Source organism: Canis aureus, chromosome 11, assembly GCF_053574225.1.
Source record: "Canis aureus isolate CA01 chromosome 11, VMU_Caureus_v.1.0, whole genome shotgun sequence".
NCBI lineage: Eukaryota > Metazoa > Chordata > Mammalia > Carnivora > Canidae > Canis > Canis aureus.
In genome coordinates, this window is record NC_135621.1 from 45,246,576 (window position 1) to 46,290,478 (window position 1,043,903).

The 1,043,903-nt window shown below is 39.6% G+C and overlaps 7 protein-coding genes, 4 long non-coding RNA genes and 1 pseudogene across 52 annotated transcripts; 6 read left to right on the forward strand and 6 right to left on the reverse strand.

Annotated features, from left to right (window-relative positions):
- Positions 1 to 120,049: 120,049 nt before the first annotated feature.
- On the reverse strand, positions 120,050 to 151,672 carry LOC144323984 (uncharacterized). Its single transcript, XR_013389360.1, has 3 exons — positions 151,534 to 151,672; positions 131,359 to 131,476; positions 120,050 to 120,250 (listed from the first exon to the last, which is right to left on the reverse strand). It is a non-coding gene; the product is annotated as an uncharacterized LOC144323984 (long non-coding RNA).
- Positions 151,673 to 157,305: 5,633 nt separating this feature from the next.
- On the forward strand, positions 157,306 to 689,515 carry AFF3 (ALF transcription elongation factor 3). 4 transcript variants are annotated; one of them, XM_077915032.1, is made up of 25 exons: positions 157,324 to 157,423; positions 158,331 to 158,442; positions 244,491 to 244,565; positions 246,816 to 246,936; positions 247,918 to 248,230; positions 248,360 to 248,745; positions 405,639 to 405,686; positions 482,788 to 482,868; positions 497,990 to 498,026; positions 509,944 to 509,995; positions 534,817 to 534,870; positions 568,651 to 568,702; positions 590,929 to 590,969; positions 638,307 to 638,493; positions 644,420 to 645,520; positions 650,256 to 650,380; positions 653,741 to 653,933; positions 656,432 to 656,553; positions 665,893 to 665,956; positions 668,451 to 668,587; positions 673,583 to 673,654; positions 675,277 to 675,370; positions 678,103 to 678,152; positions 678,302 to 678,525; positions 681,212 to 689,515. In XM_077915032.1, the coding sequence occupies exons 2-25, from the start codon at positions 158,393 to 158,395 to the stop codon at positions 681,331 to 681,333; spliced, it is 3,801 nt and encodes a 1,266-aa protein (XP_077771158.1). In that variant the 5' UTR covers positions 157,324 to 157,423; positions 158,331 to 158,392; the 3' UTR covers positions 681,334 to 689,515. The 4 variants fall into 4 exon arrangements, with proteins under 4 accessions (XP_077771159.1, XP_077771158.1, XP_077771160.1 ...); XM_077915034.1 differs by lacking the exons at positions 157,324 to 157,423; positions 158,331 to 158,442 and adding an exon at positions 231,620 to 231,783; XM_077915033.1 differs by lacking the exons at positions 158,331 to 158,442; positions 534,817 to 534,870 and having other exon boundaries at positions 157,306 to 157,423.
- On the reverse strand, positions 504,722 to 505,187 carry LOC144323986 (negative regulator of P-body association pseudogene; annotated as a pseudogene).
- Positions 636,106 to 680,557, reverse strand: LOC144323987 (uncharacterized). Its single transcript, XR_013389362.1, has 8 exons — positions 679,490 to 680,557; positions 662,137 to 662,332; positions 659,283 to 659,500; positions 654,561 to 654,777; positions 639,987 to 640,073; positions 638,989 to 639,024; positions 638,140 to 638,422; positions 636,106 to 637,874 (listed from the first exon to the last, which is right to left on the reverse strand). It is a non-coding gene; the product is annotated as an uncharacterized LOC144323987 (long non-coding RNA).
- Positions 689,516 to 697,719: 8,204 nt separating the features above from the next.
- On the reverse strand, positions 697,720 to 705,597 carry LOC144323989 (uncharacterized). Its single transcript, XR_013389365.1, has 3 exons — positions 705,552 to 705,597; positions 705,081 to 705,133; positions 697,720 to 698,006 (listed from the first exon to the last, which is right to left on the reverse strand). It is a non-coding gene; the product is annotated as an uncharacterized LOC144323989 (long non-coding RNA).
- A 25-nt stretch (positions 705,598 to 705,622) lies between these two features.
- LOC144323988 (uncharacterized) lies at positions 705,623 to 708,033 on the forward strand. 2 transcript variants are annotated; one of them, XR_013389363.1, is made up of 3 exons: positions 705,623 to 705,648; positions 706,667 to 706,857; positions 707,516 to 708,033. It is a non-coding gene; the product is annotated as an uncharacterized LOC144323988 (long non-coding RNA). The 2 variants fall into 2 exon arrangements; XR_013389364.1 differs by lacking the exon at positions 705,623 to 705,648 and adding an exon at positions 705,766 to 706,080.
- A 12,930-nt stretch (positions 708,034 to 720,963) lies between these two features.
- Positions 720,964 to 817,580, forward strand: REV1 (REV1 DNA directed polymerase). 9 transcript variants are annotated; one of them, XM_077915037.1, is made up of 23 exons: positions 720,964 to 721,106; positions 751,422 to 751,485; positions 752,762 to 752,888; positions 772,653 to 772,821; positions 776,811 to 776,963; positions 780,398 to 781,107; positions 783,613 to 783,720; positions 785,097 to 785,213; positions 789,729 to 789,837; positions 794,478 to 794,606; positions 797,292 to 797,446; positions 799,775 to 799,894; positions 805,142 to 805,362; positions 805,630 to 805,802; positions 811,235 to 811,337; positions 812,471 to 812,636; positions 812,875 to 813,077; positions 814,232 to 814,465; positions 815,070 to 815,190; positions 815,953 to 816,173; positions 816,284 to 816,440; positions 816,746 to 816,848; positions 817,176 to 817,580. In XM_077915037.1, exons 2-23 carry the CDS (start codon positions 751,432 to 751,434, stop codon positions 817,285 to 817,287), a joined length of 3,765 nt encoding a protein of 1,254 aa, XP_077771163.1. In that variant the 5' UTR covers positions 720,964 to 721,106; positions 751,422 to 751,431; the 3' UTR covers positions 817,288 to 817,580. The 9 variants fall into 9 exon arrangements, with proteins under 9 accessions (XP_077771163.1, XP_077771164.1, XP_077771162.1 ...); XM_077915038.1 differs by lacking the exons at positions 720,964 to 721,106; positions 817,176 to 817,580 and adding an exon at positions 723,836 to 723,853 and having other exon boundaries at positions 816,284 to 816,548; XM_077915036.1 differs by lacking the exon at positions 720,964 to 721,106 and having other exon boundaries at positions 789,732 to 789,837.
- A 220-nt stretch (positions 817,581 to 817,800) lies between these two features.
- EIF5B (eukaryotic translation initiation factor 5B) lies at positions 817,801 to 913,348 on the reverse strand. 2 transcript variants are annotated; one of them, XM_077915047.1, is made up of 24 exons: positions 913,114 to 913,348; positions 884,052 to 884,177; positions 883,855 to 883,939; positions 882,598 to 883,270; positions 881,301 to 881,518; positions 880,734 to 880,884; positions 868,853 to 868,951; positions 868,298 to 868,387; positions 865,710 to 865,784; positions 859,802 to 860,085; positions 845,667 to 845,774; positions 845,370 to 845,480; positions 842,582 to 842,649; positions 841,887 to 842,028; positions 828,394 to 828,525; positions 827,540 to 827,722; positions 827,245 to 827,406; positions 825,505 to 825,636; positions 824,135 to 824,266; positions 823,951 to 824,027; positions 823,670 to 823,834; positions 821,483 to 821,621; positions 819,558 to 819,719; positions 817,801 to 819,226 (listed from the first exon to the last, which is right to left on the reverse strand). In XM_077915047.1, the coding sequence occupies exons 1-24, from the start codon at positions 913,146 to 913,148 to the stop codon at positions 819,119 to 819,121; spliced, it is 3,657 nt and encodes a 1,218-aa protein (XP_077771173.1). In that variant the 5' UTR covers positions 913,149 to 913,348; the 3' UTR covers positions 817,801 to 819,118. The 2 variants fall into 2 exon arrangements, with proteins under 2 accessions (XP_077771173.1, XP_077771172.1); XM_077915046.1 differs by having other exon boundaries at positions 859,802 to 860,088.
- Positions 913,349 to 913,996: 648 nt separating this feature from the next.
- Positions 913,997 to 927,070, forward strand: TXNDC9 (thioredoxin domain containing 9). Of its 2 annotated transcripts, none has more exons than XM_077915070.1 (5): positions 913,997 to 914,437; positions 916,930 to 917,148; positions 920,051 to 920,169; positions 923,772 to 924,026; positions 926,469 to 927,070. In XM_077915070.1, the coding sequence occupies exons 2-5, from the start codon at positions 916,960 to 916,962 to the stop codon at positions 926,584 to 926,586; spliced, it is 681 nt and encodes a 226-aa protein (XP_077771196.1). In that variant the 5' UTR covers positions 913,997 to 914,437; positions 916,930 to 916,959; the 3' UTR covers positions 926,587 to 927,070. The 2 variants fall into 2 exon arrangements, with proteins under 2 accessions (XP_077771196.1, XP_077771197.1); XM_077915071.1 differs by lacking the exon at positions 913,997 to 914,437 and adding an exon at positions 915,074 to 915,096.
- LOC144324002 (uncharacterized) lies at positions 917,000 to 978,295 on the reverse strand. Of its 19 annotated transcripts, XR_013389375.1 has the most exons (8): positions 978,160 to 978,284; positions 977,558 to 977,690; positions 977,183 to 977,264; positions 976,947 to 977,093; positions 967,951 to 968,051; positions 947,783 to 947,923; positions 921,487 to 921,577; positions 917,000 to 918,489 (listed from the first exon to the last, which is right to left on the reverse strand). XR_013389375.1 is itself a non-coding variant. In XM_077915092.1 (5 exons), exons 1-4 carry the CDS (start codon positions 978,221 to 978,223, stop codon positions 921,527 to 921,529), a joined length of 357 nt encoding a protein of 118 aa, XP_077771218.1. In that variant the 5' UTR covers positions 978,224 to 978,273; the 3' UTR covers positions 917,000 to 918,489; positions 921,487 to 921,526. The 19 variants fall into 19 exon arrangements, 1 of the variants encoding a protein (XP_077771218.1); XR_013389377.1 differs by lacking the exon at positions 976,947 to 977,093; XR_013389376.1 differs by lacking the exon at positions 947,783 to 947,923.
- LYG1 (lysozyme g1) lies at positions 970,389 to 1,006,315 on the forward strand. Of its 10 annotated transcripts, none has more exons than XM_077915082.1 (8): positions 978,321 to 978,405; positions 979,146 to 979,218; positions 979,361 to 979,461; positions 984,438 to 984,504; positions 986,800 to 986,904; positions 987,857 to 988,050; positions 989,754 to 989,886; positions 990,078 to 990,349. In XM_077915082.1, exons 4-8 carry the CDS (start codon positions 984,462 to 984,464, stop codon positions 990,194 to 990,196), a joined length of 594 nt encoding a protein of 197 aa, XP_077771208.1. In that variant the 5' UTR covers positions 978,321 to 978,405; positions 979,146 to 979,218; positions 979,361 to 979,461; positions 984,438 to 984,461; the 3' UTR covers positions 990,197 to 990,349. The 10 variants fall into 10 exon arrangements, with proteins under 10 accessions (XP_077771211.1, XP_077771208.1, XP_077771212.1 ...); XM_077915084.1 differs by having other exon boundaries at positions 978,332 to 978,405; positions 979,143 to 979,218; XM_077915086.1 differs by lacking the exons at positions 979,361 to 979,461; positions 990,078 to 990,349 and adding an exon at positions 1,006,099 to 1,006,315.
- A 23,644-nt stretch (positions 1,006,316 to 1,029,959) lies between these two features.
- On the forward strand, positions 1,029,960 to 1,041,352 carry LYG2 (lysozyme g2). The gene is made up of 5 exons (XM_077913213.1): positions 1,029,960 to 1,030,002; positions 1,035,280 to 1,035,420; positions 1,036,194 to 1,036,390; positions 1,037,168 to 1,037,306; positions 1,038,702 to 1,041,352. The coding sequence occupies exons 1-5, from the start codon at positions 1,029,960 to 1,029,962 to the stop codon at positions 1,038,818 to 1,038,820; spliced, it is 639 nt and encodes a 212-aa protein (XP_077769339.1). The 3' UTR covers positions 1,038,821 to 1,041,352.
- Positions 1,041,353 to 1,043,903: the final 2,551 nt, after the last annotated feature.

Genomic DNA, 1,043,903 nt, shown 5'->3' on the forward strand with positions numbered 1-1,043,903 from the left:
CAGCTGTAAAGGGAGAGATGCTGTTGACCATACACACAAGGATGGATATTAAAACAAGGTATCCCGGGGCAAAATAGATGAATAGCCAGTGAGGGAGCTATTCAGTCTACTGCTGAGAATATATATTAAGAAGTCCAGAGGTGAAGGAGAGTTGCCCCAGGGAGAGTTGCCCAAATTCACAGTCCTTTGCCCAACTTCCGTATCTGAGTCCGTTTCAGACCCGGAACCTATTGAGTGAAGAAGATAACCAACTCTCCACGTTGGAAGGGGACTGTAACATGGAAGGCCCAGGTAAAACACATGCACTCCAAAACATGGGAAAGAAGCTCTACAAAGACTCAGGGCTTGCCACATCAGGGGAATTTGGAGGGAGTTCAGTAATGAGAAGCATACAGGATATCCTATCCAAAGTAAAGGAAAATCATTGCACCTCCCACAGTGAAGAAAAAAGCATGGCATCTTGAAAGCCTCTTTAGATTTTAGAGGCACCATGTTGCATATCTAACCCACATGCAAAGTGAATCAAGAGCTGCTAGCTTTGGATGGGGCCCAAGGGGACAGGGAAGGCTCCTGCAAGGATCCCTAACATTGAGACCATATAACCAGGCAGATAGACCATTGGTGGGCAAGATGTTGAGCAGAATTTATGGCAGACTACAGTAGGAGAATTGTAGCACATTCACCCCTTTGGCCTCTGGAGAGCAAGACTGTGCCATTTCCAGTTTATGTATCTTTAAAAGACATTCCTGGTATGCTAGTGGGCCCTGGCAGAGACAGAACTCTTGACCATGGGGTATAAGGTGACCATGCAGCCACAAGTGCCCACGATGAGCTGGGTTCTGACAGACCCACATCATAAGGTTGGGTGGGCTGGCAAGAATCCATTTTTTTTTAAAGATTTTATTTATTCATTAGAAAGCACAAGCAAGGGTAGCAGGAGAGGGAGAAGTAGGCGCCCCACTGAGCAGGGAGCCCGATGCAGGGCTCTATCCCAGGATCCTGGGATCATGACCTGAGCCAAAGGCAAACACTTAACCATTTCAGCCATCCAGGTGCCCACTGGCAAGAATCCATTTTAAGATGGAAGTGGTATACCTACAGTCACACACAAGCAAGAGCAGAGGGCACAGCAGATGACAGCCAGTAGCCGAGATCTCTTCCCCATCCACCAGTCTTGCATCAGTGCACCTTCACAGCTCCTACCTACATCTGCCTTGGGGATTCTGTATGGCTGGATGAAGGAGAAAGAAAAAGTCCAACCTTAGTTCATGGGCAGGTAGTCTTGATATGGGTGTATAAGCAGAAAAGAGGTGGCAGCTGTCTACAGCCTCAACCAAGGGTGGTCTCAAAAGCATAGGGAGGAGGGGATCCCTGGGTGGCTCAGCGATTTAGTGCCTGCCCGTGGCCCAGGGCACGATCCTGGAGTCCCGGGATCGAGTCCCACGTCGGGTTCCTGGCATGGAGCCTTCTTCTCTCTCTGCCTGTGTCTCTGCCTCTCTCTCTCTCTCTATGTCCATTATGAATAAATAATTAAAATCTTTAAGAAAAAAAAAGCATAGGGAGGGGAAAACCTCTCAATGGGCAGAATTTGGGGCAGGGCACCTGGTTGTCCATTTTGGGTGAAAAGAAAAGTGGGCCAAAATTGGAATATATATGGACTCAACAGGCAGTGACAAGTGGCTTGTCTGGCTTCAAGATCCTGGAAGGAAGACGATTGGAAGGTGTGGGACAGGGTCTGCTAGAGGCATGTGGGTGGGCATATGGGGAAGGTGGGCAAAGGGTGAGGAGACTCATGTCACCTGTTAGTGTTAACTGCAGAGCATTCACCCAGTAGAAGCTCTGAGCTTCCAGGGGGGACAAAGTGATGCAGCCAGGCTCTGACACTGATCATCCTAGTGCTGACACGGTGGCAGGGATGGAGGCTGTGGACAGGCCTGGCAGCATGGGCTTCCACTTATCAAAGCTGATGTAGCTACTGCTGCTACCAAATGTCCAATCTGCCATCTACAGAGACACAAGCCAAGACACAAGCCGAGTCTGTGACATGTCCTCATCCCTCCAGGAGACTTGGCAGCACGCTGACTACATTAGACCCCTTTTACCCTGAAAGGGCCAGTAATTTTCTCTGACAGAAATAGACACTTTGGGTATTAATTTACCTTTCCCACCAACAGAACCACTATTAACGTGTGTAGGGAGTATTTGATTCACAGCATGGGGAGTCACATATCATGGAAGCTCAAGAGATCCTCTTCATGGCAAAAAGGCAGGAGTGGCCTGTGGCCATGGGTTCCTATCACATACTGAGCCCCTGATGGTGACTTGCTATGGCCTGTTAAGGAATAGTGCCACCTCAGAGGCCCTGCTTTACAAGAACGGGATGCCATCCCCCAGGATGCAGGATACACATTGGATCCAGCCCCCTTATGCAGGACTGTGTTCCCAGTAGGAAGAATACAGAGGTCTGGGAACCAAGGGCTGCTTACCGTGACTCCCAGTGAGCCACCTGGAGCATCTGTACTTCCCATAGCCTCGTTTTGAGCTCTGTAGGTTCAGATGTCTTGGTTCCCAAAGGCAGATTTCTGCCTGGGAACACGATCAGACTCGCTGGATTACAAGCTGCAGTTGCATCTAGACACGTCAAAGTGACTAGCAAGTAGGAAGAGAGTCCCCATCCTGTTGGAGGGTAGTTGACTTCGGAAGGAGGAGGCAAGTCTGTTGCACACTAGGGAAGGGAGGACTGTGTGTGAAACCTGGGTGATCCATGTAGGTGCCCCTTGGCACTCCTTTTCTCAGTTTCAATTGAAGATGGAAAAAGTGCAGCAACCCAAGCCTAAGAAGGGTGTGTAGAGCAGGGGTGCATACTTCTCAGAGATGAGGGTCTGGTTAAGGTACTGAGACCAGCAGAAGTGCTCACTGAGATGAGGGAGAATGGAATGAATGGTGCAGTGGGGAGATGGTGCTCATCAGCTGAGGCCTGAGACCAGCAACAGAGGCAGGAGCTGGAGAGCATCCTACTGATCTTGATTGAAGTTTCCTCCAGGAAAAGAGGCCCACCAGAATCTTGAAGGATCTGCTTCCCATACACAATAAGTCTGAGAGGCACTAGGTGTGGGCTGTAGTGAGCATTGTGATGTGCTGCCCAGACCCCTTTCTGTGGAGACTAGTCACTGTAGTGGCTGAGCACATTGGCAGCATGTGGCCTACAGCCCTCTGACCCTTCCAGAATTGTCTCAGGTGCAGAGACTTCCCAAGGAGCCTACATCCCATGACTGACCAATATGGAGGTGCAAAGGCCTGACCCTCTCTGCTAGACTTGGACATCTCTCAAGGATCATTCTGGCTCCAGAGCTCTCCAGGGGAGTCAGCCCAGGCTGTCATTGGGTTTGTGCTGTGGTTCAGCTTCTCTCTCTGCCCACTTCGGTCTGCTTTCCTTTGCCTTCCGCAGGTGTTGATTCCGGGTGCATTCCTTAATAAACGTTCTGCACGCCACAGCCCATCTGGAGTCCATTTCCCAGAACCCAGCCTGCAGCATCACTCCCAACAGGGAAACACACTGGCTGCAGAATGTGTTAAGGACAAAAGCCTGTGTCTGTGACCAAATCAGAAGTATGGGGCTGTCAGCAGGGAGGGACAGAATAAGGGCACAAGGCAAGGACTGGATGGACTTCTCTTGGTAACAACAATTCCTCCAAACCCAGACTGAGCCATGCAAGAAAGCCTTACTCAGGTTCCCATGCTCCTCATTGGTGGCACCCTGAGAGGCAGTGCCTGCCTAAGTGCCCACAGGCTGTTGAGACCCCATGAGGTAGGCAAAATAATGAGCCCCCATAGATGTCCAGGTCCTCATTTCAAGACCCGTGCATATGTTAACTTACATACCTAAGGGACTTTGCAGACTTGAATGAATTAAGGATTCTGAGAGGAGACTATCTGGCTTATCTGAGCGGGCCCAATATAATCATAAGGGTCCTTAAAAGTGTGAGAGAGGGAGGCAGGAAAGTCAGAGGAGGAGATGGGATGACAGAAGCAGAAGTCAGAGTGATGCAGTTGTGGGCGTTGAAAATTAAAGAGAATCGAGGCACATAATGTGGGCAGCCTGGCAAGGGCAAACCTGAAGTTGGAAAAATGGATTTTCCCCCCCCAGATGCTCCAGAATGAAGGCAGCCCTGAGGACACCTCGATATGGGCCCAGTGAGACCTGTGTCAGACTTTTGACCTCCAGAACCAAAAGATAACTAACTTGTGGTCATTTGCGCCACCAGCAGCAGGAAACCCATATACTCCAGAATGGCTCTCTTTCCAGGGCCTGGCCCACCCCCTTTGCCAGTCCTCTTTGCAGGAAGGGTGAGACAGCTCTGTCAAAGAAAAAGAGACTTCTTACTTCCTTGGCTCTTCAAACCTAGGACTGTCCCAGAGATGCACTGCCTGGCATTGTCAGAGCTCTGTATTCCTTATGAAACCTTAGAAGCTGACTTTGGAAAAAACAGAAACAGTTCATTGTTTCAGAAAGAAGGGGAAAAAAAAGAAATGGAGAGGTTTGCACAGGAAACAGAAACAGGCAGCAGATTTCTTCCCCTTGCAGCAACAGTGTCAGCAACTCCCCCCAGACAGACGATAAAGCTATGGGTAGATGCTAAATGCCAGGCTTCCCAGGGATGGAACCAACACAGGGGCGGCAGCACAGGAGAGCAGGTCCAGGCTCTGTTTCCAGATCACTCTTCCTTTGCTTCTTCACCACTTCAGGACTTTCAGAAATGCATTTTTGTGAAAAGGTCTTATTTCCAGTAGGAGCCTGAGGAGCAGAGCCTAGCAATTAGCATAAACAAGCCCTGGAAAGAAACAGCAGACCCTTAAAAGCTCAGCTCACAACCCAGGGCCATTAGATTGCTGCTGGGGAATGTAATTTTTTTTTTTTTTTTTTGGTGTTTTGTTTTCCAGAAGAGTACAACCAATGTGACTGGAGCCAAGGCCTTGGAGCTACAGGAAGGGAGGGGGACTTAGATTGGGGATACCTGGTTTGTACCCAGAGCTGGCTCTATGGTGCTCTCTTCCTGCAGCCCACCTCCAGACAAAGCAGGACCCCTGCCCATCCCTAGCCACTGTTTACAGGAGAACAGGCCTTGAGAGGCCCTAGGTAGCTGCTGCAATTAAAGTCAACACATGAATCAAGTTACATAAAAGCAAAATACAGCACCCAAATAAATTATGTTACTGGACTATTCCTTAACATGTGCCATATTGAGCCATTTCTGTGTATATTAGTGAGGGGAGAGCTGCAGAGCCCACAGGAGATGAGCTAGCAAAGCGCACTGTGGTGCCTCAACCCGAGTCAGGGCAAGATGCATCAGTAAAGCCAAGAGGAAAAGGAGCTCAGGGACAAGTCATTCTTAGGTGTTCACCCCAGCTGAGTGACTAACCCAGATCCAGTAGTGTCTAGGTCCCCATATCCTGCTGGTGGGAAGAAGGCCATAGGCTGGGCAGAAAGGCCCCCAGCTCAGTGCTCTCTTGAAACCACTTGAGGATTCTGAGTTTTCCCTGGAAATTACCACACCCGGATTAGTGGGAAGAAAGGGATCCTAAGCCCCTGTGTAACCAAAAATGCCCCTCCTAGAGCTCCATTGGATCTGGGGCACTTTAGCCAATGGAAACGTGGAGCCATTGGCACAAGGCAGGCATCAGTTCACTGTGGAGCATCACCAACAGGTAGCCCAGGGTCGTTAGTGTGTTGTGATGTCAATTTAGTGGGTTGTGAACATCATTTCGAAGCAACGAAATAAAACGAAATAAAATAGAAAACTGCAGAACTCACTGCACATGGTAAGAACACGTTCGGCTATAGTTCTCAGCATGGCATAGGCTGTCGTGTGAAACGTAGTTCTGAATGGCTAGGGGAGGGCTACAACTCAAAATTTGGAACTCCTTGCTGGGGCCCAACCTCACACTTCAACCCAGAGTAGTACAGTGAAATGCTATGGCCACAGGCTAATTCAGGCCTCCCAGATCCTTGCCTCTGGCCTGACCTCAGTTTCAGCAAGATCACTTCATCTGATTAACTTGACATCAGCCCCTGCTCTTAACACAGAGCCAGAAAGCATGGTCTCCAAAGGCTGGAGCACCAGCTATGCCATGCAGGGCAGGATCTAGGAGACTAAGAACAGAATCTGTGGAATGAGCACCTGGCATATGGTTGGCACTCAATAAATGGGGTGGACAGCAGGGGAGGGATGTTGCTCAGGAGTCTACATGGTGCCAGGCCTGGAGGAGGAGGAGAGGGGCAGGGCTGTGCACGTGGGGGGCCCACACATTTCATCACACTCACAACTTGTCCTCCTGGATACTCATGCCAGATTTCCTTTCTTGGGACCCACTTTTCTTCTTCCTCCCAGTCTTGAAGTAGGGGCTTTCACCCCAGCACCATGCATGCTGTGCTTCACTTCTAGAGGATGAGACAGAGGCCCCAATGTTCCGCCTGCCAGGAAGGGGCCGTATCTCTCACCTCTGTGTACTCAAGGAGACTGAGGGCCCTGGTATCCCATAGACCATTATGCCCTAATATGGCACTGGGGACACTCTCTGTGGCTCAGAAGGGCAGTTAGCACTGCCTGGCCAAACAACTGAGCCACCAGCCACTGAGCCAGAATTAGCAGCCCCACAGGCTGCAAAGGGCCAGACTCACTAGTTGGCCCAGGTCCCCAAAATGGAACATTGGCATGCCCTCAAACCCATGTTTAAGACTGCACAGGTATCATCTGCCCCAGAGCCCATTCCACTGGTGGATTGCCCTACCATCACTGGGCCTGGAGGGAATAGTCATCAACCTAAGGGAAGGGGGGAATGGGGGCTGGCCTGAGGCATCTGTGCCACCATCTGTGAGCAAACACAATTACTAGCCCAAGGATACTCCTGGAAATGGGTCAGTGGTGCGCTGGCTGCTGCTTCTGGGGCGGGAGGAGGAGATGTGGACTAGATTAGCTCAATGTACGGTGCCCTCCCAAGCGACAGTGGTTCTGTGTTTTGGTGTCCCTAGTAAAGGAGAAAAGGAGCAAAATGGGTCTGTGACATCAGGGGTTAGAAGGCACTGGTCACTCAAAGAGGCGGTCATGGTGGTATTTTCCTGCTGCAGCCTGACCTTTGGGAGAAGTGCTATTTCCTGGAACCCTGCCACTGGCTCTGAGTCTGTCCTCCCAGCCTGGCTAACATCGGGGCTGCTTTTTTCTCTTTTCAGTAAGCTGATTTTACAATTTTAGTTTTGGCAGATTTTTACTCTTTCACTGGGGAAGGAATTCAGAAATATGTTGAACAAGTATCCACATAAGCACAACTCCCCAGAGCACGAAGGGTTCCTTCAATCTATAACGTGCCTCTCAAAACAAGGATGGTCTTTTTAATGTGGCTACGTATGACACATGCCTATGGAATAAATGCGTGCATGAAAGAATGAGTTACATGTGTTAAATAACATTTTGAGGATTTTTATGTGTTAAGTGTTTCATATCAAATCATGTACTCCAACGGTATGGAAACCTCATGGGGTGATCTACTGTGTCCCCATTCTGTGGAGAAGGAGACTGAGGCTTTGAGAGATTAAGGCACTTGCACAAAGTCACAGTAAGCATGCAGTTGGGACTTGAAGACAGACAAGGCAGGTCTAACTGCAAAACCTATAGGCTAAGCTCAAGGATGACGCTACTCCCTTAGCAACCTGTCAGCCTCAATTGTCTGTTGTATTTTTCTTCATCTGCCCTGGGATCCTCAAAGACAAGGACCTTGTCCTAATTCATTTCCCCACTATCTTGCACAGAGCCCAGCTTTAAGCTTTCATAGATATTTGACGAATCAATGAATAAAAGGAGAAAGGGAGGGACAGAGAAGGGAGGGAGAAAACAGGAGGGAGGGAAGGAGGGAGGAAGCCGCCAGGTTCGGGAACCATCCCCTCGGAAGGACAAGAGATGTTTTGCGCCATCTGCTGGGCGTGCTGCGGTCCTGCCAAGGCTTGAGTGCTGCCCGCAGGGATTCCCAACGGGCCTCCTGCCTGTGTCTGATGGTTTTCCAAAGAACTTCACCCAAATAATGAAAGTCTAAAGTGGGATCCCATGACAAATGGCTTTAGGAGAACAAAGCACAAACACCATTGCCCAGGCGATTGATCGTGGAGCAGAGTGCTTCCAGAGGCCCGACTGTCAACATTTCTCTTCATTATCAGAAATCCTAGGCAGAGTTGGACTTTGCTTTATAGGAGAGACTAGTGGGAAAATTCTGGTTATAAATGAAACTCCATTTTCCCACTGATCTATACTGCGCTATCTCGTGATTCCCGTATGATCGTTACTTGGCAGTGTGTCACACAATCTCGTTTTAAGTTTCTCTGTCCGTAGGCGATTTAGCCAGCTAGTTAATACCTAAAAATATTGTATACTCCAAAATACGGGAGACCTCCAGTTAAAGGAACCCTGGAAGGAGTTCTGTTCTGAAGCCAAGAGCCTTTTTTACAACCAAAAGGATTGGTCTATTTTCTACATTTAAATGATTTTTTTTTACAATTCTGGACTCAAGTACGCAAATAGTAAAAGATGACAGACTTCAGACCGAAATAGCCAAGAGTCCTGTGGAAGATTTCACTGCGATTACAAGGTCAGCAGCCAGGCAGAAAACAGAGGAAGGGTCTGGGAGAAATGCATGTGGGCAAACTTGTTTATTTAGACCAGACTGTTGCATTGAACGCTCTGCCCTTTACAACAGAGGCGGTGGCGGCAGAAAGGTCCTACTCCTGAAAAAGAATGTTTTAGTGTTGTTTCTCACCACTTACCATGAGGGACCAATGATAACTCCCAAGGATAGATCGGTGATAAATGCTCAGGGAGCAGCTTTGGAATGGAGCCCTTATGGTAAAATACCTGGAGGAGTCCTGCGGTTCTTCCCCTGCGCCTGGTGCTGTAATGTTAGGACTGTTACCGAAACCCAAGTTCAGCTGCTCACTGCTCAAAAACCAATACTCCAGAGACAAGTGTTGGTTGAGAGGAAAATTGCTTTATTCAGGAGGCCAGCAAACTGGGGAGATGGCGGACTGATGTCCAAAGACCATCTCTTGGGTTCTGGGTTAAGGAGTGGGCTTTTTTAAAGGGGAAATTCAGGGTAGGAGATTGAATAGGTATTGATGAGAAGAGCGGGAAAGCTTATGATTACTCACGAGGAAGGATGGAGCATGCACATTGAGCAAACATATAGTCAACATGCATCCCATGTTCACTTTGGGGTGGAGACTTGAGTCAGAATAAGGTGGAATTCAGCTGCTGACATCAAAAGGTTCTCTTAGAACAAGCACAGAGGTCATAGGCATTCTCCAAGGACCCGTATAGCCTGGATGGGATCCTGGGCTTGTTATCTTGGGTAAGGAACACGGGGGCCTTGCCTGTTGCCAGGCTGGAACCATTATCAGCTGACCTTGAGTCCAGGATTCTGCAGAGACAGCTGGCAGACTTGTTAGTGGGGTCTGGAAAGACACCGTAGCTGATTAGGGGGAACAATTCTCTGAAAAACAAGCTTTAAACTTTGTGCTGGTTTCAACCTCATCAACCCTATGATGCACAGTTTCAAGAGTGTGAAATTTGGAGTAAGATCCAGGTTCAGATTTTGTCCCATCTCTCACTGGCTGTAGTGCAGGTGACAACCTTGCTCAGCTTCGTTTTTCTCCCCTGTGAAGTAGAATAACAGATTCTGGCAGGTTATTCTGAGGGTAAATGAGACAGTGCGTGTAAACGCAGTAGACACTAAAGAAATAGCAGGCATTATAATCACCACTAGTTACAGAGGAAGCTTCTAGTTGTCTGTGTCTTCATTCTCCCTGTCCTTTTTTTTTTTTCTTAAAGATTTATTTATTTATGTTAGAAAAAGAGAGAGAGTGACCAGGTGGAGGAGCAGAGGGAGAGGGATAATCCTTAAGCAACTCCATGCTGAGTGTGGAGCCCAACACAGAGCTGGATCCCAGGACCCAGTGATCATGACCGAAATCAAGAGTCAGGTGCTTAACTGACTGAGCCACCAGGCGCCTCTCCCCTTTCTTTCTTAGCAATGTGCCCAGCTTACAAAACTACAATTCCAAACCTCTTTTTACAGATAGGGATGGCCAATATGAAATAAGGGAAGTTATTGGATAATGGGAAAAGCTATTTAAAAGGAGCTTTTCAACTCTGGCAAGAGAGATTTTGCTCTTCCTCTTTTCTTTTTTCTGCATGGAACTCAGAATCAACAGGTGAGTCTCTAGCAACCATATTGTGATCACGATGTAACCTTATGGATGGAATTTATTCTTCAGGGCTGATGAAGCAGAGGGTAGAAGAGCTGAGGTCTCAGATGATATAGCATCTGTGCCAACTACCTCAGAGGGACTTTAGTTAATATTGACTTAAACAGGCTGAGTCTGAAGACCCAGAGAGGGTTCCTGAAGGACCAGCCAAGAGCGTCTTGGCTTTGCACAGGATAGAAATGAAATGTAAGTTGGAGAAAGTGAAAACAGAATTTATTGTTTGGTGATAAGATATATCAGACATAATGTCTAGGAGACTCAGAAGAATGAGTCTCCTGGTCACTGATTAGGGGTTTACATTGGAAAGGGGTCCAGGATATGTGTTCCTTCAGGAATCCAGGGTAGGGTCCCATCAAAGGCAAGTGACAAGTGAATGATAGGTGTTATTTCACAAATCATCGAAGGAAGGGGGTATGGGTGCAAGTATCAGCCAAGTTTTGTTTGAAATGGATATCCTGGAAAATGTTTGGGATCCAGCTCTTCTCAGATGTTATCAAATGTTGAAGGACCTAGGACAAAACTCAGAAAGTGATTAACTTGCTTGCTTCCCCCTTGAAATGGGAAAATGGCTTCTTTGGTTTATTCAGATACAAAACATAGAACATGAGTAAATAGGGCCCAGCAGAAAAACAGCAGAGATTGAGCCTTTCTAAAAATGGAGTCCCTTTCTGTTTCCCTGCCTCAGTATGAGAGAAAACAACCCCTACCTTCTTTAAATCACCATGACTTGACCTGTGTTAGTAGCAGCCATATGCAAATCCTTGCTGGGTGCCTTTAAGGAGAAACTTTCTAAGACTTCTGGCCCTTACTTTTATTTATTAAATAAAGGGGAGCTTAGATCACCCCCACGGGCCTTCCCAACTCTCACATCATAGGCCCCCATCTCCACTTCCTAAGTCTGGAGGTTACACCAGAGCAGTTTCCTGGTTGTGCCTGCCTGCTTTCATCTTCCTCTAGGATGCAGCAGGTTGGCCTGGGGAGCAGGGGAGGGCTGGTGGTGCTGTGGAGGAAGGAGCCAGGCGCGGGTGCAGAGAGGGTGGAAATGGACCTTGAGGTTAGCTGTCCTGATCACTGTATCACCGTGTTGTTGTCCCTCAAATACTGCCTTAAGGGGACGCTCGAGCCCACTTCCTGAACTCTAAGGATCTTGTGGTCAGCTGACTGGAAGGACATTTTTTCCCACAAGTTCAGCCTATCACTCAGAGCTGCTTGTTTTGCCTGCCTTCTCTAACAAAAGACATCAATCTGATGATTTTTTAAAATAATGAACTATCAAGCAAGCGGTTGCACTGGGAAATGGCCACGTGGGGTCACTGCACACTCAGGAATGAAGGGACAGCAGTGAGGGGCCTGTCAGGCACAGCTGAATTTAAGAAAGGAGCTGCCCTTGGAAGGGATGAAGATGCTCCCTTTCTGCAAAGCTGAGCTGACCAAGACACATTTGAGCCTCTCCTAAAGTCTTAAGTTTAGAAAACAGGCTTGTGGAATATTACTCTTTTTTTATGTTCATTGTTATGGGATTTTGGAATTCCTTTGTGATCTTTTTTTGTCTCACAGCTGATAAAAGCTGTAAGTCTTTTCTCTAAAGAGGTCAAATGCCCACTAAAATAAATCAAGGCCAAAGCCTTTGTAAAGCGTCCTGATGTGAGTGTCTAGTTTTGTCTGCTGGGTGATTGGTTTTGGCGGAAAAGAACAGGTGGTGTTGTGGTGTAAAACGATTGCTATGCCAGCTCCAGACATAGGTTTGAATCTCATGCTGGCTGGGTGACCTTGGGTGAGATGCTTCACTTCCTGGAATCTTTATTTTCTTACTTATAAAGTGAGAAATCTAATATCTACCTTGGTTTGGAGTGAATGTGCATAGAGCTCCTGTCTGAGCTGGGCACATGGTGAGCAATCAATATGACCATGTTGCTCCCAAAGTAGGGAGCACAGGAAGCAGACAGGCTGGGGGAGAGGGTGGTGGGTTCGGACATACGTTTGGATCTGTTTGCAGTATTCTGGGAGGGGCAAGTGGAGGAACAGCAGACAGGGAGCTCAGGACAGCTGGGTCTCTTCTCTAGAATGACGCAAAGGTAGAGCCATCCCCAAGTAACTAAGGTCACCGCAAGTGGTGTGGGCCACTGGTTCTCAAACTTCCACAAGTTCAGAAGCATCCGGAAGGCTGTTAAAACACATGGTTGTTGGGACAGCCAACCCCAGGTACCATGCAATTTGTAACCAGCTATTTTCAGGGTTCACAACACGAGGCCTGGACTGGTCCTTCTCTGCTGGCTGGTTTAAAGCCAAAAGTGAATTTGAGAATTTCTAGTCGGTTTGAATCGTGCCTTAGGAAGTGTCTAGCAGGGCACCCCTGACCCCATGCCATCACCTTGCTCCTTATTTTTGCACCTAAGAGATTTCATTTGATCAAAGGGTTCCCTGGCTTTAAAACATTTGAAGATCATTGGTTTGAAGCAGTAGTTCTCCAGGTACATTCCCAGATCGGCAACACCAGCACCGCCTGGGAATTTGCCAGATTGGCAAAATCTTGGGCCCTACCCAGACCTAAGTATCAGAAACAGGTGGAAACCAGCAAGCGGGGCTTTAACAAGCCCTGCAGGTGACATCAATGTAAATAAAGTCTGAGAAGCACTGATACAAAGGAAGAGTGGGCACAGTGCCCATGCTCCCGCCATCCTTGTGCTGGCAGACGTGCTTCTGGTGTCATTCTCCTAAGTGGCTCTTTCCTGTTTGGCATCCCAGCCCCACCCTTTCCCCTGCCCCTCATCAGACTCCAGGCATTGCTCCTGCATCTCTCAGCCCCCCGGCCTGGCACCTAGCAGGGAATAGCGAAGGGCTAACCAGGCACATTCATTTCTCCTGGTCCCATAAAGTGAGTAATGAAGTTCCCTCCCCGATTTCCACCTGCAACAATGCGTGCTTCCTTAAGAATCCTAAAAAAGAGAAAATAGTAACCGCGGGGCTAGATGTGGATGCTGGGATATTTTGTGGCCTTCTGACACCGTTTAAATGGCTAAGGGTAATGGTCACTGTTGGTTGCACAAGGAATAATAGCAGTAATGATAACAAGCCAACAAAAACAGCCCCAGCGGCTGACACTTGCGGGCACTTTCTGGATGCCAGCCGCTGTTCTACACCAACTTACTGGCTTCTCCTAACAAACCACGAGGTTCTCAGAAACGTTATCCCACTTTACCCAGGAGAGAAGAGAGGCTCAGAGAAGTGACCTGGCCTGCATTCACACACCTGGTTAAGTGGGGGAGCAGCCTTTGCAGTCCAGCTAGGGTGACCCCTGCCCCCCATGGACTCCTCACCCCAGCTCTCTGCCCACTGGGCTGCATGAAGATCTCCAAGGAGACAGTAATTGTAGGACAACTTATTGTGACTGAGCAGGTCTATACCTCTCAAATTATCCAGGTACTCCTGTCAACTGAACATCCTCCTCACATTATCAGATCAAGGAGATCTGAGACGCTGGGGGTTCAGAATTTCCATGACATTTTGGGACTATGATGAATCAAAGCACAGGCATGACTGTTGCACTTGGGAAGCACACTCAGGACAGCTTCTTAACCTCCTTGTACCTGAGTTTTCCCCTGTAAACTCGGGATGAGAATAGTGCCTGCTTTCTGGTGTTGCTGTGAGGATCTGATGCAGGAACATACGTGAAGGGATCCCTGGGTGGCGCAGCGGTTTGGCGCCTGCCTTTGGCCCAGGGCGCGATCCTGGAGACCCAGGATTGAATCCCACATCGGGCTCCCGGTGCATGGAGCCTGCTTCTCCCTCTGCCTGTCTCTCTGCCTCTCTCTCTCTCTCTCTCTCTCTCTATCATAAATAAATAAAAATTTCAAAAAAAAGGAACATACGTGAAGCATTCAGCACGGAACAAGGCGTCTAGCTGTGACTATGCACAAGCAGCAAACCAGACAATCCTCCTCCATCTCCCTGAGCCAGTCATCCTGCATCAGAGGTTCCAGCCACCAGAAGTCCTGAGAGCAAAGCCCTTCCAGGAGCCCCTACTCTTGTTTGGTGACAGCCTTCATTCTGGCTTCATATCTTGGGGGCTCAGGACAGGGAAGCCTAGGGAGAGGGCAGTGGTGGGCTGGTGCGAAGAATCACAGGTAGAGGTGGGTTGAGTGTACTTGCTCTGTGCAGGGCAGGCCCTGACTCCCCTGGATTTACCCCAGGCCTTGGGGAGATACTTTGTGGGCACTTTCTTGGTGCCAATTGCTTCTCTTTATTCACTCATTTGCTCTTCCAACTGCAAGTGTCTTCCATTTACAGCTTTATTGTATTCACCAAGCAATCCAGGAAGAGAGTTCATGAAGATCGGTGATGTCTGGGGAAAAAAAAAAAAAACAACAACCATGCCCTGGAAGCTGAGCCCCTAGGCTTTGCAGCCTCTGGTGTGGAACCCTGCCTCCCCAGCCACAGCTGCGACCTGGTAACACTGCAGATGTCCAACTGCTCTTGGGCATCTGCCCTTGCCCTTTTGCAAAATCTGATTCCAAATTCCTCATCTCATCATATGCTTTTCAGGGTGGGGTACAGTGCTGGGATTTGGTACCAGTCACTGACTTAGGTGGATCACTTTTCAATATACCAAGGTAGCTTGTGGAGCAATGCATCATCCACTCAGGAAGCTAGCTGAGGCCCTGTTTTTTTCATGGCGGTGATCACTATGAACATACCTGCTGGGGTGTGGCCATGTGAAGCTGGAGCCTCACTCTCCACTGGCTGGATCGAGGGAGTCTAGACAGACATGGCCACAGGGACAGGTGGTTCTGACCAGGTGCAGGTGCTGGTGACCATCTCAGGTGTTCTAAATAAATACAAGTTGAGCACAATCTGAGGGAGTTTACAAGTGGAATGTTCCTAAACAGAGCCAAAAGTACGTCGTCTACTCAGAATAGATGATACAGCAGATCTTGCAAACCATGACTCTATAAATGAAGTGAAAATATGTCCCAGCACTACTGAGTGTTCTTGTGAGTTTTCCAAGTGCCAGGAGGGTGTTTATTGCAGAATAAGTAAATAACAAAAAAATAGATACCATTATAAATGCATGCAAAAGAGGAAAAAAAATATTATAAATAAAACATAATAAATGTATAATATAGTTATGTATAATTATATGTTATATAGAATTATACTAGCTATATATAATTATATATTAATACACACAAACACTTTTCTTTCTTTTTTTCTTAGAAAGAGCATGAGCTGGGGGGGGAAGGTGGAGAACAGAGGGAGAGGGAGAGAATCCCAAGCAGACTCCTTGCTGAGCATGGAGCCCAGTGCAGGGATCAAACTCAAGTACCCTGAGATCATGACCTGAGCTGAATTCAGGAGTTGGATGCCCAACTGACTGTGCCACTCAGGCACCCCCCTACACACACTTTTCAAAGGAAACATAGCCCTTTATTCTATTTTAAAAAATTGTTACTACATTTTGGTGTTGAAAATGCCCTTTCTCTCATGAAGCATTGCTGACAATCGATGGTAGTTTTCTATTTTAACCTCCTTATTTGGTGAAATGAAAAAGTTAGCAACCCTAGGCCTACTTCCCCAGATATTTCTGGAATGTGACTAGTCCATGAAATCCAAATCTGGGAGCCTACCCCAGTGGCCCCCTTCCTCCTTCCGAATTTCCTCCCACAGCCCTCATGCCCACTGCCTGGGGCGAGGGGTTGGCCAGACCCCAGAGACATACTTGCCCTCATCTGGGTGCTAAGGAACCTGTGTGGGCCCACCTGAACATCTTGGCCCTGTCACTCTGTCCATCCTTCTCCTCAAAGAGCTCAGCGTAGGGAATGGGGAGATCGTTCTCAGTATCCTCTGCTTAAAATTCAGCTCCAAGCACACATTTCACACCTGCCTCATGGCACTTACCACGTCTTCCTTAAATTGAATGCAAGCTCGGGCACCGGGGTGGCTCACTGGTTGAGCGTCTGCCTTGGACTTAGGGCATGATCCCCAGGTCCTGGGATCGAGTCCCACATTGGGCTCCCTGCAGGGAGCCTGCTTCTCCCTCTGCCTGTGTCTCTGCCTCTTTCTGTGTCTCTCATTAATAAATAAAATCTTAACAAAAAAAAAAAAAAAATGAATGCAAGCTCCTGGGTGAGGGTCCCAAGCCAGGCCCATACATCGCTGAGATGGACTCCTGTCCAGGTCACTCTTTGCTCCCTGGGAGTGCTTAATACAGGGGCTTAGATTACAATCAACTCCTACGGACCTCCAGAACTTTGACTGGAGGACATAAATACCAAAGTCTTACGAGCCACTCTGGGAACAAAGCACTGATATTGTTGTAGTCACCCACACTGGAGTGGAGGACATTGGCCTCTCCTGGGCCCCTCTGAATCTGTCTTTTTCAGCTCCAAACCCCAGAGTAGTGTTTCAGCACGATAATGTGGGGTGCCTACAACAGGAAGGACCCCAGTGCCAGAGAAAGGCCGTGGCAGGCAGCAAGAAAGAGGAAGATGGTTCTGAACCTGCACTAAAGCCATCCCATTTGCCTACTCCGTTTCCTTAACACACTGCCTTGTGGGTGGAAGGACAGCTGAGAAAGAAGTCCCAGCTCCTCTCCTCTGCAGGGAAAACTGGCCCTGGGCCGCTGAGGGCACAATGAGCATGGATCCAAGAGTAGGAGATGGGAAGGGAGCGCAGTGCTCCCCAGTGGATGGGACCCAGTGGATGTCAAGTTCTCACCAGTCAGATGAGCCCCGCCCCCACCCCTGGTGTGAGATAATATGGGAGATTCCCTCCTCTCTGAGCCATGAGAAAAGCGAGAAGCCCCCACCCCGTACCCTATGTGCAGGAGGTGTTCAGTAAGTACATAATGGACCCATGATTGCTCATCTACCTGAGGCCCCCAGGGTCTGGGTCACTCCCTCCGTTTTTCCTGAGGTCCTGGTTACTAAGGACTCTGCTTTCTCCTGCCATGAAAAGGTGCCTATTTTTAGCCTCAGTTCTCCCACACAGCAGCACTATTGATTCACTTCAGACACTCAGCTAGGAGGAGTTCAGATTAAAGGATGGGGCAGGGGGTGGGGGTTGGGGGGAGTAGGGGGATGAGCCAGGCTCAGCATCTAAATACAGGGTTTCGAAGAACCTAGGACCCAGGAGGTGCAGGAGCATAAGGAATGCCTGTGCCTTGCAGAGGAAGTGGTTCCAGGCCTCCTGGGTATCTGACGCACATGTGTGCACTTAAGCCAGGAAAAAGCAGGTTTTGGACACATTTTTGCAAGCTGATGAAAATCTACCTTCAAAGGGCCCTGGATCCAAAAGCTAAAATGCAATGAAAGGAGCTGCAAAGCCACAGGAAGTGATCATGAGCTTAATCAGAATCTCCCCCTCCCTGAGGGGCCTCCCTGGTTACCTCTCTTTCTTTGCTCCCAGCTCCTCTGGTCATGGTCCCAGCCACACTAGAAGACTAACAATGGTGGCACCGAGGATGCCAGGCATGGTCCTGAGCACTTTATACATGTGTTGCCTCCGGATGGATGTGATCACTGTCCCCAGTGCATTGAAGGGGACATGGGCACAGAGAGGCCAAATGAGCTGCTCAGGATTGTGCAGCATGCAGTGGGGCAGCTAAGCGCTGGAGCCCAGATACTGTAGACTTCCTTTTCCCACCTCTTCCCTGGGGCTAGCCTGTGAGGAGCTGTGAAGGTTAATTTTATGTGTCAACTCGGCTGGGCCATGGTGCCCAGATATTTGGCCAAACATTATTTTGGGTGAGTTGAGAGTAGTTTGGGTGAGATTAGTGTTTGAACTGGTAGCCTTTGAGACTACCTCCATAATGTGGGTGGGCCTCCACCAGTCAGTTGCAGGCCTGAAGAGAAGAAAAGATGGACCCTCCAAGTAAAAGAGAATTCCTCCAACCTGCTAGCCTTTGAAATGGGGCATCTCCCTGGTTCTACACAGCTGCTGGCCTTTGGACTTGGAACGGGGGCATTGGGTCTGCAGATTTGGGAGCTGCCAACCTCCATGATCGCATGAGCCAATTCCTTTTAATAAATCCTTTTCTATTTCTATACATCTTATTGATTCTGTTTCTCTGGAGAACCCTAATACAGGAGCCTTTCCTAAATTCTATGCTTTTTGCAGACCCAGGGCACTTAGTGTAGCACCAAGCCCATGGTGGGGGCAATGAAGGCATTTTGGGGGGGACTGGTCGACGCCTGGGGTCAGGGGAAGTCAGCGTGCACCTGGGGTGCGGTGGTTGGTGGGTACCTGGGGTGAGGCGGGAGTTAATGAGAAACTAAGGTGGGGGAGTCAGCGTGCATCTGAAGGGTGGGGGGCTGTAGGAGCCATTCCCCTGGGGGCAGGAAGGTGCTATTCAGCCCTGAAGTTGTTTATAGTAGCAACTCGATGGTGATAATAGAAAGCAGACTGACTTTTGGTTGAGTTTTATTGTTTTTAAATTCTCTACAGACATCCCATCCCTTATTGCCCTCGCCAGAGCAGCCACTCCCACCACCCTTGGTAGGAAACCCTTGGAATAACTGAGTCATGGAAGCCAAGTGCTTGTGATTTTGGTCGTTTTTTAAAAGCCTGGATTCCCTTAGAAATATATAGGTAGATATTCCCTCAAAACAATTGAAGTATAATGTCAGCCACATATGCGAGTCACACGGGTGATCTAGTGGTCCTATTTTCAACAATGAAATGAAACAGCTGGGGATCCCTGGGTGGCTCCGCGGTTTCGCGCCTGCCTTTGGCCCAGGGCGTGATCCTGGAGACTCGGGATCGAATCCCACGTCGGGCTCCCGGCACGGAGCCTGCTTCTCCCTCTGCCTGTGTCTCTGCCTCTCTCTCTCTCTCTCTGTCTATCATAAATAAATAAATCTTTACAAAAAACAGCTGAGATATAAATATTAACAATATTTTATTTAAACTAGCATGTTAATTCAATACGTAATGATTAATTATCTGATGTTAATTCCATATGAAATGATTAATGAGCTATTTGCCTTTTTTATTCTCTTGGAAATCCAGGGTGGGGTTTAAAGGCAGCCCCCGTCTCAGTTTGGGGGCCACCCTTCCCGCTCAACAGCCACGGGTGAGGAGGGGCTCCCCCACCAGGGGTCACACCTGGCAGCCCTGCCCCGGTGAGAAAATGACTCTAGAGACGTGTCCACTCAGAACACGTTAGTCGCTTGGCAGTGTTTTGTCTGCTTTTTATTTTTTTAATAGGATCATCCCCCAGTCAGCAGGCACGTGTCACTTAGGTCTCCGTGCCACCTGCGTGCAGCCACCTGGGGGGGGGCAATTCTGCCCATGTCTGCAGCAGGAGGGGCATGCGGCCTTTGGAAGGCAGAGGAGGAGCTGCTGAGGGAAGAGCTGCTTCCCCCTGTCACCTCCCCAGCCATCAGTCACAGGCGCGATTCTGTGGGCAGCCAAGGGCCCAGAAGGGCCTTCGGGAGGCGGGTCCGGCGGGTCACGGGCGGGTCACCGGCAGCTCCCGGCTCCTCTGCCCACCGCGGCCTGCCTGCTGTCCCTGCTGTCCCTGCTGTCCCTGTTGTCCCTGCTGTCCGGGGCCCGCTCCCTTCCAGGCCGACGCTACTTGGTTCTGGTAAAGGACCCGGTGTGGAGGCCGCCGGGTGGGCGCTGGGCGGGAAAGCACCCGGGCCCCAACGCCGCGCCTGGCCTCAGCCCCCCCTCGGCAGGAGGAGGAGGAGGAGGAGGAGGAGGAGGAGGGGGAGGAGGAGGAGGGGGAGGAGGGGGAGGGGAGGGGGAGGGCGAGGGCGAGGGCGAGGCCGGCCGAGCCTGGCGACCTGCGCAGCGAGGGCTCGCGGAGCCGGGGGACCACGCGACCCAGGCCTGCTGGCCCCCACGGGACAGTCCGGGTCGTGCCTCGCCGCCCTCGCCCCTGCAGGCGGCCCGCCTCCCGCCCCGACCGGCCGTGCAGGACGCACCCCAGCGGCTCCCGGGGCCCTCGTCCCGGCCCTTGCGCGCCCGCGAAGCCTGGCCTGGCCACCTCCTCCCGCAATGTGGACGGGGGGGGCGGGGCCCAGGAGGCCCAGGAGGCCCAGGCCCGAGCTGCGGGAGGGGAGCCCCGCCCGGCCCTCCCCGTGGCTCCCCCGCAGCCCTGTCCCGCGCCTCCCCCCCACCCCCCCACCCCTGTCCTGCGTCTCCCCCCCACCCCCCACCCCTGTCCCGTGCCTCCCCCACCCCCCACCCCTGTCCCTGTCCCGTGCCTCCCCCACCCCCCACCCCTGTCCCTGTCCCGTGCCTCCCCCACACCCCCCACCCCTGTCCCTGTCCCGCGCCTCCCCCCCACCCCCATCCCTGTCCCTGTCCCGTGCCTCCCCCCTACCCCCCACCCCTGTCCCTGTCCCGCGCCTCCCCCCACCCCCACCCCTGTCCCTGTCCCACGCCTCCCCCCACCCCCACCCCTGTCCCTGTCCCGCGCCTCCCCCCACCCCCCACCCCTGTCCCTGTCCCGCGCCTCCCCCCACCCCCCACCCCTGTCCCTGTCCCGCGCCTCCCCCCTACCCCGGGGAGAAGGCCCTACGCCCTCCTTTGGGGAGAACCCTTGACAGAGGCAGAGGAGGTTCCAATTCTCACGGAGGGTCCACGCGTTGCGTTTGGTTGCGCCGCTCGCTGCGGGCGGTCTGGGAGATTCCTCCCCGGGCCTCGGACCTGGCTCGGTCCGTCCCGGGGCCGCAGAACACGCCGCGGAGCGAGCGGACGGGCCCTGGACCAGGGTGAGCCCAAGATGCGCGGACTCCAGGCTCCCCGCTGTCCCTGCGCTTCCCCTCAATTCAGAGTTCAAAACGGCGCGGGAGGAACGCGTGCGGCCAGGAGCAAGGCCTGGCGGCTGCACTGACGCCCACTCCCTCGGCTTGGGCAGCAGACCTTTCCTACCTGTCTCGTGACCTACTGGCCTCACCTCGAGACAGCGTTACCTCCGCGCATCCTCCATCCTGCGCTGCGACCTCCGACAGGCCAGGGGCGCAGAGCGGCCGCTCAAGGATCAAGTGCTGGCTCCCTAAGGGCACAGAAATAAGTTGGTCATAGAATTCACTGACATGAAGGATATGTAGCACAGAACTTACAATGGTAAAACATATAATATTCTTTATTGTAAATTCTATATAGCTGGGCAGTCCGGGTGGCTCAGCGGCTTAGGGCCTGCTTTCAGCCCAGGGCGTGATCCTGGAGACCCCGGATCGAGTCCCACGTCGGGCTCCCTGCACGTAGCCTGCTTCTCCCTCTGCCTCTGTCTCTGTCAGAGAAAAAAAAAAAAAAAAAGCACAAGAGGGGCATGTCAGGGTGGGGAAAAGGGGCAGAGGGAGAGAGAGAATCTCAAGCAGATGCCATACTGAATGCAGAGCGTGACTCGGAGCTTGATCGCACAACACTGAGATCATGACCTGAGCTGAAATCAAGTCAGATGCTTCACCTGTTAAGCCACCCAGGTGCCCCTATATTTGTTTATATTAATAAGAAGGTGAAACAACAAAGATGTATATTGGAAGTTCACTTGTCAATGTGAGCAACTTCTTTGCTAAATTAGATAATAGTTTTCAAATACTAGAGGAACAATTTTGCAGTTTAATAGCAAAAGGCACAACACACTTTTAAGTTTAATCTTCATTGTTAACTTTTTCTTCATCACTTTGTCAAATCTAGACAATCATCAGAATAATAAACCAATCCTTGGTTCACAGTATTTGCCAATTTCCTGAGTGTTAAGTACTCCCACAATGGGTGATTTCGAGTTACTGACTTGTCACAAAGAAGTGACACCCAAGCTCACTTTTGAAGTATAAGCATGGGTTAACTTGATGGACAAAAGAAGGAACATTCCAGGCAGAGAGAAAAGCATGAGAAGGGGATCCCTGGGTGGCTCAGCAGTTTAGCGCCTGACTTTGGCTCAGGGCGTGATCCTGGAGTCCCGGGATCGAGTTCCATGTCGGGCTCCCTGCGTGGAGTCTGCTTCTCCCTCTGCCTGTGTCTCTGCCTCTCTCTCTCTCTCTGTCTATCATGAATAAATAAATAAAATCTTAAAAAAAAAAAAGCATGAGGAAAATGTATGGGGCACAGACAGAGCCCGAAAGGTCATGGAAGGCCTTGTCTATCCACCAAAATTGATACTAATTGAGAGCTAATATTCACTGAATAAGTACACTGTGCAGTCACTGTGCTAAGCATGACCTCATTTGATCCTCATTAGAACCCTATGAGATAGACATCGTTAGTTCTTATTATACACAAGGAAACTGTTGTGATTTAGAGCAGATGAATGACTTACCTAAAGTCACTCAGCTAGTAGATAGCAAAGCAGGGATTTGAACCTATATTAGTCTGACTCTAGAACTCTGAATTTCCCTATCACCTCTGAAAGCCCTCTCCTTTCTTATAGAAGTCCAGGCAGAAAGTGATGGGGCCCAAACCAAGAGAGGCCGTGATAAGGGGATAGGGTGGAGGGAAGCAGTAATGAGGAAAAAGCCTCAGAGAAAAGCCATAACCAGCTGGTTGTGGGAAGTAAGAGAGAGGAGGAGGGAGTATAACAGCAGAATTTTTAACTTGAACAGCTAGGTGAGAACTGTTGCCATTAACCAAGGTAAGGACTAGGGAAGAGGAAGGAAGTAGAGGAAGTACGGAGGGAGATGATGAAGTGGTTCTGGATGTGCTGAGTGAAAGGCATCCAGGTGGAGGGTATCTAGGAAGCATCAGAAATACGGCCTGGATATTAGGAGGAAAACCTGGCCTGTCGGTCTGGATGTGGGTATCATAAGCCTGTGGGTGGTGGTCTCACCTGTGAGCATGTGAAATCATTCAGGAGAAGTGACAACATTACCCTTGGTAAACCAAACACTAAGAACCAACATGGAAGGATATGCCTCACATTTTGATAGTTACTACTGAGTTGAGCATTCCTGGAAGGTTGATTTTAATTACGACAGATTCTATTAAACCATAAGAAAGCAGTCTTTCTGGGAGTTGCTGCAGTACTTTATTTTCGGAGATAAGCCATTTGTTTCCTTTCCACTGGAGAGAACCCACTTGAATGTAGAGCCTGCTCTGCAGACCCCCACTGGGGGCTGGCCTGCCCAGGCCAAACCCAGAGGCTGCTTTCCTGAAGGCTCTCATTCTACTGTCTTTGAGGGGAAGGAGGAAGAGGGAATGAGGGACCTATGATCCTGCTGGCCAAAAAAAGACCATTAAAGTTCTCTGCTGGCCACAAATCTCAGAGAAGAGCAGGTGTTCTCATTCACAGAAGAACAAGAATTTTCCCCTCACTCCTTGCCCCCCATGGTGCCTATAAGGTGCAGATTCCTGGGGTCCTCCAAAATTCTGATTCATTAGGTCTGGGACAGGGCTGAAGAATCCATATTTTACTGACTACTTGTATTAGTGTTCTCCAGGAAAAAAAAAAAAATATATATATATATATATAATTGGCTTATGCAATTAGAGAGGCTGAAAAATCTCCTAATCTGCTGTCTGAAAGCTGGAGGATCAAGATGGCTGAGTGGTATGATGCAACCCAAGTCCAAAGACCTGAGAACTAGGGGAGTTGATGGTTAAGTCTGAGTCCAAGAGCAGAAGAAGACTGATGTCTCAGCTTAAGCAGTCACTTAGTATAGGGACAAATTCTCCCTGCCTCTGCTTTCTGTTTGATACAGGCCTTCAAATGTTTGGACGATGCCCACCTACACTGGGGATGGCAATCTGCTTTACTCAAGTCTACCGATTCAAATGCTAATTGGATCCAGAAACACCCTCACACATGCACTGAGAATAATGTTTGACCAAATGTCTGGACACCCTGTGTCCTAGTCAAGTTAACATACAAAAATCCTCATCATATTACGCCAGGTGAGTCTGAGGCTGGGCAGAGGACCGCGCCGGGAGAAGAAAAGAGAGGGGGAAACTAGGAAGGATATTGAAGAAAGGTAAGCAGGGAGCCTGAGGAGGTTTGCACCCTCCAGACCTCGGGAGGGTTTTAGGAAAGAGGAGGGATCAGTTGTATCAAGAGAACTCCAGTCGGGCAGGACTGGACAGGGTCTGTGGACTCTTGACACAGAAGGTCACCGAAGGCTTGGGTTAGAGCAGCCCTCATGAGGCGGGGCAGAGCCTGACTGGGCTGGAGTGAAGCCTGACGGGGGTGAAGAGTTGGCCAGGAGGAACAGATAGTCTCGGGAGGCTAGCCAGAGAGAAGAGACAGGACCATGGCTTGTCTTGTCACCGAATGATCCAGCAGCTGAGGAGTTTCTACTGTTTCAGCTCTAGCTTGCTTCCCTTGCATGCACTCGCAGGCACATGCACACACACACACACACACACACTCACACACTCACACACTCCAGAAATGAGTGCTAGGATCTGACCTTCTCCTTCTCTAGCCTGGTCAACTCTGTATTCTGTGCAGGGTACTGAGACCATTGAAGGTGGGGCTCCTTTGACCATTCGCTTTGTCCTTAAACTTGGGCACATCCTTTGCACTGTTTGCTGTTCTTCAGTAAAACAAAAGAAAGTAGCCTGTACCAAGCACGTGTCCTCAAACCTAGACCACCTTCCCCATTGTCCTGTACATTTCCCTTGGCAACACGCTGCCATGCTCAGCTTTGTGGAGAATTCATATTGTGTGACTGTGCCCCAATATACAGATCCATCCCCCTCTGGTGTACATTTAGGTTTTTTCCATTTCTGTACTAAACAAACCTATGATTAACATTATTTACCAGCACTGGGCATTGCTTTTAATTTCAGGTGATCTGACATGATTGAAATGGTGCCTCGCTGTGGTTTTAATTTGCATTCCCCTGCTTCTGGTGAGGTTGAGGATCATTTCATGTGCTATTGATCATACTACTTTCTTCTCTGAGCTGACTGTATGTATGCCCTTGGTACAGATAGTTTCTTCATGTAAGAGTGTGTCTATCCATTGTGTTTCTGTCCCAGGAGAAGGCACTGTAGAGAGGGAGCGATTACTGGCTAAGGGTGAAACAGAGGTCCTGAGGAGGAGAAGATGGGACCCAGAACCTGGGAGGGAGGTTAGACTTTGGGGAGAGGAACATTCCTCTGCCAGGAAGGGAGGAAGGAAGGACTGTTTGCCAGGTGGAGGGAGCCGAGGAAATTGAGGACACTCACCCTGGGCCTCTGTTCTCTCCATTTGAGTGGTTGTGGCTGGATGCAAGGCAGGCTGTGGGACTGGAGATGGACCCTCCGGGGAGCACAGTGAGAAAAATGAACCAGACTGTATAAGAGAAGGATCAGATGGGCCTATTGACTGTTTGGTTTGGAGCAACATTTTAAAGCCACTGTGCACTCCTGGATCATGTACCGTCCGCCGTGTGGGGAGAGATTGTTGTTAAAACAGTGCTGTCAGCTATTCCTACAGCAAATAACTGTGATTTTGTTTGTCTCCAAAAAAAAAAAAAATTGATTGAAGGTCTTTACAGAGCAATATCCAGACTCCAGATGCAGCTGCCAAGGAGACCCCATTATGCTGTGGGTACCAAATAGGACACGGGATGGGTGGCTTTTAGGCTCCCTGGTGCCTATCTGTCTCTGACATGATAAAGAGATATTCAATGATGAGAATGTCCTATCAGCAGAATGGCTCCAGAAAAGGAAACATTTGGTAGAGGTGTGAAGTACCCCACCAGCCGGAGGGGTTTGTCCAGCCAGTTTCCCAGGCACCTCTTCCTTTCACTGGAAATAATTTTCAGGTGTTCTAACAGACAGGGGCTAATCTTGATTTCAGTCACAGTAATTCCACTGAATAGTTTCGTTTAGAAACATTTACAGATGAAGCCAACTTGTGCTTTAAAAGTGAACATGTGTATCACCACTTTGTGTTCATATAAAACTATTTATATTTGTTTCCTGAATGGCTACCAGAACAAATTACCACAAAATGAGTGGCTTAAAACAACAGGAATTTATTCTTTCACAGTTCTGGATGCCAGGAGGGCAAATTCTAGGGGTTGTGGGGCTGGGCTCCTTTTGGAGGCAATAGGAGAGAATGTGTTCTCGGCCTCTTTCAGCTTCTGGCGGTGGTTGGCCTTCCTTGACTTGTGGTCACATCTCATCCCAGTCTCTGCCTCTGTCTTCACATGGGATCCTCTGCTATGTGTCTGTGTGTCTCCTCTGTGTGTCTCCTAAAAGACATGCTTGTCATTAGATTTAGGACTCACTCAGGTAATCCAGAATGATCTCACCTCAAAATCCTTAAGTTCCTCCACAAAGACCTTTTTTTTTTTTTTTTTTTTTTTTTTAAAGTCACATTCACAGGTCCTGGGGATAAGGATGTGGACATATCCTGGGGGAGCCACCACTCAACCTACTGTACTACTTGCTCAGGCAAACCTTCTAGAAAGCAGATGTAACCTGAAGCATCTAAGATATATGACTCAGAGACCCCTCAGAACTGAGTCACAGAACGGCTGGGGTCCTAGAGAAGCCCCAATACAGTCCCATTGTGCAAAGGAGGATGTTGAGGCCCCAAGAGGGGAAGTGACAGAGGCCAGGAGAGGCTGGTGATACTTCCTCTTTTCAGAAATAAATCTTATACCTGGAAACAACATTCACTTGCTCTGTCTGCAAATGACAAACCTTGTTTGAGCATCTTTTCTTCAATCCAGAAGTCAAGTCCATGAGCAGACCCTGGCACATATTCAGGAAAGTGTATAGGGAACAGGAACATATTGATTTTGGCTGAAGCTCTTAATGCTTCCTGGCCCGTGTAAATGATTGTCCTTCTCTTAAATTGATGCCTGGAACCCATTTGACTTTTCTTGAAGAGCACAACTGATTTTAAATGTCATATTTTGTAAACCTCTGTAGCTAAACCGCAGTGTATGTTGGAACAAAGACTTATTTGTTATTGTGAGATTTTTGTGGAGGGAGATGGAGGGTTATTGTTTGACAAGCTGGAGGAAGGACCTGTGTTCTAAATCATCTCTGATCTTTTCATTACTAAGCTCTGTGCCCTGGGCTAATTAATTAACCTCTCTGAACCTCTTCTTCTCCACCTATAAAAGGGGAGTGACCAGTGACCAGTAACGCCCAGCAACCAGAGTTGGCTCCAGGATTGGTGACACAGTGATTGTGAAAGTACCTGGCATGTAATCATTACTCAACAAATCACTTTGAATTTTGCTACCTAAAGGAAGAATGCTCACAGTCTAGAAAGGAAGGTAAAATGTAGTACTTAATAGCTAATGCTTAGAGGTGTTAGACTGCTCCAAGTGTATCACATGTATTCACTCATTTACTCCTCTCTATGAGGCTGTCTCTCTTACTCTCATTTTACAGCTGGGGAAACTGAGGCTTATGGCAGTGAAGTGACTTGCCCAAGGTCACAGAGCTACAGTTAGAGCTGGGACTTGAGCTGATGCTAATACACTCCTGAGCCTTGCTCAATGCTGCTCTCCAACATGTCAGAAGGAATGTGCTAAAGGAGGTAAAAGATGCTCGGGGTGGATCTAAGGGTTCAAAGAGAGAGGATACCTCTGGTCGAAGACATGCAGAAAGGCTTTAGGACACTGGAGGCACTTAAAGACTTGGGCTGGATTTTAACAGACCTGGGTGTGCAGCACAAGCCTTTTAAGTCTCTGCACGTGGACAGGGCAGCTGGTTCCCTCTAGCAGTACCTCTTCACTCTACCTCCCCTTCCTCTGGTTTTTCTAGAGCTTCAGGAAGCAAGCTTACCCCTCACCAACAGGGATGGAGATGCTTCAGACTGAGGCCAAGGAGATGGTGCTGGGCCTAATCTTATTTACAAAGTAAGGTGATCGTAGTTATTATCTAGATGGAGACTGTCTAGGGAAAGCTACTGGTCCAGGACAAGAAGTGTCATCGGAGACTGTCCCTGGGCAGCCAGGTGCCTAGGCCCATAGAACATATCGAACTATAGTCCAACAAGGCCTCTCTCACCTTGTGAGATTTGTGAGGATCTCACAAAGCCCTTTGCTAGGGGCAGCCAGGGACTGCCCTGGACACACTGTAACGACACCCAGCAGCCCCCACTGTGTTTTGGGAATTGAGAAGAAGCCCCAGGTAAAAGATCTCAAGCCTAAATTTTCCACCAAGAAGGGACTTTCTCACTTATGAAAGGAAGACACCACTGGGGTTGTTATTTGAGTAATACAGGCAAGAAAGCCCAATGTCTGCCTCAGTCAATAGAATAACAGGCAAAAATAGCCTTGTGGGTGGCTTTACTTCTTTTCACTAAACGGGCCTTTGAAGGGCTTGTGGTGTGTCCCACGTAATGATGTGCCCTCGAGAACTCTCAGTTCTCTTTTTCAGTGTCCCTGGGGAGGAGAAGTGGCACCGCTCCCGTGCCCCAGGAGCCACAGCTGTGCCTACACCCCTCTCTTCTTGTCCCTCCTCAGCATCTAAGACCCCTCCAGGAAGCCCTGCCTGCAGAAGGGGATCACAATATGCCTTGTTGTTAAGAATCTGTGTCCCTGAGGGGAGAAGCAGACACAAAGCAGGGCCCTAAGGATAAGATGAGGATAGGTTAGTTTTGCTGGAACACAGGGTGAGTGACACTGGGGTGCACAGGCAGCTTGAGGAGGGTGGTGATGACAAACTTCCTTCTTCACACCAGGGCCCCAGGCCAGGCTGTGGTGGGCTAGTCACAACATCAGTGAAGGCTCCCAAATTTTCCAGTGTTTTTGAGGTGGAGGGGGAGCAGGGCCAGTGGACACCAGTGTAACGACCACCCAGGCTTCCTGCAGGTCCTCATCCATGGCCCCGCTCCAGGTCACTGAGCCCTTTCTGAGACCACACTGCAGTATGACTAACCTACAACAAGTGCTTGTGCTTCTCTCTGGAGCAGAATTTATCCACTTACCCTCGGCATCCCATGAATTTGCTTTGTCTCTGGGGGAATAATTAACTAGTGTTAGTATGATATCAGAAAATTGCTAATTATGGCAATGAGCTAGCACAGCGATCTGAGAACTTGTGGAGCTATAGTTAGTGATGACAGAAGAGGAAAATATTTGACTGTTTTGTGCTGTACCCCGGTTCTCAGGAGGGGGCGAGAGACAAGGCTTGGCAATGTGCCACACACGGCACCCTGGTCCCCCCTTCCTGTGAGTTTGGAGCAGACACAGTCAGCTGGGAGTTCGAGATGGTATGAGGAATGAGGATGGCTGGGGGGCTCGTGTCACTGGGACCTGTGCCCGCCCCTCTGCTCACAGCGTTTCATGCACATTCCCATTCATGCACACTCACATTCATTCACACACACAATCTCAAATTTATATACCACATTCACACACACTTGCACACTTACTCTCAACCACACACATTCACCTGGATTTATATACACTCACAGTTTGCATACACTCACACATACTTTCACATGCTCACAGGTGCTCATGTATTCTCTCTCTTTCTCTCTCTCTCTCTCACACACACACATACACACACACACACCTCAAATCAGATTAGAGTTTTCTTCCTGGTCCTAGAAAGAAAATAGTCACCTCAGTGTCTTGGGTTCACCTCTGCCTCGGGGGTAGATCCTGAGCTGACAGTTTCTTGAGAATATACTTTCTCCACCTTTCATATTTTCTGGATGTTGAGAGAAGGACTGAGCTCCAGAGTGGCAGTATAGGGGGTTGGGGATAGGCAGAGAGAATTCTAGCAGCAGCACCAGATGTAAATTCTGCTAAGATTCTTTAACTCTGGGAAACATTGGTGTAAATAGTACTTACAAATTGTTGCACAAACAACAAAAAACAAAAACCTTCATTTGAATGGGTATCTTCTGTGAGGAGCATATAGGAACTCTATTACTTTCTCAAATTTCCTATAAATGTAAAATTTTCCAAAACAAAAAGTTCAATTTTAAAAAAGGTCCTGATTCCCAGCATACTAGTACCAGTGAAATCAGAATTTCTGGCATGGGAGTGGGCATTAGGACTTTTTAAAAACCCTTGATGATTTTGATTTGCAGACAAAGTGAGAAACTTCAGGCCAGTTTGTGCTACAGCAACAAATAGCTGTAAAGTCTCAGGTACTTAAGACAGATTTTTATGCCCTTCCAGCTACACAGGTTTTATGGGAGGCAAGGGCTTGCTGTTCATTCTAAGTGACTCAGAGGCCCAGCCTGGTTGGGGCAGCCATCTCCAGTGTTGGTGAAGGAGATCTCCCAGGGTCTTACACCAAGTAATTCCAGGCTCTGCCAGAAGGAACACATGCCACTGGCTCTCATGACTCGTTAGACTGGTCACATGACTCCATCCAACCACAAGGGGGACAGGAAATACAGCCCTACCGTGTCCTCAGAAGGTGGAAAGCAAAAATGTTTGGCAAAGGCTACAGTGGCTACCACAAATGTGCAGCCAGGGCTTAGCAGGAGGTATTTAAACAAAAAAGTTGTTCTTCCTGATGTGTGGTATTGACTGGGGGCCTGGATCTGCCTCATGCCCAAGCCCTCCCTCATACCTTGTTGGTGGAAAATGGCTGCCTGGCTTGTATCCTGTGCCCCTGGCTCTGTTTCAGTGCCCCATTTAGAGCTCCAGTCTCTCTAAGAGTAGGGACTCCTAGAGCCTGGAGTCCCAAAGAGCCACCCCCTGGCTGAGCAACTGATAGATGAGGTCTCACCATCTGCTGACCCTAAGGCCCCTCAAGATGCAATTTCTTTTTTTTTTTTAAGATGCAATTTCTGATGAGGATCTGCTCTAAATTACCCGTTTGGGGGCTCTGCCCAGCTGTCAGGACACCTGTGACTGCGCAAAGCCTGCTGACCTGACAGCTGAGCTCAATGACTGACCACCTCTTGTCTGTGCCCACACAGCAACTGCCACATGTTGCCTGGGAGGCCAGATTCCTTCTAGGTGTAGATACACCCCTATGATCTGCCCCATCCAAAGTTCTCAGTCTGCCCCCCACATTCCAGGGCTCAAACTATATGATTGTCAGGGTCCTGAAACAGGAAGGCCTTTCTTTTAGAGAGTTCAAGGATGGGCACGATCAAACTGACGACAAGTAAGGCTACAGCGAGAGGGAGCTGCATGAAGACACACCTAAGTTAGTTTCAACCTTCCTGCAAATCTCTCTGTGTTCCTTTCCTTAATCAACTGAAAACCTAACATCAATTTAGTTCAATTCTGAAGTGGAGCATGATGCCAGACATTGTTTAAGTGCCTGCGACCAGTAGAGAATAAAAGACATGGCTGTACCCTTGAGGAATTTAGTCTATGGGGAAGATAAATATTGTGAAAATATGAAAAAGGTGTGTGTGTGAGAGAGAGAGAGAGAGAGAGTGCACTATAGGAGCATGTACAAAAAAATGATTAACCTAGTCTAGGAGGTTAGAAAAGACTTCCCAAAGAGCATGGCATTAATGTGAAATTGAAAGCATCCAGTAGTATTTGGCCAGACAAACAGGGTATGTGGTTTAAATGGTCACAAATTCTTTATTCCTCCTTGCCCTGATATTTGGGGTCTAATTCTTCTCTCCTTGAATCTGAACTGGCCTTAGCTTGACCTATAAAATGTGGCAGAAGTGATGTTCTGGATCTTTTGAGCTAGGTCGTAAGAAGCCTTCAGCTTCTACCTAGATCTTTTAGAACATTTGTCCGGGGGAAAGGCAGGTGCCATGTAAGAAGTACAATTACTGAGGGGGATCCCTGGGTGGCTCAGCGGTTTAGCACCTGCTTTTGGCCCAGCGCGCAATCCTAGAGTCCTGGGACCGAGTCCCACATCTGGCTCCCGGCATGGAGCCTGCTTCTCCCTCCTCCTGTGTCTCTGCCTCTCTCTCTCTCTCTCTCTCTCTCTACCATAAATATATAAATAAATAAAAATCTTAAAAAAAAAAGTACAATTACTGAGACCGCCATGCTGTGAGGAAGACCAGCTAGCCTCATAGAAGAGCATGGAAGGAGATACCCAATCAGCCCCTGGCTTTTCCAGCCATCCCAGCAGTCCTAGGCACGTGAGTAAAGGAGCCTTTTGATGATTCTAGCCTCAGCCATTATCTGACTGTAACGGAGTAAGAATTGCCCATAAGAGTTCGGTCACCCATAGAATTGTGAAAAATACTAACAAGCTATTGATTTAACCCATTGAGTTTTGGGGTGATTTGTTATGCAGCTATGGATAGCTGGATACTAGGGGTGGTGGGGAGTTCTGGGCAGAGGAATAGCATGTGAAAAGGCCAAGACTCTGTGGCCTTAGACTTTCAGAGGAGAATAAGGCATTTTAAAAAATCTTAGAAGCACCCCTGCAGGACCAGTTGCAGTATGAGATTCGTCCCCAGGCATAGGACAGATACAGAGGGATTTTTAATCCATCCATGGATGGACTGGGGAGAGGAGTGATTCACACACCCCTAGAGACTATGGCTAAATTAGCTTGGGTACGGGTGCATTAAATGTCTTCTGGGCAGAGGGCCCACCAGATTTAAAAGGAGTCTGGGAACTCTAAGAAGCAGGGGTGGTGTTTCAGATTTTAAAAACAGTGTTTTCTAAGCCAGCCCCGGTTACGGTGGGAACAAATAAGACACACTCCTAGCTGGGTACAAAGTAGATTCTTTAAAAGAAGAATCAAGGGAAGGAACAGCGTTTGGGCCAGGAAGTATGTGCTTTACACGTCTTCTGAGCTGACTTAGTTTATAAAAATAAACATTCCCTCTGAGTTCTTTGAGTCTGTAGGGTTAGAATACATTTGGTGAGACTAAATGTGAAGAAAAGAACAAAATCCTCAAATCCAAGGGAAGCTGACAGAGCTCTGGCGTCTGCTGGCCTCTCCCTGGGTCCAGATTGCCCTTGGGGCCTTGCGAGCGAGAGGCCCTGGCTGTGCCTGAGCCTGTCCAGGGCTGGGGATTGAGGGCTGAGGGCTCAAGGCTGGGGAATGAAGGTGGGGAGAGTGGACCGCATTTGGCTTGGTGCTTGCTGTGGCCCGAGTCCCTCTGAATATTTAGCCACTGCTGCCTCTAGGTGGCACTCTGCAGCCACCATCCTGCCTCTACGTGGGAAGTGGCCTGGTGATCCCCGTCAGGCCTCAGACAGGGTCTCCCAGAGAACCTGGGGGCTAAGCCAGTCCTGTGGCTATTAGCAAACTCCAAGCCGTGCTTTCCAGAAGTGAGGAGAGAAGAGGGTAGGAAGGCATCCTGCCTCCTCCAGGCAGGGTCTCTGACTGAAGTTTTGCCTTTGGGGTTTTCTCTTCCTGAAGTAAAATAATTCACATCTTACACTCTTTTCTAGCCAGAGGAGCTAAAACATTTATAACAGGGCCAAGCCTGTCCAGCATTTGCTTTCCTTTTCCCACCCTGTCACATTTTCTAACACCTGGGCAAAAGGCTCTTTCCAGAGCCAGGAAAGATTGCCAGCTTCCTCCCTATTTTATTCCCTTCTGTCGGCACCTCACATCCTTTCCAACAGGTCACATTCACCTGCTTCCCAGAGGCCTGAGCACCCAACCACACACAGCCGACTGGGGTGCTCCACCTTCCTGTAGCTCACACTGCTTCAGACAGGAAGTAGTTAGTGAGCCCACAGTGTGCTCAGGGAAGGGTGTTTTGAGTTCAGGAAGTGAGAGGACACTCTTTCTGCCCTGTGAGCCCCCTTTCAGCTCATACCCGTCAGGAAGTGCCTCTTCTCTGCAGAGACAAAGGATGGCTCTCCCCTCTAGTCTCAGCAACAGGTCAGCTTACAGAGCAGGGACCAGAGATCATCAGACTCTGGGCAAGCCCAGGGCTCTACAGCCTGTAGAGAGGGTACCAGCATGGATACTCCAAACAGAGGAAGGCACTTTGCAGAGTACTGCATAGAATGAAGCCTTTTTTTACAGTCCTGCCAATAAAACCACTGTGGCTCAGCTTTGTACCAGATCCTAGAAATGACATCCTAACACAAACTTTGTAGGACAAGCAAAATCCAGAAAAGAGAAAATACAGGACTGGCCAATGAAAAAAGCCAAGAAATCTGGACAAGCCCAGAGCAGATACAGTATTTTCTCCACATGAGGCTAAAGAGGTTCTCATGCACGAGGAATTGAAAATTAATATCAGAATCTTTTTATATTACCTACAGATAGTTTTATGTGACTATGTTTAAGTTAACTGTGTAAGAAACTAATGCACTTCTAGAGCAAAGAGCAGCTGGTCCTTTAGAGTCCTTATGGAACCCATGTTCATTGAAGCTCTTATGGGATTTGTCACAAATATGTCTTTGGTTCGAGCATCCAGAGGAGCCACCAGTCATGCTTATAAAATGTCGCTCTAAGAAGCCACATTCCTACCTGGTTCTCCATGTAATGTAATGTGTGGTAAGGGAAGAAGCTGGCAGTTCAGACCTGTGGGCAACTGGTTGCAACCTGCGGGGTCCTGGTTTCTACAGCAGTGGCTGTAAGAGGTGAGGCTGACGGGAGGAGAGGTGATGCACAAAAGGTGGCCCCCTCATAGCCACGGGCCTGATCAGTATAGGGTGATCGGTGGCATTCTGACCACACTTCTCCATTGAAAGCATTACAAATAAGTGGTGGCCTGACCCTGTGGGCCAGCTCACAAACAAACTGCAATCTGGATGAAATTGCACAGGGAAATGTAACATCAAGGCTTTTACTATGGAAGACAACGGAAAAATAATCATAGTGAGTAAAATAGTATTTTTAAAGTTGTTTGGCATGTTAGTGCTTGAGGAAAGCAGGTTTCCTTGGTGAGATAGAATGAGGTAGTTAGAGACTCATGGAGATTGACAGGTGCTTCTGGGTACTTTTCAGAGCTTTAGAAACAGCACTAGTGCATCACTGCATTTACCTCCATGGCAAATGTAGATGTGTCCCTTTCCTGGATGCACTTGGATTATCAACACTACTTTTATGTCGTTCTCCCCTAATTTTGGTTACTATTTGGTTCCCAAATAGAAGGGAGAGAGGATTAGAAAATGGATAGAGATTTTCTAATACAGAAACTCAGAGTTGCAAGAGAATGAGGAGGAAGAGGTTCTAGAGAAGATGGATGGGCATGTGAGATGGAGAATGTCCATGAGAAGTTAACTAGTTCTAGATAATTATTTACTGTATGCTTAAAGACCCAAGGACCACAGTGGAGAGAGGTGTGTGGTGTATATGGACCCCCCACCCCACCCCAAGGAAGCAGGGAAGCAGTGAGGAGCCAGCTGTAGTAGGGGGCGCTGTGGGCGCAGGAAAGCTTGGCTGGTGCCTGCCAGGTGAGGCAGGGCAAGTGCAGTCATTGTTCATGTGAACGGAAACCTGTTTCTTAGGGGGACGGTGCAGGGCATGTGAATCCCAAAGGTTAACTTGAATTTTTAAAAACGTGATGCTGATATCTCACTGCAGCAGAAGAAAAGCTTTGGGTGTTCCGTAGAGTCTAGATTCTATCTCTGAAATGTTCTCACAGGTAAAGATTTATATAAAGTGCCCAGAGGAGGCTGTAATAGATTTTGATGCATATTTCATATTTTCAGGCATACCGCTTGATCTCACAAACAGATTTATGAAAATGCAGTCTTTATTGTACAATAGTCATTTTTTATTAAATGTGATTACATAGTGAGTAAGAGAGCTGCTCTAGCAGCCTTGTTGCAGAGCTGGAGCCCGACCCATCTCCCCAGAGGCCCCCGTGGGACCTCCCTCCTTGGGTTTATAACCTTGGGGTCATCCTGCCTTGGGGAAGTCCCTGTCTCTTCTGACTCTCCCTGTAGGAAAAGAACAGCACTAGCTCCTTTAGAACCGGGCAGAGTATTCATACACATTCAGAGACAGAGGCGTCGATCTTATCTGAGGTAGAAAGGAGACTGGTTCCTTATCCAGTGTGCCGTCCTCGGCTTCTCTAAGGAGCCACAGAGCCTGGAATTCCTTCCTCGGTCCACGCTCCCAGCTCCCCAGCAAACCTTCCCTCCTTGGAAACTTGAGAGGGTTCGCTTCAAACACGGCTTTCTGGGCCTGCAATCAAATTGGCCTGGCTCCCTTCTGATCTCCCCAGTCTGGGAGCAGGGGGTCCAGGCAGCTGGAGTAACTCTACCCTGCACAACCCAGCTTCTTTTCTTTTCCTGGACAAGATTTATATGGCGGGTGTAGACTTACCACAGACGTTCCCGAGAGGCCCTGAACACCCGCGTCACCCCAGCCCCTCGGCTGCAAGTTAACTTTAAGATGGGTTTTTAGATAAAGTTGGGTTGATACTTAGGGAAAATCAAATTTGTGTGTGATTGAGAAACCACTTTATACAGCTTGATGGATTGCTCGAACCCTTATGGGGGGTGGGGGTGGAGGAGGGATGAAAGAACCCAACCTGCAGCCTGCAGTTTCAGATGCTTTGTCCTCCCCAATGCTAGAGCAGTGACAAGCTTGGCCTTGGAGTCAGAAACAAACCAGACTGGAGTCCTGGCTACCTCAGTTACTGGCTGTGTGACCTGGGGTAGGTGACTTACCCTTCCTGTGCTCAGGTTTCCTTAACCCCGAAGATGAGGATAATAATGTTATGGGGTCGTTGTAACATAGTGGATATTAAGCACAGTCCCTGGCACAGAGGAAGATGTCAATGACTGTTAGCAATTACAATGAAGTCGTCAACTCATTCAAGCCACAAGGCCAATGGCTTTACTGTTGTTGTTTGATACGAGTCAGTTTTGACAAGTGGACAGTGTCACATACTTGGATATGAAGAGAGGAACCAAGAAAGAGACCCCAGGCAGGTACCAATCCCCACCTAGTGCTAGAGTCCAAATGGGCCAGGTGTCTGGTGTTGGGGGTAGAAGAAGTGCTAAGTGACACAAAATAATAAATTGCATTGTGCACAAAGTGTACCCCTGCATCTGGGGGGCTAGAGACATTTTCCACAAGATGGCTATGAATGCTGTGGGTGCAGGCATGCACTTTTTCTAAGGCGGGACACAAGAACATGCATAGTCTACAGTAAATGCCCTTTTATTTACCTGGAGATGTCAGTTCCAGACAGCCTGGGCCTCGCTGCTGATCTGAATAGTAATCAGATTCTCATGTCTCCCTGTCTTTACAAGAACCCCAGACACTAATAACATCCCCAGGGAGGGGCTACAGTTTTCCAAGTGTCCGCCACAGATGCACAGCTTGCCTTGCTCATCCTCATAGGCAGCAGCTGGGATAAAAAGGATTTTTCAATGGGGCTGGGAATTTCATTTGGAAAAACAAAACAGAATAAGCACTTGTTTCTGTTGGACATAGTGGAATGACGTTTGTATTTTTTTAAGCAATTACTCAAGATTACTTTCTATGGAGTCTCCATTTTTATTTTGTTTGCTTTTAAAGTCACCCCAGAAAATGCCTGACCTCTATTGATTTGTAACTCAGTGCCCTAAGAGACTGTGACAACAGCCCTGTATCCCACTCTAGGTCTAATAGACAAAGGGCATTGCACTGGAGGAAACTCCAGTGTGTGCAAACACCTGGAGAAAGGACCTGAGCTGTTGTAAGGATGGTTTTGTTTTAATGTCCGTGAAATTAGATCTAGCCATTCTTTCATTCAGTATATATTTGCTGTGTGCACACCTGGATGGATTGAGACCCTGCCCTCGGGGCTTCCGATTCAAGGCAAGAGTCTGGAAGCTTCAGCCTGAAGGTCATTCGGGTGCTTCTTGCTGCCCAGGTCCTGGCATTCAGTAACCCTTGTTAACCTCCCCTCCCCAGCAGGTTGTGCTGGGGGTGCAAACAGGAAGGGAGGTGGATTGCCCAGCGAGGAGTTTGGAGGCCCTCTCCTCAGTGAAGCTGGGGCCTCCCCATGGACTTCAGGCCTCCCCTATGCCTGTCTCCCAGCCCCCGGAAGAATACAGATGATTACTGCGGGGACCTCTGGAGAGGTTTCCATTCCCACGTCTAAATTTATTCCATCAGAGTTTTTTCTTTGCCTAAGTCTAATTGGTACAGTCATTATGTCAGAGCGAATATTATTATTTTAGTCAAAAGCAGTAAACTAGGAAAGACGTTCTGTATTACAGTTTTTTCTGTCCTAGGGTCAGGAGCCTGATGAAAAAGCCGACAAGCCCTGATTGTGTACCATGGCCATCGTACCAGACCTTGCAGGGCTCTCAAAGAACAACAAGAAAACTGGCCTGTGGGGTGTGTCCCAAATAATCTTAAGTGAGGTGGTGAATCTACACATATGTAGACTACATCTGCATAGATAGAAAAATAGCTCTACTTCTTGGATTTGTTTATTCGGTCCTGCAGGATTCTTCATCATACAGAGTGCCCAGCCCAGTAACAGAGAGCTTGTTTGTTGAATGAATGAATGAAATATGCGGTGTCCATGTGTGTGGCTCTGTGCCATGCTTGTGCTTCATAAGGCAAATTAAACACTAGCCTCAACTTTTAGTGAGCTCGTGTCCTGACAGCCTGTCAGGTGTTGGATAACATGTACCAGTGATGGAAAAAATACAAAAAAGGAATTCATGTTTATCCTTTCAGCCAGCAACATGCATATCAGATTGCAGAAGAATTAAAATGTCTCTGGGTAAAATTATAGCACAAAGTTTTATGAAGTCATCAAGGTAAATCCTATTGTACAAAATGGCCACAAAATTGTGAATGTTCTCATGGCCCTAATTCAGGATGCATTCCTTAAACAAAGAACATCTTGGTTTGATTCCGTTTGTTTTGAAGCCCATTTTCTAAAGAATTATTGTTTTCAGTATGGTATAAAAATGTAAGAACGGTAAGTGGAAAAATTAGATCATTTTGCCAGATGTATAGATTTTTAATTGGCATTTATATGGAGGACCAAAACATGGCTAACTATGACCAATATACACTCAATCTAATTATCATCTAATATTTGAGACTTTATGCTTCAGGAATCAGCAACCTGTCTTTTTGTTTTTATTTAAAATATCACTTAAGACTCAGATCTATCCTGTAGGTGACATAATGCTACTCTTGATGTATAGATGGTTCTTGGAAGCCTTCCTAAGAAGTGAGGGAAATGTCATGGAAGGCCCATGGTCCTATTTTGGGTTGAAAGCACATAACTCTGCCTTTATTGTATTTTAAAGATTTATTTATTAGAGAGAGAGAAAGAGAGAGAGAGAAAGCATGAGCAGAGGGAGAGGGAGAGAGAGAATATCAAGCCGACTCCCCACTAAGCATGGATCCCAACTTGGGGATTGGTCTCACAAATCTGGGATCCTGACCTGAGGCAAAATCAAGAATCAGACACTTAACCAACTGAGCCACCCAGGTGCCCCTGCCTTTGGTGTATTTTAGTGTGTAGCTTTATACCTGAGAATTGTGGTCTACAGTGTAGGTTTTCTTAGCAGAGCTTTGAAATTGAGCTGTTGTATTTTAGTTTGTAGGACTGCCGGAACAAATTACCCCAAACTGGGCTGATCAAACCAGAGAAATATGTTCTCTCACAGCTGTGGAGCCTGGAAGTCTGAAATCTAGGTGTCTGCAGGGTTGATACTTTCTGAGACTCTGAGGGAAGTATCTGCTCCAGGCCTCTCCTTGGCTTGTAGGTGACCATCTTCATGTTCACATGACGTTCTCCTTGTATCTGTGTCTGTTTCCAATTTCCCCTATTTTATAGGAACACCAATAATATTGGACTAAGGCCCATTGTACTCCAGTATGTCTTCATCTAAAGTAATTATGTCAGCAAGGAATCTATTTCCAAATAAATTCACATTCTTAGGAACTGGGGGCTTTACCATGAATGGGGGCGGCACACTTCAACTTATAAGGGTTATGAAGAGGTCTGCCTATGCCACATGATTTAAGTGACTGAGAAGCCCCCTCCACCCACCCCCTCTTCTCCATGGCCTCTCCTTGCTTGATCCCAAGCCTTTCCCCATGGGTGTCTGAAACAGTCTTAGAGTCTTGTTCATTTACGTCTTGAAGATGACTTCATCTTCAGGGATCTCACCCAGAGGTAGTTATGCCCAAGAGAGGTAGAAAAAATTGCTCTCATTTAACTCTTTAGCACATTGACTCTCAAATTATGTGGCTAAAACCTTCATTGCCAAATTCTGACCAGCATGTGGATTTTTAAAAAAGATTTTGGTGGGGGGTGGTGGGCCAGAGGTTCAGTGGTTGAGTGTCTTTGACTTAGGGTGTGATCCCGGGGTCCTGGAATCAAGTTCTACATCGGGCTCCCCACAGGGAGCCTGCTTCTCCCTTGGCCTACATCTCTGCCTCTCTCTCCATGTCTCTCATGAATAAATAAATAAAATATTTTTAAAAAAATTAAAAAGATTTTTAAAAAATTTATTTGAGAAAGAGAGTGAGTGAAAGTGGGAGGAGAGGCAGAGAGGGAGAAGCAGACTCCCTGGGATCATAACCTGAGCCAAAAGCAAACACTTAACTGATTGAGCCACTCATGCACCCCCAGTGTGTGGATTTTTACAAAACTATGCGTTCATTCTATCACCCTGCTGTGTCTCAAAAGGGGTTCGGTGGTGGGACCATGAGCTGTGCTGAGAGACAGCATCATCTGCAGTGAGTAAGGGCTGAGATGTAGGAGGTAAGGTTAGGCAGGCTCCACTTCCTCAGTGTAGACTGAGGGAGCTTGGAGTGTGGATGGTCCCATTCACACAGGGATGTGGGGCTGAATCTGACATGATCAGAGATGCTCTTTTAGGTTTTGGGAAACAGTGTGACTGTTTGTAGTGTGATTGCTTTATAATTATCGCTTAGGTTTCTAATTGATTTCTGAATACTAATTAAGATTAGCCTTCTAACGTATGCAAAAGGACATCACAAACAGAGATAGATGGAGAAAGCCTGCTTTGGGCAGGTCCAGCTTTCTTAGTGGTTGGCTCATAAGTATAAGAGAATGATGTGGGACACAGGAAGGGATGGGAGACATGCCTGGAAAGAGCCAAAAATCAAAGGCAGCAATATGAGAGCAAGAGGAGCCAGGTGGATCTGAGTTTGAGCCCTGACCCAGTTTCTTTCTGGCTGGATGACTTTGGACATCTGATCTCTCTGACCAGCCATGACCTCCTCATCCATTCAATGCACATTGTAATGCCTGCCTCATGGAGTTGTGATGAGGGTCAGGCTGGCACAGAATGCCTACAACATCCATTACAACGGCTCTAATGTCGTTGACTGCATCACTCTCTGTGTCCAGCCCTGGCTGGCAGTAAAAGTGTAAGCTCTGCAAGACTGTTCCAGGTTCACTCAGTGGCTGTGAACTTGTCTCTGCTACAAATGCTGTTCTTACAGTGAGAATGGGTCTGGAGCCCCTGGCTCCCAGGGCTCCTGAGCTGCTGTGGAGTTCTGCATGCACAACCAGGACCGCACAGCTTCCTGAACAACAGGGGGGCCATGGGCAGGAAGGGGAAATGAGAGTGGCCAAGGCTGTGCACACCTGGGCTGCATCAATGGCCACGTTGTGGAGTAGGCCCTCCAGGGTGGCCTGGAACGTGGGGCTCTGGAGCTGTGTGTCAGTCATCACCTCGTTGGGCCTTGGTTTGTTTTACAAACTTTTGTTTGTGTGATTTACGCCTCTAGTAACTCATCTTAACTGCCCTCCTTCCTAATGACTCAGTTCCTTTCTCCTTTATATTTTTTCTTCCTAACACATTTCTCTCTGTTTCTCTCTGTCTCTGTGCGTGTGTGTGTGTGTGTGTTTCTGTCTCTTGAATTTTCAGAGTAGATGGGGAATCAGAAGGCCTGGGATGAATAAGAGAGAAAGTACTGGAGTGGGAAAGGCCACTGAGGTTATGCTAGAAAGCTCTGTGTTTAGCTAACTTAGAGGAGGTCTCTCAGCTCTCACTGGTCTGAGCTAACATGAGCAGCACGTAGCTGCCATTGCTAGGAGGAATCATTTGCCCACCCTCCACTTACCTGTCTGCTGAGTCCTTCTCAACTAGACCTTTAAAGGACACTTTGCCCATCTGCAAGTTACCGATAAGGAAACTAAGACTTCAAGAGACTTCAAAATTACTTGTTCAAAGACCCACAACAAGTGCAATTCTTGATGTGGGGATCTAAATAAACCTTGCTACATAGACTTGCCCATATCTCTCCTTGTTTATTCACACTGGAAATTAGTGTCCTAAAGCCTCTATGAAGTATCACTTCATATGCCCACATGTTTACAAATGTTATGAATAATTCCTGCAAATATTCATTGAATGGAACTAAGTTTCAGAACTACCCTAAGATGGGCTTCACTTCTTTCTTTTCTGAATAAATGGGCATATTTATGTAAAATTCCAAACTGTAACAGAAGGTACATAATCTCACTTCTAGAGACATGCTGTCAAAAATTGGTACAAAATTCTCCATCTTCTTTTTTACACTAATATTAACTCTTGATGTTGATTATTTTGGATATGAACTCATATCATTAATGCTGCCCTGGAGCTTGCATGTTTCACTTTCCACATCAGTACAGAGAAATCTAATGCATTCTTAAGTCATGTATAGTATTCCACTATGTGGATGTCCCAATATTTATTTAATCTTCTTTGGAGTTCATTTGGGTTATTTACATGTTTGTAATACTTTTGCATTTTTAGACAAAGTCATAAGGAACATATTGAGTACTTTGAGCACTTACAGAAGGGTTTTGGAGGCATAAATCTTAGAAGTAGAAAAAGTGGTTCAAAAGTATCAACTTTAGGGGCCCCTGGGTGGCTCAATTGGTTAAGCATCTGCCTTTGGTTCAGGTCACAAACCCAGAGTCCTGGGACCATACGGGCCTGGGACTCCCTGCTCAGCAGGGAGTCTGTTTCTTCCTCGACTCCCCCCGCACTGCTCATGCTCTCTCACTTTCTCACTCACTCTCTCTCTCAAGTTAATAAGTAAAATCTTTTAAAAAAAGCATCAACTTTTTTTTTTTTAAAGATTTATTTATTTATTTATGATAGACATAGAGAGAGAGAGGCAGAGACACAGGAGGAGGGAGAAGCAGGCTCCATGCCGGGAGCCCGATGCGGGACTCGATCCCGGGACTCCAGGATCGGGCCCTGGGCCAAAGGCAGGCGCTAAACCGCTGAACCACCCAGGGATCCTTTATTTGGGGAATATAAATAATAGTGAAAGGGAATATAAGGGAAGGGAGAAGAAATGTGTGGGAAATATCAGAAAGGGAGACAGAACATAAAGACTCCTAACTCTGGGAAACGAACTAGGGGTGGTGGAAGGGGAGGAGGGCAGGGGGTGGGGGTGAGTGGGTGACAGGCACTGAGGGGGACACTTGACGGGATGAGCACTGGGTGTTATTCTGTATGTTGGTAAATTGAACACTAATAAAAAATTAATTTATAAAAAAAAAAGCATCAACTTTAAACATTTCAATAGATACTGCTAAGTTGCAAGACAAAAAGATATACGGATTTACACTTGTACCACCAAAGTGCCCAAAGCACCCATTTATTTCCTACACCCTCACCAATGCGAACTTCATCAGCCCATATTTAGCAGAGCCAATCTGATAAATGAAACAATGTCATTGTAGCTTAATTTGCATATCTGGATTATCTCCTCAGGAAAACTGTGGCAGGGGCTTCCCAGGCGAGGGCTGGTTTCTTCCTCCTGGCCAGTACCTGCTTCTTGAGGGAAAAAGAGTACCTCTTCTCTCATCCCTTAACATATATATGTGAATGTTGGGAACATATATGGGAACTGCCTGTGAATTTTTAATAGAAACTTCAGCAAAGCCTCATCAGAAAGGCAAATCTGATTCAAATTAATACCCTACAGTCCAAAACAGAGATTAAATGACTCTCAGGCTAGAGGTACTATCTCCTGCTTCTGTTAGCCCAGCTACAAGACACTAAACCAGCTTTATAGCTCATCACTGAGACGCTTTCTGGTGCTTTGACACAAATGGGAATGACAGTAGAGGGGATGGGAGCACTAAGGGTGCTTCTGTTTCATATGAAGGTGTCTTTTCTCCAGCCAGTCAGGCAGCCGTTCCAACAGCATTCAAAGCATGATGTCCCATATCAGGTCAAACTAGTGGGAAGGAGCATGGGCATGGAGAGTCAGCCCTGCTAGACCACTGCCAAGTGTCCTGTACAGTTCGTTCCCCACCTCCGACCTATTGAATGACTTCTCATCTCAGCGTTCGGCATGTGCTGACTTGTTTCCTTTGTCAGCTGTGGGTCCTACCTCCACAAGAAGACTAAAATTCTTGAGAGCAGAGACCAGATCTTATCTTCAGTCAGCAGCTAGCCAATCCCAGCAAACTTCACCTGTGGTGGATACCGGTACCGGTGGTGATGACAAAGAAGCTGTGGGGTGGATGAGTTCTAACTCTATTTTGGATCTGAGGGCTCTGGTGTGCTTGGGGGCCCACTCTGTCCAGATTCCCCAGACAGTTTGATCTGCCCTCCCTCTCACTGGCTCTAATTTAACCTCATCTAATGAAGCCTGGAAATGAGCCAGTTCCAGAAATGGCAAGAAACCTGACTTGTCCAGGTGGCCATAAGACCACCCCCAAAGCCAGCTTAGACCTCTGCCCCCAAGTGAAACTTTTTATGAAACATGTTCTATGTTTCTTATCTCAGACACATATTCCTGAAATTAGCATGTCACCACTCTCATTAGGGTCACTGCCTGATGGAAGACAAAACTGGATATACTCAGGTACTTGCAACTATATCTGACTTTTTTTAAAAAAAAGAAAAATGTTCACATTTATTGCACCACGTATATTTCTTTAATTTGTGAAGATTAGTTTTTAAGTTCCATGTTGCTTTCATAGTACTTGGGCTAAACATAATTAAACCTACTTTAGCTAAGATTCACACTTGAAAAGTGTGAATAACATAACTCATTCAATCCCACTTATAAAAAGAGGAAACATATGCAAAGCTCATTAGAGTTTCTCAGGCATTCTTTCAGGAATTAATTGCCAGATTTTATACCCCATTAGAACCGTTGCAGCTCTCTTTAGAAGCCATTCCTAAAATGAGGACTTTATTAACATTTTTGAGCACACTGGCTCTCTGACACCTTCTAGGAAAGGAAAAATTCCTTTCCTTAAATTTTCATGCCTACAGAAAAATATTGTGAACTATAATATGAATGAGAACTTGTTGAGGATTGTGATTGGTGAGGAGAGAGTGTGTTGCAAAGGGCCTAAAAGATGATTGAGGGGTAAGAAGATAAAATGGTGAGACACTGAATAATTAAACTTGAGGAAGAAAGGCCCCAATGGGTGACTTAAGCAAATAATGCTCATTTAAGTTCTCTCCAGTATATAATTATTCATGCTAATTTTAGAGAAGAAAATTTGAAGGAGGAAGAAAAGTATCCATGAACCACCACCTAAAGATGACATTTTAACATTTTTCTTTGTTTCAACTAGTCTTCTGTACACACATGCTTTTTGCATTGTTGTGATCAGATAATATGCATTTATAACAGAGTCATATCTGTGTTCTCTGATCTAGATTCCCAAGACAATTTGTTTCATGATTATGGCTGCTGTTGCCGTCTTCAAACTCTTCATTTATTTGTTCATTCAACAGATATTTATGGAGTCCCTTGTTAGGTCTTGAAAACACTGCAGTGAATAAGACAGAGAGATTTTTGTCTCCCATAAAATACATATCCTATTTGGAGGAGATGCTGTAGATAAGCAAACAAATGTTAAGGGTGATGGTAAGTCACTAGAAATTTGTGAGCAGGGGGTAGCATAATCTGATTTATATTTTTAAAAATGATTCCCTTCCACGTGGAGAATGAATCATAGTGAGAGAAGACCAGAAACAAAGAGAGCAGGTAGGAAGTCGTTGCAGTCATCTAGATGAGCAAGATGGTGGCAGAGGTGGAGAGGAGAGGAATGTTCAGGCAGTTGGGTCTGTGGAGCTTGCTGATGTGGGTCATGGATGTATATTAGGGGTATGAGGCAAAAGGAGGAGCCCAGATTGGCTGCTGGGGTTCTGACTTGAATGGGTGAATGAGGGTGCTGATTTCGGGAGAAGACTTGAGGAAAGCAGATTTGAAGTAAAGTCAAGAGTCCTGTTAGAGATGGGCAAGGTGACAACTAGACATCCAGGTGGACATGGCAGGTTTGCGGTTTGATGAATGAGTCGAGTCTAGAGCCAGAGTTGCCTAATTGAGAATTATTGTCACAGGGACAATGTTTATAGTTGTGGAACTGGATGACATCACTTGAGGAGAGAGTATGACACGGAGAAGAGAAAGGCCCTGCAAGAAGTTACCTTAACTTTTAGAAACTGAGCAGAAGAGGAGCTTCTTGCTTCTTTCTCCAACCACATGCTCCCTGGCCCATACTGACAGTCTGGAGGATATGTGAAATAGGAGATCGGTTCTCTTATCAGTTATCCTATATTTTTTTTGAAGAAATACATTGCAAAACCAACCTAGATCCTCCTAAAAGTGTGGGAGTCAAAGCAGTATTCTACAATTTTGATTTAAAAAGATAATGGGGTATGTACTGACAATCTAGTGTTTAAATTACATAATAAAATATATTGAACTTATTTTATAACTACATAATAAAAACTATTTTCAAGAGGTGCTTTTATTTTATTTTATTTTATTTTTATTTATTTATGATAGTCACACAGAGAGAGAGAGAGAGAGAGAGGCAGAGACACAGGCAGAGGGAGAAGCAGGCTCCATGCTCCGGGAGCCCGATGTGGGATTCGATCCTGGGTCTCCAGGATCGCGCCCTGGGCCAAAGGCAGGGGCCAAACCACTGCGCCACCCAGGGATCTCTATTTCTTTATTTATTTTTTTATAATAAATTTATTTTTTATTGGTGTTCAATTTACCAACACAAGAGGTGCTTTCATGCAGATCTATGTATATCTTAAATTTTTCTGTGAGGCTTCTTTTTTGACCAATAAATTATTTAAAAGTATGTTGTTTAATTTACAACTGTTTAGATATTTTTCCTGTTTTCTTTATCTTATTGAGTTCTAATTTGATTCCATTATGGTCAGAGAATGTAACCTGTAAAATTTTAATGCCTTTAAATTTTTTGAGGTTTGTTTTTGGCCCAGGATATGGTAGGTCTTGGTAAATGTTCCATGAGCACATGAAAAAAAAAAGTTTGCTGTCATGAAATGGAATATTCTATATGTGTCAATTAGGTTACATTGGCTGACTGCATAGTTTAGATCTTCTCTATTCTTGCTGATTTGCATTCTAGAAATTCTATCAGTTACTGAGAGGAAAGTGTTGAAGTCTCCAACTATGGCTGTGGATTTGTCTATTTTTCCCTTCAGCACTTGCTTCATGGATCTCTGTTATTTGTTGTGTGTGTACTCTTTAGAATCATTATTTTTTTCCCAGTAGACTGATCCTTTTATTGTAGTGTAATGTGCCTCTTTGCTTCTGGTGAAGCGTATGTGACTTATCGTAGTGTACTATTATCAACATTTTACTATTCAAAGTGCAATGTGGAAACCCTACTTCCATTGAGGTCCCTATCTTCCCCATATTGACTTAAGTATCAGATGGTGTCATTTTTATTTCCATAATCAACTATGATTTATGAAACTCATATGGAGAAGGGTAGTCTATCTTATATACCCTTATATGTTCTCTTTCCATTGCTTTTTCTGCCTTCCTGATATTCCAAGTTCTTTCTTTTATTTTTACCTTTCTGTTTTAAGAAATTGCTTCAACCATCTTTTTAAAAGATTTATTTATTTATTTTAGAGTCAAAGAGAACACCTGCAAACTGGGGGAGGAGGGAAAGAAGGGTAGAATCCTGGGGAGGCTCCACACTGAGTGTGGAGCCTAACATGGGACTTAATCTCACTACCCTGAGATCATGACCTGAGCCAAAATCAAGAGTTGGTCACTTAACTGACTGAGCCACCCAGGTACCTTGCTTCAACCATTCTTTAAGGGTAGGTAAGCTAACTGCAAATACTTTTTGTATTCTAGTGTCAGATTTTATGTTTATTTTCTCTTTATTCCTGAAGTATACTTTGCCAGATAGAGAATTTGTGGTTGGCAATTCTTTTTTTTTTTTTTTTTTTTCAGCACTTGAAAAATTTGCCACTTTTTTCTATGGTTTCAGATGAAAACAAATCCACAATATATCATACAAACGTGTTCCCCTGTACGTAATATGTCATCTCTGGCTGTTTTCAAGATTTTTTTTGTCTTTATTTTTCAAAAGCTTAATTATAGTATGTCTTAGCATGGATCTTTTTGGATATGTCCTGTTTGGAAATTCACTCAGCTTTTTGAATTTGTAGGTTGATGTCCTTTGCCAAATTTGGGGAGTTTTCCTCCATTGTTTCTTTGAATTATCTTTCAGCCATGATATTTCTCCTCTTCTCTGGGACTCTGATGTTACAAATTTTGGATCTTTTGTTATTGTCATACAGGTCTTTGAAGCTTCACTTGTTCCTTCTTTTTCGATTAATTTTCTCTCTGTTGAAAAAAATCTATATTTTCTCAAGTTTACTGATTATATCTTCTTGCATCTTCACTCTACTATTAAGCTCTACTACTTTAAAAAATTATTTTGGATTTATATTTATTTATATGCATTTGGGTTAAATATTGGATTTTTCAGTTCTGTAATTTCCTACTGGTTCTTTTTCATAGCTTCTGTTTCTTTGCTATTTTTATTTTTTCATTTGTGTCAACAGAATTTGTAATTGATTGCTGAAGCGTTTTTATAATGACTGCTTTGAAATCCTTGTTAAATAATTCCAACATCTGATTCTTAGTATTGGCATCAGTTGATTGTCTCTTTTTACTCAGGTTGTGATTTTCCTGGCTTGTGGTGTACCTGGTAATTTTTTTTATTGTATCTTGGAATTTTTAGATATTATTTGCAGACTATCATTTTATGTTTAGCATCCAGGCTACTTTTTGTGGTCTGTGATTAAAAAGACCATTTAATTTTTGCAGTCTTCATGGTGCTATTTTGATCTATTTGGTTTCTCTGATGCTGTTGAGGCTCTCAGTGGTCCCTCGTGGTGCTGCCAGAGGGAATATTTCACTAAATGCCTCTAGATTACAGAAGGAACCTCCAAACCCTAGAAATAAAGCATGCTTTCTGGGCAGGATCCCCCTCACTGTTGCTACCCTGCCACCTGGTGATTCTGGGTGAGAGAAAGGAATCTCAAACCCTGAAGATAGAGAGACTTCCTGGACTCAAGCCTTCCTATAGCAAGATCCCTCTTGCCAGTATGGTTAAGCTTCCCAGTGTCTTTCAATAGAGGAGTTGCTTCTCAAGTCTGTAGGGGAAAAAGCACTTCTTCTGGCCATGTTTTGTCACCAGGGCTCCTGACCCTCCCTCTCAGCACAGTTAGGTCTTTTCTTCAGTCCAAGGGAAGAATGAGCTACCTGGGTTCTCTTGTAGAGTTGGGATCTGAAACATGGGACTTGAGTCATTTTTTCCTAGTGGGTGGAGGGATGTGGAAAAAAAAAGAAAATACATAGCCTGTTGCTCTCTCAGTTCTCAGTCTCTAATAAGTTCATCTTTCTCTTTCTACCTTTCAGTTTACTTTTCTTTTTTTCCATGCTCTTCTTTGGTTGCCTCTGACACTGAAGAGAAAATATTTGGGACCTAGGCCAAGCAGGGTTCTTTAGACTTGACACCAAAAGTATAGTCCAATTGATAAGGTGAGTCATCAAAATTAGAAACTTTTGTTCTATGAAAGACCCAGTGAAGAGGATGAAAAAAAAAAAAAACAACTACAGACTGGGAGAAAATATTTCCAAACCACACATCCAATGAAACAGTAGTATCTCAAAATTCAATAGTGTCAAGAGAGTGAGAAGACAAGCCACAGACTGGGAGAGAATATTTGTGAAATTCACATTTGATAAAAGACCATTATCCAAAACATACAAAGAACTCTTAAAACCTAATGATAAGAAAATAAGCAACTGAATAAAAAATGGGCAAAGACCTGAACAGACACCTCACCAAAGAAAATACACAGAAGGCAAGTAAGCATATGAAAAGATGCTCTACATAATATGTCATCAGAGAATTGCAAATTAAAACAATAGTGAGATATTATCACATACCTATAGAATGGTCAAAACCCAAATCATTGACTATTCCAAAAGCTGGTGAGGAAGTAGAATGACAGAACTATCATTCATTGTTGATGGGAATGCAAACTGGTACAGCCACCTTAGAAGACAGCTTAGCAACTTCTTAGAAAGTTAAACATACTCTTACCATATGTTCCAGCAATCCTACTCCTTGGTATTTACCCAAATGAATTGGAAACTTACATACATGCAAAAACTTGCATACATATGTTTATAGGAGCTTCATTGATAATTGCCAAAACTTGGAAACAACCAAATAGTTCTTTAGTAGGTTAATAGATAAATAAAATATGGCGCAACCAGACAATGGAATAGTATTCAGCACTAAAAAGCAATGAACTGGGGATCCCTGGGTGGCTCAGCAGTTTAGTGCCTGCCTTTGGTCCAGGACGCGATCCTGGAGTCCCAGGATCCAGTCCCCTGTCGGGCTCCCTGGATGGAGCCTGCTTCTCCCTCTGCCTGTGTCTCTGCCTCTCTCTCTCTCTCTCTCTCTCTCTCTCTCTCTGGCTCTCATGAATAAATAAATAAAATCTTAAAAAAAAAAAAAAAGCAATGAACTATCAAATCATGAAAAGACATGGAGGAACCTCTAGATGCATATTACTAAGTGAAAGGAACCAATTTGGAAAGGCTACATAGTGTATGATTCCAACTATATGGCATTCTAAAAAGGTACAACTGTGGAGATAGTAGAAAGATCAGTAGTTGCCAGAAGTTAAGGTAGACGAGGGGTTGATAGGCAGAGCTCAAGAAGATTTTTAGGGCAGTGAAATTTTTCTGTATGATACTACAGTGGTAGATACAGGTCAGTATAAATTTATTCAAATCCATAGAATGTACAACACCAAGAGTGATCTCTAATGTAAGCCATGGATTTTGGATGATGATGTGTCAATGTAGGCTCATGGATTGTAACAAATGTACCACTGCAGTGGAGGGTGATAGTGAGGGAGTCTGTGAGTCTGTAGGGACAGAGGTATATGGGAACTATGTACTTTCTGCTCAAACTTCTATGAACCTAAAACTGCTCTGAAAAAATTAGGTCTGCTAAAACAAACAAAAAAACACCAAAACCTTCAATAGCAATAAATAAGTAAATTCAATCAGAAAGTGAGTAAAAGACCTGAAAAGATATTTCAACAAAAGATATACAGATGAAAAAAAACAAAAAAACATGAAAAGATGTTCAACATCATTGACTTTCAGGAAAATGCAAATTAACACTACTATAAACCTATCCAAATGGCTAAAATTAAAGATAGTAACACCGCCAAATGCCAGTAAGAATGTGGAGAAACTGGATCATTCATACATTGCTGGTGGGAATATAAAATGGTCCAGTCATGCTAGAAAATAGTTTGTCAGTTTCTTATACAACTAAACATGCAGTTACTATATGATCTAGCAATTGCACTCAGACATTTACCCCAGCAAAATGAAAATTTATGCTCAAAGAGGAACCTTCTCATGGATGTTTGTAGCAGCTTTCTTTATAACAGCCAAGTACTAAAAATAACCCAAAGCCCTTCAGTGGGTGAGTGGTTAAATAAACCATGGTGCATCCATGCCATAAAATACTACTACATAAATAGTACCCAAATATTGATAAATACAGGAACTCAGATGAATCCCTTGGATCTGAGTGAAAAAAAAAAAGCAAATCTCAAAATGTTACACATTATATAATTCCATTTATAGAATTTTGTTGAAAAGAAAAAAATTAGAAATGGAAAACAGACTAGTGGTTGCTAGAGGTTAGGGACAGTTGAATCAGGGGAAGGAAGTGGGTGTGTCTATAAAAGATCAATAATGGGATCCTTGTGGTGAGGGAGCTGTTCTGTGTCTTGACTTTGGTAGTGGAAACATGAACCTACATGTTTGATAAAATTGCATAGAACTCAACACACACACAAAACACACAAGTACATGTAAAACTGGGCAATCTGAATAAGATTGAAGTGTATCAACATCAATACCTTGACTGTGGCATTGTACTATAGTATTGCAGAATTTACCACTGGAGGAAACTCAATGAAGGCATCTCTCTGTGTGACTTTGAAGTGAATCTAAAATTATGTCAAAATTTTAAAATTGTTTTTTTAAAAGTCAGTGATCCATTCACTTTTTTGGATGAACTGAAGCCGGGCTTGGTGTACAGGGGTGTATGTGTGCAACAGAGAACAAAGAACAAACAATAGAGAACAAACTAAACAAAGTTTAGTATCTATAATTTTGGGATTCCTTCTGGTTACCCGGCAACTCTGTTGTCCCTTCAATTCCTGCTGGATTCTAAGTGGTAAGAAATAAGAACATATGATAAAACATGTCTTTGTCACTCCTCCCCTTCCAAATACGATTGATTCCAGCGTTGGTGGTATAGTGGTAGGCATAGCTGCCTTCCAAATACCACTGATTCCAACAGCCCATACACACAACAATCAGTTATCAATCCTAAAAAGAGAGAACTTGTTCTAGATGAGGCTTTTCCTGGAGGTAATAGTTTAAATAGGTATATTATAAAAAAATCAAAGTTTATATATTTCAATGTTCATTTATAGATGTGAAATATTATTACTTACTAAAGTGCTAATAATTCTTTACAATTTAAAAATTAAGCATGAAACCTCGGACATGATTAACAAATATATATATGTAGTACTAATGGAGAAGCATAGCAGTAGGGAGTGCATAGTGGAATCTTTATCTTTTATTTGTAACTAAAAAGAGCTCAGCCAAAACATTATGTGAATATACACTTAACTTTTTTTTAAAAGGATTTTATTTATTTACTCATGAGAGACACACAGAGAGAGGCAGAGACATAGGCTCCATGCAGGAAGCACGATGTGGGACTCAATCCCGGGACTCAATCCCGGGACCCCAGGATTGCGCCCTGAGCTGAAGGCAGATGCTCAACCATTGAGCCACTCAGGCATCCCTAATTTAGCTTTTGGAAACACAAATAGAAAATATCAAATCAGTAATTTAGAGCAAAAGTAAAAATTCTCCAGTTTCCTATAGAGTCTCTGTGGATGATTTCGCTCCTTATCTAGATAACCTAATGTCTTCTCCAGGGCTGATGTTTTAAAATTTAGTATCATATTATATTGTAAACATTTTTCCAAGTCAATAAAAGCCCTTATTAAATATCATTTTAGCAGCTTTATAATGTTCAATAGAGTAGATACATCATTTTCTTAACCATGAGACATGCAGACTATCTGATACATATATCTGATATATTATCTGACATGTTATCTGATATATATTATTTGATAAATACATATATTTCCATAGTATTTATTATGTTCCTATGCAATACTCCCAACAGAATTACCAGATGAAAAAGAATGAACATCTTGATGTAATATTATGCATTTTTGTACAATTTTTTTTCCAAAGGTGTTCTTTAAATTTATATTCCCTAGAAGAGCACCGGAAAGCCTTTCCAGAATCTGGCGGTATTCGTTTAAAGAGAAACATGTGTTAATTTAGTAACGGGAAAATGGTATCCTGTAGTTCTTTTAAATTGCTTTTCCTTGCTTGCTAGGTGGATAATACTTTTCCCCTGTGTGTCTGTTAACAATTTGGAGTCTTTCTGAAAATTGTTCATGTCCTTTGGGTAATACCTGTGAGTGATTCCATCAATTTTATTGACTATGTAAAATTCCATTGAGAAGTGAAACTGTAATTTACGTAATCATTTTTCTGCTGTTGGACACAAGTTATTTATGTCTATTATAAATTAATTATTTTATTCATACAGAAGATGTTAAAAGGGTGGCTTCTATGTTGTTAGTCACTGTTCATATAGCAGTGCACCAGTCAGACAAAGGGATTACTTTCAAGGAGCTTACATTCCCCTACAGGTACATAAGAGAGACTCTAAACAGATAAGCATATGATATGTCAGCAGGACCAAAGTACTATGAAGAAAAGTAAACAGGGTAAGAGGAATAGAGGGGGGTTAGGTAGGTGGAATTATGCTATTTTATTGTGTTTTAGAGAAGTTCTGACTGATGAGACAGGAAGAAGTAGGGGAGCAGCCCGGCAGATGTCTGGCAGAAAGTATACCAGTTAGAAGGTATAGCAAATGCAAAGGACCTGAGGCAGGTATTAGAAAAAGGTCAAGGAGGCAAACATGGCTGGTATGTAGCATGTAAGGAGAGGATGAGGAGAGATGAAGTCATAGAGTGCCAGCAACCAGATTTTACTATAAATAATATGGAAAGCCATTGTAGGACCTGGAGCATAGAAGTGAATGATGTATATGATATACCTTTTATATTTTGTAAAGGTCCACTCTGGCTACTGAATAGAGAATAAATTATAGACAGACAAAGAAGAAGCAAGAAGAGACAAGTCAGGCCATTGCAATATTCTGGGTTAGGCTATGATGTAATGGTGAAAAAACTAGTTGGGTTTTAGACAATCTGGAGCATTGACTGATGGTTGATTGTGACATGTGAGAGAAAGAGAGAAGTCAAGGATGATTCAAAAAACTGTCAAGAGTTCTATTTGGATGGGTAAGACTGAGACTGTGTCATCTAGAGGCAGATATCAAGTAGGCAGTTGGCCATGAGTCTGCCACTCCTGGAAGAGTCCTGGGCAGGAAGTATAAATTCAGTGGTCATGAACAATTAGAAGTAATGATTCCTAATAGGGAGTGGGTGTAGAAAGAGGGGAGCAGAGACCTGAGAACCAAGCTTTGGGCATTCCAGGTCGGATTGGTAAAAAAAAAAATCAACAAAGAGTCCAAGAAGGCACATTGAAGCAAAAGGAGAAAGGAGAGAGGTTGGTGTTCTGGAAACTAGGTAAATAAAATGTTTCAAGGAAGAGATGGTGAATAAGATGAGGGCTGGGTACTGAGAGTTAGGTTTGGTTGGGGATGTCAGTAGGGACTTTAACTAGAGCTGTCAGTGGAGAGATATAGGCAAAGGAAATGATAGATCCCATGAGAATCTAAGCCTGGTCAAGAAAGAGGCAAAAATATAAAGGATCTATTGTGATCTTCATGAACATTGCTTCTTCCATATTCCCATTTTTAGGTGAATCAGAGCAATCCCTTTAAAGAAGCTTAAGCCCTAGGAAATTTTAAGAAGGGAGATAATTTGGAAAATGAATGACCTTAACGGTTAACTCCAAAGTAATTTATTAACTTGGTTTAGGAAAGCCTGAACTTTGCTAAAGCATCTTTCGGGAATCCTGCTTTTTAAAAGGAAAGGTGGTAATAGTCTGAGCAGGGAATTTTGTTATTTCCCTACTCTTGGAAATAAGGAGAAAAATTTTCCCTTGAAGTTGTCTGGCCAATATGGTGGCCCTGGCCTCACGCAGCTAGTTAAATAAACCCAGGAGAAACCGTTACAGGGTTAACCAGGTCTTTAGGTATGACTGAGTGGCAGCATGTCAGGCAGTGGTAAAAGATGTCACTCAACGCCTGACCCCTTCAGTGAACAAAGAGCAAAACTTCTGCCCTCATATAGCTCACAGTCTACAGGGGCAAAAAACAATAACAGAATTGATAAGTAAAATGTAAAGAAATTAAGAGGCCAGAAGTTTTAGGGGTAAGAGTGAAAGTTAAATTTTAAATAGAGTGGTTGAGAACAGACTCGCTTTGAATGTAATGTTTGTCTAAAAACTTGAAGACAAGGTGAACCTGTGACTATCTGGAAGAAGACTATTCCAGGCAGAGAGAATAGCAAATGGTGTGATATGTTTAGGGAGAAATTGAAGCAGGTGGAGAGGTTAGAGAGTGGAAAGATGTGAGAGCAGAAAGACAGGTGGGGAGCCACATCAGGGAGAGCCTCATAGAACACAGTAAAGGCTGGCTTTTATTCTGAGACAGGAAGCAGTTGGGCTAATCTTAGCAGAGCAACAACAGGATCTGACTTATATTTTAACAAGAGCACTGGCTCTTGTGATGAAGATAGGTGTAGGGGGTGAGGGCAGAAGCAGGTTAAGCAGCAAGAAAGCTCCTGGAGACCCCCAGACTGGAGGTGATGGTGGCTCTGCCCAGGGAGGAAGACATGACAGCTGTTTACTCCTCTTGTGCAGTTCTCTTTCTACCTTTGCAGACTGCATGAAGGAAGAGGCATTATACCCGAACGACAAGGGGAATCTAATTATTTGGGGCAGTTTGACAAGCTCTTCTCTCAGGAATAAAGATGGAAAACAAATAAAAACTAAAAGCCCCTGGGCCCCGGGAAGGAAGGAAGTCAATCCAACTTGGTTGGATTTCTTGAATCTTGCAACTTCTCCATATGTATTGGCTTTATGCCTTCATTCCATTTCCAGGTGATGATTAGTAATAAAAATTAAAATGCCTCTCAGGGCAAAAAAAATGAAGAAGTCAAGGAAACTGTAACTTCCTTGCAGCCAAGCTGGACTGGAAAAAAAAATTGCAAGGAACTGGGTCCATAGTGATGACTCTGAAGGGCTCTGGGGCTATGGGTTAGGAGGGGTTCTTTTTGTTGATGATAACTCTCCAGGGACTGCTGAGCTATCCAAGAGGAATAGAAAATAAGAGCATTTCTATATGCTTTTCCCAAGGGCTGAGCCATGTAATGTCACCCAGCCTTTCCAGATTTAAAGGAGAGCTATAAGGGTGTTTCAGTTAACACCTGCTACATTTCATATTGGGCTACAAAATAATGGGAATTAATTTCATCATACTTTTTAAAAGAAAAGGTGGATGGCATTGATGGAATGGCATGCAAATGTATGCAAATGAAGCCTCAGAGAACTGGTGGTGCTTTTCTTTATGTGTTTATTTAGTTGAGACAGAAGAAATACATGCTCATTGTAAACGAATCGGAAATGATATGCACATGCTCATTCACAAGCCTATATTTTGGATCAAATGGTTCAAGGAGTTAAACTTGCTGAAGAAAAAAAAAGAACTATTTTAAGTTGAAAAGTTTCTAGATGCTGAGACTACAATCTAGTTACTTTGAAGAAAGAAAAGGACTCATTTGCAAGTATCAACTCTGTGAGGTCTCTGAGGGATGACTTGATTTTTTTTAAGAGCTCCCAAATTGAGAAAAAAGGAACAAGGAAACCTGAATATTCAGAGCTATGACACGCAGAAGGATTGGATTAGAAAACTACCCATGCCCAAATGGCTTCCCTGGTAAAATAAATTCTACCAAACATTTGAAGAAGAATTAATGCCAATTCTTAATAAGCTCTTCCAAAAAGCAGAAAAGGAAGGAACATTTCCCAACTCATTCTATGAGGCCTGTATAATCCTAATATCAAAACCAGACTGAGATATCACAAGAAAAGAAAGTTACAGATCAATACATCTTCAGAATACAGATGCAAAAGTCTTCAACAAAATACTAGCTGATCAAATCCAGCAACATATAAAAAGGATTCTATACTATGACTTATCATAGGAATGCAAGGTTGATTTATCATCCAAAATTTAATTGATGTCATATATCGTATTAATAGAATAAAGGACAAAACCACATGACATATCAATGGAGGTGAGGAATACATCTGACGAAATTCAACACCCTTTTACTATAAAAACATTTGGCAAACCAGAATAAGAGGAGAACTTCTTCAACCTGATGAAGGGCATCTATAAGAAACCCCCACAAACATCATACTTAGTTGGTAAAAGACTGAATGATCTCCCCCTGAGATCAGGGAGAAAGACAAGGATGCTCGCTTATACCACTTCTATTCAACATTGTACTAGAGGTTCTAGTCAAGACAATCGGGCAAGAAAAAGAAATAAAAGGCATCAGATTGGAAAGGAAGAAGTTAAACATGTCTATTTGTAGATGACATGATGTTGTATATAGGAAACCCTAAGGAGTCCACTAAAAGGTCATGAAAGCTAATAAGTTCAGCAAGGTTGCAGGATAAAAGATCAATCTGTAAAAATCAGTTGTTATTTGTAGACACTTGCAATAAACAACCTAAAACTAAAATTCTGAAAATAATTCCATTTGTAGTAGCATCAAAAAGAAAAGCTTCCAAATGTTTTTTCAGAGTTTGAATGTTAACATTAGGGTCATGAGCCTCAGTCAAGACCACAGCTGCAAGTGGCCCCAGAAGGTGATATTTTCAGCGGGTGTGAGGTGGAATAGGTCCAAAGATTGTGAAAGTTACTCTGTGTTCTTGTGAAAACTTTCAGATCATAATCTTGTCACCCATAGGTATGTCCTTAAATATTCACAAGCATGCAATTACCTATCAGTAGAATTTGGGGAATCCAGTATGCCTCACTACCCCCAAATTATTTTACCAGTATAAAGTCTTGATTCCTGTGACTAAGAAAAATATTTATTTATTATTTTATTTTATTTATTTATTTTTAAAGATTTTATTTATTTATTCATGAGAGAGAGAGAGAGGCAGAGACACAGGCAGAGGGAGAAGCAGGCTCCACGCAGGGAGCCTGACACAGGACTCGATCCCGGGACTCCAGGATCGTGCCCTGGGCCAAAGGCAGGCGCTAAACTGCTAAGCCACCCAGGGATTCCCGAAAAATGTTTTTTTAAAGACATTTATACCTTCGTATGAATGAATTTATGATTCATTTTATGCTTAAATGCAGAGATGAAAATGGAAAGAGATTGGCTGTCTCCAAGGACCAAAAAATAAACTGGGAAGCAAAGTATGATAAAAACAAACTTGATACTCAGTGTTCACTTTGACCTTTCTACTAATGAATAAAAAATAAAGGAAGATCCCTTATCCTTGGATAAAGTTTTATAGTTGATAAAGTATGTGCTTGATCTCATTTGGTCTTTATAAATAAGTCAGTAAAGAAGCATGAATGTGATTCCCATTTTCAGGGGACGAAAGTAGAACATAAAATGTAATGGCTACCCAAAGCCACCCTGCCATTGAGGGCAGAGTCAGGACTTAAACCCAGGTCTCTGAACTCGAGATCATGTGCTCTTTCAACTACAGTGATGTGGAAAGAGCCTACTCTACTGTTCTCCAAAGATTTTAAATTATAGCTAGTACTCCTTAATACAGCTTAATAGTTCTTTAAAAAAAAATACTTTTAAAGGAGTTTCTTAGATCGACTGGAAAATGAAGGGAAAGAAAAACGACAGTATTCCTTCTATAAATTCATCACTAGAATGCTTCAGCCACTTTTTGCCCCAAAAGACCACATCCTGTGAAGGATGTATAAAATCGTTATGCCACGAGCCTGTGTTCGAGAATTTGCTGTTTAATTCAGGCCCTAGATGTAGCAGAGCCATGTTCTGAATTAAGGCATGTTTCAGAACTGGCCCTTGCTGGGAGGGGCTTTGATTGAATTACTATCAGTCCTAGGAGAAACGCTAATGATATTAGCATTTGTGCTATTCAGAGTCAACAGGAATCTGGCTTACCCAGGAGTACCTGTGTCGGTGGCCTGAAAGTGGGTCAGGGATTTTTTTTAAGATAAACTTTCTTATATTTCCATATTAAACACTATGTAGGTCATTGCCTACCTAAGGGCTCAGTTGATATTGAAGCTGCAAGAATCAGAATTGCGTGTGCTTCTGTTACACAGGGGTTTGGTGGCTGAGCAAGCAACTGCATTTGTTGTAGTGGGTGGCATGCAGTGGCATAGGATGGGAGAAATAAAAGAAGGAAGTGCATGTCTGTCCAGGTCCTCCTCCTGATAAGCAGCAGCCTTGAGACACACAGGGTCCCCAGCACAGGCACTTGGATAAAACAGAACCTCCCAAGCCTTCATGAGCAAATACGAACCACACTCTCATCTCAGGAGTCCCTGGTCACCTCCATCCTTTTCCTTTGGCTGGCAAGGGGGCAGGGTGGCCTCCAGGGGGCCTCTGAACCTAGAGAGGAGTGCATTGAGTTTGAGGTGTGCCACTAAGGGATGAACTGGGCACTGTGGTCATTTAGCAATGCAATTTAGAATCCCTACACCTCTGTACATTGGAGCCCCGAGGTGAAACCTGGGTGGACTCAGGTTAGTCCCAGTTAGGACTCTGGTGATGAAGATACCAGATGGAGGGGAAGGATGTCCCCTCCGTGCCTGCTAATTAGGATTTCTGTGATCTTGGGGTTTCCTGTCTGCCTTTATTAAAATTTTCAAGTTAGAGGAAAGCTGTTCTGGAAAACAAAGAGATATGTATGGCATTGTTTTTATTGAAGCATCTGGATATTTTTAAAATATATACCTTAAAAGAGTCAGACTTCCAAGGGGTGGAAAAGAACAAATCATGTAATCTTGGCTTTGTGACTTCATTTCCTCAATTTCTTCATCAGTAAAATGAGGAAGATTTAGGCTGGTTGATGTAATATCTGGAAGATTCCCTGAAAACCCTCTTCTGCTTAGGAAAGCCTGGTGTGTGAGGATGTCAGGGGGGGAATGGCGAAACTCTTACAATGAAGATGTATGTAAGATTACGGAGAGGACTCTGCATGTTAGCAGACTCTCTGACATCAGGATGGCTGAGACAGGGTTCCTCTAAGGCCAGTTCCAGAAGGAGTGCTTGCTTCTCTGTACCTGGTCTCCCTTACACAGAAGGGACCCAAGACCCAGCTTTCCAAGTGAATACTTCTAGCGCTGATGAGCAGCAGGTCAGATGGGCCCAAGTTTGCCTTCAGGCTCCACCACCCACTGCATGGGGCCATCAGGCAACTTACTTCGTTTCTCTGAGCAACTCAAAATCTCTTTTTTTTTTTTTCAAAATCTCTTTATCTGTAAAACAAGAATAAAGATTTTGTAGATTCTACTTCGTGGGTTTGCAATGAGGGTTAAGTACCTGGAAACTTTCTAAGCAGAGGGCCTGACATATGGAAATTTTTTCAGTGGATGATAGTCATAACAGCGACCTTGGAGAAGCCCACAGGACTACATGTGGCACACTGTAGCTTTGGCCTTGTACGAAGGTCACTGCCTTCAAACATTTGGGTGACCATTACATGGGAGAACCTTAACGGTGGCCTTTAGGCTCTTGGCTCCAGCAACAGGTACAACATGGTGGAAAGTGCTGAGTCATCTGAGGCCAGTGTGGGATTTGGAGCTTGCTTTTGTGGGCATAAAGGAAAATGACAGGACCCGGCTTGGACACCTGTATGCCTTCAGTGCAGATATGACGCCAGGGGAAGGGCTATGGGTTTCCTCAGCTGAATGGTCCCTTGCACACAGAAGAGGTTCTAGCATTTAGTTGTGAAGAGTTGTGGACGGGGATGTGAGCTGGTTGTCATGAGAACTTTGGTGGGTACCGTGAGGGGCCACACAGATCCTCTTCAGGAACAAAGTGCCAGAGCGCTGCTGGAAGACGGCCCTGGGCTGTCAGCCCTCTTTAGGAATAACAACTAATTAGTGCAGCACTACAAAGGTTCAGGTCTGTTCACTCAGACCTGGGACACCTCAAAAGGGCCATCCCTGCTCCAGGGGTCCCTGTGGGGCTGGCTAAGGCCTTCATTGAGACTGCCTCGGAGCCCAGCCCCATCCTACTCAGTCCTTTTTCCTGCCCTGCCCTGCTCTGCCCTGCTTTGCCCTTCCACACAGGTATTGATCCTAGGAGCCCAGAGAAGAGCACAGAGGACCTTTGATAGGGGGCTGGGATGGGGGATCAGACAAAAAGGAGGAGGCTGGATTGAATGACTTTGGAGGTGTCCTAAATCTGTGACAGTGAGTCTGCAGTTCACAAAACATGATTCCCAGCCCTGAGTAGTGTGGGATGCTCACTAATATGGCAGGCTCCTGAGCCCTGCCTTGGCCCCTGCTCAGACCCACTGAATCAGACCCACTGGACTGCATTTTTAACAAGCTCCAGGATTATCCTTCCAACCATGAGGGAGAACAACTGCCTTAGAAGGTGGACCTTATATTCCTGGATCCAGCAACATGTATGAAAAGGCAGAAAGTGCCGAGTTGTCTGAGGCCAGTGTGGAATTTGGTGGTTGCCTTTCTGGGCATAAAGAAAAATGACAGGGACCAGCCTGGACATAAACCTTTCACAAATTCAACCCTTGTTTAAAGGAATGTCAGCACCCACAGCTTACCTCTTTTTTGGCCCAGCAGGCTGTCCTCACATCATCAGAATGAAATGACCTCCAGATTTGAATGGTTTTGCTGTTCATATTTCCTGCCAGGCTTTTACTCCAAATAGATTTTTTTTTGAAGAGGTAATTTACACAGGTTATATTGAAAAGCATGAGGGTCAGAGATTATTTGCAACATTCAAATGCAATTATCAAAGGATGTTGATTCCGATCCAAAAAAGGAAAAACCTCTAATCGACTATTAAATATTTATAGGTCACCTTATTATTAATTTATTTCAGCAGGAACTCAGGAAAGCACCCAAATTTTATAGCTGAGCTAGTCATTCAGTTCTAAGCCTGGCCACACAAAATGAGTATGAATCATATCAGGAACTTGAACAGTGAAAAATTCAAATGTCAGTTTTACAGTTCTCTTAGTCACCTCTTGAGCTGCCCTGCAGGCTTGCACCCAAACATCTCTCTGATCTGTCCTTACTTCAGTGAGACCATAGTCAGGGTACATGCTCAGAGAAAAGCACACAGACCAGTGCAGGCATCCAGGTCCAGCACTGGGTAGCCCTGTGACCCCAGGCCAGGTGTTGCCCCTCTCTGATTCTCACCCCTGCTTGCCTGTAAAAATGGGGCTTAAAAGCTCTTTCCTTGGCAGATTTCTTGTGGGGCTCCTAGCATGGAAGCTCCTAGCACACAAAAGGCTGAACAAGTAGTTACTATTCTCCTATCTTCCAGTGAGATTAGCTGTATCTGCGTGTACAGTAGACAGTTAGCCACCGGCTCCTGCCCACAATTTGCTTAAATGTCCAGAGCCAGAGGAGTGCTCTTTGGGGGTAGATAGAGAGGGTGTGAAGGTACTCACCACCTACCCTGGGAAGGAGAAGTAAAACAGCAAATGACATTACAAGAAAGCAAATGCTTAGCATTGAATGAATGGCAAAGATTAGTATTCCAGGATTAATATTCTAGAAGCACAAGACGTGGGAGCCCAGGATGGGCTTCCTAAGGCAGTGGTTCCCACAGTAGCATCATCTGAGGAACCTAAAAAGAGTGCCAATACCTTAGCCACACCCCCAGGGACTCTGACTTAACTGGCTTGGGGTAGAGCCCAGATATTTATTTGTATTTCTCCAAAGCTCTCCCCTGATTCCAATGTGTACGAGGTGGGGATCTGCTATGTTAAGGCTCAGGGTCTGGAAAAGGCAGGGCCTGTTTACCTCTGACATTTGAATAGGCCTTTTCTATTCCAAGCACTTTCACCTACATGGTTTCAAGAGCCCCAGACAGATAGACAGAGAGGCAGGAGCTGGAACAAAGGCCTGAAGGCCAGTCTGTCAGTGGTGTTTCCATTCCAAAGAGTCTGGGCCTCTGCCCTGGGCTTCAGGTTCCAGAGTGCTTTCAATTCCACTGCTAGCACTTCATCTTCAGGGAGGAAGAAGGGACTGTCCCTTCAAACAAGTAACTGGCCCATAAAAAGGAGCAGAAAAAAAATCCACATCTTTGGACCTCATGCAATTTGAGGGTGCCTTTGCAAATAAATGATACACAAAACTTGTAAAACCTTAAGCTTCACTAATTCAGGAAAGACTAGCCCTTGGGAGGGGATAACATTTAGTTTCTCATCAGGCTAAGTAACTGCCCGAGGTCCTAGGTCTACTAATGAGTAGAACTGGCGTGGGATTCCAGATCTAACTCCATAACCTTGTAATCACAATTGGAAACACTGGTGTCTGCCCTATTTTGAATCATTGAAATGTTCTTATATGACTGTTGGTCCCACAAGTGGAAATTATTGCCTGTTCACAGAGTTTCAGATGAACGTTCCTGAGTTAAGTCTCGAGTTGTAATTTCTATTTCCACCCTAGGTATAGTCCCAGAGGTGTTTCCCAGGAAAGACGCCAAAAAACATCTGCTACAGCGCAAAGCTCATGTCTACACTCTAAAGCCTTCCTTTAGAAAGCAGCCCCAGGCAAAACTCCAAAGCAAAGCGTGCAGAGGGAAACCTCTGGTGTGGCTTACTGTTGCCTCCAGCCAAGCTAGGGACACTTACGAGCTAGCCCTGCCAGAAGATTTTCTGGGATTTAAAAGCTGAGAACTGGAACTAAGTCCTTTTAGGGAGGCAAGAAGCCAGTGAAGATGCCTCTGCTGGCCAGCGGGGAGCCCAAGGCCCTGCCTGAGGAGCCGTCCAGGGCTGGCTGCTGGGGAAGGAAGGAAGTCTGTGAAGGGCCCAGGGGGGCAGGGCCAGGAGAATGCCCCTACCCTAAGAACACACGCCAACCCAAGTGATGGGAGCAGGAAAACAATAGGATGATGGGAGCAGAAGGAGTGCACAACCCCCTTCCCCTCAGCCTTTTGGTCTGTCAATATCCTTGGCGTCCCAGCAGAGGAGAAATTCTTTCTTCAGAGTCAGTGGGTTGGGGTGCAGCTCTAGCTCTCTCACTTCCACACCCTGCGTGAGATTTGAGGTAACGCTGCTTATCTCTTTCGTGCCATGATTTCCCACTGAAAAATGGAAGATAACTATAGCTTCTTTGCAAGGTGGTTGTGATGATTATAAAGGAAGTGTGCAAGAGATTGGGCATTGAGCAAGGTTTCAGTAACCCATCAGCTACACTTGCAATGAGCTCTTTAGGACATTGTATTTATTATTTTTTTAATGAGCAAGGAGTAAGGCTGCTTACCTTACTGGGAAATAGACACTGAGGACTTCAGGGGACCTAGAGGATGGGGACCTTGCCCCTCCCTGCATCACTGCAGCCTCTAGAACATAGTGTCCTGCTGATAGTCTCAATGGTCAAGAAGCTTACAGATTGGCCTGGAGTCAGTAGTGTGCATGCTCAGAATTTACAGAGCCTGTAGCAGGGTGTGACTGCTAACCCAGAGCCACCATCTGGCAACATGGAGCTGAAATGCTTGTAGTAAAACCTGCGAGTCGTGGTCCTGGGAAAGCATGCCGGTGTGGGCTTGGGCGGAATGCATGGTTCCCAGGCCAAGCCACACTAGGGAAGTCATGAGTAAAGCTTTGGAAAGCCTCTTCTGTTAAGAGGCAAGGATTCTTTTTGGCATCTTATTACAAATGGTCCTGGTGAAAGCTATATGATGTAGTGGGCTCTGAGCTGTGAGGGCTGGAGTCCAGGCCTGGCTCTGCTGCTGGCCAAGTGTGTGAACCCGAGATGGCAGGCCCCTCGCTGAAGTCGAAGAGACCTCATTAACCAAATGGCCTGTATGATCTCCAAGCTGTGCTTGCACTTTATTTTACCTATTAGAAAAGTCCGTGAAAAGGCATCTAATAAGCTAACTTTGGCTTTATTATAGAACAATAAATATGTCAATGAGTGAATGAATCAACCAACTAGGTATTTATAGAGGAACTATTAAGGGTCTAGGATAGTTTTAAACACCAGGCATTTAGGAGAAACTCTGCCTACAGTTGGCCTCTCAGCCTCTAAAGAACCTACAATACAGCTGCCATACATTGTCCCATCCACTGCAGTGGCCTAAGTTCTGTTGCCCACATCTTTGTTTAAAGACTCTCATACACACTGGTCTTGGTTTCTAAATGCCATTCTCTGACACAAGGAACCAAGACTCCTTGGAAAAATGACTGATTCCAGGGCTCAGGCAGGAAAGAACACAATGAACCATCATCTTGTTATGCCAAAAAGTAAGGGGACATGTTAAAAGGACTCAGGAAACAGGAGCCACCTTGAAAGTGTTCAAAGGCTGACTAAATCTTGGATAGTTTGAGCATCAGAATAAGTAAGGACAGTAATAAATTTTAAACCCTTAAAATAATTGGAATCCATGAGTCTGTACCTATATAAATACATAACCACATACAAACCTACATACCTATCCACATACATATAGGGAAGAGGGAAAGTTCTTTCTTACAGCAGAATAATGCCAACTAATAAAAGTGGAAAGAATGATGGAATTTACAAAGCCACCATCTTGCAAAAATCACGGTAATTATTGATGCAGGCAAAGAATCACCAATTTTGTTAAAATTATTGGGTGACTTAATAATTACAGAGGGAACATTGGTAAATGTACTACGGATGAGAAATCTAGAAGATGCTTTCTCCACCAAATGGTCAGAGTTCATATCACCACCAATGGGATAAACTGACACTGAGCAGGACAGTAGCAATACTAAACTTCCTGAATTTGGTAATGGTATCTTATGGCAGACAGACACATAAGGTGGTCCCCATGATTCTTACTTCTTATGTTCTTGCTTTTTATGATAGTCTCCTCTTGAGATTGAGCAGGACCTATGACCTATTTCTAACCACCACCATATAATAAAGGTGACTAGAGGTCCATGATTACAGGCCCATGATCACACAGTTGCATTACATAGGACTGTAGCCCCATCTTGCTGGAGTCTTGCACTCCCTTGCCGGTTTTGAAGAAGCAAGCTGCCATGGTTTTGAAAAACATGCCTTTGATCTCATCATTTCCTATCCTTTCCTGCAATTAAGAGGTAAATTAATCTTATTCTGATTTCCTATTTTCTGACATTTTGAACTTGAGTTTTCCTTGACTGTCCATGCTACTATTCATTTGTGTTTAAGGGTCACGGGTTGAAAAGTTCATCTGAGGCTGGAACACCCCATTATTTTCAATGTTTCAAAGAGAAAAGAGTATTCATTCATTGTTTTTAAATGCATGGTTTTTATAAAGAGTCAGTTGGGTTTTGCAGAATTGGGCTATTTAATGCAATGGCCTATAATTATGGGGAAGGTTCAGGCCACCTACTGGCTCAGGTCTCCCAGGGGAAGCCATCTTCTGCCAGACATGCTCTGGATGGTCCCCAAACACCAATCAGAGTATTTTTTGATATACTATTATGGAAATTTTGCTCTTAAAGACTTCTTAGAGCCATTCTAATAGGAAAGCCTTATTGGCAAGATGATGATGATACCAGCAGAGGTCATTTGAAACAACTGAGAAGTGAAAATCTAAGAAGAATCCCTTTTGTCATTGGAATTGAGGCAAAGGGAGATGAGCCCAGACATAGAGTTTCCTGACCAGTAGACAGGATGCCATAGGCACTTGTGCACCCTTCCTTTTTTTGGCAGGCCCCTCGATTTTATTTTATTCATGAGAGACACAGAGAGAGACAGAGAGACACAGGCAGAGGGTGAAGCAGGCTCCATGCAGAGAGCTCAATGTGGGACTCAGTCCAGTCATCCCAGGATCACGCCCTGAGCCAAAGGCAGAAGCCCAACTGCTGGGCCACGCAGGCATACCTTGTGCGCCTTTCAAAAAGAAGTATAGTCAAATAACCTCAGTGAAGATGGTGTCTAGGGAAGGAGGGATTCTAGAGAGCTGGATAGACCAGGATTTGTGGTAAATGAGCTTCCCCAAGATTACTTGTGCATTGGTGTGTCCATATGTGCATGGGCCTGTTTCCTAGGAAGGCGATGAAAATGAACTGAATCTGTGGCACTCGCAGGTGATCCAGAGCAGAAATAGCTGGTCAACATTGCCCAGCCTCACCCCTGCTCTTTGATCTGCACTGTGCTGACTCAGCTGCAGCTGTGGGTCTTGGACACCAGGGCTTGGGAGTCTCTGAGAAAGGGTCATTGGCCTTTTAGCCCATTATAAGCCAATGGCTGGCTGTGCTTTTCTCATGGAAATAATTCTTTTATTCCCAATGCACCAGTTTTCTGATAACTTTTACATATGGATGGGTGTTCCTTTCTTTTCCTGGACAGATGATGGCATCGTAACACTTCTGTAGGAAACAAAGCCCAGCAGCATCTTCCTGTGTTTAATTGAATCCAACATTCTAGAAAAGCCTGAGATTCACTGTTTTGCCTTTCATGTCCTGGGTGAAGCAGATGAATGCCATAATTTCTGTGTTTTCTGAAAGGGAGATATGAAAATCTTGCGTTTATACTAAAAAGTATTCTCACTTCATTGAAATTCTGGCTTGAACTATCCACCCTGAACACGTCCAGAAGCCCTTTTCTCTAATTCTGGAAGCAGCGATCTCGGGAGAGAAGTTTTCCATCTGTCTCCTTATGATGCTAAGCTGTTAGTGCAGTTCATTATTTATTACATCTCCCACTTTATGTTAAACTATGATTTTCTTTTTTGCTGGGCTTTAAGAATTCAGCCGGGTTGGTATAAAAATAGGGTTGGCATCTACTTTGCAGACTGATTTTTTGAACAGCATATTTTGGAAGAGGTTTGTAATTATTCCCAAACTGCTTACTTCCTTAGCCAGTACTTGATATCTACTCTGGCTGTTCACACTCATGCCATCTCGCATGAGACTCGTCTGTGTGATGTGTGTCCTCAAATTCAGCAGTAAAAAGATATATCTTCCAAGGCTCTGCACAGGTGTTGGAGGCTAGGTTATCTGCCCCCAGAAGCAACTAGGTGACATGGGAGCATGTCCACAAAGCAGAGTACAAGGTCTCACCTTCCATAGCAAATCCATAGCCTCTGAGTCGACAGTTTGTGGCATGTGCTTTTGAAAACAAACACATTAACAGACAAAATAGCCGAGATTCAAAATGTCTACTGGTCCTCCAGGGCAGGCAGTGACGTGGCAATGATGTGTTTATCAGGGTGAAGCTGCTTAGGCCCAAGTGGAAAAGGATGCTGGCCTTCTCAGGCCTGGGGCTTTGAGCTGGCTAGCAGTCTCCAGGGCATCCTGCCCTTCCAACCTGGCAGGGACACAGCTAAGAGTACCATGGAACAAAAGTGCAGTCTTGCACATTCTAACCACATCAGTGACAGCCCTCTAGGGGTCTGGAGGAAAGAACTAGAACCATGACACTAGCATTCTTACAATTAAATCACTACTATTCACTCCTTACAATCTTGAGAGTTCTCTTTGTAGCAAACCCTGGCCACTCATGTCATGCTAACAGGGGCTCAGGATTGGTGAAATATCTGAAAAGGAAGATTATTTCATCGCAACAGAATTGGGTCATTTTCTACCTAGCATTTTGTTTATAGAAATATCCTATCAGACACAGGAAGGAAAAGATAGATATCTTTTGCACCATAATTAACATATTACTTTTCTCAATGAAACATTATCTGTAGATTATTCCTCAAAAAAAAAAAAAAGAAAGAAAACACGATGTTTACGACAGTGACTATAAATGTAACGTTGCCAGTTTGAATTGTATAGAAAATGTGAGCTACTGCACCAGCTCCCACAGTTGTTCTTTTGATGTGCTAGTTCAGAATAAACAGGCTTATCTTTCCTGTCATACAACACTGTCTTTAATTTAATGGAGATGTTATTAAGATAAAATCTCTATTCAATCCCATATTGTACCATATTAACACACACAATTAGTAATGCTTTATCAGTTATGAAGAAAGATGATGACTGCTTTTAAGCTAAATTACCTTTATCATGGTAGCACACGAAGGAAACTACAAATATTTACCCGAGTGTATGTTAATTCTTATTTAATTTTAACGCTGCTTTTATCAACCAAATTAACCAATGAATTTTATTAAAAGGAATGTTATTATAGAAGAGAGCTTCCAATGCTGCATTCCATCTGCTTTTATTTATATAATTTTGATGGTTTCTTTTTCTCTTTCATTTCATTTTTAATTAAGAGGAACACATGGAAAATTGAACATTTGGGCTTTATTTTAGCAGAATTTAGAATAATTAGACCCATGTTCTTGTTAATATAAAGATTGTCATCAGTGTTGGGACTGCAGGGTTCATATTGGTTCATATGAACCCTTGCAAAGGACACCCAATAAATACGATGGTGGGGGTGTTGCCACAACCTTTAAACTACCAAAGACAACATGTAGCAAGAAAAAAGAACTCACCTGAGTGATTTTACCCTTAAGGAAGCCAAGCGGTTCCTATCTATATAGTTTAAGAAATGAGAATTGCATTCTAAAGGAAGAGAATATTATGGCAGAAAGCATCTTAAAATTCAGACCAAGAGCATTCTTCCTAGCAATATATAAAGAAATTTTGCTTCTTTAGGCTCTGGATCTGCCTGGGGACTTAGGTTTCTAGGATTCTAATTGTAAGGTGTACATATAGATGGAAGAGACTGCAATTAAAGAAAAACCCTATTTCGTTTCTTGACCTTCTTGGACTAGAAACTTTTGGACCTAAATTTTCTTGACCTTTTCTTCCCCAAATAAAATATCAAGTGTAGGAGCAGCATGTTGATGGGAAATTAATATGTCCTTGGGGTAGCAGTTTGTAATCAGAATATATGAGCTCGGGGTGCCTTGGTGGCTCAGTCCGTTAGGTGTCTGCCTGTGGCTCAAGTCATGATCCTAGAGTCCCAGGACCAAGCCCTGCAACGGGCTCCCTGCTCAGTGGGTAGTCTGTTTCTCCCTTTGCCCCTCACCCCACTCTCATGCTATCTCTCACTCTCTTTCAAAATAAATAAATAAAATCTGAAAAAGATATATATGAGCTCAGATCTTAGTGGACTTTAGGTTTTGAATTGTTCTAGACTATTTACTTGCTTTTTGGAAGCATTCTGTGAGACAGAACTTATGCCCACCTTTAACTGCTTTTAGAAAAGAAAACCAGAGTGACTAAACTTTTTGAAAGGTACCTCTTGGCTCAGATTCAGTGAGTAGATGGCCTTCAAAACATTGGAGGGCGGGGGTAGAGCTGGTGTCCCATGCACCAAGCATTGGGGCAGCACAGTTTGCCTGTCTCAGTCATCTCTTCACATTCATCAGATGGTAACTACGCAAAAAATAGACACCGTACAATGAGCTAAGCCCTTTGCTTTGGCCCAAGCTGGCCAGATCTAGCACTAATCATTGTGGGCTTATGTAAGACTAGTTCTCAGAGAGATTGTGATGAAAGTGTTGGGTTTTTTTTTTTTTTTTTTTTAATTCGTGACTAGAATAATGTACACTTTCCATTATAGTCATTTCATGCTTCTGGTTCAAAGGTTGTTGTTTAGGACACCTGGATCCTTCTAATCTTATTGTAGACACATGACCTTGAACAAGCCATGTGGTCTCTCTAAACCTCACTTCCTTATCTGTAAAATGGGGCAAATAGCTGCCTAATCTACAAAGTGTAACAACACATGGTCTCCTAATCTCTTAAAGAGAGAATAAGAAAATAAAATTGTTTTTAAGTAGTTGAAAACACTGCACAGAACAAACTGTCATTGTCATTTTTTAAATTGAAATCTGAGTTGTTTCTTACTCTTTCTAAGCTAAAAAGACCTAAACATATTAATGAGAAATAGGTTCAAAAAATGTCTGTGAAGTAAAGAAAATCATGTTCAGTTCCAAAAGAACCAAAATGCACAGCTCTGACAATTCAGCTCTTGTTTGGATGCTCAGGACATTTATAGACATTTATAATGTTATAAATCTGAAAATAACCAAAGAATGCTTTATCAATTGGAAACAAATAATTTAATCTAGATCATACATGCCAAGATTGAAGTAACAATTTGCTAGTAGTTGTTGGAGTAGGGGTAGCAGTAGAATGGTAGTATCAGTATTTCTATTGAGTTACAACAGCCCCCTGAAAGCCAGAGTTATAATGGACAGCCTTACAAAACTTTATAGCAGCCCTAAATAATAATAGAATATATCCAAAGCCTCTCTACCCCTTACTTAAACTAGCACTCCAGCTATGGAAGACTCATAAAATTCAGAGCCTGGCAATTTATACTTAATCTCTATAAAGATTCTGTGTTCAGGGGAGATCCGCATTCCATGAGATGGCATTTGAGCATCAACATATTCAGCTGTAGAAAATGGCTTATCCACAGTAAACAAATTAATTTGACCCCAAGGGAAAGAAGGTGAGAGTAAATCAACTAGAGCAAGCCATTTACATTCTTTATTTCTGAAGAGGAACCCTTCATTTATGTTCATCTTATCATCAGGCACTTGCCAAATACACAAAAATCTCATTTTCTATCTCTACAGCCTGTGTGTCTCCTTACTTTCATATGTCTTGTTTTTAGGAAATAGTGATGTTATAAAATTACATTTTAAACAGGAAAAAAAATCAGTCTCCATATAATTAGTGAATGTAACCAGATTACTTGCAATCAACATCTACTTAATGCCTTATTACCCTAATGGAAGTTATTGTAAGTGATGATAAAATTGTCAGAAAGGAGTTATGCTAAGTGATGATAAAATTGGCATTATTAAGTGATGAAAACCTTTTATGTTCTCCTTGGCTTTTTTTTTTTAATCTTTAATCTACCCAAATTCATTTCTAATGAGAGAATCTGGAAGACCCATTTATGTCACTTTGGCCAATGAAGGTAGTATGGACTCAATGTTCATGTCTTTCCAAAATTCCTATGTCAAAGCCCTAATACCCAGTGTGATGGTATTAGGAGGTGGAGCCTTTAGGAGGTGAGTAGGTCACCAGGGTGGAGCCCTCATGATAGGATTAGTGCTTTATAAGACAAAGGAGGGAGACAATCTCTCCCTCTCTGTCCTGTGAGGATCCAACACAACAAGAAGGCAGCCATCTGCAAGCCAGGAAATAGGTTGTCGCCAGGAAACAAACTGGCCAGCTAGGCGTCTTGATCTTGGACTTGTCAGCTTCCCAAACTGAGAAATAAATGTCTGTTGTTTAAACTGCTATTAGTTATAGCAGCCCAGGCTGAGTAAGACAGACAAATACTGCAGTTTTTATCCACAGCTGGTGGAAGACATCAGAAAGCAGAGGTGAGATGGACAGTTGGAAGAGCTCTCATGCTATTGTCGGCCTGCTTTGCGTGGTTTTGCCTGAGTGCAATTCTCTGTTCCTAACCTGCGGTTTTGCTGTGATTGGTCTGTACCACCAGGTTCTGGGTCAGAGAAGGAATCAGAAACAAAATGATGATTCCATAGGCAGAAGGGAAACAAAAGCAAGAGTATGCGCCCTGTGAATGAGGGGAGGGGTCCTCCGGTTAGGTGAGATGGCTCTGGGCCAGGAAAGGGGGGGACCACTGAGGACTTGCTCTCCCTGTGCCAGGCCACTCACTCACACACATCTGGTACCCACGTGACTCCATCTCTTTTTCTTAACACTTATTTGATTAGCCGAAGAGAAAAATAAATAAATGTGGATTTTCAAGTTAGTTGTAACTGACTCCGGGTTGTCCCATAAAAGCCCTGATGCCATCTTCATGTCCACGTGAATGACATGGATGAGGAAGATGAGCATGTGTTCAGGGGTGAAATGAACAGCAAGTGCCTGGGAAGGGCTCGTGGGTGAGTCTTTGGCCTGCAAGTCCTGAGTTATAAGGCCCTTTAAAGAAAAAACAAGGTGCTTTGAACATCTTCCCCACTGGGATACAAGCTCTGTGCAGGTCCTGCGTGTTTGCACCTTCCCTCTCAGCACTTAGGACAGGGTGTGGGAGGCACTCAGCAAATAAATACTTCTTGGGTGAAGGCACCCGTGATGATTACTAGCGCCCTGAATGAAGAAGGAATGAAGAAGCCAGTTATCTGGGCACCTGGCTGACTCAGTTGGTTAAGCATCTGACTCTTGATTTTGGCCCAGGTCATGATCTCAGGATTGTGAGATTGAGGCCCTCCAGGAGCCCCATGTTGGGCTCCATGCTCAGCAAGATGCTACTTTACATTCTTCCTGCCCCCCCCTTGCTCATGCTCTCTCTCTCTCTCTTTCTCTCTCTCTCTCTAAAATAAATTTTTAAAATCTTTTTATTTTTATTTTTTTTTAAGATTTTATTTATTTATTCATGAGAGACACAGAGAGAGAGAGAGAGAGAGAGGCAGAGACACAGGCAGAGGGAGAAGCAGGCTCCATGCCAGGAGCCTGACATGGGACTCAATCCCCGGTCTCCAGGATCAGGCCCTGGACTGAAGGCGGCGCTAAACCGCCCAGCCCCCTGGGCTGCCTTAAAAATCTTTTTGAAAAGTCAGTGATCTCCTACTTCCAAACTTCACATCTTTTCATCACTCCTCCTCTGCTTTTGTTAACCTCTGTGTTGAGAGGCCATGGGAAGCTCTGGGTCATGTTCTTCTACTCACCATGTTCCATTAGCTGGCAAATCTTGCCCTTTCTGATCTATGGTGTCCTTTTTACTCCCTCCCTGGGCCCAGCCCTTTTGTCTAGGCAACTGCTCCGGGATCCTCACCAGTCTCCCTGCCTCCACAGTGAGTCCGGCAGTCTGAGGCCAGATTGATCTGTCTCAGGTATAGCTACGATCATTCCCTTTTGCTCAGGCGTTTGCTGAGGTTCCCCACTGCCAATGGACTGATGGAATCATTACTCACACAGGCATGTGAGGCTCTGCATTATGAAACTCAAACTCACTTTCTTAGCCCTTGCCTTTTCTGGGTATGTGACATTTTGTGGGGCTACTCTGATGTCAGAGATTTTTGACAGGACTGTTCTAAAATGAAGATTTTATTATTATTCAGGTATGGTGAGGCCAACATATCAGGAGACCCCTTGAAAAGGTAGTTCATTACTGTTCCTGAGAGGAGGGGGCATGCCATGCTATGCAGGACCACATGAGGAAGCCTGAGTGGGTCAGGAGGAGGAGGGAGTGAGGGGGAAAATGTAGGTGGGCAAGAGCCTTTATTGTGGTTCCTATAAGAAGGAACAGGTGAGGCAAGGTAAACAGAATAAGCAAGTTTTGGATTGGTTGTTTGAATAATTTCAAGAGGCTCTTGGCCATCGGGGCTATATTCTAGTTGTCTGGGAGTTGGCCCTATTATTGTTTGGGCAAGGGGTTAGTGATCCTAAGTGTAAGAGCCTGTAAGAGGAGGTGGTTGGAGGTAAAGGCTCTGGATAGGTTAGACCACAGACCCAGGAATTGTCTCACCCTGAGGAAGGGCATTCTTTCCAGACTCATCCAGGTTCCAGGGTATCAAAGCATCTGAAATACAGAAAAAACATGATTAGGGGTATCTGGGTGGCTTAGTGGTTGAGCATCTGCCTTTGGCTAAGGCTGTGATCCTGGGGTCCTGGGATTGAGCCCTGCATCGGGCTCCCTGCATGGAGCCTGCTTCCCTCTGCCTGTGTCTCTGCTTCTCTCTAGGTGTCTCTCATGAATAAATAAATAAAATCTTAAAAAAAAAAAGCATGATTAATACAATGGTCTTAAGCCCTGCCCCCACATCCTCAAACTATTGAATAATGCCTTAAATAGTCTCCTGTTAGCTTCCTGAATGCCTAAGACCCACTCCAATGGAGACCATCCCCATTCCCACCCACTCCAACCCACCCAGTTCCATCCAGACTTATCCTTAATTTGCTAGAAAATGATCAACAATTGATGGGGAATAAGACTTGACTTTTCCCACTTGCTCCCAGGGAATAGTTGATCCTTTCACGTACATGGACCTCCAGCCTCGGTCCCTGCACTGACTGCTGCGTCTATGCCTGAGAGCCTGTTGTGGTCCATTTCCTTTACAACTGGCTATTAAGAACCAAAACCAGTCATCTGTTCAGCTAGGTATTTGCCGTTTGCCGAATCATAATGCTTAAAATAGTAATCTCAAACTATTTTGTTAATTTTTAATAGCGTCTGTCTGTGCAACTGGACACTGATGCCTGAGAGCAGCCACTCTGCTCAGCCTTCCGATTATTTAAGGACTTGGCCAAGCCCCCAAAGGCTTTTTTTCCATGCCATAGACTTTTATTCCAGCTTTAGAATAACATAAATTCCACCTGATTACTCACTTCCCTATTTTGCTCACACTTAGTCGTTAATCAGTTTTATTGGAAATGGTGACTGATCTAACTTGCCGTTGCACATAAAAGTGGTTTACCTGCAGTGTTTGTTTGAGGAGCACCCACTAATGGGTATCTTCTTATTTCAGTTGTTTTTGTTTTTGTTTTTTTGTTTTTGGAAAACATATGGATAATAAATAAAATGATGTGAGGAGATTGTCACTCCTTATATAATCTTCAAAACCTTTCTTAAAAGAAATATGTCATTCTTCATCTATTTTATTGTATTCTAGTAGCTTTTATAAAAACTTCCTATACATGTATATGAAACAGAGGTCAGGAAAACTTATTAAAAACTATAATTAAAGTCTATTCCCCAATCTGACATTTACCTGAAATAGTAGATGTTAAAAAAAACAAGTCTTGTGATTGAATTTTTCTCACCCGAATTTCTTCTGTGGCTGAGGTTGAAAAACACTCTCAGGGTATAATTTTTATATCTGCCATTCATTATGGTGGGGTTTTTAGTGCTCTGTAGATTTCTAGTCTGTGTAAAGATGCATACAAAAGAATAAAGGACATTCAGCTCTGGGGAGTGACTTACAGTTAATCCCGTGGGACACAGTCATCGCACAAAACATATAGGATCAGCTAATGTTAAATTTGCCTATTACTGAAGATGGTCAATGTGTAGCACAGGGCTTGTTTGAAGGGATGATAATGATGGTCACTGCACTAAATATCTGTCATCTTCTCTTCTAATTTTCAAAAGAACCCCATGAGGTAGGTACCCTGGCAATTCCCATTTCACAGATGAGGAAACTGAGCTGTGGTTCAGAGACCGGTCCCCTGACTCTCCAAGGACAAGGCTCCTCTCTACTGGGCTCCCTCCCTCATCACGCTGAGAGTCGGCCATAGCCTTTTTCTCACTGTAGACATATGCTGCTCACCAGAGGGCACAGTTCAACATCACAACATGCCCTTGAAGAGAACAATTTTGTTCAATAATTTGTGAATTATTTTATTTTGAAGAAAATAATTCATTCCAAAATGCCATGGAGCTTTAAGAAAGACATGTTGGTGGCCATTTGGATAGGGAACTGCAGCACTTTGTCCCCAAGTAAACTAAGCTCCCTGGGGCAGGATATGTGTCTCTCTTCCTTTTATTATTCCCAGTGCTGGCCATGAGGCAGTGATCAGCTGGGGAAGACTTTGGTTTTGTGGACAGAGCTCCTGCCTGGGAGATCACACAGGAATCAGAACCCTTGCTTTTGACTCTTGGTTCCACTCTTTGCTGTGTGACAATAGACAAGTCACCTAACCTTTTCAAATCTCAGCTTTCTCATCTCTAAAGATGGGGATGAAATCTGCTTCCTGTGGTGGTTGTGAAAACAAGTGAGAAAATTATTGTGGAAGTGTTTTGTAAACTGTAATTAATATAAATATAAGCATGCAAATTCCAGTTGAATTGTAACACACTTTTGCCTAGGCACAGGGACCTCAAGCCACCTACTCTCCACCTACTCTTTCCAGTCCCAGGAACCCTGATTTCTGAGCCCACATTAAGCAGGTTCCCTGGGAATGCTAAGAATAAAGATCGATATGCTTCGAATACTACAGGAATGCCAAGCCAAAAGGCCACACGACTAAGTCTACTGGCCATACTCTGAGATGGCATGAACTGTGATCTCTAACATTCACTGTTACTGTCACTGCATGCTGTCCTCTTCTCATGACCTAGCACTTTCAATGGCCTGATGAGGCAAATACTGTTATGATCCCCATTTAGAGGTGAAGGGACTAAAGTGCACAGAGGCTGAGCAGTCAGCCAAGGCCGTGGAGCAAGGAAGCAAAGGAAACAGCAAATACTGTTATGATCCCCATTTAGAGGTGAAGGGACTAAAGTGCACAGAGGCTGAGCAGTCAGCCAAGGCCGTGGAGCAAGGAAGAGGCAAAGGCAGTCTCCTGATCAGTATAGTCTAGTTCCAGAGTCCCTGCACCTGACCACTGACCTATGTCTACTCTCTGAAAGCTTGAGGAATTATGTAGGGCAGGGGGACCTGTATATCCTATTCATGAGGACCCAGTTATATAGGGGATGGGATGCCACAGTTGCTACTGTCTCATTAAAATAGAAGTCTTGGGCAGCCTAGGGGGCTCAGCGGTTTAGCACCACCTTCAGCCCAGGGCGTGATCCTGGAGGCCCAGGATCAAGTCCCACGTCAGGCTTCCTGCATGGAGCCTGCTTCTCCCTCTGCCTGTGTGTCTGCCTCTGTGTGTGTGTGTGTGTGTGTGTGTGTGTGTGTGTGTCTCATGAGTGAATAAATTTTTAAAAAGGAAAAAAAAATAAAATAGAAGTCTTCCTGTGCACGTCACCTGCTCCTCACCCCTCCTCACTTGAGTCCATGGAACAGACAGAAATATCACTTTTCCTCTGACCTTTACAGAAGGTGGATCAGTTTATGGCCAGGCCCATAAAGCTGAAGCCCTTGAGGCATTTGTGCAGGCAAGTGTGGGCACCCCAGACAGAGGGGAGGGCTAGCCAGCCTGGGAGGGGGGCAAAGGACTGAGGGGAGGGAGCCTGGGCTCTGCAGGAGGAGAGGTCTGGACAGGAGTTTTTGTTTTCTAGTAGGGTGAAATACGCAGAACAGACCACGAACTGCTTTAAAGTAGCATTTAGTACACAATGTTGTGAAACCATTGCCTGTATCTATTCCAGAACATTTTCATTACCCTCGAAGGACATCTTGTAAGGGGAGGTTTTGAAATTGTGAGCAGTGAAGTGTATGATATAACCCCCAACTGTGTTCCAACCCCTACCTCCAGTCAGTCCCTCTTGGCAGCTCATGTTACTTCTGCATAAGTGGATTCCACTGGGGGACCCACCAGGAGCTTCCATCTGACCCCACTCGAAGACTGAGAACATGCAGATGAGGCATTTAGGACCCAGACCGAGAGAAAATCTGGGGGTGTTCAGGAGTCAGAGGCAGGCCGCGGAGGATTTGGGAGCTAAGGTGACCTCAACTCCAAGGTTAGTGAGATCCCAGCTGACATCTGGGTTATATAAGCAATTTGTGTGCTTTTCAAACTAGGCACAGAACATCTCGAGTACATAAAATGCCTTCCTCGGAGCTGTACCCATTGTACCTTGCATCACAGAAGCAACCGTGCTTCAGACAGCTGCCGTAAATTGTCCATGAAGCAAAGGCTGTTTTCCTATTGGCTCCAGGATCATCTGCAGCGCGGACTCCCATCTCACTGTTTCTGCCTGGGGCTGATAATGGTGCAAAGCAGGCAGGCGGAGGAGGGGGAAGGAGCTGAGAGCTCCTGGCTTTGCTGGCAGTGGCCCCCTTGGGCAGGCGTGGTCTCGGCTTCCCGGGGCCACAGGCAGTTCCAGCCAAGGAGTAGCAGACTTCCTTCCCCAGCAGGGCTGAGGCCAAGCTGTGCCCATCCCCCGGGCTCCTGCTCCTGCCTCCCGCCAGCAACCCCCCTCCTTGTCTGGAGTCTGAGCCACATTTTTTATTTCCCTTCTGGTGCATTTCTGGTATTTCTTAGTTGCTTTACCGAAAAGTCACTTTGAAGAACATCTCTATTCTTTAAAGCAAGGCATACCTATGTCCCCCTGAGCTAAAATTGTATTTTATTGAGGATTCCCTTATATTGTGATTATTTAATGGACAGTCTGCCCTGCTGGGAATGGCAGCAAATATAACTATTGACAGGAAAAAAAAAAAAAAAAAAACACCATGCACTTTCTGAGACACATTTGGCAAAGTAAATCCAGCTTCTTACAAGAAAAGAATGTAATGAATTTTTCTCTATTTTTAGTCACGCATAAATCCCTTTAATACATTTGAGCTCAAAACTCCATGTTTTTCTTGGTCTGAAGTTAAATCTACAGGATAAGTTTAAAGGACAGCATATTTGTCCAACACAATGTATCGAGGTTCCCCAAGTAGAAAGAGGTTTATAGGAGCCTGGGTGTCATGGCAACCCTAGAACTGAGGTCCTCGGGCACAGATGGGATGGGAAGGAAAGGGCTTCCCCCCAGCTTTCCTGGGAGAGATGGGATGGCAGCAAAGTGCCCATTGAGGGCCTGAAAAGGCCAATTTTGATACCCAGTCAGCACAGATGAGAGATCATCTTGAACTCAGCCCATAAAGAATTTAAAGAAGGCCCAAGTGGTGGGGAAGGGAGATAACAATACTGATATGGAAGATAAAGGAGAGCTGTAGCACAAGAGTCAGTCACCGAAAAGCTCTAAGTCTTCCTATTTAAGGATTAATTTTTTTTTTTTTAATCAGTCAATTAGATGGAGAGCCCTTGCCTTATCAAGTGGTATGGCCGGGATCAGGTAGAGTAAAGGAGGTGCGCCCAACACTGGCAGTCAGAGGTGTGACTACGTAGACTTCACTAACAAGGGAGGTCAAGTCATGGTAAAATCTAAAGTAGCACAAGGGCCACACCATGTCACTGGCCCCCCAGTGGGCAGAGGCATGGGGCGGGAGAAAGTGACCAGGGAAGAGGAAGGCTCCTGACTTCAGAGGTGAAAGTTTCCAAAGGACACACATTATGAGGAACCACAGAATCCAGCCAAGAATCTAGAAAGACTTTGCATATGTGTTGGGGGAAAGAAGAGGAAATAGACTGAGGGTTCAGTAGACCCACATCCCCTTGACGATACCCTCAGGTTACTGTGGTTTGAGAGCTCCACCCATATATTTCTGCATCAGGGCGCCAAAATTGGAATGGAAGAAAAGCATTGCAGCTCAGGTTGTCTGTAGTCCAGAGGTCTCCTCACGTGTGCTGGATTTAGTGATAAGCAGAGTCCAGAGTGTCTCAGACCCAGAAGATGTTGACATCACTAGCTGGAGAGTATGCCAGCAGCTCACCTCCCCAACATCCAGTCTAACAGGCTGTGTGATACATGCAGCAAACGCTCCTTGCAAAAACAGTCCCATCCCACTCCCTTCCACCCCCAGGAACCAAATCATGTTCTACTACTCTATGCCTGGCAAACAGATGAGCTGTGCCATCTTGTGATGCTCTGTTCTCGTTCTGTCCCTATTGGCTCTAGATGAGGCAAATGAGGCAGAGATATTCATCTTAGTTTATTTACTGAGCAGTCAAGCCACAAAGAGGCTCAACCACTTGTCCAAGAGCAAAAACCTTTCAGTAGAGCATAGGTTGTTCTCTCCCTTTCTGATGGATTTTTTTTTCTTTTTTAAAAGATTTTTATTTATTTATTTATTCATGAGAGACACAGAGAGGGAGAAGCAAGCTCCTCTCAGGGAGCCCGATGTGGGACTCAATTCCGCAACTTTGGGATCGCGCCCTGAGCTGGAAGGCAGACGCTCAACCACTGAGCCACCCAGGCATCTCTCTGATGGATTTTCCATGGCCCCACCCTGACCCCTAGGACAGAGGTATCCTGTTGGAGTGACTTTAAGAATATCCTTTTGAAATGTACCTAGCAAGGATAAGAAATTAATTTTTTAAAAATCTCCATAAATGTAAAGATTATAAAATACAGAGACTATCCTCCCTGAGACTGCCTGGTAGTGACAACACAAGCCAACAGGGAATTGGAAATCAATCAATTTGCCAGGTCAAAACACTTTAGCATAAACTCCCATTAAAGCCCTTTAAAAAGGACCTTTGCTACCTTTGCTACTATCTTCAAGATCTTTAAATACCTTTGTCTTCTCACTGCACCTTAAGTGTAAAAAGCACCACCCTGAGCACTTTTGATGTGGTCACCAGGTGTGTCTGCCGGTCTAGCCATGGCTGGGAACTCACACAACACCCTTGAATTTTTATTGAGGAGGCAACACAGTGTACAACTGTTGTCTGGTCTCATTATCAGCCAGATATTTTTGTTCATGTAGAGTAGATATAGGCTTTGAGATTTTTCAAACTGAATCACCGTAAGGAACATGCTCCGAATTTTACATCTAAACTTGCACAATTTGAATAATTACGAGCACCTGAATCCCTCCCAATCTACCGCCATCTTCATTCCCTTAAGGGCATAAATCGACCTTCTGTTCCTCCTATGAGGATGGAAGAACCATATCTTTCGCAAATGTTCCTTTTTTATATGAGCAAATAGAAGAACCTAATCAATCCAGATCTCACTTTTTATGGAATTAAATTTTGAGATGAGGACATTTAGGCACATTTTCTGTTAATTCAGAGCTACAGAGAAATCTAGATTGATCGTGAAAGTAGTTTCCAACCTTTCCTATAGTATTAAAAACAACACATGTTACATACATATGCCATTGCTGATGTCTGCCCTCTAGCTATTGTACCTGGTGCCCAAAGAAACAAAACTCGAAAATTACTGAGTACTTTTATTTAGATTTTTATTCCCAAGACCAATTGTTTAAGTGGAGATCTTCTGCCTTAGTGAATGAACACGTTAACTGTGGTCTGCAAAAGGTAGCTGCCTCAGCAAACACATTTATATGTGATAATAGCTGCAAGCAAAGCAGAAACACACACAGACACACATAAAATAACGGATAGATATAGATAATCCAAATCAATAAACTAAGTGAAACAAAAAATCTTGAAAAGAGTGTTTTTCCTCCCTTCTTCAGCCTCAGCTCCAGGGTGACCTCTTCTTGGAAAGACTCTTGCATTAGCTGCCTTCTCTTTACCCGCCACCCCCCCCCCCCCACCACCAGATCCCTTCTCTCTCACTTCTATCCTGTTGTGCCCCAGGAGGCTGACCTCTGTAGAGTAAATCACTCTGACACCCTACCTGGTGGCTTTCTGGTTGTCTTGAGCCAGTGGGAGAGACTGGCAGGAAATGGGAAGGCAGGAAGAGAGAGAGAGAGAGAGAGAGAGAGAGAGATATTGGGGTATTTCTTCCTTGTTTACCCCATATATGGGTACCAGGTCTCTGATTTTGGCCAGGTCTCCCAATTCTAGCTCTTATTAGGTCCAACAGCACCGTTTCCTCTTCTAGCCCTCTAGCCCCAGGAGAAGTAATGGCTTCCCAGTATCATGACAACAGCCCTTCTTAGTTCCTTAACTTCCCCACAGTTCTGTGTCTGGTGCCTTCACCAGACTCTTTGCTTGAGCCATCTGGCATGAATTTTGTATTCTGCTGGGACTCAGACATAGATTCTCTTTACCACTCAAGGTAAATCAGTCAACTACCCTCCAGTGCCCCTCCACATTCTTCTCTGATCCCATTTATCACCTCCACTGCAATCATTGTGTTTCTGTTGGTCTCCCCATTAGACTACGGCCTCACTGAGAGCTGAGGCTGACTTATTTGCCTTTTACCCTCAACATCTAGCACACTATCAGGCCTATAATGGGCAGTTAATTGATATTGCTTCAATGAACATGTAATTGTAGGTTAAACAAATAGGGCCTAAATGCTCTTCTGAGACAAACAACATACATTTTACTTTTCACTTTCATCTGTACATGCACTAAGTACCTGCTACATGCCAGGCCCTGGGCTGGGTGATTGGGACAGAACCACGAACAAGACAGAAACACTTATGACCCTCAAGGACTTTATAATCTGAGTATTGAGGGAGCTGACCAGAAAATGGGTGGTTACAATAATGTGATAAGTGTTTTGACTACAGGAGGGAAGTCTTTGTAAACAGCCAAGAAAAAAAAAACAATCTAAATTGGAAACAGGTCTTCAGGGACAGTCTAAACCAGGGTTGGCAACCTCCAATGCCTACAGGGCCAGGCAGTCTATATAAATGAGTTAATCCAGTCAGGTGGGAGCTGAATGAACTGGAGAGAGCATTCCCTGTTTACAGTTGCCATGGCCCTCAGCTTGAGTGAGTGGAGTCTTGTGGCTATGTGGAGTCAATATCTCTTCCCAATTTTTAAGGGAAGTCAAAAGCTGGACCTTTATTTTTAAATGTCCCAACCGAATTTAAAAAATATAAAAATACTAAGGGAAACAAATAGAATACATAAATAGATCAGGTGCTGCCAGCTTTCCACTCTGGCTTAAACCACTGGTCAAAAGAATCATCAAGAGTTAACCAGGTAAAAATATGTTGTGTGCGTGTGTGTGTGTGTGTGTGTGTATGTGTGTGTGTTCTGGGGCAGGAGGCGGATGTTTCAGTAGAAAGAGAGTTCCAGGTAAGAAGACCAGCATGAGTGGATACCCAAAACAGAGTCAGTCTAGTAGGTTGAGAAATTTAGTGTAGCTGAAGAATAGAATGTGAGAGAGATGTGGCAATAGAGAAGGCCAGATACATAAGCAGGGACAGATGATGCAGAGCCTCATGGGCCTGGTGGGTGGGCACTGCTGATTGCCTTACTACTAGCCATCCTTCTTTGCCTTGGGAATCTCTATGTTGTTTAGCTACTAAGCAGCATGTGGTTGAGAGGGGTGAAAGCCCCTCCATAGACCAGGGTCTAAGCTGGTCATGGTAATTCTGTTACCTTCCTAAGAATTGGTTTAGCATTGGCAAGACTGCAGTTCTTGCCAATGAGATAGCATGGGAAGAATGCTCATTCAGAGAGTCACATAGAGGCAAACATACCACTCCCCTTTTCCTCTGTGGATATATCCTAGTTCAAAAAGAAAACTAACCCCAGAAGACAAATCAATATGCTGGAAAGACAAGAGTAGCCAGATAGAGGGAACCCACATTCATGATGAAGTCATTGGGCTGATGAATTAACCAGGTCTGAAGCTTCTCTGCCTGGGACTTCTGGTTATGTGAGGTAGCACATTTTCTTATTGTTGACTCTTTTGAGTTGTTTAATAATTACTGCAGGAAGTGTATGAAGTGAATCACCAAGTCAGTGAGTTTGAACTTTATTCTGAGGGCAGTAGGAAGCCACTGAAGGGTCTTTAGGAGACAAGTGTTATATTCAAATCTAAGTTTTAGAAGGATCACCCTTGCAGCAGTGAAGATAAATGATTGGAGACAGGCAATACTAGATTCCAGGAGGAACATGCATGTTTCATTTGGCCCAGGAAACTCTAGATTCCTTGAGGGTAAGAATTGGGTTTCATTAGTCTGTCAAAGTGCTTTTCATATGGTTGGCTCTCAGTGTTTGTTCAGTGAAGGAGGTCAGTTACTGAATGGTGTGTGTGTATCCCTTCCTTTACTGTGAGAACAGCTGGAGGCTGACCCCTAGCTGGGTCACATAGAAAATACCTACAGGTTTCTTGTCAAGAGTTGCCAGTTAACTTTTTAAATTTGTTCGTTCTTTCTTTTTCTTTCTTTCTTTCTTTCTTTCTTTCTTTCTTTCTTTCTTTCTTCTTTCTCTTTTGGTATTTCTTTATTTTTAAATTAAATTTAATTATTTAAATTATTTTTATTTGAATATAGTTCTCTCTTTTTCCTTTTAAGGTATGCAATATTCTTTTTTATTATTTTTTTATTGGAGTTCAATTTGCCAACATATAGCATAACACCCAGTGCTCATCCCGCCAACTATCCCCCTCAGTGCCCATCACCCAGTCACCCCAACCCCCCACCCCTGCCCAGTATGCAATATTCTTATAGCCTAAAGCAACACATAATTTATGGAGCCCAATGCAAACTGAATATTATCAGGCCTTTTGTCAAAAAGGAAGAAAAAGTATCATTCAAAGTACTACAATGTATAAGCTTTTCCTTTCTTATATGTATCTCCTCTGCTCGAGCATATGAGCATACCTGCCATTGGACTCCACTTATAAAACACAAGTTCAGAAAATTACTGAGAATTTAAAGATGGTGAGAGCAGAGCATTAGATCCCCAACCTGAGCGTGGGGCACTGTAGATGGCTCAGCTCTTGCCCCCATGAAGCCAGTGCTGCCTCAGCTGTGAGGTACACTGTGAGATAAGGGGGGTAGGTAATGGAGAAGGCACACAGAGGTGGGTCTCCAGGGTGCCAACTACCTTCTTGTTAGTGATGTAAGTGGCTTTATAATTACAGTTTACTGCAAATTTATTTTTTATGCACTTCTATTTATATGTATTGTATTTTCCAATTATAAAAATTTAAAATGAATGACAAAGATAAATTCATTATGAGTCTAATGAGTTTTCTGAATTTCCCTCTCCTGGGGTCTTTCTCTTTGTTTCCGTGATCGTTTTGGGTCTTTCTACCTTCTCATTCATTCCCTTCCAGCTTCTCAGGAGTAATTTGGACTGATAAGCCCCAGGTTGCACATTTCTTTATGATCCTGCACTACAATAAGTAAATCCAGAAGGAAGTACAGGGAGGGATTAAGGGGTTAACCTTTTCCAGAAGCATTGCCAGACCAAGGAAGAACTGTATCACACACCAGAGAGCTCAACCAAATCTCTTTAGTGCACAAACAATGTCCATTCTGCCCCCTCATGGCCAAAAGAGACCTTCAGCGTTTCTTCCATATAGACCTTGTTTTTCAACGGAAGCCTAGAATGACCTCCCTGTCTTAGAGTAACAGGATCAGCAGTCATCCAACAGAAGGTTGTACATCCCCACCCTCCACTTCAACTGGTGTAAATGGACCTCCTCCGTTTGTGGGGGACACTATTATTTTTGTCCTATGGGCTCAGGATAAAAGGGACTCTAGTCTTATATGTGGGGGAGAGGGTGAGGTTGTGTGCTCATTGCCCTCCTGAGTTATTAAATGATAATTTCAAGGGGGCTGGACTTAGAGTCTTCATATCAAGTGATTCATGTACAAACATACTTACCTGTCACACTTAATATTTGTCATCATTTTGACAACACACATTCTTTTTTATTTTTATTTTAACTTTTCGGAAATTAAGCCTTGCAATCAGTGACATCTTACTTTATTTGGCAGTGGTCATGACATAGTTGCCGTTGCCTGGACAGGCATTGATTGAAAACACCAGCATCAGAACTTGCAAAATGAGGATCAGTGGCTTGGAAGAAAATCCCCAGATCACAGTGGAGCACTGCATTCCTATGAGCCAAGTGGCTACCAGGACACGGTGGGGGAGGAGGTAAACCAGACTAGTTAGCAACATTCTCAAAGCAGGAGTCACAAATAGGCTGACTCCACAGAAAAGCAACATTAGCTGAGGAGCCCAGTACCAGTTGTTTTTTGGGCCTGTTAAAAAAATGCTGCATCACCAATGAGCTTGATGATCCTACAGCATAGACTGTGACATTGCATGGGAAAACATCATCATCTCTGAGTCACTAAATGACTCAGGAAAGTCAGACAATATGAAAAAGTTCTAAGAAAGTCTGAAACTATTGACTTTTCTTGTATTTCCCTTTTTATGGATGCACAAGAGTGATATATGATTTTTTAAAAATGTCTATGTCTAATTAGGATGGTTGTCATAAAAAGAAAAGCAAACCAAAAATAATAAGCATGACTAGGATGTAGAGAAATTACAACCCTTGTAGATGGCTGGTGGGAATGTAAAATGGTGCAGCCTCTCTGGATAAGAGTATAGTGGGTCTTCAGAAAAATTAAGTACAGAATTACCACCATATGATCCAACAATTACACTGTGGGCACATGCCCCAAATTATTCAAAGCAGAGACTCAAACAGATATTTGTACACCCAGGTATGTAGCAATATCATTCACAACAGTCAACAGGTGGAAGCAAACCAAGTGTCCTTTGAGGAATAGGTAAACAAAATGTGGTATATGTATAGACAATGGACTATAATTCATCTGTAAATAGTAATGAAATTAGGACACATGTTCCAATAGGGATGACCCTTAAGGACATTATGCTCAGTGGAATAAGTCAGTCACAAAAGGACAAATATTATATGAATCCACATACATGAGGTCCATGAGGTCCCCAGTAACCAAATTCATAGAGAAGGGAAGTGGAATAGTAGTTATCAGGGGGTTCTGTTAAGGGGAGGGGCATGGGGATTTCTGATTAATAGTACATAGTTTCAGACTGGGAAGATGCAAAAGTTCTGGGTTGGTTACACAACAATGTGAATGTTTTTGATGCCATAGAACAATACACTTAAAAATGGTTAAAATGGTAACTTTTGTTACAGATATTTAGTACGATAAAAAAATCTATGTCTTAAGAAATGTATACACATTCTATTGGTAAGTATAAAATAATAATTTTAAGTGATCAAGTGTTTTGCCCAAGGTAATAAACAGCATTTTTTTTCTTTTTTAGTAGTAAATAAAATAATGATACATCTTTCATCATTGGCATCCTAGATTTGTGAAATATGGCCATGTGCTTTCCTTCACCTCCTTTCTCCATATTAAAAAGACCCATGTGAGAGGGTCATCCCTGAAAAGGAAAAGTTGTGCCCTGCGACTTCACCTCTGTTCAATTGTTTTTTTTTTGTTTTTTGTTTTTTTTTTTTCAATTGTTAAGATTTTCTCTATGTTCAGTCCCATGGTAGGAGATGGGACTAGAGACCTATTCTTGACTCCGATGAGTGTATGGACTTGTCAGGTAAAAAAAAAAATATAAAACACTTAGGCAGAATTGTAAGCTCTGGAGCAGGAATTGGAAGAGAAGAGTTCTAGTCTAAACTCTGCACTGGACAAGTCACTTTGCTTCTCTGGGCCTCATCTGTAAAAGGCAGTGTTCGTATTAAACCTCTGAGCTTCCTTATTACTTTTCTGCATCTGTGGGAATAATTAAACAAAATATAATCAAAGTGAAGCAGCAAAGAATGTAGCAGAGACCATGCTTTATGTGCCTCCTGAATGGCTCCTCCTGGGCAGGTAGCACAATGACATCTCCCAGTGTCCCAGCAGATAAGTACGGCCACGTGACTCATTTATGGCCAAGGGAGCATAGTCAGATATTACATATGCCCCTCTCTGGTCTGGCATATGAAACATCACATTGAGACCTCCACTCTCTATGTTTTCCTGTGGTGCCCTCAAATGCCATGGGTTGAAGATGGCTCTGCTGTGATGGAAGGCACTTCATTCTGGGTCATTATTTGGAGAGGTGCTACCTAACCCACATGGACTGTACTGCAAGCAGGAATTACATCATCATAATTTTAGCTACTCAGATTTTGTTTTGTTTTATTTATTTGAAAAGTTAACCCACTTTGAATAAAACAAAAAGTGACCTAGGAGTTCAATAAGAATTCTTACGATTTAGGAAAGATCAGAGAAGTGACATTGACACCAGCCCTGAAGGCACAGTCAAAAAGGGAAAAGGAGATGTTCTAGCCTTGGCAGAAACAGGATTCAAAATCTGGGGATTTGGATGTGGTTTGTTCTGAGAGCTAGAGATGAATGGTTGATGTACTAATCTACCTCCCTCCATGTCCCTTCCTCTACCATACACACACATTCAAAGATCTCCATCATCCAATAGTATCATCAAAAAGTATGCAAATGACTCTGAATGGATCCTGAAATGTAGAAACAAAATATGAATCACTGTAAAGAAGCCAAGGCCATGTACAACCTGGTGTATTAACTGTGCAGATGCTGATATGGCTCATTTGAGATCAATTTTCAATAGTATAAGCCAGCAATCCCAGACTGAGAAGAGTAAGCCAAACAGGGACTAGTTGGAGTAGATGAAATGCCAAAGGTGCATCTTGCTAGGGGTCTTCCCATGAAGGAGATGAGAAGGATCTCTATGACCTCCACTGTGTAGTTAATAGGTAGTGTTGGCACCGAGGAAGAGAAATCACATCCACCAAGCCTTGCCTTGAGGACCCAACACCCCAAAGCAAGGTCACGGGTTTCATCCCAGGGCACCAGGTAGAGAGTGGGTGGCAAAATAGAGGAGGAGGGAAGGGGGGAGGGAGGGAGAGAGGGAAAGGAGGAGTGGGAAGAAGAAGGAAAGGAATGGAGGGGGGAAGTTAGTAAAGAAGAATTGACTTGACTTGGTAGGAGAAAGCTTGTTAAGAGTCTTAAATAAGAAGACCCTTCCTACATGGTTCAAGGTTTTTTGGCTCCTTCTCTATGATCAGATGATCTCCTTATATTAGTAAGAAGAGTCAACATCTAGACAGAAGGCAACAAAGTTAGTTTCTCTTCATCTATTCAGAAGCTTCTAAATTCTGGCAGTTTCTAGGAGGGATTTCAGCCATCTGAACACTTGATTATAACCTTAGCCCAGAGATGATAATGAGAATTGGCAGTACTTGCACAGGTGAGTCATGATTGTGCAATGATTGGCTTTGACCAAGAGTGGAAAATAGGATGGGGTGGTAGATGGGGATCAGGCTGGATGGGGGAGATGGCAAACAGATCCCTAGCAGCCTTACAGCTGCAGGCTTTGCACTTGCTACTCCCTTTGTCTGGAAGAATCTTCCCCATTGGTATTTGCATGGCTGACTCCCTCATTTCTCTCTTTTCTCTACTCTCTGACCAATTAGGCCATCTCCTCACTCTGATTAAGTTTTCTTTCATGACATTTTTTCCCCCTATCTGGCATTAAATCCTTTATTTATTTATCTGTCTTCTGTCTGTGCATGGCCTTTGTTGTGTTTTCTGCTGTGTCTCTAGGGCCTAGAAGAGGTGGCTGGAACGTAACAGGGTTCAACAAATTCTTTCTTGCTGAGCTATCTTGCTTGCTAACTCACATCAGTAATTAGTGACCATTTGGAGGGCTGTGTTGAGGAAGATCTGGAACATCAGAGAATGGTAATCAACAATTGATATTTTGCCCAGCTATGGGGAGGCGGAGCCAGAGGGTAGGTTTCCAACACTGCAGTCTGATATTAGGATTAAAAATGGTATTGAATTTGGACTTCCCTAACGTGCTAGCCAGTAAGTCAACATTCTGGGTTTTTGAGTGGGAGAAGTGTCAACGAAATATGGCAGGGGAAGAGATTTCAGCTAACAAAGTACACAGGTCAGGACAGAACAGGGGGAATTAACATGGGACTGGGAAGCTGCAGTGGGAAATAAGCCAGTTCTGGGGTGACGAAGCCCTCTATAGACAGAATGCTCAGAGGCTGCACTGGGAGCAGGGCTTATCTGAGATCTTGCCCTGGTTTTGGGGGGAGAATTGAGACAAGGAGGGACTACTCCATCAACTTCCACCCCTGGCCACCACGGCATCCTCACATCAGCCAAAGCTATCCCAGAACTTTGCCGTTCAAAGCAAAGCTATGAAGAGTTCATGAAAGAAGAGTAAGTAGGGAATAAATAAACCCACAGGTGAATACATTATTAGATAATATTCTTTAAGTACTTCTTAAATTTGGACCAGTAGCGTGATTTCTCTTAGTCCATTAAGCAAAACTTGACAGAAAGGAAATCTCCCTCTCCTTTTTGGATTGGGGAGTCTGCCAAAACCACCAATGCCAGGATTCTTTTTCATCGTATTTTTAATGATAAATTAATTGTGAGCTCTAAAATCATTGTCCTCACAGTCATGCCAGGATTCAGCCTAATAGTGCTGGCTTCTCAGGGCTGAGAGGCCTTCTATCTATATCTCTCTGTCTCTGTCTCTTTCTCGCCAAAGCAAATTAATGAACATCGCCGAGCATCTTGGAACTGCATCACCCAATTTCTGGGATAGGACACAGAATCGATGGGCACATCTTCCTTTCTCTCTACAATATGCATTCTTGTGTAATAATCTCCTTCCCATTTCCTACAGTCTCTACCAGCCAAATGATGACAAACATAATACAAACACCACTTGCAGAAGAGATGGTCTTTTATTAGTTCTTAGAAAGGCCTTAATTTCCTTCTAGGCTCATCTTTATAACTGGGAACCAGCTGATGGTTGGGAGTGAAGCAAATAGATCAGAACAGTAAACACCGAGTTTTAGAAATATGGTTATGCTTCTAATGGTAAAATAATTATAAGCAGGGACCTTGAAGCAGGCTTTAGTTTACCCCCAGGAAGAATTATACTATTATGGTTTTATGCTAGATTAAGATTGGAGTTTTAAATGATTTGTGTCTCTCTTGAAGAGGCGCTACTTTATCTTTAGGGATAGGGAGAAAATAATACTTAGTTTCATATTTATAACCTTTTTTCTGAGTTGTTTGGATTTCAGAACCGATTTCTTATGCAGAAGAGACATGGAAATGTCAGGAAATTATGCAGAGTTCCATTTTAGTGATCACCACTTGGGATGATTTAGTCAGCCATAATGACCAGAGTTTCTGGTTCTGGTACATAGGTTCTTTTTATGCAAATAGAATTTTACACAAATGATCCCAAATCCCAGGTTATTCATTTCTCAATTGTTTATTTTTCACTTTTAAGCAATTGAGTTCAAAAGCATCCTAGTTATAGACTGTACATACAATTCATGCCACCTGCATACGCTCTTTCTGCCTGAGTGACTTTGTTGATGCCGCTTAAAATTAGCAGCCATTAGGGTTTATCTCTGCAAATCTACATGCCTCAGCCCAGATATTGCAGATCATTAGTGGGTGTAAATTGAGGTTTAGGAAATGAGCACCCTCCAGCACTTGTCACTTCACTTGACTGTTGCCTGGTCTGATAAAATGGAACAAGGCAGCAAGTGGGACTTTTCTTCCAGCTGAGACATTGAACATGAGACAGTGTGCTGGGCTAAGGCAGTAAGATCTCACGAGAGAGGCTGGCATAAATGTGCCTGTCCCCAGTCACTCAAGGAAAAGATTCTAGCGGATGGCAGGAAGCCAAGTGACAAAGAAAGCTAAAGGCACAATGGGAAATACCCTCTGAAGCCAGACTGTGAAGAGGTGAGAAAGACATTGACAATGGACCAATTACTAAAAAGAAATGAAAGGCGCTGTGTACCTGGCACTGAATTTTTGAGTGGCTTGCAGAACAGAAAGGCTAGCCCAGTGTGCATTGTCTGACAGATACAGGTGGTGCATGTGGGCATCCTCTGGGCCTTGACTCATCTGTCCTCTGCCAGGCCTGTATTGAGAGAGCCACAGGGGAAGCTCCTGTGGGGCCAGAGAGGTTGGACCTTCTGGACAATGTCTGCCATTCCTAAAGACCTTTCTCTTCCATGGGAGAACTCTCCATCTGCCCAGCTATGCCTGCATGGGTTAGAGACCTGTAGGATCTGCTTGCCTACACTCTCCACTCAACATTAAAACAAAATCATCTCAGGATGGGAGCCACTGCTTAATGAAAAATCAATGAGGGCCATTTTACTATATGATAGTTATTAATTAATGCCAGAGACAAAATGTAGAAATTACTCTGCTGATGATTTTGTTGCCAAAACAAACTGGAAGAAGTCCATAGAGGTAAATTTATTCATTTTAAATAGGATTCCTTTTAGGATGACCAGCCATCCTGGTTTTCTTTTTTCTTTTTCTTTTTTTTTTTTTCCATCCTGGTTTTCCCAGTGAAAAACATCCTGGGATGTTCCCAGTATCTGCTTCTGGTCAAACTGAGGTAGTTGGTCACTCTAATTTTATTTAATATCAGAGTAGCTGGTTTAGGATAGAAGTTTAAAAGGTTTTAGGTTTTAGAAGGTTTAGGAAGGTTTAGGTTTAGAAGTTTATTCAGACCTGGATAACAAAAATCTAGCAGTTCATTCCTTTACTTTTATTTCCAGAAGTAAATGTATTGAGAAAACCCTCTGTGAGTCAACTTAGCATGGAAACCCCAGTGATTCTAAAGTCAGGCAACAGGGACTTGAATCTTGGCTCTAACACTTACTGGCTGTATGAATACTGGCTAGTTACCATTCAAACCCTTTGTGCCCCAGTTTCTTTATCTGCAAAGTGGGGATAATAGGGCATATTTCAGAGGGTTGCTATCTGAATTAAGTGAACTAATACATGTAGGAGGCTTAGAACAGCACCTGGTACATAGTCAGTGGTTAATACATATTGATTATCATTATCATTATTATTCTTATGTCTCTTTTCATAAGCCCTGAATTACCACCAAATATAGCAAGTGTTAAAATAAACAACTCCTAAGTACTCATTAAGCCTTCATGTAATTCCTTAACTATTATAGTCTGTATGTCATTCAACATTGTCTTCTTTGAGACCTAAGAATGTGATCTTTTTTCTTCTTGACTCTACGCTGGCCTGGAACCTTTCCATATTGTTTGGCTGCATTTGTTTCATCCTGCTTGGAGAAAAGCATCAATTAGGTTCCTAACAGCCTTTCTGCCAAAGCTTACTCCTTAACCTGCTGTCTTACATCTCTGTTCTAGGGCTCTAGCTGCCTCTTCTTTCACACACACACACACACACACACACACACACTCTATGTGCACACATACACATATCACATGCACATACACACATCACATGCATATATATACATATATATATATACACACACATGCATACATACATCCACACACAACATTGTATACTGCATTCCTAGTGTGCTGCGGACTCCAGCTCATTCTCAGAGAGCATAGCAGAATATTTTTACCATTTCCATATGTATGTAAAGGCAGATCTTTTCCTAATGAATCTTAGGAAGGAAAAAAACCTGACACAAAAGGAAGTTATATGTGCTTTTCTTCACTGTCACTTTACAAATATCAATTATGTAAAAGACTATTGCAAATATCCAAACTTTTGTATACATGCTGGTCATTGACTTTGGTCAACAGGTAATCACAATTTCGTTGTCTGTAGCACTTTATTGTTTACAAAATGCTTTCTGACATGTCATTTCATTTAATGAGGAACTTCTACAGGCAAGGCATTTCATGTAATGCTGTCAAATTGCCTGGCCTTGGAGTGAGGATGTGTGCTCTGGGGCAGCTCAAATGGGAAACATTTATGGCTAGGTAGAGGCCAAGTAATACGTACTGGAAGTAGAAGGAATGAAAGCTGATGTAGTTCAGAAAGTACAGTTGGCAGTCAGGCATCATGTAAGCCTGGGTACACTGGCTCTGATTTTAGAAATGATTATTTCTAAGTGGCCAATCAGGCAGCTGAGGGAAAGCAGAGGAAAACTGAGTCCTGGCTCCTATAGACCTGCCATGGTATCTAGAGAAGGAGATTTGAGGACCTTAAGCCATGGGGATGAACATGGTGAAAGGTAGCCCGGTCTAATAGCTAGGTAGGCTATTTCAGGGCAAGACACCAACTATAGAGGGAAATCAGGAAGGAGAGAGCCACAAAAAGAAGCTCTAGACCAGATGGGAGGTAGGGGATATACAGATTGGGTAGATATTTCTGGTTCTCCAAATCCTTATCTGATTGGAAAGAAAGGAGGGGGACATACAGAATGGCAATGGCATTTATGGCTGCAGCCCCCATCTACTTTATCTCAGGCCCAAACATCCACAGATGGGGGCTGGAAACTATCAATCTAAATATTAGTCAGGACACAGCACATGATAGGCAGTTTAATAAAAACAAAAAACAAACAACAACAACAACAACAACAAAAACACTTGTAGTGAAAAACTGAGAGCTTTCCCTCTAAGTTCAGGAACAAGAATGTCCATGCTTGCCGCTTTTGTTCATCATAGTCCTGGAAGTCTTACCTATGACAATCAGACAAGAAAAAGAAATGAGCCATCCATGTTGGCAAAGAAAAGTTAAACTGTCATTATTTGCCAATGACATTGATGTTTGTTATATATAGAAAATCCTAAAGATTCTACCAAAAAACTACTGGAAGTAACAAATGAGTTCAGTAAAGTGGCAGGGTACAAAATTAATACTGAGAAATCAGTAGCATTCCCATACGCTAACAACAAAGTTACAGAGAGAGAAATTTTTAAAAAACCCCACATTTGTAATTGTACCAAAGAGAATAGAATACCTAGGAATAAACTTAACCAAGAAAGTGAAAGACCTATACTCAGAAAACTATAAAACAGTGATTAAAGAGATTGAAGATGACACAAGCAAATGGAAAGACAGTCCATGCTCAACTAATATCGTCAAAATGTCCATATTACCCAAAACAATCTACAGATTCAATTCAGTCCCTGTCAAAATACCAACAGCATTTTTCATAAAACTAGGACAGTGATGCTAACATTTTTATGGAACCACAGAAGACCCCATATAGCCAAAGCAATCCTGAGAAAGGGGAACAGAACTGGAGATATCACAACTCAAGATATCAAGATATACTAAAGCTGTAGCAATTAAAGTTGTATGGTACTAGGCACAAAAACAGACACAAAAATCAATGGGCTAGAATACAGACCCCAGAAAAAAAAAACCCACATTTATACAGTCCATTAATCTATGACAAAGAAGGGAAGAACATACAGTGGAAAAGACAGTCTTTTCAATACATGGTGCTGAGAAAAACTGGACAGCTACATGCAAAAGAATGAAACAGGACTTTCTAATAACATACACAAAAATAAACTCAAGATGGATTAAAGACCAAAACATGAGACCTGAAACTATAAAAATCCTATAAAAGAACACAGGCAGTAATTTCTCTGTCATCAGCCTTAGCAACATTTTTCTAGATAGGTCTTTTAAGGCAAGGGAAACAAAAACAAAAATAAACTATTGGGAATGCATCAAAATAAAAAGCTTTTGTACAGCACAGCAAAGGAAATGATCAAGAAAATGAAAAGACAACCTACTGCATGGGAGAAGATATTTGCAAATGATATATCTAATAAAGGATTAGTAGCTAAAATATAAAAAGAACTTCTACAACTAACACCAAGAAACCCCAAACAATCTGATTTTAAAAAGGGGAAGAGGACCTGAATAGACATTGTTCCAAGAAGGTATACATATGGCTAAGAGATACATGAAAAGATGGTTAACATTACTCATCATCAGAGAAATGCAAATCAAAACCATGGTGAAATATCACCTTACACCTGTTAGAATGGCTAAAATCAAGGGGTGCCTGGGTGGTTCAATTGGTTGAGCATCTGACTTTAACTCAAGTCATGATCTCACAATCCTGGGATCAAGTCATGCATCATGCTGTGTGCTCAGTGGGAAGTCTACTTGTCCTTCTCCCTCTTCCTCTGCCCCTCTACCCACTCATGCTCTCTCCCTCTATCAAATAAATAAATAAAATTAAAAAAAAAAGAATGGCCAAAATCAAGAAGATAAGAAACAAGTGTTGGCGAGAATGTGGAATGAAAGGAACCTTCAAGCACTATTGGTGGGAATGTAAATTGGTACAGCCACTATGGAAAATAGTATAGAAGCTCCTCAAGAAATTAAGAATAGAAATACCATATGATCCAGTAATTCCACTACTGGGTATCTACCCAGGAAAAACAAAAATAGTAGCTCAAAAAAATATATGCACTCCTATATTTATTGCAGCATTATTTACAATAGCTAAGGCATGGAAGCAACCTAAGTGTCCGACAATAGATGAATGGATAAGGCAAACATGGTACACACACACACACACACACACAAATTTTCACACAATGGAATATTACATAGCCATAAAAAAGATGAAATTGTGCTGTTTGGGATAACATGGATGGACCTAGAGGGTATTATGCTAAGTGAAATAAGATTGAGAAAGACAAATCCTGTATGATTTCACTCATAAATGAAATCTGAAAAAATGAATAAATAGAAAGCAGAACCAGAACTATAAATACAGAAAACAAACTGATGGTTGCCAGGGGGATGATTAGAGGATTGGGGAGGATAGCTGAAGGGGTGTGCAGACCTCCAGTTATGAAAAGAGTAAGTCATAGGAATGAAGAGCAGAACACGAGGAGTGCAGTCAGTGATATTGTGATAGCAGTGTAATGGGAACAGATAGTGGTTATACTTGTGGTGAATATGGCATAATGTATGAACTTGTCAAATCACTGAGTGGTGCACCTGAAGCTAATGTAACATCGTGTGTTAACTATACCAAAAAAAAAAAAAGTTTAAGAAAAGCTACTTATAAAAGTATAGGCAGAGTGTAGAGAAAGCAACAAGAGAGTAGTCCTCATCACTAGAAACAGTGATTACCACCCGTTAAGCCTGAGTAGAACTCAGAGAGTAGAACTCAGAGAGAGTAGCAGTATAAGGAGATGGCTGCCTGAGAAACTGTGGCCTTCCATGGAGGGATGCAACCAACCCAAGACAATCCAGTATGGTAGAAAAATACCTCCACCTTATTTTTCTCCCAACCTCTGATCCTTTGCTGGTGCCTGCCATTGGCCAAATCAACCAAAAGGCAGAAGACAAGTATATCTGTTTGTATACTCCATATAGGCACAGAGTAGGGAGGAGAAGGGTGGAGAGTGGATCTGAAGGGACAATGGGAAATATCTAAAAGACTTTACCCTCTTTGCCTCTTAGCCTCTTCGCTTTTATTTTGTGGGAAATAATTGATATCCGCAACAGTCCTCTCAGGGATTATATTTTGATGGGAATTGGGAGACCTGACATAACTCAGGCAGAACAGTGATGGACTGACTATCTGTATATGCAACTGCTTCTGATTATCCTGTTGATGTGAATGAGAAAAGGTTTTTCTGGACTATAGCTACATACCAGATATTAGGGACCATGTTGATTTGTTTTAGTAATTATACCACAACCCTAACCACAGCTGTGATCATCATCGCCATCTGGTTAGGTTTGTGATCATCTCAGTTATTCTCCAGGAGCTATCAGGCTGTTTCACCAGGTGATTTAAATAGAGATATGGCTGGAGTCTCCACCCCCGCGTGTGTCAGATCTTTGATAGCAGCATTAATCTCTGCAGTTCCCAGAGACGTAGCAATCCCTTAGTTTACTTTCTTAATGATGGGGTTGGGGGCATTTTCAGGGACTTCTACTTGGCTCTTCCTATCATAATTATCTTCACTTTATAGGTCAGGGAACCAATGTCAAGATTTGGCTAGTTACTGAGTATATCTAGTCTTGCTCTACTTCTGATGGTGGGGAAATTAACCACAAGAAGAGTGGACCCACAGTGAGACAGATTAAAAATTTTATCTATCACTTACTTCACAATGTCCCCACTGTGGCTTTTTGGTTCTCCAGGGATTAGCACCACTTCAGAACCACTATCTAAAAAACTCCTAGAAAAGTCTGGTTATCTTGGGGCATAGTCCTGGAAAATGACCTCAGAGCTCTCTGGGAAAGGCTTGGAAGAATATTCACAGTATGCTGTACTTCTGTGTACATATTGCTAGATCCTTCTTCAAAGAGCCCCAGTCACCCCCTTGAATTGAGAAGTTCTTGGTCTGTGAACTGATCTATGTCTGAGACCTGCGCATGAGACCTTGAATTTCTACTATAGCAACTTACATTAGGTTTCTACTCATCAGACCTAGAATTTTTTCACCTATATATGTCAAGTAGTATCCTAGGAAATTGTCCGTCTATTTCATTTCCAGGGACCCAAGGGACCTCCTCTTACATATGTAGGTGAAAACATTCTGATAACAGTTCTAGCTCTGTTGTTTGTTGTAATCATTGCACCTATCTTGGTGTGAAAGTTAAACACTATTTGGCTTCTAAATCTTCAAGTTCTCATTGAGATCAGAAAACCCAATAAGTTGCCACACATACCAATATCTCTGACTTTTATTTTTTTAATATTTAATTAATTTAATTTATTTATTTGTGAGAGACAGAAAGAGAGAGAGGCAGAGACATAGGCAGATGGAGAAGCAGGCTCCCTGCGGGGAGCCTGATGCGGGACTTGATCCTAAGACCCCAGGATCATGATCTGAGCCAAAGGTAGATGCTCAGCCACTGAGCCACCCAAGTGCCCTTATCTCTGACCTTTAAAAAGGAATCACCTTTGCTCTGTCGTGTTGGTCATCATCTCAAGGTTTCACCAAGCCACCTATGAATGAAATAACTTGGATCTGTTGAAGCCTGGAAATAAAATATCCTTGAGAAGCATTTATGAAATCTCTATTACTGGAATGTGGATTAAAAATGCTTGCTGGGGTGAGCTGCTAAATCTTTACACATGTTTAGGATAAAGCACAAATGAGAAAACCATGTTCAACTAGGCTCTTATATTTTAGCTAACTGTGTTCTTAATTCTCTTCTGCTGAAATATCAGTGTTATGAGCAGGACCAAGACCGCAGACCAGATGGTGAAACCATTGTCCTGCTGTACTTGGGGTGACTTCTCCTCTAGATGTTATGCTCTCTGTTTCTAACTGTCTCACTTTCTCTCCCCCTGTCCCCTCCCTCCCCCTGCCCTCTATCTCCCCCTTCCCTCTCACTCATGACAGAGAAAATCACTGTTTTGTTATTCTTATTTAATAACTATAGTGATATAAGTCACAACACAATCTTCTAGGCGTGGGCTAAGTTTTTACTAATTAGGATAGCTGAAAAGAGGCTGGTGTAAAACAGCAGTGAGAAGAAAATAATTAAATTGTTGAGGGGAAAACTGGACTTTCAATATTTAAAGTAAAATTACATTTGAATTATAATATACAGGAAATGATGCAAATCATAAGTATGTAATACAATGAATTTTCACCGAATGAATCATGTGTAACCACCATCCAGATCAAGAAATAATATTGCTGGCCCCTTCGAAACCCTATTTGTGCCCCTTTTATTACTGCTATTACCTGCAAAAACCCCACTATCAAAACTTCTTAGTTTTTTGGGGTTTTGCCTAGATTGTGAGTATGCATTCTTGGGTGAATGGGTTCCCTCGTGTAAAATTGCATTGGTGAAATTCATTAATGTTATTGCATTTAGCAGTAACATACTTGTTCCTGGTCTAGAACAATGATGGCCAACTGCAGCATAATATAACTGTTCTTGTACAGCCCACCAGCTAAGAATGGCTTTAACATTTCTCAAGAGTTGTGAACAGGGCAGCCCTGGTGGTGCAGTGGTTTAGCACCGCCTGCAGCCCAGGGTGTGATCCTGGAGACCCTGGATCAAGTCCCACGTCAGGCTCTCTGCCTGGAGCCTGCTTCTCCCTCTGCTTGTGTCTCTGTGCCTCTCTCTCTCTCTGTCTCTATGATTAAATAAATAAAATCTTTAATAAAAAAAAGAGTTGTGAACAAATGACGTGAATATGCAACGAAGACAATATGTGACTTGTAAAACCTACAATATTTACTCGCTATAGAGTACTGTGTTGTGTGAATATACTACAACTTATTATGGCTTAATTCCACTGCCAAGGGATATTTGTGTTATTTTCAGTTTTTCGCCGTCATGAAGAGTGCTGCCATAAACATTCTTACACATGCCTTTCGGTGGACATGTATACACATGTCTGCTCAGGATAAACCTAGAGGTGGAAGTATTGGGGCGTAAGGTATGAAGATATTCAGTGTTAGTAAATACTGCCCAACAGTCGTACAAATCAACACATTTGAGCAGCAGTGATTGAGAATTCCAGTTGTTCCACATCCTTGCCAAACTTGGTATTATTTTTCTTTTTAATTTTAATCATTTTGGTGTATCTATAATAGTATCCCCTTGTGCTTTGGGTTTTTACTCACCTGACGCCTCATGATGTAAGTACTTTTTCATGTGTTTATTGAATATTTGCTTATTTTTTTTGTGACAATACTGCTCACACGTTTTTTCCATGGTGCATCTGTATTTCCCTTTTTGATGGATTAGAGTATCAAATTCTTTGTTAGCAATGAGTTGCAAATACCATGTTCTATTCGATGATTTGTATTTAACTTTCCTAAGGGTATCCCTTGATAGACAGAAATCTTTAAGTTTAACATGATCTAATTTTGCTGGTTTTCATTGTGGTCAGTGCTTTTCGAGTCCTATTTAAGAAAACTTTGCCTATCAACACCCTTTTTGAACTTGGCCACAGCAACTTCTCATAAGGTACATCTATAAAGGCAAGGGAAACAAAATCAAAAATGAACTACTGAGACTTAATCAAGATAAAAAATCTCCTGCACAGCAAAAGAAACAGTCTACAAAACTAAAAGACAACCTACAGAATAGGAGAAGATATTTGCAAATGAAATATCAGATTAAGGGCTAGTATCCAAGATCTATAAAGAACTTATTAAACCCAACAGCAAAGAAACAATCCAATCATGAAGTGGGCAAAAGACATGAACAGAAATCTCACAGAGGAAGGCATACACATGGCCAACAAGCACATGAGAAAAAGCTCCATATCACTTGCCATCAGGGAAATACAAATCAAAACCACAATGAGATAAAAAAAAAAGAAATCTTTGCCTACCATTGTGTCATCAAAATATTCTCCAGTGTTCTCTTCTACAAGTGTTCTTACCTTTTACATTCATATCTAAAATTCACCTAAGTTTCTTTGCATGGTGTGAGGTAGGATATCAAGATGGATTGTTGTCCCTTGTGGGATCCAGTTGGTCCAGCACTACTTTTGGAAAAAATTACCATTTTTCCTTTATAACTGGAGTGTCACCTTCATCATAAATCAGGTACAGTATATATGCAGGTCTGGTTCTGGGCTCAGTAATGTCTTCTATATGAACTCATCTAAGGTTCAGTAAGAACTTAAGTTTTCTTCTTCAAGATTGTCTTGTCTCTTCTTGGCCCTCTCCATTCCCATTTAAATTCATTGAATTGAAGAGGAAAATGCAATTTTATAGTATAAAAATGAAGATGATATATCCTTCCATTTATTTAGGTTTCTTTAATTTTTCTGTATGCTATTTTGTAATTTTCAATGCAAATGAACTATATAACTTATTACTTTATTTTTAGTTCTAAGATGTTTGTTGATGCTATTATAAATGATTTTCTTCTTCAAGTTTTATTTTGTGATGTTTCCTGATGTATAGAAACATAATTGGTTGCTGTACATTGGTCCTGTATTCAGTGATCTTGCTAAAATTATTATTAATTCTAAGAGTTTGTAGAACCTTTTGTCTTTCATGTTTCTGTTTTAACCATGTTGCTGTTAATAATAAGTTTTATTATTTACTTTTCATTTCTTAAAACTTATCTTTCTTACCTTGTTTTGCTGACTATATTATACTGTATAATATTGAATAGAAATAGTGATACTAAACATCCTTATTTTATTCCCGATCACAGAGGAAAAGCTTTCATTATTTCACCATTAAGCATGTTTACTATAGAATTTTTGTAAATCTCTATTGTGTTAAGAAGTTCCCCTTTACTTCTAGTTTCCTAAGTGTTTTTTTCTTTTTAATAAATACATAGATGTTGGACTTGGTAAAATATTTTTTATAGATCTGTTCAGATAATAATCAGATTTTTCACACTTATTTTGATAATTGGTGAATTACACTGAATGATTTTTATAAATCATTACTGGAATAAGCCTAACTTTGTGACGTTACACTTTTTATAAATATAAATATATAATATAAATTGCAGGATATGGTTTGCTAAAATTCTTTTAGGATTCTGCATTATAAGAATTTGGCTGGGGATCCCTGGGTGGCACAGCGGTTTGGCGCCTGCCTTTGGCCCAGGGCGCGATCCTGGAGACCCGGGATCGAATCCCACATCGGGCTCCCGGTGCATGGAGCCTGCTTCTCCCTCTGCCTGTGTCTCTGCCTCTCTCTCTCTCTGTGACTATCATAAAAAAAAAAAAAAAAAAATTAAAAAAGATTTTGGCTGGCAATTTATTTTTTTCGTATTGCCTTCTTTTGCATGATTTTGGTATTAAGGATATGTTGGCATCATAGAACAAATTAGAAAGTATTTCCTTTTTTATCTGCTCTCTGAAAGAGTTTGCATAGAATTGGTGCTATTTCTTCCTTAATGTTTAGAAGTATCTGCGAGCAAATACATCTGGGCCTAAACATTTCTTTGTAGGAAAACTTTTTAATTAAATTTGAAACAGGTGTTTTTTGAGATATAATTGACAGGCAAGAAACTGTATGTACATAAAGTGAATTATTTGATACATTTGAATATAGGTTCCCATACTTGAAACTGTCACACAGTCACCACAATCAAGATAATGGAAATATCCATTATTTCCAAAAGATTCCTTGAAGTCCTTTGTATTGCTTCCTTTTTGTCACTCCCCATCCTCATCCTCCAGCAACTAATGATCAGCTTTATGTCACTTTAGATTATTTACCTGTTCTCAAATTTTATAGATGTAAATTATGGGGTTTCTTTTTCTTGTCTTTCTTCTTATGCTCAGCATAATTATTTTGAGGTTTATCCAAGTTGTGCCATGTTTTAATTCATTTTTTTCTTGAAAGATGAGCAGTATTCCATTGTATGTACATATTACAGTTCAGTTAACCAACTACCCACTGATGTATATTTAGGTGTTTCCAATCTGGGGCTATCACAATTAAAGTGGCTATATCTATTTGTGGACAAGTCTCTGCATGGACATATGCTTTCTTTTCTACCTAGGAGCAGAATGGCTAGGTCATGGTAGGTGTAAGTTTACCTTTAAAAGAGTCTGCCAAACTGTTTAACAAAATAGTTGTGCCATTTTACATTCTTACCAGCAGTGCACAAGAATTTCAGTTCCTCTCCATCATCTCCAATACTTGGTATGATCAGACATTTTAATTTTAAAAATTCTAATCTAAAAAAAAATTCTAATCTATAGGTAGTGGTATCTCATTGTGATTTTAATTCATTGCCCTGATGATTTAATCATGTGCACCATTTGTATATAATCTTTGCTAAAGTGTCTGTTAAAGTATTTTGCCTATTTTATATTGGGTTGTTTGTTGCCTTATTACTGAATTTGAAGAGTTCTTTATTCTAGATCCAAGTTCTTAATCAAATACGGGGTTTGCAAATATTTTCTCCCAGTCTGTGGTTTACCTTTTCTTTCTCTTAAAGTATATTTTGAAAAGTAAAAGTTTTCAATTTTGATAATGTATAATTTCTCAATATTTTCTTTTAACACAGCTTGCTTTTGATGTTGTACTAAAAAAATTATTGCCTAACCTAAGGTCACAAACACCTTCTGTATGTTTTCCTCTATAAATTTATAGTTTTAGGTTTTACATTTAGGTGTATGATCCATTTTGTGATTTTTTTGTTCTGAGTTTTTTTTTTTTTTTTTTTTTTGGCAGTTCGGCAGCTTCTTATAGAAGTAAACGTGCCACTACCATATGGTCCATGATTTGCACTGTTGGACTTTTATCCCAGAGAAATGAAAACTTCCGTCCGTACAAAAATCTGTATATGAATGTTTAGAGCAGCTTTATCCACAACAGCCAAAAACTGGTAAGAGGGCAGCCCCGGTGGCCCAGCGGTTTAGCGCGCCTTCAGCCCAGGGCGTGATCCTGGAGACCTGGGATCGAGTTCCACGTTGGGCTCCCTGCATGGCGCCTGCTTCTACCTCTGCCTCTGCCTCTCTTGGTCTCTGTCTCTGTCTCTGTCTCTCTCTCATGAATAAATAAATAAAATCTTAAAAAAAAAAAAAAAAACAGAACAAAAACTGGTAAGAGCCCAGATTTCTTTCAACAGGTATTTTAGCAAACTGTGATACACCCATTTCATAAATACTACATAACAGTAAATAGTAGTGAACTATTAATATGTGCAACAACTTGGGTAGGTCTCCAGGGAATTGTACTGAGTGAAAAAAAATTCAATCACTGCCTGATTCCCTTTATAAGATTTTGTTGAAACAACAAGATTATAGAGTATAGAATAGTTGCTGCTAAGGGTTATATTGGAGCAGGGGGATAGTAGTAAGAGAGAAGTGACTATGGTTATACAAGGGTAGCTTGAGGGCTTTTTGCAAGTGAACTGTTTATTTTGATTGTGGCGGTAGTCAGCCACCCATGTAATGAAATTGCACAGAACACACACACACACACACACACACACACACACACACATGCAGTGAGTACATGCAATTATTTTAAGCAATTTGATTGTGATGTGACTGATTAACAAATAGTCATTTGTTTTTGTGTTGTTGTTGTCCAGGGGTTGCTAGTATTTTGCCCAGAGTTTATCATTTTTATCCGTCGGAGAGTTAGTTAATCCAATATAAGCTTCTCCACCATTACTGGAAATAGAACCTCTTATTATTCACTTTCCATTATGATTCTTTGTCCCATAAGTTATTTAGAAATTCTTAAAATTTCCAAATATTTGAGAATTTTCAAGTTATCTTTTGTTACTGATATACGGCTTAATTTCACGAACAAATATTTTCTGCCTGAAAATAACTTTGAATGACCTTATTCCTTGTTTTATGGACCAGAATATCTTAAATTTTGGTAAGTATCAATGTGCATTTGAAAAGGATAGCTGTCCTGTCATTTTTGGGAATTTTTGTCATTTTGTATAGAATAATCAGGTCAAGTTTATTAATCATGTTGTTCAAGTCTTTTATACCCTTATGAATTTCTTGTTGACTTGTTCTGTCAGTTACTGAGAAATGCATGTTTAAATGTCCCAGATTTGGTTATTTCCACTTTCAGATCTGTCAAGTTTTATTTTAAGTATTTTTAACTACGTAATTAAGTGCATACAAATTTATACTTTTTATACATTTCTTGAAGCTTCAATCTTTTGTTATTATGAAAGTTTCTCATTTCTAGTGCTGTTTCTTACCTTAAAGTCTACCTTATCATTTGACTAAAACTCATTAGATTAGCACAGCTACATCAATCAGCTTGCTTCTGCTTTGTGTTTGCGTGGTACACTTTTCTGTATCTTCTAATTGTCATCCCTTTTGTTTTGTTATATTAAAATGCGTGTCTTGTTAGCCACATAGTTGGTGTTTGTTTTTTTTTTTTGCAATCCAGTCCATACTAATTTGCTTGAGTAGCTGCCACCCTGCCTGTTTTGTAGACCTTCTATTTATCTTTTTTAACCTTTTTTAGATAATAAAAATATTTAATTATTCTATAATTTTCATCTTGCTTTTAGTTGTGCGTTCCTATACTATTCTTCAAATGGTTACCCTAGAGACTACTATCTGTGCTTTTTACTTCTTAAGGTTCAATATAAATTAGTTCTTTTACTACTTCTCAGGCCAGAATTTTTTTAACTCCATTTTTAACTTTTTTTTTGGTATGATGGTTATGAACTTTAATTGTGCATACACATTAAATCACATGAATTGTTGTTGACATCTTATTCATTTGTGTGTATCTCTTTTATTTATTCCTTTCTATATTTCAATCTGGTATCATTTTCCTTCTGCCTGAAAAGCCCAATTTCATGTTCTTCTATGGGAACCCCTGGCAATAAATTTTCTGTATTTATCCAAAAGTATCTTTATTTTTCTTTAATTTTTAAAGAATATATTTTTTTAGTATAAAATTCTAGTTTGGAGATTACTTCCTTTTAATACCTGAAGGTATCTTTCCACTGTTTTCTGGCTTTTGAAGTTTTTATTGAGAAGTCAGATATTAGCCTTATTGTTCATTGACTATTTGAAAGTGCTCTATCTTTTTTCTTTTGCTGCTTTTAATATTTCCCCTTTGCTTTTAAGTTTCTTCATTTTTCCTATGATGTAGTAGGGATAAGTGTTTTTTTTCTCTTAGTTTCTTTATACTTATTTGAGGGTCAGAGTGATCCTGTATCTGTAGCATGATGTCTTTTATGTGTCTTCTGTATGTCTTGGAAAGCTGCCAGATATTCTCTTTTAAATATTGCTTTTGCCCCAATCTCTCTATCTTCTTCTGAAATCCCAGGTACTATATTATTTTCAATCTGCTGCCATACCTATTTATTGAGCTCTTTTTAAATTTCAGCTATATTTTAAATTTCTAGAATTTCCCTTTAATGTATTACAGTGCTCTGTTGAAATTATTCTCTTCGCATCTAGTTTCATAAACATATCAATCAGATGCATGAACGCATATAACTGAAATATCTAGATCACCTTTTTGTCTTTTTATTGCCTATTTTTCTCTTGACCCTGTTTCCTATATACATGGATATGTTTAACTGAATGTCAAACATTATATAAGAAAAATGAAAAGGTTGAGAGTAATTTTTTCATCTTCAGAGAAGATTAATGCTACCCTCCACCAGACAGCTCAAATATGGGCAGCTGACCTTAATCCTTGGTTCAAAGTTATGTTACAGCCTTTGTAAGATTGAGTCTATGATTCAAACCTACCTTCAGTATATACTCCAGACTCTCACTTAGAGCTTGAGTGTTTGCTAGAACTTAGAGAATAGTGGGTTCTAATTCTCATTTCTCCACATATACGTGACCAGTAAAAACTTCTGCTGTTTTCCTGCTGTTTTTTTCAGTGGTTTCCTAGCCTTTTTGTATTGTTCAAATTAAGAATCCAACTTCATTTCTTTCTGAAACTTTCATTTTGTTCATTAAACTTTATAAATCAGGTGAAATCATGAAACTGGTAGTTAAGTAAAGGCTTGAAAGTTTAAATATGGCCTCTTGGATTCAAAATACCAGGAAGCATTTTTTAGTGATTGAAATATCCATTATTGTTAGCTGACTCAATAAATTCATCCATGCGATATGGGAACATTTTTCTGTGTAATGTGTACATATGTACAAATATGTCCCCAAAACACATGTGTTCAGTTTACCCCTTGTTCAATTTCTTCCCTCTTCAAAGTAGAAAGGAAACTTTCTTCTATATTCCTTTAGAAAGGAAACTTCAGGAGATCACATTAACCCAGTATTTGTCAGGCAGATTGCTCCAGTTATGATGCAATATGGTAGAGACAAGTTATAAAACTAGAAGATCCATAATGAATTGAGCAGCTGTAGGGTTTGTCCTCATTCAAATATCACTCTCTACTTAATATCAGAATCTACTGAGTCAACAAATCAACATGTTTCTGGTCAGTATGATAGAGATTTTTGTCTCCCTAGATCAATTTCTCCCTTTCCACCTCCCTTTATGCTGAGAGGCTGAATTCCATAAATGTATTAAATGGGCTCCCTTCCTCTCTGGATTCCATTTGGCTTTAGCCAGTGGATGTCATTGGCAGGAGACCAGAAAACAATAGAAGAATAATATCAGGATAATTACTCTCCCAGCTCCTTCTCAACTGGATTACTATGAATGGCCTGAATCCCTCTACCTAAATCACAACTCCTTTGTTACAGCCCTCTGCTCTGGCTATAGCTATGTGCTTTGGGTCACAATTGGGAGTTTGGGGTTTAGAGGTGGTTGGCAATGGCCTTCTTCCTATCCACATATCCTTCAATATCCTTTCCTGGTTTCTCCAATTCTGCCCAACAACGTATTTTAAGGTTTCTTTAGTAAACTATCCTCAATTACACAGTCTGACTGAGTATGCCATCTGCTTCCTATAGGGACCAAGACTGGTACAGTTTGACCCTCCCTATCACAAGTAAGCAGGGCAACACAATGCAATACAATGGATATATGATGTAAGTCCATTGCAGAGTGAAATTATACATTTTGCAAAAGATGGTAAAATTTTACGGAGCAGATGAAAGTAGTGTTGGAGAACTGTTTGAATCACATATAAAACTATTTATCTAATGCAGGTTAGCAAAGTTTCTCCAGTGGAAAATGGAGGAGAAAATTAGCACTTAGCCATTTCAAAAGAGAATGATTTTAATGTCAAAGAATTAAAAGAAGCATTAGGCAAATATATGAATTATTTGATTCATCTTCTTTTTCTTCTTCTTTCTTCTTCTTCTTCTTCTTCTTCTTCTTCTTCTTCTTCTTCTTCTTCTTCAATAAAAGAGATGTTTTATTTATATTTATTTGTACCATAAAACTATATGAAGTAAAGGGTGTCCTTAGATATTACCCTACTCTTTTGTCAGGAGTGTTGTACCCAAATAGAAAAAGCCACCAAATAATACTCAGTTTACTTTTTCTTTGTCTTAAGAATTAACATATAATTACAATTATAACCTACATTTTATTTTTTAAAAAGATTGTTATTTATTTTGCGAGAGAGAGCATGATCAGGGGAAGGGTCAGAGGGAAAAGCCGACTTCCTGCTGAGCAGGGAGCCGGATGTGGGACTCCATCCCATCATGACCCAAGCCAAAGGCAGATGCTTAACCAACTAAGCCACCCAGGCACCCTTATAACCTACATTTTACTACATGTAAAATAAACTTACTTTCACAGTTTTTCACTTTAATTTTTAAAGATGAAGTTACAGTGGAACTTCTTCTCTACTGAGAATCAAATTTTGGCCTCCACTTTAAATGGAGTCACTCTAAGTGGCTTTTTTCCAGGACCAATTATCTTTGGCTAAGAGGCTCTTTGAACATTCTCAGAGGAGTTGTAGCAGGTCACTCGTGGGGGCAGGGAGGACATCGGTTCCTTGAAAAGATTTCTAAGGCATCCCTTTGGATTTGGGATTGGCCTCTGTAGTCACACAGCCAAGGGTTTAGATTCTAGCTTCATCTACTGCTAACCCCTTGGCATTGGCTAGGATGAGGGAGCATATTCAATTGTCCTTTAATATCATTGTATAGTGGCAGATGGGAGCTACACTTATGGTGATCATAACAATGTATAGAGTTGTCGAATCACTATGTTGTACACCTGAAACTAACATTGTATGTCAATTACATGTCAATAAAAATACATAGAAAGCAAATATTTTGAGGTGATCAAGGAGTAATTAGCAAAGTCCAAATGCAGGGATACAGTAACATACAATGCTATCCTTAAAAATAAAGCATTCAGTTATCTTAGCAGCAAAAATTGGGGTTATTTAGGAGTAACAGGGAATTGCGATTAAGGACATGTAAGCTATGGCAAAACCATACACAAGCCCAGCAAACAAAAGGAAGGAAAGCTAATTTAATGGAGAAGAAGGAGGAAGTTTGGAGGGGTTGTTCTGAACAAAAATCCATTGGAAAATCAAGAGTGCAGGGTGATGATAGTTTCTCATTGACTGAAGTTTCTTGTAGGAGATGCAGTGTACAACTTTCCTTGTGAGGCCTGTAACTGATTCTTTCCTGTTGATTATTCTTTCCTTAGGGTCTGTAATTGACAATTCTTCCTGTAATTGATGTTGAATATTAAGGTTCCCCTGTTTAGCCTCCGACTTCACGTTAATGAGATGTCCCTTTATTAATTTTCATAGCATGTATCAGCCAATGGCATGTTGAGTACAAAAGTAATAGCCAACTCTTAACTCCCAAGTTTTAGAACAGAGTTTCCCAACCAATAAGCTCTCTTGTGCCATAGGTCCTTCTGAGACTTTAAGTCATCTACAGAGATTAGGGAGCTGAAAACTTCAGGTTAGCCACCTCCAGTCTTGAGCAGCTTTTCCTAGGACTCTGAGGAGAACTACTTGAGCAGATGGGAGTTGAATGGGGTCTCAGTACCTGAGACCAGAGAAAGAATACAAGGAATTACATCTGGCTCTCTCCAGTGCACAGAAATACACTGTGCATGGGCAAGGAAGTGTCCACCACCCGGGCATGTGATTCCACAGGCACCTGCAGTTGCCTGTTGTGGAGCAAGTAAGTTCAGGTGGGATGCCCAAGTAGCAAGGAGCAAGCTGTCCAACAAGGACGTGACTAGTAATTAGGGAAGATGAGCAGGAACATATCCAGGCCTCGACCCTAAATCTCTTGGATACTTCTGTCCCTTTTGGTAGATTTTTTTTTTAAAGATTATTTATTTACTTACTTACTTACTTACTTACTTAAGAGAGAGAAAGAGCACAAACAAGGGGAGCGGCAGGCAGAGAAAGAGGTAGAAGTAGGCTCCTGGCTGAGCAGGGAGCCCAACATGGGGCTTGATCCCAGGACCCCAGGGATCATGACCTGAGCTTAAAGCAGACGTTTAACCAAGGAGCCATCCAGGTGCCCCTACATTTGCCTTTCAGGGCTTGCAGCAGAGTGACTCCTCTAGCATTATATACACAAATAGAAAATGAGAGCTTCATCACTATTTTAAAAGATTGATATGAAGTTTCATTTGATACAAAATTCATTCCCTCTTCACAATTTATTCCAACAAAGCAGCTTCCAAGAAAAAGCAAAAGAAGACTGTTGGACTCCTTAAATACCATTTTAACTGTTGTAGAAGTTTTGAATGATTATTTATAAAAGTTCAAGTTTTTCTTACCTATTCATGAAAATGAATTTTGCATCCATGATAATGATGAAGTATTTTGAAGACGTTATTCTTTAAAAGTCTTGTCTAAGAACTGCACACAGCATATAACAAGAGAATAAAAAACAGTGTTTGTAAAAGTTAAAAAAAAAAAGAATGATTACCTTTAACCTATAGGAGAACTAATAATTTAGTATTTATTTTAAAATATTAGTTTCTAAAATAATAAGGCCAAGGAACACAAATAACAAGACAGACACACACAAAATATCAGTTAACTTTCTGAATTGAGAGCCACATACCTGTTTTAAAGCTCAGGAGGCCATTTGAAATTTATTTTGGTAATGTAATGTAGTTAAACCTGCATGGTATCAATTTAATGATTTTTTTTCCCACTGACATGCTTTAATAACATGTATGAGGTCTTATCACTGTCCTGTTCCTGCGCTTTCAGCATCTCATTTGTATGCAAATTCTCTTGCATGCAACTTACTCTCTGGTAAATGCAACCAGCGGATTGAGTGTCTCCATAATTATGTTCCATCCTTGTCTACCCTATTTGTTTCTTATTATATCACTGTGGCAGTCCCTGCTTCGTGTTCCAGTCATGAATTACAGAGTGGCTCCAACAGTCATTTTTCTTATGGGTGATGGGCCGCTCTACCTCCTTTTCCTTAAGGCGTTACCCGCTTACCCTTACTTTCAAGACCAAATGTGCGAGGCTTGTTCTGTCTTCCTTCTGGTTGTCTCCTTCTGTTTCTTATTTATTTTCTAACTAGAAGCCTTTTGGTTCTAAGAGAGATAATTTGTTCAACTTACTAATATAGCCCCTTTCCTCGCCCTCCCTTGGTTTGATTTGTGTGATACTGAAATATGAGGCGAAATTATTTTATATACACATGTATTTTGGGGTTCCTCACTAGGGCCAAGAAATCTAATGAAAATTCCACATGGGACAGCCATACCAGGAATAAACACTATGCGGATAGATTTACGTATCTAATACATAATATGTATACCTGCTTCTACATATGCATGTAAGTGTATGGGAATGAAGTGTGTGTGTGTGTGTGTGTAGGGAGAGAGATTGTGTTCTGAAACAGTAAGACCTATGTTTGAACCTTACATCAATCATTAATTATCGGTGTGACCTTGGGCAATTTCTTAAACTTCTGGACTTCATTTTCCTCATTGGTAAAATAAGGATAAGGGATAATATCTATCTCATAGGGTTTTGTGAGAAATAAATTAATTAATAAATATAGAGTTCTTCTTGGTACATTATAAGCATTCAACAATCCTGTCAGCTGTTTCTTTATCACACAGGATAAATAATATAGACATACACATACAGACATTGATGAGATTGGATCCTCCATACTCACTCAGCCAAAATTTACAGCACCAGAGTGCCAGACACCATGCAAGAATGCTCGGAGGTGCAAGGATGGAGAGTCTCTGCTCTTGGATGTACATCCATGATCCTCCCCAGTTGGATGTACATCCATGATCTTCCCCAGTCCTCCCCATTGTGGACCCTCATGGGCCTCCTCCCTCAGTCTGTCCTCAATACCAAGGCTGCCTGCACCCATTCTGGGTGGGAAGTATGATAAAGGCCCCAGGCAGCAATAACCAGGCCTTCCTTGCCCACCACTCTTCTAGCTGTTGCATTTGACCAAAAAGGAATTGTAAGATTCTCAAACACTCTTCTCCATCCCAGTTTCATGGAGAGACTCACCCACGAGGCCCCTCAGTGTCCAGTGAGTGCAGCCAGCGTGGGCTGCTTTCCAGGTCCTGGCAGACAGGACAAGCCGTGTTTCCTGTGCTCTTGTTCCCTATCACACAGCACACGCCATTTCCCTCCAGGGAGGCCTCAGAATTTTGCACAGCAAACTGAGAGGGGCTCAGGGGAACAACAGCCCCATAAACATAGCCCTTCCTGGGCTCAGAGGTGAAACCTGGACTTTCTCAAGCTGGAGAAGCAGGATGTATTTAGAGAGGGACATTCTGCCTCTAACCTGCTTGGGCACATTCATCCCCATCTTTCCTGCCACCCTTTCTCATCACCTCTCTCCCCTCAACTCCAAATACAGCCTGTGGCGTCTGTCTTGTAAAGGTCAGGCTTTGCCATTTATGACCTGCTTTGGTAACTGCCCTGTTCTTATGGGAGGCGGTGTTTTGTGCTTCCCATTTTATAAGGAAACTGAGCTCTGAGACATTACAATTTGCTCAAGGCTGCACAGCATGACAAGGTTATACATGACAGAGTTTAAGGTCGACATTGGTTTTACTCAACTACAGTTTATTTTCATTTACGTACTCACTCAACGAAATTTATCGAGGGCCTACTATGTGTGACAGAGACAGGTGTAGGCAGGGCCAGTGCCAACTGTATGGCAAAGCCTCTGGTCTCCTGGAGAAAATGCATGAGTCAGTAACTGATTGTAACTAAGTGTGTTGGGTGTTGTGGCAGAGGAAGGACACTTACTGAACATTGTGCGGGAGATCTTGCCAGAGGCTGCAAAGAAGTTTCCATGAATGCATCTGTGACCAGCCCTACCTCCAGGGACCTGTTGCTGCTCACATCCCATGTCTGCCCTCTCATCTGTCCAGCTGTTCACCCAGGGCAGGGCCCTCTGTAGGGGGTACCCAGGGCTGATCTCTGAGAGGAACACAGGCTCCCTGCCAAGGTCAGCAACCTCACGAAGAAGCACAGTGGCAAGAGCAGCCCTGAGTGTTGAGCGATCTGCTAGTGGTGGGTTATTGCTGTGTGGGTGGTGAGAGGAGCCTGGAGGGGAAAGGTGGAGGAGGTGTGGCCTGGGAGTCCGCAGATGTCAGCATGTAGGTAGGACAGCTGGCGGAAAATGCCTTCTCTGAATTTCTGTTACAAACGCACACCAAAGAATCTTTTTTTTTTTTTTTTTTTTTTTTTTTTTTAAATAAAGGCATTCTGCTTCACTGGGAATAGCTCTCCTTGGTATGAAATTTACAAATTTCACATCAAATTCATACAAATTTCAAGGAGTTTTCAGAATAGTAAGGGAAACAAAAAAATAGGATGTTCCCCACAACTTGCTGAATACTTACCCTGGGCATCGTGATGTTGTTTAATTTAGGCAATCGCTCTGACATGGGTATTGTAAGAGATGAGGAGGTTGAACTTAAGAAATGTGTCTGAGTTTCCACAGCCAGTAAATGGTAGAGGCAGGATTCGAACCCAAGTCTTTCTGACATCAGCGCTCACCCTCCTAACTACCAGATCGCCCATGGTATCTTCCAACATGGAGACCCATGGCTGCAGTGGTGGCTGGCAGGTGTCATGAATTATGCCTCAAAGAGGAACAATGAGGAAGGAATTTTAGTGTCTGTGGGGATTTTCCAGTTAGCCAGTGGGTGTAAAGGGATCCTTCACAGAGGAATAGCATGGGAAAAACATCAACCTAAAGTAGCCTAGATGTTCAGGAAATCCCCAGGGGCATGGTATTGTTGGGTGGTGAGGAAGGAGGATGGTAGTGAGCATGACAAGAGATCATGTTGGAGAGGGCAGGGTCAGGACTTTGGGATTTTCTCATAGGTGATGGGGGCGGGGTGGTTATGCAAGGAGGCATTGAAGAGTTTAAGGACTGGGTTTGGGGTAGGAGCTTGTAACATTAACATTTTTTGCAGGCATTTCCAAAGAAAATTTAGAGGCAGTTTGGAAAACACTCTAGAGCCGTCACCTGGGAGATGAGTTTAGAGACTATGTGTCCACATTTCTGATCATGTATCCTTCTCAGTAAAAAAGTCTTCAGCAGATTTCCGGTAGATGTATGTTTATTCACAAATGATCATAATACAACTGTATTCAAACATTGCGTGCATTAAAATGTACACAAAAAAGTAGACACTAAAGATGTGACATAAAAATAAATGTGAGGTTTGGGACTAGATGGAGCTGGTAACCACCAGCACAATATTATGAATATATTCAATGTCACTGGATTATGCATTTTAAAATGGTTAATGGTTAATTTTATATTATGTGATGTGAATCTAACCTCAACACAAATAAAAAACAAGCAAGCATGAGCAAAATTCAAAACTTTTCTCCCCCAACTCTGAATTTTCTGGCATACCTTGGGTACACATGCCCTTTTGGGGTGTGGGGCATTGATGATGAAGCCTGATGTAAGGGCCTGGCTATAGGAAAAGAGAAGAGAGAAAGAATTTGAGGTGTGATTTAAGAGGTAGAACTGACAGGGCTTGATAATTAAAGGTGGAGGAGTATGTGAGAAAGGAAAGAAGGCAGGAAGACGCCCCGTTTCTGATTTGAATATTGGACTATAAAAGAAAGGTTTTCCCTGTGCCCAGGAACTAAAGTGGTCAATACTTGGATAATTTCCCAGTGGTTGGCATAGGCTTGAGTGGGGCAGTTTCTAGGTATGTTCAGAAGTGAATCCAGAAGTAGGCAAGCTCAGGAGTGGGAAGCAGGAGCAAGTTGGGAACAAAGCAGGAAGGATTTCACAGGTTTCATGGAAAGGCAGGGGAGTGAGAGACCAGGGTTTAATCTTGGCCAGTTGAGCCAGAGTGCCTGGGGGACATGTTGGGAGAGCAGCAAAGACTTGTGAATATATGGATATGGGCTTGGAAAGAGGCCACCCATGGAGAACATGAACCACTAGACTAAGAATGGAGCCCTAGGGAGGGACAAAAATTAAGATGTTGGCAGAGGAATGGAAGCCTGACATGAAAGAGATTGCCTGACCCAAACCAGGAGAATGTGGAGTCATGGAGGCCAAGAGGGAAGTTCCAGAATGAAAGACATGGTCCCGGGTGTCAAATACTGCAGAGGGACAGGTAAGACAGGAACTGAAGAAGTGTCCCTCAGTAAGCTAGCTGGTGACAGAAAGTAATTCCAGAGATGAATGGGATAGAATGGAAGGATGTGGAGCAAGAAGTCCTACTGTTGTGGGTTGACTAGTGAATGGAGATGAGTTGGTAGAAATCCTACAAATAGGGCAGCTTTGGGTCATCTGATTACTGATCTAGAGCACCTTCTCTCCTGCTGCATCTTATTCTAGAAAGTTCTAGAAGACTGATTACAGACCATGGGCAGCATAAGGCTTTTGGTTCTGGTCTTCTATATATGGGCAGTTTGGGAAGCCAGCAGAATTTCAGACAAGTAGTAGGCCATTTAAATCCGTGTACTTGAGGATAAGGATGTATTTAAAGGGTTCCAAAAATGTTCCTGGGATTCTTCTAAGGAGTCTACATAGAGTTAGGGAGAGGCAGAGCAATAGAGAACTTCCTTGGCCTCCACAACCAACTACATTCCTTTGGTTCATGTCAGGTGGTCCCCAAGAGTGGGGCCCAGGCTCTTGCTTTCAGCCTTCTGGTAGACCTTGCCCTGCAGTGAGTAACAGGAGGGCAGTTGGGTATCTGGTGGGGAAACGCCATTGGCTGGTTTAGTTACTCGCCTCCACACTTTCACATCCTCTATCAGCACCTGCACAGTTCAGTCGTGACCACACACACTCTTCCTGTTTATATAGAAAGTGCCATTCAGAAAGCTTGCCAGGGAGATGGGAGCTCCACACACAGCCTCAGAAGAAAGAAGCTGAACAACTTATTTGAGAGAGAAAGAAAAGGAGCCTCTGAGTTGAGAGGTAAGATTAAGCTGTAGAATGTCTGGGTCTTCTGGGCTGCCATGGGTGGGAAAAAATAACCCTTGCCTTGGTACCCTTGTTCAGGGGTGCATCAGGGTAGCCTGGCCTTCCTCTTCAGGACTGGGCAGCACAGAGCACCCCCATTACACCCCATAGAGATAATTCAGCTTTGGGTAAATGGCTGGGCAGACTAAGAAGGCAGATTTGGAACATTATCAGAAAAAGCCACAGAATTCATATGGATGCAGCATGTGAAGAATATATACAGCCTTCATGTGGACGTGTTGATACCGAGGGTAGCTGGGCCTATGGGCCTTATGAACAGTATGTCTGTACCTTATTTAGACCATTAGGTGTACCCCTAAAAAAGAGGTTATGACATGGCACAGACTAGACCTCAGTGAATGGTCATAGAGAATAACGTCCCAGAGGCCTGGTCACAGGAAAGGGAGAATATGTGTGTTTTACCCGAAGGCCACCACTGCTTCTGCATAAATAACTCAGAACAAATGACCTTAACAACAGGGTCTGACAGCTCTATCCCATATTCTTTGGATAGCACATTATATACTATGCATGCACATATGCTTGGGTGTGCAGATATCATACATATATATGTATAGCACTATCCACACACACACACACAATATACACATAGACACACATCTAATACAAAATAACAATAGTGACAATATTTCTGAAACCAGAGATCTGATGGTGTGACAAAGGATTTTGTTTCTTAATATGTGAATTCCTTGCAATTGAAGCTCTTACAAATGTAAAAGTAAAATCATGTTTAGATATGCAGTTCATAATCCCTTTTTTTTCAAAGCGTTGAATATTCACGAGGTAGAGCATTCAGGAATTCTGCGACCTGTTACTGCAACAAAGATAACATAAGCCAACTGTTAACCAGTACCCACAAGAGCAGAGAAGTGGCAGTAAACTCGTTCGAGTCTTGATTGTACAACTAAATAATCCATTAAAAAAATTATGGTGTCTGCTTTTCTCAGAAGTATTTGCCCCTTAGTGCAAAGTGAGGGAGAGTTTCTTCCTTTACGTAGGTCTGTTGGGGTTTCTCATCTCATTGCTGATGTGAGATTACTACAGTGAAAGTAACACAACACTCAACATGCTAAGGTTTTGGTTTTGCTTCTGTCTACTGTGGTTCTCTTTCTCCAAGTATCACCTGCATTTAGTGTTTAGTTGTCATGCATATTTTTATTTATTTGCATTTAGAAAATGAAAAAAAAAATACATTGCTCGTTCACTGGATTTCTGGGCTCAAATCTTAACTCTAACACTTGCTGTGACTTCGGGCAAGTCATTCATTATACCTCTCTGCATCAGGGTCCTGCCATCTGTAAAGTGGGTACAATAGTCCCTACCTCTTATGTAAGGTTTAGCAGAGCTAATACATGTAAAGTGCTTAGGAGAGTTCCTGGCACATTGAAATAGCTCAATAAGTATTAGTGAACATCATAATTTATTATTATTATTATTAATCGTCATCAACCCTTCTCTGCAATTAGGCTGTTAGACTTGGGGCTGCTGAGTGGTCACTTTAGTGTCTGCCTTCAGCTCAGGTCACGATCCCAGGGTCCTGGGATTGAGCTGCAGGTTGAGCTTCTTGCCCATAGGGAGTCTGCTTCTTCCTCTCCTCTCCATTCACACTCTTTTTCACTCATTCACACACACACACTCTCTCTCTCAAATAAATAAAATCTTAAAAAAAAAAACCTGTCAGACTTTAAGGGAAATGGTAGGAGAGTGGGAAAGATTGAAGATGGGAGGTAGAGTAGGTAAATGAGCGTATGAGGGGATACGGAGGAGGTCAAAGCAAGGATACCCAACACATGCAGTGCAAACCCTGCAAGATGTAGTAGAGAGGGGGTGCTGGGAAAGGAGCCCAGGGCAGAGCTTCCCATGAGTCCTGCTGGTGATGGGAGCAAGCTCCAGAGCTTGGTGGATTTGATGACATGAGTTCATACACATCCGTGTGTCCATGTACACAGCAACCTGGGCAGCAGATACCTGTAACCAGCATCCATATGACAGTACATGGCATGGGCCCAGTGTCTGTCACTTGCATGTACATGTCACATTCCTTCTCATGCTGTTGCATCAGATTGCTTGTGATTGTGCCTATTTTAGAAGATAGCTGGTAGCTGGCCCAAGGGTGCAGAGCTGGGTGGGACCGGGCAGTGTTGGGGTCTGAGGGTCTGACCATCTCCGGACTCTGTGCACCTAAGCTGCCAGTGTCACCTTTCCAGTACTGAGTGATATTGAAATGTGAGTGATGAGAAAGCCAGGTCCCAGAGAATTCAGAAACAAGTTGAAAGTCTCGCTGAGATTTAACAGTCTGGGGAGGAGCTGGATGCTGGTGTCTGATTTCTAGACTCTTTATTCTACACATCAGTTCAGAGAAAGAACTTGCCTGCCTCCTGATGTTGACAGCTATGGGCCTCCCTCAATAACTCACTTTTTCTTCCATGCTTCAGCTTCTTTATCTGTAAAATGGGTATAATAACCTGTCCTACATAGATCACAGAGTTTTAGGAGATTCCAGTGAGGGTACATTTACTATTCTTTCTTATTCATGTAGGAGAAAAATGTGAGAAAGTGACTTTCAGTACAGGCAGTTATAGGAAAAGTGAAAGGGAAAATATAAATGATATTGGTTCTTAATGATGCATCATTAGGTAGGATTTAGCTCATTTTTTCAAATAGCTGTTTTGCTCTCTGGTACTGATGTTCCATAAATCTGTTGAGTCATTCCCATACATGGAAAATTAATTTATTGCCAATTTTTATGATATTACAAATCAAATGGCAGCGACTGTTCTTCCACAAATCCTGTAGCACATTCTACAAGTTCTTTTATTTTTTGCAAATCTGATCAGCAAATGGTGTTCTCATTTTTGTTTTCATTGGCTCTTCTCTGATTATCAATGTGTTGATTCCCGGTGTTTTAAAACATAACTGCAAGAAAATAAAAACATTATCCCTCATCCAAAAAACAGCCCAAATCCATGTTCCTTTTAAAGTGAAGTAGCACCATTTTTCTCATGATTGAAATACAAACAGGTATGTGTGTACAAATGTGAACCCACTGAAAAGCACCTTGCCAGAGATTTCTCCTTATACCTATTATCAGTGCAAAGAATGCGGGGGGGGGGGGGTTATCATGAAGACGAGACAACGAGACTCCTGCAATAACTAATAAACATGACAATTTGATTTATTAATGGTCCTCCACTGTAGTCTGTTGACAGATTTTTCTCTATGGAAAAATTACCATGGTTTAAATCTCTATCATATGGCACTTAATTCAATCGACAATATGTTACCAATTAGATCCTGCTTAAACTACCATCAGCCAGCAGACCACGGAACATGTTAAGTAGGATGACAATCAGATAACTAGTAAAATGCTTTGCGGCAGCTTTCTCAGGCCCAGGGTGCAGTGCTGAAGCAATGGAAAATGAAGAGAGTAAGGGCAAGTCTAGCATTTACTTCTCCCCATTCTGAAAAAAGAAGTTGTTTCAGGTTCTCCCGAAAGTGTACGAAGAGTTGGGTTTGAGTTGGTAGTTGTATCTGCTGATACTCGCTATCCCTCTTCCAACCCTCCATGCTCTTGCTTCCTCTGAGGATAAATTTGCAAACTGAGAGGCATTCTACTCCCAAATCCTCTCTAATGTGATAATGTAGAACTTCAACTCAGTCTTGATGTCCCATTTAGTCACGTGTTTTATGAGTTCACCTTTCTCCCAAGCACCAGCTGTTGACAGCGGTAAAAGAATTCTTGGTAAGTGGGATGAACTTCTTTTCTTATTTTTGTCTTGGAATCGGGCTGTAGCCTGTCAGTGCACTGTTGCAAGAGATAGAAACCGAATTGCGTTGTGCTAAACAAAAGGGCAATCTTTTGGAACAATGGGGGTTGGGGGGGAGGGGTGGCGCTGACCAGGTAGGTATAAAGTAGAGTAGCAAGTGAAGGGGTCTGAAGGCCAAGCACCCAAAACCAGTACGAACACCATTAAGAACAACAGTAATAGAACGTAAAGACTGCTAACTCTGGGAAACGAACTAGGGGTGGTAGAAGGGGAGGAGGGCGGGGGGTGGGAGTGAATGGGTGACGGGCACTGGGTGTTATTCTGTATGTTAGTAAATTGAACACCAATAAAAAATAAATTAAAAAAAAAAAAAAAAGAACAACAGTAATAGGAACTTGAACACAGTTTGCGCCATGTAAGGTGGCCACCACTGTGACAGATATGACCTCAGTTGTTCCCACTTTGGGGCATTACTTAGGTAAAATACAGAATCTCAGAGAAGGGAGAGTGTGATGAGCTGCTTCTAGGTCACATGCCTGTTCCCAGAAAAGGGTCAGGTCTGTCCATTTGACTTCAGATTCTACTTCCCAGGGCTATGTACAGGAAGGCATCCTCAAAAGGAAGAATGCAGTGACAACAGGAAGGGGTGGATAGTTGGAAGGTGACAGCAAAAAATGGCAAAGGTCTGCCCCATAGTTACTGCACTGCAGCCTCTGAGTGGAGGCTGGTTAGTTATAAATGAGAGAGATCAGCCATTGGTGGTTTGTTTCCATAGATAGGTGCACAAAAGGGGGAACTAGGAGACAGACCCCACTGCTTCCCACATTCTCATTCTGGCCACTTTGCATCTATAGCTTTACTTGGCTTCTATAGCATGAGACCCAGGAATTTTCTTGAAGATCTGAGCAATAATATGGAACTTCCTTCTAAATCTTTTCCCTTTAAATCTAAGTACTGTTTCCTCAGCTCTTACCTATGCCAAGTCCTTTTCTGAGTCCTCATAACCACTCTACAAAGTAGATATTCACATGTAGAGAATAGAGGTTTAAGGTTAAGTGACCTGCCCAAGTACATACAGTTAGAGGGAGGTTCAAACCGAGGCCTCCATCCCAGCCAGCCTTAAGATGGTCCTGAGTCTAGGCTGTGCAGCAGCAGTACACATGGCAGTATTTGAATAAAACCCCTTTTCCTCCAGGACACCACACTGTGTGTTGTGTGTGTGTGTACATGTGCATGCATGTATGTGCTATAGGCACACATAACCAGGAAAAATGCTGAGAGGAAAGTTAAGGGCTCAGAGAAAAAACATCCCATATGTTATAACTTTGCCTGGGCTGTCCCTGTTTCTAAATACCGTGACAATATTTTTTGAAGCAAAGATCAAAGGACATATGGTCTGACTCATGGGTTGACAAAGGGAAAAATATTTGAAATTGGAAATATCTGGCACAATTTGAGATGTGTGGCTACAATCATTCTCAGAGCACCTGGAAATCATGGAGTTCTTTTTGAAACACTTTGAAATAGTGGCATATTAAATCCCATTCTCCAAACTAGGAATAATTTTATCAGCTAAAATGAGGACTGTTGGATATATTGGCTATTTGGTTCCATAGCTGTGAAACTTCTTGCTCATGAAAATAACAAAGGTGTGAAATCTGTTTACATCACCTGTAAAATCATTAGAAATAATAAGAGAATTCTTTATACAAAAATAAATAGATTTCTTATGGCAAAAATAACCAGTAAGAAAATATAATGAGAAAAAGGGGATATAATTCACAAAAACCACTGCAATTTAAATACCTAGAAAAGAACCTAAGAGAAAACACATGAGACTATATGAAAAAAAAATCTACTTAGGTTTGTGAAACATAAATGAAAATGCATAATATGTGGAGACTAGATAAGCAGACTCAGTATATACTCTCACCAAACTAATTTCTATGCCAAAAATATATAAAATAAAATTTCCAGTACAGTTGGGGAAGAAGGGGACCTGATAAAATTCCAATCTAAAATTCTGATGAATTTTAGATTAGAATAACCAGGATATTCTTGGGGAGAAAAAAGAAGAAAAGGTGTGGGGGTGGGCAGGCATAGTGCTTGCCTTGGGGGGTATGAAAGTTTCAGTGGTCACATGGTTCCAGGTGGATAAACAGATCAATAGGAGAGAAGAGAAAGTTCACACACATGTACACTCACACATGCAAATTTAGTAAATGATAAATGTATTGAATTGGTAATACCAAGAATGAGGACAATAATATCGGGAATGGTCAGTCCTCATTTGACTTGATTCTTTGGCAGATCTGACACAGTTTTTTGCTCTTTCTTTACCAAAGCAACTTCCATCTCTGCCTCCAGAGCATCATTTTCTTACTTCTCTTCCTATCTCACTGGGCACTCTGTCACCACCTCCTTTTTGTGTTCCTTCTCCAACTCTTGTACATCTCTAGATGGTAGAGTGCCCAGGGCTCAGTCCTCCAACTTCTCTCCTCCATTTGTGCTAATTTCCTGGGACATCTGGTCTGATATGACCTTGGAAACACCAACAATGCCCACACTTACTTCTCCCAGCCCTGATCTCTTTTCTGACTAGATACAAGGCTACCCAGAAACACTCAATGTCTCTATTTGAATGTATATTTAGCCTCCTAATCTTAACATGTCCAAAACAGAATTCCTGATTTCCCTGCCTCCAAGCTTCTCCTCCTGTAGTTTCCTTTCTTGTCACTAACAGCCCCCTCTGTTCTTCCAGTGTCAGGCCAACTCCATCCTTCACGTCTTGCTTTCACCACACACATCTAATCCATCAGCAAATCCCATCCATGTGTCCTTTGAAATACATCTAGAACTGAATCACTTCTCACCTGTTCAGCCTCTACCGCTCTGGTGTCTTAGCTGCTCTGCATGCTGCTTTCCTGTCTACGTTCCGTACTCTGTTCTCAGCACAGACCCAGAGGAATTCTTATAGAACAGGTCAAATCATGTGATTGCTCAAACCCCTCTAAAAGCCTCCTTCCTCGCTGTTCCAGTTATCTGTTGCTGCATAACCAACTATCCCAAAACATGGTGGCTTAAGACAGCATTTCAATTTTTCTCAAGATACTATGGATCAGGAATTGGGACATTTAGGTGTTGAACGGTCTGGGGGATCTCCTTCTGCTTCTTTACCTGGAGCCTGGTGCCTTGTGGATCTTTGTACTTTCTGTCTCTTCAGGTGGCATCCCTTCTTCCAGTGCTCTCTATGTGGCTTGGGCTTCTCACAGAGTGGTGGCTTTGGAGTGGTTGCATTTTTTCCATTGTGATTGTCTTCTATGAGTCAGGAAGAAGAAGCTGCCACACCAGTTAGGGGCTACCCCCAAAACCATTATAGCATCTATTCTACCATATTTTCTTGGCCAAAGCAGTTACTAGGAACGCCTGGGTGGCTCAGCAGTTGAGTGTCTGCCTTTGGCTCAGGGTGTGATCCCACGGTCCCGGGATCGAGTCTTGAATTGGGCTCCCTGCATGGAGCCCGCTTCTCCCTCTGCCTACATCTCTGCCTTTCTCTTTCTGTGTCTCATGAATAAATAAATAAAATCTTTTTTAAAAAATTAAAAAAACAAAGCAGTTACTAGGCCTGCTGAGATTCAAAGAGGTTGATGGTATGGCAATCCCTTATTGCAAACAAGCACATGGGATGTGGCTGTGGCCATCTTTGGGGAATGTAATCTGCTATGCTCATCCAGTGCCAAAATCCCAAATGCTTACCATAACCCATTAGGTCCTCCATGATCTGACTCCTGCCACCCCTCTGACTCCTGGTCCCATTTCCCCTAATTTGTGATGTTACTTCAGCTAGATGTCTCTGCCATTCTTCAAACACATCAACTATAATCTGACCTCATGGCCTAGCACCTACTGTTCCCTCTGCCTGGAATGCCCTTCCTTGGGTACACAGATTGCCTCTCACTTCCTTCAGCTCTCTACCCTAATACCACCATTTCAAAGAGAACTTCCTTGACCTTGACCATTCTAGGTAAAATAGCCATTCCAGCCTCTCCTCATCCACTGCATTAAGCACCACCTAACATACTACATGTTTAATTGTCCTAATTGCCTCTCCTCATTATAATGTAACATATCTCCAGGACCTAGAAAAACGTCTGCTCATCATAGGCTCCAGATAAGGATTTGTTGAATTAATGTATGATTAGAAAAGTAACTTTCCAGTAAACAATATTAGGACACTGCCTAATTGTTGGGAGTGGTTGGAAGTAGAGTAAAATTAGATGCATACTAAGCTAAAATAAGTTCTAGAAAGATTTCAATGTATTATAATAAAGCTTGAAAATTACTAGAGAAAATTTAGGTACAGACTAAGTAATCTTGAGGTGAGCAAGGTTTTTGTAAGTCTATACTAAATAAATGAAATATAAACAAAAATAAGGATAGATTTGTCTCTGTCAAAGACACCACTCACAAAAAATGAACAGCAAACTTGGAATACTTTGATATATAATGTGTGATGCTATCATTAATACATAAAAAGCTCTGTCAAATAAACTCAAAAGAGAAAAATATATATAAATGCCTAATAAGCATTTGGGAAGAAAAATTCTACCAGCTGTGTGGTAGCGGGCAAGCCACTCAGTTCTATAAAAGTGGATGCCATGTGGCTTCAGTGAGCAAATATCTGTACCTTTCTTAGAATAACACTTGGCATATAGTAGGTGCTTAATAACCACTGGCCTTTAATATTATTGTTATCTCCTAATGCAACGCATGACGCATAGATGGAACCTCTAAGTGTTTATTAATTATTTCATTCTTTCATTCCTTGGGGTGTACCTGTTAGATCACTTCAGAGGCAGCACTCTGCTTTCTTCCCCCATTGACTCAAAAATATAATAAAAAGAAGGTGAAGTAGAAGCAAGAAGTAGTTCTTGAGAACTATATTTTAAAAGGCAGGTTCCCCCAAGAAAACTGCATTTATATCATATCAATAATACTGACCGTGAAAATCACACTCATTTGAGTAGTTAAGGGCCGAGAAAGCACCGTGTCATACATTGAACGGACACTTCCTCTCCTCTGTTTGGTTAAAAAATAATAATAATCATAATTAAGTGTGTCTGTGGGGTCTGAATTTCACAGGAGTAGTGCGCTGCCCTGCTCTTAAAGATGTTGGAGCTATTGGGGAACTGGATTGTTGAGTCCATCTTTTTGTTTTTCAAATAGAATATTTACAGTCTGAGGTCAGAGAAGCTCTGGGCTGAAAATGTTCCTGTGGAATTTCTGGCCATTAATTTTATGAGTCTGTTATTCAATCTTCATTGTCGTCTGGCCTGCAATTATATTTTTGTGCTTTAGGAGATGCTCCACAGTCTTTGTTTAGAAATAAAGAATGAGCAGTTAACCTTCCTGACTGGTAAATGCCCTTCTGCTGACTCAACTGAGATCTTTGAGTATTGACGATGCCTCAGTTGGGTTATCCTGTGAGGCAGCCCAGTGATCTCGTCTTTTCAAACTACATGAAATGATTTCACTCATGAACCTTCTGAAAGGACCCCAGAAAACTTCGTACTTCAAGGCTTCCTGGAAATCAGCTTTTGAAACTGCCTCTTTTTTTTTTTTTTTTTTTTCATATGATCAAGTTGAAACTGCCTCTTAAGAAACAAAGGGCCACAGGGCTTTTATTTCAGGACAATGAATAATTCTGAGGGCTGTAGTAAGATTGGTGCAGGCAATGAGTTGCACAGGGGCACACTGCCCACTGTGTGAGTAGGGACTGAGGTCCAGCCCACACTCCATTTGCCCAGAGGAAGGGATGCTTTTTCTCTATTGTCACAAAGGCACTAGCGTCTTAATAAGCTCTGGGCCCACAGGGCTGCACTCTTGAGAGTGAGTGTCTCTTATGCATATACATAGGACAGGCCTGGGTGAGAGAAGTGTCCTGTGTGGCAGAAATCTGTGGTATAGGAAAGGCAGGAATGGGGAGCTGGCATGGAGCCTTGCCCACAGAGCAGTCTTGAGCAAATCAGCTTTAGGAAGGATGACATCCACAAAAAGAAGCGGTATCATGCAGCTTCTGACTGTATCATGCAGCTTCTAGAAACTTCTAGAAAATTCGTTGCATACCCTACCCAAGTTTGGAGACTTCTGTGTTAATTGTTATGTTTTACATGCCACGTGCCTTAACTAAGAGGGAGCTACTGAAAGTGTGACCAACACAACATGGCTCCCTTAGGACAAAGATTCATGTCGGTGACACTCAGCCATGACACACCTCCTTCTCATGGGCAGTGCAATTTGTATGGGGCAGAACCACATAGAGGCCATTGAAAGGCTTTGATGAGTGTTAGATCTCAACTCAAATCCCAGCTGTGCCTCCTAGTATAAACTAACATTAAGGATCACTCATTCAGCACTTCCTGTGCACCAGGCACCACGAGCTGTGTAACTGTGGGCAAATTGCTTCCTTCTCTGAGTCTTGGTTTACTCTTCAGTTCAAATAGGGGTAATAATACACGTGGGTTGCTGTGAGGATTTAATGAGGCCGTATGCAATGCATTCAGAGTACCTGGAACACACGGAGTCTTCAGTAAAAAGTAGCTATTTTTTCTTATTTGGACACTGGACCCGTATCAACGTTAACGTGCCTATTACTTGAAGAACAAGTAAATTAGACATGTTGGGAGGAGGGTTAATTCCTGAGATTGGTGGAGCATTTTGTGAATAACAATAGTAATTTTCTAAATGGCTCTGAGCAACTTGGGAAAGAGCATGCATGTAGCACAGGCCCTGTTGGTTTCCTGGAGAGTAAATTGCCCATTGGAATGGCCTGACCATTACTTGCTCATAATGCGGACTGTTTTATATATATACTTAGTTATAGCACATTTGCCAGGAAAACTACTAGGCGGATGTTTTTGCCTAAATAGCCAATCTTTTTTTGTCTTGAATAAAGTGTCAAATAACTGTATATGATTTAGATTTTATGTTCAGCTGATTATTTACATCAGGAAGCATCAATCCAGAGTAATTGGCAAGTGGGTACACATTCAAATGATATGATGATATCTCTGCTACATTTTCCTATGATTCTGGGGAGAAAATCATTAGGGATTCTTGTTTCAGAATCTCATCAAAATAGATCCTTTGGTTTAGTTAAGTGGTTGCTGCTGCGAAGTTTGTCGATGGTGGGAATGTAGCTGAAACCGGGGAGCCTCTGACCTATTAGCTACAGGCCGGTATTTTGCCCAGCTGCTCTCCTGGTACCACATTCCTCGCTGGACTTAGTGGATGAGTAGCTTGGGTTAGCAAAGGCGACAGATGGACTGAAGATGCCTGACCGTTTACCCTGACCTCTGACCCAATTCCCTCTGTCTGTACTCCAGAAATGTGTCTATGGGAAAGATAAACAGATTAAATATCTCAGTATTGAACCTTAGAGGTCATCTATTCTAACCATACTCTTTCCAACACATTTCAGTAAGTGGTCATCGATTCAGTTTAACTACCTCTGGCAACAAAAACCTCATGGCCCCTTGGCATGGTCATTTTTTTTTTTCAAAGAGTTCCAATTACTTGAAAGTCCTTCATTTCAAAGTGAGATCAGTCTCTTTGTCATTTTGACTCTTGTTTCTCATTTTGCCTTCTGGTGTCACAGTGAATAAATACAAGAATATGAGACTGACTTAGGCAAACAGATCATAATTCTCTGTATTCCAAGCATCCTCTGAGCCAAATAACAATAACCAACATTTATTAATCTCTAGTGGCATGGGTTAGAAGAAGTAGGCTCTGGAAAACTCATTGCTTGAACTCTGAAATTAACCTGCCTCGAGTGGGTCACTCTGGTCATCCTTAACCCACCATGAAAAACATCAGAAGCCCCTTGAGAGTTTTTCCTATGAGAATGAGCAAGGCAGGGAGGAAGAGTGTGGGGAGGTGGGGGGAGGGAGAGAGAAAGGGAGAGAGAGAGAGAGAGAGAGAGAGAGGCAGTATTGTTCGTACTAAGGCAACTAGCAGAGAGGGTCAAAGATCTACCTGGTTCACGATTGTCTCTAATGCCAACTCCTCCGTGGGATGTATGCCATCCCAAGAGTTCCCATGCCTCTACGTAACTTATCAGCATCTAGCTGGGAGCAGGAACTTTCTCAGGGCTGCTCTTCCCAAGTCTTGTTTATTCAGACATTCAAAGCACTCTTATGGCAGGGGTGGGATGCAGTGGTTGAAGCTCAGAGGTCAGGCAAAATAGGGCTGAGGGTCACCTGAGTTCTGTGAGTCAGCAAGAAGTAACTGCAAGGAATCAAAAGACTTCCAGTCTGGTTCCGGCTTTACCACCCAGCAGCTATGTGACCTTGGGCAAGCATCCTCAACGTTTTTGTGCTGAGATGTTTCTTATGTACTAAAGGCAAATAAATAACCACCACCACCACCATCCCACCTACACCATAGCAATGATCTGAGAATCAGACAAGACAACAGAAGTAAATGACAATGAGTGCCCAGCTGAGGTGACAGAGGGATCAGAACTGAACATTCTGATTGAAATGTGAGAAATGCAGGTCAGTAATCCTGGATTTTCTAAACAGCCGAATCATGGGCATCAAACACCTGGCTGCATCATTTACTTTTCCTCTAGATGAATTGTAATTGCAGACTTACCTCCTAGAGATGACGGAATGATGCACTGCTGTGCCACCACCCAGCATTGCCGACAGTATTCCTATAACCTCGCAAGCAGCTGGCAGCTCATTGAAGCAAATTTATATGCATCAGCACTGTTTTCATCTTATACTTTAAGCAACTTTAATTAATAATACCCTCCTTTCCCAGAGTGTCAACACAACTCCACCTTTTCATTTTGAAAGAACTTAAATAAATACAGAAATAAAATATTCAATTATTGGAACTAGAAATGAGAAAATATAATTGATTTGAGAGGTTTTTGCTACAAAAATTCCCCAGGGCCACTGACTACATTTTATTAAAAAATATCACACACTTATATTTCTACATTTCTTATGTAATAATTTTGAGTTTCTCAGGGGGAAAATAGTATTATTGAAGGAAAAATAATTATGACAAGTGTTAAAGATTAGTGCGCCAGATTCCCCTGGTGTGCAACCAACATCCCGGGAGTAAGTTAAGTGCCTTAGGAAGCGACGTGAACTCTTGTCATTGAGTAAATTACTGCTTCGATGCACTAACAAGGACCCTAGTGGATTGGAAGAGTTCATTCAGCTTCCCAGAGCACCAAGCCTAATCCCCGTGCAGCATTTGTGCTCTGAGAGAATCTGGATCTGTGTTCATCCACATCTATTTCTATCTTCTAAGAATAGGCACTCCTTCAGGGTAGAGCCCATATCTTTACAATTATAATTGGTGTCTGGCCCGGCCCCATGCTTCTGAGAGCCCAGTACACACTCCTCTGGCTTCTTGAGAAGAATGTGCCTTGCCACTGATCAATGCCTAAATTGCCCTGATAATGTTTCTCTGCCTCCCTGCTAAAAGAGTATCACAACTTCCTGACAGGCACCAATACTTTGATGAGAAAATCCAGCTCTTTCCCCCAGCATTCTCTGCACATCCCCTTCAACTTATGCAACGAATACACAAAGTGTGCAGTAAGTTGACCATAGTCTACTCAGTCACTTAATATGTAGTATCCTCTTCTTCTTTGGGGGTTCAGAGTTATTAGATACTGGAAATCCAATCCAGAAGCCCAGTCCATTCCCGAAAGGCCAACAACAGAGTTATAAGCAAGCTGCGATCTCAAGTGTGAGGGCATAGAGCCTGGAGAACCCAGCCTCACTGGTGATAAGGAAACACAGAGAAGTCAGAGTCCTCACTTTGTGTTTCCTGAGCAATTCATCAGCATCCTTATGTGGCCTGCTAAACCCTGTTAGACTTGGACCCTGCCTACTTCCACAGGCTCGCACAGAGCCTACCCCGGCTTGGCAGTCCGCCCCAGCCACCCGGATCGTTTCTCCACCTGAAGTCTGCACATGTGTTCCTTCAGTCTGGAACTCTCTTTCCACACCTGGTTGATGCCTCTTCCAGGTCTCATCTTCTCTTTTGCTTCTCCAAGGAGCACCCCCTTTCATGACATGCTCCATTCTCCTATGTCCTTTCAATATTATAATTTTTTTCATCAAAGTAGTACCTTTATCTGGTAATCATTCAATGTTGGAAGAGACAGCCTCTGGCCCTTCTGCTCTGCACTCGTGTATTATTTCTCAGAGTCACCTTCTTTTCACTTACCAACAGCAGGTGTGCCAGTACCATTCGAGGCACAAGGGTACAATGTTGGACAAAGGAGATAGACAAGGTCCCATTCTAAGAGGTTGTTTCCATTTTCATTTCTTCTATTCTTTCCTCCCTATAAACAATATGCCATCAACTCTCTCTTTTTAAAAATGTATCAATAAAGGATACTATTTGCACACTCTTCAGTATGAAAGCTGATCATTTAGTCCAGTCCTACCACCCTCCCTACCTTCCCAATCCTGGCTGTTCTCCGTGTCTGACATTTGTATTGCAATCTTTTGTTATATTTATTATCTATTGTTCTTCCCATGTTTATACTTGTGATATAAAGTATTATAATTAATCTATTTCTTATTTCATTAACTTTTGATAATGTTGTATCTCTTGATTTCTCACTTTGAAAAGTAAAATTATTGATGCCTCTGCCCCTTTTTTTTTAAGATTTTATTTATTTATTCATGAGAGACACAGAGAGAGAGATAGAGCACGAAGCAGAGACACAGGCAAAGGGAGAAGCAGGCTCCATGCAGGGAGCCCGATGTGGGACTCGATCCTTGGCCCCCAGGATCACACCCTGGGCCAAAGTCCGTGCCAAACCGCTGAGCCTCCCAGGCTGCCCTGCCTCTGCCCTTTTATTGACCTTTCAAATCTCCTTTTGTCAGATAAACATATACCTTACATTTTGTCCTAAAGTTGCAACCAAATCTCCATGATTCATCCATAGATTGATCATGTCATGTGTTAGGAGTATATTCTTTTTGAGAAGCCTAATATTGTAACCCCTGGGTCAATTGAGAGAGGATGTTCCCATCATGGTTCAGTGGAATTTCTCTCGCTTTGTTTTTATCTTCCAATATTGCCACATTTTAGTTTGCTTTGTGTGTTAATTATGATTTTATTAAACATTCATTTTATTATACATTCCTTATCCTACCAGTGATCCCTGGAGTTCCCAATGGGAGCAATTGGGGTTCTTTTGCATTACTTGTCTTTGTGATTAGTTTTCCCCAAGCCTGTCTTTTCTGTCAGGTCCCCCTTTACTCCTGGACACCTCCATCCCCCCATCTCCCCACCTTCCTTCTGTTCCAATCTGTACTGGTCGCCCTCTGAGCCTTTTATTCAATTGTCATAGTGCAAATTTTCCCCACTGCTCTCAGGAGTCTGGATTTTAACTACAGTTTCCTGGACCCCAAAATCTTCTTCTTATTCTACTCTTTCATTTCTCTTGGCATATCTTCAAATACTTTTCAAGGAGAGAATGTATGGTAGATAAACTTTCTGGGATCTTTTTGTTTGAAAATATTATTCTGCCCTTATACTTGATTGGTATCTGGCTGGGTATAGAAGCCTTAGAAGTTTCTTTTTATCCTTGGTGTTCTGATACATCAAAAATGTTTCTAGGTATGGCTCTCTTTTCTTTAATTGTTCTGGGTATTCAGAAGCTTTTTTAATTCTGAAGAATTTTGTCCTTCAGCTTTGGAACTTTTTTCTTCAAGTATTTTTTTGTGATAATTTTTTTTATCTCCAACATTGCATGTGAGACCTCCTAGGCTGAACTTCTGGTTTCTAGACTGATCTTTTGTTTCATAGTTTTCAATTCTTTGTCTTTTTCTCCCTATATTTTAAGAGAGTAGAGAAAGTCTTTGGGTTTATTTTTTAGTCTTCTGTAATTAATTTTTTTTGTAGGAGTATTGTTTTTTTTAATCTGCAAGCATTCTCTTTCATTCTCTAATTGTTTCTTTTTCTTAGCATTTTGTCCCAATTTTAAGGATATCATATTTTCTCCAAAATCCCCCTGGCATGTTAATTAGAGTGTTTTTAATATTGTTTTCTATTTCCTAATTGTCTTTCTCCCCCTTTCTGGGTTAGTTTTTGTCTTTTTTATTGGTGTGTGTGTGTGTGTGTGTGTGTTCTGGGTTTTTTGGTTTTTGTTTTTTGTCTTTTTCATGACAGTTCTCCTTGTATGCCTGGTAATCCTTAGTTTTGCATTTCCATTTAAGGGAGAAGAATTAAGTGACTTGTATATTTCTGGTATTTATCTTTTGTAGGTCTGTTTTCTGGCTAGATCTCTCTACTTTAGAACTGTAAGTAGGATGGAGTAGGGTGTGTCTGCTAGGAAGATTTGCTTTAGGGTGGCATGACAGTGAGCAAGAATCATCCTGAAGACTTCCAAATGCTGAAATGAGCAAGGCTTTATCCTAGTACTCCAAATATTAATGCCACTTTACAAAGAGGAAACTGAAGCTCAGAGGCTTGCCTGTGCTTAAATAGCTAGAAAGTGATTAAGACAAAATCTGAACTGCAGTTTGCCTGATGAACACATTTATTATCATTTGACGAAACCAAATAAATTTCAGTGTAAATTGAAAATTAGTATTAAATGAATAATTAGTTCTATCTTCTGTATGAATATACACTTTCATGTGCTATCTATGTCAAACTTCTGCCTTGATGGTCATATCTACAGTGGCATACCAGGGACTCTGCACCTTTCCATCTATGTAACAAACCTTCTTTTTCTCTTAAACAATTAATCTACTCTCTGCTATTAAAGAAAATGAGATAATTAAATTTCACTCACACTCAGAAGGCATCTAAGCAGAATTAACAGTTTCAGAGGAACTATGTGCTATGGAACTGGAGGGAATAATTTATCCCTGAATTGGGCAGGCCCCGAGATGGTAGAAATTTCTTTAATTATTTTTACTAGATGTTAAGAAAGCCACATTCTTTCTAAGATTCTGCCCTGATTCTGAAGGTCATGGCTACTTCACTTTTTAAAAAATCCATTTTTTGAAAAAACTGTTGACAACAAATAATGATTTTGTTATTAGAAAATTACTTATAAAAGATCAAAAGTAAGTATTTATCACTTAGTATGTACTAGACACTATGAAATTAAACATGATTTCTTAATTCAATATTCCCCACACCTTTCTGGGAGGTGGTACTAGATGTTCCATGACAAATGCATTTCAAGGTCAAATAAGTTTGATCAAATTTGGATTAAATAAAGTTAGTTTTCTTTTGCTGCTGGTCTTCTCGGAGTCTTTCATTGCTAATACTTAGCATTGTGAATCTCTTGGAGATTCACAATTTGGGAAATGCACATTTTGGGAAATGCTTAATTTAGAAAACACACATTTTGAGAGACATTAACTTAATTTATTAAAGAGCCATTTTGCTTTCCTCTCCTCTCCAGAGACATATTCTCAATTACACGTGTTTGGGCCATGTCTCCCAGCCATGTGGCATTTCATTCCAGAATAATATTCAGTTTTCACTACTTTGGATTGGGTAACTTCACTACTATATTCATCTTCATTCTCTGCTTTTGTGCTATGACCATCTTTAATTTGCAGCCAGCCTCCCTCCCAAACACCCTTCCTTGAGTGATGTTGTATTTTAATACAATTCCCTCATCTGGAAAATATCAACACACAAACACATTAGGCTTTAGTGAGAAATGAAAAAGAAAAATGACAGCCTACCTATTACATGAAGGTGACAATAAAATCACTGAAATAAAGTTTCTGCTTTTAGAGAGTTCTCTCATGGCCACCTTAGCCTTTAGTAAATAATACCCCATTTTGGTAGACAACAAAATCAAAACTATACAAAGACTCAAGATCTAGGATAATCACAGAATGTCCAACAGAAAAGGTTACAAGAGGATTCCAGTTGTGTAAATACAGAAAAGGTAATATGAGACAGTAACAAGATGCACCAATCTCTTGAAAATGAATTTCCCCAATTTGTGACAAAATATCATGTGTTTGTTAGTAATTTGACTGATGCCTCCTCTTCCATCCATCACCTTGTTTAGTTTATGGCACCACTGCCCATTAATCTGCCATAGTGGGAACTTCAAAGCCATCCTCATCCCTTTGCTTACTTCTCTGATTTGAGCGAATCTCTTCCTCAACTGGCTAATTTCATCCTTTAATATTGAGTTCAAAGCCTTTACCAGCTCACTTTCTAAACAAATATATTCACCCAACAAGCATTTGAGAATTTCATATGCCAGGCATTATCCAGGCTTGCCAACTGGTAGTGTGCAGAGCAAATATATAAGAACTTCATTTATATACCTTCACTATGGGAAAGCACTGCTATAGATGATATGATCCCTCCTCCTTCATCACCATCATCTTTGGAATGGGTATTTTACACCACTTTACCTTCACACTTAAACATTGGTATTAGCAGTCCTTGCATCAATTTCTACACAGACTGGTCAGATTACATTAAAAGGCTAAAGTAAATGAAGTGAAGGATTGTTTAATCTCATAATATCTTCCGAAGCTACATTTTAATTGTTTCAAGAAATTTAACAGGGGATTTATTTCCATCCCTCAGGTAAGTGAGGGTAACCAGAACTACTTGGGTAAATGTGGGCCTAACCCTTCAGACTTTGGGTTTCTCCTTGGTTAAGTATTCACAGGGAAAAACCAAAATCAAAATCAAAACCTTGTCTTAGTAGTCTAGGCAGCAGGACCATTAAGTAACTTAATAAATTTTATTCTTATTTAATTTCATTTCTACTCCATAAAAGAGCCTCAAGTGTAATGATTTGTGTGGAAGGCCTTGGTTGGGTTGTTAGAATCTTTAATGAGGGTCAATTCTGTAACATGGTTACCCACTAAGTGTGTCTAGTCAGAGATTTTGTGGAAACACATATTCTATTTGGGCCTAGAAGGTTAACTTTTCACAGTCTTACACTTGCAGGAGTGTTACCTTTCATTTTCTCAATTATAAGCTTCTGTAAGAAGTTCTCAATACCTGGTAGTGCCTCCTTTTCTGGATGATTTATTGAACATCATCACTGACACGACCAGGTGCTATCCCTTTGCTGCCAGACTCTTCTGCTCCTGTTCCGACGGGTTGGTTTTGATGCTTGCTAACCTAATTGTTTTAATTAGATCTTTAGTCTTTATTCTTACCAGGATAGTCTTTGAAAGCATAATCTGCCTCATTTTAACAGAGCAATTCTGTGGAATAACTACAGGCCTATTAATTTGCTGGATGTTCTTTCAAAGCTTCACAACAACCTTCTCCATAATAAAGTGAGTCTTAAATTTCTCTACCTAATATTTTATGTGGAGAGCACACAGATTCCAGGATTGGCTGACATGAACCCTGTTGCTCGTTTGTGGCTTCAGGTTAAGTACTTTGCCCCTGTAAACTACAGTTCCTCCCCTTTAAAGCAGGGGTAATGACAGTGCCTACCTCATTTGGTTGTTGTTGTTTTTTTTTTTTTTTTTTTCATTTGGTTGTTATATGAATCAAATTAGAGCATGTGTGCATATTGCCTGCTACATTGTAAACACTCAATACTTGCTAACAAGCAACTATTGAACCATAATTAACTATTGTTAAACCCTCTCATTGTTGTGCCAAGTCTGCCAAGAATAATATAACATTGTTTACTACTTTTATTGACTTTTCACAAAGTTTTGACTCTAGGGTCATGACTAGGTTAGGACTTAAGCAGCATGAGGTCAATGAAGACTCCTAGTTATTGATGTTTAAATGAACCTGCTTTCAAGTGCCCAACAGGCAGAATTGGCAGGAATAGTCTCCTGAAGAGGATAATCTCTAGATGTGTAAAAACAAGGCCAAGTGGTTTAAACTAGGGCTAGAACAATGGGAGTCCTAAGGGTAATCACAGGGACTTTTTGCTAGTGCACCTTTGGCTTTACCTGTGTGTAAAGAGGGAGGTAATAAAGGCATTAAAACAATTAGGGTAATTGTAGAAATTCAAACACATGAAGTCTTACACATCTATGCACGGAAGCATGCTTTAAGGCTACATGTGGGCAGAGCCAGAATTTTCCCTAATTGAAGTTTTTAATTGACCCCAGAATGCAAGGAAGTATTCCACTGGGTCCCTGACTTCTATAGCATAAACAATGCTAAGATTTGGGTATGGAAAAATTACAAAGCAGGTACTGCCAGGACCCCAAAGCCATGACCTAAGAGTTCCTTTCTAAAATACAACACCAGAAAAAAACCTCATAACTATAATCATTTTAAATCTGAAATAGTTATCTTTGGCAGATGTTATTAAATATTTAAATAGTTCATATTGAATAACAATAGCTGCCATTTGATTGTGCTTACACTAGATGCCAACTCTGTATTATATTTTTGCAATATTCTATTTATTTGTCAACAAAGAATCCATAATCATCATTTACATTTTACCAGTGAGAGAAGTGGGAATCAGAAAGTTTAAGTAAGCTACCTAAAATCACACTGCTACTAGAAGCAAAACAAGGATTTGAACCAGATTTGCTAGATCCAAATCCTGTGCTCTTAACCAATATGGAGGATAGCTTACATCCATCCTGTGAATGTCATTGTCAGAGCAAGTTACCCAAATCCAAATAAAATTTTATTTTTCATAGCCCATATGCATCTACTCAATTAATCTAAAAAGTTTTTGAATAATTAGGATATAAAGGCATTAGAGATATAAAAATTGAGTGAAGAATTACAGAGTCAAGCTCCAGAAGGAGAAAGAGATCAAAGAAAGTGAGGCTGGTGTTTTCCCTGGAGGCCAAACCCAATTTTGGAGGCACTGATTGGGAGCTTGACACAAACTGTTGACAGTTTTCTGGGGCTCAAGTGATTACAATGAAGTCGGAGTTCACAAAGGAAAAACAATAGTGAATTCCTATTTTTTGGACTGGAATCATGAAGAATGAACCCTAAAAAAAATGGAGACTTGAAAGCAGACATGCCCCTAGAGTATAAATTCATTATAAATTCCCCCCAAATTGTGAAACTTTATAAAGATAATCCTTGATTGCTAATGCTTCTAAGAATCTGGCAGAAATGGACATACTTCTTTGGAGAAAGATAACATTACTATAACCCTCAAACTATTTCCAAAAATCATTTTGCAAATGCAGTGCCCACCATATAATTTAAAGGAATAACTGGACATAAGGAAGTAAGACAATATGAATGACATGTTCTCAGTAGAAAAATAGACTGTGGAAATATACTCATGGAGCTCCAGATAAAGGAGCCATGAGACATAAACTTTAAAATAACTATGTTTATAAAGTCTAAATTGAAAAAAGGTAAGATAGAGAATCTTAGCAGAAAAAGAGAAACTACAAAAGGAATCAAATGGGAATTGTATTATAAAAAAACATGATACTACAAATTAAGAACTCAGCAATGGGCTTAACAGCAGATTACATATAGCTCAAGAAACAGTTAACTGGAAGACATATTCAAAGAAAATAATTAGAAAGAAGGTTTAGAAAGGCAAGAGGATTAAAATTTCAAAAGACAGAGTAAAAGATAGAGAAGACAGAAATTCTAACATGCATAAAATTGAAGTCTCAGGAGAGGAAAGAGAGAATGAGTCAAACTCAGTAACGAGATAATAGCTAAGAACTTACCAAAACTGCTGAAAGATACCAAACTCAGATAAGAAGCCTTATGGATCTGAAGTAGGATAAAGAAAAAATAAACTACATCTAGGCACATCATAGTAAAACCTCTGAAAGCCAAAAATAAAACATATTATCTTAAAATGAGGCAGAGGGAAAAAGAGGCTTTACCTACACAGGAACAAATATATAATTGATAGCTGACTTTTTAATGGATATAATAGAAACCAGAAGACAGTGATATAATATCCTTAAATTTCTGGAGAAAAAAAAAAACCCTCTCAAGCCAGAATTTTAAGCCTAGCAAAATATCCTTCAATAATAAAAGTAAAATAGAGAAGTCAATCACAATGGAGAGAGTGAAGGCTTCTTTCCTCTTCCCATGGCAACACCAAATGTACAGATAAACACAGAAATTACCTCTGAAGGAAATACAGAAAGTATCTGAGAGACTTCTATACATTGGACAAATGAGAAAATACTCATATTGGAATGGGTAGGAAATGTGAGACATAAACCCCACCACTGATGCAGAACCATCAATTGGGAGGGAACTCCAAATTCCCATATTATTCCCAAGGAGTGAATGGTTTGAACCCCACATTTAGCCCCCAATTTTTAAGACTCCCACCTGAAGGACAGTCCCACAAACACCTAGCTCTGAAAACCAATGTGCCTTGTGTTCATGAGACCAGTAAGAGAATAGCAAACAAAGAAGCAATCATTAATGGGCATGAAGGCACTTGCTGTGGCTGTCTCCCTAGGGCTCAGCATAGAGGGAACAGGGAAAATCACCCATCTTTAGGTCTTCCTAAAGAAGACAATCTGCAAATTTTGAAAGCTGTCGCCTTAGGATCAGACTTCTAATTTAGCATACATATTGAAGCTAGCTGGGATCTGTTCTTGAAACTAGAAAAACCAGCAGACAACTCCCTTTCTCTCCCTTTGGCATACTAAAAATCACTAGTATCTCCTTGGAAAGAGTTTGCACACACATGTGCATCCAGCTTTTGCTCTACTGCCTGAGGAATGTGTCCCCAGATCACGCAGCTCTGATAGCCAACTGGGCTTCCATTCACAAGTCCCACAAAAACACCACTGCAGCTATATACCTGGGCCCAGTGCAAAGGGAGTAGGCAAAAACACTATCTACCAGTTTCTCCCTGGAAGAGGCTTATATACCGAATTTCCCAAAGCTGTTTGAAGGTCTAGCTTCCAATTATACTGTATCTAGCTGCTGAATGCAGTTCTTCTTTAGGGACACTGACAGGTCTTGGCACACCCTCAAATACTATTTGAAAGGCACTTAGAATAAAACAAGCAGGTTGGACAATCACAGAGGTTTGAGAGGCAACCAGGAGCTCAGGCCAGGCTGATTGACAAGTTTCATCTTCTAGCAAGACTACTCCGTCAAGACTAGGAGAGTGATTGTTTTATCTAATGTACAAAAACCAACATGAAAAGTCAAGAAAAATTAATAGAGGAAAATTCTTCAAACAAAAGTTCAAGATAAATCTTCAGAAACACATCTTAGTGAAGTGGAAATAAGTGATTTATCTGACAGAGAGTTCAAAATAACAGTCAAAGATGCTCTCAGAGGTCAGAAGAACAACATATGAACAAAGTGAAAATTTCAATAAAGAGATAGAAAATATAAACAATTACCAAACAGAAGTCACATTGCTGAAGAATTGAAAAAAATCATTAAAGGAGTTAAACAATAAACTAGATCATGTGGAAGAAAGGATAAGAGAGCATGAAAACAGGCAATAACATTCAATCAAAAGACCAGAAAGAAAAAGAATGAAAAACATTGAAGACAGCTTACAGGAGTAGGGAAAACCATTAAAAAAAAAAAAAAAAAAAAAACCAATATACACACTATAGGGGTCCCAGAAGGAGGACAGTTTGTTCAAAGAAATAGTGACTGAAAAATTTCCTGACCTGGGGAAAGAAACAGAGATCCAGATGAAGGAAGACAAAACAGTACCAAGTAAGATGAATTAAAAAAAAAAAACAAAAACAAAAAAACTTTTTTTCACCAGCACATTATAAATAAAGCGTCAAAAGTTAAAGACAAGGAGAACATCTTAAAAACAGCAAGAGAAAGGCAACCCGTTACATATAAGAGAACCCACATAAGACTATAAGCAGATTTTTCAGCATAAATCCTGTAGGCCAGAAAGAAGTGGAATAATATATTCAACGTGCTGAAAGAAAAACACTGTCAACCAAGAATACTCTACCCAGCAGAGCTGTTCTTCAGAATTAAAAGAGAGATAAAGAGTTTTCTAGGCAAACAGAAGCAGAAGGAGTTCATCACCACTAGATAGGCTCTACAAGCTGTTCATTAGAGTTTTTGAAGCTGAAATAGAAGGGCACTAAATAGTAACAGGAAAACTTAAGAAAGTATAAAACTCACTGGCAAAAGAAAATATATAGTTGAATTAAGAGTACTCTAATGTTGTAATGGTGGTGAGTAAATCACTTATAACTCTACAATGAAGATTAAAACATAAAAGTATTAAAATACCTATAATTACAGTGATCAGTTAATGGCTACACAATGTAAAAAGATGTAAATTGTGGTATCAACATAAGATTAGGGGAGAGTGAAAATGTAGAGCTTTTGTTTGCATTCAAAGTGAAGCTCTTATCAGCTTAAAGTAGACTGCCATAATATAAGATGTTTTATGTGACCTAGTAGCCTTAAAGGAAGGCTCATGGTAACCTTAAAGAAAGAGCCTGTAGTAAATACACAAAACATAAAAAGAAAGGAATCAAAGCATACCACTATAGAAAATCATTGAATCACAAAGACTGAGAGTGAGCAAGGAATAAAGGAAAAAAGATATCACAAAGCAACCAGAAAGTAATTAATAAAATGGCAGGAATAAGACCATACTTATCAGTAATTACTTCAAATGTAAAGGGACTAATTTTTTCAATCAAAATATGTGGTGGTGGGGGGGAGATGTAGAGTGGCTAAATGGATTTACCAAACAAGGCCGAGCTATATGCTGTCTCCTGCAAGGGACTTACTTTAGCTTTAAGGACTAAATGTACTAAAAGTAAAGGGATGGGAAAAGGTATTCCATGCAAATGGAAACCAAAAGAAAACCGGAATAGCTATACTTTTGTCAGACATAATAGATATTAAGCCAAAAAGTAACAAGTGACAAAGAAAGTCACTATATAATGATAGAGGGGTCAATTTATCAAGGTGTTATAACAGTAGATACTTATGTACCCAACATAGGAACACCTAAATATATAAAGTAAATATTAATACATTTGAAAGGAGAAATAGCAATACAATAATAGAAGAGGACTTCAATACTCCTCTTTCAATAATGGATAAATCATCCAGACAGAAAATCAATATGGAAAAATCTGATTGAAACTACACATGGGATCAAATGGACCTAATAGACATTTATAGAACATTTCATCCAACAGCAAAAGAATATATATTTTTTTCAAGTTCACTTGGAACATTCCTCAGGATAGGTCAATTGTGAGGCCACAAAATAAGTCTTAATAAATTTAAGAAGATTGAAATTGTATCAAGTGTCTTTTCCAACCCCAGTGGTATAAAACTAGAAGTCAGTTACAAAAAGAAAACTGGAAAATTCACATATATTTGGCTATAAACACATGCTACTGAACAACCAGTGGATCAAAGAAGAAATCAAAAGGGAAATTTAAAAAAATCTTGAGACAAATAAAATTGAAAGCACAATACACCAAAGCTGATGAGATGCAAAAATTGAGAAAAATACATTGAGAAAAAAGAAAAGATCTCAAATACACAACCTAACTTCATACCTCAAGGAACTAGTAAAAGAAAAACAAACCAAGCCCAAAATTAGAATGGCAGAAAACCAAGGAATGGCAAAAAATGATGGAGACTAAAAAGAGAAAAGAATGATGAAAGTAAGAACTGTTTTTAAAAAGATAAACAAAACAAAACAGGCAAACCTTTAGTTAGACATACCAAGAAAAAAAGAGGACTCAAATAAAACTATAAATGAAAAAGGAGCTTTTACAATGAATGCCATATAAATACAATTGATTATAAGAGACCACTATGTACTATTATATGCCAACAAATTAGATAATGTAGAAGAAATAGACAAATTCCTAGAAACCTACAACCTAATAAGATTGAATCATGAATAAATAGAAAATTTGAATAGATCAATTTCTAATAAGGAGAGTGAATCAGTAATCAAAAACCTCTCAATGAAGAAAACCTCAGTCTTCATTGGTGAATTCTATCAACACTTTAAAGATTTAATACCAATCCTTCTCAAGTTCTTCCAAAAAATAGAAGAGGAAGGAACACTTTCAAACTCATTTTTTTGGGCCAGCATCATGCTGATACCAAAGCCAGATAAGGATACTCTAAGAAAATTATAGACCAATATCTCTGGTGAGAACAGATTAAAAAATTCTCAACAAAATATTAGCAAACCAAGTGCAGGAGCACATTAGACAGATCATACACCATGGTCAAGTGAAAATTTATTATCAGGATGCCAAGGTAGTTGAACATTCGCAAATCAATGTGATAATCACATTAACAAAATGAAGGATAAAAAACATATGATTATCTCAATATATGTAGAAAAATCATTTGACAACATTCAACATCTTCTCATGATAAAAACTCTCAACAAACTGGTTATAATGGGAATGTACCTCAATATAATAAGGCCATATATGAGAAGCCCACAGCTAACATCACACTCAGTGTTGAAAAGCTGAAAGTGTTTCCTCTAACAACAAGAAGAAGACAAGGATGTCCACTCTTACCAGTTTTCTTTAACATAGTATTGGTGTTCCTAGCTAGAGCAATTAGGCAAGAAAATGAAAGAAAAGGCATGCAAATTTTAAAAAGATAATGAAAATTCTGTATATCAAAACTTACAGAATGCAGCTAAAGGATCCTTGGGTGGCTCAGTGGTTTAGTGCCTGCCTTTGGCCCAGGGCATGATCCTGGAGTCTCAGGATGGAGTCCCACATCGGGCTCCCTGCATGGAGCCTGCTTCTCCCTCTGGCTGTGTCTCTGCCTCTCTCTCTGTGTCTCTCATGAATAAATAAATAAAATATTTAAAAAATGCAGCTAAAGTTGTGTTTAGACTAAAAAATGTATAGCACTAAATGCATATATTAGAAAAGAAGAAAGGCCAGATATCAAAGAACCAAGCATCCAACTCTGGAAATTTGAAAAAGAAGAGCAAATCACAAGCAAATAAATTCAAATGAAGGACACGATAAAGATGGTCACAGAAATGAGTGAAATAAAAAACAAATATATGATATTAGGGATCAAAGACAAAAAGGTAATTCTTTGAAAATACTGATAAAATTGATAAAGTGCTAGAGAGGTCAGTTTAGAGATAGAGGGAGAGAAGCCATAAAATGTGATGAAGAAGTGAAAAGGGGCTAACCAGTGATCTGATTGATATTAAAGAGCCATTAAGTAAATATCTTATCTTATGGAGTCAACTTGAAAATTTTCATGACTTAGACATCTTTCTAGAAGAATACAACTTGCCAAAATGGACAGGAAATAGACATAAAATGATTAAAAACTGAATCTGTAATTTAAAAATTTCCTTTAAAGAAAACTCAGGAGTTCAGATGACTTTACTGGTGAAAGCCACCAAGTTCTTAAAGAAGTAATTAAGGCAATAGTACAAAAACTCTCCCAGACAATACAAAGAAAAAGAGGTAAATCCAATTCATTTTCAAGTACTTTCTTGGCAAAAGCTAACAAGGTCACTTCAAAATAGGAAAATTTGTTCACTTACTCATGACCATTGATGTAGAAATTTCCCCACCCTGGCCAGATAGCACATTAATTCTAACAATAAATATATAACAAGCAATGCTTCACCACTGAGTTGTATTTATTCCAGAACACAAGGCTGGTTTAACTTTTGAAAATTAATAAATGTAATTAATTGCATTAACCATTACTAGAAAAAAAAGGAGTCAAACAGTGGAATCATTTCAACAGGCCACAGAAAATATATCTTTTTAATGCAGCATCAATTCATGATTTCAATAAACAATAATAGCTATAAAGCTGACAAACCAGGAGCAGAAAGGAAATTTCTTAATCTGATAAAAAGGTCTACAAAGAATCCTGTTTTGAAACCAGGAATAAGACAATGGTGCCCATCATTACTGCTTCTACTCAACATTGCATTTGAAGTTCCAGCTGGTAAGTTAAGGCCTCAAGATTGCAGAGAGGGGGAAAAACAGCCATCATTCATATGATGATATTGTTGAATTATTGTGTACATAGGAAATAATAAAACTACAGAAAAATAATTAGAATGAATAGACTAATCAGACATCTGGAGAAAAAAGTCTAACAAGTAATATGCAAGATCTCTACACAGAAAGATGTGAAAAATTAATATAAGTGAAAGGAAATCTAAATAAACAAAGGAACTAGCATGTTCAGGTATAGAAGACTCAATATTGTTGAAATATTAGTTCTCCCCAAATAGATCTATGTATCCAAAGCTATTCCTGTCAAAATGCTAATATGTTTTCTTTTCTGTGCATGTATGTGTGTGTGTAAAATGACAAGCTGATTCCAAAATATTATTGAAAAACAGAGGGCTAGGAATAGAAGATTTTCTTTTTTAAAAGAAGTTTTTATTTACGTAATCTCTAAACCCAACTCAGGACCCCAAGATCAAGAGTTGCATGCTCTTCCAACCAAGCCAGCCAGGCGCCCCAAAGATTATCTTATAGAAGAACAAGGTGATCAGCCATCAGAAAAAAAAAAAAAAAGAAAAAAATCTTGCCATTTGCAATGACATGGATGGAACTAGACAGAGGGTATTACATTAAGCGCAGTAAATCAGAGAAAGACAATTATCATATGATCTCATTCATATGTGGAATTTAAGAAACAAATCAGAAGATCATAGGGGAGGAGAGGAAAAAAATAAAACAGTGAAATCAGAGAGGGGGACAAACTATAAGAGACTCTTAATCATAGGAAACATGGGAAGGGAAGGGGCTGGAAGGGAAGGGGCTCAGGGAGGCGGGTAACTGGATGATGGACGTTAAGGAGGGCACATGATATAACGAGCAGTGGATATTAACTAAGACTGATGAATCACCGAACTCTACCTCTAAAACCAATAATACCTGATATGTTAATTAATTGAATTTCGATAAAATAAAAAAAAAAAAAAGAAGAGGAACAAGGTGGGAGTAACAGACTCTACCATCCATCCGAGTCTTTTCTAAAGCAACAGTAGCTGAAGTGTGGAACTGAGCCAAGGAGAGACAAATAGACCAATGGAAATGACAGGATCGCCAAAGAAAGGGACCTGGACTAGGACCAAGAGAGCCACCTTCTCCTGGCCAGTGGTGTGATAGCTTCCCCCGAGTCAGGGCCTCTCCAAGCTGCTTCACACCAGTTAATCTTCACACTGTCTTGGGGCAGGTCGGGCCATTGGACCATTGGAATGTTCCCCTAGATAATTCTAATCTGCAGCTGTTTGAAAACCACATCCCCCCAACACACACACTCTCTCTCTCTCTCTCTCTCTCTCTCTCACACACACACACACACACACAACTCACCTCTGTCTTCTAAACTTTGATGAGCAATGCAGTTTTTTATTTGAGGCTCATTAGGAGGCTGGAGAATGCAATTACATCATATTCCAAAACTTTCTGAAATCCCATTTAGATATTTGTCTTTTCCCAAATTTCTACTCCCTTCAGTTGCTGCCCTCTCCTTTCCCTTTCTCTTCTAGCCAAGTTCTTCATTTCTTCCTGCATTCCTCCTGTTATTTTTTGGTTTATTTCACAGAACAATTTTTGCCTTCCCTCAGTTTCCCTCTCCTCCATCTCTATCATCACCTTGCTTAGCAAACAAAAGTCTTGTTGAGGACTTGATCTAATAAAAGGGAGAGAAAGATTGAAAGTACTTCTAATTTAATGTTTCCCCCTGCCACGTACAGCTGGGCAGGGCTTGCATTGTCTTCCTTTGTGTATATTTTCAATACTCTCAGGAAAAAAAGAAGCTTTTCATTTTGGAGTGAACTCAAGTGCAGGGGACTTGCATGGTGCAGACTGAATGGGTGACAGCGCTGTGCTCTAGATGTGCTGCTCAGCCCGGCCTGGTGACAGGCCCCGAGGAGCCAGCAGCCACTCACCCTGTTAGTGAAAAGGTGCCCCATGGCACAAAAGTACCTCGGCGGCCCCAGCTTTGTGAACATGTGACACAGGCAAGCACACGGGGCCCCACACTTAGAAGGGTGCTGTGCTTGTCGTTATTTGAAATTCTTACTAATTTATGCACAAGGGGCTCCTCACTCTCATTTTGCTCTGGGCTCTGCAAATGATGTGGTCAGCCCTGTGCTGAGGGAAGGGGTTTATAGTTTTGCTTGATTTTACAACAAAAAAAGAAAAACCTCTGGGCTGAGTGCTTTGTGAAATACTTTCTCTGGTTTCTCAGAAACCATTTCCTCTTTTCAGCTCTCAGTTGTCCCCCTGGGTTTGGCAGCTGCTGTTCACTTGCTGCTTTACTGAATCTCTGATGTTCGTTTCCTGCTCCCTTAAAATATTTTCACAATGGCAAAATTGGGTTTTTCACCACCTGGCCCCAATCTCGGCTCCTTTTCCCTTCTCCCTTCATTCTTCTTCTGCTCCCACCTGAGCATGACCCAATGACTACTGTAACGCCCCCTCCTCTCCAGCCCAAAGCAGGGCTTTGACCACACAGAACCTTCTCTGTCAGTGGAACATGACATGCTTCTCACCTCTGCACTCTGCCATGTGCTTTTCCTTCTGCTTGGAATGCTCTTCCATTGCTACCACCTACCCCACTTTGGCTCTCATTTTTTAGACCCCACCTGAATGCCTCAGGCAGAAGGCGTTACCCACTTGCTCTTGCTCCCAAAGCTTTGAAGACACACCTCTGTCGTAGCAGGTAAAACAGAATGGCATACAGAGGTGGTTCTTCTCTTTCATCCTCTCCCACCCACCTTATTCTGGAGAAGTCCATTCATGACTTGGAATACAAGTCAGTCATTCTTTCTAGAAAGTTCTTCCTGAGTACCTCATTATAGCACTAATCACATTGTAACATAATTGGTACCCCTCCTCAAGTGAAACCAGGTCTGTTTCACTTAGGGTGGTAACCAGAGTGCCTAGCATAGTTTTGGGCACGTAACTGGCTCGATAAATACTTGTTCAATTTGAGAATGAGTAAGTAAAGGACGATATATGTACATTGTCATCTAGACTGTGGGTTTTATAACTTTTTTCTTAAACTTCTCCCTCTCTCTCCTTATTTCTTAACCCACTGATTGGCATGTATTAGCTATTCAATGTGTTTGTTAGGTAAACAAATGTCTGAAGGACTTAGGTGATCATGGAGCCTGACACCAAGGCCTGGGTGTGGGTAAGTATCCGCAGTGACTTCATCCTTGACTTGAGGTTGTATTCTTTAGAGGAGGATGGCAGGGATGACAGCACGGGGATCTGGCGATACTCACTGAGGACCAAGAGGAAGAATCTCCCTTTATGTTGTAATAAACCTCATATTGTTGTCTAGAGAGTGACAGAAAGTAATGCTAAATTCATAAAAATGTAACTGTGCTAAGTATATAGAATTATAATAAGCCTCACAGGAGAGTTGGGGCTTTGGAAAAACACTGGGAACCAACCGCCGAAAGAGCTGCTGTCTTTATTCAAGGGTGGGCCTGACCCTTAGACTAATAGCTTTCATCAGGGCTCCTTCCTGTCCTCATTGTCCTCCTCCTCCTATGATCTTGGGCTCCCATTTTCTACCTCCCAATGTGTAACTTCTTCCTTGAGATCCAGCAGAGAGGTACCTTTCTTTTGAGGAGTTTCCTGCCCCCACCCCCAACCCCTGTATCTTGTAGCATGCATTTTCATTGTTGTGACCAGCTCAAGTTCTTTTTTTTTTTCTAGAAGATTTTATTTATTTATTCATGAGACACACAGAAAGAGGCAGAGACATAGACAGAGGGAGAAGCAGGCTCCTTATGGGAAGCCTGATGTGGGACTCGATTCCAGGACCCCGGGATCATGACCTGAGCCGAAGGTAGACACTCAACCACTGAGCGACCCAGGTGCCCTGGCCAGCTCAAGTTCTTTTTGAAGCTCCCCTCTTCCAAGAAACCCCCTATCAGTTGGAAGGAGGTGGGGTTTCTCTCATTCCTCTGTCCAAGTGCTCCTTTTAAGAGTCTGGCTCTCCTCTGCACAGCATTCCCAACTGGACAGGGAAGTCTCTCTTCCAAAGGTGCCAACGAAATTACTTGAGCCCCCAAGTCTCAATCTATGGAGCATCAAGAGAAGGAATTTAGTGAATCTGAGCTCTATTTGAGTACTTACTGCAAGTTAGTAATGTGCTAGACAGTTACAGGAAATCAATTTGGGATTCATAAATATAAGGAGGAATGTTGTTGCAGTTAGAGCTGAGCTGTTTTAAAATGGAATAGGAAGCCTTTCAACAGAGTGAGCTACCTATCATTAGAAATGCTCAGGGAGCCTGGGTGGGGCTCTGTCGGTTGAGCATCTGCCCTCACCTCAGGTCATGATCCTAGAGTCCTGGGAGTCTTGTGATAGAGCCTTGCACATCACCTTGGGCTCCCTACTAAACAGGGAGTCTGCTTCTCCCCTTCCCTCTGTTGTCTCCCCTTGCTTGTGCTTTCTCTCTCTGTGTGTCAAATAAACAAATGAATAAAATCTTAAAAAAAAAATGGAAATGCAGGGTGCCTGGGTGGCTCCTGGGATTGAGTCCTGCATCAGGCTCCCCACAGGGAGCCTGCTTCTCCCTCTGCCTATGTCTCTGCCTCTGTGTGTCTCTCATGAATAAATAAATAAAATCTTTAAAAAAATGCTCATGCACAGGCTGAACATACCAGGGCTGATCTGGAAGTAATTCCTGTATGGGTAGAAGGTTAGCTAGAGAGAGCCTCTATGGTTTCTTCCAAATTTCAAGCTTCTGCAATTTTATTATAGGGTTCTAACCCTATAATGTAGTTTGTATTTCAAAATACTGTACTTAATTAGTTGTTTTTCTAAACTCCTTCTGAAGTAAATCAGCTTCATACAGTGGTAATTAGTTTATTGGTAGAAACAATGACTGAGTCTGAAGCATGCATATTTTTATGTATGTGGCAAGGACACAAGAAAGGCTGACTATTATTATTACTGCACTATTTTCCAGAAATGAGATTTTCTAGCATCCTCGTGAAGATGTAATAGTAACTTAACCAAGTTAATAAATAACATGAAAATAAAGAAACAACTATTAATATGGAATATTTAAAAAGTGCTGAAGCCAGATGAATCAGTTTTCAGACAATTGAGCATAGTTTCTTATAACAGGAGTGAACCCAGAAGATTCTGGTAAGATTATACTTAAGAAAGCAAACACAGGGGCACCTGGGTGGCTCAGTGGTTGAGCATCTGCCTTTGGCTCAGGGTGTGATCCTGGAGCCCTGGGATCACAACCTGTATCAGGCTCCTCACAGGGAGCCTGCTTCTCCCTCTGCCTATGTCTCTGCCTCTCTCTCTGTGTCTCTCATGAATAAATAAATAAAATCTTAAAAAAAAAAAAAAAAAGAAACAGCAAATGTAGGCTTCTCCAAAGCACAGTTGGTCCTCTCATAGACGTGCCCCTGCTGGGGCACATAGGCTGGGACATCTGGAAGACCTGACTGTATGTGGCAGTGTGTCAGGTACCCTGGAGGGACCATGACTTTCTCTATTAGTTAGCTGTAATAATCAAGACAGGACTCTAATGACTTAGCCAAATAGAGTCTTACTTTGTCCCCAAAAGTCCAGAGACAGGTAGATGGTTCAAAGATGGTATAGTTGTGTGAGGAAACCACCAAGGATGTAGCTTCCTTTTAACTTCAGATCTACAAACTCTAGTCTGTAGTTTTTTTGCCCTCGAGGTCTATGATGGCTGTTCCCCCTCAGGCCTTTAAATACATTTTGGACATGAAGAAGGAAGTGACTTAGAGGAAGAGATGGTAACCTACTTCAGGAAAGCGAAATTTTCCAAGAAATTCCAGCCAACTTGAACTTAGGCGTCATTGACCCAAGCTGTGTTATATGCTGTTATATGTTCTTGCTGTAACAGAGCCTGGAAAATATAGTTCTTTCAGTTGGGTATATTAGCTCCCCAAACAAAACTTAGGTTTAATTAGTAAATAAGAGGAGGAGGCATATTGAGTAGGCAAACAGCAGTGAGTGTCATAACTCGTCTGTCTCCTGATGAGGTAGACTCTGCTCTCTATTTCTTTTTTCCTGGATGGAGGACTTTCCATATAGACTTTGAGCTATAGGAGGTGCCACTATCTGAAAGACCTTGTAAGGCTCTTATACTGATGCCCTTTGCCCACGCCAATATTTAACCCATCCACACATAATTTTGAAATTTCTCTGTCTTCCGGCTATGAGCCTTAGTCCATCCATTTGCAGCTCCAGTGTCCTCCAGGAGCTTGGGGGGACCGTCAGCTCCATACTTGAATATTTTCTGGTGCCATAGAGAAAAGAGTCTGACACCTATAGTCATGTTCTGACTTCTTTCTCACACTTCCCCCCAGACCTAAACCAAGTCTCTTCCTCTTGGACATGCTGGTCTTGCTGTCTGTTAACACTTAACAGAACAGCAAGCTCTCCTGTTTAGAACAGATCAACACCTTGAGATTTGTTTAAGCCAAGAAGGAGGTCCTACCTTTAAACAACAACAAAAAAGATTTATGGCTCTCTTGACATACTCCAGGGATTCCTGTCTGGCAGTGCTCAGGAGGGACAACTGAAAGCAGAATTGTAACATTCTGTAACCGTCAGAGACAGAAACTGACAAAGGATGGCCAACTCAGCCCTCTCATGTTGCAAAAGAAGACACTGAGACTTGAGAGAGTGCGGGTCTTTACTCCAGGTGTGGCATGGCACAACTCAGAGGTCAAAACCTAGGGGAAGGAAGACTACAGGAAGAGAGGTAGAGGGCTCTCTTTCACTTTCTGAGTAGGTTTGTGCTGCATTCATTATTTAAGCACCTGCAGGCATAGGAATGCTCCAAAGCTATAGACAATCAAGGCAAAAGTTATGGGATGTGGTGTGATATTGTGGCTGCTAAATCTAATCCCCTTTCTCCATGCTTTGGTTTGTGATGCTTATCTGTTCCTTAAGTTTGCTCACCTGTAAAAACAATGGTAACGTACCCTGTGTGGTTTTAGGAGGAATAAAATGGAGCTGCCACTTTGAACAGTACCCAGTTATAATATGAAAATATTATAATATAGAAATGTTTGCTTTCATTATGATTAGTTGTCTCCTATTCTCAGCAGATTAATAGTCTTTGAATCTTGCACGATGGCCAGTGCACATCTTGAAGAAGCACAACAAAGAGCCAGTGGGAATATTAACTTTTAAGTCAGGATGGTTGGTTCTTGTTACCAACACCAAGGGAATCTCAAATCACAAATAATGGGATTATCCCCCAAGTAGGTCAGCATGGCATGAAATACATGATCTATGATAAGGAATACTTTTCTGATCTACTTTTATGACTAGCCTATGCATTTTCTGCCAGTATTTTCATTTTCAGTAGATATGCCTGCTTTGTTTCTTTTCTTTTTTAAAATGTGGTGAGCTTCACACACTAGTCTTTTGTACCAGCTATATAAGGAGCAACTAACACCAAAGACATGCATGGGATTCTTATACCAAATCAGTTTTTTTTTTTTTTTAAAGAACTCTTTAATTGGACAATACTTTAATTCTCTAAACAATGTTATGGTAGTTGACCACCTTTTGAAATTATCTTTGTCTTGTTTGGTACTTGAATGGCATGAAAAATTTCCCTCTGCTTCCCTACTCCTCTCCTAAGGGGTCATTTTCCCCGCTCTTTTCTCTGCCCTGCCTGGCCTCTGACCCTGCCAAACTCTGCTGTTTCCATGGACTTCTGAATCTAATTAACGTCTCAGTGGCTATATAAGTGAATTATGTAGGCAGGAGGATGTTGGAAAGTTTGAGGAAGGTACATACATTCCTTGGGGGAAAACCTGGTTTTGTACAAAGGAAAAAAAAAAAAAAAAGGAATGCACTTGGAGGAGATGGAACGTCAGTAAAGCGTAAAACATCAGTAACATGCTTAAGCTCATTAAGTACCTCCTGCCTGATGAGCAGATGCAACCTTAGGAGCATCTCTTTTGACATCTGGGCAATAATCAGCCATTACAGAATCTGGCTGAGGGGACAGGTAATCCAGATATGCCACTACTGCAACACAACTGCCGCACAACTAGGTTATCAGCACTCTTTCCCCTCCCCCTTCTTTTTGCAGCCAGTTCACAACCACTTGTGGGGAGCATGTCCTTAGATGATCTCTGAAATGACCTGGCTACCAGGGCCACAAGTCTTTCTCAAACTCTCCAGGATGTGGGCAAGCAAGGGGGAGGGGGCCAGAGTGCTGAAGTTCTCTGCCAGAGGATACTGTCAGAGAGCCCAAGGCAGAGATGGTCCCTATGCCCCATGTTTCCATGGAAACATAGGAGGAGTGATGACAGCCAGCACAGCCACACCATCTGCTCGGGACCTGGTGAATGATGAAAAAAAATAGAAAAAGAGAGGCACCTCAGATCCCAGGCTAGAACCACTCTGAGATACCAAGGCAGAGGGAAAGGCCTGAAGACACTACAACTCCTGGGTGGATTAAAATCCAAGCTGTCCTGGGGCTCGACATATTAGCATGTCATTTGCAAGCAGAAAGCCTAGAGGGCTTATCCTGCAATCCCTAGATATAGTTACGAACACTCAAGAAGCCTCTGGAAGGAGAAGCAGACTGTGATGTGACTGCAGCCTTGCTGGAACATGAGAGAAGGTGCAGTGACAAACAATGCTGCAGGATGTGGGGTGGGGGCTCCCCTGACCTTCCAGCAAGATCGCCTGCACAGCTGGCTTTTAGCCAGGCATATTTTCTAGGGGAATGGTGGGAATATAAAAGGAAAATACCTACCCGGTCACAATTGTGACTTGAGTTGCAGCCACATCTTCGGAATAAGGCATGGATTAATAAAGCCAGGCAAGCTTTCTCTTCTCTCAGCTTGGATCCAGGAGATCTTAGTTGGATGTTACAGATTTGCTTCTGGGTCTGTTTTAGAGGCTTTCAATTCCAGGCTGGTGGAATGTGAGTGGGGCTCTTGCTGAGTGTGCTTGTCAGCCTGCCCCAGACTGAGTAGGATTCATTTCTCAGTTCCTTCCATTCACAGATTTAACTCAAAAAAACACCCCTGACCCAGGGAGGCCTTAGCTAACTCCTCACAGTGGCTCTCCAAAGCTGGGTGGTTTCAACCAGCTCTCTGGAGTATTATCTGCATCTACTCCAGGAAAAGAGTCCCTCAAGTCTCCAGGTCGTTAGTATGCACAGAAACTACATCTGCTTCAGAAGAAACACCAGTTTTTATTTTTATTTTTAATTTAGGTAGTCTCTTATTCCTTTACAAACCAAACCAAACCAAAAACCCAAACACCCCCAAACCTCCCTTTTACTTCTGGCATTCTAAATCCCAGAAAGTCCAAATCTTTTTTTTTTTTTTTTTTATTCAAGATTTAAAATTTTGACACCTGGATGAAGTGCTTGTTTTGGTACGTGTATCTAGGGGCTGGCATATTATGGCAACATCTTAATATACCAGATAAATAAAAATAATAAAAAGATCACCTTATAAAGGTTCTCATTAACTCTTCTACATTTCACTTGTAAATACTATTAATTTAGATTTATTTCCATGACGACTTAGTAAATACGATATCTACAAGTATGATTCGGGTTTCTTCAAAAGACCATATTCTCCAACTGGACACTAGACACAAAAATATAATTGGAAATAAAAGTGTTAATGCAACTTCCCCTATGTTCGGAGCCCCCGAACAGAAAATAACGATGATTCCTGAAGAAAAATATTTGGATACCCACACTGAAATTGCTTTAGGCTCAAGTACCTTCATGTAGTAATATGAGGCACTGCGTTTAAATTCAAATATAAATCTACCCACTACTACGAGGCTTTTGGGGAGAGAGACCTTTTATGAGTAAACCACTCCACTGGCTCTATACCCCCCAACTGCTTTCTCGCTTTCCTTTTCCGGGGCCATCTATTTATCTTCAGCCTCTGTGGTGAGGGCAAATCTGTATCTTAAGCTTCAAGCTTAGGATGGGACTCCCAGTAAACATGGTTCTGTTTGTTCTCCAGCAGCCCTCCTTTGTATAAACAGATGTGGTGGGAAGGGAAGGAAAGTCAGATCTCTGTGAGGGGTGGGAGGTCTTCTTTCTGGAGAAGCTTCAGGCTGCAGCCATTAGCACAGGGACAGGATGCATTTCTTGTTCAGGCAGGGGAACTTGCAGTTCTTCCAGAGAGGGGCTGTTCTTCTCACTCTCCTCCACCCTCCACCCCCATCCTTTGTTCCTGGGAATACTGTCTGGATGTCTCCTGCATCTCACTTTTGCCAGAGCAAACATTTCCAACAAGGCTTATGCTAAGGAGATATTAGGAAGACAGATTTTTTTTTCCCCTTTACTCTCCAGATGTCCTGTAGACTGGGATTTGGGAAGACAGCCCTTCACACCTGTACTTTCTCCTCTATTCACATTCTCTTTGTTCTTTTGCAGCCTCTTTACTACCTTCAACTAATGAGGGAGATTTTTAGGGGCTGGGAGTTGTCAGCTTGTAAAATAACAATTCCATTTTCTGAAACTAGGTTGATACTCTGTCTTAGTTTAGTGTTTTACATTTTGCAACCAGTTATGGATGCTAATAAAGGAAGGACTACTTCAGAGCTGGGGGAAAAAGGGGGTGGGGGGGCTGAGTGTTTTGTAATCGGATCCCAAATAAGTAAGAATTCTCATCAGTCTTTTCTTCTTCTGCATGTTCTCCAGACTCAGTTTGTTAATCCTCATTCAGAGGTCAGAGAGGTGAGGAGGCTTGATGGAGGGATCCTGTGACTTTTACGCAAGGGTCTAGATTTCTGGTGGTTCCAGTCAGTGGTCCTTCTGTGAGAATGAACAAAGGGGAGAGCATGGAAAAGGCCTCTCGGCCTGCAGGAATTGGGGGTTTGGTGCAAATGATGGGAGGGATATAACCACATCGCTCTGTACCACTCTCTAGGAGTTCTCTGGGATCCTGAGCTCTGGATCCCCAGAGCTGTGGCCAAGAGGACAGGGGAGTCAGGGAACTGAGGAGGGGTTCTGATTTTGGCCAGCTGTGGGGAAACAGAGCCACGGCCCTGATCTAGGCATGGACTTCTTGGCATGTCTGCAGAAGTAAGGAGGGGGGTGGGGGATGTTCTCTACGATCTAGGAAGTAATGGTAAAAAGGACCTGATTTTTTTTTAGGAGCCACAATGATACTCTATCATCCTCCAGCTGACAGTATGTCACTTTCCAGACAGATGGGGCGAGAAGTTAGCAGTCTACACCCGGGGGCCTGCCCCCCCTCCCTGTAAGGAATAAAAAGAAAGGAGGTTAGTTTCCAGGGACGGCCAGCCGGAGGACGGTGGGACCCCCACTGTAGGCCAAACTGCGGGTCCTGTCAGTAGAGGTTTCCTCCCTTTCACTTAACTTACTGACTCCAGATATTTTAAAGGATTTGTTTACAGCGCGACTGCAGGCTGCTCCGTTCACTCTCCCCGTGCCTGGGGCGGCCAGGGAATTCCCAGCCCCCAGCCCCCCCCCCCCCCCCCCCCCGGGCTGCAGGCGGCACAGCGCCCGGAGCGCGCGGCACGGTCGGGGCAATTCTGGGCCGCAGGAGAAGTGCGTGCGGCCCGGGCGGGGCCGGGCGAGGGCGAGGGCGAGGGCGAGGGCGAGGGCGAGGGCGAGGGGCAGGAGATGCGGCAGGCCCGGCGCGGCTCAGCATCCCCCGGCGCTCCGCACGGCCGCCCGCCGGCCCCCGCCCCCGCTCTCGGGGCGGCCCCGGGGCAGGCGGGCGGCGGGGGCGCGGGGCGCGGGGGCGGCGGGGCCCCGGGGAGCGGCGCGGGGAGCGCAGGGGCGCGCGGGGCGGGCGCGGCGCGGGGCTCACGGCGCGCGCGCGCCTCGGCCTCGCCCGCGCACACGCGCCTCCCCGAGGAGAAAGAGGCGGGCGGGCGGGCGGGCGCAGAGCTCCGCGGCGGCGGCGGCGGCGGCGGCGGCGGCGGCGGCGGCGGCGGCGGCGGCTGCAGCGGGCCGGGCCGCGGGGAGGGAGGGGAGGAGGGGCGGGCGCGGGGCGGGAGGGGGGCGAGGCGGCGGCGGCGGCGGCGGCGTTGGCGCGGGGAGCTCGCCGCTCTGTGCTGAGTGTGCCTGCGCGCGAGCCGGGGAGCGGGTGAGTCGCCGGCCGCTGCCTCCCGCCGCGCGGGCCGGGCGTCGGGGGCGGGGGGCGCGGGGAAGCCCGACCCGGGGGCGGGGGGCGGGGGCGGGCGGCGGCTCCGGCGCGGCCGGGATGCACCTTGAGCGGCGCCTTTCGTTGCAGCGCGCGGGCGGCCCGAGCCTCGGCGGCGGCGGCGGCGGCGGCGGCGGCGGCGCTGACACCTCCCACCATGGACAGCTTCGACTTAGCCCTGCTCCAGGAATGGGACCTCGAGTCGCTGTGGTGAGTGCCGGTGCCGGGGCCGGGGCCGGCCGCCCGGGCGCGGGGCGGGGGCGGGCGCGGGCGCGGGGCGGGGGCGGGGGCGGGGGCGGCCGCGCGCTCACCTGGGCGGGGGGCTCGGAGCGGCCGGCCGCCGTGGGGGTGGGGTGGGTCGGGGCGCCCGCCCCCCCCCGACCCCCCTTTCGCGTCCTCTCCCCTCGGTGCTGCCCGCCCCAGCCCAGGGCCGGGGAGCGGGGGAGCCGGGGGGCAGAGCGCAGCCACGGAGAGGAAAAGCCCCGATTTCCAGAACGTGTCCCCAGTGCCCGGGGATCCACCCCTCGGCCCCGGCCCCGGCCCCGGCCCCAGCGCCTCTCGGCTCCCTGCGCTTCGTCTGCGCCCTGCGTTCACCCCAGCGACCCCCGGAGTTGTGCTGCTGGAAGTGCCCCTAGAGGATGCTCCAGCCTCCCGCCCGGGGCATCGCTGCCGCCTCCTGCCCGCTCCCACCCGAGAGGGAAAGTGGACGCCGGGGGCAGGGGGCGAGGATTTCTCCGTGCGGGAATTCCGGAGGCCTTGGCCCGGGGAGGCTCGTTTCCTCGAGGTTCACGGTCCCTCTGGGCCCTTTCTTCACACCTCGCTACAGTTGTCCTCCTCCTCTCCCCGCTCCCCCCACCCGGGCGCCCCGCGCGCCCCTTTATTCCACGCTCCGGCTCCCAGCCTGGGCGGCGGGCGGCGGGCGGCCGCGGGAGCCCTCCGGGATCTGCTGCTCCGTGTCCTCACGTTGAGGAGCTGCTGTAGGCGAATCGCCGCTAGAAGCAGTTTAATTCTCGTTGCGGGTTTCTTAAAAATCCCATTGGCTGCCTCGGCATCCCTCTGATTTCCTACCCTCCCTTCCACCCCTATCTCCTAAATGTTTCCAACCAACCCTATTCAGGTGGTAAAATTACTGCCCGCATATTCCTGGAGGAACTTGTGTTATGTTTAATATTTACGGGAATGAACATCTGCTGGAACGAGCATATTAACTGCACTCTGTTCTGCCTCTGGTAAATTTTTTTTTTTTTCTGCTTTAATTCAGTAAAGAGTTCGCATGTGTCTAGAACTGCAAGTGGTGTGCACATGAATATGCAGTGTACAATTTTAAAGCTAAACTGCTTTGAGATTTATAGATTATATAGATGATAATGTGGATTATTTTCAGTGATTTAGGCTTCTAGTCACTTTTATCTTTCTAAAGCCAGGTGTAACAAACTAAACTGGACGCAGAGCTAGTGCATTATTGAGCAGTTTCTTATAAAAGATCTGATGATGAGTAACTGCAGCTTGCTCTGCATAATGCTGGTGCTTATAAAATACACAAGGATGGGCCCTAATGTAATAAAACTTTTATATATTACACTGGAAACTTCAAAGAGCCAGTGTAGAAAGAATATGAAACATGTTATTACTCTATAAAAGTTGCTAATTACTGTCTTGTTGCTCCTGGGGTTATTTCAGCCTTTCATTTACAGATACCTGTTATTTTACAGGTTTACATTTAGAAATGTTGGTTTCTGGCACAAATTCAGTAGTTTTCTAGATAGAGACTGTGCTTTAAAAATGACTTTTGCTTTTAAAAGACAGTTTTTCAATCAAAGGGAAGAACTTACTGTTTTGGCATGTTTTTATGGTGCTCATCAGCTTGCTGACTCAAACCGAAGCCCCCTCATGACTTTTACAAGTAATAGTTTGAAATTACCAGCTATAATCTGTGGGCTTTTCCAGCACAGGATCTAAGCTTTATTTCTCTTTTCATCCTTAGTTTCCAGCTGGGTTACCTGGATGGAGCAGTTATACAATGTCTGTTGTATTGACTTGAAATTTACGTTATCTAGAGTACATTTATTCCTTTCAAAAATGAAAAAATTTAAGCATTTTTGAAAAGTTGCTGTATACGCAGTCAGCATTGAATCAGTGCATCGGTTTATCTTTGGCTTATAAAAATGTGGAGGGTTTCTTGCTTGTAGTATAGTGGGACAGTTTGGCTTGACCGAGGGGGTGTTTCTAGTTTGCAGACGTAAAACTTACGTTTTACAAAAGCTTGTGTATTTCTGATAAGTTAAAGATAAATCATACTTCTTGAATATGCATTTCTAACATAGGCATTTTCTCAGTTTATGGACGAATTTTTGCATGGTATTTTCTCACTCAGTTTTACGGTTTATTTTTAAATTTATAAGTGATCCAAAATAACATTTGAGTACTTTGTGTGTCAAATGTTTTCTTATCCATTGTTTGCTTATTTGAATCTGACAACAATCTTGGTGGCAAGCAGTAGGAGTCTTATTTTATAGATAAGGAAATGGAGGCTTTGAATTGTAAAAGGACTCAACTGAGCCGGTAAAACAAATGAGGGCAGAATTTTCACACTAACATTGACTGAACACTCACCATTTACCAGGCACAGTTCTAAGTACGTTATATGTTTTAGCTCAGTTAGCCCTCACAACTGCCTCAGGAAGCATTATCTGTTATCGTTCCCATTGCATTATCTGTTACCGTTCCCATTTTACAGATTGAGAAATTGAGGGTGGGGAAGGCCAGGTAACCTGCCCAAGGTCACACATCTAGAAGTGGAGGAGCTGTATTTGAACCAGCCATTAACTTCTCAACACTCAGGTTTCTGACTCTAAATCCAGTGGGTTTTCTACAATATTGCAGATGTCTCCCAGTGTATGAGGGTGGCTCTAAAGTTAATTATGAAACAAAACCATGATGGACTGGAAGTTAAGGTTCTGTTAAAATACCAAAGAAAGAGAAGGTCAGAACCCTAGAAGATACTGATCTAAAATTAAAAATCTGAAAAATAAATACCAGGATTTAGGAAATTATGCCTGCCTTACATGAATTAACTTATAAATATCTATACATTTAAAATAAACACCACTAAAAACTTATTCTTTTCATTCATGTTAGAAAAACATGTTTCTTTGGAGATGGTGGGGGAAGGTACAGGTTAATGACAAAGGAGAATGGTATTTTAATCCCTAATAGTTCTTCCTAATTGGTGGGCATTGTTTTCCAATAAAACAAATTTATTAATTGTGACTGTGGCTTTGAACCTGAGCTAGCTTAGTCTGCCGGTCACAGAAAATGTCCCCAAATGACCGTATAGACAATATGAAGAGGAAAGCTCAGTATTATTGAAAAAAATCAAGGAATTCAAGAGCCATCTCCTCCACCTCCTTGTACCTCCCCCACATTCTGCCAAAACCCTCATTCTTATTTTTCAAAGGAGGCCTTTTGAGTCTAAATGGTCCAGATAGCTTGTTTAAACTTTTCCTTTCAGCCTTATTTAAAGTTGAAAAGAGTAGCCCTAATTTCTACTTTTTTTTTTAATTTTTTTTTTTTTCTAATTTCACTTCCCATTTCTGGTTTAAAGAGAATAGAGAGCTTGGAACAGGGTGAAGGCACTCATCCTGCCCCCAGCTCCATAGCTTCACTGGGTAGAGTTGGATCCCTGGAGAGTTGGGGATTCTGTAAGTTTGCAGAGGCAGGTATCCTGAGGAACAGCACTCTTACCAGCCTCCCACCCTCTTCCCATCTGCTCCTTCCTGTTCTCCATCACCTTTTGATCAGCTGCTGGACATAGCCATTCCTCAGGGCCTTTAAAATAATGACCCTCCCTTTTAACAATCTAACATTACTTTCATTTATTCATTTAAATATTAATTGATCATTTCTTTAGTCTAAGACCTTGTGCTGATTGCTATAAGGAGTACTAAGATGAGTAAACTGTGGGTTGTGCATGTGATTATCTAGTAGGGGAATGAGATGAGTATACAAATAAAAAAGGAAGTTTTCAACACTGGTGATTCAGAAGAGAAAAAGACCATATTTGGGACTGGGGTGGGTGGTAAAGGAAGGAAAGAGGAAAAATTGAGTTAAAAAAAACCAAAACGCTTCCATGGAAAAGGTGGCCTTTGAACTAAGCCTTGGAAGATGAATGGGATTTTTACAGATGGTGGGGGTCGGGGTATTGAGAGGACATAGAGGCATCTTGGGCAAAGAAAGAACTTGAACAAAGGCTTTCATGGTGTTTCTGAAAGATCCTTTTATGAATCATGGTGGAATTACCTATACCAAGTATTTTAAAGATGCAGAACTTCTGTAATCAGGAGGCAGTTTCAGGGAGTGGGAAAAGTTTTCCAAATGAACTTAGTCAAAATTGTCTTAAATATAAAACTTTTCAGTTATTGGAGAGAAAGACTATCGAAATACAATAGAAATATTCATATTTCTCTCTACTATTTCCCTCACCACACTCCCCCCACCCCATAGATTCACATAGGCCAGAATCCGTTTACTTTTGTTCAAATAGGCATTATACTTTATATTCTTTCAAATTAGAACCTTTGAAGTATGATAAATGGATTGTTTCATACTTATCAATTTGTTCATTTAGCAAGTATTCATAGAGTATTAAGCATTATTCTGTGATAGGTACTATAGAACCAGTGGCTTTCAAGCACTTTAGACCATGACTCACAGTAAATCATTTAACATTTCGACCCCTTGTGAGTACCCATACACATAACTGAAACAACTGTCACAAGGCAATGCTTATCCTTACTATGTGTGATGCATTTTGATATTTTCTATTCTATTTCCACTCTATTTTTTTTCAAATTTTCCATCTACCCATAGGTTGAAAACAGTGAAGAAGAGCCACTGATAGTACTGGAGTGCTTCCCAGTAGTACCTACTGTCACATTTGGTTCTCTTCAAGTCAACTACCAATGGACATGGCCAGACCATGGCTTCTTTCATTCCTTGTTAGTTTGGCTTCCCAGGCCCAGTATAGTGTCAGAAAACTGCTCCAGATTCCTGACCTTGACCCTCAGGTGCCTTGACCCTTTCCTGTAGCCCCGGCAAAGCAAACATTTTAAGGCCTACCACTATGCCTCTTGTTGGCTCTTGGGGTCAAAGCAGTTCAGTAGAACACAGAAGGCAGAAGGAGAGGTGCACACAGGGACCCTCCACATGCTTTCTGCAGGGTTACTGCAGGTGACTGGCCCAAGGTGGCTGTATGGTTGGCAACAATGGTTCTCTTTGGTTGAGAGCCCTAGAGCATATCCAGAGCTTAGGAAAGGCCTTACTTAGCATGTGTGGGGATGAAAATATTTCTACAAGTGGATTTCAGGGCTAGGACCTGTGGGCTGCAGTATTGAAGGGGGCTGGTTGCCTGGGTGCAAGAGGCAAGGAGATATCCATGGGAAGCTATGGAGTGCTGGGGGCAAGAAGCTGAGTGCCGCCCCCATCTGTGAAGAGCATGAGCCTGGCTGTGGGTAGGTGTGTCTTGGAGAAAACCAGGTGGGAAGACTGGGTAATGCACGGTGTTAAAGTTGAGGACTCAGGCTTGGCTGGGGGCCACAGCGTTACAGAGACGGTGAGCACTGGGTGTGCAGATGAATTTTAACCACATGCCTTCTGATGACGATGAAGATGAGTATTATGTGTGGGGAAGTGATTCCTTCCTGTGTTCCAGATTCTCTTTTGTGAAAATGTAGGAGGGTTATAAAATGCTAGGGATCTATTTTGGGAGAATGTCCCTGTGAACCAGAATGGGTCTAATCAATGACACTTTAGATGTAGCAACTGGTACGAGGCCGTTTGGCATAATATTGGTTAGCATAGCAGTCGAATTGAAGGAAAAAAGTCTCAAAAGGAATGCAAGATTTTTTTCTGTATAAATGGGATTTTTAACCTGGTATAAGTTTGCCTGTTTAAATTTTCTTTATTTTGAAAATAAAGCCTTGGTAGCAAAATCAAGGCCATAAAAAACAATTTTAATATCATTTAATGGTAACATAATGTTTCCTTGTTTTATTTCAAAGTGAAATCCATAAAACTTACTTTAAATGTTGCCCATTCTCTTTTGTCTGGGAATTTAATTGAGGTTTCTGAATTCAGTTGGCTCCAGCCTTGCTTTCTGTTTGGCCCTGGGCAGCTCACGATTTTTCTCATTTCCTATTCTCAGTCTTGGTTTAATCACTTATAAAATGACAGCACTTATAGTGGCCTACCTCATAAGGTTGTGATGTTAAGTAATAAAAGTGTCAATTGCTTTGTGAATGCCAAATGTAGTTCTTTTAATACCCTTCGCTTCCTTAAAAAGTCTCTTTATCATAAACAAGGAAGGATACAGAAAGGCCACGTTGGGTCAGGTCATCCATCTGGTACAGAGTTCTGTCCCTGGCAGTGGGATCCAGGGACATTTTAGAGTGGAGGCTGGTAGTTTTTCTTAGTTGTATATCATACTCTAGCAGACAAATACACCCTTACTTGTGGTTGTGCTACTAACGTATGTAGATATATTAACCATTACATAATCTTTGATGTTTCACTGAGAATGTATTGAATTACCACCCATTACATCAAATGACTTCATTTGGCACTGTGGGTCTCATTAAATTATGTCAGGCTAATCATAATTTAGTTTCAATAGAAACAAAATACACAGTTATTACCAGGGTAAGAGGACACCACACCATCCAAGAAACTAAATGGGTTTAGTCTACAGAAACTAACCCCTGGAGACATGATAGAGCCCCTGAAGGGGTTGAAGCAGTTTCACTGGGAAGGGGGCCTGGAGCTGTTTTGGGTTATTTAAGGGCACTGGTGAGATCAGGGGGTGTGAGAGTATCTAAAGGGGATGTGACCCTGCTATGTTGGAGGGTAACAATTACCTGTCTGTAGGAGGCTGCAGATGCCCTGCCAGCTACTTCTTACAAAAGATTCCTGGGGAAGTGGGCCAGCAGCAGTAAGTTATCTGAGTTCTTCCAACTTCAAAATCTATGATCATTCCCATCGTAGGAGAGCAGGAATCAAAGAGTGCAGAAGTCATTAATTTTCTCTTGTGTATTTTTCCCCTTTGTAATTTCCCCACTCACATGTGGAGGATGGCATAGAGGGTACTTAAACTTCTTCACATAATTTCTTCCCAGGGGGCTCATTGTTAGCTGAGGTAAACAAAAAGAACTGTAATTTGAAGACCACTAACATAACAACTCTGTTTAGAGTTATGTGTTAACTTGATGCTGAAAATAATTTTAATTTTCCTTTTTATGAACAGGAAATTAATTGTCAGAAACCCTCTGGAGTGCTGTAATATGAGTCTGTTGGTCTTGGTTACATTTTGGTTGTCATACCTGTACTGTATCTAAGTTATGAAGTGACCACACTTTTTCTGTCAGTGTTCATTGAAATGTTAATTAGTTGTCTGGTAGTTTAGATAGAAAAAAGCTTTGACTTCAGTGGATCATCACCAGTTCTAGGAAATAACCTGTTTTTATTTTCTAATTTCAAGGTATGTTTGTTTTTCTATAAACTGTATCTTGAGAAAGAAAAGATCCAGGGCTTATAATATTTTGAGAACATAAGTCAGTGTACTTAACTGTCATCCAGGAGGTGCTTCTCAGACATTAACTTGCCTTCGGGTAACTTAGGGAACTTGATAAAATATACATTATGATTTAATAGGTTCAGGGTGAGGCTATGATTCTGCATATCTAACTAGCTTCCTGGTAAACTGCTGGTCCACAGACCAAACTTTGAGTAGGGAGAACTAAAAGGTGAAAATTACTTTAAAAAGAAGTTCTTTTAAAATACTGCACTTTCTTCTCCTGATTTTGGGGGAAGAAGGGGTTGCATAATAACATTATAATTCCGGGATCCCTGGGTGGCGCAGCGGTTTGGCGCCTGCCTTTGGCCCAGGGTGCGATCCTGGAGACCCGGGATCGAATCCCACGTCAGGCTCCCGGTGCATGGAGCCTGCTTCTCCCTCTGCCTGTGTCTCTGCCTCTCTCTCTCTCACTGTGTGCCTATCATAAATAAATAAAAAAAAAAAAATTAAAAAAAAAATAACATTATAATTCCATGATGCCAGGAAGGTACGTTTAGAGCAGCATTTATTTTACTTTCGTGGGTCTTTCTAATACAGGTTTTTAAACGACTTTATTTTTATTTATTTATTCATGAGAGACCCAGAGAGAGAGGCAGAGACCTAGGCAGAGGGAGAAGCAGGCTCCTCTGATGCAGGACTCAATCCCAGGACCCTGGATCAGGCCCTGAGCCAAAGGCAGACACTCAACCATTGAGCCACCCGGGCATCCCTCGAATACAATTTTGATGAGTGAGGGGGTGGTTAATTGTATCCTAGTGGGGACACAGGGGCGAATAAACATAAAAGCCGAAGTAAATGAAGTTTGTAATAAATAGGCTAATCACTTTTTACAACTTTACAGTTCTTGTCAGTCCTTCAAAGGCCAGGTTTTCCTGTGTCAGCAGTGAATGCTCAGAGTAACTGGGTGCCAAGTCTTATAGACACTCCTGGATTTGTCGGGGAATCTCACAGTCTTTCCTAGAGCTGCCCAGGGCTCAGACCAAATGTCTGCATTCTCTCCTAGCCATTCCCTCTCTGGGAGGGAATTGGGGAGGTAGGGTGCTGAGGGGAAGGGAGGTGGCAGTGGTGGGGGAGAGGGGTAGCTATTTGCAGATTGACTGCACTACCCTGTGGCCATAGCTGCAAATTGCAACTTTCCTCAAGTCCTGGGAGAAATCAAAACTCAAGCTCCAAGTGGAGCCAAGGGCAAGTCTTCAGACACCTCAGGTGGGGGCCTAACCCAGCACTGCCAGCTGCCCTATCCCTCAGCTCTGACCACAGAGTGCCCTGAATCCATCAGGTGCTCACACATAGCTGCAGTTTCTGGGTTGAATTTCCAATCCTATTTCATTAGAAAAATAAGTGCAGATAGGAATGATTATATAAGCAAATATAGTGCAGTTGACTTTGAATGTGCTGTTGAGACGGACAGGAAATTTATTTACTTTATCTTCTTAATGAGGATTTGTGTGTGTGCGTGCACACATGCACATTTCCATTTTCTGAAATGGCATAGAAGACTGTTGCTGGTAAGAGCAAGCCACATTGGGTTAAACAATTGTGACCATTTCAGATTTGAAAAAGAAAGCTGACTTTGCAGGAATAGTAGTGACCAGTTCAAATCTTGCAGTCTTGGGACACATGTGAACCCACAGAGGAAGTGCTTCCAATAGCTTTCAGACCATTGTTTGTGGCAAGACTCCTCATTTATACTTCTAGTTGTGATGCTGCCTTATACATCATAATTCATTATGCTGTCTAATAGTGTTTAATAATTTCTTGTAATTATTCCACCAATTTAACTTTTCTTTCAGATTGGGAGGAGGGGAGGGAAAATATTTCCCTCAAGAAGATAGGTCAGGCCCATAATAAGGAAGGTGGGTGTTTGTGAGTATGGCTTTGTTTTGTCCTAGTATTATCAAATTAATATATTTTCTTTTACAAGACAGAAAACACTGTTTATAGGCCATCAACATACAGTACAAACAGCAGAATAGTCAGGCGATTTAGACAACTCTCAGGGGTAAAAAAAAAAGGACTCTCAGAGTCAGAGGTTGCTCCTAAGAAGAAACACCCAAGAGTTGCTTAAGAACAAAGAAGCAACTGATCACGGTCAACTAAATTCTGAACTTAGGTTACATTATTCAGAGTTTTGACTGAGAAGACAGGCCATCAGCACAACCCTCCCTCGTTGCTCCCTTTTATACCAACCATATTCCATGATGGGGAGCCCACTGGTGTCAATTTTCAGAATTGCTGAGCAGGAAAATGCTGTTGGAGTTTGTGGACTTTACCTCAGGCTAAGAGACATGTATCTTCACAGGCCGTGGACACTGCAGCTCACTGAAATAGAGGGTCGGGATGGGGAGTGTTTTGGTCCTTCCACTTACTCCGATGTCCTGCCAGCTCTCCTCATGGTCTGCAGTGGTAGTGGAATGGAGTGTGGGACCCTTTGAGCAAAATATGTGAGTCATCTGTTGTCCAGAGGAAATAGATAGTAGCATCAGCAGTAACGGGAAAACCATGCTATCCCAACTGACATCCATATGTAATAGCCTCTATTTGATATAAAATCAAATGGTTTAATATTTTACTGTGGTATACCAGTTGTACCTCTGGCTGTGTAACTCTGTAGGATGAAGCCTTTGACCTGGCCTATATTGTCTGGGCTCAGGTTAGAGTGACGCAGATAAAGTCCATGCTGTGTCTGAGCACCAGACGCATCTGCTGTGGTAGGATATTCAGAGCTCAGGACAGATGTTGTGTGCAAAGCCTGCTGAGTCCTCAGAAGTGTAGGACAGGGCTGCTCAGCTGGTACCATACGGACTCTCCTATTTCTGTTCATTTCATTGAAGATAGGTCTTTCTCCAGAATATGGCATGACTTCTCCGGAGAACTAAATCTTTTAGATGACTTTCCTTTAGAGTGCTTTTTGTTTTGGTTTGTTTTTAATAAGTAGAGTTTATTCTTTTAGTATGAGCAGAATACCTGAGAAAGATATTCTGTGGGAAAGCTGGTATATTTTACCTGCTATCCAGCCACCCTCCCCCTCCCTCTCCTCAACTCAAATGAATACTCCAAGGCTGAGTTAACAAGTTCTCAGTATGGAAATTAAATATTTATAGTCTAGAAAGGAAGTATGGTATTTCAGTTTCTAATATTTAGGTAGATAATTAGTTACATAAATTAGTTTCTATTCTTTTTTTTTTACTCTTATCCCTCAGCAGGACAAAAGTAATATTTTAAAGTCCTAAAATATCGTATACAATAATGTAACACAGTATGGATGCTTTAAACTGCTCTTTGTAACTTTCTTCCTCTGGATTTATAGGTTTCTGGGTTGAGATGAACAACCATTTATTGAACCAGACACAGAAGTGAATAGACCACTTTTCCAGCCCTTGATGTGTTTATACTTTAGCCTGGAGCAGATTATTTCAAATAATCTCAGTAGAGTTTTTATATGCTGTAATAAGGAATCCTGGGGAGTACATAAAAAGGTACTCTTCTCAGTGTGGAGTTTTAGGGAAGATTCTTGGAGAAAATGAGACCTAATTTGAGTTTTACAGGATGAATAGGAGTTAGTGAGGCTGGGAATAGGGGAAATGTGGGTAGGTACAAAGGTGTAAAATAATGCAATAGTTACAATAGATAAGCAAAGACAAAAAGATGAAAAAGAGTGTGTTGTGAACAATGATGAATGCAGGTAAGTTGCAGGTCTGAAGCATTCAAGATAAGGAGTAGCAGGAGAGGAGTGGGGGAGAAGAGCCCCAGAAGCCAGACTTCCAAGGGCCTTGCTTGGCATTCCAAGGAGCTCCAAAGTTTTCTAGTAGGTAATAGCCTGCTATTGAGGGCTTTGAGGTGAGGAACAAAATGGCCACATTTGCATTTTATCATTATTTCTAAAAGGCATTGTCCATGGATGAGTCTGGTGGCTGTGAGGATGGGAACGTCAGTTCAGGGAGTGATGGCTGCCAAGATGAGGCCAATGCGGATGGAGAGGGGAGGAGGCAGTGGAGAGGTGTTCAGCGATTATACAGGAAGAACTTGGTGACTGGGACCAGAGATGCTTTTAGAATATTTAGCTTGTGTGATGAGGTAGGGAATATAAGAGGAAGAGCAAATTGAATGGGGAAAGATGAAGTGGTTGGATATAAATATATTGCAGTTGAAGTGCCTTAAGCCCTCCAGGTAGAATTGCCCATAGAAAGTTTATTGTATGATAATGACAGTTAAGGTTAGAACAGAAATAAAGATTTGGGAGTTATCTGCATACAGATACTGATGAGACCTGTGAAATTGGCCAAGATGATCCAGGAAGAAAGGAGAGGATGAGAATTAAGCTGAGGGCACAGAGGGACATTGGTTTGGAAAGCAGCCCTTGAAGAGGGTTGAAAACAAATGGTTGGAGATGTAAGGAACCATGAGAAAGTGGGGCCCAGGTCAACTGCTTTAGAGTAGTTGCTTAACACGAGAAGGTTGAAATGGTTGATGGAATTGGCAGTGGGGGTGCAAGAATGAATGGGAGGTGGGGAAGTGGAGATTATGAATGGTCTCCTCTTGAGGGGAAAGATGGAGCAAATGGATGGTGGCATGTCTCAGAGAAGGAAGTGGATGGGCTAGGTCAGGCCCAGAATAAGAGGAAGAGCAAGTGGGTGGTTATAGATGTAGATGAGTTGAGGGTGGTGGAGACTTTAAAAAAAAATCTGAGAAATGGAAGTTTTGGGACATGGAACCATAGAGAAGAAGGTAGTATCAAATATTAGACTCTAAAATGTAAATAATAAATGTTTCATAGATAGTTTTGAATAAGTGACTAATGAATGAAAAGTCTGCATACACCACTTGAGCATAAATTTATGTCACACCATCTGTAATTTAATTAGAGTGTTTTTTTAAAAGTAATTTTGATTTTGAAGTAATTGGATGAAGCTCTGTAGCCAGGAAAAAATTTGTAGACTTTTCTAATTGAGGACTGTTTAAAATGGATTTTTAAAAAGTGTTTTCAAACACACAAGACTGACAGAATGAGGTGCCCCAGAATGGTGTTCCGACATTTAACGGCCATAATCTCCTTGGAAGGGCACTTAGCCCATCTGGCGTCAGAGATTCTTAGTTTTTCTTACATGTAAGGAAGTGTAGTGAGCGCGTTATGTGCATCATATCTCATTTAATCTTCATCACCCGTGAGGAGGTTCTTTTATTCTTTATTTTATATCAAGAGTGGGAAACAAAGGTGCAAAGTAACTTAATCCAAAGCCCCCACAACTAGTGTGTACAGAGCTAGAGCTTCAGTCCAGACAGTCTGGCTCCAGTCCTCACAGGTAGCCACCAGCATACAAAAAGTATCTCAGTGACAGAATCATAGGGCATGAATTCCAAGGTCCTTTCCAACTTTAAAATATTTGTGATTTCATATGTATATCTTTATAGTCTCCAACAGGTACAGTGAAATACATACAGAAAAACATCTTAAGATTTTGTTTGAACTTTTTAACTCAGAAGGAATAATATATTGTGTCCAAGTTACTGTGTATTTTGGACAAGAATTCCAATTAAACAGGTTTTACTATGCAAAGATCATAATTCATTGCCATTTTAGCTACCAGTTTTTTTGGTCAGTGTTTAAAACATAAAAATACGTTGTCTATATCTGTTTTCTCTCTTAATTATTTGTATACTCATAAAACCACTAATTTGACAAGTTTAATGGATGAAGAAAATGATAACAACTGTTCACCACAGCTGGTCAAATCTATCATAACACCTAAATGTAACTTTATTAATAATAATGATGGTGCAACAATAAAATACAACCACCTTAGAAAGGTAATCTGAAATTGTGTGTGAAGTGATTCTTTTCTGTGTAGATTATCTTATAATTTCTTTTTAGTTTCTACAGAAATACTATCTCTTCTAGCTATACAATTGATTCTATAAAAAGTGTTGCTTTGATGACATTGAAAGAATAAATGGGATTAATTTATGTCACTAGCACTTCAGGGGAAGTAAAATTAATAGATTCTTGGCATAAGGAATTGTGACATACTGGAACAGATGACAAAAATGATTTTAAATATGTAAAAATCTTTGAGTATAAGACAAATTAGACTTTAAGGTAGGTTAAAAATCCACATGGTGACAAAATTCCAGAAAGAATTTTGCGTCTGATAATGGGAAGGGCAAGGGGTTTGGAGCCAGCATGCAGTGGGTTCAAATTATGACTGTGCCATTCTCTAGTTGAGCAAATAACTTAACCTTCTTGTGCCTGTTTCCTTATGTATCAAATGGAGATAATGCCTGTGCCGCTGATGTATCATGAAGATTAAATGAGATAATATACACAGATAACCTGGCACATAGTAGATCCTTAGAATGGTAACTTTATTATTCTTTATTCACTTCTCTTGGTTACTTACTATTTTTATTAGCAATTGTATTTAATTGCTGTATCCATTCTGTTGATTAAAACATATTTAGAAGCATTTATGTGAATCACTCAGTTTGTATCTTTTTAAAAAATTGGTATTTTTTTTCAACTCTGGGCTGTGTTTATTTAATAACTACAGCAGATAAGAATAGAAGATAGTCTAATACTTTCTTCTATAGAGAGCAGAAATATTTTCTTGTGACTTCACAATCCTCTTCGGTGTTGGTATAAAGATCCCTATGCATTGTATGTGCCTATTTAAAAAAAAAAACTATATACATTTCAATTACAATAAAAACTAAGAGAACTTGAACAATTATAATTGTTATAATTATGATATATAATATAATTATATTATGGAATTGTTTCGGTGGACTTCAGAGCAATGACTTTGGATAGCCCCAATGACAAAATTTCTAGTAATTTTTCATCAGTACCAAACTGAGGTCTTTCCACTATTTCAGATGGATGATTGTACCTTTACCTCATATGTCTACTTTGATCCTTATCCATATGATTGCTCCCCATTTTCAGACTTAGAATGACCTCAGATTCTCCAGCTGGATGACAGCCTATTGTAGTCTATAGAGTGAACCCAAGTGATGTATTCATTGTTTCCATAGACTTCAGATTTGGGTGCTTTCTATTCTCTTGATTCCCTTCTCTTGTCACTGCATTAATTGCTGCTGAAGAACATAGGATAGCTTTATATCAAATTGCTTTATTCTGGCAAACCAAGAAGATGAGTCATTACACATTTCTTTCATACTGAATTGTGAAATCAACATTCCCTAAAGGTTGTTTATGACATCCATCAGGTTTGTCTACTAACAGATAAATTAAAATGACAAAGTGGGTTAAATGCTAGAATTGTAGTTTGCATTAGTCAGCTTTTGTCAGGCATTGCTGTGGTAATAACCCCTAGATCTCAGTGGTTTACAATCTCAAAGTGTAACTCTTACCCACATTATGCGGCACTTGAAGGTCAACTGTACCCTCGTGTGACTAAGGCTGATAGAGTATATACCTTTTTTGGAACATGCCATCCTCTTGGTGGAGAGAATGAAAGAGCTTTTGCTGTATATGGCATACTATCACATGGCTCCCATTTCATTGGCCTAATTAATCATAAGCCCAAACCTGACATCAGTAGGAAGGACAAATATCCTCCTTTTATGAAGCAGTAGTGCCAGTCACATGGTGATCAGCAGGGATGCATATCCTCCTAAAGGAAGGCAATGAAAAACTGAAAACAATGATACATATAGTCTACTAAGCAATTCATCAGTATTTTATTGTTATTGTTAATCAATGTTTTTAAATGAAAGGAAACTAGTAAGCTTTGAAAAAGAGCTTCCAGAATGTCTAGTAGTGTGTTCTTTTATATTATAGAATTTTTTGTCTTTTGGCCCGTGGTTTTCTTTTTACTGGAATTTATCACCTTTTTTGAATTTTCATGGCAGAAAGGGTAGCTGATGAAAAAAGTTGGTGAAATATGTTCATCCAAAGAGCCAAAGTTTCCATGTTGTCAGCTTTACAATATTAGGGAAGTTATTTTTGAAACTATGTGTTTATTTAATATTTCATTTTTAAGCAATGTGCCTTTATCATATATAGTAGAATACTATTATTCAATTATAATGTCCAGGTTCTTAAATTAATAATCAGACTTTGCTTGCCAGTCACTAATTGGAATCAAATTGTGAATGAGGAGTAAAATCCATATATAAATTGTAAGGGAATCAGGCAGTAAACTATCTGGGAAAAAGCCACATTAATGTTTTCTTTAACTGAAGCTTTGCTTATGACTTGAGCCTCATCTTGATTTTTGTTTAGAACAAATTTAGACATGATTTTTGTTTAAAACAAATTTAGACATTTAGACAAAAGATGTGGTAAACTACAAATATAGAGGGAATGATAATTAACTGTTGATGTGAGTGAATGAATGCATGCATGTTTATTGAAGTCTTGAGGGTAAGGGCTATGAAAGGATTTTCTTGGAATCTGGCAGGACCTTTCAGAGTCAGGCTTACTCTTGGTTCACTTTACACTTTGTGGATTTTAGGATAGCCTGGGTCTGTACTCAAATGTAATGCTTTTCTGAAATAATGAACAACTTTCCTTCCTATGTATGTTCAGTTTGTGTTACCTAAGAAGTGTATTCAATATTATTGGAATAAGATACCACTTCTATGTTAATTCTAATGAAATTGAAGAAGGAAACCCAATATTGTGAAGTGCTTAATGGAGTTAAAATCTCTGGGAGACTAGGCCAAAGTAAGAATATAAATGAAATAACTGAAAATGTAGTCATTACTTTCTAGTTTGTATGAGCACCAGGATGCAATATTTTGAACTAATTGCAACTGCTATAAAGTACTTAGAAGAAAACCCATTAGAGAAAAAGTAAAACCTGAACAGATTAGTGTTCTTTAGTGAGCCAGGCAGAATTTCTTTTGTTGCTTCAAAATTTTTCGTATCACTTAAATTTCTTGGCTCTATAAACAAAAGTATCTTTCCCTCCACGTTTTCCAGAGCTGTGTGTATACCAGGAAACATGTCTCTTAACCAAATATCATAGATAGTATTGAAAGCCAAAATAAATTCTGAATTTTATATTCTGCATCTCAGGTTGAGATTATATGAAATTAGAAGACCAGACTTTTTAGTTGTTAGTATTTAGTGATGGGATTGTGAGTCCCTGTTATTTTTACTGTCTTTCTTGTATATTGATCTTGTATCCTGCAACCTTGATGAATGTATTCATTAGTTCTAGTAAGTGTGTATGTGCGTGTGGGAATGAATGTGTATGTGTGTGTATTTCTTAGGATTTTATATGTGCAAGATCATGTTATCTGTGAATAGAGATAGTTTTACTTCGTTTTTTCTAATGTGGGTATCTTTTATTCCATTTTCTTGCCTAGTCGGTACGTTAGAATGTTCAGTACTATGTTGACCAGCAATGGTGAGAGCAGACATTTTTTTCTCGGCTTATTCCTATCTTAGGGGGAAAGCATCAGTCATTCAGTATTAAGTATGATATTGTTTGTGGGTTTTCATAGATGCCTTTTATCAGGTTGAAGAAGTTCCTCTTTCTATTTCTAGTTTGTTAAGTGTTTTTATCATAAAAGAATGTTTGATTTTGTCGAAGGCTTTAGGCGTCTATGGAGGCAATTGTGTGTTTTGTTCTTTATTCTATTTATGTAATGTGTTATGTTGACTGATCCTCGTATGTTGTACCAACCTTGCATGCCTGGAATATTTCACTTGGTCATGGTATATAATCCTTTCATATGTTGCTGGATTCATTTTACCAGTATTTTGATGAATAGCTTCCTTTTTTGAAAAGACTGTCAATTTATTCTTTGAAAATAGAAACTCAGGAACACTGGAGAGAAAAGTAAACATGACTTTCCCAGGACTTGGCCCCATGGAAATATGGAAACTTCATTTCTGTACATGCTCTGAGTGACTGTCCTTTAAGTGATAATCAGACTTCAAAATATGCCTACCCGAGTACTCAAGTTCAGAAACTTATGTAATAGTTATTTAAAGAATTTTACCTTGGCGTATGCTGAAAAATTCCCACATAATGTTATTTCTTATGTGACACGTTCAGATTTTAGATCCTGACCCTGTGGAAATCACTTAATTTTTCTTCTTAGCTTAGTTTCCTAATCAGTAAATAGAATTATGAGGAGTGAATAAAATATGGTGTTTAAATGTGCTCATATTACATAATATGGTAAGATACAATTGTTTATATAAGCAGGTAAATATAATTGCTTAGCACAGGGGCATAAGTTAAAATAAGTTCAAGAGCCAAAGAGACAAAGTAAATGTCTGAAGCAGTTACGTAATTGGATATGATGGGGCCTGTGGCCAGTTGGAAACCTTGCAACCTTGCTTCAGTACATTCAAATTCAAAGGAAAACAAACAAAATAAAATGAACAAAGCAAACTTAAATCCCCATTGTTCTGGCCAGACATCACATTTCTCCCTCCCCTGTGTGACACCCTGATTCAGTGACAGAATGTATAGACCAGGGTCTCATTCCAGGGTCTCATTCCAGTTCCACCATTGAAGAAATTCTTAATCTCTCCTAGTCCTCTTCTTCTCAGTCATAAAATGTTGATGATATGCCTTGCCTGTCTCCAGGGGCTATTGTGAGAGGCTGAAGGGGAATAATATGTGAAAATGACTCGAAAACTATTCAAGCCCGTATCCATGTAAGAAATATTGTTGTTTCTTAGTTTTTGCAAATCTTAGCTCTCCAAAGATGACACTTTCCTTGTTAAGAAGGTTTTGTAGCCAGACATTGGGAAACTCCAAAAGGCTAGCTAGAAAAGATAGAATGAAGCTGGTAATAAATGTAAGCCCGTTTAATGTATTTTCCTGACTTGAATTGTTACCTGAATCATACCACTATCATTATGGCAAAAAGAACCATTGTCTTGTTTTTCTCCCCATTACTTGCTATTAGAAATGTGAAGTATTATGACAGTACTATAGGCTTCATAATTCTTAAAAACCAGTTATATTAGTTATAAGGACTTTCTGTGGTTTCCTTAACAAATAAAGTCTCAGTACCCTGAGATTAGAAAAAGTTAATTTTGCAATTTTCTGACTGCAGCCAATCAAGTGCTGCTATCTTGAAGCCTCTGTAAGAGGTTCTTTTGGAGCAAGATGTAAACCAGCATCTGCATAAAATTTGCCAAATAGCCATTCAGTGGTATCTGTGGCTCAGCTAACTTCTCCTCAGTCAGTAGGACATAGTCCTAGAAACTCATGATCCTAAGTTTATTGAATTCCCACTAAGTCTGAAGCACTATGCTAGCTTGAGAGCACAGAAAAGTAATGTGGCCTTTTGAAAAAGCATGAAGTCTGGTTGGAGAGCAAGCAGTTTCCATGAAATAGCTCTAGAATCTGGACTCATAGACTATTAGCTTGTCTTGAAGGAGCCCTGGAAGTCATTTATCCAGCCATTTCCCTCATTTTACAGCAGAGAAAACTGATACCCGTCACTAAATATTAATTTCTACAAGGTAGTCCAAGTCTTCTCAAATCCTCAAGTCTAGCTGCTTCCCAGAATCACATGGGGATATAGTCTCTAGGATGGGGAACCAAGAGTTCATACTGAAGTACAAAAGATTGACAGTCCTGAAGGATTCCGGCAGACCGAAATGCTTAATGGATTTAGGAATGGTACCAGTCAGGTTATTAGTGTTTTTGGAATTTAGAGTTTAAGGAGTTCATTGAAAGGCCAAGAAAGGGCCCAATGGAGAACTTTAATGTTGCAGTAATGGGTGGGTAAGATTGAGATGACTGAGGCCTTGGGTGAGGGCATGGAGTTGGGGATTGGCATGGCCAAGGTGATGAGTATGGTGTTTTACACGTCATGAGTTTCTCTTGGATAGCAAAGTGCTTAGGGGATTTTGTACATTCACTTTGAAAACGAGCTGTGACATGCTCAAGACATCCTGATAGTCACTTGAACTTTTTTCGAGAAGGTTTCGAGAAAGTATTTGATTGCATTACAGGTAATTCTACAATTCTAAATTCATTGTATCTGGCTAAGCATTTTTTTTCTAGTTTATTATTAATATCATCATAGTATCTTCTCTGGCTTCCCCAAATTGTTTTGAGATAGACATTGATAAATTTGTATGCTCATTTCCTGTTTTTCTTGGTAATAAAGTAATTGATATGCAGTATGCTAATAAATATGTCCAGATAAAGAAGTGTACTAGAGACAACCAGCAGAAACATGAACACTTATAAATTATTCTTTGTTGAAAATAATTTTATTATCTCAAGAAAGTGAATTATTTTTATGATATTTTAAATATTGTTAAGGTACATGAAGCTGTATACAGTCTTCATGATAAATAAATAAGTGTTCTCAACCAGTGTTGACACCACACAATTTCCTTTCTGTAAAATGTCTGTCCACTTTGTATTTACATATATAATAATTTTATAGTTATGCATTCTGTATGCATTTTAAAGTTACATTCATTTTGCTGTCAAAATGTTCAACAGTTTGTTTTTGTACAATAACCATTCTCTCTAGCCTATGAATTGGTTGAAGGGGGTAATGGCATAGTAATGATTAAAACCATGGACTCCGAACCAGATGATCTGAGTTCTTATTCCACGCCACCCCCCTTTTTCCCTTTTTGTTGCTTGCTAGCTATGGATAACTATTTTGTCAACTGTGAACTCTGGAAACAAATACCTATCACAAAGGATTGGCGTCATGATTAAATGAGTTAATCTATGTAAAGTGCTTTAAAGTTATCTAGTTAATGCCCTTCATTTTATATGTTGAGGAATCAAGGACTTATTCTAAGGACTCACTCAAGATCATTAAGAAATGAGAACCTAGGGATCCCTGGGTGGCGCAGAGGTTTGGCGCCTGCCTTTGGCCCAGGGCACAATCCTGGAGACCTGGGATCGAATCCCACGTCGGGCTCCCTGTGCATGGAGCCTGCTTCTCCCTCTGCCTGTGTCTCTGCCTCTCTCTCTCTCTCTCTCTCTCTGTATGACTATCATAAATAAAAAAAATAAATAAATAAAAGAAATGAGAACCTGGATGAGAACCCAAACCACCTGATTCCCAGGCTAGGTGAGAAGGGAAGAAAGTTGCTTCTCTCTGAAGTACTTCAGTGTTTTGGTCTGGCTCTTTTACTGAGTCCCTCTGGCCCTATTCCTGCCCTCCCGCCCCCCCCCCCCCCCCACCCCAGCTCTTCATTTCTCTTCTCTATCCCATTCTTCCTCTTTGGCCTTATAAATCCCGATTCTAAACCTGGAGGTTTGGGAAGCTCCAAACATCATATGCACATTTTTCTTTTTCTCTTTGTCTTTTCTGAGAAGAGAGCCTACAACTTTCATTAGACTCCTGAAGCAACTGTGACCAGAGTGGAAGCATCTCTAGTAGCAGACAGAGTCCATTATGAGCAGAAGCTGAGGTGGTGCTGGAGAAGTATAAGAACCGTATTCCTTTGTTAGTGTTTTCAGCTGCAGAGGAAGGAGTGGGCACTAATAGGGCTGCTGGGCAGAGCCATTGTGCCAGGCACAAGTGATTTTATCATGAAGACACTGCCGAATCTCTTCTTACTGTGTGAACACGTGGGAGGCTTGGAATTTTACAGCCAGAACATAAAGACAATGCAGGCCATGGATTGGAAACTAAGCCCCAGAAGATCTAAGAGCCAGCAGGTCCCTCTCTTCTTCTGTTACTTTGTTATGGCAAGGTGGGAGTCAAGTGGCTTAAATTTGCCTTCCTTGCAAATGAGCTGATTGACCTGAGCTTTCTCACAATGATGCATAACTGCTAAAGGAAAAATTCTGTTTTGTGTCTCAAATACAATTAATGGACCAATGTTGTGTGTAAGGACTTAGGAATTCAAATGCATTATGATGTTATAAGAACCATTTTACAAGAATGCATATCATATATCCCAAGGGCTTTTCAAGTTAATTGTTGTTTGGGTTATCCTGTACCTTACTACTCAATGATAAAATTGTGACCAAAGAGCTTTATGTGCACCTTTTGTAGCTATCAGGTAGCTCAAGATTTTTTTCCTTCATTATGCAATATTCAGATTTATCACATAGCAACTTTAATATAACCCATGGCAATGCATTTTTTGTTGCAGTGGTAGGATCAAGGGCTTTTTAATCTAGTCTGGCTAGACATCAGGAGTATAGAAGTGATCCATTTCTTCCCTGGCAGTTAGGTGGAAAACAGGACGTGTTGGGGGCATTTAGTTAAGCATGGCCAGACAGGAGGGCTTTATCAGGCTGACATTCTTTTGCCAAGTATGTGTGATAAAGCCAGGGTAGGCTTTGGGCATTTGGGCCTGGTCTATATTTAGCATTCAGAAATCACTATTGGGCTGTCATTGGTTAGGAGTTTCTAGTCACAGTTCTTGCTGAAGTTACGTACTTTAGGCATATAGGACAGTGGTGCATTGTTTGTTCTAGAGTTTGTTAATTTGTTCATTTATTAGTTCGTATTTCAATATGTCTCTGTTTTTTCTGACATTAGGTTTACTTTTTGGACATTTTTTTACAAGGATCTGAATAATTTTTGTTGAGAGAAACTCATGATGAAAAATTAAAATTAGGAAAACATTAGAGGACTTACATACTTGCACAAACCCTCTTAAAAAGCTTTCCAAGGAAACAGATATTAAAAATTACTAAATAAAAGAAAGAAATGTCAATAGGAATTTCTTTCTTTAAATGAATTCTTAAAAAAAAATGAATTCTTAAAAAAAACCCTCACAAATATAAGATCTTTCTGTTAGGTTACATCTCATTTTTTCCCCCCAATAGAGATATTTTTGTTCTATATGTTCTATATGTTCATTTTACACCCCAATAGAGATATTTTTGTTCTATATATATTTTTGCTCTATTTTTGTTCTGTATGTTGCCTGTTGATTGTTATGGGAGAGCTGCTGATCAATGAAAGGTCAAATGTGGGCTTAACTCTTGGCCATGCCATTCCCTACAATCTGATTTTTTATTTCTGTATCTATAAAGTTGGGATGATGATACTGTGCTCTCTAGTTTGTGAGCTTGTGCGGGTATTAAATGAATGAGCAGTGCCTTACTGTCAGCACCTGATAAATTGTAACTGTTTTTCCCCCAAAGAGTCTGTGAATCAAAAGGCAAATCAGAGTCAACTGTGGAGGTCCTTAATCAAAGTTGTGTTTCCTCTCCTTTTATCTGTGAATTTAGAACTTGGGTGGGATATAGGTCAAACCCTTCCTAAGCCAGGTGAGAGGGAGGCAGGGCAGGGCAGTGGAAATTTGGGAAGGTAGAACAAAGTGTGGATTCAACAGAACCTATCTGTTGGAGGAACTCACTAGGTGAACAGGTGGTCACTGAAGTTGTGGGGATTTTTTTGTTCTTCTAGCTCTGTTTGATGTGGCCATCCAGGGACTTTCCTGTCTCTAGATCTGAGTGAATGGGAGAAAATTGCTCTGAGGCAGAATCCACTTGGCTGTAGTGTGGAGATCACTTCATGGCTTAGAGAGGTAGCAGGCCTAATTATCAGGATCTTTTCTTCTAGCAAAACCTAATTATCCCCCTTCCTAAGGCAGTTTACCTGATTCCCCTTGGAGATGGTGGGCTTGACTTACTCTGTGGTTGGCTCCGCTCCCTGTAGTAGACTGAGTATAAGGACTTGTTCTTTCTATGGCCTTTGGACTGCCTTTCAGGCTGCTTGCTGGTTTCTGTAGATGTCTACTGTTATCTGACTTTTTAGCTGCCTGCTCAATCCTTGTTACTAGCTTCTGGATACCCCTTAATCTGCTCCTAGCCCAAAAAAAAGCCCCACCTTTGGTTCCCAGCCTTGTCTTGATCATCACTGTACATTTCTTTAGAGCCATTCCCTTTTGGAGAAGTGCAGTCTTCTGATCCTTTGGCAGCCCCCTGGGGGCAGGGAGCAGCATTTATGTGTTTTCCTAGAGGCAGAGGTGAGTGGCCCAGCAGATAGGATACAGGTTAACCTGAATACTTATCACAGACAACTCTATGTGGAGGCACTCTGTCCCATTTGACAAATGGGGCCAATGGAATTCTGAGGGATTAAATACATGTCTAAGTGTTGTGGCCAATGAATAGTGGAGTTAGGGTTATATCCTTGTTCCATCTGAGGGCAGAGGACTTTTCTTCTCTTTGTCCCTAAAAGAGGACAGTGCGCTCCTGCTCTGAAGTAGACATTTGCCTGAGAAGCCTCCTAAATACACTGATTCTTAATCTTTATGTATAAATCGGTCATTTAGCCCGAACAGTACAAATTATTTCCTTCAAGGAGAACATCTGAGGCAAACTGGTTAGAGCTTAGTGTATATCTATGCTTTTTCTTTTTTAAATCAGTTTTACTTTTATTTATTTATTTATTTATTTATTTATTTATTTATGTGCCTCCCCCCCCCTTTCTTTTCTCTCTTCCTTTCTTTATGTAGTCAAGATGATAGGCTTTACTTTTGCCTCTGGTCTGCAGGTTTCAGGACAATAATTTATTGACAAATATGCATATGACCTTTTTCTTTCTTTTTTTTTTTAGCTTCAGCCACAGCCTTGGATAAAACATGTAAGGGAAGAGAAAACCTTCAGATGGACTATATGAATGTTTTAATTAGAAGTAATATATTCTTTGATAAAGCTAAGCAAAATTGCAGTAAACATCCATTAATATTATACAAGTAACAATAATGGTTAAGAGCTAATAATTAATAGAATCCTATCTACATTCTCTCTAGTCACCATAATAACTTAACCACAGCAGGGAGAACAGGTGAAGAAACAAAGGCACAGTGGGGTTTATGCCCAGTTGTGACACTGGACATAATGTCATTGGACTATGCCATCCTGGTTTTAAAGCAAAGCAGGTGCCCTGTCTTGTTGCTTTAAAGGGTATTGCGGGACAGCCGGGGTGGCTCAGCGGTTTAGCACCGCCTTCAGTCCAGACCTTGATCCTGGAGACCTGGGATCGAGTCCCACGTCGGGCTTCCTGCATGGAACTGGCTTCTCCCTCTTCCTGTGTCTCTGTCTCTCATGAGTAAATAAATAAAATCTTTAAAAAAATAAAAAAAAATAAAGGGTATTCCAGCTCTTCTAACCCTTTTTTGTATATTGTGGTTCTTGGTCAATTTGCTGTGTCTGAATGCTAAAGGACCAGCACAGATTATACACTACTTGAGTGATAATGACAAGAGTAACAGTGAAGTGTGTGGTTAGTCAGAGCAGGGAAAAGTAAGATCAAGATGTTCTGTCTACCTGGCCGGGAGCTCAAGAGTACCCTACTCAAGGGAGACTGACTTCTTATTCTTACAGTGAGTCTGGTGGCACCCCATTCACCCAGTGCTCTGAAGCAGCATATGTATCCATCAGACTCACCTTGGACCCAGATGAAAATGAACTTCAAATCAAGGAGCAAACACTGGTACGGGAACATGGACCACTACTAGAAAGTTTAGATAGCATCTGCAAGTGTTTATGAAGCTGGGGAACTTCAATTTCTATTGAGGGGGAGGCAGTGGAAAAAGGTGCAATTCACACTGTGGGGATCTCTCCATCTCTAAGAGCAAAGCAGGGATGGGTCATTTCCAGACGAATTCAACATGCACTGATTGTGTGCCTATCGTAAAGCAAGGGTGGCAGGCAAGAAGGAGAAGCGTGTCCACAGAGTGGCTGCCCTGAGTAGTTGACAGGTTAACTGAAACACTTGAAGTCTGCTAGTTTGCTTGTTTCTAGTGGACTTTTTATTTTTTTAGGTTATGCATACTCTCCTACACACAACACTTAATTCCATCTGACATCATATTATTAATTTAATTTTTTATTCTTTTATTGGGAGATGTTCAGAAGTCCATGTGACTCAGTTCAGTGGTAGCCAAGTGAGCCTGTTCTCTCTGTCGTCATTTACACCCCCACTGCAAAGCAAGACTTGAGGCTGAACCTGGGAGCGGAGCCCTCTGAGACATTGATTTGTGCTTCTGGGTCAGGACCGAGTCATATGTACATTCTCATGTAGAGAGGATTCTTTGACTAGATGAAAGCTTGAACTAACAGTCTCTAGTTCTCTTCCAGCTCTAAAGATATGATTTTGATTCAAAATAAAACAAACAAGCCTTGTAAAAAGCTGCGAGTTTGAAGTGGTAAAAACTCTCTTCAGTATTTTTTTTTTTTCTCTTCAGTATTTTAGATGGCATTTGTAACACCTACAGCTTTGACAAACCTGCACATTGACTTGCAGCACCTTCTGCATTTTGGCAGAAGCTCAGTTCACCTGGTTTCAAGGTGTCAGTCTCTGGCAATCTGGTAATCCCCCTCAGGGCGTAACTGAGGGTTCCTTGTCAGGCTGGTTTGTCATGGATTTGCTGGCCTGTGTGTATGGCCTCCTCACTGGCATATGCAATATAGGTATATTTTGCTGATTGAAATATTTATGTCAAAGGAAAAATTTGTAAAGGGAATCAGAGGGAGGGAAGAATGTTATTTCTAAGGGTGGAATTGTTCACAATACAAGCAGGATACAGGAAATTTAGACAACTGGATCAGAAAGTCAGAAGAAGGCAGCAGTTGACTGGGAGTCCATGGGAGTTCCTTGAACCTCTCTGAATTCTTATTTTCCTCTTGGATAAGATTACAGGTTTGGCTTATTAAATGGCTTCTCTAGCCTTAAGAATTCTGCAGTCCTCCTAATAAAGGAGACTGTATCTGGTTAGCTTCTACTGATGGAACAGATAATCGAGAGTTGGAGTAGTAGAGAAAGTTTGGGGACTAGCTAGGTGTTACCGCCACTTGTTTCCTCAAAACTCCTAGGTAGAATTAGTTAAGAGGGAGGAAGTAACATCCTGTATTAGTTTCTTCTGCTGCTGGAATAGAGTAGCACTGCCTTACTGGCCTAAGGCAGCACATATTTATTATTTTATAGTTCTGAAGGTCAGAAGTCTGACACAGGCTTCATGGGGCTAAAATCAAGGTGTCTTTCTAGAAGATCTAGGGGAGAATCTGTTTCCTTGAGTTTTCCAACTTTTGGAGGCTTTCCACAGTCCTTGACTTGTGGCCCCTTCCTCCAACTTCAAAGCCAACAGTCATCTCACGCTGACCTCTGCTTCTCTAACTCTCCTGCCTCCCTTTTATAAGGACCTTTGTGAAGGACCTTTGTAAGGACCTTTGGGCCCTCTAGGATAATCCAAGATAATCTCAGCTCAAGATCCTTAACTTAATCACAACTGCAAAACCCTTTTTGCCGTGTAAGGGGAACATATTCACAGGTTCTGGGGTTAGGAGGTAGACATCTTTGGGGTGCCATTATTCTACCTACCACACATACATAATGTTGATAGCATTGCAGTGGCCCAGGAGACCATGCTTCTCTCTCTTGAAAGAAATATTGCTAGCAGATTAAATCATTTTTAGCATTCACGAGGGACCTTCAGCTGCACTGCTCCAGCCTCTTGTGCCTCAGCAGGAAGTTTATTAAAAGGAAAAAGGGGAGAAAATGGGAAAAGAACTACACAGCTGGGAGGCAGTTTTATCAACTCAAATGGAGTCAACATCAAGGCCTTTGGAAGGAGAGTGTACGATATGCTCTGATTCAGTTGTGCAGAAAAAAAAGGCAAACAGGTTCCAGGGGTCAGAACCACAGGTATTTTGCGACTTGTCTCTTAGGAAATTTGGTGAGATATTTGGTTGTAGGTTCTCTGAGAGTTCAGCTGCAGTGTGCACCTTGCATTCAAGGTGGACATAACATGTGTTTACTTTCTGGAGGTGAGGCTTTTTCTGGGAAGTCTTTTTGCCTGGAAAGGCGTCAAATCTTTGGTGGGAAAGAAGCCCCTGCATAGAGTCTGAATGTGACATCGCAGTGTTTATAGTTCTCTACAGCAGAAACCACGATGAATCTGTGTTCTTAGTGTCTCAAGGGTGACATTTTAATTGTCACTGCATTAGATAAGGAGTTATCTCGGTTTATAGTTACAGACGTAATTGAGGACAAGTTAGAGCGTGGAGAGCAAATGAGTGACACTAAAGCCACATCTTTCCCCCCATAAACTCCAGCCACTTTGCATTCATACTCTGATTTGACAGAGACATTCGTGTCATTGGCAGAAACTCATTTGGTTCCTGAGGAATTTTGTATTTCTCCAGTCCATCTTGACTTTTGGATTTGCTTCAATAGAAGCATGCTAACCTGCCTCCGAACACTACCTGGTAAATGGTGGAGAAGTGCTGACTGGTGTATTAAAGAAGGATGTGGGCTCCGTTCAGGTGTGGGCGTGTCCAGTCAGCCTGGTGGTATGGGCTCTATAACCTGAGCCCCCAGGTGTCCTGACAGCACAATGCCTTCAAGGCATAAAACATCTTATAGAGGAGGGACCCACAGAGGTACCAGCAGCAGGAACAACTGGAGTATGTTACTCTGTTTTTGCAATCATACCAGACATCATCAGATAAATGTATGTTGGGAATTTGGCCAGAACCTCTAGGGAAAAGTGAAAGCTGGAAACATTTATAAAATACCACAGTTTTAGATTTTCCCTAATTATAGTGAAATTTCGTTAGTTATTTCCCTAATTAACAGGTTTTTTTTTTTTTTTCATTGTAGAAGTCAGTGTAATTATTGAAACCACAAGCCAAAAGGTCTTTATTTTATTTTTTGGCTTGTTTTTTTTATTTACTTTCTCTTATTGAAGTATAATCAACACCATGTTATATTAGTTTCAGGTGTATAATATAGTGACTTCAACAATTCTGTAACTTTCTCAGTTCACAGAGACAAGTGTCCTATTAATCCCCTTTATTTTACCCATCCCCCCACCTACCCTAATTAACACTTTTTGCCACTGTTGTTGCTGTGTTTAGAAATAGGATTGTTCTCGGCTGACAATATCTGGGAAACATACGTGCTTATTCTTTAATCTCTCTTCGTTGTGCTCTGAGGAAGAGTTACTTTCACTGAAGAATCTTGAAATGGGTATTCCTAGAGAGGCAGACAGCCTTGGCCATCTTTTGTTGCTCTGACTCTGTTGTTTTTCTCCAGTTCTCAGAGCTCTAGTGGAAAGAAGGAATACCCGCTCACTAGATGGGCATAACTATTGCCCTAACCTTTGTTGTGCTTCTTATGGACTCCATTCACTGAAGAAGGAAGACATTGATCATGGTGTTTCTTAAGAGTCACCACTCTTAAGAGGGTTTTAGAAGAGGTTGATTGAGGGGACAGGGACATTTGCCATATTTTACCTGGGAGCCTTGACATTTAACTTAGCCCATGGCCAGCTTCTGTGTGCCTGCTGTTCCCCTAAATGGGTCTGCTCTAAACTTATCTGATCACCCACCAAGAAATGTGAGCAGTTAGCTCAGGTTATTCTTTTGAAAGCAAAGGATACTCCCTGGAGCAGAGAACTCTATTCTATGTTTCCTTTCTAGAGGGGTTATATTTATAGCTCATTGTCATATAATTAAATGCTCTATTTACTGGCAGGAATTAAGATCCAGTAATGGTCCTTTTGAACATTTAAATTAGAATTTTTTTTAACCTATCTAGGCTTCCTGCTGCCTCTCTTTACCTTCTTTTCTATCAGTGCTCGAAGGTGGGCTTTAATTTGCTTCCAAGTAGCAGGAACTATCTCCAAAATATTCTGTAATTCTCCAAGGTCAGATTTTGTGTTCTCAGGGTAAACAAGGCTAACACTCTGTTGGGTCTCTGCCCTTTCATTCTTCTTAGTTGTTCAGTCTTAGGGAGGACCTGCAGATCCTCAGTGTTGGACGCTATTAGATGCATATTGCCTATGTTGTACCCCTCTGATTCAGAATTTGGAGGCAAATTGGGCTTTAACTTTCCACCAGGTAAAGTGAGATAAAGACATCTGCTAAATGAAAGAATAATGTAAACAAGGTGCTGGGATGTGTTAACCTTCTTTGAGGGACTAATCTATCCACAGGCCATTTTCCAAGTAACCTTATCACTTTATGTTGTGTTGATCCTGCGGTGGATCAGCTGTAAAAACACAGTGTTTAGCAAGTGCAAATCTAAGTATGTGTAGGTACCAAGCATGTTGGTAACATGCAGTGATCATTAGCATAACTGTTCCCCAGAGATGACTGCTTAGGCACTGTGAGAGGTTGGGACTGAGAGGATAGGCTTGTCATGGCATATAGGGTACAGGAGGGAGAGTGGCAAGAATGGCATACAGGGTATAGGAGGGAGAGTGACAAGAATTAAAGAGAGTGAGAGGTGCCCTTGGCAGGTAGAGGAACAGACACCGAGGCAGGAGGAGAGCCAGGAGGCAACAAAGTCCAGAAGCCCAGGAAGGAAATATCAAGGGTCAGGGTCAACAGAATAAAATGCCACAGAGTTAGCAGCCCAGTGAGATCTGGAAAGTAACCATACCTGAGTCTTTTGACTGACGAAACCAGTGCTCAGAATGAGTAAGTGTCTGATCCATGGCTGAGCCATGACAGGGCCTGGTAGGAGTCTTCCTTCTGGAACTTTCTACTCAGTCTCCTTCATATTTATGGGACTGGCTCTTCTGATATGACTTGTTTACAAAGTGCTCTATCATAGAGGCCACATGTTCTCATTTTTCATAATTTAAGAATTTCTCATTTCATAAGTCTCATTAGATATATATTATAGATTGAGTAATATGCTGCTTTTTGCACAGTAAGCCACCTGTTAACAATTTTAACTTCGATGTAACACTTTAAATTTAAAGTAAAAAAAAAAAAAGAAAGATCTGATTCCCATGAGGTAGCCGTCTAGAAACTGTCAGGCAACCTTTGAATTGTAGGTGGCAACAATTTTTCTTTTAATTTTTAACTTCTGACCATGATGTATGAACTTGCCTTTATTTGAGAAGGAGATTGGTGTCTTATTTATGTGGCTCTGTGTTGTATTTTATTAGACCAAATAACACATTTTGTTGAGCTGCTTGGGCGAACAGAAAATGCGTGGCATGTGTATTAGTTTGTGAGAGCTGTTATAACAAAGCACTACAGGCCGGAAGGCGTTAACAACAGAAGTCTATTGTCTCACTGTTCTGGAGGCTAGAACTCTAGATCAAGATGTTGACAGTCAGCTCCTTTTAAAGATTGTGAAGGAGAATTTCTTCCTGACTGCGTCCTAGCTTTTAGTGGCTTTCTGGCAATACTTGGTGTTCCTGGGCATGTGGAAAACATCACACTGATCTCTACTTTCATGCCCACTTGGCAATTTCCCCCTTTTATCAGAACATCACTCATAGTGGATCAGGGGCCCGCCCTACTCCAGGATGGTCTCATTTTAACTAATACATCTGCAGTGACTGTGTTTCCAAATAAGTCACATTCTGAGGTAGTAGGACTTCAACATACGAATTTTGGGGGACAAAGTTCAACCCATGACAGACTACAGGAAGTAAGATTTCTCTGAGACTGAGGTTAGGGAATCTGTCCTCAACATTGGCCTTCAGGCGTAGGACTTTATCTTACACTTCATTGAAAAATGACATTTAGGAAAGTTCGACAATAATTTCTTCATATTTAAATCTGTGGATTAATTAGCCAAATCAGTTAATATGAGAACGGAACTAGAGAACAAAAGGACTCCGTTAGAGTAAAAGGGATGGCAGGAAACAGAAATGAAGATAAAATGGCAGAAATAAAGGAAATACGCATACTTGTCTGAATGAGCACTGAGAAATGTGTAGAATTGTTGAATCATTATGTTGTACACCTGGAACTAATATAACACTGTATGTTAATCATACTTTAATAAAAAAATAAAGAATACAAATAAGAAACAGCAATGGTGGTTATGTTCAGAGCATATTTCACATGGAATTTTCCGGGTGCAGAAAATCTGTGAAGTATTTTAAACATACTTAATTGTCAGTGTTTGTGATATGATGGGTTCTTAGCTTTTGTGATTTTAATCCTACGTGTAATAAACAAGAAAAGCAAAAATGTGGTTATCAGCATTATTTTGGAGATGTTTCAGTTCATTAATACCCCCCTTCTGAGTCTTTTCCGAGGAAAGTAGCATTTTCCTGGAGTGGGGATGGAGGTGGGAGGGTGTCCCAGCCTTTACCCATAGGATGGATTGGTGTGGCCCAACCAGGAAGCCAGCTCCAGTGAGTCACCTCCATGGATCCTGCTCTTCAAGGGCCACACATATTCCCTTAAAGGCTAAGGGGTCATTTAGAGGACAGCCTGAGCACATGGACACAAAGAGGCCAAAATATCTCATTTTGCGGTTAAAGCAGAGGTGATTTTTCTAGCCACCGTATCTCATAGATTAGAAATCTCCAGTTGTCAGTGACTCTTCCCTTGTTTATATTTAGTAACAGACGTCAGAAGGCATAAAAATACATGATAAATGCTGTTTAGTTGAGCAAGCTGGATTTACAGACTGTACTACCTGCAGATAACCACATCTGCTTTGCAGTATGTGCCTTGAATATACACTCACTGAGACTCTGAAATGGAGAATGTCTTCACAGGAAAAAGGCAGCTTGATTCACAGGCAGAAAAAGGAGAAATAAGACACAATTACGGTTTCTTAAAGAAAGCACCAGCCATTCACTTCATCATTTGGTATTTATGGACAGCTCTCCTCAAAGCATTTTTAGGTGTTCTCTTTCTTTTCAGTTCCTTCTAACACCCATGTCAAATACCAACCCCTTTAAAGGCAGACCCTTTAAAAGGGTTTTCTTTCTTCCAGGGGCCTCACAGGAACCACATCTCCTCTCTCTAGCTGTGTATGCATGCTTTTGTGCACTTTAACTCTTCCTTCAAACACGAGTCCACATGTGTAGAGTATGGAGTCACCTCAGTTGCAGATGGCTCAGCGTATATTTCACAATTTGTGTTTTGTAAACTGTTTGCATAAAACCCTGGAACTTGAAACTTTGAAACCCTCCTATATCTTCTATACTTTCCTTACAGTTGACCCTTGAACTGCACAGGTCCACTGATAGATGGATTTTTTTCCAATAAATACCATATAGTACTGTAAATATATTTTGTCTTGTGATTTCTGAGTAATGTTTTCTTTTCTCTATCTTACTTTTTGGGTAAGAATACAGCATATAGTACATATAACCTACAAGATATGTGTTGTTGAGGTTATTGGTGATGCTTCCGGTCAGTGGTAGGCTACTAATTAAGTTTTGGTGAAGTCAAACATTGTATGTGGATTTTCGACTGTGCAGGGGACTGGTGCCCTGAAGTCCCGTGTTGTTCAAGGGTCAACTGTAAAAGATACTTCAGGCTTCTCTCCTGTCAGCCATTTTTTTTTTTTTTTTGCCATTTTTGTTTTTAATAAGGTTCTCTATTTTATATGACAGTTCCAGAATTAAAAGCTTTTGCACACTTACTTTTTTTTTTCTTTTGGAAACAGGTCATTTCCTCTAGACCATTGTTGATAAGAAGAAGTTTATGTTATTAAATTGTAACATGTTTCAAGTCAAGTGTTTTAATGTAATTACTTCTAACATGCACAACCCTTTTAAACAAATATTTGAACTCCTATGTTGTGCTGGACAACAATATAACTATAATTTATTCTATTATGTACTTTCATAGGTTATAAAATGTTCATTCTTACCAGTAACTTTAAAACTGAAAACCAGAAACAATATATTCCATTTTAAGAAAAAAAACCTCATTTATTAAAATTAAAAACTATCAAGCAAGTTTACAATAACAGAAAGAATTTACCAAAAACTGTCTTTAGGGAGTAGATCTTTGAGGTGTTACAGGTAATTACTTCATTCACCAAATCTTGATCAACATGTACTGTAAGCCAGACACTTGTAATTATGTGGTAGAAGTAGGCACAGAAATGGAAGGGAGCGGAGAATCATAGTTGCTGTGGCCAATTAGGAGCAGTCAGAAATGAAGATAATGCATTTCTAAAATCATGATGTGTGGAACAATGTGAAAATATAACTGATGATTAAAATTCAATTTATAACTTTTCAAGAACACATCTGTAGAATAATGATGAACACTGTATAGTGATTCAGGGGAACCAGAGTATGAACATAAATGAAAGGCAGTGATTCTATCTCAGTCATGAACAGGAAAGTTGACCCGAGGCATCAAACGACTGCTCCAGAAAGTGATGTATCTTCTAAAAATGCTCAGATTTCTACTTATAACAATTACAGCAACAATGATTTCACATCTGTTAGTCAGAGGGTTTTAATCTGCAAAAGGTGAAGTGTTTGACAGTTCCTTGTTCTCACATACAGATGAGCTGCTTGGAGTTTAACCTTTAGATGTGCTTAAGCAACCACGCTTTACAATTTTTTGTACAAAACCATCCAAACAGAAACAGTCTAATAACTTGCAACTAGGAATGCAGAAATCCAGGAGACATTTTTCCATTTGATATAAATTGCTTCAATTACCTCCTTTCTTTCCTTCTGTCTGGGGGTATTTTTAACACTCACCCTAGTGTCTAGAAGCAACTTTACAATTAAAGAATTGAAGCCATTTGTGCTGATATAAATGTCAGAACAGGATAATTCTTCCATTTCAATGCCCTGCAGGATTTTTAAATGAGTGACTGTGGCTGTTTGATATAGGGAAGATGAGAAATGGGGTCTTCTATCTTTACCTGAGTATGCTGGAATAAATATGAGTTTTAAACTCATCTGTGTAGAGAATTTATATTTTGAGCTTCTGATTGTTGTAAAAGAGCAAAAATTTATAGGCTTTATATACTACTGCTTTCTGTTTTTAAATGCAAGTTTATGTTAAATGATTTTAAGGCAACATTCACCCAGATAAGACATTTTAGTCAACTAATTCAAATTAGTTGCATCAGGTTTTGTTCTTTTTGCCATGAGAACACAGGATGAGAAAACAGACAAGAAAATAGATGGCCAAACATTAACTCTGCATGAACTGCATTGTACTTATTTTTAATTAGTGAATGCTCTTAAGTAAAGCTTGATCGTGTATGGTAGAAAACACATCTTTTAAGGCATTCCGGTGTTTATTAGAAATAGACACCAACCTATGTATTTTGCATGTTATCATAACTATCTCTTTAACTCAGGCAAAATGTAGCATTAAGTCATTTTACAAATGAAGATGTAGGGTAAAAAAGTTTATCAGTGGTCCCCAGATTGGTCTGCTAGCAAGTCCTGTGGGAGCTTTTTAAAAATAGAGATTCTTGGACCACCTTCTGGTGGGTAGGATTTAGAAGTTCTGGAGTATAGGTCTGAGTGTCTTTATGGCTAAGTAGTTTCCCCAGTTGATTCTAATGAACACCACCCAGGTTTGGAGGCCACACTTGGTTGGAAGAGCCATCTCATGTCACGCGGTTGTGAAATGATAGTGTTAAGATTAGAACTCAGATCTGTGTGCCTCCAGAGTTCATGTGATCTGGAAGTAATGTCATGGGTGCCTGAGCCAGAGACATTTGAAAACCACCATAGAGTCCTAAATATTTGAAAGAATCCTAGTGGGGCACCTGGGTGTCTCAGTGCTTGAGGGTCTGCCATTGGCTCAGGTTGTGATCCTGGAGACCTCAGATTGAGTCCCACGTCGGGCTCCCTGCATGGAGCCTGCTTCTCCCTCTGCCTGTGTCTCTGCCTCTCTCTGTCTCTCTGTCTCTCATGAATAAATAAAGTCTTGAAAGAAAGAAAGAAGAAAGAAAGAAAGAAAGAAAGAAAGAAAGAAAGAAAAGAAAGAAAGAAAGAAAGAAAGAAAGAAAGAAAGAAAGAAAAGAAAGAAAGAAAGAAAGAAAGAAAGAAAGAAAGAAAGAAAGAAAGAAAGAATCCTAGCTTTTATTTTGTCTGACATCTTTCCCAGCATGGGATTCTCTTCCCGACATCCTTGGCGGTGGGTTTCTGAGCCTCTGATGCAGGCAGTTGAGAGATGAGGCTCTAGTTTTTCCGGGCAGGCCCTGCTATTGCTGAGCAGTTCAGATTATTCACAAGTTCTGCTCTGGGCACGTATATTCTTGCCTGTCACTTACTGCGTTTGCCCTCTGGAGCTATCCAGAATAAATCCAGCCCTTCTTTTGCATGACAGCCTTTGTGCTATTCAAAGAAACGTGGTTCCTTCGTTGTGGTTTTCCTACTCTAGGTTACTTGCATCGGGTGCCAAATTCAACTCCCCTCCAAAAAGAAACCACCACAGCCCCCACATACAGCCGTGATATCAACCATGGAATCTCCCCCGATCTTCAGAAGGCATGTATTATGCTGTTTGCCCTAGTATCATACCATTTTGTAGCCTCCCTAAATCCCCAGTTAATTTTCTTTTTCTTTTTTATTACTTAGCTCTGTCAGAATTAGGAGACTTGGGTCATTGTTTGTAACACAAATCTACATTTTGCTTGTCGAGAAAGATCGCTTGCATTCCAAATCAAAGATGTGGTGGAATTAAGAGCATGGGAACTTGGGACATTAAGAGAGGAGTTAGTTGTGCTGAAGCAGCAGGTATTTCAATGCCATGTTTCCCTTGAGCTTGTGGCCTTCTGCAGCACAGGCCAGCCTTTGCAGGAGGACAGGCTGTTCCTGAACAGCTCTTCCACTGTAGTAAAAGCAAACATATCTTTCTCCTATACTGAACCCTTCAGCCTTTTGTGTTTAAACTATTTCCCATCTTGTTTGAACTATTTTTTCTGGAACAAATATTTATTGTAGGCAGTGTAAATAACAGCTGACACTGTTTGTGTTGACTTTCCTATGACTCTTCTGGGCCTTTATTTAGTTAGCAGAGAGTTTGGAGACCTGAATTCATGTCTCTGCCTTGTCACCAGTTTCTAGCTTAGACGAATCTTTTAATTTTCTGGGCCAAAGTTCTTTTGTGAAATAGGGTAAATAAGTATCTTTGCCCTATCTAGTGGAAAGAGGTGTTAAATGTATTGGCTACCTAGAGGCCTGAGATGTCTAGAGAAATGAGTTTACATAAAATGATGTGATGCTATTGTGAGTATTTATTTGCCATTACTATAAATGAAAGTATTGGCTTATCAGTGGACTTTAGACTCTTCCTAGCATGCTGTTTTTTTTTTTTTTTTTTTTTTTTTTTTTTTTAGTTTTGCTGTTGCTGTTAATTTAGACAGGGTGGAGTTATCAAAAATATTTACCAGAAAATTCTGACTTTTCAGGGAACAGACTGATCACTCAGAAACAACTCCCTTAATTGATCTCAGATGAGCTTGGAGTGGGGCGTGCGTATGTGCACGCATACACCCTTAGATTTGTGTGCTTGCTCCATTTGTTCTCAGGAAGGAAACAGATAAGAGGCGCTTCCCCCTGCATGTTATCCAGCTCTTTCCTTAGCTGTAGATTGGACTGGAAGAAGTAAACTTTTTATATCTCCCCAGGGGCAGTGGGTTTAAGGTTATCTGTCTGGCTTTTTGAGCAACACCTTTTTTTTAGCAAGTGTAAGAGTATGAACAGATCTTCAAGTGTGCTAGTTGAGAGGGAAATAATTATGAGTGTGATGGTTTGGATGATGATGCAAGTGAGTGAATTGCAGTTGCCCAGGATCACAAGTAGTATTTCCTTCACGGCAGAACACTGGCGCTGAAGATATGAATAAAAGTGGTATCCTCTTTTGTAGAAGCCCTCAGACTCTTGTCAAATTTTCTGAATATATGTCTCCAGTTTTCCACTCTATCAAATGTCAGTTTTGGAAAGTATTTCCTGTAGCTGTCCTTGCAGAGATGCTGTGGGGGTTAATTAAATAGAAAACTAGCAAATGCTTTGAAAATCAAAAGGTACTTCAGAAATGATAAACATCGTTTGGTGCTTATTTGGAGTGAGCAGAAAAGATACCTCCTTTCTTTAAAGTAATTTAAAGAAGATAGAAGAGAGAATAATGTTCCTCTCCTTGTGGTAATACGAACTACTTTAAAAAAAAAAAAAGATTTTATTTATTTATTTATTTATTTATTTATTTATTTATTTATTTATTTATTTATGAGAGACACAGAGAGATAAAGAGAGAGGCAGAGACACAGGCAGAGGGAGAAGCAGGGTCCATGCAGGGAGCCTAACGTGGGACTCAATCCTAGGTCTCCAGGATCATGCCTTGGGCTGAAGGCGGTGCTAAACCACTGAGCCCCCCGGGCTGCCCACGAACTACTTTGTTTCAGTGCACTACTTAGGTTGTATTATGCGCAGGCCCTCTAAGTTAAGAAATAAATGGGACCTCACTGGGTCTGCTGGAACCCTTCTACTGCAGGCCATTACAAACACATTTCAGGTATGTTTGACATCTAGTACTGTAGGTCTACAACGTGCCAATTAGAATACTTAACTGTGCAGTAAAAAAGGAGTTAATAAAACACATCTAAGAAATGGAAAATAAGATTAGAAGTGGTGTTTTGGCCTTTATTCAAGTGGCACAGAGCAGAAGAGGCTGTGGAAACCATGCCCAGTTCACTTCTTGTGTCTTTATATTCTCCACCGGCTTATGGAGTGTCTGTAGATATTTAGATATCACCCCCTCGTCCCAAATATTCTGCTCTCAGCTTGATTCAGTGCTATTTTTTTGTTTAGCAACATGGAAATTTTAGAATTTAAACTCAAAATAGTAAAACTAATTACAATTAGAGTCCATTGATTTCTTTGTTGGCTTTTCTGCTTATATAATAAGACTGATTGCATAGATTTTGTACTTTATTCCCTTCAAAAGTCACTATGTAAGGACCCCCCAAAATACCTGGAGGTGGTTTTCTTTTTTTTATTTTAACGACAAGTGAACTGCTGTTTAGCAACATTGACTAGAACTGTGCTTCTTGGGAATTTCGCCACTACCTAATTGCCTTCTTCATTTCTTTTCTGGCTTAACTAGTGTATATAATCACTGATTTATAAGTGTGAGCTATAATAATGTCAGCTGTCTGCTGGCATGATTGGAGAACGTATTATGAAATGAAGTTAATTTTCTATCTTCTTTTCTTAGAAATTCTTTTACACTTAATTTTGAGCAGATAAGTGACATAAAAGACCAAGCCACTTGAAGATAATGCATTTAGAAATTGCTGATTGATGAGCTTATGCTTATCTAATTTTGTTTTAAAAAGATCCTAATATATCTTTTGAGAATAGATTTTTTTTTTAAAGATTTTATTTATTCATGAGAAACAGAGAGAGGCAGAGACGTAGGCAGAGGGAGAAGCAGGCTCCCCACAGGGAGCCCGATGCAGGACTCCATCCCCAGACCCAGGATCATGCCGTGAGCCAAAGGCAGACGCTCAACCCCTGAGCCACCAGGCATCCCAAGACTAGATTTTTGAATGGAGGAACAAAAATACTCTACGATAGGTGGATAAGATACCGGAAGAAGGAACACGGAAGGGCTCTGACTATTTCTCTGACCAAAAGTGATTTTAATATTAATCTTGGAATGTATGTTTTAGTCATGGTTGTCAGTGGTGGAAAATATTATTTAGCTTTAATAGTTTAAATTAAAATAAATATTCGTGTTTTAAGCAAAACAGTTTATGTTGTAATAGGATAATGGCAACATTTTATGCATCTCTTTCTTTGTTGGATTTTCTTTTGGAGATAATGATCTTTTGGGCTGTTTTCCATAAATATGCATATCATACTCCTGTTTCTGTTTAAATGCATGCATGAGTAAGAAGCATTGAATTTGATTAACTTTATTAACCATAAATAATGAAGTGTACTCTTTGATGTTAACCCTTGTTTTATTGTGTATCAGCCTTTAGACATTTGGCTATCTGGACAAGCAATCACTTATATCCTTTTAAAAAATATTTATAGCTTCTTTGACTAATTGCTTCTTACACAACTTGAAGCCTTTTGCAGTGGTACCATTTGTTAAAACACAGCCAGGAGCAAGCAGAGCAGTGTCATTTTTCAAGAATTTAGTGTCATTTTTATAGACAAATAACACTTGTAAATGATGGATAATAGCTAGCAGGATGCTGCATGGCATAAAATGTGCATGAATTATATTTTCTGGGAGTTAGAAGGTTAACTTGCCTATGAACTAATTGAAGAGCTTTATGGTAAACGCAAAATGCTGTATGCACATTGTCGGCGCGACTTAAACCAGCTGAAAAAGGGATTTCCTTCCCTTGGGTATTATTCATTATCTCATCCCCTTTTCTGGCTAGCTGGTGTGTAAGGAAAGCATCTAATCATAATGCATCTATAGAGTTTATAAAAGAGAGCACAGCATAGATGCTTTTCACAACAATTGGCAGATTAATACTTTGCACATTGGAGCTGGGAGTGGAGGTAAGTGCGGGCACTGAAATTATCGCTGCATAATGACATATTTTTGTATTTACACAGACCATGTTTGTCAGGCCAACTGTGGTGTCTGGCCCTGGGAAAACAAATGGTGAGAGATATTCCTGGTCGCTGGCGGCTTGCAATATAGAAGTAACAGGAATTTATCACCTCCCTTCTGTTGAGGAAGGTTAACTCACAGTTCTCTTTTTATCCTCTTTACACTGGACAGTTGTGTTAAGTTGAAAACACACTGTCTCCCTGTAGTATCAGTTAGAAAACTCAGTAAACTACAGTATTATGTTAGTGAAAGCCTCAGAAACTTCACTTGTTCAAAGGTGAGACTTTTCCTGCCCAGCTGAGGCCAGGTCGTACGCATCCATTTATCCTGATTATGGGAAAATTTGGTGTCTTTTTCATTTTCCCCTGCATTTTAACTGGTCTTCCTCATTGGGTTTGTGTTGGGGAAGAAAAGAAGTTGAGGGAAGGAAGGTAATTTTAAGAAATGGATGGGATTTCTTACTTGACTGGTCTGGTCATAAGCTATGTTTTCTGGGCTTAGTTGCTATTTAACATCCTTTGTCTTTGGGGCTTTTCCATTTCTCTACAATATGTCTAGATTGGATTCCTTTTTATTTATTGGATTCATGTCCTACCACCTTCAGGAAGGTCTCTGTTATTACAGCCTTAAACATTCCCTGTCCTCCATCCTTTTTCTTCCAGGACTGTGATTAGACTTATTTTAGACCTTCTCATTATATTCTTCATGTAGGTTAACATCTCTTCTATATTTTTTATCTCCTTGCCTCCCTGAATGGCCTTTTAGGCAATTTCTTCAGCTCTTCCTTCCAGCTCATTAATTCCCTTTTCAGCTTTGACTAATATGCTGTATAATCTTTCTAGTGCATTTTTTTCAATAGTTATAATTTTTTAAAAAGTAGGCTCCAGGCCTACTAGCATGGGGTCTGATGTGGGGCTTGAACTCACGACCCTGAGACCAAGACCTGAGCTGAGATTGTCACTTAACTGACTGTGCCTGCTAGGTGCCCTCAATAATTATACTTTTTATTTTTAAATGTTTTATTTGGTTCTTCTTAAATCTGCTGATCATTTAAAGAAGCTATGGTCATACACACATAAGATTTACCATCTTAAGCATTGTTACATTGTACAATTCCATTAAATTCAGTTAGTATTAAGTACATTCACATTGTTGTGCAACCAGTCTCCAACACTTTTTAAAATTTTTTTAAAAATTCAGTTTGCTAACATATAGTATCACATCCAGTGCTCATCACATCACATGCCCTCCTTAATTAAGCTTATCACTCAACTTTTTAAAAAAATAGATTTTGTTTACTTATTTGAAAGAGAGAGAACACAAGCAGGAGAGAGGAGGGGCAGAAAGAGAGGATGAAGCAGGCTCCCTGATTGACATGTGCTTGATCCCAGGACCCTGGGATCATGACCTGAGTGGAAGACAGACTCTTAACCATCTGAGCCACCCAGGAGCCCCTCCAGCACTCTTTTCATGTTGCAAAACTAAAACTGGTCACTTTTGATAGTCACTTATTGCATGTTTATTTTTGTGATTCTTTTTGTTTTTTTAAAAAATGTTTCTATAATAATTTTATAGGCTTTCTCTGGTAATTGAAACTTCTGAAGTCCATGGTAGCCTAAATCTGTTGTTTGTTATCTGTTCTGACTCTCATGCATGGTGCTTTGTTTCCATGTGTACTTAGTAAGCCTTGATTGCTAGTTCATATTTGATTTGATTGATGCTAATCTGTAGACAAAGCCTTAGGACCTACATCAAGGATGCTTTTCTGGGAGAGGATTTGCATTTTCTTCTGCAAGTTGTCTTGGGGCGCTGCTGTCCTGCGACCATTTCACCACCTCCCAGGTGTTCCAGAGCTTTAGTTGATTGCTCCTGTCCAATGGCACATGTAAGGCCCTCCCAAAAGCCACTTTGAAAATAGCGCTGTCCCTTGTAGGACCGACCCTCTCCTTTTTGTGTTCATTGGCTACAGTTTTCGTTTGCTTTTTCCTTTGGGCTTGTTGATGATTTTTCTCGCTTCCTCTGAAATTAAGAAAACAATAATGATTGCATTTTTATTTAGGATCTGATTGTTTTACTTGTAGATCCCAGAGTAGTTGGTCTGCTATACTTCTGGAAGCCTTAGCTAAAAACCTATAATCTCAGTCTAATGATGAGAGAAAACACCAGTAAAACCTAAAGTGAGGGACATTCTACACAATGTCTGACTAGCACTCCTCAAACTGTCAGTATCATCAAAAATAGGGAAAGTCTGAGAAACTTTCACGGATGAGAGAAGGCAAAAGTTAGCCACTACTGCAAACTGTAATGTGATGAGATCTGGGAACAGGAGAAGGACATCAGGAAAAAAAAGTGGTGAAATCCAAAGAAAGTGTGGCACTTAGTTAATGGTAGTGTACTAATATTAGTTGGTTACTTAGTTATAAAAGAGATACAGAGTAATGTGAGATATCAATAGGGTGAACTGATGATGGAGTATAGAGGGAATCTTTGCACTATCTTGACAACTTTTCTGTATGCCTAAAACTATCATAAAGTAAAAATGTTACTCAAAATTTTAAGTAGATATCCTTAAGTAAAAATAGGTATTTACATACTTTTCGTAATAGCACTGAGAAATATTATCTATATGTGGTGTTATCGATACTTCAGCAGAACCTTTGACCATTTTCTAGAAGAGATAAATTGTGGTGGTCAGGCACATAGCCTAGTTGAGCAGATAGCAGTTAGCGTGGTGATGAAGGGCATCACTGGAGCTAGACTGATGGGGTTTGAAATGCAATTTCATTCCTCCTAGCTGGGTGACCTTAGGCAAGTTAGCATTTCTGTGCCTTAGTATTTCCACATGCAGTATCATTATCCTACGTTGGATGGTTGAGGACTAATGAGATAACACACATAAAGCTCTGTGTCATAATCTACATCCCTGCTGTAGTGCCAGGACTTTCACCCTATTTTTCCAACATCTTTACTACCTATTCAAATGACTCAGAGACAAGTTAGTAGATAACCTGATGCCAGGCAGGTTAGTGTGAAAATGTCTGTTCTCAGAGGCCAGTGTTGAACTGGACAAGGATGGGGAAGGTGTGTTTCCCACATTGTTTAGTAATAATATCATCACTTGCGTATCCTGGATCCTTTGGGTACTCTAAATGTTAACGAATGTATCAGATTAATACATCTAGTCATATGCGTTTTGTGTTTTTGGTTTTGCAGAACTTTATTTATGATTTTGAGGAAACACATCATATGGCTGGGATCATAAAGCTTATTCTCTGGACACTGCTGTGTTTCATGACAGATAAGCTTTCATTGTCCTCTTTCAAAGGCATCAGTGCCAGATTCTGGGTCGTCTTCTTCTCGTCCTGACATCTGGTTTCTTGGCTGACTCTCTAGCCAGATGGGAGCATTGAAGTGGCCTCTGGATCAAAATTAGCCCTCTTTTTCTCATTGTCCTTTTGTTAACTTGCATTGGATTAGAAGCAATGAGAACATATAATTTTCTTTAAAAAATAACTTTATTGAGATAAAATTCATATACCGTACCACTCATCCATGAATGTACAATTCAGTGACTTCAGTGCAATCACAGAGTTGTACAACCCTCATACAACACGCAATTTTGGAGTACCTTCATGACCCCCAGAGAAATCCCACACCCTTTAGCTCTCATCCCCCAACTCCCCACTATTTCCAGCCTTAGAAAGCCACTAATCTGCTTTCTGTCTCTGTGGATTTTCCTGTTCTGGACCTTTCATATGAGTAAAATCATATAATACGTGGCCTCGGTATCTGGCTTATTTTGCTTATTAGCATAACATTTTTAGGTTTTATCCATATTGTAGCACATATCAGTAATTCGTTCCTTTTTATTGCTGAATAGTATTCCATTGAATACATAGACCACATTTTATGTATTTGCTCATCAGTTGATGAACATGTGAGTTTTTTATACTTTTTGATTACTACAATAATGCTGTTGTTGTGGATGAATATTTTCAGAATTGCTGGTTCATATGTTTAAGTGGTTGAGGAACCACCAGACTGTTTTCTAAAGTGGCTACATCATTTTATATTTTCACTAGTAGCTTATTTGGGTTCTAATTTTTTATATTCTTGTCAATGCTTGTTTCTCTTTTTTTGATTATAGACATCCGATTGCTTATGCAGTGACATCTCATTGTGGTTGTGATAGACATTTCAGTAATGACTAAGGATGATGACCATCTTTTCATGTGCTTATTGGCCATCTATATACCGTCTTTGGAAAAATGTCTATTCATATTTTTCCTGATTTTTAAATAAGTTATTTTCTCTTTATTTTTCAGTTATGAGAATTATTTGTATATTCTAACTCCCTTATCAGAAATGTGATTTGCAAATATTTTCTACCATTCGGTGTGTCTTTATGTTTTTGATGATAGTCTTTGAAACAGAAAAGGTTTGATGTTAATGAAATCCACTTTATTTTTTTTTTAAGATTTTATTTATTTATTCATGAGAGACATAGAGAGAGAGAGCAGCAGAGACACAGGCAGAGAGAGAAGTAGACTCCATGCAGGGAGCCCGATGTGGGACTCGATCCCAGGACTCCAGGATCACGCCCTGAGCCGAAGGCAGATGCTCAACTGCTGAGCCACCCAGGCATCCTTGAAATCTACTTTATTTTTTGTTGTTGTTGCTTATACTTTGGTGTCCTATCTAAGAAAGGTTTGCTAATCAAGTTCAAGAAGATTTACTCCTATGTTTTCGGGGATTTTTATAATTTTAGATCTTACACTGAGGTTTCTGATCTATTTCAAGCTAATTTTTATATATGGTATGAGGAAGGGATCTCTTGTGTGTGTGTGTGTGTGTGTGTGTGTGTTTTTTAATCCCGGAGGGTCTGTAATTATAGTATGGGCTAGGAAGAAGGTGCCTACGTGACCAGCTTTTGGTAAAAGTCTAGGGTGTGTGGTCTCTAATAGGGTTCCCTAGGTAGAAACACCATACACATGTTGCTGCATTTTTATTGCTGGGAGAAAAGTGCTGTGTGTGACCCCTCATAGGAGGGAGAGAGCCTGGGAAGTCTACACATGGGTTTCTCCAGATTCCCTTGTGTCTTTTCCCCGTGTGATCTAGCTTTGTATCTTTACTACATAACTGTAACAAATCTTGGTAATGAGTATAACTATGTACTGAGTCTCAGTCTTTCTAGCAAATATCTGAACATGGTGGTGGTTGTAGGGCTCCATAATACAGCGTCCAACTTCATTCTTTTGCATTTGGATATCTAGTTGTCCTAGCATTATTTACTGAAGGAGGACATATATTTTCAAAGAGAAATTCAAATCCTGAAAGCTCAGGAACAGCACATGTGTTATACAAGGTCAAACATGTAGCAAGTATATGGACTAAGATAGGAGCCTATCTTAGTTCTGGCTGCTATACAAAAGTATCCGTAGATTGGGTAGCTTAAACGATAGACATCTGTTCCTCATAGTTTGAGGTCTGGAAAGTCCAAGATAAGGTGACAGGCAGCTGATTGCATTACCAAGGAGGGCCTCTCTTTCTGGTTTGTGGACATATGCCTTCTTGCTGTATCCTCACACGGTGGAGAGAGGGAGGAATTATGGACTTTTCTACTTTTTATATGGGCATTAATTTTATCATGGAGGGTCCTATCACATGACCTCTTCTAAACTTTATTACTTCTTAAAAGCCCTATCTCCAAATACCATAATATTGGGGAGTAGGACTTACACATAGGAATTTTGGGAATACATAAACATTCAGTTCATAACAGAACCCCATCTTCCAAATTTAAAACCAACTCTGGGCCACTACATGAAATATAGATGCTGAGGGATTCATGAAATATGTTTGTGCATTCCCACTAGAGCAGCTCTCGAATCATGCAGGTTAGAGGCGCAGGTTGCTTTTTTGCCAGAGGAGAAACTTCCTCTGCACATCGTAGCTCTCTTTGTGTATAGTGGAGACAAAGATTTCTTCAACTTTCTCTTTGGGACACTTTCTCTTTGGTCCCGCTTTCTCTTTGGGACACAGGATGAATCAAAGTGATACCTTTCTTGAGTCTCTTGGAATTTTACTTCATTGTAGTTATCTGCTTTGAACTATGGGCCTTGTATATATTATGTAAGTCTTCTGTAAAAAGCACCTTTGGGATACTAGCCTTTCATCATCCAAAATTGTTGATTAAAGTCAACCACCCATTCAACGATCAAGGTGTATACATTTCTCTAAAATGTATATAAATCTTACTAGCTTTGCTTTTTTCATGGTGGCTTTTTATTTTTCAACTGTGTCTAAAAACAAGCTTGGATTGTCTTTATAAAAAAAGCCTGGTATATCTGAAAGAGTTTAGACTTGGGTTCAGAAGATCTGGCGTGAATGCTATTCCTGCCATTTATCAATTATGCGCCTTGGTTGAGTGAGTCCTGAGCCTCATTTTCCTGCAGAATTTCTGAGAGGAATACATAATATAACATTTCTAAAATGCCTAGGATGTCATGTCTTGGCATATAGTAGTCACTCAATAAACGGCTGCTATTTTTGACCCGGAAACACCAACTATCACTAACTTTTTTCTGTGTGGTCCTTTTTCTAATGCCCTTACTTGAATATGGCTTAGGTCAGACTTTTTCCTAGAAAGTTTACATAGTCATATCATCTAGCTGGTGTGATTTACTCTAGCTATTTGAAAATTGAAATCCCCCAAGTTTTCGGGATGTGTTCCCAAGGGAACCACAAAGGATAGCAGTTTATCTTGTTCCAAGAAATATAGATGCTGAGGGATTCATGAAATATGTTTGTGCATTCCCACTAGAGCAGCTCTCGAATCATGCAGGTTAGAGATGCAGGTTGCTTTTTTGCCAGAAGAGAAACTTCCTCTGCACATCGTAGCTCTCTTTGTGTCTAGTGGAGACAAAGATTCCTTCAACAAGATAGGAATGACTTTACAAGACTGTGGCAAGGCAGAGTTTGAATGAATAGCAAGAGATTAATGAGAAGAAAGAATTCGTGACTAATAGAAGACGAAGGAGAAGCCACCAAGAGAGGGTTGCACATACTGTGACCCATGGAGGGAGTTGAAGGAATTAATAATATTGGTAATTATACTAGTAGTAATAGTAGGTAACATTTATTGGGTATTTGCTCTGTCATACATGTGCGCAAAGGACTCTGATCACGTATTTGTTCATCTAATAGATATGAAGATTCTACAGAATCCAGTCAGGAGTTAAAATAGAGTAAAGAACTTATTCACAGATCACACAGCTAGTAAATGGCAGATCCAGGAAATGAATCCAGTGTGGCTAGAGACAGCAGAGATGTTTTTCTCTTTTTCTTGAGAGTGTGAGGGACCTGAGAACTCATCAAGCCTGTGAAGTGCTGTCTACTTCCATTTCCTTAGCTTTCCTATGGAGCCAGCTGTTCAAACTGGATGGTTTTTTGGAGTAAAGAGGGCTTTCTTAACATTTACCTCAGGGCAAAAGATATATATCAGACTGTCCCAGGCATATGGTCACCTGTGTGGAGGGGTTTTAAAATAATTATATTTGAAGCAAAAAAAAAAAAAAAAAACGAAAGAAAAGAGACAGTCTTATTTAGAACAGATGATGGTATAGTATAAACAGATGACATGGAGAAAGCAGAACTGCTTTACTCCTATTTTGATGTTATCTTATTTATCAGGAAAAATGATCTTGAAATTGGTATGGGAGGAATGAAGATGGTTACAAGAAATTAAAGCCCAAGATAGAAGAGATAATAAATGCTGCTAAAAATGCATTTAGGTCTCCTGTGCACTGAAAGAACTTGCAGATGTGATTGTGGAACCACTTCAGATAATATTTTGTGAATCAAGGCAAATAGGATGCCAAAAGATTGTAAATGATTTCAGTGAACATGTACCAGTTTTCAAGGGGGGAAAGCATAGTTTAGAAACTACAGATGGGTGAGCTTAAGTCAGTGTCTGATGAAATTCTAGAAGCGATATTAAACAGATGTTTGTGAACATATAAAAAGGCAGCAGTGATTACTGGGAGACACAAAGGATTCTCTAAGAACAAGTTTGTTCCTGTTTGGATGGGATCATTAGTGTGACACAGGAAGAGGATGCCAGATACTGAATATTGATTTTAACAAGACATTTGAGAGTCTCTTGTGACGTGGCAAGATAGAGAGATGTGAGGTGGGTGATAATACAGTTCGATGACTTTCCTTTTTGCTGCAAGAGAGAGCCATTTAAAAACTTGTGGTGAATGGATGAATTGACAAACATGGCCCATGAGCCAGTATAGCCCACTGCTTGTTTTTATAAATAAAGTTTTATTGGAACACAGTCAAGCCATTCATTCCTATGGCTCCTTTTCTGCTAAAGGGAACAGTGAGCAGTGTGACAGAGACCATGTGGCCCACATAGCCTAAAATATTTGCTGTCTGGCTCTTTATGGAATAAGTTTGCTGACTCCTGGCCTGGACAAAACATGGGTTTTCAGACCAACTATATATTAGAATCACCTAGGTTCTTACTGATACCTAGCTTGTGCTCCCCACTCTCCCCAGCTGAATAAGAAACACTGAGGCTGGGACTGGCTTGCTTATTTGTTTGTTTGTTTATTTATTTATTTATTTAGATTCCCATGTAATGTATTGTGTAGTCAGTCAGGGCTGGAGACCTCTGACCCAGAGGTAGGGTACTAATGAGGAGTTCTGTAGGGGCCAGGAGCCATCTTATGTTTTCTATTAGAGCTAAGGAAATATAATTAATCTCTGGATGATGCAGAAGGGAAAGGAAGAGATAGTTCTCTAGATGACAGGGTAAGAATTACAAAATTTCTGCCCTTAGGGTAAGAAAATGATGTTGGTTATAGTAATAAATGCAAAGTCCTGCATTTATGTACTAAATGTCCCCGTATAAGTATTGGGTGATGACTTAGCCTCATTGTAATTCATGTGAAAATGAGCTGAGGGTTAACTGCCAACATTATGATATAACCAGGAAAACCAAAATGAAACCAAATCAACAATAACAACCAAGGCAGCCTCAGCCTGCGTTAACCTAATTGTAATGAAAAGCAAAGATACTATACCCTGTTTAGGTCAGATTACATGTTAGATCTAAGCTCCTTATAGCTGAGGATATGGCTGATTCTGCTTTGGATTCTCGCCCAGGGGTAGGATGAGCTGCCATGGGAAGCAAGGAAGTCCCCTCTCTAGGACGTGTTCAAGGGAAGATTACATGACTATTTGGTATGGGTTAGAGTTGAAAATATTCTTGATGATTGTATTAGGGTTCTTCAGAGAAACAGACCCAATAGGATATATGTGTGTATGTTTGTGTATTTATATATTTATAAAAAGATATATTGCTCATGTGATTATGGAAGCCAGCAAGTCCCAAGATCTGCAGGGTCAATCAGCAAACTGGAGACCCAGGAGAACCAATAATGTAAGTTCTAGTCTGAGTCCTTAAGGCCTGTGAGCCAGAAAAGCCGATGGTGTCAGTTCCAGTCAGAAGGCCTGCAGGTTCAAAACCCAAGAAGAGTTAATGTTTCAGTTCAAATATGAGGGCAGGAAGAAGCCCTTGTCCCACTTTGAAGGTATTTGGGCAGAAAGAATTCTCTCTTCCTCAGAAGAAACTGCCTTTTTGTTCTAGTCAGGCCTTCATTGGATTGTATGAAGCTCACCCACACTGTGGAGAGCAATCTGCTTTACTCAGACTACTGACTCAGCTGTTAATGCAATCTAGAAACACATTCACAGACACACTCAGAATAATGTTTGACCAAATGTCTGGGCACCCATAGCCTAGCCAGATCAACACATCAAATCAGCTACTATCACAGTGATCCTTTTTTTCTTTTTTTTAAAAGATTTTATTTGTTAATATGAGAGAGAGAGAGAGAGAGAGAGAGAGATAGAGAGGTAGAGACACAGGCAGAGGGAGAAGCAGGCTCCATGCAGGGAGCCTAATGTGGAACTTGATCCCAGGTGTCCAGGATCAGGCCTTGGGCCAAAGGCAGCGCTAAACCGCTGAGCCACGGGGGCTGCCCTCACAGTGACCTTCTAATGAAGTGTCTTCATTTCGTGGAAAAGAAAACAGTCTCAGGATGTGACTTGCCCAAGGTGCTCCTGTGGCCAAGGCAGCTTTAGGATTTGGGTCTCCTTAATCCACAGTCCTTTGCTTCTCTGGCCAGACTGTTCAGTAGATGTGGATGGTGTGTGGGTGACCTCCAGGATCTTCTCCAATGCACAGAATTAAACTGACTCTGTTAGAAGAAATGAAAAAGTAATGCCTCGGAGTGAGAAACCATAACCAGGACAAGCACTGTAGCCACTGGAAGTAGTGTGCAGTTTTGGGGAGCACACCTGTCAACTAGATACAGAGGTGGTCAGTGTACCAACAGGTGACAGCCTTAGGCTCAATTACTTCCATTTTATACATAAACCCCTTTCAGGCCTCTCAAGGAGCCTGAAATGCTAGTTAATCTTTTAATGCTCTGAAGAGGAGGAGGAAGAGGGATCTCCAGGTAGGGTACCGTGCTGGCATGCATAATTATGTGAGTGGCAGTCCATGGGCTGGGGGTGGTAGCAGCTCCCTTGTGTTCTCAGCATCTGACCTTGTGGAGAACCAGCAGATAATTGGCCAGAAAGATGCAGGACACTCAAAGGGGGAGCTCTGCCTCCAGGACATTGTTCCTGACAGCCATCAAAACAGGCTAAGCACCTACCTGGTGTCAAATACTATCTAGGCACTTCACATGCATTGTTTTTTTCTAGTTCAAATTAGCTCTTCAAGTCACACATTATTATCCCCATCCTACAGACAAGAAGACTGAGCTCCAGATGCATTTTCTTCATTTTGGAAGAAGGTTATTTGAATTGACAGCCTAGATTCAAGCTTCTAATGTCATGCCCCTGCATGTTTCCACACTGCTGGCACTGAGCCCATCTGATTTTAGGGAACAATAATAATGCAGTTATTCAGAAGATTGCTCTCAGAGTCAGCTCCCAGTTACTGTCAAACAGCAGAATTTGAAATTCCGTGGTGGCTAACGTGCTGACACCCAACACAGTTCAGGTGTTGTATAAATAAAGTCAACAGGCTGACTTTTGAGTAAAACATAATTTTTCAACTGCTGCCAAGAGGAAGATAATTGATGATAAAAGGCAGATATAAATGACTTTTTGATTACCTGTTGTTTTAGATTATCCTGGCTTCTCTTCATCATTGCTACAGAGACTTAAAAGCTATGCAAAAAAGCCTCTTAGTATAAATTTACCCCCTTCCACTTCCTCTCTTGTCACATTTCCCCACACCTTTTAATAGAAGCCCTACTCCTGGGGAAGTCAGGAATTAGTTGCTTAACTTTCTAATTATTACAAGTGTGTTAAACAAATCACTGGTAAGAGGCTTGTGTGTTGCACGTGCCCGATGCCCGAGCAGATACTCAAAGAGGGCTACTGGAGAAAATGCTGGCGGGTGCTGCTGCCCCTGTCCTGCCCGAATTTAGGATGATAGTAGATGGACTTAGGATGCTTTGAGGAGTATTCTGTCTAGATGTACAAGTACACTATCTTTAGGCTCTAAACCCTCTAAGTTGGTAAGTGGACTCACCGCTCTGAAGGGCAGTCTAAACCCAGCTCTTGGACTTGAGTAGGTAGTTGGAAAGTTTGGGGCTCTTCTGGATCATTTTCAGCAAGAATAGTTCTAGAAGGTAGCTCTAGGTAGTCCCCAGACAAAATGAGCATGGCATCCCCATTGCCCTTTCCCAAATTCATTCCTGCAGGGGAGATGGTGTGTGTGTGTGGGGAAGATAGAAGATCTAGAGTTGTTTCTGCCATTTTACTTTAAAACTTCACAATTTAGGGGCACCTGGGTGGCTCAGTCGGCTAAGGTTCAGCTCAGGTCATGATCTTGAGTTCTGGGATCAAGCCCCACATGGGGTTCCCTGCTTAGTGAGGAGTCTGCTTCTTCCTGCCCCCCCTTCCCCCAACCCCAACTCGTGCTCACTCTCTCTCAAATAAATAAAAAAAATATTTAAAAAAACAACTTCACAATGTAAGTTTTGTCAATTTCTTAAACCATAATTAGAAATCTTACTGTTTCCCCTATCAAATTAGATTCAATACTGAAATTTTAAACAAACTGAATCACATGGCTACTCATCCCTGGATTAAGGCGTTATGGTAAAACATTTAAATCACGTGAACTACAAGACAAACAAATGTGAACATAGCACACAAAGGAGGGAAGGAAAGGAAGACTCCATATAGTAAGCTTAGAACTGGGTTTCCTTCCTTCTTCCCACCCTCTCCAGCCCCCTTCCTCAGTCTGTGATGGAACATCCTAAGGCCCTTTGAAAATCCATTTGTGTTTTTTTTTTTTGCTGAATGCATCTTAGGTCTCACAGCCTGGAGAAGTATTGATTGCATTTAAGGGTCCATTACTTAGGTAAACCAAATAATGTAACTGATCTTGGCTCTAATTGATCAAATCTCTCCCACAGTGTTGGAAAGATTGTAATCTAATTACTCCAGTTCCTGGTTTCTAAGGCGAAGGTTACATTTTGCTGAAATTTAGCCTCTTCAGAGGCCTCTCCCCTTCTTGAAACACACATGCAGTGCATGTTGTACATCTGTAAACTCAGAGGTACAGACACACACAAATAATCTATGCCTGTAAAGCTCCCTGGCTTTTACTTTCAACTCTCTATGTAAATGGTAGGTTAGAAATGTAAGCCATTTCAGTTTTTTTCCTTTTACCTTTGGACTTTTTACAGCTTGCTAAGGGCAGTTGGAAGACGCTATTGCCTAATCTGGGTCACTACTAGCCTCTCTTGTTTCTCCAAGCGAGCTTTGCCTCATCCCAATACTTCTGTTTCTGGAGATAGAAGATGTGTTTTCAGTTTCAGAATCTGTAAATGCAGTGTGTTTGAAGACTGTTAAAAGCTGCTGAGCTGCCAATTTATCCATGGATTGGCTATCCTGGCCTTAACTTGTTCTTCACTAGCAGCCCTCTGTACCTTCCTGAGAGGTGTTAGTGGCTCAGCTTGGATTTTCCAGGTCTTTTTACTTCCTTAGCTAGGCCTGGTCTACCCCCACAGGTTAAAATACAGGGCTGGCCTGGGAGTGGACCGAACCTTGGCCAAGAAGCTTGTTATCTTCCCTAACCAGCAGGATAACCACATTTAATGAAGACTGCCAGAATGACTGAGTTGGAAGCAAAAGGCCCTGCCATGGGGAGAAATCGGAAATTTAATTAAAAAATAACTTCGCTAGTATTGCCTAAAAATGCCATAGGTAACTGGAAAGCTTGGTGGCAGGCTCAAGGAGTAACAGAGTGTGTGTCCTATAGTTCTTTGGATAGGGGAGGATTGGGGACAGGGATCCTGGAATGTAGTGCCCTTCTTGCCAGTCCTCCTTCAGCGGGACGTCCCCTTACTGGTTGTTAATCCACATTAATCAGACTGCAACAGGCATTTTCCTAAAAGAGATCCTTAGTTCACCTGCCAGGAGGGAATTAGTGGGCGTGGTCCAGTATATCTGCATTTGTAGGAAATACTAGCCTGGCCTGGTTGGGGATGAGCAGGGAAAGCTCTGAACTTTAGGGTTCTGGGGGATTTCTCTTGGCCAGGCAAATCCTGGGTATGCTGATGTTTGTTTTCCTTTCTTAAGAGAGTGTGTTTCTACGAATGTAGAAACTGTGTTAGGGAACTTATAGTAACTGTCTTACAATTAAATAAAATGTATAAAAATACATTTTAAACTCTAAAAATAAAACCTCAAATAAAACTCTAAAAAATGCGTCTTTTTTTAAAAGATTTTATTTATTTATTCATAAACTCAGAGAAAGAGGGGCAGAGACACAGACAGAGGGAGAAGCAGGCTCCATGCAGGGAGCCCGATGCAGAACTCGATCCCAGGTTCCCAGGATCACACCCCAGGCTGCAGGCGGCGCCAAACTGCTGCGCCACCGGGGCTGTCCAAAATACATCTTTTCTGATCAATCTAAGCACTATACTTCTCACCCAGGCTGGTGGGGTGCATGTCTTTAGTAAGAAGTGTCTCGGCTATTCAATAGCATGGATTCTTTCTGGGGTCTAAAAACATAAGGTGACTAGAATGTGCTTCACGGGAATTTTTGAGTCAATATATGGAGTTCCAAATGTAACTGCCCATTTTAATGGGTTTAATATTCATGCTAAAAAGTTTAAATTCAGAGTAGTGTAATAATGTTTCTTGCAAGTCTGTATCTAAGAAGTTGTAGAGAGTATTCCTAGTTTGGTCTCCCATTCTGCCTGTTGGAGGACTCCTATTTCCAAACTTTTGATTTCAAAGTTACAGAAAAATTGGAACAAGGGTGTAATGAACATGATGAACTCTTTACCTGCCCCCCAACCCTGTGTACCAGGCATTTCACTGCACTTGCTGCATAGCTCCCACTCTGTTCTCTGAAAAAAAATTTTTTAAGTATAATTTTTATTTATTTATGATAGTCACAGAGAGAGAGGCAGAGACACAGGCAGAGGGAGAAGCAGGCTCCATGCACCAGGAGCCCGATGTGGGATTCGATCCCAGGTCTCCAGGATCGTGCCCTAGGCCAAAGGCAGGCGCCAAACCGCTGCGCCACCCAGGGATCCCTGTTCTCTGAAAATTTGAAAGAATGTTGCAGACCATGACAATTCATCCCTACCCACTTCAGGTTCCTAAGAATCAGTTTTTCCTTTACAAAATCTGTTACCATTAAAACACCAGGAAAATGGCAGCCTGGGTGGCTCAGCGCCGCCTTCAGCTTGGGGCATGATCCTGGAGACCTGGGATCGAGTCCCATGTCGGGCTCCCTGCATGGAGCCTGCTTCTTCCCCTGCCTGTGTCTCTTTCTCTCTGTGTCTCTCATGAATAAATAACTAAAATCTTAAAAAAAAAAAACTGGGAAAATACAACTTTGACATAATAATATCATCTAGTATTAATTCAGATTTAAATTTCCCAGTTGTGTCAGTTATTTTCCTTATAGCTATTAAAAAAAAAAAAAAACAAAACCCAGGATCTAACCAAGGACCACATACTGTATTTAGTTGTCCCATCTCCTTAGCTTGCTTTCTTTCTTTCTTTCTTTCTTTCTTTCTTTCTTTCTTTCTTTCTGAAACAGCACATGCACATGGGGTGGGGGGAGTGGAGAGGAGCAGAAGGAGATGGAGAGAGAGAATCTTAAGTAGGTGTGGAACACTACTCAGGGCTCTATCTCATGACCTGAGCCGAAATGAAGAGTTGGCCACTTAACCAACTGAGCCACCCAGGCACTCCTCCTTAGTCTCTTTTAAATAGTCTCTCAGTTTTTTCAAAGTCTGTTGTGACATTGAATAGTCCAGGCCAGTTCTTGTGAAATGTTCCACAATCTGTGTCTGTTCAGTTGTTTCCTCTTAAAGATTGAAGAATGCTACTTCAGGAGGGTTATCTTCTCATGGCGATACCTCAGGAAGCACAGAGAGTCAGTCTGTCCCTTGGTGGTAGTGTTGGCTTTGGTCATGTGGTTAAAGTGACGTGTCCACTAGATTTCTCCCCAGTGAAGGCATTTTCTTCCTCTTGTGACTTAGTAGCTTGTGGGGTGATTTTGAGACCATGTGAATATCAGTTCTTGAATTGATGGTTACCATACCCTAATTTTGAGACAGAAAATGTCAACTGTACTTTGGGTACTGGAGGAATGATTCTAGGGAGAAAAAATTGCATATCCTTTTTTAAAAATAAAGATAATTTGCTTTTTCCATATTTAAAAATTTTAAATGAAATTTGTGAATGTGAATATCAGTAAATAAAAGCCTTTGTTAATTTTGGGTGCAGATAATAAAATCGTGAGCTTATAAATTTCTAAATTTTGTACACCATCTCTTAAAATTTGCATCAAAAATTTTAGGGTTGAATTCTTGTTATTGCAGTATTTGAACCAAAAGTGGGAAAGTATTCTGTTTGCATGAGTGAAAGATCTTCATACTCTATTACTGTAGAAATATCATCTAAGGAATTTACGAAACTCTGAATGAATCTGTTGTATTTTTTAAGCAGCACTCATTTGAGAAATTGCTTGTGATAAATGGGTTTCACTAATTAAATCATACACTTCCATAGTACATTACATATAAAACTAGACTAGGAAATAAATATAATTAAAGTAAACATGCCCTTCTAATTAGTAATTGTTTCTGCCATTTTAAGCAAATTTCAGAGTCACAGAGAGCTGCTCCACTATAAACCTAATAATGAAGCTTGTGATAACAGGTGTAAATTAACACAATGGAAAACATTTACACTGTAACATGCTAAATTAAAAATGACATTAACAAGTCTCATTTTCAAATTCTGTATAATTAACATTTGTTCAACCCGGAGATGAATAAGTACAGTACAATGGTAGATGTCTTTATTTATAGCTTATAATATTTGTCATAGCTTTATCTTTGTTAAATTGTAAACAAGAGAGATGCATTCCTCCTTAAAAATATATCATGTTTATGTAATCTTAGACAGTTCTGACAAAGGGTAAAATGTGATATTTACTGGTGTCATTACTGTGGGTAATATGCAGGTATGCCACCAGAACAGCTTTGGTCGAGGATAGAGATAGACATGAAATATTGAGAGTGGCTTGAGTATGGAGATATGCAGGTACAACGGTAATAATACACACGACATGATAAAATATTAGGATTCCCTCGAGTGTTTCCCCTCAGTGCACATATGTGCTTCTAAGTGCTTTGAATCGATGTTTGTTTCTGCAAATAAATATTATCTTAAAGGCTTTCTTTTATGGCACTCGTTAATATAAGCTAGAAACCAGAGAACAGAGGAAACAGCTTTGTAGCTTAATTTGTCACAAAGGACATGATGTTTTACTCCTTACAGAGAATTTCATCAGTACAGTAATGATTGAACGAAGAATTAAGCATTATTGCATTACATTGGCTTAGATCTTATAGTTGACTTTTGTTTGTTTTTATTTTTTATAGTTGACTTTTTAAAAACTCAAGATTTTAATTACTGTAACTGAATTTAAAAAATTGTCAAGGAGGGGCAGCCCGGGTGGCTCAGCAGTTTAGTGTCACCTTCAGCCCAGGGCGTGATCATGGAGACTCGGGATCGAGTCCCACGTCGGGGTCCCTTGCATGGAGCCTGCTTCTCCCTCTGCCTATATGTCTGCCTCTTTCTCTCTCTCTGTGTCTCTCATGAATAAATAAATAAAATCTTTTAAAAAGTTGTCAAGGACATATATTCTGGATTGGTTTTGAGGTTTTTTTTTTTTTAAATTTTCGGTTTATTTTATTTAGGTTGCTTTGGGGTTTATTTTAGAGGTAGAGGATAAAAAGGTTTGTAAGGACAGAATCTGTGTTATGTCGTTAGGCCTGGCCCACAGCAGGTACTCAATAATACTTGGAGAATTCTAAGACTCAGTATGTACAAGTTCTGAAACCTACTGTTCTGTGGAGGAAACGGAAAAGTAAAACAGTGAGTGTTTTTACATCATTGGGCTCTCCTGGTCCTCGGGTCTTCAGACTCAGACTGGATCTCCAGCTTGCAGCTCACCCTGCAGATCTTGGGCCTTGTCAGCCTTCATAATTGCATGAGTCAAGTCCTTATAATAAATCTGTTTATACACACATACACACACACACACACACTCACATGCCCCTTGTTGATTCTATTTCTCTGGAGAAACCTGACTAATAACCAACATAACAGGATTGTAAAGTAGGTTAGAAATTTTATATATATATATATCTATGATATATATATATATCATATATATATATATATCATAGATATATATATCATATATATATATATAAATAATAAATATTTATTGGTACCCTTAAAGGGAAGATTTAAGGCAATTCTTAGCAGAATAGCTGACATACAGTGAGCACTCAATAATGGTGGCTGTTCTTCTTATTAAGAAGTAGATTTGTCTGTAGTTGCTTGGCCATTTTCTCTGCTTCTTAGAGGCAGAGCAAGAACGCTGATAAAAATACGATTGCTGCTGCTAGATAGTAGCTGCTCCATAACTTATCAATTGCTTGCTTTCCTGAGGTTATTTCACAGTCTTCAATAGCTACCACTGGCCACTTGATGAAAGAAAATTGCCAATTTCCCACCTCTTCCCATTCTTGCCCCTCCATTGCCCCCATGGCCACGGTGTATTCCTTCCCTTCCCTTTCCTCTCCTTTCAGACCAATGATGATATGATGGCTCTGAATTTGATGAGGATGGCTGGGGAGGTGCTTAGGAGCCCTTGGGCTGAGGCTCTTTCTCCCAAAGCACATTACCACCCTGTACTTGTTAGATCCTCCAACTGACCTTGTTCCAGTCCATCTGGTCAGGTCTGTCTCATTGCTTGATGTGGTCTGACCTGAAGGACAGCAAGACAGCCATGGGACAGAAGGGTTTGGCAGGCCCCTGAAAGGACATTACCGTTTTCTTTTTTCCTCTTTGGCACATCTCTAGGTTATTTTTGAAGGAATATAAACGTCCCCCAGACTGAATCTCAGAGATCAACCAAAACCGAATGTCATCAGCCCATGAACCGGCAGACAGTAGGCCAACCCACAGAGAAAAAAAATGAGACAGTATGCATTTCTATTTATTGCTTAGAGAATTCCCTTTCGCTATTGGCTACTGCATTGGGCCAGGAAAGTGAACTTAGGTTGGGTGTTGAGAATGAAAAAAAATCTTGAAAAATGGTGTTGAAGTTCGTTGCACTCCCTAACTCATATAGACAGATCTAAAGGGAGAGATTGACAAGGAGTAATTCTGATTAAATTCAATAGCCTCATCCAGAGATTTTGTCTTTGTACCATCCCCAATATTTAGAGCACAGGGGCAGATAAATACAGAAAGAACTATTTTGTTCAAAACATGTAACCGTTTATGAATATGTAGGTATTATTACTGCTGGGAAGGGAATGTTTATAAGCTGTCTTCCATGAGCGAGGATTCTACTAGGTGCCCAGAGAGAGCAGAAGTGGAGGATGCATTCCTGCCCTCCAGGCACTGACCATATAATTGAGAACCTGGCCACCTCGAGGCGGAGGAGGGTGCGGAGAAAGGGTAAGAGCAGTGCTGCTCCCAGTCACAGCTCCTGAATATGTTCAGTCCTGGCCCAGTGGCTGAATGGGGAGGAAAGTACCACCATGAGATCTAATTACCAGAGGCAGACATGCTCAGGTGTGAGCTGCCTAATTATGAAAGCCCAGGGCACACAAACTCTCATGAGACCAGCCAGTGTTAAAGATACTGAAAAAATAATTTTGGCAGCAAATTTAAACTCAGATGAACTCCACTAGGAGTGGCAAATGTAGGAATGGAGTCTAGGCTTTCTTAAAAACACAGAAAGACCTCGGCAACAACTACAAAAAAAACCCCTTGGATTCATTATTTCAAGCCAAATCATCATGTTAGTTTCACAAGTGTGTGTAGAAAAACAAATGCACATGAATAGGGCCTTTAAAATGTTCATAATTAGGCAAAAGATCACACAGTTGATAGTTTGGTAGATGGCAATAGTAAAAACAATTGCTCTTTGTGGTATGTGTTGGTTAAAAAGAAAAGTTGTATTTTCTAGTATCCTGCATCATGAAACTTTTTTTGAATGCAGCTATTTTTTTTCAACCATGTTTAGTTTCTCTGAAAATAAAAATCTCAAGTGTGGTGAAGCTATTTTGCATCTTTTTCAATATAACATTCTCCCCATGTGATTGTACAGAATTCATTTTGCATGGCCCCAGACCAAATCCCTCCAATTCCTGTCCTCATCTACAGCAGAGCCATGTGTTTTGCACATGACGCCAAGCCTGGTAGTAACACAGTGTTGCTGTCAGAAGATGCTTGCTGAGGGGACGGGAATGTGCATTGCACACCATGTCATCCCACCTGCCCTTCCTGTTTGGGGCTAAGGCCACAGATTCTTTCAAAGCCAAATTGATATTCTTTTGAAATAAGCATCTGGCTTCTTGGCAGCTCCACAGAAGTTATCTTGGTCATTTGAGAGTTTCTTCTGCATTTATCACATATTTTAGATATTGAAAGGATTCCTGGCATTTTATAATGTCCCAATTTCTGGGCATGAGAAACGTGAAAAAGCTGAAGTCTGTTTGCACTTGCAAAGGCTCTTTGAAATTTGTAGGGCTAAAAAAAAAAAAAAATCCTCCCTACTTAAAAAAATTTTTTCTTCCAAGTTATATCTTACCTAGATTCATGGATAGTTTTTCTACTGCCTGATTTTAATATCCACAAATCTGGTATTTATGCTGGAGTGGAACATCAGTAGGGATTATAGAGAAGTGGTCCTTAAAAATATTCACTGAGAAAACGAAAATAACATTTTAAGTTTTTCTTAGTTTGAATATTTTAAAGTTCCGTGATATTTATTGAACAGCTATGATATTCCAGGCAGTATGTACCATAGCAGACACTATGTGTATCAGTCAGCTTGGACTACTGTAACAAATATTCCATAGATGGGGGGATTCCAATAACAGACATTTACATCTCACAGTTGGAGGTTGGAGTCCAAGATCAGGTTATCAGCAGGCTTCGTGTCTGATGAGGTCCCTCGTCTTGGCTTACAGAAGGCTGCCTTCTGGCTGTCCTTACATGGAGAGCTGGGAAGAAAGGGGAGGAGGAGAGGGAGATATGTTTGTTCTCTCTTTTGTTTTTTATAAGGACACTGTTCCCATCAGAGGGGCTTTACTCTCTTGACCTCTTTAAATCTAATTACTTCCAAAAGGCCCCACCTACAAATACCATCACATTGGAGGTTAGGTCTTCAACATATGAATTTGGGGAAGATATATTCAGTCCATAAAATCATATTAGAAATTTCATCAGGTTCTTCATTATCAAATTTCAGAAAGCCTTCCCAGTCTAGGTCACTCACATTTCCATGTGACCCTTCTTTCTTTCTTTCTTTTTTAAAAGATCTTATTTATTTATTTGAGAGAGAGCAAGAGAGCACAAGCAGGGAGAGGGGCAGGGGAGATGCAGACTCCCCATTGAGGAGGGAGCCCAACATGGGGTGGGGGGTGGGACTCGATCCCAGGACTCCAGGATCATGACCTGAGCCAAAGGCAGACAATTAACCAACTGAGCCCCGTGACCCTTCTTTATTTTATTAAACAATTTATTCATGTTGTATAATAGTGTTAAATTTATTTGTGTTGGATACCTTCAGTTAAACTTGATTACTTAATCATAATTTAGTGTCCAACTGCTAAATATTTTTCTGTTTCCATTTATTTCTCAGTCATTAGATAGTTTCAGGCATGTGGATTGCCACATCCATAACTTGTTTGTCCGGCTTCTAGCCCAGCATTCAATTATGTAACAAACATGTAATGTGGACCTATTGTGTGCCAGGCACAGCTTCCAGACACTGCACTAAAAAGAACCAGCTTACCTACTGGAACTCACATTTTAGTGGGCCAAAAAATAGCTTTCAGAACAAAATATATTTGTGCTATAGAGAAAAAAAATGGGCGACATGGTAGAGGTGCTTGCAGGTGGAGGACATCAGTAATTAAGATAGCCAGGGAAACCCTACTGGTGAGATGACATTTGACCTGAGATCTGAGAAGTTTACCACACAGAGGTCTTGGGGAAAAGCTTTTCAAACAAAGGAAACTGCAGGGTCAGGGTGGGTTGGGGTGGCCAGGGATGGCTTTTCTCCTAGCTCACTCTGGGACAAAGAACAAAGAAAAAAGGCCGGTGTGCCAGGGGTAGGATGAGTGATGGTGGGACAGGGCCAGGGGGTTTGCGAGGTTGTGGAATGGGGTGGGGGTGGCATGAGGTGGGCTCAGAGTGAGCACTGGCTGGAGGTTTGGAGGCGATAGTGAGGAGTTGGACATTTATTCCAAATGCAGAGGGAAGCTGTAATAAGCAGGTTGAAAGCAGGAGAAAAATAGGATTTTATTAATGCTGTAGGTTTTATTCAGGAAATACCATGATGTTAGTAGTATTGATAGTGGGTATATAATTACATGTAATAATAGCATGTGTACTTGCTATGATGTGAACACTCCCTAAGTATGTTTGGTTGAAAACAGAAAGAAATGAGTAAGTAAATTATATCTTTCTGTCTTTGTAACAGTTTAATATTCATCATTTGGAGAAGATATATACATTTTTATCCATGTGTAGGCATAAATTGTTCATTTGAGTAGGGCATGCCAATTTTAGCTAGGGTCTCCTCTTAATTTTGATTGTATATCCCTTGTGGCTACGTGTCAAAATATGACATATCAGCATAAGCCAACCTGGATTTAATGAATAGGAAACCATGGAATTTATATGATTTGGGGGCACATGGGTGCTTTTCTAATGCCAATTCCAAGGATAAGTGGCATGGAGGTTATTTGATTAATTGGACAAGCATAAACTCTAGGTTCTGCTGCCTGCCTGTCATCTGAACAAAAAACATTGAAGATTAGTTGACTTAGCACTCCAGAATTAAAATCATGATACTTCCTTTACTGTTAACAGAATATTTTGCTTAGCTTTACACTGTCTTTTGGATAAGCACTGACAGTACTCTGAATATATAATTTTTACTTACAAGTGAGGTATTTTCCAAGGTATATTTCAAAAATACTCTGCTCCCTGAAATTCAAGGGTAGACAAAGACCTATCTTTGAGATGAGGCCTGGTTCATAGTTTCTCGTTGAACCTGTGTGCTGCTTTTGTGGAACTAGAGAATGCCATGTGCTCAGGAGGCACTTCCTTAACAATTCCTTGCTGACATCTTGCTGGTAGAGCCATCAATCACAAACACTTTTTTTTTTTTTTAAGATTTTATTTATTTATTCCTGAGAGACACAGAGAAGGAGAGAGGCAGAGACATAGGCAGAGGGAGATGCAGGCCTCCTGTGGGCAGCCTCATGCAGACTCTATCCCAGGACCCTGGGATCACGACCTGAGCTGAAGTCAGATCCTCAACCACTGAGCCACCCAGGCATCCCACACACACTTTTATCCTCAAGAAATTGTGCATTTGCACATAGGTTTAGCTCAGTGTTGGCCTTATTTTGGAAGACCCAGAGACCTCGATTGGCTTAACTTTCAAGGTGATGATGAGGGAGGACAGACTCTGATGAGACCCTGACCGAGCTGATGTGATCCTGAGTGCTATTCTAACCTAGGATGACATGGCCCTTGGCCTGAAGAGCTGGTGTTGAGTCTGGCCATTCCTCACCCCCAGGGATTAAAAGAAATAAGGACTCTGAGACTTACCCATTTGGTAATCCAGACCCTTTAACCATCATTAGAAAGATCCACCATTAAGACACTACTCACACATTCAGATTTAATTCATATGTTTTTAAATTCATATGTTTTTAAAAGAAAGTTGTTGACTTTCTTTTAAATAAACTATACCCCCAGCATGGGGCTCGAACTCTCGCAACCCCAAGATTGAGATTTGTATGATATAGCAACTGAGCTAGCCAGGTGCACCCATGAAAGTTGGTGCCTTTTTAAGAGGCTCAAAAATAAAATTTGGTAATTGTTGAGACAAATATTCATAGCCCTTGACAGGACCTATCCTACAGATTTTAATGTTTTGTTATTAATACCAGTTTTTCTTTCCTTGCTTGACTATATTCTGCACTTTTATTTGAATAATGTTTTAAAGTGCAGGAGCAATTTCTAATTTTGTCTTTTCAAAAATACACAAAGCATATAGAGTATCAGCATTATTATGCCCACTTTATAGATAAAAGACACTGATAGTGTTTTCTGAGGGAGCTATCCATCCAGCAAGTTGTAGAACTGTGTGCCATCCCAGATGTGCAGCCATCAAGCATTGTGCTTTCACCACCATTCCACGCTGAATTTCAGTTTGCAGGAAGAAATTACTAAATGCCAAAGTCAACAAAGTTTAACTCTTTCCGGTTTAAATAAGCATAGGATAGTAAATGTTAATCTATAGCGTTTTAAGATTTCTTTTGCATTGCTTTTTTAGGTACGAAGTTCATAGTGATCAAGAGGATACAGCCCTCTTCAGGATTACAGCTATTTGTGTTGAGATTGAAGTTTATCTTTTTTTTAGAATTCATAGACTAGATTTGGTCCAATTTGGTTCTTGCTATAATCTGTTGAATTGAGGACACATAGAAAGATGGTTGTATAGCATTGGATGGTAGTAGAGGGAAGGGGTGGAGAGAAATTGAATGCTTTTTTCTTATACATCTTCATTTTTTATGTCTTACTGAGAACTCTCCACTTTTCTGTTTACTTTACAAATCCTACTAAAGTGTATGTGGTGGGGTTGACACAGTTAAGAAACTTGCCACAGTATGAAAAGACTACAGTTGGAACACAGGCCTGATTCTATCATAAAGCACATTCCCCAACTAATTGAGGTTTTCACCCTTCTTGTCCTCCTTCAAGGGTTTATCTTATCTAGGTGAGGTTCTCTCCTTTCAGGGGGAGTTTGTTCCATCATCGCTCAGGGTGACTTCCCAGCTGGCCCAGCAAAATGACACTTCTCAAGCCCTGAAACTGTTTTCTAACACTGCTCTTGCTTGTGATTGTCCATGAGAAAATCATTTGAAGAAAAGGCAGGCCTTGTAAGTATCAGGTGAATGAAGCAGGTGCTTCAGCACCCGAGCCCTGCAGTGCTCTTGCCAGGCAGGTGTGTCAGACCTGGAGATACACCGATTTTAAGCACTGCCTCAATATCCTGCTCTCCTCAGGGGTTCATGGTGGTCTTCTGGTGCAACTGATAAATGTAAAACTAGGACATTTTCTCCTACTGCTAGTGACTACAAAAGGGGTCTGGTTATATATTGGTTTCCTTTACTGGTGAGAGGGAAGTCTCCAGGAGCATTTGGCCTTTTGCAACTCAGTGATGTACATTGGCCATATTAGTAAAATGGTTGCATCTCAGCTAAATTGAACTCTTTTCTCAGAGCAAAGGAATGCTGTGATCATTGGGGTGGAGCTCTTTGTGTTGAGTACTGTATCAGGGATTCAGGGACTCCAAGTAATTTGTCACATTATTTTTCGTTAAGGAGATTATAGTCAAATGGGGGAGGTTGCAAGCAACAATAGCGGAGTGCTTAATAATATTGCGCACCCAGGGTCCGAGTGACAACAGCTTTAGAGAGGTCTGGTAGAGAATATAAAGGCAGAGGAGCACGTGGGGGAAGGTCAGGGGAATGTGGTTAGGGAGGGGAAGCACTCTGTGAAGGAAATGACAAGAGTTGTGAGGAAGGTGGAATGTGATGAGTCATGCTGTAGATGGAATCCCACTTTGAAAGCATGGCAGATATAGTAAGTGGGTTTGAAATGGGAGGTAGCATTGAGGCAGGTGTTTGCTAGGCTGGAGTATTAGAAATCTCTGTATTTGAGATTTCTGTGAAATAGAACAGTTGAGATAAAAACTTAATTTAACAAGCATTTATTCAGTGCCCCTTTGAGCTAGGTAATGAGCTAGGTTCTGGGGAGAACAGAGATGAGTATGTGCCCCAGAAGTCACAGTCTCCCAGGGAAGAGAGAAAATGGAAACTAATCTGTGCTGGATGTGAGCCCAAGGCACCTGGATCAAGGAAGATGCAGCAGTTGGTTATGTTATGGACTGCTTCCTAGAGCAGAGGGACCTTCCAGCAGAGCTGACAGTGAATGAGAGGTGGGGAGAGAAAGAAGAGGAATTTCAAGTTAAGTAAGAAGGTTAGCAAAGATGTGTATGTGAAAAGGACTTCGATGTGTTGGGGAGAGGTCCTGTGTGTCTCCTATATGGGCGTGTGCAGGAAGGTAAGTTATGTAGAGCTAGGGAGGGAGGCAGGTAGGTCAGCACTGGTGGGGAGAGTCTTTTATGTCATGCTGAGGCTTCTGGACATGCTCAGGTCTGATAGAAAATATTTAAAGGCGTGTGAATTTAATAGGATAGCCCCTGGTTACTAGGAAACCACTGTAGATTTTTGAGCAGGAAAGTGACATAATGAAGGTGGTATTTTATTTAACTAATTTAAAATGTGAACATTGTTATAATAGTTTTCTCTTATAAAAGTAAGAGATTAATTTCAGGAAAATTCAAAATGAAAAACTAAAAGAAGAAAATAGATATGTTGCATAATCCCGTGACCCATTTATAAAAATTAAGCCATTTGAATGCTTTGTTATATTGTGGTCTTTTCTATGCATAGATGTGGCACTGGTAAAATCATGGGAAGATTTTGGATGGGTACCCAGCCTCCTTTTCCCCCCAACCGCAAGCCGCGTGATGTCTTTTACTTGCTCTCTCCAAGGTTTATAAAATACATGAGAAACAACATCAAAGCTCCCTTTGTATTATTAATCTACAAAATGGTTGAGTTTGTTTACTTTTTTCTGTGTCTTTCTGTAAGACACTCTTTGCTTTTTGCAGCTCCTCTCTCTTTGATATGTACATACTTTTACATTGTTTGGAGGGGGTTATTGATATGAGGAAAACTTAATTTGACTGATGCTGGAAGGCTGGAATCCTGGGAGGAATGAAATAAGGGGCCACATGGTCTCTGCTGAAATCTTTGAGAGTAAGACCACATGACACACTTAGTATGGTGGGAAAGCACCACAGGCATAGGCATACTCGCTCAGCTGAGATGTCCATGGGTGCCTCTGGTTGTGTCCTATGTCCTCTGGAGGACCATACGGGGGACTGGTGATCCTTCTCTTCTTCTATAGAATTACTCCTGTATTGTATTTGCACACACCCTCCCCGTTCTCTTTCTCTCTGTGTCTTCCCTTAATGACTTGAGGATTTTTTTTTGGGCTGAGAAGAAATGTAGCCTAGAGTTTGATCGTTTGAAATACTGACTTTGAAAGTATTTCTTCTACTCAAACCATTTCATTGTCTACAGAGACCCAAATCAAACAATTACAAAACAAAGCAAAAAACCAAAGACACTCCAAGTTGAAGTTGTGGGTGCTATTCTTGACTTTTATATTCATAAAATGTGTGTATTCATATTTGCACCTTTCCCCCATTTGGATCATAGCCAATATAGTTTTGAATGTTCCATTTTCATTAATATTGTGGCTATTTATCATTACATATCATTACATTTTCCTTGAAAACAGATTCCTAATACTCAATAATATGGATTTACCGTACTTGCTTAACCATCCTCCTATTGGACATTGAGGTTTTTTCTCTTAATACTTTAGCTGTTACATGAACACATACAATGATAAACATCCTTGTAAAGAAGTCATTGCCCGTATTTCCAATAATTCCTGATTGGAGGATGTGAGCTTTTATATAGTTTTTGATATATTGCCAAATTTCCCTTTAGAAAGATTTGACCTGTTTTGGTACCAGCAGGAGCATATGAGACCTCCTGCTGCCCTGTACAGTTGTCTGTATTGAAGATTATACTCTTAGTTCTATGCCTGTTTGGTAGGGAAAAATGGTATTTCTTTATTATTTATTTTTTCTTTTTTAAAGATTATGGTTGTTTGCTATTTTTTTTTTTTTACTTTTTTGGTTATTTTTTGTTTCTTCTTCTCTTTTATTTTTTTTTTTTTGTCAGTGTTCATGACCTCACTCACTTTTATCTGATTTTTTAAAACCATTTCCTATATTTATAAGAAATCTTTATATATAGAATAAAACTATTACCCCTTTTCTTATATGTTTTACATCCTTTCTCAGTTTATCCTTAATCTTTTGAAGATAAATTTGTGGGAATTTAATGATGTGTAGAAGTGTAAAATTTCCACATGATCAAATCTGTCCATTTTTTTTTGCATTCTCTTTCATTGCTTTAATGACTAGGAATGCCAGCCTCTTCTAAGATCACATAAATATTTACCTATATTTTCTTTTGGTTGTATTATTGTTGCATCATTTTGTTTTTGTTTTTTAAAGATTTTATTAGAGAGAGAAAGAGAGAACTGGAGAAGGAACAGAGGGAGAAGGACAAGCAGACTCTGTGCTGAGCATGGAGTCTGACATGGGACTTGATCTCATGACCCTGAGACCATGACCATGAATTCAAGAACCAGACACCTAACCAACTGAGCCATCCAGGCGCCCGAATTGTTGTTTCATTTTAAAACAGTTTATTCTTCAAACTGTTAGGATTTATTTTTGAATATGGTATGAGTAGGGTAAAACAGTGTCTTTCCCAAATAGTGTACTTAATATCTTAAAACCCAAAAGTGGATCTGTAATAATACGTTAGATTTAAAAAAAAACTGGTAAGAGGGGATCCCTGGTTGGCTTAGCGGTTTAGCACCTGCCTTTGTCCCAGGGTGCGATCCTGGAGTCCCGGGATCGAGTCCCATGTCGGGCTCCTGGCATGGAGCCTGCTTCTCCCTCCTCCTGTGTCTCTGCCTCTCTCTCTCTCTCTCTCTCTCTCTCTCATAAATAAATAAATAAATAAATAAATAAATAAATAAATAAATAAATCTTAAAAAAACAAAACACACAAAAGAACAAAAAAACCTGGTAAGATAATAATGGCTTAGAGCAACATGTGGAGGCAACCCTGGAGTTATTAAATAGAAAGAATTGAATGTAGCAGCAGGTGGGTGGCAGACACTTCAAACCTAAGGCATTGTGAAGATGGTGGCACCATCTATCTTAATGGGGAATTCATGGTGGGGGAGATCATTGGCAGGAAAAAAATTGATACATTTTCTTCAGCACTTTATTTTTCAGAGCCCTGGCACACATATTCAGTTTTGATTAGAACCATATCATTGATCTCTTTCAGTGGATGGAACATCTTTGTGAGCCAAAATATAGGTAAAGTGGTTCAAGGGATAGAAGAAATAAGGGCTTTTGAAAACTATGTTCCTTGAAGATCCCTCATTGCTACCACTACCCCCATTCCAGGAATGCTTCTTTACTCAAAAGTTACCTCTGTAACATACTTTATGGGGAACATATAACTTTCATATCTATTCGTTCAGTTGGTTCTCACAACAACCCAGTGTAGAAGACATGCATGCATTATTATTATGTCCTTGTTTTTAAAGATTTGGAAATTTATACCAAAAGACATTTGGTGCCTAAGGTCACACAAAGAATATATGTTTTCCTGTTCTCTCATTGGAAAAATACTCATCAAGGGCCCATGGTTTGCGGAGCATTGTTAGGTACTGAGGATGAATAAAAAGGAAGGTTCTTGTTCTGAATCAAAATAAGGAAGAAGCAGTCTCTTTTCCTTGCTCAGACTTCACTTTTTAAAGCCAGGATTTGATGTTTGGCTCTACCCAATCATTAAAATAAAATAAAACTCACATGAGGCAATTAATGTGGGTGACATTGAATACTTCATACATGGTGAACTTGAGTGGTCTTAAAGGAATGGAGGGACTTGAGTGGTAATTAGATCAATGTATTATGTTGCTTTCTACCTCGGTATCCAATGTATACCTTTTTAAAACTCTTTTTTTTGGTACTAGAGCAAAAGCTGTATAATTTCTTCATTCTTTATTATGTAAAGTGTAACTTAGACTCACTCAGGCTCTTCGTTTAAAGTTGATATTCTGATATAAATGTCCCACTATCATTCCTCTAGAAAGTTTAGTATTTGCAGATAAAAAAAAAAAAAAAAAGAATAAATTGGATTTCTGTGGACTTTCATTGTAAGAGAAAAAGTTAGTTATTCCAATGATTTAATTTTTTGAATTCTTTTTTTTAAAAGATTTTATTTATTTATTCATGAGAGACACAGAGAGAGAGGCAGAGACATAGGCAGAGGGAGAAGCAGGCTTCCTGTGGGGAGCCTATTGTGGGACTTGATCCTAGGACTCCGGGATCATGTCCTGAGCTAAAGACAGACGCTCAACCACTGAGCTACCCAGGTGCCCCTAATTTTTTGAATTCTGAATTGAAAAGAGATTGCTGTATTTGAAACCTAAAGGTGGGAATGAGTTTGTGCAACTTATTTTTGTCAAGTTTAGTTTTTACTTCCGTATTTAATTCTTTTTTTATATGTCTATATAAGTTATTAATTCTGTTGTTACATATGTATATTTTGTATGTAATACCACTTTATGTTTCCATTTCATCTTAGATTATTATTCATTGTTCTTTTATGTGCTCCAATAAAGTCATTGTTTCTATATGTGTTTTCTGATTGACAAGTTGAATAAAGAAATTGATTTTCTTTGGAGTAAAACTAAGTATTGAGTCACACAGGAAAGCCTTTGGAAAACAAATAGAGCAATCCTTTTGTCAATGCTAATATTTCAGTTTTTCAAGCTACTTGCATGACTGGAGTGATAACCGATCTTAGAACAAGCATTTGATATTGATTTGCCAGTCTAAAGTAACAAGTTACCGCTTCACTTCTTATCAAGAATTAAATCAAAATAATTCTAGGCCTATATAATATGTATCTTGAGAGTTCTCTTGCATGATTTATGTGTTGCAGTGTAGCAGGGATAAATGTTGAAGAATCATATGACTTTAGATAAAGGTTGTATATTATTACATAATTTTATTATATAATAAATCTTAATTTGATATACACAAAAAGCTGTTGCAGGGGTTTTTATTTTTATTTATTTGTTTGCTTATTTATTTATTTTTAAAAGATTTTATTTACTTATTCATGAGAGACACAGAGAGAGAGAGTTAGAGACACAGGTAGAGGGAGAGGCAGGTTCCATGCATTCCCCCGATGTGGGACTCGATCCTGGGACTCCAGGATCATGCCTTGGGCCGAAGGCAGGCACCAAACCTGAGGCCTCCCCCCCCCCCCCGGGATCCCCAGTTGCAGGGATTTTTAAAAAGTTGAGGGGCAGATCGTATTATAAGAATTTGCATCTTTTTAAATTAATCCTGATGAATTTTTAGCCCATAAGGCTTTTTAATTGTCCAATAAAAATCCCAAATGGGAAACACTGATTTGCTTACAAAACATAGATTTTTTTTGCAAATCTGAATTATCATTCAAAGCTGATATTAGAAATAAAAATTCTATGTTGTTTCCTCTTTTTCAGAATTAAAATATGAGGTTATAATTAGGTACTCTGTGTTTCATATAAAAGTCAGATAGTATTTTTTTGCATATTTTAAATTTATTTCCAGAATTTACCATCTGGTAAATGGTTTGAGTTAATTTCAGAGAGTTGCAAATAACTCAGATGTTTCATACAGAATTAACAATTCATGCATCCCATATATGTGTGTATGAGTCTATATGCGATAAGCTTGTTGTAGCTCAGATATTTAAAATAAATCCAGAATTAATATTGGATCTTTTTCTTACAAGCCCTCTTCCTTCTCGAAGGTCATAGAATTGTTTTTGATAATGTAAGTCTGTTTCTTGCTTATGCTACATGTTCATAATGTGTCAATGGGAGTAGGGGTTTTTTGTGACAGCAACCCTACTTAGGCACCCAAGTGCAGGAAAACTATATCTTTATGCTTCTATATTTGGCAAGGGAGGAGATGTGGATGTGACATATGAGAGGATGTGTGTACCTGTTCCTAAACAAGCTCCTAGCAATTGTGTGTGGAATTGGCAAGCTGATTCCAGAATATGTATGACAGATACAAAGGGGTCACTATACCAAGACAGTCTGGAAAAAGAATAAGGTTGTAGGGCTTACTCTACTGGATATCAAGACTTTATTACAAAGCTGTAGTAATTAAGACATATAGTGTTGGCACAGGGATAAGCAAATAGACAAATGGAATTGAAAAAGGAGTCTAGCAACAGAACCACACCTATATGAAGACCTGATTTATGGTGAAAGTTGGCACTGTATAGCAATGTGAAAATAATGGTCTTTCCAACTAATAGAGCTGGGTCATTTGGCTTGCCGTGTGGAAAAAAATGAAACCGATCATCATATTACATCAAAATCAATTTCAGGTGGTTCCTCCCCCCCCCCCCCCCGCCCCCCCCAGCTGACGTTGGTTTCATGCATAGTATGAGGTAGTGGTCAAGTGTAATTCATTGAGTTTGATTAGATCATGGATAGAACATATCCATTAACAAGTTTAATAGAATATTGCCAGCATCTCAGAAATCTCTCCTGGGCATCCTTCCAATCACTGTTTCTTTCCTTTTTTTTTTTTTCCAGAGATAACCATTATCTTGAATTCTGATGCTAAAGTTAATGCTTACTTATTTTTGTACATCATACAAATGGAATTATATAGTAGATACCCTTCTCTGTTTTGCTTCTTTTGCTCAGTATTGTGTTTGTGAGATTAATTTATGTTGCTGGTTATAGTTGTAGTTCTTAAGAAGTGTGGAGTTATGCTTCTCCTCCCTAAATGGAGGTGGAGTATCTATATAAATTGTTTGGATTTGTTTACTTAGTATGGACTCATGGATATTTCTTTGATAGTTTGGATTATATTCCAGTACTATTTTAGTCATTTTCTTGTTCAGGTTGCTCCAGCTTTGGCCAGCAGAAACTCTTTCAGTTGCCTTTTATATCTCCTTGGTATAGGCTCATCATTGGTGGTGGTGGTATTGCTTTTTGGTGCTACAAGTTGGTCAGATCTATCTTGTACATTTTCTGTGGCAGTCTAAAAGTAAGCCATTTCTTCAAGAAGCCCTGGTTCCTTTCATTGGAGAATGCTGTTGGAAACCAAGATCTGAGTGCTAGCCATGTTCATTGTCACTGAGGTGTTGATGTTTCTAGGCCCACTTAGCTGACAGAGCAAGGACATATATGTGTATATACTAACCTGTGCTTATATACATATATATATATACATATATACTATAAATATTTACATATGTATCCATCTGCATATATATTAAGCTGAACATAAGTTCAGGCTGATGTCTAGAGCTCTAACTCATTATTACATGGATTGCATAGATCCTGCCAGGTTCCCCTCACCGTCTTATGTGAAGAAGATTCCAAAGGTTTTTGGCCAATTAGAAGAATGGATTTGCTATTTATTGAGAGGAGAAGACTGCATGGGAGCAAAATTGGGGTGAACATCTGGAATACTGTTATCCTATTGTTGAATGACGTGAATTAAATAGATAATATTTTATTTTAAATGTTAATAAAATATGTATAACATTTATAATTGTGAAGTAATCCTTTTAACTCAGATTGTCACTTTCTTTCTTAAATTAAGTAAAATACATGCAACTTGGAATTTGCCATTTTAACCATTTTTAAGCATACAGTTCAGTAGTGTTAAATGCAGTAAATCTCCAGAACTGTTTTCATCTCACAAAACCAAAACTCTTTATGATCAGCTCATTTACTTAGCATTATATCCTTAAGGTCCATCCATGTTGTATGTATTAGGTTGCTAGGATTATTTAACAAAATGCCACAGATGGGGTGGCTTAAACAGCAGAGATTTCTTTCTTCACCGTCCTGACGGCTGGAATTCCCAGATCAAAGTGTTAGAAGGTTTGGTTTGTTATGAAGCCTCTCTCCTTAGCTTGCAGATGGCTTCTGTCATCCCTCCTCTTCACATGGTCTTTTCTCTCTGCATAGACATCTCTGGTGTCCCCCTGGTGAGGCCAAATTTCCTTTTCTCAGAAGGACACCAGTTGGATTGAATTAGGATCCACCCTCATGACTCATTTTAACTGAATCACCTCTTCCAAGGCCCTGCTTCCACATACAGTCACATTCTAGATACTGGGGGTTAGAGCTTCGATATTTGACTTTAGGAGGGACACAGTTTAGCTGATAACATTGTAGTATATGTCATGTGTCAGAATCTCCTTCCTTTTCAGGCTGAATACATTCCATCATGTGTGAAGAGCACATTTTATTTATCCATTCATTGGTTGGTTGGGTTGCTTCCACCTTTGGGGTGTTATGAATAATGCTGCTCTGAACATGGATGTACAGATGAACATGGATATATATATTTGAGACCTTGCTTTCAAGTCTTCTGGGAATATGCCAGAAGTAAGATTGTTAAATCATACAGTAATTCTATTCTTAGCTTTTTGAGGAACTGCCATACTGTTTTCTAATGCACCTGCACCAATTTACATTCCCAGCAACCGTGCACACAGGGTTCCAGTTTCTATACATGCTCGCCAACACTTGGTGTTGTCTGTGTCTTAGAGCAGCGATCCTAATGTATAGGAAGAGTCTGAAGACTCAAACATACCAAATACAAACAAAGGAAAAAGAAAGTTTTATTTCTAATGTTTCTCAGGAATAGCCAGCATTAACATCTTGGTATTCTTTTAGATTTTTTTTCCTGTGTATGTATGCAGGAATACACAGAAATATGTATACACACATACACTTTTGTATGATTTTTTTTTACTTTTGTATAATTTTAACAAAACTTTTATCATTTGCTTACATAATTTTTATCCTGTTTTTTTTTTCATTTAACATTACGAGTATTTCCTGTGAACTTAAGTAGTATTGAAATACATGAGTTTTAATGGCCACAGTAAATTACGATTTAATTATTTTCTGATTATTGCACATCAGGTTGCTTCTAGTTTCCCTTGTATACAATTCTCTGATGAAAATTTATCTGTATAAATCTCTGCATTTCTGACAATTTCCTTTGAACAGATTCCTAGGAGGAGATGAGCAAGATAAAAGATCCTTTTTAAAGGTTCTGAATATGGATTACAAAACACAGAACTGTTGTCAGGAACTTGGTTCTGATCTAGACTCCCTCCAGCTACATGGAAGACACCACTGTCAGCCAACACTTACCAGACTTGAATATTAATTTTTCCAACTCACTTAAACATTTTTTTTCTAATTGGGTAGGTAAAAATGGTTTCACTTTGATTTGCCTTGCATTTCTTTAATTATTAGTGAGGATGTGCAGTTGTTACATATTTATTATTCTTTCTCTTGTGAATTTTATGTGCCTGATAAAACAGTTGACGTGGATAGAAAATGGCACATTGAATTTGCAGAATTACCAATATTTTTCTAGTGTAAGAATAGTATAAGAAGATGTTATTAGTCATAGCCTTTAATGTTTAAGAATATATAATATGCCTAATATTAAGAGATGTTGCATTTATTAATGCTACTTTCCTTGTTTTATGAGATGTAAATACTAGACAACTGCTTAAAATATAAGTATTTGTAACAGAGGAGATGCATGTTATAATTTGAAGAAGAGTTCATTTTTATTTAAATTCCAACATTATTACTTACTAACCTGAAAATAAATAATTAATACAGTAAATACTATTACTCAAACAGCAAACAAAATTAGATTAGATGAGAGAGAAGGAGACAGACAATCTGACACAAAAACTCAGGACTACTGATAAAATTATAAGGGGAGAGAGATTTGGAGGGGAATGGTGCAGACAAGGGAGTAGGATGGACAATTAACCAATTTGTAGCCAGGAGAGCAGAATTCAGAGTTCCTGGAGGGCTTTGGCAATTCAGTAAACCCTTTTTGAGGTAAATTGTTATCCTCCTATAAATTGAAAGTCTCAGATGCCTCTGTACCCAGGTTTGTCATATTGGGGTTATGTTTCTCTCTGGAGAAGTAGGCAAGCTGAGTTCATAAAGAGACTTTCCCAGACTTGGTATCATGTGACCTGGTGTCTTCTGAGTTATCCCTAGGGTTTATGCAGATTATTTGTCTGAAGCCCAGATTATATCAGTGTAGATGCAATTAGATACTAACAGGATGAACATGGTGATTTTATGTTTGTTTGGTATGCTTAAGTACAGGGGAATTACAGATTCAGAAAGTCTTTGATCAACATGAAGTTTAGTTGGATTAAAGTCTACAGGTTACATTTGTGGAGACATCTGTTTAGTTCTTCCTTGGGGAGGAAGAGTGAGTGGGTAGGAGGCGTGGAGCCTGGCCTGGTAGGGAGAGCCAGGATCCCATAGAGTGTCACATATAAACCTGTGCTATATTTACTAATCATTGCTTTAATTTTACATTTTACATGTTTATAGCTAATTCAGGAAGGAGAAACAAATTGAAACTTAACACTGTCAATATTTTAAAAGTATAATGCTTTCTATTAAAAAAGTAATGTGCTTGTAAAATGTCCAACCTAGGCAGAAGAATATAAATCCCTTCCCACCCCCTGCCACTTCATTGTTTACTTCAGAGATGAGTATTTTAAGATTTTCATATGTTTGTAAAAACACATATGTTATTTTATGTAAAAGAGATTATATCATCCATGCTCTTCTATAGCTTATTCTTTTTCCTTTAATATGTATGTTTTTGGTATTTTTCTATGTCTGTAGATCCCCTCCATCCAATGGCTTCATAGTCTTCCATTGTATGAAAGTTCATAATTTATTAAGCAGTCTCTTCAGAATGATATGTAATTGACTTTAAATTTGTTTTGCAGTTTAAATAATGCTACAGTGACATCCTAAATATGGATGGTGTATTATTAAATATGAAATCTTTGAGTCAAAGTCAGTATTTAAGGACAGCCTGAGATGGATAAGAAGTGCATATTTTTCTGCATAGTGGGTATTTTAATCACCTCTGTCCAGGCATTAATAGTATTTTACCTTGGCAGAGCACTTTAACGTTTTCAAAGAATTCTACATTCATGACTTCATTTGCTTCTTACAAGTGATCAGTGTATGGATTGGTTTTATTAATCTTGCTAAAGCATGGAGTGGTTCCTAACTTGTCTATGGCTGGACCTTACCTGGGTCTCCTCATTCTTGGTCTGATATTAATATATTTGAAGATAGTGGAGTGTCCTTGAAAGGTATAGGGCCAGTGGTAGGAAATGTTCTTCTTGTCCAGTGGGGAGGTTTGCTAGGTTTTCCTTTTTATGTCATTTCAACCTGACTCTGAATCATTAGCTTTTTATTCAAGAAAGCTTTAAGTTTAGTGATTTTCAGGTATGTTTCCCATTGATATATTACAATATCTTCTGTTAATGCATATAAACTTTTAATTCTAAATGGACAATATGACACTTTCATGTTTCTTTGTGCCAGTCATTTAAAGAATTATTTGATAAAACCTTGCTTTATCAACTCCTTGAGACTGCTGCCTTCAGAATGTATCTGAAAGGCCTTTATGTATCATAGCATATGTTTTACTGTCCTGAGAAGACCAGATAAATCTACTCATAGTATTGTTTATCCTTACTGATTATTCAGTGAAAGGAGGGGTTGAGTGAAAATTAATGTTGGTAGCCATCCATCCATTCATTCAACAAATGGTGACAGAGTGCCTAATGTAAGCCAGGTATTATCCTTAGCTAATTCTGAGAGGTGTGGACACTAAAATCTTATGGAGGGAGACCTTAGGCACTCCAAAAGCTGGGCAGTTAAGATGGAAGCCCACAGAATGGAATCCTCCTTCTAACTCAGCAGAAAGCTAATGTTGAATTGCCAGAGATCAAAGGTGAGAAGTCAAATGTTTCTTCTCTGGTCTCTCCCTCTAGTATGTGCCACTAACTGCCCAACCTTGTTCTGGACATAGCATTTTGAGAAAGAAGAACCTTTTTCCTAGACTTTCTTCATAATAAATGTATTTTAATGCCACAGAGTCGCCTATGTTGCCTGTGATGTTGAATTTACTTTGTTGTGAATGGTTGTATGTTGAACACATTGAGAGAAACAAAAAGAGTAAGGAGCGAGGGAAGAGAGGAAAAGAGAAGGGGAAGGAGGGGTATTTTAAGTTAACATGAAGCAAATATATTGGCAGAATATGTATGAGTGTCCTCTTTACAGCATTTCTTAAAAGAATTGTGAAAATTATCATCATGTGCAGGCAGCCCCATAATGTATAATATTCCTAATGTTCTAGGAATCTAATAAAATATTTTTATGATAAATTAGATGTCTATTTAAAATTGGGAACTTGTGAATGATACATCAGCCATAGGAAGACCCCTTGGTTTTCTGACACTGCATTATACGGATATTTAGAATTAATCATCTTTACTTCGCTAGCACCTAATGAATTATAGAACTATAGAGTTCAAATAATTCATAATTTTTAACATCGTCCTCTAACTCAAGCTTAATCGACTATAGAGATTTCACCATGGTAAGTTAGAGAAGTCCCCAAGAATGGGTATTTTTTCATATCTACCTAGCATTTTGGTATATAGTGCTAATTAAATTTTTTGAATAAAAATATATATATTTTAAACACTTCAATTGTTTTTAATATCCAGAACTTCTGTGGAACTTAGAATTTTAATTCTAACAGTTACTGTTTAGGCAACTCATTTAAATTTTCTTTTTTTTTCTTTTTTTTTCATTTAAATTTTCTAAGCCTCATTTCTCCATTGAAGACAGGCATTTATCTGTAAAATGAACAGAAGAATGTTTATGGCACACAGATTTTCATTTTTATATTTGCATGTTCCTTTATTAAAATCTGTGTTTTTCATAAATAAGGGCTACATAACAGTTTGCTGAGAGGGATAATAAAGTAACAAAACTTACTTTACAAATTGTCCGACACCAAACAGTTGCTCAGTATTACTGTTAATATGATTCCCATTGTTATACTCTACAACCACAAAGAACATTTTAAGATCCAGGATTTTTTTTTAATTCATGAGAAACATACAGAGAGAGGCAGAGACATAGGTGGAGGGAGAAGCAGGCTCCCTGTGGGGCACCAAATGTGGGACTCGATCCCAAGACCCTGGGATCATGATCAGAGCCAAAGGCAGATGCTCAACCACTGAGCCACCTAGGATTTGAATGGATTTTTATTCTGTTTGTTCAAATTGTGGTATGTATATAGGCTAAATTTTGAAAAGGAATGAGAAAAAAATTTAAAAATAATTTATCATGTATTTTAAAGTACTTTGAGTATTATTTTTAGTACCCACTCTGTGCCAGGTAGCATTCTAGGTGCTGGGAATATAGTTTTACAGAAAAAAGATACAGATCCTCTTCTGTGGGGCTAACCATTTCATGGAGGACTTAGATGATTCATGTAAGACATGTGACTGGAGGGAGAGTGTAGGGTTCTATATAGGACATATGAAGGGCACCCTTGTCAAGACTTGGGTCTGTTGAGAGCATCAGGGGATATTTTTGTGAAGGAAGCATCACTAAATTGAGACCTTCAGGATCAGGAATAGGTAGGCAGGTGGAGAGCATACACCTCGGCTCAAAGAGAGGCTATAGTATAGAGATTGGGGGAGATTTGAGCTGACATTGGAGAGATAAGCAGGGACCAGGCCCTGCAGGGTCATGGATACCAGATTTGGATTCTGTCCAAGAGAGGGTGGAGCATCACAGTGACGTGATCAAACTGCTATTTTAGGAAACACCACTTCACTGTGGAAGAGCAAATTGCAGGAAGAACAATAGGAAGCACTGTGAAGGACTAGGAGAGAGCTTCTGGTGGCCTGGACTGAAGACATAGCATTGGAGAATGAGACAGACAGTTGGACAAATTGGAGTGATACTGACAGGCCTGGGGGATTGACTGGATGCTCTTGTTTCTGACCAACCAACTATGTGGGTAGTGATGCCATCCACCAGCATAGGCAACAGAGTGGAGGCAGAGGCTGGGTCAGGGAGTGGCAATGAGGTATGTGTACACTTGCTGCACTCTGTGTAACTGTGGGAAATATGACTTGAGAAGATGAGGTGGATAGTTGCATAATTGGGTCTGGAGCCAAGAAGAGAGACTTGGGTAAGTCTTGGGAAAGAAGAGACCAAGCCTAGACAAAAGGTCTTGCCCAGATCTTAAGTGGCAACAAATTCTAAAGGAGTGACAAAAGAGTAGAGACAAGCATAGCACATTCAAGAGTAGCCCAAAAGGCAGGAGGTGAATTACGAGTATATATTTCCATAGAGTGTAGGGAAGAAAGCTTCTCAAAAGGCAATAGTAGCTGTGTGGGAGGTTGTAGAGTGAAAAGTATCCATTGATTGCCTAGTGAGGAAGTTGTGACCTTGCTGTGAAGAACAGAACCAAATCACATGGGTTTAGGAAAACCAAAAATTGGAGAGAGAGCAAGTGTGGATGGCTCTGCAGAAAACAGTGGCTGATGGAGAGCAACAGCCAGAAGGGGGCAGAGGGTCAGGGAGGACTTGTCATTTTCTTTTTTAGAAGATAGGAGGGACTTGAATGAGTTCATTAGCTGATGGAAAAAATCCCAGGGGAGACCAAGATGGCGACTAAGTACGAGAAAGTGGCATCTGTAGAAGGCAGGTTGGGGGCAGTAGGCTTCGGTGTTCAAATGGGAGAATTAGCCTGGGAAGGAGGAAAGAGGAGTGAGGAGTAGGGGAATCCAGAAAAGGATGTGAGGCCTGAGGTGGCAGGTGAGGTGAGAAAGATTGGAGGATGAGAAGTTGAGAGAGCATCTGCCCATTACCTTCTGTTTCCCTGTGACCGAGGAACTGAGTCCATGTCTCGTACCCCAGACCTGCAATCCTGGTGACATAGAGGCTGCATCCTCTCAGTGGTTCTCTGTTCTTATTCAGACACTGAGGATTTCCATCGTATTTTCCTCTTCCCTCTTCCCTTTACCCACTAAGACTTCTAGCTCAGCTGATAAACTGCCCTGTACTAAAATAGGCCATTCTCAATTTCAAAATAGGATCTCTCTCCCTTTCAGATAAATTATTGGGTCTATGATAGTCTTTGCCATTTGTATTTCCTACGTGGAAGACTCTAATGGTTGGTCTGTCAGATTGCTTCCACACCAGAAGGTATTTGAGGACATGCAAATTCCTTTAATTCTTTCTTTCCTTTAAGTTAGCTGTATTTGCTTTCATTCTAGCCTGGGGTTAGTTCTGTACCTCACAGGTAAATTAATTCAGTTCAACAGATGAAAGTAGCTCAAGTTAACTCTTAACTCCTTTTCAGAAATCCCATTTCAACCAGATAGTGTGTGTCATTAATGGTTCTGGGAGGAAAAGAAGTTGAACAGTTGGATTCAGGGAGAACAGGAGCCATTCTTTAATGGCTGATGTTCAGGGTCTTTTCTGTGTCCAGAAAGTGGACCCAGCCAATATCAGGAAGTTATATGAGAGGACATGGCTACCGTTCTGTCCCCTAGTTTAGTGTAGAGTATCACATCCATGACCCTGAGTGGCCACAAAGGGAGGATATGGAAGGACATCATAGTTAAAACATAAGCACGCTATTAAATATGACTTCTTGCATATGGTTTTAAAATTCCTAGGAATATAAGTTTAGAAACTGATGCTGCAAAGTGAAAATGAAATTTAACTGAGTATTTGGTGGAGGAAAGTACTTTATTGAAAGTCTTGGGAGTGAGTGTCCTTCTAATAACGGACACCGTGATTGATGGCAGCTCTGTGCTGCTGCTGGCTAGAAGTGAGCTCTTTGAAATAGCATAGTAGGGACTATATAGGTGGGTCTTGTTTGGTTAAGTTACTACTGCTTGTGTGAAGCTCCACTGCATCTTTATATTCTAACAAGGAGAAGATGGTAAATCAGAGTAATTGCTTCATCCCAAGGCACTTTTATATTGTAAAGGAAAAAAGGTCCTGTTAAGAAACTCAAATTAACTTCTCTGTTTATACTATGCTATGTGGAAAGCCTCTTGGAAAGCTGCTTGTCATACAACCTGGTGGTTTATTTATAATGGAACAATTCCATTAGAACCTGACACTTGTTCTCATGCCACGAAGACTTTAAGATCCCTCAGGAAAAGCATTTAACCCTTGGAAATGCAAAGCTGTCATTTATCTGTCATCTCTCTAAGAACTCACTGGGGGCTATTTACAAGAGAGTTGAAACAGTCATCATTTCCACCGAGAAATGGAGTTAGGACTAACTAAATGATCAGTATAGAACTGACAAATGTCCAGCACCATATTCCAGAAGTGTCTTGTCTTTGTAAGGGTAATTATGGTATTCCATAATTTTTAAGGAGCTCACTGTACAGAATTAATACTGGAGTATTTTTTTAATACTGGAGTATTAATTGCTAGTGCTGACTCAGTTGAATTGCTTATCCCACTTGTATAAGTTTTAGAAGAATTCTTGAAGTTAACACTTTCCAACTAAAGAGACTTAGCAGATCTTAGAAGAATGAACTGAAATTGTCATGATCTGAAAATTAATACCCTTCTGCCTGGCATTTACTAGCAAAAGATGGGGATGCCATTTGTCAAAGCCTGTCAGTGAGCAGATTCCCCGGGGAGCCAGCAGAGCAGAGTCTAAGAATTCGGTTTCTGGTGCCAGACTGCCTGGCTTCAGACCCCAGCATTGTCGCTCACCGGCTATGGACTTGTATGAGTTAGTTAACCTCAGAGCCTCTTGTTTCTTCACTGGTAGATGGGGATAATGTCTCTTACGGTTTTCAAAACCACTCAGTGAAATAATGCATGTAAAGTGCTTCAGTAATAGTAAAGGGTTGCTGTTATTAGCAAAATTTAATATGGGCCTGATGGGCTTGGGAAGATGTTACAGATTATCCCAAAAGGCTATTTTTCTTTGGAATATTTGTGGGCTCAATTTGTCTATGAGTGTTCATTATTTTGTGACTCCCTTCTGTTTTCCTAGTTTCACCAAAGCTGTGGTACGGGACAAGTGATTATGGCCCAAACCACTCTCAATTTTTTTCCCATTCTTGTAGAATAGATCGGCAGTGCTGAGGCAGAGATCTGTAAATGCTCTTAGAGGGTTTCAAGATTGAATTAAGATTGAGATCACCTTTGTGATCCAAGACAAACAAGTAAGGTTGGACTGACCTTTCCAGGGTACTTGTCGAAATGATTTTGGGGATCATACTTACAAAGCTGATGGCAAAGCCAGTAGTGTAATGCTCTTGGGGGAAAATGGAATCAAGAGATGTGAGAAGGGAATTACTTGGCTCTCCAAGAAAAGCCTAGTATAAGTGAGCAGGACAGAGTGCTGTTCTTCAGGATTTAAGGGTTATATGGGCCGTTGACCAGTCCTCACTCCTCAGCAGATCTTTAACTACCAACCTCACCACTCTTCTCATCACCATCACCCCTTCCCACCACTCTCCAGCCCCTCTTCCCACCACTTCACCACTACCACTCTAACCACCACCATCACTCCTGTCATTTCCATTACCCCCCAAACATTACCAACCCCGCCAACACCCCACCCCTTCTCACTTCCCCCAACTCCTCTTAATGCCACCACCCCCTACCCCTCTTATCCTCAGCCCCATCATCACCACCATTACCTCCATCCCCTATGTCCTCATCCCCACCCCCATCCCCATCGTCACTGCCATTACCTCCATCACCCCCCGCTCCCTACCTTCTCATCCCCACCCCACCCCCATCATTACTACCATCACCCCCACCCCCTACATCCTCATCCCCACCCTCACCTCCATCATCACCACCAGTACCTCCATCACCTCCATCCCCTACCTCCTCATCCCCACCCCACACTCATCATCCCCACCATTACCTCCATCACCCCTACCCCCTGCCTTCTCATCCCCACCCTTACCTCCATCATCCCCACCATTACCTCCATCACCCCCATCCCCTATCTCCTCATCCCCACCCCCACCTCCATCATCACCATCCCTACCACTATTACCCTCCCCATCCCTACCCTACACCCCCAGCACCAGTACCATGGCTACAACAGTTCAGGACCTTGAAGGACTCCGGTTGGGGAATCTTTGCCTCTTTACCCAGCTGTGATTCCAACCCACCTTCTCTCTGACTCACTTCTCACACCTGCTCATTCTCTGACCACCTTCCTGTCTCTCAGTCTTCCAGCTCTGTCTGTAGATTAAGGAAGGAATTTGCAAGTATACTTTAACAGTCTTGCTTTTCTTTGACTTAAGGGATTACTGATCTTTTATCATTTGCTTTATAAATAATAAGAGATGATAGTTTTACTCATTAAGTTTAAAGCAATTGTTATAATTTTGCAGTGTTTGATTAAGTTTCTTTAATTATACAAAGTTGTTGACATTGCTACTCCAAAGAACAGAAGAGTTTCTGCAAAACATTCTCGCTACTTGGTGTCTTCTCTTCGTGTTTGCCCCTGTGGCTGCCAGTGCACTCTAGGGGAAGGTTAGTGTGTTGTGCAAGGGCTTTGAGGGTCCCATGACTGAAAAGGTTATCTTCTCTGTGGTCAAGGTGTTCAAGGCCAGTCCTGATGCAAACTGTAAAGAAAGGGACAGTGTGTCTTTTATTCTTCCTTGTGTCCACCCTTCATTTATTTACTCCAAACCAGACCTGCTCCAGGAAGGGATCAGATTAAACTCATTTAGGGTAAGGTAGCAACAACATGGTGGCGGTGGAGCTCACCAAACAAATGAAGCTTTAAATGTGGAATTCCAGCAGGTTAAAGAACTAGGATGGTGTAGGCAGGGCAGAGGTCACCTCCTCCACATCCTTTCAAAGGCTGCCTAGTAGTAATTTGTGTATCATGTACTTTTAAGCCCTTCTTCCCTTCATTCTCCTCTACCCACCCTTTTCTCAAGACCCGGCTCAAAGGCAGTCTTTTGCAGGAAGCACTCCAGATTCCCTGTGCTTCCTTCTCTGATGCCCCAAACACATGATGTCAACATGCTCTGCTTTAAATGGGCCACTTCCCTCTTCTCCCCGTCTCCTGAACCATTCGCTTCACAGTAACAAGGAAAGGCCAGTCACAGCCCTAGTTGTCTCCCTTGGACCTAGCACCATGGCTTTCAGAAAAATACTTTTGGACTAAAGTGAGTTGTGTTTCTGCTGTGTAAGAGGACAGTAGATTTTAACCATAGAGAACATGATAACTTTCTTCAAAAGATTGGTGAGAGGTCGTTCTCTCTCTTCTCCTTGAATTTACTTGTTTTCCAGCCCTCAACTCTGGAGACATACCAGTAGATAAGATAATGTTTTTGTTTTGTTTTGTTTTGTTTTATTTTGTTTTGTTTTTTAAAGAAGAAAACAGTTTGATGACTCTCATCGAGGGGTGGGATTAGCTATGCATGGCCTTGGCTGATAGCATCCTCCATGGGAAATGCAGTTTGTCTGCAGCAAATGTTCAGATATAAACAGGCTGCATATGAATCAGTGCCAGAGGGAGGAGAGCAGTCCCTCCTGGCCAGCTGGGCCTTCTGGGTCAAACCTGGGCTCAGCTGAGTGGGTGGCTCCACCAGCTCCACCACCTCTCCCTCCAGGAGGGCTGCTTAGGCAGAGACAAGAGCAGGCTAAGGGATGGGTAGGATTTGATGCAAATAGTGATACCAGCAGCCCAAGCTGACTTATTACTTCAGAGTCTATAATTTCTAAATTGGCTCATCTGTGCTCTAGTCCACTATTCTGTATTACATGGATATCATTTTATCGCGTGTACTATGGAAAGAAACTGATTTTTGTCTTTTGTGGACTATAAAAAAATTTAACAACTTAGCCTTTATTCCAGAATTCTCCTTTTAGTTCTTTCTGAATGGAAAGTAGCTTCCCTATGTTTCATTTGCCCTGTTTTGCTTTTGTGAGGTTCACATTCACTGTTTATCAATACTTGGCTTGTAGACATCAGGGTTTAGGAAGCATGTCCACCTCTTGCTCCCAGGTAGCTCCTCATCCATGGATTGACACTGCTGTTCCTTCTACATGATGTCTTCTTTATGACATTGTTTTGATTATCAAAGTCTTACTGTAAGTTCCTTGATCTTTAGAAAAGTTATCCCAGCAGTGATAAACACCATCGTTTTCTTTCTTCAAGGGACATTGTAAGGATAAGTAAGGGACCTGTGTGTGGGATGTTTTGAGCTTAGTAGAAGGGAGAAGCCATTAGATTCAAAGGTATTACTATTATTTGGTTTCATACTGTTACCATATGATCAAGAATACATTAATTTTAGAAATGGTGATAATTTCATGTTTGAATTTCTATTCCTATCTACTCAGCATAATTGGCTTTGGCCTGAACCTTACACTTACTTACTTCATTTTATAGATTAAAAGCAAATAAAGGGAAATTATCAGAAATGTTTTTACTATAGTTTTCATTGGCTGTTTTTTAATTCTAAAAATAAATAGGTCTTTTAAAAGGAGTTGATTAAAAAGGCTCATTTTCTGGGAATGTTATGCATCTGCAATAAATAATAAATAATATTGTAGCAGTTGGCTGCCTCCACTTTCATACAAAATAAATAAATACATTTGGTGACATACATTTGAGGAGTGTGATTCTTACAATTTTCATGGAAATAAGGAATAACTTTACAGAGATTTCACCATCTGCTAGTCACCAAAAAAACAAAAAACAAAAAACAAAACAACAAAAAAACAACAAAAAAAACTCCAAAACAAACCAACACAGCTCATAACATGAGGCTTTTACTGAGTCTAATGTATGTATCAGCATTCCAGGAATCAGAATTCTCTACAACTTTAGTCAGCCATTCCCCAGGGAAGCTGACCTGACTTTTCAGCATGTCAAGGGAAAGGTTCCTTTGCTTCTAAAGCAAATGGCATGATCTTTACATTGCTTGAATGACAGAGGAGGGAAGAGAACTGAGTTTTAATGGTGAGAGATCAAGAGAAAGGCACTCTCTGGAGTTGTAAGTACCTGCACAGATTTCACTGGTAATTAGTGGAGTGGTGGACTCACTGTTGAGAAGATACTGTCTTTATGAGTTAAAACATTTAGCGTTGGTAGAAGAGATAAGAGTTCAGACGTTTAGAGAAAGATGGGGGGTGGCAAGTCCAGACTTTCTCTACAATGACATTTGCTTTAAGCAGGTGACATTTTAGCTTCCAAGGCCTGACAAGACAGGTGGTTGTGGTTCTAGTGAAGGAGGTGGAGTCAGATGGGTCACCTTTAGGAAGTGTTGAATGCTCAGTAGAAGCAACAGAGCTGCCTTCCAAAGAAGGAGAAGAAAAACCAAAGGGAAGGCACTGAAGAAGTATTGGCTCTCCTTTTGGATTTCTTTTGTGCTCTTCTGGAGAAGGTGGGGATGATTGTCGTTTTTTGGTCATTCTGGTTTCATCTAGTGGCATGGAGGTTACTGCATGGCACAAGCATCATGGCAGTGCCATAAAAGATGGCAAGTGCATTTCTATTAGCAGGCTGTGTGTAGGTGATCCTGAGGGTGTTCAGTCCTTCTTAGTATGAGAAGGCATAGGCTGGGTGTGCAAGCCGAACCTCATTAGGGAACGTTAGCCAGCCCAGATGTGCATCTTGAAGTGCTTTTGGTTATCTTTAAATGGATTGTGGAATAGGCAGATTTAGTTAAAGAGGAGCAGCTTGCCTCTCACCTCCAGCTTCTCCATATTTTGAAGTGATTCTTACTCCCTGACCCTGAATGCAGCAAGTCTGATAGCTGCCTGATTGAATATGGCTTTTAGCCTAATGATAAACATCTAAACTAGGTTGCAAAGTAGACAGAGCTTATAAATTTGTTTTCATTGCTATACTCTATGCTGTCCCTCTCCCTTTTTTGTTATACCTCCTATTTGGACCCCCTTTGGGCCCCTATGTCCTCTGCCCTTTCCCCTTGGAAACTCATGCACACTCAGATACCAAGGCCTGCTTGGGTTAAAGTATTTCCTCTTCTTGTGGTGTCTACATTTTTTACAGGGGTGAAGACATCTTAAACCAGAGGAATGACTCTCTAGTTGTGGAATTTCAGTCTTCCGCCAGCAGATGCAGGAGGTATTATTTTGGGCATGGGGGCCTCTTAGGAGCCCTGAAATCATTCTAAATGACCACTTGCCTGCCCCATGTCACATAAGGCCACTTCATGCATCACACCAGTCTCATGCGTGTGGTTGGTTTGACTTGCCCTGAGGGCAGTAAGCATGTTTGTGGGAGTCTCTGTGCATGGAGTTCTGCACAGTCGGTGCTTCACAGATGTCTGGACATGCTGGAGAGGGGAAGAAGTGCAGTGCATGCAATGCAAGCTTGTATTTCTGACTGCAAATGCTGGTATTGGTCCCAAAGTTAGCAAGTTCATAGTAAAACTCGGATTCACTTCGTGGTTAAAGCTTACTTCATCTCCATCCACAGCATGGGTCAGTCTCCATTTGAAATCCATGGAATGTTCGTGAAAGCTGGGGTTTCATATTGCAAACATCCACAAGCAGGGCAGGACAATCACAGCCTCTTATTTGAACTGGAAGCTTGGTTCTGTGAATAAGAGTGTCATTTTCATCTTACACTAGTCACTATGACCATAGCTGCCCAGAGAGTTCTTAGTGATGGTTATGTTGGAGCAATGAGCCTCTCAGTTGGTAAGGCTGTGGCTGCAGCCTCCGTTAATGTGAAGGTCACTGGTTAGACTCCCCAATATAATAACTTTGGGTAACGTGCTAAAGATGAATTAAAATGCTAATAGGTGACACGTTCTGGGTATTTTAACATTCCCTAATCTTAAATTTAAATGGAATGCCTTAGGTGTTCTCACAGCCTTGCTGGAAGCATATTCAGCATTGCCCCTTAGCAATTTAAAGTATATTCTGTTCACCTGGGCATAGCTAGAAGGATAAGCAGTATTTATTTTATGATCATTTTATTTGTGTCCTCTACAGCCACATGACACAATATTCTCTCTTATACTCAAGATAGCAATTTGGCTAAAACAAAACAAGACAAAACAGAATCTCTCTCTTTTCATATGTTTCTGTAAACTCATGGATTCTTTCATTATTAACAACACTTAAAAGCAATACATTGGAGTTTGGGTACCCAAAGCTATTCTAAAGCCATTTTGTGCATTATCTTCACATTGAAAACTTACCACGCCATGAAGAATCCCTGTTTTATAATGAAGACACTGGAGTGAGAGAGTTTGTGTGCTCTTCCATCATCGAGTCGCTGGTTATGGGAGAACCGGTTAGTAGGTAGTTGTCCTGGCTCCCAGCTCAGGCATCTGAGTATTAGACCAAGCGGGAGCTCAAAGGAAAACAAGGTCAGTTAAACCAAATGCTTCAGCTAGGAAATGAAGACAGTGCACATTCTGAGGGACATGTCAGTTCTCCACTGAGGCCAGATTTCTTTATATACTGAGCTGAAAAAAAACAAGTGTATTTCCTTCCTTCAGTAAATGGGTCACTTCCTTATTATTAGTTGAATTAGCCTATTTTCTCCTTATGAGGGGGAAGGAACACTATTTCTCCCTTAGTCCTCCCAGTTATCTGGTGTCTGGTCACTTCATAATTGTATTTTGGGAGAATAGATATTAATTTTCTTTAACAAAAAAAGCTGAGATGCTTGATGACACACCATAATTCAATTTCCGTTCTCTCCCTACGTTGCCTGCACCCCTTCCTCCTGGCACATTTTTCATAGTTAGGAGGAGTGATAGTGTCAAATATATCAGAAGGAAGAATTGATTCAGTAGTAGTTTGACGACTTGACTGATTAACAGAGATCAGAAGAAGGCTCATAACTGTGAAAACCATTGCAGCATGGAGTTTTAACAGCTCTTTAGGGAGCTAGTTAATGAAAGAATCACTACAGAAACACAGCCATACAAAAAAAAAAAAAAAAAAAAAGGAAAAGAAAGACAAGAACAGGAGCATTCCCATAGAACATTCAGAGGCTATGTCATAAGAGGAAATATGCTCGTAATTTCTATTTACACATCACTGTAATTACTGTCTGCCTTAAGATTACTTTCAGTCTTCTGTCAAAGCTGCTTAGATATTTCCTGTCTTAGATATCAGGCAGAGAGGACTAGTACTGGTTGGAACTTGCCCTAAGGATTTTTTTTTTTTTACCCCTGAAGAATGTAATTATCAGACACCCAAGCTCCTACTGCTGGGTGTCTAATCTGATCCTTGTTCTCCTTGTCACGGCCGTCTATCCATGAACCAGACTTTTGCACTCAGGGGAATGTTCCACAGGGTTTTAGCCTTTAACTTTTTCCTGTGTGGTTGTTCTCTTTTCTTTCTCCTGATGCAGCGTCTATGAACCAGATAGAAATGTGTTACGAAGGAAGGAACGAGAGAGAAGAAATCAGGAAACACAGCAGGATGATGGCACATTTAATTCGAGTTACTCCCTCTTCAGTGAACCTTATAAGGTAGATGATTTTCAATTCATCTTCTCCCCGACTTGTACCTCTACCCCTGTGATGGCAGTCTCTCCTTGAAGAGTTGACCAACCAAACTCCAGCTTGTTCTCTGCCTGTTCAGCCCAAGAAGACAGCTCTGCCTCTCAGAATGAGGTCTTTTCCCACAAATCTTGGTGTCTAGTTCACATGACTTGACTGCCTGTTTCCTCAGTAAAATGTAACTTTTGCGTAATGGTGAGAGCTGCTTGCTGTGAATTTTATCAATAGTATGGATTTCATTTCTGCGTTGATTTTCAAAGTAATGCCACTTGTAATGTTTTTCCTTCTAAGCTATAGGAAATAAAAAGAGGTTGGGTAACATATTTGCCACACATAGGTTATGCTGTGATCAGGCTACCTGATAAGATAATGAGAAAAAAAAAATGGCTGGATTGTTTCTCATTTACACCAAAGGCCAGAGATACAAACTCTGCCAAAATGAAAGGTCTTCCAAGATTTCACTAATATCTGAGGCCTGCACGGAACTGTGGATAGTTGGCCTCTTGCACATTTAGCTCATGTTCATTTTTAAGCTTTATGCTGACTTCTTTTGCCTGTCACTCTGGGTTTCTGACAAGAATATGATATATTTAGAAATTGGCAGCAGAACAATTTGAGCCCAATTTGAATTTTCAAGAAAAGTTTCTAAGGGACTCTAAAAAAGCAAAGAAAACCCAATCCTGGAAAGCCTTAATCCTGATTTCCATTGCTGCATCATACCACCAAGGATAGATTCCCTTTTGGTGTAGTCTAAGGCTCTTTGTGGCTTCCTGGTTCTGGTGCCATGCAGCGTAGATGGATTTCTGAGACAACGATTTTGATTTCACCTCCCAGCTCTCATTCTGAATGTGACAGCCCTGACTCTATGAGCCATCAAGGCACCTCTCCATTGTTTCCTGTATTTCCCTTGTCTCTAACGACAAGGTGCTTACTGTGTTTTTCTTTCTCCAGACTAACAAGGGGGATGAGCTCTCCAACCGGATCCAGAATACTTTAGGCAATTACGATGAAATGAAAGACTTTTTAACTGATCGATCTAATCAGAGTCATCTTGTTGGCGTTCCCAAACCTGGGGTTCCTCAGGCTCCCGTGAACAAGATCGATGAACATTTTGCTGCAGATTCAAGAGCCCAGGCCCAGCCCTCATCTGTCTGTAGCACTGCTTCTTCCACACCAGCAGCTGTCCCCGTGCAGCAGAGTAAGAGAGGCACCATGGGCTGGCAGAAGGCCGGGCATCCGCCATCAGATGGCCAACAGAGAGCAAGTAAGCACGGACACAGGTTGCTTGATTTGAACCGCTCTGCTAACCCAAAGAACCATAATAAAAAACCTAACCAGTCTGTGTTGAGCCCCTCATCCTCATCTTCCTCTTCTTCTTCTTCTTCCAACTCAGCACAACAAGGCTCTCTCAGGACCTTGCTTGGAGATGGTGTTGGCAGACAGCAGCCACGAGCCAAACAAGTGTGCAATGTAGAGGTGGGTCTTCAGACCCAGGAAAGGCCACCTGCTATGGCAGCCAAGCATAGCAGCAGCGGACACTGTGTTCAGAACTTTCCTCCATCCCTGGCTTCAAAACCCAGCCTGGTCCAGCAGAAACCAACTGCATATGTGCGGCCGATGGATGGCCAAGATCAAGCTCCCGACGAGTCTCCAAAGCTTAAGTCGTCCACAGAAACGGGTGTGCACTGCACCTCATACAGGGGAGTCCCGGCCACCAAGCCAGAGTCTGCCAGAGCCAAGGCCAAACTTTCCAAGTTAAGCATCCCCAAACAAGGAGAGGTGAGTCTCTATTCAATGCCACCTACCATCTGAGTCATTCTCAGTGATAGCTTGATACAAATTTACTTACCATGTTTATTTTCAGTGTGTGAACCATTCATGTGGTAGGATTTGTATCAATTGCTAAAGGAGAATGTACAGATAGACAATGATTTCTTAAAATCTCAGATTGATTATCACCCATTTTTTTTTTTAAGTTCCAACATAATGCAGTTACATGTCTATGTTCGTTCTGGAGGGAATGTTTCCTTCAGTATAGGTCGGGGTTTTTTTTGTGTGTGTGTGTGTGTGAATGAGTTGGTGTTGACATGAAATAGTAGAAATAAAAGTATTGTAAAGGCCATATATAAAGAGGTTAATTTTTATGTGAAAGAGTTCAGAAGTTCAATATTTTTGTCAGTTTTGAAATATTCCAGGACAAACTTTACAAAGTAAACCTCGATGATTTTTAAAGTAATTATTAAATGACTCAGTATTGAATATGGTGAATATTCGAGTGTATTGTATGTCCCATCTATATTATAAACTTAAAATCCAGATTAATTGATGTTAATCAAGTAAGAACTTTTCTTGCCCTGTAAAAATGATCTTCGGTTGTATGAAGTGTGTGAAATCTTTCAGTTCAGATTCTTCTGATTTGCCTCTTGAATTTAATCTGAGGTATTTATTTATTGCATTACAAAATGTGTAGGCTAGATGTATGGAATATTAGAATTCATAAAGCAAATCTCATAATCACAGAGGTAGCAAAGAGTCTAGTCTACTTGAACAGTAAATCTGGATGGAAAATGAAGTCTTGGTTTAGAGAAGCACATTTCATACTATATTCCAAATTGATGACAGTTGTCAAAAGCATAGGAAAAAGTATGCCTGCACATTTTTTTTTGTTTTGTTGTGATGTGGTATATTAAGTAACATGAAATGTGAATTCTAGAACATTGGACTTAGGAAATATTCAGGTTTTTTTTTTCTTTTTGACATTTGTTTTTAAAGATGGAGTAACACTGTAGCTAGCATATTCTTTGTTTCTTAATTTGATTTAATGACCAACTAAAACACAAATGATTTGATGTTTCTTGTGGGGAGTCTGACAAGGCTGAACTTAATAATTTCTGAGCTGAGCTCTTACCTCAGAAAGCACAGTGCACCAATTGGGAGATCAACATATTGCCCTTAGAGAAGATACATCCAAGATGTTTATGCAGGTTCTAATGAGGAAATTAAGTGACATTCACTTTTGATTATTCATTTATGATGGATCCCATAAAGTAGTCTCAGGAATTAATTGGAGCAACATATAACTTCCGCAAGCATTCATGTTTTTAAAAATTTGCAGGAAACACGTATTAATATCACCTTATAAAATTGAATTTATCAAGTCCTTTGATTTGTGTTATCATCATCCAGTGACCTGGCAAATAAAACATGGCTTATCCTTGAACAGAGGTGACTGTAATCCCCAGGAATCCTTTATAATTTTAATCCCAATTGATTCCTTGTTAAAATGATTTTTATGTGCCAAAGAAACTTCAAATTTATTAGTCATTTATTTATTTACTTTGTAACCCAATGAACTGATAAAGCCTGGTTAAAAGCCAGTTTTTCATAGCCAGTACAGCCTTATGTAGATAACTGTACAGTTTTCATTAGGCTTTTGGGTATGCCATTAATAACGTGGACACTTTCAGGACGCCCTTCCAAGACCCCAGATTGGGAATGACACATTGTACTACGGTTCAGTAATCACAGAAAGAGGGAAATGCCTGAGATAGAAAGTCATACCGAGAAAAATTAGAGCTTTTATACAGGAAGTGTTTCATTTCCCCCATGTAATGACATTGAGCCTGTGAGCTTGCTCCCTTCCTAACATTTTATACTGAATAGTTTAAAGAGGCCAATCATGCATTGATAGAAAAGAGGGAAGAAGTGTTGTTTGCAGAACAAAATTTTAATTGGTGGATTTGTTTTTTTGTTTTTGTTTTGGGTTTTTTGTTTTTGGTAGGGAAGATAGTACACTCTTTACATTAGCAAAAAACTCCATATTATGGAAAATATGATAATTTGAATCATGCAACACACACTGTGTTATAATAAGTTCATTATAATAGATTCTTTCCCAGTTAGCAGCAGGGTAGTATCTATCAGTTATATTTCCCATCCTTCAGACTTTTCAAAGAGTTTTTTTGTTTGTTTGTTTGTTTTACAGTACTCCAAGAGATTAAAAAATACCTTTTTGCAGGTATATCATTCAGTATTTATAGGGCATCCCTATAAAATCCACAATCATAGCATAGGAACTAAATTTTATTGGCTAATTAGATGTTATTTTTGAGGGAATATTTGCTTTTATTTTTCAGAGAGACTAAAACAAACATGGTAAATGAGAAATATTAATGCCTATATTTTTTTACACAGTACCTAGGTGAAAATGTCCTCTTGATTAGTACTAATATTAATTCCCAGTGAGGTAGGGAATGCGTTTTTTTAGGGAAATCTACAGAGGCAATGACCTGATGGGAACTTTTGCATGACTTGACTCTAGTTTCCTAGGACGTTAGCTGTACAGCAAAACTTAATGCCAATGTGAGGGATTTGGGGGCGTAAAGAAAGTGTTAGGTAAAAATGACGTAAAGACAAAGGAGATACAAATATAGCCATATGGCATTGTGTAGCTATAGTCCTCATAAGAAATCAAATCAATGACTAGGTGTAATGTGATATGCAAAATTAAAAAAAAATCTACGATATGATCTCTGCCTGCAAGAAATTTACATGAATTGAATAAATTAGACTCTAGCCCTTAATTTGCAGTTTCTCTGACATACAGTCCAAACTAAATTTAAAATTTGCCTTTTAGTCGTAGAAAATTTCCTCACCTTCATAATCCTTGTAGTAGAAAAATATTCTGTTGTTTTAAAAAATTGAGAATTTGTGGATCTCTTTCGCCTGATTTTATTCTTCATAAATTCTTCATTTTTTTTCTTACAACATCTGCACTCTATCTGCTGCCCTGGCAAATTATTTGTTATAATTCTTTAGTCTTCAATAATAGGTAATTAGTGTGGAAAAATTCAGTGCAATTTGATGTGGAAGTTAAAGACCTCAAGGGAGTTCTTTAACTGATACACCTGTCTCTTGGCTGGTTTTTCCCTGCTCAGTTTTATGTTTAATGAAAAACATATTTTTGTTGTTATAGCTGAGTTTTTTATTCTTGATGCCATCCCTCATTAAGTGAGCCTTCCCTGGAGTGCCACTGGGAAAGGTGACTAGTGTTAGATGAGAGACAGGGACATAAGAAGGACTGCAGCATGCATTCTAGAACATTCTAGAGTAGGGCACAGTAAATCTTATTTCCAGTTGAAGCAAATTATTTTTTGTTTCACATACACACACAAAATAAATGTTTTGCCCTTCACATGTAATTCAAGATCCAGACACGGGGGGCTGTTAACCTAGTGGGGCAGATACAAGTTTTGTGGGACCTAAAGTATACACCATCTTGAGGATTTTCTTCAGGAAAAAAGGACTAGAAAATTATATTTGAAATTCTTAAAAAAAATGTATTAACTCATTGCTAGAGCCCCTCCTGGGGCCTTGGAGGAATCTTTGCTTAAGAGGTCTTGAAGATTATGCATCATTAGCTTCATGCTGTACCTATCTTTGGCTCATGGAATAATAAGAAATTATTAAAATGATAATTTTAATTTGAAGAGAGTGCTTTATATGGCCTCAAACTTTATAGAATTTAAAAATACACATATATGTGCTAGGTGATATCGAAAAGCAGAAATGGGACAATCCTATAAAAAAAGCCTAATATGCAGTGCTTTTGAGACAAAATATGGGAATATGGGTCTCATGGGCCATGAAATCAGTTTGTTTGGCAAGTTTCAGCTTCAGTGGTATTCCAAAACATATACATTTTAGTTTCTGTTACTAATTTAATAAGTAGCAGTGATTTAAGACCGCACTTACAGAGGGGCTCTCATGGCCGAGAATAGAACATATCTGAAAAGCCAGGGAAGGAAGGAAGGAAAGCAGAGCCTGCTGCTCTCAGCTTAGTCAGTGATAAGGGAAGAGACACTTAAATTTGAATATCAATTAATAGACTGTAGTATGTATACTAGGAGTTTTTGTAGTGGTTGATAATTCATCTGCAAGAACAGAGAGACCATTTTTGGTTGGTCAGAATTTTATTTGTTAAAATAAGCAATTAAGTAGTTTAAGATGGGGATGCCTGGGTGGCTCAGTGGTTGAGCGTCTGCCTTCAGCTCAGGGCGTGATCCCAGTGTCCCAGGATCAAGTCCCACATCGGGCTCCCTGCATGGAGCCTGCTTCTCCCTCTGCCCGTGTCTCTGCCTCTCTCTCTCTCTGTGTGTGTGTGTCTCTCATGAATAAATAAATAAAATATTTTTTAAAAATAGTTTAAGATGTATTGATTAATTAGCATTTTCACAATGGGCATTTTAAAATCACCATTTATATATAAATAAGAGCAGAAAGATAAAGCACCATGATTCCACAAAATTGCTTCCTAGAAAAGCAATTAACTGATTTTTTTTTCTAAGTTCATAGAAGATAAATGATGTAGGCTTCCTATTTCCTGTCACTGTTGGTTACCTTTGTATGAAAATGGATTTCTTCCAAATTAAAGTCGGCACCAGCCTGTCGGACGAGAAAGGCATCTGCAGAGCAATGTGTACATTACATATTCATGCCAGTCTAGATTTCTTAATTACATTTGAGATGTATAATGTTTTCAAATGACAGTATGCTATCTGATTGCTCATTGATGAAATGAGGGTGCGTGGCCAGGCTGGAGACTCAGTTTCCCTGTCTGTTGTGGTTTTATCCTCCCCATCACCATAACCTCCATCCTCCGTCACCCACTGCAGCATAAGGTTGCATCCTGTGGGACAGTGGGGCTTAGTAACAGCATAGCTGATTACACGCAGTGTGTTCTCTCAGTGGGAACACAGACAACTTGTAGCCCTTAGACTTAGAAGAGTGAAGAGCCACAACTTTGATCTTAGATACTAGATGAAAGCACTCGTTTCTCATCTTATAGATGGGTCACTCTGAAGGTCATAATGAAGGCTGGCAAGTGGAAATGTTTCCATACTTTTTGGTATTTTTATGTTCAGCTAGCGAAGCCCTAAAAGGGTAAAGCACTTAGCCAGTTTAAAATAACTTCAGCTTCTATAACTATTTATTGAAAACTTTGAAGAAAGCATATTAAAATGTGCCTCGTGTAAAGGTGCTGATGTCCTTTGCCGTCGTCCCCTTTCCTCTCTGGGCTCCTTTAGGTTCATATTATAAAACCACATTTTCTAGCCATAAGATAGGAGACTACTCCCAGTGATGGAGGCGTTGAGAGTGAGACCCAGGGGAGGCTATTAGAAAGCCTCACTTTACTTTCCCCGTATATTTTCTCAGTTCTCATAAAGTTTCCTTTCCCAGACAGCATCTGGACAGATTACGGGGCTGTTTGCCCTTAAACCGCAACCTTATATGTGTTGACTCCAAACCTGGGACTAATCAAGAGCCTGAGCTCTCTGTATTTGGAGTCCCTTGAAGAGATGGGTGTGTGATCCAACAACCTCTTCCACCCTGGAAAACGTATCAGTGTACAGCCCAATGACAAAAGCCTCTTCTCTTGTATTTCATTCATTCTTGGTTGGAAATCCCATGCAAGCTTTCAGATGTACAGGGATACACAGTGGAATGATGATGGCTCTTCCAGGCATAGGTTCAAATCCTGGCTCTGCCACTTAGCCATGTGGCCAAGAGCAAGTAGTTTAATGTCTCCGAGCCTCAGGTTTCTTATGAGTGGAGAAAATGATAATATCTACATTGCAGAGTTACTGGAAAAAGGAGTTGATCGATGAGTTGAAGAATGTCATGTGCTTAACGCAGTGACAATATAGTAAGCATTCAGTAAATATTGGCTATGTTACTCTTATTAGAAATACCGCTGAAATGACAAAAGCAAACAAGATCTAGAAGTGAGGGTATTATTGGAAGTGGTTGTGTGTGTGCATGTGAGTGAACTAGAGAGAGAGAATGGCAGAGATATGAGGTGGGTAGAAAAAGGAAAATGAAATCCTGAAAGTTCTTTTGTGTTTATTTGTTGGAAATAATGGAAATCTTGAAGACTGAGATTATCCTGGATTAATATAGCAAAGCCTGAGTGACATGATTCTCCCTAATTTAATGCTTAGCCCCCTCCTGAGATTTTATTGCCAAGCCTGGGATCGAATTTTCTCTCTTCTTCTGTGTATTTGGCTTTCCTGAGCTATTACCTGTAGTAGAACTTATCACACTTGAGCTTTATTTCCAGTTAAATGAAATATAAAATCAACAAGATATGGGCTGAAGAAAAGTATTAAAATTTTCAGGTAGTATTTAGAATGACTCATTGAAATCGATCTTTTTAAAGCTACAAAGTATTAAATAGCATGTTTAATTGGGCCGATCACTTATCCACATGATTAACCAGCATTAGCAATGCCTTTATAGTAGAGGAGAGTGCAGTTTCCCTGCTGCTAGTCACACGTTCCATTCTGTAGCTGCATGTGTGACAAGCAGCCTGTGGTCACCCCCAGACATAGCAGTTTTCTATTTTGGCCAAAGGTCAGGCTTTAGGATCAAAAGACACTTTCAGGAGCAATACTGACTGGGACCCATCTCTGCAGTAATTGGCCTGGTTTTAGAACCAAATGAGGAGTGTGGTTTCTTGAGCTAGATTGTCTGACTTCAGCTTCCAGTCTGTTGGCTAGCCAGATGACCTTGTGTCTCAGTGGCTTTATCTGCAACATGGAATCATGACTGTACCTTTATTAGTATGCCAGGGCTGCCATAACGAAGGACCACAAATTGGTTGGCTTAGAACAAAGAAATTGTCTCACGGTTCTGGAGGCCGGAACGCTAAAATCATGGAGTTGATAGGGTTGATTTCTTCTGAGGGCTGCGAGAGAGAATCTGCTCTAGCCCTCCTTCCCTGGCTCAAAGATAGCTGTCTTCTCTTTGTGTCTTTACGTTGTTTTCCCTCTACATGTATGTCTATCTAAATTTCTCCTTTTTTGTAAGGACATCAGTCATATTGGATTAGGGCCACCCTAATGACCTTGTTGTTAACTTGATTACCTCTGTAAAGTCCCTATCTCTATCTCAAATTTAAAATTGTGAGGGACACAATTCAATATAACAGTGCTTGATAGCATTTGATAGTCTTTTTATGACTACTTAGTAAGTTAATACTGGTACAGTGCTTAGAATAGTGTGCCTGGCACAAAGTAAGCACTTAATAAGCCACAATAATAATAATAACTCAGAATTACTATTATAATTATTTATAGTAACTCTTTACTTCACATTTACCTTCTACTGTGCTCAGCCCTAGACGGTTTGAGAGCTTTGAACCTGGAAACTGAGATGAGGTGATGAATTTTACTAGAATATGAATGCCATAAGAACAAGGATTTTTGTTTTGCTTTTTGCTGCGTTGCTTCCTTGAGCTTTCCTAACTGTGCCTGACACATAGTTTGTGCTCAATAGGTGTTTGTTGAATTAGTTAATTCATTTAAGGATATAGGTGAAGGAAGTCACTCCCTTCCAACCACTGACCTCTTCTTCTTGGGGCCTCAGTAATTCCTGCCAAACCTTTTATGGGAAGAGAAAAGCCAAACACTTCCAACATATAATTTATAGCTGCTGTTACAAAGAGAAATGGGAACCATATTTACTGATGTATGTAAACACAATCCATGTAAAATAAACCATAGAGCTATATGTTGGCCTCAGAAACAAAAGCCAAAGCAGGCAGTGGCTCTGCCAGGGATATGTGCTCTGTCTCTTTTCTCATGTTCTTCTTTGTTTGGTTTGTGTGAGCAGAAGCCCTGGCCTAGGGGCAGTGTGGACGGTGTTTTGTGTATGTGCTGCAGGCAGATGCTTCTGTTCTCTGGCCACATGATGTGAGCTGTAGCAAAAGGATGTGGGGATGAGAAGGGTGGTGAAGGGGACAAGGGACAGTGGGGAAGAGACCCCATTTTCAAACTCTCTGCCATGTGAATTAAGTTTTAATGGATTTAAAATAGCCTGGAACACATGGAGTTCTTAGAGGTACTCCTTGATTCCAGTGGGTACCGAGTCCCAGAATTGCCCTTTTCTTTCTATGTCATTTTGTGCTTCATGGGTCTTGTTTCTGTCGCGATTCCTATTTCACTCCTTCATAGTAATGCATTATTTCATAATTTATGCAAACACAATCCACATTATTTATCCAGAGCTCTGTTTATTTGTTGTCTTGGAGACATATCCTTCAGAAATATTCCTGGTTACAGAGCATTTGGGTCCACATAGCCAGTGGCATGCCTTTAATACATAGTAAATGTTTGACTCCTTATCTGTGTGACAGAAGGCTAAACTAGAAAATAAAAAGATGTGTACATTCAGTTTGTGATCTACATAAGCCCTGAAAACAAATATAGATCAGCCGCTCTCCTACCCTCTCCCTCATTCTTGGACATCTTGAAAATCTTACAGACAGAGCATGGGTGATGGAAGGTCTCCTCCAGACCTCCTGCAGGATGCTTGACTCCTCTCTGTGACATCCCCACTGAGGCTCTTCCTGTCTGTGTTCAGCCCCACGGCTAAGAGGGAACTTCCTACCTCCTGGCGTAGCCTCCCCATCTTTGGACAGCCCTCACCCTTCTTTATGTTTGCCTACAAACCAACCTTCCAGCCACTTGCGCTTCTTAGCTGTAGATGTGCCCACTGGGCTTTCACATTACTGGCTATTTCATTCATGTTTGTGTGTTAGTATGAATTCCTGTAGGTTAGGTTCTCTGGCCAGTCCCTCCCTCAGGGTCATGCCACCCTTTTCCAGTTGGCATCATAGTAATTTAAACATGAGCTTTCAGAGGAGCCTTTCTTGCTTCAGCACAGCCTATCTCAGCAACTCCTTTACCATTTTGAATTTTACCCTTTTATAATTTGTGATAAGTATTACAGAAAAGAGTCAAAGTGACTAGCTTCACACCTGTAAAGGAGTGCAGACAGGTTGGGAGGAGGGGGAGCAGATTGCTCTATTAAGTAGGATAGTTAAAGTAATCCTCATTAAGAAAGAGACTTGAGCAGGAAGTTAGGAGGAAGGTATCTGGAGAAAGGAGGAATTAGTTAGAGCAGAGTGGATAGCTAGGGCAAAGGCCCGAGTGGGAGCATACCTCCTCACCCTGTAACATCAATGGGACAGTGTGCTGGAGGAGAATGCATGAGGTGAAGGGAAATAGGAGAGGAACCCACATCACGTAAGGCCTTTAGGCTACCACAAGGATCGGGGTGTTACTGCGAGTGAGAATGGGGAACCCTGGAGGTGTTCTGAGCGCAGAGCATCATGGTCTGGCTTAAGTATTACAAGAATCTGTCTGGCTGTTGTGTTGAGAATAAACTGTAATGGGATAGACGTGGAAGCAGGAGATTACTTGGCAGATTATTTCCCTAATCTGGGGGAGAGATGACAGTAGTTGTAGGAGCTAGGTGGTAGCAAAGATGATGAGAAGGTTGGATTCTGGATATATTTTGGAGGAGAGTCAGGTAAGAATCGACTGATTGGATGACAGATGGAGAGGAATTGAAGACAGATTTTTGACTTGAGTAGCTGAAAGTTGCTTTCAACTGAAATGGGAAGTTATATATGAAGCCAATTTTTGAGGAAAAGAGCAGGAATTCATTTGAGCCGACTGAGTTTGGGGTGTCTGTTAGACATCCACGTGGACACCTTAAGTAGACACACACATTGGAGCCATAAGCGTGGAATTTGGAAGAGAAAGAAATACGTATCTGGGCTAGAAGATAGAGATTTGGAAGTGGTCTGCATACCTTGATAATGCCTTCAGGCTGGATGAGGTCACTTAGGGTGTGAGTGACCCTTTAGGGTGTGGCTAAAGAAGAAGGCTAAGCCCTTATGCATTCGTACATCAAGGGATTAGTGAGAAGAGAAGGTGCCAGCCAGAGAGACAGAGAATCAGGAGGTGGGAAGAAATCAGTGTAGTATCTAGCAAACGAGAGGAGAGAAGGTATCAAGAAGAGAAGGGAATTGTCAGTTTCATTTCTGCTGATGATGGTCATCAGTTACCTCAAAGAGTGTTTTGGGGGCCAAAGTCTAAGTTTTAGAGAAAATCAGGAGGAGGAATTAGAGACGTTACATATAGACCACTCTTTCTGGAAGTTCTGCTGCAAAGGGTAGCAAAGATTTTTAGAGTAATATGTCTTCATTATAAAAATTTGGGTAACATTAAGAACATAAAGGAGAAAAAAACCCACATGTAATGCTGCAGTCTGGAAATAGTCACAGTTTACATTTTGGTATAGATTCTTTTGGTCTTTTTCTATACTTAGACCTTCTTTGTTGAATCAGGATGAAGCTATCATATATGGTTATTTTCCCAATTTTTCTCCTTGCATACCATAACCGCTTTGCTATGTTACTGAACAGTCTTTGGCAATGTTCAGTGTATGATCTTTGCATCGCATTTAGTTGAGAATTTCAATAGTTTTATCCTATGCAGATACCATAATTTGTTACATAATCCTTTTGTTGGGCATTTAAACTGTTTTCAATTTTTTTCACCATTGTGAATTATTCTGCAATGAATAGCCTTATATATAAATTTGTGTAGATATCATATTTTCCAAGGAAAAATGCATAGACATCTAATTTATAATTTCAAAATGAACAAAGGTGATCATGTATAATTTTTTGTGATTTTCTTTTCATGCTCTTTACCCATTTTTCTGTTGGAGTCTTTGTATTCTTTCTTACTGAGTTATGGGTTTTTAAAATTAAGGAAATGAACCTTTTCTAAATAAATTATAAGCAATTCTCCCAGCTTCTTGATTAACCTTTGTTTATAATGTAGAAATTAAATTTTGTATCTTTCTTCTTTTTGATCTCTTCTTTTGTAATTATGGCTAAAAAGGCTATTTCCATAGCTATGTTAAAGAGTTAAATCTGATGTGTAAAACCATAAAGGAAACTAGATGAAAAGTTAGCCATCTGGAATTTATTTTAATATAAGGTAAGCCTTTACTTACTTGTTTATTTTTCCCTACAGTCATATTCCAGCCTAAGCGATGACTCAGTCCATCTTTTCTTTATAGTTCAGTATGAAAGAAAGATAAATACTCCATCTTTATGGAATTGTGATGTAGCTGTGGGTAGGGATCCTACAATGTAATTTCTTGTGAGACTGAAAATCTTAATTCAAAATGCTCCAGGCTTTCTTCAAGCCCATGGCATAAGTCATGCCACTTCCACAATCTGCTCCATCAAAAAATTTCCTTTCTTCTAAATTCCTATAGAGTCTGTGTGTGTTATATTACCATATATTATTATTTACTGCTTTGTTGTTTGTCTGGTGTCACCAATGTATCGTAAGCACCTTGAGTTTACTCTCTACTTCTCATCTGTCTTTGTGCCATCTCTTAGAACTAGTACTGAATTATCTTGTCCCTGAGGTCTGGACTTTGTGTTTTTATACCTGAAAAATAGAGACAAACATACTGTAACTGGTTTGAATGATGTTAGTTAATATCAGTGACAAAAATAAAGTCTAGAATGAAATTCAATCATAGCATATAATCTGACCCAGACTTCATCCTTATCTACTTACCAGACCTCTTGCTGTTTCCTAAGCACACCATTTTCTTTCATTATTTTCTGGCTTTGCTTATGCCTGGAGTATTATTCTTTCCTAGTTTGCCTGCCCAATTCCTCCTTCAAATCTGGTTCCTCTTATAAAAAAATGATAATAATATTTGGAAATTAGAGAGTCACCACCCAGAATTGATTGTTGTTAATATATTGTCATATTTGCTTTCCATCTTGATATTTTTCTGCTTACTTACTCATCGTTTTTGTTAACATGTTACATGTTCCTTCAAATTATCTAAAAATGAAGAAAAATGAAATTTAAAAATCAACTCAAATCCCGCCATCCAGAAGAAATTCCACAAACATAAGATGAATTTCATTCAAGACAACATTGTCTCTCTTCCTTCACCTCTCTTTCTATTTTTTTTTAGTTTCACCAAATTTGAAGACTCTCTTGAGCTTTAGTATCTATATTCCTCAAATATGCCTATCCTGTTAAATCTTGCAAATGATGCTCTTTTTGCTTGAATATCCTAAGTATTTATTTCTTCAAACTTCTGCAGCTTAATCAAAATGTGTCTCAGTATTGAGCATTTCCTGAAACATGGATTGGTCTTTCAGTCTTGTCAGATTAATACATTATTCCAGCTCAGAGGTTTTTTTTTGTATTGTTTAAACACATTGTGTGCACACACGCTTTTTGATTTGCCTTTAAGAGGCAAATTAAAGGAAGTAAACGTATTACTCTTGTGTTGAATCATCTTTGTTTTTCTTATCTATTAGTTCCATTCTAATTGCTTTGACCTGTACTTTTTGTTTTTTATCTGTATTCACTACTATTTTCCTAAGTCTTTCTTACATGTTGATGATCAGGTTTTGAGACCTATTCTGTTACTTACTAGGTTGATTTTTTTTTCATTGCCTCTATCACATGATTATATAGTTTTTTTAACAAAAACTTAGGCCCCCTATCCCAAATGACTTAAGTCATTCTCTTCTAGGAATTTGTAAAGTTTTAATTCTCATTTCTATTTTGGTATTGTAAGATTAGTTTATTTTTATGGTTCAGGGTTTTATTTTTCATGAAAAATTATAATTCAAGCTTTCCTTTGCTTTTACTATAAAATTTTGGTTCTTCCTTTTAATGGACATTTTCTGGTACCAAAATTCTCAGAGAAAGAACCATGTCTATTAAATCTTAATTAGAACATGGTGCTGTTTCGGGCAGCCCCAGTGGTGCAGCGGTTTAGCGCCTCCTGCAGCCCGGGGTGTGATCCTGGAGACCTGGGATCAAGTCCCACGTTGGGCTCCCTGTATGGAGCCTGCTTCTCCCTCTGCCTGCGTCTCTGCCTCTCTCTCTCTCTCTCTCTCTGAATAAATAAATAAAAATCTTAAAAAAAAGAAGAGAACATGATGCTGTTTTATGTGATGGATTCCCAAAGAAGCAACTTAAAAACAAGACAAAAGCTTGCTTTTCTTACATTATAAATCTGAGGTGGAACGGTGGCTTTGTTCTCTGACATTCTATCATGGACTCAGTCTTCTTTTATTCTATAGCTCTACCACCTATAATGAGTGCTACAACTTGTCCACCTGATCCAAGGTGGCCCAGATTCCTTTTGAGCCCTCAGGAAGAGGAATAGGAATGGGGAGGGCATATCCTCCCCTTTAAAGCTTCAACCTGGAAGGAGCACAGACTACTTTCTTTCAGATCCCATTGACCCCAATTAGTCACCTGGCTGTCTTAGCTTTAAAGAGGGCTGAGAAATGCATCCAGACTTAATGTTGGGTCACCACGTGTCCAGATAAATTTATTTTGCTATAGACAAAGGCATGAATAGATATGGGGGGAAACAGCAGCCTTTGCCCTGTAGTAGTTATTACTTTATATCAGTGGTTCTTTCGGGGTTTGTCTCATGATTTGTGTGAGCCCTTCAAAAAAAGGAATCCTGTTCTTCATCCTCATTTCCCCAGTGCCTGAGTCCAACATATAATAGGTTGTTCAGTAGTTCTTTGTTAGTTGTTTTTGCATTAAAATGACACAATCTGTATAATTTTTTGAATTTCTCAATGAATGAGGTCTGTAAACTCAAAGTGCTTTTAGAACATTATAGAAATGTTTGACAAAGAGGACGGGACTTCCTGTTATATTATTCTAGTTTGATAATTGTCCCTGAAATCAATGATAGTTACAAAGTATATGAATTTGATTGAAGTGACTATAAATATAACCAGTAATATCAGCTCTTCTTACTCAATATGAAAATGTCTTTGGATAATAAGTGGATTCCTATCTAAATTCATGAGTTCTCTTATGACATTTGGGTTAAGCCTGAAATGGATTAATCTTTTTCTGATAAAGTTTCATAAGCTGTGATTTCTCTGGTGACCACATTTAATTAGATATTAAATAAACTGCTTATCTTTATACCAACAGGTTTTATGACAGCATTTTTTTCCTGAGCTGTATTTCACAGATTAAGTAGCTAACAGTAGTAAAAAAATAAAATACATTTTTGTAGCCATATCATCCTTAGATTAGAAATTAAAACATGCCCACTTTTTAAATGAAAAATGAATATTCAAGATTAGATTTAAAGAACAGAAATAGTAAGATAGTCTAACTATATACATTCTAGTGAAAATAAACTCATTTTGTTTTTCTAAGTACTATTTTCCCCTAGAAGTTGGCTATGTATTTTTTTAAGTGAAAAAAATTCCATTTAATCTGCAAAGGCTGAAACATTTTGTGATAAGATTCTGAAGGTTTTAATTAAAAAGTTGAATTTTCTTTTCTTCTTCTTCTTTTTTTATTCCTATACATTACAGTAAGATTTTCTAATCCCAATATACTAATGGCATTCTGATTTACCTGGTTTTTCCTCCAAGTGTTTGTGTGGAGAGGAGGGACTTGCAGTTCTTGTGGATGCTAATTTAATCTGCTGTTGTAGTGACTCGAACACCACAGAGATTGATCTGGAAACCCAGATGACCTTTTGTACAGATCAGAGCTGGAGAGTTTCTGAGTTGCCTGCAGTACTGAGATCCAAAAGGAGAGGATTTGTCCTTTTGGACAGTGGTTGTCAGATTGCCTAAAGGCATAAAGTCTATCAAGGGTTTAATTTTTTTCAGCTCTATTCTGTTTCGTAGAGCACAGCAAATTTTTAAAAGAGACTGTTTCACTCTCAAGAGGTTTTTTTAGTTCCATCAAATTGGAAGTGAAATGATTTTTACTTTTCTTTGTTAGTCCCTTCACCTTCCCAGGTAAACCTCAAGTGAAGAAGGCACAGGGACAGGTGAGTGGTGTAACCTCGCTGGGACAAAACCTGATGGCTGAACTGGTTGATGGACTTCATCTAAATTCCTGGTTCAAATTTACTGGCATATATCTCAGATTTGGTGTCTTTGAACCTTGGTGGTAAAGGTTAAAGAACATCCAGGCTACAGTGTTTTTGTTTTTGTTTTACCAAATGCTTTTTTTTTTTTTTTTAAGATTGTATTTATTTATTCATGAGAGACACACAGAGAGAGAGATAGAGACACAGGCAGAGGGAGGAGCAGACTCCATGCAGGGAGCCCAATGTGGGACTCCATCCCGGGTCTCCAGGATCAGGCCCTGGGCCGAAGGCGGCCCTAAACTGCTGAGCCACCCAAGCTGCCCCTGTTTTACCAAATGCTTTCTGGGTATTTTCGTTTTAATGGTTAAAGCTCAGGTTGACCATTAGTAGCATGTACCATGTTATTACTGGAACTTGATCTTAGATTCTCTTTCTTTAGTCATACCATATCTTGTTGATTACTGTTTTCATAAGTCTTTCATAATCTTCCAAACCTTAGTGCTACTTTCCTATTTAACTGTTTCACTTTGTTAACTAGCTTTTCTAGCTTTTGAATGTTCATCTTGTCACATCTCTTTAACAAGCCCTGAGTAACATTGTCTGATTGATTAACCTAAAGATCCAGTTCCACCTCTTTCTCACCATCTGAAAATGGTGGCCGGCTCCCTATTCCTTGTAGGATATAAAACATCTTCTGGACAAAAGTATGTTAAAGTGATTTAATTTCATGATTCCTTTAAAATTTTTTAATTGTGATAAAAAACATGTAGCATAAATTTATCATCTTAATCATTTTTTAAGTAACTGGTTCAGGAATGTGAAATATATTCATGTTGTTGTGCAACAATATTTTATAACTCTCAAAGGTTTTATTCCCCTCTCACTGAGGAAAAATGTAAATTCTGTTATATCTAACACAGATTTTAAAGGATTCTATACTTGAGTGTTTAAGAACTTCATGCCAGTCAATTGAAATCATTATGTGCAATTAAGTGGCGGCTGTTGGGAGTCTTCCTTGACTTCAGTTATTTTTTTTTCATATTCTTTATCTCTTTTTTTTAAATATAAATTTATTTTTTATTGGTGTTCAATTTTTTTACTTCAGTTATGATTGTGCTACTCAACTCTTTCTCTGATGTTTCTCACATGAGTAAGGATGTGCTTCACTTACATTAGTCACTTAGTAACTTTTGTTGATTGGCTATGTGGGATATTAAGACCATTGTTATATAGAAGGCATATAGACCACCCTTCCAAGAATACAGGAACATAATTCTGTGATATTCCTTCCAATGAAGCACAATTCAACTACATAAGAAAAAATTAGCTAATATTGTTAACACTTTATAGCTATTAAAATTAAAGAGTACATGTGAAAATTACAAAATGCTTTTCTAATATCTGTTAATGATCTTATTTGAGTGAATTATATGATTTTATTTATATTCTCACATGCCTTAGAAACAAATAAAAGGAAAGAGAACATCAGATTTTGAATTAATTTTTAGATATTGGGCTAGTTGCAAACAGGACCAATTTGCTGCAAGACTTCAGTCAATTCTCTGAATCGCTCTGGACTTCAGGTGTATTTAATTAGCCTCTGTTCTGTTCCAAACATATTTTGATTTCTTTACGTGATGTACCAGTGACCAAAGTAACAATATAAAACAGTGTCAGGCTCAACACTGTATTCTGTTTCTGGATAATGTAAAACAGAACCTTTTACATTATAAGAAAACCTTAAGATTACAAAAACTCTTAAGATTACAGTATAAAAAATGTCACATAACATATTAATTAACTTTGTATTTTAACACTGAAATGTTGGTATTCTGGATTCTATACTCTTTTTGCCCTACATTTTCCCCAGAGTTGGGAGGGGAGCACTTTATCTATTCCAATGACTTCATATACCATCTGTATGATTACAGTATGTATCTCTGGTCCTGACCTTCCTTCTAAACTGAAAGCCATATTTCTAACTGCTTGCTTTCTTTTTCCTTTTTAATTTTTTTAAATAGGAGTATAGTTGACACACAGTGTTACCTTAGTTTCAGGTGTATAGCATAATTGCTATTCAACTTCTCTAGATGTTATGTTATGCTCACTGTCTAACTGCTTTCTCAGTATGCCTCTGTGGATGTTTTTGTAGGTACCTCATATGTAAAATGACCAGCACTGATCATACTGCTTTTTTTACAGAGCAGACTTCTTTGAAATTCTGTCTTGGCTAAAGGAGCGCCTTCCACTGGGTCTTTAGGCTAGAATCTTTGAAGTCCTTCTCATTTGCTGTGTTTCCATCATTCCACTTTTATCCTATTATGAATTACTTTTGTAATTTCAATCTGAGATAGTGTCTTGTGTAGAGTCCCTCCTCCCTGTGTTTTGTCACCTCTTGGCTTTTTGCTGGTAATCTCTTTCAAATTTAGTGCAATATCTACTTCATTACCAGACATGAACTGCTAAAAAAATAATTTTCTAATGAAGGGAAATGGAAAGGAACAAATAAATCTGATCATGTTCTATTCCTGCTCCAAAAGTTTTTTGTTCCCCTACTTTCCTGAAGCAGCATTTAATATCTTCCATGTGTATTCTGTAGAACATTAGTTTTGAGAGATGTCAATAGTTATGTGAAGATGCTGTTCAATTAAGATGGTTTTTACGGCTGTCTTTCTCAACCCTATTACACCAAATGTGTATTATGAATCTCTGAAAGGAGACTATAGGATGCAGCATTTTCTAAACTTACTTGATCAAAAAGCATTTTGGTTTTTTGAGGGTTTTTTTGGCAAAGCAATTCAGGGAATTAGTATTCTCAGAAACATATTCTAGAAAATACTAACCTAGAGGTAAAAAATCTAATACTTAGACCTAGCATACAGCCTTCACAACCTTATATCAACTCACTCCTCTAGCTTTAACCTCACAACACTGAGCCAGGTATACTATGCTTTACTGACTCTGAACTTGATGGCTGTGTTCCCAGCCTCCTCCCAACCCCCCAGCACACCATGCGCTTTCATGCCTTGATGCTTTGCCATCAGTTTTTCCATACCAGACACCTTCCGCATCCATTCACCCCACCCCATCAAGGTAACTGTCACTAAAGCTCTTTATCATCTTCTCTGTGAAACCTCTACTCCCTGTGGGATGACGTGCTTTCTATGTGTCTTCACAGAACTTCTTGTCTCTACCCGTTCCCCGCCATCTATATTATCCATCCATCCATCCATCCATCCATCCCATAATGTTTTCATTAGGTTTACATAGTTCTCTTTCACTAGTCTGTGAGCTCCTAGTCAGGCTAGTGCCCTGTTTTATTTGTCTTTACATCCTTGGCATCGAGTACATAGCTGTTCTTTTTTTAAAAAAAGGATTCATAGTGTTTTATAAACAAGCATTATCCCAGCCTAGAGATTAAGAAAATAATATACTTTACATCTTACATTCTGTCAGGATTCTGGCTGGACATGTAATTCTTAAAGGACAGAGAATACGTTTTTAAAAGGTGTGGGTAGTGCAGGAGTAAGCTCATAGATAAAAGCTTCATTTGGGATAGTCGATGATCAGGAGAGAAGTGTCCACACTCTGAGAGTGAGTAGGAATTTGAAATCATAATTTCGTTAAGGATACAGATTTAGTTCCTTTAAATTATGATTGCAAAGGAGTTCTTTAAAACAAGCAAATACTCATAGTTTGGCATAAGCTAAAGTTCAAGTAACATCAAGTACTCCATAAATCAAAATTCAGTGAGCCCTGAATGGTCCTGGGTCACAAGCTAGATCTCAGGATGACAGTCTGAGAGGTTGTATAGATGGATCTAAATGAACACTAGCTGAACACGCCAGTTCCAAGTCTCCTATTTGTGGAAGCATTGCATGGGAAAGTGAAGCCTAAAGTTATTTCAGCTATTTAACAGACAACCAGTTTGTGGGGAGTTCCATTGTGCTATGTACAAGTTCTCTATGGCTTTCACTTATAAACGTGAACCCCAAATAGATTAACACGAAGACTGTGGATAATGTTTTCCATATCCCTGTCTTTCAGGTATAGTTTAATGATAATTATCGTGTGGGATCAAGCGATCAGGAGAGAATTCAGCCTTTGCAACAGTGTTGAACTAGATGAGCAAACATGCAGAAAGAGGTCAGAGAGACCCTCCTCTTAGGCTAAGAAAGTGTCTTTATGCCTTTGACCCCTGGTTCATGCATGGATGGTCACTGTTTGAGAAGTGCAGCTGTGAAGCCACTTAGAGTAAAGGGCACATGATTATGTTTGTAACTCAGCTGCTGTTTTGTTCAAAGCCCTAGCTGGGACAAAAGTGTAGAAAACACCACCCTCGTCGTCAGCCACCACAACTTGTTTAGTAAGTTTACTTCTCCAGATACTCTGATGCCTTAATGCTTGTTTCCAGCTTCATTGCATCTGTAAATGCTGAAATTTGAAATTCTAAATGAAGATTACACCACTATTTAATCCACCAGTTATATATTCCTGATAATTTTAAATATTCAGGCTCTTAGAAAATATGTCAGCTTGAGTAGGCATTATCTTGCACGTTCTACCTTTGAATTGGTTTACTTAAATCTATGGATTTCTGTAAGGATTATTGTTCCTTAGGTAAAGCAGTGTAACAGTACATCATTGAAAGATGCTCTTAGAACCACTTTTTACTTAAAATTACATGTTTGGAACTGCTTCTTTGCTTTAAATTATACACGGTAATGAAACACACAAAAATTTATTTAACATTCATACCTTTTGGGAGGATAATCTGTTGAGCATATTAGACAAGAGACTATCCTAAAACATTGAGCTATTAATTTAAGCTTAAATATTCAAATGTCCAATTTAGTCATTCAAAAGTAAAACTTACAACTTGATAAGTACTGTTAATAAAGACACTGTGACAACAGTGTCAGGAAGCTTATGAACACTGCATGGATTGAGTCATGTGAAGAGGTTGGGAGTAACTTCGGTGAATAGGTACTTATTGTTGACATTGAAAATCATGAAGTTCAGTGCATGCCTTGCCTATCTTTTATTCATTTTACTTTACTTCATTTTATTTTATTTTTTGTGGAAGTACAATTTATATGTAGAAAAATGATCCTGAGAATATAGCTTGAGGAATTTTTACAAATTGAACGCATGTAGTATAACTGGCACCCACATTAAGAAATGGAGCATTAAAAAAAAAAAAAGAAAGAAAGAAATGGAGCATTACCGGACCCCAGAAGCCCTCTTTTGCCCCTTCCCAGCAACTACCCTATCTACCCAGGAGGGACCACTATCCTGACTTCTAACAGCAAAAGGATTTTTCCTGTTTTTGTACTTTATATTATGGGCTTCTTTTGTTCTTTTTTCTTTTTTTATGTTTTTTTAATGTATGTGAGTTTCATCAATGTGTGAACTGTAGACTGCTTTCTCATTGTAGTGGAGTGGCATTCCATTAATTTGTCCTTACCTATCTGTTTTTATCATAATTTTATCATTTCATTAATTTTATTTCTCTGATTTAATGGCACACCAATTTACCTTTAAAAAGGTCAAATGCGATTCTTTTTACTGCATGTGCCGTGCAATCTTTTAAAACATGGATAAATGAGGCAGCAATAAATTTAGCAAATTTTACGAGTAAAAGAAACTGGTAGCGCATTTTCATTATTTGAAAGAGGTCATGTCCATGGCAGCGCATTGCAATTTTGAATATGTAAAAAGAAAGTGAATCTGGTAGAATGCCAAAATAAATTTAGTTGCAAGATGATGACAGAAATATAGTTGTACTTCAGGTTTGGACGTTGCCTTATACTTCATCATTGGCTAGATGATATTTTTAAGAGAGTATCCTAAAGCAAGATAGGTAAATTTGGTTTGGTTACCCAGTACAAAATATCCAGTATGTAAATGCCTTACATCTGTGTATTTGTTTTGCTGCAGACATAACCAGCAAGAGTTTAGTGATGAAATCTGTTCTTAATTATGAGAGCAGCTGTTGGAGTGGTAGCCATTTTTTTTTCCTCCTGATGTGAAGTTGCCTGATTTACTCATTTTTGCCTGCATTTTTCAGGGTTGCTAGTGCAGAAAAGGGCCCCTTTGTGAGAGGTTGCAATTTGTTTTCTGTATGAGAGCCAGTGCAAATGGACTAAATCTGCACAGCAGGGTGGTTTTATCTGTCCTCCTCGTGCACTGCAAGCTGTCCTACCTCTGCTCAGCACCAGAGACCTATAAAACCACCCAACAAATGAGGGGGCTGTTAAGTGTTCTGGCAAGAATCTCAGGCAGCAAGCAGTTCATGTGAATTAACTAGGTCCTTCTGATGGGGTGGGGGGTGGCAAAGTTGGACGGTACAGAACTGGAACAGATGGTATTAACATACTATTTTGTTTTTAGTTTTGTAGATTTATTAACATACCTCTTTCCATTTCCATCCAGTTACTTTTCCATCCATAGGGCTATAGCATATTTATGACCATCTAGGTGACCAAAACAAAGCAAAAACACATTTAGATTAGCTTTCACATTATTTCATAAGCAATCTTCATGCTAAACCCAGGCCTTCACAGAAGGGACCTATTTAATTTCTGTTGATATTCATAGCATACTAAAATAAGGACTTTGGATGAAACTGAATATGGAAGCTGAGTGAAGAGGATCTTTCATTATTAAAATTTTCTACTCAGGTCTGAATTTAAAAGCTTCATAGATTCCTTTCATATACAGAAATCAGCGAATTGTTTAGTTGAAGTGATTGATACCTCTGTCAGTCTTAGGTGCATTGAACATTCGTTCCCTCTCCACATTATTTCAAATCTTGTCACAATCACCTTAACACCTCAAGCCTGACATCTGAAATATTAGGAGCAGTTTGTACTACATTGTAAAATTAAAAATAAAGGACAAAAACAAAAATGCAAAAACAAAGCTCACTCTTGACGAGCTGGGAGGAAAACACTTTTACATTTTATTTTATGTAAAAGGGGAAAGAGAATTTCTCTCTCATGCTTGAAAACCAGTGTTTTTATAAGCTTTGTGAAGTGGATTTCTCCCGGAATTAGTGAAATTAAAACTAATGTTGTTTAGATGAATTTTTCTGCTCTGCTGGCACTTTCTGAAGCCATGTATTCCTACTGCAAAACCTTTGGAGTGCACAGTACTCTAAACCTTCTGAAAAGTGCTTGCCTGGCAGCATTATTTCCTTTCTTGTTTTAATTAAACACAGACCAACACATTACTATTATCTGAGTAATTCAGTCCATTAATGCTGCTTTTACACAAATAATTCAGGGAAAGGTGAGTTTTTCTCACCTGAATTGTCCAGATAATTGTTTTTGCCTTCTGAAGTCAATAGATAAAAAGACACTGGCCCTATTGCTCTTTCTGCCTCCTCACCCCTCTCAGATGGCAAACAACTCCAGACCGTGAGGTCAGGTCTCTGCCTCCTTAGCAGATACTTTAAGTACTTGATATCATTTCAGGATATATTAAAAACAGGAATGGTAATAGTAATAACAATTACATTTAAAAATAATTCACAAGTGGTCCACCAAAAAAATGAATTATATCATCTTGGATTAAGGAAAAAACAGAAAGGTAATCAAGATATATGGAGATCATCCTTTATATGAATTTTGAAAATTTGTAAACCATTTTGGAGAGAGGAAGAAATGGGTCAGATGAAGAGAAGGCCCCATTCAACTTTGTTCCTTTGCCATTGGGATGGATGGTGACTGTTGACTTGATGAGACCGTTCTGTTCGAGGAAAACTGGATTAATCTCACACTTGTATGAGGCTCTTCTGATTAAGGAGAACTTAGATTTCATCTAATATATTTTAAATGCCTTATGGTTGCGTCTAGTCAGCCAGAGACACGTGAGTAATTCTTAAAGGGGCTGAGACTCTTGTCTTTATTAAAGATTTGTGGATTATCCCATGTATCCCTGGTTATGTCCCTGCATGAATTATATATACATATTCTGACAAAGATTATGCTCTGTCCCTCAGGGAGACTACACGTATGTGGCAATAACACTTGTCAGTGAGTGAGCACAGCTCATAAAGCCTGGAATGTTTTTCCTCCATGGTTAAAGACTCCCCTTCTTTCTCTCTTTTTCTTTTTTAAAGATTTTATTTATTTGAGAGAGTGAGTGAACAAGAGAGAGCATGAGCTGGGGGAGGGGCAGAGGGAGAGGGAAAAGCTGATTCCCTGCTGAGCAGAGAGCCAGATGTAGGGCTCAATACCAAAACCCTGGGATCATGACCTGAGCTGAAGGCAGATGCTTCACCGACTGAGCCACCCAAGCGCCCCTCCCCTTCTCTTTATTTTTTTTTTAAGATTTTATTTATTTATTCGAGAGAGAGAGAGAGAGAGAGAGAGAGAGGAGAGACACAGGCAGAGGGAGAAGCAGGCTCCATGCGGGGAGCCTGACGCAGGACTCAATCCCGGGACTCCAGGACTGCACCCTGGGCCAAAGGCAGATGCTAAACCGCTGAGCCACCCAAGGATTCCCCCCCTTCTCTTTAATTAGGAAATACTTCTCTGTCCTTTTTGATTTTCTGTATTATTTTTTATCTTTACTTGGTTGCTTGGTTTTTCAGTTTCATTTTGAGTTAAATGCTCCATATTTAATACTTTCTGCAAATTTCTAGTAAATTTAATATCCTGGGCCCACAGTGTGAGGGAATTTGGAACATCAGACCTGGAGAGTCATGAGGAATATACTGCCAATAGTTGACATGCCAGAATGAGACTCAGAAATTCAAGTAACTCAGTGAGTGTGGTTGCATAGGCTGGACTGCATTTTTCTGTTATGTTTATGCTTCTCTGGTTAGGTCACATTAGAACTCCAAACTGAATCCCAAAGGATGGTGGTTTGGTACTAGGCTGCCTTTGCTTGTATGTGGCTCATGTGGCTTGAGCAAGAGCATTGTAGGGGCTAGTATCTTTGAGGTGTTGCTGGATCCTGACATTGTGAACAGCAAAAGAGCAATGAAAATTACTGGCTTTTTTGGTCTTCTGATAATTGTTAGCTAAAGGCTCTCTTTTTCAAAAGGTTTTAGTGGTTTTATATTTTAAGTGGTAAATAGTGGACAAGTTCAGAACATTAAATACATCTGATTATTGTAAATGGTATGATTTTCAATAACACTTTGAAGTTCAGATGAGAAACAACACAGATATAAGTTCCTATACATTAGAGTTTTTAAGACATGATCATCTCAGATTTAAAGGAAAATGACAAACTGAGGAAAATTTACAGGCTGTTAATATCCTAAGAAACATAAAGAATTCTTAAGTGTTATTTAAAAAAAAAAAACAACAAACCACAAATCTTTGCTCTAAAAAAAAAAATAGGCAAGGGTCCTGAGTAGATAGCTCACAAAAAGAAGATATCCAGCCATCAAAAAAATCATGTGGGAAAATAAACATAAAGACACATGAAAATATCAGTGCCTTAACCCATCTAATTGGCAAAGATTTAAAAGCTGTGAAGGATTGGGAGCAGTCATTCTTGCAGTATCCTTATAAAAGTCTACATTGTTAACTTTCTGAATTGCAATTTGGAGTGTGAATGAAGAAATTTAAAATATTATCTACAGGGATGTGTATCACAGTTTCATGTAACACATCAAGGAACTGGAAAAAAAATCCCTCTGCCCTGTGTGACATTAAAATACGATTTTGTAAAGAACTTAATGTCATGGGAAAGTTTTTATGATATGTTAACAAAAAATAAATCTATAAAACAGTACTTAGAGGATGATCCCAATTTTATAAATACATAGTTTCTTACCAGAGCCCGTTTTGATTGGTGGCGTTAGAGATCATTAAAACATTTTTACTCTTTTTACTTACAGTGAGCATGAATTTTATCATCAGAAACAACTCATGTATTTAAAAAGTAACTCTGTGACTTAAAGTTCCCTTAGGTTGAGGATAAAAACATGTTATGCCAAGATATATTTTGTTTAAATAAAATACAGTGACTGAAAGACACATTTTTTTATAGCATTGATCTGGATAAAAGAAAACTGATACATGTAATAGCTGCCCAGGGAGTACTAAATAAGAAGAAAATACCTGGCCCCATGCTTAAGGTCAGCATGCCTGGCCTTAATGGAATCAGGAAAAGAAAGGCAATTGCTATAAATCAAATCCTTTCATAGAATGTGTCTATCCATTATGCCTCTGAAACCTACAAGTTGCCCACATCATCGCCTTTCTTCGTTTTCTTCTGGAACACTTGTTCTGCGATGTGCCCTATCTCTCATTGCCACTCCATGCACAGTTGTGCTGGTGTCATTATATCTGCAGTGAGAGGAAAGAAAACATTGACATCGTGTCTGTTAGGGCTCATCTTGTGTCTTCTGTCCTGGCACAAGGGACAAATGTGCTAGACAGCCCTCGAGGCTGAAATGAGACGGCGGAACAGCAGGGAAAGGCAAACAGCACGGTATTTATTTCCATAAGTGACATTACAGCAATGAATATGAGACTCAGAATCCTCTATTAACTTCAGTCAAGCAATAGCTGAGGGTGAATAGCAGGCTATAACCGTAATAGGCCATAAACCCAAGGACGTTGTCATGAGTTTTTACATTATAAAAAAATTGGCCAGAAACTTATATTTAATTAAGGACGCATGATTATGGCAAGAAGTGTACTTGAAAACCAGAGATAGTGAGCAAAATAGGCAGTAAGATATTCGGAGCAGTGTTTGCTTATCTACATTGCTTGTACTTTATGGAATTCAAGTTCTTATTGATATTCAGAGTTCAAATAGTGGATTGGCAGCAGGAAAAAAATGTTTAATATAGAGATCATAGAACTAGGGAGTGATTTTTTTAAAGGTATAGAATATAATAAAGGAAAAAAGGAACATTAAAAAAGAAGTTGGTTTTTGTTTTTTTTTTTCTCTGTGTGGACTCTGGCCCTTTTTCATGGCTTAGGAGACTGTTCCCTGAATCTAAATATTCCCACTGAATCTTAGATTCATAGCTGTTCTGAGCTTATCAGCCATTTCACTCTTTTTCTACAAAGACATCTCTAACAGAATACCTCTTACTAAAATGAGCTCGTTCTCAGGCACCGACTTTTACCTTAAGAAAATGCAGTCTGATTCAGTTTAAATGTGTGTTAAGCATCTCATGTGTACAAGGCCCTTCAGAGTCTCTGGGTGACACAGGGATAACTTAGTCCCGGTCCTTGTCTTTGAAGAGACTCATAGGGAAAAGTATTTATTAAGGAAATATTCCCCTTTATAGCTTTCCAGATTTTGAATAGACTTAAATATCATGTTCATTCCCTTTGTACATTCGTCTCTTCCAGTTGAAGAGCCCTATTTAGTTAGTCCTCTTACCACGTTGATCATGTTAGTTGTTCACCTCTTCCTTCCCCTGTCATGCATACACATAGCACTGTGGCTTCACCCAGGAGGAAGAGAATGCCTTCATTCTCTGATGATGTCCAGCATTTCTATTCGTCATGTGGGCTATAGGCCCTTGTGCTCTCAGAGAGAAAGAAATCAATAATGACTTCCACTTTCATATTATTCTCATTGATGCTCTGAGGGTTTTTTTTATTAACCAATAAGTAATTTTGACATTGGCAGTATTAATAAAATTACAATGCAAGTGTTTTCTAAATCTTTTTCCCATATTGTGCTTATTAGCCTCTTCTAGTTTCTGCTGGGTTTGTAGCTTTACAGTAGGCACCCCCACAAATACACATGTTTACCCTATTGTTATTTTCCTGTGGATCTGAGTTCTGTGAACAGTCTTCATTTGTAAAGTATATTCAGGCATACTTTTCAGATTGTTAATGTTTCCAGGAATTCTGTTCCCAAACCTCTGAAGGAATGTACACTGCAGCTGTCTTTGAACCTTTATCGCCCAGGTGAATGTACTGCTTTTGGATCTTTGGACGAAGTTTCACAAACTAGTGTAAAGTGGACATGTATAGACAAGAGGGAAGGCAGGTTTCAGCTGAGCTCTTTCTCTCATTTAGAGTAGGATAGCTTTGGGATGAGCCGATTGCAGATAATGAGTTCTTCCCCCTAGAGGGAGCGCTGGCAGGAATAGGGTGATCAGTTGGGAGCTGGGATGGAGGGGCATGTATTGCTGATAAGGATTGATCACATGTTTTCCGGGATCCCGAAATAACTCAGCATCCTTGAATCTATGAGGACAGAACTGGCAGGTGGTGGGAGAAGCTGAACCTTCCAGCTCCTTAAGTGTCCCCTGGGGTTCCCCTTGAGAACCCACACAGAAACTTTTGAGGCCAATCTGAAGGGATAAGGCTATAGACATATCCTCCGCTCTAAGTTGGGGCAGGATTGTCCAGCAAAAAGGCAAAGACCAGCCCAATCTTATAGATGGTTGTTTTGAAAGAAGAGCTGGGCTATTACCTGTTCATCAAAAGAAGAAAAAAAGTGTCTTGCAAGGCTAATAGGGATTTAAAAAAAATCTGACATTCATGTAATTTCTGCTAAACAGCACCTGAGATCAATTTTTTTTCTTGGAAATTTAGGATCTCGGTGGCATTGGGGGGATCTGGGGCTAGAATTACGGGAGCAGTTCTCTCCTCCTTTTCGGAAACCCCCTTTCCAGCCTCAGGCAGGAACAGGTCTCCAGTTACACCATAGCAGTGGTGGCTAGCCACAAGGTGGTGAGTCTGTGAGATTTATTAGTTAGCTGCCACCCTCCTCCCCTGTTAGAGGGACAAGTGTGGGCTTCCTGGGTTAGTGTGGAACTTCTGATAGGCCTGTCATGCCCTTAGAGTCATAGGCCAGGAGGAGACCACTGGTGGTAAATTTCACCTTGCCACATTGAAGCCATCTCAGGCATTTAAGAATCTATCTGGTCATATACTGTCCAAAAACAGTCCCTCATTCTTTCAGTTTAATGTTATGACATCTTTATGTTAGGAAATTTAGCTTTAGAGCAAACTCAGATTCTTCTTGACCATTTCCTTTGGCTATCATCTTCTCTCTGAGTACCCTTCTTGTATTTGAAACCAATATTAAATTGGCTTTCAGCTTTCTCTTCTCCCTAGGTAGAATAATTTCAGTTCCAGTCACTTGAATTCAGAAGAAAAGCTTGCTAGGCAAATTTAAATCAAGTAAATATAAGCCCTTTTCAGGGGGGAAAAATAAGAGAGAAAGAGGGGGGGGGGCAGAAAGAGCAAGAAGTGGTTTTTAAGCTGATAATGTCCATCTAAAGTTCAGGCTACTTGAAATGAAGTTTTATATTAAGTTTGCATCACTGCAGAATTAATCAGTTGCTGTCCATTGCCCTTGCAGTGGGAGCTGGAGTTTACTTTTCTTTGTAAGTCTTACGGATTTCTTTTGTGAATTTAAAAGTAGTTGTGTGAATTGAAGAGATTTAGAAACTGTTGAGAGAAATGAGATTGTGGAGTAAGGATTCCTTACTTTTGCCAAAACCTCAGCCCTTTTTGGAACCAAAGTTATTAATCTTTGGGGAGAGCCATAGACCCATTTGAATATCTGATAAAAGCTAAAAATCCTTTCCTAGAAAAAAACAACATATGTATATATAGGAACTATGCCATAAAATTACGTCGAGTCCGTGGACCTCAGATTCTAATCCCCAAACCTAAAATAGGTTGTATTTTAGTCAGAGGTGAAAATGAATCATTTTGCATAAAACTCTTAATTTATAAAAAGAAAGGAAAAAGTGATTTTTTTCTTTTTATAAAAGGGTAAGGTAAAGCATTTCTTTTTAAGTATAGTTCTGTGACATAATTGGATATTTAATTTAATTTAAATTGAAAATACTTTTTCATTTCTGAAGTATTCCCACCAGAAATCTATAATATCTAGTAGAATTTAATTTTGAGTAAGAGTTGGTGTTAACCTCCTCCTCACAGTGCAGTGAACTGTGTAAAGAAACCCTGGACAGGCACCAGGATGATGGATTCTTCTCTTGCGTCTGTCACTGGCTGGTTATATGGACCTGGGTACATCTGTCACCTTCTTGGGCTTTCTTATCAGTAAAATGCTGCTTTCAGAATCTATTACTTAGTTTTATTTTTCTGTATTTGTCTTACATCTTCATAGGTATGCTTTTCCAGAGTTTAGTGAGATGTTCCTTGATGCACCACTTTTATAATTTAGTTAAGGTGGCTTGGCAAAAATGAGTGGAGGAAATAGTGTAATAAGGTCTTGGCACAATGGGCGGCCACCATAATTGCTCACCAGAGCTCATGTGTCACTCATTTCGTCTCAGCCACCTGGGCTCCACACATTGTGGAATAAGATGGAAGCTCCAAAGTCTCATCACTCCTAGCCCACATACATACTTTAAGGATACACAATGTATGAGAATTCAGATTTCCTGAACAATTTCCTCCGTTTTGACATATGCAGGCTGTGTCCAAGGACCCAGAGTAGGTCCTGCAGGACCGGCCAAGAGGATCCTTGGCTTCACACAGGATAGAAATCCATCTGGAGACAGGAGGAAGTGAGAGCAGAGTTTATTGAATAGTGTAAGGGATAGAGTATAGCAGATGGAGTGTCTGGGAGACTCGGGAAAAGAGAATGAGTGTCTCTGTCACTTGGAGTTTAGGAGTTTATATTGGAAAGGGGTTCCAATATAGGGGTTCTTTCTATAAAGAAAGAAGGTTATCTTTCTTTGAGCGATCCAGGGTAGGGTCTGATCAGAGGCAAGTGGCAGGTGAATAACTGGTCATCCAGAATAGGGGGGTATTGATACCAGCATCAGCCGAGGTATTTTGTTGCAGCTAATTTCCTGGAACATGTTTGGGATCTGACTCTTCTTAAATGTTATCAGGTGTTTGGGGGGCTTAGGATAGAACTCAGAGAATAATGAACTTTTCTGTTTTCCCCTTGAACTGGGAACATAGCTTCTTTGTTTTACTCAGATGCAAAATATAGAATGTGGATAAATGAGGCCTAGCAGAAAAACAGCAGAGATGGAGCCTTTCTAAAAATGGACTCCTTTCATTTTCCCTGTCTCAATTTCAGTCCCATGAAATTAGCAAAATGCCATAGTAAGTGACTTGATTTAAAGAGAACTACATTATACATATATTCCCATGATCAATATTGACATCTATAGATTCGAAATGGGAAGATCTCCCTGCTGCCATTGCTAGTATTTCATGATCAGGGATACCCTATGTAGGTGAAATTGTTTAGTCCAGATAGCTGGACAACTTCAATAGATTGTTTCATGTTTCCTGCTTTGTGTGATACTTAAGAATATCCAATTCTATCCCAATTGATTGGTTAAAATGAGACATCAGTGATTTGGCAGGCCTGGATGGATTCCAGCTTTAAGTCAGATGTGTATTGCTCACTAGCCTAAGTGGCTGTCAAGAGAAAACACCCAAAGAACTTGGTGAAACAAACCCAAGTTTACCTTGGAATAAGAGTAGGCAGCTGTGATTCCCAGGTTAAAGAAGCCTTCCAGTTCAGCAGGCTTTTTGGTTGGGCTCACATACTCTTGGTGAAGCCAAGTAGAAAATTTTAATATTCTCTTAGTATTTGAAGTTATATATTTCAGAAAGTATGTTATTAATTATCACTATCGTGAACTGCAATCTGATGATACGATTCCTTTGTGTCACCACAGCATGGCAGGGCTGCATCCTCATAGACACCACCATTGGCCCTGGTAGTTTGTTTGGGGTGTCACAACTTGGAAAGGCCATGTGTCTATAGTCTCCGTTGGTACCAACGGGTGGATTGGGGAGAAGGTGAGAAGGTGTTCCAACAAATCGCATTAATTCATCTTTTATTTCTGCAGCGTGATGACAACTGTCAGCTTTTGCATTTATTTTATACTCAGTTGCTGAATGAAACCGCCACACTTGGAAGAGATCCTTCGCAGTTGCAGGCGCAGCAGTGAAAGATCATTTCCATTTTTCACTGGTCAGAGAGACAAAAGGTGGTCAGACTGGGTAGAGACAGGTTTGACATAAATGCTGAAGTGCCTTGCTAGTAAAGAGAGCAGGTTATCTTTGGATCATGGCAGCGATTACTCATGCTTTTAGCGGTGTGCCTTTCATCCCTGCAATTAGCTTCTTGTCTGGGAGTGTTTGGATACAGAATCTGTGGTTGTCATGCAGTCAGTGTCAAAATCACTCAACACTGTGCTCACTTTTGTGCTTGAGTACACTTATTGATGAGCACACAGGTGTTAAATTAGATTGTTTTCAATCCATTGTATGAAGTGGCCAGACACCAACTAATCCTCCTCTTGCTAGGGTTTCTGAAGTCTAGGTTACAGGAAAATGAAGAATGATCAGATAGTTTTAATCAAATAGGAATTATAAAGAGTCACTTAATTTAAAAAATCCCATCACATTTCACCTAAGGGAAAAAAATACAAACAACCTGTGGTAGAAAATAGGCATTTAGATAAAACTTATACATTTTGCATGACAATGCCTTTGACTTTCATTTACCTCCATTGTATTAACATAATTTGTACATATTCAACATCGAAACGCACCTACTCCCTGGCTCAGAAAAATCACAGGTGAAATTGTTCTTCAGGAGTTAGGTTTAAATGCAAATTAGAAAGGCAGCTTCAGAAATGCAGGAGCATTTTTGCTCCTTGGGGTATATCGGGTGCTCTGGCTTCTGGCTCAATACAGGGCTCTTATTATTGAAATGGCTCATTACTGCTTGCATTCCAGAAGAAGAACCCTCTGCAGGCACCCCTGCCCCAGAGCAGGCCACAACAAAGGGCCGGCATACAAGCAGGCAAACTAATTAAAACAATAGCTGCAGAGACAGAATAGAAATTGGAGACCTGTACCTGTAGCAATAATTTTCCATTAAAGGTCTCATTTCTTTAAAAAATGAAGACTACCTACAAAGGGGAAAACATTGAGAATTAGAATTAGGCAATTAGGGCTTATACAGTACAATTTTGAATACCCAAGTCGAAATAGAATTATTTCGATAGACCTGAATTTGTGATTACAATTCTAGGCAGCACAGATTTGGGGGTATCAAACTTAGGAGAAATTTAGGTCCATTTTAAGTGATTGCCCCCTCACCCGCCCCATGCATAGAGTAGAATAAAGTATAGCCATCTGTCTAGGTGTCAGTCTGAATCTATGGGCAAAAAAAGAGTCAGGAAGTATTCTGCACTCATGTAAATGGTGAGAAAATGGAGCCAGTAGAACAACTTGCTTATCTGCTTCCATTGTCTACCTTATACTTAACGGAATTTCAGCAGTTGAGAAGTCCTGAGGAGCTATGTTTTCCCTCCTCATATCTCATTTTAACAAAGAAGTATTTTTCTAGTGAGCGGGTGGACTGCTTTTTAGCTGCATCTGTGCCATGATAACAAAACACAGGGCCTCAGTGAGTGAGAGCTAAGTGCTCCTAGTGAATGCTAAGAACAACTCTATAGTGAACACTCAATATTGAGCTAAAAGGTCCTGTGAATTTAAGTTGGAAATTATACAAGGCATATCAGGAGAAAAATTACAAGTATCATGTGTTGTTTTAGGGTCCATTTCTGATCAGATCAAGTATGACAAATATTGCACTAAATAAAATCACCAAAGGAGAAAAGCTTGCATGTTTATTTACACTTAACCATTTGTAGGTGTTGAGGTTTAGCTTTGTTATGACGAGGCCAGGCCTAACAAGAGCAGTGCGGTATTTCTGTTGAGCCTAATTGGCACCAGAGCTAGAAAGAGTAGCTCCGACCTCTAGGAGTTGGGTGGGGAGTGGTGAGAAGAGGTTTGGAACATCTTTGCCTCTTTCTGGTTTTTTATTGACTGTGCATAAAGTCTGCAATCATTCATAATCCTTTTTAACTTGTTACAATTTACCACTTATCTTACTCATTTTCTGGTTTATTGCCTGCTCCTTGATATATTAAGGACCTTATCTGTCTTGTTTACTGTTGTATCCTGGGTACCTACAGCAGTGCCAGGCATATAGTAAAAGGCCAATAACTTTTGTTGAATAGATGGAAATACCATCCAGAACAAAAAGCAGGGTAATATAGATAGTCTATATGAAACTCTGCATGGTGTCATTGTCTGTCTTTATCTGACACCTCCTCCCCACTGCCCACCATGATTTCTATAGAATTATAGGAAAGGATGCTGTTTGAGGCTTACCTGAATCAAGAGCTAACCAACTGTAGCACCTGCAGAGATAAGTAATTATTTTGGACTTGCCCCTGCTCAGCTCTTCTGGCTAAGCACGATAGATGTGTGGATGACCAAGGAGCCAGCCTGTGTCTTCTGAGCCTGGCACAATCCTTATAGCCTCTGCACTAGACCCTCATTGACTCCAGCCCTGGGGCTTGAGGTATATCCTGGGTTGATACCAGTATTATGGCCTCACGTGCTTAGTGCCCAGTAGATTTATCAGTGCGTCCAGCAAGTGGTCAGCTGGCTTTAAGGTGGGACACTTTGTGACACTGGAAAGGACACTGGTTTGATGTGGATCTCATTTGAGTTGTTTCACCTGTTAATAGATTTAGTCATCTTCTGTCTTTACAATGCACAGACATGTTGAATTCTTTTAGTTTCCTGCTTATGATTTAGATGGGAGAAATCAACCCAAATCATTTTTTTCTACCATAAAGTTTTGTTAACAGAGCCTCAAGATATGTTTCCAGATCAATCATACTGAGTTGAAACCTCCAACTAATATATTTTTGTTGCTCATTTTTTGGTTTGGCCCTGGGCCTGACTCCCTAGTGTAGGGCTAGATGATGAGTTATTATTTAAACCAAAATGGCCTTCAAATTATATTTTATGATCATATTACCCTGCTTAAAGTTTTCAGTACAAGATGGACCAAACATTACATGTTCAGTCAAGAGTAGTCTACACCATGTGGATTACACAAAATAAATTTAAGTCATGTTTTTTTAATATATATATATATATTTCAAGGAGCTTTTGGCCTCAAGAGGAGACATGACATTTACATTTAGTAGTGGGTTGTGGTTTTGGATTAGTTGGAGATAATTTTGATTGGAAAGAAAAAGTTAGATTGTAGAGGGTTGGAAAGTCAGCCAGAAGTTTGAGTCTGGATATCTTCCTGGGCAGAGTGGGAACTGTAATCAGTTTAGGAAATGGGAAAAGATGTTGTGGAAGTTAAATCTTAGAAAGATTAGTCTGGGGGTAGCATAATGGAGTGAAGAGGGAGAAATGAGAAGTGTCTGAATTAAGGAACTATTGCAGGAAGCAAGTAGTGGTGGATGAAGGACATGGCTGAGGGTGGAGTGGACAAGCACAACATAAAAGATGTCTTGAAGGAAGTAATAGGGCCTGGAGATGCTCTTCTGTTGAGGGAAGGGACAACAAATTGGAGAAGATGTTTATCTGGTAACTTAGTAAAGAAAGAGCTGTTCAGACGAATGGGAGTGGTAAAATTGCTGTGACAGCATGTTAGGTATTTACAGCGCTCTGTGGATGAGAAGACCATTTGATTGTTATGACCACCCTCTGGACTAGGGAGGGAAGATCTTTTGACTCTCATATTATAGAGGTAGATGCTCAGAGAGCTCAGAAAAAACAAGGTACATGGCTAATAAAGTGGAGAAGCTGGCACGGAGCCTAAATTCTCTGGGACCTGGTCAAGAATGTGGTAAATTCTCATCTGGATATGTTGAGTTTGAGTTAATGCTGGAAAATTTAAGTGGAATGCTGAGGAAGCATTTGGAGATACAGTGTAGGTGCTTGAGACTAAAGTCCTCAATATGATAATTAAATCAATGAAGCAGTAATTGAATCTCTTTGGGAAGGAGATTTAGAGGAAGAAGAGTAGGAGGCCAAGAATTCTATGTTGAAGACCGTGCATCATTAGAAGGATGGTAAAGAAGTAGAAGAGAAAGGGAAGAAGTGTTGGCAGAAGAAAGAGTCAAGATGATGAGCAAGAAAGAGAAGGGATGGTCTCTGGGTCACAGGGGCAAGGTTGCTTTTCAGAAGGTGGGAACATTTCTTCCTTCGGGACTGGAAGGGTGTGACTCTGGTTTATTGTCAGCTGTACAGTAGGTGCCCCAAAGGAAACGTGTGGAGCACATCTGTTCATGTCTGTGCCTTTTGCCATTTTCTTCCTTTTCGTCCCATTCAGAAAATTTTGTCACTTCTTGCAGAGATGTACCATTTGTAGACTTTTATGCACTGTTTATTTCTCAGTCCAATGAGAAGTATAAAAACTGGGACTGAGGTAGATGATACCGATAAGTGTTTAGTGATTCCTGAGTGGAAAATATAGAAATGGATGGTACTATTGTGATAGTTCTGTGTATAATTTCAAATATCCTAATTATTTAAAAAATGATAAATAGATATTCAGGTTTAAAAATACTAAAATTATTTGATTTGTTAGGTGTTTATTCATTTTTAAATATGGATCTTTATTTGATAGAAAATTTTTAGCTTGCTAACTTTCTATTAATAAAACATAATCTGTCTTCATAGACAAGGGAATTTACAGATGGAGTTGTCCAAACATGGGTCATTCCACCAATTAGTACATTTGTTCAAGGCAGATTGAGGTCACTGCTCACCAAGAGAGAAAATGCATGTCTGCGTTGTCTCTGAAGGTGGTAAAGGGGGTGGAGTGATCCTGTGGACTGACATCCATGGGGACTTGAATAAGAGATGTGGCATGCACACCTGAAGATTGCCTGGTGGCCATCCTCTCACCTTTGTATCCTAGGATAAGAGAGAACCATAAGTCAGAAATCTGCTCCCATGCTCGGTTCTTGCTCTGGATCTTAGGAAGACAGTGACAGCTGTAGGGCAGGAAGCAGTTCACCCTAACTCCAGGGCCTGTGTTCTTTCTACTGCTCCTCTCTCTTTGCTTCATTTCCATCTCATTTCACTTATGACCCTGAAGCATCCAAATCTCTTCTTTGGCAATGGAACATTGCTAAATTTTGATACATAGTTAGGAGGATATTGCTTTAGCTGCCTTAGAAGTGGGGAACAAAGAGTAGAGGGAAGTAAAGGCTGAAAAAAGAGATAAAGAAATTTTACAAACCTGTGACTGGCCAGAGCTATTGGCTTCCCATAGGTATTTTATGACAAACCAAGCATCCTCTAGGCCACTTCCCTCCTTGCTGCTCACTTCATGTTTTACCCGTTAGTATTTGTTGAGGGCATTCCTGTTCCTTGTTTCTTGATGTTACTTCATGCTAAATTATTCCAGGGCAGTCTCAAATCCAAGTTGTACCAAAGCAGAAATGTCAACTGAATTATCTTTAATGAAATCATTTTCTTTTTTAATCATAGAGTCAACCAAAGGGGAAAAAAAAAAGATTTGCTTTAATTGCAGGCCCTTGGAATACCCAGCCTGAGGTTAAATATCCTTTCATCTTGCATGATTGTGACAGACAGAGTAGGCATTCTTAACTCTGTAAATGCTTATGGTTTGGGAATAATTAAATTGGGTTAGGGAAGCAAAATGAAGGAAATACGTGGTTGAAAGGAAAATAGAATCTCCCATCAGTTAAAGGCAAAAGGAGGTTTTAAAAACTGATGGAAATGAAGTTGATCGCCTGCCAAGTTGGGTACACGTGAGACCCTGAAGCACAGAGTTAGAAGAACAAGTAGTGATGCAAACAAAGGTTGCGTAGGCATAAAGGAAGGAAGAGTTCATTCTTACTGGGGGATCAGGAAAGGGGCTTCTCAGCTGAGTGGGCCTCGAGAGGAAGATGTGCGTATGGACATTTAAGGTTAAGGGAATACAGAAGAAGCCACAGATGGGAATGTGTAGGCATATATTGTATCAGGGAACACAGGATGAGGTACTGTGTTTTGAACATCATTCCTTAGAAAATGGTGAGATACTGAAGCAGAATTGAATGTACCAGGCTGTATTTTAAAGGATGGAATCTTGTGGCCATGTGAGATTGATTGTGTAATCAAAGACAAGCCAAGGAGACCAGTTAGGAAGCTATTGCAATAGACTAGGCACACACTGCTGGTGGCTTGAATAAAGCAGTGTCATTGAGTAGCATGCTGAAGAATAATACAGAGAGATCCTGTTTCCCAGTGTCCCTGACGTAGATACACCCACCAAAGTCAATTCCCACCTCTGACTATGGGTTTGAGAAGAGGTGCACACACTCAGTATACAAGCTAGATCGAGCTGGCCCCAGAAGCATTGTGTCCTATAGATTGTATAGAACTATGTGAGGTCCAGTTTTGAATGGTTTGAATTGAATATATCTGTGGAACATCCACTGGAACATAACCGGTGCTCAAGAGAAAGGGCAGGGTGAGATTCGTAGATTGACATCATCAGCATTAAAGTGGGGGGGGTGGTGAGGAGAAGGTGGAGGCAGGAGAGGGAAAGTGGCTGGAAGAAGGGAGCGTGAGGGAGAGAGAGAATTTATACAAATGGGCTTAGGATGGAACCTTGGGGAATACCTATGTGTAAGGGGCAAAATGTGAAAGGAAAACCACCCAGAAGCGAAGGCCTGAGGAAAGGAAAGCGGGGTTTGGGGGGTTGGGGGTTGGTGAGAATCAGGAGAAGGCAGGATGGCAGCACCTAAGATAGCAAAGAGTTCAAGCAACAGCATGATGTCATCAGGAAGACGGGATGTTTAGACTCCCGGTTTATGAACATAACATTTTAATCAGAATTGGCCCAGCATGAATTAATTTTCATGAAGTTCCTGAGGGAACATCATTAAGCCAATTTAATTCCTTCCCATAATCAATTTTCCATAGAGTGCTGTTAATCTGTTTCCATTTTTTTCTGTTTTCATATTTATCTTAATAAAATTATTTAAATCAGGATTGGTTATTTTCTTCATAAATATCATGGTAAAGATTGGATTTATCAATAACTTTTTAAAGTCTCTATTGGGTTTTACTGATTATATCGTCTGGTATTCATTTTCTTTTGAGGTCATCATTTGTGGCCAGTTTCCCTAGGTCCTTTTTTGTTTTTTAACTATTAACAGTGAACAGATGATCCTTTAGGCAATATTTCATATCCTTAAATTTTAGTCTGTGGTCATTATTAGCCATGTAAGTTTTATTTTGTCTTTAAACATAAACCTATTAAGTTTTAGCTGGTTAGTTGCTTTTTCCTGACAGCTTACTTAAGCCCAGGGCAATTAAAAGTCCCATTAAAATGGGAACCCTAACAGAGAAAGATGACATGGTTTGAGAAGCTCTTTCTCTAGTCTTCCATATCCTAGATTCAACAGACTTAATTAATAAAAGCTTTAAAGTCTGGGAGAAAGTAACTTCATTGCCTCTGTTAGAATAATTTCAAAATCTTGGGTTTTCATAATGCTCTAAAAAACATAAAATTATTTCATTTGCTAGTCAAAATATAATAAAAATCTCATGTATATTTCCACTTACCACATGGCAATTGTGTTAGTACAGTCAAAGAAAAAAACATCGTATCCAATTTGAGATTGCTGGCAGAAGAATGAAGAACCCAGAAGTGGGTTCAGAAAGGTCACATTGGACCTCAAAACATATAGAGGGAATGATCATCACCATGAGAGTCAGCCCAGTTCCTAAAAGGCCACCTATGGTTTGGTGCCATTTCAGTAGTAAATTTGCTGATTTTTCCACCAAACTTTTAAGACTGGACTCTCTATATTAATCTAATGAAATTGATGTGCAAATCTAGAATGTCAGTTTATTCATTCAAGTAGGAAGAGAACTATAAATTTAGGAAAGAATATAGAATTGATATGTGGCTGGCTTGGAAACGAAGGAAAAGCTAAATGAGTATACAATGAAAACTTTCAGCTAGTTGTTATCAGATGCAGGTTTTACTATTGATTTCTAAGTATTTTGATTTGTTTACTGCGCACCCCAGGAGGGGAATATTCCAGGGGCTGGAATATTTGAAGTCCAGTAAGTATAATTCTGTGCTTCCATCTCAATGGTGTAAATACCTGCCTACAAACAGGGTATCAGTAATAGATTTGGTTAAGGCTGGTTCCTTCCTGGAAAGGCCTGGCATGGATGCTACACTCTTGGCTTTTTTCTTTAGTGCTTGGCATGGTTGCTTCAATTGCCCTTCTGAACCATATGGCCTTATTTTAGATAGATAGCTTCAGTCAGATCACAGTATAGTCTTACTGGTCTAGCATTCATAGTAATTTTTTTTTTTTTTTAGCTTTTATTTTTTTATTTTTATTTTTATTTTTTTTTAAAGTTAATTTATTTTTTATTGGTGTTCAATTTACTAACATACAGAATAACCCCCAGTGCCCGTCACCCATTCACTCCCACCCCCCGCCCTCCTCCCCTTCTACCACCCCTAGTTCGTTTCCCAGAGTTAGCAGTCTTTACGTTCTGTCTCCCTTTCTGATATTTCCCACACATTTCTTCCCCCTTCCCTTATATTCCCTTTCACTATTATTTATATTCCCCAAATGAATGAGAACATATAATGTTTGTCCTTCTCCGACGGGCTTACTTCACTCAGCATAATACCCTCCAGTTCCATCCACGTTGAAGCAAATGGTGGGTATTTGTCATTTCTAATAGCTGAGTAATATTCCATTGTATACATAAACCACAGCTTCTTTATCCATTCATCTTTCGTTGGACACCGAGGCTCCTTCCACAGTTTGGCTATCGTGGCCATTGCTGCTATAAACATCGGGGTGCAGGTGTCCCGGCGTTTCATTGCATTTGTATCTTTGGGGTAAATCCCCAACAGTGCAATTGCTGGGTCGTAGGGCATTTTTTGAAAATTTATTTTTATATTTCATCTTTCATTCATTTTGTGTTATTCATAAGTTGAAACCTCAGAGAACAATCTCAAATTCTAGTTTTGGGGGGGAGTCTAACCCCTAGGAACCAAGAACCACAATACCCTCAGTCTTCCATAATATAAGATCACTTAAAGATTGTTTTAATCACACTTCTTATTTTGAGATCATTGTAGATTCACACGCAGTTAGAAGAAATAATACAGAAAGATCCCATGTACTCTCTACCCATTCCTCCCCAGTGGTAACACCTTGCAATCTATGGTATAGTATCACAATCAGGATATTGACATGGGAAGAGTCAAGATACAGAAGAACTCTACCACCACAGAGATCCTTTGTGTTGCCCTTGCATCCCCCCAAATTGGTTCTACTTGGTCATGGTACATAATGCTTTTCATACATTGCTAGATTTGGTTTGCTAATATTTTATTGAGGATTTTTGCATTTAATACTTGAGATCTTTTCTCTTTTCTACTTGCAGGCATTTAGTATATAAATTTCTCTTTAGTACTATAAATTTCTCTTTCAGCACTGCTTTAGCTGTGTGCCACATATTTTGATATGTTGTATTTTCATATTCTTTCATTCTGTCAATTTTTCATTTCCTTTGGGGTTTTGTTTTTGACCCATGGAATGTTTAGAAGTGTCTTGATAATTTTCAAGGGCTTGGAGATTTTCCTCTTGTCTTTCTGTTATTGTTTTCTAGTATGATTCCATTTTGGTCTGTGTATGATTTTAATTCTTTTACATTTGTTGAAGTTTATGACACAGGAAATTCCCTGTCTTGATGAATGGTTCATGAGCACTTGAAAGAAATGTTTATTCTGCTGTCATTGTGTGTAGTTTTCTGTATATGTCAAGTAGATTTTGTTGGTTGAATGTGTTGTTCAATTATTCTATATCTTTTTTGATTTTCTGCCTAGTAGTTCTGACTGTTGCTAAAAGTGGGGTGTTTAAGTCCCCAGCTATAATTGTATATTTCTCTGTTTTGCTTTTCAGCTCTATCAGTTTTTGTTTTAAGCATTTTGAAGTGTTTTTATGTAGTTTGGTGCATGCATGTACTTTTAGGACTATTTTGCCTTCCCAGTGAACTGATTGCTTTATAATCATGTAATAATCCTTTTCATCTCTGGTATTTTTCTTTTAAGTCTGTTTTATCAGTCTAATAATATTAATACAGCTGCTTCTGCCCTTTATTTTTTTGATTGATGTTTGCATGGTCTTCTTCCCTCCTTTTATTTTGACCTAGTTGTAGTGCTGTACAGGAAGAAAGTTTCATGTAGACAGTACATCTGTCTGTCAACTTTGTTGGCTCATGTTGTTCTATCCACTCTAACCATCTGCTTTAGTTGGTTTATTGAGACCATTTACATTTAAGGTAATTTTTGACATGTTTGGGTGTAAGTCTTCCATTTTACTTCCATTTTATTATTTGTTCTCTGATTTGTTTTCACTGTTTCTCATTTCTCTGTTTCTCTTACATTTCCGTAGGTTGTGTGAACACTTTTTTAATGATTCTGTTTTGATTTATTTATGGTTTTTTAAGCATATCACTTTGTATAGTTTTCTTAGTGATAGCTGTAGGTATTAACAATGTGCCTATGAAAGAAACATCGTAATCTCCTGGTATCAAAGTTGTACCATTTTGATTGAAATATAGAAAACTTACAGTCATTTAGGTATCTTTACCTTCCCTCTCTAAATGTAATCGTTTTAAGTGTTTCCTCTTTACATGTGTGCCACATCAGATGGTGTAAAAATTTTTGCTTCATCAAAAAAATTTTTTTTTGCTTCAACCATCAGTTTTACCTATTCTGATATTCTTTTTCTCCAAAGCTCCAGGACTTTCTTCTGTTATTTGCTTTTCTAGCCATTTTTAAGGGTGGGTACAATTTCTCATACTAATCCCCTTAGTTTTTCTTCATCTGAGAATGTTTTTATTTCCCCTTTCATTTCTGAAGGATATTGTTACCAGATAGAGAATTCAAAGTTGACAGTTCTTTTCTTTGAAAAATATTTGAAGACTTGACCACCATGGTTTCAGATGAGAAATCTGTTTTCGTATGGATTGTTATTCCCTTATAAATAATACAACTTTTCCCTCTGGCCACTTTCAAGATTTTTTCTTTGTCTTTAGTTTTTCAGAAATTTAATGGTAATGCATCTTGGTGTGAATTTCTTTGATTTTCTCTTATTTAGAACTCACTCAGTTTTTTGAATCTGTGAGTTACATGTCTTTCACCAAATTTAAGAAGTTTTTAGTCATTGTTTTGTTAATAATCTTTCATCCACATTCTTTTCTCCCCTTCTGGTGCTGTGATGATAAAAGATAATAGATCTTTTGTTACTGTGCCACAGGTCTCTAAGACTCTGGGTTTTTTTTTTTTTTTTGTCCATTTTATCACTTTTGCTCAGATTGAGTAAATTCTTTTGATACATCTTCAAATTTTATTGATTGTATCTTCTGTCATCCCTACTTTACTACTGAACCTATTTAGTGAATTTATATTCATTATAATATTTTTATTATACAATTTAAATTTTGTTCATTTTTATAACTTTTATTTTTTTGCTGAGATTTTCTGTTCTTTCATTTGTTTATTTGATTGTTGAAGCATTTTCATGATAACTGCTTTCAAGTCCTTGTCAGATAATGCTAACATCTGATCATCTTGGTGTTAGCATTAGTTGACTATCTTCTCTCATTTCAACTTGTGGTTTTCCTGGCTCTTGTTATGATTGATTTACCATTTTATCTTGGACATTCTGGCTATTATATTAAGAGTCTTTCTTTTTTAGGTTTAGCACCCAGGCTACTTTTGTAGACTGTGGTTACAATGACATTTACTGTTCAGAGCTTTTGTAGTGCTATTTTGATCTGTTTGGTTTATCTGGGCCTTCATGTTGCTTGAGGAAAAGGAAGGATTATTTGCATGCCTTTAGTCAGGGAGGAGAGTATTTGGCTCATGGGGAGGCCATAGATGAAAAATGTTTGTGATGGGATCCCCCTTGCTTGCTGTGTCCGGGTGAGGAAAGGCAATCTTAGGCCTGGCAGGGTAGGAGAACACTTCTGGCTGACTTTTGTCAGTGGGGCACCTGGTCTATCCCCCTACCAGTTCTACCTCACCTGGCACTGTTGGTGAGAGTCTTATTCAATTCGCAGAAGGAATGAGACTACCTGGGCTGCCTTCTGTTCCTATAGGTTTGGGTTGGGAAACCCCAAGTCTGAGACTCCCTCTTCTGTTGGGTGGGAAGGTCCTAAGGTTCCCTGCTACTCTGTAGACCCTTGGATCTTGGGTCCCTAGCCAATATGCCTTCCTCTTGATACCTTTAGATATTTCCTTTGGCTGCCCTTTGTGTTATTTCCAGGGTTCATTGTTTTGCTTGGCAGGGATAGGAAGAAATAAGTCTTTATCATCCTGTCCACACTTGATGCCCACAGGTCAGTCCTCCTATTTCTGAGACCTCATTTGTATAGTCTGTGGAAAATGCAGAAACATATAATCTACATAATCTTTGTGCACCAAGTGGACTGGCTAGTTGGAAACAAAGAGTGTAAAGAAAATGGTAACAGGGAAACCGCAGGTGTCTCAAAGCAAAATGTAATTGATTGCCAAGTGAGTGATATGTGCAAGAAACACTGGGGACTCAGAGGGAGGAGAGATCAATATATCTCCTGGCCTGACCTGAGCAATTAATAACCACAGTTTTTCAGTGGTCGTGACACCCATAGGATATGATCGTCAGGTTAATGAGGTTTCCTAGCTGGTAATATAGAACCGCCAGCTAGAAAGCCACATTTTTAAATGAGATGTCTTCCCCCAAGTCATATCGTCCTTGCTTTACCAGGTGCTGGGGGAAAGGGAAGCAGGGTGGTGAGCGTTGGGGAAGACTTTGGAAGAATGTCTTTCAAAATGCCTACACGTGGTGACTAAAACCCTGAAGGCGGTGACTAAAATGCTAAAAAGGTTGAATGGCTGGCTCTATGTGATTTCCAGTTTTGAGAAAACAGATAGCCAGCCCACCATGTGGAAGGGCATGTGACTGCGGGGACGCGAGAATCACAGGACTATGTGAAAGTAGGTCACAGGTTTGGCAGCTCTGTCAAGACCGCTCCAAAGGAAACAGCACAGCTTTCTGGTCGCTGGCGAGAGGTGGAGGCTAGATCCTTAATTAGCATATCAGAGTGCTCAGAGGGGGACCTGGAAGGCCCACCTCTCTGGTGTGTGCTGCTGTTGATACCCACTCCATTCTAGAACCTGCCCGTGCCCCTTCCGCAGGTGTTCTAAGCACCTGGTCCTATTTGGAGGGTCCCTGTACAAGGTGGTTTGCAGGCATAAAGGGCAGGGGGCAGGGAGGCAGAGGATAAAAAAAATATGACAGAGATGGCAAGCCTGATTTTTTTAATAAGAGGTCTGTTGTATGAAACACAGCACTTGAAGGAAGGAAAAATGTTGGGGGTTATTATAAGGATAATAACATTTAGCGTATTGTTTATAAAATGCAACATCCCAGAAGGATATCTTGGAGTTAGTCCATATGGTGCTTGTTGTTTTTCTTTTTCAGTATACATAAAAACTAATTGTAAATAGTGATATTAAATGAAACATCAAAATGACTGCTTTCCCTGTAATAGCTAAGAAAATGTGAAATTATATATGACCAGCAATTTCTGGTTGAGTCTCAAGATCCCAGTAGAGAAAGCTGTAATACTGTCGTTATTTAAATACAGTTCAAAATTTAAAGAAGAGTGCTGGCAAAGTGATGGCTCAGATGTTACCAACGCTAGTGCCCACCAAAGAAGGAAGAGTTTACCCTTTTTAAGCATGAACTTCCCCATTTCATTGAGTGTAACATCTTGATTGTGCCACTCCGTTAGTATGATAGATATTTTTAAGAAGCAAGTAAGCAAGCAAACAACACCACACATAATTTTATATTCTGCATAAGTTAAACATCTGTTTGCGTTATCCAACAACGAAATATTTATTGACCACAGACCGCGTCCCTGTTCTAAGCACTGGGAATATAAACAGTGAACAAAACACACAAAGTCCCTGTCCTTGTTTGTTCTGTCCGGGACACCATTCAAATATCCGTGGTCTTTGCTTGGGTGTAGGTGTAATTGGGTGTGGTAGGGAGAAGCCATAAACTGTGTTGGTGACCAGGGAGAGCTAATATGGAGTTTGAAATGGGGCCTACACCATGCATGGGAGTTAAAAGCATGCATTTAGCAAGAGTGGTCTGAGTTTACAAACAGAAAGAAAGGGGAAAAATATAGGACTGATCTTTTAGGAAAATTGCTAATAACCTCATATGTATATGTGCTATAAACTATCTTTAAAAATATCAATTTATGTTTTCATTTGGTTCCGCAAGCCATGATTGAGCGTTTAAAAGGTACAGACCTCAAAAGTATGACTTAGAACCAAGGGTTTGTGAGGAAGAATTCTTGTGCTTCATTTCCCTAACTACAAATGGTATATATTGTAGTTCTATGTTAAAAATTTTCATGAAATACAAATATTCCTTGCAAATACATAATTCACATACCAATCTTACATTGTTTTCTTTATCGTATTGTATTTTCCAGGCAAAACTAGACTTCTTTTCCCAACCTCATATGTTTTATGTTCTACTTGCACGTCTTTGTTCATCCTATTCCTGAAAGTGTCTTTGTTTCTTACCCACTCCTCAAAAAAAACCTCTGGCAATCAAAACTTTATCTCTGCAAAATGTCTTTTAGTGAAAAATGATCTTTTCCTCCCATAGCTCCATACAACATTTTATGCTTCCTCGGGCCTGCCTTGGGTTGGTTATGTGTTTATTTACAATTTCCCTCTGCCCAAGTTAGATTGCAAACTCCCTAAGGACAGTGACTGTTTCTTACCAGTCTCTGCATACCCCTCTAGGGATCTGCATGGAAGTTACTCAGTAAATATTTATTGAATTATATTGTATAGTGAGCCTTCATATTTTTGAGTATAACTATTCTGTTCCACCAGTTTTTCCAGGCTATATTAACTCCTTCAGTTCTTGAGATTCAGTATTTCCAAAGCCTTTGTCTTTCCACTTGCTCTTTTCTAGACACAGAAGGACTGACAACAGTATTCTTATTGGGGCCCAATGTAGCACAACCACCAATTTCCTCAGAAGGGGGTTGGGGGGTAGCAATCCACCACTCTGAGAGTCGTCGTCTTCTTCTTCTTCTTCTTCTTCTTCTTCTTCTTCTTCTTCTTCTTCTTCTTCCTTCTTCCTCCTCTTCCTCCTCTTCCTTCTTCCTTCTCTTCCTTCTTCCTTCTTCTTCCTTCTTCTTTTTTATGGATTTTATTTATTTATTCATGAGAGACAGAGAGAGAGAGAGAGAGAGAGAAAGAGACCTAGGCCAAGAGAGAAGCATGCTCCCTGTGGGGAGCCTGATGCAGGACTCAATCCCAGGACCTTGGGATCACACCCTGAGCCAAAGGCAGACGCTCAACCGCTGAGCCACCCAGGCGTCCTGAGTCATCTTCTTTTAATTATTGTGGGAAAGTCCAAATGGACCAAAAATACTTTGAACACATAATGAATGTGAGCCATGCTGTCAGGCCTTGTGGCCATTCAGCCCCCTTATGCCTGCTTCGAAGCTGTTACTACATTTCTACTGTCAAAGACTCACCTGCCTCCCTTGCCGTAGACATTGAAAAAAGATTAAACAGAACAGATACAACCCTTTGTTTCCACATACTGAGCAGACTTCCCCCCCAAAAAGCTTTAATGTGCACACTTTATCTTCCACGGATCTTGAGAGTTTGCTTTTCATTACCCATTACATACTGCTTTATCTGAAAGATCTCTCCAACCTGACGATCCAGTTGGTCCTGTTAACACTTCATACTGTCTTTTGGAGACAGTGCTGCCTTTGAACACCCTGTTGAGGCCAACAATTGGAAAGTGTGCTGGTGTTTTGTGACTCCATGCTGTATCTTTTTCTCTCTGTAAAGAAATATACCAGCTCACTTCTGTTTTCTCCTTTCTCCCTCCTTCCACATCCCACACACATACATAAATGAATTTTCTTATTTGACAGGCTGTCTGGAGAGATAAATTTAAGTGAGATATCACAGTGGATTACTATCACTTGATTTTAATCTATTTCTGTGTGCAACCCTAAGGTGTTAAATGTTACTGCCTTTCCTGTAAAGGAGTGATAAATTTAAAAAATAACTCTGGAATGACCTCCCAAATTTCTAGGGGTTGACATTTAATTAAGTAAGGTGTCTGTAACTAATGATGCAGGGACACACACATATATACACACACGCACACACGCAGCTTGTGAATGTGACGGGGCCTTTGTGGTTCTTGTGCAACGGGGCCCTTTTCAGATTTTGTGGGCACTAGAATAGAATGCATATTGTCTCTTCATCCCAAGGCTCTAATGTGGGGCCTGGTGTTTATTGGGCACCACTCTCAGCTTTTTTTTTTTTTTTCTCTCAGCTGTTTCTGCTGAAGCTTCCATAAATTGCAATTTCTGTGGGTAGGTGCTTATATTATTTTTCTACTTAACCTACTACTTTTATGCTGTGGTTCTTATGGCACAGAGTTCACGTTTCATCTTCAGTCAAAGGCAACAGGGTGAATTAGCATATGACATCGATGAGTTCCTTATTTCCTGTTCCTCCCAGAAACTCCTTGCCACAATTGCTTACCACTGTACTCCAGGTATAATCTATTGCCTATTGCTTAGTGATGCTGAAATGTATTGTCATGGATAGTGATGGGTAATGAACATATGTGGCTTTTAATGGCATAATTTTAGTCAAAATTAGGCAAATTAAAAGAATACTGCCAAATCATTCCAGTTTCTTTTAATGTTAAATCAAGACATAGTAGGTGAGGGATAACTTTCATATTCATTTAAAATCAGTTCTTCAAACCATAACCTGCTTATAAAAACTAGATGTCAGTTTTGTGTCAATCAGCTTAACCTTACTGATGCTGTTGTAACAAACAGCCCCTGATCTAGTGGCTTTGAGTATCATGGTTCACATTAAATATCTATCAGTTCCATTTAGTTCTGCTTCAGGAAGTATTCTTTGGGGACTCAGGCTTTTTTCTCACATCAACAAGGGAGGGCCCCTATTCCTGCTGGCCATGTCTTCCTCCTTCCTTTAACCTGATGTCCCTGTACTGTTACTGGACTAAAACAACATTTTATTAAAAACATCATTTGTGGACGAAGAAGTGTATGGCAAGGAAAAAATTAAAACTGATTGGATTTTTGAAGGCTGTTCCACACACACATATACATACAGAATTCTCAGATTTTCTTTTTGCCTACAGCTCTACACACATATTTTGACTAGAACCATCTTCATTCTTGAGTGGTTACAAATTTTGTCAGTGTAAAAACATGTGAAATCCTAGCTCCCGCCACAGGCCCCCTGCAACAGTATAGAGGAGTTTATGTTTACAGCTACCTACCTAGAATTCTCTGGGCTCTTTGAATATGCTGTACAAAGGCCAAAAGGAGAGATATTTATGCCCTTTTAAAAACCTAATGCTTCCCATAAGGGCATTGGAATGGTTTTACGGAATGGTGTCCTAGTTCCTTAAATGATACAGAAACAAACTGGTGTAAAAACTTTGGCAGGATAATTTTTAGTTAAAATATATTCTGCCAGCATTTCTGCAGAATATTATTTTTGCATTAAAATTAAATTCTTTAAAAAATAAAAATTAAATTAAATTAAATTAAATTAAATTAAATTAAATTAAATTCTTCCTTTAGTTTAAACTGTCCTCTGCCTTGGCTATAAGAACATTAGACATTTCTAATGTCTAATGGGAGCAAAAGTCTGTTCTGTGTGCACCAGAAATGGGACAAGTGCACCAGAGTCCTAACTGCTTTAAAATTAATTTCTTATTTGTTTATAACACACATCTTTGAGTTTATGGCAGTGTTTCCCATTAAGATGTTAAACAATTGTAAGAATTTTTTGGAGGCAATTCTCAGTGAAAATGTCTTGAGTTCACAGTAGTAAAGCGTCACAGAAGAAACTTAACAGTTTTCTATAAATTTAATTGCTGCCTTGAAGTAATTATGTCTAGAGAACAGAATACTGTATATATTTTATTATCCATCAGTTTCTTTTTTAATAGGAGTGCTGTGCTTTGTACAAGTCAATTATTTTTGATAGTTTCTGTAATTAATGTTTAATTATATTTTATTATCCTCATTTTACTACATCACCTTGGTGATAATTGAAGCATTTCTAAATACTCTACTTCCTCAGAGTGTTTTGTATGTGTATATACTATCACCTCGTTAACATTTCCACAAAGTTTCAGGATGTATGTGGGTGTGTGTGTATGTGTGTGTATATGTATACAAATATATATGGATATTTATATTTACTGGAAAAAATATGATACCCATTTCCTCTATATTTGGCAAAGTAGCCCTTAAATGTGAATAAAGATAGAAAAACAGCACCTGGGCAGCCCACGTGGCGCAGCGGTTTGGTGCCGCCTGCAGCCTGGGGTGTGATCCTGGAGACCCAGGATCGATTCCCACATCGGGCTCCCTGCATGGAGCCTGTTTTTATCCCTCTGCCTGTGTCTCTGCCTCTCTCTCTGTGTGTCTCTCATGAATAAATAAATAAAATCTTAAAAAGAAAAGAAAAGAAAAGAAAAACAGTACCTAAGCATTGCCTTCTATGTATATTTATCAGCATGGCAGATTGATAATTAAATGGGTTTTTTTTTTTTTTGGTACCACAGGATTTTAGTCTCCCTACATTTATGTGATGCTAAGTGTATATGAAAAGACATCACTGACAGTAGAACTGTCTGCTGATTCTGTCATAGAACTTATTCTTTGAGGATTTTGGTTGGTTTGTGCACAGCGGTGGTGTACTATCTGTAGCACTCCATCACTCCACTCACACACACACATTTTTGTATACAAGGCAAGTCTTAAGCCATAACCTTGGTCAATCTGTCAAACCCACAAGACCCTCTGTGTTCTTATTAATCATTTTTTAACATGTCCCAATGTCTCGGTTGTACTGGCCAGAGCTGAATCTCTTCTACTGTGGAGAGGGAGGGGAGGATCATGGGAGCAGGAGCTGCAGCGGGTGAGGGAAGCCCAACTCCTCACTTGGGTCGGTCCTTCCTGCACCGTGATCCCTCTGTCTCCACATTTGCAGCTGACTGTGTTGGCTGTACGATTATTGCCATCCATCACTTTGTTTCTCATTTTCCCATAATTTTCCTGCCTATTTTTAACAACTGGCATTTTTCCTCCTCTTCTGAATAAAACAGTCCAAGAAAGGATATTATAAAACAACTTTCTCAGTTCATTGGTTAGCCACTCCGTACAGGATGAAATAATACATTTTGATGAATTTGAGAAATTACAGCTATTACAGATCCTCAATCTTCGAAGACTTGTAGTTTGGACATAGAAGGATTTAAAATTAACCAGAGTGCACTTTATTGAAATGGCTCATTTTCTTCTAGGTATTTGCAAATTGAATTTATGCTCGTTTTTCTAAAGAAGGGAAGGGAAATGAACATTTCTGGAGTATCTCTGTGAGTCTGTTTTAGATGCTTTCTCACATATGTCTTGTGTATAATCATTCCAAAACCTGGGTGAGTTAGGGAGCATTGTCTCCATGTCTTATAGTGGAAGAAAGAAGTCTAAAGACATTAGATACTCCATCAAGAGTCAGACAGCTGCTAAGGGGTACAGGTGGCTTTGAAAGTCTGTCCCTGCTTCCGCATCCCAAGTTACACAGCCTGTGAATGTGAAGATGCCTTTGAAGTCCATGCAATAGAGATCTCTTTTCAGATTTCAGGGCCAAGGGAATGCATATTATCTCTGTAGTCCAAGGCTCTAGTCTGGGGCCTGGTGTTAACTGAGGACTGAAGGGTACTTGAAGATCCCAATAAGGACTCACACTTAGCGCTTACTGAGTACCAGATCCTGTTTTAAGCACTGCACATATATTAGCTTATTTAATCTTACTGACTGTGTGAAGTACAGCACTCTTCTACCTCCATTTTACAGGGAAGGAAACTACAGTACAGAAAGGTTAAATGACTTGCTTCAGGTCACATAGTAAGTTAGAGCCAGGTTTTGCACCCAGCTGCCTGTTCTCAGCACCCATGCTCCTAACCACTGGGGTGCATCTACCTTGCATTTGTAAGTCTTCTGAATAAAGAACAGAAGGACCCTGGCAAAGGAAGTGTGTAGAATGAGAGGGCCTCTGCACGTTTGTTCTTCTCAATCATAAATAGTATATAATTCAGGTACATTTCTTATATTGGGAAGTTACCTTCCTAATGAAGTTTTGAAACAATAATACAGAGGATTGGAAAATCACGGAAGGAGGGAAAGCAAGGTGCTGGAGGGCAGGTCAAGGTGAGCATTTTCAGGGTGAGAGCAGTGGGACAGTGTGAGGACTTGGGTGTTTGAAAAGCAAAGGACCTTTCTGAAGCAGTGGAAGAGAAGCTGAACTCAATTGGTGCAGCTTTGGCACCTCACTTAACATCTTCCAGGTAGTCATGCCCAGAGAATTAACTCAGTTTCAGAGTTTCAGAAAGTATCAAGTCATTGTAGGGCACCTGAGTGGCTCAGTGGGTTAAGTGTCTGACTCTTGATTTCAGCTCAGGTCATGATCTCAGGGTCGTGAGATTGAACCCTACGTCGAACTTTGTGCAGTCCACTTAAGATTCTCTCTCTCTCCTTCGCCCTCTGTCCTTCCCTCCCTCTCTCTAAAATAAATAAATAAATCTTAAAAAAAAAGAAAATCAAGCCATTGTAATATGATGCTAATTACAAATGAGCTGACCATTTGTAACATGAATTTCTACTCCTCTTTCCTAACCTTGCATCAGTCTATTTGTTCCTCCTAAGGAGTTATTATAAACATCTGACAATAAATTTCAAATACAATGCAATTTGGAATTGTGATGTCCATGCCTTACCAAAATATGAGATTTCAATGATGCCAATGAAATTGGTGTTGGAGAACTAGTCAGATCATAGGCAGAACCACTGGCAAATCAACATTTGGCAGAGTTAGACAAGTTAGTAATTAAAAAGAAGATCAACCAAGATGATGGCATGGTAGTTATTTATTAATTGTTTTTATTTTATTACATATATATATTTTAAAGATTTTATTTATTCATGAGAGACATAGAGAGAGAGAGGCAGGGACACAGGCAGAGGGAGAAGCAGGCTCCATGCAGGGAGCCCGACATGTACCTTGATCCCGAGACTCCAGGATCACGCCCTGGGCCGAAGGCAGGCACTAAACTGCTGAGCCACTCAGGGATCCCCTATTTTATTAAGTTTTTTAAGAGAAAGCCTAGTAAGAATTACAGACTTGATTATTTTTTACAAAAAAATCAGGTTCAAAAATCAGAAAGGTGTTCTTGAGGGCAAGTCATACAAATTTTTTCAGAAAAATTATTTCGAAGAATAATTATGACTCAATTCATTCTTTGCTTAAGACTGAGTGGGTAGTTACAACTAGAACATAAAAATTGTTAAGCTATAAAATAAATACATTTTCTCATTTAGTTTTTTTTCAATTTTTTTTCTTTTTTTCTCCATTAGTTTTTTTAGGCAACATCATAAAAGCTCATTTAAGTATTTTGTATAGAATCTTAGCCTCTGGTTTTGGTGGATTTATTTTACCTACCCCCTTTGGGCACTAAGTCAGAATATAAGGGACATCTGTGCACATGTTTGGGTATAGGCATGTATTTTTTCATTATTATCAAATTTCTTGATCAGTAGTTTTCTTTCTACAAACTAGATTTTATTTGCTGTCCCAACATGAAGTATGTCTCAAAGTTCTTAAAAATTTGTCACAGTACCACTAGAGCATGGAGAATATACATAATACACAGTTTTAAGTAGCAGATTGATGTACGAGTCTGATTCTCCTGTTGTAATTGTGCATAATAGGTGCTTCACAAACATTTGCTAAATGGATGGATAAATTCTCCATCTATGAATTTAGAATAGTTAAACCTAGTTTTTAAATCTTTTTTTGTAAAATAAAAGATTTCATGGATATGGAAGTTGAGCACACACAACGAAAAACTCACTAAATTTTTACTTGGCCATATTATTTTCACTAGTAGTAGCAATAATGAATTGCTGTGATCATTCATTCAAAGGACAAACACTGAATTGCCTCTCATGTCCCAGGCACCGGGGTACAGAATACAGTAACTTTATGTCTCTTTTTACCAAAGAGAATATTCACATTCAGCAAATTATTTCCATTCTTCCTTTCCTGGAATCTGTCACATATTCACCCACACACCAGCTCTCCTTAACTTGGTTTCCCCTTGTTTTTTTTTTTTTACGGGTTAAAAAAGAAAACAAAACCTAGAAAGCTAACCACAAATGCAGAAATACTTGGCTGAAGAAGGAGAATATAGGGATAATCCATTTAATCTTACTGTTACATTTAATGTTACTGCACGATTAATCATATAATTATTTGTCCAAACTGAACTGACACAGCTGCACATGTAATTAAGGTTTAGCGATAAAATCACTTTGTTAGTACTGCTTTCTCGTCTTTTATAAGTCAAATTGCTAGTAGAGACTTGGTTTTTAAAAATTTCTTTGTAATGGCTAGGAAAAGTGTAAGAAATAAGGTGGTTTCCTTTTAAGTACTTGGAAAGAGTGAAAAATACCATTTCATGATTATTGTGTGAAAAGACGTTTTATTCCATTCCATTTTTTTGATACTTGAAACATGATTTCAGTAGCTGTAGAAGATGCATATCGATGCCTGTGAGTGTTTTAGAGTATTCATGCACCAGATGGAGTTCACATACTTGCCCCAAAGTTCATCTTTTCTCCTGCCTTTAGGGAAACTAAAAGGAAACAAATGTTTCACTTGAGATGGAAACAGTGAAATAAATAAAACAGTTTGGATACATGAATGTTAGCAGCAATGAGATATCCTAAATGGATGGATTAAATACTTTTATATGCATTACTTCATTGAATTCTTGACTACCCCAGTAGGTTGGTACTATTATTTTCCCATTTTACAGATGAGGACTCTGAAACCTGAGTAACATGCCAAAGTCAACTTGAAAGTGACCTTTAGTTTTTTTCCAACTAAAAAAATTTTTGGAGGAATTAAATTGAGGATACATCCAGAGGTTTGCCTCCCATTTCTTTGCCAGGATTCATATTGCTCTAGTTGGGAGGATTATATGTGGTTGTGAGCTAGTGGTAGGGAAGACACAGCATTTTTTTTTCCCTTTAGCTTATGTGTTCTTTATTTAGTCCATATGATACTGCATTTAACATTTTTTAAATTAGACAAAAGAGTATATTAAATATTGAATGCTCTGTCATAATGAATTTCAAATTTTAATCTCAGTGGAATTAACATATACAGTGCTATATTAGTTTTTGGTGTACAATATAGTGATCCTGCAGTCCCATATATTACTGAGTACTCATCAAGACAAGTGCAGTCCTAATCCCCATCACCTATTCCCGGCCCCCCGCTGCCCCCCCCCCCCCCCCCCCCCGTAGCCATCTATCTGTTGGTTCCTTATACTTAAAGTGTCTGTTTTTCTGGTTTTGTCTCTTTTTTTTCTCTATGTTTGTTTTGTTTCTTAAATTCCACATATGAGTGAAATCATATGGTCTTTCTCTGACTGGCTTACTTCACTTAGCAATTTTTATTTTCATTATTTATTTATTTTTGGACACAGTGGTTTTAATTCTCAGCTGTTTTCCTCCATGAATCACAGGTTGAAGATGAGAAGAGGCTATGCATGCTACTAGCTCTGCCCTGGACTTTCTGGAGCTGTGTCTTTAGGATGTCAGTTCTTTCTCTGAGTTAGGCAGGGAGGTCCATCTGTGGATAGCAGGAGAAGCTGACTTGGGGCAGGGGGTGAAGGTGTCCTTTCAACAAGGCCCTTCCTATCCACCGTTCTCATTCATCATCCTTCTTCCTTTGAGTTTTTCGATTCCAAATGAAATACAATAGACTATAGCAGCAAAGAAAAATTCCTGCTGTCTGCATACAAAGCCAAGTAAGACTCTCAGAGTGTGCTGCAGAAGCTGAAACGTGTAAAGGAACAGGTAGATAGAATGCAGGGCAACATGGGGAGTTGTCTCAGGATTCATTTAGTGTAAGATTCTCCTACACCTGCAGTTTTATAAAGGGGTGAGTTCTGTCGGAACTGAGCCCTGCAGACGGAAGACAGCCAGGCCTTCCTCCCGGAAGGAGTGGGCCCCAGGTAACCGTGGAGCTCTCAGTACCCCAACTGGTGACCTGTACAGCAGCGTTCTATTAATGCAGACTAGTGTTAGGGAGAGAAGTCAGCCAACCTGCATATACCCCAAGGTATAGAGGACTAGAAAAAAAAAGTGTGGTTTTATAGCTCTTCAGTACAACTGCCATGACTTCCTTTGCTTAAAAGAGTTTTGCCACTCACTTCTAATGGCTAAACCAGATGCCTGATCTTGGCTGCAGGAAAATCCATGCTAAGCCCCCATTCTTTCTCCCCATCTTTCTCCCCCACCAGTCCCTTCATTTATTCTGTGCATTGAAAAAAACCGAACGTCTTAGTATTTCCTGTGTATTCCCATGCCACTACTGAGCTGATTTCCAGCCCTCCCTTCTCTACATGCCTACTTAATGCTTGTCCTCCAAGCTGGTCCTAAGTGCCTTTCTCTTGCCCTCCTTGTTCACCTGCATCTCCCACTTCCCATGAAAGCTTTGGGCAGTTTGTCTATATAAATCCACGTTTTAATTTTATATCCATGCACTTGCTGAGATGTCTTGTTTATCTTTACATCCTGTTACAATACTTTACACAGGGCTTTGCACATATAGGTACTGAATAAATGTTTATGTAATGACTGACTAAAGCAAATAATACATTCTCTTGCATGAGAACAAAATGTTGCAAAATAGAAGGCCCTAAGGTGACATATTTTAATAAGGATCATTTTATCCAGGATGTAGGGAATGCAGGGTTCTCTGAGTGATACACAAATGAAAAGATATCAGTCACTACCCTAAAGATTTGAGGTTAGTTTGTTAGCTATTTGTGTATAATTGAGGATTAAAGGTGCCTTAGATACTGTAGTCTCCTAAATAAATTACCAATGATCCACCCACACACCAACTCTTGGTATTGTTAGCTCCATAAACAAATCATTTTACCTAAGCATCAAACAATGTGAACGTTAGCCTAATTCCTATTCACCCCTTACTGGCTTCTAATTAGGGTGGCCCAAGTGAATTTCTTCTTTCCTTTATTCTTGATAATGGTCAGTCTGCAAGGGAAGTTCCATGTCTGAGCTTGGGGCATGTTATGAAGAAATTCTGAAGACAGTGGTGCATACTGAAGCCCCAGCAGGATGTCAGTCAGAGCCTCTCTGTAGACCATCAACCATCGTTTAGGGACATTTGCCACATGTGGCATCTCCCAGAATTTAAGTGTGTCTGGGGTGGTGGGGGCTGTGCCTTTTAGAGCCTCAAGGAGGACTTTATGGGGAACCTGGTTCTTGAAGTTAATTTTCTGTGAAACATTTAGAAAATCACTGAAATAGGTAATGGGGGAATTTCTATTTGTTAAAAATTTGACTATCTTTGCACATACATTGTCATTTGTACTAATTGTTCAACAAGTGTGTTTTGAATGCCATCTAGGCTGTGCTGGGGTGTGATAGATCCCCCACCCCCACCCCCGTCACATGCCTCACAGTTTTCCTCAGTGGCCAGTAAGATTTTTGTCGGCAGTCTCTGCTTTCTAATCCCAAAAGCATCTTCCCCATGTATGGTTTACTCTCAGTGATTATTTATTCTAGAATGCAGAGCTGAGCTGTCTCTAAAAATACCCATAGACTAGGTTTGGGAGTAAATGAGAAGCTGTTTGAAGGAATCATTGTTGAATAACCTAGATCCCATATGGTTTCCCTAGTGAGGGTGAGATGGATGGTGAGTTTCTCATTTCTCCTGGCTAGACATTGGGGGACAGAAATTGGACAAATGGAAACTCACCATTCCCAATTGCCTTCGTGAAGAGAAGAAAGGTCCAGAACTGATTGCCCTGTGGCAGGGTCCACTGAGGTGCCTCCGGGGGCAGTCTGACTTCTGATGAGGAGGTGTGGTAGGAACCGAGGAGGCTCAGTGTGCTCGTCAACACCAGCTCTTCACCCATCTGGGGAAATGGAGAGGAGGTCCTCTTTGCCATGAGTCTTCAAGGAAAGTGTTGAAGTTTACTTTAGAGCTCCCTTAGACTAGTGTTTTACCTAGTCAAAGAACTGTTTTCTTGCTGTGTGTTTTGCTAGCTATATAGTCGAGACTCATTTATTTGTATCTTCTGCATACAAATATTCAAATGATCTTGATAGTGTCTGATCAAAGGGAGAAGTAGCCACTTCTCCCTTTATTATGGAAGAGAAGAAATTCCAAAGTAATTTCCAATAAAACTCCACCAGGTCTTAGAAATCACATTTATCTTTTGAGAACCAGCTAAAGACCATTCTTTGGTCACTGGTTCTTTCATGCCTGGTTCCTGTGTCTGCATTAGCCAGCAGACAGTAAGTCCCACATTCTAAGCTATCTCTCTATATATTCACTTATGTTTGGGGACAAGTCATCTCAAGAGTAGGGATCATGTCTTGCCTGTGTAACTCCAGCTTGTACATAGTGGGTGTCCATTAACTGCGAAATACTTAAATGGATGAATCACATCACTGAGTTTATGTCAGAGAGTCATGCAAACTCCCTGTTGACTCCATTTTTTCTGTTTTAAAAGTCCCAACAGATAACTTCTGGAGGTCCATCGCCTTTCTTAATTAAATGTAAATGTAGATTTTAGGTTCTGATGATTACATTTTAGCTTGAAAAATAAAGCTCTTTCTGGACTTGGGTCTTATGGGCTACTGGCTATGTGTCCTGGCTATAGGGGACCTACTTGGCAATTCTGTCATTCACTGCCTTGTCTTTTCCTTCTTTGTATCTCTAGGGTCAAACATGGTTCTCTGCATGTAAATGTTAAAAAATTTTAAAGCAAAGAGTTGTATAGCATGTTGATTCATCGTTAGACTGTAAACTCCTTGACTGCCAATGAAAGAAGAGCTGGCTCCTGCTATGTTTCTTTCCATGCTAGAGCCCCTGGCAGGTGGTGTAATTTGGTGAAGATGGAATGCTTTGACCAACCTCTGCACTTTGAAGAAGTAGGAGTTTAGGTTTTCCAACATCAGCCTTTCACAGTCTGCTTTAAGTTTTTTTTTTTTTAAGAATTTATTTATTTATTCATGAGAGAATGAGAGAGAGAGAGAGAGAGAGAGAGAGAGAGAAAGAGAGGCAGAGACATAGGCAGAGGGAGAAGCAGGCTCCATGCAGGGAGCCCGATGTGGGACTCAGTCCCAAGACTCCAGGATCAAGCCCTGAGCCTAAGGCAGACGCTTAACTGCTGAGCCACCCAGGCGTCCCGTTAAATTGGGTTTTTGTCTAATTAATCCCACTTGACTTATTAGGACATTCCTATATGTGGATGTTATTACTAATAGGGGAACAGATAATATGTTTAAACAGCTTTAATTTGATAGTGAGAAATATCCACACTATGACAACATGGAAAAAATATAATCAACTCCAACCCAAGATCATCAACTCCAATCCCAATTTGGGCCCTTAGAACAAAAAGTCAACATAAGTAGGCTTATTTTAAACACAGAGAACTCATAGAAGACAACGTGGGTTAGGTTGAAAGCCAACATTCAAACTAATCTAGATGATCATCCAGACAAAGATTGCAAATAGAGGCACCAGTGGAAAGAATGATCTGCTAGTCCCAGTTTTACATAAAGTACTAATCTGAGAGAAACATATAGGAGGGAAGACACCAGAAGACTCCACAAAATGTCATCAGTTCCACTTTTAGATGGGAGACTGAACAATCAGCAGGAAGGTAATGGGAAACCAAAGAGAAATTATTTTTCCACATTCAGCTTCTTTTTTAACCAAGTAGACTTCATTAGAAATAGATCACCAGGTAATAACTTGACAATTATTGAGTGCAGTATATCTGTGAAAAGAGAGGAAGAATCTTCATTAAAATGAAGAAAAACCTTTTCACTTGATAAACTCATTTTTTTTTCTAGAGGAAAAGAGCTTGTTTTGGTTTGAGGAGAGGACAGTGCCACATTTTCTCTTAATGATCAAGGAATCATTGTCCATGTGATAATATCATCATTTATTAAAAATTGGATATATCACCTGAGAATCTGCTAAAGTCAGTGGACTGGTGTGTTTCTATACTTCCCACCTTTTTTTAAAAAAAGATTTTATTTATTTATTCATGAGTGACACAGAGAGAGAGGCAGAGACACAGGCAGAGGGAGAAGCAGGCTCCATGCAGGGAGCCTGATGTGGGACTTGATCCCAGGTCCCCAGGATCAGGCCCTGAGCCAAAGGCAGATGCTCAACTGCTGAGCCCCTCGGGCTGCCCCTACTTCCCACTTTTTAAATAATGCTGCCTAAACCAAAAGACTAGGGGTATCCTCATCATCTTGGCAGTGAAGCCACTGAAGGGTATTCAGGACAGGCAGTTACCAGCAAGCTCATGTTCCTGGGGCCTCATACAGAACTAGGTTGGGGTTTTGGAGTAAGGGACATGAGTTTGCATTGGTTGCTCCTGTGGCTTTGAGGGCATGGGCTGCTTCTGTCCACACTGGCTTGGCATATGGTCAGTGAAGATGCAGTTGACATCTTGGAATTGAGGTAGCTGGCAAACTTTGAACAGGAATTGTGTGTTAGTGAACTTTTATGTGGCAATTGATCGGGGTACAGGCTGGACCTTAATCATGACAACTGCTTCTGAAATGGCAGGGCTGCCAAAAATTATTTTCCTCTAATACAGAAGGGGAAGGATGGATTTCTTCTGCTTGTTTGTTTGTTTGTTTGTTTTTTCCTCTGAGTCTCACGTGATTATTTCTCAGGGAAGGAAAATCTGTTGGGAGTGAGGCACAGACAGTGGCATCACTGAGTAGGGCCCCAGGTAAGGTTGGGAGAGGGGATTTGCTCACTGTATTCTTTCTCTGCTGGGAACTCCTGTGGTCTAGAGAGGAGAAAGACTTGGCTGCAGCCAAGGTCAACTTGGGATACTCGGAAAACTTTCCTCCGATCCCCCTAAGTCAGGGCTAATTCTCTCCGGATTAGCACGACTCTTGAACATGCTAAACTTATACCTGCCCAGGACCTATGCATTAGCTGTGCCTTCTGCCAGAAACATTCCCCCCCCCAGCTCTCCACAGGGTGGTTTTCTTTTTCCTCTTTGTTTAGGATCTCATTTTAAATATTACCTTTACAGAGAGGCCTTTGCAGGCTACCAGCAGTCACTCATGATCATTACACCCATATTTTCTGACATTGTCTTGTTCACTAATCTTATTATTGTTTTTATTTCTCCAACTTGCTCTTCTCCATGCCATTTAGAGTATAAACTCTTTATCATATCCCTGGGAGTAGTGCTAGAACTTAGTAGGGACTTAATAGGCATCTTTTGAATGGGTTGATAATGCACGCCTTACTATAATACAACACGTACTCCGCTACTTACCTGAATGTTTCCGCCAGTAGACCGTTAGCTCCTGAACAGGGAGCCCGACGTGGGGCTCCGTCCCAAAGTCCCGGGATCATGACCTGAGCCGAAGGCAGATACTTAATCAGCTGAGCCACCTGGCGCCCCAGGATGTCTAGCAGATTAAATGTAACAATACAGGCAAACCCCATGCACACTTACATGCAAATATACACAGAAACTCTGGGGTATCAGGGTCTCCTGGTTTAAGATTATAGCACAAGTTTCCTGCCACATCAGACGTTTAAATTTAGGGATAGGCTTCAGTGAAAAATCTAAGATCTCAGTGGTTGTGGAAGGCTGATTTTCTCTGTAAGTTCGCTTTTAGCTCAATATAGCATAAAGCATCTAACTATAATTGCAATGCTATGGGCCCCATCAGAACAATATCTTCATCATTTGGAACAAGACTTAAATATAAAGCTCTTATGTACTCTTAATACCTTAGATTTGTCCCAAAAGAAAACTGACAATAGAGTAATTAGCAAAGCAGTTCTTATTAATGCCATAAACAGATAATGAAAGAAATACAGATTTCACTTTTTATATTTCAAGTGTTTCATTAATCTAGCAGAAGTAGTCAGAATATCAGATGTTTCAGGAGGCTTAGTTTTAACAAATAGCTCTATTTGTCCCTCTCTGGAATGAAGAGATATTAAAACTGCTAGTCTCTTAATATATTATAGCTTTTCTAAAGCTGCATGGAATTGTATTTTTCTTCTTGGGCAATTCATTTGCATTTGTTACAAATATTTAAATGTTCCTTAGATACAGTGTCAGTCTAAACTGATAGGAACAATATATTCTGTAGGAAAGGGCTTAGGTGTTCTTTAATGAGAGGGGAATTTAGAGAGGCCTTTTTCCCTTCTAAATCCAAGAACTGAGTTGTTGTGTTTACATGATTGAGTTGAGAGTGAAGCCCTTTGCCCCTGGGTGTGATCAGGAAGGTTAAATGTTACTTTATTTTATTTTAATTAAACATTTGTATTTATTTTCTAATAGAAAGGAAACAACTAGGTATGCATTAAGTAAATTGTCCTCTTGACATTCAGCCAGCATTTTCAGGGAAACAAGATCAAATAGGATGGTCCTTATAGAAAGTTCATCAGGTTGAAATCTTGTTTGTGATATTGATCCCAGCATTTCTTTCATCGTTTTTGGCCATAAAATAATAATAATAATAAATAATATTTGTGTTCGGGTGCTCCAGAGAAACAGAGCCAATGGAGTATATGTGTGCATGTGCATATACATTTACCTACATATGTGTATACATCCATACATACAGTAAGAGTATAGTATATGGTAAGAGTATATACACATACACCATGCAAAAGCATATGTATAAAATACATATATATGAATGGAGAGAGAGAAATTGAGATGGAGATGGAGATTAAAAATTGAATCCATGATTATGAGGCCGGACCAGTCTGAAATCTGCAGGGCAGGCCAGCAGGCTGGAGACAAAGAGTAGACTTGATGGTACAATCTGTCTGACTTTACAGGCAGTCTGGAGCCTCAGTTGTTTTCTCCTAAAGCCTTCAACTGATGAGATGAGGCCCACCCATGTTACAGAGGATAATCTGCTGTACTCAAAATCTCTTGACCTAAGTATTAATTTCTTCTAAAAATATCTAAAATACCTAAAAATAGCAACATCTAGAATGGTCTTTCATCAAATATCTGGGTATTGTGGCCTAGCCAAGTTGACACATCCAGTTGACCGTTACATAATATAACATAGATCAGCCATACTTCAATTTAAAAAAGGCTGAGATGCCTGGGTGGCTCAGGAGTTGAGCGTCTACCTTTGGTTCAGGGCATGATCCCCGGGTCCTGGGATCAGGTCCTACATCGGGTTCCCTACAAGGAGCCTGCTTCTCCCTCTGCCTATGTCCCTGCCTCTCTCTGTGTATCTCTCATGAATAAATACATAAATCTTTAAGAAAATAAATAAATAAAATAAAAAAGGTAAAAAAAATCAACTATCACAGCAGCAACATCATCACCACCATCATTATCATTTATTCTGTGCCAGGTACTATTTTAAGTACTTTACACGTATTAACTCACTAGATCCTCATCATAGCCACATCAGATACATACTCTTTCTCTACCCATTTTATAAATGATAGAGTTGCAGTGAGGTCAAGTAACATGCCCACAGTTCTATAGCTCATTTTATTTCATTGTATACATGTCTACTTTGCCTATAAAATTTCCTTGAAGATGTGGCTGGTACTATTCTTTTTTCTTTTCACTCCCAGCTTTTCCAACCTGGATATCACTGATTCTTTTGCCTGTCCCTTATGAAATACATTGCACTTTTCTCTTCTTTTCTTCCCAAATATGAATAATCATTCCAGAATGTTACTTTTTCTGTTTGGGAACTCATCAAATAGTTACAGATGCCCTGGATTAAAGCTGTGTCGGAGGACTGCATCCCAGTGGCACAAGATGATGCTACAGATAAATCCAGCTCTGGCTAGTGTCTGGACCGAGGTTAGAGAATGCATGCAGTAGTTACTGAAAGAGGAAACAACTTCTTGACTAAGGTCATTAGTACTTTAAAAGAGTGTTCACCTTTCCAACAAGTGTGTTCACACTTCACTAGTCCAGTAATTTCTCACTGGGGCCAACATCTTTATGCCAAATGAATATACCCTAATTCCTTCTTCCTTCCTAAGGACTTCTGAGTTTGAAGTTGGACTTTTTCCCTCAATATTGTGTAACTTGTCCTTACTGTTCTAAAACAATTTAGAAGATGAAGTTAAGAGCTATTAACTGCATAACCACACAGCCCCAAATGGCATTTCCTCCTGTCTATATAGGAATATATATGGAATTGACAGATAACAAGAATGCCTTTTTTTTTTTTTTTTTTTTTTTTTTGTAATCCTCCTGTAGCTTTGTGGATGTGTCCCTGAAACTCAGCTGGCTTTCTTGTCACTGCAGTTCCTGGGTGGTCTGATTAGGGTAAAACCCATCATCAAAGCAGGCCAGGTGCTGACACTCAGCATATGAAGCTGTCAGGAAATGATCCTCTCAATTTCCTGGGAACTCCTGCCCACACAGCACCACCAGGCCCTGATGGCCCCTGGTGCCTCAGGTGAGGGATTAGCAGAGCATCGTGTGGCTAGCTCTCACTAATCCTTCCGTACCAGCAAACTTAGATCCTCTAATTAATAGCCAGCTAATACCCAATTCCGTTTCTCCCAAGGCTAGAGTCTTTGAGGGATAGAAGGAAGAAGCAGGGGCGGGGGGGAATGAAAATGAAAAACACGAGTGCGTTCGTTATATTTACTTTTCCTTTCAAGCCATCTTGGAAAATTCTCTCTCTCTAGCTTTTGCCATGGATATCTACCTACTTACCTACCCACCTACCTATCTAGGCTCCAAGATCAACCAACTAGTATAGGTGTTTTTCCTCTTCTGATTTTGAAGTATAAATAATGGAGGGCTTTAGGTTTTGGCTTTGTTTGAATTCATGTTCTTCCCCCTTTCTTCCATTTCTTCCGTTTGCTTTTGTTGAATGATTATCATGCAGCTCCTAGACTGGGGACGAATGGTGGGGTTACTTACCAGAGAGCATGTTTATTTGCAGGTACCCTGCTTCAAGTAGATGTTCACAGCTCCTACTTGCATGTTGATCAGTTCTCCCCTAACATTCTTAAGTGGAATGGAAAATGTTGAAGTATATTCAAATTGTGGTGTGTTCAGAATAGACAAGTGATGTTAGAATTTTAGGACATGCCATAGGCCTTTTGATATGGGACTATTTAGAGAGTCCCAGAAATACCCATGATGAGGCTGAGGTGTCAGGAAGTTCTCTGCTGTTAAATGGAATATAAGATGGTCACACTCATTCCTGCGGGATGGCCTGCCATCTCTGGGAATGTTTGAGCTTTTTCAGTCTCTTTCTTTCTAAATTGTACCCTCTAGTGTAGCAAGAATATGTCTTCTCGTTAAGGTTCATGGTACTTTATTATCCTCAGTACTTTTATTATTTTAAAGAAGTTGTATAGAGACAGTTAGCTGTTCTCTGCTCCCCAATTTGGGTTCTAAATTGCTCATTAAATATTTGTACAGTGAGTGAATGAATGATGACCACAGATAATCTGTCTGGCTAAGTATAGAAAGAAGTTCTTCAGAAAGGACTAGAACCAGTGTCTAATATGCAATGGTCTGGGATAATAGATAATTTCACATTGCAGTGGCAGTTTATTGGTGGTGACTGTCAACATGATCGCCATGTCGAGAGTGCTTCTAAGGTGTCTCCATGGCTGAAAACAAAAGAATGTCACTCGTACCAAAGGTGACAGTGGACATATGCCATCTCCTTGCTAATGCTAAGTATTAGGTAACCTCCTCTTTTCAAACATAAAGGTGTCAGAGTATTAAGTGGCAGGTAAACACACTCCTTTTGTCCCCTACCGAATCTAGAACTAATTGGGAAATAAGACACCAGTGACAGTCAAATGTATGTCAAAATCTCAGCTGCTAAAGTGGATTACACAAGGTGGCCTTTGATCTGAGTTTCTTCTCCCCAGAATTAAACATTCCTATCCCAGTGGTCTTGGGAAATCCTGGACACCTGCAGCTTCTCCTGAGAGGCAGGTCCTACCTTGCTAAGCTTTCTGCATGTCAGGAAAGCAAAAAAAATGTAATGCCACTGTATGGTGACAGAATGATAACTACACTTAATGGCAGTGAGCATAGCCTAATGTATAGAATTGTCAAATCCATATGTTGTAAACCTGAAACTAATATACATTCCAAGTACAGTATGTGAGCTGTACTTCAGTAATTAAAAAAAAAAAAAGTACTATTGTCACAGAAAGATCCAAAACACCAGAATGACCAAGGTACGTGGATCCTTCTTCCTTAGGCAGAGATAGGAAAAGGGACTACTGCCCAGGAAGGCAGTCATGAGGGAGCAGGCCAAGTGAGGTTGGAAGTACTTATTCCCAACTCGGGAAGGGAATGCAAGTTCCTTCCCTCCTGGGGTAGATGAGAAGAGGGAATAGTATCACAGTAACCAGCTAAACGTAAACATCTATTCTAATACAGGTTGTTCAGAAAGCCCACCTGGATCTGTCTTTTTGTTCTGTCTAGGTTCACTGCAGCCCTCACTGTTGGATTAAGCCCCACACTGTCCCTGTTCCCATCCCCAGGGGGATGTCTGCAAGACATCCTTCTCTCTCCTTGTCCTGCGCCTCTACTCCCTGAGAGCGGATTAGCTTTGTCATGAGCTGCCTGTGAGGCACTTAAGGACACATCTATATGCAGAGGTGTCTTCTCAGAAATTTTGGACATTCAGAACTTTATGAAAACTCACATAAAATATTCACCTTCTAGACCTGAAAAAGCCCAGTTGATAGGTTAGTATCAATTGTCAAACCGTGGAACTAAGACACCATGCACTTGACCTAGACAGCACTATCTCAATCACTGTTGAGGGTACGTGGGCGCTGTGGTGGCTAGAAGCTTCAGGAGGAATGGGGAGACATTGGGCAAGGGTTCTGTTCTTCACCCACGGGGCCCCTTTCAGTTCCTTGTGCTGTTGTTCTAGGCCCATCTACAGGGATTTCTGGCTGTCATAGAGATGCTGACACTCTCTCCCTAGGCTGGGAGTACACAGTGGCTGTTTGTGCCGAGGAGGTCACAGGACCAGAGAAGGCTGTACTGCTCAGCTGGGGTTGATACTACAGTTGAAGCCTGCTTCCTCCTGGGACTGCCCTTGCCCGATTCTTAAATACCTCCAGCCATCTTTAGTTATCTGCTCCACCAGCTCTCAGGTCTTGTGTTTGAGAGTCTTCCAAATGTTTAACCTAAGTACTTCCACCCCTATTTTAAGCTTACTACTTTCTTGATAGGTCCTCAAGGGAACCAACTCATCTCAAGCCTTTACTATTCAGAATGTTGCATTTTTCTGAAAAAGACCTCAGGTGAAATGCATCACTAGTTGTGTAGAGCTTGGAATTTCTGCACTACCTTCATTCCATTTATGTTTCTTTCTGGAAAGATAAATCTCTTTTAATTATGAACATACATATATTTGTTATCTGACAAGAAAATCTAGTTTGGCTTTCTGTGGAATTACTTCATTGCAGTGCAGCTTCTCAGAGCTTATTTAATATCAATTAAAAAGCCCCACATTATTGAAACTGTACATTTTGATCAGGAATAGAACAAGAAGATCTATGGAGCACTGTGGAAAAGTTAATTGGAAAATATGATTAACTGAGAAGGCCAAAGGACCCTATGGAAACTGCTGACCTTGTTGCCTCTCTGTGTAGCCTTTTAAACTCAAGGAAATACATCCTCTGATCCTAAGAGTGTGGAACTAACATTGAAGAGCATTTTGTGCCTGCCAGACACAGATTAATGCGAGATGCAGTCTCTGCCCACCTAGTTTCTGCAGTTTAGCTGGGCAGATAGGCAGTTAGTTTGTAAGGTGACACAGAGTTCCAGGTATAGTACTGTCCCTAAGCAAGGAAAGTCAGCACAGTCTGACTGGGCCCTTGCAGAGTTTGCCAGTGGGGCTGTGGTAGATGTGTTGAGAGAGGCCACTGACATGGGACACCTGTGGAGTAGAACAGTTCTCCTGGTGGTAGCTGTTATTTACCCGAAATAACTGGAGAATGCTCAACTTCCAAAATCTTGTGGGGTTTTTTTTTTTTTTTTGATCAGCATAAAATCTGGAATGAAGAGGAATATCTTCTGAAATGCTTATTCTCAATGAGAAAAATAAGCAGAGTGAGCTGTTTCATCTGTACACTGATTGTAGTGCTAAATTAGGGAAGATAAATGGATGTCATCTCTGTAGTCGCCAAAACTGTGCTATTTAGCATCTTGTTCTTTGGGGTCCCCATGGACTGAAGACAGTACATAGCAAACCTTGCAATATAAATTATTTATACTTATGTTTATATAAATAGGACAACAACAAAATTATCATAGTAATCTTTAAATAGTACTCTATGACTAACTGTGGCTTTAAGTACTCACTGAAATGGAAAAAGAAAAGAACCCACCAGTGCTCTTCTAAGACTTCAACTTGTGCACAAAGCTGAAGTCCTTCTTCGTTTGTACCCAGAAAGGTCCACTCTGTTTCTTGGCCATACAGGTCCCTGAAAAAGGAAATATACACTTGGCTTCTCTTGTGGACAGAGACCAAGAGTCCCATGAGGCCAGCCTGTGGTTTGCTATTCTTAACATCTCAGCAAGTGCTGGAAGGTCATCAACTAGTTAGTGAATATTTCTCTTAGGTCCTGACTCATCATACCCAGACATAAACCAACGAAAAATAATGATACGGGGAGTATGCCATTATTTTTTATTTTACCATGTTGTTGATTTTGTGATAAAGAAACTGATCCTAAGGTCATGATAATCTATGCTTATTCCCTGTCTTAAAATCATGAACCTTCTGTGATGTCGTAAAGTCTTAAAAAGCAAAGAGTCATACTGTGACTTTAAACCCTCTTCCATATAAATTCCAGTTCTAAATCTTAAACTGTTGGTTGTTGGAACCGTAGTATTGTAAAAGCTTAGGCAAGTTTCTAAATCACCCCCAGATGTGCTGTGGGAGCCATTATAAATGGACAGCGCTCAGGTCTCATTAAAGCCATGTAGAAATGGAACATGTCCTTGAGAACCATACATTAGAAAGTACATATATTTGAACTTGTGTTTTGGGGCTAACTTCCTGGGTCCCAGTGGTAAACTTAACCTGTCAATGGCTAAATGCTTTAAAGAAATATAAAAGCCCTTAGGCTGGTCACACACACCACCCTCCCACTGCCCCCCCACCCCTCCACCCCCCTCACCCCCGTCTCATGGATTTGCATAGGAAGTATGAGCATTAATCAACACTTTGAGGGACGCCTGGGTGGCTCAGTGGTTTAGTGCCTACCTTTGGCCCAGGTCGTGATCCTGGCGTCCCGGGATCGAGTCCCACATTGGGCTCCCTGCATGGAGCCTGCTTCTCCCTCTGCCTATGTCTCTGCCTTTCTCTTAACCTAGAGTCAAGAGTTTCTTAAAGTTTAGAGAGATGCTAGTGTGCAGGTCTATGGCAATCTCTGTATAATCCAGAAAATATTTTAATATCTTGGGGTTTTCTGCTTTCCTGAATTTAAAACATAAAAAGAAGTCAGATGTTCATTTAAATAAAATAAAAATTCTAAATGTATGATAATGAATTTACCCTTGGTTCTCCTTCACTAAACATGTCAAACTGTATTTTAAAATGATGCTCATTCTCAGATATTTGTTGGCATCGCAGCCTTTTCATTTGTTTGGAAATGCTATTTTCAAGCTATTTTGGTTGAAAAATGTTATACTCAAAACATATTTATTTTAACATTTTTGAATTTCTTTTTACTTTATTATAGTATGAGTTTAAATCAAGTAAGGGCAATGCAATGTGATGTCAGAAAATGCTTTATTCCAAGAGGACATTTTTCTGCAAAAAGATATGCTTTAAGTAAGGTGGCTTTTCAGATGATTCATATGACAAGTCCTGGGGAAAAAGAAACCAAATTTATTTTTAAAAAAATAACCGAGGTGGGATGCCTGGGTGGCTCAGCAGTTAAGTGTCTGCCTTTGGCTTAGGGTGTGATCCTGGAGTCCTGGGATTGAGTCCCACATCGGGCTTCCTGCATGGAGCTTGCTTCTCCCTCTGCCTGTGTCTCTGCCTCTCTTTCTCTGTGTCTCTCATGAGTAAATAAATAAAATCTTAAAAAAAAAAATAACCAAGGTCAACAAAAGTAACATGAAGTTATACTGAAGGAGGTAGTTGGTCATACTTCATGATGAGATGAAGCAATGTGTCCTTTTTTCTTCTCAAATGGAGTTGATGCACAGACAATTTTTATTATGTAATCTGTGTTGGTTGTGAGTTTTGTGATCCTTAGTAAACTTTTTACTGACATTTAACCATGCCATTTCTTTTTTTTTTTTTTATAAAGATTTTATTTATTTATTCATGAGAGACACAGAGAGAGAGGCAGAGACACAGGCAGAGGGAGAAGCAGGCTCCATGCAGGGAGCCTGACGTGGGACTTGATCCTGGGTCTCCAGGATCACGCCCTGGGCCGAAGGCAGACATTGAACCACTGAGCCACCCAGTTGTCCCTCCTTTTTTTTTTAAGATTTTATTTATTTATTCATGAGAGAGAGAGAGAGAGAGAGAGAGGCAGAGACACGGGCAGAGGGAGAAGCAGATGTGGGATTCGATCTCGGGACCCCAGGATCACGCCCTGAGCTGAAGGCAGGCGCCAAACCGCTGAGCTACCCAGGGATCCCCTCATTTCGTAAATCATAGCCTGAAACGAATTAAACTTGGTCTAAGTTATTTTTTGAGCTTTTCTAAAAACTGGCTTTAATATACAGCATTTAATCCAAGTCCTGAAAGTTTGGTTTCTGCGGCGTATATATGATTTATATGTAGGCACTGCTGTGCAAGGTGTTTTGTGATGAAAGTTCTTCTAGTTAAAGACTGTGGCAACTCCAAGAGAGTTGATCTGAATGGACTGCACACTAATTTGACAGGTCTCTTAGAGCTGGGATGATGCAGTTCCTTGTTCAAATGAATTGAGGTTGGAGCCATCACAAACCACAGCGGTGATATCACCTTACCCAGCAAATCGCCAAGGCCTGCCTGTGGAACTCTAACTCATTTTCTGGCTTCTTTCTGGGTTTCCTATTGAAGAATGAGTAGGACTGGCCTTATTTACCTGAAGTGATATGGTCAAAAAAAAAAAAAAGAGTGACTCAACTTAGTTTATGCAGATACATTACTCAGCTTTTGAAGGAAGATTCTTTTATCGGTGGTGGCTTTCAAGTTCCAGCCCATACTGGCAAACAAAGTCCAGCTTGTTCTCGTTATATAAATATAATTAGGTGAGTATGTTCTGTGAAGATGACCTATAAATATCAGCCTCCACTTGCAAATATTTATAGGACAAAGAGACTTCGGAAACTTATATTCAAAGAAGGATCCCTGGCTTCATGTCGTGCATATTAAAAGGACTTACATAATGCTATTTAGCTACCATTCTGAGGTTTTCATGAAGTTATTTAGCCTTAAACTTTAATTTTCTTTCCCATATTAGTACATCTGTCCCACAATAGCTTTGTGGGCTCTGAAGCATGAAATAGCCTCCCACATGCTCTGTGGTTTCTCAATATACATTCATGGTTCTCTGATTAGGACACGTTAGTATTTTTAAGGTTTAGAGCTCTGGAGAGGTGCTGGATTGCTTCTGGCTCATTTGCAGACCCTTGGAAAATTGTTTAATTACTCATCTCCTTCTAGCTTTTGACCTCTAAGCAGGCACTGCTTTGCACTAGTAGGGGCATGATGAGAAGTTGAGAGATGAGAGACACAGCTTTCACTTTTCCTTCAAGGAGACAGGGATCTACTCTCAAAAGAATTCCAGTATCACCTTGCATATCAGCTTATGCCCTGAGCCTGTATGAGACCACAGGAGCAGCTAGGAACTTAGTAGAAATTAAGCAGGATTAGCATATGGGCTGTGACACTTTTCTTTAGGTTACTTGGAGATTTACATTTGTAGGCAAAATTTCATTCTTAATTGTTGATGTATTAATATATGCAAAGGAATAAAATCAGGTTCCTAGGAAAAGATCGTTGGAAGCATTGTCAAGTGTACGTGGTGTTTTCGAAGCAAGTTGTTGCATAATAAAAGCGTAGATCATTTTTGATCCACTTCAGCCCTGCAGGCACATCACACTTGCTCCTTCATCCAGGTCCTGTGTGTCTGAAGCACTTTGTACATACAGTGGGGAGCCACTAGATTCAAAGTTGGAGTATGAGATAAAAACTGTCCTTGAGAACCCTAAATCTCCCGCAAAGAACAGTTGAGACCTGTTCTAATGTATCTAGTCCTGAGTGTATGTGTAAATTAATAATGTGTGAAGTGGGTGGTATGGCTTTAGGGATTTTGCTATATGAAAACTTATGTATCTTTAAATAATAGAATGAGCTCAGAGTGAGAAAATGAGAAGCATAAAGAACTTGCACCTGAACGTGGAGCAGCAAGTCTCTGGCTCTGGCTATACATGCACTCTGGGCATGTGTGTTTATTGCAGAGAGTGGCAGGTGGACTCAGTAGTGCTGTTTAAATTCCTTTTGTGCTTGGTACCAATGTGTTGGAGCTTTGCTGTCTTGCTATCACTGGCTGTGTTTCTTCTCCAGGCTTATGTATTTGGGGTCTGGTCTCCTACTTATTGATTTAAGTTATGACTGTGTCCCCATGGCAGATTACTCCATGAGGACTGAGGACTGCGAATTATTGATTTTTGTATCCTCAACTCCTCACACAGTTGAATTGGGTCCCAATAAATGTTTACCAAATGTATAAATGATGACTTCATTTTCCTATGAGCAACCTTTGCAGATATATTTTTTTCAGGTTGTCTTTATGTTTATTTTGGTTTAGTTTGGCTTAGTTTAGTTTCTCGTGTTTTTAACATTGCAGTATGATATTAGTTTCAGGTGTACAATATAGTGATTCATTTCCATCCATCATCTAGCCTTGGCAGATATTAATTAAATGACTCCATGGTTGCCTGTAGCATAAAAGGGACATTATCAGCTCCTGATCCATAGTTGTGAGACCTTGGTTTATTCGCTGATAATAAAGCAGCTCCCTGAGAAATGGAGCTCAGCTTGTGGCCTTGGAATAATATATGCTGTTTACTGTGTGTCTTCTGTTGCTAAGCTGATGCCAGGGTCTGGGGTTTCCAGTCCTGTTCTATGCATGTCCTGCACCCTGCCCTCCTCAATCTGTGCTTGACTTAACGAACTGCTCAGTGTATCAGCACAGCCTCGGAGATGGCAGGGACTGAGCCCCTGGAGAGGCACAGAAAGGAAGGCTGAGATTCCAGCACACTTTCTTCATTTTTCAATTGTCTTTTCATCTGCCCAAGAAAAAATGTAGGGCATTCATTCTGTAAACTTGGATTGAGTGCTGACTAGGTACCAGGTGCAATGCTATCTGCCGAAAACACAAGATATTAATATTTGGTCCTTGACCTCAAGAAGATCAAAAGCAACAGAAATAAATTCCTAGATCATGCTTTGGGGTAGTGAGAATCACTCCTTGGGATGGCTCACATTTCTCTACATTAATAAAACGTATTTTGTAGGAAAATATTATTGAGCTTGAAGAAAACAGAGTTTGATCATCTGTGCCAAGCCTGAAGTAAATTTGACTGAATCGGTATGAGCACAAAAGGAAAGAAAATCTATAATAACAATAATATTAACAATAAAAACCTTAGCCATTTGCATTTGATGGTGTAGTTCTAAAATAGAAATTCCCTTTTGTAGTGTGTGGACATGGGAAAATTAAGTTGATAAAGTAGCATTTTGGGTTTTATGTGTCAGTTTAATAGTTTCTAAATCTGAAACATAGCATGTGATAGAATGACCTCCTGATGTTGCTATTTTTGCCAGATTAATGTTAAATTTATAGCAATAAGCTAAAGTAGAGTGAAGTTTGGGTTACATGATATGGCAGACTGAGGAACAGTGATAGTAATGCAAGAAGGATATTCACCTCTTCACCTTCCTGGTAATGACCATCTTCTTCCATATTCCCAACTTAAATGAAAAGGCCAGGAATTCAACTCTTATTTAGTGACACTGCCTGCATACATGGTGCTGTAGTAAGCACTGTGGGAAGAATTCAAAGAGGAATAGAGATGGACAGTATATTATAGATCATAGCAGGATCAAGTAAGAGCTATAAGAGAGAAACAAGTTGTGATGTGAGTAGGAAGGTTGATTTCTTTGGAACCTCTAAGAAAGCAACTCAAAGGAAACGATGCCCAAGTAGAACCTTGAATAATATGTAAGATTTGTGCTAGCTGAAGGGGGAGGAATTGCATTGTTGTCTGTGTGTGTTGTGTATGCCTGTGTGTTTTCTTTCCAAAAATCTTAAGTCCCTGAGGCATGTCTTATGAGGAGAAAGAAACTTCCTCAATCCCCAGCCCAATGTAGAGCACAAAGGTTGGTTCATTGGTACTTGTTAGAGGAAGGACAGGATAGGAAAGCTTAAGGGAAGAATGTTATAACAAACCTACAGAGAATAGCCTGAATTGGGTAGGATTCTGATTTTCTTATGAGGGTCATATCCACCAAGGTGATTCATAGATAAGCACACTCCCTACATGAAGCTGACTGCTGGAATTCTCTCTTGCCCATTCTATAGTCCAAAAGCAGAGATGTTTCTTAAAGCAGGACTTGCTTACTCTTCCTATGCAGCCATTATTGATTTTATTCTTTACCTTGGTTTAATTGTAACTCTAAGAAGTACAACATTAAAAGTGAATTCTATGGTGTGATTTTATAGAGGCAAAAAACACATTTAATATGCTTAGTACACGCATACTGGGGTGGATCATAGCATCCCCGCCTCCTTTTTTTTTAAGCCACACAAATCTCAGAAACTAAGGATGAGAAATTTCCTATTTTGGGAATGTTTTTCCCAAAGCAAGATTGAGTTTTTATTGCAAAAGAACTATGGAACAAGTCCTTTAAAATATCTGATTCAAATGATTTACAGTCAGCATAGTAGATATGCTCAAATGCCATACAACAACTATTGTCACTACGTGCTTTCTCTCTTTTGAATGAATTCATCGGACCTCACTTTTCCACCAACTAGAATTCAGAAGATGCTAGTCATCTTTAAATGTTCCTTTTGGGGATCCCTGGGTGGCTCAGCGGTTTGGCGCCTGCCTTTGGCCCAGGGCGCAATCCTGGAGTCCCGGGATTGAGTCCCACGTCGGGCTCCCTGCATGGAGTCTGCTTCTATCTCTGCCTCTCTCTCTCTCTCTCTCTCTCTCTCGCTATGTCTACATGAATAAATAAATCTTAAAAAAATAAAATAAATGTTCCTTTTGCAACAATACAAGTTAACCTCTAAATTTATAGAACTCGTAGCTGTGGCTCTTGAGAATACTTGGGTAGAATGTGAAATAAAGTACTTGCTGATTCTTAAGCCCAAAGCATATTTCTTTCCAGATATTCCATATGCTTTTTAGCATTGAAAGCTTATATCTAGAAATTGACAATCTGTACTCTGGTAAGCATCACAAATGTTCAGACCAAAGTCCTTTGTATGCAAAATCCTATAACTCCCTAAGGAGCCATTTAACTTTGAGCAATTTGGCATTTGGAAGAGATGGCAACTGTGAGAAGATCCTGGTAGATGGAGGTTACTCAGCTCCAGTTTTATCTTATCTTCAGATTTCCCCTATATTATCCTATCTAAAATGGAGCTAGGTTACTGTTATGCTTCCTGTGGGATGAAGAAAAGTTTGCTTAAACATACTGTATTTGAGGGCACCAGGGTGGCTCAGTGTGGAGCATCTGCCTTCGGCTCAGATTGTGATCCCGGGGTGTTGGGATCAAATCCCGTATCAGGCTCCCTGTGGAAAGTCTGCTTCTCTCTCTGCCTATGTCTCAAGAATAAATAAATAAAATCTTAAAAAAAAACTCAGAAAAAAACTTAAAAAAAAAAACCCATACTGTATTTGGCATGGTAAAACATACTGTTTTAAACAAGAAAAGTTTGCTTAAAACATACTATATTGGCATGGTATTTTCCCTCTTCCAAGGGAGGGGTGATGGTAAAACTCTGTTTTTTTTTTAAGATTTTATTTATTTATTCATGACAGACAGAAAGAGAGAGAGGCAGAGACACAGGCAGAGAGAGAGAGGGAGAGAAGCAGGCTCTATGCAGGGAGCCTGATGTGGGACTCGATCCCAGGTCTCCAGGATCACACCCCGTGCTGAAGGTGGCGCCAAACCCCTGGGCCACCAGGGCAACCCTGGTTTTTTTTTTTTTTTTTTAAGTTTATAAAATATGAAACATTTATGAGGTTGATGCTCTGGATGGGTGTATTGGGAGTGAATAGCACGTGCATGAATATACTATATTACATTTGGGAAGTGTTTCAAGGACACCTGGTAGAGCAGTAACTTGCCCTAGCTGAAAACTCCAACAGGCTGGGCTAAAATATTTACCACCATTCCATAAGAAGTGGCCAAAGGACTGGAACTACGAAAACGGCTTCTTTCATCCCCAGAGGTAGGAAAGACTCTAGGCATAAGGAAAAAAACATGTTAAGTCAAGAACCTATAATGGTTCTTAATTCTTAGGAACTGTGTTACCTTTTTCTTTAATTGAGGTACAATTCGCATGCAGTGGAATGATCAGTTACCTTTCAGTTTTGATAAATGCAAAAGCTAAAGGCATCATCTCCAGGCCTCCCTTCCAGTCAGTTCCCATGGCCCCCAGAAGCAAGCCTTGATCTTATTATTTTACCCACTCTAGAATTTTGTAGAAATGGGATCATACAGTATGTACTTTTAATTTCTGGCTTTCTCCCCCTCAACATAGTATTTTTGAGATTCATTGATTTTGTTGCCTGCATCAGTGTTCCTCCCCCCCCCCCCCCACTTATTGTGTAGTAATCCACTATATGAATATATCACAGTAGGTTGATACTTTAATAGAAATCTAGGCTATTTGTAGGTTTGGGTCATTATGAATAAAACAGCTATGGACATTGTAGTACAGAACTTTTTACAGACCTATGGTTTGATTTCTTTTGTATAAACACCTAGGAGTGGAATTGATAAGTTGTAGAGTAGATTATGTTTAACTTTAAGAAGCTGCAAGAGAGGGCAGCCTCAGCGGCTCAGAGGTTTAGTGCCACCATCAGCCAGGGGCGTGATCCTGGAGACTCGGGATCCCTGCATGGAGCCTGCTTCTCCCTCTGCCTGTGTCTCTGCCTCTTTCTCTCTCTCTCTGTGTCTCTCATCAATCAATAAATAAAATCTTAAAAAAAAAAAAAAAGAAGCTGCAAGAGATTTCCAGAGTGATTTTACCATCTTATATTTGACCAAGAACACTGAAGAATTTTGGTATTGCACAATCCTCAACATTTGGCGGTGGTTGTCTTTTTCATTTAATCATTTTATTTTTTATTTTTTTTTTTAAATTTTTATTTATTTATGATAGTCACAGAGAGAGAGAGAGAGAGAGAGAGGGGCAGAGACACAGGCAGAGGGAGAACCAGGCTCCATGCACCGAGAGCCCGATGTGGGATTCGATTCCGGGTCTCCAGGATCGCGCCCTGGGCCAAAGGCAGGTGCTAAACCGCTGCGCCACCCAGGGATCCCTCATTTAATCATTTTAGTGGGTGACTGTTGGTATCTCATTATGGCTTTAATCTGCATTCCCCAAATGGAAATGATGTTGAGCACTCTTCCACGTGCTTATTGACAATTTGTTTAAACCTCATTCGTCAAGTGACTCTCTTCATGTCTTTTGCCTTTTCTTATGCTGTTATTATTGTTTATTAGGTACCAGAGTGCTTCTTATGTACTAGATAGAAGTCACTTTTCAGATTGCATTGCAGATTTTTCCTTCCATTCTGTGGCTTTCTTGTTTATTCTCTTGTCATGCTTTTTTCATCACATTTTTAATTGTGATGAAATCCAAGTTATCAGTTATCATTTTTGTTCTTTTTACGTTTACTGCTAAGAAAAATTCCTATTCTGAACAAGCTTTGTCTACTTCACTTTCACGAATATATTTATACTTTGTTCTAATAACATTTTAAAACCTTTTTATTTTGAAGTAATTTTAAATTTACAGGAAAGTTGCAAAGATGGTGCATTGAGTGCCTGTGTACCCCTTACCCAGCTATCCCTGACGTTAACATCTTTCACAACCATTGTACAATTGTCAAAATTAAGAAATTAATGTCAGTACGATATATGATGTACTGACTCTGTTCAGATCTCACCAGTTTTTCCCTTATTGTCTTTGTTCAGGATCCAGTCCAGGACACCACATTGCCCTTAGTTGTCGTGATTCCTTAGTGTTCTGTGGTCTCTGATAATTCCTCAGCCTTTTCTCATCTTTTATGACCTTGACACTTTTGAAGACTACTCAAGAGGTTTTGTAGAGTAGCCCTCAATTTGGTGTATCTGACATTTTCATCATGATTCGACTGAGATTATGGAATATTGGGAAGAATGAGCCGTAACAGAGGTGGTGTATTCTTTTCAGAGTCTCTAGTAACTTGTTTGTTGTAGCTTTAATGTTGGGTCCATGATTCTGTGCCTTTTCTTTTAATTTTTTTTAATTTAAATTTTAATTTTGTGCCTTTTCTTTTAAGAAAAGACTGCTGAGACTTTGACTGTAATTGTATTGAATTTCTTGATCAATATGAGGAGAATTGACCTCTTCACAATATTGAGTGTTTCAATGTCTGCATTTGTCGTATATATTTTTACTTATTTAGGTCTTCTTTAGCTTCTTTCAGCAGTGTTTTGGACTTTTTAGTATAAAGATCTTACATGACTTTTATTAAATTTATCCCCAAGTACTTGATATTTTTTATACTTGTGTAAATAGTGTTTTTAGCCTTTTTATTGTAAATACTTGACTTCATATCTTACAACATTGCTAACTTCGTTTAGCAGAATTCGTTTAGCTAAATTCGTTTATCAGATCTAGTAGTTCTCTTGTAGGTTTATCCTGACTTTTTATGTATACATAATATGTCAGCGCTGCATAAAGGTAGTTTTGCTGCTGTCTTTTCGGTCTATATACCTTTTATTTCTCTTGCTTGTCTGATTTCTATGGCTAGAACCTTCAGTAAATGTTGAATAGAAGTGGTAAGAGTATACATTATACATTGTTTTTCTTGTTCCCAACCTTAGGGAGAAACATTTAATATTTCACTGTTAAGTGTGGTTAGCTATAGATTTTCCTTTTTTTGATGTCCATTACAGGCTGAGGAAGTTATTTTCTATTCCTAGTTTGCTGAAATATTCTTACATAAATGCATGTTGCATAAGTAGGGTATGTATTTAACGTAAATGGATGTGTCAACTGCTTTCTCTGTATCTGCTGAAATGACCATATAAATCCCCCCTTAATGTGTTAGTATAAGAAGCTACATTAATTAATTTCTAACCATTAATTCCTAGAATAAGCTCTACTTGATTATGGTATATTTTCCTCTTTATGTTTCTAGGTGATGTAATAACATTTTGTTAAAGTTTTTTTTTTTTTCCTTTACATTGATGTTCATGAGGGATTTTGCTCTGTAACTTTCTTTTCTTATAATGTGTTTGGTTTTTTTCAAAATTTAAATTCAATTAGCCAACATATAGGACATCATTAGTTTCAGATTGGTTTTGATACCAGAATCATAATGACTTCACAGGATACATTGGGAAGTATTCTTTCCTTTGTCTTCTAAAAGATTGTATATGATTGATATTATCTCTTTTATTAATTCTTGGAAGAATTTAACAGTGGATAGATTTAGTCCTGGAGTTTTCTTTTAGAAAATTGTTTAATTACAAATTCAATTTCTTTAATGGATATTGAGTTCTTTAGATTTTCTATCTCTTCTTGTGTCAATTTTGGTAAGTTGTGTTTTAGAAACTTGTCTATTTCATATATAGTCAAATTTGTTGGCATAAAATTGTTTATATCTTTTCATTATGCTTTTAATTTTTATACAATCTGTATTATGTCCACTCTTTTATTCTTAAGATTGATCATTTCTGTTTTCTATCTTTTCTTTTTTCCAAATCTTGATTGGTATTTGTAAGTGGTTATCAATTTTATCAATCTTCTTAAAGAATCCAATTCTGGCGTTGCTAATTTTTTTTGTCAGTTTTCTGTCTCATTAATTTGTATTATTTTCTGTGTTCTACTTTCTTTGGGCTTAATTTGGGGAATGCTATTACTTTTAACCTTTGCCTTAAAGGAATTACAATTAGTAAGGGGAAAAAAGGGATTAATTAGTATGAAATCTTTTTAAATAAAGAATAATTGTTTTATAATATATTGTGGGTAAATTGAACTTGATCCTAGTTTTCAAAAATGAGTAAAATTTGCCTGTTAGATCTAAAATGATTTGAACAGGAATAGCTGTCTGGTCTTGGTAGCAGCTGCCCAGGGGATTGGCTAATTTTGTAGAAGGAACCATCCCATATTCTACAACCCATTCTAGAATTGGCAAAGGAATGCCTCCTGAAAGGTATGTATAGGAGGGCAAGAACAGATCTTCACACAATTAAATTCATTCAAAACATGAAAATTATACATCTCATTTTAATTGCTGCGTTCAACTGTGGGCATTGATATGGGAAATATGGTAATTATACTTAAGAGATAAACATTAATAGTGTTATGCTCTTGGATCTTCCATAAAAGAATTAGGTGCCCCAAATGTTTTTCATCCATGTCCTTAATGGGGGAAAACATTACAGTGCAGTGAAATGGTTTTATACTGCTACTGGGAATTAATGATTGTTGTCTATATTCATAAAAACCGACAATAACCTAATGAATATCATACAGCAATAACAATAATGAGTAGGATTAAAAATACCTCTGGCTTTCCAAACCCGGATAGTGGTACCATTTTTTGTAAAAGGCACAAGTGGAACGTTGAGTATGTATGGTCAGTAATTCTGACCCCCAGAGTGTCTAAAGCATGAGGAATGGGGATCAGGGTGATGTTCATTAGTAGATTTTTAAGGACGTGAAATGCAATGTATAACTAATCTACTTTAAATTATTCTAAATTATCTTAAGTGCCCAAGATATTTCCAGGATGTTTCAAGCTTTGGCTTGATTGCCTTTTCCTTGTTGTCACCAAAGCAAGATGTTGGTGTTTCAAAAAACTTTTCTTTATGACTTCTGAGCTATCATGCTCATAATCAAAAGATATACAGCAATGTAACGGGCAAGCCAGGGGGAAAAAAATGCTCTCTATTTTTTATAACTGCAACCAGAATATATTTTTCAGATAATAGGAGACAATTGCTTGGTTGAAGGAACAGTAAATTATTTATTCCCTTTAGAAAACGACACTGAAAGAGAATAGCTGGGGTTTTTTCTTTCCCCTTTTTTTTGCATCAGAATTGATTGTGCACTAGCATATTACTATTCGGTCCTATAAGAATTTGTTAGGATTTTTTCCTCCTCCTAAGGTTTTTATTTCTGTAATATTTTCATATAATGACCAAGTAATAAATAACCAACAGAATTTTTTCATGCTTTTTGTAAGGCAGATAATGCAGTTTTCTTGTTAGTGAACTACCTTCATCATTTACTTTTCTTACTAGGTTATGTTGTATCTTATGCAGAAATGTGTATGAGTTGCTCCAGAATTCTGGCTTCTGTTAATGAGATAGATACTGCTATCACATATAATCAGAGTATCATAAATTGTGATGCTTTTAGGTCATTTTTAATATCAGAAAATCTGACAGCCTGTTTAGTAATCTCTCATAGGATCACTAAATTATTGTGATTATTTGGTATGATATATGATTATATGATAATCTCTTTAGGGAATGCAGGAAGAATAATATATGATCCCTTCCCCTGAAGAGCTGAAAAAGACAAGGCTGGCACACAAGAAACAAGGGTTGACCTCTAACAAGAGAGGATATAATTGTACATCCTTTGTTATAAGTATCTAGAACACAGAAATAATTGTCAGTATTCAGTTTCTTCTATATGCCTGTTCCAGATCTACTCTCACCTCTTCTCCCAGCCGTTTCGTGCTAGAGAAGTGCTAGTAAGTAGTGCATCAGGCTTTCCTACCCTCTGGCCTCTGGTTGAGCTCAGCCAGTGAGGAGATCAGAGGGAGGAAGGACAGTCAGGTCCTATCTCCTCTCCCTGCTTTGGCCCCTGTTATCACCCTCTGGGCTCTGACCTTTCAGGCCAAGGAGCAGTCATTACCCCTTTTGTGCCTAACCTTAGGCAGAGTGCTGCACTAGCCTACAGTTCCAGCCCGCTGCAATGGAGTGTGTAAATAATCCCTGTGTTAAACTCTCATCTTCCAGGTCCTTGCTTACCCAATCTTCCAGAACCCTGACTACACAGTGGGCTGCAGTCCTTGGGGCAGGTTTTCTGAAGGGAAGCTCAAGTCAAGCTTTGGAGATCAGGCATCTAAAAAACTAGATATAGCATGAACAAGAGCAGAGACACACAGAAGTGCACATGTTCTAGAGATTTCTAGTCTTGCAGAGGTGGCATTAGGTGTCAGGCCCTTGCCTTTGCAGTCTTTGCCTTGGCCTTGTAGACTTGCAAGACCACCTTGAGATGAAGATTTGAAGTGACCAGAATTGATGACCCAGAGACACTGCTGTCCCTAAAGAGGTAGTTCATAATTCTGTTTAGGACTGTTGCCAGGATATGTTTTCTAAGGGCATGATTGGAGAATGTGATTTCCAAGGATTAGGGTGTCCCCAGCTTCCTTCAAGTCTGTGTTTGCACACTTAGTGCATCCTGCAAGCTCTTAGAAAATCTTACTCTGGGCTGGTTACAAAAGCATGGATACTTTTAGGTCTTTCTCTATGTCTGCAAATCTTTCTCGTTGTCTCTGCCCCTCATTTTAAGTTTCTTTTTTAATGGACATTAGACACTTGCTATGTGCCAAGTCCTTTTTCAGGTGTCAGAAATATGGAAGCAACAAGGAATACAGAGCTCCTAGGATTTATATTCTAATGAAGGAGAATATAATATAGCATGACTACATAAATAAATTATGGGATTTCAGAGTAAGTGCTATGATAAAACAGAGTGAGGGGATGGAGTGATGGACTAAGAAGGAAAGGAGGAGTTGTAGATGAAGTAGTGAAAGAAAACTCTTGAAGTGGTAACATTTAAGCAGAGAAGTAAATGCAAAGGATTTGGGCAAAGGAAGAGTGTTCTTATAGACAGCTTCTCTTTTAAACTGAACTTTAGGGCAACCCAACTTTGCAATGCTGAATATAGGGTTGTTACTGTTGTGTTTTTTTCACCACAAGCTATATTAGTGTCATAAGATAAACTTGTGAAAAGATTCTTTTTAACTTGAAAAAAATATTGAAATACTGTGAAGTACATAGAATAACCCAGTAAACACCTGGGTATATGCCATCCAGAAATAGCTAATTTATTTTAGTTATTTTTTATGAAAGAAAGTTATAACAACTTGTGGGGCTGCATAACTTACGAGGCTCAGTGCAAAATGAAAATGTGGGTACCTATGTTTAAAAATTAAGAATTTCAAATAACATAGTAATGTTTCACCTATATATTTTAAATTACATAAATGATACTGTACTGTTCATGACATGTGAACTTGCCTTTTTCACTTAATACATCCCTACTGATACATGTGGCTCTATTTTTTTGTGTAATTGCTGTTAGAAGTTAATATATAATATTTTAATTAATCTGTTCCATTAAGCCAATACTTTTCATCATTTCATACCTATATAATTTTAATACACTTATTTTGAAGTAATTTTATGCTGAAAAGTTACGAGGAGAGTCAAAGTATTCCCTGTACCTTTTATTTGGATTTCTCAAATGTTAATACTTGATCACATTATTTTTCTCTTTTCCTTTTCTCCTTGCTCCTTGTAAGTGTGTATAATATAAAATATATGGCTTTCGCATATATACATATAATTTTTCTGAACCACTTGAGGAAACAGTGCGGACACAAAGCTCATTTCTTTTCTAAATAATTTAGTGTGTATTTTCTTAAAAAGCAAGAGCATTCTCTTACCTATTCATAGTACATTAATCAAAATTAGGAGATTAACATTAATGCTGTACTATAATCTGTAGACCTTATTTTACTTTCTCAAATTGTGTTACTGTCTCTTTTCTTTCCCTGATCCAGGGTCCAATTCAAGATCATCCACTGCATTTAGTTGATATGCCTCTTTAGACTCCTTCAATATGCATTATTTCTTAGGCTCTTTTTTTTTGTTTGTTTGTGTTTTTGCTCTTACAGTCTTGACATTTTTGAGGGCCAGAGCCTAGTTTATAAACTATTTCTCAATTTAGGTTTGTTTAATGTCTTCCAATGATTAGATTCAAGTTTTGCTTTTTTTTTTTTTTTTTGGCAGGAATGCCACAAGAGAAATGCTGATTCATCTCAAAACATCATGTTCAGGGGCTCATGATATTGACTTGTCTCATTACTGATGATGTAAACATGCTCACTTGGTTAAGGTAGTACCTGTCAGTTTTCTCCATTGAAGTTTTTAATAAGTATTATCAATAAATATCTTCGAGACTCTGTAGACATTTTATTTCTTATGAAGCTTTCACTCACTAGTTTTAGCATCCATTGATGATTCTTGCCTGAGTCATTTATTTTAGTGGTGTTTGCCAAACAGTGGTTTTGCTAATTGTGTAATTACTCCTATATTTATTAGTTGACATTCCTATATAAGGAAGAGCTTTCCCTTCTACCTTATTTATTAATCCAATCAGTGTGGACTCATGGATTTTTATTTTATTCAGTAGGTTATAATGGATTATTCACATTATTTTAAGATTTTTTCAAAATTTTTTTTATTTATGATAGTCACACACAGAGAGAGAGAGAGAGGCAGAGACACAGGCAGAGGGAGAAGCAGGCTCCATGCACCGGGAGCCCGACATGGGATTCAATCCCGGGTCTCCAGGATTGCGCCCTGGGCCAAAGGCAGGTGCCAAACCGCTGCGCCCAGGGATCCCCTATTCACATTATTTTAATGCTCAAATTATCCCAGATATGGTCAGTCAGATTCCCAAGAAGCTGGCTTGTTTCCACTTGGCATATTCCCCTTTCCCTCCATTATTCCTTTTCTCTGGTACAGCAAGATGTCCTAAAATAATTTTGTAATTCCTCAACCTTAGTTCTGGAATCAGCCATTTCTCTAAGGAGGGAGCCCTGGCTCCTTTTATTGAAGTCATGGTATTTAGAAACCAAGATCTGGGTACTATGTGTGCTCATTGCTACTTCGATGTTGTTGCTTCTAGGCTTTTTAATTGGAAAAAGGTAGTAAACACATATACATTTTCTCTCTGTATATATGCCTGCTACTTATTCTCAAATGATTCAGAAAAAAATCATATGTGCATATGCTAGTATATATGTTACATACGTATATACATTACAAACACATATACTATCAATATTAGATACCTAGGTATCTATCTTATGTTTATCTTCCACATATCTATCTACCCTTCTCTCCAACAAAAATCAGAGATCATATTGACATCTCTAATTCTAATCCAGTTCCACAGGATTCATTCTAGCGTTCTCTCTTTCTGCATTTATAATTCCCTTTTCTTCTATTGAAAAGTCTTATTCCTATTATCATAATATATTTATTTTTATTTCAACTCAATTTGCCAAAATATCATATAACACCCAGTGTTCATCTCCTCATGTGCCCTCCTTAATTCCCATCACCCAATGCCCCCACCAACCTCCCCTTACTTATTTGTTCAATATTAGAATACACCAAAAAATTGATTCAAAATTGCTAACATATACAATTGTGAAAAACAAACATACTATCAAAAATTCACTATTTTAGAGCTACCCTGTGACCCAGCAATTGCATTACTGAGGATTTACCCCAAAGATATAGATGCAGTGAAAAGCCAAGACCCCTGTACCCCAGTGTTATAGCAGCAATGTCCACAGTGGCCAAACTGTGGAAGGAACCTCAGTGTCCATCAAAAGATGAATGGATAAAGAAGATGTGGTCTATATATAAAATGGAATATTACTCAGCCATTAGAAATTATGAATACCCACCATTTGCTTTGACGTGGATGGAACTGGAGGGTATTATGCTGAGTGAAGTAAGTCAATCGGAGAAGGACAAACGTTATATGTTTTCACTCATAAAAAATATAAAAAATAGTGAAAGGGATTATAGAGGAAAGAGAAAATGAGTGGGAAAAATCAGAGAAGGTGATATAACGTGAGAGACTACTAACTCTGGGAAACGAACAAGGAGTAGTGGAAGGGGAGGTGGGTGGGAGATGGGGTGACTGGGTGACAGCTACTGAGGGGGGCACTTGACGAGGTGAGCACTGGGTGTTATATGTTGGCAAATCAAACTCCAATAAAAAATATACAAAAATAAATAAATAAACCTCTAGTTTCTGATGCTAAAAAAATAAAAAAAGAATTTACTATTTAATATAATTCCTTATATAAGGTTCCTATTGTATTAGACACAATAGTAGGTATAGCCAAGTAGGAGACTATCCTTGTCACTGAACTACTTCAACTCTTCCTCTTTCTTCTCCTCTCTGAAGGAAAGGAGCCAGATAGAATTGGTTTTGCCCCAGTGTTTTTCAGAACATAGTAAGTGCTACAGAGTCCAGGCTATGATGGGGTTGGGATTAGTGGGGGTGCAGATGGAGGTTACCCTTACTCTTCCCTGTTTGGGTACTATGTAGTATCTGCCAAAAGGATGGCCCTTCACATGCATGTTACTGCTGCTCCATAGGGAGTGTTTGGATTAGCTTTTGCTGTAAAACAAACCACCTTAAAAGATAGTGGCTTAAAACAACCATAATAATTTATCTTGCTCATGGATATGCAATTTTGGCAGAGCAAAGATCAGTCCTTTGATACAGAAACAGTAAGCTAAGAATTTGTTACCCTGTGTTATCATTTGGGAATGTATGACCCTGTGAGATTTTGTCCCTCATTAAATTTAAAGTTTTCTGAGTTAATATGTAGCCTCATGTCTCTTTCATACCCTAGTGATTTCTGATCTTGAGACTATTCAGTGAGAAATACAACTATATTTATTAGGGTTAAAAATATGACCTTTGGAAACCTTTGTATGATTGGAAGGTACTCTAATGGAGAAAAATCTTCATAATCAGTGGTGCAGAGAAGCAATTTATTGGGTTTTAATGGAGACATATAGCATAGTTATAAATATGAGGACGTGTTATAGCAAGTTATGTGGTATTTGGAAGCATGTGTGCCCCAAGTGTGACTTTTGGCTATTAATTTTTACCAATGCAAGTTACCAAATGACGTTTATGGACTGTGTTTGTCATCAAGCATAAAACTTTAGGTAAATATAGAACTATTGATCCTTAGTGTCCTAGGAAGATTTTTTTTCCCATGAGTCACAGTGGATTTTTGCCCTAGGTCTCTAACAGTGCTAGGTTCTTAGATTAATAAATAGAGCAGTCTTCCTTTTATAGACTAATCACTTGGAGAAATCAAGACTCACCATTTCTCAGTACCATGAATGTAGCCTTATTCTCCTTTGGGCTAAAGAGCAATATATTACTCCCATTGACCTCTGAATTACTTCCACATGCCAAGGAATACTGTGTCTGAGCCTTGGTATCCTGGCTGTAGATGGATTCTGCTTCTCTCTTTCATTTGGGCACTTTCTCCTGCCAGCTATTATTTTGTGCTTGTAAATTTCTGCCACTTTCAACAAGACAGACCTGATGAATCATCAGGGAAGTTAACCTTTACCATCTAGAGCTTTTAAAATGTTAAATTGCTTTCAAATACCCAGTTCTTCTTAGAATTTCACATCCCAGCTGTAAGTAACAACATGGGGTTCTTCACCACCTAGCACAGGTATTGGTTTTTGTTGCTGTGGTGCAGATCTTCCTTTCTAGCCTCTTGGCTGCCATAACCCGGTATACCCCCTTCAGTTACCACACGGCATCCTTTCAAGCAGCTGTTGCTGAGTACGGCAGTTTGTTTTTTAAAGGAACATTTGCAATAATACATAACACCTGTATTTACAATCTGTTTTCATAATGCAGTTCAAGTGTTGATCAGTAAATTGCAGTATGAATCCAGGGACATAGGAAACCTCTAATGACCACTCAACCTTCGTACTTAGAATTTTGCTCTATCAGAGGGGTCAGTGCTCACCATAATAGCCAGACTCACATCCTTTGCCCTGAGTGAACATAAAAAGTGCAAATCTTTAAATGAGCACAAAAGTTTGACAAAACCAGTTAGATCTACTGGGGCAGCTAGTTTATAATTTCCAGTTTCTACTGAGTTTTTGAGAGGAATCCTTTTCTTATAAAAAAAAATCTTTTTGTACTAACTCTTGGTACATGCTTAGTCTTATAAAAAATAACACATAGAAATAAAAGATCAAACAATGATTGAAAGTTCTTCGGATGTGATAGTCACACACAAAACCACATAGACCCTTGATGCCATACCTCCTGCAATACAGGCCAATCCGCCGTCAAAGACAGAGCATCAGACAGCTGGAAGAATAAATGGACTAATATGCTTCTCTCCAGGAAGCCCATACCCCAGCAGCTCTGACTCAGACATCGCACTGGGTTATTATACTGTACGCACAAATCAAAAGCATTTTTTATGCCTTCCTTAACATTTATGTAAAAGCCTTCTTTCAAGATTCTTCAGTAAACTTCACCAATCCTCAGAGTAGCCTTGGATATGGAGGAAGGAATTGTAGAGTCCCTAATTCAGTATTTGGAGCAATTATGTGATTTGTGTAGCCAAACAGCAAAGCCAGTGAGAGCTCCTTCAGTGATCATATTTAACTTACTCCATCAAACCACAACATTACTCGTATGTCTCTTATTCAGAAAAGGATCTAAGGTAACTTACCAGAGCTTGTACAATTATCATATAGTAAGTGAAAGTAGCCTATAAATTGTCTCTGAGCTCCCGAGTGGCCAAAGTGAAAAAGGAAACTTGAAGGGCTTCAGGAATCACATCATCCTTTAATATAAACTTAGCCACTTAGGACAAGCAGACACTTTGCTCATTTTGTGGTCTAAGAGACATTTCTCCTTATATAGCTTAAGGGTAGTGATATAGAAGAAAAGACTATTTATAACATTCTTGCAATATCTAGAAATTTTCATCCAGCTGTTTTTGTTGCATTCCTTTGTGCAGATAGTGATCAAAATGCTACAATATAGTACAGTGGTGATAGAGAATGAATACACTGCTATTTTACCTCTCCCCTATCTAGGTTTTTCCTTAATGCTTTAATACGGTATCCAAATGCTACTGCATAATACAGTATTTTAAATTATTAATCAAGTCTAGTTTTTAAAAATATGCTTGGGGATGAAAACAAATGAACAATAAAAATATTAACCAACAGTACTTAGTGAATAAATAATGGGAGGATAGTTTTCTATCACTGCCTAAACAAAAGTATATTTATTCCCAAATCAAGTATTATGAGTGCCTTACTCTTGAGTGGTCATCTTTATTTTATTTTATTTATTTATTTGACAGAACATAAGCAGCAGGGAGCTACAGAGGGAAAGGGAGAAGCAGGCTCCCCACTGAGCGTGGAGTCTGATGCAGGGCTCCTTCCCAGGATCATGGGATCATGACCTAAGCTGGAGGCAGATGCTTAACCTACTGAGCCACCCAGGCACCCCATGAATGGTCATTTTAATGCAATTAATATTTAATGGAATTCTCTGTGACAGAGCATAGTATTGTGGTTATGCTTTTTTTAGTCCAGATCAGCACGTTTTATATTTTGGAGTTCATCTGAAATTGAGAATATGCTGCTATACATGAAATGGTGATTTTTTTTAAATGATGAATTTTAAACATCTTTTGATAAGAAACATGAGTGAAAGATTGAAAACTATGTTCAGTGGCATATAAGTGACCTATTACTGCCTTTAGACCAAGAAGCAGAAGGTAAAATAGCCAATGAAGATTCAAAATTATTAAGATGAGAGAAGATGGGCAAGTGTAAGCCACCTGAATTAGAAATAAGTATCGGGTAGACACTTTTTTTTTAAGATTTTATTTATTTATTCATGACAGAGAGAGGGGCAGAGACACAGGCAGGGGGAGAGAAGCAGGCTCCATGCAGGGAGCCCGACGCAGGACTCGATCCCGGATCTTTAGGATCACACCCGGGCCGAAGGCGGCACCAAACCACTGGGCCACCCTGTTAGACACTTTTATTAAAGACAAAAGCTAGCTGTGAGAATCACATGGTCAGAAGGCCAGGACTCATTCATTTCAGTGAGGAGGGAGGAGGGTAAAGCATCAAGATGCCTTCTGCTTGGCAGGAAGAGAATGAGGGGATGGTCTGCAGTGGTGTGGAGAAGGGTATAGTAAACCCAAAGCTGAATATGGTTGGTGAATGTTTTTTTCATGGTAAGAACAGCATTCCTCAACAACTCAGACTCTCTTATTAGGAAACTGAATCTAGTGTTAGCTTCTTAGGATGAGAAAAAATAAATAGTAAAAATTCCACGGGCAAGCAAGACTTGCAATAATTGCAAGACTGGGTGCATGATTCACGGTGAAGCATTAAGGGAGAGTGGGTTATTTAACCTGAAGAAAAGAATGGGCTTTCCTAAACTAGTGCCTGAGGAATAATATTTTGGTAATACTTGAAATATTTCACTTTAATCTTGCACATAGAATGACTGAGTTTTGCATGAACTTGTTAATTATGTAAAATGGTAAAAATTGTACACAGTGCAACAGAGTTGGGCTAGTGTTAGCTTATGCAGATATTACATAATTTTAATATTTTTCATATCAATGACATATGAGTAACTTCAAACAGATGAGTAGGAAAGGTTTTCCACCTCCATTTAGGATAAAAGGAGCCCTAAATTACAAAAGGAGGAATAGCTGTGCTTATTGTTAGAATTCATTTGTTTACACCATTAAGGGACTTGGGGGGGGCGGTGATCTTCAAGAATGTGGTGCATTCACTATTTTCCCGGCATGTTGTATGTCTAGACTTGCTGGATAGTAACAGGTGAGAGTGCTTAGCCCAGTATTGGTACATGATAGCTCCTTAAGCATCAACACAGTTCTTAGATGGTGTCTCAGCCATGGTTCAGGAGATAACCAGAAACAGATCTATGGATATATGTAAATAAGTGATAGATAGATAGATAGATAGATAGATAGATAGATAGCAAGGAATTGGCTTATGGGTTGTAGGAAATGGCTAGGCAAGTACAAAATCCATAGGCCAGGACATCAGAAAGAACAGACTGGAAGCTCTTGGCCAGGAGCTGATGCTGTCTGTAGTCTACTAGGGGAACAACTTCTTTAGGGAGACCTCAGTTGGGCTCTTAAGGTCTTTCAACTGATTGGATCAAGCCCAGTGAGGTCATCCATAATACTCTTTTCTACATAAAGGCAGCTAATTGTGGACGTTAACCACATCACAGCAACACCTATTTTAGTGATTGAGCCTAGCCAAGTTGATACGTACAGCTGACCGTTGCAGATAGATAAGGGTACGGTTATGTTTCAGGCTAACATGCTGGTCCTAACGCACGCACTTGGTAGTTGGAAAGTGTAGGTCTGAAGCCCAGCTCTGGTCACATCCTGGTTTGAGCCTGCCAAACATGTTTCCTGACATTCTTTGTTTCAGCTCCCTCATATATAAAATGGAGTAGTAATGCCGACTTTCCAGGGTTCTTAGGACAATCAGGTGAATTTCTGATATGATGAAAGTACACAGTTAACAGTAGCTGTTGTGGTTTGTAATGTTTTAAGGTTTAAGATGCAATTTAGAGAATTTTATCTTCATATTTTTTGGAATGGCATCCAGAAATGTAAAAATGCCTAAAAATCATCTGGATGGAGTGGCATGGAAGAAGTTGGAGTATTTTAGTGTTGGGATTTATAAAAGTTTCTTCTCATGTCTACAGTCACACATTAGTCAGGCCTGGTTTTAATATTCTTTTATTGTGTAGAGCAGAGATTATCAGCTTATTTATCAAACATAAGGAATAAAAAAAAACCCCAGTGAATGGGAATGATTCTCTGATGGCAGTGGAGGGCATGATAAATGATAACGTCTGTATGAATTCCAAATGCAGTCATTAGGATCTATGCTGCTGGTATGAGTACCAACTGAATTCATAATGACGGGACTCTTAAAATAATGTATTACTTAGGATGTGAGGAAGTGGAGCGCTTAATTTTTCTGTTGGTTTATTGCAGCCCTTAACAAGCGTGGCTGCTAGTAAGTAGACAGTTAAATTAAACTCATGAATATCTGTTATAGTTTTTAAAATATAAAATTGAAACAAAAGCCTTATATTGCTGTTTGTACGAATGCGCTGAACTGCACGAAGCACCTCTCTTTCTCTTTGCGGGTCTGAGGCTAGGAATCAGGAGAGCAAAGGGGGACAATTAATTGGAGTGCTTTCTCCTTGTCGTTTACAATAATCAGTGTCTAAAATGATAAGAGAAAAAAATAAAATGATAAGAGAAGAAACTGTAACTAATGATATGATCTCTGTTTCTGAGAGAAGGGGAGGTAAGATGGGGAGACAGGCAAGAAGCATTTGGACCAAGAATGTGAGGCAGATCACTGTCCTTGCCTTTATTTGGGGAAGTCACTGAGACCAAGGGGGCTATTAAGTTTTCATTAGAAGCTTTTTCCATAACTAGCAGAGGTAAGCTGGCAGGAACTTGAACAAGCATCTTCAGAGCAACCCCATGAAGACTTGGGTGGCAGCATCGAGAAAGAGCAGCAGAGATTTCTGGATGGCACAGAATCATAAGATGCCCGCAAAGTTTAGCCAACACAATTCCATCCCTTGAATATTGGCCTTGGAGTAGCCAGGTTTGTGGGCCACCCCAGCACAGGGGCCAGCATGGGAGGGAGAGTTCAGGAATGTGACCAACCAGAGGAGGAAGCCAGGAGGTGTAGGGGAACAGAAGAAGGCAGGAGCTGCAGCAGCCAAGGGGGGGATGGAGGAAAGAGAGGGCAGGATGGTGAGGCACTAGGCATCTGTGCATCATCCCTGAGCAGCTGGCCTCCATGGCCACAAGGAGAGATAAAGGCACTAGAAGTGTGGGAGGGGCTGTTACTCTAGACCCTAAGAGGCACCTGGGAAGGAGGACCAGATTATGTTGGTGTTCTGGATAATCTTAAAACAGATGGGCTTAGAGAACTGGTCATGCTCATTGGAGACCTTTTCCTCTCCAAAGGGAAAGAAGGATGCCTGGGGAGTCTGGAGAACAAGGCAAAAGCAAAGTCAGTTATTGAAGAAATGGAACAGAACAAAACAATGAATAAACTAGGGAAATGTTGTCACTGATATTGCTTACACCAAATGTATTGATAAAGAGAAAGCCCTCATTTAATTGAAAACTCTACGAGGCAACTCAGAGTATTAAAGCATTTCAGATAACTGGGCCTGATATTGCTAGATCAACTCGTGTTTGCCTCATCGGATACTGAGAGGAAAGGGTGTGAGATAAATTAATTCAAAATCAAATGGAAAGGGCCCCAAGCCAGAGTGTATTTTTGGATAGGACTTTTTCTACACTCTAAATTTAACCAAGTGAATTCATTTATAAGTACTATCCTCTTCAACCTTTAGAAATGAAGGATTTGCCATTTAATGGGAGATGTGCATTTTATTGTACAGATAGAACATGATGTCCTTGCTTAGTTATTCTCCAGAGGTCCCTGTTTTGCATTGTGCATCGAAAGTGCAGAGGAGACACTGATTTATCTCAGCCCTGGCAGACCTGGCTTTTCTACATGAAGATCAAGGCTGAGGGAAGCTGTAGCTTCCATTCTCAGTGGAGTGTCAGGTGTCAGAACTATCAGAAATGACCTAACCAGTTTCTGGTTTCATACTCATGAGCCCACGAAGGCAGAACAAATGAGGAAGAAAAGGGAAGTTTTCAGATGAAGGATAAAATTCACAAAGATGTGTAAAGCAAATGACTAAAATCCAGCAAATTTAAGCAACAAGTGAGAAGTTGTTGAATTCCTCTTTGTTTTTAAAACTGCTCTCTGCTGGAAGTATCTTAAAATGATGTCAACAGAAGAAGAGAAATATAATAAAGGAAGAGTATTCATGAGATTTATTTAGGAAGAAAGCTTGTAATTGGCAGCATCAGCAGGTAGCTGGCAATTGTAAAATAGGACATTTCCCATTCATATTACCATGATTGCAGACAAGCCTAAGGTGTGTTTGTTCAGTCCCAGTAAGATCCCCCCGACTTTTGAGATAAGTCTGATATAAGTAATGATTGTAAAGTAAAACTCAGAGGAAAATCTATTATAAACCATACCAGAAAGGCATAGCAGGGCATTCATTTTAAAATCTAATTAAAAATAATCTCATCAAATTTATATATGATTTTGTATATCTTAAGCCTGATTGTTATCTATTTAATGGAAATTTGTAAAGAGGTTATTATTTTATTCTAATTTCCTGAGCTGCAATTTCAAAGAAGAGACAATCTGGTAATAAAACAACTGCTACTTTTAAAAACTTGTCATCAGGACAGCCTGGGTGGCTCAGTGGTTTAGCGCCGCCTTCAGCCCAGAGCCTGATCCTGGAGACCTGGGATCAAGTCCCACGTCGGGCTCCCTGATTGGAGCCTGCTTCTCCCTCTGCCTGTGTCGCTGCCGCTGTCCCTCTCTGGGTCTCTCATGAATAAATAAATAAAATCTTCAAAAAAAATTGTGATCAATGCCCACCACTTTTCTCATTTTTCTATATAGGTATTTATTTCACTATATTTTAAATATTCAGTTATTATTTTTTCAGCCACTCAGCAAATATCTATAGAGAGTCAACTACTGCCAAACACCATTTCAAATACAGAAAATAAAGCAGGAAAGAATCTGTTACTTTATATCATTGATTATAGGATTCACATTTTCTCATATTTTAACATCTCCAAAATTGGAATGTGTCTCACAATCTATTATGTGTCATTATTTGGTTGACAGTTTTTCTTCCTAAATGGTATACAACATTATTGTGCATCTCTCAATTGACAGCATCTTAGAATTGTTGAAGTAGAGTTTAATGATATAATTACAATTATACATATTGGTGAACCTAAACGACTACTTCATATTTACTTATTATGAAAATTGAGAGTATTCTTCCAAGATTATTTCGTTGTTGGGCCTTAGGAAAAAAATAGCTTTATTGTCCTCGGTAGTTGTGAACTGAGAGTAAAAATATTTTAAATTATAGATAAAATGGGATTCAGAAAAATATAAATACTAAATTTTCCTATATTTCTTCTCTCATTATGTATGAGAGTTCTTTACAACAGCTTAATCATCTCAGTGTTTGTATTATCTAGGATGTTGGCAGTGTGCGTGTACATATCTTATATTTCTGTTTTTTCTTTTTTTTTTTTTTTTTTTTTTATTTATTTATGATAGGCACACAGTGAGAGAGACAGGCAGAGACACAGGCAGAGGAAGAAGCAGGCTCCGTGCACCAGGAGCCTGACGTGGGATTCGATCCTGGGTCTCCAGGATCACGCCCTGGGCCAAAGGCAGGCGCTAAACCGCTGCGCCACCCAGGGATCCCTATTTCTGTTTTTTCTTTCTATTTTATTCTGTGACTAAAATCACTTAATTGCTTTATAATACTGCTATAAGTAAATCCAATTATGAAGGTCTGGATTATTCAGGAAAGTTGAATTAGGAGGTGATTCTTCCCTTTGAACATGGAATTACCATAGAATTCGCTCAAATGGGACATTTAAAATCAACTTTGATTCACAGAAATTCAGTTTGTGTGTAGTTTTAAAAGCATGCCTGTCAGGTAAAATGAGGTACACCTGCACTGATGTGGTATACCTGCACACATTGCAGGTATACCTGAGCTGAATTGTTGAGCTGAATCAACAATTGAATTCAGCAGAAGAGACTCAAATACATAGCATACTAAATATATATTTAAACATTATTCAGAAGAGTCACCCACTGGGAATTAGAATTTATCACTCATTGATTTTAAACAAATGTTCAATTTCTCTGATCATAAAAAAGAAATATTACCTCCATTGTACATGTATAACAAGTCAGTACTAATTGTACCATGTGACTTCCAGATTTTAAGAATTTATAGGGCTATAAATTATGTATACTGTTTATTAAAGTTTAGACTTTAGTGCATGAGCTTACAGTTTAAACAGTCATGAGCAAATATACTTCCAAATACATCTAAAATCTATATTTCATGAGCAGTGTTAATGACCACCACACACGGGGTTCTGTAGGAGCACCGAGGAGGTTCCTCTCTTCCAGATTTGAGAAGGAAATTACATTCAAGCAGAGACTTCCATGATGCACTGGGGCAGTGGGAGAAATATTTGCAAAACCTTGCAGTGTAGGTGAGAACAGAAAGTAGGTGAACAGGGAGTTGTGAAGGGAAGTAAAAGACTGTTAAGCCAAGCCAGATCCAAAAATGCCTTCTTAACTGTGACAAGCAGTTGACCTTCTCTTCTAAGGGCACAGCCATCAAAGTGTCTCAAGCAGGGAAGCGACATGATGAGATGAGCCTTAGTAGATCCCTGTGGCTACAGGGAGAGAACCCACTAGAGCTGTACTGGATGCCAGGGGACTTCTCGGGAGGTGGCTTAAGCAATTTGAGAATTTGAGAAGCAGCAATTTGAGAAGCAATTTGAGAAGAAAGAATGGAACATGAGCTAGAGACTGTAAGGAAGGAAGGGGCACCCAGAACAGAGCTCTTCAGGAAGAGTTGGTAATGCCCTGGATGTGGGGTAAAACATGGGCAGAGCTGTGGCTGACCAGAGCCCCATTTCAGGCAGCTGGAAGGATGGTGGTGCCACTCTCTGAGAGTGAACACATGAAGAAAAGCAGATTGCGAGCAGGGGGTCAAGATGATGAGTTCAGTCCAAGTGGAGATGTCCTATTGGCCATGGAGTGAGAGGGAAGAGCAAGGGTTTAGTAGACCCCGCAAGGTTTGGCAAAATCTGTTGGAAAGTGGGAGACTTCTCACTGGAGAAACGGATTGCTGCACACCCCAAGCACCAGGGTGAAGGCCCTGTCTACCAAGTTATGATGAGAGTTTTCTCCAGCTATGCTACATAACCCACATGTAGATGACATCCTGATGGAGAGAGAGAAGCCTCCCTGATGTAACGCATTGTGAAGACAAGTCCAGGTTCCTCAGAATAACTGGCAGGAAGAAAAGAGAGAAGAAAACCCACGTTACGGAAAGTGTTGCCTTATTTCCTTAGTGTCTCAATACCTGAGAGATCTTCTGAAATAAATTCAGAGCTGATGACATGTGTGCACAGACATATGCATGCATGGATACACATATGCATGCATGCACATTCTGTTCCTTCAAGTGACAAGGAGGGATGCTGCCATTAGAGGGGACATGCATTTCTACAAATCTGTGGCTAAGCCTGCACTTTCAACTCCTCAGGAGGAGCAAAATGAGTATCATTGTACACTCTGGACTGTTTCCTGTGACCTGCCTTTACGGGAATGTGCCAGACCTATTTCATGGAGATTGTCCAAGCCTGTCAGACAGCCTTTCGTCATGGGCATTTCCCCCTTTGACTGTACCCATGGCTACCGCTCTGTTCCTGCCCAGAGTAGCTTTAGCAGCTGTTAGAACCACATTGCCAACATCCTGTGACCCCCAGAGAATCCCAGGCCTGGTCTGGCCACCCAGACACTTTCAGTCAGAAAATGCCATTGTATCCAGTGCCCACTGTGTCCCGCTGGGCATCACCCCAGCCCCTAGGAGATACACTCCTTTTAGCTGCCTCACCAAATGCCGAGCAGGCTTTCCTCCAACAGGACCTTGAAAAGCGTCTCTCTGGGCAGGGGTCTTTGAAGGCAGCAGTGGTCTGTGTGAAGGAAAAGAAGAAAAATAAGGAACTCTTGAATGGGCTCCTGGTAGTTAACGAAAAGAAAACCAGGGAGGGCTTGGATCTAAGCACTACATATTTGGATTGGAAATTTTTTTTAAGTTTGAGAGCCCTTTGAGAAGTTGCCTGAACCAAGTTTATAATCTTTAGCAGTCCATGCATCCTGACGGCCATGTGTCTCCCTGGGGTATGGTCATTTCTGAAGTCATTATTGGGCTGAAATTATAGTATCAGCGTGGGAACCTCCATCATCAGTCCCATCACAAGATGAAAATGGTCATGCTGCCTTCACACAACTGCAGTAAAATCTTCTTGCCAGTGTAATTTCTCAGGGTAAGTTATCGCCTCTTCACAGGGTTCCCACTGCTCCTACACTTCAATTAAAATTCTTTAGGAGACTTACCATCCTACAGAGCCTTGATGTTATGGGTTCTCCGTGGCCTTGCATCAAAACCTTTATAAGATCGTTGTGGTGCAATTAAGTGGTTTTGGTGCAGTGAGGTTTAACAATAAAACCCTAAAAAGCCACTTCAGAGTATACCCCATTCTGACAAAGTTTCAATAAGTCTGCCACTTCCAAACATACCTTCAAAATATCTAAAGACACTTGTGAACGTTAGGGACTCTAGCAGTTACTTTCTGATAAAGAGGGGGAAAAAATCTTTGTTTTCCTTGCATTTCTATTTCATGAGGACTTGACTTGTGTCCTCTGTTTTTCTCGGCCATGTGGCTCAGAATTTTACTTGGTCCCACACGGATTATGTAGAGCAAGTGAAAAAGGATGTTTCTTTGTGGACAGCTATTATTAAAAGTGCTAAAATCTTAAGCCAATTGTGTGTCTCAAATAGCAAAACTGTCTGTTCTCTCTTCCTTCAGATCCTTATGTCAGCAATATTTCTTTCATGATAACATTTATTTATCAAAGTTTATGCTACTTTGACTTTTTATAAAATACCAGTGAAGATAAATGGATCGATTGACCCCAGGAGCAGTTTATTTATCCCCTTAGTCACACTTCAGTGGCAAAATCAATACCCTTCTGAAATATCTGATATTACAGCAGTTCCAGTAAATAGTGACATTCCTGAGCTATGTGCAAGGGGAACTAAAATTTATTATCAACTTAGATTTTTTAGTACCTGTATTGATTTTCCTGGAGATGCTTGTGAATTTTTATTTATCCGTAGCTGAGCAAGTGACCTTTGTTTCAGAAAACTGCAGTTTAAACTTGCCAAGATGAGGGGAGTTGGAAGGACTTCTGTATATTTGTGTACATTTGTGAATGTGGGGTGAAAGGAAGAAAAGAAACCTTGGAGAGGTTTTTTTTTTTCTTTAGCAGTGGGCTATTTTGTTTTCTTCCACAGTCGACATTTTGCACTCATTTTTTTGTGTTGTCAAATCCAGACGTTCAGAGCCCACATCCTTGTGCCTAGCCCTGGGAGGACGGTTCTGGAGAAAATGGCATTCAAACCGGTCTGGGTTCTGAAGATGAGGTTAGCATAACCAAAGGGTGGAGAGAAGAGAAGGCAGTGGAAACAGGAAGCAGGATGGAGGCTGGGATTCTGGTGTGGAAGGAGAAGTAAGGGAGGATGAGGGAGAGATGCACCCCTGTTGGAGCAGGGGTGGTCATTGGAGATGCAATTGGCTGGCATGAGGGTGCCAGTCAATGGGGCCTTGAACTTTAGGCCTAGAGGCCGGGAGGGGGTGGGGGCTGTTTCAGAATTTTATTTTATTTTATTTTATTTATTTATTTTTAAATATTTTATTTAAATAAAATTTAAAATCAGTTTAAAATTCTGATACAGAGGCACCTGGGTGGCTCAGTGGTTGAGTGTCTGCCTTTGGCTCAGGGTGTAATCCCAGATCCTGGGATCAAGTCCCTCATTGGGCTCCCCACAGAGAGCCTGCTTCTCCCTCTGCCTATGTCTCTGCCCCTCTCTGTGTCTCTTGTGAGTAAATAAATTAAAAAAAAAATTTTAAACTGAGATGAAAATGTATTCTTGAAAACCCAGTCTAGTCATAGGAGGTGTGCAGAAGGGATGGTTGAAAGAGGCTTTCATGAGAGAACAGAGCTACAGCAGGAGCCAGGTAGAGCCACCCTGGCTGGAGACAGCACGAGTGGGGACCAAACCATTAGCACGAGCAAGTGGCCGAACTGAGAAAAAGAAAAGTGATATGATACCTGGGGAAGAAAAAACCATGGCACAAGAGAAGACACACAAGATTTGCTTGCTTGTGTGGGTGCCCCTTCTGATTGTGAGCTTGTGCTTGAGATTTGAGATGATGGTTTCTCCCGTAGGCGGGTTATGGAGTGCTACAGTCAGTGTCAAGAGCTCAAGTTTGGGAATCTGAGGCTGGTTTGAGCACGCAGGCTGTGAGCCGCCCTCCCTGTGCCTCAGCAGCCTCATCAGATGCTTGTCTCTTGGGGCTGGAAGGATGCTTCAGTGAGGGAAAATGAGAAAAGCATTGGGCACCCTGCTTGGCACAGGGCAGGTACTCGATATGTGAGTTGTTACTATTCAGAAGATCATATAGAGGAAGTGTTAACTCTCAGGAAAGCCAAAACAAAAGCTAGGGAGATGACAAGATAGATTTTCTTATTATGCAAACATGTTTCTGAATTAACAGGAAGGGAGAAAAGAATCCACTTTTGTCTGTATTCTGCATATAACTTTGTAATGGACTCAGTGGAAATTGCAGAGAGGATAGGAAATAGAAAAGTCTTAAGACTTATTGACCCAGCTTATCAGTTAAGTTCTCCAGTATTTTCCAGCAGTTAGTCATTTGAAGGGCTTTGTTTTTTCGTATCAAGTCACAGTTAGTGTGTTTTTATTAAATTGGCAGATAATCATTGTACTTTGTGGTTTATACGCAATATTCATTTGCTCTGCCTCTATCATTTTTTCTTGCTAGACATTTCAATTCAGCATTTACTGAATTTCCCAACCAAATACTTATCACTATCCTGGGCAAATTAAAAGATGTAAGATTTGTACTTTACTCCTAAAGGGTGTCTCTTCAGAAAGACAAGATTATAAAATGATGATATATGAAAGTAAATGAATAAGGACTAAAAAGAATGGTGTAGAGAGTAAGCACCCCAGAAATGGAGAGAAGTTAGAATTATGAGCCGAAACAGTCGGAAAAGGCTTCATGAAGGAAAATGAGCTGAGCTCCAAGGAGGCAATGAAGTGTGAGCCCTAGGAAGTAAGTGTGAGGAGAGATGAATGTTGGAAGAGGGCTTGCATGTGACCTGAGTCTTCACAGAATGATGAGCCAATCACCTGGCTAAAGACATCCTTTGGATCCATTCAAGGCGCCCTATTTCCATGGTCTCCTGGCACTCTTTCATTACTAAGTTTCTCATGAGAATCTGTTGGATTTGGTGGAGTAGTGGAGGGATAGGGGTGCTTTTTAAGACAAAATAAGTTAATTGCACATGATGAAAAACTAAATTAACTATATGATTACAGTGCAATTTGTCTTATATTCAGCACTGGACAAAAACTTCTGAAATGCAGCTTTTAAAATGTTAGTCTTTATTGTCCTAAAATGGAAATCATACCTATGGTAAATGAGGTGAATTTATTCTTCTAATTATTTTATAATAAATGTTTCACTTAACTTTGCAAGATAAAGTAACCATCTGTAACTCAGTTTCTGAATAAATCTTCACAATTGAAAAAAATAGGAAAAAATACAAAAAATATTTTAAAATAAATCATTCCTTTAAAATTTATAGGGTGTACTTGCAAAACAGTTTATTTACTCCTGGGATAGAGAAATACTGAAGAAGAATGCATTTTTGACAGGGGGGAAAAAGGAACAAATGAAAACATCTTGACTAGCAATTTTAAGTACTTTGACTTAACTCCACCTCACTTCAGAAGGAAACTTCTGACAGGTTCTTGGGTGAAGCTCTGTGTAAAAAGCATCAGGTACTAACCGAGGAAAATACTTCTAGCACCTGGGAAGCCTGCAAAGTGGCCCCGGGCGACACTGCTGATAGGTGGCTACAGCATGGAAGTAGTCAGGATAGACTTTCTTGTGTTTCTGGAATTTGGGTTGATAGAGGCGTGCATTGGATGGTGTTGATGGGAAATTCCTTGATCCTGGGTGTTTGGTTCATTCTACTGTACATTTTATATCAACTCATAATGTCATATGTTCTGTGTTTGTCAGACAACCAACTCCCTCCCTAGTTGTTTATCCAGAAACTGAAGGTGAACAGAATTTTCTGTAGCCAGGTGATTTCTCAGTTGAGATTTACTTTAGAAACGGGGAGGAGGGGAGGAAGAAGAAAAAGAAGACAGAGAGGTAGAGGTAGAAGGGTTAGTGGAAGAGAAGAAAGAAAAAAAGACAGCCTTTTTCTATGGTAGAAGCAGCTGCTAAGGGTGTATAAATATGGTTTATTACTTTACTCAGGTCACCTTAAATCCTTTCATCAGCATATAGAGAGGGCACAACCCAGGCCTTTACTGCAGTTGGTAGGCAGCCAAGGTGAGGGGTTCCATGTGCCACTGTCAGAGGTCATGCTTTACGGGGGGTAACGATCCACTCTGGAGTGAGCATGGTAGCCTCTTTATAAAACCAACTTCAGAAGGTTATGTGAATAGATGTAATTAAATAATATGTAAGTGAAGGCTAGGATTCTTGTGCTCCAAGAATATCCTGTGCCCTTAGCATATCTGAATTTCAGCATGTCATCTGTTTAAAATCAAAGGCATGTTTCTATCCCATTTTATTGAATTGCAGTTCAACTTCAAAAACGCATTTATATCTTCAAATTGGCTCTTATGTTAATTTTCTGTTGAAGTATGGGGAAATGTTCTGTTTGTGGGATTGTAAACTAGCATTGTCTTTTCAAAGTGCAACTTGGCAATATCTGTGAGCATTTGAAAGTATCAGCCCTTCAGGCTGGCAGTTTCATTTCTAAGAACATTTCCAACAGGAATACCCACATACGTGCGCAATGAACTTGTAATGGAGAAGTATCAACTGCCCAAACGCCTTCCTATAGGGAAGAAGTTAAATTGTGGTGTAAATATTTTGTAGATTATGTCAGATACACAAAATGAAAACAGATCTATATGTGGTGAGCATCAAGAAATGTTAGATCGAAAGCAGTTGTAAAACCAATATGTAATATTATTTTATTTCTAAATAAATAACATATTTCTAAATAATGACACACAGAACTTAATAATTGGTTATTTTTGAAGAGAGATATAGACGGGTGCAGAAGTAAAGGAAGGGTTTACATTTTAAAATCTATGCACTTTTGCACCGCATAAAGTGTTTCAGAGCACAGACTTATGTATTATGTAATTAAGTTTTTAAAAACTATTTTCCTGACATCAGAAAAAAAAAACTTCAGACAATCAAAATGTTTACTAAGTACCAGACACTGTCCTTCCTTTTTCTTCCCTTCACAATTTATGTTCTCAAGTTTCCGGAGGCTGGAAGACCAAGGTCAGGGCTGGGTTTTGGTGAGACCCTTTTCCTGGCTTACAGAGAGATGCCTTCTTGTTGTGTCCTCATGCGGTGGAGAGAATGCAAGCAAGCTCTTCACTGTCTCTTCAAATAAGAGCGCTAATGCTGTGATGAGGGTCCCATCTAACCTCATTACCTCCCTGAAGCCCCACCTCCAAGTACCATCACATGGTAGGTTAGGGATTCAACATGTGAACCTGGGCAGGGGGTGGGGGTGGGACACAAACGTTCAGATTATAACATTGTTGCAAAAGAGCTTGGCATGGGATGGGATGAGCACTGGGTGTTACACGCAACTCATGAATTACTGAAAACTACATCTGAAACTAATGGTGTACGATATGTTGGCTAATTGAATTTAAATTAAAAAAAAAAGAGTTTGTCAAACTTCCAGTAGTAACATTTATTAAATATTTGCTTTGTGTAGCGTACTATGAAGTACTTCAGATATAATTCTAAGAAAACATTTCCAGTGTGGAGGTGTGTTGGGAATGTCGGACCCATCGTCATCCTGAGCAGAAAGTTTGACCAGTACCAGGGGGTAGGCAGGCCCAGCCGTGGGTAGCAAAGATCGTTTATTTGGATTTTTTTTTAAACTGGAAAAAAAAAAAGAAAAAAAAATTTGGAGGAGGTGCAAAACTGGTTCATCCTATGTCTATGGAGGTAGTGAGAGTGCCATTTGTCTTCTTCCCGAGTCACAGAGCCATCTGTGTAAGCATCAGGATAAGGAGAATTAGGTGTCCATGATGGAGCCACTTCTCCTCTGTCACTCCCATCTGCCACCCCACAAGCCCACGACTTCCCTCTGTGCTCCCCTGGGATGGGAGAACATAGTGCTGAGTGCCGAGAGCCCCACAGCAGAGATTGGAGGCAATCCTGCGGTTATCCCCCATCGTATTGATCTCACAGGATTCTCTTTTACGCTCAAGATGTTGATGTGGATGTAAGATACAGCCTTTAGGAAGAATCGGGGGAGGGAGAGGGGTCACAACAAATGCTTGTTGACTGAGCTAATGAGGGACAGACAATAGCACCTGTGCTCTGTCATCTCATCATTATGACAGCCAGATAACGGTTGATTACTTCCCGTGAGTACAGGGGTCTTTTCAAAGAGACTTACATAGATAACCTAAAATAATACAGAACTTCCCTTCTTTTATTGCAAAACAATGTCATTTGCAAGTGTATTTAATAATAGTATCCTAGTTCCTAGCTGCCTAGACTGATGGACTAAATTTTTTAAATTGCCCAGGTCGCAAGGAGCTGTAGCACTGAAAGGACAACTCCCAGACTTTGATGCTCTTGACAGACATTCCACAAACTCCATTAGGAATCTGCCCCGTATTTGAATATTCTACCTCCTTTGTAATAGTTGGGATCACATCCTACAGAGTTTAAGGTATCAAATGCTGCAAGGAGCAGTGGGCAGAGCCCTTGAACTAGTCTCTATAGTAAGCGCATTCCCACAGGGAGCTCTGAAGCCACGTTCCACAACCCCTGTGGTCAAGGCAGGAATGTAAGTAGAAGGAGCCTGGATTTAGGAGCAAGGCTGAATCAGGCAGGTCCCTTTTAAGAGACTTCCAGGTCATTAGGCTTGCATCCTTTCAGAGGCCATACCCTTTTCCTGTTGAGCAACTTCAACATGTTTTATTTTAATGCTTTAAAACACTAAAAAAAAGTGTTTTTTTTTTTTATTTTTTTTATTTTAGTGCCAAGCATGGGGCCCGATGCAGGGTGTGAACTCACAGCCTTGAGATCAAGACCTGAGCTGAGATCAAGAGTCAGGTACCTAACCGACTCAGCCACTCAGGCACCCCACTTAAAATTTTTGAAGGGTTTCCTTTTGAAATTATTTGACTATAATTCATTTAATTTACATTTGGCTTCTCTGTAATAATCAGACAAACTCAGAAATTCTTGGAAAATGAAAAAAAATCTAAGCTACACATTATTTTCAAGCGTAATGGATTTTTAAAATGAATACTAAACATAATTATTAAAAATGAGTTATAATGTTTTTGGACATTATTTAAACATTTATTAATTTTGACATTATAGTTTTCTCTTTTTATTTTGGAGCCCCGATATTTACTTCTTCAGGTGTCAAATATTTGTCCTGGATACAGTCCTGTCTCTACCACCTCCTAGCTGTGTGACATTGAGAAAGGCGCTTTCAAACTTTGAACCCCAGTGTCTTCATTTGTAAAATGGGGGTGATATTGCCTACCTCAGGGAAGTCATGTCTGGTCTCTTGGCATTGCGTGAAATGTCTACCAGCAGCTGTCTTTCATTTGTCAGAAGGACCAGGTGGAAGGCTTGGTAACCCTCATAGCATGCACTTGAAACAGGGTCAAGGGCAGTCTTTCTTCCCCAGCCTCAGAATCCTGAAAGCTAAATGGGGCTCCGGCTGCCTTTGCTATAGGCGGGGACACTCTTACCTGCCTGCTTTCCTTCCCTCCTGTATCAATCTTGTCTTTTTATTCTGTAATTTTGATGCTTTAACATCTTGGGGCCTGGCTGACCCTGGAGGGACTTCCTTTCCCCAAGGGCTGGCTGATTCTTAGAGATGTAAATGACTCTCGCCTGTTTCAAAGGGGACAGTGCACCTTTTATATACAAAACCAGCCAATCCTGGGACGCCTGGGTGGCTCAGCAGTTGAGCATCTACCTTCAGCTCAGGGCGTGATCCCAGATCCTGGGATCTAGCCCCGCATCAGGCTCCCTGCATGGAGCCTGCTTCTCCCTCTGCCTATGTTTCTGCCTCTCTCTCTGTGTCTCTCATGAACAAATAAATAAAATATTTAAAAAACAAAACAAAATCAACCAATCCAGAGTCTACACCCCCAACCACCTCCTTTATCAGGCTACTATCCCTCAGCCCTGATCACCCCAGGTACCAGACAACTAGGGCCAGTCTCTGTACTGTAGAACCCCCTAAAATTATTCGAACTAGGAATCATAACCCCACTTTCCTTGCCTCTCCTGTTCCTTCCCTTGTAAAGCACAGTAAAGGCTCTTGCCCACATTTTCCCCTTGCTCCCTCTGCCTCCTCTGGCCAACCTCAGTGCTTCCCTGTTAGCACCCATGGTGTGGTGTGCCCTCTCCCCTTGGGACCTGTGAATAACAAGTTATCTTTTCAACAGCAGGTGTCTTCTGATCAATCACCTTCTGTCATCATTCCTGAATAATAATAAACTTACGTTTAAAAGATACCAGCTCTGAAGAGACCAGGGGTGGGAGTGGGGAATGGCAAATCCCACTGAGCAAGGAAACTAACTCAGTTGGCTTGGGTCTCCATGATGGTGAGGAAGATACAGCTGACAGGCCTTGATCCTGCATCTGGTAGGCCAGGGGCATGCAGACATTTACTTCTATCCAGACAGAACTGAGCCCCAAAGCCTATCTCTGACACTCCTGTTGTTTGAAGGACAAGAACAGCAGGGAGGGGCAGGTAGGGTGCCCTAGGGAGAACAAGTGGATTGTGAGAAAGTGCCGAATTCTTAGAAGTCACGTGCCTCCTCCTTTTTTTTTTTTAAATTTATTTTTATTGGTGTTCAATTTACTAACATACAGAATAACCCCCAGTGCCCGTCACCCATTCACTCCCACCCCCTGCCCTCCTCCCCTTCTACCACCCCTAGTTCGTTTCCCAGAGTTAGCAGTCTTTACGTTCTGTCTCCCTTTCTGATATTTCCCACACATTTCTTCTCCCTTCCCTTATATTCCCTTTCACTATTATTTATATTCCCCAAATGAATGAGAACATATAATGTTTGTCCTTCTCCGACTGACTTACTTCACTCAGCCACGTGCCTCCTCCTGTTCCAGGTCTTCTCCCCACTCTGACCCAGGAACATTCTGTTTCTGTATTTTTTCTGACTTCTGCTTCCTCTCCATTCTTTCTTCTTTCTGATGAGTTTTCTGTTGAAAATTAATGCTAGAGTGCTCACTTCTGCAGCACATATACTGAAAAGTAATACTAGAAATAAGTGATTAGAAGCAAAACATGGAAGTGTCTTAAGCCAATTCTGAAAACTCTGAAACTTACCTAATGATAATCTTCTCGGTCCTCTAAATTGTTTAAAAATCAAAAAGCACTCCTTTACCCGCTGTGGCATTTCCCTCACCACTGCCTTATTGGCTGGGAGTGGCCACCTGCAGTTTTCCAGAATGTTCACAGAACCCTGTGGGCTGAGCTGATGCCCCATGCCTTCTCTCTCAAGGCATGCTCTGCCACAGTAACACAGAATGTCTGAGGGAGGTCAGCGCAGGCTGCTGTGGAAAAAACTAGATGAAATACCTATCTCATTTAGAACTTGCCAGTGTACAAGCAAGATAATACTCATGTATTCAGTAGATGAAGCAGGGGTGGATTTACCACTAAATTAACCAAGCTTTAATTTCAGGGCTCCTGGGTTGTGTGGTCCTCTTATAAGGCTGTACCTATTTCACATTCATGATTTTGCATTCTCTCTCTCTTTTTTTTTAAGGAGAACTCCATAGGCTTTAGGGCCCTCAAAACTTGTGTCTGTCCCTGGGAAGGGGTTATGTGGTTGTGTGGTTATGTGGGTGTTATGTGATGGTTTTACTCCTTTTCATATAAATCTGTCATGATGAAAGCACATGTTGAGACGACATGTGTCAACATCATTCAAAAACAATGACATGGGTATTATGATAATAAATGTATTTCAAATATACTGTTCATTGCATCTTAACAGACTTATATTGAAGCCATTTGCTTTTCTTTACAATGTTTAGATCTATTAAAAATCTATTTGGACTACTAGAGAAAGAAAGAATTGACAAATCAGGACTTTTATTTCTCAGCAATATGTCTGTCTTTCTGGGTTTTAAACCTGAAAATGAATTTTTAAAGACTTAAAGTATATAGTTGCGTCGTTATTTTTATGACCATCAAATTAATTCTTTCACCTACCACTTGAAACCAATAGATATTGACGGTCCTGTTTTCTTACTTTAATGATGTAAACCTCATTGAAAATGAAGATTCTGGAGGATAAAAAATGGTGCTGTGACTGCTATTGATTAACTGTCTTGTTGGCTTCATTGTTCAGCCCTCATTGGCCTCTTGGGCAGAGGGAGGCCCAAGAATAACATTGCTGACATTTCCTTGAAAAGATGCAATGCTTTGACAAAGACAGCTGCATGCTTTAAAAAGATACAGTTTTGATATACATGCTTTAGTCTTTCCAGAAGTACGAGTGATTGATTACAATGCATAAAGAGAGAGACTTCTAAAAGTTACGTTGGGTTAAATGTTTATCTGAAATACTTAAGAATGAGAGTCATTGTAAGATGGTGATTTGCAAAAACCACACTACTCATACAATTTTTAGAAAGAAATTGATGAAGTGGGAAGAAATCAAGGAAAAGATAATATACTTATCTACAAGCACTGGAGTAATGATAACATTTAATTTAAATAAACATTTCTAGTCTTGTGGCTATGAAATCCTGAATGTAGTTTTTAATACAATACAGAAAATGACATGCTATCTTAAAATGGCAACTCTCAACTATTATACACATGCTGAAGCTTCTACTTAATTGACAGTTTTTATTCACTTGAAATTACATATGATGTCCTCAATGTCTATGCTTTATAGGTAAGATCTGTTTAATTTATCCCAGTACTTTCATCATCTACTGTCTTCATTTATTCTCAAATTACAGTGAAGTTTTATTGTATTTTATTGTCAGAGTTAAGTCTTCCCATCCCAGTATTTTATTGAGAATATACCTTTCCCACCCCTTGCTTTGGAATTATCCAAAGTATTTATAATAGGTTCATTACTAAAACATTTGATGCAAAGTCTTGACTGTGTATGACAGTGTTTGTTATTAATAATAACACTTGCTGGGCAGCTCGGGTGGCTCAGCAGTTTACCGCCACCTTCAGCCCGGGGCCTGATCCTGGAGACCTGGGATCGAGTCCCACTCTGCCTGTGTCTCTGCCTCTCTCTCCCTCTGTGTCTCTCATGAATAAATAAATAAAATTAAAATAATAATAATAATAACACTTGCTGAGTTGGGTTACAGATAATAAGTGCAGAGAGGTAGCTGCTCTTAGAATCATGTGTGTTCATGGATATTTGGTGCAGCCAGGAGTAATGTGCCTGTTTGGAGTTGGACAGACCCAGACGGAAGTGTGTCTCTCGACCTGATGGCAGGGTCATCTGGAACAAGTTATACCTACCTTACTAAGCCTGGTTAACTCATCTGTGAATGAGGAGAAGTAAGGCTGTCTCACAGGGATATGATGCAGGATCAAGCAGATAAAGCATAGAAAGGGTTTGGCACAGGGTCGTTTACAATAAGTACTCAGTACATGTCATCAAGTGCAACAATAATAAAGATATCTATTTATTAAATGCTATTTGTGTTCCAGATACTGTATTATGAACTTGGATTAAAAAAAAAGAATAACAAAATAACCCTCAACATTAAAGAGTTTATATTTTCTGGTAAAAGCACAGATATTTAAGTGATAATTATAATGTAATGTGATAACCACATTACTCTGAATATACTCTATGATGTTTTGCAAACAGGGATGATGTGTTGCTCAGAAAAAATAGTCAACTTCATAAACTAGGCAGATGCTGAATGAACAAGCATAGTGCCAACCCTGCCCGGAATAATCAGTTATAAGAAAGGCTCAGAGTCATGGAAGAATTCATAGTCTTTTTTTTACCTAAAAAATGATTCTAGTAACAATAGTTTGGGGGTTTTCTCCCTTTTGTTTTGTGTTTCAAAAAATAAAAAAGAATTTTTACCTTTTCTGGACTCAGAGACTGGTTCTCTGGTTTAGGGCTGCAGGTGTAGTTGCTCTTTGCCTGAAACCCCCCTCCATTCTAGAGAGTGTAGCTAAATTGAACATGACAGGGAGGTTCAGGTGAACAGATTAGCTCAGCTGTCTTCCATCAGCACACCTGCTGCTTTTAGGGTCCCTTCTCCACCAGAGCAGGAAGGCAGCTGTGACCTGTGAGGGCCAACCAGGATTTCCACCATTTCTTTTCAAACACTGACTGCTAATAGGGATTTGGGTATGAGGGTAGTCCAGGCATCCCATTAAGGGTCATTGAGAGATGATAAGTGATGAAATTCTAAAACCTAGGTGTCACTGGAAGTTGAAGTAAGGAAATTAAATTTTGCTATTGCCTATAGCATTGGGTACAAGTTGAAGTTGATACTTTAAAGATGTTTTTTCTCAATTGAGATCTTAAAAAGAAAACTTTTAGGAAGAATCCCAAATTAGCATAGTAAAATGCTTTCATGATTACTGTTGCTCTTTTGCTATTCAAGAAATCTACAAATCATATGTTAGAATGGAATTTCTTCCATAGTCTGCTTTATCGTCATCAATTTTTTTTTCACTTTGGGTAATAAAATTTCTCCCATAGAGTCTGGTCAGACCTTTCTTTAAAGGACTCTAATCCAATGGACTTGAAGTTAAAATAGTCCAAAAGCAATAAGAGATTTTTTTCTAATGGCAAACTTGCATCCTTTGCATGTTTCCAGCAGGGAGGAGAGACAGCAAGGGGCTACAGATGCTTTTAGCTCTGCCTCCAGACCTGACGTCATGGGAGTGCGGCCATCTTGTATTAAGGAGGCTGTCTGACCTTGCATGTCCCACCTTCATTCCTGAAAAAAAAAATTGCTTAGTGACTCTAGCGCATTAGTTTTAATTTAGTGGTGGCCATCTTGGAGTATCCATGTGTTGGAGTAGTCTAAGGCCAGTCTGAAAAGAATTCCCCAGCAAGAGCTGGCCAGGGATAAGATGAATGCTCTCCCAGTTTGGCGATGTGGGTGGAAAGTAATAAGACCTAGCTAGTGTGAAGCTGAGCACCTATCTTTAGGGTCATGGAAACCTTTTTAAATTGGGAGAGAGACAATAAATCTAAAAGGTACAATGTAAGTGAACAAGATGTGAACAGGTTTGGATGTCACACAGAGGGCATGTAAGAGGTATGTTTAGAGGATATTTTTAAATGTATTTTGAGGATTTAGGAAAGAGCTGTACACATGGTTCGTGCCATGTTCTGTCTTCTCCAGATCAATTGCTAAGAGTGAACCGGATCAATAAACTTTCACTGTCTCCTATGTTCCCTGTTCCATCTTTAGACAGTAGGGGATGAAATAAAACTGACAACAGAGAAGCCCTTCCTTGCCTGTAATAGCCAGAGAGGGTAGATGGAGAAGCCTTACCACATAATAGACTCCAAAGCTGGCCCTGTGTATGGTCTACCCTCCAAATGAGCTTGTTCAGATGACCCAAGAGAGTGGTTGAATTTCTCTCCCAACCAGAAGTTGAGACATGGCGAAAGAGCAGATTCACTACAAACAAGTTAGTAGTCATTGAACAGGAGAAGCGTTCTGTATCTTCTACTACCTCCAAAACTTACAAGGGGTTGGGGGGAATTTTCGGGTCTTAAAAGGCCCATGTACCTTCATCCCTGGAACCAGCAACCATTGGGCATGAACACTTATTTGGAGGCCTGGAGTTTCTCTCTGAGACTCCTATTTTCTCAAATTGAAGATGGGAGTAGGAAAATAATCTTATGATTACATTTTTATTTGGTCTTTACTGTGGGTAAGGCACTATGTTGTATGTAGATTTTGTGCCTGGCAGTCCAGACACAATTCCTGCTATCAGAGATCAAAGACATATTGTAAACGTAAGTGAAACATTAAAATACCTCAGTAAGAGAGTGGGGTGTCTGGGAGGCTCAGTCAGTTAACTGTCCAACACCTGATTTCAGCTCAGGTCATGATCGCAGGGTTGTGAGATTGAGCCCAGCATCAGGCTCCCCACTGGGCATAGAGCCCGCTTAAGATTCTGTCTCTCCCTTCCCCTCTGCCCTTCTACCCATCCCTCTCTAAAAAAGAAAGAAAAAGCTCAGTAAGACAGAAGGGAATAAATATCAAGCATAAGGGTTGTAGACATTGGTTTTAAGCAGAAAGATGAGGAGCACCTGCCTGGCTCAGTTAGTGGAGTGTGCAACTCTTGATCTTGGGGTTGTGAGTTCGAGCCTCATGTTGGGTGTAGAGGTTACTTAATAAGATCTTTTTAAAAAACCAGAAGGATGAGAGAAAGTCTTTATATTGTGAGGTATGGTTTGAGCAGACCTTCAGAGGAAGAATTTGAGGAGGAGGAGGAGAAAGGAGGGGCTCTCAGCAGGAACACAAAGATTGTTTAGAAGGAAATGCCCAAATGAGTCAGACAGGAACGGAAGGGCTTAGTAAGGGGCTGCACTTGGCTCTGTGGACTGCAGATTTATCCTCTAGGTAATGGGAGCCATTAAAGCTCGGAACATGGAGCATGGAGAACTGAATGGTGAGAGCTGTATTTTAAGATTAACCTGGTAGTAGAGGATGGTGTTGTTTGGAAAGGGTGGATGGCAGGCAAGCTTTTAGGGAGTTGTTTCAGGCTGAAGAACACCAAAAATGAAGAACATGGATTGTTCCAGTGAATATCCTTGATTGAGGGGAGGACAGGTTCCAGGATGGTAGGAGAAGCAAATACGGTGAAGCCAGCAATCCCTAAACAACCCTGTGTCTCCTCTGCTACCTGCCTTGTGTGGTCTTCACACTGAAAGTTGGTAGATAATATAGACTCATCTTGCTTTAACTAAATATCTAACTTTTAACATCTGGATTAATCAATAAGCAAATAAAGGAATAATTATTTGCTTTTCAAAATGGTTCTTTGCTGAAGAAGGAATTATGGTGGCATTGCTTTACAGACCAAACTCTAAAGTATTTAAACCATGATGTCTGTATCTTTAGTATCACACCCATTGGGTGAAATAAGGCAACATTTATCTTTACTGTACACAGACTTCATCTCTTCATTTGTCCTATTAAATAAATCAACAATATTAATGTTTGGTGGTTGCTTTGTGGAATGATCAAGCTGAATTGTGTCTACTGACACATAAGGCCTTTTGCAATGAAGAACAAAATCCAAACCATTTTGAATTTAACAAGTTTTTATTACCTACAATGCTTTTTTCTTCCTGAAATTTATAGTAATTCCACCTAGCCTCGTTTTAATTTTTGCATATACCTAAAACTAAATGTTTGTCCCTTCCCAATTCAGTAGATGGCTATCTGTTGATTTTAGATTTAGGATGTTTCAGTGGAGGACAAAGAAGCCACCTTGAGGGCGAGACTGGAGAAATGATAAAAGAAAATGTATGTTATTTCTCTTCTCTCCATGAAATCATGATTTGCCAAAAGAAAAAAGACCTTTGTGAAATGCAGTGGTTCTCTTCCATATGAAACTGAAGGGTCACTCCAAAGATTAATGATTCTGAGATGTTAATTCAGAAGAGAATTTATTTGTAAAGGCTGAGATTTATTCTGAGCCGGAGGATTCGGAGTTCAGCTGGGGGACTAATGAAGCATGTATTTTATTCTGTGGAGCTCCTAGTGGTATACCGTCAGTCACTTAACATGGGGCCTATTTGCAGGAATTTCAGATCTGGTTGAAAGTCTAGGCATTCAGATGGTGAGATCCTTCTTCATTGGGAAGTTTCTCAGAAAACGTTTAGAGGGCAGCTTATTTCTTCTATACTTGAAAGGTTTTATGTGTGAGTTCTGTGTTTCTGTGAAGGCGCCATATTGGTATGAATTTATATTATTAACATATTGCAAAGGTTAAAAGGGACATTCTTCACAGTAGGGCACCTTCCAGTCCCTGGATTGTTCATTGTTTTCCCTGCCTGGGGTCAAAAACAAAACAATTTATTGATATCCTAGCCATTTATCTTCCCAGACTCCAGGTGAGGCTTAAATTTCATTTAAAAATACGTCTCTGAATGGACAACGCTTTTTCAGAGTTGAAAATTACATGGAAAAACACCTCTTTTTCTTTGTCAGAAGTAATCTTTAGTTCTCTCTCAGATTGTACCCCTTCACTGGCTTTGTATCCCCTTTGTACCAGTACTTCTCAAGGCCTCTTTGACACATGGCATTAGCTTCTCCCTCCCTGATTAGTGTTGTTCTTAGATCATAAATGAATCAATGTGCCCATCAAAATGTGCATTAGTAGGACATCGATAGGCAGAAATAAAGTGGCCATGATTTGGGTTCGGACTATAGAGTTTCTTTATGAGGTCAACTATCATTTTGACAGTCCTGAGCCTTGTACTGAATTTGTGCAGTCATGTTATAAAGAAAATTCTCCATTGGAAACAACCAAATAAATAAATTAAAACAAGATATTCAGTAGAATATGTTGACTTTACCACTTGTCACCATGTGTTCTTTTGTTAGCCAAAGCTTCAAAGAGAGATGCCACTCATGTAGAGATGGGCTGTCATTGGACCCTGCTTCCCAGAGACAACAATCCCAATGAACCAGACAGGCTTTGGGGGTGTACCCCAAGCCAGGCCAGCAGTGGGTCACTAGTCATTGAAGAACCCAGGCTTCCTTGTAATGCTGTTCACTTGGCTCCCTTTTTTCTAGCTGGGTGGTTTCAGTCTCTGCTCTGGGATATTTCTCCAGCATTTTGACCTCATAAAATATAACGTCTCTAGAATACCAAGATTGGCTAATTATAGTTTATCCTGCAGAATGGGGCTGTAGAAACCCCCTTGCACAGATAATGGCTGTTCCCTAGACATCAGGTAAACCTCAACAGTGTAATTATTTGTATCTTCATTTTATATACATTCACTCACACAGAACTAAAGCTGGAGAGACACATAGGTCCACTGAGCTCTCACATAAGCAGGGACAGCCAAAGAATGCAAAGAATGATTTATATGTTGCAATAAGAGAGGATGGGTTGGGGAGGGGAGATATATATATATAGAGAGAGAGAGAGAGACAGAGAGAGGCAAATGAGGACCAATCATGCCGAAATGAGACATGATTTGCTGCTATTTTACTTTTTCAGTGTATTTTTCCTGAATGCCTCCCTGGCATTGCTGTTCAGTCACTTGTGTTGTGTGTGTGCTCGTGCATAAATTCAGGTCAAGTACAAAACCCTGATTTCTCTATTCATCATTGGAACAGGTAATGTTCTTATCAATACATAACAAGAAATTGCAACTAATTTGGCTCATGACCTTATTCTTTTATCATTAATGGTTGAAATGGTGTTTGCCTAGCCATTAATGCATTCAGTTCAGTAAACTAAAGCTGTTTGAAATTTTCACTAATCCCTTCCCATTGAGGGCTTCCCTGGACCAAATCACTTCTGAATAAAACAACAAAGCAAATGCATGCACAGGTTTCTAAGATTTTCCGGATCAAACGTAATTTACAGGGCACAGCATTTTAAAATGGGATTTCTTCTTTTTGAAATCACAGAACCCAAAGTACTGGAGAATGAATGAACTGTTTCCTAAAAATATGAATTGCATGAACTTACCCCATAAAGTGTTCATTATTGAGGGCCTATTTTTTTCCCAATGAAAACATGAACCAATATATAGCATAAAAGTAGAAAAATGGTTTAACACCTAGCACAAAGATGCTTTTCGAAGGAATCCGTCTTTGCTATTTAATTTACATTTTGAGGGCTCATTAGGATGATGAATGACACGACTGGAGAATAAAACATACTTCCTGAACAAAAGACGATCTCTGTAGCCTAATAACATTTTATGCCAGCACTTACATTTGTCAGAAGTGGATGCTATTTATCCCTATGATTATTTAAAAATCATTTTTATTGTCCTTTGTGCTGTGTCCTCTTCTGGGAATTTTAATTCAGAGTTTGACACCTACTTATTAACTTCGGTGAAGTATGGAGTACAAAGGCCCATACTCTATAAAGAATTCTAAACAGCCATGTTTATATTGCCTGCAGCTGTACACAAATTAGCTCAGTTTGGATTTGTTTCGATCAGAAACAGAAAGCCTGTTGGAATAGCATGTAACCTCAGCTTCCTGGGCGAAGCAAGTGCTCTCTCCGTCTGAACCAAGAGAGGCTTACGGGAGTCGACAGAAGGGGCAATTTTCCTAATTATGCTGCAGCCCTTATGCATTACTTCCATTTCCCTGGCCTCCTCCAACTGCTCCTCCCAAACAACACGCTGTCATCTGTCGCCACATACTGATGCCCGTTCTCTCCTCTCTGATCTCCTCACCCAGCCTGCACTTCGACTCCCACACCCTCACTATTATTCCAGATTGCTTCTTCCTAAGCCATCTGTTTCCCTGGCGGTGCATTTTCACATCTCCTCAGTGGGCTAGGGTTTTTTTTTTTTTCCCAGGGTGGGTAGCACCCTTTTGAAATTGAGTAGGAGTCCTAGCTGCATGATGAGATCCACACCAGGAATCCTAGAGTGAGGGATTCTCCATGTGGTGCAGCCATAAAAACCCAGCCCACATTGCTTGGGAAGCAGCCAGCAGGATCATCCAGCTCATCATAGGGCCCCCCTCGCAAACCCTGATCTCCACCCGCCACCTCAGAATGCCAACTAATTTTACTGGTGACTCATCCTAGAGGTTTTTATAAAGGGCAAGTGTCTGGTCTTTCCCAAGAGGAAAACAGCCCCGGTATTGTGAGTCAGAGCCTCAGGATGAGCTGTGCCCTGGGAGATGCCTCCTCGGCAGAGCCACAGTGGGGCTCTCCCAGGGCGCGTGACATACAGCCAGACAGCGTGAGGTGTGTTCCTCTCCACTTTAATATGATGTACAAATGTTTCATCATAATTCCATTCCTCCAACTAGACTCATGCCTGCTCGCTTCAGGGGACCTTACATTTGTTTCTTAGCGGGCTAGAAATGAAACCACTAGCCACAAAATTTCAAAGATGAGTTCTTGGAAAGTAAAATCCTGGTACTAATTTTATATCTCTCTTATCAGATGATCCTGGCTGATGCTACTTCAAATCGATATTCTGCAGGGAACCCAGCCTTGAATTATGGGTCTGGCTTCATTAGCAATTTAATGAACATCTAACCATCTTACCACTTTCATTGTTATTTTAAATGATATTAATAAAGGAAACTATTTCTATTTGGTCCTTAACTACCTTAATATTTTAATGAAAGTTACAGTGATAATTGATGATAGTCCATACCTAAAAGACTAGTTACTTTAGCAGTTACCATGGACATTAATAATAATTGAAAAGGGCATTAAAAACTCAAGAAGAGGTGAAGACACGAAGATCAAGTTTTCCGTATTTGCACAAGAACACAGATGTGGCCCTTGAGCACATTGGCAAGACCTGAGTGCTTGCAAACCTGGCCACGTGTGAAATGATGACCAATTTCGACCTTTTGCAAAATATAAGAGATTATAAACACCAATTATTTATGCCCAGTTGACGCTGAGTAAACTATCCAGAATCTCAGAATTACCTTCACAGGGAACTTCTGACCATTCCCCTACCTCGAATTGATAGAGAAATTTTATAAAAGTGGCTTACTGCACCTCAAGGAAATGGAAGAAAAACTGATACACATTCTGTATAGTTTTTATGTAATGCTTCATTACTGTTATTAATATTGTTGCGATACAGACATTTATGGAGCTAGTAGGAAGTTGATGAGCATGGCTCAGAAGATATAAACATAGCCCCTGTTCACAATCTGAATTTAAATAAGCTTGGAGATGGATAGTATAAACATAAAAATTCAGGTAAAGGAAATGATTTCAAGAAAGGAATTCCATGAATCTGCAGAACTCATTATGGACTGCATGGGGAAGTCACTGACTTTTTTCAAAAGCATAAATAATAGGTATTTTTGTTAAAGAATACAATCTGGAAAACAGTTTTAGAACTACATGGTCTGTGTTTCCATCCCCATGACCAGCTCTGGGACTTTTTTCAACCCCTATGAATTATTACTTCATTGCTTCTATCCAACAGATTCCTGGGCTGCCCTGAGTGTTGACTTCATGCACAAAAAGAAAATCTGACATCTCTGAAGTGACCTAATTTTGTGGCCTTTGGTTGTCCAGTTTTCTTAACCTCTGTCCACATTTAATTCAGAGAAAGATTCAGTATTTGAAAGATACTCCATAGGCTTACAGAATCAAAGGCTGTAAAAAGGATTGCTGCTTCAATCTGTATGAACTGTACTGACCAGGGTGTTGTTGAATAGGAGTGCAAAAACAAGATATGTTGGCAGGCAACAGGAATCACCCATCCACCTACTCTTTCACTTGAGAGATTTAATGTTGCCAAATCAAGAGTTTAGTGACAGCTTTCTTAAGTAATTGACTGGATGTCTAACATGGTCTTAAATTTACTCTTATCATTGATTATTTTTAGATTGTATCAATTTTCATAAAAGTACAGCTCCAGAGAACATGATGGGAATTAGAAGTAATATGTCAGTGCGTACTGACAGAACAGAATTTTATTTCCTTTGTTTTTACTAAAATTTACTTATTATAGAGCAACATAGTAAAGGGAGAGATCATGAGACTTTGGATTAATTGGAAGGCTCTGAATGTTTAAAAATCTGCTATGAATGGGAAAACACACACACACACACACACACACACACACACACACACACAAAAACCTCTTAATCTCCCAGTAAAGAGATGATTATTGAATGGAATTTCCCTTCATTCTGACTTAAGAGCCTGAGTCTAATCACACAGGGAAGGGCATTCCATGACAAGAACTGTTTCTCCCCAGAAGTTGTGTTTTAGCCACTTACAATCCAATCAGAGTTTTATTCTGAAGTCAAATTACCCTGCCTTGATTTTTCTTCACAACTCAAGCAAACTCATGTTGACTGGAATATTGCCATAAGAGGTTGTATGAACTTTCTCGTCCTGCTGTTTTCTCCTACATATTAGTACAGAGTTACATTTTATTGGATGTCTATTTTAATGTAGAACTTAAGTGTTGGGTGCTTTTGCAATATTTAATAACTTATCAAGCTAGGTTCACCCCTACCTAGCATCATGTGTGTGGCATTGAGAAGATGTGTTAGAGATGAGATATTATGATATGATTTGATTCGGCACATTCATTAATCACACGTTGTATAAATATGTATCTTTCTTACCACCTCATCTCCAGCACCTGGATAATGTCTCTCACATAGTAGGACTCTGTGAACGGCTTGTTCAATGAATGAGGAATGTACTTTTTTGAGAATTACACAGTTTTTGAATGGAAGGAAATTAACACCTAGTATCTAGATGATAGTATCTAGTCTCTGTTTAGCAACATCTCTACTAGGAGCAAACAAAAGTTCTAGTTTGCTTCTAAATAAACTAGTATATTATGCTTGTAAAATAGTTTTATGTTTCACTTGACATTTTCATTGCATTCCAAAAATAGTCATGCTGGCTTCATGTGTTCTGTGAACATACAATGAATGTATGGCTACAGAATAATGGTCTTTAATAAAGTGCAATGACAATTTCCATTTAAAGGAGGCTCCCTCTCAGTGGTGCCAACAACTATAACAGCTCTCACCACCCACGGGCCCCCAGCATCTCCTTCACATTTCTAGTCCACTCCGTTTCTCATTTCTCACAGTGGCAGTTCCAGCCTGCTAGTACCCTCCAAAGCCCCCATCACAGCAGGTGACGGACATTTCTGCCTGATGTCTCATTGACATGCCAAACGCATGTCCCAGACTCCTCAGGTAGGCTCATTAAGGATTTGGTTTCTATCCTGAAGGCCATAAAAAGCCACTGGGTGGTTTTAAGCATAGAAGTGATGTGATGTGATTCCTCTTTTACAAAGCATACCCTGGCTGCTGCGTAAAGTATGGAGGTGGGCAAGGAGGAAAGCTAGGAGACAGGTTAAGAGAGAGGTGAGAGGTGATAAGACTTCCAGCTAAGGTGATGGCATTGGAGATGGGTCAGAGTACATGGATATAAAATATCTCCTGGAGGTAGAATCGACATAACATTGATAAAGTGGATGTGACAGTAACTGTAGGTTTACAAGGTGGACAGTCCCTGAAGTGACCAGGACAGAAGAAGTTTAGTAGAAAAGACCAAAAGTTCAGTTATAGATATTTTGGGATTTCTTTGAGATATTCAAGTGGATGTACCAACTAGACAGTTGGATAAATGAGCTTGGGATTCAATGATAGATCGGGACTGGACATGAATGTTTGGGAGTGAACACACAAATGGTATTTGGAGCCACAAGAGTGCATGGCACAGCATAGGGACTGACTGTGGCATGGGAAGTGAAGGAGGCTCAGGACTGAGTCCCTTGGAACCTCCAGAATAGTAAATGATTTGGGAAGAGCTGGTAAAGGAAAGCTAGAGTCTGAGAGAAACCAGAAGTCGCCAATGCCCTGGAAGCAGGGAGATGAGAGGCAGTGAAGGAGGACGTCCTGAGCAACAGGCCTCAGGCAGGACAGATCAGGGACTGTTGGAAGCTCACAGGGGAAGTCCTGGGCTGCAGTGCCCTGAGCAGGATAGGAGGAGGCCGAGAGAGATATGTGTGGCATGGAGAAGATTGCCTGTGAGCACCATCACTAATAAGCGCTGCCAACAAAAGCAAAAAAATGTCTCCTAAAAATTCATACATGTTTGTATTTTACAATATACATCCGTGTCTGCTTTCCTTTTAAAATGCCACATTAGGGGCACCTGGGTGGCTCAATGGTTGAGCATCTGCCTTTGACTCCAGTCATGATCTTGAGGTCCTGGGATCGAATCCCACATCAAGTTCCCCGAAGGGAGCCTGCTTCTCCCTCTGTCTGTGTCTCTGTCTCTCTGTGTGTTTCATGAATAAATAAATAAAATCTTCAAAAAATAAAAATAAAACACCACATTAGTACCATCAGGAATAAACAAACCCATATCAGCTTCCTATCTTGTTGGCGGGGGACAGATGTTTTTGTCCTGAGTCTGCTCGTTTTTACAAACCATGCTAAACTGCAGAGAGCTGACATTGCACAGCAGGGTCAGGGGTCCAGGCCATCTCTCATCTCTCTCTCGTGTCACAATATTTTGAGAACCCAGCCACATATAAAAGCATAAATATAAATAAATGTCAGCTTTTTTCCTCCAGTATTTCCAGTGATTCCCTGGCAACCCCTAAGAAGAGATGCTCAGAAAGCTGCCCAGAGGTGGAGTAGGTAACATTCTCAGGCTACATCAAGAGCCATTACAGCGATTAGAGCTTTTTAAAGAGTGGTGTAGTTCTTGTGGCATTTAAAGGAGTCTCTGACCAGTTGATCTTTTTAACAGTCTCTGGGAAATACCCCACAAGAACTTTTTCAGTGGAGATGGCCAATAGATGTTCTTTTTTGCTTTAACCACTGAAGTGGTTATTTTTTTTTATCATATCTGAATGAACCAAGAGTCTCAAGTGATCCCCAGGCCCCTTTTAGCCAATCTTCATATGGCACTTACCACAGGCCAGCTTTGTTCTTTGGTCTGTACCGGACTTGTTCTGTTTGGTCATCACAGCAACCCTGTGGGATACATGCTGTGAATGATCTCCATTTTACAGATGGGAAAACTGAGGCCTAGAGAGATGAAGGAATCTCCCTAAGGCAGCAGTTCTCCATATGTAGTCTCTGATGGCCCCAGACCCTTAGGATGGGTACACAACACCAAAACTATCTTTACAGTAATACAAAAATGCTATATTGTCTTTTCTTTTCCCCACCATGTTGACGTTCAACTAGGAAACAATGGAGGATAAAGCCCAAATGCCTTAGTATAAATCATAGCAGGGCCACCAAACTTTATTAGTAGTCGTTGTATTCTTCATTGTCATGTACCCCCAGTTAAAAACCAGAACATAAACTGTCCATTTCATTTAAGAATGCCCTTGATTAAGAAGCACAGAATTATGAATTTGATCTCAATAGCTGAGTACATGTCTCTCTAACCCTCTGTAAGTGGGAAATATATGGAAGATACTTCTACTTGTCTGCCTACCCGAGTAGAGTGGTCCTCTGGAGAAAAGACACTAAAGCACTCAAGTGAGATGGAACAGTGTTTTACCTTAAAGAACAGCCGACAGTCAGACTGTGGTTCTCAAACTCGGGTATTTGGCAGACATTTTCTCAAAAGTGAATGAAGTGAAATTGTCACTTCAAGGAAAACTGTTTGTTGCTAATGGCGAAGCTTGAGCTTGCAAGCAAAACTTAAAATTTCAGAAAACGTGGCTGCCACCAGGGGCTTGATAAGTACTTAAACACTGAAAGACTTTTTTGGTGAGACTGTTGGTAATAAAAACAAACATGATTTTTTTTGATGTTCTATATTGAAATGTGTTAACATATGGAAGATCTGTGTAATGCAGTGAGTTGGTAATTTCCAAATGACCAGTGCGTAATGTCACAAAATTGTGCATGTGCAAAAGGTTCATTCATAGTGCCAGATCATTGGATTTCGGTATAACTAAAATTTGGAAAGTCCATTGCTGTGATTTCAGAGTTCACGTTGCAACTTACTGTTACTTGTTTCTCAGAACATTTTTGTCATGTGTAATCAAAATATTCACAACAGCATTTTACGTAATTGTTGATTGAGAGTCAGTTTTGAAGAAACATCTGTAAGACAATTTTATGAGCATTTCCTTATCCTTAAGGCAATCAGGAATTTTATTCAGTTTATCCAGGTTTTTAATCTGTTTTCTAATGGGTCACAGAGAATTCACTGAGGTGAGAAATAGAACAATGCACTGTGCTGTAATGTAAATATGTATTTAAATAATAATAACAATAGCTAATATGTCTTGAGAGGGAGCGCCTCCTATGGGCCTGGTGCTTTGCTATGCCTCTATTACTTGTAGAATCCCATTGAGGCAGGTCATCTTCTATTCCTCATTTTTATAGGTGAGGAAACTGAAATAGAGAGAGGTTGGATGACTACTAAGTGACAGAGCCAGCGTTTAAACTCAGCAGTCTACTTCCCAAGTCCAAATTCTTGATACAGTTTATGGAATTTAAACCAATTTGAGGGACAGAGGGGTTTCTTTGTGTAATAATTTTTCAAACACTCCTTCTTATGGTTGCTAATTCATTTTTCTTCGGCAAAAGCTTTATTGTTTTCCTCATCCCATAGCTTCGCTAGAAGGCTCCCAGTGGTTAAAAACTCCCTCAGAGACCCAGGAGGACCCTAGTCTTTGAGGGCTAGTCTTTCCCAGGGTCCCTTGCACAGCCCGCATGGGGACCTTCCGGACTGTAGAAGAGAGTCAGGCAGTTACCCAGCTCATCTACGTAGTGGTTTTCTGGGAACTCACAGGGATGGGGTCTGTGTGAGCCCATCTAAGAGGGCTGGTGCAGGTTCTTTGAAGGGCCAGAATGTCCAGGGTGGGGTGTCCATTCTTCCTGGCCAGCTTCCTGAGGAGAGAGCAGGAGTGTCCTTCACCAGCTAGGGGTAAAGGGCCCATTTTTCCCAAGGCCACATCCTTGGGGTGGAAGTTTAAGTCCAGAGGGAATATATGAGTTGGAGGCTGATGCTGTTTGACCAGACAGCTGGCTATGATCTTATCCTAAAGGAGTAATTCTTTTGAATCTGGGAGCTCATGGCTGGTCAGCAGCACAATGCCAACCACAGATGTCAGTATTTGCTATTCCCAGAGGCAGAGGAGAGTTGAGAAGATGGTCCCTAGGGTGAGGCTGGTCAGCGCTGTTTGGTCTAAGCCCTGGTGTTGAAGATAAGATGTAGACCCATAGGGCCACCAGGCTTACATTTCTAGATTCTAAATTCTTTTTCTGTAGAACCTACTAATGGAATCCCTGAAGATATGCTGGGAAATTGCAAGTTCACAGCCCTGGGTGATGCCACACTCTTGAGCCTTTGTGCTCTACTCACTCTGCTGTGGTAAACTCCATAATGTGGGTTTTTCTTTATCCCACCAATCTCTCACTAAACATAAAGATTCCTATTCTTTATGAGCTTTCAGGAAAAGGATGAAATTAGCTCACATAGAAGAGCAGAATTTTGAGTGCATTCTGTAGTAACAACTTTTAAAGAATATATAATTCCACCCTCATATCTTTCCATAAAAGAGACCCTCTGTCATTATTCTTTGGCTTTGATTGCAGTCTGGCACATCACTTAGGGTGCTACTTGGGGTAACCAAGGATGAGCTGTTACCCTGATGTTTCTTGAAAAGGCACAGTGGTGGTCCTTCTGGCCAGAGAGGAACACATTTGAATACCTCTTGTTCAACATTTCTTATTAATTGATGAAGTCCTATGTCAGTCACTACACTTCCTCAGGACATATGTCATGATTTTCAAGGCTATATTACTGGAATTTTATGCAGTAGGAGGTCTCTTTAGGTCATATTTTATTCTCCCCAACCCACCTCCTGCTTCAGCCCTATACCTGACACATGAGCCATAGTAGGTGCCGGGTAAATGTTTATTGAAGGAAGGCCTTCTTTTTATGGAAGATCTTTTCTGAGATTTAAAAAGTACTATCAGTCTATCAACCAAGCAATTACAAATAAATTGGGTATTTTCTGGGAAGATTGCTAATATCACCTGTTCCAAATCCTGGGCATGTGTTGAATAGACTACAGCCTTCTCTGCACCTGCTACCAGGGGGCCCACTCTGCTTGGGGTCAGTGTAGTGAGACCCTGAGCCGGCTGAGGCCAGGTGGGTGTGGCAGGAGACCACCGAGAAGTCCAGAACTAGGAGCTTCAATTAAAATGGGACTGTTGGATCTTCGCATAGCTTCCTTTCTTCTTTATACAGAGACAGCCTCATACAAAGAGAACACAGTGTCCATCCAGAGAATAGTGACTTTATTCTCTTTGCCTCTTTGATTTTGTTCAGGGAATCGTGTATGAAACTGATTAAAATGTTCAGGAAGCCACAGGTCATCCAAGACAGACTCATGGTTCTCAGTACTCTCCCTCCATTCCTCATTATCTTGCTGTTTCCATACAAAAACTCCCAACCCCTTCACTGGAACTTTCATAACAAGATAAAAGACCCCTCCCCCAAGTCCCTCCTGCTTCAGGACGCATCTCCCCTCAGGGTACCACCTGTCAGACGCCCCTCTTGCTTGCCCTGCTGTCTCCCCTTCTGGCCTGACATTGAATTTCAGTAGGTTGTGGCTAATGTTGAATATATTTCAAATGCTGTGCCCTCTCTGTGAACTATGAAGACAAGATTAGCAGAGACAATTAGCTGCTTTAGGATTAAAAAACAAATCAAAAAGAACTAGATTTTAATTATCGCCCTATTGGTTATTACTACTTGGAACATAGTCTTCTGTGATAGCCTATTTCTGAAGCAGGAAGAGAGTGGGGAATGGGTAGAAATTAGAATACAGGGTTTTTTTCTTCTTAAGGAAAGAAACCCAGCACACTTTCAAAAGCTGTGAAAGCGTTCTCATGATCTGGTAGCTCCCATCTGTGCGGTTTTCAATGACATACTTCAAGTACATAAGCTACATTCAAAGGACCTAAAAGAAAAAAAGAAAGAAAGAAAGAAAGAAAAAAGAAAGACAGAGAAACGTGGGTGTTAATGAGAGGCCCCAGCTTGACAGCTGTAGGGAAAGCTAATCTCTCTCTCCACGTGCCCACCTGTCCCAGGGGCACGATTAGCGTGCTCACACTTCCTGGAGGAAGTCTGGTGTTCTGAAGTGTCACCCAGAGTCTGGAATGCCCCAGTGGATGCACCCCGGTGGTGGGAGGTTGCTCTGGCTCTGTCCCCCAGCACTGTCCTATGGAAACCGCAATGAAATTGCTGGAAGAGATGGTGAGCCCCTCCTCTCTGTTTTCCTTACTGAGGTGGGAGGGTATGGATGGAAAGAACATCATCAAAGAACATTCTGACCATGAGATATATGACATCTGCAGTTCTCATTTATCTAGGGAGGTTATCAAATGACCTTCCCTAGAGGCTTTTAGAGAAAGGGAACTGCCAACCATCTTTTTGGAAATGCAGGCCCTGGGGACACTGTGTGATGGATTTCTTGACTGCTGGAGGTTTCTTCCAGTCCTGTGATACTAGTAAGTTATTCTTGGTCACTGCTACGGTAATTAGTTTTCCAACAGGCTGACTTGAAAACTCATCTGCCATAATACAACCTGAAACTCCCGAGTTTCTCTTGGGTTTTGCTTCCGTTATCAATTCCATTCGAATCCACTATGGCAATTTTTAATCATTGGTAACCATGTTTGTGAGGGACCATGACTATCAGAATTCTTCTTAAAAAAGGAGTTCAGAGAAGCAAATACTCCCTGTAATATTAGGGAAGTTAGGGCCGCCCAGTGGCTCAGCGGTTTAGCGCCGCCTTCAGCCCAGGGCCTGATCCTGGAGACCCGGGATAGGATCGAGTCCCACGTCAGGCTCCCTGCATGGAACCTGCTTCTCCCTCTGCCTGTGTCTCTGCCTCTTTCAATCTCTCTGTCTTATGAATAAATAAATAATCTTAAAAAAGGGGGGGGGGGAGTTAATTTGCCAACTTTAATTTTCTCATCTTTTGGCCTTCTGTTTCAGTTTTTGGCTTAAAGTATCATTTTGAGAAGAATTGCTATAATTTCCTTTGAATGTTTTTACAACATTATTAGATTTTAGGGACTCTCAGCACCTGAACACTCTCATAGACTCCCGTGTCTTATGAGGCGGGGCCCACCTATCAAAGCTGAAAATGCCAGATACTTGAAAATTCCAGATACTTGGAGTACTTGCCAGATACTCCAGCCTCTCTTCAAGCTGGGACTTAGGCCCATGATCCTAGCTCTGCCTGTCCAATTCATCCCCTCCAGATGTTAAATTAGAGGCAGGTGATGTGAGGGTTTAGGGAATGCATGGAATCTGTTCCACTGAGGGCGGGAGGGGAGGCAACGGTGGCAGTTTGGTCCAGTTTTCAGGCTGCTGTTTTCTTGTAGCACCATCCAGTGCCCATTGATAGTAACATGAGCTCATCAATCATGGCAGAGGTATGCCCCAGCTCTGTAGGTCCCCTGGAGAGCCATTGAGACACCCAGTATCCTCTTCAATAAATGCCATTTCTGCTTAAATTCACCAGTGTTGTTTTGGTTGCTTTCTGTGAAATCCATGTCAAGTGAGTTAGCCTCTTTCTTACCATGTGAAAGAACTGAAAAAGAGAAACACATGGTATAGCACATGGATGATCATAAGCCACTAAAGGTAGGAAGCTTAAAATTCATCTCTTCTACTTCCAAGTGGTCTAACACAGACATGTAGCTTCTGACTTTACCTTAATATCTTCAGCAAACATGTACTGTCTTCAGAAGGCAGTCCATTTTGTTTCTGGAAAGCTCTGAGCATTGGCGGGAATTTCTCCTACCTTGCAATTCTGCTGCCTAGCATGATGCCTGATGCATGATTGGAGCTCAACAGATCTTTGCTGAATGAGTGATTAAAGTGTAATGTCCATCACTGGCTCTAATTTTGCCCATAATACCCTCATAGAATAACTCCCATCTCTTATCTGTATCATAACCCTTAAAAAATGTGAGGGCTTTCTGATATTTTTGAATTCTCATACCCTTTAAGCAAGCATTTCAATGATTTCATGTGTTCCTCTTCTTTGGGCACCTTCCTCATGGATGCATCTGAAACACAGTGCACTACATCTGATCCATAAATAGGGTTATGCTCCTTTTTTTGTGCATAATTAATCAAATTAACTTGATTAATTCTGCTGCACTATTGACTCCCAACTACAACTCTTCCAAGTCTTATCTACATGCGGCTGCTAAGCTGCAATGCATATATTCTTGGAGTTTTATCTTTGGGTCTAGATATAATTCATTCTCATGTATCTCTATTAAATTCCATTTTGTTGGAATGACCCATCCTAGCTTAGTTGAGATCATTCTGAATTTAATTCTGTCATCAAACATATGAAGTATGTGTGGCTAAAATAAGCAATTTGACAGCCAAGACCTTCCATGCTCTTGTAAATAATTCTTTGGTTTACTCTTTAACTACTCTCTGTTTCCAGAGTCTATTGCTCATAGGCCAAAGCTGCCCACATTTTTCCTTGAAGGGTTCCAAAGACTCTACTTAGAAAAGCTGGCCCACTTCCACTGCCCAGGATGGTCCCCTGTTGCTGTCTCCCCCAGCACTTGATGGCGGGGCCACTGCAACTCAAGCTGTGCCATTGTGCCCACAGAGCATTTTATCTACCCACACAGCTTATGTTCAGTTCCATTCACCATCTAACATAAATGTTGCTTAACTGTCTGATTTCCCTCCACCGTGTTCTCAGCAGTATGAGCTCAGCAAAAATTATTGTAGTCTTGTCAGATTGACTCTGTTTAAGAATCTCTTTTCTTTCTATTTAATGCTAAAGAAAGTTCACAGAGGATACTAATTAAAATGCCTAAGAAGCAACATGTGGCGTCAGTATCACCTCGGTCTCTAGCTGCAAAGAAGGCATGACTCTTCGCCCTTTTGTTTGATTTGGAGTTTGGTGGGGCCTTGATGTTGCTGAACCCTATCACACTCCCCCAAAAAACAAATCAGCCCTCACTTAATATTTCATGTTCAGTGAACACATTGGGGTGTGAAGCAGAATTCAAGCAAAGCTTTCAGTTCTTCCCTTGATGAAGTTCTTTGGTCACTTGCAGGGTGATGCGTTAACCTCAGGCTTCTCACTGCTCATTGTAGGCACATTTGCAATAGAGTAGATGCAGAGTGGGCTCATTCAGAATAGTCATGAATAGGCAGCCTTTGAATAACTGGTCATATGGCTGGTCGTAAGGACTTTCATGACATTTGTAACCTATTAAATCGAGAAATTCCACAGGGGACTAGATGCATAGATATATCAGTTTATAGGCCTCTGTTTATGCTTTTAAATAGAACTACATAAAATAGATTGAACAAAGTGGGAGCTATTGTGGAACTCTGCTCTACTACAGGCACAGTGGGGACAATATCTGTGGACATTTTTGCTGCTCCTGGGCTTATCACCATGGAAAAGACTAGACAAACTTTTAAAGACATATGTAGACTTTTATCAGTAGGCAAGCTTACCAACCTCCCAGAATCCAAGTCCAGTACTGATATCAGATGCCCTTTATCTTATCCGCTGTTTTCAGTCTATTATGCAGCCATCATTGGGTTCCTTGTATCATAAAGCAAGGAAAACTATATAAATGAATTCTCCAAGACCACAACAGGTCATATTAGGAAACAGCTCATCTACTCAGATGTTGCCAGCAGTAGTGAACTGTCTGTCAGGGCCATGGCAACAACTAACTTCCTTTGCTTCCCTTGAGAAGGCGATTCTGTGGTATTGAAGTATCAAGTAGATAATTGATGTCTATCCTACTTCCCTGACACTCTGATGGCTTACAAGGCCTCAAAATAGCTTTCTTTTGTCTCTCTCTCTCTCTCTCTCTTTTTTTTTTTTTTTTTGTCATTTCTAACATGGAGTTTGCTCCACCAGTGTGAAAGAAGTAACATCTTTGTGGCAGGTGGATTTCAAATAGAAATTGATCATGAACCTGTCATATTCTTTCATTTGATGCTTCTATCCTAATTTGCCTCCAAGCTGCTCAGTTAAGATGCTGTCATCTGACTTATATGCTCATACCACATTCATCCCCAAAACTTCTGGGTAACCTTGTTAAAATTAAGTGTCTGCTTTGTGGATGAATTAGCCTCATTACATAATATTTTTGTATCTTGGAACCAAAGCATAATATATACATTAATAGTTGATTTTTAAAAATGTTCTCTACAACATTGCACATAAAAAAACATAAATCAATAGAAGAATCCAAATATTTTCCAGTGTCTGTAAGTCATACTTATATTTATCTAAGATACTTTATTTGATGGCTAAAGGATTAGGGTTGGGGTTATGTGAACTCCTTTCTGAAATTTTTCTTAAAAGAAGAGACAAAATAAATAGAGCAGTCTGACTCTAATGTTTGTATGGTTTAAATCAGTCATCATCTGGCTGCATACCCCATGAGAAAGTGGTATATTTATACCGAAATAGTTATCTTCAGAGCACAGAAGTGTTCTTTTACTCTGAAATAGTTATCCTTTTGCACAAGATAAATTTTTACTTTTTTGTCTGAAACGGGCAATGCAGAAGCTTCTTTGTGAATGACAAAAACATTCACCTTTAAAAGAGCTTACTTCTTCTCAAGCTTCTCTGTTATTACATACAGAAATCGATGGTCATAGCACACGAACAGTAGAGTCTTTATTGAGCAAGGTGGATAGATTAGTTTTGAATTTCTGTGGTTCCATTTCCTTTGCAGGAAAAACATCTGTTGAGATATTTTATTGCATGTTTCCATTTAAAGCTATATTTATTTTAATAAAAAAATCCTTGTAATATTAGTTTGCCAAAATGGCATCGTTAGATGATAGGAAGTGGGTGGAATAGAGAATAGCCTAGCACGACCAAAGGGGTCTTTTTAATTGCAGGACAGAGAAAGGAAATCTTTTGGTGTATGGCACTAGATTTTAATTTAGAAGAAGAAACTAAGTAAGTTCAATGACAACCTCATTCAGTTCCTCTTGCGAAGCCTTAGCCTTTGGCATACTGACACATCAAATAGGTTTCAAAGATCCCTTTTATGTTTGTAAAATATTAATTGTTTTTTACTCAGCTCTTCCACAGAGTAAAGAGCATAAGGAATGAGATGAGACTGTGGAAATTTCCTACCTCAGTCATTCAGGCCAGTGTCAGGACCACACTATGGAGCATCGGACCAGATGGATGATGCTTGGCATTATCCATAAACATGACCATAGTCACTGGACAATTAGGGGAGGGAGTTTTGAGGAAGGTAGAGGAAGCCTTCAAAAACTAAGCAATGGAAAAAAAAATGACAGTTGTGGTGAACAAGACATTTTTTCAAAATCTGTGACAGTCTCCCAATTGTAGAGAACAGAAGAGTCTTAAAAAGGTGGCAGATGGAGAGTGTTAACAAGAAAATAGATCATAAAAGAATTTATGGACTTGCAAACTTTCTTTAAAAATAGTAATAAACAAATAGGTAGTAAACGTATAAAGAAAAGAAGAAATGACAACATTTGGTAATAGTGAAGAGAAGTTGGTAAGTAAGGAGCACAATGATTCCAAAACTTGGTTTTTATGATTCTGTATTTTAAGCTGTTTAGGTACACAAATATGTATTTTACTGTTATTCTTTATGCATATACATTATGGACACTTTTGTATGTATGAGATTACCTAAATATATGTGTGTATATATATACATATACATATATATACATATATATATATAATTTTTTAGAGAGAGAGAATATGTGAGCTTGGGGAGAAGAGAAGAGGGAAAAGAAGAGAGAGAATTGTAAGCAGGCTCCATGCCCAACATGGGGAGCCAGACGCGGGGCTTGATCTCATGACCCTAAGATCATGACCTGAGCCAAAATCAGGAGTTAGATGCTTAACTGACTGAGTCTCCAGGAGCCCCTGTGTGTAATGATATATTTTGAAACAAAACCTTTAAGGGATGCCTGGCTGGCTCAGTCATTAGAGCACATGACTCGGGTTGTGAGTTCTAGCCCTACACTGGGTGTAGAGATTATTTAAAAATAAAATCTTAAAAAAAAAAACTTTAAGAAAATGGAAAGAAGTGGTTAACTGCACAAGAGTCCAGCTAAAGATTTATAATGATGCTAAGAATATACTCAATGTTCTTAGTGTAGTAACGATAACAATTTGCACAACTTGACTTCTAATGAAGCAAGTACTGTTCATGCACTTGTAAATGCAATAATTTATGTAGTGCACAGGCTTGTGTAGTATGCCATTGTCATCCACATTTACATAGCGGCGTTACTGAGACAGAGTGTGACCAGGATCAAATCCAGATACTTTGGCTCTGAAGCCCATGCTGTTAGCAACTTTTCTACACACCCATATAGTATTAAGGAGACTAAATAAAATTTTGTATCAGTTCTTATACAGAAAAGATTAACTTGTCTTTTGAGTGTGAAAGGTTGGAAGCCACAGATGAAATGAAACCAGTGGCTGCACCAATTTTGGAGCTATTGATTGAAACCCTCATGTAACTGGCAAATTGCTGAAGACTTGGTTGGCTACCAATTTGACTTCTTTCCATAAGGAACTCAATGAATTAAGATTTGTGAGTCACCACTTTATGAGGCCAGCCAGTGAACTCCATTAAAAGCAAAATGCAAGGACTAAGCTTTGAGGGCTGGAGCATGTGATTTCTTTGGGGAAAATATTTGACTAACCCAAGTACTACATTTTTTAAAGAAAATGTAAATTTGTTAACAGAAGCCATTGAAATAGTATATTTATCAAAAGGTCTTTGAAAATACTAGGTACAAAGGTTAGTAAAAAAAAAAAACTTGAGCTTTCATGTGATTAAAAGTGAAGGGAAGAAAAAAATAACATTTTGAAGTAGATAGAAAATGAACATATAGAAAACAAATAAAGGATAGAGATAGAGAGGTACATTTCTGGGTAATGATAGATAATCATTTAAATCAGGATGCCTGAGTGGCTCAGTGGTTGAGTGTCTGCCTTCAGCTCAGGGTGTGATCCCCCAGTCCTGGGATTGAGTCCGCATCAGGCTTCCTGTGGGGAGGGAGCCTGCTTCTCCCTCTGCCTGGGTCTCTGCCTCTCTCTGTGTCTCTCATGAATAAATAAATAAAATCTTTAAAAAATCCTTTAGGACTCAGTATTGGCTTGAGGTCTGATTAGTTAATATATTCACAGTATTGAAATATTTTGCAAACTTTGTTGTAATATAAGAATTTCCTAGGGAGTTTGTTAAAAATGTAAATTCCTGGATCCCACCCCAAAGGTTCTGACTCAGTGGACTTGGAGCTGGCCCAGAAATTGGTAATTTTAACGAGAGTTCTAGGTGATTGTGCTGCAGATGGTTCCTGACCCTTCTCAAGAAAACTAAAATCCATACCACAAATGATGTGATTCTAGAAGACAGGGTGCCGAGTGACATGTTTGCAGATAACCTCAACTTTTCTGAAGAACAGTTTACCAAAGTGTAAAGGCTAAATTACAAAATGATCTTGAAAGACTGGGCAGAAAAGAAAAACAGCAGCTTTAATGTAAGAAAGTATAAGAAAATGGCATTAGTGGAGAGCAATCCAAACTCAATTTAGCACTGTCCTTAGGAGAAGCAGAGCTAGTATATTTTGGAGATCATAAACATATTCATAGAGGATAAAAAACCCACATTAATAAATATATCAGTCAGTTATTACTGAGGAGCAAACATCCCAAAATTCAGTGGCTTAAAACAAAAATCACTTATTCTTGCTCCTTTATCCAGCCTAGGCTGAAACTGGCTAGCACCAGCTCCATGTTGAAAGTTGGGTTCAGGGATGCCTGGGTGGCTCAGTGGTTGAGTGTCTGCCTTTGGCTCAGGTCATGATCCCAGGGTTCCAGGAGCAAGTCCCACATCAGGCTCCCTGCAGGGAGCCTACTTCTCCCTCTGCCTATGTCTCTGCCTCCCTCTCTGTGTCTCTCAGGAATAAATAAAATCTTTAAAGAAAGAAAGAAACTTGGGTTCAGATCTCTTCTATGAGTTAATTTTCTTTCAACCATATACTATCTGGGGCATGTCCTTTCCCTGGTGATATCAGGAGTTCAGAAGGGCAAGCCCTGCTGAGCAAGCATATTTGAAGTTTGTGTCATGTCCGCTATATCCCATGTGCCAAAGCAAGTTATTCAGCCAACAAAATTAAGGGGTAGGGAAACATATTCCACCCACAATGGAGAGAAAGGGGAGTGGATATTTTCTGGAAAATAACCTAACATAGCACAGTAGGGAATTTTTCTTTAATTTATGTCAGGAGAAAAAACTAAGGAGATAGCCATAGGTTCAAGGTCAAGGTGTGGAGGAAAACTTACCCAAATTAACGGTATGCTTAGGGGAAACGTGACAGTGGAGGCCCAGGTAGAAGAGAATCATTAACTATTTTTAGGATCATCCAGGAAGATTGAATTGACTGAGGTTTGTAGAATGGATGGGCTCTTTCACCATCAGAAACAGGAAGTTGACCTGATCCAAGCTGGGATTTGCATGTGTCTGTGTTCCAGTGTTACATTTTCTACCTTACTGTTCATTGCACCTGAAAAATCCTAACATATATTCACCTTACCTTATTATTCTAATGAGCTATTGACAGAATGACTTGGAAAAACCTTTAAGTTCTTGGGAATAAAGCAAATACAATAAAATAAAAGCCCTATATTTCAACATCCAAAAATGCAATGATTATATTAAACATTTTCTAAATGTTAAAAAAACAAATAATACAGAACCATTTTATAATCAGCATAATTATTTTAGGATTAAAAATTATTCAGTCTTATAAACAAACTGTGACAATTGATCACAATTAATACTAATAAGTAGGGTGCAGTATTATGTTCTGATTCACTCAATTGTGCCCCTAAATGAGTGGCACAATTATAGGAACAGTTTGTAAATAAGCTCCCAAACATAGATATTTAAAATAAAAGAAGATCAGTTTTACAGATGTTTTCCTTTTGAGAAAAAAAAAATTCTTTAGGACAATCTTTTGACTCCTATGTATCTATGCCCCTTTAGTGATAAGTAAGGATAAAAATGAGAATACTATTTGTCTCCATGGTTCTTTCTAGGAAAAGCTGAAGGATTTAATGAGAGATACTCTATAAAAACAGAACTCACTAATTTTTTTAAAAATTTTATTTATTTATTCATGAGAGACACAGAGAGAGAGAACAGCTGAGACATAGGCAGAAGGAGAAGCAGGCTCCATGTAGGGAGCCCGATGTGGGACTCAATCCCGGGACTCCAGGATCATGCCCTGGGCCAAAGGCAGGTGCTCAACCACTGAGCCACCCAGGCTTCCCAGAACTCACTAATTTCTAACAGAATTTCAGTGCCAGAAGAGGGAAAGGGGTCCCCTATCAGGATAACAACTGAGTCATCATTTGAGAATTTTCTGAAAGACTACCCTTGCTCCAAATGTGCTATCTCCAAAATCCTTTGAGAGATGTTAATATGCTTATGTATAATTTGATACCCAAGTAATCACGAGTCTCACATTCCTGAACTGAAGATGGGATCTGTACCACATTTTCTAAAATGTTTGGTCACCAGTCTAAGAAAGGACCACGTGCCAAAAGATGTTTTGCCATCTGATTATTTGAAACTTAGAACATAATTTCTCAAAGAAATACTGTTATGAATAGTGGTTGAGTTCCAGAATAGTCTGTAGGAAACAATATATCTCACACTGTAACTAAAATAGTACTAACATAATATTTCAACTGCATCAGTCCTCCTTTAAAACTACCCTGGGGCAGCCCCGGTGGCCCATTAGTTTAGCACCGCCTTCAGCCCAGGGTGTGATCCTGGAGTCCCGGGATCGAGTCCCACATCGGGCTCCCTGTATGGAGCCTGCTTCTCCCTCTGCCTGTGTCTCTGCCTCTCTCTCTTTCTCTCTCTCTCTCTGTCTCTCATGAATAAATAAAATCTTAAAAATAAATAAATAAATAAAATGTACTCTGGTTTTGTTCATTTTTCGAGGTATAATTTACATATAATCTACCAATTATGAAAGATTAACAATTCAATGAACTTTGATAATTTCAACATCTGTGTCATCTCACCATTGGCATCTATTGTCTTTTCCTGTGTGAACTGAGATTTTCTTGGTTCTTCATATGCTCAGCAACTTTGGATTGTATCTTGGACATTTTGAATATGATCCAGTTAAGACTGGTTCTTGTTTAAATCATATGGAGAAGGTTGGTATTTTTGTTTTATAGCAGGCAATCAGCCAGCCTGGTTGGATTCAGGCTTTATGTTGAATCCTTCTGTGAGTTTTAGTTTCAGTGCCAGTTCTGTTTTCAAATCATTGACTTGCTGTTTGGGCCATTTCTGCGCATGTGCCAGCCAATCCAAGAGTTCGGATCTGAAAGTCAGTGGTTTGCTGTTTAGAATTAGATCCAAACATGTTCTGTTCAGAGGTGAGCCCAGGAGATCATTAAAAACCTTATGGGATTCATTTTCTAGTCTTTTTTCTCTTGGTAATCTCTCTGGAACTTTCTGGTTCACTGGGACTGTCTTTTTAGACATTCCACCAGGAGTCTGGGACTTTATAGCACTCTCTACACGCTTCCTGCAACCTTGCCCAGGGGTTTGCCCCGCCTTCATAGGAAGGTCTGTCTGATATGAGCTATGATTTGTGTTTGTATGTGCTCCATTGTTATATGTTGACCTAGCTCAGATTGACTGGGCGTTCTTCTAACCCGAGAAGAAGGTTCTTGTCCATGGCATTCCTAGGCTCTTGCTGGCACCTATTTGCTGCCACTGTAAAAGCCATCATCACCAAGGGATATTTTTGGAGCCCAGGGTGTGAAAAAGTAGAGAAATGGAGGATTCTCTGCACATTCTCTGAATATTGGTAGCATCTTGTACTCCCCTTTGGGCCATATCAGCAGGCTTCTCCTAGTACTTTCTCCCTGTCTTCCTCTCTCCACAATAATGCTCACTTGTGGGTTTCACGCTTTCTGGAGTACAGACTGGGAGATACCAGAGAGAAAAGGAAATGGTTCACTGGTACTTCAGATTCTGGTCTTCTTTGCTAGCCAGCTGCTGCTGTTTAATTTTTACTCCATACATTTGTCCAGGTTCTTTAGCTGTATTCAGTGTGAGAGAGAGGATAAAAGTCGGCGTATTCCATCTCACCCGGAACTAGAAGTGAACATGTCAGGCTATCTAACTTCAGTCTAGAATTTCTAGTGGATGTATAATGTTAGCTCATTGTGGCATTCCCTTTTTAGCCAATGATATTGAGCATCTTTTCATGTGCTTATTAGCAAGAAGATACAGTTATCTTCTTTGGCAAACTGTTTTTCCAAATCTTTGCCCATTTTTTTTTTTGAGAAAATTAACTTTTTCTTTCAGTATAGTTAATATTTACAAAATGTTGCAGATAGTACTGACATTCCCTATACCTGACATCCAGTTTCAACTATTATTAATATCTTACATTAGTATAGAACATTCATCACAACTTATGAGCCAATATTGACCCATTATTATTAACTAAATAATACTTTATTCACATTTACTTAGTTTTTACCTAATATCCCCTTTCTATTCTAGAATCTCATATAGGATACCACATATTTAGTTGTCATATTTTCTTAGGCTTCTCTAAACTGTGAGTTTCTAGACTTCCCTTGTTTTTTATAACCTCGACAGTACTGAAAAATACTAGTCCAGCATTTGTAGGAAACCTTCAGTTTCGGTTTGTCTGATCTTTTTCTCATGATTAAACTGAGGTTATGATTTAGGGGAGGAAGACCCCAGAGGTAAAGTGCCAGTTTCATCACGTGATATATAGGATACATACTGTCAACATGACTTAACAGTGTTGATGTTGACCTTGATCATTTTGCTGGAGTGGTGTTTGCCAGATTTCCCCCCTGTAAAGTTACCTCTCCTCTCCCTCTTCCATCCCAGCCTTTGGGAGAGAAGTCCCTGTGTACAGCCCACACTTAAAGAAGTGCTAGGTTATGCTCTATCTCCGTGGGTGCATATTAGCTACATAACTTATTTTAATTCTGGTGCACAGGAGACTTACTTGTTCTTCCCTATGAATTTATTTTTTCAGTCTTTTTTTATAATCAGTATGGAACCATGGGTATTTATGTCATACTTTGAGTTATAATCCAGCAATCCAGTTTCAGCTCTGACCATTAGGAACTCTTCCAGTTGACTCCTTTGTCCTTTTGACATAGCTCCATCATTGTGATTTTACCCATGTTTTATTGAATTGTTTTCTCATTATTGAACTGTAAGAGTTCTTTATTTTGCTTATAAGTCTTCTATTTGATAAATGTTTTACAAATATTTTCTCCCAGACTGTGGATTCTCCTTTTCCTCTTCTTTTTTATTTTGTGACAGCTTTATCGAGCTATAACTCATATACCATACAATTCGTTCATTAAACATGTACAATTTTTAGTATATTTAGAATTCTGTAACTACCGTCAGTCAATTTTTGAACATTTTCATCACCCCCAAAAGAAACCCTGTACCCTTTATCTTTTCATTTTTACAATGTCTTTTGAAGAAGGATAGTTTTTAATTTTAACAAAGTTTAACTATTTTTTTTCTTGAAGTTTATTCTTTTTGTGTCTTAATTAAGAAATAATTTGCCTCATTCAAGGTCATTTAGATTTTCACTTATGTTCTAGAATTTTGTATCTTAGCACTTATATTTAGGTCTAAGATCCATTTTGAGACAATTTGTGAGGTGTGTGGCAAGGCTTGAGGCTCATCTATTTGTATATGGATATGCAATTTTCCTAGCACCATTTTTGGAAAGATTCTTTTCCTCATTGAATTACCTTTTAACAAATTACCTTACTTTCTTAAAACATAACTTGACCATTTATGTGCCATCTATTCCTTAACATCATTAACATTTTTGTTAATATTATAAAATGCCTAAAAATGTACACCCTTCCAAGACTGAATTGTGAGGAAATAGAAAATCTGAACAGACCAATAAGTAAGGAGAGTCAATCAGTAATCAAAAACCTCTTGCTAAGCAAAAATGGCATCATTGGTAGATTTTACCAAGCATTTAAATAAGAATTAATACCAGTCATTCTCAGACTCTCCCCCTGCCCCCAAAAAAAGAAAGAAAAGGAAGGTACAGTTCCAAACTCATTTTAAAAAGCCGACATTGCCCTGATACCAAAGCCAGATTACAAGGACACTATAAGAAAAGAAAATTACAAGTCATTATCTCTGATGAGTATAGTGCAAAAATCCTCAACAAAGTATTAGCAAACCTAAATCAAGTACGATTCATTCACCATGATCATTCACCATGATCAAGTAGGATTTTATCCCTGGAATACAAGGATAGTTCAACATACACACATCGTGAGTACAATGAAGAATAAAGATCATACAGTAATCCCAGTAGATGCAGAAAAAGCATTTGACAAAATTCAACATCTTTTAGGATAAAAACTCTCAACGAATTAAGTATAGACAAAACGTATCTTGACATAATGAAGGCCATATATGACAGCCCCACAGCTGACAGTATACTCAATGGTGAAAAAAAGCTGAAAGCTTTTCCTCTAAGATTAACAATAGGACAAGGTTGTCTACCCTTGCCATTCTATTCAACATGGTATTGGAAGTGCTAGCCAGAGCAATTAGGAAAGAAAAATAATTATATTTCCAATTCTGGCACCCCAAAACTCACCATTTTTATTGTAGGGACTCCCTAGTTAGTGGAGAAGAAAGGGGACAAGTTCTATCTCCAGGCAACTATATTCTGGTTATATATATTCTACTTTGCAAAACTAAAATGCCACTCCAGGCCAGAGATTTACCAGGTGTCCTGAATTTAGGGCACAAAAGGCAGAAGTGATGGGAGGTTTTGAGCTGTACCTAGTGTTTATGTATTTATGTGGATTTGGTTGTGTGGATTTTTCTGTAATAAGTTTGTAACTCTACAACTGTTTATCATGCTGACTTGTTGTTTTTGTATTTTATTCTTTTTATTCTGTTTATTATTCTGGCTAAGTGGGATTTAAAGGGTTACTAAAGACAGTCAAGATTGCTAATCAGTCAAGAGATAAAATCATTAATTGAAAGCAATAAAAAAATTGAAAGCAATAGATGATATGAAAGAATTTTATAAAATCACATACTTTTCTCCACTGACACTAATGCCCATGGCCACATGCATCAGCAACTCATTTGTTGGCCAATTGGTAGACACAACTAAAGAGCAATGTAGGTCTGTGGATAATTGGAAATCACTGAATACAGGCAAATCTATTCCTACTATGGTTTTTGCATTTGTTAGGGTTATATTTATAATTTATATCACTGCATTTAGAGAGCTTAAGTGTTTGGCAAATGTTCCTACTGCTTGACTTCCTTTGGGTTCTTCCTGAACTATTCGTCAAGTTGTTTAAATATGCCTTGTTACTTTAAAAAGTCTTCTGTTTCAGATACAAAAACAACTTGAGCCTTTAAAATTTATCTGCCAGATACTGATCATTTGAGGTAATACTGATTTTTACGTCTGAGTTAATACTGCTAATCCAATAATCTTGTATTTAGAGTCTTACTGTATCCATGAGACACTATATGAAGCTGTTAAGTTGAATGGAGTTAGTTTTTAATTCATTTGAAGCCCCAGGGATTTCCATCATAAATATGTAATTTTCTAAGTCTTGGTACATTATGTAAATTTGACCAAACATTGGAATTGGTTTATGAGATGAATTATGAACTATAATACAACCAATGGGCTTCAGGTTGCTTTTCCATCTCACAGATTGAAATAATAATCACAAGCTCTTGACTTGCCAGACACAGATCTGCAGTGCTAGTCAGCCACTGTATTAGGTGCAATTGACCTGTCCTTGGACAAATGCTAGAAAATGTACTCTAACGTAAACTCTGCTTTTGTGATTGAATAACCGAATTCCTCTGGTGGTGGGTGCTTTGGGTTATACAGTGGGGCATATCATCTGTTGCTAACAGTGTAAGCGATGGCTTTGTAAATATCATTTTAAAAGTTAGCCTGAAATTTTAGATCTCTGACTTATTGTGGGGCAGGCTAAGTTTTGTTGATCTTAATCTGTTTTTAACTGCCTTCTCAAAAACCACACTTGAAGTATTAACTCACTCACTGTCCTCCATTTGTTCATGATTTTCCCAACTCTATGACTGTCATTATGTCTTGTGCTTCTGGAAGAGTTTGTGTTTAGACCCCTTCCTCTATTCTTTACAGTTTAAGGCACTTCTCCAAGAGTCTCTTCTTAATGAGACAAGGGAGCTGCTTCTACCCTGAACCTTGAAAAGTTGACACTGTTGTTCCCATACAGACATCTGAACAATAAAATATTGCATGTAAGAGCAGTTGAGAATACGGGCTTGGCCCACAAAATTGGGTTAGGGCTATGGCCCTACCACAGGCTCGTAGTATGACCTGGAAGAAGTTCCTCTTCTACAAAATGTGGATAATAACAGTATCTGTTTTGTAAAATTGTGATAATTGAATGATACGATGAATGTAAAGCACTTAGCACCGTGCCTGGAAAACTGCGATACTCAATGAAGTTAGCTTATCAGTACTGAGACTGTGAGATCAGTAGGGATAAATCAATAAACCTAAAACGAGATGTGTTCAACAAGTTATATATAGTCACCTACATGTCCTTTCCTGGAACAGATGACTCAGTCTTCCTCCCTACATTATCTCCAGCTTCAGGAAGGGTGAAATGAATATTATGGTTTTAGACATAATTCAAGAAGCTGTAAACACCGAGGAATTTAACAGGAAAAAAAAGTATTCAAATAGGAAAAAGAAACATGTTTTGGAAATCATTGGGTTGAAGTAGAAAATGCAAGCAGGGTGATTTTTTTTTTAACCTGCTGTAGGGCCATATGGTTGCTGAATGTGTTGATGCTGGTTTTAAGATTCTTGAGTATTTTAAACTTGACATGTTATTTTTTTAATGATTTCAAACATCATTTCTTTCAGAGCCTTTTCCCAATGTTGCCGTAATATTGAACAGATGGCTCAGCAGCATTTACATTTGCATTTTGCAATACTGCCATGTTATTTGCAAAATTTCTTATCAAAAACCTGTTATTCTTTCTCTACCTTTTCAGAATGGCTGCAATGAAACTGTAAATAGGTTCTTCCCAGAGTCTTGAGGATGTAGTAGAAATTGGGATCGCATATTGCTTCTTCTTTTCAATTTTACGTTGTTGTATTTTTGGGTTTTATACCTACCGTTATTAGTATACTCTTTCGTCCTAAACAGCCCCTTTCTTCCAAATGACTGAACATCCTCATCATACCTTTGTGATAGGAGTAAAAGTGAGGTGATGTTAGAACTAAAAGGAATCTTGAAGATTATATACCAGCCCTTTCACGCCACCCTGTTTACTATTCTAGCAATTGCTTGTCACTATGTGAAGTGTCCTGTTTATTCTGTTTATTTGTTGTCCACCTCACCTATAGAATGTAAGCTCCATGAGAGCTAGGTCCCTGTCTGTTTTGTTTACTACCTCATCCCTAGTATTGGCACAGCGCTGGTGCCCAGTAATCATCTGTGAATGAATGAATGAGTTAATGAAGTCATTAATAAGTAATTTTCTAGATGCTGAAATTCTTTCACAAGCAGAATATGAGTTCCATGAACATAATTGCTTTCTCTAATCTGTTTACTTTTATGTTATTTAGCTATATTTTTAAGAAGGCTTTTCCAGGAGTGTTCTCTTGATAGTCTTTATTTCCTTGTTTTTTATGGTTGCTACTTTTTTTTTTTTTTAATGATTATGAGCATATAAACAGGTAGTCCCATAGGAGGTTTGTGGGGGATTTTTTTTGTTTGTTTGTTTGTTTTTTTTTGTTTTTTTTTTACTTTGGGGGCACAGCAGGATTAGTGCTGGCATAAAGGCATTTTCTTGCTTAACAGATTGAAAAGACACAGGAAGCAGGAGGAGCTGTATTGATCAGAGCTGACTATACACCTTTCCTTTTAAAGGCATGTGATGATAAAAAATAAGCCCACTAATATCTCTGTTAAGGCTCTTTGATTTTTCTTTTTTTAAATGAGGACTGTGAGGGTGCCTCTTTGGCTCAGAGGGTGATTAATGCAACAGGCCATACTGTGTCTGACTGTTGGCTTCATGGTTCATATTTTTCTGGTTTTGCCCTTGGCTATTGTTGTTCTCAGCCCGAGACCTGCATTTAATATCTCCGTGGCTTCAGGCTAGGAACTAGTCTAAGATTTGTTCAGTCTTAGCCTTGCACATAGAACAAATAGAGAAAATTTTAATATGAAATGTTGCACTACACTGTATCTAGAAGAGAATCATTTGCTCTGATTATTGCGAAGTGTTGGCATGTTATTTGTCAGTAGAGTAACAAATTCTGTCTATCAGCTCAGAGGTACAGTGGGAGGTGAAGAACCACTTTTATTGGTACAACCATGTGTCTAGAAAGCATTTTAGGCTTCATCAAGTAGGTCTTTATAGATATTAGAGATTCTGTGAAAAGGGACAGGAGCTTCATCTCTGCTGAATGAAAACTTTGATTTTTCTAAAGCCAGAATTACAAAAGGATTTTAAAAGTGAGGGTATTTGTACTGTGGGTTTATATTTCCCACTTCTGAACCTAGATTTTTGCCGCAGGCAAGCCCATGAGAAGCCTCCAACTGTGCTCAGAGTAGGAGATAAAGTGCCATAGAGAACAAACTCCAGCCCCAATGCAGGAATGAAAAAAAATTTTTTTTAATATTTTTTTCTGGCCTTCACAATACACCAAATGGTTTGGCATATATATAAAACATATATACAGGTAAGATTTGAGGAAGCAAAGAGAGAACATAAAAGCAGCTGCAGTTTAGCCTTTCCCCATACGGTAGGATTAGTGAAGTCCAGTGGAGGTGTAGTATTTCCTGGACTCCCTGTACTCACCACCTCACCTTGGAAGATCTTACCTGTCTTAACATGAAGCTTTATTTATGGTGTATTTCCTAAGGCAAGGCTCTGCACTACGGGGTTAAGTGTATAATAGATACTGCCTACCTAAGTGTAGTATTTTCCTCAATAACGAGTTTAACTCTTTGTTTGCTGTGCCCTGTGGCCATGTGACCTTCCCGTCTGTGAAAATGAATACTAATTATCATTATAAACAGTTCTTCTCATTATGTTCCAATGGATGGCATCTTTTATAGCTTGCTAATTATAAGCACACAGAACTGAAGTGCTTAAAGTTAAATAATGTAAACAGGGTTGTAATAGATTTTCATGTTGAATGCTTTTATTGATTAATTGTTAATTAAAATTTCTCAAATCTCTACCCAATTAATCCATTTAATTTATTAGATACTGTAGTAACTCTGATTCTGTACTTGTAGATTGTACTTATAGAATATTCTTTTTATTCTCTTCAGAGGATTTCTTCATAAATCACTAAGTCATACGGACCTAGAGTGCTATGCTAAACCAGAAGATATAGAAATTTACCATTCAAGATTTTATTAACCAGAAATTGGTTAGAAATGACCGTAATTATAGTCTTAAAGTTGGAAAGAATCTCACATTGAGAGATGTGAGGTAGCAACTAACTTCCATTCAGAAAGTCATTTAACTTCTGGTTGAACATGTAATCAGTTGAGGAATCCTACCCATTCTCTTTGGACAGCCCTGATTGTGAAAAGAACTCTGATGGAGCTAAACTCACCACTGTACTGTACCCCATTGGTCCATACTCCCCTGTAGGGAATGGCCCAGATTATGTTTAAACTCTTTCCCACAACAATGCCCTTTAGATATGTAAGATGTCTAGTGTGACATCTTCATTTAACTCTTCTCTTTCCATGATAGATTATTTCTACTTTCTTCAGCTATTCCTCAGATGCTCAGACCCTCCATCAATATTGCTGTCCTTTTCCAGACTCACAGAGCCTTCAACTCAACAATGAAAGGAAAAATTAAATCCACAACACCAAGAGTAATGAGATTCTCATAGTGGAAGAAAAAAATACTACAGATTTGTAGCTGGGAAAGGAGGTAGGGAAAGGGACTAACCTTCTAGCCCAGTCTCAAAACCTCTCTGGGTCAATAGAGATAACATGCACACCAGATGAATAGATTACACACAAAATGCCCCATCCCACATTCCCAATCCTTTTACCCTGTTCTAGTTTTCCTCCATGACACTGCATCTTCCAGTATATTACATAATTTATTTGTTTATTATTTTACTGTCTCCTTTCGGTAGAATCTAAACTCCATGAAGGTAGGAATTTTTTCTGTTATATTCAGTTATGAATCCCTACCATCTAGAACAAGCTAGACACACAGCAAGCACTCAACAAATATTTATTGAACAGTATTTATTGCTTAGGTGTGGCTGTTCAATTAGCTACCAGTCCATCTAACTAAACTTACAACCAATTCATATGTTTCCATCTTACCCACTGGGAGCTTTTGTAAGACTTGACAGATGCCTTGTGGAAATCCTAATACATTATATTTAAGACCAGGGGAAATTGTAGAGATAACATCACCTGGTCTTTGTGAATCATGTTGGCTCCTGGTAATCATTGCTTTCTTTTCTAAGTATGGAAATACTCTCTTTGTAATTATAACCTAAAATAATTATTCATATGTACTATTCAGCTCTCCTGTTGAAGGAACCCCGCTCAGTGACCTGTACAAATGTATTGGCTCATTTAGTCCTTGCCTCATTTAGCCCTATTTAGGAGGTCCTGTTATCCCTGTTTTACAAATGAGATGAATGTGGTCTGGAGAAGTTAGGTAACTTCTGGGGGAACAAGTATGAAGTGGTTAAAAACATTCTCCTAGTATTACCTCTTCACCAGCACTTAATTTCCCTCTTTGTTCTACTTCTTATCACTTTGAAGATTGTTCTTGGTATGAAAGCAGAAGCAAGACAGAAGCTGAATTATGTTTTTGCTGGCATCTGTTGATGTTGTGCTATTTCACATAACACCATCTACCTAACCGGTGACCATCCTTTTTCTAAAAAAATTATTGAGGTATAATTGATGAACGGTGTTAGTTTCAGGAGTATAACATATTGATTCAACAGCTCTATACATGACTGAGAGCTCACCATGATAAGTGTAGTCACCATCTGTCACCACCTGTTCTGACTCCTTACACTACCTTACAGGTTTCTCAGGTCCCTCTCTGGTTGCGTGTTACATTAAACAGTCTGTATCTTTTATTCCTTTACAACTGCTAAGTTTCTAGGTGTCCTTTTTCTGTAGCCCAAAGGAAGTGATTTCTAAATATATCTACTTTTCTGGTGCTAGAGATCAAGTCCATAATCAAACATGGCACATTATTTGTTGGTATTATGTTAGAGAGGAGGGCTTAACTGAATGATTTTCTTCTTTTTGCTTTTTCTGTAGGCCTCTACGCCCTAGTGTTAAATAGAAAGTAACTGTGACTAATTTCCATTCATACTTGGACTTAATTTGACTGCTTTTGGTATTTGTGACAAAATGATCATTTTTGGTTAAGTTGTTCCAACGTAATCTTGGGTGTGTTTTAATTGGATTTCAAGCCTTTTATTATACACACACACAGACAGCTCAGATTTTCTCTGTTGAAACGAGAGACATTGTTGATGTAGAAATTTGCCTTATGGATCAATTCCATACTCTAACAATCTACTAAGAAAACCAAAGGAGCCAAAGTCTGTGAAATGAAAAAGTGACCTAAGCACGAAGTCTTCTTCCCATAGTTTCCCAGTATCTCATGCTATAAAGGATTTCTCATGGTGTTAACTTATGTTGAAGAGGGAATGTCTGTATTCTGCCAAACAGAATCTTGCCATCATGATCGCAGCATATTTAGAATGTGGTATTTATTTCTTATTGAAATTTTTGTTTTGGCAATCTTTTGTTTTTCTCTCTCTGGATTACAACTCCAAGGGGTTTTGTGATACCAGTGAGGATGTGAAGATACAGAGAGGTTGCCTTCTCATTGGGCTTCACACAGAAGCTTTGGAATAGGCATAGAAAACAGCTCTGCCATCTTTATGGTAGGGTCGCAGGAGCTGATATGTCTCTTCTCTTCCTTAATTGCCCAGCAAGGACCATCAGAGGATAGTTAATCTGGTGATGTTTTACATGGAAATCCAAATGCCAGCAGGCACTTCCAAGGGACCTTCTGGGCCCTGCCTTAATACTGGAAAGGGCAGATGTATGGACTAACGTCCCAGGTTCAGCTCCAGGTGTACGAAGTTCCACAGGTGAACAAACTCACTCTCTTACACTGTGGCAAACATACAGAAAGGAACTGAGTATTTTCTAGGAGTGAAAGCAAAATGTAAAATCCATTGCCATTATGACAGGTCCCCTCTCAATAGACTCCAAGTGTTTTCCAAGACTAACAGTTAAAGAAAGCTACATCAACAGAGTCCAGAATGAAAATGCTGTAAATGTGCATTCAAAAAAGAAGAAAATCTTTAAGTGTGGCATTGTAGGTGGCTTTTTTCTAAAAATATATTAAAACTCTGAGTATTAAAAAACCCTCACCAGCCAATAGAAATGCGTACCAATTTCTCACTCATGCTTTTCAGTGCTGCTTGCTTCCAGCCTCTCAGGTCAGCCTCATTTTCAGCTGGATTTCTTCATTCAGCTTTTATTTATAGCCTGTCTCCTCAGAGAGCATACATAGAAACAGTTGATGTCAGGCACAGACAGAATGAACTCTCTTCTAGGGGGCAGCCAGACCTGAGACCTTTGTGAAAAGGTGAGATGATAATGGAGAAAGATTCATGAAGAAACATGACATATTAAGAGTTACTTGTGAATCTGTCCTTTATTTCTTTTATCTAAGTACATAAGTAAAAGTAATACAATGTGCCAAACAGAATATTGTTAAATACGTCATGCCACTTCTGCCATTTACAATAGTCATTTCAATTCATGGCTGAAAGAACATTGATCATCTATCTTTCTGTGGGACACAGGGTAGAGCAGCCCTAAGTATCTTTAATTGGCTAAATTCTTTAGCCACATCAAATTACACTCTCCATCTTGCAGGCTTTTGTGTCCAGAATTTCACGAATGGAAAAGAAAACAATACTCCCAACTGTAAATGATAACTGTAAATGATAACTGTAAATGTGTTTTTTCCTACACATTTCCCTCCATCATTTAAGAAAAAAAGAGATGATATATTATAGGGATGCCCTATCAGCAAACCTTCTGCTACCTACAAAAAAAAACCCACATAATTTGTTACTGTAGATGAGGTGCAGGACAAAATTCAGGAAAACATTAAAAAGGAAGTAGTACATTTCCAAAGTCTGCCTGTCGTGTGAGGGTTAATAACGTCAGCATTGTCACTTGCCTGAGCCTGTGTGGTCTTCCTCTCGCTCAAAGTAATGACTGTGCAGTTTTAGATGAAAGAACATAGAGGTCTTGCAGCATTCTTGTCAATGTCAGATTACAGGTGGAAGGCACGTGTTCACTATTACTGTTAATGTGGTTTCTTTACCGAGCTTTGACAGGACAGTGGAAGACGGCTCCAATATGCACTACTCAGGCACTTTATTGAGACATGACCCTGTGGAAAAGCACTCAATATCAATCAGTGATCAGGATGTAAAACCACTGTCTCTGGTTCTAATCTCTTTATGCCATCAATAGATTTTTGACAAGGTCAGTGCACTGACCACTTAACTTTCTGAAAACCAAATGCACTTTTAACTACACGTTCTGACTGAGGTCACTAATTTTCATTATAAAAATAATAACATAATTGAAAGACCTTGTCCTATGACTAAGAATTTGATAGAAAATCGATTATTAACTCTTTAATAATACTGTCTGTTGATAGCAGGCTAATAATACTTGTCCTCTGATTTATAGATGCCAATATGGAGATTAGGGAAGTCACATAACATGCTAATGGATTTTGCCTTAAGGTATATAAGCTTAATTTTAATGAAGCAAACACATGTTGATATTCTAAGGATTTGTTTTTAAGATAACTCTGGTGATTTATTTGGGAGGGATGGGAGTGGCAAAGCAAAGACATCCCTTTGTCATGTTGATGACCAGCCGTATTATGAATAAAGTGCAAGACTTTTAATTTTTAAAAGAGTCTCTTTTTAAAAATATCAGACTCTTATTTATTCATTCATTCAACAAATATCAACAGGCGCCTATGACATTGTGCCAAATACTCTGCTAGGGACTGGTCATAAACATAATGAGACATAAACATAAATGAAAGATACCATTTCCACTGTAAAATCTATTCATATAAGTAAATGATACTTATCAATGGTTTTCTCATTCTGTTCTTTTCAGTTCAGTAAAGTATTAATTCAATAAAATCATATTTAAAAAGCTAATGTGAATGGGAATGAAACTGCTTAGTAGGTACTGCATTTTACTTTGAATTGGTAGAGATGTTTTGGAATTAGAGGTGATTGTGATTTACAACATTGTGCACTAAATGTATGTAATAAATGCCACTAAATTGTTCACTTATTTAATGTAATTGATTTTCTGTTATGTGACTTTCATCTCAGTTTTTCTTTTTTAAGTTAATGCAGTCTGTGGTTTGTTTCTCTTAATATATTTATTTGGCTTTTATTATACATTAGAGTTGAGAAGTCTAGCTTGGTCCCTTTAAGGCTTTTTTTTTTTTCCCCCTTTGGTTTTCAATAGAATTCTGAAAATATTTCTTACAGGTCTTAAGCATTTCTTCTGAAGATTCTTCCTCATTTATTTTTCTTGATATTGTGGGTGGGATTTTTTTTTTATATTTTAAAATTCTTTAGTGCTGCCACACAGAAGAGCAATGGAGCTTTGACTCTTTGGTTTATATCTAGCACCTTTTAATCTTCCTTTTTAATAAGACTCACAGTAGAGTCTTTTGGATTTTTCTGGGTATGTGATCAGACATCTATTAGCTGAGATGATCCCAGCTTTACATATTTTCCTTAGTGATATAGTACATCTGAAGTGCCCTAATATTAAATATTTAAACCATTTTGTAGTCCCTAGGATGCACCCCACTAATTATTGTGATATTTTATTGAATTATATTTACTAATAATATGCTGGGGATTTTCCATTTATCTTCATAAGGGATATTGATTATTCTCTTATGTTAGATTTTTATACTAATTTAATAAAATCACTCATAGCTTTCCATTACTGTCTACTCTGGAAGAAAAAAATATATGGAATTAGTTTACTTTGAAAGTTTGAAATGCTTCACTCAAATTTAATGTAATCTGCTCTCTCAGGATGATGGATACAGTCTTTCCTTTATTTAAGTCCATTGTTTTGTTTTACAGAAAGTTGCCAATTTCATCACAGTTTTTCATTTCTTAGTATTATATTCTTTTTTAAATATTAATATCAATAACCTCTTATAATTCCTTCCATATATTTTATCTCCTTATTATGTTGAAGTATGTTTATTTGGGCTTTCTTTTTATTTGAACAGATTTTTAAGTGACTTTCTATTGTTGTTTTGGGTGGTGGGTTTTGTTTTTAAGAAATTACATTTTGACTTTCTAAACTCTACTGATTTTTCATGTTATAAGTTTATATTTCATTGGCTTTTCCCTATGTCTTATTTCCTCCCTTTTGTATCTCCTTTGATTTTAAATTTTTAATTGATTGCCTAGCACCTAAACTTTCTTTTAAAGCATAGTGAAATTTTTTAGTGTGTGAATTTTTCTCTAAGAATATTTTGGGGTATCCCATAGTTTTCTTTTGCAGTATTTTAATTTTACTTTTCTGTGTCTATAAAGAGTTATTTATAAGTGTGTGATATTTGTTTTATTCCAAGAATTCTAGGAGATTTTTATGTCTGTACAGTGTTTAATTTATAGCTCCATCGTTTTGATAACTTGTGGTTAAAGAGTCTAGGCTATAAAACAACTACTTTTTTGGATTTTTTTTTGAGCCCTCTTATACCTCAGTATATGACTACTACAGTGACTGCCACTATGGTAACTGTCTCTTGTATGCTTGAAAAGCTGGGGTTCCTCCCTAAGTTCATAATAGCTAACAAGTTAGCCTTCTTCATTTTATTTAATTTTTCAAATTTTCTTTTTTTTTTAAGTTTTTATTTATTCATGAGAGACACACAGAGAGAGGCAAAGACATAGTCAGAGGGAGAAGCAGGCTCCATGCAGGGAGCCTGATGCCGGACTTGATCTTGGGACCCCAGGATCGTGCCCTGAGCTGAAGGCAGATGCTTAAACACTGAGCCACCCAGGCATCTCATAATTTTTCAAATTTTCTAACCCCTTATATGGGGGAGGGTGCAGCATCATTCTTTTCTTAGGAACAATATGGGTGAATTAATTGTTTCCAACCATAATAATTCTATGTCTCTGCTTTTCTCCTAGCCTACTTATTTTGATGCTCTATTAATGCCTGAACTATTTTTTCCTCATTTTTGCTCTCCAGTTCTTTTTTTTTTGCTATGAACTATCCTTTAGTTGATATTAATATTGCTACTACCTGTCATAATTCTGTTTGCATTTTTATATTATCTTTGAACATCTTTCTTTTCTTACTACTCTTTTTGCTTATTTTTCCTCTCGGTGTGTAAATCTATCGATGATAGTGTAACAGTGGAACCAGAGAGGAAGGCGCGGGTGTGAGTAGCAGAGGAAAAGAGCACTGATTTGCTGAGCTCCATCAGGGATTCAGAGATAAGAGGGGACTAATGAGGGATGAAGCAGGTTTTCAGCTTGGGTGACTGAGAGCAGAGTGTAGCCTTCAAAAGGGGAGGTGTTAGGTTGGGTGTAAGACAGGCTGAATTTGAGGGAGAACTGGCTGGCTGGCTACCTCCCTGTCCATAGGTGACTCTGGTCTCAGATGAGACTGGGGATACAGCCAGTGGATGGGTTGAACATAGAATTCAGTTATCCCTGAATTCAAGCTTAAGTCCTCACCCACTGCTTTGCTGGCATTGATGGCACACCTGATTTCTTTGAAACTCAGTTTTTCTGTGAATCAAGAATAGTAAGACTTATTTAAAAATACTCCTGTAGAAGTATTGAAGAGTGTTCATGTGATAAACAATTGCTAAATGCTTGAGGGCCTTTTGAGTGCTTGCAGACAAACAAAGGTATTCTGACTTTAAAGTAGCATTATTTTATTTTTTTAAAGATTTTATTTTATTTGACAGAGCAGAAGAGAGACTGCACACGCACACACAAGCAGGGGGAGCAAGCAGGCAGAGGGAGTGGAGAAACAGGCTCCTCATGGAGCAGGGAGCCTCATGCGGGGCTCGATTCCAGGACCCTGGGATCATGACCTGAGCCAAAGGCAGATGCTTAACTGACTGAGCCACCCAAGTGCCTGAGTACCATTATTTTAGAATGAAAGTTCTGCCTTAAATGTGTCTGATGAAGAGTTAAACTATTTTTGAAAATAGGATGTGTATAGCTTCATCTATGCAGTGAAATGCCATTTCCCACTGATTTGATCGAGCCTTTTCTCCTTAAGCCTTGCTTGCTTCTTCCAGGGCTCTGTGCTTGGCATGGTAATTAAGGACTTCTGCTCTCAGTGATAGGATGCTCCTGGCTATTTCTCCAGTTCTACTTTCCCACAGCTTAGCTCCTCACATTTCCCTGGCAGAATGTGTGGTGTGTATTTTTAAGTGGTAGGATTTGAGGAAAGCAGTTCTGTGAAAAAGGGAACGTGATAGACAAGGCTGTAGAGCAGGAGAATCAGCTGGGGTTGCTAGCTTTTAATTGAAGTTTAGTTGGAGGTTCAATGAGGTGAGACTGTTATGACAGATTTCAAAATGTAATGATAGGAAATGGGGTGGGTTCATCAAAGTCAGAGTAAATACGGAGCAACGACTCAGTAACTCAGCATGAAACAACAGCTACAAACCCTCAAAAAAAATAGAGTAATTAAAATTTGCATTGTGCAGTCCTCCTTCTCAGTGGGTACCTTTCCAGGGAAAGCAATAACTTTATTGTGAAAAATATAAACACAAATTTAGAGATGTAAATTACATGCATGTTTTAATCTTGTTCGTAAACACTAAAAGTTTTAAAAATCGAAATAAAATCAAAGCACACAAGTGTAGCTAAAACCAGATTTGAGAAAGACCTCAACAAGGTGGAATGCCCCTCAGTCTCCCCCAACCCTCATCCCCTGCCCACTCCAGTCCTACTTGCCTACCCTCTTTTGCATATTTGGAAAAGAAGAAGTGGGATTCTGTCTTCCAACTTCAGGGGGCACAGATGTTTGTCTCTAATCTGTAAATGTCACAAGGAGGGAAGGTGGGTTTAACCCTTTCCACTTCCTCTCCTATCTCTTCCCCCTTTAGTCTATGCATGTGATGTTAATGGTTAGTAAGACACGGGGTGACTAAGTGTTGGATGATCTGTAGCATGGAAATTTACCTAAATACCCTCTGGATTCTTTTATTTCTGTACTTCAGGCATGACAGTGACTTTAAATTGAGCCAGTTCTAAGGGTTGATCTTAGAGAGACAGCATGATATAGCAGAAAATTCACTGAACTGGTATTGAATAAATGAGTATGGGTTCTGTCTTGATTCACTGCCAGAATGATTTTGGAAAAGTCTCACTTCTCTAGGCCACAGTTTCTCCATCTGTTAAAGTCATTGAATTGGCCTAAAATGAGCTCTACGGTTTCTTCCAATTCAAATTTTCTACAATACTGTGCTTCATGGACTGACTTCAATCCAAATGGGGTCCTGGGGATTCTGATTCAACATGGTACCCTTCTTAGGTTCTTAGGTGTCCCCGGGAGTAAGAAATGTTCCAGAGAAGGCCCAAGATTTTCCGTTGTCAAGTACTCTCCATACTATAATGTAAGGCCAGGGCTTCCTGAGACTATTATTGAAAATCTTTGTCCTTGGCCTCACTTCTGACACTTTCTCACCTTTATAAGGGTCTCTCCCAGTAGGGAATGACCTGATGTCTGTCCAGACCATCAAAACTCATAGTTGGAGCAGTCATCAATATGACCCAATGTAATAATCTTACATCCTCCATCTACAGTGAAAAGGGAAGTATTTTAATAGGATCTATACCATATGCCTCTCTCTGAATTCTCTTTTCAGAGTAGAATAGTGGAAATGTATAGGATTATAGGGAGAGATATTCATAAAAGCAACCTGTTATTTATATAAATCACTTCAAATGAAATTATTGTATTTGGGGGAAATATAGTTTTAAGGAATCAAACCCAAAGTTCAATCTGAAGTATCTTTTTAGTTTGTTGTGTACTTGAGTGAGACTACCAGACAAACATGAAGTCAAGTTTTTATTGATTGACTGTTTTAAGGTGGAAAACAGAAAGTACATGAGAACTTAGCATTTGCTCTGCCAGTATGTTATACAGTAGGAAAGAATTGGGACTTGGAAGTAAGGTAAGAGAAGTGATTATGAGTTTGAAGACATGTTTTCCGATTGAGACTATTCATCCCCACCACTGAACTCCAAAGAAGATGATTCTAAACATCATTGAGCCGTGCCCTGGCCGAGACTTCAACATACAGCCTTTGTGATGATTGCCTCAGGCTGCTCTGGAAAGGCAGTAGGTTTGGGGCAAGTTCCAAAAAGAGAATTTGATTAGAGTGTCAGAATACTGAAGTTTCCTAGAGCGCCTGGGTGGGTCAGTCGGTTAAGCATCAGGCTCCTGATTTCAGCTCAGGTCATGATCTCAGGGTTGTGAGATCATGCTGGGCGAGGAGCTTACTTAAGATTCTTTTTCCCTTTGTCCCTCCCCCTACCTCTTTCACTTTCTTAAAAAAATAAAAAGGATTGTGAAGTTTCTGGAGCGATCCTGGGATAAGGCATTGGGGATGGGAGGAAGGGCTTATTAGATGTGTGTCACCAACCTGGAACTTTTGGGGGAAATAGGAGGGATGGATGTAAGAAAGGTTAATGAGATTTTAGTAAAAGCATTTGTGTCTCCTAATCCTGTCATACCATTTAACACTATTTTTCTTGATTTATAAGGATAGACATGTATGTTGTATTCAGGCACCATTAGCAATAGTGGCTGTGCCTTAAACATTTTGTTACTAATCTTTCGTGATGAGACCAGCATGGAGTGATTTATACAAAGATAATATTCTATTTTAACTAAAAGTTACCAAATAACCAATAAGGAAATAAACTTTACCTAAAAGTTCTCAAACTAATGGATTGAAGACCTAAATATAAAAACTAAAACTATAAAGCTCTTAAAAGAGAACGTGGGCACATCTTCCAGAACCTTGGATTTAGCAATGGTTTCTTAAATATAACACCAAAAGCAAAGGAAAAGAGAAAGTAGATAAAATGGACTTAATCAAAATGAAAAATTTTGTTCATCCATGAACTACCAAGAAAGTGAATATACAGCTCACAGAATGCAAGAAAATATGTGTAAATTATTTATCTGATAAGGGTCTAGGATTCAGAATATATAAGGAACTCTTAAAACAAACAATAAAAAGATAAATTAAAAAGTGGGAGAAAAAAAAGTGGGCAGAGGACATTTTTCCAAAAAAGATACGCGAATAACCAACATACATGTAAAGATGCTCAGCATCCATAGTCATTAGGAAAATGAATATCAAAACCATAACGAGATATCATTTTTACACTAGGCTACTATCAAAAACAAAACAATGCAAAACCGAAAATAACAATACTTGTGAGGATATGGAGAAATTAGAACCTTCATACATTGCTGATGGGAATGTAAAATAGTACAGCCAGTGTGAAAAACAGTTTGGCAGTTCCTCAACAAAGCTAAGCATAGAATTGCCACGTGACCCACTAATTCACCTCCTAATTATATACCCAAAAGAACTGAAAGACGTTCAAACAAACATATACATTCATTGTATATGAATGTTTATAGAAATACTATCACAAAGGCCAAAGTGGAAATATCAAAATGTCCATCAATTAATGAATGGATAAACAAAATGTGGTATATCTACACAATGGAATATTATTTGGCCATAAAAAACGGAATGAAATATGATATATGCTATAACATGGAGGAACCTTGAAAACATTATCCTAAGTGAAACCTGCCCACCAGAGATAAAAGGCCACATTTTGTATGATTCCATTTACATGAAATGTCCAGAATAAAAAGATCCAGAGAGACAGAAAGTAGATTTGTGGTTATTAGGGGCTTGAGAGAGAGAGAATGGGAAGTTCCTGTTCAAGGGGCGTGAAAACTTCATTCAGGGTGATGAAAAACTTCTAGAACTAGATTATGGTGGCATTGTGACTATATTTAATGCCAGTAAATTATACACTTTAAAATGGTTAAAATGGAAAATTTCATGTTATGTATATTTTACCACACGCATGAGAAGTTCCTAAACTATATAAACCTTGTAGAAACCCTGGTGTTGAAATACCTTTGACAAACGATCTCAGATCTGCTAAGGAATTAGATATAATTCAAGCATAGCTTTAGGCTTGGGGAAAGCTTCTGGAAGTGGAAATGTGCATGATCCAAAGTCAAGAGTCCTGTGTTTTGGTCCAGGAGCTCCTGTTATGTGGTGCGGGGACAAGTCGTGTAAGATTTCTGGGCCTCAGTTAGGGTACTTGGACAAATTTTCTCAATCTGTGTGGGATTGAGAAACTTCGCATACCTTTATGCACCCTGGCCCCTTACCCAGTATGAAGGGTAGGATATTTCAAACAGACTCTTCTACCAGAACAAGGGAGTGGGGAGGGTGCAAAGATGTGCCCTTTGGTAGAGCCTTGGCAATATTCCAAAGTCCCGGAGCCAATTGTGACAGTGCTCATATTCCTGAGACTGTAGGAAGTAGGTTTACTCATTTCTTCATATCGTGTCCACTAGCAAACATCTACCTCACATACTCAGGACTGTGTGAGGCACAGCTGAAAGCACCGAGCTCCTGAATTTGTGGAATGTATATTCTAGAGGGAGGAGATACCATGTAAGAGTTAACTATTGAACGTGGCGAGTACTCTGAAGAAGACGTAGATGCTGCTGAGGATGAGGACTCCAGGCTTAGGGACAGCTGCTCTGAGAAAGTCATGACTGACCTGTGATCTGCAGGGTGACTTGGCATTAACCAGGAAACCTGGAATAGGCCCATTTGCTTCCCTGGTGGAGAGAGAACCGTGAAGAGAATAAAAGCGAGGGCTTGGAGAAGACTGTGAAGACAGCCTCATTCTGGAACATCATGCTGAGTGGTAGCCAACATCATTGAAATAAAGGCCAGAGGAAGTTTCTCCCTGAGACCACAGTGGGCACTTCTACCAGCAGACGCTGCTTTCATGTCCCCACCATACCACTTCCTGCGCTCCGAGCTATGGAACCAGCAGTAACCACACAGAATCTCTGGAACTTAAAATGCTCCCCAGTGTCGACTGTGACCTGAAGCCACCATTCCTCAGAGCCCTTAACATCTCCACAGCACAGGGCAGTGTGGGTCACAGAACAAGTGGCTCTGGAGTATGACACCCAGCATGCTGTGTGAATGTTGAGAGGATGTTTCTCCTTTTGGTCTTTCAGTTTTCGGCTCATCAAACCAGTAAATCTGGGCTTTGAGGATGGTGGAACTACCAGACTTTTACTTAAAAAGTGGGGACAGACTTTTACTTAAGTCTTTGTGACCATTGTGCTCCGCAAAGCCATTGCACGTGTTTGGTGGGTGATCTGGTTCCACTTTTGTGGTGGAGGTCACGTTTCTACACGTTGGTGGAGCCCAGGGTGAACAGAGCTCACACCTGCCAGTTGGCTCCTGTGCTCCTAGGAGCCTGCCCTTTCTTAGCGTGGATGCAATTGGAGGACCCAGAGCTGAAACGCAGGAGTGTGTGGTGCTCCTGGGTGGCCCATCTGCTACGCTGCAGAGGGGAGGGGAACAGTCATACCCGTGACTCAGGCTACCCCCTTAAGGAAAGGAGCTTCTCAGGAAGGCATCCCCGGGCCAGACTCAAGTTTAGAAGCTTATGTGTCATCTCTTCCTTTTAACCATAAATCTATGTTACCAGGCCTAATTTTTTTTTTCCCTTTGCTTTCAGGAGAGTAGATCTGGAGACACAAACAGCTGTGTTGAAGAAATAATTCGGGTAAGGATTTTTTTTTTTTTTTTTTACAAATCTCATCCACTGGTTGGACGTAGATGCCGAGTAGAAGGCATGTGGCCACATTGTCAAAGGAGCCTCTTGTCTGTTTCTTGTTTGACGTGTACCTTTTCTGAGGGCCATCATGTAAGTTGCCTACATGCCACTTTACAAAAACAGTACCTCTTTTTGAAATCTAGGAGCTACACATCAACCTGATGCGTTTGTATAGGCTGAGGTGAAGTATATTAAAGTGATTAGCTGGGAGACAGAAGAACAGAGTTGAGATGAAAAATATGCTTGTGCTCACATTTGAATGCTCCATTTATCACCCTCCTCTTTAGAAGCACCCTTTCATAGTCTATCCTCTCCAGCCAGGCAAGGGTTGCCTTGTTATTTTTCTCCTAAACTTAATTAGGAGCACAAGCACCCTGACAAACAGGCAATGCTCAGTGTCTGAAAATGTACTTCCATATTGTCTTGCTTGTTACTGTCTGTAAGACTGTCCTTTCCTCCTCCTCATCTCTAGCTGGTGCCCTCTGTGAACCAGTTTCACACCCAGATTTACTCAGGTTGGCTCTTCTGCCACATTAGTGTTTTCCCGAGTATTCAAACTTATAATCAGGATGTCATCTTCAACCCATATTTTTTCTTCGCTCATATTTTTTTCAGGGGAGTAACCTAATAATTTACATTCTCAGAGAGCTGATATTACGCTGGGCAAAACACCAAGACAAATTAGACCAGATGGGATGGCAATTCCCTATAAAGAAAAAAACCTTTATTTTAATGTGTTTCTAACTTTTGGACATCCTACACACTTTATCTCGAATTGCTAGTGAATGACAGTAATATAATTATTTGGTTTAAAAATTTGCATTAATCATCAAATTGTTTTCGGAAGGCAGAGTTTTTTTTTCTTCCTGGAAAGCATTCTTTCATAAATAAATCTTTTAACTCTCAAATTGACCAATATAAGTAATTGAAGGTTGATCTGTTGAGTTCATAATGATTTTTGTTTTCCTGGAAGAGATTTGTATAGAAAACAGTTGTCAAAATGGGGAGCTTCATTTCTGGCATTTAATATGTGTCAAATAAAATACATATTGTGTATTATCTTTAACCTGGGGCTTGTTTCAAATTAAACAACAAATAGTGTAAAGTGCTAATATACCTTTCCTATTTCTCTTTTGACATACTTGCATGTCTGGAGTCTAAATACTCAGTGTTTAAGCCTTCTTCCCTTGATTAGTTATGGTGTTTATATCAGCAAAGTAGTGATACCAGAACCCAGCAATCCCTCTTTGGTTTCCCTGTTTATAAAATCCTACCCATTCTTATCCTTTCTCCTCTTTTCTGATGATATGGTAGAAATCTGTCATTTGACCTTCCTTATCCGTATTCCAAGCAGAGCCTAAAGTTTGAATAAGGGCTGGAGCAATTCACACACCAAAATGATATAGTTGAGGTGATATAAAATTCACCTAAAATAAAACTGAACACCAAGAGTTTAAGGCATTATTATTTTTTTTTTCTTAAGAGGGCGGGCTGATGGAACCCCCTGGCCCTGCTCTGCTTCCTGATATTGGCCCTAATATTCCACTGGTCCTGCCTCTGCCGTGGCCCACTTTGAATTAGGCATAGAACAAAAGGGAAAGCCTAGACCAAGCAGATCATTGATTCATAAGCATATTGCAAGGTTCAGGACAATGGAGATAATGATTTCATCAGGTGGCAGCTGAGCTCTGTCTAAGTCCTGGTCTTCCTAGAGCCCATGAGGAGTGGTCCAGAATGGGAAATGGGATAGACTCAGAAGAAACAGGGGATGGTGGTGTCCAAGTGGGCCTTTTCTCTGTCCTTACCTGTCAGCCTGAGGCGATAGTAGTAGTGGTAGTTAGTAGTAGTATTGTCGTACTTAGTAGTAGTAGGTAGTAGTAGTAGCAGCAGCAGTAGTAGTAATAGTAGTTAATAGTAGTAGCAGTAGTTAGTAGTACTTAGTAGTAGTAGTAGGGAGCTCCTAGAGGATCACATCGTGTTCTCATTTTTGCCTGCAGGGTTTTCCTGGTTGTCCCCTGACTCACTCATACCAGTCATTCTTCAGGGTTGTCTTCCTCTCGTCCTAAGCAAGTCCTCTCCTCCAAACACAAGCATGGGGCTCCTTCTCTGTTCAGCCAGTGGGATTTATTATGTGTCTGCCACATATTGGTTTTCCTCCCACCCTGTGGCCCTGATGTCTGGAACTGCGAATTCATGATTTTGTAGAATGAATAGATAAACGAGTGAGTGAGGGAAGGAAGGAAGGAATCCTCTAAGGGGGAATGAAGAATATCCTTGTGATGGCTCACAAACAGATTCCGTTTGCTCTAAACTGTGGATGTGACGTACTGGGCTTTTTAGCACTGGGTTCCCATGGATAGTCTTTATGGAGTCCAGTCTTCCTTATCACTGTCTCCTCCCTTGTGATCAGCTCAGGTAGACCTAATGTGGTCAGGGTCACCAGTCATCCAGGCACTCATTACTTATAACCATCACGCTTAAGTGATGGCTCTCTCTTATTGTGGAGAATGAGCAGGTCATGGAAATGCCTTAAAATAATGAAAATTGAGTTATTTATTCCCTTAACAAGCGTTAGTGTGCCCTTTCCATGTGGGAGGTACCAGGAGAATAATAGTGGGCCGAATGGGCATAACCTTCTAGAAACCAACCGTGTACTGGAAGATATAGATACTAAGTTTTATTTTTAATCTTATAAATAAATATCTAATGTTAATTGTAATAAATACCATTCTATGAGAGCCCACTGTAAGGCACACGACTTCATTTTAGGTCAAGAGCAGCTTCCCTGAAGAAGCAACATTTGGACTTATAGTTGGAGGATGAATAGGAAACTGTCTTAAGGAGAAAAATATTGAAGCTACAGGCAGAGGGAACAGGGGAGTTTGGCTAGTTAGGGACCCAGAAAGAAGTGAGGCCAGAGTGATTAGAGAGTAGGTGGCAAAAGCTAGACAGGACAAGCCAGGTAGGGCTGTGCCTTCTCAGCCACGTCCAAGATGGGGGGGCCAGCAAAAGATTTGAGCCAGGGTGATGTGATCGAATTGGCTGTTTAGATACTCTACTCTGACTGCTACACAGAATGGATTGAGGGGAGGAGAGGAAGAAAAGAGGAGTGAGAGTGTGTTGCAGCTGCCCAGAAATGAGATGCAAGGTGGGGCATTTGTAGGCATGGGAATATTGAGGGAGATGCTAGTTTGTGGGGGAGCGATGAAATCATACAGTACTTTTTTGACATGTTGAGTTTGAAGTACCTTTGAGACAATCCAGTAAACATGGAGACTGTAGAGGAGTATATGTTGGTCTGGAGCTCAGAACTGAGGTCTAAGCAGCAGGCCAACATTTTGGCCTAATTAGCATGTTAGTAATAAATAAAACCATAGAAATGGGTAGATTTGCCTGGAGAGAGGCAAGAGATTGAGAAACAATGAGAGGCAGACTCCAAAATTTAAGGGCCAGGGAGAGTAGGATCCATTGGCAAATGAAAGAGGGAGGGCGTGACTCAGGAAGTTGAGGGCGAATGGTGGCCATGTAGGTCCTAGACCCAGGAAAAGAGTTTCAAGCTCAACAGTGCACAGGACCTCTGAGAGGACAAGAGAGACAAGGATTGAAAACCACTCTGTGGATTGGACAACAAAAAGCACATTAGTGCCTTTATTGGGTGCTGTAGAGGGGGCAGCATCCAAACAAGAGAAAATTGAGAATATGAAGCCAGTGAGTCAAGAGAGCTTTAGTGGGGAGAGGCTGTAGTTTCCATCCAGGGCCTTTTCATTTATTTGCATTCAGACCTATAGTACGAACAAGTACCAAATGATGGAGAGCTAACATTTATGGAATGTTAGGATTCCGGATGAGGAACTATTCTGTTTCTTGCCTACATTAGCTCATTTAACCATCACAGATGCCCCATGAGGCAGGCGCTGTTAACACCCCCATTTTACAGATGAAGAAATTTAAATAGGGTTTGCCCAAGGTCACAGAACTAGAAAGTGGTAGAGCTGGGGTTTTAATGAGCACCGTCTGGCACCAGCACCCTCTCTATCTTCTCTACTAAGCTTTCTTATTAAATGAAGAAGTCCCCCTGTCTCAATAATGAAACCACTCAGGCATTTTGTCGTGAAAGGGAGGCTTCCCATTTCCCCATGTTTATGATTCAGAAATGCCAGATCATGCATTTGTGCACTTGAACTCACAGAGGCTTTACGGCCAATGTTATCAACTTCATCTTTAAACTTCTTTTTCCTCTCCCTTCTCTTATTTTTGCTGAGGTGACTGTTTTCAAGTCATTTGAATATTACATTATATTCTAAAGTGTAATTATTTTTTACTCTTACTCAAAGAATTTTAATCCTGGGACCTAATAAATCTGTGTATTATTGCAAAATTCAGTTAACCAAGGGAGAAATTATAACTGGGTTCTATGAAGATGGGCGATAAGAGCTAGGAGCCCTCCTGGCTGACATATGCTTGTAACAGACAGTTTTGTAAGTTATACTATATTTCATTCTTAAAGGTTCCAGTGCTGTAATACTTAGGTGCTTTTTGTAGCATTATCCATTAACGTAGAATGGCATTAACATTTGTTCAGCAAATAAAATGCGTTTACAACTTAATGGGGTTGTGCAGGGCTAGAATCTAGGATGCACAAATTTTATGCAAGACAGTTTTAGGTGGCAGTTGTTGAGGGGCACCACTCACAGCGTAGTGAGCCTTCCTAATAAGAGACCAGTGTTTGAGATCCTGGTTTGGACTCAAAGGATGAATTTAGAGACAATTTCAGGGTAACATCTGAGCAGATTATCTTCTTGGTTTTCATCTTTAGTCACTAATTTAATTTCAATTTGCTATGAAATATTTATAGTGAATATTTACATAGAGTTGCATTTCTGTTGATAAGAAGGGGGTAACCGGTACTCATTTAAATTCCGGAGACCCAAATCAGTTTCCTGAAACTATAATTGAACAGACTTCCAGCAAATAAGGGAAACTCCTTTTCTAGAAACTAAAGAGACTGCTGGACAAGATTTTCGGTTGTGATTCTGGAAGATCTATAATAAGTGAAGAGAGCTTTCAGCACACCATCGTTTGAAGTGCATATTATCATGGCCCCCCACACACATTCAAACCATCATGATGGGCCAAGGTAAACCTTGTGCTTAAATGTCTACATGCTCCTTTAACCCAAATGAATATATGCTAGCCAGTCTACAGAGAAAATAGAGAACAAAAAGACAACTTGTTTTAAGTGACCTGTTTGGATCATTTACAGAGATGGACCTTGGTCATATCTCCCCTGTTTCAGCCAAGACGGGCTTTTTCTAGTTCATGCTCTTTCCTTTACCAATTACTTCATTTGTTTCAAACAGTAAAGGTTTTATTAGTGACAAAATGAAGCCCGAAAATGGCAAAATCAATCCAGGTACAGCTGCAGAGGAGTTCCATTAATACATCCCATTACTTGTCGTAGTGAAATAAAATCAAAGCAAAACTAAACCTGATGTAGGCCTAGAGAAATTCACCAGACAAAACCTACAAGTCTTGTGCAAGACAAATTATTGTCTCATAGTGTTTTGTTTTAATTTCTCTTTCTGCATTTGATCATCTGAATGAATAGAGACAAAAATACCACAATTTGTATCTTATTTTACAACCATAGATGCATTTTTAAGAGATGTTATTATGTCAGTCCTTTTGGCTGAAACCAGAAGTCCTACTTAAATGACTCCGTTTCTGCTTGGGAAGGGCATCTTTGTGCCATGAGGGGCGTGAAATTGAATGTAACTCAAAAAGTAGTAGATTTACACCAGGACTTAAGACACCTGCCAGACATGTAAAAGGGACAGATCCTTATGGAATGAGTAAGAGAGAGAATGTGGGGAAGAACGCAAGTAGGGATGCATTCCTTTCAATGATGGTGCTCCTCTGAAAGGTGCCTTGCAGAGTCTGCCCTAAAAACACAAGAGTGTAGGAGGGTGGGACAGAAGCAGAGACAGTCACTGACTGTCAGAGCATATGTGGTCCATAGGAATCTACTTGTCACCCATGCATGCCTCTCAGGTTTTCATAGCACCCTCATGGTATTTTGCTTTTTTGTATTTTGGTGAGTCTTTATTTGCAGAAAAATAAAGACTTAACCTTGGATTGCCGAGACTAAAGCATGCAAATTCTTATCTTTATCTATGACCAAAGTTTATCATTGCAGTGTGGTTTCTATTTTACTTATAGAAAATGTTAATACACATGAGATTATAATATCTGATAATACTTTGAAATGTATAAATTCCCATAGAACATACTTATTTTTAATCTTGGGTCCTCTTGAGTGCTGTTCTTCAGCAGTGAAATGCTAATGTTTAGTGCTGGGCACTCAACTTGTTTCATGTCCTTTGCTAAATTTACCTAACAGAACAAATGCAATTTTGTTTTTTCTTTCCTGTTTCTAAACCTAAGTTATAAGCATATGTGCTCCTTGGACTTTGAAACCTTATCAAAGATCAAAACTGGTAATTATTTATGGAATTATTATGTTAAGTCATTTAATGAAGAACATTTGGGAGTGCTAATTAAGAAGCACAAAAACATTAGAATATTTGCTACAGTGATATTAGTATTTAACATGTACAGACAAATAAGATTCTCTTTGTTTGCAAAAGTATTTTCAGACTGTGAATGTGTGTGTGCATGTATATAACCTTTGTGTCAGAAAACTTCTAGCGTAAAAGGCTCATAACACGACCTTCTTCACCTCTACCCTACGTTATTTGCTTCTCTCTGTAACCTAGAAATTCTCTCGGGCAGCTCGTCCTTGTAAACAGGTCCTTGCATACAAGTCACTGAAGACCTCTTACTACTGTTTCTGCCCCATCAAACTCCCTAAGGGCATGGCCGTCTTTTCCCCAAAAAAGCTTGCCAGTTTCATCCTGTGGCTGGAATGGCCATGTGTGAAGCATTACCTTCCTCTGAGGTGGGTCCTCTGTTGATGCTCTCCCCACCCCACATTAGCAAGGCACCATCGTGCTTGGTCTCTGATCCACCTTCAGAGTCCACAACACCTCTCAGTCCTTCCAGGACTTCTAGGATGGAGCAGTGAAACCTTTTCTTGAGCAGCCAGCTCTGAGAGCAGGATCATGGACCCCTCCAAGCATCCAGCCAATTGTCACCTCTTGTTTATGCGGAATCCCACTTTCAGGGCAGGATCACGGTAGCTGGCCTGTGCTGGTCCCCTTAAACAATGACTTACTTCCACTGGAGTTCACTGTCGACGTGGTGTTCACCAGGCATTGCTACTATAGGTGTCCTGTAGGCTTTCTGCCTTTGCCCAGTCAGTGTTTCTCAATCTTTTCCATTATCTCCTTCTAGGGAATCTTTTGACACTCTTCTAATTGCTGCCCCACAAAATTCTGATACCACAAATATACTGTACATCTGTGTATGGTATATTGCATCTGTGATTTATACACAGAGAGTAAAACTTTTTCATCCCTAAGAACCAGATTCATCTGGCTTAGCCAAGCCATATCTGTTGCAGGGTTCACACTTCTGGTGCCTGCACCTCCCTCCTGCCTCAGCAGGAGCTTCACCTTTCTAGATATTGAGGAAATAGCTGATTAGTTATGAGCACTTTGGCCTGCTCGCTTCATTGGCCAATGTGCTAGGCTCTGTCCTAGGTACTGGGGGTACAGCAGTGAACCAAATAGGCCTATGTTCTGTCTTGCTGGCCCCACGCCAACTCAGGAGTTGACATGTGCCCTCTCTTCCAGGTCTCCTCCAGCCTGGATCTCCTGTAATGTCTCATCCTCAGGGTAAACATGTACACATGCTTTCCATCTTTGGAAAAAAGCTTCTTCAGTGCTGCACTTCTCATGGCTCTTTCCCCTTCCTCGGTTGACTTCCCTGGCCAAAGTCCCTGTGTACCCTCACTTCTACTTTCTCATCAACCACTGCTGTTCGATTTCTCCTCCTCTGCTCCCCTGAAACCACTTTCACCATGGTCATTGCTCCAAGCTGGCTTCTCACTAAGCACAGAGACCATTCCCAGTGTGATCTCTTGGGGGGCATTCGATGTGCTGACTCCACTTCCCACTTTAAAGTGCTCGAGCCTTAGCATCTCTCACCACACCCTCCTGGGTTTATTCCTTTTTTTTTTTTTTAAAGATTTTTATTTATTTATTCATAGAGACAGAGAGAGAGAGAGAGAGAGAGAGGCAGAGAGAGAAGCAGACTCCACACAGAGAGCCTGACATGGGACTCAGCCAAACCGCTGCGCCACCAGGGCTGCCCCTGGGTTTATTCCTAATTGGTGGTCATTTTTCTTGTTCCCTTCCATGCACCTCTCTTCCTGGTAACTCCCCCTTATGTGTTGGGATTCCTTGGACTTCTGTCCTATTTTCTTCTCACTATAGTTTCTCCAGCTTCTGCTGGCATTTTTGCTGTGAGGAGGGTCCAGTGTGTTTCTTGAGCCCAGCTGTTTGCTGAGTTTCGTGCTCGTCTATCCAGCCACCCTCTAATTGCTCCACTTTTTAAAAATATTTTGTTTATGTATTTGAGAGGGAGTACTAGCAGGGGAAGGGGTGGCGGGGGTGGAGGGGAGAAGCAGACTCTCTGCTGAGTGTGGAGCCCAACACGGGGCTCAATCCCAAGACCCTCAAATCATGACCTAAACTGAAGTCAGACGCTTAACTGACTGAGCCATCCAGGGCCCCAACTGCTCCATTTATATGTGCCTCGGACACCTCCACCCTAGTGCCATTTCACACCTCTGCTGGCTCTTCCTCCAGCATGGATTGTCCTCATTCACCTAGCTGCTCTCCTCACACTTGCCACATTCAGTTCCAAACCAAGTCTGTTATTCTGTCTCCTGAATCTCCCTCAAATGGGTGTGCTTCTTTCTATCTCTCTGCTACCCTCCTTGTTCAGTCCACCATCCTTTCTCACCTAGATTATTCCAGAGACCTCCTCCTTGGCCACCTGCCTACTGGCTGCCTCTAGCCAGCTCTCCCAGTGTGGGCAAAATCAGCTTTCCAAAGCATGTTTGCTCTAAAAACATTTCCATGGCTCCTGTCTGGGTTCAGGACAGAGGCAGAGTGGGTGTGGTCCCATAGAGCCACACAGGTCCTAGCCCTGCATTGCATCCCAGCCTTATCTTTCCCTACTGCCCTCCTCACACTCTATACTCCATTCTGCAAGAGTGCTTTCAAGCACCTTTGCCTCACCTCTGGACTTACCTCACGATCTTCTCTACCCCCAGAACATGCTCTGTCTACTCCTTACCCCAAATTCAGCTGTTTCCAAGCCTCCCTTGAGAGGTCACTCCCTCCAGGAAGCCTTCCTGATTCCCGAGTCTGAGTTAGATGCTCCTTTTCTGTATTCTGCAGAAAAGATACCCTTTATTCTTATAAGACCACTTGTTCCATTGAGTCATAATGGTCTTTCTTAGCGTGCATTAAGCTGTTACCATCTATCCCCAGGGACTATCAAAATGACTGTCACATAATGAATGTTTAATAAATATTGAATAAATGGATGGAGAATAATGAATGAATGACTTTGACCTTTTGCTCAATGTCTGTTCTTGCTCTCTACCTTATTGTCCTTCTAATCCTGCAAAAAAGAAAAAGAAGAAAAAAGAAAAATGTTGAAGTGCCATTCCCCTAGAACATACCTCTATAAGGACAGCCAAGACTGTCATGTGACCTGGGAGCATAGGACACATCCTACAATTAGCACAAATGCAAGAGAGATGAAAATTCACCTCCTAACTCCTGAGGATTGGAAATGAAAAGGAGTCCAGCAGCTCTGGCTGGTGTACACATCAGGAGAGCTCAGACCTTTCTATCCGCTATTTGTGTTCTGATTATCTTTCAGGAGATGGAGTTTTTCATTTTGATAGATAATGAGTGTAATGTACAAGTTGAAGAAATCAAGATAATAAATTTGCAGAGATAATTTGGTTAATTACCATTTTGCTGCTCAGAGAATCAAGGGCTAGAAGTCAGAGCTCTTTCCACTGCTAATATGCTCTGTGGAAAGCAGTTCTTAGAACAATTAAAACACATCTACCCAAAAGCGATCAGCTCAAGACATACATTTTAAAATTATCTTTATTATCATGAAAACCACACACAGTGTTCTCTGTTACTTTTTAAATTCAGGGGTGTGAAATTACAAATTTGCTACAAATTTGTACCCACATAGGAAAGTTGAAAATAATTTTTTTTAAGATTTTATTTATTCATGAGAAACACAGAAAGAGGCAGAGGCAAAGGCAGAGGGAGAAGCATGCTGCCTGTGGGGAGCCCGATGTGGGACTCAATCCCAGGACCCTGATCATGTCCTGAGCTGAAGGCAGAGGCTCAACCACTGAGCCACCCAGGTGTCCTGAAAATAATTTCTTAAATAGAAGATGATAGTTTACAGATTAAAGAGATAATGGCCTTGAAAAATTAGACCATCCATATGGATATTAATCTGCATTTTCTATAGTCCTTATTTTTTTAAAAGATTTTATTTATTTATTCATGAGAGACAGAGAAAGAGAGGGGCAGAGACATAGGCAGAGGGAGAAGTAGGCTCCTCGCAGGGAGCCTGATGTGGGACTTGATCCTGGATCCTGGGATCAGGCCCTAAGCCAAAGGCACTCAACCGCTGAGCCACCCAGGTGTCCCTATAGTCCTTATATTCATAATTATTTAAATCAACATAATCTGAAAAAACCTAGAAACCTAATTTTCCCTTTCCATTTCATTTATATGTTATCTTATAAGTCCGAAGAAATGTGATTTGTAGATGTGAAATTCTTTTGTTTTTATGTTGATTGGATGCAGTGCAATGTGAGTATATTTTAAATGTAGGGGTTGGAACTCAGACATTTTGCATAACTTTTAGAACGTGATCCCATACTTACGGGCATCTTATTTTGTTCTGATTTTGAAAACTATCCACACAGCCCATAATTTCAGAATAGGTAACCTAGCATCAGCTAGGGCATCTTTCTTCCCTGACTTTCCTAGGACATTAAAGATGTTGTGACCTATGGGCAGTTCACTGTTTATTATTACAGATTTTTCAACATAATGTTTTTAGTGCTTTATTTTTGCATTGTAATCCTAAATAATTAGACATCTGCAGCTCTGTGGAATTAAAAATATTAAAGATTGGGCAGCCCCAGTGGCGCAGCAGTTTAGCGCCGCCTGCAGCCTGGGGTGTGATCCTGGAGACCCAGGATCGAGTCCCACATCGGGCTCCTTGCATGGAGCCTGCTTCTCCCTCTGCCTGTATCTCTGCCTCTCTGTCTGTGTGTGTGTGTCTCTCATGAATAAATAAATAAAATCTTTTTTAAAAAATAAATAGGGCAGCCCCGGTGGCGCAGCGGTTTAGCGCCGCCTGCAGCCCAGGGCGTGATCTGGAGACCCTGGATGGAGTCCCATGTCAGGCTCACTGCATGGAGCCTGCTTCTCCCTCTGCCTGTGTCTCTGCCTCTCTCTCTCTCTCTCTCTCTCTCTCTCTCTCTGCATCTCTATGAATAAATAAATAAAATCTTTTTAAAAAATTAAATAAATAAATAAATAAAATGTCTATGCCTCTTTTAAAAAAATATTAAATATTTTATGTTATTTTTTTAAACAAAAGTATCTATGAACATTGATTAGGCTTCTGAAATTTGATTAAAACTCTTAAGGTCGGCATGCTTATTATTGACATATGATGCAGTTATTTAAAACTCTATCCTCAGCTACTTGTTAATATCTTTTTAATATTCTCAAATATAGATTTATTTCTGTATGTAAAGTACATATTTCTTTTTAAATTACCCAGGGATTCTACATTAATTCATTTAACATTATTGAAATACTTGCATCTGCATATTTCCTTAATGAATCATTTTAGTCTTCCCTTCCCTAGCAATAACTTGTGACTTAACAGTATTTTTGGCCAATTTTTAAACATGCTTTTGCGTTCACCTTAATGGTGTATATCTGGGGATAGGGTGGGGTTGAAGAGTAGGCTTTTCAAAGCAGAACCTTTAAAAGTTAGCTAAAAATGTTAGAGTTGCAGCTTCTAAAAAATAACCATCCCTGAAAACCTACCCAGGCTGCTTCTATGTAACCAGATTACAGATTGAGAACCTGGTAAATCTGAGACTCAAGTTGGACTAAGAAAGCCATTTGAAAATTCCATTGCAAAAGAAAAGAAAAGAAAAGAAAATTCCATTGCAAATAACTAGTGAGAAAGAAGCAAGAGGGATAAGAAAATACAGCCACGTGCAGTGAAGAAGATGATATTGCACAAACAATGAGGTGCAACAGGTTCTCTCCAGACAATGAGATAAAAACCTCTCTTCTAATCTGCAAAATAAGCGTTTGCCGTTCTGACTTCTTAACTTTCTGTTTCCTTGTTTTGTTTCACCAATGCCTCTTACCAGCCTCTCCACACACATCTCAACCCTAGACTCAGGAAAAAGATGAGAAATGAACACAGAGTTCTTTTGGAGGTTCACCAGTTATTGTTGTATGAAATGAGAAGCCCACTGTGATATGAATAAAGACTCCAAAGCAGATTCCTAACATGTTTAAAATGGTGTGGATGGTGGGGGAGGAGGGGTCATCGTAGCTGGCATCATCTAGAAAGATCAGCAGCAGCCCTTGAATAGTTGAAATGATTAATCGCTTCAGCACAATAGAACACAAAAGGAGATTTGTTAAGAATAAGCAGGGGACTGAGTGCTAGCTCCAGGGGTGACGTGCTTGTCTGCTTAATAATGTATTTTTAAAGTGTGTGCCACATCAAAAGCAAAGCACATGCAAATGGAGGAAGATAGAAAGACAAGGCAGTGAGCAAACTATTTGGCGAATTAGAACAAATGTTTAGGAAATCAGCTGAACGGTAATTTTGATTTGAACATTTTAAAAATGCATTCCCCTCCCCTCCCTGCTCCTCCCTCCTACCCCAGTATCTTAGGAGCACTGGGAAAGCTTGCAGGATGGGTGCTGGACCTTTCTCACTGAAAATGATGAAGAGCTAATCAAATCGATATTGCCTCCTAGCCTCCCTGTCTTTAAGGTATGGGAATTTGAATAGGCTTCTTGGACCAGAGCAAACTATGTGACTTAAAGCATCAGAAAGCATCATATTGCCATTGCTTTACATGTATTGATGGCTGTGCCCTTCACGTCTATTACCTCTTTTAATCCTCGAAGTAACTCTATATGATGTCATCCCTATTTTACAGAAAAGACAACGGAAATGTAGAGAGCAATTAAGAGACATAGTTTGAGTTCAAACTCAGGTCTCCAGAGCCCAAGCTCATAAACACAATATGATGCAATCCTTTAAACTCTGAATATTTTCAAAATATAAGACTGAGCACATCCTTCTTGTGGGGGCATATCAAGACTCGCATTTGTACCAACCTCTTTCTTATGGCCTTGAGGAAACAAAGGGATGCATGATGGCCACAGTTGTTTCCCAGTGGTAAGAAGCTGCAAAGCGTCTGGAAGGAGTTAGATTGAGGATTGGTATGTGCTGTGTGGCATGAGGGATGCACAGTGAGCATTAGAAATACTGCCGACAGTTCCGTACAAATTGATCTCGAGTGCATATTCATGCGTAAGCTAGTTACTGAGTAATATGTTTTGAAACCGTGGGTTCCTTTGCATCAGCCTATGTTATGTGCTGCCTTGTATGGAGCTGTACGTTACTGACACCTCCTGCCCATATTACTCTTGGTAAGAGCAGCAGCAATCAGTGCTCTGCTCCTCCCGAGGAGAGGGATGGTTAAAGATGGAGACTCAAGAGAAATCAAGAATTCCAGGTGACAAACCCAGGCACCCCTGACTGCACAGGTGTGAGTTGCCCTGGAGCTCGAGCTTTTGCATCAGATATACTCCTGTGTTCAGCCACAGCTCTGCCACCAACTGGCTGGGTAACACTGAGCTAATACAGATTTCAAGATAGTGCACATTTTGCCCAGAAAAAAAAAAAAAAAAGCTATTGTTCTCACTATTTGATATGGTTGTGACATCTATTGCTGGGTAAATTTGTGAATACACACATCTTAGTGAGTCAGCGTCTAACAAAATATTTTCATTCATCAAATGCAGTTTTGGAGGTAAACCAATTTTGTAAATCTGTGATTGAAATAAACATTTTATTTTGGAGCTGATGACTGTTAGCTGCTGGTATTCTTGTTAGGATAATCGAGTATTTTCAAATTAATTAGAGATGAAGTTCACTTAAAGAAATGGCAATCTAGACTGTCTAGCTGTAGGGTATTTGTGAGATATCTTTGCTAAAGGATTCCTAGCTATAGGAAAAGATCGACCTAGGATCAACAGCAAACTCCCCCTAAAGAACCTGGATGTCTGTTTACAGTTTCTTTAAAACTTAGCGTTAATAGGAAAACAAAAGTGTAGGAAATCATTGAGTTTGACAAACAATAAAACGTGGAATAAAATCAAAAGCCAGTGGGACATTATAAATCACTTTACAAAAATAGAATTTTTTATACAACTGTTCAGGTGCATGTACTAAGTAAAGTGGCTGCAAAGGGAATAAATGCAGACTACACCCCCTGGTGGAACATTTGTTTGATAGGTGGTTGATAGCTTTTTATCTCATTAAGTACAGTTAAAGTACTTATTTAAATTTCTTTGCCTTTTTAGTTGATTATAAAACTGTGTCAACTTATGCCTATAAGTTGCTTTTACAAGTATATGGTTATTCTAACTATGCCTAATTATAAATCAGATTACTGGGGCAAAGTAATTTTTATATGTGTTGTAGTCTACTATGTTCCTAAAGATTCCTTTTGAGAGCTCACAAAGGATTAAAAATCATGCAAAACTTCTAACTTAGAGCAGTATTTTCACATTGAAATACACTTGGTACATTGCTTGGAACAGCTGGCAAATGACATAGAACCCTCCTACTTAAATATAAATCCTTTCCACATATACTTATTCAACCAAGGAGAGCAATGTAAAACTCAGAAATACTTGGACTTAAAAGGACAATGAATTAAAATAGTGGAGGTCTTCAAAGGGGTAGGTTCAGAAAATCTTAAGCTTTTATAGAGACTCTTAAAAGAAGATATGAGAAGGGAAGTGGGTTGGCATTTTTTATACCATGTATGAAGGATTATTTCTTTTCAATATTTTTCAGAGATGTACAGACTTAATTTCAATTATAATGAGATTGCCTACATTTGTGTTTGACTTTGTAGCACCCAGCAGTCATTCTGATAAGTACTGGAATCGTTTATTGAAAATCTAACTTCATGAAAAAATAGACTTATTCAGTATTTAAAGACATCTTATATACTTTCAAGCATGGGACATATTACTTGCTAAATTGTATTCAGTGCCTTGAACTATTCCTATTATGAAAGCCAGAGAATTCTAGGGTCCAAAATGAATAAGAGCTAGAATTTTACATAGAAAATTCATGTCTTCACGGGAACTCAGAAGCATCTAAAATTATAAACTTAGTGTTACCTCTGATAAGAATCTACTCTTGAGTGAATTAAGAGTTTATAATGATACCTGTCAATACTTGGCCATATATATTCAGAATTGTTAACAGTAAGTTTTCTAGCTGGTTGTCTTGTCTGCCTTGGCAGCAGTAATATGTGCTTGACCCAGGTTTGTTGTGTAGCTCAAAGATGATTAAGGATTATACACAACATGGTAAAGTGCTATTAAAAACAGAAGTGCTTCAGCTCAGAGCTACAGAAAGAAGACAAGAGAGCTGGACAATGTACTGCTTCCACTCTCACAACGAGAAAAAAGAGCTAGAGAAACAGCGAATTAACTATTTAGCCCATGAAAGAACTGACATCATAGGGCAAACAATTAACCTGAAATGTGATGAGAGACAGGCACCTTCAGGAAGAAACAGGACCTGAACATTTGCTGATGTGGGACACCACCCAAGGCCATGTAAACCAGTAAGAAGATTCATTTAGAAATTTGTAATGAATTGCTGAAGTCAGATGTGGGCTCACAGGAGAGTGCCACAAACATAGAGGTGGTTACCTCCACCAGGCACTCATAGGAAAGACTAGGGAGCATACTGAGGAGGCTCTCTTGTGGTTGGCTAGGGAGGGGAATAGCAGTCACAGCTCAACCTCCATCCTGACCCAACTCCTCTATCCCTCCGACTGCTTGGAAGCCTTCATCCGTAGGAAGAAGGGCATGAAACTGCAGCCTGAGAGCACTGGTGGATCCCCCTGGTGGGGCAGAGGAATGGCAACCACTTCCAAAACTGAGCTCAGACCCCTCTCCCTCTCATTCCTAAGAAACAAAAGCCTTAATCTCTAGAAGGAAGGACAAACAAAATGCATCCTGAGGCCCCTAGGGGGGAGATCCATTGTACTGAGGAAGAGAAAACAAACAGCACTACCTGTGGGGAAAACACAGGAATATGTGCTACCTAAGGACGGCCACACCACCAAGACTCATGTTCACACTGCCTACCTGACACCAAGTCTTTTTTTTTTTTTTTCTGACACTAAGTCTTAATCAGAACATCAGAGTCCATTTTCCCTCCCCAATTCTCCAACCACCATACTAGCAAGCATTGAGTAAAAATAACAGTGGGATACAATCGGAAGAGCCATGCATAGGGAAGATCCAAAGTCAAGTGGGGAGAACTCAAGCTGAGCAGAGAGCAAAACTTCATATCCAGACCAACTTCTGACTAGATTAACACAAACCTGCACACTAAAGACCTAACAGAGAGAAAGGTGTTCTCATCTACAAGCACAGGACATACTTACCTCAGAGTCTGCTCCCTATATGACATGTATGACTTTCAGCACCAACTTAGAGGAACAATGAAAAGGCTTCAGAAAAGCATAGTCTGAAGGGACAAAGCAGTCAATCAGAACTGGAATCCAATGTGACGCAGACATTAGAACTTAAATGTCTGTAATCAATACATTAGTGTCTCTGACAGAAAAGACATCTAAAATTATGAAATTAGTTTTTACCTCAGCTAGGAACCCAAAATCATGCTTGCAGAATCATAGGTAATTTCTTTGGGGAGCTATAAGAGAGAGCCACATGAAAAAATTGGAAAAATGGAAAAAACAGTGGGACATAAAATGCCTTTGATGAGTTCATCAGTGGCCTGGACACAATTGAGGTAGAGTCCAGAAGCATGAGGATAAGTCAATAGGAATTGCTCAAAATGAAAACAAAGAGACAAAACTATAAGAAAAAGAAAACACAGAGCATCTAAGATCTGTAGGATAATAGTAAATGGTGAAATATTCACGTAACTGGAATCTGAAGAGGGGGAAGAAAATAAAAGAGAATAAGACAAAACAAATAATGGCCAAGAATTTTCAGAATTAGTGATCAATCCCAATGCACATATCCCAGAAGCTCAGGCTCGAAGAATGCTGAGCAGTGTAAATACCAACACATTGCCCCAAGGTGTATCATATTAAAACTGCTGAAGACCAAAGACAAAGAGAAAATCTTGAAGTCAGCCAGCCAGAGAAAAAAGGCACATTACCAACAGAGGAATTGAGATGAGAATGACGGAAGACTTCTCATCAGTAGCCAGGCAAGCAATAAGATAATAAATAGAGTGACATCTTTGAAGTAGTTAAAGAAGAAAAAGCTGTCAGCCCAGAATTCTCAGCAAAAAATATTCCTTAAAAGTTAAATTAAGAGTTCCATAGACAAACCAAAAATTTGGGAATTCATTACCAGCAGACCTACTTTACAAGAAATGTTAGAGGAAATTCATAAGCAGGAGGACTATGATACAGTCTGAAACTCCGATCTCCACACACAAAAATAAGAGCATCAGAAATGGAATAAGTAAATAAAATAGCAACAAAAGCATTGTAGTAAATTCCAAGGCCAAGAGCTAGACCTTATGCTGAGTTCTTTTATTTGTGCTTTAAAATGCAACTATTATATATTATCTAAAGGAAACAGAGCTTCAGTTTGGAAAGATGAAAAGGTTTTGCGGACGGATGGTGGTTACACAACAATACAAATGTACTTAATGCCACTGAACAGTATACTTAAAAATGGGTTAAAATGGTACATTTTGTGTTACATATATTTTGCCACGGGGAAAAAAAAAAAGAAAAAGAAAACAAGAAATGCAACTGTTACATCCAAAGACTCAATAGGTTTGCAAAGCCCGATGTTTTTGATCACATGATCTCTTGAAATCCTTTTTGTGGGCAACTTCTGCCCTTAAATGAAATCTCACTAGTTTCCATGGCTTTCCCAGACACTGTTAGATGATTCAAAAGTCCTCTAGTCACTCTTAATGACAAAAAAATAAAATCTCACTTCAGTAACTAAAATGCCCAGTTATAGGGCATCATCAAAGCTCTGAACTTCGTTTAAATTTAAAGATTCTCTTACCCCCAACTTGACTTCCTTCAGGCTGGAATCCTAGAAGGGGAGGAGAGACATAGGTGTTCCTTCTATATTTCACTGGTTTGCATAATTCCTTTTTTCAGCTGGGGTTTCTGGCTCCCCCGCAGCTAGAACCAGGGTGACAATAAAGTACTAAGGGCCCAGGAAATCATACTTGGTTATCCCTGTGAACTGGCACTGGTGTTCTGTGAAGTTGGTGGGTCTTTCTCTTTGGGAAAGAGCACTGGTTCTTTGTGGGATGTTTTGATGGTTCTAAAAAGATTTGTCCCCATTGTGAACATTCACCTATAGCTCTTTTGATGAGGGTAGTGCCTCTTTCCATCTTCCATATGACCCCCTCTTCTCTCCATGTTCTTGTGCAACCCAACTTCTGCATCCAGGGTATATCTTGTCTCTCTGTAGGTCAACGTGCAGTCCACACATGACATAGCCTTCTGTGCCGCCCTGTCAGCCATTCAGTGGCTGCTCCCCTGTTGATTTTTTTCAAACTTAAGTTAGGTAACCCCAAGCACCCAGAGCAAATACAAAGTCTTCTCAGGGTTGTTGATGTGTGCGTGGATGAGTGTCAGAAAGCCCTTGCATTTAGGCTTGAGGTGATGAGGAACCAACTCCCTTCCCCTCCCCCACTTTAGATGGGGGAGAAAAACATCCCAACCTTAAGGTATCTTTCTCCAAAGAAATCCTCTTCCTAGGCCTTAGATGAGTATTAAGCAAAAAGTCATAATACTCTCCTAAGAGCCCATCTACTGCAAGTTTTGTCTTGCCTAGATGCACCTTCCTTTGATTATATAGCATTTGTTGTTGTAAATTATAAAACAAAAATCAGTTCCTTTTTCACATCCTGTTTAGTAGTACTTAACTTTAGCATGATCAGGAGGTACATGGTTAGCTGGAAGATACACGGACTGAGAGGATTACCGTTTTGTCCTATGCTACTGCATGTAGTATCTACCATCTAGGTTACAAATAAAGCACAGTTTTGTTGAGAAAACCTGACATCTCAGACACAGGCTTTAGCCAGGTAGAAAGAAGTATGTTCTCTTCTAATTTTCTCACATCCTCAGCCTTTTTTATCCTTCCATAGTTTCCCCTTGCCTTTGTTTGTTTGTTTGTTTGTTTGTTTGTTTGTTTCGACAAGGAGTTTGGTCTCAGACAAGGTTCACTGACCTCACTGAAATCACAAGCCAACATCTGCATGAAGATCCCAGTGCCCAGGCCTTAGTAAATACCCAAGTCAGAATCTGGTTTTGGAACTTTGGTAGGACCAGCCAGAGGACGAAATTAATTCCCATTAAGAGCTAGTTCTCTTTCAACTTAGTAAATGTTTCTTATCCTGTGTTTCCCAGCACTGCTTAAAGAGCTATTTTTAAAAGATCATTTTAGCATTGGAAGAAAACTAGTACAACAATCCACTTAACACAAATAGTATCTTTGTTTAAAATGAGAACATCACAGTGTGATTGAGCTATAGTTGGAACTGGTACATTCTAATCTTGAGAGATGTCTCCTGTAAGCAACTCCATAGCCTCCCCTCCTTGATGCCCCTCTAACCTGAGCCAACAGTGGCTGTCACAATACACAGATTAGCATTGCTACCCAGAGATGTCCTTGAAATACTTGTTTAAAGTGTGTTATCACATGGCATGAAAATGTTGAAGAAGGGAAACACGGACTTTTAAAAATATGTCAGTATTTCCTGATTATCTTTTTTTTTTAGGTCAAACCCTTCATTTTGACACTTAATGAATAAAATGCCCACATGGCAAGAAATGAGATAATGAATTGTAAAAAGACATAATCAGCAATGACTAAATAATTAAGGGAATTGAAATGCAGAGTCATTTGGGAATGCATTAATAATAACACGATTTGTTCCATATGCTGAAGAATTCTGTTTTTAGAAAATCAGTCATCACACATGCTCCATAGCAAAAATAAAAAAAAAAATTAATGTTGACTAATAGGAACTGTAATTAGATGTTCTGCTTTTAAACAGCTGAATAAAAGATGAAATCATATAGAAAGTATATTTAGATACAAGTCAGAAAGTAAACTGATTATTATTCATAGGGCTGTTAATAGGAACTATAATTTATGCATCTAGTGGGAATTGTGTTAGGCAATTAAGGTAGGGAGTCACACTTGAGTTCCCTTTATGCATTTACATTTATGTATTTTCCTGCATTATACCAGGGACTATCTTTCTTATCTTTCACTGGCTTAACCATTAGAGTCACGTCTTGAGGTAGTGCACAGTGAGCATTTGGGGGTTCTGGGGCTTGGAAGGTCTTCCCTCAGGATACCACTCGGCTAGGATGTACCATGCACTTTTGTCCAGCACTGCCAGCTGGCGACTGTGACTTTTCAGCTTCTGTTTGTGTTTCACCTTGAGAGGTTTCTTCAGAGGTTACTAGGAAGGAAAGAGTAATATCTGACTTGGAAAGGCTACTGTGGGCAGCCTCTAAATCGAGAAAGTGGAAGATAACAACCCCATGCCGTCACTGTCGACTGGCCCTAGCCATGCATTAAGCCAGTCATCAGGAGTGGTCACATTTCACTAATCATCAGCACATCCCTTTAGAGGGACATGAAATTCATTCCTCTTATGTTTTTAAAGTATGAAACAGAACAAATCTGTGAGATCATGATCAAAATGGACAAGTTTCTGATTTTGGATTTTCCATTAAAATGATGTACCTTTTTGGAGAATAAAATCGCTCATAGGGCAAACATTTTAAGATTTGTGTGGAATCGGAAGGAGTGCAAGATTTTAACAAAACCCCTCAACCTCTCTGGCTATCAAGTTTATATTCCTAGTTGCCAATGTGAACACAGGCTCTTAGCTGTCCTGAAGGTGCATTCTTTTATTACTATAAAAAAAAAAAAAGCCCACCAAAAATACAACCCACAACTCTGAACCATAAAGTGAGCAAGTCCTTTTACTATGGATGTGAGGCACACACATTGCTCTGCTGTGCCTCAGTGCTATGGTAACTCTGCCTATACAAGCAGCTCCTCCTGTCGTCTCAGCCCATTACTGTGTCACTACCCATGGCATCGATCAGAGATAAGCTCTGAGTTGTTGCAGAGAGAATCACCTCAGCTCCATGAGAGGCATGCTTTGCGTTCTTCATTAAATTTCTGAATAACCTCACACCTGTTTCTCCTTTCATAGAATAGAAGCAAGGTCTCTTACAACAATTCTCTGGGCAATATATGTTGATATGACACATGCCATGAGGGTCTTGCAGTATGGGTAATAGAACAGTGGGCCTGAACTCTGCATATCTGGGTTTGAATCTGATTTTGTGGCCTTAAGGAAATCCCTCTGTGCCTCAGTTTATGCATCTGTAAATCAGAGATAACAGTGCTTCCCTTATCTACCTTGCAAAGTCGTTATGAGGGTCTTATAGAAAATGTACGTGTTAAAGTGCTTTGCAAACTATAAATCGTGTTATGAATGTCAGGGTTGTTTTTGATTGTAGGGTGAATATTTTATGTATATATTACCTTCCTTAGAACATAAAGTTTTGAAGGCAATAGATAGTCTTATACAGGTCCCAGAGCTGTAACCATAAAATTTATAACCCACCATTGCTTTTGATAGATAATTACTCATAAACATACACTGTGGTAGGCAGAATAATGCACCCTCCCCCCCGCCAAAGATGTCCATATTCTAACCCCCAGAACATGGGACTGTGCTAGGCTATATGGCAAATGGGAATTAAAGTTACAAAGAAAATTAAGGTTACAAACCAGCTGATCTTGAAATGGGGAGATTATCCTATATTATCTGGGTGGCTCCAATGTAATCACTAAGGCCCTTCCTGAGTAGAGGAGAGAGGCAGAAGAGATGGGAGTATGAAAAAGGTGCCTGACTTGGAAGATGGAAGAAGAAGCCATAAGCTAAGGAATATGGGTAGTCTCTTAAAATTGGAGAGGGCAAGGAATAGATTCTCCACCAGAGCTTCCAGAATAGAACACAGCCCCACTCACACCTTGATTTTAGCCCATTCTGGACTACTAAAATTCTGAACTGTAAGATCATAAATTTGTGTTGTTTTAAGTCACCAAATTTGGGATGATTTGTTTACAGCAGCAATAGGAAAACACATACACACACACACACACACACATTCTTACTAAAGTTAGTAGACAAGATTATTCAGATACTAATTTTAAAATGCCCCCAAAGCCTCAACTGCATAAGGCCGCAATCACCTGGAGGATTTCACAGCCTAATACTTTTACTGGTGCCTCGTTTGCCCAGGTATTTGGACTAATCCTCTGCTTTGCTTTAGCCTTATTTCCTGGCTTAAATAAGCAGTAAGTTTATTGCTTTGTGCCCTGTGGGTATTCCGTAAATGCTTGTTGACTACCTGACAGTGTGTTCTAAGTATTTCCTAGGTCAGGAAACAGGAGAGGTTAGAGAGGCCAGACAAGACCAGGAACTTGTCTGGGGTTGCATAGCAACCAGGAGGATGCTCAGCTGCTTTCAAGTAGTCTTCACCTATAATCGCCTGGCCTTCCCAGTAAACAATACGTCCACTTCAGATTAGCATCCAGTGATGATGGATCGTTTTGCTCATCTCAGGCTGTTTTACCAGTATTGATTCAAGCTCCAGAAGATCGTGAGTAAAAATCACTGGTCAATCAGCTAACTGGGGAAACCTTGAAATTCATGAGGGCATAGAGTTGACCTTATACATAGCTATGAGCACTTACTATATTCCAGCACAAGTGATGAATATGATAGATCCATTTCTGCAAAGATCTCATAAAACTGAGTGTCCTTTGTTGCACAAGTTATCCAGCAGTACTTACCAAAGGTCTCCTAAATAAGATGCTCTATTCAGCAGAAAATAGTTTGTTGGGCTTTCTTCTAACATATTACATGGCCCCAAAGTAAGGAGTTAATGATCCCACAAAACAGTGATAAGAAATTTGCAAAAAAAAAAAAAAAATCCTGGGAGCATGTAAGTTAACACATGTCCACATGAATATAGTGCAGTATGATCTGAGGCTCAACAGGCAAGTTTGGTTTTTGTCTCTTTGTTTCTTCAGGGGAAATAGGTTTCCTCCTTCACACCTTGGTACATGATCCCAGAGTATCCCCCACAGCAGGACCTCAGGAACAGCCACGTGGGGCAAAGATGAACTGTGGCTTTGAGGCCAGATCTGGTTTTGAATCCCAGCTTTACCACTTACTAGCTGAGTGATTCTGGATAAATCACTTAATCTCATTGAGCCTATTTTCTGCTTCTATTAAATGAACTCATAGGAGGATGAAATGAGATAATATATGTAAAGCTCCAGCTTGGGCAGATCTGCTCCCCTTCCCACCTGCCAGAGCAGCAGCTGTGTTAGGAATGAGGGTCCCCTGATTGAGGGCTTGCCCATGTGGCCACTGAGAGCTCAGCCCCTCTAGCCCCTGCCTGGTCTTCTCTACCAGCCCCTCCGATAAAGCTCTCTGCTGTCACTTTCCCTTCCTGTTGCACCTTCACTCCCATATCCAAAGGCATACCTTGGAACCTCCAAGGCTTTCTGCCTTCCAGAAACTTCTTTCACATCCAAAGAAGAAACTTAAAAATCAACAAGAAGGGATCCCTGGGTGGTGCAGCGGTTTGGCGCCTGCCTTTGGCCCAGGGCGCGATCCTGGAGACCCGCGATCGAATCCCACATCGGGCTCCCGGTGCATGGAGCCTGCTTCTCCCTCTGCCTGTGTCTCTGCCTCTCTCTGTGTGTGTGACTATCTTAAAAAAAAAAAAAAATTAAAAATCACCAAGAAGTGCTAATACTGCACTTTAGTTTCATTTGCCTACTTTCCCTTTAAAACACATATAAAACCATTCCTTGTGCAGCCTGGGTGGCCTAGTGGTTTAGTGCCGCTGTCAGTCCAGGACATGATCTGGAGACCCCGGATCGAGTTCCATGTCGGGCTCCCTGCATGGGGTCTGCTTCTCCCTCTGCCTGTGTCTCTGTCTCTCATGAATAAATAAATAAAATCTTAAAAAAAAAAAAAAGACCACTCCTTGCCCTGTTCTCTCCCCTTTTATGTATGAATTCTGGTGTTCAGTTTTATGTGTGAATTCTGGTGTTTAGATTCATTACGTTTGCTATCTATTGAACTCCCCTGGCCAGGGAATGAACCTATAAGCTTAAAATGGAAACAGAAAAACTCCTTCCCTTTTGTAGCTGCTTCTTCACTGAGTAGTCATTAAGTAAATTCAGTGTTTTAATGCACTAAAACACATGATTGTTTAACAGAGTATATTATGGAAAATGGTAACGTTAATAGTCTCGGTGGAGTTCTAGTTGGGGAAAAGTACGTTATAGCATTGCCAAGGCAGGGGGCTGTTTTTGTACGTGAAAATAAGTTACTGACATTGTACATCATTTTTATATCTTGTTGCTAGGCAACATTAAGAATGTGGTTATTGCCAATGTGTCTGCTTTTTTTTAAAAAAAAAAAAAAGCCACTTCTTAATTCTGTTAAATTAGCCCGTTATTGATTCTGTGGTCTTTCCTGAGTGTATTGATTGAGGTTCATCCATTAGCTTGGGGTGGGATGGGGGAGGGGAGACAGATTTGCGTCTGTAACTCGAACACATACATTAGTACTAATCACTAATTCTCTTGTTCGTCACTCTTTGTTTTCACACAGAGACAGGTAGAGTTTTGGTGTCCTGAAATGCGATATCCAGTGAACTAGAGTTAAGATGTGGGTGGAATCTGCTGGTGAATTGAATGAATAATTACACATTTTCTAGAATATACTTCAAGTCACCGATGGTTTTGAGACCCCAGAATATTTCCTTATTTTCTTTTTCCTCAATTGTGACTCTTGTTTCCACCTCTCTTCACTCAGCTTGTTTCCTAAGCTCTTGCTACGTCAGCAGCCATACCCCACAGTCACTTAAGAAAACTCAGGAGTGGTATTTAGAGAAGATGGAAAGTGTGAGGAAATGTGATTTTTAAATTTGCATGAAATTGAGTTCTTCTGGCCTCTGTTTCGCCCACTCTTCCCAGGTACATAAGCCCTCCTACTCACATGCAGCTGCTCTGATTGTCTCTACTTCACCCCATTGCTGAGGGAGGGATTTCCACCCCCACCTCCGGAGAAATAGGGACAGCCAAACGCATGACACCTGACACTGGACAGATGAGCTTGGCAGCAGTTTATTAGTCACATATGTTCACAGCCTGGCAGATGAGGATGCAGGGCTACACGGGGCTGCACCCTGGAACAAAGTGAACCAGCAGGGGCCGTGAGAAGCAGGCTTCATAGTAACAAGAGAGTGAGGTGTCCCCCAGTCCCCACAGGGGTGAGATTGGCTTGTTTGAATAATTCTGCAGGCTAGCAGGGAGCTATATCCACCAGTCAAGGATGAGCTGAAAGTGTGCTTGTCCCTCTCAATAAGGAGGGTTGTTTGGCTAGGGGATCTTATCCACAGGGCGTAGAATGGTGGCAGATTTGTGGCTAGACCATGTGAGGCTCCCTGGTTTCACCAGATGTCAAGGCAACACATAATATTGAATCTTAATGTTAGGCCTTACACCACAGCAGTAGATGATTAGAACCAAGTCAGTAGGTTGGTTCTTCTGACTTCAGGGTGAAAAAAACAGGACCAACGAGTAGAATTTGCAGTTTGCAGCTTATCAGGAAGCCCTTTCTATCAGCTGAGATATCAGAAAACTAAGTGTCTATTTGGGAACACAACAGTTTCTCATCCTAGGAAGAACAGAAACTGGGTGTTTGGTAAGGATTCATACATTAGGGTCATGGCTGGCCCAGAGTCCTGAGACTGGGAATTCTGTGATCTTAAAGGACTTCAAGAACCAGCCAACCACGTAGCAATCCAAAAACAAAGCCATTTTCTATTACCTATACAATGCTCTACCCCCTTCCACCTAGAATACTAATTCTTCATTTCTGAGATGACACCCACTAATCTGATGAACCAAATTTACATTCATGGGTGATAAGTTTCAGTTCATACACATGTTAATAGTGGCCTTCTATCAAAATTTGCTGACAGATGCAAGGAGTAGGCCTAATGATGCCAGTAATACCACACAAAGCAAGGAACATTTTGGGATTAGGCTAATACTTATTTCCCCCTTCCCAAGCCTTTTCCAAACCTCATTGGAGCTTTGAGATCTTAAACATGGCTTTGATTAAACACTGGAGGTCATGATCAAGTTCATGATCCATGATAAATCAAGAGGTTCCATGTACTACTATATCTCATTGGTATGTCTCTTCCTCCCAAAATGATAAACAAAAAAATTATTGGAAAAAACCACTCACATGTATTATACCATGGGTTATAAGTGGTACCCATGTAACTTGTGGATTCAACATTCAACCTGGAATTGTGCTGGACCCCAGCCTACCAGTTTATTTCCCAGCAAAGATACATTAAGAATAATGCTTGTGAATTTTTATCTGGAACAAGGGTGGGGTGGGTAGAGACAGGTAGATCTGGAGGGAATGGGACTCCTCTGAGACTAGTGGATCCACTCCAAGTTCTGGGACATCAGGGTTATCCTGAGTTACTTGCGCTATCGTTTGAGTTCAGCTTGGATTACCCTTATTAAATCTGCAGTGGCTCTCTAGAAGAAACAATATAGGGAGCTAGAGTCCTGGTGCAGTGCTTTGAATCTGTCAAGGAGTGCCCACCCTCCTCCACACACCTTGAGTCCCCACACTGTCATCATAGGGCTGAGCACACGCACCATTATGTTTGTTCATGTGTCTGCCCCATCCCTGGAACGTGAACTCCATGAGGTTATTTTTTGCCCTTTATTGCATCTTCTGTAACCAGCACACCACTTTGCATACAGTCGACAGAAGCTCCATAAATGTTGATGGGAGTAATTAATTAAAGAATGGAACATTAACCTGAAGCACATGAACTCATAAGATGGTCAGTGACAGAGCAGTCTGTGGAAACTGGGCACCTCTTAAAATGAGGCTGTGGTTGACTCTAACTATTCTGATTTTTTTCCTGCCATCTCTGAGAGGCATGTTCTTTATTTAGTGCATGTGTTTCCTTTTTTTGTCCAAGAATAAGTTATCATTTGACAGTGATCTTTATGAATATTTTCAAGTTAAACTGTTGGGTTTTGAAAGATATGCTGGTTATGTGTGTTAAGAGACACATTCTGCTTCTGTGAAAAGGGCAGGCAAATGTTACTTTGTTGTGTGTACACCCATGTGTCTGTGTGCACGCGCATGTGTGTGTTCAGAAGATACTCTTTGCAGGCATTAACACATGTGAATGTTTCCTGCAATGAGCAATTTCCCTCCTGGAACTTACATTCTAAAGAAAAAGCAGATGTATACATAATTATGAGATTATAGGATAAGTACTTTATTATGAAGTATGTACAGAATGTTATGGGCCTAAAGAGGAGTAGAAATTTCCTGCACAGAAAATAATCAACTGTTGTGTTGATATGGATCAGAAAAATCTAAAATCAGTTGCTGGCTTAGAGAATGAAGATTGTTTCCTCAGGCACCAAATTATGACTTAGTAGATTAAAAAAATGTTTTCAAAAGCTATTACGGCCCGCATTCTCTGTGTTTCACCTATTGGCTTGTGCGTCTGTCTGAATAATATAAGGCCAGAGAACACTTCTGATTCCTCTTTCCATCTCTGGCATAGTTGAATTATTATCATAATACCACTGATGTAATATACTTCTAACTTTTAAAAATTTTTTATTCTTCAAGTGAAAGTGGTATAAATAGAGGTGGATTTTTCTTATTTTGAAGCAGATATATACTTGACATTTATCTTAAAAGTCATATTACACCTTTGAGACCAAGCATAGATTTTGGGGGCGAGGGTGCAAAATGGAATACATGGTTTCCTGGATTCACCAAAACACCAGCAGGGTAATGATTTTCATATGAGTTACCACTGCTTATTATTTATGGTCAATTATATGAAGTAAACTTACTTACATGTGTGGGAATAGGTTAATAAGGCAGCCAGACCTCAGGTATACTTAATGAGAGCTGCCTTTTTTATTTTTTTTTTGTCTCTTTATCCTACACTCAAATGCTGAACTATTGAAGGTTTTTAATATTTTAACAAAATAAAAATCCATTAAAAAATTTAAAATATCCAGCATATCAAGTGAAATAACTGGTGACTGAATTTTAAATTGTGTTTTCTGTTAAAATGATTTTTAGAAGTCCTAAGTTGTGAACTTCAATAGTTGCCTACTCATACATACATTATTCATTGAAAAAAATAATTTCCATAACTTTTTAAACTTGGTAATTACATGTTTTAATTATGTAATTACACATTCTAATTATGCAGTTAAATCCGATTACAGTAATTATGTAATTATATGATAATTGATACATAATACACATGTAAAAACCTGTATAAGCATGTATTTAACAAAGGAAATAGTTCTGAGCGAGATAATTATGGCAAGAGTTGCAAAAGGATTGACTTACAGAACTTGGCTAATTAATGACTTGGAATAATAAAGTGACCCCCTCCTACAATTTTGAAGAAGTTCTCATGCTGTAGCATCTGTGTTCACAATTTCTACTTTTTCGGTCACAGGCAAACACATGAACTGAAAAGTTAGAACTCAGGGGATGAGTGAAAATGAGAGATCTTATAACTAGATGTTAGGATAGGAGCATAGTTGGTGAAAACTTTTTAACAGAGTAGGCTCTGGATGGCTCCTCCATCTAGATTTTCCTGTAGGAAAGAAATACAGGCCCTGTGTTTTGGTGACAGGAACTTTCTGCTCCCTGGACATGAGTCTGCTACTGGATTAGTAGCTGCCTTACTTAAGGATCCACTTCTCCCTTTCCATTTAACAGTGGCTTCACCTTCTTGTCTGTAAGTATCCACAGTCAGTAAAATCTTTGACATGGAAGACCAAGTTAATGAAAACATGGGACAATACCTTGTAGCACCCATGGATGAAGGTTGGAAAAGAAGGTTAATCTATATAATTATAAGAAGTAATTGAAGTGGACAGCCTTTGAAATTTCTGAAAAGTTTCTCAAAATTATTTAGCTGGTTTTGCTGAAAGAGAGAGACTCTGCTTACAGAGAGGATCTATGAAGTCTATAACTGCTTAGTATTGAAAGGAAATAGGAAGTGTTAGTTGTGCCTTTCTTCATTGAGGTAAAATTGATATACAATGAATTGCACATATTTAGAATGGCAGTTTGGTAAGTTTTCACAGTGCATGAAGCTCAAGATACCTGTGAAAACATCATCATAATCAAGATTATGAACATATCCATCACTCCTCAAATTTTTCTTAGATTCCTTTGTCGTTCATCCCTTACCCTTGAATGCCCCACCTATCCCCAGGCCACCACTCATCTGCCTCTGTCAGTATAGAAGAGTTTGCCTTTTTTACACTTATATGAATGGAATCATATAATAATATATACTCTTTCTTGTCTTCTTTCAGTCTGCCTAGTTATTTTGAGATTCATCCATATTTCATTCTCATTCCTTTTTATGGGTAAGCAGTATTCCATTGTATGGATATACCACAACTTGTTTATCCATTCACTTTCAAAGGACATTTGATTTGTTTCCATTTCTTGGCTAGTACAAGTAAGTCTATTATAAATATTTGTGCACATTTTTAGAATGTACAAAAAGTCTTTCTATGGAGTTATGCTTTCTTTTCTCTGAAGTAAATACCTAGCAGTGGAATGTTTGAATCAAAGATAGAAGTGTGTTTAATTAAAAAAAAACAAAAAAAAAACCTGCCAAACTGTTCTCCAGACAGTATAAGCATTCCAAAGTGCTTATACCATTTTCATCTCTACCAGCAGTATGTGAGAATTGTAGCTTCTCTACACCCTTGCAAATACCTGGTCTTTTTAATTCTAAACATTCCAATGTGTGCAATGGTATCCTTTGGTTTTTATCTGTGTTGACTCAGTGGCTAATTACCTTAAACTTCTCTTCACTCACTTATTTTCCATCCATACATCTTTGGTAAAGTATCCAAAACGTTTGTCCTTTTTAATTTTATTACTGAGTTTGAAATTTCTTTATATATATTTTATATACAAATCTTGTATGTACTTTGCAGATACTTCCTTTGCAAATATGTCTGTTCACATGGGGTTTGTCTTTACATTCTCTTTAACAGTGTCATTCAAAGATGACACTGTTAGTTTTTATTAATTAATTTTGGTGATGTTCAGTTTATTAATTGTTTTTCTTTATGGATCATATTTTTAGTGTCGTACTACAAAATCTTTCCCTAATCTATGATCATAAAGATTTTTTTCCTACTTTTTTTTAAACATTTGCAGTTTGAGGTTTTACATTTGAGTTTAAGATCCACTTTGAAGTATAGATGGAGTTCAGTTTTGCACATGAATATCTAATTGTTCCATCACCAATGGTTGAAAACACTGTCCTTTCTCCATTGATTTACCTTTGCACTTTTGCTGAAAATCAATTGTCTGTGTATGTGTGATATATCTCTGGATTCTTTATTTTGTCCCTATATATCAATCTTTTCACCAGTATCAACCTCTCTTGGTCACTATGGCTCTATAATAAGATTTTCTAGCAGCTAGTGTTAGTTCTCCAATTTTGTTCTTGTTTTCCTAAGTTGTTTTGGTTATTTTCACACCTTTGCATTTCCGTGTGAATTTTAGAATCAGCGCATCAATTTCTACCAAAAAAAAAAAAAAAAAAAAACCTACTGGGATTTTTATTGGGATTATATTGAATCTACAGATCAATCTGGAAAGAACTGATATCTTAACGGTATTGATTCTTCCAAGCCATGAATACAGTATATATCTCCATTCATTTAAATCTTATTTAATTTCTCCCTTCAATGTTTAGAATTTTTAATGTATAAGGCATGAACATCTTTTGTCAGATTTACCCCTAAGTATTTTATATTTTTATACTACTGTACATGGCACTTATTTTTTAATTTTAATTTATATTTATCAGTTGCAAGCATAGAGGTATACAGTTGATCTCTGTTGATCTTAACATCTTAAAGTATTGTGAAAGTAACTTATTAATTTTAGTAGCTTTTTTATGGATTCAATTATATTTTCTACATAAATATCATGTCATAATGTTGCTGTTCAAGCCTGTGTTGTAACTGGTTTTCTTCCTACTTATTCTGTCAGTTACTAAGGGAAGGGTATTGAAATCTGATGATAATTATGGGTTTGTCTATTTCTCCTTACTCTTGTGTCAGTTTTTGCTTCATGGATTTTGTGGATTTTTGGGTTTGTTTGTTTTTTTTTAAGATTTTACTTATTTATTCATGAGAGACAGAGAGAGAGAGAGGCAGAGACATAGGCAGAGGGAGAAGCAGGCTCTATGCGGGGAGCCCGATGTGGGATTCAATCCCAGGACCCCAGGATCACGCCCTGAGCTGAAGGCAGACACTCAAACCACTGAGCCACTCACGCATCCCATGGGTTTTGAAACTCTGTTATGAGAGGTGTAAGTATTTAGATTGTAATGTCCTATTGACGGATTGATTCCTTGAACATAGTATAATCTCTTAATTCCTGGTTACACTGAGATGTACTTCAATATTAATATAGCCATTCTACCCATTTTTGAATTCATGTTAGTATGTAATTTCTATTTCTATCATTTTATTTTAATCTATTTGATTTTTTATATTTTACGTGTGGTTTTTATAAGTAGCATATAGTCAGGTCTTGATTTTTTATGCAGTCTCATCATTTTTGTTTTTTAATTAGGATTGGAAGTGTTTGCATTTAATATAATTATTGATATGGTTGAGATTAGGTCTCTTGTCCTGCTATATTCTATCTATCCTATCTTTTCTTTGTTTCTCTACCCTCCTTCTCTGCCTTCTTTTGTATTGAGTTGTTTCATTATTCTAATTTATTTACTTGTTGGCTTAGTAACTAACTCTTTGTTTTGTTCTTTCAGTGGTTATTTTCAGGTTTACAGTAGACACCTTTAACGTATCACAGTCCACTTTCCAGCGACACTATCCCTCTTCCCATACAGTCTGAGAACTTTGCAACAGGATGTTTCATTTTCCCTTCCTAGCCACCTGTATGCTGCTGTTGGCATATATATTTACTTCTTTATGTTATAAACTTCTCATAAATTAATATTGTTGTTTAAGTAGCCATTTATGTTTTAAATGCATTTAAATAATAAAATATATTTTTCTATATTTACCTCTGTGGTTATCATTTCCCATTCTCTTTAGTCCTTTGAATATATCTACATTTCCATCTGCTAGCATTTTCCTTCTGCATGAAGGACTTCCTTTAACATTTCTTGTAGTGCAGATCTGCTGATTATGAATTTTTTAGCATTTGCATATTTGAAAATGTCATTATTTTACCCTAGCTTTTTACAGATATTTTTGCTGGTTATGTATCACTGGGCTGGTATTTATTTTTTTTCCATATTTTAAAGATGTTGTTTCACTGTCTTCTCTCTTATGTTGTTTCCAATAAGAAATTTCTTGTAATCTTTATCTTCATTCCATTTTACTCTGGCCGATTTTTTTTTCTTTATTGCTAATTTTGACCATTTTCATCATACAAGGCTTTCTTCATGGTTCCCATGCTTAGAGTTCATTGAGTTTCCTGAACCTACAGGTTTGTCATTTTCATTCAATTTGACTTTTTTTTCTCTTATTATTTCTTCAAACATATCCCCCCCCCCCCGTACTGACTCCGATTTCATGTACATTAGGACACATGTTATCCTATAGTTCAACGATATTCTTTTTTTATTTTATTATTTTTTCTGTTTTATTTTGTGTGTTTTCTGTTGCTGTGTCTTCAAGTTCATTAGTCTTTCCTTCTATAATCTCTATTCTGCCATTAATTGCATTCAGTGTACATTTTCATCTCATACCTTGTAGTTTTCATCTCTAGAAGTTTGATTTAGTTCATCTGTGTATCTTCTATGTCTCTCATCTTTTTGGGCATATAAATTACAATTATAATAACCATTAAATTTATCCTTATATACTTACTTTAACATCTGTGTCAATTCTGGGTTCGTTTTGATTGATTGTTCTCTTCACTATTTTATTGCTTTTTTGTAGGTCTAGTAATATTTGGTTGATTGTTAGACAGTGATAATTCTGCCCTTTTTATATTTTGATAAATCTTGAGCCTTGTTTTGGGGTGCATTTAAGTTGCTTGGAAACAACTTGATCATTTGGGGTCAATCTGTTATTTTGACAATCTGTTAGGTGAGAAAAGAGCAGCATTTAGTCTGTTGCCCACTACTGATGCAAGGTTCTCTTTAGTCTCTACCCAATGCCTCAACATTTACAAGGTTTTCTACTCTAGCTACTGAAAATAATTACTGTTTCAGGCCTTGGGTGAGCACCCAATGTCTTCTTTCTAATCCTTTTAGATGATCCTTTCCCTGGATTTGATCTGTTTCCTCCTCATACTTGTGCTACTCAGAACTCAGTTGAAGGCCCTCAAGGGGGGCCATCTGCAGATCTCTAGGATTCTCTCTGTGCAGCAATCTCTCTGATCTTTTGTCCTGCAAACTCTAGTCAAGTTGTTCTTCCAGACTCAGAGTGTCCACTGGGCTCTACCTGGATTCCCTTTTCTGTACATAGCCTAGCAACTCTTTATAAGCTGCAGTGTTAGTATAGTTTACCTCATTAGTTTTCCATCTCCTGAGAATCAGTGTCATTGATTGCCTAACATGTATTTATCTTGAAAACCTTTGTTTCATGTATTTATCCCAAATTGGAAACTTTTTTAAAAAATTTTTATTTATTTATGATAGTCACACAGAGAGAGAGAGGCAGAGACACAGGCGGAGGGAGAAGCAGGCTCCATGCACCGGGAGCCCGACATGGGACCCGATTCCGGGTCCCCAAGATCATGCCCTGGGCCAAAGGCAGGCGCCAAACCACTGCGCCACCCAGGGATCCCAAATTGGAAACTTTTTAATTTAAATTTTATCTTCTTGGGGTTTTTTTCTTCTGTTTTAAAGTGAAGTGTAGTTGATGCACAGTGTTACACTAGCTTCAGTGTACCACATAGTGACTCGACAGTCTCTAAATTCTACTATGCTTATATGTGTAGCTACCATCTGTCACCATATGATACTATTACAATACCATTGACTGTATTCCTTATGCTGTACCTTTTATCCCCATGACATTCATTCCATAACTAGAAGCCTGCATCTCCCTAAAAAGGAGAAAGAAATTATGACATAATATTAAACTTCAGAGCTTTGAGTCAAATAATGTGATTGTGAGCATGGTGTGTTCATATATGACAGTTGCAATGGGTACTGCAGTAGGATATTCAATATAGTTAAGTAGGAAAGGTATTTTCCCAACATTAAAATTCACCAAATTTTGGCAGGTTTGCTTAGATCATAAAATACAGAGAACCTCCATACTGAGGTTATCACATTTAAAAATTCTGATTTTCTGAATAGGTTTTTTTTTTTTTAAGATTTTATTTATTCCTGAGGGACACAGAGAGTGAGAGAGAGGCAGAGACACAGGCAGAGGGAGAAGCAGGCTCCATGCAGGGAGCCCGATGTGGGACTCAATCCCGGGTCTCCAGGATCACACCCTGGGCTGAAGGTGGTGCTAAACGGCTGAGCCACCCGGGCTGCCCTCTGAATAGGTTTTGACTGTAGTTGAGAATGTAACAAGAAAAAGTAGGATGATTTGGTGTTAAAAGGACATTGGGCTTCCTTAGTGTTGAAGGATGAGGTTAAATAAAATAAGAGATACTGAACACTCCTCTGAATTACCTTTATCACATATCTTTTATCCAATTTTTAACAAATACTGCTTCTGGTTACTTTTCTAAAACATACTTCTTGATTTTGCACTTTTTCAAAAAGCTAGTTTATAAGAAGAGCCAAAATGTAAACAAATTAACACACTTCCATGAGGGACATGCCAAATGAGGTACAAAGCACTACATAGACATAGAGACAAGATAATGTTTTAACTACCTGAAGGGAAGAAGAGGAATTTACTAAATGGACAAGATAGGAGAGGTACTACAAACAAAGGAAAGCAAACTGTCAAAATATTAAAGCTTGGTAGAAGATGGGGGAGGGGCTGCAAGTGAGACCCTAGAAGCTATGCCAAGATGTATGAAAATGACAGAGGTCCCTATAATACCTCCTTCAGATGAACATTTTAGCACTTCAAAAATACACCATATAGACAATAAAATATGTAGTCAGCTTTGAAAGATTTTAAGCTAAAGAGTGACTTCATCAGGTTTGTATTTTTGAATGATTAATCTGGTTCCTCTGATAAAGTAATGAATGGCACAGAATTTGTTCTTCTGCCATAAACAAATAGAAGACTGCACAAAATAGGTAAAAATCACTATTTTCAGACATTGGAAAATAGTCCGTTCGGAATTGCGGATTTATAAGAAGGAAAATAAATTAGGTGACTACTGCATATTCACTTCAGATTTATATTCAGAGGTGCTTTCCAGACAGTGGTGCAGAGAGGTAGCTTCAGGCAGAACCTAGAAGTCTCACTGAGATGAGGGGAAAGAGAAACAGTGTTTGGAGAGGCCTAGGGAGCTCGAATTTGCAAGGCAGAATACAAAAGTGGAGGCATTCAGAGAAAGAGTTCCAGAAATCTGCATAGGGAGCCCCTTGAGTCTTTGGCTGAATACTAATCCTTGCATACATAATGTGAAACTCCACAAGGCCATGCAAATAAAAATTTCCATGGAGCTATAAACTGAACAATTCCCAGAGCTCTCATAGGGCAGAGGTACATTTGAATTCTCACAAGCCATAATGGAGAAATCTCATTAAAAAACCAGAACATTAAGTAGAGTCACCAGAAAAGTCATGCCTTAGTAATAAGGCTAAAATATCCCCAGAGTAAAGGCTACTTTGGACCCAACCTAACAAACTTTAAAATTAAGCCTTTAAGGATAAACCTGATCCACAAGTAACAAATTTCATCTTTGAAGAAAGAAAAACGTTAAAACAATTACCAATACACATCTGTTGTCATCAAAAAGACAAGAAATAACAAGTGTTGACAAAAATGTAGAGAAAAAGAAACTCTTGTACACTGTGGGAACGTAAATTGGTGTAGCCACCATGGAAAACAGTAAACAGTATTTCCTAAAAAATTAAAATAAAACTACCATATCATCCAGCAATTCCACTTCTGAGTATTTATTCAAAAGAAAACCCTAATGCAAAAAGATACATGCACCCTCCAACTTCACTGCAGTATTATTTATAAGAGCCAAGCTGTGAAAACAACTTAAATCTCCTTTGACAGATGTATGGATAAAGAAGAAGTTTTGTACACACACACACACACACACACACACATGCACACACACACACATGAATATTACCCATAAATGAAGGATTAAATCTTGCCATTTGCAACAACCTGGATGGACCTTGAGGGCATTACGCTAAGTGAAATAAGTCAGAGAAAGACAAATATTGTATGATCTCACTTACATGTGGAATTTTAAAAACAAAACCAAAAAACAAGCTCATAGATATAGAGAACAGGTTGGTGGTTGCCAGAGATGAGATGGGAGTGGGTGAAATGGGTGAAAGGAATCAAAAGGTACAAATTTTCAGTTATAAAATAAGTAATAAGTAATTCAGGTGGTAGTAATGTATAGCCTGGTGACTGTAGTTAATAGTACTGCGTTACACACTTGAGATTAAATTCACAACTTTTTCTTTACAACTTTTAAAAGTTCTGATCACAAAAAAATTCTTTATGTATAGTGACAGATGTTGACTGGACTTGTGGTGATCATTTTGCAATATATACAAATATCAAAGCATTATGTTGAACATCTGAAACTAATATAATGTATGTTATTATACCTCCATAAAAAAATTGAAAACGATTACCAATAGAACACTCACATAGTTAAGCATCCAATACAAAGAAACATGAAACATATAAAGAAACAGCAAAATGTGACTTGTGACAAAAGGAAAATAAAAAGGTTAATGAAAACATTCCCAGAAATGAAAGACATAATAGAATTATCAGACAAGAGCTTTATAATAGCTAATCCAAATGGTCTTGAAGATTTAAAGGAAATGATTAATATATTAAAGAAACCAAAGATATAGCAATGTAACTTCTAGAGCTAAAAGTACACTTTTTGAATTTAAAATTCACTGGACAGATTTAACAGTTAATTGGCACTTTAGAAAATAAAAATCAATGAAGCTGAAACATTACAATAGAGAAACTACCCAAAATTAGGTCTAGAGAGAAAAAGAACCAGAATTACACTGGTCTGTGTCACAATATCTAGGTGTTTATCATGTGTATACTTGCAATTAAGAAGGAGAGGAGAAAGAAAGGGGCAGAAAAAATATTTTGAAGAAATAATGGCTGAAAAGCTTTCATATTTTTTAAAAGATTTATTTATTTATTTGAGAGAGAGTGTGTGAACAGGGGAGGGGCAGAAGGAGAGGGAGAGAGAAACAGACTCCCCGCTGAATGTGGGGCCCAATGCAGGACTCAGTCTCACAACCCTGAGAGCCTGACCTGAGTCAAAATCTTGAGTTAGACACTCAACCAACTGAGCCACCCAGGCATCCCATGAAAGTCTTTATATTTGATGAAAACTATAAACCTACAGATCCAAGAAGTTCAACAAATCCCAAATAGGATAAACATAAAAAACATCATATCAAAGCAGGTTATACTCAAACTGCTAAAAATGAATAACAATGAAAATTTTAAGGTAACTAGAGGGAAAAAAAGGAAATTATACACAAGGGAGCAAACATAAAAACATCAGTGCAAACTTACTGTCAGTAACAGTACAAACACCATCACAATGGAGCAGCATTTTTAAAGTATTGAAAGAAAAAGCATGTTAACCTAGAAATTAATGTACAATGAAAATATCTCAAAAATGAATGCATGGTAGAGCTTTTTTTTTCCCCATGGTAGAGCTTTTCAAATAAAAAGTGAGATAATTCATTTCCAACAAATTGGACAAATATTAAAGTTTTTTAGGCTTAAAAAAATAATGCCACATGGAAACTGGGAGCTACATAAAAGAATGAAAACCTCCAGGAATGCTAGATATACTAGTAAATATAAAATATTTTTCTAATTTAATCTGATTTTAAAGATAACTGGTAATCTAAAGCAAAAAGACAGAGGCACCTGGGTGGCTCAGTAGAATAAGCATCTGCCTTTAGCTCAGGTCATGATCCTGGAGTCCTAGGATCAAGCCCCCAGTTGGCCTCCCTGTTCATCCTGGAGTCTGCTTCTTCCTCTCTCTCTCTCTGCCTCTCCCTTGGCTTGTGCACTGGCATGTGTGTGCATACATTCTCTCTCTCTCAAATAAATAAATAACATCTTTTAAAAAATAAAGCAAAAATACAGCAATTTATCAGTGTTCACAATATGTAAAATAAGTCGCAACAGTAGTACAACAGACTGAATAGAGCTTACTGCTTTAAAGCTCTTACATCAGAAGTAGAATGATAGGTTACTTTATGACAGACCATAATAATAATCTATATTGTAAACTAAAGAACAGCTATTTAAAAATTAAATGGATATATAGCAAATAAGGCAATAATGGAGGAAAAAAATACAAGAAAGATTGAATTAATACAAAAGAAGGCAGGACAAGAGAAAAAAAGGAACATAGAATGGACAGGAAAACAACCATCGAGACGATAGACTTAAACCAAAGCCTAAAGTACACTTAATACTAAATTGATATAATTTTATAATTACATTAAATGAAATGGCCTACACACTCTTAATTAAAAGACTGAGATTGTTAGAATGGATATAATAAAAGCAGAAAGGAACCATTTGCTGTCTACATCCTTTATATTTAAAGAGATAGGTAAAGTAAAAGGATAAAAAAAAGCGTTTAGCAAGTTATCAGAAGTACATAACAATCTTGTATATGTATGCCATTCATAGTAGCATCAAAATCATAAAGTAATTGATAAATTTAGCAAAATACATCCAAGAATAATACTCTGAAAGCTATAAAAAATTACTAAGGGAAATTAAAGAAAGCCTAAGTAAATGGAGAGCTAAACTGTAGCACTTGGGAAGCAGACACTGAAAATAGACATAGAAATGCAAGTGTAGGGCAGCCCAGGTGGCTCAGCGGTTTAGCGCCACCTTCGGCCCAGGGCCAGATCCTGGAGACTAGGGGTCGAGTCCCATGTCAGGCTCCCAGCATGGAGCCTGCTTCTCTCTCTGCCTGTGTCTCTACCTCTCTCTCTTTCTCTCTCTCTCTCTCTCTGTGTCTCTCATGAATAAATAATCTTTTAAAAAAAAGAAAGGCAAGTGTAATAGAGTCTAGTGAAAGACCCATGTATACTGTCAGTTCTCATTATTCATGGTAGTTATGTTCTATAAAGTTGCCATGAATATGAAATTTGCAAATATTGAAACTGGAGAAATACAGTGTTAAGTTCCTGTGAGCCTCTCGGGTCACAACACTTTCATCAACTCATTAGTGCATAACCTTGTTTTATGTGTGTTTTTGTTTAAAGACACCTTATTCAATAGGTATTGTTGGTTCCGTAGCATTGAATTCATGGCCAGTACTCTAACTCAGGACTGAATGAAGTTTATCTAACACATATGTCTTCTCTGGAAGGCACATCACAGCTTTCTTGCACCTAAGAACTTTAGATGGCACTTCAGCTCTACGCTTGGGGCTATTTTAAATGGTGAAACCATCAACAAAAAGCACAAAAATGAAAAAAATATGGGGCTAAATAAACCACAAAAAGGATGTTTGTTTATAGTGTAAGAGCTGAAAGAAGGCAAAGCATCACCTTTATTGGACCTCACTTAGGAACGTGAGCATTGAACATTCATGGGCAAGTCCTATGGTGTTGTGATTTATAGTAAGGAATATATATATTTGGTCTTCATCCCACTTTCTGGCACAAAGCTCCAAAAATTCTTGGAATTTCCTAAGTGATCAGCAAGATAAAGGTTCCTTTTGTTATTCATAATAAATCTCTTTCAGCCACATCTGAGTTTGTTAATGAGGTGATTTTTGGAAAGTCCCTAGATTACCTAAAGATGAAGGCTAGTTGCCAGGAGAATCAACCTTGTGATTAGAGGGTTGGAACTTTCAGCCTTACCTCCTGACTACCAGGGAGGGGAGAGGGGTTAAAGATTGAAGTGATCACCAGTGGCCAGTGATTTAATCAATCATGCCTATATAATGAAGCCTCCATAAAAATCCAAAAGGGCAGGGTTTGGAGAGCTTCCGAGTTGGTGAATAAGAACCTATTCATGTGCTTGGGAGAGTAGCACACCCCAAACTCCACCGGGACAGGAGTTCCTGTGCTCAGAATCTGATGGACCTCACCACCCTCTGTATTTCTTCATCTGGCTCTTCATTCATGGATATATATTTTCACTTATCTTGGGTAAGTACCTAGGAGTAGAGTTGCTGGATTGTATGTTGATCATGGTTTTTCAGACTTGGCACTATTGACAATTTGCACCAGATAATTCTTTGGGGAATTGTGGAGAGGGGATTGTGCAGAGGATGTTTAGCAGCATCCCTGTCCTCTACCCACTAGGTGCCAGTAACACCCAAAAATGTCTCCAGACATTGCCCCTGGTTGAAAACCACTATAGAATTTGGTGGCCACTTAGTGGGGATTTATAACAACATTGTAAAAACAATCAGTGCTCACTGAAGGAAATATTTTATCTTCAGATGCATGAATATATCTCACAGTCCCTTTACTGGGGAGAAGCAAATCTTAGATCTCTCATTCATTGACAGAAGATTCTGTTTAGTGCATTTCATTCAAAAATTCTAAAGCATTAGTTCCATTGTGTTTAGATATTGAAAAGCACATGGTGCTTTTATTAGATTTTCGGTAGTTTCGCTATGCTTGCTAATTGGCAGACACCGTAGTTACCTCAGTTACATGGTCCTTAGTTGTGTTTCAGGCAGTTCTTGTGGCACTTCATTGACTGTATAGGCTTTTCAGATGGTTCAAGATTCTAATGGTGTGATCCCATTTCTTCCCTTATCTGTGCTGTATACACATTTTTGGACAAGAAGCATTAGCTTGCAGTATTTTCCAAAGCAGGTTGGTAAATGCTTGAGTAGTCACTTTGTTGGAAGAATTTATCACAGGCAAGAGAGTTTCACACAGAAACGTATGTATTTTCTGATGAGCAATCACTTCGCATTTATTTTTGCAGGAACTGCCACCAAGAATCTAATTTTAGGTATCATCACCAGCGTCCATGCATGTGTAATTTTGACTGGATCTACATTCCTTTCATTGTTGAAATTAGTTGAATGATTCTGTAATTTGCTTTAAAATGCAAAGAAGATAATTTTGTAGCTATATTTTAATTTGCAGAGCTTGTGCTTCTGCCACTGATGTTTATTTTTCCTGACAAGACTTTAAAAAGTACGGGAAGGACTCAGCACTGTAACTTAGCCATGGAAGCAGCCTGAGTCCTTGGGCTCTCCCTCCACTACCTTCTCTGTGACCCATTCTCAGTGCTGATTTTCAACATTTCCAATTGAAAGTCTCTCCTAACGCTGGAGGCAAGAAGAGGCATGGCTGCTATCTATTGCATGTTCATCTCCCTGGTATCCAGAGAGGCCTGATGGAAGTTCTGAGAGCCACATTGCCATTCTGGTCACAAATACGTGATCACTAGCGTCCCTAGAAAAGAAAGTACCAGTGGCCCGAGTCCTCAGGAATGAGAAGCATCATACCAACTCTAAGAGGCATTTTACAGATGAGAGAACAGATTCAGAGCATGGCTAACTCTAGATCACAGGGCTGCTACATAACAGCAAACTCAAAACCAAGCCTCTGAGTAAAACTAAGGGTTTGGTTTTGGTTTTATTCACCCTGCCAGAACTATCTCCATCAAATTTTGAAACCCAGCCTAATGGTCTCTGACCAAAAATGTTTAGCCTTTCAGGCCAGCAGCCCTGATCAGAGCTCTTCAGGATATACATCATAAGGAATTGATAATTTGTTGGTTATATGTTGTGTTCCCAAGACAGAAATTTATGACCTGTCTGTGGCAAGGAGCGAAGAGTGGGCAAGAGATGGTTGGGGGAAGTATATTGCCTTGAAGTCCTATAAACTGAAAGCCAAACTATTAGGCTTTCTTAGAAAGCAAAGTATACCACTTCACAGTACATGAGTGAGGGGTGGTACCCAGTAATGAGATGGGAGTTGCAGCCATCCAGAGAATTTAGTATCTAGAGAATACCTAGATCATCATTTTTGTGTTTTTTGCCTTCTGTGTTTTAGCCTGGCACTCACTGGCCTCTGATTTAGAGAGTTGAGTTTGCAGGCAGTTTGCTAATTATGACCCAACGAGGCACTTCTGGCTTTGGTCAGAGTGAGTGGGTGTGAGCCAGCACACAGCCATGGCCTCCCATTGCCATCTGTGATTTAGAGCAAAATCTTTGAGAGAAGTATAACTGCCTGAATTACTGCTCTTTTATATGTTTTTAAATGAGAATGTAAAGGCCAAGGGCATTTTTTCCCATTTAATACTATTAAATCCATCATTAAATCTCTCGCTGAACACTGGCTGATTTTAATGATGCCCTCCAGTCCCGATCCTGATGCTTGACTGTGTTAATATTGTTGTATATATAGATACAATAAATAATGCTTAGCTAAGATGGTATGAGAAGCATTGCTATGTGTATCAATAAAAATAGTCGTGCTAATGAGACCAAGTGTCAGGAACAGATGGTGTGGTGGGAATTCAGCCATTGGTGCTAAAAGTACAGTAAAGGACAAAGCTCCATGGCACACTGAATCTGTCACTAAAACCGGCCCGAATCCTCTAAATATTTTACAGCAACTTGGCATAAAAGGATTAATTTGAAGTTTGAAGTTATCATTTATATTTTTACTATCTTACTTTATAGCGCTATGACATAAAAAAATCACAAATGCTTTCCAGGGTTGGTTCTATTTACTGACTCCGGCACCCATGCCTCCTGGGCAGTCAAAGACACTTACCTGCCTGATTCCTTATCACATTGCTGGGTGACACATTTTTATCATGTAAGACCGAATGTGGGAGGTCTTGATTTTGATTTTTAAACATTTGTCATTCTGAAGATGAAACAGTATTTTTTACCTGAATATCCAATATTATATCTTCCACTTTGAGTACTTTGATCTTTGTAGCCACAACTAATATCTAAGGTCAAAAAGGAACTAGTGTGCTGGTGCTGGCTTTGGTGCTAACATCTCATTTGAACCTCCCATTGAACCCGTGAGTCAAGTACTGTTATCATTCCCAACTTAGAGATGCAGAAACAGGACCTGGAGTTGAAATAACTTTCCAAAGGGCACAGAGCAGAGGTCGGCAGAACTGGGATTCAAACCCCACCAGTCAGATTATAGGACCCATGCCCCCTTCACCCCCACGCTGTTTCTCTGCCTCACACACTAGACATTGTGCTGGGTGAGTATAAAGTTTCAGAGCAGGCTCAGAATAGATCCTCAACGGATGTGTGGAGTGGAGCGCAGAGAATACGTGCATGGGGTGGATTGCACTAGGTGAACTCAAGTTCTTTTTTTTTTTTTTTTTTTTTTTTTTGAACTCAAGTTCTTAAATAACTCCTTAAAAGTTTATACTGACTCCCAACTCCCAGAATTCCTGGAGTTAGAAAGAGAAGTTTTCTAAAGATTGGAAGAAGATATAGCAGAGAAACCTTTCATCTATGATACTTTTTAGAACTTTTATTTAAGTCTCTACTAGGACCCTGAAGTGAAATAAAATGTTCCTCTTTTATTGCCCTTATAGAACTTCTGATAAGATTCTGCTCTCAAGAGAGAAAAGGAATGAGGAGAGAGTAAAGTTTTATTCTTTTTAAGCTAGTCTTCCTATCTTTAGTAGTTGTAACCTTTACAGGTAATTGTTAGAGATTGGGATGTAATTTTCGAACTAGTGCTGTCCTTTTAAAGGCAGGGAGAATCCACCTCTGCGCTATTATTTTAGATTTAGAAACGGCCACTTAATGTGAGTGTGGCACTAGGGTAGTGATAGATAATTTCATTACTCAGAGACTCCCTGACTGTAATTCTCTGTTCTCTATTTTACTCTCTTCCTATTACACAGGTCCACGTAGACTAGAACTTGGAATGACTTAGCCAGGGTTTGACTAGGAACAGACAGGCCAGTTCAGGCCGACCTGCGGTAACTAATTCGTTCTTCTGCCTGTGGCTACCGGGACACAAGCAGGGGGGGCAGATGGGACTAAGGAGAATAAAACCTCGGAGGGTTCCAACATCACCCTGTGCATAAACAAGATCCAAATGGTTAGAATTCTACAGTCAGAGTCTCCTTAGTAGATCATTTCAGAGGAGCGAGGGAGCACACGAGTGCGTTGAGAACACATCCACAACGAGGAAAATGAACATGACTGGCTTATCGGGTCATTATGAATTTTTCAACTCTAATAACTCCAGGTGAACTCATGACAGAAACAGCTTCTGAAGGTAGTTGAAAAGGTATGGACTAAATTTTAGGGCAGTGCAATTACATTTGGTGTATTCTTCAGATCCTGAAATAAAAAGCGGCTCAGAAAATTGAAGTCCTCCAATTCACTAAAAGAAAATTGCTCTTATATTTAGTGCCATGCATATAGAATTTGTTCCCTTCAAGCCAACAGCCTAGGATTTTAAAGTTGAGAAGCAGAATATCTTCATATTGCACAAAGCATTATATTTTTCTCATATACTGATATATAGAATGTGTTAGCACACACAGTTTTGTTTGCCAGCGCATTTGCCTTCCATTCTTCCTTTGCTTAGAGTCTGTGCCTTGTGCCTGTAGAGATGTAAGTCCCAGGCCTTGTGCCTATCATCTCTATTCTGTGGGCCCTTGGTGTGACCCTCTGCATTCTATCAGATTTGGAACTTACAGAGGTTTGACAGATATGACTACACACACACACACACACACACACACACAGAACTCAGACCCTCCACAGGGTGCTGGAAATTGCAGCTCACCCAAGCCTCTCTTCTAGGCAGGGAAGCGCCCAAGAGGATGCTTGGACAAAGTCCTGGGAAGTCTAGGCTGTGTGGGCCTGGTTGTTATCAACAGGTACTGCCAGTGGATGCTCAGGACTGCCTCAGTTTCTCTGGGGGGCCTGGGGCTTAAATAAACCCCTTGCTAATCATTCAGGCCAGAGAAGCTGGTGAGCTAAATCCATGCTTCTCAGTAAGGCATCTGTGGAGGCTACCTTGAGTGTTTTCTTTGAGGACTAATGGAAAGTGCTGGCGTACACCTAAAAAGTAGACTTTCAATCAAAGTCTATGTAACTCCCAAAAGTATTTGCCATGGATGACATGTGATTGATGAGGCGCAGTATCTGTGCTTAGCACATTTTAAGTGCTCAAGAGAGTGTTGATTTGCTGCTCTGAAGACTCTTGAATAACTTTTTCTATAAGGGCCCTGTCTTGACATATCTGAGCAAGAATAAACTATCTTAGAAAAGATGCTGGTTTTATATCCTCAGAATGGTCTTTAACCATTCATTGCTTTTCTGAAAATTTCTGAAAATGGCAGTCTCCACAACACAAAGCATGCCTGGATTCTAGAAGTACAGCCAGGCTAAATGATTTATTACAGAGATGTTTGGTGGAGAAAAGAACACATATTTTGTCAGTAACCAAGCTTGACTTAGTCCTTAGGACAGCATAAGCTTGAAGTGAACCCTGTTAGGCTGCTCAATTCCTTGCTGTCACATGGTGTCATTGGCCAGAATATGTCAAGTGCCCTTGAGAGAGAGGCCTGAGTTACACATCCTGAGATAGGGTGAGTTCTGCTGTCACAGAACTGCAGCATTTATGTCTGTACTCTCCCCTTGTACATTGTCTACCCAGAGTCCCTGGACACTGACAGCACACAAAACCCCCAGTCTGCGACCACTCTTCAGAACCTCCACAGTTAGGTCCAATGGCAGAGGGAATTTCTATCCTTCAAGTTTGGAGGAGGATATCAAAGAATATTTGGGAGGTGAGAGTTGGGAATGCATGGCAGTTACCAGACTCCGAGAGCAAAGGTTTTATTGCCATTGTGAAATTGAGTAATTACTAGTATTTTGTCACTTAAATCTCTGTTCACTGTCTCTTTTCCTTCTGTGAGTGATGGATTTTATCTTCCACTGTCTTCTGCAAAAAAAAGATACCAAGAGAAAAGGTGGTCAACCTGGGCCCTCGGTTCCAAGCATCCATTCACTGTCTTTATACCCTATTTAACACCCTTAAATACCCTAGAAACATGTCTAAAACAACAAGGCAAAACAGGCTTTTGGATGTTGAAAATGGTTCGTCTAGAAAATATTCAAACTTAAGAAAACAGATCCTCTATGTATTCACAAGCCAAAATAAGCATTTCTGGCTTCTTTATCTTTTTCTTTTCTTTTCTTTTCTTTTCTTTTTTTCTTTTCTTTTCTTTCTTTCTTTTTTTTTTTTTTTTTTGGCTTCTGGATATCTAAATGTCATTAAAGTATTTTGAGTCTTTTTATGGGGCTGTATAGTGCTAATTTTATCTTCAGAAGTCTTATCTCTTGAATTTACTATGAGTGCTATGTGTGTCTGTGTGTGTGTAGGGCCAGGAGTATTAGTCCATTAATCTAATTACCAGTTTAAATGGTCAAATACTGGTAGAGGTCTGAGCCCTGATGTTACACAAAAAAGCAGAACACAGAAGGAAATAAGCAAATGCTTTTCAAGCTAGATCTTTTGAGAACTAGTGTTGCAGGTCAAGGTTTAAAAAGTTTCAGAAGTATTTTCAAATGGATTACCACAGAAAACCTTTGCAGGGTCATTGTAGGGCCCTTGTCCTACAGTGACAACAAAGGTCAGAGCTTAGGCAGTATGTCCCCTAAGTGTTCAGTTGGGACTTTGTACTGTCTTATAAATTCTAATGCTGACCTTTCCTTTTTGGGTTCTTTTTCTTCCTCTTTCTCATGCTGGCAGAATTAGTGCCTTAAAAAAATAACATCATAAACCTGGAATCCTGTTTCTTTATTTTATAATGTTCACTAGCATTTACAGATGTTTGGGCTACTGGGCTTTTGGTAACATCTATGTTAAGCCTTTCAAGTACACTTTGTTTATAAGTATTACGATGTAAGGACCCTAAATCCAAAAGAAGACTGCCTTCATGCCCAAAGGGAAATGGAAAATCAAAACATTGGCCAGAATAATTTAAAGAAGAAAAGGGAAAAAAAACCATTCCTCCAGGTTTCAGAAGCCATAGTTTTTGGTGTGTGGATGTTTGCTTGTTTGGACTTAAATCACCCAGATGATAAAGCCCTACATGGCCTTAAATGTCATGCAAGCTAGCAGTATTCATCTCAGTACTTCTCCTACATCACATCAGAGAAAATACTTTATTTTTCTCTCAGAAATACTGAGATTATTCCCAATGTACAGAAAACAAAATTATAAAATATTTTTCATATATATTTGGATTTTAAGTTCAAATCACTTTATAATTTGCTATATTTGGTTAATCTAGTAACAAATGCAAATGTCCTTTTGTTATGATACTACTTTACCCCACTTCTTTATTTCTTTTTTCTTTCATTCATTCATTCATTGAACAAGTGTGTTGATTGCCTTCTACTATATACTAGCATAGAATTCTAGGCCTCAAAACAGGAGTTAGCAAACTTTTTCCATAAAGGGCTGGGTAGTAAATATTTTTAGGCTTTGTGGGTCCTACAGGCTCCATTGCAGCTACTCAGTTGTGCTTCTAGAGCACTAAAGCAGCCATACAAGTCATAGTGAATGCATGGATTTAGCTCTGTCCCAGTAAAACTTCATTTACAAAAACAGGTGACAGGTCACTTTCATCTGGAGGTCATCGTTTACTGACATCTGCTCCATGTTAGAGCAATGAAGAGAAGATTCTTTGTTCTTATGAAATTTACATATTACTAGATGGGGGCAAGAAATAAACCAGTGTATATATATATATAAATATCAGGTAGGCCATAAGTGCTAAGAAGGAAGCAGGTTAAGAGGACAGGGAGCAGTGCGGCAAGTGTTATTTAAGATAGGACAGGCAAGGAGCCCTCTCTGTGGAAGTGACAGTGGAGCAGAGATGTAACAAATGAGAGAATGGTGTTGCTATCATGCAGTCAAGTGAGCAGGCTACAATTACAGTAAGTGCAAAGGCCCTGAGGTAGGAACTTGTTTGGCTTGTTGAGAGGAACAGCAAGGAGGCCATTGTAGTTAAAATAGAATAAGCTGGGAGACAATAATGGAAATTAAGTCATAGAGAGAACCAGATGCCAGATCATATAGGACATGATATGTTATTGTAAGAACCTTGGGTTTTATTCTCTATAAGATAGGCAACCATTGGAAGTTTTTCATCAGAGGAGGGACAAGATTGGTTTTGTGCTTTTTAAAGCTCATTCTGATCTGTTTCTGTAGTAATTTTGCCACATTCACCTAAAACATCCCTCTGGTTAATATATGGAGAAGAGACTTGTCAGGGGACAAAGATGGAAGCAAAAGAACTGATAAGAAACAAAAGTGGCATATACCAGGACATAGTAGTGGACAGTAACAAGTGATTGCATCCTGGGTACAATTTGAAGGTTGAGCTGACAGGATTTGCTAATAGACTTAAATGGTCAGTGTGAGAAAAGAAAAATCAAAATGACTCTAAGGTTTTGATCTGAGCAACTGGAGAAATGAAGTTCCCATTAACTCAGATTGGGAAGGCTTTGGGAAAAGAAGAGCTGTGGTGGAAATCAAGAGCTCAGTTTGATTTATTTATTTATTTATTTATTTATTTATTTATTTATTTATTTTCAACATTTTATTTATTTACTCATGAGACACAGAGAGAGAGAGAATGAGGGGGTGGGGGCGGAGACACAGGCAGAGGGAGAAGCCGACTCCATTCAGGGAGCCCGACGTAGGACCCGATCCCGGGTCTCCAGGATCACACCCCGGACTGAAGGCAGCGCTAAACTGCTGAGCCACCCAGGCTGCCCAAGAGCTCAGTTTTAAATGTATTAAATTGGGATGCTATTCTGATATTCAAGTGGTGGTCAATGGAAAGCAGTTCAATATACAAGTTTGGAATTAGGAGAAGGATATATGTTAGCAGGATAAATGCCTCCAGGATGAGATCACCTTGAACGTAAGTATACTTGGAAAAGAAAAGTGATTATAGGGCTGAATGAACCCTGGTTCACACAATCCTCTTGCAAAGGAAGTAAGGAAGGAGGAGAACTAAGGGAAGCTGCTGAGGAAGAACTAACGGCAGGCGATTCAATGACTAGGTGCAGAGAGATTCGTGGAGGAGAGAATTCTCAACTGAAACAGAGTGCTGAGAGGTCCAGTGAGATGGAGACTGAGAATCGGCATTGAGAATGCCAGAGCCCAGTGCCAGCTCAGTGTGACTGGAATTGGCAGATTGAGGAGGGGAAGTGGAGACAGAGAGTACTGATAGCTCTTCCACGGAGTTTTGCTGTAAAGGAGAGCAGAAAAATGGAACAGCTGCTAATGTACTGAGATTAAGGAAGAGTGGAGCTGGGACATACTTTTTGTTGTTTCTATAGCGATAGGAATGACTCATAGAAAAGGATTATGAACAGATGACCACCAAATGTTTCAGTGATACTTAAGATGTTGAGATTCTAGTTTTGAATGAGATGTCCCTACATTTCCATATCATGATGCTGTGGCTATCTTTTCAGTATAATTAGAGGAAACTTTCTATGTATGTATGGCAATATACAGACTGGAAATGAAAGACCTGGAGCCTGGACCTGGCTTCACCATTTGCCTATGCTATCCTTGGGAAAATTTCTAAGCTTCAGTTTCTTCACTCGTAAAATGAAGATTAATAATAATAATGACTATGTGGTCACTTTCCCAGAGTTTTTTGTTTGTGTAAATTCCATGAAAACTGTGAATCACCACACTGGTATGTGATGCTAAATGCATATTGATTATCTTCCTGCTGTTTTAAGAATTATTTTTTAGGGATTTACTCTAAGTAATTCAAAGTTGATTCAACATATGAGAATCAAATAATATATAATAACTAAATTATAAAAACCACAAATTATCTCAATAGATACAGAAAAAGCATTTGATAAAATCCAGCACTCTTTCATTATAAAAATGCTCAACAAACTAGGAATAGAGGCAAACTTCTTCAACCTATAAAAGGATATCTGTGGAAAACCCACCGCTAACATCACATTTAATGGTAAAAAACTGAAAGCTTCCCCCCAGCCAAGGTCAAGAACTAGTCAAGGATGTCTGTTGTCATGGTTCCTGTTCAACGTGTATTGGAAGTACTATGTAGGGCAGTTAGGCAAGAAAAAAAAAAATGCATCCAGATTGGATGGAAAGAAAGAAGAAAACATATCTCTACTCACTGATAACAGCATTTTCCACTTATAAAGCCCTGAAGAACCCCCATCTCCAACTCATACACGAAACTATTACAACTAATAAACAAGTCAACAAAGTTGCAGGATACAAGATTAATATACTAAAATAAGTACTTCTATACACTAACAATGAACAATTTGAAAATGAAATTTTTTAAAATCCAATTACAATACCAACAAAAGAATAAAATACTTAGAAATAAAATTAAACAAGTGCAATACTTATACACCCCAAACTGTGTTGAAAGAAGTTCAAGGCCTAAAAAACTGTAAAGACATTTGGGGTTCATAGATTGGAAGAGCTAGTATTGTCAAGATGGCAATATTCCCCAAATTAGTCTAAAAATTTGGTTCAATCTTTATCAAAATTCCAATCTCTGTTTTTGCAAAAAAGAAAAAGCTGATCTTAAAATTTATTTGGAAATTCAAGAGACCTTCAAAGCCCAAGAAAAATCTTGAAAAGAAAAAATTGAAGTATTCACACTTTCTGATTTCAAAATTTACTACAAAGCAACAAAGTATAGTACTGGCATAAGGATAGACATATAATCAATAGGATAGAATTGAAAGTCCAAAATTAAACCATAATGGTTTATGGTCAAGTGATCCTTGACAAGGATATCGAGTCCATTCAATGGGGAAAGAAGAGTCTGTTGCAGGGACAAGCAGATATCCACATGCAAAAGAATGAAGTCAGACCCTTACCTCACACCATATACAAAAATTAACTCAAGATGGATTAAAGACCTAAATTTTAGAGCCAAAACTATAAAAATCTTAGAAGAAATCATTTTGATTTTTGTGGATTTAGATTAGGCAGTTTTTTCATAAATATGACATGAAAAGCACAAGCAACAAAAGGGAAAATAGCTTAGTTAGATCTCATCAAAATTTAGAACTGTTATACTATCAAAGGATTAGAAAAATAACCTACAGAGTGGAAAAAATATTTACAAATTATGTATCTAGTAAGGGTTTATTATCCAGAATATGTTTTTAAAAACTTGTTAAAACTCAACAATAAAGAGAAAACTCAACCCAAAACAGGGCAAAGGATTTGAATAGACAGTTCTCTAAAGAAGATACATATAAGGTGGCCAATAAGGACATGAAAAGAAGTTTGTCATTAGTCATTAGGAAAATAGATCAAAATTATGAGCTACTACTTCCTACCACTAGGATGGCTAAAATGAACAATAATTGACAATTATGTGTAGAAATTCAAACCCTCATATGTTGCTGGTATGAATGTAAATGTTGCAGGGACTAGGGAAAACAGGTGACAGTTCCTCAAAAACTTAAACATAGAGTTACCGTATGACTGAGCAGTTCCATTTGGAAATACATATCCAAGAGAATTAAAAACATATGTTCAGGGGCAGCCCCAGTGGCTCAGCAGCTTGGCGCCACCTTCGGCCCAGGATGTGATCCTGGAGACCCCAGATCGAATCCCACATTGGGCTCCCTTCATGGAACCTGTTTCTCCCTCTGCCTGTGTCTCTGCCTCTCTCTTTGTGTGTCTCTCATGAATAAATAATAAAATCTTTAAAAAAAAAACACACATTCACACCAAAATTTGTACGTGAATACTAGTACTGGCATTATCCCTAATAGCCAAAAAGCTGAGACATCCTGAATATTTCTATCAGCTGATGAGTAGATTAAAAAAATGTGCTGTAGTGAAGCATTATTTGGCCATAAAACCTGACACATGCTCCAACACGGATGAACCTTGAAAACATGATGCTAAGTGAGAGAAGACACACAAAAGTCCACATATTGTATGATTCCACTTATAGGAAATGTCCAGAATAGGCAAATCCACCAAGACAGCAAGTAGCTAGATAGTGGTTGCCAGCGGGCAGGAGAGTGGAATTGGAAGGTACACGGTTTCTTTGTGAGATGACAGAAATATTCTAGGATTTCGATGTGGATGGTGGTTGCACAAAATTGTGAATAACATAAATCCAGTGAATTGTGCATTTTTAAATGGCTAAAATAGTGAATTTTTATCTCAATTTCTAAAAAGTTACTTTATAGTTCCCAGTAAAAGAAACATAATAGGAATTTCAGACACTGAGATGACAGAAAAATACAACTGCAGTATATCTTTTATTGGAAAGTGGCCAAGTTCTCCAGGATGGGGGCCTCTCTTAAACACATACACACATGCCTACACACAAACCGTAAACGTCTTTTCTTTCCTACTATTTTCTTCCTTTTGATCATGAAGGTAGACAGTTGAGACCAAAAAATAGCTTTCACATAGGAAATCCAGTTAAGTTCTGTGGTAAGTGCCTAGTACCCTAACCATATGTGGTCAATTATGTCTTAGAGCCTCACTATCATCTTTTTCTTTCCCCTAAAACCTATTTAAATTCCAAGTTCTAGGAGTCAGGAATCAACATGTTTTTCTGTAGCAATTAGAATTGGAAATGATTTAAGATCCCCAACACCATCACTCCTGGCCATGCGAAGTAAGCCACCAGAAGAGGCCCTAATTCATCCCACCGTTTCATTAGTGAGAGTCCAGAGGGAATTGCTAAATTCAGAATCGTCCCTAAGGAGGGGCTCTACGGTTTTAAATGTCATTTTTTCATAATGTTTATATGTGGTATGTTCATGTAAAGGTGATAGTGAGTGTAATAAAAATTTTTTTTTAGTCATTTCCTTGTCAAAAATCCTAAAAACTACATGCTCGCAACAATCCATGCGTGAAATGTTTGTGGGGGAACTGCTAAAATGGAGATGGCTTTTCTAAGCTCTTTGTATGTGACACACATGTACACACACACACTTAGTACTCACAGAGATGCTCTCACAAAACACTCTTGACAGATAGATACATAGGTATATAGATAGAGACACAGATACACAGGCAGATGGGCCGCCATATGGATCATGCTGATACTCACGTAAAAGAAAAGATGGCGGTGCCAGCCCTATCCCTGCTAGCTATTGTTGAGAGATGGGGAGAATCACATTGGGTATATGTATGTGAATACTTCTGTTGCTTTCTACATCTGCTGTGAACCTCCCCCTGCCCTGTTCCCTTCTTCCATCCCAGCCACAGCCTGTCTGGGACACCCACTGTTTGATCCCTTTCTTGTACCATTGGGACATTCCTTCATTCATTAAGCAAACATTTGTGAAGCTTCACTCAGTGCCAGGTACTGTGTAAGATGCAGGAAAAAAGCCATGGAGCTGTAGGAGGTATGCGCCGAGAAGGAGGAGGGACACAAGGAGACTAGATGAAGGGGAAGGAAGGGGAACAGGCTCAGGCAGTGGAGACACAAGAAAGCCCAACAGGGGCTGTGGCAAGTCCAGTGATCACTCTGGCTGTGGTGCTCCAGAAGCTGCTCTGCATTTGGCTCTCAGCTCTCCAACCAACCAATTAAAACCTGTCTTTATTACACAGTCAGACTTGCAGAGGCTGGGCCATACGGACATGCAAGCTGCCCATTTGAACTGGCAGTGCTGGGATTCATTTTTCCAGGTTTTGGTTTTGGTTTTGAAAGAACCCCGGGGCCAGCTTTGTTCCTGTCGTGCAGATCACGTCTGTACTCCTGGGGCCCATGTGGGTCCAGGCTCCACCTACAATTGTGTCTCCACTGTGCAGCCATGGGGACCTGTTGGCAGTTGACTTGTCCATGTACATAAAGGCCATGCCTGAAGGGGGTGGCCTGACAGCGACCAGCTCTTCAGGGCATTTTCAGGCTGCAGAAAAGAAAGGAACAGAGTAGAAAGCCTGCCAGATGCTAGAGGTGTCAAGCAGAGCAATCCTTATCTGAGGTGATTTAAGAGTTACGAATGAGGAGGCTTGTACCTGAATGGAGAAGCTCACAAGGCCACACAGTGAGAACACTCAACCCAGCCTGGCAGAGTGAAGGCACAGGTGTCCAGTGACATGTCTGCCCACCTCAAGGAAAAGCTGGCAGCCACTCTTCTGTAACTCAGCACTCAAGCCCAGGACACGGTGTGGTCAGTCTGTGGACACTCAGTCTGAGGGCATGCTACACTAAGTGGCCAGTGCTCAGGGTGGCACCAACCACTGTCTGTCATCAGCTGCGTTAAGGCCCACAGAGAAGAGACCTAGGTGTCAGACATGAAGTCAGGTATTTCTCTGTGCAGAAAGAACTGAGGTCTCTTGGGGCACCTCCCTAAGCAGTCCTAGGAAGGAAGCAGGTAAATGAGAGGCCCTCTGGCCTGTGTAGGAACTTAGCATGGGGCTTCATACATGTGAGGCTCTTGACAAATGTTAGTGTAAAAACAGAAGCACCAAAGGTAATACAGCTTCCTGAAAAGCCTGATTATGGCAGAAAATCACAGGTCCCTTTCTCTAGGCCAAGGTGACTTTATGCCCAGACTTCTCCTTACCCCCACACACCCCCTCACCTCACCACAGTCTCCATCTGAAAGTATCAAGTTCCCGGAGCTTTCTATGTTTATAAAATTGTAATAGTGGAAAGTAGATTTTCCCTGAAAAGTCAAATTCTCCATGTTTCAGAGAGTGAGTGACAACATGGAGCCTGTGTCCCCTCTGGAAGTAGCTACTGTGGAGCCCCAGAGACACACACCCCGCCCCCCGCCCCATCCTCTGCTCTGTAGCTGTCACAGAAGGCACATTTGAGGGTGGTGGGAGCACTGTTAGCAGCCACGGTCCCAGCCCAACTGGCAGGAGGCTCACAGGCCTACGGAGGCATTGCTCCTTCACTTCCTGGCTTCGTGACCCTGGGCAAGTTCTTTAACCTCTCAAATTCTCAGTTTCCTCATCTTTCACATCCTGCTTACTTCACAGTTCTGAGGATTACATGAGATAAGTGTAGAGCAAGTGTTTGGTGTGGCTCTTGGCACACAGTGACCACTCAGTACACAGTGCCTTTGAGAATATATTAGATACCTGTGCTCAGTGATGGCGCAAGATGCTGAACTTGCTAACCTCACCCTTGACTTGGGATTTTTCGCTGTGATCACAGTTGTAGTTAAAGATGACTTGGTGATTGCACTCACCATTCCTCATACTGCGTTCACTCTGAGTTTGTCAATTCATACTTTCCTTCTTCCTCAAAGCCCAACCCTTCCTCTGTTTTAAAGTCTTATCTTCAATAGGAGCCAGAGTTCTTTAAGCAAGCGTGCTCTGCTCCTTTGGGGGCTCTTTATGCTTTTTAAAATTATTTGGTCATAGATTCTAAATGTCTCCAAAGTCCCATTCACGCTCTGATCTAAAATACATAAGGTTGTCATAAATTACATGCCATTTTGTGATGCCCAGTAACTGACGTGTGTTCACTGGGCCTCCAAATTTTAATGTGAGTCTTCTTAGGGGAAGGTCTGCAGTTTACAAACCTTCTGTATGGCCAGAAGGCAGACAAAGACCATTATTAAGCCTCTAAATGCAGTTGAATAAATCAGGCAGGCTGGTATACATTCTTGTTTGTTTAACTCAAGTACAAACTGACCAGGTCCATTCCTATCTGCAGTAATAACTCAAGAACTCAGGAGAGCAGAGGGGAGCTCGTCCTGCCCTGGCAGGGCTCAGGGCAGGGCTGGGCTGGGCAGTGATCTAGAAGCTGAGGTGGGACATGATTGCATGTCCCCCTCATGGTTGTGCATCTGAGCCTGGGTGTGGTGTGCTCTTAAAACTGCCTTTGAAGAAATCTGCTCTAAGGTCAGAAGTTAGCCCTGCAGACTTTGTATCCTCTAAAAGTAGTTCCTTATTCTGTTGCTAAAACATCTGATTTTTCCTGAACCCATCACCTCCTCATTCCTATTGTAATTCTGTTTCTCTTCTGTTTTAATAAGATTTTTCTTCCCAGAAGACTTCCTTCTCTCCCACTGTCCCTCATCCAAACAGTCTGGCTCAGGATCGCCACGTTGCTCTGCCCAAAGCAGCACCTGGCATGTCTGACCCTCCACATTTAAACCCTCATAACCTGCCACCACCAACTCACCCTCCATGGCACAATCTGGCATTCAAAGCCCTTTGGAGACCATGCTTATTACTCCCCTCAGCTTCTACTCATCCCTTCACCCCTGCTCAAATACCCCACCAGCCTATTCCTGGGATTACCCAGGAATCTCCCCTTCTGTCACTGGCTTGCTCACTGCTCACCTCCTTCATAGACCCCTGAACACACCAGCTCACAGAGCGCTGCTCCCTTGCTCAGTTCCAAGCATCACTGCCCATCCTACATTTGGAACTTGCCACACAGTCCCAGTGCCCAAGGGACTGTATTGCCACCTTCCCAACTGCACTGTAAGCTCCTTTACAGGAGAGCCCGTGGTTCCCAATTACCATGCCCCTTGACATGCTCAGCCCAGTGCCCTGCACCAGCCAGCTCTCCACTGACTTCTGTAGATCATGATCATGACACTCCTGGTCCTCTGGTTTCTACCTTACTTAGGGCTGCTATTAGGTGTCTCAGAGCTGAGCCCTCTCATTTTGGCTGGAGTCTACCATTGGGCCCCAGACAAAGCTATTTTTTGTATAGACAGGAATAATAAAAAATGATTTTGGCAATTGTACCAGCAGCCCTTCATCTGGGAGTCTGCAGCCCACTGCAGGAATGGTGGAAAAAGTATACTTCCTCATGCCAGTTCCCTCTCCATTGTAATTAGGAAGCTGGCTTGTTTGAAATATAGTTTCACAGGTGCAGGATTCATCCTCGACAGGTGATTATGTTTTGATTTTTATCATCACTTATAAAACAGAATGGGGAAAGAGATTTCAGACCATAAAGCATATTCCACTGCAAATGAGATATTAGTGTTAAAAATTCGCCAATGTTGCTAAATATTTACCCAATACAGGGTTTTTTACCTTCTGCCAACCTGAAGCATTCTCTTGGCAAATGTGCTTCATGGAACTTTGGAAGTCTTTCTGCATTACTAGTCTAACTACATAAATACAACCATCTGTCTGTACTAGGTAAACAGACTGACCTCTGTTCTTCTTTTTTTTTTTTAACCTTTGTTTTAATTTCTTGGAATTTGTCCAAAATAATCCTGACTCTGCTGCTGGTTCTTTGTTTGGAGCCAAAAAGATACAATTATAAAGAACCCCAGAAACATCTAGTACATTCCTTTCTTCTCCATGTAATTTGAAACCCCTCTGAGAATTATAATTTTAAAAAAAGTTCCCCACACTTTCCTTCCTCCCAAAAGGTAGCCATGCATCTTTGTGTGTTTCTTACTGTTGTGTTGTTTTATTGTTCTACTATAGAAACTTGGTATTTTTAAAGCATCAAATTTATTTTGAAGTTCATGTTTGCACAGAACCAAACTACAACCATTAATAAGATTAGATCAATAGGTGTTGATTTAGTTCCTACTAATGTTCTTAGTTGCTAGGTTCACCTTTATTTTATTTTTTAATTTTTTATTTTTTTTGCTAGGTTCACCTTTAAAAGAAATACTCATGTGGGGTATTTTTAATGCATTCAAAGGCATTACTCACTGTCCTTCAAAAAGTCATTTTGAGAAGTTAAATACTCATTCTAATGATGTCATCTCTCAGGCATTCCTAGAACTACTTTCTTCTTGAGAGCAAGGAGGATGAGCAGGGAGGAACCAGCATCCTCACTTGGGCTCTGATCCAAAATAGCTCTCCTTAGTTAGTAGTGAACTGATATGTGATGGAAGGTTAGGGATGTGAACAGGGAAGTCAAGGCAGATGTGCCAGCACCTAGCAAAGCCCTGCAGGTGAGAAGGACAGAACCTCCTTACTGTGAGCGCAGGGGATCCCGGCTGGCCTAGATGAACACTCCGAGATCGTCAGGCAGGGCCTGAGACAAGACTGAGAAGTGGGACTTCATCTAAGGATGAAGTCTGGGACCCTCTCGATGGAGCAGACTCTTAGGGAGGCAGGTGGCATGATAGAAAGGGTGTTAAGGGAAGATTAATCTGGCGCCAGGATTAATAACCTTTCCCTTAGCTGCAGTTGTCCTAACTTGCTTGTGCTCAACTACATTCCATGATAGATGGTTCTAGAATTACATGTCAGAGATTGGGACATGAAGTTCCCCAGGGTGGGGAAGCAATTTGAAAATTAGAGCATGACTGTTTAACTCTGGAGTAAAAATGGTGCTTTGCTTAAGCACATGACTTGACACCGATCAAAATAAATTGTTTTTAAAAAATTGTCACCACATCGTCCTGAAGAGATACAAAAGAAATAACAAGAAAAGGGAAGAGGCAAATGCCAGAGAATCTGAGAACATTAAGACCCTGGCTGTGTATTGAAACCAGGTTTCCAGAGTAAATACTTTCCATTTCTATCACTCAATAGAGCTGAATGGAGCCAGGCAATTTCTGTGTAAACTTTAGCAAGAATCTTGCTATGTGTGTACACAGTTGCTCTGGAGGTAAGAGTGGGGTAGGATCCATCTAACAACTTACTTTTGAAAAGTCTGTGATTATTGTGTTTCTTCTCACAGTATGCACAGGTAAGAAACCAAAGGCCCAGCAAAGTCAAGCACACATCCTGGTCAAGGACAGAGCAAGGTGTCCCGGTTCCTAGTCTACTTGCCTTCACCTGCCCACTTTGCTTAGTTCTGGTCTCTGTTTTTTTCTTCCCCTTCCCTTTTTTCTCTTTTGTCCCACTTCTTGTTTATTTTTGGTGGGAGCAGAGGTAGGAAAAGAGGGGACCAGGATTGAGTAAAAAGCATTAAGAGAGGGATCCCTGGGTGGCGCAGCGGTTTAGCGCCTGTCTTTGGCCCAGGGCACGATCCTGGAGACCCGGGATCGAATCCCACATCGGGCTCCCGGTGCATGGAGCCTGCTTCTTCCTCTGCCTGTGTCTCCGCCTCTCTCTCTCTCTCTCTCTCTCTCTCTCTGTGTGACTATCATAAATAAATAAAAATTTAAAAAATGAAAAAAAAAAACATTAAGAGAACCAATAATGCTAGAATAGTGTATAGATCACATTTACACTTAAGAAATACCGCTGATGATGGGGCATCTGGGTGACTCAGTCGGTGAAGTGTCTGCCTTCAGCTCAGGTCATGATCTCAGGATCCTCGGATCAAGCCCTGAGTCAGGCTCCTCCCTCAGCGGGGAGTCTGTTTCTCCCTCTCCCTCTGCCCCTCCCCACTGTTTGTTCTCTCTCTCCCTCTCTCTCTCTCAAATAAGTGAAATCTTAAAAAAAAAAAAAAAGAAAGAAAGAAATACTGCCAGTGCTCCTTATTCTGCACAAGTAGCATATTTATGAAATAATATCAAATACAGTACCTTATTATCACCAAACCCTGGTTAAATGATCTTATCTTTACTTTACAAACTGAATGAAAATTGAAGGATGTAGAAGCCAGAGTGTCACATTTTAGGTGAGTCACAGAATGGCTTGGTGGCCTTAAGCAGATAACTTCTCTGGGTCAAGTGCTCTCGTCTTCCAACCCCTTGGTTCCATGGCTCCCTATGGCTCTGGGACCAGCCTCAGTGTCTTCTCATTCTGAGTCCAGTGCTTTTTCTATACCTCTTTGCCCAGTGCTGTTCTCTTCATCTCTGGGGCTCCGAAGCACAGTTTTAAAATATAAATATGCTTTTTTTTATATTTTTATTTTTAAAAAAATTTTTATTTATTTATGATAGTCACAGAGAGAGAGAGAGAGAGAGGCAGAGACATAGGCAGAGGAAGAAGCAGGCTCCATGCACCGGGAGCCCGATGTGGGATTCGATCCCGGGTCTCCAGGATCGTGCCCTGGGCCAAAGGCAGGCGCCAAACCACTGTGCCCCCCAGGGATCCCCTAAAATATAAATATGCTTTAAACGAGGAAACATTTTTAAAATGTTTAGTTGGAATTCTGCACCTCTAGCAATTTCTTGATGTATCCCACTTGTGCCAACCTTCTTTTTTGTCAGAACCATTCCTGTCATGACACTTGGGCTTAGACCTCTTAGCTGACTGAATTGCTCTATTACAGGCTTCCATGATCTGGGTGCTTGTTCCCTATTTCAGGTTCATCTCTGTCTCTGCCAGAGCACTCACTACCACCCAGCACCACCTTCCATGCTGCCCTCATCAAGCCAGGTTCTTCACTCCCAATACCATCACTGACATGGGTTCTGACCTTCCATCAAAAACCTACTCCTCTGTGGCTCCTTCCCTAAGTCAAAAGGGTCCTTATCTTCTCTGTACTGCTATTCTACCATAATCTGCAGGGCATAATCGAGCACTCTAATTCTCCCTTTTATGACGTTGTTGTGGCATAGTTTACATATCAAGAAACTAGCCCATTTCCAGTGTGCGATTCAGTGGTTCATAGTAAATCTAGAGTTGTGCAATGATCACCATTATATAGTTTGATTTCATCACCCTGGTGAGATCCCTCATACCCATTTTATAGCCAACATTCACACACAAACATACACACACACACACACCTGCTGACTCACACACACCCTCACATGTGTATACTCACTCAAACATCCATTGGATCAACTAGAATATTACTATCCTCTTCCTTTTAGACTTTTACTACGACAAATATTTTTTTGCAACCAGGTTTCAATACTTAGACAAGTCTGCTGCTATACAATAAAATTGCCACATACTTTGATGATTACATTGAATACTTTCAAAGATAAAATTTTTACTGTTCCCCTTTTCTTCCCAAGAGTTGATTTTCCTTTCAATTTTTGTTATGCATATTTACTTCAAGAATTCTTTCCACAAAGATGTGATTGGAAAATACATTCATGTGACAACCTGACAGAGACAGAGCTGATCTCCAAAATACCCAAAGGATATTTTTTTTCCTGTAAAATTGGCAGTTAGGTAAAAAATGATTGTTTGTTGAGGTATAATTGACAAATAAAATTGTAATATATTTAGAGTCCAACATGATGATGAGATATATATATACATTATGAAAAGATTTCCACCATGAAGGTGGAAATGATGGAATGACTTCCATCATTTCACATATTTACTTTTTTTTAAATTTCTATTCTCAACAAATTTCAGTTATATGATACAGTATTTATAATACATTATTAGCAACTATACTTTTGGATCTAAGACTTCATTTATCTTATAAGTGAAAGTTGATATCCTTTTACCAACCTCTCCTTATTTCCCCCACATCCCAGCCCCAGGCAACTACCAGTCTACTCTCTGTTTCTATGAATTCAACTTGGGTTTCTTTTTTTTTTAGATTCCACCTATATTAATGCTGTACAGTATTTTTCTTTCTCTATTTGCAATATTTTACTTAGCCTAATTTCCTCAAGTCCATACATGTTGTCACAAAAGGCAAGATTTTCCCTCTTTTTAAGGCTGAGTAATATTCCAGTGTAAATACAAAACACAATTTCTTTTTCCATTCATCTATCAGTGGATACTTAGGTTGTTTACATTCTTTGGCTATTATGAATAATGCTGCAATGAACATGGAAATACAAATATTTCTTTGAGATGATTTTGTCTCCTTTAGATATATCCCAGATGTGAGATTATTGGATCATGAAATAGCTTTATTTTAATTTCTTGAGGAACCTCCATGGTGTTTCCCATAGTAGCTGTCCCAGTTTACATTCCCACCAATAGTGTACAAGACTTCCCTCTTCTCTACATCCTTACCAGTATTTGTCATCTCTTATAATTTTTACAATAGATATCCTAACATGTGAGATGATGTTCATTGTGGTTTTGACTTTCATTTCTGTCTCTATGTCTTCTTTGGGAAATGTCTATTCAGATCATCGGGTTATTTGGGTTTTTTCCATTGGGGTTCTATGAGTTTCTAGTATATTTTGGGTATTAATCAGATATGTGGTTTGCAAATCTCCTATGCTAGAAGTTATCTTTTCATTTTGTTGATGTTTCCTTTGCTGTGGTACAAGCTTTCAGTTTGATGGAGTCTGACTTGTTTATTTTTGCTTTTATTGCCTTCGCTTTTTGTGTCAAAACTGAGTGATCACTGCCAAAACCAATGTCAAGGAGCTTATTCCCTGTGTTTTCTTCTAGGAGTTTTATAATATTAGGTCTCCCATTCTGTTTCACAGTTAACATCTTCTTAAATTGTGCATTTATTAACAAATTGTTGTAGTTATTTTAATACTTTTGTCTTTTAACCTTTATACAAGAGTTACAAGTAATTTATGTAACACCACTATAATGTAGGGTTTTCTGAATTTAATAATATTTACCTTAGCCAGTGAGTTTTATACTTTCATATATTTTTATGTTACTGATTAGCATCACTTCAGCTTAAAGAACTAACTCCCTTTAACATTTCTTGAAAGGCTGGTCTAGAGATGATGGAAGGACTTTGTCAGGTAGAGTATTCTCAGGTGGCAGGTTTTTTTCACTGTGAGAACTTTGAAATATGTCATCCCACTTCCATCTGACCCACAAGGTTTCTGCTGAAAAATCTGTTAAAATTTTATGGTGTTTCCCGTGTATGTAACAAGTTTTCTTGCTGCTTTTAAGGTTCCTTCTTTGTCTTTAGCCTTTAACAATTTAATTGTAATGTGTAACAGCATGATTTGCTTTGGATTCATCTCCTTTAGTACCTTTTGGGATTCCTAGATCTGGGTATCTGTTCCCTTTTTCAGTTTAGGGAAGTTTACAGTCATTATTTATTTGAATATATTTTCTGCCCATTTCTCTCTTTTTTCTCCTTCTGGGACCCCCATGATGTATATTAGTACACATAATGGTGTCCTAGAAGTCCCTTAAGCTAACTTACCCTTTTTTATCCTTTTTGCCCCTCTTAGTAGATGAATTCCACTGCCCTGTCGTCTAGTTCCCTGATTTTTTTATTCCTCTTGATTTAGTCTGCTATTGAATCCCTCTATTAAAATTTCCAATTCAGTTATTAAATTCTTCAGCTCTTAGATTTTTTTATACTTTTTAATATTTCCTGTCTCTTTGTTGAAATTATCACTTTGTTCATAAATTTATTTCCTGACTTCATTGAGCATCTTTATGAACATTACTCTGAACTTTCTTTTGGGTAAATTACTTATCTCTATGTCATTACTATTGGTTCTTGGAGATTTATCTTGTTCTTTTTTCTGGAACATATTTCCTTGTTTCTTCATTCATTTCTGAGATGTTCTGTGTTTCTTTCTGCACATTATTTAAAATAGCCAACTCTCTTTGGCTTGACAGACTGGTCTTATATCAGAGATGAGACCCATCAACCAGCCCAGCTCAAGCTCCTGATTATTTCTCAAACATTTGTGATTGTCCAAGCTACCATTTTTGCTTTTAATAGCTCTTAGTAGTTGAGAGTATGCCAAGACTTGTCAGTATCCAAAAAGAGAGGATTGTAGTTAGCACGTACATGCATGTTGACCAGAAGCCAATCCCTCTAGCAGTCCCCTTTTACTCCTTCCAGGGAGAAACTGGAAGATGGGCATTTTTGCCTGCTACCTTTGCACTGTGCCCAGGTATATAGACACAAATGCTCCTTCATCCCTTAATGACTCCTTCTTTGTTTTCTATAATCCTGTGGGACTCATGAATGCGAAGCCCTGTTGGATATTGGAGCTAGGTGATATGGAGGCCCATTCCTCAAGGTGTCAGCCTTCAAATCTGTGGTGCTAGATTTGTGATCTAGAACTTTTGCTTCTCAGAGAGAAGCTGGAACTTGGCAGATTCCCTCCCAGTTATATACTATGCCAGGGATGGGATTTATGGCATAAGTCTCAGCCTATTCCCTGTTTCAATGTGGATATTTTCTCTGTCACCTGGTATATAGGATTCACTCATCTAATTCCTCGATTTCTCTGAGAGGATATTGTTCTATGTGTAGACGTATATTCAGTGTGTCCATGAAAGGAGGGAAATTCAATAGCCTCCTATATCTACATCTTGGTCTAAAAGCCATGGCAAATATGACTTTGAAAGAGTATTAATAAAGGTAGTCAGGATATGTAAATTAATAGACCATTTTTGGAGAATAATTTGACAATATATTAACATTTAAAATAATTTATGCCATTTGATCTAGAAATTCTATACAAGGAATTTATACTCTGGGAGAAATACACAACCGTGAAAAGATCGATGGTCAAGGATTTTTGCCAAAGCATGGTTTAGAGTCATGATAAAAGGCAATAAATCAACTCTCCATTACTTGATTAAGTAAACTATAATACTTCCAGGCAGATTAAATAAACTATGATACTTCCAGGCAGTGGATTGTCTATGTAGTCTTTCAAAAGAAGATACATTTGTATGTTGTGTTGAGAAGGAAGAAATGAAAAATGAAAAAGATTAACTTATCAAACAGTATCTTGGGATGCCTGGGTGGCTCAGTGGTTGAGCATCTGCCTTTGGCCCAGGGCATGACCCTGGAGTCCTGGGATCGAATCCCACATCAGGCTCCCTGCATGGAGCCTGCTTCTCCCTCTGCCTATGTCTCTGCCTCTCTCTCTGTGTGTCTCTCATGAATAAATAAATAAAATATTTTTTTAAAAAAAGAAAAACAGTATGACCTCATTAAATATATATATAATCCCCATATTAGTGTGTGTGTATGTGTGTGTGTGTGTGTGTGTGTGTGTGTGTATGTATATATATAAACTAGATAAGTACCCAGTGCTTAAAACTGTTCGCTGGGGGCATTATCCATAGGTGTTAAGATCCTGGGTGGCCTTTGCTTTCCTGCATTTTGTATTTTTGCAATGTTTAACTTTTTAACAAGAAGCATATATTATTTATGTAAACAGAAAGATTCAACGAAGATAATTTTTCAATTAAATTAAAATTAAAGTGAAATCATGTGTCCTTAGCCTAACAGAGATTACATGTGCAGTTAAGAACTTCACTGAGTCATACATAGAGACACACAGAGAGGGCAGGGGTGGCCTCACATCCCCCATGTGTTCCCACCAAAGTCAGAAGGAAGTAGATATTCCAGACTTGGGATGGACAGAAACCTCTTGCTGTTATGATTGCAGATGCTTCCAAGGTAAGCAGCTCACTATTTTAAGAAATGGCCAGTTTACCCCTGAGAAGTTTTGCTTTTTTTTTTTTAAGATTTTATTTATTTATTCATGAGAGACACAGAGAGAGGTAGAGACACAGGTAGAGGGAGAAGCAAGCTCCCTGTGCGGAGACTGATGTGGGACTCAATCCCAGGACCCTGGGATCACTACCTGAACCAAAAGCAGATGCTTACTTAACCACTGAGCCACCCAGGTGCCCCTACCCCTCAGTAGTTTTAATGGTTCTTATGTCATATCATATTATGCTAACTCAAACTGCATTGTGTAGTTACAGATGCTGTATAAAGTCATATACATGTTTGCTGTCTATCTCACTTTGGCCAGAATGTAGTTTCCATGAAGATAGGGACCATATTGGCAGCTGTGTCTCCAGCACCTAAAACAGGACTTAGCACAAAGCACCTGTGGAATATTGTCAGAAATTGTTAGAAAGTTTATAAAAACCAAACTCTTCCTGATAACTTTAACCAATGGACTGTAACTGTGGGTGCTTGTCTCCATAAGCCACAAGGTAGGCCCTTGTATGTCTGACACAACAACTTGTGCTTCTTTTTTGCCAGACTGCTTATACACATCAGACCAGGGGAGCAACCATGAGGAATGATTCCTCAGCCAGCATCTATGAAGGCCAGGATGGGCATTGGTGGCAGGGGTGCCCCAAGAGAAATAAACCGGAAACAAAAATGTGTCAACCACAAAGAATATGGATGCGTTCATTGTATTTACATCATTCATTGTTTATTGCTTATCTGTCCCACTGGCACTCACAATGCCATGTCTGTTATATTCTGTGTTGTATCCCCAGGACATATTGTTACACCTGGTACGTAGTAGATGCTCAAAAATTAGTCCAGTTGGATGTCCATCTGGGTGCACTAGTAGAAACTGAATTGATTAGTCTAACTAAGTCATAAACTCTTCAGCATGATTTCAGACCCCTTCTCAAGACAGGAAGCTATGTCTGACATTGTCAGCAAGGATCAAGGAGTAGAAACATCTGTCTCAAATTTGTAGATTGTCCATTTGCTTTTGCACATTCTGAACCTTCTCACTTTCTCCCCATAGAGACATCTGTAAGATCATCTTTGCTTCCTCGTTTCTTTAAGTTCTTTTCTTTCCCCATTTAAAGACACACCATCTGGGTTCAGGTCTTATCTTTCTTAGACATCATTCACTTGGTGCCTTCCTCTTTTATCTTCATTTATAGTTCTGAAGGAATACCTTTTCCCGAGGGGTAAGCTCTTTGCCAGGCTGTACTAACCCGGTCCTTTTTGTTGCTTTTCTTCAAATAAAAGTAGTTATTGTCCTGTTTTCATTTTGGCCTTAACATCTCTTTTCTCATAGACCTATAAACTCCTGAGGGGAAATACTTTGATCTTTTGCTTCTCCATTTTAAAGATATTTTAACTTCATGGCTTAAAAATTAAAAAAAAAAAAGATCGTTTCTCCAAGACTAACCAGCTTTCCTTCTTTCTCTGGATTTGGCTGTCTGTATCTGGAGTACTTCAGTAGACATTTCCTGTCTTTTACATTCATCCCTAAGATGAAGAAACATCCCCCTTGAGACTCGGGCAGTGCCACTCAGTGATCTATAAATCACCCCTCAAACTGAGAAGAAATACTTGGGTGAAGTTAATAGGCAGAAACCTGCATGGCCAAAGGGAACTTAGCTGGGAAAGGGCTTGAAAGGGAGAAAGATGTGCCCCAACTGCAAGGTTGCACTAAGGGCAGCACAGCTGCTGAGACTTGCCTTTCCTCTGGGGAACCAGATGTCCTGCTGTACCAGGGACATTTATCTCAGCCCCAGTGGGGAAGACAGAGTCCCCTCTTGTCCAGGCTGCCTGCGTTGCTCTGTGTCCTGCCTGCCTCCAGGCTGACTTCTACTGCCATGACACAGTAGCTTTCCACCTCCATATTCACATCTCCCCATTGCCTCCTTCAGGTCATCTTAGAAGAGCTCTCAGGCCAGTGTACCAGCTTAAGTGCCCCAACTGTTGCCCCAGGGGTGATCTGGAGGCATAAAGACAAAGCTTCTAAACTCTTTTGAACCCCAAACCAGCTTTTGGAAAGAGAATGCATTCTGCTTACTAGTAATGGTCCCATTTAAGAAAAATGTCAGACCGTGTGACAGCACACTCTCCCCATTGTGTACATGGCACTCTAGTGGCAAAGGGAGTAAGGGAAGCAAATTATTGTTTGATAAGCACACTTTCATTATGCCTTCTATTTGACTATGAATAATTAACCAGGTAAATATTAAATAATTAACAGAGTGAAATAGATTAAAAAACAAACTCATAAATGTCTTCTCCTATAGTCATCCCCATCTCTTCACAAAGCTCAAGCCAAAAGCTGCCAACAGTAATGATAAAGGTAGTGACACAGCAGTAATCACCTTCTGTGGAGCACCTACTTGGTGCCAGACATTATGCTAGGTACTTTGTGTGTTTGTCGATAACCCTTTTAGTAATGCTGTAAGATAGGGTTATTAACACCAAGTTACAGATTAGGTCATCAATAATCAGAAAAGCGAACTTGCCCAGGGTCAATCTATGGTTCACGGCAGGGCCAAAATGACACGTGGTTTCTCAGATGCTGACTTCAAACATCTCTGTTCCACATTCCACTTCTCTGTAATTGAGAGATGAGTATTGTCTATGGAAGAGGGTTCGGGAACATGGTAAGAGGAAAACATGGCCAAGAATGTAATTATCACCCTCTTCCCCTTCTGGCTTCCGAGTCTTCCTCTCTGCCCCAAATAATACCTTCTTTACCCTTAGATACACATGAAAGAGCTGTTTGATTGTTGCAAACCACAGCTAGTTCCAAGATTAATTACAATCCATACATCTATTAGGAAGGTGTTAGGTATATCAAAAGTAAAGTGACAGTGGCATCATTAATAACATGACCTTTCTCACGAGCCGGTCAGGAATTTGGCTCACTTCTTATAAACCTAGACTTACTAAGACTTATTCTTAGAAATGATAGAGGAAAATACCAGCCCCACATTCAGAATTTGGGAAGTCTTCTTACTGCCCCCAAATGCTTTATTTTTTTCAAAAGCATCTTTTAAAATTAGACTAACTAGTGTTTCTCAACAGGGGCATAAGGATTTTAAGGAGTGAAGTTGTCACCTGAGCTTAACAAGAGTCACTAAGTTCCCGCAGCTGTACACTCAACATCAAAACGCTCTTCTTTAAATTCTGAGAACCCAAAGTAGATTTTACTACTTTTTTTTGAAGATTTTTTATTTATTTGAGAGAGAGAGAGAGAGAGAGCACAAGCAGGGGTGAGGGGCAGAGGGAGAAGCAGACTCTTTGCTGAGTAGGAACCCCACATAGGGCTGATCCCAGGATCCCGGGATCATGAACTGAGCTGAAGGCAAACACTTAACTGACTGAGCCACCCAGGCACGCCAGATTTTGCTACTTTTAACATTTCAATCCAACATTTAGTTCCAGAAACAATGCACAATTAAGGAATAGGAATTATAATATTATTAAGGCTGGGGGGAAAAATGAAATTGAAAGCCAGGTAAATATAAAAATGAATTATAAAAATATATGGTTCTTACTGTTCCAGAAGGTCCCAATTAAACAGATAAAACAGAATGCACTTAACACAAAGAGGCAAGAGAATAAGATCACATCCATCTTCCTGCCCCAGAAGAAAACTGGAAAATAAGCCAAGCTGCATCTAGAACGAGAAATCTTCAGAAAAGTCTGGAATGAAGGCATCTAGCAGGAAATAATTTTTTGGACTGGCACTTGTATCTTGACTTTAGTCTGTGCTCTTATCCTGTTATTGGAAAGTCCAGAATTTGCAGGGAGGCTGAAATCAGGGAGATAAGAGTTGAGTCTGTAGTGCACGGGATGGATTTCCTTACAAGGACTCACTCTTTACATGTGAAGGAAATAATGTGCCTCAGAGGACTGAAAATCCTATGGCCCAGGGAGGAAGTGTGATGCACAGGCCGAGGGCACCCTTGGAATCTCTTGTTTCAAGGCTGGCTTTTGTACTTTCCCGTCCCCAGTGCTTGCCCATGGGGTCCTATTGTTATCTAACACATGTGTTCTCCTTGTCTTTCTCAGTCAGTGAAAGCTGAATTGAAAACCGTTTCTCGAATTGATTCCATTAATCTTTACCTACATGGTACACCCACCATTCTGTCCCTTGTTGAAGAAGCTCACTGATGGCGGAGGGGGGAGGAGGGTATAGCCTGGAGTTAAAAAGCACTGGCTTAGATTAGTTAGTGTTCCAATCTGCGAGTCTCCCACCCAGGGGACATGCACGAGACCAGAAAATACATCCATGGCTCCAGGGAATCCCCTCCTCAAGCCAATTTTTGTTCAAATTGGATGTATTCCTGGGTTTTCAATATAAAGAAACAAGATCTCACTATGATTTTTAGTAATGCTGCAATGACACATTTTTATCGGTTATTTGCTTACTTATAATTTTAGCAGCCTAACTGGACTATAAAAAAAAAAAAAAAAACAGAAGGTACTTTTCTTTTCCAGCAGCTACTGTTTTTCTAAAAGCTTTCCATGAGCAGTGTTTCCATCAAAATCATGATTGTTGTTATTCTTCATGGACATGAATACACTATATCTACTATTATTTTGCAAACTGTAGGTCCTCTTACTATAGCAACAAAATGAGAATGCTCTTGAATTTTTGTTGATTTAGGGAGTACCTTCAACCTACTTGTTCAAAGCCAGGATCTGCTCACCCTTCAAGTCTGGTGTTGGAGTCTATGGAAAGTCCAGGGATGGACTGACAATTAGAATGTACTCTCAGCCCCATTAGAGAAGTAGAGTTCTCCTGGTTTTTCTTCCTCCAGGGCTGGTGCTCTGACTCCCAGATATGGGCCTGCAGGAGTGTTTCCCTTTGCTGGATACAGCTCTTGTTAGCTCCCCACACTTAAAGGGTATGCAGTGTAATAAAAATTACGCTGTCCTGTTGTTGGCAGCACTTATCGGATAGGAGTATCATAACATGAATAATATGTGTGAGAAAACTGAAAAGCTGAGGGATTATCCTGATATGGAAACTGAAAACAAAACAACACTCTGGTCTGCAGGAGCTACTTGCCACATATAAGAACCAACTTTGGCATTTTATATTTTTATTCCCAAGTGACAGAATTAATCCAGTGTTTTATTTTGAAAAGAGGGAGTTTCTGAGCACAAAGAATTCTGGAGTTAGCTGTGGTCATTTGCCAGGCCGGCGGAGATAGACACCCCTTTTTAGCAAACCTCTGAGTTGGCAGCAGATGTTGAAACATTGCTGAAAGAGAAAAGAAAATCCAGTCTCTCCCAATTCTGGCAACCATCATATGTATTTGGTAGGACAAGTATAGCTTATTGGTGCCATCATTTTAAAAGGCGAGAAAAGAGAATCTCAAAGAAATTAAATGAATTCCTATTCTTTTCTTCATTGTGGTAGGCCTCCAGAGAGTTACGAGAGTTTAAAAGACACAGTCCCTTCCCTCAAAGAGGTTATAGCCTAATACGGGTTTTAAAAATGTAGAATTTATATAATCTGGGAGTTCAAAGAGCACAATCCCTTCTCTCAAAGAGGTTATAACCTAATAGGGGTTTTAAAAAATGTGTAATCTGATGACACATGAAAGGTAAACTCACATCCCCAGGTAACGTGGAAATGTTAAGTAAAGGACACAGGTCATGTGAAATGGAGAGTGGAGGGCATGATGCTTGCTAAGGATTGCACTGGGCAGTGACTTTCATAATGAGATGAGAAAGAAGGAAGAGGTAAGGGTGAGTGGGTGGCTCAGTCATTAAGCATCCGACTCTTGATTTTGGCCCAGGTCATGATCTCAGGGTCCTGAGATAGAGCTCCGAGTTGTGCTCCCCACTAAGCTGGGCATTTGCTTGAGATCCTCACTCTTCCTCTCCCTCTGCTCCTTTCCCCATCTTTCTCTAAAATAAAAAATCTTTAAAGAAGAAGAAGAAGAAGGAAGAGGTAAATGAAGTCATGAAGGGAAAGCATGAAGGGAAAAGAAAAAAAAAAAAAACCATGAAGGGAAAAGCAAAAAATGTTGGGACAGGAAAACGTAGGGTAGGACAAGAAGTAAGCCCATCTGGCAGGGAAGGGGTAGGACCATATAGAAAAGTAACAAGCAGTAACACCGCAGCGTTTCTTGATGGCACCATATGACAGAGCATCTTGAATGCTTGGACCAGAGTCCCTGGAAGCTTTTGAGCAAGTGCAGGATAGTAACTATTTTAAATAAAACACTTCGTTGACAGTGATCAAGATAGATTGTAGTGCAGAGACAGTAGACAGGGAGAGAAACCAGAGAAAGTATTTCTCTATTTGCTGATTTTAATAGGAAAATTTAAATGTTGTTCAAAATTTTTCTAATTTACTCTGTTTGCAAACTAAGTATACTTCACAGCTCTTTATACTGTACATTTTGAACTCTTGAGATTTTGGGCTAAAATTCCATTTTTGTTTCTTCTCACCTCAAATAACAAAGAGTTACACTGCATAATGAATGGATACCCTGTGCCTTTGACCAGTTGTGCTAGGTCAGGCTGATCCAGGTGACACCAGAGTAAAAGTGGAGGGAGAGGATTGTGCAAAATGAGTACATGGACATTTGCTCACCTTGAGGTTCTGGATTCCTGGGACTCAGGGCCAATCTTGCTGGACAATAGACATGAAAATGGACACTGGCCCATGTCCCTATGGCCTTTTGAAAACCGCTATATGGAGGATAGAAAAAAGTTGGACAGTTAATGAAATGCAGTATTCTATACTGTTATCATTTAACCATCTGTTCCTTCATTTAGCAGAAAAGTGAGTGTATTTACTATAAAGAGACTTGGCATTTTAAGCCTATCTAAGAAATAAGAAGACACCCTGAAATATGTCCCTTGGGTAACTAGACATCTGCTTAAAGAGATGGGACTGGTGAGGCTGTGTTAAGACAGATACGTCTTATTCTTAATCCTACCAGTAGGCTAAGCAAAGTAAGCTCAAAACTGAGGCCCTGTCAGTGCTGAGGAATAGGATGTAACCTCGTTCCTAAGTGACAAGAAAATCAAAAAGGAAGGAAGGCAGACAGATTAAAGAAGTGGCAAGGGACTTTAGAAGATCAGAAGATAGCTTCCTAATAAACTCTGGAGTAATTGACCTTACATTGTATTTTCTTCCTGTCTTACCATGATCCAGAAAGTGGCTACATGACAGCCAAGTGGGGGAAGAGGGAGCAAGGCAGTTATGAAGGGAAGGTTGAGGCAAAGGAGGTCGGGAGCATGAAGGGGTTAGGGGACAGCAGTGGACACAGTGGCATGGGATTGATGACCTGGCAATGGATAGGAATCTTTCCCTGTGAAGAAAATGCTGTGAGATAAACTAAGTGAAATTTTAACTTAGTTAACTTATGAAAATTTTTTTACATTTTAAATTACTAGAATAAGATATAAATTAAACACCCCTTTATTTTGTAAACCAAATCTTATCTCACTATTATTATGTCAAGGCTGTGTTCCCATGAAAAAGCTTAGGGACATCTTCTCCAGTGTAATGTACAAATCATACTTAGGGATCATAATAATCACCTTAAATAACTTTCTGTTTTAATACTGTATAGTTTGTATTGATAATTACTAGCTTAATTACAGGTTACATTTGCATAATGCCTCATTTTTTTTAATAAAAACACTTCCCCATATATTCTCTCAGTTTCCCAATATCTAAAGCTCAGAGAGAAATTGTTTCTCATTTTAGAGACAAGAATTCCGAAACTCAGTTTGATATAAATCAGTACTGTCTTTTATTGGATGATTAAACATAAGGGAACCATTCTATGCCCTTTATATGTATTATCTCATTTAGTCTTTGTGACTAAACTATGAGATCGTTAACATCTCTATTTCCTCTGGTTCTAGAATACCACAAGCTTAGATTTAATTAATTCCTAACTGTGGTTTGAAATCACTACAGTTTACTGAAGGTGTGACTTACCTACGCTCACTAAACTAGTGACAGAAGAGGAAGTAGAAAGAATCTATTTGCTCTTAATTTTCCCATCTAACCATAGTGAAGAATTTTTATATACTAGGTAATCAATCTTAAAAAAAATTCTTGCACATTGATTTTTAAAGTCTACATTTAAATAGTTTGTGTAAAGAATTCTTATGTGTTTAGAAATTCTGGAATGTTTTAAGAAACCCCGTTGTCTGTATTTACCATTCCTTCATATATTTAGCAAAATGCATTGAGTGGAAAAATCACATGGAAATACTTAGCTAGAATTAAAATAAAGTTAGTGAGCAATTTTGCATTGAAATATGGGCATTCAGTTCAATTCAGCAAGTTGATTTTGAGTGCTTAGTATATAATGTGCTTCAATCTACACAAAGATAAGTAAGCAGTATCCCTCTCTGAAGAAGTTTTCAGTGCTTCTTTACAGGATTATGTTAAAATATCTGAATGTTATTGAAAGAGATTCTTGAGATTCTGAAGTATGATTTCTATTCTACTTGGGGGGGGGGGAAGGATATCAGAAGAAGGAGAAATGGTTGAGTGCAGAGTGAAGTACACTCAACTATCATAAAACTGTAACACAAAGAAGAATCTAACAGTTATGATGAGAGAGGAAAATGAGTAAATGCTTTGGAGAAGCATCAGAAGGAAACTGTCATATCACATTGGAATAGAAGGGGAATTAGCAAAGGCCTCAAGATGTAGATATGTTTAAGATGCACCTTAGTGAATGGATAGAAATCCAAAAAGCATATGAGAATAGGGCATTCACACACAAAGGGTCTCGTGTAACTGAACACAGAGGCGTAGCTTTTCTTATATTAGTGTATGTGTGTAGATTAACAAAAAGGCCCAAGGCTGAATACCAGGACTTTGTTGTAAAGGTCTTGAATACTAGGCTGAGGTCTTTGAGGGCAAATGCAGTGGAGTGAAAGACAAATACTGGGCTGGAGGTATGAGACATATATACAAATTTCAGCATGACATTTATGAATTGAGTGAGCTTGAGCAAATCAATTATCTCTTTGAGCTTTGACTTCCTCACCTGAAGTATGGATGTAATAGTAATTAAAGGTTGAGTATAAATTTTAAAATGTGTATGGAAGTACTCTGAAAATTGTAAAGCACAACAGGAGGCATCATTGCTGTGGTCATCATCGTATTGTTATGTATACAAAGGCATGCGAAGATTTTGGAGCAGTGAAGCTTTTCATGTGCATCTACAATTTAGGAAAATTGAGTTGGCAAGAGTGTAGTGGGTAGATTAATAATAACAAAAGAGGGGCGCCTGCGTGGTTCAGTCAGTTAAGTGTCTGCCTTTAACTCGGGTCACAATCTTGTGGTCCTAGGATCAAACCCCACATTCAGCTTCCTGCTCAGCAGAGAGCCTGCTTCTCCCTCTCCCTCTGCTGCTCCCCCTACTTGTGCTCGCTCTGTGAAGTTGTGTCAAACAAATAAATAAAATCTTTTTAAAAAATAATAACAGAAGAGAGAGAACCAATCAGGAATTATTAAAGCAATCCAGGTTAAAAGTAATTAAGGTATGATTAGGATGGTAGAGACATTGCAGAAATACTGTTTAGTTTGGCATTCACTCAAAAATATGCTGACCACCCACTCAGTTCCTGGACACAAACTCAGGAGTCCTGCTTAACAAGCCTCTTCAAAAGAGACAGCAGGGAAAGATACAGGATAGAATGGGCAAATACTTGGGGAGCAGAGGTAAGAGGAGAGGGACATAGAAGGTCACTGGATCTTCCTTTGCTCCCATTGGAGAGACCTCAGGAACAGCGGAATGGAGAAGGGACATCTCAAATGCCTGTGAGCCTAACCCACCTACGGCACAGGTGTCATGGAGGGCAAGAGATGACGGTAGGGTCAGTAAATCCTTCCAGGGTGGGTTTGACTCCCTCTGCTCCCTGCCTGAATGGGTCTGCACTATCCGAGGTGCTGAAAGAGGAAAGTTACCCCCAAAAAGGGCACAAGACCCCCTCAGGAATCTACTGGACTTGAAAAACCTGTCAGAATCCCTCTTCCCCAAGAGAAATGAGAAAAATGTCTTCAACTAAAAAGAATTTCTCACTTTTCTTAAAATGGATCAACTACTGCTTCTGTGTTTGCTTATGTTTGAAAGTGGAAGGAAATTAAAAAAAAAAAATAGGGCTCAAAACCTATCTATAAACTCAAAGTAAGTATCCTGGTAATCAGAAGTTGATTGACTCCATTGAATTGTACAGTCATTCGGTGAATGCAGGTACCTTCCAGGAGATAGAACTGAGGAAGGAAACTGCAAGTGGATAAACATTGCTCCCTCTCACAGTTTAGTGAAAGTGTGTGTCAAAAAGCACATGACAGGTGATTGTGTATTGAGCTAAAGTTGTGTTCTTAATACTGCGTTAGAAAAATAAGACACGGGGATCCCTGGGTGGCTCAGCAGTTTAGAGCCTGCCTTCGGCCCAGGCCGTGGTCCTGGGGTCCCGGGATCGAGTCCCACATCAGGCTCCCTGCGTGGAGCCTGCTTCTCCCTCTGCCTGTGTCTCTGCCTCTCCGTCCCCCCCTCTCTTTGCATCTCTCATGAATAAATAAAGAAAAATTTTTTTAAAAACTTAAAAAAGAAAAATAAGACACTTCTCTCTCTCTCTCTCTTTCTCTCTCTTTCTCTTTATTTTATACATATGATTTGTTTTTTCACTTCTCCATGAAGGAAATTTTTATGAAGGCCAAAGCAGTGTGTGGGGGCTTACTGGAAACTCACCCTAATATTAGTTTCTAATAAAATAAAGAAGTCCTCTAATAATGACCCTAAAGTCAAAAGTACTTTGTCCATTCCTTCAGAAACACCCTATGAAATTTTGTGGGATTAAGTCCAAGAGAAGCAGCCCCCTTTGTACGGCATTTTCCATAGAACTTTTACTACTGGGTTGTCCCTTTATGCAGGAGCTTAAATGAAGTAAAAATAGGACAGCCTTGCAGCTCTTTTTAAGATTAAAGAGAGAATGGGGATAGCCATGGAACCAAAAATTGGTAAAATTAGGAAAAGAGATCATGAAAGCTGGTCTCACATCCTTTTTTTAAAAATCCCTTTCATTCTTTACTCCTGTTCCTTCCCAGTGTTATTAAGGCAGGCTCGTATAGCTATTTTATATGCTACAGACTTTAAATACTCTACATATTACAGTGCTGTTTGTTTTTTCCCACCACTTAGGAGATGACCTGGCTCCCACCACTTTCTGCTATTCCAGCACCTGGAAAAGTGGAACCAAGCAAATTTCCATTTCCAAATAAGGTGAGATCTTGAAACACTCAGGAACGATATGCTTTACTCACATAGAGATTTTTAGTGGATAGTGGGTTTTCCCTTGATTGTTTTCCATCTGTAAATAGTCTTACCAGAGGCATAGGGTTCTGATTTTCAACAATTTGCAAACATGTATTTATTCATCAAAGGGAGAAAATTCGCTTCCATTTCCATACTTCCTGTAAAATGTGATACATGTTATACTTGTCATTTTATCTAAAACATTTGTAAAGTTGAAATGCATCATACAATCATTTTATGCATTTAGTGTGATTGTGTGTCTTTTTTTCCTAAAAAGCTGTTATTAAATTAATTATGTATCTTAAAATCAATGTCTTAGAATTGAGGACATGTAGTATGTAATTCCTCTTGGGTACGTTTTATAAACCTTAAAATGTTTTCTAGGACTTTAAAAAACAAATTTCCATATTTTCTTAGGACAAGCACACACTCAAAAAATTCATCACAATATATTTAAATTATACATGAGTCTAATAGGTTTTATGTTTTTCAACCATACAACTAACATATAGATTCATATTCATAAAAATGAAATTATGCATATAGCAGGAGCAAAATATGAAAATGTACATTACCCTCCATCCAGATTTTTATTTCCCTACCCAGAGTTTACTCTCAAGAGTTCGGTGAATACTATTCCATTCATTTTCCCTGTGCATGATATACATATATGTGCATATGCAGTTTTTTAAAGTCCTTAAATGGTATGGTTCTAAAAGCATTTCTTCTATAAAAGTTGATTTTTTTTCAGATACCGTGAATACGTATTATTGCTAAATATTAACATCACAACTTTTTTAAGTGAATTGTTAAAATAACAGTTTGTTATAATTATTATCACAGTGGTAAATTTCATTCTAAGAGCTGATATTTATTTCCTTTAACCAAGTGTATTTGGAGATCTTTGTAAGTAAATATATGGAGATGTTCTTCATTCTCCTTAATAGCCACAAAATACTTTGTAGTCTGAATTTGTTGTAGTTTATTTGGTCAAGCTTATTTTGATGGACACTGATATTGTTTCTGGCTTGTTGTTATCACAAACACTATTACAGCCAACATTTTTATAATTGCCTCTTTGTATGCTTCTTGAAAGTTTCTAGTACAAATACCTAGAACAGGAATTGGGTGCTGGAGGCATGAGAAGCCAAGTTTAGCCTTGACTGTGTTTCAACAGTACTTTTTTATGCATCTTTGCCAGTGTTTAACATTATCTGGTGTTATATCATTGTGTCTGCAGTGCAGGTGAAAAATTGATATCCCATTGTTTTAATTTGCATTTCTCCAATTACTTCTGAGTTTGAGCATTGACTATTTTTCCGTTACAAATTGCCCATTCATATCCATTACCACTTTTAAAAAAATGATTTGTAGGAACTCCTTATATCTTATTCATTTGTCTGTTATATATGATGCAACTATTTTCTTACAACCTTATTTATGTACCTTTTATACTAGCAAAGTGTTTAATTTTATGTCAGGGAAAAATGATTTTTCCTGTTCTCCCACATTCTTACAATGCTCTCTATTTTATTATCATTTTTTATAGTTTTGTTTTTAGGTTTTAAAAAAAACTTTGTGGATGGTGTAACATAGGATTCTAGATTTATTCATTTCAGTGGTTAGTAAATTATTGTAACACCATCAACTGATGAGCTCATATTCCGCCCAGTGGTTTGAAATATCACCTATATCAACAATTGAACTTCTCATAAATACATGAATTTGCTTCAGGACTGTCCAGCCTCTTTTTTTTTTTTAGTATATTTATCTAATTCTTTCCCAATTACTCATTTTTAAATAAAAGGTCAACAAGCATTTTTTGTAAAGGATCAGAATGTAAATAGTTTAAGCTTTGCAGAGAATATCTAAATGAATGAATGTGGCTATGTTCAAATAAAATTTTATTTACTGAAACAAGTAGTGAAAAAAAAAAAAGAAACAGGTAGTGAGTGGCACAATATATAAAGAACTCTTACAACCCAACAATAAAAAGATAACTTATTTTAAGGTTAAATGGTGCAGCCTCTTTGAAAGACACTTTTAACAGTTCCTCAAAAGGTTAAACATCAGGTTATTATATAATCCAGCAATTCCACTCCTAGGTATATACCCAAGAGAACTGAAAAGGAATGCCACTGGGGGTTGTGTTTACTTTGAACTCCTTTTGTTCTGGGAGGTTTTTTTGGTGGATTTATATTTTCCAAGTGGGGAAAAACAGAATATGTAGCAGTAAAATGTGTAACATGTTAAATTATGATATGTAGTGACGGAAGATAAATTAAGGAGAGGAAAATAATGAATGCTGATGGTGAATAGGGATGGATGAATTTTAAATAGTTTAAGAAAGGCCATCCTGAGGAGGTGACACTTGAGCTGAAGGAAGAGAAGGAGCAAGTCACATAGGCAAGAGGAGGAAGAGAGTTCTGGCAGATGGAAGTGAAATTGCCTGGATGCTAGAGGAACACCAAGAACTCAGTGGGGTCAAGGCAGAGTGAAACCAGGCAAAGAAACAGTAAGTGGCACAGTGAAGTAAATGCAGTCACATTATACTGGGACAGTAGTAGGACTTGGACTTTAAAAGGACTTGGGCTTTACTCTAAGTGAATTGAGAAGCTGTTAAAGAGTTTTGCAAATAACAAATGTGTTCCATTTTACTCGTCTTGTGTCTACTGGAATCTATACATCTTTGCCATATTCGTAACATTAACAAGGATGATTCTAATCATTGAATGTAGTTGTTATCAATAAGTATAAGAATTGTGTATTATATGTCCAGCTCAGGTAGCTCCTTCTATTTCTAGGTTTTTTAACACTTTCACAGTTTCTTTTTTTCATTTTTAAAACTCAAGGTATAATTTTCAAATAGCAAAATTTACTCTTTTTAGTATCCTGCAAGTCTTTAAAAACACATATACTCCTGAGACCACCACACTCAAGATATAGAAGCATTCCATCACCACCCAAAACTCCCCCTTGGTACCTTGTAGTAAGTGCCTCCTGCACCCCCAGTCATTGACGATTACTGATCTGTTCTCCAGAGTATACATGAATAGAACAAATTTGAATTTGGTTGAAATGTATTCAGTATTTATTGATCTATTCATAGCTTTTTTCTTTAATCTGCTAATGTAGAAAATTATATTAATAGGTTCTCTGATTTTTTAATCACTTGTATATTCCTGTGATTAGTTTCATTGAGTATGGTGTTCTGTTCATTTGATACACTTTTGGATTCAATATGCCAATACTTAATTTCATAATTTTGTTCCTGTGTTCACCATCAGGAATGACATCAAGAATATAATAGCCTTCTATAATGAATTCTTTAGCTTTCTACTTTTTTCTGTATTCTGGTTTATATAGTTTATATAATATGCCTATTGCCCCCTTCTTAGAAGCATGGAGTAACTCAACCATAAAAGGTACTGTCCATAGTTTTCTTTTAAGAGTCAATCTTTAATTGTATTTTCATTTTCTTCTATGCCTATTAGCTTTTTGAAATTTTCTACCTCTTCTTGAATTAACTAAACTTTCTTTGTTCTTTTTTTTCCCCTTTCAGATTTTCAAATGTATACATAATCTGTTTTTATAGTAATTGCCTTTAAATTTTTAATACATTAGCCTATTTAAACTTATTTTTATCAATACCTACAATTAACTCATAACCATATTCTATGCCCAGCTATAAAGCAATTAGGTTTAGTTTGGTCTCTCTCACCACTGTCTCTCAGTTTGAGATTACAATATTTCAAATTGTCATTATTATAACTATTTTTTAGCATTGCACCATAACAATTATTTGTGAGTTTCTTGATTGGTCATTGTTTCTTGTGCATCAAATCTGCTTTTTAAGATGTGCTTATTGTTTGCACTAGAGTGTATTTTTAAGCAGGTTTTTAGTCCAGACTTGAATTAAAGTTGCCCACCATCCCTTTTTGCACTTACTTTTAATCCTTCCACTTCTCCTCTCTGTTTGTTCAGTCTTTTGGTGATTTCATCTGGTCTGTTGCTTTAAATAACTCTCTATGCCAAGCTTATGACGTCTAAGTTTGTGTCTCCAGCCCCTTCTCCATCCCCCAAACTCCATACTTGTATTTCTACTTACTTATTCAATACCTCCACTTGGATACCTAACTAACGTCTTAAGCTTAGCATAGCAAAAACTGAATTTTTCACCCCCCTCCACAAACCTTATCTCAGTTTTTCTCAGTAAGTGATTTCTCCATTTTTGCAGCTGTTTCAAGCCAAAAACCTTGGAATCATCTGTATTTGTTTTCTAAGATACCTTTAACAAAATACACAACTAGTGGGCAGCTTAAAATAAATGAATTTATTCTCTCTTAGTCCTGGAGGCTGAAGTCTGAAATCAGGGTGTCAGCAGTGCCATGTTCCTTCTGACGGCTCTAGGGAAGAATCCTTCTTGCCTCTTCCTAGCTTCTAATGACTGTCAGGTCTAATCATGTTCCTTGGCTTGTAGCTGCATCACTTTCACTTTTGCCTCTACATTTACATGGCTGTCTTCCCTCTGTGTGTCTCTGTGTCTCTATAAAGACAACAGTCTTTAGATTTAGGGCCCACCCTAATCTAGTGTGATCTTGACCTCATCTGAGTAGTCATGAGTTTTGGAAGATGCTATTCAACTCAGTACACCATCTTTGATTCCTCTTTCTCTCATACCATTCATCCATCTCATCATTAAATCATGTCTGCCCCACTTTTAAAATATATCCCGAATCTAAATGCTAACCCCACCATCATAGCTACCTCCTTGGTCTACACTATCACCTCTTGCATTAATTATTGCGGTAGCTCCCTAACTAGTCTTCCTGTTTCTACACTTGCTCTATCTACCACTCTATTCCAGGCCATCATCACATCTAATTTGGACTACAGTTCCCCAGCATTCACCCTAATACACAATCTATTCTCCACACAGTAGCCTCAACAATATTTTTTTGAATTTGTTTTTTAATCCATTCAGCCACTCTGTGTCTTTTGATTGGAGAATTTAGTCCATTTACATTTGAAGCAACTATTGATAAGTATGTGTTTATTGTTATCTTGTTAGTTGATTTCTAGTTGTTTCTGTAGTTCCTTCTGTTCCTATCCTTCTCTTGCTCTCTTCCTTTGTGATTTGATGACTTTCTTTAGTGATATGCTTATATTCCTTTATCTTTTCTAAGTATTAACTATAGCTTTTTGCTTTGTGGTTACCATGAGGCTTACATGTAACAATTTATATCATAACAGTCTATTTTAAATTGGTAACAACTTTGATCCCATTCTAAGGCTGAACATTTTTACTCTCCTGCCACGTTTTGATTTTGGTGTCACATTTTACATCTTCTTATCTTGTGTATCCTCTAACTAATTATTGTAGTCATGGTTATTTTTACCACTTTTTTCTTTTAGCCATCATGTTACCTCTATAATAATTAATCCACTACCTTTACTAAAGATTTACTTTTCCAATGATATTTACTCTTTCACATGCTTTCTTGTTACTAATTAGGCCACTTCTTTTCAGCTTCATGAGGTACCTTCATCATTATGTGATGAAATCCTTTAGCTTTTGCCTGTGTCAAAAACTCTTGATCTCTCCTTCAATTCTTAATGAATTTTCTTGGCTAGATTTTTCTTTCAGCACTTTGCATATATCCTACCACTCGCTTCTGACCTGTAAAGTTTGTTCTGAAACTCTTATAGGGGTTCCCTTACACTTAAAAAGCTGTTTTTCTCTGGCTGCTTTTAATATTCTCTTGTTTTCTTAAACTTTTGATGTTTTAATCATAATGTGTCTTGGTATGGGTCTCTTTGGATTCATATTCTTTGGAATTCTTTGGGATTCCTGGATTTGGATTCCGATTTCCTTCCTCAAGGTAGAGAAATTTTCAGTCATTATTTCTTCTGATAAGATTTCTGTCCCTTTCTCTTTGTCTTTTCCTCCTGGGAGCCCTATATACTGCAGATGTTAGTCTGTTGTCCTGTATGGTCCTGAAGTTGTCTTCACTTACTTCATTCTTTTTTTTTTTTTCCTGCTCTGATTGGTGAGTTCCACTACCTTGTCTTTGAGTAGACTGATCCTTTCTTCTGCTTCGTTTATTCTGTTGTTGAACCCCTGTGGTGTATGTTTCACCTCAGTCATTGCATTCTTCACCTCTGTGACTTCTGTTTGGTACTTTCTTATATTTTACATCTCTTTGTGGAAGTTCTTACTGTGTTCCTCCATTCTTCTCACCCTTTCAGTAAGCATTTTTATGACCATTACTTCGAACTCTTTATTAGATAAATTACTTACCTCTGTTTCATTAAGGATTTTTTTTCTGAAGTTTTGCCTTCATTTGGAACATATTCCTCTGTATCTTCATTTTGCTTGATTCTCTGTGTTGGTTTCTATATAGTAGATATATAGTAAATTAATTAGCTGAATACCTCTCACAGTCTTGAAGGAGTGGCCTCATGTTGGAAATGAACCTTTTTATTCAGCCTTTCCTCACGTCTTGGTCATTTCTCAAACCTATGTATTTGTCCAAGCAATCTGCTATGTTTCTAACAGCCCCTAATAGTTCAGAATGTGCCAAGACATGTCAGTGTCCCAAAGGGAAGAATCTCAGCATGTAGATTCAAGCTGGAAACCAGACCTGCAGACAGCAGCTTTTAAAAGTATGCAAATATATATAGTCCTGAGGGACCACAGGCATAAGCACTGCTGACCACCAGAGCCAGGGAATCTGGAAGTGTTCCCTGCATAGCAATTGCAAAAAAATTGGGTTCCAGAGGAGTGGATAAGCTCCTTTCTGGGAGATACCAGCAAGCTAGAGCTAGGCAGAGGGAGAATGAAAAGATAGTGTCTACAGCATATCTTCCCTGAGAGCAGCTCCATTGGCCACTAAAGTATGTGCCAGTCCCAAAGACTACCTCTCAGTCTAAAGCTCTAGGACAAGCAAAGTGGCCTCCTTCACAGATTGGGGGAAAAAATATGGCTCAGTCTACTGTCTGTGCAGTCCCCTGGACATGATAGCCTGCCAAGAAGGCTATGAAGATAGCCTTCCCTGTAATTGCCACAGTCCTGTGGCACCCAGGAACAGAAGGCCCTTCAGGCCATCAGAACCAGGTGATCAAGAGGCATCCCCTGGACATCTGTTGCAAACACCAGGCACCAGGTACACATAATGCTCCCCTCCAAGAGATGTGGCATTCTGGAACCCAGCTGGGATGAATGCAAAGATAGCACTTACCCTCCAAGATTGCTGGAAAGAAATATAGTCAGCTCCTAGATGCATGTTTAAGTAGTAGCCTGCCCCTTAGGCCATAGCTATGATGATTAGTTACTAGGCCTAGGCCTCCCTCACAGAAAGACTGGGCTTCTAGGTCTATTGCTTCTTGTTGTGACCCAGGGATAGTAGTGGCTTAAGAACTCTTCTCTGTTGTTTATAGTTCTGTGGGACCCAAAAGTATAAGCCCCACTGGCCACCCCAACCAGGCAATGTAGAGGTATCCCCCGATAGCACACATCCCAAGGCCCATTTGGTTGTGACTTTACCAAAAGGACTGTACAAATTTGTTTTGTTGAATGTATATGGTTAAGTTGAAGTAATAACTTATCTTTACTTATCTTAACAGTAAAATTGAGACCTCATGTCATTAGTATAAAAAATATATTTTTCAAGGCAGAAATTAAGTTACAAGAATCTTATCTTCCATCCAAAAAGATACATTATCAAATATCAGATAGGGCACAGAATTTCAAATTTAAATTTTAAAATGCATGTTATTTAGGATTTTTATAGGATTTGTGTGGAGTTATGTCACTCCTAGATCTTTTTGCCTTGCCCAAGAAAGAAAGGTTAAGTCATTTTACAAAGTGTAAGAACATTGCATGATTTTAATAATGTTTTTCCTTCAAAAAGCTTGGAAGTACTATTAATTTATCTTGTACAGAAGAAATAAGACTGGATTAGTGTACTATGTCTGCTATAACAAATTACCAAAAACTTAGTGACTTAAGACAACATAAATTTATTGTCTTACAATTCTGGAAGTCAGAAGTCTGAGCTAAAATCAAGGTGTTAGTGGGCTGCATTCCTCCTAAATGCTCTAGGGAAGAATTTGTTTTCTTGTTGCTCTCAGCTTCTACAAGCTACCCTTGTTACTTAGCTCATGGCTCTCATCATTCTGACCTCAGACTTCCTTGTCACATCTCCTCTGAGACTCCTTCCTCCTCATCTCTGTCCTAAGGGTCTTTGTGATTATAGTGGGCCTACCTGATAATCCAGGATAATCTCCCATCTCAGAATTATTTAATCACATCTGCAAATCCCTTTTGCCCTGAGCAGCAGCATATTCATGGGGTCCAGTAATTAGGAAACAGACATCTTTGGGGGAGCCCTTACTCTGCCTACTACAAAGACTATTGCTAATTTTCACACACAGCGCATCTCTTTTAACCTGTATCTCAACTAATTAGTATTCTGACAATTGGAGGTGTGCAGTTCATTAATTGATTAATGTTTGAGATTATCACTATTGCTAGTGTAGAGGAGTTAGAATTATTTATGGAATATGAGGGGGGAAAATCTCCAAAACGACTCATAAATAACAAAATTAAGCCCTCATTAAGATTGAAGGAGCAATTTGACCTCACAAGGAAAAGTCTTTTTAACTGAGCATTCTGATTTACCACTAAATTAATTAGCTGAATATTTCCGAGAATTTCCCCAATTTGTCTCACTGTTAAAGGACATTATGTATAGTAAAATTCACTGATAATGAACTTGGATATTTTTTTTCTGTTCCCTAAAATCTTAATTGGGAGTCACAATTCCCTAGATAAAAACTACCAGACATGTCCACCTCATTCTTTAAATCTCAAAAGTAATTGAATTTGCTTTAAAAAAAACAAAAAAACAAAACAACAACAACAACAAAAAACCTGTATGCCATTATCAGGCATTTCAACCAAGAAAAAAAAAATTGAATTTGATTTTCCCTTTCTCTTCGTTTCTGGAACAGTCTCATAAATTTTGAAATGCAAATAAAGGACTCCGAGTGCTTGAACCTTTTCCATCCTCAGAAGGCGTATGTGCAAACCTAATGACATTTCACAAACATTTTGTGTGGCAATGGATGCTGGCTCTGGTGGGATCAAACCTGGTCTGGAACTATACTTACTGATCAGTGTTTAAAGCATTATACAGAAGAATTCTAGCATCATTTTAGAAATGATAATCCTATTATTGCCTTTTTGTCCACTAGAAGGAGAAGGAAGGCAGCAAGTGTGAAGGAAAGTGCTTTACAGTTGGGAAGTTCATTTTGTATCTCGTTCTTGGGGTTCCTAACATGTTTTAAGTTGCACCACAAAATTTTTGGACTAAAACTCCATGATTAGCACTATCTGGAAACAAACATTTAAATTAATTATAAATTACCTTATTTCAATTCTTTTAAGCTTTATAGAAAAGAATGAGGAGAAATAATAGGTGTGAAGGGAGACTGCAAATCATGTGTGTCTTGTTCCTGTAGTAACTAGCTTTGTACATGGGTCTGAAAATATGAGATATATTTCCATTTCTTGCCTATCATAATTCTAACACTGGATTGATAGAAACACAAGGAGAGATCTGAGTGGAGCAGTCCTCAGATGATTCCAAAGAGCCATTTTTAAGTAATACCCTCATAGTATAAGGACCCTCCTTAAGCTATATGGCTTAAGAAAAACTGTATTTTACTGATCTAAAGTAGTTTTGTGGGGTTTTTTTTACATCTTATGTTCCCTAAAAATCAGGATTTGTTTTATAATTGATGGCATCTTAAAATTAATTGGCAGTAGTTTTCTTTCATAATAGTACGGCAGGGAGTGTAGCTTCAGACAGTTTTGCTGGCAAGGTACATATGACGAAATACAGTCTTTATTACAGTGCTTCAATGAAGAGCTTTCTAGATACCAGCACACTTCAGCAAAATGATTTGTACAAACTCTGCTTCCCAACTAAACACTACATTTAAAGAAGGTTTAAGATTCCTGTGTACCAAAAAATAGGTGTTGGGAATTCAGGACTTGGAGGTGGAGAAGCATAAATTCTCATCTATAGATATTCTTGTAAATAACCGGAAGTGGCTCTCGCCTTTGTGCACATGTCAAAATGATGCTCACTTGATGAATGACACTGGCAAACCAAAAGCAGTCAATTAACCTTAGCAGTGTCCTGTTACAGGATGACAGGCAACTTTTTAAAAATGTATATACTTTACTTTTACTACTTTTCTGAATTTTTTTAATGAATAGATATTACTGTTGCTTGTTTCTTTAAATAATAAATGCTCCTCAATAAGATAGAGCTACCTTTGGGTCAAGGCAGGAATAATAGTAGCATCTTTTTATCCTATCCTATCAAATTGTATACTTGAAATATGTGCAGCTTATATCATTGAATTTGTACCTTAATAAAGCTGGGTTTGTCCTTCTTTTAAAGAATCATAGTTGAAAAGGTAATGTCTGTAGTGGCAGTGTGACACAGTGCAGTGAAAACATAAAGCAGATGAGCCCTTTCTGGATCAGGAAGATTTCAAAGAGCAGGTAACCCTTGAGCTTTTCTGTTCTGAGCCTTGAAGAAAGAATGAAGTTTGCCAAGCAGAAAACAGAAAATGACAGGGCATGCATCCCAAGGCCAAGGAAAGGTTGCAAAGGCTTGAAGTACTCTTGCAGAGCGGCCATGACATCCCTTTCAGCCCTAGGTTATGATATTTTGTATACATATCATCTACACTGCTAACTTGCCAGGCCCCAGGGCCCTGTAGGCAGGGAGTTTGTTCCCTCACTCTGTAACTCTTAAAATGTCTGACAGAACTTTGCAGCCCTCATAGAGTGCTCCCAGAGGGGGCTAAAATAAGAATACGCAGATGAGGTTAGCAACTCCCCAAGCATCTACTTACAGAAAACTTAGCAAGGGCCTTTGAGAGAAAGGAGAGAAGAGAGAGAGAGAAGACCTTTGAGACAAGCTATAGGTGGTAAGAGTGTCTGGGTAGGATGACAGGAAATACAAAATGGGAAGAACTTAAGTGCCTGGGCCCTTGGAGGGAGGGGGCTTTGTTTCCCTCTGCTCTGAATCCAGCCTGGCTCCTCTCAGTGAAGGATAAAGGATCTATACACTCTCTGGTGGCCCCAGGGTTTTGCAGCTGCCTGGGCAGGGCAGGACTCTTTCAAGAAGCAGCAGCCACTGGCCCTATTGTTGGCCAGCAGAGACCTAGTCAGTATAAAGACAACGCCCTATGGATGTAGTCTTGAGAGGATCCTCATAAGGTAACTCACACCCTCCACCGGCCCACTGGCTATGTGCTGGCCAGACATCAGTGACAATGATGATGGGATAACATTCGTACCCCCAGAATGGCATGGTCTAGAAACTGGGGTTAGACTTATTTTCAAGCTAATATTTGTTGGTTCAGTGCACCATCCAGAAGACATTGGTTACAAACATGACATTACATATTAAGACAAAGTATTTTGCCCCTCCAAAAGTCTCCTCCTTTCTGGAAGGGCAGATTTTTATGGTAATTTTTTTTTAACCAATTACTTGAGCCATTTTCTGCCTCTCTTCACTGCCCACACAAAATAGAAATCATCATCATCATTAATTATGCAAATGTTTTGGTAAAATTCAAAGTCTGCAATCTCTGAAATACATGATCTTGCAGTATGTAATTATAATTCAGGTTATATGTGACCTTACTTTTTGTTCTCTGCTCAAGAGTCACAGTCCATAGTCATCGTCTGAGCTTGAGGATGCCTGGTATGCATAAAGTAATAAAATGAGCTATTTTCCAAGAGTTTCAACCAGCAGACTCACAGAAATACCTACTTTTTCTTCTAAGAATGAACTTAGTGCAGGGTGCCTGGGGTAGCTCAGTGGTTTAAGTATCCAACTCTTAATTCCAGCTCAGATCTTGATATCAAGGTCATGAGTTCAAGGCCTGTGTTGGTCTTCATGCTGATTGTGGAGCCTACTTTAAAAAAAATTAAAAAGAATGAACTTAATGCTAAAAACTATCTCAATTACTATTCTTGCCTATTTGATCGTGACTGAGTGTTTACCTCTCTAGTACAGGACACCTACAAAATGTCAAAATCTGTAGGCAGAGAAGTCAACTACACGGATTCAAAGTACTTTTCATGTATCAAAGCTAACATTAATTTATGTTCAAATATAAACTCTAAATTAATTAGAAAAGATGGAAAACATACCAATCCATTTGGAGGACTTAACTGTGGTTATCTTCTTTTTTTAATAACAACTATCCAAATTATTTATTTATGAGGATTATACTTTAGCCCATCATTTCAGGAACAATATTTCATCTTAATACACTGTTTCCAAAACCTGACTCTCAGGTTGAGAGTTGAGCTTGTTCTTTTTCTTCATATGAATAGCTCATCATTACCAGCATTAGCATGAAAAGCATCTGTATGTGACTCAGTCTGCTTAATAGAGCAGGAATCCCTTTCCTTCCCTATTTTCCCAACCAGCCCCTACCCAGCAGTCTGGCTGGTTTTATCATGTTTCAGTGGAATTCCTTTTGAAAACATCACATGGATTTGAATATGCTACAAGTCATAAAGGACATCTCCTGTCCCATGACAAATATATTCATGGAGCAAAACTCTAGTAAAATACATTAAACTATATAATAGAATTTAATTACATTTCACTAGATTTTTGTCCCATGCACTAAAATTACAAAGGAGTTTCACTGGATTTTATTTGCTGCTACCTATTCTTTTACATTCCTACCATCTCCATCAATTCATTCTTTTGTAACTCTCCCTTATATTTCATGCTAAAAGAGAATTTCGCAAGTAAGAAGGATGTGAATTCCCAAAACAAAATTTAACATTTCACTTTAGTGCAAATAAAATCATGATCAATTGCTATTTACCTAAACAGTAACTAAATTCAAAATACTATGTAGTACTGGCTTTCCACCATTGCAGGTTAAGTGGAAATCTGTAGTAATCTTTCCATCTACCAATGTGAGACTGACAACAGTTGTTCAGGAGAGTTTTCCATGGTAGGATGGTTGCCAGCATCATCTATAGAAAGGTGATGAGAGTAAAGATATACCCAAAGGGAAATAGGTTAGATTAAAAGTCAGTCATACAATAAAACCTCAATATATGAACTAACATCATAAACCTCATGGAGAAAACATAGAATTAAATGTATGATTTGGATTTGGCAGTAGATTCTCAGATATACCAAAAGCATGAGCCATAGAAGAAAAATAAGTTGGACTTCATTAAAATTAAAAAAATGTTGTGGATCAATGGATATTATCAATAAAGTGAAAAGACAGCTAACAGAATGGGAGGAAATATTTACAAATCATGTCTGATAAGAGTCTAAGATCCAGAATATGTGAAGAACTCTTTCAACAACAAAAAGGCCAACAACCTACTTTAAAATGGGCCAAGTTCTTTTTTTTTTTTTTTTAAGATTTATTTATTTATGATAGACATAGAGAGAGGGGGGAGGGCAGAGACACAGGAGGAGGGAGAAGCAGGATCCATGCCGGGAGCCTGACGTGGGACTCGATCCTGGGACTCCAGGATCGCGCCCTGGTCCAAAGGCAGGTGCTAAACCGTTGAGCCACCCAGGGATCCCCTGGGCCAAGTTCTTAAATAGATATTTCCCCAAAGAACATATACAAGTGCCCAACAAAAGCATACTCATCATCATTAGCTGTTAGGGAAATACAAATCGAAACCATATACACACTAAGATGGCTATCATAAAATTTCTCAAAATTAAAAGAAAATAACAAGTGTTGGTAAGGATGTGGAGAAATTGAACCTGCATACGTGGCTGGTAAAAATGCAAAGTGATGCAGTCACTATGAAAAATAGTTTGACAGGGACGCCTGGGTAGCTCAGCGGTTGAGCGTCTGCCTTGGGCTCAGAGCGTGATCCCAGAGTTCCAGGATCAAGTCCCACATCAGGCTCTCTGCATGGAGCATTCTTCTCCCTCTGCCTATGTCTCTGCCTCTCTCTGTGTGTCTCTCATGAATAAATAAATAAAATGTTTAAAAAAAATAGTTTGACAGTTCCTCAAAAAGTTCCATATAGAATTGCCTTATGACTCCACAATTCCATTTGTGGGTATATACCCAAAAAGGTTTGAAAATAGAGATTGAAACAATTGCATATATGTGTGGGTTCATAATAGCACTATTCACAATAGCCAAAAGGTAGAAAACAGCTGAAATATCCATTAATGGATATTCCATTATGTTGTATATACACACAATGGAATATTATTTGGCCTTAAAGAGGACTGAAATACTGATACATGCTATGACATGGGTGAACCTTTGAAACATTATGCTAAGTGAAAGAAGCCAGACACAAAATGTCACATGTATTATGATTCTACTCCCTAAATATCCAGAATAAATAAATTCATAAAACAGGATGCAGAGTGGTGATTATCAGGGATTGAGAGGAGTGGGTAATGAGGAGACACTGCCTAAAGGGTAAGAAGTTTTATTTTGGAATGTTGGAAATATCTGCAACCAGATAGAGATAGTGGTTATACGTTAGGAGTGTACTAAGTGCCATTGAGTTGTTCACTTAAAACATTTTTTAAGATTTATTTATTCATTTTTATTTTAGAAAGAGAGAGAGTACAGGGGTGGGGAAGGACAGAGGCAGAGGGAGAAAGAATGCCAAGCTGAACATGGAGCCTAATGCAGGACTCGATCTCACAATCCTGAGATCACGACCTGAACTGAAACCAAGAGTTGGACACCCTAACCGACTGAGTCACCCAAGCACCCCTGAATTGTTCACTTTAAAGTGGTTAATTTTATGTTACGTGAATTTCACCTCAATAAATAAAAAGTCTACAGTACAAAAGTGAAGTGATTGTGAGCTACATTTCAGAACTGCTTAGTAAGCACATTTCTCATTACAGTATCTGGTAGAGACCACAATTAGTGAATAGGATCTGAATGACTGATAGTATGTCTCATATTCAACTTAGATTTTGAAAGTCAAAATAAGAAAATTAATTGATATTTCTTGTTCTTTTAGGACTCTCAGCTTGTTTCCTCCGGACACAATAATCCAAGTAAGAAAGACTTCTCTCTATAGCTTTGTATGTGGAGGGTGGGAGATAGAGGGGGTGAGGAGGGGACAATGCATACAATAGACTGTAGGTTGAGAAGAATTTCAGTAAGAAACAAAATCAGGTGGTGAAAAAGAGGGCAATTTGTTCAAGTACTGCCCAAATGGATAAGATTCATGGTGATCCAGAGTTCTCCTCTAGCTTTATTCAAAGGGAGGGAGAACCAAAATATAAAATGGTGAATTTCAAAGCAATCCTAGGAGGAAGGAACATTATACTTTATTACAATTGGTCTCTGGTATACATGGACAGGAAAAAAATCTTTAAAGGCAACCAGTGAGTTATTTAATTTGAAAGAAAATGAGTGGGCCAAGAGAACCAATTAGAAGACTTCAAGATAAATGACCTTAGAATCCACGAAGAAACCATACCCTCTTCCAGAGATAGGCTACAGTGTCTGGGAAGGAATTTTCTTATTGAATCCAGTAACTAATGAAACACGTGGGCTTCATTGTCAAAGATAGAATGTTATCATTCCATGAAGTAGTGTTTTAATTCTCTTCTTTGGCACTAGTGATTGCTGTTAATATCTTCTTGAGCATTAAAAATGCATATGCTACCCCATTCATGTCATGAAAGCACACTCACAAAGACTGGGCATTGTTAGTCTCATGCCCAGCCAGTCAGCTGAGAGCACCCCTTGCCAATTACAAAGCCACGTTTGAACATGAAAATCACTCTGAGCTAGTAAATGTGTCTTTGGGAACTGAGGCTCACCCACTGAGCATCTGTGAGGCAGAAGGCTTGAGGAGAAAAGACATTCAGACAAATGTGTTAAAAAGCCCCAGACTTTTAATGCACAGCTAGAGAAAAGTCAGGGTAGGGGGATGGTAACATCATGATGCATAGGCAATATCACTTAATTATTCCACCCTCTTTGGAGATTTGCTGTGAGCATTGGCACAGTGAAGAAGTGAAAGACCAAGGGACTTGAAATCTAAAGAAAATGATAAATTCAATGGTAAGAAAAGGACTTAAAAGAAATGCCTGATTAAATCCATGAGGTGTGCAGTATTAGCATCATATGCTTTATGATCATACTAAAGAACATACTAAAAAACTAGAACATACTGAAGAGTTGCCATTCCTTTCCTATTTCTTTCCATTTGAATTTAAACAGTTCAGGGTAAAGGGAGAATATAATCAATGTACATCCATTGTACTTGCTTGAGCTTTGAGTTTTTGACATAAAGAACAAAGGAGTCTCTTCTATGTTCCAGTGCCTTGACATGTAATTTCACTTAATCCTAACCATAGGCAATTAAGGTAGGCAGTACCATCCCCATTTTACACATGATAAAAAATGAGATTTTTGAGCTTAATAACTAACCCAAGGTCACATGGTAAAACAAAAAATGAATCTACCCCTAAGACAACAGATTATATCCCACTACCTTGACCCCTAGAAGCTTGCTTCTGTCATTTCACGTGAGTTTGAATTCTTGTCCAAAAACTGTATACTGTGATTTTTGTACATATCTAGTGTATTTTTATGGTGCGTCACACTTATACTGCAATTTAGATTATATAAAGCAGACCCCATCTTCTATGGAACAGGAGGTAGCAACTGCCTTCTGTGGCATACTTCCTAGCATTTTATTGTCTATGGAAACTTGTGATTGGCTTCCTCTTTTCTAGGGATAGAGAGGTTTTTGTTTTGTTTTGTTTTTTTCAAATAAAATTTCCCCCAAAGCTGAGCACATCTATAAAAAGGTAATATTGCTATTTAAAAATCTGAGCTTTTTCTATAGATTATAGCACATTTGAAACTTTAGGAGAGCTGATGCCACCAGCATTTCCAGTGCTATTTCTTGTATTTGGTTTCGAATAATTACAGTTTGGAATGTGTTTGAAAGTCTGATTCCAATAAATATGTAGAAAATAGAAAAAACTGAAATGCAGAGACACCAAACACAAAATGTGTATGTGTGGATTGATGGACTAACTGTCACTTTTGGTCAGTGCTTTTTTTCTTTTTGAAATCATAAAAAGTCTGTCATGTAGATAATAAGGGAAAAGAGTGTGTGAATTAAACAGAAATTCTTTACAATCCAAGTCTTTTTTTTTTAAAGATTTATTTATTTGAAAGAGATATAGCATGAACGGGTAGGGGGAGTGGCAGAAGGAGAGAGAGAAGCAGGATCCTCACTGAGCAGGGAGCCCTACAACATGGAGCTTGAAACCAGGACCCTGGTATCATGACCTGAGCTGGAGGCAGATGCTTAACCAACTGAGCAACCCAGGTGCCCTACAATCCAAGTCTTTAAAAGATGGATGCTTTAGTCAATTTGTTGAATTGCTGGTTAATTTAATATCACAAAATAGAAACTTACTAAACATTGTGAAACTTAAATATTAAAATAGAGGGCGTATGTCTATGTTTTTTGAAAGCTATGAGAGTGTCCTGTTCAAGAGGAAGACTAAGCATAAGCACTTCTTCCCGTTTCTTCAGGATCCCCATTTAAATAACCAAAAGCTATATTAATGGAAATAAATCTATAATAGCACTGAGAATAAGAAAGGATGTCAACAGCAAATCAGAAATTCAGTTGAGTTTCTGGAAAACAGAAGCAGAAAGGACCATACTGTTTGATAATCCTGGCAGGAAAGATCATGGCCCAGAAAAAGAAAAAAAGGAAAAGAATGAAACAAATAGGAATAAGTTCTAGTAATGGTGGGAACTATCCTAGGGTGCTCCAGAGAGACTTCATATTTCCACTCAATCCCAAGAAAGAGTATATAGGAATGGATTGTGTACAATGATAGGTACACCTGGACCATTTTTCCCTGATTACCTCCACCTCCATCCTAAGTGGTTCTTATAGAGAGCATTCTGTCTTGTTTTTGTCCCCAAACAAACAAATAAAAAGGTAATATTTACTAAGAAAATGAACAGCTTACTAGAAGTCCGAGCTAGGAGGCTAATAACTAAGAGAGAAGCAGAGCAAATTCTGAGATAATACCAGACCTTAAAAATAGACATATATGGGTGGTAGAATAAGAGTCACATTTTCTCAAGAAGAAAATAAAAATGCTACACACTCAGAGTAAAATAGTTCCTACTTGTGTTGGGGTCAGGGCTCCCAGCTTACCTTGAGGCCTCTCTTCTGAACCCTCAGTGAAGCCTTCCAGTCACCGTACCCTGTGCACTTACAGAGAGTGCTAAATAAGCCCTTCCTTACAAGGCAGAGGTGTGTTAGGAAAAGAGATCAATATTACTGATACAGGAAATTCACACCAATTACCTTCATTAATCAACCCATTATCATTCAAAAATGTGAATGCATAACAGAGCACCAAAGAGAAGGAATGGCCCTGAGGGAATCAATCCATTAATTCAAAGAACAGAAGAAAATATTTCAAGTGTCATCAGTCTTCAGAGAAATTTGAAATTGTTTGTATTAAATATAAAGAGAACAGATTGGCATGAAAAAGAAGTAGTAGCAGAATAAATGAGCACTTGAGAATTTAAAATATGGTCAATAAAATTTAAAAATTTAATAGAAATGATGAGCAATAGCTGAAGTCTGGAATCTAAAATATAAGGTTGAAAACATTCTTTTCTGGGTATAAAGCAAAAGACAGATGGAAAATATGACAGGAAGGTAAGATACTTGGAAAATCAATCAGCATGGAAAGGTCAAAATCCAGCTAATAGGAATACCAGAAAAAGAAAATAAATGGAAAAGAATAAAAATAGAATTCTAAGGGAAATGAGCAACTCACTCTCAAAACCACTCATATACTAAATTTAAAAAAAAAATTAGGGGTGCCTGGCTGGCTCAGTCAGTGGAGCTTATGGCTAGCTTATGGCTCTTGATCTTGGGGTCATGAGTTCAGGCCCCACATTGGGTATAAGATTGTTTAAGTAAATAAACTTAAAGAGAAAACCAGTCACATGCAAGAAAAGGAGAGATCATCAACAAGAGCAATGAAAAACAGCAGAATTCGTTAGATTTGCAAGGACTCCAGAGATTGTAATTACCAAGCCCATCGCCTTGTGGGCTTTTGGCTAAAATCAAGTGGAATTACCAAGCAAATATAAAATAAGACTGCTTATCTTAATTCCCTGAAATAAAAGAAAGGATTGAAAATGTGGTAAAGAACAAGAAGCCTTGAAGAAGTACTAATCAGAACCTCTAGAAATGAAAAAATAATAGTAGGAAATAAGATTTCTTTGGTCAGGTTTAACAGCAGATGACTGGACATTACTGAAGAAAAAAATAATGAATTGGGAAATTGGACTTAAGAGTATAGCGTGGAAAGGGACACCTGGGTGGCTCAGTGGTTGAATATCTGCCTTTGGTTCAGGTCACGACCCGGGGGTCCTGGGATTGAGTCCCATATCAGTCTCCCTATGGGGAGCCTGCTTCTCATTCTGCCTATGTCTCTGCCTCTCTTTTTGTCTCTCATGAATAAATAAATAAAATCTTTAAAAAATATATGTGGGATAAAGTGAGAAGGTCTAACAGTTGCAGAAGGAAATAGGGAACAGAGAAAAAATTAAAGGAGAAAGTGGCTGAGAATTTTCCAGGATTGAAAGACACTACCCCACAGACTGAAGGAACTCAATGAATACTAAGCAGATAAATAAAAAAGAGGTCCCCCACACTAGACACATTATAGTTAAACTGCAAGTCACAAAGATAAAAGTTCTTAAAATAACCTTTAATACCTTCAGAGAAGCAACAATTAGAATTCCAGTTGAATTCTCAACAGCAGCAGTGGGATCCAGCAGATGGCAAATTTATAACTTCACTTTTGTATATGTGGAAATTGACAGGCTGATTCTCAAAATTATTTGATAGAACAAAGGGCCAAGAGTAGCTCAGACACTCCTGGAGAAGAAAAAGGTTGGAACCTTGCCTTTCCAGTACTTAAAATAAATACATATTTGTAGCTAAGTAATGAAGATAGTAATAGAGAAATTGAGCAATGAAACAGAAGACCCAGGAACAGACCCACAGATGTATGAAAACTAGATTTATTACAGAGCTGATAATGTAGACCAATGGAAAAAGAATGGGCTTCTTAATAAATAGTACCAGAATAATTGGTTATCAATAGAGAGAAAAATGAAATTAATTCCTACCCTACAGCATATTCAAAAACTATTCCTCATATTTTTATTTTTTTAAGATTTATTTATTTATTTGAGAGAGAGAGAAGAGGGGCAGAAGGAGAGGGAGAGGGGGAGAATCTCAAGCAGGCTCCCGACTGAGCATGGAGCCTGACACAGGGCTCAATCTCATGACCCTGAGATCATGACCTGAGCCAAAATCAAGAGTTAGATGCTCCACTGACTGAGCCACCCAGGTGACCCTCTTCCTTGTATTTTTAAGAGACCTAAATGTTGATACAAAAATTATGTACTTTCAAAAGATAATATAGAACATCTTTTTGGTGTATTTTTTTTATGGTGTATTTCTTAAAACAAAAAGTAAGGGAAAATATTGATCAATTCATGTACATTAATTTGAGAACTGACAGTCATCCAAAGATTCCAGAAAAAAAAGTAGAAAGACTCATTCATACTGGAAACAGTTATTCCCTGGAGTATGTGTACATGTATAAAAAAGAACAGAAGACTTGTATCAAGAACACAAAATGCTTCTATGACTTAAAAAAAAAAAAGAAATAATACTAAAATTTTTTTTTAAGAATTGACAAGGAGTGACACAAAGGCCAAGCATAAAATATCCACTTCACTGGTACTCAGAAATGCAAACACCATAATGAAATTGTGCTCTATGTTATTAAGTTGGAAAAAATGTTTAAAGTTTAACCAAAAGCTAATTTGGAAATCAGTTTAGGATTCTCTAGCAACATTGAGAATATGTAAGCCCCATGTCCCAGAACTCCTCCAAGATATACACAAGGAAGGATGTTCATGAATGTTTGTAATGACATCATTCATAATGGAAAAAAAAAAAATACCATGAATGTCCATCAAGAATCAAATGAATAAGAAAATCATGGTGGATTTTTATAAGGAGATGCTGCATGACAATGAGGAAGACTGAACCAATGCTATAGCACATCATGATGGCTGAATCTAAAACCCCTAACACTGAGTGACAGAAGTAAGTCTCAGAAGAATGCATTTAGGGGTGTGCGGATGGCTCATTCGGTTAAGGGTCTGCCTTTGGCGCAGGTCGTGAGCTCAGGGTTCTGGGATCGAGTCCTGAGCTGGTCTCCCTGCTCAGCCAGGAGTCTGCTTCTCCCTCTCCCTCTGCCCCTTCGCCCTGCTAGTGTACTGTCTCTCACTTTCTCTCAAATAAATAAATAGATTTTTCAAAAAAGAAGAATCCATACAATGTGATTCCATTTATTTTATTTTTTTTTTACATCAAATTTGTAATATTTTGTATTTGGAGTTAGTATAAAACATTTACTAAAAACTCACAACTTACTAGATAGTAGACATACAGAACTAACAGAGCAATGAGAAACAAAATTTATTGGGACCTTAAAGGATTTATAGGAATTCAAAGTTACACAACAAAGACTGGGTGTCACCAAAGATAGTACTCAATGGATGCTGCAGGACCATCTCACAGGAGTTGTTTGCCTTAGTGAATTCACCAGAATCCAGGCCATGGCCTTCAATTTAAGACGTCTACAACCTGATCTTGGTTATATTCCAGAATTCATCCAAATTCAGGAAATGAAATTATGCTGATTATATCATAAGACTGGTGCAGGACATCAGAAAAAGCAGGGCAGCAGTGTCCATAATCTTCATTGTCCTCACTGGGTGAACCATTTTATGAATATACCAAGGAAATGGAGTCATTCTCCAATCCCTCTGAGACTGGTTTGCGATGTGAGAAGTATATTCTACTACTTCTCTGGAGGAGGAGGGTGCGACTTCAGCCCGGGTGATGCAGGAGAAGGTGCGGAGGGGAGAGGGTTACTACCTCCGTTGGGAGTTCCTTCCGGATAATCCCACCGTGGTGCTAGGAGGCAGTGCTTTTTTGGAGGCCTGGTTTCCCGCGTGTTTCCAGGAGGGAGCGTGGATCTCCCGGAGGCACAAGGTTGGTCCCTCATAAGGATTATAGGACTGGGCGTCAGCTCTCTCCAGTGGGCCCGGCGAGGCCGAGACCTCTGATTCCATTTATATAAATTTTAAAATCAGGGAAAACTAAAGAATATTTTATCTACTAACAAATAAATGGGTAGTAGAAACCATCAAGAAAAGAAAGGGAATGATTAACACCAAATTCCATTTCTTGATAGCCATGGGGAAGGCAGAAAGAGGATGTAAGCCCAGGAGGCTTCTGGGTTACTTCATGGCAATACCCATTTCCTGGCCTGGAAGGTGTTTCCACAGTTAACTCATTTTAACTTTTTAAAACTGTGTATGTACACTTTCATATATGAATACATTTTATATGCCTTAAATGCATGCTCTCTTTAACTTTTTTTTTAAGATTTTATTTATTTGAGAGAGCATACAAGAGAGAGCAGGGGGAGGGGCAGAGGGAGAAGGAGAAGCAGACTCCCTGCTGAGCAGGAGCCTGATGCTGGTGGTAGCCACACAGGCATCCCTCTGTTTAACATTTTTTAAGGAAAAGCATAGTCTTTCATTGAGACAGGTTAACATGTGGTGTGATGAAGTATAAGAATGGGAATAGGGATCCCTGGGTGGCGCAGCAGTTTAGCGCCTGCCTTTGGCCCAGGGCGTGATCCTGGAGACCCGGGATCGAATCCCACGTCAGGCTCCCAGTGCATGGAACCTGCTTCTCCCTCTGCCTGTGTCTCTGCCTCTCTCTCTCTCTCTCTGTGTGACTATCATAAATAAATAAAAATTAAAAAAAAAAAAAAGAATGGGAATACAGTTGACCTAAATGCCAGTAACACTTGCCTTCATCCAGCATTAGTGGCATTCTCTTCTGTACACATCCAGTCTTACTATTTTGTTCTTTAGTGACTAGTATTTAATCGTTACAATACTGTAAATCCTATTATTGGTTTGTAATTTTTCTAATGGGCCTACAGGCAATTCCAAAATTTAAATTATTAATTGGATTAATATTAATGAGGGTGACTCATTAATAATTACTGAACAGAATATAAATATTTTAAATCTTGGCTATGTAGAAGGAAAGGTATAGCCAGGCAGAGTTGTGTGCAGTGGAGGAAGGGAAAAATAGATGAGTGAATTTCCTCATACCACATACTTATAAAGGAAAAGATACTGTCAGCAGTTGATTAATCAAGAAATAGAAGGTTAAATTTAAAGTTATAAATACCCGCTAGAGGCACTAAAAGTAATAATAGAACTAGTAAGAATTGTAATCAGAGGTGGTAGTATCTTTAGTACCTTCTCTCTCGCCTTTCATATCAGCAATCATTACATTATACATCTAGAAACGATATCACTTAGCATAGTGGTTAAAGGGCTAACAGAACTAAAATGCAAGCCAAGTCATTACCGTGAACATGGATTACTATTGTTATAAAGGAAAGTCATAGTATACATAGGTGGGTTTTGATTCCTTTTCCACCAGTCCTTAGTTCACCTCGTAGCTCTGCTGATGGAGAATGGCAACTCCAACAGCGCAGTCATGTTACGTGTTTAAAGAGCATGAATTAGGTATTGTTTATCTTTATGCTTACCAGAGTGCCCAATGTATAAGTCCTCAGTGCATTTATTGGATTAAAAATGTCACTACTGTAATTTTTTTAAGTGGCATGTTGGGGCCATCAAGCTGTTTTATACCTCAAACCGTATATTCATCTCAGTGGTGAGTGCCTCTTTCTCCTCTTCTCTCACGGTAGCAGGGAATCTGTATTCGTGACAGGTCATGAGACAGAAGACGTGTACTGAGCATGTAGTATATGTTAGGTACTATGGAAGGCTCAAGTAGATGAATACGGAGCATCAAATTGATAGTACACATGTAATATATATACTATATATTAATAATATACATATTATTAAATATCTAGTCTTTTTTCAGAAGTGAGACTGTTTATACATATTATACATTATATAATATATATATATATATATATATATATATATATACACACACACACACAACCTGTGCATTTACGTGTGTGTGTAGATACATATATCCTATGGCTCATTTTTTTTCCCTCTCTTCCTCTTTGTAACTATATTTCCACATGCAAAATGACTGCACTGCTCCTGAGCCATTCTTTTATGTCCCATTTCTTAATGGTCAGTGCAGGTTTCCTCAAAGGGATCAGTATGGTATCTATCATGAAAACAGCTGAAATAACCAGGGTGACCCCAAACAGTCTTCTTTGGTGGCTGCAGGGAAACCTCTCCTGAGCACCCAACTGACAATTTTTTTGTAGAGAATTTTCTAGTCTACATTTATTGTTTTCCCTTGGATCCTGATAAAGAGACCATGATTCTTAGTGGCTTGTGCACTTGAACATTTAATTTTTTTATATGAATCTTAATTTTTTTTAAGATTTTGTTTATTTATTCATAGAGACACAGAGAGAGAGAGGCAGAGACACAGGCAGAGGGAGAAGCAGGCTCCCTACAGGAAGCCTGACGTGGGACTCGATCCCAGGTCTCCAGGATCACACCCCAGGCTGCAGGCGGCGCCAAACTGCTGTGCCACCGGGGCTGCCCCACTTGAGCATTTCAAGTTAACTTCAGAAATTGCATCACCTAAAATTTCAAGATGTTGGGGGAAATTTTTGCATTTTATTTTTTCTGAACAATGAACACAGCTTAATCCCTCTCTCCATTCTGAGCTTACTTTTACCCCAGAAAGTTAATTCATTACCAGCATTGAATCTGCTGAGGACACTCCCTCTCGGACCATCCATAAATGCCCTGTTTGGCCTCATTGTATCCTTCCTATTCTGTTTTCCCTGTTGCCACAACATAACTGCTGCTTAAAGCAGAGGTAATCAGCTGCAGCTTTGTCCCTGCACTGATCCAGCCCACAATTCCTGCAGCCCCCAGTTCCCATGTGCAATAAGGCCTGGGCCCTCTCAACCTGCAGGTTGCTTGGCAGCATTGTTGATCAAGGTAAAACATACTTATTCAGACATGCAAACAATTGTCTCTGTTTATATTATTGATTTCCTGGTTTTTTGACAGAATTTGTTTAGAAATGTTTACTATTGCTTGCTGCTACTAAACCTGCTGTTCTACATTCTTGATTATGATTGTATGTGGGATTATTACAGGTGGCTCTAGCATTGGGAAAATAACCATTTTTTCCAAATTAAAGGAAAAAAGTATATCAATATGTTTGGGAAATTAAACCTCCATTTAGTTTTGTCTTTTGTAATGCAGGTGTTGCAGCTCTTATTTTGGGATTCTGGCACAAATAGTGGTTACTTAGCAGAAAAAATGATTAGGAAAGTACTAAATTAGGTTATTTTCCAGCACTAAAGCCAGTTGATGAGGCCTAACATGTCTCCTACATAATAAGTGCACCATGGGCTGGCCTAGAAGACAAAAATATAGTATAAAACTATGAGCTTTAAAGCAAGTCTCTTAATTTGCTGCTTCTGCTTTCATTTCAATACGGTTTTATCTGTACTGGGGCTTCATCTCATCAGTGTTTGTGATCAAGGCACTTAAATCAGTTTTGTGGCTTTTTAACAAAGTGACTATCCCTTGTGGTTTTTCTGGCGCTGTGTAGACATACTAACCAGAGTTATATCTGAGATAGATGTGTGAACTATATATATAACTGTGCCTTCTTTGCCTCACAACTATTTAATTTCCTTTAAGAAAAAGAGAAGAAATTGTAAAGGTTACTCTGGAGTTCAGTTTGGATATCTTTGGGATATGTTCATCATATAATTTGATGATTACACTAGGTGATCACAAGCTAATGTCAGCAGCTGACAAGGGGAGCTCGTACAGTGCCATAGGCCTGAGGTTCTATGAGACATTCAGGCCTGACTTGAAAAAACAAAGCAAAGCAAGCTGCCACCATCAGGCCCATTTCTTACAACCCACCACCTTCCCTAGTGTTTACTCAACTATTAGCACCACACAACCATCAGAACCATAGCTAACTCACATGTGCAGTCTTGACCCTTCTCCTTCTATCCCCTACCTGGCTCAGGGAAATAAAAAGAAGCCCCTTACAAAATGAGGATGCGTGCTTCAAACCCTTAGTGGTTAAGGTTCTGAGAATTACATTATGTGTATTGTTGGAAGAATTTGCCCTTTAAAACTACAAAAAGTGAACTGGTTCCAGGCTCCCTTAATTAAAACCTATTAAGTCTTCAGTGACCACAGACCGCAGAAACATTTCTTAGCTAAGCTTTCAGATGGTCTGGAAGGATTTCTGGCTTACATCTTATTCTGCATTAAATCAGGGTCCCCAAAAGATGCTGGCAGGGCTCTCAATAGGGTATAAATCTTGGGGATCTTGTAAGCTGTGATGCAGCCTTAGTGTTCTGTCAAATTCTCTCTTCCAAGTTCTGATACAGCCTGCCCTGGTTTGGCTTGTGTTAGCAGAAGGGATCAAAGTTCAAAATGCCTTGCACGTAGAATGCTAATAGAGTTTATTTCCTTAAATTTTCTGTAAAATGAAGTGGAAGGAAACAGGTTCCATCTGTAAGATATTCATCTTTTGGCAAGGTCTCCACTCTGAACCTCTGGTTGTTTGCAAACAGCTTCCTTAGTACCTACTCACAGATCTGTGCCTGGGCAATTGTAATATATAGAAGAAATGACTTGCAAATCTGGTTCTCAGACAATAAAAAAGATGTTTTAAAAGCCTCCTGCTGCACATTTTGAAAGATTTTTAATAGAAGCATGGAAATATATTTAATCTCTCTTAAATCTTGAAGACTGTAACACTCACATGTTGGTTTTTTTTTTTTTTTCTGCTTCCTTTTTAAGAGAAAGGTGATGCTGAGCCAGAGAGTCCAGACAATGGCACATCGAATACATCGTAAGTCTCTTTCCTGTTTCTATCCAGATAATATGCCTGTAATATGAAGCAGTGCAAGTATCTTGTAAGAGGAATCATAATAATGGAAGGAAGCCTGTGGTTCTCTTTCTCATAATGATGTCTTTTTAAATGCTTTTGGGTGCAGATGCAATTTGAGGTCTTTCTTATGCTTTATCATAGTAAGAGTAATCTTCAAAATGCAAATACTCCTCCTTATGAAATAGAAATGTAGTAATATTTCAGGGTGTATGTCGTCAGGGAGAAAGGAGGCAAACCTTTAGAATTTTGTTGGAGACTTTCGGCACTGTCATAAATAATCGCAGGACTTTTCACACATCCTGAGATACTCTGTCCTACATAACTGTGAAGTACCAATGTGATTTTAAAAGCCTGCCATCTACAACCTCACCTCTGAATTATGCAAAAAGTATGATTATAAATATCTCTGGAATCCCAATAATTTGTTATGTTTTTGAATTAACGAATGCAGCTTTAAAAACATAATAGAAAGAACTTAGGAAGCATGTGTTCCTCACTCTAGATTTTGTCTTTTTCCTCTCAGTATTCAAAGAATCCGAACGTGTTTTAATGATTAATTTGATACCAGATTTTTCTACCAAAGTTTAAATTAAGTAATTCACAAGTTAACAAATTACTTTAGCTTCACAGGAATCAGTAACAGGTTGGCTCCTTAAGAATCTTTATGCTTATCCTCTAAGGGGTGAGATATGTTTTTGTATTATAAGACAGCTATGTGAATTTATCTGTGTGCTGGCCAGTGCTTATATTACTAAGCATCTGCAATGCTGTTTGTTAGAAATCACACTTTGTGATATATTATTGAATGTCTTATTTTGTCCAAGATCTGTTTCTCAGTCTAGAAAGATCCTTTGGCTTGCATAGGAGGCTATGTATTTCATAAAGGATATAATTATATGTTTGCCTTTATTAAGATATTGCCCTAAAAGTTCTCAATAGTCCCACTGTCATGATTTCTGATGATATAATGAATGTGACTAGTCTTAAATGGTTAAAATAGTATTAATTTTTAAATTTTTGTGCTGCAAAATATAATGGAAGAAGGGTTTTAATGCCATCTGGAGGCATTCTAGAGAATTGAAAAGGGTAGAATCATTTAAAAATTTGGTTCTTTTGAGTAACATTTGAAACTGGTAAGAATCAATACAACTAGAATGTAAGCTATTTGGGAATAAATTATATGCTTATGAATAATTTTATAAAAGTGCTAATTATTATAGAAACAATTTTTCAAATTCTCATTAACAAAATCATTTTTAAAACAGACAAAAGAATGTATAAAATATGTTGAAACACTGCTAACATTCCACACTTAACTTTACAAATTTTAAAATTACATTCAATACATACTCCAATTTTGTTAATGCAGTTTGATGTACCATTAGTTCTTCTTTTCTTTTTTTTTAAAGATTTTATTTATTTATTCATGAGACACACAGAGAAAGAAAAGGCAGAGACATAGACAAAGGGAGAAGCAGGCTCCTTGCAGGGAGCCCGATGCAGGCCTCAATCCCTGGACGACAGAATCACACCCTGTGCCGAAGGCAGATGTTCAACTGCTGAGCCACCCAGGCATCCCTAGTTCTTCTTTTCTTAAGCATTTCTAAAAGTCTATTCTCTGAAAGAATTTGTTTCCATATGTTAGTTTCTTATAAAAATAAATAGTCTGAGGAATTACTTTTAAACCCTCTGGAAATGTCAGAATGTTAAAAGCTTGAAGCATCACCTCACATTCATCATCTGCCTCATATCCTGCCTTTTGCACTACATGAAGTCTTAGCTTGAAAGAATTTCTCTTTAAAAAGCAGAGAATTCTAGGGGCACTGGTGTGGCACAGTCAGTTAAGCATCTGACTCTTGGTTTCAGGTCGGGTTGTGATATTGGGGTGATGGAATCAAGCCCCACATCAGGCTCCATGCTCAGCACAATCTAGCTTGGGACATTCTCCCCCTCTTTCTCTGCCCTTCCTCCCTGCTCTTCCTTTCTCTCTCTCTCTCTCAAATAAATAGATAAATCTTTTTTTTTTTTAAGTGGAGAATTCTGAACTTGAGCCCTCTAACGATCTTGTAATTAGGCAAGAGAAGGAGCATATTATGAACAAAGAGCAAGAACTCGGGAAGCCTGAGTTTTGTGTAGCATTTTATATGCTCTTTGCGGTATTTTTTTTTCTTTCTTTCTGGTATTTTATTTGAGCTTTATTTAGGTACACAGTTAAGGTAGGGAATATCCTTATTTTATATACAAGGAACCTAAGAATCAGAAAAGTCATTCGACTTAGGTGAAAAAATTAAGACACAGATCACATATTTATTTTGCTTTTCTGCCCATTTACCAAGCTGAGGGGTGAGTAGATATTAGGAGACAAAGCAAGCCTTAAGTTAGAATCAAGTGGAAAAACTGTGATCAGATTATTTGCTAAGTGGTAAGCACATTAGTTTGCTAGGGCTGCCATAACAAAGTACCACAGACTGTGTGCCTTAAATAAGAGAAATTTATTGTCTTACAGTTCTGCAGGCTAGAAGTCTTAGAGCAGTCAGTAGGGTTGGTTTCTTCTGTGAAGGAAGGTTTCTTCTGTTGTTCCAGGCTTTGTTCTTTGTTTTACAGATGGCCATATTCTCCCTATGTTTTTCCACATAATCTTCCTTCTGTGTGGGTCTGTGTCCAAATTTCCCCCTTTTATGAAAATACCAGTTATATTGAATTAGGGCCCACCCTCATGGCTTCATTCTTACCTTATTACCCCTATAAAGACCCTGTCTCCAAATAAGGTTACATTCTGAGGTCCTGGAAGCCAGAATTTCAATATATGAATTCTGAGGGGAAATTATTCAACTCATAATATTAAAGTTCAGAAAAAAAAGAAGTTCAGAAGCAACCAGAATGATTCAGAAGCCAAGTTGGGAGAAGAGAGAGTGTATAGATGCCAGAAGATGAAACAAGGTGAAAGAACCTAAGTAAAACGGACCAAAAATGATAAGCTCCATGGGAGCTGAAGGGGTGAAGAAGCAGAGCAAAGAAAAGTGTACATACACACAAAGAAAAGATAACATACACACAAAACATGAGGAAAGCTATCTTTTTCTTGCTCGTGGTTTAGTGGGAGAAACTCCGCTTCAGTAATGCTTACTCATGCATCTATCTGTATAATTCAATGACCCTGTGAGTCATTCAAAGCCATTATATGGATTTAAATTATAGTATATAATAGGGAGTCTCCAGACAGGGAACTCATTTACTGAAGAAGCATCTTTCCTCCCTGGCCTCTTTTAAAAGCAAGACATTAGCATTATTTAAAATGGCCAAGACATGGAAACAAACTAAGTGATTACTAATGGATAAACAGATAAAGAAAATGTGAGGCATGCACACATGCAGACACACACACACACACACAGGAATATTATTTGACCATAAAAAAGAAGGAAATCCTGCCATTTTCAACAAGGTTGGAACTTGAGGGCATTATGCTAAGTGAAATAAGTCAGACAGAGAAAGACAAATGCCATATAATCTCACACAGATGTAGAATCTTAACAAGCAAACAAACAAACAGACTGATGGTTTCCAGAGGCAGGGGTAGGGGAGTGGGGTAAGGGATGGGCAAAATGAGGGAAAGCTGTCAAAAGGTACAAATCTCCAGTTATAAAAATAAATAAGTCCTGGGGATGTAATGAACAACATCGTGACTATAGTTGATAGTAATCTGTTGTATATTTGAAAGTTGCCAAGAGAATAGATCTAAAAGGTCTCAAAAACAAACAAAAAAAAAACTGTAGCTATGTGTAGTTGGCCCCTGAACAACACAGATTTGTAACGCATGGATCTGCTTACATACGGGGGCTTTTTCCATAAAATATGTATAGTACTGGAAGTGTATTTTTTCTTCCTTATGATTTTCCTAATAACTTTTTATTTTTTTCTACCTTACTTTATTGTATGAATACAGTATATAATACATAATATACAAAATATGTGTTAATTGAGTTGTTTATGTTATCAGTTAGGTTTCCAGTCACAGTAAGCTATTAGTAGTTAAGTTTTGGGGGGAGTCAAAGTTGTACATGGATTTTTTACTATAAGGGCATTGAGGCATTGACCACATTGTTCAAGGGTCAACTGTATGTCAAATCATTATGCTGTAGACCTGAAACTAATAAATGAATAAATAAAAACAGGAGATTAATCATGACAAGTTTAAGATAGTCGTTGCCTGGCAGGACAGAGTAGTCTGGATAATACTTGATCTCCTCAGGATATCTTATTTAATAAGATCCTATGAGTATTCATAAAGATGGAAGGTATAATTTATGCTTAATACACACACACATACACAAACTCATAAATCAAAATTTCTGTGACAGAGTTCCAGTTATGTCAATAATAGAAGAGCTTATATTAGATTAACTCTCCTGCAGATAACTATTATAAATGCTGGACAAAATGTTTTTTTGAAGGCATTAGAGGCTGACTAAAAGAAGGCAGATAATGTTGGATATCTGTTCCTTGAAAGAAGGAAAAGGACTGGTTGAGATCTACATTTATACAGCTTATCCCCTGAGGGCACTTCAATCCACCAAGAGCAACTGGAATTCAAGGAGAAAGCCACATTCATATTTGCTTGAAGTGTTAGAAAGTGGAGTTCAGGGCTGCCAGAGTAGATGAGCTTTAAGGGAGGAAATTCCAGAAAGCAAGGAACCATATATAATAGAGCTCCACTTCTTTATATAAATTTCTCTCAATCCTTGGATGACCACTAAACTGCATAAGTGTGGGGGAGATGCCATTGAGCCCCATGGAAAACAATAGCTTAGAAAGCTGTAAAGCTGAGCAGAGCTTTCAGCTGCTGCCTAATGCCTACAACTATTGCCCATAGAGTTTGGATTTTGATTCCCATCCAGTTATAACAGCTTGGTAAACACCTTGAGGTTTTTTTGTTTTTTTGTGTTTTGTGTTTTTTTTTAAAACCTCAGAGAGGCTCTACCTTACGAATAAAGGACTCATCCTAAAAACTAAAGACTAAACCAAAATGAAATATGACAAAGTGGAACACTAAGTATGCATAAGTTTCAGGCAATCAGCTAATAATTTGTGTGATAGAACAAAAATATCAACATTGCTTAAAGTCTTAAAACAGACTCTAAAGTCTCTATAGCATATCATTGACTAACATTCATTATCTAATATTCACTATCTAATAAAAAATTAAAGGATATGTGAAGAAATAGAAAAATGTGATCCATAATTAAGAGAAAAAGTGGTTACTATAATAGACTTTGAGATGACCTAGATGTTGGAATTTTCAGACAAGAACTTCCAAGCATCTGTTATAATATATTCATGGAGGTAAAGGGGAAAAAATTATCATAATGACTGAAAAAAGTGAAATCTTAGCAGGGAAATGGAAACTATAAAGAAGGACTATATGAAAATTCTGGAACTATAAAAAGAACAATATTTGAAATGAAAATTTCACTAGATAGCCAATAAGAATTATTCAGTATGAGGATCAGTAAGAATAAAGATTTAAAAACAATGAATGGAGCCTCAGTGCATTATGGGACAATATCAGATTGTCTAATATACATGTAATTGAAGTCCCAGAAGGATAGGGCAGAAAAAGAGATCAGAAAAAATTTTTGAAAAAGTAATAGCTGAAAGCTTACTAAACTGGGTAAAAACATTAACTTATAAATACAAGAAACTCAGCTAACTCAAAGAAAGATTTAAAAAATACATAAAACCACATCTCAAAACATTGTGAGGTTGCTAAAAACTAAAGATAAAGAGAAACAGAAAGAAAATATGATATGTGCAGAGGAGCAGTGATATAACTAGGATTTCCATTAGAAACTTCAGAGACTAAAACATCTTTAAAGTGCTGAAAAACAAAAAACAAAACCAAAAGCTAAAGAGAGAACTATCAAGCCATAATTTTAACTCTAGCAAAAATATCCTTCAAAATGGAAGGTGAAATAAAGACTTTTGGATACAAAAGAATCAGAAAGAATTCATTTCAGTAGGCCTACACCACAACAAATGATAGAGGAAATTAATCAGGTTGAAGGGCAATATTATCAGATGGAAACTTAGCCATATAAGAAGGAAGTATATATAGGAAAAAATAAATATATGTATAAACATGAAAGATTGTTTAATGTAAAAACTAAAATATTGTTTTCTGGGATTTGCAGGGTCCAGTTGACCAATGAACAATGCAGGGCTTGGGGCCCTGACTCTGCCCCTCCACAATGCAATGAAAAACCCACAATGCAATGAAAAACCCTTTAACTCCCCAGAAACTTAAGTACTAATACCTGCTGTTAACTGTAAGCCTCTAAAGGTGACATAGTCAATTGACACATATTTCATTTATCTGCTATATACTGTATTCTTACAATAGAGTAAAATATGATTAAAAAAGAAGGAAGAGAAAATACACTTATAGTACTGTATTTATTGAAAAAAAAAATCTCATATAAGTGGAACCACACAGTTCAAACCTTTCTTGTTCAAGGGTCAATAGTATATGGATGGAAAATATGACAAAAATAGCACAAAAAATAAGAAAGAGCTAATGGAATTGCATGACTACAAGGTTCTTACATTTTATGTGAATTAGTATAATATCAAATCTAAGTTTGGTGATAAGTATACATAGTAGAATACATAGAAAAACAACTAAAAGCAACCCCCCCCCCCAAAAATAAATAGCTAGAGTTAAGTCATTGGAGGAATTAAAATAAAAAAATTTAGGTTAATACAATACATGAGAGGAAAGAAAGAACAGAAATAAAAAGCAGAAGTTATGGATATAAAAGAAATAAAAAAAATAGTAAATCTTATCCCAGCCCAATCAATACTTGCATTAAATATAAATGGACCAAAAACTCCAGTTAAAAGGCAAAGGGTATCAAATTGGCATAAATCAAGACTTTCTGCTGTCAACAAGATACACAATTTAAATATAAAAACACAAATAGTTTGAAGCCAGGTGGTGGAAAAGATAGACTGTGTTAACAGTAAGTATAAGAAAACCAATGTGACACTATTAATATTGCCAAATAGACCTTTAGATAAAGACCTTTAACTGATGATAAAAAGGTTAGTTATTTAAAAAAGCAATCATAATTATGTATTTATTAACAGATCTTTAATAATAGTTACAGGTTTTTAACATCTCTTCCTTCAGTAATCAGCAGGAAACTTAAAATATTAGCAAGTATGTAGACTATTTGGACATCATTAACTACTTTGGCCTAATTGACATTTATAGAACACTGCCCCCAACAAGTGCAGATTACAGAATCTCATCAAGTATACATGAAGCATTCACCCAAGACAGATCTTGTTGGGAGCAAGAAAAGAAATATCAATAAATTCATAGTATTAAAATCTTTACAGAGTGTATTCTATGATCACAGCATGATTAAATTATGTCAATGGCAAAGAAATAATTTAGATACTTGATAAATAACATCTAAATAGTCTTTGAGTTAAAGAATAAATCACAAGGGAAATTAGAAAGTGAGTTTAACTGGGAGAAAATGAAAGCACAATTTATGAAAATTATAGGATTCACTAAAACAATAAGCAAAGCAAAAAAAGAAATTTGTAGCTTCATATGCTTGTGTTAAAAGAACAAGGTTGAATATCAGTAACTTACGTTCCCACTCTAAGAAGCCACCAAAAGAAGAATAAATTAAACCCAAGATAATTAGAAAGAACATAATAAAAATTAGGAATAGAGCTTAACAAATAATATAGAAAATCAATGAAGCCAAAATTTAGTTCTTTTAGAAGATTAATAAAATTAACAAACACTGACGAAAGCAATTAAGAAAAAAAGAGTGAGAACACAAACTACCAACATTAGCAATGAGAAGACAGGACATGAACATATAGCCTACAGAAGTTTTAACAATAATAACTGGATATTATGAGCTACTTTAGTCAATTGATTTGACAATTTAGATGAAATAGTCACTTTCCTTGAAAATACGCAATTTACTGTAACTTTCACAAGAATATTAGAAAATATGAAGGCCCCATTACTATTTTAAAAAACTAAATATGTAATAAAAACTTTTACACAAAGAAGATTCTTCCAGGGTTAGATGGCTTCACAGGTAAATTCTATCAAAACTTCAAATAAAAAATGTTTATGCCAATGAAATACCAACAAATAAGCTACCAATCTTACACAAATTCTTTCAGAAGTTAGAGGAAGAAAAACTACCCAGTTGATTGTATCAGGCTAGTAAAACCCTGATACCAAAATCTGACATAAACCTTAAAAGAAAATAATCCAGTATCCTTTGTAAACATTCTGAAATTTCTTTAAAAAAGGTTAGCATGTATACTCAGAGACATATGTAAAAAATATATGATTAACTATGACTCAGTGGGGTTTATCACAGGGATGTATGGTTGGTTTAACAGAAAAATTAATTGTAATCCACCATATTAATAGAATAAAGGAGAAAAACCTTGATCTTTTAAATGGATGAAGAGAAAGCATTTGGCATAATTAACACTCATGATTTTTAGCAAATCTCAGCAAGCCAAGACAAAAAAGAAACTTAGTCAACCTGGTAAAGGGCATCTACAATTAAAAAAAAGAAAAACCCTACTAGTGGGTTGCCTGGGTGGCTCAGATCATGATCCCAGGGTTCTGGGATCAAGTCCCACATTAGGCTCCCCACAAGGAGCCTGCTTCTCCCTCTGTCTGTGTCTCTGCCTCTCTCTCTGTGTCTCTCATGGATAAATAAAATCTAAAAATAGAATAAAAAACCTACTGCTAACATCATATTTAATAATGAAACACCAAACACTTTCCTCCTAAGATTGGAAACATAGCAGTGATGTTTGCGCTTATCACCTGTATTCAACATTGTACTATTTCTAGTCAGTGCAATAAGGCAAGAAAAGGAACTGAAAAACATAAAGATTGACAAGAATGATTGTTTATAGAGAAAATCCTCAGAAATCTAATAAGCAACTAATAGAATCAGTAAATGAATTAAGCAAGGTCACCCTACAAAACTCAGTTGTATTTTTATTTATTAGCAATAAGGAATTGGAAAATGACATTTTTTAAAGATTTTATTTATTCATGAAAGACACAGAGAGAGATAGAGGCAGAGACATAGGCAGAGGGAGAAGAAGGCTCCCTGTGAGAAGCCCATGCAGAATTCGATCCCAGGAGCCTGGGATCACACCCTGAGCCAAAGGCAGACACCTAACCACTGAACCATCCAGGCATTCCAGAAAATGAAATTTTAAATGGAATTTTATTTACAATGACAAAATACATAATAAATCTAGCAAAAGACATAAAACTTGTACTCTGAAAACTAAAACATTGATGAGAGAAATTTGAGACCTAAATAAATGGACAGATGTTCACAAATTGGAGGAATTAATTATGTTAACATGTCACTTCTTTTCATATTGTTCTGTAGATTCAACACCATCTTGATCAGATGGCTAGCAGGACACTTTTATAGAAAATGACAAGTTGATTCTAAAATTTTTATAGAAAAGTGAAGGATCTATTAGTCAAAAACAGTCTTGAAGAACAAGGTTGAAGGCCTTATGGTTCCTAATTTTAAGACTTATAAAACCGAAGTAATATAGTGTGGCATTAACATAAGAACAGACAAATAAATCAATGGAACAAAATAGAGTCTAGAAATAGAACCATACCTATATAGTCACTTGATCTTTCACAAAACCCCCAAGCAGTTCAGTGGCAAAAGCCAAATGCTTTCAACAAATAGTGTTGGAGCAACTGCTGGGGGTAAAAATAGGAATCTCACACCACACACAATTGAGATAAATCATAGACTTCAATATAAAGGCTAAAACTATAAAGCTTCTAGAGGAAAACATAGGAGAATATCTTCAAAACCTGAGATAGGCAAAGATGTCTCACAGAAGTCACAAAAACATACAATATAAAAGAAAATCCTAAAAAAAAAGAAAAAAAATCCTGTTGAATTGGACTTCCTCAAAATTAAAAATATCTTCTCATCAAAATGACAGGGCAAGACACAAACTGGGAGAATATATTTGCAATACATATATCTGACAAATAATTTGTATACAGAATACCTAGGGAACTCTGAAAATTCAATAACAAAATGATAAACAAATGTTTCAAATGGGCAACCTCCTCAAACAGACAAAAGAATATACACAAATGGCTAGCAAGCAGCTTAAAAGATACATTTCACTTTAATGACTTAAAAGATGTTATTTCAATAACATACATCTTCAGGGAAATACAAATTAAAGCCATAATGATATACCACAACACCCACTAGAATGGCTAAAATTGAAAGGACTGACAACATCAAATAGTGGCAAGGATCTGGAGCAGTTGGAAATCTCATGCATTGCTGATAGAAAAGTAAAATGGTGTAACTGTTTCTGAAAACCATTTGACTGTTTCCTAGACACACATTTATTACATGACCCAGCAATTCCCTTTGTGGGCATTCGTGCAGAAAAAAATGGGAAAAAAGAGATTTGTACAAGAGTATTTGTATTGGCTTTATTCATAAAAGTCAAAAACTGGAAGCAACCCCAATATCCATCGACTGGTGAATGGATAAATAACTATGGTATATTCACACTATGGAATACTTGTAATCAAAAGTCCACAAACTTCTCGACTTGATCTGTAGATTCAAAGCAATCACAATAAAAATTCCAGCAATTTATTTTGTAAATATCAACAAGCTGATCCTAAAGTTTATATGGAGAGGCAGAAGACCCAGAAGAGCCAACACGATATTGAAAGAGAAAAGCAACATTGGAGGACTAAAGCTATCCCACTCCCAAGACTTACTATAAAGCAATAGTAATCAAGACAGTGTGGTTTTGGCAAAAGAATAGAGAAATAGATCAGTGGAACAGAATAGACCCACATAAATATAGTCGACTGATCTTTGACAAAGGAGCAAAGACAGTACAATGTACCAAAATATTTTCAACAAATGGTGCTGGAACACCATAGAAAAAAATTGAATCTAGACAGACCTTCTGCCCCTCACAAAAGTTAACTCAAAATGAATTACAGACTTAAATATATAAAACATAAAACTATAAAACTCCTAGAAGATATTATAGGAAAAAAAACCTAGATGACCTTGGGTATAGTGATGACTTTTTAGATACACCACCAAAGGAATAATCCATGAAATAAATAATTGGTAAACTGGATTTCATTGAAATTAAGAACATATGCTCCATGAAAAACAATGTGAAAAAGATTGAAAAGATGAGAATAAGGAGACAAAACAATGTCAAGAGAATAAAACTGGGAGAAAATACATGTGAAAGACACATCTGATAAAAGACAGGTATCCAAAATATACAAAGAATTCTTAAAATTCAACAATAAGAAAACAACCCGATTTTAAAATGAACCAAAGACCTTCATGTGAATAGATGCTCTTACTCCATATGTCATCAGGAAAATGTAAATTTAAACAATGAAATACTACTACTAGAATGGCCATTAGAATGGCCCAAATCCAGAACATTGACAACACCAAATGCTGACAAGGATATGGAGCAACAAGAACTCTCATTCATTGCCAGTGGTTGCTGTGAAGGGCTGGAGTTTGACTGGAAGGGGTCATGATGAAATTTCTAAAGTGATAGAAAAGTTCTATATCTTTTTTTTTTCTTAGCATTTATTTTTTTTAATTTATTTTTTATTGGTGTTCAATTTACTAACATACAGAATAACCCCCAGTGCCCATCACCCATTCACTCCCACCCTCCGCCCTCCTCGCCTTCTGCCACCCCTAGTTCGTTTCCCAGAGTTAGCAGTCTTTACGTTCTGTCTCCCTTTCTGATATTTCCCACACATTTCTTCTCCGTTCCCTTATATTCCCTTTCACTATTATTTATATTCCCCAAATGAATGAGAACATATAATGTTTGTCCTTCTCCGACTGACTTACTTCACTCAGCATAATACCCTCCAGTTCCATCCACGTTGAAGCAAATGGTGGGTATTTGTCGTTTCTAATGGCTGAGTAATATTCCATTGTATACATAAACCACATCTTCTTTATCCATTCATCTTTCGTTGGACACCGAGGCTCCTTCCACAGTTTGGCTATCGTGGCCATTGCTGCTATAAACATCGGGGTGCAGGTGTCCCGGCGTTTCATTGCATTTGTATCTTTAGGGTAAATCCCCAACAGTGCAATTGCTGGGTCGTAGGGCAGGTATATTTTTAACTGTTTGAGGAACCTCCACACAGTTTTCCAGAGTGGCTGCACCAGTTCACATTCCCACCAACATTTATGAGGGTTCCCTTTTCTCCGTATCCTCTCCAACATTTGTTGTTTCCTGCCGTGTTAATTTTCCCCATTCTCACTGGTGCGAGGTGGTATCTCATTGTGGTTTTGATTTGTATTTCCCTGATGGCAAGTGATGCAGAGCATTTTCTCATATGCATGTTGGCCATGTCTATGTCTTCCTCTGTGAGATTTCTGTTCATGTCTTTTGCCCATTTCATGATTGGATTGTTTGTTTCTTTGGTGTTGAGTTTAATAAGTTCTTTATAGATCTTGGAAACTAGCCCTTTATCTGATATGTCATTTGCAAATATCTTCTCCCATTCTGTAGGTTGTCTTTGAGTTTTGTTGACTGTATCCTTTGCTGTGCAAAAGCTTCTTATCTTGATGAAGTCCCAATAGTTCATTTTTGCTTTTGTTTCTTTTGCCTTCGTGGATGTATCTTGCAAGAAGTTACTGTGGCCGAGTTCAAAAAGGGTGTTGCCTGTGTTCTTCTCTAGGATTTTGATGGAATCTTGTCTCACATTTAGATCTTTCATCCATTTTGAGTTTATCTTTGTGTATGGTGAAAGAGAGTGGTCTAGTTTCATTCTTCTGCATGTGGATGTCCAATTTTCCCAGCACCATTTATTGAAGAGACTGTCTTTCTTCCAATGGATAGTCTTTCCTCCTTTATCGAATATTAGTTGCCCATAAAGTTCAGGGTCCACTTCTGGATTCTCTATTCTGTTCCACTGATCTATGTGTCTGTTTTTGTGCCAGTACCACACTGTCTTGATGACCACAGCTTTGTAGTACAACCTGAAATCTGGCATTGTGATGCCCCCAGATATGGTTTTCTTTTTTAAAATTCCCCTGGCTATTCGGGGTCTTTTCTGATTCCACACAAATCTTAAAATAATTTGTTCTAACTCTCTGAAGAAAGTCCATGGTATTTTGATAGGGATTGCATTAAACGTGTATATTGCCCTGGGTAACATTGACATTTTCACAATACTAATTCTGCCAATCCATGAGCATGGAATATTTTTCCATCTCTTTGTGTCTTCCTCAATTTCTTTCAGAAGTGTTCTATAGTTTTGAGGGTATAGATCCTTTACATCTTTGGTTAGGTTTATTCCTAGGTATCTTATGCTTTTGGGTGCAATTGTAAATGGGATTGACTCCTTAATTTCTCTTTCTTCAGTCTCATTGTTAGTGTATAGAAATGCCACTGATTTCTGGGCATTGATTTTGTATCCTGCCACGCTACCGAATTGCTGTATGAGTTCTAGCAATCTTGGGGTGGAGACTTTTGGGTTTTCTATGTAGAGTATCATGTCATCGGCGAAGAGGGAGAGTTTGACTTCTTCTTTGCCAATTTGAATGCCTTTAATGTCTTTTTGTTGTCTGATTGCTGAGGCTAGGACTTCCAGTACTATGTTGAATAGCAGTGGTGAGAGTGGACATCCCTGTCTTGTTCCTGATCTTAGGGGAAAGGCTCCCAGTGCTTCCCCATTGAGAATGATATTTGCTGTGGGCTTTTCATAGATGGCTTTTAAGATGTCGAGGAATGTTCCCTCTATCCCTACACTCTGAAGAGTTTTGATCAGGAATGGATGCTGTATTTTGTCAAATGCTTTCTCTGCATCCAATGAGAGGATCATATGGTTCTTGGTTTTTCTCTTGCTGATATGATGAATCACATTGATTGTTTTACGGGTGTTGAACCAGCCTTGTGTCCCAGGGATAAATCCTACTTGGTCATGGTGAATAATTTTCTTAATGTACTGTGGGATCCTATTGGCCAGTATCTTGTTGAGAATTTTTGCATCCATGTTCATCAGGGATATTGGTCTGTAATTCTCCTTTTTGGTGGGGTCTTTGTCTGGTTTTGGAATTAAGGTGATGCTGGCCTCATAGAACGAATTTGGAAGTACTCCATCTCTTTCTATCTTTCCAAACAGCTTTAGGAGAATAGGTATGGTTTCTTCTTTAAACGTTTGATAAAATTCCCCTGGGAAGCCATCTGGCCCTGGACTCTTGTGTCTTGGGAGGTTTTTGATGACTGCTTCAATTTCCTCCCTGGTTATTGGCCTGTTCAGGTTTTCTATTTCTTCCTGTTCCAGTTTTGGTAGTTTGTGGCTTTCCAGGAATGCGTCCATTTCTTCTAGATTGCCTAATTTATTGGCGTATAGCTGTTCATAATATGTTTTTAAAATCGTTTGTATTTCCTTGGTGTTGGTAGTGATCTCTCCTTTCTCATTCATGATTTTATTAATTTGAGTCTCCTCTCTCTTCTTTTTAATAAGGCTGGCTAATGGTTTATCTATCTTATTAATTCTTTCAAAGAACCAACTCCTGGTTCTGTTGATCTGTTCCACAGTTCTTCTGGTCTCGATTTCGTTGAGTTCTGCTCGAATCTTTATTAACTCCCTTCTTCTCTTGGGTGTAGGATCTATTTGCTGTTTTTTCTCTAGCTCCTTTATGTGTAAGGTTAGCTTTTGTATTTGAGTTCTCTCCAGTTTTTGAATGGATGCTTGTATTGCGATGTATTTCCCCCTTAGGACTGCTTTTGCTGCATCCCAAAGATTTTGAACGGTTGTATCTTCATTCTCATTAGTTTCCATGAATCTTTTTAATTCTTCCTTAATTTCCTGGTTGACCCTTTTATCTTTTAGCAGGATGGTCCTTAACCTCCACGTGTTTGAGGTCCTTCCAAACTTCTTGTTGTGATTTAGTTCTAATTTCAAGGCATTATGGTCTGAGAATATGCAGGGGACAATCCCAATCTTTTGGTATCGGTTCAGACCCGATTTGTGACCCAATATGTGGTCTATTCTGGAGAAAGTTCCATGTGCGCTTGAGAAGAATGTGTATTCAGTTGAGTTTGGATGTAAAGTTCTGTAGATATCTGTGAAATCCATCTGGTCCAGTGTATCATTTAAAGCTCTCGTTTCTTTGGAGATGTTGTGCTTAGAAGACCTATCGAGTATAGAAAGAGCTAGATTGAAGTCACCAAGTATAAGTGTATTATTATCTAAGTATTTCTTCACTTTGGTTAATAATTGATTTATATATTTGGCAGCTCCCACATTCGGGGCATATATATTGAGGATTGTTAAGTCCTCTTGTTGAATAGATCCTTTAAGTATGAGATAGTGTCCCTCTTCATCTCTCACTACAGTCTTTGGGGTAAATTTTAGTTTATCTGATATAAGGATGGCTACCCCTGCTTTCTTTTGAGGACCATTCGAATGGTAAATGGTTCTCCAACCTTTTATTTTCAGGCTGTAGGTGTCCTTCTGTCTAAAATGAGTCTCTTGTAGACAGCAAATAGATGGGTCCTGCTTTTTTATCCAGTCTGAAACCCTGCGCCTTTTGATGGGGTCATTAAGCCCGTTCACATTCAGAGTTACTATTGAGAGATATGAGTTTAGTGTCATCATGATATCTATTCAGTCCTTGTTTTTGTGGACTGTTCCACTGAACTTCTTCTTAAAGGGGAATTTTAAGAGTCCCCCTTAAAATTTCTTGCAGAGCTGGTTTGGAGGTCACATATTCTTTTAGTTGCTGCCTGTCTTGGAAGCTCTTTATCTCTCCTTCCATTTTGAATGAGAGCCTTGCTGGATAAAGTATTCTTGGTTGCATGTTCTTCTCATTTAGGACCCTGAATATATCCTGCCAGCCCTTTCTGGCCTGCCAGGTCTCTGTGGAGAGGTCTGCTGTTACCCTAATACTCCTCCCCATAAAAGTCAGGGATTTCTTGTCTCTTGCTGCTTTAAGGATCTTCTCTTTATCTTTGGAATTTGCAAGCTTCACTATTAAATGTCGAAGTGTTGAACGGTTTTTATTGATTTTAGGGGGGATCTCTCTATTTCCTGGATCTGAATGCCTGTTTCCCTTCCCAGATTAGGAAAGTTTTCAGCTAGAATTTGTTCAAATACATATTCTGGCCCTCTGTCCCTTTCGGCGCCCTCAGGAACCCCAATTAAACATAGGTTTTTCTTTCTCAGGCTGTCGTTTATTTCCCTTAATCTATCCTGATGGTCTTTTAATTGTTTGTCTCTTTTTTCCTCAGTTTCCCTCTTTGCCATCAACTTGTCTTCTATGTCACTCACTCGTTCTTCCACCTCGTTAACCCTCGTCGTTAGGACTTCTAGTTTGGATTGCATCTCATTCAATTGATTTTTAATTTCTGCCTGATTAGCTCTAAATTCTGCAGTCATGAAGTCTCTTGAGTCCTTTATACTTTTTTCTAGAGCCACCAGTAGCTGTATAATAGTGCTTCTGAATTGGCTTTCTGACATTGAATTGTAATCCAGATTTTGTAACTCTGTGGGAGAGAGGACTGTTTCTGATTCTTTCTTTTGAGGTGAGGTTTTCCTTCTAGTCATTTTGCTCAGTGCAGAGTGGCCAAAAGCAAGTTGTATTGGGAAAAAGAGAAAAAGAGAGGAGAGAAAGAGGGAAAGAAAAGAGAAAGAGAAAAAAAAGGGAAAAAAAAAAGAAAAAAAAAGAAGAAAAAGAGAAAGAAAAAGAAAGGAGAAAAAAGGGGGTGGGGGAAGGAAACAAATCAAAAAGCAAAACAAAACAAAACAAAAAAGAACCACGGGGAGTATCTTCTGATTCTGTATACTTTAAGTCCCTTGGCTTCCCCTGGAACTTGTCCGTCTAGCTGGTCTTCTGGGGGAGGGGCCTGTTGTGCTGATTTTCACGTGTTAGCACTTGGGGGAGCTGCTCTGCCCCCCGCCTGGTGCAGGGCTCAGTGGGGGTTGTTTACCCCGTGAGGCCCCAGGAGGAACAGCCCCAGTGGCGGGGCCAGCTCTGGAAACCTGGATTCAGCTCCGGCAGTAACTCCGGAGCTCTCCGTCTGCAGGGCCTGGAGGCTCCGGGGCGGGGCCGCTGATCTGCTCAGCTGGGGCAGGAGCGTCCTTGCTGTCCTGGGCCCTCCCAGCCTCTGCCTGTTCCAGGGGGAGGCCGGATCCTGGGCTGTGTCCCGGCGCCCTGTGCTTCGGAGCCTGAGCTGGTGGATTCGCGCTCCCGGTGGTGCAGCCCCCTCCGCGGAGCCGCCCCCGAGCCCCCCGAGCTGCTCCGGTCCGGCCCTGCGCGCTGCAGCCCTTAGGGAGCTCGGCGCATCTCCCGGGGCGCAGGTGTCTGTTACTGTCCCCGGGAGCCCGAGGGCATCCCCGCCCTCCTGGGTCCTGCTCCACCTCCCCGCGAGCCCCTTTCCGCCCGGGAAGGTCGGTGCAGCTCCTGCTCCTCCGGGACGGGGCTCTCCTGTCCTGGGGACACTCGCCCCGGCCTCAGCCCGGCTCCTCGCGGGGCCCCTCCCCCTTGGAGGCCTTTTGTGTCTTTATTTCTTTTTCCCCGTCTTCCTACCTTGATAGATGCGCGAACTCTTCTCACTGTAGCCTTCCAGCTGGTCTCTCTTTAAATCTCAGGCCGAATTGATAGATTTTCAGGATAATTTGAAGGTTTTCTAGGTAATTTGGTGGAGACAGGTGATTTGGGGACCCTCCTCTTCCGCCATCTTGCTCCTCCCCCTCCGAAAAGTTCTATATCTTAATTTGGGCTATGTGAGAAGAATATACATTTAACAAAACTCCACTGAATTTTACACTTAAGTTCTCTGCATTTCACTGTCTATAAATTATACCTCAATTAAATAACAATTAATTTACAGAAAGGATAAATTTATGTGGCAGCTTTTCTACCTGGTGATAATAATAATTGACCTGTTTTGAGGTTTTACCTTGACCAAGTACTAGTCTTAACGCTTTACGTTTTATCACTTCTAATTTTTAGCAAAAATCCAATAGCACCTTATCTTACAGGCAAAAAGAAGAGAATAAGGTTTCTGCTCTATATAGCTTTTAAGTGCCAAAGCCAGGATTTAAACCCAAGATTCAGAACCTGCAACCAAGCTCTTAACCTCTGTCCCACTCTACTCCTATCTTTGAACTCTTCTGAAGTTTCTCTGGAGACAATAACCAGGGCAGGAAGAACAAGCAAGTAAGGTGGTGCCTGCAGAGGAAGAGTAGGTTCAGATCCTGCCAGGTTGTCATCTGTACTAGAAAAGTTCTAGAAATAACGAGCAAGTGGAGATTCCCAAGATACTGCGAAGGCCATATTTTGACAAGATCAATGACATTCACTTGTAGAAGAATCCTGAGGCAAGACCCTTCTACATTTGTATATGACCCTTCATTGAACAAAGCACCTGTGATGTTAAAGACTACATGAAGATTTGATAGCACCTTCATAAATGAAAGAAGTGGGGATCCCTGGGTGGCTCAGCAATTTAGTGCCTGCCTTCGGCCCAGTGTGTGATCCTGGAGACCCGAGATCGAGTCCCACATCAGGCTCCCTACATGGAGCCTGCTTCTCCCTCTGCCTGTGTCTCTGCCTACCTCACTCTCTCTCTCTCTCTCTCTCTCTCTCTGTGTGTCTCATGAATAAATAAAATCTTAAAAAAATAAATGAAGTGGAATCAAACACCAAATATTCATTTCCTAGGAGAAAAAAAATAAATAAACAAATGAAGCAGAAAAAGAATGGTCTGTCAGGTGCACATGGTACAATAAAAGACTTAGAAATTATTATAAACTCAAACTGGATTAGAATGACTCATGCAGTGTTCTTTCTCCAAAGTTAATACAGTAGTTGAAATTAATATATGGAAAGTGCCAGTTACCTGGGAGGCACCCAATAAACATTAGTACTGCAATCATAACAGGATTCATGACTTATAAAAGGTAGAAAACAACCCTATCTTAGCAGTTGGTAATGATCAGATCAAATTCAGTTAGAATTTTAATCTTTCCTTTAAAAAAAAGTAAACTGAGAAGAGGTGAAGGGTGATAAAAATAAAGATTTCAAAAGGGGGACGCCTGGCTGGCTCAGCAGTTGAGCGTTTGCCTTCAGCTCAGGGCATGATCCCACGGTCTTAGGATCGAGTCCCACATTGGGCTCCCTGCATGGAGCTTGCTTCTCTCTGCCTGTGTCTCTGCCTCTCTCTCTCTCTCTCTCTCATAAATGAATAATATTTTTAAAAAAAGATTTCAAAAGGTCTTCTAGTAGAGCTGAGGCAGTGAAGAAGAAAAGCTAGTGGTCAGACTGCTTCAGAGATGTTAACCAGTATGAGTTTTCTCTAATTTCAGACAATGGGATCTTAGGCAAGGAGCACATGGCCTTACATCTCCCTTTGAAGAATGCATGGCCTGGAGAAGGCTAAAAAATTTACCACTGACTAATGTTTTTAAATGTCTTGGAAGGTGTGGCTGCCATTGATTGGTAGAACAGAGTGGGTCTAGATGATGCCCAAAGATCCATTCCAGGTGTATGAGTCATTTTTAAAGATAAAAAGTTTAAAGATGAAAAGTATTCATATCAATGAAAAAATATTTGTCTTTGTCAGTTCAGGTTGCTCTAACAAACTACTATAGTCTGTGTGGTTTACAAGCAATAGAAATTTACTTCTCACAGTTCTGGAGGCCAAGAAGTCTAGGATCAAGGTGCTTGGCAGATCCAACATCTGATGAGGGCCCGCTTCCTGGTTTGCAGATGGCCATCTTGCTGTGTCCTCACATGGCAGAGAGCAGAGAGAGAGAGGAAGCAAGCTTTATTATATTCCTTCTTATAAGAGCATTAATTCTAATTACTTCCCAGAGGGCCTCCTAATACCATCACTTGGTGGTTAGAATTTCAGCGTATAAATTTTGGAGGGACATAAATAGTCCATGACCATATTTATTAAAAAAATTTCTTATGCTCATTGTAGAGCATTGTCTTAGAAAATGTTAAATATGAAGGGAAAAATACACAGAGAAACAATTGTATCTGAAACACAAAGAAATCTGTCATTTATACATGTGCCTTTAATAATAAGGTTACACAAACTGATTGTATAATAGGTTCTGGAAGTTGAGAGATCAAAGTTGATTTGAGAACTGTTACTAAAAGATGGTTTTATAGTTTGCGTGTGTGTGTGTGCATGTGCATGTGTGTTTTCAGAGAAGTTTGAAACCTTCCTGATATTTATTTTGGCCACAGTATTCCATATCTAAAATAATGAACTGTGGCTGTTCTTTTAGTCTATGAGGTGTCTGCCCCCAGAGACTTCCTTTCCGTATCTGTTTAAGTAATTTGCCAGGATTCTGTCTGCTAAGAAAATGAGAAACCTGGTGTACAGCCTTTACCTAGAAAAGATTGGCCAGATTCTGTTTCTTCAACTCTCAGATACAAAAAATAAAAAAATATGATAGGAAGGGACTTTAGGGCTCCTTGGACCCCCTTATTGTGTAGATGAACAAACTTAGGCTGAAGGCCTTTTGAGACATATGGTTTATTCAGTGAAGGAAGACCTTGACCCAGCCCTCAGATACCAATGAGTCCAAGGCTGGACAGGCTTGTTGAAAGAGAAGAGGTGTGTGTATCAGTTTTACCTGAGGGGGAAACTAGACGTGGCTGTCATATTGCTTGTACTCTCAGATTAAAATACGAAATGAACCCAAAAATGTAGACTGGAAATTATGCCATCACAGAACAAGATTGCAAACCTTTTCTTTTGTGCTCTTACGCCAGACTGGAAGGCCCATGGTCCCAGAGGTCACAAAAGAGAATTCTTCAGAAAAACTGGAGAGTGTATTCCCTGACCCATTTGGTTCCCCAGAGACTCACATTTTCTCTTTCCTTTATATCCAGGCTCCTCCCAGAATGTTATCTAGGTTAGGGTTTCTCAGTATTTTTTTTTTGATAACTTAATGTCTTTTTAAAATTTGAACTGTGATAAAAATACATGTAACATAAAATCTACCATCTTAACCATTTTTAAGTGTACAGGTTAGTAGCATTAAGCACAGTCACATTGTTGTGTAATCATTACTACTATCCATCCACAGAACTCCTTTGATCTTCCCAAATGGAAACTCTGCTAATATGCTGAATTAAAGAATGGCCAAAGCCATTAACTCCCATTTCCCCCTCCCCTGGTCCCTGGCAACCACCACTCTACTTCCTGTCTCTATGAATTTGACTACACTAGGGACCTCGCATAGGTGGAATCATAGTATTTATCCTTTTGTGTCTGATTTATTTCACTTAGCATAATGTCTTCAAAGTTTCGTCCATGTTGTAGTGTGTGTCAGTTCTTTCCTTTCTAAAAGGAATTTGTTTTTCTGGAAAACATAAAATGAATGTTATGCACTGAATAACATTCTGTGGTGCATATATACATAGTGGAATAATATTCCATGGTGTGTATATACATTTTGTGTTTCCATTCATCCATCAGTGGACACCTGGGCTGCTTCTACTTTTTACCTGTTGCAAATAATGCTGCTTACAAGATGAGTATGTGAATACCTCATCGAATTCCTGCCTTTAGTTATTTTGGATATATACTCATTTCATCCTTTTTGAACATACCCTGCACAATCAGAAGTATATTTTACATCATATCCTATGAAAGTGTGTGTACTGAAAGAACAGAATCACAAAACATTACCTATAACTACTCTTGACATTTTCTATCCCTATTTAATATTTTAAAATACAGGTCAAGCCACACCAATCCACCTTTGCCAGCCAATATCCATATCACACTATAGGCTACTGACCAACTAATGAGATAGTCTGTGCCGAAGGTGGAGGCAGGAGAAGAAAATGTGTACTGGCCCCGCCATGCTTCCAACCCTCGCTCAGTCACCTGTGTAAATGACTTCCTCAGAAGGGGAGTTCTTCCTGAGACTGAAAGAGTATGAAAAGCTTGTCCAGAGATTTGTATCCAGTGAGTCTGTATCCCACTCAGCATTGCCACAGGCTCACACTGTTGGAATGTGACTTGTTTATACCCTGCAGTACTGCCCTCAGAGAACCTATAAGCATTCTCACAGGGCCAAGGAAAGCTTGAGCTCAAAGGCCTGACAACTCAGATTTTAGGACTCCTTCAGAGGCTTAAGAAGGTAGATAGTTGGAGTGTAAGTTATACGAGAAGGAGGTTTTTCAGCGACCCCTAATTAGATCACATAAGCATCTGCTTCCTTCATTTAACGATTAAAGTGGACACAGTTTCTAGATGGCACCTCTGCAATGAGCAATTCCAGTCCACAGAGACATTAATTAATAAACTTCAGCTACTCTGTATTCGCAGTGGCTTTAGCAGATGGCAGCGTTTTTCTGAGGAGTCACTTGGGCCATGCGAGAACATGGTAAATCAATAAATATTACCATATTTATTGATTGCAGTCGGTAATCAATAAATATTGCCTGGCATTAACAGACTGATTATGCTTCTTCCAAATGTTTTCTTTTATAAAGCTTCTTCATGCTTTTGTGCTGAAGCTTTGCCCAGCTATTTAGAACATAATACCTACATAATAAGATATTGTTGGTACGAATCAATGAATGAATTCGAAATAACACAAAGGATGGTTGGAATACATTTGCTGAGCACTTTCTGTATCTTCTTTCAGAAACACCACTACCGAGATTTGTCCTTTCTCTTGTACAGATTTTAATTAAGATCTAAACCTCCAAAATGCAGAGCTTTTATATTTACAAACTGAATTCTCCCAACCCTCCTCCTCCCACCCCCAGATCACAGATTCTCTTTGCCTCTAATGCTGATCCCTTCCCAGGCAGCCTGGTACTATTATGATACTTTGTAGGCATTAAATGCCTATTTTGTGCCAGACGCTGTACTAGACATGTTATCTTACTTAATTCTTAACAATAATCCAATGAGGTGTATTATTACATTATTACATCCCATATTATAGAACAGAAAATCGAGGTCTCAGAGCTGCGAGTTGGCTCAAAGAGATTTCACAGTTGTCAGTGGCCTAGATTTTAGCTAAGTCGGCTGGCTCCAGAACCACTTGCAGGAACCACTTTCAATCTGGGACCTGGTGCAGAGGGCACATGAAGCAGAAGTGATTTTAAGGGAGAAATCGGTTTCTACACAAAGCCTGGTATTTACCTAAAAGCCCTTTAATACCTGCCCTCCCTTCATATCGTCAGATAGATTGTGTCCCAAAGAGCTTGGGGTGAGGAGGGGGACGGGGGGAGGCTGGAGGAAGCCTGATTATAGACAATGAGGAAGCATGGCATTACTGCACAGTGATGGAGATCTTGGAAAGAGCAGGGGCTGGAGCCTGGAATTCATCTGACAATCCAAATAGCTGGCAGAAGTAAAAGGACAGCTTCCCAGCCCTGGCCCACCTGCTCACCTCAGAGGGCCTTCTGCTGTTGGCAGAGTATATTTTGCTAAAGCAGTACTCACATGATCCCCCAAAGCATGTAAAATATTTAAGCCTCTGCCCTCAAGGTTCTACCACAGAGAATGCCACCCCCACTTTTAGCTTCTTAAACAGCTGAAAAATACAAAAAGGGACAGGGAATGTAGGGAAAATGGGCAGGTGACCAAACTTTCACACACATACACTCATCTTTCGATGTTAAAAAGGCCATTCCTGCTTTAAAAATGAGGACTTGGTGGGATTTAAAATATTTTTTTAGAATAGTAAAGGCGTTAGTCTATCATGATTAAGAGGTAACAAATACTGAATAGTAACTAGCTGGTCTGTATGCTAAATGCCTTATAAAAATGGACTAACTATATAATATAACAGTGATGGAGGAATGACAGGTGTAAACTGGAACATAGGCTCACCCTGTAGATGAATTGACTCTTTGAATCTTCATAGCAACCCAAAAAAGTAGATAGTATTAGAATCTCTCCTTTTATAGATAAAGAAAGTGAGTCTCAGAGAGCTCCCACAGGTAGTATGGCCAAGCCAGGATATTACCCTAGAGGTATCTGACTTGAAAGCACTCTTTCTTTGACACTGCCTCAGACTGCAGACACCTGAGCTGTGTTGTAGAGTAGACCTAGCACTGCTGGACTCCATTCCGGGTTCAAAACACAAACAAATGAAGTTCAAAGTGACCAGATGGCAGGAAACCCAGTGACTGGGGACTATTTCATTTGAAAGTCTGTTTAACACTATAGCTAGGGATTGAGTTAGATTAATTGGCTTGTAGCAATGGGGGAAAGAATGTTATTCATTTGCTTTTGGAGTTTGGGAGAGTAAAGAGAATAATAAGCAGGGTGAGAAAGAAAAACAACCAATAGTTGGGTAGAACTGTTAACCATATAACTTCACTTCTTGAAATAATCTGATGCTAATTTCACACAACCTGAGAAGTTGTATACTCTGAAAACAAAGAGAAGATTTTTTTAATGGATAAATACATAAAATACTGTCATTTGTAATTTTAAAAATATGAATATATTATCCATGCGGCTGTAGGAAAAAAAAAATCATTTTATCCTGGGCCAATTGTAAAAATGGAGCCAATCTCTGATTTTGTGAGGTTTTTTTCTTATTGACAGTTTGCACTACTATCCTCACCCCCAAAATTTACTGAGCACTTTATTATGTGCTGGGTACTGTTCTAAGCATTTTACTCATATCATCCTCACAGCTCTCTGGAATGGTTATCCCCATTTACAGATAAGGGAAATGATGCACAGAGAGGGTAAGTAACTTGCCCAGCGTCACACAGCTAGTGTGTGACAAAGCTGGGATTTGAGCTCAGTTTGATTCCTGAACCCGTGCTTCTAACCACACTTCTATATAGTCTCCATTCTGGATGTCAGACTTCAACATATTTTCAAAATACTGACTATCGATATGCCTTTGCATTTCTGAATTACGTATCACCCCTGGGTGTACTTAGATGTTGGAAAATATACTTGAATTAATCATTAATGTAATTAAGATCTTCATCTTATCTTTAAATGTCTGGAGGATATCAGTATTTTCATCTTCCCTTTCAAAATGTCCAAGAGGCGATCATTTTACTACATTTCCAAATACAATTGAATTCTGTTGTTTTTCCTAGTAATGACTATTACTAGTCATGCTAAATTGCCTCCAAGTGGGTACTACAGAGAGAAAACTCAGTGCCTTTGAAAATATTAAATTTGATGTACAAATTTCAAAAGAGAATGATCGATTAAAACTTGAGTATTTGTATGAATTTGTGGCTGAACTACAGTCTCATGCTGTCTTCAGGACTCATTTTGTGAGTTCTGGACTCAGGTGATCCAGAGCTCAAACCCTATGGACTTCTGCAGTCAGTATCAGGATGTGGTGTCTCAGTGGAGCTGCTAGTATAACTGGATGAGCCAAAAATAAACCAGTGCCATAGAGAGTTATACCTGGACAAAAAGCATTTAGAAGGATAGGAATGGAAATTTCTCATCTTCCAGTTGTAAATAGATGTCTTTGTTGTTTTTTATCCCTTCTGTCTAACCTCCAAACTAGTATTGCCAGATAAAATACAAGACACACAGTTGAATTTGAATTTCAGAGTAACAAGGAATAATTTTTTGTATTAGTATATCCCATGCAGTATTTGGGAATAATTTTTTTAGCATACATATGTCCTGTGCAATTTTTGGGACATATTTATATTTTAAAAATTATTCATTTTTTACCTGAACTTCAAATTTAACTGGACAGCCTGTATTTTTATTTGCTAATTCTAGGGACCCTGCCAAACACCTACCCTTTCATGGTGTTTGGAGTGGACTTTAATTTAAATCCATACTTTATCAAAGAATAGAAGATAGACAAGGTGAAGAAGGGAGAGAAAAGAGAAGTGAAAAGAGATAAAGAGGAGAAAGTAAGAATGTGTTCTGGCAACCTGCCAAGTAAAATAACTAACATTTTGCAAGAAAGAAATCCTAAAACTGAGGTCATAGGATGGAAAAAGTCTGTTTCACAGACTCTTTAGCCTGAACACTGGCCAAAAAAAAGCAGGCATCCTATTAACATCTGAATACCAAAGCTCATCCAGGAATGGAAAGATTTGGAATTTGAAGATCCTACGCTTCCAGCTTTGTTAGAATACCACAATTCTTTATTAATTGCAAGAAGGATTTTGTATTTTCAGTGAGATATGTAGGTAATTTGATATCAAAGAAAGCTAACTTCACTTTATGTTACTAACATGCATTTGAAACTTCGTGGATAACCTTTTGTTTGCTTGCCTCGCGCTAAAATGCAAAAAAAACTATCAGATACCTGATATGGAGAAGAATTTACCTCTGTTTAAAAATCACACAGTTCTGCTGTGAAGCATGAAGATGGCTTTGCTTTTTTTTTTTTTTTTTTTTTGAGTTACAAAATATTAACTGACAGCTTCAAGACAGATTTTTTTCTTTAATCTCTAACCAGACAAATTACTAGAAGCAAGAAACCTCTTGCCTTAATCTGGACACTTCACAGATGTGACATTGTTCTGTAGGAGATGGCTTTTTAACTGTGGATGGGGGAAAATAACCTTTGGAATTTTTAGGATGTTATTACAAGCAAGTTTACTAGTTTTTGACTTACTAAGCCACAGCTGGAGCCAGCCTTCATCGGGGTAAGAATATTTTCATGCTACTATTATATCTTTTGTATTTTGAGAGTAGGATTATTGCATTTGGGGGAATATGGCCTTTGAGGCTTGTACCGTCTGTTGAGTATGCAAATGTGAATGTCCTGTAGAAAGGGAGAGGAGCTGACAGTTTCCTTCTGTGCCGTAAACTTAAAGACTCCAACAGATGATACGTTGGGGCTGCTGGAGCAGGAATTGGATCACACCATCATGTGGGATAAAAGAAAATTTCGTATTTCTTTAAGAGGCATTAAAAGGGCTGGGCTTATGGCCTCCCTCAGAGCCAAGCAAGTATGTGCCAGGCTTTCATTTCTATAATTGTTGTACTGTTACTGTTGCTTTAAAAAAAAAAATCAACCCAAACGGTGCAAGGCATTTTCTGGCCAAATTATGAATCTGCCTGACAATCTTTTCTTCCCGATTAGTGAAATAGGAACCATCATTGCTTTTCCTATCCACTTTCCTCCATTCTGCATCTTTGTTTCTTTTATAAGATACATTGTGTCATTAGTTCAGAGAGTGGACAATGTTATTCTGTATGTTTTCCCTTAAAGAGACTTCAAAAAATTTTAAAGCCAGACTCTCTCCAAAGTGCCACAGATGGCATCCCCACAGGCCTGGCCGCCTGTGGAAAGGTGCTGAGGAGCCACAGAGAAACACATCAGTCCACCTGTGACAGCCAGGTTAGGAGCAGATGCCGTTTCCACAGGAGAAATGTCCAAAGGAAATTGTCAGGTGACATAAGTAACAGGGAACCAGTCAGCACAGTGAATTTCAGTATTCTATCCAACCAGTTGGTGTTTTTTTTTTTCTCATTCGAATCTCTTTACTATGGTTCTTATCCAGGGTGCACATCAGATCATCTGGGGAGTTTTTCAAAATATGAATACCTGTGCTCTGCACAGTCGCATTTAATCAGTGCTGGCCTCTGAGATTCTGATACATGTCCTTAGTTGAAAACTGTACTCAGGAGGTCCCAGACCCAGGTAACCTTCAAAATCACTGAAAAGGCTTTAAAATGAAAATTCCCAGGACACTTCCTCAGAGATTCCAACTTGGTATGTCTGGGTTTGGGCCTAGGAACACATATTCTTGAAAAGTTTCACAATTAATGTTGATGATTAGTCAGATTTAGAAAACCACCTTTGTCCTGAGTCACATTAATTTCAGCAAAAAAAAAAAAAAAAGTGGGGTTTTGAATTAGAAGAAAAATAATCTGGTTGTGTGTATAGTACCTTTGGAGCAATACCCTATGTATCCATTTTTTCACCTTAAATATTTTCCTAGCTTTATCCCTGCCTGCTTCTCTCCCATCTCAGCAGAGGAAATGTCTGATGCTTTTCTCCTCTGGTGCCGCTGACCTCATCTCCTCCCTCCTATCTTGTCCTTTTCTTAGCTACTCTTCCTACCTGGGCCTATAACCTGTTTATATTTTCCCAAACAAAATAAAAACAGTCACAGCCATCAACCATTGTAGCTACTTTGTGCTCAAGGGTCCTCTTCCTGACTACCTGTCTGCTACCTGTCTGCTTTTACCTCCTTTTGGCATCTATCTAGTCTTGCGGGCCGCCATGATCTATTTGTCACTGGGCAACCAGTGGCCCTTTCTGAGTCTTTAATTCCCTTGATGTCTTTGCAGCCTATAACTCTATTCATTGATCAGACCCTCCTTGAGCCATCTGTTCCTTGTCTACCAGGGTTCAGTCTTTGTTTCTTTTTCTCTACATCCTTCTCATGGTGATCTTGTCCACTCCCATAGCTGTAACTTTTTATCTCTGTCCAGATGCCTCTCAAATCAAGATCCCTAACTCTGATGTCTTCCTTGAGCTTCTAACCAGTCTTTCCTGCCATCTTCTGAGACCAAGTCCTATATATTCAGAATCTAATACTCTTCTTCATTCCTTCCCAGCTCTTTTTTTTTTATATCACCTACTTTTGATAACAATGACCCCCCCCCCCAACTCAAAACCATGGTCCCTCTCTCCCCTTCCTTGGCCCCAAGCGTTGGTTACTTGCTATATCCTATTAAGTTCTATGCCCACAGCTTCTCCTACATAGTTCTTTTTCTGTAAGTCTCTGTGGCCACCCGAGTCAAGGCCTTCTCTTCTCTCTTCCCTGTCCTCTATAGAATCCTGATCTCCTTGCTTCTCATTTCTTCATACCATCTCTAAGAAGCTGCCAGTTTAATTTATCTAAAATACAGTTCTGTGCCTAAGTGGCACAATCAGTTAAGCTAAGCGTCTCACTTTTGGTTTTGGCTCAGCTAGTGATCTCAGGGTCATGGAATCAAGCCCTGTGTTGGGCTCTGAGCTCAGTAGGGGGTCTACTTGAGATTCTCTCTCCCTCTCTCTCTGCCCCTCCCCCTCAAATAAATAAATATAAAAAACAAGTTCTGATCATGCTACTTCTCTGCTCTAAAATATTTGATAACTATGTACTACCAAATATTAAATTCAGATTCCAAACCTGGATTTTAGAATCTTTTGTGATCTTCCCCATTTTTTTTTCTAACTTCATCTTCCACTACCTACCCTCAGTCCCCACACACCCAAAGCATGATCCAAACTAGTACTTACTATTCCTCTGTCATGCTCTAAGATCTTTCTTCTACCTGCCTTTCTTCATGCCATTCTCTCTGCTGAGAGTGCATTTTGCTAATTCTCCTGAGAGTCTCTCTGGTTCTCACATGAGATCCTCTCCTAATTCTATGATGATGCTACATGAGTTTCAAATTTTAGCTCTGTTTCTCTACCATTACACCAAATGTATTGGGTACCTGATTTTGCCCCTAATATATTTTCTCATAATATAATGAATATACTAGTGATAAATATATGATAGGCATGTAAAACCACTACAAAATGAAATTTTACCTTAGTTATTGCCTGAACATTTTGAAATGTGGGTTAGTCAGGCATTAGCACAGTAACCCAGAAATGAAATACATGCCATGATCTAGAACTGTATGCATCAATCCACTGAGTAGATAAACCCAAGGGCTAAAAAAGCAAATAAAGGACACAAAGCATGATTGGTTGCTTTGTTGGTTTTAATTTCCAGGATTCAGAGATAGTATAGGAACCAAATTCTGAAAGTCGAATGGCTCTCCATGGTGAAATCCATACCTCCAACACTCAGTACTTCGTTTTACCTAATTGCAACCAAAGACATGACATTATGTATTGATGCTGACTTTCTGCCTAGGACTTTTGTGTTACATCTGAGGTCTGGGCCAGAGTCAGGGGTTATATTCTTATGTTTTTTTTAACATCTCTGGGCATAAAGGAGGGTGTGTTTTATAAGATGCCTGCAGGCCTGGTGCCTATGTTGATAAGGTATTACTGAAGGTAATCATTTATAAATAAATAAAAATAAAATTTATATTTATAAATAAATTAACATTTAAAAACAGATAATTAATAAGGTATTATTGCACTAATGGCCAAGACCCCACTGGTGTTACTGGATGTGGTAATGGCTGAGACCTCAGGGTCACATTGGAAGTTCAAGGCCATGGGGCTTGAAGATGTCAGACTTCTAAAATTATTCCAATCCCAAGTGAATTTGTAAAGATAGTTTTCATAGGCGAGAGGATAAAGGAACTTAAATGGAATTAAAGTTTCTACATTTCACTCAAAGTGGATACTAGTAGGCTGTGATGTTATCTATGTGTGTGGCAATACTGAGAACAACCCCTAAGAAAACTATACAAGCAATATACTCAAAGACATTATAAATAAATCAGAGTGGAATCTAAAAAATGCTCAAGTAACCCACATGAAGACAAGAAAAAAGAAGAATGAGAAACAAAAGATAAAAATAGTAAATAACTGATAATATGGCACACTTAAACGCTAACATATCAATAATTACATTCAATGTAAATGGTCTAAATATATCAGTTAAAATACAGAGGTTGGTAGAGTGGATTTTTTTTTAAAGATTTATTTATTTATTCATGAGAGACACAAAGAGAGAGAGGCAGAGACACCAGCAGAGGGAGAAGCAGGCTCCCCAGAGGGAGCCCAACATGGGGCTCAATCCCGGATCGTGGGATCATGCCCTGAGCTGAAGGCAGACACTCAACCACTGAGCCAGCCAGGCATCCCAATTGGAGTGGATTTTTAAAAAATGATCCAACTACTTATTGTCTACAAAAAACTCGTTTCAAACACAATGGCACACCCGGGTTAAAAGCAAAGCTATCAGAAAGATATGTCATGTAAAAGTTAATTTTAAAGATTAGGAATGGCTATATTAATATTTTAAAAGTAGTTTTCAGAGCAGGGAAAATACATAATGATAAAAGGATCAATCCACTAAAATGATATACCAACCTGAAATGTATATTTAGAAACAAAACCACTTCAAAATACATGAAGCACAAACTGAGAGGGCTGAAAAGGTAAATAGACAAATCTGCAGTTATAATCAGGGATTTCAAAACCCCACCCTCAGCAATTAATAGACTACTAGACAGGAAATCAACAATAATACAGAGGAATTGAACAATACCATCAAGCAGCAACAGTATCTAACTGATATTAATAGAACACTTTACCCAACAACAGTTAGAACATATATTTTCCAGAACCCATGGAAACATTCACCAAAATAAGCCTTATTCTGGGTCGTAAAACAAACCTTAACAGATTTAGAAGAATTGAAATCATATACAGTATAATCTCTGACCATAACAGACTCAAACTAAAATAACAAAGACAAAAGGCAAATCTCCAAACACTTGGAAATTAAACAGCTCACTTCTAAATAACCCACAGGTCAAAGAGGAAATTTCAAAGGAAATTTGTAATATACATAGAAATGATTGAAAATGAAAACAGGATGTATCAAAGTGCTATGAGATACATCTAAAACAATGTCAAAATGAAAATTTATGGTACTAAATTCTTACATTAGAAATTAGAAAAGATCTCAAATCAATTATCTAAGTCCTGACTTAAGAAACTAGAAAAGCAAGAGCAAAATACACCCAAGACAAGCAGAAGAGAGGAAATAATGAGGATAAGAGCTAAAATCGATGAAACTGAAAACAGGAAAACAATAGAAGAAATTAGTTAACAGAAATCTAGTTCTTTGAAGAAATTAATAAAATGCCAGCAAGATTGAAGATAAAAAGAAATACAAATAACCAATATCAGGGATGAAACAAAGGATATCACTGTAGGACTGTGCAGGTGTCAGGATAAGGTAATCCTATGAACATAACTATGCACATAAATCTGGCAATTTACATGAAATGGATCAAATCCTTGAAAATCCACAAAATATCAGAACTCAGCCAAGCTGAAATAGCTAACCTGAATACCCATATAACTGTGAAAGAAACTTACTTCGCAATTTAAAAGCTCCCCTCAAAAAAGAAATCTCTGGGCACAGATGTTTTCACTGGAGAATTTTATCGTATATAGAAAGAAACATTAACATTAATTTTGTACAGTCATTTCCAGAGAAGATTACCAAATTATGAGTCCAGTATTACCCTGACACCAAAACCAGACGAAAACAAACAAGAATATTATAGACCAATATCTCTCATAAACTTAGAAATTAGGGACGCCTGGGTGGCTCAGTGGTTGAGCGTCTGCCTTTGGCTCAGGGCGTGGTCCTGGAGTCCTGGGATCGAGTCCCACGTCGGGCTCCCTGCATGGAGCCTGCTTCTCCTCTCTCTGCATATGTCTCTGCCTTTCTCTCTGTGTCTCTCATGAATAAATAAATCTTTAAAAAAAAAACTTAGAAATTTAAAAAAATTTTTTTCAAAAAAATTTTAGCAAGTTGGATCTAACAGTGTATAAGAATAATAATATACCATGACCAAGTAGGATTTATTCCAGGTAATCAAGGCTGGTTCAATATATGAAAATCAACCCATCAGCAAACTAAAAAGGAAAATGCATATAATCACATGAATTGATGCCCCAAAAAAAGCATTTTTAAAAAATTGACACCACTCATATTCAATGTAACACTCAAAGTTCAAGCCACTACAGTATGGCAAGAAACAGAAGGCATACTTTTTGGAAAACAAGAAACCCACGTGTCTGTATATGGAGACAACATGCTTGTCTTTATGGGCCTATCAAATAGAACTAACAAAAGAGTTCTGGAAGATTATAGGACACAGGATCCACACACAAGAATCAATTGCATTTCTGTGTACTGACATGTAAGAACCAAAATAAAAATACAGTACCATTTACAATGCCTCAAAGAAAATAAAATACATATAAATCTAACAACATGTATATGGGGTCTCTGTGATGAAAATTATAGAATACTGATGCCTAAATGCCTAGAATGTTCTCACTTGGTGTCTACAACCGTGTGTCTGTCAGCACTGTGGATCAGTCTCTCCTTGCAAAGGAGTATTAACTCTGATCTGTGGTGAGCCTTGGACATTTCTGGGTAAATATGTAAAAGATCAAGTGCTTAAATGGATAAAAATTACTGGTATCATCTATAAAGATATGTTTTCCATTTCTGAATATCAAAAGCCCAAGAATGCCCAGATTCCCAAAGTCAGTCAGTAGTCAGTGCTTGGATTGTTTTGCATGAATGTAGTTAGCCAGGGTCAACAGCCTCAGAGTTGAGCTTGAGATGGAATTTTCAAATTTTCAAATGTTTAGTGACATCCATCCAGCACCCCAATGCTGGGAAGTCCAAGGCATGAGTCACAGGCAGACTTTTGAACAGTCAGAGAGTGCTGAAGAGATGCCCAGATTGGCCCCAAAACTCCATTGTTAACAGTACCGGAAGACACGTAGCTGCCCCCGGGGCCAGGAAGTAAGCTTTAAAAAAACACAAATAAGTGGTAACAGTAGTCCAAAAGCAAAGATTAGGCATGCCTCGTTAGAGAATGTTGTTCCGTAGAACAGAGTTTTCAAACTGGGAAGTTTAAAGATGTTCTGATTCTTGGAACTTTGGGTTAGCTCCAGGATCAAGATAGCACTGTGCTACTGCCCAATCCTACAGACGATACACCCTTGGAATTCTATTTTGCACAGCCTGGGAATATATAGAGTAGTTTTAGAGAAGGAAAAAGCAGACATGGGCATCATAGAACATCATAGATGAGACCTCATGACACAGGCAGTAGATATATTGGCAGCATGCAAATAAATACACAAAGTCGGATATTTTTTAACTATCTTATTAATATTCATATGGCAGTATTTTTCAAGGCACTTTCAATTCTTCTACATCACACTGTCTTCAGCAACAATATGTGAAGAAGGCAGATGTGGTTTTATACTTCCCATTATAAGTACTTAGCGTCAGAACCTGGAGAAGGACTTGGGACCTCGGCTCTGACTACCTGGCAGAGCCAGCAGAGCCTGAAAGGAGTTGTCAGAGCCTGGATCCTTAGCACGACCCTCTCCACAGCCAACAAGAATGCCAACCGTCCATAGAAATCCCACACTGTGCTATAAAGTGTGCAGAGCTTTCATTAGTCCAAATTCTGGGCTTCCAGATACTGCATGTCTAGAGCAGAAGGAAGAAAAAGCAATATAGTAAGACAATAAACATAACTTGATTCTCTTTTGTGGCAAACCAAATGGGTGCAGATGTAACTGTGTAGAGTGGGGATGCATGCTCTGGATTAGACCTTTTACATTAAATATAATTCAGAGTTTAAATAATAGAAACATAGGATAAACTGGCTTAAAATTAAATACTCTTTGGCTGTAATGCAATGATTTTAGCTTCTTGGGCATAAACCACTTGAGTCTTGCTGCTGTAACAGGCAGTGATGTTGGTATGAGAAGATGGAGAATGAAACTGTATTAATGAAACTTTTTACAGTTCTTCTAAGCAGCCAAGATTTGATGTGATAATCTGTCAAATTGATTTCTTGGGCAATTCATTTGTGAATTTTTTCTGCAAACTCACCAAAAATAATAATAATAATAATCGATTTTGTTTGAATGGGTTTGGACAGCTAACTGTTGTATGAGGCCGTCAGGCTGAGAAGAGTGAGTATGCCCCTGGAAGGTGGTGACTGATGTGCAGTAAGTGTCCTGTTGGAGTGGTTTGGGGTGCTTCCCCACACAGGCAATCTTTTCACAGATTCTGGAGAATTCTTTGGCTAGGGAAAATGACGTGATTGATCGTCTTTATTTTTACAAACGCTTTATTTCAGCTTCTTCATCAGTTCTCCTGTTTTATAGCATGCAGGTGCTTATATGTGCCCACAAATTCTCAGAATTATACATTACAAATTTAATTCTATTGATCTCTAGTGAAGATAGAGTGCTATTCTCTTTGAGAAATATTGTGTTTATTAAGTTGTTGAAACTAACCATGGTCATTTATAATGAAAAAAGTGGAGGCAGGGATAACCCTGCCTCCTGCATCCTGTGTAGCTCTGGATATGCATATAAACTCAGAGTTTTTACAGAAAAGTACCTTTTCCAGATTTTTTTTCTTTGCAATTTAAAGACACACTTCCAACATATCTCAAGAGCTCTCACTAAAAGGAGTATAATTATGTTCATAAATATAGGTACCTGGAATTAATCCCCTGATTGTGGGTAAACTGGTGAATTAAATGAGTCAAGCTGTATGTATTCAGGTAGGAGTATGGAGTGTACTACGGTTCCACCTGGGAGACTCACCTGTGGGGAAGCGTGAGCCACCTGAGGTATGAAACTGGCCCAGCTGTGGCATCTAGAGTTTACCCAGTCCAGGATCCCCCAGGCACGAGTGACTCTGGAGCACTGGAAATGTGGAGAGTCCAGGCTGAGATAGGTTCCTAGTGTACAGGACACATTTGGTACAAAAAAAAAAAAAATGTAGAAGATCTCAATTTTTATTGATTCTATGTTGAAATGACAATATTTGGGGTATATTGGGTTAAATAAATGTATTAAAATTAAGCTCGCCATTTTACTCTTTTAACATAGCTTCTAGAAATTTTTTAAATTACATAGGAGGCTCACATTCAATTTCTGTTACCACTGTTCTAGAGAATCCACTGGCATGTGGTGTGGGCAAGGAGAGGCCTTATGGAAAGCAATGCAAACAATTTCAAACTGATAACTAGGCATTCCTGTCCTAACAGCCCTCAGCTGCCCTACTCAGGGTCTTCTCCTTGGCTGCCTTTGACAGCTTCAGCACACACCCAGCACAGCCTGTGACCAGCTGCCCTCTCCTCGCCTTGCCTGCCGCCCTCCTGAGCCTCTCCCTCCCTCCAGCACGGCCTCACACTCCAGACAGCTCAGGGTTCTGTTGGCCTGAGCATTCCTCTCTCCGACTTCTCACTCACTCCCCTTGAGGTGCTCAGCAGCAAAACAAAGTCTTTGGTTAACAAGACCCATCCTCCTTAGAAGGCTTTCCTTCAAAGTATCAACACACAATCTCTCCCTCAGCTCAGATGTTTTAAAAGCTCTAAAGGTCTGAAATTAAAAACAAAACAAAACAAAACCCCACCTCATCTGGCAGAACTGGCTGCAAGCTATTTATTTTATAGCTTTGATCTCACTTCCTGTGACTGGTCATTCAGCCGCCCCAGACCCTGCCCAGGTGTTGTAGACCATGTGATGGAGGGATCAGTTTGCCTTTCTAAAAAGAAGTTTTGAATCCCCAAACACATCCAGACCTGAGAGCTTTCAGATAAGGCATGATGGACCTGCAGAAGTTTTTCCCTCCCTTAAAAGCTGGCTTCCCTCACCCATCTAGGCTGCCTTAAAGATCATCTTCCTGCAAGACAGGCTTAACCATGTCTCTGTCCTCCCTTCCATCCTTGTAAGGAGTCCTGTGGCCCCCCAGGGCCCGGTGTCAGCTCCTTAACAGCTGTCCCAGCTCCTCATCCGCAGGTACTGATCACTTGCTACCGGTAGGCACAGGGCCTGAGGAGCCTCAAGACACTTGAAATACAGCCTCTGACTGAAAGAGGGGAGATGAAACACCAGGAACCAGAGTGAACAATGGAAAGATTAAATGCAAAAGTGCAAGAGAACAGCTGCAAGTGCAGGTAGAATGAGAGAATCAGGAGAGCAGAGCAGCATGGGATCTCCAGTCCCAGGTGGGCTGGACGGCAGAAGTGGAAGGGGAGCGCCGTTTCCTGCTCCCCCACCTGGATGTCTGTCTTATCCAGATAGTTAATGAGGATTGGCCTATTGCCTGCCTTTCCAGTGAGCCCACGGGACCCCCGAAGGATCCTGCCTTCCAGAATCAAACGCGTTCCCTGCATTTCATCATTCGAAGTGATTCCTCAAACACAGAACCAGATGTCGACGTTCATTGTTTTCATCCCTGCGTCATGCTGAGCCCAGATTAACCTGCCAACTCTCTTCACCACACTCCCTCACCTCTGGACTACGCGTAAAGTTGCCAGAGGAATTAGGGGTGGTTGCTGGGTAGCCTTTCCCTACAGTTCTCATTTGTTGAGGTCCTGCTGTTCGCAGGGCTCTGAGCCTATGCCGGAATCCCAGAGCCCTCAGTCCCTTAGAATACTTATTCTGTGCTTCAGTATTTGCAAAATGTTTTTGTCTACATGATCTTTTTCAGTTCCCCAATAATCCTTTAAAGTTGATGAGATGTGTATTATTCATTCTCAGTTTACAGTCAGAAATGGAGGCCTAAAAACACCCACGAATTTACTCAGAGCCAGCAAGCTAGTAAGTGACAGAGCTAGAAGTCAAAAATTAACTCCAAATCCAGCACATTTACCAATACAGAAGTCACCTATTTCCTATATCTTACTAACTTGAGGGGTAAAAAGCTTTATTTTAGGAGCACCTGGGTCTCTCAGTAGGTTAAGCAAGCGTCTGTCTTCGGCTCAGGTCATGATCTGAGGGTCCTGTGATCAAGCCCCATGTCTGGCTCCCTACTCAGTGGAGAATCTGCTTCTCCCTCTCCCTCTCTGTGTGCGTGCTCTCTCTCGCTCTTTTCTTTTTTTTAAGATTTTATATATTCATGACAGACAGAGAGAGTGAGAGAGGAGAAGACACAGGCAGAGGGAGAAGCAGGTTCTCTGCCGGGAGCCCAATGTGGGACTCAGTCCAGAGACTCCAGGATCACACCCTGAGTCAAAGGCAGATGCTCAACCGTCGAGCCACCCAGGCATCCCTTCTCTCTCTTTCAAATAAATAAATGAAATCTTTAAAAAAAAAAGTTTATTTTAATTGATGTGTTGCACCTTTGAAGGTCATTGAGTAGGTATGGATGCATGCCCATTTCTGGCCCAAACATGGAACTTGTCTTACCAGTTCCCGAAGCAACACTGGCAACATTCAGCCACTTCCCAGAATAAATCTTAACAGCCATGCTAAATACCCTAGATTTGTGAAGGAAATGTTGACGCAGCCGTGTGAAAAGGCAGCAAACAATTTATGAGTATTGGTAGCGAAAACGACCCAGGGTGCTGGATCAGGTAAAAGAGCTGCACTCTTATGGGTGAATGAAAGGGAGATGCAAGGCTTTACTCGATAAATTCCACAGTTAAGAGACCACAGTATATCATATAACCAAATGACAGCTTTTAATGATGTTTTTATTCCTGGCAACGCAAAAGCTTTTGTACCCATATCGTTTCTAAGATAAGTACCATGAGTACAGAATTTTCTTTTTCCCTTTATAGAGAAGGAAATTGATAATATTACCATCAGGTCACCAAGCAAGTAATGAACCCTGAGAAACAAAGCCAGGACCTCTTCCACTCCCACTCAAAGCACCTGGGCTACCATGTACCATCCCAAATGATGATACTAGAAAAGAAATCCTAGTGGCATGTAAACTGTCTCCATATGAAAATTCGGTTTGGGCATATCCAGTGTTTGCAGTGTCTGAGGGATAGAAAGAGCGGTTGTTTCTATCTGAGAATCCAACTGAAACATACACGGAGAAAAATAAGATTTGTCTTGCAGAATCCCACTTAAAGTTCCCATTCTAAGTAATAATGTTAACATTACTACTAGTCAGTACTGACTTGAGTTGCAGTCAATAATGGAATTCCTGTTTCCTCTTACTCCATTACCTACTTCTTTTCTCTGTAACCTCATAGTGGTCTGTTCATTTTCATTTGATTCAGTTGGGGAATCTGTTCATTTGTGTGAGGTTTGGTTTTTTTAAGATTTTATTTCTTTGAGAGAAAGAGAGCACAAGCAGGAGGGAGCGGGGGAGAGAGAGAATCTGAAGCAGACTCTGTGCTGAGCAGAGAGCCTGATGCAGGGCTAGATCCCACAACCTCGAGGTCATGACCTGAGCTGAAACCAAGAGTCAAGATGCTTAACCAACTAAGCTACACAGGTACCCGGGAATCTGTTAATTTAAGTTCCTGATCTGTTCTGGGTCCAACACTGCAAATAACAAAATAAACATGGGTATATGGCATGGCCTCTGCTCAAAAGAAGTTCACCCTGCACGAGTGAGGCTGAAATATAAGGAAGGCATTTCCATGGGTGACAGCAGCTCTGATAGAGGCATACATCCAGATGGCTAGGTCCCCGGCAGCCACCAGAACAGTTCTGGCCCCAAGAAGCTGAGATGGCTGGAAGCTTTCACTCTGAGTCTCCCCATTCATTTCACTCTGAGTCTGCCGCATTTAACCTGGTACCTGACAACCTGACTCTCCAGAGGACACAAGAGTTTCAAGGTTGTCTCAGTCCCAGAAGTCTAGGGAAAGGGAAAGGACTACTGGCACCCAGCCAAGACAACAGATTCTTGTTGAGGTTCAGAGAGAAGAGAGGACACCAAGGAAGGAGGATCATCTGGTGGACTTCTTAGAGAAGCTGTTCTTGGGATGGACCCTCATAGATGCATGGGATTCAAATTGCAGAGGAATGTGGCCCATCATTGCAGGTGAGAACACAGCACACAGCACTGTGGGATTTGATCATGCTCCCTCTTCTCCCCCAGAAAATTCTTTCAAGACCTTTGTCAACCAGTCTTCCTCCTGCCACCACATATCCCAGGCACAGGCCCTACCTCCAACCTCCATAGCTTGGTAACCTCTTTCCCACTGTTACTGCTTGGGTAAGATCAAAGAGTAAGAATAAAGAACAGTGCTGCTTCAGAAGGGGCCAGGAACAAGGGACAAGAAGAATTTCTGTCCTGTCTCCCTGGCTGCAGGGGCCACCTGGCAGATGAGAGATGTCAGCAAAGGCCAGAACTGGATTTAGCAGCTAGGGTTGTTCTCTGCCTTCAGACTCAGTCCTGCAGGGGAAAGAGTTAACAGATTTGGCAGGAGGAGGGCTCAGCCCAGGGTAGGAGGTGGAGGGCAGGCCAGAAGGCCACACCTTCCCAGTGATCCAGCAAAGCCCTGACCTTGCCACTCTGGCAAGCTCAGCTGCCAGCCCTGGAGGGACTGGTCACCAGCCTCCAGAAGCTCCACCAAGAAGAGCGAGAAGGCTATTCGAAAGGGTCCTCAACACCTTCCATGTTTTAGATCCTATTAGTTACATGAACTTAGTTCTTCCCTAGGCCCTAATCACTAATTAAATATCCTCCTGAAACAAGACCTCCCTCAGAATGAATTTCCACCTTCTATCCAACAGCCCTCCCACAGGCTCTGCTGGGCTTGTCCCATATCCCATGGCCTCTCACTGATGGCAGGGTGACCATTCGCTTTGTCACTGCTATTTCCTTGCAGGAGGGAAAAGTGGCTGATAACACTTATCTGAGGCCTCTGCTTTCTTGCACATATTTTCCTCTGAAAGAGTTGGGGTGCCACCATTGATACCAACAGTTTATAAACCATGGGTCCCGATTATCACAAAAGCCTCTTCACCTCCAGAATCCTTTTTAAGAGGATTTTCCTGGTACACAAGCTCGTTTATGGTTGGAGTCCTCTGTGGTCTCGAGTGAGGGATTCCTTTGGGGAAGGCAGCTCAGAGAAAACAGGGAAATGCCCCAGCTTGGACACCAGCTGGGGACAGGAGCACAGGAGCATCAGCTACACTGGGTGCCCCAAAATAACACTCTGTCCCAAACTGCAGGCCACAGAAGTTCAGCAGGTGCATGCATTTTGGGCAGAGCTTTATTATGGTGTCTATATTTTTTATGAAAATAATTTGGCCATAGATGCACTGAAAGATTGTATACGGAGCTCTTAGTGCACAAATGAGACCAAATTTCCCCCAGAGCATCCGAGTCGGCATGGGAGGAGTACACAGTGACTGGGCACAGCTGGTGTGGAGACAAGCCTTGGTAATCAGGCAACCTGAGAATTTTCTGGAGCAGGAAGTGTGTTGCAGGTGGGAGGTGAGGAAATCCTGGTCAAGGCTGGTTTGATAAAGAAAAAGAAAAGGCAGTGAGGGAGCCCCTGATAAGGCTTAAACTATCTGCTTGCCCTCAGCTTCCTAAGGGACCAGCCTCTGGGCCCCAAACATCGAGGCAAAGTTAGGGTGAGTCCCTTTGACACGTATTCCTTTCATACCATCATCACTGCCTTTTGTCCCCAGCACCAAGACATTCAGACAGAATGTGCCCAGTTTGCCTGACACTGCATCCATGCTGGCATCTTCGTCCTTCCCCATATGGCTCCTCCCGGTCCTCCCCATCCTGCCTTCTCCATTAGGGAAACTAAAAGAAAGAAACTCCAGGGGCATCTGGGTGACCCAGTTAAGTGTCTGACTTCGGCTCAGATCAGGATCTCAGGGTCCTGGGGTCGAGCGCCGCAACCCACCAGGAGTCTGCTTCTCCTCCCTCTGCCCCTGCCTTTCCCCCACCACCCTCGCTCATGTGTGTGCGTGTTTGCTCTCTCTCTTTCTCGTTCTTTCTCTGTCTCCGATAAATAAATAAAATCTTAAAAAAAAAAAAAAAACTCCACCATGCCTGCATAGAAATTCTTCAAAACACAGATTTAATCTTTTTTTTTAAGATTCTTAAGATGTATTTATTTTAGAGAGAGCACGAGCAGGGGTGGGAATAGAGGGAGGAGCAGAGAGAGATAAGCAGACTCCCTGCGGGGCGGGGAGCCTAACACAGGCTTCATCCCTCCACCCTGAGATCACGACCTGAGCCAAAATCAAGAGTCAGCTGCTTAACCTACTGAGCTACCCAGGCTCTCCTAATCTTTTTTTAAATATTACCTTGTATCAGGATACCTTTAACCAAAATATATTTGTCAAAAGCCAGATTGTTACTGGGAAAAGACCTGGATAAAATGCATACAATAGCCAGTCATGTCCTACAGGAATTCTAGCAGCAGCACATGGCCATTAGCCTTGCACCTTTTATTTCACAAACAGCTACACAGTCACCTGGGGCCCTCGGATTCTCCGGCTGCTGCCTGAGCCCTTCCCGTTGTTGCTTTGGTTCTGTAGTAGACAAATCTGCCCAGCCACTTTTTGTTTTTGAAGTTAATAGGCGATTAAAAAGTGTGGTTATTATAAATTCAGTTGCTTCTTCAACTTTTATATAACTTATTTTGAGCTCATTATTTTTCAGCCCTCTAAAGACGTATTTTAATTCCATTCCATTTGTAGTCATGGATCAAGCTCTTCTCTGCAGTGTGACAGGTCTTGTCTCTTATTAAGGAAGGGTGTGTGCTTATGCCCGTTCATTAAGTAAATACTTGTGTGCCCCTGGCACCGGGGACACAGAAAGGAGTGAGGCTGGCACTTCCTTCAAGGAGACCATGAGTCAGGTAGATGACAGACTCTGAAGACAGATAATTACACTCTTGGGTGGCAAATGTGCAAATCGACAAATGTACAGAAGAGGGTAATTAATTAAGGTCACTGAGCATGAAGGCGATGTGCCCTTTGGGCTGGCATTTGAAGGGTGAGTAATTGATGAAAACGGGAAACAGAAAGAAGAGCGTTTCAGGCAGGAGGAGAGGTCAGGGCTGAGAATCAGACAAGTAGAACTATATATAGTTTGCATTGTTCCAGTACCGAATCCAAGGGCCAGGACAGGGGAGCAACTAACTGCAAAGAGCTGGGGCCAGGCCATGTAGAGCCTTGTGGGCCTTGATAAGCAGCAGGTAGTATGAATTTAGATTTTAGGAGGACTGCAGTGTGATGGGCAGTAGAAGAACCTGGAGGGAGGGAGATGGTAAGTTGTTACAGGACAACCACAATCGTGAATTAAAGCAGTATCATGAGGGATGGAGGAAGATGGACTCAAAAGAAAACTGAGGAAATTGGACATATACCTCTAGGAGGTTTAGTGTCTGTAAAGAGGAAAGGGAGGAGGTCAACAGCCATATGCAGAATGCCGGGTGGATGGTAATGCCACAGACCTGGGCACAGAATTCAGGAGTGCCTGTTGGATATTAGGTGGGGTACTGGGGGGGTTCTGGTTTTAGACAAATCAAGGTGGAGGCCCATCTAAGTGGAGATTCATTTATTTTCTCCGCAAACATTTGTTGTAGGATTATTCTATGCCAGGCATTTTGCTAGACACTAAAGATGCCCAGTAGGATAAAATACAGTCTCTGGCCTCTAAACGGCCATAGTACAGAAATGCCAGGGTGCACTTGGGCCTACAGAACTGGCTCTTGGAGGATGAGGTCATAAATGTCATCTTCAGGAATAGTGAGGAGGTGAGAAGGGGGAGAAGAGAAGAGAACTGAGGACAGGATCCTAGGGTAACATCAACCTCTGAAGAGTGGCAAAAGGGATAGATTCATCAAAGGAAATGGGATGTCAAAGATAAAGAGAACCTTAGGAACCAGAGAAGCTGTGCAAGGAATATTTTAAGGAAGGAGTATTACATGAATGTTACATAAATCAGTATGAGCAAACCAGACAAAGAATCAAAGGTGTCTGTCTCATTTGGCAACTGAATATCTCTGATAGCCTTAGTGTATACATATGAATATGCAGACATCTGTCATTTGGAAAGAATTCTGTTCTTGCTGATCAAGAATATGAATGCTTTGTTGAGACTTAAAATGTCTCTTTGGCCAGATTTTAATAACTTTTCACAGGTAATGAGTGACAAGCCTTTGATTTATGCCTATAGCTACCATGGGCAACACATTGTGACTCTGCCCCTTGGCTCTATCTATAGAGTGTCAGAAGGACTACTCTGTCTAGTACTTTTTATGTGGTTAAGAAATAGTTGAGGGGTGCCCGGGTGGCGCAGTCGGTTGAGCACCTGACTCTTGGTTTTGGCTCAGGTCATGATCTCAGGGTCATGAGTTGGAACCCCACGTTAGGCTCCACACTTAGTGCAGAGTCTGCTTAAGATTTGCTCCCCCCCCGCCATGTTCTCTTGTGCTCTCTGTCTCTCTAAAAAGAATTAATAAATTAAAAAAGAAGAAATAGAAAAAAAAAGAAAGAAATAGGGATGCCTGGGTGGCTCAGCGGTTGAGTGTCTGCCTTTGGCTCAGGGCATGATCCTGGAGTTCCGGGGTGGAGTCCCATATCGAGCTCCCTGCATGGAGTCTGCTTCTCCTCTGCCCATGTCTCTGCCTCTCTGTGTGTGTCTCTCATTAATAAATAAATATTTTGGAAAAAAAGAAATAGCTGATTAGTCTTGGATTATAACCCAATATAGAAAGTATATGCAAGAATCCATACAGATATAAATAAGTGATTGAATAAATAAATAAACAGGGGTGAATAGATGAATTTCTTATACAGAATAATATCAAATAATTTCTGTGGATACTGTCCATCAAGGACGTGGAATATAAATCCCTACCCCTTAAGTACTTAGTGATTTCCATATGCAGTCTGGAAAGGATGGGGAAAGAATAACTTTACAGTAAATAAACTTAACAGTGTCAGCCAAGTGATTAAGCTTAGCATCGTAAATCATAAGTCATATTGATAACATGCTCCCTTGATAAGATGGAGTAAGAATGGCACTCTACCTCTGGGGTCTTCCTCCTCAGAACCCATAACCCCAATCTCATCATGAGGAAAACATCAAACAACCCAAATTGTGGGACATTCTACAAAGTACATGGCCAGTACTCCTCAAATGGTCAGTCATCAAAAACAAGGCAAGGCTGAGAAATTGTCACAGCCAAGAAGCACTGTAAGAAGACATTACAACCGAATGCCACATCTATCTATCCCAGATGAGATCCTGGGACAGAAAAAGAACATGCTACATGAGAAAGGAGGTATGAACATTGGAATAGGGAGATGGTGCACCTAAAATGGTAGAGGTTTCCAAAGATGAAGTGCACCTTCGTTGCAATGTGTCTAGTGTTGGTCTGGAGCTCAATTGATTTCCTACGATTTTAAAGAAAAATTGTGGACCCGTCTTAAATTGGAAACTCAGGAAGCCTGCACTGGACTGGGGTCCTGTCTCTCTTCATCTCTACTCATGTCTTCTGTCAATGAACAGACCCACATAGGCAGGATTTATACCATGACCTCTAGGATAATAACTACATTTATCATGATTATTACTGGTTATTTTCTTAAGAAGTAGAACAAACACTACTCTGCAGTCACATTCTGTTTCAAAAATAGGCACTACCACTTAAAATTTTTCACATGCATTATTTTCTTTGCACTTGAGATTTCTTCCTGCCACCTGAAAGTCAAATAGATGAATATGTAAAAAGCTGGTTAGGCAACAAACAACTTGACTCTGCAGTTTTACTCATCTTGACTTAACCCCAAAATACACCTGATCTAAAAACCAGGAGGAAATGCTGAAACTTTTTTTGTGGAGTGACTTTGACTGATGTTTGTGACCCCGTGTCAATCCAGTGAATGGAATCCTCCCCTGCAATAGTATGGTAGGATTTAATGTGCATGGGTTGTTTGATACATTCTGTTATTACTGTGAGCAGAACAACCCCCAAAAGGATGTAATTGGTGGATAGAGATGCATGTTGAATGGATAATTGTTTCCCATTGCAAAAACCAGTTGTGCATACCTGAAAATGAATATGGAACATTTAATATATTTGCCCTAATTTTGCACCCATTCACTTAAAAGAAAAGTAGTGAATTAGTCCTGGTATATATGAGATCTTTAAAAAAAATTGGGGTTATCTGATTTATATATTCAGACCACCTGGATTAGTTTTATAATGAAAAATTCTAGAAGTACCAGAGATAATATGCAAAGTACTACAAAAGTTGTAGCATTAGCTGAATTTATGGAAATGCCTTAGTTTGAGGATCATATACCAATCTCCCAGTTTCATGAATAGCTAACAGGATAGTTTTTTTCTAATATGGAACATGGGATATCCTCTTCTCCTCTTCACATTTAAATGGTCAGTTTATTGTGTTTGTGGCAAAGAGGGTTAGTGGATTTAGCACAAAAGCCTACAGCTAGTCACAGGTAGCCAGAAGTCCTGAGGCATATATTCCAGGGACTAGACAACTTGGGATGGGGATTTGGCTGGATCTCTACAGTATCCAGTTCTGGCTTGGTCCCTTCCACAGTTGCAGAAGCCAGAATGGTCATTTCGGTCCACTTAAAACAGGACAAGGTTGTTAAAATTTGTTGATAAATCTCACATAACTTATGGTATCCTGAACAACAAGGCAGATGGACAGGGAGGGAGCAACTAAATGAACAAGGTGGAGAACTATTGGAACTCTTGACTTCCAATGTAGGACGGTGTTTCTCCCACTCCAGCTAATACTGATAGAGCCTAGATAGTGGACTGTGTCCCTCACATGACTCTGTATGTTGGGAAGAGTCAAAGAACTTAGAGTTGACCCAGAAGAGAACTACAGAGCTGTTTTAAAGCCTAGAGAATAAAACCTTATGAAGAAAAATAAAAGGGGCCAGGATTGTCCAACCAAGAGAGAAGGAGATTATTTGCACTCTCACTTTTTTATCACTCTACTAGGTTTACTTATTTGCCTTTCCCTCTAAAAGTCAGTGAGACACTTGAAGACAAAGACTTTTTCAACTTTCTCTCACCAGCAACTAGAACATCCCTGGCTCTTTGGAGATGGTCAATAAATTCAGAAGTTTGTGTTCTCTGTTAGAAAAAGTGAAATGGTCTTAAATTATAACATGCTGATTGTTACAATATGGAATGGGTCATAAAATACTGATAATAATATTAAATATTTATTGGGTGAGTACTGCGTATCAGGCCCAGTACAAAATGTTTTATGCATTTTCCCCATATAATTTCCACAATATTCCTGGGAGGTAAACGTTCTTATTATTCTGTTTTAATGATGAGGAAACTGAGAGCAATTCTGAGTTCTTTCACAAGGACACAGCTAGTAGGTGGCAGGGCCTAGATGTACATTAATAAATAAGGCTTTCTGACTCCAGAGCTCATGCTCTTAATTACTCTACATGTAAGTCAGAGTTTGATCTGGGAAAGAGAAACCACTCTGGTATTTTAAGTAGAAAGGCACTTACCATAGGACATAACCCATCAGGAGGGCTAGGGAAGCTACAAGGATGGAGCCACTAGGAAATCAGTAAAACTAGAATTACAGAGAACTGCTAACAGTCATCTCAGATGTCAGCAGCACCTACAGGTGTTACAGAAGGATGCCTGGAGGCCATTGGCAGACAGCACATCTGCTGAAGTTTATACCCCTGCTTTCACTGCCCTGGAAGCATTAATGGCTTCCATTACTCTTTGTCCTTCTAAACCCTATTGAGTGCTTCTCACTGGTGACATCTAGCCAAAAACCCTGCATGCAAGGAATGCAGTTCCCAGGCCTCTAGACACTACGGTACAGGGTAGTGCTTTAAAGGGGAGCTGAGATGTCAGCTGTGCTATTTGGTCTTGAAGAAAATTTGGGGGCTTCCTTAGAGAACTTAAAAGGCAAGATAACCTATAACCTTCAGTATTTCTGCCTGGGGGCTGAAGAACAAGCCAGAAAACAATCTCAGGTGCCCCAGCACTTTCCATGGTTTCTGAAAAACAACCATTGAAGAATTCTAGAACACTAACAATATCTTCTTAACTCATTAGTGATGATGAGTTTGGGCCTTACCTAGGTATTGAAGAAATACACCTCTCCCTTGGAAACCATTCTTATTCAAATGGAAGGTGAGGGGAAAAGTGGAGCCCGATGAGTTGACAAGCTGCCCTCTGTAGTCCTTTAATTCTGTGCAAAATTAGATAAGATGTGAAGAATTCTGACCTGTGGATTGAAGATGGCTTTAATGAGAAGGTGATCATTCACTTGGAATTGAGGCAGTGGTTTTTAACCCTGGCTGAGCAGTAAATTCATCCAGGCTCCCTGTCAAAATACTGATGCCCATGCCCAACCCAAGACCAATTAAAAATCAGATTCTCTGGGGATAAGGCCCATGAACCAGTATTTATTTCTTTCCCCTTTATCTATTTCACTCATCTTCCTCACCAACCTACCCCCAGCCATCATTGGTTTATTCTCCGTATAGAAGTCTGTCCTTTTGTCTCTTTTTTTCTTCATTTGTTTTGTTTCTTAAATTTCATGAGTGAAATCATGTGGTATTTGCCTTCTCTGACTTATTTGCATTATACCCTTTAGATCCATCCCTGTTGTCACAAATAGCAAGATATTCTTTTTATGGCTGAGAAGTCTTCCACTTTGTGTGTGTGTGTGTGTGTGTGTGTGTGTGTATATATATATATATATATATATATATACACACACATATATATTCCACTGTGTGTGTGTATATATATGTATATATATACACACACCTTCTTTATCCATTCATCTATTGATGGACCAGGTTGTTTCAATATCTTGGCTATTGTAAATAATGCTGCAATAAACATAGGGGTGCTGTATCTTTTTTAATTAGTGTTTTAATTTTCCTTGAGTAAATAGCCAGTAGTGAAGTTACTAGATCATATGCTAATTCTGTTTTTAATTTTGAGGAACCTCCATACTGTTTGCCACAGTGGCTGCACCAATTTGCTTCCCACCAACAGTGCATGAGGGTTACACTTGAATCATTTGAGTCAACTATCATCCTATTTTATTAATGGGTAAAATAAAACTTCAGAGTTTAGGTCCAGAACTGTTGAAGGCATACAGCTCTTCTGACTCTGTTCTATGTTATATATATATAACAACTACATATATAGTGGTTACAGCAAACTTTGCTGTAAATCAAAATCACCTAAGGGGCTTTTAAAAAACATGGATCCCCAGATCATACTCCTATTACATCAGAATCTGGGGATAGGGCGGGAGCCAGGCATCAACATTTTTCAAAGATTCCAGGTGATTCTGACGTGCAGTAAAGTTTAGAAACCACTGCATTATGCCAATCTCAGGCAACCTGTAAGGTTGGTATAGCTTAACGTGCATGCATTTGCCAGTTAAAAGATTATGCTTGGTTCTCTTTTCTGATTCTAACAAAGTCTTCTAACAGATTCTAATTCTAAGAAAGTCTTCTAACAGTCTAACAATAAATTGGTTCAAATAAATATCTCAATTAGGGACTCTCTTGTAAATTAACTTATTAGCTTATTAATAACAATAGCCACAGGAATGCAAAAACTGGCATCATGAACCAAAGAACAAATCTTAACCTAATGGATGTATTACCCTTATAGGTTCAATGCATTCTTAGTATCAAAAGTTATCAATTAACCATTAGTTAACAGAATAGGCAACCAGCTTACTAATTTAGTGACAACCAATTAATATTCGACATCACAAACAGCTGTATACGTACATATTTCATTTCCCCTCTAGTTAGGTATAAATTCCCCTTCAAAGAGGGTTTAGTAAAGAAATACCCATCATTGAATCTATGCAGCCAAGAAAACTTTATATTTCCAGGCAGGGTCCTCAGACCCCTCTTCTGGTGTCTGCTTGGAAAAGGATCTTATTCTTTCACACGCTGTACTTGAATTTACTCAGAACTGAAGCCTCTAATACCAAGAACATCAAGTTCATAAACTAATTTTCTAGAAGTCCTTGTAACAAACAAGGATAGGAATTTTTAAACTATTTTTTAAGAGAAAGCATTCCCTATTAAAGTGCTATTTCTAAAGCCTCCATTGTTTTTTGATAGAAATGATAGAGTACCTACAGCCCTCTTCTCCTGTAATGCTTTCAGGAGGAAGCAATTTTAAAGTTTAATGTGCTCAGAGAATGCTCCTTTATTACTGTGGACTACACTGCCCTAAATGGGAAATATGGAGCATTTTCATATTTTCATAGTCACACGAACTGTGTGTGGCACTTATATACTTCTGGGTGCTTTCCATCCATGGGATATTCAAGGAAAATGGGCCCGGTATTCCATTTCTCCTAGACAGAGAGTTCGCTTGGGCCTCTCAGTACCCCTAGGGAGAATTGCAATTCCAAGTGGAAAAAAACAACCAGCACACTTTTAAAAATATGCAACTTTAAAAAAAAAAGAGTATTTGAAATAACTTTTGTCAAATATGTCTTTACTACATGCAAGAGAAGTGGGTATGAGATAAGTTGGAGCAACAAGTGTACAGACTTGCCCTGTATGGAGAGCCTTTGACAAGGTGTATTTGTAAGTCAGTCCATTGTTCTGCTTTTGTAAGCCATGGCTCCTAAACACATTGCCCTGAGCACACCCCTCCGGTGGGCCACCTGCAGCTCTGTGCAGGTTCTGCTTTCCAGCTCTTCCATGAAGCCAGAAGCTCCCGTGTTCATTGTGGAGTGTCATGCCATATGTAATTACCATCATCAGAATTAGAAGCAAGATGGGCATTGAAACATTTAACATAATGGGCCTTTGGGATCCCAGTCTCCATGAAGAATAGTCAGTGAGGGTACACATTTGCAGTGATTCTGACCAAAGCCTTCCTTTTCTCCTCCCTCAGCTCCTGCACACACTAAGTTACCAGGATCTTTCTTTCACAGGCTCCTACAACTACCCTGTTAAGCAGGAAGTGTTAGAGGAAATTGACATCTGAAAGAAGCAAAAGGGGGCTGAGGCCTGAGCGGGGGTGGGAAAAACAAAAAACCTCCTGGAGATTTGAACACCCCTCTTTCTACAAAAAGTATCAGCCTGGGTTGTCCAACACAGGAGCCACTAGCCACTTGAAATGTGTATATTGTTGTGATATGTATATGATATGTTGGAGTAAATAAAATATACGATTAAAGCTGGTTTTACTTGTTTCTTTTTACCTTTTTTAACATGACTTTTAGAACTTTTTAATTACCTTTAGGTCCACATTATACTTCTGTTGGACGGCTTGAATAATGTCTGTTAATGCTTTTAGTTGAAGCAGCTGAGGGTGATCTTGAAAAGGGACACACTAAATATTTAATGCCATCTGCCAGCATAAGAATTACTTATTGATGCCTAACAAATTACCCCAAAACTTAGTGGCTTAAAACAGCATTTATTACTATACCGTTTCTGTTGGTCAGGAATCTGAGCATGGCTCACCTGGGGCCTCTGGCTGTGGGTCTCTCACAGGGCAGCAAGGGGTGGGTGGGTTGTAATCATCTCAAGGCTTCCCTGGGGACAGACCCAGTTCCAAGCTTGCTCATGTGATTGTTGGCAAGATTCAGTTCCTCCTGGGTCGCTGGACTGAGGACCTTAGTTCCTCCTTGGCCATTGGCCAAAAGTCCCCCTCATTTCCCTGCCACGGGAATTTCTCCATACGGTAGCTCACAACATGGCAGCTTTTTCCCATCCAAGTAAGCTGGCAAGAAGAGTAAAAGAGTATGCATGCCAGTAAGCAGAGGTCACCTAAACTCACAAGTGACATCCTATCATTTTGCCCTACTCTGTTTACTAGAAGCCAGTCACTAGGTACAGCCATACTCCAGGGAGGGGAGTACAAAAGGACATGAATACCAGGAGACAGGATCTATGGAAGCATCTTAGAAGCTGCCTGCCACAGCCAGGTAATTAGGGTCTAGTTAACATTGTATTTGTCCACCACATAGTTGTTCTTTAATGTCAGGTACTTACCCTGATGGATCTAATGTGCTGCATTCATATTTACTTGTTAATGCATAAAGAAATTCTGAAATAATATATAAGAACCTATAAACAGGGGTGACTTTGGAGGATGAGAGTAGCAAGTAAGAGGTTATAAACAAGATGAGGATGGAGACATTTCACTGTATACCTTATGCTATTCGGGGGAGTTCTGAACTATGTATATGTATTACTTAAAAAATACCATGAGAGTAAAGAAAATAAACTGGCTCCATTCCCAAGCTCTCTGTGCTTGTCTGTCAACCCTGCTCTATGGATAGAGTTCCCTCTCAGGATAGAGGTCCCTGATTTCATCTGCCTCCTTTAGGACCTCGAAGCCCTTCAGGTACTCCCTCCTCCTTGCAGCTTTCCCTGAGCCCCGGGCCTCCAGAACTCATCTCACCACCCACACGCTAGTACCATTGACTATGTTTTTCTTATTAGTGTTGGTTTCCAGTTTTTTTTATTGTTTATTCTATATTAATGTACTAGGTACAGGTACTATTGGGAAAGGCAGTTGCTCAATTGAGATTTCAAAGGCACTCATTCACTTGTATCTCACCAGGGTTTAGCAGGTCTTCTAAATGAGGATGTTTTTTGTTTGTTTGTTTGATTGTTTGATTGTTTGTTTTGCGAGAGTCTTAAATGGTAGGAAATAAGATGCTGGCCCCCAGGAAAGACAGGCCTGTGTAGAAGGTAGCAGGTGTACTCAGCTCGTAAATGGGAGAAAAGGACCAATAGAACATACTGTCCCTAATAAAAAGTGAGGTTATAAACAGAAGAGCTACGGTGCACCTCCATCCTCCACCACAGGATGAGTGTGCAGAATCAGAAGGTTACTTGAGGAAGAGGAAGTCCAAGAAGGAGATACAAGTGAGCAAACACCATCTCCCTATGAACCCCCATTCTTCAAAAGATGTAGATATGAAACCCTGGATAGGAAAACATCAGAGTTGAAAACTCTTAGGTCATCTAAACCACTCCTTTGTCTTACTCCTGATTTCTCTATTTGCTTCCAGACTAAGTTACTTCATTTGTGCCTTGGATGCACTAAATCACTACCCCCCAGTGTGAGCCTATATGAGCCTTCCTGGCTTCCGATTGACTGGAATGGCATGAGCCAAATTCTTCTGAAAAAATGGGGCAGCCTCGGTGGCCCAGTAGTTTAGCGCTGCCTTCAGCCCAGAGCGTGATCCTGGAGACCCGGGATCAAGTCCCATGTCGGGCTCCCTGCATGGAGCCTGCTTCTCCCTCTGCCTGAGTCTCTGCCTCTCTCTCTCTCTCTCTCTCTCAGTCTGTGACTCTCAGGAATAAATAAATAAAAATCTTTTTATAAAAAGAGGCAAGTGGTTACCTGTTTGTGAAAATAAACCCAGGCAGATGGTAGCACTGACCCTGACAGTACAGTGGACTTCAGACAGAATAAAAGGTGTTTTATAACTTCTTCCCATGTTCCTAGCAGTAGAGACGATGGCTTGGGGAATACCTGCAGAGGGGTGCACTTGCATAACGAGTAGGCTATGGTGCACAGCTAATTGCTAGAATAGATATTTGCATATATGAATATGTTTAATAGGGAGTCATAAACATTTGTCTTTGGCTTTAAATCTCAAATAGGTGGAGACAGTAGTAGCACCAGCTACAGAAGCAAATCTGAAAATCAAACAGCCCAATTAAAACTCAGATTTCTTAAAAGCCATTAAGATCAAGCAAAATGAAATGAACTTTAAAGGGCTAAAGGATTCATATCTGTTAAGGGCCCCAAATGGCAAGTAATTCTGGGGAAATACTATTAATTAAAAACCACTGCTCTGTGAAATGACTGCCATTACATTTGAAGGTAGTTAATGTGCTTGTTCATGATACCTGTGAAGAAATAGGGGCGCATGAGAAGCAGTTGGCCATCTGCTTAGGGTAGGCTACTGTTCCTGCTCCCTGGAAGGCAGTGTACCTCAGAAATGTAAGGACTGGCAACAACATAAATGTGTCTGTATGCCCAAATAAATACCACACATGGGAAGGTCCCCATAATCAAATATTAAAGTCGTAAGGGTTTTATTTCATTTCTCCCTTTCCTGAGCACCACCAAGGTTCCCAACAGATGAGGCAGTTGGGTTCTGTTAAGTTGTGTGTGCAGAGCTTTGCAATTTGGAGGTCTTTTTTTAAATGGCCAAGGTGGCAGCACTGATGTGAATGTAATATGTGAGGGAGCCGGCCCTGGGAGGCAGTGTGCTCCCCCTCCCCGTTAGCACCTGACCACAGGAAAGCGTCCGTGGCTGAGATCATGGATGCCAGTCCTGCTGCTGGTGCCATACAGCCTTCACTTGCAGAAAGAGGGCTCCCCCTGAGGGAGAACCCTGCAAACCCCAAAGGGAACTGTGTGTGCCTGCCTCCCTTGTCAGAGCTCTGAAGCCACTCTGTCACGCCTTCCTGGGGGACCCTCCACACGAGGCCCCCTCCCTGCGTGAGAGCATGGGACCTTCAGCCCGTAGCTCAGAACCTTCTGACCCTTTGCGCCAGGTGTTCGTGCGGCGTGTGATAACAAGCCTGGGACAATCATTTTAAGAAACCGTGGTCTAACGCAGTTCCCCAGTGGAAAATAGGTAGAATCTTAATCACCTAATTGCATGTTTAAAAATCCTGCCTGCATCCTTTAATGTCTCAGTTTTTAGTTACTTGGTTCAGACTCGCGGGCCAGTCACAGTCAGGCACGACCTTGGAGGGCTTGTGACAGCCCATCAGGTGTTCTGGGCACAGGGTCGAGGTTTCTCTGCACCTCTGGCTGCAACTCTGCTCTCTGGCCTTACTTCCAGAAGTTCAATTTTATTCTCTGTTTTATTTCGGCACCCCTGTTGTCATAACTCGGTGGCTCCTGCTGCTGGGGCCTCCTGGCCATGTGGCTGACCCCTGGCCCTCAGGGCAGATCTCCTTATATACTGAAGCTGATGGGCATGTTTTTTGTCCACTCTACCTCTGAAGCCATGTCCAATCAATCAACCATGGCAGCAGTTATAACTAAAATACATCACCCCTCCACAACCTCTAGAAAATCTCTTTTGTTTTCAGAATGTCCGGAAAGTAGAGCAAAGGGCTTAGATTTAAGGTATTATTATAGAAACATCTTTTCTCCCAAACTGTTTATCCATGCAAATTCCTTAAATGCTCTAAGGCATTACCCTCAGAGATAAATGAGGAATATTAATAAAAAACGAACATCTATTGAATGCTTGTTCTGTGCCAGGTTCTGTGCTAAGCACTTTCCAATGATTGTGTAACGATTTCTCTGGAAAACCCGTTGAGACAGGTATCGGGTCACTCAGCTAGTTGAGTGGTAGAGTTAGGATTCATCCTGGGCAGCCTGACTCCAGAGTCCGTGCTCTGACCAGTGCAGCGTGCTGCCCCAGCAGTGCCCACCTTGGAGGAGGTGCGTGGGGTCGAATAAGGTAATATGTAGAAAGTGCTTTTAGCTGGTCTGGCTTGAACCTCCATTCAACACTGAGTGCTCCTACTAATCAACAGTTCAGGCCCCTGGGAGGGCTCGGAGGGCCTTAGAAGGGGGAGGGCTAAGGGAATGGCTCTGGCTGGGTAGACATTACTGGCTGGAGGGAGGACCGGTGGTGGTCAGAGGTAGGGGTGCAGGGGTACAGCAGGGTGCCCATACGAGCCAGCATGATGCCAAAACACGGGCCCTGCACTGATGTGCAGATGACCCATCTGAAACTCTACCTTTGGCCCTTCAGAGCATTGGGGCCTTTGCCTTCCTTTTTCGAAAATAGAGTTGGAGAACCTCCACCTCTGCCCTTGGGCCTCACCAACACTTAGTTTGGATTTTCTTTTACATTTGGTTTAAACCTTTGTTTGTTGTTTGTTCATGTTTAATATGTTTAATCCATGCCAATCTATTCCTTTCAGAAATAGATGATAAAAATGTTCTCAAATGGGCAGGATTGGAGCTGGGGCACAGTAGTGCCATTTGTATGTTTACAGGGAGCTAATCCCGGCCTCCTGTCTGCCTGCCACATGCCAAACACTGACATCTCTTAGGATCTTGTGGGTTACAGCATTTTTCTTCTCCAGCTATGCTTTGTTGTTCAGCTGTCACCTCAGACATCTCCTTTGGCTCCTCTTCCTTAAGTCTGGTCAGCCAGGCTGGAAGAACACAGGGAATGGGGACACGCACTGTGCTTTGGAAGCTGAGTCATGGAGGGTTTGCTGTGACCATGAGAATAAAGTAGGAAGGCTGGACTGTGTTCCTTGATGGGCTTGAGCGTCCGTCACCTCAGTGTGTGACTACTGACGATTGGGCAGAGTGGTGGTGACTGTCTGCTCCGGGCCTGTGGCTGCAGGGGTTGGCGACAGCGGTGTCCCAGAGCTGCTGTGGGACATGTCAGAGGGACTTAGTGTTTCAATGCCCTTTCCTCATATTTCAGGATTCAGAAATTTAACTGGCTTCTAACTTCTCTGGAGATTTTTCTTGAATACAAAGTATTTTTACATTTGATCCTTTGTTTTTAGATCTCAGCCAGAAACACAATAAATTCATTTTTTTAAGATATAAAAAGTTCACAAAGCAAGGTGGATTTCTGACTGCTTTTCTTCTAGAAATTATGGCAAAAACAGAAATGACGAAGCCGAGGCCCAAAGGTGTGACTTACCCAGGATCAGGGGATGTGAGAGACAGTATGAAATTCAAACCAACACCCAGTGATGTGTTTACACATTTAGCACATGCTCAGAATAAACAACAATAAGCTGTATTCCCTACCTTACAAGAGAACCTTACACCCTGTTCTTACTGTTGTGGTTACTTTCAGCATTGCCAGCCTCGTGTGGTGAACGAGTCACATGGCTTGTTTGCGGCCAAGCTAAGATCCCTTGCTTTGGGGCACATTGGGGTTTCTTGTTCTGGTTGACAGTGGCCTTCAAGTCTGTGTGTGCTGTTGCCCATATAAAGATGAAACTTCTCAGTCACCCTTGACATGACCTCTATCCAACAACAAAAGGGTTGTTAGTGATGATTATGTGTATCCTTCCCCCTCCTTCTTGCCACCCACTGACAGGACCACCCACGCTTAGAACACCCAATGCTTCCAGGGCAATCCTTGAGATCAAACCAAATCGCAGTTGGCAGTTTACCCCTAGAGAGTGAAGTATGGAGGCAAGAAGCTGTCCTGCTTCTCTGGGTTTTTTCATCAGAAAGGCATTTGTGCCTTTTAGTAGGAAAATAGTCTTGGGGAAATTGCCCCAGCCCAGCCAACAAACTGGTATTGTACTCTGTGCTGTCATTGTGCTAGTCACTGAGGACTCGAGGACAAAGAAAACACAGTCCCTTTCCTAGGTTCTTCCTAAACAATGCTGTAATGAATCACCAGGATGTCTCTTCTCTTTGAAGCTAAGGGTAGGAGTTTGTGAGGTCAAAGGGAATGGACCGCACGCCTGAAAGATGTGAAGGGCAGTCTTTGCTGATGCTTTCTTGGTTTGCCTGTGGTTGAAATAATAAGAGTGATACTCTCCATACTGGTAGAATGGCCATAGCCTGTGAGGAAACAGATCTGGTATCCTCATGGTTATGGCTTAAGTGGTACAGCAGCAATTGCTTAGAAATATCTCAGCTGCAAAAAAAAAAAAGAAATATGTCAGCTGCGCTCTCTACAACAAAACAAGAGTTTTTCTACTTTACGGAAGAGGGGGTGACTTTATTCCCTAGACTCATGGAATCTGAAGCAGGACTGGATGTTAGAGATTGCCCAGCATAACCTGTCACTTTACAAATAAGGAAATGGGACCAGAGATTGAAGGCGTTAAGTGATTTTCTCCAAACAAATGGCCAACTGGGGAAAAACTGGGTCTGTGTGCTGCCCTGGCAAATCTTTCCCCCAAGTTCACCCCAAAAGTCACTGAAATTACTTTTAAAAATATTCAGAGGAATATCATGATGATGGATGGGCCTGTAATTGGCTTTTAAAGAAACTAGGCACATTTTAGGGAACAGTCTTTTGAAGGTGACTTCAAGGAGGACAATGAGGTCCTCCAAGCACATGGGCTCAGTGGCCTTCAGACTGATTCCTGGAGCCCATCAGAAATGGGCTTCCCCACCCTCACCCCCACAGAGCAACTCTGCCTTCATTCCTTTGTGTTACACAGTATCCCTCTGAGTGAGATTTCTTTTGAAATGAATTAATCTGAAAACTATTTTCCTATAAACAATTCAGCAGTGCCACCAAGAATCCAATTTTATCACCAGCAGAAATAAGAGGGTTTGATTTTTTGTTTGTATGCTTTTGCTTTGAACTTCTACAGACCCGAAAGCATCCTTTCCCATTGCTTCTGCCAAGGCAAATCCGACAGAGGCAGGGGGCACTTGAGAGTTGCCTTCAGAGTCTTTTCAGAATCTTCTCCCCCATGTGGTCTTCCTCATCCAGCAGGGTTTTTGGGCAGATGTCTTCTCCAGACCTTTGACTGGTGGAGACCTGAGCAGCTTCCCCTCACAGCTCCAGTTTATTGTGTTACTGCTGTCAGCACAGTGCTACCTGCCTTCTCTTTGTTGACCATAAATAGTAATGAAGACATAGCAGAGCACCTGTCACATGGCAAACGAGCAAATAACTATAGAGTTCAAACTTCACATGCAAAAGCACCTATTTGATTCTGTTACTCATCTTACCCTATTAAGGACTGTTGTGAGGGTTAATCTTCATAATGGGGCAGTTTTTTATTTCCTAAGCACATCAGAAGAAAAAGGCTTAAAAGAAAAGGTTTCTTTTTTAATTAATTAGGAAATAAAATATACTTATTATTGGAACATTGCTCTAATAAAGATATTTTCGGGGCAGCCCGGATGAATCAGTGGTTTAGCGCTGCCTTCAGCCCAGGGTATGATCCTGGAGACCTGGGATCGAGTCCCACGTCGGGCTCCCAGGATGGAGCCTGCTTCTCCTTCTGCCTCTCTGTGTGTGTGTGTGTCTCATGAATAAATAAATAAAATCTTAAAAAAAATAAAAAGAAAAGATATTTTCATGCTGAATTATTTTGAATTTGCTAAGTATCTGTACCTCTTTGTTCCTTTTTTTTTTTTTTTTCCAGAATGTTAGAAGATGACCTTAAGCTAAGTAGTGATGAAGAGGAGAATGAACAGGTAAGATTTTCTTTCGTGTTGCTGTCCTTTGAATGTGACAGCACCGCTCACCCGCCAGGCTGTCCTGGGTATTGACTGAATCATACACATTCGAAATTGTGGTTCTCTGGGCTGCTGGGTGCCCTCTGGTAATTATGAGCTTTCATGCTGTGGGGCCAGTCCATTAAAATATCTTAGCCTTAATTTTCCTTATAACTGTGATGTGTGATTTCTGTGTCTTTGAAACCAACAATGGGCACTTACAAGGAAGCCCCTAGCACCCACTGGACTTCAATACAAAATAGACCCTATTTTTGCTTTTCTTCTTCTTTTTCTTTTTTTCTTTTTTCTGGCAAAGCTCACTACTAGTCTTCTAGAGATCAAGTGTGTGACCTAACCTCATCAGCATGCAGTGGGCAAGCTGTAACATTAAATATTGAGAAGTCTTATACAGATATTATTAACATTGAGAAGAAGCAAACGCAGAGGTGAAACTTAAACGATGAATAAAAAATAATCATGCTCTGAATAGGCTGTTTGTCTTAGATGATAAATGTGCTTAACGTGTTCTCCCCTGGTGTTGATTTACCAGCTCAAGACATCAGTCAGGGGTTTATAAATACTCTTCCGATCAGTCAGTTAAGGTGAAAAAATAGCCACGCTACATTCATCACTTTCAACGTCTGCATTTCAGGAAATGTTTGTATTCTAAAGCAAGTTTGAAAATATAAAAAGATAGATTTTCCTACACCTCTGTTCCGTTTTTCTTATTATCCGTGTGGTATTTTGTCAAGTTTGGACAAATGTGGTAGGTATAAAGACAATCCAGATAGGTTTCTCCAGAAGTTATTTTTACATGCCCTATAAGGTAGTATGCAATTGATCTTGGAATCATGAATTTTATACGAAGGTGTCATGGAGCACTATACAGGCAATTCAGCTGTCTAGCCATGCAAATGCAAATAATGCGCAAAGTGTGCAGAGGTGAGATAAAAGTCAAAGGAACATTTCCAGGAAGAGCATCTAAGCAGAATGTGGCTGTAAGATCACAGAGAAAGAGCCTGTTCACCTTGAGGAAGAAAGTGATTTAGCAAACCAGAGCCTGGGTGTGAAATAGAACTTGAATTGAAACTAGGGGGCAAGCCGGGAAAACCCAAAGTGAAGGAGAGCTAACTGAGCAAGGTGAGCTGCTCAGGCTTTGGGTTTTGTAGAGACTGACAACTTTGTTTCTAGGTGTGCACACCAGGACAGTCAGCTATCCATAACACAGCAATACTGAGAACTGAGAGTGACCTCACTCCTGATTTTGATTCCTCACCTATGTGACTATTAGCTAATGATTTCATCTCTTCATGTTTTTTTCCTAGTGAAAGGTTCAGATAGGTACATTGTGGATTAAGTCATATCAGATGTGTAGATTATGTCTCCTTTATGTTAGAAAAGGAATTCACAGAGTACTGTATTCAGCAAACTTTCTTAATTTGGAAAATTTTTTTCCAGAGTTATTTCTGGGAAATATTTCCACTGAAAACTCAATTTATTAAAAAAATTAGTTATCAAGGATGTACTAGACACATTCTCTAAGGCAGTAAGAACTTTTAGTTGAATCACTTTGCTCTATTAGCCACTCCTTTCTAATCTGTGATCATTGATAATATATTGTGAATATACAGGTTAGATCCTTTTTTCTTACGTGTGGTCCCTATGTGTGTACACCTTTCCATTGTTTACAATAAAAGTGGCTGACGGAATGAGTGATTTTTTATACAGTAGTATGAGGTGGTTTAAGTGATTGCTCTAACACTAATTATATTAAGTTATCCTCCTTTGGCCTATAATTATAGCCTGGCCTAATCACAAAATCATAATTTCCATGCTTTAAAAAAAAGGCTAATGATATGGTATTTTTCCCCTCCAAAACCAAAATGTGATTGTGACCCTGAAGAGTAGAGCCTATGCACATGCATGCGTGTAGACACACACACTCACACTGCATTTCTCTGGCATCAGGAGATAATTAAACATTTCACATAAATGAATTTGCCAGATATCATCAGAATTTGTCCCTTAACCCAAAATCTTTCAAAAATACATTGTATATTTCCCTGCCTCGATAAACAGAGCATGCTAAACTCCTTAGCTTTCTCTTACCCAACATCTGGCTGTCCTTGTGATTATTGGTCACTTCCTGTGACAAAGATATCTACAAGAGCTTCAGATTGCTGTGCCCATTTGCCCTTCCTCAGGTTGCCTCAGACTCACATGGATTTGAACATTCTAAGGTTTCCTTTATCCTCATTGTCTCTGTGCTCCCAAGGATGAAGAGACAGGCTAGTTTAGTGAGTAAGCACAGGCTGAGCAGCCCTGGTCCCTGGGTTCAAACCCTTGCAGTGCCAGTGACTTAGTAGCTTTCAGCCTTGGCCCAGTCCACAAGCTATTCTCTGCTCCAGGGTCACCATTTATAAAGTAGTGGGAAATTAATGTCAGATCCCCAGAGCCTACTCAGAACATGTGCTCATCTGTTATCTTCATGTTATCAGATCCAATAGGCCTTTAGTTTTTTGCTTTTTAGTCAACTTACAAATGAACATCCATACAAAGAGAAAAGTACACAGAACCTAAGAATGCAATGTAATGAACATTCAAAAACCACACACACCTGTCATCACCACACAGACACAACCAGCCTCTCAGGTCTCCCAAATCCCCATCCAGTCACCATCCTCCAGAAGAATAACCACTCTCCTGTTTTTCTAACACCATAGGGTAATTTTGCTTGTTTTTGAACTTTATATCAATGGAATCATATAGTGTGTACTCTCATTTGTAGCTTCTTTCACTCAGTGTTATATTTGTGAGACTTACCCATGTTGCAAGCAATTGAAAAGTACTCATTTTCATTGCCCAGTCGTATCTCATCATGTGCATATGCCCTAATTTACTTACCCTTTCTACTCCTGATGGGCACAAGGGTATTTGGGGTATCAGAGTAGTACTGTCATTGACATTTTTCTACAGGTCATCTGGTGCACATATGGAAACATTTCTGTTAGGTCTGTGCCCAAGAGTAGAAATCAGGCCCGGGAGGTATGTGCATGTTCAAGTTGGATAGATCACTTTCAACCATTTTCCAAAGCAGTTTCACCAATTGACACTCTCATCGGGAGTGTAAGAGAATTGCAGTTACTTCGCATCCTCACCATGTTTGTCTTTTTTGTATTGTCTTTGTCTGGTTTTGAAATAAGGGCATTCAAAAAAAAAAAAAAAACGAAAAGAAAGAAAGAGAGAAGGTCATTACTTTACTGGCTTATGAAATAAATTGAGAAGTGTTCCCTGCACTTGTTTTTTCTTGCAGAGTTTATATAAAGTTAAAGTTAATTTTTCTTTAAACACTTGTCAGACTTCTCCAGTGAAACCACATAAACCTGAAGATTTTTAACACAAATTCTAGTTTCTGAATAGTTCAAGGGCTGTTAAGAGTATTTCACATTGGGTAGGTTATGGCAGTATATGCTCTTTAAGTAACTGGTTTATCATGTCTTTTTAAGTTATCATATTTATGTGCAGAATGTTCTGTTCTTTTATTATCCCTTTAATGTCTGGGTCTACAGTGATATCCCATTTCATCTTGATATTGATCTTATTTCTGTCTTTGTCATCTTGCTAGAGGTTTCTCAATTTCATTGATCTTTTCGAAAAACAAGTTTTTGTTTCATTGATAGTCTCTATTAAGTTTTCTGTTTTCGATTTTATCTACTTCTTAACTTTATTATTTCCCTCTTTCCATTGCTTTCCATGCATTTTTATCTTCTTTTTCTGGATTCTTGAGGGACCTTAGATTACTGATATGAGGGGCACCTGGGTGCTCAGTGGTTGAGCATCTGCCTTTGGCTCAGGTCATGATCCCGGGATCCTGAGATCAAGTCCTACATGAGGTTCCCCAAAGGGAGCCTGCTTCTCCCTCTGCCTGTGTCTCTGCCTCTCTCTTATGACTCTCACGAATAAATAAATAAAATCTTTCTTTAAAAAAGATTACTGATTTGAGACTTGTCCTCTTTTATAATATAAGCACATAGTGCTGTACATTTCCCTCTCAGCAAGCTGTAGCCACATCCCACAAATTTTGGTATTTTGTATTTTCATTGTCCTTCAGTTCAGTAAGACTTCCCCCCTGGCACATGGATTATTTAGAAATGGGTGTTTTGTTTCCATATGTTTGGCGATTTCCTGTAATCTTTTATTGATTTCTGGTTTGATCCTGTTGTGGTCAAAGAACACATTTGTAGGACTCCAGTTCTTGTAAATTGACTGAATATTTTTTATGGCCCAAGATATAGTCTGTATTGGTAAATGTCTTACAGGCACTTGAACGAATGTATATTCTGTGGTTGGATGGAGTGTTCTATAAATGTCAATTAGATCCTGTTGGTTGATGTTGGTGTTGAGTTCTTCTAGATCCTCGCTGACTTTCTCTCTAGTTGTTTTATTAATCGTTGGGAGAGGAGTGCTGCAGTCTCCAACTATAACTGTGGATTCATCTACTGCTCCTTTCCATTCTGTCAGTTTTTGCCTCACATATTTTACAGCTCTGTTATTTGGTGCATAACATTTAGGATTGCTATGTCTTCTTGGTAGATTGACTTTTTATCATTATGTAATGTTCCACTCCATCTCTGGTCATTTTCTTTGCTCTGAAGTGTACTGTATCTGATACTGACTTAGCCACTACTGCACTCTTGACTAATGTTTACACAATGTAACTTTTTCCATTCTTTAACTTTCCACCCACCTATATTGTTGTGTTTGAAGTGAGTTTCTTACAGTATGTTGTCATATTTTTATCTATTTTGCCAATCTCTGTCTTTTTTTAAGATTTTATTTATTTATTCATGAGAGACACAGAGAGAGATAGAGGCAGAGACACAGGCAGAGAGAGCAGCAGGCTCCATGCAGGGAGCCCAATGTGGGACTCGATCCTGGATCTCCAGGATCAGGCCCTGGATCTCCAGGATCCTGGATCTCCAGGATCTTCCAAAGGCAGATGCTGAACCGCTGAGCCACCCGGACATCCCAACCAATCTCTGTCTTTTGATTGACATATTTAGAACATTTGCATTTAATGTAATTATTGTTATATTAGGGCTTAAGTCTGTCACTTTATTTTTGCTCTTCCGTCACTTTCCTTTTCTTTCTGTTTTCATTTTTCTTTCTCCTGACTTCTGTAGGTTTCTTGAGCATCCTGCAGAATTCTGGATGGTTTTATTTACCTCTAGATAATAGAGGTTTTATTTACCTCTAGTGTTTTTAGTGTACCTCTTTGTATAGCTTTTCTAGTGGCTGTTCCAAGAACTACATTATACATACATAACTTATTAACAGTTCATTGGTGATAGCATTTTACAGGTTTTCTCCCTTAGTGTCCTCCATCACAGAACTGATAATACATGGATAACGGGGATTTCCTTCTCTATTTTCCTGACTTTTTGAGTGAGCAGCTGACTTGTGTTCTCTTATTCATCCTAGTGCATACCTTGGCTGACCAGCTTCCAACAGGAAAGCCTCATCTTTCCATAACCAGATCCACAAAAGTACCTTCATCTTCACTCATCCCCTCCTTTACTCCTATTATATGAGAACACTGCTTTCCTCTTATCAAAAGTCTGTCCCATTTCCTCTCTGTTACTTGGGACCTTGTTCTTTTGACTCCTTTCTGTCCCATGTCCCCATCAGAATTATGCATTGGGTCACCAGTGACCTTCACAGAGCCAAACGTACTGGGCTTTTTTTAGTCTCTTGTCTTACCAGAAGACTTACTGCATTGAAAACTATTGATTAGGATCCCTGGGTGGCTCAGCGGTTTAGTGCCTGCCTTTGGCCCAGGGCATGATCCTGCAGTCCCGGGATTGAGTCCCATATCAGGCTCCGTGCATGGAGCCTGCTTCTCCCTCTGTCTATGTCTCTGCCTCTCTCTGTGTGTCTCTCATGAATAAATAAATAAAATCTTAAAAAAAAAAACTATTGATCACCCCACTTTTCTTGAGGTGTCTAATACTAAACTCCCGGTTTGTTTCCTACCATTTTGACTATTTCTTCTTAGGCTCCTTTGCTGGCTGCTCCTCCCCTGCCCAGTTTTACATATTGGAGTCTTTCAGCATTTATTCATGATTTCTGTTCTCCACTTCCTTTTTCTTTCTCTCTCTCTCTAGGTGATCTCATCCATTCCCATGACCTTCATTTTTTCTATGCTTACAGTTTCTAAAGTTACATCCTCAGCTCAGAACTCTTTTCTGAACTGCAGACCTACTTGACTTTTCCACTTGAATGTATCACAAGCATTTCACATTCAATTTCTGCTGGACTGGACTTCTGGTGTTTGCCACCCCTTACCCACTCACACACAGATATATTCTTCTTGTGATTGTTTCCATTTCTGAAAGTGGCCCTGCCAGACACCCAGATATTTAAGCCTAGAAAACACCAGGGTTATCCTTGACAACTCTCACTTCCCACTTGAATGTTAATTTCATTTCTAAGGCCTATAAATTCAACCTCCAAAATTAAATACTAGCCTTTCCATTTCTTTCCATCCTGGCTATTCTAAACCAGGGGCACCTGGGTGGCTCAGTGGTTGAGCATCTACCTTTGGCTCAGGTCATGATCAGAGTCCTGGGATCAAGTTCCGCGTCGGGCTCCCCATAGGAAGCCTGCTTATCCAACTCTGCCTATGTCTCTGCCTCTCATTCTCTGTGTGTGTGTGTCTATCATAAATAAATAAATAAATCTTTAAATAAATAAATAAATAATAAATAAATAAATAAATAATAGACTAATCTAGGAGACACTAGCATATTTCTATTCTTTCTCTCCATAATGCAGCCTCTTCACAATGATCTTAAAAATATGAATCAGGGACGCCTGGGTGGCTCAGCAGTTGAGCGTCTGCCTTTGACTCAGGGTGTGATCCTGGAGTCCTGGGATCAAGTCCCGTATCGGGCTTCCTGCATGGAGCCTGCTTCTCCCTCTGCCTATGTCTCTGCCTCTCTCTCTCTGTCTCTCATGAATAAATAAATAAAAGCTTTAAAAAAAAAAAAAATATATATATATATATATATATATATATATATATATATATATATATATATAATCAGTTCAGATCAACTCATTCCTTGGTCTAAAATCTTAAATAAGTTTCCTGTTTCACTTGAGATAAAATCCAGAACCCATAGCATGACTAACACTACCCTACACAGTCCAGCTTCACTCACATCTTTCCTTCACATCACATTAAGCTCATTCATGACACATTAGCCACATGGGCCTTCTTTCAGCTCCTCCAACAGGCCATGCTCAGCTGCTTCAGGACCTCCAAAGGCTTCTCCATCATTTTTTTTTTTTTTTGTCTGACCAACACCTACTCATGCTGGAAGCATAACATAACTCAGTTTCTCAGGGGCCTCCCCATTATCTAAATTGGATCCCTAGTTAGTCCTTTTCCCAGCCATCTTAACCTTTCTTCTTAAGTCTCATCATAACTTTAATGATGTGTTATGTTTACTTTTTAAAATATCTGTCTCTACCAATGAGATTAGAAGTTTCCTAAGGGCAGGGACTGGGTCTAGCAGCAGGGTCTAAATACTTGCTGAATGGATGGATACATGAATACATACACAGTATCAAAGGTAACTTTTGCTCTAGCTTTATTTCTTTTACTGAGCACTACAATTTTTCAAGTTAATCCTATCCAAAGATCAAAGGAGTTGACAGAGAAGACAAAAACATAAGATCCAAAATCATAAGGTGGCCGTAGATTAATGTACAAATAATCTACCTATTTAAGAGGAAAGTTCTATCCAATCCCCATGGAAATGCCTATAATCACTTCTTAAATATGGTTACCGCGAAGCCATGTTGAAGTTACAGATGTTCAGAATTTATCTCAAACAGAAGCCTCCAAAACCAAAAGAATGGGTTTCTCGATAGCCTTCTCTTTCAATGATAGCAGAATTTTTACTGTGACCTCTAGAGCTAAGATTATGACAAAATTTACCTGGAAAGTTAAGGGATGTAATTAAAATGGAAGCGTATTCCAATGTTTGCTCTTATAATTTTCACACTTGATAAGGTTCAGACTGGGACTAGGACAAATAATATGAGAATCCATTTTCTAGTTTGGGTAAATGAAAGATGCTGATACATGTAGTAATTTGCTTAGATCCCCTTTTCTGTAACTCTTGACTTTAACATTCCAAAGGCCAATATTCTCATGTAAGAATGCAAAGAAATTAGAAGATTTAAGACAAAATTATTCCTAAAGTCACCAAGTACTAGAGGAATTTTTTTTAATGGACTTGAAGCAATTGATTATATTTCTTGTCTTCCAATTTGGTAAAAAGAGGAGCTCTGCCTCTCAAGTCAGGAAAAGCTTGGGGAAGTTGGACAAGGCAAATATCTAGATGAAATTATTATAGCTAAGGCTTAAGGAGAAGAACAGATGATTAAACTTTCAGCAAGGGGTAGCTGAGAGAGTGTCAACTGCAGACAGTGTTTCAGAGATGACAAATATATAAGCTTAGGAAGAGTAAAGAAGCAGGAATCCAAATTGAATGGCTACGTATGTGCCTGTAGCTTCCAGTAATTACATTATCCACACGTATCAAGCAGTCTTTTCATTTTAATTGTATAACTGAATTTTTCTCTTTAAATGAGCATAGTTTATCCACTCAAACTGACAATTTTAATTTTACAGGCACTAATCATTGGATATAATCTGTAGAGGGAAATTTTCCTTCTGGCATAATTTACTTCTTACAATGAAGAAAAGTTACCTTTAATCCCCAATCAATATTTGGAGAGCACACAATTAATTTAATAGATATCTAGGTAGTTAACATAAATCTTCAAGTTAAAGAGCCAGTTCTTTTCTTATTTTTAATGCATAGAGTGCTAATCATGTCTCTCAAAAAGAATCTCAGCCCTCTTGGAATGAATCTAGAGCCTCGCTACATCAAGATGTCAAGATTATAGGTGCAATTGCTCTGAGCACTGAATTGCAGTTCTCATTGTTTTTTGTTGCCTTTGGTTTCTTATGGGAAGACACAGAAGCATTCCCACTCAGTTCTCTCCTTTTTACCATAGAGGCCATTGGATAACTAACATCAGTTTGGGGTGTAATATTGAAAGCAGATTGCCAATTGTAATAGGCACTGTTCATTTTTTCCCTTGTTCCTTTTTAATATGACAATTGCATAAGAGAAAGCAGAGCTTTCGAAAAGAATCTCTGAAGCCATTGGCAGTGCATGTCTATCAGTGACCAAATGAATTAGCTAAATGATATGCAGACGTGGAATAAAAACATAGGAGGTTTGTGCAGCCCAGCTCCACTTCCCTGGGTACATTTTTCTTCTCAAGATCAGCTTGGTTGATGCCGGAGTTCTTGGCCTGTGAAAATTTATTACCCACAGAGTCAATCTGCATTCAGGCGGCCAAGTCTGAATAAATAGAGTCATTGTGCTTGTCTGGGATTTGTGGCCAGAGTTCATCCAGTCAGCTTGACATTCACATCCCAGGAGATTCATAAAAGCCAACACCCTGGTATGTGCTCTTGAATCCTGCCAAACTTGTGTAGAATTATATAAACAGGAGTTGAAGCAGTAATCAGGACCAGGTTTGAGGGGCAAGATTCCAAAATCAAGTTTCTCCTACATTAGAAATGAACTGTATTGTAGATGTTATTTGTAGTCAAACAAGAGCTAAAAAATTTTTACATTAGAATCATTCTGAGAATATCTTAAATGCCCACTAAGTGCTGAACATCAAACAAGACACATTAGTGATATTCATTATGATAATTTAGCCTTAAAAATTTAAAGTAAATTTTAAATGCCAGGAAAAGCTCTGCCCTCAATGTACAAAAAAAAAAAAAAAAAAATAGCATATATTAATAGAATAGGGAAAAAAAAGAGTTGTTTATGTTTGGTTTTATGTTTAGTCTTGAATTAATGTTATAACTAAGCTAAATATCCAATTTAATCATATTGATGAATTGGTTTCTTTTTAATATAGGAATAGAGCAGTAAGTCAATTTGAAAACTGCTGCCTGTCAGGTTTTTGTCATGTGTATGAAGTAAGCATATACTCGAAGCTTCTGTTGAAGTCAGTAAAAACTCAAATGTGAAGCAGGAGGTTTTTATTTGTATAACAGTCCTAAAACTTAGTTAAGTAATCAGATTATATAAATAAAATTTTATTGTCACCAGAAGCAAATGCAAAATTCTCTTAATATGGCCAATTTTATTAACTCATGCCACTCTTCAAAAACATTTGTGAAAAACACGAGCATGGATAGACACCCAAAAATGTAATGGCCTTTGTTTCAAGTTAATGAACAGTAATTTCCAAAACTGAAATTATCAGCTGACTTAAATGTCACTGAGCACAGATACACAAAGGCCCAGAACCCTATTTCCTAAAATATTTTCTCAGACCTCTTCCAAGGACCCAATTGAGATTTATGTCAGTTTAGTTATGCCCAGCCAGCCTGGACCATAGGATGTGACTAGCTTCAGCTGGAAGACCCTGAACAGAAATCCAGGAAATGAGAAAATTATATGAAAATTAAAAGATGATCCATGAAACTTGGGTAAACATATAATTAACACACACACAAAAAAAGAAACAGAGAATCATTGCTTTAAGTTCAAGAATTCATAGAGGACCTTCATTTTTGAAACTAAGCCAAGTGTTTGTTAATGGTGAATATCAGTACCAACAAAATATAGACTCTCCATTTGCAGAACAGAAGAAAGGCCATGCATGCATCAAGAGTTGATAGGCATGTTCCTCTTCTCAATACAGTGCCAGTAGAGCCCCCGGTTGGCAGAGGAAGTGGAAATCCCCCTCCAGAGGATGTAGCTATTTAACTTAGAGGAATAGTCCTTTGTCCTGTGAGTTTAATGGTTTTTAATCTTCAATAGCTTCTTCAGAAGTGTAACCATTCAAGAATGGATGTTCCTCGGAGTATGTGCTATCACTCAGATCCAGGCTTGAGTGGTTTCATTTAGTGAGGGATTTACCTACAGTCACTCAGGTGTTTGGTCCAGATATACACTTGGAAAGTTTTATTTTTGTTTGTGTTTTTCCAAATCTTCCCCAAGTGGGGCTGGTTATCTCCTAGCACAGCTTTTCTCAGGAGACTCTCTTAGCCTGTTGTTTCTACATGGAGCATAATCATTTGTGGTAATTCAACGCCCCTTGGCACTTGCCAGTTCCATCCTGACCATATTTGCAGCCAACAGGTTGTGCTGAGTGATAGAACACCATCTTTAAAAAGCTGACCAGACAGTTCCCAAAACATCAGGCCACCTAAAGGTCGTCTTCATGCTCAAAAAGTGCAAGTTAGCTGGACTATCTCTCTAGGGAGGTCAGTTCAACAACATGTCTCTGGGTGCCACTTCTTTCAAACTGGGATTCATTCTTAAAACTCCAAAGCAGTTCAGAGAAGAATATATGATTACAACATCTTATATGTGAGACTATTTTCACATATAAACCCTAAGGCAGTGGCCTCCTGAGAGGTGAAAATGCTAATACTAATAGGAACACAATCAGAATCGATTTAACTTTCTTTTATGTCAAAAAATTGGTTTGCAAAGTGCAACCATAAGACTCTTAACTATTACAAAACTATTTTTACCTTCAAATATTGCTATGTCATCTAAGTGAAAAAGATGTTTAAGTGAAATGTAAAGCCAGATTTAAGATTTTGGTTGCATTTACAACAAAACTATCAAAACATCTATGTGACTCTCATCTTTATACAATAACAAAGTAACATTTATATTCCACACAACTTAGGCTCCAGTTGCATTCATAATAATTGAACACAAATCAAGGTCAGTGGGAAGTGAATGGGTCCCCACCAAAGCATTATTTTGAGGTAGCATAAGGATTTTGTTGAAAGATTTAAAAGGCATTTGGCAAACCCAACAAAGTAGGAAGTGACTGAACCCAGTATCTACCTGCAGTGCCAAAAATGAGAGTTGTTAACAGGCCATCACCGTCTTGGCCATGCTCAAGATCTGGCCCGCAGTGAAACTGCTCTGTGAGATGAGTTCTAAGAGTGTGTGGATGACCAACCCTAACAAGCAGGCCACAAAGCCACAGTAGAATTGCAGGGCTTAGGTTGCATCCCCTCCACACTCCAAATTTAACCTTCCATTCCATTCAACAACCAGGAATTATTTAAATCAACATACTACCTGTAGACTATCTCCAAGCTACTCAGCCATCCTTAGATATGTTGATCATTCTTGCTTGTTTGCTTGTTTGAAATTGCAGATGCTAGATAACCACTTGCACACACACACACACACACACACACACATACACACTCACATGGAAGGCTATTACCTTGCCAGCGTTCTGTCCCAGAATCCAGATGTTTCCACCACTGTCACCATTGTGAGAATTTACAGCTGAGCTTGGATTTTTCATCATCATCCAGCAATACTGGTGGGTTTGCCTCATTTGCCTGGTGAATCCTCAGCGATCTCTGCACCTACCTAGACTTGACCCAGGCAGCAAGCACTTCCTTTATATATGCAATTCTGTCCTGGTGAGCTCTAGAGGTAAATTAATTAATTAATTAATTAATTAATTAAAATAAAATAAAATAAAATAAAATAAAATAAAATAAAATAAAATAAAAAAATACTTCCTCCTTAGGAGTTTCTGTCAAGCTCTGAGATAAACTATATGTTTCTACCTGTAAACCTCTTGAGGAAAAGACTTTAGTCTCAGAAACCTAAAACCCTCCCATCTCCTTTGCAAACACCTGTATAAAAGGTGGACTCTTATGCTTCCTCTTCATTAGCATCCCCACAGGAAGCTTGCCCTGTGTGTGTGTTAGTATCCATACAGGATCCCACTAGTCCTTTTGGCACTGAGGTTGAAAGAATTCCTAATTCACCTTCTGACAAGAATAGTCACAGTGAGGTAGAGACAGGACTTGGGTGCTCTGTGGTACCTCAGTGGCCTGAGGTTCCATTACTTACTGACTCTGTGACTATGAGCAAGTCAACCTTACCGAACCCCCTGTTTCAATATCTTAATGTAACTGGACAAAAATACTAAAGTAGATTAATAGAAAACATTTTATATTAATATAAAATATGTATTATTGTAAAGCTGTTAAAGTACACATTTTAACATCCTCCCCTCTCCCTTCTACTTCTCTTCCTTCTCCCCAAGAGTGTTCTTTATTTGTGTTTCTGGAACCTTTTTTAATGGCTATTTAGTAATAAAAGGAGAGGAGTAGAGGAAGACGCCAGGAAAATTGATTTATATCAGAAAAGGCAAGGAGTTAATCATAGAAGAATAGATCTGGAAGACCGGAGGAAGAGGAGAGAAGTTCTGGAGCTTTAGGGGAGAGAAAGAGGAGGAGGGAAGGAGAAGAGAGACAGGGCCACTGCCACACAGCATGGAACTTGGAAAATATGTCTGAATAAAGAAGAACGGGGTTTATAGTGTGTTACAGTCTATCTCCCCAACCCTCTCTTGTCAAGAGGCTTTGATACTTCCCTTACTTTTCAAGACTTTCATAGTCTTCGTGCAATGCTATGTTCAGACTGGCCACAAGACAGCCCTGATTTACTTTACTCTCCATTTACATGGAGAATAGGGATAGATTCACACCAAGCTGCTAATGGTAGCTATCACCCCAGTGGCAAAATGGAGGTGGTTTTTTGTTTTGTTGTTGTGTGTTTGTTTGTTGTATGCATGTCATTTTTCCTATAATGCACATATACCACTTAATAATTCAAAATTATGATAAAAACTGGAAGCCTAGAGTTGAAACTTAGTCCCCAGGTATGTATGCCACGCATACAATGAAGATGAAATGTGAAATCTGAAGATGTAGGCCTAGATGTTACAAGTTTTTATTTATCTGACTCTTATCATCTCTCTCCTAAACAACTGAAACATTCTGAGAACATAGATAACAAGACAACCCAGCCCCTAATTAGTGGGGATTGAGTTTTGTGAACATGTTCTTTAGGACAATAAAGTAGTTATGTTTGGAACAGAAGGGGAGAGACTGATAACTTACCACCTGTCCAGCAGGGGCCACAAATAGTCCCTAATTTAGTACCTTGAAAGAAAGTGCTAAAGGTTTTACTGGAAAACACCACAAGGAAAAAAAAATTAATTTCTTGCAGGGAAAGCATTTTCATAGAGAGTGTCATATTGGTTTTGAACGAAATAATAGTTCAGCAAAGATGTGCTAGATCCTTTTACACAAGAGGGCAATTGACAATTGAATGATGGTAGCTGTTTAAGAGCAAAATACTGCCTTGTTAATTCCTTAAAACAAAAACAAAAAGGAACACGAAGTTTGTAATTATACTGACGGAATCTGCCTCTCTCTGTCTCATGAATAAATAAATAAAATCTTTAAAAAAAAGAGAGAGAAAGAGAGAGAGACAGGCAGAGGGAGAAGCAGGCTCCACACAGGGAGCCCGATGTAGGACTCAATCCTGGGTCCCCAGGATCACACCCTGAGCCGAAGGCAGACACTTAATCCTTGAGCCACCCCGGCATCCCTAATGGAATCTTGAAAAACTTTATTTTTATTTTTTTTAAACTTTAGAATCCATGTTAAAACCTAAAGCCCAGTTGCCAATTTTGAGTTCTCATCCTCTGCATAAAATATTTGTGGAATGAGAGTGAATGGAATGAATGAGATAAAAGCTAACCCATCATCCCCACAGCATTCAGGACAGGTCCCAGTATGACTTGGTCTTCTGGCAGCAGTATACTTATCACCATTTATGTGCTCTGTGCCATTGGTTAAACCTTGTACCGAAGGCTGTTCAATAAAGTACTTGCTTGGTTCACTCCCTGTCCTCAAAGAGCTGGTATCTAGCCTCCCTGAGCCTGACCCTTTATGGGGTCAGTGTCCAGCTGGCCAGCTAGATGCAGCTACTTGCCATGGACAGCAATGCCACATTACTCTGACCTGGCTTGGGGCTGGCTATTGCTTAGCTTACTTCTGCAGACCACCACCCCCGACATTGTGGTGAATCCTGACAGCTTCATGCCCCGCCATAGGTCTTCCTACCATTGTTCTTGCACTTGACACTGACCTCTTACACTCTCCCACACCAGCTCCCCACCCCACAGGCTTCCAGGAAGCCACTGGGACCCTCTGTCCCATAATCTGCCTTTGCCTTGGGCCTCAGTATGGCCTACTATCTAGGGTGCCCTTTATGTTCTAGGCCCTCAGTGGAGCCCCAGCCCCTCTAGGAGGAGTCTGATGTCATCTCCATGGACAGGGGACAGCCCCCGTGGCATGTGCTCACATAGTCCTCACATTTTTCCTTTCTATCCCCTGACTCCTAGTGGCTGCCCCTAAATTTTCATTTCATCTACAGGCCAAAGCCTCCAGAACCTAGAGGCAGGAACTTGTCATCTTGCATAGCGGAGGTCACAAATTTTTCGTAGTTTATCTCCAATGAGTAAAATGTCCAGAAATGCTCAGTGAAAACAAGCGTGTCTCCCTTAACTCCTCTCCGAAGATTTGAAAGGCCCAATTAGACTGTCACTGCTAATCTGACCTCAAACAAGTCCCCCAAATCAGTCAGCTGGTACAGGAGCCAAATTATGAGATACCATTATAAAGGCAGTCTTCATCTGCCTGTATAATATCAACTCTAGTCAGCATTTTCCAGGGGATATAACAGGTGCTCAATAAATATTTATTATTGTCTTTACAGAATTCATGGTAGACATAAACAAATCTAAGCAATCTGGTGGCAGCAGGGAAACGAGACAAACTTTCTTCAAAGAGGAAAGTGTACCCTAGTTTTTTAAAGAAAGCAAAATAGAAGAAAGAATATATAGCTTAGAAAAAGGAATGTATTCCAACACTTAGATTGGAGCTGTGGCAAATAGCATCCATATTATCATCGCCATATGTTACCTACTCACATCCTGCCTGTGAATCCCACCCACCATTGTCAGTCTCCAGGAAGCCCTTTCTGGTGAGGGGAGAAGGGCTAGGGTTTCCACCTTCAGTGATCCTCAAGGAACCGGTGGAGCCAAGGTTAGAATTCTCGCAAAGCAGATGGCAAAGTCCTCAAGAAAGAAAAGAACCTGGTGCTAACACGTGTTCTGGGCTAGGAGTTCAGAGAGAGGAAGATCAACAAACGCCTTGGTCAAGGAGCACTTATAAAAAGGGTGAGCTAGACCTCAGATGATAGGCAGAATGTAAATAAAGGGAAGAGCAGCTGGAAAGAGAACAGGAAAATGACAGAAACATTGGCTTGACTTAAACAAGAATGCAGGTAATTTGTCTGCTGCTGACCCCATTCCGCTGTTTGCTTTCTTTATTGACAAGCTCCTAAGCCCCTGAAACTCTATCTTCTCATCCTGATCTTATTTATATTTGTGCAGCATTGTCTTTATTAGAGCAGCCATACAATACAGCCCAGCGTGCCCAGAAAAGCAGATTTTCTTTGTTGCCCCCAACACCCATCTGGGTAGCATCCCCTTTCATTCTCCAAATGTTCTCATTTGGATCACAATTACATTGTCATCTCTGACTCTGCCCAACCCCTGACAGAGGACAGGATAAGGTCAAAGGCTACTGAAAAAATCCTTCCTAGACAACATTTCTAGAAATCTGAAAATGCACAAGACTTATTATTACAGAGGAAATACTGAAGAGCATAAGACTGGACAAAATTTGTCTGACAAATATTGCTAACCAGGTTGAAAACAAGAAACAGAAGCTCCCAGCATAAAAAGTTAAGAGACCCATGAGCTAGGACTGAAGTGAGCAACAGCATAAAAGTTAAGTTAATGAAACATAAGATGTGTTAAAGAGATGTAGAAGGAAATTAAGCCGTGAAATTAATTAATAAATACAAGCCTCAACTTGCAGAAAAATGGCAAGAAAACTAAGGCCTCACCAGACAGAAGTCCTGTAAAGGTAGGTGATTCCAGTCTAAATTTCCCAGAGTGCTTCAGTAGTGCCAAAACAGAAGAACTAAGGTTAGCTGTGATAGTATTTATTCAAGTTGTTGAATATGGATACAACATCCTAACACAGGTGAAGCCAAATGATTAAAATCACTGCTGCAGAGATACCTGCTTTACTGTCATATAATAAGCCTGAAAAGATAGAGGTTATTCAGATGCGGATGAAAAAATAAAGGAAGTGTTCTAACTACTTGAATCCTGAATCTGCTTCTCTGAGGATAGCAAACTGTAGATCCAGAAAGTTCAGCCATGTATCTCTATGCATCGGTGGCTCTTCATGCTTACCAGCGCCTCAAGCCAGAAACCTGGGACTCATTCCTGATGCCTCAGATGTCTGTGCCACATCTTAACAATCACCATTTCCCTGGGTTCTGCCTCCAGAATGTAACACAGACTCTCTCCTGTCTGGTGCTACCAAGCACTTCTCTTGCCTACTTTGTTGCAACAACCTCAAACATGGTCCCTTCCTGCTCAAATCCATTCACCACACAGAAGCCAGAGTGATACCTGAAAAATGCCAATCGTATTATCCTTCATGTAGTTCTTCGACTGAACAAAGATCTAGGCCTACCTTAGGCCTTTGCTCCCAAACTGTCTTCCCTGCCTGGACCCCTTCCTTCCCCACTCACTCCCATTTCTCTGGTGCAGTAACATCTTTATTCTGCAGGCATGAGCTTTTTTGTGCTTTACTTAGCGAGCCTTCCCTGACCAACCGAGATCTCCTTAGAATTCTGTTCTCCCTGTGCTGTTCAGTCGTAGACCTTATAATCTAGAACATTTGTGTATGTTTAGCTTTTCATGCCTGACTTGCTCTAGATCCTAAGTACAATGTGGGGAGAGTTTTGTCCACTTTTGCGTGTCACCCAAGCTGAGCCTAGTACCTGTATGTCGGAGATACTTCAGATTAAATTACACATCTGTCCACACATTCGTCTGTTTCTAGCAAGTAAAAAAGAAATTGAATTATCCTGAGACCCCTCTGAATTTCAGCCTCTTCCTTTCATTCTCCTCCCCACTCCAGCATCCATAAACTTGTTCTGTGCACAAACCAATTACAAGAAGGGCACTTAATTTCCTCTTTGATTTCCCTTCAATAACAGATTGTGACTGGTAATTTATTTAGCATACATTGAAACCTGAATGTCTACTGATTATGTTCCAAAACACCGAGCTTACTGTAATGAAGACAGAGAAAAGATGTCATCTCTTGGAGAGAACCTGGAAAATGATTATTTCTGGTAGAAAACTTGTTTTGTCTTGTAGACTTATGCTTCAGAGTCATTCATGAATGAGTAATGAACTCCGGAGAGATCAATGAAGCATTCCCTTAACCTTCTCAACCTATTTTGCTGAGAACCGAATAAGAGGAAAGTTACTAGAGGAGTTGATAATTTAGGAAGAGAAAAATATGGTTGCTGTAATGTACAACTCTTGAAAGAAGGAAATTGGGCAATTCATCTAGTTTACTATGAGTAGTTTTTCAGGCTTCAATCATGAGTCACCTAAGTAATTTTTTCTCTGCTCTTTAATTCCAATGTTTATTTATTTTATTATTTTCCAACCATTAAGTGAAATAGTATGCAAAATCAAACTACTTTTAAGAGACAAGGCAGTAAAAAAAAAAAAAATGTGGTCTTTGCCTCGGTATATGACATACAGTTTTAATCTAAGGCCATAAAGCTTTTATTTTCTCAAGGAATTATTTAAAATGTTTAAAATACTCTCATCTCTTTGCTTGATGGATGATGAGTCACCCTCTGTAAAGTTTTTAATGGTGTAGAATAACTGCAAATTAAATAGCACAATCAAAACCAGGCATTGAAAATAGTAGTGCAGGCAATCAGAGGTGCTAAATACCACGGTGGGAAGTGGATGGTGACATGCATCGTGTGGACAGATTGAAGAGTGACTGTCACAGAAAGACACAGCTTAATGACTGGTGGGATGACCGATGTCTAAACCTTCGTATGTCTATGACTTATGTCAGAGCCTTTCAGCCCTAGCATCCCATCCATCTGCTAAGAGAAAGCAGCCCCTGCTCCAAGCTTCCAGTTAAGCTTATGTGAGAGCTTGCATCAGGCCTACAGTTATTCTCCACAGGTGCCACCGCCTGGGACACATCACTCCAGTGGTGCTTGAGCAATTGAGCTGTTTGGGTTTTGTTGCTTTTGCTGTCTAAATAATTTTCTTATTGGCTGCACATCAAAAAAAAAGGGGGGGGGGCACTGTTTCCTTATCACAAAAGTCAGCAGGGAGTATTTGGAGGCAGGAGAGAAAAGAGTCCATAGACTTTTTAAACATGGATGCCCATGGCAAGGGAAAACTTCAGAGGCCATGTTAGAGGTTTCTGATGAACTTTTAGTCACATCCCTTATGATTTCTGTTTTTCTGGGAAGAGTCCGTCTCCACTGCCTCCTGCTGAGATAATGTTAAGAGGCTGTACTAATAATGCATGCCATCTTTCCTTTGGAGAGTTCCAAATTATTTTTGTATATTTAGGCAGACTCAAGGGTAGAGAGTTAAGTTCTTTTTGAGGATAGCTGCCAAAAGTGAAAGCCATCTTGATGAGTGAGAAGAGAACCCTTTGGGAGACAAACCTGAGAATAGAAATGGCTGCTCGTCACTTGCTGGGTACTTTTCGTGGGCATGCTCCTAGGCTGGCTCTCCAGGAGCGCACAGAGAAAGGAGCACAAGAGAAGGAAGTACCCGTCCTCTGAGGTATTCGAGGGGGCTCCTGGGCTCCAGGTCTTTCTCAGGCTTCTCACCTCTTCCCCTATGCCTCTTCCTACTCCCTTGGGTGTCCTCACCAAGAGAAGCTCTGCGATGTTCTTCTTTCCTCTCTTGGACTAATTCTCTGATGCTAGAATGCCAGGACATTTGGGCCTTAATTTACCAAAAATCAGGAGAAAAGGGGAGGCAGTAACCCTTTAGATTGTCTGCAATAGCCTGGGTATTGACTGACTGGCTCCCTTGTCATCCCCTTCAAGGAAGGAAAGCGCAATTTGGAAACAGACATAGGTTGAGGGGCCAGACTCTAGGCTGCCATATAAATAAATGACAAAACCTCTCACAGAACGTAAGACTTTCAATTCCCAGTTTTACAACTTTGTGCTTTTTTTTAAATCAATGTGGTTATATCATTTGTGGGAATTACCTAAGTTCCTCTTATTTGTTTATTTTCAATTCCTTTTGCCAGGCCCGGAGGCAAATCTGACTTCTTTCAATTCTGATTTGCATTCCTACTTTGCTCTGGTGTTTCTCCATAGAGCCACCCTTGTCGTTTTAAGGGGACGTTTCCTCACTGTATGAGGGACCCTCCTGATCTTTGAAAGTTTTCTGCACCCCCGACCCCAGGCACCTAACACCAGCAGTGATCCCCCTCATGCATGTAATGGGAAGAAACACCCCTACTCACAGCCAGACACTCCTTGTCTTTCAAGTTCTGCTCCAACTTTAGTTGGGAAGGATTCCCTCATTGATTCATTCATGTAATGTTTACTCAGTGGATATTTACCGAGCACCTGCTGACAGTTCTAGGCACTGTTTGAGGAGCTACTGGTCCACCAACCTTTAGCAGTCACTCAGACCTGCCCCCTCCTAATGCTGTCCTACCTTAACCTTTTCATCTGTGTGTGATTTCCTAAATGTCCTCAAGTCATCCCTGTGCCTCCGGTGTGACTTTCTACCTACAGATGGAGCTTCTCCAAGACGATGATTAATTCTGCTTTTGTTTTTGTCCCTCCTGGAGCCTAGCGCAATAGTCTCTACACGGTAGTAATTCGGTAATGTTGGACTGACTGATACAAAGACATGCAGCTCCCATCCAGGATATATTTCATTTCTGCAATAGGGCTGATGACGCCGATGTGTCATTTTTTTTTTTCTATTCTGAAGATTCTATTTTGTCTGCTGTCTAAATGGAATGAGGAATAGCCTAGGAAACAGTTTCATGTCCCTGGTAAGCAGTACACTTGACATGTGTAGTGTACACAGTGAAAACAAACTGTGTGCACTCTTTATTTCCTGCTGCACCCTGAGTAAACCCCGGTCTTAGAGGCCATGCTTTGATCCCCTCCCATTTACAACTTCTGAGACACAGAATGGAGTAGGACCTTGGCCTTCTGAAGTTTCACAGTGCTTAGCAATAGAAAGCCAATGTACAAAAATATAGAAAAGGCAGACAAAAAAAGAAAGTGATTACAAACCTGAGAAAATCTGATGGAAAAATGGTGGCCTTTTTCTTTTCTTTTTCTCTTAGTTTTGGTATTAGGGAAAGTTTCAAAAACATACAAACATGCCCAGAACAACGGCACTTGGGTGGCTCAGTGGTTGAACATCTATCTGCCTTTGACTCAGGTCATGATCCTAGGGTCCTGGGATCAAGTCCCACATTAGAGTCCCTGCAGGGAGTCTGCTTCTCCCTCTTCTTATGTCTCTGCCTCTCTCTGTGTGGCTCTCATGAATAAATAAATAAAATATTTTTTTAATTGCCAAGAATAATATAATAGTATCCCAATGTGCTCATCCCCTAGCTTCAACAGTTATCAACCCAAGGCCATCTTGTTTCATTTATAAACGCCGACCCACTCTCCCTTCCCTCCGACTGTATTGTTTCAAAGCAAATCTTGACATCATATAATTGTATCCATAAATATTTCAATATGGTTCTCTACAAGACTTTTAAAAATCGCCCCAATGTCATTACTTTGCCTAAAACAAATCAATAGTCTCATAATATCATCACATTTCCAGTTGGCCTTCCAATTTCCAATGGTAGTGACTTTTTCAATAAATCTGAAAACTGAATCAAAGTTACACTTTCATTGAGAAAGATGCTACAAAGGAGCCAAAACAGCTTTTTTCTTAGAGGAAAGTAGAATAAAACCATGGGAAAAGTGATTTCGGCAAGCAAAAATGAAACAGCTCTGATCCTCTCCTGGTAGATCAGCAGTGGGCACTCATCTATAATCTCCCCTGCCGAGCACACCATGCCTCCCGCCCCCTGGTGGCAGGTGTGCACTGCAGGGCTTCAGTCAACTGTTCTGGAAACCATCTCTTAACATGATGGGGCTCTCTACCGTGTTGCTGGTAGTTTAATATTTGCCCACATGGCAAAAATGTGTGTGACACTGGTTTTTTAAAAGTGTTGATTGAGTACATAATTTAAAGTCAGAATATTAAATAAACATCTCTGTCCTTCCTTCCAGCAGGCAGCCCAGAGAACTGCTCTCCACGCTCTGTCTGACAGGTACATTTTGTCATTTTTATGAACTATAAATTGCTTTATGAAACATTGAGCCCTATTTATTGTGGCATATAATTCATAATCGGATTTTGTCCCTAAAGTATCTGTGAACTGGGATGTTAAACATTTTGCATGCTTGGATTTGTCATGCATGTGTGGAGTTTATTACTGCAAAAATCGCCTTGTTGTATTTCATAGAAAGTATGAAGAATCCCTTGTTGTGCAATGAAACAGGAGATGGGAAACTTAGAGGGAAAGACCTGAATAGGGCAGTAAATTCTGAACTTTGGAATTGGTTGAGATCTAAGCTCATTTTTCAGCCATAAGTGCTTCATTTATTCTGAGATGTTTTCTTCAGACTTTTTCCATAGCATTTCACCAGGATCTGTCTGTCTCTTGATGAAATTCTCTCTTGAAATACTTCGTGCACATAACCCAGTTCATGGTCCCAAGTGCCTGACTTTTTACTCCTGGCTTTGGCTTGTGTTTTCAGACTTTTGTTATTGAAGGAGATAGAGAAAACTAATCAGTAAATACTCAAACTGTATTTCACGGCCTGCCCTGCTTTAAAAGGCTGTATGTAAAGAGAGCTGAACAGAGACATACCAAGTTACTTTCGGGAACAGACCAGACCCTTTCTGTTTGGTTGGTTTGTGAGTTTTCATTTACTGAGGTTAGGAGGTGTGTGTGTTTCTCTCTTTTTTTTTTAAGGTTTTATCTATTATTTATTTATTTATGAGAGACACAGAGAGAGATTGAGAGAGAGAGAGAGAGGGGGGCAGAGACACAGGCAGAGGGAGAAGCAGGCTCCATGCAGGGAGCCCGTCGTGGGCCTCGATCCGGGGTCTCCAGGATCACGCCCTGAGCTGAAGGTGGCGCTAAACCGCTGAGCCACCTGGGCTGCCCTGTGTGTGTTTCTTAAAGAACTGTCAGGAGAAGAGGAACTCCAGCTTCTGCCCCCAAGGGAGGCTCTTGCTAGGTTAGAACCCACTGGAGGAGATGTTCCCCTGGCTGGCTGGTGGACACCTCAGCATTATCTAGCTAACTGTCACCACCTTCCTTCTCAGTTCTTTTTTTTTTTCTTTTTTTTTTTTTTAAATGAACAATAATTGACTGTGTCAACTAGCTCAGTTCAGTGCTTCTCCAAGGTAAAAACCTGTCACTTAGGCAAATTATCTGTGCACATGGGTGAAAAGCATTTTCTCTATGGTGGCAGGTTGAGCATGAGTATTTTTATTTCAGTTGAAAAGCCTTCCCCATGACAACCACACAAGCTTGTGTGCTCTAAGAGGGGCCGCCACATGATCTTCTGGTATTATGTCTGGGATTTTCACAAAAGCTGATAACTGTACTGCTTCTGAGTCTGTTGGTAGGAGACTCTGGATGGAAACATTTAAAATCTGACACATTAATTCCTTTCCTCTATGTATTTCTTTTTTCCCTTTGACTTAAGTAAGTTTCCTTCAACAAAATACATTGGAAAGCAAGTGAAGCCCCTCAGTTTACAATATTATGTTATTGCCAATGGTTGGAAGATGTCTTTGGGGGGTATTGAAAATGTTCTAAAATTAGATTATCTGCTGATCTCATAACCCTGTACCAAAAACCATCAAATTGCATGTTTTGAAGGGGTGAGCTTTATGGTACATAAATTATATTTCAATAAAGCCACATGTACAAACCCAAAACATCATTATTACCTTTGGTAGAATGAATCAAAACCAATTTTAGGAAAATATGGAATTCCTTTGAAAACATGGTTGCAAATACGAAGACAAGTCATCAGAAACTAGAACTGATACATTCTAAGGCTGCTTCCCAAAAGATACATGACTGTGTTCTGGATAGAAAGTGTGTGTGGATTTTAATGATGAGCAACACTATTCCCCTTGACTTTTTTCTGATATTCTCTCTAAAACCCCTTAACAAAACCAATAGTTAACTAACTAGTAAGTTAGCATCATAGCCTCTATTGATTATATAATTGCTCACAGCAGAATACTGTGAGAAAAGAAGCCCCAGGAAATAGAGATTCCCATTGTAGTTTCTCTTCTTATTAATTTCTGTCTTTAAATGTCCCTTAAGTCTTAAGGTTTTTCTGTTCAAAATTGGAGGAATTTGACTCATTTTAAAGTAATGAGTTGACTTTGCTATTCTAACAATGCAGTTGTGTAAAGCTACCTTCTCTGAGCTTTCTCTATTCTGTTTTCTATGAATTCAGGGCCACATGAGGAATTTCCAGAAGTGAGAAGTATCTGTAATCATTTGGAGATATTATTTTAAATCCTTTTTAAAAATAAGAACTTACTGGGTGGCTCAGTGGTTGAGCGTCTGCCTTTGGCTCAGGTTGTGATTCCAGGGTCCTGGGATCGAGTCCAATATCAGACTCCCTACAGGGAGCCTGCTTCTCCCCCTGTCTATGTTCCTGCTTCTTTCTCTTTATGAATAAATAAATAAAATCTTTTAAAAATATAAAATTAAATTAAAAATACAAATAAGGACTTAAAACCCCTACTAAGTTCATTGGATGAATATTTTCTATTTTCTTAAATTAAGGAATACTAATTTATCAAGTAATAGATGTCATTTTCTAGCACATTACTTATTCTGTTAAATAAACCAGTATTTTTTTAAAGATTTTTTATTTATTTATTCATGAGAGACACACAGAGAGAGAGAGAGAGAGAGAGAGAGGCAGAGACACAGGTAGAGGGAGAAACAGGCTCCACGCAGGGAACCCGACACAGGACTCCATCCCGGGTCTCCAGGATCACGCCCTAGGCCAAAGGCAGGCACTAAACTGCTGAGCCACCCAGGGATCCCCTAAACCAGTATTTTCTAGAAAATGATGAATGTGACTCTGGGTCAAACTACTGCATGTCTTTTTGCCCAATATTCTGTCTGTTGGAAGAACCACCTCAGGGTCGAAATGGAATTGAGTAAAGATTCCCCCCAAGTTGTGACCTTCGCAAGGTGGAGATCTAATGCCAGTATCTCTGGCTACTTGGAGCCTGGTATGAATCTATTCTGCATTCCTTCACATAATCTATTCTGTTTTCCTAAAATATTGTTTTCAGTCTATTAGCACTTCTTGATATAAAATTCCATTGATAAGGCAGCACTTTCATTTTCTCCTAGAAAATAGAGGCACTTTTCAGACCTGAAAAGGTGCTTTCATGAGTTCTGCAGTTCTGCAGTTGGACAGAGCAGCTGAGTTGGCCCAGCCTATGCCACCACAGATTTCTTATCTCATGTCCTGTTAGTTTGTTCACATGTGGGTCTAACTTCTGGTTAGCCTTATAGTCACCTTGAGTACATGGTGGACACAAGGACATTTGATACAGGAGTAGAGCCATTTTGTTTCAAGATGTAAACTTGACAATGACCTAGGGTTTACTTGACTTGGGTCGTTGGTGGGTATGAGCGCACACTGAAGGATGCCAGTGACTGTTCTCTGCTTCCCCCTGAGAAAACCTGCATCTGGGTCTTTGAGACCCGACCCGATGAAACTAGTTATAAGGAAAAGAGTTGACATTTCCCTTTTCTTTTTAACGGCAGGTAGAAATCTTGTTTCTTCTCCCAGATGAGAGAATATCCAGATGTCTTTTGAAGGCCAGTCCTGTCTATCTTTTCATTTCTCCCATTTCCTGGTTTAAATAGACGTTCTAGCAGAAATCCAATATCTGACAGTTAAGATGGTACTTTAAAGTTCAGTGAGTCCTAAGCAATCAATACACACCCTTGATAAATTAAAACTATGATATTTCTGTTACCTAAATGTAAAAAGTCTTCTGTGGTCACCTCCAAAGAAAACCCGTAGCCTTGTTCAGTTTTGCCCGAGCAATGGGCTTAATTTATGGTTCATCCAAAGTAGCTAAAGTGCCGAAAACTGGATGGATCATACTAGCAAGACAAATTTGGGCTTTGGCCAGCTCACCTGTGCCACCCTGCAGTGACAAGAAGGGTTGCATGAGGGTAGAATGGCACTTTTTTGTTGTTGTTCTTTCCTATTGCTGACTGCAGAATTTATCATCTGTTTTATCCCTTTGAGAGTCAGCTGGCCTACCAGAGGCTCACTGATTCCCCAAGTCGAGAAAAACAGCAGGAGACCAGGGCAGGAAGAGATGGCAAAATTCTGAACAAGGCAAAGCAAGCCAATTATAAGAAAACCTCAATCTACAAAGGGACACTCTCCTTCTTACTTATCACTCCTTATAACGTGCCTCCCAAGTGGTTTTTTCTCCTTATGGGTTATTGTACTGGACAAAGTAGAGAGAGGCAGAGGAGAATAAGGATAAATGGGCATGAGGCCCATTTATAAAGGTGTGTCTTTGGTGTAGACTGTCTGTACTGTGAAAGCTGCCACATTGCCGGTAATGTGGAAAATATGCAAAGTGCTGTTCAGAGAAGGAAGGGTATGTGTGCAGCATATGAAGTGCCTCTGAATATGATTAACTTCACCTCATAAGTAGTAAATAGTAGATAACTGTGATCAAAAAAGGGATTCGTGTGATTTATCAAGCTGAGCAACTGTGCATTTGCAGAGAAGCTGGAGGTCAATCTTGAAATCTAGGGCAAGAGGAGCACTAGGAAATTGCCAGGACTAAGAAGTTAATCATACCCTTGGACTGCTTCCATCTGTCTCAGAGCGACAGAGCTGCTGCAGAGCGAGCGGGGATGCTTTATAGCAGCAGATCAGGAATTAATATTTTCTGTGAAACCTCAAGCATCATTTGCAGTAACTTGGGTTTTATAAAAATGGGGCATAATTTCATATGAATAAATCACATTCAGCTGGAAATAGGAACTGGGAAAAAACTGTGCCTGACTTTAAAAAAAGGGGGGGGGGGGGATGAGCAAGAAAGCTAACATGCAAACAGTTGTTGAAGCGATGGCACTTGGAGGGCACAAGTGGCCGTGTGGTTAAATTGTGCATATAATCATCTTCTGAAATGTCAGCATGTGACTCCAGAAATGGCTACATTTTTATAGCCTTGGAGATGCATCACCAGACTGTAACCTGTCTGCCCATCTGGCAATATCTCAGGTCCAAAATCCATTTATATTGAAATCCAAACAACTGCCATTGATTGATTCACTTATGCCACAAGCATTTATTGAGCACATCCCGCGCGCTCAGCCAGGCGCAGAGCTGGCCAGGGGTACAGTGGTGAGCAGACATGGCCATGCACCTATGCTCAGGACTTTACCGTGTACAGGGATGTTGGCTTTGCAGAAAAGAAGGGCTTCTTTAGGCTCATTCAAATAAATCTCTCCCATCAACTCTCCTCTTCCCATTCGGGAGAATGTAATGGAATTAAGCAAATGAGAAATAGACTAAAAGGAAGGGCTTTTCTTTCCACGTGGGGCTGTTGTTCCTCCAAAGGCAGGACTGGAAACGACCCCAGTGCAAGGTGAGAAGGGTTGGGGGGCATCACACTGCAGGGTCGGGGGTTTGCATTCCACTTCATCTTCCTGACCTCTTGCCAACCAAACAAAGGGAGCATGCTGGGGGTGGCCACCAGCACAGAAGTGTAACTTTCTGGGTGACATTTTACACAATGACCTGAGAGGAAAGTCACAGCTGCCATGCACTACTAACAGTCGGTCTCTTCTCAAAGGACCCAAAAAGGGAGTGGGGGGTGGGGGGTGGAGTGGGGAATGCAGAACTTTTTAAGAAAGCTTTAAATTTCCAACTTTAAAGATAATAACATGGCATGCTAGAGGGTATCTGTCAACCCTGCCCTTGAAACCCACAGCAGTCTCTCCAATGCAAGGGATTCCTTACTTATAATGAAGTCTTTTTGGTATATCATGTAAATGAAAAACTTTTTTAAAGAGTTTTAAAGTTTACAGGCACTATCACATTGACCGTCTCATATTATGATCCTCACAGCAACCCCATGAACTAGAAAAGACTCATTTTACAGATAAGAAAACTGAGCCTAAGATAGGTGATGTGGTACATCCAAGGTCCCGAGTTAGCACGTGGCAGAGCTGGGACTAAATTCCTCTGACTCCCAATGATTATGATTCATCCTCTACCACACAGCAACAAAGCAGGTGTGGATGGGGTCAGAGACTGGTGGCTCTCACCACATTTTACATTAACAAATAGTTAACTCAGTCTGTACTAATACTTTGTCTCTACTGATAATTATAATAATCTTAACATTTCTGGCTTGGTTATCTTTTTATCCCTACCACATAGCACAATTTCTAACAATTAGAAGACACAGTAAGTCACTTGATGAATGAAAGAAAACAGTGAGCAAATAAATGAATGAACTAAGTACAATGTGTAGTTTTGTAGTTGAAAGATGGCAACATTGGGCTGAAAATAGAAAATACTTTCTGAAACTGACTGTGTGCCACTGCAGCAGACCACCAAGGAGACAGACATTGACGGTCAGGACTCACCACTGAGGGGTTAAAGCAGGTGTCCATGCCTGTAAGATGCTATAGAATTGAAAAACACCATTAATTGCCACAGAGATAAAGAGTGGGAAAAATGGAATGATTAAAAAAAAAAAAAATCAGTCCAGAGCATGCTGGTGGCTCAATTGGTTAAGCATCTAACTCTTGGTTTCAGCTTGGAAAGGGTTGTAGGATTGAGCCCCACATCAATGGGAAGTCTGCTTGAGACTTTTTCCTCTCCCTCTGCCCATCCTCCACTCATTCTCATCTGCTCTCTCTCTCTCTCTCTCTCTCTCTATCTCTCAAATAAATAAATAAATAAGTCTTTTAAAAAATTAGTCCAGGGATCCCTGGGTGGCACAGCGGTTTGGCGCCTGCCTTTGGCCCAAGGCACGATCCTGGGGACCCGGGATTGAGTCCCACATCAGGCTCCCGGTGCATGGAGCCTGCTTCTCCCTCTGCCTGTGTCTCTGCCTCTCTCTCTCTCTCTGTGTGACTATCATAAATAAATTTAAAAAAAATAGTCCAAAAGTAGACAAGAAATTGATGAATGGGTAAAGAAGATGTGAGAGAGACAGATATTACAATGGAATATTACTCAGCCATAGAAAAGAATGAAATCTTGCCATTTTCAACAACGTATATGGAGCAGGAGAGTATAATGCTAAGTGAAATAAGTCCATCAAAAAAAGACAAATACCATATGATTTGACTCATAGGTGAATTTAAGAAACAAAAGAAATGAAAGGAAAGACAGAGAGAGAGAGAGAGAGAGAAAACAAGAAAGACTCTTAATTATAGAGAAAAAACCAATGGTTACCAGAGGGAGGAGGGGGGAGGGATGGATGAAGTAGACGATGGAGATTAAGGATGCAGTTGCCATGATGAACACAGTGTGGTGTATGGAAGTGTTAAATTGCTATATTGTACACTGAAACTAATACTACACTGTATGTTAATTATACTGGAATTAAAAACTTGGGGAAAAAACTTAAAAGGATTAAAATCATCCAGTGCAATTAAATTAAAGTGGAATTAAACTAGAAATCAGTACCAATGGAGAACTCTACGATGCCATGGAGAGATTTCCCGCATGGAGAGGGGGCGAGACTAGATGACCTCTGACCCCTCACAGTCTCCCCACCTCACTCCTCATTTCTGTGATTCATACTCCTGCCACCACTTACAGTACTCTCCCATATTCTCTCCGCCAGTGATTCAAGCTCCATTTTCACCTTCATTCATTTGAAGCATGTTTATATTACTGAACCCCTGCTATGCGTAAGACATTGTGCTGGTCTCTGTGGAAGACACAGAAATTCATTACCCGTGGATCCCAGTCTCCAGGCGTTTACAAGGTGGTAGAAGAAACTTAGACATATGTGTAACTACAGTGTACATTAACCGTCGACATGTGCCCACCTGGCCATGGGTCTTATTAGCACAGCAGTCATGTGGAGGTGCTAGGCTCTGCGCTTCACATGCATAACTTCATTTACTCCTCACAGCAATCTTCTCGACTAGGAAGGAGGGATTTAATTAATATAAGGTCCCTGAGGAGATGATATTTTCGATGACGTTTTATTTCATTTCATTTTGCAAATACTCTCCCTAAAATCCTAGTGAGTTGGGTGACCGGAGATAACATAACTTTCCCAAAGTCTTATGGACATAAAGCCTCAGAGGGCTCTGACTCTGGTTGATGATGCTCTTAGCTGCTTTAGTAATCACCCTTGCCCCCCATCAATTTATGAATAAAAGCCACTGGAGGGATGCAGTTAAAACCTTGAAGTACCCTCAGAACAAAGAAAGAGGATAGCTGTGGGGAGCGGGGAGGTGTTTGAAGTAGCATATAAAGGATGGGTCGCATCAGAAGACACTGGGATGGAGAAGGGAAGCACCAGCCTTCTCTGAGGAACAAATGGCCTTGGTCTGAGCATGCAAGGCCGTGGGGGTAAACAGGGAGCCACAGGCCCCTCATTTTGCCAGGATGTAGGTGTCTAAAGAGAAAGGGGTCTGAAAGCCAGCTCTAGACAGCCACTGGTACAAGGGGTAGGGGTTACCTTTTGTGACACAGTGCTTCCTTCAAATGTGGAATCAAGCTTCATCTTCCACAGAAACCCTAAATAACCAGCTTACCTGCTCTCACGCACCTATTCCATCAGCACCTCATATAATTGTGGACCTAGGTCTGCTTCCGTCCTCTGCACACCTTATGTATTTGTGTCTGGTCTCAACAGCTGACTGGAGCCTAGGAACCCCATCTGAAATATTCGGTAGTACTTGATACCAAAGGACTGGCTTTCAAACAATAAAGACCAAGAATTCCAATTATGCCTTCTTATCTCTACTCTCTGAGGAAAAATACCAAACCTCTGGCCCAGCTCTCCCTCACCTCTCCTCATCATGCAGGAAGGACGAGATTTTGAATGCTTGAACTTGAGCTAGAATTTACTTTGGCTAAAATATTCATCCATCTGAGTTTGAACTTCCTCAGTTGCGTAAACAGGATGATAGTAATGCCGTCCTTGTGTGGTTTATGTCCAGATTAAACGAGGTGATAAATGGGAAAAGTGCTTTGGTAATCTATCCATATGATAGTAATTACTCTGTTGTATGCCTAAGAAGAGTCACTCATCAAGATACCATGAGATACTCTTGATTAAGTCTTACCAAGAAGCTTAAAAGCCAGAGGAGGGAAGTATTACAGTTTGAATTTAATGTATGAAACCCTGGAGAGCTAATAGTGTAGGTCATGTTCTTAAATTGACCTTATAGAAAAATAAAACAACAAATCCCGAAAACTGTGCCTTACTATATTGCTCCTACGACCCCTATTTTGTAATATATGTATTCTAATCTAGCCTATTCTCCCCTAAAAGCAAACTTGTGGATCTGTGGGTCCTAGATGAGGCTCACATATGCCTTTGAGGAGGCTCTAGGCTGTCTCTACCGCATCATCTTCCTCCTTCAGTCACATAGAAAAGTCAGTCTGGGGCAATTCCTGACACCCTTTTTGGCAGATCTCCAAAGAATTGGTCTCATTTATTATTTTAAAGCAAATAATCTTTATTTTGAAAGCAAACAGTGATTCTTAGATACTATGGGGATCCCGGGTAGAAATCTGTTCAGGGGGACCTTGTAGAAGGAGAAAAATTGCTAAGTCTCCAAGCCAGCCCTCTCCTCTCTAACAAGGCCTGATGGTACCCATATATACTCACAAAAGTGGACCCCCTTGGCCTTACTGCTTCTTCTGGAGAGGCCATGTAAGTGTCCCCAACCTCCCTTTGGTAGCTGTTAGCTCAATTGACTGCGTTAACAATGTGAGCAAACGCAGGCTGTCAGGTCTAAAATTCGGCTTTTAAAAAGCCCCCCTACTACTAATTTCCACAATAAAACTGAATGGCTCCAGAGAAGCCATTGAGTTCTATCAGGTAAATAACACACATTTTAAAAGGTCCCAAACATGTATTTTACACAGTAGAACAGAGCAGCCTAGAAGAAACAGTCTTTTGAGTAAATAAACAATGAATTGTGTGAAGCCACTAATTGCCCTTTAAAATGGTCTAGTGGGTTTGGGGACACCTGAGGATTAGTGGGGACCTGCTGCCTGATGTCTGGGCAAAGGGATGCCACCATAGGCCTCAGGGTGAAAGTGAGTTTTACCCCTGTCTGTCGTTGCTCACAATTCCTGTAAGCCTGCAGGAACGCATGCGGCCTTCTTAGGAGTGTGTGGCCTCTTTAAAAAAGCCACACAACAATGTGAATATATGGAATGCCACTGAATTGTATACTTACATGTGGTTACAATGATTAATATGATGTTATATATATTTTACTATAATTTTAAAAAGAAAAAAATGAATGTACATACTAATATTCCAAGCTCTTCAGGATGGTCTCCTTTCTCACATGTCTCCGGTGGGAAGTAGTTCTTTCTGTCCCGGGTTTGAGGGGCTGGAGTTCTAATCCTGAGATTCCTTCCTTCCTTCTCTGATAGAGGAGAAGGCCTCTCACGGGCACACCTGGTCTCCCTGTGGTGAAGAGACCTGTCATCCCATCCCTGCCCCAGCAACCAGTGGGAGATCTGTGATCACCCAAGAGCAGAGCTGATTGTTCATACCACCTGACTTAATGAGCCTTGAAAAAGGGGGTCAGAAGGAACCAGACACCCCATAAAAAGCATGACATAACTATTATTACCATACTTTAAGTGACCAACTTTGACCCATTACCATCCACACTGTATTCCCCTCTTCTGGACTCATTCTCAGACTAAATTGATAAGGTTAGTGAAGGCGAAATATTTAAATCACAGAACTCTAGGTTATTTTTACTTAAGTCTTTGTCACTATGTCATACTCCTTTGAAAGCCATATCACTTTTAGTTCTAGACCAAGGACAATGGTGTATGATTGTAATCCAATTTTTAACATCAAGAAAAGTTACTTGTATATTCAATACACAAAACATCTCAAAATTGGCATTAAGAGGAATAAAGCTCTTGTGTAACTAGCAGAGTTTTCAATATTTGTCACTGCTGTCCACTCTTTTTTTTTTAACTGAAGTGCAGTTACAGTGTACTGTACAGTACAGTGTAGCACACACAGTTACATTAGTTTCAGATGTACAGCATAGCAATTCAACAAGTCCATTTGTTGTGCAGTACTCACCACAAGGGTAGCTACCATATGTTGCCATATAACACTACTAAAATACCGCTGACTCTTCCCAATGCTTCCCAATACCTTTCATTCCTATGACCAACTTGTTCCATAACTGGAAGCCTGTATCTCCCACTCCCCTTCACCCATTCTCCCCATCTCCCCCTTCTCTCTGGTAACCACCAGTTGGTTCTCTGCATTTATAGGTCTGATTCTGCTTTTTGTTTATTTGTTTTATTTTTTAGATCCTACATGTAAGTGAAATCATATAGTATATGTCTTTTCTCTGTCGAACTTATTTTATCTAGCATAATACTCTCTAACTCCATGTTGTTGCAAAAGGCAAGATCTCATTCATTTTTGTGGCTGAATAATATTTCTTTGTGTGTATATGTATATATATATATATATATATATATATATATATGCCATATCTTCTTTATCCATCTATTGATGGGCACTTAGATTGCTTCTATATCTTAGCTCTTATAAATAATGCTTCAGGGCAGCCTGGGTGGCTCAGCAGTTTAGCACCACCTTCAGTCCAGGGCGTGGTCCTGGAGTCCCGGGATTGAGTGCCACATCAGGCTCCCTGCATGGAGCCTGCTTCTCCCTCTGCCTGGGTCTCTGCTTCTCTCTCTGTCTGTGTCTCTCATGAATAAATAAAATCTTTGAAAAATAAACAAATAAATAAATAAAGCTTCAGTAAACATAAGGGTGCATATATCTTTTCAAAATAGTGGGGTTTTTTCTTTGGGTAAATACCCAGTAATAGGATTATTGAATCATATGTTATTTCATTTTTTTATCTTTTTTAGGAACTTTCATGCTGTTTTCCACAGTGACTACACCAATTTACATTTCCACCAACAGTGCACGAGGGTTGCTTTTCCTCCACATCCTTGCCAACACTTATTATTTTTTGTCTTTTTGATTCTAGCCATTCTGACAGATATGACGCAATACTTCATTGTGCTTTTGACTTGCATTTCCCTGATCATGAGCGATGTTGAGCATCTTTTCATGTCTACTACCCTTTGTGTGTCTTCTTTGGAAAATGTCTATTCAGGCCCTCTGCCTACTTTTTAACCAGATTATTTGGGGGTTTTTGATGTTGAGTTGTATAAATTCTTTATATATGTTGGATATTAACCCATTATCAGATCTGTCATTTGCAAAAATCTTCTCCTATTCAGTAGGTTGCCTTTTGTTTTGATGATAGTTTGTTGTGCAAAAGCTTTTTATTTTTGTGTAGTCCCGATAGTTTATTTTTGCTTTCTGTCTACTCCTTTTTGAAAATATCTATTTCTAAGGTATAATTACACCTGTACCTTCTTGAATAATACTTAGTTTTAATTCAGCATTTACTATCCTACACTGATATGTTGATGATTAGTTAATTAGTGGTCAGTTCTTTTAAAATGTTTAAACTGATTACACAGGAAGATACAACCAGTATCTTCCTGGGGTAAGCCATCCCCTTACCCATGCTTTTACCATTCTCACTGACCCAGATCTGGGCAACAGAACTGAATATAATAGAAACCCAAGAGCAACAAGTAATATATCTTACAGGGGGGAAAAAAAGAAGATTCTAAAAGATGAAGTACATTTTAGTTACATGTATATTTCTTAACACACTGATGCCACTGTCTTGAGATATTTCCCTCACGTATGTGCCTTTAAGGAGTGGGGGGCCAGCTGGAGAAATATTGGTGGCAGGTAGATAGTTTTAAAGCCAAGAGATAGATTGAGGAGTTGTTTTGTTTTGTTTTGTTTAAAACCAAGCTACTTATCTGCTTTTGATGGAAGTTTATTTAATTTATGCCACCACCATTGTGTTTTGTTTTGTTTTGTTTTGTTTTGTTTTGTTTTGTTTTGTTTTGTTAAATCTCCTTTTAGTGGAGAAAACTAGCCAAAGCCTGGAGCCTTCCTTCTCTCCTTTAAGAGCCTTTCAGGCTAACACCTCTCACCGGTCCAGGCCCCCAATAAATTCCCTCCCAGACAGTCCCACCCTGGTCGTTTCACTTTGGACTTCCCAAGCCAGCTGGAACAAGTTGCCCCTCCAGCTGCTAACTCTGGGCACGAGGCCTGCCCCTCCTCTCCTCTCCTCCACTCCCCAGTGGCCTCCCCGTGACCCACTCCTCCAACTGCCCTCCCAGAGGCGGACTTGGGCCAGTATTGGCTGAGCTGCCCGGCTGGCCTTTAATGACTATGTTTTGGAGGCTGGTGAGCTCCCCTGCTGCTGTTGAAAGGTTAATGTGCTCCACGTCAACTGGAGCAGCCTGACCTTTCCTGACTTCATCCAATTCCTTTCCCTGTGCTAGCTTCCAGGCAAGTGACTGGCAGGCCAGCTGCCACACCGTATCCTCCCAACAGCCCGAAGAGTGCAGCACCCACTCTGCCCTCGCCAGCCAGCATCAGAGCCTGGCCATCTGCACCCATTATTCTGAACAGCCGTCAGAGCTGCTGGATTCTGAGTAGGTTCCCCAGCCGCGCCTCTTCCCTCTGTAATTCTCCGTGGCCTCGGGTTGGAGTTTTCAGGCTGCCCTCTCCCCATTGCTCCTCCCAGCGAGAGAGGCAGTCTTCAGTATGTCAGTTAGGTGTCAGTCCATGGCCCCTTTTCCATTTCACAGACCAGTTCTGCCTGTCTACTGGCCCTGGTCCAACTAATTGCACAGGACCTCCATGAAGCCTAGCCTAGCCCTAGAGTTTGTAGGCCCAGCAGCTCCCCAGGGGCTTCCCTGTGGCCCTGTTTGCCCTGTTCACAGCCAGTGAGTCACAGGGCCACGTTAGGCCACAGTTCCTCATCTTACAATGGAGACAGTAACCCCTATTCAGCCAGCCAGTCCTGCTGCTGGGAGAGAAGAAGGCAAATTATGTGTGTGCAGGCATGAATGCTACTGAAGCACAGAGAAGTAAGGTATTTATTAGTTTGCTGAGGAAATATGTGAAAGGAAGTCCCTATTTGTTTTGAGTCCTCACTCCAGCCACTAAGCTATTTAGTGTAATTCTAAAAGGACAGTAGGCTTGGACCTTTGCTATTGTTGGAAGGTGAACACAAAGTTGAATGATAACCCACCTCTCCTTGACAAAGGCGTGTTCTCATCAGGACATCATGTTACCCTCTTTGCTCTTGGAGTGGCTTGCCTGCTGCAGTGAGCCCTGTGCTAGGGCTTGATGTCGTTACCCCATTCCATCTCCATGATAGCGCTGGGGAGTAGGTGCCCTTGTCCCCACTTTACACATGGGGAAACTGATACCTAAAGTGATGAGTCCATTGCCCAAGGTTGAAGAAGGAGGAGAGCTGGCGGGAGCCCAGGTTTTTGGGTGGCAGTGGGGCCTTGTGTGGGGATGTTTTTGCACACTGAGTTGGTGACAAAGGCACATTGTCCTTGTTGCCCAAGGGCCTCATCCTTGCTCCACCACCACCACCACCACCCCGCATCCCCTTATAAAAAGGATGAAATCCCACCTGCCGGAAGCCTGCATTCACAGCACAGGCTTGAGCATTACACACCGGACCGAGGGCTGCTCTTGCCCTTGACCGGAGGGTGGTCTGTTCCCGCCACATTTGAGCATAAAACAGGAATGAACATGCATCCTCGGAGGTTTCTGCTGGGAGCTGACTTGGTGGAACACACCTCATCTGCTCCTGTTCTCTTCAGGAAAGTAGTTCTAGGGATTTTAGCCCTCCTTCTGTGTCCTGCACTTAAAACAGAAGATGACTAAAAACTTGAAAAGTGCTCCAGTTGTGCTTAGATTTATATGATGAGGAAAGGAGAGTCAAGCCAACATTATTTCCTAAGACTTATATTTCCTGAAGATTTTTTTTTCCTTCCAGCTGGCTGGAGAAATACTGGTTATTCACTAACACTTCAGAATGAAGGCCAGATTTTGCTCACAGCTCTATAGCAGTTCTGTACCTCATGAGTCTTTAAATGTGAACCCTACCCCTAGATTGTTCCTGTGGGCGGCACTAGTCATCAGTTATCCGGAGTCCTTGCCTCAGTCAGGGGAAGTGAAGCTCCAGACAGTGGATACCACATAGACTCCGTAGATTTGAGAAGGTCTGGAACAGTACGGACCCAACCAACATGACTCCTCCTGGCCCAGTCAAGCTCTAGCTTATCACAGACTCACTCTGGATCTCCAAGCACAGAAATTGTACTTCTCCCACACCTGCACACATGCTGCTTCTTCTCCCTGGAACAGTCTTTCCCTCCCTCTCCCCTCCCCCCTTTCATGTTGCCCAGCCTACTCCTAGTCTAATACCAGGTCGCAGCTTAAACATCCTGTAACAGGATGTTACCCCGTTAGGCCTTCCCCCCTTTGCCATCTGTTCCCCCAGCACCCTCCACTTGCCTCTTGGTGACAGTCACCACTGTTGTAATGAACTTCTTGATTTCCTGCCTTCCCACTGAAGACAGGCTCCGTCTTATCCCTGTCAGATCTTGGTATCTAGTGTAGTCCCTAATGCATGGCCTTAACACTAGCTGACCGACTTTATTTCTCTTTTTTCTTGTCTGTTAAGTGGAGAGAGTGATGCTTGCTCTATCTACCTCAAAGCATTTGTTAGGCCTTATGGGATTATATTTTGCAAAAGAGCTATGTAAAACAACTTATTACAAATAGTATACATTTTTAGTAAAATAGCTGCTAAGAAGGACTAAGGAAGGGAGAGAGGGAGAAACTTGAATGGCTTCTACCACCCTTGGTGAGTAATGGAAGGTAAAGTAAAAATGCCACATTCCATCCATGGCACTTAAGCCTTTACCCTTATCCTAAGGATGGCAGGCAACTTTTCTCCAACAGTAAATAATGAAATAAGTTGTACAGTGGCAATGGTAGTAAATACTATAGTATAAAAGCAATTACTGAAGAGACAGTTTTAATTCAAAATTATTTTATTAACATGAGACTGCAACTTATTTAAAATTCTGGCTCCATAGAGCCTCCTTGAGTTTCCAAAACCATCACCACCTTGGCTACCCAGAGACAGACTGCAAAATTTTATTCCACCTTGACATTAGTGAGAAACTTGGGGAATGCAAGCAGACAGGTAACTGGGTAGGTTACAGGCAGGAACAGAGCCCCCTCAGAAGGCTGTTATGCCACTCTACAACAAAACCTTGCATTCTGGGCTTCTGGGCCAGTAGATCTATGGCCACAGAAGCAACATTCCCTATGTGATTCCCTAGGCTGATTATAGCTGCAATGACCTTACAACCCAATGATTGCCCATGCCCCATTATAATCACAGATAATGCCTTCTTCACTCTTAGACGTGTCCGGATTTAGGGCACCTGGGTAGTAGCTCAGTCAGTTAAGCATCTGCCTCCGGCTCAAGATCATGATCCCAGGGTCCTGGGATCAAATTCCGCATCAGGCTCCCGGCCGCACAAGCTCCCTCTGCCCCTCCCCCACCACACTCATTCTCTCTCCCTCTCTCTTTCGAATAAATAAATAAAATCTTTAAAGAAAAAAAAAGTGTCCTGATTTAAACCACAATGAGACACCCATTAAAATGGCTACTATTGTAAAAATTAAAAAATGAAAAAACAGAAAATAACAAGTGTGGAGAAATTGGAACCCTCATACACTGTTGGTGGGAATTCTAAAATGGTATAGACACTATAGAAAAAATATATAATTCTTCAGAAAATTAAAGATAGAATTACTGTATGATCCAGCAATTCCACTTTTGGATATTACCCCAAGGAATGGAAGCATGATCTCAAAGAGATACTTGCACACCCATGTTCAGAGCATCCTTATTCATAATAGCTAAGAGACAGAAGCAACCCATAGATGGATGAATAGATAAACAAAATGTGGTATATACCTGCCCTGGGATATATTTAGATTTGGAAAGGAAGGAAATGCTGATGTGAGCCGCATAATATATTTTGAGGACACTATGCTAAGTTAAATAAGACCGCTTCCAAAAAGATAAATAACTATGTAATTCCACTATATGGGTTCTCTGGAGTAGTCAAATTCAGAAAGAAAGTCAAAGGGTGGTTGCCAGAAGCTGTGGAGAGGGCAGAATGGGAAATTAGTGTTTAAAGGGTATAGAGTTTCAGTTTTTACTGTAAGATGAAAAGTTTCAGAGATGGATGGTGGTAATGGTAGTGAAACAATGTGATATAGTTAAAGCTACTAAACTGTACACTTAAAACAGGGCGACTGGGTGTCTCAGGCAGTTAAGCATCCAGCTCTTGATTTCAGCTCAGCTCCTGATCTCAGGGTCATGAGATGGAGCCACATGTCAGCTTCACGCCTAGCAATTTGGCAGGGGGTGTCTGCTTAAGATTCTCTCTCCTTCTCCCTCTGGTCTCCTGTGCACACATGCAGTCTCTTTCTCTTTCAAAAAAAAAATGGTTAAGATTTATGTTATGTGCATTTTATTTTTTTAATATTTTATTTATTTATGGGCAGCCCCAGTGGCGCAGCGGTTTAGCGCCGCCTGCAGCCCGGCGTGTGATCCTGGAGACAGGGGATTGAGTCCCATGTCAGGCTCCCTGCATGGAGCCTGCTTCTCCCTCTGCCTGTGTCTCTGCTTCTCTCTCTCTCTGTCGCTTATGAATGAGTAAACAAAATCTTTTTTTTTAAGATTTTATTTATTCATTAGAGACACACACAGAGAGGCAGAGACACAGGCAGAGGGAGAAGCAGACTCCCCACAAGGAGCCCCATGTGGGACTCGATCCTGGACCCCAGGATCATGACCTGAGCCAAAAGCAGATGCTCAACCACTGAGCCACCCAGGCATCCCTGTTATGTGCATTCTAACACACTTTTTTAAAAAAGTATTACGGCTCAGACCAAAATTATATGGTCACCCTAATTATAACTAATTTTAAATTTATATCAGTCAGTATTACTCAAGGAAACATTTTCAGTGTTAGCCTTTTCTTTTTGACTATAGAAAGCTCTAATGAAGGAATCTAACCTCTCAGCAGGCAGATGGGGAGCAGTTTGAAGGACATTGGTTTGGTTTGGGTGGCATGGTAGGTGGCAGTTCACACAAGCATCAGGCCACCAGCGCAGGTAAGTCCAGCTAAATCCAGCTTCTTCCTTTCATTGACATGGAGCTAGGGTTCTCTGTGAAAGAAAGGCTCCTGAAGTTTCTAGAGTGCTTGTCCTAGGGCCGAGATGGGCCACTCCCAAGAGCTAGAACCCTCACTAGCTTTCCCAACTGGACTGTGCCCCCTTCCATGTTCTGCTCAGGCCAGCTTTCCTGAAACAGCTCACAACACTTGGGTCTAACAGACTTAGCTAGTAAGTGCCTCCTTTGCCCTCTGCACTCAGAGGCCCGTATTCTCTCAGAGTCCAACTCTTCATAAAGATGAGCCCAGGATCTGCCAGGCATTTCTCTTTTCCCAAGGTGCGGTCCCTTAGCTACCTCACACCTGTGTGAAAGTGATTCTCCCCCAGGAGGGTGATACTTCCCCCACCGGCTTCATCCCCTTCAGCAGCTGAGAAACTTCCTGTGGGCAGTGTGAACATGGAGCCATAAAGTCTTCTCCTTATTTCTTTGACAGGTGTTCAGGAGCTATTGTAGACTGTTCATTTTTTGTTTTCTAACATGATTGCCATAACTATAGTTAGTATTTAACTTTGCTATCTTACCCATCCTCCTTTCCAGGCTTCACACAGTGTATCCCCATCATGCTTCCAGTGTTATTTTTTTCTCCAAACTTTTGATGAAGATCATCTGTTGGAAGTCTTTTTTTCTTTTCTTCTCTTTTTATTTTTAGAAGTCTTAATGCTAAAAACCCTGGTAGAAGCAAGAGCTCCTAAAAGTCTTCATGAGCTCTTTCCTTTGTGACAATCACATTTCTGAGGGGTTAGGTCACTTGCCCCCATGAGCAGTTTGCCCTAAAGAGGAGTCTAGAGTGAAACCTGTGCCTGTAGTCAACCTCGTCTCTCTCTCCATCCTACCACCTGTTCTAAATAGGGTAAGCTGCATCTAGTGCAGTAGGAAGGTCTAAATAACAGAATCTAAAGGAGAATTGCTTTCCAGAGGAATTTTCTATCTTTTGTGTATTATGAAAATAAAACTGGCAATAAGAATAAACATGAGCCCAAGACATGGCTCTAGGTTTACAGATGCCACTTTCTTTCAGTGAAACACCCCAACGAGGGCATATCTTATTAACTCCCAACATTATGCCCAAGCCTACTCTGTTGAATAAAGCATTCTTCCAATATTCTGTTGTCAAAATGCAACAAACAACACACAGCTTAGGATGGGTGGAGTGTGGCTAGTTTGGATGCACTAAAGATCCTTCAGCGTTGACATTTTCTACACCTGCCCTGGAAGGCAATTCAGTATATTTCTTTTCCCAAAAACTAATCTCTTCACATGGCCACTTTAGGATTCTCAACTAGCTGGCAGGTGTTGCAGTCATGGAGATATAAACAAGTTTGTTACAGTAAGAAAATGGTTACATGAGCCTCACTTTTCATCCTCTCAACTCATTCAGAAGCATAAAAGGCAATATTTAACCCTGAATTTTGTGACTTTGAAATAGACTCATGATATTTTATTACCCCTTTATTATATTATCTAACAGTTCCTCCATCACAATGTCTGTTGTGTGACACCACTCTTAGAATACAGCTTTGGCAACCTGAAAGATGAAGTCCCAGGCCCCAAACTTTCAGCTGTGTGATTTAGTTGCAATTAATCCTCTCATGCGTCATTCCATCTAGCATCTTATCAAGAACCCAGAAGAGATTTTGCAAACTTTCAAGCAGGAAATCCCTGCACACTATTTAATTGTGGTGCTGTTTGCCAAGTGTCATGGAAATTTCTTAAGTAAGTCATCCTCAAACGTTCCAGGAGTGTCTCCTTAGTGCTTGGTGCCAGACGTTTTCATGTTGGATGGATGAAAAAGATCACAAACCTAAGATTGCCAGGGTTAGCAAATAAAAATACAGGAACAGGGAATCCCTGGGTGGCTCAGCGGTTTGGCTCCTGCCTTCGGCTCAGGGTGTGATCCTGGAGACCTGGGATCGGTTCCCACATCGGGCTCCCTGCTTGGAGCCTGCTTCTCCCTCTGCTGTGTCTCTGCCTCTCTCTCTCTCTCTGTCTCTCTCTGTCTCTCTCTGTGTGTGTGTGTGTGTGTGTGTGTGTCTCATGAATAAAGAAATAAGATCTTTAAAAAAATACAAGAATAATGAATAATTCCTTAGCTTAAGTATGCCCCTCAGATTACATATTACGCATTGGTTCTCTGAAATTCAGACTTCATTGCGTTCCCTCTATTTGATCTGGCAACCCTACAGAAACCATATTTTGGTCAAGAGACCATTATGAAAAGAAATTTCCTATAAAGTATTTGATCTTTGTTGGAAATTATGTAAGAAAATGTGAAGATCTTGGAAGGCCATCTGTATACAAACCATGGATGCGATTCTATCTTGCTCTTCAAGAGAGCTTCCTTGAAAACTAATTTTCTCTTTTCAGTAGAATAAGCATCTCCCTGCCAGAAGTGGTGCGCTGTGTCTCCTCTTGATTTTCCATACGAGTGTGTATATTCGTATGTGTGTGGAGTGGGTGCTGTACTTGCTGCAAGTGCTGGGCCTATTTGGAAATCCATGTAAGGGTGGGAGCATTTGCAGGTCAGAGGCATCTGGCTGAACTCCTGTCCCCCACCTCCCACCACATGTGTCCTGATGGAAACATCAGACTTCCACTTTCTGTGAGGCATGGGCTGCTGCCCCAGCACTGTGCTGACCTCTTGGTGCCCTTTCTAATTTGTATTTTGCTGAGTTATTTGTGCCAAAGACTGTCTGTTTTGATAAAGTGGAGACTTTCTTGCTGCCACTGACCTGTTTCCACATATGCAGTGAAGCCAAAGAGAGTTTTCTGTTGACCTCTAAGAACAGCAGGTGATGGGCTGAGAGCATCACCTCTGAGCATGTGGCTGTCAGGCTGTGAGACTCTCATTAACAAGACTGCGTGTGGGTGACACTTTCTTTTAAGCTCTGTTTCTTAACCACTATGACTCCCTTGGTTATCACATCATATTAATTATTCATTGCTTAACTTTTTTCCAAATGTAATTAATGAGTTAAGTTACACAATGGCAATGGTAGTAAATATTAAAATACAAAAGCAGTTACTGAAGTGGCAGTTTTAATTCATTATTTTAATTACATGGGACTCCAACTTATTTAAAACCCTATCTCCACAGAAATTCCTTTGAGCTTCCAAAACTGTCACCACCTTGGTTACCTGGAGATAGTCTGTGAAGTTTTCTTCCACCTTTACACTAGTGAGCAATTCGGGGAATGCAAACAGGTGGTAGGGTGGATTACAGGCAGGAACAGAGTGCTCGCCGAAGATCACAGTCCCAGGAGTCTAGATGATGTTCTGTATGTTGTGGCATTTTGTTTTAGAGAAGGACGAAAGTAGAAGGGACCTACAGCCCCAGGTAGGACCAGCTTCATGGGCTAGTGAACTGTGAGGTCTCAAAGGGCCCCTATGATCAAATGGTCCACACTTAGTTTAATGCTCTGCAGTTGCTCTCCTGAAAGCCTTAATGGTTTAGTCTTTGAATCTGTGTTTCATAAGCAAAGTCCATTGAAACCGTGAAGCGTACAGCAGCAGCTTTGGAGTGTTGGGTCACATGCTTCCCAGGGAGCTTCCTGCTCCCCCACCCCGCCTGGTTCCCTGGCCCCACTCTGCATTCCCTCTCCCCACTGTGCAGCAGTTGCTGCCATCCTGCACCCCAGGGGGAATGTGGGTGCACTGGGGGGCGGGGGTAGGGCACACATGCCTAGGGCACCATGGTGGCCCTATCTGCCCCAGCCTGGCAGCTCCAGGCTCATTCAAAGGGCAACGCTTCCAGAGCAGGCCTCTCCCCTGCCCTGATGCAGGTGCCTCCAATGTTCCAATGCAGAGGTCACCATACCCTTGGGTGTCACCCTTTGCCCATCATAGTTGGAGCAGCAGGCTGTGGAAGGGGAAGATGCCTGCTCATCTTGCCTACCCGCCCCCATCCAGGACACCAGAAGACAAGTTCCCCAGATGCCTGAGAGGGTCTGTGCCCACCCCATAAGTACCCTGGTACCCAGAAAGCACAACATGAAATAGCAAATTTAAAAAATGCCATGACCATTTGAGAGACCATGGAGAAAGGGGAGAGTTTTTTATTTTAGTACTTGCCATGATGCCTTTTTTCCCTGCTTTTGAACAAAGGACTTACATACTTATTATGCAACGGGCGCTACAAACTGTGTTGCAGGACCTGGCTCCCAGGGCTTTGGGAGCTGGGCCGCCACTGTTCATGTTTAGCATCAGGAAAAGCCTGTGTTTTCAGGTTTTAAGATCCTGATGGAGTGTTTTCTCTCCTGTGGCACTCTGAGGCCCCACATGCATGTTGCTCCTTGGAATTAACTGAGGCACACACTGCCAGGTGTGCTCTGATAGCCGCCTGTATGCCTTCCTCCCATCCTCTCTTCCTCCTGTGAACTCTCTCAGTTTTCCTTCATTAGAAAAAAAGTGAGACTAGCTTTGAAGTATATCCTGATCACAAAAATAAGCCAGTTGGAAGCTCCCTGAAGACAAGGACTGTCTCTAGCACCCATCTCAGTGCTCTTTCCCAATGACCGCATTTCCCAACTCTGTGGTGTGTGTTCAGTGAAAGAACAGGCTACAGCCCTGCAGCCCTGGCTTGTCACTGGCCCAATGCCTGGAGCCATTCAGACCCTGCTGGGAGAACACCATCCAGTCAGGCCGACCCTGGGCTGGGAGTTTTATTGATCTGTTGTATGATGCTTGGTGATGCTTCTTTTAGTGGGAAGTTCATTTCTGGAAGCAAGATTACTCACATTTTCTGTGATGGTGGAGCTGGGGAGTCACAGAACTCAGACTTATTGGCACCATCCTCAGGAATAATAAAGCAAATAAAATTATATTGACCACATTTCAGTTTATTTCCTTGCCCCTTCTGTTTCTTACCCACCCCCGCCCTTCCTTTCTCCCTCTTTGCTCAGCCTGCCCGTAAAACAACCTCTCTATTTTCAGCAAACCTTAAAGAAACAAAGGCCTGACTTGAATGTTCCTTTCCTCAAATAAAATGTCATCCTTGTAATTTCCCTCTCAGAATCAGCTCATTCTCAGCTTCTGCACGTGGGTGTCACTTACAGTCATGGGCATCTCCCAGGTGCACAGCCTCCACAAAGCATAATCAGTGGTTGAAGGAGATACCACTTCCCTGAATCGTTTGTGTCCTCTATGCTCCAGCAGTGGCCACACCAAAGTGGGGTTGGAGACCCCCGATCCCACAAGCCTCCCATTCAGAATGGTCTTACTAGTTTATTTATTTTTAAAGACTTATTTATTTATTCATGATAGACAGAGAGAGAGAGAGAGAGCGAGAGAGGCAGAGACACAGGCAGAGGGAGAAACAGGCTCCATGCCGGGAACCCAACGTCAGACTCGATCCCGGGACTCCAGGATCACGCCCTGGGCTGAAGGCAGGCGCTAAACCGCTGAGCCACCCAGGGATCCCCTGGTCTTGCTAGTTTAAGTCACGCCCATATGCTTACAGAATTTCTGCTTCACCCAATACAGAAAATCAGTCAATCCCAATCTATTTCTTCAGCTCTTTTCTTCACCACCTGTGTGTCTACATAAAAGGGCTACTTGGTGCCAGACTCCATAAATTCAAAGGAAAGATAAATAGTTCCACCCCGATCTGAGCCTGTTTTGACTTCGCCTTGGACAATTGCCCTCTGTGAATCTCTGTTTCCTGCTAAATTCTGGATTCCCACCTGTAACCCGCCTGCCTTGCCTAGAGCTTGTCGCTTTCTCTATTCTCCTAGTTAAATCCTACCTTATGCTTCGGGTCCTACTCAGGTACCACCTCCTCCAGGGACACCTACCTGCAAACTCCAGCCCTCCTAGATTTTTTCTGGAGTGATTCTCCTGGTCTCTAAGCTCCTACAAGTAAGAATTTAATCACAGATATTAGCACTTGAAATATACTGTCTTCTTTTGAACATTAATCTAGGCCCTCCAACTTTGAGGATACAGATTAACATGATGGTGCTTGCCCCCACCAAACTCAGAACAGTGCCAGGCAGGGAGTGTGTACAAAGCAACAGCTCAGGGCAAGAAGCACTTACAAATTCTTAATGGCAGAAAAATCCTCATTGACCTAAAACTAAAATGGAAAGTGCTCTGGATATAACTGGCTTCAGGCAGATAATGCCTTTGGCTCATCCTTGAAGTCCCTTTACACACAGCAAGATAAGAAATCTCCAGCCCCCAGCACAGCACCTGGCATATCAGAGGCTCAGTACATAGTTGTCAGGGGAATGTTTGTGATTGCCTAGACTTCTAGCAGTAACAAAGCTAGGTTGGCACACGCTCAACCGTTACACAGGAATCCTATGTGCACATTCAGGAAGAAAACATAAGACAGCGTGTTATTGTCAACTCAGGACTAACTACCAGTAGAGAATCATCTTTGACTTCTGGCACTAATGTCCTCGGGTTGTTTTCTTTGCCTCCCCACTGTTCATCATCCTGAACGGAGGAAAGGAAAAGAATTCACATAGAAATTAACATAGCTTCTAGTTAGAAATTCTGATATAAGGCATTTCTAAGGACAAGTAACTAAAATGAAGGTCATTAGTGTTTTCTTTGTAATTAACTATGAATATTGGAAGTCAGAGGAACCTCAGACACCCTCTTCTCCATGCCTGTCTCTTAACAGATGAGAAAGCAGAGGCCCACAGGTGTGACTAGAATGCACATGTGCAGGTGTTGAGGCTACACAGCATTCTGCTTGAATTTTAGCTGGGATGACCAATCAAGCCAACTTTAGATCTGGCTGTTTGGATTTGTTTCCATTTATGGCATATGCCCCACTAATGGAGCAGGCTTCTCGTATGCAGAAGACACCATTGATTGCCTGTACAGCAGCCGCTCTCCACTTCCTTACAGGGTGGGTTCACCCTACACTGAACAGCACGTTCTTCAGGGGAGGTTGGTCAGTCTCCAGCCCTAAGGGGTGACTATTGATTAGTCTAAGCCAAACTTAATGGTCTTAATGGCCTTATTAGGCTTGCTGTGGAATTGGTTTAGTCCTGGGCATGTGATACCAGCAAGGAGGGGTCTACTTAGCAAGAGAATCTGGAGAGGAATGTCCATTTGTCCGGACATCGTTGTCTGCACATGACTATAACAGCCACCTTAGGGTAGTGAGGACAGTTAGTCTGCAGACGAGCCAATGGCAGCAGTGAGAAAAGATGCAAAGAGCCTGGGTCCTTGATGAGGCCCCCAAACCTCTGAATTAGCCAGTCCTGGAAATGCCCTTCCCCGGGGCTTCTTACTAGGATATGTGCACGTCCTTACTGTGTTTTCATTTCCTTGAGTTGAGGTCCCAGCTTCCCATCACCAGACACAGTCTATCAGCTCCGCTGTTACATAGCCTTTGAAAAGGCCTCTTATGAACAGCACTTCCCACAGAAACACCTGAATAATATTTTACACATTTGCCCTGAGAGTCCTTACCCAAGAAACAAATCCGGCTCGGTTAACGACAGCTAACAAGATCACAGCTTGAGCTGATACGGCCACGAGTCTGTGTCTCAAATGCTGTAATTTGGTTTCCATAAAAATCCCTTTTGCTCATCATCCTTAAGTCTTGTATTCCTCAGTGAGATGCAAATTAAACACCACATGCTGCTGACATTCAGAAGCTCGCTTTATTTGCTTTAAACACAGGAGAGAAATGGAATTGGTTTATTCAGACGGAGATTGGGTTAGGAGGATGGTTTTCAGGAACCAAACATTATCCCAGACTAAGACTAGGGCGCTGCCATCTCTCTGAGCCCCTCCAGCCTGCCGTGGGTGCTTTTTCAGCTTTGACCTTGTTCAAGATCAGAGCTGCCTGGAACTTTGCACTAAAAACAACCAGGTTTATGGAAAATTGAAGAGGAGATGTCTACGAAGTAGTGTTGGAAAGCTCATTGGCCATGTGATCTTGGACACACTGCACTATGCTGCTTCCTAGAGATCTGACTAGCTGATCTCCCAGGTTCTTTCCTGGATGAACATTTTACAATCCCATGAAATGATCAGATGGATCTGATGTGCTGAGCCCTGGGTGTCATACTATATGTTGGCAAGTTGAATTTAAATATAATTTTAAAAATTAAAAAGGAAAAAAAAGACCCTTATATACCTCCTCCTTCATGTGTAAAAAGACAGTTGTCATAGTAAATAGCAGTAAACCATTTTTCAATTTTTAAAAAAAGAAAGAAATGACCAGATAGGCAATGTGAGTTAAGAATGCAAGTAAACTGGAGGAATTCTTACCTGTTTAGGCTACTGTGTTGGAAGAAGTCATAGTTATCAAAAATTAATGAATAACGTTAACCTGTATCTATTAAGCACTTGCTCTATGCTTGGCATTGTGCTAATTGAGAATATCAGCTGCATTTTCTCATTTAGACCACCTAGCAACCCTCTGAGGCTGGCACTATTATTGCCCCCTTAATGCCAGTGAGGCAGCTGAAGCTCAGAGAGGTTAAACAACCTCCCCAAGGTCACACAGCCAGCAAGCAGAGAAGGTAAAATGTCCATTGGGCCTGTCTGATTCTAAAGCCTATACACCATCCTGCTTCATGTGGCAAAATTTTCTAAATGTGCCTGGCGGGGGCCAAAAAAGGCTGACTGACAATTTACCCTCTTGCTGGGAAAGTTTGGCTCCTCAGAGAGCACTGGTTAACATTAGGAGCTTAAGACCTGGATCCCAGCCTCTCTTGTGCAATCTTGAGTAAGCAACTTGGCCTCTCTGTTTTACCTTCTATAGAAAGGATGCAATGATACTTGAATTTCCTACTTCATAAATTTACTGAGGCTTACATGAGAGGCTTGAAAGGAAAATGCTTTGAAAACTCCTAAAGAATTGTATAAACCTAAGCATCTATTACAGTTAAAAGTAGTCAAGGAAGGAGAAGTGACCAAAGAAAACTATGATTAATTCTATTAATTAATTAATATAAATAGAAAAATAGAATTAATTAATTAATTAAAAATTATTTTGCTGCTATAGAACTGTGCCTAGTGCATTTGTGTTCAATAGATATTGGTTGCATGGTTGAATAAATGATTGAATGAAAAAAATTATTTTACTGCAAGAATACCATCGAGACTGGGAGCAAATATTTGCAAATTGCATATCTGATGAGGCATTTATATCCAGAATATATAAAGAACTATTACAACTCAGTTATGAAGTTTTTTTAAAGGCAAAGGATTGGAGGAGACATTCTCAAAAGAAAGATAACACACATGGCCAATAAGCATATGAAAAGATGCTCAATATCATTAGTCATCAGGGCAATGCAAACTGAAACCACAGTGAGCTCCCACTTCACAATACCACTATGGCTACAATCAAAAAGATGAACAATAACAAGTGTTGACAAGCATGTGGAGAAATTGGACAGACATCTCATACACTCTTCATAGGGATGCAAAATGTGACACCTCCTTTGGAAAACAGACTGACAGTTCCTCAAAAGATCAAACGTACAGTTACCAGAAGACCTAGCAATTCCACTCCTAGGTATAAACCCAAGAGAAATGAAAACATGTGTCCACACAAAACTTGAACAAAAATGTTCATAACTTGGCTCGTAATAACTGAAAAGTAGAAACAAACCAATGTTCATTGACCAATGAATGACCATATTGTACTCATACATGCTACAACATGGATGATCCTTAAAGAGGTTATGCCAAGTGGAAGAAGCTGATCACCAAAGACCAAACACTCCATGCTTCCATTGATATCAGATGTCCTGGAATAGGCAAATCTGTAGCAATAGAAAGCAGATCAGTGCTTGCTTAGGGCTGGAACAAGGGGAACTAGGGACAAGGGAAATGACAATTGACTGCTAATGAGTACAGGATTTCTTTAAAGGGAACAAAAAATGAGATTGTGGTGATGGTTGCACAACCCTGTAAACATAATACTAAAACACATTGAATTATACTACTTAAACCAATGAACTCGGTGGTACGTAAATTATATCTCAGGGAAGCTGTTTTTGATGTGTTCCCTTAAGTAGTCCAGGAGCTCGGGTAAATTTTTATTGCCACATAGATTATAGTGTTCCCTTGAGGGCAGCAGTATGGGGCTGCACTGTGTCTAAAGCCTTCCTTGAGGCCTTTGAAAAAAAAAAATATATATATATAAGAAAACATAAGAACTACATGAGCAAGTACACAAGTGGCAGGATTTCTCATGTGCTATATTGCTTCAAAATACTCCTAAGTGCTGCAAGGTACAAGAGGTACCCTTCACAGTAGAATTTCTTTCTTCTGGGTCTTTCGTATTGAAGCATGGGACTCAGTAGGGGGCACTTTGTCCTGCCTGTCCCCATGACAGGATTTCACCTCTAGTAGCAGTCCTTGCACAACCTAACCCTGAGGGCAGGGTGAGAAAGAAGCTCAGGGTAGGGCAGCCCGGGGTGGCTCAGCTTTGGCGCCGCCTTCAGCCCAGGGTCTGATCCTGGAGACCTGGGATCGAGTCCCACATCGGGCTCCCTGCATGAAGCCTGCTTCTTCCTCTGCCTGTGTCTCTGCCTCTCTCTCTCTCTCTCTGTGTGTGTGTGTCTCTCATGAATAAATAAATAAAATCTCTAAAAAAAACAAAAAAACAAAAAAAAAAAAAACAAAACAAGCAGCAACAGCAGCTCAGGGTAACATTAAATTAGGATCACTAAGAATCTCAGCATTTCATCGTAGATCCAGTGGCTGAAAAACAATTGCGTGGGGAGGCTCCCTGCCCACAATCCAGCAGCCATGGCTCAAGGGAAAACACCGAGGAAGTCAGAAGAGCTGCATTTGTCTTGTGAGCAGATCAAATGAAATGCTGCTGGGGGGTCATTCATCTGGGTGGCCGGCCCGCTCGTAGCAGCAGGAGCACAAACATCCACACCTGGCAGCGCCCGCCGCACCCATCAGTCAGCTAGCTCAGCCTCTGGAGGCTGGTGCCCTTCCCTTTCCACCTTGTCCCCCATAATCCCACCCAGATGGCCTTCACCTAATCCGTGTTTCAGCTCCTTCCGCGAGCGGAGTAGTTGTGCCAATAGTCTTTCCAGCCCTCTGGCCTTTGGGTACAGGCCCTCCAGAGCTGCTGCCACTTTGCAGCCCCCAGCCCCATTTGCAGAGAAGGATGTTGAATTCCCTGCTTTGAGGTATTCTCTAGACCAAAAGGCTTTTCAACTCAGTGTTGCAAGTGGTACCACTCACCTGACTATAAAGGAAGCACAGTCGTGTGGCCAGAAGCCAACTGCTTCCTGGCACAGTGTCTCACACAGTGCTAAAGACAGGATAGAAATGCACCTGCAAACTGGGCTTCGAAGCCTTAGCAGTGCGGTGCAGAGGTAGCCCAGCCAGGGCAGTGTGGGCATTTCTGAGAAGCAGTCCCTGCGGGGACTAGCCCAACATCCTCTAGGATGCTCACACATCAGGACGCCCAGCTTAAATGCTTGTCTGTTACACAAACAAAATGTGCAGATGTTTCTTTGCTTCCCAGTGATATTACACACACACATTCCACCCCCACCAAGAACGCTTGCATCTGAGAAGGGACCAGAGGGCTCTACTCTATTCAAAGCCGTCAGCCCAGAGAAAGTGGCTGGCTGGAAAATGTTCTCTGATGGGCCTTTATTTACAAATAAGTAAATATTATTTTAGAAACAGACAAACGCTATCAACAAACCCAGGAATATTTAGGAGCCAATGTATATTTGTGCGTTATTGTATTTTTTCCTTTTTTGTGAAATACCTGTTTGTTTGATTGGGTCACATGTGAGTCTTAGTTCAACTGGAAGTAAAAGTTTGTTCTAAATATGATCCAGCATTCTAAGCCATAGCTTTTTTTTTTTTTTGTCTTAGTGTATCTAGAATATTCTTCACTGAATATTCTGACGTCAGAACAAAAGAATTTATATTTCTTAGCAAATATTATTAGTCAGCTAATAATTATGTAAACTCAAGAATCCTAAGCTCAAGAATGTTTTAGTGCTGTTCAAGCAGATTCTCCAAGCCAAGGCACACATCTAAGGGAAGCAGAGCATCAGACAGCTGGTTAAGAATTAATGGCTTATTGTCATCTAGGACATTTGATATCATAAAAGATGGAAATTCAGGAAATGACACAGGCCCCATGAGGTGACATCTGTGCTCTGGTGTCTGAAACTGAGGATCAAGCCTCGTGTCCCAAAGCTTTTCATAAAATTGAAATTTGGGCGTTAGTTCCTCATTTCCTCTAGGACAACGTAAATGGCCCATTTGGCTGATAAGGAGGATCTCTGGATTCTTTGGTTTGTAACAGAAGAATTCCATATGCTACAATAGCATCAGCAGTCAAATATGAGGTATAATTTATGTCCAAGTTGACTGACCTTCTGTATCACTGAATTTCTCTCTTGCTAAATGTAGCAAGTTCTGTTTACTTTTATCCTTCCCTATGGCCAATGGAAGATTTCAAAGACCTTTGGGATAGACCTAGTGCTGAATAAATTTCCTTTATGACCTTAATTGCTTCCCCAGGCCATTCCCTGCCACCATCCCACTCTAGTTCACAGTAAATGGGCCCCTTCCTTCTCTCCTTTACTAGATTGTCTTACCTGAACCTTAAGAAGCCACCATCCCACTCAAAGTTTTGATATATGCTAAGCTACATCCACCATTTTTATATTGGGGACCCAAATGTAATGTTTATCCTTATTTTTTTTTTAGATTTTATTTATTTATTCATGAGACACACAGAGAGAGAGAGAGAGAGGCAGAGACATAGGCAGAGGGAGAAGCAGGCTCCATGCAGAGCGCTCAACATGGGACTCGATCCAGGGTCTCCAGGTTCAAACCCTGGGCTGAAGGCAGATGCTCAACTGCTGAGGCACCCAGGCGCCCCAATGTTTATCCTTCTTAAATATTTTGTATTGGGAAGCTGTCTTCTAAATAACTGTTTGATCAAAGGAGAACTTAAACTACTACAACCATCTATTTAGAGAGTAAATAAAAACACAGCATAATGAGGAGGATCACCTGCAACCATAGATGTATTCAGAAGCAAAGTGATAACCCAAATGCTTCCATTATTAAGAAAGAATTAAAATAGCTGAAATAAGCCTTCAACTCAAGAAGCGTGTAAAGCTGTTATAAAATAAACCTGAAAAATATAAAAGGAAGCAAAGCCAGAAAATACAGATTGAGCTGTTCCTTTGAAAAGAAAATAGACAAATTTTTGACAAATATAAGGAAGAAAAAGGGATGGGAAAGCAGAATTTAGCAGAAGTGATATACTAGATACCATGGTTTTAAAGAGAATATTCTATAAATTTTGTGAAATAAATAAGCTTGAAAATAGAAATTAAATAGAATTTTTTGGAAACAAAATATAAATTAACAGAATCAACAAAAGAAGAAATGAGTAGTAACCAAGGAATAAATTATAAAAGGTATCAAAGGATCACCATTCTGAAAAAGCTCTGTTGACTAGATAGTTTACTGCTGTAAGTACTAAACTTTCAAGGAACAGATAATTCTCATATTATTGAAACTTTTTTAGAGCACCATCCAGTTTATTCTTCCAAGCTAAACTCCGCATGATGCCAAACCTGTCAAAAACTGCCCCCAAAATATAAAATAGATGAATATAAATATATGTCAGGTTCACCAATAAAGATAGATCCTCCCAGAATTCTAAATAAAATACTAGCAGGCTAATTTTAATGATATATTAAGAGAATCATCAATCAAATAGACTTGAAAAGGCTAGCATATGTTCTGTTGGTTAAAAATTGGAAAATACAGAAAAGTTCAAAAAATATTTAAACCTCATGATACCACCATCCAAATTTATCCACAGTTAACATTTGAGTATATATCCTTCCAGTGTTTTTTCTCTGTAGATATATTTTCTCTATATATTCATGCTGCTTTGTAGCTAATAGACTGTCTGAGAAAAACCACATACATATACCCTGGGAGGTTAGATTAGGTCCTCAGTTTATTTGCCAAAGGATACAGAAACACCACTGAGACACGAGGGCCCCACAGAGCTGGGATAGGCACACTGGCACAGATCCCCAGGTATCCCTAGAGCTTCTTTTTTTTTTTTTTTAAGATTTTATGTATTTATTTATTCATGAGAGACACAGAGAGAGGCAGAGACACAGGCAGAGGGAGAAGCAGGCTCCATGCAGGGAGCCCGACGCGGGTGGGACTCGATCCCAGATCTCCAGGATCATGCCCTGGGCTGAAGGCGGCATTAAACCGCTGAAGCACCTAGGCTGCCCTCCCTAGAGCTTCTAACAGGATTCTCATACCTCAGTCCCTTTATGCTTGGGCCTCACATAACTAGTCAAGGAGATTTCCACAAACTGTACACTTAATAATCCCATTGAAGAGCCTGTTTATAGACAATGGGACCATCTGATAAGCTGAAGTAAAACTCAGGGTCGGCAAAACTCCATCCTCCCCCAGGGGGAAAAAAAAGCAGAATCAACACCTGTGTGTTCCTGGTCAGTTTCTCTGCCCTCAGATGACAGGCATACTGGAAAGCCCATTTCTGCACAAATATACTGTGAGAATTTTTCATGAAGTATTCTCATATGTTTATAATGACTGTATAATACTAAAAAATATTCCCTCATAAAGATGTATCATTATTTATTTAACAATCCCCTATTGTCAGGCATTTGTTTATAAGTCCTTTCCTATTGCAAATAATGTAAAAGCATATATCCTTTAGATAAATGTTTTTAAACACTCTTGATTATTTTCATAGGGCAAATTTCTGGAAATAGAATCTCAGCTCTGTCTCTTATTAGGGGTCTTCTTGTCCTCATCTATGAAGAGAAGAATAATACCTATAAGGAGGCAACAATGGTATAAAGTAACAAAACAAACAAAACCTCCAGGGGTCTAGGATCCTGAGGGAAGTATTGTCCAACTGTCCTGAGTCACTGTTTCATGTTGATGTAGGTAACTACTTCCCTCCACCTGGACACTGGCTAATCCTTTATGACTGATTTTAGAGCTTTTCTTTGATTTTTCTAAACTGATGAAAATGCAGTTTTTGCATTGTCAAAAAGTAGTATATGAGGCGCCTGGGTGGCTCACTGATTGAGCATCTGGCTTCAGCTCAGGCCGTGATCCCGGGGTCCTGGGATCGAGTCCCACACTGGGCTCCCCACAGGGAGCCTGCTTCTCCCTCTGCCTGTATGTCTGCTGCAGATTCCACATGTAAGTGAAATCATATGATATTTGTCTTTCTCTGACTTGTTTCACTTAGCATTATACCCTCTGGGTCCATTCATGTTGTCACAGATGGTATGATTTCATTCTTTTTTTATGGTTAAATAATAGTCCTGTTTGTGTGTGTGTGTGTGTGTGTGTGTATCTCACATCTTTTTTATCCTTTTATCTATTGACGGACACAGGCTGCTTCCATAGCTTGGCTGCTGTGAATAATGCTGCAGTGAACGTAGAGGTGCATATATTTCTTCAAACTGATGTTTGGGATTTCTTCAAAAAAACATTCAGAAGTGGTATTGCTGAATCATATGACAATTCTCTTTAATTTTTTAAGGAATTTCCATACTGTTTTCCATAGTGGCTGCACCAATTTAAACTGCCACCAACAGTGCATGAGAGTTCTCTTTTTCCACATCCTCATCAACACAATTTCATGTCCTTTTGATAACAGACAGTCTGACCAGTGTGAGGTGCTGTCTCCTTGTGGTTTTGATTTGCATTTCCCCGATGATTAGTGATGTTGAACATTTTTTCATGCACTTGTTGCCATCCGTATGTCTCCTTTGAAAAGTGTCTATTCAGATTCTCTGTGCATTTTTTAATCAGGTACTTCGTGGGGTTTTTTGATACTAAGTCATGTACATTGTTTATATATTTTGGAAATTAACCACTTATAGAATCCATAATTTGCAAATATCTTCTCCTATTCAGGCTTTTCATTTTGTTGATGATTCCCTTCACTGTGCAAAAACTTTTTAGTTTGATGTAGTTTCATTTGTTTATCTTAGCTTTTGTTGCCCTTGCCTGAAGATACTGGTCCAAAAAAAAATATTTCTAAGACCAATGTCAAGGAGCTTATTGCCTATATTTTCTTCTAGGAGTTTTATGGTTTCAGGTCTTACATTCAAGTCTTCAATCCCTTTGAGTTTATTTTTTGTATATGGAGTAAGAAAGTGTTCCAGTTTCATTCTGTGGCATGTAACTGTCCAGTTCTCCCAACACCATTTGAAGAGACTGTCCTTTCCCCCATTGCATATTCTTGCCTCCTTTGTTGTAGATTAATTGACCATACATGTGCAGGTTTATTTCTGGACTCTCTGTTCTAGACCATTAATCTATGAGTTCATTTTCATGCCAATGCCATACTGTTTTGATTACTATGTCTTTGTAGTATAGTTTGAAGTCATAGACCTGATCTTTGGGACACCTGGGTGGCTCAGCGGTTTAGCGCCGCCTTCAGCCCAGGGCATGATCCTGGAGTCCCGGGATTGAGTCCCACATCTGGCTTCCTGGATGGAGCCTGCTTCTCTCTCTGCCCGTGTCTCTGCCTCTCTCTCTCGGTGTCTCTCATGAATATATAAATAAAATTTTTTTTAAAAGAGACATGATCTTCCAGCTTTGTTCTTCTTTCTCAAGATTGCTTTGTCTATTCGCAGTCTTTTCTGGTTCCATCCAAATTTTAGAATTCTTTGTTCTAATTTTGTAAAAGATGCAATTGGTGTTTTGGTGGAGATCACATTGAATCTGTAGATTGCTTGGATAGTATAGAAATTTTTAGCAATAATAATTCTTCCATCTGTGAGCACCGTGTATCTTTCCATTTATTTGTCTCACCTTCAATTTCTTTCACTAATGTCTTGTTCTCAGAGTTCTCAGAGTACCAGTCTCCCACCAACTTGGTTAAATTTATCCCTAGATATTTTATTCCTTTTGATGCTATTATAAATAGGATTGTTTCCTTAATTTTTCTCTCTGATAGCTTTTTATTAGCATGTAAAAATGCAACCAATTTCTATATGCTAATTTTATATTTTGCAACTTCACTGAATTCACTTATTAGTTCTAATAGCTTTTTCGTGGAATCTTCAGGTTTTCTATAAATGGTATCATATCATCTGCAAATAAGGACAGTTTTTATTTCTTTCTGATCTGGATGTCTTTCTTTGTTTTTTTTTCTTGCCTGATTGTTGTGAGTAGGACTTACAGTACTATGTTGAATAAAAGTGGCAAGAGTGGGCATCCTCATTTTCTTTCTGATCTTAGAGGAAAAGTTTTCAGCTTTTCCTCATTAAGTGTGATGTTAGCTGTGGGTCTGTCATATATGGCCTTTATCATGTTGAGGTATGTTCTTCCTATGCCCACTTTGTTGAGGATTTTTATCAAAGTGGATGTTGAATTTTGTCATATGCTTTCTCTGCATTATTGAAGTAATTGTAGGATTTTTATCCTTCATTTTGTTAATGTAATGTGTACCATGTTAATTAATTTGCAGATGCCAAGCCACCCTTGCATCCCTAGAATAAATCCTACTTGACTATGGTGTGTGATTTTTCTAATATGTTGTTAAATTCTGTTTGCTAATATTTTGTTGAGAGTTTCTTATCTATGTTCATCAGGGATATTGGGCATAATTTTCTTTTTGTAGTGTCTATGTCTGGTTTTAGTGTCAGGGTAATGCTGGCTTCATAAAATGAGTTTGGAAGTGTTCCTTCCTCTGCAGTGTTTTTTGTTTTTTTTTTATTTTCCAGTAATTTGAGGAGAGATACTAACTCTTCTTTAAATGTTTGGTAGAGAGCAGCCCTGGTGGCTCAGCAGTTCAGCGCCACCTTCAGCCCAGGGTGTGATCCTGGAGACCCGGGATCGAGTCCCACATTGGGCTCCTGGCATGGAGCCTGTTTCTCCCTCTGCCTGTGTCTCTGCCTCTCTCTCTCTCTCTCTCTCTCTCTCTCTTTTTCATGAATAAATAAATAAAATCTTAAAAAAAAATAAAATAAATGTTTGGTAGAATTTACCTGTGAAGCCATCTGGTTCTAGACTTTTGTTTTTGGGGAATTTTTTAAAGATGTTATTTATTTATTAGAGAGCACGCACATGAATGCACACATGTGTGCACGGATGGGAGAAGGGCAGAGGGATGAGCAGACTCTCCTCTGAGAGCCTGACTTGGGCTTCAATCCCAGGACCCCTGAGATCATGACCTGAGCTGAAGTCAGATGCTTAACCAACTGAGCAACCCACATGCCCCTGTTTTTTGGGAATTTTTAAATTACTGATTCAATTTCTTTATTTGTAATTGGTCTGTTCAGATTTTAAATTCTTCATGATTGAATCTTAGAAGATTGTGTACTTCCAGAAGTGTATCCACTTCTTGTAGGTGTTTCAGTTTACTGTTTCATAGTAGTCTCATGATTTTATTTTTTAATTTCTGGGGTGTCAGTTGTAACTTGCCATCTTTCATTTCTGATTTTATTTATTTGGGTCCACTTTTTTACTTGATGAGTCTGGCTAGAGGTTTATTGATTTTGTTTATCTTTCAAAAAAACTGCTTTTAGTTTCATTGATTTTTTTTTCAAAATTTTTAGTCTGTATTTTATTTATTCTCACTCCAATCTTTATTATTTCCTTGTACTATCTTTAGGCTTCTTTTTCTACTTTCTTTAGGTGTAAGGTTGGATTGTTTACTTGAGATTTTTCTTGTTTCTTGAGGTAGGCTTCTGTTGTTCTTAGAACTGCTTTTGCTATAGCCCATAGATTTCAGCAAGTTGTGTTTCCATCTCATTTGTGTAAGGTGTTTTTTTTTATTTTCTCTTGATTTCTTCATTGATACATTGGTTCTTTAGTAACATTTTGTTAGTCTCAAGTGTTTGTGTTCTTTCCAGTTTTCTTCTTGTAATTCTAGTTTCACACCATTCTGGTCCCAAAAGATGCTTGATATGATTTCAGTCTTCTAGAATTTATTTAGGCTTGTTTTGTGGCTTAGCATGTGACCTATCCTGGAGAATGTCCCATGTGCACTGGAGATGAATATGTATTCTGCAGTTAGGGGATAAAAAATTCCATATGTGAGTCCATCTCGTCTAATGTGTTGTTTAAAGCCAATGTTTCCTCATTGATTTTCTGCCTGGGTGATCTATGCATTCATGTAACTAGGGTATTAAAGTCCCCTAATACCATTGTATTACTGTGAATTTCTTCCTTTATTTCCATTAATATTTTCTTTATGTACTTAAGTGCTCTTATGTTGGGTGCACCCAAATAAATAAATGTTTATGAATGGTATATCCTTTTCTTGTATTGACATGATTATCACTATGTAATGCTCGTCTTTATGTTTTGTTAGTCTTTGTTTTAAAGTCTATTTAGTCTGATATGAATATTGCTATTTCAGCTTTCTTTTCATTTTTATTTCTGTGGAATATCTTTCTCCATCCCTTCACTTTCAGTCTATGTATGTCTTAGTTCTGCTGTGAGTCTCTTGTAAGCAGCATATACATGGGTCTTGTTTTTGTTTTTGTTTTTGTTTTTACCCATTGCACCATTCATTGTCTTTTGATTGGAGCATTTAGGTCATTTACATCTAAAGTAATTAATGATAGGTATTCATTGCCATTTTGTTCATTGTTTTCTGGGGTTTTTTTGGTAGTTCTCATTCCTTTTCTTGCTCTCTTCCTCTGTGATTTAATAACTTTCATTAGCTTTATGTTTGAGCTCCTTTCTCTGTTTTGTGTGGGTATCTAGTGTAGGTTTTTGGTTTCTAGTTTCCATGAGGTTTATATAGATTGGCCTATGCTCTTCTATATAAATAGCAGTATATTTTAAACTGATAATTGCTTAAGTTTAAATGCATTCTAAAGTCACTACCTTTTTACTGTCTTCCACCATGTTTTATGTTTTTGACATTATATTTTACATCTTTTATTTTGTATATCCCTTAACATTTATTGTAGTTATAGTTGATTCACTATTTTTGCTTTTAACCTTCATATTAGCTTTCTAAGTAGCTGATCACTGCCTTTACTGTATATTTGCCTTGTAGTATCAGTGAGAGTTTATTTTTTAACCAGTGGGTTTTTTCTTTCAATGTTTTCTTTTTTCTACTTATAGCCTTTTCTATTCTACTCAAAGAAGACTCTTTAACATTTCTTGTAAGGCAAGATTAGTGGTGATGAACTCCTTTAGTATTTGCTTATCTGGGAGTCTCTCCTTTAATTCTGAGTGATAATCTTGACAGGCAATGGTTTCAGTTATCATTTTTCCCCTTTTTCCAGCACTTTAAATATATCCTGACACTCCCTTCTGGCCTACAAAGTTTCTGCTGAAAATCAACTGATAGACCTAAGGAGTTTCCCTTTTATGTGACCATTTTTCTCTTGATGCCTTTAAAATCTCTCTTTATCTTTAACTTTTGTCATGTTAATTATAATATGTCTTAGTGTGGCTCTCTTTGGGTTCATCTTGTGTGGGATTCTGTGTGCTACCTGGACCAGGATGTCTGTTTCCTTCCACAGGATAGGGAAGTTTTCCACCATTATTTCTTCAGATAAGTTTTCTGTTCCTTTCTCTCTCTCTCTCTCTCTCTCTCTCTCTTCTTCTGGGACCCATATAATGTGAAATACATTATGCCTAATGTTGTCTTGAAGGTCCCTTAAACTAACTTCCTTTTCGGGGGGCAGGGGGGAGCGGTTCTGATGGGGTAACTTCCACTATTCTGTCTTCCAGGTCACTAATTCATTCTTCTGTATCATCTAATCTGCTGTTAATTCCCTCTAGTGTGTTTTTCACTTCAATTAGTATATTCTTCAGTTCTGATTGGTTCTTTCTTATATTTTCTGACTCTTTGTTGAAGTTCTCTCTATGTTCCTCCACATTCTTCTCCCAAGTTTGATGAGTGTCTTTATGACCATTACTTTGAACTCTTTATCGGGTAAATTACTTATCTCTATTTCACTAGGGTTTTTCTGTGATTTTATCTTGTTCTTCTTTTTGGAACATGTTTCTCTGTCTCTTCATTCTGTCTAACCTTCTGTTTGTTTCTATCAATTAGGCAGAGTAGCTACCTCTCCCAGCCTTGAAGAAGTGGCCTTGTATAGGAGCATTTCCTGTGTTGACTGCATGTGTTTGGTGGCTTTGGCAGGCCAGCTGGAGCTGGAGCTGGAGCAGGTATAGGCCAGGGGTTCCCAAGGCATGCTGTATCAAAGTTGTTCTGCTGGGATGGCTAGAGTTAGAGTGAACACAGACCAAGGAGTCCCAGGACATGCCATTCTAGGAGCCAGTGTAGGCCAGGAGATCCTGGGGCACTACACCAGGGACTCCCTGGCAGGACAGCTGGAGTAGGCATTAGCAGGGCTGCCCTGGTAGAATGGATGGAGCAGAGCAGGTGTGTACCAGGAGGTCCCTGGATGTACCATGCCAAGGCTGCTTTAGTGGATAGCTCAAGCTGAATCAAGCATGAGCTAGTAGGATCCCAGGGCATGCTGTGTGGGGCTGCCCAAGCAGGAGGGCTGGAACAGGCATGAACGCTGGAACAGGCATGAACCTGGGGGTCCCAAGGCATGCCATGCTGGTGCCTTCTTGAGAGGACTGCTAGAGCTAGTGTAAGCCAGAGGTGTGGGACATAGTGGGCAGCACTAGCAATTTGGCTAGAGTGCCTCAACCCTGTACCACCTACACTATCAAGATGGAAGAGGAACATAAAAAATGGTACTTGCCATCACCCCCAGCCCTGGAGAGAGTTCCAGCAGTTTCTGCCCACTGGCAAATGCTCTACAGCTAGTAAATGGATTTCCTTCACTTTAATCTAGTTTCCCTTTAAACCACTGTTTTTTTGCTGCCCCAGGTGGGTGAATCTGCCCATGGGCCCCTCAGTGGTAACCCTCCCTACTGCAGGTCACCATGTTGGGGATGGGGTTTCCATCATTACCAGGTCTCTGTCTCTCCTACTCTTCTCTGTATTCTTTCTACTGTTTGCTGTGAGGAAACTCAAGCAGCCCTCGGTTCTTCTTTAGGAAAAATTATTCTATATGTAGGTATAGATTGAGTGTGTCCACGGGAGGAGGTGAGTTCAGAGTTTTCCTACACTGCCATCTTGGGCCACCCTCTCAAAAAGTGGATTCTTAACAAATGTCACACAAATATCATTCCTAGCTCTCATGCCATTTACTCTAAATATAACTTTTAGAGTACTCACCTTTTTATCCTTAACATTTTCAACCTCCTTTTGTTTGGGTCCTTTTTCTCATAATGATAAAGGCATTCTTTATAACATGATCTGCCTAGCTTTAGTACATAGACATTTAAAATCTGAGCTTAATTTCCACAATAAATGGTTTTTGTTTTTGTTTTTTAGGATTTATTTATTTATTTATTTATTTATTTATTTATTTATGATAGACACACAGAGAGAGAGAGAGAGAGAGAGGCAGAGACACAAGAGGAGGGAGAAGCAGGCTCCATGCAGGGAACCTGATGTGGGACTCGATCCCAGGACTCCAGGATCATGCCCTGGGCCAAAGGCAGGCGCTAAACCGCTGAGCCACCCAGGGATCCCCAATAAATGGTTTTTAAATAAGTGAATTAATGCCTAATATGGCTAAGTGATAAAAGTAGGCAAAGACTGTAGCAGACACCTGCATGGTTGTTTCATTCATAAACTCTTGATACAATTAACCAGAGCAGAAGTTAGAAGTACTAAGGAGTGAAAGTTCCTTTCTACTTGATAAATATCAAGTAGGTCATTCTCATTCTGGGACAAAATACTAATGTACTTTTCCAAATCCTTTATGCTAAATACAACTAAATGCTTAGATAGTATATATAAAACAAACATAGGACTATAAGATAGAAGGCAGATCAGCTAGGCAAATAAGTTCCAAGAAAGGCATGGCAGGTGGTTCACTGGGTTTTCATTTTTCCTCATATAGCTCAGAGTGAATGCTGCAAAAGCCAGCAACCTGGAAATGCCAACAGGCACAGATTTTAAAAAATAAAAATAAAAGCCCCAGGAAAGCTAGTCAAAGAGCCAGGAAGTGAGTATCCTAGCAAGAAGAAAACTTTTAGACAAAAAGTGACTTTCATGGTGTTCCAGCCAAACACCATGGGGGAGGGGGGGAGTAACCACATTTCCACCTTTATTAGGAAAGGCAAAGTTAGAAGCCTTGAGTTCCTTCTCCCCTTGCCCAACTATAAAGTGGTACTCTTCTGTCCCCTTGCTGATTTTGTGTTAGTGGAGAGCTACTAAAATAAGTGTTTTTTCTGAAATCCAAAGTCTTATAATATGAAAATGTTCAGGATACAATAGAACATCATTCATCATATCAAGAACCTGGAAAAATCTCAACTTGAATGAGAGAAGACAAACGACAGATGCCAGTAGTGGATGACACAAATATGAGAATTACATGACAAGGATTTTAAAGGAACCATTATATTGGGATGCCTGGGTGGCTCAGTGGTTGAGCATCTGCCTTTGGCTCGGGGTGTGATCCCGGGGTCCTGGGATCAGGTCCCACATCAGGCTCCCTGCATGGAGCCTGCTTCTCCCTTTGCCTGTGTCTCTGCCTCTCTCTCTCTCTCTGTGTGTGACTCTCATGAATAAATAAATAAAATCTTTTTTAAAATAAATCAAGGAACCATTATAAAATGCTTCAACATGCAATTAAGAGCATACTTGAAACAAATGAAAATATAGAGTCTCAGCAAAGAAATAAAAGATATAAAGAGGAACTAAATGTCAATTGCAAAACTGAAAAATACAGTAACTGAAATTTAAAAATTCAATGAATGCATTCAAAAGTAGAATGAGGAAAACATAAGAAAGAATCTGTGAACCTGAAGATAGAATAATAGGTATTGCCAAAATGAATAACAGAGAAGCATAAACTAAAGGGGAAAAAAAGACAGAGCCTCAAAAATCTATGGAACTATAACAAAAGACCTGTCATTTGTATCATTAGAGGCCCAGAAAGAGAGAAGAAGGAAACTCCATACAATAAATGATATCAAGAAAGAAAGAAAAACAGTGGAAACAATAAAAGTAGGGAAAATATGAGAAATTTTTTTTTTCTCTTCATGGGGTTTCTAAATTGTATTTGGCAAATGAAGCAAAATTTGAAACATTGTTTGGTGTGATCCTCCAATGTATATAAAAGATATATTTTTTTAAACTTTATTTATTTATTCATGACAGATACACAGAGAGAGAGGTAGAGACACAAGCAGAGGAAGAAGCAGGCTCCATGCAGGAAGCCTGACATGGGACTCGATCCAGGGTCTCCAGGAAGGATCACACCCCAGGCTGAAGGTGGCGCTAAACCACTGGGCCACCGGGGCTGCCCTATAAAAGATATATTTATGGGAATCCCTGGGTAGCTCAGCAGTTTAGCACCTGCCTTCAGCCTAGGGCGTAATCCTGAAGTCCCGGGATCGAGTCCCACATCAGGCTTCTGCATGGGGCCTGCTTCTCCCTCTGCCTGTGTCTCTGCCTCTCTCTCTCTCTCTCTCTCTTTCTCTCTTTGTCTGTCTGTCTCTCACGGATAAATAAATAAAATCTTTTTTAAAAAAAGATATATTTAAGATAGTGAAGGAGGTAAGGTTTCTACACTTCACTCAAACTGGTAAAATGACAACAGCAGTAGATTGTGATAAGTTATATATAATGTAGCATCTGGAAAAAAACAATTTAAAATCTGTACAAAGAGATGAATTCAAAAGCACTATAAGTAAAGCAAAATATAATTCCATTTTTATTTATTATAATTCTATTCTATTCTTGTGGTTGCCAGAAGTGGGGGATGGGAGGGTGGGAGAAATGGGTGAACTGGTTTTGGTTTTTTAGTTTAAATAGAGTGAGTTTAAGTATATGTAAATATATATGCACTTATCTACGTATACACATATATAATATATAATTATAGATATATATAATTCTAAAGCATGTTAGAGATAGTCAAAATTATGAGAAATTTATTATGGCTGAGGTTTAGGGATAGAACCAGTAAGGTGAGGATGGAGATCTGATTGAGGACAGACCATGAAGAGCTTCAAAAAGCCATGTTTAACAGAAGACTTGTTCCTGGTGCTATAGCAGAGCAAACCAAAATATTTTATATAGAACCAACAATCCTACCAGTTTTGTGTTTTGGAAGATAAGTTCGGCAACAGTGAACCTCCTTGTGCCATCTTTTACCACTTTCACTTCTCATAATGTAGATATAGTTTTAGATCAATTAATATCAAAAAAGAAATACTGTTGCCGGAGCACTAATCGCACTTTAGAAATCAAGTGTTTGGAAATTAATACAGGGTGTTCAGTGAGAAGGTGCTGTCGCCCCTTCTAAAACATCATCATCAGACCAGTACGGGTGGAGTGGCCACAGGAAGTGAGGCTCCTGCTGGGCATCTCAGCTGTCCACACAGTACCAACCAGGCCAAGAGCCTGCCCCTAAGTTATTTATGAGCTGAAAGTTTGTGGACAACTTTGGGTATTTATCCAGACTCCACGATACACTTAGCAAACACCAGCACCCTTGACTGTGAGGTCCAGGATTTGTCAGTTAGGTTCCAGATCTGTCTGTATTCAGACTTTGCCCAGCCCAGATTCTGAAAGAAATGTGTCACTGCAGCCAAAGGAAGAGACACAGTAAGCAGATCATTTAGAATAAACCCAAGACCCTCCCAAAGGTGTGTTTGATCCTGACCACTCACAAAACCAGCAAAACATTGCATGAAATCAAAATACAAAAAGTAAATAAACCATCCGAGAGAGAACTGTGCTTAAATTATAGGAGATGAAATTTAGAGCACATTTAAAGAAATATTCTCTGAAAGGAAAAAGTATTAAAATTGGAAGATCACAGGAGGTGCTGAAGTCCCCTTAAATACATTCTTTGTTGGAGAAGAGAGGTTGTACCCCTTTTGAAAGGTTAAATCCATTTTTTAAAAAAACTCATTAACCCAGTGATAGATTTTCTCTATTGATTTTTTCATTCAGCAGTTACATGTAAATGCTCGTTATGTCCCAGCCATGGTGCTAAGTTTGATGACAGGAAGACTTTCATTCCATTATCTCATTAATGTTGTCACATCTGTAGTCTCCATGGCACCATGTTCCTGAAATGGCATAGGGTCCAGAAACTCTCTTAAAAGTTGGCTAAGACTGTGTCATCATGTCAATTAATCAGTTTTATCATTTTAGGAAAAAGTTAATTTTTAATTAAATTAATATTTTTTTAATATCTTCGGTATGGAAACATGACAACTTCTTGGCACACTAACATGCTCAGTCTGCAATTTGAAATAAATTGAGTCTAAAGTCTTCTTTCCAGAAGATCTTTCTTCCATCTTTTTCCATCTTCTTGATTCCATGACTCCCAAGAGCCCTCCTGATTTAACTGATCTCATCCTTCTGTTGGTACTAGTCTATAGTGATGACCATCCTTGGCTTCCTCATCTCTTCTGCTACCCTCCCCTCCCTGCTGCAGAGGCCCATGGAGGCACAGCAACTGCCTGTACTCATGGCAACAACATTTGTTGAGTCGAAGCCAGAACGACTAGTTGTCCCTCAAGGACCTCTGCATCAAGACTAATTACTGGAACAGCATCCATGGAGGTTGAGATAGTTATCTTGATCCCACAACTGGAGCCTCGACAGTCTTTCCAGGCTCCCATCCTTGACATGAATTGTTTCTGGCAACATATTCTCTACCCAGACCATTGAAACACAAATATATTCAATCCCGCCCACAGAAGCATGGTAAGCCTCACAGCCCTTACAACCAAAGCCTAAAGAAAAACCTAAAATTCTTGGCTCTCTCAATTGTCTTAAAAACAAATAATAGTTACACTAGTAGAACTGTCATTTTAGGTGAATTTCCTCCCTTAATTTAAGGGAGGAAAACATAAAAGTATAAGACTTTTCTGCCAATCTAATTCAGATCAGAGATTCTCTCTCCTTGGGCTAGTATGTCTCATTACTATAGGACAGCAGTCATAAAAGGAAGGCAGCGTGGTAACTGTTTAATGGACATTTTCTCAGAAATTAAAGTGCCGCTTTTCAAAAGACAGTCAATCACTTTGTGGTGCAAGCCCCAGGGAATTGCACACACATTGCTGTTTCTGCTGCACACACAATGCCCAGGTACACACAGCACCAGCATCACATGTTCCTTTGTGGTTTGAATTAAAGCAAGTAGAATGTCCTGCCCAGAGATCAAAGCCTTTGACCATCACATGAAATCCATCAAAATACTCTTTATTCATAATAATTTCCCCGTCTTCAGCAATGTCATTCCAAAGCTTGGCAGGGACACATATCTCTTTCCTCCACCATGTGTTGCTTTGCTGTTTGGGGGTTTTGGAGGAGAGGGTGTTGTTTGGAGTTTTTCCCCAGTGTTTTGGGGGTCTCCTGACAAACTATTATCGATCTCAGATGTTCATGTTGGGTCAGAATCTAATAGTTGTTTTTTTTTTTTTTTTTATGACTCCATTGATAGTAGCCATCTCTACTCAGCCAACAGGAAAAATGGATTTTAGTTCATAAAGGAAGAAAGAAATATTACAGCCCTTTGATCACTAACATTCCCTTTCCCACCTCTGTCTAAAGATCCGGGATTCCTCTCTGAACACCAGACACAAACAGTAGCCTGGTAAAGAAACCACTACAGCTCAGGCAAGGCATAAATGTGCTGGTGTTGTCTGATGTTGAAGAATTTTGTCAGACAGTAGGAGTGGACCATGACTTTGGTGGGAGAAATGTTCCCACCAAACAATGTTCCCCCACAAGGGAAGGTTATGTTCTGGCTCCACTTTTCTCTATCTAACCCTGTAGTTCAAAACGATGCTTCCATTTTCAGATGTATCCTGCAAGATAGCTTCTTGGCTGGTCATTCTTCTAGAAGAAGTAAGGCTCAATGAATATTAACCTCCCTCCCTGCCCCCACACTGAGGATTTATGAGAATCTGTCCTTGGGCAAAGACACTTGTCAGAGATTTAAGGGGTAGGTGAAAGGATGGTTCACCTTGTCTAGGCTGCTTCGCACTTAGGGCCATAAACCCTGACAAGCTCCGCTCACCCCTGGCTTTCCCTGAAGTCCAGTCCTGATGAAACAGTAGTCACAGTTGGAAGTGGCAAGCAGATATTTGCTGACTCAACATTAAAAAGTGACCACTGCATTTTCTGGGTTCAGAATTTGACCTCAAAAGAACAGATTCAGGCGTGTTGCAATGCAGTTAATAAAGGACTCTGAAGATGTTGTATAGTATGTGAGTACCGAAACTTCCTTTTTGGCTCAAACACTCTCTGGGTTGGTGTGTCCTATTTGCATTTTTGTGATTAATTACCATTACAAACTGCCCACTTTTCCTGTTGTCTTTGAGTATATAATGATGACTTCTGGCAAATTTCAGCTTGGATATGAACATCAAGCATTTGAACGTTTAAAACATTTGAACATTTGAAATGCTGTTACTATAAGCCACCACACTGGGGTTAAATTTTAAAGTGTGGAATATATGAAAATGGGTAAAGGTTGAAGCTTCAGTTCTTTAATGAAGGGCTCAAAAGGAAAGTTACTGTTTATACAGCAAGCCAGCTCCTACAAACACTCCAGCACTCAACTCCATGGGCAGGAAGAGGTAGGAAGTAGGACTATATAACTTTGTTGATGCTCCAGTCTCTAGAACCTTTCAACAGGCCATGAAAGCACAGAGCAGAATGCTGTGCCCTTCCTTGCAGCCCACTTCCTAAAAGAAAGCAAACAGATATTTTCAGTCTCTACAAAATATTTCAAGCATTTTGGATTTCCCTGCATTTTTTGTAGCTGATTGGATCGGGGGTGCATTTGCAAAGCCATTCCCAGAAACAGTCATTCTGAAATGACACCCCCGGCCCCCCTTCTTAAAGCACCACCAGATAGCGAGGGCCCGACTAGCAAGGGGCACCAACTCTCGTTCCCAATTTTATTTATATACATAATTTTTTTTTTTAAACCATGAGGATGCCTTTGACCTGATGATTGCTCTTCAGGCTCCAGGTGGTGGTTGACAGACACGCAGCCAGTGTGCTGCTTCTCTCCTTTGGTCGAATGACAGCTTGCTTGCTCGGTGGCGGCGTTTTGTGTTTGCTCACTTGGCTTTCCTTCCCTCTTCTTCCCGGGGGGCCTCGTGGGCTGGCAGCACCGTGGTCCAGCAGGCCAACTGCAGAGCCTCTGTGCCTTCCAGCAAGGGCAGCAGCAGTGGCAGTAGCAGCAGCGGCAGCAGCTCCTCCAGTGACTCAGAGAGCAGCTCTGGATCTGACTCGGAGACCGAGAGCAGTTCCAGCGAGAGTGAGGGCAGCAAGCCTCCCCACTACTCCAGCCCCGAGGTAAGAGCCTGAGAGCCTCCTAGCCTGAGCCCCCCGGGGCGGCCAGCTGTGCTTCTCTCCCTAAGGTGAGCGCAGTAAATCCCTGGAGTCTGGTTCTCACACCTACCCCCTCCCCCCACCCCCTCCCTGGGCTCGGGCAGCAGACAGCGACTGGCCCTACTGGCTGGGAGGCCACCACCCATGGCAGCGGGTCAGGGTCTGTCTGGGCTCATCATTTTCCCCACTCTGCCCCCTGCTTGCAGTTCTCCTAACTACAGAGCTCCCTTTGAAGTATAGAAACTTCATCTTTCATTGTCCAAAAATCTCTATGTTGACTTCCAGAAATTTCCAAGTATGCCATATACATCACTGCCTGGAAATAACCTCTGGATCAGGTCTCCCTAAGGGTTAGTGGAGGCAATAACTAGACGGGGCAGTTCACTGCCTGGGAAGTGTGGCCCACCCATAAATCAGGGGGAAAGGAGTTTTATGGATTAGACATGGTTAGAATCCTACCTTTTTGCAGTTTGTCATGGTTTAGAAGAACAAGGGCTATAAATATTAATAAAACCTTCTTAACTGTGTTTTCTTTGTGAAAATATAAAAAGAAAAATTAGCATCGACCTACAAATAATAATGAAACCTTTTATAGCTATGATGAGTATCTATGTGGAAGATTTAGGTGCCTCATATAAAAGCATTATAAGGTACCAATAAAAACCACTGCTATTTCTACTTTAAAGGGGAAAGGGGGAAATTAAATAGTAATTCAGTGCATAGAGATTCTTAGGAGAGAGTTGAAAGCAAACTTCTCAAGTCCCTGAATCTGTAAAGGTAGACTTTGATTGCTAAAGAAAGCATAAAACAGTTTCTTCTTGGGTATATAAACATTTGACATTACCACAGATTATAGGATTTCCATTTTTTGCCCACAGCCCCTCTGTACCACTCTGGGGCAAAAATTTCTAAATAGGCTCTGAAAACCAAAGCCACTTTTACAAACCCTGGCAGTGAGAGGGAAACACCATTAAGGGCCTACACAACCCACATTCCCAGCTTTGGGTCTGTGCCTCAGGACATCATCACACCCAAAGCAATTGTCTTTTTATCTGCAATTCATAGACTACTCTTAAATTCCCTCAGGTTTTTCCCCTTCCAGTCTCCTCCCAAGAGGCTGAGGCTTTTTGCAGAAGCATCAAGAATGTCCCCACACTGCATATTCCTTCTTCAGCACCTTTCTACTCTGCACTGAGAGCTCTCCATTCATCCCGAAATCATCCATCTCTCCATATCTCCTCCATTTTTCTCTCCTTTCCATGACACTCACCTCCTCCCCACTCCCTCTCTCTCTATTTCTGTATCTATACATAGAAGGGGAAGGCCCTTAGCAGCATTAACCTATAAATGCCACAAGTTGCTATAACCCTGATCGTCCCAGAAACTAAATTCTTATTCTTTCTTCATACTTGCAATCATTCATTCACCCATTTAGTGTGCATTTGACAAATATTTACCAAGCATCGGCCATGGACTTGGTGCTTGGCTCTGGAGTACAGTAATTATCTGACAGGAAAGGTCTCCGTCTTCAGAGAACTGACATTCTAATAGGAAGAATTTGAAACAAACAAAAAAATACAGGCATTAAATGGGCTTCTTGAAAGCCAGCTTTGTAAAGCCAGAATTTGTTGAGAAACTCCAGAATATTTCGTTATAAGAAATAATGGCAACAGAGACATCACAAGAGCCAAGGGGGCCAATGGAGAGGTGTAAGAGGTATTCATGTCTGTGAATAACCCTGCTTTGAAGGTGAAATTCATGAATGTGGAGTCTTATTTTCATGCTGCATTGGGAATCCTGGAGCTACTGGCTAAAGGTAGTCTAAGAGAAGTACAGTTAAAAAGTGCTTGCAGCACATTCTTTCTAAATGTCATTGAGATAATTACAAAGATTTGAACTCCTTGGTGATGAAAGGAAGCTCTCACCAGGGAGCTTCTAGCAGCTATCCGAGGCCCCTCTCCTAGGAGAGGGAATGCAGGTCTAGTGAAGCCGGCCTTAAAGTTTAAGTTGCCTGAGGCCACAGAGTTTTTCATTCTTGCTTCACTGTGCAGAGGGAATTCAGAAGTGACAAGCGATGTATGATGTATTACCCATGCTGCACATTACTTCCTTCCGCTGGAATGGAATGTATCCGTTGGAGTAAAAAGTAAGGTTTCTTTTAAAGTTTTTCCCAAGATTAATACGGACACTCACCCTTTAGAACAAAAATGAGTTTGCAGAATGAAGATTGCAAAGACAGGACGTAGCTTTTCATGGCTCACTCTCCCCAGCATCTGTTTTACTGGGGCTGAGCTGGCCCAGGTCACCTTAAGGTGACCGGTGAGACTCGTGCCCCTGACCCTCAAAAGACAATCAGACTCTGTATATCCACACACCCCGCATTCCACAGCACAGACAGTTCATGCTGCTGCTTTGAAGCAAAATGCTCCTGGCCTTCCCTTTCCTCCCAGTACCATCCTGATGTGGGAATAGAAGTAGGCGCTCTTGAGGTTCCAAGGCACCTGCATACTCCCCGTCAACGTGCCAGCACTGGAAACCCACTGGGCCCGGCTGAGTTTCATCTGAACTGTTCTTCATGGCTCTGGTTGTAGCAATCCACTGCATTTAACCTGAATCGCCGCGGGTAATGTCATATCTGCAGCTAGCATGATGGAGCCACTGTAAACTGTTTCCTCACTACAGATCCCCTCTCTACAGCCTGATATTTGCTTCCTTGTCTCAGCCAAGTTTTCTTGACTTGAGTCTCATCATCTTTCCTGGCGTGGTGCATCCTTTCATGTCAGAGCATTCACGGGGGGATGCACCTTCCCCCTCAGCTAGCACTGCACATGAGCACACAGAGCTCCCTAGAGCAGTGTTCCACAAGTCATAGGTGCTGTGTGGGACAAAGAGAGCCTGGTCACATGATTTTGAGGAGTGTCAGGATAAAGTCAGTTTAATTCATCTCTTAGGTCTTCACCATTTAAACTTCCTTGGCCACAATTGCCTCCTCCCCACAATGGCAAATATTCCTGTCCTGCCTCATCTATAAAGCTGTTCTAAGGAATAAGTGATATAATTTGAACAAAAGCCCATCGTAAGTTGTTCTTACTAGGAGCAGTCACAGCACTTGACCTCCCTAACCTATTACAGACAGATATGGGTTTAGTCTTGGTAGCTCTGCAGCTTTGGACATGTCACTTAACCTCTCTGAGCCTCATCTTCAAACTAGGGATCATAATATTTCTGATCTGTATAGATTAAATTAGATGATATGTGTAAAGTGGGGAGCACACTGTAGGTGTTCAGCCATGAGAGATGGCTGTAAGATGAAAGATGCCCTTGAAAACCAGCCCAAGGCATTTGGATTTCTTCTGAGAGGCAATCAGAGGTCATCGTAGATCCTTAAGAAAGGGAGTGTGATTTAGTGATGTGTTGAAAATGGTACTTGAGACTGATTTTTTCAGCTGTGAAGTGCAGGAAAAAATGACCCTAAAGCACATCAGGCAATGGGCTCATACTAAATTTATTAAATTCTCCCCTTCACTGTTAATGCTCCCATCAGGAAATTTTAGTGCAAATCTCCCTGTGTGCAGCTGTGTTTTGGGCTGTGTTCTCTCACGTAAGGTGTAAGCTACGGAAAGCTCAGTGTGGTGGGAGTGAGGGTGAGCTAGTGTTAAACATGGTGGCAGGGCCAGTGTGAGTGCATGCTCTTCCATAAATGTTTGTACCCTCCCCCCAAATGTGTCCCCTTTCTGCAAGAGGCCCCTTCAGCATCCATTCAGATTGGCCATGTCCCATTACACTAGGGAAGCTGAGGCACACAAGTCATCAAGTTGCCAATGGTCATGTAGAGAGGGAAGTGGGACAAGGAGGAGATGCTATCAGAAGCCATACATTGTTTGCCACCAAATTAGCTTTCATTCACACTCAGCTAATCCCAGGAAAGGTGAGAGCTTCCCCTTGGCCACAGAGCTATTCTGTGCCCTGTTGTCCTGCTCTCTCTATTGCATGCATCTCCCATTGCAGTATGGGCTGGGCAGGCTGTTAGGGTTCCTGTGTTCCCTTTCTCTGGAGAAACCAAAATAAAGTGAGGTCAGAACTTAAATAGAACAACTTAGACATGCAAAATGATAACTTTTTGTTCTTTTGCATCTTGCCCTGGTCCTTTTGGTATATGAAAACAAACAAAGTCCAATCAAAGGCCACATTCCCCATCAAGTCCATGAGGGTCTCCCCTCATCCCTATGTCCCAGGGTAAAGCCTCTCCATCCTCACTGCCATGGGAGAAGGGCCCCAGATCCTTGTGCTGGCCTCCCCTGAAATGTTGTTTGTCCTTCCCAGTCACTGGACACTTTATGTGGTGTACCCTGAAGTACAGTTGACCTCATCTCTTTTGGGGGAACCAGCAGGATGTCCATGGTCCCTGCCACAGCCCCAGTGCCTGGTGCCCATACTCTGTGGCCTCTTCATCTTGGCCCCAGGCTCCTCTAGCCCATCAGAGGCTTCCCATGTCTTAAGCTGTGTCCAGCCCCAGCTGACTCCATGACATTGCCTGCACCACTCTCCTCAAATCCTTGCTGCATGTGCCTGTGCCCCCAAGGTCTGCACTGAACCTGGACCTCACTGTTGAAAAACAAATTTTGACACATTCAGACAAGATTTAGGAAAGTATTCTGTATGAAAAAGTATGAAAAAGATTTTCTCCTCCAAGGGAGCATGACTTGCTCTAGACTTGAACCAATCAAGTTTAAATGCAAAAGGTAAGCAGTGCCTCCTTTATTGACTGGAAACTAATCTCCTGAAACAATGGATGCCACAAATTCAGAGGGTGGGAGGCCACAGGGAAGGAAAAATACATCACTTTAAAAAGTCAAAATATTTCCCCCATGTCATGTGCAGTCACAAATAGAAAAACACTCTAATGTTTTACATTTACCAGTACACCCTCTTTTCTATTAATAATCATAGATGCTGGAAAAAATGGACTTGTATTAGAACTCAAAAGTATTTACACTCTGTAAAATCATCAATTCTTAGCCTTTTTATGAGCCATAGATCTCTAGAGACTTGAATGAAAACTCTGGACCTCTTTCAGAAAAAAGGCATCTACACAGCACCCTGTGTTAGGGTGTTCACAGACTCCCTGGAACCAATCCGTGGGGCAGAGTTTAAAACCTATACCCTCATGATTTGCTCTAAGTTAACAAAACCGCGTGCAGGAAAAGTTCCCATCATCATTTCCGCTTCTGAAACATTTCCAGCAAAGCGGAATGGAAGCAGGTTGAGGATGAACTAACCAAATCCAGCTGGCAAAGCATATGGGGTTCCCTTTGAAATAGGAGTTCTCTGCCACTAAACAGGCCACCCCCCTAAAAAAAAAAGTTACTGCTTCTACTGTTAAATTACCATACCCTACTTGCCTTCACCACGGAAATTATATGTTAATTGTTTGGGATTACAAGTTCTATTTAGTTCCCCCCTTTTAATTTCCTCTGAATTTTTCAGTCTTACAAAAAAATGTGTGCTTTAACGTTCAGCGCCTCCATACTATCCCCCAGTTAATCCTGGAATCTCAAGTTTATGTATGTATGATTATGCAAAATATACATCGTATAACACTCAAAAGGGCGGAAACCGGTTCTCATGAAGCACAGGGATGGCCTCTTATTTTTTCCAAATAGGTTTCATACTACTGCGCTGATACATAAGTGCCTCGGGACAGAAAAGGGACACCATCCCTGCATCCCGTGGGCCAGTGCAGCCGTGGCCACACACACCTACTGCTTCCATTTTGCCGTTGCTTGCAGCCCCTCACTTAGGGGAGTAAGTGAAGATTCAGAGCAGCCGAGCATCTTTTAAGTGAGTCTAATAAAAGATGTTTTGTTTGTTGCCGGTTTTCTGCTTTTAGGCTGAACCAGCGTCCTCTAACAAGTGGCAGCTGGACAAATGGCTAAACAAAGTTAATCCCCACAAGCCGCCTATTCTGATCCAAAATGAGAGCCACGGGCCAGAGAGCAATCAATACTACGCTCCTGCGAAAGAGGAAGTGCAGGACTGTGCGAAGCTGGCCGACGTTTGCCAAGCCAGCCTGCGAGACAAGGACATCAAGAGCGCCTGCAAGGAGGAGCAGAGGCCAAGGACTGCGAACAAGGCCCCGGGGAGCAAGGGAGTGAAGCAGAAGTCGCCGCCCGCCGCCGTGGCCGTGGCCGTGAGCGCAGCCGCCCAGCCGCCCGCCGTGCCCGGTGCGCCCGCCGAGAGCACACCTGCGCCCGCCCGGAGGGCCGCGGGCAAGAAGCCCACCCGGCGCACCGACAGGACCGCCGCCGGCGACGCCACCAACTGCCACCGGCCCGAGGAGCCCGCGGCTGCCGACGCGCTGGGGGCGAGCGTGGTGGGCCCCCCGGAGCCCGCCAAGACCAGGCCCTGCGGCAACAACAGAACGAGCCACCGCAAGGAGCTGCGCTCCTCGGTGACCTGCGAGAAGCGCCGCACGCGGGGGCTGAGCAGGATCGTCCCCAAATCCAAGGAGTTCATAGACACAGAATCCTCCTCTTCCTCCTCCTCCTCGGACTCGGACCTGGAGTCCGAGCAAGAGGAGTACCCTCTGTCCAAAGCGCAGGCCGTGGCCGCCGCCGCCTCCTCGGCGAGTGACCAGAGGCTGAAGGAGGCTGCGGGCCCCATCAGCAGTGGCGGCGGCCCCCGGGCCCCCGTAGGCTCCATCAACGCCAGGACCACCAGCGACATTGCCAAGGAGCTGGAGGAGCAGTTCTACACGCTCGTCCCTTTCGGCCGCAACGAACTTCTCTCCCCCTTGAAGGACAGCGATGAGGTCAGGTCTCTCTGGGTCAAAATTGACCTGACCCTGCTGTCCAGGATCCCAGAACACCTGCCCCAGGAGCCCGGGGTCTTGAATGCCCCTGCGGCCAAGGACGCCGAGAGCACGCAGCCAAGCCATCCGTCTGACGCTCCTGCCGAAAAGGCTTTGCCAAAATCCAAGAGGAAACGCAAGGTGGGCCTGGGGCTGAAGGCGGGCGGGGAGGGAGGGCTGGCTTTCCCTTAAGTCGTGGGGAAGTGGGGAAGCCCACGAGGGCTGCTGGTCGCAGTGGACAGGCAGCAGGAGTGTCCTTGCTCAGCAGACATTCCTGTAGTACCAGGTATATGCCACACACATAAGTACTTGACGTAGATTAACTCCATTAAATCCTCAGAACTGCTTGATGACCGAACACCATTCGTGGTCCCATTTTATCGGTAGAGATCATTAAGCCCAGTCCCACAGCAGGTGGATAGGCATACGAGAAATCCTTACCAAGTGTGTGCACAGGCAGGCTGGCTGCTGGACCAGTAGAAAGGCTGAACACGTGGTGCACCTCACTCTTTGCTGGAAGGGACAGGGGGACCTTGAACAGTCATGGACCTAAGAAGCCAAGAGCCTTGTAGAGTTTAAGGCTGTGACTAGGGCAAAGCATGAAATAAGTGCCAGCTGCCTGGTGGTGGGTGGACGGGCCTAGGAGGGTGAGCACCAGCCTGCTGCTCCCGCTAACCTTTACCAAGGAGAACCCAGTGGTGGAGAGGGCCTGGGAACAGGGACCTGAGGAGAAGGAAGAGAAACATTGAGTCATCAGAGAGCCGGGGATGATGTGGCACCAAAAAAGAGAACCCAGGGCAAACCGGGAAGGCGTGGAGTAAGAAAGATGGCCCGAATGCAGAGAGAGCTGGCCACCCATCTGGAAGCAGACCCAGATATCCAGCAGTGTTTGCAGACTTTTGAGGGCAGGAATAACTTCACCATAAATTAAAGCCAATTTTGAGGAGTCTGAGCCCCTCCTGTTATGGTTACCTTCAAAAGTAAGTTGGGCCACAGCGAAAAATATCAGGGGTGACAAACCAAAGATTGCAGTATTGTGGATGGTTCCAAATTTAGAAGAAAATCATTAACAACACTTGACGTACATATTATGAACCCATGAGTGATGCTGTTTCAGCACTTTGTACATATTCAATCATTCAGTCCTTATGACTTTATGAGGCAAGTATTTTTGTCACAGAGGTTTTACAGATGAGGGAACTGAAGCCCAGGGAGCCTAAAGCATCTTGCACCAGGTTCACACAAGGGCTAGGGGTGAACCTGGCCTGTCTGGCTCCAGGCTTTCCAATAAAAAGTCAGTCTGAGGGTTGTGTAGTACTTTCCCCACAGGGCCCCTGCCCAGAAGGACTCTGTGCTTGGAATTTAATGCTTGTGGTTGCCATCTTGAAAGTCATTTTCTCTCTGAACTTGTGTTTTTCAGTGTGGCATGATGGAGGGGACCTGTGGAACTCTGACATACACGTGGTCCTACCTCCTGCCTGGTTCCCCCAGGACAGGTTCTGCTGGCCCTTTGGCCCCTCAGCACTCCAAAGTTAGCAAAACGGCTTACAGGAGAAGTCTCCATCATCACTCCCATACTGAAACACTTCTGGCAACACATTGTAGAAGCAGGCCCTGTGCAGCCTTCCGGTCCCCATCTCCCTCCAGGCACCTGCACTGCTCCCCAAAGCCAGGGGCCAAGGCAGGTTGACCTAGGCATCTCACCCAACCCTAACCCAGGACCTGAGAGGTCTCAGAGAGGGGACTGCAATCTCCTAGGGGTTGCAGATTCGCCTGGGGGTTGAGGGGTGGGCCATGGAAAGGGGAAATTACCTGGCTGAACTTCCCTGCCTCTATACAACTGGCAGGCAGGGGGAAAACCTCCCCTGTTGGGCCATGTGCGTGTGCATAGTCACAGGACTGGCCCCAGCACTTCGTCAGCCTGCGCCCCCCACATATCCGCATGCCTCAAGGAACACAATATGAAATAGTAATTAAACACCACCATGACAAGTCAAGAGAGAGACTTTGACAGGCAGGAAAATGTTTTCTACTTTAGAACTTTATAATACTACTCTTTCCCTGCTTTTTTTCTTTCAATTTATTTTTTGAGGTATAATTGACATTAATTGGTTTCAGGTATACAATATAACGATTCAGTTTTTATAAATATTGCAAAATTATCAGAGCAATAAATCCAGTTAATATCCATCACTATACGTAGTTATAATTTTTTTTCCTCATGGGAACATTCAAGATCCATTCTCCTAGCTACCTTCAAATATGGGGTAGTATTAACTATAATCACCATGCTGTAACATTACAGCTCCATGACTTACTCATTTTATAACTGGAAATTTGTACATTTTGACCCCCTTCACCCATTTTGCCCACCCCTTACCCTCAACTTCAGGCAACCACCAATATAGTGACTATATACAAGCTTGGGCTTTTTTACATTATACGGATTTTGTTTTTAGACTCCACATGGAAGTGAGGTCACATGGTATTTATCTTTTTCTGTCTGACTCACCTAATAAAATGTCCTCAAGTTCTATCCACGCTGTTGCAAATGGCAGGATTTCATTTTTTATGACTAAATAATATTCTCTTATACACACATGCACACACACACCTCATCTTCTTTATCCATTCATCCATTGACAGACATTTAGGTTGTTTCATGTGTTGGCTATTGTGATTAATGTTGCAGTGAGTATGGTGTTACATAATATCTTTTTGAGTTAGTGTTTTCTTTTTCCTCAGTTAAATACCCCAAATTGGAATTGCTAGATCATATGATAATTATAGTTTTAATGAGGGGGGGGCCCACCATACTGTTCTCCAGAGCAGCTGCATCAGTTTACATTCCCACCATCAGTCCACTTTCTCATCCTCGCCAACACTTGTTATTTCTTGCATTTTTTTTTAAATTTTAGCAGTTCTAACAGTTGTGAAATGATCTTATTGTGGTTTTGATTTGCATTTGCCTGATGATTAGTGATGTTGAGTATCTTCTCATTTATTTTTTGACTATCTGTATGGAATCTAAATATCTGTTCAGATTCTCCGCCCCCCCATTGTTTAATGGGGTTGTGTTTTTGCTATTGAGTTGTATGAGTTCTTTATATATTTTGGATATTAACCTCTTATTGTATACTTGCAAATGTTGTCTCCCATTCAGTAGGTTGCGTTTTCATTTTGTTGATGGTTTTCTTTGCTGGGCAGAAGCTTTTCGATTTGATATAGTCCTACGTGTTTATTTTTGCTTTTGTTATCTTTGGTTTTGGTGTCAAATTCAAAAACTTTCACCAAGCCAATATCGAGGATATATTCCTGCGTTTTGACAAAGGGGCTCAGTGTTTTCATTCTACACTGAACCCTGCAAATTATGTAGTTGGCCCCTCCTGGATAACCTTAATCAGGGGACCTTACTTCTCTGTACTTCAGTTTCTTCCTTTGTAAAATGGTGATATCCTTGCAGAGGTATTGTCAGGTTCAGACCATATAGTACAGTGAAACAGCATAGCTTACTACTTCTCTACCCCTCTTTCTTTCTGTTTCCCTCTAGCTACCCTGCCCTCCTCATTACTTATTGGATTTATGGGTAATGGATAGACTACTGGAAAGAAAGAGAGACAGAGAAAAACAGTTATAAAAAATATGCATAACTAGAAATTTATAAATATTGTTTAGAAATACATGTAGCTATCTAAACATACATACAGAGATGTGCAGAAAGACATACATATAAATTCCATAATATTCTATATTTAAGTAATTTATGATGGCCTTTTAAAAAAATTTTCAACTTATGAAACTTCATTTATACTAAGCCTGACACCTACCCCTCCTCCTGAAATCTGATTAATCATCATTAAATACAGACACAGAGAAGTGAAAGAACATTTTCATACCAGTCTTCACTCAGCATCTGAGGTGTTAAGACCCAGTACTGGGACACCATAGACATGGCTGCCAAAGGTTCAGAATCTAGAACCTGCTAGAACCCCAGAGCAGAAGACTAGGGATTCGGAGCTTTGGTTTGCAACCTCCTTGGGGTCACTATTCAGTGTGAGCATCTGGGATCCTGTGACAGAGGCTGTGACAATCCCAGCTAGAGAGAGAAGGTCAAAGTCTTTTTATCTTTGAAGCCAGCACTTGTCTCCTGGAAAACACTGCTGAGAGCCGTGGATATGCTGTTACTGTGTTCCTGCTTTCTCACCAACAATAGAACTTTGTTGAGTGTGTTTACACTGCACCCTAATACACATGTAAAAGGTAACCACAATCATGGAAACAAGAATTCCATTGAAATACTCTTCTATAAAAAGGTACATTAAGGATTATAAGATGTCAAAGGATAGTTATTGTTAACTAGAATTAAAACACCAAGAGGTAACAACCTTTGCTTGAAATTCATAAAAGCCATAAATTTCAAAAGAAAGGTCTAGGCTTGTCATTGCCTTTATGGCATTAAGCTTAGGATATGGTGGTTGTACTTTATTCAGATATGAAGAAATGCCAAAATGAGAGACACTGAACATATAGTGTGAATTCAGAACAGGTCGTCTTTGGAGAGCTAAATCAGATGTGTTGATGGTAGACCAATTTTCATCATTCACAGTGTTCTCTCTCTAACAGTGATCGCAGGGTCATGCTTTTCCTCTCAAAAAACTGTCAGTAGTAAAAATGACAGATTTCATGGTCGAGGAGCTGTCCGGGAGCCTAGAACAAGGGGAAGAAAACAGCAAACACACTGCTGCTCCAGACCCTTGCCAGAGAAACTGAGTGAGCTGGTCTCTCAGGAGGCCCTGTTCTGTGGAAGGTCATGATGGGAGCTCATTATGATCCCTTGAAATCCAAAGCTGATTGGCTTTTGCTTATTTCCATGCAGTGTGACAATGAAGATGATTACAGGGAGGTCAAGAAGGCCCAGGGAGAGAAAGAGAGCTCTTCGCGACTGACCACCTCTGCCAATAATACTTTATCTGCAAACCATTGCAGCATGAACATCAACAGGTATGCATGTTCCATTGAAGGTAAGAGGTGAGCCGGACGGATCTCTGGGTCTGAAAGGCAGGTACCATGTTGGAGGAGAGTCAGAACTTTTAATGCCTGCTCTGGTCTGGGTCCCTAGACTTGTTTCCTTTGATCTAACCTAAGGCTAATAATTATGCCCAGAGGTGTCCTCGTGTCACAACCCCAGATACAGTGTCAGTACTTCTTTCTAACAAAAGACCGGTTACTCTCAAAGACTTGTGCTCTCAAAGACAACACCTTCCCTCTGAAAACTTAGTAACTGAATTTTCAAACCCTTATTTTAATAGCCACTAAACCTGTAAGAACACTAAGCTTATTACATGGTTGAAGAAATATAAACTTTGAGGGGAATCGCTTATAGACTAAAATTGTAACATTAGGCAGGATCTGTGTCTCCAAGGTTAAATGGCACCCAGTTACTCCTTTAAAGGGGTTCCAGACAGACCCACATTGCACCAAATCCCCTGTGACAAATGGCTTTCCAGCAAGGCAAGGTCCCCAATATTTATTAGAAGTGAGTAGCTTATCATCAGTCATAGAAGCTCTTTCCATTTAGAAATACCACAGCTCAGAAACCACTTTTCCTCTGCTAAGACACTCCTCACTCTCCCTGACTGTGTACATAGAATTTTTAAGGGGAGATTAATGTTTCAGCACAACACATAAAAATGTAAACTGAAAGGTTAGGAGAAGATGTAGAGCAGTACTAAAACTCAAAGAGGAAATTGGAGAGTGAGGATACATGAGCACAGGCGCACTGCAGTGTGAGAGTCACCTTGGGAAAGAAGGCGAGAGCTCTTGAAGGTTGAGCGAGAGAGTGTGTGTGCAAGCTGGCCCAGCCCACAGTGCTCTGGGCCTAGTAGGTGGTCTCCCAAAATACTGGGGAAACATGATGAGGAAAAATATGGTTCCAAGATGTCTTTTTTAAATGTGTGATATAGTTGTAAATGTGCTTCCTTGTTAGTGCATTGAAAGCCTTTCTAGCAGGTCCTAGTAACTGCTGTAATCTCTAAGTAGTGATGAATAGATATAAACAATATTTTGAGATGTCTGCAACAACTATGACATGACACAAGGATATCTGTGGTTTCCTACTGATGACACAATCACGCATTGCTAACACTACTCCTGCCCAACCACTACTCTGGAAATGCTCCATTTCAATGAGAAGTTGTAACTTTTTCCCACCCAAGTTTATAGACCCCAGGCAGGATAAAATCTCTTGCTCTAGAGCCTTTGCCTGGCAGAGCGTCTAACTCCAGTAGCTTTATTTATGTTACATAGTGACACTTGCATGTAAGAGTGTTTTGAATTCCTTCTATGAAAGGTGGTCCATGTACCTCAGGAACATATACAAGGGGAACACCTCTCCCAAAGATGAGATCCAGAGCAAGTTCTTTTGGTCAACTTGAGTATGGAAACTTATAATGATGAAGAAATAGTCCTATGTCCATAACAATATTTAATACAATAATTTAGTTTTCTATGAACATTTAAAACCACATAAGATGGGGCACGTTGGTGGCTAAATGGTTAAGCATCCGCCTTTGGCTCAGGTCATGATCCTGGGGTCCTGGGATCGAGTCCCACATCGGACTCCCTGTGGGGAGCCTACTTCCCCCTCTGCCTATGTCTCTGCGTCTCTGTATTTCTCATGAATAAATAAATAAAATCTTATTTAAAAAATTAAAAATTAAAAAAACATAATATGTAAAATAATAGAGGTTTAGAAGTATGACTTTTTCACTCACATGTCAAGACACAATTATATACAGACTGTTCACATCTATCTTCAACATCAGTGTCTTCATCATCACTAACTGAGCCATTTTTTATTTGCTTCATGGAGTTTTCCAGAACACATCTTCTCACTTCTAGGTTGTTAGATGCACAGTACTTTTTGAATCAGAAATCAATCACCAGAAACTCTATCCCTACACAGATCAATTTGCATGACACTAAGAACCTTGTTACTTTAACATTAAGAACCTTGGCTTTATTATCTGTTCTAAAGGGCTGTGTTTGTAATTTCTACACTGTGACCACCAACTTAAGGAAATTGCTTTTTGAAGTGACTTTAATGGCTTGTTTGCAGTGATAGCCAACATGTGCAATTAAGAAGTAATAACTGCAGGAATAGTGACTAAGTTTTTGTTAAATGGATTTACCCTTTTTTAACTAACTCTGTTAAGTGACTTCTATGAGCATCCCAAATTAGCAATGTTGGAGTTTATTTCAGGTTATTGCGTGTCTTCCTTCAATTTTTTTTTCAGGGTAAAGTAACAGAGAGAGGCCTATCAATATAACATACACTGCAAAGATTCAAATACATGTGACTCCCTTCTCTGATGGTTAATTTTGGGGGGAGTTATGTTCACGCATAAACAAAAGTTTTACTCATTAGTTTGGGGGGTTTTTGTTTTAATTGATGTATAGTTGACATACAATATTATGTTAGTTTCAGTTATATAACATAGTGATTCAACATTTGTGTGTATTCATTTGTTTTGCTTTTTAAGTTGTACATATAAGTGAAATTTTACAGTATTTGTCTTCATCTGGTATAAACAATTAATTTGGGAGGTGAAAAAAGGAACTAGAAATCAGAAAATATAACTTTTTTTTTTAGAGAGGGAAGGGGAAGGGGCAAAGGGTGAAAGAGAATCTTAAGCAGGCTCCACACCCAGCCCAGAGGCCAATGTGGGGCTTCATCTCTTGACCTGAGATGAAGACCTAAGCTGAAATCAAGAGTTGGACACTTAACCCACTGAGCTACCCTGGCACCCTCAGAAAATATAACTTTTAATTAGAGTTTTCTATTCTGTGTTTGTTCTGATCACTATCTGGTTAGCCCAGAAACCTAACAAATGAAAGTTGGCCTCATACTTTGCAGATTATTCTGTGATTCCATTATTCTCTATATAATAATTAGTACAAGCTCAGGTGTTAGCAAAAGTCCTTTTAGAAGTAGAGAACTCATGTACCATGTGATTGACTTTCCCATTACTTGCTGCTTAGATTTGTTAGGAGAGCAGTAAGTGTTGTGTATTTTGAGATCCTTGGATGAAAAACTCAGAAAGATGAAAGTCTTATTAGTCTTAGTCATTTAACACCAGAATTATTATTCATCCTGATAAGACAAGGAAGGAAACAATGAGTAAAATTTACTTATTGTTTGCTATGGTCCTAAGGCCATAAAATTGTTTCCTGGTATAATAATTCTCAAAAAACACCTTCCTACCAATAGGTTTTAAATGGGAGGTTTGGGTCATATATAAAACATTTACCTTTCCCTGTGCTGACTGTGTGACATTCCATTACTGTGATTTCCTTTTTCAGCTTGGCAATACCAATAAATAAAAATGAAAAAGTGCTCCGGTCACCCATCTCACCCCTCTCTGATGCATCTAAACACAAATACTCCAGCGAGGACTTAACTTCTAGCAGATCAAATGGCAACTTCACTTCTGCTTCCTCCAACAAAAAGCATAAGGCTGAGAGCCAGCTGCAGTCTCATGCTGGAGACCTCACGGTATGTTGATTCCCTTCCTTTCCCAGTTAAAATAAAAATGAAATTGAACACACCCCTGTACTCATCTGTCTCTAGCCCAGCACAGCCTAAACACATGCTTGAGGTCCTGCAAGAATCCCTAAATGCTGCTCTGGGAAGACCTGGTGAACGAGCATGCCCCATTACCTCCTCCCACAGAGAGCTCCAGAAGACATCAGAGGAAGCATTGCAAGCCTCTTCTGCTTAGCACACTTCTTGGCAGGATTGCATTTCCCACTCTGAAGAGAAATGGCCCCAAAGGAGTACTATCCCAAGGCATTGTAAATTGGGAGTTTGGGACCAACAACCAACCTTTTCATTTGGAAATATTCCTTGCCCCAGGGCAGAGTTAAATCTGGGACTCCCACTCCACTCTTGGTGACCAGCTTATAGTGACTGAATTGTGGGACCCTGCTACCACCCTTTCTCCAGCACCCTTCCCAGGGATGATTCCAGCTGCCGGCACTGCCCTCAGAAAGGTCAGGAGACTGGGGTCCACAGTCTGTCTAGCCTCATATCTTAATCAAAATGTGACTTCAAGCCAGTTGCTTCATCTCTCTGAGCTGGTTTCATTTGCAAAATAGTGGCGAAAAGATTTTAATGACCTACTATTATCTGAAGAACTGACGGCCTCTGGATACCTATGCAACTAATACTTCATGTTAGTTCCTCTTTACGGCCACTGGTGGTCCTGGATCATGCATCCTCTGGGACACATTCTTTAATTCCAAACTCTCCTTCCGAATTCTCTCAGGTCACCACCGTGCTATCAGTACCAGCAGGGCTTTGTGAGGCAGGGAGAGAAATGAGACATGAGAAGAGGGCCCTGCAAGGAAAGATGAGGGAGGCAGTATTTAATGTTCTAGCCCATTTAATGTTCTAGAGGTAAAATAGTTGGTAGAAGGTCTGGCAAGAGCTGACATCTTGTCACATCAGGAAATTAATAACCCACTGATGCACCCTTATTTGGGAACAATTATCTTTAATTCTAGACTCACAGAATCTAGAAGACCCCACTAGAAAATCCTAGGGGATCCCTGGGTGGCTCAGCAGTTTAGTGCCTGCCTTCAGCCCAGGGCATGATCCTAGAGTCCCGGGATCGAGTCCCACGTCGGGCTCCCTGCATGGAGCCTGCTTCTCCCTCTGCCTGTGTCTCTGCCTCTGTGTGTATGTGTGTGTGTGTGTGTGTGTGTGTGTGTGTGTGTGTGTGTATGTATGTGTCTCTCATGAATAAATAAATAGAATCTTAAAAAAAAAAAAAGAAAAACCTGGAATAAAAAACTGCCGATTCAAATTAAAACACAAAACATTTCTTCACCTCCAGATCCTGATATAAAAGCAACCATGATGTCTAGAGAATTGTAAAATAATTACAGTCTTTATTCAGTCATTCTTTCACCAAACAGATGTTTATTGAGCAAGTACTTACCGTGTGCCAGGCACTGTCAAGCAATGGAGGTCTAGCGATGATCTAACAGATTCAGTCTGTGCCTGTGTGAAGCTCACAGTCTAGCTGAAGAGAATGACATAGACAGGAGACCACACACATCCATAATGACTGCCCTGAGTGCCAAAAAGGAAATGCAGAGTCCTAGGGGCTCTTAACAACAAAGAGCCTTGACCTGCACATAAAAATCATTCCATATTTAAAGAAGCATTTGTACACACTCAACACATTTTATTTACTTCAGAGGAATCTATTTGAATTTCATAACCAAAGACAGTTGCTTTATGATTCATGGGTCTAGCACACAATAGGTGCTCTATAAATATCTGAATCTGCAGGGAATAAGATTTTTTAATTTTTCACAGATCAATAGTGTTCCTTTTAAAAACACATTTTAAATAATTTCTATTTATTCCCTTTGCCTTTTCCTATTCTTAACAGACAGCTAATGAGAATCAGTCCATTTGTGACCTGAATGACTTTTCTTTTGCAAGGGAGTATAACTCAGCAGTTCTGAAAGCTTGGTTTCTGGATCAGCATCACCTGGAACTTGCTAGAAATGTGATGTTCTCAGGCCGCACTCCACACCTACTAAATTCAACTCTGGAGGGGTGGGGGTCCAGCCATCTATGTGTTGACAGACCACCACCACCACTACCAACCCCGCAATGATTCTGATGCAGAATTCACCTTGGAGAGCCATAGGTCTGACCAACTGGGAAAAAGTAGGAGCTTCAGTCCTAGGCCCGAGGTGTCACCCACAATAGCTATTTGAACTTGGGCAAGTTACTTAAACTCAGCTAACCTCAGTTTCTGGACCCATGATAGTGGGCAACTGAGAACTTCCCTTTCAATACTGTTATAAGAATGACATTTGACAACACGTGTAAAAGCCCTCAGCACAAGAACTGGAACGCATGTATTTCCTTGTTCATTATGTAGACAAAAGAAATCATCAGTCCTAACAGAACAATGGGTTGCTCTTTCAGCCAGGTGGCCAGTTTTTAAAAGAGTGGTATGTTATTTTGTTTAGAAAGCTGCTCACAACAATTCCGAAAACGTTCTCCACAAGTCACGGCCACAAACAGAGCCATGGTCTCCAGGTTCCAACGGCCACAGGGATTGCAAGAGGCAGAAACTTGTCTTCGATGATATGTGAGTGTGGACTCTTTGTTGATATGGTGAGGGGCATGGTAAAACAGAAACTCCTTGGGTAGAAGGTTTTTATATGCATGACTTGGTTAGGGTAAGTGTTGCCTTCTCAAAGGGAACTGGAGCTTAACTTTGAATGCACCCCTGAGTCCTAGTGGGCTTTTTGAATGGCTACAACAGCCAGAGCTACTGGGGTTGTGTCCAGGATGTCAGGAAGCTAAGGCAAGTGGCATCTGTGAGTCTTAACATTTCTGAGCACCTGCATTTTGGACTGTTGGCAGTTGTATGCAACCAGAAAAAGAAACATTGTTGGTTTTGTAAATTATTACATGCAAAGGATAATAGCGACTCACTCCTGGCTTGTTTTCTTCTAAAATGCTATATTCTTTATAATAGTATAAACAGTACTTATACAGGAAAAAAATATCCTATCATCCTTCTAGGAGAAGTGATAAAATGATACTGAAAATTACTTAGGCTCTTAGGGGAAAAAAAAATAAATGTCAAGGACAAGCCTAGAAGACAGAAAATATGGTTTCAAGAGTTTGGCTTGAATCCTGTTTTCAAGCATCCAGTGCATGGGGTGAAACAGTGCCCAGCACGGAGCCTCCTGTCCTCCACTCGCTTATATGAGGGGACAGACTATAAATCACTAACCCCACCCAAAATTGGAAAAATAAAAGGTGCCAAATGTCTTCGAGTTCCAACTCCCTTATCAGGAAAAATGAATCATGACACCTCTCTTCCAGAGGCTCTCCTAAGACTCAGTTAGTTGAGATCTCATGAGGGAGACCATCTGTGCAGAAGTGATGACTATTCCATCCTCATCTTCTACCCATCCTCTTCTCCAGCCCTGACTTCACCCAGGGTATAGACGTGCTCTATTTATTCACCCCATAGACTTCTCTGAGAAATGAGAGGACTAAGTTGTAGTCCTTAATTTACACTTGGACTTCAGCGAGCTAATTAAGGGCACAGAATTTGGGAGTTGAAAGCCAAATCCACACTTTTGGTTTGTTCCACTTACTGAACATATTCCAAGATAATTGGATTTATGAAAGTTTAAGGGTGGCCCAAGAGGGCATATATTTTTCTCTTCTTCCCATGGCGGCTGCAGCTGCACTCAGCCCCATCACAATCTCCTCCTGGCCCTTACCACCTCCCCTCTCCTCGGTTTCTCCACTGCCCTAAGAATGCAGCAAGGGAAGTGGTCATTAATCCCCGGAGAGGGTGCATGTAGTGGGAGGACAGTCCCATACATATATATAATTAGGTTTGATAGTATAAATTGTTCATGTGAGCTCTAGCTCTAGCCATTTGTAAAAACCGGAGATTAGAACTGTGTCTGATGACAACATGGCAATTTACATTCAGAAGTCATAATCTAACAACATGATCAAACACAACGTGCATTAGACTCTGAGGTGCTTAACACATCCAACATTTCCAGCAGGTGTTGTTGTTAAGGGCATGGTATTTTAATATACATACAATGGTACCACATGTATTGATACAATGATATTAAGCACACATATAGAACATTTAAATGTAAGGAATTTTCCAATATATGGACCAAAAAGCTAAGTCAGAAACAGCAACAACTAAATGGCCGTACTTCGATCTGCAGTTTCTTGGACCATTTACAAGAGGAAATGTTTCTCAATCTGCCAGGGCTATTGCTAATATAATTTTTTCAGTATCTGTGTCAACAAAAAAGCTGTTATCATTCGTTCTTCCCATTAACAATATGTAAAATTTTTCTGGCTGACAGCTACAATAAAACTGTTTCTCTTTTTACCATTATAGATATAATATAATAAAGAAGCACTCTTACATATACCTCATATGGAGAGATAGATGTCATGTTCCAATTGCCATGTGTCCCAATTGACTTGAAATCCATAACAGTAAAATAAACATGCAACTCAAACAGCCACTCAACCTGAACTAAGAAAGTCTTGGGAAGATCCTTGAAGCTTGAAAAGCCAAACCAGGCATTATTTCTTCCTTAAAACAATAAAAATCCATGTCCCTTAAGAGATCGCTAGGAGGAAAGCCACCTAAACTTATACAGAATGTCTCCCAGGTCCAGTTGGTATGTGCTGGCACACTGGCTGAGCTAGGATATGCAATTAATTAATCCTCAGTTATTAATGCAGGAGCTGGGGAGGCACATGAGTGGCTTCCCCAGGAAGGTGCCTGGGGACCACAAAACTTCAGTCTCCTCCTGTTCTGCTCTGCTCTGCACCAACCTCCCCACCAGCAGCCTCTGTTGACAGACAAGGACCTGGCTCCTGTCACTTTCCTTGACTTCTCACTTGTCAACAAGCTGTGAAACAACCAGAGAGGGCACCAGTAGAAAAGAAAGAAAGTGATAGAAAAATAGCCCAGGAGTAATTTAGAGTTGATGGAAATCCAGTTACAGTGATCCAAAAAGGAACAGATGCCACCCTGCCATTTAATTTTTAAAGCCGCATCATGTAGCTTTTAGGAAAAAAGTAAACTCATCTTTTGTATATAAATACTGGTTAATGGTTGAATAAACATGCAATTCAGACAACAGCTGAATTCAGTGGGCGCTTAATAACAAGTGCTGAATGAACACAGCTGAATTAGAATAACATTCCCAGGAGAGTAATGCCTGCAATTTATTCCCCCACGAATATAAGGAATCTCCATGCAGGTAGATTTAAATTCATGGACTTCTAAGCCCCTTTTCCTATGTTACTTACCAATTAAACAGGCACCAGTTTGTGTCTTCAGGATGCAGATGGGACTGAACGAAATAACACTTATTTATAAAAACGTGATCCAGGTCAACTTGTTCTGCAGAATTTGCAGGCTCAGATTGGCAGCAGTGTGACTGCACCTCCTCCCCGACATTTAGCCATGCTCGACATTCACTACTTGACAGCCACGGTTTTAAGGTGACACTGGTGTGATTGCCAAACTTTTGTTAAAAAAAAAAAATCTGTAAGAATTTATGTCAATGAGTGACAGCACTTGATTCAACTCAAAGTCTAGAAACTGATCTTATTAGTGCGAAGCCACGAGCTGTAAATTACTTTGTGTCATAATTAGTGACAGGGGAGTTCTTGGCCTGGGAAAATTGAGAGAGAACAACTGTGTCATGAAGGCCTCAGTACAGAAGTCCTGAGCCGAGCTAAGTGGTGAAATGCTTGGCTGAGAAATCAAGTCTCCTTTCCCACCAGCCATATTGCTGGTTTGGGAAGCCAGCAAATCCTGAGTGCCAGAACTGCCTGCTGCTCCCAGAAGGATGCACTGTCTCCTGCCCATATTTCACAAGGAAGAGTTGGTCACGATCATCACATTCAGCAAAACCACCAAACGTTCCATCTGTCCCCGTGGCACTAGTAACCAGAGCCCAGCTACTTTAAACCTCCCAACATTGAGAAGACTCCCTCAGGGCACCTGAGTGGCTCAATGTTGAGCATCTGCCTCCAGCTCAGGGTGTGATCCTGGGGTCCTGGGATCCAGTCCCGCATCAGGCATCCTGTGGGGAGCCTGCTTCTCCCTCTGCGTATGTCTCTGCCTCTCTCTCCATGTCTCTCATGAACACATAAATAAAATCTTTATTAAAAAAAAAAAGACTCCCTCAGCTACACGGCGCTGAAGGCCATGGTGTGTGTAATGTGGCTGGCCGGGAAGGAAGGATTTGGCATTTGTAATTATGCTCCACAATGTCATAGCTAAAAGGATTTAATCTTATAGAGGACGGGAAGAGTCTAGTACGTTAAAGGTCAGATCTCTTGTGTTGATTTAGTCAAAGGACACCAACTGAAATCCTCGAGTAGGTGATAGTACATGGCACAAGGTGCTCCCACGGAGAGCATGCTGTGGCCATTGGTTTTTCTCCTGAGGGTCTCACTTTCCCCACCTTTCCTGGTAAACCATAAGCACTTATGTTCTTTACATAGGATTTTCCCTTTTAAGAGATCCCAGTCCCTCAGCCAAGTTATTTTGTTCTAACTGAAACAGAGAGACAGACAGACAGACTAGGCTTGAGGCCATTGGGAGTCGTGGAAGACAAGGTCTTTCAGACCTCCCTAGTGGAAATCTTACTTTTCTGATCATTTGTAAAATGCTTTATTTGAAATATCACACCCAGAGAACAACAACAATCAAACTGCTGAGTTTCTATTTCAACAGAAAATTGCTTGTGACTGAATGACAAAAACCTGCCACACTTAGCCTATGTGTCCTAGAAAACACACTGTTCTCTGTTACAACCAGGAGAGAAGCAGTTGCACACAAGGGCCCATGGCCTGTACGAGACACGATGAGTGGTCACTTGTGATTCTGAGAAGCCAGGTTCTTGAGATTCTGGGGTCCCCGCCAGCATCAAGCTAATGGAAACAAAAGCAGCTGCTTAAATGCAGTCTGCCTACCTCCTTCAAGAAGCAGTCATAAGGCCAACACCAGCACACCAGCAACCCTGACTCTGAAGTGGATTAAAAAGAATTACAGGTTCTCCCGCTGTCCGAGGGTAGAGCGTTCCTATGAAACCATTTGTAAGTCAAAATTGTGTAAAGCGAAGAGCATCCCGGCTTTCCAACATATCGCTTTGCACTACTCCATTTTTAAGAAAGACCTCCATCGGCACAGTAAGGCTTTTTTCAGAAGAGTGAAAATCCTCTCCAGGTTAGCAAAAAACATTCTAGGTCTTTCGTAAAAGCAAAGTGGCATACCTCAAACTTTCAGAAAGCAGGGGGATGCCTGTATTTAACTCATCATGCTTCCTTCTTTGTGAAGAGAGTACCTCAAAGCTGAGGGACACAGTAACACCCATGGGGCTTATCAGATGACAAGCTGACAGGATATGGGATGATGAGTTCATTTGGTATGCAGTTGCCTACTTGTCTGATTTGGACTTCAACTTCCCTAAGAAAATTATCCAGATTTCTGCTGTGCCAAGGAACCTGTTTGTTCAAACACATTGAGCTCCCATCCCTGCCAGTTTTCACAAAACAGGCGGCTCTGCTGGGGAAGGGGCGGGGGGGTGGGGGGGCACATTTCACTGAGGTAGGAATTACAGAAAGAAGGCTGCCAGCCTCTCCATGGGAGACCATTCAACTCGATCCCAGCCACGGAGCAGAACAAAAAGCAAGGTTGCTTTAATACTCCTCTGCCAGAAGAAATATCGGGGTAGCTCAAACCCTGTGGCTGCTCAGAACTAAGGCTGCGTGTTTAGGTGGGGCAGTGGGAGGGTGAGGAGAAGAAAGAAAACATTCTATTTGGATCAAGTGTTCAGATGTTTTTTCTTTGCTGTTGTTACAGAGAGCTCTTACAACAAAGCTACACATGGCTAAGCCTTGGCTTTTAAAAAGATCACTCAAGAGCCCCATTTCCGAAGCACCCAAGATACAGTTACATGTATGATGTTTAATTGAACTTGTATTAGGTTTATTCATATATCGTTATAAAATTACCATCACTGTGAAAAAACAATATGAGGAATGTTATTATCTAAATGAAAAATGAAGACCTTAGGCTTTTCATGTAAAAAAAAAAAATTAGATCACAAATCTGTTTGAACACCAAAATAATTAGATTTTATTGTAGTACCTTGGCCAAGTCATAGTGTGTAACAGCCACAGTAGCGACAACAGTTCTGCATTCCTCCTGACTTGTACATTGCTGTCAGAGTGATGCCTTCATGATAGCATGCATCCACTGTGCTGCTGGCTAGTCTTCAGTGGCGTCCAGTTGGCCCCATTGCCTCAATGATGTTCTGATCTAGGAGCGTGGCACTAGAAATCACCTGAAAGGAGAAAATGAGCCAATCATCAGGCAATCTGCAGTGACTCAGTATAGTGAGCCCTCCATTACATGCGAATATGAGAATTCTAACTAATGTGTTTGTAAATGGCCTCCGGATGGTACATTTTTTCCTATCATCTCAGGTTAGTGTCAGCTGCTATGATACAGTCAGAAAATTAGATGTGTTACTTACCCTCGTACAGTATTGTGAGAGTTTGTAACTCAACCTCCATATCAAATTTTAAAAATACATTTACATGCTGTAGATGAAAACAATGTTGAGGGTGTTATACTATAAGCTGGCAAATTGAATTTAAACCAAAAAATTAAAAATTAAAAATATTAATCAGAAATTAAATAAAAATTGTTTAAAAAGAAAACAATGTTGATCAAGAAACATATATGAGGAATTAGACACTGCCATCCCTAAAGGTAACTTAGAAGGCTAGTTAAAACTCAGATGCCATAGCTGATTGCCAGGAGAATCCTTTCATGAAAATGAATGCATTTGAAATGATGATCTGTTAGTGACAAGGTCTACAGAACCGGGCAAGAAAAAATTGACCAAACTCATATACTAGAGTGTGGAGTGGATAATGATGTGGAGAATTTCAAGTTGCCATGGAGACGTTCTCTGGCTTATTGGCTGTGATGCTGCACCCCATCCGAAGCCACCACTCTCTTCTAAGCTCAAAATGAATTCAGTGCTATTCCAGGGGGGTTCATGTACCTTCTACCATGTGCCTAAAACCATAGGGTGGGGATGATCAAAGATGTCCATGGCATATTCCCTGCTGAAAATGTACCAGCTACAGAGCTGTCCACGTGCAAGGATGGTAGCCCTAGAGCTCAGAAGATAATTAAATGCCTAGAAGTATAGTGTAAAGAAGAAGGTGCATCGAGGAAGGACAGGGGTAAGTGTGGACCAGAGTTCACAAGCAAGGCCCCACAGCATAAGAATTTGAGGGAGAGGTAACATTTGACTCATAGAAGGCATACACTGTATGTGCAGTCAGTGAGCAGGGTGTTCCAGGTGAGAGGAAAGGGAGGAGCAGAGAGGTTCTAAGACAGAGATGGGATGTGAACAACACAGTGAGGAAGCCACCCCAGGCTGTGGTTCAGAGCCTTGGTGACTAACTGATACCATTAAGGAGGCTAGGCAAGATCACTGGGGGCCTGAACTGAGATTTGATCCTGTGGGATCTGGAGATTGATTTTAGGCCTGTAAGTAAGATGGTGACATAATGAAAGCCATGTTTTACGAACACTGGTCAAGGGTTAAAGCTCAGGACAGGTTGGAGCAAAGCAAAACGAGAAGCCAAGAAAGGTGATGAAAGCCTAGGTTTGGGTAGTGGATGTGCTAACCAAGAAAAGAAAGGATGTTTACAAGGAGGATGCACTCACAGCATCTGATAACAGGGAAGAGGAATGGATGAAGATACTGGAACTCCTCTCCTGAGCAGATAGGCTCTGGGAACTCCTCTGAAGCTCAGGAGTCAGGTCTGGGTCTGGACTAGAGGTAGAATCTGGTATTCTATGCTGGGACATTCAGCAAAAAGATGAACAAAAAATAATCTAAAGGATTTTTAGGGCAATGAAACTCTGCTCTATGATACTATAATGGTAGATAAATGTCAATATACATTTGTTAAGCCTTACAGAATATACAACACCAGAAGTGAACCCTAATGTAACTCTGGATTTGGGGTGATAATGATGTGTCAGTGTAGGTTCATCAGTTGTAACAAATGTGCCACTCTGGTGAGGGATGTTAAGGTATATAAGAGAGGCTGGGGAGAGAGGAGCAGGAGGTATATGACAACTCTCTAAACTCTCTATACTTGCCATTCAATTTTGTTGTGAACCTAAGACTGCTCTGAAAAATAAAATCCATTAAAAAACAAAGACAGTAACAATAAAAATGTAAACCGTCAGACTTGGAATCCAAGACCAATATCCAAAAGGTGTTCAAAGGTCAATGTGTGGACAAAGAAGGGAATACCATATGCAAAGGCACCCAAAACCCATTTAAATGGAAGATGTGTGAACATCTAGGAAATGACCTAGAGGAAGCAAAGCCAGTAGGAGCAAGGCCTTCCTCTAAAGGAAACCTCAGGTCCCACCTGCCACAAAGACCTACCGAGATGAATGGAAGGCTTCAGGCCAGAGTGGCAGTAAGAATGATAGAGGGATGATGAACCAAAGATGGGGAGTTTAATTTTACGCATTAAGGAAATTCTGCAGCTATGTTCCTTATCTCCTTGTTGGAAAAGTAAAATATTCTCAGCACATTACCACAGGAATACAATATTTTACGGGGAAATTCAAAGACAGAAAACCAAGGTCTTTTTCTTGCCTCCATGATTTATACTCGAAACTAATTATTTGTTATGCTGCTGGTTTGTTTATTTGCTTGATTGATTAAAACCATTAAAATGAGGATAGAAGTTTGGGATTGCAATGTCATTATCATGGTACACATGGTTTTTCCAAGCATTTTGACCTCTTTGGATAAAAGGATGCTCTGACCCCTAATATTGAAGTAAGGAAAAAGACCCATTAGAATCTGAAAGAAGAGAGTTCAGAATAAGCATGTAACAATAGGTGAGTCAGTCCGTGATTAACATCACTTCTTACATCTTAACTCATTGGAGGAGTCCTGGCTTATATTGGATATTCATGAATAGATCAAGTTTATTGATTACATAAAGACCCATAATATAAAAAGCTTGGGCTAATGATATCTACGGTATGTAGATTTTTAAAAATCTATCAGACTAAGCATTTAAAGGTACTGTCTGCTGAGTAGCTTTGCGTAACGTGGGGTCATTACACACACTCAGATTGGTCTCTGTATGAATTACTTTCATCTCCCAGCAGAGTTAGTGCTGGCAGGGGCTATTGTTTCAATAATGCACATGTCTGCTGTTAATGTTTACCAGCCAGCTAATCAGAACTCTGGAGAATACATGCTACTTTGAATTGTTACAAGGTAGACATCACTTTACAATTAACTTCATTATAATTGGAATATAATGATACAGTATTACCTCTTTTCATGTTTCACTGTGAAGCCTTAAAATAATTATATATAGATAGATACAACTGTAGGTGCCATTTATGCATATAAACGACATGTACTTTCCTAAGAATACATAAGTGTACTCACCCATACATATCTATACAGTTATTATGAGGTATATTTATGATCTTTACAGTAAAAAGGAATTATTGTATACAAATTTCATGTAAAATAAGGTTTTTTTGTTTCCTCAGCCATGCAATAAGAAATCTAATTCACAAATTAACCACTGGGGAACCCAATTAAAATCATTGTAGATGTAGACTATCTGCAGATATTGAGTGTGTTTTGAATAGCTAATGTAAGAGAAAAGGAATTATGATATTTTACAGATAGGCAGTAATTTGGGAATGCAAAAATGCTTGATTCCCTATTAAACCAACTTTGAAAACTGTGATTCAAGTTTGAGCAAAAGGGAAGAATATTTTCCAAAGATCCTGCACGTACAGAATAATGACATTTAATATTCTCTCCTGTAGGCCACGCAGTGCAGATTATTTTATGCAAGAAGCTAAACGGATGAAGCATAAAGCAGATGCAATGGTAAGACCCTTTTCTTTCCAGATATGTTCCTCCAAATTATGTTTGTACTGCAGCTTCATCACTGGGGCAATATAGCTGGGGTAATTATAAAATCTATTACAAGGATGGCTGGGTCTGTTAAATGGAGAAATGTTTATATAATCAAGTGCTCATAGCCCAATAAATTATGACTTCAACCAATAATGTCTGACTGGGAGAAAGTGCCGGATAAATGAATATTTCAATTTAGTTCTAAGGTCTGAATAGTAACTAGAGGCAATGGAGTCAGTGGGTGGTAGTATTTTGTTCCTTTAAAAAAAAAAAATCTAGGTTTGCATTTTTCTTTCTTGTTAGCCTGGCCAACCCTTGGCTTGGTCCCAGGATCAAGTCCTTTTTCAAAAAGACTCATGTTCTGCCTGTGTATCTGCCAAAATTAATACTTCCTCTGAAACTGTACAACACAGAAACTATTATGCAGCTCATAAGACCCAAAAGTCACCATGATTTGATGTTTTGAAAAATAATAATAATAACTTTTCTTACTTGGAAAATCTCCTGTTTTGGAAAGCTTGACTCTTCCAAGCAAGAAGTAGAAAACTTCTGGTTTTTTCTAAAGGAGATAACATGATTGTTCCATCTTAAGATCTCATCCAAAGAGACTCTTCCTACCTAGTAATTCCTGTTCTGTCCCTCTCCAGCATTCCTGAGCTGAGGGTGCCAGAGATGAATAAGGCATTTCAAATGACCTTCAGGGTAGTATTCTAGGGCTGAAGGTACTCAGATCATAGCATACCTCTCTCCCAGTGCTACCAGTGTTGCCCATCAGACATTTATTTGTATGAATATCTCTGCCTCGGTACACCAGTGTGCAGGGGGAAATAAACAGAGTTATCAGAAAATAGACAAGGGAAATGGAAGGTATGGTTCTTGTCCTTACCACCCCACAGTCTGATGGAAAGCTCTGGTCACCCAAAAAAGCTGATGCCATAGTCACTATTGGAAAAGAACACCATATTTTAAAGCAGAATGAAAATTTCTGCCTGGATCATCCAAGGCTTTCCAAGGATTGTTCCTTCGGTGTCAGGTTACCAGAAGCTGACCTTTCCTATCAACATGCTGCGGCAGCCAGGCTGGTGCTTTCCTGGTCTCTGAGCACACATCACTCGTGCCAGCCAGTGGGCCTGTGCCCCAGTGGGCCTGTGCCGCAGCAGAGCCTCGCGCACACACACAGCTACTCACACCTTCAGCTTCCTCCCCAAATCCAGCCAAATTATACCATTCCTTCCCATTCTCATTTTCAGGTCTCCCTGAGGCCTCCCCAGCCAATCTGCAGCCCCATGACTTACTCCCTTCCTACCATCTCTTAGCATTGGACTCTTGGCTTTGTATTCTGTTAATCACAGACTGCCTTGCACTTTGAACTATCTTGTGGGTGCACGTTTTCTCTCTCCAGGTGCATTCTGTGTTCCTGGAAGGAGTTTTATGTCTCAAATGCGTACTGCACAGAACTAGGTGCTATAGAAAATACTTCTTGAATGAAGTGACCTCCTTGGTCTGAAAGCGCTGTCAAGAAGTATCTCTCTATAGCCTATTAGGGTTATAAACTGTTTAAAAACTTGATTTGCTAGGGCACCTGGGTGGCTCAGTCAGTTAAGTGTCTGCCTTTGGCTCAGGTCATGATCTCAGGTCCTGGGATTGAGCCCTGCATTGGGCTCCCTGCTCAGTGGGGAGCCTACTTCTTCCTCTCCCTCTGCCACTCCTCCTGCTTGTGCTCTCTTTCTCTATCTCTGTCAAATAAACAAATAAAATCTTTTTTAAAAATTTTAAAACTTGATTTGCCAAAGAGAGAGAGTTTTGCTCTACATTGACGTTTTCTAAGGTATCCATTATGAATGAAAATTGTTTTCAGAGGCAGGACCTAGATCAGTAGTCTTTGTGTAATTCTCTTTTGGTTGATGAATGAATATGTGAAAACCGGGAAGATGATACGATCCAAATTTAGAATATGTAATTATCACAGAGAGTAACAATATATGGTTGCCTTGATGTGTGAGTTCAGATTTATGAGAGTCTAAAAATATGAAGCCAATTCTCAGTTATCCTCACTGACATGGGGGGAAATTAACATAAATTTAGACAACTTGAGATAATCCTCCCAAATCATTTTTTATTTAGCATAGCATGGAGGAAAAAGGAGGGAAGCTGCCAAGCAATTAGGGGTTAGAAAGAAAAAGAAATTAGAGCAACCATGTAGTTCTGACCAATTCTGATTGGCAGCTATTGTATGGCTTTGGTACATTTCTGTATGTAACTATTCACTCACTTACTCTGAACCAGTAGCAATTTGCGAAAATAACTAGAGAAGGAAGCATCCTGTTTCTTTCTTCTCTCAGCTCCAGTCACAGGATTTGGGGACTCAAATGTCGGGTTTCTCAAATAAAGCATATAAACTATGTAACAATGCCATTTAAAGAACTATACTTAAGAAAGACACTGTATTAACTCTGTTGATCAGGTGGAAAAGTTTGGAAAGGCTTTGAACTATGCTGAAGCAGCTTTGTCATTTATTGAGTGTGGAAATGCAATGGAACAAGGCCCAATGGAATCCAAATCTCCTTATACAATGTATTCGGAAACAGTAGAGCTCATCAGGTAAGCACTGTGTCTTGTTGGGGAAGTGGAGGGGATGAGGGATGTATGTCAGCTACCAAGAACTCCTGTTCATTCCCACAAGGAAGAATGTAAGATTTTGCAAGGTACTTTCACATACCCTGCCTCCTTTGCTCTCTTTGTGACTGAGCAGGAGAGCTCCTCTCACCCCTGATTGCTGGAGAAAGGAAGCTGAGTCCAAGTGAAATGTGACATGCCTACATCACCCAGCTGGGAAGTGGCAGATTTTGAACTAATTTCACCTTTATGCTGTTTTTTTAAAAATATGATTCAGTTTAGTATAATAAAAATCCTAACTCCATCAGTAAATGATTCAGGAGTATTTGATGAGAGGAAAGAACATTCGGGAGGATTTTAGGAAAGGAAATTCTCTCCTATGAGATGCTGTCTCAACAGGTACTGATGTTTTATTCTTAGACCTGACTGGGAGCACCATCCCCCACCTGGGTTGAGACATGTAATGTGAGTAGAAGTAGAGTTTCTGACATGCCCACATCAAGGAGTTGGATGGGAGACTCTTGTCTTCCATCACGGAGACCCAGAAAGGCACATCTTTAATGTCTTTTTAATGAACCATTAAGGGAATCTCATCCATGAACCATACTAAGAACCTTGTCATATAGTTTATGTCTCTAGTTAGTTCAACTGCTTGAGATAATATATAATACCCATATGTAAAATTATTCTTCCCCAAAACTAACTTTAAGAGACTTTCCTAATTCTGGAATTCTTTGCAACCTAAGATTAAATGCTTTAGCATGCCCCATCATACCAGATGGAAGATTTCTAGTCATCTTCGGTTATAACCTTTTTGATCTTTATTGGCCCAAAGATACAATGAGGTATTTTATACCACTCTCCTTCAGTAAGTAATTTCTAGCCTTTGAAACTGTCACCCCAGCATCAGAGAATACATCATCTTTAAAAAGTACCTCTTAAGAATGTTTTGAAAGTCAACACTGCCCAGTCATTTTTCTTATTAAAATATCCCTACTATATCAGTGTATTATTGGATCCCTTCATACTGTTTTCTTACATTGTATGCTATTTTTGTCAGCGAACAAAAGAAATCACCATAGTAAAATACTTAAAATTACTCTAAGAGATCCTAGATTCTCCCATTCCTTCCTCAGAGTAAGGCACAGACTGAGGGACCCACAGACGGGTAAGAAAATGGTGACCCTCGATAGGCACACAAAAGAAGTGATGTGTCCTAGCATTCCCCAACACAGAGAAGTTGAGGGGAGGGGTTCTGATTTGTTTATTGATGTATCCTTAATCCCTAGGATAGTTCCTGGAACATGATACGTGCTCAATAAATATTTGAATGAACAAATAAGTCAGAGGTCTTATGGCAAACTGGAGTGGGCCTGGCCCCCTTTAAGGCATTCAAATTTTAAAAGACAAATAAGCAAACAACAATGAAAGCCTGATGCCAGTCAAATACACCTGGAGATGCTGATGTGCTACACCTGCTCTGCACCAGAGTTAGGACTCAAATGTATTCACTAATGCAAGTATCATTGCATGATGGAGAACACAATCTATCTTCTAGATAATTCAGACTGAATAGAATCCCTTAAACTACTAAGAAAACTAAGACAAAAGAAATTATTTTTATCTGAATTAGAAAATAGCATTAATTCACCACGTAAATCTAGGCATGTTGCCTGCCAGACTTAAGACTCTCCTCCCCCACTGAGAGACAATGGGGGCTGAGAGCACTGGCAAGGGGGATCTCACCATGACTGTCCAGCTCAGGATGCCCTCTTTGTCACCATAGGCAGGAGAATTCCTTTCTCCTCAAAGGATACCAAGCATCACAAATCAAAATGGTACCACAAGCACTCTAAAAATTAAATTGTAATTGGAACTACAACCCAGAAGTAGGCCAGGACTTGCCTGCTAAATCTGAACAAGGCAGCTTCCTTTTAAAATAAAAGATTTAGATAGGACCCAGAGTCTCCTAACATAATAGCCAAATATTCAAGTTACAGTAGAAACTCACTTATCATACCAAGAAACAAGAAATCACAACTGAATAAGAAAATGGCAGTAAGAAATGAGAAAAGACAACCATTTGACACCAATCGCCAAGATGAATCAAAGGTTGGAATTATCTGATAGTATTTTAAAGCAGCCATCACAAAAATGCTTCAACAAATTGATAAATTCTCTTGAAAGAAACAAAAAATAAAAAATTTCAACAAAGAAATGTTATTTTTTTAAAGAATTGAATGTAAATTACAGAAATGAAAAATATAACAGTAACAAAAATCTCACTGGATAGGCTCAATAGCAGAGTGGAGATGTGTTAGTTCATAACACTGCGTCAGGAGCTTCCCAAATGTAATCTGAAACTGCTCCCTTGTAGATAAAGGGGGTAAGGAGACATGAGGGGAAAAGGGCAGACCACTCCATGTTCCTAGGTGGCAGGTTTAATAAGCAAAGAGAACTTACTTGGGTGACCACAAGGTGAATGGATCCACTCACACACACACCAAATCTTAAAGTTTACATAGGGGCTTTAACTGGGTTTAGCCAAGTCTACTAGGCAGATATTCTCAACACTGTATTTACTCTCTCAAGGCTCTGTCCTTGGAGTAGCCTCTGGGAGCAGAAGAGGCAAGTAGAACCCACATTTCTTTTTTTTTTTTTTTTTAAGATTTTTCATTTATTTACTCATGAGAGACACACACAGAGAGAGAGAGAGAGAGGCGGAGAGACACAGGCAGAGGGAGAAGCAGGCTCCATGCAGGGAGCCTGATGCGGGACTCAATCCCAGGTCTCCAGGATCAGGCTCTGGGCTGAAGGTGGCACTAAACTGCTGAGCCACCTGGGCTGCCCAGAACCCACATTTCAAGAACAAGGAAGGTGAGGAGCCTCTGTTCACCCAGGTCCAGCTCACAGGTCAATTGGCAGTCACCGCTTTTTGAAGATCTTCTCCAACAGAATGACAGAGGATAGAATTAGTGAACTTGAGAACAGAAAATGGAATGTATCCAATCTGATTAACAAAGAGAAAATAAACTGAAAAAAGAAAATGGGTGGAGCCCCACGAGTCTCAAACACACTGACAAAAGATCCAACGTGTGTATCATTGGAGTCTCAGGAGTGGAAGTGAATGGAATTAAAAGAATATTTGAAGAAGTAATGGCTGAAATTTGCCAAATTTGGCAAAAACATAAATATGCAGGTACAAGAAGCTGAGAAAAACCCAAGTAGAATAAACCCAAAGAAATGCATGACAAGACACATCAGCACTATGTTTCTGAAAACTAAAAACAAACAAACATGAATCCTGAAGACAGCTGGAGAGAAATGATGCATTACTTATAAAGGAGCACCAATTCATATGACAGCAGACTTCTCATCTGAAACCATGGAGGATGGAAGAGAGTGGCATGACATTTTTCAAGTGTTGAAAGAAAAACCCATCAAACTGAATTTTAGATTCAGTGAAACATCATTATACAGGAAAGAAAAGGAAATAAAAATATTCTCAGACTAAGAAAAACAAAGTTATTTGTTTTTAAACTATGAAGATTAGCTAGAAGAAGTTCCTCAAACTGAAAGGAGATGACAAATGAAGGAATCTTGGAGCATCAGAAAGGAAGGAAGAACAACGGAAGAACAGAGTACAAAAACATGCAATAAACTATCCTCCTCAAGAGTTTCATAAATCATACTCAATGATCAAAACAAGAATCATATCACCAGCTGATCATTGTCACCAGACAATGTTTTTGAAAAGTGAATAAAGTAAAGGGACTTAAAGGGAAATAAAGTCTCCATGCTTCACTCAAAGTGAAACGTGTTAACACCAGTGAATTATGGTAAGGCACATACATGTATATTGTAAATACTCAGAGCAACCACTAGAAAAACTATGCGTGGAGATATATTCAAAGACACTACAAATCTGCATGCTGTGGAGCTAGTATAATAACAGTATCATTTTTTTTAGCAACTTACAATGACCTTGACCAATACTCTCCATACAACAATACTATATGATCAGCAATATTAGTCTTATTTTATCGGTAAAGAAATTGAGGCTGAACTTGGATTTGAACCCAGGACTTTCTGATCATTTAACCTCTGTCTGAGCTCTCTCCCAGAGCCTACAAGTAACTTGGTATATTACTGAGAGAATGGAATGACCATAGTCCCCTTGGTTTAGAGAAATAAGTGGGATTAAGTAAAGTTCATAAGAGCCACTAGTTATGCGCCTAGGACATTTACACAGCCATCAAAGTAAGAGTTCCTGAACGGTGAAAAGGGTAAAATCCAAGCATTCATCTGAATACAGGAAGTGAATATTTTTCTGGAAATTAGTTTAGAAGGATTGAACTTCACCCCATCTTGTTAGTCATTCAGCCATAAGTCCAAATTAGAAAAATGGATATGTCACCATACACCTAGATAATGCTTGAACTGGTATCACTCTCAACGATCTGTAGCATTTGAACTTGGAGCAGTAAGTACCTAGAGGGCCATAAAAGTCATTTTGTTCTAGCTGTCATAGTAATATAATGCTTAGGGGAAATGGGGCAGCATCAGCTAGCTTTTAAGAAAGAATTAACAGGGGGGCATCTGGGTGGCTCAGTTGATTGTGCATCCCAAGTCTTGATTTCAGCTCAGGTCATGATCTCAGGGTTGTGATATCAAGCCTCACATTAGGCTCCATGCTCAGTGTGGAGTCGGCTTGAGATTCTCCCTCTCCACATCCCCCCTCTCGAAAGAAAGGAAGGAAGGAAGGAAGGAAGGAAGGAAGGAAGGAAAGAAAGAAAGAAAGAAAGAAAGAAAGAAAGAAAGAAAGAAAGAAAGGAAGCCAAAAAAAAAAAAAAAAAAGAATAGCAAGTGCTATGAAAAACTAAGTACTAAGCAAAGAGAACTTCGATCACTGAAGATGTTCTATTGTTAATAAGAAAGCTTTTTTAAAAGATTTCTTTGGTTTTCCTTTTTTCCCCCTAGGTATGCTATGAGACTAAAAACTCATTCAGGCCCCAATGCCACACCAGAGGACAAACAACTGGCTGCATTATGGTGAGTGAATGATGAGAAAGCTTAAAATAGCTTCCTCAGCCTTGCTATATGTTCATTGGCAAACAAGGTACTGAAACGCATACATTTTTCTAGTGACTTCTGATGTGCAAAACCATATGCAGTTCTAATGGTGGCCAGAGAGAGCCCACACTATTTCATGCATGATGTGAATTCACAGTGATTGAGAATCAACAGGTCCATTACACAAGGATAGTAGTTTTTCTGTGTGTGTGTGCATGTGCGTGTGTGCATGCATACATGTGTGCACCTGCATGCGTGCACAATTTTAAAATCAGGTAGGCCTGTGTTTTAATCATTTGAATGTGAGTTGTGCCAAATGTCATTTCTCTTGTGTTTAACACGTTAGACACGATCAAAATAATGCATTTGCCTCCTTATATGTGGGATTAGTATGACTGAATCAAGATGATGTGCAAAAGTTCTCAACATATCAAACTAAGGAACAGTTCATTACACTGTGATAATAGAAGTATTTCTTTTAAACTGTTCACCATCATGTAATAGATGTTTCCTATATCTGTAATGATTATAATGGTACAGATTATGTGAGTATAATAATCTTCCTCGTTACATCTCCTTGGGACACTTCACCCCATTCTCCCAAATGACAGGACACCTATCTATAGAAATCCAACATTTTCAGCTCTCTAGTGGTTCATCCCCTACTCTAGAACCTGATCTGCAAGTCAGAGAATCAAGTCTCAAAGGAAATAGCAGCAACATACACAAAAGAGAGGGTCCTCGGGTACTTTTACATCATCTGCAGTTTTATGTGCTCAAAAGAGACTATTAAGTTGTACTTGGCATGTTGACATTCCAGCATGTCAGCACCAGATCTGAGTTATTAGCAAATAATTATGACTGAAGAGCATCAATGCAAAGAGAGTATGTCTCAGGAAGTACTTTCTGTACTTTTCAAACTGAAAATTCCGTATTAGGATTAACAAATTAATGATGATTAATACTTAATATTATGTAAGATAGAATACTGATATATTATAAATAATATAAAACAATAAAATAGCTACTCTCAGCACTGAGTTCCTCTTGTTTATAAGATGTTCATATCTGTTTCTTTATTTGAACTACTCAGAGTCCAGTAGTTTAAAAGTGAAGAAAGAAAAAAAAAAAAGTGAAGAGAAAACAAACAGGTGGAGGAGCTATTCTTTCAGCAAAGCCAACACTGCAGAAGTCTGGGGCGCCAGTGAGGAATCAGAGTAAAGAAGGTGGCTCTGCCTGGAGACTCCCCGTCTCCGTGAAAGCTGTGAGCTAGTTCTCCCTCACTCCTCCCATGGAGAGAGACTGTCCTCTAGTGGTGGAAGAAGAAAATGGCCTCCCTTGGCCCCAAGAAAGAAGTGCTAAAGCCACCATCTAGTGGTACATACACTTGTGGGGTAACTCCTTGAACTTTAGAATTAGATCTTTTGAACACATGGCAAGTCAGATACTCGACAGACATAAACATAAGCATAACAATGTTTCATATACGTAATCCTGATATAAATATGGAGTGCCTTAGAACAAAAAGAGTTTTGTGTAAGTTTTGTTGGCAGAGGACACACTTACACTCCCCGGGGCCCATTTCTCTCTTTCTGCCACAGTTACCGCTGCCTGGCTCTCCTGTACTGGCGGATGTTTCGACTCAAAAGGGACCATGCTGTGAAGTATTCAAAAGCACTTATTGACTATTTCAAGGTATTGTCTGGTTAATGGGTGACATTGCTGCTTGTATCCAGTGGTCAAGGACATTTTCTAGGAGCCTGGCAGATTCGATGGCTTTGGGAGGAATACAGGAACCCTCTGATGTCAGTAGTAACCCCCTTTATGGTAATCTCGTGGTGTTCAAGGCTCAGAGAATGGCCTTGAGAGCCTGCCTGATTCGTCCTCCTGCCTTGTGTCTTCATATGTCCATGGCTTCAAGAGAAAAAAGATCCAATTACCCACTCGAGTGTCCTCGAGAATTTCCTTTCTTTATAGCTAACAAATTCCTCATGTTCGCTTAGAGCTTCTTCCTCTCAGAAGTAACAACTTAGGACTTCCGGGTAGTCAGTAGCTAATTTAGTTTTTAATAAGGGTGTTGTTTGAAGTGATAAGAAATGGCTTGTTGGAACTCAGAGGCACTAGGACAACAGTAGTGGGTAAAGATAAGGGTAGAATTGGAAACCAGGCTCTTCTCCCTATCTCAGGAAGTGAAATCATTTTCACTGGGAGAATGAGAAAAAAGAAAGCCTTCCTGCTGTACTTGTGAAGCAGACATGAAGTTATAATGCATTTGAGATTTCTAGGCCTCTTTGCTGTCCATTTGTCTATAGAAACAAGAAATTATACCATTTTCACCTCTACCAACCCTTTGTCAGATACACACCATCATTTTAGATCCTTTAACCCCCAACCTCCATACCTTAGAGATCATTTCTGATGACCAGGCTGTGTTGGAGGTTCCGGGGGCTCTGTGCGACCTCCTTCCTGGTCATGCATATGGAATAACATGTTCTAAGGCAAGGAGATGACTGTTTTTAACATATTGACCATTCTGTGTCATAATGACAAGAACAGACACTAAGCCTATTCCTTTACTTTGGAGGACCAAGGTCAAGAGAAGTAGTTTCTAAAACGTCAGAATCTAAGAGCTAATGCTGAAGAGCATTATTACAGTACAAAAAAAATTAAAAAGCTTGAATAAAAAGGACTCTGAACTCTGTAAGCCATGGAGGTTATAACAGAATTTTTAAGGCATACAAGAAGTTCTTAGCGTGTATGTGTGCCATCCATGAATATGTACCATGAATAGACAGAGAACACAAACATCAGTTTCCCCTCCAGGGATCACTGGTTGTTACCCTTAATTAAAAGCTATTTAAGGGGATGCCTGGGTGGCTCAGGGGTTGAGCATCTGCCTTTGGCCCAGGGCGTGATCCTGGAGTCCCGGGATTAAGTCCCACATCAGGCTTCCTGCAGGAAGCCTGTTTCTCCCTCTGCCTATGTCTCTGCCTCTCAATCTGTGTCTCTCGTGAATAAATAAATAAAATCTTTATTTAAAAAAACCATTTAAGAAAAGCTATTTAAATGGTACTTAAAGTTTAGAGATTATGGGGGCGTCTGGGTGGCTCAGTTGAGTGTCCAAATCTTGATTTGGGCTCAAGGTCATGATCTCAGGGTCATGGAATTGGGGCCCACCTCAGACTCGCACTGAGCATGGAGTCGGCTTAGGATTCTCTCCCTCCCTTCTCCCTCTCCTGCTCCCTCTCCTCTCGATCTCTAAGTTAATTAATTAAATCTTTAAAAAAAAAAAAGTTCAGGGATTATGAAACCTTCAGGTAACAATGAGAATTTGTCCACAAAGAATGTGTTTTATCAATATAGAGCTACTTTTGGGAAAAAAAAAAAAAAAAAGACCTGCTCCCCATGTGTGTTTTCACAGTCACAGGGCTTCCTGGTAGTAGAAGAGGCCTGAAGGCAATTGAGAATTGCCACCTGCTAGGCCATTTCTTACCATTTTGGTAACACCTCCACTAAAAACTAAAAACCATTCACCACTTCATAAAGTCCTTTTTAACCAAAAGAAACACCTTGTGTCTGGGGAACCAGGCTCAGGCTGTTTTCTTGTCTCTGGACGGGCAAATTCACATCAGTATCATAAAGACTATTAATAATTTAAAAATACCCTAAACTTATGTGCAAGAACACATGATCAGGCTTTCAGAGTAGAAATCTGTCTGTACATCTAGCAACTTTCCTTGCCATAGGCAAAACTTCTTTTCAATGCCTGATGCAAACAACTGGCTCATGTATTATATAGCATCCTAAATCAAAATATTCAGATAAACCGGTTTTTGAATGCTCCAGTAAGGACATATATTTTAATCTGTTCTTTTAGAAAAGTTCAACAGCAATTTCTTTTAAGAGAAATTTTTAAGCCTTGTAAGTCAAAACAATAGGATTTGGTGTCTCATGTCTTTTCAGGCATTAAATGTATATCAGTGGTTTCTGCAGATATGCCCTATATTTAAATATAAGATGGTCTCAGTAAGTGTAGTGGGGGGGACTCCCACTCTTTTTTCCTTTTCAAGAAAACTAAGCTAGTTGAAAAAAATTTAGGCTGGTTCAGGATTCAACAGACTCTCAGGATTATGATTTAATTTGGTACATAGAATTCAGTGGATGAAAACCCAGGCTGTGGGGCGAGTTGTCCATTTTAGCCCACCGTGGAACCCAACAGGCCATGCAACTGCCCCCCGCCCCCAGCTTCCAGAAAAGAGACCAGTCGCCTAGTGATTTCAGCTTCCCAGATCCAGTTTCTGTGAGTCTTCACTTTATCTGCAGTCTCTGCCATTACTTCTCCCAACGGTCACCTGAGAACATGTAACTGTCAGCTGTTTAAACTCAGACAGATGGTAGTCACTGACAACGTTTTTATTTTCCTGCAGAATTCATCTAAAGCTGCCCAAGCCCCATCTCCATGGGGAGCCAGTGGAAAGTAAGTTCATTTCTCCAAAGGAAAGGTGATAAATGAGACACTGCATGATGCTGGGCCATGTGCTGCTTTGCTTACCCTGGGGGCCTGTTCTACCTCCCCTGGTACCAACCTCCCCACTCTTGTTTTTTTCCTACTCTCTCCCCTAACAGGAGCACTGGAACCCCATCCCCTATGTCTCCCAACCCCTCCCCAACCAGCTCCGTGGGATCTCAGGGGAGCCTCTCCAACGCCAGCGCCCTGTCCCCTTCAACCATCGTCAGCATCCCACAGCGCATCCACCAGATGGCAGCCAATCACGTCAGCATCACCAACAGCATTCTCCACAGCTATGACTACTGGGAGATGGCAGACAACCTGGCCAAGGAAAACAGAGGTGTGTGTGCCTCTAGGGGGTGTGTGCAGGGTTCTACCACAGCTCAGGGAGCCGGCCTGACCCTGGGCATCCCCGAGCAAGTTTTCATCATTTACCAAAGAAGACATAGTAGGAATTGTCACCTACTGTGAGAAAATTTTCCTGACCTCTCCCCCTCACTCAGGGCCTCCTGTGCCTTGACTGACCTTAATCTTGACTGTGGGAGATTAGAGATGGAGGTAGATATGGAAATAGATATAATACAGATACATAGGGGATGCCTGGGTGGCTCGGTGGTTGAGCATCTGCCTTTGGCTCAAGGCATGAGCCTGGATCCAGGGATCGAGTCCCACATCGGGCTCCCAGTGAGGAGCCTGCTTCTCCCTCTCCCTGTGTCTCTGCCTCTCTCTCTCTCTCTCTCTCTCTCTGTGTGTGTGTGTGTGTGTGTGTGTCTCATGAATAAATAAAATCTTTACAAAAAAATACAGATACATGAAGATGATGTCAATACAGAAATAGATATATACATGTACGCTTTTCCCTTGAGACAGTGAGCTCCTTGAAGGTAGGGGTCACGTTCTATTCAGCTTGCTGTTCCCAAAACCTACAGGGCCTAAAACACAGCTGGGGAGCAGAAACATTGAATGAATGAATTGATTGACTGATTAATTAATGAGGATGAATGTCCCTAGCTATGTAAGTGGTAGCTACTTCTGACTGAAAAGAGAGTGTCTTCTAGGTAGCAGTAAGCTCTCTTTCTCTTTAAATAAGAGAAGATAAGGTTTGTTTAAATAAGGTTTAAATAAGGTTTGTTTTCACAGATTATAAGACAGACACATGTCTACTGTGGCTAAATTTGTAATACATGGAAAACTACGGAGAAAAACATTTTTTAATTATCAGTAATCTTATCACCAAGAAGTAATTACCATTAACATTTTACCGAAGTTTCTTCTAGTCTTCTCCAAATATGCAAGATTCTTACCAAAATAAAATTGCAATCCATATGCAGTCTTATATCCTGTCTGCTTCCATTTAACATTGTATCAGGCATTTTCCCATGTCATGAACTTGTTCAGAAACATCTTTTATGATGGTTCTAGAAGACTGTCATAATAGTGCTTATGCAGTCATAAAGTATCATGATTTCTCAAAACCATTCCCTTCTTGTTGGACATGTCACTTCAAATTCTTTTCTATTATTGCAAATAATGTTATGATAAATATCTTCATATAAGTCATTGTCCATATTCTAATTTTCATAGGAGGGAGAATTTGGGGGTCAAAGGTATAGATTCTTTTAAGGTATGTATTGTTACGTATCTTGACATATATCATTAACTTTCTCCCAAAAGACTATGCCAATTTACTACTCTCCCTCTAATATCAGTGAGAATGCAAATCTGAGCTCACTTTCAAGCCTTTAAATGTGAATTTTGTTCCCATGATAGCATAAGCTTCTGAGGACAAGAACAGAATGTCCACAGTGAGATGAGGGATTAATGGTATAGATAAGCAGATGGGGCCTGCATACATGAAATTGATAATTAAACCAGACAGCACATAACATGCATCCCAGAGGTGGTGCATGAAAATCTAATGAGAATGCCAGGGAGGTCAATGCCAGGGGATTGAGGCCACCAGGAGAGGCTTGAGAGAGGAACTGGCATGGGACAGGGATTTGAAAAGCAAATTTGAAAAGCAAAAAGATTTGCATGGTAAAGACGGAGTAGGGTAGGCATCACAGGTGGACAAAACAGAAGGGACAGGACATATAAAAATTGACGTGGCCAGTTTGGGAGACCCTGAGCAGACCACACTCCAGATGGCACTGCCAGCTGGCTGCTGGATATCTCGTACCCAGGGGCTCAATGCTGCATGTCCAGTGCAAAGTCGGCATTGTTTTCTGGACCTGCTCCTCCTCCCCTCTTCTGCTCCTAGATTCCTGCCTTGGCTATCCTCCCGGCCACCTGGGAGTCTTCTCTGACCTCTCCCTTGCCTTCTCCAGCAGGATCAGCATGTACACGAGCACCTCTGAAAAACTTCTCCCAGAGACTTACTTTCAAGGAGTGTTATTCAGTGATCCAGTTATGACAGCATAAGAGCCATATGAATTTGTCTCTATCAGCCACTATACTGTGATCTCTAGAGAGCAGAGCCTATACATTATTCTCCTTGGTATACTCCCCAACCTCTACCTCCCCGCACCCAGCACAGTGCCCTGGCACATGATCAATATTTAATGAAAGAATGTCCCAGAACTAGAAGGTGACCTCGGTAGGATTTTTCAGAACCCGTCCCTGATTTGCCCCCAGGGACCTGGAGCCTCCTCCCTTGCTCTCACTCCAGGGGTTCAGCACTTGCTACAGTTGAGTACAGTTAGGGCAACAGAGCCACAACCCACACCCAGGGTAGGAAGCATTAATGTACAAGGACAATGCAGTCTGAGGAAGTAAATGTTCTTTGCTTTTTGGCTCAGTAAATGTTATCCATTTAAATGAGAAATGGCCAATAGAATTATTTGGATATAGGATGAGTTCTCCACTTGGGAGTTCTGTTCAGTTGAATGCTAAAGTTGCACAATGGACTAGAGAATGCTTGATGTATATAAAGGCAATGAATGGGATATTTTTCTTAAGTCACTCAGGTCTCTCAGGGTGGCACGCTTAGCATGCGCATCACTCAAACGACTCTCTCTGTCCCCTAGAATTCTTCAATGACCTGGATTTGCTCATGGGGCCTGTCACCCTGCACAGCAGCATGGAGCACCTGGTCCAGTACTCCCAGCAGGGTCTGCACTGGCTGCGGAACAGCACCCACCTGTCATAGGGACCTTGGCCGTGAGCCGGACTGTGCTCTCATCTCCGTGGATGGCTCGATGTTTCTGGACACTGCGCCACTGAAGTTCCCAGCCACAGCATTTCTCAAACCGCGGTGAATATTTCCTCAGCATCGAACAATGGTCTTTTCCCAGGGCATGTGTGTTTGTACGTGTGGGTGTAAAAGAAGTTGCCTGTATGTGTGTAAGATATATGGCTCTTTAGAACCATAGGCATTTTCTTTGTCTAGTTTCCATAAACCCAAGCTAGACAAAGTGATCAGAGGTTTCTGCTTAAGAGAATATACACTTACACACACACACGCACACAAAATCACACACACACACACTTTCTATTTCAAAGCTAAACCATGACTTCTTAGAACATTCAACCAAAATCTCATGGGTTAGTTAACCAGGTGCAATACAGCACACCAAAAGCTTGACTGCCAGTTAAGATGACCCTTAGTTCTTATATTATTGATTACTTTCAGTATTAATATACTATTCCCCAATTAATTTTTGATTGTGTGTATTAATGGGTAATTGAATAATGAAAAGAAGTCAGTTATTTTTGTGCTGGACGTTTACTAGATTGCATGTTACCAAATACCTTGCCTTTTGTCTAATACCCACCTCTCCCATCCAACTTTATACTCAACTAAACGCGTCATAAGCAAACGGATCAAATCCCACAGGCCTTCCCTGCCCTTCCCCCCAAAGAATATGAAAATGGCACTGGAATTTGGTAAAAAGTCAGTGTCTTTGAAAGCTAACTGACATTAAAAGACAGCTGTGCTCAGAGCACAGTCAAGAACTGCAACCTTCTGCACGTGCAACAACCAGCCCACCCAGCACATGTGTTGTTTCTTCCTGCCACTGTGACACGGTGGCCATAGAGCCACATGGCATTTGTCAGCCAATATTTTTCAAGTCTTTTTCTCTCCACGATAGCTTTCTTACAAATTTTCTTGGCCAAATTAGGACATTACCTAGAATGTCTCTTCACTAGGAGTCTGTATCTGCTGCTTATCAAGCTAAGAACTATTTGCTAACACAAGACTGTCCAATCCTCTCACTCTTCGTGCAGAACGTAGGCCTTTGTTGCATTTCGATCTGGGGGATACATTTCAGGCTTTGGTTAGCGAGCTGCTTACTGCGCAGGGTAAGTTATCTTTGCAAGGACCGCAAATCTGTTTGGGGTAGCAACAACCAGAACATCATGCCTACATCCCCAGTACCTGGTATGTTTACATCTTGCCCTTGATTCTGCTTTCTTTTTTTTTTTTTAATGAAGTTTACATTTTAGTTTTTTGACATCTTGTTTACAGTTTTTGTCTGAAACTTACTTCTTTTTATAGTCTCTTATCGTGCCCTAGATTTAGTCTTCTTGTTAAATAAACTCAGTTATAAAAATACTGGTAAAAAGCAAAATTCTTAGGAAGGAAGATATGCCTTGCCATATCCTTAAAAACAAAAACAATGTCCTTGAAGCCTCTCATTCAACAGAATTGCACCAGAATGGTCTGAGAAAGATAGGTGATGCGGGATGTGGAACACTCTGTTTTCCAAGGTGACAGTGGCACAAAACATTTATAATGGATAGTGATATGCTTTCCCTGATGCTCTTACTGGTTTGGTTGTAATGTTACCATTTGGTCACCTGACCTGTAGGTGGGAAATAAGATTGCTGTACTTCTAAGCACTGATTCAAAATGATTGAACAACTTCAGTGACTTGAGATGAGTTTAAAATGAAGGGTTCAAAGGGAAATGAAGCCACTGAAAGATTTGTGAAATTTGCATTTGGCTTTGGCCTTGGACCATCTGGAAATATTACCAGTATTTCTACTTTCCATTTATCCAGCTGCGGTGCTCCTCACATCCCTTTCACTAGTCATTGGCAGAGTTCGTGATCCCACAGTATGTTAGAAATTTGAGCATAATTTAGGAAATTTTGGATTTTTTTTTTTTGAGGACTGAGGCTTATTCTACTTCCTCTTGTTGAATTCTGATGAAATGTTGAAACTCTCACATAAAGGGATGATGAACCTGAGAGTCCATTGTGCATCCCTGGGTCACTTTCTGGCCCTGCCCATCCTTAAAGTCACAGGTCTTGTGGGAGCTACATGGGTAAGCACCCACAAAACCCCATGTAAACACACAGGTGGCCCCTGGCTGATTATGCCCCAGCATTTTTATTAGCACTTAGGAGGCTCATGTTTCACAACAAAACTTGGAACTGGTCATTTTGGGGATGGTCAGAGCATGCAGGTCCTCTCCCTGTCTTTGATCTCATCATAGACCATGTGAGGGCAGCAGTTTTTGTTCACTTGGCATAGATGATTTTGGTAAGGAACCATCTTCTGATTGTTGTCCGTGAAAGTCATTCATAACTTGTTCCTTTTATTTAGCTTTGTTCAAAGTAGAAATACCTTTCTTGTGTTTTTGGATTGTAAAAGTAATACATGCTCATTGTAAAGATTCAAACAATACAGCAAATGTATAAAGTAGAAAGTAGTAAGTCCCATACCCCCAAAGACAACCACTGCTCACAGTTTCATGTATATTCTTCTAAAGATTCTCCCATTTAAACATATAATGTCTATGATCATTTTTTTTCTATTTGAAGACTTATTATTTCCTCAGAAGTTAAACACTGAGTTCAACTGACCTTATCCTTCCATGACCTGAGTGGATGCCTTCCTTTATCACAATGTTAGAGTTATCTTTGAAAGAAAGTAACCCCAATATATTCCTGATCAAAATTTGGGATTTGTTACTACTCTCTACACAGATCAGACTTATGTGCAGGATTGTGCCTGGAAAGAGAGGTTTGGTTAAAACAGATATTTCTGGAAACTTTCAAATTGCAAATGGAAACTTGGACCCACTATCTAAAGAAGAATGTACTGGAAAAATAATCTGAAGAGTTGACAAATTGTGTACTAGATCGAACACCCAGAATGGAATGCAATGAGATTTTCTGCACTAAAACTTACCCTAGTATGTAAAACAATGATGTGTGTATTATATAACAGTGATGTGTACATTTCTGACATCTCATACATAATATACACAGTTTGTATAAAAATGCATACATTTAAAAATATATATGTACAATACAGCTAACATAAAACTGTAGTATGCCTGAAGGATATTACTAGTGCCTAATATTGAGTATAAGTCACTGCGTGTTCGCATCACCTTGGAAGTGCAGTAATTGTTACAAAATTAATCAGTGCAGCCAACATTATTTATGAATCACATCTTTGAAACTGTGCAGTAGTATATACATATATATTTTTAAATAACATTTTTCACAGTTTTCCAGAGTTACTGTTGAAATCTGTATCACCAAAAAAAAAAAAAAGCAAGATTTTTTTAATGATGTAGACACTCTTCAGACCCAGTAATCTGTGTGTGATTTCCTGTTTGTAGATACCCAAGAGACTTTAGCAGTCACCAGCCTTAATGCATGTACAGGATATTATTGTGACTTAATTTATCTGCAGTTTTTAATCCATGTGAAATTGGAATTTATAAACTGACTTGGATTAAATATGTCTGCCTTTCTAAGGTTGCAAATGTTACATTAAATGATTTATGTTGTAAATGAGAGAAACCGAGTTGTATGTAAAAAAAAAAAAAAAAAAAAAATGTCCGCCAATTGCTGTGAATATTTTTACAAGGAAACTTCCGAATCAAAATACGTAAATACGTTCAAATAAGTATTCTGGTCCCCAGTCCAATAATCTCTTCAGAAGCAACGTTGTCATTTCACAAATTTTTTAAATGTAGCTCCCATGGATTATCGTTACTAGATCTGCTATTTTCCACCGGCAAGACAGAAGCATGTTTTTCTTCATTATAACTACAGTTTACTATCTGTCTTTCCCATTTCCCAGCACACATATACACGTACACACGTGCAGAATAACACACCCCAGTGGCCCAGAAAATGCTAACTAGGAAGCTTGAAGGAGTTCATATTGATGACTGCATTGATGCCTGTCCAACCAGTAGTCCCGGGACACTGGGACACTTTTTTACTCAACATTCCTTAATGACACAAGTTAATTCCTTAAGTTCTATGTGTCAGGTTTTTTCAACTCAGACCAACGTGTTGGAACAATGCTTGCAATATTTGGTTGAGTAATATTTGGTTGAGAATTTTGATGAACTAACGAAGATGGAAAGGTTAGAACAGCAGCTTGCCATATATATCCCCCTGTGTGGGAGAGTTTTTTGTTAACCTTATTTTTCCTCTTCTCTCACAACTTTTTCAGTCCATTCCATCCCAAAGAAGCAGAAACAGCAACAGAAACAGAACGATCATTCTAGCCCATACCCTTAGATTCAAATTGCCTTGTCATGCAGCAGGACCCTAGCTCCAGGCCACCACAGAGACCGTCTCATCCCACACATGTCCAGGACGGGGGACAGGCTTTGCTTGCTCCAGGGACCTTGATACTCATTTCAGAAGTGGTTTGGGCTAAGAAACACTCAACAGTCTTTCAAGAACTGTCTTTGTCTTATATGGTTTGCCTGCTACTGAAATCTGTTCTAATCAGAATTATTTTTTTAAGAAGTAACACATTTTCAATGAAACATGGATCAACAGGAGTCTTGAAAGACACTTTTTTAATGAAAGAAAGAAAATTTAACAACATAAACTGCATCTCCAACAATTTTCCAAGCACAGTTTTCAATAATACAGCTTCCTAACAAACAGCACAAGAAATGTTCAGAGTTGAGATTTGTGTTCTTTTTGTCCAAACTGAATTATTCTATAGATGTCATCAGAGGGGTCAATTTGTTTGCATGAGGCATGAGGAAAATCACAAAACTCTATTCTCAAACTAATTACATCTGACCACAGTTTTGGTTTTTATGATTTAATTGGCATTCTGAGGCACCAGGGGTTAATTTTGGGCTGGCTCCAAGGGCACTTAGATTCACAGCTCTTACGGTAATGGGGATCAGGGGATTAAATCCCTATGCGCGTTACTTGGAAAATCCACCTCTTAGAGGCAGTTTTAAACACACTGATCTGAGGGATGAATTCAAAGTACTAATTGCAAGTCGGCACAAGGATCAGCCTTTGTCTCTAAGCATCAGGAAGAAACGATGGGGCCTGGAGAGCTGAATCAAGGATTTGTTTACTATTCATTTCTGACATAGAAAAAGCTTATCAGAAAATATTTATATCCAAAGATGATGTAAAATAAAAGAGTACTAGTGTTTAGGATTTTCAAACAATGCTGATTGGTGATAAAAACAATTACAATATTCTGCTTTCTATCATGTTCTTCAGCCCTTCTTCAGTTTTCCGTAAAACAAAACTGACTTTTTCCCCAGTGTTTATCATCTCTTGATTTCTAGATCTCCACATGAACAAAGAGAAAATACTTAATGCTGAAAAATACATACTCTACATGACTGAACAGCATTGTACCCACATTAGCCAAAGATATATGACTTCTTAAAGAACATTCTTTGAGTCTCCTGTGTTACCTTCATCCTACAAAATGAGAGATCACAAAGCTTCAAGTATGGCCAGGTAGTTGAGATGTCAAAAATTCTAAGCATATAACATACTAATCTTTAGTGATAGACACTTTTATAGCATTGTCAGCCATCCGTGGGGCCTGTGTGGTGAAATAATATAAACTCTTTTCTTTGAGTAATCTGCATTCTGATTATTAATCCCCTGAAGTTCTAGGATTACCAGCTCACCCCAAAATATCCCTCTCCGTGAGCTGGGTTGATTTTTTGTTGTTGTTGTTCCTTTGGGGTATTTTTCCCTTCTAAGTTCTATAAGTCAGGTTTAGTATCTTGACTTTTTAGGAGAACAGTTATTGGAGACAGTGGGAGCTTTGAGGAAACAAGGATTAAATAAGAGAACTCATCGATGTTGGGATGAGAAGTCAGGAAAATAACTGGAGTGCCCAAACGTCTCCCTCCTTCGCCTGCTGTGCCTGATCCTTGAATAAAGCTCCTCTGCATCCTTCAGTCTCCTGTATGCGAAATGTAACTCAGAATACCCATGACCTCAGATAGTGTGAGGATCAACAGATTTGGGCAAGCATTTCGAGATCCCAATTGTCACACTTGGCAGGAGTAACCCATGATTGTCAGAACAGAGGCAGCAGAAATATACCGTATCTACACACACCAGTACACAAAAGTGTGATACGGGGCATGCTACTCTGTCCCAACCCTGCCAGGTTTTTAGAGGACTAAGAGGATGACAGTGGGTAGCCAGAGCCCCCTTTCTCCATAAGATTCTTCACCCTTTATTGTTACCACTTTGAGTCCTCCTGCCTGTAGGCAGAGCTCTAAGACCAATGAGGGGGTGAGGGAGTCTGTCCTCGCCAAGAGCAGCAAGGCTGCCAAGTACCCCAGTTGGTAGTACAGTCCCACCCTCCTCTTTCTCATCGAGTCCTGACCTTAAGAAATCAGGGGTGTCCAGATGGAAAGGGGAAGAAGGAACATTGGGTCCAAGCTTCCAGTATGTGCCATCTTCCATGAGAAAATAATGTGCCTATTGAACACATGTTTCAAATATCTTCATAGAGCCAGAGAACATAGCACAGTCTCATTTTCTGTCTTGGTTTTTGTTTGAGTACCAGGAGGCTGAGTTCCAAGATATGGATCATGTGCCTTCGATGGTATTTTTGTTTGTTTGTTTTTGTTTGTTTGGGGCCAGGAGGTGGACAGCTGCTCTGAAAGGTTTGTCCCTGAGAAAGGAGATCTGTCATAAGGGACATGGGTATGTCATGAACTTCAGGAAAGAGGAGACCTCTCTTGAGAGAATAGATAGATGTTTTCTCTTGTGGGTTAGGTTGCCTCAACATGATCACTTAATTGCAGGCTGCACCTTAATCAGTGTACCAGGAGAGAGAAAAATCAACATAAGAACTTGGTGATTTTTGTGATGCCCACCTAGACACTTCATGTTCTAGCCCTAAACATCGAAACAAAAACTGGAAATCTGACCAATCTGAATGTTTCATACAACCGAGACCAAGGCCTTCAGTGTTGGATTGAAATTTTTTAGCTTTTATCTAAAATTTGTATTATTTAGACACAGGGCTTCCTTGTGTCCCTAAATCAGTGCTTGATGCAATCAAAATAATCGTGAAATACTCATCCTACAGGGCCCTTTCTTTTCACACATCCTGGAAAATCCCTAGCCTTTTTCCAATACAAAAGAGCAGTGGCTGAAAATCTTGCAAGATCCATCCTCATTTAGGCCCAAATTGATACTAACACCCTATCCCCGGAGCACCACACCTTATCCAGTGTGAATTCTGAGTTTTTAGATAAAAAAAAAAATTCTAGAATGGCAATATGACTTTTATTGGCATGAGGAGGTGTTGCTACACTAGCTAGACACTTGGATGTTACATTTTCTTGGCCAAGGTATAATGGAACACACACTCCTACTACATCATAATAAATAGCTGCCTACCCTATGTATGGTTCTGTGGGATCAAGTTGAAAGTCACTCCCATGTAAGTTTGCCTCAATTGGAGCAGGAATTTAAAAATTCCACCATTTTATAGTGTATCATCTAGGATGTTTATTCATGGAGCTGGCAACTCTAATTCAATATTCCTGCGTAGCATGTCACATGAAACACCATTTCAAGTTCTGCATCTCGGTCTCGGGAAAGCTGTCAGCAACTTAGGAACCTGCTTATGTCCCACAAGACTCTCCCACTGATCTATTTTGAGCAGCCACAAAACCAAATTAGAGGACTGTCATCTCCTCTTCCAGGAACTGGTCTGACAATTGTTTCCGGGATTGAAGAGGATGCTAAGCAGGACAGTTCTGTACAGTAATTTATGCTGTATACATGTACCCATTGTAGCATTGATTAAAGTGCTGTATTTATAAGGTCAAATACCATTTTCATTTGTGTCTAGTCATTCAATATTAAAATAGCTTAAGTTCATTTTTGTTACATGATATTTCTTTGGGATTTCTTGTTAGGGCATTTGAAATATGGTTATGGAGAAAGTCCAGAATCTGTGTCACTATTTTAATCCAAGTAGTTGTAATGGTCTATTAAGCATCAACATTATGAACACTATTACTGATGAAACCATGTGCTCTTGTCTGTGTCTTTAAGTGTGTGATAAAAATCTTAACCCAAGCAATTAATAAAGACTGGTGGCTTTAGTAAGGTTCACTTCCTCAGGCTTTTCTTCTCAAAATTCATTAACACTTTTTCCAAGGAAATTCAGTGCATCCTTATAAAGTCTTCCCAGATCTCTTACTCCTATAGAGGGGTCTCATCTCCCAGGCTGCTTCTAAGATGTCTGCATGCATGAAACCTAAAGTACTTCACTTTGGTGTTGGTTCATGTCTGCATAAGGAAGGGCAAATAACTAAATCCTCTCTCTCTCTCTCTCTCTCTCTCATAAGGAAAAGTTTCTCCCGCATAGCAGTATTTATCATATAGCAAATAAAACTCCACATTCAAGCCATGAACAATTCAATAATGAATTGTTTTGGCAAGGTGTTAGGAGTAGAGTGTACATCTAATATTAAGGAGTTGTCTAGGGAGATCTTATGTTTTGTCTGAGTTTAAACTTATGTGTACAAAGATGATGGAATCATTGACCATTATTTTACTGTTTGAAGATTTTGCTGTGTCTATAAGTCACATAAAACTCATGCAGAACAGTTTCTGGAATGGAGAAACATCTTACTATACTGTAACAGAATGAGCCTTAAGGATTTGTAAGAATAAGCACTTTTGTATTTGAAGGTAAATATTAATGCATCAGTGAAGTTACTTTTTTAATGTCTTAATAAACCTTGAAATCAACATCTCTCTGTCTCAGAAACATCCTACTGTCTCTTTCTAGAACTTCTGAGTAAAATGTGCTTTCCCATGTGTTACAGGATTTTGTTTTAAATGCAATCAACTAGGGATCCCTGGGTGGCGCAGCGGTTTGGCGCCTGCCTTTGGCCCAGGGCACGATCCTGGAGACCCGGGATCGAATCCCACGTCGGGCTCCTGGTGCATGGAGCCTGCTTCTCCCTCTGCCTGTGTCTCTGCCTCTCTCTCTCTCTCTCTCTCTCTCTCTGTGTGACTATCATAAATAAATTAAAAAAAGAAAAAATAAATAAATGCAATCAACTAGTCACAAACTTATCTTTTCCTCTATAAAAATATGAACCTACCTGAACTACTAAACTGGACAGTGCGTTTTACAAAAAGGAACACCACTCTGAGAATGCTCTTGGTAGGAAATGTTAAGTGTCACTTTAGAGTGAAAAAACAATCTACAAGAGAGCCTGGAATATTCTTGCTAAGCAAGGTTTTGATTTTTGTTTCTTTGATTTATTACATGTCAGGCTTTGTTTACTATAAAGCAATGCCCAAGTGGAGGCTGTTACATTGTGACATAGTTCGAACACAGCTGAGGAACAAAAATGTTCCATGCTGAGACCCACTCCTGCCATTTGTAGTTCATTTCTTTTTCCGTTTCTTTTATAAAATTTATCCACAATCAAACAAGTAATATGAGAATATGGCCTTGCTTAAAAAAAAAAAAAAAAAAAAGAATGTGGGGGCACCTGGGTGGCTCAGTTGTTTAAGTGTCTGCCTTCAGGTCACGTCATGATCTCAGAGTCCTGGGATCGAGCCCGTGTGGAGCTCCCTGCTTGGCGGGAGTCTGCCTCTCCCTCTCCCTCTGCTCCTCCCCACCCTCCTGCCCCGCCTGTGTGTGTGTGTGTGTGTGTGTGAGAGAGAGAGAGAGAGAGAGAGAACGTGCACTCTCTCTCAAATAAATAAAATATTTAAAAAATTAAAACTAAAAAATAAATTTTAAAAGTTTGTGGTACAAATAGGCAAGGATTGCTCAACAGTAGTTCACCCTTTTAAAACGTAGAGTGTGTTGTTTTTAGTATGCTCACAAGGCTGTGCAAACACCACCATTATCTAATCACAGAACATTTTCACTACCCCAGAAAGAAACCCCATACTCAGTAGTCACTCCCCATATCCGCTTCCCCCAGCCCCTGGCTATCTCTATGCATTTGCCCATTCTGGACATTGTATATAAATGAAATCATCCAACAGGTGGCCTTTTTTGGGGGGGCTTCTTTCACTTAGCATAATGTTTTCAAGGTCCATCCTTATTATAGCAAGTGTCAGCACTTTATTCCTTTTTATGGCTCAACAAGATTCCATTGTATGGACATAACCACATCTTATTCACCAGTCAATAGGTGTTGGCTTGTTCTCACTTTTTGGCTATTATGAATAATGATACTGTAAATATTCATAGCACAAGTTTTATGTATGTTTCCAGTTCTCTTGGGTATATACCTTGGAGAATTGCTGGGTCATGGGGTAACTCCATGTTTCATTTTTTGAGGGGAGCCTGGGGAGGGGTGCTGATGAGTGCAGGATTTCTTTTTTGGGTAATTAAAATGTTCTGGAACTAGATAGAAGTTACGGTTGCACAACATTGTGAATATACTGAAATCCACGGAATTATACACTTTAAAAGGATGAATTTTGTGGTATGTGAATTACATCTCCATTTCAAAAGTAGTCATATTTATTTAGACTTAGCATGAAGGCTTCCCAGTTGTTTTGTTGCTTCTTGTATCCTACTTCTTGAGTTAATTCTCCTTTCAGATCAGATCTGAGTTGTAACATTTTGCATCTTTGCACATCTGAGAGTATCTCACTTTGTGCCCTCACCCTTGTGTCCTGATTTCGCCTATTATGGAATTCTAATTCCAAAGGATTTTCCTTGCAAGGTTGAAGATACTGTTCCAGTTTCTTCTTGCATCTCATGTTATCTTTGTAGTAACAGAGTCCCTCCTCTCCCCATCTCCCTTCTCCCAGGACTCATTTAGGGTAGTCCCTTTATCCTTGGTGTCTGAAATGTCACCATGACATTGCTTGGTAGGAGTATGTCTCCTTTCGTTGTGTCTGTCCTTGATTCCACTCATCCATCCATGAGTTCCACACCTGTCCTCTGGGTCCACACCCGTCCTCACTCTAGGACGGTGTCTCCCGTTACTGCCAGTGTACTCTGAACTCCGTGCCCTCTGTCCTTATCTTCAGATCTCTGCGATGCATGTTGGGAACTTCCAGGTTCCTCTGATTCTCGTTTTTAAATACTTTCTGTCCTCGTCCATTTTTGTGATTCTGAGAGAATTCCTTGGCTCAGCCTTTCAACATATTCTCTTGTCAGCTTCAGTGCTTCTGCCCACTTACTGAGAATTTCACTTCAATAGTCAATTTTTTCATTTCCAACATTTCTAAAGCATTCCTTTTTATGGGTGCAATATCATTTTATTTCTCTCTGAGGATTCTAATTATATATGTGCCATTTTCTTGTTCTGTTTGCTCTATTAACTCTGCTTCTTTGGATGTAAACTTTTCCATTCTTTGGGGTTGGTATCTCTCTTTTATGGCCTTTTCCAAATGTTTAGGGGTTATTGGCTGTGTGCTACACTTCACATCAGCCTTTCTGCCAATGTTCTTTCTTTTTGCTGCATCTAGTCTCCTGGACAAAGAGGGCAGCCTGTCCCTCCTGGTGTTTGCCAGGGCCCCATTTGGCCTCCCCATCACAACATCTGAACCCACTGGTCCACGCTGAGGGGCTAACACCCCTGTTGCCTGCTTCTTGGCCTGAAGGTGGAGAGGAGACTGCTCCTAGATGGTATGCCGAGTGATACCCTCTCCCAAGAGGTACCCCCTCCAGGGTACCTCCCAATATTCTTGATCTCCAAGCTCAACAAATCCTGGATTGGCCCTGTATATTTTTAGTTCTGCACAACCTCAGGAATGTGCTTTTCTTCTTTTTGATGATCCTAGGCTTTTTCCATCCTTCAGAGGTGCCTCAAAGTTCCTGGGCCTTTGAAGACACCCCTTCTTGTATTTTAGTGCACTTGCAGATTTGTTGTTGCTGTTGTCACAGCAAAGAGATATAACTTCATAAAGTCAGGTCCTAATGTTTGCCAGTGGCAGGAGATTTCCCCTATAGCAATCAGTCTTGATGCAACTGAGGCTTCTTTATGGGATGATCTGCATGTTGCTGGTTTGCATCACTTCTTATTCCATCTAACTTGCATTCCAAGCTGGCCTTAGACTTCTAGACTCCACATTGCCAGGAGCCTCACTCGCAGGTATCCTGGCCCTTCTGGTGCAGTTGCTGCTCAGCCCTTTGAAAACCACTTTGCTGCTCATTCCTGCTGCTGCTGTACCATGCCTCCAGTATATCCAGTGGTGCCTCTGAGAAGTCTCTCCTTGCTGCCTGTTTCGTTGCCTCTGCCACACCCATGAGTCCAATATAAAGTGGATTTTTGGCATCCATCCCTGAATTAACCTTAAAAAATGCCCCCTGGAGGCAGAAAGTTCTTCTCCATCACAGGCCAGGTTGAGACCATTTCTCTTCTGGCCTTGAAAGCACCACATGCAGAAGCCAAGTCAGATGATTCCAAGTCCATTGCCGGTCAACACAGCACATCATGCCCTGAGTCTAAGCCAGGGACTGATCCCAAGAACAGCGGCAGAAATCAGTGATTAGTGCTGGGACAGAAGAGCTGGACCAACAATAAGGAAACTTGCCCGTGAGTTGCCTGAACACTGAGATGTGAGCCCTGACTTGGGATAGTTTAGAGTCCAGAGCCCAGGGTGGGTGGCTTGCAGGTGGAGGTTCTGTGGCCTCAGTGGTGGGGAGGGAAAGGCTCAGAGGTAGAGAGAAAATAAAGGGAGTCAATACTTTTCACGACACCAACTCTAACTTGCTGACCCAGAGAACGGTTCTACTTTCAGCCACTTAGCTGAAGACATTTCTAATGCGGGGTGTGGAGATCTCAGTTGGTGCTTGATGTCATGTCAAAGCAAGTAAGTAGGCAAAGTAAGTAGGGCATGATCCATGAAGCATCCAGGGTGTTGAGTATATAGATGGACACATGAGCCTTGCCACAGGACCACAGGACCTACCCCTTGGGGAGGTAGAGGCAGGTGACAGCCAGGTTGTTGGATTCTTGGAGCACTGGAAAGAACGTTCGACCTCCCTCAGAAAACTCTCAGAAGACTGCTTCCAGACTTCTCTTGTAAAAAGCCCACATTCCTATAAGGTGTCCCACAGGAAGTCCCTCCCACATCCATGGCATCTTATCACACTGTTGCCACTGATCAGCAGGAGGAGACCATGAGGAGGCAAAGGTGCCAGGAGGGGGTGGCCAGGAAGTTGGAAGCAGAGAAAGGGAGACAGGCCTAGCGGGGCAAGAAGGCCCATGGTTACATCCAACCACTGCTGTAGCACTGTTCCCAGCAGGACCTTTACCTGAGGTCGTTTGCCTCTGAAATGGGCCCTCGATCACAGAGACGGATGACTCTAGGAACATTCCTGACCTGTCCTCCCCGTGCATTAGATTCCAGTGCTGGAACCTAAGTGGAAACTCCCCAGTGGATGAGCATCGCTGCCTTCCTGGGAGAACTCAACATGTTTATCTTGAGCTTGAGGTTGTAATTATGATTTAGTGGAATGCCACTTTGGAATGTCTTTTTCTTATAAATTTCATGTAAATTAAGTTGCTGGTACATGTGGGAATGCGTGTGTCTCTATTCCTAAGGGGAGTTGGAAAATCCATTAGTTATCGTCTAGGAAGTGCTCTGCAGATAAAAAGCTCTCCAGAAATGTGAGGTATTATTATTGGGTGCCTTCAAGTTGTAAATCATCTTGAATGGGTTGTTTGGTTTTATTCTGTTTTGTTTGGGTATGAAAATGAAAGCTCCAAACCCTGAGTTCAGCAATGGCCAATACACATGCCAAAGAACATGTGCAAGATATGAATACAGGGTGTTCAGTGGTTTTGATTTATTCACTCTGAGGGTTTGCGAGACACTAAGAATTCCAGTGAAGCTAAGAATTCCCAGACTTTGAGAAATCCCATGAACTGGCCTGACCTCCAAAATCAATGTGGAAGGCTGTGGGGAGCGGGGCAGGTGGTCTGCAGAGGGTGTAGAGTCTGGCTTTCATTGTTGAATGAATGAGTGGATAAACTCGTCGATAATTCCTACCCTCCAGATTCTCAATATCTAGAAAAATAGTGCATTTTTCTTACCATGATGAACAGTTCTAGGTTTCTTGATTCATTCAAAAAAGAAACAAAACTTTCCAACAGCCTGTATTTGCTCCAAACATTGAAAGGGGGAAATTTACATAAAGCAAACAAAGACACAAAGAATTGGAAATTGATATGTTCATAGCCAAAGGAAACCCTGATCAGTGCCTGTTAGGTCAAAAGCCATCTTCTCATCTGAACCTTGCAAATTTAAGCGGCCAGCCCTGGGGAACGGTCCTGTGCATTGTAGGATGGTTAATGGGATCCTTGACCTCTACCCACTAGATGTCAGTAGAGCTCCTCTCCAGATTGTGACAATGACAGTTGTCTCCAGACCTTGCCAAGTGTCTCCTGAGGGACAAAATCTCCCCATGTTGAGAGCCACTGCATTTGAAGAAATTCCAGCTGCTCTGATACATGAGACCCTCAGTAATCCAGCCTTTACCTCTCTTCTGTGAGCCCACTCACTTCTCATCCAGGGCTCCGGCCATGCTGAGCCTACACGAGGTTCTTGAACTAAGCCACACTCATGCCTCCATGCCTGCGTACACCTTCTTGCCACTTCCTAGACCACCATTCTCCTACTTCACTCACACAGGCATCGTCCAGCCCACTCATGCCCAAATCCAACCTCCCTTTGCTTTTTTCCCTCTCACCTTATGGGTGAAGGGCCCACCTTTGGGCTCCCAAAGCAGCTTGCTCAGCTCCCACCCACCCCTTCCTCACTACCTGATAATCACCTGCGTGCAGACTTTGATGGCACCACCTGGTGAGCTAGACTGTGAGGCTGGGGTGGGACTCTTACCTACAGTACCTACAGTAAGTGTCTAGCACATAGTAGATGCTGAATAAATGGGTGTGGGAAGGAGGGTGGGAGAGAGGTGAAGGCAAGCAGAGAAGCGGGAGATGGGGAAGACAGGAAGAGAGGCTGTTAGGGATTTTCCTAATGTTACATGAGTAGTAAATGTCGCTCTCTATATTCAGTTTCTACTTTTAGAAGTCCATTAACTTGGCCATAAAAATAAATGCTGGTCCCTCATAAAAAAGATATATGGCAACAAACAGGCCTTTAGGATCGGTTGCTGGGTTGTTGTTGTTTTCTTAAATCCCAGGCAAAGTACTTTACCCTTCCTCTGATTATTACTGCTTATTCCAGATGGTTCTTGTTCAAACACTGGCCTTTCTCTGTGGTCCCTCCTTCCCTGCTGCGCCCAGAGGCAGTGGCTGCCTCTGAAGGAGGGGTAGGACCCACTAGTGCCCAGCCACTCCCCCAAGGCCCTTCAGACTTGCTTCCCAAGGTGAGCATGCCCCACCCCCAGGTTCTCCCTCTGCTCAAGGACCATTCTGTTTATTCAGTCATTTCTGAGCTGCTAGGGCCATCTGCTTTCTCCACCAAGTAAGTGATCGAATTCCCTTTGAATGCTGTAAAGGAGTTCCTCTTCTCTCTCTTACTCTCACCAGATCCTGAAGTAGAAACTGCTGAGGAGGCTCCTAGAAGCAACTGAACTGATGGATTTCTGAGCAGAAAATAGGCACTTAATCCCCTGGCTTCCCTGAAGCTGGGGTCATCTTCCTACTGGAAGTGAAGCAGCACAAAGCAATATAAAAATAAATTCAGGCCCTGAACTTGGGATGAGAAAGTCGTCATGAATAAGCCAAAAGAAAGAAAGAATCAGGTGAAGAACATGCAGAGGACCTACAATGAATGAAACATTTCCTTTTCTACTGGGATAATATTTTTCCAGGCATTTGCCACCTGTTTCCACTTTCTTTTCAACCTATCACCTGCCACACCTCTGCGTTCAAGCACTCCGGGCTATTCTGTGCTCAGTGTCTTCAAGGGAAGGATGTGGCTGTCTGAAAGGGGAGCCAGGGCACGGAGCACTTGAGCTGGGGCTAGACTCAGTTGAAATGTGCTAAGTAAAACATGCCCTGTAGATTCCGAAGACAGTATTAAAAAAGAAGTTAATTATTCCATTTAAAATTTTAATTGTATGTTGAAATAAGATTTGTGATATATTGGGTTAAAATATTATTTAAAATAATTTCATCTGCTCTTTTTGCTTTTTTCAATGTGGCTCCTAGGAAACTTTATATTATATATGTGGCTTGTGTTATATTCCACTGGGCAATGCTATCTGAGAGAAAAGGATAAAGGCGAGGACAATGGCGATGTCCGCCATCTGCACGTCTCGAGGATTCTTCTCATAAGCTCAGAACCAGCATTCTTGACTTATGAATGATCATACAAAGTCTTTTACTACTTCCGCATTATTTATATGATACATTTAAGGTTTTATTTAATGCATTTGGGAGCAGTGTAAATGGATAAAATGTTAGATGATGAGAGTTTGAACATATCTAGTTATTTGACAATAATTCTTAATGGAAATAATTTCTTCTTTCCGGTCTTCTGACTGAAAGTTGCATTTTCTTCTAATATAATATGTATATTGTGGATCCTCTGTTTTAACTCTAATTCTCTTAAGTTAGAATAGAGTTTTCCAGTATGGACAAGATGCAACAGACTCCTCTATCTTCACTCCCCCAGCCAAGTGCAACTGTAATCCCTGGAAACAATGCAAGAGGCAAACAAAGGAGAGGTCTGAGAGATGGAAAGAGGATGAACTAAAACAATCTTTTTTTTAAGATTTTATTTATTCCTGAGAGACACAGAGTGAGAGGCAGAGAGAGAAGCAGGCTCCTTGCAGGGAGCCCGATGCAGGACTCAATCCCGGGACTGGGATCACACCCTGAGCCAAAGGCAGACACTCAACTGCTAAGCCACCCGGGCATCCCTAAAACAATCTTAACAAAAAGGAATATCTAACTCTAATATCTAGAGTTAGATATTAACTCTATCTAATATTAAGGTTTACTATGTAGTTATAGTACACAGTGTGGTACTAACAAAGAAGAGTTATTATATAGATTAATGGAACAAAATCGAGAACCCTGAAATAGATCCATACAAATATATTCAACTGATTTTTGACAAAAGTACAAAAGCAATTCAGTAAAGGAAGAATAGTCATATATATATATATATAGCTCCATGCCCACCATGGAGCCCAAGGTGGGATTTCAACTCACAACGTTGAGTTCAAAAGGCACAGGCTGGGCAGCCCTGGTGGCTCAGCGGTTTAGCGCCACGTTCAGCCCAGGGAGTGGTCCTGGAGACCCAGGATTGAGTCCCACGTTGGGCTTCCTGCATGGAGCCTGCTTCTCCCTCTGCCTCTCTCTCTCTCTCTCTCTGTCTCTCAAGATTTTAAAAATCTTAAAAAAAAAAAAAAAAAGGCACAGACTGAGATCAAGAATCTGATGCCTAACCAACTGAGCCACCCAGGCATCCCAGAAGGATAGTTTTTATGGCAAACAGTGTTGTAACAATTAGGTATCCACAGGCAGGGGCACCTGGGCAGCTCAGTTAAGTTAAGCACCTGACTCTTGATTTTGGCTCAGGCCGTGATCCCAGGGTTGTGAGATCAAGCCCCCGGTGGAGCCCTGCATCCAGCCCATGGGGCTCTGAGCTCATTAGGGAATCTACTTGAGATTCTCTCTCTCCCTCTGCCACTCTTTCCCACTCACATGCACTCTCTCACTCTCTTTCTCTCTCTAAAATAAATAAAATCTAAAAAAAAAAAAACAAACCCACAGGCACAACCAAAAATTGAACCTAAACTTCACTCTTTATACAAAAATTAACACAAAGTGGGTTATGACTTATATGTAAAATGAAAAACTAGAAATCTTTCATAATCAAACATTGAAGAAAAAAATATAAGTTTTAAGAGGACAAATTGGATATTATCGAAATTAAAAACCTTTGCTCTGTAAGGATGCTGTTAAGATAAAAAGATAAGCTACAGGGGTGCCTGGGCGGCTCAGTTGGTTAAACGCCTGCCTTCAGGTCAGGTCATGATCTCAGGGTCCTGGGATCAAGCCCTGTGTTCAGCTCCCTGCTCAGTGGGGAACCTACTTCTTCCTCTCTCTCTCTCTCTCCTGCTTATGCTCTCTCTCTCTTTCTCCCGCTCTCAAATAAATAAATAAAATCTTAAAAAAATATATAAGCTACAAGCTGGGAGCAAATATTTGCAAACTATACATCTGACAATGGACTGGTACCTAGAATATATAAAGTCCTCAAAACGTGTGAATAAAATAGACAATAAAATAAAGTTAAAATTTTTAAAAATGGGCTAAAGACAGACATTTCACTGAAGTGAAATTTAAAAAAAAGTTTCAACATTAGCCATCAAGGATTTGCAAATTAAAATCACAGTGATAGGGCAGCCCCGGTGGCGCAGCGGTTTAGCGCCGCCTGCAGCCCAGGGCGTGATCCTGGAGACCCGGGATCGAGTCCCACGTCGGGCTCTCTGCATGGAACCTGCTTCTCCCTCTGCCTATGTCTCTGCCTCTCTCTCTAGCTGTGTCCTTATGAATAAATAAATAAAATCTTTAAAAAAATTAATAAAATAAAATAAAATCACAGTGATATACCACTACACACCTATCGGAACAGCACCCAACACAGGAGCACCTAAATAATGACACGTGTGGGCAAAAATATAGAGAAACTGGGTCACTCATGTATTGTTCGTGGGAATGTCGCTGGAATGGCCACTCTGGAAAACAGTTTGGCAGTTCCTTATGAAACTAAACATGCAACTACCATATGACTCAACACAACAATTGCTCTCTTGAGCATTTATTTCAGATAAATGAAAGCTTGTTTATGCAAAAACCTATACATAAATGCTCATATCAGCTTTATACATAATCGCCAAAACCTGGAAACAGCCTGTCTTTCAATGGGCAAATGGGTGAAAATGGAATGGAATGGAAATGAAGTGAAAATGGAAAATGGAATGCTATTCAGCAAGAAAAATGAATGAACTAGTGATACACACTAAAATTGAATGAATCTGCAGACAATTATACTGAGTAAAAAAAAAAGAATAAAAAAGTTGTATGATATTTATATAACATTTATGTAACGTTTTGAAATGACACAATTTTAGAAATGGATAATGGATTACTACTGACTGCTAGGGGTTAGGAACTCCGGGAAAGGAATGGGAGGGAGGTGGATGTGGTTTTCAAGGGGTAGCAGGAGGGGTCATTGCAAAGATGTCCTATATCTTGACTGGGGTGGTAAATGCACAAACCTACACATAGTGTAGAATCATACAGAACTACATACACATACCCACACAAATCAGTACAAATACAGCTGTCTGAACAAAATTGGCGGATTGCATCAATGTCAAATCTTTGTGAAACTGTAGTGGTGTTTCAATTGGGAGAAACTGGGTAAAGGATACACCGGATCTCTCTGAATTATTTCTTACAAGTGCATGTGAATGTACCCTTTTCTCAGGAAAAAGTTAATACAAAATAATGAGATGCATTTCATTCAATCAGGACACCTTAAAGTACAGGAAATGAGTGAGAACTTTTTGGAAACTGTAACACAAGACTTTCTTAGGAACAAACAAACAGGCGGACAACAACAAAAACCTGGATCTTGATTCAATCTTGCAAAAAACAAGGGAATGAATCCAACGAGGCTTTGTCAACAGACTAATCACATTTAGACAATATTCTGGTTTAGCTCCTGATGTTCTGATTTCTAATGCCTTTTGTACCTTCCTTTGTTAGTGTTTCAGAGGCAGCAACTACAGATATGATACATAAAAAGTTGGTTTGCAAATACCCCATTCTATGAACTTTGGCTAAACATTTTGAAGAAGCTTTAGATACCCCAAAGGAAAACAAATGAATAAACAAAGCACATCATGTTATAATTAAAGCAATTAAATCTCTCCTCCTCTCCCTCAAGAGACAATAAAAACTTTCCCTTTGACAAAGACACTTGCCAATACAGTAAAAAAAAAAAAAAGGGAAAAGAAAAAAAGGTGGGAAAGGTGGTACTTAGGCACGGAAAAAATAACTGCCCCATCTGAACTAAAATGAAACAGAATTATGCAGCCTCCTTGTTATCCACAGAGGAATAATGAAGGGACTCTGAGGGATAGTGTGGTGCCCAATTTCCAATGATTCTTTTAATTCAATAAGGAGGATTATAATAGAAAGACAAAGGCAAACCTTTCTGCTAGATACGCATACTACCCTGTCAGTTATCAGCTTTACCATCATCTCTACCCATCTTCCTCAGAACAATTCCTAATTCAAGAATTTCAAACAGTGCTCAGACTCTTCCCATGACCCAACCTGTAACCCCTTGGCTCTCTCAGTCAACAAGCATTTGCATTTCTTCTCTGTAACACCATGCTGTTAAATTTTATTGGGAGAGATCTTTTATGTAAATTGAGCTGACAACTCAAATGTTCCTCAAATGAACTTTTTCTACAAACACCTGAAGACTCTCTCATGCATAAGTCCTTAATAGTGTGACTAGATGGCACTTTGCCTGTCCCTGAAAATTTAACTTGGTCTCAGTTTTAGAAATGATTTGAAGTCTCTGATTCGCTCTGGAACAACAGTTGTCCCAAATAATTCTATAAGTAAACCCATCAAAATAGAAATTGACTTTTCTAAACCCTACGCATCCTTTAAAGCTCGAACCTAAGGAAGGATTGAGGCCCACCACGAAAGACTTTATGAAGCAGAGGTTCATTATTCTTCACGTCAGCCCTCATAATACTCTAGGTTTGCCTGGTAAAAAGCCTCACGGGCATAGATATTGATTTATGCAAGACTATAGGACTATAGATGAGATCACGATTCCTCTTTTTTCACTGGTCCTCCACCCAAATTCTGTTTTGTCCTCAATACTACTTGAGGCCACCTACTTCACTATGATGGACTTACATTCTTCAGCAACCCATTAGCTCCAGGCAGTCAATATTCCCTTCTCATGAGAAAAGCAACCATACACCTGGACTGTTCTGTCTTGAGGATTTACTGATGCTCCCCTTATGTCTCTCAGATGCTTAATTGGGACCTTGAAGATTTGATATTTCCTTGTAATTCTGTCCACTGTGTTCAACAACAGAACAAAACTTTTGAGATTGATGCTGTGTATGTATTAAAGACCTTAGTTCACAAAAGACAACAGGAAATCACAATTCTGTGACAACAAGAACAAAAAGTTCATTAATTAGGGAATATTGTAAAAATTACAAATAATTCAGAATTTTCCAAGACCAACTACTAGGGATTCTTACGATGACCGTATATGGAAGTCATGGAGCTCCAACATTGAAACCATTCCCATGAGCTGAGCCCTCAGGCCCTGCACTCTTACCTAAGAAGATAAATAAGCCTTCTGAAACCTAGAAAGCTCTGCAACAACCCCCTCCCTTGGGTTGCCTGATTAGCATAAGCCAATTTCCCTTTTTGTTCAATAGAGTCTTCTCAGACAGACCCACATTGCAATAAGACTCCCTCTCCCAATGGAGATCATGTGGACAGGCAAGAAGACAGGAAACAGACAGTAGAGGTGGGGTGGTGGTGGAAAATGAACCAAAAAGACGGTGATGGCAACTGTACAGAGGCTGTTCAAGGAAGGTCACTCTGAAGTGTTGAGCCATGACTGAGGTGGGATTGGGCAGCAGGAGCTGGCCAAACAGAGAGCATTTCAGGCCAAGGGAAGCATGAGGACCCAGAGGCCAAGTCAAGGAGAGGAGCTAAATTTGGCTGCAGAGTGGGAGGCCCACAGCAGATGGACACCCCGTGAGGAAGCAGGACCAGATACCACAGGGTCTTGGATGCCAGGCTAAGAATTTTGCTAAGGACGGGGAGCCAAACTGCACAGACCCTGCTCACTTCCCAAGCCACTGTCCTCACCATTCTCTCCTTTCCTGCTGTCCTTCCCAAATTCCCTCTTGCTTTCTGGGCTTTCTGAGCAGTAGTATCCTCATCCCAGGGCCACTGATAGGCCACCTTCCTCCCTTTTCCTGGTTCTTAAGGGGGGCAACTTCCTAACTTCTGACTCAGCATTTCCCATGCAGGAATTTACAAATAATCCTTACTAAAACTGTGTGCTGAACAGCCTGGACATCAGCTTTCCTTCATAATTACAGTAGCAACTTGCAGAAATGCCCTCCATTTGGTTAAGTGTGACTAGCTTGTGCCTAAAAACAAGGCCAAATTGTGCTTTTAAAAATCCCAGTGACTTTCCCACAGCTTTCTTGGGTTTTTTTATTGTTGGTTTTTAGGATTTTATTTATTCATAAGAGAGAGAGAGGCAGAGACACAGGCAGAGGGAGAAGCAGGCTCTCCGCAAGGAACCTGATGTGGGGCTCGATCCCGGAACCCCGGGATCATGTCCTGAGCCAAAGGCAGAAGCTCAACCACTGAGCCTCCCAGGTGCCCCTCTGGTTTTTTTTTTTTTTTTTTTTTTTTTAGTATCATTCTGTATCTCTGCCTATTTGCTGAACACCTTTGAGACAATAATATCTGAGCTTGGTGCTTTGCTTAGCTGAAACGCACTCTGCCTACTAATAATCATTTCTACCATCACCACCCTTTCACTCAATCTCCTGAATATCAACCATGGTTCCTGGATATAAGGCTCTTCATTTTGGCAATTTGCCACTCTCTCCCTCTGTCAGTAATAAAATGGTGTGTTCAAAACCTAGTCTTCCTTTATGCCTTTTGTTCTCTGAACCCCTCTTCCCCCCATGTGAAAATATTTGATGTCTTGTGTATGTGGTTTAAAAGCCTATGATTATGAATGCTGTTTGCAGTATTGAGCCTCTTGATTGTTTTAATCTCTCCCTGATTAAACTCATATAATGATTAATTCTGCTTGTCTTTTATAATTCCCTTATTTTTATTCTGGTTTCCTCATATCTAAAAAAAAAAAAAAAAAGAAAGAAAGAAAAAGAAAGAAAGAAAGAAAGAAAGAAAGGAAAGAAAAGAAAAGAAAAAACAACAGACCAGAAGCAAAAGGCCTCTCCATTGTTCTGTCTTTAATTGAATATATTTCTGTGACTTTTGCAGCTTTTTAAAATTGTATTAAACACATTGTATTATTTTGAATACGTCAGTACTGCATACTACAACCATCATTCCAATTTATTTTATCCAGTTTCTAAGCCTTTAAAATTAAGGTTTCTTAGTATTTTAGAAATAGGGGAGACGTTGTTTGCTGCAACCCTTTCATTTGACAAACCAGGACTTTGAGGTTCAGAGAAGTTAAACTACTAGTCCCAAATGAAGCAGCTCATTAGTGGCAGAGTCAGATCCAGAAACCAATGCTGTTTCTGCAACAGAACTGCATCTCTATTTAAAGTGCTGTTTGTGTTTGAATACCATCAGTATAAGTCATCATTCTCAGAGCATGTGTATTAATCTTTCTTTCCCTTCAGTATTTGTATTTGGAACACCCACAAAAGGGAAATCTTCCAATAAAATCCAGAAACAGACTCCATCCTTCAAGGTCTCTGCGGGTCCCTGGAGTCGTTAATGATAGAGTGAGTAGTAAAAGTCCCCGGGTTTATTTTCAGTTCTCCCACTGATTTGGCGTATAACTTTGGGCATATTTCCCCCGTGGGCTTTCCTAATGTGTTGGATTCTAGTTATAGACAGATCCTTTGAAAGACCTTGTCTAAGACAATCGCAAAACAAGACATACAGCATCATTTAGGGTATTAAATTCAGGGGAGTATACTTACTTTTAGTCCAGAAATGTGATCCTCATGTCTCTCATCTAGTTCAAAGTGCATTTCTTTTTTTTTTTTTAAGATTTTATTTATTTATTCATGAGAGACAGAGAGAGAGAGAGAGAGAGAGAGAGGCAGAGACACAGGCAGAGGGAGAAGCAGACTCCATGCAGGGAGCCCGATGCAGGACTGGATCCCGGGTCTCCAGGATCACACCCTGGGCTGAAGGCGGCGCTAAACCGCTGAGCCGCCCAGGGATCCCCTCAACCCCTCATTTCTAATCCTCTCCCATCAAGCCCAAGATTCAGGGCAATTTAGAGTGTTCTTTGGGTTTGCTTATTGTACCAGTGAAAGGGGAAAGGAAGGCACTGATAAGTTAGGCCTATGTCCTTAGGCAGCTTTCTCCATTTGGTGGAATCAGCCCCTAGGATCAAGTGTTGCTAAAGCCCTACAATTGGCCTGAGGTCGTGGGAATTGACTCACCACTGGGAAAGTTGATTTGAGAGCTGTGTTGTCCTAAATTCTGGGCTCGTTCTTTGTGATGTCAGTAGACAGAGGTGGACTGTTCTAACTCTCCATGGTAAGTTTGATCAACCTTCCAGACTGGCGAAACACAGATTTTTTTTTTTCAGATCTTATTAATTTATTCATGAGAGATACAGAGAGAGAGGCAGAGACATAGGCAGAGGGAGAGGCAGGGAACCTGATGTGGGACTCAATCCCAGGACCCCGGGATCATGACCTGAGGCAAAGGCAGATGCTCAACCACTGAGTCACCCAAACGTCCCAAAGCACAGATCTTTAATCTTAGTAGGTGCCCCTTAGCTGCAAGTTACTAACACCAATTTAAGTCAGCTCAAGCTGGAAAGAAATCCATTCCAAGGACACACACCTAAGTATTTCTCTCCACCTGTAGCTGCTTTGCTCTGGGAATCTACTGCCAGAATCTGCGAGAATAATAAGCTTCCTGACCTCCGCCTATAAGTTCACTTGGCGCTGATATTCTTAAATGGTATGGCATGCTTTTTTCCAGGCTGGTGCCCGGTGGTGGTGTTCCCAGGCAACTTTGAATAACATACATTGCTTCATGCAAGAGAAGAATTGGGGGGACGGGGAGAAGGCAGAAAGAAAATCTATCACTCAGATAATTAATCTATCTCAGTCAGAAAACACAGGCTCTGAAACATCTAACATAAGGACCAACTGACCTGACCAAACTAGAGAAATAACCATTTGTTAATTTAAAAAAACAAACAAGGGTGCCTGGGTAGTTCAGTTGGTTAAGCATCTGTCTTCTGCTCAGGTTGTGGTCCCAGGGTCCTGAGATGGAACCCAAGTAGAGTTGGGCTCCCTGCTCAGCAGGGAGCCTGCTTCGCCCTCTCCCTCTGCCTGCCCGCTTGTTCTCTCTCTCCCAAACAGCCTGTGTACCCAGATGACATTATTTCAAATAGATAAAATCTTAAAAAAAATAATAAAAATAAACAAGGAGACTTTCTGTTAAATTTGGGGTTAAGCACACAATATTTTCTCTGCCCCTTTTCAAATCTCACAAAAATGACTATACAGGGGTTTTGCTTGGTTTTTTGTTTTTATAAAAGGGACTCAAACACACAAGGAAGAGGAGAATGGGAAAGGAGAGACAGCAACAAATTTGGAAGCTGGAAATCGGAAGGATGCATAGCAATTCATCTGGCCACCCAGGAGAAGCTGAACGTGGAGAGCTATTGGTGAGGCAGCAGGAAAAGCAATCTGAGAAATCTCAGGTGTTCACGGGAAAATAGGGCCGAAGGTGAGAGAGTGGAAACAGGAAGATTGGTTGAAAGTCTGATTCTCTCCTTCTTCCCCGTTCTTCTGGTGTTCAGGCTGAAAACCTACATCATCTTTCACCTTTCACACCCTATTCCCCGTAGGCAATTCATCAACAAATCCTATTGGCTCGATCTTTTTTTTTTTTTAAATATTTTATTTATTTATTCATGAGGGACACACAGAGAGAGAGGCAGAGACATAGGCAGAGGGAGAAGCAGGCTCCATGTAGGGAGCCTGACGTGGGACTTGATCCCAGGTCTCCAGGATCAGGCCCTGGGCCAAAGGTGGTGCTAAACCCCTCAGCCGCCCAGGCTGCCCTTGGCTCAATCTTAAAACCATCTTCAGAGTCTGGCCCTCTCACCACATCCACCACAACCAGCCTAGATCGGGCTGCCATCATCCCTCGCCTGAATCCATCTTCTTCCTCCCCTCTTTTTCTATTGTGTCAGCCAAGACTTTGTCCACAACTCTCCACAGGATTTTTCCAAGTCACTAGTGACCTCCATATGCCAAGTCCAGTGTTCATTTTTGGTCATTTTACTTGAATTATCAGCAGTATGTGACTCAGTCGATCTTTCTTTCATCCTTGAAATACAACCTTACTCCGTTTTTGTTTTTGTTTTTGTTTTGTCTTTCAGAACACTCTTCTCTTTTCCTTCTACCGCACTGACAGCTCATTGTTTTCAGTTTCCTTTAATGGATCCCTATCGCCCTGACAACATCCTAATACCTGTGTTCTAAATCTCAGTCACCAAACATCTCTCTACATACTCATTCCCTGATTGTATCCAGCTGCATGGAATTAAACATCATCCATAAACCAACAACTCCAAAATGTAGATCCCTCAATCCTGACATTTTCCCAGACTCTACAGTTGAATCTAACTGCCCTTTTAACATCCCCATTCGTGTATCTGATGGACATCTTGGACCTAACAGGACTAAAACAGAATTCCTGATTCGCACCCCCGACCCCCGCCCTCCACCCCCTGCTAAAACCTGCTCTGCTTTTGCTCTAACCTTCCTCACATGGAGGTGTCAGGTTTAATCTGATCGGTAGTGAAATGGAATAGAGAGGCCAGGCAAAAGTTGGTGGAAACAGGCTTTTAATGGGACGCGCTCTGGGCGGGTGAGGTTCCAGGTAAGGTTCCAGGTGAGGTTCCGTGGCCCCGCAGGGGAGGGAGAGAGCGTTGGGGGGTGGGGGCGGGGAAGTGGCGCACAGTGGGGGGGAGAGGGGCAAGCGGGCTTTTTAAGGGGGGAGGGGGAAGGGGTTGTGTCTGTCCGGGGTGATAGGTATTAGGCATATTACTGGTGGCATCAGCCTGGGGCAATAACTGCCCATGCCCTTTTATGGGGTCTGGGTAAGTACGGTTCAGGTTTCCTGCATAGGTCCAGTCTCCCCCCCACATGACGTGTCCTCAGGTGGTCTGCTGGTGATGGGAAAGTTCTGAGGTGGGGGCAACAAGGTGGAGAGTCCATGGCCATTTTGATCCCAGTTGATCCCACCAGCCCAACAGAGGCCACAGGAATTACCCTTAAAAGTAAGTCAGATCACACCTTACTCTTCCAGTCAAAACCTTTTAGTGGCTCCATCACACTCGTATGTAGCTCCAGGGCCTGACCTAACTGGCTTTCTGCCACACCCCTAACTTCATCTCCAGCTGGTCCCTCCTTTGTCACTCTGCTCCAGCTTCACTGTCCTTAAATACTAAAGCATATTCCCCCCTCAGAGCCTTTGACCTTGCTGTCCTCTGAACCTGGAATTCCCTTCTCCCTTTTTGGCTTCTTTCCTCACTGCTTCTGGTCTCTGCTCAAGACTTCTTGTCAAAGTGGGCTTTCCTTACCACACTTCTAAATTACACCCACCCTTCCCCAGTCTGCCCTTCTTTCCTGTTTAACTTTCCTCCATAGCACTCCCCACTTCCTGTGTCTTACTGACAGAGCTTTTGCTTCATTTATTGATTACTTTTACCCACTGGGAAGTAAGTGCCACAAGCACCGGAAATTCGCCCAGGTTGCTGACTGCTGCAAGTACTCAGCACCCAGAACAAACTTGGAATGAATCTATAAAAAAGCAGTTAAACCCTTTAGTTGGCCTCCAAGCCTGTGACATCTATTTCCCAACCACAGCATAAGAGAAGAAGTTTGCTCCTGGAAATGCTGATCTGAGAAGCTCTGGATTCAAGGATGCAAAGCAAGTAGAAGGAGGGATATCTTGATGAAAACGGGATTAAATGAAAGTGTATGCATTAGAGGTTGAGAGTCCCAGGTTCCTGCCCACCCCGATCTTGCCTTACAAGACTTTTTTTTTTCTTTTTTTTCTTTTTATTTATTTATTTTTTTTTAAGACTACTCTTGTAGTCTCTGTAGTACAGAGATTTTCAGTCAGGCCTAATCTCCCTTAACTGGACCGAGGATCTCCCTATAGACAAAATAAATCATCCCTCCTAAAAGACCAATAGTCACTGATATTTCTGGGTCCCCAGTCAAGCAGGTAGCTGACCCTCTGATTATCTGGTAAGAAAACTCATCATTCAACAGACCCTTCTAAGATACACAGTTCTTCTAAAGTCTCATGCTTAAACATGAGCAGATAATCATGGTTAGCAAATTTGAGGAAGGTGTCTGTAATGGGCTAAATTTTGTCTCCCCTCAAATTCATATGTTAAATCCCCACCCCCCAATGTGATTTTATTTGAAGATAGGAGTAATTAAGGTCAAATGAAGCCACAGAGGTGGGGCCCTGATCCAATAGAATTGGCATCCTTATAAGAAGAGGAAGAAACACCAAGAATTCATATACACAGGAAGGAGGTTGTGTGAGGATATATAGTAAGAAGGTGGTCATCTGCAAGCCAAAGAGAGAGGCCTTACCAGAATCTAACTCTTTTGACACCCGAATCTTGGGCTTCTAGCTTTCAGAACTGTGAGAAAATAAATTTCTGTTGAGAGCCACCCAGTCTGTGGTATTTTGTTATGGCAGCCTGAGCAAACTAACATAGTGTCTAATGTGAAAGATAACCAAACCGAAAAATGACACAAAAAAAGAGATGACATAAAAGGACATAAGAAGATAATCAAGGAAAGAAGAAAAATTTTGAAGTAGTTACTTTCATTAATATTTATAGAGAGATAAGATCTCTTTAATAAGAACAAAAATGGTATTGTTAAGCAAATGAGGAAACCTAGTAGTACAAAAAGGAGCTCTTAGAAGTGTAAAATATGGTGGATCCCTGGGTGGCTCAGCGGTTTAGTGCCTACCTTTGGCCCAGAGCATGATGCTGGAGTCCTGGAATCGAGTCCCACATCAGGCTCCCTGCATGGAGCCTGCTTCTCCCTCTGTCTCTCTCTCTGTGTCTCTCATGAATAAGGAAAATCTTTTAAAAAAACAAAAAGAAATGTAACAAAAAGAAATGTAAACTACGATAGTATGAAGTTTTTTTCAGCCCACCGCGGTGCCCTGATAGTATGAAGTTTTAAAGTTAGTTAAGATTTAGAAGATAGGGATCCCTGGGTGGCTCAGCGGTTGGGCACCAGCCTTCAGCTCAGGTCGTGATCCTGGAATCCGGGGTCAAGTACCACATTGGTCTCCCTGTGAGGAGCCTGCTTCTCCCTCTGCCTATGTCTCTACCTCTCTCTGTCTGTGTCTCTCATGAATAAATAAATAAATCTTAAAAAAAAAAATGATTTAGAAGATAAAATTGAGGGAACTCCCAGAAAGTAGAACAAATAGAAAACAGAGACCATTTTTTTCCAGCTTTACTGAGGTTTATCAGCAAGTAACATTGTATATATTTAAAGTATACAATAGATGATTTGATGTATATATATGCTTTGTGAAATCATTATTACAATCAACTTAATTTACACTTCCATCACCTTACATAGTTTCCATTTTGTGTGTGTGTGTGTGTGTGTGTGTGTGTGTGGTGAAACAATTAAGATCTACTCACTTAGATCTATATTCATCAGGGATACTGGCCTGTAGTTTTCTTTTCTTATACTGTCCTCGTCTGACTTTGGTATCAGGTAATGGTAGCTTCATAAAATGAGTTTGGAAGTGTTCCCTTCTCTTCAATTCTTTGAAGAGTTTGAGTTTGAGGAGGATTGGTATTAATTCTTCTTTAATTGTTTCATAGAATTCATCAGTAAACCAGTAGGTCTTGGGTTTTTATTTTTTTCCCTTGGGAACTTTTTGATTACTGACTCCAAGAAAAAAAATGAAATGATAGATAATATGATTACAAAAAAAAATTATGGTCATATAAATATATGAGTCACCTTGAATGCTAATTTAAATAGTCATGATAATGTAAACAATAAGCACTGACATAACCAACTTTTATGACATACCTAAATAGAAAATATATGAAGTGGAAAATGTATGTTTGTGTGTATGTCTGTTTGCACATAAATTCTCACTTAAGGCAGCCAGATACATATATTTCATAGTAAGAAATCAGTAGACAATATCTAAAATTGAAAAAGCAAGTATTAGCAACATATACATGCTATTAGAATCATGAAGGTAAATGCCAGCATAAATTGTTACAAAAAATTGACAATGTTGACTTGGAAATCAGAAATTAAGGGGCGGAGAGAAGTTATAAGTTTCAACAAAAATAATATTAAGTTTAAAAATAAGGAAGTTAGGAAACTATGTATTTTTATGCCACTAAAAATTGAAGAATATAAAAATACAAGAGAATATAAATATAAACTATGAGTTATAAATGTATAGCTCATTTGTTTGACAAGGAAATTCCTGTCTTTTGTTGCTAAATTAAAAACAGCATGAATTAAGCTGTCCATTTGAAATAAGACAGGATGATTTCAACATACATGCTACATTAGTAATAATTAGCTATTATCTTTCCATTTAAAATGCCATTGATGACTATTCTTTTAAGTAATCTCTAAGGCCAAAATGAGGTTTGGACTCATAACTCCAAGATCAAGAGTTGCACATTCCATCAACTGACCTAGCCAGGTGCCCCCATTGATGACTATTGATTTCTTCTTTTCATTTCAAATTCCAATTATGCTTTGCTGGTATATATAAAAGCAAATGCCTTTTATATATTGATCTTGTATTCTGTGACCTTGCTATACTCACTTACTTGTCATAGGAGATTTTTTTATAGATTCTCTTTCAGGTTTTCTACATAGACAATTATGTCATCTTTAAATAAAGACAATTTCATTTCCTCCTGTCCAGTCTGCATAATTTTATTTCCTTTTCTTGTCATATTGCATTGGCTAGGACTTCCAGTATGATACTGAGTAATATTATGAGAAAGAATATACTTGCTTTGTTCCTATTCTTAGGAGAAAGAATTCAGTCTCTCACCATTAAGTATAATATAAACTGTAGGTTTTTTATACCCTTCATTAGCTAAAAAACTATTTCTAGCCTAAAAATTTTTTTTTTAATTTTTATTTATTTATGATAGTCATACAGAGAGAGAGGCAGAGACACAGGCAGAGGGAGAAGCAGGCTCCATGCACCAGGAGCCGGACGTGGGATTTGATCCCGGGTCTCCAGGATCGTGCCCTGGGTCAAAGGCAGGCGCCAAACCGCTGCGCCACCCAGGGATCCCCTAGCCTAAAAATTTTTAATATTTTTTCAGCAACTATTGACATAATCATGTGAGTTTTAATAATCCTTAATATGATTAATTACATTGAATGATTTATGAATATTGAACCAGTTTTGCATTCTTAGAGTAAACTCTATTTGGTTGTAATGATCATAGATTTTATATATTGTTGAATTCAATTTGCTAATATTTTAAGGATTTCTGTGTCTCAGTTAATGAGAGACTGTATTTTTCCTTAGCTGTCCCATCTTCAATTGGTTTTGATAATAGAAAAAGGTAGGAAGTATTTCTTTTTTCATTTTCTGAAAGATCCTGGGTAGAATCAATGTTTTTATCTTTGAGTATTTGGTATAATTCACCAGTGAAACCGTGTTGGCCTGGCATTTTTCTTTGTTGGGAAGACTTGATTCAATTTCTTTAGTAGATATAGATTTGGATCTTGAAAAGACTATATCCTTAGGTGAGTTTTGGTAGGTTGTATCTTTCAAAGTATTCATCTTGGCTATCAAAATTGTTTATAATATTACCTTATTCTATTTTTAACGCCCATGGAGAATTAAGCCATTACCAATATCATTCCCGATATTGGTCATTTATGTCTTCTTTTTTCTGGGTTAGCCTGCCTAGAGGCTTATCAATGTTATTAATCTTTTCAAAAGAACCAAATTTTGTTTTTGTTGATTTTCTTGTTTCCCTGTTTTCAATTTCACTGATATTGGCTCTAATTATATTATATCCTTTTTTTCCTGCTGATTTAACTTGTTCTTATTTTTCAACTTTCCTAAGGTAGAAAATCATTGATTTTAGATCTTTTCTCTTTCCTAATATATGTATTTGATATTAAAAATTTCTAAGTACTGCTTTCACTACACCCCACACATTTTGATAAATTGTATTTTCATTTTCAGTTTAGTTCAAAATATTTTTAAATGTTTCTTGAGACTTTTTTGATCCTTGTGTTATTTAGAAATGTGTTGTTTTAATCTCCAAACATTTGGAGATTTTCCCAGCTATCTTTCTGTTATTCATTTCTAGTTTAATTTCATGGTCTCAGAACATACTTTGTATGATTTCTATTCTTTTAAATTTGTTAAGGTGTATTTCATGGCCCAGAATGCAGTCTATCTTGGTGAATGTTTCATGTGCAATTGAGAAGAATGTATATTCTGCTCTTGTTGGATGAGTATCCTATAAATGTCAATTAGATCAAGTTGATTGATAGTGCTGTTCAGGTCATTCATATCCTTATGATTTTTTGTGCCTGCTCGATTTATGAATTACTGACAGAGGGTGTAAAAGCCTTCAACTATAATAGTAGATTTGTCTATTTCTCTTTTCAGTCCCATCAGCTTTTGTTTCGTGTAGTTGGACACTCTGTTGTTAGGTACATATAAAGTACAGATTGTTATATCTTCTTGGAAAATTAACCCTTGGGATGCCTGGGTGGCTCAGCGGTTGGGCACCTGCCTTTGGCTCAGGTCATGATCCTGGGATCCAGGATCGAGTCCCACATCAGACTTCCTGTGAGGAGCCTGCTTCTCCCTCTATGTCTCTGCCTCTCTCTCAGTCTGTGTCTCTCATGAATAAATAAATAAATCTTTAAAAAAAAAGAAAAGAAAATTAACCCTTTTATCAATATGTAATTGCTCTTTATCCCTGATAATATTCCTTGTTTAGAACTCTCTTGGATTAAAATTATTATAGCCATTCCAACTTTCTTTGAGTTAGTGCTAGCAAGGTATACCTTTTTCTACCCCACTACTTTTAACTGAGTCCTTATATTTGAAGTGGGTTTTGTTGTACATAGTATCTAGTCTTGTTTTGTTTTAAATCCAACTTCAGGGGCACCTAAGTGGCTTAGTTGGTTGTGATCCCAGGGTCCTGGGAATCTGTCTTGCATTAGGCTTGCTGCAGGAAGCCTGTTTCTCCTTCTGCCTGTGTCTCTGCCTCTCTGTGTGTCTCTCAGGGATAAACAAAATCTTAAAAAAAAAAAAAAAAGAAAGAAAAAACCTGAAAACATCTGTTGTTTAACTGGTATGTTTAGACCATTCACATTTAAAGTGATTTTTTAAAGATATTTTATTTATTTATTCATGAGAGACACAGAGAGAGGCAGAGACACAGGCAGAGGGAGAGGCAGACTCTATGCAGGAAGCCTGATGTGGGACTCGATCCCAGGACTCCAGGATCATGCCCTGGGTGTGAAGGCAGACACTCAACCAGTGAGCCACCCAGGCATCGCTAAAGTGATTCTTACTGTACTTGAATTAAAGTCTATGACTGCTGCTCCCATGTTTCTCACTCTTACATTAGTCCAAATAGCTTCTAGCAATTTATCAAAATTTCCATGTAAGTGTTCCTACTTTCTTATGGCATCCAAAAGTTTCTGCTCTGAGGAACCAGATCCTATTTTATATACTCTGGATATGCTTATCTCTAGATTTTTTGGGTGGTGGTTTGTCATGTAATCTCAGTTCTCTAATACAGCTAAAAAAAAAAAGTTACTGATTCTTATAAGGATGGGAGTGATGACTTCCAAGGTCTCTAGAGATCAAAAGTGAAACTGGAAGTCCAAATTCCTTTTTTATATTCAGGATCATACTTAATATATATCTTAATCTCAAAATTACTGTCTTATTTAATGTGAAACATTGAACCCATTCCCATTAAAATTAGGAACAAAGCCGTTTCCCACTATTTTAGCTATGATATATTGGAGATATTAACCAAAGCAATTAAATAAGAGAAAAATGATTGGAGGAATAAAAATGACAAATAAGGAGTTAAAATGATATCTGTATGCAAATTATATGAAAAGCCCAAGAAAATCAATGAAAAAATACCAATTCAAACAATAGGCCTCTTAGTACAGTAGAAGAATATACAATTAACATAAAAATCAATAAATTTCATATAAACAATAACCAGTATAAAAAGATAATAAATAAGGAGACTATTTACTATTGGAACAAAAACACATAAATAAAATACATAAAAATAGAAATGTGCATAAACTTATACAGTCAAATTTTGGGAAACTTCTGAAAGATTCCAATGTGACAATGAATAAATGGAATGATGTCCCAGGTCCTTAGATAAAATGACTCCCCATCAGAAATTATCTCCAAGTTTACATATAAGTTTAATGAGATCCCAATAAAGATATCAAGTTCCCCCTCCCCAGAGAACTATATAAGTTGATCCTAAAATCAAAAAATTAGTAAGCATCAATAGCTAAGAAAGCCCCAAAAGAGAAGAGTAATAGTGGTATCCTTATTAGATTACAAAACAAAAGTTTAAACAAATAATGGGGTGGGGGCACCTGGGTGGTTCAGTCAGTTAATTGATCAACTCTTGATTTTAGCTCAAGTCATGATCTCTGGGTTGTGGGATTGAGCCCCACATTGGGGCCTTGTGCTCAGTGGGGAGTTTGCTGGAGATTCTTTCCCTCTCCCTCTGCCCCTCCTCCTGCTGGCACTCTAAATGAATACATACATACATACATACATACATACATACATAAAATCTTAACAAAAAATAACTACTTGAGTGTGTTAGGGGATAGGCATCAACTTGAATGGGCTATAACTGGCCAAATCTGGAACAATTTACACATCAAAAAGGATGAGTATAATTAATTGCAAGATTACAATAAATAAATATTTATGAGTCCATTCAAATTTTCAAGAAAAAGGAGGAAAAACAAAAAGAGAAAGAAAAAGCTCATTTATCACCATTGGAGAGAACTATTAGATAATACTTTTTCTATGAATATTAGTAATTAAAGGGAAAGAATTAAGCATTTGCCTTCCTTTTCAAGGAAAAATGATAGTTTATTCCCAGTTGATATGGGCAGTTATTTTTTTAAAGAAAAATGCCATCTAATCAATGTGGGAGAAAATATGGAATTAGAAAATTACTTCTTTGCAGCTCAATACAACAACTGATTCAGTACAAGATCATCCACGAATATTGAAACCATTGGGTTAAAAAATTGTTGAAGAGACTATTCACTTGCTAAAAAGTACTCAACAGCATGCATAGGGGAAAAAATGTGCTTTTACAATGGAGAGATCTGGCTGTCAGCACCTAGCCAAGGATTTAACTTATTATCAGCAGTAATGGGACAAATTGTACTTCCTGTTTTGCTTTTTTTTTTTTTTTTTTTTTAAGATTTTATTTATTTGTGAGAGACACAGAGAGAGAGGCAGAGACATAGGCAGAAGGAGAAGCAGGCTCCATGCAGGGAGCCCAATGCAGAATTCTATTCTGGGACTCCGGGATCACAACCTGAGCCGAAGGCAGATGCTCAGCTGCTGAGCCACTCAGGTGTCCCTGTTTTTTTGTTTTTAAGTAGGCTCCTTGGCCGGTATGGGGCTTGAACTAATAACCCTGAGATCAAGAGTTGCATGCTTTACCAACTGAGCTAGTCACATGCCTCTATACCTGTTATAATGGACTATGAAGCAATATGTATGAATGGTTTTTGCCAGTGTGGACTGGAAAATGAGGGTAGCAGCGTCCAATCTGACCCCATAGTTTGAGAAGTGTGAGAATGGCACTTAGGTCCCATTGGGTAGTAATGGTTGTTTAAAAATGAAATTCAAGTATTATTTTTGCTTCATTTTACGTGTATTTTTTTTAAATGTCTACTAAGTTGTTATGTCACAAATGCTTATTAAGTTGTTTGGCCTTACTTCCTTTATAAATAAAACTGTTAGGTATTTCTTTTGCCCAAGAATGCTGTGAAAAAAAAATTAATGAGCCTCAGTTCCATGATCAATCAATATAATCCCTCCCTTGAATACATCCTCAATTTCTTTGCCTTTTCTCTGTGCATTATACTTGCTTTGCAAAACCCCTACCCTGGTCAAATCCAACCCACTGCTTCCCCTGTGCCTGTACCCGGGCACCTGGACCTAATACAAGACTTCCTGACTGCCTCCAACCCTACTTTCCATGCAAGAGCCAGAGTGACTTTGTGAAGTCACTTTATCAGCTAAAACTCTTTATGATTTGAGGTGCCTGGCTGGCTCAGTTGGAAGAGCAAGTGATCTTGGGGGTCTTGAGTTCAAGCCCCATGTTGGGTATAGAGATTATTTAAATAAATTAAAACAAACAAACAAACAAAACTTGTGGCACCTGGGTGGCTCAGTCAGTTAAGTGTCTGCCTTGGGCTCAGGTCATGATCTCAGGGTCCTGGGATGGAGCCCCTGCATTGGGCTCCTTGATCAGTGAGGAGTCTGCTTCTCCCTGTCCCTCTGTCCTTCCCCCCTCTTCCTACTTGTGCTCGCTCTGACTCAAATAAATAAAATCTTTAAAAACCAAAAACCAAAACCAAACAAAAACTTAAAGCCAAACAAACCCTTCAATGATTCATTACCCTTAGGATACAGTCAAAACATTCATATACTGTAAGGGGCCCTTTATGCTCTTGCCCCTACTTGCCTCCCTAACCTCCTTTTTTCAATATACCCCCCACCTATATCCCTCTGTACTTTGCAGTTTCTGGAATCTTCCCTGTTCTCTTTCTCTCCTTTGCCTTTGCACATGGTGCCCTCTCCATGGAGAGTGGCATTCCCATAGCCAACTCTACTAGTATCTCGGTCTTTACTGAGATGTCCCTCCCTCTAGGAAGCCTCCCTGACACCCATTCTGTGTTCCCATAGAACACTTTCCAGTGGCAGTCCTGAACCTGTACTGCTGGTGCCTGTTTAAAGATTTGCCTCCCTTTCTACCCTGGAAACTTTTCACAAGCAGGAAGTGATTTTGTTCTTTATTAACCAAAGAATGAGTGGCATTCAGAATGCTCATCATTACTAATTGTTGAATCATCCTGAATTTTGTGAACTATGTTATTTAAATATATATACCTGTCCATGGTCTCTTTTTACTCTGTAAAAACAGACAATGTGTTTAGATGAATTAGGTCTTGGTAAACCAATTCTGGTTCCAAATTCCTTTCTAAGTTTCTGTTTGTGCTCATTCTTCCTTGTTATTATTTCATCTTTCAGCATAATGTGCTGAATGCCTTACAACCATCAGCATGATGGTTCTTTCCCATGAGTAAATCACAGGAGTTATTGTGTGTATATCACCCAAGGGACTTGAGTACAAATCTCTGTTTTAATGGTTTCATGTTCTTATTTTCTGTTTTTGGTATTTGAGAGACTAGATGTGGATGTTTTCAAGGAAAGTTTACTGCCAGATACAGAGGTTAAAGGATAAGAGCCATGTCCTTTCCCAGGGCTATCCTTGCAAGTGTCTGCACTTTCATAGGCCCTTTGAGATGTCAGTAATGATAGAAATCTCAAAAATAAATTTTAATGAAGCTCAAAAAAAAAAAGTAATAAGGTAGAGTGCCCCAAAACATCTCCCAAGTGTGGGAGTCCAGAGTGGCTCTCTCAGTTGCATTACCCAAAGGTCAGGCCAGTTCCCCTCAGACTGGGAAAGATGGTCCTCATGAGAATACATGGCAGTAAATGAAGGATGAATGTAGATGACTGGACAAAATTGAAATAAAAGGCTCTTCAGACATTGTTTAATATATTATGGGATAGCATGTAACAGAATATTCCAGAATGAGCAAAAATAAAACTGACAAAATTATATGAAGGATTCTAGAGTTTGTATACATTTTGTTTTAAATGTAGTTTTCGGCTCTCTTTTTATTCTATTTTTATGTAAGGAGCAATGTGATTTTTTTTTCTTTCTTAGCAGAGGCTTTCTACTAGTTAGCACTGAAATGCAGTCACACCATCCTACCATATTTTATAAAGGTGTTGCCAAGGTCAGTTAGCGCAATGTGTTTCTTTCTTGAGAAAAAAAAAAATCTCTAATAGGATTGAGTGGGAAAGGAAACTGCAGTTGAAATACAATAGTACATTTCCTGTAGATTTCTCAAGTTTTTTTCAATTTGAAAATCAAGTTTTGCCATTTTTTGTGAACAATGCTGCCATTTAGAGACACTCATTAAAAAATAGTAAGAGGTTACTACTGATCTTCTGTGAGATCTCAGCAGATGAAGATTACCCTTAGTTGCAGTGGGCAATTGATTGTGAGCCTGCTGAAAATACGCAATTTGTACTAAATTATGACGTCTCAGAAAAACATACCACTTGATTTTGCTGGGTTAGAGACAATACCGGAGTTACAGTGCATCTATAAGTCTACAAAATGGCAAAACCAGAAAAGGCTAGGATAAAAGAAACAAGTCATTCGAATATTCTCTGAATTACCAATAAATCAGTCTCAGCTCCGCAAAATCAGTTTTCCAAAGAGTACCGTTTCCTAAGTACGTTCAAACTCTTCAAGTATCTTAGGTAAGGGACTAAGGGAAAGAAAGTGTTGGGGCTTTGCACCGAGGGTCGCTTCATTTTGCTCATTACAACAATAAAGACTATTATGATAGTAACGTGGGATCTCTTGGCAAAGCGACACTGCCAAAAAGGGGGGAAATGGTCCTTATGGAACAATTGTCTTTTGCCGCAAGGCCTTCAATTAAGATTGTATTTAAGCATACACAGCATACGACTTCTTTTTATTTTTTTTATAACGATAGTTGAAAATCGCTTTCGAGTGTCACCCCCGCGCTGCACGTGGGCTGGGCCACCCGCCGTCGCTCTGCGAACACCCAGGTGCCGTCCCGGGCGGAAACTCACAGCGCCAGAGACCGCGCTGGCGTCCCTGCGGGCGCCGGCGACACATCGCCTCAACTCCGTGGCGCAGTGTCCGTTCCCGCTAACCTACGAGGGCCGTGGTTCTCGGTCGCTCCCCGACACAGCGAAGTGTCGGCTCGCGAGCGTCCCCTTCTCCGCTAGATGTCACTGCAAATCAGTCGCTAGCGGAGAGGGGCACCGGGTTTCAGGTCGTCTTGAGGCACTACAGGGTTTTAAGCGTGGTCGGTCTCCTCCCGGGCTGGGGAGTGCCTCGCGGGACGGGGGCGGGGGCGGGGGCGACCCTCGGAAGCGCAGGCAGCGCCCCCTCGGCGGCCCGAGGCGACCGGGGCGCGGCGGCCCGAGCGGGAGGCCAGCAGGCTGCGCGGTTGCAGGGCCGCCCTCCGCGCCGCGCTCCTCTCCGCCTCCGCGAGCGAGACGGTCACGTGCCGCGGAGGCGCTGCCCCCAGCGGGCGGCGGCGGCGGCGGCGGCGGCGGCGGGAGGGCGGGGGGCCGGGGGGGCGGGGCCGGCCGCCGCGGAGCTCCGAGGCGCGGCGGCCGCGGGGCAGGGCGGCCCGGGGCGCGGCGCGGGGTGAGCGCGAGCCGGGGCGGGGACAGCGGCCGCCAGCCGCGCGCCTCGGGCCGGCCGGCGCGCGCGGGGGGGCGGGGCAGGGGGCGGAGCCAGGGCGCGCGGGCGCGGAGGGGGAGGGGGAGGGGCGGGGCGGAGCTGCGGGGCTGCGGCGCGCGCGCCCGCCCGAGGGAGGGAGGGGCGGGAGCCGCGGCGGAGCGCGCGCAGGGCCGGCCGCCGTGAGCGTGGGGCGAGCGTGGGCCGCGGCGCGGCTGGGTGACTCCTTCCCGCGACCCTCCTCTCGGCCCCCGGCGGGGGCGCGGTGCGGCGGCCGCAGCGGCGCCGGAGCCCGCGAGGCCCAACGGGCGGCCGTGCCCGGGCATGGTGGCCCGGGGCAACGCGGAAGGTGAGCGACCCCCGGGCCGGCGGCGGGGTGGGGGAGGGGTGGGACCGGACACGCGTCGCCCGGAGGCGCCGCAGACCCGCCCGGCGGCGGCCCGAGCGCGGACGGCCCGAGGCGGGGCTGGGGAGGGCGCGCCGGCCCGGGCGCCGCAGGCCGTCCTCTCGCGGCCTGGGCGGCCCGCGGCGTCCCCGAGCGCGGCAGCCGCCGGGTTATGTAACGCGTGACCTCCCCTTCCCCCTCCGCCATGGCGCGGCCGGCCGGGCGCCGCCGACCCCGCCGCCCGCCGCCCGCCCGCGGCCGCCCCGCGCCCGCGAGCTGCCCGGCGGCCCTTCCCGGGTGCTCCCGGGGCCCCGCCGGCGGACGCCACCCCGGCCCCGCTCACACCGCGCCGCAAACTCCTTCCCCTGCGGCGGCGCCTGGGCCGGCCATTGAGCGCCGCGCCATTCATTCGTGCGCGCGTTCGGCCGCGGGTTCGTCGAGCGTCGCCGGGGTCCCCCGCCCGCCTCCCGCCTCCCGCCTCCCGCCTCCCGCCTCCCGCCGCGCCGGGCCTCTCCGCCCCCCCGGGGGTCCCGACCTCGGCGTTGGACTCTCCGACGGCGGTTTTTATTCACTTAGTTTTCCCTGTTCCCGTAGCGTGCAGGGCACCCTTCCCCAGCTGTCCTTACAAGTGCCCTTTCCACACTTCCTCGGCATTGAGATGACCGAGCGAGCCCCTGTGTGGACCCAAGGGGGCCTTTCCCTGTGTATTTCGCTGCTCTTACTACCCAAACCCGGTCTGTGAGGAAATAAAATACCTGAATATATCACACCTCAGTTGAGCCCCCCCCCCCGCCCCTTGTTTAAAATAAAATAATTACAGATGGTGTAAGTTTATGATTTCTGTCGGTTACCCCTTCGCAGGGCATGTACAGAGATTTGGCAATGGTATCGTTTAGACGGGCACCTCCTGTAAAAGGACCTGTAACTAACTTTTAAGGACTTTTATGTAACGGTTCTTAATTCTGTGTGTCTGGTCTCTCTGGCCTCCCCACTTCAGTCTCGGGGGATTGGCCGTTTCTTCTTTAGGATTGGGCACACCGTGACGCTGGTTCTTGCTGGGAGTACGCAGAGGTCCATCCTGCGGCGGTCCGGTCCACCTGCTCTCCAGATTTCCCATCTCTGCTTCCCCACGAGCCTTGTCTTAGCCGGTGCAGGTGCTGCGAGCAGCGGTTCCCCCGTTAGGTTTCCTATGCTGGACTCTTGGAGGTTCACCTCGCAAGGACCCCAAGTCCCTAGGAGGACCTCCACTCAGCTCTTGTTTATCTGCCACTCAGATTCTACATGTGTCATGTCGTGATGATTATCTTTTTGTCGGTGTCCTCTTTTTCTCTCCATCCATTCCAAACTCGTCTTTTGTCATTGAACTTTCATTTTATAGTAAACAATGTGGTTAAGATTTTTTTTTTTCCTAAAAAGACAGGAATCACTCTTTTAGGATTAATGCTTATGATACCCCAAGTGGAAAATAATTTTTCCAAATTAATGTGTTTGAGTTGGTAGGATCACTCCATGCAAACTCCGTTTTGCTGAAGAAAAAGAAACCCCGTCCTCACGAGCAACAAGTTCATCATTAATAAGTTGGGAATACTTCATATATTTGATAGTTCTTTGACAGTTGCTGTAGTGGAAAGATCACTTTAGAGATACACGTAGACTTAAATTCTGGTTTATTGGCTGTGTGACCTTGGACAATTTAGGTTATTAATATTTGATTTTTTTCCTTAGGTGTAGTATGAAGACATTATTTTCTACCTTGAGTAGCTAAGGATTAAACGAGTCTTTAAAAAATGTAAGGCATCCAATGAGTACTTGGTACACAGTGATGCTCAATAAATACATATTCCCTTTGGTATACTTTTTTTTATTGCAATTCACAATCTAGAATGAGCCAGCATATGCTGGAAACAAAACATGAGAAGAGAGTTGATTAGAAGAGGTGCTAGGTACTTCTTGTCTCCAGGTAAATGAGTGAGCTCTAAGCTAAACATTAGTAAAGCTCTTTCTGCTTCTCAAGAATGTAGGCATGTATGTGGCATGTTATACATTATAGAATATTGAACAGGACACATAAATGAAGGAAGTCTGGTGGTTTTTTTTTTTTTTTGTTTTTTGTTTTTTGTTTTTTTAGAGAGTGAGCAGGTGAGCAGGGCTGGGTAGGGTAGCAGAGGGAGAGGGAGAGAGTATTAAGCAGGTTCCACTCAGGGTTTGATCTCACTACCCTGAGATTGTGACCTGAGCTGAAATTAAGAGTGGGACACTTAACTGAGCCGCCCAAGTCCCTCCTGAAGAAAATATGTTCTAATCTTTTCCCCCCTATATATAAGCGCCAACTGAACCATTAACTTGGATATTAAAAAAGAATCTGATTTTTTCCAAGTCAAGTCAGGAAGAGGGGATGAAGATGACGGGAGGAAGCATATTTTAAAAACACTCTTTTAGAAACAATTGAGTCCATGGTCTTCTTTTAGTGTCTCATCTGCTTGAAAACCATGAATCCTAGTCTGAGTTCCAGTACTTCTTCCTTAGGCTGTTGTAACAGTGCCTCCCTGATATCCCCGTTTCTCTTGCTTTTCTTCCTGACTGATCCCCACATAAAAGAGTAATTTTTTTATTTATTTGTTTTTTTATTTTATTTGACAGCACTCACGTGTGCCCTCAAGGATGAGCACGGTAAGGGGCAGAGAGAAGGAGAGGGACACGCAGACTTCCCGGTGAGCATGAAAAGGAAAAAGGGAGGGCTGGGTCCTAGGACCCTGAAATCCTAACCTGAGCCCAAAGCAGCTGCTTAACTGAGGAGCCACCCAGGCGCCCCCACAGCTATTTTTTTAGCTACATAAATCATACTGTCATTCTTGTGCTCAAAAGCCTCTGAAAGCTTCCTGTACCCTAAGTATTGAATCAGAACTCTTTGCTGCAGCCTCTCGGGACATTACGTGATTTGGCAGCTACCAATCCTAAGTGGACCTCTTACTGTGTGATTTTTAATCACCCTGCCCCAGCCCCCTGATCCTTTTGCCATTTTTTGAACTATCAAGCTGTTCCTACATTAGGGGTGTAAAACTTGGCTGTTCTCTTAGTTGAGCTACCCCTTCCTCCTCGTGGTTATCTTGCCTTTATATCTTCTGTTTTCTGGTCAGATGTCATCACCTCAGGCCTTCCCTGATCCCTTTCGTCTGCCACTTTTGATGCTTTCATTTTTATTTTTGTTCATAGAACTTATTGCTAGGTGAAGATACACTGTTTACTTATTTACTACTTTTCCCCATAGACTTGTTTGCTCCAAGGCCTCTCTCCCACTAGAGGGCGGGGGCCTTGTATGACTTGTTCTCACCGTTGTGTCCCCAAAGCTCAGAATTCTTCCTGGCACACAGTAGGTGCTCAGCAAAGCTTGTTACATGAAAGAATGGTATGCAGAGTTTAAACTCTGTTATGGAATCAGACAGGCTGGGTCAGCATCCTATCTCCTACTATTTACTCATTCTGTAGTCTTGGGCAAGTTAATATCTTTTGGTGCTTCGGTTTGCTTCTCTGTGAGATGGGGACCATATGTACCTTTTAGGATTGTGGTGAGTAATAATTGAGTTAATATACGTTTGGTGCTTAGAACAGGGTTATTTTGTAGTTTTTAGAAACAGTATTTGAAATTAGCTTGGAATCACTTAGGATTTTGTGTTTTTGCAGGAGACAAAGGCATAATCATTGAAATTTGTATTTTGGTGTTATTTTTGGCCACCAAAGTCATATGTATGGACCTATTTAAAAACATTTTGTGGATGCCTAGAATGGATTAAAAAATAAACTGTTGGGACGCCTGCGTGGCTCAGCAGTTGAGCGCCTGCCTTTGGCTCAGGGCGTGATCCCAGGATCTGGGATTGAGTCCCACATTGGGCTCCCTGCGAGGAGCCTGCTCCTCCCTCTGGCTGTGTCTCTGCCTCTCTCTCTGTGTGTCTCTCATGAATAAATAAATAAATCTTAAAAAAAAAAAAATTAACTGTTGAGGATGGCAACTAGTATTGGTCTTAATGTGGAACTCAGTTTTTTCATTTTCAGATCTGTGGAAGATGCTAGGAGAGATTATCTTAGCAGCTGCCCACCAGAGTAGCTTTTACATATTTCCCTTTGAAGTTCTGCTGGAGATAGGACTGTGGCGATGAAAGGACTTGCTGGAGGCTGAAGATGGAAAACCCTTGAAGATCCGGTTGAAGGATGAGTCCCAGAGTATTTGGGAAAGGGGAAGTGTTTTATCATCTTTTGTGTTCAGTTTCTGTTATTTTTCTTTATGGGTTTTCCCCCCAAAATTGCATTTGGTTCTTAATTAGAGCTTATAGTGATCCAACTATACTTTATATATATATATATATACATATATATATTTAAGATTTATTTTGAGAGAAAGAAAGTGTGTGCGAGTGGGGGAGAGGGATAGAGAGAATCCCAAGCAGACTGACATGGGCCCAATCTCATGATTCTGAGATCACAACCCTGAGGTCATGACTGAAGCCAAAACCAAAAAAGGGGCACCTCAACCAATTGCGCCACCCAGGTGCTCTGACATTGCATCTTTTTTTTTTCCCCTTTTCTTTTTATCTTTTCAAAATGTGATTTAGTTTTTTCCTTAATGTTTTATAGAAATTGAGAAGAAAGAATTAATGGGGACAGACACTAGATATAACAATTGATACTTTGATCTAATGCAACTTGGAATTCTTAGAAACTAAGTGTCCCTGTAGTAACCGCACTTGCTTGCTTCCAGTTATTTCTACTTAGGCCACATATCTTTAGTAAAGTGCCTCTTTATAGGAACATGTTTAATTTCTTAGTCTGAACTTTAACCAGTAGGATCCTATCTGTGGGCCCTAAACTTATGGGAAAAAATCAAAATGTTGCTTCTCTGTGTAACATTTGTTCGAAAATTTAATAATTGCTAAGTTACTAAACATTATGTCAGGCCCTTTGCTAAGCCAGTGTCTCATTTAATATCCATAACCACTCTAAGGTAGGCACAGTTACAAAGAAACAGACAATGTTCCTTGGAGCCAGACACACAGGTAAGAAAGGAGCTAGGATATCAATCTATTCCTACCTCATTCTGTAACCCAGGGTCATAACCAGTTTGCTCTGAAGCACTTTTTTTTTTTTCTGAAGCATATTAAAACAAAGTTTCTGTTTGGAAACTTGTTATTATGTTTTATCATGTTAGTTTGTGTGTGGTGTTGCTCTAACTACAAGTAGTTTCATTGTTTGTGGCTAAGTTTTTTTGTTTTTGAAATTAACCCATACTTAAATACCTATATATTTTATTATAAGTGAAGAATGTTTTGATAGGCAAAATCATTTTCTTTTTCATTACAGAGTTACTGAAACAAGTCAAAGCATCTGTGTTGTGGAAGGTCAGCTTTATAAATAGTTTGAAAAGTTTTGCATATAATAGATGTGATTTAAGAAAACATGGATATTTTTCAATTTGCTTAAGGCTAAAATTTCAGATGGCAAGTAAACAGTAAAGTTAATGATTATGAAGTAGATCTTTATCATTTTAATAAGGAGGATATTCAGTCAGAATATGTTTTCTCATGTAGTCAGGTAGTTGCCTACGCACACAGGATAGTTTGAGTAATTTTTTTAAGTTTGTTTGTTTTAAGAGAGAGAAAGCTTGCATACACACAAGCAGGGGAAGGGGCAGAGAGGAACTTCAGCAGACCTCTAGCTAAGCGCAGATTCCCCAAGTGGACTCTATCTCAGGCCCCTGAGATCATGATGTGAGCTGAAACCAAGAGTCATGCGCTTAACTGAGCCACACAGATGCTCCTAGTTAGAGTAACTTCTAAAAAATATTTTATTTCCTTATTTTGAGAGACCAAGAGTGAGTGTCTGTGTTTTAGGGCGCTGAGCAGGAGGAGGAGAAGAACCAGAGGAGGAAGCAGACTCCCTGCTGAGGTGGGGGAGCGGGCTTGATCCCAAGACCCCAGGATCATGACCTCAGCCCATGGCAAACACTTTACTGAGCCGCCCAGGCACCCCTAGCTTGAGTAACTTTTTAACTTTAATTTTATTTTTTAAAAATTTTTTTATTTATTCATGAAAGACACAAAGAGGGAGGCAGAGACACAGGCAGAGGGAGAAGCAGGCTCCATGCTGCCCGATGTGGAGCCTGATGTGGGACTTGATCCGGGGTCTCCAGGATCAGGCCCAGGCAGAGGGAGAAGCAGGCTCCATGCTGCCCGATGTGGAGCCCGATGTGGGACTTGATCCGGGGTCTCCAGGATCAGGCCCTGGGCCAAAGGCAGGTGCCAAACCACTGAGCCACCCAGGGATCCCCTTGAGTGGATTTTTTTTTAATTTTTAATTTTTTTTTTAAATTTTTTTAATTTTTAATTTTTTTTTTTTTTTTTTTTATGATAGTCACACACACACACAGAGAGAGAGGCAGAGACACAGGCAGAGGGAGAAGCAGGCTCCATGCACCGGGAGCCCGATGTGGAATTCGATCCCGGGTCTCCAGGATCGTGCCCTGGGCCAAAGGCAGGCGCCAAACCGCTGCGCCATCCAGGGATCCCCCCTTGAGTAACTTTTTAAAAGTCCATTCTGGTGTTGTGGCTTTATGGTTGAATTAAAGATTAGGTAGGGTGGGGGAAAGTTGATTGTCATGTGAATGATTATTTGAATCCAGTGTCTGAAAAACCAAAATGTTTCTTAGTGGCTTCAGTTATTCCTGATTATAACCAAGGCTAAAATGAACTTTTTGAAGATTTAGTCAGAAAATAGCTGAATCTTATATTTTTCTAAACTCCATCATTTCTACACTTGAGATTACTAAGAATGAACTTGATATATTTTTATCATTTAGGCATTTGTCTTATTATTTATATTCCTTTCCCTTTTAAATGTTTTTCATCAGACTTCTGAATTTTATCTTAAAATAAGTTCTATTTAAGCATTTTTCCAAAAAATTAAATCGGACAGTCCTGAATTTAAAAAATATTTTAAGTTTCTTCCTTAATATTTTTTTATTTTTAAAAAGATTTTATTTTATTTATTCATGACAGACACGCAGAGAGGCAGAGACACAGGCAGAGGGAGAAGCAGGCTCCCTGTGGGGAGCCCAGTGTGGGACTCGATCCTGGGACCTTGGGATCACAACCTGAGCTGAAGGCTCAGCTACCCAGGTGTCCCTCTTCCTTAATATTTTTGAGAGCATAACCAAAAAAGTCCTTTACTCTTTGTAATGGTTTATGCCTTAAAAAGTGCTTTCCCTTGGCTTTTTCTCATTCAGTCCGTATAGGAGAGAGATGAAACTGTATCCTGTTGTACAGCTGCCATATGATTCTGGCATTAACTACCCACGGTTAGGGCAGACATTAGATTACCCACTCTAAGCTCAAGGGTTTCCAGGCCACCTGTACTTATGACCAACTGGCTACAAATTTGGGAGTTCCCACTACTTCAGATTTGATAATTTGCTAGAGTGGCTCGGAACTCAGGAAAGTGCTTGCATGAACTGTACTTGAAATAATATTTTTATTATAAATGATACAAATCAGGGCAAGCCAAATGAAGAGATCCCTAGAAAGAGGTCCAGAAAGGTCCCAAATATGAAGCTTCCATGTCATCAGGATGTGTTATCCTCCTGCTACATTGAAAAGTGATTATCAACCAGGGAAACTCACCTAAGCCTTGGTGTCCAGAGTTTTTATTGGAGTTTTATTACATAGGCATGATTAATTGAATTATTGGCCATGTGGTGAATCAGTCTCCAGCCTTTTCCTCTTCCAGGAGGTCAGGTTGATACCATGTGGCTCAAAGGCTCAGCCCTCCAATCACTTGACTGGTCTTTTTTTTCTTTGATTCTTAAGATTTTTTATTTATTCACTTGAGAGCGAGGGAGAGCGTATCTGAAGCCAACTCTGCGCTGAGCACAGAGCCACACTCTGGGCTTGATCACACAACTGCAATATCATGATCTCATGATATGAGCCAAAACCAAGAGTTTGTTTTTGAGCCATCCAGGTGCCCTTTGCTTGACGGCCTTTCAAGTGTGGCTAGCCCTGTCTTGAAACTAAGGGCCCGCTAAGAGTTGTATGTTAATATAAAAAGATATCTTAGGGGCCCACCAAGGATAACAAAGACACTTCTATCAGTTGTGAAATTCAAAAGATTTAGAGTCACCATCCCAGGAATCAGGGACAAATGCCAGCCAAATTTTATATTGTACAATAATAGCTGAAGAAGTGTGAACAGACATTTGCCCAGTTTGTGACAGTTGAAACTAGAACATATTTCTGTAGTAGTAGCCCAGTGATCTCCATTACTAAAAATTACAACAAGTTGCATTTGAATATATTTATGTAGGTAGAAAGATTGCTTTCTGGTGAAAATTGTAACATTTTCTTTTATTGCTAAAATTGTGTTTAAAACCTGGGTCCATGTTCATTTGAGTTATATACTTACATAAATTGTGTTGTGAGTTTATAAACTACATACTTTTTAGTGTTTCAAAAGCTCAGTAATGTTGGCTGTGAAAGTTTCGTTTTTGGCATTTTTGAATTTGTAATTTTAGACTTAGGTTATTAGTGTTAAGTGAGAATAAATCTAAATATGAGGTGAGATTTTGTTAGTGATGTAGAGGTGTTGATAATTTATTGATTGGTTGTTAGTGTTGTAAAGTGTTTTTAGTAACTTAATTGCCATTTTGAATTTGAGCTCTCAAGTTAGTAGCTGTTCAGGTTTATAGTATTGAAGGTTGATAATGTTCTTTTGCGTATTGTTTATGCCCAATAGGAAATCTTATTGCTGATTGTTATGTTTAAAGGTTGTATTACATTCTGTTGGAACTCACTGAATGCTTCTCAGAAATAATCTATTAGCTAAACAAACTGTTTCATTGAGTAAGACCCCTAATGTTTTTTGTGGAATGCAGTATCCTATTTGGAATGTCATATCATCTTAAAAATTAGTGAGTTCTGTTGTTGGTGTTTTGAATACCTGATAGGGAGTTCTTGGCAAAAAACAAAGGGAAAAGAGGCTAGAAAGTTAAAACAAAGGCGATTTCTTAAACATTCTACTTCCTTTATTTTCAGTTGCAGGTACATTTAGTATAAGGACTTGCAAGAAAAGAGATTTGTAGCAGGTGGAACTGATAGCGTATCTACGAAATAGTGAGTTTGACCATATTTTTGAATTTCAGTTATTCAGAGGAATTTGTTTTTAGTTGTATGTCATTATGTGTGCCAGCCTTATCTTCTGAGTTTGGAGTTCTAATTTATTTAGGGATAGAAGACACAGGATGAGGACCTCTGCTAAGACGGGTTTATAGACAGGTTTGTAGATTAGGCTCAGGAGACAGAACTTCTCCTGGTCCACGTGCAAGCCACCCCCACCCTCCAGCATTTACATACACAAATTTATTCTTCATTTCCTAACTTTTACAAAGGTTCAAACTCCTTAGTATGACATTCAGAGCCTTGTGTTTTATTTCCTCAACTACCTTACAAGTTATCACTACCTCTGTCCATGTGTCAATCCAGAATGTTGCCTTGAATTTCTTTTTTCTTTCTTGCTTTTGGTCATGAATTTCCTTCTTCCTGAAATCCCGCCTCACCCTCTTGTGCCCATTAAAATCCTACTCCTTGTTCTTGGCGCATATCTGCCTCTTGAGTGAAGTCCTCTTGGATGGCTTCTCCAACATGAAATTTGTTGCTGTTTTCTCTGTGTGTTTGTTTATTCCTTCTTGTCACTGCCTTTGTAGTGTAGTTTTACACAGATCTTTTTGCTCTAATAGATAACGTTGGATTTTGGTTTATACTTTACTTCACTCACTTTGAAAATAAATTATAGTAAATGTTCTGTGAATATGGAGTAAACGGTTAGATCAGACCTGGAATTTGGGGAGAGGGAGTGCAAGGCACTGGATGGAAGAGATCTTACCTATAATCTAATCAGCATTTTGATCTGGTGAGTTGCATTTACTCCTGTTATTTTGAAATTCTTTCTCTTTGGTGTACATTATTGCAGCCTTCTTTCTATTTGATGTATACTTGATCTCCTCTGAACTCCTCCTTTACTTGTCTCTGTTTGCAATTACCACTCTAGATACACTGCAGGCAAAATCGGTGGTTCTCTCATTGTGTGCCCCAGACCTGCCACATCAGCATTTACTTTTTAGAAATGGAGATGCCTGGTTCCACTCCAGACCTACTGAATGAGAAATTTTGGAGTTGGGGCTCAGCAATCTTTGTTAAAAAATATTGTGGTGCATGCTCAAGTATGCGAACTACTGAAGATGCAGTCCTCTCTTCTTTGATATTATCTCCTTTATTCTCCAGATATGCTCTGTCCTTGTTACTAAACTTCTGTGGCCTTTGGAATCCTTGATTTACTGCAACCTTGAACTTTCCTATGGATAATTATTTGGCTTCCCTGTGAGAACATACCACTTTTTTTTTTTTAAGGTTTTATTTATTTATTCACAAGAGACACGGAAAGAGGCAGAGACACAGGTAGAGGGAGAAGCAGGCTCCATGCAAGGAGCCTGACGTGGGACTCAATCCCAAGAATCTGGGATAAAGCCCTGAGCCAAAGGCAGATGCTCAACCAGTGAGCCACCCAGGCATCCCTATACCACTTCTTAATGAAGATCACTGGCTTTTTATTCCTTCTAGACTCATTTTTAAATCATGTCTTCTGCAGAAGAACATACCTTTGTTTTCTTTACTTTGTAGCTTGAGCCTGCTTTTGGCCATGCTTACTTTGAGATGCATGTGGGACATCCTGGTGGAGATTTCTTTCTTTTTTTTTTTTTTTTTTTAATGTACTTATTTGACACACAGAGCAAGAACTACCGGGTGGGGGGGGGGGGGAATGGGTGCAGCAGGCAGAGGGAGAGGGAGAAACCGGAGTCCCTGCTGAACAAGGAGTCAGATGTGGGGCTTAATCCTAGGACTCTGGCATCATGACATGAGCTGAAGGCAGATGCTTAACTAACTAAGCCACCCACGTGCCCCTCGTAGAGATGTTTAATAAGCAATTGGGCCCATGGTTTGGAGTTTTTTTCAGAAAGTCAGGAAAATTGAGGGAAGGTGTTTAGAAATTAGTTGATTTCACTGTACCCTGGAGAATCAGAGAAGGCGGTTCTTTGTACTTTATTAAAATAGCGGTCTTCATTTTTTTTTCCCCTTCTATGGAAGTCTGTAATTACACAGAAGAAAATTTTAGTAATTCTTTTAGAATGCCTCTTTCAACTTGTATTCAGATGACTGATTTTATGAAATCAATCATATTTTTTATTTTTGTTGTTACAACAAAGAAGATGAGAGAAAATTTTTTGTTGTATTGAATCATTTGGGATAAAAACTTTTCTTTTAATAAGATCAGCCTCAGACTGGGACATTACAAACATTTGTTATATGTTTTTATTTGTAATATATCCAAATATTTTTCTTACACATCTCATTTTTCTCTGTAGTTTATTTAAATACTGACATTGTGTTAATGTCACTATATTAAATACTGACATAATATTAAAATGCTGAAATGTACTTCTATTCATTAGAGTACAAGGTAACCTGCTATAACAGAAACTTACAAACACAATGATGCAAAAAATAATGAAATTTTTCTTTTTCATGTAGTAGTAGGTAGGCAGTCCACAGTGGATGAGGGACTGCATTTTATTTTTAAGGTTATTCATGGTCTTGGGTTCCTTCTGTTTGCTTAGCCATCCCCTGTGGTATTGTTCTAATTTTCAGGTTGAAGCCAAGTTACCTCATAGCTACATACCAGAAAGAGAAATAAATCCCTTCCTTTAAGAAGATGGCACAGATTTTTTTTTTTTAACAGTATTATTCTGTTGATATCTCACTATCCAGAACTTAGTCACATGGTTGCTCCTGATTTTAAAGGAGCTTAGGAAGTGTAGTCTCTAGTTGGTAACTCTGTTTCCCACTGGGGGTAGGGAGGGGGAGAAATGTTTTATTACTAAAAGAAAGAAAAGGAGAATGAATACTGGAGGACAGTTGTCATTCTCCCACTCCAGAGTTTGAGAGTACCAAGACCACTCTTGTACCAAGTGCAAGTTTGGGGATCCTCAGGACCACCCTCACTCAGGTACTCAGGTTCAAGAATTCTTTTTTTTTTAAATTTTAAATTATTTATTCATGAGAGACACAGAGAGGCAGAGACATAGGCAGAGGGAGAAGCAGGCTCCATGCAGGGAGCCCGATGTGGGGCTTCATCTCAGGATCCCAGGATCACAACCTGAGCCAAAGGCAGATGCTCAACCACTGAGCCACCCAGGTGCCCAGGTTCAATAATTCATTAGAAGGACTCAGAACTCTTGAAAGCTGTTGTGCTCATGATTATGATTTATTCAGTGAAAGGCATAGATTAAAACCAGCCAAGGGAAAAGGCACATAAGGCACAGGTGGAACTTCCACTAGTCCTCTCTCACTGGAGTCTGGGACAGCACTAACTTCTGGCAGCGAGTGACAGTACACACAAAGTATTGCAAACCAGGGAAGCTTACCCAAGCCTTATTGTCCAGAGTTTTTATTGGAGTTTGGTCATGTGGTTATGGTTGGCTACCTATGTGCCTGACCTTTAGTCTCTAGTCTTTCAGGAGGTTGATGATGCATGACCCAAAACTTCCACCATAAATCACATTGTTTGACTGTTTGCAGTGGCTCATAGTCCCTAGGTAAAGAAAGACATTTATGAAGCAGGACATTCCAGGGGCTTAGAGATCACCTTCCAGAAACCAAGGGCAATGGCTAGTCCTCTTTTTGAGTAAGGTTAATTTTTTACTAGATAGCTGCTTCTGCAGATAGGCACATCTTGTTTTCCAGAAGCATAGACAGCATTGCATAGTATATATGCCTTCATTCTAAAAGCTTTTTATTCTTAAGTGAATCATGTACATTTTAAAAACTGAAAGAGACTGGGTTTTGTCAGGTTCAACTCTATCCACAAAAAGAACTGAATCTGTGTGATTTGCTTAAGTTCAGAGAACCCATTTAACAAAGTTGATACTGTATTTGGATCTCAACTTCTTATGAGTATGGACTTCTTACATTTGGAGTCTAGATGGAACCTAATCTGTAGGACCTATTTTCTTCCTTTGTCCATGCGTGTCTGTGAACTACTGTATCTGACGCACACAGATGCTAGATTCAAAGCATCTGTTTTGATAAATTGTGTGAGGCTGGTTCAATTCAAGATGAATATTCTTACTTTTCAGAAGTTTATTATGTTGGTAATATTGTTAGTTTTTCCACTGAAGATTGGGGACTGTTACAAGTTAAGTGTGATTTTGTACCACAAACCAGCAATGCAGCCTTATTGAAAGCCTTTAGTCTTTCTACTCTAGCAGGCAGCCAGGTACAAAATAACTAGTATTTGGCCTACATACTCCACAGATATTTGTGAACATAAATAGTAAATGTAAAGACCTCTTTGAAAAAATAAAAGTACTAGAGAAGTTTAAAATACAAAAAAAAAAAGAAGTTTAAAATACTACTAGTATGTTTAAATCTAAAGAACTTAAATGTTAAAAATTTCATACTTGAAGGAAATATAAACTGTCAGTCAAAAGGTGAATTTTTTTTAAAGATTTTATTTATTTGAAAGAGAGTGAGTGAGCAGAAGTGAGCCTACGGTAGGGGGGTGGGCAGAAGGAGAAGCAGACTCTGAGATCATGACCTGAGCCAAAGGCAGATGTTCAACTGACTGAGCCACCCAGCCCTCCCAAAAGGTGAAATTTTTAAAAGATGGTGGAAATATGGTAATTTTCTCTTTCATTTTTTTCTCTCCTGTATTTTCTCCATTTTCTGCAGTAAACATGCAGTTCTTTTATAAATAGAGTGAAGCAAACTTTAAAAAAGGACCCCATCAAGACCAAATACTGGCAATATGACAAAGCAGTGTATCTTTGTGTGATAAATCATGAATCGGTGGATAATAGAAAATTTCTCAAGAAAAGATGGAAAGATCAGACTCACTTCTAGAAAGGTTTATGTACCCAAGTCTATCAGCTGTTGTTTAGACAGTGCTGTGTATGCTATAGCCACTTTTATTTGGTGGTTTAAAGTTCTCTGATTTCTGTGTGTATTTTGGTGTTGATCAAGAAGTTATCTCCTATAGTTTAGGGATTCTTTCATTGCACCAGAAACAGTTGGTCATAGGAAAATGTCTCAGTATACTGAAGGTGAGGGAACCAGGTTAAAAACTTTACGAGTCCTGTTAGGTTAGGAAGAATACTTGGTTGAAATCTCTAGAAATTTTATATATTTTTCAAAGGTATTTTAAATATATACAGTATTCTTAGGATGTAAACTGTCAGTTTGGTTTTGAATCTCTAAAAGCAAATACATGGTAAAGTCTAGAGCTGCTTTTTGTGCTTCTTGGTAATAGTTACAAGGGCCTGGGGATCCCTGGGTGGCTCAGCGGTTTAGCGCCTGCCTTTGGCCCAAGGTGTGATCCTGGAGTCCCAGGATCAAGTCCCACATCAGGCTCCCTACATGGAACCTGCTTCTCCCTCTGCCTGTGTCTCTCTGCCTCTCTCTCTCTCTCTCTCTCATGAATAAATAAATACTCTCTCTCTGGCTCTCATGAATAAATAAATAAAATCTTTAAAAAAAAAAGTTACAAGGGCCTAATGTCCATCACCTAGGTGTCTGATTTTTGTTTTTAATAGATTGATGAGAGTCTTCAAAGTTAAAGCCTGACTAGTGTGTGGATATGTCTAGAAGATTCTACTTCTCTGGGTTATGAAATTCAAGAATCTCTGTGCCCTTGTAATTTCAGCAGTGTGGGAACTATATAGATCATGATGGTTTCTATGGTTGAATCAACCTAAAACCTCAGAACAGCTGTATTTTTCTATTTAAATATTACATAAAAATTTGTTTATCTGATTTTAAAACCTTTACCATGTAAGGACAAATAAGAGCATGTTGGAGCAGTCATTGTCCAATCATGTTAGTGACTATGTGCTAGCACTTCGTTTACTTAGTCACTTCTGTGGGCAGTACTTGGTCCTCATAAATTAGTTCTGCAAATGGCTTCCCACTGTCTTCTCCAAGAAAAAAAAAGTCCTACATATTGCTATATAGGTTCTTGGAGGAATAGCCTTTTTCCCAGTGTTGTACTCCAAATGAACATTACAGTTACCCTCTTCTCTGTAGCTTGCCGGTCTCTGTGATCCCAGCTGCCTATGGAATGTTTCTAGGGTCAGAAGTCCTTTTTTTCTTTGCTTATTTTTTAAAATTTTATTTTTAAATTTTTAATTGAGGGAAAGTCACATGTAAAAGTTACCATTTTAACCATTAAAAAAATCTTTTTAGGGGCACCCGGGTGGCTCAGTCATTGGGTGTCTGCCTTTGGCTCGGGTCAAGATCCCAGGGTGCTGTGATCAAGCCCCACATCAGGCTCCCTGCTCAGCGGGGAGCCTGCTTCTCCCATGCCCTCTGCTGTTCTCACTTGTGCTCTCTAGTTTCCTTGGTCAAATAAATCCTAAAAAAAAAATTTTTTTTAAAGGTTTATTTGAGGTAGAGCACAAGTAAAGGGGAAGGGGCGGAGGGAGAGGGAGATGCATCTCCCTGCTGAGATGGGATCCATCCCAGGTTCCCCAAGATCATGATCTGACCCGGAGGCAGACACTTAACCGACTGAGCCACCCAGGCACCCCATTTTTAACCATCTTTAGGTGGACTGTTCAGTGGCGTTAGTACATTCACACTGTGTTATATAACTGTCACTACCATCCATCTCCAGAATGCTTTTCATTCAATAGCTAAAACTCTACCCATTAAACTGTAGCTCTCCATTCCCATTCCCCTCAAAGCCCCTGGCTACTCTTGTTTTACTTTCTGTCTGACTACTTTAGGTACCTCATAAAAATGGAATCATAGCAGTGTTTCTCTTTTTATGACTGGCATAGTGTCTTCAAGGTTCATCCATGTTGCAGTGTTTGTCAGAATTTTCTTCCTTTTTAAGGCTGAATTATATTCCATTGTATGTATATGTCACATTTTCTTTATCCATTTATCCATCAGTGGACACTTAAGTTGCTTTTTTTTGTTGTTGTTTCAAATTTTTATTTGAATTCTAGTTACTTAACATATAGTGTAATAATATTGGTTACAGGGGTAGAGTTTAGTGATTCATCACTTACATACAACACCCAGTGCTCATCACAAGTGCCCTCCTTAATACTTATCACTCATTTACCCACCTCCCTCCGTCAACCCTCATTTTTTTTCTCTATAGTTAAGAGTCTCTTATGGTTTACGTCTCTCCTTTTTTTTTTCTTCCCATATGTTCATATTTTGTTTCTTAAATTCCAGGAGTGAAATCATACGGTATTTGTCTTTGACTTATTTCACTTAGTGTAATATACTCTAGTTCTACCCCACAGTGTTGCAAATGGCAGGATTTCATTCTTTTTGATGGCTGAGTAGTAAGTATTCCTCTGTGTGTGTATGTGTGTATGTGTGTTTCTTTATCCATTCATAAGTCAATGGACATTTGGGATCTTTAGTTTGGGTATTGTTGATAATGTTGCTGTAAACATCGGGGTGCATGTGCCCCTTCAAATCTGTATTTTTTTTCTCTCTTTTGTTTAAATACCCAGTAGTGCAGTTGCTGGGTCATAGTGTAGTTCTATTTTTAGCTTTTTCAGGAACCTACATATTGTTTTCCAGAGTAGGTGTACCAGCTTGCACTCCCACCAACAGTATAAGTGAGTTCCCTTTTCTCCTCATCCTCACCAACATCTGTTGTTTGCTCTGTTGTTAATTTTAGCTGTTCTGACAGGTGTGAGATGGTATCTCATTGTGGTTTTGATTTGTATTTCCTTGATGGTGAGTGATGTTGAGCATCTTTTCATGTGTCTGTTAGTCTTCTGTATGTCTTCTTTGGAAAAAAGTCTATTCATGTTTTCTGCCCATTTTTTAACTGGATTATTTGTTTCTGGGTGTTAAGTTTGAAACATTCTTTGTAGATTTTGGATACTAACACTTTATCAGATACCTCATTTGCAAATATCTTCTCACTTCTACCTTTTGCCTATTGTGAATAATACTGCTGTGAACATGGGTGTACAAATATCTCTTTGAGACTGTGCTTTCAGTTGTTTGGGGTATATACTCAGAAGTGTAATTGCTGGATCCTAGGGTAATTCTATTTTTAATTTTTTGAGGAACCACCATACTGTTTTCTGTAACAGCTACATCATTTTACATTCTTACCAACAGTGTACAAGGGTTCCAATTTCTCCACATCCTTGCCAACACTTAGTTTCTGCTTTTTTTTTTTTTTTAAGATTGTATTTATTTATTCATGAGAGACAGAGAGAGGCAGAGACACAGGCAGAGGGAGAAGCAGGCTCCATGCAGGGAGCCTGATATGGGACTCGGTCCTGGGACTCTGGGATCATGCCCTAAGCCAAAGGCAGACATTCAACCACTGAGCCACCCAGATGTTCCACCACTCAGCTACCCAGGGGTCTCTTCTGGTTTTTGATAGTATCCATCCTAATAGATAGGAAGTGATATCACACTGTGGTTCTGATTTGCATTTACCTAATGATTGGTGATGTTGAGCATTTTTTCATGTGCTGCTTGGCCATTTGTATATTTTTAGAGAAATGTCCATTGAAATCATTTGCTCATTTTAAAATCCGTATTTTTTTTAAGAGAGAGCATGTAAGCAGTGGGAAGGTGGGGGGAGGGAGAGACTATCAACCAGGCTCCATGCCCAACTTGGAACCTGATATGGAGCTTGACTTCATGACCCTGAGATCATGACCTGAGCTGAAATCAAGATTTGGATGCTCAACCAACTGAGCCGCCCAGGTGCCCCAGTTTGTTTTTATTGTTAAATTATAGGAGTTCTTTATATATTCAGGATATTAAATCTCTTATCAGATTGATGATTCTAAAATCTTTTCTCTTGTGGGTTGCCTTTTCAGTTGATTGTGTCCTTTTGCTGCACAGTTTTAAATTCTGATATAGGGATCCCTGGGTGGCGCAGCGGTTTGGCGCCTGCCTTTGGTCCAGGGCGCGATCCTGGAGACCCGGGATCGAATCCCACATCGGGCTCCCGGTGCATGGAGCCTGCTTCTTCCTCTGCCTGAGAGGCAGAGACCTGCCTCTCTCTCTCTCTCTGTGACTATCATAAATATAAATAAAAATTTTAAAAAAATTTAAATTCTGATATAGTCCAGTTTATCTGTTTTTCTTTTTGTTGACTGTGCTTTTGATGTCATACCTATGCCATAGTTAATGTCATGAAGTTTTTCTCCTGTATTTTCTTCTAGAAGTTTTATTGTTTAGGTTTTTGATTCATTTTGAGGTAACTTTTTGTGTGGTGTATCATAAGGATGCAACTTAATTCTGTTGCATGTGGATATCCAGTTTTCCCATTTCCTTTGGCAAAAAGACTGCTTTTCTCCAGTGAATGGTCATGGGGAAGTCTTCTTAAATACATGTCTCTGGGGTGTATCATACCATAAACCAGTTATTAATAACTAGGTCCTTAAATGTTAGAATTGACAAGCTAAGGTAAAGAAAGAGACCTTGAAGAAGAAAAGAAAGATGTTGAGTATCAATATAGTAGAGAACCAAAGGTAAACTTACTTTACTTCAGACTTGCCTAGTGATGATCTGGGTGGCCACAGGCTACTTTCTTTACATTTGTGTCATATGCATGAATTAGTATATTACTGTAATATATGCACATTCATTCATCCATTGCATATTCATTTGTATATTCCAATTCTGCAGCTGTTTCTTAACTATTAAATGAAGATAAGATAAACCCGTACATGTACACAACTAGACTAATAAAACTGCATAAAAGCCATTCAAAGAAAGTATATTTTGTTTTGTTTTATTTTATTTTAAAGAATTTATTTATTTGAGTGAGAGAGAATGATCAGGGAGGAGGCTCAGAGGGAGAGGGAGAAACAGACTCCCCACTGAGCAAGGAAGCCCAATACAGAGCTCTATTCCAGGACCCTGAGATGATGACCTGAGCCATAGGCAGACTTAACCGACTGAACCATCCAGGCACCCCTAGCCTATATATTTTTGAGTTACAGATCTGTAACTAACAGATTAACACCAATGAATATGTATTTGGGCAGTTTCTGGATATGTAGTGGGAGTTTTGCTGGTGTATAAACTGTTTAGAACCCTATATTAATAATTCTTCAGGAAATAGATGGAATACCACTTTTGCATGAAAATTATTCCTCCTGGTGGGTAGGTCTTAAAAGCCACCATTAATCATAATAAAGCAGACAGAAGTTTTGTGGGTTTTGTTTTGTTTTTTAGTAGGATTTGAGTAGCTGCTTTTGAGAAGCAGCACATTGGAAGTCCAGAGGGAACTGATAACTGTGTGCTCCAGCAAAAGATGAAATAAAGTTAGGGGAAAAGTATGAATAAGTAATTTTGATATACTTTTTAATAAGCAGATCCTTCATAAGACTCTTCGTAGGGTTTTGAATATCCCTGTTAAGAGAATGAAAGAGGCAGTCTTTAGCATTGCAAGGAATTTAGGGTCCCTGGGCTCATAAATACAGCTGCTGTCCTGTTCGGGCTCAGCTGGTTAGCTGTTATTCTTTGTTGACACTGGGGGCTGGGCATGACTGCACTGACAGCTTCTCATTTTGTTGGTCTTAATAATTTCATTACTTGAGGACTGGTTAATAGGTGAGTCTTTCAAGGGGTGGAACTATTCCATTTTCAGCACCTTTTGTAGTCATATATGGGAACACAGAACACAGCCAGAAGTTTTTAGTTCATTCATTTTGGTTTTGGTCTTTTTCCATTGAGCTTTTTCTTTCTTTCTTTCTTTCTTTTTTTTTTTTTTAGATTTTATTTATTTATATGAGAGACAGAGAGAGAGGGGCAGAGACATAGGCAGAGGGAGAAGCACACTCCATGCAGGGAGCCCGATATGGGACTCAATCCTGGGGCTCTAGGATCATGCCCTGAGCCGAAGGCAGATGCTTAACTGCTGAGCCACCCAGGTGTCCCCCATTTGAGCTTTTTCTTATTCAGACCTCAGATCACTTAAAACTTTACAGAGCAGGTTGTTGGAGTGGATTTAGAGAGTGGACTCTTACCTGCTTGCTCTTTACCCAAATTCTGTTTCCTCTGTGCCACATTCATCCTATATATTGAGTTCATGGTTCCATAGGGATTCTACTGAGCACTAGTCAGTCAGACTTTGCTTTGTAGGTGAAGAGATATGAAGCTCAGTGCTCTTGGATTCATCCCAAGTCATATAGCTAGGCAATGGTAAAACTGATTAAAGCCCAGATCTTGTGTCAGTAAATCTATTACTCTTTCCATTATGTTGTACACCATGGATAATGCATTTAAAATAATGTTGTGTGTGCTTTATAATCTTCAAAGGGTTACCACACATGTGGTCTCATTTGATTTTCACTCTGTGACTTGGTGGGGTAGATTAGTATAATAACAGCTAATGTTTATTGAAGGTATAACCTAAATGCTAGGGATAAAGGTACTTTTGCATATATGAGTCATTTTTTATCCATTTTTTAACTAGTTTTTTAAAACCATAGCAGTTGACTTCTGTCGATGCTGCATAAGATGTCCATAGATTATTCTAGGTAGTTTATTACGGTTTTAGAAACATTTATCACTTTCCTCAAGGTCATCAAGCACTGTGGGACTAGACTGGGAATCCAGTCTGCAAGAATTTTATCAAGAAGACAATTTTTATTTACAAGTCTGATAATTGGATGGCTTGTTGATAAAGGGTTAGCAGAGTTAGTCAAGAGGACACGTAAGTCAGAGGTTGCTTAGAACAGAGAAGATGAGAACTGTGTGAGTTTTTTTTGAGGATTATTTCTATCAAGCTTTGGTATCCTGACTTAACTGCTCTTTTCCCTTCTATGGTAAGTCCGATTTGAAAAAGTAAACCAGTCATCTAGAGTGAAGAACTCTTGTCTTGAATATGGCTTGGGAGCCTCTTTTTTGAAGCTCCATACTGGTTTGCAGAAACATAAACCTTGACTTACCACTTTGTAAGAATAATAGGTTTTTATGTTAGCTGTTTCCTGATTTCACACTACAAAGGAAGCACTGTAGTCTTCAGAACCCCCTAAATGATTTATACTTAATCCCACCTGTTGTGTGGTTCTTGATAGCATCAAAAGCATGTATCATTGACTAATCTTGTTTGTGTACCATTTTGGGAGGAGGAAGTGTATCTTATTTCTGTTTATTAAACAGCACAGAATGTCAATCTTTGGAAAGTTGTTTTAAAATAAGAGAAATAGGGGCACCCTGCTGGCTCAGCCAGGTGAGCACGTCCTTCTTGATCTTGGGGTTGTGAGGTGTTTTTTTTGTTTGTTTGTTTTTTAAGATTTTACTTATTCATGAGAGATGCAAAGAGAGAAGCAGAGGGAGAAGCAGGCTCCATGCAGGGAGCCTAACATGGGACTCGATCCCGGGACTCCAGGATCACGCCCTGGTCAGAAGGTGGCACTAAACCGCTGAGCCACCGGGGCTGCCCGGGGTTGTGAGTTTGAGCCCCACATTGGATGTAAAAAAGAAAATAGAGAAATTAAAAAATAGGTAAGGTTAAATATACAAGGTACAGTTTCAAATACAGATACACTGGGGTACACCGTACTGAGACATTACTCTTGCTACCTTCCTTTATTTCTTTCATATGCATTCATTTTCTTTATTCAGCAAGAATTTATTGACTTTCTATCATATGCAAAATTAATGACTTTTATATATATAGTATGTTCTTCATATTTTTATTTTATAATGTTTCGAGTATGAGAAAGGAAAAAAGTGTGGGTCTAACTGAAGTAAGTGAAGTATGAATAATCTTTGATGCTGTGTACATATGAACAGAAGTGTGATAAGCCTACTTATTACTTGCTTCCTGTCATCTGGGTTTCTCTTTTATTGACCTTACAGTTTAGGTTGTCAGGTAGCTTTGCTGCATGCCAGATTGGTCTGTTACTACTCTTTGCCAGCATCATAGATGTGGGTTATGTAGTTTTCTTTGCGTCCAGAGTTAGTTTTTTTTTTCCTCCCTACCCTTCTTGCCTAAAATCTTTCCCTTCAGTTCATTTGTAGAGCTAGTTAGTATTTCCTTAATTGGTGCTCATTTCTTTTTAGATTGTAAAATATTTGAACTCAAACAAAAATGTCTATAATTTTATTTATTTCAGTATTGCCTGTGATAATATGGTGCTTTATACACAGTAATATTCCATTAGCTTTGATCTATGGGTAGTTTAATGTGATGTCCCTTATACACATTATCTGAATTATTTCTTAGATGCTATAATTGTGTATGCTATGAGAAGTAATCTATAGTTGTCTGCTGAACTATCTAGCATCTATTGTTTGACAGAAGAGAGTTACACAACTGATGTCATACAAGAGTGACAGTGATAAATTGCCACTCCTGATATTCAGCATATGCCAGATTTGCAGTTAGGTTTTTTTTTTTTTTAAGATTTATTTATTTATTCGGGGGGGGGGGGGCAGAGGGAGAAGCAGGCTCCATGAAGGAAGCCTGACGTGGGACTCAGTCCTGGGTCTCCAGAATCCCACCCTGGGCTGCAGGCAGTGCTAAACCGCTGTGTCACTGGGGCTGCCCTGTAGTTAGGTTTTTATCCCAATCCACTGTCATAGGCCATCTTAGTCTATACGTAGATTATTGAAATGAATTTGATAGGACAAATTACCTTAAGTCTTTTCTGGAGTAAGTAAAGGAGATGTGCATAAATAAACATAGAGCATCACAACTGTTACATAATCAGATTCTAAAATTTGTTGCTAAAGTATATGGATATAGTATTTTTTATATTTGATTTCTGAAAATAGTTCTTTAGTGTGTCTTGCATAGAATACAAAAGGGAATTGTGAAATAATTTTAATCTAAAATGGAGCCAGAGGATATGAAATGAAGAATCTTAAGCATATGCCCTCAGAGGAATAAACTTAAAAACTTAGGGACTGATTTCCTGTACGTGCCTGATGTACAGAAGATGGAGTTTTCTCTCTTGACCAATGAAGAGCTGCCAAGAATCTCTCCTCATCCTCATGCCTTTGAATTTACTGCTTGGACTCTAGCTGAGCTTCCCCCCTTGGCAGTCCTTGCCCATAAATACAGTCCATCCCAAATCCTCAACTTGTCTTATCCCAAACTTGCCTATAGCTTGGTAGAGCATACATTTCCCAAATTAGAATTCCTCTGCTTTTGTCAAATAAATTCAATTTCTGGTAATAAGAGCTTTCCTCAGTTTTCCTCTTTATTTAGGTTGACAGAAATCTAGTAGTCAACTACCCAAAACTCTTACGGTAAAAGACCCAGACAATATAATAATTGAAACTCAGAGAGATGGAAATGTCCCAGAGATCAACGAAACCAGTTAGTGGCAGAGCCTGGATTAGAAATGGTTCCTCATATCCTTACTCTTTTATTTATAATCTTTTGATTGACTTGTGCTTTATATTATGGTACCAAAAAAAAAAAAAATCAAATTGACTGTCATTCAGTCAGTATTTAACAATGGTTAATCCAGATATTTATTGTTTTCCTTGCTGCATTTTTTCCTGTAATTTTGACCTTCCAAGATAATTTTTCTTCTACCTGAGGGATGTATTTTCAGAGTTCTTTTGCAAATGTGCTTGTGGCATTAGCTTCTGTTTTTATTTGCCCAAAATACCTTTATTTCATCTTTCTTGACAGCTTTTCTCTGGGTATAGAATTCTAAGTAATTCTTTTCTTTCAGCACTCCTGTCTTTTGACACTATTGTTTCTACTGAAAAGACAGCTGTTGTTTAATTGGTGCTCCTTTGAATATTTTGTTTTTTTTTCCTTTGAATATTTTGAATGGATTCTCTGCCTTCCACACCCATGACAGCTACTTATTTATTTCATTGAACATAGTAAGCATAGTTTAATTTTTAATCTGGGTTAAAGTCAGTATCTGGAGTCTGTGTAGGTCTGTTTTGTTTCTGTTGGTTCTCACTCTTGTGATCTTACTACTTAGTGTGCCTTGTTATATTTGTATGCCAGACTTTATATTTTCAAGATGATTTTCAGAAACATGGGAAGGTTGGGATGTTGTCATCTTCCATAGAAGGTATACATTGCTTCAGCCAGATGCTTTGGAGCACTGAGGAGTCTGGGATCATCTTTTTGATTTTCTTTTTCCATTATAATTCCAGTATAGTTCACATACAGTATTAGTTTCAGATGTACAATATAGTGATTCAGCAATTCTGTACATCACTCAATGCTCATCATTAGTGTACTCTTTTATCCCCTTCACCTATTTCATCCATCCCCCCTCTCACCACCTTTCTAGTAACTATCAGTTTGTTCTCAGTCTGTTTTTTGGCTTGTCTCTGTTTTGTTCCTTATATTCCACTTATGAGTGAAATCATATGGTATTTGTCTTTTTCTAACTGGCTTATTTCACTTAGCATTATACTCTAGATGCATCCAGGTTGTTGCAAATGGCAAAATTTTATTTTTGTAATGGCTGAATAATATTCCATTGTAGTGTGTACACACACACACACACACACACACACACACACCACCTCTTTATCCTTTCATTTATCAGTGAATACTTGGGCTGTTTCCATAATTTGGCTATTGTAAATAATGCTACAATAAACATCTTTTCAAATTAGTGTTTTCATATCTTTGGGTAAATACCCAGGAGTGAAATTACTGGATCATATAATTTACTTATTAGAAATAATATAATTTATTTTAAAAATCATTTAGTTTTTTGAGGACCTGTGTATATTTTCCACAGTAGCTCTACCTGTTTGCATTCCCACCAACAGTGCAAGAGGATTCCTTTTTCTCTATATCCTCACCAACACTTGTTTCTTGTGTTTTTGATTTTAGCCATTCTGGCAGGTGTGAAGTGATAGCTCATTGTAGTTTTCATTTGCATTTCCCTGATGACAAGTGGTGTTAGGCAACTTTTCATGTGTCTCTTGGCCATCTGTATGTCTTTGGAGAATGTCTGTGTCTTCTGGCCATTTTTAATTGGATTATTTGTTTTTTTGGTATTGAGTTTTATAAGCTCTTTGTATATTTTGGATACTAGCTCTTTATGGGATATGTCATTTGCAGATATATTCTCCCACTCAGTCGGTTGTCATTTGTTTTGTTGATTGTTTCCTTTGCTCTGCAGAAGCCTTTAATTTTGATGTAGTCTCAGTAGTTTATTTTTGCTTTACTTTTTCTTGCCTCAGGAGACATATCTAGAAAAATCTTGCCAGAGCTGATGCTCTCTTCTAGGATTTTTATGGTTTCAGGTCTCACATTTAGTTCCTTAATCCAGTTTATTTTTGTTACATGGTTTAAGAAACTGACCTAGTTCCATTCTTTTGCATGTAGCTATTTTTCCCAACACTATTTGTTAAAGAGATTGTCTTTTTCCCATTGTGTATTCTTGCTTTCTTTGCCAAAGATTAATTAACCATATAATGGTGGGCTTATTTCTGGGCTCTCTTCTGTTCCATTGATGTTTGTGTCTGTTTTTGGGCCAGTACCATACTGTTTTGATTACTACAGCTTTATAGTGTATCTTGAAACCTGAAATTGTGATAGTTTTGTTTGTTTTGTTTGTTTTTTCAAGATTGCTTTGGCTCTTTGGGATCTTTTGTGGTTCCATACAGATTTTAGGGTTATTTGTTCTAATTCTGTGAAATACGCTGTTGGTATTTTAATAGAGATTGTATCAAATGTGTATATTGCTTCAGGTAGTATTGCTTTAACAATATTGGTTCTACCATCCATAAGCGAGGAATATCTTTCCATTTGTTTTTCATCTTCAGTTTCTTTCATCCCTGTTTTATAGTTTTCAGAGTACAGGCTTTTCCCATCCTTGGTTAAGTTTATTCCTAGGTTATTTAGTTATTTATTTGGTGTAATTATAAATGGGATTGTTTTATTAATATCTCTGTTCCGTTATTATTGGTGTATAGAAATGCAGCAGATTCTTGAATATTGATTTTCTACCCTGCAACCTTAACAAATTCGTTTTATCAGTTTCAGTAGTTTTTTGGTGGAGTCTCTAGGGTTTTCTGCATACAGTATCATGTCATCTGTAAATAATGAAAGTTTTCTTCTTTACCAATTTGGATGCCTTTTATTCTTTCTGTTATCTAATTGTTGTGGCTGGAACTTCCAGTACTATTAAATAAAAGTTGTGAGAATGGACATCCTTGTCTTGTTCCTGATCTTAGGAAAAAAAGCACTCAGTTTTTTTTTTTCATCATTGAATATGGTGTTACCTGTGGGTTTTTTGAATATGACTTTGTTATGTTCTCTCTAAACCTATTTTGTTGAGGGTTTTTTGTCATGAGTGGCTGTTGTACTTTGTCAAATGCATTTTCTCCATCTATTGAAATGATCATAGGATTTTCCCTTATTTTTTTTTTGTTGATGTGAATATTGAACCACCTTGCATACCTGCATCCCACTTGATCATAATGAATGATTTTTTTTAGTATATTGTTGGATTTAGTTTGCTAATATTTTTTTGAGGATTTTTGAATTAATGTTCATCAGATAATGGCCTGTAGTTCCCTTTTTTTAGTAGTGTCTTTATCTGGGTTTTGATATCCAGGTAATGCTCATAGAATGAGTTTGAAAGCTTTCCTTCCTCTTCATGTTTTTGGGATAGTTTGAGAAGAACAGGTGTCATCTCTAATTTAAATGTGTTCTAAAATTCACCTGTGAAGCCATCTGGTCCTGGACTTTGTTTTGTTGGGAGTTTTTTAATTACTGATTCAATTTCATTGCTATTAATTTGTTTGTTCAGATTTTCTATTTCTTCCTGATTGAGTTTTGGGAAATTATTCTTTCTAGGAATTTATTTCTTCTAGATTGTCCAATTTGTTGGTATATAATTTTTCATAGTCTTTTATAATCTGGGGTACCTTGGTGGCTCAGTTGGTTAAGTGGCTGCCTTCAGCTCAGGTCATGATCCCAGGGTCCTGGGATTGAGCCCTGCATCCAGTTCCAGCTCAGTGGGGAGTTGGCGTCTCCCTCTGCCCCTCCCCCCTGCTTGTGCATGTGTATACTCTCATAAAATCTAAAAAGGAAAATATATTCTCTTATAATCTTTTATATTTCTGTGGTGGTGTTTGTTATTTCTCCTCTTTTATTCTGATTTTATTGATTTGAATCCTCTTTTTTCTTAATTTTTTTTAAATGAGTCTGGCTAAAAGTTTATCAGTTTCGTTGATTTTTTTTGTTTCAAAGAACCAGCTCATGGTTTCATTGATCTGTTCTGTTGTTTTTTAAATTTCTGTTTTGCTTATTTCTAAATAAATAATCGTTATTATTTCCTTCTTTCTCTACTGCTTTAGGATTTTGTTTTTTCTTTTTTTTCTACATCCTTTAGGTGTAAGGTTAGGTTCTTCATTTGAGATTTTTCTTCTTGAGATAGGCCTGTATTGGTATAAACTTCCCTCTTAGAACAGCTTTGGTGCCTTCCAAAGATTTCGGGCCATTGTGTTTTCATTTTCATTTGTCTTTAGGTATTTTTTTATTTCCTTCTTGGTTTCTTGGTTGAGTCATTCATTGTTTAGTAGCATGTTACTTCCATATATTTGTGTTCTTTAGGATCATCTTAAATTACCTTCAGAGATTGAAATAATCCAAGGCAAGATATGTTTTTTGGCAAAATTGGGTGTACTTCCAGTTTACTTACTCCTAGGATCCTACTCCCAAGTGTGGAGATTTATATTCTTGGAGGATCCTTAAATTCCAATTTTTGTTCCCTTACTATTTTTGTTCCCTTGTTGTTTTTTTCCCCCAAAACCTGGTCCAGCTTTTCAACCACACTTTTATAATTGCCACATGCCCTCAGAGGAAAAAGCTGTCCCAATCTGGGAAGGCCAGGTGAGATGGCAGGTTTTCTTTTTCATCTTCTAAATCTTGACCCAGTAATTTTTCTTTATTTTCTGCACCTTCTATGCCTTTTTTTTTTTTTTTTTTTTTTAAATAATGTTTTGTCTAGATTTCCTCTTCCTTAGCAGGAAGGTTGATCCAAATAACCTAGTTTACAATTTGTTATGGGATTTCTCAAAAGCAGAATTTGAATGTATAAAATAAAATATGTTTCTTGTTTTTTTTCCCCCCCTTTTTTGGTCTTATTATTTGAATCCTGAACCAATATGAGTTTGCTGTGCTTGGTCAAGTTAGTGGAAATGAAGAAATTACTAATTTCAGTGTCTCATTCCTTTTCCTTTTCAAAGCTTAAACGTTTGTCCGGAATAGCTGTATTACTTTGGAATAGAGGAAGAACCTTTAAAATTTATTTATTTTGTAAAAAAATTTATTGCAAGTTTGTTTCATACTTTTCTACCCTCATTAAACCACTGTTAAGGATTTTTTTCATATTGGCCTTTTGCAATAGTTACCCAGTAGATCTTAAATGAATAACACTTTTTTTTTATAAATAGATTTTAATTAGGAAATATTTTATTTTATTTTTTAAGATTTTATTTATTTATTCATGATAGTCACAGAGAGAGAGAGAGGCAGAGACACAGGCAGAGGGAGAAGCAGGCTCCAGGCAGGGAGCCCGACGTGGGATTCGATCCCGAGTCTTCAGGATCGCGCCCTGGGCCAAAGGCAGGCGCCAAACCGCTGCGCCACTCAGGGATCCCTGAATAACACTTTTAAATAAGTGATTAGCCAACTGAATTAAACTTTTAAAATATATTTCATTCTTTAATTTACCTTCATTTAGCCAGTGAATTGTTGCCTTTAATTTTTGTGAGTATGCATCCTTAACATATAATGGCCAGAACTCCCAAATTTTTTACTTGTAAGGAGAGAAGTATAGATTGAGTTTATATGAATCAAGAACTATGTGCTAACATATTTCCCAGACTCCTTTTAGAGAAGTCTTGAGGGACTAAACAAAGCGAGTCTCTTAAAAACAGAACTATTTAGCAGAGCAAATATGGTAGTTCTGGGACTCAAATGAACACATTGTATAGCCATGCCCCTACATTTGTCAGACTGAAAACAACACCGTCTCTTCTCTCCACAAGCATCCACGACCCCTAATCTGGGTTAATCCCCTTGCCTCCTATTTGCAGAGCTCTTGCTCATGCGCCTTTTCTCTCTATTGGACTTATTTTAAGAGACTGTCTATACATAACTTTTAGGCCTCTTTTAAGAGTAGACAGTAAAAATTCATAATTAATACGAATGTCAGCAAGGGAAAACTATAAACCATGCAATATATCAAATAAAGAAATATTCGAAAGAAAATATCTGCTGTTGTTTTTGGCTAAAGTGTCGTATTTTAAGGTGCACTCAGTAACAGATTCTTGTAATCTGATTTGACTTGGATAAAGTAACAGAGCTTCTCCAGTAGCTTATTAATTGGTACTAACTTTTACATTGTTAGTAGAAGAAAAATAACCTAAATAGAGGGCATGTTAATTTTGTGAAGGGCAATGCAGTCATGTCTCAAGATGTAGCCATATAGCTAGAAGAATTCCATAAGGAGTGTCATTAAGTGTCTGCTTTGACTTCTGAACAATTTATATCTTGCTAACCACTAAGCCAGCTGACACTGGAGATAAGCCATCATTTGGTCAGTTTGGTGGTTTAATAGGATAGTGGGTCAAGTGTAGCCTTAAGGAGAATGCCAGACTTAATAGTTTATTATAAGTGATAATCTTTCTACATTATTTCCCCTAGATGTGTTGTTTTAATTGATTTCTTTTAAGGGTTTTTGCATAATATATGAATTACATCTATTATGTGACTGCATTCTTAAGTGTCTAGTATGTAATAGCAAAGGCAGTTTAATAGCCATTTCAGAGGGCAATTCATGAAGGAAAATGTTTTCTTGGGTTCTGTTAATACTAATTAATGTTAATGAGTAAGCATGGCCACATTAGTCTGATTTGGTGATTCTTTATGCATATGTATATTAGGTTTGGTGCTTAGGAATACATAAAAGTTTTTACTATAAAATTAAATTTATAAAAGTTATAATTTAAACCTGATACTTATCTATCAGAGTGTTTTAGGAACATTTTCATGTATGAAGCAGGAGAATATATGTTTTGGAAAAAGTTTTAGCTTTCACAAATTGAATATTTGTGAAATATTTGAGTTTCTTTTAAATTCTCATTTTTCTTGATTTGAAATAAAATGTCAATAATTAGACATTATAATATAAAATTTACGGTTTTGTTTTGTTTTTTTCCCTTAATACAGAAGCTCCACCATGAGACGAGGTGGATGGAGGAGGCGAGCTGAAAATGATGGCTGGGAAAAATGGGTGTGTTTTAAAAGAATAAAAATACTTATATTTAGTTGTCTAGGTATTTTTCATTCTTCTTGTAGATTATATATTATATTTTTTAAAAGTATAAATCACTTTAGATATCAACTCTTCTGAGGTTTCACAACGTATTGAAAGTTTGTTTAAACTTTTTAACACTTGAACTTTATTTTATCCTAAGGAAATAAATGTTCTGGTACACAGATAATAATTTTGATAATTTTATTGCAGCATTGCTAGTAGTACTGAAAAACAGGAAAACATAAGATATATTGTAGGTAGGGGATTGGTCAAATAAATTACCTTTGTTCAACTATTATTTAGCTTTTTCTTCTTTCTTTCTCTCCTCCCCCTTCCTCTCCCCTTTCCCCTCCCTCTCCCCTTCCTGTCCCCCTTCCCCTCCCCCCTCCCTTCCTTCCTTCCTGAGAGAGAGGGGTGAGGGGCAGATTGAAAGGGAGAGGATCTTAAGCAGGCTCCATGCCTAGTGTGGAGCTCAGTGTGGGGCTTGATCTCACAACCCTGAGATCATGACCTGAGCTGAAAGCAAGAGTTGGGTGCTTAACCAACTGAGCCACCCAGGTGCCCCTTACCTTTATATTTAAACATGGCAAGATGGCCTTGACTAAAAGGTATGATATAAAGGACTATTATATATGAGCCTGTTGTTCTAAAACCTCTATATTCTGAGACATAGTAATAAGCTTTCCAAGTAGATTGATTAGCTCCAGAATTTGGCCACTGAATCATTTATTTTAGTATCTACATGTATGGAGGGCTGTACTGGTTTGTTGAACTGTTTCATTTTACTTTAAGTTACTAATTTTAAGCTTCCTGTATTCAGAAGATAGTGGAAGCCAGTACTCTTACTGATCACTTGTCAACTTTTTAATTGGTTTAAATTTCAGTGTAACTTCTGCTGGACTTTGTAGATAAGAACAAGATTTTATGGCATTAAACATTATTTTTGACCTACCTTTCTCTGATTTTAAAGTAACTGTTATAAGAATGTGATAAAATAATTAAAAACTGAAAAAAAATAAAAATTGAGTTGATAGAGGGGAAAGTCTTCCTTGACCTGCCTGTTTTATTGCCTTGCCTTATGGTTAATGTTTATAATTATACCTTATGTTGTCATCATATCTTGGTCACTAGCATAGAATAGGGTCCAGTTTATTTATTTATTTGTTTGTTTGTTTAAATGTAAGTTTCCTTAAGGAAAGGGGCTGAAGAAAATATAACCTTTGTGATTGGTTTACCTTTTTTTAAATTCTAGGGTGGGTATATGGCTGCCAAGGTCCAGAAATTGGAAGAACAATTTCGATCAGATGCTACTATACAGAAGGATGGAACTTCATCTACGATTTTTAGTGGAGTCGCCATTTACGTTAATGGATATACAGGTTGAGTCCTTTTAACTTTTTAGGTACCCTATTTTGGCATGTAGTGTTATTAGGATTGAGAGTGATTTGTTTTAAATTCTGTTTTTATTTATCTTCTATATAAAAATGATAAAATCCTCTGCTTAAAGTCTTTCACTTTTCCTTTTTTGTACCCCCTGTACCTGCCATTGTGTTTTTCATTTTAATTTTTTTGAATTACCATAGTTTTAAAAAGCCAAAGGAGGTTGAAAATGGAAAACAGTAGTCGTCTTTCATAATCATCTGACTGGAAACTCATCACACATGTGTGAGGCATGTACACTGTAAGCTTCAGTATAGTGGGATCTGGTAGGGCCATTTCATTGGTGAACTGTAATTATCCATAGGTCTTTTTGAGCTGATTGGGGTAGAGGGTGGGGAGTGTGTTGGGTTTCCCAGAATCTTACTTAGAGAAGGTATAAACCTAGCTGCCAGCATTTTGGTTGTCATGGGGGAGAGATGGTGGCACAGTTCTCACAGTTTAGAAAATAGAATTTCCTTTAATATTCCTCTTCATTTTTTATCCCCTCTATCCACTTCTCCCCTCCTGTATACCTGTTGTCATTGAGTCCATTCTCTGGAAGGGATAGGATGGTCTTCTTTGTGAGTCGGAGTGGAGATCTGGATTTCTGATTTGTCTCTTAGACATTTCAGCCATAAATTCCTTGTTTCATGACCTTTTCACATGGCCACTTTTGAAGGTGCCCAGTGCTTTTTCTGGGCACTGAGTTTCTCTTGCTTTCACTGGCACCAAGCTGACTCTTCTTGTTTCCACATAGCCAGCTTAGATTTTACCTTTCTCTAATCTATAAAGTCAGTTATCACTTGTCTGTTGGCTCTCAGCTTTTATTACTAAAATTTTCATTCTCTTGAGAATTCCTTTCCTCTTGAGATCATTGTAGTGGTTTTTTTTTTTTTTTTAAGTGAATGGCTGTAAGTATTTGTGTCATTCTGTTATATTTATCCCTCTCTGCTTCTCAGCTGGCTGTACTTGCTTATCTTTAAGGTCTCTTTCTACATCACTTCCCCTCACTTGTCTGATTATCTTCCTACTGGTGTAGGTGACTTCTAATGCTCCTGTGGAGCTAATGGCTCTTTAGTATCTTAGCATTTATTGGATCTTATTGTAGTTGCTTGTGTACTAGATAAGAGGAAGAGCTACATTTTCATTTTCATTACTGTTGTATCCTTGGTGTCTCTTCAGTGACTGGGCATTAACTACTCAGGAAATATTTGTTGAATTAATGTTAAGTTTTAATTAACAGATACATTTTCCTGGTTAAGTTTTTTCAGGCATTATTGACCATGAATTTCATCTAAGAATGTTTTCTCAAAATGAATGCTGGTGCAGCTTTGGGAAAGTTGGTAAATGCAACTTTTCTACTTAGGTATCCTGGAATATTCAAGCTTCACAGACTTTCCTGAGATGCATTATAAAGATTAAAAGTGTTTAAAAAAAAAAAAAAAAAGGAAAGAAAGGAAACATTGTGTGTTATATTAGCCAGTAATGGAAGTCCCCAGTTAATGGGGGTGCACTTATTCATATAAGAAGAAAGAGAGATAACCTTGTGTGAGGGAGGAAAAAAACAATAGCGATCACTACTATGGTTGGGAATTTGAAATTCTAATTCTACTTTTGTCACCAATTTTTGTGTGACCATAAGACATTTTCTCTGTGGACACATTTTATTCAGACCCATTTTATCCCCATCCTTTTCATTATTAACCCTGTCCTTTTCATTATTTTCCCTGTCCTTTTCTTTAGGATAGGGATAATACTAATTTTTGCTCTTAGGATTTACATCATAATTCTACAAGTAAAGTTCCATTTTGTTGAATTTCATAGGGACATGCAAACTGTGATGATACAGTTTTTTTTTTTATGGAAAAATTTTGAGTTTTAATGAGTATTCTGTCAGTTTGTAGATAAAAGAATTGACAACCTCTGTGTAATGAATTAGCAGTAGTCAATTAGTGCTTTAGATGCAGTAAGACTAGTGGAAATGCTATATTATTGTTGATTCTTAATCATGCTCCCCATAGACTTTAACACTTCAAGTTTTCTTGATTCCTTTAAAGTTTCCAGTTCTACCAACTGAACTTCTCTTTGGTGACTCCCATCCTTTGCAACCCAAGTAGCAGTGAACTTGAGATTAAGAAAAGATTCTGCATCTTTTGGATATTGTGTGTCTGTCAACCCATTTTTTTCCCCCCAAAAGAAGATCTTTTCCCTGCTAAGGTTAACCTCTTGGCCTTCCATCCCGTTGTGTGTGTGTGTGTGTGTGTGTGTGTGTGTGTGTGTTTTACGATTCATTTATTAATTTGAGAGAGAGCATGTGTGTGCATATGTTAGGAAGTGGACAGAGAGAAAATCTCAGGCAGGCTCTCTGCTGAGTGGAGCTTGACACGGGGCTCGATCATGACCTGAGCTGAAATCAAGAGTTGGATGCTTAATTGACTTGGCCACCCAGGCTCCCCATCCTGGTTTTTTGTTTATTTGTGTGTTTTAGGATTTAATTTATTAGAGAGAGAGAGAGAGCATATGAGTGGGGTAGGAGCAGAGGGTGAGAGATAAGCAGACTCCTCACAAGGAGCAGGGAGTCCGACATGGCGTTCAATCTCAGAACCTGGGGGTCATGAACTGAGCTGAAGACAGATGCTTAACTTATTGAACCATCCAGGTGCCCCCCCATCCTGTTTTTTTAATTTAACTTTTTTTTCTAAGATAATTGTAAATTCATATGCCATAGTAAGAAATAATACTGAGACATACTATGAACTATTTGCCTGGTTTGTCTTGTTGGTAACATCTTATAAACCATAGTAAGATATCAATCAGGAAATGGACTTTGAAACAGTCAAGATAGAGAATGTTTCCATACCACAAAGATTCTTCATGCTACACTTTTATAGCCACACCTGCTTCCCTTTTGCTCTTAGCCCCTTTTTAATCCCTTTAACTACTAACCTGGTCTCCACTTCTATACTTTTTTCATTTCAAGAATGTTACATGTATAGAATATATGCATATAATATTTTAGGATTGGCTTTTTAAGTTCAGTGTAATATTCTGGAGAGTCATCCAAGTTGTATATATCAGTAGTTTTTTCCTTTTTATTCCTGAGTTGTATTCCATTGTATCGGTGTTCCACAATTTGTTAACCATTTACCTGTTTAAGAACATACGGGTTATTTTCAAAACATACGATTTTGGCTCAGAACATTTGTGTATAGGTTTTGTGTGAACCTAAGTGTGCTATTGTTGGGTCATGCATATGGTAGTTGCCTGTTTAGTTTTTTTTTTTTTTTTTTTTAGATTTTATTTATTTATTCATGAGAGAGAGAGAGAGAGAGAGAGGCAGAGCCCTAGGCAGAGGGAGAAGCAGCAGGCTCCCCACAAGGAGCTGGATGCAGGACTCGATCCCGGATCCTGGGATCAGGCCCTGAGCTGAAGGCAGATGCTCAACTGCTGAGCCACCCAGGTGTCCTTCCTGTTTAATTTTTTTTAAGAGACTGCTAAACTGTTTCTTCATAACTGTACTATTTTATTGTACATTCCCATTAGCAGTTTGTGAGTGACCCAGTTTCTCTGTATTCTTGTTTTGAGCGTTTTTAAAAACATTTTGATATATGTGTTCTGATATCTCATTGTGGTTTTTGTGTTGTAATTGTTCTGCATCTTCACCAGCATTTGATGAAGACAAATTGTTTTTTTTTTCAATTAATTTATATATTCTCCTAGATGTGTAGTGGTGTCTCATTGTGATTTTATTTTGTATTTCCCCAATGTCTAATGATACTGAACATCTTTTGCTGTGTTTATTTGCCATCCGTATGTCCTCTTCAGTGAAATGTCTATACATGTCTTTTGCCCATTTTCTAGTTGGATTGTTTTATATACTTTAGAGTTTTGAGAGTTCTTTATATATTCAACATGTTACTCCTTTGTCAGATATTTTTTGTCAGTCTGTTGCTTATCTTTCATCGTTTTCTCATGGTCTTTTGGAGAACAAAGTTAATTTTCTTGAGATCTAGTTTATCTATCTTTACCTTTATGAATTGTGCTTTTTTTTCTTTTTCTTTTTTGTGCTTTCAATTCAGTAATCTTTGTTTAATACTAGATCTCACCAATTTTTTCCCAAAATATTTTCATGGTATTTTATTATTTTATTTTATTTTATTTTATTTTATTTTATTTTATTTTATTTTATTTTATTTTATTTTATTTATTTTATTTTCATGGTTTTATGTTTTACATTTAATAAGTTCATGATGCATTTTCAGTTAATTTTTATTAAATTTATTTTTTTGGTGGCCTGTGGATATCCAGTTGTTCTAGCTCTGCTTCTTAAAAAATTTTCTTCCAATGGATTACTTTTGCACTTTTGTCAAAAATCAGTTGGACCTATCTGGTTCTCTGTTTTATTATATTAGTGCATGTGTCTCTCTTCACCAATACCAACCACATGGTTTTGATTACTGTGCCTATAGGACTTAATACCAGGCAGAATGACTATTTCCATTTTCTTCTTTGGCAGGATTATTTTAACTATTCTAAGGCCGGTGCCTTTCCATATAAATTTTATAATAAGGTTGTCTGTGTTTATAAAATAAATACCTTGCTGAGATTGTGATAGGAATTACATTAAGCCTGTAGATCAATTTAAGGAGAATTGACATGTTTACTATGTTGAGTTTTCCAATCTGTGGACCCTCCATCCCATTTTACTCTGCTTTAGTTGATTGTCAACAATTGTATTTTCTATGCTGCTTGTGTGTTAGGAACTATAAACAGAGATGATGATTGCTGGAGAATGTGGGTTTTGTGATGAGTAAGTAATCTCAGAGTTTGGTAGAGAGGAAGATAGGTGGCAACACAGGAGAGAAGTTATTGCCTTTGAGAGTTAGTCTAAGTCATTCATAGAGGAATTAACCCTTTAAGCGGGGTCTTGGATAAATAGGATCCTGACGTACATTTCCCCCTTTATATTCTCTAATTTTGGTCATTGGGCTTATTCTGATATTTTTGGTTTTTTCTTTATTCTTTCTTGCTTTTGAACTTCTGTTTGTGCTTTTGCCTCTTGTGATAAGCTTCTTTCCTCACTTCTGTGAATTGAAATTATATTCATCCATTAAGACTCAGATTACATTAGATTTTTGTCTCCATTGCTAAACCAGTCCATAGTATTTAAATTTCATAGTATCATTGCTAGAAATATTTGACACCTAAGTCTTAAGTTGTCAGGCCTTATTGTGTATTATGTTTTTTGGAATCAGAAAGCTCATTTTATGTCATAGCACCTAGCCAAATGTGGATCAGAGGTAGCACTGTAGGGCCTTAAATTTGCTATTCCATCTGATGTCCTTGGGTCTTAACCATTCTCATCTCTGATCAAATGTCACCTCCTCTGAGACTTTTCCCTGACCATCCTTATCTAAGATAAGTGTACCTTGCCCTCCAGTTTCTTTCCTAACCCCTTGTCCAGCTTTATTCTCTTCATAGAATTTATTTGTACCTGAACTGGTATCATTTATCTTATTAATCTTCTGTGTGCCCAGTGAAATAGAAGTACCATGAAGCACAGACAGGAATCTTGATCATTGCCATATCCCAGGGGCTAGAACCTTGCCTGTCACATTGTAAAATGCTCAGTAAATATTAGCTAAGTAAATGAGTGAACAACAGGATTTTGTATTTGTTCATCAGAATGTTAAAATATTTTCACTCATGCTATTTCGATTGTCTTCTTAAATCTTTAGGTTTTAATTAAGAAATAGGCTACATCCTAGGCTTTTACTGAATTATAATCTCTGGGAGATAGGTCTTGAATATGTTTATTTTGGTGAAAGCTCCCAGGTGAGCTAGTGCTTCAAATCTAGTGAAGTGTAATTGTTATCTTCTGTGGAGTGGGATTAGGACAGTTACTATGGCAAGAGGTGTTTTGGTTATTTTGAACTTTTTTCAATATGTGGATAAAAGACCAGGTCCAATGGCTTTGGTACTGCTGAAGTTTGTGAAAAAAAAAAAAAAAACAACAACAAAAAAAAAAACAGATGAACAGGCAGATTCTTTGGCATTAATTGCAAAATGAACAAGGTAGTATGTAAGTATGGCATATTTAGAATTCAAGTGATAAGGATTTGTTTGAAAACTTTATCAACCTTACATTGTTGTTTTCTGAACATGTCAATGTCATGGTTTAGGAAGAGTCCATTTAATGGTGACAAACCAAGTTTTTCAGAAATGTATGCTTCCCAGAAATTATTTTCTTCCTGTATATTTGTATCTTCTTTCATTTTCAGTGAGACTCTAATCTTGTAAATCAGAGATGTAGGCATTTCACTTATAACGTGGGAGAGACTTGTAATTTATGCCACCCACTGTATTTTTGCCAGTATCTAATAGGTGTTTTCACCTAGTAGTTACTCAAAACTGTTCTGTAGTTGTTTGAAACTTCTTCAGTTTTTGTTTGGTTAAGTGTATGTGGCTTTCAGTTGAATGTGATAAGTCTAAGGTAGTTAGGGAGGAAAGGAGTCAAGGGCGAAATAAGCATGGCTACTGGAGGAAGAGTAGTGGGTGGGAGTCAGAACACAAAAGGGTCTGCACAATGGCTGTGTGATTATGGACAAATCACCTAATTTTTTTCTATTTCCTCGTCAGTAACTGTGCTAAATTATCTTTTCTAATTTGTAGGATTGTGAGACTCAAATGAAATAATGAAATAATGAAGGATATTACTACTGTAGAACCAAAGGAGGTGTAAGCAGCCATTTGGTTTACTTCTTTCTACCATGTATGTAGCACAACCAACATTTAATCAAGTTCTTTGGATATACAGAATGAAATGGTGCGCATAATGAATATTTTCTCATTAGAGATTTATCAAGGAAAACTTCTGTACAAGATTTTAAGTTTTTGTTTATAGAATTTGTTTTAACCAGATGATCAAAACTGTTCTTATAAACTGTGCTTAGAAACATGAAAGTGGTCTTCATGTGGCTCTTTTCCTGTTCTGTAATGACATTTGCTGTGATGGGATTTCACCTGCAGAGCTTTAGGCCTAAATTGTGGTCCTGTGATACATGCCTTTTACTTTACTGTGTGTGATTGTTTCTTACTATGGTTGGTTTTAGTTCTAAACTTTAGTTGCATTCAGAATATTCTTTAAAATTAACTGTAGGAGTATTGTGGAATATAATTTTAAACTTTGAGAACATACTTTAGGATCCTAGAGTGCCTTCATTGTTACTAAGAACAACCATTATTATTTTACATAAGTAGTTCTGCTAAATAGTTTGAGTTTTTACAATGCCAGAAATCCTTTTATTGCAGTAGCAATACTTTTTCAAACCCAACGCTTTTATCCTTGTTAATGCTATTAACTTTTAGCCGACCTGCTACAGCAAATTACCTGACTTACATTTTATTCCCCCACCCCCACCCCACAGTAGTGTACCTTAAGATAATGATGAAAAAGAACAATGAGAAGAGAAGAACTAGCTCTGACATCTCAAAAACTATTATAGAAGGCTGTAAGCATTTAAAACTTTGTGTAACTGGTATAAGAACAGGCAGATAAGTTGTTTAGAGTTGCTCAGACATGTATTTTGTGGGGGCTTCTGGGTGGCTAAGTTGATTAAGTGTCCAACTCTTGATTTCAGCTCAGGTTATGATTTCAGGGTTGTAAGCTCAGGCCCCACATTGGGCTCCACACTGGGCATGGAGCCTACTTAAAAAGAAAAAGAAATTATATGTTATGTAAATTAGATATCATCTTTATACATATATATGTATGATTTATTATAAGTTACATGCATTGTGTTTATTAAACCAAACAGCCTAGTCCTTCAGCACTATTTAAAATATTCTAAGTTAGAAAGATTCACAGATGAGTGGAGGAGAGGGTCAGATTATTCAGTATAATTTGTTGCAACAAATCGGATGACTGCGAATAAGCTTATACATCAAAGTAATAGGAAATAAAACACTAACATCCCAATAGATTAAAGGCAGGTTTCAAAAACAGTTTATTTCAGGAAATAGACCTGCGTCACAAATATGGAAATATATTCACCTTTACTGTTAGATAAATGTATAATGAAGCAGAATAAGTTTCTGCAAAGTTTTATTTAATTTAAAAAATTATTACGTGAATATATGCAGTGCAGGTATGGATGAAAGAAAATAACTGCTCCATTCATTGCTGGAGCAAGAGTGTGAGTTGGTAGACTTGTTTTGGAAAATGACATAATGAAACACGTAAAGGGACTTTAATATGCTTATAACCTTTGGCTTAGTAATTCTTAAAATAAGAGTCTCTTCTAAGCCCATGATCCTGATTTGGCCTCCCAGTATAGGTTTATAGAAAAGATGATCTTATCACCTTGTTTTTATTTGAAAGAAAAGCTCTGCTTGAAAGCAAAAAGCATTGTATAAGAATAGAAATTTAGTTATAAATTGTACTATCTATAAGATGACTTCATTAAAAAACTGGATAATTTGTAATAATACAGAATAATTTTTGGTAAGTGAAAAAGGGTAGGATATAAAATGAGAAGTAGGGGATGACCAAACTGTTAGAAAAGCAGAGGAAAAAATTTTAGAAGCAAATCATCACAGTGGTAGCTTTCTTTGGGCATAGAACTAAGAATGGTATATTTTCTTCTTTTTTCTAGATTTTTTATTCTAGGCATGATTTTATTAGACTAGAAAATAATCTTTAATTCTGAACTTTAATGTTATTTATTTTGGGAAGCATGAAATTATTATAGTACCTTTGCTTTTTTTTTGGCTTTTAGGCTGAACATTTAGGTATAGGAATATGTTACTGATAAGATAGTTTGTAGAAACAAAAAACAAATGATTTATGTAAATATTTCCAAATATACTATATGGTGGATTGTATTTTTGTTCACTGAAATCTGCTTCCCCTCTCTAGGGGAGGATTTTACTTCCCTACTTGATGAAGTCAGGTTTGGTCATGTTCACAAAATGTGAGAAGAAATGGTATATATCAGCTTGGGGATAAAGCTTTAAAAATTATTTTGTGCTTCATTATATCCTCTTTTTCTTTTGCCACAATGACTGACAGCATTCTAAATAGAGGTTGCTCCATCAGTCTGGATCTCAGAGTAAAGATGACCTGGAGCCACAGCTCCATGGACATAATGGAACATGGGATAAGCATGTTTCATGAGTGAAAAATAAACCTTTGTTTTAAGTCACTGTGATTTTTGAGGTCATGTATTTATTATGCAGCATAATCTACCCTCTCCTCTCTAAGCAGTATCTAAAATAGTGGATAGGAGAAATATCTAGAACAAATATTATATTTTAGGTTTTAGGTTAAAGTAGTCATCTTTGGCTTTTTTTATTTTATTTTTTAAAGATTTATTTACTAATTTTAGAGAGAGAGCACCCACACAAGCAAGAGGAGGGGCAGAGGAGAGGGAGAGAATCTCAAGCAGACTCCCTGCTGAGCACAAAGCCCAACACTGGCTTGATCTCACCACCCTGGGATTATGACTGGAGCTGAAATCAAGAGTTGGCTGCTTAACCAACTGAGCCACCCAGGTGCTCCTCTGGCTAGATTTTAGATCAGGGGTTGGCAAACTTTTTCTGTAAAGGGCCAGAGCTTTGTGGGCCATGCAACTCTCTTTTGGAACTACTCAGCTCTGCTGTTGTAGCCCGAGAGCCATAGACAATATATAAATGAATGAGAGTGGCTGTGTTCCAAAAAAACACTTATTTACAAAAACAGGTGCGCCCAAGGGCCTTAATTTGCTGACCTTTTTTTTAGACCACAGACTCAGAATCTTGGGATTCGAGGAAAATTTAAATCTTCAAATTAGTCCTTGTCTATGTGAGAATTCTTCTTCAATCTTGCTTAGTTACTGACAGGCTACCACTCAGCCTCTTGCAGTGACTCCAGTGTGATGGTATACTGTCCTGGGAGGCAAGCAAGTTCATTTTCCAGTAGGTCTGATTGTTTTAGTGAGCTAAAATGTGGATCCCTATAGCTTCCATCCAAAATGTGGATCCTGTAGTTCTTTCTCTAGGACTCCAGAGCATAAATTCAAACCGTGTCATGTCCTCTCAGTGTGCTCTTCATACTAATTCACCCCTCAGCTCTTAAACTCGATTATTCCTAGTTCTTTAAAAGTGTGCTTTCAACCCTGTGGCCACACTTCTCTCCAGTTCCTTAACAGCTTTTCTCATCATCTTTTCCTCAGCTTCCTGGAATGTCAAAATCCTATTTAGTTTCCAGGTTCAGCTCAATCAAATGTTTATTGGCTCTCTGTTCCCACAGAACTTTTTTTCTGATAGAATATCTTGTGTTTAAAAAAGCATTTGTGGAATCCTTACTAAAGTCTAAGTGAGATGCTTGAAAATATGGATACTGAGGATACACTCATGATTAAGTAAGGTTCCTGCCTCCTTAAGTTATAAGTAATACCATAAGTGCTATTGGATGCCTGATTAAAGCTGCTGGTTGTTTTGAATTATTAAATTCCAAAATACCTGAAAGGTTTTGCAATCTTAAAATTATATGTATTTTTAAGTACACCAAGAAGAGATAAATGAAACATATATGTTATTTACTTGGGATGTTTTTTTACCTTTTGTTGTTAGGTTAAGTAGTTTTTACATAGGCTTTGGAATAGAACTTCTTTTAAATAGTTGAAAATGCTAATAGTTCTAATGTGTGTGACTCTGGATTTTCTCACTCCTATGTTAAAAGGCAAAATGGTAATAGTTTATGTTACAAATTGAACTTTCAAAATAAAGTTTTATATAATACTACTTTGTTTGGTATTGGGGGATTTTTTGGTAACGGTTCATTTGAAATAGGGTTCTGCTATTTATAAAAAATTGAAAATCACTAATTTAAATGTCTCCATCTTCTTAATTAAGGCAAAGCAGTTTCTTAATTTGTTTCCTTTGGTGTTTTATACATGACTGAAACATCACTTAATGCTTATTAGCCAGTATGACTTGATTTTGAGATCTATAGAGGACTCCTCCTGATTGAGTTTTACTGTACTTCTCTAATGAAGTTGGTCAGGGTCTAGCATATATTGTATCATAAATAGAATCAGATGTGTTCTAGGCATGTAGTTTGACCCAAGTGAGGTAAAGCAGAACCATCCCACTCGTGGTCTGCCCTCTGTATGTTTGCATTGTTTGAGTTCATTATTTTGAGGGAGAGGAGGAGGTAAAGCTAATTAAAAAAAGGCAGAGACTTAACTTGGTTTAGTCATGTGAGACATCTTTGTCCTGTGTTGTGTATCAGTTCTCCTACATACTAAATGGTGCTGTTGTTTTAAAATAAAATGTGGAACCTCAGTTTTCACTGTCAAATTTTTCTCATTGAGATATTTTTTTGGCCAAGATTACTTTGTCTCTTAAGTTAACTGTCTACTTTCTGTCACTCAGAAGTGTCACCACCTGTGTTCTTAGTCACATCCTGAGTTGAAATACTGTGCAGTATAAAGCTGAGAACTCATTAATCTTCCTGTAGGTAAACACTGCCTCTACAGTCCCTACTCTTGGTACTGTTTGCTGAGTTCCCAACATTGTCCTTAGGAGATACATTGTTATATGTTTGCAAAGCTTTCTTTCTAAGATATTTGTAAAATTATTAAATTGTACAGTCCTATTCCTGAGAAATACAGTTTAGGTGAAGAAGTCTCTTGTTGATCAGTTACTCTTTGATGGATCTTGTGTTTTGTCAAGAAAGGACATATAAATGCACATAGAAAAGAAAGGAGTGTATGTTCAAGCTATAAGTTTTATTTTTTATTTTATTTTTTTAAGCTATAAGTTTTAGAACCTGTTTTTAGATTTATTAAAACTTGTAAATATTATTTGAATTTTGTATGCTTTATAAAAGAGCCTCCTTAAAAAAAAAAAAAAAAAAAGAGCCTCCTTCAAGATGTTGAATTTTGGCTTTAAAGTATGTAATAGGAAACCTTCATGGTTTTGCTTTGGTTGAAGTATTTCTAGTTTTTGTGTACCAGTTCTCCAAATAAAATGGCAAAGCTTTAAAAAGTTTGGAAAAGTTGAGGGTTCCTGGGTGGCTCAGTCAGTTCAGTGTCCAACTCTTGATTTCAGCACAGGTCATGATCTCAGAGTCCTGAGATTGCACTCCACATCAGGCTTTGCGCTCAGCAGACAGTCAGCTTGAGGATTCACTCTTCTTCTGCTCCCTTCACCCCCAGTAAATAAATCTTTTTAAAAAAGTATTGGAAAGTTGATTGCATGTGCACTGACTCTAGGATTAATATAGAAATTTTTAATCTGCAGGTGGCTCCCATTATCTTCATTAATCTTTCTCTGCAACTTTTCTGAGGTTTAGAATATATATTGAGAGGCAATAAGTTGGAAAAGGAGCATGGGAACAGAAATCAAGGCTTGGATTTTAATTCTAGATTTTTTTCACTTATTAGCTAATCCTGTCTCTTAGAGCAGTGAGATTTTCACAAGCATCTTTAAAGTGTTAGTAGTAATAATAATGTTCTCCCAAGCTCTTACAATTACTGATTTTGCAGAATTGAAAATTAAATGTGGATAAAATGACAGACATAATAAAATTCAAGTTAATATTATTATATGAATGGTGTTGTTTTGCTGAAACTAAATTCCTGTTTACAATATAGATGTGGTACTAACTGGTACGTAGCATATTCCTTTGTGTTTAGCATGGCTGTCAAAATGTGGTTTGCTTTTTTAAAAAATTTTTGAATTATGGCATATTATACATAACAAAGTTTACCACTTTATTCTTAAAGTGTATAGTTTGGTAGTGTTAAGTATAGCCACCTTATTATACAACTGTTCCCTAGAGCTTCTTTATGTTACAGAACTGAAACCCTATACACATTAAATGACCCTCCATTCCCCCCCTCCACCCGCAACCACCATTCTACTTTTCTGTTGGCTGTGAATTTGACTATTTGAGATACCTCAAAGAAGTGGAATCATTCAGTATTTTTTTTTTGGTCACTATTTTATTTAGTGTAATAAGAGGTTCAAGGTTCAGGTTGTAGCATGTATTAGAACCTTCCTTTTTAAGGCTGAATTATATATCATTGTATGTATGTACCATATTAGTATGTAACATTTAAAGCTGTCCATGACAACAGCACTAGTACCTTCATAACAAAACCTGGGCATTAACATCTTGTGACAGTGCTTTAGTTAGGAAATGATTATCCAAATAATCCTCCCCAGATGTATGTTTTCTGGTAAGAATAGCATTGAAATGAATTTAATAATCTCACACAGGACTTGTGATGCCAAGACTTAACTGTCAGTTTCCAGTGTTGGAATCACTGGTGGTGAGGAGTGAGATAAGGTATGTCAAGGACCTGACTAGAATAAGCCCTAAATTCATGTTGATTTTCTGTCCTCAGTTTTTTACCTGCTTTTGTTTATAAACCAGCTAATGACACTTTTATTCTGCTCTGCATAGAGATGGATGTTTTTAATAAATTTGACATATATATTGGTGCTACTAGAATGGACATGTGTCTACTGACCATGGGAAAGGAAAAAAATGACATTTTCAAGTTTTATTATCATGTATAAAAATTTACCCTTGTTATTTTGTTTAGTAAAAATATATTAATAGCACTTACTCTATAAAGAGGATATGCCAAGTATTAATGCATCTCTTAAAAAACATATTTTGTTAAATATAATGGCTTAGGGAAACTGACATCTAATCTTTAATTTCTGTATCGGATATTTAGGATTATTGCTAGTAAAAATAGCTGTCAGATTGTTTTGTCATAGAGGAAATTTTCTGAGAATATTGATTCTGTATCATGTTTCAAACCACTGCTGTGTTTCCTCAGTAGGAAAGCTGTAGATGAAAAGAGTAGACTAGTTTCACTTTTTTTTTTCAAATGTCTTGGATCTTCTGTGCCTGTATTTTAATGGACAGTTTGGGAGTTGATCTAGACGTTGTAGGATATATGAGTAAATGAAAGCACTGACAGTATTGCTTGTTGAGAGATTAGAAGTGAAGACCCCATAAATTTTTGCCTTCTGTTTACAGATTTTGTTAGCATATGATAGGATCAGGTATAGAACTTCAGTTACAGAGGATAAACTTAGTTGAGCAGGGAATCTGGTAAAATACACATAAAAGATAGTTTATTTTAACCAGGTCATCAAAGCACTATTACCGACTTTTTTTTTTTTAATAATTTTTTTAATTAATTAATTAATTTATTTATGATAGTCACAGAGAGAGAGAGAGAGAGGCAGAGGGAGAAGCAGGCTCCATGCACTGGGAGCCCGATGTGGGATTTGATCCCAGGTCTCCAGGATCGTGCCCTGGGCCAAAGGCAGGCGCCAAACCGCTGCGCCACCCAGGGATCCCTATTACCGACTTTTTGATGGATAGTCAGGTTGGTTGTATAATACTTTTTTTTTTTTCTGTGATGGTATTTAATGTGATGGAAGCTGTTGGTAATTGAATATGAAGCAGTGATAGAAAACTTATCTGGAAGCCAAACAGATTCATAATAGTTTAGGTCTGAAAGGAACCTTAGGAATCATTTGCTCTAGTCATCCCATTTGACCTCTGTCACACTAAAGCATAAAGATAGTAGATAGTTGTTAATTTTGACAGAGCTAGACTGAACTCAGGACTTTTGGTCTCCAGTTCACTGTGTTTCCCTTATACTACATATTTTATCTTGTAAAGACAGTATTTGCTTTTAAGTACTTTGTATTACTCGACCTTAAACGTACTGAATTTTATACCTATCATGTGTGTACAAGACATTGGTGTTTATTAGATAATCAAGATATGTGAATTATTGACCTACCTTTTCCAATGTCTTGCTAACATATATATGTATTTTTTAACTCATTTACATTTTTCTGCTTTAGTTCCTTCATCCATAAAATTGAGTGACCTGGTTTGCTTTTCTCTCACAAACTTGTAAAATAGTCTTCAAGTTTTGTTTGCTGGACATAATGGTTTTAGTACATAGATAGAATTATATAATAAATAGCTTTGTAAAGAATCTTAAGGATCATCTAGTTTAGCCTCTCCTTTTGTAAAGAGGAAACTGAGGCTAAATGGGATGGGTCAGTTGCCCAAGGTATTACAACTTTTCAAGATATTACAACTTTTCAGCTGGAAACCATGCCTTTTTCTTTTTTTTCTTTTTTTAAGAAAAGAAAAATTCATAAGACACAGAGAGGCAGAGACCTAGGCAAGAGAGAAGCAGCCTTCCTGTGGGGAACCTGATGCAGGACTTGATCCCAGACCCTGGGATCAGCCCTGAGCTGAAGGCAGATGCTCAACCACTGAAGCCACCCAAGTGTCCCAAAACCATGCTTTTCTATCCCGGTTAGCAACATGTTAAGGCTGATCAAGAGTTTTTGGAGACAGAAACCTGGACCTGAATTGTAGCTATCCCACTAGCTGTATGTAACTTTGGGAAGTTACCTTATTCTCTTTGATCTTTTAGTTTTTCTAATAATTAATCTACCTAAAGTTGATGTTATTTATAATAAACCTTAAGTGCATTGATGAATAATAATTTACTTGTTGAAAAATTCAGTAAATCTCCAGAGAAATAATTTGATTGGCACATGTACCTTTAAAAAAATCTTTTGTTAGAACTGCTGCTTTTGTTTTTGTTTTTTTCTTCTGGTAAAGTTGTTTTTGAGAGCCGCTGAGCCTCTGAGACACTCTTACTTAAAGGATCTTCCCCAAGATGTCATTGGTAACCTATGGTGATGATTTTTGTTGGTGATTAAGTTACTTTTTAAATATTCTAATGTATTTAAAAATAATATGTTCAGTGAGGATGTATAATGAGGGTTGAGAGATTATTTACTGTTTGAATTGGTCTAGTTGGTTTAAGTTTATTTATACCAATATGGAAAATGAAATGGTTATTAAATCTCTACAGGCTCTTTTAGTTCTGACATTCTCTAGAGGGTAACATCAGTTGTAAAGATTTGGGGGATAAAATGTCTCTGAATAGTTTTTTGTTTTGTTGGATTTTTCATTTTCTTCTTTTGTTCTTGCTAATACATTAAGGACTTTCTTGAAAGAAAAGGTACTGGAGGGTGGGCAACAAGATGATTTAAAGGTGGGATTATGAATTGAAAAATGTAATGATTTATAGGTAGAGAAAAGCCTCAGACATGGAGTTTTTACCTTCTTTCTGCTTTTGGGGTAAGAGATGATAACATAATAATGCTGGTAATAGGTGACACATAATTCTTACTTTGAGCATGGCACTTTTCTTAGCAATTTATAATTTTAGCTCTTAATCCCATAACAGCCCTCTGAGACACTATTATTATCAGTTTACATATGAGAAAAGTGAGGCCCTGGAAAGTTAAGTAACTTGCTTGAGGTCCACAATTTAGCAAGGGATTGAGCTAGGATTTGTGCCCACTCGATCCTCGATCTTGCTCTGGACCCTGTGCTATATGGCCTAATATGTTGAGTTACTGAGTAAATGTTTTGAAAATAGACATGGTAATACGACTCACACTCCACTTTTACTAGAGGGGTGAAAACCCCAGGCAGGAGGCTTTGATGCATGGGAGATACCAGTAAATTCAGTAAATGTGTACTGAACACCTGCTTTGTGGCAGACATAATGTAAGTGAATAAAACAGACAAGGTTCCTGCCCTCGAGGAGCACGTGCTCAAGGGGGAAATCTAACAACAAACAAATAGGGTAATTTCAAGTTGTTACTGGTAGTACGAAGAAAATTACCTGGTGTAGTAGATTGGAGGGATGGGGTTACACAAAGCTTAGTGTCATAGAGGTTTCATGGGGTTGGATACTGTCTCCCAAACATTTTTCTCTACTTAGCCCACATCTGCTGAATTTAAGGAGCGTGTTAAACACAAAAATGAATTTATTGTGCAAATCTTCAGAGCTGTTGTTTATATTCTTTTGAACTTGTAATGTGGAAGTATGTTCTGTTGCTTGAAGAAATAGAGCCAGAGAGAAATACTGTTTTAAAAATATCAAAAAGCTATAAAAGTGAGGGCAGCCACCAGCCACCATGCACGCCAGGCTGTTGGGGCTGGTGGAGTGGTTCCTGGCTGCTGTCCTTGGCGCATTAAATGGCAGTTCTGTGTTTGAAAAGTTAGGGCTACCATGTGTCAGCATATGTGTTGTCTTCTACCATTTTTTGTATAGGGCTGGATCCTCAAGTCATACAATGCTTTAAAGGAGTTCTGCTGTCATTATAATTTATAATAACAACAGTTTTTACATTGAGTACTTTCTATGTGCCAGGCTTATTTATTTGTAAAGAGGAGAAAGCTTTAAGGAGTTAAGTCCTTTTTCAAAGTAATACATCCAAAGAATGTTAAAGCCAAGATTAAATCCAGGTTGGTCTGACACCAGATTTCATGTAATCTTACCTTTTAACTAGATTGGTTTTTATGGTCCACTTCACACTAAAGAATATGTACGAGTTTGCAAAGTGAACTTCAAGGAGCCTCCTTAATTTCATCCAGTAGGCCAGTAAATTGTCCAGGTTTTCCAGTTCCAAATTTCTGCAGTAATTTGATTTCAGAGAGCAAGTAGTAGAGGGGACAGTGCTTTTACAAGTATGCGTAAACAAAGGTAATGTTTTCTGTCAGCCTGTTTCCTATTTAAATCATTGAATACAATTAGAATTGGTTGAGGAAAGTTGTGGATTAACTTGTAAATACTTTTTTTTGCGTTTCCTTGCTTTTTATTGGATTTGGCGTCTGTTCATATTATGTTGTATCTAGCCTTTGAATTGGTACTTAATACTATTGTGTCAGCCAAATTTTGTAATCTTTAGGGTAAGAAAATAAGTAAACTATAGATTTTCGACTGGCTAGCTGTTTAATTTCCACAGTTTTACATTAAATCATTGTGATGCTCAAGTTTTTGTGATTCCCTAACTCCTGGAAACCTTATGAATTCTGAGTTAATTTTATTTAAAAGTTGTTTTCATTCCCCTTTTTAGTCCACTGTTGAGTTTGGTAAACACTAGCCACATGTGTTAATAAGCACTTGAAATGTGGCTGGTCTAAATTGACAAATGTTGTAAATGTAAAATACACGCTGGAGTATAAACAGAGTAATGTGAAATATCCCAGGTTTTTGTGTTGCTTACATGTTGAAGATGTTGAAGTGATGATTTGGATCTGTGAGATTAAAAATATTATTAAAATTAATTTTACCTTTTATTCTGTTTTGTGAGTTTACTAGAAAATTTTAAATTACAGTGACTTGTATTTATGGTTCACATTATATTTGTATTGAGCAGTGCCAGTGCAATCAGTAACATCAAATGAATTGTATACCATAAGAATTTACCAAGACTCGACCAACCTGTCAACATTGTCTAAATGTTCTAAATATATCTTGTTAGTTTTTTTCTGATTCTAAAAACTAAAACTCCCCTAGTTACATAGTTTTTTTTCTGATTCTAAAAACTAAAACTCCCCTAGTTACATAGTTACTATAATAAAAGTGTTTATTTAAATACTTAGACCTGTATTGCTTAGACTTAAGATAAATCTGTTGGTTGGATAACAAAGTATCCTCCTGTGATGTCCCCCCAGGGTATAGCTGTTTTGAGGAAGGTGTAATTTAGAGCTTTCATTAGAATAATTAGGTTGGAAGAAACAAACTATTGAAAATAATTAGTTTAATGTGATGTTAGTAATACTGGTCATAACTTCAGTGAGTCAGACTTTTTATGCAAAAGCATAAACCATACTGATTGTTGTTTAAGATATTTTTCTATAGTTTTATTAAAAAATAATTTCAGAGATGGGGGCAGGGAAAAATAATTTTTTTTTGGGGGGGGGAGGAATGATTTGAAACAAAACCGAAAAAGATGTTTCTTTTTCTGTGATTTTTTTTTTTTAATTGGTGAACTTTATTTTTTGGCTTTGGTGCAAGTTCATATTGAGAAACTGAGTAAGATTATCTTCTTATATTTTCTTTTTTTTTTTTTTAAAGAATTTATTTTTTTAATTTTTATTTATTTATGATAGTCACAGAGAGAGAGATAGAGGCAGAGACATAGGCAGAGGGAGAAGCAGGCTCCATGCACCGGGAGCCCGACGTGGGATTCGATCCCGAGTCTCCAGGATCGCGCCCTGGGCCAAAGGCAGGCGCCAAACCGCTGCGCCACCCAGGGATCCCTTTCTTATATTTTCTTAAATAAAAATAAAAATTATTAAGCTTCATAAGAGTAAAGTCTTTTAGTAGCCCTACAGTAAGTCTGTTTGTTCATAGTAAGTTATGAGTGGTTTATCTATCTACTATTGTATTATTCTGAAGGAGGTGTAGGATTAATTGGAATCTCTGCAAACTGATCTATAAATGATTTTATGGTAATTAATTTTTTAAAACATAAGATACCAATGTCAAGGTCATGTAGCTAAATATGGTCAGAAGTTTTAAAACATCTCTGTTATTAATATTTGTTTCATTACTTGAGGTCCCTGTCTGCTCTGGGCATCTCTTAGCAGTAGGTTTTTTTTGTTGGTGGAGTGTCTCTAGCAGGCTAGAGGATGTGCTAAAGCAGCATAGCCTTATTTATCACTTTGTGATTTACCTCTCAATTTTGTTTACTGGGAACACAGCCCAGGAGGAAGTGGATCAGTGATAGATTCTTTAAGTTGGGCTTTATAAGGGGTTATTCAGTTAGGGCTTAACATATATAAAACTCTTAACATTATTTTAATATTAATTTTACAGATCCTTCTGCTGAGGAATTGAGAAAGCTAATGATGTTGCATGGAGGCCAATACCATGTGTATTATTCCAGATCCAAAACAACACACATTATTGCCACAAATCTTCCCAATGCCAAAATTAAAGAATTAAAGGGGGAAAAAGTAATTCGGCCAGAATGGATTGTGGAAAGGTAAGTTTAATTTTTTAATTAAATTTTAAAAAGTTTTTAAAATTGGAATGCTTTTTATTTATATTATAAACACCTCACTTACATTGCCTCTTAAGGTTGAAAAATAATGTCTTAAACTGTTGTACTCTTTAACCTCACATTGATAATTTAGGTAACCTAATATGTTAGTGTTCTTGCATCCTCAGCTACCAGGAGTTAGGGGCGATGACTCAGGTAAGCAGCAGGAAGCAGTGATGGGAAGGGATTGGCTAAACATGGTGTTCGTTCAGAAAATGTTTATACATCTCTGATGGGCTCTGTACTTGGGAAATATCAGTAAAGTAAATAAAGATCCTTTCCCTACCTCTTGGAGTTTATGTACTACTGAAGAAAACATAAAGTAATATTCTTAGTATATAAGTAAATTATATGTTAAGAGTTAATACATGCTAAGGGAAAAAAAGAAGAGCCAGGGTATTGGACCTGGTGTACTAGAAGAGAAGGGACAGAGAGGAAGAGCAATTTGCAGTATTATTAATATCTGTTTTTCAGTTACATTATTGTTCTTTGTTGTTGGTTTAGAACTGATGTCATAAATCAGAGGTGATTCATACTAACTCTCTAAATTTAATTTGTCATCTGATGAGCCATAACTTAAGTGATTTAAATTTTAAGTGATACATAATACATATAAGTAATTGATAGATTTACGAAAGTTCAAAGTGAAGATATTAAAATTCTCATTTTTAAAAGAAGGCTTAATATTGATATGCTGTGATTAGGTGAGAACTGTTAATTTGTACAAACTATCCAGCACAGTGCCTGGCACATTGTTAGATACATAATATATAAGAAGTTCTTTTCTAATTTTATTTTTATTCTATGAACATTATCAAGTATTAGAAAATTAATTCCAAAATGACAAAACTGCATTTTTAAAAAGTGCATTTGGCTTTCAGAAAACCAAATGTATCTTATAGATTAAGGGTTTTTGAAACCTTGGGGGATTAAGTTGACAGTTCATCCCTGGAACATCTTACTGATTTCCTTTTGCTGTTTTCTTGTGATTTATCCTTTCATTACGTAGGACCAATGAATATGACTTTTAGCTATGTATCTCCTTAAAAAGGGAAGTGTGCAGTTTTCAGTATAAGAAGTTAGTATCATTCCAGAGTTGGGCTGTGTGTGTATTGTCATGTACAGACAATCCTATCATCATGTTAGGGCTAGCATTGGATCTGAAAATATTAATCTGACTTTGGAGGGAATGGTGGAGATTCAAAGATAGTAGGAAAGTGGACTGAAAAGGGTGCTCGGTGGGTAGAACTTGATTTACTTAGAAAATGTAGTTTTCATTATAGCTGTTTTTGTTTTGTTTTGTTTTTCATTTTAATACTTGCTTTTCCTTCTTACCCTGAATGCAATTAGAGAATACAATTGAAAAAGCAACTTAAGGTAGTTATAAGTTTTAAAGTTTACCTGAATGGATTTTATTTCAGATTGAAGTCAGGCTTAATCATTTATTTTTAAATAACTGACGTGATTTTGGACATCCTGATTATATGGCCTGTTTGCTTCATTTTATATATGAGAAGGCAAAGCTACTAAGGCTGACTTGCCCAGAAACATCAGGATTCAGAATCCAGATTTTCCTGACTCCTGTTTGGGTCTGCTCTTTGCCATTTAATTAAGCTTATTATAGATGAATTGGCCTATGTGGAAATGGATCAGCCTGGGCATACATCTTAATATATAAAACAAATGCCTAATGTCTACACGTCTTAGCATGGAGTCCTTTTGGGAAACCACAGTACTGTTTTCTTTCATACTCTAATCCCAATCTTGTTCATCTTGTCTTAGTAGTGTTTTGATGAGATTTTATTATACTTAAAATTTTAGGGACGCCTGGGTGGGTTAGCAGTTTAGCGCCTGCCTTTGGCCCAGGGCGAGGTCCTGGAGTCCCAGGATTGAGTCCCACATCGGGCTCCCTGCATGGAGCCTGCTTCTCCCTCTGCCTATGTCTCTGCCTCTCTCTGTGTGTCTCTCATGAATAAATAAAATCTAAAAAAAATAAAAAATAAAAAAATAAACATTATTTTAGTTAATGGATGATACATGACATTCTTTTCTTTGTTTTTCCTGTTTTTAGTTAGAGCAGTTTAAAAAGCAGCTATACCACTTTTGAGTGTGTAGGGTGATAGCTTTGCTTTGATTAGAATTCCCTGATGTCTGTCTGTGTATCATTAGACCAGAGTTAATGTGGGGGGAAGTCCTTTAAGGGAGAAGCCTGTGTGCATTAGGTTTAGGTATGAGATTATTTTACTAAAAATTTTGCCTTGTGTATTGTAAGTCAGGGATTTTAAAATTTTTGTCATAATCCTTTTCTTCAGATAATTTAATGACATTTGAACGATAGAATAGTTAATGAGGGGATCCCTGGGTGGCGCAGCGGTTTGGCGCCTGCCTTTGGCCCAGGGCGCGATCCTGGAGACCCGGGATCGAATCCCACATCGGGCTCCCGGTGCATGGAGCCTGCTTCTCCCTCTGCCTATGTCTCTGCCTCTCTCTCTCTCTGTGACTATCATAAATAAAAAAAAAAAAAAAAAAGAGATTCCCAGACTCTGATGAGTTTACACCTCCTCTACTGAAGACAAGAACTACCAACTTTAAAAAAAAGAAAAAAAAAAAAAAAAGAATAGTTAATGAGGAGCTGCAGTGATTCACACCACTGCCTCATCAAGCCTGGCAATGCCATGGAGCACAGTTTAAAAACACTGTCCTCAGTTATTAAAGGCTGATTTTGTTTGTTTTGTGTTGAGTGTTTTATAGCAGGGGACCCTGCCTCCTATGGTTAGGTTCCCACACGGGTCTATTGGCAGCGTGAGTTGATGATTGTTGCAGTTCCATGGCCGGCTCATCGGGATCTCCTGGTGGGGGTGCCTGGTTCCCAATCAGATCTGCCCTTTCTTTTTAAGCTCCCAAACTATAATATGTTAGTACGTTTGTTAGGTACTTATGATACTACAAAGAGCTCATACTTCATATGGGCTAAAATGTTGTTTCTAATTACATTTACTACTAAGATCAGTGCTTATTCAACTCACTTAAGTAAAAGTTGTGATTTCATCTCTTTTTTTTTTTTTCATTTCTCTTGTGTTTTTTATATCTTGCCTCAATTTATTCTTCATAGAAAATATGTTTGATTCTAGTTTCTAGTATAGATTTGGCTTTTATTTTTAAATTGGTGTTATTTACATTTCTCTCTCACAGTGCTATAGAGTTCTTCTAAAACTATTTTTACTCGACTAGCTAGCCAACAGACACATTTCAGACTTTCCCCCAGGTTACTTGTAGGTAATACTGTATCAGAAAGTGTATTCTCTGTCTTCAGGTTCTCAAGAATGAATAGTTTACTCTCAGTGTCTGTAGTAAACAAACATTCCATACTCTGTAGGAGAAAGGGCAAGAAGTTGTATACATTTTTTCATAGTAAACAAACATTCCATACTCTGTAGGAGAAAGGGCAAGAAGTTGTATACATTTTTTCATACTTGTTTATTTCCTTTCCTGAGCTCATAGTGTAGAAATTGGAAATCCTCATCCATTTTAGTTATTCTGGAAATACTTAGTATGTAAGATGAGCTTTGAGAAAGTCTTGATAATTCTATGTGAATTGTTTGGGAACTGTGGTAAATATTAAAAGCATGATGGTTAAAATATTGACTAGTCATAAGACTCCATGCATGCAGTTTTGTCATCCTACTCTGCAGTTACTTATTTTCCCCTCAGATTTTTGGCCACTAACTTTTAGAAGTTCACATGTATGTCTCTGCATGAGTAGAATGTCTTATTCTTAGAGCCACAAACACGGAGGGCGATGAACTAAACTAGGAAAATAGGTGGCTCGTTTTTGGTGAAAAGCTCCTATTATTCAGAACAAAAATTATTTTCATGAAGCTTATTTTCCCAAAGTATTGAACTCTTAAATTAGTGTTACTTTTTTGTTTCAGCATCAAGGCTGGACGACTGCTGTCCTGCATTCCCTATCAGCTGTACAGCAAGCAGTCCAACATGCAGAAAGGTCTCAACTTTAATCCTGCATGCAAAGCTGAGGAACCTGTGCCAGGTCCAAGCAGTGTAGCCAAACAGCTCAACAACAGGGTGTAAGTTTGTCTACATTGGAGAGTGTTGCAAAGCTGGGTTTTAGCAGTGGGTATAGCCTCTGCTTTGCTGAGATAGAAACAAACACAAAAACCTGGTCATTCATGTGTATTAAACATGTTTAAAATATGTGTGTAGGTATCTTGTCAAAAAATTATTTTTACTGTGAAAGTTTCATAAACAAAATGTAAATAAGAAAGCTTTTCCAGGGATCCTTGGGTTGCTCAGTGGTTAGCGCTGCCGTCAGCCCAGGGCGTGATCCTGGAGACCTGGGATGGAGTCCCACATCAGGCTCCCTGCATGGAGCCTGCTTCTCCCTCTGCCTGTGTCTCTGCTTCTCTCTCTCCCTGTATCTCTCATGAATAAATAAATAAAATCTTAAAAAAAAAAAAAAAAAGAAAGAAAGCTTTTCCAGGGGCACCTGGGTGGTTCAGTGGTTGATCATCTGCCTTTGGCTCAGGGTGTGATCCCGGGGTCTCGGGATTGAGTCCTGCATCAGGTTCCCCACAGGAAGGCTGCTTCTCCCTCTGCCTGTGTCTCTGCCTCTCCCTCTGTGTGTCTCATGAATAAATAAATAAAATCTTAAAAAAAAAAAAAAGAAGGCTTTTCCAGTTGTTGTAGATTCCCATGTAAACTAATGAATCTTGGGATGCCTGGGTGGCTCAGCAGTTGAGCGTCTGCCTTCTGCTCAGGTCGTGATCATGGGTCTGGGGATCAAGTCCCACATCGGGCTCCCTGCCAGGAGCCCGCTTCTCCCCCTGCATGTGTGTCTGCTTCTCTCTCTGTGTCTCTCTTATTTATTTATGAATAAATAAAATAGTTTTTTTAAAAATAAACTAATGAATCTGAAGTTATTAGAAGTAAAATTTCCCATGGATTTTCCTGAAAGTAATTATTTCCACGGAAGTAATTTGCTGTGGAATGTTGCTTTCTCAAAAAACTGAACTAACTATGCCGGGTATACTTTTGTTGTGTGGTCTATACATATGGAAAATGTTAACATTTCTAGGTGGTTTTTGAAAAATTCCAAATTCATAGCCATTTTACATATGTAAATATTTTTATAATGGTAAAAATTTACAGTTAGAGAGTTAGAGGTAACTCTAGACTTGAGTCTAGACTTGAGTCCATGTGACAGGTTTTTAAAAAATATTAAGCTTTAATTGCAATAATCGTGGGTAAAGTGGTTTCATGATTAATTGGTGTGTTGACTTAACATATATGTCAGGTGGTTCATTATCATTAGCCTTCCCCTTATTTATTAAATTGCTTGCTTTGGGAGTTGGATATATATATATTTTTTAAAAGGCCAGGAGTCTAATTAACCTGTGGAGATCCAGTGTCACCACCTTCCATAGTTTTTGTTGTTATTTGTTTTTTAGCGTGTGTTCACTTATAAGCATATTCACATTTTTCACATTACATGATACTTTTGATTTTTTTAGTAACATCAAGATGCACAACAAATAATATCAGAAAATGTTTCTGAACGTACTTGATATCTTTTTTCTTACCTGCACTAATAAAAATAGAAAGTAGGTGTGTTTTTTTTTTTTTAATTCTTTGTGCCAGTTTTAGTAAGAATTTATCCTGATAGATTGTACTTTTTTTTTTTTTTTAAGAGATGTTATTTATTTGAGAGAGAGTGAGAGTGAGCACAAGCAGGGGGAGAGGGAGAAGCAGACTCCCCACTGAGTGAGGAGCCTCATGCAGGGCTCAATCCCAGGATCCCAGAATCACAACCAGAGCCAAAGGCAGATGCCCAACCAAATGAGCGACCCAGGCTTCCCTAGATTTCACTTTTAATCCATATACACTGTTGCCTAATTAACATGTATCTACCAGTGATATATTTCCACTACACCTACTTTATGAATATCCATTTGTCTAGGCTGAAAAACCGAACCGCGGTACACAGTAAGAATATATATTAGCAGTGTGTTTCTTGCCAATATATGCAATTCTGTTGCATATGTTGCTAGTATACTTGGAAAGAATCTTTACTGTTTGTGACACAGAAAACTAGATGTCAGGCTTTTCTGATTTACTTCACTTTTGTTGCTCTCTGTGATCATTATTGTTTGGTATATTTAATACATTTTATAAATTCCTTTGAAATTCTTTTATGTGACTTCTTGTTCCCTTGTTTTCTCTTTATCTCAAGGGCCAGACATATAACAAATTAGGTTTTCTTTCCTTCCTCTTTTAATCGTTTCCTGTTGGTCGTCTCTTTCCCTTTCACTGGCATGATCATCTGTGAGGACTGGACCTAATCAGAGTTGGCTGTCATATTCCATAAGATGGTTCAAACAGACAGAGCCAACCCAGAAATGGGTGGTAATATTTTGCATTCTACTCATGTTTGTGACTTCTCTGTGTGTTCAGGTTGCTATTACTAATATATCATGTTGGACTTTAGATTAAACCTGCTAATACTGTGGTAACCTCACCAATGCCTGGGGACCATATATCAGGCAACTTTCTCTGGAGCCTGAACTACTAACTGGATTAATGATGTGGGTATTTTTCTAAGTGGACTGAATTACAGTTCTGTAAATCAGGTTTTTGTATTTGTGAGATGACTTTTTTGAATGCAAATGAATTTTGTCTTTATAGCAAACATCTAGAGGAGTCACAATGTGAATTTAGCTAAATTTTGTCATAGGCCCTGCATTTATAAATTTGTCATCAGGGATCTTGGTCCAGATTGCCTTGGACCACCTTAGCATCTGAATACACTTTTCTTAGAGATTAAATGCCATTTTCTTGGTTAATAAGTGAGTGTCCTCATTTTTCTAGGTATTTTTTTTCCTGAATTACCCATACACATTAACCTGGTCCTTACTTTTTATTTACTAATGCAACAATTGGCCCCATTAATGGATTAGTACATAGAGTCTGTCAGTCTTCCTGAATGAAACTTAACTGGCCCTAGGATTGTAGCAGTATTGGATTTAATGTGTTGAACAGTGCCTTACATAAAACTAAAACTAGGAATAATAATTCAAATAAAGTTTCTTAATCCATTTTTATGGGAGCTATTTATACTGAGTCCCATAATTTATTAACTCCCTAGGAAATGGCAGACACTGTGCCTCCAACTGGATATTTAGAGATTACAGATTCCATTTAATTTTTAGTGGGAAAAATAATTAAAAATAGTTCTTATTTTTCTTCAGTCTAAGATTCCATTGTATTTCTTCTTTGGGAGTAAACCCTTAAAAGACTGTTTATATTCTAGAATTTTCCTAGTTACCTTGCTACTTTGGTTTAGCTAAGAATTATCTTTTGTTGAAAGAGAAAGAATATAAAATTCATGGCTTAATTTTTCAGAGAAATCTTGAAGTGCATATCACTAAGACCATGTTTACATTAAAAATTGTTTTAGCCTGAAAGTCACACATTAATTGAAATTAAATCTTCTTTCCTGCTGTAGAAATCACATAATTAAGAAGATTGAGACAGAAAATGAAGTCAAAGTCAATGGAATGAACAGTTGGAATGAAGAAGATGCAAATAATGATTTTAGTTTAACAGAGCTAGAGCAGATCTTTCCAGGAAGGAAACAAAATGGAATTCCGCATCACAGAGACAGCGCTGCCATTTTTAATGGACACACTCCTAGCTCTAATGGTGCCTTAAAGACGCAGGATTGCTTGGTGCCCATGGGCAACAGTGTTGCCAGCAGGCTTTCTTCAGACTTCACCCAGGAGGAGGAGCAGGCTGAGAAGAATAGCACTGACTTCAGAGACTGCATCGTGCAGCAGTTCCAACAAAGCACTAGAAACACAGATACCGTGCGGAATCCACACAGAACTAATTCCTTCTCCTTATCATCTTTGCACAGTAACACTAAAATAAACGGTGCTCACCACTCTGCTGTTCAGGGGCCTTCAAGCACAAAAAGCACTTCTTCAGTACCTACTCTTAGCAAGGCAGCACCTTTAGTGCCATCCAAACCCTCAGATTGCAATTTTATTTCAGACTTCTATTCCCGCTCAAGACTGCATCACATATCAATGTGGAAGTGTGAATTGACTGAATTTGTCAATACCCTGCAAAGACAAAGTAGTGGTGTCTTTCCAGGAAGGGAAAAATTAAAAAAAATGAAAACAGGCAGGTCTACACTTGTTGTAACTGACACAGGTAGATACTTACTAAAATTGTTTTCTTAAGAAACAATCATGCTTGACCATTTTGTTCTTGAGCTGTCATTGGTATTCTGATCAATACTAAGCTCTCATATAAGTCTTTAGGAATATCGGGTTATGTAAGTTATAGTAAGCATAGCAGATTATAGAAAGCTTTCTTATTTATTAAAGTATTTTCTTACAAATTTAGATTTAAATGTGGCTAACTGAATATTTTTAGGTAATTTAAACAGTAACAAGGTTGAGATTCTGAGCATTCATATGTAGACCTTTTCAGTTGTGGAAGTTTTGAAATGTGTGAAGTATTACATGTATTATATTCAGTGCATAAACTCCTGTAAGAATAAATTGGTTTGGCAAGAATAACTGTTAATTCCAGAAGCTGGCATCTTAATGATTTTTAAATTATTAAATAACTGACATAATAGCTATTGTAATTATAGTGGTAAACTTGTAGTGAGATTAAGTATTTTCACATAAAAGTAGATGGGTTATTGTATTTTGGTTTTTTTTTAATACTTGTTTTCAAAAGCGAACAAAACCAATGACAGGCTATATTTCTGTGCAGTCATTATCAAGAGTATCTGCTTTGAGGTTTTAGATGTTTTTTACAGAATATACAGTTTTGTTTTGTTTTTTAGAGAGAGATCTCAGAGATTATCTAATACTACCCTTTACCTTAACAGCCATGGAAACTGAGGTACAGAGGGAAGCTCATGGTTTTGTCCTAGAAAGTGATAGATCTTCTCCATGTGGTGTTTTTCTGTTATGTTTGTTGTGTTTGATGTATTCCTAAATGCTTTGTTACTTATGAAATATTTTAGAATGATGTTATAGGTATTTGATTATCCACACATCATCCCTTGACCTTACATGGTAAAGGTCATTTAATTTTGAAAGCTTCAAAGAACTATTACAAATTAGTTTCATGAGTGGGAATAAAGTGATTAATTTTATATTGAATGAAAGCATTCAGTAGGTATATGGTATATATGTTCTGTACTATTTGAATGTTTAAAGCAGTTATTTTGGGTTGTTTACATTATGTGTATATAATACTTCAGAAGAATTATAAGATTTATTTTACAGATCATTTCTTGAGATAATGTAGAGGGTAGCAAGGAAGTTCATGGTTTTGGAGCTTGATAACATAGCCTGAATCTAAATCCTGGCTCTGCCGCTCTTATCCTGCAGGACCATGGGCCAGTTAGTTCACCTCTCTGGGTCTCAGTTTCCTCTTCACGGTAGAGTGGTAGGTAGTCCCTGCTGCTCACCTCATGGGCTTCTAAGCTTAGGGAAGATAACATGAACAAAGGCTTGGTGCCTTGCACATAGTGAGAACTTGGTAAAAGCTTTCACAGTCAAAATGGAATAGTCTGGGCCTTTGGGGAGTAAGGATAAGTTTTTGGAAGCTTATTATGAAGATCTACCTTCAGTACTAGTATTCTTTATCAGCGAAAAATTCCTTTATGAGATTAGAACTTTATATAAGCTCAGGGTTCTAAGTCCAAGACTTGTGTACCCTGGAGGGCCAGTGAATAGGGCTAAGGATGAAACTGATAAAGAGGAAAGCTCTAGTTGTGGCTGGATTGGTTAAAATAACCCTGCTAAATCAAAATACGCAGCCCAGGGTGATTGATTAGAAGGTAGGGTCCTTAGGAGAGGACACTCACCTTTATCTTCTTGAAAGTGGCATATATACTTCAGACCTGACTTTTAATAATGTTTAATGGCTTAAGGAGGAAAGTTTATATACATTATGTATATATACAAATTCATATGTAGATTTTTGTTTTATAGACTTTTCTAAATACATCTAGGATATCAGTGTGATGGCTTGAGAGCTCAAATCAGACTGCCTGGGGTTGATTACCAGCTCAGCCTCTTACTGGCTGCATAACATAATTATTAACAAATCATAATAGTAATCTGTGAAATGGGCATAATAAGATTACTTATCTCAGCATTGGTGTGGGAATTTAAATACACGTCTTAAAACAGTGCATGATACCTACCAAACAATAACAGTGGGAAATTATACTGTTTTGTTTTTGTTTTTGTTTTTAATCAAGGAATGTTTGTAGACTACATGGAATACTGGTCATTTAAAGTTACTTAGCTCCAAGTGTAACTAAATATATGAAAACACCTTTATACACTTTAATAAAATATTGAGCACACAGAAATAACTTTAAGATAAGTATTTAGCTATACGTTCGATTAAAAACTTAATTATTAGAATTCAGATTAGGAAAATATGATATCTTCATAATTGGTTTCAAATTATGTTTGGAAACTGTCTATCTCTGAATTACTTTTAGAACCAAAGAAACAAATTTGACCTCTCTTGAAAATAATCTGTAATAGAGTCTATGTATTTTTGGAAACTTCATTCTAATTATAGGCACTTTAAAAATACAGTTTCTAAAATTAACTAGACCTGATTTTTTGGAATACTAAAAATTAGTTTGGGGTTTGAACATTCTCTTTTTCCTTCTAGGAAATATGTCAGTATTGAGTTCACCCAGGCATCAGAGCTGTATAATGCATGTTGATATGGATTGCTTCTTTGTATCAGTGGGTATACGAAATAGACCAGATCTCAAAGGTCTGTATTCTTGTTTATATTTTAAGAAAATTAACATTATTGTAAATATATGTTCTAAAGGATCTAAAAATCTGCTTTAAGAAATACTTATTCTGGTTTTCCTTGGCAAAATAAATTTCTGCTTCCAACTTTTCTGGACTCAATTATCAAGAAAGATAAAAGGAAATTAGAAACATTTTTTTCTTCCTATAGAGTTCAGGTCTAGGGAATAATATTCTTCAGCTGAAGGATCTGTCATTCTAAGACTAATGTAGATTGGTACTGGGCATTTTCTGTATTTTTATATATATACTATTACTTTGTTATTAAATGGAAATTTTGTGGTAGCATATGGCTGCTACTTGGGTCACTGTGCTTTCTCTCTCTTGAATAAACTTGATTAACTGTCCTGATGCTACTGCACATTCCCACCTTTTGGTTAGAGAATAATTTTACATTATTGATTATTGCTAAGATATGCTGTCATCTTAGTTTTAATAGAATTTCAGGTATTTGTGAGTGAGGCAGTACTTTTAAAAATATTTATTCTGGATTTTTCAGTAGTTCTTTCTGTGCTTAAAGATGTAACTATTAGTGTTTTCTTTTGAGAGTCTAGTTTGTTCTTCCTTTAAGGAAAGCACAGAAGCTGCTCGGTTAATACCAGGGCTTTATTTTTGTCAGTAGCAGCTACTGCTTCAGCTTTGAAAGGAGCTTAGAATGTTGAAGAATTGAGCTTAGCCTGATGAGTCACTCTGATGCATTATTTTTTTTTATTCGTATAACACATGCATTCAGTAACATATATATTAATTATCTGTGCTGTGGCTTTAAGAATCTCTTGTAATTGAATGCACATACAAAGAAATGATAAATGAAAGATTTTATAACTAAACCAAAAATTGAAGGGGGACTGTGTTCTCACATTGGGTTACATAGTAGGTCAGATTGTGGTTGATTTGTTCCTTTTGCTTTGTAAAATTGAAAGATTAGTTTAAATGTTACCTTTTCTGATATGAAATATAAAAAATTGAGATAAGAGTTGGTTTTTCTTTTCCTTTCCCACCTCTCCAATTCAAATCTGGAATCAGAGTTGACTTTTTTCTACTGCAAAAAGCCAAACAAAAACAAGGGGAAGCAAAGTGATAGCGTTGCTTTTAAGTTGAATACATGTATCAAAATTGACATAAATAGCTTACTTTTAGGGGGCTATTGATAAATTTAGATGATCTTTGCATGGTAATTAATAATGTTTAGAGATGTTAAGCTTCTTTATGGATGAATGCCTAAGGAAAAACTGTATTTTTTAAATCTTGTGAAAAATTTTCCCTTACATGTTATCAGTGTTGTTAATATTCCTGTACTTCGATTTAAAAATATTTTTTTTCTTTTCCTACCAGGAAAACCAGTGGCTGTTACAAGTAACAGAGGCACAGGAAGGGCACCTTTACGTCCCGGTGCTAACCCCCAGCTGGAGTGGCAGTATTATCAGAATAAAATCCTGAAAGGCAAAGCAGGTACAAATGAGCTCTCTTTGAAGTCATAATGCTCCTGTTGAAGACGTCTGGATTTTGCTGCTGGTATTGTTGTTATAGAAATGAAAGAGTTGAAATAATTAGCTTTTTCATTCAAGGGTTTTAAAGGTGTCAGTGACATCTTAAGGCAAAAATCTGTATGCAGTAGACTGGTTTATAGTCCTGCTTTGTTGAGTTGGATGATGACATTTTCCTGGGACAGAGAGTGAAGAATGTTATAAGGTTTGATTAGTTTGCTTTGTATACATTTAGATTGGGGATGAAAATAAAATCATGAACATCATTTTGTGGAAGCCTCTAGACTGGAGAGTTAATTACTAGTTGTTTGGTCACTGATCACAGTAAAGACATGAATGAAAGTTCATATTGCTAAAGATTTACATGCAGCAGTGGAATAAAAAACAATAGGATTTCACTTATTGGAATAAAGATAAATACCAGAAATCATTCCCCATGTCTTTACTGAACCTGCTTCAATATTTTCTTGCCTCACTGGCTTTTATATTTTTGCTATTAATTAAATAAAATCATAACTTAGATGATTTACAATACTACTAAGATTTTTATATCTGTTTTCCCCCCTGAGTAAATTCTCTGAGAAATATTTGGTTAGAAATTAAATTCTTTGTCATTGATCAGTTTTCTCATGGTTGTCTGCAGAGCCAAAACATTTTTTAAATTAGTTTTCCAGAAAAATATTAATCAGAGAGTATCCAGAAATTTAGGTACAGTGAAATGGGAAGGCAAGCAGTGAAATTTCATCCTGATTATTTCTGGTTCCTAGTTTTCAGTTATGAAAACTTGGGATTATTTTAGAAATGATTTCACTGAAATTAAGGCAAAAGGAAAACCACTGGACATTTCTGAGGACCTTTATGGGATTACAGTGTTTTTGTTGGTTGTGATTATCTGTTTACATAGTGTGAGTGCAAAAGACAGTAATGATAGGAGATAAATTTTTGTTTCATGTGTATCTGTATTTTCCCAATTTCCTAAAGGTTTTCTTGGTTTTTAAATCTTTTAAGAGATTTTTGAGATTCTAACATTTTGTGTGTCATGAGAAGATCTTGGAGTAGCCAGTATTGAGTTTGTTCATATTTAGTTGTTTGAGGTATGTGACAATATGGGTAGTTTCTTAAGTATTGGTAGTATGGTTTTGTGGTAGATTGGTTTTTCTTTTTGTATTTTCGGTGTGGCATTTAAAAGATGAAATCTTAAGTTTCTAGAAAACAAATAAGTAGCTTAAGGAAATGCATAATACTTGTCACCTATTGGGCACTCAGTAAAAAAAAAAAAAAAAAAAAAATCAATGAACATTGAAAGAAGGAAAAATACCGTGGACTTAGCATTCAGTAACGTCGGTCAGTTACCCAGCACTCAGTTCCTACAGTAGGTAGAATCTTGTGTTTGCTACACACGTCTGTAGTCTGGTAGTCTCCATCAAGAAGTTTGGCCGTGGCAAGCGTACGTTCCTTAGGAGTAGTAGAGAACTAGTCCTCTTATATCTTTCCTTCCTTCACAAGTGATCTGACCATATGCAGTTTATTAACAGAATACAGTCATTGGTTACTTGATTATCTTCACCAGTTTAACCACTGGATTTTCATAACATTGTAATGACCTTTTATAATTCACATCCCCTCCACTCTAAATGTGGGTGGTAAATTAGAAGGTAAATATTAGGAGAAATATTGAAAATTCACTTGCCACTGAAAACTGTCAAAAATAGAGTTTTCTGTCACTAGAAAAGGTGAATTTAATACTTTGCATTTTATATTCTTTCTTTAACTTGATGTCATTCACTTTTATTTCCTAAGCCTTTGACCCATTAGGAACTTAACAAAATATTTGTAACATAAAATGAACAGATTGTCCTTTATTATAAAGTTTGGTTGCAGCTAACCTTGTACTTAGAACTTGTTTTTTCAGTGCCTTTTTTCTTCTTTCCTTATTATTCCCTGATCTTTCTTTCTCTGGGTTCTTATCAGACATGACACAAAAATTTTAAAATATCGAGGATCTATTTAGGAATTAGAGTCTTTGGCTTCTGCACACTAACTTTTAAAAAAACTCAGTTCAGATGTTTCAGCTTGTGTGTCTAGGCAAAGCATTAGAACAAATAGCATCTTCAGCCCTTTATAGATAGAAACTTGAGTTTCTTGTTCGTCATATTCAAGAACTCTTTGTCTAAATGGACCAGCATAACCAGGGGCTCTCCATCCATGACTTCCTTTGGAAGCTGCTTCCTCAGCTGTACTCAGCAGTGATGCTTCTCATTGATGACCTCATTTGGAATCCATTTATACTCAAGATTTTGTGGTTGGGGCCTTTTACCCCTTCTTGGATTCCAGGATGCAGATGTTTTCTTATCCCTTCAACAACTTCAGTGTTCATTCTAAAGAACAACAGTTTTTAAAATCGTGTTAGTCATAGATTTATTCTCAGCGATTTCTTTTTCACAGACTTGGGTCCTGGCCTCTGATTTCTCCAACCGTTCCTCCACATTCTCCATGTGCCCGTCTAGTTTGTCAAGTTTTGATGAGCAGTTCTCTACTTTGCCCTCCACTGAGGACAGTGTGTCCCTGAATTTCCCTGAATCTCCCTTGAAGCAACTCACTGCGCTCGTGGAGGGATCCACGCTCTCTGCTGCACTGTGGAAAAGGTCAGCCAGCCCAGTGAAGAGAACCATGAGGTGGTGCCTCTCAGGCAGGGCATTGGGAGCCCAAGGACTACAGACAGTTTTCTCACCCCAAGCATGATTTTTCTGTAATTTTCAAGACAAGTATCGTAGATTATTTAACTACACCTTCAAATAGAAGTCCCCTAACTCCACAGCTTTTAAAGCATAATAAGGTCATAGTGATAACTGTGAAATGCAGCTGGTTGTGGCTCTTCAAGCTTCAACTCTCTTTGTTGTTGTTTGGTTTAGTAGCAGCCTCTCTTGAACTGTGATGCTGACAATCTTGAAATTCTTGCAGATTTTCAGCGTAGAATAAGGACTATGAAAGCTGATATTTAGCCTTCTGAGATGCTTCAGTAAAACAGGGAAATCTGCTCCTCATTCTGTTTTTAATTTTTCATGGTATAACATATGTTTATCATAATATATCAGGAGTCATGGCTCAAATTATATTCTCTGCTGTTTTAATTTTAGAGGCAAGTGGGATTTGAGCCCATTAAGATACCTTATGGCTTGATTTGCATTTATGCTTTGTGTGTATGGGTGCTGGAATCCAAAAATGCTTATTTTGGTTGCATAGTTGGGTAAAAGATGTTGACAATTTCTGGAGTCAGACCTGGAACAGTTGTTTTAGACCACAAAGCCAGACACTTTGCCATGGTGCTTTAACTTGACTGATTTTTCAGGGAACATTAGGTCTCTGAAATAAGCAGAAAGGAAATACTGGGTTTGCTGGTTACATATTATTACAATGTACTCAAAATAGGTTTGTCTAGACTTTATTGAAATGGCCCATCTTGGCTTGTTTCACTAATTAGTGGTATTTTTGTTAATAGCATTAGAACTATGGCTGAGGAGATTGTGTTTCAAGAATATATATTTTTAAAGCATATTCTTAGAACATAGTAGTATCCCAAGAGACCAAGAACTGAAGTTGTGTTTTAATCTTTCTCAATTGCTAGTGAAGCTAATGGTAAAGGAAGGAAAGTGGCATGCAGTCAGTACTCTCTAGATATGTGCTTTTATAATCTTATGAGAAACTGTACATTTGGTTTGGATATTGAGAGATACTAGTTAGTGGTACTGTTTAGGCTAGAGTTGTTTTCTGTAAAGCAGTTGATATTCTGATCACACTTAATGTTTTTAATTGAACATGCATTGTTAATCCATTAAGTAGAATTTACTGGAAGGGGGGCAGTGTTGTGAAGTTCTTTTTCCTGATGTGTGTTCAGAAAAAAAATCTTAAGTGTAGGATGAAACCTCTTTATGATATGTGACCTAATGAATTGTTTGATCGAATGACTTGTAGGAAATTGATGTTTGTTGAGTGTGTTGTTAAGTAGCCTCCGGTTTTGCAGGTAGTTTATTTAGGAAACGGCAAAGAACATTCAGAGAAATGTGTATTTTCCATTAACTGTTTCCCATTACAGGGAGCTGTGTGATCTTTTCAAGAATATAGGAGGGGGTTCATCTTCCTGATAACTTTTCATCCTTTTTCATCTCAAGAGACTGTTAAAGGGATAGTTTATATTTATCTTTTGGTACATTTTGTAAACAAATCTTTGCTAAAATGGAACACTTTGAATGTATTATATGTGTTATATGATGAAGTATAGAATGGTGAAGTATAGAATGGAAGCAAACCATTTTAGAACTCTAGTTTTTTTCTTTTATTGAGTTAGGAGACCAGTACTAATGGATACAACTATATCCGGAACTTATTAAACATTTGTGTATGAGAGGAATGGAAAATATATTTGAGTGAAAAGGAAAATGAATTTTTAACGTATAATCATTAAATTTTGTTATTTTTAAAGCAGAGATACCAGATTCATCAATGTGGGAGAACCAAGATTCTGCACAAGCAAATGGGATTGATTCTGTTTTGTCAAAGGCTGAGATTGCCTCTTGTAGTTATGAAGCCAGGTATGTGGAAATTAAGTGTGTTGTAATCTTTACGAATAGTTAACTTAATCATTTTTAGAGATTCTTTTGTTTTTTTTTTTAAAGTTTATTTATTTATGAGGAAGGGAGAGAGGGAGAAGCAGACTCCCTGCTGAGCAGGGAGCCCGACATGGGACCTGATTCCAGGACCTGATCATGACCCAAGCCGAAGGCAGGCACCTAACCCAACTGAGCCACCCAGGCGCCCCTAGAGATTCTTTTGAAGTAGATCAGATGTGCCAGTCAGGCCTATGTTACACATGTTATGGGAAGAAATATTTCAAGGCTTAATCCCCTTCATTCCTTTTTTCCTTTCACAAATGCTAGATAACTTTAAATAAATACCTCAGTTTACTGATGAATCGGTAGGTCTGACAGCGGAAACCAACAGAAATTAGACAATGTCATTTTTAAACCATTGTCTTTTGAAACATGTAATTAAAGAATTGAATATTTTTAAAAAAATTTAAAAGATTTTATTTATTTATTAGAGAGAGTACACACATGAGGAGAGAGGCAGGCAGAGGGGGAGGGAGAGAAAGGGAAAGAATCCCAAGCCAACTCTACACTGAGGGCAGAGCCCTACATGGGGCTTGATCCCACGACCCACCCCCATCCCCCCACCAAGATCATGACCTGAGCTGAAACCAAGGGTCAGACGCTCAAATGAATGAGCCACCCAGGTGCCCCAAAGAATTAGATGTTTTGTCATGGGAAAGGGACTTCATGGTCTTCTGATTTAGTCATTCTTTTTTATAGCTAAGAAAAATCCCTTGTAATTTAAAACTCTAATAGTATTCAAAATAATGTTAAAACTGATCACCTATTAAATTATAAGATAATAATTCCATATTGGCATACGCAGTAATCTCCACACTTAAAATTGTAGTGTTGTCAACTCATTAGTACCAGCTTTGTATGTATAACTTTATATTGCAGTAAGCATAAACTCTCTTCACAGTGGGCTGGTTCAGTAGAAGAAGAAACAGGCATATATACAAGTTCGTCATACTTAAAAAAAGAATCAGTCATTTAAAAATAATCAGTTGTACTAGTTGTAAGATAATCTAGTACAAAATCTAGTACAAATTTAGTTGTACTAGAGGTAATGAATTAATTTAAAAGAACAGTCTATTTTTTTCTTTCCTGGTAACTGAGCAGACATTTTTACCTTTATAACACAGCAGGTATTTACACATTGTTGGCAAGTATTCAAGTATTTAATTAAAAACAGAGTCCTCTATCAATTCTATTTTTTGGTCTTTTTTACTTACGGCTTTGTCATGCATACTTTTCTTTTTATTGAGGTATAGTTGACATACAACATTACAGTACTTTCAGGTGTACAGCGTCATGATTTGATATATTTAACATTTTTCAGTGCTGATTAAAAGTTGGGATTGTCTAAAAGGAACATAAAATATCTCAACATCATCTAACTGAAATAGTTTAAAATCTTGCCAATTATTTTATTTAAAAGATATTCAAGAAAACTTTGTAATCAAATAAGCATAATCATAAAATATTTAAATTATTTTTCATTTACGACATGTGAAACTTTTAGTCCTAGACTAACTTTGCCTTTCTTACCAACAGAATTATGTTTTAATCTTTTAATTGTTAGTTGATAATGTAGCCCAAGAGTCAAAAACTTAATAAAAACAGTAAGTCAAATACAGATGCATTCTGGATTACCGTATTTTTATTAGCCCAGGCAGTTTAGAGCTGAATTTGTGTTCATATGTGGAGAGTATGGTGAAGCTCAGACATGCTCTGTCAGCATTTGAGTTCTGCTCAACTGGTGATGAGATGAAAGCCCTACCCTCTCTGTACTGCCTACAAGCTGAGTTCTGGCTGGATGTGGGGAGTAGGGGATAGCAAGTCTACTTCGGGGGTAAAAGTGTTTTCCTGTTCCTGCTGGCTTTGGACTCCTGTCTAGGCTCTAGGCTTTTTTTGGTGTTTGGATATTGCAGTCCTATTGCATTAGCTATTTCAAGCTGAATGTATTAGAAAATAATTGGGGTGACGATACATGGGCCAAATACTATGCAGCAAGCCACTTAGGTGGCAATTATTTTAAGGAGATTCATAAAGTGATGAAAATGAATTTGAGTGTAAGTTGGGAAATTGGCCCACAAGATCCACAGCAATTCGGTTTTGTTTCTTACTTGTGATTTTCATTTTGTAGAAAGCTGTTGATAATGAAAGTCTAGAAAACAATTCTTGATATTCTTTTCTTGTGGTGGTCCAATAATTGTATTTTCCTTAGGTGAAAAGATTTTAAAAAAAATACATATATTCACAATTGTATCAGAGAAATGTTTCTAGGATTGGAGTGGGGACTGGATTGTGGGGATGATCATCCCAGTTCTATACATTGGTGAGTTTCCAGTAGACACAGACTAATAATGGGTCTGCAAAGGATGGTGTGTGCACATGAGATGGTAGAAATCCTGGAAAGGTAGGATGCATTAGAATATGCATTATTGTTAGTAGTTTTATTCACCAGAAGGCGTAAGCTTTATACATAAGTGAGAAGGTAGATACACGGATGAATGGGTAATAGAATCACGTATTTTTTAAGATCAAATCATTTTTGAATGTTTTTGTAAGGACGCTTTACTGTTCTTAGTGATATGGATACCTATTAACATATTGAATGGACAGCAGCGTACATGTGCAGTGTGAACCTGCAAATCATCTTTTTTTGCATCACACACTGATGAAGTATTGGTAGTTTATAGTTTATCCTGCGTGGGACCTGGTGACAGGAATAGATAAGTCACTGTAGCAGAGAGTCACTTCAGACTGTTGTGTATTTGCCTTTACTCATTTATTTTATATGAACCAAATCCAGTTTCCCAACTACCAACTCAGAGTATTTTGCTTCCTTTAATAATATAGGAAACCTCTTAGTCTTCCTTGTTTGTTTGTAACTTCCTTATGGTGTCTAGTGGCACCTAAACATTTCTCTCCAAGACAAGTATGTGCATGAATACATTAAGTAGATGTATTATGTTTTGCTAAGTAATACGTCCCTGAGAATTTTTGAATACGTAAAAAATGAAATGAAATTATTGTAAATAAAAGAATATGGTATTTATAGCAATTACATAACACATTTTTTTAAAAAAATGAATTACCTTTAATTTGTAAGCTTAGCCTTTGCATGCCGAAGCTATATAACCAGCATTATTAAAAATGTCTTAAATTGTATGTACTTCTGTATAGACTTCAGAACTATTATACTTCCCTGCCTTACTGAACAAGGTCCATTGACTATATATAATCTATCCTTTGTTGGGTGAGTGCAGAATCATCCTTGTGAACATCATGCGATCTGTTTTGTTTACCATCTTTTTGCCCACTATCCCACAAAATGCCTGAGACATAAATTTTTGTTGAATTAATGAAAAAATCTTTACCATGCTGTTTGTTATTCATCGCTTCTTTTACTGTCACTTTTCCTTCCTATTAGATGTTTCTCGTCTACTGGGAACTTTGCAGTCAGATAATTTATTACTGTCTTCGTGTCCATAAGAAATGGATATGATTTTGCATTTACTTCTGAGTAACTTGGAAGATTCTTTTCCTTCTTGGCTCTCAGTGGTGGTCTGAGATGGGGAGGGTGCCAGAGACCTCTGAGTAATTGAAGCCTAGTATTTGTATATTGATTCTCCAAACTTAGTGTGGCTATACCCCCATACTAAGTAAGCACTTGGTAAATATTTATTGAATGAATGTCTAGAATAACTATTTGATGTATCTACATAGTAATAAGTAATCTGGTGAAACTAGTGCTTGTTATTTTGCTTGTTTTTACTTTAAAGTATTTTTCTTGATTCGTTGCAGAGTGGTCAAATGGAATTTTACTTAATTATGTATAATTCCATAATTATAGTTTTGTGCTGAATGCTCCAAATATCAGAGGTAATGTGGGGCATTAAGACACGCAAAAGATTTAAAATTTACCATTTTCAATTAGGTCCCTCAAAGTTCTGGAACCCTGGCTCCTGCCCAGAGTGATGTCCTACCATATACAATGCTGTTGGCATCTCAACCACTGTGGAGCCACTTCAGGAGCATGGAATTGGTCAATTGGGAATTGGGTGGTAATAGGATGAGTACATTTTGTCTGTTTGTCACATAGCACTGTTTTGTGTAGTTCTTTCGTTTATATTCTTTGTCTTTGGGGGATGAACCCTGGCCAAACTGTGCCATGTGTTAGGGGAAGAAAACCTCTTTTTGACAGCACATTCCTGCTCTGTGGTGGTTGTGATATCACCAGCATATGGCATGCTGGCATCTCTGCAAAGGGGCCAGAGGTCTGAGTCTTAGGAGAAATCTTCAGAGACAGACAAGCGCCAAACCTGGTCTTTTAATAACATATTTTTGCACATCTACACATGTCATTTACACTAATCAGGCAATTGTGCAATTTTCCTTTGGGGGGGAAACAAACTTGTAAGTTTTTTTTTAATGCTTGTTGTTTATCCCTAATGAGAATTAAGTGAAAATTATGTATTAGTGGCATGGGGAGATACTGTCAACATTTGGTATTTGGTTTTGCATTTGAAAGTTATTCCTAGTATAACCTCCCTTGTGTTTTATTCTTTCTCTAGACAAGTTGGCATCAAGAATGGAATGTTTTTTGGGCAAGCTAAACAACTTTGTCCTAATCTTCAGGCCGTTCCATATGATTTTCATGCATATAAAGAAGTTGCACGAACAATGTATGAAACACTGGCAAGGTACATCGTATGCTGCAGTCACTTCCGTGTCTGTTCTTTTGCTTCTGTATCTGATACTGAAGAGAGTCTGGTGTTCTTTAGGGTTGTCAGGGCCACTTTTGGTGGACTCTTCTTTCTTTCAGGAACCCTATCGTCAGCAACTCCAGCAGTCAGTAGCTCAATCTTAAGATACATGTTTGCACTGCTCAGACTGTTCAGATGATTCTTGATGTCGGTGTAAACTGATTCTCTGCCTATATAACTTCAACTCAATGGCTCTCGTTTTCTTCCTCTGGAACCAGACAGATGAAGGATTGGCATTTTTTTAATCTAGTTATTTTCTTTTATTACATTTGAATTATAGTTTTGTTTATAATCAGAACTGATGGATTAACAAGTAGAGATTCTAAAACCATTTATATTCTAAAATCATTAGGTTTGCCAAAAGTTAGTTTTTATAAAAGTTTTTAGTAATAGTTTTAGGGTGGTTGATAGTTGGCTTGAGAAAAGGAGATTAACTTTTATATACAGTATAGGATGATTGATTGATTGATTTTAAGATTTTATTCTTGAGAGAGACAAAGAGGCAGAGACCTAGGCAGAGAGAGAAGCAGGCTCCCTGTTAGGAGCCTAATACAGGACTCAATCCTGGGATCCAGGATCACAACCTGAGTTGAAGGCAGACACTCAGCCTCTGACCCACTCAAGTGTCCTCAGTATAGATATATTTAACATTGATTCAAAACTCAAAATTTAAAATAAGTTCATGGCAGGCAACGTATGCTCCAAAGCAGGAGTCGGCATATTTTTTCTGTAAAGGACTAGATAAGGTCTGTGTTCCAACTGCTCAACTCTGCTGTATAAAGTGAAAGCCACAGACACATATATTAGTGAGTGGGAGTGGGTGTGACTGTGTTCCATTAAATACTTACCAAAACAGGCATCTGGACAGTAGGCCAAGGTTCATCAACCTTTGGAGGGTATTAATGTTCTGAAAGATAATTCTTGCACCTCTGTCTTCACTTCTTCCTCTCTCCTTTGCATTATTTTGAATATTTATTGAATATCTATTAAATACAAATAACTGTTGATGACTGCTGATCCCGTATAGAGAAACAAAATCCAGTGTCTACTTGAGCAGGAAAAAGAAAATAAAAGGACCAGATGAAATTATCTGGCATTAGTTTGTAGCTCTGAGTGCTGAATGATAAGCCATTTATAATCACAGCTGTCTTTAAGATCCCACATATGGGAATGTTGGTGTTACCAGGGGAAAGTGTGTTTTTAAATCCGGTTCCACAGGGCAGCCCGGGTGGCTCAGTGGTTTAGTGCCACCTTCATCCCAGGGCGTGATCCTGGAGTCCCGGGATCGAGTCCCACATCGGGCTCCCTGCATGGAGCCTGCTTCTCCCTCTGCCTGTGTCTCTGCCTCTCTCTCTCTCTCTGTCTCTCGTGAATAAATAAATAAAATCTTTAAAAAAAAAAAATTCCTGTTCCAGCGCTGAGGTCGATAGAAGCATCCAGATGAGGGCTGGGAATGGATGATTGAGCTGGGGAGTGGTACTCCTCTGTTCTGTGTTATGAGCATTGAGGCATTCAGGCAGCTACCTACCTACCAGCCTGAGTCTCACATCAGGGAGATTTGAAAGAGAGCTGTGACACATACTGGTTCTGAGATCATTTTAGTCTTTGGAGACATTGTCAGTGGCACGTGGCTATGCTTGGGGGGGAAAAATGTACAGTGTCATTCTCCTGCCACCCTTTGGAAATGCTACCTCGGCTTCATATTATTTCTGCCTCAGGGCAGCTTTCACTGGGAAGCAGAATTGCTATCAGGTATACCCTTCTGCTCTTGGAGATTTCACCCTTAGGTGTAAACCAAATACTCATTTCTTAAATGAATACAGCCAATTCTGATTTGTAACCTGCAGTAAGGTGGTGAGATAAGGCATAGTATATGTTAACTAGTAAGTTATTGAAGGTACGTTTTTGACCTTGAGGCCTTTCTGGTTGCCTTCCATTTGTGGTCTGCATATTTAATTACCTTTGGAGCCATAGGATAACTCTGCTTTTTCTTTTCTTCCTCTCTAGCTAATTAAAACAAGTCTTTTGTGTCAGTAGATCATGACCAAAACCCAAAGTATTTCCACATTAAGGGAATGTAGTTTGTGTCCTTTCAGACAGGTATTTGGGGGTGATTGGTCTTTATATCCTGTATCCTAGGCCTGCTACAGTAAAAGATATTCAGTTGTGGTGTTTTTGTTTAGGAGATCATCAATTATTTTGATTTATGCGATTTTTCTATCTGTTTAGGATTCTGGTAAACCATGTTTAAATACTTCTTAGGTTAAATGTTACGATAGTTTTAATTTGCACACTACTTTTCAACTATTCAGAGCTTTACAAAGGTATCCTCAGCATAGAGAAACAGGAATGGTAATATCTGCTGCATTTTTGGTAGTTAATACGGAAAATGAGAAAATACTAATCAATAGGTTTTGCAGTTAAAAATTAGGTGACTAAATAATGGCACTTAGGCCACTTTAATTAAAATGCTAAAATGCTAATACTTTTTTTTTTTAGCATTTTAAAAAGTCTTAAAAGGAAATGAAGAAAGATGCCAGGGGAAGACTCGACCCTGCCACATTTGTGTCTACTAGAGGGCAAGCTGCCAGGTGATTCATTGCCTTTGCTTTGTGTCAACAGCTACACACATAACATCGAAGCTGTCAGTTGTGATGAAGCACTGGTAGATATCACTGAAATCCTTGCAGAGACCAGACTTACACCTGATGAATTTGCAAATGCTGTCCGCACAGAAATCAAAGACCAGACCAAATGTGCGGCCTCTGTTGGAATTGGTTAGTATCTAGCTTATCTTGTATTATTTATTGTACTCAAAGCATTGCTAAATGATCATTGAATATCATTTAATTTTTTGGAGTAATTGTTCAGGTTGTTTTTTTTTTTTACTGTACTGCATAGGCCTCTGACTTCTAAGACCATTCTTAGCATTGGTCACATTTGTGCAATACATGAGGTAGAAGTGTTAGAAAGGTAAGTAAATGGATGATGATGATACTGTCTTTGGGTTAAACAAGTTGGAATATTTCTAGTTTTTCAAAAATGGGGAGAAGTGAATTCAGTATTTGTAAACATACTCTTTTTAAATGAACCAAAAGCCTTCTTTAAAGCAATGTGGTTGGGGGTGATTGGGAGTTAAGTGTTATTGTGAGTCTTGTTGTAATTAAGTTACTTTATGAACTTTAGCTTCCTGGAGTACTCCACCAGTCCTGTCTTCACTCTCAATTCCAGAAGTCATCCTTATCAACTGTTGGCCCTCGATGATTGTCCTGTCTTTCCCCACCCCTTGTTTTGTCTTTAACCCTTGTGCTTAGTTTCCTCAGCCACTTCCACCATTTGTCCTTGTTTGGTGGAGCCGTCTCTGACACCTCAGCTTCCCTGAGTCCCCTCCTTCTCTCAGAACATACTCTATTGAATAGCTCCTACCAGGATGCCTCTTTACTCGTGTTCTCTCCAGTATTCTGTAGTTCCAGGCATGGGAGGTAGATAGAACTTCCTTTTAGCTTGTCATTGTTATTTCCAACCACTCCTCTTCCATTCTTATTCCTCTGAAGTTCTTGGTGTCATTTGTACCCTTGGGGTTTTAATTTCTGGAGAGAACTGAGTAATGACACAGAGAAGCCAATACTGTGGAAAGATTTTTATTACTTACACTTCCCAAGGTGGGAGGAGAAGGCATGCTGCACCATGCAGGGCCACGTGAGGAACCCCCAGTTTTGGTCAGGAGGCAGAAGCAGGAATGACGGGAAGTCCTAGACCAGAGCCTATATTGGGATTTCTGTGGGAAAAGTTGGGCTGAGTGGAATAAAAGCTTTGGATTCACTGTTTTGGATAATCCTGTGTTCCCCTTAGGCCTTTGTAAGCTGGGATCTGTAGTTGCCTTGTACCCTGCCTGGATGAGTTAGGGCAAGAAAATACCATCTTTGTGTGTGACCTTGGTAAGGAGAAGGTTGACGGTGGCTGGCTTGCATATGCGAGGAGGGCTCCCAAAGGAGTTAGTTGTTTGCTATTCTTAGAAAGTAGCTAGCACTGGGAGGGTCATCTCTCCCCAGCCAGCAAGAGTTTTAAGATATCAAAACATAAGATACAGAAAATAAAATAGATGATTAATACATTCATAGCATTCCTCTATTTCCTAGCTAGCAACCTTTCTGCTCCCCTGTTTGGCCTTCACATCCTTCCCAGCATTCATTTAGGGCTTATTTTCTGTTTTCCAGTATCTGGCATGGGTGTAGTTGTTTAAATTATACTTTTTAATTTATAGGTGTGACAATATGAGTACTACATTCTTTTAGATTCAATCAAGCAATTAAAATGAAAATCCCATGTGATACAATATTTCCACTCCTCACCCCCTTTTGCCTCTCCACGACTCACCACTGTTACCATTTTGGTGTCACTTTGCAGAACTTTTTCTCTTCATGAATATTTACATATTTACCCTGGGAAAACACTGTTACATAAGGCTCCCATAAAACTGAGGCATGTCCATTTTTACGTCTTCCATAAATTCCAACATCCTCCTCTCTGAGACCCCTGACACCATCTCTGTCTCCTGTACCCTTTTCCTCTGCTCTGCTTTACTTCTCCATGTCCACACCATACTGTCACTGTCTGTTTTTAAGACTCTCACACCCGCAGTTTCCACTGCACATGTTCTGATTATATAGTGAGACTTTGGGTTCTTCAGGCTCACTTTTTCCCCCTATCCAGTAGCATTCCTTTGGCTTTATTTTCCTGCTCACCCTGGACTCACTGATTGGCAGGATGATTAAATTTCTGATCATTATCCTTGTTGCCTGCATCTCCCATCATAAAGTTAGGGACTGCTTTTACCATTCCTTTACCAGAGTAGGAGATATTGAAATGACACTTATTTGGGAACAAGGGAAATCTCTATCCAGTAACCATGTGGGCTATAATCTGTCATATTTAACAAAATTCTGCCAGTTTTACTGTATTTGAAATGATCAGAATTGCAAAATTATTTTTCATTGTTTTTGAAAGAAATTTGATAGGTAACCTATCTGTAGATGTCTTTGTTAAGAAATTAAAAAATAATGGTGAATATTTTTTTTAAACTTTTTTTTTTTTTTACTTTATAGGTTCTAATATTCTCCTTGCTAGAATGGCAACTAGAAAAGCAAAACCAGATGGCCAGTACCACTTAAAACCAGAAGAGGTAGATGATTTTATCAGAGGTCAGCTAGTTAGTAATCTACCAGGTAAATACAGATCTTTGCTTTTTAACTTTGGTTTATTGTAAACATCTATTAATGCTTTTCATAGTTTTATGACATTATTCTTTTTTCCACAACAGGAATCAATTTTTTTTATCCGTGATTGAGTGCCAAGAGAAACTTTGAAATTCCTCAATTATTAATCCCCTCAGTTGACTAATTAGGACCTGAATGTTATCTTTTACTTCTATTTCTCAAGTATTTTACTTTAAATATTTCTCACGTGGCAAGATCAGGGAATTCCTAGAAATCATTTTAAGGAGAATATGATAAAATTGACTTCTGATCCTTTAAATCATAATTAAAATTGTACTTCTAGGTTAAATAGAAAGTTTTGAGAATTGGTTCCCCTGTTTATAAAATTATATTAATGGACTCGTGACAGGTTTCTGAGTTTAGTAAACAAATTGCTTTAAAAGTAGAAAATATATGAATCCTATCAGGAAGAATAAAACCTAAAGATGAAGTGATTACATTTTGGTAACTCAGAGGTAGAAGTAAAATTAAAATGTCCATCTTCACCTTTCTCCGCTAAGGGCCAGGATGCTTTGTTATTTTATATCGTGTGTAGTTACTGCATGGCTAACTTAGCTTGTAAAAATCTTTCCATAGAGAAATCATCAAATTTAATTAATTATAACTGAAAATCAGTTGCCCTTTTGGGACCTTGAAGAGATGCAGGTTTTTTGTGTAGTACAATTCATTTCACAATAATTATAGGACAGTTCCTGTCACAGTTACTAAATATTTAGATTTATTTGCTCTGGTAGATAGCTCTTTCTAGGAAATTTCTCTAAACCATGCAGTAATCCTTGATACTGTTTCAGATAATCCTATTTGTTAAAAACACACTGTTAGTTTCACAAAGCTCCTGTGTATTTATGGTGGAGAGAGTTCAAGACGATGCATTTTTGATGTTTTTTAAATCCATTTGCTTACAAAAGTGGATTTTAGTGATATTTTTAGATGTATATTCTTAAGCTTAATAAAAGTATATCTGAAGCAACCTAGAAGGTTCTATTACAGGCTATCAAATATTAAATGACCAAAATGCCACTTTATGGTAGATTATTTTGAAAGCTTCCTGACCCCCTAGTAAATAACTTAAAAAAATGTATTAGTGTTGGAAATCTGAAATAGTACATTTTGATAGAGATTGAATTGGAAGAATAATTAACCTTATAAAATCAAGCTAGCAAATTGCCTCATTAGACAGTACAGTTTGTTTTAATAACACATGTTACTGCAGGCTTATGTAAGAAGGAACTAGTATAGTAAGTGTATTTAAAGCCGCATGTGAAATCCACATTTAGACTTCCTCTTCTAGCCATCTCTGTTAGTTTCCTAAGGCTGCCATAACAAAATGGCACCGACTTGGTGTCTTAAGTAACAGAAATTTATTTTCTCAAGATTCCTAGAGCTGGAAGTCCAGCCCTGTCAGCAGGGTTGTATGTCTACTCCCTGTGTTGTCACGTAGTCTTTTTTCTTTATGTGTCTATGACCTAACCTCTTCTTAAAGGGTCAGACTGGATTAGGACCCACTTGTATATGACCTCATTACCTTGCTTACCTCTTTCAAGGCCCTATCTCTAGTTACAGTTGTCACATTCTGAGGTATCGAGTATTAGAATTTCAACATGCAAATTTTAAGAAGACTCAATTCAGTCTGTAACCCCGTCTTTAAACTGAATCATTTTTGTTTGGTTTGGTGGTGTGTTTGTTGTTTTTACACACAGTGTTTAGTTCCTGAACCTAGTAATCTTAACCTTTCACTTTAGTTTGCTTGCTGGCTAGAGGGGCTTTATTTCTTGAAGGGCAAATGTGAAATTCTGTGTCCTGGTCAGATTCTTAAGCCTTGAATTCCCTAAGGGATGCCTGGAATATGGTGGGAAGGCAGCCAGATTAGTTCCCTCTGGCAAGCCACCTTCCTGTGTGGCCTCCTCTCTCCTTCAAAACCAGATTGTATCACCCCAAAATTCTTCATGTGATGTCTGTTGACTTTTATCAAATTCCCAAATTCTTAATCAGATTTCCAACCTTTCAGGCACACACAGTGTCACCTTTTGCTATTGTTAGGCCTGTATTGAAGATGGCAGTGTAACCATCTTTTTCCAAAGTGTGCTCTTATAGAATGCAGGCTGTTCCATTAAAAAAAGATTTCACGTGCATAAGGGAAGCATCCCTGGTGGAGGGCCCACAAAGTAAAAGTTGAGAATTTTTAAAATATAAAGTAACCTATTTATCTTTGTTAAAAAGTAGCAATTTCCCAAATATTTGAAGATGAATATATAGTGCCTGTTAACATCTTGTAAAACATGCTTTAGGGAAATTTTGCTCTCTAACCAATAGCCAGAAGAAACTCAGGATGAATACACCTGACCTGTTGTCCTCTACAAGCTCTCTCTGGCCCTCTGTGCCCATAAATCTTTACTTGGCACACAGTGTGTCTAGGACAATATTCACAATGATTGTAGCTACATGAGAAGTAGAAAACGCATTACTAGTAAGTTTATGTTTTAGGGGACTCTACAGAATGATGATTATATATTGTAACAAATTATGTGAGGAGATCTGTTTAATGAAAGAAAGGATCCTCCCTACTATTTAAATACAATAACTGTTCCTGGGAGTTTTGGTTCTTTGCCTGGCCTTTCAACTCATGCATATGCCCTTACCTTGAGGCCCTTCTGCATCTGGTTCAGCCAACCCTGAGTTTGGGCTCTTAGCCTGTGGTTGCCATCTCTTTAGCCATCTCAAAGAAACACCACGGCCATGTAGCCCTACATAAAGATCTGCCTTGATCTTTAAGTGAAGCTAGTAAAATTTAAAGTTAAATTAATTACAGTCAAATAAAATTAAAATTTGGTTCCTCATTTGCACTAGCCCCATTTTGGTGCTCAACAGCCACACATAGCAAGTGCCTACTGGATTGGACAGCACAGATGGAGAACATTTTTATCATCACAGAAAGTTCTGGGCAGTGCTAATTTAGATGGTGAAAACCTGATTCTTTGAAATTTTATTCTTCTGTGTCCGCTGTACTGTCAAGTCTGCTTGCCAGGGGAGACATTTCTGGCTATTTTTGATTTAGTGTAATAGTTCCCCTTCAAGGACAAAGTCTGTCCCAGTGGCTTGACCAGAGCTTCCACATCTTTTATTTTTTTTCCTCCTCTCCTTCTCAGAGACTGGGTCCTAAGCTAACATATTTTCCTTCACTTTTTCCTTTTTCCGTCGATGCACTCAAGTTGACGGTAAAGACCCTGTTACTTTGTCTTTAGAGGTGCCACTGTCTCTAATAAATGCTTACATGATGCAGTCAGTTAAACCAGTGACCCCTGTTTTGCTGCTGATGAATTTTTCCTCCCCCCCCCGCCCCCAGCATAGTACGGATTAGAGGTAGACCCCCCTCCGCCCACGTGCCTCCCTCTGCTGCTCGACTTCAGGCCCATTCCATTTTGTTAGGTGAGCTTGCAGTGGACGGGGTCTTTCTGTCCTCCCTAGAGGGACAGTTTACTTAGATTAGGTTGATTAGGTTCATTTGGTGTTATTTAGTATGATAGCCTTTTGTACCTACTAGCAAATAATAATTCTCTTCCACTGTGTTGAAGATACTCTTAAAAACATTAGGTTTTTCTCCTGCCCCACCCCAGCACACATAGAATCAATCCAGGATTGTTGCCTCTTGCTGATTTTTCAAGTCCATGAGATGTATGAGTTCTCCAGATCTCTAAAGGAGATATCGTGATCACAGTTTGAGAGTGGGGCAACAGAGACCCCCCCCCAAAAAATACCCCACCTTTCCTGAACATAAATAGTGTGTAGAGTGTCTGACTTTGGCCAGCCTTTGATTTGCTTCTTACCTTATGTTTCTCCTCTCTGCCTTGAAAAATATTCAGATGGATTTCACTTAGAATTTCACCTTTTTGTAAATGGTATTCCTCTGACCAATTTTGATGTTAAAGCCGACTGTGGTATTCTTTCTTATTCTCTGTTCTTACTTGAACTTTAAAATGGCACACATGGGAGGCAGTGCCCTTAATACCATTCATCTAGATCCATGAGGGAATAGCTTTTCTTGGTTTAAACTTGTCTTGCCCACCTCTAGGGCCATACATCTTCTGTGTAAAGTTGATAGTCTCCCAACCTTGTGTCATACGTAAGTGCTTCAAGAGGTTGTCCTGGCAGAACCTGGACTAGTGTAGTGTCCTTCTACTGAAGACCATTCAGAGAACAGCCATTAGAAGAATGATAATCGAGTGATTAGCAGAATATAGCCGACTTTACTCTGAGCTCTTTCTCACGATCCTGTGGAAGACTGGAAACACTCTTCCTCATTGGTGGAAATTACTGGTTTGATAGTGTGCAGATCATTTTGATAAGAATTTGAGTTTCCCTGGGTTACTTTTCAGTATCTCTTCTAGATATGTGTACCTTTGTTAAGATTTTGGGCAAATTGAGGGTGACAGAACTCATCAGTACCCTCCAGGTGAGGCTCAAACCTGGCATCTGGAAGAGAAGATCACAAGGAATGTGCTGCATGCTGGCCCAGCTGTAGGAGGGTTGAGACCTCATCAAGGAGATAAACTTCATTGATAAAAGGAAATCTGTCTTGCTCCCTCTACCCACCCTCTGCTTAGGAATCTTTATTCCCAGGTCACTTTGTCCAGTTATGACAGCAGTAACGTTTTTGGGTTTGGATCTGTGTCATAAGTTCTTGTGTAGTTTCCATTCATAGAAAATGAGGCTGAAACTATTGTAAAGTTTGGCCATCACCGAAATTGTAGTAGAATCCCTAACAGTTGTGAGTCCCCTCACATGTAGGTCATACTGTAGGCCCGTTTAAAGAAGTCTGTAAGTTCATTAGTTGATTTTTCAAATAAGATGGAAATCTTGATATTACTCAGTAATAAAGATGGCATTCTTTATTATATAGTCAGTGTATATAGTGTATATAGTCAGTGTAACTGATGAACTTAAGTCAGTTACACATATTTGAGAAGGTTCACCTATATGTGGAGCTCAAATTGAGTAGATCCTAGAAATAACTTTGCTAGCATTTGCACTAAAAAATTCTTTAGTCTATGAGCTGCTTCAGTATGTCACTTAAAAATTTTAAGGGAGATTATTTTAAACTAGTTGTTTTGTCTATGAATGATCATTATTTCACATTGCTAAATTGTTTTTAATGGTTTTTGTGCAGAATTAAAGAACTATATGTATCCCTTTTTCTAGGAGTTGGACGTTCGATGGAATCTAAGTTGAACTCTTTGGGAATTAAAACTTGTGGAGACTTGCAATATATGACAATGGCAAAACTCCAAAAAGAATTTGGTCCCAAAACAGGTCAGATGCTTTATCGGTTCTGCCGAGGTTTGGATGATAGACCAGTTCGAACGGAAAAGGAAAGAAAATCTATTTCAGCTGAGATCAACTATGGAATAAGGTTTACCCAGGTAAAACTTAACTCTTCACAAGTTTTATCTATTTATTTCCTGTTACTTATCTTTTCACATAGTCCCATTTCTCCAGCCCATAGACTCTGGATGCTTGAAGTTAAGACTTTACTCTGTTATTCCTGCAGCTTGCAGAATGTTTGTTTTTAGTAGACCCCTAGTGGGATTTAAATAGTATACATGTTTGATTTTGAAAGTGAAAGTACTTGAGAATTGTTCAGTGTGTAGGAAAATAGCGTGGAAGTTTTTCTGTTTTTCTTTCCATAGCCAAAAGAAGCGGAAGCTTTTCTTCTGAATCTTTCAGAAGAAATTCAGCGACGACTTGAGGCTGCCCATGTAAAGGGTAAACGCCTGACGCTCAAGGTCATGGTGCGAAAGTCTGGGGCCCCAGTAGAAACTGCAAAATTTGGAGGCCATGGGATTTGTGACAACATCACCAGGTAAGCTTATGTATAAAAGGAGTTTGGCTAATTGATATTTTGGTTAGTTTATTATAATTAATAGAAAAAGAAGAAAAGCAAGGAAGAGTCTGAATAAAAGATCTGTTACCAGATATTTAGCCCAAGGCCATTGCCATTGTTCACTGCCTTCAGGTTCCGTTAGTCATAGGAACCTGTATGCCTGACCTTCAGAGGGAGTCTTTTGGCCGTGAACTTCTGTGCACAGACAGAAGAAAAGGGTGGCAACAGTTGTGAGTGGCGCCAGGGTCTGGAGGGAAAGGTCAGTATGGTGATTCAGAAAATGATTTTAATGAGACATTTACTTTACTTAGGGAGGTATAGTTTCTGTTTCTGAAATGAATAATTATTATAGTCTCTACAAACTGGTAGAAAGCATTTAAAAGTTTTTTTTTGTTGTTTTTGTTTTGTTTTTTTTTTTTTAAATGTGAGGACTGTTAATACAGAACTTCATGTTCTGAGCCACCCATGAGCCACCCATGTCAGGGCACCTGGGTGGCTCAGTCAGTTGGACATCTGACCCTAGGACATCCTAGGGTCCTGGGATCAAGCCCTGTGTCAGCCTCCCTGCTCAGTGGGGAGTCTGCTTCTTTCTTTTCCTCTGCCTTTCCCCCTGCTTATGCTCTGTGCCCTCTGCTTGTGTTCTCTCACACTCTCTCTCAAATAAATAAAATCTTTTTTTTTTTAAAGATTTTATTTATTTATTCAGGAGAGACACAGAGAGAGAGAGAAACAGAGACACAGGCAGAGGGAGAAACAGGCTCCCCACAAGGAGCCCAATGTGGGACTCGATCCAGCATCCCGGGATCACACCCTAGGCCAAAGGCAGGCGCTCAACCACTGAGCCACCCAGACATCCCAAATAAATAAAATCTTAAAAAAAGAAAATAACTTCATGTAAAGCTTGTGACCAATATGAAAATAATTTTGCGTGCCATTTTATATACCAACGGTACACTGTATTTTATCTGTCAGATCCACCAAAGCTTTGAAATTTCTGACCCTGAAAGCTACACGTAAGGAATTGTATTTAAAAAAAAAAAAAAAAAAAAAAACCCAAAAAACAAAAGCAAAAAACCAGTTTTGTTAAGTGTAGCTTATGCCAACTGTGGAAATAATATTTGTGTGTATGGTGCTGTTGGCCAGTCACAAGAGGACTGTTCACAGGCAGTGTCCAGCTTTGTCATTCACGCATGTATTCACCATGAAAACAAGGTTCATAAATTATACCTGAGACAACATATTTATAAAATATGTTTTTATGTAGTTGGTAATCTTTTTTTTTTTTAAGATTTTATTATTTATTCATGAGAGAGAGAGAGAGAGAGGGGCAGACACAGGCAGAGGGAGAAGCAGGCTCCATGCAGGAAGTCTGATGGTGGGACTCGATCCCAGGACTCCAGGATCAGGCCCTGGGCTGAAGGCAGCGCTAAACCACTGGGCCACCCAGGCTGCCCCTGTAGTTGGTAATCTTTAACTGTTTATTTTCCTATTTTTTTTAACTTTTATTTATTTATGATAGTCACAGAGAGAGAGAGGCAGAGACACAGACAGAGGGAGAAGCAGGCTCCATGCACCAGGAGCCCGATGTGGGACTCGATCCCGGGTCTCCAGGATCGCGCCCTGGGCCAAAGGCAGGCGCCAAACCGCTGCGCCACCCAGGGATCCCCTGTTTTCCTATTTTAATGAACATTTTGATATACCTGTATTTCAAGTGATAAATTGTGTTAGTGATCATTTCTATAATAAGTTGGTTGTTAGCCCTAACTCTGGAATAGAATGATCTCTTTACACGTGGTTTCTATTGGAAAATCAGATCTACTTTATTAATACTTTTTTGGAAATGTAACCTGGAACTTGATATGTTCAAGGTACATGGGAAAAAGATCATCCAAAAATTAAATGATTTTTCTTTGAAAAGAGAACTGGCAGTAGAGTTTCTTCTTTTTGTATATGTGTTTTTATTTATTTTTATTTTATTATTATTTTTTTGTTGTGTATGTGTTTTTAAATATCTTATAGTTACTTAGCATTGTGTATTTTGGGGGTTCACTCTCTCTCTACCCTTAATAAGATAATGAACCTTCATTTGGTCCTTTTTGGAGAATCCAGGTACTCTAAAAATGTAATTTTTACATTAAAAAAAACTAAAATTAATTATACTTTATCCTGCCTGCCCCCAGTTGAAGGATAATTTTCAGCCTTTTTATAAGCACATTATCTGCTTGCTGTTGTTGGTATTAGTTCCATTTTTGTCCGAAACTTAAAAAGTTTTATTAGGAAAATTTAAAACATATGTAATAGTAGAAAGAACAGTAGACTGAACGAACCCATCACTTGATTCCAGTAGTTGCTGTCAGCTTCTCTGATACCATCCTTCCTCCCCTTTTTCCCGATAATTTTGAAGCAGATCTCTGATCCCATCTTATTTCTTCCATAAATATTTCAGCATTCATCTGTAATATGGTGAGGACTCATTGTTTAGTCACCACAGGACAGTTCACCATCTACAATGCATAGCTAGTGGCCAAGTGTACATTTTGCTGTGCCCTTAAAATACTTACTTTAGAGAACATGATAAAAAAGAGCACATGATTAATCAAAACAGGTGTAGTTTTATAAATGTTACCAACATACAGATCATTTGTTAAACCATTAACTTCAACCTAACATTTCGTGGTGTTTTAACTGTATGAGGAATGCTTTAGGTGAGGGATTATGAAATATGCTAACACTGACCATATATTTCCTCTACTTCCCTGGTTGACACACTGTTTCCTGTGGGCCATATCCAGCCTTGGACCTCTTTTCATGTGGTTTTCATGAGCCAAGAATGATATTTTTATAGTAGTTTGTGAAAAGTGAAGACTGTGAGAAGGACCATAAAGCATAGGCAGTTTACTCCTGGCCCTTAACAGAAAAAGTTCCAAGCCTCTGCTATAGTCCCTATTAAGTGGTACTCCACATTCCATGATTCTGTGACCTCTTGTCAAAGCTACGTGGCAGTCATGTGCTGCCTAGACTCTGATGTTCTAATACTGTAGAGGAAGGACACATTTTTTTTTTTTTTTTTTTAAGGACACATTTTTAATTGCTTATCAAAGAGCCACAGGTACACTGAGATCTGTGGCTTATTACATAGGGAAAGTTTTCTTTTACACACACACACACACAGTCCCTTGCACGGCTTCTCTTCCATTGCCTGTTCCTGTTTGCACGCCTCCTGGGGATGACCACATGTCCGCTACAACCACATTCCCTTCTTTGTGGAACTTGTTTGTTCTGCACTTACTGAGCATCTTGTTTTGGTTTGTTGGCTTTTTTGTGAACTCCCCACTGTGTCCCCACATTCCCTTCTCTTGTGTTTCAGCACAAGTTAATCAACTGGCTTGATCTTTATTCTTGGACTGCTCTCTTGGGGCCCCCAGTATGCCAGTGTGATCTAGATTAGTTCAAACCATACTGCAGAGTGGGGGGCACAGGGTATCCCTTTTCTGTGATTGCCACAAGACCCTTGTTTCCTGGATTCCTGGTGTCATTCTGCTAGTACCTAGTGAGAATGAATGAATGCATGGGTGTGAATTGTTTTGAATCTGCCTATCTGCATGCTCAGTAGTTCTGAAGTTACATTTGCTTAGACTCCATTGTCACCTTTTTCTCAGGATTACTCTTGAGAAGCTTAGTGCTTTTTTTTTTTCTTTTTTTTAAGATTTTTATTTATCTATTCATGAGGGAGAGAGAGGCAGAGACAGAGGCAGAGAGAGAAGCAGGCTCCACGCAGGAGCCCAACTCAGGAATCGATCCCGGGTCTCCAGGATCAGGCCCCGAGCTGAAGGTGGCGCCAAACCGCTGAGCCACCCGGGCTGCCTGTTTAGTGCTCTTTTGATTGCCTATTCTGTACAGATTGTTTTTTCTGGAACTTTCAGAACTCTAATTCAGGGGCTCTTAAATTTTATTTGGCCTTACTGTGCCAGGTAACTTCGTCAATATTAGTTTATTTCTAACATTTTAAACTTTTTTCTTAATTCTTTGGACATTTAAATATGTTACTTCACAGATGCCACATTCTCTTATCTCTTAAATATTCTTCTATTTCCTGTGTAATTTTTTCTCCCAATTCTTCTCTTTTGACTGCTTTTATATTAGCCGTTTTTCTTCCACCATCTGTCTGATAGTTCGTGGCTGACTGTTCATATGTGAACTCCTCAAGTTTTATTTGGAACCTCTAGATTCACAGTGGGACACATGGACCAATGGGTGTCATCATAGATGAGTGGTTGAAGGGCTTGATCTTTGGTTACCACAACCAGCTGTATCTGTGGTCTTTGCTGTTAAGGCTTATCAATAGGCCCCTTGTGGGATCTTCCCATTTGCTGCCTGTAGTTGGTGAGCAGATGTGAAGACAGCAGCTAGCATTCCAGTTACTTAATAGGAAGAGCCGTCTGAGTGAGAAGAGTGTACATCTTTTGAGTGAGGTGCCTCCCACCTCCCTTGGCCACGCATGAGGTCTCCTAGCTCTCAGCATCGACATCATCCAGTGTATAGTGCATCCTACAGAGGGGGTTGGCCACACATGCACATTCTCCATCCCTCCCCTGGTACCTGATATCTCTAATCACCGAGTGTTTTTGAGGTTCTGTAGCATAAATTGGCTTATTTCAAGTTGGCTCTTTGCTTTAGGCATAGCAGACATATTTGGTAACTTAGTATTTACGGATTTGCTTTCAGTATGTAAACTATGATTAACATTTTTCCTCTATCTTGTCTCCTCTCCTACTTGTATTTTAAGACCATTTTTAAATCAATTTTTTGAGTTTATGCTATTTATTTTTATTGTTTAAGAGTTTATGCTATTTAAAAGTCATTTTAAGATAGTTTAGTGGTGTTCTGAAAGGATATGAAGATAAATGCATTAAACCACCATGGTCTACTAAAAATCTTGCTTTCAGTAAAGTTCTTTTGTATTTATTTGTGTGAAATAAAGACAGGGGGATTCATCATTCTTTCATAGCAATCTCAAAACACTATTTACATTTATGTTTTAGTAGCAACATAATATTGTTATTTGTATATATAGGCATTAACTACATCTTTTTAAAAACTTTTTTTCCAATTTGTTTTTAGTTGGCCAGGTCTTTTTTGTCTCTATTTCAAAGTCCCAATGTTCTATATGATTTTTCTTTTACTCCTTGCTGTCAGTGTAGTTAATTTGTGATTATTGGCTTCCTTGAAGGAAGACTATCTCATCTCATTCATTTTTAAGGATTATATATTGGTACTTAATTATTTAAACTTTGTTACTTTCTTTATGACTTTCCTATACATCTTTAAACCATGCAGTACTTGTGAGGTACCAGTGAATATATAGGAGGTAGCTTTTGTTCCTTTAAAAAAGTGAATTCTATCACTTACAGGACCGTAACTCTTGACCAGGCCACAGATAGTGCAAAGATAATTGGAAAAGCTACACTAAATATGTTTCATACAATGAAACTAAATATATCGGATATGAGAGGGGTAAGTATATAACTTTAAAATTCTGACTTTCTATAATGTTTTTCTCATTTAAGGCTTGAACTAAGAATGGCTTGGGGGAGGGGGGGCAGACGGTTTATGTGCATATTTTCAGCTCCTTTAGAGTAATACCAGGAAGATAGAAACTGAAAAATTCTTGACTTTATCATCTGACCTGATATTTTTCAAATTTGTTCTGAAAGCTCGTTTTGTTTCCTGCCTAGAATAATTTTGTACCTTGAACTTTTACAGATCTTTTAATTAACCAAGGGCTTATTTTACATATATTATCTGCTTTCTGTTCTCACTCCCCTAGAAGTAGATGGGACTGAGGAGTGTAGAACTACAAATAAATCTTATACCTTTAAGGTCTTTTTTAATCAAATTCATTCTTATGTCTCTTGGTGCTCCAGAAGGAAGTATTTACCACAGGCACACAAACATGCCTTTGGGACACGTTGAGAGGGTATCAAAAATGTAAAAACCTTAATTTTCTTAAGGATGAACCTTTGTAGTAGGTTCCGTGTGTGTAGATGTACGTGAATGAAAGGCTTTCATTTGTTATTTCATCAACTCACTGGCTTGGTGCGGCATTTTTGGAAGAATTAAAGAATTACTAAGCCAGACACGATTAAAACTTCTCCCTGAAATACTGTTATAATAAGGCTTTCTGGTGGTGTGGGGGCACAGTTATCTATGCCTGGGGCACTGCCCATCCCACCCTACCCACACCCATTTATTTGAAAAGTATTTTAAACAGAAAAATGATAAATGAAGACTGCAAGTAGACCACCTCTTATAGAGGTCTTGTGGTTTTTTTAATGTTAAAAATGTAGTTGATTAGAACTTCAGTGTGATATAAAAGTACTAAACTTTTTTGGATTTTTTATTTTGAAGAGATTGCAATATACTTGGATAGAATTGGATACCCCAAGATTGAGGTGAATAACTGCTCACTAGCTAGTTAGTAGTTTTGGTAAAAAATCCTACAGAAGGCTGTTTGAATGTTTCCACTAATCTTTTATTCTAGAAATAGGATCTAGAAGATCTTTTTAAAAAGAGCTGAGAAGTTTGCTTAGTTGAATTCATATTCTAGCTTCACTTTTCCTGGAACACATTTTCACTTCTGGTTCTAGGTTGGGATTCATGTCAATCAGTTGGTTCCCACCAATCCAAACCCTTCTGCATGCCCCAGTCGCCCATCAGTTCAGTCAGGCCACTTTCCTGGTGGGTCACACTCTGTCCTGGATCTCTTCCAAGTTCAGAAAGCTAAGAAATCTACCGAAGAGGAGCACAAAGAAGGTCAGTGGTCATCAGTGTGGTTCTTGTTTTGGTGCTGCTTTTATCCTTAGGCGGGCTAATAAGTTAATTCAAGAGTTGTCTGGCATGGCTCTATGTGACTCTTAAAGAACACATTGACATTCTGGATTATGATGAATCAATAGTATAAGTTCATTTTACTTAGTGTATTAAAGTAATCCATATTATCCCATACCTAAGGATCTGAGGAAGCTATTTTATGTATTTTCTATACTTTCAGTATTTCTGGCTGCTATGGATCTGGAAATATCCTCCGCCTCTAGAAATTGCACTTTCTTGCCATCTTTTTCTACACATCTGACATCAAGTGTCAGTCCAGTTACTAGCAAAGCCGAGTCTTCAGGGAAATGGAATGGTCTACATTCTCCCATCAGTTTAAAATCAAGAATTAACCTGAGTATAGAGGTTCCGTCACCTTCCCAGGTATATTTTTATAGTTTTACGTATGATTTAAGTGCAAAAGCAGACATTTTTAGTTAGTATAGGCAAGAAGGGGAGAGGGCTACCTGTTAGGATAGATCAAGGGCAGATCACAGTGTTACCAAATTCCAAATGAGAAATATCAAGGTAGGAGAAAGGTGGTGCTTTTGGCAAAGATCTGTGACTCTTGGAAGTTGTAGAACATGGTTGCAAGCCAGTTCTGCAGACTGCCAGTCAGTAACCACTTTACCTCTTTGTAGCGGCAGTAATCATGTGGATTTAACTCTATTCAGCAATACAGCTTTGGTGGTGAGTTGTAGGGGCCTCTGCCCAAGGTTTTTCTTGCAGCATTTGCAAATGGTTGTCTGTAGGGTGAACGATTTTCCTAACGTAAGCTAGTAATTCTGTTGGTGTGTGCTGTAAGTGTGGAACACTGTTGGAACTTTTGCTTCTTGCACGGTAAGATAGCACTTTAAGCTATATTGGGAAAGTCCATTTCCCTGCTCCACTTCGTAGTAGGAGGCTGAAGGAAACACACATGCTGGCTGTAAGGCTCAGAAAGGGACACTTGATACTTTTGCACTGGGTCCCGGATGCTAGTGAGTCATCCGAAAGTAGTTGTTCCTGGCAAAGTAGAACGTTGGCCTAGCCAGCTTAATGGGATTCCAGGTTTCTAAATGGAAGTGCACAGGTGCACAGAGGAATCTGGTATGTAGGCTAGAGAAAGGGCGATTTCCACAATCTCTCTTATCTAACACAGTATTGTCAGAACCAGATTTATTTGTATTTGGGGGCAGATAGTCTACTGTGTGAGAGGTAAACTTCTCACCCACGGCTCCGCGATCCCACTCCTAGGTGTTGGCCCTTGCCCCCTGGGTGGGGTCCAAGATACGAGGTTGACACGGGTTTGTGGGGTCTGGGCTTGTGTGTGGACTTGCCTGATTGGCGGTGCTGCCTCCCCAGACTTCACGTGTTGCTACTACTCAGGCTGCGATAGCAAGAGGCCAGCGACCTTCCGAAAGTGTGCTGCTTTGGAGGGTTTGCTTTCCTAGCCTGCTCCGCTGAGCCTCTTGCTTATTATCCAGAATGTGCTAGCATTCAGTCCTAACCTCCTCTCTGAGCATGCTGTGACTCCAGACTCGTGTGGGATCTTACAGCTCGACCAGTCTGTTCTAGAAGCACTTCCGCCTGATCTCCGGGAGCAAGTAGAGCAGGTCTGTGCTGTTCAGCAAGGAGAGCTGCATGGCGACAAAAGGAAAGAGCCAGTAAACGGCTGCAATACAGGAATTTTGCCACAACCAGTTGGGACGGTTTTGTTACAAATACCAGAACCTCAAGAATCTAACAGTGATGCGGGAATTAATGTCATAGCCCTTCCAGCATTTTCACAGGTAAGTCAAACTACAGACCTTCTACCCTGACTATGCTCACCCTTCCTACTGCAGCCCAGGACCTGTCTCACTTCCGCTTTTCCTTTGGATCCTACACTCCCCGTAGCTTACACCATATCCACTGCTACATCATCTAAAGGACAGACTGGCAGAGAAGAGGGAGCATGTGGTATGTGGATGCTTACAATCTCCACCCAGACGTACAACACATTGTTTCTACTTTCTTGCCCAGTGGTGACCATTGGGCCACACTTGAAATATCTGGGTAGAGATCTGTAATTGTAGACTAGAGACACTAAGACAGTCTTAAGTTTAGTGTTTAAAAAGATACTGCCCGTGAGCCTGTCTTCTTGTGTTTTGCCTTTCGTTTTCTAGTAATGCTACTTATCCGGATGGTTCTGCTGTGGTTTGGTTTTATTCAAGTCAGTTCTTAGCTGTAAGTTTTTTTATTCTCACCCTAAAACCAGGATACAGTGAGCTTCAATATTGAGGACCTTTCAAGAATTCACACAGATCAGAGAAATATGATTTGAAAACAAAATCTGTTTTGTGAAAAATAGAGCATCGACTCCAGTTTGACTTTGAACCTTCTCTTTCTCACTAGGTGGACCCTGAGGTGTTTGCGGCACTTCCTGCAGAGCTTCAGAAGGAGCTGAAGGCAGCTTATGATCAAAGACAAAGGCAGGGGGAGAACACCGCTCAGCAGCAGCCGGCCACCGCGTCAGGTAAGCCCGGGAAGGGACCTGAAACAACTGAAGACAAGAAAAGAGATCATAGGGTGTGGTTACTGCAGCAGGTAACAGCCGGAGTCTGAGCTGCTGGTCCAGCTAAGAGCTCTTTGTATTGAAGGGAACGAGTACATGATGTGCCAAGTGTTGTCACAGTCCTGGCTGGATTTGTATCTAACTTCTTGACTGGAAAACACCTTCATTTCAGAAAAAGTCTGAATTATTACCAGAAATAGGTTGATATATCAAAGAGTGTAGGTTTAAATTTTTTTTTTTAATTTATTCATGATAGACATAGAGAGAGGCAGAGAGACACAACACAGGCAGAGGGAGAAGCAGGCTCCATGCAGGGAGCCCGACGTGGACTCGATCCCGGGACTCCAGGATCATGCCCTGTGCCAAAGGCAGGCACTAAACCGCTGAGCCACCCAGGGATCCCAGCAGTGTAGGTTTAAAACAAAAAATGTGGAAGTGTCTGAACAAGCATTATAGTATGGCCTGAACTGTTATCCTTCACCTGTTGAATTTCCACTTAATCCTGATGGGCCCCTCTTTAGACTAGATTTTAATAGGTGACGAGCACAGGTAGTGGGAGCCCTAGAGCCTGCGCTTATCGCCAGGTACTGCATCCCACAGTCTTGCTAAGGGGCCTGTGTTGGGATGTGTGCGCGCATGCATAGGGGCTATATTTAAGGAGGAACAAGAACTTGTATTGTCTGAACATATTTTGTTGACAATCTCACGTTCGTATTCTTACAGTGCCAAAGAATCCATTACGTCAGCTAAAACCGGCAGCAGTGAAAGAAAAGAAACGAAACAAGAAGAAAAATCCCATCAGTCCCCCCAAAAAGATCCAGAGTCCTTTGAAAAACAAGTTGCTTAATAGTCCTGTGAAAACTCTGCCTGGGGCCTGTGGGAGTCCTCAGAAGTTAATTGATGGGATTCTAAAACATGAAGGTCCTGCTTCTGAGAAACCTCTGGTAATAGTTTTCATACTCTTTAAACTTTGACCTCTTCTTTTACCAGATTTTAATGTTGTACTTGCTGTTACGTAAATACAGCACTTTTTATCGTTTGTTTTCTTTAACAGGGAGAACTCTCTGGTTCCACTTCAGGTGTGCCAGGCCTCTCTGGTTTGCAGCCTGAGCCGGTTGGCTGTGGGAGACCCCCAGCACCAAACCTGGCAGGAGCTGTTGAATTCAGTGATGTGAAGACCTTGCTCAAAGAATGGATAACTACCATTTCAGGTTGGCTTGGCCGGCGGGACAGCCGCAGACTGAGATATAACAACAGTTCTAGATTTTAGAACATGAACAGACTCGACTGTAGAAATGGAACTCATTTTTCTAAATCTGGTAGGCTAAAACCAGCCACCCTCTAACTTTTCAAACTCTGGGGCCGACTTTGAAAAGTGCCTTAACTATAGACCATTTGTTTGACGGTTCTAAGTCAGTGGGAGAGCTTAATAGAAATGCGAGTCTCCTTTATGCCTGCAGCTAGCTGTCTTTAAAAGGAGGCTGGTCCTTACTTGAAGTTTTTCCTCCCTCTCTAGATCCAATGGAAGAAGACATTCTGCAAGTTGTGAAATATTGTACTGATCTAATAGAGGAAAAAGATTTGGAAAAACTGGACCTAGTTATAAAATACATGAAAAGGTAATTATTCGATATTTTTATCAGAACAAGAAAATCAGGCATCTCACACAGCTACTCAAGGGGAAGCAGAGTAGCTTTTACACTTCTGGGCGGGATACTCTATGTTTTGGATCCCAAAGAAATGCCATAATACAATCAAAAGATTGTTCCCCTGGAGATTTATATGGCTTAAAACCATAGTAGGTACTTTTGGAGCATTCTAGGGGTTTGGCCAAAATTGGTTCTTACATAAAAACATTAAAACCCTAAAGATTTATGTTCAGCTGATTCTTGTGGGAGGAGGAATCCATCATCTTACCTGATGTCTTTTCTTAACCCACCTTTTAGGTTGATGCAGCAGTCGGTGGAATCGGTTTGGAACATGGCATTTGACTTTATTCTTGACAACGTTCAGGTGGTTTTACAACAAACTTATGGAAGCACATTAAAAGTTACATAAATATCACCAGGGAGCCTGGTGCTCTCTGCTAGCTGTGCCATAAGTGCTTGTGAGGTATTTGCAAAGTGCATGATAGTAATGCTTGGAGTTTTTATAATTTTAAAATTTTGTTTTTAAGCAAGTGTTTTGTACATTTCTTTTCAATAAGTGCCAAATTTGTCAGTATTGCATGTAAATAATTGTGTTAATTCTTTTACTGTAGTATAGATTCTATTTACAAAATGTTTGTTTATAAAGTTTTATGGATTTTTACAGTGAAGTGTTTACAGTTGTTTAATAAAGAACTGTATGTATATTTTGTACAGGCTCCTTTTTGTGAATCCTTTAGGAAGCAAATCCTGCACTGCTAATTCTATTTAAAGGCTGAGGAAACCTACAAGCAGACCATTGTTACAGGCTCCGTAGTAAGCTTTGAAATTCCTGAGAGGTCCCAGACTGGGATTCTACTTGTTCCGGGTAAAGCCTCTAAATAATCTTATCACTCTTGTCCCCAAGCATGAACACAGGAGCATGTTAAGAAAATCTTCTTTACTTCTTCCAAGTGGAGGGATTTACACATTTTAAATTAGAACACACATATAATTGAATAATAAGGTTTTCCTGGGAAAATGATGTCCCACAGATGTTTGAGCGGTCTCATCTCTGCTTCTACCATCCCTGGAGAAGCTTCAGTAGTAGTGAAGAGTGGTACAGATTTTCTAGATTATGCTATACCATAATACTTGAAAAATATAATTTATAATCCTGTGCCAGTGAATACGTGGGGACATTTCTTCAAAACACCCCACACTGCCCTTAGCACTGTGCTATATACATAGGTAGTCCAATATGAGAGATCTGTGACCAAAATTCATCCCCCCACTAACAGATTTCTTGCCGTGGGGAAAATTTCATGTGGACTTGCCACACTCTTCGGGAAAACTAGCTAAATCCAATTACTGCTATCAACAAATCATGATGTCTCCGCAACAGCTTAGGAGCACTCAGCAAGCCCCAACAGTCCCATCAGCTCCCTACTGACTGCCCCATCAGGGAACGTATGCATGATAGGATTTTCTAGGACAAACTAGACCAAGATTGATGTACAAAAATTCTAACACTGACGTGTGCTGGCACACAAGGTATTACATACACCAAAGCTGATGACTCGTGGAGAGAAGCTATGCTAGCATGGAAGCCTAACAGCTCACTGGTGGATGTCTGTTTTCTTTATTGGTAGTTCAGAATTGTGCTGATTACAGTGGACTCTCAGGACTATACAAGCAGTAAATAGCAGCCAGCTACGCTTTACACCATGGTTTCACACAAAGCAGATAAAGAGATATCAGAGTGCCTAATTTTCTATTTTAAAAAATTCCTAAGGGCATATGGCAGAAGAATGCTGGAAAAAAAAAATCACCGTGGGAAGGGATATGCATAAATAAAGAAGTATTTCTTACATCAAAAAAGTCCCATGAATCACAAAATCTGCAGAAGCTTGGTTAATCAAATACTGCAGTACTGATTTAATCAGTATAAAATCGAAAGAGCTTTAGATCTGTAATAAAAATCCAAATTTGGGTTAGGGCAAACTTTAAAACAGCAGCCAGTAGAGAAGGGTCGGGAAAGGAGGGGGCAGGTGAACAGGCACGTTGGAACTGTGGGGACATGTAATCGACCACTGTCAAACCAGTGTAAGTTTCTTGGTTTCTCATGGAAAACATTTTATACACCTATTTTTTTCCTTCCATACTTAAGTTCGTCAGTGTCCAGATACATCCGTCTTGTTTTTCTTGGTGATTTTACAACATAATATTGCATTTATTCCAATTTCCTGCCCCATGTGGAAAAATTAGATGATTTCAAATACTTTCTTCAGCTCCACAATAAGCTGCCAGTCACTCTTCTGCATCTCATCTCTGAACCAGTCCTTGAGGGCATCGATGGACTGCCGGCTGATCTGCAAGCCCGAGGCACAGACAGGGTAACCGTTACATGCCGAGGACAAGCACGGGGCCTGTCACCAGATACTGCCCATTAAAAAGAAACCTTAGCTAAGATTAAATGCAGTGCTCGTCTGCCTATTTGGAGTAGTGGACTGAGGCGGCCCCTTCCTCAACAAAGCCAGGGCCCCCTCACAGACCTGCCCCAAGCAGCTAATCCTCTCAGAGTGCACAGGTCCAAACTTCCAGCCCTCACAGCTAGTGCATAAAGGTAGCCAGAGAAGAGTTGACCCCCCCCCTCTTCCCCACCCCTTTCCTAAAATGGGCCACTTTGAGGAAGACACTTACCTTACTGACAAGAATGTCTGTAGCTTCAAAATGTCTTCCATACATTTTGGGAGATTCACCAGGGATAGGTTCTATTTTGACACAGACTTCTTGTCCTTTTTTTGCGACATCCACTTGTTTATGGTTTATTTCAATACTTGTTACTATTCCAATGTCAACAAACTGTAAAATAAGAACTGCAGTGTAAGCAGAGGAATCCTGCCAGTCACAGGCACTGCAACTGGAGAGCTGAAATAAAAACTGGAGCAAAAGAGCCAGTTTAAAAGCCCTGGCTCTGTGACCTTCTCTAGCACTCATCACTGCAGTTTTCTCACTGGGAAACTAGGCAATGACACCACCACATCCCCCCTGGCCTTCACAAGATGGCTGTGAAGATCATGTGCTTTAGACAACCTGGGAAGTGCCCTGTCAGTCCAGTGTGGCTTACTACTACTGCCTATCCTTTCACACTACAGGTGCCATATTGCGAGAGAATGGCAGGCACAACACTTCTCAATTAGAAATGAGCTTGGAGTGGGCGGTATGGTGAGCAAGGGGATTGGGGATTACGTCAGGGTGGCAGCCAGGGACACATCACATGGGGTCCCATAGGCTGAGGTTAGAGGATCAAAGTTGTGAGTGGTCTGAGCTTAGTGACCATGCAGGAGAAAACCACTCCATTGCCTGCCTTGTGAAGAGATAAAGGAGAGTAAGAGTGAAACCAAGAGCTTTGATGTGGACAAAGCCACAAATAATTGCTGCAAGCAAATGTCCTTAGTCCACTGAAATGGTATAAAAGCAATGGCTCCTGGAAGTAAGTCCTAGTGCTCAGATGACTTCTAAGTGCCATTTCCCACTAAAGGAACCAGGTGTGGGGCAGTGAAAGTACTAGATGAGCCCAGAACAGCTTGCACCATAAAGGAAGAAGATGCTCCACGTGCTATGTGTTAAGTGCTGAAGTAACCAGCTTGAATGGGCTCCCGCTGACCAGAATGGAGAACTGGGGTTTCAAAAATACTAGTACTGGATGGTAACATCAAATTTTATTTTTTTCAAATTTTATTTTTAAAAAGTGACTGTGTATAAGGTACCTAACGAAAAGTTGGGGGTGGGGGTGGAGGTGGAGGGTGGGGATCACAATGTTACAAACATTGTATAACTGCCTTAGGCAAGGATTACCAATCACTAAATCTACCAGGATACAGACTGTTGAAACAGGATATTCACAGGTACTCAAAGTGCCCCAGAGATTACTTAGTGATTACAAAGGGAGACAGATGTGTTTCTATTGGCAGTGCTGAGGCAACAGCACCTTCCCCAGGAAAGGAAGATGGCATCACCACAGTAAGAAAGCCTGTGTGACAGGGCAGGAGGTGCTTGGGAACACCTGCGCATACAGTATCTGTTCCAACAACTGTAACTTCTGTCTAGTGAGGAGGAAACCATCAGACAAATCCAAGTTGAGAAATAATCTGCAAAACAACTGGACTCTACAGAAAGGATGGGAGGGGCTATTCCTACTGGGACTAAAACCTGTAATAACCAAAAGCAAAGCCCCTTGAAGGGATCTGGGACCAGATGGGCAGGTGGCATTAGGAAAGACATTTGGGACAACTGGGGAAATGTGAGAACTATAAACTACAGGACATTAACTCAATTTTTCTTAGGTATGACGCTAATCTCAAGGGAAGGAATGAGTGTTGGTTATTCTATAAACTTTTCCCCAGGCTTGAAACTTTAAAACATTTTTTACAAGGGCAATAATTCAAAGTACCTTGCAACTTTCATTTGCTGAAGCAATAATACTTGGTGCTAGGAATCAACAGTGGCACTTGTACTGAGGTATAAAACAGACGGTGACAAGCTGAGCTTGTCGCCAATCCTGGACTCCCCGTTTTACGCCTTTAAGAGACCATACTTGTTTTCAAAGTACAACGAGAACTTACATTTTTGCTAGGGACGCACATGGGTGTCCCCTGTTTCACCTGACCTGCTTCCACAGTCACTCCCATCACTATTGGGTCTCGAGAATTAAAAATATACTGGGGGAGGATTTTCATCTTGCAGGGAAATACTGCTATATGCCTAAAAGGAAAAAAGAAAACCCAAAAATTATGAAGCTGACAAAACCACTTAAACATTAAAAACAAATACAAGTAAGTATGAGGCTTCTGTTGGATAAAAGCAATACCCCCCAGGGGGTGCCAGAGGAGCAAGAAAGACTCTGCTGACAGTGGTCAGTGGTGTCTGTTCTGGTCCAGGCCACCTGCCTGGAATGCTTCATCCCCTCACCATCTTCTTCCCTTCCCTCCCTCCATGCTGTTGCTTCCCAAGTCTTAAAAAAGCTGCCTCCCTGGAGCACTGAGCCCTGCCCCTAAATTTAGATGGGAGTTTAGAACCTTGATGGAACCCACAGGCAGTCTCCTGGGGACCACAGACATGGAACAACAGCCACTTTCTCCATACCATGTCCCCCAATCAGGTGATCCAAAAGGCCACTATTTTCCTGCTTATTAGCAAGCATGTGCTCAGAATACTTTGTGTCTAGCAGTCTTCTCTAACCAAGTCTTTTCGTTTCCAGTTTCATGATTTTTTTTTAAAGATTTTATTTATTCATGAGATACACCCCAAAGAGAGGCAGAGGGAGAAGCAGGCCCCATGCAGGAAGCCCGATGTGGGACTCTATCCTGGTACTCTAGGATCATACCCCGAGCCGAAGGCAAACGCTCAACTGCTGAGCCACCCAGGTGTCCCAGTTTCATGATTTCAAGTGAGCATATCTCAATCTCCTAACACTCACCTGGCAATTCTACTTTAAATATGTAGCCCAAATTGAGCCACTCTCTGTCTTACCTGGAACACTGGGAGCTCAACAAGGGCCTTCATGGACTCGCTGAGATCCTCCTTAAAGGCCATACAGAGTCCCACCAACTTCTCTGACCCCATCTCCTACTGCTCCCCATCATTCTCAACGTGGCTGCTCCCAAGGGCTGCCCTGCTGCCTGGACACCTCACTTCATTCCCTCCAGATCCCTATTTGAAGGGGAGACCTACAGAGCTGAGCTGCTGCCCCCTGCCACACTGCTGGTCACGTCTCTTCCCTGAATTAGGGTTTTCCTCCTCCCCTCTTTGGCACTTACCCTACTTCTCATGTGTTCACTACTTGTATCCCCTGAGCTGCAAGAGGAGGGGGGGACCTGGTCAGGGTCACTGCTGACTCGTCCAGCACCTGCAGTGAGCCACCATGTTACATGGGGCAAGCTGTGAGGTCAGCTGGAGAAGCAAGCTCTCTTCCGATAGAATACTTCCCTTCAGTTCAGTCCCTCACCTTCCACATTCTCATATTGTTCCTTCCTTCCTGTGTAATACCAAATAAGGAACTCCAAACAAGAGGATTTTAGCAACTACTCACCAATTGATGAGACCCACGTCTGCCAATTTGAAAACTAAAAACTAAAAGGCTACAGAGCTTTGTTAACACACTGCTGGAATGCCTCAGATGGGCAGAATTTATGATTTTTAATACATTCCATCAGGATGCAGCCTCTTCTGTTTGAGCAAATGCCATGCGCTTCTACTGTCCACGTACCTTTCTTGCACAGATGTCCCCCACGGGTCTGAAGTTTGCCTACTGCCACCTTGCTTTTAAGACCTACATTAGTACCTGCTTTCTCTAACCTCTGAGAAGAATTTTGCTTTTATGAAAAAAGGCAAAAAGCAAAAACACTTAGCATTTGTTTTACAGTGAGCCATTAAGAGTCAGTGGGTACCCCAAAGAGAGTGGCCCCGCTGAGCTTGTTCACAGGGACCACACTCAGCATCTCACTATCATGCTGCCGGAGCTGTGTCTGTCTATGAGCAATTGGCCTTCACCTCAATTTTTTTTTTTAAATCTGCTATCAAGATGTGTCCTAAGATAGCAGAAAAGCATGAGAGAGATTATAGTTTGAGCCTAGGAGTGTTCAAAAATTTCCCATATGAATTAATGGTAATTGCTTCTTCCCTTTATGCCATTTTGGCTTATGGAAGGTTTCACAGGAATGCTCTTTCAGGATAGTGGAAGCAGCCTGCATTTGGTAATTCTTAACCACTTCATTGCCAAAGACCCAAAGTAAGTAAAATCACCAACTTACTTAAATTCTTCTTGTTTCTGTTTCTTGTAGTCTTGTCTATATTTCGTAAAGGCATCAAATAAATGATAAATAATTTCTGCACTAAAAATTCTAACTCCTAAACTATCAGCCATTTCTTGTGCATCCCGTTCAATTCTCACATCAAAGGCCAAAATTACTGCATACCTGAAAGGTTCAAACACAATAAAGATCATTTGGTGAAACACAGAGTATGTCACGAAGGACTGTTTGAAGACAACGAGTAATATGAAAGCCTTCACAGCAGAAGAGAAATTACTTACTGGGGATCATGTTCTAGCATCACTGAAGCCTTCATAACATCTTTTTTATGGACTGGACCAATGTTAATTCCTGCATACTGTAGAAAGGGAATTTCTGAGCTTAAATGCCTGTGTCCAGTAAAAGAAACAGAACCACCAACCACAACCACCACAGACTCCTATAGAGTCAGGTAGGATTACTTACGGGCACTTCTGATGTTTTTAGAAATTCAAGTAGAGCTTCCAAAGATCCCAGTGTAGATGCTTGAACATAGACTCCTTTTTCTTCCAACTTGATAGCATTTAGCGTCTGCTTTAACTCATGGATCAACTCATCCTTGAAAAGAAATTAAATTTGACAAGGTTGTGAATGCATCTCTATCAGCAATGCCTTAGAATTAAGCTGCATTTTTTTTAAAGATTTTATTTATTTATTCATTGGAGAGAGAGAGAGAGAGAGAGAGAGGCAGAGACACAGGCAGAGGGAGAAGCAGGCTCCATGCAGGGAGCCCGACATGGGACTCGATCCCGGGTCTCCAGAATCACGCCCTGGGCCCAAGGTGGCGCTAAACTGCTGAGCCACTCAGGCTGCCCACATTTCTGTTTTTTTAAATTAAGTATTCACCTGAAAATAGGAAACCAAAGCTAAGAAAAAGTAAGACGTAGCAGAACCTGTGCTAGAAAAGAGGCAGCGATTCGGGGGCCAAATCTGAGCTGTGTCCCACACTTCACCTTTATCTTACACTTCCTAGTACTGAGATCTATTGAGCTTCTGCTGTGCTTCGCAAATAAGGTAGACTAGGTGAGCAGAATGAAACAAAAATAATCTTTTCAAAGTTAAAAGCACTTTATAAATATAATGTGTTATGGAAGCCCACAGAGTCTGCTTGAATGTCTTTCCTGAAATGCCTCAGCATCCTCTTCCTCTGTCACTGCTCCTTTAGAGATTTTCCCCAGGAGTAAGGACAGTCACATCCAAGCCATGAAGGATGCAGCAGTCCATGCCACAGCTGGGACTGGCCGCAGAGGAAGGCTGGCCCTCTTCTCACTGGCCCTAAGGTGGACTGATTCCCTGATGGCGGTGACTTGATGCTGCCAGGACACAAGATAAGCCAATATGCTAGGAACAGAGAGCCATCTTCTCTTTGGCAAGTGAGTATATCAACTCAAAGTTTGCTTTTGGGAAACTATGCTAGACTCCAGTGGGCATCTACTCCTACAGACACATACACAAGCTTTAAAACGACTCCTACTTCCTTGTAATATTTTGAGTTTTGTCTGCGTATTCTGACATCTAAAAACATGAATAACTACTTCTGGTCTTAGATTCATTTTTTATTTAAATAAAGTGTATATTTTAGAATTCTAGTGTATATAAATATTACTTATGTTAATTCACAGGACTGTGCAAACTGAAGTAATCTAAAAGCATCAACTATTTGCTATGAGCCTCCAGGTAAAGCTTCACAAAGACAAAGGTGCCCACTTCATCCATCATTACTAGGATGTGTCCTGCGGACACACCAGCAGGACTCCAATAACTCTAGAGGGGAAAAAGATTTTTAAGTAACTTACTTTAAGAACTGGGATTTCATCTTCTTTATAAGCCACCAGGAGGGGTAAACCAGCCAATGTCTTCTCTAGGTCTTTTCCAAGAATCTTTACCCCCTGAGCTGCTTCTACTTCTTTATGCTTTTCATACTGGTTCTGTAGAGATCAAAACATTTGTTACCACATTTATTTGCAAAGTGGCTGGCAGTAGGAGATGATGTGAGAGATAATATTTTTAGGATCATGGGGTAGGGAAATTTTTCTTAGACACAGAAAGCAATAAACACAAAAGATTGATAAATTCACACTAAAATGAAAGATTTCTGTTTCTTAAGATACCATAGAAAAGGTGAAAAGACAAGTCACAGAGTAGGAGAAGATGCTGTGATGCATACAAGCCACTAACAAACTAGTCTCCTGACTATACAGACTATTCCCTAATTAATCAAGTCAGACAATGCTGGAGCACAGAGACATTTCACAAAGGAATGAACTTCAATGGTTAATAAACATACAAAATGCCCAACCATATTTCAATCAGGCAAGTACCAAATGAAACAACAAGCTACCAGAAGTGAACATTTAAAAATCTGACAGCATCAAAGAGCTGACAGAAGTGAAATAATGAAAACTCTAATATACTGCAGATGAAAGTGTAACTTGTTGGACTCACTGTAGACAACAGTGTGGCCTTATCCAGTAAAACTGGAGCTGAGCATAAGTGAGGACTCAGCAATTCACTCCTAGGCATATACCCTGCAGAATCTTGCACAGTTGCACCAAGAGATAATACAATTATGTTTGTAGCAACAATACTGTTTGTAATAGCAAAAATTTAAAACCTGGAGATAGCCTACAGTTGCCACCAACAGGAGGACAGATAAATAAACCATGATTTTATATATATATACACACATACATACATACATACACATTTTTTTTAAAGATTTTATTTATTTATTCATGAGAGACACAGAGAGAGCAGAGACACAGGCAGAGGAAGAAGCAGGCTCCATGCAGGGAGCCCAATGCGGGACTCGATCCCGGGTCTCCAGGATCATGCCCTGAGCCAGAGGCAGACGATTAACCGCTAAGTCACCCAGGCATCTCAACCATGATATATTTATGCAGTAGAATATCCCACAAAAAAATGACCTATAGTTATATGCAAAAACATGGGTAAATCTTACAGGTGTTTTGTTTTGGTTCTTTGACTAGAAGAAGCCAGATACAATGGAAATGAGAATGATCCCACTTATATGAAGTCCATACACAATTTTTAGGGGCACACACTCAGGTATTAAAAAACTATTTTTAAAGGCTATTAATTACTACCATAAAAATGGAAACATGGTTAACTTTTAGGAAGGTGTGGGGGTGGCTAACACCCATGAGAGGCACACAGGCTTCCAGGGTGTCAGCAATGATCTATTCTTCATCTGTTTGTCTGCTTTTTAAAAATCTGTTGAACTTTTCTATGTTTTGTGTAGTTTTCTGTATTTATTTCATGATAAAAAATGTTTAAAAACTAGTCAGGGTAGAACCAAAACAATATACTTCAGTTCTCATGGAAAGCTCAGATGAAAAATAAGAACATGCATACATCTCCATCCTGATGGATGATCCCTTCCGCATGAAGATACCTAATATAGGACAAGGAGCAAGGGCATATTAGGCCAGGCAGCTCTTGAAGTGAGGAAGTGACCTCAACAGAACTTACACTGTATATGTCCCCATGTGTCAACATTTACCACCTAGGCTTACCTTCACCCTTAATTCCTTCATAGGAGGAGGTAATAGGAGGCCTCGAATCTGAGTTACAATGGGCCCTTCTACTCCAGGAACAATAATTGTATCTCCTTCCTTCAAACGCCCATTGATCAGTATCACATCTATAGTGGTGCCCATTCCTGGTAGAGCCTTAACCTGAGAGACAGAAGTGTAAAGGGAATGAGATATGATATACTATGCTGACTGAATCTAAAAGCAGAAGACATCCCCACCCAAGAACTCACTGTTAAAGGAATAAAAGAAAATAAACTGAAAAACTCATCAGTACCTCCATAACCTGTGCTCTTAGCTCCTCACAGTGTGCAAGTCTCTTGCTTAACATGGTCTGAGTTAACTCAACAAGAAGGTAGATCAGACTTCCCATACCATCACCAGTATGCGCAGAGGTAGGTACCAAGGACACAAAAGTACGGGGATCCTTATTCTCATAAAACAAAGCTGCATTCAAACCCTAGAAACATAAAAAGCAAAAATCATTCCAAAAGGCCAAGCTGTGGAAGGAAACATCCAGAACAGTATGACTGATTAGATGACGGGCAAGTAGCTCGTCTTTCTGAAATTCCTCAAAAACACTCAAGAGATCATGCATATTATGTAGTTCTTTCACAAAAAAGTAATTTCTTTCCAGGTTTTCTTTCTTTTTTTTTTTTTTGATCGATTGGGAGGGAAGGGCAGAAGGGGAAGGGGAGGCGGAGGGAGAGGGAAGGGAAAGAGAGGAGGAAAGGAGGGGGGGGAGAGGGAGGGGGGGGGAGAGAGAGAGAGAGAGAGAGAGAGAATGAATCTCAAGCAAAAAGCCAGATGCAGGGCTTGATCTCACAACCCTGAGATCATTGACCTGAACTGAAATCTAGAGACAGACACTTAACAGAGTGATCCAGGCACCCCTTCAAATCAACTTTATTTTTAAAAATAAACATTCAGATTATAAAAATAGATCTTTGAAGTATTAGCTAATTTAAAAAGAAAAAGGGATAGGGAAAAGAATGGAGAACACTCCTTGGCATTGATAAGGGAACAGAACCAACATTAGTGAAAATGTTGGCTTTAGTATAAGGACAACAGAACAAAAGTAAAAATATTCTATGATATAGACTCTTCATCAAGAAGGAAAAGTTTTCTTACCTGCTGTGCAAATTCCACAATAATAGCCTTTGCTCGCTCCTCAAATTCATCTTTTGTATTCTTTTTCTGCTTCTTTAAAGTAGCAGCCACATCAGAGTCAGGGCTCTTTTTCCAATCATACAACCTATCAATCTGGAAAAAAAAAATATTTCATGAGAAACATCTTTAAAACATTCAAAACACTTAGGAATTTAATTAAGGCTAAAGCTTCTAAAAATTCCTAATGTATATTAAATATATTCAGGAGAGTGTGAATTACTCAAATATTTTATTATACCAAAAAGCCTGTATAATAACCTGCTTAACTGCATCCCCTCTTAAATTAGAAACTTCTGAGGTAACATGCTGCCCATCAGCTTCCAAACCAATTTATGAAAGGCTGTCATTTGTTTGCAAAAGATGAGATCCTAGAATTATCTTAAGATAATATACTTATTAGTGTATTTTTTTTTAGAATTCCAAAATGGCTTTGTTTAGTAGTCAGAATAATAGCAAGTATCATCAGGAAAATTATACACCAAAAAAAATAGAAAATAAAAGATAATTACATCCTATTTTAGAGAACAGCCCATCTGAATTTTTATTGCTCAAATTATATTTGCTGTTAAAAAAATCACGTATTTTCCTTCACTTTTCAAGTGTGATAAATGGGTATAGAGAAGAAAAACTATTTAGTAGTAAAAACAAAATCTATTTCCTCAGTCTAGAACCACAAGAGTCTGCCCAAATCTGAATGCTACAGAAGAGAAAAATTAGTAAGTAGAAATAGCCCCAGAAATGACAAAGATGTTGTAATTAGCATATGAGGTCCTTAAAATAGTTATTATAAAATATGTGACTTTAAAGGAAAAACATGAAACCTGTGGACCTAAAAATATATATATAATTTAAAATAAAAATTCACTGGATAAGCTTAATAGCAAACTACATGATACAAAAGACTGGAGGCCTTGAAGATGTAGCAATAAATACTATCCCAACTGAAGCATATGAAAAAAGATGAAAGAAAACCTCACTTATGAAAAATATATAACCAAAAAATTTTTTAACTGATGAAGACTACAAGTTCGTAGATCTAAGAAAAACAAACCAAAGTAGGATAAACAAATTATTACATAATCTCAATTGTGAACCCTTAAAGGTTCTTAAAAGCAATCAAAGAAAAAGGAAGACATATTACATACAGGGAAACAAAGACAACTAGACATAAAAACCATAAAGCAATGATGAAGGAAAATTTTTTTTTATAGAAGGAAAAAAATTTTAAACCTAGAAGTCTGTATCAAGTAAAAATATTCAGGAAATAATTTGATTCAAATGATAATACAAGCACAATACACCTAAGCAGTGTTTTTTTTGTTTTTTTTTTAAGATTTTATTTATTCCTAGAGATAGCGAGTAAGCACAAGTGAGGGGAGGAGCAAAGGGAAATGGACAAATGGACTCTGCCCTTAGCACAGAACCCAATACGGTGCTCAATCCCATGACCCTGAGAGCACAACCTGAGTCAAAATCAATAGTTGGATGCTTAACCGACTGAGTCACCCAGGAACCTCTCAGCAATGCTTTTAACAGTGTGTAAAACATACCCTTCAATACTTCTATTAGACAAGAAAAAATATCTGAAATCAAAAATCTAAGATTCTACCTTAAGAAGTTAGAAGAAGACATGATAACTAAAACAGAAAGAAAAAAAAATGATGAAATTAACACTGGAAATCAAGGAGATTAAAAAACAATGAGCTGGTTCTTGGAAACAAATTTCTATACTAATTAGAGAAAAATAAAAACTAAAATAACCTGTACTTGTTTAAAGAGATTCTATGCAGATCTGGTTCCTGGTGAATTCTACCAAACATTTTATCATTTATACACACACACACACACACACACACACACACACACACACAAACTCTTTCAGAAAATGAAGGAGGAAATATTTCTCAATTCATCTTACAAAGCAACATTACTCTGATATCAAAATCAGACAAAAGACACTACAGGAAAGGAAAATTATATAGCAAAATCATTCATGAATATGGACACAAAAATGATCAGCAACAACTTATCAAATCAAACCTGGCAATATATGAAAGGGATACTACATCATGACCAAGTAGGTTTATTCTAGTGATATAAGGTTGGTTTAACATTTAAAAATAGTGCTGGAATAACTGAGTATCATCCACATGCAAAAAAAACAATCTTGACACAACACAGGTCTTCCATGTAACAAAAATTAACTCAGAATAATCACAGACCTAAATGTAACCTACAAAACTCTAAAACTCCTACAAAACACAGAAGAAAATGTGATGGCCTTGACTCTTTAGATACTACACTAAAGGCATGATCCATGAAAGAAAGATAAGCTAAACTTTATTAAAATTAAAAACTTCTGTGAAACAGAGAGTGAGTCTAGAAAGTGAAATAAGAAGCCAGACTGGGAGAAAACATGTGCAAAAGTCATCTGATAAAGAAACTGTTTCCAAAATATATTAACTCTTAAAACTCAAAAGTAAGAAAACAAAGAATCCAATTTAAAAATGCACCAATGGGACGGACGCCTGGTTGGCTCAGCAGTTTGGCACCTGCCTTCAGCCCAGGACATGATCCTGGAGACCCGGGATCGAGTGCCATGTCAGGCTCCCTCCATGGAGCCTGCTTCTCCTTCTGCCTGTGTGTCTGCCTCTCTCTCTCTCTGTGTCTCTCCTGAATAAATAAATAAATCTTTTAAAAAAATGTACCAATGAATTTGACACCTCAGAAATGGCAAATAAGCACGTGAAAAGACATTCCACATCTCAGAGAACATCTTCAGGAAACATATTAAAACAACAATGAATACCACTATATACCTATTAGATGTAGTCCAAAACACAATACCAAATGCTGGTCAAGATGTAGAGCAACAGGAATTCTTATTCGTTGCTGGTAGGCTTGCAATTACACTTACAATCACTTGAGAAGAGTTCAGCAGTTGCTTGCAAAACTAAACATGCTTACCATACAATCCACCATCACACTCCTGGGTATTTACCCAGAGGAGCTAAAAAACATGTCCATGCACAAATCCACACCTCTGTAAACAGAGGTTTACAGCAGCTTCATTACTAACTGCCAAACTTGCAAGCAACCAAGATGCCCTTCAATGGATGAATGAATAAAACTGTTGTGCATCCAGACAATGGAATTATTAAACAAAATGAATGAGCTAAAAGTAAAAAAAAAAAAAAAAAAAAAAAGAGCCATGAAGCCATGAAAATACATAGAGGAAAGTTTAATTCCTATTTTTAAGTGAAAGAAGGTGATCTGATAAAGCTTATTCCAGAACGCTGTACAATCCCAACTATATGACACTCTGGAAAAGGCAAAACTATGCAGATAGTAAAAAGATCAAGGATCTTTAGCGGGGGGACTGGGAGGTGGGAGAACAAACAGCAGAGCAGTAAGATTTTCAAGGTCGTGGTAATACTTTATGACACCAAAATGATGGATACAGGTCATTATACATTTATCTAAACCCATAGAACGTACAACACCAAGAAGTAAACTATGGACTTTGGTTGATTATAAGTCAATGAATTTTCATCAATTATAACATATCACACCCTGGTGTGGGAGGGAGTGTACAGAAAATGGGGGAGACTGTTTCTGGGGGAGGAAAGGTATGTGGGAAATCTCTGTACCTTCTCTTCAAAATTGCTGTATATGTTAAATGGCTCTAAAAATAATAAAGTCTTGATAATAAAAAGTAAAGTCCCCTCAAAACAGCAACATTAGTTCATCTTATGGAAGAGGAAAAGCCACATAAATATCTCAAGAGATGGAGAAGAGCCATCTGACAAAAAATCAAAACTCATGACTTAAAAAAACCACAAATAGCACTTTAAACAACCTACGGCTGACATTATATATAATTGGTGGAAGACCAAGGACTTCCCCCAAGATGGAGCAGAAAGCAAAGTGTCTGTCATTATTTCTCTTCAACATTGTTCTAGAAGTTAGAGCAGTAAGAAAGGGGAAAATTTACAGAGCACACACATGAAGGGAAAAAATAAAATAGCTATTTGCAGATAATATAATTGTATAGATGGAAAATCCCACATGATCTACAAAAGAAGCTAGTAGGCCTAATCAGTGAATTCAATAAGATCACAAAATTAAAAATGAATACATAAAACTCAAATATGTTCCTATATAAATTTAAAACTAGAAATCTAAAATTTTAAAATGGTATTTACAATAGCACCAAAACCATGGCATACTATGAGATAAATTTAGAAAAATATGTCTAACACATGGACACCAAATATCACCAAAAGAAAATAATTAAGTAGATGTAGAAATATGTTCACTTATCAGAGGACTCAATTTTGATAAAATGTCAGTTCTTACAGAATTCATCTACAATTCAAATCAAAATTCTAGAAGGCTTTCTGTAAAAACTAAGAGGAAGATCCCAAACTTTATATGAAAATTCAAGGACCCTAAAATAACCAAAACAATTTTGAGAAACAAAAAGTTAAATGACCACTATCTGCTTCCAAGACATTACTATAAAACTATAATAATCAAGATAGGGTAGTAGTGGCATAAGGTCAGTGGGAGAGAGAAGATAAATACCAAAAAGGGACATATATTATATGCATGGCTTAATTAATTTTCAACAAAGATTCAAAAATAATTCAATGGAGAACTTCTGGTCCAAGATGACAAGATATAGGAAGACAATGAACTCACCACCTCAATGGATACACCAAATCTAACCTATTTACAGAGCAATTCATCCTGAAGAACTAAGAGCTGACTAAACAGCTTCTACAAACAAAGACCACAAGGAGAACGGCAAAACAGACCAAGACACTAAACAAAGAGAACCCCCATCCACAACACTGCGAACTGCTGAATGGAGGGACAGTATTGAGGGACTGTGAGCAGGTTTGTCTACCCTGAGGTACAGAAAAAAAAAGCTATGGCTTGAAAGGACAATTAGAACATAAATCAGTTCTAGAACCTTGCCTAACAGCAGAGGAACTGCTGAAACCCTCTCCCAGTACTGTCAAGAGGAACTTTCTAGTGCCAGTCTACATTCCCCTCCACCCTGACAGCACAAACAGGGGCATGGTCCAGGCATTCTAGCTGGCCTAACACCTCAGTGAGCCCAGAATCCCTAGCCCACACTAGCCCAAGCCATCCCATCAAGGTAGCTACAGTGCAATGCATACCAGGACATGCTTGGCCAGCCCACACTACAGCTCCAGCAGTCTTGTCAAGGTGACACAAACAAAACACCCTAGAACACTCCAAGACCACACCACCTCAGATCCAGACAACTTGCCAGGGCACCTCTGGTATAGAGCATGTCAGAACCCGGTAACATGCTCCCACCCTGTTATCAGCTTAGACTCCAGACAAATCGCCAGAGAACCTCCTGCACAGAATACCCAAGAACACCCTTGCCCACTCCCACCTTGGCTTCAGCCACCCTACTGGGGTGTCCCCACATGGAGAGCCGTGGAAGACCGCTAGCTTGCATGTACTTCAAGTTCAGCTGTACTCCCTGGGTGCCGTTAGTGCAGGACTGTCCCAGCCTGTGCCCACTCAGTTTCAGCTGTCCCATCAGAGTACTCTCTGCAGAGAGCCCCAGAATCCTGTGTCTAACATCCACTTCAGCTCTGTGATGCTAGGGAACCCTCTGAGAAGATAGTCCTGGGACACCCTAGCTTTCACCCATTTCACCTCCAGTTGTGCTGTCCTCTGGGTGGAAAGCTGCAAGAATACCTAGCTTGAATGCACTTCAGTTCTGATTATCATACCGGGGTAGCCCCAACATGGGAGTGTGCCAAGACCCACAGCTCACGAACACCACAGTTCTAGCCAGCCACCCAAACGCAATAAGCACAGGAACCCATACACAAGATCATTCCCTCTAGTTAGCTGTTCCACCTAATTCATACAAACAGAGGAAGAAATCAAAACAAAATGACAAAAGAATATATGCAAAACAAAAGAACGAGACAAAAACCTCAGAAAGAATTAAATGAAATGGAGGTGAGCAATATGCCTGATAAAGAGTTCCAATTAATGGTAATGAAGATGCTAACCGTACTGAAGAGAACCATGAATGAACTCAGAATTTCAAAAAGACATAGAAAATATTTTTTAAAAAAATCAGAGTTGAAAAATATAGTAACTAGAATGAAAATACAATAGAAGGGCACCTAGATGGCTCAGTTGGTTAGCCATATGCCTTTGGCTCAGGTCACGATCCCAGAGCCCTAGGACTGAGTCCTGCATCAGGCTCCCTACTCAGCAAGGGGTCTGCTTTTCCCTCTCCCTCTGGCCCTCCTCCCTGCTTGTGTGCACAGTCTCTCTCCCTCTTAAATAAATAAATATTTTAAAAAATACATTAGAGAGAATCAACAGATTTAAGGATGCATAAGAATTGTTTAGTGATCTAGAAAATAGGGAAATGGAAAGCACCAAAGCTGAACAGAAAAAAACAAAGAATTAAAAAATGAGGATAGATGAGAGATCTATCTACTATCAGGCAAACAAACATTCTCTTTATAGAGATCCCATAAGGAGAGGACAGAAAGGGACAGAAAACTTACTTCAGGAAGTAATACCTGAAAACTTCCCTAGCCCTTGGAAGGAAACAAACATCCAGGTCCAGGAAACACTCAAAGTTCCAAACAAGATGACCCCAAGGAGGTCCATATTGTAACACATAGTTAAAATATAAAAGATGAAAAAGAAGGAATTTTAAAAGCAACAAATGAAACAACTAGTTATATGCAAAAGAATCTTATAAGGCTACTACTATCAGCTGATTTTTCAGCAGAAATTTGCAGGCCACAAAGGAGCAGAAAAGAACTACAACCAAGAACATTATACCCAGCAAGATCATTCAGAATTGAAGGACAGAGTTTCCCAGACAGAGGTGCCTGGGTGACTAGGCTGGTTAAGTGCTGGTTAAGCATCTCTCTTTGGCTCAGGTCAAGATCTCAGGTTCCTGGGATCCAGCCCCATGTTGGGCTCCTTGCTTCTCCCTCTGCCCCTCCCACCATCATGCTTGCACTTTCTCCGAAGTAAATAAAATCTTACAAAGAAAAAAAAAGTTTTCCAGGCAAAAGAAAAGTTAAAGGACTTCTTCACCACTATACCAGCCTTACAAGAAATGCCAAAGAGATTTCTGTAGGTGGAAAAGAAAAGGCGGGCAGCCATGGTGGCTTGGTGGTTTAGCGCCGCCTTCAGCCCGGGGTGTGATCCTGGAGACCCGGGATCGAGTCCCACGTCGGGCTGCCAGCATGGAGCCTGCTTCAATCTCTCTGTCTCTGTCTCTCTCTCAAATAAAATAAAAATGAAGTTCTTCTGGACTATGTTCGAATGAGTGTGACCACCAAATTAATATAGACTACTATATACTTTGGATGTTATAGATGAAATTCATGGTAACAACAAACCAAAACCGTAATAGACATACAAAAGAGCTCCAATTGTGACACTAAAGAAAATCATTAATCACAAAAAAAAAAAGAGCAAGAGAAGAAAGGAAAAGAGAACTACAAAAACAACCAGAAAACAATTGACAAAATGGTAATAAGTACATACCTATTCATAATTACTTTAAATGTAAATGGTCTGAATGCTCCTTTCAAAAAAACAAAGGGTGACACAATGGTTAAGAAAATAGAACCCATTTATTTGCTGCTTACCAGAAACCCACTTTAGCCCTAAAAACACATGCAGAGTGAAAGAGAAGGGAAAGAAAAAGCTATACAACGTGAATGGAAGTGGAAATGAAAACAACAACAACAACAACAACAAAACAAAACACGGGGCAGCAATGCTTAAATCAGACAAAGGACTTTAAAACAAAGACTACTGGGGTGCCTGGGTGGCTCAGCGGTTAAGTGTCTGCCTTTGTAAAACTCAGCACATGGTTCTAGGGACCTGGGATTGAGTATCACATTGGGCTCCCTGTGGGGAACCTGCTCTTCCCTCTGCCTGTGTCTCTCATGAATAACTAAATCTTTAAAAAAAAAAAAACAAAAAAACAAAAAAAAAAAACCACCACACAAAGATTATTACAAGAGACAAAGAACGGCGCTACATAATAAAGAAATCAATCCAATAAGATGATACAACTGTAAATACTTAGCACCTAAAAGAGCACCTAAATACATAAAGCCATTATTAACAGACATAAAGGGAAAAACTGCAAGTAATACGAGAATAGTAAGGGGCTTTAATACCCCATTTATCTCTATGGATAGATCATCCAGGTATAAAAAAAAAAAAATCAATAAAAATAAAGTGTAACTGAATGACACATCTGACCAAATGGACTTAACAGTACATGCCGTGAAACAAAAGAATACATTCTTTTCAAGCGCACATGAACATTCTTCAGGAAAGATCATTAGGTCACAAAACAAGTTTCAATAAACTTAAGAATGAAATCACATCAATCCTTTCCAACCAAAACAGAATAAAAAATAAATAAATGACAAGAGAAAAACCGGAAAAAACGTGAGGGCTAAACAACATGGTACTGAACAACCAGTGGGTCAATGAAGTATTCAAAGAGGAAATTTAAAAAAACACCTTGAGACAAATAAAAATGAAAATACAACAATCCAAAATCTTTGTGATACAGTGAAAACAGTTATAAGAAAAAACTCATAGCAATTCAGGCTTATCTCAAGAAAGAAAAATCTCAAATAAACAATCTAACCTTATACTTAAAGGGACTGGGGGAAAACAACAACAACAAAAAAGCCTAAAGTTAGTAAAAGGAAGAGAATAATACACATCAGAGAAGAAATAAATGAAAGAGACTATAAAAACAATAGATCAGTGGAACCAAGAGACAGTTTTTTGCAAAGAAACAAAAATTAATAAACCTTTAGACTCTTTGAGAAAAAAAGAGGACTCAAAATCAGAAACAAGTAACTGACACCACAGAAATACAAAGGACCATGAATCTGTTACATAAAAATGATATGCAGGAGCAACTGGATGACTTAGTCCATTAAGCATCTGCCTTCAGCTCAGGTCATGATCCCCGAATCCTGGGATCAAGGCCCCTGCTTAGTGGAGAGTCTACTTCTCCCTCTGCCCCTCCCCCTGCTGGTGCTCTCTCTCTCTCTCTCTCTCTCTCTCAAATCTTCAAAAAAAATTATATGCCAACAACTTTAACAACTTAGAAGAAATGAATAAACCAGAAAATCAATAAAACAAAACCCAAACAGACCAGTTACCAGTAACAAAATTGAACCAATAATCAAAACGATCCCAACAAACAAAAGTCCAGGACTTCTGAAACCAAATGGCTTCACAGGTGAATTCTACCTAACATTTATTTATTTTATTCTTAAAAGATTTTATTTATTTATTTATTCATGAGAGACACACAGAGAGAGGCAGAGACACAGGCAGAGGGTGAAGCAGCTCCATGCAGGGAGCCCGATGTGGGACTCGATCCCGGGTCTCCAGGATCACGCCCTGGGCCAAACGCAGGTGCTAAACCGCTAAGCTACCAAGAGATCCCTCTACCTAACATTTAAAGAATAGTTAATACCAATTTTCCTCTTGTACTATTCCAAAAACAGATAAGGAAGGATAATTTCCAAATACATTCCATGATGCCAGTATTAACCCAATTCCAAAACAAGACAAAGACACTACCAAAATAAAAAAAAAAAAGAAAGAAAGAAAGAAAAGAAAAGAAAACTGCAGGCTAATGCCTCTGATGAACACAGATGCAAAAGTCCTCAACAAGATATTAGCAAGCCAAATTCAACAATACACTGAAAATGATCATTCACCACAATCAAGTGGGATTTATTCTGGGGATGCAAAGATGGTTCAATATCCAAAATCAGTCAAGGTGATATACCACATGAACAAAATAAAGGACAAAAATCATAAAATCATCTCAACAGGTTCAGAAAATACATCTGACAAACACCAACATCTGTTCATGATAAAAACTCAACAAAGTGGGTTTAGAGGGAACATACCTCAACATGATAAAGGCCATATATAACAAACCCACAGCTAACATCATATTCAATGGTGAAAAACTGAAAGCTTTTCCTCTAAGATCAGGAACAGAGCAAGAATGTCCATTCTTGCCACTTTTATTCAATATAACACAGGAAGTCCCAATAGTAGCAGACACACAAGAAATAAAAGGCACCCAAGTTGGTAAGAAAGGGATAAAACCATCACTGTTAGTGCACGACAGGATAATATACAGAGATTCTGCTAAAACAAATTATTAGAATGCATGAATTCAGTAAAGTTGGGGAATACAAAATTAACATACAAAAATCTTTTACATTTCTATACACTAATAATCAAGTAGGAGAAAGGCAAGAAAATCATCCCATTTACAGTTGTACCAGAAAGAATAAAGTATCTAGGAACAAATTTAACCCAGAAGGTGAAAAACTGGTACTCTGAAAACTCTAGGACACTTATAAAGGGAAAATGACACAAACAAATGGAAAGATATACCACACTCATGGATGGAAGAATACGGTTATAATGTTCATTCTACCCAAAGCAATTTACAGATTCAATGCAATCCCTATCAAAGTACCAATAGCCATTTTCACAGAACTGCAACCAATAATACTAAAAATGTATACAGAATCAGAAAGGCTCCAAATAGCTAAAGCATTCTTGGAAAACAAACAAACAAACAAAGCTGGAGTTAGCACAATCTTGGATTTCAAGCAATGTTACAAAACTACAGCAATGAAAACAGTGATACTGGCACAAAAAACAGACACAATTCAACGGAACGGAGAGCCCAGAAATAAACCAATGCTTATAGGGTCTATCTATTACAAAGGAGAAAGTAATATACAATGGGGAAAAGACAGTCTCTTAAATAAATGATGCTAGGAAATCTGGACAACTACATGTAAAAGAGTAAAACTGAACCACTTTCTAACATCATACACAAAATAAACTCAAAATGCAATAAAGACCTAAATGTAAGACCTGAAACCATAAAACTCCTAGAAAAGAACACAGTAATTTCTCTGACGTTGACTATATCAATATTTTTCGTTTCCTTTTTTTGTTTTTAAGATTCATTTATTTATTTATTTGAAATAAATAAATAAATGAGCAGGAGGGGCAGAGGGGCACAGAGCCTGATGTGGGGCTCAATTTCACAACCCTGAAATCACAACCTAGGCTGAAACCAAAAGTCAGACACCCAAGTGTCTCCAAAGGCAAGGTAAACAGAAATAAACCATTGGGACTACACCGAAATAAAAACGTTTTGTAAAGTGATGGAAACCCATCAACAAACCAAAAACATAATCTACTGAATGACAGAAGATATTTGCAAAGGATATATCCAATAAAGAGTTAATATCAGACATATATAAAGAACATATACACAGCAACATCTCAAAACACAAATGATCCAAATAAAACAATGGGCAGAGAACCTAGACATTTCTCCAAAGACATAGAGATGGCTAACGGACACATGAAAAGATGCTCAATGTCACTAATCATCAGGGAAATAAAACCACAATGAAACGTCACCTTATTATAAAGTCAGAGTGGCTAGTTTAAAAAAGACAATAAATAACAAGTGTTGGTGAGGATGTGCAGAAAAGGGAACTCTGGTGCACTATTGGTGGGAATGTAAATTGGTGCAACCAATCAATGTGAAAAAACAGTATGGAGACTCCTCAAAATATTAAAAATAGAAATACCATCATGATCGAGTAATCCCACTACTAGATATTTATCTAAAGAAAATGAAAACATTAATTAAAAAAGAAGATGCACCCCTATGTTTATTGCATCATTATTTACAACAGCCAAGATATGGAAGCAACCTAAGTGATCACTGATAGTTAAATGGATAAAGATGTGGTACATATGTGTACACACACACACACACACACTCAGCCATAAAAATGAATGAGAGCTTGTCATTTACAATATTGATAGACCCAGAGGATATTATGCTAAGTGAAATTAGCCTGACAGAGAAAGACAAATACTATATGATTTCACTAATAATGTGGAATTAAAAAGAAAACAAAACTAAAACAAGCAAACAAGTAGAAACAGTTCATAAACAGAACAAAGTGTTGGTTATCACATTTCTACCATGAACAAAAATTAACTGAAAATACCACAGACTTAATTGTTAAATATCTAGAAACACTGAAAATTTTTTCATAAATTGGGGTGGTTAAAGATTACTTACAGAGAATCTAAAAAACACAAATTATAAAAAAAAATTTCTCATACACTGGACTTCACCAAAATTAGAAATCTGTGCTTTTCAAAACACATCACTAAGAAAATGAAAAACCAAGTCCTTGACTACAAGTATGTACCCACAATACAAACCACTGACAAAGGACTTATATCAACAATAAAGAACTCTTAAATTCAATAGTAAGACAACAATCCAGTAAAAAAAATGAGCAAAGATTTTAAAATAGTTACTTCACAAAAAGTGGTAAATGCATGAAAAGATTTTTGAGGCCATTAGGCATCAAAGAAATGCAAATTAAACCACAATAAAATTTAGTATTACACAATTATTACACTTGCTGTATGTAAAACAGATGTTGCCAAGAATGTGCAGAATTGAAATCTTAAAATATAAAATCGTATAAACTCTTTGAGAAAATGTCATTTTCTCATTAAATGGAACATATACAACTTACTTGAACCACCAACTTTCTTTTTAAATATTTACTCAAAGTAAGTAAGAAATTTCAACCCAAAGATGTGTAGGAATGTTGATAGCTGCTTTGTTAATAACCTAAAGTAGAATCAACCCAAATATTCTTCAGTGTGTAAATGAAGTGTAGTATTAATCAAGATGATGAACTATCACTCATCAGTGAAAAGGAACCACCAATAGTATATGCAACATGGATAAATATAAAATAACAAGAGTAGAAGAAAATGCCAGACCCAAAAGAGTACACGCTACATAATTTCATTATTATGAAAATATAAAACAGACAAAATTAGTCTATAGTAATAGATCAGTTCTTGGAGTTGAAAAGGGGGTAGGCTTACTAATAAGGAACATGAATGAACATTCTGGGAATATGGAGATGATCTATATTCTGATGGTGGTGGTTATATGTATGTATAAATTAGTTAAAATACATTGAACTTAGCCTGAGTACATATTCTTATATGAAAGTTATACTATGGGATCCCTGGGTGGCGCAGCGGTTTGGCGCCTGCCTTTGGCCCAGGGTGCGATCCTGGAGACCCGGGATCGAATCCCACATCGGGCTCCCGGTGCATGGAGCCTGCTTCTCCCTCTTCCTATGTCTCTGCCTCTCTCTCTTTCTCTCTCTGTGACTATCATAAATAAATAAAAATTAAAAAAAAAAAAAGTTATACTATGACACATTTGTTTAATCACAAAAATTTAAGAAGCATGTATTCACATTTAATTCTTCAGGGGGGCTTACCTTATTGAGTGCAACAATGAAGGGGCATTTTTTAGATTTCAGAAGATTAATAGATTCAATTGTCTGAGGCTCCAAACCATGCATAATGTCAACAACTAAAATAGCAATATCACAAAGAGAGCTTCCTCTGTTTCTCAGATTACTGTTGAAAAGAGGGAAAAAAATGCATAAATAGAAAATCTTGAAATTATTTTTACCTAAAGAAACAAGTAATTAATTTTTTGTAAAATCTGAATCAAAAAAGCAAAATGAAGTGCATGCGTTAAAATTTAAATGCTGTTAGTCCTTAACTTGTCAAATGCTTATCAGACAGTGAACTGACATCAGCTGGAATAAGTTAGTTCCAGAAGTTACTCCACTATTTCTGCAAATTGTACTGGCCAAGTTTTTTGTGCTAAGGAATATAGCCAAGAGACAACAGAATAAGTTCCACATATAATGGATTTCACAGAAGAGAGACCAAGTATTTATTAGGACTTAGTCTTTCAAAAGAGAAAAGATATCCATAAAAAACAAGTATCCAAATAAGTTACTACTTATTCAGTAAGGCACATATAATGATTGGTAGTTTAGGGACTACAGATTTTAAAATACTACCCTAAAATTAACTAATCAGACTTTCTCACTCACTAAACTTTAAGACTTAATGGTTTCTAGCAGTCTGCTTGACAACAAATAACCCAAGTTGCTCTTACCTGAAAGACTCATGCCCAGGAGTATCAATAATGAGCATTCCTGGAATTCGTACGTTCTCTCTATCAAACTAGGAAAGATGGGGAAAAGTGGAGAGCTTAATTAAGGAAGTCAAAACAATGGCAGTTTCTTTATAAAAACAATTATTCTGCCATGGAAACTGAAAAACATCACCACTTCCTTCTCTAAATAAATGGTTTTAACAGTCAGTGAATCAACCAGCAAAGCACAACAGTATTTTCATTAATCAAAAGGAGTTTGCAGGGGGAAAATATGAAATGAGAAAACATTCTCTTTGTTAAGGTCATAAAACCATGGTGTATTCCAATTTTGAGCAGATTATCAGTAAGTAACAAATGACAGCAGCCATGCAGGAGTGGCTTATCTATATAAAGGTGACAGGCGCGCAGCCCCGGTGGCTTAGCAGTTTAGCGCCACCTTCAGCCCAGGGCATGATCCTGGAGACCCGGGATCGAGTCCAACGTCAGGCTCCCTGCATGGAGCCTGCTTCTCCCTCTGCCTGTGTTTCTTTCTCTCTCTCTCTTTCTCCAATAAATAAATAAAATCTTAAAAAAAAAAAAAAAAAAGGTGACAAGCAAGAAGAAATTCTGACTACCTGAAAAATATATCTGGTCCAACTTTAAAGCAATTCTAACTTTGAAAAGTATCTCAAAGTATGTTTTAAAGAAAATTTGCTACATCAACCTAAAATATTAAAGAAAGACTGCTTTATTTAAATAACATCATAAGCATTTGATTTTTTGGACAAAGTTCTTTAATGAATGGAAAAAAAATTATAACATGCCCAATAAGGACTTTCTCTTTCTCTTTCTCTACTGACCAACAAAATTCTTACACACATTTTTTTTACTTGCTTATCTATACTTTTTCTCAATCTTCAAATGGTTTTTCAAAATCTTATCTCCTGATCTAGGTCAAAATGATTCAAATGTAAAACATCTCATATTTGTATTCTGGTGATCTTAAATCAATGAATTCACTGATCACTGTAATTACTTCCACTTCAGTGTCTGGAATACAAACAATATAATTCTCATATAAAAGTTATCCTGAAAACTTTAATACAAACCTAAAGTAACACCAGATTTCAAATTCTGGCAAGCGGCAGAAAAAGCTGATATAAAATCCCCAATGACTAACTCATAGAAATACCAGATAAATTATAAATTTAGAAGATAAATTTTAAATTATGAATTTGAAAAACTAATTCAAGAAAACTGTCCTAAAATAAAGATTTTTTAACATACTGAAATGGAACTGGAAAATTTCCATATAATTGGAAAAATAATCCAAAACAATCAAAGCCAAGATGCAGAAAGACCACACTACTTCTAAAAGATGAAAACCAACTTAAGATCAAACTTGAAAGGCAATATTTTATGTGAGAAGAAACTAGAGTAACAGTTGAGACATTTAAGGAAAGAAAACGTGAATAAGGATTTTCTATGAAGCCAACTGACTTTCCAGGAAGAAAGCCACAAAGTAACTATGGGATATTCAAAAACTCAAAGAATATTATTCCTCTTCTTCTTTCCATAGGAATCTACCAGAAAACAAGCTTCATAAAACATAAATCTCAAACAAAAAAACAAAACCCTCCACAAACTAGAGACAAACTTGTAGACCCTTTCTCTTATAATAATTAAAAACAAAGAAAGAAGAGGGAGGCATCAGTATGTAATAATTTATGCTCTGGGTGTCAGTTAACTGTTTTGTTACTTCTCAGTTCCAAATTTGCTTATTTCACCTGCTCTGTGATAATGGAACTAGGGAAGTTTTACAAGGCTCAGTTCCAAGCCTAGAGGCAAGGTGTGTAGAAGATGAGCCTAAAATATCCTGCTCTATCAAACAGCATGGATGCAGCCAAAGACTACTAAAACTGAATCAAAAAAGACTCAGGAGTCAATCCCTGGACAAAGAGGAGACTACCTCACCAGATGAATAAGTGAATTAAAACAGTAAGTATGTTTAAACCCAGGAGCTTATAATAAGACAAAACCAAACCATTCTTTATTTTAAAGCTGGTAAATAAAAGTAGAGGATCAGGCATTTATTCTACCTTCACTATACATACTGTCCTGAGTAACCAAACAATAGACTAAGTAGTTTCTCTGTAGATATAATTCAATAAATAAATATGGATGATGGGCTTGCAACCTCTAACACATTAAAAGGTAGAGATACTTTAAAAGCTCCTCCTAAGTAGAAGAAGAGTGTTTTGATTGGAAAGGGACGTAATAGAGGTCTTCTGAGGTAAAGGCCAAGGTTCTATCTCCTAACATAGGTGACCATAAAAGTGTTTGCTTTATGATTCATTAAGCTTTACCTTAAGCTTATAGGATTTTCTTTATTGTGTTATATTTTGGATATTTAAACTGAGTATCTTCAAAGTAGAAAACATTAGAGAGATAAAGAAAATACAATCAATTTGATAGAAGAAAAAAGGGTGGAGGAAGAAAAGTTTTTCAACATGGAAATCTATAGTAAAAGCGTTAAAACATGCAGGGGTACAATATACTCTAACTTCAAAATAGCAATTGCCTTTGGGAGCAAGAGGAAAGGAAATGAAAAGTGAGGGCTCCTATAACATCTAATGTTTTTTGTTAAAAAAAAAAAAAACCTAAAGGAAAATCCAACAAAGTGGCACAAGTGTTAATTATGAATAGGAAACATATGGATCTTTATAATATTCTTTCTTTTCTACATCTGAAATAATTTATTCCTTAATTTCTGTTAGAGATTAAAACACACCAAATAGTGTATACTTACATTTTTAATCATCTTAGTCTGTTCATTAATAGCTTCAAGGGGAACATTGGTGGCCCCAATTTGTTGAGTAATGCCACCTGCTTCACCATCTTGTACATGTGTGTGACGAAGCTAGGATAAGACAGCAGATTGAGAATTGTATTTCAAAATATAAAAAGCAGCAAAAGCATTAAGAAAGTAGCAACCTATTTAATGTAAAAGAACTACCTGTATGTGCTTTGGTTTCTATTAGTTTTTTACAAGGTATAATTCACTTAACTTAAAAAGTTATTATCGAGGCTAACAATACTTTCTTACTTTATCTAGAATCTTTGTCTTCCCTGTGTCCACATGTCCAAGTACACAAATAACAGGAGCTCTTAGCTTTTCTGTATTTACATTTTTACTATGTTCAAGTCGCCGTTTCTAGGAATGAAAAAAAAAAATCACAAAATTATTATTTCAAACCCTATCATTACTGTTCTTTAAACTATGTTGGTCTTAGCAAGGGGATGCCACAACCTTCATCCAAGTTCTTCGTTTATTTAACTACACATAATTATTGCTTTTCACTTATAAACTTTTCAATTTAATTCCCATCACAGTACCTCTGGACAAAGAAAAACCTGTTTAAATAAATTTCAGGGCAACACTGTCAAATATGAGTAGAAATAATGTAAAATTTTGGCTCCGAAACTCTGAACACTTTTATACATTGCTTATTTAATAGAATACAAGAAATTGATCTTATATTCAATTCAGTATACATACAGTACTCACTCTAGCTTACGTGGGGGTTTACATAAAAGGTGATATATTTTTGCATTCAAACAATTTCATGAGAACTTCAAAACTATAAAATATCTTAAAGCAATTTATTTTTAAACTTTATCCATCCAGTGTACAAACCCGATAAAACCTTTCAATTGAGAGGGTTGATTTCATCTTCAGCCTAAGATGTCCAATGGTATTTCCTACCTTCCTAAGATACCACTCATTAGGCATGAGAACCATGTCCTTGCATCACAATGTATTTCTCTTGTAGCATTTACCTAGATACTTCAGCTTTCAAAGAACCAAACAAAAACACACATGACAGCAGCTCTTTGAAATGCCAACTTTCATGTACAGTAAAGCTGACATTCAAATGAGTAAGATAAGACTTTCATCAAAATTATGAAGTATAAAAAAATATGAAGTAATTTACAAAACATTTTCCATCTAAAAACCATTTTTGTAAAAGTTCTTTATTTTCATTTCTACCACTTAACACTGGATATTTCTATAGAAAATAGAATGAAAAAAGATTTTGGAATGTCAAAAATCAGATGCATTTACTAACAAGGAATACTACACAAGAGTTTTATACTCTCTATGACTCAAATGCAAACATCATAACTTTAGTTAGAATTTGATATGGTTTACCTTTTTCTCCCACTCTTGGTATAGCATTAAAATTTTCTGAAGCACAGTGCAGTATAGACTTTAACTCAAAAATTATATCTATAAGTATTTGTCCTGAAGCAATGACATAAGCATAGAGAAATACATGTGTACAACAGTGTTTGTTCACTGCAGCATTGTCTGTAACAGCAAAAATTAATAAGCACTTAATCATCTGTAGCTGGGGATTTTTTTTGGGGGGGGGGGGGATTTCTTAATGAGTGTTTCCTCAATCCCAGGGCTGAACCCTATCTGGCTGCATAGAATCACTTACAGGGATGCCTGGGTGGCTCAGCAGTTGAGCATCTGCCTTTGGCTGAGGGTATGATCCCGGATTCCCGGGTTTGAGTCCCACATCGGGCTCCTTGCATGGAGCCTGCTTCTCCCTCTGCCTGTGTCTCTCTCTCTCATGAATAAATAAATAAAATCCAAAAAAAAAAAAAAACCTTAGAAATTCCTATCAACAATGGAGATTCTTAGGACATCTGGTATAGATTTTAGAAAATTATATGTAGAAATGTTTTGGAACCATGAAATTTATTATAGACTTAATTTTATCTCTTCCAAATTCATACATCCAATCCCTAACTACCAATGTGACTGCATTTAGAGACAGGCCCTTTAAGGAGTAATTAAAGTTAAATGGGTAGAGTCCTAATCCAATAAAACAGGTATCCTTAACAAGAGAAGAAACAAGAAAAATCTCTCTCTGCACATGCTCAGAATAAAGACCATATCACTCAGTGAGAAGGCATCCATCTACAAACCAAGAAGAGAGCTTTCACCAGGAAAAAACCCTGCTGACCCTTTCATCTTGAATTTTTAGCCTCAAGAGTGCTCAGAATTTTTCAACTAGGTTGAAGGCACCTAGTCCAAGAAGATCAAAAAGATAGAAACCTTTCACTAGTTTGACGAGGAAGCAAAGAAAAAAAAAGAGACACAAATCACGAAAATCAGAGTCAAAAGACACGATTACTAACTTTACACAAAGGATTATAAAAGGATAACATAAACAACTTTACGCTCACAACTTGGATGAAACACAATAGTGAAAAAGACAAAAATTACTGAGAACGACTCAAGATGAAAAAGAAAATATGACAAAAAGGTAAAAACATAACATGTAAAGAAAACGGAATCAGAAATCTAGTCGTGGGGCACCAGGGTAGCTCAGGGGTTGAACATCTGCCTTTGGCTCAGGTTGTGATCACTGGGTCCTGGGATCCAGTCCTGCATCAGGCTACCCACAGGGAGTCTGCTTCACCCTCTGCCCAGGTATCTGCCTCTTTCTCTCTGTGTCTCATGAATAAATAAATAAAATCTTAAAAAAAAAAGTCTTCCCAAAGAAAAACTTTTTGTTAGTAAATTTTGCCAAACACTTAAAACAGGAAAAACAACCTTTCACAAATTCTTGCAGAAAAGAGGAAGAAGGAACACATCCTGACTAATCCTAGGAAGCTAATTTTAAACTGACACCAAAGCCAGACAAATCGTATGAAAAGAAACCTACTAATTAACATCCCTCATGGGTAGAGATCACAAAAACGTCAACAAAATATTACAAACCAAATCCAGTAACATATTACAGAGGATTATATACCAGGATCAAGTGGGATTTATTCTAGGAATGCAAGGTTGGGATTAAATTTGAAAAACAACATAATATATATTAATACAAAAAAGAAAAAAGAATCTCAATAAACATAGAAAAGGTACCCATCTCCACTCATGATATGAACTTTTAACAAATTAGGAAAAGGGAAGATCCTCAAACTGATAAAGGGCACTACCATTAACATCATAGTTAATGATGAAAATCTGAATGCTTTCCCCACAAAGACTAAAAACAAGGCAAGTATTGCTCTCACCACTTCTATTCAATAATGTATTGTTCTAGCTAGTGAAATCAGGCAAGAAAAAGTACAATGAGACTGGAAGAATTAAAATTGTCCTTGATAGAGAACATGCCACTGATATAGGAAATACTAAGGAATTCACAAAAAATTATTAGAAAAACTATTTCAATACAGTTACAGAACATGGGATTTATAAAATTCAACTGTATTTCTTTATACTAGAAATGAAAAAAAATTTAAAAACTGTGAACCTAGAGAGGAGGCAAGATGGCAGAAGAGTAAGGATCTAAGTTTCATCTGGTCCACCAAATTTAGCTAGATAACCTTCAAACCATCCTGAACATCTATAAATTCTATAATTCTATAACATTCTATAAACATCTATAACATTCTATAAACCTGAGATGTAAAAAAAGAACAGCTGGAATGCTACAGAAAGAAAAAAAGTGATTCCTTCTTACAAGGTAGGAGTGTGGAGAAAAGCAGAAGGGGAGCCTTTATAAGCTGGCTGCAGGACAGCCATACAGTGCACAATCAGGACCTTTAGAAATTTGTTCCCAAGTCTTCCTGCCTGAAAAATGCTCAGTAGTGAAAGAGAGCAGAATCGCAGGAGGGGCAGTGAAGTCTCAATATTCCCAGAGACACAGAATGAATGGAGGTGCCAGGGAGAAAGCTCAACTTGTGCCATAAACCATAAACTGAGGTCAGATGGTGGGACTGATGTTGTCCTAAGTCCCAGTAAAGGACTGGAACGCAGCAACCCTCCACGGGCACCTGGGAGAGGCAGAGCAGATGCACACTCCAGTGGGTGAGTGCTCTCTGCCCCCTGGTCTGGCAGCAGACAGAAGTGGGCTATCCACGTTCCCTCTGGGAGAGGCAGAGCTGGGGAGTGCACAAGATGGCAATACCTCTCCCAGAACTCTCCAAATTGTAGGAATCAGTGCCCACAAGCTTTCCAAGGAGGATCTGAGCCAGTGTGCACTAAGAGACTGCCGGCTGGAGATCTGTCAACCGCCAGCTTTTTTTCTTTCACCCTGGAGAGGCACGGCTTCTAGAGAACAAAGGTCTCATAGGATAAACAGCTCATGAGGAGCCCAGCCACCTGGCAAGGGGTGGGGCATCTCTGCCCAGGCACAGACACTTAAGAATTAGCATAGCAGGCCCATCCCCCAAAAGAACAGCTGGAAGAACAGGGAAATATCAAGTCTACTGATCAAGCAGCACTGGGAAACTCCAGGACTGAGGGAAAATAGTATTATACAGATTTCAAGGTTTTTTCCTTATAATTCACTTATCTTTCAGGTTAAAAATTTCCATTATTTTCTTTTTTCCTGTCTTAACTGTAATATTTTATCAATTCTTCCCTTTTAAGTTTTTCCCTTTTTGACACTCATGTCAAGGATACATCCTTCATTTTTGGCTTCCTTTCAATGTATTCAATTTAATCTTTGTAGATATAAAAGTTTTGGGGTTTTATTGTGTTTTGCTTTATAACTTCGGAATTTAGTACTTTCTAAAATATGGAACAAAATACACTCAAAACCAAGTAGATCACCTTCTTGGCCTACTTGAGACTATATTCTCTCCCCCACCACTTCCTTCCCCACCTTTTTAAATTTTTACTTTTTTTGTTTGTTTTTCACTTTCATGGCCTTTTTGTTTTCTGGTCCTTGACCTCTTTGGAATTTTCTAGGGTGTATTTTACTTAGGTCGTGGCTGATGCTCTTGACTCTGCCCATTCCTACAGCCATTCTGTACTGAACAAAATGACTAGAAGGAAGAATTTACCACAAAAGAAAGAACCAGAAGTAATAGTCTCTGCCACGGATCTAATGGATATGGATTTAAGTAAAATGTCAGAGATATAATTCAGGATTACAATTATAAAATTATTGGTGCTCTTGGAAAATGCATGACTCTAGAGATTCTCTTACTGCAGAACTGAGATCTAATCAGACCAAAATTAAAAATACTTTAACTGAAATTCAGTCTAACCTGGATACTCTAGGGATGCCTGTGTATCTCAGTGATTGAGTATCTGCCTTCAGCTCAGGGCATGATTCCGGGGTCCAGGATCAAGTCCCAAATCGGGCTCCTTGCAGGAAGCCTGCTTCTCCCTCTGGCTCTATCTTGGCCTCTGTGTGTCTCTTATGAATAAATAAAATCTTAAAAAAAATTTTTTTTAATAAAAATAAAAAACCTGGATGCTCTTACAGCCAAAGTTAATGAACTAAAAGAGAGTGAGTGACATAGAAGACAAATTGATGGAAAGGAAGGATGCTGAGGAAAAAGGGAAAAACAATTAAGAGCCCATGAGGAGAGATTCTGGAAAATAAGTGACAGTTTGAGAAGGAATAATATTCGTCTTCTTGGATTCCAGAGTATGTGGAGAGAGAGAGAGAGAGAGAGGTCCACAAAGTGTATTTGAACAAATCACAGCTAAGAACTTCCCTAATCTGAGGAAGAAAAGAGGCATTCATATCTAAGAGATAGAGAAGACCCCCTTGACACACAAAATCAACAAAAACTGATCAACACCATGACATATAATAGTGAAGCTTGCAAATATCAGAAATAAAGAGAAAATCCTAAAAGCAGCTAGAGACAAGATTCCTAACTTATATGGGGAGAAATATCAGATTAACAGCAGACCTATCCACAGAAACCTGGCAGGCCAGAAAGGGCTAGCATGATATATTCAGGGTACTAAATAATAAAAACATGTAGCCAAGAATACTTTATCCAGAAAGGCTGTCATTCAGAATAAAAGGAGAGATAGGGAGCTTCCAGGATAGACAGAAACTGAAAGAATATGTGATCACCAAACAAGCTCTGCAAGAAATATTAAGGGGGACCCTATAAGTGAAGGAGGAAGGCCAAGGAAACAATCTGCAAAAACAGAGGCTGTATAAGTAATACTATGACACTAAATTCATATCTTTCAATAGTTACTCTGAACTTAAATGGGCTAAATGATCCAAACAAAAGACACAGGGTATTAGACTGGATAAAAAAGTAAGACCCATCCAAATGCTGTCTACAAGAGACTAATTTTAGACCTAAGGACACACACAGACAGAAAATGAAGGGGTAGAGAACCATTTACCATTCAAATGGTTTTCAAAAGAAAGCTGGGGTAGCAATCCTCAGATTAGATAAATTAGATTGTAAACCAAATACTGTAATAAGAGATGAAGAGAGACATTGTATCATACTAAACAGTTCTATCCAACAAGAAGACCTAAAAATGAGGAATATTTATGCCCCTAATGTGGGAGCAGCCAAGTATATCAACCAACTAATAAAGTTAAGAGATGCATAGATAATAATACATTAAGTAGGAAATTTCAACATGATACTCTAGGCAAAGGACAGAGCTTCTAAGCAGAACATCACCAAAGAAACAAGGACTCTGAATGACACACTGGACCAAATGCATTTCACAGAACATTCCATCCTAATGCAACTGAATAGACATTCTTCTCAAGTGCACAGGGAACTTTCTCCAGAATACACCACATACTGGGTCACAAAACAGGTCTCAACCAATACCAAAAGACTGGGATTATTCCCCGCATATTTTCAGAGCACAATGCTTTGAAACTAGAACTCAATCACAGGAAGAAATCTGGAATGAATTCAAACACTTGGAGTTTTTTTTTTTTTTTTTTACTTGGAGTTTAAAGAGCATCCTACTAAAAGATGAATAGATCAACCAAGAAATTAGAGAAGAATTAAAAAGATTCATGGAACTAATGAAAATGAAAGCACAACTGTTCAAAATCTTTGGGATACAGCAAAGGCAGTCATGTAAGAGAGAAATATATCTCAATACAAGCCTCATCGAAAAACAGGAAAAATTTCAAATACACAAGCTAACCTTATACCTAAAGGAACTGTACAAAGAAGAGCAAACAAATTCTAAACCAAACAGAAGAAGAGAAATAATAAAGATTAGAGCATAACTCAACGAATTAGAGACCAAGAGAAATGTAGAACAGATCAATGAAAGCATCAGCTGGTCTCTGGATGAATTAATTAGATAAACCTCTAGCCAGATTTATTAAAAAGAAAAGAGAGGAACACCTGGGTGGCTCAGTGACGGAGTGTCTGCCTTCGGCTCAGGTTGTGATACTGGGTTCCTGGGATCGAGTGCCCCATCAGGCTTCCTACAAGGAGCCTGCTTCTCTCTCTGCCTATGTCTCTGCCTCTCTGTATCTCTCGTGAATAAATAAATAAAATATTAAAAAAAAAAAAAAGAAAAAAGACTCAAATTAAAATCATGAATGAAAGAGGAGCGATCACAACCAATGCCAAAGAAATACAAACAATTTTAAAAATGTATTATGAGCAACTATATGCCAACAAATTTGGCAATCTGGAAGAAACGGATGCATTCCTCAAAACCTACAAATTATCAAAACTGAAACAGGAAGAAATAGAAAATCTAAAGTGAGGAAACTGAAGCAATCATCAAAAACCTCCTAAGAAACAAAAGTCCAGGGTCAGATGTCTTCCCAGGGGGATTCTACCAAACATTTAAAGAAGAAATAATACCTATCCTACTAAAGCTATTTCAAAAGGATAGAAATGGAAGGAATACTTCCAAACTCTTTCTATTGAGGCAGCCATTACCTTAATCCCAAAACCAAAGACCTCACCAAAAAGGAGAATTACAAACCAGTATCCCTGATGAAAATGGATGCAAAAATTCTCACCAAGATACCAACCAATAGGATCCAACAGTACATTAAGATTCACCAAGACCAAGCGGGACTTATCCCTGGGATGAAAGGGTGGGTTCGACATTTGTAAAACAATCAGTATGGTAGATCACATCAATAAAAGAAAAGAACCATATGATCCTCTCAACAGATGCTTTCTCTAAAGCATCTGACAAAATACAGTATGCATTCCTGATTAAAATTCTTCAAAGTGTAAAGACAGAGGGAACATATCTCAAGATCATAAAACCATTTATGAAAAGCCCACAGTGAGTATCATTCTCAATGGGGAAAAACAGAGCTTTTCCCCTAAGGTCAGGAACATGACAGGGATGCCCACTCTCGCCACTGTTATTCAACATAGTACTAAAAAGTCCTAGCCTCAGCAATCAGACAGCAGAAAGAAAGAAAAGGCATTCAAATGGGCAAAGAAGTCCTCAAACTCTCCCTCTTGCAGATGACATGATACTGTATATAGAAAACACAAAAGACTCTACCCCAAAATTGCTACAACTCATATAGCAATTTAGTAAGGTGGCAAGATCACAGAAATCAGTGCACAGAAATCAATTACATTTCTATACATTAACAACGAGACTAAAGAAAGAGAAATTAGGGAATCAATTCCATTTACAATTGCATTCAAAACCATAAGATACTTACGAATAAACCTAACCAAAGAGGTAAAGGATCTATTCTCCCAAATCTACAGAACACTTATGAAAGAAATCGAAAAAGACACAAAGAGATGGAAAAACATTCCATGTTCATGGACTGGAAGAATAAATACTGTGAAAATGTCTATGCTACCAGAGCAATTTACTTATTCAATGCAATCCCTATCAAAATACCATGGACTTTCTTCACAGAGTTGAAACAAATAAGCCTAAGATTTATATGGAACCAGAAAAGACCCCGAATAGACAGAGGAATGTTGAAAAAGAAAACTAAAGCTGGGGGCATTACTATACCTGACTTCACACTGTATTACAAAGCTGTGATCAAGATCATACAAAGCTGTATGGTACTGGCACAAAAACAGATGCAAAGATCAATGGAACAGAAAACCCAGAAATGAAGCCTCAACTCTATGATCAACTCATCTTTTTTTTTTATAAATTTTTATTTATTTATGATAGTCACACACAGAGAGAGAGAGAGAGAGAGAGGCAGAGACACAGGCAGAGGGAGAAGCAGGCTCCATGCACCGGGAGCCCGACGTGGGAGTCGATCCCGGGTCTCCAGGATCGCGCCCTGGGCCAAAGGCAGGTGCCAAACCGCTGCGCCACCCGGGGATCCCTGATCAACTCATCTTCAACACAGCAGGAAAGAATATCCAATGGAAAAAAGACGTCTCTTCAATAAATGGTATTGGGCAATTGGACAGCCACATGCAGATGAATGAAACCGGACCATTCTCTTACACCATACACAAAGATAAACTCAAAATGGTTGAAAAATCTAAATGTGAGACAAGATTCCATCAAAATCCTAGAGGAGAACACCGGCAACAACCTCTTTGAACTTGGCCACAGCCAACTTCTTGCAAGACACATCTATGAAAGCAAGGGAAACAAAATCAAAAATGGACTATTGGGACTTCAAGATAAAAAGCTTCTGCACAACAAAAGAAACAGTAAAAAAAACTAAAAGGTAACCTACAGAATAGAAGATAATTGCAAATGACATATCAGATAAAGGGCTAGTATCCAAGATCTATAAAGAATGTATCAAACTTAACACCCAAGAAACAAATAATCCAGGCATGAAATGGGCAGAAGACATGAACAGACATTTCTCCAAAGAAGACCTATACACGGCCAACAAGCACATTAAAAAATGCTTCACATCACTTGCCACCAGGGAAATATAAATCAAAACCACAATGAGATACCCCTTTACACCAGTGAGAGTGGCTAACAAGACCGGAAACAACAAATGTTGGCGAGCATGTAGAGAAAGGGGAACCCTCTAGCACTGTTGGTGGGAATGCAAGCTGGTGCAACCACTCTGGAAAGCAGTGTAGAGGTTCCTTAAGAAGTTAAAAATAGAGCTACTCTAAGGCCCAGCAACTGCACTACTGGGTATTCACCCCAAAGATACAGATGTAGTGAAACCAACAGGACACCTGCACCCCAATGTTCATAGCAGCAATGTCCACAATAGCCAAACTGTGGAACAAGCCACAATGTCCTTAGATGAATGGATAAAGAAGATGTGGTACACACAGACAGAGAATGGAATATTTCTCAGCCATCACAAAGGATGAATATATACCATTTATTTCGATGTGGATGGAACTGGAGGATATTATGCTGAGTGAAATAAGTCAATCAGAGAAAGACAATTATCATATGGTTTTACTCATACGTGGAACATAAGACATGGTGAAAGGGACCATAAGGAAAGGAGAGAAACTGAGTGGGGAAAAAATTAGAGAGAAAGGCAAACCATGAGAGACTCCTAACTCTGGGAAACAAAGGGTTGTGGAAGGGGAGGTGGGTGGGGGGATGGGGTAATTGGTGACAGGCACTAAGGAAGGCAAAAGATGAGCTATGCACTGGGTGTTATACTATATGCTGGCAAACTGAATTTAAAATTTTTTTTTAATTTAAGTATTTTTTTAAAATTGTGAACCCATTTGCAATAGCATTGAAAACAATAAAATACCTAGTAATAAATTTAATAAAAGAATCGCAAATCTTAAACTGTGAAAAGTATAAGACACTACTGGAAGAAACTGTAAAAGATCCAAATGAATAGAGAATCAGCCTATTTACATAGACTGGAAGATTCAATATTGTTAAAATAGATGATAATTCTCCCTAAAATCGATCTATAGGGATCCCTGGGTGGCGCAGCGGTTTGGCGCCTGCCTTTGGCCCAGGGCGCGATCCTGGAGACCCGGGATCGAATCCCACATCAGGCTCCCAGTGCATGGAGCCTGCTTCTCCCTCTGCCTGTGTCTCTGCCTCTCTCTCTCTCTCTCTCTGTGACTATCATAAATAAATAAATAAATAAATAAAATTAAAAAAATAAATAAATAAAATAAAATAAAATCGATCTATAATTTCAACACAATCTCCATCTAAATCTGAGCAAGCCTTCTGCAGGAATTGACAAGGTGACCACAAAATTTGTATTGAAAAGCAAGTTACAATAGCCAAAACAATCTTAAAAAGGAATAATAATATTGGAAGAGTTACATTTCCCTACCTCAAAACTTACTATAAAACTACAGTAATCAAGACAGTGTGGTACTGGCATAAGAACAGATAATACGCATGAGTGAAACAGAACTGAAAGTCCAGAAATAAATCCTCATATTTCTGACCCATTGACTTGTCAAAGATGGCCAAAACAATTCAATAGGAAAAGGATTGCTTTTTCAACCAACAGGGCTAGTTAAATTAATAAAAAAATGAGTTTAGTCTCTGACCCATCATACATAAAACTGATCTTAAAACAGATCAGAGATAGAGCTAAAGACAGAAGAAACTAAAGGCATAAATTTAGGGAAAAAATAGGACAAAATATTCATGACCTTGAGTCAGACAATGATTTATCTAAAACAACACTAGAAGGAAATTTTGATAAACTAGATGTTAACAAAATTAAAAACTTATTCACCTCAAAAGAAACTTAAAACTCTTACAACTCAATAATAAAAAGACAAATTATAAAACTTTTAAAAATGAACAAAAATTTGAATAATGTTTCACCAATGAAGATACAGTAATGGTCAATAAGCACATTGAGAAATGTTAAACATCACAGAAATACAAATTAAAATCACAATAAGATATACTATTTCATATCCACTAGAATGGCTATAATTGAAAAGACAGATATTAAAAAGTATTAGGATGGAGAGAAACTACTAGAACCTTCAACTGGTAGGAATCTGTAATTGTGCAGCCACTCTAGAAAATAGTTTCTGAAAAAGTTAAATGCAAATTTATGATCTAGCAATTTTATTATTAGGAATATATCAAAGAAAGAAAGGAAAAAAGACAAGACATATTTCTATATAAAGACTTACATGCAAATGTATACCATTTATAATAGCTAAAAAACTGGAAACTCAAATGTTCTGTAATTAGTGAATAGAGAATATGGTATACTTATAGAGCACTATTTGGCAATAAAAATTAACAAAACTGATACAGCTACCACATAAATAAACAGGGTAAGTGAAATAAGCTAGACAACAAAATATCACATATTATATGATTGAATTTATAGTAGTCCCTCCTTATGCAGGGGGTGATACATTCCAAGACCCCCAATGGATGCCTGAAACTGTGGATAGTACCAAACCCCATACGTACTATGTTTTCTCATATATATATCTATGATGAAGTTAAATTTAGGGATGCCTGGTGGCTCAGTTGGTTAAGCATCTGACTCTTAATTTCAGATCGGGTCATGATCTCAGGGTTGTGAGATGGAGCCGTGCATCAGGCTCTGTGGTGGGCATGGAACCTGCTTAACATTCTCTCTCCCCCCCTCCCTGTGTGCTCCCCTCCCCCCCCAAAATAAATTAAATTTATAAATTAGGCACAGTAAGAGATTACCAGTAACTAGTAATAAAACAGAATATACTGGAAAAAAGTTATGTGAATATGATCTCTCTCAAAGTAACTGTACTCACCCTTCTGATATAAGATTATAAAATGCGTACATAATGAGATGAAGTGAGGTGAATGACAGTGTTAGGCTACTACTGACTTTCTGACAATACATGAGAAGGAGTATCATCTGCTTCCAGAGTGCAGTTGACCACAGGTAACTGAAACCATGTAAAGCAAAACTGGATGGTGGGACTCCAAAGGTGGGAGTGAGGAATAAGGAATGATTACAAATTGGCACATGAAATCTTTTTAGGGTGATGACAATATTCTGAAGTTGACTTACGATAACAGATGCACAATTCTACAAATTTACAAAATATCATTAAACTGTACACTTAGAATGGATCAATTCTTTGGTATATAAATCATATCTCAACAAAAGTGCTTAAAAAATTGTTGGGTGAAGAGGTCCATAGCATATTGATATGTGAAACAAAGATATATCTATAAAATTTATTATTTTAGCTTTAATTAAACATTTTTAAAAACTTGAACCTCAAGTACAGAACTATGAACAAGTCTGGAAGTGAGATAATGGAGAAACCTTTTTTTTCTGCTTATATCCATGGTCTTTAAATCATCAAACACATTACAAACTGTCTCTCACACATGGGTACAGAGCAAAGGAATTGGCTTGAGTAGGTGCTATGAGAAGCAGCAATTACAAGTGCGAAGGGAGGGGAACGCCACTAGTATCTAGTGGATGGAGGGCAGGGATGCTGCTTAACATTCTAAATTAAGAAGTCTGTCCCCCACAACAGAATTATATGGCCTAATGATGTCAATAGTGACAGGGGTGAGAAATCCCAACTTACAATAACAGACCTTAGTCCTTCAGAAATTCAAAAAATGTATCCCTTTAATAGACTTTATAGAAGGATGAGGCAAATACTGATATACAAGTTATTTTTTAAAAATCTAATTACAAAACTGGAAAATTAAAATTATAAATGAAAATTTTAAAAAGCTAAAATTGTGTTTAGCTTTAAAATTCTTTAGCATCCTCAAGCAAACTAGTTTTTAGTATATTGTTTATGCTAAGCTTATGCTAAGCTGACATAATTAACAAAAACTCTCAAGTCTATTGTATAAGTGGAAAAATAGAGTAAGCCTGCTAGGTAATGTGCACTTTAATAAATAGATGCCTCATTAACTCACCAAATTTCAACAATTAACATGAGCAGATGCCCCCACAGTGACTAACCTAAAATAGGCAAGGCAAATACTAGTCTAACTAGTGTTTATGACTAGAGGGTATATGATCAGAGTATCCCTGTACACCTTTAAGCCATCATTTAAAGAGCACATCAAATTTTGGAGAGAACAAGAAAAAAAAAACGATGAAACAGTATACCATTCTGGATTAGGTGAGGGAGTAAGGTTCTTGGGTTAGATCACTGTCAGAGACCCACTGTCTAACCCACAGTCATGAATATTTTGTCTTGTTTTTTTCTAATTATATATCTTTAGTTTGTCAAATCTTTAGCTCTCCCTGATCTGTTTTAATAACTTTTATATATGATTTGGAGTCAGAGACAAACTCATTTTTTATTAATTTAACTAGCACCATTGGTTGAAAAAGCTATCCTTTTCCCACTGAATTGATCTGGCATCTTTGACAAATCAACAGGTCAGAAATAGGAGGATCTATTTCTGGACTCTCAGTTCTGTTTCACTCATGTGTATTTTCTGTTATTATGCTAGTACCACACTCTCTTTAGTTCAGAGAACAATTCTGATGATCCCAGATGAGGAACAGTGAGGAAAGGAAATAAGAGAAAGGGGAAAATAAATACCTCAATCCTCCGTTTGGCTTTGTCATAAGCCCGTTCTTCTTTAGTTCGATCATCATCAGAGTCGTATTCAGATTCTGAACTCATTTCTTTACTTGGTTTTTTATCTAACATTTTCCCTGCATCCTTCTCATCGGACACCTTTTCATCTTCTTCATCACCTTCACTGCCTTCACTTTCTCCTTCCTCTTCCTCTTCCTCTTCACTCTCTTCTTCTTCACTCTCTTCTTCCTCCTCTTCCTCTTCCTCCTCAGGGTTTTCTTTTACTTCTATATGCACAGTATTTTCTTCTTTCAGGAAACAAAGATTTTAAAATAAACGAAAGTTAAAAATGGAGATCAACATTATAAACCTTAAAGGGAAAATACTAGTAAGGGTGCACTAAATCTGGCAGTAACATTATAAAACATCATGAATGCTAACTTGTTTTTATGCATCATAAATTCAAAGTACTGATCACACATTTGCTACAATGAAGACTGCCATTTAACAGTAAAAACTTAATGTTACTGAGCCAGACTATAAGCAGAATAAGAATCAAGGGAGCAGGGGTGCCTGGGTGGCTCAGGGGTTGAGCATCTATCTACCTTTGGCTCAGGGCATGATCCCAAGGTCCTGGAATCGAGTTCTGCATCAGGTTCCCCACAGGGAAGCATGCTTCTCCATCTATCTACATCTCTGCCTCTCTGTGTCTCTCATGAATAAATAATCTTTAAAAAAAAATGAATGGAAGGGAACACAACTCTTATTCTTTCTGTTGGGGTCATCTACCGATTCTGTCCTTGATCTTAGCCAAAAGGCAAAGAAGCAATGGTCATTTATTGATTCTGGAGGAGGCAACTTAAAAGCTAAACAGTGCTTAGCCTATTAATGAGGGGCGGTGCACAAGGTGGACAGACATTGGGTAAATACTCTTTTTATGGAATGAAATCTCGGAGAACTGAACACTAACAGAATGAATAGGAAATAAATAGGACTTCCCTGTTATTGGCCAATCACCTTCAGATTCTATTCTTATCAATTCTAAATCTGGAATAAAATGATTCCATATTGCTAATTCATTTAGACTCCTGGTGAATGTACACATAAATTTTCTCTGGAGAAAAATACTGTCCTTGATGTCAAATTATTCCTACAGCTTTACAAGTATAATGTCCAACACGATATATGAAAATAACAAGCCATGTGAAAAAAACATTTCACACAATAGAAGCTAGCATACACAAACTCAGAGGACTTCTATATGCCAAAGTTATAAAACCAAAATTGAGGGGCACCTGGGTGGCTCAGTTGGTTGAGCGTCCAACTCTTGGTTTTGGCTCAGGTCATGAGATTGAGCCTCATGGTGGGGCTGCTTGAGAGGCTCTCTCTGCCCCTGCCCTGCTTTCACTCTCTAAAATAAATGAATAAACCTATTCAAAAATTTTAAAAATTAGGTAGCCCCAGTGGCCCAGCAGTTTGGCGCCTTACGCCCGTAGTGTGATCCTGGACACCCGGGATCAAGTCCCACATCGGGCTCCCTGCATGGAGCCTGCTTTCTCCCTCTCCCTGGGACTCTGCCTCTCTCTCTCTCTCTCTGTCTGTCATGAATAAATAAATAAAATCTTTAAAAAATATTTTTTTTCATGACTCTATCATCTAGGAAGCAGAAGATTAAAAAAATATAGAAAGTAAAAAAACTATAAAAATAGTTAAATGGATTATCTAAAACTAGAAGGTACTGGGGACAAAAGTAAGAACCCAAAAGATGGATTTAACAGGAGTGTAAACAGCGAAAGAGAAAATTAGTGAACCAGAAGACAGATAAGAAACACTCTAGAATGAACCATGGACACTCAATTAGGTGGATAAAACAGAAATGATACATTGATACAAGAAGGTACATAATAGGAATAACTAGAATTCCTGAGGAGAAATAATGGCTCATAACATTATAAAACCATACACTGATAAATCTCTACAGGCAGAATTAGTAAAAGAGAATTGACCCAGGCCACCTCATACTAAAACTGCTGAAAACCAAAGACACATGAAAACTTTAGGTTGATACCTAACGTTAGGTTGACTTCTCAACAGAAACAATGAAAGCTAACACAAGGGAATAGTACCTTCAAAATGTTAAACAGAATTTCAACAAAAAATTCCTCACTCAGTAAATACACCCTTCAAGAATAAAGATGAGATAAAGGTATTTTTTAGAAAAGCAAAAATGGAATGCCTCACTAACAGATTCATACTAAAGGAAACTCTAAAAGGTATTCTTCAGACAAAGACAAATGATTTCAAATGGAAGATGAGAGATGCAAAAAGAAATGAACTACAACAAAGAACAGACAATATGAGTAAACTTAACCTATGATTGGATTTAAGAATTAAAATATGGGAATGATGATATATAAACTGAGAAGTGCATAAATTTATTCATGTATTCTGTGGCCTTTGAATTGTACAGAAAGAGGGTAACATTAAACAGTGATAGTTAAAGGGATCCCTGGGTGGCGCAGCGGTTTAGCGCCTGCCTTTGGCCCAGGGCGCGATCCTGGAGACCCAGGATCGAATCCCACATCGGGCTCCCGGTGCATGGAGCCTGCTTCTCCCTCTGCCTATGTCTCTGCCCCTCTCTCTCTCTCTCTCTCTGTGTGACTATCATAAATAAATAAATTAATTAAAAAAAAAAGTGATAGTTAAAGATCCACGTTAAAAGTCTCTAGAGTAACAACTAAAAGTAAGCAGAAAAGTATACCACTTCCAAGCTCATGAAAGGAGGAAAACATGGAATTTATAAAACAAAACAACAGTCTCAAAGATGGTTATACAGGACAAAAAAAAATAAAGATAAATATTTTTCATTAATCACATCAAGAGTTAAATGTAATGGGCTAAGTAGCCTAGGTAAAATACGATTGATAAACTAGATTTAAAACTCTCAACTATGTGTGATTTAAGGAGACAGAGAAAGTAATAAATACAGAAAAAAAAAAAAAAAGATCATGTAAATCAAAGCTATATCGCTAGATCAGTATCAGATGAAGTAAGCTTTAAGGCAAAAAGCACTGCTAAAAATAAAACAAATAAAACAACAGAGCAACAAATCAATGAGTCACTTCATCAAAAAAATATGAGAATGTATTTGCCCAATAATATAGGACTAAAATGTATCAAACAAAATTAACAGAACTCAGGGAGAAATGGACAATCTACTTTATCGTATATTTTAACCCACTACTCTCAGTAACAGAAAGAAAAGGTAGCCCAGAATAAAAAAAAAAAAATCTCAGAATAAAAAAGAGTTGAACAAAATGATGAGCAACATGGATGAAATACAGTTTACCCTTTAACAATATGGGGATTAGGCATGTTGATGCCCCCCTGTGCAGTCAGAAATCCATGTATAATTTTTGACTCCTCGAAAACTAACTACTAACAGCCTATTACTGACCATAATACTTTTTAATAACATAAACAGTTGACTGATACATATTTTGTATGTGTATTACATACTGTATTCTTACAATAAATGAAACCAAGCAAATTAAAATGTTGTAAAGAAAATCTTAAAGAAAAATTTATAGCACTGTATTTTTAAAAAAATCTGCATGTAAATAGACTCCTGCAGTTTATTTTTTTTTTTTAAGATTTTATTTGTTTATCCATGAGACACACACAGAGAGAGGAAGAGACACAGGCAGAGGGAGAAACGGGCTCTCTGGGGAAGCCTGATGTGGGACTCAATCCCAGGACCCAGGGATCACAACCTGAGCCAAAGGCAGACATTCAAGCACTACGCTACCCAGGTGCCTTGACTCCTGCATTTGAAATCCATGTTGTTCAAGGGTTACCTCTACAGAGAACAAGGCACACAACTACCACAGAATATAAATTCCTTCCAAGCAGATATTAAACACAATAACTAACCATGTGTTGGGTTGTAAATTAAGTCTCGACGTATTTCAAAATATAGAACCATGTAGGTTTTCTGATCTCAATGAAGTAACAAGAAAATAATTAGAAAATCCCACTTTTATAAATTAAGAACTACACTTCCATTAATCAAGTAATATATATTAAAATGGAAATTAAAAAGTAACATCAGAATTTGTGAAATTTTGCTAAAGCAATACTAAAAAGAAAAATTTAGTTTTTAAAAAATGTTTTAGGGACCAGGATATGGAAGAAAAGGAACCCCCTTGTGCTAGTGGTGGGAATGCAACCTGGTGCAGCCACTGTGGAAACAGTATGGAGGTTCTTCAAAAAATTAAAAATAGAGGACACCTGGGTGGCCCAGCAGTTGAGCACCTGCCTTCAGCCCAGGAAGTGATCCTAGAGTCCTGGGATCGGGTCCTGCATCGGGCTCCCTCCATGGAGCCTGCTTCTCTCACCGCCTATGTCTTTTCTTCTCTCTCTCTCTCTCTCAAAGAAAATCTTTAAAAAAAAATTAAAAATAGAACTACCTTATGACGTAGTAGTCACATTACCAGGTATTTATTCAAAAAATACAAAAACACTAATTCAAAACACATTACCAGGTATCTATTCAAAAAATACAAAAACACTAATACATGCACCCCAATGTTTATAGTAGCATTACTTATAATAACCAAGATATGGAAGCAACTCAAATGTCCAGTGACAGATGAATGGATAGACAACATGTGGTGTATGTATGCAATGGAAATACTATGCAGCCATAAAAAAGAATGAAATCCAGTCACTTGCAACAACAGGCATGAAGCTAGAGAGTATAATGCTAAACGAAATACATCTGTCAGAGAAAGACAAATACATGATTTCACTCATGGGATTTAAGAAACAAATCAAATGAGCAAAGGGCAAAAAAACCAGAAAGAGACATATTAAGAAATGGACTCTTAACTACAGAGAACAAACTGATGGTTACCACAGGATAGAAGTCTGGGGCAAGGTAGGGCCTGGGGTAATGGTGGCGGGGGGTGGGGGGGGTTTAAATGGGTGATGGGAATTAAAGAGTATAGTTGTTCTGATGAGCACAGGGAAATACATGGAATTGTTGAATCACTATATCATACACCTGAAACTAACATAACATTGCATGTTAACTAACAATTAAAACTTAGAAGAAAAAATATATATTAGGAAAAAAACCTGAAAAAACAAACAAAAAAAACCAAATATCTACCTCAAGATGCTTGGAAAACCCCAAGCAAGTTAAAACCAAAGAAAGTAGATTTAATATAGGACATAAAGACAAGACAAAAATTACTTATTCATATAGATTAGGCACTATTTACTTGTATTGCCTTTGTATTATATTTTAAGTTAAAGTGCTTCTTATAGGCTAGCTTTAATAATCCAATCCCATCTACAACATCATTCTGAAAAAAATGTATTTTTAAAAAGATTTTGTTTATTAATTTGAGAGAGATAACAACAGAGAGCACAAGCTGAAGGAAAGGGCAGAGGGAAAAGAAAAGCAGACTCCCCACCAAGCAGGAAGCCAGATGCAGGGCTTGATCCCAGACCCCTGGGATCATGACTGCAGCTGAAGCCATCTGCTTCAAAAAATGTATTTTAAATCCTAGGAGTCCCTAAAAAATCATTTATTCATGAAATGAGGATCCACATGAGGATTTGGGAAGCATGGCAGTGGAGAGATCCAAGACTAATTTTTATTCCCAGAAACGTTCACAGAGCTTTCATAATCAGAAGACACTTCCTTTAATTATACAAATGTCTAGAGGCACCTGGGTGGCTCAGTCGGTTAAGCATATGCTCAGTTAGGAGTTGGCTTCTCCCTTTCCCTCTGCCCTCCCACCTCTGGCTCATGCTCTCTTTCTCACACTCTCTCTCTCAAGTAAATAAAATCTTAATAATTAAAAAAAAAACACCTCTAATAACTATTAGATATATCAACGTGTACTTATGAGCTATTCACCTTTTTCTCTCTCTTCATCACTGGCCATAGCTTCCCAATCATCCAATCCAGTATCTTCAGTTTCTTCTTCCTCTTCTGTAAATAAAGGTTTGTGTTAAAGACATAGAAATCATCCAGAAATTGGGTTTACTTTTAGATAAAAGTAGAAAATTATGCTGACATTAAAAATGTTTTAATTATGCAAAAATATATACTATTTTGTCATCTTTGGAACTATTTTCTTAATATAGCTAGCATGTTATAATTTAGTATTACCAAATGCTATATAGTTTTTTAGAATTTGGAATATACCAAATTAAAACTCAACTCAGATTTCATATTTGACATAATTAAAGTATTAGAAACTCAGACACTGAAATGTTCTGTTAGATTTGAAAAGGATAGACGATTACACTCAGTTCTTGAGGAGAAATGAAATTTCACAACAGTCCTCCTAACCTCATCTATGGTCTTGCTTTCTGCAGTTTGTTACCCAAAATGAACTATGGTCTGGAAGCCTTTCCTTCCAACATATCATCAGGTCAATGGTAGTCTAACATTACATCACATTGCCTACATCATTCATCTTACTTCATCTTGTCATAGGGATATGTATCATCTCACATCATAACAAGAAGAGTATAGTAAAATAAGGTATTTTAACAGAGACTATATTCACATAACTTCTTATAGTATGTTGTTCTAAATGTTCATATTATTATTTATTGCTGTTCATCTCCTACTGTGCTGAATTTGTAAGTTAAACTATCATAATTATGTATATATAGGAAAAAGCAGTATAAAGAGTTAGAACTATATGCAGTTTCAGGCAGCCACTGGATGCCTGAAAGAGAAGAGAGGACTATTTACCATATCTTCATTTTGGTCTTTCAAACTCATACCTCACACCTAAGAATTCACTACTTATTTTATTGCTTTAACTTCTACAGATACATACAAGTACTACTTAAATCACATAGTTGTAGGTACAAAGCTACACCTCTACTCCAGTTGAAAATAAGAACAAGAGTATTTGCTGACAATCCAAAAATATCCAGAAAGGTATAATTTTGAATATTTAAAACTTAATACTCAACATTAATGGCTCATTTTACTGACATCCAATAAAGCAAAACTATTCTCAAATTAAAGATGAAGGTGCCACAAGTGGTATTTACTTCCCTGTACTAATTATTATTTGCCAACAAATTTGGATAAGTCATCTTGAGGAAATGAGGCAGGTACATGTACCCAAAATATCTTTCCACATTAGCAATTCTTTTTACTGCTACAAATGTCCTCTAAAATCATGGACTGCCATCAAGCTATCAACCTGAATTTCTCTAATGACATCATGTTAAGCTGAGTTGTGCCAGGTGAACCATCCTTTTTATACTAAGAATAGAAGGGGAGAAAGAAGGAAAGGAACTATCAATGATACCTTTCACCAGTGTGGGTCAGTCTTGATATTTTCTTGCTATTTATTCTCACTCCGAACTTTAAACAGTGGAGATTCTCTTGATTTTGTTACCAAAATGTAGCTAGCCACTGGCTTGCCTGTCAATATCTAGTCCAATGAGTTAAAACAATGTTTATCTTTAAAAAAAAAAAAAAAAAGCCAAAGACTTTCTCCAACTTCAAAACACATACACACAAACTGAATAAACAGAATCCTCTTGATGATTTAGTAAATAGAAGCTGACCTCTAATGAGGTTTAAAAATGCCAAATTTTACAGCACTCTTAAAAAGTTCTCATTAAAACGTTTCCAGGGGTCCCTGGGTGGCGCAGCGGTTTAGCGCCTGCCTTTGGCCCAGGGCGCAATCCTGGAGACCCGGGATCGAATCCCACGTCGGGCTCCCGGTGCATAGAGCCTGCTTCTCCCTCTGCCTATGTCTCTGCCTCTCTCTCTCTCTCTCTCTGTGTGTGACTATCATAAATAAATAAAAAAAATAAAAAATAAATAAATAAAAAAAATAAAACGTTTCCAGTTTCCAAAGGATTAAATAAAGAACATCAGGGGGTGTCTGGATGGCTCAAGTGTCTGCCTTTGGCTCAGGTCATGGGATCAAGACCCATACTGGGCCTGCGCAGGCTTGTCCCTCTCCCTCTGCCCTGCTCTTGAGCACATGTGCTCGATCTCTCTCAAAAAAATAAAATCTTAAAAAAAAAGAAAAAGAAGAAGAAGAAGAACTTTAAATCTTCTTGGCACCACCTAAGACTTCTGGCCCATAAATAAAAGCATCAGAAAAAAAATTTCAAAAACTTCTACTATCCTTCTCTACATTTTACTGACACTACTAAAAACGAACTCAAGTCTCACTCCTACACTTTTTCTTTTTAAGTGGAGCCCAGCATGGAGTCTGAAACTCACGGGCGCTCAAACTCACAATCATGAGATCATAACCTGAGCCATGACCAGAGTCAAATACTCAACCAACTGAGCCTCCCAGGTGCCCCTACACTTTTTCAAAATGGAAATGGAAAGAAATGGTTTAGAGTATGAAGAATACCATCCTGCTAGATATTTGCTTTCCTTAAATTAATGAGGACTAAGACAATTTCTGACATATCAGTGCTATTTAATAGGAAACAATTAGTGCTACTGGCCTGGTTCAACAGGAGGTGGTGTCTCTTCCTTTTCTGGAACTCCTTGTTCCACAACTTCTACAGCAGCACTTAATTCTATTGGTTCAGATACTGAAAAAAATGGCAGAAACCAAGTTAATACTTTTTCAGTGCATAATTTCTGTTAGGATACTTTGTTAAGTCATGAGTAAAATCCAGTAATACAAACCTAAGTTCTTTAGCAAGTTTAAAAACTGTTTAAATACCAGTCATATATTTCACAGGAAATAGCAATTTTTCTTTCTGCTCAAAGAACAATGTAAAATTACAAAAGGCTCAATGGAAACAAGAAAAATAATGATAGGGAAGAACAGTTGTTTCTGGGTAGGATCTAGGTTTTACAAACAAAAGCACTTTTCCTTTAACCTGTCATTTAAATCAGTTGAGAATGATTAACAAAAGAAAATAAGGTACAGGAAATAAGTTTTAACATGTAATTCGGATTTGTGATTTTTCTTTTTAAAAGATTGTTTTGAAGGTTGTAGAAAAAAGGCAAACAAAACTGTTTTTAAATCACAGGTCATTTTGTATACAAACCTTCTTTATTTTCTAGCTGCTGTAATGTTTTTTTCTTCTTTTTATCTTCATAAATTGGCCTTTTCTTTGGCAAAGAGTCTTTTGATGGCACTTCAACACCTAAGGGATAAGAACAAAAAACTCTAGATTTATGCTATTTGTGTATCCTCTAAGAAATACTTTAAGGTAACATTTACCTCAGAGATACATACCCTGAAATATAAATGCACATTGATAGAAAAATCTCTTTTCTATATAAAGTTTTTAAATTTACACAAACTTAAATTCTACTTTCTTAATGTCCAATTCTAGGACTTTTGACTAATGTATTGAGTTATTATACGCAACAAAGATGCAAAACCGTTCCTACACCCTGTGCTGTTCTATGTAGTCAAACCCTACTCACATCCTTAGGCCCTGGCAAACACTTACCTGTTCTCTAGCTCCAAAGATTTGCTTTTTACAAATGTCACAGAAACAAAACCTTACAGTCTGGGCTGTTGTCACCATGATGGATTTTAGAGTAATCCTCATGGTTGTATGTACTAATTATTGTATTTACTACCACTTCATTTCTTTTTATTGCATTCCACTGTATGGATATACTATAGTTCCATTATTCTGTAGACAACTGAAGGACATCGGAATCATTTCCAGTTTTTGACAATTATGAATAAAGCTGCTATGAACATTTATACGCAGGTTTCTGTGTAAACATTTCTCTGGAGTAAATATTTTGGAGAACGATGGGACATTAGATAAATATGTATTTAGTTTTGTAAGAAACTGTCAACTGGGGAAGCCCCAGTGGCTCAGCAGTTTAGCGCCACCTTCAGCCCAGGGCATGATCCTGGAGACCCAGGATCAAGGCCCACATCAGGCTCTCTGCATGGAGCCTGCTTCTCCCTCTGCGTGTGTCTCTGCTTCTCTCTGTGTCTCTCATGAATAAATAAAAAATAATAAAAATTTTAAAAATCTTAAAAAAAAAAAAAAGAAACTGCCAACTGTTTTCCAAATTGACTTTACAGCTTTGCATTCCAACCAGTACGACAGGTGAGTTCCAACTGTTTTGCCCGCTTGCCAGAAAAAGAGCATATTTAAATTCATGTATTTCAATAAATATGTAGTGCTATCTCATTGTGGTCTCTTTTTTTTTTAAGATTTTATTTATTTATTCATGAGAGACAGACAGAGAGAGCGAGCGAGCGAGAGAAGGTGAGAGGCAGAGACACAGGCAGAAGGAGAAGCAGGCTCCATGCAGGGAGCCCGACATGGGACTCGATCCTGCGTCTCCAGGATCACACACTGGACCGAAAGTGGCGCTAAACCACTGAGCCACCAGGGCTGCCCTCATTGTGGTCTTAATTTGAATTTCCCTAATGACTGTTAAACATTCTTTTCATTGCTTATATTTTCTTGAAGCGTCTGTTCAAATCTTTTGCCCATTTTTAAATGGAGTTACTTTTCTTATTGTTGAAGATTCATTTATCTTCACATATTTTGCATATTAATCCTTGTCAGATAAGTGATTTTCAGGTATTGTCTTTGAATTCTCTCAGTGGTGACTTTTGCAGGCAGAGCAAATTTTTGACTGGATTTTCCCAAATTTGTTACTTTTATGAATTATGCTTTGAAGTTAAATTAAGCACTGACACAAGATCACAAAGATTTTCTACTAAGTTTTCCCCTCTAATTTTATAGTTGTACATTTCATATTTAGGTTTACAATCTTTGAGTTAATTTTTATACAATGTGTAATATTTAGGACGAGGCTTTTGCGCTTGAGTTTTTGTTTTTGCATCTAGATACCCAAAGGTTCCAGCATCAGTTGTTGCAAATATCATACTTTACTTACTAAATTGCCTTTTACCTATGACAGAAAAATTAAAAACAAAATACCCAAACTGACCATATTCTTTTTTTTTTTTGTTAAATTTTTTTTTTTTAATTTTTATTTATTTATGATAGTCACACAGAGAGAGAGAGAGAGGCAGAGACAGGCAGAGGGAGAAGCAGGCTCCACGCACCGGGAGCCTGACGTGGGATTCGATCCCGGGTCTCCAGGATCGCGCCCTGGGCCAAAGGCAGGCGCTAAACCGCTGCGCCACCCAGGGATCCCCCAAACTGACCATATTCTGATGACTCTACTGATCTGCTTTATTGCTGCTTTTGGCATGATCACATTGCACTGATTACCACAGCTTTATAGTAAGTCTTGAAATCAGGTATTTTGAGTCCTCCATGTATATTATTTTCAAAAATATTCTGGCCATTCTAACTCCTTCACCTTTTCATACACATTTTAGAAACAGCTTATAGATACAAAATATCCTGCTGCAAATTTGACTGGGACTACACTGAATTTAGAGATCACTTTGGAGAACTGATAATCTCAACAGTACTAAGTTTTCCAATTGTGAATGCAACATTTCTCCATTTACAAAGGCTTTTGATTATTTTCATCAATATTTTAGAGTTTTCAGCATATAGATCCCACAAATATTAGAATTGTAAGGAAGGATTTCAAAATTTATTTGGGTGGATGCTACTACAAATAATACTGTCTTGATTTTCAGCTGTTAATTACTAGCATACAGATATACAATTGATATTTGCATATTGGCCCTATCTGTAACCTTGTTAATCTCACTTATTAGTTGTAGGTTTTGTGTTTTTTCAGTTCTAGATTTAGTGGTATTTTCTAGGTAGACCCCTATTATGTGTGAATAGAGTTTTACTTCTTCCAATCTGTATACCTTTCACTTGTTTTTTTTTTTTTTCCCCTCTAATTGCCTACGCTAAGATGTTCTAGTACAACATGGAATGATTGTGGGTTTTTTTTTTTTTTAGATTGTCTTTATTTATTTATTTATTTATTTGAGACAGACACAGAGAGAGAAAGAGGCAGAAACACAGGCAGAGGGAGAAGCAGGCTTCATGCAGGGAGCCTGATGTGGGACTCGATCCCGGGTCTCCAGGATCACACCCTGGGCTGAAGGCAGGTGCTAAACCACTGAGCCACCCAGGCTGCCCATGATTGTGGTTAAGAGTTGACATCCTTGCCTTAATTACAGTATTAGAGTTTAGCAGCTACAATTCATCCTTAAGTGCAATGGTTGTATACTTTTTTGTAGATCTCTTTTAGCAAAATAAGAAACTTTTCTATTTCCAGTTTGTGAATTCCTAGAATACATGGATATTGAATTGTCAGATGATTTTTCTCCATTCATAAGATGACCATGTAGTTTTTCTTCTTTAAATACATTTACTGATTTTCAAAACTGAACCAGACTTCATTCCCAGGGTAAAACCCAGCTCATCATGATAAATTATATGAGTTTCGATACTTTTTATCTTTTAAAGAATACCCCTATTTTTACCTAAGCTTTTTTTTTTTTTTAATTTAAGAGTTTTCTGTTGTTGTTGTTTATTCATGAGAGACACAGACAGAGAGGCAGAGACACAGGCAGAGGGAGAGGCAGGCTCCATGCAGGGAGCCTGACGTGGGACTCGATCCTGGGTCTCCAGGATCATACCCACGCTGAAGGCGGTGCTAAACCGCTGAGCCATCGGGGCGGCCCATTACCTAAGCTTTTGAATCTATTAGCATAGAGTTGTTCATAGTATTGCCTTATCATTTTAATATCTTAGATCTGTAACGATATCCCTCCCCATGCTACTCTCCTGGTATCAGCAATTTGTGTCTTTTTTTTCTCAGGCATTCTAGAAGTTTATCAATTTTATTGATATTTTCAAAGTACTAACTTCTGGCTTCAATGATTCTCTTAGTCTTGTTTTACATTCTGTTGCTTTCTGCATTTTGTTTCTTTCCACTGACTATGCTCTTCTATTTTTTTAGTTTAAGATGGAAGCTTAGACTATCGATTTGACTTTTTCTAAAGCAAGCATTACTATTTCTAAAGCAAGAATTACTATGAATTCCACTCTAAGCACTGCTTTAGCTACAGCCCACAAACTTTGATATGCTGTATTTACCCGCCGAATTCAAGATATTTTCTAATTTTCACTAAGACTTCCTCCTGGACTCATAGCTTAGTAAGAAGTGTCATTTAATTTCCAAATAGTTATTGATTTTTTAGACATATTTCTATTATTCACTTCTAGTTTAATTCTTTTTGGTCCCCCCCCCCCAAAAAAAAAGTACTGTGTGATTTCAATTCTTTTAAATCTTTTAATGTTTATGGCCCCCAAAATGGCTTATCTTGGTGAATGTTTGTGAACTTGTGGTTAGGTGTTCGTTCTCTCTCTCTCTCTCTCTCTCTCTCTCTCTCTTCCCCCCTTCCTTTCTTTCAAGAGAAAGGGAGAATAGGAGCAGTGGTGGAGCGGCAAAGGAAAAGACAGAGAATCTTTTTTTTTTTTTTTTTTTTTTTTTTAAGATTTATTTTTATTTTATGATAGAGACAGACAGGCAGAGGGAGAAGCAGGCTCCATGCCAGGAGCCCGACGCGGGACTCGATCCTGGGACTCCAGGACCGCACACTCTGGGCCAAAGGCAGGCGCGAAACCGCTGAGCCACCCAGGGATCCCCAGGCAGAGAGAATCTTAAGCAGGCTCCAAGCTCAGCACGGATCCTACAATTCTGAGATCATGACCTGAGCCAAAATCAAGACTCAGAAGCTTAACTGACTAAGCCACCCAGGTGCTTCAGGACTGTTTTATTTTTTGATGAATTCACTTTTTATTATGCAATACAGCTATTTTTGGTAATTTTACTTGTTCTGAAGTACTTCAGACTAATGTAACAACTCCAGTTTTCATTTGACATCTGTTTTTACCATTCTGTCTAAATCAGTATACTTGGGCAGCCCTGGTGGCTCAGCGGTTTAGTGCCGCCTTCGGCCTGGGCTGTGATCCTGGAGACCTGGGATCAAGTCCCACATCAGGCTCCCTGCATGGAGCCTGCTTCTCCCTGTGTGTGTGTCTCTGCCTCTCTCTGTGTGTGTGTGTGTCTGTCATGAATAAATAAATAAAATCTTTAAAAAAAAAAAAAAAAAAAACAGTAGACTTAAAGGGCAATTGGGGAGCTCAGTTGGCTAAGTATCTGCCCTAGGCCCAGACATGATCCCAGTCTTGAGACTGAGCCCCACATTGGACTCCCTGTTCAGCAGGGAGCCTGCTTCTCCCCTCAACTCATGTTCTCTCTCTCTCTCTCTCACATGTTCTCTCAAATAAATAAAATATTAAAAAAAATCAGTATACTTAAAGTGGATTCATTGTAGATAACACATAGCAAGCTGGCTCTTGTTTTCTGACAATCTGTTTTAACTGACATATTTAGATTACTATATTTTAATTATTATGGTTAGTTTTAGCCCTATCATTTTATTATTTGATTGGTTTGTTCCCTGTTTTCCACTTCCCTTTTCACCTTCTCCCGCTTTCTTCTGGATTATAAGGGATGCCTGGGTGGCTCAGCCGTTGAGTGTCTGCCTTCAGCTCAGGGCATGGTCCTGGGATCAAATCCCACATCAGGCTCCCTGCGAGGAGTCTGCTTCTCCCTCTGCCTATGTCTCTGACTCTCTCACTGTGTTTCTCATGAATAAAAAAGTAAATAAAATCTTAAAAAAAAAAAATTCCTCTCATCTACTGATTTTGAGGTTTAATTTTATTTAATGGCTGCTGCAGAAATTACAACATATTATTACTTTCCACAGTATGCTTCGAATGAGTATTTTACGTGGTACAGGAGTCATTCAGAGGTATATCTGGGTCTTGGGCAGTGGTTTATATTATGGTTCAGTCCTTAAAGTACTATCCTTTTTTGGGTCTGTTCTAAACACACAGAGCTATATTATAAAACCCTGGGATTTATATTTATTTATCAGTAAGATTATAAGATTCTTCAACCACTTCTCACCTCTCCAGTTTCCTCTATGCTCTCCAACTCCCAGGAGCCCCCTTCTCTGGGGGCCAAAAAGAGGAATTCCTTCAGGAATTTTATCCTTTATATGTCATCATATTCCACGTAAGTGGAGCTGCAATTTGGCCCCAAGAGAAAAAAGGGAAAAAATAATAGGTAGTCCTTTCAAACTCCTCAGACATCACAGACCCCCTTCCCTGATTCTTCTGGTCAAAAAGAAGTAACCATATGAGTGCGCCATTCTGTTATTAAAACATCAATGAACAATGTATTCAATTCAAAATAAACAGAATAAGAACTTTACATTTACATTTGAAAGGGCAGAAATTTTGGAATTCTTTTTCCCACATCCCCCAAAAGGTCCACAAAACTTCCACTATCTCTATTTATTCCATACATATTGGGCTATGAACTGAAACAGAAAACAAAAAAAGTAGAAAAGCCAAAAAGAAGCCACAGTTGAAAGAAGGTAAATTCTACCTTTAACCTATCCTTTTCACTTTATAATAAATGCCTCTAGCAATCTGACAGGAACAGCAGAAATTTAAAAGTAGATCTTAATTTAACACCTATTCTTCCTAATACTTTAATAGTAATGAAAAATTTGTCTCTATTTATATATCTTTTGATCACAATTATAATTTATCAGCCATGTTTAAATTGAACTCTCAAATTTAAACATGAAAGTGGCATGACATAGCAAATAAACAGCATCAGGTAATCTGCACATTTCAGAGTAATATGGTCACTGATATTTTTCTTGAAAGATTTTTATTTATTTATGAGAGACAGAGAGAGAGAGAGAGAGGCAGAGACACAGAGGGAGAAGCAGGCTCCATGCAGGGAGCCCGATGTGTGGGACTCGATCCCGGGTCTCCAGGATCACGCCCTGGGCCGAAGGCGGCGCTAAATGGCTGAGCCACCGGGGCTGCCCTGATCTGTATTTAAACAAGAGGTTTTGGTCTTTGAAAGATAAAATGAAAACATGACATTCACAAAATGTTATCTTTGTAGTGAACTCTAAAATGAAATTATGTAGTAAATAATGCCTCCCCCAGCCCCCTGCCATCCATGTCCTAATCTACAAAACATGTGAATATGTTACCTAACATGCCAAAAAAGACACTGCAGATGTGAATAAGGCTAAGGATCCTGAGATGAGAGAGATTATTCTGGATTACCCAGGTGAACCCAGCCTAATCACATGAGTCCCTTAAAAGTGAAGAACTTTTCACTAAAGTACAGGCTGAGGTCAGAGGAAGATGTACCTATGGAAAAACAGCCTATGCAAAACTGACAGCTCTAAAGATCAAAGAAGGGGTCATGAGCCAAGTAACGTGAATGCTTCTAGAAGACAAGGGAATGAATTCTATCCTAGAAACTCCAGAAAGGAATGCAGGCCTACCAAAACCTTACTTAACCCAATGACACCTATGTCAGACTTCTGATCCAGAGAATTCTAAAGTAATAATTTTCTTTAAACCACTAAATTTGTGGTAATTTGTTACAGCACAAATAGAAAACTTATATTAAGTGTAACAAGTTTCCATTACCACTACAAAACAAAGTTAATGTCTACTTTTTTTCAACTAAGGCCAGCTTCATAGCTGGTTAAAAGCAAGTAAAGTAAGATTCAATTACAAACTGACTTATCCAAAATGAAAAGGTTAGTATCAGATCACTAATTTGTTTTTGTCTGAATCCATGGTTCTTACTATCCAGTTTTGAACATTTCACATTTTCTCTTAAAGCAAACAAATTTTATCAAATTAAGACATGGTAGTAAAAATCAATGTCAAATCTGATTTGCAAATAAACTTATTGAGTCTGAAGAGAATACATCTTTATCTATCAACAGTTAGTAGTGAATCCCAGAAATAGAATGGTTCCCTATTACAATCCTTCCTCTCCATTCCTATAACAAACTCTTAAGAGAGGTTCCCCACCACCTGCTGAATTACTGACAGTTTCTCACAGGGCAGAAATTTTATAAAACAGTAAAAACTATTTACTATGGGGTTTGAATGACATTGTTACTAGACAGAAATTACTTAAAATGTTCTTAACTTTAAAGTATGAATGTGGGCAGCCCGGCTGGCTCAGCAGTTTAGTGCCGCCTCCAACCAAGGGCCTGATCCTGGAGATCCAGGATCGAGTCCCACGTTGGGCTCCCTGCATGGAGCCTGCTTCTCCCTCTGCCTGTGTCCCTGCCTCTCTCTCTCTGTGTGTCTCTCATGAATAAATAAATTATTTTAAAAAAATAAAAATAAAGCATGAACGTATGTATGTACGTATGTATATATGTGAGAACTGAGATTGGTTAGAATTATAAAACTAGAGCTATCAGTCTGGTAAGACAAACTAAAGTAAAAACATAAAGCCAGCTGACAATGTGGAGATAATCAAGTTGACCAGAGTTTTCCCTGCCCAGTAGCCTCTACCTACTAAGTCAAAGTATGGACCTTGGATGGAAACTATAGGCTAGATGACCTGAGAAGGGTGGTCCCAACAACACTGCAGACTTAAATTGCTCTAGTTAGGGATGTTTAATAAACTCTTGTATTTACAGTCAATACCAAGACTTGTGTGTTCTGATTCACCATTCACTTCGCCAACTGAGACATTACAATCAAATTCTCATAGAAAAAAAATTCACATAGAAACTCTTTGCCTGAAATGAGTTGATTTCAAATTATTTGTAAAGTACTTTCTATACGCTGAGTAGCTATAGGCTAAATAAAGGTTACAGAACTAACTGAAAAGGTAATCTGCTATACAATTCACAGTAATTACCTGAAAACAACTGCAGAAACCTACACTCTCAAAGAACACATTCTGGGCTCAATAAACAAGTTTTATGTTATCCTAGGTAATGAATGTGGCACCTGATCTTTATCCAACAAGGTAGCTTTGAAACATATGATGAAACAGAACAATCTAACTTCATTTTATAAGATGATTCAATGAGCAGACTGTAGAGGGCCTTTAATATAAAGCTAAGAAGTTTGGACTTCTTATCAATGGACAATAGGGAATCAGAGAGTAAACACTGAGCAACACTATGAAAAACAAGAAGAGATTAAGAGCAGAGATGCCACTAGAGAGACTATCTCTTCCAAGCCTGTCCTAATGATCATCATTTTAAATTATAGGGGAGGGCAGCACCTGACTGGCTCAGTTGGTGGAACATGCATCTGCTGATCTTGGAGTCCTGAGTCCAAACACTTCACTGGGGGGGGGTAGTTTTTACTTAAATAATTTTCATCTAATCTCATAAGTACAAGTCAAACTACTACATAAAACATTACTAAGACTGGCAAATTACTCTCATACCAATTTCTTCATGACTGCTTTTAGCTTTCCAGATAGTCACCAGTCAAATCTAATAACTGGATGCTAGTTATACTCATAATTGTTCTCTAATTTCATCTTAATATTATATCCCCAATTAAGAATAAAACTATCTGAAATCTAAGTACTGTGTTTCTCTATATTTACTACTCTCAGCTGAACATACAATGTATAGTTAAAAGGTGATCACACAGATCAGTTTAAATCACAGCTCCACAATTTTGGGCAAACTGTTACAACTCAGAGGAGTCTTCATTTCTTCATTTATATCATGGGAATGAAAATATCTATAATATTTTTATGAGGAGGGATGCCTGGGTGGCTCAGCGGTTGAGCATCTGCCTTTGGCTCAGGGTGGATCCCTGGGATCCAGGCTCAAGTTCCGCATCAGGCTCCTTTTGGGGAGCCTGCTTCTCTCTCTGCCTATGTCTCTCCCATTCTCTTTTTCTCTGTGGCTCTCATGAATAAATAAATCAAATCTTTAAAAAAAAAAATTTTTATGAGGAAATAGACATTAAAGGTTTATGACAGCATCAGTTACATAATAAATACACAATATATAGGACCTATTACTGTAATTATAGCATAAGCTCTATGGTGGAGTGTCTGCCTTTTGGCTCAGGGTGTGATTCTGGGGTACCAGGATCAAGTTCCATATCGGGCTCTCTGCATGGAGCCTGCTTCTCCTCCCTCTTCCAGTGTCTTTGCCTCTCTCTGTGTGTCTCTCATGAATAAATAAATAAATTCTTTAAAAAAAAAAATAAAAAGAAAGAAAGAGAGAAAGAGGTCAAAGAATACTGTGGTCTTGTGGAAAAACTCACAGGGACCAACCTGAATGAGCCCACTAGTCCCCTGCTGGCCAAAGATGGGACAATTTGAATATAAAAAACATAACTTCATGAGATATAAACATATTATCTAAAACCCCACTAAAAGAAAATGATACACATCTGAAAAACAAAATTACACTCTTGATCACCTTTGGAAGCTGCTAAGACACAAATTTACTATTCTGAAAATTAATAAAGGAAAAGAGTTAAGCAGTTATTCTGGCTTTCCTGCATGAACTACCTTTCGGGGAAAGCTTTTCTTTAAAAGGAAGATTGTAGGGCAGCCTAGGTGGCTCAGCGGTTTAGCGCCGCCTTCAGCCTAGGACGTGATCCTGGAGACCCGGGACAAGTCCCGTGTCAAGCTCCCTGCATGGAGCCTGCTTCTCCCTCTGTCTGTGTCTCTGCCTCTCTCTCTCTCGAATAAATAAATAAAATCCAAAAAAAAAAAAAAAGAGAAGATTGTAGCTAATAAATTCAGAAGGAATAACTATCACAACTCTGCAATTCTCAGGGAAATACTGGATATAGGCAATGATCACCAGGTGGATATTAAATTATTAGGCTAGATACTAAATTATTATTAGGAGAAGTCAGTGCAATACTTATATAATGGACAAAGCTGCCAATACCTAAACCCAATGATCAGTCTTGACCTCACTAGAAGTGAGACAAACAGATTGCATGCCTACTGACATGAGGCAAAAGAAGTACATAATACCATTCGAAAAAAGCTAGGTTGCTAGACCTAAGAAATTATAAGGGACAGAGAAGTATATCAGTCAACAACAGGAGAATGCCATTAGATAAATCCAGAATACGAGAAATTCTAAAGAATAATCCAGTATCTGCGACTAACAAATGGCCTGCTAAAAACAAGGATGGGTAGTGGTATCAGTGAGAGACAGACGTATCAACCAAATGCAATGGGGTGGATCTAATCTGGATCCTGATTTGAACAAATCAATTATTAAAAACATTCTGGAGATAAGGGGCAAAACATAGAAAATTAGATGCTGTCAAGGAATTAATTTTGTTCTATGTAATAATATGAATTCTACTTAATGTTAAAAAAAATCCTTACTTGTTAAAGATATATACTAAAGGAAAATACAAGAAAAACACTATGGTGTTTAGAATTCACTTTAAAATACTCCAGGAAAAAAAAATGGTGTGAATTGAGAGAGAGCAAACAAAAACCATAAATGGGGCAGCCCTGGTGGCTCAGTGGTTTAGTGCCACCTTCGGCCCAGGGCCTGATCCTGGAGACCTGGGATCGAGTCCCACATCAGGCTCCCTACGTGGAGCCTGCTTCTCTCTCTGCCTGTGTCTCTGCCTCTCTCTCTCTCTCTCTCTCTCTCACGAATAAATAAATAAATAAAATCTTTAAAAACAAACAAACAAACAAAAAATCCATCAATGTTGGCAACTGTTGAAACTGAGTGACTTGGGTTTCATTTTACCATGTTCTCTATTTTTATTTTGGGGGACAAAAAAACTTATAGACATACTATCATTTACACATAAATTTTCATCATTACATAGAAGTCATTGCCCAGAATAATGTAATTATCTTACATATTTATTTATTATTTTTTTAAAGTAAGCCCTACACCCAGCGTGGGACTTGAACTCATGACCCTGAAACCAAGAGTTACATGTACTACCAACTGAGCCAGCCAGATGACCCTATTCTTTACATTTGTATTTTACTTTTTCCACAGCACTTTCATAGGAATTTTATGACTTAATTCAGTTCTCCTTTCAATCATTACAGATCTATTAACTGTATGACAGAAGCTTCCATACTGTTCAGTTAATTAAAAATTAACTTACTACTTACCCTGAGCTTGTAGAAGTTTAAGGGTAGCTTCAGCTCTGGCTCTGGCTTCTCTCTGGGATTTAGTTAAAAGTTTCCCTTCTTTTTTTAAGCGTTCTTTTCTTTCTTTCTCTTTTTGCTTTTTCCTTTCTCTCTTTTCTTGTTCTAGTCTTTCCTGCATTAGAGTACATAAATAAGATAAAAATTGTATTGGCATAATTATAAAATTTAAATGTAAAGAACGCACACTCAAATGTAAAGCTCTGAAGATACACACAAAGTATTACATTGGAATACCCAAAAGAAAATACTTTAACAGTTGTACATAATAATTATTAATATCACATGAAAGTAGACTAGGTATTGGCAAGGATACATAACCAATTTCTGCATCTGAGGAAATAAAGGTAGGATTTTTTGTATTGCTTCACCTTGTTTATATCAGAATATTAACATAATTACTATATAACTACGACATTTTTAGAATTAGATACAGAATATCAGAATAGTATTAGATATGAGAATAAGGTATCTTACAGAGCAGAGACTTTTAAATTAAACACTTCTAAGTTAAACTTCATGAAAACATACCTCTTCTTTACGCTTGGCTTCTAACTCTTCAAGTCGTTTTATGCGTTCCTCCTCTTCTCTCTTCTGCCGTTCTTCTTCTTCTTTAAGCTTAGCCAGAGCTTCTTGCATAGCTTTTACTGTTGCTTTGCTAGGTCCTTTTTTCTTCTCTTTCTCTTTTTCTTCCTTTTCTCCTTTCTTTTTCTTCTTATCTTTTTTCTTTTTGTCTCCTTCATTGTCATCTTCAAAAAAGAACAGAGGCAAAGTGTTTTTTAAAAAGTTGTTTCCTGAAGCAGTGATAAGCAAACCCCAGAATTCAAGGACCATATTGGCCTAAGGCTGATGCCAGCAACAAGGTAAGATCGGTAGCTGTATCAAAGGGTACCCAGAATAGCTCAGAACTGCGCAGTAGCCTCCTTTAGAAGCCCACAAGCTGGTGTTACTTTAAATGGTCCTGGGGGATCCAAAAAACAGGAGGATCCTTACAGCAGGAAGAAGATATAGTCTATATGTAATGTATCTCTTAATTCATGGTATACCTGAATTCCTGCCCAAATTCTGTAGCTAATTTTTCCTCTCTAGGATAGGGATAGGAATGATGCATACCTTAAGGGGATATTAGGAGGACAAAATAAAATATATAATTATATTCTAAGAGCTCTACAGCATTAAATTTTATGCTACTTTTGTTGTGTTACTCCTCAAAGATGTCCAGATAATAAAAATTTGGTTAAAAAAGATAGGTCAATTTAAAAAAAAAAAAAAGAAAAGAAAAGAAAGAAAAAAAAGAAAAAACTTCGTGTGAATCATTTGGTCTTTATTCTCCTTCTGAGACTCAGGAGGAGAATTTTAGCTAGAAAGCTTTTTTTTTGTTAATTGGTTCTGGCACGAAAACTTCTCACTGTTGGTTTAAAAATGTTAACTAATTTTAAGACTTCTACTTCATAAATCAAAATGGGTATTTAAAATCAGAAAGAATTTGCAAAAATAAGAAAAAAATTTTAATAGGAAAGTAATTATTTGACAGATATATCAAAAGGAATAAATTTATAAATAAGCAACTTCCAGTCCTTATCATCAACAAAATTGTTTTCACAGTGAAATTCTATAAAAATCCTAATGTACACAAACCATTTGAAGATATTTTATGCTATTTAAACGTTTAACAATGAAAGTCAAAAGTACTTAGATGTAATTTTTAAAAGTCCTCTTCTTAAAATTTAAGTCTCTTTACAGCCAAGGACAGAAACCAACATGACTTGGATTCATAGTCTGGGGTAAAACTCAGGCCTTCAGCCCTTTCCTCGATAATATTACCAACCTTCAGCAGCTGTGGGAGTCTCTCCTTTCTCTTCAGAGGCAGGGACTGCTCCGGTATCAAGAGTCACTTTGGATTTTACAGCTTCTTCTTCAGATTTCTTTTGAGATTGTTTACTCTGATCCTTTTTCCCAGTCTCTAGCTCTTCTTTTTCTTTCAGCTTCCGTAGTTTTGCTTTTTCTTCATCTCTCTTTTTTCTTTCACGCTCTTTCTTTTCTGCCTTCTTTTGGGCCACCGTCTTAATTTTGAAGGAGGAATCATCATCTTCATTCCCACTCTCCACATTAGGACTTGGCTTATTTTTTTGATTTTTTTTCTGTCCTTTTCTGGACTGTAAAAATTCATCTGATTCATCACCACTTTCACCTGAAGAATTTACTCGGGAACGCTCTTTAACTCTTTTACTGTTATCCTCATCTTCTTCTGACCCATCCCCCCTTTTATTTGATTTCTGCACTTTCCCTTTAGCTTTTTTAGAAAGTTTATTAAAATCATCATCATCATCATCACTCCCAGAGTACATTTCCACTTTTGACTTTGCAGTCTTTTTTGATTTTGAATCTTTATCTTCCCATTCTTCACTATCATTATCATCAAAACTTTGTTTTTTGCCTTTTTGTCCTTTCTTTTTTTTATCTTGTTTTGAGGTGGACTCTTCTTCATTATTTTCTGTTGGCTAAAAAAAATTCCATTGTTAAAAATTATGTCATATTTTATTTTTTTAAGATAACTGAGACTCCTCAATCATGTACTTTACTAAGTACACATAGAAAATATCCTCAAAATAACTTCAAAATAAGGTCCTTTTTATAAGAATATAAAACTTGCCCAGACTAAGCACCAGAAGCTAGCCTAGGCCTCAGGCACATTTCATATTCACTGTAAATTTCAGAATCCAGGTGCTATGAAGCAAGACTCATGACTCTGCATTTACTACCTTCTTCAAATGGCATACAAAACCTATGAGGAAATTAAAAGAAAAAAAAATATGCCTATCACTTTCCCTTTACTTTGAAGCTATCCAAATTCAAAGAATGAAAATAAAGACTATTGGATATGGGAAATGTTCTATCTCCAAATATTGTATCTGTGAAAGGTTTTAAAACACATTATTTCTTCCCTAAAAATTGTTTTCCCTCTTTGGCATCAGAATTTATAGAAACCTTTAACTAACATATTCACACTGCTCAAAAGCTTCAAAAACAGCTCCCTAAAACTGGCACTAGCACACAGAATAGGTAACAATGGTCTGTTTTTCACCTTTACTGCAGCACTTTCTCTGTCAGCTTTGATGCCTTGAGCTTCCCAAGACAATTCTTCCAGTTCTTTCAGGATATCATCTTCACTAGAAAATGATTAAAATATATTTTGAGGCACAGATTTAGTTTAATAAGTCAATCTAGTACCAACAAAGCTAATAAAAATCAAAGTCTTGAAACTTTGAAATATATACTTACTCAAAGTCTTGCCTTTTTTTCTCCTTTTTCTTTTTCCCCTTTGATTTTTGAGGTTCCTGTTCCTTGGCAGCACCAGCTCCTTCTATTTCTGCAGCCAAGGCATCAAGATCAATGTCATCCTTGGCACTTAAATGAAAACAAAAAAGACCAAAATGTTACTCGAGAGCAAAATAATCTATCACATTAACAGTGAACTTTTAAATCACTCAGCAAGTTCTTTCAAGACAATACTTGAGTAGTATCTACTTATCAATCAGCCTCCCTGCGTCTGTTTCAATATGGTTACACTCAGAACTATAATAAATAGCTCCAAGTAAATCTAGGTAACAAGAGAAGGAAATCAACTTTGGTTGATACCAAATTTTTTTAATGTGTGTCTGAAACGAATTATTTATAAAATAGAGAGCTTAAAAGATAAAATGAGTCTTATTACTTTACTAATAACACCTAACTATTTGAACAGTTATTCATTTTTACTTGGAATAGTAGAAATTTTAGCACTGGAAAGAACTTTAGAGACCATCTAGTCTATTATCTCATTTTACAAACAAAAAAACTAAGATGCACAAAGTCTGAATGCCTTGAGCAAAACGTGACCATACATCTAATCTAAATGAATTAGGAATGGTTTACTAAATAAAACATGTAACATCCAAAAACCCAGAACCAAATCTGCTCACAATCTTTTACATTCTTGGTTTCATTTCTGGTTCTGTCCCACAATGTCCTCACCTACAAATATTGGAATAAATCAAACTAAGTTTCCATTAAAAACTACAAAAAACTAAGGAGGTCAGTCAGCCTGAGACCTACAAATATGAAAGGTAGATGAATCCAAATAAACGATACAATAAGAAAACAAATACTTCATGCAACATGACCCCCTACTTTTACACACCTTATTATAAAAGTGCTTCATTTCAGCAAAGAAAATTTCTTAAGAATAAGTTTTAGCTCTATCAATAATTATAATTTAAGATTAATAAGACATTGAGGATATAAAATTTACTTTCAAGGATCTTGGAAGAGACAGATAGCAAATCAATAAACCAGGAATTGCAAAAGGCCAAATGCCAAGTGATGGAATTTATGCTTTCATAATAGTTGTCCAGACTGAAATATATTCTCTTCTTTCCTATATTTTAGACAATGTGTTTGAGGAAGATTATATAACACTGAACTGCTGCATTGGAAGTCATCTTCCTGAAGCATGAAATCCACAATCAGAAAGTCAGACATTTCCTGGCAGAGGACAGGCCTAGAACCAAGTACTGAAAGAGTAACAAGAGTTGGCTGGACAAAGCAGATGTGCGTATCAGACACAAGAAGTACAAAAACCTAAAGACAAAGTGCATGATGTCTTAAGAAGATTCATAAAAGAGTACCTGAACCAACTGAAATGTTTCTCATAAGTTATATATTTCTTGACCCAAGATCAAGAGATCCAGTAAAAGGGTGGAAACTAGACAAGTTATATTTAGCAATCTTCCCAGATAATAATGGGCCCAATATAAATAGTTATTCTTCTTTTTTAATAAATATAAAAACCAAGGCACAGAGAATTCACCCAGGATCAAGGCAGAGAGAAGATTTGAACCAGAAGTTCTGACTCCACAGTAAGAGTCTGAACTCTGCTTACATAACCAAATTCGCATTTTAGAAAGCTACCTCTAGTATGACGTAGAATCCCAACTAGTTAGGAAGCAGGAAGACCAGTTATGGAGTTTTTATAGTTAATTATAATGAGAAATAATGAACACCAGACCTGCAGCAGTAGCAGGCAAGATGATGTAAGATAACTATTGAGGGGATCAATCAGCATGTAAGCAACCAACTGGATGGACTGTATACAGAAGAAAAAAAAAAATCAAGAACCATCCTTAGGTCTCATTAAGTAACAGAAACTTAAGCCTGGCCAAGCATCAACCAGCAGTATCTCAAAGGCATTTCTGTCAGTATTTCATACCATAAAACCTTCTAAAAATAGGGTGAGATGGGAAGATGGTTAATGACTAAAGCTTGACACCTCACCTCCAAAAATTTGCCAGATCTCAGCTGAACTACATTCATCTTATCAGAATAGCTTGTGACTAAGCTATATTTCCAGAGCATTTACTTGGTATAATTTAGCTTTATGACAAGTATTACTGAAACAAACATCTCCAGAGTAACAGTATATAGGACTACCTTTGTATGCTGTTGAGTCTGAAAGGCTTCCTCTGCCTAGTAATGAAAGACTGACAGTTTTTGAGTGCTTATCGTATACTAAAGCATTGTGCTGATCAACTGCTAGATATACTATATATCATTTACTCCAACTTTATGAAGTTAAAGCTTAAAGATGCTAGAACTTACACAAGGATAGAAAATAGCAAACCAAGAACTCAAGCACAAGTCTGACACCAGAATTGTACTACCTTCCTTAAAAATGGGAAATCAGGAGGCTGGCCAGCCAGCCTGGGGGTGGGGTGGGGGGACTATAAAAAAAAATGGGAAATCATGAGGCACCTAGGTGGCTCAGCGGTTGAGTGTCTGCCTTCGGCTCAGGTCGTGATCTTGGGGTCCTGGGATTGAGTCCTGCATCGGGTTCCCCACAGGGAATCTTTCTCTCCCTAGGTTTCTGACCTTCTCTCTGTCTCTCATGAATAAATAAATAAATAATTTTAAAAAGAGGGGATATATCAAGTTTCTGAAATTGTTTGAAAAATTCAAACATAGCTACAAAATACATCAGTGATACACAACACAACTTAAGTCTTAACCACGATGGTTTCTAAAGTGTTCCTTCAATATGCACTGAACTTTCTGCCCCAGTCTCAGGAAGAGGTCCTAAAAAGTCAACCATACTACAATGACTGGACATGAAAGTGACATACGTATCATATCAGTGATATAAGTTGAAACTGTATACCTACATTTTCAGTGATACTCCTATATCCACCCACTACAAACTACAGCTTTAAGATTTCAATAAACTTAGAGAGTCAAATCTAAAATCCAGTCATGTTGATAATAAAAGCTTTAAAACCTTTAAGAATTCTGTAAAAGCATTTTTCTGTAGGTATGTCTTTCTGCAAACCACTTATTTTCCCCCTTAACAAAGCTGTAACATTTCTATTGTTTCCTGTGACAGCCCTCAATTCTTTACTCTAAATTTACCACTGTTTCACAGAAATAAAAGACAAGGGGGATCCCTGGGTGGCTCAGAGGTTTAGCGCCTGCCTTTGGCCCAGGATGTGATCCTGGAGTCCCGGGATTGAGTCCCACGTCGGGCTCCCAGCATGGAGCCTGCTTCTCCCTCCTCCTGTGTCTCTGCCTCTCTCTCTCTCTATGTCTATCATAAATAAATAACCCTTTAAAAAAAAAAAAAGAAAGGAAAAAAAAGAAATAAAAGGCAATTTCCTACTGTACTCATGTTTTCACAGGCCACATTCCTCCACTAAGACAATAAAAATGTTACAACTTAGTGGCCTTAAAAAATAAAGTTATTAAAAAGTTATGTGTAGATTTTCAAGAAACAAAGTATTTTCTAAAGTGGGTTTATCATTTAATATTCACATCAGCACTGTGTGGAGATTTCCATTCTTTTTGAACATCCCAATCAGTATTTGATATTATGGCTACTATTTCTTTAAGATACTCTAATAGATTATATGGTGATACCTCCTCATAGTTTTCAGTTGCATTTCCTTAAAGGCTAGGGTAATTAAACATCTCATCATGTGTTATCATTTATACATACTAGTCAATGAATTGTCTGTTCATATCTTTTGCCTATTTTGTAATTGGACTTGGGCTGATTTAATGTTGAGTTTTGAGAACTCTTTTTATGTTCTGAGTCATTGGTTAAATATGGTTTATATATATTTTCTTCCAGCCTGTAGCTCATCTTTCAACAGGGTAAAATTTTTATCAAAGCAAAAAAATTTTAATTTTCATGAGACATCCTTTAACAAAATTCCCTTTATGAATCATGCTTTCGGTGTCATAACTAAGAATGTTTCACTATGCCCTAGGTCTTAAAACCTGTTATCTTCAAAAAGTTGTGTACCTTAATGTTTTATATTTAAATCTAGGATCCATTTTAATCTAGTACCCATGGGTACTCAAGTTATTCCAGCAACATTTTAAATTAACCATCCTATACTGAACTGCTTTTGCACTTTTGTCAAAAATTGCTTAGCTGTATTTGTACAGGGCTATTCCTGAGCTTTTTATTCTGCTCTACTGATCTATGTGTCTCTCTCCCTCTGACATCAACAGTCATGATTAATGGAACTACACAGTAAGTTTTGAAATCAGGTGGAATGACTCCCTCCCTTTATTATTCACTGTAAGAACTGTGTTTTATCTATTTTCAACTTTAACTTTTCAAATATAGTTTAGAATAATCTTGTGTGTGTGTGTGTGTATATATATACACAATATATATACACAATCTTGCTAAAATTTTAACAGAAATTGTGTTAACTATATACAAAGATCTGAAGAGAACATCTTCGTTAAGTTTATACAGTGGAAGACAATAGGTTTCTCCATTAATTTAGATCATTGATTTCTTTCATCAGTGTTTTAACATTTTCACAAAGCTAGTATTTTTTTAAATAATGGGAAATTTTAAAATTCAATTTCTACGTACACATTACGAATGTGTAAAAATATGATTAGATCCTTATGTTGATCTGGTATACTGCAACCTTGCTGAACTCACATATTAGTTCTAAGAGTTTTAAAATGGATTGAGATTTTCTAGAAACATCATTCATTTGCATATAAGAACAGTTTTAATCCTTTCTGATCTGCACTCTTTTTATTTTTCTTTCTTTATTGCACTGACTAGAACTAGTGCTATGTTGACAGTGGTGAAAGCAAACATCCTTGCCTTGTTCCCAATCTCAGAGAAAAACAAGTTTTTCACCTCTAAATATGTGAGCTACAGGTTTTTCATATTCTTTTTCAATATAAAAAGGTTTCCCTCCATTTCTAGTTTTCTGAGTTTATTATGAATGGGTGATATATTTTGGCTAAAACTTTCTGTATCAAAAACAAAAGAATTTTTTAAAGTTTTCTGGATCAATTAGTATAATCATAAATAATTTTTCTTCTTTAACCTGTCAATGGGGCATGTTTATGTTGATTGGTTTCTGAATAATGAACCAGTCTTGCATCAATTGAATTCACTTGTTCATGGTATTTCTTCTTATATAATGCCAAGATATATTTATACTCAATTCTATTTGTTAATATAATATCACTAGCAACTTTTGCGATCTAGATTTATAAGGATATCAGCTTGTAGTTTTCTTTTTGTGCATACCACTTCTGACTGGCTTTTGTATCAGGGTAATACTAGTTTCATAAAAAGATCTTGGAAGGGTCTCCTCTCCCATTTTCCAGAAATGATTGTATAGAATTGATATTAATTCTTTAAACATTTGGTAGAAATCCCCAGTAAAACAGCCACACTCTGGAGATATGTTTCTCAGAACATTTTAAATTATGTATTCAACTTCCTTAAAATGCATAAGGCTCTTCATATTGTCTATTTCGGGACACCTGGGTGGCTCAGCAGTTTAGCGCCTGCCTTCCACCCAGGGCGTGATCCTGGAGTCCGGGATCGAGTCCCACATCAGGCTCCCTGGATGGAGCCTGCTTTTCCCTCTGCCTGTGTTCTCTGCCTCTCTCTGTCTCTCATGAATGAATGAATAAATACAATGTTTAAAACAACAACAACAACTTGTCTATTTCATTTTGGTGAGTTTCAATAGTTTGAGAAGTTAATCTATTTCATCAAAGTTATCAAAGTCATGTGTATAGAGTTATTCAAAGTACCTTTTTTTTTTTTTAATCCTTTTGATGTGTGGCTATAATACCATCCCCTATTTCATCCTTAAAGGCCTGTATCTAGTAAACAAGTTGAGTCACTAATTTGTAACCTTCCAAAAGAAAGCTCTAGGCCCAAGTAATTTTACTGGTGAATTATAGCACTTGAAAAAAATAAAAGCAGAGTCTTAACTCATTCTGGGAGGCATTACCCAATACCAAAATCAAAAACAGGGTAAGGAAAACTACAAATATCACTGAACAACAAAGATGTCAACGCCCTCAAAAAAATTAGGAAACTGAAACCCACAATGTATAAAATGAATTTTACACTACGACCAACTGGAATTTATTTCAGATATGCAAGATTTAAATACAAGAAATACTGTGAACTACTATATACCAACAGATTCAATAACTTAAGAGGAAATGGACCAATTCCTAGACAAACTACTAAAATAGATTCAAAAAAGCAGAAAATCTGAATAAAGGCAGCCCCGGTGGTACAGCAGTTTAGCACCTCCTGCAGCCTGGGGTGTGATCCTGAGGACCCGGGGTCAAGTCCCACGTTGGGCTCCCTGCATGGAGCCTGCTTCTCCCTCTGCCTGTCTCTGCCTCTCTCTCTCTCTCTCTCTCTCTGCCTCTCGTGAATAAATAAGTGAAAAGAAAAGGAAAAGGAAAAGGAAAAGGAAAAGGAAAAGGAAAAGGAAAAGGAAAAGGAAAAGGAAAAGGAAAAGAAAAGAAAAGAAAAGAAAAGAAAATCTGAATAAACCTTAACAAATAACTGAATCATTAATCTAAAAGTTTCCTACTAAGAAAAGCCCAGGCCCAGATAGCTTCACTGGTGAATTCTAGGGTACATTAAAGAATTAACTTCGATCCTTCACAAACTCTTTTTGCTCAGAGAAAAAGAGAAGGGGGGAGGAGGTGGGAGGGAAAAGAGAACACTGAGGTCAATATTATCCAGATAACAAAACTAGACAAAGACATAAGGTACAGATGAGTATTGGTATGTACAAATATTCTCAACCAAATACTACCAAACCAAATCCAGCCACATAAAAAAAAGACAACATATCACAAACAAGCAGAATTCAGGAATGTAAGGTTGGATTTAATATACATAAAAGCAGTACTACCAACCACATCAACAGGCTATGGGGAAAAAAAACAAACAAACCTATAATCATACTAACTGCCACACAAAATTTTATAAAAACCAACCAATTTTATAAATTTTATAAAACCAACACCTATTCATATAAAAATACTCAGCAAATAATAGAGATCAAGACCTAAACAGAAGGATATTCCATGATCATGAACTGAAGATAATATAGTTGTCAATTCTTGCTCTCATGATCTATTCAACCACTTTGCAAATATCAACAAACTGATTTGACACATTAAATGAAAAAGCAAGACTCTGAATAGTCAAAACAATACTTCAAAACAAAGTTGGAGGACTCCACCCTATTTCAAGACTTACTACAAAGCTTATTATCAAGACAATGGAGTAAAAAAGAAGCAAATTCTGTTGACAATGGGTTTGGCAATGAGGTTTAAGATAAAATATAAACCAAAAGCAGAACCCTTAAGAGAAAAAATGGTAATCTGAACTCTATTTAAAACTTTTCCTGAGAAGAATACTGATAAGAAAATGAAAACAAACTGCACAGTAAGAGAGAGAGAAAACACAGGCATACCTTCCTTTATTGTGCTTCATGGATACTCTGTTTACAAACTAAAGATTTGTGGCAAGCCTGCATGGGGTATTTTTCCAAGAGCACTTGCTCATATTGCGCCTCTGTGTCACATTTTGGTAAAGGTCACAAATGTTTACATTATACTCGTTATGGTGATCTGTGATCAGTGATCTTTGATGTCACTATTGTAATTGCTTTCAAGCACCACAAATCACACCCACATAAGACAGCAAACTTAATAAATGTTGTGTGTGTTCAGACTGTCCCACCAACCAGCCATTTCCACCATGTATCTCCTTCTCCTCAGGACTCCCTATTCTGAGATGCATCAGTATTGAAATTAAGCCAACTGATAACCCTACTCTGGCCTCTTAGGTGTTCAAGGAAGTGTTATACACCTCTCACTTTAAATCGAAAGCTGGAAATGAGTAAGCTCAGTGAAAAAAAGTATGTTGAAAGCTGAGACAGGCTGAAAATTAAGCCCCTTTTACCAACCAGCCAGCCTAACTGTGAATGCAAAGGATAAGCTCTTAAAGAAAATTAAAAGTGCTTCTCCAGTGAACACACAAATAATAAAGTGAAACAACCTTATCTTATGGAGAAAGTTTTAGTGGCCTAGATAGATGATCAAATCAGCCACACATTTCCTTAAGCCAAAGACTAATCAAGAATGCCCTAACTCTCTTCAATTCAATGAAGGCTCAGAGAAGTGAGGAAACTGCAAAAGAGAAGTATGAAGCTAGCAGAGGTTTGGTTCATGAGGATGAAGGAAAAAAGCCATCTTCCATAACATTCCATAACATCGAGATACAGGGTGAGAAGCAAGATGTAGAAACTGGCAAGTCATCCAGGAGATCTAGCTCAAACCATGACTGAAAGTGGCTACAGTGAACAACAGGTTTTCAAGTGTAGACAGAACAGCCTCACAATGGAAGATGCCATATACAACTTTCATAGCAGCTCATGGATGAAAGTAATTTTGGTTTACCAAGTCTCATTATGTAAGAAATATATTTTGTTAGGCTATAGCTGCCATAGATAGTGATTCCTCTGATGGATCTGAGCACAGAAAACTGAAAACCTTCTGGAAAGGATTCACCATTCTAGGTATCATAAAAACATTTATGACTCACGTGTAGGGATCAAAAATATCAACATTAACAAAAATTTGGAAGTCAGTTGATTCAAACCCTCATGGGTCATTTTGAGGGGTTCAAGACTTCAGTGGAGGAAGTAACTGTAGATGTGGTTGGAAACAGCAAGAAAATTAGAAGTGGAACCTGAAGATATAACTGAAATGCAATCTCATGATAAAATTTTAACAGATGGAGTTGCTGCTTATGGATGAGCAAAGAAATGATTTCTTGAGATGGAATTTACTCTAGGTGAAAATGCTGTGAAGACTGTTGAAATGACAATGGATTTAAAATATTACATAAACTTAACTGATAAAGCAGCAATGGGATTTGTTGCAATTTTCAAAGAAGTTCTGCTGTGAGTAAAAACACAAATGCTATCAAAACAGCATCGCACGCCACAGAAATATTCATGAAAAAGTCAACTGATAAAGTTTATTGCTGTCCTCTTTTAAGAAACTGCCACAGCCACTCCAACTTCAGAAACTAGCAACCAGTGTGATCAATCAGCAGTCATTAATACTGAGGCAAGACCCTACTCCAACAATTATGAACTGCTTAGCATTTTCTAGCAATAAAGTACTTTTATGTTAATGTACATCCTTTTAGACATAATTATTTTTTGCACACAATAGACCACAGTTAGACTACAGTATATTATAAACATAATTTTCTTATGCACTAGGAAACCAGAGAACTGATTTGACTTGGTTTATTGGTCTAGAATCAAATTTGTAATCTCTCTGAGGTATGCCTGTATTTGCAAAACACTACTGGCTGAAGTACTTGTATCCAAAATGTGGGGGGAAAAATTTTTAAAACAATAAAAAAAAGAACCCAATTAAAATAGGAATAAAGATCTTCATAGTCACTTGACAAAAAAGATACATAAGTGGCAAAAGAAAAAAAGAGATAAAATGCTCATCATTTGTCATTAGGAAATGCAAATTAAAACAAAGAGATAGCACTTCATACCTACCAGAATGACTGAAATCCAAGAAACTGGCAGTATCAATTGCTGGTGACAATGCAAAATAGCTGATTCTAGGCTTCGGGTGAGCATGGAGCATCTTGTAATACCAGAAAGTAAGTGATTAACATCTCCTCCCTACCTACCCCTCCCATCCCTACCAAAAACAATGAGTGTGTAACCAAAGGAATGTAGAAACCAAGTGAAAGAGCACGAGATGGCCAACAAGAGGAAAAAATTAATTTCTTAATTAGAGCAACAAATATAGCATTAGATTATAAGCCAAAGTATAAAATATTATCCCCAAGTCCATACTATTAAGAGGTAAGTGAATAAGTGGAGAGACAAGTCTCCGATGCAGAAGAATTCTAAGTCATACCATCATCAAGGAAATGGATAGTTTCCCACCTAAGTATAAGCAACATACAGTGGTTTACTTCCAAAGAGTACAGTATGGAAAAAGGAAGAAAAGAGTAACTTACAACTGAAAAGCCTGACAAATACAGCCAAACGATCAAGGTCAGAATAGTAATATGTTGACATCTTCTCAAAGATAAGAGGGACCAAGGAAAAATGACAATCATTTACAAACACTCCACAGAAAATATTTTGCTGTAAATCTAAGAAAACATGTACAGAATTTGTATGCTGAAAATTACAAAATGTTAATAAAAGAAATTCAAGACAATCTTACTAAAATGAAGAGATACCAAGTTCATGAACTAGGAGACTCAACACAGTAAAGATATCAAGATGTCAGTTCTGCCCAAAAATGACATTCAAGTTTTAGCAATTCCAACAAAAATCTCAACAAGATTTGTGGGACATTGCCAATATACACAAGACTACCATAAAATTTATATGGAAAACTAAAACAACCAGAATTGCTAAAACATTTTGGAAAAGGGCTAAATAAAAGATGACTTCAGCAAATTTTGAGACTAAATCTATAGCTAGAATAACCAAGACAGTGGTTTTTCAGACGTAAAGAAACAAGTATCAACAGAACAGAAGAGGGAATCTCAACTGAAAAAGGTGCAGAAAGCAAATGAAGAATGACAGCCTTTCAACAAATGATGCTGGAGCAAATGGACATCTATTCATACAAAAAAAAAATTAACTCTAATCTCAGTACTTATACAAAAATGAACTCAAGATACAGAACAGACCTAAATGTAAAACACAAAAAGTATAATTTAGTGGGGTGGGGGTGGGGGTAGAAGTGAGATGGGGACAGGGATGACACAACATTTGGGATCAGCACTAAGCAGTTTTTAAGACTTCCTGAAATTAAAGGTACAATCCAAAATAAACTGGGACCTCATAAAAAACAAACAAACAAACAAACAAACAAAAAAAACAAACCTGGGGCCTTATCAAAATCAAAAACTTTAGGGTGCCTCAGTGGCTCAGTCACTTAAGCATCTGCCTTCAGCTCAGGTCATGATCCCAGGGTCCACCACATCTGGCTTTCTCCTGAGCAGGGAATCTGCTTCTCCCTCTCCCTCTATTCCTCGCCCCTGTTCATGCTCGCTCCTCTCTAATTAAAAAATGAAATATTTAAAAAAATAAAAAATAAAAATAAATAAACTTTGGATATGCACGAGACCATCTGAAGAGAATGAGAAAACAAACCACAGAGAAGGAGAAAATATTTGTGAGCCACATTCTAGAAAAGGACTGGTATCTAGAATACATAAATAAAACTCAACAGTAAAAAAACTAACAATGTGATTTAGAAAATGGGCAAAGGCATGAAAAGACATTTCACTGAAGAGCACTTACATATGGCAAATAAAAATGTTCCACATCATCAGGCATTTGGGAAATACAAAATGATATCACTACACACCTCTTGACAAAGAAGTGATAATAACCAATGTTGGTGAGGATATACAGGATCTGAATTATTCACACATTGCTGGTGGAAATGTAAACTGGTATACAGCCACTCTGAAAAATAGTCTGTAATGTTCTTATAAAACTAAAAATGTACTTACCATATGACCCAGCAACTGTACTCTTGTGCATTTATCCCTTAGCAATGAAAACTTATCTCATGCAGAATCTTGTACACAAATGTTTGTAGTGGTTTTATTTGCAATAGCCAAAAATAAAAAATAATTCAAATGTCCTTTAATGAGTGACTGGTTAAATAAACTGTGGCTCATCCCCATTCCATGGAATACCATTAAGCAATAAAATGTAAAAAACTATCAGTACATGCAACAACTTGGATGAAATCACAAAAGAATTAGGCTGACTGGAAAGAAGCCAATCCCCAAAGGTCACGTATATACAAGATTCCATTTATACAACATTTTAAAAAGAAAAAATTTTACAAATGTAGAACAGATTCGAGGTTACCAAAGGTTGGGATGGGCAAGGAAGGGGAGGCACATAGGAAGGAGATGAATACAGTCACGCATGAACAACATGAGGGATTCCTACAGTGATGTTCTGTATTTTGACTAGGGTAGTGAATACACAAATACACAGGTGAAAATACTGTATAGCACTAAACACAAATGAAGCTGAGCAATTTGAATATGGTCAGTGAATTGTATCAATGTTAATATCCAAGTTCCAGTATTGTAATATAGTCTTGCAAGATGTTACCATGGTGGGGAAACTGGGTAAAAGGTATAAAGATCTCTCTGTATTATCTTTTTACAACTACATGTGAATCTATAATTATCTTAAAAGTTTCATTTAAAAAATACAGTATTAAAATGGCAAGTCAAATTGAGGAAAAAAATTTTGCAATACATAAACCTGATACAGGATTTGTCTGTAATACATAAAAAAAAACTACAAGCCAATATGAAACAATGTAATTTTTTAAATGGATGAATGATTTGAACAGTTAACCAAATGAGATTCAAAAATGGCAAATAAGCACATAACAAGATGGTCAACGTAAGAAAATGTCAATTAAAGCCACAATGAGATGCCACTACACAGCCAACAAGATGACTAAAAAAAGACTGATAATACTAGTATTGAGAGAGGATGTGAAGCAACTGGAACACATCCTTAGAGGGAATGCAAAATTGGCACAGCTACTTTGGAAGAGACAGTTTGGCAGTTTTTTAAAGTTAAACATACACACTTACCATATGACCCAGCAATCCCACTCCTAGGTATTTACCTAAGAGAAATGAAAACATATGTCCACACAAAGACTTGTACTTAAATATTCACAGGTTTATTCATAATCACAAGAAGCTGCAAACAACGCAAATATCTACCAGATAATTATAAACAAATTGTCATCTATCCACATACTGCACTACTACTTAACAATAAAAGAATTAGTGTTACATATACCAACATGGATAATCTCAGAAGTATTACATTAAGTGAAACTCTGCCAGCCAATAAAGGCTATATACTGATTCCACTTTTATGGATTTCTGGAAAAGGGAAAACTATGGTGAACCCCCCCCCAAAAAAAAAGAGGAGAACAACAACAACAACAACAACAACAATACAAAAGCAAAAAACTCCAGTGACTTCTGGCCAAAAGCCAGTTGTAGGGGAAAAAGAACCGCCTACAAAGGATCATAAAGAAACTTTTTGGGCTAATGGAAATATTCCTGTATCATGACTACAGTGAGGGATACAGAACTGTACACATTTATCAAAACTTATCAACTGCACCCTTAAAATTCGTGAATTTTATGTCAATTACACCTCAAAAAAAAGTGTTAATTTGAATTTCTAGTAATACTATAAAAACAGCTGAGAAGTTACAGAGTGCATTTTTATCAGTTTAAACACTTATGGTTAAAAGCATGTAAAACCAAATTTTTTATCCCATTTTTATAAGTTATGAAAAATAAATATAAACCTGTATCTCCTAAAACCTTAATTTCTATTAACATGATATAATGTATAACTAAAATAATCTTACTATGAAGTAATCTTTTACAAACATGGTATTTCTTGGGGTTCCTGGGTGGCTCAGTCGGTTAAGTGTCTGACTCTTGGTTTTGGCTCATGTCATGATCTCAGAGTTATGAGATCAAGCCGGGCACTGGACTCTGCACTCAGCACAGTCTGCCTGAGATTCTCTCTCCCTTGTCCTTCTTGCTCATGCTCACTCATTTTCTCTCTCTAAAATAAATCTTTAAAAACAGGCTATTTCTTTATTAACTGTATTCAGGCATATACTCAACTTTGTTTTGGGCTTCTCAGAATTAAATAAAAATCATAGATAAAAACATACTTCATTTTCAGATCAACAGAGTAAAGCCTTTTGAAGACACAAAACTTTACCCAAAAAAAAGTTCACTGAAAACAAGTAAAAGGAAAATTAACCTATGTGCAAATCTCCTCTCAATTCCAAATTTGGCAAATTTAATAATGACAGGCATTTTCCACTAAAAAGTCTAATATAAAGTTAGACAAGAACATAGAAAATGCAACTCTTGCCAAACTATTCCATAAAAAGTCTTCAAGCTTCCTAAGACTTTCCCCTATCAACCCCCTTCTCCAGTGCCTCACTACCCCCTGTGGATCTTTTACAATCTGGCTCAAAAGGTCTCTGACACTGAGAAATGGGGGTCTGTCACCTTCACTTTAACATGGAGCTGTGTAAATGATCTATAGACTATGGCATAAATGATGTTACAGTTCCTGGACCCACACCTTTCCCTGGCAGCATCTACTTCACGACTTTTGAGATATTCACTGACAAATTAATGAAGATGTCCAGACCACAGAGAGATCAAAGATGTTCCAGCTGAAGTCCCAACCAAGAGTTACTATCATCATACACCGGAAGTGAAGTGCCAAATGAGGTAGTCTTTAAGATGACTCCCTTACAGCCACCATTTATCTGCAATCACATGAGAGACCCCAAGTGAGATGCACCTGAGCCCAGTCAGAACCAAGAGATAATGATTTTTATTATTTTAAGCCACTTAGTTTAGAATGACTTATGATGTAAAAATAAATGGAGCACCTATATATTTCTTCCTATTCCTAATCAATACCAAGGCCTATAAAAAATGGAAAGCACTTCTACAGAAAGAGATAAAATCCAAAACACAACACTCCTTCCTCTCTACTCACCCATGATGAAAAATATAAATTAACCATAATCTCAAAGCACTGAGAGAAAGAACAGTCATGGATAACCCTGTTACTACCTCTTTTCACTTTACTTCGGTTTCCACTCATCCCCCTAACTTTTATTAAGATTTTGGGATGCCTGGGTGGCTCCGTGGTTGAGCGTCTGCCTTCGGCTCAGGGAATGATCCCGGAGTCCCAGGATCGAGTCCCACATCGGGCTCCTTGCATGGAGCCTGCTTCTCCCTTTGCCTGTGTCTCTGCCTCTCTCTCTCTCTCATAAATAAATAAAATCTTAAATATATATATATATATATATTTTATTTGAGAGAAAGACAGTGCGTGTGCATACACATGAGCAGGTTTGGGGTGGAGGAGCAGAGGGGAAAGAGGGAGAGAGAGAAAATCTGAAACAGACTTTGGCTGAGGGCAGAGCCCAACTCAGGCTTGACTCCAGGACCCTAAAATCATGACCTGAGCTGAAATCAAGGGTCTGACATACTTAACTGACTAAACCACCTGGGTGCCCCTCATCTCCCCAACTCTTACCAACAGTAACAAACAAGAGGAAAAGCATAATGAGAAATCCCATTCTTTACTCCTAACTCTATCCTACTAATATTAGTAATAAGGGAAGCAAAGAAACAGACCTGCCTATATGCCTTTTAGTATTTCTCCAATCTCCATCTCTTCTTACCCAGCATTCCTTGATCATCAACAGTTACATGTGCAAAGAAGGAAAATAAGACAAGAAGGAAAAGCCTCAATAATCATTGCTCCTCACTAGCTCCCATCACTGGCATAACCAGTAACTACCAGAAGTACTCACTTCCTACTCCCTCAATGGAGTTCTATCTTATACAACCCATTAATTCAGAGCTACCTATACATACCTTAGGAAGGGGGAAAAAAGCCCTCCCAGCTTACTATTTTTTTTATGAACTAAGTTCTGACATCTTTAAAAGGTATAGGAAACCATACTGCTACTTTCATTGTACAATGCAAACAGAATGTATCTTACTGCCTTCCACAAAATTCAGCCTAATTCATCACTTTCTAAATACCTATGTTAAAGTGACAGTGCAAGAACAAGCACAAGTATAATATTGCAGACCCTCAAATACACATAACCTAATAAGTTCATTCATAGTATAGATTCTAACATGTCTAACTATAAAAATCACTCTAAGGCATTTTTTTTTTTTCAAACTGGAGTACTCTCAATGTGAGTGAGGGAGTACAAGGGGAGAAATGGGATGCAGGATTATGGATAATTTCAGAAGTCTAAAAATTCTCTTGTTTTATCTGTTAATTTCAATTTGATTATTAAAGATTTAAGATAAACATACCACAAACCATACAGATGCCAATTTATCACACTGTACTGTCACAGAATATCAACCCAAGCTTCTGTTTGCAAACCTCCACTTGACTTAAGATGAAAGAGATCAGGAGCAAACTTAATATGTAAACATTTTACCAACAAAAGAGGTTATAAAACAAAACTTAAAATCATTAGTTCGAATTGAAAAAGTTATTAGAAAAATTGAGTGCTTGCTGAACTCAAAAGAAGTCCATTACAGGAGGCAGTATATTCACAATAAAATGGTCAATTTAGATACTGCTACTCAAAAAATTACTCCATGATAAGCAGCAACAATATCATCTCATTAGAAATCCAAAACCTCAGGTCCCACCCCAGACTCAATGAATCAAAATATCCATTTTAACGAGATCCACAAGTGAATCACATTAAAGTTTGCGAAGCACTAATTTAAAGCAGTAACACAAGGGCGCCTGGGTGTCTCAGTAAGTTAAACATCTGCCATCAGCTAGGACCATGATCCCAGCGTCCTGGGATCAGAGCCCCAAATAAGACGCTCTGCTCAGTGGAGAGCCTGCTTCTCCCTCTCCCTCTGCCTGCTGCTCCCCCTGGTTGTGCTCTGTCAAATAAATAAATAAAATCTTAAAAAAAAGAACAACATAACGGAATCGTCTTTCATGTCAATGCTGCAAATTTAAACTTAAAAAAAAACTTATAGTTCTTACTATTTGATACGAGTATTTGAGGTCTCACATTTGCATAAGAAATACAAGTTTATATTTAGCATTATGCCTGTAGTTATATATAGATGCTATTGATAATTTAGGCTAACACTCTGAATTAGTATCTTAAGAAAGGACATAATTTATGCTCTAAAATAGTTGTTCAGGGGATCCTGGGTGGCTCAGTCAGTTAAGCATCTGCTTTAGGCTCAGGTCATGATCCCAGGGTCCTGGGATCCAGCCCCACATCTAATAAGGGTCAAGTATCCAGAATATACAAAGAATTCTTAAAACTCAACCTTAAAAATACAACTTAAAAATGAGTAAACAACTTACACAGAATTTGTCCAAACAAGACATACAAATTGTTAGTGAATACATTAAAAAAATGTTCATCATTAGTAACCAGGGAAATGCAAATCAATACCGCTTCACAATTACTAGGATGGCTATTAAAAAAAGGGAGCGGGACAAATGCACTGGCAAAGGTATGAAGAAATAAGAACCCTTTTACATTGCTGGTGGAAATGTAAAATGGTGTTGCCATTGTAAGAAGTCTGGTGATTCTTCCAACAACATTTTTCACAAAACTAGAACAAATAATACTGAAACTTAAATGGAACCACAAAAGACTACAACTAGCCAAAGCAAGCTTGAAAGGGGGGAAAAAGCTATAGTATTCACAATCCCTGATTTCATGACATACAAAGCTGTAGTAATCAAAACAGTACGATACTGGCACAAAAATAGGCATACAGAACAGAGAGCCCTAAATTAATTGAATTATATGATTAATTAATCTATGACAAAGCAGGCAAGATATAAAATGGGGAAAAGACAGTCTATTCAATAGTCCTGGGAAACCTGGACATGTAAAGAACAAAACTGGACCACTTTCTAACATCACACACAAAAATAAACTCAAAACAGATTAAAGACCTAAATGTAAGACCTGAAACCATAAAATTCCTAGAAGAGAACACAGGTAGTAATTTCCCTGACATCAGCTGTAGCAACATTTTTCTAGATGTCTCCTAAGGCAAGAATATATTGGACTATATTGAAATAAACTTTTGTGCAGTGAAGGAAACCATCAACATAACCTAAAGAAAACCTATTGAATGGAAGAAAATATCTGCAAATGATATATCCAATAAGGAATTAATATTCAAAATGAATACAGAACTTCTACAATCCAACGCAAAAAAAACCCCCAAATAATGATTAAAAATAGGCAGAGAACCTGAATAGACTTTTTTCCAAAGACATCTAGATGGCAAACAGACATAGGAAAAAATGCTCAACATCATTCATCATCAGGGAAATGCAAATCAAAAGCACAAGGAGTTATCACCTTACAACTGTCAAAATGGATAGTATCAAAAACACATGAAGTGTTGGTGAGGATGTAGAGGAAAAAAGAACCCTCGTGCATTGTTAGTGGGAAAGTAAATCGGTGCAGCCACTGTGGAAAACAGTATGGAGGTTCCTCAAAAACTTAAAAACAGAAATATGATGGGACACCTGGGTGGCTCAGCGGTTGGGCACCTGCCTTCGGTTCAGGTCTGATCCCAGGATGCAGGATCGAGTCCCACATTGGACTCCCTGCGAGGAGCCTGCTTCTCCCTCTGCTTATGTGTCTGCCTCTCTCTCTCTCTGTGTCTATCATGAATAAATAAATCTTTAAAAAAAATAGAAATACGACATGATCCAGTAATTTCACTAGCTACTTACTCAAGCTAAATGAAAACACGAATTCAAAAAGATATATGCACCCCAATATTTACTGCAACTTTATAATAGTCAAGATATGGAAGTAATCCAAGTGTCCCATCGATAGACAAATTAATTAGGAAAATGTGGTATGTGTTTAAAATGAAATATCATGCAGCCATAAAAAAGGACGAGATCTTACCATTTATGACATGAATAGACTGAGAAGGTATTATGGTAAGTGAAAAAAGTGAGATTTACAAAGACAAATACCATATAATTTCACCCATGTGGAATCTAAAAAAATAACCATGAATAAATAAAAAGCAGAATTAGATCTATAAATATGGAGACCAAACTGACGATTGCCAGAGGGGAAAGGACAGAAGAATGGGTAGAACATGTTAAAAAAAAAAAGAGAGAGAGAGAGAGAGAGAGAAAAGTACATGATCATCTCAAATGAAGAAACAGCATTTAACAAAATCCAACACTTTTTCATGGTAAAAACATCCTACGAGCTAGGAATAGAATGGAAATTCCTCAACCTGGAAAAGGGCATCCATGCAAAACACAGTTAACATCATACCTAATGAGTAAATACTGAAAGCTTTTCCCCCTTAAGATCAGAAACAAGACAAGGATGTCTACTCTCCCCACTTCTAGTCGACATTGTACTGCAGAATCTAGCCAAAGCATTAAGCAAGACAGAGAAGCAAAAGACACTTAGACTAGAAAAAGTAGAAACTATTTGAACTTGCAGATGACATGACCACGTGCATAGAATCCACACACACACAAGACCATTTGAGCTAATAAATGAGCTCAGTATGACTGGAGGATAGAAGATCAATATACTAAAATTAATTGTATTTAAGTTAGGCACTAGTAATGAACAATCTGAAAATGAACTTAAAATAATTCCATTAGCAATAGTGTAAAAAATGAACTAAATGCTTAGGAATAATTTTTTAAAAGAACGGCAAATGTTGTACTCTGAAAACTAAAAATCAATCACTGAAACTGAAGACCTAAATAGGTGGAAAGACATCCTTGGTTCATGGATCAGAAGGCATAATATTGGCAATACTCTCAAAATTAATCTACTAAGGATATGCAATCAATCCAGTCAAAATTCTAGATGCCTTCTTTTTTGTTGCAGAAACTGAAGTCAACATTTTGTTGAAATGTTATTCCTAACGTTTGTATGGAAATGTAAGGGACACAGAATAGCCAAAACCATTTCAAAAAGAAGTTAGAAAAATCACAATTTCCAATTTGTAAACTTACTACAAAACTACAGCAATCAAGACAGTGTGGTACTGCCATAAAGACAAAAGACCTATGGAACAATATTGAGTCCAGAAATAAACCCCTACACATGGTTGATTTCGACAAGGAATTAGAATACTCAAACATCTAAACATAAAAGCTAAAACTATAAAGCTACTAGAAAGAAAACATAGTCTGCATGACTTAGGATTTGGTGATAGTTTCTTAGCTCTAACACAAAAAGCACATGCAACCAAAGAAAAAGTAGATAAATCAGACTTCATCAAAATTAACCTTTGTGCTACAAAGACCACCATCAAGAATGTGAAAGGACAGGGACGCCTGGGTGGCTCACCGGCTGAGCGTCTGCCTGCCTCTGAGCGTGATCCCAGGGTCCCAGGCTTCCAGCATGGAGCCTGCTTCTCCCTCTGTCTATATCTCTGCCTCTCTCTCTCTCATGAATAAATAAAATCTTAAAAAAAAAAAAAAAAAAAGAGAGAGAATGTGAAAGGACAGGGGCACCTGGCTGATTGAATCAGTAGAGTATGCAACTCTTGATCTCAGGGTTGAGTCTGAGCCCCACACTGTGTGTAAATATTACTTAAAATCTTTTTAAAAAGGGGGGTGGGAACGACAACCTCCTAAAGGAGAAAATACTCCACAGAATGGGATAAAATATTTGCAAACCATATCTGATAAAGGATCTGTATCTAAAATATATGAACTCATATTCTTCAAGAATAAAGAAGATAATTTAAAAACAGGCAAAGAATCTGAATAGACAATTCTCCAAACCAGTTTACCAGTGTCCAATAAGTGCATGAGGACATACTCAACATCTTAAGTCATCATGGAATGCAAACTAAAATCCCAGTAAGACACCACTTAACACCCACTAGAATGGCTATAAATCACAAAGTCAGCTGATAACAAGTATTGATGAAGATGCAGAGAAATTGGAATTTTAATACACTGTTGATTGGAATGTAAAATCGAGCAGGAACTTTGGCAGCTCCTGAAAAAAGTTAACTGCCTAGCAGTTTCTGAAGAAGTTAAACACAGTTACCTATCACCCAACAATTTCACTCCTAGGTATAAACCCCCAAACTGAAGACATATGTCCACACAAAAACTTGTATAGGTATTTTTATAGCAGTATGATTCATAATAGCCCCAAATGTGGAACCCCAATGTCCATCAACAGATGAATGGGTAAATCAAATGCAGTCTATTCATATAATCTTAGAATGTGATTCTAGACTCAGAAGAAATGCCAACTACAGTTATCATCAGTCATATCTATTAGCTTCACCAAAGCTCAGTACCTGAAGCCTAATGATATAAATTTGAGTTAAAACAGTACTCAATTGTATTTTTAAGGACTACTATATAAAGTTTACAGTTTGAATAAAGCTTCAGAAATAGAAAAGCCAAACCAAGATTTTAAACCTCAGGAGAAAAGTATGTTTCTATCACCAAAAGGAGGACTGAAAATCCATTATTCCAAAAAATAACTGCTACCCAGTGAAAAATAGGGATTCCTCTGAAAGAACATATATGAAATGGGAAGAACTAAAACATTAAATTGTCATTGCTTTCACTTTAAACATATAGACAACAAGAGAAGCAGTTACATAATTAAATTGGTTACAGGAGAAAGAAATTCTTTAAAGAGATTTTGGCACTGATTGACCTACAGACAATGGCTGTCATTTTTCTCTTTGCCCTTCTTTTTGAGTTCTTAATCTTTAATAGTTGTTTCACCAGTAAAGATCCTACGCAGATATTAATTTTTCTTTGGAGAGTCTATATTTCGGAATATCAAGATTTCTTAAATCAGCTACCACACCACAGTAAAAAGCTACAGGTTCTGGAGTCAGATTTGGCTTAATAGCTGAGGTTATAAACCTCTAGCACATTATTATATTAAATTTCACTTTCCTCTTCTATATATTATATAGCTCTTAAATCTATATATAATAGCTTTTAAATCTCTATATTTCTCCATTCCTCCCAGATTCTCAAACTTGTTATAACATGGTTATTGGTTCTACATTAAATACTTTCATTAAAATTACATAAATACTGTGGTTATTGCTAGGACAAGCTGCATTATTGTGATTAATACTGTTTAATAAGGTTCAAAATACCCATGTATTTTGTACTATAACTTTTCAATAGTTCTTATTTGTCACAGAGCATAAATTAGAAAGGGTGAGAAAAGGAGTCATTTGGGGGTGACTAAAACATTTGAAAGCTGCTGTACTGTCTTTAACTCTCTACTCCTCCCCTTCTTTACTATTTACCTATTATCACAAACTAATAACCTAATCACAATGTAGTCCTCACCCTTTACAAAGCTAAGTCTAATAGAATTAGAATTAATTCTAATTAATTGGCCGGCCAGTAGGCTGGTCAAACACAAGATAACCATCTTAAAAGTTTTCTTATTAAGAATAAAAAAATTACTACATTAACAGCCATCAAATCATAGGATATCTAGAAATAAGCCAAACAAGAAATACTCTAAAGACTCATATTTTTAAAAAAAAATTTTTTTTACTGGTATACAATTAACCAAATAGAGAAGCATGTCTTACTAGTAATTTGTTTACCACTATATTTGGAGCACCTAGAACACTTGGCACTTAAGTGATTAATTAGACAATTTCTTGAATGAGATGATTTAATACCAAAAAGATGTCAAGTGTACTAAATATTCTAAAAACATAATGGGACTCTCAATTAAAACCAATCCCAACAGATTTTTAATAGAACTTGATAAATTCACCTATTACATTAAAAAAGAAAAATCATAAATGGGTGAACTTTCAAGAGTATGAACTTGACTACAGATGTCTTAAGTTGCCCTTGAGTAATTCTTAAGCATTTTTATTTTCTGTTAGACAAACATTAATGATGGTCAAAAAGCTTGGAAAATGTCTCACAAAGCCCCAAATATAGTTTAGGAATCCCCAAATCAGCTGTCCTTAAAGTAGTCCCCAAGATCTGTTCAGGGGGTTTAAACTAATTCAAGAGATCAAAAGTATTTTCGAAATAATACTAAGAGGCTATTAGTCTTTTTCATTCTCATTTTTTCACAAGTGTACAGTGGAGTTTTCCAGAGGTCACATGATGTGCAATATTGCTACAACACTGAATGCAGGAGCAGATGATAACCAAGCTCTCTTCTACTACTAAGCCAGACAGGTGGTTTGCAAAAATGTTCAATATCAGTCTTCTCATTATTTTTTGAAAACAATTACTTAACAATGCTACTTACGTTAATATGTAATGTGTCTATTACGTTTTTGTTTTTTTTTTTTTAGTAAACTCTTTGCCCAAGGTGGGGCCAGAACTTACAACCCCAAGATCAAGAGTTGCACGCTCTAACAACTTAACCAGCCAGGCGCCACCTCATTTTATTTTTAAATTTATAACTATTTGGGACGCCTGGGTGGCTCAGCAGTTGAGCCTCTGCCTTTGGCTCAGGGCGTGATCCCAGAGTCCCAGGATCGAGTCCCACATCAGGCTTCCTGCATGGAGCCTGCTTCTCCCTCTGCCTAGGTCTCTGTCTCTCTCTTTCTGTGTCTCTCATGAATAAATAAATAAAACATTTTTAAAAAATAATAAATGTATAACTATCCTAAGACCTTTTAACTTGTAATATAGTAAGTATTCCATATAACTTACCTACATAGCAAAAATCTTTTCAGGTCCTTAGTAACTTAAGAGGTTAGAGGGGTACAAGGACCAAAAAGTTTGAGAACTGCTGTTCTAACCCAACCACTGACACTCAGTTCTTCAGTTAAACAATGTTTTGCTTACCTTAGAGATCAAATCCAAGAATGGAAGAAACTTAGATAAATAAAGCACAATTAGTGGGCAAGCAACATCAAAAACAGCTGCATCAGTTCCCCAGAGATCACCATTAAAGAAGGCTAAAGTTACTATAAGCTAACAATGAAAGTTTGTCATCTGCTATTTATTTATTTATTTATTTATTTATTTAATTAATTTATGGTAGACATAGAGAGAGAGAGAGAGGCAGAGACACAGGAGGAGGGAGAAGCAGGCTCCATGCCAGGAGCCCGACGTGGGACTCGATCCCGGGACTCCAGGATCGCGCCCTGGGCCAAAGGCAGGCGCTAAACCGCTGAGCCACCCAGGGATTCCCTGTCATCTGCTTTCTTATTCATTTATGGCAAAGTAGGACTTCTCCTTCCACATAGCAATTTCCTAAAGTATCAGTACAAGTTAAGCCAAGAAAACTCTTGGATTATAGATCTTTTTTTCTTTTTTGATCTGATATGTAGAGGGATTTTTTTTTATTATTAATTCAGGTATATACAAATGAGAAATAAATTTCTTTGTTGAGCTAGACCATTTGGACTGTTTGCCACTTGGCCGACTCCCTCTCTGGAAAGCTCTTGACTACCAGCTATACTCAGAGATCCTTCTGGGGAGGTTCTTTAAGTAGAGCACCATGTCTTTTTTTTTTTTTTTTTTTTAATCGCAGGGGAGGGACCCTGGTACCCCAATCATATCTGACTAGAATAAATGTCTACCATTAGGGCAACCATCTAAAGGTTAGGCAACTGGGCAGCCTGGGTGGCTCAGCGGTTTAGCGCCGCTGCCTTTGGCCCAGGGCGTGATCCTGGGGACCCAGGATCGAGTCCCGCGTCGGACTCTCTGAATGGAGCTTGCTTCTCCCTCTGCCTGTGTCTCTGCCTCTCTCTGTGTCTCTCTCATGAATAAATAAATACAAATCTTTAAAAAATAAAAATAAAATAAAGGTTAGACAACTGTTTCATAGATAGCTAGCACTCAAGAAACCAGGGAATTTAATTTGCCAGTAATGATAAGAACACTAAGTTAAAACAAATAGAGGAGTCACTATATTGGTTCACTGCTAGTGTACAGAACCACAGCAAGAAATAACCAGATGCTGAACATACCCTAGAACTCTATGAAATACTTCAAGGCCTTGTAGTTCCTGAGTAACATTCCCACCTTCATATCTGATGGTGAGACAAATGAAATAATTATCTTCCTCCTGTATCCTTTTGGGGAGTATTAATCCTATAAAGGTGACATACCAACTTCCTTATAGTCTGAAAAATATAACTACCACACTTAGGGGATCAAACAAAAAAGGGACCAGAATAAAGAACTGGAGGCTGTGAAAAACTAACCTAGATCCTGATAAGAGAACGTCAGTCATACTGTGCAAACAGAAAGAGAACATCACTAGAACATACAAGATCTCATAACGTATATTGGCCATATATTTTATACGATCTATAGATATTGAATCTTAGCCCTTATTTCACCAAGAGTTTCTCCAGTCTACTGAGAGGTCAAGAAAACTTGCAGAATATCTTATTAAAAATCTCATTCGTGGGGATCCCTGGGTGGCGCAGTGGTTTGGCGCCTGCCTTTGGCCCAGGGCGTGATCCTGGAGACCCAGGATCGAATCCCATGTCGGGCTCCCGGTACATGGAGCCTGCTTCTCCCTCTGCCTATGTCTCTGCCTCTCTCTCTCTCTCTCTCTATCATAAATAAAAAAATAAAATAAATAAAAAATAAAAAAATCTCATTCGTGGGGAATGCCTGGGTGGTTCAGCGGTTTAGTGCCTGCCTTCTGCCCAGGACGTGATCCTGGAGTCGCAGGATCGAGTCCCACATCAGGCTCTCTGCATGGAGCCTGCTTCTCCCTCTGCTTGTGTCTCTGCCTCTCTCTTTTTTTTTTTTTTTTTTAAATGTTTATGTTTCTTTTTTTTTTTTTTAATTTTTTATTTATTTATGACAGTCACACAGAGAGAGAGAGAGAGAGAGGCAGAGACACAGGCAGAGGGAGAAGCAGGCTCCATACACCGGGAGCCCGATGTGGGATTCGATCCCGGGTCTCCAGATCGCGCCCTGGGCCAAAGGCAGGCGCCAAACCGCTGCGCCACCCAGGGATCCCCTGCCTCTCTCTTTCTCTGTATCTCTCATGAAAAAATAAAACCTTTAAAAATAAATAAATAAATAAATAATAAAATCTCATTCTCAGATTACACAAGCTGGAGTAAATTTGAGAATTTTTTTTATTTATTCACGAGACACACAGAAAGAGAGGCAGAGACATAGGCAGAGGGAGAAACGGGTTCCATGCAGGAAGCCCGATGTGGGACTCAATCTTGGGACTCCAGGATCACGCCCTGAGCCAAAGGCAGAGGCTCAACCACTGAGCCATCCAGGCATCCCGAGAATTCAGTCTTTAAACAAAAGTCACTGATATAACAAAACATATGTTCCTCAAATAAAATTAGATACTCAGATGAAATAAAGCCTAATTTTAAATGAACTCCAAGTGGTTGAGAAGGTAAAATAAGGATTAAATTTAAGGATTAAAACAAAGTATTTTTTGTTCTTTCCAATCCGAAAAGTGACTCGATGCCCTATCTTGGTAACTAATAAGCAGCTGCTCATTTCTCACCTAGTTTCTATCCAGAAATATGCTCAACTTAGCACAGCTTGAAAGGGAAGGGGTGGTAGGATGAATGCAAAATCTTTAAAGTGGGGATCTTGGGACACCTGCGTGGCTCAGCGGTTGGTCGGCTGCCTTCGGTTCAGGTCATGATCCCGGGATCCAGGATCGAGACCCGCATGCGGCTCCTTTGAAGAGCCTGCTTCTCCCTCTGCCTATGTCTCTGCCTCTCTCTGTCTCTCTCTCATGAATAAATAAATAAATCTTTAAAAACGAAATGTGGGGATCTTTATTCAAGAGAGTAAAACCAGAGAAGTATCTTATTTTACACAAACAAAAATATTAATCCTAAAATAGAGCTCTCTCCTAGACTTTCTTCCCAAACTAGGTCTTTGTTTCTTTTACAAATATGCAAAATATCCTTGAAGAAAACTGTATTTAAACAAACAGAAGGTCAAAGCAATCTAATTCACAAGTAGTGGAACTTCCCTGTCCAACCCCTGCCGCGTATCTTCGCTGTTCTCCTTCCCTCCAAAATACCTTACAAAGCATGCCAAAGTAAAAAGGCCAAGTAGTTCCAAGTCAAAGGAGGACCTCTGCAAAACCTGGGATTTCTTAGATATTTGAAAAGCATTCAAGCAAAGGAGTCCATTTAGCATTTGAAAACCACCAAAACTTGATACTGGCATATGAGAAAATAAGTTTTTCAATTACATTGCCACCACTTTCCCTTAAAAATGAGCCAAAATATAAGACCACAGATTAGTCTGAGGGAGGAAAATCAGTAGCAGCATTATTTCTACACTACCAAATCAATCATTCAACAACAGGCTCCAGCGTCTGCACTTTATATCACTTATCAAAAACTTTATTAATCAGTAAGAAACACTTTTTCCTAAAAATAAACAATAAGTATCTACCCTCTGAACAGCTTTTTTCCATTATGAAAGAGCTTAGAAAGTAAAAGATGTAAATAAAGAAATAACACAGATATGTATTTTTTTAACCTACAGAATGGAGTTCTGTAATTCTGAACCAAACAAATGGAAGCGCAAAAAAAAATTTTTTTTAAATAATGAAATTAAACTGAGCGAATACTCAATAATATTTAAGAAGTCCTTCTTACTATTCCTTGGGCTTAATGATAGCATTACAGTTCTTTCTTTCCTCAAGTATTTATCTTTCAGATACACCTAAAGGATTAACACATGAAAATTGAGATGGCTTTAAAATATCTAGTACAGGGCAGCCCCCGTGCCGCAGCGGTTTAGCGCCGCCTGCAGCCTGGGGTGTGATCCTGGAGACCAGGGATAGAGTCCCACATCGGGCTCCCTGCATGGAGCCTGCTTCTCCCTCTGCCTGTGTCTCTGTCTCTCTCTCTGTGTGTGTGTCTCTATGAATAAATAAATAAAAAATCTTTAAAAAAAATGTCTAGTAGATAGAACAGGAATAATCATGTGAGAACTATGACTGAAGCTGGCTAATTGCTATACGAAGCTTCATTATATTAATCTATTTTTTGTACACAGTTAAAGGAAAAAAAATGTAACCTATGCGTCAAAACGTCAGTCAAAAGAGAAATTTTCGTCCCACTAAATCACCCAGAATTCTGCTTATTTTCTCTCATTTACCTGATTAACAAGTTCTAGTCTGCAAGCCAATTAACGCCTCCAACAGACCTGTAGCTGAAATACAAGATTCATCTTGCTGTCTTTTAATTCTACTCATCAGCTAGGTGAGTGCCAGGTGAGCAAACAATACAGGAATTTATCATTAGTAATCTTATTTTAACCTCAAGACCTGATACCCACTTTGAGTCAAAACGAACTACCAGAAGTTGTTGCTTTTGGTGGGTTGTTTTTTTCTTTTTTTTAACTTTACTCTCCCCTTAGTATCCGAACTAAATTTGGTCAGTGGTATAAAAGGTGAAATATAACAGACGTTCACCGCCCCCCCCCGCCCCCCCAGCTAGTAAACTCTGAGTAAGAGTCAAAGAATTCAATCGAATGCGACACGCAGAAATGTTGCAAAAGTCTCGGGGTACGTAACTCTCCATACGCCCTAACACTCCCTCCACCCCCTCCCACCCCATCCACCCCCCCCCCACAAAAAAAGCCTTTTAACTGGTTAGAAAGGAGAGACCCCGGTTGGTTGGTTTTGTCTCCTCCTCCTTTCTTAGGGGGAGGTGCTAAAGAGCAAAGAAATCACCAAAAGACAGGCCGGAAGAAGGAAAGCGAAAAGCATGGAGTCTGGACAACTAGACGTTAAGTAACTGAGAACTATAACCAAATGATAGGAAGTTAGGAGGGAGTTACCTGTTAAACACCTCCCTGTAACCCCAACTCACCTGAGCGGCTCAGACTTTACCAACCTGGCTGAAGGTACAGCCACACTCCAACTCGCCTCTCCTCAAGTATTCGCCGGTACAAAGGCACGGAAAGAACTCTTCCTGACCCTCGCCAGTAGTAGCGCCGCAAAAACAACTCTGAGGCTGGCCGCGGCCACGCTGGCCGGGCAGTCCCTGGGCCAGCGAGGCCACCGGAGCCCCTCCCCGCGGGGCAGGGGACCCCCCAGACCACCGCCCCGCCCCTGAGGTACCAGATCCCTCCCTCCAGGCCGGACGAGGAGCAGCGACCGGACCGAGTCTCGACTGAAGAACCCGCCGCCGCCGAGGCCCTCCGCGCCCGTCCGCAACTGCGGTCGCGGCCCCGTGCCGCCCATGCGAGACCCAGGCCCGGGGCCCCGCGGGGCCGGGCGCGAGCCTCGCCCCCGGGCCGCCCCGCGCCGGCGGAACCCGCGCGAACCCCTGAGCTGCGCCGGACGCCGCCGTGCGGACCCAGTCACTGGCTACCTGTCTTCGCTCTTGTTTTTCTGCTTCTTCCCCATCGTGTGTCAGCGGCGCTCGCGGCCCCAGCCCCTCTCTTCGGTCTCTCACAGACCCGCTGTCCGCCAGCCGACTTCGGTCGCTCCGCGGCTCGGCTCCCCTCGCGCTGCCGCCTCTCGCACCCGGCTCTCCACAGCCCCGCGCACTGGGACAGGGCACATATGGTGTGAGCGCTCAGTGCGCAAGCGCATCGCCCCGCCGCCTCGGCGTGGGGACGCAGGGCGCGGCTCATCGAGAGCTGCGCTTCGGGTAGAGCGTCTCCGGCAGACCCGCCGCCAGGCGGGACCCGAGCGCCCCCTTTCCGCAAGCGTCCGCCGCGCGCGGGTAACAGCTGCGTCTCCTGGTTCTAGAACTCGGAGACAATGAGGCTGAAAATCCCCCTCGTTAGCTCCAGCTCAGCGGCGGAACGCAGACTTGGAGTTTGGAGCTCTGTTCCGAAGTCAGCCTTGCGCTTTGCTTCCACCTCTCTATCTTCGTATTCTCAACCGCACGCGGGTCACTAAAGAACCGCGATGAGCCGGTGATAGGCACTCTAGGTCATACATCGAGGACACATTGGGCCTCTCGATAACGTCCATGAATTATCAAGTCTGTTCGGTCACTAAAAAACAATGACCGCGAACGAAACAAGGACACACCGTTAGTTCCCCGAACTAGATCTTAGTCTTAACGCTCAAAGCGACAGCAATATCTAAGAATTTGTTAGGGAAGTCAAAAGGGAACCTACTAGGATAGAAAACACGTTCAATGTCTGGATCTGGACGGTGTTAACTATGTAAAAACTAACCGTGCTCTGGAAGTTATACCTCAACTTAAAAAAAAAAAAAAAAAAAGTTCATTAAACACAAAGGAAGTGAAGTTGGGATGTCACTCCGGAGCAAGATCGTAGCCATCCCGTTTCTGATGTAACATGACGTGTCCTGAGGCTCCGAGCCTAAGAAAGTCCGACGCGGCCAGGCTGAGCACTGACGAACTACAACCTCCAGCATACTTTGCTCCCCGGCGCGTGGGCGGCAGACCAAGAGCCAGGCTAAAAATCGGAAACCTCCGGGGGGGGAGGGGAGGAAGGGAGCTGCGCACGCGCAGAGGCGCTCCCCGCACGCACGCCCTCCTCCCCCGCCCCACTTCCTCGGGCGTCTCAGGTTGTATCGCGTGAGGGCCGCAGCCAAAGGGGAGGCGGAAGTGACGGCCGGTTCGCAGTCACGGGCAGCTGCTGCGAGGGTGAAGCCAGACTGGACTGCCTTCCTGGAGCGGCTGGTTCCTCACTTCTCCGGTGTCACCGAGAGCTCAGGTGAGGCAGAGGATGGTGTTAAAAAAAACCGGCCACCGCCTCCCCGTGCTGATGGACACTTCGCCACTCAACATCCGGCCCGGGCGGGGGAGGGGCGCGGCCCAGACGTCGGTGTCGGTGAGGCGGAGGCGGCTTCGGCGCATGCGCCGCGGGAGGTGTTGAAGTCGGGGCCACCTGCCCTCAGCCTTCGGCTGTCCCTGGGGCTCTGGGAGTGGCGGGGAAGCCTGGGGGGGGGGGGGTTCCTCGGGTGCAGTGAAGGTTGTTTGGACGGGTGCGTGTAAGGGAGTCAAGGAAACGGTTAGGTGATTTGAAGACAAGCCCCTTCCGACCGTTCCCGATGAACAGTAAAAAGGAATCGGGTTTGTGGTTTGAAGGATGAAAAGTCATCAGGATCGCTACACCATCTCCCTTCCCTTTTGTGAATGTGGTGACCACCGTCACCTGTCCCCAGAACAGCTCGTGTTACTGGCTTCTGTCCCCAGTTATCCCAGAATTAAATTCTGAGTTCAGTCTCCTAAAACTTCAGGGATAAGCATCCGCTGTAGCTTTAGTAAGAACAGGTTCTGACATATAATAACTTAGTGTTTTGATAACCAATTTTCTGCCTCATCCGGCCCCAGCCCTAAGGGAAACAGTCGTACTGACGTTTTTCTTTGGAGGTAGGAAGTGTGAGATTATTTTTACCATATTTGAAATGCAATTCCTTAAAAATACATAGCATTTATGAGGAGCTTACAGTTTGTTTATTTTTTTTTTATTTTATTTATTCACGAGAGAGAGAGAGAGAGAGGCAGAGACACAGGCAGAGGGAGAAGCAGGCTCCATGCAGGGAGCCCGACGTGGGACTCGATCCCGGGTCTCCAGGATCAGGCCTTGGACTGAAGGCGGCGCTAAACCGTTAAGCCACGCAGGCTGCCCAGTTTGGTTTTTTTTAAGTCAGATACTTTTGAAACTTAAGGATAATTTGAACAAAAAGTAGGCACATGTTCATTCAAAAGTTTTTTTTGAGCACCAGCTGTGTTCCAAGCATTGCTAGCTCTGGGGATACAAAAATGAAATCAACTGTGCTTTTCATCTGCTTTTCCTGCGAAGAAAAAAGAAAAGTGAAGTTTGCAAGACTACTACTTTTGATTTCAACAGTTGTAGAGAGTTTGCGTGGGCCAGGCTATATGTCAGTAACTTGGTCAGTGAGTTCACGGTTTATTAAGATTTTCTTCAGTAGTATTTGCAATCGTGTCATAGTTGAGATCAACAGCTTCCTGCTTTCATAAGCAAGTTATAAATTATATTTCTGTAGTAATAACCCATGGGTACACATAAAATTTCCATCTGTTGCTGACAGAAAATATTACATCTTATAGAATGTGTAATTAAGATAGAATTTCCTTTCCTATCTGAATTAGATTGTTTTTAAACTCCTACCTTACATAAAGGAGTGTTAAAAAATCAGTATTTTTAACACTTGGAGTGATACTGTTTCACATCAAAGTTAAGAACACTGTCAGTAGATCTGTACCAGTATTGATCTTTTGTTAGGGCATTGGAGAAAAGTAGTGAAACTAAAGTTTGGGGAACACCAGGCGTAAATTGTTCTTTACCTAATTTGTACATAAATTGTGATGCAGTTTCTCAGAGGTTAAATGAAAATCATTTAGGTAGAGACCTTGAAAAATACGTTGTTGGCTCAACTCTGTTCTATACTGAAGCAAAGTTTGTTTTGTAGATGTATATGTAAAACCTCACTGCACTTAAACTTTACCACATCATTATTCAGTCGTTCCTGCTTTATTTCTCTTCTGGTTTAAACAAAGAAGCACTATCAATTTATGTCACTAGGTAGAACTCCAACTACTCATTACTCTCTGGTCTTAAAGACTTGTTTTTGCTTTGTTGTAGTGAAGCACAAACTAAATCAGAAGCACCTAACCTTTGTTCTAAGTAATATTTGAGTGGTGTGACTATAACCTATTGAAAATTCAATTTTAAAAGATTTCAATAAGGGATGTCTTGGTGGCTTAGTCAGTTAAAACGTCCAACTCTTGATTTCAGCCCAGGTTTATGATCCCAGGATTGTGAGACAGAGCCCTGAGTCGGGCTCTCACCGAACACACAGCCTGCTTAATATTCTCCCTCTCTGCCATCCCCTCCCCTCCCTCCCTCAATCAATCAATAAAAACATTTAAGTAAAAATTCTTTTTTTTTAAAGATTTAATTTATTAGAGACAGAGAGGCAGAGGGAGAAGCAGGCTCCATGCAGGGAGACCGATGTGGGACTCAATCCCCGGTCTCTAGGATCACGCGTGGGCTGAAGGCAGCACCAAACCGCTAAGCCACCAGGGCTGCCTTAAGTAAAAATTCTTAAGTGTAACACAAAATGTTTGGTTGTCAGAACTCTTTGTAGAGTACAAATTATACACTTGCTAGAATTTTTTAAAATGAGAGAAGAAACTTTACCTTTTTTCTCCCCCCAACTTTGCAAACTTTCTCCCTAGCACCAAGGCTGAACTGTACCATTTAGAAGAATGGAAGCTAATGCATCTGTTGACATGTTTTCAAAAGTCCTGGAAAATCAATTGCTTCAGACCACCAAACTAGTAGAAGAACATTTGGATTCTGAAATTCAGAAACTGGATCAGATGGACGAGGATGAATTGGAACGCCTCAAAGAAAAGAGACTTGAGGCGTTAAGGAAAGCTCAACAGCAGAAACAAGTAACCTCTCTGCCCTGCTTTCTGAAATTACTTTAACAGTATGCTCCTAACAACTTATATATACATGTGCTGAAGTACTTTTATATTTCAGTCCTCATTTCTAGAGTTGTTTTCATTTTTTGCTTCAGAGTACTATCACTGTTAAAAATGTGCTGGGAAAAAAAATAGTTTTAAAGCGCATTAAAAATTAGTTTGTTCAGTATGTTAATCTACAGTCGAGTAAAAGAAACATGCACCCAAGATCGTGTTTTGAGCTCAGATTGGTTGGTTGAGGAGAGAGTGGCCTAGGTAGAGCATAGGAAGCACTGTCAGTGGTTTTCCTTTTAGGTGATTAATTGTAAAGCCAGTTATAATTTAGCTGTACTCATTGTAAGTGAGGCGAGAGCTGTAAGGCCATTGACATGGTGGAAATTATTTCAGGCATTTCCATTGTAACATTTACATGGCTTATTTGTTCAAAAGAATGCATGCTGGGTCACCAAAGAAGGGTGGCCACAACTCTATTCTTGTTGGTCTCTTAGAGTATGAGTGTGGAAAAGACTCTAATCAAAACATTGGGTTAAATTCTGTTTTTGATTTAAAAATGTTTGCATTGCTTTATGTTACACTGTAATAGATTATTATCAGTTCTTATTCCTCTTCAGTTGGCTGTGAATAAAAAAACTTTCTAACTTTTCTAAAGAAACAGGGCTTCTTTGTGCTCCCTGTAGCATCTGTTTGATAATGTTTATACTCGGTATTTATAAGAATTGCTAAAAGGAAAGAATCGTCTATAGTGTGCCTGAGTTTCTATTTTTATATCTTGAGTTTTCTAGAATAGGGGTTGTGTGTGTGTCTATATATGGTTTTGAAGCCAGGAGACTTTTTTAAATATAATGCTAATAATTAAGGTAATGTATGATGAGATTCTGCTACAAACTCCTATTTCATGATCACAGTTAAGTAACACTACTTAATAGGCCTGTGCCAATCAATATTCCTCAACCAAGCACCCTCTTACAGTTATGGCAGCTTGTGACATAGGACTTAGGTAGTGAGCAGAAGGACAGGTGAGATATAGGAAGAGCCTATCCAAAAGCTTGGGTTATAGCCACTAAGTGAGAGCTAGATGCTCAGCTGCCAGCCCTTGGGTAGCTTCAGTCTGCACTGTGATCTCTGCTCATCCTGCTAAATTCCATTCGGCAGATGCCCTGTGGAGCATGAACTCTTTTTTTTTTTTTTTTGCATGAACTCTTTAAAAGAGTACAGGGGTGTGCTGAGTGTCTTGGGAAAGATGCCCTGTGTTGGAGGTTCAGAGTAGGCTTGCCTCCGAGGGAACTTCAAAAGGTTCAAGTTTTCCACCTGTTGGTTAAACATATGAGAATTAATAAAAAGGGCTTTTTAAAAAACAAAGAAACACTCTTTTTTTTTTTAAGGGTAATGTTATTGGTAAGTCAAGAAAAGTCATGAAATATTACATGCCATTAACGAATTGTATTTGAGAGTTTAAATTGTTTATAAAAGCTTGACCAAAGAAATGTCACATAAGGAGAAAACACCAGGGCTTCCTGTGAGCATCAGCTTAGCATAAGTCCATGTGAAAGGGATTCCAAAGTTCTTAATACAGCCTGTATTAGCTTAAGTCCAGAGGAAGAAAGGAGATGGCACTCCTGCCACCTTCTCGGTGGACCATTTCTGGAGGGCTGCCTATAGACTTCTGCCACCTTTTAAAGGGAAAGTGGGAAATTAGTTCAGAGGAGGATAATCAATAAGAGTAAGAGATGTAAAAAAAAAAAAAAAAGAGTAAGAGATGTAGCAATCATTTCATACGAGAAACAGCCAAAAGAAAATGGAGAGGTAGAAAAGAAAGGACATAGGTGAGACAGAATGTCTGAAGGGCTAACATATAAAAGACATTAGAACTTTTCTCTCTAATCTTAGGTCCAAGCTGGCATCCACAGACCAAAGTTACAGATATATTGCAGTTCAGTGTGAGAAGACCCTTCAAAAAATGAGAGAGTATACATGCAACTGGTTTTGAAGCACCTGTGCCAGACACTGTTAGAGATATTTTCATGTAGACAGTCTTACTTTCACAACTCAGTGAGATAGTTGCTTTGTGATCTCCACTTTACAAATGAGGAAATGGAGACTCAAAAGACTATTAAAATTCTTAGCCTAATAAGTGGTAGAATAATTACTCAAACCCATGCCTTCTACCTGCAAGCCCAATGCTCTTTTTATTAAAACCAGCTGCCTAAAAAAAAGGAAGCAAGCTTCCAATTGAGATGATGAACCTTTCCAGTAGCAGGAAGCTTGAGAATCAAAGGTCTGTCAGGCACGGTTGGTACATTGGGTTGAGAAGTTGAGTTAGATGACTCATGGGATCTGTATTGTTTCTGGACATCATGTGAGAAGACAATATTTTCTTCCTATGATACTATCCCATTGGTGGCCAGAATAGAAGCTCCTACTGCTCTGAGCAAACAGGGCTTTTGAGCTGCAGAGCTGCAGTAACCAACCCCCCTTCTCCCCTACAAAGACCAAGTAGCTTTATCTGATGAGCGTAATTTTTCAAAGCTTTGCAGTAACTTAGACCTAATGCTTCTGACTTTAGTTGAGTGCAGAGAAATTAAATGGATATTTACATTTTAAGTCTCCTGAATCTAAATTTTTAAAGTTCTAAGAAAACATGTATGAAGTTACCATGGATTGTCTTAAACACAAACCATGCTGAGAGATAGTCCCTGCTCAGAGACTGTTTGCACTTGACAGTAGAGGCATAGGAGAGTAAATAAGAGGAATTGATTTCTCTACAAGATAAAATCAACTTCATTACAGGATATTATAGTGATTTAGAGACAAAATGTAAAGTACTGAAAAATATGTCAAGTATGTAATATTTCCCTTTTCTCCAAATTAGGAATGGCTTTCAAAAGGACATGGGGAATACAGAGAAATCCCTAGTGAGAGAGACTTTTTTCAAGAAGTCAAGGAGAGTAAAAAAGTGGTTTGCCATTTCTACAGAGACTCCACATTCAGGTAACTTTGTTTCCACCAGTGAGTTGTTTAAAATGATGAGATCTTTGAGTAGAAATACACTAATTTAATAGAAAATTTTCAGAAATTAGAGGGACTACTTTTTAAGTTGTTTCTTGGTACTTCTGTAAAAGTCTGTTAAACAGTTGCTATGTTGAAGATTAACTTAAAACCCATTACACTCTTTCTCAGCATGCAGCTCATGGGGAGATCATAGTTTGGCCAAGCCTTTCATTAGAAGCATCGTTGGGAGTGCCAGACTTGGCTGGAGGAGAGGAAAGTGATTTCTTTTGGATAGCCCAGATCTACAAGCCTCTCTATGGAGGCAGAGTCCTTGTAAAATAAAAATACCCCTAGAAAAGGTTATATCTTAACTCAACCCTTTCTTTAACTCTCAAATTTGATTAGTTGCCAACTTTGAAAAATTGAGAGATACAATTAAAAAAAAAAAAATCCAGATTTCAGATTTTTTAAAAAATCAAATAACTTAATAGGAGGCCTAGAATTCAGTAGGAAAGCAGTTTGCTGATACTGAATAGTAGCTGCCTCCCTAGACAGACACATATTCCAGTGTAGAGTCTCCATCATTCACTGTTGTCTCCACCCTGCCCTCTCCTCCCATTTCCATAACCTGCTCAGCCTTTGTCTTTAACTCACCATCCAGTAACATGGTTACTAATTAACATCTTTCAAGGATTGCCTGCCTGAGATTTACTGATTAAGGTAATATAAATGAAAGAAGAAAAAACAATTTAAAAAAAAATTTTTTTAAATGAAAGAAAATGTTGAGATGGTGAAATCCCTGTAAAGGAAGGTATGGGAATGGATTAGGAAAGAAAAGGGTAGGGGCAGCCTGGGTGGCTCAGCAGTTTAGCGCCGTCTTCAGTCCAGGGCCTGATCCTGGAGACCCAGGATCGAGTCCCACGTCAGGGTCCCCGCATGGAGCCTGCTTCTCCCTCTGCCTCTCCCCTCCCCCCCCAATGAATAAATAAATCTTTAAAAGGGAAGAAAAGGGTATTAGAGAAACCCTCTGTCACTGTGGTACTCTATCCTCTCCTATTGGCACACATTTCTCAAGTTGCCAACTTCTGACATACATGGTGAGGTGATACGTTACTATTAGTCTCTAAGATTGATACCATTTGATGTTTATTAGATGTTTTTGACCACTAGATTGTTTTGTGACAGCAGAGAATTTGCCTGTATCATGGTTCACCATGCTCCCAGGAGCAGCAATGGCTGACACATAGTAGGTGCTCAGTAAATATATTTGATGGATGTATAAACAGTGCAAAACAGTGCAACTCCAGGAATACTTACCTTCAAGCAAAAATGAAAACTCAAGAGGTACCTGGCTGGCTCAGCCAGTAGAACATCTGACTCTTGAGCCCCTTGTTGGGTATAGGGATTGCTTAAAAAATAGAAAAAAGGAAAACAAAAAAAATCATTAGAAAATTTCATATACAAGTCTAATACAGATTTCAGAATTCTTGGCATATAGTAGACTGGATATTCCGTGTATAAAACCCTGGAACAGGGCAGCCCGGGTGGCTCAGCAGTTTAGCACTACCTTCAGCCCAGGGTGTGATCCTGGAGTCCTGGGATCAAGTCCCACATTGGGCTCCCTGCATGGAGCCTGCTTCTTCCTCTGCCTGTGTCTCTGCCTCTCTCTCTGTGTCTCTCATGACTGAATAAATAAATAATTACATCTTTTAATTATTGTGGTGGGGAGAGGATGATCCTGGGAACTGGGGAATTTCTCCCCCTTCAGAATCCAACCATCAAACACCTTCCAACAGAAAACACAGACATAGATGATCATTTCCATCAACTCCTGGAGTCACAGGTATATTGCAAAGGGAGGAAGTTATCTAGCAATGAGCCTGCAGCCTAAAGTGAACTGACAACCTGCTCTCCCCTGCCTACTTGATTTCCATCTCTCTATATTTTGGCCTTGCAGGTTGTTTGCACATGTTATTATTAATGATTTTTTTCTTCATAAGCCTTAAAGTATCCAAAGTAAGTAAACTTTATTATACTCTATTTGATAATTTCTTGGTAAATGAAAGTATAGACAATTAAAAAAAAATCTTTAAAAAAAAAAAACAAACCCTGGAACATTCATAATGACCCTTTGAGGTAGATATAATTCCAGTGCTTCATGTATGGATGGTCGACCAAGACTTGGAGAGATTAGGTGTCTCACCTAATGTCATTCATCTAGTAAATGATAGAAGAGGATTCAAAACCAGAATTTAAGCCTAAGCTGTTTGAACTACACTGCGACTGCTGCTTCTGGGTTTTAAAAAAGTGGATTAATTAACAAATGGTACAATCATAGATTCACTTAAAATAGGTTGCATGCAACTCCAGTGAAACATGGAGTTGATTTATCTACTGGTTTTTGAGAACATATTTCTCTCATAATGGCTCATCTATCATTTGTTTTAGCTTCATTCAGGAACCATTTGTTAGTTTGTTCTCTTGTACCATTCATTTTTTCTTGTACCAGCGATTCAGTGCCTGCCTTCAGCCCAGGGCGTGATACTGGAGTCCCAGGATCAAGTCCCACATCTGGCTCCCTAGGGGGAGCCTGCTTCTCCCTCTGCATGTGTCTTTGCCTCTCTCTCTCTCTCTCTCTCTCTCTCTCTCTCTCTCACACCCCCTCTGTCTCTCATGAATAAATAAATAAAATTTAAAAAATAAATAAATAAAAGCTGACTTTAATGAACACTGTGATGAAGAAGTCAAAAAGATTATTACAGTAGTCGGTTTCAGGAACACTAAAGGATCAACCAGTTTAAAGTACATTTTAACTTACAGAAAATGCCATTTCCATATTTCTTTTCAATAGAAAGTGACTTAATGTACTACTGGTATTTTTCATTTCTTCAGAACCATATGAGTATATTTATAATCCTTACCCTTATGCTTCTTAATGATAGTTGCACAATTAGAAGAGTTCCTTCTTGGTGACGTCCTTTGGTCTTAATGACTTCCAAATATGGCATTGTGTATACATTTCTAATTCTGAAAAGTCACTTCTGAGTTCTATCAGATTGGTCACCCTTCAAGCTCCGTGTATGAGACAACAGGAAACAAACATACATAAGAGAAATGATAGGTTTTTTTTTTAAGATTTTTTTTATTTATTCATGAGACCCAGAGAGAGAGAGGCAGAGCACAGGCAGAGGGAGAAGCAGGCTCCACACAGGGAGCCTGACTTGGGACTCGATCCCGGGTCTCCAGGATCACGCCCTGGGCTGAAGGCAGCGCCAAACCACTGAGCCACCTGAGGCTGCCCAGTTTTTTTTGTTCTTACCATGAACATGACAACTTCATGAACTACTTAGGACTGAAAGCATATATTTAGTATAAGTATCATGAGGCACAACTGACTTTCTAGAATATTGGATTATTTTCCTGCCTCTTATAATCAGTTTAGCTAACCTGTGAAATGAAATGAGGTCATCCAATGCAAGCATGGGTTGGCTGCCAAATTATGAGACTCAAACAGAAAATTAGATGTATCTTTAGGATACTTATTTTTAAAATGAAATATCTGTTGTTTTAGCTTTTGATTCTCTATATGCTATTATTTACAGGTGTAAGATATTAGACCGACATTTGGTGATACTGTCTAAGAAACATCTTGAGACCAAATTTCTGAAGCTGAATGTGGAAAAAGCACCTTTCCTTTGTGAGAGACTACGTATCAAAGTCATTCCCACACTAGCACTGGTAAAAGATGGAAAAACACAAGATTATGTTGTTGGATTTACTGACCTAGGAAATACAGATGACTTCACCACAGAAACTTTAGAATGGAGGCTGGGTTGTTCCGATATTCTCAATTACAGGTAATTTTTAGCAAAACAATTGATTTTAATTCCATATTCAGTTGATATTTGTAGAGAATTTTTTTATGTTAACATTCATTTTATGAAGCTAAGTAAGGTCTTCTGGCTGAGATGTAGAAAATGTTTCACAAATGAAAAGCATATTTCTTAAAGTGTACATTAAGCATGATCTTACAACAAAATCAGAGTTACAGATAAAATTGAGTTTTGGAGTATACCTAGCTATTATAAAAACTTTCATCCTAACAGATACTATTGAATCTAATTTTCTAATAGTCTGGAAACCCAAAATGACACTTCAGAATTGACTCTTCCCTGATTTAGACCAGATTACTCAAATTGATAATGAGTTATCTTTGAACATCAGATTTTTTTAATGTAGCTATTCCTGTTTTGTAGAATCTGGTAAAATGTATAATCTCAGTCATGTAATCAGCTTAAATTACTTACTGTGGAAACAGTCTTAATTTGAAAACAATCTAAAATCCAATTTCCATTTTTCATTCATCTCCTTGTCCACTTTGCCAGATAGTTTACCTGATCCCACAAATCAGAGCATATCATCTTGTCATCTGTGCCTGTTTTTGATTTATAGAATTAACAGATAAAATTATACAATTATTCTATTGTCATAGCACCTTTCAGTAAGTAGAAAGTTCTCTCCTCTTTTCCCTGTCCCTTTTTCTCTGAATCTCCCCTATATTGTAGAACTTGATTTCGGAGTTTTAGGTTTTACTTAATAACAAATAAAATATTAATATCTATTAAATGAATTTTGAAATAATTTCAAACTTTAAACAAGCTGGAAACTAGCACAAAGAATTCTCATATACCTATTGCCCATATGTCTCAGTTCTAAACATTTTACATTTGCTTTATCATTCTTTTCCTGAATACACGATTTTTTTTTAAACCATTTAAGTGGAGATGTATTATCCCTTTACTGCTAAATATCTCCTTGTGTATTTTCCAACAATAAGGGCTTTTTCTTATGTAACCATAGTACAGTTGTTAAGTTATTATATCATAATATTATGTAATATTATATATTTCAAATTCTACCACTGTCCCAAATAATGTCCTACATACTAAAATGTTGCATGTAGTTACCATGTATTTTTAGTTTCCACTAACCTTGTCTTATTTTTCAGTACTTTGACATTTCTGAAGAGTACAAGCTAGTTATTTTGTAGAGCATCCTTCAATTTGGGTTTGTCTACTGTTTCAAGATTAGGTGTAGACTATGCATGTTCTCATGGGTACATAATAAAAGCGATGTTGTATTCTTCTCAGTATACCACAGCAAGAGGTATAGGATGTTTTATTTCTGCTGATAACTGAGCCCTGGTTAATAAGTTATCTACCAAGCCATATGGTGATTTAAGAACGTCTTTTCCATATCCCACATTAATTTCCTTTTTCATTTATTTCTATTAGAATGGGCAGCGGCTTATCTTAGCCAATGGGTTGTAGTTAGTTACTAATACTTATTTTGAAACCTAAATTGCCCCAGATTTGGCCAGTGAGAGGCCCTCTCATGCAGACTTCAGTGTTCTTTTTACATGGCCCCGTAGTTCTTTAAGCACTTTTTTTTTTTTTTTAAGATTTTATTTATTTATTCATGAGAATACACAGGAGAGAGAGAGAGGCAGAGACACAGGCACAGGGAGAAGCAGGCGCCATGCAGGGAGCCCAATGGGTGGGACTCAACCCGGTCTCTAGGATCACTCCCTGGGCTGAAGGCGGTGCTAAACCACTGAGCCACCTGGGCTGCCCAAGCACTCTTTCTGATGCAAATAAGTGGTCTTAGAGGAACTCTCCCTAAGATTGGCTATTTCTCCAAGGAACCAAGGTTCCTTTCCGTAGCAAATGATATTTCAAAACCAGAATCTAGGTGCCAGGAATCTTCCTAGATATTTTTAAAGAAGAAGTTGTCTCATTTATTTCTTAAGCATCATTGAAAATTTTTATACCAATTACAGGTTAATGATAAAGAGTTCCATAAGTTTTATTGATGTTTGTCTAAACATTGAAAGATATGAAACAGGATCATACCAGCCATAATAAGTTGTCAAAAATAGAGCATCATTTTCCTATGTCATTCTTACAGTGAAAAGAATCTAATCCAAGTTGAACACATCCAAAACAGGTGGAAAAACTGTTTCATTTCTTTCTGTGCTTTTCAGTCAAAATTCAGTAGGTACATCCTATGAGATAGTCAGTGATTAATGATAAAAGAAAACATTGATCTAAAACATTTAATAATACAAAATAAGGTTTAAAACTCTTAACCAGCAGTGTAAATAATATGTATATATCTTCCTTGACACCAGGATTTTCTTTAAAATAGGTTAGTAAGAAAAGAGATTTTTGTGTAAGTTAACATACCAACTGTACTAAATCATAAAGAATAAATGCTTTTCAAATTTGTTTTATTTTTAGTGGAAATTTAATGGAGCCACCATTTCAGAGCCAAAAGAAATTCGGAACAAACTTCACAAAGCTGGAAAAGAAAACTATCCGAGGGAAGAAATATGATTCAGACTCTGATGATGATTAGAAATTAGTTGTAATTCTTTGTAAATTGTCTTTTTATTTCTGCTTACTTCAGAATTGATGTGTTTTCTAAATCCCGTTGGTTTTGATACATTGGTCATTTGATGGTCATGTTCTAGGGTTTTGTACAGTTTCATCACATTGAAAGACATCTTCAGTATTTTCTGTGTGGCACTCATGTTTAAGTTGAAGACAACGTCTGCGTTCTTAAATTATCCAACAAGAGTCTGGATTCTCTATTTTTGAGATTGATTTTATCACAATATGATTCTTAAGTCTTTATACCATTCACAGTTGTGTTTTTAATCTACTACATTGGAAATAGGAACTCAACAGACTATTCCAGGACTAATTCTTAACACAGCACTATTTACTTTATACAACAGGCCAAACAACATTTACTGGTGTAACAGACTCACTTGTAAATGAATTATAAACACTCTTCTGGAATATATTTAACTATTAAAGAACTGCTTATTTATTCTGTAGGCTGTGTGTTGATGATGAATCAACTAATGGCAGCAGAAAGCTTTTTCGGGTTTTGAGCACATTGCCTTATTTAAAGGGTTCTGATTGCTTGTATTTTAAGACATGCATTTAAAAATAGGAAGGGGCAGCCGGGTGGCTCAGTCAGTTAAATGTCCGACTCTTGATTTCAGCTCAGATCAGGAGCTCAGGCCCTTGGGATTGAGCCCTGCATCTGGCTCTGTGCTCAGTGGATGATCTACTTAAGATTCTCTCCCTCTGCAGCCCGCTCCCCTTCATGTGCACTCTTTAAAAATAATAATAATAATAATTAAGCACAACTGGAATGGCAGCATGAGGAAATCTGCAGAGGAGCATCAGAGGCTATACAGTGCAGGGTAAATTAAATAGTCCAGCGAAGTCACTAAACAAGTAAGTGCTGGGAAGATGAGTCTCCAGAGCTGCTATATTATCTAAACTGTCCACTTTTCAACAAAAACTTAAAAAATCTGTGGAGAAACAGTAAAGTGTGTCCCATAAACAAGATTTGAAAACAGTAAAAAGAAACTTTTAGTGGAACCAGATGTTGGAAGCAGAAAAAAGACTTCAAACCAGCTATCATATTAAAAAAAAAAAAAAAAAAAAAAAAAAAAAAACAAAGAAACCATGCTTGGAAGTAAAGGTATATAATATTCCATCAAATAGAGAACAAAGGGGCAGCCCAGGTGGCTCAGCGGTTTAGTGCCACCTTCAGCCCAGAGTGTGATCCTGGAGACCCAGGATCGAGTCCCATGTCAGATTCCCTGCATGGAGCCTGCTCCCTCTGCCTGTATCTCTGCTTCTCTCTCTCTCTCTCTCTCTCTCTCTCTCTCTCTCTCTCTGTGTGTCTCATGAATAAATAAAATCTATTAAAAAAAAAAAGATCAAAGGAAGTATTTTAAAAGAACTAAATAATGCAAATAATACAATCTGGAGAGTAGGAGAAAAGGAAATGAAAAATAGCTTCAGAGAAACATGAATCCTCAAATACGTGTAAGGAAAGTACCTAGAGGAGAAGAGAAGCGGAAAAATTGTTAGAAGAAATAATGCTTAAAAATACCAAATTTTGGGGGGAAAAATCTGAAAAGAGTAAGTTCTTACATAAAGTAGAATGGTCTACATTCACACACATGTCAGACTACAAATGTTGAAAGATCTTGAAAATACCATCATGTACAAGAAAACCCCATTAACAACTGATTTATCAGAAATATGAGACTTGAAGGCAGTAGGATAACATGTAGAGTGCTGGAAAGGAAAAAAACTATCAACCAAGAATTTTCTATCTAAACTATCCTTCAGAAATGAAGGCAATGAGGAAATGAAATTCCCACATTTTAAGAATTCCTAGGAAGCCAATCTTAGAAGAAATACTGAAGTTTTTTCAGGCTGAAAGGAAATGAGACAATACAATAATTTAAGTCCTAATGAAAAAAACTTCCAATAAAGGTAATTATGTAAGAAATTACAAAAGGCATTGTAATGTCCTATTCTTCCCTCAGCTGATTTAAAAACCTTCTATAAGACAATATATAATTGTGACATTATCTATAGCATAGAAATATATATTTGTGACACCATAAAGCAGGTGGTAGAAGCAAAGCTGTATTTTTTTTTTAAGATTTTATTTACTTATTCATGAGAGAGAGAGGCAGAAACAGGCAGAGGGAGAAGCAGGCTCCATGCAGGAAGCCTGACATGGGACTTGATCCCAGGTCTCCAGGATCAGGCCCTGGGCTGAAGGTGTCACTAAACCACTGAGCCACCCAGGCTGCCCGTAAGCTGTATTTCAATAATGAAGCCACAGGAAGAAATGAGAACATGAAAAGGTAAATTAAAAGGTTAATATAAAAACTATATATACCCATTCTCCCAACTTTTTTTTTTTTTTTTTTTTTTTTTTTTTATTTATGATAGTTACAGAGAGAGAGAGAGAGGCAGAGACACAGGCAGAGGGAGAAGCAGGCTCCATGCACCAGGAGCCTGATGTGGGATTCGATCCCAGATCTCCAGGATCGCGCCCTGGGCCAAAGGCAGGCGCCAAACCGCTGCGCCACCCAGGGATCCCCCCATTCTCCCAACTTTTAAAACAAAATTAAAAATATTACAACAATGTATTGATAAATTTTTAATATAGAGAGATACAACATGTATAACAAAAAAAAAGCTTTATAGGAGTAACATTTGTATTTCACTGGAATTGAGTTACTATAAAGCTAAAGTAGATTTTGACAAGCTATATACTTGTAAGGCCTATAGTAACCACTGAGAAAATTTTTAAAATACAAAAAATGATTAATAAAAGGAATCAAAATATTACACTAGAAAGTATTCAGTTGTGGGGCACCTGGGTGACTCGGTTAGGTGTCTTTTAATTTCAGCGCAGGTCTTGATTTCAGGGTCATGAGTTCAAGCCCTGTGTTAGGCCCCAACTGGGTGTAAAGCCTACATTTAATTTTTTTTAATTAAAAATAAAACAGTTGAACAAAGGGAAAAAAAAAGGTGTATGACATATATAGGAAACAAAGCAAAACACATAAATCCAACCATATAAACAGCAACATTACATGTGAGTGGATTAAACAAATATTATCAGAGTGGATTACCAAAACAAGATTTAAATATATACTGTCCATGGGAGACACATTTTGGATTCAAAAATGAAAATACAATGAAAAAACTACCATGCAAACAGCAACCATCAGAGAGCTGAAGTGGCTAAACAAAGATTTGAAAATAAAAACTTCCTACAGAAAGAGGCTCATTTTATAGTGAGATAAAAGAGAATCCATCAAGAAGCTATTAACAATAGTAAACATTCTGCACCTCACAACACAGCCCATAAATTCTTAACAACTCTGTATTTTGCTGTCAGAATTCTGAAGCAAAACTTGACAGAAGTGACAGGAAAGTAGACAATTCAACAATAATAGAGACATGACCCAACTTTCAACAATGAATAGAAAAAGGCAGAGTCAACAAGGAAATAGAAGACATGAACAGCACTATAAACCAACTACACCTAACATATCTACAGAGCATTCATATACCAACAGCACAATTCTCAAGACCACATGGAACATTCTCCAAGACAGATCATATGCCAGAACACAAAACAAGCCTCAGTAAATGCAAAAGTTATTGAAATAAAAAAATCTGTTCTCTGGTCACAATGGAATGAAATTTCAAATAAGTAACAGAAATCTGGAAAATTCAAAAATGTATAGAAATTAATGCACACCAAAATTTGACCAATGGATCAAAGAGAAAATCACAAGATAAATTAGGAAATCTGTAGAGATATTTGAAAATAAAAATGCAACATACCAAAGCTTATGGAATGCGACTAAAGCAGTACTTAAAGGGAAATCATAGCAGTAAACACCCCTGTGAAAGATACAAAGAAATCAAACTTCACCTTAAAACCTTGGGAAAAGAATAAACCTGAAACAAGCAGGAGAGGTAAAACTTTTTAAAGCCACAATAATCTAGACTGTGCCGCAGCAGACATAAAGACAAACATAAATCAACGTAATTGATTGGGTCCAAAAATAACAACTTGTGGTCAATTAATGTTTGGCAGAGGTGTGAAGAGAATTCAAATGGGAAAGAATCTCTTCAACAAATGGCACTGGAACAACTAAATATGGTTTGAAAGGAAGTTGAACCTCTATCTTGCACAATATACAAAATTTAACTTAACAGGGATCAGAGACCTCTATGGTACTGAATAAGGTAACTGATGTGTGCTATAATATGGATGAACCTTAAAAACATTATGCTAAGTTAAAGAAGCCAGTCACAAAAGACTGCATGTATGATATTCATATTTATATATGAAATGTCCAGAAAACTTATATCTATAGGAACAGAAAGTAAATTAGTGGTTGGATAAGACAGGATGTTTCCAGGGACTGGGAGTGATAGATGTTTGTACGGGGTTTCTTTTGGTATGGTGAAAATGTCCTAAACTTGATTTGGTGATGGTTGCAGAACTCAGTGAATATACTAAATTATAATTCACAAAATATACAATTTATCCATTTAAAGTATACATCTCAATAAAGCATTTTATAGATGGTATTTCTATCATCTATAAAGGAACAACAAATATAAAAGTAAATAACAAGACAATAGGAATATGAAAAAGCCAATAGAGCTCAGGAAAGAAATAATAGAAACATTTCACAAATGAAGTTTAAAGGAGAAAAAAATTACAGGAGGAAAGAGACAACAGGAAGAGTTAAAAGGACTCTTTAGGAAAAAAAATGTTAACTATGGGAAGCTAGGCAAAGAAGATCCAGTATATTTATAATAAGAATCTGTGAAGAATAAAACCAAAGGAATTGAATAGGAAGATAGTCCTAAAGTGATAATTCAATACAACTACTGAAATAATAAGATTTGAACTTACATATTGGAGAGGCATCCCAAATACTTGTACAATTGACCCGTAATAGCCACTACTGAGAAATACTCTATTTAAACTACTGACTTTTAAAGGAGAAGAAGAAAGTAAGGTTTTGGTCATTCAGGCAAAAACTCCAGGTCATCTGTATGGGAAAGAAAATTGAGGTAGTATTGGGATTTTATCCATTACACTTTGTGGATAATGAAGAAGAAATGAAGAAATGAAGTGGTGTATTTAATATATTTAAAGAGTGGAAATGTGAACCAAGGATTTTATATTCAGCCAACTGAACTTCCAGAAATAAGACTATATATAAAGTTATGACTATGTAAAATATTAGAGAATATTGTAATGAGTAATCTATTGAACAACAAGCTTCATACACCAGGAAATGATTGGAGAATTTCCAATATGAGGCTTTTGGAAGTATGTAATATATTTACCCTTAAAACTAAATCCAGGAGATCCCTGGGTGGCTCAGCGGTTTCGCGCCTGCCTTTGGCCCAGGGCGCGATCCTGGAGTCCTGGGATTGAGTCCCGCGTTGGGCTCCTGGCGTGGAGCCTGCTTCTCCCTCTGCCTGTCTCTCTCTCTCTCGCTATCATAAATAAAAATAAATCTTTAAAAAAAAAAAAAAAACTAAATCCAATTCTGGTCAGCAAAAAAAATTATAGAATAGGCAGTTCCAAGGGCACATTCTGCAACCCCCGCCATCCCCTACACACACAATTGGAAAAAAAAAAAAAAATCAAGCATAAACTGTCAACTTTTTCATAATTATGGAAAATTATGGAAAAGTCAAAAGTTAACAACCAAGGAAATACTGAATCAAGAAAAGAATTTAAGAACAGTAGGAAATCTTTTTGCCATTTTTATTTGCCTTTGTTCTGCCCCCTTCCTGAGTGTGTGGTAGTCTTAAAAACAGCAGCCTGCTTTCCCAGTGGAGGAATCAGATACTGGAGAGAGCAGAATAGACTATTTGCAGAGAACTGTTTGTTCTTACCTGTCTGGGCATTACTTGAAGAACTGAAACAGGGAATTCATTTCTGTTTTGCCTAAGAAGAAAAGCAGCAGGCATTCCTTAAAAACTTTTTAAGGTCAATAAGCAACATGCAGCCACTCGGGGCAAAAGATTATGGTTAAAGTATACAATAGAGCACCAGAGCCTGTGAGGATAACCTGGGGAGAGAGTTTCTTTGCTATATTCAAAGCGACACTTTTACACTGAGGAATTTCAAAAGTTACGTGAATATCCAAGATAGGATGCATGGTCTGAAACGATCAGAGAAGACTCGAAGCTTTCACTTCAAGCTGATCTCTATGTTCAGTGAAAGCAAGAAATGAAGGTGAAGGCAGAGGTGTAGATACCCTGACCAAGTATCCCAGTCCAGAGTGACAGGGGCTTTTATTCTGCCTATTTCCCTCCTCCCTCTCTCTCTTTTGGTGTTCAAGGAAATTTCTATTAAAAGCTGAACACAAGCTAAATGTACAGACACTTCAAAGCATGAAGGACAAGAAAATACAGACTTTACAAAAATTGTTCAAAAAAGTCACTGAACAGCTATACCAACATCATTCAATAAAAAAATAAATAAAAAAAAGAAAGGCTGTAGGGAGGGTAAAGAACCTGGTTTCCTGAGTTAACACATTATAATATAAAAATATCCAGTTTACAACAACAACAAAAAATAATGAAGCATGTAAACAACATATGACTGGCCCATTCACAGCAGAAATTAACAGAAACTCTCTATGAGGAACACACACATTGGACTAGCTAGACAAACTTTAAGTCAACTGTTTTAAATATATTAAAATGCTTTTACGAAAAACATGGACAAAAGCTATAGGAAGCCAGAAGAACAAATTATAAACAGGATATCAATAAAAAGATAAAAAAAAAAATAGGGCAGTTCAGTGCTACCTTCAGCTCAGGGCGCGATCCTGGAGACCTGGGATTGAGTCCCACGTCAGGCTTCCTGAATGGAGCCTGCTTCTCCCTCTGCCTGTGTGTGTCTCTGCCTCTCTCTCTCTCTCTCTCTCTCTCTGTCTCTCATAAATAAATAAATTTTTTTAAAATGATAAAAATTATAAAAAGGAACTATGTAGGAAATTCTGCAGCTGAAAAGTACAATAACTAAAATGAAAAATTCACCAGAGTGTTTCCATTGCAGATTTTAGCAAGCAGAAGAACGAACTGGTGGATGTAAAGATGAGTCAATTTCTATTATCAAGTCTGAGTAACAGGAAAAAACAATGAAGAAAAATGAACAGAGCCTAAAAGACCCGTGGCACCTAGTTCAACCAACCCCACCATGATATGCAAAATGAGAATTCCAAAGAAGAACAAAAAAAATTTAAACAGTGGCTGGGGGAAAAAAAAAAAAAAAAAAAACAGTGGCTGGTCCCAATTTTGATAAAAGACACAAATCTATATTTAAGAAACTTAACACCTTCAAGAAGGATAAACACAAAGAAATCCCCATTACAATCGAATTGTTGAAAACCAAGGACAAAGAGAGAAACTTGAAAGCAGTCAGAGAATCAACTTACCATGTACAAGGAATCCTCAATAATGTTAACAAATTTCTCCTAAAAAACCATGGAGACAAAGTGGAGTGACATTTTTAAAGTAATGACAGAAAAAATATCAACAAGGAAGTTTATATTTGGGATAACTTTATTTTTTTAAGATTTTATTTATTTATTCATGGGGGGGGGGGGCGGGCAGAGACACAGGCAGAGGGAGAAACCGGCTCCATGCAGGGAGCCCGACATGGGACTGGATTGGGGTCTCCAGGATCATGCCCTGAGCTGAAGGCTGCGCTAAACCCCTGAGCCACCCGGGGGCTCTAGAGCATTCTGTTCTTTTTTTTCTTTTTATTTTATTTTATTTTTTTTTATGATAGGCACACAGTGAGAGAGAGAGGCAGAGACACAGGTAGAGACACAGGCAGAGGGAGAAGCAGGCTCCATGCACCGGGAGCCCGACGTGGGATTCGATCCTGGGTCTCCAGGATCACGCCCTGGGCCAAAGGCAGGCGCCAAACCGCTGCGCCACCCAGCGATCCCGAGCATTCTGTTCTTAACAAGACTTGCCCTCAGGAAAAACTATTACCAAAGCCTAACCTGCTGGGCTTTTATCAGGGCTTAATGGCCCTGGGAAAAGGATATCCTCAACTCCAGCCCCCTCTTGCCATCTCGTCCCACCTCAGAGAGGGGGGAAGCATGTGTGATGTTCACAGTCCAGGAGTACAGTCTCACTAGAACTTAGAGAAATAACCATAGGAACAAAACACTTTGCCTCCTCCCACATCTTAGCACATTCTTAAAGGTCTAAGGCTGTTCATTACTAAGTTGGAAGAATGACACTACCCAACTTCAAGACCTATGATAGAGCCACAGTAATCAAGATAGTGTAGTGTTGGATAAAGAATAGACAAATAGATCAATGGAACAGAATGAAAAGCCCAGAAATGAACCCACATAAGTTTAGTCCACTGATCTCAACAAAGGAGCAAAGGCAATACAGTGGAGCAAAGATAGGGCTCTTCAATAAATGATGCTGGAAAAACTGGATATCTACATGCAAAAACAAAAAGAAAAGAAAAAAAGAAAAAAGAAAAGAAAAAATCTAGACCAGACTTCACACCCTTCACAAAAATTAACTCAAAATGTATCACAGAACTAAAGGCAAAACACAAAACTATAAAACTCCTAAAAGATAATGTAAGAGAAAATCGGATGACCTTGGGTATGGTGATGAGTTTTTAGACATGCCATCAAAGAGTCCATGAATGAAAGAATTAATAAGCTGGACTTCATTACAATTAAAAGTTTATTTTTTTAAAAAATTTATTCATGAGAGACACAAAGAGGAGGGGCAGAGACATAGGCAGAGGGAGAAGCAGGCTCCCTGCATAGAGCCCGATGTAGGACTCAATCCCAGGACCCCGGGATCACGACTTGAGTTAAAAGGCAGACACTCAACCACTGAGCCACCCAGGTGCCCCACAATTAAAAGTTTCTGCTCTGTGAAAACAAATGTCAAGAGAATGAGGAGACAAAACTGGGAGAAAATTTTTCAAAAATACACATCTGACAAAGGACCATTATCCAAAATATACAAAAACTCTTAAAACTCAGCAATAAGAAAACAAACAACCCAATTAAAAGATGGGCCAAAGAGCTGAACAGGCACCTCACCAAAAAACATATACATATGATAAATAAGCACATGAAAAGATGTTGCTCCTCAAGTGTCATCAGGGAAATGCAAATTGAAACAGTGATAAACCACTACATCCTTATTAGAACGGCCAAAATCCAAAACACAACACCAAACTCTGGTGAGGAGGTGGAGCAACAGGAACATGCATTCATTGCTGGTAAGAATGCAAATTGGTACAGCCAGCTTAGGCGACAGCCCAGCAACTTTTTAGAAAACTAAACATGCTCTTGCCATACAACCCAGGAATGACATTCCTCACTATTTACCAAAAGGAGCTGAAAACTTATTTCCATACAAAATCTAACACATGAATATTTACAGCAGCTTTATTCATACTTGCTAAAACTTATGAGCTGTCATGAATGTCTTTAGTAAGTGAATGAATAAAAACTGTGGTATATCCAGACAAGTAGTATTCAGTCCCAGAAAGAAATGACTTTTTTTTTTTTTTTACATTGGAGAAATGAGCTATTGAGCAATAAAAAAACATGAAGGAAATTTAAGTGCATATTACAAAGTGAAAGAAACTAGTCTGAAAAGGCTACAACTACAGGACATTCTGGAAAAGACAGTATGATGGAGACAATAAGAAGAGTGATTACCAGGGGCTAAAGGAGAGGGAGGTATGAAAAGGTACAGCAGAGAGGATTTTTAGGGCAGTGAAACTACTCTGTATGATACTACAATAATGAATACATGTCATTTATACACTTGTCCAAACCCATAGAAAAGTCAACACCAAGAATGAGCCCTAATATAAATTATGGATTTTGGGTAATAATGATGTGTCAATGTAGGTCATCAGTTGTAACAAATGTACTACTCTGGTAGAGAGTGCTAATAATGGGGGAGGCTGTGCATAAGTGGGAACATAGAATATGTACCTTCCACTCAATTTTCCTGTAACATTTAAAACTACTCTAAAAAATAATTTCTGAGGTGCCTAGATGGTTCAGTCAGTTGAGCATCTCAAGGTCCTGGGATCAAGCCCTGAATGGGGCTTTGCACTCAGCAGGGAGTCTGCTTATCCCTCTCCTCCTCCTTCTGCCCCTACCTCTACTTGTACACATATACTCTCTCTCTCAAATAAATAAATAAATAAATAAATAAAATCTTTAAAAATAATAATTTCTATTTTGGGGGTGCCTGGGTGGTACCGTTAATTAAACGTCTGACTCTAAGTTTCAGCTCAGGTTGTGATCTCAGGGTCATGAGATCAAACCCCACATCTGGCTCCATGCTCAGTTTGGAGTCGCTTAAGCCTGTCCCCCTGTCCCTCTGCCCCTCTCCATGTCTCTCTCTATTAAAATAAATAAGTAAATCTTTAAAAAATAATTTATATTTTTTAAAAAGAGAGTATCTCAAATTAATAAGCTAACATTACATGTTAAGTCATAAAGGAAGAGCAAATGAAACTGAAATCTAGCAGGAGATACTAAATATTAAAGCAGAGATAAATGAAATAGAAATTGATATTGATGAAACCGAAAGTGGTTCTTTGAAAAGATCAACAAAATTGGTGAACTGATAGCTAGACCAATAAAGAAAGAGAAAAGATGTGAATAAATAATATCAGAAATGAACATTAGGACATTACTGAAATTAAAAGCAATATTATAAGAGAATATTATGAATTATACACCAAGAAACAAGGTAACACAGATGAAATGGACAAATTCCTAGAAAATATACAACTTACCAAAACTGACTCAAGAAGGTCTGGAAAATCTAAACAGACCTGAATTGGGTAGAGATTGAGTTAGTCCATTTTAAAAAAGAGACAGATTGAATTAGTAATAAAATCTTCCAACAACAACAAAAAAATCCAGCACCATCTGGTTTACCAGTGAATTCTATCAAACATTTAAAGAACTAATCCTTCAAAAACCCTTCCAAAAAATAGAAAAGAAGGAAACAACTTCTAATATATTCTATGAGGCCATATTACCCAGGTACAAAGCCAGACACAGTTAAGAACAAGAAACCAATGTCACTTATAGGTATATGGGGGCACCTGGGTGGCTCAGTCAGTTAAGCATCTGCTTATGGCTCAGGTCATGATCCCATGGTCCTGGGTCCAGCCCCCTGCTCCAAGAGGAGCCTGCTTCTCCTTCCTTTGCCCCGTCCCCACTCATGTGCTCTCTCTCTCTCAAATAAATAAATAAATAAATAGATAAATAAATAAATAATCTTTTTCTTTTAAAGTATAGATGCAGGGCAGCCCGGGTGGCTCAGCGGTTTAGCGCCGCCTTCAGCCCAGGATGTGATACTGGAGATCCGGGATTGAGTCCCACATCGGGCTCCCTGCATGGAGCCTGCTTCTCCCTCTGCCTGTGTCTCTGCCTCTCCCTCTCTCTGTGTCTCTCATGAATAAACAAAAATCTTTTAATAAATAAATAAATAAATAAATAAATAAATAAATAAATAAATAAATAAATAATAAGGTATAGATGCACAAATTCTCCACGAAGTACTTGCACAGTAATCCAACAGCATAATAAAAGGATTTTGCAGTACCAAATAGGATTTATTCCAGGATGCAAAGATGGTTCAACATTACAAAAAAAAAAAATCAATTTAGTAGAAAAAAATTACCTAACACAATCATCTCAATTGGTGCAGAAAAAGCTTTTGAACATATCTAATGCACTTGCATAATAACACTCAGAAAACTGGGATGGGAAAGAACTTCCTCATGATGATTTATGTAAAACATCAAAGCTATTCATACTCAATGGTCAAAGACTGAAGTTTCCCCCTAAGATCAGGAACAAGACAAGGATGCATGATTTCACCACTGTTATTCAACATTGTACTGGTAGTTCTTGCCAAGAACAATTAGGCAAGAAAAAGAGTGGAAAGGCATCCAAATTGGGAAGAATCAATTTATCTCTATTTGCAGATGACATGATCCTATGAATGGAAAATCCCAAAGAATACACAAACAGCCAGAAAAAGATTAGTATTAGAACTAATAAATAAATTTAGCAAAGTTGCAGTGTATAAGATTAACACAAAAAGAAATCTGCCGTGTGCTGACAATACACTAGTAAAGAACAATCAGAAAAGAAAATTAAGAAAACAATTAAATGTACAATAGCATCCAAAGAATAGAATACCTAGGAATAAACTTAAATGAAATATTTGTACACTGAAAACTATACAACATCACTGAAATGAAGACAAAAAAATTGAAATTATATTCATGAATTGGCAGATATAATCTTTTAGGATAGCAGTACTATGAAAAACAATCTACAGACTCAATACAATCCCTATCAAAATTCCAATGCCCCTTTTTTGGCAAAAATGGGAAAAACTAATCCTCAATATAATCCATATGAATTACAATTCAACAACAAAAATGAGCAAATGACTTGAATAGCTATTTTCTCAAAGAAGGTACGTGATAGCCAACAATCATATGAAAGACGCTTAACAGCATTAGTCATAGGTAAATGCAAATCAAAATCACAATGAGGTACCACTTCATTCCCACTAGAATGACTATACATTTTTTTAAAAAAGCAAAGAACAAGTGTTAGTATGAATGTAGATTACATTACATTGCTTGTACATTATTGGTGAAACGTAAAATGGTACAGCTGCGGTGGAAAATAATTGGGTAGTTCCTTAAAGAGTTAAACATAGAATTACCATATGACTCAGCAATTGAATTCTAACTGAAAACAGCTACTCAGACAAGTGTGTATATGCATGTTCACAGCAGCATTATTCATAATAGCCAAAAGATGGAAACAACTAAAAATCCATCAATGGATGAATGGATAAACATTGTGATATACAGTAGAATATTATTCAGTAACAGAAAATAATGAAGTACTAATACAAACTACAGCATGAATGAATCTCAAAAGCATTATTCCACATGAAAGCAGACACAAAGGTCACATACTGTAGGATTCCTTTTACAGGAAATATCCAGAATAGGTAAATCCATAGAGCAGACTGGTGGTTGCAGAGGGCTGGGGGAAGATGGTGTGTGTCGTGAGTACAGGGTTTCCTTTTGGGGTGATGAAAACATATTAGAACTAGATAGAGGGCAGCCCAAGTGGCTCAGCGGTTTAGCACCACCTTCAGCTCAGGGCGTGACCCACGTCGGGCTCCCTGCAGGGAGTTTGCTTCTCCCTCTGCCTGTATCTCTGCCTCTCTCTCTGTGTGGGTCTCTAATGAATAAATAAAATCTTTAAAATAAAAAAAAAAAGAACTAGATAGAGGAATTGGTTGTACAACATTTTGAATGTACTCAATGTTACTAACTCATATACTTTAAAATCATTTTTATGTTATCTGAATTTCACTTGAATTTTTAAAAAATGTAAATTCAAGTTGTGGAAATAAGGGTTACAGAATAGTTTATAATAATTACATGCTCTGACACCAACCTCCCACACAGTAGAAGATTCACATATTACTCTTGACTCCCCCAAAACTTAACTACTAACAGCCTACTCTTTATCAGGCTCCTTACCAATAACGTATTTGTACTATATCCTGTATTCTTATGACAAAGTAAGCTAGAGGAAAGAAAATATTTAAAAACTCATAAGTGGGGTAGCCCACGTGGCTCAGCGGTTTAGCGCCTTTAGCCCAGGGAGTTATCCTGGAGACCCAGGATCGAGTCCCACCTCAGGCTCCCTGCATGGAGTCTGCTTCTCCCTCTATGTCTCTTGTGAATAAATAAATAAAATATTTTAAAAAAAATTCATGAGTGGGAGAAAATGCATTTACAATACTATACTGTATCAAAAAAATCCACATGTAAATGGACCCATGTAGTCCAAACCCCTGCTGTTCATGGGGTAGCTGTATTTTGACCAATAAAAGATTAAGAAGTAACACTGCAAGTTTTAGGACCCTGCCTTAAGAGACCAACAGCTTCCACTTTCTGACCCTCAACTACTTGCTTTTATTTTAAAAAATTTTTTTATTATTTTTAAATTTTATTTTTTTAAATTTCATTCATTTATTCATGAGAGACACAGAGAGGCAGAGACATAAGCAGAGGGAGAAGCAGGCTCCCTGTGGGGAGCCCAATGCAGGACTCCATCCTAGGACCTTGGGATCACAACCTGACCCAAAGGCAGACACGCAACCACTGAGCCACCCAGGTATCCAAGTACTTGCCTTTAGAACATGGCTACTCAGAGGTGGACACCTGTAGTCTGTAGGTCCGAGCAGTCCTGTGGAGAGACACATGCAGCCAACAGCCAACAGCCCTGGCTTAGTTTTCTACCTCCAGCTAGTACCAGCTTGCCAGCCACGTGAGTGAGTGACCCACTTGGAGGTGGATTCTCCAGTTTGAGTGTCTGAGCCTCATTGAGAAGAGAGAAGCCATCTCTCTTGAGCCCAGCCAAAACTGCAGATTCACAAAAGCATTATTTTGTTGTGGTTCTAAGCTTCAGAGATTTGGGTTGCTTTGTCCTACAGAAACAGCTGAAACACCCTTCTTTGATTTTGCTCTTCTGTGTGTCACCTCACTTTTGACAGAGATCTCATTTTTTTTAAACCAGAACTTATGTTCCTGAGCCTTTCTCTGTTTTGGCCACTTGTTTTGTGAGTAGTAACTTGTAACCAAGCTCTAATAACTTATTAAAATATTTAAAATATGTGAGAATAGGATTGTCCTAAATTTTTATGTTTTGGGTGACTTTTTTCTGATGAGAGATCTTCATCTGTGATTTGTTGTTCATGCTTTTTTTCTTTTATCTTTTTTTGAAACTGTTGATTCCTTTCTGACCAACAATTACTTTTTATTTATATTTTTTAATTTTTAATTTTATTTATTTATTTATTTATTTTTTCAACAATTACTTTTAAATGAGAAGAATTATTCTTGAAATTGTCCTTTGCAGGAGTTTTGGAAGAGGCTAGTACTGGGTTTCAGGCTAGCAGGAAATCCCTTACAACACAGGATGGTATGTGTGAAGGACATATTTTCACTTTCCATTCTCCCAGCCATAAGAGATTAGTGTCCCTCATGGTGGGACAATACAGAGTCTCTGGCCCAGGTTGCTTTGCCTCCTGCACACAGTTTCAGTGTGTCATTCACCCTTGCCTCTTCCACATCTTTCTGGTAGCAGACTAAGTCAGGGTGACGCCAGGGTGGTTGGGTTTTCCCACCAGATGTTTTGCCACCCATGCTAGGCATTTTCCTACATGACATACAGAGGTCCTGTGTGCAAGTCATTCCCAAAAGATGCTGCTGCATAATCTTCATTTCTATAAAAAAATTTTTAAGGCATTTAAGATTATTTTTTTTAGTAGGCTGCACACCCTCTGTGGAGCCAAACATGAGGCCTGAACTTACTACCCTGAGATCAAGACCTGAGCTGAGGTCAAGTGTCAAACACTTAACTGACTGGTCCACCCAGGTGTCCCAAATTTTTAAAATTTTGAATCATGTGTGTTTTATCGTACCCATTTATAACATTCTATTTGCACTATAGATGAATGAAGCCAAGATAAGTTGGTTTTGTGCTTAGTTCAGATTTTTAAAAATAAAAATAATAATCATACTAGGTAGATTAATTGTAACACTCAGCTGGGGAACAATGAGCCGACTTGATTTAAATACTGATACCTCCACAACAGCTAAAGTCCCTTCTTCACTGTCTCCTATATCACTACCTAATGGTGTCCAGGATAAATCTTAACACCAAGTGTCGAAGGCCTTTCATAGCACTGAAGTGTGTAGTGAGGAATGCAGCCAGGAACAGGCCTAACTATTTAACACAGACTAGTAGTCCAGACTTTTACTTGATCTCAGTTGAAAAAAATGTTAAATCTAACACCTTTCCTATTTTCGAGCTCTATTTTCTCTTAACAGCTATAGTTCTCAATTCCCACACATCTGAGCGATGTGCCACATCTGTCAGCACATTTGCTGTTACAGGGATTCTTAATCGCAAGCTCCCAGTTTCTCAAGGTGTGTTCTACTGATGCTTACATGCAGTAGAATCTTAGACAAGCCTTTGGACAGTATTGCACTCAATTGTTCAAAGACTTAAGGCCTCCCCTCAAATGTACTGGATCAGTCCGTAGGGTTGAAACCAGGGAGTCAATCCCTTTAACAAAAGCCCTCGGTCTTCAAGCTCAAGTTTGAGAACCACTGCCTAGGACATCATTTTAGGCTTAGAAGTTGAGATTGAAAAACTCAACAATAGGGCAATTCTTATCTTCCCCATCTCCACCTCTATCTGGTGAGAATCCTTGCTCAGAGCAAGAGCTTGTTCCTCTTTTGGTCACTCTCGGTGATCTCAGAAAATCTCCATCAGTGTTCCATTTCCCCAGCTCATTAGCCCCAGCAGGGTGTTCCTGTGTCATTTTGTGTGTAAGTTATAGAATATGAAGTCAAAACATGATTTTCTGAACTAAGCAGCCTCTAATGCCTATGGCACAAACTCAATTTTTTTCTTTTTTTAAAGATTTTATTTATTTATTAATGAGAGACAGACACAGGCAGAGGGAGAAACAGGTCCCATGCAGAGAGCCCAATGTGAGACTAGATCCTGGGTCTCCAGGATCACACCCCGGGCTGAAGGTGGCGCTAAACCGCTGGGCCACCGGGGATGCCCCAAACTCGATTCTAATTAATTCCTATGAACAGAGTCCTCTGCGTTCCTGAAAGTTGTATTCATGTCATTTCATAATGTAGCTAACCACTTCCTCCTTAATAAAAAGTAAGCTAAGATTTAAAAAGACCAATTGATTAAGCTCTAGCATTTTAATCTTTGATAAAGGGCCAATGGGGGACATTTTCAGAGAAACTTCATCAAAAGAGTGATAGGACTCAAAGGAAAAAAGCTATGCAGAAACTATCTAAAAATTCAGACATCTAACAGGTAACAAAATGAAATTATAGTACATCTTCTGTCTCATTGTAACATTTAAAGGCCATGCTTCAGGTTTGCCACAGCTCAGTTCTACTTTTAAACTTCCTCCTTCTATTTTTCTTGCTTAGAAAGGGACTCATTTGCTTTTGTGATAGGTTTCTGCTCTCCGAGGATAAATATTTCCATTCTGTTCCTTGGTAACTGCACTCTAAGAACATGATGTAATTGCATGCTATTTTGGGTTTGGAACTATTTTTACACAATATTTGCCTTTGTCCTGGCTCTCTGGTTTTGTCAAGTGATTTAAGCCAATGCCGCTACTCAGTGTGAGCCAAGACAGGCAGCATCAGCATCACTTGCGAGCTTGTTAGAAATACAAATGCTCAAGCCCCACCATAGACTTACTGAATCCAAATTTCAAGGAGATGGCATTCTGAATTTCAACAATGCTTCCAAGAGATTGTACTATATGCCACGAGTTGTAATGGAAGCAGTTATGAAAGGATTTAGCCTTGTGCTAAGAAAAAGAACATCTACCCTTTTGAGATGATCATCTATTTTCTTCTGAAAATGAACTGACCCATTTAATTGTTAGATTCCCATTTTCAACTATTTCAGAAATCAATGAAGAGACTATACCAAAATTATACTGATCATCTAATGTTTACATTTATAATTCCAAGAGTTTGGGATTTTTGTTCCTTTGGTCATTACTATGAACACTAATTATCTCTGCATATTATTAAAGATGATTTTGTTAATTGTTCATTTTGGATTGTGCAAATATAGGCTATCCTCATATTTAAGATTATTGTGATAAAATTACCGTCTTTATGGTTGTAGAACTTCTTTTTACTTCAGTATATATTTTGAATAGAATGAGTTAATTACTCTATATTGTATCAACTTGACTGTGAACACCTTGAGGATGGGGACTAAGTTTTCTTCATGTTTTCAATTTCCTTCTTACTGTGTAGCCTGGTATTTAGGTTAAAAAAGAGCTTAAAAGATTTGTATGGAATTTGAGTAAAACAACAACAGCAACAACAAAAACAGAAAACCTATTCCAATAATGAATTTAATCTTGGTTTGATATGCGTCTTTGTGGTCAGAGTAATAAACCCTACATACATATATAGATATAGATATCTAGATATCTTTTCATTTTACAAAATACTTTCACCTGGGATCCCTGGGTGGCACAGCGGTTTGGCGCCTGCCTTTGGCCCAGGGCGCGATCCTGGAGACCCGGGATCAAATCCCACGTCGGGCTCCCGGTGCATGGAGCCTGCTTCTCCCTCTGCCGGTGTCTCTGCGCCTCTCTCTCTCTCTCTCTCTCTCTCTCTCTCTCTCTGTGTGTGACTATCATAAATAAATTAAAAAAAAAAAGTAAAAAAAAAATACTTTCACCTAAGTTTTCCTGTTTGGGCCTCAAAAAGTGTTGCGTAATTAGTGCAAAAGTTAGCACCCCCATTTTGCAAATGAGAAAACTGAAGTGCCAAGAAATTAAATCTTTTTACCCTATAGGGTTGCTCATCTATAAGCAGGTGGGTGGCAGGGTGGAAGTTCTATGATCTTTAAGCTTCTTTCCTTTAAATATGTTAAGGTTTAAAAAAATTAAGATGTTAGGGTTTAGTTATTCTACTCCGATATTCAAAGTAGCCATGCAGATCAAAATTTACTCGATGCCAGAGCAACCTTAGAGAAGTGTTCATACAGTTTTAGATACAGGATTACTAATTAACGCTTGAGTCAGGGTTTTTCAATGTTGTCACTATTTATATTTTGGATTAGATAATCCTTTGTTATATGGGAGTTGACTGTCCTGTGTATTGTGGAACGCAGGGTAGAGGGTAGAGAAGTTATAGGGTAGAGAAGTTATTCCCTACTCCCCTCATGACCAACTCAATAAACGGTGTGGCTAAATAAAAGAAAGTAGCATACTGAGAATGCAGACAACTGACCAGTGAACCTTTCACAGACCAGATGAGGAAATGCACATTGTTCCCCTGCACCTCAACCCTTACCCCAGTTTGTTTATGTTAAGTGTCCTGTCTGAATGACACTGACAGAGACAGTTGGACAATGTTTGCTACAATTGTGGAGACAGTATGTATTGCCATCTAAAATATTATTTTCTAAATATGTTTCGTAAGAGTATTACCCAATTCTGAGGAAACAAGAGTTGCTTCTCAGTCCAAACAAAGGCCATAGGACAGTTCTAATAATGACTTAACTCTAACTTGTTCAGTCATATCCATTGAAAAAAAAAAAGGGGGGGGGGTACCTCATGGGTCAGTCCAATTAGCACGCCAGAAAGGCTGGTTGCTGTGAGGTTCTGGAACCGGCCTCTGGGAAACTTGTCATATATTCCTTACTGCTCAAACCAGTTCTGCCTATTGACCCAAATCTTCAATCTTTATATAATTGTTGAGATTGGATAACTCACCTGTCTACTTGACTGTCTTTCTACTTACTCTGTTCAGCTCTAGATGAGAGGTACCACTTTCTCTGAGTGTTAAATAACTATTCTGACTTATTGAATGACACAATTTTAGGACTCACCAAAGAAAGACTGGAGGCACAGTGGCAAGGAATGTGGGTCTGAGCAAGGGCAGTACCAGATAAGATGGAAGAAAGCAAAGAAAGTTGCTAGACATATTTGGGGAAAGGGTAGGGTTTGAGGATTGACTGGATGTGGTGCTCAGGTGCTGGAGGTGGGTAGAAGGGGTAGTTGAAAATAACTAACCTGAGTACCTTTCCTTAACCAATCTAGGAGATCCAAGGAAAGAAGTGGTAGTGTGTGTGTGTGGGGGGGGGGGGGGATGATGGAGAGAAGAGAATACAAGAGGAATTAAGAAAAAAAAATATTAGCAGTTCTAAATGCTGTAAAGGAGTTAAAGGTGAATGAAGATAAGAAGAGACAATGCAAAGGTCATTAACAATTATCAAGGGAACCAATTCCATAGTGTCCTCAGTACTAAAACCCTACTTTCATTACCTGTAATTGAAAAACACAATCATATGATGGATTTTGGTTGAGTTATGAACTTATTTATATGCAGTCTTTTAATGGTCCAAAAGTAAATCACCTGTTTGATGAATCACCATTATTGAATAAAAATATATAATAAAATGGAACTGCTCCGGAAAACCCATCATGTACTGTCATGATTGTCTTTGGGAGAGAAACCAAATATTGGGTGGTTATAGGAATGAACTGAGGCATAAGAAGGGAATAGGTAAGGGATATGAATAATTTCAGAGAAATTTAGAAGGGACAGGAGAAACCACTGCTTAGGTTGTCAGAGGCAGGCTGGAACTGCTCTTGCTGAGGAGGATCTGAGGTACCCTGCAGAGATCAGGACAGTCTCTGGATTTTTTTTTATGGAATATGCTGTTAATAAATAAACTGCATACTTTTCATCAGACTAATAATGATTTTGATGGTTGATCTGCTGAGGGAATATGGTTTTGAAAATAGACATTTGAAGGTAATATTGAAATGATTGAATTTCTATGACCTGATTACTATATCCTAAAGAGCTAGGGGAAAGTAGACAGTGGGAGGAAGACTTGATTGGCTATTTTTATTGTTATTTTTCTGGTTTTAAGAAAAAGGTAAGTAACAGTCAATCATAAAAATAGGAAACATGACAAGTAGGAATGTCATGTAATCTCATCTTTCAGTGATTACCTCTTTCAAGATTTGGTGCATTTCCCCCCAATTTTTATTATCTAAACATAAACTAAGTTTATATAAAAATGGGATACTTCAGTACATTCTATTTTGCAACTCTCATTTCACCCCATTTAGCTATATAGCTTGCACATTTTTCCACATCAGTATCTGTAGAGCTACCTCTCTAATGATTGCGAAGTATTTTATTGTACTGCTACTATGTATGAAAAATATTTCCTGGGGATCCCTGGGTGGCTCAGCGGTTTAGTGCCTGCCTTTGGCCCAGGGCTTGATCCTGGAGACCCAGGGTCGAGTCCCACGTCGGGCTCCCTGCATGGAGCCTGCTTCTCCCTCTGCCTGTGTCTCTTCCTCTCTCATTCTCTCTCTCTCTCTCTCTCTCTCTCTCTCTCTCTCTCTCATGAATAAATAAAATGTTTAAAAAAAAAAAAAAAGAAAAATATTTCCTAATAAGGCAAGTGTGAAGGAGAAAAGTCTCTGGACTTTTCTTTTTAGCATACCTCAAATATTTTATGAAGAACTTGTCCTGTGTTTTCGGCTCCACAGAAGTAAAATGTGGACTGCTCTGAGCTAGCAAGCTTGGCAATGCCTTTCTTCTCTTTCACAAAAGAGGAGGTGGCCAAGTCTCTAAATAAAGATCTCTGGGTAAAGAAAAAAAAAAAAATCTTGAACAAGTACCAGATTTTGTGTGATCATAAAATGTAAAGCATATATTACACATTAGGAAATGGCTTGAAGAGCTCTCTTAAATTTAATTGTATGATAAAAAAATATCACTGAATATATCACTCCCACTGAAATGTCTGAGGCTAGGGATAAAAATTCTTCAGTGCTTCCAGTTTTAAAGTATGTTCCAAGTAAAAGGATTAATTGGGAAGCCATCCCACAGAATAAAGGATATGACTTTGCTTGGTGGGAAGGAGTTGGCTAGGCTAGAGAGGACATATGGCTCCCTTTGCTATTTCTTTGGTGGTGCAGATCTTTCAGGTGGCTTCCCTTCCCTCAGAGACCACTGACAGGGTCTTTCCTCTCTACTTTTCACTCCTTCGGAGTGGCGCCACACTCCTTAGCCTCCTCCTCCCAGGTCCCTCCAAGCAAATGAGTTAAGATACCTCTTTCATGAAACTATCTACTTTTCTTCCATTAAATGTATTGGGGGAGAGTGTTCTTTTGCCCTTTTTTCTTATTCATGATATAAATTCTTTTTCATGTATGTTTAAACCAACTGACTTAAATTTGTGCTAGTTCTTAGCTTCCTTGTGAAATTCCTTTTAAGATTGTTTTCTATGTTTTAAATTACACAAAAATAAAAATTTAATCTCTTATAAAAACAAAACTAAAAATAAAGCAGGCTGACTCTCATAAGGGGAAAATCCTGATCAAGAAAACTAGAAACAGGGGGGCACCTGAGGGGCTCAATGGTTGTGCATCTGCCTTTGGCCCAGATCCTGATCCCAGGGCCTTGAGATCAAATCCTGCATCAGGCTCCCTGGAGGGAGCCTGCTTCTCCCTCTGCCTGTGTTTCTGCCTCTCTCTCTGTGTCTCTCATGAATAATAAAATCTTAAAAAAAAAAAAAAAAAACCCACAAAACTGGAAACAGGAGTGACATCAGCAATGTAGTGGTATAAGAGGTCCCTCACCTTTGTCCTTTTAAAAACAACTAATTAGGCATCCATCTGTGAACAAAAGTGCCATTTGCAAGTTGTAGGATCTGGCACCAAATGCCAAAGGACCTGGGAGAAATCTCATTCCATCTGGTAATAGACAAACAAGCTATTTTGTACAGGCTGTGGAACCCGCAGGATCAGTATAGGCTGTGGTGCCAGCAGGAGCTGGAGAAACTGCCCCCAACTCCTCTCAGGTAAAATTTGGAGAGTGCTGGCAGGACAGATGCCCTCAGGCAAGAGACTCTGTAGAAGTCCAGCTTTCCTAAGGGTAAGATTCTAACATACTACTGGATTTTTTTTTAATTATAAATTTGAATGAGCTGAAGAAGATAAGAATTTTGCCAGTGCAGGCCTCCCAAGGCAATACAGCATGGGGCTAAACTAGCTAGTGGTGACTTCTCCGTCAACTGTAAAGGAGAGTGGGGAGTGTCCAGGTACCCTAGCTGGGCAGCACACTGATGGAAAAACCCATTTCTCTCCAGCAGCACCAAGAGTACTGAGATGCAACCTCCATAATTGGGGGAAAGCAAGAGATCAAGAAAGAGACTCTTTGTATCCAGATGTTCTTTGAAAAGGACATCAAAGGAGGCTAAAAAGAGAATAACCCTCCGGAAGAATCTCACTTGAGGATTTCCAACTCAGTCCACAGGCAACCCCCAACACCCAGAGTGCTAAACTTCACTCTGAAGCCAGCTCTTTGTGTGTACTCCTGAGTGCAGTCATCAGAGTGAGCTCCAGTAAATGGAGACTCAGAAAAATAAGACCATTTTGTGGACAAGGGAAAAACCACAAACTTGAGTGGTAGTGCCACCTTCTGGCAAACACAGGGGAGGTTTCCAACAGCTAACCTGGTGAGTTTTAAGAACCAGAGAAGACCAAAAAGCTTAAGAATTCTGCTATAAGTGGGACTAAGAAGTATAGAGCAGGTGTATTCAAACAAGGTTAGAGAAAATTCCAGGTATAACAGGTTCAACAGACAATATATCCCTTCTGAAGCTAACTAGTAAAGATTTGAGGACTTCTGCTACTTCAATTGTAAAAACATCAATGCAAAGCTCTGAAGGGCATGATAAATGAGGGAAACAAGTCATCATATAAAGATAATAATCCTCTAATAAAAGAACTCAGTGACATAGAATTTCATAATCTAGCTCATAAATAATTCAAAATAGCTGTTTTGAGATATTCTATGAGCTATAAGAAAACTCAGAAAAATAACCTAATGAAATCAGGAATACATAAACAGAATGAGGCATTTAATAAAGAGGAATCATAAAAAAAAAAAAAAAGGACCGAATAGAAAATCTAGAATTGAAGAATTCAATGAATGAAATGGGAAAAATTTTCAAAAAACAAAAAGGATAACAGAGAGGATCCCTGGGTGGCGCAACGGTTTAGCGCCTGCCTTTGGCTCAGGGCGCAATCCTGGAGACCCGGGATCAAATCCCACGTCGGGCTCCCGGTGCATGGAGCCTGCTTCTCCCTCTGCCTATGTCTCTGCCTCTCTCTCTCTCTCTCTCTCTCTCTCTCTCTCTCTCTCTGACTATCGTAAATAAATAAAAATTAAAAAAAAACAAAAAACAAAAACAAAATAGGATAACAGAATAAATAAGCAAGAGGATAGGAACTTCCAAATAACCAAATCAGAGGAAAGCAAAGAAAAGAATGAAAAAGAGCAAAGAAAGCCCAGGTGATCTATGGGAATCCATCAACCACACAGACTTTAGAGTAATTAGTACTAGAGAGGGAGAAGAAAGGGAAAAAAGTACAGGAGTTTCCTTATATAGCTAAAAATTTCCCAAACCTGGGAAAGACTTAGATATCCAAGTTTACCAAGCTAATAGATCACTCTATATTCTCAATGAAAAAAAGAGACCTACTCTGTAACCATAGGGTCAACTAGTCATTGACAAAGCAGGAAGGAATATCCAAAGGAAAAAAAAGACCATTTCTTCAACAAATGGTGTTGGGAAAACTGAACATGTAAAAAGGATGAAACTAGACCTCTTTCTTACAACATACGCAAAAATAAATTCAAAATGGATCAAAGACCTAAATGTGAGATAAGAAACATCAAAATCCTAGAGGAGAACACAGGCAGTAACCTCTGACATTGGCTGCAGCAACTTCTTATAGATATATCTCCTGAGGAAAGGGAAACAAAAATAAAAATAAACTATTGGGATATCATAAAGATAAAAAGTTTCTGCACTGAAAATGAAACAGTCAACAAAACTAATGGGTAACCTATGGAATGGGAGAAGATATTTGCAAATGACATATCTGATAAAGGGTTAGTATTCAAAAATCTATAAAGAACTATTCAAATATCAGAAAGGGAGACAGAACATGGAAGACTCCTAACTCTGGGAAATGAACTAGGGGTGGTGGAAGGGGAAGAGAGTGGGGGGTGGGCGTGACTGGGTGGCAGGCACTGAGGTGGGCACTTGACGGGATGAGCACTGGGTGTTATTCTGTATGTTGGCAAATTGAACACCAATAAAAAATAAATTTATTATTAAAAAAAAAGAACTATTCAAACTCAGCACCTGAAAAACAAATAATCCAGTTTAAAAATGGGCAGAAAACATTATTTCCAAAGAAGACATCCAGATGGCTAAAAGACACATGAAAAGATGCTCAACATAACTTACCATCAGGGAAATACAAATAAAAACAACAATGAGAGATCACCTCACACCTGTCAGAATGGCTAAAATTAACAACACAGGAAACAGGCAAGGATGTGGAGCAGAAGGAACCTTCATGCACTGTTGGTGGGAATGCAAACTGGTACAGCCACTCTGGAAAACAGTATGGAGGTTCCTCAGAAAGTTAAAAATAGAACTATCCTACAATCCAGGAATCACACTACTAGATATTTACCCAAAGGATACACAAATACTGATTCAAAGGGATACATGCATCTGGATGTTTATAGCGCATTATCAGCAAATAGCCAAATTATAGGAAGAGCCCAAATGTCTATCAACTGATGAATGGATAAAGATGTGATTTTGTGTGTGTGTGTGTGTGTGTGTGTGTATGTGTGTGTGTGTATATATATATATAATTACTTAGCCATAAAAAAGATTGAAATCTTCCTATTTGCAGTGACATGGTTGGATCTAGGAAGTATTATGCTAAGTGAAATAAGTCAGAGAAAGCTAAATACCATATTATTTCACTCATATGTGGAATCTAAGAAACAAAACACATAGAATATGGGGTGACGGGAAAGAGAGGCAAACCAAAAAAAAAACAACAACAAAAAAAAAACAAAAAAACAAAAAAAAAAAAAAAAAAAGAGAGGCAAACCAGAGAACAGACTCTCAACTATAGAGAACAAAATGAGGGCAGTGGGATGGGTTAAATGGGTAATAGGTAATAAGGAAGGCATTTGTGATAAGCAGTAGGTCTTTTATGTAAGTGATGAATAGCTAAATTCTACACCTGAGAGAGATCCCTGGGTGGCTCAGTGATTTATCGCCTGCCTTTGGCCCAGGGCATGATCCTGGATTCCTGGGACCGAGTCCCACATTGGCCTCCCTGCATGGAGCCTGCTTCTCTCTCTGTGTGTCTATGCCTCTCTATGTGTGTGTGTCTTTCATGAATAAATAAATAAAATCTTTTAAATAAATAAATAAATAAATAAATAAATTCTACACCTGAGACCAATACACTATATGTTAACTGGAATTTAAAGAAAAACTTGAAAAAAGAAAAAACCCAATCTATAGAGAAGCATACTAAAAGTTCAGAATATTAAAGGCATACCATGCTATTTTTTTCTTCTTGAAGGAAAAAAAGAAAAATCACAGACTAGTGTATTCTTGGCACTGAGTGGTGCTGGCTAGGGTTAAAGGCAGATAAGAGCAAAGTTCACCAGATCTTATAACCCAATTCAATGTTGTTCTTTTCTGCTTTGTGCTTGTTTGGAGTACTGAAACCTCTGCAGGGATTTTGACAGCTAATAAAGGCATTTTTGCTCTTAAAAGGTTGTTAAGTTAAACTGATGGTTACCAGAAGGAGAGTGGGTTGGGGAATGGGTTAAATAGGTGATGGAGATTATAGAGTGCTCTTGTTGTGATGAGCACTGTATATTCTATGGAAGCGTTGAATCACTACGTTGTACACCTGAAACTAATATTCACTGTATATTAACACTAACAAATTTAACTGAAAACTTAAAAGAGAGACCTACTCTAATTATAATGAACATGTCAAAAATCAAAGATAAACAGAAAATGCTAAAAGCAACCAGAGCCAGGGGAAAGGGTAGGGAGAAAAGATTGTAACCTAAAAAGGAACCCCCAATTAGACCATCAACATATTTTTCAGCAGAAACTCTACAGAGCAAGAGAGAATGAAATAACTACTCAAAGTGTTGAAAGAAAATTGCCAACCAAGAATAATGTATCCAGCAAAGTTATCTTTCTATATGGAGAAATAAAGGCTTTTCTTCAAGCATACTAATGTAACATTTGCATTATAAGGGACGCAGAAGAAGGGAGAGAGAAAGGGACAATAAACCTATTTGAAGAAACAATAGGTGAAAACTCCCCTAACCTGGGAAGGAAACAGATACTCAGGTGCAGAAAGCAAAGAGAGCCTCAAACAAGAAAAACTCAAAAAGGGACTTCTTTAAGTAGAAAAGGCCATTATTAGAAGAAAACTGTGAAAGACAAAAGGTTCTTGGGTAAAAGTAAACATATAGTAAAGGTAGTAGATCAATCACTTATAAAGCTAGTATGAGGATTAAAAGGCATATGTAGGGATCCCTGGGTGGCGCAGCGGTTTGGCGCCTGCCTTTGGCCCAGGGCGCGATCCTGGAGACCCGGGATCGAATCCCACGTCAGGCTCCCGGTGCATGGAGCCTGCTTCTCCCTCGGCCTGTGTCTCTGCTTCTCTCTCTCTCTCTGTGACTATCATAAATAAATAAAAATTAAAAAAAATATTTAAAAGGCATATGTAGTAAAATCAGTTATATCTAAAATATTATACTTAAGATGTTATAGATAAGCCTCATGGTAACTAGAAACCCAAAACCTATAATAGATGCACAGAAAATAAAGAGAAAGGAATCCAAGTATAAATACCAAAGGAAGGCATCAGTTGCAAAGGAAAAGAGCAAAATAAGAGAGCTCCAAAAATTAGAAAACAATTTAAAAAATGGCAATAAGCACATACTTATCAATAATTAAAGTGTAAAGAGACTAAACACTCCCATCAAAAGACACACAGTAACTGAATGGATTGAACAAAAACAAACAAAAAACCAAGTCCCATCTATATGCTGACTACAAGAGACTTATTTCAGACCTAAGGACACAAAAGAGATTAAAAGAGAAAGGATGGAGAAAAATATTCCATGCAAATGGATGTGAAAAAAAAAAAAAAGCCAGGATAGTAATACTTATATCGGACAAAATAGACTTTAAGACAAAGGCTGCAACAAGAGACAAAAAGTGTATTACATAAGGATAAAGGGATTAATCCAACAAGAGGGTATAATAATTGTAAGTATTTATGCACTAGCATAGAAGTACTTAGATATACAAAACAAATATTAACAGACATAAAAGGAGAACTTGACAGTAACAGTAGGATAATTTTACACCCTACATATATCAATGGATAAATCATCAGGACAGAAAATAAGTAAAGAAACAGTGCCTTTGGGGATCCCAGGGTGGCTCAGCAGTTTAGCGCCTGCCTTCAGCCCAGGGTGCGATCCTGGAGCCCTGGGATCAAGTCCCACATCGGGCTCCCCGCATGAAGCCTGCTTCTCCCTCTGCCTGTGTCTCTGCCATTCTCTCTGTGTCTCTCATGAATAAATAAAATCTTTAGAAAAAAAAAAAGGAAACCGTGCCTTTGAATAACACATTAGAGTAGAAGGATTTCACAGATACATACAGAATATTTTACCCAAACACAGAAAACACATTCTTTTCTAGTGTACATGGAACGCTTCTAAGACAGATCACATGGCAGACCACAAAACCAATCTCAATAAATATAAGACTGAAATCATATCCAACAGCTCTTCTGCCCACAGTGGTATGAAACTAGAAATCAATTACAGGAAAAAAGAACTTGGAAAAAAAAAAAAACAAAACACAAACATGTGAAGGCTAAACACCAGGTTACTAAAAACAAAAAAAAACAGGCTACTAAACAACCAGTAAGTCAAAGAAATCAAAAGAGGAAATTAAAAAATATCTGGAGATTAATTAAAATGGAAAAACAATAGTCCAAAATCTTTGGACCACAGCAAAAGCAGTGCTAATAGGGAAGTTTATATTGATATAGGCCTTCCTAAGGCAACAAGAGAAACCTCAACAATCTAACTCTCTGCCTAAAGGAACTGGAAAAGAACAAACAAAGCCCCAAATTAGTAGAAGGGGGAAAAATAGAAACCAAAGTAGAAATAAATGAAGTAAAGGCTAAAAACAATAGAAAAGATCAATGAAACTAAGAGCTGGTTTCAAAAGATAAAAAAACAAGATAAACAAAATGATAAACCCTTAGCAACACTCAAAGAGAAGATTCAAACAAAGTCAGAAATGAAAGAGGAGAACAACCAATACCACAAAAAAATTGTTTGCTAACAAATTGGACAATCTAGAAGAAATAGATAAATTAGAAACATACAATCTTTCAAGACAGAATTAGGAATAAATAGAAAATTGAAACAGGGAATCCCTGGGTTGCTCAGTGGTTTGGCGCCTGCCTTTAGCCCAGGGTGTGATCCTGGAGTCCCGGGATCGAGTCCTGCATTGGGCTCCTTGCACGGAGCCTGCTTCTCCCTCTGCCTCTGTCTCTGCCTGTGTCTCCGTCTCCCTCTCTCTCTCTGCGTCTCTCATGAGTAAATAAATAAAATCTTTAAAAAATAGAAACAGATTGATTACTGGTAAAAAAAACTGAATTGGTCATATACTTCCAATGAACAAAAGTTCAGAACCAGATGTCTTCACAGGTGAATTCTACCAAACATTAAAGAAGAGTTAAGAGGCACCTGGGTGGCTCAGTTGGTTAAGCATCTGCCTTTGGCTCAGGTCATGATCTCAGGGCCCTGGGATCGAGCCCCACATCAGGCTCCCTGCTTGGTGAGAAGTCTGCTTCTCCCTCTCCCTCTGTGCTCTCCCATTCTTTTACTCTCTCAAATAATAAAATATTTTTTAAAAAAATTAATGCCTATCCTTCTCAAACTATCCCCTCCCCCCCAAAATAGAAAAAAAAATCTTCTAAACTCATTTTATACAGAAAAAGCATTTGACAAAATTAAATATCCATTCATGATTTTAAAAAACTCTCTTGGGGTGCCTGGGTGGCTCAGTCAGTTAAGCATCTGACTCTTGATTTTGGCTAAGGTCATGATCTCAGAGTTGTGAGATTGAGCCTTTTGACAGGCTCCACATTGGGCAGGGAGTCTGCTTAAGATTGTCTCTCTCCCTCTATCTTCCCTAAAATCCCCTCCCCAGCTCTCTCTTTCTCTCTTAAAACAAAAACAAAACACACACACACACACACACACACACACACACACACACAAAACCCCTCAACGTGTAGGTGTTGACAGAACATACCTCAAGATAGTAAAAACATATATGACAAACCCACAGTTAATATCATACTCATTATTCAAACACAGTGAGCTTCTCTAAGATCAAGAACAAGGCAAGAATGTATACTCTTCCTACTTTTATTCAACATAGCACAGGAAGTCCTGGCCACAGCAATCAGACAAGAAATAAAAAGCATCCAAACTGGTAAGGAAGAGGTAAAACTGTCACTATTTGTGCATGACAGGATACTATATGTAGAAAAGCTAAAGACTCCACCAAAAAATTATTAGACCAAAAGAATTCAGAAAAGTTGGAGGATACAAAATTTGTATGCAGACCTCTTTTGCACTTCTATACATTAATAACAGAAAGAGAAATTAAAACTATCCCATTTAAAATTGTACCAGAAAGACTAAAATACCTAGGAATAAATTTAACCAAGAAGGTGAAAAACCTATACCCTGAAAACCCTAAGACATCGATGAAAGAAATGGAAGATGACAAAAACAAATGAAAAGATAGACCACACTCACGGATTGGAAGAATATTGTTAAAATGGATATACTACTCAAAGCAATCTACAGGTTCAATGCAATTTCCATCAAAATACCAATAGCATTTTTTGCAGAACTACAGCATATAATCCTAAAATTTGTATGGAACTACAAAAGACCCTTAAAATAGCCAAAGCATTCTTAAGAAAGAACAAATCTGAAGTATCAAAATTCCTGATTTGAAGCTATAATACAAAGTTATAGCAATAAAAATATGGCACTAACACAAAAATAGACACACAATGAAAGAGGATAGAGAGCCCAGAAATGAACCTGCACTTATATGGTCAATTAATCTATGATAAAGGAGGAAAGAATATACAATGAGGAAAAGACAGTCTTTTCAATAAATGGTGATAGGAAAACTGGACAGCTACATGCAGAAGAAAAAAACTGGACTACCTTCTTATACCATACACAAACATAAACTCAAAATGGATTAAACACCTACCTGTGAAGTCTTAAACCATAAAACTTCTAGAAGGAAACAGACACTAATCCCTTGGACATTGGCCAACATTTGTGATAATATGAATGGACCTAAAGGGATTATGCTAATTGAAAAAACTCAGAGAGGAACAAATATATGATTTCATTTATACATGGAACCTAAAAACAAAACAAAGCAAATGAACAAACAACAAAAACAGACTTCTAGATATGAAGAACAAATTGGTGGTTGCCAGAGGGGAGCGGAATGGGCAAATGGGCCAAATAGGTGAAAGAAAGTAAGAGATACAAACTTCCAGTTAGAAAAAAGGTCACAGGGATGAAAAAGTGCCACACCAGGAATATAGTTGAAAATATTGTAATAACTTTATATGGTGACAGATGGTGGGGACTACACTTATTGAGCACTGAGTAATATATAGAATTATTTAATCACTATGTTGTATACCTGAAACTAATATAACATCATAGGTCAGCTACTTCAATAAGAAAAAATGATGGCCTTTCCCAAACAAAAATTAAAGCAGTTCATCACTATTAGACCTGTTTTACAAGAAATGCTGAAAGTCCTTTAAGCTGAAATGAAAAGATTCTAGTGACATGAAAACATGAATATACACAACACACTGGTAAAAGTAAATATGCAGTCATATTTAGAAAACTAATTTTGTGATAGGATCATGTGATAACAAGTTTCCAACAGTTTAGAGGTTAAAGCAAAAGAATATTAAAGGACTATAATTGGGGCACCTGGGTCGTACAATCAGGTAAGCCTCTGACTCTCGGTTTCTGCTTAGGTTATGATCTTGGGGTTGGGAGATCTAGCCCAGCATCAGGCTCGGGGTTCAGCTAGGACTCTGCTTAAGACTTTCTCTCCCTCTGCTCCACCCACCCCCCACCCTACCTGTGCTCATGCTGTCTCTAAAATAAATAAATAAATCTTTTAAGAAAGAACTGTAGCTACTATTACTAGTTAACAAATACACAATACAAAAAGATAAATTGTGACATAAAAAATGTATAGAGGGGAAATAAAAGGGTGGACCTTTCATATGTAATTAAAGTTAAGTTACTATCAGCTTAAAATAGATGGTTACTTGTAGGATGTTTTATGTAAGCCTCACAGTGTGAAAATTAAGATACCTTGTTAAGGGGGATCCCTGGGTGGCTCTGTGGTTTAGCGCCTGTCTTCGGCCCAGGGCGTCATCCTGGGTCCCGGGATCGAGTCCCACATCAGGATCTCGGCATGGAGCCTGCTTCTCCCTCTGCCTGTCCCTCTCTCTCATGAATAAATAAATTTTAAAAATCTTAAAAAAAAAAAAAGTAGTAGGGAGGCCAGCAGGGGGAGCTCTCACACCCTACCACTCATTGATTGTAGACCTCCCAGAAAGAGATTTATTTCAGATACTACTGTATTCTAGCCTGAGGAAGAAATGTTCTCCTCCCACAGAAATACGCCAGCCAATCCCAACTCAGCCTTTGAAAAACCACGATATTTCACGTTCCCAGTTTACTCCAATGGACTTTTTATTTTTATAACAGCACTCCAAGCTTCCCCCTTATGTCTACAAGAGCATTTTCTCTACTTTGTTCTGTGGGCTTGCCTATGGATTACTATAGTTTGCTTGTCCTAGATTGTAATTTTCTTCTACTCCCCAATAAACCTCTTTTTGCTAGTAAAGTAACTGGAAGTTTTATTTTTAAGATTAATAATAGTAACCACAAAACGAAAACCTAGAGTAGATTCATTAAAGATAAAAAAAAAAAAAAAAAAAAGGAGAAACAATATACCGCCATGGAATCTTCGGTTTACAAAGATAGGCAGAAACAAGAGGGGGAAAAAAAGATTCAATGAAACTACAAGACAGCTATAAATCAATTAATAAGATGGTATTCAAAAGTCCTTACATGTCAGTAATTACTCCAGATGTAAATGGATTGAATTCACTGATCAAAAATCTGGATATGTAAAAAACAACAACAACAACAACAAAAAAAAAAACCCAAAAAACAAAAACACAAAACAAGACCTAACTACATGCTATCTATAAGAGACTTCAGATTTAAGAACATGCATAGACTTGAAATAAAGACATGGAAAAAGATATTCCGTTAAAGTGGAAACCAAAAGAAAACAAGGATAGCTGTATTTGTATTACACAAAATAGATTTTAATCCAAAAAAGGTAACATGAGATAAAGAGTGTTATTATATAATAAGGGGATCAACTCATAAAGAAGATCATAAGTATATATGGACCCAACACTGGAGCACCGAAATATATTATGCAAATATTAACAAATCTTCAGGGAGAAATAGGCAACCATATAATAATAGTAGAGAACTTCAGTACCCCATTTTCAGCAGCAGCTAGATCATCCACACAGAAAAATCAACAAGAAAACATTGGACTCTAGCCATATATTAGACTAATGGACCTATAAGACATTTATGGAACATCTCATCCAACAGCAAAAGAATACATATTCTTCTCAAGGGTGCAAGGAATATTGTCCAGGATAGATCATATATTAGGCCACAAAACAAATCTTAGAAAATTTAAGAAGATTAAAATCATACCAAGTATCTTTTCCAACAACAATGGTATAAAAAGTTTATAGTAAGATGTATTAAGAAAATACGAAGATCTCTGGGATGCCTGGGTGGCTCAGTGGTTGAGTATCTGCCTTTGGCTCAGGGCATGATCCCAGGGTCCTGGGATCGAGTCCCACATCAGGCTCCCTGCAGGGAGCCTGTTTCTCTCTCTGCCTATGTCTCTGCCTTTCTCTGTGTCGCTCATGAATAAATAAATAAAACCTTAAAAAAAAAAAAAAAGAAAATACGAAGATCTCAAACAACTTAACTTTATACCTCAAGGAACTAGAAAAAGAAGAGCAGATGAAGCCCAAAGTTAGCAGAACAAAGGAAGTAAGAAAGATCAGAGTGGAAATAAATGAAATAGAGACCAGAAAAATAATAGAAGAGGTCAACAAAACTAAGAGCTTTTTTTTTTTTTTTTCAAAAAGCAAATCTGATAAACTTTTAGCTAGACTAAAAAAAATAGTCAAATCAGTAAAATCAGATAAGAGAGGATGCATTACAAACACTACTATAGAAATACATATGGTCATAAGGCTTATGAACACTTGATAACAAGTTGGGTAACTTAGAAAAATGGATAAATTCCTAGAAACATACAACTTAGCAAGACAATCAAGAGAAATAAAAGATCTGAACAGACCAATAAACAAATAAAGAGAATGACTCTAATCAAAAACATTCCAACCAGAAAAGCCTAGCTTCACTGGTAAATTCTATCAAATATTTGAAAAATTAATTAAAGCCGATCCTTCTCAAACTCTTTCAAAAAATTTAAGAGAGAATACTACCAAACTCACACCAAAGCCCAATTAAGGCATTATAAGGAAACTATAGACCAACATCCCTGATGAATGTACCTGCAAAAAAAAAAAAAAAAAAAAATTCTCAACAAAATATTAACAAATCTAATTCAATAACACATTAAAAGGATCATACACCATGATTAAATGGAATTTATCTCAGGGAACTAAGGATTGGTCAACATATGCAGATCAATAAATGTGACACATTACATTAATGGAATGAATAATGGAATCATATGATCATCTCAATAGATGAGAAAAGACATTGGATAGAACACAACATCTTTCAAGATAAGAACTCTTAACAAATTGTCTACAGAAGGAATGTATCTCAACATTTTAATAAAAGCCATATATGACAATCCTATGGCTAACATACTCAACAGTGAAAGATTTAAGGTTTTTCCTCTAACATTAGGAACGAGACAAAGATGCCCACTATCACCACTCTTATTTAACTTAATACTGGAAGTCCTAGCTAGAACAATTAGGCAAGGTAAAGAAATAAAAAACATCTATTCAGAAAGGAATAAGCAAAATTATTATCATTTATAGGTGATACTATCTCTTATTTTTAAAAAATCCTGAAGTCAATCAAAAAACTATTGTAACTATGCAATGAATTCAGTAACATAGCAGGATATAAAAAAAAAAAAAAATCAACAGAGACATTAGTTATGTTTCTGTAACAATGAAATTTCTGAAAAACAAAATTATCCCATCACAATAGCATCAAAAACAAATACATTAGGAATAAATTTAACCAGGGAAGTGAAAAATCTATACAATGAAAACTACAAGACTTTGATGAGAAAAACTGGAGATATGAACAGATGAAAAGATATCCCATGTTCATGAATTAGGAGAATTGTTAAAATAGTCATACCACCCAGGGCACCTGGTGGGCTCAATTAGTAAAGCACGTTGATTCTTAATCTTAGGATCATGAGTTTGAGCCCCATATTGAGTGTAGAGATTACTTTTTAAAAATGTTCATACCATCTAATTGTAATTAGTTAATTGCAATTAATGCAATTCCTATCAAAATACCAATGGCATATTTCACAGAAACAGAAAAAAAAAAAAAACTTAAAATTTGTATGAAGCCACAAAGGCTCCACATAGGCAAAGCAATCTTGAGAAAGAAGAACAAAGCTAAATGCATCATATTTCCTTATTTCAAACTATACTACAAAGCTTTAGTAATTACATCAGTATGGTACTGGCATAAAAATAAACAACTGGACCAATAGAACCAAATAGAAAAGAACCAAATAGAAAGCCAAGAAGTAAAACCCTGCGTGTGTGATCAACTAATATTGGACATAAGAGCCAAGAATGCTCAGTGGGGAAAAGAACAAGCTCTTCAACAATTGGTATTGGGAAAACTAGACAACCATATGCAGAAAAAGGAAACTGCACCCTTATCTTATATCACACACCAAAAAACCCACAAACAAACAAACAAACAAACAAAAAAAAACAAAAACCCCACACCCAAAACAGATTAAAGTCTTAAATGTAAGACCTGGTACTATAAACTCCAAGAAAATAGGAAAAAAATGTCTTGACCTTGGTCTTGACAATAATTTATTTGAATAGGACACCCAAAATAGAAGCAACAAAAGCAAAAGTCAACAAGTGGGATCACATCAAATTCAAAGGCTTCTGCACAGCAAAGACAATTATCAATAAGATGAAAAGGCAACTTATGGAATGGGAGAAAATATTTGCAAATATATTGGACAAGGGGTTAACATCCAAAATAGGTTTTAAAAACTCATACAACTCAGTAACAAAAAACAATCCATTTTAAAAGGAGGCAGAGTAAATAAAAGAAAGACTTCCATGTTTATTGCAAAATTATTCACAATAGCCAAGATACAGAAACAACCTAAGTTCTGTCAATAGATAAATGGATAAATTAGATATCACACACACACAAATACTATTTAGCTATTAGAAAGAAGGAAATTCTGCCATTTGGACAACGTGGATATCTTGAACACGTTATGCTTACTGAAATAAGTCAGACAAAGACATATCAGATATTGTCTGATATCACTTATACATGGAATCTAAAAAAAAAACCCCAAACTCCTAGAAACAGAGAATAGAATGGTGGTTACCAGGACTAGGGGGCAGGGGAATTTGAGAGATGTCGTTAATGGGGACAAACCTGCAACCAGAAGATGAGTACGTTTGAAGATCCAATGCACAGCATAGCAATTATAGTCACTAATATATTATATTATATATTTCAACATTGCTAAGAGACTAAACCTTAATTATTCTCACCACAAAAAGAAGTGATAAGTATGTGACATCACAGCAATTTTAACTAAAACTCTGGTGGCAACCATACGGCTATCTATACACCTATCAACACCTATACCCGAGCTTGGACAATGTCATGCGTAAATTAGATCTCAATTTTAAAAATTTAGAAACAAACAAAAGAAAGAAAAGGAGAACTGGAAACAGCTGACACAAGTCCCTTTTGCTTAGACAAAGCCACATCTATAAAGATTGGAGGAAAGATTCTGGCCAATGATGGCAGAAAGCCACAGAACCTGCAGCTGTGGGTCTTACCCTTGACGGCACGTATCTGCTTCTGTTGTTGCTGTAAATGTTATCCCAGACATGGTGACCTAAAACAACAAGTTTATTCCCTTCCTGTTCTGGAGGTCAGAAGTTAGAGATGGCACTCACTGAGCTACAAGCCAAGTGTCGACCAGGCCCTTCTGGGGGCCCTATAAAGAATCCATTTTCTTGCCTATTCCAGCATCTCAAGATTGACTCATTCATGGACCCTTCCTCCATCTTCTAAAGCATCCATGGCCTGTGGAGCCTCATATCACAGTGCTCTGACACCTTCCCCCTCCCTCTTCCACGTTAAAAGGGCTTTGTGATGACATTGGGCCCACCTGGATAATTCAGGATCATCTACCTATTTTAAGGTCAGTTGATTAGCAACCTTAATTCCATCTGCTACCTTGATGCCTTCTGCTGTGTAACACACCTGCCAAAAACAGGTTCCAGGTTCCGGGGATGAGGACCTGGACCTCTTTGGGAGACCATTATTCTGCCTACCACAGCTGGGGAACTTCAAAATGTCCTGATGCCTGGGCCCATGTCATTGACCTAGAATGTGGCAGGGGCATCCAGATGTTAAGCTCTCCAGGCTATTCTAATGAGCAGCTGCTGAAAACCACTGTTGTAAAGAAATAGAATATATATATCGTGCCCTGCTCTGCTTTTATTATCTACATACCATTTAGCCTTTCCAACAATGTATTTTACATAACAATTGTTAAAGTAATTAGATTAGGTCCAAAATGGAATCACTCATGCTAAGCCCAATATCAGCAAGTCAAAGCTAAGTTTTTGGGGCACCGGGGTGGCTCAGTGGTTGAGGATCTGCCTTTGACTCCAGGCATGATCCTGGGGTCCTGAGGTCCTGGGATCAAGTCCCGCATCAGGTTCTCCTCAGGGAGCCTGATTCTGTCTCTGCCTATGTCTCTGCCTCTGTGTGTGTGTGTCTCTCATGAATAAATAAATAAGAAAATAAATTTAAAAAAAAACAAACAACTTAACTAAGTTTCTATGCTCAGCTCACACAGGAAAGGTAGGTATTGATCAACCACAGAGTGCCTGCTTGGCACAAGTTACTGGACCCAGATCCAAGACTTCCCTTTCCTCCACGCAAGGTATAATCCTGCTTTAATCAGCCAGCAAATACCCAATATAACTTCCTTGTTTCTACTCACTTTGGTCCATAAAAATCTCTCATCTGGTACAGCTCTCTGGCACCCCTTCCTTTCCCATCTGTTAGATTGCATGCTGCCTGATTCATGAATTGCTGAATAAAGCCAATTAGATCTTTGCAAAACTTATGATTGTTAGATTCTTTTTTTTTCTTATTTTTTCAAATACAACTAGCAAATGTTAGTTATGCCAGGAATTGTGATAAGTTAACTGTGCTAATATTGTGCTGACATTTTACAAGTATTTTCTCTCAAGTAATTCCCACAACAATTCTGTGCAATAGGTGCTGTTTTTATTCCTATTTTACAGAAAAGGGAAGAGAATCAGAAATTTGCCCAAGATCATGTGTGGTAAGCTGTTAAAAAAAGATACTGGTTCTTTGCTTCTTGATAGTAGAGCTACAAGAGCATTTAGAGTTTAGACTTAGAAGCAAAAGAGGTGTTAATTAGATATATATTTTTAAAAGATTTTGTTTGTTTATTTATTTGACGGAGAATGAGAGAGAGCACAGGTAGGGGGAGGAGCAGAGGCAGAGAGAGAGAGAAGCAGACTCCCCGCTGAGCAAGGAGCCCCACGTGAGGCTGGATCCCAGGAATCTAGGATCATGACCTGAGCTGACGCTTAGCTGAGTCACCCAGGTGCCCCTTAATTAGATATTTAATGTCTAAATTCCAGAAGGAATATAAACTATGATGAGCGCTAGAAGCTGTAGCTTTGGCTTGGGGAGTTCCAGTACAGGGAGTCAATGTTTAGAGTAGTAGTACTAAGATCATAACCAGGAACTTTAAAATGGTCTTTAGTTTGTGTGGCACAGGCTACATTTCATGATTTATAAGCCAATATAGAGGTTAACTAAATTTTTTGTGCATTTAAAATGAAACTATATATATATATAGTTTTTAAACAGAACATCTGATTTTTGCTAGGGATTCATATCATAAAGTCAGCCAAACATAGCATAATCTCCCAGTCAAGCACCACTCATTGGCTTTTGGCAGTTTTCTTGTAAGGAATTAGGAAGATTCTCTAAGCCTTACAGGGAAGCCCCAACCTCTTCTAAGTGATTTCTAAACACCTCCGTGACCACATTTGTGACTTACTACAAACTTTATTTTTTGGCACCTAAAGTTCCCTGGATTTCCATCTTTGCGAGTAGAGGGGGAATGAGTGACCACACAAATACCACCAATGGGAATTGTACTGTGTAGTCATGGATCATCTCTAGAGGGCACATGGGTGTGAGCGCTGAGCAACGTAATTGGCTAACAAGACTTCACAACCTTAAGCTGACAGTGGGGGCCTAGACATCTATCACCACCTACTGGAAATAACATGGCACCTCCCCCTTTGCCTTTTGGAGCAATGTCAGAGGAAGCCAGTTAAAACAGGTTTAAAGGAGCCCCGGTGGCGCAGTGGTTTAGCGTCGCCTGCAGCCCAGGGCGTGATCCTGGAGACCTAGGATCGAGTCCCACATCAGGCTCCCTGCATGGAGCCTGCTTCTCCCTCTGCCTGTGTCTCTGCCTCTCTCTCTCTCTCTCTTTCTGTCTCTCACGAATAAATAAATAAAATCTTAAAAAAAAAAAAAAACAGGTTTAAATAAAATCCAGTCTCATCCATAGTACCTCAAATGTCCAGGTTTAATTTGAAAACCACTCATGAGTCCAAGAACCAGTAATATCTCCAATGCAAAAAGACAATCAACTGATGCCAATATACAGTAGAGATGTTAGATTTCTCTGACAAAGATTTCTAAATGCTTCACCAATTACAAACACATCTAAAACAAATACAGAGTCTAGGGCACCTGGGTGGCTCAATCAGTTAAGCATCTTGATCTCAGGGTTTTGAGTTCAAGTTCCATGTTGAGCTCCATGCTGGGCATGGAACCTACTTAAAAAAAATGAAGAGTCTCAGCAAAAGAAAAAAAAAACATATAAAGGGGAGCCAAGGGCAGCCCCGGTGGCTCAGCAGTTTAGCACCGCCTTTGGCCTGGGGTGTGATCCTGGAGACCCGGGATCCAGTCCCATGTTGGGCTCTCTGCATGGAGCCTGCTTCTCCCTCTGCCTGTGTCTCTGCCTCTCTCTCTCTCTATGTGTGTCTGTCATGAATAAATAAATAAAATCTTAAAAAAATAAAATAAAGGGGAGCCAAATAGAATTAAGCAACATAATTACACTCATTATCACAAGTGTAGTGGATCCCATAATAAATTATTAATTTGAGGATCATAAGACATAATGGCCAATTGGCACGTCTCATCCTAAATTAAAGTTATTTCAGAGCCGGTGGGATAGGACCCCTAACCAGCCTTGAACAGACTCCTTCTGACATAGACATCAGGCAGTTATTTCTCAAAGGACTATCTATGAATTATTGGATTTCCTTATTCCTTTTGATTAGTCAAGTGTCCGTTATTAAGGAGGCCCTAAATGGCTTGGAATTATTGGCTGCTAATGAGCTCCTGAGACTCAGGCTTTTGCTTCCCAAGGCAACTACTGAGTTAAGCCTCCATTTCAGAATTTCCAGAGTCATCCATGACCTGGAAATTGATGATCTAGGCTTCTCTCATCATCTGATTTTGGTTAATAACCATAGAAGCACCATACTCTTCTACAGAAGCTGTACAGAGCATCCAATCTGCTCCAGTCCTGAATGCAAATCGCCAAGTTATGGGACACACAGCTACATTTTCTGACCTGAGGCAATGGCAATTTCTCCAGCCTTGTTAGGGATGCATCCTATTCTGGGATCCTAGTCACCACCTGAGGACAATCACCTCTATATCATGGTAAGCCTTTTTTGCCAAAAGGCAACCTTTTGTGGCCTTGACTGATGCTGGTTCCCAAATCATGGCACTCCCTGGAGATCGCACTAAATTTAAGAGAGGAACCCTATGTTCTCTGGGGAGATACAGGACAAAAAGACTGAAGGCAAACAAGTCTATCTTAATAGACCATTGACCCCTTGCTAATATGGTAACTTGGGTAAGTCATTTAGTTGCTGAATTTCATAGTTTGCTCATCTGTAAAATATGGGTAATTGTCAGGCCTGCACATGTGAAAGTACTGTATACCCTGGGAAGTAATCCACAACTGTGAGGTATGACTGAATGATCCCTTGGGCATTTCCCCCTATTTGGGATATTTTAAACAAATTGCATGAGTCATAGCATCTAAGAGTTTTATTGGTTCCTGGATAAGACAATTTGTCTCACTCTTCCATGCTTGTGGACAATAAAGAATTTACTTAGCATTACCTCATCATTTTGTTGCCGGCTGGTTGATGGGTTCTCTGGAGTTTTATGATCAGCACATGAAAGGTTTAATGTGGCTTCTGAAGGAGCCATCAATTTAGTCCCTTTGCACAACAGAAATCAGAAAAATGAATGTTAATTATCCATCAGTGAGCTTCTTGAGGGCAGGGGCTGTCTTATTTTTATTCCTGGCAGGTAGCCCAGTGGTTGGCACATTGCGAGCACTAAGTAAACATTTATTTAATCCATGGACAGAATTATTTTGGAAGGAATAAGGTTGTCACTTGCTTCCTGGAATTGCCTATCTCCAAAGCTAGCCTAGGCATTTATCTTTTGCCGTGATTTTGTGTTGCATTTTGTTGTTGTTACATGGGGTCAATATTTTATTTCAGACTTATTAGATAAACTGAAAATACACAAAAAACTCATATCAGGTTCATAATTCAAATGTCCATTCTTTTTCTTCATAAACCAGAAGAAACGAAAAACACATTAAAGAGCCACCCTTCATTCACAGATGATCTCCCCGATGCTTTTGGGCAAAAGTAGTTTCAGGCTCATGTGACAACTGAAAAGTATTTCTGTTAGAGATTTTATTAGTTGTAAGGGGAAATCCAATAAAAAAATGTGTGTTTACATGTCTCAATTTGTATAATTAATCACACATTTATAAATTGGCATTTGATCATTGCTCTCAATACATAAGGGAATTTCACAATTTTAGGAATGTGCCAAGCCAAAGATAAAAAATAGGAGTGCAAAATAGAGGATTTTTTTCCCCACAAAAAGACAAACAAGATAGAATCTCTCAATGAATTGGGGTTTGACTATTAAGAACCAGTCAACATTCTCTGAAGCCCAGATCTGGCAGGAGGTTTCTCATGAGCAGGAGTTATCAATCTACTCCTCGAACAATCCCACACAAGAATAGCAGCAAGATTTTTAATAGGTCTTTGCAGCAACCAGCAGTGTATTTAGACATGGCACCTTTTTCCCACCAGACAGTTTTAGGTAGTCAAACTTCTCTTACACTGAAATTTCAATCATTGTTTTCCTTCATTGACTTAATTTATTTTAAAGATTTTATTTATTTGAGAGAGAGAGAGAGCATGAGCAATGGGGGAAGGGCAAAGGGAGAGGGAGAAGCAGACTCCCCACTGAGCAAGGAGCCCTACATGGGGCTTGATCCCAGGACCCTGAGATCATGACCTGAGCCAAAGGCAGGTACTTAACTGACTTAGCCACCCATGTGCCCACCCCCCTTCACTGACTTTAATGAAAACTGGAAGATGTGGTCTTTTGCAATGAAAATGCTTGGTGTGACATATAGACCTTGGTTTCTAAGGGTGGCATCATACAATGTGAAAAGAAATAGAAAAAAATCCATAGGGATCCCTGGGTGGTGCAGCGGTTTAGCGCCTGCCTTTGGCCCGGGGCGTGATCCTGGAGACCCGGGATTGAATCCCACGTCGGGCTCCCGGTGCATGGAGCCTGCTTCTCCCTCTGCCTGTGTCTCTGCCTCTCTCTCTCTCTCTCACTGTGTGGCTATCATAAATAAAAATTTTAAAAAATCCATAAATTCTGTATTCAATGTATGAAAAGAAATTGCATAGCTTTATTGTTCCTGATGTTTCAGCTAATCTATGGTCAGGAGCAATGGTAAGGTTCATATGATCCTAAGGTCCCTTCAAATGAATATAAAGGTTCTATAGGTACATATCAAATCAGATGAGTTTTGTTCTTTGCTCTCATTAAAATACTACAATATGTTTCCAGGATATGGAAACAGAAAAGCCCTCTTGAGCCTGCCTACCAAGTGAGTGTATGTCATATTGTATGTACTGAGCACATGCTGTGAGACTGCACCCCAAGCCTGTGTCTAGGACCAGCCTCAGGGGAGGGCAAGAAGAGCTGCCAATTTTTCCCTAGGAAGCAGCAGAACACACCGCAGCATCTGCCCCATCAAGCTACTTATTATAAAAGGCCACCAGGAGCATTCCTGGACTTGAACATGTACAGTAGCATAAAACTCAAAAGGACTGGTACAGCTGAAGCTCCTACTGAATGAAGTCAACAGCATTTCTCAGGGGGGCACTGAATGCCAGTAGAAACACCCTAGACCTGAGATAACTCAAAAAATACCACACCATATTTCCATATACTCCTACTTAAAAACAATTTAGCTCATTTCAGTGAGCTAAGTAGGAGGAAGGTTTTGGTTCATTTGTCTTGTTTTGTAGGTTTTTTTCTTGTTTTACCAAAAGAAGCCTAAGTATGCAAAAAGTTTTGTGATTTCCACAATAAACTATAGCAAGTCAGTTGTGTCCAAAGCCAGCTCTAATGGCCCTTTTTCAGTTCCTTTTTTCTGATTTTGTTTCTTCTGTCTGGCGTCTTTCTTCCCTGGCATCTGTGGCCAAAACTGCCCGTGGTCTAGTAAAGCTGTCAAAAATGATTGAAGAATAATGGCATCTTCACCCTTCCTTTATCTGGGAAGAGGACGCTGCTGACAGCATTGCTGGCAGCAATCTCCTTGTGAGTATGGCTTGTTTAATTGCCACCTTGAAAAGTTCCACAGGACTTAGCTGAAGATTCTTTGGTAAGTAATTTGGAGGCTCTTAGATGAAAAGGCTTTACAAATATAAGTTTATATCAGGCTTTCCTCCTCTTTCCTCCTCCTTTCCTTTAGTGGGTTGCTGTGTCTAAATGTTTGCCCCTAGCTTAAAATTAGTTGATAATGTTGATTGGAGCTGGAAAGGAGAAGGTCTGAAGAATGCTAAAAATACCATGGTCATTTACAAGCATTTTCTCATTTAATCCTTAAAACTTCCCTGTGAGGTTACCACCATTTTTATAGCCAAGGATACAGGCTCAAAGAGATCAACTGTCCAAAGGTCACCCAGATCCCTGGGATCTCAAAGTCCTTGCTCTCAGCCACTCTGCTTTCCTTTCCCAGCAAAAATCAACCAACTCCAGGCATGAACTCAGGACCTGATCCTTTGTCATCTTTGAGGCAACTGCTCCATTTTTTACTCCCTTGATGCATTTTCAAGCATTTCCTCTGCTGGATTCCTCCTACTACTGTTCAGAGATGTCTTCCTAGTCTCTGCTGTACAAGTAAATAATAAATACTCCTCCTTGCCTCTCAGTCTAGTTAGCACCTCATCTCACTTTCCTGAGAAAGTTGCAAAAGTGATTCTCTCTCTCCTCTAGATTTGAATAAGAAAGTATAAACCCTGGGAATTGTTGGAAGCCATCTTAAGTGATGAATAGGGGGCAGAAAGCATTAGGATAAGGTTGATACTTAAAGCAGAGTGGAGTACTGGGTATTTGCCCAAAGAAAATGAAACACTAATTTGTAAAGATATGCATTATTTACAATAGCCAAGACATGAAAGCAACCTAAGTGTTCACTGATAAATGAATGGAAAAAGAAGACGTGGTGTGTGTATTTGTGTGTGTGTATACACACACAATGGAGTATTACTGAGCCATAACAAGAACGAGATCTTGCCATTTGTGACAACATGGGTGGATCTAGAGGGTATTATGCTAAGTGAAATAAGTCAGACAGAGAAAGAAAAATACTGTATGATTTCACTTACATGTGGAATCTAAAAAACAAAACAAATGAACAAACAAAAATGCAGAAACAGAACCATAAATACAGAGAAAAAACTGGTGGTTGTCAGAAGGGAGGGGAGTAGAGGGATGCGCAAAATGGGTGAAGAAGAGTGGGAGGTACAGGCTTCCAACTATGGAATGAGTGAGTCACAAGGTTGAAAGCACAGCATAGGGAATATAGTCATTAACATTGTAATAGTGTTGTGTGGTGACAATGGTAGGTGCACTTGTGGTGAGCAGAGCATCACGTAGAGAATCACTATGTTGTACACTTGACACTAATGTAACATTATTGTCAACTCTATTGCAATAAAAAAAGGAAAGAAAGCAGAATGAAGGAGCAAAAGAATTCTAAGGTGCACAACGACATTGTTGAATTGTTGAATCAAACCATCTCTGAAGGGATCCCTGGGTGGCGCAGCGGTTTGGCGCCTGCCTTTGACCCAGGGCGCGATCCTGGAGACCTGGGATCGAATCCCACATCGGGCTCCCGGTGCATGGAGCCTGCTTCTCCCTCTGCCTGTGTCTCTGCTCTCTCTCTCTTTCTCTGTGTGACTATCATAAAATAAATAAAAAAATTAAAAAAAAAAAAAAACCATCTCTGAAAAAAAAAACCATCTCTGAAACTTAGCCTACCTCTGAGCGTCCTCGTATGTAAATTAATAAATATTTATTGAGTCAAATTATCAGTTACTTACAATAGAATGAATCCTGATACTCCTGTATCACGATTACTGCTGCCTGGTATTGAGTGACTTCTGTGTAGCTAAATGCAATTAATCTCTTTTCAGTCTCATCTTCTCAACAGCATTTGACAAAGATAACACTAACTCCTTGGCTTCTGTGATATCACACTGTTGAACAAAAATTCAACTGAGTAAATTTAAAGATCTAACTGGCTTTATTCAACAATTCGTGAATCTGGCAATGTTCCCTCTGACAACAGAAGGATGCTCTGAGGAGTTGCCTAAAATGAAAGGCTTTTATAGGCAGAAAGGCATGGGACAAGGAGATTATAAGCAAAGGGGGGGGGGGGGGGGAGGAAAGCCATGTTACTTTCCCTGATGAAAAAGAGCAGAGGATCTTATGCAGATGACCTTGCTAGTGCTGATCAGGGAAGTTCCTGACTGTTTGGTTTAAAACTCCACTCCTGGGAATGGAGTGGTTAGGTTAGGTGGTAAATGCTGGGGGAGCTTAACATAAGTGACTTCATTTTGGAACTGTTGTTTCTTTTTAATGATATTCTACTGGTTTTCCCCTCCTTTATAGTCTCTCTTATTTGGGCTTCTTTTCCAGCTGTTTTTCCTCTACTTAATCCCTAAATATTGAGGTTCCTCAGGGACTGCTAAAGAGCATACTTCAATTCTCACCTGACACTTTCTTCCTAGGCAATGCCTTCTATTTTCCCGCCTTTACTTCCCTCTGTATAGCACTGACTCCCAAATTTATAGTCATCCATCCAGACCTCGCTTCTGAGCTTCAAATGCCACTGTGACATGTCTGCTAGGATGTCTCACAGCCACCTGAAACCTAACTCATTATATTAGAATATAAGCTCCACAAGGGCTAGGGCCATAGCTGTGCTGCTCACCCCTGTATGGCCCATTCCTAGCATTGTGCCTGACACAGAATAAGCTTTTTCTAAAATTTGTAAATGAATGAATGAATGAGAGATTAATAAGTGGGTAAATTAAATGATAGTACTGTTATTTGCAGATATCATTATCTTAACTCAAATTATTTTAAATAATAAGAGGAACTTAATATAATTCAATTGAAGTGTCTCTACTGAACTTGAGAACAGAAATGTGGTTAGACCTCAAGGTCATTTGGAACTGTGGTTAGGATGTTGTCAGAACTCTCTTCAATTATTACTTCTTCATTCCTCCTATGCAGCTAGCTACTTCATTTTTCTCTCTAGCTGCTTTTCTTGTTTTAATTCCTCAGACAAAATGGAGACTTTAGAACAGGGGTTGGTAAGCTTTTTCTTTTTTTAAAGATTCTATTTATTTATTCATGAGAGACACAGAGAGAGAGAGAGGCAGAGACACAGGCAGAGGGAGAAGCAGGCTCCATGCAGGGAGCCCAATGTGGGACTCGATCCCGGGTCTCCAGGATCATGCCCTGGGCCAAAGGCAGGCGCTAAACTGCTGAGCCACCCAGGGATCCCAGTAAGCTTTTTCTTAAAGGCTCAGGTAGACTTGTGACCATGTGGTCTCTATCACAAATACCTCTACCTTGTAGTGTGAAAACAGTCATAGAGGGCAGCCCTGATGGTCCAGCAGTTTGGTGCCACCTTAAGCCCGGGGTACGATCCTAGAGACCCGGGATCGAGTCCCACGTCGGGCTCCCAGCATGGAGCCTGCTTCTCCCTCTGCCTTTGTCTCTGCCTCTCTCTCTCTCTCTCTCTGTCATGAATAAATAAATAAAATCTTAAAAAAAAAGTCATAGACAATATGCAAATGAATGTCCATGGCTATATTCCAATAAAATATTATTCACAAAACAAGTGATAGCCCTTGGGCTGCTGTTTACCCACTCCTGGTCTACTAACAGATATCAAATCTGATATCAAGTTAGATGTCAACTACCAACAGATAATCAAATCAACATGTCTTTTGTTTCAGTAATTAGGAGAGAAATTGGTTCCATGTGTCTCCTGGTCCAGCTCAGATTATCTTCCCATCCCTGGCCCAAGAGACTATGGCTAAGAGGCAGGGTCAAGTTGCAGATGACTACTCTCATGCTACTCCCTTGTGTTTTAGGAGAATTGAAGATGGAGGCAGTTCCTGGGAAAAGTCATGCTGCAATATTCCAGTATCTAAAACCCAATTCTTAGTTTTCTTTTGCAGAACTTCTCCACCTCTAACATTCCAGACTCAGCACCATTCTGCTTGTTGCTTATGCCCTCTCTCTTTCCCTCATCTCCTTCATCTAGTCGTGTCTCTTACTCACATCCTCGTGCAACCACCATCTCTCACTTGGTCTTCTGCAATATCTCAACTCTTGTTCACCTCCATCTAATTGCCAGCCAGAGGATGCTTTTAAAACATAACTGTCGGGATCCCTGGGTGGCGCAGCGGTTTGGCGCCTGCCTTTGGCCCAGGGCATGATCCTGGAGACCCAGGATCGAGTCCCACGTCGGGCTCCTGGTGCATGGAGCCTGCTTCTCCCTCTGCCTGTGTCTCTGCCTCTCTCTCTCTCTCTGACTATAATAAGTAAATAAAAATTAAAAAATAAAAAAAATAAATAAAATAAAACATAACTGTCATTTTTCTGCAGTGTCCCGGAGGCTTTATGGACAATGTCCCCTTAGACCACTAGGATTCTTAGGATTAGGGGATCCCTGGGTGGCTCAGCGGTTTAGTGCCTGCCTTTGGCCCAGGATGCAATCCTGGAGTCCCGGGATCGAGTCCCATGTCAGGCTCCTGGCATGGAGCCTGCTTCTCCCTCCTCCTGTGTCTCTGCTTCTCTCTCTCTCTATCATAAATAAATAAATAAATCTTAAAAAAAAAAAAAAGATTAGAGGAAGCAGGTACAGTGGAGAGGAGTTGAAAGTTCATCATAGGATCAACAGGGTCCATGAGAAGCCATTTCTCAGAGACACTAATAGCAACCAAAAACAGTAACTCCACTCAGGACTGACAGTGGTTGAAAGGTTGAGTAGGGCAGGAGGCTGAAAAAACTGTAGTCCAGGAAGCACCTGCCTAAAAGAAACAGCCCAGAATTTAAGAGCTAATGCTCCTTTGCCAGCATCCAGGGGAAGAGAGAAGCTGGGTTCTTAATTCAGCTCCTCTATTCCCAAGCAAGATACTTTCCTCATCTGTCAACTCAGATGTTTAAATAAGTTGTAAAAGAGATGACATTTGCAACAGATTCTGGGATGTTTAGAGGCCACTTTTAGGCAAAAGACTTGAGCAATGGAAACCTAATCAAGGCAAAAGGCCCCACAGTGACGGAACTGATGCAAACAGACTCATTGAGCAACCAACCTCGGAATAGCCAGAGGCCGTAAGTGGTCAATTACAACAAGGCACAGTTCCTAAGATTATCAAAAAAGGAGAAATTCCATATGCCCTCATACCTCCTCACCCCGTCCTAAACTGTGGCCCCCAACCACCTCCCCCCGGCAGACAGTCTCTTCTTTGCTGTCCTCCCTGAGCTCCCTTGCAGTGTATTCAATAAATTTGTATCTCCTTTGTTCTACCTTGAGTGAATTCTTTTACTGTCCACACTGCTGGCCTGCACTTAATCAGGACATCTCCACAATATGCTCAATAAATGCTTTCAACCTATATGTAGCAGAATCTTGTAATATTTATTACTTTAGGGAGGTATTAGGAAATGCCAAGGGGTACCAGGAGGAGAGAAGGATGGGGGAAAAGATATTGTTTAGGAGACATTTTAGATAAGAAATAATGTGGTTGGGAGCAGATACTTTCTGAAACTTTGGAGAGATAGATGGGCAAAGAGGATTTTTAGGAAGTTTGATGATGTGCAGAATGATTCTTGTCTTGGTACCTCTCAATATAATTTTCTGTAAAGCTATCTATTTGTTTTGGGGGATTTTGTCAATGATTTGTGTTCCTTTGGAGGGATACTATGCAGAACCCAGCCTTAAGGTAAGAGTAAGAAAGCTAAATTCATTTAAGACACAAACTCAAGCTGGGAAGATCTTGTGTCTGTGAAGTAGGCTGGGGCGGAAGTGAGGTGAGGGAGTCAGCTATTGTGATATGTAATAAGAAATATATATTTGGGTTCCATATGTTGTTGGAACATACATTTATTTGTCACATTTTGGAAGGTGAAAGTCTAAGATCGAGGTGTTGGCTGGTTGGGATTCTCTGGAGCCCTTGCTTCCCGGCTTGCAGATGGCTACCCTCTTGCTGTGTCCTCAAATGGTCTTTTCTCTATGCGGATGCATCTTGGTATCTCTTCCAATTCTTATAAAGACACCATTGGATTATTAAAACAACAACAACAACAAATATCTATTTGGTCTTTATCTCTATTCCTGGTACAGAGCTTCTAAAATCCTTGGAATTTCATAGGGATAAGGACAATAAAGGTGACTTTTATTATGTTAATGAAGTGGCTTTTAGATGCTCCAGAGGATGGAGGATAGGGCCTGCGTTGGGGAGTGGAAGACACTAATTTGTGATTAAAGCGTTGGAATTTTCAACCTCTGGGGAGGAGAGAGAGATTGAGCTTGAGTTCAAGCTACATGGCCAGTGATTTAATCAGTTGTGGTTAAGTAATGCTTCCGTAAGAACCCAAGAGGAGGAGGTTGGGAGAGCTTCCAGGTTGGTGAACATGGAGATTCAGAGACAGTAGTGCATCTGGAGAGAATATAGAAGGTCTATACCATGTACCCATACCTTGCCCTGTGAATCTCTTCCATCTGGCTGTTCCTGAGTTATATCCTTTTGTAACAAACCAGTAACGTAGTCACTATAAAATGTTTCTCTGAGTTCTGTGAGCAAATTGACCCTAAGGAGAGGTCTTCAGATCCTCAGATTTAAAGCCTATTGATTAGAAACACAGGTGACAACCTGGTCTTGCGATTGGTGTCTGATGTGGGGTAGGGGCAGTATTGTAGGACTGAGACATTAACCTGAGATCTGATGTTGTCTCTGGGTAGGTAGTGTCAGAATTGAGTTGAACCATAGAACACACAGCTGGTGTCAAAGAATTGCCTGGTATGGGAAAAAAAAAAAGGCAGGTCATAGCTGGCATCAGAACTGTAAGGGCACTCATTGCTCACCTGGGTCTGGGGGCAGGACATGGAATATTTTGAGCTGTTTCCATTTAGTCTCACTTAAGTCTAAGTGCAGTAAGCTTTTCTGATACCCCACTGCCTTCTCTCTTGATATACAGGCTTTCGGAAGGAAGTGTTCATATGGGGACTGGCTGAGGACTGAACAACCCTGAGGCTTAGGTGGGCGTCATGTCTGAGGAGCTGTGGCTTGGCAACATGCTGGCTACCCACCAGGGAGAACCTTTTAGCACAGGAACGTGGGTACTGGGTGAGATCAGCCTTGGTGACTTGGTGCTTTTGCACATGGTGTCAGGACATTCCCACATTTCCTCATGCTATAATACATTTTAGTTGTTGGTGTGTGCTAGACAAAATAAAGAGAAAGGGTTTCAGTTGTTGGTAGGGATATGGTTCTTAACAGGGTTCATTATTGCTCTGTTTTTTATTGCAACTCTGCCAACAACAGAGAGGAGACCAGCATCCTCATATTCTCCTCCCTAGACTTAAATGTCAGGAACTCCCTGGGAGTCCAGGTCTGGATCATCATCTCAGCCATTGATAGAGAACAACAAAATCCTAATCCCCCAAATCTGAGCTGCAAATGCCCAGTCTGCTATTTCCCAACTCATAAGTATCCTTTAATTCATTTGTTTATTCTTTCCATATACTTTTATTGGCTATCTCCTACATTCCATTTGGGGGATACAGGAAAAGACCCAATCTTTGCTCTCAAGCTGTTTCCAGGCTAACCAAACAAGCAAACAAAAAGTGTCATGGGCCCACTGATAGAAATATTCACAGGGCTGCATGAGACATGAGCAACGCAAGCTTACCCTGGGATCCAGCACTGGGGGCCCAATCTGAATCTTGCTGGGTGAGTTTGTGGGAATTCTTCATGCCCTGACTGATTCAACAGATATTTACCGAACACCCATAATGTGCCAGGCTCTGATCTGAGCTCTGCAGACTCAGTCATAATGAAACAGCTGAGGTCATTGCCCAGGGCTTACATTCTGGTTGTGGCAGGGTGGTGGCTAGGGGAGAAGGCAGGAGATGCAGAGGACACAGATGATAAACAAGTTAGTAATGAGCAAGCCATTTATTCCACAGGTTTTATTATCTCCTATGTGTCAGGTACAGTGTTAGGTGGTAGGGTTATATTTATTTACTTGAGAGAGAGAGCACACAAGAGAGCACAAGCCGGGGGAAGGGGCAGTTACAGACATGGGGTTTGATCCCAGGAGCCTGGGATCATGAAAGGCAGACGCTTAACTGATTGAACCACCCAGATGCCCCAGGTGGTGGGGTTATAAAGACAAATGAGACACAGTCCCTGTCTCTAAGGGCATATCAGATGGGGGGAAGAGCCTGTAAGAAGAAGGCATACAGCAAATGCTGGGCTGTGTTGGAGGAAAATCAAGTCATTCAGTAGAGATGGGGCAAAGGGTGTGGTTGGTGATAGAAAGGGTTCCCTCTTTTAGTTATGAAACTCATCCCTTGGGCAATCTAGGCCAAAGAGTCCTTCCTGGAAACTTCATATAAAACCTTTTAAAGTATTTATTGAGGTAGACATTTGGGAACAAACTCTATGTACTAGACGTATATAAAAGGGCATCATTCAGCCTGTCTAAGGTGTGATTCTGCTTGACTGAAATAAAGATCAAGAATGAATTTTTGACATTCCAAATTCAATTTCTTCTTTCCTTCTTTCTTTTCCTCTTTCCTTCTTCCCTTGTTTCCCTCCTTCCCTCCTTCCTTTCTTCCCTCCCTCCTTCCCTTCTTTCCCTCTTCTTTTCTTATTTGCCTTTATTCCTAGAAGCTGGTGCAAATAAAAGCAAGTGTTGGCCTGAAAGTACCAATATAAATCCACATACTATGATCCGCCTTCTGAGGTATGGTAGGGAACTAATTGGTTAATGTCTGCAAAATGGCAGGACATTCTTGAATAAAAGGCCCTATATAAGTTCAAAGTATTTGTAATTATTGTGATTATTACTATAACTTGTGAGACTTAGCCATAAATATTTTCATAAGAGGATGAAGTCAACACTTTTAAAAAGAAGAAGCAGGACAGAGACTCTATATAAAGCGTCATGGACTGCCTGCCTCTAAGGACAAGAGGTAACAGAAGACAGGTGAGTATATGTCTGACTAGAGGCCCTTACATTCAGACTTATTTAGAAGGAAAGATCCAGTCTATGGTGATGGATTGGTAATGATTGCGTCACTTTGCTGCTAAGTAAACAAGACAGTTTGGAGTAGTATAAAACTTAAGGACTTTGCAAGGACAGCCCAAGTTATAAAAGATTATGTAGATGGTGGGATGACTTTTCCCCCCTATTCATTGTAATTCTTATAAAAACCTAGATTTCTGGTAATGCAAGTGTATAGTTACTTTTGGATTTGTGAGCAAGTGCAAAAGAACAGAACTATATGTGCATTTAACAGAAGCTGTGATAGGCTGAATGGGATGTCTTTGCTGTGAATCCAGAGCCAAAGGATTGAGATGTTGACATTTTGTCAGATAGCAATCTGTCCCCCAGCCTTACCCTCCTGCCAGCGTTACATTAACCCCATATACATTGCATGATGGCTGTATAACAGAGCCCTATTTTCTCTGGAAGCTGTGAAAGGACAAAGACCAATGGTCTAACTGATTAGGCTGAAGCCTGACAGAGTAAAAGCGTAGAGAGCTTCAGGAGTCTTGGCTGGAACACAGAGGCCATGATCTCTTTGATTTGATCTTTGTTTATAACGGGATATTCCCAGGATAGGTCCTAGCATTAGAAAAGGAGACTTCCTGGAGTTCTCAACTCTGGAATCCCAGATGGGCACAGAGACCTTATGGACAGAAGGAAAGGATTTGCCTGCAGAAAGTCAAGAGAAGCCATCACAACTCCAAGCTCCTTGGGGCTGGTCATCTGCTCACAATCCAAATTCAGGAAACATAACATTTTTGCAGACCATCTAACTCGGCCGAAGAGTGAGTTCAGAAGGAGCCTTATATTTGAAGCTAAAAAGTGAGATTCTTCTCCAGAAAATATGATCATAGTGGCAGAAACATTTGATATCTGTGACTGTCACTGCTACTATTTTAATTTAGGGCCTGTTGGTGCATAGCCATTGGCAGGACAATGGGTGGGGTATTGCTGTGTGCGAGGAAAGAAGGAAGGGACAGGCAGCAAGAGGGTGGATGACTAAGACGAGATGCTGCTGGAAAGGCCTATCAGCCCCCAGGGAGCAAGCAGATGGAGAGACCAGTTATCTGTAAAAGCCGAGTGGCCAGACAGTGAGGAGTGAAGAGACCTGTCTAACTGCACGTGTAGAGCAGCCCTCAGTTTTCCAGGATCCAGTAGGAGGCCATGATAGGGCAGGACACCTTCCTGGCCAGCACCTCAGGGTGCTACTACAGCACATCTTCCAGGCTGGTTGGAGGGCCCCAAGGATGTGGATTGGCTGTAGTTTAAGAGTTCTGGTGAAGACCTGGGAGAGCATTCCCAGGAAGGGAACAGGAGTTCTGTGGTGAGAGAACTGCAAAGACCAAAAAAGACCTTTATTTCCACTTTTTCCAGGAAAATGGTTTAAGGGATGAGTAAACAGTCTATTATGCCTTATAAATCTAAACAATGCTTTGGGAATTACGAAGCACTCGGTGGAGGGAAGATGGGTAGAGACCATCAGGAACTTGAACTGGCCCCAAGGGATGCTTGGGTTGTCTATTTCCCTGTGCCCTGCCAGCAGGCTACTGCTCCAGCTTGTTGGCACCCCTGTGCTGCTTGTCACTGCTTTGCTCTCCAGGAAGGGAGAAGGGGGATGCCACCAAAGATACTGCGCTTGGCATTATGAGCACTGCACTGTCAAGGCCTTGACATTCCTTTTTAAAAAAAATATTTTATTTATTTATTTATTTATTTATTTATTTATTTATTTATTTATGAGAGACACACACAGAGAGAGGTAGAGATATTACACATTCCTCAGTGAGCCTTGGAACATACTCTGCTTTGGTTGGAGGAAGGACTAGTACACCTTTTCCACTACTCTAACCCTGAAGCCTGGGAATCTCAGAACCCTTTAGCCACCTTGAGCCATGCTCCCCATTCCCTTTGTGCCAAACTCCTGTGTAAGAGAGAAAACCAAGTCAAATCCCTAAAAGCCAGGTCCTGGGCAGTATTAAACACATATGTTGCTCACTAGATGGGAGAAGTGGTAACTGGTTATCAATATGCTCTTGAGCTCACCCACTTTCTTATCCAACCATTCCTCTAACCACCTTCCACTGGTACAAAGAGGCTTGGTTCTCCCACTAGCTACCAAGTAAATACACAAATGCCTCCTAGAATAGGTCCCAGTTGACCTCAGGCAATGCTGGAGGACCTGGTATCCTGCCCCCAAGGCCTCCACCCCCAACCCTCTGCAGGGTGTTCCCATCCTTTCTCTGGGTCCAATGAGCCTGGCTACCTGTCATTTTAAATTATTACTATCATTATAAGTAGGAGTTTGCATATAAATAGGAGACTTGACACTTTCTCATCTCTTTTGCTTCTGGGTTATTCTTGAGTGTTTCCTTTCAAACACCCAGGAAAAGATTATGTCTCAAGATAAAGGAGAGATGTTAAGGATGTCATTTAATTGTGTCTTCTACCAAGCAGTCACATGCTCCACGGATATGGTGATGCTTTTTGTTTTCCTTCCCTACAACGTGAGGTGGTTTCCCTTAGTTGAGCAGAAAATGACAGGCTCAGTGCCAACACCTGAAAGGTACAGGAACGTGGAGTTGTAGCTGGGTCTGCAGACATTCTCAGGTTCAGGCACCGGAGAGGAATCATTTATTCAACGTCTACTGAGCGCCACCCCCCCAACCCCCCTACACTGGGATGCTCAGGCCCAGGAAAAAGACTGGAGAAAGAGCCATGTAGGTACAGGAAACTCTCATATAGTCTCAAGAAAGTTTATCTTTATGGAGGCTTCTTACTGGCTTTAGGGGAAAAGCCCTGCAGAAAAGAGCACGACTGGCATCCAGATGCTAAACCGAGGGTCTTTCACTCCGCTCCTGCTTTTCTAGGGAACAAAAATACTTCCTCTTGGAAACTTCCAGGGGAAAAGGACTCTGTTTTCATTGCAACATGAAAGCTACCTCATGGTTCCAACCAGGGAACTAAAAGTTTGGTTGAAAAGAGTCTGTGTAATTAATTAGAAAAGCAGAGTTACTTTTTGTCATGTTTTAGTTACATCGGGAAAAAAGCATTAAGTGACAGTGGAAATAGACACAGCACATTGAAGCAACTCCAACTCTGTGACCCAACTTTATAGATGCCACAAAACATTTGTGATTAGAAGGGACCGTTGAGGCATTGCGGGAGTGTGGTCAGGGAGCGTCCATTGGTTACCTATGATTAATCTTAATGCCCCTGTGGCTCTGTGCACTCTAAACCACTATTAGAATGTCAAGGCCAAGGGGCACCTGGGTAGCTCAGTGGCTGAGCATCTGCCTTTGGCTCAGGTCGTGATCCCAGGGTACTGGGATCGAGTCCCGCATCAGGCTCCCAAGAGGGAGCCTGCTTCTCCCTCTGCCCATGTCTCTGCCTCTCTCTCTGTGTGTGTCTTAAATTAATTAATTAATTAATTAATTAATTAATTAATTAAAATTTTTTTAAAAAGGAATGTCAAGGCCTAGACAGTGCAGTGCTCATAATGCCAAGCGCAGTATCTTTGGTGGCATCCCCCTTCTCCCTTCCTGGAGAGCAAAGCAGTGACAAGCAGCACAGGGGTGCCAACAAGCTGGAGCAGTAGCCTGCTGGCAGGGCACAGGGAAATAGACAACCCGAGCATCCCTTGGGGCCAGTTCAAGTTCCTGGTGGTCTCTACCTATCTTCCCTCCACCGAGTGCTTCGTAATTCCCAAAGCATTGTTTAGATTTATAAGACATAATAGACTGTTTACTCATCCCTTAAACCATTTTCCTGGAAAAAGTGGAAATAAAGGTCTTTTTTGGTCTTTGCAGTTCTCTCACCACAGAACTCCTGTTCCCTTCCTGGGAATGCTCTCCCAGGTCTTCACCAGAACTCTTAAACTACAGCCAATCCACATCCTTGGGGCCCTCCAACCAGCCTGGAAGATGTGCTGTAGTAGCACCCTGAGGTGCTGGCCAGGAAGGTGTCCTGCCCTATCATGGCCTCCTACTGGATCCTGGAAAACTGAGGGCTGCTCTACACGTGCAGTTAGACAGGTCTCTTCACTCCTCACTGTCTGGCCACTCGGCTTTTACAGATAACTGGTCTCTCCATCTGCTTGCTCCCTGGGGGCTGATAGGCCTTTCCAGCAGCATCTCGTCTTAGTCATCCACCCTCTTGCTGCCTGTCCCTTCCTTCTTTCCTCGCACACAGCAATACCCCACCCATTGTCCTGCCAATGGCTATGCACCAACAGGCCCTAAATTAAAATAGTAGCAGTGACAGTCACAGATATCAAATGTTTCTGCCACTATGATCATATTTTCTGGAGAAGAATCTCACTTTTTAGCTTCAAATATAAGGCTCCTTCTGAACTCACTCTTCGGCCGAGTTAGATGGTCTGCAAAAATGTTATGTTTCCTGAATTTGGATTGTGAACAGATGACCCAGCCCCAAGGAGCTTGGACTTCCCTACAGTGAAAGAAAAAGAACCCAAATGAAGATAAACAGTAACACAATATTCTCCTTTTCCACATTATCTTTTGATAATGAAAAGGCTATTACTGAGATAAGGCATAGGCATCAAAAATTTGCTTTTCAGGATCTGGACTCAGGTCACTATGTTTCTCAGTGTTGAGAATCAAAGTATCCTGGCTTCCTGAACTAATTACTATCCGGTAATTCGATGGTATGGTGTGTCCCTGTGGGCCAAGCAGAAGTCTCGACATTTTAAAATTAATTGAAAGGATGGATGGAGCCAAAGGCTTACTTTTGCTTTCTTCCTTATGATTCAAATCACTATCTTTTCTTCATTCAGCCATGGGAAAACTTATTCCTTTCTTTTTTTAACCTCTTTCCATAGAAATATTGAATATTGTTATGATGATAATTGGTGTTCTCACATCTTTGAGCTAATACTTATTCTAACATCATTTTAGGACCCATAGAGCCAGCTCATCAGTATGTCTGTGCTGTGGCTGCTTCTGGGGCTTCTGGCCCTTACTGGTGAGTGTTTAATTTTTTCCACATGACCTTGGAGATGGGAAGGATAAGCATAGGAACAGAATGATATTTCTGGTACTTAAGACTGTGGTATAGGGATCCCTGGGTGGCGCAGCGGTTTGGCGCCTGCCTTTGGCCCAGGGCGTGATCCCGGAGATCCGGGATCGAATCCCACGTCGGGCTCCCGGTGCATGGAGCCTGCTTCTCCCTCTGCCTGTGTCTCTGCCTCCCTCTCTCTCTCTGTAACTATCATAAATAAATAAAAATTAAAAAAAAAAGACTGTGGTATAAAAATGTTGTTTTTCTTCTATGTTGGCCAATAAATACTGGATTTAGTAACAGCCACTGACAAATGGCCTTTTTCCAGATGCCCCACAAAAGGAGGGGGCTCTCCAGAATGCGGAGTGGCCTTATACCAGCATTGCTGGAGGCTGGACTTTAAATATACATCATCAATAAGTACTTATTTTACCTCTATAAGAACCATCTCACCAAAAGTAATTATTGAAGCTATTAATAGATCATGTATTTCCGGAGGAGGATTGAGATGTTTTACTATGTAAAAAAAAGACTAATGTAATTTCAAATAGGAAACTAGCATGGAGGGGATCAAGGATATGTGATGAAGCCAGCCACTGAGACTGACATAGTTGCTATGCTTGAATTTCAGATTTGGTTTTAAGGTTTCTTGCAGACCAAAAGGGAAAAGTACATTGTTTTGATAAATAAAAGAAGAAAACATTTTCCTGGTTCTAAATTCTTTTTTTTTTAAAGATTTTATTTATTTATTCATAGAGACAGAGAGAGAGAGAGAGAGAGAGAGGCAGAGACACAGGCAGAGGGAGAAGCAGGCTCCATACAGAGAGCCTGAGGTGGGACTCCATCCAGGGTCCCCAGGATCATGCCCTGGGCTGCAGGTGGCGTTAAATCGCTGCGCCACCGGCGCTGCCTTTTTTTTTTTTTTTTTTTTTTTTAAGATTTTATTTATTTATTCATGAGAGACACAGAGAGAGAGAAGCAGAGACAGAAGCAGACGGAGAAGCAGGCTCCATGCAGGGAGCCCGACGTTGGACTCGATCCTGGGACTCCGGGATCATGTCCTGGGCCAAAGGCAGGCGCCAAGCGGCTGAGCCACCCAGGGATCCCCTGGCTCTAAATTTTAACAATTTCTTTTTTTTTTTTTTTTTTAATTTATTTTTGTTTATTTATGATAGTCATACAGAGAGAGAGAGAGGCAGAGACACAGGCAGAGGGAGAAGCAGGCTCCATGCACCGGGAGCCCGACGTGGGATTCGATCCCGGGTCTCCAGGATCGCGCCCTGGGCCAAAGGCAGGCGCCAAACCGCTGCGCCACCCAGGGATCCCAAATTTTAACAATTTCTAAGATGAGGTCTTACATTCATTCACTGATTGATCCATTTATTTAAGAAGTATTTTTAAATTTCTAAAAGATATTTGGGGGAGTATAAGGAACTTTAAGGAGCATTTAATGTGACTCAGGGAGTGGCTACAGGGCAGGGAGCAATGAATGACATAACCCATTACAATATTAAGGGTATTTGTTACTAATTATAAAGAAAAAAACTGTACTGATTAAAAAATAAAAAAGGACACACTGGTAGGCAGTAGGTAGAGAGAGAGAGAGAGAGAGAGAGAGAGAGAGAGGCAAAGACAAAAAGGGAAGAAGTAGAAAGAGGGAGCCTGCACATGGAGACCTGGTCCTGTGTCCCACTACATGTCTTCGCCTCTTTGTTGTCATAGAGACCCCCCACCTAGAAGAGCATACCATCCAGAAGACCACATAAAGCCACGTCTAAGTCCAAGTATCTTTACTCTGAGTCTGGGTTGAGACCCCATGGAGGCCCAAGCTTTATACATGTTTCTCCAGAACAACCATAAATATCTCACCAGACCAGCCAGGCAGAAATATTTGAGGGAGAAATATCAAGAGTTCACCTAAGATAAAGGATGAAGACTAGTTATATGGAACAGATAATCTAGTTTGATTCTAAGACATCAACTCAATGATACTGGACAGCCCAGGGCTCTGTGAGGAGTATAGCTGCTCCAACAGTGCTCATATCTTCAGGATAGGAGGTGACAACTTAGTTTGGAGGAGGTTTCTATGATAATTTCCTAGTCACTGTACCATAAATTTTAAAAGTGTTTCAGTTAGAATGAAGTTCTTGTTCTTATGGATTTTGGTAAATTGCTTTGATGGCGTTTCATTCGTGGACAGAAGATGATCAAAAGTAGTCTAATTCAATGCCTAAAGCTGAAAATTTCTCAAATTTGTAGATTCATCTGAAAGCAGCAACTGGGGATGCTATGGAAACATCCGAAACGTTGAGACCCCTGGGGCGTCCTGTGGGATTGGCAAGCGTCATGGCCTGAACTACTGTGGTAGGTTACGAGCTCATTGTCCACCTCTGCTCTTCTGCTTTATCTCAGAAAGTGCCTCTTTTTGGCAGGGGTGGCTTCAACAGGATTTTGTCCTTTCCCTTGATACCCCGCACCCACATCTCCTTGTCCTTCCCCACAAATTTTGATCCTCTCAACATATCTGTTTGGTTCCCGCTATTTCCCATAGCCCTACACTACCAGGTGGCAGGATGAGTGCTGGACATGGAGTCCAAAGATCTTGTCTGAATGTGGGCTCTGATTCTTCAAGTCACTTAGTTCCCCTCTGCCTCCACTGAAAGGGGTTAAAAGTACTCACTTTATAATTTTGCTGTAAACTCTGGTCAATAGAATGTGAATGAGAGTGCATTTGAAATCACTAAAAATGCTTACAAAGTAAGCCGGCTAGCCAGGTACATTAATACTGGTTTTCATTTTTCCCAGCATCATTGTTATTTTTATAAAGGTTTAAGCTCATAGCAATTTCTGGGTGTCACTTTAGGGTGGAAAGGTGGGCAAGAGTGAACAAATCTGTTAGGGAAACTCTCCATGGACTTCTTGAAGGGGTTGGGAGACTCTTTCATATCTGGTGCTCATTGTAGCTGATGGACAGGCGCATTTTACTGGGTACCTCTGTTTGGGGTGCTTAGGATGGAGCCAGTGTGCTATGCTCGGAGAATCATCCTCCGTGGGCCAGAGCAGCCCCTGAGAGCCCAGCGAGGGGGTGCTGGAAGCCACAAAGGACATTGCCTCAGTGGATGCCAACTCAAGCTCAAAGGAAGAGAATCATACTCTCAGGTCTAGAAATGGCAGCAGCTAGGGAGTTCAGACTGAGACATGGGCTTCTCAGTACTAGACCACTGCCCAGATCCTTGGAGTGTGATTTCTCTCCTTTTGAGCCCCCACATCAGCATAAGTCACACAAACCACATCCTTCCTTCTGTGTTTGCGTTAGGAGTTCGTGCTTCTGAAAGGCTGGCTGAAATAGACATGCCCTACCTCCTGAGATACCAGCCGGTGATTCACACTGTTGGCCAGAAGTACTGTGTGGATCCTGCAGTGATCGCTGGTGTCTTGTCCAGGGAGTCTCATGGCAGCAACGCTATGGTCAATGTGGGCAACACGGGCAACGGCATCGGGGTTGTGCAGGTAACCCTCGTCAGTTATGACATATGGCTGTTGTGCTGCATGGCACAACACTAAGGGGGCATCGTCACATTTGTTGTTGTTGACACCCTGGAGCACAGCTCCATGGGACACCGAGTGAAAGGTGCTCCCTGGAGCTGTGAGAGCCACAGCTCTCTGCCTGATACAAGCGGCAACATCACTGCTTCATTGTGAGCCATGGTTTCCTTTCAAAATCAACTGTGCTGTGTTTCCAGGATATCATCCATTGTACTCTATTCTGGACCTTTGTTCTGTTATTTTGTAGCTACATGACCTCATTCAATCTCCCTATGACTCTGTTTCCTCATCTATAAAACACCAGCCTCAGAATTATTATGAAGACTCAATGCAATGATGTGAAAATATGCTTAATATCTGGCAGATTTTCAGCAAATACTGGACTCCTTCTCTTTTGTCTTCTTTCTACACAATTCTTAGTTCTGAAGATCCAGTTTTATTTTTGCATGAATTTTTCCTGGTTTCACTTGTCTCAGAGTCTCCCAGGGAACTGGCCATTAACTCCACAATCGAATTAATTGCACACTGGGGGAATCGGTGATGGCAAGGAGACAATGGAGCTGTAATTTTTTTTCTATTGCATTTCACGTTGTTGTTGTAGTTGTTGAGAAGCCTTTACGTAGTGCAGTCACTTTTTAAGCTTTTAGGAAAATGTATTCCTCAGTGATTTTGAAACTGGCTTCCCATTAGTACTTGGAACGACACTGCAATTTAAAAGTACTTTCAAATACTTTATCTTATTTTGGTCTGGGGACCCATCCAATAATCTAATGAGGATGGGGTGAAGGGGAAGGCATATAATACATCCTTTCCTGGTGAGGAAGTGGTTTTACAAGGAGAGGGTCAATGCTGCAAAGTCACGCAGTTGGAAAATGAAGAACCAAGACCAAGAACAACATGAGTGATGTTAGGGTCAGCGTCAACTCTAATATTCTGCTCTGCCTCCTTTGTAAAATCTTGCTCTTGGGAAAAGCATGTGTCCATCTGCTTTGAAGATGAAAGAATTCTCTAGATCCAGACATTTCTCCTAAACATGTTGAAAATCATGTGAAACGGTAACCTAAGGTCTATAAGAAAAATTAGAAGTACTTTTAGACATTCAGATTACCTGGAAGAAGGGACGCCTGGGTGGCTCAGTGGTTGAGCATCCACCTTTGGCTCAGGGTGTGATCGCGGGGTCTTGGAATGAGTCCCACACTGAGCTCACTGCAGGGAGCCTGCTTCTCCTTCTGCCTGTGTCTTTGCCTCTCTTTCGTGTCTCTCATGAATAAACAAATAAAATCTTAAAAAAAAAAAAAAAGAGAAGATTATTTGGAAGGAGGATTACAGGTACAGATAGAAAAACCCTTTTTGATCTGTTTGGAAGGCTTGTGTTTGCACCACTGAAGGAGGGACTGGTACCTCCACTACCTCTGTCACCTTGGGCACCCAGCTCTGCCTTTCACTATTACAATGAGGCAGCTGTGAAATGTCTGCTCATTCTTTCTTTGACCAAACCTTATAGCTTTACTGTTTATCCTCAGAGAGATCAAAGGTGGCATTAATTAGTTCGCCCAAAGGAGGAGGAGAGAAAAAGGAAGGAAATGAAAAAGCAGCACTGGTCCCATGAAGTCCTGTCACCCTCCCACATGGCTTACCTAGTTTTTCCTCTGCCTCTCTCCCTCTAGGACCCTGGTTTTTATGCTCCCACATCCTGGATCAGCGAGTCTCAAGTTTCTCAGATAACTGAGGTCCTTACTGTTAGGATCAAAGAAATTCAAAGGAGGTTTCCAACTTGGACCTCTGACCAGCACCTGAAAGGTAAGTGTAACCCTGGGCTGGGGTTTCAGGGCATGGAATTAATAAGAACAAATATAAGACATTGCACAAGATTCCCCAAGATTACTCAACCTGCTGTTGAGCCATCAGGAAAGAGAATCTAAGTCAACTGCGGAGACCCTGAAGCAATGAGGGACTGTAAGGTCAGCATTAACCCATCTCACAAATTCCAGGTGGACTCTGTGCCTATGCTGGAGGTCCTGGCTACATCAGAAGCAGCCAGGACCTGAGCTGTGACTTCTGCAATGACGTCCTTGCACGAGCCAAATACTTCAAGAGACATGGCTTCTAACACATCGGAGCAAACCTAAGATCATTACCAAACACAGGAGACCTCAACTGTAACACAGAAAAAACTAGCCAATGGGGCTTGTAACTGTGAATCTGAATTTGACCTGAAGGTCACCAAAATAATTGAATCACATTAAAGGAGGAATTGTCTGCATTTTGTGGTTTGGTTGAGTATGTAAATGAAAAACTGTGTCCCCTTAAAGGTACTTCCATGGAAGTTAGCTCTAATGTGGATTTCCTATACCTCATTGACTAGCACTGTCAGATTTGGCAAATAAAAACACAGGAGGCCCAGTTAAATTTGAATTCCAGGTAAATGATGAATGAATTTTTAATGTAAATCCCATGCAATATTTAGAACACATTATCCTAAAAAATTATTCATAGTTTATCTGAAATTCAAATTTATCTTAGTACCTGGTATTTTATCTGGCAAACTCCATCACTGATTTTTTAAAATAAGAATCATAGTTTCAAATTTTAATTAAAAAGTTTGAAAAATATTTTATTTATTTATTTGAGAGAGTGAGAGTGAGAGAGAGCATGAGTGTGTGTGTGTGTGTGTGTGTGTGTGTGTGTGTTGGGGGGAATAGAAGGAGAGGGAGAAGCAGATACCCCGCTGGGCAGGGAGCCCAATGTGAGGCTCCATCCCAGGACCCTGAGATCATGACCTGAGCTGGAGGCCGCTGCTTACCTGCCTGAGCCACCCAGACATCCCAGAGAGTCACCTATTAACTCTGTAGCATTAGCTTAGCCCTAGGACGGTCTCCCTGTTTCTAATTTTACCTCCTCCTTTCTTGGACCCTGGGCCACAGAACCTTCTCCTGCACCCGTACTCCCCCCAGCTCAGCTAAATTATTCCCTGGTTTGGCCAGGGTGTAGGATAGTGAGTCATCTATCCGAATTGACCTCAAGGACATCGACCAGCATTATACTGGTAAATTATTTAATTCGAGGGGTTGTATGTTCTATAAATGTAATAAATGTCTGTCCCATTCTATCAATTGTATGCTGTCAACACTCTGCAGGGTGTCATTTTAGAACAACAATCATCATTTTAAGCAGAAGTGTTTTTAAGCAACTGCTGTGTGCTCAGCACTGCATGAAGCACTATGTATCAGAGTCTGTGGCCTCAGAAACTGTTCAGTCATAAAATTTAGCTGGGGATAATAGCCCACCACATGTGTGCACAAGGTACAGACTCAGGGCTGGTTTCAGGTAGCAGAAGGAGGTGCTCATCTTCTGCATTGGGGGCCTGTGGAACCTGCTCATGACCGTTGGTGCCCTTGACTTCCTCCAGGCCACTTCCTTCTTAGTCTCCCCACCCCTTGAGCTTTCCCAGACCTACTGTCAAGGCTGACTGCACTTAAGGGATTCCCACCACAGAAAAATGACTAAGGAAACCTCTTGAACATACCCTCTTTGTGGATTCACATTGCACTGGCACAAGGAAAATAGATTGTGAGGCACTAGTGATGGGCCCACAGGGGAAACATTTGGGTGAATGAAATCTTCCTGAAGTCATACCACCAGGGCAGCCTCATGCAGCCCCCACTACAGACACATATGCCCAGTAAGTGGGGATAACTCATGTACATGCTGATGATAGTGTCTTTCCTAAGGAAATATCCAGCCCAACAAAGCCAACACGGAGCACCATGATGTGACAATAGGAGCTCTGTAAAAGGTGCCACTGTGGGAATGGTTGGTAAAAGTATAGGGTATTCATCATATAGCCATTAACGAATTCGTAGAACAAAAACTTCTATCTGCCAATCACTGTCTTAAAAACTGTAAAGGTGAAATCCATGCTCACAAAGTCTCCTGTTCTAGTTGGGATACAGATATACTAACACTTGAGACACAGTAAAAATTTCTCTAAAAAAGAAATAAATAAAAATTGATGTGGGAATTTTGGTGAAGAACTGAGGCCTGAATTCAAACAAGTGGTTAAGCTGTTTATTAGATGCTGAATTCTCACACTGGCCCTGACAGGATACACCATTTTTATTCAACCGAACAGAAAGAACTACCCACTGGAACTGTTAAGGCACTTGTCTTAGTTACAAAAGCAGAATTCAGGGATCCCTGGGTGGCGCAGCGGTTTGGCGCCTGCCTTTGCCCCAGGGCGTGATCCTGGAGACCCGGGATCGAATCCCACATCGGGCTCCCGGTGCATGGAGCCTGCTTCTCCCTCTGCCTGTGTCTCTGCCTCTCTCTCTCTCTGTATCTGTCATAAATAAATAAAATATTAAAAAAAAAAAAAAGCAGAATTCAAACCCAGATTTCTTCCATTTAAGGCCTTTTTATTTTTCCCTAAGTGACACGTGCACGTAATCGGATGATTATATTTTTAAAGACTATTTATTTATGTATTTGAGAAAGAGAATCTCAAGCAGATTCCACTCTGAGCTTGGATCCCATGACCCTGAGATCATGACCTGAGCCAAAACTAAGAGTTGGACGCTTAACTGACTGAGTCAACCAGGTGCCCCTGTAATTAGATGATTATTAATATGTATGATGTGTGTGTGTCTGTCTGTGTGGTGGGGTTTTCGGGTGCCAACCATCTTTGCTAAAAAAGGGAAGGTTAAAGAAGAAAGGTCCCAGGCAAATCCAGATGAGTTGGTCACCTCGGTGTGGCCTTATCCCTTGCAGGAGGTATTTGAAAATGTGTAAGAGCAGTTTTCTTCTTCCCGCCCTCCTCCTCATACTCTTTGTTTTGTTATTGCCACAGTACTTAGGGTGGGGAGAGGGAAGGGGGATTGGACATTGCTGGTGTTTCATAGTGATGCAAAAGGATGCTAAACATTTTGCAGTTCACACGGAGTAGGATGGTCCCATCCAGTAACGAATGTATATAAATGAAGGGGTGTGTATACGTATGTGTGTGTGTGTACATTTTTTAAAAACTTCTTTCTGAGTTAGCCTTTTATCAACTTCATAACTCAGAATTTTTTTTAAGAGGTCTGGAAGCCATCTCTTGGAAATGTAAACATCCAGGAAGATAGCTTACCTTTTTGTTCCTGTCACTGTGATAGTTTAGCCTCTAGGCATTTGCTTATCAAAAAAATAAGAAAAATTTTATTACTTCTTCTGATAAAGGTGAATTTAGGGCAAACTACTAAAGAATATGCAGCAAATTGTGCTGTTTCTTGTATGTATGTAATGGCAAAAAATAGAGCAGCATGAAAGGATTATAACTTCTTGGCTGCATAAATAGGATAGAATTTTTAACTTTATCATCTCTTTGCGGATGATCAACCATGTCCATGCTCCAGTTTATTTTTATTCATGAATTCTAAATCTCTCAGGAAATCTTTTCTGAAGGCTTCTGACCTACTGCTCTCAGAAGTAAGTCAGAAAGCTCTGAGAGCATCCGGGGATCCCCTCCACCATCAGCCCTTTGCAGCTGTCCTATGTTCCCCTTCTATTTTTTGCATCCTTCTTAGCTTACTCCTTTGTTTTGATGGAACACATTCTCCATCAGCTTTCTGAGAAAACTGAGTGGAAGGTAAAATTTTTTGAGATCTCTCATGTCCAAAATACCATTTTTTTCTACTGTCATGTGAATTGGTGATTTGGCCTGGTAAAAAATTATAGTTTGGAGATAATTTTCCTTTAAAATTCTGAAAGCGTTGCTCCCTTGGCCTTCTGGCTTCTGGGGTTACTCTTGAGAAGCCTGAGGTCATTTCAATTTTAATCTTTTGTAATATAATATATCCCCTCCTTCCTTCTAGAAGATTGGAGAATTTTTTCTTGTCACATGTTTGACATTTCACAATGATGTGCTTTAGTAAGATTCTGGCTTTATCCAGAATCTGAGTGCTAGGCATTCAGTCAGTCCTTTCAAATTTAATTTCAAAATTAAAAAATTTTGCTGATATTTTCCTTCCCTCAATTGTTCTCCATCCTCTCTTCTTTTATTCAGCATGAAGCTCCCGGACTGGTCTTCTAAATTTCTGATGTATTTCTCTCCTAATTTTAACTTCTGTCCTTTTGCTTTCTAGAAATTTTCTTTCTCTCCTAAAGTTTCCAATAAGGTTTTCATTTCTGCTATCACGTTTTTATCTTTTGTTTTGTTTTGTTTGTTTGTTTCCTTTCTGTCCTCCAAGTGTTTCTCTTTATCAACATCAATGCAATGTTTTCTCTTATTTCTTTGGGTGTATTATTGAGAGTCCTCCCCACTCCCCCAAGTCTTCTTCTTGCACAATCTCTATTTCTTCCTGGGTGCCTTTTTTTCATTTGCTCTGACATCTCTATTTCCTGTTGGAGGCTTTCTTCAAATATCAGGAATTATTTGTTATCTGGACATACTTAAGAATGCAGGAACTAGAAAGTTTGTCAGAAACTCTGAGCATATGGATGGGGCTTATGTGAGCAACTCCATAAAGTGATCCTCCTGGGCTATTTGTTGGGAAATCCTCTATATTCGTATATCTTTACATATTTCTTTTGGCTGTTCTTATGCCTGGAAGAAAAAACCATATAGATTTTAGACTTCTCTAGAGTAAAGACCTGGCTGCCAGTGTTCTGGAATCCAAATGGAGGTAGCAAACTGAGGAACTCAGCATTCAATATGCATTTCAGGGGTGCCTGGGTGGTTCAGTCAGTTGAACATCTGCCTTCAGCTCAGGTCATGATCTCAGGGGTCCTAGGATCAAGCCCTAAGTCAGGCTCCCTGCTCAGCAGGGAGCCAGCTTGTCCCTCTCCCTCTGCCTGCCACTCCCCCTGCTTGTACTCTCTCTCTCTGTGTCAAATAAATTTTAAAAATCTTTTTTAAAATGTGCATTTCACTTAGTTTTCCTCTATTCTATGTGAACCCCTTCCCAGGTATGCCAGATATTTTCCTACCCAGAGACAGTCTGTATTTCCCTTTCCAGAGACAAAAATCTCTGCTGGGATCAGGGAAGAGATCCAGGGTTTCAGCTGCTACTTAATCATCTTTCAAACATAAACATCTTTTCTTATCCCAAGTTTCCCTCACTTCCAGAAGTGGTCAATGCCATCAATTTCTGAATCTTCTGAGGATTTTCAACATAAATCACATTGGTTTTTTGCTTCCCCACTGCCAGGCTAGGATTTCACTTCTTACACTTATTTTATCAGTGACCATTTTTCCAAATGTTTTCCAGCTTTCACAATTTTGATGCTTTTATCTATCAGAGTCTAGGAATGTCTCCAAAGACTAGGGGTTTTCAACCAGAATTTCTGCACTTTCTCTATATCACACTTAGAGCAAAAAGTTTGTAGATTCCTCATGCTGTGGATTTATGCTGTGGTAGATCCAAGTAGATTACTGTGGCAGTGTCACAGACTCTAAGATGCCCCCTATGGTCCCCTCCTCCTGCTGTTCATGCTCTTGTGAAATTCCCTTCCCTTCACTCTGAGTGGTAACTGGGACTTGCTTCTAACAAATAAAATATGGCAAAGAAGATGGGATGTTACTTCTGTGATGACATTACATAAGATTGTAACTTCCATCTGTTAGCAAACTCTCTGTTTAGCCAGCCTTGATGAAGCAAGTTGCCATGTTAGGGAAGCCAATGTGGGATAGAACTGAGGGTGGCCTCTGGCTAATAGTCAGCAAGGTACTAAGGACCTTGTTTCAACAACCCAAAGGAACTGAATCCTACCAACAACCATATGAGTGAGCTTTGCAGTGGGTCCTTCCATAGTTGAGCTTTCAGATGAGAGTCTAGCCCTGGTTGATTACAGCCTTATGAGAGATACTGAAGCAAAGGATCTAGCTGAGCTGTGCCTGGATTCCACAGAAACGGAGACAATAAATGCATTTTTTAAGCCACTAAGTTTGTGGTCATGTGTCAGGCAGCAACTAATACCACCACTATCAAAATAATGGCTGGTCTGCCCTATCGCCAAACAAGACCTGGTTATATTTTGGAAGGGTAATCAGTGCAGAATCAAGAAACTTACATAATTAGATAAATATTAGGAAATATGATTGCTTCTCAAACAAAAAAAATCAATTATCTTTCATTTTGAAAAGTTTCCATGTTGCTCCCTTTTGATTTTTATCAGTGCAATATAAACATGTAGAAAAATATAGAATTGTGCAAATACTAAAAAGCAGAAGTAGCCCCACTCCATCCCTCCTCAGACAGTCTCAAAGCAACAAAATTCTTTTTTATTATTATTTATTTCATTCCATTATGTGGATGTACCATTACTTAATAAATTTCCTAATGGAAGTTTGGATCATTGACATCTTTCTCCATGCCTAAATTTTATTGTAGAAATTTTCAAACAAATAGGAAGGTTGGAAACTTTTATAGTGGGCACTCATCTTCCCACTACCTAGATTATATGCCTGAATGTAATTCTGTACTCGCTTTATTACATATCTCTTCAACTATCCATCTTCTACCCACCCATCAATCCACCTATTTTTTTGGATGCATTTCAGACTAATTTAGAGATATTATTTATACTTCTTCCCAGATGCTTCAGTCAGTATAAAATTAACAGGAGTTCACCATTTGTCCATGATTCTTTTTTGCTGTTATTCTTTTGAGGTAAGATTTACATACACAAATCTTAAGGGCACCATTTGATGAGTTACAGCAAATGCTTACTCCTATACAACCTATATCCTGATCCAAGTATGGAACACTGCCATCACTCCAAAAACCCTCTCATGATCTTTACCAATTTCCTCCCACAAAGGCAACTACTGCTCAGTCTTCACAACCATAATTTTTCCTGCTTTAGAATTTCACTTAAGTGGAATAAATAGCACGTATTCTTTTCCTATAAGGTTTCTTTCACTCAGTAAAATGTTTTTGAAGTTCATCTACATCATTGCATTTACCAGTAATTCTTACCTTTTCCTTGTTGTCTAGTATTCTGTTGTATAACTGTCACACTATGTTTATGCATGCTCCTGTCGATGGGCACCTGGGTTGTTTCTAGTTTTGGGCTATTATGGAATAAAGTTGCCATGAATATTCTTGTACAACTTTTTGCGAGCATATCTTCTTCACATTTTTTAAGTAAATACCTAAGAGTGGATTTTTTTTTGAGAAAAAAAATCCTCCTCGGGGAGGAGCCGAGGGAGAAGGGGAGAGAGTGAATCCTAAGCAGGCTGCACATCCAGTGAGGAGCCCAACATGGGGCTCAATCTCACAACCCTGAGATCATGACCGGAGGTGAAATCAAGAAATTGGACGCTTAACTGACTAAGCCACCCAGGTGCTCCCAAGAGTAGAATTTTTAGTCAAAGCAAACACTTTTAATTCTTTCCTTTATAGTCCTTGTGGTAAACTTCTTAATGCTAAATAATATGCATTTCTCATTATCTATCACTTTTAATTATAATTTTTCCCAGACCTCAGGAAACAGAATTATAGTAATTCATAAATACTGGTTAATGACACTCTCTTATCAAATAGCCCAAATATGGCTTTATTTTATTATTACAGTTAGATATAGTTGATTATACAGTTAGATGTTTTTAGCAATTCAATAATCACACAGGCTCACCCTGACACCCAAATAAAACCTAGGATTCTAATAAGATACATTTAAATATATTGTTCCTTGTCCTTCACCATCCTATCTCCTTGCAGCTCTCCACCCAGGGTAACTATCAACATGAATCCTGTGTTCATCATACTCTTGCTTTCCTTTTCTTTTTTCTTTAAGATTTTATTTGTTTATTTGAGAGAGAAAGCATGAGCAGGGGGAGGTGCAGAGGGAGAGGGAGAAGCAGACTCCTCGCTGAGCGGGGAGCCTAACACAGGGCTCTATCCCAGGACCCTGAGATCATGACCTGAGCCTAAGGCATATGCTTAACAGACTAAGCCACCTAGGCATCCCCCTTGCTTTCCTTTATATATAGTTTCTCATTCTTATTTTAGTTTTTAGCATTATAAAAAGGATATGATGGGGGAAAAAGCCACATGAGCTTCTTAATTGATACAGAAAAACAGTTTGACAAAATTCAATACCCTTTTATGATAAGAACGCTCAACAAACTAGGAACAAAAGAAAATTAGCTCAACATAATTTTTAAAAAAGATTTTATTTACTTATTCATGAGAGGCACACAGAGACACAGGCAGAGGGAGAAGCAGGCTCCATGCAGGGAGCCTGATGTGGGACTCGATCCTGGGACTCCAGGATCACACCCTGAACCAAAGGCAGGTGCTAAACCACTGAGCCACCCAGGATCCACAAGCTCAACATAATTAAAGCCATATATGAAAAACCCACAGCTATCAATATACTCAGTGATAAAAACCTGAAAGCTTTTCCTCTAAGATCAGGAACAAAACAAGTGTGCCTACTTTTGCCACATATGTTCAACAAAGTACTAGAAGTCTTAGTTGCAGCAATCAGAAAAGGAAATGAAAGACATTCAAATTGTAAAGGAAGAAATAAAATTATCTCTGTTTGCAGATGATATGATCTTATATGTTGAAAACCCTAAAGATTATACATATACTCACATGCACACATATGCATAAAACCTGTTAGAACTAATAAATGAATTCAGTAAAGTTGCAGGTTACAAAATCAACACCTAAGAATCAGTTTTATTTCTATGCACCAACAATAAACAATCCAAATAATATATAAACAATCCAAAAAGGAAATTAAGAAAACAATTCCATTTGTAACGGCATCAAAAGGAATAAAATGCTAAGGAACTTAGCCAAGTAGGAAAAACACTGAAAGCTATAAAACATCATTGAAATGAAAGAAAATACAAATAAATGGAGCAACATCCCATGTTCATAGATTAGGAAACTTAATACTGTTAGGATGTCAATACTATCCAAAGTGATCTACAGATTTAATGAAATCCTTATCAAAATCCCAAAGACTTTTTTTTCTTGCAGAAATGAAAAACCCATTTAAAAAATCAAATGGAATCTCAAGGGACCCTGGATAGTCAAAATAATATTGAAAAAGAAGAAAATTGGGAGCATCTAAGTGGCTTATTTAAGTGTCTGCCTTCAGCTCAGGTCATGATCCTGGGGTTCTGTGATCAAGAGATAAAACCATAAAACTCTCAGAAGATAGGAAGAAATCTTGATGATAATTGGATTTGGCAATGCTTTCTTGTCAAATGCCAGGAAACAAAAGAAAAATAGATAAATTGGACTTCATCAAAATTTTGAAAATTATGGGATGTTTAGGTGGCTCAGTTAGTTGAGCATCTGACTCTTCATTTTGGCTCAGGTCATGATCTCAGGCTCGTGAGATGGAACCCCGACTTGGGCTCTGTGCTCAGAGTGGAGGCTGCTTGAGATTCTCTCCCTCCCTCTGCTTCTGCCCCTCCTCCTGCTCACAAACCTGTGCATGCTCACTCTCTTTCTCTCCCTCCAAAATAAATAAATAAATAATTTAAAAAAATCCTTTAAAAATTTTTAAAATCGTGCATCAAAAGACACAGTCAAAAAAGTAGAAATGCAATTCACAGAATGGGAGAAAATATTTTCGAATCACATATCTGGTAAGAGATTAATATCCAGAATATTTAGAGAACTCCCAAAACTCAACAACAAAAAAACAAACAACCCCACTAAGCATATGAAAAGATGTTCATCTTCACTAGTCATTAGGGAAATGCAAAGCAAAATCACAATGAGGCACCACCTCATACCCATTATAGTGACTTAGAAAATCAACAATAAAGAACAAAAAGCAATCCAATTTAAAAAATGGACCAAGGACTTGTATAGACATTGCTCCAAAGAAGGATATATATAGATGGCTTATAAATCATTGTTAAAAAGAAAACCACAGGCCAAAATTGGCATCATATAGGTTAAAGCCCCAAGTCAGTAAATCAAGATGAACTATCTAACCTAACCAGTTTTATTTAGCTAATATTTGCCATAACTGTCATTTTCATTCCTTTAACCTCAATCTTCATATATCCTTAGAGTTTTAGATATAGCTCTTGTAAACAATATATCTGGACCTTTTTTAAAGTCTAATTTGTCAACAAATTCAATGAATAGTAAGTTTATTCTATTTATGCTTAGTATAATTAATCATGAATTTGGATCTACTTTTACCATCTTATTATTTTGATTTGCCTGCTCATTTTACATTTCTTTATAATTCTCTTATAATTCAAAAAAATTAAAAAATTGATATTTAGATCTCTCCTTAAATGACACAAGAAACTAGAAGGCCCTCACATTCATTGGTCTCTCCCTATTGCAACCTTGTCAAGTTGACATTTTCTAGATTTTCAGTTTTGAGTTATTATGGATTTATTTTTACCCCTCCCTGCCCTTTTAAGGCAAAAATTGTTAACTGAGCAAGCCAGGTGCCCCATCTTCTTCATTTTAATTTTTTCTCTTTCTAGGATACCTGCTATATAGATTTAATATTTGGGTAATACTTGTTTCTATACATCATATCTTTCACTTTTCCCTAAATTTAAAATTAGGCTAATTTAAAATTATTTGTTGGTCTCTGTTAATATTTTCACTTTTTATGGAATCTATGTGTTTATTTTCCTTTTGAAATGCTTCCTCAAAGGTCTAGTAATCCTAGCTTGTGAATCCGTTTGCCCTGGGGTATTGTTTCTGCAGGCAGCTGCAGAAGCACAGAGTTTGCCCCAGTTGACACTGAGGCTAAGGAAGGCAAGAGGTGGGAATGGGCCTGAGGAGAGAGCCCTGGACACCAGCCAATCATTTGCTCCAGGAGGAAGAGGGTAAGGGAAAGTTAGTTAGTTGGTCTCCACCTGCTTCTCTTCCTCCAAAGCCCAGGGATTCTGTGCTGGCTTAATTTGATACCTGGGGACACCTGAACTAGGCTGCAGGTATTAGCAGGCCCTGTTTTTTTTCCACGGTAACACAGAATGGGCCTGAAGCAAGATCAAAACTCCAATAGTTCCCTCCTATGTTACTCTCCAATCAGCGTGGCTGTCTCCAGTATAGGCCGCACCTGAACACATAACAATTAAAAACAGTCCCACTTCACCTGGGGGGATCATACTTGACCCTGGAGGGGGACCCTGGAGAGTGTCTCTGTCATATATGTTTTGTAGCCCCTACTCTTTAAAGAATCAATTACACATATGTGGTTAAAAAAAGAGACTATAATTTATAATAAAAAGCAGGGCCTTCCGTTCTACCCCACCCCTTTCCCAGTCACACTTCCTGGGAGTACTTTAATCCTTTCTTTTTATAGCTTTCCTGAAAGAATCCTGTAAGAGAAGAACTCTTTCCTTTTCCCTCCTACTAGGGAGAACCCAACTCTTCCCTACTGTTTGCTCTCCGGGAGTCAACTTTACTACTCACACAGAACATGTTACTTCTAGTGTGCAGCTGCACCCCAGCAGACTCTAAGCCTAGGGTGGGTAATGGTCCAGTGAGGCTGAAGACAAGACCTGAGACAGTAACTGAGACATGGATTTATTGAGGGGAACTTACGTATAGGAACTCCAGGGGCAGCCAACTGGTCAAAGCATCTGCTGCTGGCATGTATGTGCAGCAAGTTTTTATATCATAGCAACTTAACGTAGTAACTATCAGTGGCCCTCCCTCTCCTTGCAAGGCCAGCATTTCTAAGGAGATCAAGTCCTGCCACTCTGGGTTGGCCACCCCTAGAAGCCCTAACTTTGAACTCTAAGCAACACATTCTGCTGCACATTCTGCTTGATGGGAATATAGAGGGAGGATAGACAGGATCTCTACCTCTTTAAGATAGCAAACATGTGGGGCATGTTTGCACAAACTAGCTATCTGCATGTGCCATACATCTGATCACCAAATGTTTGTGGAGGTTTTCTCCCCACACCAAGCAATTCTCCTTGATTCCAGATGAGCATCCTACAATTTAACTCAATTCTGAGTTAGATCCTGCAGGTTAGTCCCACAAGACTGTCCCACTACCCCTGACAGTGCTCACAAACCTCAGATAACAATGGAAAGTCCAGGTTGTCACCTGTGCTTCTGACCAGCCAGCTCTAGATCAGAGATTCCAACAACCCTCTCGTTGGGTTCTGTTAATTTGTGAGAGCAGCTCACAGAACTCGGGGAAATACTTATATTTACCAGTTTTTTAAAGGATGAAAGATGAACAGCCAGATGAAGAGCTACATAGGGTGAAGCCTGGGAGGGTCCCAAGTATGGAAGTTTCTGTCCCTGTAGGGGTGCCATGCCTCACCCTCCCAGTGTGGAAGTGTTCATCTGTCTGAAAGCTCTCTGCACCCTTTTATATCAGGATTTTTTTGAAAGCTTCCTCATGGAGGCATGATCAAGTGTTAAGTACATTTCTAGCGCCTCTGCCCTCTCAGGAGTATGGGGAGGAGGTGGAGCTGAAAATTCTAAGTTTCTAATCATGGCTTGGTCTCAGTTCTTCATGGTGACCAGGTCCCCCATCCAGAAGCTGTCCAGGAACTCACCCAGACTCACATCATTAGAACAAAAGATGCTCCTAGTGTTCTCATCACTTAGAAATTACAAGAGTTGTAGGAACTCTGCATCAGGACCTGGGGGCAGAGACCAATATATATATTTTCTATTATACCATGATATCTCTGTAACTTTAAAACTATGTTGGGCAGCCCAGGTGGCTCAGCAGTTTAGTGCTGCCTTCAGCTCAGATTGTGATCCTGGAGACCTGGGATCAAGTCCCATGTCAGGCTCCCTGCGTGGAGCCTGCTTCTCCCTCTGCCTGTGTCTCTGCCTCTCTCTTTCTGTGTCTCTCATGAATAAATAAATAAAATCTTTAAAAATAAATAAAACTATGTTAATCCTGTTATTTCTCCTTTCCTCACTATTATGAGAAGAGATCCTTGTAAAATTAAAAGAAATCTCATTGAAAATGGAGCCAGGAAGCCCTAAAGGGGGAGCTCTTGCACGCACCACTCCTGGCAGCTCCCATAGTCAGCAGAAAGAAGGGTTATCTTGACAAGGGAAAACCTTTCTCACAGAGGAATTTCATCTCCAGAAGTTAGGAATGCACATTTGTCTTTCTCTGGTTGGTCCTAAGCTGATAGCAGAGACAAAAACTAGAGAAGGTACCAGTTATTAATCAAATGCTGGCTATTTGGGACCGGTTTTTACAAGTATTTTCATTTGGCTTCTTGAACCAGTTGTTAGAGAGATAGTGGTCTGACTTCTTACAAGTCTGACTTACACATAGCAAGCTGGCTTCCTGGGCTGGTTACTGCAGATAATGGGTTGGTTTCCTGGGCTGATTGCTGCAAATAGCAGGTCCGAATTCTTTTTTTTTTTTTTTTTTAAGATTTTATTTATTTATTCATGACAGACACAGAGAGAGGTAGAGACATAGAGAGAGAAGCAGGCTCCCTGCAGCAACCTGAGGCAGGATTCAATCCCAGGACCCTGGGATCATGGCCTGAGCCAAAGGCAGATGCTCAACCACTGAGCTACCAAGGCACCCCAGAATTCTATTTTTATATACAGTCAGGCCATTGTCCATTTTTATATTCATCATCTCACTATGTTCCCAAAGTTGTGCAACCATCGCCACTATTTAAATCCAGAGCATTTACATCACCCCAAAAGAAACCCTATACCTACTAACATTCTCTCATTTTCTTCCTATTCCCTAGCCATAGGCAACCAGTAATCTACCTTCTGTCTCTATAGATTTCCCTATTGTGGACATTTCACATAATTGGAATCACATAATGTGGTTTTCAAGACTAGCTTCTTTCACTACCATAATGCCTTCAAGTTTCATCCATATTATAGCATGCATCAGTACTTCATTACTTTTTATTGATGGATATTCTTTATGGTATGATTCATGATTTTATGATATTGAAAGATATTAATGCACTTTCTCTATAATGATTGTGTGAATTTCATTCTTACCAGCAATATATGAGTTTATTTTCCCACAGACAATTTTCTAATTTTTTCACTAATTCAATGTTAGTGGAAAGTTGTACTCCAATTTACTTTTATTATTTTTTTTTTATTTTAAATGAGGTTGAACATCTTTTCATGTCTAAAATCCATTTCCATTTATTTTCTGGAAATTGCTTATATTTTTGTCCATTTTTCTTATCTAGGTAATTTGTAGAAGCTTTTTATAAATCTGTAGGTTAGCCCTCTGAACACGAATTTTGACCATTTTATCTTGAGTTTCACTTGTCTCATGTTAATTTTTTTCACTATGTAGAAAATTATTTTTTTAGTTCATGTCTTACATTTAATTTTTTTTTTTTTTTTACTTAGAGTTTGTTCCAGTTACAGTATAAGGTATTGGTCAAACTTAATTTTTCCTAGTTGGCTACCTGGTTGTCCCATCATCATTTATAAAATAGTCCATAGTTTTTCCATTGGTTTGAAGTGTCACATTATCACAATCTAAATTCCCATATTTTTGGTCTGGTTTTGGACTGTCGTTTCCCATCAGTTGTCTAGCTACACATGGGGCAATACTAACTTGTTTTAACTATTGAATCTTCATATTATTTTTAAGAAGAAATCCATAGGCCTAAAATGGCATCACTTAGGCCAGGTCAAATTAGCTAATAATATCTAACCTAAATGTAGTTTCAAACTCCCCTAGAGATAAAAGCCTTAACTTGTCAATCAGAAAATTTCTGGTAAATACCAATGATGTCATCTGTCACATGGGCCCTTTTCATCCCACAAGGGAAGATGGGGTAATCTACCTAAAACGACTGCCTCCCTATCCTTCTCCTGAAGGGAAAGTGAACTTGACTTTGCCTGGAACAATCCTTTCTTTTCTTCTGTAAATAACTTTCTTGCCCCACCCTCCTTCCTATAAAAACCTTCCATTTTGTACAACTCCTTGGAGCTCTTCTCTATCTGCCAGATGAGGGGGCTGCCTGATTCATGAATAACATAATAAAGCAAATTAAGTCTTCAAATTTAATTGGTTGAGTTTTTGTTCTTTAACACTATATTTTATTTTCTTGTAGTCTGGTTCTTCCTCACTGCGCTTACTTTTCAGAGGTTTCCTGCCACTGGCCACTGGAAAGGACTCAATCTGTTCTTAATGATTAAAAATAAGGCCAGTGATCTCAAATCAATTTATGGAGTAATGATTTTTTAAAAGACTTTTTTAAAGGTTTTATTTATTCATGAGACACACACAGAGAGAGGCAGAGACATAGGCAAAGGGAGAAGCAGGCTCCCCAAAGGGAGCCTGATGTGGGACTCAGTCCTAGGATCCCAGGATCATGCTCTGAGCCAAAGGCGGATGCTCAACCACTGAGCCACACAGGAGTCCCTATGGAGTAATTATTAAACAGTGCTCATAGTCTCCTGTGTAAAGACCCCAGGGCTCAGGTCTTTAGGGCTGGGAGTGAGCTGTGTGAGCTGTGTGAGCAGGAGGTGAAAGATTTGTGGAAGAGGGGATTGGGCTGAAGGAGGCCTTGAGACTCCAATTATCATTGTTCCTTCTTCATATTAAAATTTCTCCACTGGGGCACCTGGGTGGCTCGTGTTTGAGCGTCTGCCTTTGGCTCAGGGTGTGATTCCAGGACCCTGGGATTGAGTGCTGCATTGGGTTCCCCGCAGGGAGCCCGCTTCTCTCTCTGCTTATGTCTCTGCCTCTCTCCCTGTGTCTTTCATGAATAAATGGATAAAATCTTAAAAAAAAAAAAAAAAAAAAAAGATTGTCTTCCCTTACACCAGAGTTCTCCACTCTGGCTACACAATGGACCACCTTGGTAAGCTTTCAAACTGCTGGCATCCCACCCTGAGATTTCTGATGTAATTGGTTTGGGGTGTGGCCGGAGTATGGGTGTTTTTAAAAAACCAGATTCCATTCCCAAGTGATTCTGATGTGTAGCCACAGTTGAGAATTATTGCCTTTCAAATTCTTCAGCATCCCCTGGAATAAATAGAAAGTTGATGAGCAGTTTTATATGGCTATCTGCACACTCTAAAGCCTTTTCTTGTTTTTCAGGACTATTCAAAATCCAGATTCCTCAACTATATGTGCAAAGCTTCTAGCTTAGCTGGCAGATGGAGCCAAAGCACTTTTTGACTTGCTGAGATAGCCTATCCAGCCATTGTGAGTCCACGTTACCTCCTGCTCTGTCAGCTTCTCCTGCATCCTTCTCCAATCTCTTTCCCATGCTGCCTTAGACAACTGAAACATGACCCACTTATTATTGCCTTCATTTTGACCTCAGTCTGTATTTTCTGATTAAGTTCTTCTTTCCAGCTTATCTTTTAACTCAAGCAAAAGCATCCTGTGGACAAAGCATCCTGTGATGGAAATGGAAACTACCCCTTGGAACAATAGGGACCTCCTAATGCCAGCAAGACCCTGAGTGATTGACCCCAAGAGAATGATTGACCTGACCTTTACTACCCACCTGCCTGTATGTACCTAATGACCTTTGTCCCACATTTTCCCTTAGATAAACCTAAAGGTATTTTCAGCACTTTGGAGACAGGCTTTGAGGCACTAGTCTGCTATCTTCCCAGTGTTGGCCTCACTGGAATAAATTCCTTTCTTGTTTCACCACAAGTCTCTCTGCCTTTGGACTTTATCAGTGGTGAGTGGCTGAACCTGGTCTGTTTGGGACCCCTGGGCCCAGAGGCTTGCTTGGTCTTCTGGTAACACAGACTCATGAGTTTCTTTACCAAACAGATATAGAGGCAATGTCAGATCAAAGCAATTTAATTTCCCTTATGTTCAACTTCCCTATGTGACCCGAATCTATTTTTCTAGCACAGGCATAATAGACACTTTATACTTCCAATAATATATTTACATTTCTCGTGGGGAATTAAAAAGGAGAATTCTTAAGACTCTGAGTAAAAGCTCTTTGAAAAAGCAGTAAGAACTAGGCCTTACAAATGTTTTGCTCCAGTGTGTGAGATCATAAACAAGCAAAACTTCAAATATCACCATGTGTTCAGGTCGTGTAGAAGAGAATGAGTCCTGGCTGGAACACCCTGGGCACCAATGAGCTAGCTCATCATTCAGGCACTGTAAAAAAACACACTTGCCCTTCCTTTAATACCTGCTCTTCCTGAAAACAGCTGAGACATTTGAAGTCTTGTCCATTCACATGTCTGGTGGTTGATCTAGGCTGTTTGCTCTAGGCTGAGGGGCTAGCTGGCACTGAAATACCCACATGTAGCTTCTCTGTGTGGTCTGAGCTTCCTCACAACGAGGTGGCTGGGGTCTAATGCCAAGCATCCCAAGAGATGAGCCAAGAGGTAGCTATATTGCTATTCATGTACTAGCCTTGGAAACCACATGGCATCCCTTCTGCTGCATTCTGTTGGTTGAGGCAGTTACAGGGGGTCCACTCAGCTTTGAAGACAGAAAGCATAGACCTGACCTCTCAGTGCAGGAGTGTCAATGTCACAAAATAAGATGAGCCCTTGAGATGGGATATACAATGGTATGTCCATCTTTGGAAAATAGCCTGCTAGAGGGGTGAACTTGACAAGTAGTTACTACACAACATGATAATATTGATATCTTAGAGATCCCACAACTGCTATTGACAAAAATAATAACAGTTGGTATTAGGCTCCAACCTGTACTGGGAATTTTATGTTCTTTCTTCCAAAATAGCTTTACTGAGATTTATTTTCAATACCGTAAAAATCACCCAGTTAAAGTGCACAATTTGGTGGTTTTCTGATATACTCAATAGAGTTGTATAACCACTACCAACTAATTTCAGAACATTTCCAACACCCCCAAAAGAAACTCGGTAAACATTGGCAGTGACCCCCCTCCCTCATTACTTCACTAATCTCAGCCCCTGGCAACCATTGATCTACTTTCTATCTCTATCTGCCTAGTCTAGACATTCCATATAAATGGAATCATACACTATGTGGTCCTCTGTGACTGGCTTCTTTCACTTACCAACAGTGTTTTCAAGGTGCATCCATGTTATATGTTATTTCTCAGTCCTCAAAACAGTCTGAATTGACTCCTCATTTCTATGAGAAAATAGAAGCAATCAGAAGAGAATCTCTAAAAGCTCCTATAGGCAACTGTGCCCAGGTTAATTTTATCTTTATGGGTGAACAGTGACCAACACATAATAAACATGCAATGAGTATTTGTGAATAAATAAGCCCACCATGGTGATTTTTAAAGTGTAGTCCTTTGACCTACAGCCTCACAATGCTCTGTCTCCCTGCAGTTCTCAGGCCCTCAACCCTGACCTATTAAATCAGATTTCCAGGGATGGGATCCAAGCAATAGAATTATAGAAATTGATTGATTAATTGACTAGGTAATATATTCATGAGCTTCAGGATCCAAAAGATACAAAAGGTATGTCATGTTGGGGCATCTGGGTGACTCAGTGGTTAAGTGTCTGCCTTTGGCTCAAGTCGTGATCTTGGTGTCCTGAGATCGAGTCCTGCATCAGGCTCCCCACAGGGAGCCTGCTTCTCCCTCTGCCTCTGTCTCTGCCTCTCTCTGTGTCTCCCATGAATAAATAAAATCTTAAAAAAAAAAGGGTATGCCATGACATTTTCCTTCCCTTTTATGTCCTCTAGCCAGTCAGCTTGTTTCTCTAGGGGCAACTAATTTCACCAGTCGTTTTGTTTTGTTTTTTTTTCCAGAGATATGGTCCACAAATGAATAAATATGCGTGTAATATTCTTCTGCTTTACTACTTCCTCCACAGAGGCATACTATACACATTTTTATGCACATTATTTATATTTAAATATGACTTATATATAAAATGTTTATGTACAGTTTAAAGAACACTAAAATGAACACCCATACACCCATCTCTCAGGTTAAGAACTAGAACATCACTGCTACCCTGAGATATCGGCAAGGTGCTTCTCCTCCATCACCACCAGGGGAAACCTGGACTGAATTTTTGCCTTAACCATATTTTGCTTAGCTTTTCATGTTTACCAACTATACATGTATTCTTAAATAATATAGCATTTAGCTGGGCCTATTTATGAAATTCATATCAATGGAGACATTTTGCATATGTTAATTAGTAAGTTGTTTCTTTTACTCAATATTGTTTTTGAGGAACAAACAGTTGATGTCTATAATTGTAATGCATTTATTTTCACTGGTGTCTGATACCCCATTTTGTATGTATGTAACACAGGTTTTTTTTTTTTTTTTTTAAGATTTTATTTGTTTATTGGACAGAGAGAGAGCACAAGCAGGAGGAGCTGCAGGCAAAGGGAAAGGGAGAAGAAGGCTCCCTGCCAAGTAGGGAGCCCAATGTGGGGCTTGATTCCAGGAACCTGGGACCATGACCCGAGTTGAAGGCAGACGCTCAACTGACTGAGCCACACAGGCACCCCAGTGACACAGTGTATTTATCAATTCCACTGTTGATTGACTTTTGAATTGTCACTGATTTTGCTACTGTAAACAATGCTGTTATAGAGTTGGTTGTGCAAGCCTCCCGTCACCCATGTCAAGTTTCAGGAGCTATGCTGTCCAATACAGTAGCCATTAGCCATATGTGGCTATTGAGCACCTAAAATATAGCCAGTCCAAGTGCAGCAAGTCTAGAATATAGACTGAATTTTGAAGACTTAGTATGAAAAAGAAATGTAAAATATCTCACTATCAATGTTTTTATATTTAATATATATTGAAATGAAAAACTTTAGATACATTGGTGTAAGTTAAAATATTATTAAAATTAATTTCACTAATTCTTTTTACTTTTTTAAATGAGTTATTAGAAAATTTAAAAGTACATATACAGCTTGCATTCTATTTCCGTAAGACAGTGCTGTTCAATAAAGTATCTCATTGTGGAATTATTGGGTCTAGTATTTGGTAACACCTAAGTGTTTTGCAAAGTGGTTATAACCTTTACACTTTTACTAGCAACATATGAATGCTCCTCTTGCCATACCCATCAGCATTGCCCAGATTTAAAACTTTTGCCAATCTGGTAGATGTTGAATGTTATTGCACTGTGGTTTGCAATGTACATTTACCTCATTACTAAAAATGTTGAGAATTTTTTTTTCAGGCACTAGGCTGAGTGCCATGCGTGACTTTAAAAAATTGTTCTTAGGGATGCCCGGGTGGCTCAGCAGTTGAGAATCTGCCTTCAGCTTAGGGTGTGATCCTGGAGTTCCTAGATCGAGTCCTGCATCGGGCTCCTGCAGGGAGCCTGCTTCTCCCTCTGTCTGTGTTTCTGCCTCTCTCCCTATGTCTTTCATGAATAAATAAATAGATCTTTAAAAAATTTGTTTTTATGATACCTCGGTGACTCAGTCAATTAAGTATCTGCCTTCAGCTCAGGTCACCATCCCAGGGTCCTGGGATATTGGCCTTGTGTCAGGTTACCTGCTCAGTGGGGAGTCTGCTTCTCCCTTTCTCTCTGCTCATGCTCTCTCTCTCAAACAAATAAATACAGTATTTAAAAAGTTGGTTTTTACTTAAGTATAATTGACACACGATGTTACATTAGTTTTGGGTGTACAACATAGTGATTCAACATCTCTATATGTTATGCTCTGCTCACAAATGTAGCTGCCATCTGTCACCATACATTGCTATGACAATAGCTCTGACTATATTCCCTATGCTGTGCCTTTCATCCCTGTGACTTACTCATTCTGTAACCAGAAGCCTGCATCTCCCACCCCCCTCATCCATTTTTCCCATCCCACTACCACCTCCCCTCTGGCAACCATCAGTTTGTCTTCTGTCTTTAAAGGTGTGATTCTGCTTTTTGTTGTTTATTCATTTGTTTTGTTTCTTAGATTCCACATATAAGTGAAATCATATGATATTTGTTTTTATCAGTCTAATTTATTTCGCCTAGCATAATACCCTCTAGGCCCATCCATGTTGCAAATGGCAAGATCTTGTCCTTTTTTATTGCTGTGTAATATTCCTGTGTGTGTGTGTGTGTGTGTGTGTGTGTGTGTGTGTGTACCACATCTTCTTTATCTGTTCTAGGAATGGATAAATATGTCATTTGACATTTTGTCATATGTTCACTTATATTTTTTCTTCTGTGTTTTCCTTATGGCTCTCTCATTCCCTATTTCAATGTATCTCTTTTTTATTGATTGATAGGAATTATTTATACTGAATACTATCATTTATGTGTCATGCAAATATCTTTTTTGGCTTATAACTTACTTTTTTTCACTCTTTTTAGTGAAAACCTTTGGTTTTGAGGCAAACTCAAAGTTACAGAAAAATCTCTGTTACAAAAAAGTTTACTTGTATAGGGAAGCCCCAGGGGCTCAGGGGTTTAGCACCGCCTTCAACCCAGGGCCTGATCCTGGAGTCCCGGGACTGAGTCCCACGTCGGGCTCCCTGAATGGAGCCTGCTTCTCCCTCTGCCTGTGTCTGCCTTTCAGTCTCTCTCTCTCTCTGAATAATAAATAAATAAATCTTTAAAAAAAAGAAATTCTTAAAAAAAAAGTTTACTTGTATACTACAAATAAATTTTCCCCTTGAGAGTAAGCTGCCAATATGATGTCCCATTACCTATGAATACTTCTTTTTTTTTTTTTTAACCTATGAATACTTCTGTGTGTTGTTTTTACAAACAAGGACATTCTCCTACATCACAACAATCCAAAATAGTTATTAAGGAAATGCTATCTGGCAGCATTTGTTCAGAGTTTTTCTGGTAATCTGGGGGTGAGATATGCTGTATTGAACCATGCAGTCTGAGTAAGAAGCAAAACCCAAATAGCATTTTAGAATTACATTTTGTTGTTGCTGCAGTTAGCAAATATAATTAACTTGTATATATTTTCCATTGACATCAGATGTATAAAATCAGATGAATCATAAATCTTGGTCTCTGACACATTATCATTAGTCCTTTCATGACCTTCTTTTATTATTTGTTTATGTAAAAAATATGATGAACACTGTGGACCTGCATCAACCCCAAAACTTGACAGCAACCTATGTGTTCTTCTCCTATTCCATCCTCTGCTTTCCCCCATTTTCCTGTATTTTATATTCATAATTCCTTTCTTATCAATATACTGTATATGCTTAGTCTTATACATAATGTATGATATGTGTATTGCTTAGTCTTTTTTAATAGCAGCTTTATTTTTAATAGCAGCTTTATTGAGATATAATTCACAAATCATAGAATTTACTCTTTTAAAATATAGAATTAGTGATTTTTAGCATATTCATGTGTGACCATCACCACTATCTAATTCCAGAACATTGGGACACTTGGGTGGCTCAGCGGTTGGGCGCCTGCCTTCAGATCAGGTTGTGATCCCCGGCATCTGGGATCGAGTCCCGCATCAGGCTCCCTGTGAGGAACCTGCTTCTCCCTCTGCCTTTGTCTCTCCCTCTCTCTCTCAGTCTGTGTCTCTCATATAAATAAATAAATGTATTTATAAATAAATAATTAATTAATTAAAAAAATAATTCCAGAACATTTTCATTATCCTCCAAATAAACCCTATATTTATTAAGCAGTCACTCCTCATTCCCCCAAATGCCCCACCCCAGCTGCCACTAATCTACTTTTTTCCTTATGGATTTGCCTAATGGGCATTTCACATAAATGAAATTAAATAATATGTGTTTTTTGTAGAGCCCCTGGGTCAGTCAGTTGGGCATCTGATTCTTGGTTTAGGCTTAGATCATGGTCTTGGGGTCATGGGAATAAGCTCTGAGTTGGACTCCCTGCCAGCCTGGAGTCAGCTCAAGATTCTGTCTCCCTTTCCCTGCCCCTTGTGCCTCCCCTCAGGCCATGCATGCACATTCTCTCTGTATCTCTAAAATAAATGAATAAAAATAAAAATAAAATCTTTAAAAAAATAATATGTGGTTTTTGTGTCTGGATTTTTTTTCACCCAGCATAATGTTTTCAGGTACATTCCTGCTGAGTGTGTATCAGCACTTAATTTCTTTTTGTAGCTGGATAATAGTCCATTATATGGATATATACATTTTATCTATTCCTCAGGTGAGGGACATTTTGAGTGTTTCCTACGTTTGGCTACTGTGAATAATAGTGTTATAAAAAATTATGTACAGGGCTTTTTGCATGGACATATATATTTTCAGTTCTCCTTGGTGTACACCTAGGAGTGGTGGTCCTGGGTCATATGGTTACTTTATGGATAACTTTTGGAGGTGATGACAAACTGTTTTCTAAATGGGCTATACCATTTTACATTCCCACCAAAAATGAGTGAGAGTTCCTGTCTCCACATCCCTATCAGTCCTTATTATTGTCCATCTTTGTGATTTTAGCCATCTAATAAGGGTGAAGTGGTAGCTCATTGTGGTTTTGATTTGCCTTTCCTGATGACTAATAATACTGAGCATCCTCTTATTGGCCTTTTGTGTATCTTCTTTGGATATGAAATGTCTATTCAAATACCTTGCTTATTTTTCATTGAGTTTCTTGTCTCATTTTTAAGTTGTAAGGATTCTTTACATATTCTAGGTACAAGCTCCTGATCAGGTTTATGATTGATAAGTATTTTCTCCCATTTTGTGGATTGCCTTTTCATCTTCCTGAGCATGGAAATAACCCAACTTGGACCATGAGGAAAAGGCAAACACTTATAGATGGTGGAGCAGCAACATAGGAGAAGGATCTGATTCGTGAGAGAGAAATAAACTTCTACTTTGTTGAATCACTGATGGTAATTGTGTCATACATCCAATACAACATTTTCCTTTTTCAAATGCCTTCATATTCTATAGAAGCTCTGTGAGACAGGTAGAATCATGCTATTTCCATCTTACAAAAAAGAAACATGAAACCCAGAAAGCTCAGTGACTGACATGATGTCATGCAGCTTATGTGCAAAGCAGTGATGAATTCTTAGCACCAAAGCTCCCTGCCTCTTATCAGCCCTGAGCTATTAGCTGACAGGAAGAGGGAGGTGTATTTTGTCTTAAAGGAAGAAGGTAGATGGTCACAATGTACCTTAGGTCAGAAGTCTAGACTCTGCTTCTATTTATTGTGTACACTTTTATAGTAATTTAAATTTTCTGAGCCTCAGCTTCCTTATTTATAAATTATGGAGCTTTGACAGGTTGATGCTCTATATTTCCCACCAGGTGTGAATGTCTTTTATTTTTTATTTTTTAATTAATTATTTATTTATTTATTTATTTATTTATTTATTTATTTATTTATTTATTTATTTATTTATTTATTTATTTATGATAGACACAGACAGTGAGAATGAGAGAGAGGCAGAGACACAGGCAGAGGGAGAAGCAGGCTCTATGCCGGGAGCCCGACGTGCGACTCGATCCCGGGACTCCAGGATCGCGCCCTGGGCCAAAGGCAGGCGCCAAACCGCTGAGCCACTCAGGGATCCCCATGTCTTTTAATATAATTATACTGTTTCCAGGTAATTGTTTTCACTGACTGTTATGCTAAATATTTGCTCATATGGCATAGCCATTTCAGCTAAACTTAATGTATATTGGGAAATTCTTTTGGATGCCAGTTTAACAAAGGCAGCGGCCCTTAAGCAGCAACAGAGATATCGGGTGCCTGGGTGACTCATCTGGTTAAGCGCCTGACTCTTGATTTTTGGCTCAGGTCATGATCACAGAGCTATGAGATGAAGCCCAGTATTGGGCTCCATGCTCAGTGAGGAGTCTGTTTGAGATTCTCTCTTCCTCTGCCTCTGCCCCACCCCCATGCTCTCTGCCTCTCTAAAATAAATAAACACATCTTTAAGAGAGAGAGAGAGAGAGGTGTCTTCACATAAGACCTTTGGAAGGCACTCCATGTCTGTGCATGAATTTCCCCATCTGTGGAATGAGAATTAAAGGAAATAATGTGGTAAAAAGCTGATTACAGTTCCTGGCACAGGTAGGATTCAATTAATGACAAAAATAAGTATTATTATATATGATAGATGTGCATTAACTCCCTGGTAACAAGAAGTCAAGATTGAACGTGTTGGAGTTCACATGTATTCATTCACATAGAAGCCTGTCCGAGGAAGTCAGAGCAGAGCTCTTGGGGGAAATAGGATATTCTTAGGCTCTCATTTTAATGAGATCAATATGAATGCCCAAGTCTGCACTGATCAACTATGGCACTGTAACCCCAGACAGGTTTTCCTCTTGGGTTGAATGCTGTCATACAGAAATCATTACCTAGGACTTGGGATGGCATTATTTACTAAGAGTTTGAGGGGGTTGGGGGAGGGTGGAAATAAAGACAATTGTTTTTGCTAGCACTGCTGTGATTTCATTTCTATGTTCTGAGAGAAAATAAAAACCCTAAAGTTGTATAAAGAGTAAAATGCCTGCCCTGCCCTTGGGAAGCTTGTTTATCAGGGAGATCGCTCCGCTCCCAGCCCAACTTACTCTCAGAGCTGCAGCTGTGGTTTCCATTTCTTGGGGAACAGGGTGCACAATGTGTCAGTCCTGAAGGCAAGCTTTTTTTTTTTTTCTTTGTTCCTCAGCTGAAAGATTGTCTCTACCACCTGCCGCCTCCTCTTTGCTCATTGCCATATAACGTCATCTCTTGTTCTTTCATCTCCCTGAGACCACAGATGTCCAAGGCTCTGGAATTATGCAACCTAATCTTCCAAAAAACAGTGTTTACATGGTCTCAGAGTCTGCTTGCTGCCTTATCTGATGAAGCTGCAGTGGGACATTATTTGAAACATCCCAAGAGAGAAAGCTTCCTTATAGCTTAAGGTAGCAACACTGATTAGAGCATGGCAAGTAAACAGGACTCTGCTCAGAGTTGCTTCTATAAGATGACCTTTGAAGCTCAGCAGAGTGTAAATACAGTGATGAAACATTTAAACATTTAAATTAAAATATTTTTTTAAAAGGCCTTTGTTACTCTGATGTTCTCTTTGACTTCTGTGGGAAATAGTTTATAGTCCATGATTTTTAAAAAATTTATTCCTAAGCAAAACTTGGAAGTTAATCCTCAGGAATTTCTTTCCTGTGGGTGACCTGCTACCCTGCTGCCTCCACCCAAGAATCAGTTAGCCCCCTAATGATTTCTCATATGAACCCCTACCTTGTTTCATCAAAATGTACTTCTCCTATTGCCTATCTTCTCTATCTCTTGCTCTTTGCTTTCTAACTAATTAAAGAGAGTAGGAAAGATAGCAGGAGAGAGAAGGGAGAAAGAGAAGGAGGCAGATTTAAACCCATCAATGTGCTCATATAAGTTGCAATGTCCTCATGTATAAAGTAAAAATAATGCCAGAAACAGTCAAACTGAATTGGAATATATTTAGGCCTGGGGTGCTCAGTCGGTTAAGCATCTGACTTATAATTTCAGCTCAGATCACAGTCTCAGGGTCCTGGGATTGAGCCCAGAGTCCTGGTCTTGCTCTGTGCTCAGCGAGAAGTCTGCTGGAGATTCTTTCCCTCTCCCTCTATTCCTTCCCCGACTCATGCTCCCACACACTCTCTCTCTAATAAATAAACAAATCTTTAAATATATATATGGACACATATATGTACACATATATATGTATTTAGGCCTGCAGTTGAGGAAAATGCTCAGGTTACTTCAGATGATGGTGCTCTGTTGCAGAAATTCACAGGGAAGTAACAAAGTAGAAAGCAGAGGAAGCTGGTTCAGCAGAGGATGAGTAGGTGGCATGGAGAACTAGAATGTTCTCCAGAAGACCACAGCCTCCTAGTTGCCCAGTAGCAGCTCTTGGTGGTCTGTTTTTGGGATTCAGGAACCCTCCATCTCTGTATCAACAGCTACTACTTCTGACACCAAAGTGATTTTTCTGATTAATCTCTGGTCTCCATCTGCTCACTTAAGGCTTCTCCTGTCTCATGGCTTCTGCTTCCTGCCTTTTTTCTGTGGATTTTTCTGCTTCTTGCTACCCTACTCTCTGTGCCTCACAGCAAAAACTCTCCAATCAGAGTTTCATTGATTGCTCTCCAGTACAATTACCCACAGATTTTTCCAAACTTGCCTTTTCCCCTGGCTCATGTTAATAGTTCTTAAAGATTTATCAGGAGTAGAATGACACCTGTTTATCAGACTTGGTTTTCCCCATGTGCGTTCTTACTTCACTCCTGGTCCACAAACATGTATAGAGTACCTATGATAAGACAAATACTATGCCAAGTACTGAGGAGAGCAAGATGATAGAAGATGAATTAACAGACTATGAGAGAGACAACCCAGAAAAGAGACAATTGAAATTCAGTGATGTTGTGGCACCTGGGTGGCTCAGGGGTTGAGCATCTACTTCTGGCTCAGATCGTGATCCCGGGGTCCTGGGATTGAGTCCTGCATCTGGCTCCCCCGCAGGGAGCCTGCTTCTCCCTCTGCCTATGTCTCTGCCTCTCTCTGTGTGTCTCTCATGAATAAATAAATAAAATCTTGAAAAAAAAAAGAAAAATAAATTCAGTGATGTATGTGTTTTCTGGGATTGCTGTGACAAATTGCCACAAAATCGGTGGCTTAAAACAACAGAAATTAATCTCTAACAGTTCTGGAGGCTAGAAGTCTAAAATCAAGGTGTCAGTGGGGCCATGCTCCCCCTAACTTATGGTGGTTGCCTGCAATCCTTGGCAATACTTGGTTTGTAGACATATCACTCCAATCTCTGCCTCAGATTTCACATGGTGTACTCCCTGCATATCCCCTCTGTGTCTTCACATTGCCTTCCTTTAGGGACACTAGTCCTTGGATTTAGGATGCACCCTAATCTAATAGGATCACATATGAAAAGATCCTATTTCTTTTTTTTTTTAAGATTTTATTTATTTATTTGAGAGGGAGAGTGGCAGAGAGAGCACCAGATGGGGGAGGGTCAAAGGGAGAGGCAGACTCCCCACTGAGTGGGTAGCCTGATGTGGGGCTTAATTCTGAGACCCTGGGATCATGACCTGTGCTGAAGGCAGACATTTAACCAACTGAGCCACCCAGGTGCCCTGTGAGGATCCTATTTCTAAATAAGATTACATTCATTCACTGGTTCTTGGTGGATGTGAATTTTGAGGTGATCCTATTCAATAATGGATGATCCTGTTCAAGCATGGATGGTAAAGACTACATTGGTTGGGGGAGTAGAATGCTCCAAGGAGGACACTTACTCCCCTTCTCTCTGATCTACTGGCCTGATCTAATCATAGAAAGTCCAACACAACTGAGCAGCAGCATAGGAGAAGCAATAATGGTAATAATGGTAAAAAATTACCATTGGTTGAATGATTGCTCTGTATGATAGGCATCATAATAGGTGCTTTATATAGAATAAAATATAATTCTTACAACACCATAATTAAATAATAATATTCTGGTTAAGTTAGTTAACCAGGGAGATTAAATTAGTTTTTCAAGGTGGAATGGTCAGTAAGGGCAGATCAGGGTTTGATCTAAGGTCCAAGACTTTATCACTATAAATACTTCAAGGAAGCCTGGGGCTGGCATGACCTGTACAGTGCAACTTGAAATACCTCAAAATATCTCCTCTATAGTTGTAAAAAATTCTGAACTCATTTGTCTTAGGGCGTCACAAGCTCATATAAACAGTCATCATTTAGAACTGTGTCATCTGATATGGTAACCACTAACTGTATGTGACTACTGAGCACTTCAAATGTGGTTTAGTTGAACAAGTCTGTGCTGTGATTCTAAAATACACAGACTTAGGATGAAAAAGAAGATCGTAAAATATCTCAATATTTATACTGAAATCATATTTTAGATGTATTAAAATGTTAAATAAAATATACTATTAAAATTAATCCTATCACTTTTTTTTTCCCTTTCTCAATGTGGCTAATTGAAAATTTAAAATCAAATTCATGGCCCATTCCTATTGGACAGTGCTGGTCTGGAAAATTTCTGCTTATAGAACTCCATATTTTTCCAATGGGAGGCATATTTTCCAATGGGAGTGAGTATATCAGAGACGGTAGACAGGTGCTGGGCAGTGTTGAAATTAAGATGGATGTAGATGGCTCTGAACAGAGGTCTTTGTGCAGCTAGTGGTAATTGAAGTCATTAATGCTTGGTTTTGGGAAATGACAAAATAAATCACGGAATCTTGACATTTCATGATTTAAGAAATAAGTGCCTTGTGGGTCATCTGGTCTAGGAAATGATGGGAAGGAAATGCCTTGAACTCAGTGTCTGAATGTTTGGGTTCCAGTCTCAGCTCCACCATTTATTAGCTAGGAGATCTTGGGAAAATCATTTAATCTCTTTTCTTGTATGTATAATGAAGGAGATAAATCTGCTTGACCTTTCTCAGAGGGTTAATTCAGGTATCTTAACTTATTCAAAAGTCCATTTAAATTTCTGAAGCACTGTGCAAATATGATATTAAAAAGACATTGCCTATGTTAGAATCCTGGCTCAGTCCAGCTGTAGAGAGTTGTAGATAATTTTCAAAGTGGATATTTACTTTAAACACAATTTGGCACTGAACATATTGGTGTGTTCATGCTTATATCTACGCAGAGAAGCAAAAAGAAGCAAAGATGAAGAAAGACAGTGACTCCCATTTTTTCCTTCTTCTTTTTTCTATCATAGTTACAAATCCCTAAGGAATTTTGGATGAGAATTCTGGAACCTGGCAAAATCAAGTAAATCAGGCTGAGATAATGAATAGAACAAGTTGCTGTAGAATGACGTTTTGGGCTGAGCTACTCTGCCCAAGCTGGCCCCTTCCAGGGTTGGCTCTTTTCAGAAGCAAAGGCAGCACAATGCTGCGCTCTGTTGTTAACAGTGTGGCATGACCAGCTAGGGCCATTTCCCTATTTTTCTTGAACAGTCAGTTCCCCAGCCCCAGGCTTGTCAGAGGAGCCAGGAGAAGCCAGGGATACCTGAGGCATTCTCACTCCTGTGCCAGCCTCAGGAATACTGGCTGAGGTTGGGTCAACCTGAAGGGTGACTGCTGACAGCTTTGACTCCTCAGACATCTCTCCATTGCTTGTTGCTGTACTGGGCCCTCAGGGAGGTCAATGTTCTCCTGGGCCTCTCTGTTGTTGTACACATCTGGAACTAAAACTCAGGCTTTATTCCCACAGCCCTTAATTTGACACTAAGAACAGTGGACAAATGTAAATGACCTCTGACGATTCCACCTCCCCAGTCACCTTTTGAGGTAAGGCCCCAGGGGCTGGAATTCTGGAAGGTGCCCTTGCAGTTTTCATAAAACCCCAGGGGCCCAGGGCCATCTAAAGGAAATACCTACACAGTATTCACCTGTAGGATTAGACTTAACTACACCCTTGAGAACACATAGGACTCTTTAAAATTCTAAGATTTTAAAATAGTGCTTCTTTCTGATAACTAAATTAAAACATATTCTTTGTAGAATACTTGGAAGTTACTGTAAGGTACTGTGATTACAACCCCATAAATTATTATTTTGCTTTATGTTCTGTAATTCCTCTCTTTATATTTCATATAATTAATAAAAGGAAAAAAAGACCCTACCCCAAAATAAAAACAAAAGTTTTGGACCTAGACTAGAATGTACTAAGGATTCCTACTTTTAAAAATAAGAAAAAAAGCAAAAGATCCAGTAAAAGATTATAAAAGATATAAGCAGATAGTTTAGAGAAGCTGTAAGTGGAATGGTGAATATGCATAGATGAAAAGACACCCAGTATCAATCAGGGCAATGAGGGCAGCCCCGTGGTGCGGCGGTTTAGCGCTGCCTGCAGCCCAGGGCATGATCTGGAGACCCTGGATTGGGTCCCACATCGGGCTCTCTGCATGGAGCCTGCTTCTGTCTCTGCCTCTTTCTCTCTCTCTCTGCATCTCTATGAATAAATAAATAAAATCTTTAAAAAAAAATCAGGGCAATGAGACTTTTCCCACCCAGTTAAAAAGTTCAATAATAGTAAAGTTTGGTGGAGATGTGGGACATCAGGAACATTCATATCCTACTTTAGAGGGTAAGTGTGGTGTAGTCTCTTTGAAGAAAATTCCTTAACATCTGGTACAGGTGAAGATGCAATTCAGCTTATTTTCCATGACTGCATATACATACACTTAAAATAAAATTGGAACCATTCATTAATACTATTTAATAACCTGGTTAAGAGCTTAAAGATATATCACGAACATTTTTCTGTCGTTAAACAAGAAAACTTATTATTAAAAAGCCTCCAGCAAAGGCACCTAACCCATGCTTCCTCTCTCTGCACTTTGGGGATGGCTAGCATTTTGGTGCTTCTAAAACATTTATGACATCTGACATCAACCAGTCCATATCCGGACCCTACTAATCTTTTTGGCTCTCTTGTCAGGTCTTTTAATTCTCCAGAGTAGCTTTTCTCCATTTTCTCCATTTCGTTAAGTCTCTAATTCTACATAATTTTTACTCTCAGCACATGATCTGATCTTCTATTTCACTGGGGAATTAGGAATCATGAGATAATGATTTTCTCCAATCGACTCTATAAATTGAACTGCATTACTATCTGATTCTGTTCTCTTTTCTTTGTTTCAAGAGAAGAAGTGTTCCCACTCCTGCCTCAGGCCAATGTCTATTCCTACATAGGCTTTTGAACTCATACCTTTAATTTTACTGGATCACATAATGCTTCTATTTCCATATCCTCAATATTTTCTATAGCACTTAAATATTTCAAGTCATTCCCAGGATAAACCATAGTGAAGTGGCCTTGGTTCAAGCCTTCCTCCACATACTGCCATAGCTCTTCTCTCCAACACAGGTATAGTGAACAACTATGGCACATTAAAAAAAAAATCAGACTTCTCCTTTCTCTTTTTCAAACAAATCTACTCCTAGATGTAGTTGAATAGTCTAGAGTTGGGCACTTCACCCAATCTAGGTTAATTGGAGTTCTTCCCTAATTTGTTTGTTTATTAATCTGGATATTATTCTATTATATGGCTATTCCATGATTGTTAATTCATTCCCTTGTTGAATTTTTGGAATGTTTCCAGTATTTGGGCTGTTATAAATAAAGCTACTATGAACATTCTAGTGCAAGTCTTTTGGGAGACATTTGTTTCCATTTCTCTTAGATAAATACCCAGGAATAGAATTGCTGGGTCATATATTAGATGTATGTATAGAAGCCAAAAGCAGGCCATCCCAAAGTGTGCCACTTTGGCTTATTAATTATTTTAAATTAAAGATAGTTAAAAGAAGCCAGTGCAAGAAGAACATTCTGGCTCCCCGTTGTCTTCAGAAAGCAGGAGAGAAATCTCCCATGTGAAAAGTACCCTCTCTGTTCCAAGAGACCTCCTTATCAACAGAGATTGGGAATTCAGGCTAAGAAGGCTGTATCAACAAACCTTGTACTTTTTACTAATTTCCTACCCCAACCCAAATTCTGTTCAGAATTCCTTACTAACTAAAGCTCCTGAACATAAATTATCTTTGTCCTATCAATTCCTCACAGTTATTGTCTCTTTGTCTAAAAAATATAAAAACTGCCTGCCTTGGTCAGTTCTTCAGGTCTCATTTTCATTATGGGGTCTCCTCGTTCACATAATTAAACTTTATTTTTTTCTTCTGTTAATCTGTTTTATGTCAATATAATTCTTAGACTAGCTAGAATAACTCTGAAGGATGGAGAAAAAATTTCTGACTTTACATATGTTTAGCTTTATACAAAACTGCTAAACAGTTCTCCAAAGCAATCCTACCATTTTACATTCTAACCAGGAGTGTACAAGAGTTCCATTTGCTTCATATTTCCACCAATATTTGATATAACCACTCTTATGTTAGCCTTTTTAAGTGTGTGAAATGCTATCACATTGTGGTCTTAATTGTATTTTCCTGATGCCTAATGATCTTGAGCACCTTTTCATGACCCTTTGACCAATTTTATAGCTTTTCTGAACTACTGGTCAAATATTTGACACTGGAAGACCTGTACCTTCAGCAGGGTATGGTATTTTATTTACCATAGAGTAGAATAAACTCAAGGCAAAAAAAAAAGGAGGGGGGGAAGAAAAGCACTCAGCAGTTCAGGCCAGGCATTGAAATATCTTGAGGTTAAATTGAGTTTTTTTTTTTTTTAAGATTTTATTTATTTATTCATGAGAGACAGAGAGAGAGAGAGAGAGAGAGAGAGAGAGAGAAAGGCAGAGACACAGGCAGAGCGAGAAGCAGACTCCATGCAGGGAGCCCGACGTGGGACTTGATCCCAGGACTCCAGGATCACGACCTGGGCCAAAGGCAGGCGCTAAACTGCTGGGCCACCCAGGGATCCCCTTAAATTCGGCTTTTTAGAGAAATTTTGTATAATGGTTCTCCTTCTGCCTTCCCACCAGCCATTGTTTCCAAAGTACCGATGCCATGTGTTCTTGGGCAGCCCTTTCATTCTGCAGTTTCTAAGCTGTGCAGTGGGTGCTTAGGCTGTACATGACTATTTCTGATATTGTCATTCCTTCAGTCCCACCAGGCTGGCTGTAGAGTCCCAGCAATAGCCTTTGCTTGCCTTGCCATATGTCCTTCCTGGTTGAAGTGAAGCTTCACTTGTTACTTCCTGTCCTATAAGTCAACTCTTCATTATGTTTCCTTGTGTCCCATAGACAAATAAACAAACAAATGAATAAATCAACAAGAAGCTAAACCATCAGGATTTGTGTGCAACGCCATCATAGTAATAATTGGGATGTATATGAAGCATTGCAGGTTATAACATGTTTTCACATATATAATTTATTTTTATCTTCAAAACAGTTGTGGGGCATCATTATCATCTCCATTTTACAGATGAGGCAAACTAAGGCTCAGAGGGGTTAAATGAGTTGCCCATGGTAATCATCCTTGGTTGTTCTTGAGGAAGGAGAGCTGTGACTGGGATTTCCAAATGGCAACATGGTGGAGGCAACCTACTCTTTAAAACCACAGACCAATGCTGGGAGGGAGATAGATGGGGATGAAGAAGTAAAGGGGACCAAGTCAGCTTGAGATATTGACAGCACCCCAAAGGTGCTGTCCGAGGCTAGCTCAGGGTACAAGTGCAGCTTTTTCTATGATGTGTTCTGAGGAGTCCCCAAAGGAACTGTCACCAAAACCTACTTCCTGGGCAGCCCCGGTGGCTCAGCAGTTTAGCGCCTCCTGCAGCCGAGGGGTGATCCTGGAGACCCAGGATCGAGTTCCCTGTTGGGCTCCCTGCATGGAGCCTGCTTCTCCCTCTGCCTTTGTCTCTGTCTCTGTCTCTCTCTCTGTGTGTGTGTATTCTTGTGAATAAATAAATAAAATCTTAAAAAAAAAAACTATTTCCTTGGGCATGCACAGTGTTTCAGATTCCAACATCATTCCTCTCCTTCTATTGTTAGGACAGTACTTCTTAAACTTTTCCACTGAAGCTCTCTCTATGGCAGAGACGCATAAAGGCTACCCTGGGTAGGTGGTGGTTTGGAACAGAGTTCCAAGTGGGATTTGAAAGAGAGACCTTTCTGAATTTAGTGTTTTATCTTAAAAATTAATGCAGATTTCACATTTTTCCTCACAATAAAGGTGTGTATCTTAAAAATGCATGTATTTTATTATGAAAATAATGATCCTTTTGCAAAGAGAGACATGTGTGTGTGTGTGATGACTGCCCTCTGGTTTCTGTATCCCCTTGGCAGACTGACTCATTTCTTACTCTGAAAAAACAAGACTTCAAGTATTTAAAACCCTGGTTAAAATTTAAAATTAGATTGCACCTGAAAATGATATTCCTTTAAGTTTCTGTTATTAATTAATACAACTCTGTTATCAGATTAACCTAAGGGGGAGCAGGATATTGGCTTAGGAAGTAGAGAAACAGCAAAAAGATTAAAAATCCTGTGGAATTGTTGGAGGATTTGATTCTTGTCTTGGGCCTCAATGTCACAGTGATAGGCATTGTGACAGGAATAATGATTCCCCAGACTGTGATTCTCGCCTAGCTCAAACTATGAGCAACAGCAATCAGAGCCTAGATCTAAGAGTCTCTTGACAATTATGACAAAAAAGAATCTTGATTTTTCAATTTACTATACTTTTCAATCATTACATCATTTTGGGCAATTTTGAGGCTACTCTTGACATATGTAAAGTTAAAACTTTCATTAGCCTTGCTCATATCTTCTGCAACTCACCCAGCCTGACAGGGAAATCTGTAACTGTGGCTGAGACTAGCAAGCAAGCAAGCAAACAAACAACACCTCTTTCTTACTGCTCTTAATATGAATAAGGCTGATGATCAGGATCCTGAACTTGATTTCTGGACCTTCATATGATAAAGTTTTACTATTTGTCAGTTGCAAGATTGAGAAGAAAATTTACTTTGAAAGTCACCCTAAGACACAGAATGACTTGCATGGCACTTGTGATTTTGATGAGACCTAATGTGATGCCTGAATGGCTCAGAGGTTGAGCATCTGCCTTGGGTTCATGGTGTGATCCCGAGGACCTGGGGACCAAGTACCGCACTGGCTCCCCGCGGGGAGTCTGCTTCTCCCTCTACCTGTGTCTCTGCCTCTCTCCCTCTCTGTGTCTCTATAAATAAATAAATTAAATTAAATTTAAAAAAGAACTAAAATGTTTCTCTGAAAACCAGTAAAAAGTGTAATATAGACATAATTCATATTTAAGCCACTCTGCCTGACCTCCCACATTTATTCCCTCTTCTGAATCCAGTAGATTGTTGGAGCCAGAGAAGGGCTTGGAGATCATCTGCTGTCTCTATAAATGGGAAAATGATGTCTAGCTTGGTGACCTACCAAAGGATTCTCAGCTTTTGGGAGGCAGATCTGAGACTGCAAGCTGGATCTCTAGACTTCCTGGCCAGAGCTCTTCCTGCCACAACGTACTTTGATGGAAACCAGTTGTTTTTGTGGAAACTACATACATTTTGGTTTAAGGTCTCTTGATGAGGTCATTTCAATGTTAGGGTTGATTGGAGCCCTCACCCCTAAGGCTAGGAACCACAAATATATTACCAGAATATTGCTAGATTGAAAAGTCTTAAAGGTAGACAACTGGGAGGTTGCAGGAGGTCAGGGGACTGGTCACAGGGTTCCACATTAAAAAAAAAAAACCTATTTATTTGTTTATTTTGAAAGAAAGAAAGAGCAGGAGGGGCAAAGGGAGAGGGAGAGAGAATCTCAAGCAGACTCCCAGCTGAGTGCAGAGCCTGATGTGAGTCTTGATCGCTCTACCCTGAGATCATGACATGAGCTGAGTGATGCTTAACCGACTCCACCCAGGTGCCCCAAGGACATTTTAAAATAAGATTTTATTTATTCATTTAGAGAGAGAGACTATGAGAGGGGTGGTGAGGGGAAGAGAGAGAGAGAGAGAGACTCCCAAGCAGACTTCATGTGGAGTGCAGAGTCAGATGCTGGGCTTGGTCCCATGACCTGAGATCATGACAAGAATCAAAACAGACTGAGCCACCCAGGTGGCCCTAGCAAGGACAGCAAGGACATTTTTTGTAAATGGATGATATTTTTACTTTGGGAAACCAGGGGGCTGGTGGAGATTATAGCAGGTGACTGGTCCTCTCAAGCTCCTCCTGGCATCATTACTACAACTCACATGCATAGTCACTGTTGGCACCCTTGGGAAGAGATGGGGAATCAGTTAGTAAATTACTTTTTTATGTCAAAATTTTTTTTGGATAGCACCCATACTTAACCATCTACTGGGTTGTAGATTAAAGTAGTTAAAATCTAGGCCTTAGGGGGCAACAAACCTGAGTGCAGCCCTAGGCCACGCCCCTTACTACTGCTCTGCCAGGCCTGCTATAGAGACTCAATGCATGCTATTGGTGGAGAAGATACAAAGAGACAAAAAGTCACTGTGGATTCAGTTGACTCATATTTGTGTTTAAAAATTACAACAGCCTAGGGGCACCTGGTGGCTCAGTTGGGGAAGCATTCAGCTCTTGATTTTGGCTCAGAGCATGACTTTAGGGTTGAGAGATCAAGCCCTGCCTGGGGTTCTGCTCTGAGGGTGGAGCCTGCTTAAAATTCTCTCTCTCTTTCTCTCTCCCTCAGCCCTCCTCACCCTTCCCTTCTCTCTCTTAAAAAAAAAACAAAAACAAAACACCCAAAATTACAACAGCATCTACAAATGACTGCTAAATATCTGCAACTGGAATGATTTATTCAGACCACAGACAATGCTTTGTGTGCCAATTGATTGATTTGAAACTGTTGTAATAATTATTCTGCAGGGTCATTGCTCTACAGCACTAGTACTTCAGACATAGTAGAAGAGTATGGATTTTGTAATCTTATAGATCCGGGCTCAAATCCCAGCTTTGCCATGTCCTGACTATGCCAGTGTTGGCAAGTTGCTTAACTTCTCTGAGTCTCAGTTTCCTCATCCCTAAAATAGGGATAATACCTATCTTACAGGTATTATCATACCTTATAGGTATATTATCCAAACCTTGGAGGATTGGATGATATAATGTACATAGGAACCTAACGTATCATGGCTGTCAAATAAATGTTTATTTGTATTTTCACACTTTGAGCAAAACTTAGTAATCCACCTCAGTTTGAAAGCATTTACTTAAATTTCCAAGGGCTTAGACATTGAGAGTCATACCTATAAGGACTTATAGCTCCACAATAGGAAAACAGGGAGAGGAATAAAATAGGCTTCACATTTAACTGTACTTTCAATGTTTTGTTTTTACTTTTGTTTTCTGGGGGCATCTAGAGACAGCTTCAGCCTCTACCTAGAATCTTTTACCTAACTTTTAATTCTTCCTCCACTCGTTCTTCTTCCTTTCTTCTTTCTTCCACCTTACCCTGCATTGGTGATAGCCCATATGTCCATAAGGGCCATGCTAGAGAAGCTGGACCCATGCAAAACCCCTTATTAAAGAGTAGCCCTGACTGCAAGCATTGATTGTGCTAGTAAAGCTGGTCCCTGCCATGAATCATTTTCATGATAGCCAAGGCAGGAATCATCATTGGTTCAGAATATCCCCGCCCTTCTTCCCTGGAATGGGAGGCTGGAAGCCACTTAAATGGAAGCCACTTAAATGCCCTGCCCAGGAAGGCAGGGCAAAAGTAAATGCAATGAGGTAGTGCAGAGATCAGCTTTGTGAGGGCATGATCTCCTAAAAGTTGTAGTTTATTCATTGCCAGGGAGCCTGACAAGTTGTTTGACTTAGGGTATTAGCCTTCCCCATCTCCTTTTCAGTCTCTCTCACACCTGTGTTCACCTGGTGGCTTTATGGAAGGATTGTATACAGTCTTAGAAACTTCTCACACTTGTGGAAGGACCTGTGTCAGACTTGCTCCTCTTTGGAAATTGAGCTTTGCCCATTTCAAGAATGTCCCTAACATTTCCTATTCCCGGGGCTGCACAAAGTGCTTTATCTCTTCCTTTGGACATAAGTGTGAAGAAAGATACCCTATCCTCAAAAAAATTTTCATTCCTGGCCAAATCTTTTTTTTTCCTATTTCCTCATATAGTTTGGAAAATGAACACCCAGGTTGCTACTCTGGTTTTGTACTGATCTCAGAGCAGGTAACTATTCTTGGCTCTTTTGGTCAGAGTAGAATTGGAGCAAGGAGCCATGTGACATATTGGTATGCAGATCATGTGACAATGGAATGAGGAACAAAGAGCAGGAGGCTCAACCTTCAGGCAAATGACCAATCCAGGAATGAGACCTGCTAGTATCTCTTGTTTATTTATCTTTTTAATGCTAATTATCTGTTTCTTGTTCTCAGATTTAGAAGCTGTTGACCTAGCTCAATTTTAGATACCCAGAAACTATCCACCAAATATATGCCTCCAATATAACTTGGGGGTTCATTAGATTAATTAATTAATAGTGGTTAATAAATGCTTTGAAATCTTTTTATTAAAAGGGCCACCTAAGTCCAAAGTATTATTATAATCAGGTCTAAGGAGGTCAGTGATTTAAAGAGAGGGTTTTAAACCATATATAAAGCTCCCCCAACTATCAGTGGTACAGGATGAAGGTAAGAAGAGACAGGTGAGTCTACGTGCTGGCGTTTAGGACCTCCTCCACAGTGGCAGAGTCACAATGAAGTCTACTTGGATTGAAGCCAGGTAATCATAGATCTATCAACTAAAGGATTCTAAAATTGTTTAACCTGTCTTTTAGGACAAGGGCCACTGCTTTGTTAAATCCTGGCATACAGGGTAGTGCTGAAGACGGGGGACCTTCCCAAACCAAGAGGAGAGACTTTCTCTGCAAGGTCACAAACCAGGTTAGTGCCTGTCTTCTTGTATCTTGTAGAATACTTAAGCTGTCTTTTGAATGAAGCCAAAAATAGAGTTGATGGAGGAACGTAGGGAGCACAGCAAACCTATTCTGAGTCATGATCTCTAATGCTCCTCTCAGTGGCTTCTTTTGGTTTTCTAAGGAGACTATAATAGAAGAATGGGAACAAAATTATAATATGAGCAAACTTGGAGACGAAATGGGAGTGTGTTGGCGTAACATATTTAAAATATTTGTAGGCTCATGTCAAAATTAAATTGGATTAAAATGAGTTGGGGGGACGCCTGAGTGGCTCAGAGGTTGAACGCCTGCCTTTGGCTCAGAGCGTAATCCTGGATTCCCGGGTTCGAATCCCACTTTGGCTCCTTGCATGGAGCCTGCTTCTTCCTCTGCCTATGTCTCTGTCTCTCTCTCTGTGTCTCTCATGAATAAATAAATAAAATCTTTTAAAAAAAATGAGTTGGGAAGTTATACTCATGAAGGGGAGTGATCCAATGACCCATAATACTAAGCCTATGAGAATAATATCTTGGAAGTGGCAAAAAAGTATTATACTGGAAATGATTCTAAACTTGCTTTTAATTAAAACAAATTTCCTTAAGGAAACTTTCAAGTTTTAAAATTAACCAGTTTCTCTTTCAAATCATAATAGGTGTTGTAGGATAAGATTCACCACCATGCTATCCTCTATCCTGCTTTGGGGACTTATTGCCCTCATTGGTAAGTCATTGATTGACATGTAGCATTGTTTGCAGGGTGTCCACAAAAACATTTAGCATAGTTGTGAATCAAAAAAAGCAATGATCACATGTAATGGAGGGGTGGGCTCTTCTTCTAATCAGCTTGGCTGTCAATCAACTGCTTACATCTCTAATTAAGTGTATTCTGCTTGCCAAGCATGTGAAGTCACTATCAGTGGGAATTTATGGAACAGTACCTTGGGAGGCAAGACATATAAAGATAAAATTATTAATACCAGGTAGTAAATAAGAGTTAAAGGAGTATAGTCAGAAAAAGACACTAGTCTAGGAGAGGTTTAGAATAGAGTTCACATCTAGTCAGGATGTTGAGACCAGAAAGGTTTTCTTGGAGGATGTGATACTTGAAGAATGTTTGTGTTTTGATAAGAGAAGAAAAGAGTCTATGCTGGATGGTTGAATGCCTTTAGTATATATAGCAAGGCAGAAATGCATGGAAAGTATTGGGGGTATAGTAAACAGATCAGTGTGACCAGAACAGAAGTGAGGATTTCTGAGGGGACTCCTAGAAAGGTAAGCTGGTGAGATGGTGAGGGACTTTGAATAAGAAAAGATAGAAAATTTGGCTTAGGAAAAATGTAAAGCCCTTGTAAACCATGTTTGAGTTGTCTTTAAGAATAGAGTGAAGTGGGGTGCCAGGGTGGCTCAGTGGTTGAACCTTGGTTCAGGGCGTGATTCTGCAGTCTCAGGATCGAGTCCCACATTGGGCTCCCTGCATGGAGCCTGCTTCTCCCTCTGCCTCTCTCTCATAAATAAATAAATAAATAAATAAATAAATAAATAAATAAATAAATAAAATCTTAAAAAAAATAAAAAGAATAGAGTGAAGATTGAGAATTGAGGAAAAAAATGTTTCTAAAATGTTTAATTCTAAATGTGAAAAGTGAAGCTACAGAAAAGTGATAATTTCCAATTATTTATATGGTCAAAGGTAGGGGAACATAGTTTTAAATTTTTATTCCTTCTTTAATGTCCAGGTGGGAGCAGAGTTCTATAGCCAGTAGACTAATTATGAGCTACTCTACTAGCTATGTTTGACTGAAAGGTAACTATAATTAAGAAGGACCTGTGTGTTTATGATGTCAACACAAGTAGTGTAAAGTTTTGGTCATATTCTAATCCTCTTAAAGCAATTTTAGGGATGCATGAGCCTGCTGGGAATCCTGGTTAAAGTGCAGATTCTTTGACCTTAGACCTAAAGACTCAAACTCAATAGAGTCATACTAGGTTCAATAGACCTAGTATGAGAAGCCCAGAAATAAGCATTTTTTAAAAAAAATGTTTTATTTTATTATTTATTCATGAGAGACAGAGAGAGAGAGAGAGAGAGAGGCAGAGACACAGGCAGAGGGAGAAGCAGGCTCCATGCTGGGAGCCCGATGTGGGACTCGATCCCAGGACTCCAGAATCAGGCCCTGGGCTGAAGGTGACGCTAAACCGCTGAGCCACCCGGACTGCCCAGAAATGCATTTTTAATAGGCATCCAGATCGCTTTGATACCTGTGGTCTGTGGTCCACACATCGAGCATAGCAAAGGCTGGCTCTCCAGTCAGAAGAAATTGAAATTTTTGACATATGGACACTTGATCCAGATAATTTAGATAATTCCTTTACTTTTCATTTATTCACTCATTCATCCATTCACCCATCCATTCATGTATCCGTTCACAAATATTTACTGACTGTCCACTTTGTGCCAGGCATTGTTCTAGGTGCTGAGGAGGATATAGTAGAGGGGAAAAAATGTTCTATGAGAGGAATAGACAGAAAAAAGGAGAGGAAGAAATAAAATAAGGAAAGAAGGAAGACATGTTAGGTGGTGATAACTGATATAAATAAAATAATGTAAGGTAATGGATGATAAGGAATGAGGCATGACTGTGTTGCCTTTTTAATATAAGTAGGATAAAAAGACTCTTTAATAAGGTAATTTTAAAAAAATTGTTGTAGAATGTTCCAAACACATAAAATGGGGGAGGGAATAATGTAAATAACTCCCATGTACCCTTCATCAAGCATCTATATGGTTTTCAACACTTTACTATTCTTATTTTATCTATCCCTCATCTTTGCATTTTTTGGGTAGAGGGGGAGGCTAAAATATTGTAAAGCAACCCAAAACATCAAACCATTTTACCTGTAAATGTCTTAGTATGCATTTAAAATGTATAAGGACCAGCTCTGGCAAAATGTTCCTAGCTCACCTTAAACATTTCCTGCCCTAGACCAGGAATGAGCCCTTTTTCTGAGAAGCGCTGATTCCTCTGAGTGGAAAATAGTGTTTGGAGATCACAAGATGAGTACCAGGGGTTCTCCATTGCTATTAGGCCATTATTCCTTCCAGTTCTTCTCAGTGGAGAGAACTTAGAAAGTATTTTTTTAAGAGAAAAATAATTATGCATTCATACTGATATTTCATATTAGTATTTATGAATACAAAGTATTTATTAAAAATCCTGGTTCCTAAAAACATTAACATGATTACTTATTTATATATAATAGTTTCAAAATAACTATGGCAGTATTACCAAACAACAACAATCCTGTGCATATAGATTAAGATTTTCTTATGATTCTTTATGTTCATAGGGTGTATTTCACTAGTTGTATTTACTTACATTGACCTGTTTTTAAGTCACTAGAAATAATTCTCTTCTATGTGTTAATTAAATTTTTAATTTGACATAATATTTGTCTTTCACTTTTTAGGATTTTTTTCTATTTGATTTATTTATTTTTAATTGTAGAAACATTTACATGGCTCCAAAATAAAAACTATAAAAAAGGTACATTTAGAGAAGTCTAGCCTCTATCCCTGTCCCTTTTACCTCTCCTTCCCTTCCCTGATAACTAACAATTTTTATTAGTTTTTGGTTCATCCTTGTATTGTTTTTTATGGTTATATAAGGAAATCACACACACACAAACACAAAATCATATTTTTCCCTTTTTCAAACAAAGAATACAATTCTATAAATACTATTCTTTACCTGGAGATAATGTTATAGAATCATATAGAGTTCTTCCTCTTTCCTTTTTTACAGCTACATAGTAATCTGTTGTGTGGAAGTGGCTTAGCTTATTCAATCTCTATATGAATGACACTTGAATTGTTCCCAGATCTTTGCTGTTAAACAACAGCCTATTGCAAAATTTCCTTCCACAGCAATGTATAAAACTGCTTATTCCCTCACAGCCTCATCATCAGAATACATTGTCAAGCTTTTGGATTCTTGTCAATTAAATATGTAAAAAATAGTGTCTCAGTGGCGTTCTCTTTTGAGTGTGTGTGAGCACTTTTTTATATATTTAAGTATTCTTTTCTTTTCTTTGTTTATAAACTATTTATTCATATCTTTTGCTTGATAAGGTGGGATTTGAACAGTCCTGAAGGCAGTGAAGCAGCAAATCATGTAGATACCTGGAGAAGAGGCATTCTAGGCAAAAGGATCTATAAATATAAAGGTCTTTTTTTTTTTTTTCTTAATATAAAGGTCTTGAGGCAGGAACCTGCCTGGCATGTTGGAGGATAAGCGAGGAGAAGAATGTGACTATAGAAGAGGGAGGGAAGGGAAAGAGAAGTCAGAAAGTGAGCAAAGGCTAGATCAGGTAGGGCTTGAAGGTCACAATCAAATGATTGGAAAGGCACTGGAAGATTAAGAGAAAAGACTGATATGACCCCATGCATGTTTCCACAAACCACTCTGGCTTCTGGGGAATAGACTGCAAGGGCAGAGAAGGGAGGTCAGTTAGGAGGCTCTTAAAATAATCTAGATGAGCACTAGTGGTTGTTTGGACCTGGTGGTGAAGAGTGGTCAAATATGGTATATGTTGTTGGTCTGCACCCTCAGTCACTACTTCTACTCCTCTGTCTCACATATGATCTGTGTCATGAAAATTCATCCATTCATTCACTTGTGTGTATTTCCTACACATATTGTAGGCACAAAATTCTACATTGAGGGCCATGGAGAGTGCCAATACCATGCCCTTTGCATCACATGAAAATGCACTACTGCTTAGAGAAGCTTAATGGCTTTACTGGTTTCTATTGGTTTTTATTATCTAAATAGGCTTTCTATGTATTCTGAGTTTACTTGATAGTTTCACTGTCTGACTTTTTGGTACATTTATAATACCTTTTTTTTTTTGGCCTGTTTGTAGTTGGGAGAGAGTAGATTATGCCTGTATTTTATTTGTTTTGATGAGTATTGCTTTTTAAAAAGTTAATATTTAGAGCTGCTTTGTTTTCCTTTTAAAATAAATATTTATAAAGAATAGTTCCATTGGTAGTGTGCCTAATTCTAAGAGTCTCTTTATATTATCAAGTTAATCAGAACTAGATCTATAGTGAATGGGTAAAATCCATGTCTCTATTAAAAAACACCATTTACAACACTAAGTGAAACAACAAATATAATTTCTTAGAACAAGTATTTGTAGTCTTAAAATATAAGCCAACAGTCCTAGGAACTATTAAAACAAACTTTTCAACTTAGAGAAAAACTCTTTATCTCCTTTAGTAAATAGACTTGGACAGGAAGTCACTTCATAATGACAAAATAAAAAAGTATAGGAATAGGATATAACTTAAGTTTCTATGGAAAGTTTAATTTTATTTCCAATTTTACTAATTATACTTAGAAATGCCACAGGAACATGATAGAAAATGAATATTTTAAGTTAATGGTACCCTTCCTTTTTATCTTAAGTGGTATTGGTACCCTTCTTTCTTGTTTTCTTAAACAGAGGTAATTGTTAATCCAGATATTTACATCCCCAGAAGTATTTGTGTCAGAAGTATCTGAAAATTTCTCTCAAAGTTCCTGCTTAAAACTCTAGTGGCAATTTTAATTCTGATCAAGATTGTAGCAAATATTTTTGAGACCTATAAAAACTGATTTTCATAATACTTTGTACATGTTTAGAATTAAGTACTTCATTAAAATTTGGTAGGGTGGCAGGGAGCACCTGGCTGGCGCAGTTAGTAGAACATGTGATTTTTGATCTCTAGGTCGTGAGTTTAAGCCTCACGTTGGATATGGACAAAAATTTTAAGGTTGGAGTAAAGTGGAAAGGGGGAATCTTCTTTTTTGTCTGATGAGCCATTCTAGGGGTCTTGGGGAGAGAATTGGGAAAAAGTAGGTATATGGCTTCCTCTTTGGTTTAGTATGCTCATTATAGTAACTTGAGCAATATTTCTCACAGGTTTCATAAGAATTATCATTCTGTCCCCCAGGCACTTCTAGGGGCTCGTACCCTTTCACTCACTCAATGAAGCCCCACCTGCATCCCCGCCTATACCATGGCTGCTATGGTGACATCATGACCATGGAGACCTCTGGTGCCGCCTGTGATATAACCAGGTTGATGAACTGTGGTAAGTGAGAAGCAATGTAAACATTTGGCTTTCCCCTTTGGCATTTTCATATTCTTTTTTAGGAAGTAGCTTAATTTTGAAAAAGCATAATCAATGTTATAGCAATAAGATCAAAATTAAAAATTAGAAGAAAGCAGAATCCCAACCAACCTAACAAACTGCTTCTTTTCATTTTCCCCCTATTCTTTCCAAACCTTATCCACATGTTTTTTTCTACATAATGAAATGATTGCTTACATAAAATATTAAATTCTATCTTTTTTTGGTTATGTGTTTACTTTATATTACAGCATGAGCATTTTAAGCAAGTCTCTTGCTCTTTGTACATCCTCTCTTTAGTAATCCTGTTCCAAAGCCTTCTTCATGTTATCCCAGTATTAGAACACCAGTGCTGGATGCAACTACAAAGTCAATCTAATCCTGCCTCCCCAATTTATAGATCTGAAAACTGAGGCTCAGCAAGAAGAGACTTCTCATGGCCCTAGAGCTAGGTAGTGGCAGAACCAGACTCAAATTTAGGTTGGCTGACTTCTAGTCCAAGAGTCTTCCCATTGCACCAATGTGGCAGGTAACAGAAGACCAAGAAAGACAGCAGAAGTGGTATCTGCCTGGGCTTGTGGACATTTCAGGGTTTATGCAATTAGAGATTTAAAACAAAAGTCCTAGAATAGTTATTCCTGGGCTGCAGGTTGTGGTCACGGGCTGTGATTAACTTATTAAACTTGGAAAAGGGTTCTCTTTTGAAGTAAATAGTTTATTTTCTATTGACATAGGGATCCGTGGTTCTGAAATGTTTGCTGAGATGGATTTGAGAGCCTTAAAGACTTACCAGATTCTGATCAAAGAAGTTGGGCTGAGGCATTGTGTAGACCCTGCACTCATTGCTGCCATCATCTCCAGAGAAAGCCATGGTGGAGCCGTCCTGAAAGATGGTTGGGACCACAGGGGACTTAAATTTGGCTTGATGCAGGTACTTGGCAAGATGCTTTCAGTTTTCCTCACTGTATCTTTCTTTATGGGAGCTCGATCCAAACTGGATGGCCATTTGCAGTACTTCCAGGCTTCAACACACCTTGGTATTTCAGCATAATTTGGACTTAGGTATTTCTGTAACACACCTTTGGTATTTCATTCCAGATTTATCAGTTTTGGGGTATCTTTAGAAAAAGGATTTTATGAGTTTTATAACTACAATTTGTAATTAATAATGGGCAATCACTTCAATTGAGAAAACCTTATAAAGGGCACTATTAGAGGTACCCATTTGGGATTTATAAAGTAGTTTTATCCATGTAGTTCAAAACACTAGGATTAAGCTCTACTTGACCTAAATTGTTCTTTAGGCAAATTGGAGGAAGGGGACCCAAATTATCTGAATGTTTGTATCCAATCTTTATTTTAAATTCTCTATAGAAATCCAAGCTTCAAACTGTCCCAGTTAGAAACAATTTTTTTACTGTAAATGTCTAGACATTGAGTACTAATTATTTATTTTGAAACAACTTTTTCATATGTTTATTTATATTTGAGATCTTAACTAAAACTATGCCACATCCACATCTCTCAAATCATACTTTATTTCTCTGACTCTCTTTTCTGTGAGAGAAGGTAGAATGGATTCTGTGGGGATAAAGTAAGGGGGCTGATGGCAGCGTCTGTGTCCTTGAACACAAGGAAGAGATATTGGGAATAGCTGAAAAATGTGTTGCTTCATCCAGATGCTGACATGATTATCTGATTTTTCTAGCTTGATAAAAAAATTCATCACCCTGTTGGTACCTGGGACAGCAAAGAACACCTTCTGCAGGCTGTTGGGATTCTCACAGACAAAATTAAGGCAATCCAGAAAAAATTCCCCACGTGGAATGTGGCTCAACACCTCAAAGGTAGGCCATATTTGTGGAGCTTGTTTAAAAGAGCAGTGAGTGAGACCTCTGAAGGCCATATGTGCCCTGGGCCTCTCTGGGAGCATTCTCCTGGAGTCAGCAGTGGGCCTGGGAGGATCTGCCAAAAGGTTTCACTAGTGCTCTCTGAACCACTGAGTTACTTTGAATAGTCTTTCTTCCCAACTTCCTTTTCCTCTTCTGCCATATGTTGGTGTTCATATTACATGTCTTATTGGTAACTGAGCCATTGAGTGATGCCATAAGGATTAATGCAATAGTTTAAAAGAATATGTTTGCCTTCTTCTGATAGGCTTTTTCTTAATGCAAGAAACTTAACCATTTTCTTTGTTTGAACAAATGTTTACTCTGAGCATTCTCAGTGACATTAGGGCTTAGATACTATATTTAAGTGGAGATCTCTGCTTAGTTGATCCCAGATCTCCTTAAGTTCAGCATCTTCTAGGCTGAATTAAATAACTAGCCTCCCACCAAAAATTTGCTCTTTCTTCTGTTTTTCTGTCTCTTCTCTTTTTTTCTGTCTTCATGAAAGGCCCCATAATATGTCTAGTCATTCCAGCCAGAACATCAGATTGTTTTCTTAGGTTCTCTGGTCCCTTCTGTTTTCACATCCAACCACATCAAGTCCTATTGAGTCTACCTTTTATAGACCTATGGTGTGCATATACCTTTCTCCTCCCACATTTTAATGTCCTTATTTTAGAATAAACAATTTCTGTTTTCTATTTCAGGGTCCCTGAAGTCAGGGATCAGGACTGGGGTCTTTTTCTCTACATATCAGAGCAGAGCACAGTTATGTTAAACACATAAATAACTCCTGAAGATTAAAATTCTTGGGTAAAATACCATACACACACATGCATACACACACATATCCCTACAAAGAAATAATTATGTCTTGGGTATCACTGTGCATCCAGCATTCAGTATGGCACCCATCCTGGCACATAGTAGGTGTGTAAAAACATTTATTGAATGACTGAATGAGGGAGTGAATAAATAAGTAAACTTTTTAAAAAATGAATAAGTTAGTGACTGGGAGAATGCTATAAATATTGCCAGACTGAAGATTTGCTGGGGATCAAGTTTTGGACTATGTAGTCCTGGGCTACATAAGAAGCAAATATGGCTTTTGCAACAACAACAACAACAAAAAAAAACCCAAAGTTTTTTGAAGGAAGAGAGAAGGAAAGCAATCTGGAATTTTTCCAGAGATTCTTAGGGTAATTGTTCCTTTCAGGCGGGGAGGAAGGGGGAAAGAGAATCTGGGACTGCCTGCTTTGGAACATTTGCCTAGAGGGCTTACATCCTGGGAATGCTCATATCTTATTTCTGCTGAAAGTTAATATTTCAATCTGAACCTCTGTTTCATTTCAGGTGGTCTCTCGGCCTATAAGTCAGGAATCGATGCCATTGTCACCCCAGTGGATATAGACAATGACTTGGTCAATGATCTTCTCGCTCGAGCTAAATTCTATAAAAGACATGGCTTCTAGGCAAAGCTCTGTGGGTGGGCTGGGTTGGCAGGTGTTCAGATGGCCCCTCATAGAGAGTTTGATATGGATGTGTTGTACTCAACACAAAGAAATGGTTGCAATTATGACAGAAAATTCATTTCTCAGTTTTCTTAATGCAAATAAGCATTACAAAAGAAAAAGAAAAGGAAACCCACTCAGTTCATAATATAATTCCCATGAAATGTTCACAGACATATATGCATAATTATTTCATAGTAAACTTGATTATCGTGGTAAGTGAAATCTACATATTTCAGTGAGGCCTTATTTTATTCCATGATTTCAAAGCCCACTGACCCTCTGTTTTACCAGAATTGTTAACAAGAGAGCCTGATCTGAACCTTTCTCCCTTTCCAAGTATCTGTCCAAGCCACTAAGGCTTTGATTGTGAGATATGCTTAACTCAAAAGCCAGTCAACCTGTGGGACAATGGAGAAGCTAGAGATGGAATTCTAGTTTCACAAGTAACTGAGAGCTGACTGTGGTGAAGCTGATCTTCTAAAAGTGTTATATACTATGTCCCTGGCTCACACCAACCTTCTGTGTATTCTTCCTTTTGTTTGCTGAAGATCCAGGGACTGGCTTCTACTTTCAGTAATTCCTGCCACATATATGTTCAAAGAGTCCACTCTCCACAAAACATGGCAGAAGATAAGCATATAGGACCTGAATGAGTTATGGTTCTTCAGTTGCGAGCAAAAGTAACCAATTCTGGAAAATTTAAGGAACAAAAGCAATTATGAGAAGAAGGCTGTCAAAAGGCTCATAGAAACTAGGTCAAGGACATAACGAGAAACCAGGCAGCTCTGTGCAGCAGGAACCAGTTGACCATTCTTGATAGCATTCCCACTGCATGAATGAATTAGCACCCTCCTTGCATAAATGTACTCCAGATATTTTTCATCCATCCTTTTATCATTCTGCTTCACTTTCATAGTTCCATAAGAGATATTCTGATGAGCTTATCTTGGGTTATATATACATTCTTACTCCTTGGCTACTTTGCTCTTTGGTCTGGTTTAGACCACCCATAATGGAAAAGAGATCCCTAGAATGAAAAGCCTGGTATAGTTTGTAGCTTTACAGTCATCCTCAGGAGAGAACACAAATAATAATGTCAGAGTATAAAGCCCTCAAAGTCCCTACTGACATGGCTCCTGCTGGGCCTTTAGCTTTTGAGGGGAATATTTTTTTTTTTGAGGGGAATATTTGATAAAAGTTTCTACCCATTACTTCTCTTTATGAGAAGGAATCAAAATTAAACACATCTATCTCTGAGTGCCCCTGGAGAAAGCCAGGTAAACCCTTCTCTGCCCAACAACCCCTTACCCTAGCCTGAAGATTTGACCCAGGCAGAACTGGGACCCTGTGTTTCACTGGGCGGAGCCAATGGTCAGCTATGATGGCAGCCCAGCAGCATACAGTCCAGCATCCTTTATAATTGGTTGAAAACCATACTGTACCAGTTGTTAAATATTTTGATTATCATCCCTGCATGTGGGCAATCCAGAATGTTCTTTAGATGTTTACTTAAGAATGATTTCTTCCGGGCCTTCCCCCAAAAGCATGTACTCCACTTAATTGCCAGCCCCTTCAATGTCATTACCTGAAGCAATAAAGTATGTCAGGTAAGATAATTTTCAAGTAATTTGAAAAACAACAAATAGTTTGCTGACTTAGATTCTGAATTGATTCCCCCAGTAGTTTCTTTATGACTGGGATACCAAAGGTGATGTTCTATAGGAAAGTCCATATTTAAGGTGTCTTAGTTTGGTTCCCATAGAAACAGACCCTGAGACAAGGAGTCGGGTCCAGGTAGCTTATTTGAGAGGTACAAGGAACACTGGTATGAACTGGCTTGGTGATACCGGGAAAGGAAGAAAGCCAGCAAAATGTGTGTCATTAAACCAGCTAACATGATGGGCACTGGAGCTCACCCCCACCCCCCAAGCAAACATTAAGGAATGGTACAAAATGCACAAGTCAGAATTATCTACACATGGGATAAGGAGCTGGGGCATTTATACATCTACTTTAAGAGCCATTAATTGAGGGATCTTCCTGTTGGGGGCTGGGGAGGGCCTGTTACTTCTGTGCTCCTCTGCTCTGCCATGCAAATAGCAGCACACTTTTCTGCAGTTCCAAGGAAAGGAGATTGTAGGCACAGATGCAGATACTGGCAGCTGGAAATCACTTGAGAATCCCGGAATGTCTAGGGATGTGGGAAGGGCACTGACAGCATCACTTCATGAAGCTTAGGTATACCTGGAGGTTGAGGAAATCTCTCCAATACTGCTTGCTTTCCTCCAAACAGTATTCTTAACACATTAAGAATATGGAAATAAATACAAGCCTCATTATTCCTCATGATTTCCAGGCCAAGTTCTTCCATAATCTATTAGAATTACTAATTAGAAATGATAGAACTGTCTCACTCTATTTTTCCAGTTGATATTGAGAACAATATTAAAGATGTTAGACTCAAGTGTGACTCCATTATTCTTTCAATAATCTCCAATTTTCTTTCTTCTTTCTTTCTTTCTTTCTTTCTTTCTTTCTTTCTTTCTTTCTTTCTTTCTTCTTTTCTTTCCTTTTTTTTTTTTTTTTTTTTTTTGCCTGTGTCCTCTTCAGGGATAATGAATGGCTCCATGTTTACACCCTAGTGTGTACAATGTCACCTCTTTTTGTTGTCTAAAAACTAAGCTCTCTTTGGAAAATGAAGAAAGTTTGTCTTATAAATAGTTTTGAAAGCAACAACAATAAAAAAATCTAAAACTATTTCCCGAGCTGGACTTGTTCATGGTTACATTCTCATCCTTTCTCTTTCTTGGCAATCAATACCTCACAAGACTTTCAGCATCAGTGCTGAGAACATTGTTAGAGGTCACAGATATGGAAGCACTTCATTCCCTTACTTCCTCTGCATAATGCTAAAGAACTACAGTGAGAAGACCAATCTTGGGTATTGTAGAGACTAAAGGAAAATGTACTTGAGAAATTACTAAGCAATCATTGGTGGTGGTGTGGTGGCAGCATCTCCAGAGTGAGAGACTGCAAATCTGGGGGCTCACAAGGACCCAGGGTTCCTGGGAGAGTGAGAGCTCTGAAAGCTAAAAGACTCTAAAGGTAAAGTGACTGCAATACACCTCCTTGCCTGCCCCATTGGGTGTACCTTTGAAGCAGCCCTTAGTTTGTCTGCCTGGTGAATACAAAAGGGAGTGGAGTTATCTCTCAGCTTCTTTTTAGTTGCCATCTCAATATTTATTTGCATTGAATTTAAAATACACTGTTTATTTTTTTAAAGATTTATTTATTTTAGAGAGAGCGAGCATAGACACAAGTGGGAGGGGCAGAAGGAGAGGGAGAGAATCTCAAGCAGACTCCACTCTGGGCATAGTGCCCAACACTTGGGCTCAATCTCACAAACCTGAGATCATGACCTGAGCTAAAACCAAGAGTCAAACACTAAACTGTATTATCCAGGTGCCCCTAAAATACCCTCTTTAAAAAAGCTTTTTTAAATTGTGAAACAATACACATACAGAAAAGTACACGTAGTAAGAAAACTGTTTAGAAAATAAACTATTAACAATGTCAAAAAAGACTAGTCACAGAACAGGAAAAGACATTTCAACAAATAAGTAAATATTGTGGTCTAATGCCTTGATCTATTCCCTTTCTTGGGGACCTAAAGTGGTATTTTAATTAATTTTTATAAACTTTTTTATGAAGTTTTATTAATATTTTATTCCAAGTCTTATGAAGAAAAAAACCCCTACAATTTATATTGCTAAGTTATGCATTTATTGTGCTGCATAATTTTTTCCTTGAATTTTTCTTCAATTTTTAAATTTTGGTAAAATATATAACACAAAATTCATCATTGTAGCCATTTTTAAGTGTACAGCTCAGTGGTATTAATAACATTCATAATGTTGTGCATTCGTTACCACCATCCAATTCCATAATTCATTTCATCTTATAAAATCTATACTCATTAAGTAATAACCCTATTCCTCCCTCCGACCTGCCCAGCCCCTGGCAACTACCATTCTGTTTTCTGTCTCTATAATTTTGACTAATCTAAGTACCTTCTGTAAATATTACCTTATTCTTAATGTTTCTCATGCCTCATTTAAGGAATATTTTCCTTTTTAAATTTTCTTTTTATTTTGCCAACATATACCATAACACCCAGTGCTCATCCCGCCAAGTACTCCCCTCAGTGCCCATCACCCAGTCACCCCAACCCCGCGCCCACCTCCCCTTCCACTACCCCTTGTTCATTTCCCAGAGTTAGGTGTCTCTCATGTTTTGTCACCCTCACTGATATATTCACTCATTTTATCTCCTTTCCCTTTATTCCCTTTCACTACTTTTTATATTCCCCAAATGAATGAGATAAGGAATATTTTCCATCATCAGATTATGAAGCTATTCTCCTACATTACTTCCAAATGTCTTATTGTTTTGTATTTCACATGTGGGTTGATGAAGCACTGCATTTTTGGTGTGGCGTGGTATAGAGATCCAATTAAATGTTTTTCTGTATGGATACCTAAAATTGTCTCAAAAACATTTATTGTAAAGATCATCTTTCCCTCACTGCCCTGCAGTGTCATCTCTATTTCTGATCTCTCTTCTGCTCATTGTTTACTTATTTCTACCAAACCAAACTATCTGATTTAGTATAGCTTTATTGTGAGTCTTGATTCCTGGTAAAGCAAATCCTACAACTTTGTTTTTCTCCTTGCATTTTTTATATAAACTTTCAATTAGCTTGTCAAGTTCCGCAAAAAATAGCAGTTAAGATTTTTTTTTAATTAAAAAACTTCAGCTTTCAGAAAACTTTTAGATTCACAACAAAATTGAGCAGAAAAAGTACCAAGAGTTCCCATATATCCCTATCTCCACATATTCACAGCCTCCCCCAGTATCGATATCCAATACCACAGTGGTATATTTGTTATAATCAATGAACCTACATTGACACATCATTTTCATCTGAAGCCCATAGTTTATATTAGGGTTCATGTTGTACATTTTATGGGTTTTGACAAAT

Coding starts and splice junctions, on each gene's coding strand:
- AFF3 (XM_077915032.1), top strand. CDS start 158,393: ATGAACATCTGCTGGAACGAGCATATTAACTGCACTCTGTTCTGCCTC. Junction 568,703..590,928: donor ATGAAGAGGAGAATGAACAG/GTAAGATTTTCT, acceptor CCTTCCTTCCAG/CAGGCAGCCCAGAGAACTGC. Junction 645,521..650,255: donor AATCCAAGAGGAAACGCAAG/GTGGGCCTGGGG, acceptor ATTTCCATGCAG/TGTGACAATGAAGATGATTA.
- REV1 (XM_077915037.1), top strand. CDS start 751,432: ATGAGACGAGGTGGATGGAGGAGGCGAGCTGAAAATGATGGCTGGGAA. Junction 772,822..776,810: donor CCAGAATGGATTGTGGAAAG/GTAAGTTTAATT, acceptor TTTTTGTTTCAG/CATCAAGGCTGGACGACTGC. Junction 813,078..814,231: donor AGGTTCCGTCACCTTCCCAG/GTATATTTTTAT, acceptor GGGATCTTACAG/CTCGACCAGTCTGTTCTAGA.
- EIF5B (XM_077915046.1), bottom strand. CDS start 913,148: ATGGGGAAGAAGCAGAAAAACAAGAGCGAAGACAG. Junction 883,940..884,051: donor AAAAAAAGGCAAGACTTTGA/GTAAGTATATAT, acceptor ATCATTTTCTAG/TGAAGATGATATCCTGAAAG. Junction 883,271..883,854: donor GAGAAAGTGCTGCAGTAAAG/GTGAAAAACAGA, acceptor AATTTTTTTTAG/CCAACAGAAAATAATGAAGA.
- TXNDC9 (XM_077915070.1), top strand. CDS start 916,960: ATGGAAGCTAATGCATCTGTTGACATGTTTTCAAAAGTCCTGGAAAAT. Junction 920,170..923,771: donor TACAGAGACTCCACATTCAG/GTAACTTTGTTT, acceptor TATTATTTACAG/GTGTAAGATATTAGACCGAC. Junction 924,027..926,468: donor TCCGATATTCTCAATTACAG/GTAATTTTTAGC, acceptor TTTTATTTTTAG/TGGAAATTTAATGGAGCCAC.
- LOC144324002 (XM_077915092.1), bottom strand. CDS start 978,223: ATGAAGAATTCCCACAAACTCACCCAGCAAGATTCAGATTGGGCCCCC. Junction 947,924..967,950: donor GCCGGCAACAAAATGATGAG/GTAATGCTAAGT, acceptor TTCTTTACCCAG/AGATCTTTATTTAGAGACTT. Junction 921,578..947,782: donor TTCTTCATAAAATATTTGAG/GTATGCTAAAAA, acceptor CTATTTTTTAAG/CAATCCCTATACCCAACAAG.
- LYG1 (XM_077915085.1), top strand. CDS start 984,462: ATGTCTGTGCTGTGGCTGCTTCTGGGGCTTCTGGCCCTTACTG. Junction 986,905..987,856: donor TCATGGCCTGAACTACTGTG/GTAGGTTACGAG, acceptor TGTTTGCGTTAG/GAGTTCGTGCTTCTGAAAGG. Junction 988,051..989,753: donor ACGGCATCGGGGTTGTGCAG/GTAACCCTCGTC, acceptor CTCTCCCTCTAG/GACCCTGGTTTTTATGCTCC.
- LYG2 (XM_077913213.1), top strand. CDS start 1,029,960: ATGCTATCCTCTATCCTGCTTTGGGGACTTATTGCCCTCATTG. Junction 1,036,391..1,037,167: donor TTAAATTTGGCTTGATGCAG/GTACTTGGCAAG, acceptor TGATTTTTCTAG/CTTGATAAAAAAATTCATCA. Junction 1,037,307..1,038,701: donor TGTGGCTCAACACCTCAAAG/GTAGGCCATATT, acceptor GTTTCATTTCAG/GTGGTCTCTCGGCCTATAAG.